This window comes from Pleurodeles waltl, chromosome 1_1 (assembly GCF_031143425.1).
Source record: "Pleurodeles waltl isolate 20211129_DDA chromosome 1_1, aPleWal1.hap1.20221129, whole genome shotgun sequence".
NCBI classification, from domain to species: domain Eukaryota; kingdom Metazoa; phylum Chordata; class Amphibia; order Caudata; family Salamandridae; genus Pleurodeles; species Pleurodeles waltl.
In genome coordinates this window covers 242,755,982-243,909,414 of record NC_090436.1, presented here as the reverse complement: position 1 = coordinate 243,909,414, position 1,153,433 = coordinate 242,755,982, and the positions used below count along the sequence as shown (strand labels likewise).

The window sequence follows — 1,153,433 nt, the reverse complement described above, 5'->3', positions numbered from 1 at the left end:
TTGATTGGGGGTATATGTCAGAAGGCAACGACCAGGGATGTTCTTCGGCTGAAAGAGTTCATGAGATCTCCCTCTCCCGTTGGTCCATGCAATGAGGGTGGTAAGGGTACAATTGGGGATGCTATTCAGGGTGACCTAGTTGGGGAGGATAGGAGTGAGGTTGTGAGGTCTCCCGCACAGCATTTAAGACCCCCATATTCTGTTAAACTGCTCTCTTGATATCTTTTATAACACAGTATGACATATGCCTATTCCAAGATTCTTGGATTAGTGGGGATGTCCAACACCCAGGATATGTCATTTATTCTAAGGCAGCAACTGGGTGGAATTGGGGAGGCCCTCGGGGGTATCTATTGGGTAGCTTCTCATCTGGGTTACTCGGTTACAACTGTGGAGACATCCAATAGTGATATATTATGCCACTCACGTGCGTCTACGAGTAACATTGGATTGATCAATGTCTACTCTAGGCCTGTATTTCTGGCTGAGAATTCCTGGTTGTTAGACCTAACAGCCTTAGGGTGGTCACCCCTAACTTTTGGCATGCCTCCCTTCACTTGTTAGAAACAGTTTTTGCTGGTTTTAAGACTCTGCACGCTTTACCACTGCTAACCAGTGCTAATGTGCATATGCTGTCTCCCTTTAAACATGGTAACATTGGATCATACCCAATTAGACTATTTAATTTACTTATAAGTCCCTAGTAGAGTGCACTATAAGTGCCCAGGGCCTGTAAATTAAATGCTACTAGTGGGTCTGCAGCACTGATTGTGCCACCCACTTAAGGAGCCCCTTAACCTTGTCTCAGGCCTGCCATTGCAAAGCCTGTGTGTGCAGTTTCATTACCAATTCGACTTGGCATTTAAAAGTACTTGCAAGCCTAAAACTCCCCTTTTTCTACATATAAGACACCCCTAAGGTATGCCCTAGGTAACCCATAGGGCAGGGTGCTGTGTAGGCAAAAAGCAGGACACGTGCCTGTGTAGTTTAGATGTCCTGGTAGTGTAAAACTCCTAAATTCGTTTTTACACTGCTGTGAGGCCTGCTCCCTTCATAGGCTAGCATTGGGGCTGCCCTCATACATTGTTTGAGTGGTAGCTGCTGATCTGAAAGGAGTAGGAAGGTCATATTTAGTATGGCCAGAATGGTGATACAAAATCCTGCTGACTGCTGAAGTTGGATTTAATATTACTGTGCCTTACAATCCAAGTCTGGCTGGGTTTAGTTGACAGCTCCTTGTGCATTCACTCAGATACACCGCAAACACAGGATACTCAGCCTCACTTGCATACATCTGTATTTTGAATGGGTCTTCTTGGGATGGAAGGGTGGAGGGCCTGCTTTCACACAAAGGACTGCCACACCCCCTACTTGACCCTGGCAGACAGGATTGAACTGAAAGGGGACCTGGTGCCCTTCTAAGACACTCTTTGAAGTCTCCCCCACTTCAAAGGCACATTTGGGTATATAAACAGGGCCTTTGCTCCTACCAACTCAGACACTTCCTGGAGAAGAAACTTGAACCAGAACCTGCATCCTGCCAAGAAGAACTGCCTGACTGCCCAAAGGACTCACCTGTCTGCGTTCTGTGAAGGACTGCTGCCTTGCTCTTTGCCCTGCCGCCTTGCTGCTCTCTGGCTGAGGTGAAGAAGTGCTCTACAAGGGCTCAGATAGACCTTGCCTCTTGGTTCCTGAAGTCTCAGGACCAAAAAGACTTCATCTCTACAAGAAGGGCTCCTTTTTCCGCGACATTTGATGCACAGCCTGCCAGAAACAACGCACAGCCTGTGCCGTGGTGAAAATGTCACTGCAAGCCGAACCGGAACAACGCAGCCTGACTTCGCAACGAGAAGTTCAATGCAGCGCCAGCGTAGCGACCAGATATTAGATGCACGGCCCACTGGATCAACACAAAGCTGAGCCGGAACTACGCAGCCTGACTTCCGGAGTGGACACAGCACAGCGCCTGCCGTGCGGTAGAAAATTTGATGCATTGCCCACTCTATCGACGCAGCTCCTGTGACTTCATCCTGCCAGCGCAGGAAATCCACGCATCGTCCCCAGGGCATATGAAAACCCTCCAACCCGAAGAGGACCCACGACCGAGCGCTGGAAATCGAAGCACAGCCATCCCTGAGTGAAAACAAAATGACACATTGCTGTGTGCGGCCCAAGAAATCGACGCACACTCCTTTGTTTCCATGCATCCCCTCCTCTGCGGTTCTTTGCTGAGGTTTTTCACGTGCACCAGGTACTTAGTACTTGAAATATTCTTTGTTTTGCTTTTAAAAGACTTAAGACACTTTATATCACTTTTCAGTGATACCTCAAACATTCACTTATTGTATTTTAATCGTTTTGACCTGCATCTTATCAGATAAATATTATATATTTTTCTAAACACTGTGTGGTGTATTTTTGTGGTGCTATATGGTGTTATTGTATGATTTATTGCACAAATACTTTACACATTGCCTTTTAAGTTAAGCCTGACTGCTCAGTGCCAAGCTACCAGAGGGAGGACACAGGATAATTTGGATTGTGTGTGACTTACCCTGACTAGAGTGATGGTCCTTGCTTGGGCAGGGGGTAACCTGACTGCCAACCAAAGATCCAATTTCTAACACTGGTTGTGGAGTGTTTGTCTGATTTCCTGTCCCAGCTTCCCAGAAGGGCATCCAAATTGATTAAAGGAGATTTTGTCACTTTGGACCCATTCGTATTGGGGTAGGTAACCTTGTGACGGCAGAGGATAGATTGTTGCAGATCCCAAAGTCCGGTTCTCAACCGATGAGGAAATGCATCTTGCTGGTTCTTCAGATTAATTTGTTTTTATTAAACTACTCTTTCGTGCTTGCAATGGTCGTACTTTGTCCATTCAGAATGGGTACTTTTAATCGGCCAGACAGGACCATGTTGAGTGATTATATTTTTGTCAATGTCAGGCTCTGGGCTTATGTTATCGGCATGGAAATTATTCTAAGGCATGATAGCAATCATAAGGCACTTTTGCTTAACCTGGGGACCTTGTCCTAAAGTGGGGAGGGCAAAGGAAATTCCAGGTTGGATCATAGATTCATGCTGTCGTCCAACAGGCGTAGGATCAAGAGGAATGCAATTGAATAATCCCCTGAATCTTTCATTTAGCATTTTACAGACATTGGCATAGCCTTGGGTAAGGTGGATGACATTTTAGAGGCCCAGGATCCCCTTAATCAGTGGGCTTGTGTGGACAATGTGCATATCGAGTTAATGGGTGACCTTAAAAACTTGTTCTTTGTGGAGTTTCAGGCTGGCAAAAAATAGAAAGCCACGTGGTTTAATAAGCAGTGCCATCTGGCTGAATTGGATCTCATACATTGAAAGATCCTGGGCTGGTATGAATGGCCAGAAGCCAGTATAAGAGCACTCTGGCCGCTGCAAAGAGAGTAAGGGAGACCCAAAGATGGGAATCCTTGCACTTAGCTGTGAGAAACAAGGACTCTCAAATGTTTGGCAACGTGTTGTTTCGTTGAGGCAGGAGTTTAACAGTTCAATCGAAAGTAATATTTCTGCTGATCAATTGTCAGAACACTTCCAGTCTTTCTTTGACTTTTAACCTGACTCTGCTGGATCACCAGGGCTTAGAGTAGGGAGGGGTGGGTTTCTTAAAAAGCCAGAGGCATATCCGATGCTTACAGTCAAGGATGTGCTCCATGCAATCTCTAAAGTGGCTCCAGGAAAGGCACCTGGCTTGGATACAATCCTGGGGGATTTATACAGTTTTGCACCAGATGTTTGGGCACTATATTTGGGGTTCTATTTAATGCCATTTTGGAGGGGGTGCCTATGCTGGCATTGTGGGCTAGACCTGAACTAATGCCCATATACAAAAAGGGTTCTCCCCTGCTCCCGGTTAATTATAGGCCAATTATTTTAATAGACTCGATGCAGAAGCTGTTTGCTCATGTAATCCTGGAGAGACTCTAGGTCTGGCTTGAGGAAAATAGTGCGATAATACTAAGGCACTCGTTGATCTAGTATTAGTTAACAACAAAAATTATGAAAGTTCCTGCAATAATAAGTGTTATACAATTTGTTTTAACATTGGTAGACTCAAAGAGAGGCAGTAACAATAATATTCTAATGTTTCAAAATCCTCACATGTCATTCTGTTTTAAACCAAGTTACTTTTATGTACCTTCCCACAAATTTTCTTTAGAGTCACAATAATAATAAAAATGCCAATGTTTTTATTTCCATTAATCGATATCAAATGTCCTCTCATCGAATTTCATATATTTCCACACTCCTCAGTGTTCAAAACATAAGTCCATTTCTTATACCAAATACACCGTAGAATGGTTCCATGTAACTTTCCTAGTCCATTGTTATTAATTCTTGATTGGTCATCCAACCTTCTCGTAAATTATTTCCTAATAAAACATCCAAATTCCTTACAACGACCTCACAGCCAACACGTGTTTCGTCACTTGACTTCTTCATTGCTGAAATGTAGTGGCTTTATAACATAAAGACCTTCCTGGATACCAAGAGTCATGAAAAAAAATATCTTTTTTTTAAAAGTCATCAACATACATTAATAAATACTCTTAAGATCCATTCAGTCTAAGAAAGAAGAATTGAAGCAAAGGACTCTACTTAAATGGTCAGTACCCTTAAACCTAATCATATCTTGAAATAATATCCTATTAATATGTAGAGACACCCATTGTGAATCCTATCCAATCACTAACAAATATCACCAAAAGTGCCAAAGAAAAATTAGCCAGTGTGAAATAGCAAAAGCAACCATGCTCATGTAAGTATATGAAAAGAGTGACCCGTTGACTGCCATGCTATGTACAAAGACCCAAAATTAATTTCCTGTCACAATATGCCCAATTAATGATTACCTCCAAAAAGCACTGTGTCTTAAGACTTTTGTGACTTTTTCCGTTATGAGGACCACCAATCAATCAATTTCAGCAAAGAGGAAAATAGTGTTCTTAATACCCCTCAGGCTGGGTTTAGGCAAGGCACTTCTACTATGGACCAGGTTTTCTGCCTCCAGCTTATATATTGGAAAACTGTGGTGCTGAAAGACACAAGCCTTTATGTAATATTTGTGGATCTGTGGGCTGCATTTGACCTGGCTCTAAGAGGTACCTTATTGACAGGTTCTGGGGAAAATGGGAGTCCCTACTTATCTGTGTTAGATCTTACAGAGACTTCATGAGGGGAATTTTGCTTAAGTACGGTTCGGTAAATCAAGTGATCTCACCGAACCCTTTCCGGTTTGGAAAGGAGTTAGGCAGGGTTCTGTGCTGGCCCCAACTTTATTTTCATTATACATTATTGGTCTGATTGATGAGTTGAACAACGTTTTGAACAGTGCTCCTAAGTTAGTCCACCTTAAAGTTCCTGCATTAATGTTCGCAACAATACCCTTTTAATGTCAAGATCTTCTATGGGTCTACAAAGGATTCTAGATTGTTTTGTTGATTTTTTGATGGGTGAGAGGCATGGAAAAGTTTATGGTATTCCATCCATCCCCATCCACCAGACCAGGCCCCAAACTCAATAGGGTACCTTTGGTTTTTGATTATTTGGGAATCACACTATCAGAACAAATGGAGAGGCTACCACATATAAATAAACATAAGTTACGATTGGCCCAATTTACTGATGGCCTAGGGAGAGCCTTTAAAGACTTGTCCTTCAAGCCAGTTAGTCCGGTGTGTGAGCTTTACAGGACACAGGCTCTGGGGGCAGTGATGTATGGGGTGGAACTTTGGGGGCATAAGAGTGCTAGTGGTATCTCAAAAGCGGAGAATGAGCTCCTAAGACATTTATCAATCATTCCTTCGAGTACTCCTCTTTTGCCTTTAATGTTCGACTTGGGTGTTCGACCCATCATTGAGGAATTGGGTTTGAGGCCACTTCACTTTTGGAGAAGATTATGGGCACCCCCGAGTTAGGGCCTTATTACGGGTTTGGCAGTCCGAACGCCAACAGGATGGCTTAGAAGACCGCCAAATTAGGACATTGGCAGTGATGCACACATGATCCCACCAAAGCACTGCTGACACCGCCTGTGCAGCCAGACTGCTGCTGCCTAGAAGAGCCGCCATCAGTCCGGCGGAGACCATGTTTCTGCCGGTCTCATTAGGAGGTTGCACATCACCAACATAACCACTGCGGTAGGACCACCACAGAATACCAAAGGGAAACAAACAGTAAAAAAGGAGACTCTCACCTCCAGGAAGCCAAACACATCTGAAGCAGCCATGGAACCACTGCTCCTGCTTGCTGAAAATCAACGGAATCATCGCAGAAGAGGAAGACAATAACCGTAAGTACACACACTCACCTGTTACATTTGTATAATGTATGAATTACAGCTGTTACATAACATACCATAGGGAGGGGGGTGCGAGGGCCATACTCACACATAACAGTACAGTGACACACACACACATACAGCACAAACATAAAAACATATACAGCGCACGCACACTGCAGCCAGCACACACACACACACACATTTCAAGGACACACGCTTATGCACTGCAACACAGCACAAGGCCAGCCCCACCAATTCACATACAACAAACTACCGAGTAACAACAAAACCACAACCGCACAAATATGTACACATGTCAAACACTCACAACCCACACTGACCAGGAACTACACACACAAACAACACAATTTACAACCATCTTTGATGAAACACACACAATTACACCATCAATCAACCTAGCAATCAACATAAACATCGCACACACACACACACACAGTACACCAAACCTATTATGCCATGCACAATAGACGCAGACTCAAACAGTCTAAAAAACAAAGTCACACAGCACTGCAGCAAACACATGTCAACACTAACACAACACATCACCATGATAACAACATTTCAGCTACATACATGTACCCATCACAAAAAACACACCCTATCCCTGGGGGATAAAAACACTGCACACAACCTCACAGACTGCTCAGTCAATAACTGAAGCATTAAGTAGCACACACACACAAAATACTGTCATACAACCAATGTCAGCCAGGAACAACTCAAACCTAGGAAAGGAAATGCACGACAAAGATGTAACCAGAAAACCAACTGGTTGGTTAACTTTTATGTAAAATAATTGTAAATAATAAGATTGTCCAGGGCCATAGGCCAGTACTTTACTGGATAAAAACAGCACCAAAGGCAGTACATAGTGCCCCACTTGACTCCTAACTGCCATTTAACCTCCACAGGTGGAGGCGTCAAGGGCACACTCAGGCACCTCCTTGGGGATGGGTTTGGGGGGTTGGACCCAGGCTTGGGAGGGGGGTTTAGGCTTGGACTTGGGAGAGGGGTTTAGGCTTGGGCTTGGGAGGGGGTAGATATATTTAGGAGGAATTGACCTCTTCTTGGCAGGGGGAGGGGCATGGATGCTGGCAGGGGAGGTAGTGGAGTCCTTGGAGGTGGAAGGCATGGACTTAGGGAGGGAAACAAACATTTTAGGGGTGTCACAGGGGAGGAGGAGTAGGAAAAAGGTCAAACTCAATAAGGAAAGTTTTCTTGGATACAAGGGGATAGTCATTTGAAGGTGGTTTGTGTGTAGCTGGTGAGGGAATTGTTGTATGATGTGTCGGTGTGGACTTTTCAGGTGAATGTTTGAGGGAGGTGTACTTGTGGGTGGTGGGTGTCTGTTTGGTGGTTGGGTGTGGGTGTGGGTGTGGGTGTTTATGTTTCTAGGGTTGCGTGGAGGTGCTGGGGGGTGCCGTGGTGGGTGCCTTTTGTCTGTTAGGGTGTTGACTGCAGGTGTGGTGAATGTGCTGCATGTAGGCATGTCAGTGGTTGTGGTGACTGGGTGGATGTTTGAGGGTCTGTTGTGGTGATGTCTGCAGGTAACATTGGTGTGGTGGCTGGATCATTGAATGCTGGTGTGGTGTCTGCAGGTGTGCTTGGTGTTTTGTCTGTGATGCTGAGGATGGCGGTGTGTCAGGGCAGGTTGTGACTGTTGCTGTGCCTGCAGGTGGATGTTTTCTGTGTGTATGCCGATGGTGTGTCTTGTGGTGCTTACGTTTGTCTACGCTACCTTTAGATGTTGACGTGGATGTATGCCTGTCTGTTTGTGTGCTTTGGCTGGGTCAGTGAAGTGGGGATTGGCACTGGGAAGAGGAAGGTGGAGGGGGGAACGGTAGACAAAGCATTACAGGCTGCTGTCAGTGTGGAGGCCAGAGCCTGAAATTTTCTCTATAGGCCTGCCAGTGCACCGTGAATGCCCTCTAGGAACGCATTACTCTGTTGTATTTGAGTTCCCAGTCCCTGGATGGCATTCACGATGGTCGACTGACCCACAGTGATCGACCTCAGGAGGTCAATAGCTTCCTTATTGAGGGCAGCAGGGCCAACAGGGGCTGGGACAGAGGTGTCTGTGGTGAATGAGACTCCCACCCTTGTGGATTGGTGGGCACGGCCAACTGGGTGGGGAGCTACAGGGAGGGCTGTAATAGAATTGGGGGTGCCAGACAGAAATGGTACTGGGGTGGTCCCTGATAGGTCTGCCACCACTAGGAAGTGGCCACTGGAGGAGGATTCAGAAGAAGATGTACTGGATCCGGTCTTCCCCGTGGCACTCCCCTCGCCCTCCATGCCACTGGTTCCCTCGCTGTCAGTGTTCATGTGACCGGAGGTCCCGTGGCCAGGTGCTTACCCACTCAGCTGTGCCCTGTCTCCTTTGTCTGCCGGTGCAGATGCTGAAAAACAGAAAGTAAGGTATGGTCATCACATTCACAGGATAACACTTCCATCATACAGTACACATACGTCACATTACATCCTCGTTACCAATACCCCCAGGTAGTGCCAGTAAAGTGTCAACATCATGTCAATACACTTTTTGATGGAAGTGCCTCAATATGAACATTGTCGAACACCAGCTAAATACCTAACTGACACCTACAATACCATGAATATAGTAGACTAACCACACTGACCAGACCATTGCAAGGTGACTTTGCCACATTATACAGATTACCCTGTCCACAACAACATGGCCAAGCATCAATGAAGCAATCGTTTAGGATGGTGAAATTGCACAAGACTGATGATGAACACATCCTCATTACATACAATTACTATTAACCTGATTTTGTGTACCAGGTTATGACAAATATTGGAAAGTAAAGGCAAGCAAGCCTGGTGTAGACAAGCTAAACCTACTTCATTGCACACACAATGGAACTATCTAACCTATAAGACCTCAACTTGCCACACATTGCAAGTTAAGGCAAAGGCGTCAGAACACATGTCACACACACCTGCATCCAATAATAATGTATCATGGATTGAAAAAACATAGTGGAGTAACTCATTTAGGTCATTGGTTTTGAGACAACTAACATGATCTGTCAAGTTAGAGGCCAGTTGCCTCTGACCTATGTCCCACAGAACACCATAAGAATTCAATCAGAGTGTACTACGAATATGGACACCTAAACTGTGCTGCTATATGACAATCAGACCTACCTCAACATGCAATTTGTTCATTTTGGCCCACTTACTGAGTGGGTAATTCACATCATACACATCAGACATGCCAAGCCTTACAGCTGTTTGTGGAGTTTTCTGTGGGCCAACATGACAGGTACATCTACCATGATGCAGGCCTGAAACTCAGATACACTTACATCACTACGCACATGTGTATGTGCACTACCACATCAGCACCACATAGGTATCCAGGCCAACATTAGTCCCACAAACAGCCAGGAATCATTGGTCACATCCTTCAGAGCAAATTCAAGTATACAGTGCATAACAATTTGCAATGTTAAGTATTCCCTGAACCTTTCTGATGATACGTGATGATGACACATATCTGTCAAGTATGTACATGTGAATAGGCTACCATTGCCCATGTGTAATGTCTACAATAGTATGCACAAGGACAATGCTGTATGACTACATTCAACTCACAGACCATTAGCAAGGTTGTAACATGCCTAGCTTCTGATATCAACATATGTATGCCCCTAGAAATGTTGGAACTCATCAATGGTATCCAACATGCATGTTGTGTACTCTGATAAGGCATCACAAATGTCTACGTACATCCCTAACCTACCAAGGGAGAGTACCCTGTAACAGGTGTGAAGAAGCTAACCATGTAGGTCATGTGACATGTCAGCTGGACATCACAGCCTCACATGCTGCTGCCACTAGTAAACTAGTGATGAATAGAATATGTGTGCACTTTGTTGCAAACCAAGAGGAATTATTAGACATTGCAGAGGACAGAGTACAGGGACCTACACACCTTATCTCCAATTCATTGGGAGGAATTACCTGTTGATGGATGTTGGAAATGGCCTTTCTGCAGGGTCACCCCAAACCTTTTGCCTTCCTCCTCCTCTTTCTCTGACCTCATTTTTGCTGGCTTTAGGCCTCAGCGCACTTTACCCCTGCTAATCCGTGCTAAAGTGGATATGCTCTCTCCTTAAAACATGGTGACATTGGCTCATACCCAAATGGCTTATTTAATTTACTTGTAGGTCCCTAGTCCAGTGCACTACATGTGCCCATGTGCTGTAAATTAAATGCTACTAGCTGGCTGCAGTACTGATTGTGCCACCCACATAAGTAGCCCCCTAACCATGTCTCAGGCCTGCCACTGCAGTGCCTGTGTGTGCAGTTTCACTGCCACTTTTACTTGGCATTTAAAAGTACTTGACAAGCTTTAAACTACCCTTTGTCTACGTACAAGTCACCCCTAAGGGAGGCCCTGTGTAGCCCACAGGGCAGGGTGCTATGTAGGCCTGCTGTGAGGCCTGATCCTTTCATACGATATCATTAGGGCTACCCTCATATACTGTTTGAGTGGTAGATCCTGATCTGAAAGGAGTAGCCAGGTCATATTTAGTATGGCCAGAATGGTGATACACAATCCTGCTTAATGGAGGAGTTGGATTTTATATTACTATTTTAGAAATGTTACTTTTAGAAAATTAGCATTTCTCTACACTTAAATCCTTCTGTGCCTTCCAATCCACGTCTGGCTAGGTTCAGTTGACAGCTCCCTTGTGCATTTACTCAGACAAACTCCAAACATACATGCATCTGAATACATCTGCATATTGAATGGGTGTTCCGGGGCTGGGAGGGTGGAGAGTCTAACACTTACATGTCAAAGGACAGTAGCCTGCCCTGACACAAAGGACTGCCACACCCCCTGCTGGCACCCTGGAACTGAAAGGGGACCTTGTGCACTTCTAAGCCACTCTTTGAAGTCCCCCCCACTTCAAAGGCACATTTGGGAATTTAAGCAGGGTCTCTGACCCTACCAACTTAGACACTTCTGAACAAGACACTTCTTGACAAGACACTCTTGTCACAGATACTTCCTGGAGAGGATAACCTGAACCAGAACCTGCAACCTGCCAAGAAGAACTGCTTGGCTGCCCAAAGGACTCACCTGACTGCTTTCTGAGAAGGACTGCTGCCTTGCTATTGCCCTGCTGCCTTGCTGCTCTCTGGCTGTGCTGAGAAGTGCTCTCCAAGAGCTTGGATAGAGCTTGCCTCCCATTCCCTGAAGTCTCAGGACCAAAAAGACTTCATTCCTGCAAGAAGAACTCCCTGTGCGGCAGAAGTCTAAGCACAAATTGCAGATAACGATCCACCGCCTACATTGCGGTGAAAAATTCACCGTACTTTGAACTGGAACGCGCAGCCTGACTTTGCAAGGAGAAGATTGATGCAGCGCCAGTGTAGCTACTGTAAATGTGATGCACTGGCCACTGGATCGACACAAAGCCAAGCCGGAATGGTGCAGCTCGACTTCCTGAGAGGAATCGACGCAGTGCCTGCTGTGTGGTAGAAATTTCCATGCAACTCCCACCCGATCGACGCAGCCCCTGTGACTTCGTCCAGTAAGCGCCGAATTTCAACGCATTGTCCCCGGGGCGTCCGAAAACCCCGCAACCCGAACAGGATCCAAGACCAAGCACCAGAAACTGACGCAAAGCCTTCCCTGCGTGGAACATAAACAACGCATCACTGTGTGCGGCCCCCAAAGTCGACGCACACCTTCCTGTTTTCCACGCTTCTCCTCCTTTGCAGAGATTTTGAACGCAAACCAGGTACTTTGTGCTTGCAGGAGACATTTGTTGCTTTTAAGAGACTAAAAACACTTTATATCATTTTTACAGTGATATCTCAACATATACTTATTGCATCTTAATTGTTTTGACCTGCATTTTACCAGATAAATACTATGTATTTTTCTAAACACTGTGTGGTGTATTTTTGTGGTGCTATACTGTGTTATTGCATGATTTATTGCACAAATACTTTACACATTGCCTTCTAAGTTAAGCCTCACTGCTCAGTGCCAAGCTACCAGAGGGTGGGCACAGGATAATTTGGATTGTGAGTGACTTACCCTGACACGAGTGAGGGTCCTTGCTTGGACAGGGGGTAACCAGACTGCCAACCAAAGACCCCATTTCTAACATTGGTGATCAGCGGTGATGATAGGACTTTGTACAGTGACATACAGTAGCTAAGTATTCCACTACCTACCCACAGTTAAAGGTCTACTTGATTTTTTTCTTTTTGCAATTTCGTTTTTTCCTGACAATTTTCTAAACTAAAATCCTCACTCAACATGTCTCAGGCTGGGTCTCAAGCAGGAAACTTTGACCTAGCCCTGTTGGAGACATATACTGTCAAAACATCTGAAAGGGTTCTGCAGGGAGATGGGAGTACCCACCCAAGGTGCCTCCAGAAAGGTGGAATTTCAAGTGGCGCTGAGGGACTGGGCAGAAGTCCATTCAGAGGAAGATGCTGAGGAGGAGAAGCCAGAAGAAGGCTCCCCAGAGGATTTTTTGCCATAAGTGGATGATGTTACCACTGCAATTGGTCCCCCTACAAAACCAGGGAGCAGTGTCTCTGATCAAGGCCTGACCGCAGAGGAAAGGAGAGAGGAGAGGGAGTTCCAATTGCAAATGGCAAGACTGAAAATTGAGGCTCAACAGGAGGAAAGCAGGGCAGAGAGAGAAGCACAAGCAGCTGAGAGAGCCTTGGCTGAGAAGAAGCTTTTGTTGGCTCATGAACTGAGTCTTAAGGAGCTGGATCTTAAGGCAAAGCAGTCTGAGTCCAGCAGTAATGGTGGCAGCATACAGGTAGGACCTGCTGGAGAAAAGAAGGTTTGTATACCCAAAAATGTGGTGCCTAGTTTTCAATCAATCAGGGATTTGTAAAGCTCACTACTCACCCAGAATGTCTCAAGGCGAGGGGGGGGAAGCTACTTGTCAAACAGCCAGGTCTTAAGGTGTTTCCTGAAAGATAGTGGCGGGAGATGACATAGATAAATGGCTAGCTGCTTATGAAGTTGCACTAAGGGCTCATGGCGTTCCTGAAGAGCAATGGGGTACAGCTATGTGGGGTTATGTGCCAGCAATTGGGAGGGACACACTTCTCACATTGGACCCAAAGGATCAAAACACATACTCAGACATGAAAGCCATTTTACTTACCAAGTTTGGGCTGACCCCTGAGATACAGAGGTTCAGGTACAGCACTAAACAGTCCACACAAACATGGGTAGATTTCTTTGACTTTTCCAGTAAGGAACTGAATAGATGGGTGCAGGTCTGCAAAGTAGATGATCACACAGGATTGTATAGTTTGATTCTGATAGAGCATATGCTCAGTACTTGTTTTACAGAGTCGCGCCAGCACCTATTAGACAATAAGCTGACTGATCCCAAGAAGCTTGCTGAGGAGGCGGACCTCTGGACTAGCACCAGAGTGTCCAGAAGGGTATCTGGGGGGGCACCCACAAAGGTGGTCAGGGGTAACATCAGAAGAAAGAGGGGGTAGAAAAACTTAAAAATAAGGAGTTCTCAAAAGGCCCCCAAGACAATTCCCAAGGTAATAGTGGTAACCAGTCCTGGTCTGATTCCAAAAGGAAGGGGTTAATTGACCATAAGACAGGGAGGTTTGTACCCCACTGTGCAGAGTGCAGTAAGTATGGGCACTCTGAGGGCGACTCCAAGAGTCCCAAGAGGGCACAGCCCCCAAAGGAGGGCAAACACCCGGGTTGGCTAGTGTAGCGCTCAGGGAGGAGGTCATCCCAGATAGTTTTGGGGAGCAGATAGAGGTAACCGTACTGTCCCTGGGAGATGCAGAGATGATGCTAAGAACCCACATGCCTACCAATACTTCCAAGTATAGGCAGTGGGTCACCATCAATGGGCAAAGGGTGGAGGCTCTGCATGACACAGGAGCCAGCATGACTACTATCAGGGGTCAGCTGGTGTCAGCAGAGTAGGTCCTTCCAAATACATTCCACCAAGTCATAGTCGTCGACAACCGTGAGAGCCACCTACCGGTAGCTCTGGTTCCCTTTGAGTGGGGGGGGGTCTCTGGTACTCTAAAAGTAGCTGTGAGTCTTGCCATGCCTGTAGATTGTCTGTTAGGCAACGACCTTGAGCACACTACCTGGAAGGAGGTATAGCTAAGGTCTCACTTGGAGATTTTGGGATAGCCTGAGTGGGTCTGCATGACCACACGGTCCATGGCTGCCCGGGAGGGAAGTCAAGGGCGTCTGGAGCCTGGAACAATTGCCCAGACAACTGCGAAGAGGAGGGGCAAGGGGTGCGGGAAACCGCTCCCAGAAGTTCCCGCAGTGGTTAACGGGGTTCCTGAGGAGGAGGCCCCGAGCCAACTGGGGAAGACATTGCCACCCTAGGTGACCTACCTGAGCTTGCTGGCTGGCAAGTTGAGGGTGGGCTTACCAGGAAGGAATTCTGCAAGGTGTAGAAAGAATGACCTACTCTAGAGGGCATGAGGCAACAGGCCTCCGCTCAGGCAGCAGGTGATGCCTCTGGTGATCACCATATATATTGGGAGAATGATCTCCTTTACAGTGAGCCTAAGGTTCCGGCCATTGGGGCAGCGCTTGTGCTGGTGGTCCCCCAGTGTTACCGAGCCGTCCTACTGGGTCTGGCTCAGGACATTCCCCTGGCAGGACATTTGGGGCAAGACAAGACCTTTGCCAGGCTTGTCACCCACTTTTATTGGCCCCGGATGAGGACAAACTCAGATGCGTTCTGTAGGTCCTGTCCTACCTGCCAGGCCAGTGGTAAAACAGGGAAGAGGTTAAAAGCCCCCTTGATCCCACTCCCTGTCATTGGCACCCCCTTTCAAAGGGTGGGCATCAACATTGTTGGTCCATTGGACCCCAAAACTGCCGAGGCAACAGGTTCATCCTGGTTTTGGTGGACCATGCCACCTGTTACCCAGAGGCAATCCCTCTGAGGACTGTAACTGCACCGGTGGTGACCAGAACTCTAATGGGGATATTTACCTGTGTAGGATTCCCAAAGGAGATAGTGTCTGACAGTAGCACTAACTTCATGTCTGCATACATGAAGTCCATGTGGGATGCATGTGGTGTAACCTACAAGTTCACCACACCCTATCACCCTATCACCCCCAATCTAGTAGTCTTGTGCAGAGATTCAACAAGACCTTGAAAGGCATGATCACAGGCCTCCTTGAGGCCCTGAGGCGTAAGTGGGACGTCCCCTTACCATGCCTTCTCTTTGCTTACAGAGAACTACCCCACAAGGGGATGGGGTTCAGTCCCTTTGAGCTTTTCTATGGGTACCCTGTCAGGGGGATCTTTAAGCATTGTCAAGGAGGGGTGGGATAAAGCTCCCAAGGGACCCCCTCATGATGTGGTCAGCTACATGCTGGCCCTCCGCAACCAGATGCATCTCTTCTGGAAAACCGCCAAAAGTAACCTTGAGGCCAATCAAGAGGTAATGAAACACTGGTATGACCAGAAGGCCACTCTGGTAAAGTTTCAACCTGGAGACAAAGGGGGTAATTACAACTTTGGAGGAGGTGTTAATCCGTCCCAAAAGTGACGGTAAAGTGACGGATATACCACCAGCCGTATTACGAGTTCCACAGGATATAATGGACTCGTAATAAGGCTGGTGGTATATCCGTCACTTTACAGTCACTTTTGGGACGGATTAACACCTCCTCCAAAGTTGTAATAACCCCCAAAGTGTGAGTAATGGAGCCAGTAGAGCCTAGAGCTCTCCAGGACCGCTGGTCTGGCCCATTTGAAGTGAAGGAGCAGAAAGGGGAGGCCCCTTACCTAGTGGACCTCCAGTCCCCTAGGAACCCCCAAAGGCTGCTCCATGTCAACCGACTTAAGCCTCACTTTGAGAGGACCGAAGTCAACATGCTTCTGGTGACAGATGAGGGTATGGAGGAGGAGAATGAACCTCTCCCCGACCTCCTCTCTGCCGAAGAAGGTGATGGGTCAGTGGAGGGTGTCATTCTCTCTGACTCCCTGACCCTATACCAGAGAGGGGGCTGCTACCAGTTACTGGAACAGTACTCCTCCCTGTTTTCCCTCACCCCTGGACTCACACACTTGTGTGTCCATGATATTGCACCGGAGACAGCCCCCCTGTAAAGAACAAAATTTACAGGTTGTCAGATAAGGTGAAGGCCAACATCAAAGAGGAAGTCTCCAAGATGTTGTCTCTAGGGGTTATTGAGAAGTCTAGTAGTCATTGGGCCAGCCCTGTGGTGCTGGTACCCAAGGCTGCTGCACCTGGTGCCAAGCCAGAACTTCAGTTCTGCGTGGACTACCGGGGTCTCAATTCAGTCACACGGGCTGATGCTCACCCTATCCCTCAAGCTGATGAGCTCGTAGACAGGCTAAGCGCTGCCAAATTCCTCAGTACTTTTGATCTCACATAAGGGTACTGGCAGATGGCCTTGACTGAGGGGGCTAAAGAGAGATCTGCATTTTCCACACCTGAGGGCCATTACCAATTTCAGGTGATGCCCTTTGGGTTGAAAAATGCCCCCGCTACCTTCCAACAGTTGGTTAACGGGGTCCTAGCTGGCAAGGATGCCTTCTGCGCAGCCTACCTGGACGACATTGCTGCCTAAAGTGACAGCTGGGAGGAACACCAGCTCCACCTCAAGGAGGTGCTTCAGGCTCTGCAACAGGTAGGCCTGACAATCAAGGCCAGTACGTGCCAGATTGGACATGGTTCTGTGGTGTACTTAGGACACCTAGGGCCGTATTTATACTTTTTGGCGCACAACTGCGCCAACGCAGTTGTGCGTCAAAAAATCTAACGCCGGCTAACGCCATTCCAAAGCGCCATGCAGGCGCCTTATTTATGGAATGACGTTAGCCGGCGGAGCTGACTGGTGTGCGTAAAAAAAAATGACCCACACCAGGCAGCGCCGGCGTAGGGGAAAATGGAGCTTGGGCGTCAAAGAATGGGGCAAGTCGGTTTGAGGCAAAAAATCTGCCTCAACCCGATTAGCGCAATTTTTTTGACTCCCACCCTCCATTGACATGACTCCTGTCTTAGCAAAGACAGGAGTCATGCCCCCTTGCCCAATGGCCATGCCCAGGGGACTTTTGTCCCCTGGGCATGGTCATTGGGCATAGTGGCATGTAGGGGGGCACAAATCAGGCCCCCCTATGCCACAAAAAAAAAAAAAATTACTTACCTGAACTTACCTTAAGTTCCCTGGGATGGGTCCCTCCATCCTTGGGCGTCCTCCTGGGGTGGGCAAGGGTGGCAGGGGGTGTCCCTGGGGGCATGGGAGGGCACCTCTGGGCTCCTTCCGAGCCCACAGGTCCCTTAACGCCTGCCCTGACCAGGCGTTAAGAAATGACGCAAAAGCGGCTGGACGTCATTTTTTTTTACCTGCCCACTCCCGGGCGTCATTTTTGCCCGGGAGTATAAATACGGCGCACATGCCTCGGAGTAATTTTTTAGAAGGGAACGCCTACCTTGCATATCATTAACGCAAGGAAGGTGTCCACGCTAAAAAATGACGCAAACTCCAAGATCTTTGGCGCTAGACGGGTCTAACGCCAAAGTATAAATATGGAGTTAGTTTTGCGTCGGATTTGTGTAAAAAAAAACTACGCAAATCCAGCGCAAACAGAGTATAAATATGCCCCCTAGTAGTTGGTGGCAAGGTGCAGCCTCTCCAGGCCAAGATTGAAACTATCAAGGCCTGGCAACCACCTAGAACACAAACCGAGGTGAGAGCCTTCTTGGGCCTCACTGGGTATTACCGCAAATTTGTCAAGGGCTATGGAACCACGGTGACACCCTTGAAAGAACTCACATCCAAAAAGCAACCTAGGTTGGTGAATTGGACAGAGGCTTGTCAGAAAGCCTTTGACTCCCTGAAGGAAGCCATGTGCACGGCCCCGGTGCTCAAGGGTCCTGACTACTCCAAGGAATTTTTCATGCAGACAGACGCTTCAGAGCATGGCATAGGGACGGTCCTAGCACAGCTAAATGAGGAGGGCATAGACCAACCAGTAGTCTTTATCAGCAGAAGACTATTACCATGGGAACAGAGGTGGAATGCTATTGAAATAGAAGCATTTGCTGTGATCTGGGCACTGTAGAAGCTGAGACCATACCAGTTTGGGACTCACGTCTGGGTTCAGACAGACCACAGGCCCCTTAGATGGCTCATGCAGATGAGGGGTGAGAATCCTAAACTCTTGAGGTGGTCAATTTCCCTACAGGGGATAGACTTTACGGTTGAGCATCACCCGGGGATTGACCACGCCAACACTGATGGTCTCTCCAGATACTTCCGCCTTATCGATGAGAGCTCCCAGGAGGTTGGGTAGCTCTCCCCACTTTCAGCTGGGGGGACACATGTCAGACCTGACAGCCTTAGGGTGGTCACCCCTAACTTTTTGCCTGCCTCCCTTCACTTTTGAGATTCTGTTTTTGCTGGTTTTTAGACTCTGCACACTTTACCACTGCTAACCAGTGCTAAAGTTCATATGCTGTCTCCCTTTAAACATGGTAACATTGGATCATACCCAATTGGGCTATTTAATTTACTTATAAGTCCCTAGTAGAGTGCACTATATTTGTCCAAGGCCTGTAGATCAAATGCTACTAGTGGACCTGTAGCACTGATTGTGCCACCCACTTAAGTAGCCCCTTAACCTTGCATCAGGCCTGCCATTTCAAGGCCTATGTGTGCAGTTCACTGCCAATTCAACTTGGCATTTAAAAGTACTTGCCAAGCCTAAAACCCCCCTTTTTCTACATATAAGTCACCCCTAATGTGTGCCCTGAGTAACCTCTAGGGCAGGGTGCTGTATAGGCCTGCTCCCTTCATAGGCTAACATTGGGGCTGCCCTCATACATTGTTTGAGTGGTAGCGGTTGATCTGAAAGGAGTAGGAAGGTCATACTTAGTATGGCCAGAATGATGATATAAAAACTTGCTGACTTCTGAAGTTGGATTTAATATTATTATTTTAGAAATGCCACTTTTAGAAAGTGAGCATTTCTCTGTACTTAAATCTTTCTGTGCCTTACAATCTACGTCTGGCTCGGTTTAGTTGACAGCTCCTTGTGCATTCACTCAGACACACCCCAAACAGAGGATACTCAGCCTCACTTGCATACATCTGAATTTTGAATGGGTCTTCCTGGGCTGGGAGGGTGGAGGGCCTGCTCTCACACAAAGGACTGCCACACCCCGTACTAGTACCATGCAGACAGGATTGAACTGAAAGGGGACCTGGTGCACTTCTAAGCCACTCTTTGAAGTCTCCCCCACTTTAAAGGCACATTTGGGTATAAAAACAGGGCCTCTGTCCCTACCAACTCAAACACTTCCTGGAGAAGAGAACCTGAACCAGAACCTGCATCCTGCCAAGAAGAACTGTCTGGCTGCTCAAAGGACTCACCTGTCTGCTTTCTGTGAAGGACTGCTGCCATGCTGTTGCCCTGCTGCCTTGCTGCTCTCTGGCTGTGGTGAAACATTGCTCTCCAAAGGCTTGGGTAGAGCTTGCTTCCTGTTCCCCGAAGTTTCAGGATCAAAAAGACTTCGGGCCTGATTACGACCCTGGCGGTAAAAACCGCCAGGGCCGTGGTCCGCGGGAGCACCGCCAACAGGCTGGCGGTGCTCCTTTGGGCATTCTGACCGCGGCGGTACAGCCGTGGCCAGAAACGGAAAGTCGGCGGTGTACCGCCGGCTTTCCGCTGCCCAGGGGAATCCTCCATGGCGGCGCAACTTGCTGCGCCGCCATGGGGATTCCGACCCCCATACCGCCATCCTGTTCCTGGCGGTTTCGGCCGCCAGGAACAGGATGGCGGTATGGGGTGATGTGGGGCCCCTGGGGGCCCCACTTAGAATTTCAGTGTCTGCTTAGCAGACACTGAAATTCGTGACGGGTGCTACTGCACCCGTCGCACCCCTTCCACTCCGCCGGCTCCATTCGGAGCCGGCTTCCTCGTGGAAGGGTGTTTCCCGCTGGGCTGGTGGGCGGCCTTTTGGCGGTCGCCCGCCAGCCCAGTGGGAAACCCAGAATGACTGCCGCGGTACGGTCTTCTGGCGGTTCCAGCTTGGCGGGCGGCTCCTGCCGCCCGCCAAGCTTGGAATCACCCCCTTCATCTCTACAAGAAGGGCTCCTTGTGTGGCAAAATTTGACACACAGGCTGCCAGAAATGGCGCACAGTCTGCATCGCAATGAAAATTTCACTGCACACCAAACCAGAACAACGCAGCCTAATTCGCATCGAGAAGATCGATGCAGCACCAGTGTAGCAACTGGAAATTCGGCGCACAGCCTCACCGGATCGACACACATCCCCAGGCCATCTGAAAACCTTGCAACCCAAAGAGGATCCATGACCGAGCGCCGTACCTGCGTGAAAAATAAATGACGCATCGCTGCATGCGGCCCGAGAAATCGATGCACACCCCTTTGTTTCCACGCATCTCCTCCTCTGCGGCGCTTTTCACGTGAATCAGGCACTTTGGGCTTGAAAGAGACTTTGCTTTTAAAAGACTTAAGACATTTTATATCACTTTTCAGTGATATCTCTACATTTACTTATTGCATCTTTGATCGTTTTGACCTGCATTTATCCATATAAATATTACATATTTTTCTAAACACTGAGTGGTGTGTTTTTGCAGTGCTATATTGTGGTATTGTATGATTTATTGCACAAATACTTTACACATTGCCTTCTAAGTTAAGCCTGACTGCTCCGTGCCAAGCTACCGGAGGGTGGGCACAGGATAATTTGGATTGTGTGTGACTTACCCTGACCAGAGTGAGGGTCCTTGCTTGAACAGAGGGTAACTTGACTGCCAACCAAAGACCCCTTTTCTAACAGAGTTGTACTATCCTGATGATCTCATTGGTTATTGTTTGTGACACTGCACAGACAGTGTGACAATTGTATTTGGATCATGTCTTTGTGGGTCTTCATTACCATTAACTGCCTATATCTTTTGTATTTTACTTTGCAGATTTCTTCACAAGGTCATCCACATGTGCTCACATTTGATTTGTATCACAGACTGGTGAAATGTGCAGGTCTGGCATGGCATTATATTGGTTGTGTCTGAGTTCCATGCCCAGACTGTGAGGACAGAGGGATAGTAGTGTGCTATTTCACACAATAGACCTGGGTGCCATGTTGTCTGGGTCCAATGGTGTCATATATATGGCCTTGTGTCTCGGCCATATGTCATCCTTTGTACTCCATCACCTTAACCTTCTCATTGGTTTGATAAGGATACTATTTAATTTGTATATAGCTGTCACTGTGTTTCCTCATTGCAGGCCGTTGTGCATGTGTATCTAAACTGACATAGGTGAGTAGCATAGCTACAGATACCTGACCATGGTAAGTGGAAGATTCCATGACTGGGGACAGTTGTACTGACCTCTCTCAGTAATATGGGGTATGATCATTTGAGAGGTATGGTATGAGAATGTGATAAGGCTTTAGCTGATAAAACATTGAAGCAACCTGTTTGTCTATTTGAATAGCCAAACACTGACAGACCCCTAGCTTCAGTAGTCTGTGGGGTTCTTGTGATTTACACCTATGCAGCAGCATTACACTGTGTGATATTTGTCATGTTGCCAACCTATGTGCTGACAAGTGCACTAAATAGGAAACGGAGAGCATCCATTTATACAATTTTAGATGTATCAGACCCAGATTCAACTGTACATGCGAGCTGGGAATTTAACTTTAGAGAATGGGAACATATGTGAATATCATGTGTTTACAATATTTATCACAGTTCACTATTCAATATAGCAAAGAAATGACTCTCAACCAAGAAATGTGGTTTAATTGTGTGTATTTACATATACACAGGTAGGTGAAAGGAATGGGATGAAATCATTAGTGCAAACATAGAAGGGTAGAGACATGGTGGGTGTGATCATCAGGGTAGCAGCTATGTTTGGAGTCTCCAAGCCCAGTGTCTTTGTGACTTTGGAAAATGGAGAGTGGTGGTAGAACAGTCAACAGGGTGTATCTGTCACACACAAGGGAAACCAATGCGTAGAGGATCACTTCCTGTCAGTGGTTGAGGTCTTGGCATCTGCTCCTCCAGGATGTTTAGGTGGACATCCAGGTTTGCGGGGGGTTCTTCAGCTACAGTGACAGGGGTGTCTGAGGCATTCCTTCCCCTTGCAGAGCCTCCATTCCACTAGCTGCCACACATGTAGAGGGGCCCGATGTAACATGGCCAAAGTAAGGGGTCTGATGTGGTGGACATAACCTACTCAGGGTGATGTTAATGTCTCTCAGCAACCCTGTTAGGGAGGCCATGTTGGCATTGTGGGCTTCTCACTTTAGCATGACTTCCTGGTGGTTGTCCTTCTGCAGCTGCTTGATATCACCCATCATGGTAAACACCTGGCCCATCAGGCCTCGGGTCTTTTTGTACGCTCCCAAGACTTGGGGGATTGTGTCCTGACCCGTTGTATCCCTTGCAGCCTCAATCTGCTGGCCCACTGCATCCCCCCATACCTCCTCACTCTGGGCACATGATGGTATCAACTGTCCTTGGGACACAGGTTTGGGGGCGAATGGTTGCCTGAGATGTCGAAGCAACAGGGCTGGGAGGAGTAGTCGTGGGCAGGGTGAGGTTGACAGGTGTAGGCTGACCAGGTATCCCAGATGGGCCAGAGCCATCCTCATTATCCTCACATCCACGGGTGTTGTCCTCACAGAGGGCTTCATCCAGGGGGAAGAGGCTGTCACAGGTGTCCTCTCCATGCTCACAATGGGTAGGTGACCTATTGGAGAAGGAGAACAGACAGTTAAAGATTGGCATGTAAAGTGTGGTATTCTACTTTGAGAGGTGGATATGCTTTGAGCCATGGACAGGAAGGCTTTACCGGATCCCCTGACTTGACAGTGACACCTGCTTTCATATGGGATACAGGAACTTCCTATGCCATACACCTTTCTACAGTATATCAGATTAGTTTGGCATTTGGAGGCCTGTTGATAGATGCATGTCTTAGCAGCTATGTAGCTTGATGTCGTTCATGGTACCTCACAGTTACCAGAAGTTAAGTATTGAGTCACTAGACAGCTGTAGAATGTAAATTAGACACTGACCTGTCCATCAGCTTAGGTGTAACCATTCTACCTGGCCATATATATCAGGTTACACCTATTACAGCACACTTCGGATGTGTGTCTCCCCTACAGGTGAGTATCTATCAATGGGTAATGGGAGGTAAAAGGGCCATTTTAGCAGAGGACACAACAGTAGCAGTGTGTTGGTGGTATTGTACTGGCAGATGTCCATAGCATTGCTGTCATTGCCTTAGACTGTACAATTGTGTAGCATTCAGGTGGGTTGAATTGTTTCTTAGTTTAAAATGCAAGGCTATTTCCATTGTAGTCCACTGTTTTTTTTTTTTAATGGAGCAACAGTGCCTGCTGGAAGTTGTGGTGCTGTCAGTTCCTGTAGTACCCATGCCATACACAGACACTGGGGCCCCAGGTGAGAATAGTTGATGTGTGGAATAGCAGGGAGGGTTATTTGTATAGTTGGACGCAGGGCTGGTGAGTGTGTTGGTTGTTAAGATGTCAAAAGGTGATCAGTGAGCATGGAAGACAGGGTGACATTTCCAGTGTTGTGGCTTACCCAACTCCACTCCCCCAGGCATTCCTGTCAAGCCCTCAAGATGCAGGATATCCAAGACCTTCTCCTTCTGTGATGTGAACATTGGGGGAGGAGATGGGGACCAACCGTCAGTCTTGCGGACTGCCAGCTGGTGCCTTGTAGCCATGGAGCGTACCTTCACCCTGAGGTTGTTCCACCTCTTCCTGTTGTCCTCCCTTGTGTGTAGATAGCTGCCTACAGCATTCACCCTGTCGACTATGTTGTGCCACATCTCCATTTTCCTGGCAACTGAGGTTTGTTGGACTTGGACTCCAAAAAAGTGTGGCTCTACCCTGATGATTTCATCCACCATGACCCTCAACTCATTGTCTGTGAAGCTGAGATGTTTTTGTGGGGACATGGTAGTGGTGGACAACACGTAAAGGTAAAGAAAAAACAGGTGTGGGTGCTGTGTTGTGAGTGGGTGATAGGTGGTGTCTGATGTGAGGAGGAAATGTTGTGTGATATGTATGAGGAGCAGGTGTGGGATGAGTGATATTTTAAGTGGTGAGTGGTGGCTATTCTATGGTTCTGTCTTTTTAAATGGTGCTCTGTCTTCTGTGTGTGGTTTTCTGTTTGTAAAGAATTGTGGTGTGTGAAGGGGTGTGATTTGTAATGCAGTTTGTAGGTGTGTCAGGTGTGTGGAATTCAAACTATCCAATGTGGTGTAGTGTATTACTGTGTAGACCTCCGACTGCTGTAGTTCGCACCGCCATTGGTTTTCCACCATGGGAGAAATTCTATCATGATTTGTGGGTTTTAATTGGTTCGCAGGATTTCTGACAGGCTGGCGGTGCTGGTGGTGGAACCGCCTGTTTCCTACCCTCCAGAGTATTGGCTGTGTCAGCATTTTGGTAGCTTTTCAGCAGTCATGCCTGTGTAACTAGTAATACGGTGGTCTATATGACCGCCAAAATGGCCGTCTTTTGGTGGCTACCTCCGCAGCGGTTTTAATGTCTGATCGCCAAACTTGTAATGAGGCCCTCAGTCTCTTATAGAAAGGGGTTGGAGGAGATCATGGGTCTGCCAGGTGCTCTTAAGTTGTCATAGTTGCAATAAATCAAGGATACTGTTAAACAAATAGGAAAGGCCAGTATATGGGAGAATCCTGAGGCAGCTTGCTGTGCGATATCCAAGAGTGACTTGGCTATGTCCTATAGACATTGTAAATTGACTGCTCTTTTGGCTAATTCTGAGCACAGCTCTAAGACTCTTAGGGGCAGATTAATGGAAAGTGGTGCTGCACTGAGTGCAGTGCCATTTCCCCTGCGCCCCTTAGTACCGCCCTACTGCCACAATGTGTGCGCTGTATTTAAAACACGGCGCACCATGGCGCAGGGTAGGGGATAATAGCATCATTTCTCATGCCGCTATTGATGTACTCTGCAGGAGAAGTGCCATTCCTGCATAGTACATAGGGCACAGTTCTAAAGAATGAAAGACCCCTTTTAACGCTTGCTCTTGAGCAGGCATTAAAAGTACCATACAAAATGGTGCAAAGAAGTCTCATAGATTTTCTTACTCACTCCATTTTTCCAGCTCTCCTAATGGGGGAAAGCCCGCTTTGTACACATTATGCCTGGCGCAGTCATAATATAGCGCAAATGGTTACAGAGGGGCACAATGCATGCATTGTGCCACTCTGTAAATATGGCGTGGGGATTTCGGCCTCGTTGGGCCACATTAAGGTAAAAAATAATGACGTTAATGTGGCGCAAGGTGGCACAAGGGCATTATAAATATGCCCCTTAGGTTTTTAGTTTTTATAGATTTTTATGGTGCAGCCAGTATTAGGAAGGAAGTTGTACCTATAGTTGAGGCATGGGACCCTTCCTCTCCTTACATTGACCTGTACGTGAGGGGCAGGATGCGATGCACTGACTGTGACATGTCCAGTGTGTGAATGGGCTAAAGAAACAGAGGCCCGCCTTTTATTTTTTTGTAGAGCTTATGGACGTGTTAGATCGAAATGGCTGGTTCCCATCGGTGGAATTTTAGGTACTGCTCGGCACTTAGTTGCTTTCAGAATTTTTAAAACTAACCCACATCAGTTATTTGCTTTTTCCGTGTCTAAGTATCTGTTTGTGGCTTGTAGTATTCGTAAGAGTTGTGTGTAGTTATTTCCATGGGTAGGCAGGGGTGGGAAATAATTAATTTTATTCCTTTTATCCTCTATTTTATATTTATACTTTTTAAATTATCTTTTCAAGTTTGATGAAATTGATAATTTTTGTGATTGTGAAGTAATTGTTTATTCAGATGGTCTGATTTTATTTATTGATATACTTTTTCGGCTCTGAGCCGCAATAAAGTTACTACTACTACTATAGTTTGAGACAGATTTCAACTTTTTACAATTACAATAGCATATCTGCCATTTTATAACTTAAAATTAAGCTAAACTGAGATTCTGAGCCTCAAAATGCTATCTACATGAGAGCTCAGACAGGCCTAACATAGATCTAACAGTTTCTCAATTTAGAAAGCTATTGGATGGCCAGAGGAATGTTAGCAAAAAAACAATATTAGTTTCATCCTTATTTAAATGTCCAAAGTCTCTTGAGTGTTTACTGGGTGCTCACCAGGTGGGAGCAGCTATGTCAGTGCTCCCCAGACTTGTGAGGTACGTCCCAGAGCAAGAAATACAGCTGCGAGCAAATCCAAAATACAACACCAAATTGCCCCTGGAGTCGATAAAAGCATTGCAACTCTTACATTCCATCGCGAAACATATTCTAGTCAACAAATATGTGTTTCGTTAATTGGTAGTGACCTAAATACTTCATTAGGACTTCTCAGTATGTAGAATGGAGAGGAAAGTATCTAGCTACAGCCCTTCATTTCTGGTTAGGGATAGGTAATAACGGTACTGATGTGGAAAACATTGTAATGGTACACAGAGAAATTAAATGATGTAGTGGTATTCAGTATAAAGCTATCCGTGTGTCTCGTGCTTTTATTGATATGAGAAAGAGAGAAAAAAGACCCACAATACCTTATGATTAAACCATAACCAATCAAGGAAAGAACATTATATTTATACAGAACCCAATATGTTTCAGCCAGTCATTTCCAAGTCAAACAGATGTGCAGGTCTCACAGCTTTATTTCTTACAAGCCATAGGGAAAGTAGCTGACATCTTCTATTTTTCATTATATTCTCCCTGCTTGGAATATGGTCAGGGCATTAATCATTAGTCCAAATGGCAGTTGCTTAGGGGAGATTAGGAAACAGTGCACTGCGCCTGTATGACCCGGACCCCCCCCCCATACAGTGCTCATCCAAATTCATCCAGTAGGATGTCGTAGTGACTTATAAAATCACAAAAACGTATCTTTTTGATACATTCATTTGTACTGTCCCTTATTCAAAATATTTCAGTATAATTATGTTCTCATTTTTGGACAATACAGCCAACACACGTTTCGGTCATCCTCTTTCTCAAGGCTAAAAACTAAGATAAAAACCTCTCTCTAATAATCAAATTAAAATATAACACTCTTAAAAACAGTCTTCAAACAGATGCTAATTTCATGGATCAAACAACGTAATAACATCCATTGTGCCCACCTACGACTTATGGAGCACAGCATGCTAACTACAATAACGGTCATTCAAATTTCCAAATATTCAACTAAACTAATTTCTTTCACTGAATTTCTTGCTACTACCAACTTAATACTTTATTAATACTTTATTAAGATCAAACTTCACACCCTGGAGTCTTTAGCCTCATCTCCTATGAAATTTCAACCATCTCTATAAATATATGTACATGGGCACAGCACCTGGATACCCGCTCAGGTGTCAAGCGGCGCTTCATAAATACAATTTGATTAATTTATATTTTACTTTTGCATATATGCTCCAATAACTTGGCTTCCCTCAGAATTACTCTGAATGTTTTTGAGACTTCAGTTTATTAAATCTGCATAGGTCCCTGAATCCACAATTAATTGGACTCCCCTCAGTATTACTTTGAATGTATTTGAGACTCAGGTTATTAAATCAGTATACGTTCTTGAATCAACCACGATCCACTCTTTGAACTCCCCTTATATCCTGCACTGTATAAGAAGTTGATAGGTTAAGTGCACTCACCTAAAATAAATCATCTAGATTAACATAGGTTCAATCATCAAATTGTGAGTTTGTATCATATGGTATCTGGAGCAGAAAAGAGTGAATCTATTTAAAGATGTGATCAAAGTACCAAGTACAGATTCCCAGACTACCACAGAATCTCATTACACTCAAATCTATGTTCGCTCACACTCACCAGGAATATGCAGTTTTCTTTGTGCTGTCCAGCCTCACAGACTGGTAAAAAAGTGAAAACTGTGATGACTTTTCATTTCTTCTTTTATATTGTTCTATGATCTCTCCAAAATGCTGAACACGAGGTTTGACAGGGAAGTATAGCCATTTTCTCCGTAGATATTATCAGCGAAATATATAGACGTTTTGAAATCATTGAAAACTTCTTTCAAGTCTACCAACTAGGATTTTCAAATTCATCCATCATATTATATATAAACATGCATCATTTTAATTCTAAGTTCTGGCAGCATGAACTGCTATCAATTATTTGAACCAAAATTATATTCCATAATTGAAACGTAATTCCTTATAAAAGCTATGTTTCATACCCTCGCCATTTCACTCAGGATGCCAATGCATTTGACCACTAAATTTTCACAAGAGAAATATTACCTATGGTCTCAAAATTCATTTGCAAGTAAATTAATAAGACATTCAGTTTATTTCAAAACTTTCTATTTTTAAATACACTGAAAACTTTGTATTGTTTGCGGACGCCGAGTCCTACTATTTTATAGGTTGCGTAGGTTCTCATTAGGGTAATGAGGCTACTGGATTTGAGCGGTAGGATTGCCGTGGTTGTGGGTACTAAGTACAATTCCACACCAGGTGACACCTGTCAGCCTGATCCGGGGTTTCCGGCTAATTAGAAGCTCACCATCTCTGACAGAGATGACTGTGGCAACCGAGCTCACGGTAAGATGGACTCCTCAGCGAATCGTGGTACATCAGATCCCATCCTGTTCTCCCAGTTACCAAGATTTCACTCAGGTAAAGACAAGAGAGACAGAATATATTTAAATAAGCATTTATTTATTTGCATAGCAATAATGATAATAATAAAAAACAATAGGAGCAGGTATGTGACTAAAAATGTAAAACACAAAAACAGTCCTGCCATGCTGTCCAAACAGAGGAGTAGATCTATAGTCCCTCACTACTCTAAGTATGAGCACAGCATACTAAGCCTAATCTGCCCTTCGGGTTTCCCCCTGGAAGAACATCATCCCTCATACCTGAAGAAGAGGCCTGAGGTCTAAAGAGACACTGTCCCCATCTAGATCAGGGATCTGTCGTCTAAGCAATTAGCTGTAGCGCAGCTACTAGCAATCAGCATACAGTTGTGGTCATCTGGCTGGAATCTCCCTCTAACGTGTGTGGGACTAAGGGGTGTTTTATAATAAAACAGCTGACATTCTAAGAAAAGGTCCCCACGTATGAGTGTGTGTTGTTCTGTGAATGCTACAGACACAGCATATCACGTTTGTCGGCAAGCCTATCTGACTGTAGCCTTGGAGAAAGCACAAAGTGAACTATATGTCCTACTAAGAATGCAATGCTTTCGGAGGCAAAAGAACAACGAGATAGAGAAAAGAAAACAGTGCCGCAAATGTAGCTATTGCTAGAATAATAAAGTAATGTTAAATAAAATGTGAATAGGTTAAAGTGCACAGCTGCAGGCCTAGTTAGCTAAAACAACGTGCTCAGAACATGGTTTAAATAATTACACAACACCCTCCACTTGCCGGTCAAAGGTGGTTCAAAGCTAATGCAAAAAATGAGGTATACAAAACCCTAAACTAAATCATCTTCTAAAGCATTAATTATGACAAGTACAGCGAACACAAGCCAAATGAAAGAACAATTTCGAATACCACTACGTGGCATGTGGAACCAAATTTCAAAGGTCAAAGTCATTTTAGACATCGCCAATCAAATCCAGGACAATGGAACCAGGAAGCGGTCAACTTCGACAGGTGACAAAATATCCAAGTCATGTCCAGAAAAGACCACAGAGCACTCATGTTCCACAACCTGAGCTTCAACGGAGCCAGCAGCATTGCTTGTCATGCCCACTGTAGAGTTAAGAGTTGACAAATCCACAAAGGGCAACTCATACATGGCTTCCCGTAGCAAGCGCATCCTCAAAGCGCATGTCTGATGATGAGCCCTCATCGAGAACATCAACAGAGCAGCATCCAATGAAAGTTAATGCTGCGTAGAAAGACAGACTTCCAGTGCACATTCAAAGAGGCACCAGGGGCATCGAAACTCAGGCTTCACACAGTTGTGCTGGTGGTAGCACTTTCAGTCCTCCTTGCTGTGAAGGGACAGCCATTGTGCCGAAAAAGTAGCATCAGCAGAATGCCACCAATTAAAGCCAAAGTGATCGGGAACCCCCCGAAAACACTCAAAAAAAGTGAATGCATGGCTGAAGGTATTAAATCAAATATAGAGGAGAAGGTGTTAATGAAACCAGAACCAAAGGCCTTGAAAAAGTGGGCAGTTCCACTAGTACTAGACACATTGAATATTCGTCCCATGAATCCACCAAAGTGTCTCGGAAATTAGTATTCAAAAGGGACTGAATCTCCGCCGATGACCTCGCAACTTGAAGCGCATAGGTCTTGCGGGCTGATGTAAGCGCCACATGCTTTTGGAACAATAAGGCCTTTAGTCTGCTCAACTTGTCAAAATTACCATCAGAAGTAGCAATATGGGGCCAGATGTCTTTTACTCCTTTGACTTGTGCGGGGGGGGGAGGACATTCCCGCAACATGTAACAATTTTGGAGACGGAAACAACGTAAGGTATTCCGGCTGGCATTCCACAACAGCTCTCACTGTTAAGGAGCACATAGCCATTGGAGAGCACCTGGAACGCAGTTCTAATTAAGGTCACCGGGACTCCCTTCAGATACCAGGCTAAATTCACTGCAGAGGCATTACATGCCCCGTGCAAAGACAGCTGTTTCAAAACCACGGAAGTCTTGCTTTCACTGCCGTTAAGAAAGGCCTCTTTCATGCCATTGAAACATTTGTATGAAAAGGGAAGGACCCCCACCTTGTGTATTTAATTATCTCCCAGCCTTTCATATCTGCCTACCAGAATTTGTTTCGGGCAGGATGTGAATTGAAGTGTTGAAATAGGCAGATTAATAACCCCATGTATTAACCATTCAGCAGAGGGTACCTCAGCCACAGTAAAAGGCAACTTTTATAATTTCTCTATTCTCAACGTAATATATGTTACTTGCTTTTTATCCATAGTTTGTTGCTGTCGCGTTAAATTAAATGTTGAAAAAATCTCCCTTGTACTCACTTGTTGCCAGGGGACACGACCTGTCTTCAGTGTTTGCAGTGTCCAACCTAACTGCATGATTGATCGTAGCTGACTTTGTACATGTTGCAGAAACGACAGATCACTCTGTACTATATCTATAGCCGAGGACACAATTTTATTTAGGGTGTAAATTCAGTCGAACAAGGTATTAATTCCATTAGCTACGACGGCTAATGCTTTCTGTATGTTTTCCTGATCTATTTGCCTTAACTGGGACACTACTTCTTGTTGGGAAAGTTTCCAAATTTCATTGTATGTTTCATATATGAAGCGTTTTCTGCGTTGTCTTCTTGGACTTAACAGGAAGCCCTGTAAATCTGTGTTATTGTATAGGAGACCAAGATGTTCTTTAATCGCACCTAGTGAGGAGACCTTCATCCATTGCTGGCAGAGTGCTCTAAAGATATATAGCAAGGGTCCGCCTGTTAGTTCTAAAACTCCCAAGGAGCCCACAAATCGCGTATGGCACCCATTGGTGTCTACAGGGCACAACAACCATCCCCCAGGATGTGATAATGACGTGTAATATGTTCCGTTTGGTACCCATTCATTAAGCTGGTTTTCAGATGCTTTTATATACTTCTGCCATTTGATCAATTTTGCAGGGACAGGAATACTGGGCGCATTCAATTCTTTATTATTTGCTAAGCCTACACAGCTCATTTGTTGTACTATTTCATTTAAGAATATCATCAGAACAAGAATCATGCAAGCGCTAAATCAATCTGCTGTACCTCTAATTTTCCAGTTTTTTGTTCCCCACACACTTTTCGAATCAATTGAATTAACCCAATGTTCATAACCTTCTATGGCCAATCAGGAAACAAAGGAGTCAGAAAATATACATTTTGTATCAGTCAATAATACATGCAAATCTTCCATCACTGGCAATTTGAAATAATATGACTCAGCATTCTTGACACTGTGTACAGAAAAATATGCAAACTTTTCAGTATATGTTTTTGAACTGCCTATTGGCGGAGTCGGGCAATGTTCCCATTGTGCATATTTAAAAACAGTTTTTGGGGTACTAACTCTGTGAATGAAAGGATGTCCATAATGATTATAACAGAACATATCTCCATAATTTCCTTTAAATTAGGAGACATCATCATTTTCAAAAACTGTATAATACTGTAGATCAGACATAATAGCATCAACTGTTTTTACATCCCAATCATCAGAAATCACTCCGGGTGTAATTACATCAGTCAATAAAGTTTGAACACAGAAGGAATTTGAATGATCTCTGTAGGACCACATATGTCGAATAAGACTTTATCCCATATAATCCCATCGGGAATTGGCACTGCTGTAATGTTCACTAGGGACAAGTCTCTGCGTATGTTATGTGAAGAAAAACGAGGTTTTAAGACTCCATCCACCAGTTCAACTGTAGAGCGATCAGGAAGGTAGTGACCATGTATAAGAAGAAGGAAGACAATGACAAACCCAATCCAAAGAAGAAAGGCAACCACAGTCAGCGATAACCAGAGATAGTTCCAAGGACAAGTGAGATAGTTCATTTTTAGCCAATGTATTAGCTTATGTGCTCTTGACACTTCAGTCACAGTTGAGGCGGATGGGTCTGAAGAAAGGTCGTCTGCATCGACAAAGTAACCATCATCTGTACAAACAAATGCCGGAGGTGTATTCGGAGGAGGAGAAACTACTGAAGATTCCCTCGGTGGTGTGTGGTGTGTTACGATATCCGTTTGTGTTGAATTTGTAGAAGGCTGCTGTGTATCAGCAGAAATCAATGAAGTAGTATTCATCAATGGAAGCAATGAAAGCTCATTTTCCACCCTCCCCAAGCTTGGAGAGGTATCAACGTTATTGTTGAAAACTTGCAGAGGGACATCCTGGTCTGTAGTGGGAGGGCTTCGGGCACTACTCAAGAGTCATCTAGGTCTGCTGTGCAGGATTAACCACATGGTGTAGCTTGACATTGTCAATGGAGACAAAGCTATTCTCTTTCGTACCAGGCAGTGGTGGTAGAATAACAGTTCTGGTACCGTGTATTCCCAGTACTGGGACCTGTGTATGATAAGAAGGACCAAACTCCTTTTTCACAGCAATCTTTTCACTTACTAGATCACCCAGCTTGGGAATCCAGCCAGTAGATGTTACTGGTACATCCCTAATTCCAGAGGAGGCAGCACTGGCAGATGTGCTGTCATCACTGAATTGTTGTAACTCCTGCAAGACAGTGACACATTAATTTATGTTAAAAGGTGTATCTGCCGCCTCCATGCCAGGACCATCAAGATCTGGAACATACATTTTAGTTCCAAACAAGCACTCATATGAAGGACACCTTCCCAGGGACCTTCTAGGCAGATTATTAAGTGCTCTCTAAACTCCACAAAGGTGTGTAATCCAACTATGACCCATGCCTAATACTCTTGCTGTTAAGGATTGCTTTAGATCACCGTTTTGTCACTCCACAACACTATTTCCCTCGGGATGAAATGGAGATGAGTAATGGGGTTGCACCCCTAACGAAGCCATGATATCCCTGGAAGCCCTTGAGTCAAAAGCAGGGCCCTGGTCCGAGTGGAAAGCCACACAGCATATGTACAGATAAAGACTTGCAAATCTTTAATAACAGTTTGAGCGTCAGCCGAGTGTTGCGGTCAGACCCATAGACATTTGTATGCATCTGGTGTCAGTGGACCACAGTGGTTCAAGTACACACATTGTAAAGGTTTGTTGGAAGGTAAGAGGGGTGTCTGTGGTGGGCGCTTAACTCTGGAGACTTTTTTTGTTGGCATATGTCATAACAAAGGACATACTGCTTGGCCTTTTTTATAAAGACCAGGCCACCAGTAACATGATTGTAAAATCGAAATCATAGCGCCCACCCCAGCATGTGCCGATGCAACTCCCTCATGAGCTGCTGTTACTGACTCTGGTCTTTGTTGGGAATGACTCAGACCCCCACGCCTGGAATTTTTACTTCTGCATCAAACATGCGTCCCATTCGGTAGGAATATTTAGTGGGATAGGCTTTGGGCATAGGTCTGCCCTCAGCCGTCGCTCCTGTAGCTGCTAATGTTTCATCATCCACTCTTGTTTTAGAGTGTGTTACTGCTGCGACAGAAGCCATAGCGACTGAGGACTTTGCTACTTCATCAGCCAAAGTGTTACCTTCAACGTGTATCCCCACACGTTGGTGTCCTAGTATATGTACAACATGGACATTAGGTAGTTTCTCCTTCAGATCCGCTACCTTCCCCCACAGACGTCTGTGTGTTATGGTATTACCTTTTGAATCTCTGAACCCATTTTGTCGCAAGTAATGCAAGTATTCATTAAAGGACTGGACACAGTAGTACAAATCACAGACAAGCAGAGTCATCTGCTCAGTATCTCCATGTTCCAGTGCCATCACCAGGGGGCATATTTATACTCCGTCTGCGCCGATTGTGCGTCAAAAATTTTGACGCACAATCAGCGCAAACGTTGCCCCGTATTTAAACTTTGATGCCCGAGCCCGCGGACGACAAAATTCCACTGTGTGCGTCATTTTTTGGATACGGCAACCCGCCTTGCGTTAATTATATGCAAGGTAGGCGTTCCCGTCCAAAAAATGGCTTAAAGGGCCGTGCCTCGTATTTATCCTTTCGGGCAAAAATGACGCACGGCTGGGAGGCGGAGCCAGAAAATGACGCACAGCCCGATTTGCGTAAAAAATTGACGCCTGGGTCAGGGCAGGCGTTAAAATGGGGCAAACACACCTGTATTTAATCAGAACACACAGAACAAACTGCAGAGCAGCAACAGGGAGCCATGGAGGTGATACTAATCCAGCGTGCACGCAGACGCGGAGCCCAGCAGCAACAACAGCAGCTACAACAACACCAGCAGGGACCCCAAAGGCAACGCAGAAGGCAGGAGAGTATATTCCGCCCAATAACCACCCTTCAGGGCCTCAGCGAACACGACATCATACAGAGGTACCGGTTGAACTGGCAGGCCATTCAGCAGCTGCTGCACAACATTGAACAGCAGTTGGCCCCCACTTTGGTGACACCCCGCACCATCCCAACAGAAACCAAGCTGCTTGCCGTACTTCAAATGCTGGCAAGTGGCTCTTTCCAAACAACTGGTGCCCTGGTTGGCGGAATATCACAACCATGATTCTCAGCCTTTTTGCCCAAAGTACTGGATGCCATCGTTTGACTGACACCACGCCACATCTGCTTCCCTAACACACTGCAGAAGCAGCAGGAAACAAAACAGGGGTTCTACCTCATCAGTGGCTTCCCACTCGTCCTTGGTGCAATCAACTGCACACATGTACGCCTTGTGCCACCTGCTGCAACTGAACACCTCTACCGCAACAGGAAGCACACACATTCCATCAACGTGCAGGCCATAGTTGATCACCAGGGATTGATCACCAACATCGTGGCTAAATATCCTGGGAGTGTACATGACTCATACATCTTCCGTCACTGCACCATCAATGAACACTTCCAGGATGTACGGTATGGCAATGGACTACTTGTTGGTAAGTACAAAAACCTACTTATATACACACTGCATAGCAACCCTCTAGGACACACATCACATACACCGCAACAGCAACATGTGAACAGGAACACACTGAGGTCGTGACATCGCTAGCCATGTTTCTTAAGTCACCATTGAACCTGTCACACATCGGAAATTACTGTACAGCCTAATGTTAAGACGTCAATGAGTGTGGTTGCCTAAATGTCACCTTGCAAATTGTAAGTGTCCCAATGACCTTTACATTACTCCATTGCATAAGTTTCAAGGTATGGGATGTCCAGGGTACTTTGATATGAACATGTTAACAACACTTTAAATTTTAACTGTGCATGGAACTATCATCTCACCCCCAGTGAAGACACACGGACACCTGTATCACAAGTCACAATGCTAGGGAGGGCACACTGTAATGCAAATCCCAAAACATACTGCTGACAAACGGTTAGCAGACAAACACTTGTTCAGCCAAGGAAACAACACAATGCAGATGGTACAGCCTACAAGCATAGGATGCCACATTAGTACACAAAAGAGTCACAGACAACACAAGACAACTACTGCCATGAAAGGTCTTTTAAATAGTGCCAGCTATATCAACATGATCCCATTCATTTTCTCTTGCTGCTGATCAGGGGTATGGCATCCAGCCATGGATTATGACACCATTTGGCAACCCAAGTACTGCTGCAGAGCGTGCATACAACGACGCCCATCGGAGGACACGCAGCATTGTCGAGCGGACCTTCGGCATCCTCAAGTCAAGGTTCTGCTGCCTCGACATCACTGGTGGTAGCCTCCTATATTCCCCCGAGATGGTCTGTAGGATCATCCTCACATGTGCAATATTGCACAACATTTGTATCAAAAGAAACATTCCCCTCCTGGAACCAGAGCCACACATGCCTGAAGAGGAGGAAGAGGAGGATGCTGCCCTGCAACAGGAGGGGGAACTACAGAACACAGGCGGCAACAGATTGTAAATAATTTCTTCTGAATATGATCACCTTCACCACTTTAGTTAACGAATTGAAATAAACAGCTATTCTAATCACCATATCATGGTCTGGCTATTCCTTTTTGCACTCCTTCATCTCTACTTATCAGAATAAGAGTGTTGCCTCATGGAGCATTGCTGAGATACTGAGTAGGACACAGAACATCCCAGAGCTAATGTGATGCCTAACATACAATGGTCACATACACACACACTCTTAATGACATATATCATGTACATATCTCCTTTGAAGGCCAATAGCAGAGGACCACAACTATTTCACACATACATGTTGAAAGCAAGGTCCAACGCAGCATATGGCACACAACTAAGACACCATCACTCATTAAGGGGAAAAAAAGCCTCATACATGAGGCAGTCAATGTGCTTTGGCATCAGTAACAGGAATGCCTGACCAGACCCTTGACAGCAGTAAGTCCAACTGCATCCAATATTTGCAAGGACTATCTGTGACTAGAGTTCCCTAGAAGCAGAACATAGACAGCACAAATGCCACACATATGACATGCATTGCGCACGACATTCCATGTACATGTCAGCCCATTTCCTAACTCATGACACACCCATGCACCTGGTCACAACCCACCTGTCGGAAGAGGTCCCTGGAATACTAAGATGTGTACCCTGATATTACTTCCTCTACACACACAGACCAACATTAGCAAACCAGTGTGCTACACCCTTTCCTATGGTATGCCATTGTCATAGAACATCTGACTGCAAGGACGTCAGGTCAATTTATACACTTTCTTCTAGTTTCAAAGCCCTGTTAGCACATGTAGATTGCTTCCCCTTGTGAAAATGTCTGTTGGCCCTTAGAATGCAAGTCTCACCTACAGGACTGGTGAGAAACAGATGCAGCCCACACCTGTGATCACCTCCATGCACACCACCCATTTAAAAAAGCACTGCCCCTGATGATGCCTGGAACAGCATAGGAGTTGCCATTATGTCAAATACACCGTCAAGCATTGATACTAATTAAGCCGTGTAACACAGCCCTTGGGTTCATTTGTCACCTTCAAAAACACAGGACGTACACAGTTTGACATGTCAACTGTCTAGTTTGTCCTCAAAACAGTCTCAGTCAGACCACTGATTACGTAACTTGTCAAGTAACTGGATCCTGAATCACCTTGCATTCTGTCAGCCTGACTGGCAACTGTCTGTGCGTCACACTAAAGTATCCCTGTGTCTACATATGTACCACACTTGCGTTAGCAAACCTCTCATTCATCAGGGGGCATTGGGCATGCGCTTCTTCCATGCATACCCAAATACATTGTATAGCATCTATGCATGAATGACAAAGTGTGACAGTGTCCCAGGGCCGTAGGCAGGGATTGAGTACGGGGCTTTCAGCACAACCAGCAACCTCTTATAATGTCCATGAATAATACACAAATGTCAGGACCCTGACAGTTCACACACAGCATCACAGTGCGCACAACATAGTGATGGGCCGTGTGTGGTGAATAGCTGCGAGAATAATCAGCACAGAGTCTATGATGTTCCCAGATGCAGTGGGAAGTGCAGAGGCCAACCTGTGTACAAATGTTGTAATGACACCTGCCGGAACATGACACCTGAGACATTATCTCACTCAGCACACCAAGGTTGCCCTGTTGACTGTCTCATTACACGTCTTTAGTGACAGGGTGGGACCATCCACATGTTGGTTCACATGTCCACATCTACTTTACTCACATTGATCAACTAAGGATACTCAGTAGATACAGGAATAGCTGCCACTGACTCATGATGAGTCCTGGACCAAACTGTGACAAATTACACCCCTAACAATCTACAGGATCATCATTGGACCACACACATGAACAAGACACCTATGTGCAATTGATCACTGGAAATAAGTGGACACGTGCTGTCTTGTATGCTGGTCCACCACAGCCACTTGATAGTTGGGGCTCACTTCTATGGCCTCAACTGTGGTGTCATCATACATATGAGATTCACCCTTGTCTGTCTGTGCAAACAACATGGTACCCACTTCCTCAATGCATGTGTATGACTCACTGTGGGATTCTCCAAGTAGTGCCTAGGAAGCTCTTACCAATACTCTAGGACATAGGATGTAGAAAATGTGGACCATTGACATGAACAAGCGTCTGCCATCCATCTTGAGCATGCTATGTCACATGTGGTGTCTACGTGACCCTAAAACTTGGAAGTACACTTTTCGGGTGTTGTTACATGTATGACTAACACATGCCCTCGCTCATTTTCAATTTGACTTGCATCTAAGGATTGGACACATGGACGTCACATTCATACAACCATAAGTACAATTATGCTTCATGTGATACACACACACTTGGTCAACCAACACATTAGTTGTCAAAGCACACACTTTGAGCCAAATGCATTTAGGTAATTGTACATATGTGCGTCACATTGCTATCCTCTCCTTATGCCAAACATGCACAATTTGTGCATCACATATATGTAGGCCACACTTATGACCATCTATTGCGTCAGCCAACTGTAAAAATACTGTGAAGGGTGTAGTGGATCATGTTCCGCTGCAGTATGAAGTCACACATGTGAACATACACCATCAACACCATAATGTCTTCAATTAGCCAATCTCTGATGTGTTCCAAATGTAAAATAACCAAAAAACAAGTAAAAATGCCCCAAACCAGTTAATGCACTGTAATTTTGACGTCCCTAGCGTTGTGCGTCATTTTTTGACAAACAAAACTGTATTTGTGTCATTTTTTTTGACGCACAGGAGTGAAATTTAGCCCGTATCCAGATATTTGTACAGTCCATGTATCATTATGTGGATGCGGGTTCATATTCACGTCTGTGCGTAAAAAAAAAATGACGCAAATACAGTTTTGGTAAACACAAAATGACGCATAACGCGAAAAAGGCGGGACTTTTCATACAGGAAGTGATGTAATAGGATATCCTGTTTACAGATCATGTACAGTGGGTGTACTTTCACTTTCACTTTGCAGTCTATGATCCTTCTATACTGTGCGGCTGTGCAGAGAGTGTTGTCCTGAGATTTTGTGCTGTTTTTGTCCTGTGTGCTATCTGTAAAGTCCATTTGTGAAATAAATATTGTTTGTGTATACTGTAGTACTATGTTTTGTCTACACTTGTCCATTTATCTTGTGTTTTTCTTGTTTGTGGGAGTCTGTTGTGGGTAGTGTTAGTTTGGGGATAGTTGGGCTCTTTTAGTGTTTAGGTTTACTTTTTTCTGTCTTTGTACCATACTTTCCCCCTTTTCCCCTTTCTATTTCTTTTACCCCTATTCCATATCATCACTTATAAGTATGTCTGGTAGGCCACATCTTGGCAGAATGGGGGAAGAGGAGTTGGGGGGCTTCATCTGACTGGTGACGCATTTCTTGCCGCTCATGATCCAGGCAGGGGGCAGGGTGATACAGGGGTATCCGACAGAGGCGCGCAGAATCCGGTGGGGAAAGGTGCTGCATCACCTGCAGCGTGTGTATGCCAGCCAGAGGAGTGACAACCAGCTGAAGCACCGGTGGGCTGACCTCATCACCAGGGAGCAGGATCTCTTGGACCACCTGGGAATCATGATTGGTGGCACTGTTGGTGAGTACAAATTATGTTAATGTGCACGATTAAATGCTCTGTTGTGACATCAGGGGATCAGTGCAATGTCTGCCAGCTAACTTGCTGACTGTGTGTAATGCTGGGGTAATATAAGGGGATCATTGATGCACTATGGCAAGGATCACAATTGCTGGCTGTCAGGTAGCACGTGCTCAGCAAACTTACAGGTTACTTTTCCATGAAGGAAATTGGTGCAGCCTTTTTGTCAGAACAACTAACAAAATATGAGCCAATCATGTCTATATAGGGTACTATTGACAGAGAAGTACAGATGTACCAACATTTAGGCCAACTATGTTGACGCAATTCCTAGACTGACTTTAGAATCACTACATGATGCTGAAAATGAGTGCTGCCTTCACTTAACTGATAATAGCAAAGTGGCTCAGACATATGTCTCATGTGAGTCTGGTGAGTGTGAAAGGAAGTCGTTCACAGAAGTACTATGAATGTGTGGGATTATTGTGTTCCTTGATCTTTTTGGATACATGTCAGTTCTTGATTTGAAAACATCGTGAAAAGGTGTAAGGTGCCCTCAGCTAACATCTTAAGATGTTTGTTGGCATTAGTTGAGCCACAATCCAGATATGGATGGCAGTCCAAGTGTATGCACATGGCCTCACATCTCCATGGTTGGTGCAAATCACCGTAGCTGGGCCACATCAATTGACTATACTGTAACAACAGGATGGCTTACAAAAGTCCCTGCCCCTCCCTCTGTACATTGGGCCTATGTGCAATAAATGTGTCATGGCTACAAGGCATGTTTGACTGGTAATGCAGTCCTCAAGTAACCAGGCTTTGGATGTCTCTCTTGGATGCACATGATGAGACGATTACACTCCATATTTTTTAGTGCTCACCAATTATGGGGCATGTTTGCAACCACATGATAGTTAGGGCAAATGTATGTGTGCATATATGTGTGCAACTGTCACAGGAGACCCATGCTATGTACAAGTTGGCCGTGATATATCAGATCCAGTACCATCACGTCTGAATGGCTGCCATTTCATTATTAAGTCTACACATTGTAAATGTTTATGAAATTGTTTCACTGTGCATAGATTTTGAGCACATTTCTTCCTTCCATACCTTACAGGTGGACCGGCACCCTACACTGTGGGAGAGGTGGCGACATTTGAGGACCCCGACCACTCCAGTAAGTGTTGATATGTGTTGGACCTGGCTTTTTGACAGGGACATCCCCAAACTTTTTGCCTCCTTCCTCCTATTTTTTCTGACCTGCTGTTGTTGGCTTTTGACCTCTGAGCACTTTACCACTGCTAACCAGTGCTAAAGTGCATATGCTCTCTGTGTAAATTGTACTATTGATTGGTTTATCCATGATTGACTATTTAATCTACCTGGAAGTCCCTATTAGAGTGCACTAACTGTGCCTAGGGCCTGTAGATTAAATGCTACTAGTGGGCCTGCAGCACTGGTTGTGCCACCCACCTCAGTAGCCCCTTAACCTTGTCTCAGGCCTGCCATTGCAAGGCCTGTGTGTGCAGTTTCACTGCCACTTCGACTTGGCATTTAAAAGTACTTGCCAAGCCTAGAACTCCCCTTTTTCTACATATAAGTCATCCCTAATGTGTGCCCTAGGTATCCCCTAGAGCAGGGTGCTGTGTAGGTAAAAGGCAGGACATGTACCTGTGTAGTTATGTGTCCTGGTAGTGTAAAACTCCTAAATTCGTTTTTACACTACTGTGAGGCCTGCTCCCTTCATAGGCTAACATTGGGGCTGCCCTCATACACTGTTGAAGCGGCAGCTGCTGATCTGAAAGGAGCAGGAAGGTCATATTTAGTATGGCCAGAATGGTAATACAAAATCCTGCTGACTGGTGAAGTCGGATTTAATATTACTATTCTAGAAATGCCACTTTTAGAAAGTGAGCATTTCTTTGCACTAAAATCTTGTTGTGCCCTTCAATCCACGTCTGGCTAGGTTTAGTTGACAGCTCCTTGTGCATTCACTCAGACACACCCCAAACACAGGGTACTCAGCCTCACTTGCATACATCTGCATTTTGAATGGGTCTTCCTGGGCTGGGAGGGTGGAGGGCCTGCCCTCACACAAAGGACTGCCACACCCCCTACTGGGACTCTGGCAGACAGGATTGAGCTGAAAGGGAACTGGGTGCATTTCTTAGAGACTCTTTGAAGTCACCCCCACTTCAAAGGCACAACTTAGTATAAAACAGGGCCTCTGCCCTACCTCATCAGACACTTGCTGGAGAAGAAACCTGAACCAGAAACTACATCCTGCCAAGAAGAACTGCCTGGCTGCTCAAAGGACTCACCTGTCTGCTTTCTCCAAAGGACTGCTGTCTTGCTGTTGCCCTGCTGCCTTGCTGAACTCTTGTCTGGCTGTGAAAGTGCTCTCCAAGGGCTTGGATAGAGCTTGCCTCCTGTTCCTTGAAGTCTCAGGACCAAAAAGACTTCTTCCTTTCACGTGGACGCTCCGTGCGCCGAAAATTTCGACGCACAGCTTGTTTCGCGGCGAGAAAAACGCCGCACACCGACGCTGATCAACGCGACGCCCTCGGGACGATCGAGACTTCGACGCACAACCTCGCAAGGACAAAGCCGCCCGACTTCCAAGGAGAAATCGACGCGACGCCTACCGTGAGTGCGAAACTTTGACGCACGGCCTCGCAAGGACAACGCCGCCCGACTTCCAAGGAGAAATCGACGCGACGCCTGCCGTGAGACCAAAATTTCGACGCACGGCCTCGCAAGGACAACGCCGCCCGACTTCCAAGGAGAAATCGACGCGACGCCTACCGTGAGATCGAAACTTCGACGCGCAGCCCCGCAGAACGACGCGCAGCCGGAAAATAAGCAGGAGAATCCACGCACAGACCCGGGACATCTGGTAATCCTCGCGATCCACAAAAAGAGACTGTCTGCGCGCCGGAAAACGACGCCCGACTTCCCCGCGTGGAAAAGAACGACGCAAGTCTGTGTGTGCTGAGCGGAAAACGACGCACACACCCCTTTTTCCACGCATCTCTTCTCCTGTGGCCCTCTGAGGAGATTTCCCACCAGAAACCAGGTACTCTGTGCTTGAAAGACACTTTATTGCTTTTTAAAGACTTAAAGACTCTTAATATCACTTTTCAGTGATATCTTTACAAATTCGTATTGCAACTTTGATCGCTTTGACCTACAATTATCCAGATAAATATTCTATATTTTTCTAAACACTGTGTGGTGTATTTTTGTGGTGTTATACTATGGTGTTGTATGATTTATTGCACAAATGCTTTACACATTGCCTTCTAGGTTAAGCCTGACTGCTCGTGCCAAGCTACCGGAGGGTGAGCACAGGCTGATTTTGGATTGTGTGTGACTTACCCTGACTAGAGTGAGGGTTCTTGCTTGGACAGAGGACAACCTATCTGCCAACCAAAAACCCCATTTCTAACAATATGTCTGTTATGTGTTGTGTTTGCTGGTTATGGACTCGTGTGAGTTGGACGCATAGCAAGGTGTAATGCGTTGGGCAAGCTTTTCTCTTGTTCCATGAGTGGGAATGCAGTTCTCACATGTTTTGAGTTTGCCAATGCGTATCCAATAGTATCATGTAGGGATTGTAGGACATCCCTGTAGGCCCCACTGTGAGTACAGGGGATAGTCATGTGTATGACACTTGTATCACCAAGAGTCGCATTGGAAGTCAGCCCCAATTTAGTCAGCCTGTCAGACCCACATTCTCTAAGATTGGTAGAGCTAATAGCTTTCCAATAGACATCTGCTTCCCTATTTACCTACGTTATTTTGAAACAGTAGGTAGAACCTCCTAGCAGCATGTACTTCCACATGTAGTGCAACAAGTCTGTGGAACCTGAGTGCAATGGCCTAGGTGTGCATGCAATTCATCATCATGGGTGTTCTAGCAACTCTGTATCTGATGTAAGTCAGGCCTCACTGGAAGTATATGTTGCGTACTAAGTTCTGCATTTCCTGACATGTCTGACCCTATGAGTGCTCTAGGGTTTGCTGACTCCTACTTGTAGATAGACCTTACCTGTGGTGTGTCTGTAGAGACAAACATGTGCGGAGTTTCCTATACACTCTTCGGTGTACATGTTGTTGGCAAATTATAGTTGTGTATCCACCGCCCCCCCTCAAACACGGCCATGGGTTTGTGAATGGGGTACCTAGTACTAATGCTACGAGTATGTTATACATACATGTGAATAAGTGATGGTTTGGTTGCATACTAGTATACACACTCAGGTTTGGCACTTGGTACTATACTGGCAAGTCCAGTTACAACTTGCAGACCATGTGGCTTTAGTTTTGCTTTCCATACACTGACATTTGTAGCCCAGCTCTTGGCGGAGGATATGCAGCATGATTCTTAGATGATAACTGTCAGAACTCAGATTGCAAGTCAAAGCCAGTTATTACCCATCTTGTAGGTTATGGATGTGCTTTGTGTGATGTGACCTTTGTAGTCTGGCCTGCCATATACTTCCTCAGGGACATTCAATGCTCTGTATTGTGATATGAGCTGTTACAAGTACAGTAGATGTAATGTCTGATTAACTTGCTGTGCCATTTCACACAGTGCAGTTACTAATGTAGAATATCTGCATTTGTCTTCACAGCTGCTCACATGACTCCAGACCAGGTCCGTGAGTTTCAGCGCCGGGCCATGCGGTATCAGCACATCCTGCTGGTGGAGTCGGCGTTCCGGAGGATGGCCCGGCGATATCGCCATGAACGGGCCTCCGGGGCATGGCGAGCCTTCCCACAGGGTGGGCCTACTTTGACCACCACAGCCACCACCAGCACAACCACCAATCAGAGCCAGGTGGCCCCACCCACAGCTGCCACTGTTGGTCCAACATCTGCTGGACTTCCTGGCCCCAGCATTGCCACTGGTGCAGGACAGCCCACTAGGCCTGGCACCACACCGACACAGACCTCCTCCACTGGTCCCCAGACTGCCACTGTTCCATCTGTTGACCCTGCAGCCTTCAACAGAATGGAACATAAGATGGACAAAGTGCTGCGCAAGTTGAGCCACCTGAGCCGGGATGTGCAGCACATTAACCGGCGGGTCAAGGACATTAAGAGGACCCTCCGGAGGGCCAACCTCTAGACACTTTTTTGATGGACATGATTCCCTCCCCCCCTCCTCTTTCCTTGTTCTTATAGTTAGTGGGCTTAGGGGGCTTAGTGTTAGGTTAGTATAGGCTGTTAGTTTAGTTAGTGTTGGTGTGTGGGGGGTGGGGGTCCTCATTCTTTATATTTTTACTTATTAAGTGTGTGGGTGGGGGGCTATGTTGGGGTTCTTGTGTGTTAAAAAAAAAAAAAAAAAAAAAAAAGAAAAATACCAAAAAAATATATATTTGTTTAGGATAGTATAGTATGTGTTTAGGTTAGTATGTGTTGTCCTCCATGTGTCCCGTCTCATAAGGGGGTTGGGGGGTAGATGTTTAGAACGTTTCGTTATATGTGATAAGTAAGTGTAGCTTAGGTTAGTTAGGGACAGTTGTGGGTAATGAGTAGTCAGGGTAGATTAGGGTAGGTAAGATTTTTCCCTCAGTTTCCTCATCAGTGGTTAGCATTTAATAAATATTTGGTTACCCCTTAATAGTATGTGTTGAATGGTACTTGATCGCGGGTTTGGATTCAGTGTACATCAATTTGGAACTATAACATCTGTGTCCTGTGCTACAAACAAATCCCAACTGAGCTGTACGATTGGCAAAGTGTCGACCCTTTGTTGCAACCACCAATCACAGTTAATATGGATCCCAATGTGTTTCTGTTGATAAGTGTGTTTTCAAAGTCACTAACAGTGCTTCCAGACTTGATATTGGGGAAACAGTTTTAGGTCTGACTGCAGTGTGATGATCATGCACACCCTTATAAGATGAGTTCTCATTGGCAATCTTGTATTCTTGTCTTCATGACTCTCATACATCATTTGTGATACAGTTTGGCATGATTACCTATTTGTATGTTAACTCAGACACCTTCATTTGTGCAGTTTTTTTAGTGTTTACTTAGATTAGATTTTTGCATGTTTACAACATTTTGCGACCACTATTTGATGACTTAGTTATCCCCTGAGGAAGCATTCTTCTGTCCAACACAGCCTGGTGGTATTAGGGGCCATATTTATACTTTTTGACGTAAAACTGCGCTAACGCAGTTTTGCGCCCAAAAAATTAGCGCCGGCTAACGCCATTCTGAAGCGCCATGCGGGCGCCGTATTTATTCAATGACGTTAGCCGCGTTAGCCGGCGGCGCTGTCTGGTGTGCGTTGAAAAAAACGACGTACACCAGGCGGCGCCGGCGTAGGGGGAAAATGGCGTATGGGCGTCCACAAATGGTGCAAGTCAGGCTGAGGCAAAAAAATCGCCACAACCCGATTTGCGCCATTTTTTAACGACGCCCATCCCCCATTGAAATGACTCCTGTCTTAGCAAAGACAGGAGTCATGCCCTCTTGCCCAATGGCCATGCCCAGGGGACTTCTGTCCCCTGGGCATGGTCATTGGGCATAGTGGCAATTAGGGGGGCACAAATCAGGCCCCCCTATGCCACAAAAAAAAAATTAAAAAAAATACTTACCTGGACTTACCTTAATGTCCCTAGGGTGGGTCCCTCCATCCTTGGGTGTCCTCCTGGGGTGGGCAAGGGTGGCAGGGGGTGTCCCTGGGGGCAGGGGAGGGCACCTCTGGGCTCATTCTGAGCCCACAGGTCCCTTAACGCCTGCCCTGACCCAGGCGCTAAAATCCGGCGCTAATGCGGGTTTTTTAGACCCGCCCACTCCTGGGCGTCATTTTTGCCCGGGAGTATAAATACGACGCATATGCATCGGATTCATTTTTTAAGACGGGAACGCCTACCTTGCATATCATTAACGCAAGGAAGGTGTTCACGCAAAAAAATGACGCTAACGCCATGAACTTTGGCGCTAGACGCGTCTAACGCCAAAGTATAAATATGGAGTTAGTTTTGCGTCAAATTTGCGTCGAAAAAAACAACACAAATTCGGTGCAAACGGAGTATAAATATGCCCCTAGGTTTCTCACTTCATCCGATTTGTCCCTCAGGAAGGGCAGATTATGATGCAATCATGGGCATTGTGCAGAATTCTCTGACTACATATTATCAGGACAGTTGTATTGACAAGCTAAGTAATTTGACAGTAGGCACATTTCAGTTATCTACTTCACAGTTGATATGTCACATTACCCAGAGACAGATTTGTTGTGTAAGTGCTATTTATTGAAAAGTGCTGTAGTGCTATCTGTACATTGTCCATGATTGTGAGTCCATTAATGTGACATTTTAAATTGGGATCCAACACAAGGGGTTATGGAAATGCTTTTGACATGCTGGGGTTGATGTTTCAGACAGTGGAGAGGGACAGGATTGGCAATGAGTAGGAGAGAGACAATCACTGGGCTGGGTGACAAGATATACAGTGGTTTGCAGAACAGTGCTCGAGTAAAGTTGTTGCAAGACTGGCAAGTTAAAATGTGCAGGACCTTGGTAAATGTGGGCCATGTGGCAGGGACTAGTGCTTCCGGGTCATTTTCCTTGTGAATGTGATCTGTTCCATGTCTTCTTCTTCTGATGTGTGTGTTGCCTCCTCTGTTCTTGGTGGTGGCGGTTGTGAAGGGGCAACACACACCTCAGTGTTAGAAGACGTGGAGTCAGACATCCCGGTCGCTGCTCCCTGTGAAGGTCTTAAGGGCAGTATTGCAGCAAGGAGGGTCTGATGGTTCCTGAGAATAGCAGCCACATCACGATGGTAGGCAGCCAGGTCGGCCCTGAGGGAGTCATGATTGCATTTGTTCATGCAGTGGAAGGTTTGGGGTGCGAGGTGATGTGGCAACTCCCTTACTGCAGTGGTGAATTCCTTGACAGTTTCTTGTAGTCCTTGCAGTATGGATGTTAGGGCTTGCATAGCTGCTGCATGATCTGCAGATGACATCATGCACGAACACACCCCCTCAAGGCTGGCTGCCATAGTTTGCATCCCCACCGCACCTCCTTGGCCAGCTCCCGCTGTACTCCAACTACAGTTCTCTCAAAGCTGGTGCCAGTGTCGTCTGAGTCCTCAGCTGTATTGGAGCTGGCAGGTCTTACGATTGGGGTGGTGGGTGGATCCTCTGCGATGGCTGCTTGTTCTGTGCTCCTCCTTGTGACTGAAGGTGGGGTCTGGAGGGTTTCAAGGACCTTTTGGATAGTCTCCTGGGGAATGTTTATCGGCTCGTCATCCATGTCATCAGGGAAATCTGGGACAGGCATATCGGCAGGAGATCCATCTTCCTCTGCAATGAAACAGGGTACAATTAGTGTGTCTGTGTTGTGGCAATTTTGACGTGACGTGCCTGCCTTTTGATGAATTCACTTTGTGCTCTTGTTTTATGTTAATTTCTCCAGTCCTTCAGATGGGCATTCTTCCAGCCTATGGCCCACCTGTGTGTCACATGTATGTTATTGAGTTATCAGACTTGTCAGCCTCATCGCCTCTAGGTGTTGATTTATGCCACATAGAGAATTGCCACCTTCTTTTCCTACTCGACCCTCCGTGTACATCCATTCTCATGGTGAGACCTTTCACTGGCTCTGGGTGTACTGATGGCCCTGGCCGCACACTTAACAATCTGGACATGCCCCAATCTCTGATCGTTCACATCCACTTAAATGTCATTGACATGTGGCATATCCTATGCATGGCAATGTTATGATCCGATATGGATGTTGACATTGTTAATGTGTCCTGCTGATGTTGGGGAATGTGTGTTACATTGGATTGCCCTGATAGTCGTATCAGTGTCCTATTTCATCCTCTGACTGTGCAGGTGTATTTCAGTTACCAGTTACATGTGTCCCCTCCTCAATGCTGTTGTCTGAGCAGTATGACATTTGGGATGTTGCCTTGTTACCCAGGCACAGGATGGACCCTGACATATGCAGCATGAGTGTGTCCTTAGTGCTGTGTAGCTCCTATTGTTGTTTACATTGGCTGATGTCTGCGACAACTATGGGCATTGACATTTGAGAGTACTGGGACCTTTGTCTTGTTTCTGGGGATTGTTGCAGTTGTCATCCTCACCCCCTAATTTAGGTGTGTATGATCCATGGGGAGGTTACTGCCATTGGCTACTTTAGCTGCACACAAAGCAGAGGTGGTAGTGGCAACTGTTGTCGCAGTTACATTCCAGTTGTCGGTATGGCTAGAGGATTGCTAATAGGGCCCTAGTTAATGTAGGGGGTATGTTGGCTGACGTGTGCCAGGATGTCAGTTTGACGTAGTGGCCTTCCCTCCTTGCGTGGCTTTCCCTTTGCTCCATCGTTGGCATGACAGCATGCCCCCATGGGACTGTTGTTGGTGTTGTGGAATGGTGTGCCCCAGGTCTTCTCAGAATGGGCCATGCCCCCCTGCCGTGCCCCTTTACCCATGCCACTCCATGTATTAGATGACTTCCATGCATTTAGTGATCGGTATCCCCCCCCGGTTGTAGATGACATTATTGCATTTTAATTCCCCATGCGACTTACCCTGCATGTGCGTTGTCTCCTGGTAGTCTGCGCTGTCCTGTCCTTGAATCCCTGTGACGATCTCCTCAGAGATGACGGCTGTCACCATCTCCTCCATGTGGTCCAGGGCCTCCTGGTGTGCTGGACTCCCACCTCCAGTCTGCAGTGCTGCCTTCCTGTTCCTGGCCATCTTTTCCTTGGTCCTGCGCTTGCAGTCATGCCAGCGTTTCTTGCACTCAATGACTGTTCTGCGTACTTCAGCCACACTGTTAATCTTGTCGACAATTTGTTGCCATATGGCTTCTCTCCTACTGATTGGCAACTTTGATGTGACAAACAGTTGGTGCTGATGTTCCGTCACCTCTTTAACCAGAATTTCCTGCTCCTCTGCGCTAAAGCGGCACTTTCTTTTCTTCTTAAAAGTGTCCTGGTTCTTGTGTGGGTCCTCCTGGCTGGTTCCTGGTCTGCTGTCATCTTCCTGGGGTCTGTTGTGGCATCTGGGATCCATTTTGGCTCTCCTCTGGTGAAATGGCTGTGTTCGCTGGTTTTTTTGACGCTATTGCGTGAAAAAAAACGGCGCATATCCTGTTTGCGGTGTCGTAAATTGACCCACAGTCATTTCCGCCGTGTGAACGACTTGACGCCGCGGTGTGCTTCAAAAATAATGACTCCCACCTGTTGTTTGCGCCACCATGCGTCAAAGTATAAATATGACGCCCGCACGGCGCACCAAAATGGCTTTAGCCGGCGGTAATATTTTTGACGCAAAACTGCGCCAGCGCAGTTTTGCGTCAAAAAGTATAAATATGGGCCTAAGTTTTGCAAGTTGTGCTGTACAGTCCCATTGACAAAGAAAAACACAAATGATGGACGGAATGCGGAACCAATCAAACATTCACCCTCAGTCAGATCTGGGTTTAATCCATCGTTCTTTTGCTCACCATGCCACCCGAGTTTAGACCGAGCAATATGCAAATCAGTCTTGACCCTGTTCCTCATGGGAACAGCCCAGCCCAAACTGTAGGCCAGGTCCTCCCTGGACCGGAACCAAGCATGCTGGGACCAGTTTTAGGGTTTCACCCTTCATCAGCCAGGCTGGCTTGAATCCAGTGGCATAGTGAGCCCGTCTGGGCATACCCGGCGCACTTATGGCAGCAAAAGCAAAACAAAACACAAATGATGGTCACCCCCAATCTTTTTGCCTCCTGCCCCCTATTTTGTCTGACCTGTTGCTGTTGGTTTTTGAACTCTGAGCACTTTACTACTGCTAACCAGTGCTAAAGTGCATATGCTCTCTGTGTAAATTGTATTGTTGATGGTTTATCCATGATTGGCACATTTAATTTACTAGTAAGTCCCTAGTAAAGTGCACTAGAGGTGCCAGGGTTTGTAAATCAAATGCTACTAGTGGGTCTGCAGCACTGGTTGTGCCACCCACATATGTATCTCTGTAATCATGTCTCAGACCTGCCATTGCAGTTTCTGTGTGTGCAGTTTTAACTGTAAATTCGACTTGGCAAGTGTACCCACTTGCCAGGACTAAACCTTCCCTTTTCTCACATGTAAGGCACCCCTATGGTAGGCCCTAGGTAGCCCTAAGGGCAGGGTGCAGTGTATGGTTAAGGTAGGACATATAGTAATGTGTTTTATATGTCCTGACAGTGAAATATTGCTACATTTGTTTTTCACTGTTGCAAAGCCTGCCCCTCTCATCGGTAAACATGGGGGCTACCTTTAAATCTGATTAAAGTGTAGATTCCCTTTGGGACCGGATGGACATGTGGAGTTTGGGGTATCTGACATCACAATTTAAAAATACATCTTTTAGTAAAGTTGATTTTAAGATTCTTTCAGAAAGGGAGCATTTTCTTGCTTACACCATTTCTCTGACTCTGCCTGTTTGTGGCTTCCCTGTCTGGGTCAGTTTGACAGTTGGGCTGGTTGCACCTCACACTAGACAGTGACACAGAGGAGCTGGGGTGTAGTCTGCATTTCCTGATGAGCCATCTGTACTAGGTGGGAGGGGAGGGGTGGTCACCCACAACTGAAAAGGCTGTGCCTGCCCTCACACAATGCAGTCTCCAACCCCCTGGTGAGTGTCTGGGGCCTGGCCTGGGCAAGGCAGGATTTCACATTCAAGAGAGACTTTGCTTTGAAGTAGGCCTACTTCAAAGAATAAATTGGGTATAAGAAGGGCACCCAAAACCACAGACTTTAGGAACACTTCTGGAAACCAAGATGACTCTCTGCCTGGAGAAGAGCTGAAGAGCTGAGGAAGAAGAGCTGCCCTGCCTGTGATTGTGCTTTGTGGAGCTATCCTTCAGTTGCTGCTTCTGCCAGAGTAAGAGGACAAAGACTGGACTTTGTGTGCCTTTCATCTTGTGAAGAAATCTCCAAGGGCTTGATTTATAGCTTGCCTCCTGTTGTTTGAAGTCTCAGGGACAGCAAAGACTTCTCTCTGCCAGCACCTGAAATCTCTGGAGAGACTCCTACTCCGCCCTGTGGTGCCCATCCAGTTCCTGGGACCCTGAAAGGAGAAGATGGCAGCCTAAAGAAAAGGAAATCAATGCATAGAGCACCGTGCGGGGAAAAGATCGACACAACTCCGAACTGCGGCTGAAGAGCCGACGCGCCGCCCTCTCTGCGGCTGAAAATCAACGCTCACTGGAAACACGACCGAAGAATCGATGCACAGAGCTGGAGAAACGACGCACAGCATCGCTGACGGAGGCTGGGAGATCACAACCCGCGCTGCGTGTTTTTTGGATCATCGTGCGGCTGGATTTCCAAAGCAAGCACCGCTGGGCGTGTAAAAACAACCCAAGGCCTGCCCGGACCCGAGAGTGCTGACCAGACCGACGCATCGCTCGCCTGCGGAGAGGGGAAATGACGCGCCCCGACCCAACAAAAGGAGAAATGACACAGGGTCCCGCTCATGAGTGGAATCGACGCATCGTGAGCCCTTTTTGACGCACACTCGCCCGTGCGGGGTTATTTTTGACGCACCCAAGGTACATTTTCACGCTAACAGTGTTAGTGTGTGTTTTAAACTACCATAAAGACTCATTTTGCTTTTTAATTGATAACTTGACTTGTGTATTGTGGATTTTTGTCGTTTTGGTCTTGTTTTGTTTAGATAAATATTTTCTATTATTCTAAACTGGTGTTGTGTCATTACTGTGTGTGTTGGTACAAATACTTTACACCTAGAACTCTGAAGTTAAGCCTACTGCTCTGCAAAGCTACCAAGGGGGCAAGCAGGGGTTAGCTGAGGGTGATTCTCTTTTACCCTGACTAGAGGGTCCTTGCTTGAACAGGGGTTAACCTGACTGTCAACCAAAGACCCCATTTCTAACACCGCCTTAAACAGAATAGTTACTTTATGCACTCTATCTGTGTGGAGACACTCATGCCCGCTGTCTCTACTTGTAGATAGTCATCAGTTTCTTTCACCTCCAGATGCTCGAGAAGATCCCGACAAACTATTGTGACTTCTGCTGCACTGTCTAGCAGTGCTAACGCTCACTTACTGTTCTTTAGTAAAGCCCTCTTCTTGAGTAGCATGTCGTTTTGCAACTGCTGCCACTCTTTTCTTTTTAAATTGTGGTTTCTGTTGTGGAAGTTTATCTTCTTTTTTAACAGAAACTTCTGACGAGTGTTGTGAGTCCTTTCTCGGTTTCACGTACTCGGACCGCTGATCTGACCGCCCATCTCTCTCACTGCGTTTTTCTGGTGAGTCCTGAAAGGAACGAGATTGGCGTGTATCAGTATTTTGATATCTGTCAGGCGTTTTTATATTATCCCTATTTCAAAGGTTACATCTATTTTGTGGGGTCTCAGAATGTGGAGATTCTCCACTTTCTTTTCTCGGTGTTTGTTGTTTTTTATCCCAGTGTTTTTTAGAACCCTCAGGTGTTTGTTTGGCAACATTCTTATTGGATCTACAGGTACTTGTGGCTTAGTCAGTCTGGCTCCCAAACTATCTCAACCTATACTGGAGTATGTTTCAGTGATAATCTTTGGCAGCTCATGTTCTTGATCCTGCGCCGGAACATCATGGAGCTGCATGCGCACTGTCAGTGCAACCGCTTCCCCATTAATGTTACTTAACATGATTGAAGATAGAGTGGCAAAATTACCTATTAATTGCATCCCCAAATCTAGGGCAGGGGCTGCCCCGTATTCATCTTGAATTTGTTTTAATGCCTCTAGAAGATTGGCAAGTGTTGGCGTACCGTGTGCGGTTGTGTAGAGCGCGGCAAATACCGTGCCCCATGTTTTGCAGTTTTCAATTGTGGGAACCATCCCAAAAGGCAAACACATTGTCAAATTTCTATTTTTATCCTGAGGTTCTATATAGGGAAAGACTGCTTCCAGTGCATTTATTTTTTGAGCTAACCAAAACAGAATTTACTCCCATTTGGCTGGAACTTTACCCATGATTGAATGTACAGTTGCAGGATTTATACCTGGCGCTGCTGCATGTGCTTGCGCTGGAGTAGCTCGTGCTGGATTTGTGTTTAACATTTGCATGACAAATTGTACTAACAATCTATATGTTGTTTTGACATCTGTACATAAGCGGCGGACCTCAGCTACCACCATTGCTGCTGCGTCAGGATGTAGTGTATATGTGGCCAATAAAGGCCAGGTCGGGCCTGCATTGCTCAACAGACCTAACCTAACCAGTAAATTTGTCTGTGGAAAGGCACCATCAAGCCTATTATTGTGGTCTTGATAAGATAAAAGTATCTCTAGGGATGCATCAGCTCTGTATTGTGCAGGAGGATTTGCTGGTGTATAATTATGAAATGTATTTGTGTTCCCATCCACTTCTGGAAAGGTGACCCAAGAATAAAATGTTTCTGTTAATAGGCTGCATGAGCTTCAACAACAAATGTAACTGGATCTCCCTGGACCGTTAGGCCATTTGCCAACAAATGTGCAGAATTTACTGCTATTGCTACCCGTTGAGGGATTGCCATATTACTGAATTATGCGTTCAGAGATAAGGATACCAACTGGGGATCAATCTTTTTATGGTTCAAGCTTGAACAACCTACAGAAATGTCCCACCTACCTAGCTGAGGAGGAAATCCTCAATACCACAGACTTCTCTGTGCATAGTATCGAGGTGTGTTTAGCCTTCAGTGAGACAGAGATATTTAGGAGGATCAGATTTTTTGTGCCTGACCAAATATTGGTGGCGCCATGTCGTGTAGGTTCTCATTAGGGTAATGAGGCTACTGGATTTGGGTGGTAGGATCGCCATGGTTGTGGGTACTAAGTACAATTCCACACCAGGTGACACCTGTCGGCCTAATCCGGAGTTTCTAAGTAGCAGTGCCCCATCTTTGACAGAGATGATTGTGGCAACTGAGCTCATAGTAAGATAGACTCCTCAGGGAATCGTGGTACATCAGTTTGCATCCCTTTCTCTGAGTAACCAAGATCTCACTCAGGCAAAGACAACAGAGGCAGAATATATTTAAATAAGCATTTATTAAAATATCTGCATCTTAGATAAAAGCAGGTGCATAGCAATAACGAGAAAAAACAATAGGAGCAGGCATGTGACTAAAAATGTAAAACACAAAAACAGTCCTACCATGCTGTCTAAACAGGGGAGTAGATCTATAGTCCCTCACCTACGCTAAGTATGAGCACAGCATACTAAGCCTAATGTGCCCTTTGGGTTTCCCCCTGGAAGAACATCATCCCTCACACCTGAAGAAGAGGCCTGAGGTCTAAAGAGACACCGTCCCCATCTGGATCAGGGTTCGGTTGTCTAAGCAAGTAGCTGTAGTGAAGCTTGCAGCAATCAGCATACAGTTGTGGTCATCTGGCTGGAATCTCCTCTAACATGTCTGGGACTAAGGGGTGTTTTTCAATGAAACAGCTGAAATTCTAAGAAAAGGTCCCCACATATGAGGGTGTGTTGTTTTGTGAATGCTAGAGACACAGCACACAATGTTTGTCGGCAACCCTATCTGACTGTAGCCTTGGCAAAAGCACAAAGTGAACTATATGTCCTACTAAGAATGCGATGCTTTCCCAGGTGAAAGAACAATGAGATAGAGAAAATGTAGCTGTTGCTAGAAAAATAAAGCAATGCTGAAGAAAATGTAAATAGGTTAAAGTGCACAGCTGCTGACCTAGTTAGCTAAAACATTGTGCTCAGAACATGGCTACAATAGCTACACAACAAAACAATTCTCTATCTCTTTTCAAGATTTGGTACCACATTCTGCCATATTTATTGAAGCCAAAACAATACCTCATCTGCATGGAATCTGGGTTTAAAATCAATGCACTGGGTTTAGCGTCCCAGTGCTTTTAGTTGTTCTATCAATCCCCCAAGCCGCATTATTACAGTGAGTACACATCACCCTCACTCAGAAATCCAGTCTAGGGTAAATTGACTGAAATTCCTTCTAACCAGATAGTATATCATAAATTGCAGACCGTCAGACCAACATGTATGTAATTCTCTGTCACAATTTAAACATTTCCTTACTGTTTTCAGTTTGCATATCCAGAATGTCTCTTTCGAACTTAACTTATGTTCCAAATCTCCACGTCATCGATCTAATTTGACAACCAACAATCCAAGAGAATTGATTGAAATTTCAGATGAGACCATATTTGTCTCTTATATTTCATGCTAGATATTTGATACTGCTCTTAGACATTTCCTCCATATTTCTTTGTGTTTCCTTATAGTAGATCCTATATATTTCAAACCATGTGAACAAATTATCATCTAAAAACAGCATTTAGAATTACAAGTAAGCAAGGATTCTATTTTGTATATTCTGTTCTTATCACTATCTGTGTTTTCTATACAGCTATTTTGTACAAATGTACAAAAGTTACAGCCTCCACCTTTATGCCAATGAATCAGTGGAGTTTCAAATACTTAATAGTATCTCTAGTGCCCAAAATAGAATTAGGATGGTGTAATTAGCTGTATAAGGTCATAGGATTATCAGAGAACAGTTTCCTCAGATCTTCATCCATCATTAATATTGACCAGTCTTTCTTAGAAATATCGTAATTAACCTTGCTGCAAATGACAATGAAGCTGATTGCATTTATTTGACTATCAGTAGATTTATACTTAGGTTTCAATTAATATTGATGTGGGGTTTCTTGAGTCTATCCTTTGCTTCAAGACCCATCTGCATATTATGCCCTCATCCCTGAAATCTAACAACTATGATCTTTTCCTCTCATAAATACTCATCTATTGAACTACAATTCAGTTTGGTCCTGAGGAATTTACCATATGGTATATTATTCTTTTGGTTCAATTTGTGTACAGATTGAGCATGAATTAACTGAACTCAGTTTCCTATGAATTCTAGCTGAAAGTATATTTTCAATTTACAATTCAACATCCAAGAAAACAATTTTGTTTCTATGGTACTCCAAACTCAAAAGGACATTGAAATCATTTTTGTTCAGGTATTCGTGGTATATTTTAAGTTCAGTCTCCGCCCCATTCCAAATCATAAGAATAGCATCTATATACCTGCCCCAAAAAACACTCTCTCAGTATGGTACATCTCATTCTGAGAAGGTGTGTTTTTGGGTCAGGTACATTGGTGATATTTTCATGGTTACGGGGCAGGTTTATGAGACAGAAGTGTTTTTCATGTTTGTGGTTGATAGACTGTAAAAATTTAAGGTTGCCATGAAATTTAATTTGTGTTTAATAATGTCCATCCGCTTTAAAAAAGTGGAAATGTTTGGATGACACATGGACCTAAGCAATGGACCGCAAGTCATACACAAAAAAAGAGGTCTACTGGAGCGATACACTTCGAAAAATGTCTACTTTTTCAGATGTGTTACTACAAAGTATGTTACATACCTAAGGGTCCCTGAACCTTACATACAGAACTAGAGGGTCAGGATTCACTCCAGTATAGTACACCAGCAGGATCCAGGGCATGTCCAGTTGGCACTGAGCATCTCATCACTTCATGAAAAAGTCTTCTTGCAGCTTGTTGTGGCACTGTAGCCACACAGGAGGTAAGAAAAATGAAGCTCACAGTTAATTTTTTTGTCCTGTGTGCAACGAGGATCAGGTCCAGTTATTCAGAACTACTCTCAAGTCACAGCTAGCAATAATTCTTCTGTGATTCCTCTGGTCTACCAACTGTTCAGTGGAGTGTTCTTTGGAGTGACATATGTATGGCTAAGACCAGCTACTGTGTGGTGTTGAATCCTGATTCATCCATGAACAATGTTTGTAAACTTCACAGGGGTAACACTATCCATTTTCATATAATGGTCTGTTTCACAAACTGCAAATAAACATACAGTGCACCTCACTCATTAAAGGGAAGATGGCAACACTGTTTTTTCCTGTCCCAGGGTGACATGCCCATCCACAGTTGTGGTCAGGGAAATATATACACTTCTTGTCTGTGGCCATTCTAAAGTGGTTGTTGGGAAGCTAACCTTCCACTGGATGTGTTGCCTGCCTGACTACAAAAATGCAAGAGGCCCTTGTCTGGGTTCAATAAACATTTGGCAGTGGAAGTGCAGGCCTCTTTTAAAGTGAGTGTTTCTCCTGCCCCAACCCTAACTTCCTGGCAGAGAAATAAAAAACATTAGTACTCACAAAACATTTTTTTGCGCTGGAGCACAACTTACATGTCATCTGGACTGTTTGACTAGGTTTTTCAGCTGTTGAACTTCTAACATAATTTACCCTCAAATAGATTCTGACAGCAACAAGGAAACATTGTAAAAGAGAGACATAAAAAATGGGTAAAGTAATCTAAAATTATCTTTCTCTCTGCCTTTCTAATAATGAGCAAAATACTGCTTCAAGCTATTTCTTGGTGGCCACAATCAGGAAATATTGTTCTTTGTTATGCTTACTACTTTTTATCTATAGTACAGGCACAGACTTGCAGATGTGTTAAACATATGAGTGATAGTCACTGGAAGGACATGTTACATTTTAATTTCTGCATTTCCTATCTTGAAATTACATTCACATATTTTGCTGTATAGGAGACTGACATAGAGGTGTGACTTAAAAAAATCAATTTTGCAAAACCATTTTGGGCCTCATTTAGAGTTAGGCAGATGGGTTACTAAGTCAGAAATGTGACAGATATCCTATATCCAATATATTACAAATGCAGCATATCCAAAGGCGCTCATAATACTCTGGACAAAATATCCATTATGTGTGCGTTGCAGTAACCCACCTGCTGAAATCTAAATCTAACTAGCCTACATAGTGTATTCTACCATGATGTACAATTTGCTGATGGTGAGGCAGCATTTTTTGGATAATGTCAATGTTGAATTCCGCATATAATCATCATATATAATTTATAACTTAACTATTATCATGTTAGATAATGTTGTTGTGTTTGTGCATTTTAAAAAAGTCAGTGTCTAATATTTTTATTTTTATCTTTATAAAAATAAAAACATTTTTGTATTTACAGTTGTCCTCACAGATACAGGTACATTTCTTTATACACATGCTACACCTTTCATTCTTATTTCTCCTCTGCAAAAAGATAAAATGATATTTTTCCAAAATATATCTAACTGAAAACAACTAACAACCATATTTTCTGTTTCTTTGTTCAAACATATTTCACATTTTCAAAACATGTTTTCATTCAATAGTTAAGAATGACAAATAAAATTGTATTTTTTATTATAGTGGAAATCAATTTTAGTGTAAGGGGAAAAACAAATATTCATCCTCTGGGTATAAGTTAAAAGTGAAAAAATTTAGTCTAAGTGGGACAATAAATAAGTGTCCTATCACACTATAAAACCTAAGCATTTCAAATTTGGCTCCAGGCATAAATTGTGCCTTTTATTGGACTCGAGCATTGGCTTCCTCAAGGGTTTGAACATTCTTCTTGAGCAGATCTTATCTGGACACTTATTTGTCCAATGGAGGACCACTCTTTAGAATTGTCTTCATAGGAGGAAGGTCCAGGGAAGGAGTTTGAATAGTATGGTGTGGTTTAGGGGAATGGGCTGGAATGGGTAGTTATAGGGATCAAAGAGGGATTTTGGGAATGAGTGGGAGTGGTTACTGTGAGTGTTTGGATGAATAGAAGGATACTTGTGTGAATGTTTGCTTGTATGCAAGGATGTGTGTGTACATGTGACTGTGTGTTGTATTTTAGGTGTATATGTGAATATGTACCTTTGGTTTATTTTATGTGTATATGTGAATGTGTGCCTTTGGTTGTTTGTGTGGAAGTGTGTGGATGTGCTTGTGTGGGTGTTTTTTGAGGATGTGAGTGGATGTGCTGCTTTAGGTGTATGTGTGAATGTTTGTGGTTTTGTTTTTGAGTGTAAGTGTGTATGTGTGTGTTTGTGGGTTTTGGGGTAGGGGTTGAAATAGGAGCGAGGTTTATGGAAATGGAAGGAGGTAGTAGGAAGGGAGGGTTTAGGAGTGTGGGATGAGGTAGGAACTGTGGAGAGTTTTGGGGTATGGGTAGGAATGGAAGCAGGGGACGGTTTAGGGATCTGTGTTGAGGTAGGACTAGGGGACTTAGGGGAATGGGATGAGGTAGGAGCTGAGGAGGATTTGAGGGTAATAGGCAGAGATAGGAGCATGGGAGAGTCTAGGTGAATGGGACGAGGAAGGACAGAGGAGGTTTAAAGCTATATGTGTAGTTGTGTGGCTTGATGGATGTATGCAAGTGTGTAATTTTGAACGGGTTTGTGTGTATGCAACTGCTAGTGTTTCTTTGGAGTTGAGTGTGTTGGTGCTGTGGCAGGTGTAGTGAGACAGTGGATTGGGTGGGATGTGGAATGGGGCAGAGGTTTGGATGGAGGTAGTGTAGGAATGCTAGCAGGAGATGAAACAAGGGTAGGAGGAGGAATGGGTCTAGATGTGGAGGAAGCACTGATGTCAGTAGAAGCACTATGGGAAACAGACCTCCCTATATGGCAAATATTGCATAGTAGCTATGCAATATTATCTGCCCTACATAGAGGCTCTTTAAAACCTCAAGTACCTCTTACAAGACCAGTACTAGTCGAATTGGGGCAGAGGGAGAGGTGCCTGGGAAAAAGGAGACCATAGTCCTTTTAATGATTGGGTGTGGCCTAATAAGTGGGGAGACAGGGCTGAGGGTGGTGATGGTCCTACTGTTGGTAGAAGAAACGGGAGCAGATGGTAGGTAGATCCTGGGCTGTTTTGTCTGCCACCACAAGGGGGTTGTTTGTGTCTGAAGCTTTAGGATCTGTGGTAGTTGTCACCTCCTTGCAAGCATCTTCACTCCTAATGCCTTCAGGGACTTTGAGTGTCTGTGGTACCGTCCTTAAACTACCAGCACCTCTCTTTTAATTCTTCGGAAGCATGGACACTGTCTCTTCCGCATGCTGCTGAAACAGCTGAAAATATTGATGTTTACAATGATTTCATTTACATATTTATCTCAGAAACCATATTTTTTGAATTTCTAAAACCTTAAAATAGATTAGACAAGCAATATACATGTAATAAATATGTAAACAGTAAATAATGAATTACTTTCCATATTCTGATGTTCAAATATTCACTACATTCTCCTACATTTCATCAATGATACATTTCTAATTTTATTCCTAAATATAAAAAATATATGTTCTTATTGTTTAAACAATTTCCCTTACACTGATAACATAAACTCTCTCATCTATTTTTAAAATAAATACATCTGAATTGTCACTTTCCATAATATATAATCAACTTTTTTTATGTTTTCATTTGGATATGCATGGTCTTTGTATTTAAATATCCCATCACATACTCTGCCTACCTTTGTTAACTCTATATATTCATGGTTGCTAAATCTAATCCTTAATTGTTAGAAATGGGGTCTTTGGTTCGCAGTCAGGTTACCCCCTGTCCAAGCAAGGACCCTCACTCTAGTCAGGGTAAGTCACACACAATCCAAATTATCCTATGCCCACCCTCTGATAGCTTGCCACTGAGCAGTCAGGCTTAACTTAGAAGGCAATGTGTAAAGTATTTGTGCAATAAACCATACAATAACACAATATAGCACCACAAAAATACACCACACAGTGTTTAGAAAAATAGATAATATTTATCTGGATAAAAGGAGGTCAAAACGATTAAAATACAATAAGAATATGTTGAAATATTACTGTAAAAGCAATATAAAGTGTCTTAGAACTGAAATATTACTGTAAAAACAATCAAAAGTGTCTTGAGTTCTCCTAGAAACAACAAGTGTCTCTTTCAGGGAAAAGTACCTGGTTTGCGTTGAAAAATCCTCTCAAGAGACCTCAGAGGAGGAGATGCATGGAAAACGGTAGGTGTGCGCCGGTTTCTCCCCTTCGCACACGGACTTGCATTGGTATTTTCCACATGGGGAAGACGTTGCATCGATTTCCGCTGCGCAGACTTGGATCCTCTTTGGGTTGCGGGGTTTTCGGATGCCCCGGGGACGATGCGTGGAATCCTGGATTCCACGGATCGAAGTCACAGGCGCTGCGTCGATTTCGGTGGGCGATGCATGGAAATTTCTCCCGCACGGCAGGCACTGCTTCAATTCTTCTCAGGAAGTTGTGCTGCGTCATTGCGGGTCAGCTTGCGTCAATCCAGTAGGGCCGTGCATCGAAGTTCCAGTCCTGTCGCTGGCACTGCCTCGATCTTCCGTCATGAAGTCAGGCTGCGTGTTAGAAATGGGGTCTTTGGTTGACAGTCAGGTTATCCCCTGTTCAAGCAAGGACCCTCACTCTAGTCAGGGTAAAAGAGAATCACCCTCAGCTAACCCCTGCTTACCCCCTTGGTAGCTTGGCAGAGCAGTAGGCTTAACTTCAGAGCGCTGGGTGTAAAGTATTTGTACCAACACACACAGTAACTTCATGAAAACACTACAAAATGACACAACACCAGTTTAGAAAAATAGGAAATATTTATCTAAACAAAACAAGACCAAAACGACAAAAATCCGACATACACAAGTCAAGTTATGAATTTTTAAAGATTAAACTAAAAAATTGCGCTTAGAAACAAAAATGCTTCGATGAGATGTTAACACTGCGTCGTGACGGAGTCATTCCCAACAAGCCGACACCAGCGGCGCCGGACACGGAGTCGTGTAGACCCCCAAGTACAGTACCTTTGGTGAAGAGTGAAAACAAGCTGATGCGCGAAGTCGGGAATCGCGGCGTCTGTGCGAAACGTTGAATCCGTGCACTTCGAGCAGCGTCGGTCACGACATGGTGCGGCGACTTCCACGGAGTCGCGGACTTCAGCGGGGCTGCTGCAGCTTCGGGCCTGCGAAGAGCGTCGCGTTCCAGCGAACGTCACGGCGTCAGGTGCAGGCGGCGTTACCGGATTCTGCAGCGGCGTCGGTCTGAAGTCGTCCGAAGTCGATTTCCTTGGATTTCCACCAGCTTTCCTTTCAAGGGCCCAGGGACTGGATAGGGCACCACTTGTCAGAGCAGGAGTCTCTCCAGAGACTCCAGGTGCTGGCAGAGAGAAGTCTTTGCTGTCCCTGAGACTTCAAACAACAGGAGGCAAGATCTAAATCAAGCCCTTGGAGATTTCTTCACAAGCTGGAAGGCACACAAAGTCCAGTCTTTGCCCTCTTACTCTGGCAGAATCAGCACTGCAGGAAAGCTCCACAAAGCACAGTCACAGACAGGGCAGCACTTCTTCCTCAGCTATCAGCTCTTCTCCAGGCAGAGGTTCCTCTTGGTTCCAGAAGTGTTTCTCCAAAGTCTGTAGATTTGGGTGCCCTTCTTATACCCATTTTAGTCTTTGAAGTCACCTTTCTTCAAAGGGGACTCACACCTACTTGTGAAATCCTGCCTTGCCCAGGCAAGGCCTCAGACACACACCAGGGGTTTGGAGCCGGCATTGTCAGAGGCAGGCACAGTCCTTTCAGATGAGACTGACCACTCCACCTCTCCCTCCTAGCAGAGATGGCTAATCAGGAAATGCAGGTTACACCCCAGCTCCCTTTGTGTCACTGTCTGGTGTGAGGTGAAAAACAACCCAACTGTCAAACTGACCCAGACAGGGAATCCACAAACAAGGCAGAGTCACAGAATGGTTTAAGCAAGAAAATGCTCACTTTCTAAAAGTGGCATTTTCAAACGCACAATCTTAAAATCAACTTTACTAAAATATGTATTTTTTAATTGTGAGTTCAGGGACCCCAAACTCCACATGTCCATCTACTCTCTAGGGGAATCTACACTTTAATCATATTTAAAGGTAGCCCCCATATTATCCTATGAGAGAGACAGGCCTTGCAACAGTGAAAAACGAAATTGGCAGTATTTCACTGTCAGGACATATAAACCACATTACTATATGTCCTACCTTATCCATACACTGCACCCTGCCCTTGGGGCTACCTAGGGCCTACCTTAGGAGTGTCTTACATGTAAGAAAAGGGAAGGTTTAGGCCTGGCAAGTGGGTACACTTGCCAAGTCGAATTTACAGTGTAAAAATACACACACAGACACTGCAGTGGCAGGTCTGGGACATGATTACAGAGCTACTTATGTGGGTGGCACAACCAGTGCTGCAGGCCCACTAGTAGCATTTAATTTACAGGCCCTGGCACCTCTAGTGCACCTTACTAGGGACTTACTAGTAAATCAAATATGCCAATCATGGATAGACCAATTACATACAATTTACACAGAGAGCATATGCACTTTAGCACTGGTTAGCAGTGGTAAAGTGCTCAGAGTTGAAAAGCCAACAGCAACAGGTCAGAAAAAAATAGGAGGCAGGAGGCAAAAAGACTGGGGATGACCCTGCATAAGCAAAAGTCCAACACTGCGCCATTCCAGTCTGGGCGTGTGGTGAATTTTTCACCGCGAGCAGGCTGTGCGTTGTTTTTGGCAGGCGGTGTGTCGAATTTTCACCGTACGGGGATTCCAGTTGCAGGAGAGAAGTCTTTTTTGGTCCTGAGACTTCAGGGAACAGGAGGCAAGCTCTATCCAAGCCCTTGGAGAGCACTCCTTCAGCACAGCAAGAGAGCAGCAAGGCAGCAGGGCAACAGCAAGACAGCAGTCCTTTACAGAAAGCAGTCAGGTGAGTCCTTTGGGCAGCCAGGCAGTTCCTCTTGGCAGGTTGCAGGTTCTGGTCCAGAGTTTCCTTCCCAGGTAGTGTCTGAGTTGGTAGGGGGAGAGGCCCTGTTTAAATAACCAAATATGCCTTTTAAGTGGGGGAGACTTCAAAGAGTGGCTTAGAAGTGCACAAGGTCCCCTTTCAGTTCAATCCTGTCTGCAGGGGTCCCAGGAGGGGGTGTGGCAGTCCTTTGTGTGAGGGCAGACCCTCCACCCTCCCAGCCCAGGAAGACCCGTTCAAAATGCAGATGTATGCTAGTGAGGCTGAGTATCCTGTGTTTGGGGTGTGTCTGAGTGAATGCACAAGGGAGCTGTCAACTAAGCCCAGCCAGACTTGGATTGTAAGGCACAGAAAGATTTAAGTGCAGAGAAATGCTCACTTTCTAAAAGAGGCATTTCTAAAATAGTAATATTAAATCCAACTTCACCAGTCAGCAGGATTTTGTATTACCATTCTGGCCACACTAAATATGACCTTACTACTCCTTTCAGATCAGCAGCTACCACTCAAACAATGTATGAGGGCAGCCCCAATGTTAGCCTATTAAGGCAGCAGGCCTCACAGCAGTGCAAAACGAATTTAGGAGTTTTACACTACCAGGACATGTAAACTACATAGGCACATGTCCTGCCTTTTGCCTACACAGCACCCTGCCCTATGGGTTACCTACGGCATAACTTAGGGGTGTCTTATATGTAGAAAAAGGGGAGTTTTAGGCTTGGCAAGTACTTTTAAATGCCAAGTCGAATTGGCAGTGAAACTGCACACACATGCCTTGCAATGGCAGGCCTGAGACAAGGTTAAGGGGCTACTGAAGTGGGTGGCACAATCAGTGCTGCAGGCCCACTAGTATCATATAATCTACAGGCCCTGGGCACATATAGTACACTCTACTAGGGACTTATAAGTACATTAAATAGCCCAATTGGGTATGATCCAATGTTACCATGTTTAAAGGGAGAGAGCATATGCACTTTATCACTGGTTAGCAGTGGATTATATTCCAGCGAAAGATCAGGTAAAGTGCGCAGAGACTAAAAACCAGCAAAAACAGTCTCTCAAAAGTGGAGCGAGGCAGGCAAAAAGTTAGGGGTGACCCCCTCAAGGCTGTCAGGTCTGACATTAATGTGCGTAGAAGTATACAAATATTATTTCCAGTATCCTCACTCAAAAAGTTGTAACCTAAATCTTCAAGCAAATAGCAAAATTAAACTTTTTACAGAACATTTGCCTTCATAAATCATAAGTAAGTATTGTATTACATACAATTCAATCCATGTTCAATATAACTATTGTAGCATTTTGAGTAATAGGATATCTTTTGCAATCTAGGAGAGCGGCCCTAGGTACTAAATGTAATTCATCCAGTAGTAAATAAATGAATGTGTTTCGCAGTCTATCCCCGTAAAACTTCATTAGGAGAACATTACATCTAAAAATCAATGCACGTTTTACATAATATATTCATAATAGAGGCATTAATCACACAAGAACAGAATAAAATCTGTTTCAAATGCATTATGACAATTCATAAATCATAACAGGGCCTGAAATTAAATGTTAGTTGTGAGCCTGCAGCGCTAATTACTCCACCCACAGACGTAGCCTTTCAAACCTGTCTCAGGCCTGCCACTGCAGCTCCTGTATGCACAGTTTACTGCCACATTGACTTGGCATTTAAAGTTACTTGTCAAGCCTGAAACTCCTCTTTTTCTACATGTAGGTCACCCACAAGGTAGGCTATTGGTAGCCCTTAGTCAGGGTGCTGTGTAGGTAATAGGTAGGACATTTGTGTGGTGTGTTCTGGTAGTGATAAATAGCATACTTGGTTACTCATTGCTGTGAGGCTTACTCATCTCATAGGCTAGCATTGGGAATTCCCTTAAAGGTAGTAAGTGGCCATTTCTGATCTGTAAGTAGTGTGGGCATGTTTGGTATGTTTGGAATAGTAGTGAGAAATCCTGCTTACTGGTGGAGGTGGATTTTACATCACTATTTCAGCAATGCCACTTTTTATGGTTTAAATCTTTTTATTAGATGAAAATGGATTATATTCCAGCGAAGGATCAGGTAGCTCAATAAAATGAAGGCAAACATTAAATCAACAATAAACTGAACATCTGTCCCTCCTTCCCACTCCCACTCCCTAGGGACACTCAAGCAAATAATTGAGAGAGGGGCATGCTTCTATGCAGCCCGGGTCTAAGCATGGTGGGCTCCATATGATGGTTTTCTTTCCAAGAGTGGCATTAGCCCTAGATATTTGGGGGATGTGAGTTCCAAGAATTCCTGGGATAAGAGTGAGATAAATGGTTTCCAGATTTCCCCATATGAGTCTCCCTGCAGTGTTAGGACCAAGGAGAGTTTCTCCATGCCTGAAATGTGCCAAAGTCAAGCCAAGTGGGTGGGTAGTGTAGCTGTGCCCCAGTGAGCTAGTATTGCTTGATGTGCTGCTAACCCTTGAGGATTTGAGCAGAAATGTGAGTGGATTGAGCAGGCCCAGTAAGCTGGGTAATAAGGTAGCTGTGTCTCCAAAAGTGTATTGACATCTAGAAGTATCTAGTCCCAAAAGTGCAATAGTTTGGGGCATTCCCAGAGTATGTGGCGCAAGGTGTCCTTTTGGCCGCACTGCCTCCAACATTCTGCTGAGACTGTAGGGTAGAATTTTTGCAGGTGATGGGGTGTGTGGTACCAATATGTGATGATTTTCACATCAGTTTCAATGCTCGCTACTTTGCTCTCAGTGTTTCTAGTTCTGTAGTAGATCTCCTCCCAGTCCCTGGAGCTCAGTTCCCTACCTATTTCTTGCTCCCATCATAATTGCCCTAAGGTTTCGGGAATAGAAGTGTTGTGAGGGGTAGGCGGTAGAAGTCTGAAATCATGCCTTTATCTGTAAGCTTTGTGAGCAGCCACTTTACAAATGGTATAAGCAGCCTCTGGGATCCAATTTTAATCGTGGGATGCGTTACCCAGTGCCTGACTTGCAGGTAGCGGAGGCTTTTGGACACTGAAAGAGTAAAGTTCTCTCGCAGTTCATCGAAACTGGAAGGCAAGGGTACAGAGGCCCACCGTCACCACCACCTTGTCCCGCACTTGGAGCAGTGACTTTGTGACTGAGGAAGAGTAAAGTCCCCATGAGCGCTGCGCTTTGTTGAGGATGGGCATCTTCCATAGGAGCGTACATGCGATCGCACTATCCATGAAAAGCCATGGCTTTTCGGACTCTGTCCTCAACCATTCAGCTAGGTGACGAAGTTGCATGACTTGGAAGTATAGTTCAGGATTTGAGATTCCCAGTTCTCCCTCCCTAGGGATTGACAGCTCTGCATGTGATGCATTTAAGGACGTTCATCTGCCCACACAAAAAGGGACAATACCTATTGGAGGGTGTTGATCATGCCAGATGGAGGGTCTTCGGTAGGGCCTGGAACAGAATGAGAATCCTGGGGACAATAGTCATCTTGAGTGCTGTATTCAGCCAAGCCAAGGGAGTGGGTATAGATGCTAGTGGGCAAGATCCTGCGTAACTTGATTATCAAAGGTGCTATAGTTCAACCGGGCAGTATCATTCACTGTTAGGGTCCATTGAACTCTCAGGTAGTGGACGGCAGTATAGGTCCATTGAATTGGATTGCTAACGCATAATAGCACTTCTGTCCGTGGAGAAACTAAGAGGTTTAGGTCTTGGGATTTAGAGATATTTAACTAAATCCTGCTGCAGCGCTAAAGTGTTCCACTTCCTCTAAAAAGGGCCGCAAGGATGACCGCAGATCATCGAGATCTACTAGAACTTCATCCATGTAGAGACATATTGAATGTCCTTACCCCCCGAAACGGACTCCCTTAATAATTGGGTTGTCCCCCACTCTCTCTGCAAAAGGATCCATGTAGAGTGCAAATAATAAGGGTGGCAGAGGACACTCCTGCAAGTCCCTCTGCCAACAGAGAAGGGAGCTGAGGTTGTCCTATTGACTGTAATGATGGCCTGGGTTGCATATAGTTACTCGGCACCCAGGTGCGGAACTGAGGTCTGAAGCCAAAGGTGGTAAGTGTGGCTGCCAGGTAAGGCCAGAGTATGTGGTTGAATGCCTTTTCAGCATCACCTGTGAGAAGCAAAACTTTGCACTTATATCGGCTAGCCTTGTCCATGATATGCAAGATTCGCTTAGTGTTGTCACTGCATTGTCTTGAAGGGATGAATCCAGCCTGATCTGAGCTAATGAGTCTGGGCATCAGCGGATTTAGGCGGGCTGCCAGGGCACCAGTGAGTAGTTTCCTATTGATATTAAGAAGTGAAATCAACCTGTAGGACGCATATTTCTGAGAGTCTTTGCCCGATTTAGGGATCATCACTATGGAGGCATTGCTCATGGAAGAGGATAGAGACTGCGAGTCATCTACTGAGTTAAAGACCCGGGTCAGTATGGGTGCCAGTGCATGACAACAGGTCTACAGAAGCTTGCCAAGAAACCATCTGGTTCCGGGGATTTGTGCAGTTCTAGGCATGCAATAGCTGCTATTACCTCCTCTGTGTGAATGGGCTTGTCAATCTCATCTGCTTGTGTCAGGGTCAGCTGTGAGACATTCGCTGTCCAGAGAAACCTATTGATTGCGCTTCTAGGTGTAGACTGGGTAGAGTACAAATCTCTGTAGAAATCCCTAAGCTGGGTGGCAATAAGGTCATGGTTTTTTACTTCAGAGCCGTCCTCCTGAGTAAGCATCGTAACGCCCATTGCCTGGCGTTGGGCCCGGAGTCTGTTAGCTAAGAGTTGCCCACACTTGTTCCCTCCTACATAAGAGGTGTGTCGGAGGCAGAGAAGATAATATTTAGCCCTGTCTAGGTCTAGGTTGTGAGATATTTCCACACTGTCTCCAGCTGTTCCCATGGCCTTGGTGCACCTGTTTGTTGATGCATGCGCTCAAGTTCTGTGGCTTGTTGCTGGAGCAGCTCCCTTTTCTCCTTGGCTCTCACCTCCATGGCCTGGGACAGAGAAAGACACATGACAGGCAGCGAGCTGCTGGAGCTGTGCCAGATGCAGCCAGTCTCTGTGAGTGGAAATGTCCGATAGTGGGAGTCGTGCTTGTGTTCTCCCCCGTGGCCCTTTGGAACCTGGGGAGAGCAGCTGCAGGGTGTGGTGTGTCCTGATGGCGAGGAGGACCGAGGGAGGCCCCAGTGGCTTTCTCCATTATTCCCACAGGCGGGGGCCCTAGCGGCGTCTCCCTGCCGAAGTAGGAGGTGTGTGGGCTCTCCCCCCTTTTCTCAGGGGCAGCCTGTTTCCTCGACAGAGGTCCCGTTCCTGCAGAGCCCGCCATTACCATAATTACGGTTGTAGGAGTGCAGGAGCTCCTACGCCTGTCGCGGTGAGCATTTATGTACTGCACCTCTTTGAAAAGGAGTACAGATGTGCTGTGGCCTTCGTGTAGAAGGTGTTTGTGGTGATTCCTTTACATACTGCATTTTGCCATTGTTTTTTATGCCCTCGGTGTTTATGCCACAGTCCATGACCTGATGTTATGTTACATTTTGTTTCCTTTGCCCTGTTAGGATAACAAGTATAGTACAGGATCTGCATTGTATGCATAGGAAGGGTGGTTTATCATAATGTGTGCAACTTATACGTTTTACCTTACTGCACTGACTGTGATGGTCTGACGATTACCCAGTGGGCAAGGTAATCTATGATTTCTGTCATGTTTGGTCTATGATTTATATACAATGCAGTATATTTTTATATAGCATTCTGAGGAGTCTCTTTGTGTGGTGTATTTCTTGTGGCACTTGTGCATGTGTGTTGTGCAAATGCTTTACATATTTTTTTTTCTGGGAAAGCCTGACTGCTCTGGCCAATCGGGGCATGAGAAACCAAGAGAGTGTTGTCAGCGATTAATAAGGCTAGAACAAAAGTGCCTCCCAGCTCTTGGGGGAAACACGGGTGTAAGTGTGGAGTTATTTTATAACATGGTTTATTTAAACAGAGAACAGGGTAAGAGCCAGCACACAGCTGTGATGCACCCCACGCTCAACAAATATGCAATTTGTGAGCTCACCCCCTCTACCCATCCCACTTGGGCAAAATTTCCCTCATGCAGTTTAATCAAAATATCTAGCAGCAAATGGTTATTACCGAATAACGCAAGAGCGGCCCCTAAATGCAGCCTGGGGACTAAATCAGAAGCAACTCTTAAGTCCACTAATGCCACATATAAGTGGTACTTCGAGACCTTCAAATATTTCCACATAATAAGGTTGAGTTAAACAATGTAATAATCTCGGCACTGTACCAACATTCAGGAATTCGTTCCTCAGCCATAATCCTATTTGACAGTACATTGATGTAAAGGCCCCACACATTGGGCCCTGATTGAAATAAGTCATGCAGGATCTAATCTGGACCCAGGGCTTTCCCTGGTTGCAAGCAAAGAATGGCCATATGTGTGTCCTTGATTATAAATTGAACGGGTCATAGGCCGTCATCCAGTCAATCAGTCAAATTGATTATGGGTTCAAGATTTCGAGATCCTGCCTTGGTATTAGTGATGCAGCTGGTTCTGGACTATTTGGAATACATTGCTGTGAAATACTCAACCCACTGTTGAGGCTGTACAAAAAAGTCCAAGGGGTTGGCAGTGCTTCGACTGCTGTGTGCTACGATATGCCAGGAGGCTACTGTGTCTTTCTGTCTTGAGGCCTCTGTAAAGACAAACCAGGTTGAATCAAGCCATACCTGTTTAGATGAGGCCAATACCCAGTTGTAATGGAAACGTGCTTCCTTAATTGCCATGCGGTCGCCTAGTTCAATGGCCTTAACCAATGCTCCTTTCTCCTTATGGCATTTGTCGGAAAACCAGGGTGAAGACTGACAGACATTTAAATTCGAGGGAAGAATTTATTTTTTGCACAAGCATTGCAGGACTCTGGACAATTCTTTATGAAGTTCAAAAGAGGGGATCATACTAGGTGGGCAATTCTCATAATGGACAAAGTATGTTGATAAACTTGTTGTAGAGTTTCAATAGCATATCAGGTTTGATGATCAGATTGGACCATTTGACTGATTTCCTATTATTCCCTTTGGACAAAAAAAAACCTCAGACCTCTTACATGTGGTAGTTGTGTTGGCCAAAACACTGCCTTTTAGTGTTAACTTTAGGGCATTGTGATCACTGTCCGACCTAGATGCTATTTCAAAATCTGACCCTACATGCCAAAGGTCAATATCCAATAGAATGTAGTGAATGCGACTCTGACAACCCCCCTGACGAACGTGAAGCTCTATGTCTGTCTGATGTACATCTCCCATTGCATGCATGCAAACCAAGTGTTAGAGTAAGTGATAGTAATTGCATGGCAGAAGCTGACAAGGGGCGAAGCATCTCTGCTTCCAGCTTCTGAATACCCCTGACTTCATCATTCTTATCAGTGACAGAAGAACTACTGTCTAAGGGCTCACATGTGACATTGAAGTGTCCTACAATTAAGAGGGGAGACATCTTTCCTACTGGAAAGAAGATGTATTAACACTTTTTACGTTGAAGATTCTACATTTTTACGCATTGAACGTTTGTGCACATTATATTTGGTCATCTTACTCCCATTGTTCCCATTCAACAACAACAACCCAATGGTGTTTCTGATCTATCGATTCACAGCTTTTTAATAACTAACAAAGCATTACAAACCCATATTAATGAGCCTCCTGATGGATGCTCATCTTTAGAAAGTATGGCATCAATACCATCGTTTGAGAAACCTGATCTAAAAGGTTGTTCAAATGCCCACGTCTCCTGCATGAGTATAATGTCAAATTAGTCAATGAACGTTCCCCACTGGGTTTGAGGTTTTCCCTGCTATGTTCCAAGATAGACTCCGGATCAAAGGCAAACTTCCTTTTAGATAGAGACGGAGTTTAGGGATTGAACACGAGAACAATTTTGTACAAGTTTGCTCAGAAACTGGGAATGTGTATTGAATGCTAAAGCACTATCAGGATTACTGTCAGATGAACTAGGCGATGAGGGTAATACTGAAAAATCTACAGTAGGAATAGAAGTACAGTCAGCCAAGAAAAGTTGGAATGATGGAGGCCAACACTGTGTGTATTATTGTTCAGCAGTCAATCAATTTCTGCTAGGGGGAAATGACCAGTCCTGACTAACTCAGAGGACTTCTGTGGTGCAGAGTTTTTGACCATGCCCAGGCCTCTAGCGAGATTAGGGATGGTTGGGGTTGTGTTACTCAGTGTCAGTAGTTTTAGAAGGGGATGTGTTACAAGTGTTGGAAAACCCAGGCATCGTTTACATTAGATATTAGAATTTAGAGGGAGAATTGTACACGTATCCAGAGCCAATAGACCATCCATTAGGTTTGAATCTCCCAGAGTCAACCTGAAGGCAACAAAACCAGCATTATAATTGATCAGACATTGTGTGAAATTATATCTGAGTGTGTCAGGGAGAGGCACTGGTGCGGAAAATGAGTCCAGTGTGTCACCTTATTTTCCCTCTGCCCCTCCTTTAGCTTTGAACATTAATAATGTAAATAGACGGCTCTCTGGTGGCATGAATTATGGGGACAGGGGTTTCGTGGTCAATTGCCCCTTTCATTAGTGCTGGCTTTACCCGTATCCTGCATGTTATAAGCAAACTAGCTGTCACTGTGAAAGGAGAGATCTAAGGTGGCACCAGTGAAACAAAAATGTACTACTTTATATTTGTTGACTGCCTGTGGAATAACAAGTGGAGCGTTCTTTGCTAAACAGACAACCCCATGGCCTGAAAAGTTGAAGTTAATAATGTCCCTGGATGGAGGAAAGGCAGAGGGAAAAGTCGAATGACTCTCTTCTGTGGCACAATTATCCTGAGATGTTACAACAGGGTTGACTAGACTGGAAAGGCAGTTGGGCTGTTCTGTTTGGCAATCTGGGTTATTTGCAGGCCTTGTGTGACAAACGGTTCTCATTTAGTCTGTTATAGTCAGCGCAATGAACTGTGGGGCTTGAAGTTCCCCCTTAGTAGCGATAAGTCCCCAAATAATGATAATTTTACTTTGCATTTTTTTTTAAAAAATCTCATATTTCTTAACACTCTGTTAAATATGTAATAAACATTTTTGTTTAAAAAATAATGAAATCATAGAAATATTTGTAAAATTTGTATTGTGTCGGTTAAAAGTGTTAACATATTTGCAATAATTTTATTTCATAACATTAATTATCATAAATTAAAATCTAACTAAAACAGACAAAATCAGAGTAATTATTGGCAAGATACAAAAATAAAACATTATCAGCATTAACAATTTTAAGAGAAAACAACTCAAAAAATGTAATCTTACATATAATTTGATTAATGTTCAATAAAGTTATTGTAGCATTTTGAGCAATCTTGCAATCTTGGAGAGCAGTCTAAAAGAAGTAAAAAATGTAATCATCAAAGTAATGATCCTTTTACTATGCATGTTTTTTTTTAAATCCCATGTTTCTTTCTTTGTTTCTCGGTAGGCCCTAGGGAGGGAAATAAAGTGAAAAATGTCATAAGGGGTCAGGATAGTAGAATCAGACACCATAGGACACATGATGGAGTCTCTCAGAAATTGCCCCAGATTTTTTTTTTGGCCCGATATGTGGCTCCACCGCAGCACTCAGAGCAGCCCCCAGTGTATCTTTGTGAAGGATCTGCAGATCCGCGCACAATGAAAAAAAATATATAAACACACACACACATACAACACCCGCTGCACACAGCCTTTGGCAACTGTCCGTAGGTGCTCAGGTCCATAGGTGCTCCTGAGCTGAAGGAGTTCATGATGGCTGTGGTGTCTTGCATGGTGAGCTGGTCCCAGGTGGTGAGCAGGTGGTCGTGTTCCTCATTTGTTGGGGTGAAATGGCTGAGGATGATGTTGGGTGGGGGTTTGAAGTTTCTGTAGAGGGTGGAGATGTTGTCATGGATGAAGTCAGCAGGGTGTTGCAGAGTTCCCGGAAAGGAGGGGCTGGGAGCTGGAGAACTCCCTGGTGATGTTGAAGAGCTCTTTCCTTTGACTGGAGCTTGCTTCGATGAAGTCCGCCAGGGTGCTTCTTTTCGTTTTTTCCAGGAGTGGGTGGTATTGTTTGAGGGATGTATTGAAAGTGGTTTGGTCGTGGACTCCACACTAGTGCGCCATTTCCTTTTGAGTTGTTTGCAGGTGTGTTTCATGGTTGTTCATTCTGTAGCGTACCAACTGGCTTTCTTGGAGGACCTCTTGAGCTTGATGGGTTTGCTGGGGTGACTCTGTCAGCACAATCTGTGATCTGGGGGAGAAGTTCTTTACCCCTTGTTCTAGGTTGGTTGCAGTGTGTTGGCTGGAGCTGTTAAGGACGTTGGTACATTGACTGAACATCTCCAAATGAGGATTCGGAACTAATCACATCACCAAGACCACCCTGATCGTCATCACAGATGACATCTGCTCTCTTCTTGATGGCAGCCAAACAGTAGCCCTCATCCTACTAGAGGTATTAGCTGCCTTCATTACAGTGTCCCACAGTACCCTATGCCCCCAACTCCACGCAGCAGGCATACGTGGCAAGGCCCTTTGGTGGATAACTCCATCCTGACAGGCAGAACGCAGAGAGTTAGACTCCCACCACACCTGTCAGAACCTACAGAGATCAGCTGTGGAGTACCCCAGGGATCCTCTTTGAGTCCTACGCCAACATCTACATGGCCCGCTCACCCCAATTGTCATAAACTATGGATTGAACATTGTCTCCTACGCCGATGACACCCAGCTGATCATATCCTTGACCGAAAGCCCCACAACGGCCAAGAAGACCTTCCAAGACGGGATGGAAGCAGTCGCCACCTGGATGCAGGAGAGCTGCCTTAAGCTGAACTCCGACAAGACCAAGATCCTCATCCTGGGCCCTCTTCCTCAGCCTGGGACGACTCCTGGTGGCTCTCATCACTTGGCAGCCCCAACCCCCACCCCGATAAACCATGCACGCAACCTCAGCATCGTACTTAACTCAGCACTCACCATGAAAAGACAGTCAACCCCATTGCCTCCACCTGTTTCAACACCCTCCGACTCCTACAGAAGATTTTCAGATTGATCCCAAGGGACTGCCACAAAACCATGTCACACACCCTGATCACAAGCAGACTTGACTACAGCAACACCCTCTATGTTGGAACCACCAAGAAGAACCTGAGCAAGATACAACAAATCCAGAACACCTCTGCCAGACTCATCCTGAACATCCCGCGCTGAGAACTCATCACAGGACATATGAGAGATTTCCATTGGCTCCCTGTCGAGAAGAGGATCAGCATCATGCTCCTTGTACACTCTTGCAGAGCCCTCCACAATATTGGACCATGCTACCTCAACCACTGCATCACCGTTTACTCTCCTGCCAGACCTCTCCGCTATTCACAGCAGTCGCTCGCCACCGTACCCCACATAAAGAAGTCCTTGGCTGGAGGGAAATCTTTCACCTACCCTGAGGCAAAATGTTGGAACACCTTACCTCTCCACCTCAGACTGTTGCCATCTCTACCTCAATTCAGGAAGGACCTCAAGACCTGGCTTTTTGACTCAACCTTGAGGACTGACCCCCACATCGCCTTGAGACCCTATGGGTGAGTAGCGTGCTTTAAAGTTGTTGATTGATTGCTTGATTGATTGACTCCCTGAGACTTTGTTCCAGCTGCGGTGTGATGATTGGGTCGAGTGTGTTTCCTGCAAATGTGTGTGGGGTTGGTGGCAAGTTGGGTGAGACCAATGTTGCTCATGCTTTCAAGGAGGTTGGCGGTGTTGGTATCTTTGGAGTCTTCAAGGTGAAAATTAAGGTTGCCAAGGAAGATTTAGCTTTTGCAGTTGATGGCAAGCGGAGCAATGATTTTGGGAATGACATTGCAGAAACTGGGGCAAAGACCTAGAAGTCTGTAGATAAGTGTGCCTCTGATGGTAGTCTTGCTGTGTATTCGGAGTTGGAAGTTGAGGAGTTTCATGATCGGGGTGACATCATCTGCGGTGGTGGTGCAGTGAATGATTTCCTTGTGGATGATGTGTATGTTGAAAAGAGTGGGGCTGAGGGACAATCCCTTTGAAAAAACCACATATCAGTTTCTTGGTCTTTGATGTCAAGGGTGTCCATCTGACCCTTTGGGTTATTCCAGTGAGGAAGGAACAGATCCATTGAGAATGGATCTATGCATGCCAATTTTGTGGAGCCTTCTTATAAAGGTGTAATGAGACAGTGTTGAAGGTTGCAGAGAGGTCAAGCAGAATGAGGGCTCGTGTTACTTCTCAGTCCACAATGTTTTGAATGTTGTAGGTAGCTGTGATTATTGATGTTTTGGTGCTGTGGTTCTTTCTGAATCCTGACCGTGTGTTGTCTAGAAGATGTTGATGTTGAAAGTGGGTGTGGGGTGCTTGTTAATGGCATTTTTAATCACTTTTGCTAGGTAGGGGAGCTGCAAGTTGGATCAGAAGTTGCTCAGTTGATATGAGTCAGCCGTGGGTTTTTTGAGGAGGGAGTTGATTTCTGCAAGTTTTCGTTCATTTGGGAAAGTGGCAGATGTGATAGAGGTGTTGATGATGTGCTTCAGGGTGGCACTGATTTGTGTTTTTCCCAGTTTGGAGATGTGGTGGAGGCATGGATCAACTGGGGCTCATAAGTGATTGGTCTGCATGATTTCAGCTGTGTCATTTCTGGTGAGGGTTGTCCATTCAGTTAGGTGGCCATCTTGGTTGGAGGTGGGTATGTTAGCAATGAGTTCTCTGGAGTTGGGTTAGTGTGCTAAGTTGCTGTAGATGTTTGCAATTTTGCTGAGGAAGAAGTTGGATAGGTTGTTGCAGAGCTGTTGGGAGGCAGCAATGTTATTGACAGTGACTGAGGGTGAAGTGAAATCCTTGACAATTGAGAAGATCTCCTTGCAGCTGTTGAAGCTTTCCTCCATACGGTCCACTAGTGTTTTTTTCAACGTGGCTCTAATTTGCTGGTGATAGAGCCTGGGTGCAACCTTGTAGGCAGTTCTGTTGGTGGTGTTGTGGCTGGCTATCCATTTTCTTTCTAGTTGTTTGCAGTGTTTTTGTTATCTTGGAGATCTTTTGTGTACCAGCTGGCCTGCTTGTTTGATCTACTATGCTTGTTGAGTTCGATGGGTGCAAGGGAGTCAGTACTGTTCTTGATCCAGTTGTTGAATTTGTTAATGTCCTTGTTGGGGTTGTCTGTGGGGCTAGGCCGATCAGTGGTGAGGGCATTGAGCCAGTCTGCTTCTGTGGTTTTACTCTAGCTTTGGCTTGGAGTGCTGAACCTGGTAACAGTCTTCACATGTGGTGTGTTGATTTGGAAGTGGAAAATGAAGTGGTGGGTCCATGTGAGCTGTGTGGTGCAGTTGTATTTGATGCTGTCGCTTGTGGTGAGGATGGGGTCCAGTGTGTGTCCTGCAATGTGTATTGGTTCTGTGACGAGCTGGGTCAGTCTGATATTGCTTAATGTTTCAAGGAGTGCTGTGGAGCAAGTGTCATTTCAGTCCTCCTGAGAAATTGAGGTCACCAGTTGATGGTGAGCGGAGTGACAAAGTCAAGTGATGAGGTGGCTCAGGTTCAGGTGGTCGGTATCTGAGGGCTCCATTCAGGGTGAATTTTTCAGAAATTTACAGCTTGAAGTGCAGATGTTCCATGAATGGGGTGGTGTTCTTTGTGGGTATTGTGCATTCGATGGATTCCTTGTAGATGTCAGTGAGTCTTTCTCCTGACTTGTGAAGGCAATCCTATCAAGTGATCTTGTAGCCATCTGGTATTGTTGTAGTAATGTTGGGAGCCTATGAGGGGTTGAGCCACGTCTCTGTGGCAAAGAGGATGTCGAGTGCTTCGCTGCTTAGAAGTTTGCATATTTCGGTTGTGTGTTTTCTGAGTCATCGTGTGTTGAGAAGCATGCATGCAAGTGTGAGTTGATGTGCGGGTTTGCTTTGGCATGTGGTGTAGGATTGAGTGTAGTTACTGTTGGTGCTTGTGTGATGTATGTGTTGGTAGGGGGTATTGAGGGAGTGGTTAGTATTTGTGTGGGGGTTGGGGTTAGTGACTGTTGGAGAACCATCACTGGGTACAGGTGAAAGGTCTTACTGTGGAGTGAGGTGTGTCAGCATGTGAGACAATGGCATCCAGGGTGTAGAAACCTAAGGAGCGCTGGAGAGTATCACTGGTAGTGTTTGGACCAGGGATCCTGGCACTGGGCGTGGTTCAGGCACAGACGGGTACACATGGGCTTGCCTTTGTCATGCCAGTGGTGAACGTCCACTGTGCGCCCATGATGCAGCTGATATAATTTCCTGTGCTGATGGTGATGTGAAATGAAGTCCTCTTGCTTGGCTTCTTCTTTAAAAAACAGTTTTGGTAAGAAACCAGTAATGCCACTTCCTGTCAAGATGGATGATATGAAATTCAATGATGTCACTTTCTGTTCAATTGGATGATGGGAGAGCCAGTGATATCACTTTCTGTGCTGATGGATGGTGGGAACTGAAGTCCTCTTGCTTGGCTTCTTCTTTTAAAGATGGTTTTGGTTGAAAAACCAGTAATGTCACTTCCTGTTCAGGTGGATGATGGGAAATTACACAAACACTTCACCAAATCGAGGTCATTTTCCTACCACTCAAACTCCGACATTGCCTCAGCCATCAGCCTCAAAAGGCACTCAGCCACAGGGTTCCTTTTCCCAGGTAGGTAGTCCACATTATAGGTGTGTTCTTGAAGTTTACCCAAATTCTATCTCCAAATCATCCTGAGACAGAATGCAAGCATTTCTTGGTGAGAATTTCCTTCAGGGGCTTCTTATCGGACCATATGGTAAAAACACTGCCCCACAGGAAATTGTTGAATTTCTTGATGGCTAGCTAACCACTGATGTTTAGCTCTCGATACACGAGTAATTAGACTCAATCCCCTTCAGCACCTTGGAAGCACAAGTAATCACCCCCTCAAGATGCCTGATTTCTACAAAAGAACAGCACCTAAACTTTTCCCACTTGCATCTGTGACCATATTTTTATCTCTGCCAGAGGAAACCACATTTAAAACTAGTGCCTTCATCACATCTGAATTCCTTATCCTATTCTGCACTCCAGTCATACAGTGAACACTTCTTACATACGTCCTCAACTTGATGATCGAATTAAGAATATCATACCTATAAATCTGCTCAACATTGAGAAAAGACACCACTCTTTTTTTTGCTTTACTCCATTACCTATGCCCTATATATAATACCTCTCGTTTCAATGTCAAACGCATTTCTTACAGACTCTTCAAAACTTGATAAACAGGACAATTGTGCTCTTTCCATGTTTTACAAAAAATCAACACACTGTCTAGGAACCATTTCACACCAACAACATCACCCATCAGGGAATGAATCACTCTCGGAAAGACTGATGCGGCCAACACTAGAGAATGGCATCCTTAGACACCTATAGGAAACCACAGTAATAATACATGCAGTAAAATCTTGTGACTCCTTAAACAACTTAGCCTAATGGTAAACAGATACTAGGTCCAAGGTGGTAAAGAATAAAGCATCAACAAAGGTTGAAAGCATTTTCACCAGAATACGCAAAGGGAAGTTATATGCCACATTTTCTTCATTAGGACCGCACTGGTCGACACATAATCTAATGTCACCATTGGCCCTTATGGGCCACAACTACTGGGGCCAGCCATTTGATTGGCTCAAAGAGCTCAATGAAACCCCTTTTCACACCAACCTCAAAATATCCTGCACATGGAGTCTGCCTGATCTCTGCAACAACAGGAGCTACCCCTTCTTTCAACATGATCTTGTGAACAAGGTTGTGGAATCACCCAAACTGTTGATGGAAAACCTCTAGGTAGCATGGTTGAAAATCATCACATTCATCCACCACTTAATATACACACACTTGGATTTGGTATAGAGATATAAAATACATACAGTTTTCCTTCATGTAACCACCCAAAGAAATTGTCTCCTTTGATAGCCACATAAATTGTGCTCTTCCATACTGCCCCCATATTTCACAATGGCATGAAAATAACCTCATAGACTAATGCCCAAGTGATGTACCTAAACACATTCCTGAGAGTGTTTCTTGAATACTTGTAAATATAGAAAGGTTAGTCTTGAACAAGAGTAAAACATCCTATCAATGTCAAAATTATCTATCTTTATCAGCTCTGACAGATAACTTCTGGTACTCCCCCGTCAGTGGAACCACGTCATCACAGATTTCTTTAACTTCCTGTTTGGATTTGCTAGCATTTCTACAGCACTTTATGAAATGTTATTTTCCATGCAGATTCTTGTCTGTATGAGAGGAGGGAACGGGGAGAAGGCATTAAGAAGAATGGAGTTGAAGTGCACTGTTGACTTGAATACAAAAAGCACCAATACCTTAAATATGGAAGGTGACATCTATACACATCTGTAATGTATGAAGGTCTCTCCCAGGATCCTGAAGCTACATTAGGCTCATGATTTTAGCATTTACTTGTGGTGTTTTTAATGCTTTAAGTCAGATACTTTTCATCTTAGAGATACTTGACATATTAGGTACCTCTAATTAAAACATTGCATTTCAAAGCATGCAATATAGTGTTACTATGTATTAAGATGGGTGCAGATTGGCAAATGCCCATTTCAAGGAGGTAAGGTAGAATAATGTTGAAGTGTTAGTTGGGAAGTACCGCGTTACTGTTAGCCCATTTGAGCACAACTGTACAGATTAGGATTTGTTGGGATAACTTGGGCAAAATTGCACATTGCCCTGTAAAACTTTTTATGTGAAATATTTACATGAATTCATAATATTTAATATACACATGTATTTAGTCAAATTGTAATAATTTTAACGATTGTGGTAAGCTTTTTAGTGCACTCATAATTTTATGTTACAAATGTGGCTGATTGCTAATTGCATGCCATTTGAAGTGATTTTGGGCAAACGTACGCATTATTACAAGTGTTCCCGTTTGGGTAGAATTTTAGTGTAATAATAACTGACATTGGCAATGCTTGTTCAAGTGATTTCAATATAAGATTCAGTGTGATATTGAACAATCAAAGTTGCATTTTAAGTCATAAGTATGGCTATATATATATATTTTTTTTTATTTATTTTTTTTTATTTATTTTTTTACTTCCATGGCCTAAATTCTATATGTCCGTGCTTATTTATGACTTGTTCTTTTGGGGTGACATGCCTAACATGGATTAAAGAAAACAGAGGCCCATTCAGGGAATGCGATGCAGTGGGGAAAAGGGTAAAAAGGGTGAATTCTTCCACCCGGTCTTACAAATGATATTTTATGGTCAGCTGCGGAACATGTATAATGATGTTTTAGATTTTTTACTTTGCTATCTTTGTACTTTGATTTTGTCACTTAATATGCTATATGTAATTCACAAATATTTCTGCACAAACTTTACCCTAATCAAGCAAACATGACAAAGGTTATTTTGTAAACTAGGTAGTGTGTGCACCCATATATTTTCTAAATAATAAATCGCATATTAAAAGGGAATTGATGTCACATTGTAAGGTTTAAAAAGTAGTGAGGGCATGAAACAGCCATCCAACGTGAACAGTATCGAAGTTAATAGGATGTGAACTTAAAAAACAAACATATGAACAATACAAATATTACAGAGGGTAAATTTAGAAGCTATAGGAGAGTAGTGAACAGGCAGGAAAAACGCATGCTGGACCTGATTGTCCTTGTCTCTCAGCAAATTATTTCCTTCTGTGTTTCTAAGGCTAGTACTTATCACCATATTCATCATACCAATTGAGGACATGTATTTTTAATTATTTACAATTTCAGAAACCAATTAACATTAAATATTTAAAGCTTGCACAATTCCAAAACTTGAGTAGAGTATTAAAGGCTAAATGGATGACATTTCGGTAAGTATAAAAAGTAGAGTAAGTGACTGATTTTTACGACAACACATACAGGATAGAAATTGAAAAGAATGTTCTTGTGACAGCACTTTTCTCCTGAGGCATGGTTAAAGGTCGTGGGTATCACACTGTCTCTTGAAATAGATGCACAAATTACAGCAAGAATCATGTCATTAGAAGTAATAAGGGTGATAAGAGAATTGGTTGCACTGTTGCATGTCTTTCAATGTTAGCGAAGCGCCACAACATGTCTCGTTGTTAGTTCACTGACTTTAGTTGAGCTCTCCTCCACTATTCTAAAGCTTACTTTACAAAAGTAGTACGTTTTTCAAGCCTGCAGAGATGAGAGTGCTAAGAAAGCATTAACATTGTTTAGCTACATAACAGACATCAAACAACGTGAAGAAAAACATATTAACGAGAAGAGAAAACAGATAAGGTTGTACTTCCTTCTGATTCTGGCGGGATCATACTGAAGTTAGGGCTGATTCTGAGTCGTGAGGAGAGACTACTCCGCGTGACTCGGAGTGCACTATTACATTCGGTGCTTCTCCTTCCGCATGCAAAAGGCCCAGAACCCAGAGAAAACACAGGTAGAGGCCAAATCCGGAAAGCAGTGGAGGGATCGGCAGCTCATCAGTACCATAAATATGTGGAATCCAATAACTTGCTACAAGACAGACATTCAGGTTTCATACCAGGAGGAGGGTAAAAGCACTGAAACTTCCAACATGCCATCTACCCTTGACTGAGAGTTCCCTGTATTTGTTACCAGTGCCTGAGAAATGTATGGGCCCAGATTAGGAAATTACATGTCAGATCTGAAATGACCAAATACGTTATTAAACGAGATTCCCGACTCACCTCTATTGCAAGAAAATGTGACACAGTGTACACATAAGAAGGCAGGAGTGGTCTCGCAGCCAAGGCGAACAGGAAAGTTCTCCGGCTTTCATAAATTGTATTTTTCAGGAGGTTGTGTAGAGGATAACGGGTTCCATGTGGTGAATGTAGCGCTGTTTGTATAGAAAATGAAACGCAGATATATAGAAGGGGGTTTCTCTAACTTTAAGATTGGGAGAGGACAGTATGATACCGGAAAACATAAATTAACTTTTAAAGGAAGTGCTATATGCAACTTGACGAACTATGTATTAAGGTATTTTCCTGAAATAGGTAATTGGCTTCACAAAATCATCAAAGAAGAAGTTCTAGAAAACGATGTGTGTCAATTACAACCAGATATTGACTGTGTTCAAGACATTCACTTAGCATAAGAGATTTCTAAAATAAACAGGACATTTGGCAAGGTCAGGTGCTTGGTGGCTATTACAGTGTAATGCTAGTGGGGATTTTCCAATGGTCTACAATCCTGCTACCACACAACTAGAGTATCACTGAGCTCCAAGAATTGGGGGACTATGTTAGAGTAACAAATACAAACATAGTTTTACTGTGCTGAGTAAGTGGTCAATGCTGTGCCTTAGAGAAGGCAATTGAATATTTGACACTAGGACCATGTTTTGTGGTTTGGCAATTTTAATATAGCAATAGGTCCTAATAAGGACAGAGGACTCTACAGCAGTCATATGACAATAAACTAGAACTATCACTGATTGATCCATTCAGGACTTAAATCAACAAGAAGTTCAATTGGTATACATCAATAATGTCAACCTATTTGATCAAAGCAATATGCAAAAACCAGAAAGAGAGCATCCTGCCTCACACTCCAGCATGCAACCCCAGTGCTTCATGGTAATTGCAGTCAAAGTTTGTTTTTATCCATAAAGTATACTGTAGTTTTCACCAAGTTATAAGAAGAAGCATTGAGAAAGCTAATTGCCTTGACATTGCTATGGTGCCTAGACAGACAACATGAAGACAAGCGTGTGAATTCATACACACAGCACAGGTACATTCAGAAACAATGCAACGCACCTACAGTCATACATGTAGGTAGATCAAACAACATGCAATATTTTGCGCGCACACACACACACACACACCCCACCACCCCACCACCCCCTCACACACACACACACACACACACACACACACTTGCAGATTAACAGGCATCAAGAGAATGCATATGGGGCATAGAAACTTCTCAAGTTTCCAAGTTCCATGTGTGAATAGCTCATCCAGTCCAGAAATATTCTTAGGGTTCTAGGACTTGTCCTGTTTCGATATTAGGTTTAACTGGACTGCAAATCCCTCACAAAATAAAAAAAAATCTCGATTGGAAGAGCTACTGGCATGTGGAAATGGGTAGCGTGGGATGTCTCCATACACAATGCCAACTATTGCATATGTTGCAGACACACACACACACATAGCTGATGTATGGGCGGAACAATGCACAGACGGAAGAATGTGCAGAAAAATACGTGGATGGATTGAAGAGAGTTTCAGTGGTTGATTGTACAGGTGGATGGATAGAAACGTGTTTGAATGGATGGATACATCATGGTGTATGGATGAATTTATTTTTGGGCAAGATTGATAGATGCCTAAATTGACACAAAAGACTGCATACTCCTAAAATATCTACAATAAAATTTCTGTCTCCTTTCCCCACTTTTCTCATTCTAAACTGACATGATCATCTTTCTTTCGGTCTAAAATCCTTCTGGCCCTAAAATAACGCTGCTGCACAACTGAACCAGTGTCTGTTGCACAACTGAACCAGCGTCTCTCGAAGATTATTAGAATGTCAACCACTCTCAAAGAACTTCACTGGCTCCCTTTATTCAAATCCTTCAACTTCAACATCTGCTGCTTTCCTAGTAAGTGGTACGCTTGGACATTTCAATATATCAGACAAGCAAGAGCACGATCGCTGTGGGCACACAATTGGTTACAATAGGCCCCTATCTACTGTTCAGGGATAGCGCCAAAATGTTGACGCTGTTGCCCCTACCCTGCGCCATGGTGCGCCATATTTTAAATACAGCGCTCACATGATGGCAGTAGGGGGTGCTAAGGGGCGCAAGAAAAGTGGCGCTGCACTTGGTGCAGAGCCACTTATCTTAAAAATGCCCCCATTTTACCTATGATTCGGGCTGGACATTGCAACAACAACTGCAAAGGCTCCTAATTTTCAATATTAAACCCACTGAGCACTGTGAAAGATTATCAAATTCTAGGAAACATATTTCATAAAGCCCCAAAGTAGTATGTTACAAGTTAGTTGTAAAATGGAAGTTTTCAAATTGGAACCCAAAAAAAGCCATTCACACGATGTAGTGGAAATTATTTGCCTAGCATTTTTTAGATTTAGTTATTCATGCAAACGAGGTGTACAGAATAATGGATCAAGGGCCTCATATACCGTTTGGCGAAGCAGGAGGAATGCTGTAAACTGGTAGTCCTCCTCCCCTTCCAAACCTGCAGATTTCACTTTGGGTTGCTGCCAGCAGTGATTTTATTGGTTTAGGGGTAGCCCCCTAACCCAAGCCTTAGTTGGCTTGATTAGTTTAGTGGTAACCTCTTTCCCAGTGGTTCATCCGACACAGTGCTGAGTCAAAGCAACAATTGACCCTTCCTACTGAACTTGAGATGACTGTCATTCATTTTCCCTGCCCTTGTCTGTCAAAAGAGGCAATGCAAAAACTAGCAGGGAGGATGTTAAATGGACCCTATGTACATGGAAAAAGCTCCGTGCACATTGGGCCATTTACTTTTGTACAGAGAAAACAAACTTCGGCTTCACAGGTTTTTCTCTGAACAAAAGAAAATTGTATAAGGGGGGCATTAAACATGGCACCCACTTTGCAAACTTAACTGCTGTGAAGGGAGCCATTGTGGTGCTGGCTCTCTTAAAGCAGAGTGATCCACCCTGGCAGAGAGGTATTTGTAAATATGTCACATGGTTCTTCACCACAATGGCAGGGGTCATGAACTCCGGCCATTGAAGGGATAGTGGCACGCCTTCAAGCGTTAAAAAGGACCAGAGTTTTCTTGTGACATGCACTCTAAAATGGCTAATCAGTTCCCCAATATATTCAAATACAGTTATGAATTAGAAAGGTTTCCACTAGTACTACATGAATAGTGAAATTGTGTCTGACTCTGTGTACTTTACCACTGTTAACCAGTGCTAAAGTGTGTGTGTACTCCCTAAAACATTGTGGAATTGGCTTACACCCAATTGGTACATTTAATTTACTTGTAAGTCCCTAGTAAAGTGGTACTACATGTACTCAGAACCTGTGAAATTAGGTGCTGCTATTGGGCCTTCAGCACTGATTGTGCCATCCGCTTAAGTAGCCTTATAAACATGTCTCAGGCCTGCTTAGCATTCTGTTTGTGCAGTTTTAAACCACTATTTTAACCAGGCAAAACTGACCTTTTGCCCAACCTAATGCGTCCCTTTAATTACATAAAAGTAATTCCTATCATATGCCCTAAGCAGCCCAGAGGACAGGGCACAGTGTATTTAAAAAGTTGAACATTTACTTTTACGTTTTACATGCCCTAGTAGTGAAAAAGTCTTACATTTGTTTTTCACTACTGGAAGGCTTATCTCTCCCATAGGACAACATTGGGTTAGCTTATTACATTTAATAAGTGATAACTTTCAATTTGGAGCGGGTATGAAGGTCGAGTTAGGTTTTAATAGATGTGTAATTTAAAACCCTCTTTCATGCTAAAGTTTAATTTTAAGTCTTAATTCTGAAAATTACACTTTTAAAAAGCTGGCAGTTTCTTGTCCCAACCATTTGGTTTCTGTAGTCTTTTTCTTAATCACATGACTGGGTGTAGCTGGTCTTTGTGTACTGCTCTCAGACATTAAGACAAAGGAGGAATAGGTGTTGGCAGGATAGGCCATCTCTGACTTGATGAGGAGGAAGAGCTGGCACCTGTTACACTTGCACACAACAAAGACTGTGTCCTACACATTCACAAAGGCTTTTGACACTAGTCTTTTGTGTCCCCAGATACACTGGGGCCAGAGCAGGGAGGCGGAAAATTCCTATCACCTCTGAGGGTAGAAACCTCTACAACCTTCTCCAACTTCAAAGTGAGAACCAGATATAAGTACTGGACCCTCTACCCAACGTTTCAGTACAGCTCTATACCTTTGCTGCTTTACAAGGAGGACTGTGCTTTGCTGCTTTGCAAGGTGGACTGCTACTCTGCTGCCCTGCTGTCTGAGTAAAAGACTGGACATGCATCTTGATCTCAGGACCACCAGAATGACTCCAAGGGCTTGTTGGCTCATCTCTTGATCAGAGCCTCAGGGACAGAAAAGGCCCCAACCATCTTGAACCCAACATCTGGACTCTATGTGCTGTGAGTCTCACCCCCCAAGTGGTGCCACCCCAGTCCTCAACCCTCGGAACTGGGCCTGAAGGTGTCCTGCCAGCCCAACTGTGGACCTGTGAACAAATTCAATGCAGAGTGACTAATTTCCTCTAGGTTCTTTGGAACCGCCACAGCATGATGCATCCCCTCATGCAGGGCCCTCATCAATCCCCAGCTTCCTTGAAACTGCTGCTGTGAGATGCATCCTTGATGCATGTCTTCGTATTTCAAGCCCCTTGTTGACTGTATCCTTGATGATGATGCAGGAGTTTGCATCACAGTTCAGCAGCTTCTTCGGAACTGATACAGCACAAGGCATCCTTGACACAGGGCTTCACATTGCAAACCCCTCAACAACAGCATCCCCAATGATCATGCAGAACTACTCATTTGCAGCCCCAGAGCTTATTGGAACTGCTGTTGTGCAACACATCCTTGATGCTGGATCTCACAATGCTCCGCAACCAGGATTTATGGTTCATTGTTAAGCAGGCCTAACTTGATCTCTGTATCTGACCCACACTCCATCACAGTCAGCCTGAACTTGTGACTCTGTCCCAGTCCGGTGCAACCAGATAACCTCAGTTGGCACATTCTGCCTCTAAGCACTGTTTTTATTTAAAACTTTGAAACTGCATCTCCGTTCTACCGATTGAATTTTTGTTGTGTTGGTCTCAAATAATTTATTAAAATGTACTCTATTTTTCTAAGTTGGCTTTGGATTTTCCTTGTGTTGTGTTTCCACCTTTTTACTGTTTGTGTCCTGCATAAATACTTTACACATTGCTTCTAAGTTAAGCCTGGCTGCTTTGTGCCAATCTACCAGATGATTAAGCACATGTTAAATTAGTTACTTTCGTGGTTCACCCTCACAATGATTGTGGTTGTTGTCTCAGTGTGGCTTCTACCCTTTTCAATCAATAACTCAATTTCTTACAGGGTTGCAGTCCAACTTCTTAATTTGTATTGCTGTTTTGAACTGAGTTCTTGCACAAGGGGGTTGGAAATCCAACCCCTGAGGCTGCAGGGCTGAGGGTCATGGGGTGACTCAGATGATTAAAATTGGTTCCCAACATTCTGTCCTCAGATTATCTGAATACTTGCGTGTTTTGTTATGATATAGTCAAAAAATAATTATTACAAACACACAACACATCTGTTGTAATATTGGTCACCTCCTCCATGGTTAATAGTAAATCCCTGTTCACTGCAGGTTTGTCAAGCTTAGTTCTTAAAGGGGTATTTCCCCATCTATAATTTCTATATTTTGGATCTCAGTGTTTATTAAATCTGTTCATTAAACATGGCAGCTCCTGCTGTGACAGGAATAAATCACAGGTCAGCAGCTAGACATCTCAAAGACATTTCCCGGAATAGGGAGTGCTGTAGCCTTTGCTGTATATACACATGCTGCCTTTTCCTCTTCATATTTTGTGGACTTTTATCCTATAGATGTCAATACTGAGTATTTTCACACGTACAAAGCTCCAGCAATTCCTGCACAATATGAAGCATATTATGACTTGGAGGTCTCTTTGACCTACCCAGAACACCAAAACTGGTTTGGTGGTCAATTTCCACACAGATATCAGAAATTTAGGCCCTGATTTATACCTTTTGCTGCAAAACTGCGCTAACGCAGTTTTGTGTCAAAAAGTTGAGTGCTGACTAGTGAGATTACTTAACGCTATCCGGACGTCACATTTATACTATGATGCTGGGTGGTGCTAAAAATAGTTTAGAGTCCTTTTTCTCAACGTTAACCATTGCACCTTGTTGTAAGGCAAAATGACGTTAACGCAGGAAAATTACTCTAATCCATTTTACGACATGTAGACATGTCACAAAATGGTAATGCACCATTTTTGCCAGCAATAGCGTCAAATACAGACGCTAATGGAGAAAACAGTGCAAAGGAGAGGCTAAATGGACCCAGGAAGCCAGGAGAGACCCCAGGGAGATCCCACTCAACCAAGAACCAGCCAGGAGGATACAGGCAATACCCAGGGGAGGGAGAAGAAAAAGAGAAAGTGTTGTTTCAGTGCGGAGGAGCATGAAATACTGGTGAGAGAGGTGACAGAGCATCAAAATCAACTCTTCATCACCTCAAAATTGCCGATTGGAAGGATAGAGGAATTATGGCAGCAGATAGTAGACAAGATTAACAGCGTGGCAGCAGTCAGGAGAACCGTAACAGAGTGCAAGAAACACTGGCATGACTGCAAGCAAAGGACAGAGAAAAGAATGTCAAGGGAACAGGAAGGCAGCACTGCCAACTGGAGGTGGGAGTCTAGCACCACAAGAGGACTTGGACGAGATGGAGGAGATGGTTGCAGTGGTCATCCTGGAGGAAATTGTCACAGGAATCTCAGGACAGGACAGCACAGACTTCCAGGATAGACCACAAATGCAGGGTAAGCTCCATGTGGGAAATTTATGCTAAAATGTCAAGTGCTAGAAGGGGGAGGCACATAGGACTCACACAATGCATGTCAAAGGAGCTCAGAGGGACACAATGCACAAGAAGCAAGTTGCACCATGCTGACGTAAGCTACACATGTACTAACGCCTTGGTAGTGCCATGAACCATAGCACATACACAACCTGGACATATGTTGATCACTAGGCCTAAATACCTACATGTACATATGCAGCACATGGGATGGATGGCATGTATAATCACTGTACCTCTGGTTGTGTCATCACAACATCCCTTGCATATAGTCATATCAACCCTACCAACACGACCAAGACAACAAGGACTAGGTAGTCAGTCAATATCATTCCTGGGGTATCCCATGCATTAACACCTTGCCACTGCCTTGACTCATTGCCCAAACACATGGGTGCTGCATTTCACAGCATACTAGTCATTACAACTGTCCCAACAGTACCCAGACATGTGCCGGTAGCACCACCACCCCGCACATTGACAACACATCCACATAAGGCAGCCACAACTCCATCATGCAGTTAGGGTGCCCCCTGGGTGCAGGGAACAATGAACTGAACAGGCACTGGGTGAATAGAAGGCTGGTCCTGTATCATTGGTAACAAGCCACTACCCAAACCAATTAAACTGATGTAGTGTTGAACCACACATCTTGATGCTGAACTGAAATGTGCTACTACATAAAATATGTACCACATATAGCAAACAGTAGGTCACATCAGTCCCAGGCTGAGCCCACAACTACTCTGACACAACCATGTGGGACACAAATGAATGGGGAAATAAACACACACATACAACACATGGGGTATGACTGTGAACATAATGGCATATAATCCCACATCGACGGGCAGGGGATGGAGCATGGGCAAGTCTGGTGTTGTTAAGACTGCCAGTGCAGTGTACCCTTTGTGGTTGGCATTATGAGTCATACGTTGGGATGGTGGCTGGAAATCTATCTGCTCATGGCAGCTCTGTGGGGCATTTAGTACAACATTGTTGATTGATCAAATAGACTCAGTGCCAATTTTTGGGGTGCATTGGGTGTGACAGGACACGCTGCACTCATCCCTGCAAATCAGGCAGTGGAAAGGGCAAAGGGCCAGGGCTTATGGACCCCCTACACTGCCCATGCCAGGTTAAGGGGCATCCGGGGGCACACCACACCACATCACCAACAAGCTTTGCATGGGGGTTTTACCACCATGCAAAGGCTGGTGGAAATGCTGAAACAGACCTGGAGGGTAGCGTTGAACGTAATACTGGTCTGGTGTCACAGAACAGCTGGTATTGCCAGTCTGTAAGCTGCTGGAAACCTGCCAGTACCAGGCCATTGGCCCATGGGGCATTCCGCATTGACAACAGTTGCCACTACCACCCGTGTTGTTGGTGGTGGTCTAATAGACAATGGAGTCAGGTGCCATTAGGACTGACACACTTGAAATGAGGGACCAGTATGACTACCTGCAGAATCACCATCAAACTAGCTTCAGCCCCTGACCTAAGTACAACTCCTGTTAACTGGCTATGTCCATAGTCTCATTTACCATCAGGCACTGTCACATACATGTTCAAGTAGGCTTTATTTTGACTTTTCAACAAGTCATAAAAGCACACATACAACAAATCTTACAATATGAAATAATCAAAAAGAATGTTTTAAAAAATCACATGATTAAGACCATGAAAATAAATACATAGAGTTAAAATACCACAACATTAAAATGACAAAATTCACCTGGTACCTTTCTGTTGGCCTAATTATAGTTGAAGTGCGTAGTTATTAATTCAAGAACAGGGAACTAGTAATCACCATTATACCTCAGTTTTACCAAAACTTTCAAGAAGGAAAGAACCTTAAAAATAATTAGTTCTGGTAGCTTTTATAGATACATTAGCACAGGATGTACTTGACTGAAAATTCGCCTGCTTCAAAATTGGGTAAAGGTAGGCCTTACGTGGGACAGCATAATGCTTGCAAGGCATAATAATAATGAATAATGATAACTATTCTTTATTCGGTCTCGCAGGACCATAAAAGCCAAGTGTACATGTCCTATTCAATAAATATAGTGTCATCATATAATCATTTGTATAATCAGGGCCATTGTGATCCCTAGTTCCATCCTTGTTGCATCAATAAAATTTTAAAAGCACGATATTTAGCATAATTAAAATAATAAAATATCTGAAACATACTTATACATAGATACATAATGTTTCACATGAAAATCACTTTAAGGAAAGCTCCCCACCTTAATTTTGCCAAACACAGTTATTTATCTTTTGATATTCCCTGCTATGAGTTATTCAAAACAGGCATATTAATCAATAATAAAATATTTTGGGTGGCCAAATTGTCATGTTGCCGATCCACCCAGGGATTTACTTATGGTGATTATTGAACTTTAAAAATGTATTAAAATACCACATATTTCAATAGAGGGTAACATCTGAAGATAAAGATACACAGGACAACATTGTTGCATGTGGGTAGATCTTAAAAGAGGCATTAAAAGATGCTTTCTCTGTTTTTCATAGAATTTACAGAAGAGAACCACGTGTATTGTACTTTGTACTGACTTTGTATCACAAGGGCAAGCCCCTAATATTGTGCTCCAATCATTCATGGTTGGAAAAGTTACCAAATGATGAAAGGTGTCTAGCCTTAACCTAGTGAGAACGAAATGATGTTGAGGTTTTACTACATTTACCAAGTAAGGCTGCATGCCCTCCGTGGACAAAAGCAATTGGTTAGACATGACACTGTGGCCCTCATTCCGAGTTTGGCTGGCGGCCGTAGCCGCCAGCCAAACGGGAACCGCCACTTGGCCGCTCCGCGGTCAAAAGACCGCAGAGACCATTCTGGCTTTCCCGCTGGGCCGGCGGGCGCCCGCCAAAGGAGCGCCCGCCGGCCCAGCGGGAAAGGCCCTGCAACAATGAAGCCGGCTCCGAATGGAGCCGGCGGAGTTGCAGGGGTGCGACGGGTGCAGTTGCACCCGTCGCGATTTTCACTGTCTGCAATGCAGACAGTGAGAATCTTTCTGGGGCCCTGTTAGGGGGCCCCTGCACTGCCCATGCCACTGGCATGGCCAGTGCAGGGGCCCCCAGGGGCCCCATGACACCCGTTCCCGCCATCCTGGTTCTGGCGGTGAAAACCGCCAGAGACAGGCTGGCGGGAAGGGGGTCGGAATCCCCATGGCAGCGCTGCTGAGGATTCTCCCAGCCCGGGGTAATCGCCGGACCCGGCTGGGTGACCGCGGCTTCACAGCCGCGGTCGGAATACAAAAGGAAGCACCGCCAGCCTGTTGGCGGTGCTTCCGTGGTCGTGACCGCCAGGGTCAGAATGACCCCCTGTGTTTTTTTGCCTCTACTATCCACCTCTGGTGCTTCAAGGACAGGGACCTCAATTCTTTCCTGGTTAATGTCTCTAATAACTCTGGGTTTGCGTAGTATTCTTTATGGCCCATGTTTTAAAAAAAGGTCATAATATACCTCAACCATGGGACTCTTAAAGAAAAAGCTGATGCCATGCAATCCCATAAAACTGCCCTATTTAGGCCAGTGTATTCTGAAGTCCAAATGTTCTGCCATAGCAATATTGGCTGTATCTTTATTAGGTCCACTAGTAAAGGGGCCCCTAGTTCTGCATGACTAAAGAATGATGAAGTACCATTTGGTACCATTAGCAAGTGTCTCAAAAAATCATTTTCCACACTTTGGATCGGATTGCAGTTGGTATACCCTCAAACACCCGCTCCATAAGTGGCGGACGGGATACATTTAGCTGAATAGACTTTTAACATGTTCTGTGGAGTGATCACCTCTAGCCTCTTGGAAAAAATCTTCAGGGCGTCATTGTCTTCGTTATCTGTAGTTTCTTAGTTTTTACACACTGAGCCCAGGAGCCTTGTTTATCAAGCATCTAACGCGATTCTTCAGGACCTAAACTACCTAATCCTATGTGTAAATATAACCTATAATAAGGAATATTAGTACAATGCAGGGACCCTCCTCATACTAGTGGATGGGCCGCATCAGGTAAAGCACCAAGTAACGGAGGTCCTACTGAGTTGGGACCTGTCCGAAGTTTGCGGCATCACCTGCCCTGTCTCGGTGTTCCTGGAATACATATTCCTTATTATAGGTTATATTTACACATAGGATTAGGTAGTTTAGGTCCTGAAGAATCGCGTTAGATCCATAGGACATCAATAGCGAGAAACATGTTGACCTTCTGGTGAATCGTACAGGGGATCCTGTGTGTACAATTCCTAACCTCAAATTGAGTGAGGAAGTGAATAATTTTTTGGGGAGCGTAGACCTTGTTCTTTTCTCTCCCCGCTCTTTGGTTTTAATCATGACAGTGGTTGGATTATTTAATAAAATTTGCCTAACCTCTAGTTATTTTTAAATAGAATTTTTCCAATCCTATACCCTATTCTTTCTAAACCGGGCATATATCTCAAAAGATCTCCGGCAAAGAGCCCCCCTTGAGGGGCCCGTCAGGCATTGCAGCGCCGGCCTGACGTGGAGCAAAGCCCGAGGATGAAGCATGTCACCTTTGGTGAGTGAGGGCTCTTGTTCCAAAATAATTAATTTTCCAGGGACCTGGCTTTCTTTCTTCTTTCTTCTCTCTTTTTTACGATCTTTTCCTTAGATCGGGACCCAATGTGGTTTTGCTGATTATACTTACGTTGTGGAACTGTGTATACCTTGTTTTTGTACATGTATTGGGAGCTCTATACACAGGACCAGGATTTTTCTATCCAAATCTCCCTTTTTCCAAACCCCTCTTTTAGTTGGTTTTTGATATATCAAGCATCATACCCAGATAGGAAAATGTTGAAGTGATGTCAATCTTTCCACCTTGCATGATGATATCATGGGTCTTAATTAATTTCCTGCCACAATTCATTATAAAGGTTTTCGAGCGGTTGATAGTAAGACCCAAGTCTGCCATGTATGTTACGCAAGTTGTTTAAAGTCTTTGAAGGGCTAGCGGGGTCCGGGCCATAAGAACAGCATTGTCTGCATAGAGTAAAGCCGGAATCGGGCGATGGCCTGTTTGAGGGAGATCTTTACATTTACTTGTTAATTCTAGTTCCAGATTGTTTATGTATATTGAGAATAAGAATGGAGCTAATACACAGCATTGACGTCCGCCTCTATGTATACCAAAAGGCCTAGTACATTCCCCTCTTGTCCCATATCTCACCCTCGCTCTACTCCCTGAATACAGTTCTCGTATGAACTGAATTATTGTCGGTTCTACCCCTATGCCACATAGGATTTCCCATAGTTTCTCGTGAACTACACAGTCAAATGCTGAAGACAGGTCTATAAAGGCCAAATACAAGTTACTTTCCCTAATCTTTGTGTATTTCCCAATTATGATACTTTAGTTCAGTCCTTGTTCCACTGTGCCTATTCCTGTGCGGAAACCGTACTGCAATTCGGATAAAATATTGTTTTCCTCAGCCCAGCCTTGTAATCTATTCAAAATGATTCTCCCAGCTATTTTAGCTAATGTGTCAAGTAATGAGATGGGTCTATAACAGGCTGGGTTAAATCGGTCACCTTTTTTTATATGGGGACAGTAACAGAATCTAGCCATGATGGTAAGGGTCCTTGCAGACGACAAGCCCTCAATACCTGCGTCAATAGGGGGCCCCATACTTGTAGGTTTGTCTTGTATAAGTCTACCGGAACACCATTGGGGCCCAGAGCTTTTCCCACTTTACTTACATTGATGGTTTCTACTACTTCCTCCAAGCTGAACTGAGGTGTTATAATCATACGTGAGTTCCTTTGAGTGGTGCAACTCATTGGAGAATCAAGTAGCTCTATGTCAGAAGCCAGGCTATATATCTTGGAGAAGTGACCAATCCAATCCCCTTCTGCTATAGCAATTTCCATTCTGGTGCCTTGTCTAGCACCTGACATAGGAGTATTTATTATTTTCCAAAAAAGAATATTATCTTTCATAAGACTAGTTTTATGGAGGGATTCCCAAGTATTTTCTTTCAGGGTGATTTTCCTTTTTTAATGGCCGCCTTATATTCCTGCCTCCAGGTGCGTATCTTAGTCAAACATCTTGTTGGGGCACGTACATAATGATGTACACAGCAGAAATGTCATACCCATGCTGTCCATCCCTGGGTCTAACCCTGTGCCTGTGTCAAATTAGCGGCACTGCCACCATTCTGCACTCATGCATCATAGTGCAACGAGGGCTGCATTGAGGGAGAGGACATAGGTGTGTAGAAAGACAAACCCACCTGCACAGGCAGAAGATAAAATTGAACTCTGCTAGGTCCATGAGTGCTATGCACTGTAGCACACATACACAAACATCAACACGAGGAGCCATCAGTGGTAACAAGAGCATAGTGTCCTGGCAATGCCATCCCTAGAGTGGTGAAAGGTCTCAGCACCGCATGGGTGTATGTGACACATTTAAGACTGGGAAAGGGGAAAATTGCCATGTGTGGTGCTGTGGCATGAGCACAGCAACACCCATTGCAAGGCCTCACCATGCAAATGGATGAATAGGGAGGGTTTACAATGACAAGATGGTGTCAGGCCACAAAAAGGTTATACATTACACCTAGAAGATATGACGCAGCCAATTGCGCCAACTAGGCATCCCTTCATGTGACACACAGGTGGGGCATAGGGCTGATAGACTGTAGCCATGATGTACAGGAACAATGTTTGGGAACTAAGATGACAATGAGCCTCAAATAGCAAGTCAGTGATGTGACGTGACATATCAACTGCCACAACACAGATAGAATGATTTTACTCCATCTCATTGCAGAGGATGATGGCTCTCCTGCAAAGCCTGTCCTGGAGTACCCCAATGACCTGGATGACCAGCGAACAACCATCAGCCAAGAGTCCCTCCAAGAAGTCCTTGTAACCCTCCAGACACCACCTCCAGTCTCAAGGAGAGTATTAATGTATCAGCTATCCAACAGGCCCACCTCACACTTCCGTATAGTAAGACCTGCCAGCACCGACACAGCTGAGGACTCTAAGGACCCAGGGAACAGCTTTGAGAGGACAGTGGTAATAGTCCAGTGGGCGCTGGCCAAGGAGGTGCAGGTGGGGATGCTAAGGATGGCAGCCAGCCTAGAGGGTATGCGCACGTGCATTGTTACGGCCACTGAACAGACTGCAGCCAACCGAGGCACACACTCCCAATGCATGGAGTCCAGCACTGTCAGAAGGCTACCATGAGGGAGAGGCCACAAAAACTGCCCTCCCAAACTGGCATCTGTGTGCTTGAGAACAAGATGGGCTCTATGCACAGGGAAATGGCCTCCCTCAGGGCAGACATGGCTGCCTACCACAGGGATGTTCCTAATATACTCAAAAATCAGCAGTTCCTCCTTGCCGCAGTGATGCCATATGTTGTTCCATAGATGGCAGCTGCCAGGAATTGGGAGTCCACATCTCCAACCACTGAAGTGTGTGTGGCCCCCTCTACTTCTCCACTACCACCATCAAGGGCAGACGGGACACCACACACATCGGAGGATGAAGCTGTGGAACAAATCATCTTCACCCGTAGGAGTTTCGGGTAGCACCAGCCCATGCCACCTGGGCAGTGTTTTCCTTTTTCCTGTGCTTGATGTCATGCCAGTGTTAGCACAGTTGGAGATATGCACTCTTCACCGACACACTCTTGACGTTTCTGCTATGGCCTCAATTGTCTCTCACTTTTCAATTGGCAAATCGTGTTCTCCTGCACTGAATGACACTTTACTCAAGCATGTCCCATGACATGTCCCTCAACCCTGGACTTGTGTCACAATTGTATGGATTTCACTAATGGGGTCACAGACCTGGACATTGTAAATATTGCACTATGACACTTGTAAATAAACACCACCTACACAACCAGCATGTGTTTGTGTATTGTGACAGATCTACTATGCTTAGGAATTGTGATGTGTGTAACATGTCTTTAGTCACAGAGTCTCGGTACAAGAGTGCAGGAATATGGGGCACATATCTATGCACAAGGTACTTACATGATGAACATCCATGCTGGTCTCATCCCCTACAAGCAGTTCACTGAGTATGTCAAAAATGTTGAACACATGCATGCTTCACCCACTACATACAGTAGGAATGGCTGTTAAACAGTTCTCAGGCAATATTGTCAGCTGGACGTACCAGTAGAACACATTGGCATGAAACAGAGGTACTTAACCTCATCTGTAATTGGCACTGGTCAGTTTAGCATGATAGATATAAAATGTAGGTTGTTGTCAGATGTCCCACAGTGCACAACATTCCTACAGAGGACCCAAACAATGACAGCTGAATTACCACACCTACTTGTCCAATGCAAAGTTAACATAGTCACCTTGAGTGGTGGGTACACTGGATGGCAGATGCATAGACAGGTAGATGTGTGTAGCTGCCAATGTGACAGCTCACTTGTAAGAAGGTGATGAACATGTCAAGAGAGGGATTTGGATGCAGGACAGAATCCGTAGGCCAACACACAATTTTCACAGTACACTGATGGGAAGACCCTGAGACCCAAGCATATGACACATGACGTAAGGGAGTACCCATAGATTTTTTAATAAGAATGAAACTAAACTAAAAAGAATGAAGAACACCTATCCTAACCTAACCTAGCCGATCCTAACAATACTTAACCAACAACTGACCCTAACTACCCTATGCTAAACTTACCTAACACATTTAACAACACAACCTAAACATTCCCCACCACCCCCTTATATTACGAAACACATGCAGGACAATGTATACTAAACTACACATATACTACCTATATCTAAACATATATTATTTTTTTTGTATTTTTTTTTTTTTTTACTACAACACATAAATGCCCCATCATTACCCCCAACCAACCCACCGACAAAGTAATATGTGAAAAGTAGAAAACCCACCCCTCAAACCCCCTTATCTTAACTAAACTACTAGCCTAACCTAACCTGACACTAGCCCCTACAACCTACTATAAAGCATTTAGTAAAATGAGGAGGGAGGCGACAGAACTGGGGGTGACATTCACAAAGCCAATTACAGCTTTGTCCTCTTGTGGGTTCTTTGTATATTTTTCAACCTCCTTCTCCAGACTGTCCAACTTTTTCAGGACCAGGGTAACATCCCTCCGTAGCTCCTTGATCATATTCATGTCCATGGCAGCATGTGGTCTGGGCTGTGGTTCAGATGTGGATGGTGTAGCAGCTGTGGCTGTAGTGGTGGTGGCAACTGTATACTGTAATGCTTCATCATTTCTTACCTACAAACACCTACATTAAAAAGTCTTCAAACAAAACAGGTGATTTGTAAGGTAATTTTATTATTCACAACCTTTATCTGGATCCCTTGTACAATCCAGCTAGATTAAATTTCAGCACTCCCTCTGCAGTTCTTTTAACAACGAGGTTGAGTTTGCCCAGGTAGTATCATCTTACCTGGGTGGGGCTAGGTGGTCATATGATGAAGCATGACACTATAATGTGTGTGAAACCACCTAGTCCATAAAGGGAACTCCCTCAAAGGTTTAGCTACTCACCACACTCATACTTTTCTTTTTGAATACGCACTCAACCAGCGCTTCCTGAACAGGCCCCAAGAGTCCTGTTTTCTCTCTAAGCACCCCACACACCTTGTGTGTTTACCATCTGCCAAGTTGTACATACAGTGCAGGCCATGACAATGGCACTGTGGGCTTTAACATAGGTCCCTTGGTGATCCAGAGTGGCAGCAAATGTTTGTGGCAGTCATGAGGTGTCCAAGGGTGTGTATCCCATTGTTTCAGGATGATCAACATAACTACCAGTGTCTCTCCTATCTTCCAACACATGATTCAGCATTTATATTGTCAACACATGCACAGTGCAGGCTATGGGATGGAGCTCAGCTACTTAGCAAATGTGTCCCTTGGCACAGTGCATGTGAGGTCAGTGATGTCCTGTATACTCCTACAGGGTCCCACAATGGCATCCATGATCTGCACTGTCTGACAGTGACTCCGCTCCATGGTGGGCCATTTATTGTATCTGGTACAGACATGATTGTGTTGTGGGTCAGTAAGTGGTGCATGTGAGGTGGCACTACAGTAGGTGTGGTACCACTTGTCACACATCTGGGACATGGTACGTGATATGCATTGATCTTGTATTCCTATGTGTGTGAGCCAATGTGTGAGGCAGATGTCTCTGCACACTACAGGTAAGTCAGGTATGTGTTGATGAGATGTAGTTGGTATAGGCAGCAGTTGTCTGGCATTTGATGTTTGTTCTGACAGTGACTTGCATGGCATGATTTGAGGGATCTGTGCCTATATGGAACTTACATAACATGAGCATGGTGTATGCCATTGACATGGCTGTGCTAATCTTCGTTTGGTGTACTGTGTGTGAACTGTACATAGTAGGTAACCTGTGGGCACTTGTAGTGGTCTGTTTAGTTTTTCTGTTAGCAAAGGTTACATGTCTGCACCTGTCCTACACATGGTGTGCCTGTCAAGTGGTGGGTGTGTTACGTACATGTGGGTGTATGTGTTTGTGGTGTGCACTGATTGTGCTGCACTCCAGAATGGTGCATATGTGTTGCTACATGCACATCTGTGTTACCCTGGCCATGTGTTAATGTAGTGGTGTATGTCTTGTGTGTCCTACAGGGTTAGTGTGTTGTGTGTATATTGCTAGGTTTGTTGACTTACCCACAAGTAGGCCATTTCCATATTGTCCATCCTGGAATTGTTCATTGATCCTGCTGTGCTGGAAAATGAAGGCATCATGGGCACTCCCAGGATACTTGGCCAAAATGTTTATGAATAGTCCTCAGTGGTCCACTATGGCCTGCACATTAATGGAATGCCTGTGCTTGCGATTCCGGTATAAGTGCTTGGTTGCTGCAGTTGGTACGAGCCAGACATGGGTGCAGTCAATTGCACCGAGCACATGTGGGAAGCCATGGATTTGGTAGAACCCCTGTTTTGTCTCCTGCTGCTCTTGCTGGGTGTTGGGGAAGCTCATGTAGCTGGGTATCAGGGAGATTATAGCATCTAACACCTTTGGCAGGAATGCAGAGAATGATGGCTGTGAGACACCAGCCACCAGGGCACCCGTTGTTTGGAATGAGTCACTTGCCAGCATGTGCAGGACAGCTAGCAGCTTTGTCACAGGTGGTATGTTGTGTGGGGTCTGCAGGCTAGCTGTGATTTATGGTCCTTATGATGTCCTGGTCCCTGAGGCCAAGGAGGGTTGTCCTGGTTTCTGTATTATCTTTGTGGGCCGCGTTGTGGTGGTGGTGATTGCTGTAGTTGTTGCTGTCCTCTGCGTCATCTTGCAAGCTGGATCAGTATCACCTTCTCCTGTGGGTTGGTTAACGTAATTTTTTGGGTCCCCCTCTCACCCATGCGTCTTTTTTGCCCAGGTGGATAAATATGGTGCTACGGGGTTAGAGTCATTTTTTGGACGGGAATGTCTACCTTGCATCTCATTGACACAAGGAGGTTTCACACATCCGAAAAATGACGTTAACACCAAGATTTTGCTACTAGATGGGTCTAGCGTCAAAATATAAATTTGGCATTGAGTTTGTGCTGAATTAGTGTCAAGCAAATTACGCTAATTCAGCGCAAACAGAGTATAAATATGCCCCTTAGATTGCATTCTTTAATTACGCTAGAGTCACATGACCTATAGTGGTTGGGTAGAAACCTTTTCCCAACCCAGAAAACCAATGGGCTAGGGAAGTAGTAATTATACTAAACCATTAAGAAGCCTTAAAAAGGAGGCTAAGAGAATATGTACTGCAGAACAGTTCAGGCAGGACATGTACCACAGGCACATGTTGCCATAGAGGCAATCAGCCCACGGATTATAAGTGCTAATAGGGTCAAAGTAACAATAAAAGACAACAAAATTGCCTTCTGGATTGCTCAAAAGATCATCCAGATGGAAGCAGTCTATCCTCGTACAACACCCCGCAACAAGCATAGAATTCTGACCATGTGTCTTCCTTTGGGATGATGCCACCTAAAGAGGATGTCAAAAGTAAGGGAATAATATTTGTGTGTATTTATACTATTACACATAGCACACCCCCATTGGAGGTGCTACCAGGTATGTCAAAACAGGTACAAAATAAGCACATGCTTTACTGGCTCTAGATCTGGGAATAAAATTAATGAGAATTTTTTCAACAGTTTCCACAATCATTCTGAGTAACCTTCACAGAGAAACAGCAGCTTTTGTCATGCATCAGAACTGGCAGTGATTTCTGTTCAAGAACGAGAATGGAAGCTACCAAAAATAATTTCTGAAACATGTACCTTTGTGGGCTGTGACGTCAATCTGCATCTCAAATTAAAACATGAGATAGACGGTACTGGTAAAAGGAAAATCATGGCAGAAACTTAAAAAAATCAGAGAGTGAAGAAAAGGGCTGGATCTCAGTCAACTAGAATACAATTGGAGGGACTGTGACAAAATTAGGAAGCCAGATCAATTTGAATATTCTAATAGCCACTCTTACCGTTATTTTCAGGGCTCTGACAGTAAAAAGGCAGAGAAGACTAGACAGACAGAGTATTGCAGAAAGGCATGAACACCAAGCAGAAAGGGGAATCAGGACATGGAGCTGAGGTTAGTGTAAAGGGGGAAGACAAAGGCCCTCATTCTGACCTTGGCGGTCGGCGGAGAGGCGGCGGTCGGACCGCGAACAGACCGGCGGTATTAAAAATGGCATTCTGACCCTGGCGGGAACCGCCAACACAGCCCGCCAACTTAACACTCCGACCGCCACAGCGGTACAAACAAACAGCGCGGCGGTTCCCGCCAACAGCCCGGCGGCAGACAAAGTACCGCCCACCCTATTACGACCCACCAATCTACCACCTTTTCCGGGGCGGGAGCACCGCCGATAAGAACACGGCGGAAACAGACTACGAACGGGAAAACGCTCACCTCTACGCACTCCACGCGAGATTCCGGCAGTATGGAGCCAGAGTTACAGGTCATCCCCGCACTCCTATTCCTCCTCATATACCAGGAGCACGCCCGGCGGCGCGGAAGACATCGGTGAGTACTGCACCTACGACACAGGGGAGGGAAAAGATTACCGGCACACACCCACCCACCCACACCCACTACAACACACACATCAATGCATTCCCACAGATCACTGTCACAACCCACAAACCACCCCCCTCCGAAATAATGCAAAGACCAAAAGAAGAGATCATAAACGGGCAGATATATTGAAATATGTACGCCATTAATCCCAAAAAATAAATAAACTATGTACAAAATATATACAGCTACTAAATGTAGTCCAACCACTGTCCGTGGATCACAGGGGTCCTGTGCAAAGGGGCAAGGCCCAGTCCCACGACAAGAACTCCACGGAGAGAACACTGCAGGGGCATCAGAAAGAAAATAGGACAGGCACCTCAGGGGGAAGGGAAGGGGGGGCACCTCAGCCACTTGAGTACACGACGCCAGATCCACGAGGGGACTCCATGACCACTGGCCCATCCTGGGGAGAGCAAAGCCACAGTCCAAACAGTCCATACAGTGGGTGGCCTGCCCACTGGGCCATCCTGGGGAGAGCAAAGCCACAGTCCATACAGTCCATACAGTGGGTGGCCTGCCCACTGGGCCATCCTGGGGAGAGCAAAGCCACAGTCCATACAGTCCATACAGTGGGTGGCCTGCCCACTGGGCCATCCTGGGGAGAGCAAAGCCACAGTCCATACAGTCCATACAGTGGGTGGCCTGCCCACTGGGCCATCCTGGGGAGAGCAAAGCCACAGTCCATACAGTCCATACAGTGGGTGGCCTGCCCACTGGGCCATCCTGGGGAGAGCAAAGCCACAGTCCATACAGTCCATACAGTGGGTGGCCTGCCCACTGGGCCATCCTGGGGAGAGCAAAGCCACAGTCCAAACAGTCCATACAGTGGGTGGCCTGCCCACTGGGCCATCCTGGGGAGAGCAAAGCCACAGTCCAAACAGTCCATAACAGACCCCACTGCCACTGGAGGAGGCAAGTTGGCCAGAGGACATCCTGCAGCCCTGCCCGAGATAGATCCTGCCCTGCCACGTCTGCCAAAGGGCCAGCGGTTCTTGCCTTGAAGGGCCCAGTTCAGCGGTTCTTGAGACGGCGGGGCCCAGTTCAGCGGTTCTTGCCTTGAAGGGCCCAGTTCAGCGGTTCTTGCCTTGAAGGGCCCAGTTCAGCGGTTCTTGAGACGGCGGGGCCCAGTTCAGCGGTTCTTGCCTTGAAGGGCCCAGTTCAGCGGTTCTTGCCTTGAAGGGCCCAGTTCAGCGGTTCTTGAGACGGCGGGGCCCAGTTCAGCGGTTCTTGCCTTGAAGGGCCCAGTTCAGCGGTTCTTGCCTTGAAGGGCCCAGTTCAGCGGTTCTTGAGACGGCGGGGCCCAGTTCAGCGGTTCTTGCCTTGAAGGGCCCAGTTCAGCGCTTCTTGCCTTGAAGGGCCCAGTTCAGCGGTTCTTGAGACGGCGGGGCCCAGTTCAGCGGTTCTTGCCTTGAAGGGCCCAGTTCAGCGGTTCTTGCCTTGAAGGGCCCAGTTCAGCGGTTCTTGAGACGGCGGGGCCCAGTTCAGCGGTTCTTGCCTTGAAGGGCCCAGTTCAGCGGTTCTTGCCTTGAAGGGCCCAGTTCAGCGGTTCTTGAGACGGCGGGGCCCAGTTCAGCGGTTCTTGCCTTGAAGGGCCCAGTTCAGCGGTTCTTGCCTTGAAGGGCCCAGTTCAGCGGTTCTTGAGACGGCAGGGCCCAGTTCAGCGGTTCTTGCCTTGAAGGGCCCAGTTCAGCGGTTCTTGAGACGGCGGGGCCCAGTTCAGCGGTTCTTGCCTTGAAGGGCCCAGTTCAGCGGTTCTTGAGACGGCGGACGGTCTATGGCCAACTGCTAAATGCCTGGTGGTGCCCTCCTGGGCAGCGGGGATGGTGCTCCTTCACTGCCCACCTGGGCTGTGGGTGGTGGGGCCCTCCTGGCCAGCTGGGCTGGGTCCTCCCTGGGCAGCGGCTATTGGGCTGGTGGGCTCACCCGGGGCAGCTGTGCCGGTTCCTCCCGGGGCAGCGGCTATGGGGGTTGTGGGCTCCTCCTGGGCAGCAGGCCTGCTGCCTGACCTCTCCAACTTGCTGCCCTTGCCCTCCTTAGTCGTCGGCCTGTGGCCCTTTCCTCCCTTTGGAGCTGTGGCTGGTGACTGTCTCTGGGTGGTGTCCGGGGGGGATGTAGAAGGCGGGCTCCTGCGGCGCCCCTTCCGCCTTCTGCTCCTCTTCCCAGGGGGTGGGCTGGCTGTCCCCTTGCTGCTGGGCGAAGATCCAGACATGCGGGCTGGCGGGCTCCAATACCCCTGCACCCTTGTCAAGGGGGCTGCAGGGCTGGTGGTGGCTGAGGTGCTCTTCTTACCCCGACGAGAAGGAGGGGGGGGCTCAGGGTCAGGAAAGAAGTTAGTAGTGGCGAGGAAGAGCTTCTTGGGACAATGGAGAGTGGTAGGTACAGTGGGAATGGGAGTGGAGGGAGAGGATGTGGTTGTAGGTGAGTCACGTTTGCTGTCTTTGGGTGCAGGTGCAGGAGGGATAGGCTGTCGTGAGGTGGATGGCTGTTGGGTGGGTGGGTGGCTGCGTTTGTGTGGTGTGGAAGAGGGGGTGACAGACACAGTGGGAGAGGACACAGGGGACGTGTAAATGGCAGTGGGGGTGGTGACTGCACGTGTGCGGACTGGAGTGGAGGGTGTGCTGGTGATGGAAACACTGGCTGATGGTGAGGTGAATGGAGGTGTGAGTGTAGACGTCACAGGGAGGGAGGAGGGAGACGAGGAGGTGGGGGTCACAGAGGTGGTAGTGACTGTTGGCATGTCTGCATCGGAATGTTGCGTGTGTGAATGTCTGCGTGATCTGTCGTGCTTATGTTTGGATGAGCTTCTCTTGGGTGTTGAGGTGTGTGCAGGCTGGTCTGATGGTGTGGGTGGGACAGGCAGAGGAACAGGAGACTGGGAGGAGGGAGTTAGTAGAGGCAGGCAGGAGACAGGGACAATGGCTGCCGTCAGTGCTGAGGCCAGAGCCTGGAACGATCGCTGATGGGCAGCCTGACCCGAATGAATGCCCTCCAGGTACGCATTGCTGCGATGAACCTCCCTCTCCACCCCCTGGATGGCATTCAAAAGGGTAGTCTGCCCAACAATGAGCGTTCGGAGGAGGTCAATGACCTCCTCACTGAGGGCAGCGGGGGTAACAGGGGCAGGGCCTGAGGTGCCTGGGGCGAAGGAGATGCCCGGCTTCCTGGCAGAGCGGGCACGGGGCGAACGCGGAGGGGCTGCTGGGAGGGCGGAGATGGTGCGCTGGGTGGCGGCTGTACCTGTAATGGCGGGGGGCACGGATGGTGCCACCCCCGCAAGGGAGCCCCCTTCCGAGGACGTGTCCGTGTCGCTGCAGGCTCCAGTCGTCCCCGTCGTGGAGCTCCCCTCGCCCTCCGTCTCACTGGTCCAGTCTGACTCTGTGGCATGGCCCTCCTGGGCCATGTGAGATGCAGCTCCCTCCTGCCCCGATGCCACTTCTCCTCCGCCTGATGATGCTGATGCACACAAGCACAGAAAGACAAACAAAAAGGGGGGGGGAGAGAGAAATAAAGGGATATTGATTACATGGATCTCCGGTACAGTTAGCGGACATGACAGACACAGATGCCCCCTGCACTAAGTTGCGCACTTGGGGTCCGCTACGCATTCCGTGGAACATGCCCTACACGCCTAGAGTTGTCAACTGCACCCATGGATGACACGGCCCAGGGATGGCTGTACTGACACACTACTGAGGGTGGTGGCTGGGGACACAGGGGCTTACGGGGGTGCCCAGCCTACAGATATCGCCCTGGCCTAGGGGGACCCACAGCCCTCCTCCCCCACCCAGACACCTCCACTGCGCAACAACAGAGTAGATAATGCTTGGACTCACCCCCTTGTGTCTGCTGTGCTGCCCTCACGCGCCCATCCAAATCAGGGTAGGCCACCGCCAGGATCCGGAACATCAGGGGGCTCAGTTGACGGCAGGCACCCCGCCTACGTTGGGAGGCCATCCCCAGCAGAGACTCGGCGGTCTTCTTGGTCCCGCGGCGGATGTCCTCCCACCTCTTGCGGCAGTGGGTGCCCCGTCGATGGTGGACCCCCAGGGCCCGGACTTCCTTGGCGATGGCACGCCAAATCCCGATCTTCTCATGGGCGCGGACCTATGTGACACGTACAGGGAGGGAGAAATACCACGTTCAAGTTACTCAGCATTTTCCTTTCCAGTGGCCCAACGCCCCCCATCCCCGCCAGGCCCCCCTCCAGGCCCAACATGCCCCCCATCCCCGCCAGGCCCCCCGCCAGGCCCCCCGCCATGCCCAACATGCCCCCCATCCCCGCCAGGCCCCCCGCCAGGCCCCCCGCCATGCCCAACATGCCCCCCATCCCCGCCAGGCCCCCCGCCAGGCCCAACATGCCCCCCATCCCCGCCAGGCCCCCCGCCAGGCTCCCCGCCAGCCCCAACATGCCCCCCATCCCCGCCAGGCCCCCCGCCAGGCCCAACATGCCCCCCATCCCCGCCAGGCCCCCAAGCCAGCCAGTGGCCCCAAATCCAGATAGAATTAAACTCACTTGTTGGTCTGGAGGACCGTAGAGTAGCGCATACTGGGGGAGGACCCCATCCACAAGTTTCTCCAACTCCTCTCCAGTGAAGGCAGGGGCCCTTTCCCCAGTCGCAGCAGCCATTGTCCCTTCCAGACCGAGGTCACAGCAACACTTGCAGTATAGGTCCTCTCCTGTGAAAGTTCAAGTCGCAAGTGGATAAGTAGATAGAAAATGGCGGTCACGTCCGCGGCGGTGCGTACCGCGGCGGTGTGTCCCGCCACCGCCGGCGCCCTTCGCCATTGGCTCCTGAAACCCATAGGCTTCAATGTTAACCAATGCGGCTTCGCGCCGCGGTCTTCGCCCGCCGCCCGCCGCGGTGTGCCACGCCAGCGCATTGACCTCACATCCCATTGTCACACTTCACAGGTCAGGCAGCCGCCATTTCCAGGGCCCACATGGCTCAATTTCAACTGCGTCACACAGGCCTAGGCCTTGCATAGCCACTCAGACACGCCATTCACTGCATAGAGAATCGTATACTGTGCTAGCTGTGAGTACGTACCTGTGGGTTGCCTGACTGTGTGCTCCATGTTGTCCTTCCTAGGCACCGTCCGCTGGGTTGGGCAAGGAGACGGATGAATCCTCCCGTGTACCGACCGCTGGTGGACCTGTCGACAATGGAAGAACGCCACATTATCCTGACCTACCGTCTTAACCGTGCCACTATCCATGAACTGTGTGCCCGGCTGGAGCCCGACCTGATGTCCCCCATCCGCCAACCCACAGGGATTCCCCCTCTGGTGCAGGTCATGTCAGTACTCCATTTCTTGGCAAGTGGGTCATTTCAGACAACCGTGGGAATTGCTTCTGGGATGTCTCAGCCCATGTTTTCAAAGGTGTTATCCAGAGTGTTGTCTGCCCTGATGAAATCCGTGAGGAACTACATCATTTTCCCTGAGGTGGGCGAACTGGCTACAGTGAAGGGTGATTTCTAAGCCCTTGGACATATTCCCAACGTAATTGGTGCCATTGATGGGACCCATGTGGCTTTGGTTCCCCCAAGAGACAGGGAGCAGGTGTACAGGAACAGAAAAAGTTACCATTCAATGAACATCCAGGTGGTGTGTTTGGCTGACCAGTACATCTCGCATGTAAATGCCAAATTCCCAGGGTCAGTGCATGACGCCTACATCCTCAGGAATAGCAGCATCCCTTACGTGATGGAACAGCTACAGAGACACCGTGTATGGCTAGTGGGTGACTCTGGGTACCCCAACCTGTCGTGGCTACTGACCCCAGTAAGGAATCCCCGGACCAGGGCAGAGGAACGGTACAATGAGGCCCATGGGCGTACTAGGAGGGTGATCGAACGCACCTTTGGCCTCCTAAAGGCCAGGTTTCGCTGCCTGCATATGACCGGTGGATCCCTAATGTACTCACCTAAGAAGGTGTGTCACATCATCGTGGCCTGCTGCATGCTTCACAACCTGGCTTTGCGCCGCCAGGTGCCTTTCCTGCAGGAGGATGGTCGAGACGGTGGTGTTGTGGCAGCGGTGGAACCTGAGGAGAGTGACGAGGAGGAAGACGACGGGGCTGAAACAGACAACAGGGACAGAATCATTGAACAGTGCTTCCAATAGGACACAGGTAACATTTCAAAGATAATTCAGTAAATGTTAACTACTCTGCAGCATCTCTGCTGCCTGTCTATTTGCCCCAGTGTATGATGACTGAGTTTTGGCTTTTCCCTCCCTATTTCAGATCTGGGGTCCCCACTACGAGTCCTGTGCTTCGTTTCCCCATGGACTACAGCTTTGTGGCAGCTGTTTGTTGACTTCACCATGTACAAGGACATATTTGCACTGTCATGTCAATTACAATCTATTGAAATCACAGCCAGACTCCTGATATTTTGGTGCAAAATAGGTGTTTATTGAAGTGCTCAAAATGGGATGGGTGGTTTCAAGTGGGTGGGGGCTATGGTGAAGGAATGTCCATGGCAGAGTCCAGAGTAACAGTCACACAGGTGCATTGTCCAGAGGCCTGTGGAGAGATGGAGCATGGGCAGTTCGAGGATGGACAGGGTGACAATGTAGGACAGTGGGATGACATCAGGTGGTATCCATTGCTGGCGGGGGTCTTGACATCCTACTCTGTCTTGCGAGATCTCAGGGCCCTCTTGCGGGGTGGTTCTTCTCCTGCAGGAGGTGGGGGTCTGGTGGGCTGCTGCTGTGCGGGGGCCTCCTGTCCACTAGCGCCGGCGGAGGTGGATGGCTGTTCTTGGTCCCGGCTAGTGGCAGGGGCCCTTGGGTGTTGTTCAGTGTCCGCCCTGCTGTTTACGAGGTCCTGCAGCAGCCCTACCATGGTAACCAGGGTGGTGTTGATGGCTCGGATGTCCTCCCTGTACCCCCGATAGTGTTCCTCCTGCAGCACCTGGATCTCCTGGAACCGGGCCAGTACCGTCGCCATCGTCTCCTGGGAGCGGTTGTATGCTCCCATGATGGTGGTGAGGACCTCGTGGAGAGTGGGTTCCCTGGGCCTCTCCTCCCCCCCCTGTCGCACAGCTGCCCGCCGAGTTGCCCTGTTTCCCTGGGCCTCTGCCCCCTGGCCGGTGTGCCCACTACCTCTGCCCCCAGGTCCCTGTTGTTGTTGGGGTGGTGGGTTATCCTGGGTGCCCTGTAGTGGTAGACACACCGCAGATTGACGCGCCCTGGAGACAGAGGCATGGGCCCGCTGGGTGGGAGCTGTGCTGGTGTTCCCAGAGGGGTTAGGGTCTATAGTGGCCTGTGCCTGTGTGAGGGGAACCGACTGTCCAGAGGTCCCCGATGGTCCGGGCTGGTCATCGGTGTCCAGATCGACAGAGCTGCTGTCATCGCTGACGGCCTCTTGGGTGGGGGGTGTGGATAATTCTGGCCCCTCCGCCGCGGTGTGTTGACGGTCGGGTCCTGCAGGGGTATAGAGGTATGGTTATAGTTTCAATGTGTCGCATATGGGTGTATCTGTGGGTTCTCGTGTCCCCAAGTGCTGGCATTCGTGTGTGGGGGCTTTGGTGAGGGTGGCTTGTGGGGGGGATGTGTATATGCATTGGGCATGCTTTGGTGATGGGTGTCCATGCTTAGTGGACGCATGCAGGCCTAGGTTTTGGGATGAGTGGGTTGTGATGGTGAGACATTGGCGGGGAATAGGTGTGGTGGGGGTGGGGGTGAGGATGGTGTTGGGGGTGAGGATGGTGGTGGGGGTGAGGATGGTGGTGGGGGTGAGGGTGGGGGTGAGGATGGGGTTCGAGGATGGGGGTGAGGGTAGGGGTCTGATTTGGCATGCAGGTGGGGGGGAAGCAGTATTGAAGCTTCAACTTACCAGTATCCATTCCTCCGCCGACTCCTGCGAGGCCGTCAGGATGCAGGATGTTCAAGACTTCCTCCTCCCATGATGTGAATTGTGGGGGTTGAGGTGGGGGTCCTCCGCCAGTCTTCTGCACGGCGATGTTGTGCCTGGATACCATGGAACGCACCTTCCCCCGTAGGTCGTTCCATCGCTTCCTGATGTCTTCCCGATTTCTGGGGTGCTGTCCCACTGCGTTCACCCTGTCGACAATCCTCTGCCATAGCTCCGTCCTCCGGGCAATGCTGGTGTATTGTATCTGTGTGCCGAACAGCTGGGGCTCTACACGAACGATTTCCTCCACCATAACCCTGAGTTCTTCGTCTGTGAAGCGGGGTTGTCTTTGGGGTGCCATGGGGTGGTGTGTATGATGTGTGGGGTGGAGTATGTGTATTTAAGTGAGTTGAGTGTGGTGGTGTGTGTTGTTTTGTGTGTGGATAGTGTGTGGGTGATGGTGTTGAGTGGCTGTGGCTGTTATGTTTTGGATGCTGGTGTCTCGCTCTTGCCTTCTTTACGATTTTGTAAGCGTAGGGGTTTGTGGGTGATGTGGGTGGGTGTTTTATATTGTATTGTGTGTGTGGGAGTGGTGTGTGTATGTGTATCAGGTGTGTGGGATTCAAATCGTCCAATGTGGGTGAGTTTTGTTCGTTGGTGTGTATTCTGACCGCGCCGGTGTGTCCCGCCAATGGAATACCGCGTTTGAATGACCGCCGCGTGGATTCGTGGGTCGTAATGGGATGGGCGTATTTCTGTTGGCGTGGCGGTGGAGGTTTGGTCACCTCCACCTTTCCGCCGACCGCTGGTCTGGCGGTCTGTTGTGGCGGTCGGATTTTCGGAGGTTTGCCTTCTGCGGGTCAGAATGACCGTGGCGGGTTTCCACGACCGCGGCGGGATTATGGAGGATTTCTGACCGGCGGTAGGCGCCTTTTACCGCCGAGGTCAGAATGACCACCAAAGTGTCAGACTCCAAGACTTACTTTAAAAAGAAAAAAGTAGGCATACTATCCAAAAAACATGCCCTGCAAACTACAGATACCTCTGCGGAATGGGATTTGGGCAACGGTGCATTTGGACAGTGCAGCAAAAGTGACAATAGCGCGCCAGACTCTTCAAGAGGTTTTATAAAATTAAAATACTTTCCACACACAATTAAAGTAATATTCTGGTTGCATTTATCAGATGCTCCAATATCATTCTAGCAGAAGATGGCTGGCATTTGTTAGCGCGTAAGACCTTATTAGGTAAACTTACAAGGGAGATGCGACTAGGCTGATGGACCTTTTGACTGTGCTTCGAGTTTTTCCCACCATATATCCCATACCAATACAGATCCATAACATTAACAATTAATAATAACAATGATCAATAGTAGTCAATAATTTCCACACACCATGAACTCTCGGCCATGAATGAAGACACATTTATGTAAACGTTAGAATGTTTATTTCCCTATATTAACAATGCTAATTTCATGTAACTTAGGGCCAGATGTAGCAAATGTTTGCGACTCGCAAACGGTGAAAAACGCCGTTTGCGAGTCGCAAAAGCCTCACCGGAATGCAGAAATGCATTTTGCGAGTCGGACCTGACTCGCAAAATGCATTTCCGACTCGCTAATAGGAAGGGGTGCTCCCTTCCTATTAGCGACTCGCAATGCTATGTATATTCATTTGCGACCGCGATTGCGGTCGCAAATGAAGGCGCAGTTACCATCCACTTGAAGTGGATGGTAACCAGGCGCAAACGGGAAGGGGTCTCCATGGGACCCCTTCCGCTTTGTGTCTGGCCATAAAAATTATTTTTCAGGGCAGGCAGTGGTCCAATGGACCACTACCTGCCCTGAAAAATACCGAAACTAAAGGTTTCGGTTTTTTTTTCACAGTGCACCTCGTTTTCCTTTAAGGAAAACGGTTTGCACTTTGAAAAAAAAAAACTGCTTTATTTAAAAGCAGTCACGGACATAGTGGTCTGCTGTCTCTAGGAGGCCACTGTCCCGGTGAGTGCCCATACTCACAATGGGGTCGCAAATTGCAACCCACCTCAATAATATTAATGAGATGGGTCTTTGCGACCCCATTGCGAGTAGCAGAAGGTGTCTGAGACACCTTTCTGCATCCCAAATTGCGACTTGCAATTTGCGAGTCGCAGGGACTCGCAAATTGCAAGTCGCAATTTGGGACTTTGCTACATCTGGCCCTTAGTCCCAAAATCAAATGATAAACATACAAGAACAATATTGGCTAAACGAAGCGGCGTACAAATCGCAATCTGATGATAGCATGAGCTACCACACCTTCTAAGGTTATAGTACAAATTAATAGCAAAAATAACTGTGCTAACGATATAACATGTGTTAGACCTGGCAGCCTTAGGGTGGTCACCCCTAACTTTTTGCCTGCCTCCCTCCACTTTTTGGACACTGTTTTTGCTGGTTTTTAGACTCTGTGCACTTTACCACGGCTAACCAGTGCTAAAGTGCATATGCTTTCTCCCTTTAAACATGGTAACATTGGATCATACCCAATTGGACTATTTAATTTACTTCTAAGTCCCTAATAGAAGGCACTATATGTGCCCAGGGCCTGTAGATTAAATGCTACTAGTGGGATTGCAGCACTGGTTGTGCCACCCACTTAAGTAGCCCCTTAACCTTGTCTCAGGCCTGCCATTGCAAGGCCTGTGTGTGCAGTTTCAATGCCAATTCGACTTGGCATTTAAAAGTACTTACCAAGCCTAAAACTCCCCTTTTTCCACATATAAGACACCCCTAAGGTATGCCCTAGGTAACCCATAGGGCAGGGTGCTGTGTAGGCAAAAGGCAGGATATGTACCTGTGTAGTTTACATGTCCTGGTAGTGTAAAACCCCTAAATTCGTTTTTACACTACTGTGAGGCCTGCTCCCTTCATAGGCTAACATTTGGGCTGCCTTCATACATTGTTTGAGTGGTAGCTGCTGATCTGAATGAAGTAGGAAGGTCATATTTAGTATGGCCAGAATGGTGATACAAAATCCTGCTGACTGGTGAAGTTGGGTTTAATATTACTATTTTAGAAATGTCACTTTTAGAAAGTGAACATTTCTCTGCACTTAAACCTTTCTGTGCCTTACAATCCAAGTCTGGCTCGGTTTAGGTGACAGCTCCTTGTGCATTCACTCAGACACACCCCAAACACAGGATACTCAGCCTCACTTGCATACATCTGCATTTTGAATGGGTCTTCCTGGGCTTGGAGGGTGGAGGGCCTGCTCTCACACAAAGGACTGCCACACCCCTTCTGGGACCCTGGCAGACAGGATTGAACTGAAAGGGGACCTGGTGCACTTCTAAGACACTCTTTGAAGTCTCCCTCACTTCAAAGGCACATTTGGGTATATAAACAGGGCTTCTGCCCCTTCCAACTCAGACACTTCCTGGAGAAGAAACTTGTAACCAGAACCTCCATCCTGCCAATAGGAACTGCCTGACTGCCCAAAGGACTAACCTGACTGTGAAGGACTGCTGTTGCCCTGCTGCCATGCTGCTCCCTGGCTGCGGTGAAGAAGTGCTCTCCAAGGGCTTGGATAGAGCTTGCCTCCTGTTCCCTTAAGTCTCAGGACCAAAAAGACTTCTCTCTTGCAACTGGATTCCTTGTGTGGTGAAAATTCGACCCACAGCTTGCTAAAACCGACACACAGCCTGCCCTGCAATGAGAAATTCACCACACACCAAAACCGGAACGACGCAGCGCTTGTGACTTCGCTCCACGAGCCCAGGATTCCACGCACAGACCCCGGGGTGTCTGAAAACCCTGCAACCCGAAGAAGATCCACGACTGAGCGCCAGAAATCGACACACAGCCATCCCTGCATGGAAACTAAACAACACATCACTGTGTGCGGCCCAAGAAATAGACACACACCTCCCTTTGTTTCCACGCTTCTCCTCCTCTGTGGCCCATTGTGGAGATTTTTCACACGAACCAGGTACTTTGTGCTTAAAATAGACTTTGTTTGCTTTAAAAAGACTTAAGACACTTTGGGGGTCATTCTGACTCCCGCCGGGCGCGCGGTGACCGCGCGCCCGGCGGGAGCCGCCAAAATACCGTACCGCGGTCGGAAGACCGCGGTGGGTATTTTGAGGTTTCCCCTGGGCTGGCGGGCGGCCTCCAAAAGGCCGCCCGCCAGCCCAGGGGAAACCGTCCTTCCCACGATGAAGCCGGCTCGTAATCGAGCCGGCGGAGTGGGAAGGTGCGACGGGTGCTGTTGCACCCGTCGCGTATTTCACTGTCTGCCAAGCAGACAGTGAAATACTCGTAGGGGCCCTCTTACGGGGGCCCCTGCAGTGCCCATGCCAGTGGCATGGGCACTGCAGGGGCCCCCAGGGGCCCCGCGACCCCCCGCTACCGCCATCCGGTTCCCGGCGGGCGGACCGCCGGGAACTGGATGGCGGTAGGGGGGGTCGGAATCCCCTCGGCGGCGCAGCGAGCTGCGCCGCCTTGGAGGATTCAAAGGGGCGGCGGTACACTGGCGGGAGACCGCCAGTGTTGCCGGTCTGACCGCGGCTTTACCGCCGCGGTCAGAATGCCCTGCGGGGCACCGCCGGTCTGTCGGCGGTGCTCCCGCCGACCCTGGCCCCGGCGGTCTAAGACCGCCGGGGTCAGAATGACCCCCTTTATATCACTTTTCAGTGATACCTCTACATTTACTTATTGCATCTTTGATCGTTTTGACCTGCAAATATCCAGATAAATATTATATATTTTTCTAAACACTGTGTGGTGCATTTTTGTGGTGCTATATTGTGTTATTGTATGATTTATTGCACAAATACTTTACACATTGCCTTCTACGTTAAGCCTGACTGCTCAGTGCCAAGCTACCAGAGGGTGGGCACAGGATAGTTTGGATTGTGTGTGACTTACCCTGACTAGAGTGAGTGTCCTTGCTTGGACAGGGGGTAACCTAAATTCCAACCAAAAACCCCATTTCTAACAACATGCATTTAGATTCCAGCTAGGAAAAGACATCAACTGTTAATACATGTAGCAAACTTCTTTACTGAGAAGAGTAACTAACCCCAGATTATAATAGCATGTTTGGACTTCTTGCAAAACAATGTAGTCACATAAATTTGGAAAAACATCTAACTACTGTATGGCTCTATCAAAATAGCAGTTGGTACCTAAAAAAACAAAAGCAAATAGGCATTATAATCAGTCAGTTCATTGTCAGTGTACCTAACCTCAATATGGTTCAGCATGTTGTGACAGTCTTTGTCAATAGGACATCAGTTCAGTCAGCAATACATGAGGATTCAGCATCAAAGTTTAGAATAAGCAAAGTCTCTCTAAGCAGTCAAGTTAAGCACGTCTCTTCTCAAGAAGGCCAGGAAAATAGTGGCAGAATGTCTCTCTCCTCTCTGTGCAGTCTGGCTAAGTTATATTTCCTAAAACTACTTCCCACATCCAAATTGGTCAGGGGATCGCATGTTCACACTTAGGGGGTCATTCTGACCCTGGCGGCCGGTGGCCGCCAGGGCCACCGACCACGGGAGCACCGCCAACAGCCTGGCGGTGCCCCTTAGGGCATTCTGACCGCGGCGCTTTGGCCGCGGTCAGTGCAGGAAAACCGGCGGTCTCCCGCCGGTTTTCCGCTGCCCGTCAGAATCCTCCAAGGCGGCGCAGCATGCTGCGCCGCCTTCGGGATTCTGACACCCCCTACCGCCATCCTGTTCCTGGCGGTTCGCCCGACAGGAACAGGATGGCGGTAGGGGGTGTCGCGGGGCCCCTGGGGGCCCCTGCAGTGCCCATGCCAATGGCATGGGCACTGCAGGGGCCCCCGTAAGAGGGCCCCGCTTGTATTTCACTGTCTGCATAGCAGACAGTGAAATACGCGACGGGTGCAGTAGCACCCGTCGCACCTTCCCACTCCGCCGGCTCGATTACGAGCCGGCTTCATGGTGGGAAGGTCGTTTTCCCCTGGGCTGGCGGGCGGCCTTTTGAAGGCCGCCCGCCAGCCCAGGGGAAAACTCAAAATACCCGCTGCGGTCTTCCGACTGCGGTACGGTATTTTGGCGGCTCCCGCCGGGCGCGCGGTGACCCCTTAGTCCAATGAAACTAAACCCTCAAATCTACAATTTTACTACTACGTGGTTCACATGTCACTGGTTGGATCCTCTTCTCCCGCTCTGGTCATTCGGCTCATTAGGTATCACTATTGTTGCAGCTTATACTCCAGCTAGTGCATCCATTGTCTTCTCCTGGGAAGGACAGTCCTACACACATTACATTAAACATTGTTTCACTAGCAAGTTCAGCATCTTCTAGCAAGCAGTTTCTCATGAGAAAGAACTTCAGCTAAGAGCACATGGTCAGTACAGTGGAAAATCACTATCTAACTCTCTAAGCACCCATTTTATAAGTGGCCTAAGAAAATGCAGCTTCACATGAGGCCGTGCAACTAGGCCAAGACCTCGCTAAGTTAAGGCCTACGATTAATAAAGCTAGTACATAATGCATAACTCTTAATATGACATACTACTACATGAATCAAACATAAGCTCAACATTTCATATTAATAAGCCATTAATAAGTACACTTTGTGAACATTGACGGCCACTCGGGTAGGCTCACCTTCAAATGAGTGCATTATTTTTCTCTAAGTTAATACAGTTTCTACGCAAATTCAACACTCAAAATACATGAATAATCATTAATAAAATCAGCTTTAACACATTCACGAAGAACCCACCCAGAGTGAGGAGTTAATAATGTTAGTATTTTCTTCCTTATTACCTAAAAACCTAAGGGCATGGTAGGGCTTTCAAACAAGTTCTGGCATTACATAGAAATAAAGCGGTGTGGGGGCATGGCCACCCTTGTTTGGCCTGAGATATCATTTGGCAGGTCTGGGTGGTTGGATTCCCCTGGTTTGGACCTGGATGTTGCCCACTTCACTGGAGAGTTTAGGTCTTGTTTCTGGCTGTCTCATTGGCCTGGGGGCTTCTCTGTTACTGCACAGCGATGCCGTGGGGAGAAGAGCAGTGCATCCTTCAAGTAGAGATCTGATTGATACTGAGCCAGGGTGTCTTGATCTATTCGTGCTACAATCTAGGGGACACTGGCTGTCAATGCATATTTTTACGACCATGTAAGGTTCCTCCCTACTGACTTTACTACCCTCCCTTCTGACTATCTGGATGGCTGGAAATGTTTTGCTGTTGAAGGAGTTTTATCTCCTTTGGGGGTCACTGTCTCTGCACAAGATTGACCCTTCTCAGTCCTGCCCTAATGCTTATGCAGGCTGTCCTCTGGAGACCCCACTGATGCTGCATAGCCCTCCAGCTGATTGGCCCTTTCTCCATTTCTAATAGGTTGCTATCTAATGCGACGTCTCAGATATGCCAAGAAAATGTCATCTGTATCTCATATCGCGCATGGGTCCTTTCCAGAAGATGCACTGCGAATCGCAGCCAGACTCTCAACAAAAAACCTCCATCTTATCTTCAAATAAATGGAATCAAATACTTGCGGAAATGAATGACTCCTGAACCATGATGGAGCCAAAAATATATCCAATCTGCATAAACCGTAGCCGCGTTTGGAATGATCAATGCAAAATGAAAGAAAAAGCGGCGATCGATTAACAAGCCTTAAATAAACTACCCTACCGTATGCTGAAGCAGCCAAACACATAATGTAACATACAGACATAATTAGGTTTTCAGAGGGTTGTGGTCAAGACATTGTGGGCCGCTCTCAGTGCAACAATATCGAAATCATTTGCATTCCAGTGAACACAGCAGGGCCCAGTGCCACCGTATATATAGAACAATGGCTGCAATCCGAAATAGCCCCTCAGGGCCTCTCTGCCATTCATGTAATGGAGCGTGCCCACTGAGTTCCTGCAAGAAGGTCGATCCTGGGCCCCACCTCGCAGAGACTAATCATTGCTAAATTATTGAATTATTGTGATCACGACCTTATACTTCAGAAGGCTGGAGACAAAAGTTCTATCACTGTAAGTGACTCCATGATCTCGATTTTCCCGGACTTCATGCTGACAGTTGAAAAGTGCTGGGAATCTTTCCTGGCTGTTAAAAAGAGGCTGAGAGAGGTGTCTATAAAATATATGTCCCTCTTCCCAGCCCGCCTGAAGATAATATATGATGGCATGCCTTTTTAGGGTCGAGCCTGCGTTGCATGCGCTCGCGCATGCGTATCGCAGCAAGACGCTTTTGTATTTAGAAAAGGGCTCGGAGCCCTGTCAACTTCACGTCAGTGTTTTTTATTGGTTTGTGGGCTTGCCTAATAAAATCCACTTGCTTTCATTAGTCGAAGTGGCTCATTCATTTTCCGGTGGCTAGCCCTGCTCGAGCGCCGCGACCAAGTACAGAAAACATGCAAGGCTCGCTGTTTTCCATCGGGCTCGTGGATTTCTTTTTCTCTAATTTACGAGCGCGATCTCGCTTAGCAGAAGTCGAGTGCTTTACAAAGTTAATTTCACTTTTTCTGGTTATGTACATAAATGCCCGATAGGTGAAAAGTCGGATTAGGAGTTTACAACGCGATCAGCTCTAACATGAGCAAACGCTGATCCCGAGGAGGCCTTGGCCTGGGTGGATGAAAGTTATCCGGCCCAAATCTTCTCTTCAGCCCGGAGAGTGGTGGCGCTGGGCGGCGGCATCACTGGCTATGGTCAGTGGTTGAATTCCTGGCACCGTGGAACTGCAGAGGGCCCCTCTACGCAGGCTCAGGCATGGAGGGCTGCAGAGCTGCCATTGAGTGGCGGCCAGACTGCGCTCAGCATGGGACTCAGCGCACACTTTACTGTCGAGGAGGAAACGGAGGGTACAGACTCTACTCCACCCTTGGAGGAGGAATCAAGGGCACCGACTCTAATACCAGTTCAACTATTATCTCTCTGAACAATCAGCAGACTGTTGACGAGCTGTTCTAAACTGACTACACCCTGTACCTATGAAAAGGAACCCTCAATAACGCTGCACGGCCTCAGGGGGTTTAGGTGGTTCCACTTGCCCTGAACACCCCCAAGCACCCCCCTCTATTAAAGTTTGATACCAGTTGCACTTTGACCATAGTAGCCACTTGGAATGAAGATGTGGCTTGAATTTCCCTTTATGCTTAATTAATGCTGTAAAGTTCATCCCTGCTCCTGATGGTCACCCAGATCTGGCATATGATTTTTGTTTGTGGACATGGAAACTCAGGCTCACATGATACAGCGAGCTGCTTAGACGTTGGGCCATCCCTGTTGCTGTGCCTCCTTATTACCACCATCTGCTGTTTCTTTTACTAATCTAACTTAGGGTATTTGTAGTGTGCATGGCTACCCCCAAGGTTTCCAAGCACTTACACCAACCAGCATAACTTCATACTGAACACACAACGGGATCTGAGGGGGCAACTAATTGACGAACAGCCAGGTCTTAAAGGATTTCCTAAAGATGGGTTCTGAGACAATTTGACGCAATCGAATTGGCAAAGAATTCCACAGCTTAGAGGCCAGATACTTAAACAAACGGCCTCCCTCTGTGGATTTTTGGTGCGGTAGCGAGAAGTGCATTTTCTGATCTCAAGATCCTTCCAGGGCTATATGATTCAACAAGCGCACATAGTGGAGAACTTTAAACTGTCCCCACTGCTCAGTCAGGAGCCACTGAAGATTAGCCAGTGACCTTCTTGCTTACTGGTGCCTTGGGATATTAATAAGAAGGTGGCTGCTGCATTTTGAATAACCAGTAACCTTTTTTTCACAGGTGGGGGAACAAAAATATGGAGAATTTCTGTAAACCAAACTTATCGATTACCAAAGCCTGTAGAATGAGCCTTTGGGAGAGGAAGGATTAAATATTTAGCACTTTCCTCAGTAATCTTAGGGGCATATTTATAATGCTCTAGCATCACCTTGCGCCACATTAACATAATTGTTTTTGACGTTAATGTGGCCCAACAATGCTGACATCCCTGCGCCTCATTTACAGGGTGGCGTAATGCATGCATTGCGCCACTCTGTAACCCCTTGCACTAAAATATGCCTGCGCCAGGCATAATGTATGCATAGGGGACGTTCCCCCATTAGGTGAGCCAGAAAAATGGCACAAGGAAATTTCTTTTCTCTCAAGAGCAGGCGTTAAAAGGGGGCTTCCATTCTTTAGAATGGGGCCCTATGACTCTGCAGGAGTAGCGCCAACATTTTGGTGTTACTCCTGCATAGTACATCAAAAATTATGCTATTGCCCCCTCCTCTGCGCCATGGTGCGCCGTATTTTAAATACGACGTCCACATAGTGGCGGTGGGGGAGTGCTAAGAGGCGAAGGGAAAGTGGTGCTGCACTAGGTGCAGCACCACTTTCCATAAATCTGCCCCTTAGTATTCCACAACAGTTTGTTGCCAGTCTGTTGAACTAAGGCTCCATAGTTAAGTGAGTTATCCAGCCTGATGCCCAGGTTTTTTAAGGGTTTTTTGGGCCACTGTATATCCCCTAGGCAATCCAACTAGGAAAATAGCACCAGAATGGACAAATTGTTACCTAGGAGTATGAGCTCAGTCTTGTCCCAGTTGAGCTTGAGACAGAAGCTGGCCATCAAGGCAGCCCCCTCCTTTAAGCAAAGGACAAGTTGTTGACAGTTGAAACCATGTTCCGGGGAGATAGCAACGACTAATTGGGGTCGTCTGCATACAAAAATATAGTCAACCCAAAAGTTTGTACCATCTCTGCTAGGGGTTGCAAGTAAATGTTGAAGAGGCTAGGACTCAAAGTAGAGCCCTGGGGTACTCCACATTTCAAAGGAAAGATGTAGAGTAACACATGTGGTCTACCACTTCGAAAGTTCCGCCCTCAAGAAAAATTGACAATCATTTAAATGTGTGGTCTTTTATACCCATGTCTATGATTCTCTGAATGAGTGTTGCATGGTCCACCATATCAAATGTGTCATTGAGGTCCAGAAGGATGGCTGCTGAAGAACATCCTTGGTCTTAAAGTCACCAACGTTCTTCTACCACGGCCAGAAGTGCCATTTCAGTACTATGCTGAGGTCTGAACCCAGGTTTGGCAAGGTGAAGAACTTTGTCAGGAAAAGGGACAGATTTTGGCTCAGGTGCTTCTCCAGGAGATTGGACACTCCTATTAGTAGGGAGAAAGGTCTATAGTCCCCCAGATATAAAGAGTCTAGCAACTGCTTAACTACTGCTTGTTTCCATTGCTGAGGGACTAGGCTTCAGTTCAGAGTGCTAATAGCAAATTTACTCTGTTGGGCTCACTGCACGGTCCTAATACTGACCAGTCTTGATACTCTCTCTCTACACAGCTGCTACCCAGGGCAGACCTTTACTGATGTCTGGAAGGTGAGTTTAATATGCTATATTACTTGCACCCAACTCTTCCAGGCACATCTGCAATGCAAAACTCTGCAGCACTTTCTGAGTGGCCCCACCATTGGGGGCTGATTGATGCCTAGCTTGTCCAAAACCCATTTGCTACAGCATAATTTCTATTCTCCTTCCCATGCCCTCCAGTCTGCTTAGACTGCTTGCTTTGCCTGGACTCACTAAAATCCCTAGTCCTTCATAGCAATTATCTGACCATACTCCTTGTGCAAAGCCTGTGGCAGCAGCCCACTCCTCTCCTCATGCAGGGTTTACAGGTATTATTGATGGAGGATGTCACATTTAAGGAGACCTACTCAATGCTACCTCACATTATTTTCATGGTTCCTAATCTATCTCCCTACCCTAATTTACCTGGATCAAAATGTGTTTGTTTCCTGATGTAAGACCTCTCTAAATAAACTTGTACCATGTGATGGAACCGGAGGAATGCACCTGGCCTGATGCAGCATGTATTTTTATTGACCTCAAATAGGCATTCAATACGCTGAGTTGAGAATATCTGTTTGTGGTTCTTGAAAGGTTTGGGTTTGTCCCCAAACGGCTGAAATTGTTAAATGACTATATGACCTGTCCTCTAACCAGGGTCAAAATGAGTTAGCATGTCATTGGCAGTTATGCTATTGCCAGAAGGACTAGAAAAGGGGGGACCTCTGTCCTTGCTCTTCTTCGTAGTGGTCCTGGAACTCTTGGCAATTCAGCTACGAGCAGTGGGAGGAATGTGGGGTATACCTCTGAGGGATGAAATGCATGTGGTTTATTTATATGCAGATGACATGATGCTGTTCCACCAATCATCCGGTCGGTCTGGACCTTGACCTATATCTTCTACCCTATATGAATTTCATGTTCTCATCCAGCCTTAAAGTTAATCCCACCAAAACGTTCATATTTCACTGTGTCAGAATCCACCCTTCCAGCTTAAATTTGGGGCACACATCATTAAGTGGGTATCAGATTCATTTCAGTATCAGGGTTTTAAAATATTCCACTCACAAAAATATCTACTGGAGGGCAACCTCAGTGACACTATACATGCACTTCCTACCCAGAATGCATTCTAAAATGATCTACCTTTTTCAATTATTGGATGGATACTATCTCTAAGATAATGGTGCTATGGCATTTCCTTCACCACTCCGGGAATCTCTCAGTCATTATTCTGGTTAGCATGTTTAAGGACCTCAATGCCCCACTAATTGTAGTGTTATGGGGGTCTAAGAAGCCGGAGGATTGCATGGTCAGACTGAGACTTTCCACTATCGAGGTGGTCTAGGCAAACCAGACTTCCTAGCTTACTACTATGAAACCCAATTACACTGACCCACTTACTGGCTGTCTGGCCACCACCAAGCTGAGACTAGACTCACACCACCCAATAATACATCTGGTTTTCTGAATGGTCCTTGTAGAGGGCCTGCTGAAAGAAATTGAGTTAATAAGAAATTGACTTAGTAAACAACAACAATCCTTGCCAAGGTAAACCACAAAAATCAGTAAACTAACCTGTGCTCCACTTTCTGGTACTTTGCACAAAGCAGTCAAGGTTAACTTATGCTGTATGCAGCAATAATGAAGTGAAAACACAACACAAGAAAAATCTCAAATCAATTTAGACAAACAGGGAAAACTGTAATAATGAAAATGCCACCAAAATTAATAAAATCCAGTCAGCAGAATAAAAGTTATGAAGTTATTAATTGTTTACTGCAAAATAGCATGTAAACAATCAAAGCGGCAGCCAAGCTTATTTGTTTGATTGAGACTGGAGCAAAATCAAACGTTAGGGCTGACCATGATGGGATGCAGGTAAAATACATGAGGTGGATTGGGCCTGATCACAGCTTAGCTTCTGACTTAAAGGACATTTTTAAGAGAAGTCCTAGAGAAGGTGGAGTTCAGCAGGGCAAGGAGTTCAACATGGAGCCTTTGTCACTGGGGAGCTTTGGATGAGGTTTTGGTGACGCTATTGACAATGGCAGGTAAAATCTCCAAGCGGGGGAACCGGGATTTCCAGACTGAAGAGGTCATTGTTATGGATGGGAGCCTGTCACCGTTGAGCCTGTAAAGATGTTGGATGACATTTTGGAAGGTGAAATTCTCCAGCGGGACAAAGCTGCAATAATAGCCAAAGATGGCTCCACAAGGCCGGAAACCACAGCTTGGAGGTCCGGCTGAATGGGATTTGTTGCTGTGGAGAAGAATGTAGTGGGAGCTACCCCTGACTAGCAATGCACCTTAAGCGGATCGGCTGTCAGGCACATCTGTCTTTTGTTGGTTCTTCAGGCAAATGGGGGCAAACATTCAGGTTTCGGCATGAGTAGCACATGTAACACCAAACCGAAGGGTTGTGGACCTTGGGAGCACTGCTTGGAGGTGTTAGGACACACTCTAGCAGCCGCCAGGTACGGGGTTCAAAGTTTCTGGAGTTTGTTATGTCCCTGTAGCTCACACAGGAGGCCAGCCAACTAGCTCTTGGAGTCACTCTGGTAGTCCTAGAGTAAATCAGCAAGGCTAGCCTCTAACAGCAGGGCATTCCTCTCGGGAGCAAGGTGGGCTCCAGCAGCAGAGCAGTCCACCAGTAGCAACTGGCCATCATTCAGGGAAGAAGGTAGACCTCAAGCAGCAGAGCAGTCCTCTGAGGGTTCAGGTAGTCCCTTTGAATTCCTTTGACAGAGCATTGGTATCGTCGCCAAGGCTGCTGTCGATGAGTGATGCAAGGACCTGCTGTGTGAAAGTGTCATGCAGTGGAGGTTCTGAGGCCAGTGGGATGCAGTGGTAGTACAGGTCTTCTCTGCTGGGTCTACTCCATGCTGCAGCGGCAATGCACTGGTTCTGCTGAGGATGCGCTGCTCAGCTGAGGACATGCATTGGTTCTGCTTGGGAATGCGCAGCTCAGCAGAAGAGATATGTCGATTTCGCTCAGAAGCACCTTAGACCAACTTCCAAGGCCCTAGGACTGGGGTGGCACAACTTGGCAGGGTAGATGCACAGATGGCAGAGTCCAGGTGCAGAAGCAGGGTGATTGGCAGTCTTTTGGGTCCCTGAGACTTCAGTTCATGAGTCCAGCCAGCTTGCCCTTGGAGTCACTCTGGGTTCTGGGTTGGAAAGATGCCGGTCCAGTACTTCTCACTTCCAGGCAAGAGGGCAGCAGGCAATGGGTCGGTACAGCAGGAGTCCAGCAGGGTAGCAGTCCTTCAGCAGCACAGCAGTCCTTCTTCTCGGCATAGTATCCACAGGTCCAGAAGTATACTGAAGTGGTGGCGTCAGAGGTTCAGTTCTTAAATCCAGTGGTGTCTTTAATGTGAGGGAGACTTCAAAGCATGCATTTGAAGTGCACAGGTCTCCTGCCCTCCCTGCTCTGGCTCAAGACTAACTACAGGGGGTATGGAGACCTTTGGAGACAGTACACAGTCTATTCAGGTGTAAGTGATACTGTGTCCAGCTCCTACTTCCCACCCTGCCCAGGATGGCTCATCAAGTCACATCTTGCTCCCATTGTGTGTGGCTGTCTAGGAGGAATACACAAAGCCCAGCTGCCAACTACACCCAGCATGTATCAAATGGCTAAGGCAAGACAATGCCAAATTTCAAAAAAATGGCCTTTTCAAAATTGCAGTTTAAAATGCAGCTTCATCATAAGTTAGGATTTTAAATTGTGATTCCAGAGACACCAAACATGAAGGGTTGGTGGGGGGTTATATCTCCCCATATGGAAATGATGCTTAGAAAATTTAACAAGGTAACTCCAATGTTATCCTGTGAGAATGATAGGCCTTGCAGTAGTAAAATATGAATTTAAGAGTTTTTCACTCATGTAAAACTAAAAGATACGTGTCCTACTATTTAATGCATTGCATCCTGCCCTCTGGGCTGTTCAGGGCTACCCTAAGGGTGACATATGTATTAAAAAGGAAGGTTTGGGCCTGGCAAAAGATTTGAATAGGGTCGTGGTCCAAAATTGGGAGATGTGGTGAGCAAAAGAACAATGGATTTAACCCTGCTCTCTGACTGGGGATGAGTGTTTTAAGAGTTTCAGCACTCTGTCAATCATCCTTTTTTGTTGCTAATATCGCCTTAAGTGGCCAAGGTATGCTTAAATGGGGGGTCCCTGGCTCACTGTGCCACTGGACTAAGGCTAGCCTGGTTGATGAGGGGTAATACCCCAAAACTGGCCCCACAATGCCTGTTTCCAGTTTGGGTTGGGCTGTTCCCATGGGGAGCAGGGTCAGGACTGATTTGCATGTGGCTGGATCCAAACTGGGGTGGTATGGTGAGCAAAGAATTATGGCTTTAACCGATATCTGTGAGTGGGGGTAAGTGTGTGAAAAGTTTCAGCACTCCATCCATCGTCCTTTTGTGTTTCAAAAGGTTTGTTGTACCCTGTTGAAATGGCAGTTTACAATTGCACATGCAAGCTCTGTAGTGGCAGGCCTGACACATCTTTAAAGGGCAACCTAAGTAGGTGGCACAATCAGTGCTGCAATAGCAGCATTTAATTTACAGGCCCTGGGCACATGTAGTGCACTTTACCAGGGACTTAAATGAAAATGAAATATGCCAATTTGGTGTATGTCAATGTTACCATGTTCTAAGGGGACAGCACAAGCACTTCGGCACTGGTTAGCACTGGTAAAGTGCACATTACAATCAAAAATAAATTCAGCAAAAAAGTTGAGGAAAAAGGCAAAACGTTTGGGGATGACCCTGCAGAAAAAGCTATGCCCAAAAAGAAGTGTTCACTACCAGGACATAAAAAACTTACAACCACATGTCCTACTTTTTAAATAAAATGCACTCTGCTCTATGGGCTCTTAGGGCCTACCCTTGGGGTGACATTTATGAATTAAAAGGAAGGTTTAGGCCTGGAAAAATGTTATTTGCCAGGTCAAAATGGCAGATTTAAAACTGCACTGCAGGTGGTATTGTTAGACTTGAGAAATATTTTAAAATGCTACTTAAGTGGGTGGCCCAATGAGTGCTGTAGGCCCACTAGCATTTGTGAGACCTGGCATCCTTGGTGTGGTCTCCCCTGTCTTTTTTTGCCTCTGCTTTCCATGCTTTGACTGTTTGCTGGACTCTGCTTTTGCTGGTGTTTGTTACTCTGGGCACTTTACCACTGCTGATCAGTGCTAAAGTGCAAGTACTCCCTGTGTAAAATGTATGTGTAATTGGCTTTTCTATGATTGTCATATTTGATTTACTAGTAAGCCCCTAATAAAGTGCACTAGAGGTGCCCAGGGCCTGTAAATCAAATGCTACTAGTGGGGCTGCAGGACTGATTGTGCCACCCACACGAGTAGCCCTGTAAACATGGCTCAGACCTGCCGCTGCAGTGTATGTGTGTTCAGTCTTAACCTGCCAATTCAACCTGGCAAGTGTACCCACCTGCCAAGCCCAAACTTTCCCTTTTTATATATGCAAGGCACCTCTGAGGTAGGCCCTAGGTAGACCCATGGGCAGGGTGCAGTGTATATTAAAGGTGGGACATGTAGTGATGTGTTTTACATGTCCTAACAGTGAAATACTGCCAAATCCAGTTTTCACTGTTGCAAGGCCTATCTCTCGCACATAGATTAAAATGGGAACTGCCTTTAAATATCTTTAAGCTCAGTTTTTCTTCTGGAGCAGATAAAGATATGAAATTTGGGGACTCCTAACTCACAAATTGAAAATACATCCTTTGATAAAGTTGGTTTTTAGATTATCAGTTTGAAAATACCACTTTTAGAAAGTGTGCATTTTCTTGCTTAAACTGTTCTGTGACTCTGCCTACTTGTGTATTCCCTGTCTGGGTCAGACTGACAGTTGGGCTGTTTGTGAATCTCCACTAGACAGTGACACAAAGGGAGCTGGGGTGTAGCCTGCCTATCCCGATGGGTCATCTGGGCTAGAGGGGAGGGAGGAGATGACACTAACACCTCAATGGGCTGTGCCTACCCTCACACAATGCATTTTCCAACCCCCTGGTGTGAGTCTGGAGCCAGGCCTGGGCAAGGCAGGATCTTGTGAACAACATATACTTTACTTTGAAGTCTGCCTACTTCAAAGGCAGAAAGGGGTATAAGTAGTGGACCCAAAGCCCCAGATTTTCAGATTACTTCTGGAACCTAGAGGAACTCTGCCAAGGAGAAGAGCTGAAGAGCTGGAGTACTGTCCCTTTGCCTGTGATTGTGCTTTGTTGGGTTGGCCTGAAGTTGCTGCTTCTGCCTGAAAGAGTACAAATACTGGACTTTGTGGTATATTCCTGCTTGTGAAGTGCCTTCAAGGGCTTGGACTGAGCTTGCCTCCTGTTTTGAAGTGTCAGGACCGTCAAAGACTTCCTCTGCCAGCACCTGGACCCTCTGCTGAGACTCCTGCCCTAGCAAGTGGGGCCCTATCCAGTCCCTGGGCCCTTGAAAGGTGCAGCTGATAGAACAAGGACTGAAATCCACACACAGAAAGCTGTGCAGGGAAAATTTTAACACACCACCTGCAACCCGGCTGTAAAAACAATGAGCCACCTGTCTTGCGGCTCAAATCGAAGCACCACCTGCATCGTGGCTGAAAAATCGATGCATTATCTGCATTGCAGCTGAAGAAACAACGAAACGGCTGCTTTTGGCTGCTGCAATTGACCCAACCCCACACAGCACGTTTTTCCATCACTGTGCGCACGCATCATCGCTGGGCGTTAAAACCAACGTAAACCTTCATGGACCCAAAGTGCCCAGTCTGGAAATCGATGCATCGCACCCTTGCAGGAGAGAAAAATGATGCCTTGCTGCCTTTTTTGACGCATGCTCGCCTGTGCGGCTTTATTTTTGACACCGACCCGGTACTTTGAGTAACAACAACGTTTCTATTGTTTTGACTTAAGAATCTATTATTTTAAAAATGTAGAACTTTACTGATGTATGTTGGATTTTTGTCATTTTGGTCTTGTTTAATTTGGATAAATATTACCTATTTCCTAAACTGGTGTGGTGTCCATTTTGTAGTGTTTTCACTGTATTACTTTGTGTGTTGATCCAACTTCCTTACAAATTGCCTTTGAGATAAGCCTGACTGCTTGTGCCAAGCTACCAAGGGGATGAGTGGGGGGTGTCTTAGGAATGTAACTCCCTTACCCTGACTAGAGTGAGGGACCCTGCTTGGACAGAGTGCTAACTGACTGCTAAACAGAGAGTCCATTTTTAACAACATTTAATTTGTATGCCTGGGTATATGTAGTACCATGTACTAGGGACTTATATGTAAAGTAAATGTGCCAGTTAGGTATAAGCCAATTTTACGACATGTTAGGGAGATAGCACAAGCACTCAAGCACTGGTTAATAGAGATAAAAAGTGCACAGAGGCCTAGTGCCAACAAAAATGAAATTCAGAAAATAGGAGGGGTGAAGGCAAAACATTTTGGGGAAGACCAAACAAAGGATGATACATCTAACACCAGCACTTTATTAATTATTACCTGAAGTGGTGCATACCTGTCTCTGTAACACTCTAGGATATATCACACCTGCTCCTGATTACACCCCTGTGATCCTGTAATCAGGCCTCCCCCTCCCTGGTGGAATTGTTCCTGCACAAGATTTTGTAGAAGTCTAGATGGAATCAAAGACAAAAACCCACCAATACGTAGAAAGAAGAGTAATTTAATGTGAAACAACGACAGCTGACTTGAAAAGCCAAAAGTCCGATTTGCAGAACTCCAACACAAACTTTTATTCCTGCAAACCACAAAAGGCGTAACTAGGCGTTTCATCAATTGTCCAATTACATTTTGAGTACATGATCCATTTCCCAACAATCATAGACTGGCACATGACATGTCCAGCAATCAGTAGTCAAGATTTCACAACATCAATATATAAAATCCAACAAATTAGAGATTAATAGTGCATGGTAGGCAAATACATAATGGTAGCCCATGTGTACTACATGGTGACAGTGGGGACTCTCAAGATTGCGAAATACATTAATCAAATAGCAAGTGTCCTATCCATAAATAAGAAATTGCAGAGCAAGCATGCTATAGTAAATCAGAAGTGCTCTCTCTTGAGCAAGCCTTGCATCATGCTGCGTTCCAAGCTTACACGCATAAAATGAGAAAAAACAATGGTTTATCAGGGTTATTTGCTTTAACAACAGGCATTGTTATCATTGAGTATCACAGGGTTGAGCAAGACAAAATGGATTCCATACCTGAAAAGAAAATGCAAGTCCTCACTTTGACCTCCTGGGAACCCTTTGAACTGGCTACAGTGGGGGACATTTGCGAGGAGGGAATCCTTAATGATTTCCAAATGTTGTCTGAACAATCTGTATTCCCAGCAGGTGAATTCCTTACACACGATCAGGTCTGTCATGCTCTGCAGCTGATCAGGCAGACTCCACCCATACAACTCTCCCACTAACACTGCATTGCAAACACTTCACACAATAGGACATGGTAGGAAGCTAATAACTTGGTTATCTAGAGGAACATGAGAAGATGCTGGAAAATTGATATGGTTCTTCAAGTTAACTTGGGAAATGGAGTTTCAGGTTGCCTTCAATGATAAGGAGTGGGGAGCTATTCTGGAATATTCCTTCGAGATTACATGTATTGCCCACTCCAAACTCATACAAACCCACATAGTCCATAGGACCTACCTCACACCACTGAAAATTCAGAAGCCCTTTCCCTCAGCTTCCCCAGAATGTCCCAGTTGCCACACCTACCCATCTCACCTGACCCACATGCTTTGGGGCTGTATGGAGCTACCGGCATTCTCGACTGGGTTATGTCCTCACCATCTAAGATCACCCCGGCTGTAATCTTTGGCACGTACACTTGGCCTAAGAAGGCCAAACTAAACACTAGATTTTTGGACTAAGTCCTTCTACTCATGAGGAGGACTGTCATCAGACTCTGGAAGTCCTCTGCCCCACCCCACTTTTGTCATAACGTTAAAGGATCTATAACAGTAGGCACAGGCAGAAAGTACTTCCCTGCATAGGGAGGGAAAAACATGGCCTCTGTTGTACCGCAGTTGCAGCCCTCTATGACACTCTTGTCCAAGAAACTTAAAATCCATTTGCCTAATTATGACCTTTCTCCTGGACCGAAGTGCCATCTCAGCAATTGTTCCCTCCGGAGATCAATAACACCAATTCCTGTCTTCCTCTTATTGCACTAATATATTTTTACCTACCATCACCCATATTGCCGGATAGGGAACTACCATAATGCTGCTACATAATGATCTCATTGACTTTCCCTCCCATGATAGACTGTCTCCAATAATGTATTAACTTAATTACAGGGCTACCTAATGTTTGTTCACTAAGCATTAAACGTTTGAAACAAAATTATTATCAGCTGTTTTTATCAGTGCTTGCATAACTCACTACATTTGGATAAATATACAATTGTAATCTGCTTCCATGAATGCCAGTATGGTTTAACTTAAACAGTAAATATTAGTTTAAAAGAATATAGAAACAAAGTGGAGTGGGATAAAAATTATTTTGCACGTCATTCCTTTTTGGAATGAGCCCTAAATACAGACTGTCTTCTAAATCCGGAAGTAAAACACAACATAAAAGCTATCTTATACAAGTTACAATATTAAGGCATAATAGCACCTTGTGGTTCAATAGTAAACAACCCTCTTTTCCCAATGTTAAAACCGGATAAATCATACAGAATAGTTCTAAATAATAGAAACTCAATTCACACAAAACACACTTATGCCACACAAAAAACACATAGCACAGTACTCATGACAAACCTAGTCCAGAAAAGACATGAAACAACCCTAAACCTTTGCAATTAGGTTTTCAGCCAAAACATAGTGCTTGAAAGTGAATACTTAACCACAGATTTTTTATTCTCTTTTAAAAGATTACTGGTGGGCTATAACAATAGTCCTGGTTCATTTGCAGTATGCATTATCGAGATCATACAGGGAGATCCTGTGGCACTATTTTACACTGATTAATTCACAGCATAGATGACATAGAAGGTAGAACAACACCTGACTATGATAGTGACTATAGCGACCACACACGGTTACAAAATTAACTTTAAAAATCAAAAAATGCTTACTTGGATGCCATTTTTCTTTGATATCAGATATAAATTGTCCATCGAGGGTAAGGATCTGGGACTGCAGAAGTGTGCCATGTTACAATGTGTTAAAACAGTTGCAAGTCCTGATGAGATTTCTTAACTTTGGAAAGACTTACTTGCCACATATCAGAGCAAGGGAAAGCCTTGTATGCCTTAATTTCTCTCACTTTTTCTGAAAAAATATTGCACAGAAAAACCACATCTATCTTGCTTGCAGTGTAAGCAGACATGTTAGAGACTACGGCCCAGATTTACTAAACTGTCAAGTAGCGCAGTGCTGTAGCCAAAAATACTGTGTTGTGTGAGAGAGCCAGATAATGTCATATTTTCCAAAATATTGGACTTTCCTCCCCTCCCCATAGCGCTGGCGCAGAAATTTGCTGCTGTATGCAATGCACACACTTTTGCACCATAGTGCAGTGGTTTCTGTATGAGTCTAGCCTATGTTTTATACTAGAAGGGTACCCTTCCAGTTCAAAATACTATGTTTAGACTAACTATAAAACTTTTCCCACTTTCTATGTGTGCTGTACAGTGCAGTACATGCAAAGTCAGCAAAGAAAGGCAAAATAAAAGTATTTTTCAGTGATAGCGCCTAGTTGGAATGGGAGCTATTTTTTGCCACAAAACTACTTTTTAGCAAATAGGGTTTTGCATGAAAAACTTTGGGTGGTTGCATGAGAATGACCATGCACCACCCATTAAATGCCCCCCGGTGCTAAGTAATGCAAAGCAGCATTATGCACTGCTTAGCCTTACTTTCAAGTGATTTTTCAGCACAAAAGTTAATAGACAAAAAAAGATTTTCTTTTGATTTTAATCACTTTTGTGATGTAGACATGGTGCAAAATCTTAGTAAATATACCCCAACCTATTTACGGACTATAGATAACAAAACAAATCTAGTTACTAGAATTGTTTTCAGTTCTTCAGGCTACACATACAGTATTTATAAGGAAGGACAGACAATTCCTACTGCAGCGGTCTCCAACCTGTTCGATAGTGATAGCTACTTCTGATCAGTGAAAATCATTGTGAGCTACTGAAGGCTAAACAACTTGCGCATTGTTACCAGACACCTCCATGCCCAGCTTCATTGTCTTTAAGCCTAATATCTAAAGAGCCAAATAAAATGGTTTGAATAAAATACTTTGACCAGGGACACTATGACAGGGCTGCCATGTGTCAGTGAGAATGTGGTCTTGGGGGATATATGAACATGATTGTGTATGAATGGGTTTTATTTGTATAGGTGACTCAGAGACTGTGCTGTATGTACTTGCAGCACAGGCCATAGGTTTTGCCAGAGGTGACACCATTGCATGTATAACACAAACATACAATTGTTTATTTAGCACGGAGAAATTTAAAGTGCAGAAAATGTTCTGTAAAAATGTTCATAATATGGAAATATTTCTGCACTTTAAATTTCTCTCATGTAAAAAATTTGACTCAATTGTCAGTTATAGTTATGGAACAATGTATACTGGCCACTGAAATTGAGAGGCCTGCTGTTTGTAAATGCAACACTTTGAAATGGGAAAAAATTACATTGAATAATTTTTCATTTAGGTAACTTCATTTTAATTTTCTCCCATTTAAAACAATTCAAAAACATAATTTTGTTTACAGCTTTGATATTAAGTTAACAAGAACGTTTATTTAAGAGTTAAATATCTCAGTGGTTCACCTCTGTGCTGCAGCCCCAAGTTGGGTCATAAATTTGACCCAGCACTGCTCATTATCAGGCCCTGCTATATGCAGCATGATTGTAAAAAAAGAAAGCCTTCCCTTAACTTTAAAAGGAAAATATGGCCTTGTGCTTATTCAAACATAAACTCTTGACTGTGAGCTACTCTGAAAGTGTCTGGGAGCTACTATTATGCACAAGGAAGACTAATGATAATAATCTGTTCTATTCCTATACCAGAACAGGGACAAAAGTAAGTGTTTCTAGTGCTTGCCTTCTTTGAGTGTAATAGGCCACTTTGTTTATTCAGGTTGTTATCAAATTTGAGTATGATCTGAATCTCCATATGGATTTCTACAATACACACAAAATATACTGGCAAACTCCAAAAATTTCCTTTTGAGGGCAATAGGAGTGTAATATAAAGGCACAGCTCTGCACAGCATTCAGTTGTTACTGAATAAAAATACTCTGTTGTATACACACTCCAAATATTTAGGTGATTGCACTGCGTAGCACTGCAGAAGACTAATCTATCATTTTCCAGACTATAATTGTTGGAGACATCCTTCTGTGTGCAAGAATATAATGTTGCCTTGGCACATTGAAAGTTGAATGATTCAGATATTCAAATGAGAAATCGATAAAAAAAATAAACATCTATGGGAAAAAGTGGCTGTCTTACAAGACAAGCTTCCGTTGGTCTATGTTAAGTACATCCTGGCCCATAAAATGGGCGAATGCATGATAAAAGGAACTGTGCAGCTGATGTAGCCGCAAAGATAGAGATTTATACCTTTAGAGTATCAGCAGTAATGTGATCTCAATCCAAAATCAACATAGGCATTTTGGTAGTGATTCAAGCACCAGCTAAGGGTGAGAAGCCTCCTGACAGTTTTCCCTGCAAGTACTCCTATACCCTCAATCAATGTAACATTCTAATGGTTGCCTTGCCCTGAGTGGGAGGTAGACATTTTCCCAATGAGCAGGTTAGATTAGACCTAATTGATGCCATGCATAAAGGGTTAGCATCTACTGTTGATGGCATAAGTGCCACATCAGCTGTGCACCAGCAAAGATACCAGTGGTCTTAACTATCTAAACAAACTAAAAGATACATACGGCAATATAACATCTGCCATCCAATAAAACATTGTGGGCCTGATTCTAACTTTGGAGGACGGTGTTAAACCGTCCCAAAAGTGGCGGATATACCACCTACCGTATTACGAGTTCCATAGGATATAATGGACTCGTAATACGGTAGGTGGTATATCCGCCACTTTTGGGACGGTTTAACACCGTCCTCCAAAGTTAGAATCAGGCCCTGTATCTTTTCAAGACAGCAGATTCCCCTTACTATTTTCAATCACCTGTTCATGTTACTCAGATACATAGGGCCAAACAATCCAATAAATATACATAGGACATGTTAGTTGCTGTTTAGTCATTCTCCGGATTCCCATGAGTTTGTGCACAAAGTAATGCTGATGCTCAAGCGGTCATAATGGACTTGCAGTGCTTACTAGCAATTGGTGCTGTTCATACCTTTCATTTAGACATTAATCCTGCATTCACCGCAAAGGCACTTAGGGATGCTATGTCTGCTCTGGGAGTATGTTTGGATTACTCACACCCATTTCACACAGCAATGGGTTAATATAGAGCACCAATGGTACGCTTATGAAAGCATTGACAACTAGGGTATTAAATAGAGGACTGAGTTGGTTATATAATCTGAATGTTCAGACAGCATAAAAATATTTGCAGAGAGAGTATTAGGTGACTGTGCTCCGTATGAGATACTCTTGGGAGTATCTATTTATGTGCTCGATCTTGATAGTTCTGGAATGGTGGTGGAGGCAAAAAAATGAGACCAGGGAAAATCTCTGAATATCTTGCGAGTAGCCAAGAGGTCAGAGACATGTTCTCTAAAATGAAGCATTTTGACTCTGTTATCAGTAAAGATAAGGGTGGTCATAACAACCCTGGCGTACGGTGGAAAAGGTGCGGTAATACCACAAACAGGCCGGCGGACAAAAAAAGGGAATTATGACCCCGGCGGAAACCGCCAACAAAGACAGCCACTTTAACACACCACCCGCCACGGCGGTACAGACAAGCAGCGCAGCGGTTACCGCCAACAGACAGGCGGAAGACAATGTACCGCCCACACCATTACAACCCGCCAATCCGCCACGTTTTCCGGGGCGGATTCACCGTGGATAAAAACACGGCGGAAACAGCTTTTGCTATGGGAAAACGCTCACCTGAACACATCCCACGAGGAACGACGACTCCATGGACCCGGAACTCCAAATACTATCTGCCCTTGTCTTTCTGCTCGTTTACAACCAACAGCGACGTAGGCGCAGAAGATACCGGTGAGAACTGCATCTACGACACGAGGGAGGGGGGAGGCAAAAGTCAGGGGGACACCCACCAAACACCCCCACCCTCGCATTAGACAACATACACACCAATGCAGTCAAAAATATCACATTAACAACCCACTATCCCCCCGGAAGAATGCAAAGACCAAGCGAATTTCGGGCAAACATTGTAATGTGCCAATATACATTTCATACAAAAATATACTGATATATATCTCTAAATCACTCATAATTATATATACAATACAAGAAGTAGTGCAGATATGTACACAACAATGTCCGTGCACCAATAGTCCAAAAATGCATGGGTGAGGCCCACAATAGATACCTGACCAAAAATCGAGAGAACACTGCCAGGGCATCAGATAGAAACACTAGAGGCACCTCAGGGGGAAGGGGGGGCACCTCAGCCAGATGAATGCTAAGCCAGATCCACGACAGGGCTCCATGCCCATTGATGTATCCTGGGGAGTGCAAAGCCACAGTCTTACAAGTCTCTACAGTGGGTGGTTTGCCCACTGTGCCTTCCTGGGGAGTGCAAAGCTAGTCTCTCAAGTCTCTACAGTGGGTGGTTTGCCCACTCTGCCATCCTGGGGAGTGCAAAGCCACAATCTCTCAAGTAGATGCAGGTCTCCACTGGTTCTGGAGGGGGACTGGTGCCCAGACTGGATGAGTCGCCTGTGAAAGTTCCTGTCCTGTCACTGTCCCAGCTGCACATGGGATAAGTATGCCTGATGTGGCGGGCCATTCATTCCTACCCGGTCTTTGCCCTGTTCAGAGGTGCTTTGCCATGGCGGTCTCTGCCCTGTTCAGCGGTGCTTTGACATGGCGGTCTCTGCCCTGTTCAGCGGTGCTTTGCCATGGCGGTTCAGGACTGTTCAGCGGTGCTTTGCCATGGCGGTCTTTGCCCTGTTCAGCGGTGCTTTGACATGGCGGTCTCTGCCCTGTTCAGCGGTGCTTTGACATGGCGGTCTCTGCCCTGTTCAGCGGTGCTTTGCCATGACGGTCTTTGCCCTGTTCAGCTGTGCTTTGCCATGGCGGTTCAGGACTGTTCAGCGGTGCTTTGTCATGGCGGTCTTTGCCCTGTTCAGCAGTGCTTTGACATGGCGGTCTCTGCCCTGTTCAATGGTGCTTTGCCATGGCGGTTCAGGACTGTTCAGCAGTGCTTTGCCGTGGCGGTCTTTGCCCTGTTCAGCAGTGCTTTGCCATGGCGGTTCAGGACTGTTCAGCGATGCTTTGCCATGGTGGTCTTTGCCCTGTTCAGCGGTGCTTTGCCATGGAGGTTCAGGACTGTTCAGTGGTGCTTTGCCATGGTGGTTCAGGACTGTTCAGCGGTGCTTTGCCATGGCGGTTTAGGACTGTTCAGTGGTGCTTTGCCATGGCGGTTCTGATACTGACATTGGTGTGTGGCATGACGATCTCCACACTGGACATTGGTGTGTGGCATCACGATCTCCATACTGGACATTGGTGTGTGGCATGACAATCTCCACAATGGACATTGGTGTGTGGCATGACGATCTCCACACTGGACATTGGTGTGTGGCATGACGATCTCCACACTGGACATTGGTGTGTGGCATGACGATCTCCATACTGGACATTGGTGTGTGGCATGACGATCTCCACACTGGACATTGGTGTGTGGCATGACGTTCCATCATTGGCCAGCGGGGCTGTGGCATCCTGGCCCCTCCTGGGCACTGACTCTGGCGGTGGTCTCCTGACCAGTGACGATACTTGGGCCCTCCTGGGCTGTGACTCCGGCGGTGGTCTCCTGACCAGTGACGATACTTGGGCCCTCCTGGGCACTGACTCTGACGGTGGTCTCTGAACCAGTGACGATACTTGGGCCCTCCTGGGCTGTGACTCCGGCGGTGGTCTCTGGACCAGTGACGATACTTGGGCCCTCCTGGGCACTGACTCTGGCGGTGGTCTCTGGACCAGTGACGATACTTGGGCCCTCCTGGGCACTGACTTCGGCGGTGGTCTCTGGACCAGTAACGATACTTGGGCCCTCCTGGGCACTGGCTCTGGTGGTGGTCTCCTGATCATTGACGATGGTGCTGGCGGCTGTGTCTGGACCGCCGGAAATGATGGCGCACTTCTCCGCCGTGACACTCACAACAGGCTGGGGAGACTTCCTCTGGACCTTCCCCACCTTCTTTGGAGTTACAGCTGACTCACCAATCGGCTTGGATCCCATTTCACTTGTTGTCCCACCAGGAGTCTTGACACGGTCCCGTCGTCCACTCCCGAATTTCAGAGCCTTTACAGGGGGTGGGCTGCCAGTGCCTTGGCTCCGGGTCTTACTGCCTGCCCTGGTGGACGGTGCACTCCAAAAACCTGGAACACGCACCACTGGTACTGGAGGCTTTTTGGCTGAGGCGCTACGACGGGACTGATGAATTGGAGGGGGGGGTGGTGGCAAAAAGGTCAATTTGACATAGGGACAGTTTCTGACATACACTGGGATGGGTAGCTGGAGGGGGTCTGGGAGTGGAGGAAGAGGAAGTGGTTGTAGGAGGTGTCACTTTAGGCGTTTTGGGTGCAGGTGCAGGTACTGGAGGCTGTCGTGAGGTGGATGGATGTTGGGTGAGTGATTGCTGGCGTTTGTGTACTTTGGGAGGGGGCGTCACAGACACACTGGGAGAGGACACAGGGGACGTGTAAATGGTAGTGGAGGTGGTGAGTGCAGGTGAGCGGCTTGTGGTGCTGGGTGTCCTGGTGCGAGTCCTAGTGCCTGTAGATGTGGTGCATGCAGGTGTGTGTGTAGACGGGACTGAGAGGGAGGAGGGAGAAGAGGAGGAGGGGGACACAGTGGAGGCAATGGATGTTGCTGTGTCTGTATGGGTGTGATGCTTGTGTGAGTGCCTGTGGTGTGTGTGGTGCCTATGTTTGCTTGAGCTACTTTTGGGTGTTGACTTGTGTGCATGCTGGTCTGTAGGTGTGCTTGGGATGGGCTGGGGTACAGGGGATTGGATCTGGGTGGAGGAAGTTGGAGGGGGGAGGCTGGACACAGGGACAATGGCTGCCATCACTGCTGAGGCCAGAGATTGCAGGGTTCGCTGAAGGGCAGCCTGACCAGAATGAATGCCCTCCAGGAATGCATTACCGTGTTGCAACTGTCGTTCTACACCCTGGATGGCATTCACAATGGTAGACTGCCCAACAGTGAGTGACCTGAGGAGGTCAATGGCCTCCTCACTGAGAGCAGCAGGGGTGACTGGGGCAGGGCCTGAGGTGCCCGGGGCGAAGGTGATGCCCACCCTCCTGGGTGAGCGGGCACGGGGCGAACGCTGAGGGGCTGCTGGGAGGGCGGTGCTGGTAGGGGAGGTGGCGGCTGTACCTGTAGAAGTGGGGCGCACAGATGGTGCCGCCACCACAGGGGAGCTCCCATCAGCGGACGAGTCCGTGTCGCTGGTTGGTGATCCAGTGGCCGACGTGAAGCTCCCCTCGCCCTCCGTCCCACTGGTGCATTCAGAGTCTGTGGTGTGGCCCTCCATGGCCATGTGGGATGCAGCTCCCTCGTGCTCCGGTGCCACTGTACCTCCGCCTGATGATGCTGATGTACAAAAGGACAGGGAGAGCAGGAAAAGGGGGGGGGGAGACAGTAGAAAGAGAGTTTTAGTGCATGGCATACCGCTACCGTTGGCGGACAAGACAGACGCAGCAGCCCCATGCATAACGTCGTGCTCCTGGCCTCTGCACATGCAATTTCTGGGATATGGCCTACATGGCAATGGTAGAAATCTGCGCACATGGATGCCACAGGGGCAACTATACCTCAACTTGCCACTCTTCTGAGCTGGGGTAGAGTGCCACATGGCCTACATTACGGAGGGGCCTTGCCTACCTAACTCGCCCTGGCCTAGGGACACACGCAGCCCACCTCCCCCACCCTGACCCCTCCACTGTACGCAAAGTCCGCAGAATGAGAGTGTACTCACCCTCTTGTGTCTGCTGTGATGTCCTCAAGCGCACATCCAACTCCGGGTAGGCCACCGCCAGGATCCGGATTATCAGGGGGGTCATGGTGCGACGGGCACCCCTCCCACATTGGCAGGCCATCCCCAGCTGAGCCTCCGCCGTCTTCTTGCTGCAGCGGCGAATGTCCTCCCATCTCCTACGGCAGTGGGTGCCCCGTCTCTGGTGGGCCCCCAGGGTCCGGACTTCCTTGGCGATGGCACGCCAAATGTCCCTCTTCTGGTGGGCGCTGACCTACATGACATGCACAAGGAAAGAGGAACAGTCATTACCAACTGCACCGTCAATGTGAGTGGCCCCCTCCCTACTCTGGCCATGTGGCCCATTCATTCACATGCATTAATGTTCTATGAACTCTGCCCCCTTCCCTCTTCCACCCAGCCCTGTCCACCCAGGCCTAGCCCATACAACGTGCTCCCTGAGTACTAACCTGTTGGTCTGGAGGACCGTAGAGTAGCATGTACTGGGGAGGACCCCATCCACAAGTTTCTCCAACTCCTGTGCAGTGAAGGCAGGGGCCCTTTCCCCAGACGCAGCAGCCATCGTCACTTCCAGACCGAGGTCACAGCAGCACTAGCAGTGTAGGTCCTCTCCTGTCGAAGGTCAGGTATCTAGTGATTCAACAGATAGAAAATGGCGGTGACGTCCGCGGCGGTGCGCATCATCACCGCCGGGGCACCTGTTCATTGGCTCCTGTGACCCACAGTGTCCAATGTTAACCAATGCAGCATTGCGCCGTGGTCTACGACCGCCTACCGCGACGGTGTGCAACGCCAGTGCTGTTACCCCACAATCCCATTGTCCCAGTTTAGAGGTCAGGTAGCCGCCATTTCAGGGGCCCACATGGCTTCATTTACTACTACGTCACACATACCGAGCCCTACACTCAACACACATCCAGGAAGGGTTTATTGTCTGGTGTAGTCTTGTGTGTGACTGTGGGTACATACCTGGAGGAATAGTGGCTGTTTCTTCGCTGCTGTCCTTCTTAGGCACCGTCAGCTGGGACATATGAGAAGATGGCGGATCCGCCAGTGTACCGACCGCTGGTGGACCTGTTGACAATGGAAGAGAGACATTTAATCGTCACCTACCGGTTTGACCGTGCCACAATCCAGCAACTATGTACCCAGTTGGAGCCAGACCTGATGTCACCAATCCGCCATCCGACTGGAATCCCCCCTGACGTGCAGGTGCTGTCAGTGCTCCATTTCCTTGCAAGTGGGTCATTTCGGACAACAGTGGGCATAGCATCAGGGATGTCCCAGCCTATGTTTTCCAACGTGTTGTCCAGAGTGTTGTCTGCCCTGCTGAAACACGTAAGGAGATACATCATTTTCCCTGTGGTGGAGGATTTGCCTACAGTGAAAGGTGACTTCTATGCCCTTGGAAATATCCCCAACGTCATAGGTGCCATTGATGGGACCCATGTAGCTCTGGTCCCCCCCGCAGGAGTGAACAGGTGTACAGGAACAGGAAGAGTTATCATTCGATGAATGTCCAGATGGTCTGTTTGGCAGACCAGTACATCTCGCAAGTAAATGCAATGTTCCCTGGCTCTGTGCATGACGCCTACATCCTGTGCAATAGCAGCATCCCTGATATGATGGGTCACCTCCAGAGGCACTGTGTATGGCTACTGGGGGACTCTGGTTACCCCAACCTTTCCTGGCTACTGACCCCAGTGAGGAATACCAGGACAGAGGAACGCTACAATGATGCCAATGGGCGGACTAGGAGGGTTATCGAATGCACCTTCGGCCTCCTGAAGGCCAGGTTCAGGTGCCTCCATATGACAGGTGGGTCCCTATTCTACTCACCGAAGAAGGTGTGCGACATCATCATCGCCTGCTCCATGCTCCATAATTTGGCATTGCGACACCAGGTGCCTTTTCTGCAGGAGGATGATCCAGATGACGGTGTTGTAGCAGCTGTGGAGCCTGTGGACAGTGATGAGGATGAAGCTGAGGAAGAAGAAAACGACAACAGGGAGTCAGTCATACAGCAATATTTCAGGTGAAACAGAGGTGAGTACATTTTCAGGTTTCACATTATATTAACTTTCACACGTCTACCTCTATCCTGTACGGACATTTCACTCACTATTTGTTAACTGAGTTGTCCCCTTCCATTTCAGTTTCACAAATGTGGTAACCTACGTGTCAACTGCTTGCATCCTTGAAGGGCTTGTGATGTGTGACATTGGTATGTTAGCCTTCCAATGGGTAACCCATTATGACACTGTATTTGATAATACAAAGTTCAAAATCATAGACTGACTCCAGTTTTTTTAGTGTTTCAAGGGTGTTTATTTAAGTGCTAAAAAATTAAGGGGGGTTGTGAAATAGGGATGGGTGATGGTGGAGGAATGTCCATGGCAGAGTCCAGTCTATTAGTCTCACAGGTACATTGCACATCTGGCCATTGGAAGTGGAGCTGGGGCAGTTCTGATTTGGACAGGGTAACAAAGTGGGACAGTGGGGGACAATCAGGGTGGTCTTATTTCCTGGCGGGGGTCTTGCCATCTTGCTCTGTCCTGTTCCTGGATCTCAGGGCCCGCTTTTGTGGTGATTGTCCGTCTGCAGGGGATGGGGTGCTGGTGTGGTGGTCCTGTGGCGGGGCATCCTGTCCACTAGCGCCGGCGGAGGTGGTGGGCAGTTCGTCATCCTGGCTAGTGTCAGGGGCCCCTTGGAGTGCCACGGTGTCCCTCAAGGTCTTTTGAATGTCCGTCAGCACCCCTACGATGGTGCCCAGGGTAAATGTAAATTAGCACTTGTATAGCGCACTACTCACCCGTTAGGGTCTCAAGGCGCTGTACTCATACCGCTATGGAACCCCTCCTGGCTTTTCCCTGTGAGGCGCCCACTCCTGAGCACCCCCAGGGTGAAGCCAGGCATCCAAGCGCTGTTGGGGCCGTTGTGGAGATTAAGCAAGCTATTGCCCAGAGTTGCAGAGTGGGACCCATGAATTAGATTAGGCACCGAGGCGAGAATTATCTGGTCAAGGGGAATTGAGCCCAAGACCTGCCGAAGCGGGACTTGAACCCTGGTCTTGAGCCAGAGCTCTGCTTCAGGGTCTGCCGCTCTAACCATTGAGCCACACTTCTCCACACTGGAGCCGATGGTCCTGAGCTCCTCCCTGAACCCCAAATACTGCTCCTCCTGCAGACGCAGGGTCTGCTGCAACTTGTCCAGGAACGTCGCCATCATCTCCTGGGAGTGGTGGTGTGCTCCCATGATGGAGGAGAGGGCCTCGTGGAGAGTTGGGTCCCTTGGCCTGTCCTCCCTCAGTCACACAGCAGCCCTCCCAGTTCCCCTATGTTCCTGTGCCTCCGTCCCCTGGACCGTGTGCCCACTACCACTGCCCCCAGGTCCCTGTTGTTGTTGGGGTGGTGGGTTAGCCTGGATGCCCTGTAGTGGTGGACACACCGCTGATTGACCTGTCCTGGGTAGGGAGGTTTGGGCCCGCTGGGTGGGTGCTGTGCTGGTGTTACCAGAGGGTGGAAGTTCGGTGTTGGGCTGTGGCTGGGCAAGGGGAACCGACTGTCCTGAGGCCCACGATGGTCCGGGCTGGTCATCAAGATCCAGTAGGGCAGAGCTGCTCTCGTCACTGTGGGCCTCTTCTGGGGGTGGAGTGGTGTTGTCTGGACCCTCTGGTGTGGTGACGTTCCTTCGGGTTCCTGCAGGGGTATAAGTACATGATTATTGCATGTGTGTGTTTCATGGTGTGCAATGGTTGGGTGTGCGTGAACCCCAGTGCAGGCATTCCTGTGTGGGGGCTTGTGTGCTGATGGTTGGGGGGTGTTCTGGGTATATGCAGTGGGCATGCTTTAGAGATGGGTGTCCATGCTTAGTTGTGTCATGCAGGTCTTGTGGTTGGGATGTGTAGTTGGTGTTATGGGTACATTAGTGAGGAGTTAGGGTGATAGGGGAGGGTGTGAGGGTGGGGTGTGTGATAGCATGCAGGTAGGGTGGGGGATATGATAGTGAAGATTTGACTTACCAGTGTCCGTTCCTACAACGACTCCAATGAGGCCCTCAGGATGCAAGATGGACAAGACTTGCTCCTTCCATGTTGTTAGTTGAGGGGGAGGAGGTGGGGGTCCGCCGCCAGTCCGCTGTACCGCGATATTGTGTCTGGATACCGTGGAACGCACCTTCCCCCGTAGGTCGTTCCACCTCTTCCTGATGTCCTCCCTATTTCTTGGGTGCTGTCCAACAGCGTTGACCCTGTCCACTGTTCTTTGCCATAGCTCCATCTTCCTGGCTATGGATGTGTGCTGTACCTGTGAGCCAAATAGCTGTGGCTCTACCCGTAGGATTTCCTCCACCATGACCCTGAGCTCCTCCTCGGAGAAGCGGGGGTGTCTTTGGCGTGACATGGGGTGGTGTGTGTGTGATGTGTGGGGTGGTGTATGTGGTGATGAGTGTGGTGAGTGTAGTGGTATGTGGTGTTTTGTGCATGGATGTTGTGTGGGTGATGGTGTTGTGTGCCTCTGTGTGATGGGGTTCTCTATTCTGTGCTCTCTCTCTCGCCTTCTCTCAGAATTTTTGGTTGTAGTGGTTTGTGGGTGATGTGGGTTTTATATTGTATTGGATGTGTGGGTGTGGTGTGTGTATGTGTATCAGGTGTGTGTATTTGTAATTGTCCAATGTTGTGGTGTTTTGGAGCTGTGTGTGTATTTTGAGCACGGCGGTGTGTACCGCCATTGGAATACCGCGGTTGAAAGACCGCCGCGGTGATTCGTGGGTCGTAATGGCATGGGCGTGTTTCTGTTGGTGTGGAGGTGGAGGATTTGTTTCCGCATGTTTATCGCTGACCTTTGGTGTGGCGGTATTGTGTGGGTGTCTGTATTTCGGCGGATTCCGTTATGTGTGTCATAATAGCTGTGGCGGTCTACCGCCGCGGCGGCGGTGTATTGGCGGTCTTCTGCACGGCGGTAAGCGCCTTATACCGCCAATGTTGTAATGACCCCCTAGGTTTCTAAAACTGTTGTTAGGTGGCTCCCCAAAGTGAGTCAACTGGATCAAGAAAAGTTAGATTCCTAATGCACAAGTATTTGGGCCATCTTAAAGAACACAAGTTCCAGTTCTTGAGAAGGCACACAGAAAAACAGGAAGGTGTCAATCAATCTCGTTAAAAAAGGATTATGTGACTGATTCTGTTGAGTAGATCCACCTTGATAAAAAAGTGTCAGTGTAGTAGAACCTTACAGCCTCTCCATAGTCTGCAGAAGCTACCTCTAGAAGAAAGCAATCACACTGAAATTGTGTTCCAATCTGGCAACTGTAGGGTCCAAAGTGTCTGCAGCTTTATAACAAATGCCACCTTCCACTGAAGAGCCTGATACTGCAATTATAACAACCCCAACAGTTTCAACTGATTCCATGATTTACTCTATACCAGTGAGTCAACATGAAGTGAAAGATGCCTTGGCAGGAAATAACACTTTATGAAAATGATTCTGAATTTGAATTAGGTGAAATAGGTGCACACTTCAAAGTTGCACAACATCACCAGTGGCTTTCTGTTTGCTGCTGGTTTTGTTCCAGGAATCATATACCACTGTGGACCTATATCTGTATTGCTACTGGAGGATTTTTACTCCTGAAGTGGATCATCATGCTGATCACAGTGTTGCTGGTAATTTATAGACATTACATCCCTAGTAAAACGGTGCCATTTCTTGTGGTTCAAAAACTCCTGCAACATTCCTCTTCGCACAGAGCATGTAAGACTCATCATGCTGTGGACATTACACATATTCCTTTGCTAGATGGCGTAATTCAGGAAAAGGTTCTTTATCAGATAATGGGGCCTACCAAACAACAGTTCCTATGTTCGGGAAATTACTCTTGATGACATAATAATGCCTGGTTCTTTTTTCAGAACAGAGGTATAAAGACTGTTAAAAGAATGCCAAATGACTTACTGAGATACTGTATCTTTGATAATGAGTATTCATTTAAATGCTGTCATAAAGAATTGTTTGGTTGTCACTACTTCAGTAACTACTGCATACACAGAACTAGCACTCCATGAAAAGTATATAATTATACAGAGTGAGAGCATTATGATGGTTCACCCATAAATATCTATTCAAATTATTTTAATGGTATTTAGAGAAAAAAGGAACGTAATTACTTAATTTGTATTTTTCTCATCGATTTGTTAAAAATATTGTTGTGCAGAAAAAGGTATTTGGGGAACAAAATTTAGGCAAATATACGGTAAAGAAGAATTATTTGGAGCATGCCCAATTCCAAAAGAAATAGTTTTTCTGATAAAAGCCATCTAGCAGAATAGAAGCTTGGAATTTGGATCAACTACAGACAGCACAAATCAATCATTTCCAAAAGTCATTTTTTTTAAATTGGCAAAGAAAAGAAAACATTATATTACATGAATTAAATGACATGATCCAGAATGGTAATTCGAAGTTTGGCATTTTACATCCTAAAGGGATGACCCTATGCTTAACTGATATTATTGTATGCAGGCCCCAATTTCTTTCCAGGACTCCTGGTCCGTAAGCTAATTGCCCAGAACTCAGGTGTAATAAATGTACATACACCTGTAAGTGTTACCACACTTTTTTTGGCAAAGCAGTGCCAACAATGGCTAGCACATTGCACCATTGCAGCTGTGAAGGAGCACCTGCCAACATTTAGTGGGAGTATGGATTTCAATGTCTTCCTCCTGGGTCTACTCCCAGCTAAAATTGGCACTTTTTAATTCCAGCAGTTTATGCCACTTACAATGAAATGCAAAGTTATTCAGAGAAGCGAACTGCTGAAAGAGATTAATGGTTAAAATATACAGATAATATTTAAGGTTATTGACAATGGCATGTAAGCACTGCCTAACGGGAGTATGCCATGAGCACTAAAATGTCTTCTGCTCTTGACCTTTTAAAAGAAAATGTAAATCTTCCACATCATGGACAGTCTCAGTTGCGGGCTGCCACACAGCTGAATTGGGTACTTCAAACCATAAAATCTAACCAAGTGCCTTGGAAGCTCATTAGCAAGAGTGGCATATTTGAACCATATAATCTGACTACTACAGAAAGAATCATGTCTAAGAAAGCACCCTACTACACCCTAGTAAGTATAGAGTACACGGGAGATGCCATGTTTTCCATAGCAGAAGATCCACATGTCAAGTTTCTCCTATAAAGATTAATCTCAGTGCCTGTTACAACTTTTCACTTTCATTAGTGCCACAAATATAAATCCTTCGATTGGTATGAAATCATGCATAACACTTTCCTCCATCACTTGTGGGAGTTACTATTGAATTTTTCTGTTACACACAAGGCAATTCCCCATTCTTGAGTACAGTGGATGGTCAAATTCACTAAGGGCCAGATGTAGCAAACGGTTTGCGACTTGCAAACGGCAAAATCGCCGTTTACGAGTCGCAAACTTGAGTTTGCTATGCAGAAATGCATTTTGTGAGTCGGGACCGACTCGTAAAATGCATTTCAGAGTCGCAAATAGGAAGGGGTGTTCCCTTCCTATTTGCGAGTCGCAGTGGTATGCAACTCCATTTGCGACCGTGTACACTTGAAGTGGATGGTAACCCACTCGCAAACGGGAAGGGGTCCCCAGGGGACCCCTTCCCCTTTGTGACTGGACCCTATATTATTTTTTCAGGGCAGTAGTGGTCCAAGGGACCACTACCTGCCCTGAAAAAAATTCCGAAACAAAAGGTTTCGGATTTGTTTTTAAGTGCAGCTCGTTTTCCTTTAAGGAAAACGGGCTACACTTGAAAAAAAAAAAACTGCTTTATTTACAAGCAGTCAGGGACATGGAGGTCTGCTCACTACAGCAGGCCTCCATATCAGTGAGTGCCCATAGTCGCTATGGGGCCGCAATTTGCGACCCACCACATTAGTATTAATGAGGTGGGTCTTTGCCACCCCATAGCGACTCGCAGAAGGTGTCTGAGACACCTTTCTGCATATGGTTTTGCGACTCGGAAATTGCGAGTCGCTTGGAGTCGCAATTTCCGAGTCGCAAAACCAAGTTTTGCTACATCTGGCCCATAGTCATTTACTCCTCTGCGATTCCATCACTCACTATGGAGCTTGTAACCCTTTGAAGCCACGATTAACCTATAAATTGGCTACGAGTAGTGGTTACATGTGTCATAAGATTTAAGAATTGCCAATGAAAGATGTTTCAGATATGCCCAAGGCCAAAACTATTTGTCCACTGTATCAGAAATCAAAAAAATGCTGTGGGCTAACCTTGCATTCTCCTCCGAGAAAACTGTTGGAAGATGTCCCTTGGCATAGAATAGATTTGGATAATCTGCACCCTGACAAGTTGATCACACTTGCTGGCATGTTAATGCAGAAAGAGGCCCCCCTAGGCTCAGCAACAGAAGCCTTTGACCTAAATACAGCCTGTTCTATGTCAGAGATTTACAAATTGTTGCAAACTCACATCCCCACTTACATTGTAGATTTTGTGCATACTATCGTCACACTACTAGTATGGTTTATTTCTTCCAAAACTATTGGATCTGGGTTGTTGACTGGTTTTAAGACCATTTTGGATTAATTCCTATTTACTTTGATGATTGCTCTCCAGTCTGGCAGATTTCCAGTAATTCTTCTGATCATCAGTTGTAGCATACTCATCTTCCTTCTGGAGTGAAACCAGTCCAATCTCCAATATGACTTTTGAGTGGGAATATCCTACTGAGAAGCAGTGATGACAAACCCTAGTGTTCCATCCTGGGTATGAATTGCTGACTGTATTAAGCAAGCATTAGACTGCATTTTCGCGAACTGAATGCTTGTGGGTATATCAATGTTGTTAATATGCAGTTATCTCAAATAACAGACCAGGGATGCGGTGAACACTGTGACAAGGCCAGTTTATACCATTTCTATTTTTGCTTTGTGCTCATTTTTAGATTCTTGTATCTCTAACAACGTGTAAAGATTTAGACAGGCTCCCTGTAGAGGTTGGCATATTTATATTGTTTTTGTCATGGATGCTACCATAACATCATAGGCTCTTATAATAGAAGCTGACATGTTTTTATTGTTTTATTTATAGAAACATACTAGCTGTCCATAAATAGAGATGACACATTTATCACCATATTTGTTTAGTCGTGTTGATGCTTTAATGTACTCAAGTACAGTTTTATTTTAGAAAGATAATATTGGAGATCAGATGCTACAAACACCCGGGCGATGAGTACGTTGACATATCAGAGCTACAGGTGAAACAACTTGGGCAGTACAGACCAGCAGGGATTACGAGTTCATATTAAGTACTAGATATAGAAAGAACGCACAGGCGCAGTTAAGAGCAGCAGGGGTCATGCCTTATTAACAAAGGATACTGGATGTGAGCACGTGAGTAGCACAGGACAGCAGGGCTCAGCAGTCAGCAGTCTGGTGACCTGGTGACCTGGAATCACACAAAGCCACAGGTTACACTGAAAGTCTGATACAGTTCAACAGTGAGTTTTCCTATCTGCTAGCATCAATATTTCCTATCTCAGCATCACTATGCCAAAGGAAAGTCACTATTGCTGAGACTTCATCCCACTATTTTCATTACAGATTTGAGAACTGCAGACAAGCTGTTCCCTGGTTTGGCATTTTCTTCCCATATCTCTTTGTTGCTTTCACGTCTTCACTTTTCTATCCCATCCTTCTTGCTTTCCACACCACTCATACGTTTTCTCCCCCACTCAATTGCCCCCCCCCTCCTCTCCAAACATACCCTGTCCTCTCTCTCTCTCTCTCTCCCTCATTGTCTACTCTCTCTTGCCCCTATTACCTCCTTTCCATCATGCCCCCATTTTTACTTTTCTCATTCTCCTTCCATTCCTCTTTTAACTTCTTTCCTGTCTACTCTCTCTCCTTTGCTCTCTCCCATCATCTATCATCCTTGTTTGCCTATCTCCTTCCACCCCCTTTTCCTTACACTAACTGCCCTTTAAGCACTTTTTATTTCTTTTTGTCTTTTTCCCTCCTTCCAGCACTCGCCTCCCTTTGTCGATCTTCCAAGTCTCCTTTTGCCCTCTCTATCCGTTGTCTCTGCTTTTCTGCTCTACTCCTCCCCCTGCTCCTTGGTCTCTCCTTTGCCCTCCTCCAATTTCACACTCTTTTACTTCCTGCTGCTCTTGTTTCTCTTCCCACTCACATTCCTCCTATATCTTCGACTCTTTCCTACCAAGTCATTCTTCTGACTCCTTTATTTGTCTTTCACTCCTCCAAAGCACCTCTTTTTCCTCTCTTTTCTCTTTCTCTTTCCTTCATCTCTGTTCCCTTTTTCATCTAGCACCACATTCTCCCTCCTATCTTCTTTAGCAAAGCCCAGAGAAACGAAGAGGTTCAGAGGGGCTGGAAGGGTAACCTCATTCTGACTGGCATCCCCCATCCCATTTATCGCTCCCTATTATCTGCCTACTTGGAGGCAAAAGAAAAGGCACGAAAAGCACCCACGACAAAAGGGTGGCCAATGAAGAGACAGGGTGCATTTTGAAATGCCCCAATCACTTGGGAGCGAAAGATCAATAAAAGAATGGGGAGCAGTGGCAACAGGGATCTCAGATTCCAACAGTTACTGAATCCCATGCACACCAGGACAAAGCAGAAGAAAGCGTGCGTCAAGAAAACGAGCTGGGAGAAAATGAAAACAGCCTGCCCCCGACAAAACAAGGGACAAGGGCTGCAAGGGCAGCTGGGTATTGCAGTCTTCAATTATTCGCAGGCCTTGGGATACCAAATGGCAGGAAGCTGGAGGAAGCCCACTAGGCCATTCAAGGCAGTGGTTGCGCGGGCATGGCATTTGCAGCCCAATCACTTGGGGGTGAGGAGGTGTCTGTGAGGGGGCAGAGGCCTTTGAGGCAGAATAAGTTGGTAGCAGATGGAATCGAGATTGCCTCAAGTGGTCGTCACCTTCAAAAGACAGGAGGAGGAGGCAGAAGATTATCTTGATGTTATGGTCAGTTCGGAGTGGACAAGTCTGCTGAATTGGGATTAAGTCCACCTGCGAGTGGGGGAGCAATGCTTAATAAACTGCAGCCCTTTATTAACAGTAATGTCTCAGATTGCTTTAGTGAAAACAAAGACGGGAGTCTTACCTCTTTTTATCTCAGTCTTTTCTACTCCTGATGCATATGCTGTATGCTCCTGCCTCATAGTGCAAAATGTTCTTTGTCATTGCAATTGGCCCTACTTGAGGCAGCATTTTGAATGCCATAAATTACATTAAAACAAGAGTGAGCTTTGGAACTTAAGTTTGAAGAAATAACTTCAGGATACATAGTTACTTTCAATATATACATAGTATATGTTGTTTGCATTTCAACTCAGAGAACAGTCATGTGTTTTGAGAGCCCCAGGCAATGAAATTGCAGCCATATGCAGAAGCAATGACCTGCCATTAATGGTGTCAGAGGAGGGGGAAAAGCTTATTATCCTGTGACATTCTCAATTCCCTGGGTTGTCTGGGAAAGCAGCAGCCTACCTCTAACCATGGCCTCTCAGAAGAAGAATACAGGTGGCAGGGACAACAGTGACTGGGACGGAGACTTTTAAGGCATGGCTTTCAAGTATGCATGCCAGCGATGGCTGCCGCAAATGTCAAGAGGGGGTGAGGGGTACAGGGCAAAAAAAAATATATATTTTTTTAAATTACCATTCCGGATGCCTCACTTCTCTTCTCTTCTCTTCTGGTATTCCACCATTCCCTGGGACACAAGCACAGGCTCCGCAGCAAGCCAGGCGCTGTGCTCATGCTTAACCTATCATAGAGCAGCACCAGGATTGGTCTGAGCCGCTTGGTCTGCCGCTCAGACAGCGCACTCGAGCCTGTGTAGTTTCTCCAACCCCAAACCTAAGTGCTCATGTGTCTTTGGCTGGCCTGAGACAGTCGACCAAATACACATGCACTTAGTGCACAGACTACACTCCTCCTCCCTCTTTTCCCCCTCCTGTGGCCCAGCCCCACCCTCCCTGCACATGCTGCGGGCTGAAGCAGCAGCTGTAAAATAAAACGATAATGAAATATCATTTTATTTGACAGCTGCTGGCTTTTAGCTATGGGGGCAACGCTCCTCTGCCATTGCAGAGGTGCCACCCCTGGTGCATGCTGCCAAGCCTGAACAGTCAGGCAAATGAGTGTGAGTATGTGCTAGGCATAACTCTGAGTGTGCTCCGTTGCAATGTGAGGGAGCTCTGAAGCTACACCTGCATACCGACCATGACTGTGGCCATGGGACTGCACACCGGTTACAAGAGTAACTGCATAATACAATCTGTGGTTCCAACCTTTATTGGGTATCCTAGATCCGGGGCCCAGAACTCTGACCCTCTCATCTTGTTGAGATCCACGCAGATCGAGAGAGGCCTGGTTACAGGACTAGTTCTAAAAGTTTGTCTAAAAAAATTCAAATGATGTCCTCAGATTTAGTGGGTCGAGGCAAAAGTAAATACTGGTCGGGCCCCAGCAGCCCCTCCCTGTGCTAAGACCTTCCTAATGTAGGGGCCACAAAAGTAACAAAGCTACCAGCATAACAGAGGCAGCAGGAACAACAACAGCAAAAAACCACAGTTGACCTCATGGAAGGGATGGGAACCGAAGGATCAAAGCAACAACTATAAACACAGCAGGGAATACAGGAACCACCACAACTACTACATCTGTCATGAAAGAGGCAACAATAGCTGTCGCCGTGGCAGGGACAACTGCTGCCAGCATAGCTGATACTATAGAAGCAACCACTGATGTAACCTCAGCTCTAATTACAGCAGGGACAACAGCAGCAACCAGGTCTCCCATAATAAAAGGGACAACAATGTTAGAAGAATTGTAGCCAAAGCAGAGACAACAGCAACAACAGCAAGATCCACAGTAGCTGCAACTTGAATACCTGTTTCCTCAGCAGCCACAATACCTGTTGCAACAGCTACCACCTCAGCAGAAACAACAACATTGACCACAACAATGAGTACAAGTATAGTGACAGTGGCCACCATGGCAGGGACCTGGAAAGTGAACACAGCTGTAACCATAGCAGGCACCATGCCATTAACCAATGCTGCCCATATGGTGGCAACAACAGCAGTGACAATAGCTTCTTAATAATTACCTTGAACTATAGTGAAGGTCATCTTTTTATGCTTAGCGTACCACTTCATGTGGGGACCAGCCTTACACAAATCAGCCTCGGTCATGCTCCAGTAGTAACAGTGCAGCGCAAACTCCTAGCCATGTTACTTCTGAAAGGGTACACAGGTATCCTCAAACCACTAAGGAACCAGCCCCAGCCCTATGGCACAGTGAGTACAACACTGTGGGTATCTCAGTGGTAAAAACAAACCCAATAGGTCTGCCTTTAATGTGCTAATGTATCTACACAATGCATACATTAACGTGCACATACTACTTTATACTAAGCTTGCCTTTTCTCTGAGCAAGCTGCCTCTTTCTGTGCTTCCTATGATAGAGCGGAACGTGGTAACAATTTACCTGCGTTCCGACGCTCTTTAGGTCGATGAATCTTTTGACTAAGTGGGAACTCTCTGTACTCTTGATCAATCAATCACCTTATATCGATAATCAATAACGAACATAAGCAACACCTTGAACAACATAACACTTAACAATTAATCCAGAATACATTTCGGCGAACCCTGACCTTTCGGCCAGGAATAACCACACCAGTTTATTGCAAAGTTAGTGAATTTATTTCCCTATATTAACAAAGCTAGCACGATATAGATGTGTCTCAACACCAAATGATAAACATAAATGAACATTAATAGCTGTCCATATCGTCGAAACAAGTGTAATCTATGTAGCATTTGAATCACAAGGCATTCGATAGTGGCAATGCAAAGCACTAATACGATAATCTGCAATGGGCTAATTGCGTACATTTAGTCAGCATAACAAGATCTCAAATTGCATCGTGCGACATGTGGAATCCTCGTCTAACCTCAAATTAGCATCAGCATGTGGGACTTCATGCAAAAACAATTTGGCAACATCAATTTAGAAAACTCCTAGCTAGGGTCCTTATCAAAATCAGCAGTTGGTTACCTAAAAGAAACACAATGCAATTTTACAATTTCCTTTCATAATTACCAATTCTGATCAGCAATCAATGAATTCTTCGTCTCACAGGTATCGTTTCTCGATCAGCATAGGACCGGGACGAAAGGGGCAAAGGTGGACGGGGCAATTGCCTCACGGCGGCAAGATAAGATTACTACTTCATGCAAAGGGGCAAATCAAAGTTAAAGTCTCTAGGGCAAGAATCATTAAGATCTCTTTCTCTCGATTAGAGAAAGCATCAAAGTCTCTCAAAATGGCGTCGCAGCAAAATGGGTCATAGCAGCTACGAAGTCAAAATGGCGGGATGTCCGAAGATAGAGAGAGCTTTCCTCTCGTGCACCTGGGTTTTATAGACAACAGTTCAAGTCCAGTAGGGTCTCCATTGGAGGGTTCATAGGTTAGCTTCAAATTGACCAATCAAAAACGACAGTTCTCAAGCTTTTACTTATGCATACATTATCCTTGGAGATGGGTACGTAATTTGCAACATTGTCTCTCGATTAGCTTACTCTCAGAGCCTCCATTGTCCGCACCTGCAAGCCGACCTTGAATTAAAGAGAAAATATGCCATGCTGGCACTAACTTTAAGATAAGCATGTGAACAGTCTCTGTGGAAAAGTACAGCTTCAAGCAGAAATACACGTTTAATAGCACAGTGGAAAAATACGAACATCTAAACCGTGAGACCAGGCAACTAGGCCAAAGCCTCCGCTAAAGTAATGCTAAGCTAAAACATTTCAAACAAGCAAATCGTAGCACACGTTTATGATTATGTCGGATTAGTGCAATTCTAATACACCACGTTATATAAAGCACGCGTATAAATGATGGCAAACTACTCTGAGGGCACATTTTGTCCCCGTACAATCTTTATTAGTTCGGTTAATATCACACATGATTATTTCGGCACTACGTTTATGCGTTAATAAATCAAAACCTTCATTTTCTGCTTCATCAATCCCTCCTCTGATGACTACTTGTCATCACACAAATTCAGCCCACAAATTTTATCCCATTAAAATTCTGTCAGCTCCCTTTTCCTTTTAGTTCCCCTAGTTTGCGCTTTATATTCTTCTGCCATTCTTTTCATAATTTTCTCCTCCTTTCTTCTTTTAATTCTTTCCATAATCATTATTATTCCCCTTTTTATTCCCCAAATTCCAAATACACATATTATCACTATTAATATTCCTTCTATTATTTTCAATAATATTCCATTCCAAATTCCCCCAATCCAATGTCCCACTGAAGCAAGTCCCTTTCCAACCTTCTCCCACACTCCTGGTTCTTTCAGTTCTTTCAAATCTGCACTTTCTTTTGTTAGATTAGCAAGCATAGTTTTAATTTTCACACTATTATCAGGTATATATGTGCAGCAGTGACGTGCACCAATCATTTTGCAAACGCCTCCGTCCTTTGCTAAAAGAATGTCTAAAGCAAGCCTATTTTGAAGAGTCATAGCTCTTTCCGCTGCAAGTTCAGCATCTATCAGGATTATAGCACCTGAAAACTTTGTCAACATGTTATCCACTATAGTAGACAACTTACGTATCTTGATAGAATTCAACACAACTCCTAATGAAGGAATCATGGCTCCAAATATATCACCTACCACAGCAGCTGCGGTCTCTCTTTTCTGGATACGATGGGATCCAGGTGTCTTTTGAATCATCGATATGTCATCCAGTTGATAAACCTTTGGAAACACTATACCCAAATAACATCTTCCCCACCATCCCTTTGGAAGACGATAATAGGCATTATGCCCACAAATGTAATACACCCCTGGAATGACAGGGTCAAGTCCGTCCATCATGAATGTCCATTTGGCCTTAAAGATAAACGTATGTTTGCATTCACTCGCTCCTACAAAAATATTGTCGTAATAAGATTCACCTCGATATATATAAAATTTCCCTACATGCCAAGCATCTAAAGCAATTTTCCCTTGTGTCTTTATAGCAGCAAAGTCATAATTATCTACTGAAGTCCTCTTATGTAGCTCTTTTTCTAATTTCGCTTTCATTTGAGCCCTTCTATCATCTGTGCGATCTAAAAAGCTTATTTCTACAGCAGAGACTGAGCAAGTAAGGTTCTCCCTATGAGCATGAGCCGTTTCAAAAGGTTGCATTGGCTCGAAAAATTCCCCCATAATTTTATAATCCCAATATTTTGCAGTCTGGCTTAGCTGCGCTATTATAGGAACATAAGCAAATGTAACATCATAATTCGAGTAAAAATACTGTATGTTATTTTGACCATAAAACCTAGACATTACTAAACTACATGTAATCCCATATGTAAGAGGCATGTGGTGATAAGTCACCCCTTCCTTTACTGATGTCGGTATCTGGGTACACACATAACAATCTTTCGCATCCATAGTCTCAACATACTCTGTTAATAAGCGATAGAAAACGTTATACGAAAGCTCTTTCTTATCGTGCAAGAGCCTCTCATCCAGTGCTAGTCTTTTTAATGGTGTTAGTTCAGTGACAGTAACAGGAACAATAGTAGAAGCAGCAATAGTCTTATTCTCACCCTTTCCATGCATTCCAAACACAATTGCCATTATTATTAGTACACATGTTAGTACCAAGCCTATACACACGTATTTACAATATTTCTTTCTATTGTTTTGCGTCATGATCTATATAGAATCAGAGAGCTAGAAGCACTTATAAATGAAACTACTTGGCAATTCAGTTACAAAGCTGAGCGAGCACAATGTTCACACCGTCTTCTTCAAGAGGCCAGTCACTTATCGGTTAGCAGCATTTGTCCCGATTCGGTTCAGCAATGTCTCAACTGGTTGTTTGTCTCACGTTAGATTGCAGCAAGCAATACCATTAACTACCGTTTCAATCAACAGAGTCTATGAAACTTTTCTTTTCTATTGGTATCTCTTCTTCTTCTTCGTTCTCGATGCTTAGAGATACAAACTCGTCAGTCCAATCATCATTTACTGCATATGCCCATTCAGGACCGGAATACCTCCTGTTTGGTATCCTTTTCCTTTTCAATTTTGCTTCTCTTTTCGATTCTGCTTCGCTGGCACTCTCCTCCTTCGCCAAGTCTTTTTCTTCACTTGACGATTGTTCCACGACAGTCACTTCCTTTCTTTTCTCTTTCACTTTTGGCCTTCCTCCTTCGTTCAAACCTTCTTTACCCTTTTCTTTTATCGGTGAGATACTTAGTCTTCTTTTTGCACCGTGTCCGTTTGATGGACCTGCGATCCTTTCTGTAGAGGTTTGAGCTCTTTCGTTCTGCCCTTCTTTGTCCCCACCTTCAGGGGAATCAGTCACGTTTTCTTTTTCTTTTTCTGTATCGTCTGTTTCTGGGAAAGCCCCCTTCTGCTCAGGCTCTCCTGCCTTCTCACCTTTTTCGAGCCCTTCGTCACCGTTACTTTCTTCTGGCTCTGTATCACTTTCAGCTGCTTCAGGTTCTTTATCACCTTCAGCTGCTTCAGGCTTTTTGCTACCCTCAGCTGCTTCAGGCTCTTTGTCACCTGCAGCTTCTTCGTCGCTGTCTGAACTTTCTCCTTGGTCTTCCCCAAGTGAGTCGGACTCTTCGTTCTCCAATAATATCTCTTTTTCTCCTGCTGTTGCTTGTTCGCTTTCAGTTCGCTTTTGTTCTGTCTCAGCACTCGGCACTGTTTTATCAGGCACTGGTAGTTTCAGCGCTTCAACTTCCTCATCTGTGGGACACAGCACCTTCTTTGTGTGACTGGCGTGAATCCAGTTGGGAACCCCCGAGCACTTCACAGCGGTAGTTGTCGTCAGGATCACTTGGAAAGGGCCTTTCCAACGGGGTTCCAGACACGACTTCCTCACGTGCTTCTTTATCACGACCCAGTCACCTGCTTTCAGTGCGTGCCCTGGACCTTGGATCGGTGGCAAGGTGGTTGCTTCCACCTGGTGAGAGAAAGAGCGAACCACGTCAGCCAGACCTTTGCAGTAGTCTAACACCATATCATCTGTAATATTCAAAAGCATGTTTGCGGGAACTGCAGGAAGTCTCATAGCCCTGCCCATGAGAATTTCGTGCGGAGACAGTCCAGTTTTTCTATCAGGAGTGTTTCTCATTGACATTAGCACTAAGGGCAATGCGTCAGGCCATTTCAAATTTGTCGATGCACATATTTTTGCCATTCACGATTTCAGCGTACCATTCATCTGCTCCACCAGTCCTGATGCCTCAGGGCGATAGCTACAGTGCAGCTTTTGCTCAATGTTCAGTGCTTCGCAGAGTAACTTTATCACCTCGTTGTTGAAGTGACTTCCCCTATCTGATTCTAAAGAGATCGGGAATCCGAAACGTGGTATTAACTCCCTCAATAATAGCTTGGCAACTGTAAGGCTGTCGTTTCTACGTGTGGGGTATGCCTCAATCCAATGACTAAAAATGCACACAATCACCAACACATATCTTAAGCCTCAATGCACAGGCATCTCAATGAAGTCCATCTGCATACGACTAAAAGGACCGCTTGCCCTACCAATGTGACTCGCGTTCACAACCGTCCCCTTTCCTGGGTTCATCTGCTGGCAAGTGACACATCGATGGCAAACTGCCTCTGCAGCTTGACGAAATCTGGGGTTAAACCAATCGGTTTTGAACAATCTTATCATGGCATCTCTCCCTAGGTGAGCTTGCCCATGATAGAACCGCGCAAGCTGTGATAAGAGACTATTTGGCAAAACAAATTTTCCCTCATGTGAAACCCATAGCTCGTCTTGTCTCTTTATACATTGTGATTTAATCCAGGAATCTCTTTCATCCTCCCTGACATTATTCTGTAGTGCTTTTAGTTCTTCTATTGTATCTACGACCTTCAAGGCAAATGCTTCAGCTGGTTCGAGTTCTGGTTCACTTATTGTATTCCAATCATCCCTTAGCAATATACAGTTCAAGGCACAAAATCTTGCGACTTGATCTGCATATGCATTTCCCAGAGACACATAGTCCTGACCTTTCGTATGAGCACTGCACTTTACCACTGCAACTTCAGCTGGCACTTGAATTGCATGTAACAATTCCCTTATTCTCTCCCCATTTTTCACTGGGGATCCTGAAGAAGTCAGGAAACCTCTCTGTGACCATAGTTGTCCAAAGTCATGCACAATCCCAAACCCATATTGACTATCAGTGTAAATGGTGACTTTCATCAATGCAGACAATTGACATGCTCTAGTAAGGGCTACAAGTTCTGCTACTTGTGCAGAATAGACTCCTTGGAGCCATCCCGCTTCCAAGACCCCTGTTACAGTACATACAGCATATCCTGCTTTCAAAATTCCCATCCCATCTCTTAGACATGAACCATCGACAAAAAGAATTTGGTCATTTTCATCAAGTTTTGTATCTTTGATGTCCGGTCGGGGTTTTGTGCAAAATTCAGTCACCTGAAGGCAGTCATGCTCGACGTCTTCAGCGTTCTCAATTTCAGCATTTTCTCCAGGAAGCAAGGTAGCTGGATTCAACGTGGTGCACCTTTTCAGCTGCACATTCGGTGAGCCCAGAATAGTCGTTTCATACCTTGTGAGTCTTGCTCCAGTCATGTGCTGCGTTCGGGAGCGGGTCAAAAGTATCTCAACTGAGTGAGGGACCATGACTGTTACTGGGTGTCCCATCACTATTCCTTCACTCTGAGTGAGGCTGATACCAACTGCTGCTACGTCGCGCAAACACCCTGGGAGTGCTGCTGCAACCGGATCCAAAGTAGCTGAAAAATACGCTACTGGTCTGTTTACGCCACCATGGGCTTGAGTCAAGACAGACAAAGAACATGCATCACGTTCATGGCAAAACAATGTGAAAGGCTTCGTGTAATCAGGCATACCTAAAGCTGGAGCCCTGCACATGCATTCCTTTAATTCAACAAAAGCATCCATCTCATCCCCTTTCAGTTCGATCTGATCCAAGGCATCCTTCTGGGTCAATTTCAGCAAAGGCTTCGCTAGAGTCGAGAAGTTGGGAATCCACTGGCGACAGTATCCCACCATTCCCAAAAACTTCCTCACCTCCTTCCTTGTCTTTGGTGGACTCATTTGAAGTACACTTGTAATTCTTTCCTTCATTATTCTCCGTGACCCTTTTTCTATTTGGTGACCCAAGTATTTCACTTTCTTCTGACAGAACTGCAGTTTGGAAGGAGACACCTTGTGTCCATTCCCTCCCAAATGGTTCAACAGAGCAATGGTATCGGCTGTGCAGCCACTTTCTGTCTTTGATGCAACCAGTAAGTCATCAATGTACTGCACTAGGGTTGACTCGAATGGCAACTCTAACTCTTCCAGATCTTTCTTTAGAACTTGATTGAATATTGACGGTGACTCAGAAAACCCTTGAGGAATTCGACACCAACTGTACACTCTGTCTAGGAATTTGAAACAAAAGAGGAATTGGCTGTCCTCATGAAGAGGTACAGAAAAGAATGCTTGTGACAAATCGATGACTGAGAACCACTCAGCTTCGCAAGGGATCTGAAACATTATCACAGCTGGATTCGGCACGACAGGGCAGCACTTTATTATGATGTCATTTATTTTCCTCAAATCCTGCACGAGTCGGACTTTCCCACTTGGCTTTATTAGTCCCATTATCGGTGAATTACATGGGCTGCTTAATACTTCTTTCAGTACTCCCTGCTTCACGAATTCGTCAATAAGTTGGGCAACTTTCATGAGGGTATCTTGTGGCATGTGGTATTGTGGGGTCTGGGGAAAGATCGCATTGGGCTTTACCATCACTTTTACTGGTTCTACTCCTCTCATCAATCCCACCTCTTTCCCTGTCATGTCCCACACTTCCTTTCCGACTGTTTCCCGTAATTCTGCTGGGATATCTTCTTCAGTTATCATTGGTAAAAGACAAATCAGAGGATACTCTTCGTCAACTGTTTCCATCTCATCACCCTCTACACTGTCCTCTTCTTCCCCATCACTGCTCGTCTGTATTGTTATTCCCTCGTTCGAACACATTATCGAACAACCCAATTTGCACAATAGGTCTCTTCCTAACAGTGCTATCGGGCTTGAGTCACATACCACAAACTGATGTACCCCTTGATAGTTACCAATGTTGACTGGTATCGGATCTGTTATTGGGTTCGTCAGATGTCTGTTTGCTACCCCTACCACTTGAACTGTCCTCCCTGAGAGTGGCAAATTTGGTACCTCACTGCTCTTAACTGTTGAACGTGTGGCTCCCGTGTCGACCAAGAATGAGACCCGATGACCCATTACTCTTCCCTCTACGTACGGACCCCTTTGATCAACTTCTAGGGATGCCGCAAGCACGCAATCTCCTTCCTCTTCTGAGCTTTCACTCTCCCATACATTGTTTATTCCACTCTCACTGTGTAATGGGAACTGTTGTACTGTGCCGTTTGTACTCATTACCTGACCCGTTACCTGTGGAGGAACCATCACTTGCTGCTGACTCATTGGTGCCAAAGGTATTTGCATTTGCTGATTAGGTACCATAGGTAACTGCTGTTGCATCGGCTGCATCTGCGTCATCTGCACACGGTGCATCTGCATCTGCTGCGGCTGCATAGGTTGTAATCCCTGCAATTGATTTATGGTCTGAAAATTTGGGTTTGGACCTCTCATTTTCGGTCCTCTCATTGTCTGAAATGCATTGACATCATTGTTTTGCTGACCAACACCTACACCTGCACCTGCACCTTCCTGCACCACCATCGGGCACTCGCGTTTCCAATGACCTACGTTTCCGCACGCGTGACACGGCATCACTTTCTTCATTGCCTGCACACCTGTCACAACAGTGTTCAAATCCGGACCATTATTCACAAAACCTCCTCTGCCTCTGCCTCTGGCCTGTGGCTGAAACGCCATGTTTCCTTGCAACTGCGGCTGCTGTTGCTGAAACGCCATGTTTCCCTGCAACTGCGGCTGCGGTTGCGGCATCTGCTGTTGGAACCCTTGCATCCCTGGCAACCCTTGCAGTCCTTGTAGACCTTGCAAACCTGTTTGAGCTGCCTTAAGCTGCATCATCATCACCTTCTCTTTCAGCTTTTTCTGTTTCACCTCAATTTCGTCGCTACAGTATTTCGCATAAGTCAAGACTTCATCAATCGGTTTCGACTGCCAGCAGATCAAATGCGATTTTATCATCTGACTTATCTCTGGTCTCAGCCCTTCCACAAATCTGAACACAAAATGAAGCATATCTTTTGCCTCGATTGCTTCCGTGCCACTGTAATTCTTGAACGCCTTCAACAACCTCTCATAGTAACTATGAATCGATTCTTTAGCCTCTTGGGCAGTTCGATCAATTTTCTGCCAATCCACATTTTTCGCGGCAACCTTCGTCTTCAAATGCTCAACCACCTTATAGTACAGACACATCACCATAGGTGATGGTGCACCCGTCTCTCTGTCTCTCTCTGGTTCACTTGTCGGCCAACCTACAGCTCTTTTGCAATCCTCCCATAAATCTGCCGGAACCACAATCTCGAATAGAGTGTTCAGGTCTTCCCAGAGACATTTCGCAAGCTTCACAAACCTATCAGTCTGTTGATACCATTCAATCGGCTTCTCTCTCAGTTTGGGAAAATCATTCGTAAAAGACTGAATGTCGCTCCTGTGCCATGGTACATGTACTAATTTTCCCCCTGCTGTCTCCCTCATTGGTAACATAGTTACTGTATCACTACTCTGCGGTCTTTTCTCATTGTGCTCTGTGGCACTGTCCCTCCTCTTATCCTTCCTCTTTACCCATTTGCTTTCCCACTTGTCTAAGCACCTCCACACTTGGGCACTCTGCAACAATTCCCTAAGGTGTGCCTTCATGCCTGCTGATCTCATGTGTTCAAAATCTGTGGTCCCAAAATCCAACCTATAGCTTCTGCTCAAGTGTTTTGTCTTGCCTATGTCAATCCCATTCCTGTCTGCTACTTCCTGCAAACTTTTATGTACCTTGTTTACTTCTTTCGTGATCTTTGGACATAGATATCTCAACTCCTCTTCCGTGTAGGACTCTAACCTGTTCACACCCATATTCCCTTCCACCAATTCTTGTGCTTCCATGTTCAGCCTCATCCTATTCAGGTACTCTTCTCCTTTCCCACTGCCTGAACTTTGTGTGGAATTTAGACTGTTGAACCACTGTGTCAGCTGTTGCGCATTTACTCCCATCAGGGTAGCATTCACATCGACTGCCATTGATGGTTGCGGCAACTTTTCAGTATTCGATGTTAAAGGTATTATCAGTGGGGGGCTCGACCTCACCAGTGTAGACTGAGCACATATGGGACTAAACTCCATCAGGGACCCAGACCCAGTTGGCTGAGCCGCTATCGGAGTTATCCCTGGAGTGTTTTCTATGCACCTTCTTTCTGTCCCATTCTGCAGCATTGGTCCCTGACTGCTCATACCTAAGTTAGGCTGACTATACAGAGGTACCGCTGGACCTACGGTAATGGGCAGTGATATTGCATCTGGATTCTGTCCATTTCCCATATTCTGAGGCATGTTCATCCCCATATTATGGGCCATCATTGCCGACATGCCCATCTGACTCCCCGTCATTTGAGCATGAGCGTTTCCTCCCTGCATCTGCTTTTGAGGCATCATAAACTGAGTTGATTCAGCTTGTGCCATTGTTGGGTTGTAACCATTCTGTACGCCCCTTACGGTTGGATCTAGAATCATCCCTCCACTGTTGTCACTGCTGTAGTACCCTGGCATCTGCGGCTGATAATTTTCTGCGGGTTTCAACACGGGCACATCTGGATATATTCTCCTAACCTGCGGTATCTGTGGGGTGAACAGTAAGCTCGGGTCCTTAGATCTCGATGGTGCTCCTGGACTCTGCGTTTCACTGTTCTGTACCGATGCCGGAGGGGCAGAACTGGTACTTGGACCTTGTCCATTTTCCGCATAAGGTGGTGGACGGTCGTTCAGCAATTGCATTATCAACTCCTCATCCTCTAACTCCTCTTCTCTTCTCAACTTTTCCTCGTCCTCTCTATCCTTAGAACACTTCCTGTCTGTCTTACAGGTAGCTTTCTTACCTGTCTCCTCTTCATCCTTAGTAATTGCGGGGAACAATTTTATTCCCTGCAAAACATCTGACCTCCACACCTTCTGCGCATTATCCCACCTAGCATCCGCTAGTGTCTTTTCTACCTTCCTCATCCTTGTTTCAAACTTGTTCTTCTGTTGCTGTCTAGCCATGAGTTCCCAGATTGCTAGAGCCTCAAACTGTGCTGGGCTTGGAGGTACCTTCATGTCATACATCGCGAATCTCAAATTCTCTAGGACCCTTATATTGAATGTCCCATGTATCGGGAATGCTACGCTCCCATGTTTCTCTGTCCACTTGTGCCATTGCTTTAGCCAAAGACACGGAGCTACCCCTTTTTCCTCCATTACAATGTAAGCTGGTGTGCCCTCGGGCGGCGTCTCCTCCCCTACGCTCGCTTTGATGTAAGACTCTCCCTTCATCGCGCTCCTGAATGCTTTGAGGAATTTCATTTTCTCGTCTTTTAATTCACAAAGTTTATAATCAATAGGTCACTTTTATTCCACAAAATTTGTAATCAATAGGTGACTTTAATTACCGGAATACTCTTCACTTGCCTTTCCCCTTCCAATCGAGCCCCACGGACTGCGTCCAATCCGTGCGCGACCCTTCTCTCCAACCAACCTATCCCAGCGCGGCTCTTAGTGACGTCACACTCACACACACTGCGGCTGACAAAGCCTTGCGGCTAGTCCTCCTTCACTCAGTTCCTCCCGTAACAACTTCTTGCATGTATCGCGAGCTACCAAAATTAAAACAGATCTGTCGGTTTACTACAGGAAGGGTAACATAATCGCTTCAGGACCTTAGGGATTTTTCACTAGCCTCTGGACTTTTCACTAGCCTCTGGCCGCTATTCCGTCTTTCTCAGTCCCCACATTCGCAAGCAAATCCGACCCGCAGACCTACTCTCAACTTGTCAATGATCTGTTCTAGTGCACTTAGAATCTTGTCAAAGCCCGAAGTCGAAGTTTCTATCACTCCCTAACACACGTACCCACTCGTTGACCACGCCCGATCAACCTACTAAGCCGCCCAGACCACAACATGGATCAACATACTCCGGAGTCTCTTGACCTCGCAGGGCCCGTCTCAACCACAACAACCACGTGGACCTTTTTATGCACAAAGCGCCAGACGCACATGAAGTTCGACGACTTCCCTACTCTCACACTCGGAGCCGCACCTCCGCTATCTCTATGAAGTTCGACGACTTCTTAGTTCTACACTCGGAGTCACACCTCCGCTATCCTTAAAAGAAAATCCTCGCAACCTTTTCACACACTCTGCGGCAATAAGCTGTGCAAGCGCAAAACCCCAATTTCACTCATACCATCACTAGTACTGCCAACGCTGTTTCCACACCTCCTTTCTCTCCATTCGCAAGCTCCGAGATCCCGGGAAAGTCGCGGTGGACCTAGCCCATCATCATTTTGTCAATCCGTTTTACCCAAGAAAAATCTAATTCAACTTCTCGAATGAGGCCTCAAAGTGCGTAACCGCTAATCCGACACCATGTACTTTAATAGTACAGGGTCCCAAAAGACGTAACCATCCTCTGCTACCATCTACTGATAGAGCGGAACGTGGTAACAATTTACCTGCGTTCGGACGCTCTTTAGGTCGATGAATCTTTTGACTAAGTGGGAACTCTCTGTACTCTTGATCAATCAATCACCTTATATCGATAATCAATAACGAACATAAGCAACACCTTGAACAACATAACACTTAACAATTAATCCAGAATACATTTTGGCGAACCCTGACCTTTCGGCCAGGAATAACCACACCAGTTTATTGCAAAGTTAGTGAATTTATTTCCCTATATTAACAAAGCTAGCACGATATAGATGTGTCTCAACACCAAATGATAAACATAAATGAACATTAATAGCTGTCCATATCGTCGAAACAAGTGTAATCTATGTAGCATTTGAATCACAAGGCATTCGATAGTGGCAATGCAAAGCACTAATACGATAATCTGCAATGGGCTAATTGCGTACATTTAGTCAGCATAACAAGATCTCAAATTGCATCGTGCGACATGTGGAATCCTCGTCTAACCTCAAATTAGCATCAGCATGTGGGACTTCATGCAAAAACAATTTGGCAACATCAATTTAGAAAACTCCTAGCTAGGGTCCTTATCAAAATCAGCAGTTGGTTACCTAAAAGAAACACAATGCAATTTTACAATTTCCTTTCATAATTACCAATTCTGATCAGCAATCAATGAATTCTTCGTCTCACAGGTATCGTTTCTCGATCAGCATAGGACCGGGACGAAAGGGGCAAAGGTGGACGGGGCAATTGCCTCACGGCGGCAAGATAAGATTACTACTTCATGCAAAGGGGCAAATCAAAGTTAAAGTCTCTAGGGCAAGAATCATTAAGATCTCTTTCTCTCGATTAGAGAAAGCATCAAAGTCTCTCAAAATGGCGTCGCAGCAAAATGGGTCATAGCAGCTACGAAGTCAAAATGGCGGGATGTCCGAAGATAGAGAGAGCTTTCCTCTCGTGCACCTGGGTTTTATAGACAACAGTTCAAGTCCAGTAGGGTCTCCATTGGAGGGTTCATAGGTTAGCTTCAAATTGACCAATCAAAAACGACAGTTCTCAAGCTTTTACTTAAGCATACATTATCCTTGGAGATGGGTACGTAATTTGCAACATTGTCTCTCGATTAGCTTACTCTCAGAGCCTCCATTGTCCGCACCTGCAAGCCGACCTTGAATTAAAGAGAAAATATGCCATGCTGGCACTAACTTTAAGATAAGCATGTGAACAGTCTCTGTGGAAAAGTACAGCTTCAAGCAGAAATACACGTTTAATAGCACAGTGGAAAAATACGAACATCTAAACCGTGAGACCAGGCAACTAGGCCAAAGCCTCCGCTAAAGTAATGCTAAGCTAAAACATTTCAAACAAGCAAATCGTAGCACACGTTTATGATTATGTCGGATTAGTGCAATTCTAATACACCACGTTATATAAAGCACGCGTATAAATGATGGCAAACTACTCTGAGGGCACATTTTGTCCCCGTACAATCTTTATTAGTTCGGTTAATATCACACATGATTATTTCGGCACTACGTTTATGCGTTAATAAATCAAAACCTTCATTTTCTGCTTCATCAATCCCTCCTCTGATGACTACTTGTCATCACACAAATTCAGCCCACAAATTTTATCCCATTAAAATTCTGTCAGCTCCCTTTTCCTTTTAGTTCCCCTAGTTTGCGCTTTATATTCTTCTGCCATTCTTTTCATAATTTTCTCCTCCTTTCTTCTTTTAATTCTTTCCATAATCATTATTATTCCCCTTTTTATTCCCCAAATTCCAAATACACATATTATCACTATTAATATTCCTTCTATTATTTTCAATAATATTCCATTCCAAATTCCCCCAATCCAATGTCCCACTGAAGCAAGTCCCTTTCCAACCTTCTCCCACACTCCTGGTTCTTTCAGTTCTTTCAAATCTGCACTTTCTTTTGTTAGATTAGCAAGCATAGTTTTAATTTTCACACTATTATCAGGTATATATGTGCAGCAGTGACGTGCACCAATCATTTTGCAAACGCCTCCATCCTTTGCTAAAAGAATGTCTAAAGCAAGCCTATTTTGAAGAGTCATAGCTCTTTCCGCTGCAAGTTCAGCATCTATCAGGATTATAGCACCTGAAAACTTTGTCAACATGTTATCCACTATAGTAGACAACTTACGTATCTTGATAGAATTCAACACAACTCCTAATGAAGGAATCATGGCTCCAAATATATCACCTACCACAGCAGCTGCGGTCTCTCTTTTCTGGATACGATGGGATCCAGGTGTCTTTTGAATCATCGATATGTCATCCAGTTGATAAACCTTTGGAAACACTATACCCAAATAACATCTTCCCCACCATCCCTTTGGAAGACGATAATAGGCATTATGCCCACAAATGTAATACACCCCTGGAATGACAGGGTCAAGTCCGTCCATCATGAATGTCCATTTGGCCTTAAAGATAAACGTATGTTTGCATTCACTCGCTCCTACAAAAATATTGTCGTAATAAGATTCACCTCGATATATACAAAATTTCCCTACATGCCAAGCATCTAAAGCAATTTTCCCTTGTGTCTTTATAGCAGCAAAGTCATAATTATCTACTGAAGTCCTCTTATGTAGCTCTTTTTCTAATTTCGCTTTCATTTGAGCCCTTCTATCATCTGTGCGATCTAAAAAGCTTATTTCTACAGCAGAGACTGAGCAAGTAAGGTTCTCCCTATGAGCATGAGCCGTTTCAAAAGGTTGCATTGGCTCGAAAAATTCCCCCATAATTTTATAATCCCAATATTTTGCAGTCTGGGTTAGCTGCGCTATTATAGGAACATAAGCAAATGTAACATCATAATTCGAGTAAAAATACTGTATGTTATTTTGACCATAAAACCTAGACATTACTAAACTACATGTAATCCCATATGTAAGAGGCATGTGGTGATAAGCAACCCCTTCCTTTACTGATGTCGGTATCTGGGTACACACATAACAATCTTTCGCATCCATAGTCTCAACATACTCTGTTAATAAGCGATAGAAAACGTTATACGAAAGCTCTTTCTTATCGTGCAAGAGCCTCTCATCCAGTGCTAGTCTTTTTAATGGTGTTAGTTCAGTGACAGTAACAGGAACAATAGTAGAAGCAGCAATAGTCTTATTCTCACCCTTTCCATGCATTCCAAACACAATTGCCATTATTATTTCACACATGTTAGTACCAAGCCTATACACACGTATTTACAATATTTCTTTCTATTGTTTTGCGTCATGATCTATATAGAATCAGAGAGCTAGAAGCACTTATAAATGAAACTACTTGGCAATTCAGTTACAAAGCTGAGCGAGCACAATGTTCACACCGTCTTCTTCAAGAGGCCAGTCACTTATCGGTTAGCAGCATTTGTCCCGATTCGGTTCAGCAATGTCTCAACTGGTTGTTTGTCTCACGTTAGATTGCAGCAAGCAATACCATTTACTACCGTTTCAATCAACAGAGAATATGAAACTTTTCTTTTCTATTGGTATCTCTTCTTCTTCTTCGTTCTCGATGCTTAGAGATACAAACTCGTCAGTCCAATCATCATTTACTGCATATGCCCATTCAGGACCGGAATACCTCCTGTTTGGTATCCTTTTCCTTTTCAATTTTGCTTCTCTTTTCGATTCTGCTTCGCTGGCACTCTCCTCCTTCGCCAAGTCTTTTTCTTCACTTGACGATTGTTCCACGACAGTCACTTCCTTTCTTTTCTCTTTCACTTTTGGCCTTCCTCCTTCGTTCAAACCTTCTTTACCCTTTTCTTTTATCGGTGAGATACTTAGTCTTCTTTTTGCACCGTGTCCGTTTGATGGACCTGCGATCCTTTCTGTAGAGGTTTGAGCTCTTTCGTTCTGCCCTTCTTTGTCCCCACCTTCAGGGGAATCAGTCACGTTTTCTTTTTCTTTTTCTGTATCGTCTGTTTCTGGGAAAGCCCCCTTCTGCTCAGGCTCTCCTGCCTTCTCACCTTTTTCGAGCCCTTCGTCACCGTTACTTTCTTCTGGCTCTGTATCACTTTCAGCTGCTTCAGGTTCTTTATCACCTTCAGCTGCTTCAGGCTTTTTGCTACCCTCAGCTGCTTCAGGCTCTTTGTCACCTGCAGCTTCTTCGTCGCTGTCTGAACTTTCTCCTTGGTCTTCCCCAAGTGAGTCGGACTCTTCGTTCTCCAATAATATCTCTTTTTCTCCTGCTGTTGCTTGTTCGCTTTCAGTTCGCTTTTGTTCTGTCTCAGCACTCGGCACTGTTTTATCAGGCACTGCTAGTTTCAGAGCTTCAACTTCCTCATCTGTGGGACACAGCACCTTCTTTGTGTGACTGGCGTGAATCCAGTTGGGAACCCCCGCGCACTTCACAGCGGTAGTTGTCGTCAGGATCACTTGGAAAGGGCCTTTCCAACGGGGTTCCAGACACGACTTCCTCACGTGCTTCTTTATCACGACCCAGTCACCTGCTTTCAGTGCGTGCCCTGGACCTTGGATCGGTGGCAAGGTGGTTGCTTCCACCTGGTGAGAGAAAGAGCGAACCACGTCAGCCAGACCTTTGCAGTAGTCTAACACCATATCATCTGTAATATTCAAAAGCATGTTTGCGGGAACTGCAGGAAGTCTCATAGCCCTGCCCATGAGAATTTCGTGCGGAGACAGTCCAGTTTTTCTATCAGGAGTGTTTCTCATTGACATTAGCACTAAGGGCAATGCGTCAGGCCATTTCAAATTTGTCGATGCACATATTTTTGCCATTCTCGATTTCAGCGTACCATTCATCTGCTCCACCAGTCCTGATGCCTCAGGGCGATAGCTACAGTGCAGCTTTTGCTCAATGTTCAGTGCTTCGCAGAGTAACTTTATCACCTCGTTGTTGAAGTGACTTCCCCTATCTGATTCTAAAGAGATCGGGAATCCGAAACGTGGTATTAACTCCCTCAATAATAGCTTGGCAACTGTAAGGCTGTCGTTTCTACGTGTGGGGTATGCCTCAATCCAATGACTAAAAATGCACACAATCACCAACACATATCTTAAGCCTCCATGCACAGGCATCTCAATGAAGTCCATCTGCATACGACTAAAAGGACCGCTTGCCCTACCAATGTGACTCGTGTTCACAACCGTCCCCTTTCCTGGGTTCATCTGCTGGCAAGTGACACATCGATGGCAAACTGCCTCTGCAGCTTGACGAAATCTGGGGTTAAACCAATCGGTTTTGAACAATCTTATCATGGCATCTCTCCCTAGGTGAGCTTGCCCATGATAGAACCGCGCAAGCTGTGATAAGAGACTATTTGGCAAAACAAATTTTCCCTCATGTGAAACCCATAGCTCGTCTTGTCTCTTTATACATTGTGATTTAATCCAGGAATCTCTTTCATCCTCCCTGACATTATTCTGTAGTGCTTTTAGTTCTTCTATTGTATCTACGACCTTCAAGGCAAATGCTTCAGCTGGTTCGAGTTCTGGTTCACTTATTGTATTCCAATCATCCCTTAGCAATATACAGTTCAAGGCACAAAATCTTGCGACTTGATCTGCATATGCATTTCCCAGAGACACATAGTCCTGACCTTTCGTATGAGCACTGCACTTTACCACTGCAACTTCAGCTGGCACTTGAATTGCATGTAACAATTCCCTTATTCTCTCCCCATTTTTCACTGGGGATCCTGAAGAAGTCAGGAAACCTCTCTGTGACCATAGTTGTCCAAAGTCATGCACAATCCCAAACCCATATTGACTATTAGTGTAAATGGTGACTTTCATCAATGCAGACAATTGACATGCTCTAGTAAGGGCTACAAGTTCTGCTACTTGTGCAGAATAGACTCCTTGGAGCCATCCCGCTTCCAAGACCCCTGTTACAGTACATACAGCATATCCTGCTTTCAAAATTCCCATCCCATCTCTTAGACATGAACCATCGACAAAAAGAATTTGGTCATTTTCATCAAGTTTTGTATCTTTGATGTCCGGTCGGGGTTTTGTGCAAAATTCAGTCACCTGAAGGCAGTCATGCTCGACGTCTTCAGCGTTCTCAATTTCAGCATTTTCTCCAGGAAGCAAGGTAGCTGGATTCAACGTGGTGCACCTTTTCAGCTGCACATTCGGTGAGCCCAGAATAGTCGTTTCATACCTTGTGAGTCTTGCTCCAGTCATGTGCTGCGTTCGGGAGCGGGTCAAAAGTATCTCAACTGAGTGAGGGACCATGACTGTTACTGGGTGTCCCATCACTATTCCTTCACTCTGAGTGAGGCTGATACCAACTGCTGCTACGTCGCGCAAACACCCTGGGAGTGCTGCTGCAACCGGATCCAAAGTAGCTGAAAAATACGCTACTGGTCTGTTTACGCCACCATGGGCTTGAGTCAAGACAGACAAAGAACATGCATCACGTTCATGGCAAAACAATGTGAAAGGCTTCGTGTAATCAGGCATACCTAAAGCTGGAGCCCTGCACATGCATTCCTTTAATTCAACAAAAGCATCCATCTCATCCCCTTTCAGTTCGATCTGATCCAAGGCATCCTTCTGGGTCAATTTCAGCAAAGGCTTCGCTAGAGTCGAGAAGTTGGGAATCCACTGGCGACAGTATCCCACCATTCCCAAAAACTTCCTCACCTCCTTCCTTGTCTTTGGTGGACTCATTTGAAGTACACTTGTAATTCTTTCCTTCATTATTCTCCGTGACCCTTTTTCTATTTGGTGACCCAAGTATTTCACTTTCTTCTGACAGAACTGCAGTTTGGAAGGAGACACCTTGTGTCCATTCCCTCCCAAATGGTTCAACAGAGCAATGGTATCGGCTGTGCAGCCACTTTCTGTCTTTGATGCAACCAGTAAGTCATCAATGTACTGCACTAGGGTTGACTCGAATGGCAACTCTAACTCTTCCAGATCTTTCTTTAGAACTTGATTGAATATTGACGGTGACTCAGAAAACCCTTGAGGAATTCGACACCAACTGTACACTCTGTCTAGGAATTTGAAACAAAAGAGGAATTGGCTGTCCTCATGAAGAGGTACAGAAAAGAATGCTTGTGACAAATCGATGACTGAGAACCACTCAGCTTCGCAAGGGATCTGAAACATTATCACAGCTGGATTCGGCACGACAGGGCAGCACTTTATTATGATGTCATTTATTTTCCTCAAATCCTGCACGAGTCGGACTTTCCCACTTGGCTTTATTAGTCCCATTATCGGTGAATTACATGGGCTGCTTAATACTTCTTTCAGTACTCCCTTCTTCACAAATTCGTCAATAAGTTGGGCAACTTTCATGAGGGTATCTTGTGGCATGTGGTATTGTGGGGTCTGGGGAAAGATCGCATTGGGCTTTACCATCACTTTTACTGGTTCTACTCCTCTCATCAATCCCACCTCTTTCCCTGTCATGTCCCACACTTCCTTTCCGACTGTTTCCCGTAATTCTGCTGGGATATCTTCTTCAGTTATCATTGGTAAAAGACAAATCAGAGGATACTCTTCGTCAACTGTTTCCATCTCATCACCCTCTACACTGTCCTCTTCTTCCCCATCACTGCTCGTCTGTATTGTTATTCCCTCGTTCGAACACATTATCGAACAACCCAATTTGCACAATAGGTCTCTTCCTAACAGTGCTATCGGGCTTGAGTCACATACCACAAACTGATGTACCTCTTGATAGTTACCAATGTTGACTGGTATCGGATCTGTTATTGGGTTCGTCAGATGTCTGTTTGCTACCCCTACCACTTGAACTGTCCTCCCTGAGAGTGGCAAATTTGGTACCTCACTGCTCTTAACTGTTGAACGTGTGGCTCCCGTGTCGACCAAGAATGAGACCCGATGACCCATTACTCTTCCCTCTACGTACGGACCCCTTTGATCAACTTCTAGGGATGCCGCAAGCACGCAATCTCCTTCCTCTTCTGAGCTTTCACTCTCCCATACATTGTTTATTCCACTCTCACTGTGTAATGGGAACTGTTGTACTGTGCCGTTTGTACTCATTACCTGACCCGTTACCTGTGGAGGAACCATCACTTGCTGCTGACTCATTGGTGCCAAAGGTATTTGCATTTGCTGATTAGGTACCATAGGTAACTGCTGTTGCATCGGCTGCATCTGCGTCATCTGCACACGGTGCATCTGCATCTGCTGCGGCTGCATAGGTTGTAATTCCTGCAATTGATTTATGGTCTGAAAATTTGGGTTTGGACCTCTCATTTTTGGTCCTCTCATTGTCTGAAATGCATTGACATCATTGTTTTGCTGACCTACACCTACACCTGCACCTTCCTGCACCACCATCGGGCACTCGCGTTTCCAATGACCTACGTTTCCGAACGCGTGACACGGCATCACTTTCTTCATTGCCTGCACACCTGTCACAACAGTGTTCAAATCCGGACCATTATTCACAAAACCTCCTCTGCCTCTGGCCTGTGGCTGAAACGCCATGTTTCCTTGCAACTGCGGCTGCTGTTGCTGAAACGCCATGTTTCCCTGCAACTGCGGCTGCGGTTGCGGCATCTGCTGTTGGAACCCTTGCATCCCTGGCAACCCTTGCAGTCCTTGTAGACCTTGCAAACCTGTTTGAGCTGCCTTAAGCTGCATCATCATCACCTTCTCTTTCAGCTTTTTCTGTTTCACCTCAATTTCGTCGCTACAGTATTTCGCATAAGTCAAGACTTCATCAATCGGTTTCGACTGCCAGCAGATCAAATGCGATTTTATCATCTGACTTATCTCTGGTCTCAGCCCTTCCACAAATCTGAACACAAAATGAAGCATATCTTTTGCCTCGATTGCTTCCGTGCCACTGTAATTCTTGAACGCCTTCAACAACCTCTCATAGTAACTATGAATCGATTCTTTAGCCTCTTGGGCAGTTCGATCAATTTTCTGCCAATCCACATTTTTCGCGGCAACCTTCGTCTTCAAATGCTCAACCACCTTATAGTACAGACACATCACCATAGGTGATGGTGCACCCGTCTCTCTGTCTCTCTCTGGTTCACTTGTCGGCCAACCTACAGCTCTTTTGCAATCCTCCCATAAATCTGCCGGAACCACAATCTCGAATAGAGTGTTCAGGTCTTCCCAGAGACATTTCGCAAGCTTCACAAACCTATCAGTCTGTTGATACCATTCAATCGGCTTCTCTCTCAGTTTGGGAAAATCATTCGTAAAAGACTGAATGTCGCTCCTGTGCCATGGTACATGTACTAATTTTCCCCCTGCTGTCTCCCTCATTGGTAACATAGTTACTGTATCACTACTCTGCGGTCTTTTCTCATTGTGCTCTGTGGTACTGTCCCTCCTCTTATCCTTCCTCTTTACCCATTTGCTTTCCCACTTGTCTAAGCACCTCCACACTTGGGCACTCTGCAACAATTCCCTAAGGTGTGCCTTCATGCCTGCTGATCTCATGTGTTCAAAATCTGTGGTCCCAAAATCCAACCTATAGCTTCTGCTCAAGTGTTTCGTCTTGCCTATGTCAATCCCATTCCTGTCTGCTACTTCCTGCAAACTTTTATGTACCTTGTTTACTTCTTTCGTGATCTTTGGACATAGATATCTCAACTCCTCTTCCGTGTAGGACTCTAACCTGTTCACACCCATATTCCCTTCCACCAATTCTTGTGCTTCCATGTTCAGCCTCATCCTATTCAGGTACTCTTCTCCTTTCCCACTGCCTGAACTTTGTGTGGAATTTAGACTGTTGAACCACTGTGTCAGCTGTTGCGCATTTACTCCCATCAGGGTAGCATTCACATCGACTGCCATTGATGGTTGCGGCAACTTTTCAGTATTCGATGTTAAAGGTATTATCAGTGGGGGGCTCGACCTCACCAGTGTAGACTGAGCACATATGGGACTAAACTCCATCAGGGACCCAGACCCAGTTGGCTGAGCCGCTATCGGAGTTATCCCTGGAGTGTTTTCTATGCACCTTCTTTCTGTCCCATTCTGCAGCATTGGTCCCTGACTGCTCATACCTAAGTTAGGCTGACTATACAGAGGTACCGCTGGACCTACGGTAATGGGCAGTGATATTGCATCTGGATTCTGTCCATTTCCCATATTCTGAGGCATGTTCATCCCCATATTATGGGCCATCATTGCCGACATGCCCATCTGACTCCCCGTCATTTGAGCATGAGCGTTTCCTCCCTGCATCTGCTTTTGAGGCATCATAAACTGAGTTGATTCAGGTTGTGCCATTGTTGGGTTGTAACCATTCTGTACGCCCCTTACGGTTGGATCTAGAATCATCCCTCCACTGTTGTCACTGCTGTAGTACCCTGGCATCTGCGGCTGATAATTTTCTGCGGGTTTCAACACGGGCACATCTGGATATATTCTCCTAACCTGCGGTATCTGTGGGGTGAACAGTAAGCTCGGGTCCTTAGATCTCGATGGTGCTCCTGGACTCTGCGTTTCACTGTTCTGTACCGATGCCGGAGGGGCAGAACTGGTACTTGGACCTTGTCCATTTTCCGCATAAGGTGGTGGACGGTCGTTCAGCAATTGCATTATCAACTCCTCATCCTCTAACTCCTCTTCTCTTCTCAACTTTTCCTCGTCCTCTCTATCCTTAGAACACTTCCTGTCTGTCTTACAGGTAGCTTTCTTACCTGTCTCCTCTTCATCCTTAGTAATTGCGGGGAACAATTTTATTCCCTGCAATACATCTGACCTCCACACCTTCTGCGCATTATCCCATCTAGCATCCGCTAGTGTCTTTTCTACCTTCCTCATCCTTGTTTCAAACTTGTTCTTCTGTTGCTGTCTAGCCATGAGTTCCCAGATTGCTAGAGCCTCAAACTGTGCTGGCCTTGGAGGTACCTTCATGTCATACATCGCGAATCTCAAATTCTCTAGGACCCTTATATTGAATGTCCCATGTATCGGGAATGCTACGCTCCCATGTTTCTCTGTCCACTTGTGCCATTGCTTTAGCCAAAGACACGGAGCTACCCCTTTTTCCTCCATTACAATGTAAGCTGGTGTGCCCTCGGGCGGCGTCTCCTCCCCTACGCTCGCTTTGATGTAAGACTCTCCCTTCATCGCGCTCCTGAATGCTTTGAGGAATTTCATTTTCTCGTCTTTTAATTCACAAAGTTTATAATCAATAGGTCACTTTTATTCCACAAAATTTGTAATCAATAGGTGACTTTAATTACCGGAATACTCTTCACTTGCCTTTCCCCTTCCAATCGAGCCCCACGGACTGCGTCCAATCCGTGCGCGACCCTTCTCTCCAACCAACCTATCCCAGCGCAGCTCTTAGTGACGTCACACTCACACACACTGCGGCTGACAAAGCCTTGCGGCTAGTCCTCCTTCACTCAGTTCCTCCCGTAACAACTTCTTGCATGTATCGCGAGCTACCAAAACTAAAACAGATCTGTCGGTTTACTACAGAAAGGGTAACATAATCGCTTCAGGACCTTAGGGATTTTTCACTAGCCTCGGGACTTTTCACTAGCCTCTGGCCGCTATTCCGTCTTTCTCAGTCCCCACATTCGCAAGCAAATCCGACCCGCAGACCTACTCTCAACTTGTCAATGATCTGTTCTAGTGCACTTAGAATCTTGTCAAAGCCCGAAGTCGAAGTTTCTATCACTCCCTAACACACGTACCCACTCGTTGACCACGCCCGATCAACCTACTAAACCGCCCAGACCACAACATGGATCAACATACTCCGGAGTCTCTTGACCTCGCAGGGCCCGTCTCAACCACAACAACCACGTGGACCTTTTTATGCACAAAGCGCCAGACGCACATGAAGTTCGACGACTTCCCTACTCTCACACTCGGAGCCGCACCTCCGCTATCTCTATGAAGTTCGACGACTTCTTAGTTCTACACTCGGAGTCACACCTCTGCTATCCTTAAAAGAAAATCCTCGCAACCTTTTCACACACTCTGCGGCAATAAGCTGTGCAAGCGCAAAACCCCAATTTCACTCATACCATCACTAGTACTGCCAACGCTGTTTCCACACCTCCTTTCTCTCCATTCGCAAGCTCCGAGATCCCGGGAAAGTCGCGGTGGACCTAGCCCATCATCATTTTGTCAATCCGTTTTACCCAAGAAAAATCTAATTCAACTTCTCGAATGAGGCCTCAAAGTGCGTAACCGCTAATCCGACACCATGTACTTTAATAGTACAGGGTCCCAAAAGACGTAACCATCCTCTGCTACCATCTACTGATAGAGCGGAACGTGGTAACAATTTACCTGCGTTCGGACGCTCTTTAGGTCGATGAATCTTTTGACTAAGTGGGAACTCTCTGTACTCTTGATCAATCAATCACCTTATATCGATAATCAATAACGAACATAAGCAACACCTTGAACAACATAACACTTAACAATTAATCCAGAATACATTTCGGCGAACCCTGACCTTTCGGCCAGGAATAACCACACCAGTTTATTGCAAAGTTAGTGAATTTATTTCCCTATATTAACAAAGCTAGCACGATATAGATGTGTCTCAACACCAAATGATAAACATAAATGAACATTAATAGCTGTCCATATCGTCGAAACAAGTGTAATCTATGTAGCATTTGAATCACAAGGCATTCGATAGTGGCAATGCAAAGCACTAATACGATAATCTGCAATGGGCTAATTGCGTACATTTAGTCAGCATAACAAGATCTCAAATTGCATCGTGCGACATGTGGAATCCTCGTCTAACCTCAAATTAGCATCAGCATGTGGGACTTCATGCAAAAACAATTTGGCAACATCAATTTAGAAAACTCCTAGCTAGGGTCCTTATCAAAATCAGCAGTTGGTTACCTAAAAGAAACACAATGCAATTTTACAATTTCCTTTCATAATTACCAATTCTGATCAGCAATCAATGAATTCTTCGTCTCACAGGTATCGTTTCTCGATCAGCATAGGACCGGGACGAAAGGGGCAAAGGTGGACGGGGCAATTGCCTCACGGCGGCAATATAAGATTACTACTTCATGCAAAGGGGCAAATCAAAGTTAAAGTCTCTAGGGCAAGAATCATTAAGATCTCTTTCTCTCGATTAGAGAAAGCATCAAAGTCTCTCAAAATGGCGTCGCAGCAAAATGGGTCATAGCAGCTACGAAGTCAAAATGGCGGGATGTCCGAAGATAGAGAGAGCTTTCCTCTCGTGCACCTGGGTTTTATAGACAACAGTTCAAGTCCAGTAGGGTCTCCATTGGAGGGTTCATAGGTTAGCTTCAAATTGACCAATCAAAAACGACAGTTCTCAAGCTTTTACTTAAGCATACATTATCCTTGGAGATGGGTACGTAATTTGCAACATTGTCTCTCGATTAGCTTACTCTCAGAGCCTCCATTGTCCGCACCTGCAAGCCGACCTTGAATTAAAGAGAAAATATGCCATGCTGGCACTAACTTTAAGATAAGCATGTGAACAGTCTCTGTGGAAAAGTACAGCTTCAAGCAGAAATACACGTTTAATAGCACAGTGGAAAAATACGAACATCTAAACTGTGAGACCAGGCAACTAGGCCAAAGCCTCCGCTAAAGTAATGCTAAGCTAAAACATTTCAAACAAGCAAATCGTAGCACACGTTTATGATTATGTCGGATTAGTGCAATTCTAATACACCACGTTATATAAAGCACGCGTATAAATGATGGCAAACTACTCTGAGGGCACATTTTGTCCCCGTACAATCTTTATTAGTTCGGTTAATATCACACATGATTATTTCGGCACTACGTTTATGCGTTAATAAATCAAAACCTTCATTTTCTGCTTCATCACCTATGTATGAGTTCAGTTTTTATTCCCCAAGCTTGCAGTGCCATGCAGCACACAGTCTGTGTGCATGTGAGCATGCCTTTGATTTAATGCATTACCACATAAAAGCCATACAGAATGTTTTTGCTTTTTCTCGGGAATAGGGTGAATGTACAGAAAAGGCTCTACTTTGATGCTTTCTCTATGTGGGTATGCACTGGAGGTGAGACAGATGTCACTGTGTGCCTGGAAGTGCTGGTCTTGCCACAGAAGAAGGACATTAGATTCTCCACTACTTTTTTTCGACACAATTGAAGCTGCCTAGTGACGGCTAGGAGCGATTAGACATTAGAAAAGGAAAAAAAAACAATTTAAGTATTTCTAAAAGCAGTAGATTACAACAGGTGCCGCAAGTGCAACAAAATGTAATTCCGAAGATATAGTTGTAAACAAGCTTCTTCGCCATCAAATACCAATACAATTAATTATTGAGACTCAATAGAACAGCATGGGATGGGGAAGTGTTTGAAAAAACGCTTATTTGTGAAAAGAGTATACACAGAAGGTACACACCTTTGAGCTAAAATGTGTTATAATCTTTGAACATTAACTGATCGTCTGTGACATTATCCAGATGGCTACCTTATTTTTGTCACCTATTGGATGCTTCGAAATTGTCGGAAATATCTTCACATGGCATTTAATCACATTTATCTCAAATAGCACACATCTGCCAGGAACATTTCAGTGTTAATCACTTTGTTTTGGTTCGGTGGTCCTTGCCCGCTAAAGGCTGCATCATCCTTATTTTGTAGCTGTAAAGGGCAAGATATTTCCATAGAAATTGAAATTACATATGTATTCTGCAATCGACTCAGAAAGGACACAATGTTAAGCGCTGTGTATATATCAGTTTCATCCTGGTTTGCCATTGACTACTTGTATTACATATACGAAAATGAAAATGTACAACATGCGGATTAAGACCTAAAAGGAATTACATCAATTGAAATTGTCAATTTTGGACTTTAATATTAATCGTAGATCCCCGCCATGGCCACATCACTGAGGCACTGGATTAATCACTATGAGGCCTATTGGTAGAACAGAAGCACACAGAAAAGTGGCAGGCCACCTACCTGGTCAGACCTACAGTTTCCTTTCCCCATTCCGACGGGGGACCGCTGGGTTACCAACAGCAGAGTCTCAGCTGGATCCACTGCTGAGAACCCTGACCCAGGGGCCCATCCACCGCAGGATCTTCACATCATTGTATTGGTCGCCTTCAATATCGAGGACAGGGTGACTGTCACTGATTTTCCCTACCCATGCCCACATGGAGGAAACACGCAGGGAAAATATAGAAATGCCCTATGCTGTGGGAGAAAACCCCCTCCACATCACTGACGTTCGTTTTTTGATTGGAGAGAAAAAGTTATGAGTTCAGGAGTTTACTTCTCAAAACACAAACATTTAACTAGCAGGCACTTTCAACATGGTGCTGTTGGAGTGTGACTTTTAGAATTAATATTAACATGAAAAGCTTGCAATATGATGTGTAGTGAAACTGCATAGAAGATGTGTTAATGTAGAACTAATGTACGCGTTTGAAATGTGCCCACGGGGAGTGGCCATCAATGCATACGATGACTAATGAAACTGACTAATATTGAATTAACAATGTACTAATGTATGGTTTTGTATTAGCCTTAAGTGTTATGTATTCAGTTATGCTAAAATTACTCACTAGGCCTTAGTTAGCTAGGGTCTGGGCCTAGCTGCCTGTGTTTTCTAACGTGCAATGTGCTGTTTTCCTGAAGGACACAAATCTGTACTTTTCCAGAAGCTAGAGATATGTGTGTAGTCATAGTAAATTCTTTCTCATGGGACCCACTTGCTCAAGGAGACATTCTTGCTGAATGCAACAGTGTAATTCGCAACATGTGCAAGGTCGCCTGGACTAGGAGAAGACAATGGAACTACAGACTGAAGCGACAAGTGTAACTTTTCTTACCTGACATTCCACCCATTAAAGACGTCAATCATAGGAGCCAATCAACTGCATGAGAACTGTCTTAGGTGAAAATTCTAGTAAGGTGTGTGGAGAAATTATTGGACAGAGATAACGATGCACCAAACATTGCCCAATGGGAAATTAGAGACTTGTTCAACAGATTTGATATAACGGCGTGACCCGAAGTGAAATAAGCCATTCTTCCTCACCATTATCGAGCCATACTTCGCCATTCTTCATCATCCCTTGCCCTTCTGGGAGACTTTGTCTTTGGCTGTCTTATACCTTAAACCATCCTCACCTTATTCCTTGTCTGACATGCACTCCTCCTCCTTATGAGGGAAGAGCCTTTCTTGCTATGCCCTACTGAGACTTACCTGTCTATCCTGGCTGACGGCGAATCGACTGATGTCCTGAGGATGAAGACTGACGCTGTTTGCTGACTCATTCGGATGGGTAACTATCTGATGATAAATTGTAATTGTTGTTTGCCTTTTCTTTCTAGGTACCAACTGCTCTTTTGATAGAGGCCATAGTTAGATGCTTTACAAATTCATGTTGCTAAATTGTTTTGCATGAAGCCCAACATGCTGATGCTAATTTGAGGTTAGTTAAGGAATTCACTAATATCGGATGCAAATAGACAAATGACTGAATTCTTGCTTTGTTGAATAATGTACTAATGATACTCTGCTAAGGTTGACTCATGTTAATGTCGTGCTTTGTTCTAATGTTCATGATCTTTGCTTTGATAAAGTTTTTCTCAAGTTGCCAAATTATAGTGGTTTTGATGTGCTTGCTATTGTTGAGACGAATAAACATGATATTAGATTGTAACTAATAGGGAATAAATATCCTAACTCTTACTAGATTTGTTGTGGTTATTCATGGCTGAAAGGTCATGGTGCGTCCGCTGCATTGATCTATATTAAAGGTTATTGATTAACTGGATTGATTAGTTATTGTGCATATTGATTGATGTTAGTGATCTATTGATTGCAATGCCAAAAGATATCTCGTCCGGGGAAGTCCCCAAACGTGGTCAAAAGGTTAATTGGCCTAGAGGTGTCTCCTTGTAAGTTTACTTATCAAGGTTTGGACGTGTTATCAGTGCCCACTTAGGAAACCTACAGTACTGTGAGGGAACCTCTGCAGTGGCAGCTCCCCTCACAGTGCAGAAACTACACCAGGCCGGTGGGGATTTCTAAATAGGGTGGACAGTCCACTATCATCAAGGTGGTGAAGGCCATGGCCACCATGCCCTTGGCAGACCGTCTACCGGAATCTAAATAACTCCCTATAGCTCCCAGTGCCTCAGTTCCCCTATCACACTAAAGCAGGGAAATAAAGGGTAAACACCAGTGCAAAGGACAAACTAAGCGAACAATGACGATGCAACTAGGTTTGGTTTGTTACTGAGCTGGCATGAAAAGGCAGACACTAAGCACCATGCATACACTCTCATAAGTAAACAGACCTCAAGACATCCTTCATCACAAAGTTCAACAGACTTGCAGTCACCTATCCACACCTATAACAAAACATACATGCATCAATGCACACAAAACAACAAGATATGAAACCCTGTGCAGCAAAAGGCACAGAGGGATGTTCATCAGCGCACAATAATGTGCGGTAGTTAGTGGTCAGAAAGCAATGTGCATCATGTAGACACAAGGGGATGTACTGCAAGGGACCACAAAATGATGTGCCTCACAGCCCATTACGTCATGTTATTAACGTTTACCCTGCATGCCGTACAGATCAGGGGAGCAGGGGACCTCGCATTGGTGGGCACAGCGCTGTATATCAAAGGGAGAATGTTGATGTACTTTAGTTCTTGTGGAAGCCCATCAGAAAGTTATGCATTTTTTGTTAGCAATATTTTTCAAAATAAGATCTTTATGTCTGTGCTTATAATAATAGTCACAAAGCGCTAATCCCTCATTTCAAAGTTATGTATGCTAAGTGAATTATATGAAGGAGTCAGATTACATGGAGCATTTTCATTTCCGTTCATGCAATTTGACGCAGTAATGGAAAATAGAATAATAAAAAATTACTAAAAAACATTTCTTTCTTTATAACCCAGAATAACTACCAACGGGCCTCCCCACCTTAGGGTTACCACGAAGGTGCACACCTTAAAGAAACAAAAATATACAAGGGAAAGGGGATAGGTGAGATGAACAGTTCTGAGATCATCAATGGTCAGGGAGGAATACAGAATCTTATTGTTACAGTCCGTGACAAATTATGACTTGACAACTTCTGCCTCCAACTGTACAGGTTCTTAAATTAGGAACTGTGAAAAAAGTAACTGCAATACACCAATGAAGTTACTGTCCGTTTCTTAGAGACTAACTGTACTCCATTGTCTGTTAACATGGACTCTGGCATGCCTTCCCTGGCAAAAAGTTCCTCAAGGAATTTCACCACGTTTCATTTCCGCTCCAAGGATAATCATAATAACAGGCCACCTGGAGTATAAGTCAATTCATAATATCTAATGCTACTTGTTCCCATGGTTTCTTCAGTGGTACTTGCATTGTCATGGTCTGCATCCTTATCTAGCACACTTTATCACTATGTCTTACTGTCCAAACATTCTCCGATCACTTGCTCCATCTGAGTATCTAAACCTAGCCACGAGAAGTGTAACTTAATCCTTTCCTTTATTTTGCTAATACCCAGGTGCCCTTGGTGTGCTAATTCCATCACCTTACACCTCTGCACCACTGGAGGAATACGCTTTAAACCTCTGCACACCAAGCCATTGTGAACCGACAACTAATTTCTCACTCCCTAGTACCCTTAGTATGATGAGTTCAATTTCTTGCATTCTCCCCAACCCTCCTTCATGAGTTTGCTGACATCTATTAATTTCTTATGCCTTAAACTAGGTTTACTCCATTCATCTCCACTTACCATACCTTCTGTTATTCAGCAGACTTTAAATTTGTCCATATTGCCTTGTTCAGTTTCCAAATCTTCTGGCAGTGTTTCTGTCTCTACCAACATTGATATACAGTCGGCTACTCTATTTTCAACACCTGGCATATTTTCTACCTAAAAATAGAACTCTTGAAGAGAAATAACCCATTTGCAGGTTCAACTGGATACTGCATTCAATAATTTCTGTCCCAAAATCTGTTCTGACTGTGAGCTCTATTCCCCATAGGAATATTTAAAACTTTCTAACGGCCCAAATTATGCATAATGCCTCCCTTTCAATTATAGAATATTGATAGCCCCTCAAACTCTTGGATACACACATTGTGTGCACACCAACCAGGACTTTCTAACAGTGTGATGTTTGTGCCCAACAGGTGACAGTGCATATGCTCTAAGGCCATGGATTATGACTCCGTTTTTGACACCCAGCAATGAATGTGAGAGGCGATACAACAGTGCACATAAGAGGACCAGGAACCTTATCGAACGCACCTTTGGACTCCTGAAAGCAAGATTCAGATGCCTCCACCGCAGTGGAGGTGCCCTCCAGTATACCCCCATTACAGCATTCAAAATTGTGGTCGCATGCGCCATCTTTCACAACATAGCCACCCGACGTGGGCTACCTCTCACCCCTGCAGACCCAGATCCTGATGATGAAGAGCAAGAGCAACCACATCGCCATCATGGGGATCGGAGTATAGCTAATCAAGGCAGACTGAGACGGGAACACATCGCAAGCCAATACTTTGGAAGGTACGTGTCAACTCCAACCATACTCACCTATTGACCAAAAACTCAATTTGTTAAGTGGAACAAAAAAACTATTTAATTTGTGCAGAAATAGAACTATTTACAAATAATAACTGTTCATGGTCATCTAAATGCAAACCATGCATGGGGCACATTGATGTCATGTGCCACATCAACAGGGACAGGGTAATGTCTATGTCCTTCGGCGGCCCCTGCCAGCCTGGCTGGTCCCTGGTACTTCTGCTGTGCTCTGCCTGGTACTGGTACTCCGGAGCACCCTAGTGTCAGTGGCAGAGACACTGCTCACTGTAGAGCCCTCCTCCCTGTCCTGGGGTGTTTCCCCTGTGCCCCTGGACAGATGCTGTGCCTCCATTAAGTCTATCACGTGTGTGATACGTCCCAGGCCCCTAGCCACATCTCCAGCAAAATGGCCCATTTCGACCTGGAGGCCAACTGTCCTCCTCGACAGGCCAGTGGTGTTCACAGCCAGTCTGCCGATGGATGTGGCCATCCTATCTAGTCTTTGTAGGAGCTGACGGTCCCTGCGCCGCCCACCCTCGGCCTGGGCCAGTAGTCCTGCCGCCAGATCCCTCATGGACAGGGCTAGGTCCCCAGTGTTTGTGGCAATAATGTCAATTCTGGAGTTCAGATGCTGCATGCTGGCCTCGTTATTTCGGACAAAGCGGTGCAGCACACCACTAATCCTCCCTAATATGTTATTTTGCAGGCGCTGACCACGCAGCAGCTGTGCCTCACTGTTGCTGGGAGGTTGACGGCCGGTCGCAGCCTGCAGCCCTGATCTCCTGTACCTGCGTCGCCTGCGCAGCGGTGGCTGCCCTGTGTGTTCAACTGTATCACTCCTGCCTGTTGCTGGCGCAGCCTCCTGGAACACAGTTGCAGCAGGTGTGGACATTTCAGGGATGATGTTGGCCGTGCAGGTGGGAGTGCTGGCGGCTCCTGAGCTGTCCTCATGTGGCTGGCTGCTGTGGGTTGTGGTGGTGTCTTGTGGGAGACCTGTGGGACATGGGAAACAGACTGTCAGTGTCTACTATCTGTTGCACACTTCCTAATAAACAATTGCCTATGAACTGCCTACTTGACTACATTTCCCATAATACATCATTCTGGTGTTTGCTACCCTGAAATGGAGCTATCTTGGTTGAGCATGCCCCTGTCTACATGGTGGGTTGGGGTATGGCATTGATAGGGGTACAGGCATGTCACATGGTACTCACCGGTTGATGTGGTGGGCTCTGAGGTGTCCAGGTCTCCAAATCCTGACACTGCCTCGTGCTCCAGGGTCTCCTCCACCCTTTCTTCCAGGGGTGTGGGTGGTGGTACTGAAGATGGTTCCCCTCCTGTGCCTCTCATCTCCCAGAGCCTTTCAACCACCCTCTCCTTGGTCCGGGAGCGGAGGTCACACCACCGTTTTTTTATTTCTTCAACACTCCTGTGGCTCAGCCCCAGGGAGTTGATTTTTTCCTGGATTTCCTGCCACAGTTGTCTTTTGGTGGCTTCTGGCACATTGAGGGCTGCCTTCCCAAATAATTCGTCATAGTGCTGACAGCATTCATCTGTCAGCACCTCCAGCTCCTTCTCTGAGAATTTAAGATTTCTCTTCCTAGGAGTTCCTTCCATTGCAGCTGCTTTTTCTCCTGTGTGCAGTTCAGCAGTTAAAATGGGTGTGGTCCTCCCTCCTCCCAGGTGTATTTGTAAACTTCCTGGCTGTGATGTCATCATCATGTGCCAGGAAGTGTTTCCAGAGTGTTCTGGAGTGGTTTCTGGAGTGTTCTGCTGCACCCGTAAGCAATTTACATGGTACTCGCAATTTGCGACACCCACTCGCAAATTGCGAGTTCGTTTTTTGCACGGTCGCAAAAAGCGACCTCGCAATCAGCAGACTCGCTCTCTGCGTTGCGACTCCGGGTGCAAGTCGCTATTTCAACAATGACATTGTACCTGCATTTCAATTTGCGACTCGCAAATTGCGAGTCGCAAAATTTTTGTTTCGTACATCTGGCCCTTAATCCTTTAGCACTTGCATCTGTAATCAGTACTGACTTATCCTGCAAGTTAAAACTACCTAAGAATGGTGCCCTTTATAATGCCTCATTGAGATCCTTAAACTCCTCATAACACTGTGTTGGCCACTCATACCTCACTCCCTTTTTTAATAGTTTCCTCATGTTATAAGCACTTGCTGCAAATGTAGGTACAAACCTGTGATAAAAATCAGCCATGTCTAGAAACTTAATCAAGTCCTCCTTATTTTCAGGAATAGCTGACTTTCTTATGGTGTCCATGAATTCCTTGATAAGAAAAATACCATCTTCTGTCAATTTATCTCCCAAATAAGCTCCTTACTTCCAAATGTACACTTACTCTCTTTCAGAGTGAGACCTCTCTGCCTAAGTCTTTCAAGTATCTCCCTTAAACGTAAATCATGTTCCTCTTGGGCACCACCATAGACCAACACATCGTTTTTATACATTTGTATACCCTCCAGCCCATTTAACACACTCTCCGTTGCCCTTTGAAAAGCAGAGTTTTAGAAATGGGGACTTTAGTTGGCAGTCAGCTTAACACCCTGTCCTTGTAGTGACCCTCATTCCACAATCCTAAGATAACCCTTGCTCACCCCCTTGGTAGCTTGGCAAAAGCAGTCAGGCTAATCACAGAGAAAATGGCCCTCATTACAACCCTGGCGGACGGGGAGAAGTGGCGGTAATACCGCCAATAGGCGGCGAAAAAAAATGGAATTATGACCATGGCGGTTACCGCCATGGTCATCCGCCACTTCTCCACTCCGACCGCCAGGACAGTAACGACCGCTGGGCTGGAGACATCGGTCTCCAGCCCGGCGGCCGTCACCAGACCGCCGGTGGTATCTTGACCCTGCATACCGCCATGGATTTCGGGTGGTTTGGAACCGCCACAAAATCCATGGCGGTAGGCAATATCAGTGCCAGGGAATTCCTTCCCTGGCACTAATAGGGGTCTCCCCCCACCCCCACCCCGAGTCCTTCCCCCACACCCCCATCCCCCCAGCCACCCCCAAAGGTGGCAGGACCCCCCTCCCCACCCCTACCCCCAACATGCACAGACACACACCACCTCCCCACCCCACCCCCAACATGCACAGACACACACCCCTACACGCACACATACACTGCAACAACACATACCCGCACACATACAAACGGACCGACCGCACACATTTCCCATGCACACAACACCCCCCCACATGCATACACGCACTTGCACACCCCCTCTACATACTCACACACACACCGCCATGCACGCACACAACACCCCCCGCCCCCCTCCCCTAACGGACGATCAACTCACCTTGTCCGTTGATCCTCTGGGAGGGGACCGGATCCATGGGGGCTGCTCCACCGTCAGCTCCCCGTAACCAGAATACCGCCACACCGAATCATGGGACGTGATTCGGTGGGCGGTGTTCTGATGACGGGGCGGTGGAGGTGGAGCAACCTCCACTTCCCCGCCATCCGCCAGTATGGCTGCTGGCGGCTCTCCATCTGAAAAAGGACGGAGGGCTGCCAGCAGTCACGGTTCCTCGGCGGTCTTTGAAAAAGAGCGCCGAGGTCGAAATGAGGGCCAATGTGTTAAATACTTGTACGCACACAATAATACAGTGAAAACCCTACTAATGGACACAACACAGTTTAGAAAAATAGCCATTATTTATCTAAGTAAAACCAGACCAAAACAACAAACAAGACAAAAACAACACAATTCCAACATACACAAGCCCAGATATGAATTTCAAAAGATTAAATCCCAAAATAAACACTTAGGAACACAGTAGCTCCAACTGGTGTTATCACGGTGTTGTGACGGAATTGTTCCCAACAGTCCGACTCCACTCACAAGGGAGTACAGCACCGGTCACGGAGTCACATGGACCCCAGGTGCAGTACCTTAGAAATGAGGCAGAGGCACACAGTTGAGGAGATAAGACGTCGTTGGAGCCGGTGCAGTGTTGGTTCCTTCCTGCTTTGCAGTAAGTGAGGCATCAGTTTGTTACTGCTACGCAGGGGAGGTGAGGCTTTGGTTCCTTACAGAGGCAGCGCTGGCGGCAATGCATCGATTCCTTAACATCCAGCGGGGTCAATGAGTCCAGCGGGGCAAGACGTGAAGGGGAGAACTCTCTGGGTCGCGGTTACACCACAGGGCCACAGGTGCTGCAGTGGAGTCAGGTGTCATGGACATTGGTGACAGAGCCCTCAGGACTCACAATGTTGTGGGACTTTAAAGGCACTGCAGCAGTGTTGCACCTACGGTGATGGTCACGGTCGATACATTTCAGCTTGCTCCATGGCTTTAAGTGCAGGCTGGGTTGCAGAGGCGAGTTCAGGAGTTGTCCGGAGTTGGTGTGCCTGTATCTTCTTGTTTTGTGCTAGATTTAACTCCGAAGGGCCTCGGAATGGAGGTGGGTACCTCTTGGCAAGTCAGGGTCCTCAGCAAGAGAACCCAGGCGCTGGCAGGTGAAGTCTTTGATGTCCCTGAGACTTCTTAACAGGAGGCAAGCTCAGTCCAAGACCTTGGAGAAACTTCACAAGCAGGACGCACAGCAAAATTCAGTCTTTGTCCTCTCCAAAGCAGAAGCAGCAATTGCAGGCCAACCCAGCAAAGCACACACAGCAAAGGGACAGTACACCGCTACATAGCTTTTCAGCTCTCCTCATTAGCAGAGTCTCCTCTTGATCTAGAAGTGTTCTAAAAGTCTGGGGGTTTGGGTCCAATTCTTATACTCATTCCTGTCTTTGAAGTAGGCAAGCTTCAAAGGAATGTCTTTGCAGTGCACAAAACCCTGCCTTTCCCACCTTTGTTCCAGACACACTTTAGGGGGTTGGAGACTGCATTGTGTAAGGACATGCACAGCCCTACTCAGGTCCAAGTGTCAGCTCCTCTCACCACAGCAAATGAAGTCCCATCAGGATATGAAGGGCATACTTCAGCTCCCTTTGTGTGACTGTGTGGAGTGAATTCACAACCAGCCCAACTATGTTCTTGACCCAGACATGTATTCCACAGCCAGAAAAGACAAAGCAATAGCAAATAGGAAGATAATCATAGGAATTGAGCGCTCACAGTAAATCAACACAGCAAAAATGGAATCATAATCTTTGGCACAGTGCTCCTGGCAAGAGGATCTTCCTTTCTCCTCTAATGTCTCCAAAGGAAACCAAATAGTGATAAATAGATGTGAGGGCACTCATGAATCCAAATTTCAATCCTTTATAAATGTTTTTAGTCCAATATTAGTGTTTAGTGCCAGTATCAACAAAATAAATTAGCCGTCGGACCGGGATTTGTGAAAGAAACAGAACTCAATTTATTCTTGAGATACGAAGTTCATCACAGCAACAATAGCCATCCTTGAAACCAATATCCATGTAGCAACAACAGCCAACACGTGTTTCGTCCTATGAGACATTAATCTCAAAGACTTCATCAGGGCTTTACTAAAAAATCTTAAAGCTAGTGAATCCAATCATTCGACAAATCCGAGTATCTATCAGTCATGAAATCAAAACGATGAGAAAACCGCGTTCAGATAATCACGTAGCGTTTCTGTGTATCAGTGTAACAAGTAAGTCCACAGCCTAGCAGAGGCACAAAATGGTTAAGCAAGAAAATGTCCATTTTCTAAAAGTAGCATTTTCAAAAACACAACTTAAAAATCATCTTCACTAAAAGATGTATTTTTAAAATGTGAGTTCAGAGACCTCAAACTCCATATCTCTATCTGTTCCCAATGGAAAATTGCATTTAAGAGATATTTCAAGGCAATTCCCATGTTAGCCTATGGGTGGTACAGGCCTGCAATAGTGAAAAACACACTTGGCAGTATTTCACTATTAGGACATGTGAAACACATCAGTACATGCCCTACCTTTTAAATATACTGCACCCTGCCCATGGGCCTTCCCTGGACCTACCTTAGGGGTGCACTGCATGTACTAAAAGGGAAGGTTTGGGCCTGGCAAGTGGGTGCACCTGCCAGGTCGAGATTGCAGTTTAAAACTGCACACAAACACTGCAATAGCCGCTCATTTGGGTGACACAATCAGTGCTGCAGGCCCACTAGTAGCATTAGATTTACAGGCCCGGGCACACATGGTGCACTATAGTAGGGACTTACTAGTAAATCAAATATGCCGATCATGGATAACCAATCATAATCACAATTTACACCGGGGGCACTTGCACTTGAGTACTGATCAGCAGTGGTAAAGTGCCCAGAGTGCTAAAACCAGCAAAAACAGATCAGGAAAAAAATAGGAGGAAGTGGGCAAAAAGTTTGAGAATAAAAAATGCCAATTCCAACATGGAGGCTGCTGAAATCAACCGTAAAGGCATTCGAATAAACCTAAACATGCCAAGTGGGTTGGTGAAGGCTGTAAAATCTTTGGACTGTTCTACTAGCTCTATCTGGAGGTACGCTGTCCTAAGATCTCGGGTGGGGAATATATTTGTTGCATTGAGTTGTGTAAGCATATTTGTGATGTTGGACAAAGGAAATATATCTACCACGACCTCTCTATTTGATCCCCTCAGGTCCACACAAAACCTAATCTCAATTGTTGCTTTGTTTGCTAATACCACTGGAGACACCCACTCTGATACTTCCACTTCTTCGATTATCCCTTCTTTTTTCAATATCTCTAGCTCATGGTTCATGGGTTGCCTCAGATTAAGAAGGACTTCCCTCGCCTTACTTGTGACAGTTTTGGCATCTTTCTTTAAAATAATCTTATGTGTTGTTAGAAATGGGGCCTTTGGTTGGCAGTCAGGTTAACCCCTGTCCAAGCAAGGACTCTCACTCTAGTCAGGGTACGTCACACACAATCCAAATTATCCTGTGCCCACCCTCTGGTAGCTTGGCACTGAGCAGTCAGGCTTAACTTAGAAGGCAATGTGTAAAATATTTGTGCAAGAAATCATGCAGTAACGCAGTATAGCACTACAAAAATACACCACACAGTGTTTAGAAAAATATATAATATTTATCTGATAAGATGCAGGTCAAAATTATTAAAATGCAATAAGAATCTGTTGAGATATCACTGTAAAAGTGATATAAAGTGTTTTTAATCTTTAAAAAGCAATAAATGTCTCTTTCAAGCACAAAGTACCTGGTTCGCGTGCAAAATCTCTGCAAAGAACCGCAGAGGAGGAGATGCGTGGAAACAAAGGGGGTGTGCATCGATTTCTTGGGCCGCACACAGTGGTGTGTCGTTTAGTTTTCCAGCGCTCGGTCGTGGATCCTCTGTGGGTTTCGGGGTTTTCGGACGCCCCGGGGACATTGTGTGTATTTCTGGCGCTGACAGCACGCAGTCACATGGGCTGCGTAGATCCGGTGGGCGTTGCGTGGAACTTTCTACCACACGGCATATGCTGCGTCGATTCCTCTCTGGAAGTCGGGCTGCGTTGTTCCCGCTCAGCTGTGAGTCGATCCAGTGGGCCATGCATCAAATATCCGGTCGCTACGCTGGCTCTGCATTGATCTTCTCATTGCAAAGTCGGGCTGCGTCGTTCCCATCCGGCGTGCAGTGAATTTTTCACCACGGTGCAGGCTGTGCGTCATTTCTGGCAGGCTGTTCATCGATTTTCACCGCACAAGGAGCCCTTCTTGTAGAGATGAAGGGGGTCATTCTAACTTTGGCGGGCGGCGGAGGCCGCCCGCCAAAGTAACCCCGTCGAAAGACCGCACCGCGGTCAAAAGACCGCGGGGGTCATTTCGACTTTCCCGCTGGGCCGGCGGGCGACCGCCAAAAGGGCGCCCGCCGGCCCAGTGGGAAAGACCCTGCAACAATGAAGCCGCTCCGAATGGAGCCGGCGGAGTTGCAGGGGTGCGACGGGTGCAGTAGCACCCGTCGCGATTTTCACTGTCTGCAAAGCAGACAGTGAAAATCTTAATGAGGCCCTGTTAGGGGGCCCCTGCACTGCCCATGCCAGTGGCATGGGCAGTGCAGGGGCCCCCAAGGGCCCCACGACACCCGTTCCCGCCATCCTGGTTCTGGCGGTGTAAACCGCCGGAAACAGGCTGGTGGGAAGGGGGTCGGAATCCCCATGGCGGCGCTGCATGCAGCGCCGCCATGGAGGGTTCTCCGGGCCAGGGGAAATCCGGCGGGAAACCGCTGGATCCCTTTTTCTGACCGCGGCGGTAAAGAATGGCCCTGGAAGCACCGCCAGCCTGTTGGCGGTGCTTCCGTTGCCCTCCACCCTGGCGGTCATAGACTGCCAGGGATGGAATGAGGGCTGAAGTCTTTTTGGTCCTGACACTTCAGGGAACAGGAGGCAATCTCTATCCAAGCCCTTGGAGAGCACTTCTTACCAGAGCCAGAGAGCAGCAAGGCAGCAGGGCAACAGCAAGGCAGCAGTCCTTCACGGAAAACAGACAGGTGATTCCATTGGGCAGCCAGGCAGTTCTTCTTGGTAGGATGCAAGTTCTGGTTCAGGTTCTGTTTAAATACCCAAATGTACCTTTGAAGTGGGGGTGACTTCAAAGCGTGGCTTAGAAGTGCACAAGGTCCCCTTTCAGTTCAATCCTGTCTGACAGGGTCCCAGTACGGGGTGTGGCAGTCCTTTGTGTGAGGGAGGTCTACTGTCCTTTGACATGCAAGTGTCAGGTCCTCCACCCTCCCAGCCCAGGGAGACCCATTCAAAATGCAGATGTATGCAAGTGAGGCTGAGTATCCTGTGTTTGGGGTTGTTTGAGTGAACTGCACAAGGGAGCTGTCAACTGACCCAGCTAGACGTGGATTGTAAGGCACAGAAGGATTTAAATGCAGAGAAATGCTCACTTTCTAAAAGTGGCATTTCTAAAATAGTAATATTAAATCCAACTTTACCAGTCAGCAGGATTTTGTATCACCAGTCTGGCCATACTAAATATGACCTTGTTACTCCTTTCAGATTAGCAGCTACCACTCAAACAATATCTGAGGGTAGCCCCAATGTTAGCCTATGAAGGGAGCAGGCCTCACAGCAGTGTAAAAACGAATGTAGGCGTTTTACATTACCAGGACATGTAAACTATACAGGTACATGTCCTCCCTTTTGCCTACACAGCACCCTTAGGGGTGACTTGCATGTAGAAAAAGGGGAGTTTTAGGCTTAGCAGGTACTTTTAAATGCCAAGTTGAATTGGTAGTGAAACTGCACACACATGCCTTGCAATGGCAGGCCTGAGACAAGGTTAATGAGCTACTTAAGTGGGTGGCACAACCAGTGCTGCAGGCCCACTAGTACCATTTAATCCACAGGCTCTGGGCACATATAGTGCACTTTACTTGGGTCTTATAAGTAAATTCATTAATCCAATTGGGTTTGATCCAATGTTACCATGTTTAAAGGGAGAGAGCACATGCACTTTAGCACTGATTAGCAGTGGTAAAGTGTGCAGTCTTAAAACCAGCAAAAACAGTATCTAAAAAGTGGAGGGAGGCAAGCAAAAAGTTGAGGGTTACCACCCAAAGGCTGTCAGGTCTAACATGTGTCCCCCCAGTTGAAAGTGGGGAGAGCTACCCAACCTCCTGGGAGCTCTCATCGCTAAGGCGGAAGTATCTGGAGAGACCATCAGCGTTGGCGTGGTCAATCCCTGGGCGTTGCTCCACCGTAAAGTCCATCCCCTGAAGGGAAATGGACCACCTCAAGAGTTTAGGATTTTCACCCCTCATCTGCATGAGCCATCTGAGGGGCCTGTGGTCTGTCTGAACCCGGAAGTGAGTCCCAAACAGGTATGGTCTCAGCTTCTTCAGTGCCCAGACCACTGCAAATTCTCCCTCAATAGCACTCCACCTCTGTTCCCGTGGTAATAGTCTTCTGCTAATAAAGACTACTGGATGGTCTAGGCCTTCCTCATTCAGCTGCACTAGGACCGCCCCTATGCCATGCCCTGAAGCGTCTGTCTGCACAATGACTTCTCTGGAGTAGTCAGGTGCCTTGAGCACGGGGAACGTAAACATGGATTCCTTCAGGGAGTCAAAGGCTTTCTGAGAAGCCACTGTCCAATTCACCGACCTAGGTTGTTTCTTGGATGTCTGTTCTGTTAAGGGGGCTTATATGGTGCCATATCCCTTAACGAATCTGCAGTCATATCCAGTGAGGCCTAAGAAGGCCCTCACTTCTGTTTGAGGTCTAGGTGGTTGCCAGGCCTTGATGGTTTCAATCTTGGCCTGGAGGAGCTGCACCTTGCCACCACCTACTAGGTGTCCCAAGTACACCACGGAACCTTGTCCAATCTGGCACTTACTGGCCTTGATGGTTAGGCCTGCCTGTTGCAGGGCCTGAAGCACCTCCTTGAGGTGGAGCAGGTGTTCCTGCCAGCTGGAATTATAGCCGGCAATGTCACCTAGGTAGACTCCGCAGAAGGCATTCTTGCCAGCTAGAACCCCATTAACCAACCGTTGGAAGGTAGCGGGGGCATTTTTAAATCCAAAGGGTATTACTTTGAACAGGTAATGGCCCTCAGGAGTAGAAAAAGCAGATCTCTCTTGAGCCCCCTTAGTGAAGGCGATCTGCCAGTACCCTGATGTGAGGTCAAAGGTACTAAGGATCTTGGCAGCACCTAGCCTGTCTAGGAGCTCATCAGTGTGGGGAATGGGGTGAGCATCTGTCTTTGTGACATAGTTGAGACCCCGGGAGTCCCTGCAGAACCTAAGTTAGGGCTTGGCACCGGAAGCAGCAGCCTTGGGAACCAACACCACTGGGCTGGACCAGGGACTGCTGGACTTCTCTATCATCCCAAGAGCCAGCATCTTGGCCACTTCATCCTTGATGCTGGCCCTCACTTTGTCTGACACCCTGTAAATGTTATTCTTCACATGTGGACTGTCTCCTGTGTCAATATTGTGGACACACAGGTGTGTGAGCCCAAGCATGAGGGAGAACAGGGACGAGAACAGCTCAAACAACTCGTAGCAGTCTCCTCTCTGATTTAGAGTCAGGGAGTCAGAGAGATTAACACCCTCCATTGACTCATCACCTGCCTTGGAGAGAGGAGGTCGGGGAGAAGCTCACTCTCCTCTTCTATGTCCTCATATGTCAAGAGAAGCATACTGACCTCATACCTCTCAAAATGAGGCTTCAGTCGGTTGTGGTGGAGAACCCTTAGGGGGTTTCTAGGGGCCTTAAGGTCAAGTAGGTAAGTGGCCTCCCCCTTTCGCTCCTTGACTTTGAATGGGCCAGACCAGCTGTCCTGGAGAGCTCCAGGCTCTACTGGCTCCATCACCCATACTTTGTCTCCAGGTGAGGATTCTGCCAGGGTGGCCTTCTGGTTATACCATTCCTTTATGTCCTCTTGACTGGCCTCGAGGTTGCTCTTGGCCTGTTTCCAGAAATGCTGCATCTGGTTGCAGAGGGCCAGCATGTAACTGACCACATCCTGGGGAGGTTTCTTTGGAGCTTTCGCCCATCCCTCCTTGACTATGCTTAGTGTTCCCTTGACAGGGTACCCAAAGAGAGGTTCAAAGGGACTGAACCCCACCCGTTTCTGGGGCACCTCCCTAAGTAAAGAGAAGGCATGGCAAGAGGACATCCCACTTATGCCTCATGGCATCAGGCAGGCCAGAGATCATGCCTTTCAGGGTCTTGTTGAACCTTTCAACCAGCCCATTGGTTTAAGGATGGTAAGGGGTGGTAAACCGGTAGGTTACCACACACTCATCCCACATGGACTTCAGGTTGGCTGTAAAGGATATCAGGAATACATCCTCCTCTTTAGGCGAAGAGTCTTCCATGACAGTGTGTGTGGTGTGTTAGCGTGTGGCATATGGTGTTGATTCCTCTAGCGACAATTGTTTGATGGTCCTCTGGGCGGTGCTCCTTCCTCTTGCACCTCTTCATTTTGGGTTACTCCTACAGACGGTTGCAAAACGGTTTAGCTTCCTGCATTTGGAACATGTCCTTCCTTGGGATGGACATTCTTTTGTATAATGTTCCTCTCTTCCGCAGTACTCGCAGCGTCTTCCTTGCTTGGTTAGGGTGTACATTCTCATTTTTCTTCTGGGCTATTGCGCCAGGACTGCATCTGCCCGTTCCATTTTTATTGCTGGGGTTTCTCGGGTGCATGGGTTAGGGTCAGATCCATTTCAGCTGCCCGGGCTGCTGAGAGTTTGTTTGATTGTGCCATGATCAATATATGATCTAGACTTACGTTGAGCTGCCTCAGGATGAGACCTCTTAGTGTTTTGTTTCAGCACCCTTGGAGAATCTGGCGCCTTATTCTTTGGGCTGGTCATCGTCGGTGAACGTGCTTGCAAGCTCCCTGAGCCATGTGTAGAACTGGTCAATGGACTCCCCTTCCCGCAGTCGTGTCTGGCGAAGTTTAAAGCACTCAAAGTCTGGGTTTAATTGCGAATAAAACTGTGTGTTCAACGCTCTTACTGATGCATAGCAATCATTGACAGCACTGATGTTCAGGAGGTGTCTGAACAATGTATATATTTAATCTCCCCCGAAATGTAGGAGGAACAATCACTTGACTGCTCTGTCACATTCTCAGGTGGCTACGAAGTAGTTCTCCAGTCTGCCGACCCATAGTCTCCAGCGAGGTGACGCTGTCGCAGAATCAGCTAGCTCGCTCAATGGCGGGGGAGCTCCTGCCATGGTGTGTTGTTGGGAGGGATGCGGTGGGTTGTGGAATTGTACTTGGTCATCGGCCATGGTGTGAGTCAAAAAGTTGGCATGTTGCAGTTTTAAATGAATTGCCATGGTCACAACAGTTAAAATGTGAACAATCAAAAGGGAAGGGTAAAAATGGTACAAGATGTGACTTATAGTACGGTGCTAGTGGAAATGTATCTGATGCTAGTGCTAAATCAGAAGTAGAGTCCCGTAGTCTTTGTTTAAGTTGCGAGAACTTTATTAAGATGTAGACCAAAATGTTGACTAATGCGTAAATTTGGGACCAGTCCTCTGGTTAAAGATGTTCAAACAAAAGCTACTGCCTGATCAAACAGATGTGGGTATTATCTGGATTGGAAGTCACACTAAATATCTAAAAATTAGCTGAATGAAAATGCCAAAACCACAGCTAATGTTGACATCCTAGCCAAAAGAGAAAAGGCAAGGAATTAACAAATGCTGGAATTGTCCATATAAAAATATTAGCAATAGCTGCCTTCAATATAATTCTAACTATTGAGTGATATACTTGGTGATCTTCGTTTGATACACATAATTCAGAGTACGTTGGTATCAGCTCAGGGAATCATCACCCTATCGACCCTGAAAATATGAGCTATAATTGAATGTTGTTCAATGGGAGGAAACACCCTTAACCCTTCTTTATCTTTCAAACATAGAAACTTTAGGAAATCCATAAGGTGTCATCTGTAAGGAAGATTCAAAATCCCTATTTTGACTTGTTGTCTGTGGCTAGCTGGCATCTGGTCCATTCTAAGGTCTTTCTAGACAAGCTATCCCAGTACTCAAACCTACTTAAAAGAACAGTATGGTATATTGTGCTGTAGACTGCTTATTAGTCAGTAGGATGAGAGCCAAGTTATTTATTTCATCCAAGAAAAGAAGATGTTGTTCTCTACAATAAGCAATGCTCATTTTGTGTCCCAGAGGCCTAAAGTGACATTGACTGTCATGGCAAGTGAAACTACGTTTCAAGTATTCTTATTGCTGGCTGTTTACCTCTTTTTCAAAGATCTTTCAGGGGAATATGAAGATGAGAGGTAGGGTGATAGATCACCATCTCCCTTAAGGCTATTTGCTTCTTAAGGAGAAGCATGTTGATTGCCAGCTTCTGGGATTTGGTACAAATCCGCCCATGAGATAGGCATTAATCATTGATGTCAGAATGTGTGTGTTTAATTTATTTTTGCAAATATAAGTGAAAAGGGTTTGGCTTTATGTGCAAGAGTTGCTAGTTCTTCCTCCTTCACCAAAGTGAATCTTCAAATGTAGACTACATTGGTGGGATAGTGGAAGAATAAGCTGCCATTTTTATTGCAAAAAAATTGTGCCCCATATTTTGAGATTTTGACTATTTGGGTGTCTCAGTGTTGCTTTAAACAGGTTCTGGATTGATTATCTCGAAATTAATGTTGAAAGTTCCACTTAGCTTAGCTTGTGGCTACTCTTATAGGTTGAATAGGTAGGGCTGTTTTTTAATAGCACTGTGGTAGACACTCTGGTGTCCTTGATTTGCTCTTGGTGTTTGAATTTGAAGCTAGTTTCATTTAATCTTTAATCTTGGCCAGCGTGAATCACCCATTTGCAGATGATAGGCCTATTTTTATTTAGGCAAATGCATATTTGTCAACTGTAGTAGATAAAGATAAAGGTTTTCTAGCAATACTTGTGGCCGATGTGATTGGCAGTTTGGTGTTGATGGAGATCAAGATTGTCTTAAACTCTTCCACTTCTACATTCTTTAAAGCATTGAACAATGATATTTGTGTGTCTTGCTCTCACCTAAGAGATGGCAATATAGATGACTGGAGATGCAAAGGGGGATTAAGAAATGATCTGTCAATGGCTGTAGTTGTACTTTCACACTGATGGTTTCTAAATTATGGGATAGTGTGCCATAGTTTGGCCACATTATAACTGAAGGACTGCCCTTCGATTTCACCATTCTGGTACTAAGGACCTTCGCCAAGTGCGCCTTGGTGGATCTCAAGATTCTGCTGGAGAGAATAAGAGGAGATCAAGGATCAGGAAATCAAAGGGCTCTTGTCAAGGAGTGCCATCTGGGCAATACAGAGAGATTTAAATGTATTCCTCTCAGCCACTGGAAGCCAGTGGAGGGAGACCAAGGCTTGCTAGGGAGATTTGTGTCTAGGAATATTATGCAGTATCTGGGTGCCGAAATTCTGTGCCACCTGCAATTTTCTTATTGTGCCTTTCGGTGCTTCGAAAAGAAGTGAGTTACCGTAGTCCACGCGAGCAAGAATGAGAGCCTGGACTGCTAACCTTTTCGAGGCTAGAGGGAGTAGAGGAAGAACTTTTCAAAGCATCCTCAAGATGCCATGGCAGATTACCGCTAACTTTATTGCTTGGGAGTCAAAGCTCAAGGATTTGTCCCACCAGAGTCCTAGACCCTGGTGGGACAAATTTAGAAGCAGGAGAGGATCCTAAGAAGATTGGTCATCCCAGATTCATAAAAGAATTAGGATTATTTCTGAGGATTATTAGCTCAATTTTATCTCTGTTTAGTTTAAGACAAGAACTATTCATCCATCTGGCAACTTTCTCAAGGCAGGGGCCTAAGGAGGAGGACAGGGGATCTTGGTTATAAGTAAGAGAGAAGACCAATTGTGTATCATCCACATATGAGATTATTGAGATCCCAAATGCCTGGATGATGTCTGCAAGTGGCCTCATGTACAAATTGAAAAGTGTGAGGCTTAGTGACGAGCCCTGGGGTATGCTACATTTTAATGTGAATATGTCTCACATACAAGCACCTTCAACGACCTGGAAAGATCTGCCGTTTAGTAAGGTCTTAAGCCATGTGAGGGCTAGTCCTGAAAATCCAGCACTATGAATAATGTCAACTAAACTGTAATGATTTACATTTCAAATGCTGCGCTCAGATCGAGGAGGATAACGGCTGCAGAGCCTCCTCGGTCTAGCAGCCTTTTGGCTGCCTCTACCACTGCCGGGAGAGCAGTTTCCATGACATGATGAGGTCAGAATCCCATCTGAGTGGGGAGCAGAATATTGTGATTCTCTAAACATTCAGATAACATTAAATTGATATGTTTTCCTAGCACTTTAACTAACCCAGGGAGGAGAGAAATCTGTCTATAGTTTCCTGGTTCAAGGGGGTCTATATTGGGGTTTTTCAATAGTGCTTTTACCATGGCGTGTTTTGACACCACCAGAACTGATCCTACAGTTAAGGAAAGGTTTAGCATTACTAGTAGGGTAGTGTGTTAGAAATTGGGTCTTTGGTTGGCAGTCAGGTTACCCCCTGTCCAGAGAAGGACCCTCTCTCTAGTTAGGGTAAGTCACACACATTCCAAATTATCCTGTGCCCACCCTTTGGTAGCTTGGCACTGAGCAGTCAGGCTTAACTTAGAAGACAATGTGTAAAGTATTTGTGCAATAAATCATACAATAACACAGTATAAACACCACAAACATACACCACACAGGTTTAGAAAAATATAGATTATTTATGTGAGTAGAATAAGGTCAAATGATCAAGATTTGATAGTACAAGTTGAGATATCACTTTTAAAATGAAAAATAGAGTCTTTAGTTTTTAGTTTTTAAAAATCAATAAGTGTCTCTTGCAAGCACAAAGTACCTGGTTTGCGTCTAAATCATCCACAAGGGACCACAGAGGAGGAGATGCGTAGAAAACTGAGGGGTGTGCGTTGGTTTCTCCGAGTGCACAGAGACAATGCGTTGATATTTTCCACGTAGCAAGGGTCTTGTGTTGATTTCCGGCATGCGGACTTGGATCCTCTTTGGGTTGTGGGGTATTTGGACACACCGGGGACGATGCAGAGAAATCCTGGCCATGCAGAATGAAGTCACAGCAGCTGCATCGATCGAGTGGGTGATGCAAGGAAATTTCAGTTGCACGGCAGGTCCTGCAGCGATTTGTCTTGCAGGAAGTTGGGGTGCGTCGATCCAGTGGGCTGTGCGTTGAAGTTCCAGTCGCAACGCTGGCACTGTGTCGATCTCCACTCGGGAAGCCGGGCTGCGTCTTTCCGGTTCGGAGCGCAGTGATTTTCTCACCGCAATGCAGGCTCTGAAAAATAGAGTCTTTAGGTCTTAAAAAGCAATAAGTGTTTTTTGCAAGCACAAAGTACCTGGTTTGCATCTCAATTATCCGCAAGGTACCGCAGAGGAGGAGATGGGTAGAAAGCTGGGAGGTGTGTGTCGGTTTCTCCGGGCACATAGAGACGATGCGTCTCCTAGATTATTTTAAATCCTGGGCGCAGGAAGTCATCAAAAAAGGAAACTGAGTCCCTAAAGGAAGACCCTGTTAGACACAAAATGTGACAGTTGATTTCAGAAGGTAAGTTGTGTAGGCCTTAGGGAATTCTTTTGGACCAAGTGTGGCAACAAGCAGCTGCAAGATGGTTGCATGATGGAATATTGACATACAACTACCATATTGACTACAGAAATATTGTGCTACAAGGATTTCATAGCAAAATTGTTGACAACCAAAATAGTGTGGAGGTAAGTACATATTGGTATGTATAGATTTACTGTTCTTAATTCAACATGTGCATACCTTGACAATATACACATAGATCGCCAAAGTATATGCATATGAAGTTATGTATAATAAACATATCTGTATATAACTCATGTCAATATTTTTGTTATAAATATTTTTGCTATAATATTTTTAAACCAAATGTCACTGAATCGTCTCTACAAAGTTATAACTGTACTTTTGTATGTTTTGTGACCTTTGCATATTTGTGCATAGATATTCAATTTCTTTGTCAATCATCAGTTTGCGGGTGGGTTTGATGTGGAAAGATTGATGCCTGTTTTTCAAACCTCAGTTACTTTTGGGCAGCAGGTTGAAGCAGTAGTATATCAGTGAGATAGATAGAGCGATTTTTATAAACTCATTCAGAGCAGTGCATACATGGTCATTATGTTTGGTCATTGATATAACATCCATTTTTAGGTTGAGCCTAGGCAGCATGCATGCGCTGTCTGGAAGACCTGTTGTAGTGAATAAAGGACTTTGCTCCCACCTGCTCCTTACTGTAGGTTGACTGAAGCATCACTCTTGTTAGCTGCCTCCTCACTGTTTGTAAAGCTGATACCTCACTTCTGTTCTTGGCGAGGAGCACTGGCCAAGTACAGTGACCTCATGCTTTCAATTTTGTATTTTTCAGGAACTCGATTTTTAATTGTTTCCTGCCTTGGCTCATGTTGGTTCTCATTTACACAGCTGCTTCTCCTGCCTTTGGAATTCTAGGCATGAAGCGCTTCACAAATTTGCATGGATCATTACAATTTTAGTATATGTGCTGCCAAAGCAAGCACAACTTAAAATGGTAGTATGCTCGTATAAAAAGGATGAATATCAGATGATTGTAAAGTTAGAGTGCTTTTAGAATATCAAAAATTGCAGTTCAGACACTTCTCCTTTGCTGGTTTTCACAAAGGAGTTTCTTTGTGTCCAGTGCTTAATTTGTAAATACATACATGCCGGTGCCCAAAGCCCTCCTCTTAAACATGGGGCTGCTGCAATTAAATGTGGGGACACGGAATACTGAGGCCACGTAATCCTGAAGTCATCTCGGGCCTCTTCAATCCATTTAAAGCACTCTCTGCCCTTTCAGCTCACTTTTGCAATTTTCTGCTTTCTACCATTTTGACGCTTTTTCGTTTTTCTCTTCCTCCATCTTTCCCATGTGTGTTTTTTGCTCGCATCAAATGCTTGAGGCAGAAGAACAAATGCCGGCCCTCAAAAATAAGTGCCGGTGCTCAGCTCCGGAATCAACAAGCACAAATTAAGCACTGTTTGTATCAGAAAGAAAAAAAATGCTGAAAAATAAAATTGCTGTCCCAATTTATGAAAACTGCAGAGGTCGTGGATATGCAAATCAAGTCAGTGATGTCATATGTGCTGGATGTTCTTTGTCATATGCAAATCACGTACATTTGATAGACACAGATAAAGGACTAGATCTAGAGAGAAGAAATGATTGGCATATTTCAAATGTACGTGTATGGGCTTACCCCGAACGTAACGAAAACAACAAGACCAGTATTACTAGTATTTATTTCACAGGTATTTGTGTTTAAAGTGATCGGGTTGATAATTTTGCAGGAATGCTGGCTGCAGAGAGCGGTCCTGCCTGTGGACAGCTTACAACTTTTAGAGCAAAGGGAAGACATTTGTCTCAAGACAAGCTGAAGGGAAGCAGTCAGACGCATGCTTTTTATGGGCGAGCGAAAAGCGCTCCGTCCATAGGTCACGTTAGTCTCTTTCATTGGTTCCTGGGCTTGCTCTTTAAAATCTGCTTGCTTTCATTTGTAGCCCGCCTACACCGCACCGGTGAACTACTAGAAACATACGAGGCTCGATGTTTTGAGCCTGGTTTCTGGACTACTTTATCTATGAATTTTCACCGCAGCGCAATCGTGCTGGGGTTTACATAGCGCGATCGCGCTCCGTTTTTTCGTTTTCAATTTCAGCGCGATCGCACTACATTTTACATAGCGCGATCGCGCTGTGTTTTTTTCTTTTAATTTGTGTGGCAAGAAAAGTTAGGTTAGGAGTTTACAAAGCAAATAGCTCCAATTCGAGCAAGTGCGAGCCCCGTTGCATTGAAAATGCTTGTTAAATAGAATACGGTTTCATTTCCTAGTGGAGGAGATTTACCGGATCTGCCATTTGAAATGCTTGTTTAGTAAAGAAATTGCTTCAATAAACTTGGGTTTTCTGTTCTGATTTCTATCCACTCACGTATGAGAATCTTTTTTTAACAGCATACAGTTGCTGTATTGCTTTATTTGCCTGCTGCAGTTTGTACTGGTGTTTTGGGGAACATTCTTAAATTTGTGAGCAGCAGGGCCCAACTTTGTCCGCTCATAGTGTGTGGGAGACGGTAGTCTGTTCTCACCTCCATCAACGTACTAATCCATCACAGGATCGACTTGCTAGGTGAGCTGCTGCGCTCCGCTGCTTTTCATCTCTTGTCTGCTGCACCATAGTATATATACTTCCTCATAGATGGCCATGCTCATAAGAGCATTTGGTGTTGGAAGAAACTTTGTTGCTGTTTGCCTGCTCCAGGCAGCTCCCTCTGTAACATATTTTTGACATTCTCCACGTCTTGGTGTTGACCTTGCTGTGTTTGACACTGTAGTTTCAAAAGAGCTGCAATGTGTCTTGGCACCACCGACTTGACTGTTAACCCTCCTCTGAGACACTTTGTGTGGCGGTTGCTAGGTGGAGAGTGCCTGTGGCGTACGGTCTGTCCCAGCATGTCTACAAACTTATAGCCATACCAGAATGAGACTGCTTTCTGCCACTTGGAGACCAGCTACATTTGTAAATTTTGATCATGGCTGGCATGGTGGGAAGGTTGCTACATCAAAGTATTTCTTTTCCTCCCGGGCTGCTGCTGAGTACTAGATATTCTTTCTCTGTATGGTAACTGATAATTTTGCCCCTTTCAGTCATGCGAGTTGCCACAGAGGTCACTATCTCGTCAATACGGCAATTCGGAAGCATTTCTTTCTGCATTTTTCTTTGGTTCACAACAAATAATCTCTCCTGTCAGTATCATCAAGGCAATGTCTTCATTTTACCAGCCTACCGTCTTCAAAATCATGCATACCTATGGAAATGCTAATGGGCATTTTTTACATACCTTCCGTGGCCTCCGAACTGGTCGGCCTGCTTCAATTTTCACAGTGAACTCCCATAAGCATGACAATCGTTCTTCCTGTGAAAACTCTGGAATGCCTTCATATCATATTTTCACAGGGGCGATCCATGACTCAAGTCTTCATAGAAAGCAGACTCTAAACCTTGTAAAATATATTATCATCCTCATTGGTGTGAGTCAGAATATTTTTCTGAGTGGTTCATATACTTTCCTTACATGGTGACCTTTCATGTAACCTATAGAGATCAATCTTTTTATGATCTCTTTCAACTGCTGAATCATTACACCTTTCTTCATATCTTCCTTCCGCAGTATGGCTGCAGCAAGCATGTTTCAACCTCCACCTTTCTTAAATGATGTTGGAGAACCAACACTTCCTTGAAAGAAGTGGGTGAAAAATATCGAATCATATCTATTAGCAGTAGGTGGTGAGAAATTAATTCCACTTTGCAAACAGCACATTCTACTGCACAACCTAGGGAAAATACAGCAGGAAAGTGTTTGAAAACTTACCCCAACTCAGAGAAGGTGATGCTCAAGATGAGATAACACAGCTAGATGTCTAGCAAGTCACTTAAAAAAACTACTGGAACATTTCTGAGAAAAAATCAGTGTGGTATTAACCCCTCGGGTGCCCAGGACGAGGTGTTATGTCCTCGGCCATGGCACTCAGATGCTAGGGACATAACCACCTCGCCATGGTACCGGCTCTTAGGAGCCTCGCACAACCCTCCTATGGGCAGGGAAGGAAGGAGAATTGCTTCCCCTTCCACCCCTGATCCCCCACCCATTATTGACATCTGATGACATCAGCGCGTGATAGTGCGCTGACTGTGATCAGAAGAGAAATGCTTTCCATTTGTCTTCCAGTTGTGAGGGTGGAGTCAGGCAGCGGCATCAAATGAAAGGAAAGACCTTTCCTTTCCTTTGATGTCTTTCTGAGCATTTCTTCAACCCGATCGTGAAGCGATCGAGCTGCAGAAATGCCCACTAGACACCAGGGATCTGTGTTTATTTTTTATTTATGTATAAGGGGAGCGGCCCCTTTGGCAAGGGCCACCCCACAGGGGGGCAATTTATTATTAGGCCTTTCTATTTTATTCAGACCGATCTGCCCCCAGGAGGGGCAGAACCCACAAGACACCAGGGGTGTTTTTTTTTATACAAACAATAAAGGGGAGCAACACCTTTGGCAAGGGTCACTCCCCTGGGGGGCATTTTTGAATTAGGCCTTTTCTGCCCCCCCCCCCCCCCCCCCCGGGGCAGATCAGCCTATTTTAATTAGGTCGATCTGCCCCCTGGGTGGCAGAAACCTCTAGACACCAGGGATTATTTACATTTTTTTTTTTCACAGGAAGGGAGCGACCCTTTAGGTAAGGGTCACTGCCCTGGGGGGGCAAATTGTATTTAGGCCATTTCTGTCCCCTTTGGAGGCAGATCGGCCTATCTTAATTAGTCCGATCTGCCCCCAAGGGGGCAGAAACCACTAGACATCAGGGATTTTTTTTTGCGTCTATTTTACGCAAGAGGAGCGACCCCTTAGGCAAGGGGGGCAGAGCAGCCTATTTCTATTAGGCTGATTTTCCCCTGGGGGTGCAGAAACCACTTAGGCACCAGGGATTAGTGTGTGTGGGAAACATCACTAACTACGCTGTCAATGCAACGCTATGCATTGACCACGCTTCCATTACCATGCATATGCATTTACCGAGCATACCTTTACCACGCATATGCGTGGTAACGGCAGAGAGAGCAGTCCGGGCTGAACAGGGAGGAGCAGCGACAAGAGGAGAGAGAGGTAGATGGGGCAGGGGTTACAGGGAGGGGTGGCCGGAGGATTTAGGGTAGTTTTTAGGACACGGTCGGGTAGTTTTTAGTACAGAGTGGGGTAGCTTTTAGGGTTTAGGGCGGGGGTTTGAGTGTTTTTTTAGGACAGGCTGGTGTAGGTTTTAGGACGGGGTAGGTTTAGGGCAGGGAGGTTGGGGTAGTTTTTAGGACATCGCGAGGTAGGTTTTAGGACAGGGCAGGGTAGCTTTTATGGTTTAGGGTGAAGGTAGGGGGTCGGGGTCGTTTTTAGGACAGGGCGGGGTAAGTTTTAGGACAGGGCAGGGTAGCGTTTAGGGCGAAGCCAGGGGGTTGGGGTAGTTTTTAGGACAGAGTGAGGTAGGTTTTAGGGTGAGGGGGGGAGGGTAGTTTCTAGGACATGGTGGGATAGTTTTTAGGACAGGATACGCTTTAGGATTTAGGGTAGGGGTCGGGTTAGTTTTTAGGACAGGGCAGGGTAGGTTTTAGGACAGGGTAGGTTTTAGGGTTTAAGGCCGGGTGCTTTTTAGGACAGGGTGGGGTAGGTCTTAGGACAGAGTAGGTTTTAGGGTTCAGGGCGGTGGATCTGGTAGTTTATAGGACAGGACAGGGTAGGTTTTAGGACAGAGAAGGATAGCTTTTAGGGCTTAGGGTGGTGTGGGAGTTCAGGGTAGTTTTAATGACAGGGGGGTAGGTTGTAGGACAGGGCACTGTAATTTTTTAGGGTTTAGGGCAGGGGAGGGTAGTTTTTAGGACAGGGCAGGGCAGGGTAGGTTTCACGGCAGTAGCGGGGTAGTTTTTAGAAAATGGCGGGGTAGGTTTTGGGACAGAGCAGGGTAGCTTTTAGGGTTCAGGGTGGGAGCAGGGGTTCAGGTGGTTTTTAGGACAGGGTGCAGTAGTTTTTTGTAGGGTTTAGGGCAAGGCGGGAGTTTGGGGTAGTTTTAAGAACATGGCGGGATAATTTCTAGGAAAGGGCAGGGTGGTTTTTAGGGTTTAGGGTCGGGGAGGGGTAGTTTTTAGGACAGGACAGGGAAGATTTTAAGGTTTAGGACAGGGGCACCGGGTCGTTTTTAGGACAGGGTGGGTTTTAGGATTTTGGGTGGGGCAGGGTCAGAGTAGTTTTTGGAACAGGGCGGGGTAGATTTTAGGACAATGCAAGGTAGCTTTTAGGGTTTATGGCAGGGTTGGCATAGTTTTTAGGACAGGGCGAGGTAGGCTTTAGGGTTCAGAGCAGGGGGTCGGGGTAGTTTTTAGGACAGGGAGGGGTAGTTTTTTGGACAGATAGGATTTATGGTGTAGGGCGGGGGTCGGGGTAGTTTTTAGAACTGGGCGGGGTTGGTTTTAGGACAGGGCAGGTAGGTTTTAGGGTTTTGGGGTGAGGTCATGGTAGTTTTTAGGACAGGGTCGGTTTTAGGGTTTATGGGCGGGTGTTGGGGTAGTTTTTAGAACAGGATGGGGTAGTTTTTAGGACAGGTATGGTTTAGGGTTAAGGGCGGGGTGGGGTCAGGGTTTATTTGAGGACAGGGTGGGGTAGATTTTAGGACAATGTAGGTTTTAGGGTTAAGGGTGAGATAGGTTTTAGGACTGGGCAGGGTAGGTTTTAGGGTTTAGGGTGGGGGTCGGGGTAGTTTTTAGGACAGGGCTTGTTAGGTCTTAGGTTTCAGGACGGGGGTTGGGGTAGGGTTTAGGACAGGGAGGGGTAGTTTTTAGGACAGGATAGGTTTTACGGTTTAGGGTGGGGGTCGGGGTAGTTTTTAGGAAAGGGCGGGGTAGGTTTTAGGGTGGGGTTAGGGGGTCGGGGTAGTTTTAAGAACACAGCACTGTAGGGTTTAGGGTGAGGGCAGGGAGCCGGGTAGTTTTTAGGACAGGATAGGTTTTAGGGTTTAAGGCGAGGTGGGGGGCCGGGGTGGTTTTTAGGACAGAGCAGTGGGGTTAGGGCAGGGGGTAGAAGGAGCAGGTGGAGTATGGTGTTAGGTTTAGGGGGCAGGGCAGGAGAGAATTTACTACGCATGTTCCTTTACCAAACATGCTTTTACAATGAAATTCGTTGTAAAGGCATGCGTGGTAAAGACGGGGTCGTTGTAGTGACCTCGTTGTAAAGGCATGCATGATATACGCATGCGTTGTTCCATCATACATCCGTGTGTGTGTTTTGTTTGGACAAGGGTAGCTCCCCATGGGGGCACATTCTTCTTGGCCATGTCGATCAGCCTATTTTTGTAAGGCCTTCTGCCCTCAATGGGGGCAGAAAGCCCACCAGAGACCAGGGAAGAATGTTTTTCAAAAAAAGATGGTGGGGCCATACCCCCACCCCAAATAAATGGGGACAAAGTTGTTCTGCCCACCTGTGGGCATATGGGGCAATTACCCCTGATCCATTCCCTAGGGGAGCAGAAAGCCTACAAGACGCCAGGGAATTAAATAAAATAGTGGGGTTGTGGCTACCAACCAGTATGGGCATGGTTATGCCCCCACCCCAACTGAAAGGGATAACAGTCTTTCAGCTCTCCCCTCACACACTAAAACATGTTGTCCCATGGCAAGCAAGAGGATATTTGATTATTTATGATTTTAGGTTTACATTTGGGCCATGAGAGCCTGTCTAACTCAGAAAATCGTCCCACTTGGAATGGTGAGTGCTTCACTTTTTGGACTTTGGGATGCTGCCATGTAGAAAAATCTACGAGACCTAGAGACATCTGAAAACTAAACATCTGGGTGAGTCCAGGGTGTTGTGCTTCACATGCACCCACACCATTTTCTTACCCACAATGCCCTGCTAACCTCCAACTTTGCTTGAAATCACACATTTTCCCACATTTTTGTGATGGAACCTTCCGAAATCTGCAGGAATCCACACAATTCCTACCACCCAGCATTGTCGCATCTATACCAATAAAAATTCTGCCCTATTTGTCAGCCTAGAAACGTTTTTTTTTTTCCAAACTACCTTTTTTGACCCGCTTTGGTTCTCCCTCATTTTTGTCAAGTTTTAGGCTCTTCCCTGTCACAGGCACTTGGCCCACCTACACAAGTGAGGTATCATTTTTACCGGCAGACTGAGGGCAACGTTTGGTGGTAGGAAATTTGTGAAGGTGCGGTGATCCCACACAGAAATGTGCGAAAAATTAGATTTTTTAGCTAAATTTGAGGTTTGCTGAGGATTCTGGGTAAGAAAACACTGGGGGATCCACCCAGGTCACACCTCCCTGGACTCCCTTGGGTGTCTAGTTTTCAGAAATGTTTGGGTTTGGTAGGTTTCCCTAGATGGCTGCTGAGCCCATGACCAAAAACAAAGGTGCTCCCCCCGCAAAAACAAGTAGTTTTTCTATTTGATAATTTTGATGTGTCCACATAGTGGTTTGGGGCATTTCCTGTCGCGGCCACTAGGCCTACCCACACAAGTGAAGTATAATTTTTATCAGGAGACCTGAGGGAACACTGGGTAGAAGGAAGTTTGTGGCTCCCCTCAGATTCCAGAACTTTGCAGCACCGAAATGTGAGGAAAAATTGTTTTTCTTGCCAAATTTTGAGGTTTGCTAAGGATTCTGGGTAACCTGGTTTCCAGAAAAAGTTACCCCATCCTTGTTTTCCCTCAGTGTCTAGTTTTCAGAAATGTCCAGGTTTGGTAGTTTTTCCTAGGTGCCGGATGAGCTAGGGGCCAAAATCCACAGCGAGGCACTTTCTAAACAAAGGTCAGCTTTCTTTGGAAAAGTGTCCAAGTTGTGTTTTGGGCATTTCCAGTCGTAGGCACTAGGCCTACCCACACAAGTGACATACCATTTTTATCGGGAGACTTCGGGGAATGCTGGGTGGAAATTTGTGGCTCCTCTTAGGTTCCAGAACTTTCTATCACTGAAATGTGAGAAAAAAGTGTTTTTTGCCAATGTTTGAGGTCTGCAAAGGATTCTGAGTAACAGAACCTGGTGAGAGCACCACAAGTCACCCCAGTCTGAATTCCCCTAGGTGTCTAGTATTACAAATTGGTTAGGTTTCATGGTTTCCCTCAGTGGCGGCTGAGCTAGAGGCCAAAATCCACAGCTAGGCACTTTCCAAAAAAAAGGTCAGTTTTCTTTGGGAAAATGTGATGTGTCCACGTTGTGTTTTGGGGTATTTCCTGTTGTGGGCACTAGGCCTACCCATGCAAGTGAGGTACCATTTTTATTGAGAGGCTAGAGGAAATGCTGGGTGGAAGGAAATTTGTGGCTCCTCTCAGATTGCAGAACCTTCTATCACCGAAATTTGAGGAAAAGTGTTTTTTTTGCCAAATTTTGAGGTTTACAAAGGATTCTGGGTAACAGAACCTGGAGGGACCCCCACAAGCCACCCCATCCTGGATTTCCCTAAGTGTCTAGTTTAAAAAAATGTACAGGTTTGGTAGCTTTCCCTAGTTGCTGGCTGAGCTAGAGGCCAAAATCCACAGCTAGGCACTATCCAAAAAACACGTCAGATTTCAATGTAATGTGATTTGTCCATGTGCGTTTCCTGTCGTGGGCATTAGGCCTACCCACACAAGTGAGGTACCATTTTTATCGGGAGACTTGGGGGAACACAGAATGGAAGTGTTATTGCCCCTTGTCTTTCTCTATATTTTTTCCTTCCAAATGTAAGACAGTGTGTAAAAAAGACGCCTATTTGAGAAATGCCCTGTAATTCACATGCTAGTTTGGGGACTCCGGAATTCAGAGATGTGCAAATAACCACTGCCTCTCAACACTGCCTCTTGTGCCCATTTTGGAAATACAAAGGTCTCCTTGATCCCTATTTTTCACTCTTTATATTTCACCAAACGAATTGCTGTATACCCAGTTACACAATGAAAACCCATTGCAAGGTGCAGCTCATTTGTTGGTTCTGGGTACCTAGGGTTCTTGATGAACCTACAAGCCATATGTATTCCTGCAACCAGAAGAGTCCAGCAGACGTAACAGTATGTTGGTTTAAAAAATCTGCCATAGGTGGAGAAAGTTATAGAAGAAAATGTGGACAGAAATGGCTCTTTTTCACCTCAATTTCAATGTTTTTATATTTTAGCTGTTATTTTCTATAGAAAAACCTCGAAGGATCTACACAATTGACCCATTTCTGAATTTAGAATTTTATCTACTTTTCAGAAATGTTTAGCTGTTCAGTATCCAGCATTGGGTTCACACACAATTCTGGCACTAACTGGAAGCAGGCTGAAAGCACAAAAAAGAGTCAAAATGGGGTGTGTCCCAGTAAATGCCACAATTGTGTGGAAAATGTAATTCTCTGGTTCAAGTCTGAAGATGGTGATTTTAGCACCACAAACCCTTTGTTGATGCCATTTTCAGGGAGAAAACCACAAGCTTTCTTCTGCAGCACTTTTGTCTTGTTTAAAAAAAAAAAGAAATGTAATTTGATCTGTATTTTGGCTAATTTCTTGGTCTCCTTCAGGGTAAGCCACAAACTCTGGGTACCTCCGGAATCCCCAAGATGTTGGAAAAAAGGACACAAATATGCGTGGGTAGCTTATGTGGAAGAAAAGTTATGAGGGTCTAAGGACGAACTGCCACAAATAGCAAAGAAAAAAGGCCTGGCACCAGAGGTGGGAAAGGCCTGGCAGCGAAGGGGTTAAGAAACACCTTCATTCTTCAAAAGAGCTAGAAAACTGAAAGAGTGTCAACTTACATTGCTATATTAAGAGAGTTATGCATGGCATGTGATATTGGACCATTCCCTTGTTAGAGACCAACTGGTCAGGTGCACCAATAGTTCAAACATCCATGAAAGATTACTACCACTTAACCCTTGCCTTTCAGAGGTAATCAAGATTGGCAAGAGCATTGAGCACACAACTATTTAGGTTAACGAAATTAAGATTTCTAATGAAAATGTAAAAGATTCATTTGAAGGTTGGAAGAGTGAAGAAATGAGTAACATATGCAGAATCAAAAAAAATGCAACCAGAAATAAATCCACCACACAAAATGTTAAATGTCAAAGTGTAAATTGTAAATGTTTCCTTTACGAAAATAGCACTCACTTGGTGAAAAATTCCAACTGTCTTGTAAGAGGGGTAACTTGTGGAAAATGCAACTAGAATGGGCATTGTGCCAGGTTTTAAAGAGAAATCAAAAGAAGGAAAGTACATGTAATTAACCCAGCCAATAAAGAAAGAAGCAACCTATCCCCCATGCAACATCAGTCTTGATAAAGTGAATTTGAAAGCATCTGCTGACCCCTGTTTCACTTATAATCTCATATACAGGAACAATTTTAAGGAAAGGTTTCAGGGTAATTCAACTTGGAACTCCCATACATAATACCAGGGGATCACAATAAATACCCTATACCTCTGGAGGAATGGGAAGAATGCATATTGCATTCAAGAACATATATACTGTGTGTAACATGTTTATTGCCAAACAGAAATCCGATCTTTTAGGTTGGAAACACCAAAAGGATCTTGAACACAAATTAGACTCCAACAGTGAAGTCATTTTAGAGGACAGATCCTTTACTAGCATATGAAAAGAGGTTCAGAAGTATTTTTAGACAGCTTAGGTCTACTTACAAATGTCCTTCACAAGCTAGACGTTAAGTTCAATGTCAAGCCTGTAGTTCATAAGGCAAGGCTAATTTCCTTTCTGATGTAAGAGCCATTAAAAAGGAGTTATATCAGCTTTTCAAACCTGAGCAAATTAAAATCTTTTATTGTAATTGTGACCAAAGAGGAAGGTTAGGGTATTCGCCTGTGTTGACCTTAGGGATTTGAATTCTAGTATTTGGGTGGATAGGTACTCGTTACCTAGAAATAATGAAATTCTAAGTGTGATTCAAGGTGCAAATTGTTTAATTGTACTAGATCTCCCCCCTGCTTGCCACAAGGTTACACTCCATAATGAATTTAAGTCCCTCCCATCCCTTATTACCACCTTTAGTGCATAGAGATTGCGTAGGATGTCATACAGGCTTACGTCCGCTGCAGCAGCATTCCAGAGAATAATGCAGCACTTTCTGGAAGGATCAAAAAAAATTCTCTGTTCCCAAGATGACTTGATTTCTAAGGAAGGTTTTTTTCTAGATTGAAGGAAGCAGTACTCACCGTCAAAAAGGTGATAGGTGTAAAATCAGTTGATTACGTATGCCACACAATTTCTACAGATGAAATAAAACTCTAGTCTTTTCCGCTACATGCGGAAAGAAAGGCACAACGACCCACTAACAAAGAAAAGCTGAAGTCCTTGTTAGGACTGGTAGAATACATGACAAAGTATGTGAGGAATTGAAAATCCCTTTAGATTAATGTTAAAAAAGAGGCATAGTTTAAAATGCCGCTACTATAGGGAAAGTTGACATGAAACTCAAAACTTTGCTTACTACTAATGCAAGCAACAAAGGACTAGGTGGTACTTTCTCTCAGAAGATAGAGGGAATAGAACAAATTTGTCTTCAGATCCCCTAAAGGCTTTGAACTTAACTATTCCACAGTGGAAAGGGAAGCCTTATCCTGTTACTGGTCCTTAAGCCTCTATAAGTTTTAGTTGTTTGGTTTGACATTTGTCCTTAGGACAGATCATAAACCGCTGATGTCAGCATTCTCTACCAATGGTTTGGAGAGGACTACTTCCCATCTGCCCGAATGAGTGCTGGGCTTGGAAGGATATATCTTATCCATGAAACATATCCAAGTAACTGCATGAAAAACCTACACTGGATGAATCAGTTTCTGTCTTTAGAGAAGCCAGCTGCAAAAAAATTGGTTGTCTGTTGACTGGGGTGTAAACCATGGTCAAACAACCACCACAATCCTTGTCAGGGAGAGGCAGAAGCCAATCATAAATTAACCTGTACTCAACCCTCTGGTAGCTTGGCACAGAACAGTCAGGCCTTCAAAGATGTCTGAAACAAGAGCAACCCAAATGTATTTTTTTATTTAGCATTTTTGTAAAGCCCATAATATCACCAGTACTGGCATCATGGTGCTAAGACTAATTTGGGATACAATCTGCAAAACAGTGAAAATGTGACCACAAACAACAGATAGCAAAGATCTGACTGCAGAGCCTACTTTGGAAAGAGACATATTTCAAAGGCTTCCTGAAAGATAGAAGATTTGAACTTGACCTGAGATAAGAGGACAACTCATTCCAGGTTTGAGCTGCCTTAACTGTAGACGCACAACCATGTTGCCTAACCTTACAGAAAATATTTACAGCGAGGAAGCTGGCATAATGTTTAAGTTTCTGTTGTAATAAAAGTGGGCCATGTCCTTGTAAGGCTTTAAAAACAATGCACATAGCTTTAAAAACGATCCTCTGATCCATTGGAAGCCAATGTAGGTCTTGCAGTGCTTTGGAGGCCGAAGACCTGCGAGGTCTGTTTAACGTAAGCTTGACTGTTTCTACTTGAACTCTGCCCAGTTTACTGATAAGTGAGTCTGGGGCGCTAAGCAGGAGGGCATTACAATAATCTAGCTGGCTCAATATAATGCTGTGCATAATAGTAGGGCGAGCTTCATTTGGTAGAAGCCATAGCACCTTCCTAAGGTCTCTTAACAGTGCACAGCAGGTGCTAGCAACTCTAGTAACATTTCTCTCCAGAGACAGCTTGTCATCAAATATAGCCTGCAGATTACAAACTGTGTTAGAAGACAGCAGATAATTTTTCATTGGTATGGGCCAGAAATGTGGGGGCATCTGCATGGGGATTTTATTAGCTGAGCAGCAAAGAAATTCCATTTTATCCCCATTAACTTAAGAGAGTATATGTTCATCCACTTGACGACATACAGAATACATTTCTGAAAACTTACTATAGAATTCGAATGTCCGTGTGTACATGTGAACATGGGTATTAACACATAGTATAAACAAGAGTTCCCATGGAACTCCAACGCAAAAGATATATATAATGAGACAGAAAAAAACTGTTGAGATGTAATCTGAAAGTAGTATGTAGTAGTTACTATCAATTCATCCAAAATAAATTTATTTTAAACAGGGAAATGCAGTTTCATGAGCAGAATTGCGAACATTTGTGACTCATGCACAAAAACAGAAGTAAAAAAAACAAGCTCCACTTAGAGGCAATGTGTAAAGTAGTTGTTCAACACTTCAAACAGTAACAAAGTGACAACACAATATGAATAAGGATCCCACAGCAAGTTAGACAAAAAGCCCTTCTATCAATGAATAAAATAGGACCAAAACAACAAAAATCCAATCAGTGAAATAGAAGACATGCAATTTCATAGATTTTAGTGAAAACGAGAGCCAAAAAGCACAAAGCGTCAACTGTAGATATCAGATTACTTCAGACTGGGACATAGTCACAAATTCAGGTTGAGCCGGCTACAGAGACGCAGTAAAGCTTGCTGAACAGAGTACCATAAATCCTGGTTGCAAGGATTTGCAGGAAATATGTGTTGTGCCACTGAAGTGATGCATCAGTTCCGAGATGCGGTGAGGCTGTGATGTGAGGGCCTTCATCATCATCAATAATCCAGTTGACAGAGCTTGCGTTGCAAAGTACAGGTTCAAGGATGTGGCATACAGTCGGAGCAATGGGTTGGTTCCGAGAAGCAACAAGGCTGCATTGCGCTGTCTGGCGTCATAGAGGATGCTTTCAATGAGGGATGTGAGGATCTGTGGCGAGGAGGAGTCACGTATCAGCGGCTGAAATTAGGCTGCAAAAGCATTGAAGGTCTTTGCAACAGGTCTAATCTGCTCTGCAAAGGTGATGCTTGTTTTGCTTGGGTTTGTGTTGTGCAGCAGAGGAGATGCATCAGTTCTGCTGAATCCACAGAGGCTGGCAGAGCACTTTGAGTCCACTTCCAAGGGCCTAGGGCAGGTGTAGCACCACATGACAGGGTGGACTCGCAGAGTTCAGGTGCAGGTGCAAGGTTTTTGGAAGCATGTTGTGTCCTAGAGGCTTCCGATCAGGAGACCAGCCAACTGGAGTCACTCTGTGTTCAAGAGATGCAGATCGAGTCCTTCTCACCTAGGCAAGTGGGCAGAGTGGCAGACCTTTCAGAAGCACAGCAGTCCTTCGTCCTGGCAGAGTACCCAAAGGTCCAGAAGTGTTCTGATAAGGTAGTGTCTGGGGTCCAGTATTCATACCCAGTTTTGTCTTTGAAGTGTGGATAAACTTCTAGACACATGCCTTTGAAGTGCACAGGTGCCCTGCTTTCCTTACCCTGGCTCCAGACTGACAACAAGGTGTATGGTGCCCTTTGTGTGAAGGCAGGACACAGCCTATTCAAGTGAAAGTGAGGCTCGGCCCTGCTACTTCTTAAATCCTGCCAGTGATGGCCCATCCAGTCACACCTAAGCTGCCCATTGTGTGTGGCTATCGAGGAGGAATACACAAAGCCCAATTGTCAACTACCACCAGTCATGCGACACAGAGACAGGCTGCTGGCACCAAATGCTTAAGGCAATAAAATCCCAACTTTCCTAAAAGTGTCCTTTTCAAAATTGTAACTTAAAATCTGACTTCACCATGAGTTAGGATTTTTCATTACAATTCCAGAGACACCAAACATAATCTGCTCATCTTTTCCCATTTGGAAATTACAATTAGAACATGTAAAAAGGTAACTCCAGTGTATTCAATGGCAGAGGTATACTTTGGAGTAGTATAAAAAGAATTTCACTACCAGGACATGTAAAACTTAAAAGTACATGTGCTGCTTTTTAAATAAATTGCACCATGCCCCTTGGGCTGTTTGGGGCCTACGCCAGGGGTGAGATATATGTATTAAAAAGGAAGCTTTGGGCCTGGAAAAAGGTGTACTTTGCAGGCCAAAGTGGCAGTTTAAAACTGCACGCACACATTCTGCAATGAAAGGTCTGAGCCATGTTTAAAGTGCTATGTAAGTGGGGGGCACAATCAGTGCTGCAAGCCTACCAATTTGCAGGTCCTAGGCACAGGTAGTGCCACTTTACTATGGATTTACAAGTACATTAAATATGCTAATTGGGAATAAGCCAATCTAACATGTTTTAAGGAGAGAGCAGAACTAGTTTAGCAGTGGCAAAGTGAGCAGAGTCCTGAGGCCAGCAAAAACAGGAGATGTGAAGGCAAAAAAGTAGTGGGAAAACCATGTCAAGGATGCTAGGTTGAACACCAGCCAGTCTACACAAAGAATGAAATGAAAGCATGGGGAAAGATGACACCTTATCCAGAGTAAGAGAGTACATTGATAATGAGTAGCCCACAAATACAGCGCTTTACCTGATAATGTAAAACATTACTGGGAAACTAGAAATGAACTCCGAAATAGTAGGTGACCTTGTCATGAGGGGAAGTAAAATTGTCCCCAAGAAAGGAAGCGGGAACACATTGCTGACCTAGCCCATGAAGGCCATTTAGGGAATAGTCTTATCAAGAGCAAGTCTTAGGAAGGATACTAGTATCCTAAAATGGATGCAATACTTCAGCACAAAGGGAGAGATTGCTACCCATATTATCTAAGTGATAAATTCAAGTCAACACACGCCATCATGCCATCAACAAGCAACATTATGATGCAAACAGTCACTGTATAGAAAGATATGCAAATGCATGTTTTAAATCTATTTCCCCCCCTTCTCAACCTCATTCAAAATTAAACTGTATATGTGTATCTATGTGCAGAAGGCAATCAGTTGTATAATACATTCTCTGGGGATTCAACATTATATATGTTTCTTGAAAACATTCAAGCCTGAAAGTTGTCCAACTCATTACAACGTAATGCAGCAAAAAATAAAAATATCACCTTTGAACAAAAGGTAGAACACCTATTTGTGGGCTAAATCCAGCTAAGATTGCTTTTAATTTACACAGTTCAGCTAATGTGAAATCATCCTTTAGCCCCATTGATGTCGCATCCAAACTTTTAGATAAGGTGGGTCTCAATAGAATTGGTCCCATAAACATTTCTTTTAAAAAGTTAATTTTTGTATTAGTGGACTATCACTCTTTTTGGGTTACAACACAATTTGTGAATAATCTTGCCACTATGGCATTATTAGAGTTCCTTAAGGATACTTTTTCTGTGGAGGGTATACTGGATACAATAGTTACAGACAATGGGGTGCTTCTGATGTAATGAAAGAATTATTAAATGATATATCAATCTGTCACAAGAAATGTGTTATATTGTCCCAGAACCAATGGGCTGGGAAAAAGGGTCAATAGGATGATAAAGTACAATGTAACGTTAGCATGTGTGTCTGGAGTTTATTTTTCAAAATTATTGCAAAATATGTTATGGTCCTATCAAACCTAATTATATAAAAGGTGTTTCTCCTTTTGTATCCTTGAGGAGTAGACAGCCAAGAACTAAACTGACTCCAACTTTTTGAATGAAGGTTAACCTGTCTTGGTCCACAGAGATGATATGAGTGAAAAAGTGATAATAAACCAAACAGATTACAAACAAAGATATGATAGCAGATTTTGTGTGAAAGAACGGAATCAGCGTGCAGGGCAGATGGCGGTGGTCAAAAACATTAAGTTCTGGGTTGCAAACAATACATTTTCCAAACCTTTGAAAATAGGAGAGCTTAAAAAGAACATAGTTGTTCTGAATGATGGTTGCACCTAGTGTATCGATAGTTTGGCCAGTTCCCCAGCATACAGAATGAAACCAAAGATTTTTTCACCATAGCTAAAATACATTGTGACAGATTCAACAAGGAACTTAAGAATACAAGGCCCGGAAAGTCCCCTATTGGCACAAGAACTATAGAATGTATTGAAATATGCATGCTTTTCTTATCTGCTCTTATTAGAGCCATGGCCTTATATCTCTTGACTCCTTGGTTTATAGATAAAATCATATTTCAGTGAGAGTTTTGTTGAGAAAGATCTGTAGCATATCTTCTTCTCCTTTTTTCTTATGTTCTTCATATCTTTTCCCATTTTGTTTAGCTTATACTTGGAATATTCCAGAAGGAAGCTTGATGACACTTCATGATAAACTCTGTCCACTACATGTATGTTTTCACATCATTTTAACTGTAGCATTATCTAGAACTTAACAAAGGGAACAATGGTGCAAGTCTGCAACAATCCCAAAAATCTGAGTGTTTTTTTTTTAATTTTGAGTATGTTCTTGATACATACTTGACTTCATCATCATAAGCTCGTCCCTGTTGGAATTTGCCAATGAGTATTCAATAGGTGAGATCACCATGAAAAACACATATTTTATCTTGACTATGCATGATTATAAAAGAGTGAAATTGAGCACATATTCAATAGGCTTTCCAAGCATAGTAGTTCAGCAAGACTCAAGATCCAAGCAAAAATGCAAATACAGAAACTAATTACATATGCGAGCCACACTCTCATACGAGCTAAGAAATGATACTTTCATGTGGGAAATCTATAAGCGTTTGCAACATATGCAAACAGCATAAACCGAAGCTCCATTCACAGATTAGCTTGGAAGAAACCTGCAGGAATTTAATATGTATATGAATGTGCACAAATAATTGTCCTTAATTATAAATAAAAAGAAGGCAGAAAAGAGCAAGAATTGACACCCTTCTAATAATGAAACATTAGTATATATCTCATAAGGGAATAATGCTAACAATGAGGCTGATAACTGTCAGACAAAGAGAAAAGTTTTCAGATTTTACCCGATGATGAACACATGAGGTTGCCCTCTTACGTGAATTGGAAGTTTATTCCAGAGAAGGGGAGCCTGCATAGAAAACACACAATTTACCCATGTGGAAAGTTTGAATTTGGGAACAGTCAGTAGAGCCTGATCTTTGCACCTAAGAATCCTGGTAGTAATGTGGGACTTAAATTCGGAGGTTAAGCAACCAGGTGCTAGATGACAAGACATTTAAATGCCAGGCATCAAATTTTCAATTGAATGTTTGCAGCCATGGGTAATCAGTAATGATATAAGCGGCAGACTGAGATATGATATCCATCCTCTTCACAAACCAAAGATGCTTCTATCTTCTGCATTTTAGGCTATTTGTAGCTGATTAATTAAGGAAGCTGGGAGGCTGGAATACAATGTGTTACAAAGGCCCAGCCCTGAATTTATAATGGCACCTTCAACCAAGCCCTGAGCCTGACTGCAAGAAAGGCATATCACATTAGCTGAACTGTGTAAATTAAAAGCAATCTTAGCTGGATTTAGCCCACAAATAGGTGTTCTACCTTTTGTTCAAAGATGATATTTTTATTTTTTGCTGCATTACGTTGTAATGAGTTGGACAACTTTCAGGCTTGAATGTTTTCAAGAAACATATATAATGTTGAATCCCCAGAGAATGTATTATACAACTGATTGCCTTCTGCACATAGATACACATATACAGTTTAATTTTGAACGAGGTTGAGAAGGGGGGGAAATAGATTTAAAACATGCATTTGCAATCTAATAGGTCTCACAATTTCTTGAGTTAGAGCCAATCGCATTGTAAATTCAGAACTGGACTTTTCTTGTCACATAAATTAGTCACCACTGTCTCATAATTTCATCTTTTCCTGCCATGTTTTGGTGGTCACTGGCAGCTACTAACATCAGAAATGTCTGAAGAGAAATTGGAAAATAAGGCTGGAAAAGTATTTTGTTTTTATTTTAATAGACCAAAAAGTCTTGCAAGAGTTATTGCCTGCATTTCAACAAAGCTCTAATGAAGTTACCAATAGCAGAGCAGCCTGAGAAGATTTATGGCCCCAATAAAGGAGGTAAGCAATGCCCTGTGTGGATGTCCTGAGTACTGGCAGGAAAGGGGTCCTGGAGGGAGAGACTTTGCAAGACAAATTAGGTTTCACAACATTGCTCCTAGGTTTAGCTACATTTTACCAGACAGGGCTTTTGTGAGCAGTGAGCTAATTGACCCTGTGTTTTCTTTGCAAAATAAGCTTGTTTTAGGAGCCAGACGTAAAAGAGGACAGCACTGGAGTAAGGCCAAAACAAATGTCAGTGACATGGGAGGAGGTGGAAGAAACAGAATGCTGCAATAAAACAGGCAGCTACTAGCCTAACACACCCACGGTGAAAAGGCAGCAACAAAGAAATAACAAAAAAGTCAGTCACAGCAACAGATAAAGAAACCAAAGCAGAATAATACAGAAGTTGGTCTCTTCTCTGAAACAGAAAAAGGAGGGAGAAAACTGCAGAACTGACCACTAGTGAGCAAGAATTTTTAAAGACCACTGCATCCAACAAATGAAATCGCTTCTAGCCCCTTGAGGTATATATATTCCTCTATGACTGTGCTTGTTGTCAAACCCTTATTAGGTACATATTTACTGCATATGGTAGGCAATAATAGTAAAAACTGCAATGTACTGCCTCTTAGTGAGAATGTTTCATTTTCTTGAGTAACTTGAGAAACCTTTGACAGCCCACATATCTAAACAAAGATCACAACCACAGAAGGTCACAATGTCATTTAGTTTCGGGCTACAGATGTTTCTCAGACATATAGAGTAAACATATAATACTAACACCTCCCACATACAGGATGAAGAGCCCACTGGACATGCCATCAACAAGCAACATTATGATGCAAACAGTCACTGTATAGAAAGATATGCAAAAAAAAACAGCTCATCATGTATGAATGTCAGTGAGGCGATACTTGTATGGAAATGACTAATCTGCAACACACCTGCACCCATCATACATGCATTGATGATAGAAGAATGAGTGGCCTGTCTCATCACGTGAAAGCCTGGACAACTTTCAGCGTTAGAAGACATATCAAAGGATATTAGAAGTGTTAAATGTAAGCTAGAATGAGCAAGTGATGTGAGTCAAAACAAGTACAGAGAATGTAGTTGAGAGGTTATGGGAGGTCATGTGTGGGCCAAAGAGAAATTCATTTTGATCATGATGTCAGGTATTACTTTCTGAAATGCTGCTCTCTACACCTGTTGACTGTTCATGGTGGCTCACAATAATCCGAAAGTATGATATGCAAGTTCAGAGGTACACCACAATGCACACTAATCTGGCAGTCTCTATATTTGATATTGCTTTGGTTCAGAGTTGCATAGTTGGGGTGATCCTGCTGGATGCCGAAAAAACATTCAACAGGGTCTCTTTGTCTTTTCTCTGGCATGTTTGGAGCAACATCAACTTTGGTCCTAGAATGATCACCCGGCATCAAGTCCTATGTGAATATTTTCCTGCCAAGGGCTAAGGTAATTTCCATAGTCTTTCTATCACAAAGTGTGCCCGTTAGGTGCACGTTAGGGCTGTTCCCTTTCACCTCGATTGTTAGTCTTATAATTAGAGCCACATATGCAACATCTACATCAAATTCTACAATTACACTCCCACTCATTGTACATGAAGCAAAAAGGTTAATCGCTGTATCTGGATTTTTAGAATACATGACAAAAATACAAATGTGTCCTAATTGGCAACCTCCCAGCTCAGATAATTGTTATATGTCATCAACCAGGTATCGAGGGGTAAACATTTTCACTAATAAAACAAAATCTATTTAATTGTGAACATTTTTTGTGTAGTGTAAATTACAATCTACACAAATAGAAGAGGTTACCCTAAGCAAGCAGGGGCGAAGTAATGTCGTAAAGGTGGTTATTCTACCACAATTATTCTTTCTATTCTGAGCCTTGACTTTAATAATGCCTTGCCCACTTTGTTTAAAACTAAGAGGTAGACTTGTTCTGGTTGAGACTCATTTGGCGATTAAAAACCCCATGCAATTGCAACAACCTCTGAATAAAGGAAGGTGGTCGTTGCCTTGTCTAAAGTTCTACGAGTTTGGCTCCTAATCTGCTAACCACTGGAACACAAACCCTTGTCTTTTCTCTGGTAGCAAAATTGGATGCCACCGCACAGTTGTAACCTCTCATTTCGACTTGGCTAATATAGGCTGGAAATATTCTCTGCTGTTTTGTCTTATCAGTGACTGCAACCAATACGACCCTCTGAACGAAGAGGACATTGTCTTAAATGAAACAAAACTTAAAAAACACAACCCGGAGGACGTAACATAAAAACAAAATTGATTATTCCAATACCCCTGTCAATAAATCCTAATAAAAAGAGTTAATAATATCAATCTCAACCATATTATGTCTATGTGGTTTTGAGGGCAGTTTATTTGCCAATGCATTTTGGTTGTGTTTGTTTTATAAAAACCACCTTCCTCAGGACAACAAAATTATTTTTACATATGTTATCCTCAACTTATACATCAGTAGGTTTATAAACGAATACATCAAGGTGCCAAGTTCTTTATTTTATAAACGACTAGTGTGTTTGCAAAGGAGGCATCTGGCTCCTAGGAGTGCCCCTAAAAGATGAAATCAATGCTGCACATAACTGATTTCACTGGAATGTTCTTTTCTCTGAATATTATTTATAAATATGTATACATATATTTCCGTCTATGTGTTGCTTGACTTCCGCAGTGCACCTGGATGAGAGGTGCGCCGTTGCAACTGGACTCAGCACAGTCCGTAAACATCCTTCCAGACCATCAAAACCAAGGATAACAACGCTTCTGCATGAGCTCTAAAATCTTTATTGTCAGACTACCATCATATGCCTTTCGGCTGACACGCAGCCTTGATCATCGATGGTGAGGCACCATTTTCAAACAGTATTCACCAATATGTGTAACATCATGTGATATGAAAAGTAAAAACTGACTAGCGAAGTCTCACATATCTCATTGGAATTCACATTTACTAATTAATTTCATTTCATATATAATAAATTTGCATTTATGTAATGTCATAACATATATTATGGTAATGCAGTAAGGCAACTTTTGTGTTTTCCGATAGATATAACATAAATTTACACAACTATCAAAATTAATCAAATATGTGACGTGAAAATCTAAAATTGACGTAGCTGTTTCCAAAGCTAGATCCAACCCACGAGATCAAATTTTATTCCAAAGGAAGAATATGTCTAAACCATTGAAAATGGATCAGCATTTCAGGTTTATTACTACATATAATAATAAGCAAGAAGCAACCGTAAGAGATACCACGCATAAATACAGGGAGCTGATCAGAAATGATCCGGTGCTGGGAAGTGTGGCCCTGCGTAGGCCGATTGTCACGTTTAGAAAAGCCAAGGCAATGAGGCTTGATAAGGAGCACTGTGGATAGCAGCTAGCCTGTAAAAAAAATGTGACTTAACAATAGATTGGGATTCAGAAAGTGTGGTAGGTGCAAGGATTGTAAACATGGAAAAAATACTATGGTGTTTAAATCACCTTTGTCATCTTGCATTAAGTGTATTAAAGACACTTACAACTGCAAGACCGAATATGCAGTATACATGTTGCAATGTTCATGTCAGTTACATATGTACAGACACATGTCTTACATAGGGAGTACCATCTTAGCAGTGTATAAAATAATCCTTCCGCATTTGCAGGCAATTAAGACTCACGATAGAACCTACCCAGGGGCCTGCCACTTTGAGGAAGTGCACGGTAGTGAGGTGACAGGGCTAACCTATTGTGTTCTTGATGCTGTTGCGACCAACATTCGAGGAGGAGATAGATAGAAAAAGTTGAGACATCTTGACTCAATGTACATAATAGAAATGAACACCAAAACTCCATGTGGTCTCAACCTAGAAGAACATTTGTAAACACATCTGTAGAGTGTTGGGCAAATACATACAGGCAGGTCTCCCCCATATTTTCAGGATTGTAAAGTTGGTTTCAGTATTAGATGGAGAGTCATTTAGCTTGGTGATTTGGGTTTTTAGTAGATCTTTACATGCATACTGTTAGTTTTGACTATGAAGTATCAAATCATATTACAATAATAGTCATGCTTCATAATATGGCCAGTTGGGTTTAATTCTATTCCACTCAACATTGTTTTCAGACACACTAGGAAACTTCTAGTGTTTAGATACGAGATGTGTTATAACGATTGGTCATGCCTTTTGTTCTAGATTTGATTTTTTGTGTGATTTTGACCTATTTTTGTTACAATCCCTTATGATATTCTCCACTTGGACGGCAGTGTTTTACCTTATGGGGGGAGTGAATTAACTATGATAGTATACTTTGTGAGTGATGATACATGTATGCAAATTGGTAATGTCCTAGAAGCTTCCAAGTGAAATGCACAGCACTTATGTATGTTGTTGTTATTTACTATATGTGTCAAATATGAATTCAACAATGCAAGAAGTGTGTCATCAGACATGTTGAATATTTCTGTAATGTATGAGGGTTTGATGATTTTAGATTTTCAGATCACACATTTAATGAATTTTGATGGTTGTGTAATTATTTTTATATCCATCAGAAAATACATAAGTTGTCTTACTGCATTATCATAGTTTATGTTATGACATTACATAAATGCAAATTTATTATATATGAAATTAAATTAATTAGTGACTGTGAATTTCAGTGGGATAAGTGAGACTTCGCTAGTCTGTTTTTACTTTTCATATTACGTGGTTAACACATTTGTGAATGCTGTTTGAAAATAGTACCTCACCATCGGTGATCAAGGCTGCGTGTCAGCTGAAACGCGTAAGATGGTAGTCTGACAATAAAGATTTTGGAGCTTGTGGAGAAGCATCATTATCCTTGGTTTCAAGGGCTGGAAGGATATCATCAGCTACACCGGTAATCAATGACCTTGATAATTGATTACCTGGATACTACATGTTGTGGTTGAATATTGTGCACTGTGTGGACACTGCTTTATGCATCTCTTCTCACTTTAAAAACAAGGGGACTTCTTTTAGTTTTATTGGCCTATTATTGAACCGTACTTCGAGTGTTGTCACACAACCTACCCAGTCCTATGTTTAAATGATTAATCCACTACTCTGCTTTTGCTTCTATTACTTGCCCAGATTACCAGTTTGGAGGAAGATTTTCAGCAAGAAACAACTTTCTAATGATCAGTATCAGGTTTTCTGCAGTCTCAGTAACTGGGATGTAGTAGATCATATCTGCTTTACATTGTGCAGGTTGCTCACTACTGCTCAGTGGTGTTAATTTGACTATTGATATGTGGTTTTCAAAATCTACATATGCCAGACCTGCTTTCTTGATATTAATATTATACTGATTCTGACAGTGTTATTTTCAGATTTCCTGCATTATGATGAGCTGCCTTATGGACCCGCACTGTGCATCTGAATGAAAAACAGATATTACCTGCTGCTCGTGCTAAAAAAATATCTCACTTTGAAGATTGACTCTAATTTGCGACATGCTCTATACATTTGAAAGTCTAGTTTATTCATCTAATTGCATATCAGTTGTGTGCACCTTTTTTTTGCCTTCTTAATCCAGGCTCTGACAGTTTTTTGTTGACTGCAACTTTACATATGTTTATCCTCCTTCTTCGAATATTCTAAACATAGTGTACACTGTTCCTTCCTACCACTTTCTCTCCTCATATTTATAAATATTTACCCCCTTTGTTCCTTCTTCACCCATCTTATCATAAGGCCTCCTTTACAAGATCTAGGTTTCAACACAGATTATCTCTTTAACCCAGATCCACATTCATTCAAAATAAAATAAATTAAATTAAATGTCCCCCAAATATTTCCAAGAATATCTCTAAGATATAGAAGCCTAGTCCAATCAAAGAGCATCTAGAGAAACCACCCTTGTCCCCAGATACTGTCTTCTACTCAGTTATCTGAGGACATCTGTAACCTATTTGATACTATCATTCCAAAAATAAAGTCAGGTCAGGTCACAGACCTTCCCACTTTCAGTGAGCGTAGATGTACACAGAACTAAGTAATCTCATTGAGATGCTGTGGCTAAACATCATCTAGACTGCAGTCACAATAGTCTTCAATAATCTTGACATTGGTTGTGACCAAGACCTGGCTTGGTGTTAGAGATTCTCCCAATTCCTAATGGATCCATATATTCCCCAGAATACTCCCTCATCTCGCTCAATTGTGAAGTTAAGACTAGTTCTGTGATTACAGCAATCTGCAAGGCATTTATGCTAATAAATGCATACAGTCAGAATATTACTCTTGCTTCTAATATATTGTGCAGGAACTCAAATTCTCACTCTCGCTGCCCACCAGGATAAACATTATTTATCAACCAGCAGATCACCCTCACCTTTGATGAGCAATGCATTGAACAACTGGCATTGCACAACTGGCATTTTCTCGAATACATTTTTTTTTAGTAATTTCAGCCGCAGGATAAGCATACAAAATAGTTATATCCCCTTTCTCTGTCTTCCTTTCAAATAGTTATTTAATTTAGCACTGAAACAAACAAACCCATGTTATAGTGCCCACCCTTGATCTCAGTGTCTCTAATGAAGCTTTTTGGTACATTAATCAATTGTGACAGGTTGGTCTGACTTCTACAAAATCCCCTTCTCCAATTCATTCATTAATTAATAGATTTTTGGACCACTCAAAAAAACATCATGCCACCAGTCATATAAATATACTATTTATTGTAGCATCTCATGAATCAACAAGTGCAAGTTTCTGAAGTAGTGAAAGGGTTGTTCTTTCACCTCCTTCTATGGTGATACCATGTCTTAAATTATGAATGGCATTGCTCCATCAAAGAGAAGGAGAATCAAGCTACTAAATGATCTTTACGGTGCTCCAAAGAATCAAATGAGGAAACAAAATCTCTTAGGGCAAGAAAGAAAAAAACAAGACAGACCATACTGCTTAGAACCTAGAAATCCTACCTGCAAGCAATAAAACCTAAACAAAGCATATTCCATAAAATTGCCAACTCATTCAGCCAAAAATATACAAAAACTTTGATATTGTGAAACAGAATAACAATTGTTTGCCTTCCTTCAGTGTCACAGACTCTATAAAAAAATGCAGATAATTTTCTCAGTCCTTTTTTATGAACATAGAAGCCATTGAAATTGTTTCTGCTCTCCCATTCAATCAGCTGCATAAATTATCCTGAATTCCAATAGAGACTAGTCTAGGATTTGTTTGTCGTTGGGGTGGTTGGCCAGATGTTTGTTGATAAGTTTGCCCAAGACTTTAGCAGAGTAGAAAATCAAGGAGATCTGTCTGTAGTAAGTTGGAGTCTTCAGGACTGTTGAAGAGAAGAGACAGTATGGTGGCGTGTTTTCAGGTGTCTGGGAAGATGTTGGTGGTCAGGGAGTTGTTGAATATTGATGTGCATGCTATTCTGATGTGGGTGAGTCCTTTGGTGGCAATTAAGTGTGAGCAAAGGTTCAATGAGTCTCTCATGTGGATAGAGTGTATGGTGGAGGTGGTTTCTGTCAAAGCAATGATGAGCCAGCAGGTCATGGTAGTGTTTAGGATGTCCTCGTCAGATTGGATGGTGGCAAGTGTGAAGAGGACTGGTCAAGAAAGAAAGCTGCTGTATATGGAGCTAATTTTGTCACCAAAGTAGTTGGAAAGCTTGGTACAGAGATCCTGTGATGGGGTGACAGTTGTGGAGCTGGTGTTAGGGTAGGTGAAGTCCTTCACTATTGGAACTTATCTTATTCCTAACAGGGCAAACATAACAAACTCACTAGTAGTTCATGATGCATACCTGTCTCTGCCAATAGCAGGATAAGTCTCACCTTGTTTGAAAAAAAATCAGCTGTAGGCCCTGAACACCTAAACTATTTTTGTCTAATCCCTAGTCTTAATTTCCTGGTAAAGTTTCTGTATAATAAATTTGTAAAAACAACATGATCTCCAATTGGGTTTTAGATCAGTTTGCAGTACTGAGACAGTACTATAGTAGATGATTAACTGTGCACTTTCAGCAATGCAGAATCCTTCTACTGATTCATCTAGAATTTTCTGAGCTTTTGACACTCTCAGAATACAACTTGAAATTCTAAAAGGAATACTTAATAAATATGCCTCCTAATTTAACAAACCACTAACAGCAAATAAATTAACTATATATCTCTATAGCCTTGTGTAATTGTCTTACAGAGTCTCTCAAGGTTCCATCACTTGTGGTACGTTTTACCTATTCCTTAAACCACTTGGGGCTCCTCATCATAAATCCACCATTTCCTTCCACTAATGTACTGGTCATACACATTTACACTTTAAAATGTCCTTCCTCGTGATGTGTCACCCATGGCTGTGATGCTTGGATGGCATGTCACCACCTTAAACTTAATTACATTGAAGAAGATCTTTTTCTGTTTTCACCTCCCCATTTCAACATGGTTCTTCCATTTTGGCTGACTTCTTTCAGTATTCTTTACTGCAAACCAGCTATCATTGATTATGCGTAATACAAAGTCTTTCCTCTGGACTAGAGACTTGACCTCTGTGCTAAAATTATTAATATGCTGAAAAATCCTTAATTCCTCTCTACCTGTATTGAATAAAACACTACATCCCTGGAATGAGACTTAAAAGTTGTTGAGCAGTACATGGCTTTCTCAAGAGTAAACTACAGAAGCTCTCTATTTACTTGAATGTGTCGTGAGGTTATTTTAGCATTTACATGGGCACATTATTTAGCTTTGGGCCTAAGACCTGTGCCCTCTCACCTAGTTACATTTCATTTTTATTCCTTTTGTTATTTTAGCAAAGCTTCATTTTTGCAGAAATGTTTTTATTACTTTTTATCAGTTGCCCTTCCTTGCAGAATTTGTTATTCTTTTCTTTGTACACCATTGTCATCCTGTGCTCAACCCAAGGCTACACCCAATAGATCACTGGTTATTTCCAGTCCAAAGAGTACATTGTCTGCCCTACACAGACAAATATGTGTTGTCACGTCAGGACAGTTCTTAGAATAAAAGATGCTTTATTATAAAAACACCACACTGTCCCCACCAAATGAGAGGGGACATTACAGCCAGTCAGCCATCTTATTGGGCATGTTGTTGTCGCAGTTTCTGCTGAAACCCTGCTGCTTCTCTTCATCCATGTGGTAGGACTCCCAGCAGATCAACAGGCCTCTTCTCTACATAAAGCACAAGTATGGAGATTAGGTTCCCTTTCAGGGACTAGATGAGCAAATTGAGGCTAACACTGCTATTGTTCTCATTTAGAATCTTAGTAGTGCAGGTAGGGATTTTAGAATCATCATTGTGACAGTATGGTGGGACTTTACCTCTGCTTCACTTTTCTAGTCTCTACAATAATAGTGTTGTGTTTCTCATCCTAACAATCACAATATATGCCTTTTTACACAGAATGCAGTTGCTTCAATAAAACATATTGAACCAAATCCTGCTTCTGTTTGACTTTGCATGTATGAGACGTGTATAACTGAGAGAAAGGGTAAGATCTGTTGTACCACAGCTTCTCCGAGGAGTCCTAAGGTGTCATGCAATAGGCTGCCACAAATCACTATTACGCTTTGGCTCTGGTGAAGTGCTTGTGAATAGCTGAATGGGTTAGGCCAACAGCTATCACACGGTGTGGAATCAAACTCAGTCCCCCATGCTCAGTGGTGCTGCCGACCAAAATCCATCAGTCTCATTCATACAACGAGAGTCCTACGACATGGCCCCACCTACTTTGTTTAGCACTAAATTTATGGTTTTCCCAAGTATCTCTGTTTTATTTCATGCAAAACACACCCCAATTGCCGTATACAGAGACGTCTTTGGCATTAGGGAATATTCTCCTCAACTAGATAGGTAGCACCTATTTGATGCTGTGGGTTATTCAAGCTTGAACGTTCAAAAGGATCTCCCTAATCGGTGTATCTCTGAACAATATTATCCTAAGTATGGCAGACCAACAAAGGGTCATAATTGCAGGAAATATGAGGCTCCCCCTCATAATACATTTAAGAAATAATGGCCTCACAGATGAGAGAGGAGAAGTTACATTTGTTGAGGAGGCACACTCAACAACAGAACTGACATTTTATACTACTGGGTCATTTTTCCAGCAGCAGATGGGAACACACACATATTTCACCACTACAATCCAGCTAATGCACCCGCACAATATAGACCTCATGCATATTTAAAAATACCATTATCTGATCAAGAATGCCAAAATTGGCTTGATGGCACCCTGTCACGCGTTCCACAGAATGTTAGATTAGTTCCTTTAAGTAATGATGGTCCTACAGGGCCAGAATTGGCTACCTACACACCACACTCTAATGCAAATACAATGGCGGTCGCAGAAGTATGCTGCCTCAACACTAATTTAGTAGAGATATATAGAAGCTTAATACAGTTTGTAATACAGACTTTAAACACTGCCCCAGTGAGGGCTGCTCCAGTGCAACCACATGTGGGTACAGCAGGCATTAATCCTGCTACTGTGCATTCAATTATTGGTAAGGTACCTACCAAACGTGAAGAAATTCCATTTTTGTTAGCACAAAAAATAGTGCTTTGGAGGCAGTGTTTCCCCATATGGGACCTCAAGATAAACATAGAATTCCCACAATGTGCTTGCCATTTGGGATAGCTCCCTCAGTAGATAACTGTGCCACTTGGGGTGCAGTATTTGCTGCACTCTAACTACTGCACACAATACCGAGCATATGCTCCCTCAGGATCAAATTATATAACTCCACATATTCATCTACTTTACTGCCCCACACCCATCTATCCAGTGCCTTGCTAGAGAAATCATAAAAGTCTACCCAAGTTTGGGTGCACAGTTTGCTACTGTCCAAGAATCTTTGGCGATACTTTTTAGGGGTCAGCCCTAACTTGGCAATTATGTGTTCTGGTCCTTCTTCTCTAATGTGAGGAGTGTTTCCTCTCAATTACTGGCACATGTGTCCACAAGCCCGCCCCCCATAGCTCTTCAGGAACCCCATGAGCCCTTAGTACAACTTCATAGGCACCAAACCATTTGTCAATGCCATCTCCCACCACATAACTGGGCACCACATCTCTGGGTATACAAACATTTTTGTCTCCAGCAGGTCCTGTATGTATGCTGCCACCATCACTGCTGAACTCAGACTGCCTAGACTTGAGCTCCAGCTCTTTCAGACTCAGTTCATGAGCCAGAAGTAGTTTCTTTTCAGTCATGGTCCTTTCAGCCTCAGCTTGTTTGGCTTCTTTCTCAGCTTCCTCTCCCCTGCCTCCATGTTTAATCAGGCCAACTGCAGTCTGAATTCTCTGTCCTCTCTCCTTTCCTCTGCTGTCAGGCCATGTCTTGAGACACAGCTCCCTGGTTTAGCAGGGGGCACAAATGCAGGGGTGTCACCCCCTGTTGTTGACATATCCTCTGGAGAGCCCTCCTCTTGCCCTTCCACCTCAACCATCTCTTGTGAATGCGATTCTGCCCAGGCCCTCAGCACCTTTTGGTACTCCTCCTTCCTGGTGGCACCCCAGGTAGGTACTCCCATCGCCTTGCAGAACCCTTTCAGCTGGCTGACAGTATATGAGACCAAGCGAGAGACGTTGTTTAGGATTAGATTAAAATGTCAAGCAGGAAAAATTGTAGCGAAAAGAGAACAAATCAAATTGACCTTTAACTGTGGGTAGGTAGTGTACACATAGCTATTGAATGCCACTGCACAAACACGAGTTCTATCCTCACCGCTGATCACCAATGTTAGAAACGGGGTCTCTAGTTGACAGAGGTATACACCCTGGTCCAAGTAGGGACCACAATCCTAGTCAGGGTAAGTCGCATACAGTCCAAATTATCCTGTGCCCACACTCTGGTAGCACGGCACTGAGCAGTCAGACTTAACTTAGAAGGCAATGTGGAAAGTATTTGTGCAATAAATCATACAGTAATTAATCAATTAATCAATCAATCAAATTTCTTAAGCGCGCTACTCACCCGGTAGGGTATCAAGGTGCTGTGGGTGGTGTGGGGGGTGGGAAGTTATTGCTCGAAGAAGCAAGTTTTGAGGTGCTTTCTGAAAGTCAGGAGGTCCTGGGTCTTGCGTAGGTTGGTGGGGAGGGAGTTCCATGTTTTGGCAGCGAGATGAGAGAAGGATCTGCCGGCGGAGGTGGTGTGTTGGATGCGGGGGACTGTTGCAAGGGTGAGGTCAGTGGAGCGGAGCTGGCGTTTTGGGATGTAGAAGTTGATTTGTTCGTTGAGGTAGGCCTGTCGGGGGTTGTGGAGGGCTTTGTGTGAGTGGATTAGGATTTTGAAGGTGATCCTTTTGTTGATGGGCAGCCAGTGTAGGGATCAGAGGTGGACGGAGATGTGCTTGTGGCGAGGGAGGTTGAGGATGAGACGTGCGGCGGTGTTCTGGATACGCTGTAGTTTTCTCTGAAGCTTGGCAGTGGTCCCTGCATAGAGGGCGTTGCCGCAGTCAAGTCTGCTGCTGATGAGGTCGTGGGTGACTGTTCTTTTGGTTTCTATTGGAATCCATTTGAAGGTCTTGCGTAGCATGCGGAGGGTGTTGAAGCACGAGGATGATATGGGGTTGATTTGCTGACTCATGGAGAGAGACGAGTCGAGTATGATGCCGAGATTGCGTGCGTGGGTGGTGGGGGTCGGGGTGGTCCTAGGGTGGTAGGCCACCAAGAGTCGTTCCATGCTGTCTTGTTGGGTCCGAAAATGATGATTTCTCATTTTCAGGAGTTTAGTTTGAGGTGACTTGCTGTCATCCAACTAGCGATGGCGAGGAGTCCAGCGTGTGGGTTGTTCTTGGCGGTAGATGGGTTTCTCGTGAGGGAGAGGATGAGCTGGGTGTCGTCGGCGTAAGAAATTATGTTGAGGCCTTGGGGGCGGACGATGCTGGCGAGCGGAGCCATGTAGACTTTGAAGAGGGTGAGGCTGAGTGAGGATCCTTGAGGGATCCCACAGATGGTCTTGGTTGCTTTGGACCAGAATGGATGGGGGGAGGCGAACTCTTTGGGTTCTTTCGGAAAGGAAGGAGGTAAGCCAGTCCAGGGCTTAGTGGCGAATTCCGGCTTCGAAAAGGTGTGTATGAAGGGTTTGGTGGCATACAGTGTTGAATGCTGCGGAGAGGTCTAGAAGGATGAGGACGACGGTTTAACCCTAGTCCAGTCTGGTCCTGATGTCGTCTGTGCAGATTTTGAGGGCGGTCTCAGTGCTGTGGTTTTTGCGGAATCCAGACTGGGAGACGTTGAGTATGTTGTTGTCCTCCAGGAAGCGGGACAGTTGTTTGTTTACTATCTTCTCTACGACTTTCGCGGGGAACGGTAGTAGAGAGATAGGTAGGTAGTTTGTGAGGTCTTCGGGTTTGCTTTGGGTTTTTTCAGCAGGGCGTTGACTTCGGCGTGTTTCCAAATATCTGGGAAGGTTGCGGTCTTGAGGGAACTGTTGATGACAGCACGGAGTTGGGGAGCGATGATTTGGCTAGCCTTGTTGAAGACGTGGTGAGGGCAGGAGTCTGTTGGGGAGCCTGAGTGGATGGAGCTCATGTTCTTGCTGGTTTCTTAGTCGCTGGTGGGGGCCCAGGTGTTCAGCAAGATGGTGCGGCAAGGTGCTGCGTCGGTGGTGGTGGGTGGCAATGATATGAAGCTTTCGTGTATATCTGCGATCTTGCAGTGGAAGTAGCTGGAGAGGGAGTCGCAGAGGTCTTGAGAGTGCGGAGAGTCGATGGTGCAGGATTTGAGTTTGGTGAGTTCTTTAATAATGGCGAAAATACCACAAAAATACTCCACACAGTTTTATAAAAATATATGATATTTATCTGGTTAAATTAAGATCAAAGATCAAAATGATAAAGATTCAATAAGCACAAGTTGAGCTATCAATTTTGCAGGATTAAAAAGAGTCTTAAATCTTAGAAATCAACAGTTGTCTCTTGTTTACCCAAAGTATCTTGTTTGTGTCAAAATTAACACGCACGGAGACTGCAGAGGAGGAGATGCGTGAAAAACTAGGGTGTGCGTCGGATTTTCCGATGCAGTACAGACAATGCGTCATTTCCATGGTGCAAGGGGTTTTGCACACAGTCTTAGATCTTTTTGACGTCCAGGAATGTTGCGGGAAAATCCTGGGTGTGCGGAAAGAAGTCATAGGCATTGCGTGGATCTGGTAAGCGATGCATCAAATTTTCTGTCACACAGCAGGCGCTGCATTGATTCTTCACTCGGAAAGTCGAGCTGCGTCGTTCCAGTTCAGCTGCGCCTCAATCCAGTAGGATGTGCGTTGAATTTCTGTCCGGAAGGCAAGGGTTGCGTCTATTCTTCACTCGGGAAGTCGGGCTGCGTCATTCCAGCTCGGCTGTTTGTCGATTTCTCAGTCGCAAAACAGCTGAGCATCATTTCCGGCAGGCTTTGCATCGATTTTTGGCGCACAAGGAGTTTTCTGAAGATGTGAAGTCTTTTTAGCCCTGAGACATCCGAAAACAGGAGGCACGCTCAATCCAAGCCCTTTGAGAGCACTTCTCAGCAAAGGCAGAGGGCAGCATAGCAGGTCAGATGAGTCCTTTGAGCAACCAGGCAGTTCCTCTTGACTGGTTGCAGGTTCAGGTCCAGAAGTGTCTAATTTGATGAGGTCAGGGACCCAGTTTATATACGCAAAAATGCCTTTGAAGTGGGGGAGACTTCAAAGAGTGGTTTTGAAGTGCACAAGGTCCCCTTTCTGTACAGGTCTGTCTGCCAGGGTCCCAGTGGGGGGTTATCAGTCCACTGTGTGAGGGCAGGCCACTGGCCTTTGTAATGTAAGTGTCAGGCCCTCCACCTTTCCAGCCTAGGAATACCCATTCAGTATGCAGATGAGTGCAGGTGTGACTGAGTATCCTGTTTTTGTGGTTGACAGGGTGAAATGCACAAGGAAGTTGTCAACCAGCCCAGCCCAGATGTTGATTTGAGACAGGCTATAAGGCACAGATGGATTTTCAGTGCAGAGAAATGCTCACTTTCTAAAAGTGCCATTTCTAAAATAGTAATATAAAATCCAACCTCACCAATAAGCAGGATTTCTTACTCCCATTCTGGCGATACTAAATATGACCTGGTTACCCCTTTCTGATCAGAATCTTCCACTCAAACAATATCTGAGGGTAGCCCTAATGCTATCCAATGAAAGGAGCAGGCCTCACAGTAGTGGAAAATTGGTTTAGGAGTTTTCCACTACCTGGACAGATAAAACACACATGTACCTGTCCTGCCTCCTACCTACATAGCACCCTGCCCTATGGGTTTCCTATATGTGGGAAAAGGGGAGGTTAAGGCTTGGCAAATATGTTTAAATGCCAAGTCGAAGTGGCAGTGAAACTGCACCCAAAGGCCTTGCAATGGCAGGCCTGAGACATGGTCACGGGGCTACTTATGTGGGTGGCACAACCAGTGCTGCAGGCCCACTAGTAGCATACAATTTGCAGGCCCTGGGCACATGTAGGGCACTTTACTAGGGACTTACAAGTAAATAAAATATGCCAATTGGTGATGAACCAATTTTACCATGTTTAAGGGGGAGAGCATATGCACTTTAGCACTGGTTAGCACCGGTAAAGTGCACAGAATCCTACAACCAGCAAAAACAGTGTCAGAAAAGTAGAGGGAGGCGGGCAAAAAGTTGGGGGATGACCACCCTAAGGCTGTCAGCTCTAACACCCGCCACTACACCAAAACCCATACAAGCCACAAGGACACTCCCTGTTAGCACACCCACCACAAAACAAGCATGCACAGCACACCCACAGACACCACACAACACACACCACATTCACAACACACTTTTACACATACTGAACCCAAATGCCCACACTCATCCACCCAACAGACAATCAGTAAGAGACACACATCTAAACTTACAGCACATACAGCAGACCCTCTGGCACCCACACCTCCAACACACACATGCACAACAGACACAGCCACTCCCTCTACCTCCAAACCCATACAAAACCACCCTACCCATTTTCCTAAGGGGGACCTTCGTTTTCCCTGGCTCTAACCCCTGCCAAACTTAAATCTAGCCCTCCTAAATGTCCTTGCACCCCTTTCACCAATCGTAAACCCAGCCCTTCCACATCCCGAACTGCCCTTTATACATCCCACCCTACCCCTCCCAAACATAAATCCATCCCTCCCAAACGTATTTCCACCCCTTCCAAATCCAAACCCACCCCTTCCAAATCCCAACTCACCCCTACCAAACCCACCCCTCCCACACACAAACCCACCCCTCCCAAAATGGCCATCCCGAACCCAAGGACCCCCATCCTAGTGAGATCATTGATGTGCCTGTTCTCTGCCCGGTGTATGCCCCTTCCAGGGGAGGTTTATTTTGGCAGTACATTAGGAGGCAAGTTGTGGGCATGCACTCACACTTTTTCTTATGTACTGTTTATTTACTTTACACTAACACAGAAATTAAATATGTTTCTGTTATTGTGACTGGAAAATGTGAATGTTTATTTTGCCCTGATATGTCAATGATATGCATTACACAGAGAGCATGGCACTTTACAGTTAGGTGACACCTAATGTTTGTGATATATTGCACACACCAAGGGGACATGTGACCTTCATACATCTCTGCCATGTTTGCAGTTTTGTGGTAAGCTTGGTACTACATTCTGTGTACACCCACCTCTAGCATGTTATAGTGAAATTGCTACATTATCATGGGTTTGTTTGATTTAGATTGGGTATACTGTTTCAGTTGATACTTTTGATATTTTGGGGGAATTATTGCACACACCTGTGGGGACACATTCCTCCCTGTGATTGCTGTAACATTTTGTGTAGTTGTCTATTGCCATGAAGGTAGTTTGTACCAGATTGGTGGGTGCTACTTATATACCGAAGTATGCTCTTTTCTAACGACAACATTACACACTTAAGCATTGCGCATCATTATGATGTTGTTTGCAAACAATATTTACCCATACATGAGTCCAGTACTATTGTGAAGCAGCAACTCAGAGGATGGGAGGAATGACCATCACTAACCTTCTGTTCTGGCGATGACAGGGTTGATTTCCATCTTGAACCTGGCCCAAAAGCAACAGCACGACTAGTGGGAGCGGGTTAATGACCACAGGAATTGTGGGAAGCTTTAAATGGGTGAGTTTTGTGCTTATATAGTTCCCAATCTGCCAACTCAGGTGTGGAGGTTTAGCCACCACAGCTGCGTTGGTGGGCAAGGCACATCGTGATTGGCTCGGGGGTAAAAGGGGCTGTTACCATCCCACTAGCCGCTCTAGCCTATGGTTCCGTCGACGAGGGTGGTGATTATTGGTGGTGACCATGGACCCTCAGCGGTTTTTGCCTATGCTTTGCTAACATCTAAATAGTGAGGGTGGACAGTTCAAAACGTGATGGGGGACCATTACCGCCAACATCTAACTCAGGCCCTTACTCCCAATCAGTAAATAAAGATATGTGAAAGAGAGAAAAAATCCACAGATTTGGCAAGCAAGTTCACCCGTGCTGAGGATCAAACCTTCAAGTAGGGACTTGTGAATGTAGACATGTGATGATCTCAAATCCTGCTACAGTACCATGGCATTAGACTGACAGAATTACAAAAGGAGCAAACTTAGCACAATAGAACAGAGTCTTACTCATACCTGCACATGAGGGATGATTCCGCCCATAGGATTACAAAAGGGTCACTTCCACAAGGTCGCTTGGGCAGCCCAAGTACAGAGCAAGTACAGCTACACCCAATATGGCCATCATGCCTGTGTGGCTACTGAACAGTATGTGGTCTAGCTTGTCAATGTACTCTGTCATCTCTCTGCACTTTGCAGGTTTGAGTGAGGCTATGAGGCAGTGGCATACGCATGCACAGACACCGGCAAAGCTGAGGCACCAATGAGAGGCAACAAACACTGTACATCCAAGCGCAGTGGCTGAAGTGGTAGGACGAGGTGTCAGCTGGCAGCTCATGGCACACTAGAAAGTGAGCATGCTCCGTTGCAGTACTTGCACACATTTGTTTTCCATCCTGTGTCATTTTCCTACTTCTAATTAAATGAATTGCAGTTTACAGGGTAAAGTGTTTAACTAGCAAGAGCAGTGCACTTCCTTTCCTTATCGAGACCCCACATAGCAACTCATCCGCCATCCGCAGAGGGACTATGTTCACAGTTCCATCCTTTACCACAAATTGCTTCTCGCCACTTTAGGTCCACTAAACTGCCTGTTTCCCTTTGTGTTTCCCTACCTTCTGGTGTTTTCCTCCTTGCACCACCAGCACGCAGTTGTTCCCTACCCATTTTTGTGCTATAAAGATCATGCATATTTGGTGGGGCCTCCCTGGCTATGGGGACCCCCGTCTCTCAATTCTTGGCTGCTACCAGAAAGCTGGGTTAATATATCTCAACTGTATATGTGATTTATAAATTGTGCAGAAATGTGCACGCAGTAGCTCTCACGTGCTTTGTTAGAGGCTAAAGGTATGTAGACCTGGGATTTCACTGGCACTGTGCTCATGAACGTCGGTGCTGGATCAATAACCTACATCACTTGAAGTTCACCGGCTGCAAGGTAATGGTTTACTCCATAAAAGCCTGCAGCAGATTAATGGACAGTGATGTAACACTGTTAATCCGAGCTAACCTGTTGGCTATAAAGTAGGGGTGGCAGAGCGATACTCCACTGGCTCGCAGAATGAATTCCATGGAATTTGGCAATTGTTTTCAGTAACTCCATGGAACTCCATGTAGTAATACTCTGCCAGCTTCACCCAGGCCTAGGATAGGTACAGTGAGATGGAGGGTTCAGGTTAGTGAAGCTGTTGGGCATGTGAAAATAACTGATACAGCACAATTGTGGTCTGAGTGGAATCTAAGCAAGCCAACAGAAGTAGGTGGTACAGAAGGGTCAAAACAGAAACAATTGGGTCCACAAAGCTCAAATGCTGATGAAGGACCTAGTGCTGTAGCAAAACAAGTTGTACCTGGAGACAAATGGCTAAATGGGAAAACTTTCAGTAGTACAAATGCCCCCAACACTTCCAGAAGAAAGTGAAGAATCTGGTCAGAGTGACAGTGACACTGACAAACCAGTAGCTTAGAGATCAAAGAGTAAAAGAGTTCCTGGTCAAAAGTATGCAACACCTAAATGGACACATTTTTCAGTAAATGACTGGGAGACGGAATTTCCAACCTTTTGCTTTAACAACACTTACCCAGTGGAACATTCTTGAATTTGTTCTTGTGGCAAAACTGAACTTTGAAATTTCGTTGCCACTTTATGAACTGAGACATTATACTCTGGATGTGCTTATTGGTGATTTTTGAACTGTGCATTTATTGGAGACATTTGACCTTTTAAAAGAGGCAATTTTTCGAAGTTACACTTGAAGTTTGAACAAAAAAAAGTTTTACATTTTTTCTTGCTATTTGCTTTGCTTACAAACAAAAATGGACTGAAAGAGACAGTTGATATTTCTGCTGCTGCTGTTTGCATTTTTTCGATTTCACATTTTCATTTTTTACTTTTAGAATTTCTGGTCTGAAATTAAAGAACTCATGAAGTCAAATAGAAACAACAGTAGTAAGTGCAAGTACTTATGTGAAGGAATGTTAGTTGTGACAGCTATAATGATTATTTTGTCGCTTATTGGATTGAGTTTACGTATTTCTATTAGTTCAGAGAAGGTTAAATCCACAAGTGCCTCAAGTTCTACATTTCCTACAGCAATTTGTTCAATGAGAAAGATTTACATGCACATGGTTCCAGAGTTGACCTGCCTACAAATTAATTTTATAAGCTATTATATGAATATGAAAATACAACGGAAGTTAAAGACTGCTACGTCTGCACCCAGTTGCCTTTATAAGTTAGTAAAGGAATTATACTATGCCCTTGACTTACGGAATTTCTTGTAGTTTGCCGCTGAGTCTTTTGAATCAGCAAGAGTATTTCCAGTATTATTACTCAAGTTATGATCTAGTTTTCTACATTATCCTCATAATGAAACATTTGAGCAGCATTGCATTTGTGCAGATTTCTTTGAACCTTCATAGACATGTGGTACAGTCTATGCCCCTAAAAACAATAGAACCTGTATTCTTATCCCAGAAGAATTGTTCATAGACAATTTGAAGAAAGAAGAAGACCAATGAAAGTTAAGATAGAAAAGGGAGCAGTGCAACATACTTGGAGTAAAGAAGAAGAAGCTCGTTCATTAGCAGGAAGTCAAGAATCTCTTGCCTTAGATTGGAAAAATGTAGGGAAGCTGTGTGCATATAGTTCTTAATCAAAAACAGACACACAATTTGTAGGGACCAGTGAATGTAGACGTGTTTTTGTTTTAAAGTGTTTGGACATACATGTTAGCTGGACAAGAACCTGCCATACCTGGAGTTTATTTCATCTGTGGGAACATGCTTGTTTTAAATTGCCAAAAGGATGGTACAGAATGTGTTATATAGGAGTAGTCTTTCCAAAGATTGATCATGTTGAACATTTTAATGATCCTATTTACATGACAAACGTAGCATTTTGTTACTTGAAACACTAATATGTTAATTGTAAAGTGGTGCACTAAAAGCCTATGTTAATGTGCATTCACTGTAGGATAGAGAAACAAAGTGATGTGGTATGACCCTAAAACTTCATGTATAATCAGATAATTCAATTCCATATGTTTCATTCCCATGTTAATTATTAGTTTGCACTAAAACAATAATAGATTTCTGAAAAGTAGTGTTTTAAATGTTACATGCAAATGCCGAAGATGCAGAGCTGCATTCTACTTAATGGAATGTATGAACAGAGTTATTTTGTTTTAAATCTATTTGTAACATGAACACTGACAAAACCTACTCATGATGAATTTATAGTTGTAAATGTTCTATGTGCCTTGCTTGATAAATGAATGAGGCATTTTCATTCACTTTTTATAGCCTATGTGAGGCCTCCTAGGTCCTGTATCCTGACTGTGTAGAAAAATGTTTAGTCATTCTTGCCAACACAACTTTTTGTTCAGATTTTGTTCCTATGAACTAGTAGCTTGTAAATAGATGTCTGATTGTTTTACACATAGTGAGCCAGAGAAAGTAACCTTGAGCTCAGTACATTGTGGAACTGTGGGCATGGACTATACACATTTGTATCAACCCGTACGGATGGGCTAAGATTGATGCTTTTCACATGTTGGTAATGGGAATCTTTACTGATGTTTCAGTTCCATGTCGCATGATGGACTTTGATTGGACAGTTACACCTTCTGATTCATGTGGAGTGATGGATGAGCGAATCATCTTGCACTTTGGATTTTAATTTACCATTCCCCAGTTGGATTAGCAGCAGTCTTCTTGCTCTTTCCTTTAGGAGCAGGCTATCAGAGGTACAGACCTCTTTACCCTTACCCTTCATTTTATCATGCTTTGCTGAGGCTTAGAAATATTCCCCTGCCCTAAAGAAAAAAAATTCTTGCCCGAATTTCTGAAATGCTGATGCCTTTCCTTTTTCTATCTACTTTTTGTCAACTTTAGTCACCTTTTGTCTCAGACATCGTTTTTCTGAATTATTTTTGTCATTTATCTTTTTACTATTGACCTCATGTGTTTTATGGCTGGTAATCTGTAGAGATTTCCCTTGCCCTAGTTAGCTAAGCTTAGATGACTTTTAAATTGCCTTAAAGCTTAAAAAACTGAACAGTGCTTGTTTTCTAACCAACAGATTATCCTTTTGATGTTTTGTATTGCCATTGTTGAATGTTTAGTTCTTATGATGTTGGTTCGCTTACATCTGTTTCATCGCCTTGGTCAACCCATGGTGATTCTGTATCTTTATGACTTTTTTTTAGAATTCTTTACATAAACCTGAGCCTGAATCTGTAATAAAACCCTTAACCTCATTTCAGATTGGAGTTTTCATTGTGTGGCCAAATGGGTAATATTGTCATTTTAAATTGTGTTGTTTGAAGAGTTTTGATTGCACTATGCCTCCACCCCTGCGTGCCGGGTGGAAAGATTTATTTACCTTTTTTGAAGCATAACCAAAAAATGCTTTATCATCAGTGGTAGACAGACTCCCCACATGAGTGCAGCGGGTCACATAGGTGGTCATTACAACCCTGGCAGTCGGTGTTAAAGCGGCGGTAAGACAGCCAACAGGCCGACGGTAAAAAAAATGGAATTACTACTGTGGTGAAAAGCGCTTTAACACTCCGACCGCCACGGCGGTACAAACAAACAGCGCGGCGGTTACCGCCAACAGACAGGCGGAGGACAATGTACCGCCCACAGTATCACAACCTACCAATCCGCCACCTTTTCCGGGGCGGATTCACCGCGAACAAAAACACGAAGGAAACAGGACTTCGAAGGGAAAACACTCACCTCAACACACCCCACGAGGAACCAGGACGCCATGGAACCAGAGCTTCAAATTTTCCCAGCCTTCATCTTCTTGCTCCTCTACCAGGAGCACGAACGCCGGCGGTGAAGACCATGGTGAGTACTGCACCTACAATACAGGGGAGGGGGGAGGGAAAAAACAGTGACACACACACGCAACACCCCCACCCCCACCCTCACCCACAACAACACACACACTATTACATATTGATACATCACAGTTACACCCCCAACCCCCCCGGAAGAATGCAAAGACAAAAGGAAATGAGTGTAACCATGATAATCTATTAAAATCCAGTACGCAAAAATATATATACTCTATTAACAAATATATACACCAAGAATAGAAGTCCAGTTATTGCTCCATTTAAGTCCGTGGAACACTGGGCCCACACTGCATGGGCGAGGCCCACACAAGGTACCCGAACATGACGGAGAGAACAATGCAGGGGCATCAGATAGAAATAAAACAGGCACCTCAGGGGGAAGGGAAAGGGGTGCACCTCAGCCGGATGAGTGCACTACGCCAAATCCACGAGGGGACCACATGCCCTGCAAAGCCACAGTCAGTCAAGTCTCTACAGTGGGTGGGTTGCCCACTGTTCAATCCTGGGGAGTGCATAGCCACAGTCTCTCAAGTCTCTACAGTGGGTGGGTTGCCCACTGTTCAATCCTGGGGAGTGCAAAGCCACAGTCTTTCAAGTCTCTACAGTGGGTGGGTTGCCCACTGATCAATCCTGGGGAGTGCAAAGCCACAGTCTCTAAAGTCCAAGTCTCTACAGTGGGTGGGTTGCCCACTGTTCAACCCTGGGGAGTGCAAAGCCACAGTCTCTCAAGTCTCTACAGTGGGTGGGTTGCCCACTGTTCAATCCTGGGGAGTGCACAGCCACAGTCTCTCAAGTCTCTACAGTGATGGGTTGCCCACTGTTCAATCCTGGGGAGTGCAAAGCCACAGTCTCTCAAGTATCTACAGTGGGTGGGTTGCCCACTGTTCAATCCTGGGGAGTGCAAATCCACAGTCTCTCAAGTGTATAACAGTTTGCACTGGTTCTGGGGGGGGCTTTGTGCCCAGAGTGCTTCATCCTGCTAAGGACAGAGGTAGTGGATGTAAATCTCCACTGGTTCTGGAGGGGGCTTTGCGCCCAGAGTGCTTCATCCTGCTCGTGGTGGACTCAGTAGCGTCAGTGCTCTTGGCGCTCATGGGCCAGCGGTGCTTGTGGCGGCGGTGTCCTTTGTAGCAGTGCTTGTGGCGGCGGTGCTTGTGGCGGCGGTGTCCTTGACAGCGACTCAGCTGCTGGCGGTCCTGTATGGGCCAGTGGGGCTGTTGCTGGTGGTCCTGTCTGGGCCTGCGGGGCTGGTGCTGGCAGTTCTGTCTGGGCCAGCGAGGCTGGTGTTGCCGGTCCAGTCTGGGCCTGCGGGGCTGGTGCTGGCAGTCCTGTCTGGGCCTGCGGGGCTGCTGCTGGCGGTCCTGTCTGGGCCAGCGGAGCTGGTGCTGGCGGTCCTGTCTGGGCCAGCGGGGCTGCTGCTAGTGGTCCTGTCTGAGCCAGCGGAGCTGGTGCTGGTGGTCCTGTCTGGGCCAGTGGGGCTGGTGCTGGCAGTCACATCCTGGCCAGCGGAGCTGGTGCTGGCGGTCGCATCCTGGCCAGTGGAGCTGGTGCTGGCGGTCCTGTCTGGGCCAGCAGAGCTGGTGCTGGTGGTCCTGTCTGGGCCAGCGGGGATGGTGCTGGCGGTCGCATCCTGGCCAGCGGAGCTGGTGCTGGCGGTCCTGTCTGGGCCAGCGAGGCTGCTGCTGGCGGTCCTGTCTGGGCCAACGGAGCTGGTGCTGGCGGTCCTGTCTGGGCCAGCGGGCTGCTGCTGGCGGTCCTGTCTGTGCCAGGGGGGCTGGTGCTGGCAGTCGCCTCCTGGGCAGCGGGGCTGATGGCAGTCACCTCCTGGGCAGCGGGGCTGATGGCGGTCACCTCCTGGGCTGCGGTGCTGATGGCGGTCACCTCCTGGGCAGCGGGGCTGGTGCTGGCGGTCACCTCCTGGGCAGCGGGGCTGATGGCGGTCGCCTCCTGGGCAGCGTGTTAGGGTTTGTACACAGCAAAGAGCATGTCCCCTCTCACTGCACTAGTGGGTTCTGTAATAGCTCCCTTTTAAACTTACTATTGAAAGCCTTTCTTGTTATCTCACCTTCCCCCCCCCCAGGCTTCTGTGTATGTTGTTTAATGTGCTGTTTTGTTTACACATTGGGCCTTGCTTTTACCAAGGCTTCTTTAAAACACTCCTCCCTAGGCCATGTGTTAATCCAACTCATTTGCATAATAACTGAAACTCTGCACACCTTTCAAGAACATGTGCAGCATGTGAGGACCACACCCAGCTCTTCAAACCACACCCAGCTCTGCACACCTTCCAAGAACATGTGCCGCATGTGAGGACCACACCCAGCCCTTCAAACCACACCCAGCCCTGTCTATAAAAGGCATCCCCGAGCCTCACCCAGTGCTTGTGCTCGTCTACCTCCCGCTTACCTGAGAACAGATCCCTCGGCGCTGGCACTCCTGCTCTTTACAGACTTTCATTGACTTCAATGGGCGCAGCTTCTGGCTCTTCCTTCTTCCGGTTTCCGGTTCCTCCTTGCTTCAGCCTCTCTCCTATGAGTAACCTGCAAAAGAGAAAGAAGACAAGCTTAGACTGATCAGTATCTCTTGCCAGCAACAAGTAAGTGCAAAACCTTTTATTACCTGAAAGAACTTTGACAACAATTTCTGGATTCGTGTATAGACAATTTGAAACGAAATACCTTCCACGAACATTGTGATTCAAACTCTTTGTTACAAGAATATTTTGCAGAACTTTGTGAAGCAAACATTGTTTTTTCTCATGGAACTTTTATGAATCGAACAGTGGAAACCATTAACAGCAAGGCAAACAGTAAATCAAGGACTTGCACAAATTACATGCTTTATTTTGATGTAAAAGTACAGTATTTGTTTTATAAAAGATTCTGGAAATATGGGAAAAAAGTTTTACAGTAATAGAAAACACATCCCAGAGCAGTAACACATTCCAAACCTGGAAACTAGAGACCAGGATCCAAGAGGTACTTTTAGAAGAGAATTTCTAATAAATAAAGGGATAGTCAGGAACCCATTTAGGAATAGGTTGCACTTATCTGTTCTTTGTTTATGTTTCATTAGGCACCAGTTTCTACAGAAGTCAGAAAGGGCTGCCGATTTGTGCAGCACTTCAACAGTGGAAACGCAAGAACGGTGTTGTCTCTCTTTTATTTATTTTATCCACTTCCCCCCTTCCCTTGAGCTTCTGTTCTTAGTGCACTATTTTAAAAACTAGTGTGCTGGAACAAGCAGTTTCAGGGTGGGGTCGGATTGTCTTCAACCTCCATCAGAACTGAACAAGAACTCAGGTGAGCTGGGCTTTGACAGAAGCACAAGCCTTTAAAAAATGTCAGTTCTGGTGGACGATGAATACCGGGGAAGAAATAGAGGGCATTGTCGTCACGGATATGGCGCAGGCCCTAAATGAGGACTTGGCTCATAATGAATCAGTGTCTGGCATCTTGCAACATATGCAAGAGGAAATAGAGAGATTAAAGATGGAGAATACCTCTTTAAAACAGGATTTAAGCAGGTATAAATTTAGGGGATCTCAGTGGAACACAGCTTCTACGCCTTTGTTTAAAACCTCCTCAGAGACAGGGGCGCCATCAAAACATACAACTTTGCCTTCCCCAGTTGAGGTTACTGTTAATGTTCCTAATGTTGTGCCCTTAGCAGCACCTGAACGTTTTCATGGAGATAGTAACAAATTCCATGTTTTTATCAATCAATGTCAATTACACTTCATTTGTAAGCCACAACAGTTCCCTACTGATGATACGAAAGTGGCATTCGTCTTGTCTTATTTGGGTGGCACAGCAGCCAATTGGTCAATTCCTTTCGTGGATAGAGATGATCCCATCCTCCATAATTGGAATCAATTTAAACGTACCATGACCAGCCTTTTTGCAAAACACACTTTCATGCAGGCAAGTGATAATGAGCTTTTAAATCTTAAACAAGGTAACAAGGATATATTGACCTATCTCACTAGTTTTAATCGTTTACTCACCGAGACACAGTGGCCAGAAGAAAAGCGTGTCTCCCTTTTTTATAAAGGTTTGAGAGACGAGTTAAAAGACGCGCTGGCTCATATCGTTGATTTGCCAAAAGACTATTCAGACTTTGTAGATTTAGTTGTGAAATTAGAACATAGACTAGGAGAAAGAAAGGGAGATAAATACAAACTGGAATCACGCTTAACTTTTATTAGACACGAGAAGAAAGACACAGATAATAAACTCCCTGAACCAGAGCCTATGCAAATAGGGACACTCAGAGGTCCACTCACATCAGAGGAAAAAGAAAGAAGGAGAACATTTCAATTATGTTTATATTGTGGCAGGGCAGGTCACTTTGCCAGAGAATGCCCAGTAAAGCCTAAAACTCCACGAAAGGGTGCTGTTTCCTCCACCTCCTCAACTGAATAGGGAAACGATTAAGCTCGACAAGGGGAGAGGTTACTTGTTCGAGAAAACATCTTAATCAAACCTCTAATGCTGCAGCCTTCAGGGTACCGCACATACCTAGACATTTCATAATTCAGGTCGTTTTAATTGTTACTACCCAAGTGAGGCATTCTCTCCCTGTCCTACTGGACTCAGGCGTGACAGGAAATTTTGTGGATAATAAGTTAGCTGAAATCTTAGGACTTCCTATGTGCCTAAAGCCTTGTCCAGAAGCAGTATGTGCAGTGGATGGGTCAGAATTGACCTCTGGATTAATCACAAAACAAACAAGTCCACTTGTTATGGTCTGTCAGAACGGGCACACAGAGGTGATTAGCTTTGATCTGATAGATACTCCTAATTTTGGTTTGATTCTCGGGGTACCCTGGTTAACAACTCATAACCCAAAAATTGATTGGGTGAATAGAACTGTTACTTTGGATTCCTCTTTCTGTAGAACCAATTGCTATCAAGAAGCAAGTACAGAACAGAGCACAGTATTACACTGTGCTAGTGTTACACAAGATGAACCAAGTCTCGCTCCTGAATATTCTGACTTTAAAGACGTCTTTGATCCAGTAAAGGCTAGTGTGCTGCCCCCACATCGGTCTTATGACTGCCGTATAGATCTTATCCCAGGGGCCCCTTTACCTAATAACAGAGTATATGCTTTGACTGACGAAGAAACCAAATACTTAAGAACCTACCTAGATGACCTACTACAGTCTGGGTTCATCCGTCATTCCACATCTCCGGTGTCATCTCCACTCTTTTTTATCCTGAAGCCGGATAAATCCCTGCGCGCGTGTATCGATTATAGAGGACTAAATAAGGCTACGGTAAAGAATAAATATCCTCTTCCTCTAATACCTGTGTTGTTGGATCAATTAAGACATTCTACTGTATACACTAAACTAGATCTGCGGGGAGCTTACCACCTGGTCCGAGTAAAAGAGGGGGATGAGTGGAAGACAGCTTTCAAGACAAAGTTTGGTTTATTTGAGTACACAGTAATGCCCTTTGGGTTATGTAATGCCCCTGCGGCCTTTCAGTTCTTTATAAATGAGGTCCTACACGAATTCCTGGACGTTTGTGTCATAGTATACATAGACGACATCCTCATTTACTCTAAGAACTTAGAAGAACATACCCAACATGTTCGTGCAGTATTATCAAAGTTAAAAGAAAATCATCTTTTTGCTAAGTTAGAAAAGTGTACTTTTAATGTCAACAAGGTGGACTTTTTAGGATACTGCCTGTCACCTCAAGGAATAACTATGGATGTAAAGAAAATCAGTGCTATTGCTGATTGGCCAGAACCATCCTCTGTAAAAGATATTCAGAAATTTCTGGGTTTCGCCAATTTTTATAGGAGGTTTATTGCACATTTTGCAGACATTGCGGCCCCAATAACTACCTTGTTGCGGAAAGGGCAACGATTTCTTTGGACTGATGAGGCGGCACACGCCTTTCAACTCCTAAAACAAAAGTTCACTTCAGCCCCAATTCTGAAACATCCTGATCCTGACTTGCCCTTTTTTGTTGAAGCGGATGCTTCACAAGTAGCTTTAGGAGGAGTTCTCTCTCAACGATATGCAGTAGATGGCCAGTTACATCCTATAGCCTTCTATTCCAAAAAGTTATTGCCAGCTGAACAAAATTACACTGTGGCTGAAAGGGAACTACTAGCTATCAAAGTAGCCTTTTCAGAATGGAGGCACCATTTAATGGGAGCCAAGTACCCAGTTACAATCTTTTCTGGCCATAAGAACCTTCAGTTTTTTGGATCACTTAAAGCACTAACACCACGTCAGATGCGCTGGTTACATTTTTTTAGCACATTTGACTTTGTTATAACCTATAGACCAGGTGCACAACAAATTCAATCTGATGTGTTATCTAGATACGGACATACCTCAGACATGAAACAAGATAAAATAGGAGAACCCATTATTCCTCCCCAAAAGTTGTTGGCACCAGTACAACAGAAGGATTTCATCACAGATCTATATAATGCACACATGCAAATAGCACCTCAGGATTGGTTAAAGGATTCCCATAACACAATACAACGAGGTTTATTGTATCACGACAACATGCTGTTAGTGCCCACCTCTGAATTACAAACACAGGTGATAATTTGGCATCACGCCTCACCCTTGGCAGGTCATCCTGGTTGGGTAAAAACCCTGGAAAATGTGCAAGAACACTTTTGGTGGGACACTATAAGAAAGGACATTAAGCAATTTGTCACTACCTGTCCAATTTGTGCAAGACATAAATCTTCTCATAAGGCTCCTGACGGCTTGTTAATACCAATGCCAACACCCAAACAACCTTGGCACACTGTGAGCGTAGACTTTATTGTAGGTTTACCACCTGTAAAATCCTTCACAACAGTGTTGGTTATAGTAGATTTTTTATCTAAAATGGCACATTTTGTACCATTACGGAAATTTCCCACGGCGGCAGAATTTGCCGATATTTTTATAAGGGAAATTGTGCGTTTACATGGTTTGCCAAGCAAAGTGGTTTCAGACAGAGGGAGCCAGTTCAACTCCAGATTTTGGAAAAAATTATGTGAAAAACTGAAAATAGATGTGGCCTTATCCACTGCTTTCCACCCAGAGACAGATGGACAGACTGAACGACTGAACCAAACCTTACTTCAAACGCTACGTTGTTTATTGGCTGATTATTCTAGTGAATGGTTGGAAGCTCTCCCTGTATCAGAGTTTGTTTATAATAATACTGAGCATTCAGCTCTACTTTGCTCACCATTCTATTTCTTGCAGGGGTATCATCCAAGAGCTATACCCATTTTGTTAGAAGATTCCCTGTTGCCTACAGTAACGGATAGACTAACGAGGTTAGGTGACATACAAGACAAAGCCAGGAAACATTTATTAAAGTACAAGGAAAGCATGAAAAGACAAGCAGACAAACACAGGTCTGAGGCCCCAATGTATAAAATTGGTGACAAGGTATGGCTCTCCACAAAGAACCTAAACATAGAGGGATCCCGAAAGCTGCAACCACGTTTCATTGGACCCTTTAGTATAACTGCCATAGTAAACCCGGTAACAGTAAAATTAGATTTACCAAAAGAATATCCAGTACATACTACATTCCATGTGTCCTTGCTTAAGCCGTACAACTCAAAAACCCGACCTGAACCACCACCTCCACCCATACCAATTAAGGGAAATCTAGAATATGAAGTGAAAAGCATAAAAGACTCAAAAAGAATTAGTGGACGTCTGTTTTATTTAGTAGAATGGAAAGGATATGATGAATCTGAGAATTCATGGGAACCAGCATCATATGTACATGCCCCACAGCTGATTAGACGGTTTTATTTAAAAAATCCAGGAAAACCCCGTCCTGTAGGAGGGCCTTTGAGGGGGGCAACTGTTAGGGTTTGTACACAGCAAAGAGCATGTCCCCTCTCACTGCACTAGTGGGTTCTGTAATAGCTCCTTTTAAACTTACTATTGAAAGCCTTTCTTGTTATCTCACCTTCCCCCCCCCCTAGGCTTCTGTGTATGTTGTTTAATGTGCTGTTTTGTTTACACATTGGGCCTTGCTTTTACCAAGGCTTCTTTAAAACACTCCTCCCTAGGCCATGTGTTAATCCAACTCATTTGCATAATAACTGAAACTCTGCACACCTTTCAAGAACATGTGTAGCATGTGAGGACCACACCCAGCTCTTCAAACCACACCCAGCTCTGCACACCTTCCAAGAACATGTGCAGCATGTGAGGACCACACCCAGCCCTTCAAACCACACCCAGCCCTGTCTATAAAAGGCATCCCCCGAGCCTCACCCAGTGCTTGTGCTCGTCTACCTCCCGCTTACCTGAGAACAGATCCCTCGGCGCTGGCACTCCTGCTCTTTACAGACTTTCATTGACTTCAATGGGCGCAGCTTCTGGCTCTTCCTTCTTCCGGTTTCCGGTTCCTCCTTGCTTCAGCCTCTCTCCTATGAGTAACCTGCAAAAGAGAAAGAAGACAAGCTTAGACTGATCAGTATCTCTTGCCAGCAACAAGTAAGTGCAAAACCTTTTATTACCTGAAAGAACTTTGACAACAATTTCTGGATTCGTGTATAGACAATTTGAAACGAAATACCTTCCACGAACATTGTGATTCAAACTCTTTGTTACAAGAATATTTTGCAGAACTTTGTGAAGCAAACATTGTTTTTTCTCATGGAACTTTTAAGAATCGAACAGTGGAAACCATTAACAGCAAGGCAAACAGTAAATCAAGGACTTGCACAAATTGCATGCTGTATTTTGATGTAAAAGTATAGTATTTGTTTTATAAAAGATTCTGGAAATATGGGGAAAAAGATTTACAGTAATAGAAAACACATCCCAGAGCAGTAACACATTCCAAACCTGGAAACTAGAGACCAGGATCCAAGAGGTACTTTTAGAAGAGAATTTCTAATAAATAAAGGGATAGTCAGGAACCCATTTAGGAATAGGTTGCACTTATCTGTTCTTTGTTTATGTTTCATTAGGCACCAGTTTCTACAGAAGTCAGAAAGGGCCGCAGATTTGTGCAGCACTTCAACAGTGGAAACGCAAGAACGGTGTTGTCTCTCTTTTTTTTATTTTATCCACTTCCCCCCTTCCCTTGAGCTTCTGTTCTTAGTGCACTGTTTTAAAAACTAGTGTGCTGGAACAAGCAGTTTCAGGGTGGGGTCGGATTGTCTTCAACCTCCATCAGAACTGAACAAGAACTCAGGTGAGCTGGGCTTTGACACAGCGGGGCTGATGGCGGTCTTCTCCGCCGTGCCGATCTTCCCAGACTTGCCGGGTTTCTTGTGCGCCTTTCCCACCTTGGAAGGTGTCGCAGCTGACTCCACACTCCTACCTGTACCCCCGGTAGCAGCTTTGGTGGCTGGTGTCTTCCCCCTCTCCCGCCGGGCACTGGCCAACTTTTGATGCTTGACAGGTGGGGGACTGTCCGTGCTGTGGCTCCTTGCCACATTGTCTGCCCTGCTGCCTGGTGCACTCCAGAATCCGGTGACTACTGGCACCACTGATCCCGCCGATGTCGTGGCTGAGGTGCTAGGTTAGGACCTGGAGAGTCAGGCCCTAGGAGACTGACGGGGTGGGGGAGGTGAGGGAAAGAGGTCGAGGGTGGACAGGAAAAGTTTCTTGGGAACACTGGGACGGGTAGCTGGAGGGGGTTTGGGAGTGGAGGAAGAGGTTGTGGTTGTAGGAGGTGTACGTTTGGTGACTTTGAGTAAAGGTGCATGTGCTGGAGGATGTCATGAGGTCGATGACTGTTGGGTGGGTGTGTGCCTGCGTTTGTGTACCTTGGGAGGTGGCGTCACAGACACACTGGGAGAGGACACAGGGGATGTGTGAATTGTAGTGGGGGTAGTGACTGCACGTGAGCGGGGTGTGGTGGTGATGGAATTAGTGGCTGTAGATGTAGTGCATGCAGGTGTGAGTGGAGATGAGACTGGGAGGGAGGAGGGAGGCGAGGAGGTGGGGGACACAGTGGAGGCAGTGGATGTTGCTATGTCTGCATGTGTGTGATGTTTGCGTGAGTGCCTGTGGAATGTGTGGTGCTTATGTTTGCCTGAGCTTCATTTGTGTGTTGGGGTGTGTGCATGCTGGTCTGATGGTGTGCTTGGGGTAGGCTGAGGTACAGGGGTATGGGTCTGGGTAGAGGAAGTTGGAGGGGGGAGGCTAGAGACAGGGACAATGGCTGCCATCAGTGCTGAGGCCAGAGTCTGAAAAGCTCGCTGAAGGGCTGCCTGACCAGAATGAATGCCCTCCAGGAATGCATTGGTTTGTTGCAACTGCCTCTCTACACCCTGGATGGCATTCAAAATGGTAGACTGCCCAACAGTGAGGTACCTGAGGAGGTCAATGGCCTCCTCACTGAGGGCAGCAGAGGTGATTGGGGCAGGAGCTGAGGGGCCTGGGGCGAAGGTGATGCCACCCTCCTGGGTGAGCGGGCACGGGGCAAAGGCTGAGGGGCTGCTGAGAGGGTGGTGCTGGAAGGGGGGGGTGACGGCTGTACCTGTAGATGGGGGGGGCACAGATGGGCCCGCCACCACAAGGGAGCTCCCATCAGAGGATGAGTCCGTATCACTGGCCTCAGCTCCTGTCCCCACCGTGGAGCTCCCCTCGCCCTCCGTCCACTGGTGAAATCAGACTCCGTAGTGTCGCCTTCCAGGGCCATGTGGGATGCAGCTTCCTCCTGCTCCTGTGCCACTGCTCATCCTCTTGATGATGCTAATGCACACAAGAAGAGGGAGAACTCAAAAAGGGGGGACGACACAAGAAAGACATGTTGAGTGCATGCATTACCGCTACCATTGGCGGCCACGACAGACACAGAAGCCCCCTGCACTACGCCACGCACTTGGGGTCCACTATTCAATCCCTGGGACATGGCCTACAAGGCTATGGCCGACATCTGCACACATGGATGTCACAGGAGCCTGACTAGGTGAAGTTGGCACTGTACCCAGGTGGGGTGGGGTGCCACAGGGCCTGCCTGAAAAAGGAGACCTAACTAGCACCTATCTTTCATCCACCCCACTCCACACAGGCATGGCCCATACAGCATGCTCCCAGTGTACTTACCTGTTTGTCTGGAGGACCGTAGAGTAGCGTGTACTGGGAAAGGACCCCATCCACGAGTTTCTCCAACTCCTCCGATGTGAAGGCAGGGTCCCTTTCCCCAGACGCACGAGCCATTTTGTCTCTTCCAGACTGAGGTCACAGCAGCACTTGCAGTGTAGGTCCTCTCCTGTCGAAGATCAGGTATAGAGTGATTGAACAGATAGAAAATAGTGGTCACGTCCGCCGTGGTGCGTACCGTCACCGCCGGCGTACATCGTCATTGGCTCCAATGTTAACCAATGCAGAATTGCACCGCGGTCTTCGACCGTCTACCACGACGGTGTACAGCGCCAGCGCAGTTACCTCATATCCCATTGTCACACTTTATAGGTCAGGTAGCCGCCATTTCAGGGGCCCACATGGCTCTATTTTTAACTGCGTCACACATAACTAGGCCTTGCCTCAACACTCATACATGCTAATTTCGGCTTATGAATCGTGTTCTGTGTAAGGTCTGTACGTACCTCTGAGTTGGTTGACTTTGTGCTCGCTGCTGTCCTTCATAGGCACCGTTCGCTGGGACATGTGAGGAGATGGCGGCATCCTCCGGTGTACAGACCGCTGGTGGACCTGTCGACAATGGAGGAAAGACATGTAATCATCACATACAGGCTTGATCGTGCCACAATCCTGGAACTGTGTGCCCAGTTGGAGCCAGACCTGATGTCAGCTATCCGCCATCCCAAAGGAATCCCCCCTCAAGTGCAGGTGCTGTCAGTACTCCATTTCCTTGCAAGTGGGTCATTTCAAACAACAGTGGCCATAGCATCAGGGATGTCCCAGTCCATGTTTTCCAACGTGTTGTCCAGAGTGTTGTCTGCCCTGCTGAAACACATGCGGAGCTACATCGTTTTCCCTCAGGTGGAGGATTTGCCTACAGTGAAAGGTGACTTCTATGCCCTGGGACATATCCCCAACATCATAGGTGCCATTGATGGGACACATGTGGCCTTGGTCCCCCCGCAGGAGTGAACAGGTGTACAGAAACCGGAAGAGTTATCATTCGATGAATGTGCAGATGGTGTGTTTGGCAGACCAGTACATCTCTCATGTGAATGCCAAATTCCCTGGCTCAGTGCATGACGCTTACATCCTGCGGAATAGCAGCATCCCTTATGTGATGGGGCAACTCCAGAGGCACCGGGTGTGGCTATTAGGTGAGCACCTGGAACTAAATCAGTGGGAATAGTTGTCTGGGTCTGGGGATATCCCTACAGGTTAGTGTGTGTCTAACAGTTGTCCCTCGCCTTTTCCAGGTGACTCTGGTTACCCCAACCTGCCATGGCTACTGACCCCAGTGAGGGATCCCAGGACAAGGGCAGAGGAACGCTACAATGAGGCCCAGGGGTGAACTAGGAGGATTATAGAGCAGACCTTTGGCCTCCTGAAGGCCAGGTTCAGGTGCCTCCATGTGAAAGGTGGTTCCCTATTCTACTCGCCAAAGAAGGTGTGCCATATCATCGTGGCCTGCTGTATGCTTCACAACTTAGCTTTGCGATGACAGGTGCCTTTTCTGCAGGAGGATGGTCCAGATGGAGGTGTTGGGACAGCTGTGGAGCCTGTGGACAGTGAAGACGAGGAAGCAGAAGAAGAGGACATCGACAACAGGAACTTGGTTATCCTGCAATACTTCCAGTGAGACACAGGGTAGAAGACAAAGCTGCCTACTACATGTAATGTTACACTACAACCTCTCTACTGTTTGTCCTTTTCACCCAGTGTATGGTCACTGAGTTTTCACTTTCCCTTACGATTTCACAGATGTGGGTCCCACTGTGTGACATGTGCTTTGTTTCCTCATGGACTAGAGCTGTGTGACATAGGTATGTTGATATTACAATTGAAAGAGCAGTTTGTCACTGAAATTGCTAATACACTATTTCGAAATCGCAGACAGACTCCAGATTGTTTTGTGCTTTAAGGGTGTTTATTTAAGTGCTCAATATTGGAGGGTGCTGTAAAATGGGGAGGGGTGATGGTGGAGGAATGTCCATGGCAGAGTCCAGTCTATCAGTCTCACAGGTGCATTGTCCAAAGGGGCATAGGAAGTGGAGCTGGGACAGTTTGAGGATGGACAGGGTGACAAGGTGGGACAAAAGGATGACATTCAGGGCGGTCTCATTTCTTGGCATCGTTCTCTGTCTTTGTCCTGGATCTCAGGGACCGTTTGCGGGGTGGTTCTCCATCTGCAGGGGATGGGGTGCTGGTGTGGTGCTCCTGTGGCGGTGCCTCCTGTCCACTAGCGCCGGCGGAGGTGGTGGGCAGTTCATCGTCCAGGCTAGAGTCAGGGGCCCCTTGATGTGCCACAGTGTCCCTCCTGGTGTTGAGGACTTCCTTCAGCACCCCTACGATGGTGCCCAGGGTGAAATTGATGGATCAGAGCCGCTGGGTCTCCTGAAACTTGGCCAGTACCGTTGCCATCGTCTCCTGGGAATGATGGTATGCTCCCATGATGTTGGAGATGGCCTCGTGGAGAGTGGGTTCCCTGGGCCTGTCCTCCCCCTGTCGCACAGCAGCCCTCCCTGTTCCCCTGTGTTCCTGGGCCTCTGTCCCCTGAACGGTGTGCCCACTGCCACTGCCCCCAGGTCCATGTTGTTGTTGGGGTGGTGGGTTAGCCTGGGTTCCCTGTAGTAGTGGACACCCTGCTGATTGACGTGTCCTGGGGACCGAGGTATGGTCCCGCTGGGTGGGTGCTGTGCTGGTGTTTCCAGAGGGGGGAACCTCTGTGGTGGCCTGTGACTGTGTGAGGGGAACCCCAGATGGGCCGGGCTGGTCATCTAGATCCAGTTGGACAGAGCTGCTGTCATCACTGTGGGCCTCTTCTGTTGGTGGTGTGGACATGTGTGGACCCTCCTGTGCGGTGACGTCGGGTAGGGGTCTGCAGGGGTTTAAATGCATGATTATTGCATCTGTGTGTACCATGGTGTGCAATGAGTGGGTGACCGTGTACCCCAGTGCTTGCATTCCTGTGTGGGACCTTGTGTGATGATGGTTTAGGGGGGTGTGTGGGTATGTGCTGTGGACATGCATTGGTGATGGGCGTCCATGCTTTGGTGTTGCATGCAGGGCTTGGTGTTGGGATGTGCGGTTTGTAATAGTGGGACATGTGTGAGGAGTTGGAGTGATGGGGTGAGGGAGAGGGTGGGGGTATGTGATGGCATGCAGGTAGGGTGGGGGTTGTAATAGTTAAGGTTTGACTTACCAGAGTCCACTCCTCCAGCTACTCCTTCGAGGCCCTCAGGATGCAGAATCACCAAGACTTTCTCCTCCCATGTTGTTAGTTGTGGGGGAGGAAGTGGGGGTCCGCCGCCAGTCCTCTGTACCTCAAGGTGGTGTCTGGATACCACGGAATGCACCTTCCACCGTAGGTCGTTCCACCTCTTCCTGATGTCATCCCTATTTCTTGGGTGCTGTCCCACTGCGTTGTCCCTGTCCACTATTCTGCGCCATAGCTCCATCTTCCTAGCTATGGAGGTGTGCTGCACCTGTGCTCCGAATAGCTGTGGCTCTACCCGGATGATTTCCTCCACCATGACCCTGAGCTCCTCCTCAGAGAACCTGGGGTGTCTTTGCCGTGCTATCAGGTAGTGTGGGTGATGTGTGGGGTGGTGTGTGTTGTGATATGTGGGGTGATATTTAGTGGTGTGTTGTGTGGGGTGCGTGGATGTTATGTGGGTGATGGTGTTGTGTGCTTGTGGATGCCTGGTTGTAGATTGTGGTGTCTCTCTCTGGGATTCTTTCAGGATTTTTGTCGTAGGGGTTTGTGGGCGATGTGGTGTTCTGCTTTCCTGCTCTTATCTCATAACCGAGCTTACAGAACCTCTCTGGAATGCACTTCTGAGTTTAAAGAAGACATTTATTGTTATTATTGCTTCACCGCAAGGCTCTTGAGAGACAAAATTAGTAGATTGGAAGCACACGTTCAAAAGTAGTCGCAGCAATGAAACCAAAATATATCAAAGTACTTCTCAGTTGCAATGTACACAGATTATATTATAGCATAACTTCAAAGCAAAGCATAAAAGTCAAAATTCATCACCGTATGGGCAAGGCTGTAGGGCCTATATTCCGCTTCATCTTTCTGGGGTCTGCAAGTTGATGACTCCGGTCAACTGCGAGAAAGAGATTTTCTACCCAAACGGGAGACAGGCAACTGACGTCTCCGTTCCTGTCTGAAGCCAAGCAGATTCAATCTACCCCTGCTGTAGCCCAGAGTCATCCTGAAAAGCAAACTCAGTGTGAGATCCGAAGAACCCTGGAGAGTGGCCAATTCTCCCGAGCTCACTCGTTCTCAGACTGGATTGCGAGGTAAACACAAAATCTACGTGCCCTTATCAGCTAAGTTCTGGTATGAAAAACACTGCTTGGTCTACCATGTGGAAAAACAAAGTTTGGAAAAATACAGCTCATCTGCAATGTCTCAACTGCAATGTCTAACCCCATGTTAAAGCCATAGGCAGCCAACCTAAATATCAAATGTAATGTCCAATGTCATGTCAAAGCCAATAAGCAGCTAAACTGAATACAGAATGTAATTTCTAATGCCATGTTAAAGCCAATAGGCAGCTGACCTGAATAAAGAATGTAATGGCTAACTCCATGTTAAAGCCAATAGGCAGCTAAACTGAACAAAACATATAGGCCCTCATTCCAAGCTTGGCGGCGGCTTCCGTTGCCCGCGGCCCTGGCGGTCTTTGACCGCCAGGGTCGGAATGAGGGCCATAATGTGCTACTGGTGAACATTGAGCAACCAATATGCGCAGTGGTGAAACACAAAGTCATTGGTCAAACACAATTAATAGCATCACATGTGGGTGTTTGTTTTATATTGTATTGGATGTGTGGGAGTGGTGTGTGTATGCGTATCAGGTGTGTGTATTTCGAATTGTCCATTGTGGATGTGTTTTGTATGTGTGAGTGTATTTTGAGCGCGGCGGTGTGTACCGCCAATGGAATACCGCGGTTGAAAGACCGCCGCGTGGATTCGTGGGTCGAGATAGTGTGGGCGTATTTCTGTTGGAGTGATGGGGGAGGTTTTGTTTTCGCCAGTTTATCACTGACCTTTGGTGTGGCGGACTTGTGTGGGTGTCTGAATTTTGGCGGATTCCGAGCTGTGGGTCATAATAGCTGTGGCGGATTTCCGCTGCCGCAGCGGTGTGTTAGCGGTCTTCTGCAGGGCGGTAAGCGGCTTTTACCGCCAATGTTGTAATGACCCCCATAATGTCCCCACATATATAAACAGTAGGGCTCTACCTAAAGTAGCAAATTATGAGTGTTACATTCAAGCTCATTCGGGAAAATGTCTACGAGCAAAATATGTGAATTTGTAAACAAATGAATGGCGAGAGCAATGAACAAGCATTTAAAGCCAGTCTGCAAAATGAATCAATGCAATGAGCTTTATTCTCAACGAAATGAGTTAACCTACGCCTGTACGTATAGGATTTCCCTTGGATATAGATTTATTCTTCTCATATACACAAAACATCACAGCTTTATAGACATAATCCTGGAAGTTTTATTTACTCATGCATGAATAAGCGCACAGATAGTTTTGCTTGGGAATAAGAATCAGAGTAAGTGGAAATGCACTGGCTATTTTTTTTTCTTTCTCTTGTGGAGAAACCACTTTAGCAATGCATCTATCAAATTTGGGGTTGTTCTATTCCTCTTCTCACCTGAACACGAATTTACTCCTTCCATGATGAACAAGTAAGGATAAAATTCCACTGATTTTGAGCCTGGACCACCTGCTTAGTTAGATTTACTTATGCAAAAACTTTTTTGTGAGTAAATCTATTGACAAGAGTAAAATTAGCCTTCATGAACTGAAACAGTGTTTTTGCACACATAATTGAATATATTTTCATTTGTAGTGTGATATGCATGTGCAAATAACTTAAAGACTGAGATCTCTGACCTAGTCAATGCTCAATTTGAGCCGGTGGTTTCTGGTGTGGGTCACTGACACTCATTTTTGAGGGCCAGCACTTATTATTCTTTCTCAAACATTTAGTGCAAGCAAAAGGTTCATGTGGAAAGGTCAGAGGAAGAGAAAAACGAAAAAGCTGTGCAAAGGGAGAAAGCATAAAGCTGCAAGAGTGAGCTGAAGGGGAGTGGAGTGGTTGTAAATGGATTAAAGAGGCACGAGATGGTTTCAGGATTACGCTGTCTCAGTATTCTGTGCTCACACATTTATTTGCAGCAGCCACATGTTTCAGAGGAGAGCTTTGGACACCAGCACTTTTTTATTTACAAACTAAGCACTGCCGACCCTTACTGTTTTGGAAGTCTTATACTGCCACAGACAACCCCGCGACTGCCAACCTGGCCACATACCTCTTATTTGTACGCAGCACAGGGCTGTCCTCCACATGTCCTATGGACCTCCGTTGATCCCCGACCAAACTGCAATGGGGATCTTGAGAGAGATCTGCAGGAACCAAGGGCCAGATGTATGACTGCAAGTTTTGCGACTCGCAATTTGCGACTCATTTGTGAGTCGCAAATTGGAAGTCGCAAAACCAAATTTACAACAGTGTAACTCACACTGTTTACGATTCCCAATGGGGTTGCAAATGACCTACTTCATCAATATTCATGAGATAGGTCGCAAGTTGTGACCCCCTTGGGAATGGCTGCACCATAGGGATGGTGGCCTGCTGGAGACAGAAGACCACGATATCTGTGACTGATTTTCAAATAAAACATTTTTTTTAAACGTAGCCCGTTTTCCTCAAAGGAAAACGGTATGCATTTCAAAAAGAAAACATGAAACATTTCAGTTTGATTTTTTCACAGTAGGCTTTGGTCCTTGAGACCACTGACCACTGCCTGCTATGAAAAAATATTTTTGCATACATTCATAAAGGGGAAAGGGTCTTGTGGAAAACCCTTCCTGTTTGCAAATGAGTTACTACCAATTTGAAATTGGTTGTAACTGCAATTGTTTTGCGAATGCAATTGCGGTCGCAAAACAATCATACATCCCCCTGTGACTCACTATTTGGAAGGGATGCCCTCGGCACTCCCCTTCCAAATAGCGACTGACAAATCTATTTTGCAAGTTGGTAAACAGATTACCGATTTGCAAAATAGTATTTATTCATAGTAAAATTCTTTTTTCTTGTTACAAAGGCCTGATTCTGACAGGAAAAAAGCTTAATACATCTGGCCTTGCAACTCTCTTTTGCAAATGCATGTGTATTCTTTCTGGGTGGGCCTTCCGAGCTCTCGACACAGCAGACATGCACCACAATGTCACAGACTGCACACCCACTTTCCTTCTGTCTCTCCCCAAATCCTCCAAGGTGGAGTGTGATGTCCCTCCCCATCTTGCTCCCACAGTTTTGAGTGATGGATGTTACTTTTACTCACGTCCCCGGTACTGACTTTATCGGCCGATTACAGCAGTGACCACAGAACACATCACGTTGCCACACCAGCATGCAACACACTTCCCTAGCTGAGTTACTCGTGCTCCTCACTGTATTTCTCAGAACATGTTCCTTTCTTTGGCTGTGAAAGCCGGTGCTCTCCTTTCCACTTCAGTGATGATCCACAGCACCCCCTCCTTGACATTAACTCATGGCTGGTGTCTGTGGGATGTAATACATGTGACAGGCAACAGATAAACGACTTGATGGAATATCGTTAAATTGCTTTTACCCTAATTCTGATTCAGAACCGTGCCTGCTGCTAAAAGCAACAGCAAGCAAGAAACAATGCAAGCCTTGAATCGATAATACAACCAAGAGACAAAGTAGATTCTCTATTCTATGATGTTATTTTGCTGTCTGCAGCGACACTCCCTATAGTTTTTTACAAAATGGAAATATGGTCACTTAATTCTTTTGGAGCTTCTCAGAAGTGTGTCATCAGTGGTATCCACCGTTGAGACCTCTCCAAACCCTGGTTTTAGCTTAATCTTCAATTTCATTTATTCTGGCTAAACATATGTTGAAACATTCTGGTGATGCATAATTTTGGTAGTATTATCATGCGTTAAAGGCGTCACATAATGATGTTCTTGACAATACACTTTAAGGTTACTAAAGTGGAGCAGCTAAATCGTATTACTGAAGGCGCATTCACAGTAGAAAATTAATAGTTCATGTATTTGTGTGTTCTAATGTTTGATTATAACATGCTGAATTGTAGTACTCATGCATATTGATGTTCATATATTCTGATTTTGGTATTATGGTGAAACTGCACATCATCACGTTTCATTTATGATTCCTGTTTTTCTTTATAATTGCAAGATGCACTTACAATCATGTATTTGCAATGAATGTTTTATAAAGTTTTCATAACCAAAGGGCTAAAACATTTGGGGGCATATTTACAAGCCCCTTGGGCCCCTTAGCGCAGCCAAAGTGTTTTTTTTTTATTTACTCTACAGCGACGCTAAACAGGCCCTCACCCTGCAACGTATTTTCAAAGTGGCACAATGGTACCATTGTGCCACGTTGTAAAACCTTGCACAAGATTATGGGGGTGATTCTAACCCTGGCGGTCGGTGATAAAGCGGCGGCCAACCCGCCAACAGGCTGGCGGTCCAAAAAATGGAATTCTGACCCTGGCGGGAACCGCCAACACAGCCCGCCACATTAACACTCCGCCCGCCGCGGCGGTACAGACAAACAGCGCGGCGGACACCGCCAACAGGCAGGCGGCAGACAATGTACCGCCCACAGTATCATAACTCACCAATCCGCCACCTTTTCCGGGGCGGGAGCCCCGCCGATAAAAACACGGCGGAAACAGACTACGAACGGGAAAACGCTCACCTCTACGCACTCCAAGAGGAAGGAGGACAGCATGGAACCCGAATTAAACATACTACCTGCTCTCGTCTACCAGCTCATCTACCACGAGTACGAATGCCGGCGCAGACGACAACGGTGAGTACTGCACCTACGACACACGGGAGGGGGGAGGAGTAAAGCTTACGGGCACACACATATGCGACCCCCACCCCCCCAAACTATGTACACACCAATGCAGAGCAACAAGTCACAGTGACACCACCCAAACCCCCCTGATAAATGCTAAGACATAATTAAATTGTGAATAAAAATTTATGTACAAATTAGGCTCTACTAGCCAAAAAATCAATATCAAAATAAGTCTATATACAGTGCAATGGATAACCGAGGCAATTAGTCCTGCACATCAAAAGAAAATCGAAGTGTCCGTGGGCCAAAGTGTAACAACACAAGGGCAAAGCCCACACAGGAGACCTGAGTCCTCTGGAGAGAACACTGCAGGGGCATCTGAAGAAAAAACTACAGGCACCTCAGGGGGAAGGGAATGGGGGGGGCACCACAGCCACATGAGTCCACGACGCCAGAACCACGAAGGGGCCACCATGCCTACTGTGCCATACTGGGGAGTGCAAAGCCACAGTCTCTCAAGTCTCTACAGTAGGTGGGTTGCCCACTGTTCCATCCTGGGGAGTGCAAAGCCACAGTCTCTCAAGTCTCTACAGTAGGTGGGTTGCCCACTGTTCCATCCTGGGGAGTGCAAAGCCACAGTCTCTCAAGTCTCTACAGTAGGTGGGTTGCCCACTGTTCCATCCTGGGGAGTGCAAAGCCACAGTCTCTCAAGTCCCTACAGTAGGTGGGTTGCCCACTGTTCCATCCTGGGGAGTGCAAAGCCACAGTCTCTCAAGTCTATACAGTGGGTGGGTTGCCCACTGTGCCATCCTGGGGAGTGCAAAGCCACAGTCTCTCAAGTCTCACAAGTGGGTGGGTTGCCCACTGTGCCATCCTGGGGAGTGCAAAGCCACAGTCTCTCAAGTGGATTACAGTCTCCCCTGGTCAAGGAGGAGGCATGGTGGGCACAGTGAACCGTTAACAGTGCTTGACAGGAAGGGCCCAGCGGAGCGGTGCTTGAGACGGCGGGGCCCAGCGGAGCGGTGCTTGACAGGAAGGGCCCAGCGGAGCGGTGCTTGACAGGAAGGGCCCAGCGGAGCGGTGCTTGAGACGGCGGGGCCCAGCGGAGCGGTGCTTGAGACGGCGGGGCCCAGCGGAGCGGTGCTTGAGACGGCGGGGCCCAGCGGAGCGGTGCTTGACAGGAAGGGCCCAGCAGAGCGGTGCTTGAGACGGCGGGGCCCAGCGGAGCGGTGCTTGACAGGAAGGGCCCAGCGGAGCAGTGCTTGACAGGAAGGGCCCAGCGGAGCGGTGCTTGACAGGAAGGGCCCAGCGGAGCGGTGCTTGAGACGTCGGGCCCAGCGGAGCGGTGCTTGAGACGGCGGGGCCCAGCGGAGCGGTGCTTGACAGGAAGGGCCCAGCGGAGCGGTGCTTGACAGGAAGGGCCCAGCGGAGCGGTGCTTGAGACGGCGGGGCCCAGCGGAGCGGTGCTTGAGACGGCGGGGCCCAGCGGAGCGGTGCTTGACAGGAAGGGCCCAGCGGAGCGGTGCTTGACAGGAAGGGCCCAGCGGAGCGGTGCTTGAGACGGCGGGGCCCAGCGGAGCGGTGCTTGAGACGGCGGGGCCCAGCGGAGCGGTGCTTGACAGGAAGGGCCCAGCGGAGCGGTGCTTGACAGAAAGGGCCCAGCAGAGCGGTGCTTGAGACGGCGGGGCCCAGCGGAGCGGTGCTTGAGACGGCGGGGCCCAGCAGAGCGGTGCTTGACAGGAAGGGCCCAGCGGAGCGGTGCTTGAGACGGCGGGGCCCAGCGGAGCGGTGCTTGACAGGAAGGGCCCAGCGGAGCGGTGCTTGAGACGGCGGGGCCCAGCGGAGCAGTGCTTGAGACGGCGGGGCCCAGCGGAGCGGTGCTTGACAGGAAGGGCCCAGCGGAGCGGTGCTTGACAGGAAGGGCCCAGCGGAGCGGTGCTTGAGACGGCGGGGCCCAGCGGAGCAGTGCTTGAGACGGCGGGGCCCTGTTTAGCGGTGCTCTTCTGCACGGCGGGGCCCTGTTCAGCGGTGCTCTTCTGCACGGCGGGCCCTGTTCAGCGGTGCTCTTCTGCACGGCGGGGCCCTGTTCAGCGGTGCTCTTCTGCACGGCGGGGCCCTGTTCAGCGGTGCTCGTCCAGTAAGTCAAGGGAGCCAGACCTGGCTTGGACTCCCTGCTCAGTCGCCCTCCGACCGTGCTGTTGCTGGACCCTTCGGTGACGGAGTCCTGGGCCCTTTGGTGTTCTCCCTAACACCCGGGATGGGGCTTGTGGGCCCCTCCTGCTCTGCGCTCCTGCTGGCTGACTTCTCCGCCCTGCTGCCCTTTCGCTCCTTAGATGGGGCTCTCGGGCCCTTGCCTCCCCTAGCTGTTGTGGCTGGTGAAGTGGGCGAACTTGGCTCCTTGGGGGCAGCCGTGTCAGTCCTCTCACGGCGGCCCTTTAGTTTCCGGGTCCTCTTGCCTGGGGGGGGGCTGGCTGTCCCCTTGCTGCTGATTGAAGTGTCACTGCTGGCAAAGGGTGGACTCCAGAACCCATGCACCACAGTGACACTCGAAGCTGGGCTGGTGGTGGCTGAGGTGCTCTTGGGACTCTTTGCAGATGGAGGGGGTGGGTCAGTGGAGGGAAAGAGGTCAAGATTAGCGAGGAAAACTTTCTTAGGACCAAGGTAATAGGTAGGAGAAGTGGTGATGGGAGTGGAGGAAGAGGATGTGGTTGTAGGAGAGTCAGGTGTGCTGTCTTTGGGTGTAGGTGCTTGTGCTGGAGGCTGTCGTGAGGTGGATGGCTGTTGGGTGGGTGTCTGCCTGCGTTTGTGTGTCTTGGAAGAGGGGGTGACAGACACAGTGGGAGAGGACGCAGGGGACGTGTAAATGGTAGTGGGGGTGGTGACTGCACGTGTGCGGACTGGACTGGAGGGTGTGCTGGTGATGGAAGCACTGGCTGATGGTGGTGTGCATGCAGGTGTGAGTGGAGACGTCACAGGGAGGGAGGAGGGAGACGAGGAGGAGGGGGACACAGAGGTAGTAGTGACTGTTGGAATGTCTGCATCTGGGTGTTGCTTGCGTGAATGCTTGTGGGTTCGGTGGTGCTTGTGTCTGGATGAGCTGCCCTTGGGTGTTGAGGTGTGTGCAGGCTGGTCTGATGGTGTGGATGGGATAGGCTGAGGAACAGGAGACAGAGACAGGCTGGAGGCAGTCAGAAGAGGGAGGCTGGAAACAGGGACAATGGCTGCCGTCAGTGCTGAGGCCAGAGCATTGAACGATCGTTGATGGGCAGCCTGACCCGAATGAATGCCCTCCAGGTAGGCATTGCTCCGATGCACCTCCCTTTCTACCCCCTGGATGGCATTCAAAAGGGTAGTCTGCCCAACAATGATGGTAACGTAGAGTAACGCATACTGGGGGAGGACCCCATCCACAAGTTTCTCCAACTCCTCAGATGTGAAGGCAGGGGCCCTTTCCCCAGTCGCAGCAGCCATTGTCACTTCCAGACCGAGGTCACAGCAGCACTTGCAGTATAGGTCCTCTCCTGTGGAAGATCAGGTCTCGAGTGATTAAGCAGATAGAAAATGGCGGTCACGCCCGCGGCGGTGCGTACCGCGGCGGTGCGTACCGCGACCGCCGGCGCACCTCGTTATTGGCTCCTGAAACCCATAGGCTTCAATGTTAGCCAATGCGGCTTCGTATAGCGGTCTTCGACCGCCTACCGCCACGGTGTGCCACGCCAGCGCATTGACCTCACATCCCATTGTCCCACTTCACAGGTCAGGCAGCCGCCATTTCAAGGGCCCACATGGCATAATTTGTACTGCGTCACACAGGCCTAGGCCTTGCATTGCCACACATACATGCCTTTCAATACATTGATAATCGAGTGCTATGCATGCAGTGGTGAACGTACCTGTGATTTGCTTGACTCTGTGCTCCATGTTGTCCTTCCTAGGCACCGTCCGCTGGGACTTGCGAGGAAAAGGATGAATCCTCGCGTGTACCGACCGCTGGTGGACCTGTCGACAATGGAAGAACGCCATATAATACTACGATACCGACTTGACCGAGCCACTATACATGAACTGTGTGCCCAGCTGGAGCCAGCCCTGATGTCCCCCATCCGCCAACCCACAGGAATTCCCCCTCCAGTGCAGGTTCTGTCAGTCCTCCATTTTTTGGCAAGTAGCTCATTCCAGACAACAGTGGCCATGTCATCTGGAATGTCTCAGCCTATGTTTTCATAAATCTTGTCTAGAGTGTTGTCTGCCCTGACGAAACACATGCAGCGCTACATTGTATTCCCTGAGGAGGTTGATTTGGCCACTGTGAAGAGTGATTTTTATGCCCTTGGACATATCCCCAACATAATTGGTGCCATTGATGGGACCCATGTGGCTTTAGTACCCCCAAAAGACGATGAGCAGGTGTACAGAAACAGGAAAAGTTACCATTCTATGAACGTCCAGGTGGTCTGTTTGGCTGACCAGTACATCTCCCATGTGAATGCCAAGTTCCCTGGGTCAGTGCATGACGCGTATGTGATGCGAAATAGCAGCATCCCTTATGTGATGGAACAGCTACAGAGACACCGTGTGTGCCTAATTGGTGACTCTGGTGACCCCAACCTGCCTTGGCTATTGACCCCAGTGAGGAATCCCCGGACCAGGGCAGAGGAACGGTACAATGAGGCCCATGGGCGAACTAGGAGGATCATTGAAAGAACCTTTGGCCTCCTGAAGGCCAGGTTTAGGTGCCTGCATATGACAGGGGGATCCCTGATGTACTCACCAAAGAAGGTGTGCCAGATCATCGTGGCCTGCTGTATGCTTCACAATCTGGCATTGCGACGTCAGGTGCCTTTCCTGCAGGAGGATGGTCCAGATGGTGGTGTTGAAGCAGCTGTGGAGCCTGCGGAGAGTGAAGAGGAGGAAGACGAAGAGGACGACCCAAACAACAGGGACAGAGTTATCCAACAGTATTTTCAGTAGCACACAGGTAGGAATCACCCACGCCATTTAACATTTACTGAAAGCCCCCTGCATCTTTACTTTGTGTATTTCCCCCCAGTTCTTTTAAACTGATGTTTGATTTTCCCTTCCCTTTTCAGTGCTGTATGACCCACTGCGTGACTTCTGCTGGGTTAGCCCATGGACTAATGCTTATTGACATCGGTATGTTATCATCACATAAATAACAGAACATTATTGAACAGTAATGTGTTATACATTTGTAAATAATACAGGCTGACTCCAGAATGATTTCAGTGCAATGAGTGATTTATTTTTAGTGCTAGATATTGGTACATGATATCAAAACGGTGATGGGTGAGGGTGGAGTTATGTCCATGGCAGAGTCCAGTTCTCAGTCGCACAGGTGCATTGTCCATATGCCCAGGAAGGATGGAGCAGGGGCAGTTCAAGGTTGGACAGGGTGACACTGTGGGACAGTGGAATGACATCCGGGGGGATATTAGGCTGGCGGGGGTCTTGGCATCCTACTCTGTCTTCCTTTGAGATCTTAGGTTCCTCTTGCGGAGTGGTTGTTCTTCAGCAGGAGGTGGGGTTCTGGTGGCCCGTCGTTCTGTGGGGGCCTCCTGACCACTAGCGCCGGCGGAGGTGGTAGGCTGTTCCTGGCTAGTGACAGGGGCCCTTTGTGGTGCCACATGGTCCCGCAATGTGGTTTCTATACGGTTGAGGGCCTGGACTATGGTCCCCATAGCGGTAGCGATGTTCCGGAGTTCATTGCTGAACCCCATGTACCGTTCCTCCTGCTGTTCCTGGATCTCGGTGAACCTGGCCAGTACCGTCGCCATCGTCTCCTGGGAGTGATGGTATCCTCCCATGATGGCGGTGAGGGCCTCTTGGAGAGTCGGTTCCCTGGGCCTGTCCTCCCCCCCCTGTCGCACAGCAGCCCTCCCAGTTGCCCTGTTTCCCCGGGCCTCTGTCCCCTGGACGGTGTGCCCACTACCACTGCCCCAGGTCCCTGTTGTTGTTGGGGTGTTGGGTCAGCCTGGGTGCCATGTAGTGGCGGACACACCGCTGATTGACGCGTCCGCGAGACAGAGGCATGGGCCCGCTGGGTGGGAGCTGTGCTTGTGTTCCCAGAGGGGGTTGGGTCTGCTGTAGCCTGTGTCTGTGTGTGGGGAACCGACTGTCCAGAGGTCCCCGATGGTCCGGGCTGGTCATCAGGTTCTAGGTCGACAGAGCTGCTGTCCTCGCTGGGGGCCTGTTCTGGGGGTGGGATGGACAAATCTGGACCCTCCGTGGCGGTGTGTTGGCGTTCAGGCCCTGCAGGGGTAAAGGAGTATGGTTATTGTTTCGGTGTGTGCCATGGCGTGCATTTTGAGTGCCCTTGTCCCCCAGTGCTGGCATTCCCTTGTGGGAGGTGTTGTGAGGGTGGTGGGGGGGGGGTGTATGGGTATGTGCAATGGTCATGCTTTGGTGGTGGCTGTCTATGGTTTGTGTTGGCATTCAGGGGTTGGTGTTGTTTAGGGTGGGTTGTGCTGGTGAGACATTGGCAGGGAGGTTGTGTGCTGGGGGGTTGAGATTGGGGGTGAGGGTGGGGGGGGTTGGCATGCTGGTGATTGGGGGGGGGTGAAGTAGTTGAGATTCGACTTACCAGAGTCCATTCCTCCGTGTACTCCAGCGAGGCCATCAGGATGCAGGATGTTTACCACCTCTTGCTCCCATGCTGTGAATTGGGGTGGAGTGGGTGGGCGTCCGCCGCCAGTCTTCTGCACAGCGATGGACGATGTGTGGGGTGGTGTTTGTGGTGATGTGCGTGGTGATATGTGGTGATGTGTGCGTAAATGTGGTGTGGGTGATGAAGTTGGGTTCCTGTGTGTGTTGGGGTTTTCGATTTCTGTGCTCGCTCTCTCTATCTCTATCGCCTTCTCTCCGATTTCCAACTAGTGGGGGTTTGTGGGTGATGTGGGTGTGTGTTTTATAGTTGATTGGATGTGTGGGAGTGTTGTTTGTATGTGTGTCAGGTGTGTGTATTTCAAATTGTCCAATGTGGCTGTGTTTTGGAGCTGTGTGTGTATTTTGAGCGCGGCGGTGTGTACCGCCAATGGAATACCGCGGTTGAAAGACCGCCGCGTGGATTCGTGGGTCAGAATGGCATGGGCGTGTTTGTGTTGGCGTGACGGTGGAGGTTTGGTCATCTCCAGTTTTCCGCGGCCCGCTGATGCGGCGGCCTTCCTTGGATGTCGGGTTTTTGGCGGTTTCACAGTTGGTGGTCAGAATGACCGTGGCGGTTTACCGCGGCCGCGGCGGTAGAATGGCGGACTTCTGACCGGCGGTAAGGGCCTTTTACCGCCGAGGTCAGAATGACCCCCATTGTGTATTAAAGATAGTGTGGTTTGTGAGCATACTTTTGCCAGAACAAGGGGCGCTAACAAACTGAGAACAAAAGACTCCCGTCTGTGCACCAGACATCAGGAGATACTCAAGGTTGCCCTGATGTTCAATTTGTGGGATGAGATCTTGGGGGAGTAGCCATTTCAACTGTGCAAGGAAGATAGAAAACTACTGGAGTGGATGATGTGGCTGTCTTGAAGATTCTGTAGATTTAATTGATAGTCTCCTAGTTAGACCACAGCAGATTCACTTGAGACTTGGGGGGGTACAAAACTCTCTACTTTCTATTCCTTTGTATTGCTTTATGCTATGCAGCATCTTTCTACTTAGGTTTCTGTTATACTGACACTTTCCTATATTTCCTGAGACGTAGGGCCTGATTTATATCATGGTGGACAAGTTACTCCATCACAACCGTGCCGGATTTCCTATACGCTGAAATATAAATCCCATATGATATAATGGGATTTATATTTTGGTGTATGGGATATCCGTTACCATTTTGAGAGATTAACTTATCCGTCAAGATCTAGATCAGGCCCTTAATTAATATTTCCTTTTAGTTATGTTTAAGATATTTAGATTAATTTAGTTTTTCCAATGATTAGGCATGAAGACCGAAATTTATATATGGGTCATCAAATTATGTTTCTCATTTTTTGTATTGCCTCAACTGAAATTCTCGTATGTCTTATGCTTATATCATTTAACTTCACTCAACATTTTACCTCACCTTTGGTCATTTTTTTACTTATATAGCATGTTTCTGAAATTCATTTACATCAGTTTGGCACTTCATTTGTAATAAACTTTTTAACTTTATCCTCTGTCTCCTGGATTTAGGCCCTCATGATGACTTTGGCGTTCTATTACAAAGGCCGACGAAGCCACCGGCGCCAGAAGACCGCCAGTGCTGGAGGTCTTCCGACCACCATATTACAAGTACTGAAGGATTTTGTGCTGCCGGCTGGCGGCGCAGAGGTGGTTCCGCAGCCGTCACCGCCACACCAAAAAGACCCGGGCCCCATTCCCTGGCGGACGACCTTCTCGCCGAACAAAGTAAGTCGATATTCTGACAGGGGAGGGGGCTGGGAAGTGGGGGGTGTTGTGTGTGAGTGGGTGTACGTCTGCATGTGTGAATGTAAGTGTGTATGCATGTGTGTATGCATTGAAGTGAGTGCGTGATGATATGTTGGTGCGAGTGAATGTGTGCCTGTATGCATGTTGGTTATTGCATGTATGTATGCGTGTTGGTAAATACGTATATGTGGGGTATGTATGCGGGGAGGGGGGTGCTGTCATGGAAGGGAGGGGTGGGGGGGTCATGTGTGGTGGGCATCTGCCGGTGGCAGGAAAGGAATTTCCTGCTGCTGGCAGCCTTTCCGCCAGGGTTTTTGTGGAGGTGCTACCTATGCGGAAACACTGGTAGAAAGGCGACTCGTAATACTGCCGGTGGTCTTCAGTGGTCAGCTGGGCCAGAGGTGCTGTCGTCCGGCCAGGCTCTCCTATCACAGTTGCGGTACCAGCAGAGATGTGGAGGGTTGGCAAAGGCCAAACCGTAGCACTCGTAATGTGGCAGTTTTCACTGCCGACCCATCGGCAGTGAGACCACCACCACAGCCCTAGCGGTCTTCAGACGCCAGGGTCATAAAGAGGGCCTTAATGTGTGAGCAAATAGGTTACACTGTTAATTTTATCAGAAAGTTAATTTTAACTCTCTTTTCCTTCTCAAACATCCTAAAAAGGTCCACCAGACGAAGAGAAAAAGGAGCAAGGGCCCAGAGCATCTTCACTCCCAAGGTGTTCTCCTTGTAATACTCCATGTGGCAGAGCTCCGCTCTCATTCCTGGTTGCCACTGTCATTCAATATGCAAGAGCCCCACTCATAAGGTTCTCATTTGCCAAGGAGATCCTAAAACATGCCTGAGTCCTTCTCTTTTGATCAGTGCTGAATGCCTCACACTGTACATAGACCAACTCATTTTGAGAGCTTTCACAATGTTAAATTGGGGTGGGGGTTGGATTTTGAATTGAATGGGGACAGAAGTGGGTGAAGCCTTACATCAAAGGACAGTCTGTAGATATGCCACTTTCAACCTTGTGACTTTTGCACATCTTAGATCTTTTCATTGCCCGTGAACTTCAGCAACTGCCAGAAAGTAGAGCATGATGGGTTGGAAAGCTACATCAAGTGTTTGTTAGTGGATACACATATTACAATCATCCTCCTACCAACTTGTGTGTGTTTGATGTAGTGCCCTAAGTCACCAAGGAAATTTCCAGGCTTGGGTCCCATGGTCACTGCCACTGGAAACAAGCTACATCCAACTGAAGAGCCCAGTCTTGAGTTGCTGGTGTTCTGGTTCAGAAAGGACCTGGCTTGGAAGCTTGGGGTGGACTGTTCCTATTGAAGCAGGATCAAGATTAATTTGCATATGAATGGATCTAAACTGAGGTGGCATGGTGGGCAAAAGAACAGTGAGTTGGAAAGCTCCTTGAGCATTTGTCATTGGTTAGACTTGTTGCAAGCATTCTTCCATCACCTTTTGTGTGTTTAAAGAACAGAGCCACACAAGGTCTCCAGGCATTGCAGCCAGTGCAGTCAGATCATGGCAATCTTGGCAATCTTTCCTAAATATCCACCTACTGTGGGGGTGCATAGAGTAGGAAATAGACCTATTCACTTAATACACTAGCAATAGTCACTTTTCCAGAGTCGGTATGGCCCAGGTATTCTTAAAGGACAGATTCAGAAACCTTTTGTACTTATTCCCTCACATTTATCACATCATATCCAAAGAAGAAGTATTTTTTCATTTCTGCTCTTCTCCTTGTTGCCCCACGCAAAGTACATATATATTGATAACTGACAGCTTTTCAAACATTATGCCATGTGTTAATTGATGGCAGAAATACCGAATGCTACTTAAATGAATATTCTAAAATTTGTTAGCTGCAATTAACCCCTTCGCTGCCAGGCCTTTTCCCCCTCCTGTGCTGAGCCTTTTTGTGGCTATTTGGGCCAGTTCGCGCTTAGGCCCTAATACCTTTTTGTTCACATAAGCTATCCACACCAAATTTGCGTCCTTTTTTTCCAACATCCTAGGGATGTAGAGGTGCCCAGACTTTGTGTGTTCCCCTGAAGGAGACCAAGAAATTAGCCAAAAAATAGTGAACATTTTGTTTTTTTCAAAAAAATGGGAAAACAGAAGGAAGCTCGTGTTTTTTCCCCTGAAAATGGCATCAACAAAGGGTTTGCGGTGGCAAGATCACCATCTTCCCAGCTTTCAGGAACAGGCAGATTTGAACTGGAAAACCCAATTTTTCAATACAATTTTGACATTTTACTGGGACATACCCCATTTTTACTATTTTTTGTGCTTTCAGCCTCCTTCCAGTTAGTGGCCAAAATGGATGAGAAACCATTGCTGGATCCCAGAAAGCTAAACATTTCTGAACAGTAGACAAAATTCTGAATTCAGAAAGGGGTCATTTGTATAGATCCTACAAGTGTTTCCTACAGAACATAACAGCTGAAATAAAAAAAATATTAAAATTGAGGTGAAAAAAACAGCCATTTTTCTCCACGTTTTACTCTGTAACTTTTTCCTGGGATCTCAGATTTTTTAAAGCAATATACCGTTACGTCAGCTGGACTCTTCTGGTTGCGGGGATATATAGGGCTTGTAGATTCATCAAGAACTCTAGGTACCCAGAGCCAATAAATAAGCTGCACCATGCAATGGGTTTTTATTCTATACTGGGTAAGCAGCAATTCATTTGCTGAAATATAAAAAGTGAAAAATAGGTATCAAGAAAACCTTTGTATTTCCAAAATCGCCACAAGATAAGGTGTTGAGAAGCAGTGGTTATTTGCACATCTCTGAATTCCGGGGTGCCCATACAAGCTTGTGAATTACAGGGCATTTCTCAAATAGACGTCTTTTTTACACACTGCCTTACATTTGGAAGGAAAAAATGTAGAGAAAGACAAGGGGCAATAAAACTTGTTTTGCTATACTATGTTCCCCCAAGTCTCCCGATAAAAATGGTACCTCACTTGTGTGGGTAGGCCTAGTGCCCACGAAAGGAAATGGCTCAAAACACAACGTGGACACAACACATTTTTTCACTGAAAACAGAGGTGTTTTTTACAAAGTGCCTACCTGTGGATTTTGGCCTGTAGCTCAGCCGGCACCGGGGGAAACCTAGCAAACCAGCGCATTTTTGAAAACTAGACACCCAGGGTAATCCAAGATGGGGTGACGTGGGGCTCTGACCAGGTTATGTTACCCAGAATCCTTTGCAAACCTCAAAATTTGGCCCAAAAAACACTTTTTCCTCTCATTTCGGTGACAGAAAGTTCTGGAATCTGAGAGGAGCCACAAATTTCCTTCCACCCAGCGTTCACCCAAGTCTCCTGATAAAAATGGTACCTCTCTTGTGTGGGTAGGCCTAGCACCTACGAAAGGAAATGGCCCAAAACACAACGTGGACACATCACGTTTTCACAGAAAACAGAGGTGTTTTTTACAAAGTGCCTACCTGTGGATTTTGGCCTCTAGCTCAGCCGGCACCTGGGGAAACCTAGCAAACCAGTGTATTTTTTAAAACTAGACACCCAGGGGAATTCATGATGGGGTGACTTGTGAGGCTCTGACCAGGTTCTGTTACCCAGAATCCTTTGCAAACCTCAAAATTTGGCCCAAAAAACACTTTTTCCTCTCATTTCGGTGACAGAAAGTTCTGGAATCTGAGAGGAACCACAAATTTCCTTCCACCCAGCGTTCCCTCAAGTCTCCCGATAAAAATGGTACCCCTCGTGTGTGGGTAGGCCTAGCGCCTACGAAAGGAAATGGCCCAAAACACAACGTGGACACATCACATTTTTTCACAGCACACAGAGGTGTTTTTTACAAAGTGCCTACCTGTGGATTTTGGCCTCTAGCTCAGCCGGCACCTGGGGAAACCAAGCAAACCAGCGCATTTTTTTTAACTAGACTCCTAGGGGAATCCATGATGGGGTGACTTGTGGGGCTCTGACCAGGTTATGTTACCTAGAATCCTTTGCAAACCTAAAAATTTGGCCCAAAAACACTTTTTCCTCTCATTTCGATGACAGAAAGTTCTGGAATCTGAGAGGAGCCACAAATGTCCTTCCACCCAGCGTTCCCCCAAGTCTCCCGATGAAAATGGTACCTCACTTGTGTGGGTAGGCCTAACGCCCACAAAAGGAAATGGCCCAAAACACAACGTGGACACATCACATTTTTTCACAGAAAACAGAGGTGTTTTTTACAAAGTGCCTACCTGTGGATTTTGGCCTCAAGCTCAGCAGGCACCTGGGGAAAACAAGCAAACCAGCGCAGTTTTTAAAACTAGAGACCTTGGGGAATCCAAGATGGGTTGACTTGTGGTGCTCTGACCAGGTTCTGTTACCCAGAATCCTTTGCAAACCTCAAACTTTGGCCAAAAAAACACTTTTTCCTCTCATTTCGGTGACAGAAAGTTCTGGAATCTGAAAGGAGCCACGAATTTCCTTCCACCCAGCGTTCCCCCAAGTCTCCCGATAAAAATGGTACCTCACTTGTGTGGGTAGGCCTAGCGCCCACGAAAGGAAATGCCCCAAAGCACTATCTGGACACATCAAAATTATCAAATACAAAACTACCTGTTTTTGCAGGGGGGGCACCTGCGTTTTTGGTCCTGGGCTCAGCAGCCTTCTAGGTAAACCTACCAAACCCAGACATTTCTGAAAACTGGACACCCTAGGGAGTCCAGTGAGGTGTGACTTGCATAGATCCCCCAATGTTTTCTTACCCAGAATCCTCAGCAAACCTCAAATTTAGCTAAAAAAATCTAATTTTTCCCACATTTCTGTGTGGGATCACCGCACTGGGATACATTTCATACCACCAAATGTTCCCCTCAGTCTCCCGTAAAAATGATACCTTATTTGTGTAGGTGGGCCAAGTGCTTGTGAAAGGGAAGAGCCAAAAACACGTCGATATTGAGGGGGAACAAAGGGGGTCCAAAAGGGCAGTTTGCAAAAAAACATTTTTAGGCTGACAAGTGCAGCAGAATTTTTATCGGTATAGATGAGACAATGCTGGGTGGTAGGAATTTTGTGGATTCCTGCAGATTCCGGAAGGTTCCATCACAAAAACGTGGGAAAAATGTTTGATTTCCAGCAAAGTTGGAGGTTTGCAGGGGATTGTGGGTACAAAAATGGTGCGGGGTGCATGTGAAACACACCACCCTGGATTCACCCAGATGTTTAGTTTTCAGATATGTCTAGGTCTTGTGGATTTTTCTACATGGCAGCGTCCTAAAGTCCATAAAGTGCAGCCCTCACCATTCCAAGTGGGTCGATTTTGAGAGGAAGCCAAGTGCTCATGGCCCAAATGTAAAACTGAAACCCAAATAATCAAATGTCTTCTTGCTTGCTGTGGGATAAGATGTTTTGGAGTGCGGGGGAGAGCTGAAAGACTGTTACCCCCTTCAGTTGAGGTGGGGGCGTAACCAGGCCCATACTGGTTGGTAGCCACCACTCCAACATTTTTTTTTTTTTTTTAATTCCCTGGCATCTAGTAGACTTTCTGCCCCCGGGGTGTGGATCAGGCCCCATGGTGGGCAGAACAACTTTGGCCCCATTTAATTGGGGTGGGGGTATGGCCATACCCCCACCCTCTTATTTTTGAAAAAAAAACTTACCTGGCCTCTGGTGGGCTTTCTGCCCCCCCCTTGCGGGCAGATGGGCTTTCCAAAAATAGGCCCATCTGCCCCCAACGGGGTGCAGATATGGGCAACAATAATGTGCCCCCATGGGGAGCGACCCTTACCCAAGGGGCTGCCCCCCTAAAGAAAACACACACACACACCAATCCCTGGTGCCTAAGTGGTTTCTGCCCCCATGGGGGCAGATTGGCCTAACAAAAATCGGCCGCTCTGCCCCCAAGGGGGGCAGAAATGGTCTAAATACAATTTGCCCCACAGGGGAGCGACCCTTGCCTAATGGGTCGCTCCCCATCTCTAAAAAAATAAACAAACAAAAAAAAACACAAAATAAAAATTAGCCCTGGCGCCTAGATGTTTCTGCCACCCATGGGGGCAGATCGGCCTAATAACAATAGGCTGATCATCCCCTAGGGGGTGCCGAAATGGGCTAAAATAAATTTGCCACCCCAACCCCCCCGGGGAGCGACCCTTGCCTACGGGGTCGATCCCCTTGCGTGACATTGGCGCAAAAAAAAAAATCCCCGGTGCCTAGTTGGTTTTGCCCCCCTTGGGGGCAGATTGACCTAAAATCGTCCGATCTGCCCCCAAGGGGGGCAGAAATGGTCTAAATACAATTTTCCCCCCAGGGGAGCGACCCTTGCCTAATGGGTCGCTCCCCATCTCTAAAAAAACAAACAAACAAAAAAAAAACACACAAAAAAAATTAGCCCTGGCGCCTAGAGGTTTCTGCAACCCCTGGGGGCAGATCAGCCTAATAACAATAGGCCGATCTGCCCCCAGGGGGGGCAGAAATGGCCTAAAATAAATTTACCCCCCACCCTCCCGGGGAGCGACACTTGCGTGACATTGGCGCAAAAAACAAAGATCCCCTGTGCCTAGTGGTTTCTGCCCCCCTTGGGGGCAGATTGACCTAAAATCGGCTGATCTGCCCCCAAAGGGGGCAGAAATGGCCTAAATACAATTTGCCTCTCCAGGGGAGTGACCCTTGCCTAATGGGTCGCTCTGCATCTCTAAAAAAACAAACAAACAAAAAGAAAACCACAAAAAAAAAAATTCCCTGGCGCCTAGAGGTTTCTGCCCCCCCAGGGGGCAGATCGGCCTAATAACAATAGGCCGATCATCCCCCAGGGGGTGCAGAAATGGCCTAAAATAAATTTGCCCCCCCAAACCCCCCGGGGAGCGACCCTTGCCTACGGGGTCGCTCCCCTTGCGTGACATTGGTGCAAAAAAAAGATCCCCAGTGCCTAGTTGTTTCTGCCCCCCTTGGGGGCAGATTAACCTAAAATCGGCCGATCTGCCCCCAAGGCGGGCAGAAATGGTCTAAATACAATTTTCCCACCAGGGGAGCGACCCTTGCCTAATGGGTTGCTCCCCTTCTCTAAAAAAAAACAAAAACACAAAACAAATTAGCCCTGGCGGCCTAATAACAATAGGCTGATCTGCCCCCGGGGGGTACAGAAATGGCCTAAAATAAATTTGCCCCCCCAAGCCCCCTGGGGAGCGACCCTTGCCTACAGGGTCGCTCCCCTTGAGTGACATTGGTGCAAAAAAAGATCCCCGGTGCCTAGTTGTTTCTGCCCCCCTTGGGGGCAGATTGACCTAAAATCGGCTGATAAATGGTCTAAATACAATTTGCCCCCCAGGGGAGCGACCCTTGCCTAATGGGTCACTCCCCATCTCTAAAAAAACAAACAAAAAAAAAACACACAAAAAAATTAGCCCTGGCGCCTAGAGGTTTCTGCCCCCCTTGGGGGCAGATCAGCCTAATAACAATAGGCCGATCTGCCCCCGGGGGGGCAGCAATGGCCTAAAATAAATTTACCCCCCACCCCCCCGGGGAGCGACACTTGCGTGACATTGATGCAAAAAACAAAATCCCCGGTGCCTAGTGGTTTCTGCCCCCTTGGGGGCAGATTGACCTAAAATCGGCGATCTGCCCCCAAAGGGGGCAAAAATGGACTAAATACAATTTGCCCCTCCAGGGGCGTGACCCTTGCCTAATGGATCGCTCTGCATCTCTAAAAAAACAAACAAACAAAAAGAAAACCACAAAAAAAAAATTGCCTTGGCGCCTAGAGGTTTCTGCCCCCCCGGGGGCAGATTGGCCTAATACCAATAGGCCGATCATCCCCCAGGGGTGCAGAAATGGCCTAAAATAAATTCACCCCCCACCCCCCCCCCCGGGAGCGACCCTTGCCTACGGGGTCGCTCCCCTTGCGTGACATTGGTGCAAAAAAAAAGATCCCCAGTGCCTAGTTGTTTCTGCCCCCCTTGGGGACAGATTAACCTAAAATCAGCCGATGTGCCCCCAAGGCGGGCAGGAATGGTCTAAATACAATTTGCCCCTCAGGGGAGCGACCCTTGCCTAATGGGTTGCTCCCCTTCTCTAAAAAAACAAAAAAAAAAGCCATGGCAGCCTAATAACAATAGGCCGATCTGCCCCCAGGGGGGCAGAAATGGCCTAAAATAAATTTGCCCCCCCAACCCCCCTGGGGAGCGACCCTTGCCTACAGAGTCGCTCCCAATGCGTGACATTGGCGCAAAAAAAAGATCCCCGGTGCCTAGTTGTTTCTGCCCCCCTTGGGGGCAGAATGGTCTTAATACAATTTGCCCCCCAGGGGAGCGACCCTTGCATGATGGGTCGCTCCCCATCTCTAAAAAAACAAACAAACAAAAAGAAAACCCCCCCAAAAAAAAATCCCTGGCGCCTAGAGGTTTCTGCCCCCCTGGGGGCAGATCGGCCTAATAACAATAGGCCAATCATCCCCCAGGAGGTGCAGAAATGGCCTAAAATAAATTTGCCCCCCAACCCCCCCGGGGAGCGACCCTTGCCTACGGGGTCGCTCCCCTTGCGTGACATTGGTGCAAAAAAAAGATCCCCAGTGCCAAGTTGTTTCTGCCCCCCTTGGGGGCAGATTAACTTAAAATCGGCCGATCTGCCCCCAAGGCAGGCAGAAATGGTCTAAATACAATTTGCCCACCAGGGGAGCGACCCTTGCCTAATGGGTTGCTCCCCTTCTCTAAAAAAACAAACAAACAAAAAAAAAACACAAAATAAATTAGCCCTGGCGGCCTAATAACAATAGGCCGATCTGCCCCCAGGGGGGCAGAAGTGGCCTAAAATAAATTTGCCCCCCCAACCCCCCAGGGGAGCGACCCTTGCCTACAGGGTCGCTCCCCTTGCGTGACATTGGTGCAAAAAAAAGATCCCCGGTGCCTAGTTGTTGACCTAAAATCGGCCGATCTGCCCCCAAAGGGGGCAGAAATGGCCTAAATACAATTTGCCCCTCCAGGGGAGTGACTCTTGCCTAATGGGTCGCTCTGCATCTCTAAAAAAACAAACAAACAAAAAGAAAACCACAAAAATAAAATTGCCCTGGCGCCTAGAGGTTTCTGCCCCCCCCCGGGGGCAGATCAGCCTAATAACAATAGGCTGATCATCCCCCAGGGGGTGAAGAAATGGCCTAAAATAAATTTGCCCTCTCAACCCCCCCAGGGGAGCGACCCTTGTCTACGGAGTCGCTCCCCTTCCGTGACATTGGTGCAAAAAAAAGATCCCCGGTGCCTAGTTGTTTCTGCCCCCCTTGGGGGCAGATTGACCTAAAATCGGCCGATCTGCCCCCAAGGGGGGTAGAAATGGTCTAAATACAATTTGCCCCCCAGGGGAGCGACCCTTGCCTAATGGGTCGCTCCCCATCTCTAAAAAAACAAACAAACACAAAAAAAAAACACACAAAAAAAATTAGCCCTGGCGCCTAGAGGTTTCTGCCCCCCCTGGGGGCAGATCAGCCTAATAACAATAGGCCGATCTGCCTCCAGGAGGGGCAGAAATGGCCTAAAATAAATGTACCCCCACCCCACCAACCCCAGGGGAGCAACACTTGCGTGACATTGGCACAAAAAACAAAATACCCGGTGCCTAGTGGTTTCTGCCCCCCTTGGGGGCAGAAAAGGCCTTAAAAAAAATCTGTAAACTGTAAACCATCTGTAAAACAACAACAAACAAAAAATCCCCGGTGCCTAGAGGTTTCTGCCTCATTAAAATAGGCTGATCTGCCCTCCAGGGGGGCAGAAATGGCCTAAAATAAATTTTCCCCCGAGGGGAGCGACCCTTGCCTAAGGGGTCGCTCCCCTTGTGTGAAATTCACGAAAAAAAACAACTCCCTGGTGTCTAGTGATTTCTGTCCACCTTCGGGGCAGATTGGCCTCATAAAAATAGGCCAATCTGCCCCCAAGGGGAGCAGAAATGGCCCAAATATGGTTTGCCTCCTAGGGGAGCGACCCTTGCCTAAGGGGTCTCTCCCCACCTCTAAAAAAAACAACAAAAACAAAATTTTTTTTTTTTTCATCCCTGGTGCCTAGAGGTTTCTGCCCCCGCTGGGGGCAGAAAAGGCCTTAAAAAAAATGCCCCCTCTGGGAGCAACCCTTGCCCAAGGGGTCGTTCCCCTCATGCCAGTTTCCTTTTGTAAACGAAATCCCCATTGTCTAATGGGCATTTCAAAAGCCGGATTGCTTTTCAATCCGGCTTTTGAAATGCTCAGAGAGACTTCAAAGGGAAGGAAATTCCTTTCCTTCCCTTTGAAGCCTCTCCGGCCTCCTCCACGTGATCAGAAGAGTAATGCTTTGCATTTCTCTTCCGATCGCCTTCCAGCGCAATGGGAGGAGGCCTCTGTAAAAGTCAGCGCGCGATCACGCGCTGACGTCACAGGGGGGATGTGGGAGGTCGGGGTGGAAGGGGAAAGGCTTCCCCTTCCATCCCTACCTTGGGGGGGCAGGGGGGAACCCCACAGAGGGAGCACCAGTGCTCACTCTGGGCTCATTGCCCAGGACGTAATGGTTACGTCCTGGGCACACGAGCACTGTGCCTCAGGACGTAACCATTACGTCCTGGGCACAGAAGGGGTTAAACATTTGTGGTTCTGGCAACTAACTTTGCTATCTTCAGCGGTCAAGAAGTGGTAATAGAGAAGTGATAAATCCATACAGCGACCTTGGGTGGAATTTTCATCATCATTCATGTGTGGTAAGGGACATTCCATGAGTTGAGTATGTGCCAGATTTAGAATTTCCCTCTAAGGATTAGTGTATTCTCCTTAACATCAATTTTAAACCAGTCAGTCTCTCTTTCTTCATAAACACTGCTGATAATAAAGTCAGACTGGCAATAACTAGTTAAGCTTTTTACCAACTTTTTTAAAACATTAAACCTTGTGTTTGTTTTTCCAAAGTCAGGATTGTTGCTGAAGGTGGCACGTTCTGGTTGGCTGTGGTGGGGTCCCAGCCAGGCAGAACCTACCATTCCATTCAGGGGTGAGCTTACACTCTCTATGTTACCTGCACTCACCCCTGGGTAGCTTTTCACTGAGCAGTCAGGCTTATCACAAAAGCAATGTGTAAAGCATTGGCACAGCACTCTTAGGCATCAAATACACTGAGCGTTACAAAAGGGATTTCACACGGGTGGTAGGTAAACACAGTTTGTATTCAATACACCCATTAATGAACAGAAAATCTAAATCATGAATGTCTGTGCATAAATCACACTTGGTAATATTACTAGCAGTACTAGGCCCAACCCCGTAAAGATGACATCAGTGGCATGCACACTTGGGAGAAATCCTACGTTGCACCCCCTGCACCTTTATGTGGTGCAATACGTTGTCCAAACTAGGCCCACCCTGGCAAATATTATAATGGAATACCACACATTTATAGGATGCACCCCAGATCACAACGATCTCAGGACTATGTACACACAGCTAATGACAACACTTTTAACAGCACCATGGGCCAAGGCCGCAGGGGCAGAACCAATGTCAAACATAGTATCCAGTTGTCAAGAAATCAACATGTAAAGCAGCACCACCGGTCAATGTAATCCCTAGCAGGTGGTCTTCATGCAAGCACTCCCGCACACATGCATTCACTTAGCACTGCTAGGTGGTTCTACAGATATATGGAGCACTTACACACACACATGCGCAGCACTATAATGCGGTGCAACTGATATGTGGCTGGTCCATTGATAGCACAATGCAGACCCGTGGGCCAAACCCTCTGTCACCTTCTGTCTCGCCCGACTACTGCACACTAAGAGATTAGAAAGAGATCACCCCACCCTGAGACTAGGCCGCTCTTGGCCAGAGTCACATTTAGGTGACGTCCCAGGGAAAACGGTGGGGAGGGGGGTTGAATAGCAGGTCCGATTAGAAGGTAGTTCAAAAGAAAAAGGGGATTGGTCACCATTCTGGAAGTTCACCCACAGGATGCAGAGCAGAAGTGGCTGAGGGCAAAACTTCCTTCAATTAAAGGATTCTGTACTATGCCTTCAGGCACCACCCCAGTTCTATGAAGCACCAGGAGAGAGAAAGGGGTCATGCAGTTTCTTGACCCATTTCTGCTCGTTCAGCTTAGTCAGTTACTTTCACCACCCAGGCCTGGTCCAGGCAATGCTACCTAGCCCACACTGTCATAAGAGGCCGGGTGAGGAGAGGGCAGGTTGTTCACCGCACAGAGGGCCCAAAAAGAAGATCATTGGAATGTAGCAGGGGAGCTTCTCAGAAGGTAGCGGCGCCCTGTCTGGTACATATTAGTCAAAGTTGCACCCAGGCAATCCTGGCACAACGTCTGGTGGGCGATGATCCGAGTTGCACCAGACAATTCTGGCTACACGCACAACAATGAGTTGCCAATTCCATGCCTCTTTGGAAATGAGGTGCAACGACCAGTGTGCATTGATATGGGTCGCACCAGACAGTTCCGATCATTTATGATGAAGAGTTACCATTCCTGTGCCTCCTGAGAAATGAGGCACAACGCCTGGTGCATGTGGATATTAATCGCACCAGACAGTTTCAGTCACCCACAAACGAAGAGATGCAAATTCAGTACCTCCTTGGAAATGAGGCACGATGACTGGTGCGCACTGATACTGGTCGCCCCAGATAATTCAGGTCAATCACATAGGCACAAATTCAGTAGTACTGCATGAGGTAGAATGAGGCACTCTATGGTTATGTCCCCAACTCTGAGGGTCGCAATCCATATATCGGACACCGCACGCAGTGAGAATGCAGTTAGTGTGACGCATGAGGGAGATGCAGCATGATCAACGAAGTGAGCTGCATGGAGTCCTGCAACCAGTGAATCCGCTCACCACCAACAGGACACTTATATATGCTAAGGCCCCACAATGCAGGGGCCACACTCCTGAGATCCGGGCAATGCTTTTGGGGCTCTGTTCTAGGCAATCCGGTCTCCAGGCACAATTCTTAGTTTCACGCTCACTCCATTCTGTCAGATGGAGTCCAGCAGAAGATGTGCGCATTTAGGAGGGTACAGCTCTTCAGGTGTCATGAGCAAATGGTGTGGGTCCCTCACAGGAGGTCTTTGATGTCACTGAGATCTACACAAGAGAAAAGAGGGCAAGCTGACAAGCCCCTGGAGAGCACACTTTGGGGTGCCACACAGCACCAGGCCGTCTGCCCAGTCCAGCCACGAATCAGGAAGGGTGTGCGGTAGCCTTCCAAGGGCAGTTATCTTGCTTGTGCACAACAGAGTAATCTGGCAGTGTGCACCATGCAGTCCAGGGTCTCCAGTCCCACACCCCTGCAAGTGTACCTCTCAATGAATCAATCAATCAAATTTGTAGAGTGCGGCTGCTTCACCTGTGAGGGTCTCAAGGCACTGGGGGGATGAACTGCCTGATCTTCTATTGGTTGAACATCCAGGTCTTGAGATCCCTCTTGAACTGCTGTAGTGATGGTGAGGCTCTGAGGTGTAAGGGGAGGTTGTTCCAAGTCTAAGCTGCCAGGTAGGAGAAGGGGCGGCCTCCGCTGTTTGCCTGGTGGATGTGACACGTGGCTGCTAGGGAGAGGGAATCAGAGCTGAGTTTCCTGGCAGGTTTGTGGAAGTTCACTCGAGTGTTGAGATACGCTAGTCCTTCATTGTGTAGAACCTTGTAGGTGTGGGTGTTCTGGATAATCTGGAGTTTCTTCAGGAGTTGGGTTTTAGTTCCAACATAGAGGGAGTTGCCATAGTTTAGTCTGCTGATGATAAGATCTTACGTGACTTTTCGCCTGGTGTTGGAGGGGAGCCGTCAGAAGATCTTCCTGAGCATTCAGGGGTGAGTGAGTAAGCCGAGGAGACGGCGTTGACCTGCTTCTTCATGGAGACCTGGTTGTCGAGGATGATGCCAAGGTTGCAGGCATGTTCGGTGAGTTTTAGGGTTGGGCCAAGCTCAGGTGGCCACCATTCGTTTGTGTCCTTGGCTTTCCCGAAGATGAGAACTTCTGTCTTGTCAGTGTTGAATTTGAGACAGTTGTTGTTCATCCAGGTGGCCATTTCTTTCATGCATCTTTGGATCTTGTTCTTGGAGGTCGTGGGGTTGTTGGTCAGGAAGAGGATGAGTTGGGTGTCGTCCACATAGGAGTTCTTTACCCTGTTGCAGTATGGCACTAGTAGTCATACTGTAGTGTGCCTTTGAAGCTGGGGTGGTTCAAAGGTTCTCTCTTTGAACCACAGAATGCCTCCCCTAAATTTCAGTCTTGTCTGCCATGGGGCCATGGAATGCAGAGCTTAATCTTTAGTGGGACCATGATCTGGCTACCAGAGGCCAAGTGTCAAAACCTCTCCCTCCCGTCTATCGAGCCAGGCCCTCAAATGGCAAAGGTCTGTCTTTCCAGTTGCATGTCCATTGTTTTATAGCTGTCACTGAGGAATGCACAGATGTGCTCCTCCAACCTCCGGTGTTGACAGGAGACAGGCAGAAAGGCACAAAATGAACTTAAGAACAGAGAAATACCCACTTTCCAGACGTGCCATTTCTCAGCTATTAATGACAAAACTACTCTTACCATACAAAGGGGTTTGTCACTGCAAATCTAATGATAGGAAACATCATGAGGCTGCTCTGCTGCATTCCACTATTGCAGCTGGGAGTGATTTCAATAATTCCTCCATATTAGCCGATAGGGAGAACAACCCTTCTTCACTACATTTAGGAACACCCTTGGTGCAAGTGCGCACACACTGGCCTACAATGGCAAGCTCAGCACGTGTTTGAAAAGACCATCATGCAAACGTGCACACATTAGCCTGCAATGGTAGGCTCAGCACATCTCTGAAAACACCCTTGTGCAAGCATGCACACACTGACCTGCAATGGAGGACTCAGTATACACAGGTTAGCACCACTTCCTAACATTTCTAGGAAGGGCACGCACAGGTTCACACTATACTTACAGTAGGAAAGTGCCCAGGGCCCTAAGGCCACTAAAAGAGAGTCAACAAAACCGATGGAAAGAGCTGATCTCCTAGTTAAGGAAAATCCACATGGGTGTTCTTCCATACCGGGCATGGAGCACCCAGGTGTACCTGCCCTGCCTTCAGCCTACCACCTGCTCCGCCTTTCAGTGGGTGCTCTAGGAGTAGTGTAAGGCCCACTTAGGGTTAGCCAAGTGGTAAGAATACCACCCTAAGCGCCAGCGCAATTGGGTCTCCCCAGGCCTGCAATGGCAGGCCTTATAAATGGTTGACGGGCTATTCTGGTGGGTGGCACTTTCAGTGCAGGGTCCCACTAGTAGCCCGGGCCATACCCACCCCGGGTATGTGGTGTACCTTTTAACAGGGCCCTCCTGGGTGCAGCACCTCAATCAATCTTGTAAGCACATCTTCCTAACATGTGTAGGAAGGGTGCACTAACTTTCTCACTACAGTACAGTGAGAAAGTGCAGAGAATCCTAAGTCCACGCAAAGAGAGTCAGCAAAAAACTGGGACAAAAAGCAAAAATTGTCAGGGAAATCCCCTAAGAAGGGCCATGTCCAACAATTGTCTATTAGCTGGTTACACAAAACAATAATACAGACAGCATTTCAGGCACAATAAGAAAGTCTTGTCACATAACTAAAACAGCTTAGTATACTGATAGTTTACTGGAACAGAAAATGTGCAGCCTCAGGCTGGATTTCTTGATGCAAAAGAGTTACTAAACAGACCGTGTCTCAACAGTTCCTGGGGCCATTGAATCCTTTTGTCCCTTTTGATATATGTATGGAAGTGGCCCATATTTTGTCGAATCAGTACAATGTGTCTCCTACAGTTGACATGAGACGTTTCAAGGCGTGGATTGTCCACACTTTTATTCATAATTGTCCCATCGTTGGCAGTGCTGAGCCCCTACAGAGGCAGTATTTAAGCCTCTGAAGTTATGAGTCACAAAATGCTCTACAGCACAGGCAATTTTTGCATTGCTTGTAAGTACCCCTCCTCCATCCTGATCAATGTGCATTACATTTTACAAAAACAATGTACATTAGAGTCACTTTGATACTGTAAGGTGTCCCTGTGAATGTTATTTTCAATTAGAACATTTATCTGAAAAAAATCCAATAATCATTTGGAGTTTTTTCCAATTTATGAAAACTTTAGTCCAGCCATTTTCAAAACAAAATCTAAACTATCAGCAGAAATGCAGAGTTTTAAATTGGATACTTACTGTGCTTGGGAACACCAGGGAAAATTTAAAAAACATTAAGAAACCTTCTGATTGGCAGAATTTGTAATTGCCCTCAAACAGTTCTGATCCTCATTTGATGGAATTCTTCTGAAAAATATGCAGATGGCAACCATCTTTTCCCTCGCATTTGAATTCGAACCTGAAGTTGTTTTTAGATCAAGTAGGTTGTAGTAATCTCCCCAGCCCTGGAGCATACATATGAATGAAGCCACACAAGAGCTGCATTCAAATGTTACTTTATTCATCAGCATACACTAACTTACTGTGCATTACATCATGCTTTCTGTTAACCACACTTTAACACCTTCTATCCATTGCGTATTTATCGTTCAGAGTCTACCCAGATCTACAAGGGTCCTAGTGTTCATACCTTCAAAATGCTGTATTTCCCCCTTTGTTAAAGAAAAAGGGTTAGATATCACCAAAATCACATTTCCTCGATTAATCAGTGAGGCGCTCTAACTTGTCTGCCAGCTCATGTGGTGCGAGATGATTGAGGTTCACCCTTATCGGGTAATTGTATCACAAGCTCATGCTTTTTTTTTTGTTTCCTGTACATTTTCATGACTTGAGAAGTGTCTCAGTAGCTGTTTGCAATGTGATGTGTCTCAAGTGATGGATTGTCCAGGACAAAATGCTGCCACCATATGTCCTTTGCATGTCACACCCTGTTAAGGATCAGCAGCAAAAGTAGTGTCTATTTTCTGTCTGCACTTCCACTTAACCAATACCCAATCTCCTTCGTCAAGAACTGTCTCTTGGGCATGGTGACACTAATCTACATACGTTCTTATTTTTCTTTTCTGAGCTGCATCAGTGTAGTGAGCCTTGTCAATATTCACTGATCAATACGGGTCCATTAAGGTAGTTTTTTTCTGATGGCTCTCCCAAAAAGCAAGGTAGCTGGACTCTCAACAGTTGTAGAGTACGGAATTGATCGATAGACCTGGAGGGCCTAACACATGGCTTGATTCAAGTTTATTCCTTCCATAGATGTTTGTTAGATCACTCTTGAGGGTGGCCATGAATTGTTTGACTACGCCATTGACTTGGGGCCAGATAGGCGTACTTTTTTGATGCTTGACGCTTAGTTGGACAAGGAACTCTTTGGACTCTTTGCTGTCAAAGCATGGGCCATTATCAGATTTGAGAATTTTGGGGATACCCCACGTTTCTAAAATGTCATCAAGCCATTCTTTTACTTTGTCATGGTTTGTCGAAGATAGGTCTTTCACATTCACTAAACGGAAACATGAATAGTCTATGATCTCCATGAGATGGTGTCCTTTTCCTAAAGGTAAAAAAAACTCAACTGCAACTTTCTCCCAGGCATGGGCAGGAAAATCAGACATTGTTAATGTGTGTGGCATCACTTTGAGGGATAGACACTTGCAAACGTGGCATGCCTTCAGCTCTTTCTCGACTCTCTCATCTATGCAAGGAAACCACACTCGATCTCTTAGTGCTCTTTTAGTGGCTATAACACCACAGTGTCCTTTGAGGGACAATTTGATGACCTGCTGCCTGAGGCTTCCAGGCATGACAATGCTTGACCCTTCTTGGGTGACTGCTAACCCATCCTGCACATTCAGAACTTTTGGAATTCAAAATTGTCAGCCAGGATCTTGGTCTTTCTCCTTCATCATTGGGTGGTAATCAGATCTTTGATTATCCATGTCTTTGGCTCCATTGGTTGCAGCAATAATTTGTTCAACAGTAAGAGCCACTGGTGTGCTGGAACTCTCAATAAAGTTCAGATATGCTTCAGTAGTTTTGTATGCCGAACAGTGACAGTGCAGCGGCACTAACAAAAAATAGTCTGCTGGGTTTTGATCCTTCCCCAGTTTGTGTACAATTTCATAGTCATATTCTTGAAGTCTTAACCAGTGTTTAGTTTGTTAAAAAATAAGTGCCAGGGCCCTCATCAGAGGCCACTGTAGCTTGCACCACATATTGCTCCAGGACAGTTTTGCCAATGATAGTATCAACACAACTGTTAACAATCACACACCTACAAGTGTGACTTTCCAAACTATTACAGGCCCCCTAAGATATGAGAATGGCTTGGGTGGTTGATAATAGTCATGTTTAATGTAAATCGAATTAATTAACAACTATTTTTGTGTTCACATCTAAATTAGACAGCACCAGCACATAGTAAACTGTTGCATGCCCTGGTGTTGGCAATTAAGTGCCAGTGCCGCCTTAACCGCCACCTTTGTCTGCGAGGGGGCATCTTTGCCTCCAGGGTCCCAAAAATCGTAAGCAACACCTGGTGGTCCGTAAGGATGGCGAATCATTTTCTATAGAGGAATGAAAATGTTTGCAGGCACTACTTCAACCAGTCTCTATGTTTGTGGTTGAGAGTAAACACATTCTATATCAGACAGGCTTTGTCTGACATAGACCACAAAGCATCTGGATGACCATTGGGGTCAGCAAGGATTGCCCGTAGGCCTACAAGGCTCACATCAACTGTTATTTCAGTATGTAATTTAGGATCAAAGTAGGCCATTACCATTGCATTCTCAACCTCATGATTAATGTCTTTGAAACTCTGGTCACATTCTGGAGACCACTGGAATGGTACATTTCGCTTTGTCATCTCTCAATGGGGCAAAGTTGCGGATGTATCTTGAGCAATAACTGGCCATGCCAAAAAAGGATCTCTGCCTTGGAGAAGGGGGTAAGTGGATGATGGTGCTCCTTCCTTGTCTGGATCTGGAGTCATCCTCCCCATCAGAGAATATATGCCCAAAAGACTTGAGTTTGGTCTTGTGAAACTCACACTTTGTGACATTCAGAGTGAGGCCTGTATCAGTGAGTAGCTGGCACACTTCGGTCAGGGTTTTACCATGTTCTTTTTGTGTTTGCTCAAAAACCAGTAAGTCATCACTGTAACGCTGAATCACTTGGCAAATAACACCCTGAAATATTTCAACAGCCAAAGACACTCCGAAGCTCAGTCTCTTATCTCTGAGCAAACCAACATGAGTTTAAAAGGTAGTAATGTACCTGTAGTTCTCCTCTAACTGAAGTTGATGTTAACCTTTGTCAAAGTTGAGACGAGAAAATATTTTGGCTCAGTTCAATTGCATGATCATGTCTGCTATGTGTGGACCATGATGTCTCTTTCTCTCAATGGCTTTATTTGACTCGTGCATATCAACGCAAATATGCACCTCTCATCTACTGTCCATTTTTGGTACTACTACTAGTATGGGTGAAACCCATGCTGTGGGGCCTGTGGAACATTCAATAATATCTTGGTTTAATAGGGTTTCCTACTCTTTCTCTACAGCTTCTTGTAGATGGAAAGCAACTCAGCAATTTTGCTGAGCAGCAGGGCAAATGTCTTTATTGATATCAAGCTGTACTGTCATTTTCTTGAGTTTCCAAGGCCCTGAAAAAAGATGGTAATCGGCACATGATTTCTGATTGAACACAGAAGTTGTAGTTGAGGGATATCAGTCCCATGTCAGCAGCAGTGGCAAACATGAGTAGACAACCACTCAACAACGTCCTTCATAGAACGTGAATGCAGGCTCACACTGATGTCTTTTTGTATTGCTTTGTCTCTTAGAATGATCCTTGGCTTTGCAATAGCTCAGAAGCAGGGGATAGGCTGTTAAGCTTTTCTATTGCCATGATGTCAATTGGCATACCACTGTCAATGATGAAGGTTATTAGATGATTGTTCACCTTCAACTTGATTTTGTGACAGTGTCCAAATGACCTTTGCCGCTCTGTTTGGTGAGCTTTTTTAAAATTATGATCCTCTTTACAGGTAGGCAACCCTACATGTGCACGCCATCTTTTAGTGGATATCATCAGTGCGCATTCATCTTCTACGCTAGTGCTTGATAGTGACATTGAAGATCCTTTGCTCAATTAGCTCAATGATGATTGATTGTGCCTGGTTTCTATTTGTTTTAGCTGATGTCGCTTTTCAGTTTTATAGGCAAATGCTTCTGGAACACTCTCATGGCCATTTTCTCTTGCCGTCATGACGCATTTGAGTTTTCTTTGATCCAGCACACAGTTATGAAGTGGTTCTATCTTTTACAGCATATGCAAACCTGTCTCATGGTAGGATTTACCTTCATGAGGGTAATAAAAATCCAAATCAAAAGCATGGTTATATTTTGTTAGAAGACATTGAGCTCTGTGTGTCTTGTTTGTGCTTGCTTTTTACAGTCAATGGCAATTCATGGTGTGCCGTTTCTGCTTCGATGCCAGCAGGATGTTGATCTGCTCATTCTAGCATTTTCTCTAAAATGTGTGTTTGTCTTAGCATGAACTTTCTAAATAAGTCAGAAAGTCAACCATCAATTATTTTGAGGAGCATAGCTCCTTTGCAATGAATTGCAGAACTTGCAATGTTTAATGGGTGCATTGAGTCTTTCAACTAACTCATCCATTGTTTCACCAATCTGTTGTCATGCTTGGTTGAAAATATACCTTTCATAGTCGACATTCAACACTGGATTGAACTTGGCCTTTAATGCTTCTTTTACCTTTTGGTACAATTTCACACATCAGTCTGTGAGATTTTCTTTAGCACTTCCTTCATGTTTTAAAAAATATTTGATGATCTTGTTATCTTCTTCCTCTAGTGCATCTATGAAGTCGTTGAATGTACCAATCTATGCGGCCCACCTGGCACTGATGTTTTGCTTCTTAGAAGCATCGAAAGGTGGTGGCGGCTTCAGGACCACAGCTGCATTTTATTTTGCACTCCCTTCTGCTATCATTGAGAGCACATGCTGTTCAAACATCTTTCATCATGCAAAGTGTCACCGATAACTTCTGCAAGCAAAAGTTACGGGAGGAGTGTGTGTTGAAGGGTGCTTCAGTCGCCGTAGATGGTGAATACATTTTCTGTCTTTCGTACTTTGCTGATATGATTGTTATTTCTTGCGTAGTCAGAATACTTGTTCTGTATTTGATGCACATTGCAACCTCTCTATCAACCACCTCCTCTGCCATTTTTGCAGGCATTTTGAAATTTGCTCCTTTGCATGGTCTTCTATCTCTTCCGTAGCTGTGCATTGGCTGGCGCAGGGCTTTGAGTCCACAAATGCCAGTGATAGATCACTCTATATCAGTTCTGGGCACATGTGGCATGCATGAGCAGTTTCTTGGGCACCTAGCCCCTATTTATCACCATCTATAGCATCTTCCTGAGCCCTGGAACATATATATGAACGACACCATGCAGGAACTGTGTTCAAACATTACTTTATTCATCAGCATACACTGACATATGGTGCATTACATCATACTTTCTGTTAACGACACCTTTACACCTCCCATCCATTGTATCCTTCCTGTTAAGAGTCCACCCTAATTCACAAGGGTTTTAGTGTGCACACCTTCAAGATGCTAAACAGGGAAAGTAAAAGAAATGGGATGTTTATACCTAATCCACGCACAAAACAAGCAGCATTTGTCAATAATATACCACATTCTATTTAGAAGGACAATCATATTCTTGAATATTGGGAGGAATGAAAGATAAAGCAATACAATGGTTTTGTATAGCCATTTTTAGTAATGTTCTAGGAATGTTATTTTAGCATCTAGGCCTGCAGCTTGAGCCCGTTAGCCCAGTTACATTTTATTCTGCTTCATTTTAATTATTTCAGCATAGGCCACATTCATGGTGCTGTTTTATTTTCGTTAACTAGTGGTTCTTTCACCTAAGAGAGCATTTTGTTTCTAGCAAGACATTTGTTTTCAGTTTGCGCTTCCCTCAAGGCTGCAGAGAGATAGGATTGCCAGCAAAGTGGTACACTGCATCCCCAGCATTCACAGAAACACCCTCACGTGGGGACATTTTCTCAGAACATCAGCTGTTTCATTATAAAAACACTTCTCTGTCCCATGTACGTTAGAGAGAGATTCCGGCCAGATGACCACAACTGCATGCTGATTGACCTTGCTGCAACTGCTTGCTGAGACCACTGATTCCCTGGCCTACCTGGGGATGGTGTCTCTCTAGACAACAGGCTTCCTTGCTCAGGTATGGGGATGATGTCTTCCCAGGGAGAAACCGAAAGGGTGGATTAGGGCTTATTGTGCTGTGCTCTGACATAGTTTAGGCAGGGGCCATGTATATTACGCATAATGACAGTGGGACGTTTCCTGTCTATCACTTTCCTTGTCACCATTTTGCTTGTAGCATGGATAAATAATCTTTATTATTGCAATTTATGCCATTTTAGCTAAGATGCAGCTGATTCAAAAATCTTATTGATCCATTCCCTGCCTCTATTTGTCTTTGCATGTGTGACTCATATAACTAAGAGAATAGGATGAGATCTGATGCACCATTATTTCTATGAGAAGTCATTCTTTTCATGCACCCGGTTGCCACAAATCCTCCCTGCTCTTGGGCGGAGAGGAGGATTTAGATGGAAATGGATTAGGCCGACCGTTGTCACTTGGGGCCAGATGTAGCAAAGGTTTGCGAGTCGCAAGTGGCTCGTATCGCTATTTGTAAAGATCCCATTTCCGATCACCAAATAGTGATGAGACCCATGACCGACTCGCAAAATTTGCGACCCACCATCAGGAAGTCCCAAATTGCGAGTCGCAAACCATATGGAAAAGCCAGTCGCAAAATGCGACTAGTAGCAAAAAGCCCGTTTTGCACACCCAGATTACCACTGATTCAGAACAGGTGGTAACCAGAACCAAAGTATAAAAGGAGACCCAGAAGGCATCTGGGCTACTCAAAATGGCTGCACTTTACGTGATTCCATGGAGGAGGAGAGTCTAGGCTGCCCAGCAGAGGAGGAGGAGGCAGAGACAGGAGAGGATATACCGAACAAGGCAGAGACTATGTCAACAAACTGAGGAGGAGATTGACAAATACAGACTGAGCAGTGCTGTTCTCTTAGAGATTATTGAACTGCTGAAACCTCAGCTTAAACGACTGACAATGTGCAGCAGCGCCATCCCCACATATGTGCAAGTGCTATGCTCACTGCACCTCTTGCCTCTGGTAGCTATCATGGGGTGATTGCAGTGGCAGGTGGGGCATCCCAAAGTGCACTCTCACGATTCCTCAGATGTTTCCTAGATGCCATACTCGCACACATGTCCAGATATATATACCTACCCGAAATGAGGCAGAAATGAACAGTACCAAGTTGGACTTCTACAGAATTGCCAACTTCCCCCATGTAATAGGGTGTGTGGACGGGACACATATACAAATTTGCCCACCTGCAAATCTGGAATATGTGTTCTGCAATAGGAAATGTACCCACTCACTAAACATCCAGGTGGTATGTGACGCCCATAATGTCATTACTGACATTGTAGCTAAATATCCAGGGAGTACACATGACTCATACATATTCAGGCACAGTGGGCTACACCAACGCCTAGCACGTGGGGAGTTTGGAGAAGGATATTTATTAGGTATTGGTGACTACACTCTGAAGCCTTACATACAGGTCACTGTGTAACCCTGTCATGCCCTGCTAAATTTGCCTCTTTTGTCAAACAGGTGACAGTGCATATGCCCTGAGACCATGGATACTCACCCCATACCTAACACCTGGCATTCAGAACGAGAGGCGATACAACATTGCACATCGGCGGACCAGAACTGTAGTCGAGAGGACCTTTGGCTTGTTAAAGTCAAGATTCCGATGCCTCCACAAAAGTGGAGGAGCACTCCAGTATGCCCCAGAAACAGCATGCAAGATAGTTGCCACCTGTGCCATCCTACACAACATTGCCCCCAGACGTGGGCTACATCTCATCCCTGAAGACACAGACACGGAGGATGAGGAGCAAGAGCTACCACACTGACAGCCTGGGGATAGAAGCATCGCAAATGAGGGCAGACAGAGACGAAACCACATTGCAACACAATACTTTGGCAGGTACGTGGCAACCGTGACCACACTCACTAAAGTCAGACACACATAGCCCAAACCTTTTTATTGCAAAACTATAATGCTGATATAAATGTGCACTATGCAACAGTCTGGTAATGAAACAGTCAAATCAGACACATTATGTTCATGTGCCTCTGCACCAGTACATGTCAGCGGCTCACAGCCTCCTACGACTGCGGCCACCATGGCTCACTCCAGCTTGGTCCCCTGAGCCCTGCCATGCACTGCTACTCCACAGCACACGTGCATCAGTGGCAGACAGACTGCTGACTGTTGAGCCCTCCTCCCTGTCCTGCGGGGTATCCCCTGTGCCCCTTGCAGCCTGTCTGGTCTCCAGGATATCAACCAAATGGCTGATGCAGCCAAGTCCCCATGCCACATCTCCAGCAAAATGCCCCAGTTCTATTTGCAGGCTGACAGTGCGCCTTGACAGGCAGGTTGTGTTAGTTGCCAGGTGCCCTATGGATGCTGCAAGTCTGTCTAAACGGGCTGCAGTGTTGCGCTCCCTGCGCCATGCCTGTGCCCTGTCAGCCACCAGTTCCCTGACCAAATTGTCAATGGAGTTAGTCAGGTTCCCCAAATGCGTGATCATTGTTGTGAACTGATTGTCCACATTAGCCAGCCCATGGGTCACAGTGGTCTGCAGTCTTGTGAGGTTCCGGTTCATTAACCTCAACTGTCTATTTTGCAGGCGCTGACCCTGCAATAAGGATGCCTCAAGTCCCGCAAAATCGACATCTGGGACATCCTCACTGTGCACAGATTGCAATCTGCGGCGGCGTCTATGCACTGCACCTGATGATGGCTGTGTGTGCCTTTCCGTAGGCATTGGCCCTGGTGTGTCTACGGCTGCCTCCACACCCAGCGCAGGATCGTCCATGGACTCCGGTGCCAATTCCATGGGTGGTGTTGTCCTGCAGTCCCCTGCAGTGTCAGTGGCAGCCTCCTCCTGAGGGTCTGTGCCATGTTCCTCTCCCTGCACGTTGGCGCTGATGGGGGGGCCTTGTGGGAGACCTGTGGGACATAGGGGATACACTGTCAGTCTTGCATATTTTTTTGCCTCAAAATAAACATTTGCCTATATTTGGACTACTGTACTACATTTCCCATAATGCACTATTCTAGAGTTTGCTAGAGTGGACTGGAGCTCGTCTGGAGGTGCCTGCTGCTGTGTACTGGGATTGTGTGTATAGTGCTTTTGTGGGTGTGAAAGCATATATTTTGGTACTTACTTTTTGATGTTCCAGGTGCCGAACTGTCCACATCTCCAATGCCCAGTACAGCCTCCGGCTCCAGTGTTGCTATTTCTATTGCTGTAGGGGCTGGAACAGTGGATGGGCCTCCTCCAGTGCCCTGCATCCCCCTCATGCGCTCCGCAACCCTCTCCTGGGTCCTGGAGCAAAGGTCTTACCACCTTTTCCTTATTTCATCCAGGGTGCAGTGGCTTACCCCAGTGGGGTTGATCTTGTCCTGGATATCTTGCCATATCTTTTTTTTTTGGGTGTCAGGGACACTCATTGCTGCCTTGCCAAATAATTGTTCATAGTGCAGGCAGCACTCCTCAGTTAGCTCCTCCAACTCCTTGTCAGAAAACTTGATTTTTCTTTTCCTGCCAGCACTGGGTGTCTCCTTCTCCTGTGTAGCCATTGTTGCTGCAGCTCCTATCACCTGGGTGTGGCTCTGCAGTTTGGGCTGGGTGGGCTCCTCCCTCCTCCCTGTTCCATTTGCTGACTTCCTGGTTCTGATGTCATCACTGAGAACCAGGAAGTGGGTATTTCAACTGTTTTGTTCCACCTGCAGGCAATTTGCGAGTCAGTCGCAATTTGCGACATGGGACAACACCCTTCACGCAATTTGCAACCTTGCTGTTAGCGAGGTCGCAAATTGCTACCTCGCTAAAAATGGGGGTCGCAAAATGCGGTGCGACTCGCTATTTGGAATGGCAAGTCTTTCTGGCATTTGGTTTTGCGAGTCGGATATAGTGATTCACATGGAGTCGCTATTTCCGAGTTGCAATTTTTTTCTTACCTACATCTGGCCCTTGGTGTGGGATTGGACTTAGTTGCCCACAATTTAGATGATACTGATGCCCGAATCCATCAGCCTCATTAGGATAATGAGAGCCCACACAACATGGTACCTCCAACATTTGGACAGGCACTGATTTTCAGATCCTCCTGAGTATCTCTGTCTCACCATGTGATAAAGGCACCTCAATGCTATATACCGAGACATCCGTGGGGTATTGAGGATTTTGTCCTCAGCTGGGTAGGTAGTACCTATCCAACGCTATAGGTTGTTCAAGCTTGAACCTTAAAAGGATCAATCCCAATTTGGTGTCCTTATCTCTGAACAGGTATATTCACCATGGCGAGCCCACAACAGGTGGTAATTGCAGTAAACATGCGACCTACCCTGACTGCCCATTTGCTAGCAAATGACCTCACAGCCCAGGAGGGTCCTGTGACATTTGCAGTTGAGGCTTATCCAGCCTACAGAAGAGAAATATTCTACTCTTGGGTAATCTTACCAGCAGTTGATGGGAACACTAATACATTTCATCACTACACACCTGCTAACATACCTGCACAATACAGAGCTTATGCATACTAAGAAATATCTCTGTCTTATCAAGACCATAATAACTAGCTGAATGGTGCCCTACGACATACAATATTACACGTTAATGCCCCAGCGCAACCACATGCAGTCATGCCAAGTATTAACCCTGTGACTGTACATTCGATCAAGGGTAAAGTACCTGCCAAACAGGAGGAGATTCCGTTTTGGTTAGCTCAAAACATAAATGCTCTGGAAGCATTTTTACCCCATACGGAACCTCAGGATAAACATAGAATGCTCATTGTGTGCTTGCCATTTGGGATGGTTCCCACAGTAGATAACTACAATACCTGTGGCATGGTAATTGCCAATCTCTATACTATTGCACACAGTACACAGACACTTGCCAATCTTCTGGAAGTTTTAAAACAAATTCAAGATGAATACGGGGCTGCCCCTGCCCTGGTCTTGGGAATGCAATTAATGGGCAATTTTACTACAGTATCTTCAATTATATTAAGTAACCTTAAAGAGTAAGCAGTTGCACTAGCAGTGCACATTTGGCTGTGGGACGTTCCTGCACAGGATCAAGAGCCAAAGATTATCGCTGAGACCTACTCTAGCATTGGTCAAGATAGTCTGTGAGCCTTGCCTATTAAATCACAATTGCAGGGTAAATCTAATAAAGATTCTACCAAGCAAGCACCAGAGAGTTCTAAGAAACACTGGGATAAAAAAAAAAACACCTAAAATGGAAAGAGGAGAATCTCCGCATTCGCAGACCCCACAAAATTTCTACAATCTTAGAAATAGAGATGATGTAAAAACGCCTGATAGATACCAATATACTGATACATGCCAATCTTGTTCCTTTCAGGGCTCACCTGATAAACTCAGTGAGAGAGGTGGGCAGTCAGAGCAGCGAACTGAGTGTGTGAAATTTAGGAAGGACTCACAACACTTGTCATAAGTTTCTGTTAAGAAAGAAGAGAAATTTCCCCAACAAAACCACCTATTCGAAACAATAAAGCATGAAGCTAAAGAACCAGTGAGGGGAAATCCTCACACAGCTAGAATACCAGGGAATAATCGAACCCTGTGTCTCACCAAAGAACAATCCTTTCTTCCCCGTGGCTAATCCAGACCTTTAAATAGTCCTACATGCACATTTGCCATACAAAATGCACACAGTACAGCTATTATTAACAATATAGTGCACAAAAATACAAAACAACCTGATATATTTCCAATGTTTTTTTTTGCCAAAACATAGCACCTGAAAGTAGGAACTTAACAAGTTTCAGCACTTTAGGCTCACAGAAAAAGTTTTGCTGTCTCCCACAAGGATACAAAAACAGTCCAGGGTTGTTTTCAGCTCGTGTTACTTCAATTTTACACAACATTGACCCTGAGGCATTGTCCTGAGTAGATGACATTTGCCTTAAGGATGATGATCTTGTACAACATGTAAGACGGGTAGCCCGCATTGTTGTGGGATTTGCCGAATTAAGCTATAAATTCAATTAAAAAAAGTAGCCTTCCTTAGTGTCCTGTTTTTGGGATACAAATTATCAGATGAAGGCAAGAGCCTAGCGGCCCAATTTATAGAAAATTCGCACAACTACAAACAACCAAACACTATAAAAAAGCTCTAGTCTTTGTTGGGCTTTTTAAACTTTGGCAGAGCATACATTCCAGATTATGCACAACGCATTAAACAATTATATGACTTTATATGCCCTAATTGTTCGAGCAAATTTTTGACTTCTGAACACACATGCATTCTCAGAGCATTACAACAAGACATGCTTGCAGCTAAACACTTACATACAACGGACAAGAAAACACATTTGGTCATCAGAGTAAGTGCTGGTGCCATTGGTTTCACCTATGTAGCTTTCAATGAGGGTGAAACCGTTCAGACTGCACATAAATTACATTTCTATTCTACAGCAGAACAATGCTTTGCTCCTACAGAGAAAATTCTGACTGCTGTTCAGATGGCTGTCATGTAAGAGAGACCTCTGGCCCAGGGGAAATGCATTATTGTCATATCGCCAATCCCAGCCCTTGAGGCTGTCACCAAAGCTAGAATTCCTAACGCTAAAGCATTACATCCATGTTGGATTCAATGGGCAACGTCTAACGGCCACTGATGTTGACTATGGTTTTGACCTGAAATTACACACTCAATAATTTTTCCAGTATGAACTTGAATATCCCGTTCCGGCAAACACATAGCCTATTGAACAATATCAAATAATTATGTACACTAGTGGTTCAGCCCGCAGTAGGCACAAAACATCAATAATCCGCGGCTTGTGCAGTTGTGAATGGCTACATGAAAGATGGTGAATCCCATCCACAACACACTTACACGCACACCTTGGGGACTGCACTGCACAGTTAGCAGAGCTCAAGACTCTGATGATGGCACTGGAACACACTGATCCAGAACAGTTAGCAATAATCGTCTGTGATTCATACTATTGTGTCCAGTCCTTCAATGAATATCTGCATTACTGGTGCCGGAATGGGTTCAGAGATTCAAAAAGCAACGCCATCAAACACAGACTCCTGTGGGGGGAAAGTAGAGGATCTGAAAGAAATGCTACCCAATGTCCAGGTAGTACATAGATTGGGACATCAATGTGTTGGAATGTACGTTACTGGCAATACCTTGGCTGATGAAGCAGCCAAGTCAGCAGTAGCTATGGCTTCTGTTGCTACGATAACTCATTCACAGACGAGGTTGGATGATGAAACACTGGCTGCTGTGAAAGCTTTGGCTGATGGCAAGTCCATGCGAAAGGCATATCCTGCAAAATATTCCTACTGCATATCTAGCCTCAATACGTCCCTAGTACTAATACCAGGGGGGTGATCATGTGATCCCCAACAAAGATCAAAGACCAGAGATGATAAAAGCAGCACATGAGGGAGTTACTTCTGCCCATGCTGGTGTATCCAGGTCTATAGAAACAGACCAAGCAGTATGTCCTTTGATGTGACATATGTCAGCAAATAAAAGGGTCCACCGTCAAACACTCACAGCAGACAACCCTCCTAATTTCCAACACACCTTTAAAATGTGTGTACTTGGACCACTGTGGTCCCCTGACACCTGATAATGCATACAAATACATCTTAGTCACTGTTGACTCATGCTCCAGATTTCTATGTGTTTGGCCACAATGCTCGGCTCATGCTCAAATTGTTTTTAAAGATTTTCAAGTCTTTATCGGCACATATGCAGTTGTGGCTTTCCACTCAGACCAGGGCCCTGCTTTCCTCTCAAGGGCATTTAGGGATCCCATGGCTTTGTTAGGGGTCCAACTGTATTATTCACCTCTATTTCATCCCAAGGGAAATAGTGTTGTGGAGCGACGAAACCGGGATTTAAAGCAATCCTTAACAGCCAGAGTATTAGGCACAGGTTGTAGTTGGCTTAATCACTTGTGTGGAGTCGAGAGAGCAGTTAATAATCTGCCCAGAAGATCCATGCGGGGGCGTACCTCATATGAATGCCTGTTCAGAACACAAATGCATCTTCCAGATCGTGATGGTCCTGGTGCGGATGCGACAGATAAAGCTTTTGACACAATTGAACGCGTCACTGTCTTGCAGGACTTACAACAGTTCTGTGACGACAACGCATCTGCCAGTGCTGCCTTCTTGGGAATAGGGGATGCACCAATAACACCTACCTGCTGGATCCCTAAAATTGGGGATCTAGTGCATAAAAAGATTGCTGTGAAAAAGGAGTTCAGTCCTTCCTATCGTGCACTGGCTCCAGTCCTGGGAGTACACAGTACCAGAACTGTCATTTTGCCATCGCTGCCCAGCTCTAAGGAAAATCGCTTTGTCTCCATCAACAATGTTAAGCTACACCATATGGCCGATCCTGCACAGCAGACTTAGAGGACTCCTGGGTAGTACCCGCATCCCTCTCACTACAGAGCAGGATGTTCCTCTACAGGTTTTAAGCAGCAACGCTGATACGTCTCCGAGCTTGAGAAAGGTGGAAATGATCTTTCATTAGTCCCATTAACTTCTCCTGCAACAAGTAATGTCAGCAATATTGAGCGAGTCTACTCAAATTCCACACAAATGGATGGAATAACATACTATGAACCATCAAGGGAGACTTCTGCCAGCTCTCCTCTTCGAAACACAGCTCCAGTTTTTTGCACAAAATGCTTCTGGATACTTTGTTGACGTCAATGACATGATTCCCGAATCATCTACCTCTTCTACAACGGAACTGTTGAGAGCACGTAAGCTGATTAATTGGCTCAAAGTTAACTATTTCATTCTTCCATGGAACTATCAGTGGCTTGTATTATCTGTACTTGCCTTCGTTCTTTGGATTGGGTTTGTTATCGTCTTTTTCTTACTAATACATGGTCATTACCTTCCTGAAAGCTCTACAGTTGAACTGGTAAATAAGGTCCTAAAACCACATTTTTCCTCCCATAAGGTCCACAGAGACTTGTCCCTAGAGAACATTTCAGCTATGCCAATTCCTGATGGCATTGTTTGGGATAAAGTACCCTTTCATATATGCGGCCCAATGGTGGTTATCCAAATTCCAAATGTATTTAAACTTTCCATGAACTCGAGTTGTTTCTGGTGATTGGGATGTAAAAACAGTTGATTTTATGGTGTCTGAATTAGAATATTTTACTGTATTTGAAAGTGAAGATGTTTATCATTCAAAAGAAAATTATGGAGATATGTTCTGTTATAATTATTAGGGCCATCATTACATTCACAGAGCAAGTACCCCAAAGACTATTTTTAATTACACACAATAGGAACACTGTCCAACTCACACAGTGGGGATTTCCAAAACATATTCTGAAAAGTTTGCATATTTTTCTGGGCACAATGTTAAAAATGCTGAGTCGTATTATTTTAAATTGTCAGTGATAGAAACTCAACATATTTTATTAACTGATACAAAAATGATTTATTCTGATTCCTTTGTTTCCCAGTTGGCTATAGAAGGCTATGAATAGAGGCTGAAGTAGATTAACTAAAAAAGTGTATGGGAACTACAAATTGGCAAATAAGGGGAAAGGAAGCTTTATTTAGTGCATGCCTGATACCTGTTCAAATGATATTTGTGAATGAAACTGTACGACAAACAAGTTGTTCAGGCTTTGCAAAAATGAAGGACTTGAATGAGCCCAGTACCCCCGTCCCTGCTAAATTCTACAAATGGCAAAAATACATTAATGCAATTGAAGATCAGCTCAATGAGTGGGTCTAAAATATAACATTTAACACATCACATTCATGTCCTGGTGGGTGGTTATTGTGGCCAGTAGACACAAGTGGTTGTCATGCACGTTTTGTAAACTCCACAGGGGTTTTAGAACAAATAGACCAGACCCTCCCTATGTGTCATTAGAACATTCGGGTATTGTAACAACGTACAGTGTAGGGAAATTATGCCAGCAATGGTTAAAATTTCCTCAGTAGATGCTGTTAAGGAACACCTCAGTCCCCTGTCTAACAATACAGATTTGCAGAATTTCCTGTTAGGCCCCAAAAGCACTTCTTATATGCAATATATATAATTAAATTCTGAAACTTTCCCAATAAGAAGCTACTGCCCGATTAAGGCAAATAGATCAAGAACATTTACAGAAAGCATTAGACGTTGTAGATAGTGGGATTAAAACCTGACTGCAAATGCACTTTAAACAATATAGTTTCTTCTGCAATAGACATTGTGCAAAGTGACATCATTTTTACAACATGGATAGAGCCAGCTGAGGTCCCTTATGCAGTTGGGTTGGATACTACAAACACTGAAATCAGGTCACATTCCCAGACTTATGTTAGTGCAAGGGATATATTTTCAACATTTAATTTAACATAACAGCAACAAATAATGGCTAAGAAGGAAGCAACATATTATGCTAAGCATCAAGAAATTAGAGAAGTTGCCTTTTACTTTGGCTGAAATACCATCAGCTGAATGGTTAATACACAGAGTTATTAATCTGCCTATTTCCACACTTCAATTCAAATCCTGCTTGAAACACATTCCAGTAGGCAAATAGGAAAGGCTTTTTCACACATGTTTCAATGACATGAAAGAGGTCTTACTTAGTGGCAGTGAATGTGAGACTTCAGTCAGCCATTTGATCGTTTGTAAGCAGCTGTCCTTGCACGGGGTGTGTAACGCTTCAGCAGCGAACTTAGCTTGCTATCTGAAGGGAGTTCCAGTTCCCTTGATTAGACCTGCATTCCAGGTGCTATCCAATGGAAGCTATGTGCTTCTTAACAGTGAGAGTTGTAGAATGTGAGCCGGAATAGCTTATGTCGTTTCAGGTTCCCGTATTGTCACCTATTGCAGGAATGTCCTTTTTCCTCCTACACAACAGACCAAAGTAGCAGATATTTGGCCTCACATTGCTACTTCAAATGTGAATTTTGACAAGTCGAGCATACTAAATGCTTTATTATTTCAAAAGTTTGTGGTGCTTACATCCGAGCGCGAGACCCATGCCCTTCAAGTGTCGAGGTCATCTGTAGAAATACAGTCCCTTTTAAATGCAAACTTTCCGAGACACTTTGGTAAACTCGTGGGATGTATATTTAATGCATCCAGTACTACTTTGATTGCGCATTTCATTATGGCTGTTGGTTCAGGATTCGTTTACACCTTCTCCTCTATAGTTGGCTTAATACCTTCAACCATACACTCGATGTTTTCGAGTACTTTCAGGGGACTTCCAATTACTTTGGCTATGATAGGTGGCATCTTGCTGTTGTTATTTTTTATTCGCAATGGCTGTCCCTTCACAACAAGGAGGACTGAAAGCACTTCCACCAGCGCAACTGTGTCGTGAACACATGATGCAGTATTTCAAAGCACCACTCCTGGAAGAACTGGAGTGCACTGGTCTCTGTCATTTAGACCAGTTTTGGATTGTGTGCAGCCTGTGTTTTGATGCCTCTGGTGCCTTTTCGAATGTGCACTGAAAGTTTGTCTTGCTATGCGGTGCTTACTCTCATTGGACGCTGATCTGTTGATGTTCTCACTGAGGGCTCATTACCAGACATGCGCGTTGAGGGTGGTATGGGAAGCTGTCTATGAGTTGCCCTTTGTGGAACATGCCCTAACATTGGGCACAACACGGAATGCTGTTGCCTCAGCAAAGAGCACTCATGTTCCAAAGCCTGGAGCTCAGGCTTTGGAACATGAGTGCTCTTTGGTTTTCCTTGGCAACAGTTTGGTTACCTTACCACCTGCTGAAGTGGAACATTTCCTGGCTTCAATTGGAGATTTTAAAAATTACATTTAAATTTGGTGCTATTGGCGCCACTGTTGACATTTTAAATTGACCACTTTTTTACTTTTATATGCTCAAGTTTCTTTTAACTTGTCATTATTGACATGTATGTATCTACGTTTTATAGAACAGCCTTTGAGTTGCTTTTATATTTTTAATATTAGGCTTTTTTACCACCTTTGAACCCGCAAGGGGAGGTTGTTGTATAGCAATTTTTATTAATGTGTTTACCCATGTTATTTTATCAACTAGGACTGCCACTTTTGCCCTTTAGCCCAGTTACATTTTATTCTGCTTTATTTTTATTATTTCAGCATAGGCCACATTTATGGTGCTGTTTCTTTTTCTTTATCTAGTTGTTCTTTCTCCTAGGAAAGCATTGCGTTTCTAGCAAGACATTCTTTTCACTTTGTGCTTTCCTCAAGGCTGCAGCGAGATAAGATTGCCAGCAAAGTGGTACAATGAGTCTTCAACATTCACAGAACCATACATTTCCTTATGTGGGGACATTTTCTCTGAACATCATCTGTTTTATTATAAAAACACTTCTCTGTCCCATGCACGTTAGACGGAGATTCCAGCCAGATTACCACAACTGCATGCTGATTGACCTTGCTACAACTGATTGCTGAGACCACTGGTTCCCTGGCATACCTGGGGATGGTGTCTCTCTAGAAAACAGGCTTCCTTGCTCAGGTATGGTGGATGATGTCTTCCCGGGGGGGGGGGGAACCTGAAGGGCAGATTAGGGCTTATCATGCTATGCTTTAACATAGCTTAGGTAGGGTCCATATATATTACGCATAGTTACAGTAAGGTAGGACCTTCCTGTGTTTCACTTTTCTTGTCACCATTTTGCTTCTAGCTGATTCAATAAATCTTATTGACTCATTCTCTGCCTTTGTTTGTCTTTGCATGCGTGAGTTTAATGTAACTGAGAGAAAAGGATGAGCTCTGATACACCACGATTTCCCTGGCAAGTCATTCTTGTCATGCACCTGATTGCCACAAAACATCCCTGCTCTTGAGCAGAGGTGAGGCCCTGCTAGTTGGCCAGAAATGGATTGGGCCGACCGTTTTCACTTGGTGTGGGATTGGACTCAATTCCCCACAATTAAGGCGATACTGCCGCCAGAATCCAGCAGCCTTATTAGGATAATGAGAGCCCACTCTACAGTGGGACAGCTGATACTGCATTAATATTTTGGTCACCCACTTCTGCAGATCTTGCCCCATTATGCTATATTTTTAAGTCCTTTCCCAGTTTTGTTTAACCCCTTCGCTGCCAGGCCTTTTCCACCTCCTGTGCCAAGCCTTTTTTTGGCTATTTGGGGCAGTTCATGCTTAGCCCTCATAACTTTTTGTCCACATAAACTACCCACGCCAAATGTGCGTCCTTTTTTCTTCAACATTCCAGGGATTCTAGAGATACCCAGAGTTTGTGGGTTCCCCTGGAGGAAATTAAGAAATTAGCCAACATACAGCTAAATTTAATTTTTAAATGGGAAAAAAGGGATGCGGAAGAAATCATGTGTTTTTCCCCCTGAAAATGGCATCAACACAGGGTTTGCGATTCTAAGATCACCATCTTCCCATCTTTCAGGAATAGGCAGACTTGAAAGAGAAAACCAGATTTTTCAACACAATTTTGGCATTTTACTAGGACATACCCAATTTTTACTATTTTTGTGCTTTCAGCCTCTGTAATATCCTGATGATTCTGTTCCACGCGCCATGTGAAAGAGGATTCGAGCTGGTAGCGCGTGGAACAAAACACAGGAAAAAAAGGAACGGAGTGTGGTGGAGGAAGCGGCCGTTATGGAGTCTCCCTCCCGGTATAGCCACTAATAAACTATTTCTTAATTACCCACTGTGATTTGCTCCAGATCTTTTCACTGGTGATGAAGGGTGCGGTGTGCGGCTGTACTGACCGGGAGGAGAGACGCGCTTTATCTTTATCGACGCAGTGTTCCGGTGAGGCGACGGCTACGTGATCTTCTGGATCAGCTGTTTGTTTCATTTGCCGGATTTACAGGGAAATTAACTCCGCCCTAGCAGAGAGACGGCTACGATCGTCGTGTGAGAGTGTTGCTTAGCAACAATTACAAGTTTCCTTTGAAGTCTTCGTCAACAGCAAATGGTGGTGTGGTGGTTGCCTAGCAACTGTGAGAAGCTTACTCTGGAGTTTTCAAGCCTGTGTTAGTTGCTAAGCAACTGGAGACACTATTGCTTTGGTGTTTTCTTTTTTTTCTCAAAGTCAAGTTAATAAATATCCTGGCAACAATTTATTATGAAGGGGTGGAGCCAGTCTTTAGTTAAGCAACTGGAAGTACTAATGGATTGATATAGAGAAAAAAAAATGTTTTTGCCAAATGTGTGTATATAGTTAAATCCAAAGCTAGAAACAGTTACTGGGATTTCATTCTATATAAAAAAAAAAGAAAAAAAGAAAATGATGGAAGGTTTTACAGTGCCAAGTTTTTTTCTGAACACACCTGGGGAACCCATCATATCCTGGGAGGACTGGAAAGATGGTTTCGAAGCGTATGTCTTGGCTGTGGGTGGAGATATATTCACGGCATCCAGAAAATTGGCCATGTTGAAGCACTGTTTGGGGGCAGAAGGAAGGCGCATTTTGAAACATTTACCATATCCTTATGAGGATGAAGACCAGAATGAGGATGAATACGAGGTAGCCATGGAACAGTTGAACTCCAATTTTGGGAAGAAGAAAAATGTTGTTGTGGAGCGTTTTGAATTTTTAAAAAGAAGCCAATTGCCCAGAGAATCTGTTGAAAGTTATGTGGCAAGTTTGAGGATTTTGGCTGCGACGTGCAACTATGGTCATTTTCAGGATGAAATGCTAAGAGACCAACTGGTTTTGAAAGTTAATGATAAAAAAACTCAAGAAAAATTGTTAAATACAGAAGATTTGACGTTGCAAAAAGCCATAGACTTCATCAAAAGAATTGAAATAACGAGTGACGGCTTAAAGGAACTATCTACCGCGTCTGGAGCTGTGAATGCAGTCAATGGAAGAGACTATAAGTTCAAAAAGGAGGATTTAAGTGGAACTTCTGCGAAGATGGAGGGGAGAAAAGATACTATTTGTTATAAATGTGGCTTCAAGGGGCACATAGCATCTGATGTTTGCTGCCCTGCGGCTGGGCAAGTGTGCAGGAAGTGCAAGTCCAAGGGACATTTCGCAAGAGTGTGCAAAGGGAAGCAAATGAGCGCAAGGAGGGGTAGAGGAGCAATCAATTCAGTGGGAAGTGATAGTAAGGATATTGCCTCGCAACAATTTATTTTGCAGGTGGTGGATGTTGGGAGTGTGAGTTCCAATGGTCCGCACTGTGTAATTAATATTGATGGGGTAGATGTACTTGTGATGGCTGACTCAGGGGCGAGATATACTTTGATTGGAAAAGAAAATATGTCTAGTTTTCCGGCGCATGATATTAAACCTCCCGATGTGCGTCTGCTAGCTTATGGTAACAAACCAATTGAGCTTGTGGGGTATATGGATGCTTCTCTAGAATTTCAAGGGACAGTAATCAAGTCGAAAGTATATTTTGTGGAGGAAGGTACCAATTTATTAGGTTGGCCGCAGCAAAAAGACCTCGGCATAATTTTTGATCCTAATCACCCCGATCAAGTATTGCGGTCGAAGTCCAGCGTACACATGATGCAAAAGGCCAACTTTGTAGAGAAATTTCCCTAGGTGTTTAGTAACAAGTTAGGAAAGTTTAAGGGGTTCATGCATAGAATTGTCTTGAAGCGGGATGCTGTACCTAAGGCGCATAAACCGCGTCCCGTGCCTATTGTGATGAGGGAACAATTACGACGTGAATTATCTAAGTTGTCAGAGCAAGGTGTGATAGAAGAGATCGAGGCGTCGGAGTGGTTGGCGCCAGTGGTGATTGCTAAGAAGGCTAATGGTGACTTGCGTTTGTGTGTGGATTTGCGTGATCTTAATGCTGCTATATGGGTGGATAGACATCCTCTGCCCAATATTGGTGAAATGTTATCCACAGTGAAGGGGGCATGTGTATTTTCTACCTTGGATTTATCATCGGCGTATCACCAGATTGAGTTACATCCTGAGTCACGTGCATTAACCTCTTTCATTACTCCAGAGGGGGCGTACAGATTTAAGCGCATGCCTTTTGGTTTGGCGTCAGCGTCATCAGTATTTCAACGGGCAATGCATAATTTACTTAAAGATGTCTCAGGTGTTACTTATTTTCAAGATGATATCTTGGTGTTTGGTGGAGACCAGAGTGAACATGATGGTGCCATGAGAAAGGTGTTGAGGGTTTTAAGGGATAGCGGGCTGACGATGAAATTGGAGAAGTGCAGGTTGAGTGTGCTTGAAGTGGAATATTTGGGTCACTGCATTAACAAAGATGAGATTTCGCCTAAACTTAATTTAGTAGAGGCAATTGAAGGGGCGCCTTCTCCTGCTTGTAAAGATCAATTGAGATCGTTTTTAGGTCTAGCGGAATATTACTCAAAGTTTATTCCCAAGTTCGCTGACAAGACGGTAAACATGAGGAAGTTGTTATGCGTGAGGGAGCAATTTGTATGGAGTGAGAGTTGTGAGAGAGAGTTTTGTGTGTTGTGAGTTTCAGCTCCAGCTCTTAAACCATTTGACACCAGGGATGAGATCATCATTAATACTGATGCCAGTTCCGTGGGACTGGGAGCCGTTTTAATGCAAAGAAGAGCTGGAAAAGAAGTGACAATAGCATATGCTTCTAGACAGTTGAGTTCATCGGAAATGAACTATTCCACCATCGAAAAGGAGGCGTTGGCATGTTGGTGGGGTGTTGACCATTTCCGCAAGTTTGTGTGGGGCTTGAAATTTGAGATTCGTACTGATCATCGTCCGTTGGTAGAAGTATTTTCGACCAAGGGTGCGGGTAGGGCCACACCAAGAATAGCTCGTTGGGTGGCCAGAATGTTGGAGTACAATTATGATTTGGTGTATTTTTCCGAAGAAAAAAAATGTGTTGGCTGATTGTCTGTCCAGGCTTCCTGTGCAGTTGGTTCTGGGTGGTAGGGGTGAGCCTGAACTTGATGAACTCATAGCCCCTGTGGACGTGGATGTAGGATGTGTGACCGAAGGCAGAATCTCACATGAAGAGTGGGTGTCTGAGGTTCAAAAAGATGTCGTGCTACAAGAGGTGATGGGTTATTGTCGACAAGGGTGGACAAATTGTCAAAGCCCAGCTCACCTGAGTCCTTGTTCAGTTCTGATGGAGGTTGAAGACAATCCGACCCCACCCTGAAACTGCTTGTTCCAGCACACTAGTTTTTAAAACAGTGCACTAAGAACAGAAGCTCAAGGGAAGGGGGGAAGTGGATAAAATAAAATAAAGAGACAACACCGTTCTTGCATTTCCACTGTTGAAGTGCTGCACAAATCTGCGGCCCTCTCTGACTTCTGTAGAAACTGGTGCCTAATGAAACATAAACAAAGAACAGATAAGTACAACCTATTCCTAACTGGGTTCCTGACTATCCCTTTATTTATTAGAAATTTTCTTCTAAAAGTACCTCTTGGATCCTGGTCTCTAGTTTCCGGTTTGGAATGTGTTACTGCTCTGGGATGTGCTTTCTATTACTCTAAAGCTTCTAAAACATTAAACAAATACCGTTATCAGAATTACCAATATCAAACATTCATCTTAATATAACTAAAGCCTAAATTCCCAATAGCAGACTCACTTTTCCCATATTTCCAGAATCTTTTATAAAACAAATACTGTACTTTTACGTCAAAATACAGCATGTAATTTGTGCAAGTCCTTGACTTACTGTTTGCCTTGCTGTTAATGGTTTCCACGGTTCGATTCTTAAAAGTTCCATAAAAAATGTTTACTTCACAAAGTTCCGCAAAGTATTCTTGTAACAAAGAGTTTGAATCACAATGTTCGTGGAAGGTATCTTGTTTCAAATTGTCTATACACGAATCCAGAAATTGTTGTCAAAGTTCTTTCAGGTAATAACAGTTTTGCACTTACTTGTTGCTGGCAAGAGATACTGATCAGTCTAACCTTGTCTTCTTTCTCTTTTGCAGGTTGCTTGTAGGAGAGAGGCTGAGGCAAGGAAGAACCGGAAACCGGAAGAAGGAAGAGCCAGCAGCTGCGCCCATTGAAGCCAATGAAAGTCTGTAGAGAGCAGGAGTGCCAGCGCCGAGGGATCTGTCCTCAGGTAAGCGGGAGGTAGACGAGCACAAGCACTGGGTGAGGCTCGGGGGCTGCCTTTTATAGACAGGGCTGGGTGTGGTCCTCACATGCTGCACATGTTCTTGAAAGGTGTGCAGAACTGGGTGTGGTTTGAAGAGCTGGGTGTGGTCCTCACATGCTGCACATGTTCTTGAAAGGTGTGCAGAGTTTCAGTTATTATGCAAATGAGTTAAATTAACACATGGCCTAGAGAGGAGTGTTTTAAAGAAGCCTTGGTAAAAGCAAGGCCCAATGTGTAAACAATACAGCACATTAAACAACATACACAGAAGCCTGGGGGGGGGGGGAAGGTGAGATAACAAGAAAGGCTTTCAATAGTAAGTTTAAAAGGGAGCTATTACAGAACCCACTAGTGCAGTGAGAGGGGACATGCTCTTTGCTGTGCACAAACCCTAACAGTTGCCCCCCTCAAAGGCCCTCCTACAGGACGGGGTTTTCCTGGATTTTTTAAATAAAACCGTCTAATCAGCTGTGGGGCATGTACATATGATGCTGGTTCCCATGAATTCTCAGATTCATCATATCCTTTCCATTCTACTAAATAAAACAGACGTCCACTAATTCTTTTTGAGTCTTTTATGCTTTTCACTTCATATTCTAGATTTCCCTTAATTGGTATGGGTGGAGGTGGTGGTTCAGGTCGGGTTTTTGGATTGTACGGCTTAAGCAAGGACACATGGAATGTAGTATGTACTGGATATTCTTTTGGTAAATCTAATTTTACTGTTACCGGGTTTACTATGGCAGTTATACTAAAGGGTCCAATAAAACGTGGTTGCAGCTTTCGGGATCCCTCTATGTTTAGGTTCTTTGTGGAGAGCCATACCTTATCACGATTTTATACATTGGGGCCTCAGATCTGTGTTTGTCTGCTTGTCTTTTCATGCTTTCCTTGTACTTTAATAAATGTTTCCTGGCTTTGTCTTGTATGTCACCTAACCTCGTTAATCTATCCGTTACTGTAGGTAACGGAGAATCTTCTAACAAAATGGGTATAGCTCTTGGATGATACCCCTGCAAGAAATAGAATGGTGAGCAAAGTAGAGCTGAATGTTCAGTATTATTATAAACAAACTCCGCTACAGGGAGAGCTTCCAACCATTCACTAGAATAATCAGCCAATAAACAACGTAGCGTTTGAAGTAAGGTTTGGTTCAGTCGTTCAGTCTGTCCATCTGTCTCTGGGTGGAAAGCAGTGGATAATGCCACATCTATTTTCAGTTTTTTACATAATTTTTTCCAAAATTTAGAGTTGAACTGGCTCCCTCGGTCTGACACCACTTTGCTTGGCAAACCATGTAAACGCACAATTTCCCTTATAAAAATATCGGCAAATTCTGCCGCCGTGGGTAATTTCCGTAATGGTACAAAATGTGCCATTTTAGATAAAAAAATCCACTATAACCAACACTGTTGTGAAAGATTTTACAGGTGGTAAACCTACAATAAAGTCTACGCTCACAGTGTGCCAAGGTTGCTTGGGTGTTGGCATTGGTATTAACAAGCCGTCAGGGGCCTTATGAGAAGATTTATGTCTTGCACAAATTGGACAGGTAGTGACAAATTGCTTAATGTCCTTTCTTATAGTGTCCCACCAAAAGTGTTTTTGCACATTTTCCAGGGTTTTTACCCAACCAGGATGACCTGCCAACGGTGAGGCGTGATGCCAAATTATCACCTGTGTTTGTAATTCAGAGGTGGGCACTAACAGCATGTTGTCGTGATACAATAAACCTCGTTGTATTGTGTTATGGGAATCCTTTAACCAATCCTGAGGTGCTATTTGCATGTGTGCATTATATAGATCTGTGATGAAATCCTTCTGTTGTACTGGTGCCAAAAACTTTTGGGGAGGAATAATGGGTTCTCCTATTTTATCTTGTTTCATGTCTGAAGTATGTCCGTATCTAGATAACACATCAGATTGAATTTGTTGTGCACCTGGTCTATAGGTTATTACAAAGTCAAATGTGCTAAAAAAAATTAACCAGCGCATCTGACGTGGTGTTAGTGCTTTAAGTGATCCAAAAAACTGTAGGTTCCTATGGTCAGAAAAGATTGTAACTGGGTACTTGGCTCCCATTAAATGGTGCCTCCATTCTGAAAAGGCTACTTTGATAGCTAGTAGTTCCCTTTCAGCCACAGTGTAATTTTGTTCAGCTGGTAATAACTTTTTGGAATAGAAGGCTATAGGATGTAACTGGCCATCTACTGCATCTCGTTGAGAGAGAACTCCTCCTAAAGCTACTTGTGAAGCATCCGCTTCAACAAAAAAAGGCAAGTCAGGATCAGGATGTTTCAGAATTGGGGCTGAAGTGAACTTTTGTTTTAGGATTTGAAAGGCGTGTGCCGCCTCATCAGTCCAAAGAAATCGTTGCCCTTTCTGCAACAAGGTAGTTATTGGGGCCGCAATGTCTGCAAAATGTGCAATAAACCTCCTATAAAAATTGGCGAAACCCAGAAATTTCTGAATATCTTTTACAGAGGATGGTTCTGGCCAATCAGCAATAGCACTGATTTTCTTTACATCCATAGTTATTCCTTGAGGTGACAGGCAGTATCCTAAAAAGTCAACCTTGCTGACATTAAAAGTACACTTTTCTAACTTAGCAAAAAGATGATTTTCTTTTAACTTTGATAATACTGCACGAACATGTTGGGTATGTTCTTCTGAGTTCTTAGAGTAAATGAGGATGTCGTCTATGTATACTATGACACAAACGTCCAGGAATTCATGTAGGACCTCATTTATAAAGAACTGAAAGGCCGCATGGGCATTACATAACCCAAAGGGTATTACTGTGTACTCAAATAAACCAAACTTTGTCTTGAAAGCTGTCTTCCACTCATCCCCCTCTTTTACTCGGACCAGGTGGTAAGCTCCCCGCAGATCTAGTTTAGTGTATACAGTAGAATGTCTTAATTGATCCAACAACACAGGTATTAGAGGAAGAGGATATTTATTCTTTATTGTAGCCTTATTTAGTCCTCTATAATCGATACACGCGCGCAGGGATTTATCCGGCTTCGGGATAAAAAAGAGTGGAGATGACACCGGAGATGTGGAATGACGGATGAACCCAGACTGTAGTAGGTCATCTAGGTAGGTTCTTAAGTATTTGGTTTCTTCGTCAGTCAAAGCATATACTCTGTTATTAGGTAAAGGGGCCCCTGGGATAAGATCTATACGACAGTCATAAGACCTATGTGGGGGCAGCACACTAGCCTTTACTGGATCAAAGACGTCTTTAAAGTCAGAATATTCAGGAGGGAGACTTGGTTCATCTTGTATAACACTAGCACAGTGTAATACTGTGCTCTGTTCTGTACCTGCTTCTTGATAGCAATTGGTTCTACAGAAAGAGGAATCCAAAGTAACATTTCTATTCACCCAATCAATTTTTGGGTTATGAGTTGTTAACCAGGGTACCCCGAGAATCAAACCAAAATTAGGAGTATCTATCAGATCAAAGCTAATCACCTCTGTGTGCCCGTTCTGACAGACCATAACAAGTGGACTTGTTTGTTTTGTGATTAATCCAGAGGTCAATTCTGACCCATCCACTGCACATACTGCTTCTGGACAAGGCTTTAGGCACATAGGAAGTCCTAAGTTTTCAGCTAACTTATTATCCACAAAATTTCCTGTCGCGCCTGAGTCCAGTAGGACAGGGAGAGAATGCCTCACTTGGGTAGTAACAATTAAAACGACCTGAATTATGAAATGTCTAGGTATGTGCGGTACCCTGAAGGCTGCAGCATTAGAGGTTTGATTAAGATGTTTTCTCGAACAAGTAACCTCTCCCCTTGTCGAGCTTAATCGTTTCCCGATTCAGTTGAGGAGGTGGAGGAAACAGCACCCTTTCGTGGATTTTTAGGCTTTACTGGACATTCCCCGGCAAAGTGACCTGCCCTTCCACAATATAAACATAATTGAAGTTTTCTCCTTCTTTCTTTTTCCTCTGATGTGAGTGGACCTCTGAGTGTCCCTATTTGCATAGGCTCAGGTTCAGGGAGTTTATTATCTGGGTCTTTCTTCTCGTGTCTAATAAAAGTTAACCGTGATTCCAGTTTGTATTTATCTCCCTTTCTTTCTCCTAGTCTATGTTCTAATTTCACAACTAAATCTACAAAGTCCGAATAGTCTTCTGGCAAATCAACGATATGAGCCAGCGCGTCTTTTAACTCGTCTCTCAAACCTTTATAGAAAAGGGAGACACGCTTTTCTTCTGGCCACTGTGTCTCAGTGAGTAAACGATTAAAACTAGTGAGATAGGTCAATAAATCCTTGTTACCTTGTTTAAGATTTAAAAGCTCATTATCACTTGCCTGCATGAAAGTGTGTTTTGCAAAAAGGCTGGTCATGGTACGTTTAAATTGATTCCAATTATGGAGGATGGGATCATCTCTCTCCACGAAAGGAATTGACCAATTGGCTGCTGTGCCACCCAAATAAGACAAGACGAATGCCACTTTCGTAGCATCAGTAGGGAACTGTTGTGGCTTACAAACGAAGTGTAATTGACATTGATTGATAAAAACATGGAATTTGTTACCATCTCCATGAAAACGTTCAGGTGCTGCTAAGGGCACAGCATTAGGAACATTAACAGTGACCTCAACTGGGGGAGGCAAAGTTGTATGTTTTGATGGCGCCCCTGTCTCTGAGGAGGTTTTAAACAAAGGCGTAAAAGCTGTGTTCCACTGAGATACCCTAAATTTATACCTGCTTAAATCCTGTTTTAAAGAGGTATTCTCCATCTTTAATCTCTCTATTTCCTCTTGCATATGTTGCAAGATGCCAGACACTGATTCATTATGAGCCAAGTCCTCATTAAGGGCCTGCGCCATATCCGTGACGTCAATGCCCTCTATTTCTTCCCCGATATTCATCGTCCACCAGAACTGTTTTTTTTTTTTTTTTTTAAAGGCTTGTGCTTCTGTCAAAGCCCAGCTCACCTGAGTCCTTGTTCAGTTCTGATGGAGGTTGAAGACAATCCGACCCCACCCTGAAACTGCTTGTTCCAGCACACTAGTTTTTAAAACAGTGCACTAAGAACAGAAGCTCAAGGGAAGGGGGGAAGTGGATAAAATAAAATAAAGAGACAACACCGTTCTTGCGTTTCCACTGTTGAAGTGCTGCACAAATCTGCGGCCCTCTCTGACTTCTGTAGAAACTGGTGCCTAATGAAACATAAACAAAGAACAGATAAGTACAACCTATTCCTAACTGGGTTCCTGACTATCCCTTTATTTATAAGAAATTTTCTTCTAAAAGTACCTCTTGGATCCTGGTCTCTAGTTTCCAGGTTTGGAATGTGTTACTGCTCTGGGATGTGCTTTCTATTACTCTAAAGCTTCTAAAACATTAAACAAATACCGTTATCAGAATTACCAATATCAAACATTCATCTTAATATAACTGAAGCCTAAATTCCCAATAGCAGACTCACTTTTCCCATATTTCCAGAATCTTTTATAAAACAAATACTGTACTTTTACGTCAAAATACAGCATGTAATTTGTGCAAGTCCTTGATTTACTGTTTGCCTTGCTGTTAATGGTTTCCACGGTTCGATTCTTAAAAGTTCCATAAAAAATGTTTACTTCACAAAGTTCCGCAAAGTATTCTTGTAACAAAGAGTTTGAATCACAATGTTCGTGGAAGGTATCTTGTTTCAAATTGTCTATACACGAATCCAGAAATTGTTGTCAAAGTTCTTTCAGGTAATAAAAGTTTTGCACTTACTTGTTGCTGGCAAGAGATACTGATCAGTCTAACCTTGTCTTCTTTCTCTTTTGCAGGTTGCTTGTAGGAGAGAGGCTGAGGCAAGGAGGAACCGGAAACCGGAAGAAGGAAGAGCCAGCAGCTGCGCCCATTGAAGCCAATGAAAGTCTGTAGAGAGCAGGAGTGCCAGCGCCGAGGGATCTGTCCTCAGGTAAGCGGGAGGTAGACGAGCACAAGCACTGGGTGAGGCTCGGGGGCTGCCTTTTATAGACAGGGCTGGGTGTGGTCCTCACATGCTGCACATGTTCTTGAAAGGTGTGCAGAGCTGGGTGTGGTTTGAAGAGCTGGGTGTGGTCCTCACATGCTGCACATGTTCTTGAAAGGTGTGCAGAGTTTCAGTTATTATGCAAATGAGTTAAATTAACACATGGCCTAGAGAGGAGTGTTTTAAAGAAACCTTGGTAAAAGCAAGGCCCAATGTGTAAACAAAACAGCACATTAAACAACATACACAGAAGCCTATGGGGGGAGAGGGGGGAAAGGTGAGATAACAAGAAAGGCTTTCAATAGTAAGTTTAAAAGGGAGCTATTACAGAACCCACTAGTGCAGTGAGAGGGGACATGCTCTTTGCTGTGCACAAACCCTAACACAAATAGAGGTGGTGCTTCTTGCGATGCGGAGTACTTTCGTCAAGTTGGTGTAGAGGTGTGTATGGTGAATGGAGTGGTGTTCAGGGGTGAGCTGTTGGTGGTTCCTACTGTTTTGCAGGAACGAGTGTTGAAATTGGCTCACGAGGGTCATCTTGGGATGAGCGCAACTAAGAGGCGGGTCAGATCAGAGTATTGGTGGTCAGGGCTAGATAGGGATGTGGAAAATCATGTGAGGGAGTGCATGTTGTGTGCATGGAGCGACAAGTCTCAAAAGTTTGTTAAAAGTGATCTTGTTGTGTCTGACAAATCGGATGGGCCGTGGAAAAAAATAGCCATTGATATTATGGGTCCGTTTAATATTTTAGGAAGTGTACCTAAATATGCTTTGGTTGTTGTGGACTATTTTTCCAGGTGGCCGGTCGTGAAATTTGTAGAAAACATAAATACAATGTGTGTTTTGGAGTTCTTCGTGGATTTATTTGACTCAGAAGGGATCCCTGAGACAATAGTTTCTGACAATGGTGTGCAATTCGTATCAAATGTCATGAAAGATTTTTTATGCAAATTTGACATAGAGCACATCAGAGCATCTGTTTATTACCCACAGAGTAATGGTTTGGTGGAGAGGTGGAACAGGACGTTGAAAGAGGGGCTGCAATTAGCGATTTATAATGGTGTAAATTGGCGTAAGGCAGTGAAGGATCTGGTTTGGTCCTACCGTACTACTCCCCATAGTTTGACAGGAAAGACACCTTTCGAGGTCATGAGAGGTAGAAAACCGAGGGCATTGCTGTCAAAAGGTGTGGGGAGAAAGAAGTTTGTGATGAGTGAAGTACCTGGTGATTACAGAGTTGGTGATTGGGTGCGAGTGGTGAAGGGTGCATGGACAGCCAAAGGGGAATCTAAATTTTCAGAGCCTTTGGAGGTGAGAAAAGTGTACAAGTATACCCTGTTGCTGAGTGATGGCAATGTGTGGAATCGTGGGAAGGTTATAAAGGTTCCTGCATGGTTTAGTCAGGAGATGTTGTGGAAGGTGGAAAACAGTTTGGGAAACGATGTTCATAAGGGTACTACCAGTACTAGTGAAACCCCATTGAACAAGAGTGAGCATGTAGGTGTGAAGGTGAGAGACAAGTCGATGTTGAGAAGGCCTAAGAGACTTGGGGCCAGATGTAGCAAAGGGTTTGCGCCTCGCAAACGGCGAAAAACGCCGTTTGCGAGGCGCAAAAGCCTCTCTGCTATGCAGAAATGCATTTTGCGAGTCGGATCCGACTCGCAAAATGCATTTCCGACTCGCAAATAGGAAGGGGTGTTCCCTTCCTATTTGCGACTCGCAATGCTATTCAATTTCATTTGCGCCCGCGAAAGCGGTCGCAAATGAAATCGCTGTTACCATCCACTTGAAGTGGATGGTAACACATTCGCAAACGGGAAGGGGTCCCCATGGGACCCCTTCCCCTTTGTGAATGATCACAAAAACAATTTTTCAGAGCAGGTAGTGGTCCTATGGACCACTGCCTGCTCTGAAAAATACCGAAACAAAAGGTTTCGGTTTTTTTTCTAAGTGCAGCTCGTTTTCCTTTAAGGAAAACGGGCTGCAGATAGAAAAAAAAAAAACAGCTTTATTAAAAAGCAGTCACGGACATGGTGGTCTGCTGTCTCCAGCAGGCCACCATCCCCGTGAGTGCCCATACTCGCAATGGGGTCGCAAACTGCGACCCACCTCATAAATATTTATGAGGTGGGTCTTTACGACCCCATTGCGAGTTGCAGAAGGTGTCTGAGACACCTTTCTGCATAGCAAATTGCGACTTGCAATTTGCGAGTCGCACGGACTCGCAAATTGCAAGTCGCAATTTGCTTTCTTCCTACATCTGGCCCCAGATGACTTTGTTCACAGCTTAGAGTAAACTTTGTTGGTATCATCAATATGTTATGCTTCATATGGGAATGCTTCACTTTTGTGTTCAATGTATCCATGCATTACATTTATTAATCACATATCTATTCATGTTAGGTGATGTTTATGTATTCTATGATGTTGTTGTTTATTTTATTTATTAATCACATATCTATACATGTTAAGTGATGTTGATGTATTTTACAATGTTGTTGTTTATTTTATTTGAGGGAAGGGGGATGTGTAATATCCTGATGATTCTGTTCCACGCGCCATGTGAAAGAGGATTCAAGCTGGTAGCGCGTGGAACAGAACACAGGGAAAAAAGGAACGGAGCATGGAGGAGGCAGCGGACGTTATGGAGTCTCCCTCCCGGTATAGCCACTAATAAACTATTTTTTAATTACCCACTGTGATTTGCTCTGGATCTTTTCAGCCTCCTTCCAGTTAGTGACAGAAATGGGTGTGAAACCAATGCTGGCTCCTGGACAGCTAAACATTTCTGAAAAGTAGACAAAATTCTGAAATCAGTAAGGGGCCATTTGTGTAGGTTTTTCAGGTTCCTACAGAAATATTAGCTAAAATAAAAAATATGGAAATTTAGGTGAAAAAAGAGCCATTTCTATCCATGTTTTCTTCTGGAACTTTTTCCATCTAAGGCAGATTTTTTAAAGAAATATACTGTTACGTCTAGTGGACTCTTCTGGTTGTGAGGATATATAAGGCTTGTAGGTTCATCAAGAACCCTGGGTACCCAGAGCCAATAAAGGAGCTGTACATTGCAATGGGTTTTCATTGTATACCGGGTATTCAGCAATTCATTTGGTAAAATAGAAAGAATGAAAAGTAGGTATCAAGGAAACCTTTGTATTTCCAAAATGGGCACAAGATAAGGTGCTGAGAAGCAGTGGTTATTTGCACATCTCTGAATTTTGGGGTGCCCATACTAGCATGTGAATTAAAGGGCATTTCTAAAATAGATGTATTTTTTGCACACTGTCTTACATTTGGAAGGAAAAAGTGTAGAGAAAGACAAGGGGCAATAACCACGCGACAGGAAGCCCAACATGGAAACATCACATTTTTACAGTGAAATCTGATGTGTTTCTTGCAAAGAGCCTAGCTGTAGATTTTGGCCTCTAGCTCATCCGGCACCTAGGTAAACCTACCACACCTGTGCATTTGTGAAAACTAGACACCTAGGGGAATCCAAGATGGGGTGACTTGTGGGACTCTCACCAGGTTCTGTTACCCAGAATCCTTTGCAAACCTCAAAATTTGGCCCAAAAAAACACCTTTTCCTCACATTTTGGTGACAGAAAGTTCTGGAATCTGAGAGGAGCCACAAATTTCCTCCCACCCAGCGTTCCCCCAAGTCTCCCAATAAAAATGGTACCTCACTTGTGTGGGTAGGCCTAGTGCCTGTGAAAGGAAATGCCCCCCAAAACACTATCTGGACACATCAAAATTATCAAATACAAAACTACCTGTTTTTGCGGGGGGTACCTGATTTTTTGGTCCTGAGTTCAGCAGCCATCCAGGGAAACCTACCAAACCCAGACATTTCTGAAAACTAGACACCTGAGGGAGTCCAGGGAAGTGTGACTTGCATGGATCCCCCAATGTTTTCTTACCCAGAATCCTCAGCAAACCTCAAATGGAGCTAAAGAAAATCACATTTTTCCCACATTTTTGTGTGGGATCACCGCACCGGGACAAATTTCCTACCACCCAACATTCCTCTCAGTCTCCCGGTAAACCTCACTTGTGTAGGTGGGCAAAGTGCCTGTGACAGGGAAGAGCCAAAAACATGTTAAAATTGAGGGGGAACCAAAGCGGGTCCAAAAGGGCAGTTTGAAAAAAACATTTTTAGAGTGACAAGTGCAGCAGAATTTTTTATCGGTATAGATGAGACAATGCTGGGTGGTAGGAATTTTGTGGATTCCTGCAGATTCCGGAAGGTTCCATCACAAAAATGTGGGAAAAATGTGTGACTTCCAGCAAAGTTGGAGGTTTGCAGGGCATTGGGGGTAAGAAAATGATGCGGGGTGCATGTGAAGCACACCACCCTGGAATCACCCAGATGTTTAGTTTTCAGATGTGTCTAAGTCTTGTGGATTTTTCTACATAGCAGCATCCCAAAGTCCAAAAAGTGCAGCCCTTACCATTCCAAGCGGGACAATTTTGAGAGTTAGCCAAACTCTCATGGCCCAAATGTAAAAACAAAACCCAAAATAATCAAATGCCCTCTTGCTTGCCGTGGGATAAGATGTTTTAGTGTGCAGTGGGAGAGCTGAAAGACTTTTACCCCCTTCAGCTGGAGTGGGGGCATAACCAGGCCCCTACTGGTTGGTAGCCACCACCCCACAATTTTTTTAAAATTTATTATTCCCTGTCATCTAGTAGACTTTCTGCCCCCCCGGGTGTGGATCGGGGGTAATTACCCCATCTGCCCACTGGTGGGCAGATCAACTTTGGCCCCATTTATTTGAGGTGGGTGTATGGCCATACCCCCACCCTCTTATTTTGAAAAGAAAAATCTTCCGTGGTCTCTGGTGGGCTTTCTGCCCCCAATGGGGGCAGTTGGGCCTTCCAAAAATACACCAATCTGCCCCCAAGAGGGGCAGATATGGCCAAAAGTAATGTGCTCCCATGGGGAGCGACCCTTGCCCAAGGGGCTGCCCCCCAAACAAAACACAAACATACACACACACCCCAGGGGGGGCAGAAATGGCCTAAAAATAATTTGGCCCCCTGGGGAGCTGCCCTTGCCCAAGGGGCCACTCCCCTTATGTGTAAGTATAAAACCCTGGTGTCTAGTGGGCATTTCAATGCTTGCAGAGACATGAAAGGAAAGGAAAGGCCTTTCCTTTCATGCCTCTGCCTGCCCCCTCCTCCCAAGCGGAAGATAAATGCTGAGCATTTCCCCTGAGGGCCAATACCAGGATGTAGTGGTTACGTCCGTGGCGCCTCAGCGCCGCTCCACCGGACGTAACCACTACCTCCATGGTGGGGAAGGGGTTAAAGGCTTACTTTATAAGAAGTTAATGAGGGGCAAATACTAAATCAACAGGTATGAGAAGGATGCTTTCAGTTTAAGTGCATGTCTGAATGATGTACGTCCCTAACCTAGATGCTTTTGCATTGAAATATGCCCTTTATCAAAGTACACTGACAAGGTTAAACATATCTACCACTTGCACAAAGGTCTATTTGTTTGTGTACATCATGTGCTACACGCTATGGATATTATCTCAAATATTATTATGTATTTCTTTACTTGAGACCTTCAGAGGGTTACTGTGACATATTGTGTTAACCAAAGAACGTCACCTACACAGGAGTCCACAACATGCACATAGCAGACATCAGGGTCCGTACTATGTATACAGTGCACTTTCTCTCAGAAACAATGTGCCATATTACGCCTGGGGGCAGCGCATTCAAGTGAAATACAGAGTGGCTGCTTTAAAGCCAGTCCGTGTTTCACAGTGCAGGCGGCATGCTGCTTTAACTTTGAAAAGGGAAGCGAGATCCCCTTGTTGGGGGGTGAACTAAGTGACTGCACCTGCCTGCAGGGGGATGTTTGGGGGACTCATGGGATCCAATTTTTTTCCCTCCAGAGGGCTGCCTTTAGGAGGCACACTGAAAGTGTGCCACCTTTTTGTGCAGTACTTTCAATGAGCTTCTTAAATATATATTTGCTTCTGTGTCTGCATCCATAATAGGGCACGGATGCAGAGATTAAATGATTGCCCCATGCAAATGAGAGAATGCCCTCTCATATTGGCACTGGCGCTACATGTGCACCAGCACTATCAGGATTACAGAAAGGGGTGCATAGGCATCTATCATGCGTTTCCAGTTTCAGATAGTCACTTCCTTATGTAATATCTCTGTTTTGCTTGAGAACTCTATGCTCCTTGCCCCAGCTAAACAGCAGTAAAGTACCTGTGCTCTCCCTTTAAGCATTGTTAAATTGGCATACTCCTAATTGATATGTTTAACTTGCCTACAAGTCTCTAGTACATGGTACAAAGTGTGTCCAGGGCCTGGTAGTTAAATGTCACTGGGGGAGTACAGTACCTATTGTGCCATTCACTACAGTACCAATGTACCCTGAATGTAGCAATGTATAAACTGTAATTATGTCTATCAAAATAAATGTATTTCAGAGGTCAAAACCTTCTATTTAAATATTAATAGGTGACCCTATGTCGGCCTTGTAGAACACAAGGCAGGGTTCCTGGAATTGAAAAGTAGGACATGTAGATATTTAAAGTTAACATGTCCTTACAGTGAGTAGCACCCAAAGTATTTTCACTACAGGAAGGCTGGATGGTAGAGAAACAGTGGGAAGCAATATTAAATAATAATTCTGCTATTTCAGATTTGGAACCAGCTAGAACAATTATGCAACAGCTCTTTTTAATATTTATTAAAAGCCACCCTCAATAGTGAGCTTACATTTTCAATTTATATTAAGGAAAAGTGACTGTCTGAACCTCCTGAAAGCTAAATTACATGAACCTTCCAATTGTCACCCAGCTGGTGAATGACCTGAAAAGTGACTCTGAAAACTGTTTCCAGAGCAGAGGCAAAGGTCTGGATGTCACAAGGTCTTTTTATTCCTCTGGCTGTCCTTGGGAACTTAATTTACTTCAAATGGCCCTTCTCTATCATAAACAGATCTCAGATGACACCTTCACAGGCTCCTTCTTTTATCATCTCAGGCAGGTACCAAACCCAGTGGGGTTAGAGCTACTCTGAGAACTAGTATGAAGAGGCAAGAGAGGAAGGGCTGCTCATTGTCATCACCACACACCTCTGGGTGAGCACACAGCCTATGCGCAAGAGGCGAAGGGGTTCATTACTTTAAATATTAGAATTGAGGTACACTGTGTGACTGTGTGCAGTAGAGTAGGGCAAAGAGGAACTGCTGAAAAAGTAGGTAGCGTTGTCCCAAGGAACTTTTACCCCATTGGTTAGGGAGGGGTCAGGAGTCACCCTATTCACTCCCGCCCACAAGCTAATGCCAGACATGTGATACATCCACTGCCACCCTCCCGAGATCACTAGTGGATCTGAGGGAGTATACCTCCTGTCTGTGACCTGAGAGGAGCTCTGAAGGACTGGACCTGTTCCCTCTTGTGCCCAGGAGAAAGACGTGGGCTCCAAGAGTCAGAAGGATGGCCTGTTCAAGCTACAGGGACAAGGCAAATTACAAGAGGCCTTTCCTAGGGATTTCCAGTTGACTTCTTCCAGCTGGACCTGACCTGGCCCCTGCTTGTGGCCTCTACCCAAGTGAGTTTTTTGCTGGATTTCTCCTGCCACCCTTGAAATCCTGAGCACTAGGAATTTTTTCAACAACCTCGGAGGACCGGGTAAAACCTGCCAAGCAGAGGTACTTTGTTGCTAGACTGAAGAATCAGGTTTACCCATATTTGAGCTTCTCTGCAGCAGAAAATCCGATACAGAGGGACCTCGTGGAGGCAGTTTCTGGCCTTGCCTTACCCTAGTTGGATAGAGCCTGCAACTTTGCTCTGCTGGAGGATTCTGAGCTTCAAAAAGGGCACTAAATGCAAATGTAGAAATCTTGACCATGCAAATTTATCAAAAGTATCCATCCAGTGAGAGAACTTCCCTGGGCACATTGCTTAAATTTCTCTCACTCTAAGATTTTCACAGTGATCAAATCCAACAGGTACCTGATTTCATCGAGCCCTCTTTGGCTATAGCCAGCTGCCTTTTCATGATGCAGGATTTTGACTTCCATTTTGAGAGTAAGTGCTAGGGTAAAACATTTTCCTGGGGACCTGTGCCCCATCATGCTCATATTTGTCGTGTTTACCTTAGTCACTTCCCATGTGGCCCAAATCCATTTCAATGGCCACACAGAACCCACAGATGAAGGTGGAACATTCAGGTTAGATTCCAGTACTTTTATTTACTTCTCAAAGCAGTGCATGGGTGATCCTTATTCAGACAGAAAGGTGGCACATTTTGGCCATAGCCTTCAACTAGCTGTAAAAACAAACAAAATGCTAGTGCAGTTTTATTTAAAAAGAGGCTGAAACCCCCTTCCATCCATAAACTTAATGGAAACATTAGGCACATGTAGATTCCTATAGATGCATCAACCTCAGAATTTGCTCAATTTACAAGGTTCACTTATAACATTCTCTTAAAAACATGAGATTATCTCAATCTTTTCATGTTCTGTAATATCTTCATATAATGGTACAGGTCTATTTATCAAGTCTTTTCCAAAGAAAAAACAATGTCCATTTCAACATGCAAACCAGTTATGTTGCTGGCTCTGTAACATTCACTACTGTTATATTTACACCACTTATTGTCATCTTTCTTCTATATCATTTGAATCGAAATCAACAAATCAAACCACATAATCATAATTTAACCTTTACAGAACAGTCTCCTTCCACCTATTTTTTATGTTTTTATGCCCACATTCCTAAGGTTCACTCTAGCATAACAGCAAACTCATCCTCAAGTCCACATGGAGTGGAACTGCTACCACCAGACAGTTAATGAGTGCCACTCAAAGAAACACATGGGCCCACATTTATACTTTTTTTGCGCCACATTTGCGTCATTTTCTGGTGCAAAAGCAACGTAAACTTTCAAAATATAATTTTATTTTGTAAGTTTGTGCCGCTTTTGCGTCAAAAAATTACGCAAATGCGGCACAAAAATAAGCAAAAACATGGGCCATGGAGTTCAGCTTCACAGTCAAAGCCCCATGGAATCTCCATATTCATTAGCATTATCCATTGGATTCTGAATGCCTAAGAGAACGTTCATGGTCTCCTCATCTCATTTTTTTATTAACACAGTGAATACCATAGTAACATAGACCTGTCAAGTCTCCACCATTACTCTCCAAAATGTGTTTAGCAATTGCACATGTCTTTGTTTTGCACCGCTCTGAGGTGTTGCAGTATTCGGAGTCTCAATTTTTTAATGGTACTAGATATATATTGTTTCCCACACCTACATTCCAAAACATATATAGCATATGAGATGTCACAGCTAATCCAGCCATTAATCTTGAAAGCTCTGGAATTCTGTGATTTAAAAATACTGACACTCCATCCATATTGGCTTGCCTTGCACTTTTGACAGCGCCACAAACATTTTTGTTGCTGATAGAACCAATGTGTTCTCTCTGTAGTCACCCACTCTCAAGATATATATTACCTAGTGATGGTTGCCACGAGGTATATAGTTAGGACCATGTTTCCATAATAAAAGCATTTTTTGACTTGACAATATCTTTGGCCCAGTTTGTTGTATCTTCATGAAATTTTTCAAAAAAGTGTTCTGGTGATTCTTGTTGCACACAGAAAGATTCAGGGTGATTTGTGAAGCGGGGGCCGAGAAAAGGGGAGGTGAAAAAAGTTGTGTTTCCCATGGTAATTCCCGAAGGACCTTTAGACATGACCACAGCCCGAACTGCTGAATGGTATTACAACTAAATTTGGCAGAATGCTAGCTTTTGGTACGCAGATTGTGCTTTTGCTTATTTGGTGTAAATCCATTCAGGAGTTTTGAGAAATTTAGGGAAGTCCAAATTTGTATATCTCTTGCCGCGACGACTTAGTGATTATTTCATAAATATTTCACTGAAATTTGTGAATTTTCACAAATGGATATGTGAAAAGAAGCGCTGTAATTAGCTGACCCCAACCTGACAAGAAAGTTGCGGCCACTATTTTATTTCATGGGACACGGTCCTCTGAGGTGAAAATCCTAATTGGAAGTGGCATAAGGGTTTAGAGTGAAGGTACCCTGACCCAAGGGGTGTGATATAGGTGTGTTTTAGAAGTAAATTATGAAGTTAAAATAATTTTGCGTCACCATGCGCAATATTCATGAAAATTCAATAATTTTCACACATTTTTGCAAACTATTCCAGAAATAATCGCAAATGTGAAAAAATTTGAAAGAAAAAACACAGACTCATTCATACTCTAATTCACTCATACATGTACTCAGAGACTCATGTGCCCACTCACACACCCACTCAGACATTCATGCACCCACTCAGACCCACTCATAGACTCACACACCCACTTTCAGAGACATTATAGTTAGGTTCTGAATTTACTCGTACAAAACCTTAGAAATTCAGCAGTTATAGGTAGAGTTCTTTCAAGTAACTATAACTCAGGCCGTATGGTAACTCTAACTCACGCCTTCACCAGGCACAGCTAATTACTCTACATATTATATAATTGATGACAACTTCTATGGTATCTTTGATATCACTGCAACATTTGCACTAAAATTAATTATAAGAAAACTGTGCATGGCAATGGCGTGAGTTATAGTTTCTTGAACAAACTCTAACTTTAACTGCTGAATTTCTATGGTTTTGTGGTTTATACGATTAAATTCAGAACCCAGCTATAGCGTCCCTGTAACCTTAGTTTTTTTCATTGAATATAAATACACTCATACAGTTCAATGCATTGCTTCATGCACCTAGTACCCCGCTAAAAAAATGTCAAAAACAAAAATAGAAAAAATATCAAGCCCAGAATAACAGTACTAATGCAAAGTTTACCGTGTGTTAATATGTGTAGACAACATCTAGACAATCTGTATTAATATTTGTTGTCACTGTATTCCCTTTAGGAACAAGGAAAGTAATGGAATCCTTCATAGATGCTAACTCAGAGTCAGATAAGTATTTCTCCCATACTGAAGGAGTCTCTAGTTTTCATGCATAGTGCACTAGCGGGTTACCTAAATGAGGTGGTTGCCACTTGATTCTTGTCTTTGTCTTCTTTTTTCAGGAAAGCTGAAGGACTCCTCCGAGACCGAAAATGAAGCTGAGGATGCCACGACGGAATCCAGCCCAATGAGATGAGCGGAGAGAGGATGCCACGAACCACAAGGAAAACCTGTAAGTAGCAGGTTTAGGAGCTCAACGGCAGGATGCTGCCGATCATGAACAACTAGAGCGCCAAGCAGCTGCCTGCCTTTCCGCGCTGTCTTATATCCTCAGCCCCAGCCGTATTTGGAGATGGACCAAAGCAAGCAGCAGGCACTCTCTGCCCCCACTGCACAACAATCAGCAAGCTTAACAGTCACTTTCCTCTTCTGAACGTAAAAGGGGAGGTTTTAGTTTGAGGATGCGTATGGGGGCCATATCAGCTGAGGTGTTATGACTGCCTCCAGTCAGGGCAGAAAGGAGGGACTATGGGGGTCATTCCGACCCTGGCGGGGGCGGAGACCGCCAAATGACCGCAGCGGTCATTCTAACTTTCCCGCTGGGCCGGCGGGCAATCTCCGAAAGATCGCCCGCCGGCCCAGCTGGAAAGCCCCTGCAAAGAGGAAGCCGGCTCCGAATGGAGCCGGCGGATTTGCAGGGGTGCGACGGGTGCAGTGGCACCCGTCGCGATTTTCAGTATCTGCAAAGCAGACACTGAAAATCTTTGTGGGGCCCTGTTAGGGGGCCCCACGACACCCGTTCCCGCCATCCTGTTCCTGGCGGTAAAAACCGCCAGGAACAGGATGGTGGGAAGGGGGTCGGAATCCCCATGGCGGCGCTGCTTGCAGCGCCGCCATGGAGGATTCCTTGGGCCAGGGGTAAACCGGTGGGAAACCGCCGGTTCCCCTTTTCTGACCGCGGCTTTACCGCCGCGGTCAGAATGGCCCAGGAAGCACCGCCAGCCTGTTGGTGGTGCTTCCGTGGTCGTTGGAATGACCCCCTATATGTCTAAAGAAGAAGACCTACCCCCATCACCCTGGGGATGGTAGAGGAGGTGTGCCCTGTTAGTATTAGTAATTGGGTTGAGATAACCATATTGTCCCTGGGTGATATGGTACTCAAGACCACAATGCCTGGTAACACTAAAATATACAGGCAGTGGGCTACCATCAAAGGGCAGAGGGTGGAGGCTCTGTGAGACACAGGAGCCAGTGTGACAACTGTCAGGTGGTATAATGCGTCTTCAGAGCAAGCGATGCCCAATATAATCCACCAAGTAGTGGCAACTGACAACTGGATTAAGCCCTATCCAGTGGCAATGGTTTCCCTGGAATAGTGTGTCATTTCCAGTTCTCTGAAGGTAGCTATTAGTCAGGGTAGGCCTGTAGATTGTCTTCTAAGGAATGACCTGGAGCAGTCTATCTGGAAGGAGGTTCCATCTCAGGTTACATGCTGAGATGTTGTGATTGCTTGAATGGTGCTCATGACCAAATGCTCCATGGCCATGAGAGGAATCAAAATGACCTAGAATTCTGAAACAGTGGGCCACGTTTCTGCCAAAAGGACAGAGGCTAGAGGGTGTGTGAAACAAGCCCACGGTCTGTGACGAGTACAACTCTGAGGGGAAGGACCCAGTACCTGCAGGGGAAGCTTTATCTGCCCTAGGTACAGGAGAACCATCCCAAGCAGAGTTCTGCAAGGTGCAGAGGGAGTGCCCTACTCTTGAGAGTCTTCCGCAAGAGGCTTGAGCTCAGGAAAATCAAGACAACTCTGGTGATCACCACATTTATTAGGAGAATGGTCTCCTACACAGTGAGCCTGAGGTACACCTGGGTCAACCAAAGTGGGCCCCCAGTGCTACTTGGTTTTCCTAATGAAGCTGGTTCACAGCTTCCCCTTAGCTGGACATCTGGGGCTAACCAAAGCCTTAGATCACCTGGTCATCGACTTTTACTGGGCCCAGATGAGGATCAAGACAAATGCATTCTGTAGGTCCTATGTGACTTGCCAGGACAGTGGCAAGTCAAGGAGAAAGTGCAGGGCTCCCCTTCAGATAATCCCTGAAGTATGGACATCCTTTAAGTTGGTAGGAGTTAACATTACTGGCCATCCTGATCCTAGGACAGATATAGAGAATGGGTTTCCACTGGAGTTGGTGGACCTTGCCACCTGGTAACCTGAGGCCATACCCCTCTGCCAATTAGAGCAGGGACTATAATATTTACCTAAGTGAGAATCCCCAAAGTGGTGGTACCTGATAGAGGGACCAACATTATATCTGGGTACATGAAGTTCAAGTGTGTTGAGTGTCGGGGTTACCATAACGTTCTCCTCAACGTACCATCCCCAGATCAATGGACGTGTTTAATAGACCTCTGAAAGGCATGATTATGAGCCTCTCTGAGCCTTTAAGATGTAAGTGGGATGGTACTGCCATGCCTGTTGTTTGCTTTCAGAGAGGTGCCACAGAAAGGAGTGGACTACAGCCCTTTTGAAATCCTATTTGGTCACCATGTCAGAGGGACTCTCGGTCTTGTGAAGATCTGGTGAAGGAGGGGAGGGGTAAAATCCCCAAGAAAGCCTCACATGACATAGTGGACCATGTGTTAGCCCTCACAGCTAACTTGGGGCAAAACATGAAAGAAGCCAATATGAATTTGGAGGATTGCTAGGAGATAGAAAAGCAGTGCTATGACCAGGAGGCCACTCTGGTTCAGCCAACCTGGACAAACCATTTGGTTATGGAACCTGTGGTGCCATGAGCCATCCAGGACTGGTGGAGCAGACCCAATGAAATCAAAGAGAAGGTGAGGTCGGAGAGACCGACAGCAAGATGGCCATCACGTTCTGAGGTTATGTCAGCCAGAAAGAGTTATTCAACATTTAACCTCAACAATAGAAGGCATCAAGGTATACCCGGGAGGGCATAGGTCCCTTTTATCCTGCTGATTGGGGAGCAAACTGTATTTTCTCCAGATAGCTGACATGCAGCCGTCTTGGTGTGTATAAAATTCCTGGTGGCAGAAATGGGCCCTGCCTCGGGAGAGAGGCCTACTGGCAATGGCCTACAACTGAGGGCCCAGGGTTGAGCAACAAATGCCGTGCCCTCACGGTGATCAGACACAGATAGCAGGAACGCGTTTCAGCATTGGAGGGTGGAGTTGAGGACGCAGTGCGTTAAGTGAGGGAGGTGATTTACAGTGTTCCCGCTGCCTCCTTCCCCTAGAAGTGAGAAGACTGCCATGGCTGGCTGACTGAGAGGTACGTGATGCTTTGGATCCCCTTTGCCCGAGAAGATTGAGCACTGACGGGGCTGCCTGTCTTTCTACTGGTGGCCGAGTCTGGGTGGTGTGCTGCTGCCCTGAGCAGTGTGCAGCTGACTTTGGTATTGTGGACTGCACCTCTGGTGATCAGGTAAGTGATCACCGGCAATTTCCTGATTAGGAACTGTTGCAAAGAGGGATTAGCCCTGCCACGGGGATTGAGAGAAGTGGCCTCTGGATTGTATTTGATCTCATAAGAGGGAGCGATGTTACAGTTACTTGCTGCGGTCTAGCTCTGGCCTGGCATGGGAACCTGGTGTGTAGGTGAGACCACCGTGGGATCGGTATTCTCGCTTTACCTGGATTACTGTTGCTTTCTGCTTACTGATTATTTGCCTGGTGGCCAGAGGGATACCAGCCCTGGAGAACATTTGAGGGCAGGGGTGGAGCGCAGTACAGCACTGATGTCCCCTGATGGAGCGCTGTAGCCCTTGGGCAAACTTCTACACCTGTATGGCTATGCACAACTTGATGGCTTGACTTCCCCTGAGTGTCACAAGAACCAGTTTATTGCAGTCGGCTGGGCGCTCATTGAGAGGGTCCCTGCTGCCTGCAGGTTCAGTCAGCTGGCAGTAAATTTAAACAGATCCACGACTGCTGATCAGCCCATTTGTGCCACAGGCAGTGGTGGAGTTCTGGTGAACTTGGTATCCTCATGCCCCCTCGCTGATACTGCCCCGGGGATGTGGTGGGACCTTTAATACATCACCACTTGTCCACGAGACCCTCTCTTGGAATACTATCATCTCCCCCAGATCCTGTTGAGCATCTTATATTGTTGAATGAAGAAAACAGACACCAAACAATCTAAATTCCCTTTTGAGAATCGCAAGCAGATTCAATCTGCAGATCCGATCCTTGAGGACTCAAGAGCAGGCCCACTAGAGGGGGGAAGTACATCCCAAGAACCTTTCATTTGCTCCATGATTCTAGATCTGAAGCATACTCTCACCACTATTGACACAAAAAAGATCTGCTGACGGACCAGTTTGATCGTCTAAAGGAGAAGGTGGACAGCTGTGGGGGAAACTTGATTACTTAGAATACCACACTTCAGATCTGATGACTGATAAAACTAAGCTGAGGAGAAGTTTCTGCAGATGGAGAAAGGCCTAGAGAACAATTGTAACAAAAATAAAGATCTGGAGGCACAGTCCAGGAGGAACAACCTGTTCATACTTGCTGTACAGGAATCCATGTCAATGGGCTGGATGGAAGTTTATGTTGAGTCTATGCTCCACTCCCTCATTGGTGTAGCCATGTGAGACTTGCTTATTGTTGAGAGGGCCCACAGATCACTGGGTCAGCAGCCCCTCGCCGGATGCTCCCGCCTGACCAACCACCGCTAGACTATTGAATTATAGAGATTCTTGTACGGCTTTGAGACTGGCTAGAGAGATGAAATCTGTCCACTATCAGGGAAAGGAAATAACCATCTCCCCGGATTATACTATGGCCATCCAGTCAGCTAGATGAGGTTTCTTGCCAGTCAAGCGTGGCTGCAGAAAACTGGTGCGTTGGCTGCAGAAAACTGATGCTAGTTATTCCCTGATCTACCCGGCTTAACTGTAAACTCGCCATCTAGGAAAAACTCATTACTTTATGGATCCAAGCTTGCTGGCAAATTTTTCAAAACTATCCCACAATGTGAGGGGCGTTCGTCCCTCGTGGCCCATGAAACTGATCGAGGGCAGCTCAGCGATAATTATTGAGGACCCTTTGCTCTGCACTGTGATAGCATCAATGTTGAGAGCTTTGGGAGCCCCTGGCAGTGCCCCCCTACCCCCGTGCTTTGCACTCCTTCATCCTGTCGTCTGAGGCCTGGGGGATTGTGACTCCCTGATTTAGTGGGGCTTGCTCTCCCTTGGCTGCTTAACTGTTGCCAACTCTGGCCACCCAGCTGCTCTAAGACCAGGAAGAGTTGGGACTCTTGTTTGCACTGAAGGGATGATTTCCTGGTTGTTTTCTCTACCTGATACACTTGGGTTGTATGTAGGGCGGGACGGTGAAGTCTGGCCCGATTGGGGGGGCTCGACGTGGTACGATGTGATATTGATGTTTTTCTTTAATATGCCGATTGGCAGAGTTTCCCTTTTCTCTCCCCTCCTCCTCAGCCAGCCAGTAAATGCAAGCCTGGGCTCCCCCGTCTGTGTACCCATTGGCTACACAATTTTACCTAATGCAGCAGGTTAAGTGCCTGACTTTAAATGTTAGAGGCCTAAATGACACATGGAAGGTGTGACATGTATTCACTTACCTGCAACGTCACAAATAGACATATACATGCTTCAAGAATTGCATCATACAGAAAGTACTAGGATGCGCCTGCATGCAGGGTGGTTAGGGGAATGCCACCCTGCATACTACTCTAACTATGCCCGCAAAGGGGTGCACTCCGGTTCACGCCGAATGCTTTGCTACAGGGCCACTTTATACTGCTCTTGGCCACACTGTAGGGACATCTACTCCAACTCCTTTCAATGTATGGCCTAAACATTGACACCCCCGGCTTCTCTGAGGTCTGGAAACTGGTTGGCACAGTTCAACCGAGTGCATTGCTGTGGGGTGTGGACTTCAATGTGGTTTTGGATCCGAGGGCTGATCAGTCCAGCGAAACTCGGCATCCACATCCTGGGGCGGCCGCACAGATATGCCTCATAATAACAGACAACCACCTCACAGACTTCTGGTGCTCTAGGCACATGACCAATGTGGAGAGTACCAGCATAACTACTGCACTCAACACAGGGTCACATATAGACTACTGGTTAGCTACACGTGATATAGATTCATGGACCCTGAGGGTTGAATATCTACTGAGGACCTCTCAGATCATGCTCCAGTGCTGCTGGAGATGTGCCCTCAGAGAATGCACAAAGCGCATTCACATGGTTCTTACCTCCGAGGCCCTGTGAGATCAAGTATTCTTTGAAGATATTAAATCTGCCATAGACAACTACTTTGAGCACAATGAGACATCTGTGCAGTACCCCTCAACACTTTGGGAAGCATTTAAGGTAGGGATCAGAGGTGTTTGCATAGCGAAACAGGCGGGGGTGCTGAGAGAGCTGTGCAGAGACCTAGCATGTCTTGAAAAATAAATTTGCGTGCTAGTGTTGCAACAGTTTGAACGCTGCAATCCCTTGCGGCCATCAAGTGTAAATCAAATGAATATGAAGAGGCAGTGCATTATTTAGGAATATAAGTCAGTTCTAGAAGGTATGGGGAGGGACCTAGAGCTGTCAAGACTCTGATCAATTTGCTGCACCGACCTTGGTCTGGTGACTACATTGTGGAATTAGAGGATGATCAAGGGTGAGAGCATGTGGGGACTGCTTCAGCGCAACAGGAGATGATAACTTTTTTTCCTGTCTTTCCACCATGCAGTCTGTACCGCCTGAGAGCCTTACCACTTATTTTGACTTGATTCAACTGCTGTGGCTGGAAGACAGACACAGGTGGTTAGTACATGAGCCTTTTATAAAGAAGGAATTTGTTAAAGTCGTTCAGGCATTACCCAGGGACAAAGCCCCAGGCTTAGATAGCTTCATGTCTGCTTTCTATAAGGAATATGTGACAGTACTGGCCCTAAACCTTGTTATGATGTATGCAGAGTCACTGGTGAAAGGGGTCCTCCCTCCTTTTTTCGCCTGAAGCACTGATAGTGACAATACTCAAAATAAACAAAGATCCCAGTAGATGCAAGTCCTATGCAACCCTTTACATGATAAACATAGATAACAAAATGCTAGTGAAACTGATCACCCTCACATCTACTGCCACACCTACCGCTTATCGGTCGGGTTTTGTGCCTGGCAGGTCGACAGCTCATAATTTGTGCATTTTTTTCACTATAGTAGAGATGATAGATCCGGCCCTCCAAGATGCTGCAGTGTTTTTGATGCCACAAGGGCATTTGTCTCACTTTCTGTGCTCCTCTCACACCTCGGCTTGAGCCCTAAATTTCTCAGATTAATTTGCCTCCTATACACTCAAACAGTTGCCCACCTAGCAATTATTGGCACTATTAAGGCCCAATTCCACATGACAAGAGGCATTGGACAGGTGTGTTGTTAGAAATGGGGTCTTTGGTTGGCAGTCAGGTTACCCCCTGTCCAAGCAAGGACCCTCACTCTAGTCAGGGTAAGTCAAACACAATCCAAATTATCCTGTGCCCACTCTCTGGTAGCTTGGAACTGAGCAGTCAGGCTTAACTTAGAAGGCAATGTGTAAAGTATTTGTGCAATAAATCATACAATACCACAATATAACACCACAAAAATACACCACACAGTGTTTAGAAAAAAAAATATAATATGTATCTGGATAAATGCAGGTCAAAATGATTAAAGATGAAATAAGTAAATGTAGGGATATCACTGAAAGTGATATCAAGTGTCTTTAGAGTTAAAAGAATACTGTAAAAGCAATAAAAAAGTGTCTTAAGTTCTCCTAGAAACATCAAGTGTCTCTTGCAGGGCAAAGTACCTGGTTTGGGTTGAAAAATCCTTGCAAGGGGCCGCAGAAGAGGAGATGCGTGGAAAACAGTGACTGTGCGTCGGTTTCGCCCCTTCGCACACAGACTTGCATCATTATTTTTTACACGGGGAAGACGTTGCGTTGATTTCCGGCGTGCGGACTTGGATCCTCTTCGGGTTGCGGGGTTTTCAGATGCCCCGGGGTTGATGCGTGGAATCCTGGGCTTGCGGAGCGAAGTCATAGGGGCTGCGTCGATTTCAGTAGGCGATGCGTGGAATTTTCTTCCGCATGGCAGGCGCTGCGTCGATTCCTCTCAATAAGTCAGGCGGCGTCGTTCTGAGTCATCTTGCGTTGATCCAGTAGTGCTGTGCGTTGAAGTTCTGGTTGCGTTGCTGGCGCTGCGTCGATCTTATGTTGCAAAGTCAGGCTGCATCGTTCCGGACTCGGCATGCGGTGAAATTTTCACTGCGAGCAGGCTGTGTGACGTTCTTGGCAGGCAGTGCGTCAAATTTTCGCCGCACAAGGATTTCAGCTGCAGGAGAGAAGTCTTTTTGGTCCTGAGACTTAAGGGAAGAGGAGGCAAGCTCTATCCGAGCCCTTGAAGAGCTCTTTCGCAGCAAAGCAAGAGAGCAGCAGGACAGCAGAGCAACAGCAAGGCAGCAGTCCTCTTCAGAAAGCAGTCAGGTGAGTCCTTTGGGCAGCAAGGCAGTTCTTCTTGTCCGGGTGCATGTTCTAGTTCAGGTTTCTTCTCCAGGAAGTGTCTGAGGTGGTAGGGCAGAGGCCCTGTTTTTATACCCAAATGTTCCTTTGAAGTGGGGGGAGACTTCAAAGAGTGGCTTAGAAGTGCACCAGGTCTCCTTTCAGTTCAATCCTGTCTTCCAGGGTCCCAGTAGGGGGTGTGGCAGTCCTTCGTGTGAGAGCAGGCCCTCCATTCTCCCAGCCCAGGAAGACCCATTCAAAATGCAGATGTATGCAAGTGAGGCTGAGTATCCTGTGTTTGGGATGTGTCTGAGTGAATGCACAAGGAGCTGTCAACTAAACCCAGCCAGACATGGATTGTAAGGCACAGAAAGATTTTAGTGCAGAGAAATGCTCACTTTCTAAAAGTGGCATTTCTAAAATTGTAATATTAAATCCAACTTCACCAGTCAGCAGGATTTTGTATTACCATTCTGGCCATACTAAATATGACCTTCCTACTCCTTTCAGATCAGCAGCTACCACTCAAACAATGTATGAGGGCAGCCCCAATGTTAGCCTATGAATTGAGCAGGCCTCACAGTAGTGTAAAAATGAATTTACGAGTTTTACACTACCAGGACATGTAAACTACACAGGTACATGTCCTGCCTTTTACCTACACAGCACCCTACCCTAGGGGTTACCTAGGTCCCACCTTAGGGGTGACTTATATGTAGAAAAAGGGGGGTTTTAGGCTTGGCAAGTACTTTTAAATGTCAAGTCGAATTGGCAGTGAAACTGCACACACAGGCCTTACAATGGCAGGCCTGAGACAAGGTTAAGGGGCTACTGAAGTGGATGGCACAATCAGTGCTGCAGGCCCACTAGTAGCTTTTAATCTACAGGTCCTGGGCACATATATTGCACTCTACTAGGAACTTATAAGTAAATTAAATAGCCCAATTGGGTGTGATCCAATGTTACCATGTTTAAAGGAAGAGAGCAAATGCACTTTAGCACTGATTAGCAGTGGTAAAGTGTGCAGAGTCTAAAAACCAGCAAAAACAGTATCTCAAAAATGGAGAGAGGCAGGCAAAAAGTTAGGGGTGACCACCCTAAGCCTGTCAGGTCTAACAGGTGTCCACTGTCACCCATATTGTTTGCGATCGCAATGAAGATGCTTTGGTGAGATTGGAGCAACACCACACTAACCGAGGCTTGGCCTTCACACCACTTACCGTGTTAGTATCCATGTATGCTGACGTTTCCCTTTAGGTGAAGAACCTGCAGGATAATCTAGACCCTCTGATATGAGAATTCACCAGATTCGCATGCATACCAGGAGGGTCAATAATATTATTTGGGCCAAGTCAATCCTGTTCCCTCTTACAAACGCCACTGTTTAGTTCCTATTAGAGTTCCCAATCTGCTGAGCAAGAGAACCAGTGAAGTATTTGGGAATATGGTTAAGTAGAGATTTGGACGAATTGTGGAAAATTGACTATGGATGCTTAATGACATGGCTGGAGGACCATGTGGAGGCTGGCTGAGACTCCAGTTGCCCCTCACAGCCAGGTTGGTGGTTGAAAAATAATGGGCCTCCCTAAGGTCTTCTACTTGTTCTCAACTTTCCGCTGTCTCTGCCACTCTGCTTAAGTAGACGTCTCAGATCATGCCTGGTGACCTTTACGTGAGTGGGTAAACATGCTTGAATAGCATGGGAAATTCTGACACTCCCCTTTGATCAGGGAGGACTCGGAGCACCAGATATGGACCTGAATTACTATTGCGTGTAGTCTCAATAAGCTCACCACTGGCTCTGCCCTATGCAGTTCCAATCGCACATAGCCCCTGAAAATTATCATGTAGCTCCTTGCCCTCTCCAGATGGCACTGTATCTGACTCCTAGGTGGCTGAGAGCACAGATTGACACAGTGGCTTGCACTGTGTGGGCATGGAATGAGCTCCGGCATAGGGTGCGATTTAGCACACTATTCACTCCCTCACTGCCGCTCTTAAGCCACCCCTCATTTACCATCACATTTGATGATGGCACCCCCACTCACCTCCGTGCACTGCAACTGATGTCCATAGGAGAATTTTACCCACCTTTATAGCACTGGAGCAAGCCCTTCAGGGATTGAGTGTAACCCTACTGGATAAGTTCAATTACTGTCAGTTACAAGCTACTATCCGTTCACAGCACAACTCCTTTCTGAAGGCCCCCAAGACACTCCAGCCACTGGAGATGACTCTCACTACTCCTTTCCCACACAGACTGATAACAAGACTATGGGCCTCATTACAAGTTTGGCGGAGGGGATTACTCCATCCCAAAAGTGACAAATATCCTGCCGCCGTTTTACAAGTTGGATAGGATATAATGGAATTTGTAATACAGCGGACAGGATATCCGTCACTTTTGGGACGGAGTAATCCCCTCCATCAAACTCATAATGAGGCCCTATATGCCAAAATGCTGATTTGGTGGGTGCAAGACTGTTGACCGCTCCCCCCGGCAATGGTAACTTCCTGGGGAGCCCAGATCCTTGTATGTGTCCAATATCTGCTAGCAAATTCATTTTAGTACACAGCAAATCTCCTCTGCTTTTAAATAACATATATGCTCTACTTGCTGGGTGACCGCTCCCCCCACACTCTTTTCACCACTTTCCCTCCCTCTTCTCCTCCCTATTTTCTGGTTAGAGTATTGAATAAGTTAGAGAACTTTTTCACTGTGAGCCTGAACTTTGAAACACAACTTTGTAAGATGTACTCTACTGGTTCTCAGCTGTTCTTTTTTGCATAATCTCAAGAAAATTATTTTAAAAAAGAGAGAGGGTCATGTCACTTACCTGGTGGCCCTGCAGACCTCCAGGAACCCCTTGAGGGCCCATGCAAACCGATTAAAAGCACACTACAAGAGGTCAGAGATGACCATGCTCATGGTGACAAATAGGGATGAGGAGGAAAGAAGAGAGCCCCTCCCAGGCCTCTTATCATACATAGAGCAAGAGGGTTCACTGGAGGGAATAGTACTCTCCCCTACTCCGACATATGGTCAACAGAGGAAATTTCTCCAGTTGCTGGGACAGTTCGCTGGCTTGTTCTCACTACATCCAGGGCTCACCAACTGATGTATCCATGATATTGACACAGGGGACAGTGTGCCAGTCAAAAAGCAGAATTGCAGGCTATCTGATAAGCTCAGAACCAGCATCAAGGATGAGGATCTGGGAGTGATTGAGTCCTCCGGGAATCCCTGGTGCAGTCCATCCAGTGTTGTTTTTACCAAAGGCTATTCCCCAGAGTAGCACTCCAGAACTGCATTTCTGTGAGACTAAAAAAGACTCATTTCAGTCACTAAGACTGATGCATACCCCACACCCAGAGCTGATGAGCTTGTTAACAGATTAGGAGCTGCAAAGTTTCTCAGGACTTTTGACTTGACATCAGTGTACTGGCAGTTTACTCTACCTTAAAATGCAAAAGAAAGGTCAGCCTTCTCTACATCTGAAGTATATTTCTAGTTTAGGGTAATACCCTTTGGATTAGAAAATGTCCTTGGCACCTTCCAATTGTTGGTTAACCAGCTCTTGGCTGGCTTGGAGGAATTCTGTGTTGCATTCTTGGGCAACATTTAAGTCTTCATCTGCTGCTGGGATGAACACCTGTTCTACCTGAGGAAAGTGACTCAGGTCTTGCAAGAGGTGGGTCTGAATTTCAAGGCTGGTAAGTGCCAAAAAGGGCAGGCTGTGAGGTGTACTTTGGCTACAAAGTTGGTGGAGGACACATAGAGCCCCACAAGCCCAAGATCCAGTCCACCTTGGAGCCTCCTAAGACGCAGACCAAAGTGAGAGCCTTTTTCAGGCCTCAGTGGATAACACAGTTTTCTGAAACGGTAAAGGAGTTTTATTTCCCCCCCTGACAGAACTAACAACCACCAAAGAAGCAACCTAGAAATGTGATCTAGACAGAAGCTTGACACCCTGAAGGAGGGGATTTGTTTAGCACCAATCCTCAAGAAATCTGAGTTCAGTAAAGACTTCATTGGGCATACAGATACTCCAAAAGCATGGCACTGGGGCAGTTCTCTTAAAACGTAATGAGAAGAGCCTGGACCAATGTGTTGCATTCATCAGCAGATGGCTACTACCCAGGGAACAAGTGAGAAGTGCAATTGAGAGGGAAGCGTTTGCAGTGATCTTGTCTCAGAAAAACTGAGACCACACCTGTTTTGTGCTCATTATCAGTCCCGGATAGAGCACACGCCTCTTTGGTGATTTATGCAAAATTAAAAACTGTTGAGGTGGGCCATCTCTCTATAGGGTACAGACTTCACAGTGGAACACCACCCTGTGACTAACAACCTGTAATTTTTGTTTTTGAAAGATGCATTCACTTTCAGTGCATGCCTACATGATAAATGTCTCCACTATAGATGTTTTTACATTGAAATATGCCCATTATCAAAGTAAAATTACAAGGTTAAAATCTGCTACTCTTATTGTGCCTTTCCAGTTTTAGATGCCCACTTTCTTATGAAGTACTTCGACTTATACTCACAATTTATGGTATTTACTGGTGAGCTTCTTGTGCGTCAATATTGATGTTCTATTACCTCAAGTAGACTTTTTAATGACCATAATGCTAGTTTCTATGTGCCCCATGAATGCCTGTGTTTTGTGTGGAAGGACATGTAAAGAGAGAGTAAAAAAGTATCAATTGCACACTGTTTGTGGTAATTGTGTAGCAGGCTTTCAACGTCTACGATGAACAGTTGTGTTCTTTTACTTTTTAGGGTTGAGCGCACAAGCGCGATTTCCCCTATTGTAATCTCTCTGTGGGCTTTTAACCACGTCCATATCACGCCCATCAGTTTGGTTGGCTCGTGGGCTTGCATTTTAAAATTCCCTTGATTTCATTAGTGAAAGGCATGCATACATCATGCCTTTTCCGGTGTTTGCCCCTCCTCGAGAGCACCGGTAAACTACTGAAAACATGTGAGGCTCGGTGTTTTCCGCATGGCTTTTGGACCACTTTTTATTTTTATTTCCTACGCAGCGCGATTTCGCTGGGCAGTAGTGATGCACTTTGCATGACATCGACCGCGTTACATGGAAAATTGCACTTTTGCCGATAAGTTTGACTGCGAGCAAACTTCTGTTTCCTTTAGTGTGTCTCCTTCACACTCATGATGGCCATGGCTCGCTTATGTGAAACTGTTTAACTTTTCATTTTCAGTTTATGTGGCAAGAAAAGTCGGGTGAAGAGTTTACAACGCTAATAGCTCTAATTCGAGCAAATGCGAGACCCATTGCACTGCAAATGCTTGTTTAGATATGGAATTTATGGCTGTTTGCTATTCATTCTGATGATTCTTCTGTGTTTTTAGAGCAAGAATGCATTTGACGCGTGAGCCAGGTTAACACATCACATCCATAATTCTGTCAACACACATTTCATAGAGTACATGAAGAAGGGACAAATAATTCTTATTATGAATAACAAAGAAAAAAATGAGCTGCATTTAGATGAGTTGGGGGTTCCACACCAGTCTTGGATACTTTTGAACATTTACAATTTATGGCAGAGTCGATTTTGTTAATGGTTGAGTGTTTCCTTCGAGATTGTTGGAGTACATCGTATCGTGGTAAAGGCACAGTTCTTTCCTAGATTAAAAACTTGTTCAAATGGGAGAGAAAAGTGTATCTTAAAAACGGTGTTCTTAATTAGGGCCTTTTTTAGGGTTTAAAGGAAACTGAAAGCCTTTTTCTTTCTGGAGAACAGTAGAATTCACCGGTTGAATTCCACCTCGATCCAATGCCGTTGGTGAAGGGAATTAGGTCGATTCTATTCGGTGTTAGAGCTTCCCCAAAAAAGTAAAGGGTTTTTGAATTTCTTTCAAAACTACATTCGATGTTCATCTTGATATAATCAGAGGAGGACACAGGATATTGATGTTTTTGTAGTAGCTGTATTAATCGGGTCACTTTATTGTGCTAGCAAAGGATATCTGACGCTTACACTTACTAAACTTTGGTAAATACTGACACAAAATAAAGTAGGACAGAGCAGCAGCTCAGAGCAGGCTTTTGAACCCTGGTGTGCAGTTCGTTAAAACGTTGAGCTTTGGTATAGAAAATAAACTGCCAAAGCTCAAGCCTGTTTTTTTCTCTGTATAAAAACAAATGTCCCTCATTAGCAGAGAATTCCCTTCCTGTACATGGTTACCATTCTACATTAATAACCTGGCAGTCTCCAATTCACATGACCAATTCACATTGCTGACATAGGCAGAGAAAATGTGTGATAAAATCCTTCCCTCAATAGAGAGGGACACCCATCATTATGACCTGGCGGCCTGTCAGCGAACTGGCCAGCAGCACAGAGGTTCACACTATCAGACCCAGCAGATGATCGACCCCTGTAAACATTCTAAATAGAGAGATGAACTAATGCATGGCATTTTCAGACTTGATAAATTATCAGATTTAACTTGTGTATAGCATAGGGCCTCTGCCTTCTTTGAGGAGGGAAAGAACCGGTTTAATATTGCAGAGGACACTCTATTATGGAATAACTTCTCTGGCCCTGCTCCTTGATGGATCTTAGATCACAACCAGGACAGGAGGGGCGGCTCTGCTCTCTTAGATTTCACCAGTGGGCTGCAGGCTAGGGGGCTGATTTGAGAGCAGGATGGGCTGCCATCTCCCCTGTGACCCTGTTCTAGTTGTGTCTTCCTAAAATGGGGGGTTGGTTTGAACATTTTTGCCAGGGCTAATCCCATCCCTGCTATAATAACTACACTGCAAAGGCATCTTTGATTCATCCATATGAGGCCATAATTTTAATGTATTAAAAAAGGACCAATGGGGATAACTGATTCTGCACTAAAATACACATAAAACACACACATGACATAATGGGGGTTATTCCAACTTTGGAGGAGGTGGTAATCCGTCCCAAATGTGACAGATTTACCACCAGCCGTATTACGAGTTCCATAGGATATAATGGACTCGTAATATGGCTGGTGGTATATCCGTCACTTTACCGTCACTTTTGGGACGGATTACCACTTCCTCCAAAGTTGGAATAACCCCCAATATGTTTTATTCCAATCAAATGTGGAATATGTGGTGTCAGGAATGGGGTTATTAATTTTGGACAGGATAGCTCTACTAACTTAATAAATCTGCTACAGGTAGGCAAGACACTAGGTAAGACACTGTTCTGAGGGAATATATGTTCAACCCCTAGTAGCTGTGGCACAAGCAGCAGGCAATTCCCAATGAACTGTGGGTTAGAGTCAAGCAATTGCAACAGTTTCAAAGTAAAGAATGCAACACAATAAAATCTTCCACTAATTTTGAGAAAAATGTGAAGAGCAAAAAGACAATAATGCCATCAAAATAGGTTAAAATGAACAAGGTATATGCATTTTTCAGAAAGCTCAAATAAAAAACATCAAGTGGCAAGCGAAAAAAAAAAAAAGTTCACAGTTGACTAGGACCTAGGTGTGATTCCTGCCCAAACACAATGGAGATAAGGTCAATCACACCAAATAGGTCATCCGGGTGAAAGACTTCACCTTTGGACTTATTTAGAGTTTGTTAGACTGGGTACTCTATCATGTTTGTGCAGAGTACTCTGTCTAAGCTGACAGTATGGATGCTCTATTTAGAGTCGGTCAGACCGTCATGTTTCCACCTGCAGTGTCCCGTTTGGCATGGCTGGCAGAAATCTTGGACCAACAGCCACACAAACTTGGGATCATTTGTGTAAGTACATCAGACCGTCCACCCTATTTAGAGCAGATGGTCTGTCGTAATTTACTTCTTGTTTGGGATTCTCAGGGCCTGCAGAGAAAAATAGAACAATGCCCCCTACAACTGGGAGTCATTTCCTAGAAACTGCAGCCACCATGAAGTTCACCAACTCAGGGGTCTTATGAGATCACTGCCCCCAAAATGACTACTCTCAGAGAACTGCAACTCATCAATACCATACTTAAACCCCTTCTAAATGCCTCCACCTCTTCCACAACCTTCCCAGATGCTTGGAAGAATGCAACTTTACTCTCATTGCTGAAGAAACCCTACGCAAACCCTTCAATGCTTGCAAACTACAGATCAATCTCCCTGCATTCATGACCAGAGTCTTAGAGAAAATCATCAATAGATGCCTCACCGAATAACTCAACCACCAACTCCTCAACATCACTGTTTTCAGACTCAACCACAGCATGACAACTGTCTTCATCAAAAGACATTAGCATGACTCTGGGTGGAGGAGGTGTGGTGTCCCTCATCTTCATGGACTTCTGCGCAACATTAAATACAGTCTCCTACACTATCCTATTCCAGTGCCTACACAACTTTGGAATTCATGGACACACAGTCCGATGGATCTGCTCCTTCCTGTTTCGAAGGGCCTAGTCAATTAGTCTGGCACCCTACACCTTGTACATGCACAATCCACTCATCTGTGAATTTCAGCAAGGATACTCCCGAGCCAGACTCTGTTCAATGTATTCATGCTCCTTCTAGCCAGCAACATCTGCTCTCCTGACATCAATGTCCTCTTCCCCTACACTTACAACACACAGCTCATCCTCTCCCTCAATGACAGAATTCCCAGTACCCAGAACAAGTTAAATTTGTGCATGACTGAAATTGCTCGCTGGATGAATACCTACTATCTTCAACAGAACACCAACAAGATCAAAATGGTAATCTTTAGAAAGAGCACTTCACTGTGGTGGACCAACACCCATAACCAACGCAAAGAACTTCAGAATCATCATCAACAGCAAACTCAAAATGACCATCCAAGCTAGGGTTGTCATCTCCTCATGCTTCTAAAAGATTTTCAAAAGGCTCCCATTCAGCACACCGAAAACCATCACAAGCAAGCTGGAATATGGGAACACCCTCTATGCTGTGATCCAAAAAAAACTCACCCAAAGGCTGCAGAACATTCAGAACTCAGTGACCATAATCACTCTCAATCTCCTACAACACACTCACATCATAATAAACCTGAAGGAGCTCCACTGGTTCCCCATACACAAACAATCACAATTCAAACTCAACACCCATACTTTCAATGCACTACATAACATTGGCCCAGTATACCTCAATAATTGCATCTGCTTTCACAAATTTTCCAGTCACCTACACTTGTCAGGACTCCTACTTGCACACATCCTACGCATATGGAAAACCAGTCCTGCTACTAACCATAAGAGCCTCATCCTCACTTTTTGAATTTCACAAGAAGCTGAAGGCCAGGCTTTTCGAGCAGTCCCATCAGGCCATAGGTTTGACTAGACTCATACCTGGTCAGCACAAACATACCGTCCTGCGTGTGTGTTATGAATAAAACAAAATAACACAACTGTATTTGGGCCACTGCCTGCTAGTATTCAAAATGTGGGACCCCTACCCTTCCTCTAGATTCTGGGAGCTGTAATGTACTCACAACAACTCTCTGTCTCCCTGTGTTCCACATCAGCAATGTCAATAAGGAGGTTAGATCGCGTAACTGTTTTTAGGGTATTATTTATAGCAGATTTGCATAGTGATGAAGCATCCTTGGTAGCATCATCATCTTTGTGAGTGCCACTATGTTTAGCGATAATTTCCTCCAGAACTCAATGCTATTCTTTAGGGATTGGGCACTCTTCTTACATGGGCTTCTATGGTGTCTTGGGCATTACAAAATACTTCTACGTATATATAAGTATTTGAAGTAGTGTGATTCCCACCTCGGCTGCCCACCTTGATGCTCTGCTGGCATCTCTGAGACTTCATGTCTGATTTTGCCCAGTTAACATGGATCCCTGACATGCACACACCCCTTTGCCACTCATTTCCATGCAGTAGCCCCCATGTCAAGTCCATCAAGTATACCAAAACGTCATCTGCATGTAATGATATTATTGGGTGTACATCCACTACCCCACCCCCATGGTGCCACTTTTAGCATGAAGTCATGATGCTAGGGATTACATTTCCAGAGTGAAAGACAACGACTACAGGGAGTAGCCCGCTCTAGATCCCCTCTGGATTTGAATTTGTTCCAATAATGTTTTTCTAGTCTTAACTCTAGCTCCTGGGTCAGCATACATACTTTTGTTTCCATCTTAATAACAAGCTGGCAAGTTGAATTCCATTCATTACTGCGTGTAGGAATGGACAACTGAATGTGTCAAAGACCTTCTGTAAGTTTATCAATAAGACAACTAGTTTAATATTTTCATCTGTATTGGATCCTAGGATGCGCAGCAGAAAACAGCTGTTGAATGATGTACGATTGCCTGGAAAATGCTGCTTAGGTCTGGGTCCACTAAATCCAGTAATACCCCCTGAATACGAGTGTCTATGATCATGCTACTGATTAATCAGCAGTCTCTCCCTCATAGAGGCTGGCAGCTGTCCTAATTTGAAAGCATTAATATAGAGGCCTAACAATTTTTTTATGCTAGCTTTCCCAGATAGGTCATGTATAGCTCAGTGGGTAGCCCATTGAGCCCTGGCGATTTTTGTTTTGTGGCTAAATGTGCTATTGCGGCCTGTATGTCTTGTAACGGGACCACTTATGTCATTCCTCTGGTCTGGTATCAAGCCAGTGAGCTGAGGTGTGTTTAGATACCCATCAATAATCTAAAGTGCAGAGTGAAGTGAACGTGAATGTCACGTGTAATACTCAAAGAAGACCCCGTCAGTGTCATGTTGCGAGAACATGGATTGTACATCAATGTCCCTAATATGGGTGATGGGAATGCCTCTCTGGTACTGCCTAATTAGCCAGGCCAGGATCTTACCTGCTTTGTCACCTCCTGCATGCCTTGTTATCATATCATTATTTTAGTAATCACATTTTAGCAGGTGGGTTAGCATGGCATGTTGATTCACCAATTGGGCGTGCTTTTGAACTTCAGTTTCTGTCTTTTGGACTGGCTGATCTGATAATTGCATTTGCCTTTCAATGTCGGTCAGCTCAGTGAGCAGGGTCCTTCTAATCCCATATGCTGTGTTGATGCATGCACTGCGTAGTACTATCTTGAAGGCTTGACACTCATTGGTTGACACTTCAGCAGTGCCTTTGTTCTCCTCAAAGTACCTATCTATGTTTTCTCAGATCGCGCCTTTGAATGCTGGTTCATCTAGAGGCGGGCTCTGAATTATCTATGTGGGGATTAGAGGCTGTTGATGCCTCGATGTGAGTCATACAGCTAAAGGGTTGTGATTAGAGTATGAACTGCCCAGACATTCCACGTGTGAAGTCTGGGACAGTATAATTTCACTACCACATAATTTATCCAGTCTGACAAGTAGGCTGTAGACCGGTGAATAAAATGAGCATTAAATTATGTTGAGATGTAGATTTTGCCACATGTTGACTAATGTCCACTGTTTCCACCAGTCTCTATCCCTGGCCGTCCTTGCCAAGTTGGCTATAGCAAGTAGAGGAGTGTAATTAATATCTTCAGTGTCATTATAATCTTCTTCCAGTACTCATAGCAATCCAGCAAATTGGGCTATTTCAGCCAGTAAGCCATCAGAGAATTCCTGCTGGCCTTCATTTAGTATAAGCAAGGGTTCACAGTTCATTTGAGTATCAATTTTGAACACCCTTCTATACTAAGAAATGTCGGATAAGGAGACTCTCTCCCACAGCGAGGAATATACTATCAAACGTATACATGCTCAGGCTAGCGCTAGTTTCTTGAACACTTCCATTCTGGTGGTTGATACCACACTAAGTGAGAAATTGAAAAGGCTAGAGAAACTAGAAAAGAAATTGATCTGGCTGACCTGTTAACTAGCTACCTTCAATCCAACATATACCGATAGGCTTACAAGTTAAAAACGAACCCACCATTTTTGTGGAAGACCCTAAATTTAGGGAGAACTTCAGTTTTGTGGCCAGCAATTGCTCCCACCATTGGATGGTGCTTGGGATTGCAAGGCATTAGAATACATAAATAAACTGATTAAAGAGATTGCGAATCTCAAAAGGGAGATATTGGACAATAAAGCCCTGGTCAATGCAAAAGAGGCCTTAGAGAAACGTGAGAAGACAATCCACGATTTTTATACTTTCACTTGGTCTCGCAAGCTAGATAAACTACCCAAAGTTTTATGATAAAAAGGTCGCCCTACAGGAGGACTACTATAAGCAAGATGCTCAGTATTGATACACCTATTAGGGAGGGTTATCTACTCAGAAGAATCCTCTACCAACAGGATGTTTGTTGCTTCTATCAATTATTACCCAGATTGAAAGGCTTACTGGGTCACACCATTAGATTGTAATGGTGTCTTAGAGCTGATGTGTACCTACGAGGGTTTACAGTTAATTTGAGCATCAATTTTGAACTCTCTTCTATATGAAGCAATGTTGGATAAGGAGGCTCTCTCCTACAGCAAGGAATATATTAACAAAAGTATACATGGTCAGGCTAGCGCTCGTTTCTTGAACACTTCCATTCCAGTGGTCGATACCAGACCAAGTGTGAAGCAGAACAGGCTAGAGAAACTAGAAAATAAATTGATCCAAACAAGACTATACAGTCACCAGTTCACTAGCTATCTCCAATCCAACATTATACCAAAAGACTTACAAGTTAAGAATGAACCCACCATTTTTGTGAAGACCCTAAATTTAGGGATAACTTCAGTTTTGTGGCTAACAATTTCTCCCATCATTGAATGGTGCTTGAGATTAACATGCATTAGAATACATAAATAAACTGATTAAAGCGATGGCGGATCTCAAAAGGAAGATAGCCCTGGACAATAAGAAATAAGCCTGAGAGAAACTTGAGAAGGCCATCCATTATTTCGATACTATCACTTAGTCTTGCAAGTTAGGTAAACTAGCCAAATGCATCAGGTTTTACGATAAAAAGGTCACCCACCCTATTTACAGGAGGACTACTAGAAGGAAGACACTCAGGATAGATGCACCTCTAAGGGAAGGCTACCTACCCACATTCATACTACCTTTTCTGAATATTCTACAACACAATTTTTGTTGTTCGTACCAATTGTTACCCAGATCCTGAGGTTTACTGGGTCACCCCATTAGATTGTAATGGGGCCTACATTTAGGGCTTAAACACCAGCCAGGGGGACTTTAGTTCCATCTAGTTTGACCAACAAGGGAACAGATCATCCCTCTGCATCAATAACCTGCCTTGTGAAAGGGATGCCCTGTTTTACCCAGACTAGTGTTTCTCTGGTGAAGGCCAAGAAAGTGGTATTGAATACTTGCTGCTCCAATGCCTTTTGAGTTTTATGAGCTCAGCCAATGTTATCTGTGTTTTCAGTAGTACAGCTATGTCTATGCCCCTGTGATGCATGTTATGACTCTTCAATAGCCTATTTAGGCCCCCGATACTTTACATCATTATTGTAAACCGTTGGTGGTGTGCCATTGGTTGCCTTTGTGTGTTATTTGTTGCTTCACCGGAGGGCAATCATCCTTTATAGTGTAGTCCTCAATGCCCTACTCTACTGTGCCCTATTCTTGTGCCCCCCTCCCTGGTGCTCCCAAACTCTGGCTGTCATAAAATGTACCAGCTTTAACTCCCACCCAAACTCCCATTCTTGAGACACAACGAGAACTGCACCAATCTAAAACTGTGGGAATCAAACACTAAAGTGGAGGCATTAACAGTTCACATGTTCCCCGTTTACTGAGTAAGATAGGGTGCCTGTCTTTTTTGGGTTGTGCCCTCCTTGGTAACAGTGTCATCAGAGTCCTGTTCTGAACTAGATGGCTTCTCTTCCTCTGCTTTCTATAAGCCTGCTCTGGAAGCCATCAGGGGCTGTCTTTTTTGGGTTGTGCCCTCCTTGGTAACAGTGTCATCAGAGTCCTGTTCTGAACTAGATGGATTCTCTTCCTCTGCTTTCTATAAGCCTGCTCTGGAAGCCATCAGGGGCTGCACTCTTAAGAATAGGCAATTTTCCCTTTCTCTTTTAACTACTGGGCTGCGGGATGCCCTCTGACTTGTGTATGCAAGCTCGTAGGATGGTCTCGCTTCTGCTATCCCCGTCTTGATAATGAGTCATCTATTGCACTTGTTTTACTACTTTTCAAGGCATTCTAATGCATTCTTGTCCTCAAGAACAGAATTTAGTCAGCAGCTGATGATTTTAAGTTTTGCTGGTAATGTGAGGAGATATTTGATCCCCTCCTCTCAGAGATGCAGTTTGACCTCTATGAAGGAGGATCAAAAAGTGTCCCATGTTATTTGAAGTGAGGCCATGGTTGAGGGCCTGGTGTGCATTGCTATTGCTCATAGGAGAAGTAGGTTCCTTTGGTGCCTGAAAGCACTTCCACACTCCATTAATTGTCTCCCTTCTTGGGATAAGGCGACCTCCATACAGGGTTACCAGGCAGTCCCAAAGGGCAAACGTTCCAGGGCAGCTCCAGGAAATCAGGTGCCTGTGTGTCAATTATCCTTCTAGGGTCCCACCAGGCACAGTAGTCTCCAATCCGAGAGATGCGCTAACCGTCAAAGTTTTTTTAATGGTGGTACTTATACAATCTGGATCCTTCCAGGCCCAGTGATTACAACAACGTTTTTGGTCATTCAGCTGAGGCCCACTCCATTGTACTGCTCTTCCCTATGGGCCACATTGCTCTCTTGTGTCGGTTTTTGGATTGGCAGGGTGCCTGGCATATGAACGCGGGGCATGCAGAGTTTGTAGGATCCCCGATGGGCCTCAAGGGCAGCAGGGCCCAAGCAGGCCCAAGGTGCTAGTTGCATAAAAGGGTACACCCCCCATGGCTAACTCCCTAGAATTCCTAGAAGGCAGGGAACCAGGCCTCTTCCTTTCTTACCAGGAGTCGGGCCAAACTACATCAACCCACTCGCCCAGCCCCCCGTGTTGCTGCATAGCTCTTGCTCCTGTCTCATCCTTACTATTCCCTCATGTTTTGAGTGCCTTTGCCTTGTTTTTCCCACATTCTCATTGTTTCCTCCCCGATTTTGTCCCCTATTTTTATGTGCCCTTTCCTTGCTTTACCCTCATTGTTCACTGCTTTCTCCTTGCTTTTTTCACAGTTTTTTGCAAGCCTTCTCCTTGAAATTCTTCAATTTTCACTGCTTTCTCCTTTCTCCCACCCCCTTTTTTGGAGCCTTCTGCTTGCTTTCCCCTTGTTTTCATTACTTTCTCCTAGCTGTTTCCCTTATTTCTGTGTGCCTTCTCTTTGCTTTTCTCTCGTTTTCACTGCTTTCTCCTTGCTTTTTCCCCTGTTCATTGTGTACCTTCTCCTTGCTTTGCCCTCATTTTCACAGATTTTTCCCAGACCTGCAAGCGCCTGGATACCCTGTTGAGTGATTAACCACACTTTACATATCCTGATTGATTGATTGATTGACACAGCTCCAGCCCAATGAGTATGCCACCCTTCTGTGGCTGGCCCGATGTTTATTCTGTCAATATCCAGTCAGTCACAGGTGTACCACAAATGTGGCAGGCTCTCCATGAAGGCTTCCCAGAGCCTGTGGCCCTCTTCCCCAAGGACCACAGCTGCTTTGGCCACCACACCTTTCCCCAGCTGTGGCCCCTAACTGCAGGACACAGGCCTCAGGTTCTGCATCCATTCGGCAGGTACACACCTCAGAGAGAAGCAGCACTCTTCTTCCAAGGCCCTGGGCGTGCGGCACCCCAGGCACCATGCTATCCCTGCTGCAAGTAAAGATGTAACCCACAGAAGGATGCCATGTGGTGGATGATCCCTCTCATTTGCCGTACAATCAGATGGTCGGTCAATCCTGGAAATTTTACTGATGTCTGGTGGAGCCTGTTTTGAGCTGAGTTAAGCACATCCCCCATTTCTGGCTACCAAGCCACGTCCACACATCTCCCCTCACCATCTAGAAGTTTATTTATATGTTCTGTATCTCTTTAAATGTCCTTTTGCATTCTTCTCATAAGAACAAGAAATCTGATTTATGATTTCTGTCACCTGTATTCTATTTGAAGCAATGTATGTAGAAAACTCCTATAAACAATCATGCACATCAGAAAGAGGCTAGTATTGGATACTCACTACTAATAAAACGTACATGCTGATTTCATAGCAATATTCTTCCTTGCCTATTTTGATGAATACGCTTGTGCTGACTTCACGTGGGCATACAAGTGTTTTTTCCTATCTATGACACCTTTTTTACACACGGTTTCTGTTTCCAGCTCTTTGAGGAGTATTACGTTTAGGGGATCAGTATCTGAATTTACTCTCTACCACACAGCACAACGGATAAACTATACCCTTCCAAGAGAAGCAATTCAGAATGTTTTATTAACTTATGAATCAACCTACTTGGTGTCTAGTTATCGTCTTGTCAATACGGTTTGCATTGCTCTATAACATAGTTTTCTTGCATTAACGCCACAGGACTGCATTTGTTTTGCCTTAACACCAGGGGACTGCACAGTGCAGCTTAACACCCTGCTTTGATTGCAGATCTAAGCACTTGTATCCCACATATTGCTCCACAATCTTGTCTCTTCTAAAGCTTATTGGGCAATGTAGACCTTTTCACCCTCAAGGTTTTTGAAGCACAACTATTCTCTAAATCTAAGTATGCCTAACCTCTCCATCATGGATTTTTCTTACCAGAATTGCATGCCTTTTACTCCTGAACTTCTTGGTTGTATCTAGTCATTAATCCTGTCTTTAACTTTCATTGGACAGCAGACTTCTCTGTACTGTTGATTGTACTGTAATGAGCTAAGGTATGCTAATATCTACACAGAAAAGGATGGGTAGTGGTGGTAAATAAGGTACACTTCCCAAACGTATAAGTATAAAAATGATGTTTGGTATATAGCAAAGAGCTGTGGTACAATACGGTTGAGTGAGCTCCTCTACCCTACAGCATATTGTAAGAAACACCACACAAAGTTAGTTACAGACACTGCAGCACTCGAAAAGGTTCATCAATAAATAAGTCCTTCAATTAAGTTCAGCTGTAGTAGGTTCTTTTATTCGAAGACATCGGCATACGTCCATCAAAGAATCATTGTACCATAGCCACAGCCATGGACGAACATCGTTGCATAGGCAAGCCAATATGTGTTTTGTCACAACAAGTGACTTTTTCAAGGCTTATAGAAGCATGGTGTGAGAAGTGCCAGATATTAAACCAAGGTAGGCACAGTAACTATAGAAAATACGTTAAGAGACTTGTTCATGGTAGTGACAAATCACATACCTGACTTTGAAGTGAATTCTGGCAGGGAACGAGAGCCAATGCAGGCCTCTCTAGGTAGGGCACATATGATAAGGCACTATTTTCTTGGTGATTAGTCAATCTGCTCTCAATGAGAACTCTGGAAGACAAATGAGTAGTGTGTTCCTCTCAGATTAATGCAGCATGTGCAGTGGCTCTGGGGCCTGGATTGTGAAGGGCTCACTGGTCCCACGGCATGGCTGTCTTTTACTACCCAACTGTGGCCTTGAGGGCCATTTTCACTGGTCGCAATAGAGCCAAAGGCAGCCTCCATATGCCACTGTTCCCTCTGTCGAAGCGTGATCAAAGGTGGCTGTGGACAGTGGACCAGAATGTTCAAAGAGGGAAGAAAGTCTTTATTTTGTGCAATATTGTAAGCCAGTGCAGTACTATTTGTGATATGATATTGAGTTGGAGGGAAAGTGGCAAAATGACAGATGGGATAGATACGTCATAAATTCTTCAAGATTACATACAAAGTGCAAATAGTGTCTTTGATATCCCTTGTTGCTTCAGTTAGCAGAGGAAGGATTGTCATTTAAAACAAACAACACATAAGCACACACAACAGTTTGCCTTTGAATGCTGGAAATATACTTTTATTCTGGACATGAAATACTTGTTAGTAAACCAAGACAAACGTAGGCAATGCGTTCTTCAAGTGTGGCTAGAGTTCTTGAATAAATTCACCAGATATAAAACCATCCAACTATAAGAACCAGTTTACAGTAAATTAAACAATAGAGGTGGTATTTTTCGCATATGAGGAAGAACCTCATAGGTAATAAGGTACTGAGAAATCAGTTCTCCTCCATCCATATTTAGATGCACCTACTCCATTCAACAATAAGGTGTGAAACCAAAATATTCAGACACAATTTGTTTGTAAATCAGAGAAGTCAGTGTGACCCGGCAGAGCCAGGCTAATGAAGTCAAGCATGTTTAGGTATTCATAGTGCACACACAACAAACTGCATGTGTGAAGATAGTAAATTTCAGAAAGAATTTCCAGTGGAATAAAGATTTTATTAAAGTTATATACCCTGATTGTTGTTCGTCTGCTCAGACTAGTAACCATGGTGGTTTTTTTACTATAGAAGTGCTCTTTCTTGCCAACAGACCAGGAGGCTTTGCAAAATCATTTTCTTAATTATTGGCCAAAGGATCTATCTGCCGTGGCTCAGGTGATGGAACAATTTTAACATGTGTATGTTAAAATACTATGGATTCTAGTTCTCACTGCATCCTAGCAAAATGTATGCAGTGAACTCTAAATTTGGTACTGATTCTGAATTTTCTTTTTTATTAATTTATCTATTATGCACACTGAATTGTTTCTGCACAGTGTGTTAAATTCAGGGAGGTTTTTTAATAATGATTATTAAAGATAACTTGATTGGTGTACAATTGTACCTAGAAATGAACAAAATCAATGAAATAATTTCTAGAGAAGAGAATCCAAAGTGTATAACTGATTATTCTAAAGTTAATTCTACTATGGTTGTCCCTCAGAGTAGCAAATGGCGGGCCTAGTCAAAAAGCTGGTACAAACTCAGATAGATCCTCAACATCAAAGCGGGGAATTAGGCAATTTGATTCCGTTGCAGGAATCACAACAGAAGATTCCTAAATACCTATGTGCTCTCAAGGTAATATTGATAAAGGAGGTGGGAATTTGATCCATGAGCTATGCACGCTCACATGATTTTACACTTACAGATACACAGCCTGTTTTTAAATTATTGTCTAACTTTATTGAGCAGTCTGCAATTGCAAGTCTTTTTGATGATCCTCTTTCATGGATAACATCTCCTCTTAAAATTGAAAGTCAGTGGGACAATGCATCGTTATAGCATGAAAAATAGACAAAATGGCCACACTCATCAGCACCTCAATATAGAAAACTCCAGATTTATAATCGTACAGAATACTCAATAATAAAAAGTCTGAATTTGATGTTTTCCCCAGAGACTTTACTATTTTATCAGAAGCTTGAACCGAGTTTTCCTCTCTTTTTAAAATCTAATGGCCAAAACGGCATGACAATACAATGTTAGACATTGACAATACAATGTTAGACATTTTTGAAACCATAAATAAAGTTTTGACATCTCGATTCTTAAGGAAAAACAAATAGTGTGTCTCAACTTCTCCTCAATCTTTCAAAAGGAGTGGGAAAGAAACCCAAGTTCAATATAACAATACTACATATAAGAACGTCTCTTTTTAAAGTACTAATGCCGGGGACCCATAGGGCCTTTATCTACACCCACAAGAAGAGGGTAGGTCCACAAACCAAAATAACTCATATATCTCATCATGTGGGAAACGTCATGAGATAGACCAGGCTTATTCTTTGCATCAGCTTTTCTTTGGAAATGAAGGCCCAGACGTCAACTAGTGTTCTAAAGAGTCAAAAAGGCAAAATGAGGAATTTAAATGAAGGGAGGTTAGAAACGCCATATCTCATATTATAAAATGGACCTGTTCTGACTCATTATGTTTCTATAGGTTTGAGGCCAGACACAGATCCTGTAATGATTGTACCTTGTGTTTATAAAAATGGGAAAATGGAAAATATGACACAGATGAATTTAGATTCTGATCAGTCCTTCTAGTTCCACCTTCTCCATTGAATCCTAAAAGCTCCTGCTTTTTTAAATAATGCTATACCATAGATGCTTTTTAGCACTTTAACTTTTTTCTTTTATGATTTACTGTACACTTTTAACAAAGTTCCACACAAACTAGGCAGCACCAGTTTGAATAGATTATTGTAATTGGGTGATGCCGTGATTTTGGTTTGACTCTTGATAACTATGCATATTTTTATTTCTTGAAAATCAACATGTTAAAATACAAAATTTTGGTCCTCGGTAACTCACAAAGGAGGCGCAAAGAAAAATTTAAGCTAGAATCCATTTATAAATATTTTGGATTTATGCTATCATAGAGCCTGACTTGTAAATTTCTAGCATCTTTCAGTAAAAGGCTTTTCCGCTTAAGTTGGCCTCTGTCTGGTGTATCACGCCCTTGAGAAAAAATAGCTCAATTATGAATAAAGATGTGGCAATGCTAAGGTACACTCTACTGTCTTATATGGCATCCAAGGTGCATCATGCAATAATTATGTCATCCTTAATAGAGTGGATGGAATTCTATTAGGTTTACATAAAAATCTTCAAATTTAAGACATAAGCTTAGAATTGGTCCTTTCCAGATGTACTAGGAAGTGTATGAAGCCATTATGAAATGGGGACATAAAATTGACTTTGCAACACCTGATTCCTTGCATTTGAACTTTGGTTGGACATTGCTCAAACATGTACTTTACTTTACTTAAATTTGGACTGAAATCTGGTCCTCAATTATTCTCTTTATCCACAGACTTCTCAGTTGATAAAAAGGTCATTAGGGAATTTGGGATCAAAGATAAAAAAAATGCAGCTATAAAGTCAATCCACAGATTCCTTGAATAAGTGTGAAATCACAAGTGATGCAATGCTTTTGCTATTAATTAATGATCATATGCTTTGCAGATCTGTTTTAAATTTGGGAAGTGATTATTTGCATTTTTTTATACTAATTTACCTAAAAGGTACCTCAGTAGTGGCCAGTTTACTTCAAAGAATATAACAGATGCTTGTTCGATCCTATGTTTTGTTTGTAATCAACATCAGCAAATGATATAACTAGGATTTAAGAATAGTTTTTAAAAGTTTTTTATATCTTTGATGGTTACTTTATATGTATATATTATATGTATGTATTTTTTGATTGTGCTTTGTCTGTTCACATTCTTGTGACTTCTATGAAACAAAACAAACATAATGAATTGGTGAATACAAATTCTATGTTGAATTGGACAATATTTTTCTAAGAGATATTGAGAGTACAATATTTATGCCCTCTGATATTTTTGTTACTGATACTCTGACACAAAACAACAAAAACAAATATTTCCAAAGATTCCACACTGCAGTGTTGTGGTTGGTGGCAATCGCCCCTCACTCTGATTGCCTGACTTTGAGATGGCATTGAACATAACATTTTTCAGTTTTACTGATTCATTTTTTTAAAGAAAAGGTTGGCTTTCAGAGTTCCTTGCACAGTAACATGTCTTTGACAAAAGTCAAACAATGTGAGATTTACTTGACATTGTTTATGGTGATTTCAAAGAGTGAGAGGTGACTTCATGTGAAAAATGATTGTGTATCAGGCCCTATAAAATTTATGAATAATCATTCCTAAGTCTGGAATAAGGGGCAACTTCTCACATCAAAGTTTTTGTGACTCAGGCTTTGAAATTCACTAGAAGTCTTGAAGGCGGCGCATTATACTTGAGAACATGGCAAAGCTTAAAGAGTTTATTTGGCCTGTGACATAACTGTTTCAAGACGAAGCCTAGCTGCAGCTTGGCATTTTCTGTTAAATGTGAAGTCTTGGCAAAATGTACTACAATATGAGGCTCTCTCTTTTATGTTACTTATTTTTATGTTTCCTTTTATTTATCCAGTTTTGTTTCTCTTTTTAGTATCTTTCGTTGTTGATTGGCTGAGCGGTAAAAAAAACATTACAGCTAAAATGTTTCCTATTTATCCAAATAATAAATTTGGACTCGCACTTTGATGCTTGTGGGATTTAGGATCTGATTTAGATCTGGGCGGAGGGGTTACTCCGAGGCAATGGTGAGGGATACCCCGCCAAAATCTAAATACCATAGAAAACAAAGGTATTTAAATTTCGTTGGTGGTTGTCAGTGGGGCCATCGGCTCTCATTTTTGGGGACCAACACTAACTTTTTCCCCTCATACATTAACCGGGAAAGACAGAGGAAGAGAAAGACTTAAAGGCTGTCACAAATGGAGAAAGAGGTATCCTGCAAGCATAAGGTAAGGGGGCAGGGAGTGTATGGGTGTATGGTAGTAAATTAAAAGGCATGAAGTGGATTTAAGAATGCGCAGCCTTGGTATTTGGTGCAGCAACATTTAATGACAGGAGCTGAAGGCTTCTGTGCAGAGATCTTTGCACCAGCACCAATTACTGTACAAATTAAGCACTGCTATATACCAACAGACATCATAAAGCATTACCATTGTAGAACAAGCACATGTACCTATCAATCTATTTATCTCCTTGTGCTATCAATCTGTGCAGTTGACAAGAAATTGATGATTTTCAGAAACTCGAAGGGCCACTCAATGGAATGCCTACTTTCCATTTCGTATCTGTTTATAAAAATAAATATGGACAGGGATAGAGATTGTTTCTATTTTAACCATGTACAATTCCAAATGTGCAATTATGATGTGCAGCCAAATATCTGTATGGGATGGTACACAGATCATTGCCACAACATCACCTGCATTAAATTCATTCAGACATGAATGCAGGAGAGCTACCTCTGTTTGAGCGAGTCACAATCTGAAACTCCTCAGAGTTTGAGGCTGCCCTGGTGACAACTATCCCTTTGATTGAATGGAACTTTAGGACCTGGTCAATCATTCAAACACTGCAAAACAGTTACGAAACTTACAGTGGGCATCAACTCACAAGTCTCTTTTGGTCTGTGTTAGAAATGGGGTCTTTAGTTGGCAGTCAGTTTGCACCCTGTCCAAATAGGGACCCTCACTCTAGTTAGGGTAGGGAGTCACACTCCTAAGCTAACCCCTGCTCACACCTTCGGTAGCTTGGTATGAGCAGTCAGGCTTATTTCTGAGGCAATGTGTTAAGTATTTGTAAATACACACTGTAACACAGTGAAAACACTACAAATAGACATCACACCAGTTTAGAAAAATAGGCAATATTTATCTAAGTAGAACAAGACCAAAGCGACAAAAAAATCCAACATATACAAGCAAAGATATGAATTTTTAAAGATTAAGGGGCATATTTATGAGCTTCTAGCGCCACCGGAACATCACTTTTCATGATGCTCCGGTGGCGCTAAGCACTGCTCCATATTTACAAGGAGGTGTGATGCCACTTTTTCGTGGCGTTGTGCCTCCTTGTAAATATGAGCCACTCCGATGCAGTTCCACTGCAACATCCATTGCTTTTGATGCTGCCTTAGATTTACGAGTTCTCCAAGGGGTGGCGTTAGCATGGCAAAATGAGGAGAAATGCTTTTATTCCTCCTCGTTTTCTGCTTCTTCTATGTGTGCTGCAAAATGCCATGGACGATTGTTTATGTACAGGAAGGAACACCTTCCTGCACATAAACAATCATTTCAAATGACGCTTTGGTACTTCTATGTGGGCTGCATTTTGTATTCTCCTTTCTAAATTGTTTATGTGCAGGAAGGGACACATAAACAATCTATCGCCACTATGCAGACACCCTTGCACTATGGTGCAAGGATGGCTGCGTTGGCACTAGGCAGCTTAATCAAGCGCCAGCGCAAGGGGAAATGCAGGGGTGCACCATATTCCTATAAATATGGTGCACCCCTGTGTTACAAAAGTGGCACAGCGTGGCACAGCGTGGCACAGCGTGGCACAGCTATTTCTGTCACAGCACCATGCTGTGCCACTTTAGCATAAATGTGGGCCTAAACCCCATTAAACACTTAGAAACACAAAAGCTCCAACTGGTGCTATCACAGCATCATGACAGAGTCATTTCCAATAGTCCAACGCCACTCTTGAGGGAGAGCAGCACCAGTCACGGAGTCACACAGACCATAGGTACAGTACTTTAGAAATGAGGCAGAGTCAAAGACGTGGCACAGAGTCATGGAGGTGAGGCGTCCCTGGAGCTCCTGCGGCATTGGATCCATACAGCTGCACAGGAGGTGAGGTGTCAGTTCATTGCTGCTGCACAGAAGGAGTGAAGCGTTGGTTCCTTACGAGGGCAGAGGAGGTGAGGCGGCATCGGCAGTGAGGCGTCGGTTCCTTATGATCCGACAGGGCCAATGAGTCCAGCGGGTCAAAACGCGATAAGACGACTTTGCAGTGTCGCAGTCACATCATGGGGCCACAGGCGCTGCGGTGGAGTCAGGTGTCATGGGTGTCAGTGACATGGCATGCAGACTCACGATGATGTGGGACTTCAGAGGTGCCTGTGGTGTCTGTCGTTGTACTTCAGCAGGAACCACGGCTTTGGGTGCAGACAGGGGCTTGGAGTCAGGCAGGTGCACCGTTCTGTAGTTGTCCAGAGTCAAGGTGCCTGTTTCTTCTTGTTTTATGCCAGATTTCACTCCCAGGGGCCAGGAACTGGAGTGGACATCTGTTGGCAAGTCAGGGTCCTCAGCAAGAGAATCCAGGGCTGGCAGGTGAAGTCTTTGATGTCCCTGAGCCTTCTTAACAAGAGACAAGCTCAGCCAAAGACTTTAGAGAAACTTCACAAGCAGGATACACAGCAAAATCCAGTCTTTGTCCTCCCTAAAGCAGAAGCAGCAACTGTAGGCCAACCCAGCAAGGCAGTCACAGCAAAGGGGCAGTAATCCTCCTCATAGCTCTTCAGCTCTTCTCCTTGGCAGAGTCTCTTCTTGATCCAGAAGTGTTCTAAAAGTCTGGAGTTTTGAGTCCAAGAGTTATACTTCTTCCTGCCTTTGAAGTTGGCAAACTTCAAAGGAAAGTCTTTGTAGGGCACAAGACCCTGCACTTCCTGCCCTGTTCACAGACACACCCTAGGAGTTTGGAGACTGCATTGTGCAAGGACAGGCACAGCTCTATTCAGGTGCAAGTGTCCGCTCCTCTCACCAGTCTAGCCCAGGAAGACCCATCGGGATATGCAGGGCACATCCCAGCTCCCTTTTTGTGTCTGTCTAGAATGAATTCACAACTAGTCTAACTGTCATCTTGACCCAGACACATACTCCACAGCCAGGTAGAGGCACAGAATGGTTAAGCAAGAAAACCACTTTGTAATAGTGGCATTTTCAAATACCCAATTTAAAAACCACCTGCACTAAAGGATGTATTTTTATATTGTGAGGTCAGAGACTCCAACCTCCATACATCTATGTGTTTCTAATGGGAAATTACACGTAAGAAATATTTCAAGGCAATCCCCATGTTAACCCATGGGAGGGATAGGCCTTGCAGTAGTGAAAACCGAATTTGGCAGTAAATCACTATCAAGACATGTAAAACACACCAGTACATGTCCTACCTTTTAAATACATTGCATCCTGCCTATGGGGCTACCTTGGACCTACTTATGTGTACCTTACATGTACTAAAAGGGATGGTTTGGGCCTGGCAAGTGTGTGCACCTGGTAGGTCGACATGGCAGTTTAAGACTTCACCCACAGACATTGCAATAGCAGGTTTATGAGGCTACTCAAGTGGGTGGCACAATCAGTGCTGCAGGCCCAATAATAGCATTTGATTTACAAGCCCTGGGCACACATGGTGCACTATACCCCCAACCTATTAGTAAATCAATGATGCCAATCATTGATAATCAATCATAATCACAATTTACAGAGGTATCGCTTGCACTTTAACACTGATCAGCAGTGGTAAAGTGCCCAGAGTACCAAAAACAGCAAAACGAATTCCGGCACACAGTCAAAAAATACAAGAGGCAGATGCAAAAAGACAGGGATAACCACATCAAAGATGCCAGCTCTAACAGTCTGTACTTCACAGAAGTAATAAAAACATCAAGATTCATCTCATGTTGCTGAGAAGGACAATCCCACAGATATAGTTCTCACATCAAAATGAAATAACAAGGGCCTTGGAGCTAACACAACTAAGCTACTGAAGCGTAGTTTACACTGCAGGACCAAACAAAGAGGTAATAATACTTCAAAGACTACAATACAAAGAAGCTAGCGTGGTATTACATAAAGGGAGCTTTTGAAGTTCTCATTTAAGACACAGTCACAGTTTTGGGCTGATTAGTGTCTATTATGGAAGACGAGCAGGAGCAGTGCTATTTTATCACCTTAGACAGTGGTAAATGGCTGCTTGTCACAAGACCATTAACCCCTTCGCTGCCAGGCCTTTTCCCCCTCCTGTGCCAGGCCTTTTTTTGCCTATTTGGAATAGTTCTCGTCTAGGCCCTCATACCTTTTTGTCCACAAAAGCTACCCACGCCAAATATGCGTCCTTTTTTCCCAACATCGTAGGGATTCTAGAGGTACCCAGACTTCTCCCAAATTAGCCAAAATACAGTGAAAATTTCGTTTTTATTCAAAAAAATGGGAAAAAGGGGCTGCAGAAGAAGGCTTGTGGTTTTTTCCCTGAATATGGCATCAACAAAGGGTTTGTGGTGCTAAAATCGCCAGCTTCCCAGCTTTCAGGAACAGGCAGACTTGAATCAGAAAACCCAATTTTTCAACACAATTTTGGCATTTTACTGGGACATACCCCATTTTTACGATTTTTTGTGCTTTCAGCCTCCTTCCAGTCAGTGACAGAAATGGGCGTGAAACCAATGCTGGATCCCAGAAACCTAAGCATTTCTGAAAAGTAGGCAAAATTCTTAATTCAGCAAGGGGTAATTTGTGTAGATCCTACAAGGGTTTCCTACAGAAAATAACAACTAAAAAAACAGAATATTGAAATTGAGTTGAAAAAAACAGCAATTTTTCTCTACGTTTTACTCTGTAACTTTTTCCTGCAATGTCAGATATTTTAAAGCAATATACCGTTACGTCTGCTGGACTCTTCTGGTTGCGGGGATATATAGGGCTTGTAGGTTCATCAAGAACCCTAGGTACCCAGAGCCAATAAATGAGCTGCACCCTGCAGTGGGTTTTCATTCTATACCAGGTATACAGCAATTCAGTTGCTGAAATATAAAGAGTGAAAAATAGCTATCAAGAAAACCTTTGTATTTCCAAAATGGGCACAAGATAAGGTGTTGAGGAGCAGTGGTTATTTGCACATCTCTGAGTTCCGGGGTGCCCATAGTAGCATGTGAATTACACGGCATTTCTCAAATAGACGTCTTTTTTACACACTCTCTTATATTTGGAAGGAAAAAATGTAGAGAAAGACAAGGGGCAATAACACTTGTTTTGCTATTCTATGTTTCCCCAAGTCTCCTGATAAAAATGATACCTCACTTGTGTGGGTAGGCCTAGCGCCCGCGACAGGAAATGCCCTAAAACACAACGTGGACACATCCCATTTTTTGACAGAAAACAGAGGTGTTTTTTGCAAAGTGCCTACCTATAGATTTTGGCCTCTAGCTCAGCCGGCACCTAGGGAAACCTACTAAACTTGTGCATTTTTTAAAACTAGACACCTAGGGGAATCCAAGATGGGCTGACTTGTGGGGCTCTGACCAGGTTCTGTTACCCAGAATCTTTTGCAAACCTCAAAATTTGGCTAAAAAAACACGTTTTCCTCATATTTCGGTGACAGAAAGTTCTGGAATCTGAGAGGAGCCAGAAATTTTCTTCCACCCAGCGTTCCCCCAAGTCTCCCGATAATAATGATACCTCACTTGTGTGGGTAGGCCTCGCGCCCGCGACAGGAAATGCCCTAAAACACAACGTGGACACATCCCATTTTTTTACAGAAAACAGGTGTTTTTTGCAAACTGCCTACCTGTAGATTTTGGCCTCTAGCTCAGCCGGCACATAGGGAAACCTACCAAACCTGTGCATTTCTGAAAACTAGAGACCTAGGGGAATCCAAGATGGGGTGACTTGTGGGGCTCTGACCAGGTTCTGTTACCCAGAATCCTTTGCAAACCTCAAAATGTGGCTAAAAAAACAAATTTTCCTCACATTTCGGTGACAGAAGGTTCTAGAATCTGAGAAGAGCCACAAATTTCCTTCCACCCAGTGTTCCCCCAAGTCTCCCGATAAAAATGATACCTCACTTGTGTGGGTAGGCCTAACGCCCGCAACAGGAAATGCCCCAAAACACAACGGGGACACATCACATTTTTTGACAGAAAACAGAGGTGTTTTTTTGCAAAGTGCCTACCTGTAGATTTTGGCCTCTAGCTCAGTCGGTACCTAGGGAAACCTACCAAACCTGTGCATTTTTGAAAACTAGAGACCTAGGGGAATCCAAGATGGGGTGACTTGTGGGGCTCTGACCAGGTCATGTTACCCAGAATACTTTGCAAAACTAAACATTTGGCTAAATAAACACATTTTTCTCACATTTCGGTAACAGAAAGTTCTGGAATCTGAGAGGAGCCACAAATTTCCTTCCACCCAGCGTTCCCCCAAGTCTCCCGATAAAAATTATACCTCACTTGTGTGGGTAGGCCTAGCGCCCGCGACAGGAAGTGCCCCAAAACACAACATGTCCATATCCCATTTTTTGACAGAAAACAGAGGTGTTTTTTGCAAAGTGCCTACCTGTAGATTTTGGACTCTAGCTCAGCCGGCACCTAGGGAAACCTACCAAACCTGTGCATTTTTGAAAACTAGAGACCTAGGGGAATCCAAGATGGGGTGACTTGTGGGGCTCTGACCAGATTCTGTTACCCAGAATCCTTTGCAAACCTCAAAATTTGGCTAAAAAAACAAATTTTCCTCACATTTCGGTGACAGAAAGTTCTGGAATCTGAGAGGAGCCTAGCGCCCGCGAAAGGAACTGGCCCAGAACACAACGTGGACACATCACATTTTTTCACAGAAAACAGAGGTGTTTTTTACAAATTGTGGCCTCTAGCTCAGCCGGCCCGGGGGGGGGCAGAAATGGCCTAAAATAAATATGCCCCCCAACCCTCCCGGGGAGCGACCCTTGCCTACGGGGTCGCTCCCCCTGCGTGACATTGACGCAAAAAAAAGATCCCCGGTGCCTAGTTGTTTCTGCCCCCCTTGGGGGCAGATTGACCTAAAATTGGCCGATTTGCCCCCAAGGGGGGCAGAAATGGTCTAAATACAATTTGCCCCCCAGGGGAGTGACCCTTGCCTAATGGGTTGCTCCCCATCTCTATAAAAACAAACAAACAAAAAAAACCAAAAAATAATAATTTGCCCTGGCGCCTAGAGGTTTCTGCCCCCCGGGGGCAGATTGGCCCAATAACAATAGGCCGATCTGCCCCCAGGGAGGGGAAGAAATGGCCTAAAATAAATTTGTCCCCCCAACCCCCACCCGGGAGCGACCCTTGCCTACGGGGTCGCTCCCCTTGAGTGACATTGGTGCAAAAAAAAAAAATTACCAGTGCCAAGTTGTTTCTGCCCCCTTGGGGGCAGATTGACCTAAAATCGGCCGATCTGCCCCCAAGGGGGGCAGAAATGGTCTAAATACCATTTGCCTCCCAGGGGAGCGACCCTTGCCTAATGGGTCGCCCCGCATCTCTAAAAAACCAAACAAACAAAAAGAAAACCACAAAAAAAAAATTACCCTGGGGCCTAGAGGATCCTGCCCCCCCCCGGGGGCAGATCGGCCTAATAACAATAGCCCGATCATCCCCCAGGGGGTGCAGAAATGGCCTAAAATAAATTTGTCCCCCAACCCCCACCGGGGAGCGACCCTTGTCTACAGGGTCGCTCCCTTTGTGTGACATTGGCGCAAAAAAAAGATCCCCGGTGTCTAGTTGTTTCTGCCCCCCTTGGGGGCAGATTGACCTAAAATCGGCCGATCTGCCCCCAAGGGGGGCAGAAATGGTCTAAATACAATTTGCCCCCCAGGGGAGCGACCCTTGCCTAATGGGTTGCTCCCCTTCTCTAAAAAAACAAACAAACAAAAAACACACAAAATAAAAATTAGCCCTGGCGCCTAGAGGTTTCTGCCACCCCTGGGACATTGGCACAAAAAAAAGATCCCGGGTGCCTAGTTGTTTCTGCCCCCCTTGGGGGCAGATTGACCTAAAATCGGCCGATCTGCCCCCAAGGGGGGCAGAAATGGTCTAAATACAATTTGCCACTCAGGGGAGCGACCCTTGCCTAATGGGTTGCTCCCCATCTCTAAAAAAACAAACAAACAAAAACAAAAACACAAATAAAAAATTTGCCCTGGCGCCTAGAGGTTTCTTCCCCCCCTGAAGGCAGATCGGCCTAATAGAAATAGGCCAATCTGCCCCCAGGGGGTGCAGAAATGGCCTAAAATAAATTTGTCCCCCAACCCCCCCGGGGAGCGACCCTTGCCTACAGGGTCGCTCCCCTTGTGTGACATTGGCGCAAAAAAAAGATCCCCGGTGCCTAGTTGTTTCTGCCCTCCTTGGGGGCAGATTGACCTAAAATCGGCAGATCTGCCCCCAAAGGGGGCAGAAATGGTCTAAATACAATTTGCCCCCCAGGGGAGCGACCCTTGCCTAATGGGTTGCTCCTCTTCTCTTAAAAACCAAACAAACAAAAACAAAAACACGAGAAAAAAAAATTGCCCTGGCACCTAGAGGTTTCTGCCCCCCCTGAAGGCAGATCGGCCTAATAGCAATAGGCCGATCTACCCCCAGGGGGCAGAAATGGCCTAAAATAAATTTGCCCATCCAACCCCCCCCCCCGGGAGCGACCCTTGCCTACGGGGTCGCTCCCCTTGCGTGACATTGGTGCAAAAAAAAATCCCTGGTGCCTAGTGGTTTCTGCCCCCCTTGGGGGCAGATTGACCTACAATCGGCCTGTCTGCCCCCAAGGGGGGCAGAAATGGTCTAAATACAATTTCCCCCCCCCAGGGGAGCGTCCCTTGCCTAATGGGTCGCTCCCCATCTCTAAAAAAACAAACAAACAAAAAAAAAAACACGAGAAAAAAAAATTGCCCTGGCACCTAGAGGTTTCTGCCCCCCCTGAAGGCAGATCGGCCTAATAGCAATAGGCCGATCTGCTCCCAGGGGGGGCAGAAATGGCCTAAAATAAATTTGCCCCCCCCACCCGCCCATCCCCCCCCGGGAGCGAACCTTGCCTACGGGTCGCTGCCCTTGCGTGACATTGGCAAAAAAAAAATCCCCAGTGCCTACTGGTTTCAAATCGGCCGATCTGCCCCCAGGGGGGCAGAAATGGCCTAAAATAAATTTGCCCCCCAGGGGAACGACCCTTGCCTAAGAGGTCGCTCCCCTTGCGTGAAATTCACAAAGAAAAAAAAAACTCCCTGGTGTCTAGTGGTTTCTGTCCCCCTTGGAGGCAGATTGGCCTCATAAAAATAGGCCAATCTGCCCCCACGGGGGACAGAAATGGCCTAAATGTAATTTGCCCCCTAGGAGAGCGACCCTTGCCTAAGGGGTGGCACCCCACCTCTATAAAAAAAAAAGAAAACCAAAAAAAAAATGATCTCTGGTGCCTAGAGGCTTCTGCCCCCCCGGCGGCAGATCGGCCTATTAATAGGCCGATCTGCCCCCAGGGGGGCAGAAAAGGCCTTAAAGAAATGCCCCCCCTGGGAGCGACCCTTACCCAAGGGGTCGCTCCCTTATGCCAATTTCCACTTTCAAAATAAATTCCTGGTGTCTAGTGGGCGTTCCAAAAAGCCGGATTGCTTTACAATCCGGCTTTTGAAACGCTGAGAGAGACTTCAAAGGGAAGGAAATTCATTTCCTTCCCTTTGAAGCCTCTCCAGCCTCCTCCACGTGGTCGGAAGAGAAATGCTTTGCATTTCTCTTCCGAGCACGCTGGAAGCTGAGCTTTCAGCGCAAAGGAGGAGGATTCTGTGACAATCAGTGCGCGATGCGCGCTGACGTCACAGGGGGGGTGCGGGAGTCGGGGTGGAAGGGGAAGGGATTCCCCTTCCATCCACGACTGGGGGGTGTGGGTGGGGGTCTTTTGAAACGCTGAGAGAGACTTCAAAGGGAAGGAAATTCATTTCCTTCCCTTTGAAGCCTCTCCGGCCTCCTCCACGTGATCGGAAGAGAAATGCTTGGCATTTCTCTTCCGAGCATGCTGGAAGCTGAGCTTCCAGCGCGAAGGAGGAGGATTCTGTGACGTCACGGGGGTGGGGGAGTCGGGGGGTGGAAGGGGAAGGGATTCCCCTTCCATCGACGACCAGGGGGTGTGGGTGGGGGGCCCACCTCGTCCAAGGCACAGAAGCAGTTTAAGGCTTGTGCTGTTTTTGGCTGGCAATCGTAGCAGCATTTGTTGACATATCTAAAATAAACACAAGAAGATAAGACAATAACACACACAAAACATAATCCAAATAAAACATTGTGGGAAAACAGGGCTGATTGCAGAGGCCCCCTGACTTTTTGCCCCCATTTTTCACTTTTTGCTGGTGTTTTCCTGACTCTGATGGTGTCCTGGGTACTGCTAACCAGTCCCAGGGCCTGTGCTCTTTGTAAAATGAGTATGCAAATTAGGCTAATTATAATTGGCTAAGTCTGTCGAGACGGATCCACTCACCTGAAAAGCAGGATGTCTGCAGGGGCGATGGTATGCCCCTGACCTTCTGGAACACCTCTCAGCACTTCCTGGTGGACACAGAAACCCAGGCAGGTGTCCCAAAAAGAAAGGGGGAGTGGAAGAGAAAGAGAAAAAACACTGCCACGTCTTGCCGGTCCAGCCAGGCACCCTGTATCTTCAGGGGCAGAGTGATAGTAGAGTTAGTGCACTCAACTTCCTTGAAACTGAATTTCTCTTTCTGATATGGGCACGGGAGCGGTAGAAGAACACCGGGATGCTCCAGCACTTTTCTTGGATAATATTAACTGTTGGCACAATTACTAAAACTGCATTACCAAAACCCCAAACTGAGTACCATAACAATAAGTGCTGTGACACTAGGGCTGGCTTCACAGAGATTCACTGTTGCACACTTCAATTAGAACTGTGGTCGCACTTATCATGCACAAGAAAGACAAACAAGGGCATTAATTATATCACGCATAACTTTCCTGCATGCAGGGTTAAACTAAAAGGAACAAAAATAATCCAAGAACTACAAATGTCCACTCTAGGTTTAAACAGTTAGGGTGGCACAGTTTGGTTTGGTTTCACTGTTTGTGTAAAAAACCCTTCAAAAGCAAATTCCTCAAACCTAAAATACAGGCATGAATGACACAATTTAAATCCAAGAGTTATGCTATTAGAGAAAGAAAAGTCCCATAAATGCTCTTTTAAAATTGCACTGTCCCTTAGTACTTGAGCTCAAGCAGATTTCCCAAAGCACATTTTAGGCAAGTAACTATACAATAATAATGTAGAATGTTCAGAAATGCATTTGTCTCTTCAAGATAAGCATACGAGATCTGAAATACACCGGCTGTTCTAGGAAAACACAGCGCTCAAAGAACAAACTCCCTGGTGAATACTAGTTACTTAGCTGCAGTCTTTTCCGGAGTGCTGGAGGAATGCCTGGTGTCAGCTGGTACAGGAACGAAGAAAGGAATTGCCTCAAAAGTCCTGAATACGAGGAAGACAGCAGGGACTGGACTGCCAAATCAGATGCTGAAGCAAAACAAAGCCAAGCAGGGAGGCGTGCTTCACTCTGCTATTTATATCCAATCAGGAAAGCAGTTGAGTTTCCACATGTGGATGAGTCATCATACTCAATTAGAAGCACATGTCTACACCACACCAAATTAGAAGCACATGTGTACACCTGCTCACATTAGCAAACAAGCATTGCTAAAACCTATTGTGTAACACAGCACATTATGTTTACTTAGAAACATGAAGGTTTAACCAAGAACAGAGATATGATTTAACCCTAATCCCTGGCGATGCTGACAAATAACACAGGAGGCACCTTGGGGATTCCTGACAAAGTCAACCTACCTATAAGTCCCTAGTATATGGTAGGGCATGTAGGTTTAGGGACCCCAGCATAGGAGGTGCCCCAATAGGTGCACTGCTGAGGTGCCCAGTGTCATTTTAAAGGCAGGCCTGCCTTGCTGGCTGCTTTTAAATTAAAGTTACATGCACATTTGACTTTGGAATAAAAAGTAGTTCCAAAGTCTTAAACTACCATTTTTTACATATGTCACCCCTAAGGTGTGCCCTATGTGCCCCTAGGGCTGGGCGCCATATAACTATAAGCAGGGACCTTACAAAATAGTTTTATAAGCCCTGGTGAGGTAAAACAGCCAAATTCGTTTTTCCCTCATTGTATTGAATGGCCTCCATAGGCTAGGGATGGTGAGACTTTAATTTAATTTTAAAAGTCCCCTTAAGTAAAAGATACCTCAAGTTTGGTATCAAATTAATTGTTATAATAAATCCCACAACTTCCAGTTGTGGGATTTAATATCACTTGCTCAGGTAAAGAGTTTTAAACTTTACCTGAAAAGTTGCCAACTTCAGCCCTGCGGTGTTTTTGCTGCTTTGCTCTGATTGGCCAGCCTCTGGCAGCCTGGCCTGGCTGCCTTGATGAGGGTGAAGTGGCTTGGCTTAACACAAAGAGTTGTGCCTGGGGGAGAAGATCTTTCCTCAACAGATGGAGAGGCAGGAAGGGGGAGGGCTGCCAAACTGGTCTTCAAAGGTCAGGAACGACATTTGGAGCAACCCAGCACCTCCCTTACATCCTGCAAACCCTGACAATTAGGTGCCCCCCTTATTAGATTCGGAGAGGGCAGGAGAAGGGTGGCTCAGCCAGATGTAACCTCCAAAAATCACTTTCAGCCATGATGGATTTTTGAGGAACGTTGCTCCCTGGGATTGATTTTTGATACACTTCCCAGGAAGTGGTCATCACCGGGGCAAGGACCCTGCACCTGATTAGAGAACCAGGAGCCCCCTGTTTTTCACCCTGAAGCAAGGATAAAACTGGCAGACCTGCAGCCACACCTTAGATCCCTACCAGATTCCATCAAGGAAGAACTACAGAAAAAGAAGGACTGCCCTGCTGGACCCCTGACCTGCACCTGTATACTGCACTCTGGAGGACTGCACCAGCTGCACACTTGGGCTTCACCACAAGAAGGACTCAACTAGTTCAAGGAGGGACTCCCTGTTTGCTACAGGTGAACACTTGCTAACCAGAGTCCCCTGCACCAACTCCTGAAGAAACTGACCAGTTAACGACTGTCCAGTGGTCAGAAAAGAGTTTGCGCCAGGTGGACTCTGGGAGTTGTAGTCCGCACCCTCAAGGAGCATCTCAGAGCTTATGGAACCTTGGGGTGAACTGTGGACCTCAAAAGAACCTTAAAGGAACATCTGGAAGAAGATCCAGAAGTTTGGAGATCTTTAGAGAACTTTTGGGAAAATGCTCCATAAAGGGACTGACCTGCCGTGGCAACTGTAGCCGGCTTGCCTCAACGGCGACCAAGCCTGACTTGCAGGTTCGTCCCTGTGAAGAAAATCTCAGAAAAAGTGACTAAGTCCGAACATAGGAAGTTGACCAGGACCTCCCAGGCAGTGTATCCGAAGATGGCTCCAGGGACGTCAGATCAAGATTCAGGTTTGCCCCGGTCGAAGGATTTTCATCTAAAAGAAATGACTAAGGCCCATATTTATACTTTTTTAGCACCGCATTTGCGCCATTTCTTGACGCAAAAACAGCGCAAACTTGCAAAATCCAATTGTATTTTGTAAGTTTGCGCTGTTTTTGCATCAAAAAGTGGCACAAATGCAGCGCTAAAAAAGTATAAATATGGGCCTATGTCCGAAGGTAAAAATCTCCACCGAGGGCTACTGCGATGCCTGGAAGAGTTCCAGGAGGTCAGATTGGACTGGCGACTTAGTCCCGCTGAAGAAAATCTTCAAGAAAATGACTAAGTCTGAAGGTAAACTGTTGATTGAGGCCTCCCGCAAGCTGTAGCCGAGCAAGGCTCCATTGCGGTCCGCCTCAAACTTTGACTTTGCCTTGGTCGAGGTGTGACCAGATGACCAGATTGGCGCTATTCTTTCTAAGCTTTAATTATTTCAAAATTCAATTCTCCGGTTCCCCTTATCCGATTTTAATCGTTTTGGTGTCATTTTAAATCTATTTTTTCTAATTGGTGTTGGATTTTTATTGTGTTTTGTGTTTTACTTATTTATTGTTTTGTGATTTTTAAATGTTTTACAAATATATCTCCTAAGTTAAGCCTTGTCGCTTGTTGCCAAGCTAGGTTTAATTTATTGAGACCTAACTGGACCTAAGTGGAGGTTATTGGCCTATTGCTAAGTGTAGGTACTTACCTGCTCTTACCAATAACCCATTTTCCAACAAACATCAATGAGCACAACAAAACAGAACAGTCAAAACATAATGCAATACAACAACCACAGTACAACACAACACAAGCTATACATTCTATCACCACAAAAAAACGCCACGCAACATTTATACACACATTGTTGTCACACATTACCACCCCCAGAAGTCTGCATTCATAATAAATGGAAAGTGGTGTTTGCAGGAAGCACTGTCTTAATTTGCCAACAAGGACATAAAATAGCGGTAGTCAAAAATGTTTTGCCTTCAAATCATAAAAAACACAATAAACTAATTGGATCTGAGAAACCAGATCAAGCTGAATTTTAATGAAGGTAAAGTACCCATGAAAAGACGCACAGAATTCCACAGCCTGACAAATACAACATAAAATCTACAGTGTTAACAGTTACCCTGAACTATAAATAAAATATCTCAACTTTCCAGCTAAAAAGTGCAATGTTTGGTATAGATTATTATTAAATATTAAATAGATTACATAGCGAGGGACATGCTTCAGAGTATCTGATACTGGTAGATCGATATAGAAATTATATGCTTCATCCTCACAGGCAAAATATGATGCATATATGGCTGTTGTTTACAAACGCATTTCAGAAAGGTGTATTTGTAATTAGACATAAAAATGTCACAAAGAGTAAAGGATGACGATTAATACCTCCCACAACAAGCACCGAGGTGTCTGGTACTCCTGTAATAAAGGGATATGTGGCTATATTCCACAATATCCAATATGAGATTTTGAGTCTTTCCTACAGTATGAGTGTATATCCCACTATCCTCTCAATGCCATGAAATAAATCTTGGGTCAGTACATTGCTTAAAGAACTAAGAAAAGCATAATTCTCTTTTTAGATAGTTTAAAAATACTGTTGTTTATGCAGTTTACTGCTACTGCTACATATCGTTTGCTACAATCTGGCCCATATTTATGGATTTTGCCGCACAAAACCGCGCTAACGCAGTTTTGCATCAAAATCCATAGCACCTGCTAGCGCCATGCCATAGCGTCAGCCGGGCGCCATATTTATGGAATGCCGAATGGTGGAATCAAAGGACAGGCTAGTGTCTAAAGAAAAGATGCTAGCTGGGGGGATGGCGGGAGGGAAAAAGGCGCTAGTGGGCCAGAAATGATAGTAGGCTGGTTAGTGATAAAAAAATATGCCGCTAACCAGCTTAGCATCATTTTCTGTACCATCCAAACATGATACCTGTTTTTGTAAGGCAGGAGTCATGCCCACCACCCCAATGGCCATCCCAGGGGACCAGTGTTCACTGGGCAAGGCCATAACACCTAGTGACAGGCAGGGGGCCCCATGTAAGGGGCCCCCAATGGCATAGATTTTTTTTTTATACTTACTCAGGATGAGGTTCTGCATCCTATGGTGTGCCTCTGGTGTGGATGGGGGTGTTTCTGGGGCTTGGGGTGGGCATCTGTGGGCCCATTCCATAGTGTTTAGTCATGGAAATGAGTCCACAGGTCCCCTAACGCCTGGTCAGACCCAAGCGTTAAATAATGGCGCTAAACAGGGTTAGCACCATTATTTTGGTCCGCCTACTCTGTGTGCGTCATTTTTGTACCAGAGTATAAATAAGCCAGTAGGGGGTTAGCGATATATTGTGGACGGGTACGCCTACCTTGCATCTAATTAGCACAACGTAGTTTGCCGCATCCACAATATGACGCTAACTCCTATATTTTGCCTCTAAACGGGTCTAGCATCTTAATATAAATATGGAGTTAGATATGCTCTGTTTTAGCATCAAAATTTTGACTCACTCACACTGCGTCGCTAACAATATGTCACTACTCAGTGAACTTTTCGTTGTCATGTCTACAAGACCAAACCCCTTGCCTCATCTTTCGGAATGGACTATTGCAGGATGCACAGCTGGGCATCTTTGTGGTGCCAATACTGCCTGAACAATGCTTTCTGGAAATAAAATAGGACAGCTACCACCACACCAGTAACACAGCGTGCATGCTCATATGTCATTGCATAAACAGACTTCTCCAGAGTAGTGTTCACACACTGCAGTGCATAAGCACACATCAAGCTGAAAGTACCGTGCCAATAAAGCAACAAAACGCATTCAACAAGGTAATTGTGCTGGAAGCTGCTGCTAATTACTACTGAAAGGTACCTGAATGCCACCCTCTCCAAAGGACCTTATAATTCTATTTCACACTTATTCCCAATATAACATTAGGTTCTTAGCTCAACCTATAACAAATGGGTGTTGCACTTCTCTTCTTGCTAGTTATATTTTCAACATTTTGGAGAATTTTTATTTGTTTTAGAGATCTTTCTCATTTTCATAATTCGATCTGGTGCTTAGCCTTTACTCTAGCAACTTGGTCAGCACATTGTGGCTATGAAACATGTTCAATAATTGTATGATTTTCCCTCTACTTTTAAAGTAGGTGTCCTGTGGATAGTACAAGCATGCATGTCTCCTCATTAAGAAGCCATTCCTTTCAAATTGACCATTGACGATTATGTTTACTGCAATGATTACAAGATTAAATAAGGAAGAAGAAAAGGGGAGTTCTACTTTATAAAAACATCTTACCATTTTCAGCTCCTTCCACAAAAGTATGTTTTTCAAGGGGCAATTCTATGCATGCCCGCTTAGTAAGGCACATGCCTTCTGGCTACAATAACCAAAACACATACAGAACTTCATTAAGTTTAACAGCTCGATATCCATTCAAAATGTATTTTGGTTACTTTTAATTGGGGATAAATGATTCCCTAGCACTCTTTTACATTCTGCGGTTCTGATTCTTGAACATACAAAGTGCCCAAAACCCTAAAGAGATTTTTGGCTGTGATCATACGTTTATGACTGAAAAATTATTAATTTATTTCTCAGGGAGGTGTTGTACACTATGTATAATTCAGCACTGTGGAAATGGCACATGGCACATGGCACATGAGATTCCTAGCCGTACACCTAAAAAACTGTGCTTGTGAATTTTGAAAAGGGTTAAATCTGCACATATTTGTGCTACTAAGTTCTATTATACATGCCTACTTTTCTTCCACTATATTTTATCCATAAAATTGTGTATACATTTTCTATAAAATTCCACCACTCCAAAAAGGTGTGAATTCTTCTTTGTTACTGTGTTACTGCATTGTGCTTACGAAATCTGATCTGGGGATGATATCTCCATGGAAATGTTATGTTCAAAGTAGTTTACTTTACTACACCAAACTTACACTTTTCAAACTTCTTCAATATTATTCTAACTCAAATGATTATGTTGATCACTGGTACTCTGGAAACCAACAGATCATCCTGAAAACACCTTAACTTTTTGATACCTTTGAAATGCAGCGGCGGCTAAAATGAGCCCAAATGGCATGTGTCTGAATTTAAAAGAACCAAAAAGAGTGACAAAAGAAGTCAACATTTGAGATTTATTTTCCAGCAATATCTGTTGATAAGCTAGTGCAAGATCAAGTGTGGTAAAGTACCTTTGTCAGTTCAAGATCATGACTAACTCATCAATATTTGGTAGTGGAAACTTCTCTACTACCACTTCCCACTTTAATGATTTTAAATCAACACACAGACTTATTTTCCCATCTGCTTTTCTTGTACTACAATTTAAGCCATCCATTGTGATGCTTTAGCAGTTACAATCACATAGTGTAAACACATTTTATAACACGTTTTTAAATGTATTTTGTATGCAGAAAGGAAAATGTCTAAATTTTATACCTTAAGTATTGCTCTTTTTTGTAACATGATCTGATGCTCGTAGCCTTTTAAATAACCTAAGTTATAACAATTTCTTAAATTCAGTCTCAAATGCAGCCTCACTTATTTCTAGCATCTGTACTTGGAGTGAACCATTCAGATTCAGGGTAACCCCCAGTATTCTCAGATGTGGTTGTCCTACAATACAATCTCTTTGTGCACAACATACACCTTGAGCACTCTATATCTACCTCCAAGCATACCTTGAAATAACCCTGCATTTTAATAGTTTGACCATCATACCCTCCTGGTGTAACAGCCATCTTTTGTAGCCCATACTTTGATTTAAAAGTTTTCTCAAATATTTGTTTTGAAATGATGGTAGGTTAGAAGCATGGTTCAAACTTTATGGTCAGTTATTCTCCATCACATTTTAGCATGTCTATGAAAATACCATTATTCATTGTTTTAATTTCTAAAACTATTTCCTTATTTACCATTTTAAACTTTTCCCTACCCTGCTTGTTTATCATTCTGCAGCATTTGTAAAAGTGTCTGCTCCATCCATACCTTTTACATATAACATTTAACACTGGGCATTCCTTCTCAGTTGCCTTGTGTCCTGAGTTACCACAGCAATAACATGGCACACTAATTTTCTTCTGTCTTCTTGTGTCCTTTTTTTCAATACTATTATCACAAAATGTGTCTTTACTTAACATATGTTCCACTCTTTTTGTAACATAAACTACTTTTGCAAGCAGTGGCTCATCTTTAAACAACAGCTTCTCTCTTATTTTGCCTCTGCTGCAGTTCAAAAGAAATTGGTCCCTTATTATTTCTTCCATTGTTGCTACAAATTTGCACATTGCTGCAAAAGTCTTCAGGTTTGAAACAAACCCCTCAACTGATTCATCTTTGCCCTGATCTGTTAAATCACAAAGCTATTGTTCAAGGATCATGCTCAGACAGGGCAAATAGTGAGCATCTAATTTCTTAACATAAATATTATAGATAAGGTAATTTTTCTAAAATGTCTGGACCTTCAGCTTCCAAGTAATGCAGCATATAATGGGTACTCTCTTTCAGCACTTACATTTGTGCCACATATGCATGCATAGTTTGTGAAAAGGTTTTCCATTTTCCCTAGTCAATATGTTTCACTTGGATTTGGAAGAAAAAACAGGGAAGGAGTAATGTTCTGAATTTGTTATATGAATGATCTCTCAAAATCCACTGTCTGTTTGGTTACAATAATGTTCTAGCTCTTTAAAGGTGAGGTTAAAAGTTATTTACTCTATGAACCTTTAAAACCTCTTGTTTTCATTGCACCTCATCCACCACAACCATCAGTTGAATCTGTTTTCTCTCACATTCCAACATATAGGATTCTATCCAAGAACCCTGATTTATTAAAAATCATTTGCTTAGACTAAGTCTACCACCCTAGCAGTTGACATGCTATTGTTTTAAACAATTCTTAAATGCTATTGCACTCCCTGCACCAGCATTTAACTGAGCAGAGATTCCTGATTACATTCGTCCTCTGGATTTAGAAGCTTCCAATTTTACTTTTATGTGATTGTAACATTTAGGATGAGAACACCCACACTTGGCCTATTTCCCTATTTTTGGCAAATCTATAATTCAGGCTACAGTGGCTCTTTGTGATTATCTGTTGTCTTCATTTCTAAGAGGGAAAAAATGCCTTAGCTGGTCATTCCAATTAGAACGACCTAGCTCTTTCACATGTGACAGTCCTATGGCAAGCCTCTTAAAATGTGAATGATTTTCTTTCAATCAAACTTGATAAATGTTCAGAAAATGTAAATCAAATTCACCCTTTGGCCTCATGCACAAGTGTATAATTCATTTTATTACTCTGCTTATCACTGCTTCTATTCTGGAAGTCTGTAACATTTTTTTAACTCTGTTAGTGGTTCCGGATTATTGGAAGAATAGCACAATGTTTGCCTTACTTAACAAACAAGGCACTGACTCTATGCTTCTGTGCAATCTTCAGCCTGCTTCTCTTCTTCATTTTCCCTATAAAACTGAGAAATCTGGCACAAACACACAATTATATCCTAAGCTACTCTTGTGACACTTTTTTCTCTTAGTTACACAAACTGAGGCCCTAATTACGAGTCTGGTGGTCCTGGGATAGCCAGACTCCCGGTGGTGGTATGACTGCCACCAGAGCGGTGGTCAAACCGCCACATTATGACCGTGGCAGTTCGCCCACGGTCGGACAGCCAGCACTGACATTTTTCGGCAGCCCAGCGGTGCTGGCGCTGCCCTGGGGATTACGACTCTTTCTCTGTCAGCGTTTACATGGCGCTTTCACCTAAGGGCTGTGGAATTGCTTTGGAATTATTTTTGATTAGAACTTATCCTTTAAATTACAAACATTTAAAGTTACGTTATCTTGCTTTCTAAGGAAGATTCTCTCAGCCTGTTTAGATCATGGCAATTAAACTCATCTGGGGCTTCCAAAATAGGCACTTTAATTCCAAAAGCAGCAAGTAGTCTGGCTCTGGGTCTAGGGGGGTTCTAACCATTTTAAATATTTGCATTGGATTCTGGATACACTGAGGATTGTCTCTAAAAGGCTTTGCATCTGCCACAAGGTAGAGTATATACACACAACAAGGTTACCCCTGAAAGCTTCACTAAGAAGCTATTTACACTGTACCTAACTTTGACCTAATTAAACCTATTGCAAAGTAGTGCTTTCTCCAAATTTCAACATATAGAATATTCTGTTAAGCACATTTCATAATCATCTAGGAAGACCCAGATATGTTGCGTGGCAGTGAGAGATATCTAAGGGGGTCATTACAACATTGGCGGTAAAAGGTGCTTACCGCCGTGCCGAAGACCGCCAATACACCACGGCGGCGGCGGGAGACCGCCACAGCTATTATGACACACATCACGGAATCCGCCGAAATTCAGACACCCACACAAGTCCGCCACACCAAAGGTCAGCGATAAATATGCGGAAACAAATCCTTCACCTCCACGCCAACAGAAACACGCCCATGCTATTACGACCCACGAATCCACGCGGCGGTCTTTCAACCGCGGTATTCCATTGGCGGTACACACCGCCGCGCTCAAAATACACACACCTCTCCAAAGCACCGCCACATAGGACAATTCAAAATACACACACCTGATACACATACAAACACCACTCCCACACATCCAATACAATATAAAACACACACTCATATCACCCACAAACCCCTACAACCACAAATTAGAGACGAAGGCCAGAGAGAGACAGCACAGAATAGATAACACCATCACACAGAGGCACACTACACCATCACCCACACAACATCCACGCACAAAACCCCACTTACCACTACACCCACCACACTCATCAACACATACACCACCCCACACATCACACACACCACCCCATGTCACACCAAAGACACCCTCGCTTCTCCGAGGAGGAGCTCAGGGTCATGGTGGAGGAAATCATCAGGGTAGAGCCACAGCTATTTGGCGCACAGGTACAGTACACATCCATAGCCAGGAAGATGGAGCTATGGCAAAGAATAGTCGACAGGGTCAACGCTGTGGGACAGCACCCAAGAAATAGGGAGGACATCAGGAAGAGGTGGAACGACCTACGGGGAAAGGTGCGTTCAATGGTATCCAGGCACCACATCGCGGTACAGCGGACTGGCGGCGGACCCCCACCTCCTCCCCCACAACTAACAACATGGGAGGAGCAAGTCTTGTCCATCTTGCATCCTGAGGGCCTCGGAGGAGTCGTCGGAGGAACGGACACTGGTAAGTCTAATCTTCACTATCATATCCCCCACCCTACCTGCATGATATCACACACCCCAACCCTCACACCCTCCCCTATCACCCTAACTCCTCACTAATCTACCCATAACACCAACCACCCATCCCAACCCTAAGACCTGCATGACACAACTAAGCATGGACACCCATCACTAAAGCATGCCCACTGCACAGACCCACAACACCCCCAAAACATCACCACACAAGCCCCCACACAGGAATGCCTGCCCTGGGGTTCACGCACACCCATCCATAGCACACCATGAAACACACACATGCAATAATCATGTTCTCATACCCCTGCAGGAACCCGAAGGACCGTCACCACACCAGAGGGTCCAGACAACACCACTCCACCCCCAGAAGAGGCCCACTGTGACGACAGCAGCTCTGCCCTACTGGATCTTGATGACCAGCCCGGACCATCGTGGGCCTCAGGACAGTCGGTTCCCCTTGCCCAGCCACAGCCCAACACCGAACTGCCACCCTCTGGGAACACCAGCACAGCACCCACCCAGCGGACCCATACCTCCCTACCCAGGACAGGTCAATCAGCGGTGTGTCCACCACTACAGGGCACCCAGGCTAACCCACCACCCCAACAACAACAGGGACCTGGGGGCAGTGGTAGTGGGCACACAGTCCAGGGTACGGAGGCTCAGGAACACAGGGGAACTGGGAGGGCTGATGTGCGACAGAGGGAGGACAGGCCAAGGGAACCCACTCTCCACGAGGCCCTATCCTCCATCATGGGAGCATACCACCACTCCCAGGAGACGATGGCAACGGTCCTGGACAAGTTGCAGGAGACCCTGCGCCTGCAGGAGGAGCAGTATTTGGGGTTCAGGGAGGAGCCCTAGGCACCATCGTAGGGGTGCTGACGGACATTCAAAAGACTTTGAGGGACACCGTGGCACTCCAAGGGGCCCCTGACACTAGCCAGGACGACGAACTGCCCACCACCTCCGCCGGCGCTAGTGGACAGGAGGCCCGGCCACAGGACCACCACACCAGCACCCCACCCCCTGCAGACGGACAACCACCACGCAAGCGGACCCTGAGATCCAGGAACAGGACACAGCAAGATGGCAAGACCTCCGCCAGGAAATACGACTACCTTGATTGTCCCCCCACTGTCCCACTTTGTTACCCTGTCCAGATTGGAACTGCCCCAGCTCCACTTCCAATGGCCAGATGTGCAATGTACCTGTGAGACTAATAGACTGGACTCTGCCATGGACATTATTCCACCATGACCTCTCCCCATTTCACAACCCCCCTACATTTGTATGCACTTCAATAAACACCCTTGAAACCTCAATAATATTGGAGTCAGTCAATGATTGTGAACTTTGTATTGTCAATTACAGTGTTAAAAAAGGTTAGCCATTGGAAGGTCAACATACCTATGTCACACATCACAAGCCTTTCAAGGGTGCAAGCTGTTGACACGTAGGTCAACACATTAGTGAAACTGAAATGGAAGGGGACAACTAAGTTAACAAATAGGGAGTGAAATGTAGGTACAGGATAGAGGTAGACGTGTGAGATGTAATATAATGTGAAACATGAAATTGTACTCACCTGTGTCTCATTGAAAATATTGCTGTATGACTGACTCCCTGGTGTCGTTTTCATCTTCATCAGCTTCATCCTCATCACTGTCCACAGGCTCCCCAGGCTCCCCCGCTGCAACAACAACGTCATCTGGATCATCCTCCTGCAGAAAAGGCACCTGGTGTCTCAATGCCAAGTTATGGAGCATGGAGCAGGCGATGATGATGTCGCACACCTTCTTCGGTGAGTAGAATAGGGACCCACCTGTCATATGGAGGCACCTGAACCTGGCCTTCAGGAGGCCGAAGGTCCGCTCGATTACCATCCTAGTCCTCCCATGGGCCTCATTGTAGTGTTCCTCTGCCCTGGTCCTGGGATTCCTGACTGGGGTCAGTAGCCAGCAGGTTGGGGTAACCAGAGTCCCCCAATAGCCATACACGGTGCCTCTGGAGTTGACCCATCATATCAGGGATGCTGCTATTCCGCAGGATGTAGGCGTCATGCACTGAGCCAGGGAACATTGCATTTACCTGCGAGATGTACTGGTCTGCCAAACAGACCATCTGGACATTCATCGAATGATAACTCTTCCGGTTCCTGTACACCTGTTCATTCCTGCAGGGGGGACCAGAGCTACATGGGTCCCATCAATGGCACCTATGACGTTGGGGATATGTCCAAGGGCATAGAAGTCACCTTTCACTGTAGGCAAATCCGCCACCTCAGGGAAAATGATGTATCTCCTTACGTGTTTCAGCAGGGCAGCCAACACTCTGGACAAGACGTTGGAAAACATAGGCTGGGACATCCCTGATGCCATGGCCACTGTTGTCTGAAAAGACCCACTTGCTAAGAAATGGAGCACTGACAGCACCTGCACGTCAGGGGGTATTCCAGTCGGATGGCGGATTGGTGACATCAGGTCAGACTCCAACTGGGTACATAGTTCCCGGATTGTGGCACGGTCAAACCGGTAGGTCACAATGACATGTCGCTCGTCCATTGTCAACAGGTCCACCAGCGGTCGGTACACCAGCGGATTCCGCCATCTTCCAATATGTCCCAACTGACGGTGCCTGAGAAGGACACCAGCGAAAAAACTGTCAGCATTCCTCCAGGTATGTACCCACAGTCATACACAAGACTACACCAGACAATTAACCCAACCGGGAAAGGTTTTGAGTTTAGGCCTCGGTATGTGTGAAGCAGTAGTAAATTAAGCCATGTGGGACCCTGAAATGGCGGCTGCCTGACCTCTAAAATGGGACAATGGAATTGTGGGGTAACTGCGCTGGCGTTGCACACCGTCGAGGTAGGCGGTCGTAGAGCGCGGCGCAATGCTGCATTGGTTAACATTGGACCCTATGGGTCCCAGGAGCCAATGAACAGGTGCGCTGGCGGTGATGATGCGCACCGCCGCGGACGTCATCTCCGCGGACGTCACCACCATTTTCTATATTTTCATTCACTAGATACCTGACCTTCGACAGGAGAGGACCTACACTGCTAGTGCTGCTGTGACCTCGGTCTGGAAGCGACGATGGCTGCTGCGTCTGGGGAAAGGGACCCTGCCTTCACTGCACAGGAGTTGGAGAAACTTGTGGATGGGGTCCTCCCCCAGTACCCGCTACTCTACGGTCCTCCAGACCAACAGGTTAGTACACAGGGAGCACGTTGTATGGGCTAGGCCTGGGTGGAGAGGGCTGGGTGGATGAGGTAAGGGGGCAGAGTACATAGAACAGTCATGCATGGGGATGAATGGGCCACAGGGATAGAGTTGGGAGGGGGCCAATTACAACGACAGTGCAGTAGGTAATGACTGTTCCTCTTTCCTTCTGCATGTCATGTAGGTCAGCGCCCACCAGAAGAGGGACATTTGGCATGCCATCGCCAAGGAGGTCCGGACCCTGGGGGGCCACCAGAGACGGGGCACCCACTGCAGTAAGAGATGGGAGGACATTCGCCGCTGCAGCAAGAAGACGGCGGAGGCTCAGCTGGGGATGGCCTCCCAACGTGGGAGCGGTGCCCGTCGCACCATGACCCCCCTGATGTTCCGGATCCTGGCGGTGGCCTACCCGGAGTTGGATGGGCGATTAAGGACATCACAGCAGACACAAGGGGGTGAGTTCAACCTCATGCAATGGACTTTGCGTGCTGTGGAGCTGTCTGGGTGGGGGTGGTGGGCTGTGGGGGTCCCTAGGCCAGGGCGAGTTAGGTAGGCAAGGCCCCTCCATTATGTAGGCCATGTGGCACTCTACCCCAGCTAAAAAAAAAGGCAAATTGATGTATAGTTGCCCCTTTGCCATCCATGTGGGCAGATGTCTACCATTGCCATGCAGGCCATTTCCCAGGAATTGCATGTGCAGAGGGCAGGAGCACGGCGTAATGCAGGGGGCTGCTGTGTTTGTCTTGTCAGCCAACGGTAGCGGTATGCCATGCACTAAAACTCTCTTTCTTCTGTCTCCACCCTTTTTCTGCTCTCCCTGTCCTTCTGTACATCAGCATCATCAGGCGGAGGTACAGTGGCACCGGAGCACGAGGGAGCTGCATCCCACATGGCCATGGAGGGCCACACCACAGACTCTGATTTCACCAGTGGGACGGAGGGCGATGGGAGCTTCACGTCGGCCACAGGATCACCAAACAGCGATACGGACTCGTCCCCCGATGGGAGCTCCCCTGTGGTGGCGGCACCATCTGTGCGCCCCACTTCTAGACGTACAGCCGCCACCTCCCCTACCAGCACCGCCCTCCCAGCAGCCCCTCAGCGTTCGCCCCGTGCCCGCTCACCCAGGAGGGTGGGCATCACCTTAGCCCCAGGCACCTCAGGCCCTGCCCCTGTCACCCCTGCTGCCCTCAGTGAGGCGGCCATTGACCTCCTCAGGTCACTCACTGTTGGGCAGTCTACCATTGTGAATGCCATCCAGGGTGTAGAATGAGAGTTGAAACACGGTAATGCATTCCTGGTCAGGCTGTCCTTCAGCGAACCCTGCAATCTCTGGCCTCAGCACTGATGGCAGCCATTGTCCCTGTGTCCAGCCTCTCCCCTCCAACTTCCTCCACCCAGACCCAATCCCCTGTACCCCAGCCCATCCCAAGCACACCTACAGACCAGCATGCACACAAGTCAACACCCAAAAGTAGCTCAAGCAAACATAGGCACCACACTCACCACAAGCACTCACACAAGCATCAGACCCATACAGACACAGCAACATCCACTGACTCCACTGTGTCCCCCTCCTCCTCTTCTCCCTCCTCCCTCCCAGTCTCGTCTACACACACACCTGCATGCACCACATCTACAGGCATTAGGACTCGCACCAGGACACCCAGCACCACAAGCCGCTCACCTGCACTCACCACCTCCACTGCCATATACACGTCCCCTGTGTCCTCTCCCAGAGTGTCTGTGACGCCCCCTCCCAAAGTACACAAACGCCGGCAGTCACTCACCCATCATCCATCCACCTCACGACAGCCTCCAGTACCTGCACCTGCACCCAAAACACCTAAAGTGACACCTCCTACAACCACCTCCTCTTCCTCCACTCCCAGAGCCCCTCCAACTACCCATCCCAGTGTACGTCAGAAACTGTCCCTATGTCAAATGGACCTTTTTACCCCCCCCCAATTCATCAGTCCCGTCGTAGCGCCTCAGCCAAAATGCCTCCAGTACCAGTGGTGCGTGTTCCAGGTTTTTGGAGTGCCCCGTCAACCAAGGCAGGCAGCCAAGGCACTGTCAGCCCACCCCCTGTGAAGGCTCCGAAATTGGAGATTGGACGACGGGACCGTGTCAAGACTCCTGGTGGTACAAACAGTGAAATGGGATCCAAGGCGATTGGTGAGTCATCTATAACTCAAAAGAAGGGGGGGAAGGTCCCGAGGAAGTCTTCCCAACCTGTTGTGAGTGTCACGGCGGAGAAGTACGCCATCATTTCCGGCGGTCCAGACACAACCGCCAGCACCCTCGTTACTGGTCAGGAGACCACCGCCAGAGTCATAGCCCAGGAGGGCTCAAGTATCGTTACTGGTCAGGAGACCACCACAACCGCTGGAGTCACAGCCCAGGAGGGTCCAGAATCTCACAGCCCGCTGGGCAATGATGGATCGTCATGCCACACACCAATGTCAGTATCTGAACCGCCATCTTAGCCTACCGCTGAACAGTCCATAGGCAGCCATGGCAAAGCACCGCTGAACAAGGCCAAGACCGCCATGGTGAAGACCGCTGAACAGGGCAAAGACCGCCATTGCAAAGCACCGCTGAACAGTCCATAGGCAACCATGGCAAAGCACCGCTGAACAAGGCCAAGACAGCCGTGGTGAAGACCGCTGAACAGGGCAAAGACCGCCATGGCAAAGCACCGCTGAACAGTCCATAGGCAGCCATGGCAAAGCACCGCTGAACAAGGCCAAGACCGCCGTGGTGAAGACCGCTGAACAGGGCAAAGACCGCCATGGCAAAGCACCGCTGAACAGTCCATAGGCAGCCATGGCAAAGCACCGCTGAACAAGGCCAAGACCGCCATGGTGAAGACCGCTGAACAGGGCAAAGACCGTGTGGGTATGAATAGTCCGGCACATCAGGCATCGTTCTCCCATGTGCAGCTGGGACAGTGACAGGACAGATACTTTCACGGGGAGACTCATCCAGTCTGGGCACCAGTCCCCCTCCAGAACCAGTGGAGACCTGCATCTACCTGATAGACTGTGGCTTTGCACTCCCCAGGATATGGCAGTGGGCAATCCACCCACTGTAGAGACTTGAGAGACTGTGGCTTTGCACTCCCCAGGATGGCACAGTGGGCAACCCACCCACTGTAGACACTTGAGAGACTGTGGCTTTGCACTCCCCAGGATGGCACAGTGGGCAAACCACCCACTGTAGTGACTTGAGAGACTGTGGCTTTGCACTCCCCAGGATGGCACAGTGGGCAACCCACCCACTGTAGAGACTTGAGAGACTGTGGCTTTGCACTCCCCAGGATACATCAATGGGCATGGAGCCCCGTCGTGGATCTGGCTTCGCATTCATGTGGCTCAGGGGCCCCCCCTTCCCTTCCCCCTGAGGTGCCTGTAGTGTTTCTATCTGATGCCCCGGCAGTGTTCTCTCGGATTTTGGTCAGGTATCTATTGTGGGCGTCGCCCATGCATTTTTGGACTGTTGGTGCACGGACATTGTTGTGTACATATCTGCACTACTTCTTGTTTTGGACATTTATTTTTGACAGATTTTGTGATATATATCCGTATATTTGTTAATAAGTTGTATATTGGCTAAATACAAAGTTTGGGCGCTATTCGCTTTGTCATTGCATTCTTCCGGGGGGGTTGTGGGTTGTTACTGTGATTTTTGTGACTGCATTCGTGTGTATGTTGTAATATGCAAGGGTGGGGGTGTTTGGTGGGTGTCCCCGTAACTTTTGCCTACCCGTGTCGTAGGTGCAGTACTCACCGGTATGTTCTGCGCCTACGTCGCTGTTGGTCGTAGATGAGCAGGAATGCAAGGGCAGGTAAGATTTGTCGTTCCGGGTCCATGGAGTCCTCGTTCCTCGTGGGATGTGTTGAGGTGAGCGTTTTCCCATTGCAAAAGCTGTTTCCGCCGTGTTTTTATCCACGGTGAATCCGCCCCGGAAAAGGTAGCGGATTGGTGTGTTGTGATAGTGTGGGCGGTACATTGTCTTCCGCCTGTCTGTTGGCGGTGACCGCCGCGCTGTTTGTCTGTACCGCCCTGGCGGGCGATGTGTTAAAGTGGCTGTCTTTGTTGGGGGTTTCCGCCAGGGTCGTAATTCCATTTTTTGGGCCGCCGGCCTGTTTGCGGTATTACCGCAGCTTTAACACCGTCCGCCAGGGTTGTAATGACCACCTAAGTCTTTTCAAATTCATGCTTTACCTGCTCTAATCAAATCACAACACAGCAGTTAGTATGCCTCTGGGTTTGTTACTGTGAGAAGATATTTCTGACCATCTAATTAATATGCATTGGCTTCTGGTCATAAGCAAGATTGTCTTTAAAAGTCTTTCTATCTACCACAAGATATTGTGTAGAGACACAAAAAGGTTACCCATGAATGTTTCATTCATAACATTAATTATTCTAAACTTGTAATAAAACAATCTTTCTGAGATTCCTACACAATATAGAGTCTAAGCCCTTTTTTGTAAATACGTTTTTACGGGTTTATGATCAGTGCATACTTTGAATTTAGTTCCTCACACAAAATTTCTGAATTTGTTCAAAGCCCAAAGAAATGGCAAGGACCTCTTTCAATGACAGAGTACATGCAAACTTATTAGGCCTATTTTTATGGTAGGACTTGCTACAATATAGAGTCTTCTGATAAGCCGTTCAATTGCAAATAAGCCACACATGGCCATGTACTCGGCAGACTGTTTTTGAATTGAGCTCAAATGACAACTTATATTTGATGTTGTGATTAGACATGAATAACAGAATTAGCTTTGAATTCATTGTCTTTGTTGTGGTGCTTATGGCTGTTGTGTTCTAATGACTTTAGAATGGCAAGATTGGTTTCACGTCTATAAAAACTGCAATGAACTCTTCCCAATATGATTGTCACAATTTATTTAAGGCAATGAGATCATATTTATATTGAGTGGCTGTCAGAACCCCTTGCAACAGCAACTGGATCTACCCATGCAATTGATTACTTTTCTCCTAATCTTCTGGAGCCCAACCTACTATAGGTCCTAAGTAACTGGATCAAATACTACATCATTCAGCATTTGACTCTCAGTGGTAGTGTGGGTCAGGCAGTCGAAGGGTTCTCAGGGAAGGTAAGTGCTAGGCTAAACAGGCTCATAACTAAACATACAAACAATAGTAGCAATACGTGAATTGTCCAGTCAAATACAAGCTTTTATGAAAACCGTGTATTTACAGTAAATTCATAGCATGTACAACACACTAATTAATCCATACACCCCTCTTAGAATCAGGATGCTAGCGTTTTCCCAGGTGGAATCCCTGAATCCCTCAGTCCCTTCTAGTATGGGTAGTTATTCCCTATTCTATTATCCCTCATGTGGCCCATGCTAGCCCCGTATAACTCAAAGTCTTAGCTTTGCCTTAAGACTTTGTTAGCAGCTTTCTGGACTACATTTGTGCATATACCAAGTGACCCACCAGCCTGAAACAGTCCTACCTAACTCTATTGCAGTCAGCAGTCCCTGAAAAACCTGGATGCTCCTTCTTGAGTGCTGACATCAAAACTCTCAGGGCCCACCTCCTCTTGAACTTCCTTACCCAATGACTCAATGGCTCCTCAGTCTCCAGATGACTTGTGATGATGTGAGATATCCTTGCTGATGCAAATGATACATAAAAGTTGAAATGACTAGGTCTTCCTCACTGTCAGATGCTCTAGAAGTGCCAGCCTTATCATTTCTAACATCTTCCAGACAATGAGCCCTGACCCACTGGCTAGTAACTCTTTGTGGAATAAAAGGGACCTTGGAGTGCATAGAGGAAGGATACTTTGCTGCTCTCCCTTCAGAGTGTGTGACCCCCCCCCCACCATCAGAAATGTCAGCAATACACATTTCCAGCCTAGAGGTTTCAGTCCTCATCTCTCCAGCCTCTGCAGGCCTGCAGGTTATATACTATTAACAGGGACACACATGCAACCCAGCACATACAATCCAGCACACAGAGGCACTTGTGTCACTAAACTAAAGGGTAGTAGCCACATACATTTACAATGGTAGCACAAGAAGAGCCTCTTCCATTTTAAACAGACTCCATTACCATAAAACAAAACATGCGTATGATCTGTGTTCTCCCATGAGGAACAATCACTACTCAGGATCTAGGTTTTGTTACTGTTGGAGATACAGTTCCTTTATAAATATCTTTTTTGGAAAGGGGAGCAGAATGAATTAGAGCTGTTCTTGAACTCATTGAACAACAACCCATTGGGACTGCAATTCACATTTAAATAAATCAAGAAAGAGTGACCTTCCTGGATATTGAATTTTATATTGAACATGAGAAGATCTGCACAAAATTATGTCGCAAACCTACCAGCTGTAATGGCATCTTATTTGCCAAGAGTTCACATCCCAAAGCACTTAAATGGAGTGTACCCTATGGAGAATTTTTAAGAGCTAGAAGACACTGCTCAGAATTAAGTGATTTTAAGACACAGGGAAGTGAGATGTATGAGAGATTCATTAAGAGGGGGTATCCGATATCTGTGTTGGAAGATGCTATGAAAAGAGCTATGAAAAAAGACAGAGATGATTTATTTGTTCCCAAAAATACAAAGAATACAAGAGATAAGAAAAGTATCAGGATCAAACTATCAGATATATTATGGACTATAATCGATCACATAAAGAAATTAAAACAGCCTCAAAAAAAATTGGAGAATTAGAAAGAAAGATGAAGAAATCAGAAAATGGGTGACGGAACATCCAAGGATCACTTACAGAAAAAAAATGAAAAAAGTCCATCCTTAAATGATTTGTTGATTAGAAGCTTTCTACCCTCACAGGGGAGTAGGACAAGAACTTGGCTCCAAATGGAAGACTTCTGCAAAGGTGCCAAATGTAAAGCTTGCCGAAATGGCAAAAACATGGGAGAACTCAAATGCGTCAATAGGTCTACGAAGAGGATTAAGGAATGGATAACATGTGAAACATCATTTGTTGTTTATATCTTAGAATGTCATTGTGGAAAAAAAAATATAGGGAGCACTGTAAATAAATTGAAATTGCGTATATTACAACACTTGAGATCTATTTCTAATAGAGATTACTCGTATGTTATTGCCAAGCACATGTGGGAACATCATGATGGAGATTGCAACAATGTTCAGTAGTTTGGTATTCTTCACGTAAAGCCCGACATTACAGATGGAGATCAAGAATTTACCCTTAGGAGAGCAGAATCCAGATGGATTATGATAATTGGAACTGTGATACCTTGGGGCTTGAACACGGATGCAGAACTTCATGTCCATTTGTAAATAGATTGTTGGACTGGACAAGACATTCAGAGAGAGAGAAAAAATACACATATTTCATTCTGTGCTTCTCAATACATGGAGAATCAATGCAAGGTAACGTGGGGGTATTCTATTGGAAGTGTAAGAAAATCAGTATATGGCTCTCTTTTATGAAGATAACGGATGATTGGAAGGTGGAGGAAGTCTTTGGTACTTTACCAGGATTGTAATTATGTGAGACAATGACTAATGTGCCTTTAGAAATTGTGCAAATAATAAATTCTTTATAAAAAAGCAATAAGTCGTACCGGATTTGATCGACAAACAGATAGGTCCCAATCTTCTGTCAGTTCTCAGGTCACTTTTTGGTGTAAAATGTTTTAAGTTTCCAAGTTTTGTTTTTTTGCTGTTTGTGCACAGTTAGCACCACTTTCAGTGGGTCCAGGACTGGGTGGCCACCACTGGGAGGATAGGACTCACTTCAGGCAGGGTTCAGGTACAGGGTTCATGTTTTTGATCCCTGTAGCTCAAAACAGGAGACCAGGCAACTAGTCCTTGGAGTGACTCTGGTAGTCATTGGTTCAAGGAGCAAGACAGGCCTCAAGCAGCAGAGCAGTTCTCTGAGGGTACACGGCAGACTTCAAGCAACTAAGATGTCTTTGAGGTATAAAACAACTCTCAAGCAGCAGGGCAGTCCCCTGAAATGCAAAGCGGGTCTTCTGAGTGTCCTACACAAGTCCAGGAGTCTACTGAAGAGTTGGTTTGAGAGTCCAGTATTTATTAATGGTTCCAGCGCTTGAGGTGGGAGAAACTTCTACATTTCTCCCCACATCTGGTACTGAAATGTTCTTTCCTCCCTTGCCCAGGCTCCAAGTACTGTAGAGTGACCTTAGGCTAGTGTAACGATCTTTGTAATTGAGCTGAGGCAGCCCCTTTGAAATGTAAGAGGGGCAGGGAATAGCTCTCACCCTCCCAGAATGGTCCATCCTGCCAACACCTAGCCTCCCTTTGTCTCACTGTCTGTAAGGAATACACAAAGGCCAATTGCCACTCTATTTACCGGTATGTGACCCAGGACACAAGCTGTAGGCATCAAGGACAAGAAAAGGACAACTTTCTACAAGTGGCATTTTCAGAATTTTGACTTTACCATTACAGAGGAATTTAAAGTATAATTCCTTAGAGCCAAAACATGAATGTTAAACCAATTCCTAATAAAAAGGTTACCATGTAAGACATTTAGCAGGGAAACCAATGTTATTCTATGTGGCAGACAGGCCTCACAATAGTGAAAAACAAATTTATGAGTTTTTCATTACCAAGACATGTAAAACTTAAACGTACATGTCTAACATTTTATATAGACTGCACCCTAACCTATGGGCTGTTTTGGGCTTGTGCTAGGGGTGACTTGTATGTATTAAAATGGAGGTTTGGACCTAGCAAAAGGTTTATTTTGCCAGGTGGAATTGACAGTTTAAAACTGCACGTAGGCTGCATTGTTTTAATGGGCTACTAAGCCCACTAAGGTGGGGGCACAATAATTGCTGCAGACCCACTACTTGCATTTAACTTAAAGGCCCTGGGTACGTGTTGAACCAATTTACTAGGGACTTATAAGTAAATTAAATAGGCCAATGAAGTATATGCCACTTTTATGTTCATTTAAAGAGTGAGCACAAGCACTTTAGCACTGGTTAGCATTAGTAAAGTGTCCAGAGTCTTTCAGCCCAAAAAATAATTAGAGCAACAGAAGGTGAATAGGCATTAGGTTCGGGGGAGACCACACCACCGTCTGTCAGGTCTAACAGTACCAAAGTTGTTAGCAAATCAAAAAACGCTCTTCCTATGGAAACTCTGACTTAAATATCACTGCAAAGTTGCCACTATATATGTGTGTGTGTGTATTTTCATATATAGACATATACACCCTACTGGCACGTTATATAGGACTATAGGTTATATGAGACTATAGGAAAAGCATTTTAGTTGTGCCTATACCTTTGGTGCTGTGTGTCAAATCTTTATGAAATTTTCAAAACTAGTGTCCTGGTCACTGCCCGCTGTCAAGCATACAGGGAAAAAGATTACATTTTGCTCCCACTTGTAGGGAGAAGCATTTTTTGCTGCTCCCGGCGTAGGGGAGCTATGTCGGCTCCCGCTGAAGGCAGGGAACTGGCAGGGACTGCGGGGCATTCGGGCTCCACCGTGGCCACCAAGAGAATACAGTGAGTGCCCTGAGTGGGCACCCACCATTAAGTGGCTCAGCCCCAAGGGATGGGGTACCTGGGGCCAAGGGAGGAGAGGTGCATGGCTGCCCTTCTCTTGCACTAATTGGCGGCGTCATCGGCCCAGGGAGGGGAACCTTGTGGCCAACCCACGACGGGCCACAGCCAAAGGCTCTATGTGGCATGGGGTTGGGTTCCTGCAGGGATTGGCCACAGGGCCTGGCCATTGGCCCTTTAACCAACCCTACAACATGCACGGCCGAAGGCTATGCACAGCGTGGGTTGTAGTAAGTAATTAAGGGCCAGATGTATCAAACGGTTTTACCAATTTTGTGTCAATGGGAAAATGTCTTCGTACATATGGCCCTAAATCTTACTTACTGTTAAAAAAATCCTAGTAATTCACTGAAAAAAATTAAAGGTTACAGGTACGTTATAGTTTGGAAATAGATTTTTAAAAACCTTAGAAAATTCAATAAAAACCAAAGGCTGTGGAGATGTTATAGTTAGTTTCAGATTTTTCACGCACAAAACCATAGAAATTCAACAGTTATAGTTATACTTATCTCAAAAACTATAACTCATGCGCTAAGATAACTATAGCTCACGCCCTCGCCATGCACTTCTAAAAACCCAAAATATTACATCAGTCCTCACATCTTCTATGACATCATTGAAAATTTCACTGCAGCATTTGCAATAAAATTATTGATGAGAAAACTGTACATTCACTGAAAAAAACAAAGGTCACCGGGATATTATAGTTCTGTTTACGTTTTACCCATACTAAACCTTAGTCATTCAACAGTTATAGTTATACTTATAGTCCTACTTATGTAAAGAAACTATAACATATAGCCTAAAGTTACTTCACGGCACAAGTAAAGCTTTTTCAGATAAATATAACTATAATTGCTGAATTTCTATGGTTTTGTGTGGGTAAAATGTAAACCTAACTATAACTTCCTTGTAACCTTTGCTTTCTTCAGTGAAGTTGTATGTTTTTTTTACCTAAAGTAATATATAATTACCATACATAAGTATAACCAGCGCCATGCACAGGTTTTGGCCATGCCCTGCGGACACTGGCTACAGGGCCTGGCTGCTCAGCAGTGTTTGGTGAGTGAGTGGTTATATGTTTTTTAATTCTGTTTTGGATCTGTGGTTCCCTGGCAAAGTTAAACTGGGGGTTGCATTGAGCACCGCGGTGGATCTACGGATATATATTTGGGCAATATCTGCCCATGAGGGCTCCATTGGGGACCCCTACATGTGTCTTACGAGGTCAGGACACCTTTATCCTGACCTCATATGTGTTTTCACACTTTATTTTTCCCTCCCCTAGCTGAAGAGACAAACAAAATGTCAGCCCCAACTTTCCAGAGGGTGGATCCACGAGGATCCACAATCCTAGATATCTATATTTTTGCCCTTTAATAACTCAGAAACTACTGAACACATTTGCAGCAAATAACTAAAAGAGATCTTTCTGGGCCAAGAACTACCTTTCTTACGAATTTGGTTTAAATCCATTCAGCGGTTCAGGCTGTAGTCATGTTCAAAAATTGCAAAATCCACCTAGACATTGCAAGTGGAAAAAGTGTTTTGGAACCCCCCTTTTTATCAGTCCCCGTTTGACAAATCACCCCAAAACTTTCCAGACAGCAGCTGAACTAACGTACAAGTTTTGAAAATGTTGTGAAGATTCGTCAAATGGTGCTAAATTTAATGGCAAAACCAAAAACACTTAGGCCCTCATTACAAGCCTGGCGGTCGGTGTTAAAGTGTCAGTAATACCGCCAACAGGCCGGCGGAAAAAAATGGAATCACAACCATGGCGGAAACCGCCAACACAGACAGCCACTTTAACACACCGACCGCCACAGCAGTGGAAACAAACACCGCGGTGGTAACCGCCAACAGACAGGCGGAAGACAATGTACCGCCCACTGTATTACAAGGCACCAATCTGCCAGCTTTTCCGGGGCGGTACCAACGCCATCAAAAGCATGGCGGAAACAGTCTTTGGAACGGAAACCATTCACCTCTCAACACCCAACGAGGAACCAGGACAGCATGGAGCCCGAACTTCAGGTGTTACCAATGTTGTTTTACCTCTTCTTCTACCAGGAACATCAATGACGACAGCGAAGACCACGGTGAGTACTGCACCTAGCACACAGGGGAGGGGGGAGGAAAAAGAGAGTGATACACACACGCAACACCCCCACCCTCACCCACAACACCATACACACAAATACGTGCAACAACATTACATATACATCCCGTAATCCTCTGGAAGAACGCAAGGACCAAATGAAATGATTGTAACAAGTGTAATCATCGAAAATCCAGATAGGGCAACATGTCTGTAAGAGATCAATATATACAAATATGTACAGCAACTACACAAGTCTGGAAAGTGTTCCATTCAATGTCCGTGGACCAGTGGTCCCAAAATGCATGGGTGAAGCCCACACATGACACCTGCCTGAAAACGGAGAGAACACTGCTTGGGCATCAGTTTGGGAAAAAACAGGCACCTCAGGGGGAAGGGGAGGGGGGGCACATCAGCTGGATGATGGGACGATGCCACTGCTCCACAAGGGGGCTCCATGCCCACTGCTTGCTCCTGGGGAGTGCAATGCCACAGTCTCTCAAGTGGGTGGTTTGCCCATTGTTTACTTCTGGGGAGTGCAAAGCCACAGTCTCTCAAGTGGGAGGTTTGCCCACTGCTTGGTCCTGGGGAGAGCAAAGCCACAGTCTCTCAAGTGGGTGGTTTGCCCATTGTTTACTTCTGGGGAGTGCAAAGCCACAGTCTCTCAAGTGGGAGGTTTGCCCACTGCTTGGTCCTGGGGAGTACAAAGCCACAATCACTCAAGTGGGTGGTTTGCCCACTGCTTGGTCCTGGGGAGTACAAAGCCACAGTCTCTCAAGTGGGTGGTTTGTTCTCTGCTTGCTCCTGGGGAGTGCAAAGCCACAGCCCCTCAAGTGGGTGACATGTTCCACTGGTTCTGAAGGGGGGCATTGTGGCCAGAGTGCTTCATTCTGCCAAGGACTTGGGTCGTGGATGTCTTTCTCCACTGGTTCTGGAGGGGGCTTAGTACCCAGAGTGCTTCATCCTGCCAAGGACTCGGGTAGTGGATGTCTTGCTCCACTGGTTCTGGAGGGGGCTTAGTACCCAGAGTGCTTTATCCTGCCAAGGACTGGGGTAGTGGATGCATCTCTCCACTGGTTCTGGAGGGGCCATGGTGGCCAGAGTGCTGCACATGGTGTGTGGCAGTTCCCATTCCCTCACCTGGGTGTCAGAGCCACGAGATTTTCTGGGAACAGGTAGCATGATACTCCATGGTGGCAGAGACACACTCGACCCTGCGGCGACTTTGCCTGCCAACTGCTGGTACTGCCAGTGCAGGTTGTGGTGCCTCATGTAGTGTGTGCAGGGTCCAGGACGTCTCTTGCAGCCTCGGACGACTGCACACTGGGGATGATGTTGATCTCGGCTGGGGTGGCACTGTCTGAGCACGTCTTGGGGCAGGTGGCGGTGGATACGGCGGTGTCTGCGGCGGAGATGCTGCCGGTGGTGCAAGTGTCAGCACCTGTGGAGGGAGACAGCAGGACGTCTCCTGCAGGCTCGGACGGCTGCCCACTGGGGATTATGCTGGGGACTGTAGCAGAGGCGGCAGACATGAAGGTGGCGGTGGTTGCGGCGGTGGCCACCGCCGTACAGGTTGCTGTTCTGTCTTGCAGAAGGGGTGACACCGGTCCCTCACCCGGAGGCTCCGTGCCCTGAGGTGACTTCGCTTTAGCCTTGTGTCCCTTCCCCACCTTGGAAGTCGCTGCTGGAACCTTGCCACTGTCCTCTTTTGTCTTGGAGGAGGCCTTGCGGGGTGGTTGGTGCAGCTTTTCCCTACGGCATGTGGGCCCCTTCTTCACCTTGGCAGATGGTGGAATAGGGTGATCCTTGGCCTCACTAGGTGGCACACTGGCAGCCCTGATGCGTGCCGCCTGCAATTTTACTATACTTGCAGGGACCACAGTGCTCGATGATTTCGTGGCTGAGGTGCTAGGCTGGGATCTGGACATCCTGGCCCTAGGAGAAGGACAGGGGAGGTGCAAGGAAGAGGTCAATGTTAAAACAACAGTTGATGGACGGAATGTAGACCAAATCAAACATTCACCCCCAGTCACAGATCTGGGTTTAATCCATCAGTTTTTTTGCTCACCATGCCATTCCAGTTTGGACCCAGCCATATGCAAATCAGTCAGCTTCCCATGCCACTGGATTCAAGTTAGCCTGGCTGATGAGGGGTGAAACCCCGAAACCGGTCCCAGGATGCTTGTTTCCGGTCCAGTGAGGACCTGGATTGGCAGTTCGGTCTGGACTCTTCCCATGAGGAACAGGGTCAAGACTGATTTGCATATGGCTGGGTCCAAACTGGGGTGGCATGGTGAGCAAAAGAACGATGGATTAAACCCAGATCTATGACTGGGGGTGAGTGTTTGACAATGTTCAGCATTCCGTCCATCACTTGTTGTTTTTGCTTTGTCGCCCTAAGTGGGAAGGGTATGCCCAGACGTGGGTCCCATGCTTCCCATGCCACTGGATTCAAGCTAGCCTGGCTGATGAGGGGTGAAACCCCAAAACCGGTCCCAGGATGCTTGTTTCCGGACCAGTGAGGACCTTGCTTGGCAGTTCGGTCTGGACTGTTCCCATGAGGAACAGGGTCAAGACTGATTTGCATATGGCTGGGTCCAAACTGGGGTGGCGTGGTGAGCAAAAGAACGATGGATTAAACCCAGATCTATGACTGGGGGTGAGTGTTTGACAATGTTCAGCATTCCGTCCATCACTTGTTGTTTTTGCTTTGTTGCCCTAAGTGGGAAGGGTATGCCCAGACGTGGGTCCCGTGCTTTCCATGCCACTGGATTCAAGCTAGCCTAGCTGATGAGGGGTGAAACCCCGAAACCGGTCCCAGGATGCTTGTTTCCGGTCCAGTGAGGACCTGGCTTGGCAGTTCGGTCTGGAGTGTTCCCATGAGGAACAGGGTCAAGACTGATTTGCATATGTCTGGGTCCAAACTGGGGTGGCATGGTGAGCAAAAGAACGATGGATTAAACCCAGATCTATGACTGGGGGTGAGTGTTTGACAATGTTCAGCATTCCGTCCATCACTTGTTGTTTTTGCTTTGTCGCCCTAAGTGGGAAGGGTATGCCCAGATGTGGGTCCCGTGCTTCCCATGCCACTGGATTTAAGCTAGCCTGGCTGATGAGGGGTGAAACCCCGAAACCGGTCCCAGGATCCTTTTTTCCGGTCCAGTGAGGACCTGGCTTGGCAGTTCGGTCTGGACTGTTCCTATGAGGAACAGGGTCAAGACTGATTTGCATATGGCTGGGTCCAAACTGGGGTGGCATGGTGAGCAAAAGAACGATGGATTAAACCCAAATCTATGACTGGGGATGAGTGTTTGACAATGTTCAGCATTCCGTCCATCACTTGTTGTTTTTGCTTTGTCGCCCTAAGTGGGAAGGTATGCCCAGACGTGGGTCCCGTGCTTCCCATGCCACTGGATTCAAGCTAGCCTGACTGATGAGGGGTGAAACCCCGAAACCGGTCCCAGGATGATTGTTTCCGGTCCAGTGAGGACCTGACTTGGAAGTTCGGTCTGGACTGTTCCCATGAGGAACAGGGTCAAGACTGATTTGCATATGGCTGGGTCCAAACTGGGGTGGCATGGTGAGCAAAAGAACTATGGATTAAACCCAGATCTATGACTGGGGGTGAGTGTTTGACAATGTTCAGCATTCCGTCCATCACTTGTTGTTTTTGCTTTGTCACCCTAAGTGGGAAGGGTATGCCCAGACGTGGGTCCCGTGCTTCCCATGCCACTGGATTCAAGCTAGCCTGGCTGATGAGGGGTGAAACCCCGAAACCGGTCCCAGCATGCTTGTTTCCGGTCCAGTGAGGACCTGGCTTGGCAGTTCGGTCTGGACTGTTCCCATGAGGAACAGGGTCAAGACTGATTTGCATATGGCTTGGTTCCAAACTGGGATGGCATGGTGAGCAAAAGAACGATGGATTAAACCGAGATCTATGACTGGGGGTGAGTGTTTGACGATGTTCAGCATTCCGTCCATCACTTGTTTTTGCTTTGTTGCCCTAAGTGGGAAGGGTATGCCCTGACGTGGGTCCTGTGACTCCCATGCCACTGGATTCAAGCTAGCCTGGCTGATGAGGGGTGAAACCCCGAAACCGGTCCCAGGATGCTTGTTTCCGGTTCAGTGAGGACCTGGCTTGGCAGTTCGGTCTGGACTGTTCCCATGAGGAACAGGGTCAAGACTGATTTGCATATGGCTGGGTCTAAACTGGGGTGGCATGGTGAGCAAAGAACGATGGATTAAACCCAGATCTATGACTGAGGGTGAGTTTTTGACAATGTTCAGCATTCCGTCCATCACTTGTTGTTTTTGCTTTGTTGCCCTAAGTGGGAAGGGTATGCCCAGACGTGGGTCCCGTGCTTCCCATGCCACTGGATTCAAGCTAGCCTGGCTGATGAGGGGTGAAACCCCGAAACCGGTCCCAGGATGCTTGTTTCCAGTCCAGTGAGGACCTGGCTTGGCAGTTCGGTCTGGACTGTTCCCATGAGGAACAGGGTCAACACTGATTTGCATATGACTGGGTCCAAACTGGGGTGGCATGGTGAGCAAAAGAACGATGGATTAAACCCAGATCTATGACTGGGGGTGAGTGTTTGACAATGTTCAGCATTCCATCCATCACTTGTTGTTTTTGCTTTGTCGCCCTAAGTGGGAAGGGTATGCCCAGACGTGGGTCCCGTGCTTCCCATGCCACTGGATTCAAGCTAGCCTGGCTGATGAGGGGTGAAACCCCGAAACCGGTCCCAGGATGCTTGTTTCCGGTCTAGTGAGGACCTGGCTTGGCAGTTCGGTCTGGACTGTTCCCATGAGGAACAGGGTCAAGACTGATTTGCATATGTCTGGGTCCAAACTGGGGTGGCATGGTGAGCAAAAGAACGATGGATTAAACCCAGATCTATGACTGGGGGTGAGTGTTTGACAATGTTCAGCATTCCGTCCATCACTTGTTGTTTTTGCTTTGTCGCCCTAAGTGGGAAGGGTATGCCCAGACGTGGGTCCCGTGCTTCCCATGCCACTGGATTCAAGCTAGCCTGGCTGATGAGGGGTGAAAATCCGAAACCGGTCCCAGGATGCTTGTTTCCGGTCCAGTGAGGACCTGGCTTGGCAGTTCGGTCTGGACTGTTCCCATGAGGAACAGGGTCAAGACTGATTTGCATATGGCTGGGTCCAAATCTGGGTGGCATGGTGAGCAAAAGAACGATGGATTAAACCCAGATCTATGACTGGGGGTGATTGTTTGACAATGTTCAGCATTCCGTCCATCACTTGTTGTTTTTGCTTTGTCGCCCTAACTGGGAAGGGTATGCCCAGACGTGGGTCCCGTGCTTCCCATGCCACTGGATTCAAGTTAGCCTGGCTGATGAGGGGTGAAACCCCGAAACCGGTCCCAGGATGCTTGTTTCCGGTCCAGTGAGGACCTGGATTGGCAGTTCGGTCTGGACTCTTCCCATGAGGAACAGGGTCAAGACTGATTTGCATATGGCTGGGTCCAAACTGGGGTGGCATGGTGAGCAAAAGAATGATGGATTAAACCCAGATCTATGACTGGGGGTGAGTGTTTGACAATGTTCAGCATTTCGTCCATCACTTGTTGTTTTTGCTTTGTCGCCCTAAGTGGGAAGGGTATGCCCAGACGTGGGTCCCGTGCTTCCCATGCCACTGGATTCAAGCTAGCCTGGCTGATGAGGGGTGAAACCCCGAAACCGGTCCCAGGATGCTTGTTTCCGGTCCAGTGAGGACCTGGCTTGGCAGATCGGTCTGGACTATTCCCATGAGGAACAGGGTCAAGACTGATTTGCATGTGGCTGGGTCCAAACTGGGGTGGCATGGTGAGCAAAAGAACGATGGATTAAACCCAAATCTATGACTGGGGGTGAGTGTTTGACAATGTTCAGCATTCCGTCCATCACTTGTTGTTTTTGCTTTGTCACCCTAAGTGGGAAGGATATGCCCAGACGTGGGTCCCGTGCTTCCCATGCCACTGGATTCAAGCTAGCCTGGCTGATGAGGGGTGAAACCCCAAAACCGGTCCCAGGATGCTTGTTTCCGGTCCAGTGAGGACCTGGCTTGGCAGTTCGGTCTGGAGTGTTGGCATGAGGAACAGGGTCAAGACTGATTTGCATATGGCTGGGTCCAAACTGGAGTGGCATGGTGAGCAAAAGAACGATGGATTAAACCCAGATCTATGACTGGGGGTGAGTGTTTGACAATGTTCAGCATTCCGTCCATCACTTGTTGTTTTTGCTTTGTCGCCCTAAGTGGGAAGGGTATGCCCAGACGTGGGTCCCGTGCTTCCCATGCCACTGGATTCAAGCTAGCCTGGCTGATGAGGGGTGAAACCCCGAAACCGGTCCCAGGATCCTTGTTTCCGGTCCAGTGAGGACCTGGCTTGGCAGTTCGGTCTGGACTGTTCCTATGAGGAACAGGGTCAAGACTGATTTGCATATGGCTGGTCCATACTGGAGTGGCATGGTGAGCAAAAGAACGATGGATTATACCCAAATCTATGACTGGGGGTGAGTGTTTGACAATGTTCAGCATTCCGTCCATCACTTGTTGTTTTTGCTTTGTCGCCCTAAGTGGGAAGGGTATGCCCAGACGTGGGTCCCGTGCTTCCCATGCCACTGGATTCAAGCTAGCCTGACTGATGAGGGGTGAAACCCCGAAACCGGTCCCAGGATGCTTGTTTCCGGTCCAGTGAGGACCTGGCTTGGCAGTTCGGTCTGGACTGTTCCCATGAGGAACAGGGTCAAGACTGATTTGCATATGGCTGGGTCCAAACTGGGGTGGCATGGTGAGCAAAAGAACTATGGATTAAACCCAGATCTAGGACTGGGGGTGAGTGTTTGACAATGTTCAGCAGTCCGTCCATCACTTGTTGTTTTTGCTTTGTCACCCTAAGTGGGAAGGGTATGCCCAGACGTGGGTCCCGTGCTTCCCATGCCACTGGATTCAAGCTAGCCTGGCTGATGAGGGGTGAAACCCCGAAACCGGTCCCAGGATGCTTGTTTCCGGTCCAGTGAGGACCTGGCTTGGCAGTTCGGTCTGGACTGTTCCCATGAGGAACAGGGTCAAGACTCATTTGCATATGGCTGGGTCCAAACTGGGGTGGCATGCTGAGCAAAAGAACGATGGATTAAACCCAAATCTATGACTGGGGGTGAGTGTTTGACAATGTTCAGCATTCCGTCCATCACTTGTTGTTTTTGCTTTGTCGCCCTAAGTGGGAAGGGTATGCCCAGACGTGGGTCCCGTGCTTCCCATGCCACTGGATTCAAGCTAGCCTGGCTGAAGAGGGGTGAAACCCCGAAACCGGTCCCAGGATGCTTGTTTCCGGTCCAGTGAGGACCTGGCTTGGCAGTTCGGTCTGGACTGTTCCCATGAGGAACAGGGTCAAGACTGATTTGCATATGTCTGGGTCTAAACTGGGGTGGCATGGTGAGCATAAGAACGATGGATTAAACCCAGATATATGACTGGGGGTGAGTGTTTGACAATGTTCAGCATTCCGTCCATCACTTGTTGTTTTTGCTTTGTCGCCCTAAGTGGGAAGGGTATGCCCAGACGTGGGTCCCGTGCTTCCCATGCCACTGGATTCAAGCTAGCCTGGCTGATGAGGGGTGAAACCCCGAAACCGTTCCCAGTATGCTTGTTTCCAGTCCAGTGAGGACCTGGCTTGGCAGTTCGGTCTGGACTGTTCCCATGAGGAACAGGGTCAAGACTGATTTGCATATGGCTGGGTCCAAATCTGGGTGGCATGGTGAGCAAAAGAACAATGGATTAAACCCAGATCTATGACTGGGGGTGAGTGTTTGACAATGTTCAGCATTCCGTCCATCACTTGTTGTTTTTGCTTTGTTGCCCTAAGTGGGAAGGGTATGCCCAGACGTGGGTCCCGTGCTTCCAGGATGCTTGTTTCCGGTCCAGTGAGGACCTGGATTGGCAGTTCGGTCTGGACTCTTGCCATGAGGAACAGGGTCAAGACTGATTTGCATATGGCTGGGTCCAAACTGGGGTGGCATGGTGAGCAAAAGAATGATGGATTAAACCCAGATCTATGACTGGGGGTGAGTGTTTGACAATGTTCAGCATTTCGTCCATCACTTGTTGTTTTTGCTTTGTTGCCCTAAGTGGGAAGGGTATGCCCAGACGTGGGTCCCGTGCTTCCCATGCCACTGGATTCAAGCTAGCCTGGCTGATGAGGGGTGAAACCCCGAAACCGGTCCCAGGATGCTTGTTTCCAGTCCAGTGAGGACCTGGCTTGGCAGTTCGGTCTGGACTATTCCCATGAGGAACAGGGTCAAGACTGATTTGCATGTGGCTGGGTCCAAACTGGGGTGGCATGGTGAGCAAAAGAACGATGGATTAAACCCAGATCTATGACTGGGGGTGAGTGTTTGACAATGTTCAGCATTCCGTCCATCACTTGTTGTTTTTGCTTTGTCGCCCTAACTAGGAAGGGTATGCCCAGACGTGGGTCCCGTGCTTCCCATGCCACTGGATTCAAGTTAGCCTGGCTGATGAGGGGTGAAACCCCGAAACCGGTCCCAGGATGCTTGTTTCCGGTCCAGTGAGAACCTGGCTTGGCAGTTCGGTCTGGACTCTTCCCATGAGGAACAGGGTCAAGACTGATTTGCATATGGCTGGGTCCAAACTGGGGTGGCATGGTGAGCAAAAGAATGATGGATTAAACCCAGATCTATGACTGGGGGTGAGTGTTTGACAATGTTCAGCATTCCGTCCATCACTTGTTGTTTTTGCTTTGTCGCCCTAAGTGGGAAGGGTATGCCCAGACGTGGGTCCCGTGCTTCCCATGCCACTGGATTCAAGCTAGCCTGGCTGATGAGGGGTGAAACCCCGAAACCAGTCCCAGGATGCTTGTTTCCGGTCCAGTGAGGACCTGGCTTGGCAGTTCGGTCTGGACTATTCCCATGAGGAACAGGGTCAAGACTGATTTGCATGTGGCTGGGTCCAAACTGGGGTGGCATGGTGAGCAAAAGAACGATGGATTAAACCCAAATCTATGACTGGGGGTGAGTGTTTGACAATGTTCAGCATTCCGTCCATCACTTGTTGTTTTTGCTTTGTCACCCTAAGTGCGAAGGGTATGCCCAGACGTGGGTCCCGTGCTTCCCATGCCACTGGATTCAAGCTAGCCTGGCTGATGAGGGGTGAAACCCCGAAACCGGTCCCAGGATGCTTGTTTCCGGTCCAGTGAGGACCTGGCTTGGCAGTTCGGTCTGGAGTGTTGGCATGAGGAACAGGGTCAAGACTGATTTGCATATGGCTGGGTCCAAACTGGGGTGGCATGGTGAGCAAAAGAACGATGGATTAAACCCAGATCTATGACTGGGGGTGAGTTTTTGAAAATGTTCAGCATTCCGTCCATCACTTGTTGTTTTTGCTTTGTCGCCCTAAGTGGGAAGGGTATGCCCAGACGTGGGTCCCGTGCTTCCCATGCCACTGGATTCAAGCTAGCCTGTCTGATGAGGGGTGAAACCCCGAAACCGGTCCCAGGATCCTTGTTTCCGGTCCAGTGAGGACCTGGCTTGGCAGTTCGGTCTGGACTGTTCCTATGAGGAACAGGGTCAAGACTGATTTGCATATGGCTCGGTCCAAACTGGGGTGGCATGGTGAGCAAAAGAACGATGGATTAAACCCAAATCTATGACTGGGGGTGAGTGTTTGACAATGTTCAGCATTCCGTCCATCACTTGTTGTTTTTGCTTTGTCGCCCTAAGTGGGAAGGGTATGCCCAGATGTGGGTCCCGTGCTTCCCATGCCACTGGATTCAAGCTAGCCTGACTGATGAGGGGTGAAACCCTGAAACCGGTCCCAGGATGCTTGTTTCCGGTCCAGTGAGGACCTGGCTTGGCAGTTCGGTCTGGACTGTTCCCATGAGGAACAGGGTCAAGACTTATTTGCATATGGCTGGGTCCAAACTGGGGTGGCATGGTGAGCAAATGAACGATGGATTAAACCCAGATCTATGACTGGGGGTGAGTGTTTGACAATGTTCAGCAGTCCGTCCATCACTTGTTGTTTTTGCTTTGTCACCCTAAGTGGGAAGGGTATGCCCAGACGTGGGTCCCGTGCTTCCCATGCCACTGGATTCAAGCTAGCCTGGCTGATGAGGGATGAAACCCCGAAACCGGTCCCAGGATGCTTGTTTCCGGTCCAGTGAGGACCTGGCTTGGCAGTTCGGTCTGGACTGTTCCCATGAGGAACAGGGTCAAGACTAAATTGCATATGGCTGGGTCCAAACTGGGGTGGCATGCTGAGCAAAAGAACAATGGATTAAACCCAAATCTATGACTGGGGGTGAGTGTTTGACAATGTTCAGCATTCCGTCCATCACTTGTTGTTTTTGCTTTGTTGCCCTAAGTGGAAAGGGTATGCCCAGACGTGGGTCCCGTGCTTCCCATGCCACTGGATTCATGCTAGCCTGGCTGATGAGGGGTGAAACCCCGAAACCGGTCCCAGGATGCTTGTTTCCGGTCCAGTGAGGACCTGGCTTGGCAGTTTGATCTGGACTGTTCCCATACGGAACAGGGTCAAGACTGATTTGCATATGGCTGGGTCCAAACTGGGGTGGCATGGTGAGCAAAAGAACGATGGATTAAACCCAAATCTATGACTGGGGGTGAGTGTTTGACAATGTTCAGCATTCCGTCCATCACTTGTTGTTTTTGCTTTGTTGCCCTAAGTGGGAAGGTATGCCCAGATGTGGGTCCCGTGCTTCCCATGCCACTGGATTCAAGCTAGCCTGGCTGATGAGGGGTGAAACCCCGAAACCGGTCCCAGGATGCTTGTTTCCGGTCCAGTGAGGACCTGGCTTGGCAGTTCGGTCTGGACTGTTCCCATGAGGAACAGGGTCAAGACTGATTTGCATATGGCTGGATCCAAACTGGGGTGGCATGGTGAGCAAAAGAACGATGGATTAAACCGAGATCTATGACTGGGGGTGAGTGTTTGACGATGTTCAGCATTCCGTCCATCACTTGTTTTTGCTTTGTTGCCCTAAGTGGGAAGGCTATGCCCAGACGTGGGTCCCGTGTTTCCCATGCCACTGGATTCAAGCTAGCCTGGCTGATGAGGGGTGAAACCCCGAAACCGGTCCCAGGATGCTTGTTTCCGGTTCAGTGAGGACCTGGCTTGGCAGTTCGGTCTGGACTGTTCCCATGAGGAACAGGGTCAAGACTGATTTGCATATGGCTGGGTCTAAACTGGGGTGGCATGGTGAGCAAAGAACGATGGATTAAACCCAGATCTATGACTGAGGGTGAGTTTTTGACAATGTTCAGCATTCCGTCCATCACTTGTTGTTTTTGCTTTGTTGCCCTAAGTGGGAAGGGTATGCCCAGACGTGGGTCCTGTGCTTCCCATGCCACTGGATTCAAGCTAGCCTGGCTGATGAGGGGTGAAACCCCGAAACCGGTCCCAGGATGCTTGTTTCTGGTCCAGTGAGGACCTGGCTGGGCAGTTCGGTCTGGACTGTTCCCATGAGGAACAGGGTCAAGACTGATTTGCATATGACTGGGTCCAAACTGGGGTGGCATGGTGAGCAAAAGAACGATGGATTAAACCCAGATCTATGACTGGGGGTGAGTGTTTGACAATGTTCAGCATTCCGTCCATCACTTGTTGTTTTTGCTTTGTCGCCCTAAGTGGGAAGGGTATGCCCAGACGTGGGTCCCGTGCTTCCCATGCCACTGGATTCAAGCTAGCCTGGCTGAAGAGGGGTGAAACCCCGAAACCGGTCCCAGGATGCTTGTTTCCGGTCCAGTGAGGACCTGGCTTGGCAGTTTGGTCTGGACTGTTCCCATGAGGAACAGGGTGAAGACTGATTTGCATATGTCTGGGTCTAAACTGGGGTGGCATGGTGAGCAAAAGAACGATGGATTAAACCCAGATCTATGACTGGGGGTGAGTGTTTGACAATGTTCAGCATTCCGTCCATCACTTGTTGTTTTTGCTTTGTCGCCCTAAGTGGGAAGGGTATGCCCAGACGTGGGTCCCGTGCTTCCCATGCCACTGGATTCAAGCTAGCCTGGCTGATGAGGGGTGAAACCCCGAAACCGGTCCCAGGATGCTTGTTTCCGGTCCAGTGAGGACCTGGCTTGGCAGTTCGGTCTGGACTATTCCCATGAGGAACAGGATCAAGACTGATTTGCATGTGGCTGGGTCCAAACTGGGGTGGCATGGTGAGCAAAAGAACGATGGATTAAACCCAAATCTATGACTGGGGGTGAGTGTTTGACAATGTTCAGCATTCCGTCCATCACTTGTTGTTTTTGCTTTGTCACCCTAAGTGCGAAGGGTATGCCCAGACGTGGGTCCCGTGCTTCCCATGCCACTGGATTCAAGCTAGCCTGGCTGATGAGGGGTGAAACCCCGAAACCGGTCCCAGGATGCTTGTTTCCGGTCCAGTGAGGACCTGGCTTGGCAGTTCGGTCTGGAGTGTTGGCATGAGGAACAGGGTCAAGACTGATTTGCATATGGCTGGGTCCAAACTGGGGTGGCATGGTGAGCAAAAGAACGATGGATTAAACCCAGATCTATGACTGGGGGTGAGTGTTTGAAAATGTTCAGCATTCCGTCCATCACTTGTTGTTTTTGCTTTGTCGCCCTAAGTGGGAAGGGTATGCCCAGACGTGGGTCCCGTGCTTCCCATGCCACTGGATTCAAGCTAGCCTGGCTGATGAGGGGTGAAACCCCGAAACCGGTCCCAGGATCCTTGTTTCCGGTCCAGTGAGGACCTGGCTTGGCAGTTCGGTCTGGACTGTTCCTATGAGGAACAGGGTCAAGACTGATTTGCATATGGCTCGGTCCAAACTGGGGTGGCATGGTGAGCAAAAGAACGATGGATTAAACCCAGATCTATGACTGGGGGTGAGTGTTTGACAATGTTCAGCATTCCGTCCATCACTTGTTGTTTTTGCTTTGTCGCCCTAAGTGGGAAGGGTATGCCCAGACGTGGGTCCCGTGCTTCCCATGCCACTGGATTCAAGCTAGCCTGACTGATGAGGGGTGAAACCCCGAAACCGGTCCCAGGATGCTTGTTTCCGGTCCAGTGAGGACCTGGCTTGGCAGTTCGGTCTGGACTGTTCCCATGAGGAACAGGGTCAAGACTGATTTGCATATGGCTGGGTCCAAACTGGCGTGGCATGGTGAGCAAAAGAACGATGGATTAAACCCAGATCTATGACTGGGGGTGAGTGTTTGACAATGTTCAGCAGTCCGTCCATCACTTGTTGTTTTTGCTTTGTCACCCTAAGTGGGAAGGGTATGCCCAGACGTGGGTCCCGTGCTTCCCATGCCACTGGATTCAAGCTAGCCTGGCTGATGAGGGATGAAACCCCGAAACCGGTCCCAGGATGCTTGTTTCCGGTCCAGTGAGGACCTGGCTTGGCAGTTCGGTCTGGACTGTTCCCATGAGGAACAGGGTCAAGACTGAATTGCATATGGCTGGGTCCAAACTGGGGTGGCATGCTGAGCAAAAGAACAATGGATTAAACCCAAATCTATGACTGGGGGTGAGTGTTTGACAATGTTCAGCATTCCGTCCATCACTTGTTGTTTTTGCTTTGTTGCCCTAAGTGGAAAGGGTATGCCCAGACGTGGGTCCTGTGCTTCCCATGCCACTGGATTCATGCTAGCCTGGCTGATGAGGGGTGAAACCCCGAAACCGGTCCCAGGATGCTTGTTTCCGGTCCAGTGAGGACCTGGCTTGGCAGTTTGGTCTGGACTGTTCCCATACGGAACAGGGTCAAGACTGATTTGCATATGGCTGGGTCCAAACTGGGGTGGCATGGTGAGCAAAAGAACGATGGATTAAACCCAAATCTATGACTGGGGGTGAGTGTTTGACAATGTTCAGCATTCCGTCCATCACTTGTTGTTTTTGCTTTGTTGCCCTAAGTGGGAAGGTATGCCCAGATGTGGGTCCCGTGCTTCCCATGCCACTGGATTCAAGCTAGCCTGGCTGATGAGGGGTGAAACCCCGAAACCGGTCCCAGGATGCTTGTTTCCGGTCCAGTGAGGACCTGGCTTGGCAGTTCGGTCTGGACTGTTCCCATGAGGAACAGGGTCAAGACTGATTTGCATATGGCTGGATCCAAACTGGGGTGGCATGGTGAGCAAAAGAACGATGGATTAAACCGAGATCTATGACTGGGGGTGAGTGTTTGACGATGTTCAGCATTCCGTCCATCACTTGTTTTTGCTTTGTTGCCCTAAGTGGGAAGGCTATGCCCAGACGTGGGTCCCGTGTTTCCCATGCCACTGGATTCAAGCTAGCCTGGCTGATGAGGGGTGAAACCCCGAAACCGGTCCCAGGATGCTTGTTTCCGGTTCAGTGAGGACCTGGCTTGGCAGTTCGGTCTGGACTGTTCCCATGAGGAACAGGGTCAAGACTGATTTGCATATGGCTGGGTCTAAACTGGGGTGGCATGGTGAGCAAAGAACGATGGATTAAACCCAGATCTATGACTGAGGGTGAGTTTTTGACAATGTTCAGCATTCCGTCCATCACTTGTTGTTTTTGCTTTGTTGCCCTAAGTGGGAAGGGTATGCCCAGACGTGGGTCCTGTGCTTCCCATGCCACTGGATTCAAGCTAGCCTGGCTGATGAGGGGTGAAACCCCGAAACCGGTCCCAGGATGCTTGTTTCTGGTCCAGTGAGGACCTGGCTTGGCAGTTCGGTCTGGACTGTTCCCATGAGGAACAGGGTCAAGACTGATTTGCATATGACTGGGTCCAAACTGGGGTGGCATGGTGAGCAAAAGAACGATGGATTAAACCCAGATCTATGACTGGGGGTGAGTGTTTGACAATGTTCAGCATTCCGTCCATTACTTGTTGTTTTTGCTTTGTCGCCCTAAGTGGGAAGGGTATGCCCAGACGTGGGTCCCGTGCTTCCCATGCCACTGGATTCAAGCTAGCCTGGCTGAAGAGGGGTGAAACTCCGAAACCGGTCCCAGTATGCTTGTTTCCGGTCCAGTGAGGACCTGGCTTGGCAGTTTGGTCTGGACTGTTCCCATGAGGAACAGGGTGAAGACTGATTTGCATACGTCTGGGTCTAAACTGGGGTGGCATGGTGAGCAAAAGAACGATGGATTAAACCCAGATCTATGACTGGGGGTGAGTGTTTGACAATGTTCAGCATTCCATCCATCACTTGTTGTTTTTGCTTTGTCGCCCTAAGTGGGAAGGGTATGCCCAGACGTGGGTCACGTGCTTCCCATGCTAGTGGATTCAAGCTAGCCTGGCTGATGAGGGGTGAAAACCCGAAACTGGTTCCAGGATGCTTGTTTCCGGTCCAGTGAGGACCTGGCTTGGCAATTCGGTCTGGACTGTTCCCATGAGGAACAGGGTCAAGACAGATTTGCATATGGCTGGGTCCAAACTGGGGTGGCATGGTGAGCAAAAGAACAATGGATTAAACCCTGTTCTATGACTGGGAATGAGTGTTTGACAATGTTCAGCATTCCGTCCGTCACTTGTTGTTTTTAAGAGTTCAATGTTAGCCAGGAAAAGTTTTTTAAACACACTGGGACAGGAAGATGGAGGGGGTTTGGGAGTAGAGGAAGATGTAGTGGTTGTCAGAGGTGTACGTCTGCTGAATTTGGGTGAAGGGGATTGGGCAGGAGGCTGTTGTTAGGTGGATGTCTGTTGAGTGGGTGTGTGTCTGCGTTTGTGCAATTTGGGTGGAGGGCTCACAGACACACTGGGAGAGGACACAGGGGACGTGTGCATGGTAGTGGGGGTGGTGATTGCACGTGAGCGGTGTGTAGTGATGGGCGAGCTGGTGATGGAGGTAGTGGCTTAGGATGTAGTGCATGCAGGTGTGAGTGGAGACTAGACTGGGAGGGAGGAGGAGGACGTGGAGGAGGGGGACACAGTGGAGGCAGTGGATGCTGGTATGCCTGCATGGGTATGGTGCTTGTGTGAGTGCCTGTGGGATGTGTGGTGCTTATGTTTGCCATGTCCACTCTTGTGTGTTGATAAGTGTGCATACTGGTCTGATGGTGTGCTTGGGATAGGCTGAGGTAGAGGAGATTGAGTCTGGGTAGTGAAAGTTGGAAGAGGGAGCCTGGACACAGGGACAATGGCGGCCATCAGTGCTGAGGCCAGAGCTTGAAATGCTCTCTGTTGGGCTGCCACGCCAGAATGAATGCCCTCCAGGTATGCAATTGTTTGCTGCAAATGCCTCTCGACACCCTGGATGGCATTCAAAATGATTGATTGCCCAATAGTGAGGGATCTCAGGAGGTCAATAGCTTCCTCACTGAGGGCAGCAGGGCTGACTGGGGCAGGGCCTGAGGTGCCTGGGGCGAAGGAGATGCCCACCCTCCTGGGTGAGCGGGCACGGGAACCACGCTGACGGGCTGCTGGGAGGGCGGTACTGGTAGGGGAGGTGGCGGCTGTACCTGTTGATGCGGTGGGCACAGAGGTGCCCGCCACCGCAAGTGAGCTCCCATCACAGGAGGAGTCGCAGTCGCTGGTGTCTCCTCTTGTGCCCGCTGTGGAGCTCCTCTCGCTCTCCGTCCCACTGGTGCCTTCAGACTCCGTAAATTCACCCTCCTGGGCCATGTGAGTTGCAGCTCCCTCCTGCTCCGGTGCCAATGCTCCTCCGCTAGATGATGCTAATGCACACAAGGACAGGGTGACAAAACAAAAAGGGGAGGAAAGACAGAAGAGACACATGGTCAATGCCTGCAACAACACCACTGTTGCCGGACACAACACACAGGGAGCAGCCCTATGCACTAGACCATGCACTAACAGTTCAGGGGTAAATCACATGTGTGAGAAAGTAGCCTCTTTCTAGCCTTGTTACCCCCACTTTTGGCCTGTTTGTGAGTGTATGTCAGGGTGTTTTCACTGTCTCACTGGTATCCTGCTAGCCAGGACCCGGTGCTCATAGTGAAAACCCTATGGGGCATATTTAGACTCTGTTTGCACCGGAATTGCGTTTTTTTTTACGCAATTCCGACGCAAAACTTACTCCATATTTATACTTTGGCGTTAGACCCGTCTAGCGCCAAAGATCTTGGAGTTTGCGTCATTTTTTAGCGTGGACACCTACCTTGCGTTAATGATATGCAAGGTAGGCGTTCCCGTCTAAAAAATGACTCTGAGGCATGTGCGCCGTATTTACACTCCCGGGCGTGGGCGGGTCAAAAAAAATGACGTCCAGCCGTTTTAGCGTCATTTTTTAACGCCTGGTCAGGGCAGGCGTTAAGGGACCTGTGGGCTCAGAAGGAGCCCAGAGGTGCCCTCCCATGCCCCCAGGGACACCTCCTGCCACCCTTGCCCACCCCAGGAGGACACCCAAGGATGGAGGGACCCATCCCAGGGAACTTAAGGTAAGTTCAGGTAAGTATTTTTTTTTTTTTGTGGCATAGGGGGGCCTGATTTGTGCCCCCCTACATGCCACTATGCCCAATGACCATGCCCAGGGGACAGAAGTCCCCTGGGCATCGCCATTGGGCAAGGGGGCATGACTCCTGTCTTTGCTAAGACAGGAGTCATTTCAATGGGGGTTGGGAGTAAAAAAAAATGGCGCTAATCGGGTTGAGGCGAAAATTTTGCCTCAGCCTGACTTGCCCCATTTTTTGGCACCCAAGCTCCATTTTCCCCTACGCCGGCGCTGCCTGGTGTAAGTCATTTTTTTTTACGCACACCAGGTAGCTCCGCCGGCTAGCGTCATTCCATAAATACGGCGCCCGCATGGCGCTTTGGAATGGTGTTAGCCGGCGTTAAATTTTTTGACGCACAACTGCGTTGGCGCAGTTGTGCTCCAAAAACTATAAATACGGCCCTATGTTTTCAGTATGTTTGTTATGTGTCACTGGGACTCTGCTAGCCAGGACCCCAGTGCTCATAAGTTTGTGACCTATAGGTATGTGTTCACTGTGTGATGCCTAACTGTCTCACTGAGGCTCTGCTAACCAGAACCTCAGTGGTTATGCTCTCTCATTTCTTTCAAATTGTCACTAAAAGGCTAGTGACCAATTTCACCAATTCAGATTGGCATACTGGAACACCATTATAATTCCCTAGTATATGGTACTGAGGTACCCAGGGTATTGGGGTTCCAGGAGATCCCTATGGGCTGCAGCATTTCTTTTGCCACCCATAGGGAGCTCTGACAATTCTTACACAGGCCTGCCACTGCAGCCTGAGTAAAATAACGTCCACGTTATTTCACAGCCATTTTACACTGCACTTAAGTAACTTATAAGTCACCTATATGTCTAACCTTTACCTGGTAAAGGTTGAGTGCTAAGTTACTTAGTGTGTGGGCACCCTGGCACTAGCCAAGGTGCCCCCACATTGCTCAGGGCAAATTCCCCGGACTTTGTGAGTGCGGGGACACCATTACATGCGTGCACTACACATAGGTCAATACCTATGTGTAGCTTCACAATGGTAACTCCGAACATGGCCATGTAACATGTCTAAGATCATGGAATTGCCCCCTCTATGCCATCCTGGCATTGTTGGCACAATCCCATGATCCCACGGGTCTCTAGCACAGACCCGGGTACTGCCAAACTGCCTTTTCAGGGGTTTCACTGCAACTGCTGCCAACCCCTTAGACAGGTTTCTGCCCTCCTGGGGTCCAGACTGCATCACCAGTCCCCTGGGTCTCCTCTCAGCACGACGAGCGAGGTCCCTTGAATCCGGCAACGCTGTCCAAGTGACTCCCATAGTCCAGTGACTCTTCAGTCCAAGTTTGGTGGAGGTAAGTCCTTGCCTCCCCACGTCAGACTGAATTGCTGGGAACCGCGTCTTTTGCAGCTACTCCGGCTCCTGTGCACTTTCCGAGGGAATCCTTTGTGCACAGCCAAGCCTGGGTCCAAGGCACTCTAACCTGCATTGCACGACCTCCTGAGTTGTCCTCCGGCGGCGTGGGACTCCTTTGTGCAACTTCGGGTGAGCACCATTTCACTCCACTTTGTAGTGCCTGTTCCAGCACTTCTGCGGGTGCTGCCTGCTTCTGAGAGGGCTCCTTGTCTTTCTGGGTGCCCCCTCTGTCCCCTGACGCAATTGGCGACATCCTGGTCCCTCCTGGGCTACAGCAGCATCCAAAAACCCTAACCGCATGACTTGCAGCTAGCAACGCTTGTTTGCGGTCTTTCTTCAGGAAAACACTTCTGCACAACTCTCCACGGCGTGGGGCATCCATCCTCCAAAGGGGAAGTTTCTAGCCCCTGTCGTTCCTGCAGAATCCTCAGCTTCTACTGTCCAGTAGCAGCTTCTTTGCACCCACAGCTGGCATTTCCTGGGCATCTGCCCACTCTCGACTTGATCGTGACTTTTGGACTTGGTCCCCTTGTTCCACAGGTACCCTCGTCTGGAAATCCATCGTTGTTGCATTGCTGGTTTTGGTCTTTCCTGCAGAATTCCCCTATCACGACTTCTGTGCTCTTTGGGGAACTTTAGTGCACTTTGCACTCACTTTTCAGGGTCTTGGGGTGGGCTATTTTTCTAACCCTCACTGTTTTCTTACAGTCCCAGCGACCCTCTACAAGGTCACATAGGTTTGGGGTCCATTTGTGGTTTGCATTCCACTTTTGGAGCATATGGTTTGTGTTGCCCCTATCCCTATGTGTCCCCATAGCATCCTATTGTAACTATACATTGTTTGCACTGTTTTCTAATACTATACTGCATATTTTTGGTATTGTGTACATATATCTTGTGTATATTTGCTATCCTCATACTGAGGGTACTCACTGAGATACTCTTGGCATATTGTCATAAAAATAAAGTACCTTTATTTTTAGTATATCGGTGTATTGTGTTTTCTTATGATATTGTGCATATGACACTAGTGGTACTGTAGGAGCTTCACTCTTCTCCTAGTTCAGCCTAAGCTGCTCTGATAAGCTACCATTATCTATCAGCCTAAGCTGCTAGACACCCTATACACTAATAAGGGATACCTGGGCCTTGTGCAAGGTGTAAGTACCCCTTGGTACTCACTACAAGCCAGTCCAGCCTCCTACAACATGCCCATGGGGGACTGTGCCTAGACCCATTTGATGCACACCTGGAACCCACAGGAGCCTGACTAGGTGTAAATAACCACTACCACTTTTGGGGTTGGAGTGCCGCAGAGCCTGCCTAACAATGGACTTACCCTGGCACGTTTGCCCTGGCCTACGGGAACCCACAGCCCACTTCCCCCACCCAGACACCTCATTAAGTGCGCAGAGTCAGCTGAATGAGACTGTACTCACCCCTTGTGGCTGCTGTGATGTCCTCAAGCGCCCATCCAACTCAGGATATGCCACCGCCAGGATCCAGTACATCAGGGGGGTCATGGTGCGACGGGCACCCCTTCCACGTTGGGAGGCCATCCCCAGCTGGGCCTACGCCGTCTTCTTGGTCCAGCGGCGCAGGTCCTCCCATCTTTTGCGGCAGTGGGTGCTCCATCTATGGTAGACCCCCAGGGTCCGCACTTCCTTGGCGATGGCATGCCAAATACCCTTCTTCTGGTGGGCGCTGACCTAGAGGAAAAGTGAGGTAAGGATGGATTTTACTCCCACATCCGGTTCTTCTTAATCATTGACCACAACTTCCCACCCTGGCCCAGAAACACATACACTGACCATCCTCACATGTTGGCCTCTGCCCCCCGTATCTTCCATCCACGCCACTTTATACATTCATGTCCCATCCATCATGCTCACTGTGTACTCACCTGTTTGTCTGGAGGACCGAAGAGTAGCGTGTACTGGGGGAGGACCCCAGCCACCAGGTTGTCCAACTCCTCCGTGGTGAAGACAGGGGCCCTTACCCCAGACACTGTAGCCATTGTCGCTTCCAGACTCAGGTCACAGCAGCACTTGCAGTGTAGGTCCTCTCCTGTTGAAGGTCAGGTATCAAGTGAGTGAACAGATAGAAAATGGCAGTCACGTCCACGGCGGTGCGTATCGTCACCACCGGCGTACATCGTCATTGGTTCCTGGAATCCATAGAGCCCAATGATAACCAATGCTGAATTGTGCTGCGGTCTTCGTCCGCCTACCGCGACGCTACACAACGCCAGTGCAGTTACCTCATTTACCCTTTTCCCTCCTTACAGGTCGGGCAGCCGCCATTTCAGAGGGCCACATGGCAGGCCAACTAACTGTGTCACATCACTTTTGTGCAGAAATACGGACAGACAGCGCCACACACCGACTACATCAGAATTGTTCTAAACACCCTTGTGAAACCTATGTGGTGTATGACCCTCTGCTCACCCTTCTCCTCCATAGGGCATGTCCGCTGGGGCAGCTGATGAGATGGGGTCATTCTCCAGTGTACAGACCCCTGGGGGACCTGTCGACAATGGAAGACAGACAAATCATTATCACCTACAGACTTGATCGTGCCACATTCCATGAACTGTGTGCCCAGTTGGAGCCAGATCTGATATCAGCTATCCGCCATCCCACAGGAATCCCCCCTCTAGTGCAGGTCCTGTCAGTACTCCATTTCCTGGCCAGTGGGTCCTTTCAAACAACAGTGGCCATGGCATCAGGGATGTCACAGCCAATGTTCTCTAACGTGTTGTCCAGAGTGTTGTCTGCCCTGCTGAAACACATGCGCAGCTACATCATTTTCCCCCAGGTGGAGGATTTGCCCACAGTGAAAGGTGACTTTTATGCCCTGGGACATATCCATAACATCATTGGTGCCATTGATGGTACACATATGGCATTTGTCCCACCCCGCAGGAATGAACAGGTGTACAGAAACCACAAAAGCTACCATTCCATGAATGTGCAGATGGTGTGTTTGGCAGACCAGTACATCTCCCATGTGAATGCCAAGTATCCTGGCTCAGTGCATGACGCTTACATTTTGAGGAATAGCAGCATCCCTTATGTGATGGGGCAACTCCAGAGGCACCGTGTGTGGCTAATAGGTGAGCCCAAGGTCCCCACACAGTTTCAATGGGTGTCTGGGTATGGGAGAGTCACTAAGGGTTGGTGTGTGTCTAACAGATACCCCTCGAAATCTGCAGGTGACTCTGGTTACCCCAACCTGTCATGGCTACTGACCCCAGTGAGGAATCCCAGGACAAGGGCAGAGGAACGCTACAATGAGGCACGTGGGTGAACTAGGAGGATAATAGAGCGTACCTTCGGCCTCATGAAGGCCAGGTTCCGGTGCCTCCATCTGACAGGTGGCTCCCTATACTACTCACTGAAGAAGGTGTGCCAGATCATCGTGGCATGCAGTATGTTGCACAAGCTGGCTTTGTGATGCCAGGTGCCTTTTCTGCAGGAGGATGGGCCTGAGGTTGGTCTTGTGGCAACTGTGGAGCCTGTGGACAGTAAGGAAGAGGAGGCAGAAGAAGAAGATATAGATAAACGCAACAACATCATCATGCAATACGTCCAGTGAGACACAGGTCCAAGGGGGCATAGGAAGTGGATTAATGGCAGTTCAAGGTTGTTAGGGTGACATAATGGGACAGAAGGGTGACAATCAGGAGAGTCTTATTCCCTGGCGGGGGTCTTGGCAATGTTCTCTGTCTTGTGCCTGGATCGCAGGGACCGTTTGCGGGGTGGTTCTCCTTCTGCACGGGGTGGGTTGCTGGTGTCCTGTTGGTCCTGTGGCGGGACCTCCTGTCCACTAGTGCCAGCGGAGGTGGAGGGCTGTTCATAGTTCAGGCTAGTGTCATGGGCCCGTTGGTGTGCCACTGTGTCCCTCATGGTGTTGGCCATTCTGCCAGCACCCCTGCAGGGTGGTGTTAATGGACTCCAAGTCCTCCCTGATCCCCAGGTACTGTTCCTCCTGCAGCCGCTGGGTCTCCTTAAACTTGGCCAGTACCGTACCCATGGTCTCCTGAGAATGGTGGTATGCTCCCATGATGTTGGAGAGTGCCTCATGGACAGTGGCTTCCCTGGGCCTGTCCTCCCCCTGTCACACAGCAGTCCTCCAAGCTTCCCTGTTATCCTGTGGCTCTATCCCCTGAACCGTGTGCCCACTGCCACTGACTCCAGGTCCCTGATTGTCTTGGGTTAGTATGTTTGCCTGGCGTCCCGGAAGTGGTGGACACACTGCTGATTGACGTATCCTGGGGACAGTTGCATGGGCCCGCTGGGTGGGTGCTGTGGTGGTGTTTCCTTAGGGGGGAAGTTCAGTGATGGTTTGGGACTGTGGCAGGGGAACTGACTGTCCAGAGGTCCCTGATGGGCCGTGCTGGTCATCTTGATCCAGGCGTGCAGAGCTGCTGTCGTCACTGTGGGCCTCTTCTGTGGGGGGACTGGATATGTCTGGAACCTCCTGTCCGCTGACATTGGGTAGGGGTCCTGTTGGGGTGTAAATGCTTAGTTATTATATCTGTGTGTGCCATCTTGTGCAATGGGTGAGTTACCCTCTGCTCCTGTGCTTGCATTATTGTCTTTAACCTTATGTGATTGTTGATTTTGGGGCCTGGGTGAGTCTCTCTACTGGAAATGCTTTGGTGATGGGAGTCCATGCATTGGTGTTACATGCAGGGCTTGGTTTTGGGATGTGTGGATTGTGATGGTGGGGTATCTGTGAGGTGTTGGGGTGATGGGTGTGAGGGTTGGGGTAGGAGTTTTCGATGGCATGCAGGTAGCGATAGAGTAGTAAATATTTGCCTTACCAGAGTCCAGTCCTCCTGCTACTCCTTCCAGGCCCTCAGGATGCATGATCGCCAAGACTTGCTCCTTTCATGTTGTTAGTTGTGAGGGAGGAGGTGGGGGTCCACCGCCAGTCCTCTGTACAGCTACCTGGTGTCTGGATACCACGGAACGTACCTTCGCCTGTGGGTCGTTCCACCTCTTCCTGATGTCATCCCGTGTTCTTGGATGCTGTCCCACTGCATTGACCCTGTCGACAATTCTCCACCATAGCTCCATCTTCCTAACAATGGATGTCTGCTGCACCTGTGATCCGAATAGCTGTGGCTCTACCCGGATGATTTCCTCCACCATAAACCTGAGCTCCTCCTCAGAAAACCTGGGGTGTCTTTGAGTTGCCATAATGTGGTGTGGGTGATGTGTGAGGTGATGTTTGTTGTACTGTGTGATGTGTTGTGTTGGTGTGTGTTCTTTGAGGTAAGTGGATGTTGTATATGTGATGGTGTTGTGTGCCTGTGGATGCTGGTGTTCTGTTTGCTATTCTCTCCCTCTCTGCTTCTTCCAAAATAATTTGTTGTAAGGGGTTGTGGGTAATATGGGTGTGTGTTTTATAGTGGTGTGAGTGTGTGGGTGTGGTGTGTGTATGTGTATCAGATGTGTGTATTTTGAATTGTCCAATGTGGTTGTGTTTTGTAAATGTGTGTGTATTTTGAGCGCGGCGGTGTGTACCGCCAATGGATTACCGCCACGGTATCTTGATGGCCGTCAGCACAGCAGTAAGCGTGATTTACCACCAAGGTTGTAATGAGGGCCTTAATCTATGGAAAAAGTTGATCCTAACTATAACTACCTATAACTACCTGCTATTGCCAGTAGGTCTACTCTACTAAAAGGGTAAGCGTTAGTTATGAAATGAGCACTTGGGATATAATATTCCTGTAAAGGCATCGGCAGCTGATCGAGAGAGAGAGTAAGACATTCCAGGATTTAAGTTAAACTGCTCCTGCATGAAGAGATGCATTGTGGAACTAGTATCCATTTGAGAAAAAACAGTGGAAGTGTGTTTAAGGGTATAAAGAACTGCAATTGGAATACTGTCTTTGGGAACCAGCATTGTAAAAGGTGAATTGCACCAAAACGCATCTGCCTGAGATGAATATATCGATTTTGGGAACCCACTGGGTGCTCCTTGATGCTCCTTGTGGAGCATTGCTGTTGGCAAACATTTAAACGTGCAGCCACTTGGACGTGAAGGAGGCACCGGACCCCTAAAGTGATCTGCAGTTGTATAAGTGGCATTTGGACAGACACATTATCAAGACTGCCAGAACCACTGCCAGTCTGCAAGGGAAGTTGCACTTGCGGACACTAGGTCAATAGCTACTAAAGGGTAAGTGTTAGCTATGAAATCTGCAATTGGGGTGTAATATATGTGTAATGGTATAGGCGGCTGATCGAGAGAGAGTAAGACATTCCAAGATTTAAGTTAAACTGCTCCTGCATGAATAGATGCATTGTGGATCTTGTATCCATTTGAGGAACAACCAATGTGAGTGTGCTTAAAGGTATAAAGGACTATAATTGGAATACTCTCTCTGGGAACAGGCATTGAAAAAGATGAATCATGCAGAAATGCATCTGCCTGAGATGAATAAATCAATTTTGGGAACCCACTGAGTGATCCCTGATGTTCCTTGTGCAGCTTTGTTGTTAGCAAACATTTAAATGTGTAGCCACTTAGACGAGAAGGAGGCACCCGATCCATAAAGTGTTTGGCAGTCATGTAACTGGCATTTGGACAGAGACATTATCAAGACTGCCAGAAGCACCGCCATTGTGTAAGGGAAGTTGCACTTGTGGACACTCGGTCGTTGGCTACTAAAGGGCAAGTATTCATTAGAAAATGAGCGCTTGGGGTGTTACATTCCTGTAATGTCATAGGCGGCTGAACGAGAGAGAGTAAGTCATTTCAGGATTTAAGTTAAACTGCTCCCGCATGAACAGATACGTTGTGGAACTTGTATCCATTTGAGGAACAACCTATGGGAGTGTCTTTAAGGGTATAAAGGACCAGCATTGAAAAAGGCAAATCACACCAAAACTTGTCTGCCTGAAGTGAATAAATTGATTTTGGGAACCCGCTGAGTGCTCTTTGATGTTCCTTGTGGAGCGTTGTTGTTGGCAAACATTTAAACGTGCAGTCACTTGCATGAGAAGAGGCATCCATAAAGTGTTCGGTAGTCATATAAGTGGCATCTGGACAGAGACATTATCAGGACTGTCGAAACCGCCACCAGTCTGTAAGGGAAGTTTCCCTTACAGACACTAGGGCCCATATTTATACTTTTTGACGCTAAACTGCGCTAACGCAGTTTAGCGTCAAAAAGTTTTGCGCCGTCTAACGCCATTCTGAAGCGCCAAGCGGGCGCCGTATTTATGGAATGGCGTTAGACGGCGCAATCAGTCCGGCGCTGCCTGGTTTGCGTGGGAAAAAACCACGTAGACCAGACAGCGCCGGCGTAGGGGGAAAATGGCGCATGGGCGTCTTAAAATGGGGCAAGTCAGGTTACGTCGAAAAAATCGTCTTAACCCGACTTGCGCCATTTTTTAACGACGCCCATCCCCCATCAACATGACTCCTATCATTGTAAAGATAGGAGTCATGCCCCCTTGCCCAATGGCCATGCCCAGGGGACTTCTGTCCCCTGGGCATGGTCATTGGGCATAGTGGCATGTAGGGGGGCACAAATAAGGCCCCCCTATGCCACCAAAATAAAATATAAAAAATAAAAAATAAAACTTACCTGAACTTACCTGAATGTCCCTGGGGTGGGTCCCTCCATCCTTGGGGGTCCTCCTGGGGTGGGCAAGGGTGGCAGGGGGGGTCCCTGGGGGCATGGGAGGGCACCTGTGGGCTCATTTTGAGCCCACAGGCCCCTTAACGCCTGCCCTGAGCAGGCGTTAAAAAGTGGCGCAAATGCGCCGTTTTTTGCCACGCCAACTCCCGGGCGTCTCTTTTGCCCGGGAGTATAAATACCACGTAAAGGCCTGGGAGTCATTTTTTAGACGGGAACGCCTCCCTTGCATATCATTAACGCAAGGAAGGGGTTCACGCTAAAAAATGACGCACATTCCGGGAACTTTGGCGCTATACGCCTCTAACGCCATAGTATAAATATGGCGTTAGTTGGCGTTAGTTTAGCGTCGAATTTGCGTCGAAAAAAACGACGCAAATTCGGCGCAAACGGAGTATAAATATGGCCCTAGGGCGTTTTTTTCGACGCAAATTCGACGCTAAACTAACGCCAACTAACGCCATATTTATACTATGGCGTTAGAGGCGTATAGCGCCAAAGTTCCCGGAATGTGCGTCATTTTTTAGCGTGAACCCCTTCCTTGCGTTAATGATATGCAAGGGAGGCGTTCCCGTCTAAAAAATGACTCCCAGGCCTTTACGTGGTATTTATACTCCCGGGCAAAAGAGACGCCCGGGAGTGGGCGTGGCTAAAAACGGCGCATTTGCGCCGCTTTTTAACGCCTGGGTCAGGCATGGCGTTAAGGGACAAGTGGGCTCAAAATGAGCCCAGAGTGCCCTCCCCTGCCCCCAGGGACCCCCCCTGCCACCCTTGCCCACCCCAGGAGGACACCCAAGGCTGGAGGGACCCACCCCAGGGACATTCAGGTAAGTTCAGGTAAGTATTTTTTTATTTTTTTTAAATAATTTTTTTTGGCATAGGGGGGCCTGATTTGTGCCCCCCTACATGCCACTATGCCCAATGACCATGCCCAGGGGACAGAAGTCCCCTGGGCATGGCCATTGGGCAAGGGGGCATGACTCCTATCTTTACAATGATAGGAGTCATGTTGATGGGGGATGGGCGTCGAAAAAAAATGGCGCAAGTCGGGTTACGACGATTTTTTCGACGTAACCTGACTTGCCCCATTTTAAGACGCCCATGCGCCATTTTCCCCCTACGCCGGCGCTGCCTGGTGTACGTGGTTTTTCTCGCGCACACCAGGCAGCGCCGGTCTGCTTGCGCCGGCTAACGCCATTCAATAAATACGGCGCCCGCATGGCGCTTCAGAATGGCGTTAGCCGGCGCAAAACTTTTTGACGCTAAACTGCGTTAGCGCAGTTTAGCGTCAAAAAGTATAAATATGGGCCCAGGTCCATGCTATTAAGGGGTAAGCGTTAGCTACGAAACAAATGCTTGGGTTGTAATATTCCTGTACTGGCATGAGTGGCTGATCAAGAGAGAGTAAGACATTCCAGGATTTAAGTTAAACTATTCCCACATGAAGAGATGCATTGTGGAATTTGTATCTATTTGAGGGACAATCAATGGGAGTGTGTTAAATGGTATTAAGAATTGTAATTGTAATTCTCTCTGTGGGAACTGGCCGGTGGAGGGGGGCCACGCGGCCATCTCCCTTTGAAGTGCAGTGGGTCCAGGGGGACGGGGTTCTCTGGGCAGAAATCGGCCAGGGGACCACACTGGCCAATCACAAATGATGTCGCACTTAATAACAAACCAGTAGAAAGTGCTCCAGTTGGATAGATGTTTTGTGTAAAACTGTTGACTCTTGTTTGATAAACGATCACGTGAGTTTCCATTCTGGCCATGATGCTCATTTCACAGAAAATAAACCTCAACAGGAAGCACTTACAAATATAAATGTAGCAGGTTCTCCAGTTAAAGCTCCACTTCTGGAAAGGACAAGTGATCCTAACTCCTGGTTTTGGTTAAGGCAAAGCAAGTGTGTTTACTCTGCAATTCCATATTGAAAAACTATCTGAAATCCTTTGTGGAGGTGAATGCATCTTTCATCTATTGGAGCGCAATCAGATATTCTCTCACCCACTTTCACACTCACATAGACCCTTTCACAACCACTCTCAGACCCAGACATACACTCTGACAGTCACTCTCAATTCAAGAGACACCCTCCCACTCCCTATCTCACATCCGGAGAGACAGGCCCTGCGGCCAACTCCAGCTGCACATGGTAAAAGACCGTGCACAGCATGTGGTTGGGTGGCTAGGGGGGGTTGGCTGCATATGTGGCCACAGGTCTGGCCCTGTGGCTAACCCCTGCCACTCACAGCCAAAGGTCTTGCACAGCACGGGGTTGAGTGGCTGTAGGGGGTTGTTCACAGGGTCTAGCTATAGGCCATGCCCTAAGGCCAACCCCGACACGCACGGCCGAAGGCTGTGTGTGGCAGTGGTTGAATTAATGTATGGTAATGAAAATTACTTCATGTTAAAAAAACATAGAAATTCATTGAAAAATCCAAAGGTTACAGGGATGTTATAGTTAGGAAATAGAATTAAAATATCCTTAGAAATTTACTTAAAAAAACAAAAGTCACAGGGACGTTATAGCTAGGTTCTGAATCTACCCACACAAAACCAGAGAAATTCTGCAGTTATAGTTATAGTTATTTCAAATAACTATAACTTGCAGCCTAAGGTAACTATGACTCGCAACCTCGCCATGCACTGCTAATTACCCCAGATATTACAGCATTCATGACAACTTTTATAACATCAATTAAAATATCAACGAAACATTAGAAGTTAAATTATTGAAGAAAAAACTGCATGGTGGGGGTGCAAGTTATAGTTACCTTAGGCCATGAGTTATAGTTACTTGAAATAATTATAACTATAACTGCTGATTTTCTCTGGTGCCAATAGGCAGATATAGTTAGGACCTAGTTTCCATAGGAAAAGCATTTTTTATTTTGCCAATAACTTTGGCATTGTTTGACGAGTCTTTTTTCAAAATTAGTTTGCCAGTCACTTCAGCTGCTGTCTTGAAAGTTTCAGGGTGATTCGTCAAGTTGGGACTGAGAAAAAGGGGGAGGGTCCCAAAATGTTTTTTCCACATGCAATTTCCATAGGGATTTGCTAGACATGATTACAACCCAATCGGCTGGACAGAATTACACCAAATTTGGTAGAAAGGTTCAGAAAGCATGTTTTTTTGTTATTTAGTGTAAATCCATTCAATAGTTTTTGAGATATTAAAGAAAAAGAAAAAATAAATGTGCATATCTGGACAAATCCTAATCACAGATCTGGTGAGATCAGATTAGCTGTCAGCACTTCAACCAGGAGTGGTGGCATCCAACTTGGGACCAATATGCATGATAGTACCCTATTGAAATGCAATGAAGTGAATGGCAGTTTTTGAAGGTCACCAAAAGGAGAACATATAAAGGGTGACACCAGATTTTAGTTACATTACAAATCATTTGTTCATGGCACCATACTAATTTTAGGAATTGTGATGTGTTCTAAGGTGGTTTTACCCTGTGAAAAGCCTTCGGCTCGAATTTCATGAATCATGTTTGAGAGAAAACTGTTTTATCATGATTTTCCAATGGAGATTATGGAAGGTGCTCCAGAAGCTAAAATATGAACATATTTTCTATAGATTCACGCTATCTTTCTCAGCTATATGAGAATGTAGTCTGACATTCTCAGTAAAACGTGCTTACAACAGTTGATTCCCTGGTGTTCTAAAGAACAACTAGAGCACTAACAGTCTTACTTATGACAAAAGAATGGCACACCTGAAACCATCTTGATTGAATCAAACTAGTAAAACTTAAAACATTGAACTTCGAAAGGAAACAAAATGAGGGGGTTGTTTTTGTCATAGATATTATGGTTAGTGGTGTAGAAAGAAAAATGAGGACACGTTTTTAGTGAGTTCTCAAATCTATTGCTCTTCTGTTTCATTAAAACATTCTGACATGCAGACCGCAACATGCACTTTTAACACCAAAAGCAGAACGCCAGTTGCCTACCTGGTGATTAACAGCTTCACTATGTTCTAATGAGCAACAAAAGTACTAACATTTTGAATTTATGCCAAAAGTGTGGCAAAGTGGAGTACAGAAAGCATTTTCTACTGAGGATGCTTCAGTAAATGAGGATATTAGGGAGCTTCATAACAAATAAGTCTACCAAGATGGCCACAAGAGAAAAAAGAGCTCAAAGGTAGCACATATATCGCCCAAATGTAGCTCAAGTATAGCTCAGTGACATAAGTGTGCAAGAAACTTACTTTTTTGCTTTTTTGTAGTTTTATATAATTGACCATAAGGTATTGGAGTATTCTACATGAGCATCAGTTACATTACACAAGGACAGATTAATTTTGATCTTGGACATTGGGAGTTCAAGTGATTTACCCAGAATCACAGGATATCGAGCGGGCTCCGAAACTCAAACCTGATTCCTCAGTTGGAATCTGTAGCTCTGGCTGTAACACCACATCCCCTCCCTTAAGTGTAACAGATAATCAAGTGATCAACTGGTTAAAAAAATAAAGATAGCAAATAATTTAAAAGTGCTTTGTCGCTATTTGAAAAGTTAGACATTATATCCTCATTTTAGTTTTTTAGAACACTGACCAAAATTTCTATGGGAATAAGATACTCTCATTTTTATAATTTCTAAAGGAAATGTTTTAAGTATTACAGTTTTGAATACATCAAGATGAAGTCAGATGTGCCACACTGTTGTAATACTTATAGAATGTTTGCAATATAGTTGTTAATTAGAGTACTGTGGGGAGGCAGAGATCGGGGGCCCAGACTTGGATAATTGAGGGCAGTGAGGAGGGTGCAGAGGCAACAGGTTTACCACGCTGGGCAGGCGGGAAGGGCAGTGGCAGCACAACGGACCATGGAGGGCAGGGAAAAGAGAGGCAGGGGCAACAAACCAACCATGCAGGGCAGGCAAGTGAGGCTGGGGCAGTATAACAGACCATTGAGGACAGAAGGAAGAGACTGTGACAGAGCAACCATACATGCCAACCAACCCGATTAAGGCACGAGACTCTTGATGTTTTCAGCCGAAAGGGGCCTTATTTTATCTGTCTCCTGCCTAAAATCTCCTCTTTTTCATTGTAAGTCTATGGGGAAAATCAATTCCTCAGGTGTCGTTTTTCAAAATCTCCCTCTTACCATGTTCAAAATGTTGGCAAGTGTGGTACATTGGATTATGGAGAACAGTAGGATTGGGATAGGGACATGGACTTGGATAACGGAGGGCAGGAGGGAGATGAGCAGGGGCACCAAACTGACCTTACAGGGCAGGCATCAGGGGTTGCAGCAGCACAATGCAGCACACAGGGCAAGCAGGACATCAGTGCAGTTCAACGGACCAGGAAAGCAATAGAGATGGGACAGGGCCATACACATGGAAAACAGAGAGCAGAGGGGAAGAGGCAAAAGCAGTAAGCTGACCATACCAGACAGACAGGAGGGACAGTTGCAGAGAGAGGGGGAGGGGCACAACAACGGACCAGACAAAGCAGGAGGGAGGGGCCTGGATGCAGAAAAATGGAGAGCACGGGGCAAAGGGCAGGGCAGGAGTAGTAAGCTGACAATGGAAGACAGGCGGAATGGGCATTGGAAGCACACCACAGAGGGCAACAGTAAGACTATAATGGCATACACACAGACAATTGAGGGAAAGTAGTCAGGGGTAGCAAGCTGACCACAAAGGACAGGTGGAAGTGGAGCAGAGAAGACCATGCATGGCAAGCGGGAGGGTTAGTGGCAGCACAATGGCCATGGGGGGGGGCAAGAGGGAGGGGGCAGGGGTGTGCACAAAGGACCATTGAGGACAGAAGGAAGGGGTAGGGACTGGACAAAGACAAGAGAGGGCAGGGGAAGGGGCTGCACACTAGACCATGCAGGGCAGGCAGGAGGAGCAGATGCAGCACAACAGATTATCGAGGGCAGAAGGGAGTGGCAGCAAAATGGACCAAGGAGGACAGGAGAGAGGGGATATGGCCATGGAACTCAGACAGGCAGTGTGGAGGTGGCAGGGACAGGTGGCTGCCATTTGACCATTTTAGGCAGATCAACAGAACACTCAAAGTAGATGGAAGGGGCAGTGGCAGGCCCATAGAACATGGTGGGCAATAAGGAGGGAGCTGGGACATGCACACAGACATCAGACGGCAGGTGGGAGTGGGCTGGTGCATGGACTTGGACAACAGAGGGTTGGGAGGAGATGGATGGGGCAGCAGGCTAATCATTCAGGGCAGGCAGGAATGGCAGACACAGGGGCTGTAACGAGGGAGCAGCGGTATGGACTTGGACAATGGATGGCAAGGAGGGAGTGTAGGAGCAGCAAGCTTGGGTGGAGGCAGCACAATGCCAGGCCAGGCACTGAGTGCATTGAAAGGGGCATCTTACTTAACGTTAAAGCGGAAAAAAAATAGAAATTCAATTAAAAGAAATGCTACAGGGAGGTTACAGCTAGGTTCATATCTTACGTGCACAAAACCATAGAAATTCAGCTGTTAGAGTTATTTCAAGAAACTACAACTAATGCCCTAAGGTAACTATAACTTGCGCCCTCACCATGCGCTGCTAATTACCCTAGATATTACATCACTCGTGTCATTTTCTATGACCACATTGATAATACCACTGTAACATTTGCAGTAAAATTATTGTTGAGAAAACTGTGCATGGCGAGGACACGAGTCATAGTTACCTTAGGGCACGCGTTATAGTTTCTTGAAAAAACTCTAACAGCTTAGTTTCTATGGTTGTGCATGTAAAATCAAAACCTAACTATAACGTCCCTGCAACCTTTGTTTTTTTAGTAAATTTCGAAGTTTTTCTTTATTCTGTTCTCTAACTCTAACCTCCGTGTAATAATTGTTTTGATTAGTGAATTTATAGCATCGATATGGATAAATAGATATGTATGTATTATTTTTTGCAAATAGGTGCTTGTCAGAAGTTTGTATATGCTTACTTTTGTAGCAAGCACTTCTTTGAAATATGCTTCATGAGCTCAAAGTTAGGAATACTGAATACTGCTTATGACTGAATATTCCCCAGCTAATCTTGTTCAGTGTATTTCCTAACCCTTACTCCTGAAAGCTATACCCTGTTTTTGTGAAAATCCGCGCTCTGTATTCCCTCGTTCTTCCCCTCTAGCCTTCTCACGCTTCACTCTCAGTTCTCACTAGTATTTGAGATGCTTTGTTTCTTCCACAGCAGTATTAAACAAACCAGATCAAGAGATTCATGTTTTTCCTATTTGACCTCTCTCCGTGTGCAGATTCGCAGTCAGGAGAACCACCTTGCCTTTCCCATACCTGCTAAAGCATAATTGTTCGTCTCTAACGTCTAGATCCTGATGGTTCCTATGGGCAGGGTTAGAGATGTTTTTTACATTTAAGTATAACCCTAGTTTCGTATTCTGGCAGCATAGTTGCATTAATGCCATGATACCTGAAATTGCCGTTTGTGTTCTACAACTACTGTTCATTTATCCATTCATTCTATTATTTGCCCTACTTGAAAACAAGACGACAAATTAGAAAACGCTAATATTCATCAGTGAGTTTTAGTTAAATCCATAGCAGGGATTGCACAAAATATATACAAGTACACAAAATTAAATTAAATATACTCTGTGAGGCAAAGTGTGGATATACGCCACCATGGGCGTAGGAAGTGTGGTGGATGCGGGGGACGTATCCCCCCAGATTTTGGAGGGTGGGGGACACGGGGGACGAAGGTGGGGGGGACAAAATAATTTCCCCTTTTACATCTATTATTCAGAGAGCCATTAGCGCACAAAAGCGCTACTTATAATAGACCTGTAGGGACCATCCTCCAATCTGATGGTAACAGAATGAAGGTGAGTCAGGAGGCCCTCTGCCGTTTTGTTTGTCCTGTTCACAGCTGTAGGCATTAAGGGTGCTCATAAGAACAAAGGGCACGAGGAGGAGGAGAGTTTTGGATGATTACTGTCTGCATCACCTGCTGCCGCCTTGAAGAGGAGCACTGCAGGAGGCCTTTAAGAGGAGCTGCAGAACAATGAGGAAGATCTAAAGAGGAAACAGAGTCCCACTCAGCCTGGTGCCTGCAGGCTAGAAAGGAGACTGTGAAACACAGTATTTGTATTTGCCTAAGATCACACCAGTTGGTGAAACAGTGAAGTCGAAATTGGGCCCAGATTTTACCCTTTCCCACAACAATTTAGGTTTTAGAAGGGTATATTTTTCTAAGATTTATGCTTAATGCTTTTTTATCTAGGTAATGAAGGGCTTGATTATTGCGTGGCTAACAGGGAGAAGCCATATTTCATTTTGGGCCGTTATGCCTAGTGTTATTATTTATGTTGTTGTTATCGTTAAATACTTAAGCATATTGAAGTATATTATCTTTTCTTTATCTTTTCTTCACTCTACTCTGAAACAATCTACCCTATGCCACTGCACCCGATACCACTTTTCTCCACTCTGTGCTACTCTACGCCACTGCAATCTATGCTGTACCACTCTACTCTACATCACTCTACTCTGCAGCACTCTGCACTACGCCACTGCAATCTTTGCTATTCTACTCTAACCATTGTACACTACACCCTTGTACTCTGCCAGTGCACTCTTCACCACGTTACTCAAAACCAATACACTCTATGCCACTGCACTCTATGCCAATCTACAGTGCACCAAGGCACTCTATTCCACTGCTTTCAATGCCACTGTACTCTGCGCCACAGCACTCTAGGCGACTGCACTCTATGCCACTCTTCAATACACCACTGTACTCAGCGACCCTCTAATCTGCAACATTACACGCTGCCACTGAACTCCACGCCACTCTACTCTGCACCACTGCATTCAATGCCACTGTACTCAGTCCCAATGCACTCTTTTCTGCACCACGGCACTCTAATCTACTCTACTCTACACCACTCCACTGTAGGCATTTCACTCTACTTTGAAATCATCTCCTCTATGCCACTGCAATCTACGCAATTCCACTCTTTGCCTTGCCAGTCTAATCTACCCTGCACCACTCCAATGTACCCTGCGCCACTCCAACCTGCTCTGCACTGCTCTATGCTACTGCACTCTACATCACTATGCTCCACTCTGCAACAATCTACTCTTCACCACTATACTGTACTCTGCAGCAATCTACTCTATGCCAAGGCACTCTATGCAACTCTATTCTACTCTGCACCACTGTACTCTAAGCCACTCTTCTCTACTCTGCATTATTCTACATCACTGCACTCTACACCAATGCATTCTATGCCACTCTACTCTACACCACTGCCCTTTATGACACTCTGCTCTGCAACACTGCACTCTGCCACTGAACTATACTCCTCTCTACTCTGCACCACGGCACTCTACTCTGCACCGCTCAACTATATGCCACTCTACTGCACTCTACACCAATGTATTATATGCCACTACACTCTATGCCACTCTACTCTGCATCACTGCACTCTGCACCAGTCTACTCTACCTTGCACCACTCCACTCTACCATGCACTGCCTCCCTCTATGACACATCGCTCTGAACCAGTGCAATCTATGCTGTGCCACTCCACTCTGCTCCCCTCTACTCTTCACCACTCTACGCTACTGCACTGTACGCTAAACCAGTGCAGTCTTCGTCAATGCACTCTACACCACTTTACTCAAAACCAACGCACTATATACCACCACACTCTACACCAATCTACTTTGCACCACTGTACTCTATGCCACTTCACTCTAGACCACCCACCTCCACTCTTTGACACTTCACTCTGACATTACACTCCATGATACTAGACTCTGACACTCTATTCCATTAAACTCTAACGCTTTCTCCACTCTGTAACTCCCTACACAACTCCCTATACGCCACTCCATTCCACTTTATTCCACTCTATGCCACACCACTCTATGCCACTTCAATCTACGATACTCTACTCAACGCCACTGCACAACCCTCTATGCCACTCCACTATACAACAATGTACTATGCTCAACAGCACTCTACCCAACTTTTTCTATGCAAGTTCACATTACTTTACTTCACTCTACTCCAGTTCACTCATATGTATGCCTTCCCACTCTACGACACTCTGCCACTCCACTCTATGACACTCTATTACACTGTGACACTACTCCACTCTACTACTACTTTATGGCATTGGCGCTTGATTAGAGATTCAGATCTCCATTGATTGCCTTGTCACTCATATGAGACGTGAGTCAGATTTATCTTGGCTGTTTTGATTACAAGCACTCTGTAACCCTTTTAACTCAAGCTTAACGAAGGCTTAGGATGATCCTGATACTTGTCTAGGGGATCGAAATATCGTCGGTCAAAGTACCTTGACTTGAATTTGTACATAAGTTGGCATAAGCATAGGTACTATGAGCTAATGACTTCTTGATTCACTATTTGAGTCATTCATGTAAAAGTGGGTGTATAAAAGCTTGTAAATCATTATTGTGGATGCTTACCTTGTAGGAAAGTAGCCTCTTTCTAGCTTGGTTACCCCCACATTTGGCCTGTTTGCCAGTGTGTTTGAGTGTGTCTACTGGGGTCCTGCTAATCAGGACCCCAACAGTTATGCTCTCTCCCTTAAATTATGGTTGTTGCATACTGGTAACTCAGTATTTCACCCTATATTGGCATACTGGTGCCCCCTTATAAGTCCCTATTATATGGTACTTGGGTACCCAGAGCATTGGGGTTCCAGGAGATCCCTATGAGCTGCAGCATATCTTTTGCCATAGGGTGCCCATGCAAAGGCTTCTGCAGGACTGCCATTGCAGCCTGCGTGAAAAGGTGCATGCACCCTTTCACTGCCAGTTACACTGCACCAGGTCACTTATAAGTCACCCCTATAGCAGGCCCTCCAGCCCTGAGGGCAGGGTGCAGAGTACCTGTGTGTGAGGGCACCCCTGCACTAGCAGAGGTGCCCCCACGACCTCCAGGACGATTTTCCCAGACTTCAGGAGTGCGGGGATGCCATTTTACAAGTGTACTGGAAATAGGTCACTCCCTATTCCCAGCTACATAATGGTAACTCCGAACATAGGTATGTTTGGTATCAAACATGTTGGAATCATACCCCAAGGCTTTTGCAAGCATTGGTTGTATGATTTCATGCACTCTGGGGGCTCCTTAGAGGACACCCAATATTGCCATTCCAGCCTTCTGAGGTTTTCCAGGCAGCCTCAGCTGCTGCCACCTCTCAGACAGGTTTCTGCCCTCCTGTTGCTTGAGAAGCTCAAGCCCAGAAAGGTAGAACAAAGGATTTCCTTTGGGGGAGGGGTGTTACACCCTCTCGCTTTGGAAATAGGTTTGGAAGGGGAGCTTCCTTCCCCAGGCCACTGGAAATGCTTTGAAGGGCAGATTTGGTGCCCTCCTTACATAATCCAGTCTACACCAGTTCAGGTACCCCCAGTCCCTGCTCTGGCACGAAACTGGACAAAGGAAAGGGGAGTGACCACTCCCCTGTCCATCACCACCCCAGGTGTGGTGCTCAGAGCTCCTCCAGAGGGTCCCTGGGTTTTGCCATCTTGGATTCCAAGTTGGGAGCGAACTCTTGGAGCATCTGAGTGGCCAGTGCCAGCAGGTGGTGTCAGAGCCGTCCCCTGATAGGTGCTTACCTGTTTAGCTGACCAATCTCCCTTTCAGGGCTAGTTAGGGTCTCTCCTTTGGGAGGATCTTCAAATTCAGATTGTAAGACTCCAGCAAGAATCCTCTGCATCCTTTACTTCACCTTCTCACCAAAGAAACTGCATCTGGACCCTCCAGGAACTAAACTGCAACAACAAAGCAAAGACGACTTCTGCAACATTGTAACTTCAGCTCCTGCCAGCAACTGCAGCTGTTTCACGGTCGTGCATCCTCAGAGGACAGCCTGTCTTCAGTCTGCACCAGAAGAATGAACGAATCTCCCTTGGAGTGAAGGAGTCACCTCTCTGCAATGATGACCATCTGCATGGGTTCCCTCTCCTGACGAGTTGCATGGATCCTGCATCACGGGTGGTAGACTGAAGTGGTCCCGATGGTCGTGACGTCCTACTGTCCAACTTTGGTGGAGGTAAGAGCTTGCCTTCTCACGCAAGACAGTACCCCGTGCACCCCGTGTTTTTCAGTTGCCAAGGCGTGTGGCATCCTTCTGTGAAATTCTTTGTGCACAATGTAGCTCCGGCCCCCAGCACTCCTTCCTGAGATGCACAGCTTCCTGAGTGGTTCTCTGGCGGCGTGGGATCCTTTGTTTTTGTGCTGCGTGGGCCTCCTTTTGCAACTCCTTTATCCCCATGCTGGGGGACTCCTGTGTGTGCTGGCTGGTATTCTGTGGGCTCTCTGAGTTGCTGAGAGCCCCCTCTGACTCCTCCTCCTGGGTAGAGTCCACCAGGTCCCTTCTGGTCCCGGGCAGTGCCATTTTCCACTAACCATGAGCTTTGCCTGTGCCAAGGCTTGTTGGTGGAATCCAGCGATGCAAACCAGACTGCAATCATCCATCCGGTGTGGGATATCATCTGCACCTACCCGCATCCATCTTCTTGGGTGCAGTACTGACTGTTGTTCTTCACCAGTGGTTCTTCTTTTGCACCTTGATTTGGGTTAGCAGGGGCTCCTGTCCTCCCTGGACTCTTCAGTGCTTCTTGGACTTGGTCCCCTTCTTCCACAGGTCTTTAGGTCCAGGAATCCACTGTTGGTGTCTCGAAGTATCTTCTGGTTCTTGCATGATCTTCTTTCTCGTGTTCTTGTGTGTTCTGGGAAAGTTACTGTGATTTACTCCTGCTTTCCTGGGCTCTGAGGTGGGTTCTATTACTTACCTTTGGTATTTTCTAATACTCCCGGCGCCCCTCTACACACCACACTTGCCTAGGTGGGAAACCGACTTTTGCATTCCACTTTCTTAGTACATAGTTTGTGTTTCCCCTAGGCCCATTTCTAACCATTGTGATTTTCACTAATTGCACTGTTTTCTGTTTTTATTGCTATTGCTGCATACTAGTGTATATAAGTGGTGTATTACTTACCTCCTAAGGGAGTATAGTCTCTATGGTATTTTTGGCATTTGTGTCACTAAAATAAAGTACCTTTATTTTTGTAACACTGAGTATTTTCTTTCATGTGTGTGAGTACTGTGTGACTACAGTGGTATTGCATGAGCTTTGCATGTCTCCTAGATGAGCCTTGGCTACAGCCACCCCTAGAGAGCTTGGCGTCTGGGCACTGCCTACATTTCACTAATAAGGGATAACTGGATGTGGTATAAGGTGTAAGTACCATAGGTACCCACTCCAAACCAGGCCAGCCTCCTCCAAACCACTGTACTATATAGGTTACTTTTTAAATTTTTCTTGTAATTGGCGACATTTGGTAATCCAGATAACTTGTGTAATGCCCGAATACCAGTCTTTCTCAATTTCCCCTGTTGATGTTTTCCCACTACATTTGATCTTTTATATTTTGATTGAATAAATGCATAAAACATTCCATTTGCATACTACTTTAATATCATTGTTTATGGGAGTGGTGTTGCATTTTTTTCCAGGGACCCCTGTTCCTTCAAAGTTAAGTTTACTGCTCCATTCTAGGACACTCTACTTACTCCATGATAATATGCCACACCAGTCGATGACACATCATTCTCCTTTACGCCATTAACTCTGAGCCATGCTGAATAGTAGTCTCACTAGTGTACAGCATGGCTAAAACGCATTGGCAAAGGCAATTGAACTTACATAGGCGAGACCTATTGGCTTTGCCACTGCTTGTTTATAAGGTATGAACTTTAAGGTGACTTGTAATATCCTTATGTACACAGGGGGTATTTTACCCCATATAATACATGGTCACACCACCAACTTTCCCACAAACCACTTAAAACCTTAGCGCATAGGTTCTGTCATTCCAAGCTAATAAAGTAGAGCAGAAGAAAGAAAAGCAATATTCAATTTTTTGCTTTAAACAGCTTTATTAATTGTGCTCCTTGACCTGATCTGCATTTACCTTGGCTGCTAGCTTTGGCAGAAGGCATTGTAATGTCAGAACTCGACTGTAATAACCCTATCATAGTCATTTTCTGATGTCGTTTCTTTATAATCAGTGAATGTCTTTTCTTTACACGCTGTGACTTGGTGCATCACAACCAGCCGTTTCTAAAGAAATTAGTGACTGCAGTTTATACAGAGATTAGAGAATCCATGTTTATATAGACTGTAACTACAAGAGTTTCTTCAGTTGAAATGCTTCTAGTTATGACTGATGTGGAGCTGAGCTGCCCAAGATCACACACAGGAGTAGAAGTGTTATTAGAACTATGGTTTCCGAGCACAGTTTACAACTGTTGTACCTAATCGCTTTTGCTATCTCCAGTGCGGTTCCAATTGGCATGAGGCGAAGGGCATGATGGGTGTGGGGCGCAAAGGGTATGTTCTTCCTTTTTACCCTCCTACCTTGATTTGCTTGGTGCATGAAAATGCAAGATTAGTCAACATGTTACTTTCACATTTGAGCTAATTACTTTGTGAATATAAATAACAATAAAATATACTTTCAGACTGTGTAAACATGCCTTCCTTTCTCCCTATTTCACTTCCAATATATATGATTGTGTATATTTATCGGAGCCTGCAGTTCGTAAACAACGAGTGATTTGTATAGGGTTGATTGAAAGTCCCCAAGGCTGTCCCTGTCCCCCCCAGAAATGTATTGTCTCCTACGCCCCTGTACGCCACCCAGGTGAACCTAATATGTGCCATGAAAACCACTAGACCAAGTTGCATAATATTTAGGAGTGAAAAAATGCTGAATATGTTAACGTGTATTTCGATGGGAACATAGAAAAAGTGGCATTTAATTCATAAACGTCTGGAAGCTTCCTATTGGCAAAGCTGATGGATGCATATAAATATTTATATAACTCGTCTCAGAAATTAGAAAAAAAACCTATAATTTTTTAGGCATTTTACTAAAGACAAAAATCTACTTTATTGACGAACTGAGATTTTTAGACCTGTGACACAAAATCCTTTCAAGAAAAGTTTTCAGTTTCTGTCTCAGGCACCCACCTTACTGTACAAGCCAAGCAGGCACCTTCGACATATACTGCAATTAGCTTTTCTCACAGCACTGGGCTCTTCCTAGAAATGTGTAAAGTACGATGACGGACCCTGCCCTGAAGACTATTGTGCTTTTTATGTAGCAACCGTGCTGATAGCACACTGCCAGGATAAGGGAAATATAATTGATGGGCCCACACTCGCAGGACCGCCATGCGCCATACTTATTAGTTTGTTATGAGAGACAGGAGGGAAGTTGATGCAGCTGGCACGGCTTCTGAAATGTGTACCTCCATATCAGGCAGGTCTATTCGATACGCTCACTGGCTTAGTAACTCCTCTCACCTTTTCTCACACCAGGAACAGACCCAGTTTGAGGAGGTTTTCCCTGGCGGGGAGTGGGGGAGCACTAGTTGATACCTAATAATAAAGGGCAAGTCCATTGGCAGTCCTGGAAGCTCACACAATTGAATTTACCTTTCACCAACTTAGAAAACATAGAGATTAGCAGTTCTGAGATATTTTTATCCATACCTCAGCCAAGCCACTGGGATGGACAGTGTGTGAATTTTGCAAGGATATGATCAGGGTTCTCACCAGCCATGGTTGTTTTACCCCTATATCTTGGGGCTCCCGCCACTTGGAACGTAGAGTGCTGCTTGGAAGCAACCAGACAAGAAGTACAGAAGAAAGAGACAGCTGCTGGGGACAATTCCTATCTGCCAGGGAGAGCACAGAGACTGTGCCTTCTCTTTTCTGTACGCTGAACTCAAAATGGGTAGTCTAAGGACCAGGGTCATTGATCTTCTGCTTGTCTACAAGCAAAAGATACACCGATAACCCTACTGCTGACTGATTGTAAGGCTGCGGAAAGAGGAAAGACCTAAAAAATTAGTGTTTTGGGCTGCCTTAAGGAACACCAGCATGTCCAGTTGGAACAGAACACTTGGCAGAGGCTCTGTTGAAAAACTCAGCCCCCCTGATATCTCTGGCCTGCTTTCCGAAAACAAGCTGCTAATTGTCTTGAGCAATTGGTGCATGTAAAGTTAGGACTTGGAAGATTTTCAACTGAATGAGAATTGGGGCAAGTGTCAGGCCTAGCCAATAACAAGTCAACTGCAGCTGCCACCTTTCCCAGAATTGTCAGCATGGATTTTTGAGGCAACAACGGGACTGGGAAAAGAAGCTACCTAACCTCGAGCAGCCCTGTTCAACTACAACAACCAACCTTGACTGGCACAAGAATTCTGAGCTCTCAAAACGTTACTAAGGGCCACATGTAGGTAGTTTTTTTCACGTTGCAAACAGCTAATTTTGCTGTTTGCGACGTGCAAAAAGCACATCGCGATGCACAAACACAGTTTTGCGATTCGCAATTAGGAAGGGGTGTTCCCTTCCTAATTGCGACTTGCAGTGCAATGTAGGATTGTTTTGTGACAGCGAACGCTGTTGCAAACTGTTAGAAATGGGGTTTTTGGTTGGCAGTCAGGTTGCCCTCTGTCCAAGCAAGAACCCTCACTCTAGTCAGGGTAAGTCACACACAATCCAAAATCAGCCTGTGCTCACCCTCCGGTAGCTTGGCACGAGCAGTCAGGCTTAACTTAGAAGGCAATGTGTAAAGCATTTGTGCAATAAATCATACAACACCATAGCATAACACCACAAAAATACACCACACAGTATTTAGAAAAATATATAATATTTATCTGGGTATCTTCAGGTCAAAACGATCAAAGTTGAAATACGAATTTGTGATAGAAAGTATCTTAAGTCTTTAGAATATAAACAAAGTCTCTTTCAAGCACAAAGTACCTGGTTTCTGGTGGAAAATCTCCTCAGAGGGCCACAGGAGAAGAGGGGCGTGGAAAACTGGTGTGTGCGTCGATTTCTCCTCAGCACACACGGACTTGCGTCGTTATTTTCCACGCGGGGAAGTCGGCGTCGTTTTCCGGCGCGTGGACAGTCTCTTTCTGTGGATCGCGGGGATTACCAGATGTCCCGGGTCTGTGCGTGGATTTTCCGGCTTGTTCTCCGGCTGCGCGTCGGTCTGCGGGGCTATGCATCGAAATTACGATCTCACGGCAGGCGTCGCGTCGATTTCTCCTCTAGACTTCGATCTGCGGGGCTGCGCGTTGAAATTACGACCTCACGGCAGGCGTCGCGTCGATTTCTCCTCTAGGGGTCGATCTGCGGGGCTGCGCATTGAAATTACGATCTCACGGCAGGCGTCGCGTCGATTTCTCCTCTAGAGGTCGATCTGCGGGGCTGCGCGTTGAAATTACGATCTCACGGCAGGCGTCGCGTCGATTTCTCCTCTAGAGGTCGGGCGGCGTTGTCCTTGCGAGGCCGTGCGTCGGATCTTCGATCGTCCCCAGAGCGTTGCGTTGATCAGCGTCGGAGTGCGGCATTTTTCTCGCCGCGAAACAAGCTGTGCGTCGAAATTTTCGGCGCACGGAGCGTCCAAGTAAAAGAGAGAAGTCTTTTTGGCCCTGAGACTTCAAGGAACAGGAGGCAAGCTCCATCCAAGCCCTTGGAGAGCACTTTCACAGCCAGACAAGAGTTCAGCAAGGCAGCAGGGCAACAGCAAGGCAGCAGTCCTTTGTAGAAAGCAGACAGGTGAGTCCTTTGAGCAGCCAGGCAGTTCTTCTTGGCAGGATGTAGTTTCTGGTTCAGGTTTCTTCTCCAGCAAGTGTCTGATGAGGTAGGGCAGAGGCCCTGTTTTATACTAAGTTGTGCCTTTGAAGTGGGGGTGACTTCAAAGGGTCTCTAAGAAATGCACCAAGCCCCCTTTCAGTTCAATCCTGTCTGCCAGAGTCCCAGTAGGGGGTGTGGCAGTCCTTTGTTTGAGGGCTGGCCCTCCACCCTCCCAGCCCAGGAAGACCCATTTAAAATGCAGATGTATGCAAGTGAGGCTGAGTACCCTGTGTTTGGGGTGTGTCTGAGTGAATGCACAAGGAGCTGTCAACTAAACCTAGCCAGACGTGGATTGAAGGGCACAACAAGATTTTAGTGCAAAGAAATGCTCACTTTCTAAAAGTGGCATTTCTAGAATAGTAATATTAAATCCGACTTCACCAGTCAGCAGGATTTTGTATTACCATTCTGGCCATACTAAATATGACCTTCCTGCTCCTTTCAGATCAGCAGCTGCCACTTCAACAGTGTATGAGGGCAGCCCCAATGTTAGCCTATGAAGGGAGCAGGCCTCACAGTAGTGTAAAAACGAATTTAGGAGTTTTACACTACCAGGACATATAACTACACAGGTACATGTCCTGCCTTTTACCTACACAGCACCCTGCTCTAGGGGTTACCTAGGGCACCCATTAGGGATGACTTATATGTAGTAAAAGGGGAGTTCTAGGCTTGGCAAGTACTTTTAAATGCCAAGTCGAAGTGGCAGTGAAACTTCACATGCAGGCATTGCAATGGCAGGCCTGAGACAGGGTTAAGGGGCTACTGAGGTGGGTGGCACAACCAGTGCTGCAGGCCCACTAGTAGCATTTAATCTACCTGCCCTAGGCACATGTAGTGCACTCTGCCAGGGACTTACAAGTAAATTAAATAGTCAATCATGGATAAACCAATCAGTAGTACAATTTACACAGAGAGCATATGCACTTTAGCACTGGTTAGCAGTGGTAAAGTGCCCAGAGGTCAAAAGCCAACAACAACAGGTCAGAAAAAATAGGAGGAAGGAGGCAAAAAGTTTGGGGATGTCCCTGTCAAAAAGCCAGGTCCAACACAAACCAATCGCAGTTTGCATCCATTTCAAATGGGTGCTAACCCATTCGCAAAAGGGAAGGGGCCCCATGAATGTCACTGTAAACATTTTTTCAGAGCAGGCAGTGAAAAAATGAAACGAAAACGTTTCATTTGTAGTTTTTGTAATGCATATCGTTTTCCTTTAAGGAAAACGGGCTGCATTACAAAAAAAAACTGCTTTATTGAAAAGCAGTCACAGACATAGTGGTCTGCTGTCTGCAGCAGGCCACCATCCCTGTGAGGGCCGCCATTTGCAAGGGGGTCGCAAATTGCGACCCATCTCATGATTATTCATGAGGTGGGCATTTACAACCCCCTTGCAAATCGCAGCTGGTGTCAGGGACACCATCCTACATTCGGATTTGCGACTCACAAATTGCGAGTCGCTCTGACTCGCAATTTGCGGGTCGCAAATCTGAACCTACCTACATGTGGCCCCAAGTCTCAAGGTAAAACCTGACTGGGAAGACACCATTTGTGATTCCTTAATAGTTGAACCATGAATGCAGCTTTGCGCACCCTTAGTCACTCTACAATCTAATGATAACATTGTGTTGCACTGTCTGTCCTTAGTATATTTAGAAGTATATTTCATGGGTGGTGTGCTAATAGTGTGAATGTTATTGCATATTTGCTAATTTGTTCTATATCTGGGTCTACATCTTTAATGATGGAGTACTTCATTTTTACATTACTCTTACTGAACTTTCATCTTTCTCTACACCTTTGTCTTTAAAGGCTTCATTGACAGCTTAGAGAATTGACCAGAACGCAGTGCACTCCTCACAAGCATTAATTAATGACCGATAACTAGGAAGAAAGGTTTCCGAAAGCAGTTTATCAAGTAATCCTTCATTGCATTCAATCAGTAATTTTAGCTGTGGGGTCAAGAGCTCGATAGAATCCTTCAAGCCTCCGTTTGGTGATTGGCAGAGAAAACTACAACCTGCAGCTGAAGTCTTCACTAATGAATACACTCACCTCTCATGAAATGTTTTCTGCTTGGTATATTTCTACATTTCCTTTCTACTTAATTTCCTTTAAAACCATTCAGCCTGCTTCTAAAACCTAATAACAATTTGAATGGCATTCATTAAGGATGAATTTCTAATAACGTGATGTAGATGCCTTGGCTCATTTTTCGTGTTCTTGTCATACGATAACCCCTCCCTTTCTTCCCTATTTCTTCGCGCTTCAAAGTTCTTCCAGGCAGGCTTCAGAATTCTTTTTTTATCCTTCGGAAAGATATGCATACAGTGAACATTGTAAGTATCCATTTTCAGTGGCATAATGATAGATTTCTGACATGGAGTCCTTGAGATCCCATAATTATAAACCTTTGTGTTAATATAGCTGCCCGCACAAATTTTAGTCTGCTCATTTCAAACCCTGTACTTCAATCTGTTCATCAGGATGCCTCATTGGGGTATGCAGTCCTGTCACATCTGCACCAAGTCCGCGCCCAGTGCCAGGAACCCTGATCCTCCACCCTCCCACCGCTATCATGCCCATATCTTGCTGTCTTGTCGCGCAACAAAACACAGAGGAGGCATTCTCCTCTGCTTTCTGCAAGTTTTCATGCTCTTACCCACATCCAACACTCACTGCACCAATAACATCCAAAAATCCCCTTTCTCACACTCACACAGTCCTGCAACCACCCACATAACAATCCACACTCACATGCATTTTCCTCCACACCAACTTGGTCACCATACACACCACAGGGATCTTGGACCTGCTGCATGACAATGCCCTGACCTGCTTTTCCTGGCTTTACAAGGCTGAAGCCTGCATTGGTACCTGACAACGTCACAGCCTACTCCCTGGCTACAAGATTGCCAGGAAAGACAGTCCAGATGCAGAATCACCATCATCCGAAAAAACACTATCAGCTGCAGCACATGCATGGATATCTCATTCTTCAACATGTAACACCTGTCATTCAAGCTCCACGTCACAGCCAACTTCATCCTAACTGTCAGTGTTATCAGTAGGCCACACCACTCACCATCAATGTTAGTAATAACATCCTACTCAGAGATTTAAACTTCCACCTGGAAGACCAAGCCAAACCCTACTCAAGAGCACTCATTGAAGACGTTGTAAGCCTGGGCCTAACCCAAAGAGTAAAGAGGCCTACCCATATCACCGGATACCCCCTGGACCCTATTTTCACCAACATCAGCAACATCCAAGTAATCTCTTCCTTACCAATCAAATGCTTATGCGTGAAGTGGCTCCACGATGAAGGGCCACACTCCTTGAATGCCGGCTGTACTTGGCAGGTCCTACAGCAGGCAAATCCGGTCTCTATGTTCAATACTTATGGGGCCCTGGAATATAGATCCTTGTCTTTAGTGGGGCCATGATCTGGCTCTGAAAGGCAAAGTGTTAAAACCTCTCCCTCCAATCTCCAGCCAGGCTCTCAAATGGGAGAGGTCTGTCATTTTGGTTGTCCAAGTTTCATAGCTGTTGCTGGGGAATGCACAGATGTACTTTCCCCCAGCCCCAGGTGCAATGAAGCTTGAAATAAAAAGGCACACAAAAGGGATTTTAGAGCATGGAAAAGCCCACTTTCTAGAAGTGGCATTTTCAAGGCATTACTGACAAAACTACTGCTATCATTGGAAAGGGTTTGCCATTGGGAATCTTGTAGTAAACATGACGAGGCTGCTGCACTGCAATCCACTATTCCAGCTAGGATTAACTATAAACTTTTCCCCATATCAACCTATGGCAGAGCAGATCCCAATGGCAGTGAAAACACACAAGGGCATTCTACACTCCTAGGGCACCTGTGCCCTGGTGCATGCACAAACCTGAAGGGGCATGCTGGACGCAAGCTTTGAGAACACTCCAAAGGTGCACGTGTGCCCATACAGGCCTGCTGTGTCAAGCTCAGTACATATATAAAAACCCTAATGTGCAAGTGTGCTCAGACGGGCAAGTTGGGCCAGGTTCAGTATACATATGAAAACACCAATGTGTAAGTGTGAACATATTGACAAGAGCCACCTCCTAGCAGAGGTAGGAAGGGCGCGCACACTTTCACACTGTACTCATGGTGGGAAGGTGCCCAGTGCCTGAGCTACCACTCAAAGAGAATCAGCAAAGCCTCACAGAAAATCAACAAAAAAATTGGGGAACCACTACTTTAGTGTGTCAGGTCTAAAACCACCAGACACCTATGCTCTGCCTCACTCTCTCTCGCACACACTCCCTGCATCTGCAAAAACAAAACTGGACATCGCTCATTCTCCTATATTGCACCCAAGGCATGGAACAACCACTCTCAACTCATGAGAGCCTCCTCTTCACTTCTTGGGTGCTGCAAGAAGCTATAGACCTGGCTCTTTATATAAGCACCTTTAGGACCACACACCTACCTACCTGCCCAAACGCCTGGATACCATCCTGGGTGTTTAGTGCGCTATGCAAATCAACATAACATAGGAAGGCAATGCCATCATGGCCTCATGCTTTCATACCCTGAAGATGCTGATGAAGTTTTTAAAATGGCTCTCAGCCAGCACCTGGAAAACCATCACACATTCTATGATAACACGCAAGCTGGACTATAGGTACACCCTCTATGGTGGGATGAAATTTTAAAAAATCACCAGAAGACTGTAGGCTGCATATCGTAACATAACAGACCCTGATGACATCTACTTCTGATCTTAAGTAAGACGTTTGAATGCTGGCTCACCAATATCAGTCTTTCATCATAGCGATGTGGATAAATCGTGCACCCTTATTTTGAAAAACAGTAACATCTGTTACTCAATATTTAGAAACAGCAGAAACTGTGGCAGTAAGTGATATTTAAAATTAAGTTAATATTGTCCAAGCAACTTAATTGCACCAGCGCAGAGCACAGTCCAGTTTACTACACTTTTTTAGAACGTCTCTATTATTTTTAAAGAAGGAAAAAACAAGGGTCCACATATAAATGTTTTTTGCATTACTTTCACGATAGTACATTACAGGCGATTTGTCGCGTAGAATTTTGACTGTAATAGCATTTAGTAAATCTTTTATCCAGTCAACATCATAATTAGTTTGTGCGTCAGTGTGCCTGCATTATTGAGTGCAGTTAATATGTCTGTTTAGGCGTGAGTAATCGTGTTCTAGATATCTTTAATTAATTATCATGCACAGTTCCCCAGTGCCTGTGCATGAAGCCTCGTTCACTAAAAAGTATATGGAATGGGAAAGCATGTCTCGCCCATCTTGTGTCTGTGACGAAGGGAGACACAAAACAAATCCAGGCTAGGAACAGTTATGTTAAGTGCGTGTCGAGGTGGAATGGGGCAGAAGGATGTGTGGTAAGAAGCGAGTGGTTAGAGGCAATTTGGAAAACAATAACCCATGAATGAGGGGGAAGTGCACTCTGGATCCAGTGGCACCGTCCCAAGAAGCATTTTACACCGATCTCCTACAATTGTAAATTGTTCTCTCCAGATCACTTGCATACTTCTCTTAAACCCAGTGTCAGGATGACTCATATAACCTGATCAGGACACAGATGAAAGGCTCCTGAGGAGATTATCTACAAAGGTGCTCGGCAAGAGTGTTGCTTTCTGTTTTGTTTCAAAGAAACGGCTTCTTCTTTATATATCACTGATACACTATTTTGTCCTGCAATCACTGTGTAGGTTTCTGATGTTGGGACATTCAACACACTTTAGTAGACTTTCCTTTTAAACACCAATATATGTCTAATAAGCCAGTATATGTATCAGAATCTATACCCAGTCTTTCTTTCAGAAAGTCCTAAGCAACTAATTTTTCAGGCTCCACCTGAACTGTATCGGTCATGTTATATTTACCTGAATTGTTGATGCCTGTTTACTAATCAACTGTAGAGCTTCTTTTGTGCACAAGTGTTGTTTAACCTCTGAATTCTGTTTTGTCAGTCTGCCATTGTAGGAAATTGGGTTGCTGGTTAAGGGAGGCAGAAACCCGGTAAGCCACAAAAGTCATTAAATTAACCTGTGTTTGGCCCTCTAGATGCTTGGCACAACTACAGCTAGGCTCAATTTAGAGGCAATGTGTAAAGTATTTACATTTATGCAGCACACAAACAGTTTTAAAGTGAAAACACAACACAAAAAATTCCAAACCAATTTAAAAACATAGAGTAAATGTTAATAAATAATGATACCAGAACAACAAATACAGTGGAAATGGAAATATAGAATTTTAATGTTTTAAATCAAATTAGCACAAAAGGTACCAAATGCCATCATTGGGTTTCTAGTCGTGCTGAACCGGGACAAAGTTGCAACCTCAAGCTGACCACCACAGAGCCCTGTTCCGCCCTCTAGGACTATGTATTATATTCTGGGTGCAAAGTCTGCAAGGTGATGTTTTGAGAATCTTTTCTGATAAAGCTTTCAGTTATATGGCATGGCTTTGCATTGCTCGGTGTCGCTTCCAGTGAAGATTTCAGTTGTGCTGTAAGGCTTTGTGGGGCTCTGCAACACTCTGCTTTGGTTCCGATGAAGCTCTAAGCAGTGTGACTTGGGTGTGAGGGCCTTTGCATCACTCTGCAGCGGGTTTGATTAAGCTCTCAACTGTGCGGCGATCCTTTGCATGGCTTTGGGTCACTCGGTATTGGTTGTAATGAAGCTTTTAGTTGTGAGACTTTGAAGGGCTTTATGTCACTGCACCCCAGATTTGATGGAACCTTCAGTTAGGCAAGGAGGAGTTCTCTGTGATGCCAGCCAATGGTCCTGGACCTGGGGGGCACCTCTTGGGGATCAGGACTCACTCCAGCAGAAACCAGCAGCATGGCTAAGGCAGGTCCAGCTGCAGTAGGTCAGCTGGGCAGTTGCAGGGAGGCATCTGAAGCTTTTTGTGTCCATGCACCACACACAGGAGCTACAGGGAACCATGGAGTCACTCTAGGTAGCGTGGGATGAAGGCAAGCAGGTCCAGTCTTCCTTCTCAGAGAGCAAGGCAGTCCTTCTTCTGTAACTTCCACAATTCCAGAAGTGTTCTTATCAGTGACTCTGGATGTTCAATATTTATACCTGCTGCCAGCGTTTGTTGTAGAGACTCCCTGTCCTACACTACATCTGGCTCTGGAAAGCTCTTCCCCTTCCCCTGTCAGTGCTCCAAACTGTCTGGGGGTGACAAAAGGCAGGAAGCACTTGTTGTCAGTTTCCTTTGTGTGTGCAGGAAGCAAAGCCCTTTGAAGTATATATGAGGCTGGGTCAACCCCTTCCCGGTCATCGTGTCAGGATGACTGTTAGACCTGCCAGACTTAGGGTAGTCTTCCCCCAAACCTTTTGCCTGCTTGCTGAATTTGTTTGTGTTGGCCTTAGGACTCTGCTAACCAGTGCTAAAGTGCTTTTCATCACTACCCTGAACATAGTTTGATTAACAGACACCGAATTGGCACATTTAATTTACTTATAAGTTCCAGCGGAATAGAATGAGAAGCTATGCTGATGGTTATCAGGGGAAACAGCCTCAGTAAAAATTATGGCACCAGAAAGAAACTAAAGTGATTACTGAGGGAGGGGAGGAACTCCCTACCAATCTGCACAGCAGATGGTGGGGCGGGCGGCTAGAGATGCGGAACTGACCGAGGCACACAGATGGATTACGTCCACCTGGGACAGATTAGATTGCCATGTGAGGAGGGAATACAGACAGCAGCTGCACAAGGAGGAGTACAAGTCAGCTGAACTGTGGCATGGCTGCTTAAATGCAAAAGACCCCCAAAATTGATTCTCTCCCATAATCAGCCGGATGACGAGAAAGCAGTGGGGTAGGCAGTTATTAACCTATTGCTGCAAGATCATTTGGGAAAAGTGCACTTGGCACTGGTGGGTAATAGTGTCAAAGCGGCAGACTTTTTAAACTGTATTGAGGTCTCCCTACTGATGCAGGCCCAGACAGAGGGGCTAGAAGGAGTCATACAGCTGGAGGAAATGTAGGAGGCCCTCCACAACATGGCATGTGGTAGGTGTCTGGGACCCGATAGTCTCCTGTTTAAATTGTATCAGGCACATTTTGCCTTCCTGCTTCCTGCACTGTTAGAGACCCTGCAATAGGCATATTAGAGACCCTGCAAAAGGCACAAGCCACTGGTGCCTTGCCAACCCACATGCATGAGACCCTAATAATTCTGCTCCAAAAACCTGTGAAGGAATCAGTGGACCCAGATGGGCATGGGTAGCGTCATGCTGAATTCTTTTTGCCTTTTTTCTGAACCCTATTTTGTTTGGCTATAGAACTCTGGGCACAGTACCCCGCAATATGCTCACATTTGTATTTTACTGAATGGTATATTTACCTTACCTATAGGTCTCTAGAATATGGTACCAAGGGGTACCCAGGGCCTGCAAGCTAAATTGCACAAATGGACTGCAGCACTTGGTGTGTCATCCACTACAGTAACAATATAAACATAAATGCAGGCCTGTCACCAGTAGCGTGGCTCTGCAGGTTTTACCTGAAAATGTAAACTGTCAAAATAACCTCTTTTGACAGGCCAAAAATACTCCCTTTGAATATAAATATCACCCCCAAGTAAGCTTTATAGCCCATAAAGGCGGGTTGTTTTGTGCTTAAAAGTAAGACATGTAAAGGATTAATGTTAAAATTTTCCTTACTGTGACCAGTACGTCAAACCTATTTTCACTGTATAAGGGTTGGTTGTTTCATAGGAATGCACTGGGATACAATATTCAGATTAATACATTTAATCTCTGCCTAGGAACCTTCTCCTAATTATTGGACTTTTTGAAATATCTCTTGTATCAACAACTGGTAATATAGGATGTCACACAATGCAGTTATTGAGAATGGTTTATAGAGTCATGAACAATTTCTACTCTATTTCTAAGTTCATGGCATGTCAGATCATACCATCAATGCAAATACACTGATTTTCTGAATGTATCAAATAGCACCAGAGTTCTAAAATTGAAGTATGAATCACAAATGTTTTATGCCCTGTGTGGATACAAGACTAACTGTAGTGTTTAGGAAATTAAAGTGTAATGTTAAAGTCAATACCTAAACCATTAATTCGCCAATATCCTTTCTTCACTTTATTCAACAATACCATGTTAACAACACAATACCAGACTTCATTTCCCATGAACCATTGGGAAAAAAGGAGTTTTAGTCCAAACCATCTGCAAGCAGGATATGCATCACATCCCCTTGTAGACTGCCCTGCCTCCTCTTTCTTTGCTGCTCTAGCAGCCAACAGTTAAGTGCTTGCATGTTTGCATTTTGCTTATACTGTTTCTGATGTGCAATCTAATCATTTGTTGACATCACGCTCATCCGATATTTGTATTGTGCTGTTTAATATACTTTTTCTCTACAGGTGTGGCAGTGGGAACTTTTTACGCACCTTTGCTTTTATGCATCTGACCATGAAGAGCTGAATTAAGTTCCCAAACTGCCTGGAGCATTACGCTCCATTTCAGATGGTCCTCAAGCGCTTTATTAAGGGACACGGCCCAGGCATGGGAAGTGATTTTCAAGCCCTGGTGAAAAGTATTAGGGCATGCGTGTCCCTTTGAGATCACTTGGTTGGTAGGCCAGAGAGCTCACTTATCCTAAACTTTCTAATGTGTTCTCCACATTGCCTGGGTTCCGTCAGCAGTTAATTGCCCCCTCATCATGCAGGAGTTGGCAGACTCATTTCTAGAGGCGGAGTCTGTCTCCTATTTTCCTACCACAGAGGTATCCTGTGAGGCCATAGACACCTCTATTCATAAAGCGATGCTGGACACGGTAGCGTCCTTGGAGCAGAAGCTCCTGGCAATGGCAGAATGATGCCTAAAACCCCTCCTACCTAGGGAAGACCCTCTTGGACCACTGGTCCCACTACCTCCCAGCAGCCTACAGCGATGACTCACGCTTTCCTGAGCAAATGCCCAAGGTTGATTTGGACTAGCAGGCCTTTATGCCACAGGCTCCATTGGTTCTCTCCCCCTGTCACCCTTCCTCTTCCACCTTTGGGTGCCTTAACAAATTATCCCTGTGAGAGTGATATCCCCCCTACTCCAGTTGGAGATGACCCCCCAGTGGGATCAGATGGGTATATAGAGCCAGACAGACCATGGAGCCCACCTCCGGGTACTTCCGGGAGGTGCCCCACTTCCCTGTCAGAACCCCACGATGAGGACTAGGATAAGCTAGATATGGAGGATCTATTATACACTCACTCCTCAGAGTGGACTCGAGAGGGACAGGTTGCAGCATACGTGGAGGGTAGACTCAGAAAAGCCCTAGACATGAAGGTCCACAGGTGTGTCTGAAAGTGGAGTGACTTTGTCCATCCCTGAAAGGTACAGTGGCACTTGGGCCCGAGATAGAACCATAGGTGGCTACCTTCCTAGCCAAATCAATCAATCAGTCATTTGTAGAGCACGTCACTGTCACCCCTGGGGGTATCTGGGCTCTGGGGTGTGATGTCTTTGTCAAAGAGCCAGGTCTTAAGTGAGAATGCAGTTCAGAGGGGGAGGGGTAGGTTGTTCCAGGCCTTGGCGGTGATGTAGGAAAAAGAGAGGCCACCGCTGTGACTGCGCCGGATTCTGGGTTCATGTGTGAGGGCCAGAGAGGATGAACACAGGTATCTGGTGGGCTGGTGAAAGTGTAGACGGTAGTTGATGTAGCCCAGTTCTTGATCATGTAGGGCTTTGGAGGCATGCGTGAAAAGCCTGAAATGACATCTCTTCTGGACAGGAAGCCAGTGGAGATTTCTGAGGTGGGCGGTGATGTGGGTGCACCTGGGAAGGACCAGAATGAGTCTGGCAATGGTGTTGTGGATTTTCTGGAGTCTCTTTAGGAGCTGAGAGGACATGCTGGTGTAGAAAGTGTTGCCGTAGTCAAGGCGGCTAGTGACAAGGGCCTGGGTGACAGTTTTTCGGGTGTTGGTGTTCTAGTGTCGGCTGAAATCTATCTGTGTCCCTAAATACATAAGGGAATCCCAAGAAAGGCCTTGACTGCATGGACTGGTCCTGATGGTCATGCCAAGATAAACTATTGGACAACACTGGGCCCCTGACCAAGATTCTCAAAATGGCCAAGGACGCCAAGGCGAGGGGCACCCTTGTGCCTCTGGAAGCTTTGTCAGGATGGGCAGAAAGGCAATCATTTTCTTGGGAGATGCTAACTGCACCAGTTCTACTGAGAGGCACAGGTCTCTCCTCATCAAAACCACTCTCCCTTCCCTGGTCATCTCTGACTAGGAATAGAGCCACGCTCATAGTTATAGAGATAGCAGACTTGCTCTCCAAAGGGGCTATCATTCCAACAACGGGTCCACCAAGGAGGTTTCCTCAGCAATCTCTTTCTGGTGGAGAAATGTGATGGGAGTTAATGTACTGTGATCAATCTACGAGAGTTCATCGAGTGGCTGGGCTACTGTAACTTCAAAATGGAAGGGATCCACCTCCTTGAGGGCCTACTAATACCCAACAATCAAGGATGCCTATCTGACAATCCTGATCTACCAACCACATCATCGATTCTTCCGATTTCAATGGAGATCACAGACCTTCAAATTCACAACTCTTCTTTTCAGTCTATCCTCCGCACCACTGCATTTTATAAAGGTCTTGAAGCTGGTGGTAAATCATCTCAGGACCCCGGGCATCCATGACTGTCTATCTCCACACTATTTTTCTCATGGATCAATGTTCCCGAACCCTGATGGGCCACCTAAGCCACACAGTCGAACTTCTTCAGTCCTTAGACTTCATTATCAATGACAAATGCCCATCTTACTCCCTTCTCAGACACTGACATTCCTTGGTTCGTGGTCAACTATATTCACCAAGAGGTCTCAGAACGGTGGCCAGTCCCACAACGTCACTCAGGCAACTCACAAGAATAATGGGACTAGTACATACAAGCTATTTTCCTGGGTCCCTTGCACTACCTTGCACTACAGTTCCTGAAGGCCTCGCACCTCCTGAGAGGGCTCACATATTGTCAGAGCATTCCCCTTTCAGAAGTGGCCAAAGAGAAATTCTGTTGGTGGCTCTCCCATGTGGAGGCCTGGAACGGATGCGCTATCTTCAGATCCCAGCCTGATCTGATAATAGAGTCAGATGCCAGCAGTACTGGTTGGGGGGGGCAAGATGTGGGGACTTCGCCACCAGTGGCACCTGATGCGCTTCAGAAAAGTCCTTGCACATCAATTGCCTCAAGTTGCTCCCAGGTTCTTTCGCAGTGAAATGCTGGGTGAAAGACAAAGCAGAGTTGCATGCTTCTGAAGATGGACAATGTAGCAACTGTCAGTTATATAAACCATTAGAGGGCAACAAGCTTTAAAGCCCTCTAAAATATAGCTCAGATTTTCTGGGAATATTGTCACCAGAATCACATATCGGTAACAGCAGAACATTTTCCAGATTCACACAATCAGATAGTGGCCTGGCAGTCTCTCAGTCTCAGAGCCGCGAGCCTCTAGAACTCGATCCAACAGTTTTTCAAGTCAAGCGACTAGCTGGGGGCATTCTCTGTAGATCGCTTTGTATCCCATCTGGACCACCAGCTTCCTAGGTATTAGAGCTGGAGGCTGTACCGTCAAGCAGTAGTGACAGATGCTTTCCTACAAGATTGGATGATGAAACAAGGTATGCATTCCCTCCATTCTCTATGATCATGAGGCTGGCAGTGGAAGCCAGCGGGCAGAGTTAGTGGTGATAACCCTGTTTTGGAGATCTCAAGTCTGGTTTCCAGTTCTGATGGAAATTTCTTGAGATTCTACAATCCCTCTCCTCCCATCTCTGGATCTCCTCGGGATTCTTCCAGGAATCCTCACTATCTGGGCACTCTACAATTTATGGCCTGAAGGATTACCGTGTGAGATGGCAGTTTGCAGGACTTTCAGGAGAGGTTGCACAGCTCCTTTCCAGAGCATGAGCAGATAACAAACTACAGACCAGACTGGCCTAGTTGGAAGGATTAGTGTCAGCAGAGACATCTCAATTCTGTGAGGACAGACATTGTCCACATCCTAAGTGTTCTGGTTACCTGGCTTTGGTGGTTAAGGCATAATGCTCCGTCAATACCTTTCACTCAGCAATATCAGCAGGACATACCACCATTGATTTTCTTCCTGTGGGTTAACAAGCATTAGTTTGCAAATTGCTCACAGGGATTTGGTTATCATTACCACCAGAACCACGATATTTAGCCCTTTGTGATGTCAACAGGGTGTTAAATCTGTTTTTATCTCAGCGGAGCAATCGCTATCTTTCCAGAAAGGAAATGTCAGCAAAATTGGTGACCCTATCCTGCCTCATTTCCTGTTGGTGTGTTTCAGATGTCAGGCCCCCTGGATATCACAGGAATGACCTCCTCTCCGGAAGACATTACTTCCATATTTCCAGGAGAACCAAATGTTCTCACCTCAACCATCACAGATTCTCCCACCCTCTATGTGGTTTGGTGTCTGACCGATTACGAGGCTATGATCAAAGATTTTGGACCACCAGGCAAACATCAGCTCCTTTTTGCTAGTAAAAGGCAACGAAAAGAGGTCCCTTCTCCTATTATTGCTTGGTATGTTAGATGGGCTATACGAGAAGCTGATATCGATACCATGGTGTTTGGAGTTCATTCCACCAGAGGGCCTATGGCCTTTGAAGCTTTTGCCCTTGGGGCATGTTTGGAGGACATCCTCAATATCACTGATTGGTCCCCTGATTCTACCTTTAGGAGATTCTATTTCAAACCAGTCTCCTTGATTGCGGATCTTAAGGAAGATAAGCTTTAAAGTAGCATAATCTTTGCCTCAGGTCCTGACATAGAATAAAAACTTTCCTAGCTATCATATTGGAAAGTTTCAATTCTATTAAGGACATGGAGGCGAGGTTTGGCACACGCAGAGCTTGATCGCTTTCACCCAACCCTTCGAGGGCTTGACTTCTGACTTTATGAGTCCGTTTTTTCAATAACTCTCTAATTTGATTCCTAATGGAAAGGTGGTTTATTGTAATGGTGATTGTCAGGCATTCTATGTTCTGAGTTGGAAGCAGTTGTGTTTTTCTTCCATAACTTTCTGGATGGTTAATACTTATATGTTTTTTTCAGGATCGATATTGTCTAAACATGATTGAAGAACAGCATCCTCGGCTTTTGTTGCAAGAAGAAAGAGGACGCAGGACAGTCTACAGGGCTATATGATGCATGACTTGCTTTCAGATTGGTTGTACTGAAATTCCATTTTCCTCAGTGGTTCATGGGAAATGAAGTTTGTTATTGTGATGTTAACATGGCTGCTGTTGAATAAAGTGAAGATAGATTAGGTTGAATAAAGTGTAAAAAAGGGTAGCATAATCCTCACCTTCGTTTTCTTAACAGAAATGAAACTTTCTGTTACAATAGTTAGGACATTTTTAGCTCTGGTAATGTGGGTGGAGAAAGGGTGCAACCAATGGGTTGAATTTTAAACAAGCCTCTAATTGTGGCTCTGCAAACATCTTCCAATTATATGCAGGTCTCACACATGAAAGGAAAGGTGGGATACATGTAGTCTAATTTAGGTGTCAGAAATAAAATTCAATACCTTGATAAAAAGTGGACAGGGAGAAACTAGATTGGTAGGTTCGGAGTCCTGTGCCAGTGTATCTTACTCTGAAGTAATGACAGCACCATTCTTTCTCAGGGTATGAGTCCTGGCCTCATGATGCGCGCGTCAAAATGATAATAAGAATTTACAGCTGCTTGCTGCTGCCAACCAGTCCTATGGGATAGCATCCGCATGTTCAAAGGTTAAAGATAACCAAAAAAGATCTCACGTTTTTCAATGACGTTATCACAATAAAAACAGAAGCAACAGCAAAAATGGAGTCGAGTAGTGTTTTCACAGCACAAATTGTAGCTGCTGGTTATTTTAAACCAAGCGTAAAATGCAATTTCAAATTAGTAGATTCTCACTCAGAAGACGATGATTTTTTAAAAAGCAATCTGCTGTTTCTTTCACCTGTCTGTTCTGCAGCCAGCTATGGAATAGTTCTGTTGTGGGCAGGAGGTCTGTTGTGTGCGAAAATTCCCGTTGTGTGACTGAAATCTCTTGTATGTCAGAGAGTTTCAGAAAGAGTGGGTTTGTCCTTTCCCTATGCCTCACTATTTACGTGTTTTATTTCTCTTTTTGCGGAGTACCCGACCCCTTGAACTGATAGGGCTAGCAACAATTTTGTTTCAACACTGATACGTGTAAACTCCACATTATATGTTGAGAGTATTAAAAACGGATATTAATTGATTCCCTAGCTCTATATTCAGTACTCTATTTTATAAAATGGGCTTTTTCATAGTGACTTTGGACGTAGATTTCATTTAGTCCTCTTTCACCTCTACCTGTAATTATTTTTTTTTAAATGTCTACTCTTGCCAATATTTAATATATTTATTTTGATAATCTGTTTCCTAAATCTGCATGACTACTTAATGTTCATCTTCCCAATAGTCTCAGAAGAGCAGTTAATAATAGCTCAGGATCTAAACATGCCAGGAAGCCCTACAATGATTGTTCTGAAACTTCAGGAGCAAACATCATAACATTTTACGATTCGTTTATATTGAAAATTCCTATAAATATTTTTCATGTCTTTTACATTTGTTTTCTGCCCCTCAGAATAAATTAATCTAAATATGCCTAGCAGTTACAGATTAGCTTCCTGCACACATACATAGAACTATTCAGGAGATAGAAGCCCTTTGTCCTTGCATGTATTAAATTGCAAATCAAATGTCTCAACTGTTGAGTGAGTCCGGTATTTGGAATATTTTATGTAATCAGATGTGATTGATGGAATAGGTCCATTCCATATATTGCAAAAAGGTACTGAAGTGGTGGTGTCTGAGGTCCAATATTTATGCCCTGTTGTGCCTTTGAAGTGGGGGAGAAGCTTCTAGAGGCATGCCTTTGAAGTGCTCAGGTGCCCTGCCTTCGTTTTACTGTCTCCAGACTAACTGCAGAGGGTATGCAGCCCTTTGTGTGGAGACAGGACACAGCCCATTCAAGTGTAAGTGGGCCTGGGTCCGGCTCCATCCAGTCACACTTACAGTCCCCATTGTGTGTGGCTCTCTAGGAGGAATACACAAAGCCCAATTGTCATCTAAACCCAGTCATGTGACCCAGAGACAGACTACAGGCAACGAATGGGTAAGCCAAGCAAAAGCCAGCTTTCTAAAAGTGGCCTTTTCAAAACTGTAATTTAAAATCCAACTTCACCATAAGTTAGGAAATAAATTTCAACTCCAGAGACATCAAACATGAAGGTGTTACATGTTCCCATTTTTAAATTAAACTTATAAAATATAATAATACCACATAGTGTTATCCAATGGGAGAGGTAGGTAGTTTTCAATACCAGGACATGTAAAAATTATAAGTATGTGCCCAATTTTTTAAATACGCCACACCCTGCCCTATGGGCTGTTTAGGACCTACCCTAGGGGGACTTATATGCATGAAAAAAGAAGGTTTGGGCCTGGTAAAAAGGTTATTTTGCCTGGTTGAACTGGCAGTTTAAAACTACACTACACACACAGTCTGAAATGGCAGGCCAGAGGCATGTCTTTAAGGCTACGTAAGTGGGTGGCACAATCATTGTTGCAGGCCCACTAGTAGCATTTAATTCATAGGCCCTGGGTAAATGTAGTACCACTTTACTATGGACATACAAGTAAATCAAATGTGCCAATTGGGTGCATGCCAATTTACACTGTTTAAAGGAGAGACCACACACACTTTAGCAGTGGTAAAGTGCACAGAGTCCTAAGGCCAGCAAAAACAAAGTTAGCAAAAACGTTGAGGATGAAGGCAAAATGTTAGGTGAGGACTCCACAGAAAGGGCCAAGTCCAAGTTTCTGTTTGTATGTTGAGAGTAAAGTCCAGGTCTTTCCCCAACTAACTTGCTGACATGAGAGTGTGTCTCTATTCCCAACCCTTTTTTTCCTTAATTCTGGGTTACCTTCACTGTTTTGGAGATGTGATAGAAGTCAGAAATTAACTCATAATGGCAGTTGATAGGATTGACCTCAGTGTTCAGGAACCAGTGATCTAAACATTGTGACAGTGAGCATTGCCTGTACACATACACAGTATAGGAATAAATCAAAATCCTCCTTGAGTTGTGAAATCAAGTAAGCAATGGGGCTAAGGTGAGCACTTTGAGAAAAAGCGAAATATGGTAAATCTATAAGTGCAGAGCACAGAATATGAATAAGCTTTATCTGGGGAAAATTAGAATCTAACCAGTAGGAATTACTATTACCAGGGACTGCAAATAATGAGCTGGCAATAAACCAACCAGGACAATCCAAATTATTCAAAAAACGGAACCTACTTTTAGCAACATCATGATTAAATTACTCACCCCTATGGTGGTTGAATTGCAAGAGTGAGAAAGTGGATAAACCAAGAGCAGATTTCACAAAAAGATCGGGGATAAAAAGTAATGATTAAGAAAGAACAAAAAGGAATCACATTAATAATCAGGTTCAGTACTTGGTGAAACAACTAGTTAAAAAGTCAAATAATTAAGCAAAGAATTTCTGATTCAACTTCAGTAGTGACGGCTTTGTAAGGTGGAGCAATCAACAAACAAAGACATATCAGCAAAAACAATCCCAGATGGTCTATGGCACAGTCATGCTCTAGCGTATGGAAGCTAACTGCATGCGCTTACCCATTACTGTGTCGTGGTTTGAGAAACAACAAATTGTGCATAGCCTTGTCTACTGGGTAGAATATGTGGAGAATGGAAAAAGGACATTGCGCTCTAAAGTAAATAAACATCAGTCAAAAGAGAGAAAAAGATAAAGTATCAAGTAGCTAGTCAGGAAGTAACAAAACCACTAAGCATATATCGAAGCTGAAAAGGTCAGAGTGGAATAGAGTCTGACAAGTCAGTCTCCTTTGGGAGTTGTATAATACTTGGAATAACCGTATGTAGCATAAACATTCTCATCATATAGTGTCACTTAATTTTGTGCTATACCTTCATAGTTAACTAACTGTGAAATAAAAGGGAGCGGGATAAAGAAAATGAGGGCCATATTTACAAGAAATGACATTGCTGCAGTGACGCAGCGATGAGTAAAAAAAACTTGCCTTGCAGTCTGACAGGTTTCTACGCGACGGATGCGTTGTATGTAAAACACGGTGCAGAATGGCATAATGTCCTATGGTGTGTCAAAAAAAAATATGTATTATGGGAGAGATGTCATAAGGAAAACGGACTCATATGCTGCAAAAGTGATGCATGGCTGATTTTTGGCACATAAAGCAAGGCAATTCAGCCTTGCATCACTTTTGAGCGCAGAAGGCGTCAGAAATTCTTTTGAAAGTGACTCCTTTAAAAAAAAAGTTTTCCCCACTCATAGAAAGGAAAAAAATAGAGCAGGTAGCAGCAGCCAGGGAAACAACTCCAACAACCCCAGCACCAGCCAAGATGTCCAGGCAGAGTCCCAGTGGAAGAGGAAGAGTTATTGTAGTGAGAACGGGAATCAAATACTCATAACAGTGGTAACAAAGCATGAACATCAACTCTTTGTCACATCAAAATTGCCGTTAGGGAAGAAAAAGGCCATATGGAAGTCCATAGTGGATAAAATCAACAGTGTAGGGCAAGTCAAAAGGACAGTGACAGACTGCAAGAAGAGTTGGCATGACTACAAGCACAGGACCAAGGAAAAACTGCCCAGCAACTTAAAGGAAGCTATGCAGCTCGAGGAGGAGCTGACAACCCTGGAGGAGCAATTGTTGATGAATACCAGGGCACACCACAGAGCAGTCCTGCATAGTAAAATCCAACTGGTAGGCCAATCAAAGCCAAAGGCCACAAAGTAGATGAAAACGAAGTTTATTTATAACATGAAAGAATAGTTCCAGTACACAGCAAACAGCCGACACGTGTTTATTCTCATAGACTTTATCAAGGCTGTGAATGTTGCGACCAGCGTGTGTGTAAACGCTGAGTAGAAGTGTGCCATCCAGGGCAATGAAGATCCAACCAAATCAGGCCATGGATATCAATAGTAAAAAATGTAGGTGACCCTGATAAGCCGTTGTTTGTCTCCATTTTCTTTCCACATGTGCCTCCCGGGAGTCCACCGTTGTTTGTCTCCGTTTTCTTCCCACATGTGCCTCCTGCGAGTCCACCTCAAGAAAGACGCAAACAGTCGCAGCTCAAATCGACAAGAGGCGCAGGTTGCATCAGTCTTCCCAACCGAGTTGGTGGCAGGAGTGGAAGAACTTGATAGTGCAGCCTAGGAGGACCAACAACACACACAGGGTAAGTGGCAACAAGGGGCAAAATCACCAAATATGTCTGGTTCAGCAGCGCAGAATGCCTAGTTTCAGCATTGCACTGCACTCAGTATAAGGGAAAGGGATGGAAATGGCCACATTTATGGTCACACATTGCAGAAATGCAACTTAAGAAAACCACTCACATGTTGTACAGCCCAGTCCACATCCATCATGCGTGTTCAGTCCATGTGTAATACACTGCACCAGTCCAACTTCACCGTTTGATCTTGGGATTTTTGGGGCAATGTATAATTTCAGTGTCTAGGACTTCGAATCCCACCATACCAGACAAAAGATCTGGACTAGACCACCACAACATGGAAGGACACTGGAACATTGACCGCCTTGACTTGGATAATGCATGCCACCCTTGCACCATGATGCTAGTGGGTTTCTCTTGGAGCCATACAGCCAAAGCTGGACTGTAAAGCAATGGAATGGAATGTGGGTGTCAGAGGAGCAATTCCTCCCCTGAGAAGGTAGTCAGGTGTTGGGCATGTGAAGCACCACCACATAGGATCATGTGCAGTAGCAGGTCCAGAGGGACTTAAGTACAACAATGGTGGCCCAGGGTGGCAGGCAAAGTGACCATGCTGTGCTGCCCTGTGCCACAGGGAAAGGGCAGAAATTTAATATATTTTCAAAAAATGGTGCATTCTTATTCCTTACTTCAGTGCTGGCACTCTTATGGCTGCCTAGCATCAACACAGCCACACTTGCAACATGTTGCAAGGATGCCTGCGTTGCATGCAGGATTGTCTTTGTGCAGGAAGGAACACATTCTTGCACATTAACAATCCATGGAGGAATTTACTTCTTCCCATGTGTGTAGCAGAATGGAGTTCACATGGAAACATGTAAAAAGGAGGAGAAATAAAGATATTTCTCTTCATTATGCCTGCCCTGAGGAGGCTTATGTTTTTCAACCATTTCCAGGTTTACCCGTCCTTGTAAATCTAGGAATAAGTCTAAACCCATGGGGGTTGCATTGGAAAACCTGCCCCAATGCCCATGGAATGCCCCCTGATGCAAACTAAGCCAATTCAGCCTGAGCTATACACACGCACTGCTGTGTCACACAGTGTCACACATCTGTTCCAGCTGGGAAGGGGCAATATAGAAGAGTGCTAAGTTGTACTACATCCTACATGTGATGTGCACCGGGGGAAGATGTAGCACGTGTCAGGAGGGAGATGGAAGATTAAATCTCATACCAGGATACATATGTCAAAGCTGGAGGATGACAGTCAGAAGTGATAGGATGAGATAGGCTGCCATATCTATGGGCAGGAATCTGTGACGGTTTGAGGCTAAAAACAATTGGTAAAGTTGTGTGCCAAACAAAGATAGGTACGTTATGCATTATCAAAACTAGTTGCATTTGTGTGTCCAGCCTGATACATAGCTTACAAACACATGCTGCAATGTTAGGAAATTGGTAGTGGTAAATTTTAATGTAGGCGTTGATGCCACATGTAAGTCAATATATGATCAGGCTTCTATCTGTGTGTGACAGTAAGTGGAGTCCCTGAGCCTAAAAATGGATTGCCAGAGGTGTAATGTACATGTTCAAGTGTGTGGGTCTGAGTCTAACAATGTACTCAGCAGATAACCAACTCTGACAATGATTAAATAGAGTGGCACTATCTACCTAGTTTGACTCTGTATATCCCCTCAGAGTCAGTACACACTGGCTACTGTTTTCACAGATAGCACACCCATTATAAGGACAGACACTTACACATTCCTGCAGTGGAACAGGTTGCTAGCTCTGTAGAGTAATGTGGATGCATGACTGTTAGAAATGGTTTTTTTGGTTGGCAGTCAGGTTACCCTCTGTCCAAGCAAGAACCCTCACTCTAGTCAGGGTAAGTCACACACAATCCAAAATTAGCCTGTGCCCACCCTCTGGTAGCTTGGCACGAGCAGTCAGGCTGAACTTAGAAGGCAATGTGTAAAGTATTTGTGCAATAAATCATACAATACCACCATATAGCACCACAAAAATACACCACACAGTGTTTAGAAAAATAGATAATATTTATCAGGATAATTGTAGGTCAAAACGAATAAAGTTGCAATGTGAATTTGTAGAGATATCACTGAAAAGTGATATATAGGCCCTCATTCCAACCCTGGCGGTCTCTGACCGCCAGGGCGGAGGGCAGAGGAAGCACCGCCAACAGGCTGGCGATGCTTCCCGGGCTATTCTGACCGCACGGTAAAGCTGCGGTCAGAAAAGGGGAACCGGCGGTTTCCCGCCGGTTTCCTGCCGGTTTCCTGCCGGTTTCCTGCCGGTTTCCTGCCGGTTTCCCGCCGGTTTCCCGACGGTTTTCCCCTGGCCCAGGGAATCCTCCATGGCGGCGCTGCTTGCAGCGCCGCCATGGGGATTCCGACCCCCTTCCCGCCACCCTGTTTCTGGCGTTTTTCACCGCCAGAAACAGGATGGCGGGAACGGGTGTCGTGGGGCCCCTGGGGGCCCCTGCACTGCCCATGCCGCTGGCATGGGCAGTGCAGGGGCCCCCTAACAGGGCCCCAGAAAGATTTTCACTGTCTGCTTTGCAGACAGTGAAAATCGCGACGGGTGCCACTGCACCCGTCGCACCCCTGCAACTCCGCCGGCTCCATTCGGAGCCGGCTTCCTTGTTGCAGGGTCTTTCCCACTGGGCCGGCGGGCGCCCTTTTGGCGGTCGCCCGCCGGCCCAGCGGGAAAGTCGGAATGACCCTCGCGGTCTTGTGACCGCATAGCGGTCTTCCGACGGGGTTACTTTGGCGGGCGGCCTCTGCCGCCCGCCAAAGTCAGAATGACCCCCAATGTGTCTTAAGTCTTTAAAAAGCAAACAAAGTCTCTTTCAAGCACAACGTACCTGGTTTGGCGTGGAAAATCTTCTCAGAGGGCCACAGAAGAAGAGATACGTGGAAAAATGTTGTGTGCGTCGATTTCTCCCCAGCACACACGGACTTGCGTCATTATTTTCCACGCAGGGAAGTCGTGCGTCGTTTTCCGGCGCACGGACAGTCTCTTTCTGTGGATCGCGGGGATTACAAGATGTCCCGGGTCTGTGCGTGGATTTTCCTGCTTGTTTTCCAGCTGCGCGTCGTTCTGCGGGGCTGCGCGTCGAAGTTTCGCTCTCACGGCAGGCGTCGCGTCGATTTCTCCTCTAGAGGTCGGGCAGCGTTGTCCTTGCGAGGCCGTGCGTCGAAGTTCCGGTCGTCCCGAAGGCGTCGCGTCGATCAGCGTCGGTGTGCAGCGTTTTTCTCGCTGCGGAACAAGCTGTGCGTCGAAAATTTTGGCGCACGGAGTGTCCAAGTGAAAAAGAGAAGTCTTTTTGGTCCTGAGACTTCAGGGAACAGGAGGCAAGCTCTGTCCAAGCCCTTGGAGAGCACTTTCACAGCCAGACAAGAGTTCAGCAAGGCAGCAGGCCAACAGCAAGGCAGCAGTCCTTTGTAGAAAGCAGACAGGTGAGTCCTGTGAGCAGCCAGGCAGTTCTTCTTGGCAGGATGTAGGTTCTGGTTCAGGTTTCTTCTCCAGCAAGTGTCTGATGAGGTAGGGCAGAGGCCCTGTTTTATACCCAAATGTGCCTTTGAAGTGGGGGAGACTTCAAAGAGTGGCTAAGAAGTGCACCAGGTCCCCTTTCAGTCCAATCCTGTCTGCCAGGGTCCCAGTAGGGGGTGTGGCAGTCCTTTGTGTGAGAGCAGGCCCTCCACCCTCCCAGCCCAGGAAGACCCATTCAAAATGCAGATGTATGCAAGTGAGGCTGAGTGCCCTGTGTTTGGGGTGTGTCTGAGTGAATGCACAAGGAGCTGTCAACTAAGCCCAGCCAGACATGGATTGTAAGGCACAGAAAGATTTAAGTGCAAAGAAATCCTCACTTTCTAAAAGTGGCATTTCTAGAATAGTAATATTAAATCCAACTTCACCAGTCAGCAGGATTTTGTATTACCATTCTGGCCATACTAAATATGGCCTTCCTACTCCTTTCAGATCAGCAGCTACCACTTCAATACTGTATGAGGGCAGCCCCAATGTAAGCCTATGAAGGGAGCAGGCCTCACAGTAGTGCAAAAACGAATTTAGGAGTTTTACACTACCAGGACATGTAAACTACACAGGTACATGTCCTGCCTTTCACCCACACAGCACCCTGCTCTAGGGGTTACCTAGGGCACACATTAGAGGTGACTTATATGTGGAGAATGGGGAGGTATAGGCTTGGCAAGTACTTTTAAATGCCAAGTCGAGGTGACAGTGAAACTGCACCCACAGGCCTTGCAATGGCAGGCCTGAGACAAGGTAAAGGGCTATTTAAGTGGGTGGCACAACCAGTGCTGCAGGACCACTAGTAGCATTTAATCTACAGGCCCTAGGCACATATAGTGCACATTATTAGGGACTTATAAGTAAATTAAATAGTCCAATCAGGTATGATCCAAGGTTACCATGTTTAAAGGGAGAGAGCATATGCACTTTAGCACTGGTTAGCAGTGATAAAGTGCGCAGAGTCTAAAAGCCAGCAAAAACAGTGTCCAAAAAGTGGAGGGAGGCAGGCAAAAAGTTAGGGGTGACCACCCTAAGGCTGTCAGGTCCAACATGTGTCCCCCCCAGCTGAAAGTGGGGAGAGCTACCCGACCTCCTGGGAGCTCTCATCGCTAAGGCGGAAGTATCTGAAGAGACCATCAGCGTTCGCGTGGTGAACCCCTGGACGATGCTCCACCATAAAGTCCATCCCCTGTAGGGAAATGGACCACCTCAAGAGTTTTGGATTCTCACCCCTCATCTGCATGAGCCATCTGAGGGGCCTGTGGTCTGTCTGAACCCGGAAGTGAGTCCCAAACAGGTAGAGTCTTAGCTTCTTCAGTGCCCAGACCACAGCAAAAGCTTCCCTCTCAATAGCACTCCACCTCTGTTCCCGTGGTAATAGCCTTCTGCTAATAAAGACTACTGGTTGGTCTAGGCCTTCCTCATTTAGCTGTGCTAGGACCGCCCCTATGCCATGCTCTGAAACGTCTGTCTGCACAATAAATTCCTGGGAGTAGTCAGGGGCCTTGAGCACGGGGGCCGTGCACATGGCTTCCTTCAGGGAGTCAAAGGCTTTCTGACAAGCCTCTGTCCAATTCACCAACCTAGGTTGTTTCTTGGAAGTGAGTTCTGTCAAGGGTGACACAATGGTACCATATCCCTTGACAAATCTGCGGTAGTATCCTGTGAGGCCTAAAAAGGCTCTCACCTCAGTCTGAGTTCTAGGTGGTTGCCAGGCCTTGATAGTTTCAATCTTGGCCTGGAGTGGCTGCACCTTGCCACCACCCACTAGGTGTCCCAAGTACACCACGGACCCTGCCCAATCTGGCACTTACTAGCCTTGATGGTCAGGCCTGCCTGTTGCAGGGCCTGAAGCACCTCCAGCAGGTGTTCCTCCCAGCTGGAACTGTAGACAGCTATGTCATCCAGGTAGGCTGCACAGAAGGCATCCTTGCCAGCTAGGACCCCGTTAACCAACCGTTGGAAGGTAGTGGGGGCATTTTTCAATCCAAATGGCATCACCCGGAACTGGTAATGGCCATCAGGGGTTGAAAATGCAGATCTCTCTTTAGCCCCCTCAGTCAGGGTGATCTGCCAGTACCCTGAAGTAAGATCAAACGTACTCAGGAACTTGGCAGCGCCCAGCCTGTCAACGAGCTCATCAGCTCGAGTAATGGGGTGAGCATCAGTCCGTGTGACTGAGTTGAGACCCCAGTAGTCCACACAGAACCGGAGTTCTGGCTTCGCACCTGGGGCAGTAGCCTTAGGGACCAACACCACTGGGCTGGCCCAGGGACTACAGGATTTCTCGACAACCCCTAAAGCTAACATCTTGGAGACCTCCTCCTTGATGCTGGCTTTCACCTTATCCGATAACCTGTAAATTTTGTTCTTCACAGGGAGACTGTCACCGGTGTCAATGTCATGAACACAGAGGTGGGTCAGTCCAGGAGTAAGGGAGAACAGGGGGGAGAACTGCTCCAACAGCTCATAGCAGTCTCCTTTCTGGTTTAGAGCAGGGAGTCAGAGAGAATGACCCCTTTCACTGACCCATCACCTTCTTGGGCAAAGAGGAGGTCGGGGAGAGGTTCACTCTCCTCTTCCATTCCTTCATCTGTGACCAGAAGCATGCTGACCTCAGACCTCTCAAAATGAGCCTTTAGTCGGTTGACATGGAGCACCCTTAGGGGGTTCCTAGGGGTTTGGAGGTCCACTAGGTAAGTGGCCTCCCCTTTCCGCTCCTTTACTTCAAATGGTCCAGACCAGCGGTCCTGGAGAGCTCTAGGCTCAGCTGGCTCCATTACCCACACTTTGTCTCCAGGTTGAAACTCTACCAGGGTGGCCTTCTGGTCATACCAGTGTTTCATTACCTCTTGACTGGCCTCAAGGTTACTTTGGGCCTCTTTCCAGAAGCGGGTCATCTGGTTGCAGAGGGCCAACATGTAGCTGACCACATCCTGAGGGGGTGCCTTTGGAGCTTTCTCCAACCCCTCCTTGACAATGCTTAAGGGTCCCCTGACAGGGTACCCATAGAGAAGCTCAAAGGGACTGAACCCCACCCCCCTCTGGGGGACCTCTCTGTAAGCAAAGAGAAGGCATGGTAAGAGGACGTACCACTTACGCCTCATGGCCTCAGGGAGGCCACCAATCATGCCTTTCAAGGTCTTGTTGAATCTCTCCACAAGACCATTAGATTGGGGGTGATAGGGTGTGGTGAACTTGTAGGTTACACCACACGCATCCCACAGAGACTTCATGTATGCAGACATGAAGTTAGTGCCTCTGTCAGACACTATCTCCTTTGGGAATCCCACACAGGTAAATATCCCCATCAGAGTTCTGGCCACCACCTGTGCAGTTACGGTCCTCAGAGGGATTGCCTCTGGGTAACGGGTGGCATGGTCCACCAAAACCAGGATGAACCTGTTGCCTAGGGCAGTTTTGGGGTCCAAGGGACCAACAATGTCGATGCCCACCCTTTCAAAGGGGGTGCCAACGACAGGAAGTGGAATCAGGGGGGTTTTAACCCTTTTCCCTGCTTTACCACTGGCCTGGCAGGTAGGATAAGATCTACAGAACTTATCTGAGTTTGTCCTCATTCTGGGCCAATAAAAGTGGGTGATAAGCCTGTCAAAGGTCTTGCCTTGCCCCAAATGTCCTGCCAAGGGAATGTTGTGAGCCAGACCCAGTAGGAAGGTTCGGTAACACTGGGGGACCACCAGCGCATGTGCTGACCCCATGGCCGGAACCTTAGGCTCACTGTAGAGGAGATCATTCTCCCAATATAGGTGGTGATCGCCAGAGGCTTCACCTGCTGCCTGGTCTGAGGCTTGCTTCCTCAGACCCTCTAGAGTGGGACATTCTTTCTGCGCCTTGTAGAATTCCTCCCTGGTGGGTCCACCCTCCATTTGCCAGCCAGCAAGCTCAGGTAGGTCACCTAGGGTGGCAATGTCTTCCCCAGTTGGCTCGGGAGCCTCCTCCTCAGGAGCCCCGTCAACCACTGCGGGAACTTCTGGGACCGGTTTCCCGTGCCCCGTGTCCCTCCTCTTGGCAGTTCTCTGGGCCAAGGTTCCAGGCTCCAGACGCCCTTGACTTCCCTCTCGGTCAGCCATGGACCGTGTGGTCATGCAGACCCACTCAGGTAACCCTAACATCTCCAGGTGCGATCTGAGCTCTACTTCTTTCCAAGCAGTATGCTCAAGATCATTGCCTAACAGACAATCTACAGGCATGGCAGGACTCACATCTATTTTCAGAGTACCAGAGACCCCCCCCCCACTCAAAGGGAACCAGAGCCACCGGTAGGTGACTCTCACGATTTTCAGCGACTATGACCTGGTGGAATGTATTAGGGACTATCTGCTCTGTTGACACCAGCTGACTCTTGATAGTAGTCATACTGGCTCCTGTGTCACGCAGAGCCTCCACCTTCTGCCAATCGATGGTGACCCACTGCCTGTACTTGGAAGTATTTTGGGGCATGTGGGCTTTGGGCACCATTTCTCCTTCTCCCAGGGACACTAGGGAAATCTCTACCTGTTCCCCAAAGCTATCTGGGTCCATCTCCCCCCCGAGCGCTACACTATTCAACCCAGGTGTCTGTCCAGCAGTGGACGGTGCCCTCTTGGAGCACTGGTGGTCGCCTTTATAGTGACCATATTGGTAGCACTCTAAACATTTGGGGTTGGATCTCCCTGATTTGTCATAAGTCCCTGGCTTTTTCCCAAATCTGGAAAAGGAATGGTTGCCACCCCCACCCTGGGAATTCTTTTGGGTGCCTTTTGAGAGTTCCTTATCTGTAAGTTTATCTCCCCACTCTTTCTTCTGTTGGGAACCCTGACCACCTTTGTGGGTGTCCCCCCCAGGTACCTTTTTGGACACTCTGGTGCTAACCCAGAGGTCCGCCTCCTCAGCAAGCTTCCTGGGATCAGTCAGCTTACTATCTGGTGCAACTCTGTATAGGTAACATTGAGTATATGCTCTCTCAGAATCAAGTCATATAGCCCTTTATAATTATCTACTTTGTTGCCCCGCACCCATCCATTCAGTGCCTTACTGGAAAAGTCAAATAAATCTACCCATGTTTGTGTGGTTTGTTTGGTGCTGTCCCTGAACCTCTGACGGTATTCCTCAGGGGTCAGCCCAAACTTGGCAAGTAAAGTGGCTTTCTGAAGTGGGTATGTGTTTTGATCAGGTTGATCCAATGTGAGAAGTGTGTCCCTCCCCAATGGCGGCACATAACCCCACATAGTTACCCCCCATTGCCCTTCAGGAACCTCATGAGCCCTTAGTGCAAATTCATAAGCAGCTAGCCATTTATCTATGTCATCTCCCACCACAAAACTGGGCACCACATTTTTTGGTATACAAACCTTCTTTTCTCCAGCAGGTCCTGTCTGTATGCTGCCACCATTATTGCTGGATTCAGACTGTCTCGCCTTGATCTCCAGCTCCTTGAGACTCAGTTCATGAGCCAACAATAGTTTCTTTTCAGCCAAAGCTCTCTCAGCTTCCACCTGTTTGGCTGCTCTTTCAGCTTCAGCTTGTTTGGCTGCCCTTTCAGCTTCAGTCTGTTTGGCTTCTCTTTCAGCTTCAATTTGTTTGGCTGCTCTTTCAGTTTCAATCTGTTTGGCTGCTCTTTCAGCCTCAGCTTGCTTGGCTTCTCTCTCAGCCCTTCTTTCCTCCTGTTGAGCCTCAATTTTCAGTTTTGCCATTTGGAATTGGAACTCCCTTTCCTCTCTCCTTTCCTCTGTGGTCAGGCTTTGCACAGAGACACTGCTCCCTGGTCTGGAAGGGGGCACAATTGCAGTGGTAACATCATCCACAGATAGCAACAAATCCTCTGAGGGGCCATTTTCTGGCTCCTCTTCCTCATCATCCTCTTCTAAATGGGCTTCTGCCCAGGCCCTCAGCGCCACTTGAAAGTCCTCCTTTTTGGAGGCCCCTTGGGTGGGTACCCTCATTGCCCTGCAGAACCCTCTTAGCTGTTTGACTGTATATGTATCCAACAGGACTAGGTCAAAGTCTCCCATTTGAGACCCTGTCAGAAACATGTTGAGTGAGGATTTAGTTTTTGAAAATTGTCAGGAAAAAAAAACGAATTTTGCAAAAAGAGATAAAAATCAAGTTGACCTTCAACTGTGGGTAGGTAGTGAAATACTTAGCTACTGTATGTCACTGCACAAACACAAGTCCTATCCTCACCGCTGATCACCAATGTTAGAAATTGGGTTTTTGTTTGGCAGTCAGGTTACCCTCTGTCCAAGCAAGAACCCTCACTCTAGTCAGGGTAAGTCACACACAATCCAAAATTAGCCTGTGCCCACCCTCTGATAGCTTGGCACGAGCAGTCAGGCTTAACTTAGAAGGCAATGTGTAAAGTATTTGTGCAATAAATCATACAATACCACCATATAGCACCACAAAAATACACCACACAGTGTTTAGAAAAATAGATAATATTTATCAGGATAATTGTAGGTCAAAACGAATAAAGTTGCACTGTGAATTTGTAGAGATATCACTGAAAAGTGATATATAGGCCCTCATTCTGACTTTGGCGGTCGGCGGAGAGGCGGCGGTCGGACCGCGAACAGACCGGCGGTCAGAAAAATGGCATTCTGACCGCGGCGGTCACCGCCGCGATCGACCGCCACTTCCCCACTCCGCCCGCCACGGCGGTCATGACCGCCGGGCTGGAGTTTGCGCACTCCGGCCCGGCGGTCGTCCCAAGACCGCCAACGGTATCATGACCCTGCCTACCGCCGCGGTTTCTTGCGGTCGGGAACCGCCATGCGAACCATGGCGGTAAGCACTATCGGGGCCAGGGAATTCCTTCCCTGGCACTGATAGGGGTCTCCCCCACCCCCCACTACCCACCCGAGTCCTCCCCCCACACCCTCCACCCCCCTGCCACCCCCCAGAAGTGGTACGAACCCCCTCCCCACCCCCACCCCGACATGCACATACATGCACCCCGACATGCACACACCCCCAACATGCACATATACACACCCCCTACACACACATACACAACGGGGACACATACCCGCACACATACATGCAGACATGCGCACCTGCCGAACAGCACACATTACCCATAGACACAGCAGCACCCCCGCCCGCATACACGCACTCACACACCCCCTCTACACACTCACACGCACACCCCCATGCACGCCCACATCACACAACACCCCCCCTCCCCCTCCCCTCACGGACGGTCAACTTACCTTGTGCGTTGGCCCTCCGGGAGGCGACGGGAGCCATGGGGAGGTGACCGACAGAAGACCGCCACACAGATATGTGGGTCGTAATTCTGTGGGCGGTGTTCTGCTGGCGTGGCGGTGGAGGTTGACCAGTCTCCACTTTTCCGCCGACCGCCAGTGTGGCTGCTGGCGGTTTCCCGGCGGAACGCTCCCAGCGGTCGGAATGCGCACAGCGGCATACCGCCGCGGTCGGCGGTCTTCACCGCGGCGGTAACTCGGCGGTCTCGCGAAAAGACCGCCAAGGTCAGAATGAGGGCCATAGTGTCTTAAGTCTTTAAAAAGCAAACAAAGTCTCTTTCAAGCACAAAGTACCTGGTTTGGCGTGGAAAATCTCCTCAGAGGGCCACAGAAGAAGCGATACGTGGAAAAATGGTGTGTGCGTCGATTTCTCCCCAGCACACACGGACTTGCGTCGCTATTTTCCACGCGGGGAAGTCGTGCGTCGTTTTCCGGCGCGCGGACAGTCTCTTTCTGTGGATCGCGGGGATTACCAGATGTCCCGGGTCTGTGCGTGGATTTTCCTGCTTGTTTTCCAGCTGCACGTCATTCTGTGGGGCTGCGCGTCGAAGTTTCGCTCTCACGGCAGACATCGCGTCGATTTCTCCTCTGGAGGTCGGGCGGCGTTGTCCTTGCGAGGCCGTGCGTCAAAGTTCCGGTCGTCCTGAAGGCGTCGCGTCGATCAGCGTCGGTGTGCGGCGTTTTTCTCGCCGCGGAACAAGCTGTGCGTCGAAAATCTCGGCGCACGGAGCGTCCAAGTGAAAAAGGGAAGTCTTTTTGGTCCTGATACTTCAGGGAACAGGAGGCAAGCTCTATCCAAGCCCTTGGAGAGCACTTTCACAGCCAGACAAGAGTTCAGCAAGGCAGCAGGCCAACAGCAAGGCAGCAGTCCTTTGTAGAAAGCAGACAGGTGAGTCCTTTGAGCAGCCAGGCAGTTCTTCTTGGCAGGATGTAGGTTCTGGTTCAGGTTTCTTCTCCAGCAAGTGTCTGATGAGGTAGGGCAGAGGACCTGTTTTATACCCAAATGTGCCTTTGAAGTGGGGGAGACTTCGAAGAGAGGCTAAGAAGTGCACTAGGTCCCATTTCAGTCCAATCCTGTCTGCCAGGGTCCCAGTAGGGGGTGTGGCAGTCCTTTGTGTGAGAGCAGGCCCTCCACCCTCCCAGCTCAGGAAGACCCATTCAAAATGCAGATGTATGCAAGTGAGGCTGAGTACCCTGTGTTTGGGGTGTGTCTGAGTGAATTCACAAGGAGCTGTCAACTAAGCCCAGACAGACGTGGATTGTAAGGCACAGAAAGATTTAAGTGCAAAGAAATGCTCACTTTCTAAAAGTGGCATTTCTAGAATAGTAATATTAAATCCAACTTCACCAGTCAGCAGGATTTTGTATTGCCATTCCGGCCATACTAGATATGACCTTCCTACTCCTTTCAGATCAGCAGCTACCACTTCAATACTGTATGAGGGCAGCCCCAATGTTAGCCTATGAAGGGAGCAGGCCTCACAGTAGTGCAAAAACGAATTTAGGAGTTTTACACTACCAGGACATGTAAACTACACAGGTACATGTCCTGCCTTTCACCCACACCGCACCCTGCTCTAGGGGTTACCTAGGGCACACATTAGAGGTGACTTATTTGTGGAGAATGGGGAGGTATAGGCTTGGCAAGTACTTTTAAATGCCAAGTCGAGGTGACAGTGAAACTGCACCACAGGCCTTGCAATGGCAGGCCTGAGACAAGGTAAAGGGCTACTTAAGTGGGTGGCACAACCAGTGCTGCAGGCCCACTAGTAGCATTTAATCTACAGACCCTGGGCACATATAGTGCACATTATTAGGGACTTATAAGTAAGTTAAATAGTCCAATCAGGTATGATCCAAGGTTACCATGTTTAAAGGGAGAGAGCATATGCACTTTAGCACTGGTTAGCAGTGATAAAGTGCGCAGAGTCTAAAAGCCAGCAAAAACAGTGTCCAAAAAGTGGAGGGAGGCTGGCAAAAAGTTAGGGGTGACCACCCTAAGGCTGTCAGGTCTAACAATGACCAATATGAACCCTGGCCACATAAATGCACAATGTACATGCCAGACAACAGAACAAGATAGACTGCTATGATGTGGCGTGTGTAAGGCTGACAGCAGGACCAAATTGAATATATCACCAAACCCTGTTTACTTTCACAGTAGCTGTGGCCTGAATAGTGGCCGCAGGGAATGAGTGGCACACTGGTGAATTGGGACAATGTTGGTGCAATGTGCACAGTAGTGCTGTACATAAATGAAAAGAAATTAGGCATAGTCATCAAGGAAAGATGCCAATATCCAAGCTCGATGTGTACCTTGCCTCAACATATCTGCACTGGCAGGACAGGCCAGCAAGCTGTGTAACTGTGTTGCAGTCTGTGGTATGACACAAACAAACACCCTTGTCACACAGTGGCATAAGAACAATGCACAGATACTGTCATCTGAAAGACAACACCAGTGCCACTTCCCTTCAATACATACAGGTCACATTGGTACCAAACATCAATGCTGAGATGAAAGTGAATGAGAATAAATACTGTCTGTCAGCTAGATAACTACTGCCAACATCTAGCATTGATCAACATTGACATGTATTCATTTGATTGCAGAGGGAGAAACAACCCCTCCTGACCAGCTGCCTCTACAGAATGACCAACCTGCTGCCAATGACACCCTGCCCCCACTGATGAAGACATGTTTCAGCAAATCCATCTTTAATTGTCCCACCTTCTTCGGGAGTAGGACTATGGATGGAGACAGTGCCATCGGGTCTCCAGAGGAACAACCTACAACCCAACTTGCCCCATCATCCAGTCCCAGGCCATCTCTGGACTCTGAGGATCCACAGGTTGTATTTCAATACCAAGAAGTAGGACTCCAGTGGCAGATGTTGGGTGCGGTGCAGGCCGAGATGGAGACCATTGCGAGCAGCCTAGAGGGAGTACATAGGTGCCTCTGTCCCAATAAGGACATCTCTGATTAAATTAGAGGCACCTGCACTCCATTCCAGAGATTGGAACAGTCCCTGGCTGTCATCCCTGGTGTCATGAGATAGAGGCAACAACAACAGCCCTGCCAATGTGACACTAGTGATGTCACTACCCAGCTGGGGGATATGCACACCACCTCGCAAGCTATGGAAGCAGGACTCCTATATTACAACAATGGGTGCCTTTCACTGTGACATTATTGCAGCGCTGACAAGCAAACAGGCCCTTCTCAGCACTGTGTTGCCTTCCTTGTTGGCACAGGCAAATCCTGTTGTAGGTTGGGGATCCACATCTTCAGTCTCTGATGTGTGTGTGCCTCAGATGCCTCCTGCACAAACACCACCACCCTCAGGGAAGACACACCAAACATCAGAGAATAAAGATGCTGACCTTCCCACTTTCAGGCGGAGAACTTCGCAGTACCCTTTGTCTGTTGCCCCTGGCCAGTTTACATTGGATGAGTGTTGAGTAAGATCCCATCGCCCTAGTCATCTGGCACTGTCTACTTTGTGTTTGCCCACCTGTTGCTGTTATCCATTTGTGGAATGTCAATGTGGCCTCCCTCCTCCAGTGGCAATTTGGATCTCCTCCACATGTCACATGATATGTGTTGAATGGTGGGTCATTAGTTGCGCGGCCTGCACAAGTAATGAGTCTGTACACGACTGCCACTGGGAACCAAACACCCCATTGTAGAGCTTGACTCTCATAGGGTAGCGTTGCAGAGCAGTCCAAGGCTTACTCAAGGGAGGTGGTGTGGGCTAGTAATCCCCATTCACGAGCACACAAGCATGACTCTCAATAAATGATTGTCCAGTATGTGCTTTTTCTTTTGATAAAGTAAAAGTACATTTATTACTCACACACACTACTCACTATTATGCAACAATCTACAAATATACACAAAGTGATGGAATCACTCTGGGAAAACATTGTGTAATCTCCTATGTCTCCTCCAAGGGAGGATATAATCCAACAACCCACATGGCAAAACAATCCCCAGTGTCCCCCTTGCCACATTTGAACATTTGACAGTAAGGTGAAATGAACATACCTATATTTGCAATTAAATACATCTACCTTGCCAAGAAGTGGTTGTCAGTGTCATTATTCAAATTAGCATCATCAGGGAACACATAGGACCATATTCAAGCAATTTAACCATTAGGATTACTTTTAGATTACTTTTGGATTATTTTCAAACTACTCTTGATTGACCATCAAATAACAGTTCAATACATTGGATAATACCAGCCTACACCTCTAGTAGACAGTCCCACAAGCTGGAGCAAAAGTTCATACCCTTGGGGGGTTATTCTTCTTTTGTCCCACCCTACCTAGGGTGGGGACACAAACAGCGTTGGGGGGAGGCTGTGCTGCTCCTGCAGCTCCCCCTGTCCCTGGGCATGAATTTGGTGGTGGCCCCATCTTCCTGGGACCACCCCAAGCTTGTTTATGGGACCATCACCGGGCTCCAGCCCCGCAAAGCATGCTGGGCCAGCTGCATATTGAATGAGCGGCTCTCCCGCTACGCCGAATAGAGCCGCTTTACTGTCCCAAAGCCGATGCTAGTTCCTGGGGGATGCCAGACCCACCCAGGCACCCCCGTGCAAGGTAAAGTCCCCCTCGTTGGAGGGCGGCGCAGGGAGCCCACCCCTGGTCGCCCGCGCCGGCTCCCCGCACGGCCAGCACCTCCATGAGCTGCTGCGGGGGCCGGCCTTCTCTGTGCTGTCTGCCCCCTCCAGCGGGCAGACGCGTGGAGGCTCGTGGCCGGACGGGCCGCTTGGGGGAGTGCAACGACACCTCCACCCCTCCTCCCTGCAGCTTTAGGGCCCCGGGATGGGGTCCAGGGCCCCTCCTTGTCTCCACAGGGAGCGTGACGGCGCTCCCCGATGCCATCATCTTCTTGGGGCCCGGGGTGGGATCTGGGGCCCCTCGTAGGGATCTTCACGGGGGCGCAACGGCACCCCCTGACTTGACTTCTGCTGGGCGCCCCAGGATGGGGTCTGGGGCCCCCCGGCCAACCTTCACAGGGAGCACGGTGGCACTCCCCGGCTTCTGCTTCGCCGCCAGCTCCTTCACAGCCAGTGGTCATCTGGCAGGGGGTGCGCGACGGCACCCTCCTCCCACTCCTCATTCTTCATGGGGCCCTGGGATGGGTTCCGGGGCCCCTGCCTCAAATCTTCACGGGGAGCACATCGGCGCTCCCCGACTTTACTTCGGCCGCAGGTGGCCACGGGATGGGGCCCGGGGTCCCTACCCACCGCAGCAGGGGGGGGTGCACGACAGTGCCCCCCCATCAACTCCAGTCAGGCCAGGCTTCAAGGGGCCCCAGGATGGGGTCTGGGACCCATTCCTCGTCCAGAGGGGGAGTGCGATGGCACTCCCCTCGCTCCTCTTCCTCTGGGGCAGCCCCCGGGCCCTGGCCCACCCCGGGGGCACAGTCGAGCAGCTGCGGAGCCCCACGCGCTTCGTAGCTGCTTCTCCAGAGGTCAATGGTCACCATCCTTTTTCCTGGGATATTTCGGGCCCCAAGGGCGATTTCCATCATTCTTGCATCGTTTTGCTCCTGGTGACAAGCCCTTGCCACCAGGAGCACTCTCCTCAGGCCTCCTGGCCTTGAAGGATCATACGGAGCCAGTCCCACTGACTCCCTGCACCAGCCTTTCCTCTGGGTTCCCTCTTTTCCTTCTGGGCAGCGTGTTCTCCTTGCGCTAGCCCAGTCCTTTCCCCATCTAGTCCTCTGGGGTGGTAAGGGGCCAGCTTGCCTGGCCCTGACATTCGTCTTGCTGGCCTGGAATCCTTCAGGGGCAGAGTCCCTGCCCCAAGGGCAGTCAGGAGGTTATTTCTTCCAGTTATCCATGACGCCTGTCTGCAGTCCCAGTGTCCAGCAGTGAAGCACAGCCAAGAGAGAGAGCTCTCCCCTGTGCAGGAACTTTTAAGTGGGGGCGGAAGTGTCCAGCAGGTTTGCACCTCTGGTCTATCCAGATGTGCCACATCACTTCCTTGCCCCGTCCCATCCTTCTTGCAAAGTCTTCTGGGGTAGCTCAAAATGGCATCCTCCAGGAGTTAGTTGCCACGTGCTCTGAAAGTCTCAGCCCTTCCTCACTGACATTCCTCGCAGGGCCTCTCCAGCCTGCTCCTGGCACAGAATGACACCTGGCTGATTGATGCAAGGCCCTGCTCAAGCAACAGGACAGAGCAGTAATTGGCCCTAATCCTGAGCTGAGTCAGAGAAAGATGACATCCATGGATGACCCATAAGTTGTACAACTATGCTCTTGTAACCTACTGCATCATGCTTTTTTTACAGGTTACAATGTACTTTGGTGTGACTCTGGTCGCGGTGGACCCCAGAGAACTGGATTGGCACCCTAGCCTACTTTCCCATGGACATTTAATGGAGTATCCCCACAATGCAAATACCTTAAGCACATTGACATTGGCATTGAACTGAGTGTCCCTACAGTGAAAATACAGTAAGCACACTGACTCTCCCTCACATGTGTACACCCCTCTCATGAGACCTACTTCAGGTCACCACCCACTCTGCACAGTTCCTCCTGCACCAGGCTTACCTAAGTGTAGTTCTTGGGCTGCGCACACCAGGAATCCTCCTCCCACAGCCCTCACATGGGTGCACATCCATGTGCACACATGATCACATGGAACCCGCCCGGGGCCTCCTGCCCTTGCTGCGCCACAGCAGCCTTTTCTTAGCACGGCAGCACCATCGATAAACACGCGCAGTCCATTTTACCATGTGTTTACTGTGCGTGAGTCCCCTCATAGGAGGTTCCCTCACAGTAAAACGTCAAAAAAATCAGGACAGACCTGATGGTCAGAACCGTCCTCTAACAATATGTATCACCCATGGACACTGTCTGGACATCCTTTAGCTCTAAAACAATGTTTGGGTTGTTGCTGGAATAACTGCTACTGAGATACTTCATATTTACACAGATGAAAATAAATGCACTGTCTTCAATCTGCATGTTGCATGGTGCATGTTCTGATTTTGAAGACACAACCTACTATCTAAAGGAAATTGTGTTTCATAGAGCCATGGACAAATCTACACAGGCCAAGGGGAATAGTTTATGTGAACCCAATATGCATCTGACCTAGCAAGTAGTCACCCAAGATCACAAGCATGAGGTGCAACAATTACCAATCAGTCAATGGTAAGGGTGAAAGACGTTTCTGCACAGGTGGGGGGGGCACTTCTTTAATTCTAGCCAGCAAACTATACAGCTGTGACAATAAAATGGTGCTGGAGTGAGGATGTGAGTGGCTGGCATCAGTGTGTGACCCAAAACATTAGTGATAATGGTTTGACACAATCACCCATACAATGCATGTAGCATAACTTATATGCTTAGTGTGACAGTATGTGAATACCCGTTGTGTGTTGTGCATCCATTCACAGCAAGAGTGGCACTTTCAGTGTAGAATCATGTTTCAAGATCCCTTAAGTGACTCCACTGCATACTTGACAGGATTTTCTCCTTAGGAGTTTCACCTAGTTACATATGTATACAAACACTGCCTGGAATTCCCACAGCATGTGCTTAACACAACCTAAGCATATTTGACAACACCTATGCAATAAATCATGAACCAGTCTTAAAAGTAGAAAACATTTTTTATTGTTATCAATATAAAACTTTTAAAATCAAAAACTAACTACACTACCTTACTTATACTATCTAAACTATGATTAAACTAACCTGTGCTAACTAACCTACGCTACCTTAACTAAAATCTATCTTAACTTATAACTAATACAACTTATACTACCACCACAGGCATGTTAAACATCAGCCCCCACTCCCTTAATACACATTTTCACACAGTACCAACATAAACTATACCTATACCTAAATTACCTACAAATTGAAACCTAAACAAATATATTTGTATTTTTCATTTAAAAACATGGCCTAAACATCAACCCACCACCCACATAATAACCCACCCATATCCCCACCTAACTTTACTTAGACTAATCGAGTTTATCCCTATGCTACAACCTATCCTAGCCTATGCTAAAATACTAATCTATATAAAAGCAAAATATAACAAACAGGGGAAGGGCAGAAAGACCAGTTAAGGCCTAATCTGATCAGCAATCATGTCCACTGACTTCCACAAAGTGTTCACCATCTGCATTAGAGTGGCTACCTGTAGTTCAAAGCCTGCCACCCGTAGTTTTAGTTCAGAATGGTCTTTAAGGGCCTGTTGTTCAAAAGCAGAGGGCTGTCCTGGAATTGTGGTCTGGGCTGTGGTGCTTGTGTTGGTTTCTCTGTAGATGTTCCCGGAACCGCAACCACTCCACCATTATGGGGCACTTTGACATCCTGGTCCTTGATGCCCCTGAGGTCCTGACTTCCATGTCCTGGCCGGAATGTTGCCTTGAGGCACATAAACGCAAACCATATCCATTTGATGAGTGTTTGCATGAATGCTGTAGCTCTCGTATAAGTATGAGTATCTTGTGATGTACCTTGCAGGTATTTGCCAAAAATGGATCAAGGGTGACAGTTTTTTGTGAGGAACAGTATGGGTAATGACACCAGTAGATAGATGGACCAAGTTATGGGCTTTATGCTGACAACACAGTGCAGACATGCATGTAGTACTTTACACATTGGCCTTTTACTTCATAAAACACCTCAAAGGTATGATCACATGTTGATTATAGGTCATTGGACATATGAGAGCATGAGTCAGGCCTTTAACTGCATTACCATGTGTGGACTGGTGACATGTGCACATCTAGTCATGCCTATTCTATCTGCACTGAAGTAGGAATCCTTACCTGCTGCATGGACTTGCCACACAAAATGTCCATACATTGCCATGTGTACAACTACATGAGCAATATGCATCTGCCAGGCAGACTGAAGCCATGTTCACATAGACTTTCTCTCCAACATCCTTAAAACCAACATAGCAAATGAAAATTGCTTTTCTGTCACCCCATCTCACATGTCACTGATATGCAGCACTCTAAGGGGTGATCAGGTACCCATAATGATAGATGACAGTTTCTACATAAGTGTGAGCTAAGTGGTGAAACCAAGTAAATGAATGTGATTTCCAATGTACTGACACACTCACAGTAACACACAGGGATATGTCATTTGGCCATAGGAGTTGCTCTAATGAATGATGCATATTAACTTTCGCACATCACAAATAATATACAGCATCTATACTAGGAACAAATGTTGTTTTGTGATGCCTGGTCTGCTCACATGGTCACACAAGTTTATTGATTTACAAACTTTGACAACACACTTAGCTTCTGGTAGATGTATGGATCCAAAAACATTTTGCTGTTTGAATGGCATCAATGTCTGAACATGCTTTAGATCCTTTACATTTTACTAAATGTAGTAGCGATTAGAAACATATTCTGCAAGTATGGGCATAGTATGATGTGAAAACATAATAGCAGGACTGTAATTTTGAAACAATGTTCCCTGTGTATTATTTCTGTTGGAAACTGGGTCTCTAGTTGGCAGAGGTATGCACCCTGTCCAAGTAAAGTCAGGGCAAGTCAATGACACGTCATAAATCCTGTGCTCACCAACTGGTAGCTTGGCCTAGCTTAGGAGAAAATTGGAGCTCATTTATATGCATATTTTTATGTTCAATAAGATACACAAATACTTAGGTTTGTAAGCCAAAGATAGTAAGATTAATGTGCAAGAACAGAGTAATAGGTCAAAATGATGGTGCCAAAGACTCCTCGCATGAGTGTCCAATGTTAGTGGCCATGCTCCTACCAGGAGCGGGATACCGCCATGCAGGGTCAGAGCCGCTTGGGTTGAAGTTGATGAGGTACGAGTGGTGAAGTTGTGCAGAAGCCTCTCAGATGAAGTTGAATGGATGTGAGTGGCAAAGCAGAGCAGAAGCTGCTTGGGTGAAAGTTGAAGTGTTGGGATGAGAGCGGCAAAGCAGGGCAAGAGGCCACCCAGGAGTAGTGGAAGAGGTGCAAGCAGCGAAGCAGGGCAGGGGCCACTCGGGTGAAAGTTGAAGAGTTGTGAGCAGCAAAGCTTGGCCAAAGCCGCTCGAGTGAAAGCAGAAGAGTTGCAAGATATGAAGTTTGGCAGAAGCTGTTCAACAAAAGTTGAAGAGATGTGAGCGACAAAGCAGGTCCAAAGCTGCTCGGGCGAGGTTGTTGCAATGAAGGTGGCAAAGCAGGTCCGGTGAGGTTGATGGAATGAGAGTGGCAACACAGGGAAGAAGCCGCTCGGGTGAAGTTGATGTGATGAGAGCGGCAAAGGAGGGCAGAAGCCCGTCTAGTGAAAGTCAAAGAGTTGAGGTGCGAGTGGTGAGGGAAAGCAGGATTCCTTGGAGTCACTCTGGGCATAGAGGTCGAATCTTGGGTTACCGGGCAGAAATCAGCAGGCAGCAGGGCGGTACAACCAATTAGGGTAGCAGTTCCCGAGAGCAGTCAGTCCTGGCATAGTGGAAATTCTGGCACACTGCAGTTTTTACTCCATCAGAGTGTCTTGAGGCCAGGAGTGCAGTGTCTTGACTGGGCCATAGGCCCAATAATTATATCAAAAAGTGTTTTTGATCTGTTGGGTGACTGCAAAAAGTTCTTGTGAAGAACACAGGTCCCCCTCTCAAGTTAGCCTCAGCTCCAGACTATCAGTGTGGAGTAATCAGCCCTTTTGTGTGGAATTCCGATGCTACACCTCTGAGATGTAAGTGTGAGCCCTTCCCAGCCTCCCCCCAGTAAAACCCAGATGCATGCAGATGCAGTTGAGTGTCCTGTGTAGTGGGTGTCTGAAGGGAATGCACAAGAGTATCTGTCACCTGACCCAAGCTAGGTGTGTATTGTAGGTAAGCTGTGGGCACACAGGGGAGCAAGTACAGAGAAATGCCCACTTTCTAAAAGTGGCATTTCTAAAATAGTGATAATAAATGTGACCTTACCAGGAGAGAGGATTTATTATTACCATTCCACTGGTACTAAACATGATGCAGCTACTCCTCTCAGATCAGGAATAACAGCTTATAGGTAATATAAAGAATTCCCAATGCTGGCCTCTGAGAGGGGCAGGCCTCACTGTATTGAAAAACAACTGTGGGGAGTTTTTCATTACCAGGAAATGAGAACTTAAAAGTATATATCCTGCCTTTTGTTTGCATGGCACCCTGACCAATAAGCTACGTAGGGCCTGCGTTAGGGGTGACTTAAATGTAAGAAAATGGGAGATTAAGGCTTGGCAGAGGTTTTAAATGCCACTTTAGGGTGGCAGTTAGACTGCACACACAGGCTGTGCGGTGGCAGGCCTGAGACATGTTTACAGGGCTACTTAAGTGGGTGGCACAATCAGTCTTGCTAATCAACTAGTTCATTTAATTTGCATGCCCTGGGTATATGGTACACCCCTCTACAAGGGACTTATAGTTAAATTATATATGGCAATTGTGGATACACCAATGTTACCATGATTTAAGGGAGAAGCACATGCACTTTAACTCTGATCAGCAGGTGTAAAGTACTCAGAGTCCTAAGGCCAAGAAAAGATATAGCAACAAAGCAGGAGGCAAAGGCAAAACAGTCTTGGGATAGGCCAGACTAAGGATGCCAGGTCTAACAGTTTCCCATAAACATGTATTATTGACTGTTGGTAATATTGTCAGGGATTTGTGTGACACCCGAACCACACCTGTGTCCTGCTCAAATTTGGATTGAGCAAACACACTGTGTCTTGAAAATCTCAGCCTATCTCATGCAATTTTTCTGTCACATATTCTGTGAAAATGTTTGTTACTTTCTGTCCATGGTATGGGTAAGAGACATTTGAACATGTGATCATCTGTTGTTCTCGGGGCTGGTGAAGGTGCATGTGCCGTAAGCATCCACATGATAGCTGGGCAAACATTACCGCAACAGATTCTGAGCCATCCATCATATGTACCTGCATACATTGGCAATACATACACATTGATGTTTGTCCCTATCTATTACACATGCAACTTTGTCCTACTTTCTTTGTGGTGTGACATGTAATGAAAATAGTTTTCAGGTGAATGACGAACCCCTTACACATCTCAATGCAACCAATATCAGAGATCACATACAATCCATACAGAGCACAGTAAACATTCAGATTAAACTCATTGGTAGTACTGGGAACCCTGAAGGTGTTGTAGGACTCTTACCATGGGGGTAAGACTGCTTGGTTTTGGACAGCAGACGCACTGTGTGTGGGTGACTGAGTCAGGCCCATACCAACTAGAAGCTGTCGGCCTGACCTTCTCGGCTAGCTAACAGCACCTCACCCAAACCTAGGAAGTAAAGGTGATTGCTGGCACTCTAAGAACAGGACACGTGGTAGAACAGATCTTACCCCTTTCTCTCATTTGCACAAGTCTACCACATGCAAAGCCAGAAAAAGCAATAAGTTTCAATACATTTATTGAAAGCTCTGCATTTTATGTTAATGGGCATGAGCTGCAATTATTACGAAGATGAAACATAACACAGTAATGATTGTGACCGTTAGAGTAAAACATATAAACAGTCCCAACATCCTGAAATAATCTTTAGTCTAAGAATTCCTACCTACACTTCTAGCATCTAATGTGAGAACATAGCAGTGTTAGCCCTTCTGCCCGTACTAATCTATAGAAGGAGCCCTAGCCCCATACCTGGGAAAAGCAGGAGTCTGTCTGTTGTTCTGCTGGTAGCCCTTTTGGTTGGCTGTAGAGACAAGGCCAGGATCAGTACAGCTGTCGATGAAGCGACACACAGTATAAGATGGTTGGCTGGAATTTCCCCTCTGCAGTCCTTCGGCCTGTGTGGTGTTGTGTTCTGAGAGTAAGCCTGACTTGATAACATGTCTAGGTTTAGAAGGCTGACTCCGTAACTCTTGGACTATCAATACTAGGTAACTTATCATGTACAGCCTTGAGCAGAGCCACAGGATGAAATGTTGTGCAAAGGAGCTGACAACAATGCTTTCTCAGAAAAGAAATTGATTGGAATTAAAAAATAACACTGCTAAAAGCAAGCCATACTAAAATATAATAAAATGAATAAACATATGAAATGAGTATATAGGTAAAAGGTCCCAGGCTTAGAGCTAAAATAAATGTGCCCAAGCAAAGCTCTAAATTGAACCCGTGACAAAGGTGTCCACCTCAGCATTCGTGTATGGTGCAGGTCCACCTTCAAGACAAAAACATGATACACTGCTCTGTGAATTTTTAACATGTACACTATGTACATATAAAGCACAGTACATTGGTTTCACAAATGTCGATTATTGTCTGCAGGTTGAGCATGTAGCATATGGCAAAGTTGACATGGCTTAATGATGAACATATTGCAGTGTTTATGGACAATATCAGAGAAATCACATCTCAGATGCACAGAATGCAGACAACGTACCTTACCATCCTTCCTACTTACATGGTGCAGGGGTGCCTGGCTTTGATGGCTATATGAACAGAATAAATTGACAGACCACACTCTGCAAAGTATTCATTTTACTGGGACTTTCTCAAATTGATATGTGTTCTGCACAATGCTAAACGCATCAGACAGTAACCATGCTTGTTTTTTTCTTCACTTTGCTCCTTATGTGTTACTAGTGCACAGTACAGAAACATTGCCCATTCATGCCCTGTACAGACTCATAAAGTAATTGTGACCATTTTAAAAATAACATGTATGTTAAATTGTTAGGGGTGCACCAAACAGCCTGTCCATCCTATGGCGAGATGACATGTGAGTGTGCTCTCCTGCAACATACATGGCGGGTGGCCCCCACAGTTGGGAGTCAGTGATAACCTAGCAGGCCAGGTGAAAACACACTCCCTGCACAGTGCTGTATAGGTTCCCAAGCACCTCTGGGCCCCTCCTATGCTGCATGGTTTGTTAGGGCTAGTGCTAGGTCACTGTTAACATGTGCCTGTGGCTTGATTCTTTTTTTTAAACTGAGTTAGCCTGTATCATGGCATACCACCCCAAAAACATATCTGAATCTTTCAGTCGAAAAAGCAGTAACAGATTTTTGCTAAAGATGCACAAGCTCATGGAATATAGGTAATTACCAACAGGTTTACCAACTTTCATTCCGGGATGATCGATAAGATCTGCCTCCCGCTAACCACATCTGCCAACATGTGCTTCAGTTGGTGGACAGTGCATTAGACTCTGAAGACACAGCTCATGTTGAAGTGAACCTTTTCCAATTACTCCTTTCTCGCTCACATAGGGTAGGACTGACTCACTCAATACCCTGTCATGATCATGTTGAGCAGATAGTGGACCTAGAGCCACAGCAGGCCCGCCTCAAACAGATTATGCGCTCTGCCCCTCCCGACACACCCCAGGCAACACTAAACACTCTTACATACAACTGAACTTAACCTAACCCTTCGCCCACCCTTAAAACTACAAAAACCTAAATAGGCGAACACCCAGCAATACAGTGGACACAACAACACAAAATACAAGTACAATACATAAATACCACTTTTGAAACACAACAGGGACAGCACAGACACCAACAAGACCAAAAAAACACAAACAATCAACCAAGCACAGAGCAAACGCCCCTACCAGCAAGCACAGACAAAAAGACTGTAAGTGAAAGTGAAAGTAACTTCACACTTCCTGGTTTGCAGCATGGCAGACTCATTGCATCAGTTCATAATCGTTTTCTACAACTGCATCATTTTTTGTGACACATCACTGGAGAATTTGGCAATGCCTGATTTACGCACAGTGCATGCCAATGAACAATGCATTGTTTTTGATGCATTGGTGTGGATTTGTGGCTTCTGAGCAATGCGCTGGGTGCAATGTGTCACGTAAAAGGCTGATGCCTGTGTTTTGACTGATGCAACTAGCCTATTGTTTGTGGTACAGTGTAGTGCATTGTGCAATGCAGGTAAACACTCCCAGGGCTCAGTTGTCTCTGTCAAATTTTCTTAGCTTACATGCTTGAGGACTTGGGATATGTTGCATGTGTATGCTAACAGTGCACATATGTGTGACTCATTGCATTATTGGTGCAGGCGCTTGAACAGTCAATATATGACTGTGAAATACACAGATATATTGTGAATTCTTGACATTATTTATATGTCTCACAGTTTGTATCATGCTTGGCTGGACGTAGGCAGCTGCATAGAAGATTTTTATATTACAGCCATATGCAAATATAATATACATTGTAATACATGATTATGTCCAAACTTGAAGAACTTACTATTTGTCTGCATTCCTAACATAGGATGGGTTACGGAACCAATACACACCCAGGGAATGACATACACTGGCTGTTTCAGCTGGTCTACAGTGTATGTGGCATCCGGGTCATAGATTGACTGTCTAGATATGAAAGGTATGTGACTAGGCTTATATGACACCTGCTAATATGTGCAATACATCATTTACCAGACAGAAATACCCAACAACCACCATATATTGTAGTGCTACACACAAATCTGCTGTCTGGGCTTGGTGTCTAGAACAATATGTGTGGCACATGGACATTACTCCTGCAGAAAATTGGTATCCTATATTTTGATCATCACTAGGCCAGCTTGAGAAGCCAAAACAAGTGTGATGACTTCCAAGTAGGAATATATTTAGCATTACCATGCATGAGGTTATTTGGCAACATAGAGGGCTTCTGTGAACTTAGATTGTGGGTAGGCATTCACACCAGCTGGTCATCTGTGCATTTACTGACACATTACACCACTCTAACCTGGAATGCATCAGTGCCCGCTGCCTTGGAAGGAGTGATATTGCATGTAGTTATGCTTTCACATCTGTTTTGATTTTCTTTGTATCCTGTTTTTATTGGCACACAGAAATGGAGCAATAGAAGTGAAATCATTTTTTGTTTAAGAGCAAGACACACCAACACGGTCACATCCATTCTTCCACGTGAGAGTTGCATCCTTGCCTGGTGGGGCAAGTGTGCCAGCATTTGGTCTAGTTAGCCACAATTAAGGAAGGACTCAACATTTATGTTCTATGGAGATACCACACTTATTTTGCTATGTGCTTGCAAACATTAATTTAGCTTATGGTGACTATCTGATTTGCAATGTGTGCCCATGCACATCATATGGGTCTCTGTTCACAGGCATAGGACTATGAGTTCACTATACTGGCTTCCACAAGTGTAAGGCAGTAAAACTGTCTAGATATACAACACGCACACATGCGGTCATTGCACACTGTTCACATTTACACTCCCTTTGAATTGTGGTATGATGTCTGAAGGTCAGTGCACTGTAGAACAAGCTGTGCACATTGTTCCACATGTCTACCTTTTAGTGGGGTATGTTTTCCCCAGCACATGCTTTCAGCACTTGTTGTTGGTATGCACAAATATTTTGGCCCACATGATGTTGTCCTGGGGCGAATGTAACACCTAGTTACATTAGTTTTTTGTGATGGGCCAAAAAATATAAGGTGAGATGTGAGTGTATTGATGTTTACAGTGACTGTGAAATGAAATTTTGTGCACAAAGGTAGTGTTCATTAATTTATTTACATTTATGAACACTTTTTCTAAACCCCAAAAATATTGATGACCATTAATCTACTTCAAGCTTCCCTGAAAAAGTTCTAAACAATGTTGTTTCTTTGCCGGGTCCTTCATTTGTGGCTACATTTTCCCCTCTGTCCTCATCTATATTCTCATTTTTGTCCAGTGCTTCCTGGTCCTCATGGCCCACTTCCTATCAGACATTTGTACACACAGATATGTTGTGCAATATGCAGCACAGTAGGGTCATTTTGCAGACCATGGGAGGAGTATAAGCGTCTTTCCCCCTGACATGTCCATGCAGCAGAAGTGAGACTTCAGTACCCCGAAAGTCCGCTCCACAATACCCATGGTCTTGCCCAGTGTTTTGTTGTATGTTCACTCTGCCTCTGTTTAGGGATTTTCAAATGTGGTCATGACACACAGCTGCAGACTATAACCTTGGTCAGCTGAAAAGAGAAGAAAGAAAGGTCACTCAATGATCATCGTGATTGATCAACCCACATTCAAGTACATGTCTGTTATGTGTATTAAATGACTCATACATATTTCTACCATTTCTAGACACTATTGACTACATTTAGATTAACACTTTTAACCCCACATGTCTATTCCTGTCCTCTGTGTCATATCAAAACATGTGCATGGCCTGCTATCTTTTGACAGTACTGCTATCCGACAATCACATGTGGTCAGTAGCCTAGCATGAAAGGTGTTTTGTAGGGCCATTGCCACTCTAAATGACAGTATGTTGTTTACACAATGGGATTTTTTGTCATCCCAAGATAGGCTGTACCAGTACATAACTGTTTCACACTCACGCATATGTGTCCTTGTGCAACCACTGATGTTGTTGCTGTACTATTTGCCAATGAGAGAGCCCTTGAATTGTTCACTTCCCTTAATAAGTGATATCTGGTTAGTATGTGTGGTGCATTCTACACAGGTTACCTGGATAGTTGTACAGTTTATTGTTAGCCTTCAGCTGCTGCTTTTCATCAGTCTATGTGTCATGGTGCACTGGGATTGACACATGGGTATGCAATGTGTGGCATCTTTAAGTAGGACACACTGATGCATTGGTCTTTACACGTTTGTGTTCTGCTGTAAATTGATGTGGATTGTGTGTCTCTTTGCAATGGTTCTACCATTATTGTTGTGTCAAAGTAATGTAGAGATTGGTATCTGGAGTACACTGTGGTACCTTGTCCAGGTTGCATTACAATCTGTGTTGATGATTGTTGAATGCCATATTTGTCTACGTTGTTTTAGTGTCTGTGACTTGCACATTGCTGGTTTACTTTGGTTTTCATTTGGTCGATGTACCACCAGAACAGGTGTATCAACAAATTGTTTGTATCTGTTGCGATGGACATACAGCTAAGTGTATGTATGTGTACTGTCAGTATGAGTGAAAGAGATGTTGTTTTTGGACTGTTGATTTCCCTTTTTGAACCTGTGTAGCCAAAGTGTCAGAAATAATAATTTAGAAAGACCATGTGTGCCATCCAATGTCAGTACATTGGATGGCACACATGGTCTTTCTAAATTATTATTTCTGACACTTTTAAAAAACATACATGTATACTGGCATGTGTGCCATACTTACTGATTTACAAAAATAGTTTTTTCACACTAGCCTGGAAATGATGAGTCTTGACTGATAGAGTTAGTAGGTACGCCAGAGAAGAGACATTTATCTCACACTTCCCTATTGTGTTGGTGTAGAACTCATATTGGCTTTTTCGTTCCACGTCTTATTTTACATCTGTTACCCAGTATAGATGAGGTGGTCCCATTTATTCACAGAGATCGAAATGTGACAGTAGTAGTCACTGATGTTCAGTAGCTACTGCCATTGATAAAGTAGTGTGTGCATTTCAGTTTGTAACAACAGTGTCTACACATTCCAGTGCGTTTGGGCAGCTATGTGGACAGGAGACAAGGGCCCAGATATATAGAATGTGACACTGCATTGTGCAGCAAGTAAATTATCAGCACTGCACTGCCTCACTGAGGAAGAACGCAGTTTAGGACATATTTGACACCATACAGCACAGTCCTACGTTTTCAAGCAGCACTGGCACACAATGGGCTGTGTAGCAACAAGACAGGCAAAAATGCAACACATAGATTGAGTGGCTGCATTTCATTTGAGATTTACTTTGAGCATGAGGAGCCACCTTAATGCACCACATGAATCCTTGGAGGCCTAATTTTCTATGGCTGTGTGCCATGGACTGCACCACACATAGGTGACTAGAGTGTGTTGGATGACTTAAGTGAGTTTCCTGTGGGACACATGATCTGAGGTCGGCAATTGATTGGATAGATTTCACAGTTTACCTGGTGTAGTGGTGTGGGATATATGGACCATTTATTGTACATGTGGACAAACAGACAACAGCTATGGAAACCCTTCCTTGCAAGTAGTGATGCAACACAGAATTTTTCTAGCGTTGCATTGCTCAGATTCTTCCCACTATTGATAGGCACACACAGGGGCATATTTACTAGGAATTGGCACAGTACAGCATCCCAAGCCTTTCTGCTGCACTGTCCTATGCTAATTTGAAAGGGCAGAAATACACTGTATTTACAATATTCTGTGCATTTCTGTCCTTTCTTCCTGTGCTCTCACACAAATTGCTGCCTAGCGCCAACACAGGCACCCTTGCCCCGTGGTGCAAGCATGTCTGCATTGTTGGCAGAATTGTTTTGTGCAGGAAGAGACAACTTTCTGCACAAACACAATCCAAAGAGGAAACAATGAGACTAATCAAAGACATTTCTCCTTGTTGCACCTGCCCTTAGAAGGCGTTAATTTTGATGCATTCCCAGGTTTATAGATTCTTGCAAATCTGGGAATGCATCAACACCCATGGGTGTTGCGTGGAAACACACACTGACGCAGTGGAAAGCAATGCAGCAACTTGGGTAGCGTTGCCTTACAACATATCTATGAGGTCATGAAAAGCCATGCACAAAAAATGGCTGTGCATGGCCTTGTAGCTATGACTTTGCGATATTCACCGTCGGTGCATCACAAAAAGTGACAGGCCAGCGACGCATGGGGATTGTAAATATGCCGCACAGTGGCTTAGCATTTCTTAACATGTGTGACTTGTGGGTTGGCATTGCACATGTGCCATGATGTATGGTTCCAGTATGATACACACCCCTCCAACATATATACTATCTGAGGTACCAAACCCAGAGATGACTATTTTGTCATAAATTATTTAATGTTCTTGGGTATGCCATGTACTTCAGATGTACTTACTAAGAATTAGGCCATTTCCATTTCTCGCATTCTGGAAGCGCTCACTGATGATGGAGTGCCTGAAGGTGTATGCATCATGACCACTCCCATGATACTTGGCCAGTACATTGATTAATATCCCTGATGGCCCACATAGACAATATATGTCTGATATACATTGGATTTTAAGAAGGAATGTCCATCTTGCAAATATTTTAACTTGCATGACACAGGCGCAGGTAAAGTCCGACGCATTGGCCTAAATGCATCACCTTGCAAATGTGGAGTAATGCTTGCACAACCGAAGCGTCAAAAAAAATGACACAACGGCAGCATAAGCTTTATGTAAGAATGCCCCTGAGTATGCATGGCAACGCTTGCACCATCACAGAGTTTAAGAGGGCATATCAAACTTGTCATCAAAGAGGTGTAAACAAAATCTGTGCTTACAGTGTTTTAGAAGTCTGAAAATGTTTATTAACAAAAAAACAATAATCTATGGATCACAGAACCGAGCAACAAGGAAATTCACACGCATCCTGCGAGCACAAGTGCTCAACCCAACAAGTATAGAATGCAAAGTGTATGCTTTCATATGGAGAGTTTTAATAGCGTGTGATAAAACTGAAACAAAAAACTATGCGGGTGCAGAAACTGAAATCATGGCATAGTATACATTCAACCTTCAAACTGATTTAAAAATCTAACATTTTTAGAGCTGAGTAAGCTATTCAAGAATACTTGTCTAGAAGGCCTGGCAGAAGAGTGAAGTTTTACATAGAAGGACGCTACTTGGTATGATTGGTTTAGCACTGAGCAATAATATGGCTGCCGTTAATAAAATTACGCTAAGGTAATATTTCTATATTCCACATGGGTATTACTTGCAGAAGAGTTAGCCATAGTCCCAACTACAGTATATTTTGGTTTAACTTTACTAAAGACAAACTAAGTGAAAGACGGCACAGTCCTCATTATGAATACACAAACCTCTGTGCATCATGAAACTTGACTTTCTATCTCAACTGAACAGCTTTTTCTGCATATTGCATATTGTGTTCCCCCGTATTGTGTCAAAACATGTATCAAAACCAATTGTGAACCAATATATAACATATCAGTTACCCATAAAGTATTTTATCCCAGAATCCATGTTCAGAGACATTCTAAATGCTTTGTCTGGCAATCCAGAGTGCTTCAGTTTTACGCAATTTCAATTTCATATGGTTACCACACTGAATTGATGCTATGGTCTCAATATCATGCAATCTAATGTTCTAGTCACCTAATCTGCCGTACACAAGATTATAATATGTGGCTAAGGAATACTTACTACCATAATTGTGTACTGCACGCAAACGTTCAATCATTCCTTCCTTCTGCATGCATATGGTGCTTCCCACATAGACCATGCCACACATGCAAAAGAATCTGGCCCTCATTACGACTTTGGCGGTCTTGCAAAAAGACTGCCGAAGCCGCGGGCGCCACAATACCACTAGTGCTGGCGGTATTGGTGGCTCCCTATTTTGAAATTTCTGCTGGGCCAGCGGATGGAAACATCGTTTCCGTCCGCTGGCCCATTGGAAAAGTCACATCAACATTGAAGCCGGCTCATAATAGAGCCGGCGGCAATGTTGATGTGCAACGGGTGCAGCAGCACCCGTAGTGCATTTCACTGCCTGAAATTCAGGCAGTGAAATGCGTGATGGGGCTGTGCCTGGGGGCCCCTGCACTGCCCATGCCAAGTGCATGGGCAGTGCAGGGGCCACCAGGGGCACCCAGAGTCCCCCTTAAAACCAGCCTTTCCAGGCTGGCGGTTGGGGACTCATAATCCCCAGAGCAGCACTGCTAGCAGCGCTGCCCAGGGGATTATGACCGACTGGCGGAAGCCTGGCGGTATAGTGGAGGGGCGGACGGTATGGCCGTGGCTAATGCGCCACGGTCATAATACACTGGCAGAACACCGCCAGCCTGTTGGCGGTGTTACCTCCTGTGTTCCACTGGCCGCCAGGGTTGTAATGACTACCTATGTGTACACCACACCGCTGATATGACAGTTGACTAAGGGGGTCATTACAACCCTGGGGGTCGGTGTTAAAGCGGTGGTAAGACCGCCAACAGGCCGGCGGTAAAAATTTTGCAATTACGACCGTGGCGGGAACCGCCAACATAGACAGCCACTTTAACACTCCGACCGTCACGGCGGTACAAACAAACAGCGCGGCGGTCACCGCCAACAGACAGGTGGGAGACAATGTACCGCCCACAGTATCACAACAGGCCAATCCGCCACCTTTTCCGGGGCGGATTCACTGCGGATAAAAATACGGCGGAATCTGGATTCCGAAGGGAAAACGCTCACCTCTACACAACCCATGAGGAACTAGGACACCATTGGGCCGGAACTCCAAATTCTCCCAGCGATAGTCTTCCTGCTCCTCTACCAGGAGCACGAATGGCGCCGGCGAAGACCACGGTGAGTACTGCACCTACGACACAGGGGAGGGGGGAGGGAAAAAACAGGGACACACACACGCAACACCCCCACCCCCACCCCCACCCTCACCCACCACAACACACACAATAATCCATATTGAGACATCACAGTTACACCCCCCAACCCCCTCCAGAAGAATGCAAAGACAAAAGAAAATGAGTGTAACCATTGTAATCTATTAAAAACAAGTAGGCAAAAAAATATATATATACACCATTAACAAAATATACACCAAGCATAGTAGTCCAGGTAGTGCTCCAATTAAGTCAGTGGAACACTGGGCCCACACGGTATGGGCGAGGCCCACACAAGATCCCCAACCATGACGGAGAGAACACTGCAGGGGCATCAGATAGCAAGAAAACAGGCACCTCAGGGGGAGGGAAAGGGGGGGCACCTCAGCCGGTTGAGTGCACGACGCCAAATCCACGAGGGGGCCACATGCCCACTGTTCAATCCTGGGGAGTGCAAAGCCACAGTCTCTCAAGCCTCTACAGTGGGTGGGTTGCCCACTGTTCCATCCAGGGGAGTGCAAAGCCACAGTCTCTCAAGTCTCAACAGGGGGCATTGTGCCCAGAGTGCTTCATCCTGCTAAGGACAGAGGTAGTGGATGGATCTCTCCACTGGTTCTGGAGGGGGCATGGTGGCCAGAGTGCTTCATCCTGCTAAGGACAGAGGTAGTGGATGACAGTCTCCACTGGTTCTGGAGGGGGCATGGTGCTCAGAGTGCTTCATCCTGCTAAGGACAGAGGTAGTGGATGACAGTCTCCACTGGTTCTGGAGGGGGCATGGTGCAGTGGTGTTATGGAGGGGGCAGCGTTGCTTAAGACGGTGGTGCCCTGTTCAGCAGTGCTTGAGACGGTGGTGCCCTGTTCAGCGGTGCTTGAGACGGCGGTGCCCTGTTCAGTGGTGCTTGAGACGGTAGTGCCCTGTTCAGCGTTGCTTCAGACGGCGGTGCCCTGTTCAGCGGTGCTTGAGACGGCGGTGCCCTGTTCAGCGGTGCTTGAGACGGCGGTGCTCTGTTCAGCGGTGCTTGGAGCGGCGGGCTCCTTTGCAGTGACTCAGCTGCTGGCGGTCCATCATGGCCCAGCGGGGCTTGTGCTGGCAATCCTCTCTAGCCCAGCGGGGCTTGTGCTGGCGGTCCTCTCTGTCCCAGCGGGGATGGCGGCGGTGGCCTCCTGGCAGCAGGGCTGGTGCTGGCGGTGGAATCCTGGGCAGCAGAGCTGATGGCAGTGGCCTCCTGGGCAGCTGGGCTGGTTCTGGCGGTGGCCTACTGGGCAGCAGGGCTGGTGGCGGTGGCCTCCTGGGCAGCTGGGCTGGTGCTGGCGGTGGCCTCTTGGGCAGCAGGGCTGGTGGCGGTGGCCTTCTGGGCAGCTGGGCTGGTGCTGGTAGTGGCCTCCTGGGCAGCTGGGCTGGTGGCGGTGGCCTCCTGGGCAGCAGGGCTGGCGCTGGCCTCCTGGGCAGCAGGGCTGGTGGCGGTGGCCTCCTGGGCAGCGGGGATGATGGCGGTGGCCTCCTGGGCAGCTGGGCTGGTGCTGGCTTCCTGGTCAGCGGGGATGATGGTTGTCTTCTCCGCCGTGCTGCTCTTCCCAGACTTGCTGAGTCTCTTGTGCCCCTTCCCCACCTTGGAAGGTGTCACAGCTGACTCCACACTCCCACCTGTACCCCTGGGAGCGGCTTTGGTGGCTGGAGTCTTCTCCCTCTCCCGCCGGGCACTGGCCAACTTCTGATGCTTCACAGGTGGGGACTGTCTGTGCTGTGGCTCCGTGCCACACTGGCTGCCCTGGTGGCCGGTGCACTCCAGATTCTGGTGACTACAGGCACCACTGGTCCCGGAGATGTTGTGGCTGAGGTGCTAGTTCGGGACCTAGGAGACGGACGGGGTGGGGGAGGTGTGGGAAAGAGGTCAAGGTTGGACAGGTAAAGTTTCTTGGAGACACTGGGACGGGTAGCTGGAGGGGGTTTGGGAGTGGAGGAAGAGGTTGTGGTTGTAGGAGGTGTTCGTTTGCTGACTTTGGGTGAAGGTGCATGCGCTGGAGGCTGTCGTGAGGTGGATGGCTGTTGGGTGGGTGTTTGCCTGCGTTTGTGTATCTTGGGAGGGGGCGTCACAGACACACTGGGAGAGGACACATGGGACATGTGAATGGTAGTGGGGGTGGTGACTGCACGTGAGCGGGGTGTGCTGGTGGGTGTGCTGGTGAGGGACGTAGTGGCTATAGAGGTAGTGAATGCAGGTGTGAGTGTAGATGAGACTGGGAGGGAGGAGGGAGACGATGAGGAGGGGGACACAGTGGAGGCAGTGGATGTTGGTGTGTCTGCATTTGTGTGATGCTTGCGTGAGTGCCTGTGGGATGTGGGGTGTTTATGTTTGCCAGAGCTTCCCTTGTGTGTTGATGTGTGTGCATGCTGGTCTAGAAGTGTGCTTGGGATAGGCTGGGGTACAGGGGATTGGGTCTGGGTGGAGGAAGTTGGAGGGGTGAGGCTAGAGACAGGGACAATGGCTGCCATCAGTGCTGAGGCCAGAGTCTGAAAAGCTCACTGAAGGGCCACCTGACCAGAATGAATGCCCTCCAGGAATGCATTTGTTGTTGCAACTGCCTTTCTACACCCTGGATGGCATTCAAAATGGTAGACTGCCCAACAGTGAGGGACCTGAGGAGGTCAATGGCCTCCTCGCTGAGGGCAGCATGGGTGACTGGGGCAGGGCCTGAGGTGCCTGGGGCGAAGGTGATGCCCACCCTCCCGGATGAGCGGGCACGGGGCAAAGGCTGAGGGGCTGCTGGGAGGGGGGTGCTGGAAATGGGGGTGGCGGCTGTACCTGTAGATGGGGGGGGCACAGATGTTGCCGCCACCACAAGGGAGCTCCCATCAGAGCACGAGTCCGTGTCACTGGTCTCAGCTCCTGTCCCCGCAGTGGAGCTCCCTCGCCCTCCGTCCCACTGGTAAAGTCCGATTCCGTAGTGTGGCCCTCCATGGCCATGTGGGATGCAGCCCCCTCGTGCTCCGGTGCCACTGCTCCTCCGCCTGATGATGCTAATGCACACAAGAACAGGATGACCACAAAAAGGGGGGGACAACAGAAGAAAGACATGTTGAGTGTATGCATTACCGCGGACATGACAGACACAGAAGCCCCCTGCACTACGCCGCGCTCTTGGGCTCCACTGTTCAATTCCTGGGAAATGGCCTACTAGGCTATGGACGACATCTGCACACATGGATGACACAGGGGCATGACTAGGTGTAGTTGGCACTCTACAGAGGTGCAGTGGAGTGCCACATGGCCTGCCTTACGGAGGGACCTTGCCTACGGAACTCGCCCTGGCCTAGGGAAACCCACAGCCCACCTCCCCCACCCAGACCCCTCCACTGCGCGCAAAATCAGCAGAATGAGAATGTACTCACCCCCTTGTGGCTGCTGTGATGCCCTCAAGCGCTCATCCAACTCCGGGTACTCCACCGCCATAATCCTGAACATTAGGGGGGTCATGGTGCGACGGGCACCCCTCCCACGTTGGGAGGCCATCCCCAGCTGAGCCTCCGCCGTCTTCTTTCTCCAGCGGCGAATGTCCCCCCATCTTTTTCGGCAGTGGGTGCTCCGTCTGTGGTAGACCCCCAGGGTCCGGACGTCCTTGGTGATGGCACGCCAAATATATTTTTTCTGGTGGGCGCTGACCTACATGATTTGTACAGGGGGAAGAGAAACGTATTACCAACTGCACCGTCACAGTCATTGGCCCCCATCACTACCCTTGGCATGTGGCACATGCACTCACCGTTGTTTCATGCACGCCGCACTCTCCCCCCTTCCTTCTTACATCCACCCCTCTCCACAGAGGCATTGCCCATACAGCATGCTCCCAGTGTACTTACCTGTTTGTCTGGAGGACCGTAGAGTAGCGTGTACTGGGGGAGGACCCCATCCACGAGTTTCTCCAACTCCTCCGATGTGAAGGCAGGGGCCCTTTCCCCAGGCACTCGAGCCATTGTCTCTTCCAGACCGAGGTCACAGCAGCACTTGCAGTGTAGGTCCTCTTATGTCGAAGATCATGTATCGAGGGATTGAAGTGATAGAAAATGGCAGTCACGTCCGCGGCGGTGCGTACCGTTACCGCCGGCGTACATCATCATTGGCTCCTGGAAACCATAGGGTCCAATGTTAACCAATGCAGCATAGCGCCGCGGTCTTCGACCGCCTACCGCGACGGTGTACAACGCCAGCGCAGTTACATCACATCCCGTTGTCCCACTTTTCATACCTAGGCCTAGACTCAACACACATACAGGCCACTTTTTAGATTATGATTGGTGTTCTGTGTAAGCTGGGGGTACGTACCTCTGAGTAGTTTGACTCTGTGCTCGCTGTTGTCCTTCATAGGCACCGTCCGCTGGGACATGTGAGGAGATGGCGGCATCTTCCGGTGTTCCGACCGTTGGTGGACCTATCGACAATGGAGGAAAGACATGTGATCATCACATACAGGCTTGACCGTGCCACAATCCAGGAACTGTGTACCCAATTGGAGCCAGACCTGATGTCAGCTATCCACCATCCCACAGGAATCCCCCCTCAAGTGCAGGTGCTGTCAGTTCTCCATTTCCTTGCAAGTGGGTCATTTCAAACAACAGTGGCCATAGCATCAGGGATGTCCCAGCCTATGTTTTCCAACGTGTTGTCCAGAGTGTTGTCTGCCCTGCTGAAACACATGCGCAGCTACATCGTTTTCCCTCAGGTGGAGGTTTTGCCTACAGTGAAAGGTGATTTCTATGCCCTGGGACATATCCCCAACATCATAGATGCCATTGATGGGACACATGTGGCTTTGGTCCCCCCCCACAGGAGTGAACAGGTGTACAGAAACCGGAAGAGTTATCATTCGATGAATGTACAGATGGTATGTTTGGCCGACCAGTACATCTCCTATGTGAATGCCAAGTTCCCTGGCTCAGTGCATGACGCCTACATCCTGCGGAATAGCAGCATCCCTTATGTGATGGGTCAACTCCAGAGGCACCGTGTGTGGCTATTAGGTGAGCACCTGGAAGCTAGTCAGTGGGAATGGTTGTCTGGGTCTGGGGATGTCCCTATGAGTTAGTGTGTGTCTTACAGTTGTCCCTCGTCATTTGCAGGTGACTCTGGTTACCCCAACCTATCATAGCTACTGACCCCAGTGAGGAATCCCAGGACAAGGGCAGAGGAACGCTACAGTGAGGCCCATGGGTGAACTATGAGGGTGATCGAGCGGACCTTCGGCCTCCTGAAGGCCAGGTTCAGGTGCCTCCATATGACAGATGGATCCCTATTCTACTCACCAAAGAAGGTGTGCCAGATCATCGTGGCCTGCTGTATGCTTCATAACTTGGCTTTGCGACAACAGGTGCCTTTTCTATAGGAGGATGGTCCAGATGGCGGTGTTGTTGCAGCTGTGGAGCCTGTGGACAGTGAAGACGAGGAAGCAGAAGAAGAAGACATGGACAACAGGGACTCAGTGATCCAGCAATATTTCCAGTGAAACACAGGTAAGAATACTAACCAGCCTACTACATGTACTTAAACACTACTACCTCTCTACTGTCTGTCGTTTTCACCCAGTGTATGGTCACTGAGTTGTCACTTTCCCTTACGATTTCACAGATGTGGGTCCCACTGTGTGATATCTGCTTTGATTCCTCATGGACTAAAGCTGTGTGACATAGGTATGTTGACATTACAAATGAAAGAGCTTTTTGCCACAGTAATTACTAATACAGTATTCCGAAATCACAGACTGACTTCAGATTGTTTTGTGCTTTAAGGGTGTTTATTTTAGTGCTCAAAATTTGAGGGGGTAGCAAAATGGTGAGGGGTGATGGCGGAGGAATCTCCATGGCAGAGTCCAGTCTATTAGTCTCACAGGTGCATTGCCGAAATGGGCATAGGAAGTGGAGCTGGGGCAGTTTAAGGATGGACAGGGTGACAAAGTGGGACAGTAGGATGACAATCAGGGTGGTCTCATTTCTTGGCGGGGGTCTTGGCATTGTTTTCTGTCTTTCGCCTGGATCTCAGGGACCTCTTGCGGGGTGGTTCTCCCTCTGCAGGGGGTGGGGTGCTGGTGTGGTGGTCCTGTGGCGGTGCCTCCTGTCTACTAGCGCCGATGGAGGTGGTGGGCAGTTCATCGCCCAGGCTAGTGTCAGGGGCCCCTTGTAGTGCCACAGTGTCCCTCCTGGGGTTGAGTACTTCCTTCAGCACCCCTACGATGGTGCCCAGGGTGGAATTGATGGATCTGAGTTCCTCCCTGAAGCCCAAATACTGTTCCTCCTGCAGGCGCTGGGTCTCCTGAAACTTGGCCAGTACCGTTGCCATCATCTCCTGGGAGTGGTGGTAGGCTCCCATGATGTTGGAGAGGGCCTAGTGGAGAGTGGGTTCCCTGGGCCTGTCCGCCCCCTGTCGCACAGCAGCCCTCCCAGTTCCCCTGTGTTCCTGGGCCTCCGTCTCCTGGACCGGGTGCCCACTACCACTGCCCCCAGGTCCCTGCTGTTGTTGGGGTGGTGGATTAGCCTGGATTCCCTGTAGTGGTGGACACACTGCTGATTGACGTGTCCTGGGGACGGAGGTATGGGCCCGCTGGGTGGGTGCTGTGCTGGTGTTTCCAGAGGGGGAAAGGTCTGTGGTGGCCTGTGACTGGGTGAAGGGAACCGACTGCTCCGAGGTCCCCGATGGGCCGGGCTGGTCATCTAGATCCAGTTGGACAGAGGTGCTGTCATCACTGTGGGCCTCTTCTGTTGGTGGTGTGGACATGTGTCAGGGGTATAAAAGGATGTTTATTGCATCTGTGTGTGCCATAGTGTGTGCAATGGGTGGGTGACCGTGTACCCCAGTGCTTGCATTCCTGTGTGGGTTCTTGTGTGATGGTGGTTTAGTGGGGTGTATGGGTATGTGCAGTGGCCATGCTTTAGTGATGGGTGTCCATGCTTTGTTGTTGCATGCAGGGCTTGGGGTTAGGATGTGTGGTTTGTGATATTGGGACATTTGTGAGGAGTTAGAGTGAGGGGGGTGAGGGTGGGGGTATGTGCTGGCATGCAGGTAGGGCGGGGATGTAATAGTTAAGATTTGACTTACCAGAGTCCATTCCTCCACCTACTCCTGCGAGGCCCTCAGGATGCAGAATCGCCAAGACCTGCTCCTCCCATGTTGTTAGTTGTGGGGGAGGAGGTGGGGGTCCGCCCCAGTCCGCTGAACCGCAAGTTGGTGTCTTGAGACCACAGAACGCACCTTCCCCCGTAGGTCGTTCCACCTCTTCCTGATGTCCTCCCGATTTCTTGGGTGCTGTCCCACTGCATTGACCCTGTCCACTATTCTTCGCCATAGCTCCATCTTCCTTGCAATTGAGGTGTGCTGCACCTGTGATCCGAATAGCTGTGGCTCTACCCGGACGATTTCCTCCACCATGACCCTGAGCTCCTCCTCCGAGAACCTGGGGTGTCTTTGCCGTGCCATGGGGTGGTGTAGGTGATGTGTGGGGTGGTGTGTGGGGTGATAAGTGTGCTGATATGCAGTGGTGTGTAGTGTGAGGTGTGTGGAAGTTATGTGGGTGATGGTGTTGTGTGCCTGTGGATCCTAGTATTGTTGATGGTGGTGTCTCTCTCTGGCCTTCGTTCGTGATTTTTGGTAGTAAGGGTTTGTGGGTGATGTGGGTGTGTGTTTTATATTGTATTGGGTGTGTGGGAGTGGTGTGTGTATGTGTATCAGGTGTGTGTATTTGGAATTGTCCAATGTGGTAGTGTTTTGTATATGTGTGTGTATTTTGAGCGCGACGGTGTGTACCACCAATGGAATACCGCGGTTGAAAGACCGCCGCGTGGATTCGTGTGTCGTGATAGTGTGGGCGTATTTCTGTTGACGTGACGGTGGAGGTTTTGTTTTCGCCAGTTTATCACTGACCTTTGGTGTGGCAGACTTGTGTGGGTGTCTGAATTTTGGCGGATTCCGTGCTGTGGGTCATAATAGCTGTGGCGGATTTCCACGGCTGCGGCGGTGTTTTGGCAGTCTTCTGCACGGCAGTAAGCGGCTTTTACCGCCAATGTTGTAATGCCCGCCTAAGTTCTTTTCATATGAGTGGTTTCTGTAGTTTAGTTACTGAAGTTTAAAAAGCTGGAAGGTAGCAAGACAACTATTTGTGCTTAAGCATTGGTCTGAAAGGCTAGCTAGGCATAACCAGGTTTCTTAATGTGACACGCTTTCTGAATGTAATCTTGGGTCAGGAGAAGAATAAACCCTGATTACAAGTTCAGGGCTGCATTCCGATCCCCACCTGAAAAGGAATGTGTGAAACAATGAGAATTATCTCATAATTATGTCGCATTATCAGCTTATGACAGGATTGCCCTGCAGAAAATGATTGTGAAAAAGGCTCAGAAATACATACTCAATTTGGTTTGTTAAAAAATCTTTCTGGATGTAATGCCTCATTTCAAAGTTGTGTTAACGCTGAAATTTTGTGTTAGAAATGGGGTAATTGGTTGGCAGTCAGGTTACCCCCTGTCCAAGCAAGGACCCTCACTCTAGTCAGGGTAAAGGAGAATCACCCTCAGCCAACTTGCGCTCTCCACCTTGGTAGCTTAGTACGAGCAGGCAGGCTTAACTTCAGAGTGCTATGTGTAAAGTATTTGTACCAACACACACAATAACTTAATGAAAGCACTACAAAATGACACAACACAGCTTTAGAAAAATACAAAATACTTATCTAAACAAACCAAGACCAAAACAACATAAATCCAACATACACAAGTTAAGTTATTAAGTAAAAAAAAGAGTCTTAGGGCTAGATGTATCAAAGGATTTTGCATTTGCAAACGGTGCGAATGTCCGTTTGCGAATGCAAAAATGTGTTTCACGATGTATGAAACGCATTCACAGTGTGAATTTTAGAATTCGCAAAAACTGTGAATTTTTGCGAATGAGAGACAAATTTGCGTGTCGCAAGCAGCGTATTGCAAATAGCGACATGATTTACCGATTCGCCAAAATCGTGCCGCTATTTACGCGATGCAGGTTGCGACACACAAAAATGGATTCGCAATGCGATGTAGCAAAAAATCGCAATTTGCGAGTATTCGCAAAATGGCCGTTTTCACATGCAAATTACCACAAACTGAAACCAGGTGGTAACCAGGTGCAACCTATATAAAGAGGCCCAGAATGCCTCAGCCCCTCTTCCACAATGGCTGCAGTCTACGTCATGGTGAGGAGAATGAGAATCTTGGCAGGTTTGAAGAGAGAGAGGAGAAGATAGGAGCGCATTTTCAGAGTGCGCATAACCCTTTTTGACCATACTGAGGAGGAAATTTTGGATAAGTACAGGTTAAGCTCAGCCATGATACTTGACCTGATAGCTGAGCTACAACCCATGCTGCAGCGCACAACACACAGGACCAGTAGCATACCCACCCATGTACAGGTATTATGCTCCCTGCACCTACTAGCCTCAGGGAGCTATCAAGGGGTCATAGCAGCAGCTGGAGCGGTATCACAGAGTGTCCCCTCTAGATTTTTCAATACATTTCTCAATGCCATGCTGAGCAGAATACAACTGTACATCAGATTCCCCAACACCCCACAGGCAGTACAACAAACCAAAGCTATTTTTTACCAGATAGCACAGTTCCCACACGTGCTAGGTGCCATTGATGGGACACATGTAGCAATCTGTCCACTATCAGCCAGCGAGTATGTGTATCGCAACCATAAAAACCATCATTCCATGAACATACAGGTGATATTCAATGCCTCCTACATCATTACCGATCTCGTGGCCAGATACCCAGGGAGCACACATGACTCCTACATCTTTCGCCACAGTGGGATACACACAAGACTGCTAGCTGGGGAGTTTGGGGAAGGAGATCTACTAGGTAATTTGATAGTTCACAATAATGCATTGATGTAAGCATACCGTCAGACAGCAAATGTACTCATTGTACTCTCTGTGCATTCAGGAGACAGTGCCTACCCAGTGCGCACCTATATGCTAACGCCCTACCTGAGCCCTGCCACCCCAGCAGAGAGGAGGTACAATGCTGCACATAGGGCTACCCGCAACGTAGTGGAGCGCACTTTTGGGCTGCTGAAGAGCCGTTTCAGGTGCATCCAAAGGAGTGGAGGTGCTCTACAGTACAGCCCTGAGACAACATGCAAAATTGTGGCCACATGTGCTATCCTGCACAACATAGCAACCACCAGGGGCATACCAGTGGAACTCACGGAGCCAGACTCAGATGAGGATGATGATCCCTTACCACCCCTTCTACCAGCCGACAGGACCAGTGCAGCAGAAGGCAGGCAAAGATGTGCTGACATCACATGCAACCATTTTTGACGTAAGTAATGACAAATCCACTTCAGTAATATGTTTTTCAGTAGTTAGCATCTTTATTACCTTGACTTCAGGTAAACATTGTGTCAGTAGGACCTAGCTATTCACAATGGGCAGACATGATATATTAACAGTGTCACACTATAAGCATCATAGCATGACTTAATTACACATGTTGAGGTGGTCCCCTGTAGCCCTCAACATCACTTCTTTCGTCCACGCACTCCACTTGAGTGCTCAATGCCCTCGCTGGCACCTCTAGTAGCAGGTTCACCTGTAGTACAGTGTCTGGCACTGCAACGCCTCGGATCAATCACAGGGACTGTCAGACTGCTGAGGCTAGAGGACTCCTCACTGTCACCAACACCCAGTTCGCTGGTTGTGGCACTGCATGCTGTTTGCATGGCATCCACTATGTTGGTAATTTCCACCAGTCCCTGTGCAATGTCCCTACTGCAATGTGCCATCTCCACCTGTGTGGCAACGGCACGCCGTGATGTCAGGGCTGTTGAACTTGCAAGCCGATTGACTGATCTACAGAAGCTGTCAAACTTAGCCAAATATTGATGATGGCGCCTGCTCTGGCTGACACGCTCATGCCGTATCTCTGTGCATAGTTCCCCAATGGGCTGTGTCAACTCCTTGGTGTTCTCAGCAACTATTTGCTGTCCCTCAATCAGGGTCTCCAAGTGCTTGGTATGTAACCCCATATTGTTATTGTGAGACACAAACTGTCTGTGCAGTGACATCAAATGTTTGCATTGCACCTTCAGCATGGAAGCTTCCAGATCGCCAAAGATTGATGGGTCCATTCCTTCTTCTGTTCCCAGTCTGCCTGCATCATGATGCCTCCTGAGGAGAGTAGACTGGCGCTGGTGCATGGGCTGCTGTCTTCCTGTGGGACTCGGCTATGGTGGTGGTGTGGGTTCATGTTCTGGCATCTCATCTAAGTCCAGGTTGTACTCTTGCAGTGGTAACACCTTTGCCCTGCGTCTAGTCGGAACAATACTGTAGGACTCACTTGTATTTGAGTCGGACTGTGGCTGTGTTTCTGCTTCCCCCACTTTTTCTGATCCTGCAGCAGCAGGGACCGAGTCATCTGCAAGGATAATGTGCAGCATGTCAGTTCTAGCATTCGTCACAGATTTCCAAAGTGTTGCTTTATATGTACAAATAAATTGTGTCACCCTGAGTCATTTGTGGGGTTTCTCTATGTGGCTGCCCACTATCTTGCTATTTATGTTGTGTATTCACCTTAGGGTTGTATACTACCACTCCCAGAAGGCACTGTTGTGTTGCATGTAAGATGTGACATGGACTACTTTTCATTGTGCATCAAGCTAGGTTCTATTTCCTAAGGGGCATGTGTACATGCAGATGTGGGGACACACATAATCACTGCCCTTACCTTTGCTGGTGCTGGGTGTCCCTGAGGCAGCAATGTGGACTCCACCAGGTCTTCCATAGGGGTGGAGGGTGTGTGGGTGGATGGTCCGCCTCCGGTGCTCCTTGCCTCCCTAAGCCTGCTGGCCACCCTCTCCTTGGCACAGGACCGCAAGTCATACCATCGCTTGCGTATCTCCTCCACAGAGCGCTGCGCAACACCCACTGCGCATATTTTTGTTTGTATGTCAGACCAGAGTTTCCGCTTCTCACTCTCAGGTACTTCGAGTGAGCTCTTGCCAAAGAGTATGTCATGGTTCCCAACAACGTCCTCAATGAGCACCTCCAATTCTTTCTTACTGAATTTCAGCTTCCTCTTCCTGTCTCCCTTCTCCTTCCCATTGCCAGCATTGGCCATGTTGCAGTTTGATCCTGGCTTCCTCACAATGCTGACTCCCTTTGTGCTGGGCTGTGTCTCTCTCACTGTTCCTTTGGGTGTGGCTCCTGGAAACAGCATGGGCTGACTCACTTCCTGGTTGTGATGTTATCAGGCTGTTCCGGTTTGCCGTTTTCGCTATTTGTGAATTTCATTTACCGAATAGCAATTTTTTTTGCGATTCAGTATTTGCATCTCACAAATTGCGTTTGCGAATTTTAAGAAATCGATATTTGCGATTTTCAAATTTGATACATCGCTTTTTACATTTCTAAAATTGCGATTTCTTAAAAATCGCAATTTGGAAATCGCTGACCGAAATCTTGATACAGCTAGCCCTTAAATCCTTGAGAAAAAAGGTAAAACACTGTTAGCGTTGAAAAGTACCTGAGTCGCATCAAAATTACATGCGTTGAAAATGGTATGTGGTGCGTCGCTTTTTACATGGAAGCGAGCTTGTGCGTTTTTTCTCCTTCTCTGGTCGGAACGGTGTGTTTCGTTTTTCCTACCCGCAGGGGAGCGATGCGTCGATCCGGGTGGCACTCGGGTCCGGGCAGGCGTTGCATCATTTTTCCACATCCAGCAAGGTTTGCGTCGAAAATCCTGCTGCACAGTCTCAGCAAAACCGGGCAATGTGGGTTGCGACATTAACAGCCTCAGTCAGTGGGTGTGACCATCGCTCTTCCAGCTCTGTGTGTTGATTTTCCAGCCGTGATGCCGGTGGAGCATCAATTTCTGCCACGAAGACGGCGGCGTGTCATTTTTCAGCTGCGTCTCGGAAGGTGCATCAAATTTTTCCCTGCAAGGCGGTCTGTGCGTGGCATTTCAGTCTTGGTCTGCCAGCTTCACCTTCCAAGGCCCCAAGAACTGGAGAGGGCACCACTTGGCAGGGCGGGAGTCTCAGCAGAGAGTCCAGGTGCTGACAGGAGAAGTCTTTGATGGCCCTGAGACTTCAACAACAGGAGGCAAGCTCAGGACAAGCCCTTGGAGATTTCTTCACAAGCAGGAAGGCACACAAAGTTGTCTTTTTCCTCTTGCACAGGCAGAAGCAGCAATTGCAGGATAGCTCCACAAAGTACAGTCTCAGGCAGGGCAGCACTTCTCCTCAGCTCTTCAGCTCTTCTCTAGACAGAGGTTCCTCTCTATGTCCAGAAGTGATCTAAAGTCTGTGGTTTTGGGTGCCCTTCTTATACCCATTTTGCCCTTTGAAGTAGGCTTACTTCAAAGGAAAGTCTCTCTTGTTTGTGAAATCCTGCCTTGCCCAGGCCAGGCCCCAGACACACACCACTGGGTTGGAGACTGCATTGTGTAAGGGCAGGCACAGCCCTTTCAGATGTAAGTGACCACTCCTCTTCTCCCTCCTAGCACGGATGGCTCATCAGGAAATGCAGACTACACCTCAGCTCCCTTTGTGTCACTGTCCAGAGAGAGGTGCAAACAGCCTAACTGTCAAACTGACCCAGACAGGGAATCCACAAACAGGCAGAGTCACAGAAATTGTTTAAGCAAGAAAATGCCCACTTTTTAAAAGTGGCATTTTCAAACCTACAATCTTAAAACCAACTTTACTAAAAGATGTATGTTAAAATTGTGAGCTCAGAGACACCAAACTCCACATGTCTGTCTGCTCCCAAAGGGAATCTACGCTTTACTCATTTTTAATGGTAGCCCCCATGTTAACCCATGAGAGAGATAGGCCTTGCAACAGTGAAAACCGAATTTGGCAGTATTTCACTGTCAGGACATATAAAACACATTAGGCCTACCTTAAGGGTGTCTTACATGTAAGAAAAGGGAAGGTTTAGGCCTGCCAAGTGTGTACACTTGCCAAGTCGAATTGGCAGTTTAAAACTGCACACACAGACACTGTAGTGGCAGGTCTGAGCCATGCTTACAGGGCTACTAATCTGGGTGGCACAACCAGTGCTGCAGGCCCACTAGTAGCATTTGATTTACAGGCCCAGGGCACCTCAAGTGCACTGTACTATCGTCTTACTAGTAAATCAAATATGCCAGTCATGGAAACCCAATCACATACACATTTTGTACAGGAGCACTTGCACTTTAGCACTGGATAGCAGTGGTAAAGTGCCCAGAGTAACAAAAACAGCCAAAACAGAGTCCAAACCATATACACAAACTTGGGAAACAGAGGCAAAAAGTTAGGGGAAACCACACCAAGGATGAAAAGTCTAACATTTTTCTAATAAATATGCATGTATTCAGAATGCTGAATCTGCATAGAAAATAACTTTATATAGAGAAATAATACACAACTTTGAAAATGTGCCTACTTGAGTGACCGTCAATCATCACGAAGGCCCTGATTATGATATTGGCGACAAATGCCACCTACTGTCACGGCGATGGCCGCCAACATACCGTCACCTTGGCTACCGCCCGCCCATGACATTATGGCCCTCATTACAAGCCTGGCGGTCTTGGACCGCCAAGGTTGTTGTGGCGGATTTCACCACCAGCAGGCTGGCGGTGAAATCCCTAGTATTACGACCGCAGCGAAAGCGCTGCGGTCGCACCGGCGGGACCGGCGGTTTACCGCCACTTCAGTCCCTGCAGTTTTAATCCGCCAGGGCAGCGCTGCTTGCAGCGCTTCACAGGGGATTACGAGTCCCTCTTCCGCCAGCCTTTGCCTGGCGGTTTGAACAGGCAGGAAAAGGCTGGTGGTACAGGGAGTCGCGGGGCCCCTGGGTGCCCCTGCACTGCCCATGCCAGTGGCATGGGCAGTGCAGGGGCCCCCTGACATGGCCCCGTGCAGCTTTTCACTGTCTGCTATGCAGACAGTGAAAAGCACGACGGGTGCAACTGCACCCGCCGCACAGCCGCAACACCGCCGGCTCCATTAGGAGCTGGCTCCTGTGTTACGGGCGTGATCCCCGCCGGCCCGGCGGGCGGAAACCAAAATGACCGCAGCGGGAGTGCGGCCCCATTGGCGGCCACCCAGCGGTCAGATCTTGTCGGGCAGATTCAGCCTCCCGCCAAGGTCGTAATGAGGGCCTATGACTGTAGACGGAATACTGCCAGAAGGCTGGAGGAATTCCATCAACGGTCATGGTGGAGGATGGTGGTAAGGTGGCGCTGCTGCCAGCAGCAACGCCATGCCAGCAAAACACTGCCTACCATGTCATGATCCATGATACGGCCTGGCTGTGTTTTGCTGGTGGTGGCTGCTGCTGGCAGCAGCACCGCGTCCGGTCTCCCGCTGGAGGACCACCTGCATGCAGGTAAGTCAGGTTCTCCGACAGGAGAGGGGGGTGGGGGTGTTGTGTGCGTGAGTGGGGGTGTGTGTGGCTGTGTGTTAATGCGTGTATGCATGTGTAATGCATGTGTGTATGAGTGGGTGTGAGTGTACGTGCATGTTGTGTTACGAGATTGCATATGTGTCTGGATGTATGTTCGTGAGTGTTGCTGTGGGTGTGTATGAATGTATGAGTGCGTGGGTGAATGTGTGTATGGGTGTGTATGTATGTGCCTGTATGTGTGTAAATGTGCGGAAAGGTCGAGAGAGGGATGGGGAGGGTGGGGGAGGATTCTGGGGAGGTGGAGCGGGTCGGGGGAGACCCCTATCAGTGCCAGGGAAGGAATTCCCTGGCACTGATAGTGCCTTCTGCCATGGTTTCAGTAGCGGTACCGAAACCACTGAGACCATGGTGGTGGGCGGGGTCATAATACCATGGGCGGCCTAGTGATGGCCGCCGGGCTGGAGACTGAAGTCTCCAGCCCAGCAGTCATTACCGCTGTGGCGGTCGGTGTGGTCCATTGGCAGTTTGGCTTTGGCCAAACTGCCAATGTCATAATAGTGGAGGTAGGTACCCACAGCCTGTTGGTGGTAAAGCCTCCACTATTCCACCGACCGTCAGGGTTGTAAGGAGTGCCGAAGTTTTTTATTAACTGCTTATTAATATGAAATGTCGTGCTCATGTTTGGATTAATGTAGTAGCGTATTATATTAATGATCATGTATAATGTATGTGCTTTATTATTCATAGGCCTTAAGTTAGTGAGGTTTTGGGCCTAGTTGCACGTCTTCATGTCAGGTTGCATTGCTTAGACGAGTCACATAAAATGGCTGCTTAGAGAATTAGATTTGTAATTTTCCACTTTTTTGACCAGATGCTAGTAGCTAAATTTCTTTCCCATGAGAACTGCTTGCTAGAACATGTTGTACTAGCGATTGATACTTTGTACAACTTAGTGTGTGTAAAGGCAATGTTCCCAGGGACTAACAATAGATGCACTGACTGGAGGATAAGGTAATACAAAATTGTTACCTGACAAGCCCAACAATGGGAACAGGAGAAGAGGAGCTAATCATGGAGATGTGAAAGACAGTTTAGTTATATCTTAGATTTGAGGTTCTACTTTCATTGGACTAAATGTAAACGTACAATTCTTTGACCAATAGCAACGTGGAAAGAAGTTTTAGGGAATCTAACTTAGCCAGACTGTACCGAGAGGAGAGGCCCCCACTTTTCTTCCTAACTGTCCAGAGAGGAGCTAGCGCTCACTTTTTCCTAAATCTTTACTGAGAAGTACCCTTTCTATCTTGTCCATTCCTGAGATATTTGTATCTTGAACTTTATTGCTGAGTCCCGATGTCATGCTGACCGAACAGATGTCCCATTGACGAAGACTGTTGCAGCTTGCTGAACTATACTGAGGCAAAGTATAAGACTCTGGCGGTCATTACAACATTGGTGGTAAAAGGCGCTTACCGCCGTGCAGAAGACCGCCAACACCCCGCCGCGGCCGAGGAAATCCGCCACAGCTATTATGACCCACATCTCGGAATCCGCCAAAAGTCAGACACCCACACAAGTCCGCCACACCAAAGGTCAGTGATAAACTGGCGAAAACAAAACCGACACCGTCACGCCAACAGAAATACGCCCACACTATCATGACACACGAATCCACGCGGCGGTCTTTCAACCGCGGTATTCCATTGGTGGTACACACCGCTGCGCTCAAAGTACACACACTCTTACAAAACACAGCCACATTGGACAATTCAAAATACACACACCTGATACACATACAGCCACCACTCCCACACACCCATTACAAGATAAAACACACACCCACATCACCCACAAACCCCCACTACAAAAAATTCCGAAAGAAGGCCAGAGAGCGACACCACCAGCAAGAACAACAGCATCCACAGGCACACAACACCATCACCCACACAACTTCCACTTACCTCACACAACACACCACTGCATATCACCACACTTATCACCACACACTCCACCCCACACATCACCTACACCCCCCCCATGGCACGGCAAAGACACCCCAGGTTCTCGGAGGAGGAGCTCAGGGTCATGGTGGAGGAAATCATCCGGGTAGAGCCACAGCTATTCGGAGCACAGGTGCAGCACACCTCCATAGCTAGGAAGATGGAGCTATGGCGAAAAATAGTGGACAGGGTCAACGCAGTGGGATAACACCCAAGAAATCGGGAGGACATCAGGAAGAGGTGGAACGACCTACGGGGAAAGGTGCGTTCCGTGGTCTCAAGACACCACCTGACGGTTCAGCTGACTGGCGGCGGACCCCCACCTCCTCCCCCACAACTAACAACATGGGAGGAGCAGGTCTTGGCGATTCTGCATCCTGAGGACCTCGCAGGAGTAGGTGGAGGAATGGACTCTGGTAAGACAAAGCTTTACTATTACATCCCCCACCCTACCTGCATGCTATCACATACCCCCACCCTCACCCCCAGCACCCCAACTCCTCGCATATGTCCCAACATCACAAACCACACATCCCAACACCAAGCCCTGCATGCAACAACAAAGCATGGACACCCATCACCAAAGCATGGCCACTGCACATACCCATACACCCCCCTAAACCATCATCACACAAGCTCCCACACAGGGGAAACATCCTGAACAACTAGGTCTAAACCACTACTTGCCTGAACCACTACTGCTAAACAACTAAAAAGTCTCTACAACTAAGTACTGAACAACTACTGTCTAAACAACAATTGTGCCCTAATAGCAATTGCCTGAACAACTAATTTTAAGGTAAGGTTTTCTTTTTGGTTTTTATGGTTTATTAGTTGTTTAGAATATATATATATATTAGTTGTTCAGGCAATTGTTATTCAGGCACAATTGTTGTTTAGACAGTAGTTGTTCAGTACTTAGTTGTAGAGACGTTTTAGTTGTTTAGCAGTAGTGGTTTAGGCTATGGTTGTTCAGGACCTAGTTGTTCTGTCACATATTCCCCGCACAGGAATGCTAGCACTGGGGTACACGGTCACCCACCCATTGCACACCATTACACACACCGATTTAATCACCATCCTTTTATACACCTGCAGGACCCCTACCCAACGTCACCGGACAGGAGGGTCCACACATGTCCACACCACCAACAGAAGAGTCCCACAGTGATGACAGCACCTCTGTCCAACTGGATCTAGATGACCAGCCCGGACCATCCGGGACCTCTGGACAGTCGGTTCCCCTCACACAGGCACAGGCCACCACAGACCTTCCCCCTCTGGAAACACCAGCACAGCACCCACCCAGCGGGCCCATACCTCCGTCCCCAGGACACGTCAATCAGCTGTGTGTCCACCACTACAGGGAACCCAGGATAACCCACCACCCCAACAACAGGGACCTGGGGGCAGTGGTAGTGGGCACACGGTCCAGGGGACGGAAGCCCAGGAACACAGGGGAAGTGGGAGGGCTGCTGTGCGACAGGGGGCGGAGAGGCCAAGGGAACCCACTCTCCACAAGTCCCTCTCCTCCATCATGGGAGCATACCACCACTCCCAGTAGACGATTGCAACTGTACTGGCCAAGTTTCAGGAGACCCAGCGCATGCAGGAGGAACAGTATATGGGCTTCAGGGAGGAACTCAGAACCATCAGCTTCACCCTGGGCACCATCGTAGGGGTGCTGAAGGAACTACTTAACACCAGGAGGAACACTGTGGCACTACAAGGGGCCCCTGACACTAGCATGGACGATGAACTGCCCACCACCGCCGCCGGCGCTAGTGGACAGGAGGCACCACCACAGGACCACAACACCAGCACCCCACCCCCTGCAGACGGAGAACCACCCCGCAAACGATCCCTGAGATCCAGGAACAAGACAGAGAACGATGCCAAGACCCCCGCCAAGAAATGAGACCACCCTGATTTTCATCCTACTGTCCCACTTTGTCACCCTGTCCATAATTAAGCTGCCCCAGCTCCACTTCCAATGCCCATATGGCCAATGCACCTGTGAGACTAATAGACTGGACTCTGCCATGGACACTCCTCCGCCATCACCCCTCACCATTTCACTACCCCCTCCAATATTGAGCACTAAAATAAACACCCTTAAAGCACAAAACAATCTGGAGTCAGTCTGTGATCTCGGAGTACTGTATTAGCAATTACTGTGGCAAAAAGCTCTTTCATTTGTAATGTCAACATACCTATGTCACACAGCTCTAGTCCATGAGGAATCAAAGCAGATGTCACACAGTGGGACCCACATCTGTGAAGTCGTAAGGGAAAGTGACAACTCAGTGACCATACACTGGGTGAAAACGACAGACAGTAGAGAGGTAGTAGTGTTTAAGTACATGTAGTTGGCCGGTTAGTATTCTTACCTGTGTTTCACTGGAAATATTGCTGGATCACTGAGTCCCTGTTGTGGATGTCTTCTTCCTCTGCTTCCTCCTCATCACTGTCCACAGGCTCCACAGCTGCAACAACACTGCCATCTGGACCATCCTCCTGCAGAAAAAGAACCTGGCGTCGCAAAGCCAAGTTGTGAAGCATACAGCAGGCCACGATGATCTGGCACACCTTCTTTGGTGAGTAGAATAGGGATCCACCTGTCATATGGAGGCACCTAAACATGGCCTTCAGGAGGCCGAAGGTCCGCTCGATCCCCCTCCTAGTTCACCCATGGGCCTCATTGTAGCGTTCCTCTGCCCTGGTTCTGGGATTCCTCACTGGGGTCAGTAGCCATGACAGGTTGGGGTAACCAGAGTCACCTGCAAATGGCGAGGGACAACTGTTAGACACACACTAACTTGGAGGGATAACCCCAGACCCAGACAACCATTCCCAATGACTTGCTTCCAGGAGCTCACCTAATAGCCACACACAGTGCCTCTGGAGTTGACCCATCACATAAGGGATGCTTCTATTCCGCAGGATGTAGGCGGCATGCACAGAGCCAGGGAACATGGCATTCACATGGGAGATGTACTGGTCTGCCAAACATATCATCTGTACATTCATAGAATGATAACTCTACCGGTTTCTGTACACCCGTTCACTCCTGTGGAGGGGGACCAAAGCCACATGGGTCCCATCAATGGCACCTATGATGTTGGGGATATGTCCCTGGGCATAGAAATCACCTTTCACTGTAGGCAAATCCTCCACCTGAGGAAAAACAATGTACCTCCGCATGTATTTCAGAAGGGCAGACAACACTCTGGACAATACGTTGGAAAACATAGGCTGGAACATCCCTGATGCCATGGCCACAGTTCTTTGAAAAGAGCCACTTGCAAGGAAATGGAGCACTGACAGCACCTGCACTTGAGGGGGGATTCCTGTGGGATGGCGGATAGCTGACATCAGGTCCTGGATTGTGGCAAGGTCAAGCCTGTAGGTGATTATCAAATGTCGCTCCTCCATTGTCGACAGATCCACCAACGGTTGGTACACCGGAGGATGCCGCCATCTCCTCACATGTCCCAGTGGACGGTGCCTATGAAGGACAACAGCGAGCACAGAGTCAAACAACTCAGGTACGTACCCACAGTTTGCACATAACACCATCCATACACAAAAGGTGGCCTGTATGTGTGTTGAGTCTAGGCCTAGGTATGTGTGACGCAGTTGAAAATTAAGCCATGTGGGCCCCTGAAATGGCGGCTGCCTGACCTCTAAAATGGGACAATGGGATGTGAGGTAACTGCGCTGGTGTTGTACACCGTCGCGGTAGGCGGTCGAAGACCGCAGCGCAATGCTGCATTGGTTAACATTGGACCCTATGGGTCCCAGGAGCCAATGACGATGTACGCCGGCGGTGACGGTACGCACCGCCGCGGACATGACCGCCATTTTCTATCTGTTCAATCACTCGATACCTGATCTTCGACAGGAGAGGACCTACACTGTAAGTGCTGCTGTGACCTCGGTCTGGAAGAGACAATGGCTCGTGCGTCTGGGGAAAGTCCCCTGCCTTCACATCGGAGGAGTTGGAGAAACTCGTTGACTGGGTCCTCTCCCAGTACAGCCTACTCTACGGTCCTCCAGACAAACAGGTAAGTACACAGGGAGCATGTTGTATGGGCAATGCCTGTGTGGAGAGGGCTGGATGTAAGAAGGAAGGGGGCAGAGTGCTGCGTGTATGAAAGACGGTGAATGCATGTGCCACATGGCAAGGGTAGGGATGGGGCCAATCACTTTGACGGTGCAGTTGGTAATGACTTCTCTTCTTCCCCTGTACATTTCATGTAGGTCAGCGCCCACCAGAAGAAAGATATTTGGCGTGCCATCGCCAAGGACGTCCGGACCCTGGGGGTCTACCACAGACGGAGCACCCACTGCGGGAAAAGATGGGAGGACATGCGCCGCTGGAGCAAGAAGACGGCGGAGGCTCAGCTGGGGATGGCCTCCCAACGTGGGAGGGGTGCCTGTCGCACCATGACCCCCCTGATGTTCAGGATCCTGGCGGTGGCCTACCCGGAGTTGGATGGGCACTTGAGGGCATCACAGCAGACACAAGGAGGTGAGTACACTCTCATTCTGCTGACTTTGCGCGCAGTGGAGTTGTCTGGGTGGGGGAGGAGGGCTGTGGGTTTCCCTAGGCCAGGGCGAGTTCCGTAGGCAAGGCCCCTCCGTAAGGCAGGCCATGTGGCACCCCAGCCCACCTCTGTCGAGTGCCAAGTACAGCTATTCATGCCCCTGTGTCATCTATGTGTGCAGATGTCGTCCATAGCCTTGTAGGCCATTTCCCAGGAATTGAACAGTGGAGCCCAAGAGCGCGGCGTAGTGCAGGGGGCTTCTGTGTCTGTCATGTCCGCCAACGGTAGCGGTAATCCATGCACTCAACAAGTCTTTCTTCTGTCGTCCCCCCCCTTTTTGTGGTCTCCCTGTTCTTGTGTGCATTAGCATCATCAGGCGGAGGAGCAGTCGCACCGGAGCACGAGGGAGCTGCATCCCACATGTCCCTGGAGGGCAAGAATACGGACTCGGAATTCACCAGTGTGACGGAGGGCGAGGGGAGGTCCACGGCGGGGACAGGAGCTGAAACCAGCGACACGGACTCGTCCTCTGATGGGAGCTCCCTTGTGGTGGTGGCAACATCTGTGCCCCCCGCATCTACAGGTACAGCCGCCACCCCCCCTACCAGCACCGCCCTCCCAGCAGCACCTCAGCCTTCGCCCCGTGCCCGCTCACCCAGGAGGGTGGGAATCACATTCGCCCCAGGCACCTCAGGCCCTGCCCCATTCACCCCTGCTGCCCTCAGTGAGGAGGCCATTGACCTTCTCAGGTCCCTCACTGTTGGGCAGTCTACCATTTTGAATGCCATCCAGGGTGTAGAAAGGCAGTTGCAACAAACAAATGCATTCCTGGAGGGCATTCATTCTGGTCAGGCGGCCCTTCACCAAGCTTTTCAGACTCTGGCCTCACCACTGATGGCAGCCATTGTCCCCGTCTCTAGCCTCCCCCTCCAACTTCCTCCACCCAGACCCAATCCCCTGTACCTCTGCCTATCCCAAGCACAATGTCAGACCAGCCTGCACACACCTCAACACACAAGGGAAGGTCAGGCAAACAGAAGCACCACACATCCCACAGGCACTCACACAAGCAACACAAACATGCAGACACAGCAACATCCACTGCCTCCACTGTGTCCCCCTCCTCCTCATCTCCGTCCTCCCTCCCAGTCTCGTCTACACTCACACCTGCATGCACTACCTCTACAGCCACTACGTCCCTCACCAGCACACCCACCAGCACACCCCGCTCACGTGCAGTCACCACCCCCACTACCATTCACATGCCCCATGTGTCCTCTCCCAGTGTGTCTGTGATGCCCCCTCCCAAGATACACAAACGCAGGCACACACCCACCCAACAGCCATCCACCTCTCGACAGCGTCCAGCGCATGCACCTTCACCCAAAGTCACCAAACGTACACCTCCTACTACCACCACCTCTTCGTCCACTCCCAAACCCCCTGCAGCTACCCATCCCAGTGTGTCCAAAAAACATTTCCTGTCCACCCTTGACCTTTTTCCCACACCTCCCCCACCCCGTCCATCTCATAGGTCCCGAAGTTGCACCTAAGCCACACCATCTCCGGGACCAGTGGTGCCTGTAGTCACCGGTATGTGGAGTGCACCGGCCACCAGAACAGCCAGTGTGGCACGGAGCCATAGCACAGACAGTCCCCCACCTGTGAAGCATCAGAAGTTGGCCAGTGCCCGGCGGGAGAGGGGGAAGACTCCAGCCACCAAAGCCGCTCCCAGGGGTCCCGTTGGGAGTCAGCTGTGACACCTTCCAAGGTGGGGAAGGGCCACAAGAAACCCGGCAAGTCTGGGAAGAGCTGCACAGCGGAAAAGACCGCCATCATCCCCGCACCACCGCCAGCCCCTGCCCAGCTGCCCAGGAGGCCACCGCCAGCCCCAGCCCAGCTGCCCAGGAGGCCACCGCCAGCCCCAGCACAGCTGCCCAGGAGGCCACCGCCAGCCCCAGCCCAGCTGCCCAGGAGGCCACCGCCAGCCCCAGCCCAGCTGCCCAGGAGGCCACCGCCAGCCCCAGCCCAGCTGCCCAGGAGGCCACCGCCAGCACCAGCCCTGCTGGGCCATGAAGGACCGCCAGCACCAGCCCCGCTGGGCCATGAAGGACCGCCAGCACAAGCCCCCCTGGGCCATGAAGGATCGCCAGCACAAGCCCTGCTGGGCCATGAAGGACTGCCAGCACAAGCCGCGCTGAACAGGGCACCGCCATCTCAAGCACCGCTGAACAGGGCACCGCCATCTCAAGCACCGCTGAACAGGGCACCGCCATCTCAAGCACCGCTAGCCCATGAGCGGCAGGGGCACTGACACAACTGGGTCCGTCACGGGGTGAGTGATGCACTCTGGGCACCAGTCCCCCTCCAGAACCAGTGGAGAGATCCATCCACTACCTCTGTCCTTCACAGGATGAAGCACTCTGGGCACCAGTCCCTCTCCAGAACCAGTGGAGAGATCCATCCACTACCTCTGTCCTTCACAGGATGAAGCACTCTGGGTACCAGTCCCCCTCCAGAACCAGTGGAGAGATCCATCCACCACCTCTGTCCTTCACAGAATGAAGCACTCTGGGCACCAGTCCCCCTCCAGAACCAGTGGAGACTGTCATCCACTACCTCTGTCCTTCACAGGATGAAGCACTCTGGGCACCAGTCCCCCTCCAGAACCAGTGGAGAGATCCATCCACTACCTCTGTCCTTCACAGGATGAAGCACTTTGGGCACCAGTCCCCCTCCAGAACTAGTGGAGACTGTCATCCACTACCTCTGTCCTTAACAGGATGAAGCACTCTGGGCACTAGTCCCCCTCCAGAACCAGTGGGGAGATCCATCCACTACCTCTGTCCTTAACAGGATGAAGCACTCTGGGCACCAGTCCCCCTCCAGAACCAGTGGAGACTGTCATCCACTACCTCTGTCCTTCACAGGATGAAGCACTCTGGGCACCAGTCCCCCTCCAGAACCAGTGGAGAGATCCATCCACTACCTCTGTCCTTCACAGGATGAAGCACTCTGGGCACCAGTCCCCCTCCAGAACCAGTGGAGACTGTCATCCACTACCTCTGTCCTTAACAGGATGAAGCACTCTGGGCACCAGTCCCCCTCCAGAACCAGTGGAGACTGTCATCCACTTGAGAGACTGTGGCTTTGCACTCCCCAGGATTGAACAGTGGGCAACCCACCCACTGTAGAGTCTTGAGAGACTGTGGCTTTGCACTCCCCATGATTGAACAGTGGACAACCCACCCACTGTAGAGACTTGGGAGACTGTGGCTTTGCACTCCCCAGGATTGAACAATGGGCATGTGACCCCCTCGTGGATTTGGCGTCGTGCACTCAAGCGGCCGAGGTGCCTCCCCTTTCCCTCCCCCTGAGGTGCCTGTTTTCTTGCTGTCTGATGCCCCTGCAGTGTTCTCTCTGTCATGGTCGGGGATCTTGTGTGGGCCTCGCCCATACCGTGTGGTCCCAGTATTCCAAGGACTTTCTTTGTGCAGTACCTGGACTACTATGCTTGGTATTTCTTTTGTACATGGTGTATATATATATTTCTGCCTACTTGTTTTTAATATATTCCGATGTATTGATATGCATTTGTGTGTGTGTTGTGGTGGGTGAGGGTGGGGGTGTTGCGTGTGTGTGTCCCTTTTTTTTGCCTCCCCACTCCCCTGTGTCGTAGGTGCAGTACTCACTGTGGTCTTCGCCGCCGGCGTTCGTGCTCCTGGTAGAGGAGCAGGAAGACTATCGCAGGTAGAATTTGGAGTTCCGGTTCCATGGTGTCCTCGTTCCTCGTGGAGTGTGTAGAGGTGAGCGTTTTCCCTTTGAAATTCCCGTTTCTGCCATGTTTTTATCCGCGGTGAATCCGCCCCGGAAAAGGTGGCGGATTGGCCTGTCATAATAGTGTGGGCGGTACATTGTCTCCCGCCTGTCTGTTGGTGGTGACCGCTGCGCTGTTTGTTTGTACTGCCGTGGCGGTCTGAGTGTTAAAGTGGCTTCCGCCACGGTCGTAATTGCAATAGTTTTACCACCGGCATGTTGGCGGTCTTACCGCCGCTTTAACACCGTCCGCCAGGGTTGAATGACCACCTATGTTACTGATTGCCATGTCTATTTGCTTTTGTCTTTAGGTACCAACCGCTAATTTTGAGAGATCCATAGTTGGATGTTTTCCAAATTTGTGTTGACTAAATTGTTTTGCTTGAAGCCCAAACATGCCATTCTAATCAGAAGGTTAGTTAGGAGACTCACTGAAGATGCTTGCTAAATATTAAGAACAGTTGGTTACTGGGACGAACTGGGAGTCTCCTGACTCTGAGTTCGAGGCCCTCCTCCACCCACAGGCTCATCCCTGTGCCTCATCCCTGGTGGTCTAGTGGCCATCACAAGTAAGTATTTCTTTCTCTCTGTCGCTCTTTCACTCTTGCTTTTTCTGCCTTTTTCTCTATATTCTCTCATTTTTCCTCTATTCCTTTTTCCTTTCTCCCCTCTTTCCTCTTCTCCCTATCCCCTGCAAAGCACCTTTCCCGCCCTCCCTCCTCCCAGCTGACCACTCCTTCCCAACCCCCTCCCCTTCTTAATGGTGACCACAGCTCCGCCGTGCCCCTGGCGCGATGAAGACACACCAAAGGCCGTCTGCCCCCATCTGTGCCTGGACGGTGCCCGGCGCCAGGATCCCTGGATCTCTGGTAAAACACTCACTGGGCTGCCTCTATTACAACTCCAAGACCCTCCCCCGCCTCAACACCGGACATCTCAGCAACTGTTGCACCATCTTCTCCAAGGACACCCACAGACCTTTTGCCTGCAGCAACTGCAATGTCAGAGACAGCCTAAGCCAGCCAAAGGTACTCTCCGCACACAAAGATACCAACAACCTCCACAACCCCATCAACTGCCTGCTCCTGAACATCCGCTCCCTCCACAAACACGCCATCGAACTCTAGGACTTGATCGACACAGCCCGACAGGACATTGCCTTCCTTACTAAGACCTGGACAAACCCCACCTCAGGTCCAGACATCGCTATCGCCATTGCCATTCCCGACCATTACAGCATTCTAAGAAGGGACCGGCCCTCCTTCCCCAGTGGAGTCCTCACTTCGTGTCATGGCCATCCCAGAAGAACACTGCACCACCATGGAATACCTTCACTTCCTGGTCCACTCCAACCACAACTCCTCCATCTGGGGCACCCTGGTGTACAGGCCACCCAGCCCCGCCCAGCTTTCATAGACAAAATTGTAGACATCACTGACCCCAGGCCCTGGTGTCATTCAACTACCTCCTTCTCAGCGACCTTAATTTCCACCTCAAGGACTGCTCCAACCCAAACATCACCGCTTTTCTTGACAACCTCGCGAGCCTTGGTCTCAGACAGCTTTTCTCCACACCCACACACATCGCAGGACACACACTGGACCCCATCAAGACCATCTCCACCCCAGACTGGACCGACCACCGCTGCATACACTTCACAATCAGCACACCCAGCAGTGGCACCTGCACCTCCAGGACACCCCACAGGAAATGGAAGGAAATCACCAACGAGCAATTCACCTCATCACTCGCCAAATCCCTCTCTCCGACGATGCCAACACAGCAGCGCGCAATCTCAACGCATGGATCACCGAAGGCGCAGACACTCTAGCCCCTCTCGGGCTGACATCGGCCAAACAGGTACCTAAGAAAGCCAGCTCGTTCATCACCGAACTCCAAGAATCAAAGCTTACCCACAGACGTTTGGAGGAAAAATGAAGGAACAGCCAAACCAATGAAGAACTCACCTCATTCAGAGCTGTAACTGCCGCCCACTGATCATCAACATCATGAGCAGCACCCACTACGGAGCCCCCCCGGCCCTCTGTCCACACCACATATACCATCAGAGCCAGCGCATCCATCACCCGAACTCCGTAACACAATCAACTGCTCCATCAACACGGGGACCTTTCCTGAAGACTGGAAACACACTGAAATACACCCTCTCCGGGAGAAACCTTCAGCCAACCCATCAGAACTAAGGAATTTCCATCCCATCTCGCTGCTACCCTACCCTGCCAAAGTACTGGAGAAAGCAATCAAAGCACAACTATGGAATTTCATTGAGGCCAACAACTCCCTGGACAGCTCCCAGTCTGGCTTCTGCATCAACCACAGCACAGAGACAGCCCTCCTGGCAGTCATTGACGACATCCAATTACTCCTAGACCACGGCCACACTGCAGCACTCCTACTTCTCGACCTCTCAGCAGCATTCAACATGATCTCACACAGCACTCTGTGCACCAGACTCTACGACATAGGAATCTGTGGAAGAGCCCTGGAATGGATCCACACCTTCCTCTCCGGGAGGACGCACAGGGTCAGACTCCCGCCCTACACTTACAGACCCACAGGAGTCATCTGCTGAGTCCCTAAAGGATCTTCACTGAGTCCCACATTGTTCAACGTGTACATGGCCCCTCTTGCTGCCATCATCAGAAGCCATGGTATGAACATCATGTCATATGCCCTTGACACACAACTCATAATTTCCATCACCGAAGACACGGACACAGCCAAAAGGTCCTTTCACTCAGGAATGGAAGCCGTCGCCACTTGGATGAGAAAAAGCTGCCTCAATCTCAACTCCGACAAGATTGAGCTCATTATCTTCGGAAACGCCACTTCAGCTTGGGACTGCCTGGTGGCCCATATCCCTCAGCACCCCCCATTGGACCGACTGAGCATGCCCGTAACTTAGGAATTCTCCTCGACTCCTCCTTAGCCATGACCCGCCAGGTAAACTCTGTTGCCTCCTCCTGCTGGCACACACTCGGCAACCTTCGGAAGATCTTCAGATGGATCCCAGCAGACTGTCGCAGGACAGTCACCCACACCGTAGTCAATAGCAAGCTTGACTACGGCAACGTCCTCTATGCCGGCACCTCAACTAGGAACATCAAAAAACTTCAACTCATTCAGAACGCTGCCACCAGACTCATTTTGGACCTCCCTCGCCAAGAACACATCTCCCAACACCGGAGGACCCTTCACTGGCTACCGGTCGAGAAACGAATCACCTTCAAGCTTCTAACCCACACGTACAAGGCCATACACAAAGCAGAACCAGCCTACCTGAACCACTGCATCTCCTCCACAACCCCCTAGATCCCTCCGCTCCCCCCAGATGTCCCTGGCCACCGTCCCTCTCATCCGAAAATCCGCTGCCGGAGGACGATCTTCCACCTACACTGCAGCAAAGAGCTGGAACAACTTCCCCATGCAACTCAGACAAAGCCCGTCGCTCACCATCTTCAGGAAAACCCTCAAGACGTGGCTTTTCGGTCCTTGAGAACCTCACGGGTGTGTAGCCACACTTTACAATTATTGATTGATTGATTTATGTGTTTTCTTTGCTGAATCTAAATGTATGCAATTTCTATTGCAGTTATTCTTGCACTGTAACTCTGGAACGTGTAGTGATCCACGCATTGATCAAATTGAGATTCTTTAGAAGATTCAGTCAACCAGTATTGTTTCTGTATGTGTATCATTTGATTTAGAGACTAAGGTGGTCATTCTAACTCTGGCGGGCGGCGGGAGCCGCCTGCCAGGCGGGAACCACCATTTGGCCGCTACGCGGCCAAAAGACCGCTGCCGGCATTACAACCTTCCCGCTGGGCTGGAGGGCGGTAACCATGTTAGCGCCCGCCAGCCCAGCGGGAAGGAGGCCTGCAACACAGAAGCCGGCTCCGAATGGAGCTGGCGGTGTTGCGGCCGTGCGACGGGTGCAGTTACACCCGTCGCGCTTTTCACTGTCTGCTAGGCAGACAGTGAAAAGCCGGCCGGGGCCCTGTTCGGGGGCCCCTGCACTGCCCATGCCAGTGGCATGGGCGGTGCAGGGGCCCCCAGGGGCCCCAAGACACCCGTTACCGCCAGCCTCTTCCTGGCGGTGACAACCGGCAGAAACAGGCTGGCGGTAAGGGGGTCAGAATCCCCATGGCAGCGCTGCTTGCAGCGCTGCCATGGCAGATTCGCCCAGCCGGGGCAAAAACGGCGGGAAACCGCCGGCCCCGGTTTTCTGACCGCGGCGGTAAGAATGGGCTTTGAGGCACCGCCAGCCTGTTGGCGGTGCTTCTGTCATCCGCGACCCTGACGGTCATAGACCGCCAGGGTCTGAATGACCCCCTAAGTTACCTGATATTAGCATTGTTATTATAGGGAAATAAGCATTATAACTTTTACATAAAGGCGTGGTTATTCATGGCCAAGGGGTCATGGTGCGTGGAAATTACCGACTCCCAAGATTATTGATTTTAATGATTGGTATTGTTATTGATTGTTATTGAAACTGAGTCTTATGGGGGAACTACTCTAAGCGCAGTCAAAAGGTCCATCGAACCTCTAATGCGTCCCCTTATAAATTAATGAGAAGAAAACCAAATAAGGTCAGACATGCTAAGGAAATATTTAAGTAACCCCTTTAATAGCTCTTATACTGGTAGTGTTATTGACCGAGTTTCATAAATAACTAACTCTATTCCACACAACTTGGACCTGGGCCTAGGTATCAAATCTTTCTGTAGTATTTATCAATAATTCTCAAAATTCTATTTCTGTTAAAGCTATTGTTATTGAAACCTCAATGTTTTTAACTTATTGTCCTTATTAACATGTTTGGATTAATCAGCCAACAGTGACTGGTGGTTGATATGAATTACATTGTTTTGCCTTTGTTGCTAGCCTAATGTGGATATCCCAATGAGAGTAATCTCTCCATGTCCTTAATGCTAGCTGTAAAATCCCTGGCTTCAATTGCCGTACACCTTGACGTATTGCTCCTTATGGAATGACATTCATTTAGTTTCAGATGTGCTGCTAACTGTATTCACATCCAAAAACACACCCAGATATGTAATTCGTCTAGTGTCATAAGACATCATAAATCTAATGTTATACATATGGTAGTTAAGGTAAGTAATTCCTCATTATCTAATTTATTACCACTTCATATCTTACAAGTATCTTCTTTGTATGTTTCACAGTAGAAAATGTTGTAAGTCTACTGTCCTGACACCTGGCACAAGACTCACTCTCTTTCTTACTCAATTCATAAAGTGATGGGCCTAAGAGAGAGCAGATCTAGAGCCCATGGCTATGCTCTGTGATTCTAAGTACCACCTGTGTTTGCTTACGAACATGTTGTTGTCCCAGATTAGGTTTGTCATGTTGAAGATCATAGTATTTTGCACATAATAACTGTCTGACCCTGAGTCTAAATAAGGCCGAAAGGCAACAAGACCCTGTACTTTGCTATTGGCATATGCAAATTAATATATGAAGTCAGTTGTCCTGTCATTCCCTGCTTGTAGATCCCCTTTAGATATTTCCAATTGAAGCCCCAGCTCTTCTCCTATCTTACTGCTGTTGACTAATCTGGTCTTACAGGAGTTCCTGTTCTTATCCTTGCAATGAGAATATTCTGCCCAAATTCGACTCACCTAGCAACCTGTTAAAAAAAAGACAAAATAGTGTTAGTATTTGTGTATTCACGTCTTTAGCACTCTCTTCTTTAATTTAGACATATCAAAATTGCTACTCGCACCTTGTGATACAGCATCCGATTCTTTGCAAGATCCTGACTGGCCTCTTGGGCCACTTCACCAAATCTTCTGCTAAATATAAAAATAATGCCAGAATTGGGTTCTCTTTAGTCACATTTTAACAATTGTTGGTCTCAGATCCCTCGCCATCAGGTTTAAATGCCCTACCCTGTCCCCTATCCTGCAGGAAACTCAGGCAAAGGTTGTCCCTACGCTGGCTTATGGGAGTGAGGTGCTTAAGGGGAAATACTTTGAATTATTGCACAAGTTGCTAATTAAGGTCCACAGAGCAATCTTCCAGCTCCCCTCGTATTTGTCGCCTGCTCAAATCATAATTTGAATTTAGGATTACTAAATAAGGTTTGGCACGGATATGGGCGTTTGCATCGCAATGCCACAAATCAAGGTCCGCTAAAGAAGAATCTGTGGCCCAGCACATATGGGTTGAACTAAATTCCGCACTCAGTACTCAAACAGGACATTATTTGCATCAGTCCCTCAACTCCTTGAATTTAAAGTCTGCTTGGCGTTTATCAATAAGTCATCAGGAGTTCAAAAGGATGATAAAGATAAGCAGCAAACAGCTTTCTCTGCTTAAAGGCAAGGCCACCCTAGCACAAAGAAAACATGGTTGGATGACACTCTCAACATGCAAGCTGCTGAAATCTCAGAGTTATCTCAGTGTGCCTTTTAAGGAAAAAACAAAGTCCCAGCTAAAGACATACAGGCTGGGGCTTCTACCAGTCAGATTTGGAGATAAAGGGTGATGCTGGCTATGCAAACTTGAGCCAGAGGACATCATCCATGTTTTGTGCATTTGTCCGGCTCTACTACAGGACTGGTGCCTGCTCCTACAAAGAAGATGGAACGTAAGAGGCATTAGATCCTGCAGGGAGGCAGTTTTGGCCTGCTTTGACACTCGAGACCATAGATTAAGCTGTGCCATTATAAAATTACTGCAGAGATTTGAAAAACAGGCAGAGGCAAATTCCAGCAGCCACCAGAGTGGGCCAGTGGATAATTTGGCAGAGCCATGTGGATAACTTGGCCGAGCCCTCAAGGCAAGAGTGGATTATGTGGCCAGAATGGGCATAAGCCTTCTCTATTCCAATTGTCGTTTGATGCTTCTAGGTCTTCTTTAACTATTTTTCATGTTATAAGATTATTCTTTTACTTCTTTTAAATTTGTGCGGGAAGCAGAGTGTGGGCATTTATATCAGTTTTAATAATCCTGTTATTACTTAAGGGTCATAACAGGGACTTTCACTGTTTCTCAACAGGACGGCTATTTTTAGACAATGATGATCCACTTGGAACCATCTCCCTAGAAATGAAGGCACCAGCACTATTCTCGGCCACTGGTGTATATTTTCTACTTATCTCTGGAAACTAAGGCCCTCATTACAACCCTGGCAGTCGGTGTGAAAGCGGCGGTAATACCGCCAACAGGCCGGCGGTAAAAAAAATGGGATTTGGACCATGGCGGTTATTGTCATCCAAATCCGCCACTGTAACACACCGGCCGTCAGGGTAGTAATGACCGCTGGGCTGGAGACTTCGGTCTCCAGCCCGGCGCCACCACAATCCCAACCTTGGGATTCCAACCCAGGCCTTTCCTTTCCTTTGATGTCTTTCTCAGCAATTCTGCTTCGCATCGCAGAAATTCCCCCTAGACACCGGGGGGGCAGAAACCACTAGACACCAGGGATATATATTTTTTGTTTCTTTTTTTTTAATGTATGTGGGGAGTGACCCCTTAGGCAACAGTCGCTTTTTTGGGGGCACATTTACTTTTAGGCCATTTCTGCCACCTTGTGGGCAGATCGGCCTATATATCTTAGGGGGGCAGAAACCACTAGACACTAGGGATTTATTTTTTTGTCAGTTTCACATGAGGGGAGCGACCCCTTAGGCAAGGGTCGCTCCCCTGGGGGGGGATTTATTTTAGGCCATTACTGCTCCCCTTTGGGGCAGATCAGCCTATTTTTATTAGGCTGCTCTGCCCCCAAGGGGGGCAGAAACCACTAGGCACCAGGGATTTTTTTTTTTGCGCTGATTTTATGCAAGAGGGGCAACCCCAAAGGCAAGGGTTGCTCCCCGGGGGGGGGGGATTTATTTTAGGCTATTTCTGCTCCCCTTTGGGGCAGATCGGTCTATTTTTATTTGGCCGATCTGCCCCTGGGGGGGCACAAACCACTTAGGCACCAGGGATTGGTGTGTGTGTATGGGTGTGTATTGTTTGGGGGCAGACCCAGGGGCAATGGTCGCTCCCCATGGGGGCACATTACTGTTGGCCATATCTGCCCTCCTTGGGGCAGATCGGCCTGTTTTTGGCCCACCAGAGACCAAAATAATAGGGTGGGGGTATGGCCATACCCCCACCCCAAATAAATGGGCCCAAAGTTGTTCTTCGCACTAGTGGACAGATGAGGCAATTACCCCTGATCTACACCCGGGGTGCAGAAAGTCTACTAGATGCCAGGGAATTTAAAAAAACAAAAAATAGTGGGGTGGTGGCTACCAACCAGTATAGGCCTGGTTATGCCCCCACCCCAAGTGAAGGGGGTAACAGTCTTTCAGCTGTCCCGAATACACTAAAACATCTTATCCCATGGCAAGCAAGATGACATTTGATTATTTTGGGTTTTGGTTTTACATTTGGGCCATGAGAGCTTGGCTAACTCTCAAAATCGTCCCACTTAGAATGGTGAGGGCTGCACTTTTTGGAACTGGGACGCTGCCATGAAGAAAAATCCACAAGACCTAGACACATCTGAAAATTAAACATCTGGGTGATTCCAGGGTGGTGTGCTTCACATGCACCCCGCATCATTTTCTTACCCACAATGCTCTGCAAACCTCAAACTTTCATAGAAATCACACATTTTTCCCACATTTTTGTGATGGAACCTTCCAGAATCTGCAGGAATCCACAAAATTCCTACCACCCAGCATTGTTTCATCTATACCAATAAAAATTCTGCCGCACTTGTCTGCCTAAAAATGTTTTTTTTTTTTTTAACTGCCCTTTTGGACCCGCTTTGGTTCCCCCTCGAAAACACAAAGGTTTTCTTGATACCTATTTTTCACTCTTTATATTTCAGCAAATGAATTGCTGTATACCCGGTATAGAATGAAAACCCATTGCAAGGTGCAGCTCATTTATTGGCTCTGGGTACCTAGTGATCTTGATGAACCTACAAGCCCAATATATCCCGCAACCAGAAGAGTCCAGCAGATGTAACGGTATATTGCTTTAAAAAATCTGACATTGCAGGACAAAGTTACAGAGCAAAACTTTGAGAAACATGGCTTTTTTTTACCTCAATTTCAATATTTTTTCAATTTCATCTGTTATTTTATGTAGGGAAACCTAGTAGGATCTACACAAATTAGCCCTTGCTGAATTCAAAATGTTGCCTATCTTTCAGAAATGTTTAGCTTTCTGGGATCCGACATTGGTTTCACACCCATTTCTATCACTCACTGGAAGGAAGTTGAAAGCACAAAAAATTGTAAAAATGGGGTATGTTCCAGTAAAATGCCAAAATTATCTTGAGAAATTGGGGTTTTCTGATTCAAGTCTGCATGTTCCTGAAAACTGGGAAGCTGGTGATTTCAGCACTACAAATCCTTTGTTGATGCCATTTTCAGGGAAAAAACAACAAGCCTTCTTCTGCAGGCCTTTTTTTCCAGTGTTTTGAAAAAAATGACATTTTTGCTGTATTTTGGCTAATTTCTTGGTCTCCTTCAAGGGAACCCACAAAGTCTGGGTACCTCTAGAATCCCTAGGATGCTGGAAAAAAAGGACGCAAATTTGGCGAGGGTAGCTTATATGGACAAAAAGGTATAAGGGCCTAAGCGCAAACTGCCCCAAATTGCCAAAAAAAGGCCTGGCATCTGAGGGGAAAAGGCCTGACAGCGATGTATAGAAGCAGACTGCCTGGAACAGCAATTGTTATGACTACTTTTTGTACTCCATAGGTCACACTTGGCCTATTCATGTCCTTACCTTTATTGTTTTCCTCTTCTTAGTTCCCATGGCTGCTTAGACTTCATTGTTCTTGTGACATGCCAAAATCCTATATCTGTTAGTTCTGCCTCCCTACTCCCAGTCACACATCCTTCCCTTTGCTGCTGAAGTGTTGTCCCATTACAGTCTACCTGCCTGCTGCACTGGGTGAGTCTAGATCCTGCTTCTTTGACAACCTATTTGTATCTCTTTAGTGTTCACTAACTTGTTCTATTAATCTTCCAGTTCACTAAGTTCACCAACTTGTGCTATTTTTCTCCTAGTTGGAGAATTGTAGACCCCTGGAGCGGTTTTTCAACACCCAACTTTCAGGAGTGTATTTCTCTATCTCCCTCTCCTTACCCATTTTTCCATTACTAATTTGTACTGTCTCTCCCTAATTTGAGAATTGCAGACCCATTGAACCTTGGTCAAAGATGCTGAGCCATAACCACTTAGTGTCAGGTTTCTAACAACTAACCAGCAGAACTGCGTGTCTCTTTCACCTTTTCCTTCCCCCTCTCACCTTGCACCCCTGTCCTCTTCACAAGCCTTGAGATAACCAAAGTGGGGAGTTGTCTTATAAGGAGAGGAGGAGGGATTGCCCTCAACATCCTCAGTGCTGGATGTGACATGAAGAAGGTATATTATACTACATGGTATTCTATAATCCCTGTATAAACGTCAGTCTCAAATTTCTTTATAGTTTCTTGTGATGGATCCAATCACCAATTATTAAGAAATATGCTAGAATGTGAGTACTATTGGTTATTATAGTCTACATCTGACATCACAATGCCTGCTGCAACAGCCAGCAACGAGGTGGAAGGCAGGTTAGGTCACAGAGCATGACTGAAGCAGCTGTTTAAAGCATAGAAAAATGAAACATTACTTTTCTTTCTTCTGCTCTATCTTTCTAGCTTAGGATGACAAGCAGAGAGAATATGCTTTTTCTTACAGTACATAGCAAATTAGAAATAAAGCTAGAATTTATCTGCCTGCAAGTGTCTACACATTCTGAGCAACTGCAGCTTTTGTCTTTTTTTTTTTAAACTGACTTGTATTGAACAGTTTTTTGATGTGTTTAATTTTGCACTAGAGGTTTGATTTTTATTCTTCATGTTTGCAAGCATACTTGCTCTTTCATATGAAAGAGCTATGCATCAAGATTTTAGGTGCTTTGTGGGAAAGGTGATGGTATGACCATGTATTATATGCAATAAAGTACTCTGTGACATATATCATAATCATATCGCAAGTCACCTCAGAGTTCCATACTCTCATAAAGGAATTCAGCCTTTGGGCTCATTCCTCTATATGGTTAGGAACTCCTCAGTGACTTGAAATATCCTTATAATGTATGTCAGGGGATACTTTATCCACTATATCATGTTTATCACTACATGTAGCTTTAAAATGTTCTTGTAAAGCCGAGCTCTTATCTTGCCTTTTTTCATTTTCCTTCCAGTTTGTGTGGTTAGACTTTTCATCATTATATTATATGTTGTTTTGGGTTTATGTCCACATTCCATAACAAATAGGTTCAGGTTGAGTTTCTTAGTTAATAGAGATATTACTATCTACTTTGTTAAAGTTAAACACTGACAAGACTGAGATTTTGATATTCAGGGGGGCTCATGCAATATGAGAGGCCTTCTGGTGGCAGAACTCCCTGGGGGCTATGCCTACCCCTAAGAAACAGATTAAGAACATAGGAGTAATGGTGCTCTCTCCATGCAAGAACAGGTTAAAGTAACCTGTGGCAAGTGCTTTGGCATTATTAAGCCTCTCAAACGGCTATTTAAGTGGATATTGATTGCTTGACGCAAAACCATAGTCCAGCCCCTGACTACTAGTCACCTGGCAATGCCCTTTATGTTGGCATGGCAGATCATCTTTTCACTAAACTTCAGATAATTCAAAATGTCGCTACTAAGCTAATCTGTACTGTGGATAGATTCGGCACTGCAGAAGCTTGCCTGACATCTCTCCACTGGCTTCCTATGCGGAAATGAGTCAGTTTCACTGTTAGACTTGGTATCCTTGGCGTGGTCTCCCCTAAATGTTTGCCTCTGCTTCCCAGGTTGTTGATGTGTGATGGACTCTGTTTTTGCTGTTGTTGATACTCTGGGCACTTTACCACTTCTAACCAGTGCTGAAGTGCAAGTGTTCCTATGTAAAATGTATGTGTAAATTGGCTTATCCATGATTGTCATATTTGATTTACTAGTAAGTCCCTAGTAAAGTGCACTAGAGGTGCCCAAGGCCTGTAAATCAAATGCTACTAGTGGGCCTGTAGCACTGGTTGTGCAACTCACACTAGCAGCCCTGTAAACATGGTTCAGACCTGCCACTGCATTGTCTATGTGTGCAGATTTCAACTACCAATTCAACTTGGCAAGTGTACCCACTTGCCAGGCCTAAACCTTCCCTTTTTGGTATATGCAAGGCACCCCTAAGGCAGGCCCTAGGTAGCCCCATGGGCAGGGTGCAGTGTATGTTAAAGGTGGGACATGCATTGCTGTGTGTTACATGTCCTAACAGTGAAATACTGCTAGATTCAGTCTTCACTGTTGCAAGGCCTATCTCTCTCATAGGATAACATGGGGGCTGCCTTTAAATAACTTTACATTGCAGATTCCCTTTGGGAGCAGATAGAAATTTGGAGTTTAGTGTCTCTGAACTCAGAATTAAAAAATACATCTTTTAGTGAAGTTGGGTTTTAGATGCTTAGGGCCATATTTATACTTTTTTAGCGCCGCATTTGTGTCATTTTTTGACGCAAAAGCGGCGCTAACTTACAAAATACAATTGTATTTTGTAAGTTTGCGCCGTTTTTGCGTCAAAAAGCGGCGCAAATGCGGCGCTAAAAAAGTATAAATATGGGCCTTAGTTTGAAAATGTCACTTTTAGAAAGTAGGCATTTTCTTGCATAAACCATTCTGTGACTCTGCCAGTTTGTGGATTGCCTGTCTAGGTCAGTTTGATGGTTGGGCTGTTTGTGAATCTCCTCTAGACAGTGACACAAAGGGAGCTAGGGTGTAGCTAGGGTGTAGCCTGCATATCCTGATGAGCCATTTGTGCTGGGAAGAGAGGGAAGAGTTGTCACTAACACCTGAAAGGGCTGTGCCTGCCCTCACACAATGCCGTCTCCAACCTCTGGTGTGTGTCTGAGGCCTGGCCTGGGGAGGCAGGATCTTGTGAACAACAGAGACTTTCTTTTGAAGTAGGCCTACTTCAAAGGCAGAAAAGGGTATTGGACCCAAAACCCCTGAAAACTAGATCACTTCTGGAACCAAGAGGAACCTCTGCCAAGGAGAAGAGCTGAGGAGAAGTGCTGCCCCTGCCTTTGACTGTGCTTTGTTCTGCTATCCTGCAGTTGCTGCTTCTGCCTGAGAAAGAGGACAAAGACTGGACTTTGTGGTAAATGACTGCTTGTGAAGAATCTCCAAGGGCTTCAATTGAGCTTGCCTCCTTTTTTGAAATCTCAGGGCCATCAAAGACTTCCTCTGCTAACATCTAGACTCTCTGCTGAATCTTCTGCCCTGCCAAGTGGTGTCCTATCCAGTCCCTGGGCACTTGAAAGGTGAAGTTGGCAGACAAGAGCGGAAACTCCATGCACAGGACGCTGTGCGGGGACATTTACGACGCACCATCTGCAATGCGCTTGATAAACAACATGCCACCGGCCTTGTAGCTAAAATTGATGTGCCACCTGCATCACGCAGGGAGATCGACCCATCACCGCTGGAGAAATGACGCGCAACACCCGCTTGTGGCTGCTAATAACGACACAAACCCCACGCAGCACAGTTTTCTAACATTGTGCAACAGGATTTTCCACACATCATTCCTGGGCGTCAAAGTCAACCTGACTCTGTGCGGATCTGAGGTGCCCCGTCTGGAAATCAATGCATCACTCTCTTGTGAGGGAGAAAAATGACACATCGCCCGCCCAATCTGAGAAGAAACAATGCATGGCCTCCCTTACGAGGAAGGAATCGACGCATCACTGCCTTTTCCGACTCATGTTAGCCCATTCGGCTTTATTTTTTACTCTAACCAGGTACTTTGTGCAAAATCATCATTTCCATTGTTTTCTATGGAGTAAGACCCTTATTCTTTTGAAAATGTATATTTTAACTTGTGTATGTTGGATTTTATCATTTTGGTCTTGCTTGATTTAGAAACATATAACCTATTTTTTATAACTGGTGTGGTGTCCATTTTGTAGTGTTTCACTATATTACTGTGTGTGTTGGTACAACTACTTTACATATTGCTTCTGAGTTAAGCCTGCCTGCACATGCCAAGTGGTGGTTAACCAGGTGTGTTTCTCCTTTGCCTGACTAGAGTGAGGGTCCTTGCTTGGACAGGGAGTAACCTGACTGCCAACCAAAGACACCATTTCTAACATTCACTTTTTTGTGTAATGCACATACAGGCCTGTGCAATATTGAGCCTGAAATTTTACGCCCAAGAGTCAAATTCTACAAACCCTCACAAGCCCTAAGATCCAGCAATTTAGCCCTACCCAAGACCATACGCATTAGGAAGTCCAGAACAGGTGGACGTTCCTTTTCATACTTGGTGGCTGTTCAGTGATACTTTTTACTGTTATTTCTTTGTCTTATCGACAACCACCTGTTGTTTAGGAAGAAACTGAAAACTTGGTTGTTTTACGGGATAGGGTTGGGTTTGACCTGGACGTTTGCAGCAGCACTTCCTGTAAAATTTGAATGAGCTTTCTAGCATCGTGATGTGCCCTTGGGGATGAGTGTTTCACTTTCTAAATACCTAAACTAAACTAAACTCCACCCTCCTTTGCCAGAAGAACATGTAGAACAAGTCTGTTTTGTAAAGGCATAGATCTAATTGTTAACATCTCAGAATCTATAACTAAAAGTTATCCTGCCATATTTGTAGACAGCTAATCAACTACAGTAGACAACCTTCTAATCTTCTGAGGATTCAGTATCACTCCTACAGATGGAATAATTGCACCAAAAATCACCCCATCAATTTCACTAGCACTAGCACCTCTTTTCGCTCTTGCATGTTCTCTTTCTGTTGGGCAATCAAGATGTCTCATATGATAGATTTTCAGAAAAACTATTCCTATGTAGCATGTTTCATACCATCTGCTGGGTAACCTATAATAGGCATTCAACACAATAAATTCCAGGAATAAAGGATCGTTCGATCTAAATATAATCCCCAATTTCCTCCATTATGTTTCTTTTCCTGTGTTTTACTGAATCTATACATTTATTCTCCATATGTGTCAATATATAGGCCAAATTGTGTTTATGGGCATAAGCAGTGTCTAATGTCATAGTAGGTTTAAAGAAATGTCCAGCTATTTCTCGTGTTTAAGTATCATGCTGATGATTCAAATGTTTCAGCAAAAGAATCTCTGAGAAAACTAAGGGCCTCAATTGGATGTTGGTGGTAACAGTCCCACCGTTGACTTTTTGACTTGAAATCCTTCCACCGCTGTGACGGTCCACCCACTGTATCAAGACATTGGTGGTCCCATAGATGAAAGCCCGCATTCAAACCACTGTCTCTGCCACGAAATACCACCCACATCGATGGCGGGAGAGGGAAAAGTGAATGCTGGTGGAACCCCAGCCACCCTTCCCACCATGAAGATTTGGATGTGCCTTAATGCCAAGAAAAAAGTAGTGGTCCGAACTCCACTTCTGAGTTAGCGGATTGGGGGGAAGCGGTGAAAACTCACCTTTTTTCCTGATTCATTCGAGTCCATTCCCAGACTCAAAGGTAGGGAAACCGCTTTGCCAGGGTACGTTGGGTGAACACTGCATGGAAGGTCAGGACCACTCCAGACATATACATGTCACAGTAATTTTTTTAAGTTACGGTGACATGCCTTTGTCTGAGACACAAGTGGTTCAGACATGAATGGGGCCCACTGGAACACAACACATATTGCATACATACACAACTGCCATTATGATGCCAGCGTTCAGTGGCAAATGAATGCTAGCACCACAATGACGATGCATTCACACGTCGGCTATGTCTATGTGTACACATTGCCAGGGGACCTGTACCTGTCATGTGCTTTGGGTTATGTGTCTGAGTCAGTACGTGTATGTGGGTTTGCATTGTCATTGGCTGGGTGAGGGAGCTAGTGTAGATGCTGTGGTTGTGTCAGTATGTGTGCCACCTACATATGACTGTGATATTGTTGTGCATGTTGGGTGATGTGTTGTTTTGCTGAATGCAACATTCAGGTAAGTGGTGTTGTGTGGTTGTCATGTTTGTGATGTGCGTAGTCTGCTTGTGTGTGAGTGGAGATGGGTGTGCTTGTGTGTTTGTGTAGATAAGTGTGCAGTTGTGTTGGTTGTTGTGGTTGTGCTGTGTGTAAGTGCAGTGTCAATGGTAAATGTATGTTGTGTCGTAGGTGTCCGTCAATGTTTGTTTGTGGCATGCATGTGTTGGGTTGTGATAGAATGGCAATGGATACAGGTTTTTACATGGTGTATTGTGTCATGTGTTGTTCAGGGCGACACATATGGCAAAGGTACAGTGTGTGTGTAACTTACCTCTATTCCAGTGCCACTGCCATTGTCTGCTGTCCATTGGGTCCTGCGATGTTCTCCCTCTGTCAGCGAACTGCTGCCAGTCCTCCGCTTCCAGAGCTGTAACATCTAAATACGGCAGGCAGAACACGTTGACTTCACTGGTCTTCTTTGGTCCGCCGCTGATGCGACTTGGCACTGCGACCACCAAGATCCTAATCAGGCCCTTGGTCATAGTTTGAAAAGTAATATTCAAGATGTCACTTTCCATAGAAAAGATTCAGCAACAAACTACATGATAGCCCATAAGTCAAAGGAATATAGTAATATGTTATACCCTCAGCAGCAGATGCAGGTAGTTGCATACATACATAGCAATCCCTAACATCTATAGTGTCTACATACTCACAAAGCAACTTGGAATAGATGTTCAATGAATAATGATCTCTAGATGTATCTAGATGTAAGTCTTTCTCATCAAATAAAGGCAAACTATTGACAGTAGGAAGTGGTGTTTTAGGGACACTTGCAGGTCTAATTTCCTCTGTGCTATAATGTGTAGGTAAGTTAAATCCGATAAGCAAAGCAATTAGTACTATCATTGTTACAACTAACACTCCTGCAAATATCTATCTACATAAACCACTATTTTTACTAGACTCCATGATGTCTCTGAATTTATACCATTTAGCAAAATGCAGCAGCAGCAGCAAAAGTATTCTTTGTTAATTCCCACTTGTGCAGTAGTGGCAAAACAATGTCCATGCAATGAAAATATGTTTTTATAAGATCTTCATGAGACTTCTTTAGCCCTACTCTGTGTTCTTCTAAATGGCAACTCGAATCTTCCACTGCAGACTTGGTCCTAGGTACTCTTCTTTTTCCCTACAAAGTCTATTCAAATGCTGTTAATTAATGCTCAGTTCAAATTTGTTAGAAATGGGGTTTCTGGTTGGCTAGGATATGTACCTCGGCAAGGCAGAACCTACCCACTCTAGTCAGGGCAAGGGAGTTACACGTCCAAGATAACCCCTGCTCACCCCCTTGGTAGCTTGGCACGAGCAGTCAGGCTGTTCCCAGAGGCAATGTGTAAAGCGTTTGCACAACACACACAACACACGTGACGCTATGTCCCCACCACAAAGGAAACACAACACCAGATTATATGAAAATATACTGTATTGTACACAACGTAATTATCAGACCAAACATCACTTATCAGTACTATCCTGCTACCTTAGCAGTTGTCAGAACGTTACACATTAGTTACTCTGCAAATTAGCAGTAGTCACACATAACACACAGGTTACTCAGTATTCTGCAACATAAGCAGTAGTCAGGAAACACGTTATTACACCAAAGCACTTCTCATAAAAATCTCATATAATGCCCATAATAGGAACATTAGAAAACATATGGCAAGTTAGAAGAACATATTAGCAAGCATGTCCATAAAAGGAACATTTGCATATGCACACAGAAACATCATAAAACAGGTAGGCAATATATCAATCAGCCAAAGTCTGTAGGAAGAACTTTAGATTATATATATGGACCCCTTTTAGGGAGTACCTGTTTTGATGGTAAAGGCACCTCCAGTGCCTGAGGAACGAAGAAGGTGAAAAATAGGGCCCCGGCGCTCCTGTGCGCAAAACGGGGGCCTCCTCTATTTTTCAGACCCGAGGAGGGCTGCACGGCCCTCCTCTCCTTTGTGAGCGGGCCCCTCTGGGGAACCGTGATTACTAGGGGCTCCCCTGGGCCTCAACTGGCCCTCACGAGTGGGGGCCAACATCCTCACAATAAGGGGGTGTAGGGGGGTGTCACGCACCCCCTCCGATGTTGTTGCGGGCCCCTCCAGGGGCCCGTGATACCCGAGGGTCTCTCATGGGCCTATCCTGGCCCTCCACTGTGGATGGGAGACCTCAACTGCCAAGACTGGCCCTCGCAGGGGCCCTGCAGAATTTGCGGTGCGCGCAGGCCTCCAATGAGGCTGCTGCCCGCCCGCAGTTCAACTGAAGCCTTCCGAGGCTTCAATGGGCGAGGGAGAGGCGTTCTCCTCTCCTCTCATCTGGATGACGCTTCCGCCCAATTCAGGGCCTTCCAGTGCCACGGGGGAGCTCTAGAGAGCAGACCTCGCCCCGGGGGCACCCATAGGAGCACGCTTGCTCTGTATTTACCAACAGAAGATTTTGTTTGTGTCCCAGGGGAACTAGTAAGCGCGTTCACTCGCGTTTTGAGCACACAGCTTCCCCGGGTTGCAGCGGTGATCTCGGGCACCAGGACACACTCTTTCAAGAGCACTGACACCACAAAGGACAACCCAGGTCACGGCGGTGATCTTCGGCAGTGAAGCGCAAAAACGGGCGCAAGAGGGAGCGCTCTTCCTGCGCACAGCACTCTTTTTAGAAAAGCACCCTCCATGAGCTATAAAGTGAAAGAAGGCACACTCCTTGAGCTTCCTACTGTTGCAGGGGTCAGGGGCCACAGCACCCTACCCCTGGGGAGCAGAAACTAAGAAACAGGCCCACAGGAGAAGGGGCCCAGCAACAGGCCAGCACATAGAGGATGCGAGCAGGGGGCAAGTCCTTTCAGTGACCAAGCAGGTCACAGGTCAGCACAGCAGCAGCAGTCCATGGTGGTTCCTGGTGAGTCCTTCCAGCCTTTGGTGTCCAGTTCCAAGATGATTCCCAGAGGGTCTCCAAATTGTGGGGAAAATTCCAATATACTTATACTCAGTCCTTACAATGTTTTGCAATGGTAGGGAGAGGAGGTTCCAGCCAGTTACAACTGGTTCTGGGAGTGACCCCTCTCTCCTTTCAGCACAGGCTCCGAACATCAGTGGGGGGTTAACGACCCTATTGTGTGAGGCTAGGGCACAGCCTTTACAAATGTAGGTGTGCCCCGCCTCTCCCTTCTCTCAGCCCAGGAAGACTATTCATTATGCAGGTGCACCTCTGTGACACCTCCACCCTCCCTGCGTTCAGGCTGTCTGAAAAGTATGCACAAAGCCCCAACTGTCACTCTGCCCAGACGTGGATTGTGTCAACACAAGAGCCGTTCGCCCTATTGGCGATTAAAATGCAAAAACCCAGCACTCTCAAAACAACGTAATTTATGCATTGTACTGATATGTTGTGGTTTAACCTTTTGCATTGCAGAGTTCAATCCTGAAAACTTATTTTTAATATGTTTACAAATACTGTTCCTTTGCAATGTATTGCTGCAGGTTTTCAGAGTGTGTTAGGGTGCGGCTCCTTTCCAGGGCCTTCCAGAGACTTTCCCTGCAACATGCCTGGCCGTGGTTGTGGGCTGGGCCAAGACTCTATAAAAGAGAGCCAGCCCAACTCCCAGTGCTCACTATTCAGAGGTCCTGGTGCAGAGCAGCAGCTTCTTTCTGAGCTCCTGTCCCGGCGGCCTATTTGGATCTTCCAGTCTTCTGCCCTTCATCCTACATTGTTGATCATTGTTCCAGGCGGTAAGACGGTGGTTGGACTGTCCCGACACCGTTATCGAGAATTTTCATATTCTTGGTTTAATTCTTTAATGAGCAACAGATTACTTGCGCGCTACCATTTCTTGACATTTATATGGTAGTTTACAAATAGGCAAGACGCGCAATTTGTTTCATAAAGGTTTTAACTTTGTTATTCATTGAGTGCTACCATTTCTTGACATTTGCATGGTGGTTTAAGAATCGGCAAGACGCGCGATTCATTTTATGGTGTTTAAACATTGTTGTCCATTGCGCGCTACTATTTCTTGACATTTACATGATGTCTTCCGAATTGGCAAGACGCGCAATTCGTTTCATGAGGATTTAACTTTGTTGTTCATTGCGCACTACCATTTCTTGACATTTACATGGTGGCTTAAGAATCGGCAAAAGAAGCGCGATTCGTTTCATTGTACTTTGATCTTGTTATTCATTGTGAGCTGTTATTTCTTGGCATTTACATCGTGTTTTACGAATCGGCAAGACGCGCGATTCGTTTAATGATGATTTGACTTTGATATTCATTGCGTGCTACCATTTCTTGGTATTTTACATGGTGACACTCAAATCGGCAGGACGCACGATTCTCTCCCCGAGTTTAATTCATGTTGTTTATTGTATGCCACTATTCTAAGATATTTATTATGTAATATTTGAGTTGACAAGTTATGTGATTTGTTTCCTGAATCCATATTGTGTTATTCATGGTGCACAATCCTTTTATGGTGTTTACTATATATATATATATGTATCTGCAATATGTGCAATTTGTGTTGAAACATTTGTAAGAGTACACAGAAGGCCAGAGTTTCTAGATGCAATATTGTATGGTCCTAGTATGCATTCTCAAAACAGGATTTATATGACTGGTTTAAAATTTAGTCAGAATGTTTTTCTGATTCTCATGTAAAGGAAAGTACTTGAATAAGAAAGTTTTCATTTAATTCATCTTTATTCCCTTACAGGTATCCGGCCATCTTGAAACTAAGTCATTTTAAACTTAATTCTTAGATTGTTTATGTTTTCAGAATGACTAGGATTAGAATCATAGTCTAGTATTGATTTCAGGAGATATAATTTTCATACTGTGTGTTCTAACCTTTTTCTTACTACAGGCCACCTTCCCAGCTGTTCCCTTCCTAATCCCCTCTTCCCCTCTTGAACTCTCTCAGCCTCTGTGATTTATCTATCAGAGTCTTGGAGCTGTTCAGTGGTGGACGTATTGGGAATGTGCACAGACCCCGAGGATCTGGTGACCCTGACAGAATAGTGAGCCCACAAATTATTATCCTCCTGGCTTGTGTATGTTCTCAGCAAGCCACGCTAGACGAGTTAGTCAAGGCTATCACCAAGCTCCAAGCAGAGGTGTTATCATCCAAAGAATTGACAACTAGCTTAGCAGAGAGACTGAGTCAGTTGCAAGATAAGGTAGAGAAGAAGGAACAAAGTCCCACAGGTGTGTCTTGGCCAGGTACTTCTTCTCAGGCTTCTGGAAGTAATCCGATTTCCCTAAATGTTCCTTCTGCAATTCCTTTAGCTCCCCCAGAACGTTTCTCAGGTGACCCTTTGAAAGCGCAATCTTTCCTGGTTCAAGTGGAACTACACTTCACTTGCAGACCAAATACTTTCCCCGATGCCCAGTGCAAAGTAGCTTTCTTGTTATCATATCTGTCTGGGGGTGCAGCTACTTGGGCAATTCCTCTTGTGCGTAAAATTAGTCCCTTGTTGTTCAACTGGAGAAATTTTGTTCGTGAATTTGAGAGAGTTTTTGATCGTAGAACTGTAACACAGTCAGCAGATCGTGAATTATTAGATTTACGCCAAGGGAATCAAGACCTAGTGTTGTATTTAGCCAAATTTAACCGGCTGGTTGCCGAGACATCCTGGCCTGAAGAAAAACAAGCGGTCTTGTTTTACAAGGGACTCAAAGAGGAATTAAAAGATATCTTAGCGCAAATCGACCCACAACCTACAGACTGTCAAGAATTAATAAATCTTGTCTTGAGACTTGATCATCGTTTAGCAGAACGTAAAGGAACACGCAAAAAGATTGAAAAATATTCATGGCGCGTTCATGATAACAGAGACTCAAGAACTCCGAAAGAAAGAACGCCGGAACCGATGGAAATTGGAACCATCAGAAGACCTTTGACCAAAGATGAAAAGGATATATGCAGAAAAAATGGACAATGTCTTCATTGTGGGCGAAAAGGTCATTTTGCCAAAGATTGTCCAATCAAACCAAAGAACAAGCAAGGTCCAGTTCAGAAGGTCGCAGCCAATGCACCAGTCGAGTTGTAAAACTAAAACACCTGAGATGCAGAGAAGGGTTGCTCTTGTCACCGTGGACCCTTCACAATGTAGACATCTTAAACTGGAAATAAGAGTGCAGGTCAAGAAAAAGATCTATTTCAAAAAAGCTATAGTCGATTCTGGGCTACTGGGAACTTTGTTGATGTCCAATTGGTTCGTGCATGGGGGATTCCATGTATTGAAAAGAAGACCCCAGAAATCATCCAGGCAGTGGATGGAAAACTCTTGACTGGAGGTCCAGTAACTCTTCAGACTATCACCTTGTCGATGATTTGTGAAGATAAGAATCAAAGAAAGAAACATAAAGAGAAAATCATCCTTGACGTGATCCATGCTCCCCAATATGGGATTATCCTCGGCTTGCCATGGTTAACTCATCACAATCCAGAGATCAATTGGGCAGAACGAAAAATCGTGTTCTCATCTGCACTATGTAACGAACAATCTCTCCAAAAGATTCAAGTACCAAAAGTTTGCAACTCTTACATAGCTACTGCCGCGGAGAAAGAAATTCAGCTGCCCAAACAGTATTCATCTTACAAAGATGTATTTGATGAGAAAGGAGCAGAGACTCTACCTCCTCATAGATCTTATGACTGTCAAATTGATCTAGCCCCAGGTGCGATACTTCCCAACTGTCGTGTATATGCCCTGTCAGAACATGAAAATCAACATTTACGAAAATACCTAGATCAATTTTTGGAGAATGGCTTCATTCGCCCCTCTAAGTCTCCTGCAGCTTCGCCTTTGTTTTTTGTTCCAAAAGCTAATGGAGAACTTCGAACTTGCATCGACTATAGGGGTTTGAACAAAGTCACCATCAAGAATAAATATCCTTTACCCCTAATTCCGGTCTTATTGGAACAAGTAAAGAGAGCAAAAATCTACACGAAGCTTGACCTTCGAGGTGCTTATCATTTGGTCAGAATGAGAGAGGGTGACGAATGGATAACAGCGTTCAAGACAAGATATGGCCTTTTTTAATACACCGTCATGCCTTTTGGTCTGTGTAATGCTCCAGCAGCATTTCAATTTTTCGGGAATGACGTTCTTAGAGAGTACCTCAACATATTTGCCATAGTCTACATCGATGACATTTTGATCTACTCAGACAATGAAAATGAACATGTCCAACATGTCAAGAAAATTCTTGCAGCCCTTCGAAAACACCATTTATATTGCAAACTAACCAAGTGTGAGTTTCATGTTACCACAGTTGAGTTTTTAGGGGTTATTCTTACCCCTCAAGGTATGGTGATGTCAGAAAAGAAAGTAAAAGCCGTATCTGATTGGCCCACCTCAAAGACTGTTTGTGATGTGCAATGTTTCCTGGGGTTGGCAAATTTTTACCTGAGGTTCATAAATCATTTCTCCCAGACAGTGGCTCCAATCACTAAGCTACTAAGAAAGAAAGAAAAGTTTGTATGGTCCCCAGAAGCTGATCAAGCCTTCTCGACTTTGAAGGAAGCTTTCTCCACTGCCCCAGTCTTGACTCATCCTGATGCGAATCAACCTTTCATAGTGGAAGCTGATGCTTCAGATGTAGCAATAGGAGCCGTCTTATCACAACGAAATAAAGACTCTGGTCAACTTCATCCTGTAGCTTACATGTCTCGGAAGTTGAACGAAGCCGAACAGAACTATGTCATTGCTGAAAAAGAGCTTCTGGCGATTCATGACGCCTTTAAAGAATGGAGACATCATTTGATGGGTGCCAAATACACTGTCACAGTATATACTGATCATCGTAATCTTCAATTCATGAGTTCCGCTAGACTTTTGACCCCTCGGCAATTACGCTGGATGCTTTTTTTGGCCAAATTTGATTTTGTAGTAACCTTCTGGCCTGGTAAAGATAATCGCAAGGCTGACGCCTTGTCCCGTCAAGAGTCTACCACGTTGCCTGCATTTCAAGCCTCCAGAACTATCATTGCTCCTGACAAGGTTCTATGTATCATAAAAACTGAAGATTTCTTTGAAGAAATTTGCAACTCTTTCACTGTTGAAAAATGGCAAACATGGGCCCAAGCAGATCCCAAAAGGTCAATCAAGCAAGGTTTACCCTTTCATGACGCTCGTTTGTTCGTACCCACTACCAAACTTCGCAAGATAGTGTTTCATTGGTTGCATGTTATACCTACGGCAGGTCACCCAGGTACTCCTAAAACTCTTGAACTGATCCAACACTATTTTTGGTGGCCTACCCTAACAAAAGATATAAAAGCAATGGTAAACAACTGTGAAGTTTGTGCTCGCATTAAAACAAGTCATTCAAAACCAAAAGGGTTGTTAAATCCACTTCCAACCCCAAGTCGTCCATGGGAGCACATTTCTTTAGACTTTATTACCGGTCTGCCAGTGGTTCAACAGCATTCAGTAATTCTGGTGGTAGTAGATAGTCTCACGAAATATGGACATTTCATTGCCTGTAAAAAATTGCCCACGTCTAGTGAATTAGCAACTATTTTACTGAACAGAGTGGTTCGTTATCATGGACTGCCAAAGCTTATCCTTTCGGATCGGGGTCGCAATTTGCCTCCAATTTCTGGAAGACATGGTGTAAAACACTCCAAGTGACATCTACGCTATCTACTAGTCACCATCCTCAAACAGATGGTCAAACGGAGAGACTAAATCAGACTTTGAAACAATACCTATGTGCCTATGCTGAAAAGGCACTTCATTCTTGGACATCTATGCTCTGGTTAGCTGAGTTAGCTTACAATAACTCATTCCACACTTCTATTGGCGTTACACCCTTTTTTGGTTTATTTGGCTATCATCCTGACACCTTGCCCATCACAATTCCTCATGAAAGTTCTCTTACTCCAGCTGTGTCAGAAACCATTCAGCATTTACATCAAACCCAGAAACTGATTCAACAGCATTTAGAAAAAGCCAAACAAAAATACAAAAGGCATTATGACAAGAAACATTGTGAGGGACCGCAATATCAACCAGGTGACAAAGTGTGGCTTTCCACAAAACATATCGACTTCAAGAAGAAGCACATGTTTAACCCCAAATTCATAGGTCCTTATACTGTCCTTCAGCAAATCAATCCGGTGACCTATAAACTACAATTGCCCAGATCCTTACGGATTCATCCAGTGTTCCACACTTCCCTCTTGAAAAAGGCAGTCCAAAAGGTCCACCCTCATCCAGCTCCTGTTCTAGTACAAGGGAAAGAAGAATACAAAGTCAAGAAAGTGTTGGATTCTAAACTGAGAGGGCGTGATCTATGGTACTTAATCTCATGGAAAGGTTATGGTCCTGAAAGTAACTCATGGGTTTCCGCATCTAATGTTCATGCTCCAGTACTTGTGAGACGCTTTCATCGTCTTAATCCAAGCAAACCAGGCCCTAGAGCGCGTCTGGGAGAGAGGAGTACTATCATCACCAGAGCAGTACGCGCTCTATTGGCGACTAAAATGCAAAAACCCAGCACTCTCAAAACAACGTAATTTATGCATTGTACTGATATGTTGTGGTTTAACCTTTTGCATTGCAGAGTTCAATCCTGAAAACTTATTTTTAATATGTTTACAAATACTGTTCCTTTGCAATGTATTGCTGCAGGTTTTCAGAGTGTGATAGGGTGTGGCCCCTTTCCAGGGCCGTCCAGAGACTTTCCCTGCAACATGCCTGGGCGTGGTTGTGGGCTGGGGCAAGACTCTATAAAAGAGAGCCAGCCCAACTCCCAGTGCTCACTATTCAGAGGTCCCGGTGCAGAGCAGCAGCTTCTTCCTGAGCTCCTGTCCCAGCAGCCTATTTGGATCTTCCAGTCTTCTGCCCTTCATCCTTCATTGGTGATCATTGTTTCAGGCGGTAAGACGGTGGTTGGACTGTCCTGACACCGTTATCGAGAATTTTCATATTCTTGGTTTAATTCTTTAATGAGCAACAGATTACTTGCGTGCTACCATTTCTTGACATTTATATGGTAGTTTACAAATAGGCAAGACGCGCAACTTGTTTCATAAAGGTTTTGACTTTGTTATTCATTGCGTGCTACCATTTCTTGACATTTGCATGGTGGCTTAAGAATCGGCAAGACGCGCGATTCGTTTTATGGTGTTTAAACATTGTTGTCCATTGCGTGCTACTATTTCTTGACATTTACATGATGTCTTACGAATTGGCAAGACACGCAATTTGTTTCATGAGGATTTAACTTTGTTGTTCATTGCGCGCTACCATTTCTTGACATTTACATGGTGGCTTAAGAATCGGCAAAAGAAGCGCGATTCGTTTCATTGTACTTTGATCTTGTTATTCATTGTGAGCTGTTATTTCTTGGCATTTACATCGTGTTTTACGAATCGGCAAGACGCGTGATTCGTTTAATGATGATTTGACTTTGATATTCATTGCGTGCTACCATTTCTTGGTATTTTACATGGTGACACTTGAATCGGCAAGACGCACGATTCTCTCCTCGAGTTTAATTCACGTTGTTTATTCTATGCCACTATTCTAAGATATTTATTATGTAATATTCGAGTTGACAAGTTATGTGATTTGTTTCCTGAATCCATATTGTGTTATTCATGGTGCACAATCCTTTTATGGTGTTTACTATATATATATATATATATGTATCTGCAATAAGCGCAATTTGTGTTGAAACATTTTAAGAGTACACAGAAGGCCAGAGTTTCTAGATGCAATATTGTATGGTCCTAGTATGCATTCTCAAAACAGGATTTATATGACTGGTTTAAAATTTAGTCAGAATGTTTTTCTGATTCTCATGTAAAGGAAAGTACTTGAATAAGAAAGTTTTCATTTAATTCATCTTGATTCCCTTGCAGGTATCCAGCCATCTTGAAACTTAGTAATTTTAAACTTAATTCTTAGATTGTTCATGTTTTCAGAATGACTAGGATTAGAATCATAGTCTAGTATTGATTTCAGGAGATATAATTTTCATATTGTGTGTTCTAACCTTTTTCTTACTACAGGCCTCCTTCCCAGCTGTTCCCTTCCTATTCCCCTCTTCCCCTCTTGAACTCTCTCAGCCTCTGTGATTTATCTATCAGAGTCTTGGAGCTGTTCAGTGGTGGATGTGTTGGGAACGTGCACAGACCCTGAGGATCTGGTGACTTTGACAGATTGGAGTCAAGCTGCAAAACACCAGAGTCATAAGCACAGATAAATGTGCACTTTCTAGAAGTGTCATTTCTGTGATAGTAATAAAAAATACACCCACACCAGTAAGCAGCATTTAATATCACCATCACAACCATACCAAACACGCCTACGCTACCCCTCATAAATCAGACAATACCCCTTACAATTAAGGCAGGGCATTTCCAATGCAAGCCTATGAGAAGGCAGCCCTCACAGCAGTGAGACACCAAGTTAGGCTGTTTGTCACTACCAGAACAGGCCATGCAATATGGCACATGTCCTGCCTTTCTACATACATGGCACCTTGCCCATAGGGCTAGCTAGGGCGTACTTTAAGGGTGACTTACATGTAGTAAAAGGGGAGTTCTGGGCCTGGCAAGTAAATTTAGATGCCAGGTCCCTGTGGCAGAAAACTGCACACACAGGCCCTGCGCTAGCAGGCATGAGACAGGTTTGAAAGTCTACTTCAGTGGGTGGGGCAAGCAGCGCTGCAGGCCCACTAGTAGTATTTAATTTACAGGCCCTGGGTATAGAGATACCACTGTACAAGGGACTTATAGGTAAATTAAATATGCCAATTAGGTATAAGCCAATCATACCACCTTTAGATGGGAGAGCACCTGCACTTTAGCACTGGTCAGCAGTGATAAAGTGCTCAGAGTCCTAGAGCCAACAGCGAGAGGTCAGAAAAACCACGAGGAAGTAGGCAAAAAGACTGGGGATGACCCTGCGTAAGGCAAAAAGTCCAACAAAATTCATCAATAATCACATCCAATATAATTTCAAAACTCACTTCAGCTACAAAGATCAGTGCAAGGCGGCTCTGGAGGATTTGAATTGTTATAACAAAATGTCCCAAATTCTCTTTCCCAGTCATTGGCAGCAAAATATGTCTATTCAGGTAAGGAGTACCTCTGACAGAGTACTTTTGCTCTCATTGATCTCTGTACTACTGGTCCTTCATCATCATTGCCACTTAGGCCAGATTCCTCAGTCTCTTTTGGGAGAGTGTGAGGTAGTCGCTTTGTTCATCGAGGGGACACAGACTCTGTAAGTATGTGTGGCATGCACCCAGTTGGGGAGAACTTCACATTTCACAGCTGTTGTAGTGACCAAGATAACCTGGTATGGCCCTCTCCACCGAGGCTCCAAGCGTGTTTTCCTTACATGCTTCTTCACCATAACCTGGTCACTGGGACTATGGTCATGTCACTGCTCTCATTGAGGTACAGCTGCGGCCTCTCGAACCTGATGAGACACAGAACACACAACATCAGCCGTAATCAAGAACCATGTCAAATGTAATGATCACAAGTACATTTGGGGGCCCTGCTGGCAATCTCGTGGCTCTTCCCATGATTATTTCATAGGGAAACAGTCCTGTTCTCCTATTAGGAGCACTGCAAATTCTCATCAGCACAGGAGGCAATGCATCAGGCCATTTCAAAGACCTGGAAGCACACGATTTAACCTTTAACCAGTCTGATTCAGCGTCCCATTGATTTGTTCCATGAGACCTGGAGCCTCAGGTCGATAACTGCAATGTAACCTCTGCTCCACATACAATGCTACATACAATAGTCTCAGGACCTCATTGTTAAAGTGGGTCCCTCAGTCTGATTCCAGAGAAGTCAGGAACCCTGTCCTGGGAATGAGCTCTCGCAGCAACAATTTAGCTATGTGAAACTGCTGGGTAGGTTTCAAACCAACGTGAGAACGTGCATACAACTACCAGGACATATATGAGCCCATTGCACACAAGCATCTCAATGAAGTTCAACTGCATCCTGTGAAAGGGAACTTGATCTCCTTATGTGACTCAATGCTACTGCAGTTCTTTTGCCTACATTCATCTGCTGGCATACAACATATCTGTGACATAATGATTGAGCCATCAGTCTGAACCTAATATTAAACCAGGTCTGCCAAAACAGTTGCAACATATCATCTCCTCCTACATGAGCTGGTCCATAATAATGTCTCACCATTTGAGATAACAAACTGTCTGGCAATACATGTCATCTTTCTGCATAAACCCAAATGTCATCCTCATCTCTTTTAACACAACCAGCTCTAACCCATCCTTGTGGTTCTACTTCAGACACTCTTTCCTGCCACCTCTTAACTTCCTTCCAAGTATCTGTTGCAGTTAGCAAACACTTGGGATTGGTCTCATATGCTCCCTCATTTTGATATTCACCATTTAAAGTACAAGCATTTAAGGCACAATATATGGCAACTTCATCAGCATATTTATTTCCTATGGTTACATAGTCATCTCCTGTTAGAAGTGGGGTTTCTGGTTGTCAGAGTATGCACCCTGCACAAGCAGGAACCACCACTTCTAGTCAGGGTAAGCTAGATACACACTTAGAGATACCCTGTGCTCACCCCCTGGTATCTTGGCACAGAGCAGGCAGGCTTATATAAAGAGGCAATGTGTAACGTATTGGTGCAACACAGATGCACAGTATCATTATAAAAACACCACACACGTTTAGACAAAAAGGAGCCCCTAGCCACCAGACTGAAGGTGCAAGAGATGAGTCTACGGTGGGGAAGAAGAGTCAGCACTGCACCCAAGAAGACGAAGTCGAGATCCTGGAGGGTGCAGGTGATGTCCTACGCCGGAACCAGGATTGCAGTTGGGTTTGTGTCTTCAGATTTCGCTAACAAGTCTTGGCACACTCAAAACTTGCAGTTAGCTGAAGGTGGAGCTGCCTGCGACCAGGAAGGATCAGGTGGACTCTACCCAGGTGGGGAAGTCTGAGGGGGCCCTCAGCAAACAGAGAGCCCACAGTAGCATAGGTAGCACCCACAGGAGTCCCACAGGACGGGGACACTAAAGTCAAAGAAGGAGGCCACGCAGCAATATGAAAAGGTCTCCCACGGAGAACAACTTAGGGAGCTGTGTGTCACAGGATGGAGTGCTAGGGGCTGGAGCTTCAAGATGCCTGAAGATCCCTTGGAAAAGCTGCCAACAAGCCTTGGCAGCTGCAAAGGATGCGGTGCACAGGGGTACTGTCCTTCGTGGGCAGGCAAGGGCTGACCTCCACTCAAATTGGACAGCTGGAAGAGAGGACTGTCTGGACCACTTTAGTCCAGCACCTGTGATGCAGGATCCATGCAGCTCAGCAGGAGAGGGGATCCATGGAGACAGTCGTCGCTGCAGTTGGTGTCTGCAGAGGCAGGGGAGTGACTCCTTCACCCCAAGGGAGATTCCTTCTTCTTTCTGGTGCAGGCTGAAGATGGGCTGTCCTCAGAGGATGCACAAACAGGGAAATGTTGGAGTTGCTGGAAGGAGCCACGGCTACAATGTTGCAGGAGGTGTCTTGCTTCTTTGTTGTCGCTTGTCGGGTCCTGGAGTGTCCAGATGCAGTTTCTTCCTTCAGAAGTTGAAGTGGAGGTTGCAGAGGAATCCTGCTGAAGTCTTGCAAAACCGAATCTGAGGAACCACCCAAGAGAGAGACCCTAAACAGCACTGAAAGGGGGATTGATTGGTCACCTAGCTGGGTGACCACCTATCAGGAAGGGTCTCTGACATCACCTGCTGGCACTGGCCACTCAGATGCTTCCAGAGTTCCCTGCCAACCTTGAATCCAAGATAGCAAAACCCAGGGACCCTCTGGAGGAGCTCTGAGCATCATCCCTGGTGACTGGGGTCCCTGAACTGGTGTAGACTGGTTTATGCAAGGAGGGCACCAAATGTACCCTTCAAAGCATTACCAGAGGCTTGGGGAGGCTACCGCTCCCAAGCCTGTAAAAAGCTATTTCCAAAGTGAGCGGGTGTAACACACCTCTCCCAAAGGAAATCCTTTGTTCTCCCTTCCTGGGCTTCGGCTTCTCAAGCAACAGGAGGGCAGAAACCTGTCTGGGAGGTGGCAGCAGCTTGGGCTGCCTGGAAACCCTCAGAAGGCTGTAATGGCAATACTGGGGGTCCTCTAATGAGCCCCCAGAGTGCATTGGATCACACAACCAATGCTTGCAAAAGCACTGGGGAATGATTCCAACATGTATTATATCAAACATGCCTATGCTCGGAGTTACCATTATGTAGCTGAAAATAAGTATTGACCTATGTCCAGTACTCGCGTAAAATGGTGTCCCCACACTCACGAAGTCAGGGAAAATGGGCCTGGAGTTCATGAGGGCACCTCTGCTAGTAGAGGAGTGCCCTCACAAACAGGTACTTTGCACCCTGCCCTCTGGGCTAGAAGGCCTGCCATAGGGGTGACTCATAAGTGACCTGGTGCAGTGAAAAGTGGGCATGAAAGGGTGCTTGCACCTTTTTACACAGGCTACAATGGCAGTTCTGCAGAACCCTTTGCTTGGGCTCCCATCGGGTGGCAAAATATATGCTGCAGCCCGTAGGGATCCACTGGAACCCCAATGCCCTGCGTACCTAGGTACCATATACTTGGGACTTCTAATGGGGCACTAGTGTGCCAATTGTGGGATGAAGCACAGAGTTTTGGGAGAGAGAGCATAATCACTGGGGTCCTGGATAGCAGGATCCCAGTGAACACAGTCAAACACACTGACATCAGGCAGAAAAAGGGGGTTACCATGCCAAGAAAGAGGGTACTTTCCTACAGTCCTGCATTGGTGTCAAACTCTACTGAGATGAAGGCAATGCATCAATATCGAGCCACGCAGAGCATCATCATCGGACTGCATAGGCTTTAAAAAAACAGCTGTCTTCGCACAGCCTCTGCGTTGGCGTTGAAGGGCAGTGCGTTAGTTCTGATCAGCAAACAAGTGAACGGTGTGCTGGTTTTATAGCAATGTAGCTGCAGAAACCACTTCTGGGGCCCAGGACTGGAGAGGGCACCTCAGGCAAGGATGGCAGAGTCCAGCAGAAAAAGCAAGGTGGCAGGCAGTCTTTGATGTCCCTGATACCACAGGAGAACAGGGGGCAAGCCAACAAGACCTTGGAGTCACTCTGGGTCTGATGAGAGGGTCCAGTCCTTCCTCAGCCAGGCAGAGATCAGGAGGCAGCAGGGTAACTCATCAAGGCAGAGAGCAGTCCTTTTTAGAAAGCAGCCAAGCAGCATGACACTCCTTGCAACACAGCAGTTCATACTCCATGCATAGTTCTCCCCAGGTCTAGTAGTTTACTGATTTTAATAGAGTCGAAGGCCCAGTTCCAAATGTGTCTTTGAAGTTGGAGTGACTTCAAAGAAGGGTCTTTAAAGTTCACAGAGATCCTGCCTTTCTAGTCTTGTCTCCAGACAACCAGCAGGCGATAATCAGCCCTTTGTGTGGGGACAGGTGCTTCCCTATTCAAGTGTAAGAGCCAGCTCCCCTCCACCCTTCCTGCCCAGAAAGGCCCATCAGAAGGCAGAAGAGTTCTCAGACACACCTAACTGTCCTGTGTTTGTCTAGAGGGAATGCACAAAGTGTACCTGTTACCTACCCCAGACATGTATTGGAGACAGGTTGCAAGGCACTCCGAGCAGAAGGAGCAGAGAAATGCCCGCTTTCTGAAGTGACATTTCTAATATAGTAATGTTAAATCTGACTTTACCATTAAAGAGGATTTATCATTACCATTCCAATGAAATGAAACATGATGTAACTACTGCTTTCTTATCAGGAATTACAACTTAAAAGTAGATTAAGGAATTCCCAATGCTGGCATATGAGAGCAGTAAGCCCCACAGTAGTGGAAAAGGACTTTGGGAGTTTTTCCAGTACCAGGGCATGTAAAACTTAAAAGTACATGTCCTGCCTTTTACTTACATAGCATCCTGCCCTATGGGCTGCCCAGGGCCTACCTTAGGGGTGACTTTTATGTAATAAAAGGGGAGTCTTGGCAAGAGGTTTTAAATGTCAAGCTGAAGTGGCAGTGAAACTGCATGCACAGGCTCTGCAATGGCAGGCCTAAGATAGGTTTGAAAGGCTACTTGTGTGGGTGGCACAACCAGTGCTGCAGGCCTACTGGTAACATATAATTTAAAGGCCCTGGCTATATGCTATACCCCTTCACAAGGGATGTAGCTGTAAATTACATATACTAAACAGGTGTAAAACAGTATTACGATGTTTAGATAAGAGAGCTCATGCACTTTAGCACTGGTTAGCACAGGTAAGGTGTCCTAAAGCCAACAAAAGCAAGGTCAGAAAAGGCGGAGGAAGGCAAAATGTTTGGGATAGCACTGCTAAAAGGGTCATTTCCAATATGTCCTCTGCGGTGTGCAGAACACTGTACAACTGCAACTTGCGCAGGTAGCTGCAATGCCTTTAGCAAGTTATGCACACTTCCTCCATTACACATGGGAAAACCAGAAGAGGTTATAAAACCTCGTTGTGACCATAATTATTCAAAAAACCATGCTAACTATCAGCAAAAATTGTCACTTTCAGCTAGTCTTAAACACATCATGCTCTAATAAGGACAGTAAATTCAGCCACTTGTGCAGAAAACACTCCTCAAAGCCACAAGGCTTTGACCACCCCTGAGATGGTACAGACTGTCTAGGCAGCTCACAGGCTTCCTCCATGGTCTTGTAAACAAGAGCTGTCAACAAACATTAAATGATCTGATTCAGGTAGTGGCACAACTTGTATGTCAGGTCTTAGCTTGGTGCACAGTTCAGTAACATCGAAACAGTCATGTTCAACTTCACTTTCAATAACAGCATTTCCAGGAATGGGCAACAAGTTTGCAGGATTCAATGTTGTACTTATTTTAAGAGTGGCATTGTTTGCAGCAAGTATAGCCTGCTCGTATCTAGTTAAATGACTATTGGTAAAATGTTGGGTTCTGGTGTGGGTCAACAATATTTCCACAGAATATGGGACAAAAACATTCAAATGATGACCCATAAAAATACTTTTGCACGGTTTAATGATGACACCTGTTGTGGACACAGCTTTAAGAGAGCCAGGTGATGCAGCAGCTACAGGGTCAAGAGTAGCTGAAAATTAGACAACGAGTCTGCAAGCATTCTGGTACATATGAATAAGCACTGAGAGTGCATCCCTTCCTCTCACTGCAAAACAAAGTGAAGCATTTGTTGAAAACAGGTATTCCTAGAGCTGGGGCATGACAGATATTTTATCTCAGCTCTGAGAAGACAAGAATGCAGGTGTTATTCTAATGGAACTGCATCTGATACATCTTTATGTGTCAGCCTCAGTAAAGGGTTGGCCACTAGAGAAAAATTGGGAATATACTGTTGCCAGTAGCTCACGATAGAAACCAGTCTTGGTCCTGAGGAGAACTCATAATAAGGGGAATTTGAAATGTGTTGACCGTGTTGCGGAAGGGAGTTGGCGACACTTAAAAACCATACAAAGGAAATCCAAAAAGGAACACTGGATGCCTTACTCTATCCAAACAATAATGGTGGTATAAATCCTCTAAATGCGTATGAATAAGTATTGTGCTTAAAAACAGAGCAGAATAGGATAACTCCATTTACTTCTTGAATTAATGACTGCTATAATGTTATTGTGTTTATAGTACTGTGTTTTGTTATTGATTTGAAATATGATATATGATTGTTGCTCTTCGTTTTTTGAGTTTGTCAGCTTAAAATATTGTCAAAAGTGTGATGTTTGTCTTATGAATATGGAAAGTGTATAAACGTGTTGTTTAAAATAATAAAAGGTTTAAATAAATACCTATCAGATCAAGAAAGTTAAAAATTTTATCACGTTCAAAACCTGTGTGGACAAAATAATTATCAGCCTAGGTATCTATTGTTGTTTGACTTCTAAGAAGTGGGCACTTCTATGTTCTAAAAACTCTCTTTTGGTGGCTTTCAATTCAAACTCTATTTCATTGGAGGCTGGGTAAAGCACATCTATGCATTTCACAGTGACAGCCAGAAAGCCTGGGCACCCAGAAGGACAGGCATATGCCAGTTGAGGCCCTGGATGGATGGATTGGAGGGAGAGGTTTTGATGCTTGGCCTCTAGGAGTCAGATCATGGCCCCACTAAAAATATGAATCTGCATCCCATGGCCCCATGGCAGACAGGACTGATATTGAGGGGAGACATCTGTGTTTCAAAGGGTATCCTTTGAACCACCCCCAACTTCAAAGGAACACTTCAGTACATCTACTGACAGCACACTTCAGCAATTAAGCACTACACTTGTAGGAACGTGGGACAAAGACTGCATGGTGCACACTGCCAGAGGAATCTGTTGCACACAAGGAGTATTCACTGCCCCCAAGGAAGGGACCACGCACCCTTTCGACATAGTGGTTGACTTGGGCAAACTGTTCGCTGTAGTGTGGAACTCTGAAGTGTTCTCTTGTGGAGGTCTCAGGGACATCAAAGACCTCCCTTGAGGGACCTACACCTTCTACTGGTGTCATCTGGAGAGTGGTGCCCTTGTAATACTTGCATCATTGGCTGGGCTTCATCAGGCAGCAGCAGTGCAAGCGCTGAAGCAAGTCTACTATCAGGACTGTCTGCTGAGTCTCAAGTCATCACGCATCAGACGTTGTGCCTCATTCCAGAGGGGTACAACATTGGCCATGTTTTGTTTGTGATCGGAAGTGTCTGGTGTGATTCAAGTCATCCCCCATCAAACATTGTGCCTCATTCCAGGGAGGTACAACATTGAGCACTTTGTGTGTGCCATAGGAACCTGTCTAGTGTGACTCAGGTCATCGCGCACCAGATGTTATGGCTCACTTCAGGGAGGTACAGCATTAGGCACTTTGTGTTTGTGATCAGAATCGTCCTGTGTGACTCAAGCCATTGCACACCCAATGTAGCTCCTCCATCCAGGAAGGTGTGGATTGGTATATCTTTGTGTGCATCTGGGACTGTCTGGGGGTTCTCAAGTCATTGCGCCTCAGACGTTGGCCACTCTAAGGGAGGTGCGGGATTTGGTAACTATTGTGTGTTAAAGTGACCAGTGTATGTCCGCAAATGACCCTCCCCTGTGTTTTGCAGACCTGGGCCTGCACCAGAAGGCATGGTGGGGAGATCCTTCAGTGAACTTCCCGATTGGTGGCCAAACCTCCATTTGTTGTCTATTATCTGCTCCGCTGGTATCTCTTCATTACCCCCATATTGCCCCTGAGTGCCTGAACAAGTGTGGCGCCGGCTGGGTGCGGTCTGACACCCAGAGAAAGGCATTTTGCATGTTGAGCTAGTGGAAGGCAGGGTAATAGAGCCAGCTGGAGGGTGGGGGAAGGGTTTGGGGTTCAAGAGGGGGATCTGCAAGCACAGTGATAGCTGACCTGCCGCACATCAGTGCACCGCATTAGAGTGCTGGGAGGGAGTGTATGCGAGTGCGTAATACACAAGCTGCCTGATATCCGTGGCACTGCTTGGCGGTGCAGAGTGATTGTGTGGGAGCGATTGGGGGTGATTGTTACACCGTATCACGGAGATGTCAAACATGCTAATTCTTGCCAGAAGACTTACACAGTTGACATTAGATTTAACCTGTGCAGTCCAGGTTGCAGAGCTAATTTAAAGTGCTCCATTACTCTGCATGTACATATTGCTGCTATTGTTGTGAACTGTGGTGCACCTTAGGAATGTGAATGATTGAATTGGGGTAATCGCTAGGGTGGGTCTCATACTGTTAGAAATGGGGTCTTTGGTTGACAGTCAGGTTACCCCCTGTTCAAGCAAGGACCCTCACTCTAGTCAGGGTAAATGAGAATCACCCTCTGCTAACCCCGTTTGCCCCCCTTGGTAGCTTGGCAGAGCAGTAGGCTTAACTTCAGAGTGCTAGGTGTAAAGTAGTTGTACCAACACACACAGTAACTTAATGAAAACACTATAAAATGACACAACACCAGTTTAGAAAAATAGGAAATATTTATCTAAACAGAACAAGACCAAAATGACAAAAATCCACAATGCACAAGTCAAGTTATCAATAAAAATGCAAAAAGAGTGTTTAAGTAGTTTTAAACACACACTAGTGCTGCTAGCGTGAAAATGTACCTGGTGCGCGTCAAAAATAACCCAGCACAGGCGAGTGTGCGTCAAAAAGGGCTTGTGAGGCGTTGATTCCACTCACAAGCGGGAGAGGGCGTCGCTTTCCTTTCGCCGGGTTGGGCGCATCGTTTCTTCTCTCTGCAGGAGAGCGATGCTTCGATCCGGTCACCACTCTCGAGTCCGGGCAGGCCTTGCGTTGTTTTTCCACACACAGCGGTACTTGAGTTGGAAATCCAGCCGCAGGATGATCCGAAAACCCTGCAGCGTGGGTTGTGTGCGGCATTTCCCCTGCTCCGTGCGTCGATTCTTCGGTCGCGTTACCTGCGAGCGTCGTTTCTCAGCTGCGGAGCCGGCGGCGTGTTGTTTCTTCAGCCGCAGATCAGCGTCGCGTCAATCTTTTCCCCGCACGGCGATTTGTGCGTGGATTTCCTTGTCTTTATGCTGCCAGCTTCTCCTTTCAGGGTCCCAGGAACTGGATGGGCACCACAGGGCAGAGAAGGAGTCTCTCCAGAGACTCCAGGTGCTGGCAGAGAAAAGTCTTTGCTGTCCCTCAGACTTCAACAACAGGAAGCAAGCTCTAAATCAAGCCCCTGAAGATTTCTTCACAAGATGGAAGGCACACAAAGTCCAGTCTTTGCCCTCTTACTCTGTCAGAAGCAGCAACTGCAGGATATCTCCACAAAGCACAGTCACAGGCAGGGCAGCACTTCTCCTCAGCTCTTCTCCAGGCAGAGGTTCCTCTTGATGTCCAGAAGTGATCTAAAGTCTGTGGTTTTGGGTGCCCTTCTTATACCCAATTTATCCTTTGAAGTAGGCCTATTCAAAGTAAAGTCTCTTTTGAATGTGAAATCCTGCCTTGCCCAGGCCAGGCCCCAGACACTCACCAGGGGGTTGGAGACTGCATTGTGTGAGGGCAGGCACAGCCCTTTCAGGTGTGAGTGACCACTCCTCCCCTCCCTCCTAGCACAGATGGCTCATCAGAATATGCAGGCTACACCCCAGCTCCCTAGTGTGAGGTGCAACCAGCCCAACTGTCAAACTGACCCAGACAGGGAATCCACAAACAGGCAGAGTCACAGAAATGGTATAAGCAAGAAAATGCTCACATTCTAAAAGTGGCATTTTCAAACACACAATCTTAAAATCAACTTTAATAAAAGATGTATTTTTAAATTGTGAGCTCAGAGACCCCAAACTCCATGTGTCCATCCGCTCCCAAAGGGAGTCTACACTTTAATCAGATTTAAAGGTAGCCCCCATGTTAACCTATGAGAGGGACAGGCCTTGCAACAGTGAAAAAACGAATTTAGCAATATTTCACTGTCAGGACATATAAAACACATCACTATATGTCCTACCTTAACCATACACGGCACCCTGCCCTTGGGGCTACCTAGGGCCTACCTTAGGGGTGTCTGACATGTAAGAAAAGGGAAGGTTTAGGCCTGGCAAGTGGGTACACTTCCCATGTCGGATTTACAGTCAAAACTACACACACAGACACTGCAGTGGCAGGTCTGAGACATGATTGCAGAGCTACGTATGTGGGTGGCACAACCAGTGCTGCAGTCCCACTAGTAGCATTTGATTTACAGGCCCTGGCACCTCTAGTGCACTTTACTAGGGACTTACTAGTAAATCAAATATGCCAATCATGGATAAACCAATCAACAATACAATTTACACAGCACAGAGAGCATATACACTTTAGCACTGGTTAGCAGTGGTAAAGTGCTCAGAGTTCAAAACCCAACAGCAACAGGTCAGACAAAATAGGAGGCAGGAGGCAAAAAGATTGTGGATGACCCTGCATAAACTAAAAATTCCAACACAACCCCCTACCAGCCAAAAGCCAGGGGAGAACAATCAATACCTTGATGTACTTCCCTGATTGGGGCGATAGAACAAGGACTCAGGCCCACAACAGCAGGGGCATGTTCCAGTTCTACGCCTTCCTGACTCCAGTTGGATCCCTCTATCCATACTCTCAGGGCCCACTAAGCTAACCCGTGGGGAAGTCTTCCCCACATCTGCAGACACCTTGTCCACATTCGCTCACAGATGTATCCCAATGGGCAGATAGTACCACCAGGGTCAACACAGTGGTGTTTCCCAATCCACTCCGGGGTGTGACTCTTGTCTCCCCCCCAGGGGCAACTCTGTCCACCAGGACAGCAAGCCACAGTGACCCCTGACAACGGTCAGGGATGAGAGCCCGACCTAAGGTCTCTATAACAACTGTGACTCTGGAGAGTGGGGGACGGTAGCCCCAGGTGCCTGGCACCCTTTGACCACTCTCCCTTCCACCAGGTCAGGGATGACAACCTGACCCTGGTCCTCCCCTCTGGGGCTCTGTACCCTCCCTCTAGGAGCGGCACCCCCAGAGTCCAAAATTGTCAGGATGCTTGTAGAGGCAGTCCTACTCCATTCCTCCACCAGTGCAGGGATGTTAACCTACCACTGGTCCTCCAACCTTGGGTTTGTACCTTCAGGTTGGATTAGAGCCAGGGCTGAGGCTTCCCTCCCCCTCTCCTCCCTTCTGGGGTCCTGCACCCCCCAATTAGGAGTGGCCCCCCAGAAGATAACATGATAGGGACACTGTTAGCAGTAGCCCCTTCCTCCAGGTCAGGGGGGACACCCTGAACCCGGCCTTCCAATCCAGGGTCTGTACCCTTAGATTACACTGGGGCCAGGGGTGAGGCTCTCTCTCCCATGCCCCTACTCTCAGGGTTCTGCAACCACCCCCATCTCAGGGAGAGTACCCCTTGAAATCACACCAGACGGGGTGGTTGGACAAACCGCCCACCCCTTCATGTCAGGGTTTACCCCCTGCACCTGATCCTCCAGTCCAGGGTCTGTACCCACAGACTGGACCACTGCCTGGCAACCCAGGACTTCCTGGGGGGAATACCTACCCCCCCACCAGGTCAGAATTTCCCTCTTGAACTGGTCACCCAACCCAGAGTCACCATCCCGCGGATGAACCACTGCCTGGCGCACCAGGACTTCCTTGGGAGCACACCTACCCTCCTCAAGGGACTCACCGTCCCCAAGGGCCACACAAGAGTCTGGCTGGTGCAGGTCTCCTGACCTCTGCCCATCTGACAGAGTCTGGTTTCCCCCCAACCCCGAACTGGTCTCACCAAGGTCATATCTGGGGGGGCTCTGCTCTCAGAGCTGACCCCTGACCTTCCAGTTTCTCCACTGGGGTCGGCAACCCCCTCTCAACCCTCTGTCTGGACTTCTGCACCCCATTACTAGGAGTGGTAACGCTAGACACCAGAACTGGTGAGACGCTGGCTACAGCCACCCCCCAAGTTCTCCTGACACTGTGGGATCTCCGTCAACAGATGGCCTTATGGTACAGGCTAGGCTCCCCTCCTGGTGTTCCCTCATGGAACCCTCCAGGACCTGGGAACGGATCTCGGGCACCTTGGGCCTCAGCCCATCCCCATTCCCTCTCCTCTGAGACTGGACATGGGGTCCCTCACAAATCCCACTACACTGGGACCTACCTGGGACACTACAATCCTTCCCTACCTCACCTGGTTGGGAAATACCTAGACCACTCCTCTCAGGAGCACCCCTAAATGCCTCTTCAGACTCTCTGGTACTCACCCAAAGTTCTGCGTCCAGTGTGAGTTCCCTGGGGTCAGACAACTCGCACTCCACCTGGTGCTGGCGTAGTTCTGGAAAATAAGGACTAGACATATGCTCGCCAGCAATTACATCATACAGCCCCTCACATTAATTTACCAAAGTACCCTTCACCCAACCATCCAGTGACTCAGCCTTGAAAAAGTACCCCACATCACCCTCCTGAGACTGGTGAGAGAGTACCCGACTGTCCCTGACACTCAACCCACACTCTTCTGGAATGTCTTCACACTCCATAACCAGGACTTCTACATGGGGGAACCCCTCTCCCTGTCACTCTCACCTAGAGTCAGTGGAGTGTCCCTCCCACGAGTAGGAATATGACTCCCCATGCCAGTTCCCCAATCCCCCTCAGGGACCCTGTGCATCACTGGAGCTACCACATACCCCTGAACCTCCTGGCGTGTGTTAACTCCCTCCTTCAAGTAAGGCACCACATCTCTGGGCATATGCACTTCTTCAGCAGTACTGGATACAAGATTTTTGCTACCACCATCTGAACTGGAATCAGCCCTCATGGCTTCCGGCTTCAGCTCTTCACAGCTCAGCTCTTGAGCTGCAATCCTTTCTTTTTCCAGGGCTAAGGCTCTCTTCTCCTCATTCCTCTCAAGCTCTGCTTCTAGCTCTTCTACACTCCAGATTCGAGCTAGGAGCCAATGATATCTCTCTGTTCCCTCCTCAGGGCCACTGCCCTCCTCCTCAGAGTAGTCCTCCTCCTCAGAGTAGTTCTCCTCCTCAGACTCATTTGGTGGTGTTGCCTGACAGCGTTTCAACTCATACTGAAACAGGGCTGACTCAAGATCCTCCCTTCTGGATTTCTTGTTCACAGCCAGTCCCCTTTCCATGCAGAATGCTTTAAGCTGCCACTTTTTATAGATAAATAGGTGCCAGAAATTGACTTCTATTCTGCAAAGGCTTCACAACCAAAAACCAGAGTCCAAAAATATTAGCAATATTTCCAGGAGGAGATAAGAGAACAAAAAGTAGAATCACAAGACAAGTAGTAAAGTAGTATGTGGTTACGGAGTGGTCTGAACTCAAAATAGTAGTGTACACTTAATCACTGTATGTCAAGTACAAATACAAGTCCAAATCCCAACCGCTGATCGCCAAACAAGTAATATGTGGTCACGTAGTGGTCTGCACCCAAAATAGTAGTGTACACTTAATTACTGTATGTCAAGTACAAATACAAGTCCAAATCCCAACCGCTGATCACCAATGTTAGAAATGGGGTCTTTGGTTGACAGTCAGGTTTCCCCCTGTTCAAGCAAGGACCCTCACTCTATTCAGGGTAAAAGAGAATCACCCTCAGCTAACCCCTGCTTACCCCCTTGGTAGCTTGGCAGAGCAGTAGGCTTAACTTCAGAGTGCTAGGTGTAAAGTATTTGTACCAACACACACATTAACTTAATGAAAACACTACAAAATGACACAACACCAGTTTAGAAAAATAGGAAATATTTATCTAAACAAAACAAGACCAAAACGACAAAAATCCACAATACACATGTCAAGTTATCAAGAAAAATGCAAAAAGAGTCTTTAAGTAGTTTTAAACACACACTAGTGCTGCTAGCGTGAAAATGTACCTGGTGCACGTCAAAAATAACCCCGCACGGGCGAATGTGAGTCAAAAAGGGCTTGTGAGGCGTTGATTCCACTCACGAGCGGGACCGTGCGTCGTTTCTCCTTTTGCCGGGTCGGGCGCGTCATTTCTTCTCTCTGCAGGAGAGCGATACGTCGATCCGGTCAGCACTCTTGGGTCCGGGCAGGCCTTGCGTTGTTTTTCCACGCACAGCGGTACTTGAGTCGGAAATCCAGCCGCACGATGATCTGAAAACCCTGCAGCGCGGGTTGTGATCTCCCAGCCCCGTCAGCGATGCTGCGTGACGTTTCTCCTGCTCCGTACGTCGATTCTTCGGGCGCGTTTCCTGCAAGCGTCTTTCTCAGCTGCAGAGCCGGCGGCGTGTTGTTTCTTGAGCCGCAGGTCAGAGTCACGTCAATCTTTTCCCCGCACGGCACTCTGTGCGTGGATTTCCTTGTCTTTATGCAGCCAGCTTCTCCTTTCAGGGTCCCAGGAACTGGATGGGCACCACAGGGCAGAGTATGAGTCTCTCCAGAGACTCCAGGTGCTGGCAGAGAGAAGTCTTTGCTGTCCCTGAGACTTCAACAACAGGAGGCAAGCTCTAAATCAAGCCCCCGGAGATTTCTTCACAAGATGGAAGGTACACAAAGTCCAGTCTTTGCCCTCTTACTCTGGCAGAAGCAGCAACTGTAGGATAGCTCCACAAAGCACAGCCACAGGCAGGGCAGCACTTCTCCTCAGCTCTTCAGCTCTTCTCCAGGCAGAGGTTCCTCTTGATGTCCAGAAGTGATCTAAAGTCTGTGGTTTTGGGTGCCCTTCTTGTACCCAATTTATCCTTTGAAGTAGGCCTACTTCAAAGTAAAGTCTCTTTTGAATGTGAAATCCTGCCTTGCCCAGGCCAGGCCCCAGACACTCACCAGGGGGTTGGAGACTGCATTGTGTGAGGGCAGGCACAGCCCTTTCAGGTGTGAGTGACCACTCCTCCCCTCCCTCCTAGCACAGATGGCTCATCAGGATATGCAGGCTACACCACAGCTCCCTTTGTGTCACTGTCTAGTGTGAGGTGCAACCAGCCCAACTGTCAAACTGACCCAGACAGGGAAGCCACAACCAGGCAGAGTCACAGAAATGGTATAAGCAAGAAAATGCTCACATTCTAAAAGTGGCATTTTCAAACGCACAAGCTTAAAATCAACTTTACTGAAAGATGTATTTTTAAATTGTGAGCTCAGAGACCCCAAACTCCACATGTCCATCTGCTCCCAAACGGAATCTACACTTTAATCAGATTTAAAGGTAGACCTCATGTTAACCTATGAGAGGACAGGCCTTGCAACAGTGAAAAATGAATTTAGCAATATTTCACTGTCAGGACATATAAAACACATCACTATGGTGGTCATTATGACCCTGGCGGTATTTTAACCGCAGGGCCAAAACGACGGGAGCACCGCCAACAGGCTGGCGGTGCCTCCCAGCGTATTTTGACCGCGGCGGTAGCGCCGCGGTCGCACCGCCGGGGCCGACGGTTTACCGCCACAATGGCCCCGGCAGATGTAATCCGCCAGGGCAGCGCTGCAAGCAGCGCTGCCCTGGGGATTATGACATCCCTACCGCCAGCCTATTTCTGGCGGTTTGCACCGCCAGGAAGAGGCTGGCGGTAAGGGGTGTCCAGGGGCCCCCTAACAGGGCCCCGGCCAGCTTTTCACTGTCTGCATAGCAGACAGTGAAAAGCGCGACGGGTGCAACTGCACCCGTCGCACGGCCGCAACATCGCCAGCTCCATTAGGAGCCGGCTCCTATGTTGCGGCCTCATCCCCGCCGGCCCAGCGGGGATGTCGTGATGGGGGCGGCGGGAGTGCGGCCGCATTGGCGGCCGCACAGCGGTTACCGCTTGGCGGGCGGCGGTATCCGCCCGCCAATGCCATAATGACCCCCACTATGTCCTACCTTAACCATACACTGCACCCTGCCCTTGGGGCTACCTAGGGCCTACCTTAGGGGTGTCTGACATGTAAGAAAAGGGAAGGTTTAGGCCTGGCAAGTGGGTACACTTGCCATGTCGAATTTACAGTCAAAACTGCACACACAGACACTGCAGTTTCAGGTCTGAGACATGATTACAGAGCTACTTATGTGGGTGTTACAACCAGTGCTGCAGGCCCACTAGTAGCAGTTGATTTACAGGCCCTGGCACCTCTAGTGCACTTTACTAGGGACTTACTAATAAATCAAATATGCCAATCATGGAGAAACCACTCAGCAATACAATTTACACAAAGAGCATATGCACTTTAGCACTGGTTAGCAGTGGTAAAGTGCTCAGGGTTCAAAAACCAACAGCAACAGGTCAGAAAAAAATAGGAGGCAGGAGGCAAAAAGATTGGGGATGACCCTGCATAAACTAAAAAGTCCAACACATACGAACAACGTCTGGCACCTCATGTGGGTGCTGGGAGGGAATGTATTATTTTTCTCACATGTGCATACGGCAAATGTTGTTTTAACAGTTGGGCCTAGTTCTGCTAGTGTGCTTTCAAATGGTGATACCTGCCCAGAGTTACATGTTATTTATGCTGTGTTGATTAATGTGTGTGTTGAATACAAAACATATTTTCATACACCTCTTGTGAAGTCTCTTTTGTGACACTCAGCATAATTGTTGTGTGGTATTGCTGTGCCATTGCTTTACACATTGCCCCTGTGATAAGCCTGACTACTCTATGTCAAACTACCCGAGAGTGAACGCAGGTTATACATTGAGTGTAATCGCCCACCCCTGACGGGTGTGGTGGGTTATGCCTGGCTATGGCCAAGCCTCACTCAACCAGAACGCCTGGGACTGAAGGGATCCTTCACACTGTTGAGGCCACAGGATTTCTTTTCTGGCATACCCTTTTCAATGGGAACTATGTATGTGTAGTAATTCCTGCTACTTCATATTTATACAAAGGGACTACATGACCAATTGTGACACGGACAGTCAATGCATCTGGGGTATTTAAAGCAGGTACATCCTGAGGGACTGTCATTCCTGAACCATCTCCTGGCTAATTAGAACTTAAATCTACTGGAACGGTAGGCACGTCAGAATTCACATTTATTTTTTGCATTACTCACTTCTCTATTTTGAGTTACATTATATGGGGATGGGCGATTTAGGAAATCCTCATTTATGACATCCTTATCAAGATCACTATCACTGTCTTCCCTTCTGTTCCAGATGTCCTCTATCTCTTTCTTCTTTTTCTTTCCCTTCTGTTTACCTTTCCCCTCTTCTTCGCTGGTCAATGCAAGATACATTCTAGTTCCCTTGATCACATCAGTTCTCCGTGTCTTCTGTTCTGCATTCCCACCTATCATCCACACAAGTGTGTATTGCTTTATTGACTCTTCTTTCATATTTTTTGGCATCTGATAAGCTATGTGTTCTTACGCATTAAATGTTTCGTATTGTGCAGGTCTAGGAAGCGGTTTCATGCCATACACCATCCTCCTTAACTGTTCAATGATTCTCAGATTATGGGCCTGATTCTAACTTTGGAGGACGGTGTTAAACCGTCCCAAAAGTGGCGGATATACCACTTACCGTATTACGAGTCCATTATATCCTATGGAACTCGTAATACGGTAGGTGGTATATCCGCCACTTTTGGGACGGTTTAACACCGTCCTCCAAAGTTAGAATCAGGCCCTATTGTCTGCTCCTCTAAAGAATTCATGATATTCTATCACACAGGAAACAATCCGGAGTAATGCTTTCTGACCTACTCTGACACACCCTCGAATGAAACCTTGACCAGCAGGGTCTCACTTGGATTGATACAGCTCCTCCCCGTGTACTGAGATACACTATACCAATCACACCTCACAGTCACACAAAGATAAGGCCCCTATCCAATAGTGCAGTTGACAACATTCCACAACTTACGCCACAAAACAGCAGACAACTACAATACCATGTATTCTGCACGTTTTAATATCATCCCAGGATCTTAGGGCATGATGGCCCCCATAACCACTTCAACTTCTTTGTATTAAGTGCCACATTCACACAACAACTCAAAAGATCTCCACAGAACACCACACAATCACTGCAAAAAACTGCAAGCTAGGCGCAAGCAATCACAACACGCAACCCTATTAATACACACACCTCCGATGTTACAACTCGCTCCTGAACCGCTGGAACTCCATCAATCCTCCAAACAAACCAAGGGCTTTGGACGTTTGGGCTGGGTTTGTGTAATTTTCTGAATGGGACACCCTAACTCCCTCACTCCAGTGACAAAACAGTCTGACAATGCTACCAGTTGATAGAAAACTGGGCCAGTCTCCTAACATCAGTTTCCTGATGGACTTTATAAGTCGACAAGAGAGGAGAAGGGAGTTAGCCTTGATCAAATAATTGTCAGTTAACAGTATAATCAATTTAGCTACACAATAAGGACCATGAATCAGAAATAAAGTTAAAGAGTTCTATTACAGGTTCACAGTCAGTCTAATATAAATCAACCTCAAATCCATGCTGTAAAGGTATAAGATAATAACAGGATAACCAAATCTCCTGAAGAAGCTTCAGCAAATCAAAATTAGGTAAACCAGAAGTTCAGTTACAGCAATAAAGAAAATTAGCAAAAAAATCTGACACTCAGAGAAGAGTCTGCTCTCCTAAACATGAGCAATCTCTAAAGTCATCTATCTTAAGACCTTAATCAATAAAAGGACATTTTCTCATAAAGGAGTCTCAAAAATCAGGGAACTGTTGGAAAAGGGGAAAAATATACATATGCACATGCATAAAAGGGAAGGTGTCCGCGTTTGAGAAGCTTGACCAAGAATCTTCTACAGTTAGAGAAATAAGGGTTAGCCTAAACCATGCTTAGCAAAGAGACAAAAAAGGAGTAAAGGTTAGAGGTCTGCACTTCTCAAAGTCCAAAGGGATAGTGGCTCATTTCAACCTGTGAGAGTACTAATTAACACCAAATTAATCTTCTAAGTAACAGCCCTAGCTCACACCATCAGGGGTTCCATGGTTTTTTCCATTCTCATATTGTAAGCTGCAACATTTATAGATTCTCCCAGTGCTGTCCTGAGAACAATGTCTTCCTTGGATACCTGATACATCACTGAATAGGGACTACTGTCAATTAACACTCTGTCTCTCCATGTTCCTCCATCAAGGTTCTTTTCTCAAACTCTGTATCACTAATTCAGTATTGCATCTATTCGCAAGCTAACAATTCATGTGACCTTGCCTGAAAAAAAGACACACATGCAGAAACGGAAAAACACTATTCAATGCTGAAAGAAATAATGGCCTAGTCATGGCAAGTTTAAACATATAATGCAAATGGGCAAATTGTAATAAGTCGTTTGTGCACATATAGCTACAAAAAAATGAGAATGCCAGTACATCAGCTCAGGTTATAGTTTAAGCAAATGCAACTTTGAGTACACAAGTATAAATGTGACTAGGAACTACATTATAAATTCAAATGTAAAAGTATTAGTGCACAAGTTTACATAAATGTTTCTAGTTTCTAAAATAAATGTACTTTAATAACGTGAGGATGGTTTCTACCTCATTTCAAAGACTGCATTTCATTCAATAAGATTAAGGCACACACAATATATAATTTTCTAGTTCTACAATGAATGCATTTTAGTGTTGTGTTCAAGTGCAACACTTTACATTAAGAACGTTAGAACACACAAAAAGAATAATGCTAAATAAACAGAGATTGCTTAATGGTGACATTAGGGGGTGGAGCCAAAATTATGTTAAACCAGCAGAATATCGGTGCCTGAAAAACAGTCATGTTTTAAACAGACAAGGGAACCAAGGGATAAATAGGGACTAAGGGTAATCATAAAGTTATAAGGAACATGGGTCCCTAAGCATACATATAATACACTGATGCTCTTAATGCACACAAATCATGCACATGGTAAGTCGAAAACAAGTAGAGGCTTATTTATATGAACAAACTAAAATCGGTTCTTTTCAGGGTTTAAACCCCTACGTGCACACCATAGCAGGTATTGCATAAACAAAACTGACCCAAAAAAATTGTGACATCACAAATTGCATAGAATCAAGAAAGTCACATTTCATATTAAAAACAAAGCACTACTGAAACCAAAATAAATATTTTCTAAAGTCACAAGGGTCAGAGTGACTTAGTCGAAGGCGTTTCGATTCCCTCAACATATTGGATCATTATCAGGACAATACAATATTTGCCTGGTTATATTTATTGAATACAATAAATCTGTAAATATACTTTGCAACCCTTAAGACAGAGGCAGGTGCAGGCATTGATAGCCAACGTTGGCTGAATGATATAAGCGAGTACTTTGTTTTGCAATTAACTTGCAATGGCCTGAAAAAAGGCTCTAATGCAAAAGGGCTGAATGCCAAAACATGGTAGCAAAACAAGGTGGATGAGCCACAAGAATGCCGTGGTGGGGACGTAATGGGTTTACTGGGGTGCACCAATCGGGGCCTCATCAACCAGGAAATCATTTGGCTATCAATGCCTCCCTCTGTTTTAAGGCCTCCCTCTGTTTTAAGGGCTGCAATGTATATTTACTGATTATTGTATTCAATCAACTTAACCAGGCAAACATGCACCCTGATGATGATCTTGATGATCCCATATGTTGAGGGGATCTAAACGTCGTTGAATAAGTCACCCTGACCCTTGTCAATTTAGAAAATTATTATTTTGGGTGCAGTAGTGCTTTCTTTTCAATACGACAGGTGACTCTTTTGTTTCTATGCAATTCATGATGTCACAATTTTTTTTTGCCTGTTATGTTTATGCAATACTAGCTATAGTGACATAGGGGTGTATACCATAAAAAGATAAGCTTTTCTACTTGTCTTCGACTTTCCCAGTGAATGAGTTTTGTGCATTTAGGGCATCAGTGTATCTTATATATGCTTAGGAACCCGTGTTCCTTATAGCTTTATGAAAAACAGTCATACCACACGCCTGGAATGGTATCTTTTTTGGCACACTGTCTCCCAGCCTTGGTTTGTGTGATCTGTCAAAACCCATATTATGTCAGTCTGTTCTGCTGAATCAATTAAGCAAGCCATGTGAGAATAGGCAGACAAAAAAGGACAGACGAGCAGGCGTGATCAAACAGTGCTGCCTGACAAGATCAGCAAGATATAGAAGCAAATTGGTCGATGCAAGGTAGCAGAACAAAAGACAAAATGCAGGGGATGATTCAAGAACGCACACTGTTTCTGAAAGAAAAAGAAAAAGAACCATTGTTGAGTGTTTGCAATTCAATGCAGGGAACATAAATGAAGGGGTAAGAAACCAAATGCAAAAATAGCGAAATCGACAAAAAACAGCGTGCAGTATTCCAGAGACGACCGGAAGGGAAAATAGCTGTATAGTGGAAGCGCGAAGGTCTCGGTTTGGACTAATGATGTAAATGAGCATGTGCCTGCGCCACCCTGTGGGTGGTGCAGTGAGGAGTGTAAACTCTGTCAGGGCTGGAGCAAACACTGGATTGAAGGCAGGCGCAGCCGGCGAGAGGAGCGCAAGACGAGCAGGCTGCACGGCTGAGAGACAGCGAGAGTGCGTGCGCGCGTGAAGGAGATCCCGGACGCGAGAGGGAGAGGAGGCCGGCGGCATGGCTTCGTCTCAAGGGAAGAGCGACATGGAATTCGCAGACTGGATGGCAACTTTGCCAGAAAACATTCACAGCGTCCCTCTGACAAATTTAGCAATCCCAGGTAGGGCAGGGCAACTCCTCGTCCTTTTCATTTAATATTTTAAATGAAAGCACTGTTGCATGGCGCGTGCCCTTGTTTGTTGAATATGCGGGGCTAGTGTGTAATAAACCCTGAAGTCGGGTTGACGGATAAATTGCATTAACATAGACCGCCAGGTGACAGCTGTGCACAGCCCGTGCCGCGTAGACCACCAGCTCGCGTGCGTTAGACGTCTGCCAAATAACACAGCCCAGATTCCCCCCCTCACAGTGCACGCTTTTGTGAGTCCTTGCTTTGCATGAGCCTCCGCCGTGCATTACCACCCCTGTCTGCTTGCAGATATCACCCCCTGCACCGTGAACGGGCTGGGTCTAGTGATTCTTTTTCTGCAAAGACCCTCCCCAGGTTATTAATATTCTCCTCACATCCCTTAAAGGCGAGCGCTGACAGATACGAAGAAGGTAGCAAAGTTTGCTTTGTAATGTGCGTAAGACGCTGAGCAGGACGGTAGGAATGTTACCGGGAATTTGAAAGACATGTTACCGCAACCCGTCCAAAATAACGGGACACGAGGCAGAAAATACAGCCAGAACCTTCACAGTAACCTAATGGTAAAAAAAAACATTTGTTTCAAATGTGTCTGTACATCGCAAGGGAAAGCTAGAAGCTGCGTAACGATTAACCTGCTTTGACCTTGCAGAAGGTCCATGCCCTCTGCATGCCGGGGATGTGCCCTGAAGCCAGGCGTGGTCCCCAGCGCGAGCGCATCAGGGGCTGCATTAGGAAGATGGCACATGAAATGAAAAGCCGCGTGCGGAAGACATGAGCAAACCTTGCGGCTGCCAACGCAAAAGCGGGCAGTCGTTCCCCTGAATTTACACAATGGAAGATATGGGTGGAAGGAAATTGTGTATACATCTTGAGTAGGAAGCAAAGCTTGGGCAATGAAACTGTGGTAAGAACAGTATTTTAAAACCCATACGCCATGGGACTAAAATCGTATCTGTGCATCATTTTAACTCTTTCTGAGAATAACATTACCCCCGCGAATGAATGATTTGGGTCAGTTGGAATTATAAAAATGTGCTTAATGCACTGCATTACAATCAGGACCTTAGACGTTATTCTGTTTTGGAGCCAAGTTCACAAATTGATAGATTTGCCGCTCTTCCTAAATAATATGCCACCAATCGTGTGTTATAATGACTCACACAAAAACACAACCTGTTTCTAGCTTAAAAATATCAAAGCCTGAGATTGCTGAATATAGTGTCCTTTGCAGCTTTTGACTCGAAGCAAAAGTTACTTCATCTGTTGACTCCAGCAACTCATGTCTAAATTACGCCTTCATGGTGGTATCAGTCTCGTCCTGGAACTTCACTAAAGATACCATGCCACTGAGACACAATGCCTTTTGATTTGCTGAGAGTCGGGGACTGCATCCACTTTACATACTTTTCCTGGTAAATTGGGTCCTCCATGTAATGAGAAAGGCTATCAGGGATGCAAAATACACCCTTAGTCCCCTCCAGATCTTTGAGATCAGATGTAAAAAAAAATTGAAGAGTACTATTCGTTGTTGACGACAGAAACTGAGGAGGAGGAGTTTCTACCTACTTTGGTCAGAGACTTTAAACGTATTTCAGAATAAATTAATCAGACTTGTAATTATCTGAAAAGCACCCCATTCTCAAACCTTACTACTTATGTAATTGCAAGGTGAAGCTGTGTGACTGTTATCTCTGAGTATGCTTACTTCTCTTCCCAAGACAAAAAGCATTGTTGCTCTGAGAGCTGTTTCGAATGAAGCAGGCACTACACAAGTGTGATAAATAAATAAATAAATGTTTCAGGCACTAAATAAGTGGGGGAAAAACCATACTACAATCTTCTCTACAAAGTGCAAGGATACCCAAGTTAAAGGTAACATAACTTAAGGTATTATGAAAAAAATAAAATCAGCATTAAGACTGAAAGAAGCACATTTTTAATCCGGTTATGTCAGTTAATGATAGCAAAGTCTGTTTCGGAGGTTGACATGTTTCAACCCTGCATTTAAGAATAAATGGACTTTCCATCAACACAGTTATTAAAAGATTTGAAACAGTTGCAACCAGCAACATTATTAGTATATAAAGTGATGATGGAGGTCATAAAGTATGTGGAAAAAAATCCCAGATTGAGGGAAGGAGCAGTAAAACACTCCCTGAATTCACTTTATGTTGGAGAAATGATCAACATTTGAGCTAATGAGAGCGGGATCTAATGTGAATGGTGCCTACAATATCAAAAAGACACTCTGTTCAAAATACAAATACATTTTGAATCTTTCAATATACAAGGGATATATTTTCTCAAAGATGGTCACAATATTAGCTTTAACAAGCCATGTTCGGTATCATTTATTGAACCCAACTCTTCATGCCCGAAAAATGTATTTGACTTTGCAGACTGCATGTACTCACTCTATTCACCCTTTAAAAGCAGATTATACACGCAGTTTCCCATTACTACCAAGGTGTGAACAGAGAAGACTCAAAACCCAGTCTTCAGGAGATAGTAAGACATAGCTGCCATATACAGAATAAAAGAGGCCAACCGTTTATGAGAAATACTGTATCCAGGGAGGTATGTGTCTTCTGAATGCAGCTTTGTATATGTTTTACACATACTATTTTACTCCGGAAAGTGGAGCGGACATTATTGCTTAAATAGTGCTAAGCACTTTGAATAGTACCTCCTGAGTGCAAATAGTTTTCTTTCTTGAGAAACCTGTATGTATACACCAAAGCATCGGGATCGATTTTGTATCATTAGCTATGTTTGTTAAAACCAATTGTAATGATGGCCAGATGGCAAAGTAACAGAATGTGCTGCGTACCTTGCCTTCAACCCCATGATGCACAAGATAATTTGCACGTTGCTGCTGCATAATTCTGTCAACTGTGCGGCATTATTCGGTCCCGTACTACTGCATAAAAACAGTGACACTGAGTATACTGTGGTATTTTATAGTATTGCTTTTGATGTGCATTTTCTTGATTGGACAAATATGCAATTCCAAAAATACATAACAGGTCACATGATTTATAATCCAAAAAATGCCATCTCAGGGTTCTGATACATTTACTTACCACTCAGCATTCAGCCACATGTGGTATCATCTTGTCCCCAGAACCATGTGATGAAATCTTTGGACCACACTACACATTATATGTTATGTAGGTGAGCCATCACCCCAGATTAGCGCCACATTCCTCCTCCATATTGTGATGTCGCCATGTCTAAGGTCTTCTTTAAGCACCTTTCCTGGTTCTCCACAGACAGACGGAAGTGGGGATGGCGCTGCCTCTGCATGCACCACCTCCAGGCTTCCAGCAAGGACCCTTAATTTTCTTTTCTATAGGGACTGATTAGGAGTGAGAGATACCGAGGTAGAGAGCAGGGCGTAAAAACATAATACACCAAAAGGAGAGCGATCAACAAGGGTTCCAGGTGAAATATACAACACGTTTGGTGTCTGTGTCACTTGGAATCCAGAATGTTGAAAACAAACCTGTTGACGATATTTATTAATACTAAGACATTATGGGGGTCATTCTGACCCTGGCGGTAATTACCGCCATGGCGGAGGTCGGCGGTAGCACCGCCAACAGGCTGGCGGTGCACCGCTGGGCATTCTGACCGCGGCGGTTCAGCCGCGGCCAGAAACAGAAAGTCGGCGGTGTCCCGCCGACTTTCCGCTGCCCTTGAGAATCCTCCATGGCGGCGGTGCGCGCTCCGCCGCCATGGGGATTCTGACACCCCCTACCGCCATCCAGTTCCTGGCGGTTCTCCCGCCGGGAACAGGATGGCGGTAGGGGGTGCCGTGCCATGCCAATGGCATGGGCACTGCAGGGGCCCCCGTAAGAGGGCCCCAAAAAGAATTTCAGTGTCTGCCTAGCAGACACTGAAATTCGCGACGGGTGCAACTGCACCCGTCGCACCTTCCCACACCGCCGGCTCAATTCTGAGCCGGCGTCCTCGTGGGAAGGGTGTTTCCCGCTGGGCTGGCGGGCGGACTTTCGGCGGTCGCCCGCCAGCCCAGTGGGAAAGCCAGAATGACGCCGCGGTCTTTTGACCGCGGAGCGGTCTTTCGGTGGGAACCGCGTGGCGGGCGGCGACCGCCGTCCGCCGCGGTCAGAATGACCCCCTATATGTACATATGGTTTCTAATTTTTGTGAATAAATAATGGCTTTGGCACGTCTAATGTGATATACATTTACTATCATGTACTATCATTGGTGGGTGTGAGAGGGGCTCTGATTCATTCATGACAGGAAAAGTCTCTAGTGGGGGTTATGCCCCCAACAGTGGTAATAAATAGCATGTTACTCATTATGCGTATGTTTGCATAGTTTATGCCATGCTTTTCTTACATGGCCACTAGTTTTAAACACAAATATTTAAGAACTTGAGCAAATTGCCATTGCAAGTCCATAGTGGGAAGCAGTCAAGAGTCACAGTATGGTCCAAGTGCATCTCTCCTATACTATGGTAATAACGTGATTTGACCTTTGCAGTGCAGTAGTAAATGTCTTAGCTCGGGTGCATCACTACACTCGGTCCAGTGAGCATGCTTTATTGGGTCACATTTACTTTTACGTGCAGTACATAAATATATATGTATTTCTTAAATGATAGTGGCAGATTTTGCAGCATTGCTCGAGTACACTTGTTTCGCCTGCCGTTCACACGGGTGGGAACCAGCTGCACGTTGCAGAGGCATGCACAGCAGCCAAAGTTTGTGTGCACACAGTGATAATTGCTGTTTAATAAATAGACAGCAACGGGCCGGCTGCCCTGAAAGTGTGTGAACAGCTGAAGAAACGGAGGCATATACTCTCTCTGCCAGCAGCTGCTTCCGTGCATCCCAATTAAAGAGAAATTACACCGTGGAACTTTCTTAAGCGCTCCTCGAGAAACAGACGGAAGTTTCAGATGTTTCAAGACAGGAATCCAAAGAAACCATCAAGTATCTGTGCGCGCGCAGCATGTTGTATGATATGTTACTGAATTTATTAATAATTTTTGGGTGTGTGGTGGTCCCTAAACCTCTCTGCGTATTGGATTTTACCACTTCCCTGTAGATAGCTACATTATTAGAATAAAATATTACAATACAAATATATTATTACGTGTTTTGAAAAAATGTTAATGCTCAAAATATAAAAGAATATCACAGTGAATCACAGGGATCTAACGTCACAACAGCATCAAAGCCAGTGATTACAATATTCATTTCATGAGTGATGAACAAGGCATCCAGCTTCATGTCTTCTTCGTGTTATAGAATGGCTTACAAGGGCCAATGTCGGTGTTTAGTGCACAAAACATACTTCGCTTTCATAAATGTGACAGTGTAGTGCAGAGGAGGGCTGCTGGATGGTGGCGCCGGGCCTGCGTTAGGCTTCCGAGTGGCTCCGTTGACACACCGCACAGATGAGGAAAAAACACACATGTACTGCTGGCAACACCAAGCTTAGCAGAATTTTGTTATTTGTAACATTTTTAAAGCACATCCCTCACCTGAAAGCAGGGGTGTTGACAAAATACATCAACTAAAGCAATAAAAACAAAACACGAGAGCCCCAAGATAACACATATCATATCAGAGTGAAAATTAAGTAACCCGGCAGAGCCTAACTCACACAGTCATCATAACTTAAGTACAAACCCCTTAAGCAGGGAAGACAAAATAACATCGAAGTTTACAGGTTTTGAACAGGGACGTAGGAGACAATGGGGGTCATTCCGACCCCGGCGGTCAAGGACCGCCGGGGCCGGGGATGCGGGAGCACCGCCAACAGGCTGGCGGTGCTCCTCAGGACATTCTGACTGCGGCGGTTCAGCCGCGGTTCTGTCCTGCAGAATCCTCCATGGCGGCGCAGCTTGCTGCGCCGCCATGGGGATTCTGACACCCCATACCGCCATCCTGTTCCTGGCGGGTCGCCCGTCAGGAACAGGATGGCGGTATGGGGTGTTGTGGGGCCCCTGGCCCCTGGTGCCCATGGCATGGGCACTGCAGGGGCCCCCGTAAGAGGGCCCCACTTTGTATTTCAGTGTCTGCTTTGCAGACACTGAAATACGCGACGGGTGCCACTGCACCCGTCGCACATACCCACTCCGCCGGCTCCATTCGGAGCCGGCTTCCTCGTGGGGAGGGGTTTCCCGCTGGGCTGGCGGGCGGCCTTCTGGCGGTCGCCCGCCAGCCCAGCGGGAAAGCCAGAATGGCCTCCGCGGTCTTTCGACTGCGGAGCGGCCATATGGCGGCTCCCTCCAGGCGGGCGGCGACCGCCGCCCGCGGGGGTCAGAATGACCCCCAATACATTTATGTGAGGGACAGGGACAGCCTTGGGGACTTTTCAGTAGACCCTCTGCAATTTGCTCCTTGTTTGCAAATTGCAGGCTCCCATAAATGTACACAATCATATATATTGGAAGTGAAATAGGGGGAAAGGAAGGCATGTTGTCACAGTCTGAAAGTATCTTTTATTGTTATTTACACTCACAAAATAATTATCTCAAATGTGAAAATAACATTCTGGTTAACCTTGCATCTTCGTGAACCAAGCAAATAAGGGCAGGAGGATAAAAAAGAACATATTCTTTGCACCCCACACCCATCATGCCCCTCGCCTCATGGCAGTTGGAACCGCACTGGAGATATCAAAAGTGATTAGGTTGTAAACTGTGCTCAGAAACCATAGGTCACACTTCTCCTGTGTGTGATCTTGGGCAGCTCAGCTCCACATCAGTCATAACTAGAAGCATTTCAACTGAAGAGGCTCTTGGAGGTACAGGCTATATAAACATGGATTCTGTAATCCCTGTATAAACCGCAGTCACTAAGGGCCATATGTACGAACACTTTTTCCCATAGACACAGAATGGGTAAAAACCTTTGCTACATCTGGCCTTAAGTTCTTTAGAATTCGTTATTTGTGATGCACCAATCCACTGAGTATAAAGAAAATACATTCACTGGTTATAAAGAAAAGACATTAGGAAATAACTATGATAAGGTTATTACAGTTGAGTTCTGACACTACAATGGCTTCTGCCAGAGCTAGCAGCCAAGGTGAAAGGCAGATCAGGTCACAGAGCATAATTGATGCAGCTGTTTAAAGCAACAAATGGAATGTTTCTTTTCTTTCTTCTACTCTATTTTAATAGCTTGTAATGACAGAAGCTATGCACTAAGGTTTTAAGAGGTTTATTGGAAAGTTGCTGGTGTGGCATAGGGTAGATTATTTCAGAGTAGAGTGAAGAAAAGATAATATACTTCATTGTGCTTAAGTATGTAAAGATAACAACAACATAAATAATAATGCTAAGCATAACGTCCCAAGATGAAATATAGCTTATACCTGTTAGCCACGCTGTAGTCAAACCCTTCATTTCCTAGACAAAAAACATTAAGCATAAATGTAAGAAAAAGATACACTTCTAATACCTAGATTGTGTAGCGTAAAAAGGTCAAATCTGGGCTAATCTCGACTTCCCTGTTTCACCAACTGGTGTGATCTTAGGCAAATACAAATATTGTGTTTCACAGAGTCTTCTTTCTAGTCTGCAGGCTCAGGCTGAGTGGGACTCTGTTTCCTCTTTAGATCTTCATCATTGTCCTGCAGCTCCTCTTCAAGGCGTCCTGCAGGGCTCTTCTTCAAGGCGGCAGGTGATGCAGACATCAATCATCCAAAGCTCTTTTCTCCTCCTCGCTCCCTTTGTTCTCATGTGCGCCCGTAATGCCCACAGCTGCAAACAGGACAAACAAAAGGGTAGAGGGCGCCTCCTGACTTACCTACATTCTGTTACCATCAGATTGGAGGCAGGTCAGTGCAGGGCCATTATAAGTAGCACTTTTGCGTGCTAATGGCCCTGTGAATAATAGAAGTGAGAGGGGAAATTATTTTGTCCCCTTGTCCCCCCCACCCTCGTTCCCTCGTGTCCCCCAACCTCCAAAATCTGGAGGGATACATCCCTCTCATCCCACACACTTCCTACACCCATGTTTTTGAATAATCACAAGATGGTCCAACAGTACAATAAAGGGATTCCTACTGATACAGGGCCCACAACAAAAAAGATGTGGAAGGTTATTTCAATCTATAATGGTTTAGTAGTTCCAGTTAGAACAACAAATTTAGCCCTTAGTTAGCTTCAGATTTCATGCTATGTGCAACTTCTAATTAAAGGAAATGAGGTGCACCCCGTAACCCATGGACCTGGGTAATTAAATGAGTAAATAACCAATGGTCCTATAGGGGGGAGTACGACCCTTGTCTGAGAAAATCTCTTTATCCAGTCTTCCAAACTGTGCAAATTTTGCAACAATTTATATTGGATTATCAATAGATGCATACTTCTCAAGTAAAAAATAGTCATTTTCATACTTTGAAGCATTAAGGTGCTCCTATGCAGTGAAAGTGAATAGAGTGACAGCATTTGTTTGAGCAAATGTGCTTTGTGCAATATATACAAGATGTGGTTAAAACATAAATTATTTGCGATCTTCTATAAGAGGACTCATATTAATTCTGAAGTCCAGAAGTCACTTATTATCTCTTTAGAATAATCCACAACATCAATATGTCGAAGTTTCAACCCCATGTGTGTTGACCAATCTATCCGGGGTCATCATCAGGACTGTCAGCTTTTTATAGGTAGCACCAGTCAATCAACGTATTCTGTCTTATGATATTTGCTTAGTGATCTCATCCTCCATTGGCCTTACATCCTGTTAGTCTGTCCTTTCCTTGTAAACCTCCATATGGTTTGTTTTTCCGTACAGAAGGACACTTGCTTGCATCTCTGAATCAGCTTCTAGGCAAGATGCATTAGAGTGAATGGTGTGAGGGCGAGCGGTATCGGAAACACAAACTTCCTAACTTGCAAGGGAGCTTAAGTATGTACACATTGGTATTTATATAGCATAAATCTTGCGGGGGGGGCTCACCACATAAAATGGGGTATTGTGAGGCAACACAAGACCACACACACATGGGTGGCTCATACGTTAGGGCCGAGGAGCGTCGCCCCCACCCCACCACAGCAGCAGGAGCTGCAAACCTTTAGAAATAAAACAATAATGAACTCTGTTTATGATCGTTTTATTTTTAAAGGAAGGGGCGGGGTCATGGGGGTGACGAACAGTGAGGGGAGTGCACAGAGCACTCCCCTCAGTGCACATGTATGTTTGGCCTGCTGTCTTGGGCCGGCCAAAAAACATGCTCACAAAGGCTCTCTCCAACCTGGCAATGTGTTGCCAAGTTGGAGAGAGCCGGTCCCGGCCCCCAGTCTGCAATGGAGTGCCCAACCAGGGTGCTCCAGCCAATCGTAACGCTGCTCTGAGCAGCGTCTTGATTGGTACAGGGCAGGCAGGGAGTCTGGAGTGCGGTGGCAGCACGGCAATGACTAGGTAAATCTTTTTGTTGTGCTTGCCCCTACCCCCACTCCGCCACTTTGCTGAGTCGCCAGCAGCGACTGCACATACATCAAGTGGGCTTTGCCATTTGTAAATTACAATACACATGACATATTTACAATTGCATTTTACCTCTTTAAATTTTATCGCACTGCAAGATTAAATTATTTTTTCTAGTCATGTTATATATCGTGAATCAAACCCAGGTTCCCAGCTTTAAAAGTCAGCACCTTAACCACTAGACCACATTTCCCCCCTGAGCAAAAGCACCTCTTCCTACCTGTCCTGCATCATCTTACCCTAGGTGTGAGTGGTGAAGGAAGAGCATTGAGAGGTTGAGCACCACTAAAGTAGCCTTCCATGATTGGAAATATATTTTTTCTAATGTATGGTAAGGGGTAGGAAATCAAAGAGAGGTAGGGCTGATTGAGGAATGCCATATTTTGTATTCTTCCTTTAACCTCTCTGCCACCAAAGAACTGTTCTTTTGGACCGACATAAAACCGGGGGTGTTCGTAGGTGGACATCTCAATATTACATTGTAGAAGTATATGAATCAATAAAGAGGAGTTTTCTTACTCAGGAATACAATTGACATGAGAAGCAATTCAAGCTTTCCATCCAGTGCATGCAATCTCGTTTCTCTCTTTGGAAAATAACCCCTTAATAAATAATTCCAAATAGATTGTAAAATCTCTGTTATTCAGTGCTTTTGCTACTTTTTCCATTGATGAAAGACTTGCAAAGTAATGTTCTGAAGTGCAATTTACAGCTTTGTGATGCTTCAGAAATTGATTTCTATGTTGTATATGGATTTTAATTTTGTAAAAGAGTGATGACAATTTTGGTAACTCAAATATTTTGTTCACTTGCAGTTATACATAGGATGTATCCTCGGTTTGTCATCGGGCAAAACTTCAGGGGGGAAGTTTGGGGTTTTGCATCTCCGTAATGTATTTTCTGATGAGTAGCTGGGTACAGGTGCTTCTATTTGGGTATGGTGAGGTGCCTGACTGATTTCACAATTAATGTTTACATACACGCAGACAAAAACACACACACACTCTCTCCCTTTCTGTTTTGAAAGTCCTCAAAAATGCTGGTCATTTTGCAAAATATTGTCTTTTTTCTTGCTTAGTACACCTACAACTCTGTATTTCTCTCTCTTTCCACTACCCTTTAGGCCCCACTCCTGCGCCCTAATTGTTTATATAATGAATTTTAACATTACATGCCAGCATGATTGTTGGAGTCTTACCCCCCACATACACAGTCATACACACCAAGCTACGCCCGTTTGCCCTGCCTAGCTTTATGAAAAAAGACCTGACATATCATAACATAACTACAATCACAACACATATACCATTCCATGGCAACTGACCAAGTTAAAAGCCACTGCAAATAAAATGATGCAGCATGATATAACAACCAGTAGGGTATGTTGATGTATATCAGTGTTGTCATGGCAGATTATAGCCAAATGTAATCACAGTGAACTCACACTAAACATTGCAGAGAGTGTTCCTTGTTGAAATTAGCTGCCTGGCGAGTTGTGCAGCTAAACACTTAATTTTTTTTACTATCTTTGCCAGTTTCTCAAAATTTGAACATTCCTGCTCCTTCTTAGGACAATTTACAATCCATTTCCTGATTCTAACAGTTCCAGGATCTGACTTTCAACAACAGGAGTGGGATTGAAGCTGGAGAGTGACAGCTATTATGGCTCCCTGACACCTCCAAGGATAGCTCTTAGGAGAAAACTGCTGCTCACCAACCAGTTCCTAGCAGCCTTATGTGCCCTCCTTCTTGGGGGGGGGGGCATCTGGCTGCAGGGAAAGGGTGTCAGGTAAAGCTAAACCTCAGCTCCTGAATAGTGTACTTGTATTTGTGAAGGGTGAAGTTTCCTGACTTCACAGACAATATTTTCGTTTGACTCAGTTCTATTTTAAATACATTTAAATGGCGTTGGAGAAATATGAAATGTTGTGCACTTTTGAAAGATTATCTACATAGCTAGTGGTTACCCTGAAAGTGTGACATGAATATATCTCTTGTGAACTAAATTTGGACACACAAGAGCCTATGCTAAGGAAGAGCCCCCTAAATGTTGCCAAAGGAGCTTCTTACCTATGTAGATTATTATGGAGGCTGAGCAGTTTAGATAAACTACACAATGTGCATCTTGATGATAAACATTCTATGGCAATTGAATTATACAAGACACAAGTTACAGGCAAGGATGATTGTGACATTCCAATAAGAACAGCCATGACATCTCACTTACAAGGGAAATCAATGAGCAAGATGGTGGGGGAGAGAATGACAGTGACATTAGGTCTTGGCAACAGAATATAGAAGAAACAAGCATTGGCATAGCCAATAGGTCTTGCCTTTGGGACATTATAAATGCATCACCATCTCCCAGTACCTAAAAAAACAAACAAGCTCATCACATGTCCGCTACTTACACGAACAGTAGGTAAACTCTGCCCAACATCAGCTATTGATGGTTTTACAGGCTACATTGGCCCGTAATTGAACAAAAAGTAACGTGGTGGGAGGGGTGAGTGGTGGGGATGGAAGCACAGGGATAGTGGAAGGGGCTGAAATGCTTCATGCACTACACGGAAACTTGGCAGAGCACTACTGTAATGAAAATTTAAAGTCGATCAAAGTGGATACTGTCTTCAAAACAAGTTAGCGGCCCGAGAGGATGTTGTGTAACATACAGGGCTGCCAACTTTAGGACTGGAGAACTGAGTTTGAGTCTCAGCGTCGGCTCTCCCCATGCCTACAAACACATGCCATAGAAATAAACAATGGCTAATCCAAACGATATACATTAATAATAACTCCCTTTGAGAATGTGTACAGAACTGGGTGAACCAATGGCGCTGTACCATTTCAAAGAGAATGGATATATACAGTCTGCAAATCAAGTTAGCAGTCTGAGAGGATTTGGCATAACATACAGGGTTGCCGACTTTGGGACTGGTGAAGCGGGTTCAAATTTGGCATCAGCTCTCCCTGTGCCTACAAAAATCATGTCTTTCATAACAAATAGAATTAAACAATGATGAAACCCCGCAAAAATACGGAACAGAAGCAAAATTACAAATGCAGGTTAGTACTGCGGCAATGGTTGAACCCCCTTTGTGAATGCGTATAGGATGGGGAGTACAAACGGTGCAGGACCAATCCAAAGAACAAAGAAAAAAAGAGTGTGTTGACCAAACCATAAATAAAAAGAGTAGAGGGACATGTAACAGCGGAAGTAGCCATGAATGTGAAAACCACATACAGAAGAGGGACAAATAGTAACGTTTCACCTAATGAAAAGAAAGGAATTTAGAAAGACACACAAAAGGAACAAATGAAAAGCGATGGGCGTGATGAAAGCCCACATAAAAATAAGCATGTCTTGAAGCAACAGCACATGTTCTGCCTAGCGAGCCCTAAAAAGACCTCAACAACACAACTTAACAGTGGTTTATACATATATGAATAGGATACAGCCTCATGACCCTCATATTGTACAATCCAAAATGTTAATATTCCAATAATCAAATCTGTCAACCTTTTGCAGGTCCTTTCCTAAATAGATCTTATTTATTCTTCATATACATATGCATCCTCAACTGCATATGATTCCCTTGGTTTATGTTATATTGAACAGGTGGCTTGTGTTGAATTCACACTTATTGTAATTTCCTACTTTTCTTCTTCCAAAGTAAAGGCTTAAATGTCTGTTCTGCAAATATGTTCCCCATAAAAAGCATAAAATAACAAATGAACCAATTAGAGTAATAATCAGATGCACCTTGCTGATTCTAGTTAGAGGCATTCTTCAAAAGCATGTGTGGAATGATATATCTTTGAACAATATTTGTGTCCCACTTGTCAAACTGTAGGCATCTGCAATGATAGAATGAATGAGGGAGATTTAAAAAGTGCATGGATACTCAGAGGAGTATCCTGGTTTTCCTGGCTCATAGACCTAAGGAAGCACAGACACCAAGTTACTTTAATGAGAAAAGATACATTATTAAAGTTTCTTGGGAGACTGATTCATGAGAGATCGAATGAGGAAAGCAAGGGAGCCAATTCCATTTGCCCCTAGCCTCCACCATGAAAGACTGCTCACCGCAACTTGCATGGCAAAAACTCGGGATGGTAGCCAGAAGAGCGGGTGCTGAATGTGGGAGCCTGAAAGGATGATAAAGCTTAGTTCTTGCAATGAGATACTGAGGATCCTGCAGGTGAAAAGCCCGATGCAGGATGGTCAGTGATTTAAAAAGAATCCTCTTTTTACTAGGAAGCCAGTGTAGCTCCTGCAAGTAGTGGAACATATGTGCTGCTGCAGGATGCCTAAAAGCTATTGGTCAGATGTATTTACACACCAAAAAGTGAAAGAAACAGCTGCTAACCTCTGAGGCTGATATCAGTTGTCTTCAGGAAGTTTGAGGAACAAGCAACTTTGCTTTAGATAATTACCACATGATGAGTATCCCTGCCTCAACTAATAAAAATGGCCACTCTAACAATGGAACTGCTATCCTCTTATCAGTTGGCCACAATTGGAACTAAAACATGTTTTTCTTTTCCAAGTAATCAGATACAAGGCATAAGGTTCATTATTCAGTGCCTCATCCTCAGATCAAAACTATTTCTTGATTATTTAGACTTTACCCCCCAGTAAAAAGAATAAACCCATATTAGTACATTTTGGATATATTGCTTATGTTCAAGAATCCTCCTGACTGGCTTAGATGTATTATATGGAATTCCAGTGCTTTATTATCAGTGTGTGAAATGCTCCCACCTTACACAGATTAGATGTACGAAGCAGAGGATGACATGATTGAGGTATTTCAGTTATGACTTCTGAACCTAGCTTCTAAAGCTAGTGAGAAAAACATACCCCAAAACAAGTCAGGGCATAATCAGGGAAGAAGCGGACTGCCTCCTATCTAGAGAGTTGAACAAGTTGAACACACACACTTTCTATATCCTCTAGAATATTGAGGAAGTAAGATAAACAGCTATAAAGTAAGCAAAATAGACACTGGGCCACAATGGCACAAAGACATAATGTTGAGATCACATGCTAAAATAAATTCTGAACAATTTTCATTAAAAAACACAGGTTCCTGCTCATCTAGAATTTAGGATTCAGTAGTTGCAATCCTGCAGCAAGTATGGTAAGAACACATCTTAATCTCTAATCCATAAATAACGTACAGAGTGGTGTTATTTTCTCTATTGATCAATATCCTTCTCTTGTTAATATCCCAACACAACCTCCTCCTGCCAAAGAAAAGGCAAACTATTTTTGAAATGCAAGACACTCTGGAGCTATGAAGCCAGATTGGATTTTGACAGTGCTCAAAAGGGACTTTGACATCTGAATGATTTACAGGCCCTAGTCTTCTAATACTGTTGTAAGACAGTAATTATTCCTACTTCCTAGGCAGAAGGCAAAATTATTCCCTTTTTCAAAAAGGGCTTCTACAAATGACTAAAAAACAACAGACAGATAGCAGTACTTGATGCAGTAGGGAAGATGTTTGAATAATGCATCTTACTAAACCCACATGAATGGGCAACTGAGAAACATGTTATCCACCTCAAACAATCTGAGCTCAAACCTAAATGTTCTACTCTTGACAATATAGCTGTTTTAGAAACTATACTTGAAAAATATGTGCATTAAAAAAAAAAAATGTCACACCTTTTATTGATTTAGGCCACATCGAGTGACCCCCCACCTGTGTTAAAAAATTGCTCATGTGGGAATTCTAATGACCCTGATAAACTTCATAATAGGTTTACATTCATCCATCAGGTACAGGGTACTACTGGCTGGAAATAGAGGGATCTCTGACCTTATAAACACTTGGATGGATTAAGCAAGGGTTTCTCTTAGCCCTACTATATTTCAATCTATATTTATATCATTCACCATGGCTATTTTTTCATAACAACCCACCACAGTAGGTTCCCTTCATTGCCATTCTTTACTGTTTGTTGATGGTTACATTTTGTTTGATCTAATACCTATTTCCAATGCAATCACTATTTACTACATCACTTACAACCTCACTTTTTCAGGAGATTAGTGTCCGAAGTAGCAAGATTGTAGTATCTTTTACTGGTAGAAAAGATGTTCTTTTTAACTTGTTGCTGGTTATTGAGAAAATGGAGTGCATTAAAAACATACACCTTTTTAGGGAGGGTGTATTCTTATGATCTTGGCACAAAGCCCCATATTGTTCAACAAAGATGCAAGGCATTGGCACACAGTGGGGCTTTAAATACATTTATTTTAATCACTTGGTAGACAACATTTTAAATATGTTCTCACTATACATAAATCAACAATTTCTGCTCATTACTCTATGGAGTAGAACATATACCTCATCTTGTTTGGACAACATCCCAATGCTAGGTCCTTATGCTAAAGAAATGGCAAACTACATTTGAAATACAAGACTCTCTGGAGCAATAGTACCAGATTGCATCCCAACAGTAGTGCTCAAGAGGGACTTTGACCCCTGCAGTGACTTACGGGCCCCCGTCTTCCAACACTGGTATACAACAGGAATTATTCCTAGTTCTTGGTCAGGAAGTATAATTCATCCCTTATTCAAAAATAGTCCCACAAATTACTACAAAAAACAGGAAGCACAACTTGATAAAGTAGAGAAGATATTTGCATAGTTCATTTTACTAACCTGCAGGATTGGGCAACTGTGCAAAATATACTTCCCTGTAAACCATCTGGTTTCAAAGTACTTAACTCCTGACAATACAGCTATTTGACAAAATATACTTGAAAATATGTGCAAACAAAGAAACTAATTTGTTTTCAGACCTTTCATTGATTTCATTGATTTAGACAATATTGATTGACCCCACATGTGGAGAAAATTGGCTTATTTGGGAATTCCAATGTCCCTTCTAAAATTCATAATAGCTTTACATTCATCTACCAGATGAAGGGTACTACTGGGGGACGATAGAGCTCTCTCAGACCATTCAAACATTTGTCTGGATTAACCAGGGGTGTCTCTTAGCCCTATTATGATTTTCTCTATATTTATATAATTTACTATGAATATTTTTGCATTTGAACAACTACACACCACAGTAGTTTCCCTTCGTTGCCATTCTTTATTGTTTGTTGCTGGTTTAATTTTGTTTGATGTCAGACCTATTTGCAATGTAAGCACCATGTACTACACCACTTACACCCTCTCTTTTTCTTAAGATTAATGCCCAAAATAGCAAGATTGTAGTATCTTGTGCTAGAAGAAAAGATGGCCTTTTTCGCTGGTTGCTGGTTATTGACTAAATGGAGCACATTAAGACGTAGTCCTATTTAAGTAGGGTGTTTTCAGATGATCGTGGTATAAACCCCCATATTGTTCAATAAAATGTAAAGCATTGACGCTGAGTGGGCTATTATGACTTCGGCAGACGGAAAAGGCCATCCACCAAAGTCCAGAAAGGCAGGTTGCCGCCAGTGCGGCCGCCTTCATGCCGACCCCATTTAGAGTTTCCTGCTGGGTCAGCCCAATTGTGGCCAGTGGTCCAGCGGGAAACAGCTTACAAGTCATCATAGAGCCAGCAGCAATGCTGTAGAGTGTAGGGTGCACCAGCACCCATGGAGATGTTCACTGTCTGCAAAGCAGACAGTGAACATCGCGGAAGGGCTGGCCGGGAGAGCCCCTGCACTGCCCATGCCAAGTGCATGACCAGTGCAGGTGCCACCCTGAGGTCCCCTGCACCCTGTCTCTGCCAGCAGATACATGGCGATGCTACCACCATGTAACCGCTGGCGGAGAAGAGACTTGTAATTCCCAGGGCAGTGCTGTAATCAGCGCTGCCCTGGCGGATTAAGACCGCCAGCCCCACCAGTCCCTCCTGTGGAGGAAAACTGGTGGTGCCGGAGGTCCAACCATGGTGCCACTGCCACAGTCGTAATGTGGCTGTCGGACTGCCACATTGGTGGTGGTCCGACCACCACCTCGACACGCCGTAATGACCCCCTTTAGTGTGGCTTTATAAACCTTTTTAATATCACTTGGGAAACAACATTTAAAGAAATTTCTCAATGTATATAAATCAAATATTCCTTTACTATATGAAGTAAAATATATCCCTCATCTTATCTGAACCCATTAAAAAAAAGAAGGGATGATGTTACTCTCTCTTTTTGCAGTTGGTTCTTCAGTCCCAGTCCAAGCCCTACAGTGAGATTTTGGACTATCAGGCATTATTTTCTCTCTCTAGCTGCAGTGACTCCTTGGGGGCAACACCTGATACATTCTAAGTAAAAGCTAAAAAAGATAGCACTTAAAAAACAAATTACTATCACATACCAGTATAAGTTGTGTTTTCTACCAGAATATTAATTATGCAACTGTTGTTGAATGCACTATAGGAAATTTAGAAGACTGGTCCCTTAGAAAAATACAATTAGTCTTCAAAAAAGCAACCTCCCTGGCCATTCAAAAGCTAGATATCGCTCATTATTGAACTCATAAGTAATATAATGTTAATGGCAACTCAGGTTTAATAATTATGGTGCAACCATGCCTCAGTCCAGCACTTGATTATAAAACCAAAAAAATTATATCTTTACTGAGAACAGACATATAGAGCTAGAATCCTGAAAGAGCCAAACTGTACCCAGTGGGTATGTCCTATTTATGATGTAGGTGTGCAGAACTCTGACCATATTATGTTCTTGTGCCAGTCCCTAGAATAGCAACAATTTCCCCTTTTTACTAAATGGGAAATACATTTTCCAAGTTAATTGTATGCACTTTTTATGTTTCCTTCTAATGAACATTTTTATTTCTGTTGTTTAAATTGTTAAAGAGTGTTTTCTGCTTCACACTGACATTTCTTGAAAAGTGTCTTATTTATATTTTACTGCTTGATAAATGTATTGTCTCCTTTTGGTGGTCTCATTTGAGGTTTATATCAGTTAATTGGACTTAAAGTATTAGGCAAGGTAGTTGCCTGTCCCATAGTATGTTGGTCCCATTGTTACAGCTGCACAATTCTGCAAATTAAAGGTTTACAAATTCCTCTGAAAGTAATAAATGAATCTAAAATTGAGGCAATGCACAAGTAGAATTGGAGCAAATATATCACAGTCCATCTGTATGTTTGGTCATGATATTTAATATTTTGCATTTTTATATGGTGCATTTCCACCATAAATTGGTGTCTCTCCACTTAACATTAAACAACCATAAAGATCAGCATCTTTCTAAAGTATAACCTCGAAAAAAGACGAAAAAGAGACCAAAAAGACAATTTGAAAAACTAAATAACAAAGGTTCAATATAACAGTCCTGAGTTTCAGATTTCAGATGAATGGTGTTGAAAAATGAAAAAGGATCAGGCAAGAGAGAGAGTGGTCAGTGTGGAAGAATGTAATAGAGAGAGAAGAGATATGGGATGATGAAAATTATTAGGCAAAAAGGATACAGGTTTGGCGAGAGAGGTCAAACAAAAGAACGTAGATTGTATGCATTTATTTTAAAATTTTATGTAGGTAATAGTCTACTCTTTTACAAAAGTAAATGGCAACAAGTCCCTTATTAAAGCAAATAACTATAGGTGAACAGTTAGGCAAAAATGGGGAATTTTGGCATCCACGTATCAATTTTACAATGAATACACTGAAGAGATGTTGATGAATTTGAAACCAAATCCAATGAATAATGAATTACATAAAGGCAGCAAGTGCAAAAGAAAATATTTAATGAATTCAAGCTGATGTATCATATGTAAATACGATTTACCCTTAGTATGTCTGAGATATTTTTTATACTTATTTATCAAAAGCTTGTATCTCTGGAGATGTATATGTTTTTTTAATGATTTGTAAATGTCTGTTTTAAGAGCAGTTGTTACAAACTGACAAAAGTATAATGGTATCTAAGGTTTAAGTGCAAAATGTTTGTCAAAATGAAGCAAAAATTTAAGCATACATGTTAGGAGTAAATATTCACTGTTTCCATATATTTTTGTCTGTACATTTTGCTTAAGATAGCTTTATTGCGTATTCTTCATATATGAACATGGAATCAGATATTCAACTTTAACACTGAACAATAGTGTGAGATTCATAAATAAAAACTTGGGGGAAAGGTCTCAGCAATTTAGTATTCCTGTAACTTGCTAGGCCAAACATATTTTCAGAGAGAAAACCTGGCTGCCTGATATGTATAGCACAAACCAGCAGAAATCTACCCATAACAATGTGTGATAATTGTTGAAATGGCACCAAAACATTATTAAAGTAAAAAAGTATATCAGTATTATTCCCTAGTGAACTTTGTATTAAGGAGAAAAAAATAAAAAAATAAACAAAAGATACATAAATGGCCAAAATTGGTCTAATACAACCACATATATGATTTTTTCATGTTTTAAAATTAAAAGAGTAAGACAAACAGGTTGAGGTTGACTGGTGCCTAGGGGTAATCCGAGGCAGGAAGCAATGGAGCTGGAGTTATATCATGCTGATAACAAGTTATACCTTAGGAGTTAGTCTTTTTTTTATGGAAGTCCAACTCCTCCAGCAAGACAAGGCAGGACATTGTCGCCAGTGAAGTCCTATCGTAGTTGGATACTAAATTTTCGGTGTCTCACTGATGCCTGGCTTAATTTTGCAGATTCCCACTGACGCACTTATTTGTCACGAGTTTTGGTGACAAAAGCTCGAAGTTACACCCACACTGGGGGCGGGGGATGGCTTAGTAGTTTCCTAGAGTCAAAATATGCAAGTACATTCATTCCAATGAAACTGATGCATCTTAGGAAAGCTCTCAAAAAGTTGCTCTCTGTCCCATGTAGCATTTGTCCACGAAATTCATGGAATGTTTTCACTTAACAGAAAGCATTGCTGTCTTGTTCCAGATTTTTTTTTTACTAATTCGGAATTTCTGATGCTATCAATGGCTCATAGTTGCAATAATATGTTTCATACGTAGGAAGAAGTGTTATCGTAATTTATTTAATTAATGAATTCTATTGAAAATGTGTTGGAGCTCCATTCCTCTGAACCTAATACCCTAAAGTGCCTAATCTATAAGAAGCAAAATATATGCTCATCCCCCATTCCAACAGAATATATTTAACTCAAAACTAATGTTTCTTCATTATCTATGTGCACCCAGTCACTTCACTTGTTTTAAAGTTCTATGTTCAAGTTCTGTGTTCATTACATTCAGTACTCAGCTAACACCAAATCAAGATGCCATTGCTTTGAGTGCTCGCAATGCTCATGCAGTGGTGGCAGGAGGAAAGATGGAAGAGACAAAGGGAGTGATGGAGCCATCGTCCTTCACAAAAGCCATTTTCAGCTCACTCATAAATTAGCATCAACAAATATGCGCAGCTAATACCTCTAAACAGGTGTGCTGCAGTGCAGGTAATGTATAATAATTCCTTCGTCAGCTCATACTTTGATTTTCGAGCACTGCCTTATTTGTGCCCTTATTTGTGCTACAGCCTTGGCACACTGGAAGCTATTATTCCATTTTTCAGCTCTACCGCTATAATTTTGTGTGGAAACCTCACTAAAACAAGCATTTACAATGTAACAGGTCTCACGTTTGCTCACGTTAGAGCTATTAGCGCTGTAAACTCCTAACTGGACTTTTCTTGCCCATAAACTAATAATGAAAAGTTAAACAAGTTCACATATGCGAGCTGATGGTCGCCATGATTGTGAAGGAGACACAGAAAAGGAAACAAGTTGGCTTGCAGTGAAACTTATCATCAAAAATGCAATTATCCATGTTACGAGCAACAGTGCAATTATCCATGTAACCAGCAAAAGTGCAATTACACATGTAACAGGGTTGATTTCATGCAAAGCGCTCGACTTCTGCCCAGCGAGATCGTGCTTCTCAGGAAATGAAAAGATAAAGTAGTCCAAAAACCTGCTGAAAACACAGAGCATCGTATGTTTTCAGTAGTTTACCAGTGTGCTTGAGGAGAGCTAAACACCGGAAAAGGCATGACATATGCATGCTTTCACAAATAAAGTCAATCAATTTTTAAAAGGCAAGCCCACAAACTAATGAAAGTGATGAGCATGACATGGGCATGATCAGAAGCCCACTGAGAGATTACAACATGGTCCAGAGCACTTGTCCACACTGGACCCTAAAATGGAAACAATATAAACACACTGTGCTAGGTGTCTGCTCAATGGCCTGCTGGCATGGCTCACTCAGCCCTTAAACCGTTTAAGTCAATTTATAAGCTAAGAAAGATTGATTTGCGTAATAATGCCATTTATTTTCCCAAGGGCATATAGAAATACCTCTTTTTAAATATTTTTTGACAACTATCCATATTTCCGTTTTAAATTAATTTAAATGTGGTTTTTAAAAGCAGTAGTAGAGAGAAAATCTAAGATTTTATTAAAGACAACCTTAAAATGAGTCTGTATATTGCATTATTTTATAAACACATTTGATGGCCAATTGACTCTCTCTCTTTGGGTGCCTTATGCAAAATCAAAGAGAGGACTATATTTCTGGATTAATAAGTGCGCTTATGAGGTCAAATCCTTTAGGTTTCTTGTAGCTCTTTTGTATAATGAGTGCGTTGATGCGATAGGCAGGCTTTCACACAGTGTTCAGGGTAACGAGCTCACAGACACATATAGTTAATGAAAATCAGCTCACTTCCTTGTCCCTACAATTCTCCTTTCCGGCGGTTATTCCAACCACCATCATAAATATCACTGCATAAGAACAACTATCACAACGGATACTCAAAACAATTTGTTGTTTTGAAAAAGAGAAACATATAATTCTCTAAAACTGTAGCTTAAGTGCAGAACAGATGACCCGAATAAGTTGTGAATGCCACCATGCGTTGTGCACCACTTTTTTAAAAATGTTATCAGTCCTAATGTTTAGTTAATTTTAAGACATGTCGACTGGCATTTACATGATAATCATAAACTTTTATCCTTAATAGGTGGAAAAAAATTCAAAGTTAGTACATGAGACATGGGGATGTGTGCCTTCAAGTTTATATAAGATTTCCCCGATCAGCGCGCGGTCAAACATGCACACTTGCACCAAAATTAGTGTATTGCCTACCATAGAAAAAAATCCAACATTTAAAGCTTCTTGGAGAAATGGAAATTCGTGTTGGTGTTAAATTTTTAGTTGGTCTATTGAAAGCAAGCTGAACCACCTCTTTGCTAAAAATCTAATTCACTGTTACTGATCACTGGACTGCACATATCTACACAAATTTTTAAAAGGGCTACTCACGTTGATGCACCACCTATTTGGTGCCATAGGTGGTCATGTAATCACCTAGGTTGTGCTTTGCTACTTCTAATGCAGAATGTCTGCGAGGACCTCACTGTCCTGCTAGTGGTGGCATGGTAAAGAGAGTACATGATTAAGTTCTGTCAACACCTGTGTAAGGACAGACATGAATCAATTTCTGTAAAGTATCAAAGTACCACCATCTGGTAGATTTTAGAATTCAGGGGGTAATGAGGATGCAAGAAACAACAATACATACAATTAATGGCAGCTGAATGTACCACGAACATGTTGACTGATAAAAGTAATTCTAAAGACAGCAAAATATATTTCCCTGAGTTTATTTCCATGTCTGTGAGGGCCGGCAGTCCAATCAGAAATTAAACTAAAAAGCCTCAGAATTAAAGTTCTTTTTAGGGACGCATCAAAGTCAACAAAAGTGTTTATAAAAATGTACACGTTCAGATAGAAGGAATTGGCTCTTGGGCTACCTGGATTTGGATGAGACCTTTAAGATATTCAGCCTTTTAAGCAAATTTACATTTGAGTTATTAGAGGAAAGTTCTCTAAAATCGGATAACAGATGGAACCTGCTAAAATGTTGACATTCTCTAAATGGTTCTGCACATGCTACCAGTAATCAAGCTTGAATGTGGTGAAAATGATCGGAGTTTAGCTGCTGCAAACAAAGTCCAATGATTGATGCAAAGTCTCTTGTGTGTGCAAATAGATCCTGAAAAAGGAGGCTCACAAAATATATATCTTATGAAATAATGAGAACAGTATTAACTACCCCTAAAAACTATTCATGCTAGATCAGAAACTGGTTTCACCTGAATGTGTTTTATGGATGGTATACCTACAGAGGATGTGTGCATTAATTAACCCACTAGAGATCCACAATAAGAAGACTACTGTTACTGCCCAACTGCTGGCTCTTGTAGACTGGCAAATCTAGCTGTGGTTTAACCCCTTTAGTGCGGGCGCCGGGTACTGGCCGGCACCAGCACTACCTCCCTGGTGCGGGTCAAGACCAGTGGCCGACACCGGGGAGGGGGTTTGAAAATCCTCAGGTGCGTTGCACCCTATAATTTTTTATTTTTTTTTATCCCTGGGAGACACGGAAGAGCTTCTGTGTCTCCCCCCGCCCCCCACCCGCCCCTTTGTGACGGCACGCTGACGTCACACTGTTTTATGCCCCATCGGAACAGGAAGCTGTTGGGGCCCCCGGGGGGGGGGGGTCGCGACCGCACCACCCCCAGGGGCTAATTTTTTTATTTAAAAAAATAAAATAAAATAAGGACATTGACAGGGGGCCTGTGGGGCCATATTTTTCAATTTTTATGTTGGGGACCCCTGGGGGGGCTAATTTGAAAAAATAATAATAATAACGAAAGTGACAGGCCTCGTCCGTAGACAGGGCGACCCCCTGTGGGGGCAATTTTTTTCAGTAGTTGTAGGGGTTCCCTGGGGGCCATTTTGGCCCCAAGGAAACCCTACACCTACCAAAAAAAAATACATATATATATATATATATATATATATATATATAGATATATCAATCCATGTAGATATATCTATATAGAGATCTATATATATATATATATATGTATATATATATATATATATATATATTATATATATGTATATATATATATATATATATATATATACATATATATATATATATCACTTTTGTCAGTGCATGTGTGGTTTCCCTGGGGGCTGCAATCGGCCCCCAGGAAAACCAGACCCACACATAAAAGTGATCTATATATATCTTATATATATATATATATATATCTTATATATATATATATATATATATATATATATATATATATATATATATATATATATTTGCCACCAGTTGTCTTGCAGTTGCGCAGTGCACATCATTCAACTGACGCATTTCAACTGTAGCTTTTAGGCAGCAATAAAGAAGTCAAGTAAGTCTTGTGATTATGTTTCTGCTACAAAAGGATCAGACTTTTGTCTAGTGGCAGTTTTGGTGCCATAAAGAAGCACAGAAGGTTTATATGACTACTGGAAAGAGCAAATCTGTATTTTAAGTAAATAGATGAGTACGTTAGTAAAGTCAGCCATTACCTGCGCTATAATACAAATGAAATGTATGTGCGGGGTGGCTATGGAGAGATGAAGAGCACGTTTGCTGGATGGTAATGAGGGAATCCGAGGAGGAGGACATGGGAGTGGGAGCACCAATAATGATTGTTGGACTGGGCGCAGGAGGTGCTAAAGACTGTGATGAATGGTATGTGACAAGGTGTTTGAGTGTCTTGAAAGAACTTGCTGATTGAGGGAAGAAGCGCAGGTAAGGTGGCCTCTATTGTTGCACGTATCACACACACACACAAGCAATTTTGCGACTGTCTATGTAGGCTAGTGTTTTAGAGCAACATTTTAGCCAATAGCAGAGATGGCATCTTGATGGATGACTGCTGCTGACGTCACTCTGGTTATAGAGGACAGCTCCGACATAGGATCAGAGACTGAGACAGCAGATACTGAGACGGCATCTGAGGGATAGGACAATGGCTCAGACTCTGGGAGTGATTTTTCAGTTGGAGGAGTCCCATTGGATAACTTCTTCCAGTAAATTGTGAGGGAGGTGATGAGGGCAGTCCTGTTGTCCCTTCGCAAGCACAGTCTGTGCAACAGGGCAATAGTGGGTTAGCCCAACCCAGAGAGCAGGTGAATACGGGGGCAAGCACAGAGAGGGTGCTCTCTTGGGAGCTCCCCAATTTAGTTCAGCTCCGAATTCCACCGCCCAAAATGTATTGTGGAGTCATCAAAATTATCTATCACAAAACAAACTGGTTTTGTAAGGCAGGGACCTGTGTTTTTGGTCCTGGGTTCGGCGGCTATATAGGGAAACATACTAAACCCAAACATTTCTGGAAACTAGACATCTGGGGGAGTCCACAGAGGTGTGACTTGTGTGGATTCCCCAAAGTTTTCTTACCCAGAATACCCTGCAAAGCTGAAATGTTGAATAAAAACTCTATTTTTCTTGCATTTCTGTCACACAAACTACAGGAATATGCTGCGATCCACAAAATTCCTACCACCCAGTGATTCCTCACCTGTTCTGATAAAAACACTACCCCACTTGAGTGCCTATACCTAGTACCTGCGTAAGGAATGGATCACCCCACGGTCAACAGTTGCCTCATGTAAGTACCAACATTGACCGTTGTGTGATCTATTCCTTTCGCAGGCACTAGGCCTACCCACACAAGTGAGGTACCATTTTTATCCGAAGACTTGGGAGAATGCTGGGTGGAAGGACATTTGTGACTCCTCTCAGATTCCAGAACTTTCTGTCACCGAAATGTTAGGAAAAACTGTTTTTTTGGCCACATTTTGAGGTTTGCAAAGGATTCTGGGTAACAGAACCTGATCAGAGCCCCACAAGTCACCCCATCTTGGATTCCCCTAGGTGTCTAGTTTTCAAAACTGTGCAGGTTTGCTAGGTTTCCCTAGGTGCCTGCTGAGCTAGAGGCCAAAAGCCACAGCTAGGCACTTTGCAAAAAACATCTCTGTTTTCTTTGTCAAAATGTGATGTGTCCACGTTGTGTTTTGGGGCATTTCCTGTCGCGGGCACGAGGCCTACCCCCACAAGTGAGGTATCATTTTTATCAGGAGACTTGGGGGAACGCTGGGTGGTGGAAATTTGTGGCTCCTCTCAGATTCCAGAACTTTCTGTCACCAAAATGTGAGGAAAAAGTGTTTTTTGGCCACATTTTGAGGTTTGCAAATGATTCCGGGTAACAGAACCTGATCAGAGCCCCACAAGTCACCTCATCTTGGATTCCTCTAGGTGTCTAGTTTTCAAAAATGTGCAAGTTCTGTAGGTTTCCCTAGGTGCCGGCCGAGTTAGAGACCAAACTCTACAGCTAGGCACTTTGCAAAAAAGACGTCAGATTTCAATGTAAAAATGTGATGTGTCCATGTCGCCTTTCCTGTCGCGTGCATTAGGCCTACCCACGCAAGTGAGGTACCATTTTTATCGGGATACTTGGGGGAACACAAAATAGCACAACAAGTGTTATTGCCCCTTGTCTTTCTCTACATTTTTTCCTTCCAAATGTAAGACAGTGTGTAAAAAAGACGTCTAGTTGAGAAATGGCCTGTAATTCACATGCTAGTATGGGCACCCCGGAATTCAGAGATTGGCAAATAACCACTGCTGCTCAATACCTTATCTTATTCCCATTTTGGAAATACAAAGGTTTTCTTGATACCTATTTTTCATTCTTTATATTTCAGCAAATGAATTGCTGTATACCCGGTATAGAATGAAAACCCATTGCAATGTGCAGCTCATTTATTGGCTCTGGGTACCTAGGGATCTTGATGAACCTACAAGCCATATATATCCCTGCAACCAGAAGAGTCCAGCACACGTAACGGTATATTGGTTTAAAAAATCTGACATTGCAGGAAAAAGTAACAGAGTAAAACGCTGAGAAAAATGGCAGTTTTTTTCAGCTCAATTTCAATATTTCATTTTCCAGCTGTTATTTTCTGTAAGAAAACCTTGTAGGATCTACACAAATGACCCCTTGCTGAATTCAGAATTTTGTCTACTTTTCAGAAATGATTAGCTGTCTGGGATCCAGTATTGGTTTCACACCCATTCCTGTCACTAGCTGAAAGCACCAAAAATAGTAAAACTGGGGTATGTCCCAGTAAAATGCCAAAATTCTGTTGAAAAATGTATTTTTCTGATTCAAGACTCCCTGTTCCTGAAAGCTGGGAAGATGGTGATTTTAGCACTACAAACCTTTTGTCGATGCCATTTTCAGGGAAAAAACCACAAGCCTTATTCGGCAGCCCTTTTTTCCCATTTTTTGGAAAAAAACAAAGTTTTATGTGTATTTTGGCTAATTTCTTGGTCTCCTCCAGGGGAACCTAGAAACTCTGGGTACCTTTAGAATCCCTAGGATGTTGGAAAAAAAGGATGCAAATTTGGCGTGGATAGCTTATGTGGACAAAAATGTTATGAAGGCCTAAGCGCGAACTACCCCAAATAGCAAAAAAAGGGCTCAGCACTGGGGGGGAAGGCCCAGCAGCTAAGAGGTTAGCAAAGATTCCGGTGTATTTGGTCTAGATGTCATTTCTGATCCTATTAGATCTTTAAGGGCCTTCATTGCTGTAAGTAAAAAAAAAACATGTATGATACTGTTAATAATAACTTCACCATTAACATTTCCTTTGCTTTTACACCTAAAGTTTTACCAACAAAACATTAAGCGTATCAAGGATTTGAATTAATTTATTAAAAGGAACGTGCACAGGAGTATTTGCATATAATTCAATATCATATTCGTTTTAACTGTTATTAAATATTCTGTATGAACTTCGTGGTTCTGGTCACCAACAGTGCATTTCTGTCTCTCATGATCTGTGCGTCAGCGTACTTCACATTCCAAACTGGCAGGTTTCTGAGTAATCTAACCTGTGCCTTTTCTCCTGGAATTCTAGTCAAATGAAAAGGACGAGGGATGGGGACTCAAGCTTAACCCCACAAAATCTGCAGGAGCCTAGTTGGCAGCTGGTGCTGTTTGGTCATGATTTCCAGTATTGAGATGTACACAAACCAGTATGGTCCATTCTTTTGTGCAAGGCATTTGTAAAGTATGGTTGTGAAACTAATTAATTAAATGTGCCCTCTAGATATTTGTTACTCTCCAGCTTGTCAGGCAGTCTGTCTTCCGTGAATAACAAAGCATGTTCTTTCAGCAGACAGTTGGGATTTGAAGTCTTCATATTCCTTTTTTAGTGACCAGGTTGTTGTTAGGAAGAATTTCTGCAAGGTGTGCAAGTTATGAGTATGGCCTAAGGTTGATTCTGACATTAGTCTGTTCCAAACCAGGCCCTTCAAAAGGGTATCTGGTGATTGATGTTGCTTGAATTCATTGCATTTTCTGCGTTCAAAGCCAACAACAGTTTCATCAGGCGAAATTCAATTCGTAGTTGAACTTGGGACATTTATTTGGGCAAGTTAAAGATACATCATTTAATGGACCTTGGAATGGTGGTGCTCTGTAGAGTAGTGCCGAGATAGATTTTGCTCTAAATACCCTTAACACTATGGGGGTAATTCCGAGTTTGGCGGGCGGCGGTTGCCGCCCGCCAAACTTCCCCCGTCGAAAGACCGCTCCGCGGTCAAAAGACCGCGGGTGCCATTTCGACTTTCCCGCTGGGCCGGCGGGCGACCGCCAAAAGAGTGCCCGCCGGCCCAGCGGGAAAGGCCCTGCAACATTGAAGCCGGCTCCGAATGGAGCCGGCGGTGTTGCAGGGGTGCGACGGGTGCAGTTGCACCCGTCGCGATTTTCACTGTCTGCAAAGCAGACAGTGAAAATCCTGCTGGGGCCCTATTAGGGGGCCCCTGCACTGCCCATGCCAGTGGCATGGGCAGTGCAGGGGCCCCCAGGGGCCCCACGACACCCGTTCCCGCCATCCAGGCTGGCGGGAAGGGGGTCGGAATCCCCATGGCGGCGCTGCAAGCAGCGCCGCCATGGAGGATTCTCCCAGCCGGGGGAAATCCGGCGGGAAACCGCCGGACCCGGCTGGGCGAACGCGGCTTTACAGCCGCGGTCGGAATAGCAAAGGAAGCACCGCCAGCCTGTTGGCGGTGCTTCTGTGGTCGTCGACCGCCAGGGTCAGAATGACCCCCTATGTCTATTGTAGGTGGTGAAGTACCAAAATTACTAAAATCGATTTGAATTTCAGTATGCTAAATTGGGCCTTATGACCCTCACCATAATCCACGGTGATCCCTAGATATTCATATGATGGTACTATCTCAGTCTTCTTTGAGTTCAGGTGCCAGGTGTCATTTGAACTGTATCTGCCCACGACCATTATCTTTATGTTTTATGTACTGAAAATCGGGTCACCCTGGTAGCTGTACCTTGGAGGACATTAAGGGCCAGATGTAGGTAAGTATGGTTTTGCGACTTGCAATTTGCGAGTCATAGCGACTCGCAAATTGCAACTCGCAAAACCAAATGCAGAAAGGTGTCTCAGACAGCTTCTGCGACTCGCTATGGGGTCGCAAAGACCCACCTCATTAATATTAATGAGGTGGGTCGCAATTTGCGACCCCGTAGCGATTCTGGGCACTCACGGGGATGGTGGCCTGCTGGAGACAGCAGACCACCATGTCCGTGACTGCTTCTAAATAAAGCAGGTTTTTTTTTTCAAAGTGTAGCCCGTTTTTTTAAAAGGAAAACGAGCTGCACTTAGAAAAAAAAAACGAAACCTTTTGTTGAGGATTTTTTCAGGGCAGGTAGTGGTCCCTTGGACCACTGCCTGCTCTGAAAAAATATTTTTATGTCCAGTCACAAAGGGGAAGGGGTCCCATGGGGACCCCTTCCCGTTTGCGACTGGTTTACCATCCACTTCAAGTGGATGGTAACTGCGATTCCATTGGAATTGCATAGCATTGCGAGTCGCAAATAGGAAGCTAACACCCCTTCCTATTTGCGATTCGGAAATGCATTTTGCGAGTCAGATCCGACTCGCAAAATGCATTTCTACATAGCAAAGAGGCATTTGCGCCTCTCAAACGGCGATTTTCGCCATTTGCGACTCGCAATCTCTTTGCTACATCTGGCCCTTAGTGACTATTGAGCCCTGCCACAGTTAAGTCCATAATTATTGTATTGTGTACATACAAAAGGTGTGAGAGGGCTTTGCCGGCTGATATGGACAAGACATCTTTCTTGTTGCTGTGTGAGTAGCCTAGGTCTTCCCTGTACAGACTAAAAACAAGGAGGCTAATACTTATCCTTGTCTTAACCCTATATTAGTGTAGATTTTCCTTCTTGTCTGGGTGCTGCTTCCAAATTTTATCACGACCTGGGTGCAGTTTTGCTCTTAACAAGGCCAATGGAATGCCTTGTTTTGCCAGCTTTGACCAGAGCAATCTCCTGTTTACTCTGTCAGCCACCTATGAGAAGTCTAAGAGGCATACAAACACAATACAAATCCCTTAGTTTGATTATTCTTTCCATCTTCTATAGCACTAACACATTAGCCACTGTGTCACACCAGCTTCTAAACGCAGTTTGTTCTGATGTTAGGATGGCATTTTCATTCACCTGATTCTGTAGTTCTTTTAATAGCAACTGGCATAGAGCTAGATGTAGCAGGGCTCCCATTAAACAACTGGTTTTGTCAGTTTGGGAGCCCTTTTTGAACAATGTGGGATGACAAGCCTTTCCATGAGTTTGGAACGCTTAAAGGATGAATGATGTATGCATGTAGTGGTTGTAATAAGGATTTCCAGAATTCTGGTTGACTTTTATAGCATCCATTGTTAGCCGGTGTGACCCAGGAGCCCCAGATCACCTGCTTGAACTTATCAAGTTTGTGATTTTTTCATTGCTTGTGGTTGTGAAGCTGAAGATATTCCACACCAAGTTTAAAGTGGATAGTGATGGTCTTACACAAAGGTAATTCATATGAGAAATCTACTTTTCGTGGATTACACTGTTCATGTTCACCGGTTGATCCAGGACTACTTCCAATCCATATACAATTTGCCAGAATTATTTTGAATCATTTCGTTTTACAGTCACAAATGGTTATCCAAGTATTGCCAACATACTGCCTTTAGGCTTCAGACAGCTTTAGTTTATAATGTTTTTTTCATTTTGGATATTTGCTTCACGTTAGCTCTAGTCTTTGGTTCTCTGGATAGCCTTCTCAGGTCTCTATTTTGGGTTCTCAGCAAGGTCCTCAGTTTTCTTGTAAAGTTTTTGCTTCTATATGTATTTCTATGGCCTACTTATAGTTAGAGCCAGTAGGTTAGGTAGCATTCAAACCACATGTTGTGTTTTTCTGACTTGTTCTTTGAGTAGCGTTTAGAAGTCTTATGGGATCTTGAATGTTTTTTGTTTGTTCCATAAGGACACATACTCCTTTGGTGACCAATTCTATATTTGAATTTGTAGACCACTGAGCCAGTCTAAATTCCCCAAAGGGTGTTTTTCTTGTGCCAAACACACCATTCCATGATCTGAGGTCTGCAGTCATATTTGATTCTGTTCTATATTTTAAAGTGTAGGCAATGTTGGAATTATGGTATATTGATAAGGGTATAATCTAGGACTGCCTCCAGGGCCTTCAATGCAGGTGATCATCTGGCCTCCTGTACTGGCTACATAATGTAGCATCTATGGTGAAGCAGGCAATAGCATGGTTTTATTTTTGTTGTTATTACAACCAACAAACCAGGAGAATGGGGATCCTGGCTTGTACATCAGTGGGGGTACACTATAAGCTGCATTTCTGTTTTTGACATCTTTAGGAGACCCCTTTTTTTCTTTGCTCTAGAGTGTGGGTATCATGCTTATTGTGATACACTCAGCTACTTCTATTCTAAGTGTTTTTGATCGCGAAACTCGATGAACTGCAGACCCTGCAGAATGTGTACTTTTGAGCAATATACATCTGAATATTAACACAGCAGATTTACTGGTGGTGGGATACCAACGTTTGCCTACAAATAGATGTTTGAAAATAGTTTCACCATAATGCTTCTATTCAGAGAAATAGAAAATGTAGAGACTTTACACCTTCCATTAGCTATAGTGATGACAATGGATCCACAAACCGGGCAGACAGTGAAGGCATCATTTTTATTTAGTTGAAGATTGAAGTCATTGATAAATTCACACCCCATACACTATGCAAGTGCCTTGTATGTAGGGTTCACAGTCTAGAAAAGTAATAATTTGTAAAAAAAAAAAAAAAAGCTAAATGCTGCTGCCAGGCTCCTTGAGCACAAATTCATTATCAGTATTGTTAAAGCCACTTCACTGGCTTCCAAAGGGCAGCTCAGGTACCTTGTGTGCACATGTTCCTATTTACAAGTATCTCATTTTCAATGGATATAACTTGACTAATATATTTTCAGATTTGTGTCACATAAAAATGCATAGTCTTTCTTTTTGAAATGTTAGCATTGCCAGACAGGCACTTCCTTATGCTGAACCTTAAATTATAGAATGCTCTTGCACGTAAGAGCAGACAAATGATTTCACTTGAGAGCTTCCATAAGTAGCTTCGTTTAGAGCTCAATAATTCTTAGAAAAGGGATACCTGTAGAAATTTAGCAGCATATCTATGAGCCCCTAGCGTTACCGGAGCGTCAATGCCCTGCACCATATTTACAAGGTGGTGTTAAGCCACTTTTTGTGGCTTAACTCCGCCTTGTAAATATGGCCCCTTCCCAGGCAGCCCTTTGCGTGGAAGGGGCGTGCAATGGCTGTTGCAGTGGGCGTGCCAAAGCCACACCTATTGTATTTTGACACTGATCAGATTTACGAGTTTTCGTAAAACTGAGGCAGTGGCAAAATCTAATGCCACCCTAGGGGTGGCGTTAGCAAGACGCAAAGAGGAGGAATACTTTTATTCCTCCTCGTTTTTAGCTTTTTTTATGTGTCCTGCATTCTGCAGCATGCATATAAAGAGCAAAATGCCAGACATGATTGTTTATGTGTGGGAAGGTGACCCTTCCTGTACATAAACAATCATTTGAAAATGATGCTTTAGGACTTCTGTGTGTGCTGCAGAATGCAGCACACACAGAAGTGCCAAATTGCAATTAGTGATTGTTTATGTGCAGGAAGGAACACCTTCCCACACATAAATAATCAAACCCCACAACGCAGACATCCTTGCACGATGGAGCAAGGGTGCCTGCGTTGGTGCTAGGCAGCTCAATTTAGCGCCAGCACAAGGGACAACAGAGTAGTGAGGCGCTGCCAATTTTGGTGCAGCATCGCGCTCCGTCATTTTACGTTAAATATGGGCCTTATTCTGCGGATTGTTTTTTGTGCTGCTAAGAATTGATGTAAATATTTATTTCTTGGACTTCTTCAATGTACGAACAGTGATTTTGTATTTTATGCTTCTTTTTTTCTTTATTATAACACTGGTTTATTATGTGAGTTGTTTTTCTTTGTGACCTTTATAATTTGCCTCAGGTGTGTATGAACAATTGGCTCTGAATATCTGTGCTTAGTCATAAAATAAAGCATTAGACACATGCACATTGTGTATATGGAGTGTGGGTGTTTATGCATGTGCAAATACGACAGACAGTATTTCACTGTATAAATCTAAATCCAACACATATTTCCTTAAACATGAATGTAGTAATGATATTAAAACAAAGAATGCCCTTACTATTCAAAGCTCTAAAGTTCTAAAGCTCTTGCAGTAGTTTCCATATTGAAGGCAGCGCCTTTCCTTGTCCATAAAATAATCTTGTTTGGGGTTCACAATCTACAAAGTCCCTTAAAAGAATAGCCTTAATGTTAGCAGTGGGTGGTGTCACCCTATACCATGCTCTGTTTCCTGTTCAGTATTGAACGCTATTGAGTTTAAGGATAATTTTGTAAGTACCTTACAGAACCAAATCACAATTAGTGATGCCATCGCCCTTTGTCAACCAGATGGGGTGAATTTCCAAAGAAGATATCCGAATATCCTTAAGACTTCACTTAGATTTTATTGTACAGATTAGATCCATGACCTAAACCATTCTGGTGGTTGATTGAAATAGGCAAACGGAAAAGATCATGAGAAAAGTCTATTTTGCTTTCCCTAGAGATCATCTTAGTCTAAATATAGAGATTTAGGTCTTAAATACTGCTCCACCTGCTCAAAGTAAGAAAACTGATGCTGCATTTTTGGTCACGTGGGCCTGGAAATATTCTTCCTGCATTATAGATAGAGAACACACAAATCTACTAGTTTAAGGTGCATATTTAAGGGCCCCTAGCACCTCCTTGCGCCACATTAGCGTAATTATTATGCTAATGTGGCCCAAATGAGGCCAAAAAAAGCCATATTTACAAAGTTCTGTAATGCATGCATTGCTCCACTTTGTAACCCTTTGAGCCACATTATGCTTGCGCCAGGCATAATGTATGCAAGGGGGGCATTCCCCCTTTAGGAGAGCAGAAAATATAGCGCAAAGAAATCTAAGAGATTTCTTTGTGCCATTTTTTTCAGCATTGTTAGTGCCTGCACAGAGCAGGTGTTAAAATGATGCTTCCATTGTTTTCAATGGGCCTCTAGGTGGTTTGCAGGTTTAGCATCAACATTTTTGGAGCTAATCCAGCAAAACGCCAAACTAGAGTCAAAGGTTTTGACGCTAGTTCCCTAACTACCAGCACTGTACGTCGTATGTTAAATGGTGACGTTAGGGGGGCACTAAGGGGCACAAGGAAAGTGGTATTGCATTGGAAGCAACGTCACTTTTCTGAAATATGCCCCTAAATGTTTCCATGGAGCCACCATTATTATGATTTAGGATTAATGACATGTCTACTGTGGCTAAAGTGTTGGACACTAACTTAAAACATTTAACCAGCCCATTGTGAAGTATCGTGAATGTCTTGGTCTGTAGTTACAGGGTGATGGTGTAAACTGAGATCTTCTTTGGAATCAGGGAGCTAGAGTAGTGCAGGTGCAGAACTGCACCTATTTCCCTCAAGCTTTAAAATCTTTGGCAGATACTATTTCGACTCAGGCATAGTGATTACCTTTGCCCAGTTTAATCAGAAGGCAAATGGGGAGGTGGATAGGTGGGCACTGGACAAACATTCCCTCATAAAACAGAAGGTGAGAACAAAGTGCCTCATTTAGACTTGAGTGGTAATGAAAATACTCTAACATGTGAAGGAAGTGCGACATCTGGTGGATATTCCTGTTCCAGAACTTTCCTCCTCAATAGAGAGATCACTGGTGGTCTACGCACCAAATGTAGAACTTCCTCCAAAAATTAGAGTATTTTCCATTAGCCAGCATATCAAGCCAAGCTCAGTGTCTTTATGAAGCAATCCAGACTCAGTACTTCTATGAGTGACAGAACATAACTACATTTAGGCTCAATACTATAAAACCAAAGTTTAGAAAAAACCTTTTATCCACTCCTTCAAAGCCAGAACAAAACATATTAGAAAATGTGCAATAAAATATTGGAAATGTTCAGAAAACTGACTACGTTATGAGGTCACACTTTTAGGAACACAACTGTGTTTTGGAACAGCTGAGTGTTTCATCTGAACAATAGTATGCCGTGGCTTGAGGGAAGAATCATTGTTGAGGGTAATTCATTAAAGTAACACTGTGATCTTACTCCTGTAGCATGTGGTCTACATTTGGAGTAAGACGAAATTCCAGGGGTTTTCCTGAGAGCCTATGGCTGTGGTAGATTAGCAGGAAGTAGACTTGTGCATAAGCGTTTAATAGGCACAAATATTTTTCCATTCAGAAAAGGAACATGTATATAAATATGAACTGAAGCATGTTACAGCTAGATTCATTTGCTAAATACTTTCTTTATGCAAAAGGGCAGCATTTCGTCATGTGGAGAAACCCCTTTCTTTCTACCTCATCAATTTTTGAAGCATTTCATCTCCTTTCCCATCCTGAAAGCTCATTCACTCCTGCCGCTGACAGGAACTTTCTGATTTTTTAGGGTGACATGCTACTTGCAACTGTTTAAAAAAACTTACTAATAAGTGAATTGGAGGTGTGAAGATTTTGCTTGCGTCCCCACCCTAGAACTCCCAAACTGTCCTCTATGAAGTGATTTACTCACACTTACAATGACACCATACTGTTGTTAATTTAAGTGTGAATATGTCAATTTACATCACTCATCCTTATAAATAACAAAATGTATATTGCATTTGTTAATGCTGCTATTGCGCAACTGAATCTCATATTAGCGTGCAAATAGCTTTGGAAATCAGTTCTGATAGGTTTGGAAATGGAAAAAGAAAATGCTAAATCATAAGGAAAAAGTATTGAGAAGTGGGGGTAGAGGCCAAAGTCAATTTCCTTCACCATACAATCGCTGTTGTGAAGGAAATTCCACCAGTTAATTTGTTTCCGCTCTCATACACCTCTGTTAAAAGAAATTCAACTGGTAGATTTCTCTCTGGATTTAGGATTTTGTTCAGAAGTTGTGTGATTTCTGGAGGAAATGAAATCTGAAGGAGTATCCCCAGCACTTCTTTCAATGTAAAATTTCACACGTTAGAAATGGGGTCTCTGGTTGGCAGTCAGGTTCCCCCCTGTCCAAGCAAGAACCCTCACTCTAGTCAGGGTAAAGGAGAATCACCCTCAGCTAACCCCCGCTCACCCCTTGGTAGCTTGGCATGAGCAGACAGACTTAACTTCAGAGTGTAAGGTGTAAAGTATTTGTACCAACACACACAGTAGCTCAATGAAAACACCACAAAAGGACGCAACACAGGTTCAGGAAAATAGAGAATATTTATCTAAACAAAACAGGACCAAAATGACAAAAATCCATGATACACAAGTAAAGTTATCGATTAAAAACCAGAAAGAGTCTTAAATCCTTGAGAAAACAGGTAAAGCACTGTTAGCATTGAAAAGTACCTGGGTAGCGTCAAAATAACACGCACAGGCGAGTGTGTGTCGAAAAAGGTAAGCGGTGCGTCGATTTCTCACCCGCAAGCGAGCTCGTGCGTAGTTTCTCCTCCACTCGGACAGGCGTGCGTTGTTTTTCCTCCCCGCAGGGGAGCGATGCATCGATCCTGGCGGCACTTGGGTCCGGGCAGGCGGTGCATCGTTTTTCCACGCCCAGCAGGGTTTGTATCGAAAATCCTGCCGCATGGTCTCAGCAAAACTGCGCAATGTGGGTTGCGACGTTAACAGCCTCCGTCAGTGGGTGTGAGTGCTGTTCTTCCAGCTCTGTGCATCGATTTTCCAGCCACCATGCCGGTGGCACGTTGATTTCTGCCGCAAAGCCGGCAGCGCATTGTTTTTCTGTCTCGTCTCGGAAGGTGCTTCACATTTTTCCCCACACAGCGGTCTTTGTGTGGATTTTCAGCCTTGGTCTGCCAGCTTCACCTTCCAAGGCCCCAGGAACTGGATAGGGCACCACTTGGCAGGGCAGGAGTCTCAGCAGAGAGTCCAGGTGCTGGCAGGAGAAGTCTTTGATGGCCACGAGACTTCAACAATAGGAGGCAAGCTCAGGTCAGGCCCTGGGAGATTTCTTCACAATCAGGAAGGCACACAAAGTCCAGTCTTCGTCCTCTTGCACAGGCAGAAGCAGCAACTGCAGGATAACACCACAAAGCACAGTCTCAGACAGGGCAGCACTAATCCTCAGCTCTTCAGCTCTTCTCCAGGCAGAGGTTCCTCTTGATGTCACGAAGTGATCTAAGGTCTGTGGTTTTGGGTGCTATTCTCATACCCATTTTGGCCTTTGAAATGGGCTTACTTCAAAGAAAAGTCTCTCTTGTTTGTGAAATCCTGCCTTGCCTAGGCCAGGCCCCAGACACACACCAGGGGGTTGGAGTCTGCATTGTGTGAGGGCAGGCACAGCCCTTTCAGGTGTAAGTGACCACTCCTCCCCCCCTCCTAGCACAGATGGCTCATCAGGAAATGCAGACTACACCCCAGCTACCTTTGTGTTACTGTCTAGAGAGAGGTGGAAACAGCCCAACTGTCAAAGTGACCCAGACAGGGAATCCGCAAACAGGCAGAGTCACAGAAATGGTTTAAGCAAGAAAATGCCCACTTTCTAAAAGTGGCATTGTCAAACACACAATCTTAAAACCAACTTAACTAAAAAAATGTATTTTTAAATTGTGAGCTCAGAGACCCCAAATTCCACATGTCTATCTGCTCCCAAAGGGAATCTACACTTTAATCATATTTAAAGGTAGCTCCCATGTTAACCTATGAGAGGGATAGGCCTTGCGACAGTGAACACCGAATTTAGCATTATTTCACTGTTTGGACATATAAAACACATAAGTATATGTCCTACCTTAAACATACACTGCACCCTGCCCATGGGGCTACCTAGGGCCTACCTTAGGGGTGTCTTATATGTAAGAAAAGGGGAGGTTTAGGCCTGGCAAGTGGGTACACTTGCCAAGTCGAATTGGCAGTTTAAAACTGCACACACAGACACTGCAGTGGCAGGTCTGAGCCATGTTTACAGAGCTACTAATGTGGGTGGCACAACCAGTGCTGCAGGCCCACTAGTAGCAATTGATTTACAGGCCATGGGCACCTCTAGTGCACTGTACTATAGACTTACCAGTAAATCAAATAGGCCAATCATGGATGAACCAATTACATACACATTTTGTATAGGAGCACTTGCACTTTAGCACTGGTTAGCAGTGGTGAAGTCCCCAGAGTAACAAAAACAGCAAAAGCAGAGTCCAGCACACATCAACAACCTGAGAAACAGAGGCAAAAAGTTAAGGGAGACCACACCAAGGATGAAAAGTCTACCAACACACCTATTGTTCACATAAACAGGATAGCTAAGTTGGCTAAATTCTATCACTTCCCCCACAGAGGGCTAGCAACAGAGTTGTCACAGGAAGGGGGAAGGCAGAGGGGCATTATGACCCAAGACCTCTACTTTCCAGGGACTCACATGCCTGCATTAATATTTATTTATAAAGTTTTCATTTAAAGCAAATCTGACATCTTTATAATACAATGAGACTGGGTTACATGGAGTACATTTTTGAACACTTAGAATCAGATGCTTATGGCACCTGATGAAAATGAGAAAAGTGTCCAAAAGTTCCAGCTTCAAGCTTTTGACCCAAACCCTGTAAACAAATTCAGACAGGCCTGTGTAGCAGCTTCTACCCCTGGCTGGTTCTTTGATACCCCTGAAGTACCTGATACACACTGGATCAGAAGTCATGAAATGAAACAGGAATAAAAAGTAACTACGTCTTTAACAGGCATGTTTACTTTCTGCAGCTTCCACTCCTTGCTTGACCCCTAGTCTCTCAGTGGTCAATGGAAGGCTGTTGACTACCTAAGGGTGGGAATAAGTGCTATCTCTGTGATATCATGAGGGTTAAAAGGTTTGTGATGCCACCTTAACTACTCCTATTTTATCAACACAGATTCATTCCCCAGTCACTCTTTCATCAAAGCTTTTGTAACATACATTTTGGATGTTACCAATGTATTCATACATAGCATTCATAAAGCATTTGCGAGTTTCCTACTATTGGCTGGAATCTAATGTCTGAAATTAAATGTCAGATGAACAGCGGCTGTTGAAAATTAGACACATAGTTATTTTATTTATTTATTTATATGTTAATAACATTTTGTCAAATTTGTCAAACTAACATACTTGTTACACTTGCCTATACATTATTGATGGCTGATTAACAAGGACCTTAATAAAGACAGCCTTCTATGATAAAAGTAGACTTGACTGACTGTCTGTGTGACCTGTTTATGTATCCGTTAAGTTGAGCTGTGGGCAGAAAGGAAAACACTCTTGTATTTCTATGTGGTTTCCTTTTGCTTTGCCAGTCTCTTATTAATGGTCCTTGTCCTCAATGACTTAGGGCCTGATTACGAATACAGCGGCCCATTGGACTGCCGTACTCACCATGGAGGTCTGCCCACCACATCCTTGGCTGTCCACCTGCCAGATTACAATGCTGGAGGTTGGACTGCCACAACACCGCTGACACTGCCAGAATCTTGTGTTGCTGGTAGTGCAGAAAGCCATGGTCAAGCACAGAGGTGCCCATGGCGGGACCACCATGCTAACCACAACTTTCCTTTCCACCAGCCTGTTCTGCTATGAAAAGGGCGGTGGAAAGGCAGAGCTGGGGCCACAGGGGGGACCCTGCACTGCCCACGACCAAGTTGTCGTGGGCAGTGCAGGGCCCCTCCTGTCAGCACACTCGGAATGCGCACTGTCTGTCATGACAGACAGTGCGCTTTCTGAGTGTGCTGTGTGCGGCGGTATTGGCCTCAGCTCTCTCTGGGAGCCGTAGCCAATGCCGTTGCACTGTTTCCATCGGCCAGCCCAGCGGAAACATCATAATATGGTGGTGGGGAGGACCGCCACCATCATAATGAGGCCCTAAGTCTTTACTGTGTGTCTACCACTTTTCTGGAATAGTAGCCTGTGTTGTTTAGGGTTCTGTGATTGCAGTGACAACATGAGTATTTAGCATTGACTTTGAGTTCCTCTTTGTGGATGTGCCTCGTTTATCTGCTGGTTGGCTGTTTCAGATTAGTGCTCAAATGGTAACTGTTGGTTTCTCGTAGCAATAGAGTAAATTGTTTTTCGTCCTGCTGGGTTTTGTCTGTTGGGATAACTAACACTGGCATTTAGGTGGTTTTGTGTTCACATCCACACTCTTAGCCATTACATTGGCAGGTTCAAGGGAATGTTTTTTTTAATGGTATAGTGGCTGTTTTTGTACACTTTAATTGATACAACAACCATACACATGCTTGGTCCCTTCTGAGCTGGCCTCTAAAGATATGGGAATCACATGAGAGAGCTCAACACTTCGCTGATTCAACCAGTTTGTTTATCTGCTGATACGTCTTATAGAACCTGCAATATTTCATTACGATGCAAGATTCAGGCAAAAATGTCTTCCAAATATTTTGAGTGCCTCCTTAAATATGAAATGCTGACTGGGACAAAAAAAATAGGCCGAGGCACCAAAACACATTGGACCCCCAATAATACATTAGATAGCTAAAAATGTGGGCCATGTTTGCAAAGTGGGGCAGCTTGAACCTTTTAAAGACCACTCAGGTAGGTATAGATGAATGAATGGATATGAGCTTGCTACAGGCAATGTCTTTTTTAATATTAGGGAAAACAACGGGTTAAACAAGCCTAATACATCATAAAACAGTCCCAGTAACAGCCAAAAACCAGCATACACACCGACCTTTTGGACCAGCCCATTTAGCATGACCTGGTGCCCTAAAGGCCAATCTGACCCTGAATGCTATTCTATCCGAACTGGAGTATCACATTTTCTGACTGACATTCCTCATAGAGCTTGAGACAGTCCATGGCTTCCCTCATTAATAGAGTCACCCCATTCCGCTTGTGAAGATGTGTTGCTGGGACTGTGTGCTATAACATCAATAATGACAAAACTGTACATGGTGGCGTCATAACTTATAGTTTCCTTAGGGCACGATAAAACGAGCAACTAATATGACAGATATTTTCCAGAACTTGGTGTTGAGAGATTTTGAAATGCAGTGGTATAATGTTCACAAGTCCAACTTAAATAAAGATGAATTTAAAGCATTACAGGGTTTGAGGCGTGACAGGTCTATCATTATAAGGCAAGCTATTAAGGGAGGAAATGTGGCTAACATGGACTTTAAAGATTTAAATGTAGAAGCTAGTCGCGAATTCAAGGATTGTTCTAATTGTATGAAGGTAGACAAGTCTGCTCTTGACAGATCAAGGAAGTTTCTTTCATCCAAATTAAAAATGTATCTTGCTAAACAAATTACTAGATGCAGAGGAGAATAATTCCTTGAATGTTGATGAGGCTTTAATTCCCATTATTTATTTTTTACCAACCATACATTAGGGAGGGAGGATACCACCAGGAACATCAATTATATGGGGTGTAGGATTGCACACAGAGCATGCATGTAAATACATTGCTATTTCTGGCTCCCTTTGTTAATGCACTACCTTCATTTATCGAAGATACTAAAGATGTTTTAAGATACATAATGAATATTGCTGGGGATTCAGATTACCTTTTGTTGACTTTGGATGTTAATAGCTTGTATACAAGTATTGAACATAAAATTGGCCTGGAAGTAATAAGGTATTTTTATTTTTTAAGTCAGAGAGCTATTTGCAACATTCTTTAACGATCATGGATTTATTGCAATTGATGTTAATGAATAATTTTTAATCATATCAAAATGAATTATATCAACAGACAAAAGGAACAGTGATGGGTTCCAGGTTTGCTTCCTTATATGTAAACCTATTTATGGGTCGTTATGAGAGAGAGCCTGCTTGGACCAGACCTTGGGAAGACAGTGATAACCTTCTGTATTGAGGACATATAAAAGATCATTTTATTGTCATATGGAAAGGTAATCAAGATTTGAAAGCATTTCATAGACATATGAACAGTAATAGAGTAAACACCACTTTGAGTCTTGAATACAGTTAATCTAACATATGTTTTCTGCATTTAGAACTATATATTGATGAAGGGAAGCCTGTATCAAGACTGTTTTGAGGGCTGACATCAACAAAGCCTATTTTACATCATAGATCATGTCATTTAAAGAACCCGATCAATAATACTCCTATTTCTGGATTTCTAAAAGCTAGGAGGAATTGCAGTCTAGAGAAAGAATATGAGAAATATGAGGTGGAGATTACATAATGATTTCCTTAGAGAGGTTATGGTGATAAGGTTCTGAAATTAGCCAACGAGAGGGTGAATAAAATAGCCAGAGATGAATATTGAAGGAAAAAGTTAGAAGATTGGATACTAAAGAGGATAATATTAGATTAATTACAACGTATAGTAATGGGAATAATATAATTTACAAAAGTCTGTTGAAGCACTGGAAGGTTCTTTTCCTTGACCCAAATATCTCTGAAAGTCTGTCTAAGACCACTAGTAACCTTTAAGAAAACAACACCTAGTCCAAGTAGCACTATCAGATATAGAGAACACTTTGAATTATCCTTTGATACACTGAACTGGCTACTGGAGCTACTGAGAAGTTGTTTTAAATGTGGAAACTGCATTTGCTGTAAATATGTGTTGGATAACATGAAATGCTTCACAGATGTCACTAATAATTGTGTAATTCAGATAATGTCATAGACCAATTGTAATACATCTACTTGTCTATATTTAGTAGTATGTTGTAAAAAAACAGCCTCAGCCTGGGACGACTCCTGGTGGCCGACCGCTCTGGGAGCAGCCCCAACACCCACCATCCACGCACGCAACCTGGGCATCATCCTCGACTCAACCCTCTCCATGACCAAGCAAGTCAGCGCTATCTCCTCAACCTGCTTCAACACACTCCACATGCTCCGCAAGATCTACAGGTGGATCCCCACAGATACAAGAAGAACAGTCACCCAAGCCCTCGTCAGCAGCAAACTTGACTACGGAAATACCCTCTACTCAGGAGCCCCAGCCAAACTCCTCAAACGACTGCAGTGCATACAAAACGCCTCCGCAGCCTACCTCAACAGACAACTCACCTTCTACACCCCGTCCCGCCAACTCCGCTCAGCCAATCTCGCCCTCGCCACCGTCCCCCGCATCTGGGGAACGACTACCGGAGGCAGATCCTTCTCCCACCTCGCCGCCAAGACCTGGAACACCCTTCCCGTGCCCCTACGACAGACCGAAGACCTGCTGACTTTCTGGAAGCGACTCAAAACCTGGCTATTTGAGCAGTAGCAGCCCCCCCTCAGCACCTTGAGACCCTCACGGGTGGTAGTGCGCTCTACAAATACACTGATTGATTGATTGATTAAAAACCAATATGTTGGTTCTACAATGAAAGAATTGAAAGACACCAGAAGGAACACATTAGAGCCATCAAAAACAATGATTGAAAGTATCCCATGTAGTTACATTATTTAAAAAAATAACATATTGTTAGGATTGGATAGAATGGCTGTGAACTATAGAATACATTTTGAATGAAAGATATAACAAATACATTTGGATTTTAAGACTGATGTTTGGAATTGAATAAACGATTTATTCATTGGACAATATGGATTGAATATTTTGAAGAAGAAGTTCTTATTTTTTTCTCTGATCTTAAGAACGAATTTTCCATGTGGATACAACACCAGTTGGGTACTGGTGATCTGAGAACTTTAGTGCAGGACTGAGCAATCCTGTGTCCCAAACCAATTAACACGCATATATAGGGAAAGTATACAGCTATCTCTCGAGGAAATAGAATTAAAAAACCGTATAAATTCACTAAACAACAAAGGTTACAGGGTTGTTATAATTAGGTTCAGATCTGCTAATTACCCCACATAATACATCACTCATGACAGTTTCTGTGACATCATTGATAACATCACTGCAACATTTGCTGTAAAATTAGTAATGAGAAAACTGTGCATGATGAGGGCACCAGGTGTAGTTATTTTAGGGCACAAGTAATAATTAATTAAGATAACTGTGAATATAACTGCTGAATTTCTATGGTTTTGTGTACATACATACAAATGCATATATATATATATATATATATATATATGTGTATATACACATATACTCACTTAAAAAAATAAAGGTTGCAGGTACGTTATAAATAGGCTCACATTTTAAATGTGCATAACCATAGAAATGCACCTGTTATAGCTATAGTTATCTCAAGTAACTGTAACTCGTTCCTTAAGGTAACTGTAACTCATGCCCCCTCCAATGATATATGCAAGTCAAAAAATGCTATTTCTATGGATATATGGGCCGAACTATACCTACCTAGACACCCCATAGGAGGAATCACTCAGACACTCCTGAAGTGTGCACAGCACTATTTATTTCATGGCTTCTCCCGACACATTTCGGCCTGATGGCCTTTGTTACAGGTTACAGGAGTTCAGCCTGACCACAATGAAATAAAGTAAAATCAACATTGTAAACATAGCATGGTTCCATTTACTAAAGTACTGCAAACACCATGTCGGCCTACCACCTTTACATAGTAACATCATAGCTAATATGCTCCAAATAACGCATGTATGGCCTAATACAACATAGGAATTGATAAGAAATCTAATATAGCAACAAAATCATGGAATTCAACTAATTCCATGTCCGTATAGCCCTAAGAATAAAAAAGTTGAATGTTGTTATCAAAATCATGTCTACCAATTCCAGTCGATCAATCATAGAAAATACTGCTTGAAAAAGGCTGCATTGAGAGACAATACATATATATTATATAATATACAATATAATATAGTGTCATCTAGAATCGTCACATCTCAAAATGTAGATCAGTGCACAATTCTGCCCCTGTAGACTAACACATAAAAACAGTGCATAAGTGGACTACTTCACTTATGTGAATCAATGTTGATCAGACTGGTGGCTAATAACCTAATCAAATTCTCCATTACTTCAATTAAGAGCAGACCAGACATGCCAAATGTACCACAATCAAACCCAAGTGGGCACAGAAAACCCCTGCATGTCATTTCCACGGGGGACATTGCCAGTGCACACTGAATCCTCTGTAAATATAAAGAAAGAAAAACATCAATATTGCACTGCCATTAGTACAAATGTACTGCCATCTGCTCATCGGTATTCAAACCCTGAGGTGTGAGAATATACATGGATTCCAATTTCTGCAGTTCTTTCTTCCTGTTCCGTCCCATTCAATTGGGTAGGACACTATCAATTACTACAAAATGGAGTAAATTGGTGTTAACAAAATGAGTCTCCTCAAAATGTCTGGCTACAGGGTGCTGTGTGTCATGATGTTTTATCGCTCTCATGTGTTCCAGCACACGTTTGTTCACTTTGTGAATAGTAATTCCAACATAAAAACGACAGCATGGACAAATCAAGTAGTAAATACAATATTCAGTGTTACAAGAGGTATATTTCCTGATCATAAACTGTCTGGTTGTGTTGAACACTGTGAATGTCGGTGTATCCTGACTGTTATTGCATGCTTTTCACTTCTTGCAACAAAACAGTCCTGTTTTTGTTTTAATGGCCCAGTCGCCATAATGACATTTTTGCTCAGGTCATCTTTCAATGAGCAACACCGTATAAATGTAATCTGAGGTGTTTTGCCAGTGTTTTCATCAGTGCTCAATGTGTACCAGTGTTTAGTGAGGATTTTCCTTACCATTTGAGCTTGATTAGAGAATGTAGTGATAAACCTTACCGCCTCATGCTTGTCCTTAGTTTTTGCGTAGGGTATAATAAACTCAATCTGGTGACTTCCTCAACCTTACTGTTACTGGAAGCTTGGTTGATAACCTTGCTGGGGTAACCCCTCTCCCTAAATCTCTCCATATCCTTTTTCTCATTTTCATAGACAGCTGCTGACCTGCAGTTTCTTTGTACTTAGGAGTTCCCCGTATGGAATGCTGAAGACTAAGTTTTTCTGATGGGCACCGGTGTCAAAAAGAAGACTGTTGCCAAAGTTGGGTTCGTGGTATAATCTAGTTTCACATTTTTTAACCATTATTCTCACTTCCACATTATTAAGGGTTTCAGTAAAGCTCCTAGCAGAGTCTTTGTCACCTTGCCTAAAAGCTAAAATATCGTCAAGGTATCTTAGTCACAATACTTTGGGACAGATTTACCCTCCTTCCCGGCAATACAGCGCAGCAGGCAAAATATCTGCACTGCTTTGTGCAGGAAGGAGGGGGGCAGGAGAGTGCCATATCTGCAGAGATATGGCTCTCTCCTCCCCTTTCCCTTGCGCTGGATTTCAGCTGCTGTGCACCATATAAATATATATATATATACGTATATATATATATATATTGATCAACATACAGTAATTAAAATTAAATTACTTTACGTTAAAAAAACAAATAATTCACTGAAAAAAACAAAGGTTACAGGGACGTTACAGTTAGGAAATAGAATTTTAAAAAAAAGAAATTCACTTAAAAAAACAAAGGTTACAGGGACGTTATAGTTAGGTTCTGAATTTACTTGCACCAAACCATAGACATTCAGCAGTTATAGTCAGAGGTACTTCAAGTGACTATAACTCGCAGCCAAAGATAGCTAAAACTCGCGTCCTCATCATGCACTCCTTACTACCCCAGATATTAACGCATTTATGACAATTTTTATAACGTCAATAAAAATATCAATGACACATTAGAAGTCAAATATTAAAGAAAAAACTGTGCATGGCAGGGGCACGAGTTACAATTACCTTATACCACAAGTTATTAAGGTTCAAAAATAATTTTATAGCTAGACTGTTAGGTCCAGGAGAGTCTCTTGAGGGACTCGCAGGAACTTTTTTCTCCTTAGGCCAGTTCTCTGCTGCAGGAGTCAGACTCCAGTGGGAATGAGCTCTATGACTGACTGCCATCAACATGAGAAAAATGTTGCTGCCAGCCATTACAGGACTCAGAGACTTAGGGGCAAATTTAAGAAAAGTGGTGCATCGTGTCATGATGCGCCACGTTTCTTGCGGCCCATTGCGCCCCCATAATGCCGTATTTATGATATGGTGCACCATGGCGCACTTTAGGGAACTAACGTCATACATTTTGATGCTAGTTTGGTGCTTTTCAGGATTAGCGCCAAAAATATTGTTACTAATCCTGCAAAGTGAAAACAATGGAAGCCTCATTTTAATGCCTGCCTGAGGCAGGCGTTAAACATGACGCTAGAAATGGCGCAGTGGAATCTCATTGATTTTATTATGCCATTTTTCTGGGCCTCCTAACACCAGAATGCCCCCTTGCATACATTATGATTGGTGCAGGCATAATGTGGCGCAAGGGTTTACACTTTCCACTTTGTAAATATGGTGCTGCATTTTTGCCAACATAATACCACATTAGCATTAAAAAAATTACAATAATGTGACTCTTAGGGTTTCTCAAATCTGGCCCTTAGTCCACTGTCCTGAAGTTCAAGAATAAATGATCTAAGGGGGCAGGATAGAGATACCCTGCCTCCCTAGGCACCATGGAGGGGACCCAGAGGGACCCCCCTTCAAGCCAAAATGAAAATAAATCAGCAAATTTTGCCGCAATTCTGCGGGTGTCCAACAGGATCGTAGCAAAAAAATAAAATAAAATTGGCCGCTGCCATTTTATTACATATATATGAAGCGGGTCATCAGTTGGGCCCTAACCTCAGCCCATCGCCTGGGGCCATGTATATTTAAAGTGAGGAGGGTGCGTGGCTGCCCCTATCTGAGCTATGTTCGGCCCCATGGAGCCAATCTCTCAGGGCCCAATATATCTATTAAGGGGATGGGGTTCATGGCCCCCCTACTTGAGTTATATTTGGCTCCGGGGACCGCATCCCCCAGGGCTCAATTTAATTATGTATAGGACCAAAGCCCTTGGCACTCAATGTATTTAATAAGGGGACAGAAGCCACACAGCACCCTCCACAAGCCTTACAAAGGCTTTGTGGACCTCATACCCTAAGGCAGTCACTTTAATTAAAGGGGAGGCGGGACCACATAACCACCCTCCCTGAGTCTTTAATGGCCCCGGAGACCTCACCCCCCTGGGCCAGCTAACTTACTGTGTTTGGGAGAGCCCACCCCTTAGACACATTAGTTTCCCTGCCTGCACTACAGCGGGCAGGGAAACATGTGCCTGTCAAAGCATTTTCAAATCTCCCACCAAATGGGAGCCAACACTCAGGACCATATTAAGAGTCTGGTAGAGGGGTTTACTCCATCACATACCTGAAGGATATCCCGTCTGCCATATTATGATCCCATTATAGCTTATGGAGATTGTAATATGGCAGACAGGATATTCATCACATTTGTGACTGAGTATCACATCCACTAAACTCTAAATCAGGTCCTAAGTCTGTTTCCCTGCCCGCAATGATGCAGGCGGGGTAAACAGAACTCCTGATCGTAGGAGCAGCACAATAGCTGATGATGCAGGTACAGGGAATTAAAATAGAGAGTACGGGTAAGCAATTATGCTAGAGATCTAATGGGGCTGAATATTTAATACACTAGCATCAAACTGAAAAAAAACAGAACAAGAAGGGAAAGTTTTGGGGGAAATTGTGAAGAGGGTAATAGTCTAGGTCCTGACACTGTATCACAGTTCATAGAGTCCTAAGGAGTGGAATGAGTCCAGGGGAGAGGTAGAGAGGTAATAAGTATAAAGGAGAAGAGCAGAATGCGTATTGAAGATTGAAATAAGTTTGAGAAGAATCCAGGTAGCTAAAGAGGCTGGTGAGTGTTGAGTGATGGAGAAAATTTGGTTAGGTGGAGCTGAAAAAGAGATTTTTCTGAAATGTTGGAAAGTGCCTGGTACATCTAACATTTTCTGACAATGAGTTCTAGATGGTTGGGGTGCACCAGGGAAAGGACTGATTTGCAGTTTATTGATTTAGAAACTTCTTGATTTCTAGAAAAACAGGTATATATATTTCTCAGCACTCTTTGTCCACCATACGTTTTTGTGAGTTACACAGGTATTCCAGCTCTCTTTCAAAGAGACCTTTTTGAATATACTTAATTCTTGCAACTAGAGAATGCCTTTGTAGGTCTTTTACAATAGGGGTTACATGGTTTAATTTATTTGTGTTGGAGACTAATCTGGCTGCCAAGGATAGCACTGCTTATAGTGACTTGATTGTGATTTTGTTACTCCAGCTAGGTCTGAGTTACTGTAGTCAATAATAGTTACAGCAAGAGGGATAACAGTCAGAATGTAGTCTTATGGTTGAAAGAAAAGCTTTAGGACTAGAGTTACTAAGAGTTCGCATCAGGGTTGCATTACCTTTTTTTCACACCCATGCAAAATCAATTTGGGGATTTACAAAGTCAAGCAAAGCCTGATTAGTGTGCCTTTGTAAAAACAAAAGTAGGACAACACAGCCCATAGTGCTGCCTTGCTTTACTTTGTATCAGGTAGGCATTACATGGGTGGAGCATGGGTGTGCCTCCCCAAGGCTGGCATAACATTGAGAAATATCTTTATTTCTCCTTATCACTTCCCCTTTGCATGTGTGCTGCATTTGCCAAAGAGCGGTAGGATGTTCCTCTGACAATCAATCAGTCTTTCACTCACCTTGACCTATAAAATGAGGGAAGTGAATGTTTATTCTGCAAAGTAGAGTGCAAGCAGGCAATGCTACTCTGCTCCTAAGCACAAAGAATATGTGTCTGTGGAACAATTACAGGGTGTGACTGTAAGAGGGTGAAAATGTTTGCTTATGTGATGGAACCCCTGACGTACGGACACAATGGTGATCTTGCAGTGTGGTTTCAAACAAAAGAGATGGATATATCATAGTCCCTTCTCTCATACGTGATGTCATCCAGTTAGCTCCTGGTGTCTGTGTATTTGACAAGGGTGACGGTTTAATGGGATGAGGATGAAATGAGTCATTGTGATGCAACTCAGAGGTCTGAGCATCTCTTGGCAATTGGAGTCCATCTTACCCCATGCAGAGGTGAAGGAAACCTAATGACCACAACTCTAAACTTTAGCTCCAGCTCGAGATGATGGGATACATCCAGACCAAAAGCAAATCGAAACAGATAATGATGCATCTACCCACAGATCACCCATGGCAAAAAAACAGCAAATTTATCCTGACAAGCTTGTATGAACATAGTACTATACACCCAAGATGAGCACTTTAGCATTTTAGGTATTGACATATTCACTGAAATACATTGAGCCTCCCCGCCTGTTGAATTTCTTGATCATTGCAATGTATTTATCATACAATTTAGAAGGTTAACATAGTGCACCTATATTTTCATTTCTGTATCAATGGATGGGGTATAAATCTAAACGTATGAAGAAATATTTAATACGTCTGATGAGTGCTAATGAGTTCAAAGGAGTGTGTTTTGAATTGCTTTTCTTTCATTTTTCAAATAAACTGTTAGACTGTCCTTGAGACATAGTGAGGGCATACATTGTAAGTAAAAAATAATAATAACAGTATTACTAATACAATAAAAATAAGTTCCGGGGTCTGTCATCTGCACAGTCCATTGCCAAATGCAGTTGTTACCTGGTAATGATTCCATCTTATGCATATTTCAACCACAACCCTACAATTCTTGTGTCCTTAGCTCATTCTTGCAGGTTCGATTTTGTTCAACCTTTCTCACTTTATCAGTGTTTCCCTAGGGTTTACTTCATCTTTCTTTGGTCCTTTTCTCTTTCTTGGTATGATAGAGATCAAATGTTGCAAAATATGCCCTTGTACACAAAAAGGAGTGCTGGGGCCCACCATATGCAACCACTGGCTCAAATTAAGCAGTAAGCATCAGATCTGACAGAGGATTTTGTTTTTGCGGGGGTGCATTAAAAACTATATCCAGGTCCTCACTTCCTTCGTTTATACCAGGTGGAACAAACACCATTCTACATATTATCCACAGCATTTGAGACTATTTAGTGGCCATACCACAAAATAAAACGATAGACAGGGTGTTGAAACTTTTCAAACACTCACCCCCAGTCACAGATCTGGCTTTCATCTATGATTGTTTTACTCGCCGCGTCACCCCAGTTTGGACCAAACCATAAACAAATCATCCTTGATCCTGTTCCCCATGGGAACATCCTTGCTCAACCTCCTAAGCCAGGTCCTCCCTGGACCAGAAACAAGCATCCTGGGACCAATTTTGGGGTATCACCCCTTATTATCCAGGCTAGCATGAACTCAGTGACGCAGCGAGCATGGGACTCGAGTCTGGGCATACCCTAGCCTCTTAGGGTGCGTAGAGCAACACCACAAAATAAACAACCATTTTTAATGCAATAGGTCTCGCATTTGCTCGAGTTAGAGCTATTAGCATTGTAAAGTCCTATCTGGACTTTTCTTGTGAGATACATTGAAAAAGTAAAACAATTGACATAAGTGAGCCGATTCAAAGCGCCATGGCCACTATGAACATGAGCGTGAAGGAGAGGCACATAAATAAAAAGAAGTTTGATTGCAGTCAAACATATCGGCAATCCTGCAGTTATCCATGTAACAGGGACAGTCTGCAAGGTGGTAACAAAACCGCCCCAGGGAGGGACAAACGTAAAGCATTTTCAAATGAACACAGGATTTTTGAAAGGCAAGCCCACGAACAAATGAAAGTGTTGGATGTGCGGTAGTCGTGGTTGAAAGCCCACAATACTTACAACAGGTCAAATTGCTTGCACGCTTCACCTAAAAAAGGAAGAAGTAGGAAGAGATAGAAAAGTAAGGGGGAAAGTAATGCTTTAGCGTGTGGAAGAAAGCGCACAGGATAGGGAGGAGAAAATAAAGAGAGTGGGCGACAGGTGGGATGCACCAAGGGGTGAGGTGGAATAAGTTAGCTAAGGTAAAAAGGTAGGTGAGCTAGAGAGAGGTAAATGCAGAAAGGTAGGTGAGGTATTGAGGGATGTATGGAGCGATGCAAGGTAGGTATATGGACAACAATAGACGGATAGATAGATATGGTGAAGAAAGCAGTGAGGCAAAAGAAAGGTAGAGTGAGAGGCTGAGGGGTAAATGGGAGAGATGAATAACAGAGGGAAATAAGGGGCAGTATAAACAGCGGATTATGTGAATGAGAGGTGAAGTTTAGACAAGTATTGAGAGGGTTTGATAAAAAACAGTGGTAATACAGTTAGATGTATATAGAGACAGGTATAGAGAGAGGTGAGGTACAGAGGGTGAGTTGAAATAGAGAAGAAGGTGATGAGAGACCAGAGTGAGAGAAGGCAAAGATGGAGAAGTAGTCTAGAGGTGAGGGAGATGAAACAGGTAGAAAGTGAGAGGCGTAAGGTGGAGGTTTAGCAAATGAATGGTGAGGTAAATTGTGATGTTAATTAGAAAGAAAGGGAGGTGGAAGAGTAGAGACAGATGATGTAGACAGAAAGATGCAAGGTAGAGAATTTTGGTTGCGTGAGAATGGAGGTAGGGAGGGATAAGGGAGAGAGTAGGAGTTAAAAGGAATAAGTTGCAGAAAGATAATGCGAAATAAGGGTTCCGTTTTTGCAGATTGGAAAGGCACTACCTTATGTGAATCATTCATACAAGCTGGTAAATAAAAAATAAAAAAAATTTATCTTCACATTTATTACACCACGATTTCGGACTGTCTCAAAAACTTTTTAATGATGCCCCTGGGAAGGTAGGGGCCATGGCCAGCAATCCACTTTGCCCATGCCTAAAAAAGGCCCTTAGAAGGAGGCCATAGCTCAGTGAGTTAAAGCTAGGCATTCTACTTTTTATTTTGAGGTGGAAGCCATAAACACTATTAAGCAATGTCGTAATATGTTTTTTTTGCAGCACTGAGAAGTAAAATAACCCATACAGACCAAAGTTCACGATTTTTTTTCTTGTCTCAATCTGGCTTTGTTTTACCTCTCCCCAGTTATCGATTTCAGCTGACATCCTAATGCTGACTTTTAAAATCTCCATAATAACTAACAGCAGAGTTATGTTGTGTAGGAAAGTACCATCTTGCCTGGCATGTTACCCCCATATTTCACTGTATGTATGTTGTTTTAGTCCATGTGTCACTGGGACCCTGCCAGGCAGGGCCCCAGTGCTCATAAGTATGTGCCCTGTATATGTTCCCTGTGTGATGCCTAACTGTCTCACTGAGGCTCTGCTAACCAGAACCTCAGTGGTTATGCTCTCTCTGCTTTCCAAATTTGTCACTAATAGGCTAGTGACTAAATTTACCAATTCACATTGGCATACTGGTACACCCATATAATTCCCTTGTATATGGTACTGAGGTACCCAGGGTATTGGGGTTCCAGGAGATCCCTATGGGCTGCAGCATTTCTTTTGCCACCCATAGGGAGATCTGACAATTCTTACACAGGCCTGCCACTGCAGCCTGCGTGAAATAACGTCCACGTTATTTCACAGCCATTTACCACTGCACATAAGTAACTTATCAGCCACCTATATGTCTAACCTTCACCTGGTGAAGATTGGGTGCAAAGTTACTTAGTGTGTGGGCACCCTGGCACTAGCCAAGGTGCCCCCACATCGTTCAGGGCAAATTCCCCGGACTTTGTGAGTGCGGGGACACCATTACACGCGTGCACCATACATAGGTCACTACCTATGTATAGCATCACAATGGTAACTCCGAACATGGCCATGTAACATGTCTAAGATCATGGAATTGTCACCCCAATACCATTCTGGTATTGGGGTGACAATTCCATGATCCCCCGGGTCTCTAGCACAGAACCCGGGTACTGCCCAACTGCCTTTCCGGGGTCTCCACTGCAGCTACTGCTGCTGCCAACCCCTCAGACAGGTTTCTGCCCTCCTGGGGTCCAGGCAGCCCTGGCCCAGGAAGGCAGAACAAAGGATTTCCTCTGAGAGAGGGTGTTACACCCTCTCCCTTTGGAAATAGGTGTGAAGGGCTGGGGAGGAGTACCCTCCCCCCGCCTCTGGAAATGCTTTGATTGGCACAGATGGTGCCCATCTCTACATAAGCCAGTCTACACTGGTTCAGGGATCCTCCAGCCCTGCTCTGGTGCGAAACTGGACAAAGGAAAGGGGAGTGACCACTCCCCTGACCAGTACCTCCCAGGGGAGGTGCCCAGAGCTCCTCCAGTGTATCCCAGACCTCTGCCATCTTGGAAACAGAGGTGTTGGGGGCACATTGGACTGCTCTGAGTGGCCAGTGCCAGCAGGTGACGTCAGAGGCTCCTTCTGATAGGCTCTTACCTCTCTTGGTAGCCAATCCTCCTTCCTTGGTAGCCAAACCTCCTTTTCTGGCTATTTATGGTCTCTGCTTTGGGAAATTCTTCAGATAACGAATGCAAGAGCTCACCAGAGTTCCTCTGCATCTCCCTCATCACCATCTATCAAAGGATCGACCGCTGACTGCTCCAGGACGCCTGCAAAACCGCAACAAAGTAGCAAGACGACTACCAGCAACATTGTAGCGCCTAATCCTGCTGGCTTTCTCGACTGTTTCCAGGTGGTGCATGCTCTGGGGGTAGCCTGCCTTCACCCTGCACCAGAAGCTCCGAAGAAATCTCCAGTGGGTCGAGGAATCTTCCCCCTGCTAACGCAGGCACCAAAAGACTGCATCACTGGTCCTCTGGGTCCCCTCTCAACCTAACGAGCGTGGTCCCTGGAACACAGCAACTCTGTCCAAGTGACTCCCACAGTCCAGTGACTCTTCAGTCCAAGATTGGTGGAGGTAAGTCCTTGCCTCCCCACGCTAGACTGCAAAGCTGTGTGCCGCGTGATTTGCAGCTGCTCCGGCTTCTGTGCACTCTTCCAGGATTTCCTTCATGCACAGCCTAGCCTGGGTCCCCAGCACTCCATCCTGCAGTGCACAACCTTCTCAGTTGTCCTCCGGCGTTGTGGGACTCCCTTTTGTGACTTCGTGTGGATTCCGGTTCACATTACTTCTAAGTGCCTGTTGGGGTACTTCTGCGGGTGCTGCTTGCTTCTGTGAGGGCTCTCTGAGTTGCTGAGCGCCCCCTCTGTCTCCTCCTCCAAAAGGCAACATCCTGGTCCTTCGTGGTCCTCAGCAGCACCCAAAAACCTCTACCACAACTCTTGCAGCTAGCCTTTTTTGTGGTCCTTTTGCATGGGAACACCTCTGCAATCTTTATCGCGACGTGGGACATCCGTCTTCCAAAGTAGAAGTTCCTAGTCCTCTTCTTTCTTGCAGAACTCCAAGCGTCTTCCAACCAGTGGCAGCTTCCTTGCTCCTTCAGCTGGGGTTTCCTGGGCTCCTGCCCCCCCGGACACTGTCACGACTATTGGACTTGGTCCCCTTGTCTTACGGGTACTCAGGTCCGGAAATCCGTTGTCAGTGCATTGCTGGTGTGTGTTCTTCCTGCAGAATCCCCCTATCATGACTTCTGTGCTCTCTGGGGGTAGTAGGTGTACTTTACTCCTACTTTTCAGGGTCTTTGGTGGGGTATTTTTCTAACCCTCACTGTTTTCTTACAGTCCCAGCAACCCTCTACAAGCTCACATAGGTCTGGGGTTCATTCGTGGTTCGCATTCCACTTTTGGAGTATATGGTTTGTGTTGCCCCTATACCTATGCTTGCCTATTGCAACCTATTGTAATTATACACTGTTTGCATTACTTTTCTTGCTCTTACTTACCTAATTTTGGTTTGTGTACATATAACTTGTGTATATTACTTACCTTCTTACTGAGGATACTCACTGAGATACTTGTGGCATATTGTCATAAAAATAAAGTACCTTTATTTTTAGTAACTCTGTGTATTGTGTTTTCTTATGATATTGTGCATATGATATAAGTGGTATAGTAGGAGCTTTGCAAGTCTCCTAGTTCAGCCTAAGCTGCTTTGCCATAGCTACCTTCTATCATTCTAAGCTGCTAGAAACACCTCTATTCTACTAATAAGGGATAACTGGACCCTGCACAAGGTGTAAGTACCTTTGGTACCCACTACAAGCCAGGCCAGCCTCCTACATGTTGCAGTCCAAATGTTGAACCGAAACCAGTTTGCCAGACTATCCAGCTGACAATAAACACGCCAATTTACCAAGAGTTACTGTTTCCTCCATGCTGCTGGTTGTCTGCTTTACTTGAAAAGTTACAGAGCTAGAGCCGGTCAGTTTCCAGGCTGCAGACAGTGACCTCTGCAGTGGTGCCTGCGTATGCAGACAAACCAGCCACCAGTCCTGCACAGACTGGGCTCCCAGATATAAGCATCCTTTCATTAGGTTCTGTGTTGCCACTCAGTGCAAGGGGCAGTCATTGACCTGTCAGAGCTTAGGTGTTTATTGCACACATGCGTGGTAGCAGGCAGGTGGCCGGTCTACTTTTTACAAGCACCTTACAATAAAATAACCTGATACCGTTCAACTGTGCTCCTGTGTCTAGCGGCATATGTAGTGTAATAGAAATATCTTCCCAATGGAGCAGTACGGCTTAAAGCCACGAAAAATGTATGTGGGTGAGCAAGTTCCTTTGGAGACACAGTTCACGACAGGCCCCTGTTAACCTCGGGGCCTGGTGCAATTGCGGCTGCTTCTCCACTAACCTCCATGCCCATGAATTATGTTTTAGCAAGCATTACTTTCTTTCTATGGTCCTTTAGCACGAAGAACACGAAACGAGAATTGGCACGGATATGTCTTTCATTGCCGTTTTGAAAATAATAGCATGTTTTAACACCTTGATTAGTGCCAGATTTTAGCCTTTTCACCGAGCACTACATACCTGGTGACTGCTTCATCGAAGTCGCTGATACTAGCTTATTAACCTGAGAAGGATGAACGTCTGAGTCCGCCCTAGATATCCATTTACCAGCACATTACATAAAGAACTCATCAGAGAGCACTGCAGTTACTGCGTTGCCGTGCCAGATTACAATAGCTTGTTTAGAAATGGAACGTGCGTATGGTCTGTATGAAGGCATCATTTGAGGCACGGGCTAGTTTCAGTTCAACTTTTTCAGTCTTCTACTACTTTCCTTTTTTTTGCAAGCATGTGCTATAATTACGGTGTGTTTCAAATTTCCACTTCAGTTTGCATAAAAAAAAGGTTTTCAATATTTATATTGTTTTATTTCCTCTCAAACCAAACATCCACATTAACAACAAGAAAAACAAAGGGAGAGGCGGGCGGTGGTGGTGATATGGATGAGTAAAAATTATAAAAAATTACAAATACATTTTAAAAAACGAGCGCGATCAAGCTGTGTAAAATCTTGAATTTGCGAAGAAGAGCTAGGATAAACAATACAATTAAAGTGGTAGTCATGAAAAGCACTTGAACACTGCCCAGCGAGATTGCGCTGCATATGAAATAAAAAGAAAAAATAGCCTAGAAACCATACGGAAAACATGTAGCCTCGAATGTTTTCAGTAGTTGGCCGGTGCGCTCGAGGAGGGCTAAACAGCGGAAAAGACATGACGAATGCATACTTTTCACTAATGAAATCAAGCGAATTTTAAAAGGCGAGCCCACGAACCAACGAAACTGATGGGCGTGACATGGGTGTGGTTAAAAGCCCACAGAGAGATTACAACAGGGGCCAGAGCGCTTGCACCCTCTACCATAAAAATGATGGACAGAGTGTTGAAAGTTTTCAAACACTCACTTCCAGTCACAGACTTGGATTGATACTAGGGTCAGGGCTTTGCACAACTTTAGCGTGTCCTCAGCCTGGTGGTATAGACGCTTAGAGCTTTCAGAGATGATGTGGCCCCACATGCACTCTAGGAGTTTTGTATCAAGGTTTGTGTTAAGATGCTTGCTTCTGTTCTCCTATTTCTGTTCTTATATTCTTTGTTGTTTAGAGGCTGGACTTAGGACTGTGCTTTCGACTTCTGTGTGTCGAAGTCAGAGCAATGGCATCTAATAGGATCAGGGCTGGCTTTAGGAATGGTGGTGCCCTTGCGACAGTTTATTTTGGCGCTCCATAACCTCCTCCTCAGTTTCACTCACTACCACCCGGCAAACGTGCTCCTTATCTCTCCATCGCTCCCCTTTCACATACATTCATGTTTTAAAGCACTTGTAAAGGTTGGCTTTACTGATCCACTCAGCTATCCACATGAAATATAGGGGCATATTTAAGAGCCCCTAGCGCCATTCTAACCCCACAGTAGCGTCATTTTTTTTTACGCTAATGTGGTGTTAGAAGGCCAAAAACACTGTGCCATATTTATAAAGTGGCTCAATGCATGCATTGCCCCACTTTGTATCCCTTTGTGTTACATTTTGCCTGCGCCAGGCACAATGTATGCAAAGGGGGCATCCCCCGTTAGGGGGGACAAAAAAATGGTGCAAAGAAATATGACAGATTTCTTTGCATCATTTTTTTACAGTACTTTTAACATCCTGCTCAGAGCAGGCAATAAAAGGAGGCTTCCATTGGTTACAATGGGCCTCTGGGTGCTTTGTAAGATTAGCGTCAACATTTTTGATGTTAATTCTGCAAAGCGCTGGACTAGCATAAAACATTCTGACGCTAGTCCCCTAACTACTGCCATGGGCGCCATATTTTAAATATGACGCACACATGGTGACGTTAGGGGGCGCTAAGGGGTGCAAGAAAAGTGGCGCAGCCCTTGTGCAGAGCCACTTTTTTAAATATGCCCCATAGGGGCATTAGAGCCCCTTCTGCCATTCTAATGCCACATTAGTGTAATTTTTTTTAAGCCAATGTGGCGTTAGAAGGCCAAAAATGCTGTGCCATATTTACAAAGTTGTGCAATGCATGCATTGGGCCACTTTGTAACCCTTTGCATTTACATTATGCCTGCGCCAGACATAATGTATGCAAAGAGGAGAGGGCATCCCCAGTTAGGGGTGGCCAAAAAACTGTTGCAAAGAAATCTGACAGATTTCATTGCATCATTTTCTTCCGGCACTTTTAACGCCTGCTCAGAGCAGGAATTAAAAGGAGGCTTCCATTGGTTACAATGGGCCTCTGGGTGCTTTGCAAGATTAGTGTCAACATTTTTTATGCTAATCCTGCAAACCGCCGGACTAGCATAAAAAATTCGGACGCTTGTCCCCTAACTACTGGCATGGTGTGCCGTATTTTAAATACGACGGTGGCGTTAGGGGGCGCTAAGAGGTGCAAGAAAAGTGGCACAGCCCTTGTGCAGCACCACTTTTTTTTAAGAGGCCCTAGTGCCATTCTAACGTCACATTAGTGTAAAAATGTTTACGCTAATGTGGCATTAGAAGGCCATAAACGCTGTGTCATATTTACAAAATAGCGCAATGCATGCTTTGCGCCACTTTGTAACCCTTTGCGCTACATTATGCCTGCACTAGGCAAAATGTATCCAAAGGGGGCATCCCCCGTTGGGGAGGCCACAAAAATGACGCAGAGAAATCCATCAGTTTTCTTTGCGTCATTATTTTCCGGCACTTTTAACGCTTGCTCAGAGCAGACATTAAAAGGAAACTTCCATTGGTTACAATGGGCCTCTGGGGGCTTTGCATGATTAGTGTCAACATTTTCTACGCTAATCCTGCAAAGCGCTGGACTAGCGTAAAAAATTCTGATGCTAGTCTCCTAACTACCACCATGGTGCGCCGTATTTAAATATGATGCACACATGGTGGTGTTTGGGGGGCACTAAGGGGTGCAAGAAAAGTGGCGGCACTTTTCTTAAATATGCCCCATAGTTCTGTTTTTTGCAGCAGGCATATTAACCCTCTATGCTAGTTTATGTTGAGTCAAAGCTGCCACTAGGCAAAACTCCCATCTCTCTCTCCCTAGCTGGAACATTTATCACAAGAGGTATCTTGACATTTAAATTGTTTCCTGAAGTCTGGACGCACGAGGAACTTTTCAGCAGGTGCTTTTAAATCGCAAGTTTCGGAAGTTATTGCTAAACACAGCGCCCCCTGAGGTCAGCGCCCGGTGCGGCTGCACCGCTCGCACCGCCCAAAAGCGGGCCCTGAATAGGATAATATGAACATATTTTTCGTATAGCGCTTCATAGCTTATGTGTGTTATGAATTCGGGTGGCTGGAAGGCTGAGTTGGCACCAGAGGCCGGCGTTTGACTTTGATTCTGTAGGTGCAGGTGTGGGTTCACATTTAATAGCAAATTAATCCACGCCCAGCAATTTAAATTCGTGTTCTCAATAACATTAAAAACAGTTTCTAATTTAAATACACATGCGAATGCTGTCATTGTGATGCATACTTGCAAGTGCCCTACCCAAGGTCAGACCATTGAAGGAGCTGATAACTAGAGACTACATTGAGAAAACATCTCCGGCCATAACTGGATTTCTGTCTATTACTCCGCAGGGACCAGAGAAGTATCTAGGTTACAGAACTACAAAAATACACATTATGCTAAAACACATGCACGGAAATAGATTCAATGCAGCTGACCATATTTTATGTAGCAGTTTAATGTACTGGAAGAGCCCAGGTGATTTCAGGGGAACGACAACACTTACTAAAGTTGAAATTGCCAGGTCTGGAGGTGGCCTCTTGAAAAACATTCCCGTTTCACTGTCAAAGGAAGCATATAAATTAATATGAGTCTTTGGCTGAGTGTAAGCTGCTTACAAACTGAAAATGTAGCATTAGCCTAAGGCGTTATAAGGATGGGTAAAGGTGAAATATGCTATTCACTGCCTAGACACTTGTCACTTGTGTGTAAAACACTTTTTTTACCACGAAAATACTTTTGTGAGGTTTATATCAACGATAATAAAAACTGTATTATAATGAAACCAGTATCCTGTACGTGCCTAAGAATAGGTTACATTTTATAAACATAAAAATGGCGGAACTGATATCTCCAGAATGAAAAAATTATGTACCTTACGAATCTCAATTTCTTTGAACGCTGCTCTGTCCGTGCAGTGAAGCCGAGTGCACGTCCCTGTTTCGTCTCGATTACATTTTTTGAAACGAGGTGCTTTTCTTTGGCTCATTTCTCCAAGCAAAGAGCTTGATTGTTAATAGCATTATCTGGCATCGACCCAAATATCGATATTGTGGGATTGTTTGACAAACCGATCAGCTTACTGCTGAACTATTTAAAATACACAGTAATTTGGCTGGGCGACTTTAAATGCCCATTAAATCCTTACCAGATTAATACCAGAATAGGGAAACTGAGAGGAGCCTAGCTAACACCCAGACACCTGATAAAAGGGAGCGCTTCATAGGCGTGTTGGAGGATCTAACATAATAGTAGGAGAGCAACACTTCAGCTCATACACCAAGACAGAGCAATTTCAAATCATACATCAGATGCGATAGCTCTGATGCCTGCATGGCCATGCAAACTAAAAGCCTGAGCACCACGCAGGAAGGAAATAGAGCCTGCAAACTAGGCTACTTTGATAGCAGACCCATGGACTACCCTGTTGGAGGCATTCAAAGCTACCTGATGCAGGAAATGCATGTCCATGGCGCACAGCATAGGGGACAATTTCACTAACCAGATCAACACATTGGAAAGGGAACTGGAGATATCGAAGTAGGAAACTGCAGTTGATATGAGAAAAGAAGAAGGAGATACAAAGAAGAGATTGCTTTAAATTGCACAACTACCGATTCACTGCAGAACCGAGGCTGGCGATTGCACCCCTTATAATCGCTCACAATTCTACCCTAACTGAAACTTGGATGAATAACTCTTCCCAGCCAGTGACGGATCTTTGCATCACCCCAGATTAATCAATCATCTGTCTAGTTCATATTTGAAATAAAAGTTGAGGAGGGATGATGATTATCATTAAAGATGCAGGTAAATAAAAAAAGTTCCATATGTTGCAATTTATCCCGATGAAAGTAGAAGCAACAGAAATAATATACCCTATATTATTACTCTTTCTCTTGGACACATTCACGCCTTGCTTGAGCAGGTTACTGAACTCATCTTGGAAGAAGAGACATCATTGCCTAATCATAATTTCCATGGGGATTTCAGTTTGGACCTGTGAGACCAAACTGACTCATAAATCTCACAATTGGTTTCATTTTGATGCAGTAATCAATTTATCCAGTATTCCACTACTCTCACACAGGTTAGAGTATTTGTCCTAATTACTATCAAAAGTTACTTTTGGCTGAGCCTCTGATCGGTGTTGACTAGTGGGGATCCTTGTTCCATTCTTCCTCCTCTCTGGTCAAGCAGAGGGTACAAGAAGTTCAGTCTAGACTCTCTAACATATAGAGTATCCCTGACTCTAGAACAGCTCAGAGTTACACACGGAATTATGAGGCTGACCGATATATGCATAGAGAAAAAAATAACAATGGCTATCCTTACAAAAACTAAAACAACTCAAAACTAATATACCAGCCTAACGATTCTCGAAACAACAAAATGAGGGAAGAAATCACCCTGTGGTGTTGAATGGGCCTAATAGTTTAATAATTCTGTAGTGAACATGGACAATTTTGTTATGAGACAAAAAATAAACAAGCATTGGCAGTGCTAGTAAGTCTGGCTTAAGAATGCACTGTAAGGCCAGACCTGAAAATCCATGTACGTTAATGACTGCCCTCCTCCCACCTAGGCTGCCACCAGAGAAAATTGTCATACATTATGTAGTTATCTAAGACACTTAAACATTGTAATGGCATGTGTGTGTCCCTGAAATGTCAAGCTCAGGCAGCTGGATAAATAAACAAAATGATCAAAAGCGTTTGGAGGGCAAGCACTTTTTTGTGGAAGCACACAATGTAGGCCCAATCAAACATGTGCCCCCTCTCTAACATATCCACTCTACAGGAAGACGTATCTCAACTTTGAATATTATCTCTGACCTTTTTCAAGTAAGAGTGTGAGGTTCGTACTGTGAGACACCCAGGACATCTTGGTAGGGGTCAAGGACAGCACGTTTAATATTTATTTTGTGCAGTGGACAAGGAGGTCCAAGGCCATGCAGCACAAACACTTTGGATGCCTGTTTACAATACTACAGTATGGATCTGTGAAATAAGGCTGCCTGCCAGATGTGAATTTTTTAAAACTTGTCTACACGATTCATTAATGGAAATCCTTTCCTATTGGGGCAAGTGCTCTAACGAAATGCATAGAGCTTTGAGGTCAGCTTGAATTCCTGAGAGTGTTTCCAGTATAAACATGTACATCTCAGAAAAATCTAACAATTTGAGGCTGTTTACTATGCCACAAGAATGCACTATGACTACATATGCATAAATGCGGAAGCCTCAAAGCATGTTTGATGATTGTTTACTTTCAAAACAAAATGCACAAAAACAAATTTGCAACTTCAACAAAAGTTTAGCTAAACTACTGTGTAACATTTAATACAATTCCTCTGAGGATTGATTTAGTAAAACTTGCTTGATACATGCCAATATTAAAAAAGAGGATTAATAATGAAGAATCAGTGTAAAACCATAATGTAATTCAAAGAAAGCGGATTAGTATTTGGCATTGGAGGCAGCCCACCTCAAAGAATGATAGCAATCCTTGTGAGGGCGAACCTCAAAGTCACTATATTAACCTGAGCTGAACCCCCTGATAGTTAAGGCAGAGACCAGACAGGCTTAACTTAGTGCAATGTATAAAGTATTTACGCAGTGCCAAAATAGTAATAAGGTCAACACATCAAGCAATAGGAATCCCAACCTAATAAATAAAATGATGCAAAAATAATAAAAATACAATAAGGGGATCCTAAGATATGAATTAGTAGCAATAGCACTGAAAAGCACAAAGTGCCAGTAATAGTCTATGGAAGTGGTAGATCAAGGCCCAGACATGATTTGAGGCCGACCATGATAGAGCCCTGGTCAGATACACCAAGTGGCTTGGTGGCTGCTGAAAGCCTAGAAGTGAAAAAGTTGAAAAAAGTTTCTAAGTCCCATTTTAGAAAGGGATTTTGCTCCTTGTTTGATGAAAAGCATGGAAATTTCTTCTAAGACAAAAAATCTCCCTGAGTCAGGTCATCACTGTAATTGTAGCTGCTGGAGTGAAACTAAAGGCAAGATACATGAAGCAGGATGCTCCTTCTGGATCTCTGGAGCTTTGGAGGTTTGTTACTGAAAGTCTCTAAGTTCCAAAGCAAAATGGGACTTAGGGCCTGATTTAGAGGTTGACTGATAGGGTTACTCCGTCACAAACATGACGGAAATCCCGTCTGCCATGTTATGATTCCATTGTATCCTATGTACATTGTAATGCAGCAGATGGATTATCTGTCACATTTGTGGCTGAGTAACCTCATCCACCAAACTGTAAATAAGGCCCTTAGTTGTACTATTGGATGTGCTTTGAGCCTTGAGTGGGAAGATGCTGAAATTCAATCTGATGCCATGCAACAGCTGGAAAGCATGACAAGTCCTGCTTGAGCTCTTGAGAATAAGTTTTCAAAGATATCCAGACTTTCTTTTTGTGCCCAATCAACCAAAGGATAACAATTCCCCAGGGCCTTGAGGAATGGCACTTAGAGACTCTCAGGGTGCCATTCCAACAGCAAAGTTCAATCCAGGTCCAGTTGCTATCAGTTAGCTGGGCACTTGCATGAAATGCAGCAGCAGGTACTTGGAGCATGTCCCCATAGCTCACAGAAGGTCAAGTCAGCTGACTCTTGGAGTCCCCCTCTTTGTCCTTGGGTACAAGAAGGAGTAGGTACACTCCTTCAGAGCTCCTCTCTGAACTTAGACAGCAGGTCTAGTCCTCTACTGTTTTTCTGCAGGTTCAGAAGGTGTTTTGAGGAGCGTTCTTGAGGATGCCACATTTATACCTGGCACAAGTAATTGGTGGGGGTGACTCCTAGGCACTCCCTATCTAATGAAGAAAAAGGTACAGGGGGGGCAACCCTACACATTTGTAGTAGTTTGTGTTTGCCTTACTGCTAACAATCCCCCAGTGTCCCTAACTCTAAAAATGCAAGATTGGAAGACGCTTCTCCCCTTGTGCAGAGCCTGAGGTCCCACCTAACTGTGCAGTCAAAGTAATAAGAAAAACTCTCTTCTGTGGTAACTCAAATATAGGTCTGGGGATAGCTTTCCTCCTAATGGGTTTGGTGGCAGCCTGACTTAGGGAACAAAGGCTGTGGCCTTTCCAGGTGTTACTTGACATTTACTTCAGACACGGCAGCCCCCCTGAGGTTAATTAGGTTCCTGGGCCACCCAAATTGGTCCTCCTGCTAGGAGAAGAAAAACACCTCACTATTTCCAGGCTGTTGCCCCTGCTATAGGAGCAGTTTTCACACATCATTCAGACATCATTCAGGCCAGTTACAGGCTGAGCACCTCCCACCTAGGCTGCCACCAGAGAAAATTTTCATACATTATGTAGTTATCTAAGACACTTAAACATTGTAATGGAATGTGCGTGTCCCTGAAAGGTCAAGGTCATAATTAGTATGGCCAGAATGGTAATACAAAATCCTGCTTACTGGTGATGCTGGATTTTATATTACTATTTTAGAAATGCCACTTTTCGAAAATGAGCATTTCTCTGCACTTTAATCCTTCTGTGCCTTACAATCCACGTCTGGCTGGGCCGGTTGACAGCTCCCTTGTGCATTTCACCCCGACAACCACAAACACAGGATGCTCAGGGTTAGAAGTGGGGTCTTTGGTTGACAGTCAGGTTACCCCCTGTTCAAGCAAGGACCCTCACTCTAGTCAGGGTAAAAGGGAGTCACCCTCAGCTAACCCCTGCTTATCCCCTTGGTAGCTTGGCAGAGCAGTAGGCTTAACTTCAGAGTGCTAGGTGTAAAGTATTTGTACCAACACACACAGTAACCTAATGAAAACACCACAAAATGACACAACACCAGTTTAGAAAAATAGGAAATATTTATCTAAACAAAACAAGACCAAAACGACAAATATCCACAATACACAAGTCAAGTTATCAATAAAAATGCAAAAAGAGTCTTTAAGTAGTTTTAACACACACTAAAAATAACCCTGCACGGATGAGTGCGCGTCAGAAAGGGCTTGCCATGCATGCGGGACCGTGCGTCGTTTCTCCTCTCGCCAGGTCAGGGCGCGCCATTTCTTCTCTCAGCAGGAGAACGATGCATCGATCCGGTCAGCTCTCTCTGGTCCGTGCAGGCCTTGAGTTGTTTTTCCACGCCCAGCAGTACTTGAGTCGGAAATCCCGCTGCACGATGATCCAAAAACCCCGCAGCGCTGGTTGTGATCTCCCAGACTCCGTCAGCGTTGCTGCGCATCGTTTCTCCTTTTCCGTGCGTTGATTCTTCGGTCACATTTCCTACGAGCGTCGTTTCTCAGCTGCGGAGCCGGCGGTTCGTCGTTTCTTCAGCCGCAGATCAGAGTTGCGTCAATCTTTTCCCCGCACGGCGATCTGTGCGTGGATTTCCTTGTCTTTAGGCTGCCAGCTTCTCCTTTCAGGGTCCCAGGAACTGGATGGGCACCACAGGGCAGAGTAGGAGTCTCTCCAGAGACTCCAGGTGCTGGCAGAGAGAAGTCTTTGCTGTCCCTGAGACTTCAAACAACAGGAGGCAAGCTCTAAATCAAGCCCTTGGAGATTTCTTCTCAAGATGGAAGGCACACAAAGTCCAGTCTTTGCCTTCTTACTCTGGCAGAAGCAGCAACTGCAGGATAGTTCCACAAAGCACAGTCACAGGCAGGGCAGCTCTTCTTCCTCAGCTCTTCAGCTCTTCTCCAGGCAGAGGTTCCTCTTGTTTCCAGAAGGGTTTCTAAAGTCTGTGGTTTTGGGTGCCCTTCTTATACCCAATTTCTCCTTTGAAGTAGGCCTACTTTAAAGTAAAGTCTCTTTTGAATGTGAAATCCTGCCTTGCCCAGGCCAGGCCCCAGACACTCACCAGGGGGTTGGAGACTGCATTATGTGAGGGCAGGCACAGCCCTTTCAGGTGTGAGTGACCAATCCTCCACTCCCTCCTAGCACAGATGGATCATCAGGATATGCAGGCTACACCTCAGCTCCCTTTGTGTCACTGTCTAGTGTGAGGTGCAACCAGCCCAACTGTCAAACTGACCCAGACAGGGAATCCACAAACAAGCAAAGTCACAGAAATGGTATAAGCAAGAAAATGCTCACTTTCTAAAAATGGCATTTTCAAACACACAATCTTAAAATCAACTTTACTAAAAGATGTATTTTTAAATTGTGAGCTCAGAGACCCCAAACTCCACATGTCCATCCGCTCCCAAAGGGAATCTGCACTTTAATCAGATTTAAAGGTAGCCTCCATGGTAACCTATGAGAGGGACAGGCCTTGCAACAGTGAAAAACGAATTTATCAATATTTCACTGTCAGGACATATAAACCATATTACTATATGTCCTACCTTAACCATACACTGCACCCTGCCCTTGGGGCTACCTAGGGCCTACCACAGGGGTGTCTGACATGTAGGAAAAGGGAAGGTTTAGGCCTGGCAAGTGGGTACACTTGCCAAGTCGAATCTACAGTTAAAACTGCACACATAGACACTGCAGTGGCAGGTCTGAGACATGATTACAGAGCTACTTATGTGGATGTCACAACCAGTGCTGCAGGCCCCACTAGTAGCATTTGATTTACAGGCCCCGGCACCTCCAGTGCACTTTACTAGGGACTTGCTAGTAAATCAAATATGCCAATCATGGATAAGCCAATTACATACACATTTTGTAAAGGAGCACTTGCACTTTAGCACTGGTTAGCAGTGGTAAAGTGCCCAGAGTAACAACAACAGTAAAATCAGAGTCCAGCCCACATCAACAACCTGGGGAACAGAGGCAAAAAGTTAAGGGAGACCACGCCAAGGATGAAAAGTCTAACACTCAGTCACACCTGCACACATATGTACACTGAATGGGTCTGCCTGGGCTGGAAGGGTGGAGGGTCTGCCCTCAGAAAATTGACTGCCAAACCCCCTACTGGGACCCTGACAAACAGGGTTGTACTAAAAGGGGACCTGGTGCACTTCAAAGCCACTCTTTGAAGTCTCCCACACTTCAAAGGCACTTTTGGGTATATAAACTGGGTCCCTGACCCTACCAATTTAGACACTTCTGGACACTTCAAAATACTCCATGGGACAGACACTCTGCCCCAGAACCTGCAACCTGCCAAGAGGAACTGCCTGGCTACCGAAAGGACTTACCTGGACTGCTTTTCTGAGCTGAGAAGGAGTGCTGCCTTGCTGTTGCCCTTCTGCCATGCTGGCCTCTTGCTCTCATGAGAAGTGCTCTCCAAGGGCTTGGATTGAGCTTGCCTCCTGTTCCTAAAGTCAGAGGACCAAAAAGACTTAATCTCTGCAAAGAAACTCCTTGTGGGGTGAAAATTGACGCACAGCCTGCTGGAATCGGCACACAGCCTACCTCACAGTGAAAGAATCACCGTATCGCCGACTGGAATGAAGCAGCCCGGCTCCCAGAGTGGAGATCGAACTGCACCAGCGTTGTGACGGGAACTTCAATGCACAGCCCACCGGATTGACGCATTGTTGACCCAGAACGACGCAGCCCGACTTCCTGCATGAAGCCCCTGTGACTTCGTCCTGCGCACCAGGATTTCTCTGCATCATCCCTGGATGTCAAAAGACCCTGCATCGCAAAGAGGATTCACGCCTACACGCCGGAATTCGAAGCAAAGCCCTTGGCCTGTGGAAAACCCTTCGTTTTCCACGCATCTCCTCCTTTGCAGTCTCTGTGCATGTAATTTTGATGCAAACCAGGTACTTTGTGCTTGCAAGAGACAATTGTTGCTTTTAAGAACTTAAGACTATTCTTATTGGGATCAAAGTGAGATCGTCAAATAGAGATTATCAAATCTTGCTCGTTTTGACCTTAAATTAATCAGGGAAATATCTTATATTTGTCTAAACCTGTGTAGTGTCTCTTTGTGGTGTTTTCACTGTGTTATTGCATGATTTATTGCACAAATAGATGGATAGGGGGTAACCTGACAGCCAACCAAAGACCGCATTTCTAACACATGGGAACACACAAAGGTGTGTCTGTGATAATGGGCAAACCCTTCCTTGTGATCACTCCATACCAGTTGTAGGGTAGCTCCCCCTTCATCTGGGTTTTGAGCTAATCTGACTACATAGACAATGGAATGGGACAGGCCAGGTGTCAGGTTCATTTGCTTGTGAGTTGTGACAGGGTAGCCATCTGTGAAGTGTAACGACTCCTTGGGTACAGCCTCCAGGCCATCCTGTCAAGGGAAGGCCAACTCCTCCCCACACCCAAGCCCTTAGACCCTTATCCGGGAGCATTCCACATCTCACCACAGGGAAGCAATCATAAGTCAGGGGACAGTTAAACTTTGGACAGCTAAACAGTGCTGGAGGGTTAGGCAGGGAGAGATACATTTAATAAAAGTACCCTTTCCAACCTAGTTAGTCAAAATTTAATTTCACTATTAATTTGGATTTTTTTTATAGCCATTAACATGAGTAATTGAATTATATTTTAGTTGCTTCCAACCCCAAATTATCTTTATAAGGTGTAATACAGAACAGCTAACCAAGGGCTCTAGGCACCCTTTCACTCTCAAGAATGTATAGCATTAATTCCTTCAGGTCCTACTTTTAAATACGTGGGCAATGAGGCCTACATCAGGGGTGATTTATAAATCTTTAAAAGCAAGGTTTAGGCTTGTCAAAAGGGGAATTTCAACAGGTTGAACTAACAGTTTAAGAACTGCACAGCCAGGGTACAGTGGCAGGCCTGGAGACATGCTTTACAGTGCTATTGTAGAGGGTGCCACAATGAGTATACTGGCCCAGTAGTACCATTTAATCTACAGGTCCTGGGTACGTGCAGTACCATATACTATGGACTTATAAGTAAATTAAATGTGCCAAACAGATGTATGCCAATTTCAGTACATTTTAAGGGAAAGCACCACACTTAACTACTGGGTAGAAGAAGATAATGCAAGAGAAAGACTACACAATGAGGCTTTAGAACATAAATCGCTGTTGTTGCCAGTTAGGGACTCTTTAAAGTGGCAAACTAAGATTATATGAATAAATAGATAAACCCTACTAGAAAGAATTACTTGTTCACATTCTTTCATCGCTTCAGATTCCCCACCTGGCATCCATGTTCTGTTGATAGGATCAGTGAAGTAAATAGGGAAATCTGGATGGATACCACAGGTGCATCATTTAGATTTCAGTACTGTGATTTAGAAGAAATACTGCGTTTGTGAGAAGTCCTGATCAGCTGGGTTTCTGTCAGTATGACACAGTCCTGAGCCCTGCTAAAAGAAAGCTGTGATGTGGACCTTTCAGGGTTTGGCACCGTTGCAGCATGCAGATTCTGCAGGTGCTGGCCTGTTTTTAAGTGTAACCATTTGTGTTTACAATCTTACTCAGGTAATGGATCAGATCATCAGTGGATGTGCTCTTGGTTCATGTGGCTCATGTCAGCTGTGAAACAATGGTTTCTTGATATAAAATCTGGGTACAGACATCCTTAACTGTCTGATGAGATTTTATGTTAACATCACACATTAAAGAAAAGGGTTTTTGGTCAGCTATCTTTAGTCAATGGCTTGTTTAGTGAACCCCTGCAGACATTGGCTCAATGATCCATCATGTCACATTTCTCAGGACCTTGATTTTTGCTGGTATTGTGACTCTGCACTGTGTTAACGATATTCTATACCACAGGGCATGTACTGTGGCTCTAAAATGGTATTGGTAAAATGGATTTCACTGGTTGGCCTATCTAACTTTCCCAGGAGTCCATAGTAAATGGAGCTGGCATGGAGGTTTAATGTCATAACGGAGCTGCAGTGTGTATTTATAACACCCACTTATATGACAAACATGTCTGTCAAGACCAACATTGAGCTCTGGGCTGCAGTTTGAAGGCATTGCACATGGCAATTAAAAGTGCCTTTGCCATGTTGGAACATCCACTTTATATATTACCCTCAAAGTTCACAACGCAGAGTGCCTAATATAAAAAAAATACATTGGCACACTATATATTAAAATAGATTGCCACTAACAATGACTGAAGGACTAAAACGATTTCTGCTGGCTAAGTGTAGCCTCATCATTAAAAAGGCTGACCTAGGTGCAAGCAAAATATTTCTTTTACATTTTCCCTTGAGAAATTAATAGTTATTTTCCACTTAATAGTACAAATCTGATTTTACGGTGAAATCTCATTTTTGATAACTTTAGTGGAAAATCGACTTTCATAAAATATGTTTTAGGCTATCCAAGCCAGATCTGGGTAAAATCCAGATCTTCCACTCATCACACCTCAACGGGTCAATATGCAATCCAAGGTGGAGATGTTGAATCTGCCTGCCGAGGACAGTGATCTCCCTCTGGACCCATAAAGGCAGACGTTTTGTCAACAAATGGCCACTTACAAGGCATCATCCATCTGGGAGAGGCACAGGATAGCTGGAAAAATAATTAATGGCCTTAATTTTTCTATTGATTTGCTGGGTTGCCTGGATCTGCCCCCATTTATTTCCATTGTCCTACTAGACTTGTGTCTCCAATAACAGGAGAAGTAAGAATCACTTCTGGTGACGGCTATGGGAAGGAGAGCTCATCTAAATATCAAAATATGTGTTGTTAAGGACCTGCCTGGAGCTTCTGCAGAGGTAAGAAAGGTTCAGCCATCATGAATTTAGGATGTCTGGGAATCTCTACATAAACGCAAAGAGGAAGTGCTGCAAAGGAAGTGGAATGGGGCAATATAATAAACGGAATTGGGTAGGGAAAATTCTCCAAAGCAAGATGGTAAGCAGGATAACACTGGCACCTCTTCAACACTTCTGTCAAACATTTCTAGACCTATGACTTATAGTCCTGAAGAAGAATGCCCTACTGGAAAAAAGAAGTCTCCTCACTTCTTCTGGAAGAGGAAGAAGACTAGATTTCAAAGGACCCTGCCCCCAGCATAGACAAAGGAGCCACACACTGGGAAGGGGGAGAACTGATCAGAACCAGTTTTGGAGGTAGGATGGGGAATTCCCCCACTGCACCAGGTTTTAAAAAATAAAGAGGATCTGCAGAACCACTCATCAGAACACTATTGGACCTATGGAAGATTCAGAAGAAGGACTGTCTTGCTGCTTGAAAGACTGTCTTGCAGTCTGAAAAAGGAAGACTAGACCTTTTTGCCATGATCTAGGCTACCCAGAGTGACTCCAGGGGTCAGTTGACTCACCTTCTCTGTGAGCTACAGTGGCACAACATGATTCCAGAGACCTCCCTGCAACTATCTGGCTGACTAGCTGCAACTGGACTTGCCTGAGCTCTGCTGCTGGCCTCTGCTGTAGTGAGTCCTGATCCCCGAGAGGTGCCCCCAGTTTCTGGACTGTTAGCTAGCATGATTTTGGACTTCTCCTAAAGTACAAGGTGAAAAGTCTGAAACTTGGGCGGCAGATAACAGTGAGTGGAGATTTCTGCTTCTTGATGCTATTCTGAATAAAATCTTTAAAATGCAATATCTTTGGGTTTACTGATGGGACTTGTGTTGTTCTGGTATAAATATATTTATTACAAATGACTCTAGTTTTTCGAAATTGGTTTGGGAATTTTCTTGTGTTGTGTTTTCACTTTAATGCTGATTGTTTGCTGCATAAATACTTTACACATTACCTCTTATTTAAGACTGACTGCTTTATGCCAAGCTACCAAAGGGCTAAGAACAGGTTAATTTAGTGACTTTTTGTAGTTCACCCTGAGTTGTGGCTTTTGCTTGAGTGGGTTTCCCGTCCACCCCTCTCAACCAATAATCCACTTTCTTAGAGTGAGAATATTAGGATGTGGACTAGACCCAGTTTGTATATGTAACAGTGTGTATCAGGATTGATTCTTGCATAATCAGAGTTCCATGATATTGCTGAATTACAGCCTTATTTTTAAGCCTTGCCTAATGCCAACTTCAGTTGTTTTATCAACCTTCTGCACCTAAAAAAGCAGAAACTGAAAATACATTCACAGGGGGGAGCAGAGAAGCTTTGCTCTGTTCAGTTATTTTTCACATTTTATTTCCTCCCACCACAGCATGCAACATGGGCATTAGAAATAAAATCTAAATGACAGTTTAGCAGACTGTTGGACTTTTTTCCTTACACAGGGTCATCCCCAGTCTTTTTGCCTCCTCCCTCCTGGTTTTTCTGACCTCTTGCTGTTGGCTCTAGGACTCTGAGCATTTTATCACTGCTGACCAGTGCTAAAGTGCAGGTGCTCTCCCATCTAAAGTTGGTATGATTGGCTTATACCTAATTGTCTTATTTAATTTACCTATAAGTCCCTTGTACAGTGGTATCTCTATACACAGGGCCTGTAAATTAAATACTACTAGTGGGCCTGCAGCGCTGCTTGTGCCACCCACTGAAGTAGACTTTCAAACCTGTCTCAGGCCTGCTAGCGCAGGGTCTATGTGCACAGTTTTCTGCCACAGGAACCTGGCATCTAAATTTACTTGCCAGGCCCAGAACTCCCCTTTTACTACATGTAATTCACCCCTAAGGTACGCCCTAGCTAGCCCTATGGGCAGGGTGCCATGTATGTAGAAGGCAGGACATGTGCCAGGTTGCGTGGCCTGTCCTGGTAGTGAAAAACAGCCTAACTTGGTGTCTCACTGCTGTGAGTGCAGCCTTCTCATAGTATTGCATTAGAAATTACCTGCCTTATGTGTAAGGGGTATTGTCTGATTTATGAGGGGTAGCGTAGGCGTGTTTGGTTTGGTTGGGCTTACTGGTGTAGGTGTATTTCTTATTACTATCACAGAAATGCCACTTTCTAGAAAGTGTGCATTTACCTGTGCTTATGACTCTGGTGTTTTGCAGCTTGAGTCCAATCCACATCTGGGCAGAGTGACAGTTGGGGCTTTGTGCATACTTTTTAGACAGCCTGTACACAGGGAGGGTGGAGGTGTCATCGAGGTGCATCTGCATACTGAATAGCCTTCCTGGGCTGAGAGATGGGAGAGGCAGGGCACACCTACATTTGTAAAGGCTGTGCCCTGGCCTCACACAATAGGGTCATTAACCCCCCACTGATGTTTGGAGCCTGTGCTGAAGGAGAGAGGGGGCACTCCCAGAACCAGTTGTAACTGGCTAGTACCTCCTCTCCCTACCATTACAAAACATTGTAAGGACTGAGTATAAGTACAGTTTGGAGATTCTTTAAACTTACCTGGAACTGGACATAGACTGCTGGAGAACTCACCAGGAATCACCATGGAGGACTGCTGCTGTGCTGACCTGTGACCTGCTTGGTCACTTAAGAGGACTTGCCACTCGCTACATACTCCCTTGTGCTGGCCTGTTGTTGGGCCCTCCACCTGTGGGCCTTTTCCTGCTAACTTTGCTCCCCAGGGGCAGGGTGCTGTGGCCCCTGCATTCTACCCTGGAGCACGAGGGGTGCTTCACTGTGCTGGAACGGTAAGCGCTCCTTAGGGGATTCCTTCAGCGCTTGGAAGCGCTTCCCCTTACTCGTGCGTTGCACTACTGTCCGTGTTTTCTGATTATCATGGCACCAGAAAATCACCGCCACTGCTGGGCCCCGTGAATTCCTGAAGCGCGTGGGAGCGTGCTGTATTTCAGCCCCTAGGGGCCTGTGGGGAGAAGAGAGGAGCCGGCGCGCCCCTCTCCGTGCCCCCGGGGCACCCAAAACAGCCTCTATTGACAAAACGCGGAGCACGAGTGCTCCTATCGTGCTCCTGGGGAGATGCGCACTCCGCGGAGCACCCCCGGGGCACTGGCAGGCACCGATTTTGGTGCCTGCCTCCTTCTCGACGGCCGGGCGGAGCGCCGCGTAAAGTTGGAGGCCGGGCGGAGGGACGGAAACCTCATCGGAGGTACCCTCCAACCCCAACAAGGCCGTCCTGCTTCTCCGTGACCGCGGGCAGGGCGGAAGCCTCGCCAGAGGCCCCCTGCATCGCCGGTCCTCGGTTTGGCCTTTGTGTGGGCCAGTATTGAGCTTTGGGTCTCCCCCCCTTTCGTGGAAGGCAAGTTAAGGCCCGGGGGGAGCCCTACAACGACCGTTGGTCCCAAAAGGGGCCCTCACTTGAAGCGAGAGGGTGCGCGGCACCCCCTCCTCCTGGCATTTCCTACCTGATTGTGGCCCCTCTTGTGAGGGCCAGTGGAAGTCCCCCTCGCACCCACAATTGTCAGGTAGGCCCCCACATTGCGCAGAAGAGCGCCGGGGGGGCCTTCTTTGTTCCTCTAGGCACTGGAGGTGCCAGCTCCATCAAATCAGGTACTTTTAGAGGACTAAGGGCCAATTTCCGAGTCGCAATCTCGGATGCAGAACGGTGTCTCAGACACCGTCTGCGACTCGCTATGGGGTCGGAAAGACCTCATCAATATTCATGAGGTGGGTCGCATTTTGCGACCCCATAGCGAGTCCCTGCACTCACAGGGATGGTGGCCTGGTGAAGTCAGCAGACCTCCATGTCTGGGACTGCTTTTTAAATAAAGCTGTTTTTTTTTTCATTTTGCAGCCCGTTTTCCTTAAAGGAAAACGAGTTGCAAAATGAAAAAAATACCGAAACCATTTGGTTTCGTTTTTTTCAGAGCAGGCAGTGGTCCATAGGACCACTGCCTGCTCTGAAAAAATATTTTTGTCGACATTCACAAAGGGGAAGGGGTCCCTTGGGGACCCCTTCCCTTTTGCAAATGAGTTACCACCAGTGTGACACTGGTGGTAACTGCGAGTTGCTTTGCGACCGCATTCACGGTCACAAAGCAATTCTGAATTGCGATGCGAGTCGCAAATAGGAAGGGAACACCCCTTCCTATTTGCGAGTCGCATTCACAAATTGCGAGTCGGTACCGACTCGCAATTTGTGAATGTGACTCGCGTTCGGCCGTTTGCATGGTGCAAACTGCGATTTTCGCAGTTTGCGACATGCAAATGGCTTGCTACATCTGGCCCTAATTTATTTACAATCCATGTTCTGCCTAAAGACTGCTGATTGATTTATGTTACCTGCCTGTTTGATGATGCTTTTACATATGTGTGCAAATGTTCCTTTTATTTGACATGACTTGCTAATATGTTTTTCTAACTTGCCATGTGTTTTCTAATGTTCCTACTATGGGCGTTTTATGATATTCTTATGACAAGTGCTTTGGTGTAATGACGTGTTTTCTGACTACTGCTTGTGTTGCAGAATACTGAGTAACCTAGTGTTATGCGTGACTACTACTAGTTTTCAGAGTAACTAATGTGTAACGTTCTGACAACTGGCGAGGATATTGAGTCACGTGTGTTATGTGTGTTGTGCAAACGCTTTCCACATTGCCTCCGGGTTAGGCCTGACTGCTCGTGCCAGGCTACCAAGGGGGTGAGCAGAGGTTATCTTGGACGTGTAACTCCCTTGCCCTGACTAGAGTGGGTAAGTTCTGCCTGGCTGAGGTGCATACCCTAGCCAACCAGAAACCCCATTTCTAACATTGGTCGTCAGCGGTGAGGATAGGACTTGCGATTGCACAATACCATTGTGACTCATTATTTCACTACAAGGATTGCGTTTAGACCATCACATGTTTGGCTTCTCTTAACTTTCTCTCTTTGGTCATTTTTCCTGTTTTCAGTTCTCACACTTGGTTGTTGTGATTGTCACACTTGTGTTTTTTTGTAGCTTTTCAAGATGGGGCTTACCTTTGATTTACACGCAGGGGGAATTAGATGGGTTCTGTAGAGAGAGAGGGCAGCCTGTAGAAGGAGACTTCAGGAGATCTCTGAATTTCTTTGAAAGGCTTGTGACATATACCCAGGGAAGGAGTGTGCTTAGGGGGTACCCAGAGGATCCCGAGTGTAGCGAGGGTTCCCAATGGGAGGGCTCCCAGACCTCATCCCTAGAGAGTGGTGGAGAGACTGATCAGGAGGGTGAGAATGACCAGGTTGGGACGCCAGTTGACAGGGAAGGCCCCAGTGATAGGGAGTCCCTTGCTGGGTCCAGTGTAAGAAGCAGGGCTACCTCTCATTCCTTGATGCCTGATGAGCTAAGAGATAGGCAGGAAGAGAGGGACCTGAAGTTGCAGTTAGTGCGCCTAGCTGTTGAGGAGAGAAGGGCTGAGGTAGAGAAGGCCTTAGTACAGGAGAGGATGGCAGAGGCAGAGAGGGTCTTTGCCAGAGAAAGACTTGCTCTAGAGCGTAGTCTGAAGGTTCTGGACTCACCAGTGCTGCAGGTGGAGTCCAGTGGTGGCAGCAATGTTAGAGTGCTGTAGCAAAGATGTTCCTCACATACCCATAGATCTGGTACCTAGGTTCCAAGAGGGGGGTGACATACGTCAGTGGTTAAAGAAATATGAGAGGGCTCTGGTAGAGCACAGGGTCCTTTAGAAGGATTGGGGGACTGACTTAGGGAGATATATTCCTGAGGAGGGGAGGGATGCCCTACCGACTCTAGAAGAGAGTGGCAAGGAGGGGTACTCCACTGTAAAAAACGCACCTATTGTGAAGTATGGTTTTTCCCCTGATGAATACAGAAAGAGGTTCAGGGGCAGTAAGAAACTGTCCCACCAGTCTTGGGAGGAGTTTGTGGTGGATTGCTGCATTGCACTAGATGGATGGGTGAAGGGTAGCACAGCAAACAATTTTGAAGGGCTCTTTAATCTGATTGTCAGAGAGCACCTGCTTTGTTGTTGCTTTTCAGAGTTACGCCAACACTTGTCAGCATGTGAGCTCTCTGACCCCAGGTCTGGTGTGGCATTAGGGGGTGTTCCTAATGAGAGTGGTCTAGGTGTTTCCCAACCAGGTGTGGTAGGAAAGGCTTGTGTCCCAGGTAGGTCCCAGTGTAATGAGAGAGATTCGGGATCCCATGTCTTGTCTCAGAGGAGAGGGAGTAGGGGTGGGCTGTGTCATTTCTAACACAGACCAATGCATGAAGCTTGTTGACCAAGAGTCCAACTGTGTGTATATGTTATTTATGACTGTTAGAGAAAAACAACAGTGTTGTGAATTAGCCAAAGCTGTCTTAAAGGCCAAGCCAAGCATAAATATGTACCACCCCTCCGGATTTCAAACCTTCATACATGTTGTGTAGCACATTATAGCCAAGTCTACTGGCTTTGAAGGGCTTCTATAAGAGTAGCACAATAGGACTGCTTTCTGTGCAGAAAACATGTAGAAATTAGGGAATTGAATAGGACAGTGTGATGATTGAGTTTACATGTTGATGTAAAGTAGTCCTTTATACATTCCTGTTGGAGCACTTCAAACATAGTGGAAGGATATACCCTGTCAGTTACATGATGTGGAAGTGAGTTACTCTTCTGGTTAAAGCCAGTGCCCGCTCTGAGTATGTTTTAGTGAACTGATGACACTTCAGCAGACAGGTGCACTGCAAGGCAGGACTAAATAGGAGTAGGAATTGTCTTAATCTGTGGTCAGGAAGGCATCATCACCTGTTAGCTCTAAACTAGCTCACTCCAAGTAGCATCATCATCTGAAGCCAGATTGCTAGTCATGCAGGAGGTGGTTGGTCTTGGTGTGACCTTGAAGTTGTGCATAGATAGTTTATTTGATCATCATACTAATTAAGGGTAGGGGGGTGATGCAGCCTGTTTTGAGCGCTACAGGGAGGATTTCTTGAGTGCTAGAGGTATTAATAATGGTGATTAGGGATGAGCACATTTCTGCAGAGAGGAACTGTGCAAGGCACTGGAAAGGAGTGGGTATCAGACACGGAAAAGGTTTGGTCCTGTGGATGTTCTGTGGCATCTTATGTATTTTTTCATTGAAGAAATGGTTTCTCACATTGCACTTGTCTGTGGAGTGTGGGATAAGAGATTCAGGTGGGGTTCATACAATGTTTCATTGTTTTGAATAATTTGCTGCCTCTTTTGGCAGCTTTATCGATGGTGTTTGTATAGTACATCCTTGAGCTGATGTGATGAGTTACCTGTGTTTTATTCAGAGGGACTTCAGTAGAGAGAGGTCTTAGGAGTTTCTATTTTTCTTCAATTTTCTTTCCTGTCTGCAGATGGAGCATTTATTGAAGGCAAAATCTTTGAAGTACCAGGGTACTAAAGATTTAGGCTGAGTATTTGTATTTTGATAGACACCTACGTGTTCACTCAGTTCACTGAATTTGTTTAGAAGGGTATTCAATCCAGACCTGGAGGTGGCAGGGTAAGAGATGATTTTGAGCTTGAGGTTGTCAATGAAAAAGTCCTTGAAGGATTTGTAGGTCTGTTGTTTTTTTTTGGTAGACTTTGATGCTCTGGTTTTATGTTGAGCAGGATGCTGGAGATGGCAAGGTGGTCAGTCCAGTTTAGGAGTATGGTAGGCTTGCACCAGATGTTTGGTAATGTTGAGAATACAAGGTTCTGGATTTTCCCCAGGGAGTGTGCTGATTGGGTAAAATGCTGCATCACATAGAACAGGTCCATGAGTTTGAGAACGGTATCTCTTTTTGTGTTACTTAAGCAATTGTGGATATACTACAGCTAAAAAAGAGAAACATCAGTAAGGCCCTTTCTGATGCTGCTTGACCCGTTTACATCCTTTGATGCTGGGAATTATGGAATTAATGCATATCACTTTTTTGTGGTGGCTGCCATACAAGACATCCACCTGGCCTGCCTTTGATCTCTCATGTGTTGTGTGGTTGGAAGGCCATTACACGCTTGCTGAAGAAGCTGGAAGGCAGGAAGCTATAGGAGTTCCCATTTCCCATTTGTCCGATGCTTTTTCAATATATGTATCAAACCACTGCTAGTAGTGGTATCTGTAGCTCCAGTACTAGGCAGATGACATGCAGATACTGATCGGAACTGGGGGAGGGAGCACCCAAACTACAACCTCCAATGATGTTTGAAAAATATCAGCATATGATAGGTACAAGCTTTTCACAACTTCATGGAGTGAAGAAAGAACTTATGCTATTTCAAAAAAGTCCATGCTAGTGAACCCTATATTGAGCAGTATTCCACTAGGACTATTTGAACCCCAATCTTGGAGTGCCATTAGACTATTACACTTCCCATGTACGGTATGTTAATCAAAAAAAAAAAGTATATTTTGTCATTTGTCTCTCTCAAAAGAAGGGTATTTAGTTTATTCCAGAGTGGCCAAGCATGGTGGGTGGACATCAACTCATACACTACACTATCCTAACAGCCTCTTATCTGGGAAACTGTAGACTAATAAGAATGCTACTGGAAGGATGGTTCTCTGGCTTCATTGACTAGACCAGATGTCACAGTGTTGGCAACATCATCACTGGGTGAAAGTCGAAGACCTAAAATAATTCAAAATCTTCTTTATGGTTTACTGGGCTTTTCACGTAAAGGGACCTAGGGCCAGATGTATCAAGGTTTTTTGCATTCGCAAACGGTGCGAATGCCCGTTTGCGAATGCAAAAAGCCCTTTCAGAATGTATGAAAAACATTCTGAATGCAATTTTACGGAATCGCTAAAATAGCGATTCCTTAAAATTGCGACCCTGTTTAGAGAGTCGCAAATTGAGACTCTCTAAATTAGAAATCGCAATTAAGGATTCCTTATTTGCGATTCCTTAGCACATGTATGAAGCAATTCCTAAATGCGATTTGGTCATTTAAGAATCCCTAATTACCACCAAGTTGAACTTGGTGGTAACCATGTGCAAAATTAAAAAATGCATTTAAAATGCATTTTTAAAATGTACATGTAAAGCACACATGCCCTTTTGGCATGTGTGCACCTTACATGTCCCCCAAAAACTTTTGGGGTGCAGCAGAGGGGGCCTTAGGCCCCCAGCACCCTGCGGTTTTGCATTTCCAAAATTGCGATTTCTTGTTAAGAAATCACAAATTTGGAAATGCAAAAAATTCAAATATATGGGCCAACAGGCCCATAGGTGCGAATGGGGCCAGTATCGCAATTTGCGATTCGGTAATAGCATTTGCGATTTTTAAGAAATCGCTATTACCGATTCGCAAATGTGATAAATGGCATTTTGCGAGTCGGAAATAGAGATTTCTTAAAAATTGCTATTTCCGAATTGCAAAAGGCCTTCATGATACATCTGGCCCCTAGTTGTCAAATAAACAAAGTGGGACCACTTGCTTCACCCACATTAGTCACATTCAAACAATCATCAAATGTCAGAGAATAGTGGAAAGTGCTACTCCTTTCTGACCAGAAATATTGGAATACAATTCTGGACAAAATAAATGTGGAAGACCATTGTGTTATATTTTGGTAAATCTGCTGTTTATTCTTAGCTGGTAGTGTAAGTGACTCTCTTTGATATACACCTCAGCTTGTATATGCCCTTTTTCTCCCTCTTTGGGTGCAGTAGTGTGCAGTAGTACACACTTTCTATTGCAGTCAACCTATTAATCCATGGAATCTCATAAAGTTTTCCTCAAGCCTGATTCCAAAAGGGTTTACTTTTAGAGGTGGAGCGGTGGACACACTGAGGCCTTAAACTGAATTGTATGTACCAAAACTACCATAATCTTATTCAGGAGTCCATTAAAAATATTGTTTTTGTTAAAATAGTGTGGACATTAAACAGAGAGGATCAGAGTGACCCTGTGTGGTATGGTTAGTAGTAGGAGAACTTTTCTTTAACAGACGATAATATGCACTTTGAATAACACATTGACATGGGCGAAAAGGTGTGCACCATTGGGAACGATGACTCCATTAAAGTATGATCAGTTGAATAGTTGAATGTTAAGGTCTGCTGTACCAAAGATCAGTAACCTTGCTTTAGATGTATTAAGATACAGTTTGTTCTGATGCGCCCAACCCTGAATAGGCAATTGATCTATCTTCTTGCTAAACCCCAGGCCCTTTGTGTAGCTGTAGGTGTAGCTGGTATCATCTGCATGGTTATGATAATCAATGATGTAAGATCTAATGAAGAAAGTGGCTTAGACCCTATCAATGCTGGAGAGCATTAACACCGACCCTTCTGACAACCCACAGTTCATGTCAGATGTTTTGGAGAAGTGATGTTGTCAAGGAAGGATATCAATCAAGTCTTTGAGTTCCCTGTATGTTTGATGTTGAAGAGTAAGTAGTGCGCTATTATGTCAAAGGAGGCAGAAAGGTCCAGTTGAAAGAGCTCTTAGGCCTGCTGTTTGTCCCTAGATGATAGGACTTGCTCAGGTGTATTGCTTACATACCTCCACTAGAAACCAGACCTGGATGATGTTAGAAATGGGGTCTTTGGTTGGCAGTCAGGTTGCCCCCTGTCCAAGCAAGGACCCTCACTCTAGTCAGGGTAAGTCACACACAATCCAAATTATCCTGTGCCCACCCTCTGGTAGCTTGGAACTGAGCAGTCAGGCTTAACTCAGAAGGCAATGTGTAAAGTATTTGTGCAATAAACCATGCAGTAACACAGTAGAACACCACAAAAATACACCACACAGTGTTTAGAAAAATATATAATATTTATCTGGTGAGATGCAGGTCAAACCAATCAAGATTCAATAAGTATACATTGAAATATCACTGTAAAAATTATATAAGGTGTCTTTAGTCTTTAAAGAGCAACAAGTGTCTCTTGCAAGCACAAAGTACCTGGTCTGCATTTAAATTCTGTGCAAGGGACCGCGGAGGAGGAGTTGCATGGAAAACGGGGAGGTGTGCGTTTATTTTTCCAGCGCACACAGACGATGCATCGTTGAGTTTCCCTGCAGGGCAGGCTTTGCGTTGAGTTCCATCATGTAGACTGGGATCCTCTTCGGGTTGCATGGTTTTCGGACATCCTGGGGACGATGTGTGAAATCCTGGGTGTGCAGGACGAAGTCACAGGGGCTCTGTCGATCCGGTGGGTGTTCCATGGAAATTTCTGCCGCACAGCAGGCACTGCGTCAGTTCCTCTCAGGAAGTCGGGCTGTGCCTTTCTGGCTCAGCTTTTCGTCGATCCAGTGGGCTGTGCATCGAATTTCCGGTCGCAACGCTGGCGCTGCGTCGTTCTCTACTTCGGGAAGTCAGGCTGCGTCGATCCGGTTCGGCGTGCAGTGATTTTCTCACCGGAATGCAGGCTGTGCATCGTTTCTTGCAGGCTGTGCATCAATTTTTGCCGCACAAAGAGTTCTTTTGCAGAAATGAAGTCCTTTTGGTCCTGAGACTTCAGGGAACAGGAGGCAAGCTTTATCCATGCCCTTAGAGAGCGCTTCTCAGCAGAGCCAGAGGCCAGCAAGGCAGCGTGGCAACAGCAGGGCAGCAGTCCTTTGCAGAAAAGCAGTCAGGTGAGTCCTTTGGGCAGCCAGGCAGTTCCTCTTGGCAGGTTGCAGGTTCTGGTTCAGGGTTTCTTCTCCAGTGGTATCTTATCCAGATGTGTCTGAGTTGGTAGGGTCTGAGACCCTGCTTAAATACCCAAATGTGCCTTTGAAGTGGGGGAGACTTCAAAGAGTGGCTTAGAAGTGCACAAGGTCCCCTTTCAGTTCCATCCTGTCTGCCAGGGTCCCAGGAGGGGGTGTGGCAGTCCTTTGTTTGAAGGCAGGCTACTGTCCTTTGACATGTAAGTTTCAGGCCCTCCACCCTCCCAATCCAGGAAGACCCATTCAATATGCAGAGGTGTGCAAATGTGAATGAGCATCCTGTGTTTGCAGTTTGTCTGAGTGGAATGCACTAAGGAGCTGTCAACTAACGTAAGGCACAGAAGGATTTAAGTGCAGAGAAATGCTCACTTTCTAAAAGTAGCATTTCTAAAATAGTAATATTAAATCCAGCTTCACCAGTCAGCAGGATTTTGTATTATCATTCTGGCCGTACTAAATATGACCTTGTTACTCCTTTCAGATCAGAATCTACCACTCAAACAGTATATAAGGGTATCCCTACTGTTAGCCTATGAAAGGAGCAGGCCTCACAGTAGTGTAAAAACAAATTTGGGAGTTTTATACTACCAGGACATATAAACGGCATAAGTACATGTCCTGCGTTTTATCTACTTAGCACCCTGCCCTATGGGTTAGCTAGGGCCTTTTTTCTCCAGTTTTCTTCCCTGATGATTTAACTGCTGTAATTCATTAGTGTAGAGGCAGTGATGGATGCTTTAACTGATCATATATTATATTATCTCATGTTTATTCTAATCTGTCCTTCCTAGTTTAATTAAAATCTTCCTATTATAACGGGCTTGGTAGCAACACAATTTTAAGTTTTAAAGGAAGAAATAGCCCCTATCTGTCACACTCTATTTGCTACGGTCATGGGCATAGCCAAATAACCCAGGATACTCTAACATTGTATGCAGTCCTTACTGCAGGTGATACCCCAGTGTCTCTTTGTGCAGTAAGTGCATTAGTAAAAAAACACTATCAACACTAATGTATCCCCAGTTCAACCACTGTGGTGTCAAAAACAATGCTTCTCCTTATGCTATCTTATTAATAGGATATTCATAAATGCCACACAATTTCTAAAGGGCCTGACTTTTATGTGGCCCTACTTTGTGTTGGCCAGTTATCAGACATGCGTGAAATAACATTTCTACATGAAAGTGATGTTGTTAGTATGAAGGTGAATCATGTGTGGGTGTCCACAGAGTCCTGCACCCAAAGCAGCATTTAAACTAATCTAGGGGCTCCCTTCTATATGTCAGATTTGTGACAAATAACACAATGCCTTTAATTAAACAGAGCCTACAGTATAAAGCATTTATACAGCAAATCACTATTTAATTTCAGGTCCAATTGTTCTTGGTTAGCTGTCACACATATTAAATACCATGCAATTAAAGCAATCTGCAAAGAATGAGGAACCATTTTAGAAATATCTCAGTTAAGACCATGCACATGTCTATGCCAGCTGGTGTGTAAATCATCTCACACAACACATGGATCTCAATCTTACTTACCATTCGCCTATAATTAGTAAGGCAGATCCATCAGCCCACCATTCCATTGTATAGTTCTAAACACAGTATTTATAGGAAGACAGAATAAGTAATCTTAAAGAGCACAAATTAGAAGTCTGATAACCAAGACATGCTAATTGAATGTGCAGCGAACATTTGTATCTATAATTGACGGCCAGTAAGAGCAAAACAAAATTCAAGGCTTCGAAAGAAACATCCTTCTACGGAATACCGTAAAAAATAATGTCTTGCTGTAAAACTGAACAGCTAAGCTTGAGCACCTCAAGAAAACCCTGGATAAACAGTGTGGTAAACAACGTTTCGCTGGGAGCAACTATCATATATGTTGATACAAAATATAATGATTATGGAATCAATCAGCAAATCAATAAATGCAAAGCAGAGAAAAAAATATAAAGCAAAAAGGCCCAGATAACATGCCCAAGTTTGGAGTAATGGTGGTTGTGTTAAAAATACAGTATATATATTACCTTTCGATCATATATACTAGATGCATAGAAGGTGCTCAGTGAATGAGGTGATCACCCAGTGCATTTTCATTCAACTGTAATAATGTGTTAGACCAGTCATCCTTAGGGTGGTCTTCCCCCAGACATCTTTCCTGTTTCCCTCCATTTTTGCTGAAATTAAGTTTTCTTGGCTTTAAGATTGGGGTCAATTTGCACATAATGCAGAAGTTTAGCCTCACACAAGTCAAAGTGCTACCTTTTGGTTGGGAACAGATAAGCATTTCATGTTTGATATCTATGCAATTGCAATTATAAATCTTCTTTAATGATAAAGTCTGATTTTAAATTACAGTTTTGAAAATGGCACTTTTAGAAAATTAGCATTTTACTGCCCTCTGTCATTTGGTGCCTGCAGCCTCCCCTGGGTCACATGATTGAGTGTAGTTGGCAGACTTTGTGAACTCCTCTCAGATACTCACAAAATAGAGACATTAGGTGTGCTTCAATGGGCCATCTGCTGGCAGGATGGGATAGCAGAGCTGAGCACAGCCCCTCTTGCAACCTAATAGGCTGTGGGTTGCCTACACACAAAGGGCTTTTCACCACTGCATTGCCTCTGCAACCAGCTTGAAACCAGGGCAAGGGAGTCAGGACATTTCAAGCACTTCAAAGGGAAACCTATGGAAAACTTTCCTAATTTAAAGAAGGCATCAGCTATAGCATTAGTGCTGTCAAACCAATTCTTCAGTACACTTTCTGGACCTAGTGAAGATCTCACAGAAAATTGCCTGTTTCTGTGGCCTGCAGTGTACTCCTAAAGACTGCTATGCTGCACCTGGAACGAATGCTTAGCTGCCTGGGGCCTGTTCTCGACAGCTGAGAGACCTACCCTGCTTCTTGAGCCCTGCTTCTCCACCTGAACCCAGGACAACCAGAGTGGCTCCAATGGCTAATTTACAGACCTCCTGTTCAGAGCCATAGGGACATAACGGCCTCCCACCACCTTGAACCCTCACCTAAACCCAGCCTGAGTGAGTCCTACCCCATCTCCCTCAGGTGGTGCCCCTCCAGTCGTGGATTCTTGGTGGTGGTGCTAAAGTTTGCAAAATAACCAAAATCCAAAACTTGGCAATTAAAATATTTTGGCTGAAAACTGCTCTGAGACCTGAGGGAAGACCAAGACCAGCCTGCTTGTCAATCAGCCCAAAAGGCATTACCAGTCAGCCTGAAACAACAGAGCAGCCTCCTTGGACTCTCGTTGGCTACAGTCTCCTGCCTCATCCTGCTGGAGATTTTGGATTTCCATAAAAGTGACTAAGGACTTGATTTATACTTTGATGGGTGGGATACTTCATAACAAATGTGACGTATAATCCATCTGCAATGTTACAATTACATTGTATCCTGTGGCATTTGCAATACGGCAGACAGGATATCTGTCAGGTTTATGATGGAGTCTCCCATGTAGGATTTTTCTTGTGTCATGTTGTAACTTTATTACTGTTTGTGTGCTGCATGAATGCTTAACATACTGCCTGTAAGTTAAGCTTGACTACTTTCAGTGCCAAGTTACCCTGGGTTAAGCACAGGATAATTTGTTTATTTTTATTGACACTGGTAAACAAATGTGGGTGAACTGGCTCAGCAAGTTTAAACTTAGAAATTAGGGTATTGTTAATCAGAGCCTAAAAAATTAATTGAGAAACTAAGAGAAAAAAATGTTTATATGTTGAAAAGACAGCCTTAAATCACAGCCATGAATTTAGAAATACAGAACAGACCCTGTAGTACAAAAGACTGTATCTGACTTTAAGGTAACTGAATGGAACAAAATGATTTATAAAATATAAAAAGACATCAAAATCAGAAAGAAGAAAACATCCGTGTATACTAGGCACTTCCGTTAACAGACAACAAACCTCTCCACATATCTATAACATCCTTAGGGAGATGTAGTCACTTTCTCAGACTGTGACAACAACTCATCTATCAATCATGATCTTCAAGAAGGTGCAAGTTATGGAACCCCCTCAGCCCCACAATAAAGTCGGTCTTTTTTAGACAGGGATAACAGAGGCAGGAGGTGCAAGGGGAGAGGCCATGCCCAATACTAGGAGTTTGTGGGAGTAAGACACCTATTTGAGGCCCTCCACTAGCTTAGCACTTCTTTCAGACATTAGAAACACAATGTCAACCCAAACCCTAAAAAATACCAATACAACATACAGACATCTTTAATTTCAAGATAGGACTCCTCTAAATCTTAAGGAAAACTGGGACTCATTTTTTTTCTGAATAACCTACACATGAACAAGATGAACGCTAATAGACTATGACCCCCCTTCTAAATTCAATTCCCCCACCCTCTTCTGTGCCAGTTGGACAGCAGCGGCCACCCGTAAATGTCAAGGGGAATGGCAGGGAGGTCTTGAGACCCTAACGGGTAAGTAGCTGCGCTTTACAGACACTGATTGATTGACTGATTGATTGAGGGGTGACGGGGATAAATAAAAAAATATATAATAATAAAAAAACTTACCTTTTCCCGTCACCGCTGCCCCCTCCTGCGGTGTTGTTCCTCTGGCCTTGTGGGGATACCAGCACAGGCTCCCCAGCAATCCTGACACTGCTTTCATGCTAAACTTAGCATGAAAGCAACGCCAGGATTGGTCTGAGCAGCTCGGACTGACGCTCAGACATATCCCTGGGGTCTGAGAAACTTAAGTGCGTATGTGCGTTTGGCCGGCCTAAGACAGCCGGCCAAACACAATTGTGCACTTAGGCCCAAATTTAAGAAGGCTTATTGCCACATTAGCATAATTTTTTTAATGCTAATATGGCATTAGACTTGCAAAATCGCCGCTCCATAACTACAAAGTGGTGCAATGCATGCATTGCACCGCTTTATGACCCATTTGCGCCACATTATGCATATGTCATGCATAATAAATGCAAAAGGGGCGTTCTGGCGCAAGGAGGCCCGCAAAAGTGGTGCAATGAAATCTACAAGATATCATTGCACCATTTTTGGTGTCATTTGTAACACCTGATCAAGGCAGGCATTAAAAGGACGCACCCATTGTAATCAATGGACCTCCTTGCACTTTGTTCCACTAGTTTCAACATTTTTGACTCTAGTGAAGAAAGCGCCACAATAGCATCAAAAACTTTGATCCTATTGTTCTAACTACTGCCATGGTGTGCTGCATCTTAAATACGGCGCACTCATGGTGGGGCTAGGAGGGTGTAGGGGGTTAAGAAAAGTGACGCTGCATCCAATATAGCTCCACTTGCTTTAATTCGGCCCTTAGTGCACCACCACTCCTCCCACCTCCCATGGCCCAGCCCCTCCCCACCCTGAACACGCTGCTGGCTGAGCCGATGAAAGATAAAACGATAATTGAGTATTGTTTTATCTTTCATCTCCTGGCTTAGCCGGGGGGGGAGGCACTCCTTCGCCATTGCGAAGGAGCCGTCCCTGCAGGTGAAGTGTTTGCCTTTGAATACCTGCCACGCATAAGGAAATAATAATTAAGAATAAACCTGAATTTTCACCATATAATGTCACAAAGGAAGAGAGCATTGCATTTAATACCCTCAAGATAGCAAGCAAGTAGGTGGGCTTCTCATTTTAGACACAGGCAAATGAAAACAAGAAAACGGCCATCAGCTGTCTAACCACAAACATTAGTAACAATTTCCTAAGAATCGCCCTGCTTGAGATACAAAAGGAATTTTTAAAAAATACAGATGAGGTGAAAAAATATTTTGTCATCAGCCACAATTTTTTATCTTGAATAACAAAACACCCATTAATAACCTTATAATTTATGTCATACCCAAAGTCCCACACATCTGACTGCACCCATTCTCCCCAGAAGACCCATTTTATCGGGCTTTGAGGCGGTCTTGGAACACACAGGCAAACATATGGATATGTTCCTGAAATGTATTATGCTATGTATCATCAGTCGGAACATTACGGGCCAGCTGTACGAAAAGATTTAGCATTTCTTAACGGACCGAATCACAATTTATGTCCATTAGGAAATGCTAAGTTGTCTTTTCAGATGTACGAAGGTCCATAGAGAAATGCAAAATGCAGTGATTTCTACCTGGTAGAAATCGCATTTGGGATTCCCAAATAGGAAACCACAAATAGGGATTTCCTAAGCACATGTACTAAACATTTCCTAAATGCAAAATGGACATTTAGGAAATGCTTTTACCTTTGTCTCCAAGTCAATGGTAACCATGTGTAAGTTTAAAAAAATGCATTCAAAATGTGCATCACTTTTTGGGGGGGTTTGGCACCCTTGGATTTGCATTTCCTAATTTGCGATTTCCTATTAGGAAATCACTAATTTGGAAATGCAAAATCATTTGTACCTATTGGTACCTAATGATACCTAATGGTGTAGCATTTCTTAAATAGCAATTTCCTAATAGCGATTCCTAGTCTATTAGAAAAGCTCTATTTTTTACATTCCATTTTACATTCAATAAATAGCAATTTCTTAGGATTCGAAATTGAGGAAATGCAAATTTCTTACATATGGCCCTACTTGTTTTTACTTTGAAATATGCACCATTTGATCACCCCATCAACTAAGCACCTTCTATTCACCTTGTATATATGACTCATATATACAGGGAGTGCAGAATTATTAGGCAAATTAGTATTTTGACCACATCATCCTCTTTATGCATGTTGTCTTACTCCAAGCTGTATAGGCTCGAAAGCCTACTACCAATTAAGCATATTAGGTGATGTGCATCTCTGTAATGAGAAGGGGTGTGGTCTAATGACATAAACACCCTATATCAGGTGTGCATAATTATTAGGCAACTTCCTTTCCTTTGGCAAAATGGGTCAAAAGAAGGACTTGACAGGCTCAGAAAAGTCAAAAATAGTGAGATATCTTGCAGAGGGATGCAGCACTCTTAAAATTGCAAAGCTTCTGAAGCGTGATCATCGAACAATCAAGCGTTTCATTCAAAATAGTCAACAGGGTCGCAAGAAGCATGTGGAAAAACCAAGGCGCAAAATAACTGCCCATGAACTGAGAAAAGTCAAGCGTGCAGCTGCCACGATGCCACTTGCCACCAGTTTGGCCATATTTCAGAGCTGCAACATCACTGGAGTGCCCAAAAGCACAAGGTGTGCAATACTCAGAGACATGGCCAAGGTAAGAAAGGCTGAAAGACGACCACCACTGAACAAGACACACAATCTGAAATGTCAAGACTGGGCCAAGAAATATCTCAAGACTGATTTTTCTAAGGTTTTATGGACTGATGAAATGAGAGTGATTCTTGATGGGCCAGATGGATGGGCCCGTGGCTGGATTGGTAAAGGGCAGAGAGCTCCAGTCCGACTCAGACGCCAGCAAGGTGGAGGTGGAGTACTGGTTTGGGCTGGTATCATCAAAGATGAGCTTGTGGGGCCTTTTCGGGTTGAGGATGGAGTCAAGCTCAACTCCCAGTCCTACTGCCAGTTCCTGGAAGACACCTTCTTCAAGCAGTGGTACAGGAAGAAGTCTGCATCCTTCAAGAAAAACATGATTTTCATGCAGGACAATGCTCCATCACACGCGTCCAAGTACTCCACAGCGTGGCTGGCAAGAAAGGGTATAAAAGAAGGAAATCTAATGACATGGCCTCCTTGTTCACCTGATCTGAACCCCATTGAGAACCTGTGGTCCATCATCAAATGTGAGATTTACAAGGAGGGAAAACAGTACACCTCTCTGAACAGTGTCTGGGAGGCTGTGGTTGCTGCTGCACGCAATGTTGATGGCGAACAGATCAAAATACTGACAGAATCTATGGATGGCAGGCTTTTGAGTGTCCTTGCAAAGAAAGGTGGCTATATTGGTCACTGATTTGTTTTTGTTTTGTTTTTGAATGTCAGAAATGTATATTTGTGAATGTTGAGATGTTATATTGGTTTCACTGGTAATAATAAATAATTGAAATGGGTATATATTTGTTTTTTGTTAAGTTGCCTAATAATTATGCACAGTAATAGTCACCTGCACACACAGATATCCCCCTAACATAGCTAAAACTAAAAACAAACTAAAAACTACTTCCAAAAATATTCAGCTTTGATATTATTGAGTTTTTTGGGTTCATTGAGAACATGGTTGTTGTTCAATAATAAAATTAATCCTCAAAAATACAACTTGCCTAATAATTCTGCACTCCCTGTAATATAATACATGAGATTCTGCAATTCATGTATACTTCTGTCTCTAATTTCTTAATAATTGGCAAATTGTGATGCACTCAGAGCCAGCAGCCTATGTGAAAGGCCAGTCAGGTCAAGGAACAGCTCTTTAAAGCAATGAAAGTGAAATATTGCTTTTCTTTCTTGTCCTCCTCTATTTTCCTAGTTTGCAGTGACTAACAGAATGAACATGTTTATTTTTGACATTCCTTGGATAATTATAGGAAAGTTTGAATCTTTCTGAACGCTTCTTCACATTCTGAACTACTGCAGCTTTTTTTTAAACTGAATTGTATTGAACTGTGTAAGGAAATGCCTCTTTTGGCATGTTCACCCCCACATTTTTGGACTGATGCTGTGGGGCTTTGTACTCCAAGAGTGCACTGAGACCTGCTAAGCAGACGTCCTTTGCAAGTGTTCTTACTCCATCCAAACTATGGGGGTCATTCTGACCCCGCCGGACGGCGGGAGCCGCCCGCCTGGAGGGAACCGCCAGAATACCGCTGCGCGGTCAAAAGCCCGCCGCAGGTATTCTGGGTTTCCCACTGGGCTGGCGGGCGACCGCCAAAAGGCCGCCCGCCAGCCCAGTGGGAAACACCCCTCCATGAGGATGCCGGCTCCGAATGGAGCCGGCGGAGTGGAGGATGTGCGACGGGTGCAGTAGCCCCACGACACCCCTCACCGCCAACCTGTTCCTGGCGGTTCCGCCCGCGATGGCGGTGAGGGGGTCGGAATCCCCTATGGCGGATTCCCATGGGCAGCGGAAAGTCGGCGGTACACCGCCGACTTTCCGCTTCTGGCCGCGGCTGTACCGCCGCGGTCAGAATGCCCGGCGGAGCACCACCAGCCGACCAGCCGGTCCTTGACCGCCGGGGTCAGAATGAGCCCCTATATGTAGAATTGGATATACCCAATTTGCAAGGCCTGACTTACTTATAAGTCCCTAGTATATGGTACCCATTTGTACCCAGGACATGTAAATTAGAGTGTCGCTCAGGGCTGCAGCACTGTTTGTGTCAGAATATTAGTCGGAACAAAGCATGCTGGTACCACACATGCCTAAACAACGTGGTCGGAACAACGATCACGTTGTTACCACGAATGCCTTAACAACGATTTTTTGTTGTAAAGGCATTCCTTGTAAAGACATGCGTGAACGGCATGCGGGGTTCCAGCATGTGACTCCCCCCACCCCTAAAACAATCGTACCCCAACCCCCACCACTAAAAACTATTCTACCACTACCCCAACCCCACCCCTAAAACTACCACGACCCCCACCCCCTAAAAAATAAAAATACCCTAACCCCTGCCCCTAAAACTACTGCAATCCCCTACCCCCGAAAACCTAAACTACCCGACCCACCAAACCACCACTAAAAACGAAATACCCCCACCCCTAAAACTACAGCGACCCCGCCCCTAAAACTACTGTGATCCTCCACCCCCCTAAAACCTAAACTACCCGACCCCCTAATGCTGTCCCTAAAAAACTAAAAATACCCCGAACCCCCACCCCACCCCTAAAACTACTGTGACCCCCACCCCCTAAAATCTAAACTACCCCTACCCCCACCCCTAAAAACTAAAAATACCTCGACCCCCCACCCCGTCCCTAAAACTACAGTGGCCCCCCACCCCTCTAAAATCCAAACTACCTGACCCCCAGCCGTGCCTAAAACTACCCCGACCCCCACCCAGCCCCATAAAACTAAAAATACCCTGCCCCCCCACCACCTGCCCCTAAAACAACAGCAACCCCTCTACCCCCTAAAACCTAAACTACCCCGACCTCCTCAACCCCCGCCACTAAAAACAAAAAATACCCCGACCCCCCACCCCGCCCCTAAATCCAAACTACCCAGACCCCCACGCACAAAAACAAAAAATACCCTGAACTCCCACCCTGCCATTAAAAGTACAGTGACCCCCACCCCGCCCCTAAAACTAAAAATGCCCGACCCTCCACCCCCTAAAACGGCCCCACTTACCTGAGCGCGTCCTCTGACGAAGCCGACTCCCTTCTTCTGTGCCTTAACCACACATGTGCGTTGTTCAGCACATGTGTGGTTAAGGCACCGAACAAGGAAGTCGTGGTTAACGAAACCTTTGTTCCGCTTTCGTTGTTCACAACTTCGTTGTTCGGGAGTCATGCTTGGGGATGTTTCCCTTTGTGCCACCCTCCGTGTGACAGGACTCAAAATGGCTCCCTGCCTGCCACTGCAGAGTGGAAGGACAGTGTTCCCACTGTCAGTTCGACTTTGGTATTTAAACTTATGACAAAGCCACTCTGACCCATACTATTATATGTAAGTCTCCCCAAGGAAGGCCTAGAGAGCCCTATGACAGGGAGCTATAATTTGTTATGTGAGACTTATATACTTCGACATGCCATGACAGCAACACTTCCAAATTGTCGTTTTGCTGTGGGTGAAGTTGGTAGCCCCATTGGCTAACACAGGGCTTACCGGGTGGCATCCCCAACTGGCTAACTTGACTGGGACTACCAAACTGGGTCATGTGAGTTATCAAATTAATCATGACATTAAATGCGATCTGATGCTCAGGTCAAAATTAATGTTATTATTAAAAGATGGCCACCTTTAGAAAAGTGACCACTCTGTGATCTGCTCCCCAGCGGCCTCACAAAAGCACACACATGCATACAGCATTTTGACTGCCTGGGGAGACATGTGAATGACTCCCAGGCTCAAGGACAAAGGCAGTGCTGCAGCAGCAAGGTGTCACCTCCTCTGCCAGGATGGCCACTTAGGGTATTAGCCCAGAAGCATGCTTCAAAGAGGAAGGCCTATTTGATGGCCGCCTGGCCCAACACCCCTAAGCAGGTTGCCTTTTGTTCTTGGAGACAGTATGGAGACAGGGCCAGAGGTGGGAAACTCACCCCAAAACTGGTTATGCCATCAGCATGTTGTCTCCAGGTAGCCACACCTCTAGGGTGGGCTACCTTGATCCTTACAACTGAGGGAGGGTTATGCCATCTTGAAGGGGGCACGAATGTGGCATTCTGGGCTTGCCAGATGCCACACATCAATCGAACTGTGTCACTAGGTAGAATGGGGCCCAGTAGCCAATTGGCTAGAGACCATCTGGTCCACTCAGGGCATTTTCCTGGGGTAAATATGGTTCCCCTGGCATGCTGACCCTCAGTACTCACTGGATCTGGAAAGAGGATGAGAAAAAGATCACTCTGCACCCATTGGAAGTGCACAAAGAGAGGCTGCGATGCCAGAGCGACTGCACCTGCTGTGCTAGTGGAGTTTGGACCCTGTTCTGCATACCTAGCTCGGGGAAATGATGATTCCCCTACCCAGACTGAAGCAGAGTTCAGTTGGCTGGCCCCTCAGAACAGCACTGGGGACATTAGGGCTGCAGTCGCCTCTCGGGTAACCACCGCAGAGGTTTTGTCACTGCCAGAGGCCTGGCACCCCAAGGACAATTCGGAGATAGCCAAATGGTGCACCCATTTCTGCTGGACATGTGACTGTTAGTTGTGACCGGATTTGTCACCCAAGACAGCCTCCAGCAAAGGTTTGCACTGGGACCAGTGTGTTGCAAAAGTTCAAGGTCTGCATTGGCAGCCCTTCAAACCCTGCTGTGGCCATTGTTGCCCCCACTCACCTGTGGACCGAGGACTTGCTCGGACTTCAACCCTGTTGGACCGCTCAGCACCCAGAGAATCCTTGATCATCTTTGTGCCTGCATCCCTAAGCATTAGGACCTCTCCATTATCGTCTATGGTGGTCATCCTGTAAAGTCTGATCTTGCTCTACAAATGCACTGGTGGCAAAGTAACTGTCCAAAGTATTCCTTCTGGCCCCCTGGACCTATGCTAGTTGCCAAACTAACTTTTCCAAACTTTTCGAAAGTTTCCAAACTTTTTGTTGACCAATGCTTGTTTGCGGTTGACACTAAAGTTATTTCTTCCTTTAAAAATCAATATCTCTGGAACCCTCCAGTGCAGTGGTTCCCAATCTGTGCGCCGCGGCTCGCTGGTGCGCCATCAAAACTAGCCAGGGGCGCCGCACACAGTTTGGGAACCACTGAGCTATTTATAGCCCTTGGGCCAGTTCGTACAAAATAAAACTACTCAGTTGTAGCAGCTCTTTTTTAATTTTGTCCTTGAGCGCCCTCTGGTGGTTAAACACAACTAAAGGGATTCTACATTTCACAATATTTAAACAGTTATGTTATAACTACATAAAAATGAGACCTGCCCATTTTACTAGGGTTACGTCAACCAATATTTTCCCCTTACTAAAAAACCCTATGCATGCTGTAATTAAACAACTGTTACATTTTTATTTTTTACAGTTATATATAGAATTACAATACCTTCATTGGCGTCATCCCAATTCTTTTCAGGGAGAAAAATGGATGTACTCCCTAGGCCAGGCTTACATCCCCCACCCGCCAACAAAAAGTAACATAATGGGGAGCCGCAGCCAGTGGCCAATAGATCAAGGGAGCCGTGGGTCGAAAATGTTTGGGAACCACTGCTCCAGTGGATTTTGATGCTCAACCTCAAAAGATACATGCAAATCTAATCTATTTTCCTAACATGGTGTCTTGTTTCCTTCATGTCTTGTGACTTTCTTATTTTGTTGTTTGGTGTTTGTTCGAAATGGGGTCTTTGGTTGGCAGTCAGGTTACCCCCTGTCCAAGCAAGGACCCTCACTCTAGTCAGGGTAAGTCACACACAATCCAAATTATCCTGTGCCCACCCTCTGGTAGGCACTGAGCAGTCAGGCTTAACTTAGAAGGCAATGTGTAAAGTATTTGTGCAATAAATCATACAAAAACACAATATAGCACCATAAAAATACACCACACAGTGTTTAGTAAAATATATAATATTTATCTGGATATTTGCAGGTCAAAACGATAAAAGATGCAATAAGAAAAGGTAAAGATATCACTGTAAAGTGATATAAAGTGTCTTAAGTCTTTTTAAAAGCAAACAAAGTCTCTTTCAAGCACAAAGTACCTGGTTTGAGTGAAAAATCTCTGCAAAGGGCCGCAGAGGAGGAGATGCGTGGAAAATGGTGTGTGAGTCGGTTTCGCCCCTTCACACACAGACTTGCGTCGTTATTTTTCACGCGGGGAAGCCATTGCGTCGATTTCTGGTGCGCGGACGGGTCTCTTCAGGTCGCGGGGGTTTCAGACGCCACGGGGTCAGTGTGTGGAATCCTGGGCTTGTTCACCAGCTCTGCGTCGTTCCGGTGGGCGATGTGGGGAAATTTCGGCCTCACGGCAGGCGCTGCGTCAATTTCCCCTCTGGAAGTTGGGAGCCGTTGTCCCAGGTGGGCCGTGCATCGAAGTTCCGGTCGCACCGCAGGCGCCACGTCGATCTTTTCCTCGCGAAGTCGAGCGGCGTCGTTCCGGTTCGGCGAGCGGTGAATTTTTCACTGCAGCACAAGCTGTGCGTACAATTGTTTGCCGCACAAGGAGTCCAGTTGCAAGAGAGAAGTCTTTTTGGTCCTGAGACTTCAGGGAACAGGAGACAAGCTGTATCCAAGCCCTTGGAGAGCACTTCTGCAGCAAAGCAAGAGAGCAGCAAGACAGCAGGGCAACAGCAAGTCAGCAGTCCTCTGTAGAAAGCAGTCAGGTGATTCCTTTAGGCAGGCAGGCAGTTCTTCTTGTCAGGGTGCAGGTTCTGGTTCAGGTTTCTTCTCCAGCAAGTGTCTGAGGTGGTAGGACATAGGCCCTGTTTTATACCCAAATGTGCCTTTGAAGTGGGGGAGACTTCAAAGAGTGGCTTAGAAGTGCACCAGGTCCCCTTTCAGTTCAATCCTGTCTGCCAGGGTCCCAGTAGGGGATGTGGCAGTCCTTTGTGTGAGAGCAGGCCCTCCACCCTCCCAGCCCAGGAAGACCCATTCAAAATGCAGATTTATACAAGTGAGGCTGAGTACCCTGTGTTTGGGGTGTGTCTGAATGAATGCACAAGGAGCTGTCAACTAAACCCAGCCAGACGTGGATTGTAAGACACAGAAAGATTTAAGTGCAGAGAAATGCTCACTTTCTAAAAGTGGCATTTCTAAAATAGTAGTATTAAATCCAACTTCACCAGTCAGCAGGACTTTGTATTACCATTCTGGCCATACTAAATATGACCTTCCTACTCCTTTCAGATCAGCAGCTACCTCTTCAACAATGTATGAGGGCAGCCCCAATGCTAGCCTATGAAGGGAGCAGGCCTCACAGTAGTGTAAAATGAATTTAGGATTTTTACACTACCAGGACATGTAAACTACACAGGTACATGTCCTGCCTTTTACCCACACAGCACCCTGCTCTAGGGGTTACCTAGGGCACAAAGTAGGGGTGACTTATATGTAGGAAAAGGGGAGGTTTAGGATTGGCAAGTACTTTTAAATGCCAAGTCGAAGTGACAGTGAAACTGCACACACAGGCCTTGCAATGGCAGGCCTGAGACAAGGTAAAGGGGCTACTAAAGTGGGTGGCACAACAAGTGCTGCAGGCCCACTAGTAGCATTTAATCTACAGGCCCATGGCACATATAGTGCACTCTATTAGGGACTTATAAGTAAATCAAATAGTCCAATTTGGTGTGATCCAAGGTTACCATGTTTAAAGGGAGAGGGCATATGCACTTTAGCACTGGTTAGCAGTGGTAAAGTGCGCAGAGTCTAAAAACCAGCAAAAGCAGTGTGAAAAAAGTGGAGGGAGGCAGGCACAAAGTTAGGGGTGACTGCCCTAAGGCTGTCAGGTCTAACAGTGTTGTTAGATGCTTTACACATTTGCTAAGCCTCACTGCTCAAAGCCACAGCTACCTAGGGTTGAGCTTAAGGTTGAGTAAATGTACCTGACTGGACCCAAGATGGTATTTGTGAGAATCCTGCATGGTAGGGCTACCCACCCATACCATATAATACACCCCAAATCCTCACAAACTGTTTCTAATATCTTTCTTCATCAAGTTTTTAGCAGGTTTTTGACTTGTTTAATTTTGCACTAGACATTATATTTTTATTCTTGATGTTTGTGAAGATGCTACACACCAAGATTTTAAGTGGTGTGTGGGAATGATCATGGTATGGCCATATATTATATGGGATGAAATACCCCGCCATACATGATAATGATATTGCATGTCACCTTGGAGTTCCATAAACTTATAAAGGATCTCAGTCTTGTTCCTCTATATGGTTATAGAACTCCACAGTGACTTGCAGTATCCTTAGAATGTACAGCAGGGGGTACGTTATCGCTTATATATACCATCATCATGTCAGACCTTCTGCTAACACAGCCTGTTTGTTTTACATTTATTGTCTCTGTTTTGCATTTATAGATTTCCTCTGTTTTTGAAAAACTGGAGATTACTTATTTGTAAGATGATGATGCTCTACATTTCGAGGTTATACTTTGCATTGCCAGGAACGGGCTGTTATACAAAATTCAATTTAAAACACAAACACGCCCTAATTACCTCATTGTGCTATCACATTTACTACAGGGAAAATCATGCGGAAGCATATGCCTTATTACTTAGAAAGTTGAATAAATGATAGAAATTTGCAATAATTTCAATATTGCACATTTGTACCTGCTCCACTGATTCCGAACTATACGGTAACACTGCTTTATTTGATAGAAATTAGTAACAGTAAAAGGATGATGGTAATGCATCTCCCAAAATATAGTAACATATGCTACTCTCTTCCTAGCAGCATAATCCTTGGGGCAGAGAAAACATACTGAACAGGATTTAGGGCACAGTAATCTACTTTTTGCACATCTTCTCATTCCTCTTTGCATCCAGACTGGGGCATCAGAACTCACTGCATAGAACCAAATGTCCCTCTCTACTTCCAAAGATCTTGCCCTGCAGGCTCATCTCTCCTGAGGAGGAGATCAGTACACGTCCGCCATTTGCAGTTTCTGAGGAAGACCCTCAGTGGAAACATCGACAGTGGTGGCAGAACCTCAGCAGTCGCTCTCCTTTCACCTGTGCTTGAACCAAAAGATACTGCAGATCTGAAGAGGTTTCTAACCGTATATGAATTGGTAATACATATGAAGAAGAAGGAGCTGAACAATCTCACACCCCCCTCACTTGGCATGCTGCAAAGAAACTGTCTGTCAAAATGGAAGCAGCTGCAGAAAGCAGCAAATCTCATCTTCTACTTCAGTGAACTAATGAAGCGGGTCAGACATAAAGTGTAGCACTGATGGATGGCTCTCTGCCTCATTAACCGAAGCACATACGATCTAATCCAATTGTAAATTTTATGTTGATGTGGTATGCTGCATCCTCCTAAAATGTATCTTAGCATGCCTACGTCGTCGTTCTCTTTTGTGATATGATTGAGGGTTTAATTGTAAAGATATTGGCCCAGTTTGCAAAAACAGAAGTTACCTGCTTGAAGCATAATGTAACTCTTCAATACTCAAGTCACAGCATTGCATGTTGTGATCACGTTTGATCACTCACAAAACTTTGTTACTTAGGTGTATCTGTACATTTTATTACTAATAAAACCCTTGTGCATGGTGTCCTATCTGTATATGTAAATAAGCGTGCATGTTCAGGGCTCGCTTTTGTTTCCTTTTTATTATCTTCACTGTATTTTTAATTGATGTACATTTCCTTGATACATTACCACTTCCTCTTTAAAAAGTGGGGTTATTGTTGCCCTTTACTCCATTTTTTAATTAGCACTGAACAAGCATTGGCAAATCGGATAGCTGTGACGTTGGGAGCCAGCCTTCTGCCAATTCTTGTTTTTTCATAGTTTTTGTAAAACTTTATTGTTCAAGAAGCAGCCAGGCCCTCATCAAATAAAAAAAAATATTGGCCAAAGTAAACATAAAATTCGATCTCTGAAAAGCAAACCTACCATGTGTACTCCCTGGCACTGAAGGTAACTATTTTGTGAGTGAATGTGCATGCCATAAGTCATAGTGAAGTCAGAAAATGTCTGAAATGGGTGTTGCATTTTAGTGCATGCTAGAGGGTGGTGGAAAGAAATGTGAATGACGCAACAACAGACTAATGGATGAATTCTGGCTGAAAAAACCTATAAGTAAGTATGTTATACACATAATTTTAGTACAGTAAAAAGGTCTTGGATAACACAGATCAAAAGGAGGCACTTGGTCTGGCATTGGCTGCTAACCTCCGGCCTTTGGAAAAGAACGAAAGAAAGAAAGAAAGAGAGAAATAAAGAAAGAAAGAATAGAAAGAAAGAAAGAAAGAAAGAAAGAAGGAAAGAAAGAAAGAAAGAAAAAAAGGAAGAGTTGTTCAGTCAGATTGATAGAGCACACTGATTAGCCTATATTCAGAGTTCATGTGAGCTGAAGGCAAGCAAGGAAGAAGGCAAGAAAGATGGATAGAAGAAAAAAGAAAAAGGGAAAGAAAGAAACAATGAAGGAAGGAAAAAAGAAGAAGTAAAGAAAAAGGATAGGAAAACAAAGAAGTAAAAAGAAAAAAGCAAAGGAGAAAAGAAGGAAAAAGAAGGAAAGAAGGAAAAAGGAAAAGCTAAAAGAGCAGAAAAACGAAAAGAAGAAACGAAGAGAAGACTAAAATGAAGAAAGACAATAAAGGGTAAAGAAAAAAGGAAGAAGAAAGAAAGAAAGAAAATAAGCAGGAAAAAAGGAGGAGAAAAGGAAGAAAGAGAGGAAGGAAAGAAAGAAGAAAGCAAGGATGGATATAATGAAAGAGAGCAGGACTGAAAGAAGGAATACAGGAAAAAAGAGAGGATGTGGCTTCACAGTCAGAGCTGCACCCCTGGAACTGGGAAACAAAGTTTTGGTCTCAGCGTTCGCTTATCCATCCAGAGATTGTGGGCAAATTACCTAATCTCTATTTGCCTAAAATAAATAAATCTAAACATTTTTTTTACATAAATGAGCTCTTGTGTGATGTAACTGGTGCTTATGTAAAGCACTCCAAAACCTTCAGATCAAGTTTGCAAAATATAGAACTGCAAAAAAAAACCAAAGGAAAATAAGACAAAAATATGAAAAGAATAAAACAGAACGTAAGGGGAGGAATGCAGAAAAGAAAGAAGGCAGAGAAAAAGATAGAAAGAGAAGGAAGGAAACAAAGAAGGAAAAAAGAAGGCAATGAAGAAGAAAGAACAAAGGAAGGAAAAATAAGGAAAGAAAAAATAAGGAAAGAAGTTACATGAACGAAAGAAAGGAAAAAAGAAAGAAGAAAGAAGAAAAGAAAGAAGGAGAAAATGAGGAAGGAAAAGAAAGAAGCAAGCAAATGAAAGAAAGAAAGAAAGAAAGAAAGAAAGAAAGAAAGAAAGAAAGAAAGAAAGAAAGAAAGAAAAAAGAAAGAAACAAAGAAAGAAACAAAGGAAAAAAGGAAGAAAGGAAAAAAGAAAGAAAGAAAAGATGCAGGAAAAAAGAAGGAAGGCAGGAAAGGCAGAAGAAAGACAGGAAAGGCAGAAAAAAGACAGGAGAGAAAGAAGGAAAAAATGAAGAAAGGATAGAAGGGAAAAAGAAGGAAAAACAAAAACTAATGGCATCCACGCCCTGGAATATTTCTCCCAGGGGTAGGAGTCATTCTTGTTTTTTCTATACTTCACTGACAGTTTTTAGTTGGTGGTGAGGAACAGAAAAAAACGACATTACTTGGACGCTCCACCCTAAATGTGAGTACACTGTCCGCCAAACACTAAAGAAGATCCTCAGATACCACTTTGAGAATTAATCCACTTTCTACTTATTTTGATTTTTATATATGGCTGAATTTGAGTCTTAATCTTCTCTGTCCCGATAATCTCATCATGACTCTAGAATAACAACAGGGTTCAACCGCTGTTAAAGACACACGGGGGAGTGCTTTATAATAAATATCTGGCTGCCTGAATGTATCTGATAGAGATGTCCCTTTTACAGCCTTTTCTGATATACACCTTTTATATTTGTCTTAACTTGAAAATATGCACTGTTTGAATACCCCATACACTGAGCACCTTTCTGCACCTTATATATATATATGACTGATACATAATATATGTGCTGTAACCATCATCACGTCAAACTTTCTGTTAACTGGGCCTGTTTGTTTTACATGTTTTAAATGATTGATTTCCTTTGTTTCTGAAAAAACTGGACATTAATAATTTGTAAGCTGATGATGATAGAAGTTTTGAGGTTAATCTATGGATTAGCAGGAATTGAATGGTATACAAAATTCAATTCAAAGGACAATCACATACCTGTTATTACATCATTATGCACTCACATTTACTACAAGAAAAATCATACTGAAACATATGCTTGATCACTTAGCGAGATACATAAATAATAGACATTTGCAATAATTTGATTAGTGCAAGTTTCTACCTGTCCTTCACATTACAAACAATATTGTAACAGTGTTTTATTTGATGGAAATTAGTACTATTAAAAGGATAATGGTAATGCATTGCGAAAAAAATAGTAATATTTGCTGTTCAGTTCCTAAGAGCCTAATCCTTGGGGCAGAGAAAACATATTGATCAGCCGTTGGGACCAAGCAATCTACATTTTGGGTGCCTCTTCCTTCTTCTTTTCAGTTAGACTGGGGCAACATGCCTGCCTCGCCTCATTTGTTGCACCACTAATAATGCCTATGGAGAAATCCACAAGCATAGCTCATTGCATAGAACACTGAAGGTCTCTCTACCTCCAGGGCCCTTGCCCTTAAAGCTGATCTACCCTGACAAGGAGATCACCACAAATCCGCCATTTGCAATTCCTGAGGAAGACCCTCACCATGCACAGTGGTGGCAGACCCTCGGCAGCCACCTCCATTTCACCAGTGCTTGGACCAGAAGATACTGCAGCTATAAAGAGGATCCTAACCGTAGTTGAAATGGTGATTCTTATGAGGAATAAGGAGCTGAACATGCTCACAAACCTCATTTGACTTGCTGCAAGCAAACTATCAAAATGGAAGCAGCTGCAGAAAGAAGGGAATCATCTCTCCTCCTACTTTAGTGAACTAGTGAAGCGGCTCAGATATCAAGTCTAGCGCGGATAAATGGCTCTCTGCCTCATTACCCTAAGCACATCAGAGCTAATCAAATTGTAATTTTGATGTCTTATGCAATATGTCACCCTAAAATGTATTCTAACGTGCCCACGTATTCATTCGGTTTTCCAATGTGATTGAGAATTTAATTGTAAAGATATTGGCCCAGGTTCCAAAAGCAGATACTACTTACTTGAAGCATAATGTAATACTGCAATACTCAAGCCACACCAATAAATGGCTGTGCATTATACCGGTTTGATCATTCACAGAACGTAGTTACTTGGGTACCTGTGTAAATTTATTACTAATAAAACTTGTGCACATGTATCTTAACAGTATATGTGCATGAGTTTGTGTTTATAGCTAGAGTTTTTATTTTTTATTTATTTGTATCGTCATAGTATTTTTAATTAATGTACATTTCCTTCATACATTTCCACTTCCTCATTTAAAAGTGGAGTTATTGCTGCCATTTACAGCTTGTTTATTATCACTCACTCCTGTGTCTTTAGGATACAACATACTGAACAAGTATTGGCAAAGATGATAGGTCTGGCTTTGGCCACCTGCCTTCTGGCATTCTTCTTTTGTCACGTTTTTTGTAAATCTTTATTGTTCAAGAAGCATGCCAAGCCCTCGACAATCTACAAAAGAACATTAGGTAAAGTCAAAAATGTTTTTGGGCTCAAAAAAAACATTATAATTTGTATTCCCTGACACCGAAAGGAACTACTTTGTGTGTGAATGTGCATGTGATAAGTCAGTGAATTCAGTCAATGGCTGAAATGGGCTGACGAGTTGCCCCTTAACGTATGGTGTAGGGTAGTGGAAGAAAAATGAGAATGACGCAACAACAGACTATTGGATGAAGTTTGACAAAAAACTCCTATAAGTAATTATAGTAAAACAAAAGTCTTGGCTTACACAGTCCTAAAAAAAATGGTATGGCATTGGCCTCTAGCATCTTGCCTTAAGGAAAGAAAGAAAGAAAGAGAGAAAGAAAGAAAGAAAGAAAGAAAGAAAGAAAGAAAGAAAGAAAGAAAGAAAGAAAGAAAGAAAGAAAGAAAGAAAGAAAGAAAGAGTTGTACAGATAGAGCACACTGATTAGCTTATATTCAGAGTTTATGTGAGGTGGAGGCACGCAAGTAAGAATGAAAGACGGATATAAAGAAGGAAACAAGGTAAAATAAGTTAACAAGGAAAAGGAAGGAAACAAGGAAAGGGGGACAAAAGGAAAAAGGCAAGAAGGAAACTAGGGAAAAAGATGTGAAAAAAGGAAAGGAAAAAAAGAAAGGAAAAACAAGAGAAAGGAAATAAGGACAAAGATAAAAGGATAAAGAAGGACATAATGACAAAAGAAGAAACAAAAAAGGGAAGAAAGAAAAAGAAGGAAAGAAGAAAAAAGAAATGAAAGAAAGAAAGAAAGAAAAACAGAAAGAAAGAAATAGAACAAGAAATAAGGAATGCAAGAAGGAAAGAAAGAAACACTGAAAGAAAGGGTTGCAAAGACAGAGTACACTGTTTACCGTATATTCAGAGTTCATGTGAGCTGATGTGAAATAGGAGCAGTTAGATAACAAGCATTTACAATGCATCGTGTTAGAGGCGATCGCGTTGTAAACTCCTAACCCGACTTTTCACCTATCGGGCAAAAGTGCATTTATGCACGTAACCCGAAAAAGTGAAATCAAGTAGGTAAAGCGCTCGACTTCTGCCAAGCGAGATCGGGCTCGTAAATTATTTTTTAAAAAAGTCCACCAGCCGAATGGAAAACAGCGAGCCTCGCATGTTTTCTGTACTTGGTCGCTGCGCTCGAGGAGGGCTAGCCACCGGAAAAGGCATGACCTATGCGTGCCTTCGACTAATGAAAGCAAGCCGATTTAATTAGGGAAGCCCACGAACCAATAAAAAGCACTGACGTGAAGTTGACAGGGCTCGGAGCCCTTTTCTAAATACTAAAGAGTCTCCCTGCTATACGCATGCGCGAGCGCATGCAAAGCAGGCTCGACCCTAAAAAGGCAACCCCAAAGGAATTCACAATAGCAGCTTTAGCATTAGATGAGTTCTGATAAAGGGAATGCGTCCAGTGGTTACATCAAAATTCCTGCTATCCCATTAGGCTCTAACCTCAAAGGCAACACTAAAGTAATTATAAAGTAAAAACAAAAACACTGGCATTGAAGGGAACTACCTTGCGTCCGGATGTGCTGTGTGTGAAAGAGAAAAATGCAGTCACTCCAAGTGAAGTTAACCAGTGGCTCAAGTAGGCTGAACCATTGCTTCCTGCTGTATGCTATAGTGGGTGGAAGCAAAATGTGAATGGTACAAGAACAGACCAATGGATGAAGAGAAAACTCCTTTAAGTAAGTATATTATACATATAACTTTGGTGAAATCAAAAGGGGTTTGCGAAAGGTAGACTTGAAAAGAATGCACTTTGCACTGCTTTAGTAATACTCCTTAACCCCTTCGCTGCCAGGCCTTTTCCCCCTCCTGTGCCGGGCCATTTTTTGCCTATTTGGGGCAGTTCGCGCTTAGGCCCTCATAACTTTTTGTCCACATAAGCTAACCAAGCCAAATTTGCGTCCTTTTTTTCCAACATCCTAGGGATTCTAGAGGTACCCAGACTTTGTGGGTTCCCTTGAAGGAGGCCAAGAAATTGGCCAAAATACAGTGAAAATTTCGTTTTTTTCAAAAAAATTGAAAAAAGTGGCTGCAGAAGAAGGCTTGTGGTTTTTCCCCTGAAAATGGCATCAACAAAGGGTTTGCGGTGCTAAACTCAGCAGCTTCCCAGCTTTCAGGAACAGGCAGACTTGAATCAGAAAACCCAATTTTTCAACACAATTTTGGCATTTTACTGGGGCATACCCCATTTGTGCAATTTTTTGTGCTTTCACCCTCCTTCCAGTCAGTGACAGGAATGGTCATGAAACCAATGCTGGATCCCAGAAACCTAAACATTTCTAAAAAGTAGACAAAATTCTGAATTCAGCAAGGGGTCATTTGTGTAGATCCTACAAGGGTTTCCTACAGAAAATAACAGCTGAAAAAGAAAAATATTGAAATTGAGGTGAAAAAACCATCAATTTTTCTCTACGTTTTACTCTGTAACTTTTCCCTGCAATGTCAGATTATCGAAAGCAATATACCGTTACGTCTCCTGGACTCCTCTGGTTGCGGGGATATATAGGGCTTGTAGGTTCATCAAGAACCCGAGGAACCCAGAGCCAATAAATGAGCTGCACCCTGCAGTGCGTTTTCATTCTATACCGGGTATACAGCAATTCATTTGCTGAAATATAAGGAGTAAAAAATTGCTATCAAGAAAACCTTTGCATTTCCAAAAAGGGCACAAGATAAGGTGTTGAGGAGCAGTGGTTATTTGCACATCTCTGAATTCCGGGGTGACCATAGTAGCACGTGAATTACAGGGAACTTCTCAAATAGATGTCTTTTTTACACACACTCCTATATTTGGAAGGAAAAAATGTAGAGAAAGACAAGGGGCAATAGTACTTGTTTTGCTAATCTATGTTCCCCCAAGTCTCCCGATAAAAATGGTACCTCACTTGTGTGGGTAGGCCTAGCACCCGCGACAGGATATGCCCCAAAACACAACATGGACACATCACAGAAAACAGAGCTGTTTTTAGCAAAGTGACTACCTGTAGATTTTGGCCTCTAGCTCAGCCGCCACCTAGGGAAACCTACCAAACCTGTGCATTTCTGAAAACTAGAGACCTAGGGGAATCCAAGGAGGGGTGACTTGTGTGGCTCGGACCAGGTTCTGTTACCCAGAATCCTTTGCAAACCTCAAAATTTGGCTAAAAAAACACATGTTCCTCACATTTCTGTGGCAGAAAGTTATGGAATCTGAGAGGAGCCACAAATTTCCTTCCACCCAGCGTTCCCCCACGTCTCCCGATAAAAATGATACCTCACTTGTGTGGGTAGGCCTAGCGCCCGCGACAGGATATACCCCAAAACACAACGTGGACATATCACAGAAAACAGAGCTGTTTTTAGCAAAGTGACTACCTGTAGATTTTGGCCTCTAGCTCAGCCGCCACCTAGGGAAACCTACCAAACCTGTGCATTTCTGAAAACTAGAGACCTAGGGGAATCCAAGGAGGGGTTACTTGCGGGGCTCGGACCAGGTTCTGTTACCCAGAATCCTTTGCAAACCTCAAAATTTCGCTAAAAAAACACATGTTCCTCACATTTCTGTGGCAGAAAGTTCTGGAATCTGAGAGGAGCCACAAATTTCCTTCCACCCAGCGTTCCCCCACGTCTCCCGATAAAAATGATACCTCACTTGTGTGGGTAGGCCTAGCGCCCGCGACAGGATATGCCCCAAAACACAACGTGGACATATCACAGAAAACAGAGCTGTTTTTAGCAAAGTGACTACCTGTAGATTTTGGCCTCTAGCTCAGCCGCCACCTAGGGAAACCTACCAAACCTGTGCATTTCTGAAAACTAGAGACCTAGGGGAATCCAAGGAGGGGTGACTTGCGGGGCTCGGACCAGGTTCTGTTACCCAGAATCCTTTGCAAACCTCAAAATTTGGCTAAAAAAACACATGTTCCTCACATTTCTGTGGCAGAAAGTTCTGGAATCTGAGAGGAGCCACAAATTTCCTTCCACCCAGCGTTCCCCCACGTCTCCCGATAAAAATGATACCTCACTTGTGTGGGTAGGCCTAGCGCCCGCGACAGGATATACCCCAAAACACAACGTGGACATATCACAGAAAACAGAGCTGTTTTTAGCAAAGTGACTACCTGTAGATTTTGGCCTCTAGCTCAGCCGCCACCTAGGGAAACCTACCAAACCTGTGCATTTCTGAAAACTAGAGACCTAGGGGAATCCAAGGAGGGGTGACTTGCGGGGCTCGGACCAGGTTCTGTTACCCAGAATCCTTTGCAAACCTCAAAATTTGGCTAAAAAAACACATGTTCCTCACATTTCTGTGGCAGAAAGTTCTGGAATCTGAGAGGAGCCACAAATTTCCTTCCACCCAGCGTTCCCCCACGTCTCCCGATAAAAATGATACCTCACTTGTGTGGGTAGGCCTAGCGCCCGCGACAGGATATGCCCCAAAACACAAAGTGGACATATCACAGAAAACAGAGCAGTTTTTAGCAAAGTGACTACCTGTAGATTTTGGCCTCTAGCTCAGCCGCCACCTAGGGAAACCTACCAAACCTGTGCATTTCTGAAAACTAGAGACCTAGGGGAATCCAAGGAGGGGTGACTTGCGGGGCTCGGACCAGGTTCTGTTACCCAGAATCCTTTGCAAACCTCAAAATTTGGCTAAAAAAACACATGTTCCTCACATTTCTGTGGCAGAAAGTTCTGGAATCTGAGAGGAGCCACAAATTTCCTTCCACCCAGCGTTCCCCCATGTCTCCCGATAAAAATGATACCTCACTTGTGTGGGTAGGCCTAGCGCCCGCGACAGGATATGCCCCAAAACACAACGTGGACATATCACAGAAAACAGAGCTGTTTTTAGCAAAGTGACTACCTGTAGATTTTGGCCTCTAGCTCAGCCGCCACCTAGGGAAACCTACCAAACCTGTGCATTTCTGAAAACTAGAGACCTAGGGGAATCCAAGGAGGGGTGACTTGCGGGGCTCGGACCAGGTTCTGTTACCCAGAATCCTTTGCAAATCTCAAAATTTGGCTAAAAAAACACATGTTCCTCACATTTCTGTGGCAGAAAGTTCTGGAATCTGAGAGGAGCCACAAATTTCCTTCCACCCAGCGTTCCCCCACGTCTCCCGATAAAAATGATACCTCACTTGTGTGGGTAGGCCTAGCGCCCGCGACAGGATATGCCCCAAAACACAACGTGGACATATCACAGAAAACAGAGCTGTTTTTAGCAAAGTGACTACCTGTAGATTTTGGCCTCTAGCTCAGCCGCCACCTAGGGAAACCTACCAAACCTGTGCATTTCTGAAAACTAGAGACCTAGGGGAATCCAAGGAGGGGTGACTTGCGGGGCTCGGACCAGGTTCTGTTACCCAGAATCCTTTGCAAACCTCAAAATTTGGCTAAAAAAACACATGTTCCTCACATTTCTGTGGCAGAAAGTTCTGGAATCTGAGAGGAGCCACAAATTTCCTTCCACCCAGCGTTCCCCCACGTCTCCCGATAAAAATGATACCTCACTTGTGTGGGTAGGCCTAGCGCCCGCGACAGGATATGCCCCAAAACACAACGTGGACATATCACAGAAAACAGAGCTGTTTTTAGCAAAGTGACTACCTGTAGATTTTGGCCTCTAGCTCAGCCGCCACCTAGGGAAACCTACCAAACCTGTGCATTTCTGAAAACTAGAGACCTAGGGGAATCCAAGGAGGGGTGACTTGTGGGGCTCGGACCAGGTTCTGTTACCCAGAATCCTTTGCAAACCTCAAAATTTGGCTAAAAAAACACATGTTCCTCACATTTCTGTGGCAGAAAGTTCTGGAATCTGAGAGGAGCCACAAATTTCCTTCCACCCAGCGTTCCCCCACGTCTCCCGATAAAAATGATACCTCACTTGTGTGGGTAGGCCTAGCGCCCGCGACAGGATATGCCCCAAAACACAACGTGGACACATCACAGAAAACAGAGCTGTTTTTAGCAAAGTGACTACCTGGAGATTTTGGCCTCTAGCTCAGCCGCCACCTAGGGAAACCTACCAAACCTGTACATTTCTGAAAACTAGAGACCTAGGGGAATCCAAGGAGGGGTGACTTGTGTGGCTCGGACCAGGTTCTGTTACCCAGAATCCTTTGCAAACCTCAAAATTTGGCTAAAAAAACACATGTCCCTCACATTTCTGTGGCAGAAAGTTCTGGAATCTGAGAGGAGCTACAAATTTCCTTCCACCCAGCGTTCCCCCAAGTCTCCCGATAAAAATGATACCTCACTTGCGTGGGTAGGCCTAGCGCCGGCGACAGGAAACACCCCAAAGCGCAACGTGGACACATCCTAAATTTTGGAAAAAAACAGAGGTGTTTTTTGCAAAGTGCCTACCTGTAGATTTTGGCCTCTAGCTCAGCTGGCACCTAGGGAAACCTACCAAACCTGTGCATTTCTGAAATCTAGAGACCTAGGGGAATCCAAGGAGGGGTGACTTGCGGGGCTCGGACCAGGTTCTGTTACCCAGAATCCTTTGCAAACCTCAAAATTTGGCTAAAAATACACATGTTACTCACATTTCTGTGGCAGAAAGTTCTGGAATCTGAGAGGAGCCACAAATTTCCTTCTACCCAGCGTTCCCCCAAGTCTCCCGATAAAAATGATACCTCACTTGCGTGGGTAGGCCTAGCGCCGGCGACAGGAAACACCCCAAAGCGCAACGTGGACACATCCTAAATTTTGGAAAAAAACAGAGGTGTTTTTTGCGAAGTGCCTACCTGTAGATTTTGGCCTCTAGCTCAGCCGGCACCTAGGGAAACCTACCAAACCTGTGCATTTCTGAAAACTAGAGACCTAGGGGAATCCAAGGAGGGGTGACTTGCGGGGCTCGGACCAGGTTCTGTTACCCAGAATCCTTTGCAAACCTCAAAATTTGGCTAAAAATTCACATGTTACTCACATTTCTGTGGCAGAAAGTTCTGGAATCTGAGAGGAGCCACAAATTTCCTTCTACCCAGCGTTCCCCCAAGTCTCCCGATAAAAATGATACCTCACTTGTGTGGGTAGGACTAGCGCCCACGAAAGGAAAGGGCCCAAAACACAACGTGGACACATCACATTTTTTTATAAAAAGCAGTGCCTACCTGTGGATTTTGGCCTGTAGCTCAGCCGACACCTGAGGAAACCTAGCAAACCAGTGCATTTTTGAAAACTAGAAACCCAGGGGAATCCAAGATGGGGTGACTTGCGGGGCTCTGACCAGGTTATGTTACCCAGAATCCTTTGCAAACATCAAAATTTGGCCCAAAAAACACTTTTTCCTCTCATTTCGGTGACAGAAAGTTCTGGAATCTGAGAGGAGCCACAAATTTCCTTCCACCCAGCGTTCCCCTAAGTCTCTCGATAAAAATGGTACATCACTTCTGTGGGTAGGCCTAGCGCCCACAAAAGGAAATGGCCCAAAACACAACGTGGACACAACATATTTTTTCACAGAAAACAGAGGTGTTTTTTGCAAGGTGCCTACCTGTGGTGTTTGGCCTGTAGCTCAGCCGGCCCCAGGGGGGGGGGGGCAGAAATGCCCTAAAATAAATTTGCCCCCCCAACCCCCACCCTCCCCCGCCGGGAGCGACCCTTGCCTACGGGGTCGCTCCCCCTGCATGACATTGGCACCAAAAAACAAATCCCCGGTGCCTAGTGGTTTCTGCCCCCTTGGGGGCAGGTTGACCTAAACTCAGGCAATCTGCCCCCAAGGGGGGCAGAAATGGCCTAAATACAATTTGTCCCCCAGGGGAGCGACTTTTGCCTGATGGGTCGCTCCCCATCTCTAAAAAAAAAAAACAAAGAAAAAAAAGAAAAATTCCCCTGGCGCCTAGAGGTTTCTGCCCCCCCCCCCCCCCGGGGGCAGTTCGGCCTAATAATAGGCCGATCTGTCCCCCGGGGGGGCAGAAATGGCCTAAAATAAATTTGCCTCCCAACCCCCACCACCCCCCCGGGAGCGACCCTTGCCTACGGGGTCGCTCCCCCTGCGTGACATTGGCGCCAAAAAACAAATCCCCGGTGCCTAGTGGTTTCTGCCCCCTTGGGGGCAGATTGACCTAAAATTTGCCAATCTGCCCCCAGGGGGGCAGAAATGGTCTAAATACAATTTGCCCCCCCAGGGGAGCGACCCTTGCCTGATGGGTCGCTCCCCATCTCTAAAAAAAGAAACAACAAAAAAAAAAAACACAAAAAAAAAATTGCCCTGGCGCCTAGAGTGTTCTGCCCCCCCCCGGGGGCAGTTCGGCCTAATAATAGGCCGATCTGTCCCCCGGGGGGGCAGAAATGGCCTAAAATAAATTTGCCCCCCTACCCCCCCCCGGGAGCGACCCTTGCCTACGGGGTCGCTCCCCCTGCGTGACATTGGCGCCAAAAAACAAATCCCCGGTGCCTAGTGGTTTCTGCCCCCTTGGGGGCAGATTGACCTAAAATCGGCCAATCTGCCCCCAGGGGGGCAGAAATGGTCTAAATACAATTTGCCCCCCAGGGGAGCGACCCTTGCCTGATGGGTCGCTCCCCATCTCTAAAAAAAAAAAAAGAACAAAAAAAAAAAACACAAAAAAAAAATTTGCCCTGGCGCCTAGAGGTTTCTTCCCCCCCTGGGGGCAGATCGGCCTAATAATAGGCCGATCTGCCCCCAGGGGGGGCAGAAAAGGCCTTCCCAAAAAATTGCCCCCCCTGGGAGCGACCCTTGCCAAAGGGGTCGCTTTGTTGCGTGACATTCGCGCGCAAAAACAAACTCCCTGGTGTCTAATGGTTTCTGCCCCCCTTGGGGGCAGATTGGCCTTATCAAAATAGGCCAATCTGCCCCCAAGGGGGGCAGAAATGGCCTAAATATATATTGCCCCGTAGGGGAGCGACCCTTGCCTAAGGGATCGCTCCCCACCTAAAAAAAAAGAATTCATCACAAAAAAACAAACAAAAAAAAAATGGTCCCTGGTGCCTAGAGGTTTCTGCCCCCCCTGGGGGCAGATCGGCCTAATAATAGGCCAATCTGCCCCCAGGGGGGGCAGAAAAGGCCTTCCTAAAAAAATGCCCCCCTGGGAGCGACCCTTGCCCAAGGGGTCGCTCCCTTTTGCCAATTTCAAGAAAAAAAAAAAAATCCCTGGTGTCTAGTGGGGTTTCAAAAGCCGGATTGCAAGCAATCCAGCTTTTGAAACCTGTGAGAGACTTCAAAGGGAAGGAAATACATTTCCTTCCCTTTGAAGCCTCTCGGGGCCTCCCCCATGGGATTGAAAAAGAAATGCAAAAGCATTTCTTTTTGAGACCCTGTGACTAATCAGCGCGCGCTCGCGCGCTGACGTCACAGGGGGGGTTGGGGGGGTCGGGGGTGGGAGGGGAAGGGCTTCCCCTTCCATCCCTGACTTGGGAGGGTGGGGGGGAACCCCACAGAGGGAGCGAGAGCGCTCCCTCTGGGCTGTGTGCCGAGGACGTAGTGGTTACGTCCTCGGCACAGCAGCACTGTGCCGCAGGACGTAACCACTACGTCCGCGGCACAGAAGGGGTTAAATTAAGCCGATGTGGCTGCTCCCTACATGTGAAAAGCATGTCTGTGAGAATTTTCACATACATTCCAGGGAATACATACACATGTGAAGTAGAATACAACTTACATTGTGTAAATTAATCATATTTCAGATTTTTACTCATTTTCAAGCTCTAACACCCACAGTTAAATCCCTGAAATATCATGTGCACCCTTTTCATGGGTAAAATAAACATTTCTCCAGGTATAAATCTGATTAAATCCTGGAACAATCTTTCACTATTGGGCCTCTATGGCATGTATTCATTTCGTATTCAGACTATGTTTAAGCTGGGCAGAGCATATACAGTGCTTTGTGGAAATGAATATGAAAACAAATACAAGCATTTCTCAGATGGAAAACCGACTGGAAGCAGGAGCACTAAAGCTGAGCTGTAACTGTTCACAAAACACGACTCTCTGCAGATTGATTCTAAACACATTTATGATCCTGGGGCACAGGAAACACACAAACAGCATTGTCAGGCAGTTGTTGAAGCGTATCAGCTGACCCAGGCATAGTTTAGGCCCCAGTGGATACAGGAGCATTACACGTGCACTGGACTGTCATTCCACCGATAAAATACTAGCTTTATTTTTAATGCAATAATTAACTGCAGCATGGCAAATTAGGTCTGCCTCTATAATACTGCTTTATTTAATCATGATAAAATATGTGGAGGTAAAGAATAAACATACAATGAATGACAAGCATTGAAAATAACTGCACCTATCAATGTAAAGGAAAGATTTTCACATTAAGATCCGTTTTTGGGCCTGGTTTGACAATGCAGCTGTGTGCATGGCTTGTTGTTAAAAAATATTTAAAATATATAGACAGTGGGCTTTGACTCCACTGAGAAGAAATTACACTTGCTCCCATAATGCTATTGACTGTTTGGTTTATCATTCCATCTCTTAGGTGGTGCTTGCATGGTAAGGCATGAAGGACCATTTTGCGTCTCACAAATACACTTATTCTTCTTTAGAATTTTTGACATGCTTACATTATTGTTTTGTAGAAAAATTACTAATTCTGGGGTCCTATGAACCTTTGTTTCTCAGTTCCAAGGGGTAAAGAGTAATAGTTATCAAATTTCTTATGCAATTTCTGTGTAACCCAAATGTCACATAATAACTTCCATAGTTGGTTCACAAGGTTAAAATATATATCTTACAGACTTAAAGTCAACGTTACATAAATGAGTCTCAAAACCATACGGTAAATATATAAAATCACTAAAGGAGAACTAAAGCGTCATACAATGTTAAACCTAGTTAGCATATACAGGACTAAGACCTCAATTGCCACAATGCACAAAATCTGAAAAAGCATGTGGTTCTTGGTTACTGACACCAAGTTCTCCTTCCTAATCATTTAAACTAAAACCTGACTATTCTAATTCCAAAGAGTATTTGAGAAAGATCTGCAAACAGAAATTCAGTAGAATATTCTGTTAAGAGAGGTGCAGTGGCAGGAAGCTACATAGAAAATATGAGGTTTGTACCTCAGAAGGGTGCATTCAGCTCTAAGGGCAGGAAAAGAATCTGAATCTCTCGCTAACTAAACCTTTCTTAAATCACAGTTTCCCAAGACAATGACATCACAGTTGAAGCTCCACGATTGAAACCCCAATTATATTTAATTGGAAGTTCCTTTTTCCAAACCCTTGGTACATCCAATCTTAATACTCCTTTGTCTCAGCAACTTCAAAAGAGTTACCACTGCCAAGCTTCCAGAACACTCCTCTCTTCGTCCTTGCATAGTTCATCACAGGTTTTCTTATCTCTCACGCACTATAAGCTTCTTGTTTATTCTGTCTCCAATCCTAACACCTGCATTCTGAAAGAAACATTTAAAAATACCAACTCCTTATTGGAAATTAACTGTAAAATAAAATTATATGTGTAGGCCTTCACTCCAGCCAAGTTAATAAAACATGAATAGACTTCGGGATTAAATGAATTCCAAACACTACATATGTGAGAATATACAAAATGATTATGCAAAATAATGCTTTTAGAATGTTAGTCTCAAATAGAAATTCAAATTTTTTGGATTAAATATTATATTCAAAGGTGCACTCCACTCATATGCTTTGCTGTACAGAAAGTATAGAAAATCATATTAAATGTTATACATAATGTGCCCACCACATTGTGACTACCAGAAAATGACTTCCCTTCGTGTTTTTTTTACCAGAGGCTTCGTGGCACAACCAAGATACACTCTTTCAACAACAAAAATAACTTTCATTGAAAAGTACACTGAATCCTGATATGTTTCATTATTTATCCGTTACAGCACAGAGCATAGAAGCAATGACTTTTTGCAGTAGGTTTTTTTTTTTTTTTTTTTTTTAAAACAATAGTTTAGGCAAGTCTCAAAACGCAAGCTAGACCTACTGGCTTTACCACTGCTTTTCATCATAGTAACTTGTATACGAAGTGTTGTATTTTACAATAAAAATAGCACATGAAAGGGTTCAATTTGAAAAATGCCTAAAGGAAGTTTGAATGAGATTCCAAGTCATGGGAACAAATATGCCATATTCATTTATAAAGCACTTTGATTAAACTAGTGTGAGATGCAGGAGACCTACTACTTCAACCTGGGAGAATGTAGGTTTATGAACAGAGGATAGGAAGCATGTTGAATTGATATTTATTTTCAATATTGAGATTACATGTTCACTTGTAATCTCAAGACCTGCCTCTTCAACTGAGTCCCCAAGCATATAGGACCTAGCCCCTGGATACCCCGCCGGGTGATTAGCCCACTTTAGAAATCCAGATGATTGATTGATTGATTTTCATGAAATATATTCATTTTACATTCACCGAAGACATACAAATCGAATTACATTAACCATTTTATGGGCTAACAGTACTAGCACAACATTTACATCAATAAACCACTCATTGAAGCTATTAGGCCATTTAGGTAAAATAAAAAGGTATTTTATGATTGAAATAAGGCTAAAATGGATCGATCAATGGAAAGCTATGTACTTGTTAAAGTAACAGTCCCATTTTCCTCATGGCTCCTCCATCCTGCATGGGCAGTTAATGAAAGTTCCTGCATAAGACTCACAAGTGACCACTTGAGGCATCTTCTTCCTTCTGCTCTATACAGCACGACTCCCAGCTCTAGGCTGCCTCTAGCCTTCAGTCAGCCAGGACATGGTGACTGAAGGGTAGATAAGTTGAGAGTCTGTCTTCTTGCGGAGGCAGGCCCAGTTCACAGCTTCCAAACTTCACAGAATTCCTGTAAGTGTGACTCTGGGTTATATCTCCACAGCAGACATTCACTCTGACATTCCTGAGTCTGCATAACCCAGTCAGCAGCACCCAATTCTTTCTCAGTCCAGTCATTGGTGTTGACTACAAAATCATCTTAAGAGTCCTCTTTTCAGGCAGTTTAAGGTAAGCCTTGTTCAAGACCAGTTACAACTGGTCCACTGTTCTGCTTCAAAAGAAGAGCCCGTGAGTGCTCTTTGATGGTCATCCAGTTGAGCCCACCAGGGAATCAGTTTTAACATTCACCCTTTTGTAGAATTAAAAACACACGTCTTTGTAGGGGTGGGTCACCCTCACTCACACAGTACAAGCATATTTGATCCACTCCCAAGTCCTTCACCACACAAATCTATGTGGGTATGTCTGTCTCCTCAGACTTCCAGCTGTGTTCTAATCTGGTCTTAGTAGCTATCCAGCCGCACACCCCCCCTTCCACTTCAGAAAGTCTGTGTGTTTTGAGTCCCTCGAGCAGCAGCAGCAGCACTCTTCTTTCCAATCCAATAAAAAGCTTCTCACTGAAACACCAAAAGATATAGCACCAAGCAGTGAACTACAGTCTCTTCTTTATGGCCACGTCCTCCATATCTCATGGGTCAGTTCAAACTTTTTGAATGTTTACCCTAGTAACATTCAAAAACTGGGCAGCCCTTATTTTAGCCAGTTTACATTAGATTCCTGCCATTGAATACCAAAGATGGTATAATATAAACTGATTTGGTAACTTCTGATACTAGGCTTCAATGGAGAAGAGTATGAAAATATATCTTCCCTCCAATCAAACCCCAGCCCTGTCAGTTCATTTGAACATTGACTCAAGGACTTTTCTTTCTGATCTTCAACTGGGCCTCCCTGAAAAGTGGTCACCCCCCTCTTTCCTCCTCTGTAGAGACTTGTGAGGTAGAGCAAAGGGAAAATCACACATTGTCAGCTCTCACCTGCAAAGAACTGGCAGGTTGAGTGTCTGTGGGTGAAAGACTAAATACAATCAGCTTAAACTCTATGAAGGAAACACATGCAGTGAGAAACCAGTGGACTCTCAATGCACACAGAAAAGAATATCAGCAGTGTCAGACAGAAAAATGATTAAAATCTACATGAAGAAGCGTATTTCTTACAGTAGCAAAGTATTATATTGTTTGACAAGAGATCCTTTAAAAATTATATGTAAGTGTTAAAATGATGAGAGAAGAGGCATGAGAAATTAACATACAACAGAAACTCACAAGCATAGTATAGGAGTTATTTGGTGGCATTAAAGGTTTACACGGATGAGGATGAAGGTAGAAAGGTTTGGTTTGGTAAATTATTACTAATTAAAAACTAATCAAACCGCACGCACTACATTTTGAACAAACTCTGGATTCAATGACCATCCAGCACTCATCTTATTTTTCTTGCATTCTCAGTGCCTTGCCTCACTCAGTTTTTTTTTTTAACACTTTTTTTATTCTTATATAGTTCACAAATGATCTTACAATTGAAGACACATATAATGCATATCCGTAAACATTTAAACGTGGTGGACCAGTAACTGTGGCCTCCTCCCTCCAGTCATAATACACCAATTCCTGTGCGGTGTCAATAAGAGCCCTCATCATTCCCCTATTCACTGTCTATTCTCAGCATATTATGCAAATTCCCCTGCTTCTGGCTCGCCCGTTTCATTGCCAATAAGATATTGCTTGTAAATTTCCCAGTACTTCGCTGGTCGATGAGTGGGGGGGAGCAGTTCATATAGTTGTCTGTTTGTGTGTTACAGTACTCCATGTCTCTGTGCCATTCCTCCACAGTCGGAACTGGTCTGCGATCCCATCGCATAGCCACCCGTCAATTAGCCAACAAAAGCCCAATCGCTGTTAATTTACTAAATGTTTTCACTAGATGTCTGTCCCATCCTAGGAGTGCCATGATCGGCTCACAGTCAATTGGTTCTCCAACTATAGATTCCGATTCGTGAATCACCGCCCCCCAAAAGCGCCTCACTCCCTCACAGGCCCATGACATGTGCAGAAAAACAGCCCGCTCCTCCCCACATCTAGGGCAGTTCGCGTTCTCTCTGAACCCATATCTATGAAGCTGAAGGGGGGTATAGTATACTCTATTCAAGTACTTAAAGTGTATAAGTCGATGTCTACCGTTCAAGGAGATCATGCATGTCTTGGCACAACAGTACTGCCACTTTTCAGCTGCACCCCCAGCTCTCTCTGCCACTCCAGACGTGCGTTTGATAACTCGTGAACACGTAACTTCTGAATCTGCGCGTACAAACAGGAAACCAGAGAGTCCCACTTTTTCACTGTGCCCTCCTCAAATAAGTCTTCCACAGTGCTAACACCCAACTCACTCATGGTTTGTACTAACTTTCTATCCCGCCAGAGTGCAAACCAAGTGCAGCAGTCTAACGGCACATGCGGGGAATACAGCAGGGACATACCCTGTCTATTCATAAGCTCATGCCAAGCCTGTGTAAGCGAGTTAAGGGACGCATAATTCCTTATATCGTCTAGCTGGGGTATGAAACATTCTGCTATACAAATGGACCGGGGAGGCTAATTCCCTCTCTATCTGTAAGGATGGGATGTCACCAGTCTCATGAACCCAAGCCTGTGCAGTCGTCACATGAGCCGCCACAATATAGGCCTCCAGATCCGGGGCCCCAAGACCTCTCAGCTCATATGGGAGAGTCAGGATTCACCATTGCACTCGAGGTTGTTTACCAGCCCAGGCCAATCCGATTAGTAAGGTTCTCCAGTAATTAAAATAGGTTTGTGGGTTCACTATCAGAATATTCTGGAAGAGGAACAGAAAGCGTGGCAGTATCACCATTTTCATAAGTGCTATACAGCCGAGCAACAACAGCGGAAGCTTGTTCCATCGTTCCACATCCCCTGTCAACCTCTGCAGCGCAGCATCAAAGTTAACAGCTATTACTTTCCTAGGCTCTGTGTGTATTTTAATCCCAAGATATCTCACTGACTCCGTCTCCCACCCAAGTGGGAAACCCACATCCACCTGTGTTGTTACCGAGGTCAGGGGAAACATTATGGTCTTGCCACAGTTGACCTTTAGTCCTGACAGTGCTCCATACCTAGTAATTTCGTGGAGGATCGATGCAACATTTCGCTCTGGATTCTTTATGTACAATAGAGTGTCATCCGCGTATGTAGATAACACGAGGGTGTAATTTTGAAACTGGAGGCCCCGATGGCCATGATACTCTCTCAGGGCACATGTCAAAGGCTCCGCCACAAGGGCGTACAGTAGGGGGGAGAGCGTGCACCCCTGCCTAGTGCCTCTCGTAATCTCAAAGGCGTCCGTCACAATTCCATTTATGTGGACCCTAGCCCAAGGCTCCCCATATAGTGTGGAAACCAGGTGTAAAAAAATGTCCCCTATTCTGAACCGCCGCAGTGCCGCCTTCATGAATCCCCACTCCACAGAGTCAAATGCCTTTTCGGCATCTAAGGAAACTGCTACCGCCTGTATTTCTGGGTTGATATTCTGCATCGCTCCAAACAGGGCGCGAAGATTCATAGTCAGGTTACGACTAGGAACGAACCCCTCCTGCTCCAGTCTGACCAAGTGCGGTAGTACCCTGGCCAGGCGATCCGCTAGAATTCTGGCAAATATTTTAATATCTACGTTTAGTAGTGAGAGTGGGCGATAGGACGAACATTGCTCTGGGGATTTCCCTGGTTTAAGCAAAGTGATGAGCATTGCCTCCCTCATTGACAGGGGCATACGCCGCCCTACCACCATATCCTCATACACTTCTTTCAGCTGTGGGAGCAGCAATCGTTGAAATGCCTTATAAAAGCTCACTGTCAGCCCATCAGGAACTGGAGCCTTACCTTCGGCCATCCCCCCAACGCCTTCGCCGTCTCACTCGAGGTTAGTGGTACCCCTAGGGCCTCCCTGTCTGAATCTGTCAGCTGCGGCATGGTGATGTGTGTGAGGTAGTCCATCAGAGCCCCCGGGTCTGGGTATACCCTAGAGGTTTATAGTGATTGATAATAGTCACAGAATCTGGCCGCTATATGTTCGGGATCTCTGAGTTCGCTTCCATCCTCTGTTTTTATTACTGTAATTGTGTTCTTGTCCCTATTGGGACGGATCAGGCTCACCAGAATCCCGTCGGGTCTGTCACCCTCTCCATATAATCGGGCAGTTGCATATTTCCCCAGGTGCTAGACCTCTTAGAGGGCCGTCTCCTGAAACTCTTGTATCTTAGTGTTAATGTGTCCTAATATGTGTGCGTCTGCAGTAACTTGGTGGTCTTGTTCGAGTTGTGATATCTCATGTTCCAACAGCTGCAGGTGTCCTCTAATCGATCTGAGAACCCCCGCATGTTTAACTATAGTAATACCACGTATGTATACCTTGAACGTTTCCCATACTATGCCCACGTTGGCTACTGAACCTTTGTTAATTTTGGAAAAAGTCTGTAATCGCTGTGGCCAATTCGCCCCGAAAGACAGAGTCTAAGAGTGAGAATGGAGGGAACCTCCACAACAAAGGCGGAGCCGGCATTGCGCCCAGTGTCAACAGCAACAGGACCGGGGAGTGGTCTGAGTAGGTCCGGGGCCAAGGGGTTTCAGACACCTGACATCTGCCAACCAGCCGACGGGAAACCAGCCAGAAATCAATACGTGTATACAGGTTGTGTGCGGCTGAGTAATGGGTATAGCCACATCCTGACAATATCTTTCAGAGCAAAGTCACACAAGTTACTTCCACTTCAGCCTCTGTGCGGGGTGGGTGTAGGGAGTAGAAAAGGGCAGGGAAATGAGACACAAAGGAGACAATCTATATCTTCCTGATAACATGTTGACTTCTTTGAATTTTACTGTTGTATTTAATGTTGTAGCGGAAGAAGATACAGGTGGTACAGAGGATTGAAAAGGTTAAGTTACCAAGCAGAACCTTAACATACCTTGTATGAAATATTGATAGCAGAAGAGAGAAAGAATAATAGTTCACCTCAGTGGATCTGGACTGTAACGAATGATGAACAATTTTGCTAGGCCTTGTCTCATAGTCCATCTAATGACAATAGATAGCCAAGCAGTTTTACATGATCCTCAGGTTTGAAGGTCATTGAGGGGTACAAGAGAATCAAAATATTAGCCTACCATTGGTCTTTGTTGCTGAGCAGATCTTCTCTTGCTTTCATTATTATCATTTTGTTACTCTTCTAGTGGCGGAAGCTAGATTGTATATCAGTGAACAGAAGAGTCTGTTTCTTGTTCACCGAGAATCGAACCATCACTACATAATGACTGAGTATTGAGTAAAGCGATATCTGAAGATCTCACCTTGAGCCACATTACTTTTTAGCTATTGAGTGATCGTCTGTGGGTCCTAGAATGTTTCAGTTAGTGATAATGTGTGTCAGTCACTGTCTGTGTCAGTGTGTGCCAATGTACATGTACTTGTAAATGACATTTTGTTGGATAATATCAGCAAGTGTCTGTAGGTGGTAATTCATATCATTGTTAGTGCATGTGAGCGTCTGTTACCAACACAATGTCATTTAATTATAATCGTTGTCTAGTAGCAAACATTCTAACATTTTCAATTTAAAAAAAAAATTAAGTTAAATTACATGTGTGAGAATGTGGCTTATTAGTTAGGGTGGATTGGTGTCCACGACAGGTAATAAATAGTTCACTAACTAGTAGCGTTGGAGAAAAATGTGTAAAGCATTTAAATGTACCAGAATTGTTGTAAAGACAATTAATAAAAATTCCACTCCAATTTATAGGAGTAGAGAAAAATTTAATAAGGAAAATGACACCATCAGGGCAAACATCCAATAGAAGTATCAGGAAATATGATTTTGTAAAGATTTAAGTGAAAATAGCCCCAAAAAGTGCAAACCACCAATGATAGTCAGTGGTCACGGTTGACCGGGACCCACTGCCATGGAGCGTAGGTTGGATACACCAAGTAGATTGGCCTTGCTAGGGCCTGAAAATAGGGAAGTTTGAGAAAGTGTCTAAGTCCCAATATGAAAAGTGACTTCGCTGTTTTTCTGAGGAGAAACACTTCTCCATGTGAGATAAATCTGACATTCAATCTGACACTGTGGACTACTGGTCAGATAGTTTTGTGGTCCGTCTCCTTGAAGCTCTGGAGTAAGTGTTTTTAAACACTACTTTTGGCGTCCACCACTACTTTTGGTGTCCAGGCAACCACAGAAATATACTTTCAAGACCCTCCATGGTGAACACTTAAAGACTTTCAGGATGTCAGGCAGAGGACAACAGGAAAGGCCATTTCAGGTCCCGTTGACACTGGTCAGATGGGATTCTTCACAGGAATGTCATTTTCAGCATTTTAATGTTCCTGGAGCCACACATGGGATCAGACTTATGATCCTGGGAGGTCTTTATATCTTTGGATTTCAAGCGGAAGGGGGTCCAACCTCTGATGGTCCTTTTCACTTAACAGGTCCCAGATGCCAATTCCACCAGTGTTCTGAGGAAGGCTGGGTGAGGGTCCAGCTCTGTAGAGTTATCTGGTCTCTGGATGGAGGACACCCTAAGACAGTTTTAGTTCCTCGCTTACCAATGGACTAAAGGTTCCCAGGCCCTGACCTATCGACTTTTACAGTAGTTGGTGATTGCTTTATTGCAAACAGGCATACACTGCGATGTATCAGGGCATTTTTTAAAGATGGCAGAAGCCTTCAGCCACACTAAATGTGGGCTCTGATGGCTGGGTGTGTTTTACTGTGGGGACTATACTTTGATACTCCTAGTGTCCTCTTCCCCATCAAACACTAAAATCCAGTTTAAAGGAGAAACAGTACCTGCAACAAACCTAGAGGCAGAAGTATGGTAGACAAAATCAGGGTTCTTTAGCAACCACATAGCTAATACACATGAATTGTCCTAGGATCCTGTCTGCTTTCTTTGAAGGGTGTAAAACCTTTACAAGTGCTTCAGACAGACCTGTTATTCAGGATTTGACACCGGGATGTCATCTGAAGTGGCTCAGCCTCCATCCAGCATATTCTGTTTACCTCAGAGAAGTCATCGCTGCCCCTTTGGGTCAGCCTAGTGTGTGCTCCGGGACACCTTATACACATTTCATTCAAGCCTTAGCACTGACTGGGAGTAGCTAGAGAGCTAATGCTAATTATCCTCCTGAAAGCTTGGGCAGCTAAAGGGTTACTTTTCCTTAAGATTTATTTAACAAACAGACTTCAATATTGAATTGGATTTTGAGTACCTATTAAAATAGTGGTTTGATTATTTTTCCAGCTGGTCCTTTTTCCGAATTATTAGTATTAGTAGTTTTAATGTGCAGAGGGCAGCTAGGGCTGCTACAGGGAAAATAACATTTTGGCCTTGTCACTGTAGGGACATGTCAAGATTCATTGTCCACACATCCAACTTTTAAATATCATGCACCCTAACAGTGTGGGCTACTTGGTCTACATAGTGGCGACTTACTAATATTTCAAAGGGAATTTTATACTGTTCATTATATACTGTAATTTTTATACTTGGATTATTTTATCAGGTCACACTGCATGTTTAAACTGCAACACTGCAACAGTCAGACTACACAGGGTAGACAAGAAGCCATGTCTTCCTTATCACACTAGTGGATAGCACAATATGTGCTGCAGTCCACATGTGACACATATATATATATATATATATATATATATATATATATATATATATATATATATATATATATAGCTAAAATATAATCCGGATTGTGAAACCTGTAACACAGCGGTCCCCGCCAGGTTTCAGAAACTCCAATCACATCAATCCAAATCCTTTCATACAAGGAAAAGCCTGGACACCATTGTACTGCTGTGAATTTTTACAGGAAAAAGTTTCATATTGTAGTTAGATGCATCAACTAATGTGTATATACATATATAGTAGAGGTGTATGCACCAACCAGGAATAGATCAATTTCTACATGCTTTAATACTTTAGAGGTCGGAGCACATACAGTGGGCAATGGTGAGCAATGCCCCAGTGTGCAGAATCTACAAAACAACAATACAGTTAAAAAAATGGTGGTGACCACGATAAAAAAGGAACATTTTCTAACAATATGTTATGCCTACTTTAGGTGTTAACTTCATATTAACTGTATATTTTTGATTGAAAGTTAATATTGTTTTACTGGTGGCTGTGTGCATGTATATAGTATGTCTGGTATGATGGGTAGTGATTGAAAATACCTCTTATATATAGAGGGCAACCAACCTCTCATGTAGCCACTGCAAGCTGTACTTGAACTTAAGTTTGCCATTTCAATTTATGAATAAACCCATAAAATGACTCTTTATTTATTAGCAAATAAAATTTTGTTGATCCCCCTGTTTAACTGTAATCCCTCCTTGTCAGAACTGTGAATACTCTGATCACTTCCCTTGGTATAAGTTGGCATTCCAAAAGAAACTCAAACATACATTTCTGAAATGTTTTGAGTGGGTGCATAATATGTTAGCAAATTAACACCCCCACACACACACTCACACAGTCTACCATGAGTAGTGCCCCTCTTCTCTCGTGGTTCTTCATGACGCTGAAATAGCCAGATGTAAATTAACTAGGTCAAATGTCTGCAAGATTTCATGCAGGTTTGTAAAAACAGCAACAACTTTATTTGCAAATCAAAGATTTTACTGCACCCCCTCATTATCTTTGCCCTTCCCATTATTGTCTCTGATTCAACCCCGAAGCCCGTGATCTAGACTGAACCTACAAACAGCCTGCACAGTTTCATAGAGATTAGTTAACCAATACCTAAGTTATCAGCAAATTTACACTTTTCTTACCCAACTCCTTTAACTGTGCCCCCAATTGACAGATTAAGAGGAAACTAAAACAGTGAGTAAGCTGAATATTTGACGTGATTGCGAGCAATTGTGCAGATAAGTACAACTCTGCCTAGGGTATAAGAAGCTCTGTTACTTTTGTGTCCCCCCCACACACACTTTAATTCCCCCAACTCCTGCTCACACCTGCATGATACCTGAAATTCCATCACTGGACGCAATTTGCTAAATGCTTGCCACATTTCATAGATTTTGTATATACTCAGTGGTGTTTTATGTATGTATAATGTCTGGTAGGCAATTAGTCCATAGGGAGACTCAAGCAAAGTGGGGGAAGTCTGACCCACCCCACTCAGGATCCTTAGAAGTGCCAGCTCTCATTTGTCAGTGGATTACAAGCCTTGCATTTCATAGGTACACTCGTGAAACCAGTATGTCCCCGAGGCATCTAGCATATCACGGTGGTCTTTCATCCATCTTGTCAGACAAGGCCACTAAGATTGTGTCCCATGCGTTGTATTCTACCCTACCCCTAATTTTTCTTTGCAGGGTTGTTAGTGTGTAATTTTCTGTGAGAGCCCATTTCTTCAGGTCACTAAGCTACTATTTGATAGGGGGCACTGATAAGGCTTCCCAGTTCATAGCTGTTTTCTTCTTTCTTAGGATCAGAGCGAGGTTAGTTAACTTGCCATGTTATGCTTCTTGGCTGTAGATATTTAAGACTGTCACCTTGTAAACCACACTATATCTTTCCAGTAGTCCCTCTCCATGTGGCATTCTCACTCCATATCGTAAAAGTCTGCAACTGATGTCTTGCATCTTTGGTTCTTTTGCTGTCTATTTTATTAAATTTTTAAGAGAAAGGTAAGTGTTTTGCAGATACCTAAACTAATTGAAAAGAACCCTTCATTTCTTGTGAAGTTTGTTAAACTCTTCTTTGCAGAGATATGTTTCCTGGAAATACGCCACTTTTGCCTGTATTTTAACTATGAGCATATTCTCCAGTGTTTGGCTGAGGTGGCGATCCCACATCCCTTCCGCATTATATGGTTATATCTGAGTAGTGGTGTGACGTGGGCATTGTGTAAAATGGGGATCAGGCTCATACCTCGTTCTAAGTATGTGTGCAGTGATATCTGGCAAGTATAAAACATTTGCCAGATTTAAAATGTTTACCTAATTTGATGTAAATTCACCAACTGATGCACCGTTATTTGCAAAGGAACACTTTTTGACTTCCCCCTTTTAACTGTGCTCACCTTGATGCTTCTGTCCAATTTCTAAAACCACTAAGAATAAGCTACACATGCTAAGTACTTGTAAAATGTGTGCAAATTTGTCAAAAGGTGCTGAAGTTATAGACAAATCGAATAGCAACTTCATTGTCCATACCTCTCTATAATGTAATATTTTGGAACCCGCCTATGTTTTATTCAACTGCTTTTATCTAAAAGAAATTAAGCAACGGATTGAAACCAAACCAAGCAAAGGTGTACCTTTGAGTAAAGTTCTACTTTCATGCAGAGTTTGGTGTAACTCCAATCAGCATTCATGAAAATTAGCTACATGAGGTAGTAGCTTGACAGATATCTTACAAATATATAAATAAATGGAGTAAAAAGTTAGAAGCAAATCGAAAAGTGTGGCCGAACCGTAACTCCACTGTGCAATCCATACAAACACCAATATAGCTATACCATGACACTGAAAATGAATGTGGCTTAGAAACCTACCTTATATATAGCATCGTGGCTGACTAATATACGCCTACTTGTACATATTTACTGCAGTGCAAAGGTCATGTTGCACTTATTACCTCAGTACAGCAAACTTGGAATTAGAAAAACACTGTTTACTGCCCCTTGTTACAATTTCTTCATTCAGGGAAATATCACCCCTAATAGGCCTTTTCAATTACCCTAACGCACAAGTGCCACAAATAATGACATTTGACAAGTCTTTAGTGATGTAATACGTGAGGTCATTAGCCGTGTGCGAAGGGTGCCTAAGTTACATTTAGTGCACTAAACTGTAACTGTCGAATTTTAGTGTTTTCTTTCAGTTTTTAAACAGTGTTTATCTCATCTCAAAACCTCAATTTAACCTTTGTGTTTTTAAGTGAACTGCTGAGGATTTTTTAATGTAAGCTAAGATCTTACAACCATACCTATCAATAATGATACTTAATCTTTTCTTTTTTCAGTGAAATTCTTTTTTTTTTTTTTTTTAACATTTCTAGCCTTAGCACAACACCCCAGGAGAATGGCCAACCCACTGCAGAGTGGCCAATCTCCACTGTGCAAGCTCCAGCCATGTCCTGCACCTAGCCATGAGGCAGTGTCCATCCTCTGCTGTGTACAGCCTATGGCGGTGCACAGCAGGAATTGGCCGAATGGTCTGGCCGAAAGCCATTTTCTTCTCCCTACCCACTGAGGGGCAGCCAACCCCTTCTGAGCATGACCTTCGGCCATGCACATAGGGAGCTAGCCACAGAACCGAGCCTGTGGCCAAGCCTGTCATCCAACCCCCTGCCTGCACCCCCCTCACCACACAGAGGCACCAGCAGGTCACTGCGCACAGACCTCAGCAGTGTGGAATGGTGGATTGGTCTCGCACTCAACCCACTGCTAGCCACCAACTGCCACTACACACAGCCTGCAGTCTACACAATGGCAAACAACGCTACTTTAACCCTGACCAGACCCTTGTTGTTAAATGAAGAAGATTCGAAAGGGAATTGAATGCCTGAATAAAGCTGGTGTAAAAAATTACGGATGGCAGGAATCCTGCTCTAGACAAGAGGGAAGCCAGACTTTACGCTAAAGAGCTTCAGGGACACACAATTGACTACTGTCCCCAGATTGCATTTGGTCCAATTTTTTTGTGGTGACCACTGTTCTGATGGCTCATGGGTAATATATTTTGTTGCCCAGCCATAAGTTTAATTTTCTGAAACCAGGAGGCTTTGATTCTTTGCTAACAAAATCTGTCTACAGCACCACTTTTACCTCTATTGTTGGGAGTGGGTTTTGTACAAATAAGCCTGCATCCTACTTAAAATTAATGGCATAAGACCGATATAGTGATCTTTAGCTTTGTTCGTCCTGATGATGTCTTCTTGACTCGTTCACCAGTCGAAACGCGGTTGACACCTAAAGGCACAAATACTTTTTCCAAAATGAACTTTATTTAAATGCATAAGGACTTCAACTTGACCACATTATTACTTTTTGCGCTGCTAGCTTCCCTTACTTACATATTTTGTATACCTCAGTTATTCTCACTTGGTCACTTCATTTGGGCAATACTCTCTTCTCACTACTAGCACTGCCTGGTCACCTTCACATTTGAGCACTTGTACATTGTTTTCATTTCTACCCATGATTCCTAGCTATCTTGCATTGTCAATTTGCATACATAGTGACACCTGGTTGGCCACGTTGTTCTAATACATTGTACCCTTTTCAGCCGTGGTCTGCGTGCTCCTCTTGTGATTTTCTACATATGCTACTGAACAATGCGTGTGCGAAGGATACAATGCACGTATATGAATCATCACCGTCCGTGCACTGTTTCCCATCTGTCAGTGCCTGGATACTCGTTGGTTTCAGCAAAACAAGCAAATCAGAAAAGAAACGAAACACAAACATGTACCACTGACTGCTCATGAAAAATCTCTAAGCATATTTCTTAAAATTTCTCAATTATGTGTTAGGTAGTACAAAAGGAGGAACCACATCCTCTCAGTCCATTGGCTGCGGCCTGCTAGTTTATGTTTTTCAGTCTTAAATGGACACATGTCAAACTATACAGTAATTTTCCTTTGCCCGGCTGTTCACATTTATTATCTGTCTTCTGCACATTTTCTTTAATTAAAAATGGCTGTGATGAGTTTCCAACAGGAGCTTTTAGGATAACCGCGAGCAGTATTGAAAATGATGGTACTGATTAGTAAACAATAAGAACTGCAATCATTTCAGCTTTCTACTAATAGAGAATGTGTACCTACGGTCACCGACAGAATCCAAGTGGAGCAAGGCAGTTTACACCTTAAGAGAAAGCCATTTATTGTCTCAGGGGGGATGGTCAGAGATTTAAAGCTGATTTCTGGCATGAATAACCGAGTGAATTTGTGAATGAATGAATGTATGATAAATGAGAGTGCAGATATAAATGAATAAGATGATAAATGAGTAAGCGGTGGCGGAGACCAGGGTGCTAGAGATGATCTTGATTCCAATGGATGGCAGGAGGCTGCTTTTCCTTCCCATGGGTGCTGCTCATCAACTCTTCCTTCAACTCACTCATTCATTCATCTATCTAATCTATCTACCCCACCTTCCCCACCATAGCCAAGAATCCTCACTGATGCACAGGACACCCCCACCTAAATGAGGAATCTTCATCTTTGCCCATGACGCCATCCTGTCACAACCCTGAATCCTCCAGGATGCCTCTAACGCAAGCTTCAATCATGATTCCTTTATGCCCATGGCACCATTACACCACAACCATAAATTGAGATCTACCTAGCCTTGGTGTCTATTTCTTTTCTTACTTTAATAAACAGTAGCCAAGAAACTACAAATCCCAGAAACCCTGAGAGAAAAAACTACCAGATAGCATCACAATGTATTAACAAATCACATGTTGAGTATGAACATAACAATCCTGACTGAGAGCAACAAGCCTTTTTTTCTTGCGAGAGTCAGTAACAAACAGATTCAGAGAGCAAAATTAAAACTATATACAAAGTCAGTATAGCGGAGAAAAAATCCTTAAAGAAGTCTATTAGGAGCTTAGAAGGAAAAACTGAGGAACCAGGCAAGGTGAAACCGGATGTGGATCAGCTGGATGCAGCGGAGCTCATTGACGGCATAGAAACTGCAGAAAGAAGTAACAGGGAGGGTTAATGCAATTGCAGCGGGATAATACTCGCCTCCGTGTCTTTAATAAAATCTAGCCTTTCAGACACCAAGGCTAGGAAAATCCCAATTTTATTCCAAGACGGGAGGCTCATATTATGCCTGTTTAAAGCAAAGAAATAACAGTGTTCAATGGATGATCATCAGGTTTACAATTAAAAAGTTCTAAAAGTAGTAATGTTTGACCAATCTGCAGATCTGAGAATATCATGTAAACTAGCCCCTGCCCAAAAGGCTCAAGAGGCCGCAGCCCCTCTCACTGAATGGGCGCCATAAGAAAGGGTAGAGACACTAGCCAGGGATATGAGCCATCTAACCCATCGTGCCAAGGTGGGAGCTGAGATGGGCTTGTGGGGTTTCTGAAAGGAAATAAGTACTTGGGAAGAGGAGGAAATTCCGGGATCTGCAGCTTGAGAAATGTAATACCAATACACAATTTAGGTTGAGAGGGAAAAAGGGGTAATGTACAGCAGTTAAATTAGTTTTGATATGCCTACTGACTTGAAAATAGACACCTAAAGAGGAATAATGGAAGGAGGAAACATCCAGAGCCTTAACATTGGATACACATTTAATAGAGACTAAACACAAGAGCATAGTCAATTTGGCAGATAACTGTTTCATTGATAAATCAGTATTATCCGCCAATGCAAGAAACAAGTATTGAATTAACATCCCATGTAACTTTGTATTTGGGAACTGGAGGCTTAGCAAAACGTACTCTAGTTAAAAGTCGACAAACCAATGGGTGTTCACCAATAAGCCTTCCATCCACTCTGATATGTTCTGAAGATATTGCAGACCTGTAAGTATTAACGATACGTTAAGCCTTACCTTGTGATGCCAAGGAAGCCAGAAAATTTACCACTAAGGTTACATCTGCTGAAAGGGGATCTGAATCCCTGTCCAAGTACAGGCTACACCAGGCCAACCAGGCTGATTTGTATACCCTTGTTGTACCCGGAGCCCAGGATTTCTGAATGAACTGGACAGCTTCCTCCGAAATTCCTGGCTACGAGATGCAGGGAGCCTTCTAATACCAGACTGTGGGGAAGACCCTGAGGGTTCAAGAGCAGATCGGGAAAAATAGGAATCAATACTGGAAGATCTGAGGATAGCTCCAATAGTGTTGGGTACCAAGGCTGGGACTGCCAGAATGGAGTGATCAGAACAAGGGATGAGTGCTATCTGCAGACTTGAGCTAGCACCTGAGCCATAAAGAGGAAAGGGGGAAATGCGTAGAGGAGGGAAGAGGCCATGACTGAAGGAAAGCATCTGTGGCAATCGCTAGAGGATCTGGACTTCAGCTGAAAAAGGAAGGAAGTTGAGTGTTGATCTGCGAAGCAAAGAGGTCTATTGACATGGGGCTGAAGACAGAAGAAAGATGATTGAATACGGAAGGATGAAGCTTCCAATTGCTTGAGTCGTAGATATGCCTGGAAAACCAATCTGCTGCGACGTTCAGTTTGCCTGGGAGATATTCCGCCTTGACCGAGATATTCCTTGGGAAACAGAATTCCCACAGACTCCTGGCCAAAAGTGCCAGACGTTTGGATCTCGTCCTGCCTAGACAGTTTATATACCTGACTGCAAACAAGTCTTCCATTCTCAGTAGAACTGAACATTTTACTCTGTCTTTCATAAATAACTGAATGGCAAAGGAACCTGCAAGCATCTCTAAATGATTGATGTGCAGTGACAACTCCTGAATGAACCATGGACCTCCAGTCAAGAGTTGATCATATCCTGCGCCCCAACCTGTCAGACTTGCATCTGACTCTCAGACAAGATCTGTGGTGGCAGAGAAAATCATTCTCCCATTCCAGGCATCTAAGTGACTCATCCACCAGCAAAGTTCTTCTCTGGACTTGGAATCTAGAACGACTGGGTCTGAATAAGCTAACCCCTTTAGAAGGTGATGGATCTTCAACCTTTGCAGAGCTCTGTAATGAAGGGACCCTGGAAAGATGGTCTGATGGAGGAAGAACTAAGACCTACTAAACATGCTATAGATCTGAGGGAACAGAGAGGGATAGACAAAGCATGACATATCTCCTACTTTATCAGAGCTACCTTCTGTTGAGGAAGTTGAAGCACCGACTCATTAGTGTTCACTTTGAAACTGAGGAATTCAAGACTTTGCAAAGGGATTAAGACAGACTTTTGAAGGTTTATAAGAAACCCCAGCCTTGACAAAAGGTCCCGGTAAAGGTTCAACTGATCCAGCAGGCAAGATTTGTCCTGTGCCATGATAAGGAAATCGTCCAGATAGACTATGAGTCTTATCCCCTGACTTCTGAGGAAGGCCACAACATGTTAGAGAATTTTGGTGAAGCACCAAGGGGCTGATGAAAACCCAAAAGGGAGAGTTTTGAACTGGAAGAAAGAGTCCCCTCATTGAAACTGAAGACATTTCCTGTAGGATGGATGAATGGATACTAAGAGATACGTGTCCTGGAGGTCCAGACAGACCATTCGCTCTGAAGTAGAAGGTCTCTTAGATGAAGGATAGTCCCCATCTTGAAATGGTGATACACCACAAAGTTGTTGAAGAGTTTTAGGTTTCAACTGGTCGATGTTTCTTGTTCTTTTTCTGAAATAAAAAGATGGTACTGAGAAACCCTAAAGGGTCTTAGGAAACCCTTTCTATAGCCTGTTTTGTTAGTAAAGACTGCATTTCCTCCTGAACCAGAACAAAGTGATCCTGAAAAAAATGAAGAGGTTGAGGCCGGTGAGTCTGAAAAGGAACCTGATATAACTCTATGCAGTAACCTTGAACAGTTTGGATAACCCAAGGATCCGATGTTAGAGATAGCTAAGCATCTAGAGAAGGTCCCAGTCTGCCCCCTATGGGAGGAAGGCCAGAATTGGAAGTCCTTACCTGCAACTTGGTCTCCTTTGGATCTGTATCCCCTGTGGCTCCAAACATTGGGGATAGAATTGAGGCTTGTACCCGTGGTAGAATTCTTGTTGGGTGCCTTGATTGAAGGAGCCTCTGCCGAGGGATTGCCCTCTTGAAGATATCGCCCGGCAAATCGATCCCTTCCTTTGCCGGCCCTTCCAAAAACACGCTGAGAAAACATTTTCTTCATAGAAGAATGAGCCTTGTCGGGCGAAATAAAAGCAGAAACATATCTGCTCATCTCCTTAATAAACGAGTCTCCGAAGAGAAGACCATCCACATTAGGGCGCTCCTCTTTGGTCGCTAAAGTACTTAGCTTGGGGTCAATCTTTAGAAGAAGACTTTGGCACCACACCTGGGGGCATTACCCAGCATGCATATCGCTCTCTGAGCCCAGTTTGAAAGTGCATCAGGGTCCACAAGATTCCCTTCCATTCATGCCTCTTCTTCCAAACCCAGTATCCTAGTTAGAGGGCCAACTAGGTCCAGAAATCTATCACAGCAGTTAGACCCAAACTCGGTAAAAAATAACATGTTGAGGTCAATTGTGGGGGTATCAGCCACCTTACATGGAAGAGATGGTCTAGGACACTCAGGGGGCATTCTGGGTTTGGCGGGTGGCGGATGCCGCCCACCAAAATCAACCCGCCACCTGACCGCTGGTGCTGCCAGGACACCACAAGCCCTATTCCAAGTTCACCGCAGGGCCGGCAGGCGGAAACAGTGTTTCTGCTCGCCGGCCCTGCTGTGAAGAAGGCCTTAACATTGGCACCAATGTGGCGGTCCAGCAGGTGCAGCAGCACCCTTTGCGAATTTCACTGACTGTAATTTGGCAGTGAAATGAGCGATGGGGCTGTGCATGGGGGCCCCTGCACTGCCCATGTCAGGTGCATGGGCAGTGCAGGGGCTCCCAGAGGGCCCCCTGGAACACCCATTACACTAGCTTTTCCCCGGCAGTGTAAACCGCCATGGAAAGGCTGGCAGAATGGGACTGGTAATCCGGAGGGCAGCGCTGCTTGCAGTGCTGCTCTGGCGGATTACAACCGCCGGGACCGCCAGGCTGGAGGCCGACTGCAGCCTGGTGGTGTCGGCGGTTTGCTGCGGCAGTTCAGCTGTGGTCCGACTGTGGCAGATCGGACCACCACTAGTGCGGCGGTCCGATAGCCACCCCAAATCGGAATGACCCCCTCAGAATTTAATTTATTTCTAGAAGATTTATCTAGCGCATGTCTCAAATAAAAGGACACCTAATCAGAGACATGACCAGATGGGAACCACTCAGAAGAATTTGGATGGTGAATTGATTTGGGGTCAAACATGGGTTCCCCAAAATGATCAACTAGATCATCAGAAACCAGAAGAGGGGAAATCACAGGGGTAGACATTTTCTGCCTTTTCTCAAAAGGCCCATTATCAGAAACATCATCCTTTATCTGTGTGTGAGATGTGGCATCATCTAAAATGTCATCCCCATCACTGTTGGGGTCTCAAAGATTCTGTATATTATGCGGAGAGGAAGGGAGCCCAGAAGAATTCGCCTCTCTGGTGGGGGGCCAAATTTAACAGAAACAACTTTGCAAGGCACATGGGGGGTGCCGCACGTTTCATCCCTCTTTTAAAAGAAGCATCCTTGGGGCTCTGCAACATTTTAGATAACGAAGCCTCTAAATTCTTTGAAATGTCCAGCATGGATATAGAGACCGCATGCTGAACAGAGTCTTTAATGAAGGATTTCAAATTATCCTTCATAGACTGGGCTTGCACATCCCCATACATAATAAAAGAAGAATTGGGGTAATTTATTAATGAAAGTGTGAAAAACGGTATAAACATGTGAAAGGACTAACTAAAACAAAAGGAAAAAATCCTGGAAAGGCAAGGGATACCTGACAGGGAAGGGTTAAATCTGAGGGACACCCAAGAGGGAGGGCCTTGAGAAAAAGGGTGGGAGGGGGCATCCTCAGAGGCGGTCACTAGCAAAAAACGAAGGCAGCAGCAGGGAAAGCCCTCACCAGCCGCTATGCCGACACAAGCAAGTGTCGGAGAGGCGTTGCTGAAAAGGTGAGGAGGGCAGAGGCAGCTTCGGCTCAATGGCATGTACCCTTTTAAAGCCTGCTCTGGGCAGGTGTTAAAAGTGCCAAAACAAATGGCACAATGAAATCTCTTAGATTTACTTGTGCTGTGTTTTTTGGCCCCACTAACGGGGGAACGCCCCCTTGCATACATTATGCCTGTCACAGGCATAATTTGGCACAAGGGTTTACAAAGTGGCGTAATGCATGCATTGCACCATTTAGTAAATATGGCACGTGAAAAATGCCACTTTAGCGCCGCCTTAGTGTAAAAAAATGAAGCTATGGTTGCGCTAAAGTGGTGCTAGGGCCTCATAAATCAGGCATTAAATTTTGCCACAAAGGGCGAATGCCTAGGTATCTCAGCTACTTGAGGCTTACTCGGATTTACTGCAGAAAGAACAGCATTCCAGTGTAACAGCAATGCTGCTGGTAAGAGGCAGTTCAATGAGAAAAGGGCAAGATTTACAAAGGGATGTGCATGTGATGTGAAACGTCAACTTACATATATATGGCATTATTTATTTGCACAAGCAATTCACATGAGGTGAATTTGTACTTATTAATTGATTTACACAAGCACATGCAAAAATATCCACACCGTATGATGTAACACGCTTACACGGGTATAAATATCTTGCCAGTGACAGACTAGATGTGTTTCATGGCAGGGATGCCTTGGGGTGTTTCCCAACATACTCAAACAGGTGACTTTGTTGGTATTCACAAACGTATTCACGACCTATTCCCACACTTGAAATAGTTGTAGACTAACTGTTGTATTTCTAAGTTGGGGATGGGAAGGGTACCCAGGGAATATGTTTCTTCATGGGGAAACATAGTTTCTTTGTGGAGAGAAAACAATACATAAATGTAGATTTGCACATGAAGAAATGCATTTGCTTGTATGTGATTAAGAATTTACAAAACAAGTCCAGAAGTTCTCCTAGAAGCGAGTGACTGGCACGTGTCCTAGACTACTCTTGTACAGGCTTGTGAATTCACAGTATTTGTAAATTTGCTCCCATGTCATAGTGAAAACCTGCAAGTGGAAATTCAGAAAAAGTTTGTATAATGGGACCATTGCATCACTGGGGGAGATGCGCAGTTCATTAGTGGGTATATTATTATAAAACAGTGGATATTAGGGGGTAATACACAATAGCTTGTGGGGTGGGGGGTTGTTCGATGCTGTAAATTATCTTTACACTTAAATCCAGGCCCCAAGTTCATTAATAGATCACTGTTTGGTCACCACTGAAATACTGTGCAGTGCTCCTGACTCACATTCTTCTCTGCTCTTGTCGCTGTTTCCCACATCAATTGTCAAGCAGTGTCCGCCTTCGCGTTATATGAGCTCGCTCAAGGGAGGGCCGCGACCAGCCATGCGGCTCTGCCCAGCGGTACATCTACTCTTGTGCCAAGGATTAATGAAGTACTGAGAGGCTGCATTGACTCTTTATTCTGTATTTATAGCCCTCACAGCTAAAGGCTGAAATCCACCCAGGATAATGATATCTATATAAATATCATTTGCGGTGCTAGGAAGTAAAAAGGCTTTGCCTTTCTTGGCTCGGCTTCTTGTATGAAGACATCACTTTATCAAACTGCATCTATTAGTCCTTGCATTTGACAGCTACAAATTTTTTAAAGTGAAGATCATTTCTGTAGTTAAGATGTCAGTCAAAACAACATGTTTCTTGACTACAAGCCACCACGTCAGCATCCGCAGTCCATCTACCGAAGGAATCTTTCTTCATGTGTCAACTCGTTTTTACCATGCTATTTGTACATTTCCAATTTCTTTTATTTTGAAGGGGTTTGTATTCTGTGATATTTAGGGAAGTACACTTTGTGTAATAATTGCTAACACTGACAAGTGTAGGTGATTTTTTGTAAATGCAGGGATTGTTTTTTAAGACTCAGGAATAATGTGCATACTGTAGCGCAAAATCTGAGTTGAATTTGTTTTTTTACCATCTCGTTTAAAAGTATAAAAATAATACATTTACAAGGACTTTGTTTGCATTCAGAGGTTGAGTTTTGTGTCAATGGAGAGCAAGGCTTGCTTTGTTGAGAAAGATCACTAATATACGGTGGTTAATAATGTAGGTGTATGTTTAAAATAAAACTGACTACCTTAGCATATGTTTTTGGTCCCGGAGTAATAGTGAATAAATTGGACATGTGAGAGGCACAAGTATCTTTTGTAAAAAGAGAGAGCAAAGGTGTGTGTGTGTGTGTGTGAGGAATGGGTTGTTGATAGTACCAGAAGCTACTGGGCAGGTCTGTATTTTGGTGGAAGAGTATTTGCTTTTTTACCACCTTCTAATTCCCCCAGTGGCAGTAACCTATACCTGACCGCAGAGACAACATTGCAACTGCTCTGAATTTCATGAAGAGCTTTTGAGCGCCTTGAAAGATCGGGCATCGCATAAAGAACAAACAATCCACTTTGGTGGTTTTAACATCCGATCAGAGGATATGGATACCCAAAAGCTGAGGCCATTTGAAGATCAATATCAAGGCTTGGGGAGGGGGTTGTTTCAACAACACACGGAGTGTCCAATTATAAAGGCAAACTTGTATTAAGCTGGTTCCTCCCTGTGGTACTACGCTCTCCATCAGTTTACTATCTGTACCTTTCTTGTCTGACCCCTTTGAGATCAACGGTATGGTCCCAGAATATTGTTTTCAGAATATCGTATATAAATCTGACAATAAACATTGATGACAAAAATATCGTCCTATTGGAGTTAGTAAGAGAAAATCTGATTGCGATTGGACAATATTTTTGTAAACAATATTTAGGACATGAAATTTATGTCAGGCGATATTCTGGCATGCAACAGCCATCAGCCTGACCCTACATTTTCAAGCTGGGTCTCCATTTAAGGGTCAGCAGAAGGTGGCATGGGCCGGGTTTCAGTCCAGATGGCCACATTCCTTGCCTTCTACTCACTATGTCATGTTTGTGTATTCATTATAAGAGGTGGAGCCAAGTCTTGAAAGTACAGTAGAGCGACTACTGAAAAAAACAACTGTGCTCACATGGGCAGGGCCATGGTCCCACAGAAGTGCTTCCTTTGAGAGAATCAAGACAGCAAAGGAGTCCTCCCTTGTGGCTTATTTCACCATGTTGACACCGACATCCATCTTTCCTTGCCAAAAGAAAGAAGGAACATTCCATAATGAAACACCAACATAGAAAACTGGGCTTAAGACCCCTTTGCTGAAAAGACTACACTAGCAGACTTAAGCTGTCCCATCAAAGAAGCGTGTCATGAAAAGAAGTCAATTGAAGTTTTCATTATAAGTGGCAAACTTAACAGGCACACACATACAAAGAAAGCATGATATTATTGCAAAGGGACAGTATTTTCGTTGCATCGTTCTATAAACGAATCCTATATGTGCATTCATGTTTTGTTGCTATCAAAAAGCTGTGTATACAGCAATATGTTATCATGAAAGCAAAGGAAAATAAATGAGCATGCAAGAACGATTAGTGAATAGCACTCGTTTTCTACCAGGCTAATGCATCCAAGCAACAAGTAGTCCCTATGGAAAAGAAAACCATAAACCACCAATTAAATGTCATTGTGCCAGCAAAAACAAATAGGTCAAGGCGCACACACTTATTCTAGTGTAACCCAAGGATTACTTGTGTCTCATCATGAAATCCCTATAGGAGCGCAAATAGGAATATGTGTACATCTATGGATAAAAGGGCCTGGCTGAAAGTCTATGTCGCTGCACTTCTTATTGCACTTATTGGTAGAGCTGATGAAGTGAAGCCATGCAGCCAGAACTAAAAAGGAGGAAGGTCAGCGTAATTAAATAGACAAATTAGTCGTATAAATGAGATCACCTAAAATTCTTCTGGTCATTGATACATATGCAGCTGTAGTGTTTTGGGGGGGTCAAATGAACTAGGAATTACACGAATTAACGTGGAGCTTATTGAGAATTTCTTAAAAAGCACTTGTACTCAGGTATTTTGTAATGTGTTTCATTAGTTGTTTGAAGGACTACAAGGATATGCCTTGTCTTAACTGAATCGATAATTTGTTTCAAATTGCTATGGTAGTTGAGTGAGTTCAGATTCCCACTTTGGATGCTAGTCGTACAGTTATAAAATGCATCTCACATCCCAGGACAGCTATGTCAGAAAGGATATAAGGAGTGGGATGTGGTGGAATTTGCCTTTATTTGTGACTAGGCGTGCCACTGCGTGTTGCCTGTTTCCAGGGTTTTGTCACTTATTTGGTGAGGGTTTTTAGGGTTCCATTTAAGTACTTTTATGGATGGAACTGCTTTACTGTGGTCATCTGGGGCAATTAATACTTTGCACTAGCTGAGAAATTTTAATTGACAGAAAGTGTTCTTCATAAGATGATTGATGTTTGCTTAGTCCTTACCTCTTAAACTACTGCTCAGGATAACTATCGATTGCTACCTTAATTTAGGTTGGGCCTCTTGTAGCCAGCTGCAGCTGGCTGCAAGGCCTGGCTCTTGATATGCCGAACCACACCTACACATGCCCTCATCTGAATTTAACACATTCAAAAACAAAGGTGTAGGGAATGAAGAGGTCTATTTCCTTGCCAAAGGTCTTCTGCTTACATTCTCTTTTTCTTTTCACTGGGATAGAGCCAAGGAAGACACACTGTAATCTGATGAGTACTGTGCAGAAAGAGGGAAATAATGACTTGGTGAATAATTTATTATTTAGGAAAATATTTAGGAACATCTAATGCTGTTCATCCAAGCACTTATTATTATCCAAGCCACTCATTTTGGTGTCCACATACGTACTGTACATATGAATAGACTTTTCATAGCAGATTCACAATGTGTGTGTGTGAGTGAAAGTACAATCAGTGCTGTTAAATGTTCCTGTTATAATTGATAATGGGCCAAGCTGAAGGTGACAGAGCATAAAAAGTGAATGGCAATTAACAGCTATTAGTGGTTGATCACATGTGACCAGTAAGGCCCTTTGCACTGATTCCCATAACCTCACTCCCCACACACAAACACTCCCTCTGTATGCTTCATCTCCTTGCAAAAGCCTTGTACCACAACTAACCAACTGCAAATTTTAGCATTCCATAGGGGATGATGTTGCAATGGGTTCCGCCCATTCAGTACATCTGAATTTGATCACTTTTTAGATCATCAGGTTTTTCAGGGGTGGAGTGCCATCACATCTCCATGCCTCGACACAAGTTGGAGCAGGGGGAGTGCCGCTGTGCTCCCTCAATGCTGGTGGACCTGTCCCCTGCCCCATATCTCAATGTCTTTGGGAGCGAGGTGGCCAATATTCTTATTTGCCTTCACCTGTGGTCCATGCAGTAATTCAGGTGAGGGCAATAACTGGTGTCATGTACAGGATCAGCACCCACAAATACTGTTCACATTTCTTCATTACGCCTTTAACACGCCTTCAGAGCTGACGGCAGACAAGATGGAAATTAGGACTCTGTGCTCATTTTTCTCATGCTAACCAGTGTTAAAGTGCTTGTGCTTCTCTCTCTCTAAAACAAGGTACAATTGGCATCTATCTGATTGGTACATTTAACTTACATATAATTCTCTCTTAACTAGTACTACATATTCCGAGGTCAGCACCTATTGTGCCACAGGCTTTTAAAGTACCCTTGTTGAAGCAGAAAAACCCAATCTATATTTTATTCACAAGGGACTAGATAGTGCATTTCACACACTAGGTCAGTGAACCGAACCGAACTAAACCATCTAAGCATAGGTTCTGCTTTAAAGAAAACATCATCTGGAATACGTCATAGACATAACATAAAACATATGATTAACAATTCAGCATCAATAACCACACAGTTTATTAAGAAATGAATGATCTATTTACCTATATTAACAAAGCTAAGGTCACAAAAATAATTCTAAAACTCAAATGATACATGTAGAGAAACAATAAAGGCTGATTCGAACAACAAATGTATCTAAGTTTAATCAATGCAAAAAGACAAATTATCTCAATGGTCATTACACAAAACCATAGAATTAGAATCTGAGCAAGATAAATTGAATACATCTGATAACAACAAGACAAAAGTATCAATGACTGTTCATAAGCTTGAGAATAACACCTCCCTAACCACTAATTAGCATCATTATGTTGGACTTAATGTAAATATTTTAGTGACATAAATTTGGAAAACATCTAACTATGGTGCTATCAAAAATAAGCAGCAGTAAATAAACATTTGCAGTTGGTACCTGAAAAACAAAAGACAAATAACAATTCACAACTTATACATTTACCAAATCTCTACGATAATCAGCAACACCGTCTACTTCGTCAGGGGGACAGCAACATCAAGCACCAACATCAGGACAGGAACTGGTAGTATCAGGAATAAGAGTAGGAGTGATGGTTTAGAATTTGGACTATAAGATACACTAAACCATCTAAGCTTGGGTTCAGTATTGAACAGACATAAACTGATAGTACCAGAATGTCAATAGACTGTCTGGTAAAACATGAAATGTCAAAGTGACAGATCATAAAGTAAGTCTCTGGAACTTAGGATGCAAGTCCGAAAACATCAGAATAAAGAATGCTTGAATGACCACAGTGACTGAACATTAAACTTGTTAAATGAAAATGATTGGATAAAGCCGAGGTGAGAAAGTTATGACCAATCAGAACACTAAAAGATATCAAAATTATATAAATTATTAGCTCTAACCTCTTCTAATTGCTGTTATTTCATTGACGAAAACAAAACAAATACAATTGTATCTTACACATCTTCTTCTCCAGCTTCATCTGTGGACCCTTTGTTTTACACTGATGGAATACGATGTCACAGGAAAGTGATTACATAATACAGTAACAATTCTTGTTGTACCATTTCCTTTTCCCTCAAGGAAAAAACATAACTACAGACAATGAAGTCAGCCAGACTGCCGAAATGTAATCAGGAAACAGAACACACTAGAAACATTCTATACAAATAGCTGTACACAGTGACCTTGCATCTGCTTCCACTTCAATCCAGCGGAAGTGACTAAATACACGTCTAATTCTGACATTTATTTTAGTTAAGAAACACATTCTTTTGAAAAGACAAAGTAATTTAATTAGCTTAAGTTTAGCTTGGAAAACAAAATATAGGCCTTACATATGATGGTGGCCATTTAGTTGGTCACAGTTCTTGTAAACAGTTGTAAGTTGGTCACAGTTCTTGTAAACACAGTATTATAATGAAAGTAATTCACACATTAATCTGTGCGTATAATTACGTAAAGACTAAACATTTGTCAAGAAAATCTCAGATCTCACACCCTTTCAAAACATGTCTCATGCCTGTCGTTGCAGCCTGTAGTGCAACTTTAAATTGTCATTTCGGCCTGGCAAAATAAAAATTTTAACAGGTTTAAACCTTCCTTTTTAATTCTTGTGAGTCACTCCTAAGGTGGGCTGTAAGGGCTCATAGGGCAGGGTGCTCGAATTTAAAACGTAGTTCATGTATACATAGGTTTTGCATGTCCAAACCCATAAAGTCATTTTTCACTGCTGTAAGGCCTATCTCTCCTATTGACTAACACTGAGTTACCATATAACATATAACAAGAGCCACCTTTGGTTTGGGTGTGAATACAGATATGCTGTTTACACTCAAATGATCTGTAATTTAAAACCCTCTTTCAATACCTCAAAGGGATTTGCCGCCTGCAAACACAAAGGAACCTGACAACAGGCCTGCTCTGGCTTTTGCCACCCCAGACAACCTGGAGTCTTAACAGGAGACACACTTTCCAGAATCAAATGTGGGGGTATGACCGAAAGTCCCCCCACAAAACATTTCCACCGCATATAAATATTGGACCTCCTGAGTCACGCTTGAGAACACTTCTGGAACCTGTGAATGTTACAGAAGAAGGCCTGCCCTGCTGCCAGAGGACTGCTCTGCTGTTTCGAAGAGACTGCCTTGCTGTCTGATAAGGAAGACTGGACCTGTTTACTTTCATCCTAGGCTAACCACAGTAACTCCAAGAGTCAGTCAGCTGGCCTCCTCTGTGAGCTACAGGAACAAGCTTCAGGAGGCCTCCTTTCAGCTCTCAGCCTTGCTGTCTGATAAGGAAGACTGGACCTGTTTACTTTCATCCTAGGCTAACCACAGTAACTCCAACAGTCAGTCAGCTGGCCGCCTGTGTGAGCTACAGGAACAAGCTTCAGGGGGCCCCCTTTCAACTCCCAGCTGACCTGCTGCAACTTTACCTGTCTGAGCTGTGCAGGCTTCTGCTGGAGTGAGTGTACTCCTAAGAAGAGGTGAAAGTCCTCAGGTTTGGGCTCCTCACGATCATGAATGGGCTTGTTCAAGCCAAGACTCTGCTGTTCGCGAAGACCGTCAACACAGAGTTCTGGTGAGACCTGCTCTTTGTGCGACCAGTGGTCATCAGCAATGACTGGCAATGTGAGACCCGCGCTTCACGATGCAGCAACAACAGCCTGCGAAGAACCCCTGTGTGAAGCTACATGAACGACCATCCGCGACGCTTGATCGGTTCTTACTGCAACAGCATGACATTCACGACGCCCAACCTGCTCTTCACACTACAGAGACAACAGCCTGTGATGCTCAGCCTTCTCCATACAGCCTCCTTTAACACAAATGGATTTCTTTGTGCCTGACTATGAAGGTAACTCCTCAGTCAAGCAAGCCTGGTTCCTGTATCCGACCTACCCTCCACCACAATTGAACTAAACTTATGACTTTCCCCCAGTTTAGAATGTCCAGATGACTGTGATACCACAAAACCGTCAGAACCGAAATACACCACATTTGGCACACCGCTAGATATTGGTCCAGAAAGTGGGCTTTTTGTGATTTGGTGCATATTTGTTCAGTAGTTTTTGAGAAATGAAGGTTCAACATTTATATATTAATATCACACTACTAAAGATCCATGGAGCCAACGGATCTAAAGATAAGATGTGATTGGCTGCCACCAAAAGATGTGGCAGCAACAATTTTAGGACTTGGGGACTCAGTCCACTGTCCTGAGAAAAAAAGTTAAAAATAAATATAGGGGGCACACTAGGAATACTGTGCCCCCTAGGTCTGGTGAGATGTCCGAAAATCCCCCTCCCCCCCCCCCCCTCACCCCCCCCCCCCCCCCCCTCACCCCCAGGACAATTTTTTTTTTTTTTAATATGACTGTTGATTCGCAAAGGATCCAGGGATCTGTTGTCTCATTAAAAAAATGTGCAGACTTGCGCTCTTCTAAAAAATAAGCCTCCCGGATTGGTCCAGAGCTTGGGGGGTCAGTGGTATATCTTTTTATCTTTTTAGGAGAGGAGGAGTGCGGCAGCACACCTAGAACCTTCTGGAGGCCCCGGGTACTTCATCCACCACGGCCAATATTATTTTTAGGGAAGGGGTCATACAGTCCCCCTCCTGAACACTAAGAAGGCCCCAAGGGCCCTATCCCCAGAGGACAAGTTTTAATTTTAATGGAGAGGTTGTGCGTCCAACCACATGTCAGGGTGGTATGAGCCATGGGGGGTTTGGCACAGGGTTTGCCTGCAGAACAAACCCTGTACCCATCCCTACAGCACACACAGCCTAAGGCCGCACACATCAGAGGGAGTAGGCAGGCACAGGTGGTCTAGATTAGATTTACATCAAATCAAGAAAAGCACGCTTTCTGAGTAAAGATCTAGCTTTGTGCCAAATTTAATGTAAAAAATCATGCATGGGGAAATAGTTTTTGGGGTCTTCCTTTTTTCTTGGCTTCTGCTTGACAGGTTACCTCTTAACCTTCAAGGAAGGAGCTGAAACATAGCCACAACAAACGTAATGCCATCTTGCCTACCAGCAGCCCTTACGAGGCAGAGTGCATAACTTGGGTCAAAAACTATCACATCTCACACCAGTCGTCAGTCACATGAATTGTCTTAAGCATAAGTTAAATGTCAAGCGATGTTCATGAATTCTGCTGAGACATGTTTCGCTCTGATGCAGTAGAGCCACAACACCTATTTACAAGATGTATTTGGAATATTTTAGTACGTCTTGCCACTGCCAAAACAAATCACGTTTTTACAGAAAATAAAGAGCAATCTGACTTGAAATAACAATAATAGCCCTAGCCAGAAAAGAAATCACCGTGACCGTAGTATAGGTGGACATGGTTGTTGAAAAACCGTGCAGTTAGTTAACTAACATTTTCAGGTTTTGGGATGAAGTGCTGATGCATGAATCTTATCCTTGATAACATGGATTCTATAAGTGGATTCATTAACAAGACTGGTCAGCTATGAGCACAGAGCATGGCCTACCAGTCCCCGTGTTTCTGTTATAGCAAAGCCCACCACATGGCCTTTGCTAGAATTAGAAATGTATGTTTGAAATGTTGGCCCTGGTCAGCTGAGGAAACATCCTCCATTGCAATAATAGTCAACTTCCTCCTTTCTTTGGTTTAGATGGGTTGTGGAACCTGCAATATTGACTGTCTAATAACCACATATTTATCAAACTTTGCTCTGACATCGGACCAGTACTATAGCAGTGGATTGGTCATAATGGGACTCATGTATAGAGCTATTTTGCAATTGATAACCATGTGATTTGAAAAATTACAGGTTTTACAGCTGCAGAAGTACATTTATGTATGTACAGAAAGCCCTTTTATTAGTTGAAAAAATCTTTCTAACTCATAAAAAGGACTTTTGCAAGCTTTTCCTAATTGCAAACTGGAGGGGTGTAAAAGGGATGTCTCCCTCATATTTCTGATGCAGAAAGAAATGTATCAATGGTTTACAAACACATTTGAATTTAAAGTCTCAAACCACTCCTGAGTTGCTGACCCCTAGTTGGACTAGTAACTGATACGAAAAGGGGAAGGAGACTATTTAGGACTCCTTTTCCTTCGGGAAACATGTTGGTAATCTTAGGGTTAGTAGGCAGTGGCTTGGGGAACTACTGCCTATTCCCGCTGACGTTTTCCAAAATGAAAAACGTATTTTTTAAGGCAGCACTGGTTGTTTAAGGAACACAGACTGCTTTAAAAAAACGTTTTCCATTTTGGAATGTAATCATTGGGATATTCATCTGCCTCCCCTTGGAGGCCACCATCCATGTGATTGCAGCCAATTACAGGGAGTCACAAATTGCAACCTGTCTAATGAGTACTCTTTAGGCAGGTCGTTTAGTGACACTTTGACATTCGGTATTTTGTGACCCGATTTCTTAGTACATAGGTTGGCTTTCAAAAAGCTATTGCATTCCCAAAACATTGCCACACAATTTGCGCTCACTTTTTGGAAATCAAATAATAGTACATCAGGCCGTTATTTAATCCTAATAGTAACATTTTAGATAGACAAAGGCGTTTGCAAATATCAACAATTGAGGGACCAGTGGTAATATAACTGATACTGAAAGATACAAGGTGTTGTCATTGTGCAGACAAGGTTACCACAATCTGGGGATGCAAAGCTGCATTTTATCTAGATGGATGTGAGCAGTTTCTGGTATCTAGCTTGGATCGTTAATCGGTCAGGTGGATGGGGACTGGAGGAAAATACAGTTCTTGATTGGGAATTGTTTTAGAGATTGAAGTAGATGCAGGAAGTAGACCCCTGCATGTTTAGACTCATTAGTGGAGTCAGAAATCAAACTAAATATGCAAGCTGTTACAATTATTGTTATACTTGGCATTGTTTGCGGTTTGGTCTATGCATCATATTTTACTCTGCAGAAGAACACAGCAAGGAGCCCTGTATTTAAGCAACGATCTATTGGATATGTGTGTATAGTCATGCATGTTTTGATAGCGGCATGAATTAAAGTCAAGATAAGATCTTTGAAGGAAGAGTTATCTCATTGTATTAGCCATATCTCATAACTAGGCTCAATGGATAAAGATCTAGAGTACATGTGACCAAAGGAGAGCTTATAAAAACTTTGTAAAATTTGCTTTTTACATCAGCCTTGTATGTAATCAACGTGAACTAAATTGCTTAAACATTTACAGTATGAACTGTATGATGCACTGCCTCTTTCCGCAGCAATGGAGCTTACTTGCTCTAGCTTATTAGATCACTGCCGGATGAGTTATAGTATTAAAGCACTCAATCTAATTTAATCATGTTCCCGAGATCCATTTATTTTCTGATTTCTAATATCATTAGACTGCAAATAGATCGATTGCAGATGCCTCAGGTGCCCAATGTACTTGTTCTCAAGAGTGAAAATAAGCCATCTTGAATATTAGTGATCATTTACGAACAGTGTGTAGCTTTGCGATGTCCCTTCTCCCTGACATGTTTCGGGTGAAATGGGCTCTAACAGACTACTGACCCATCTTATTGTGTGTGAAAAGGGCCATTTTATTGAAACAGGTGTGCATCACGATAACATCCTAGGCATACTGCCTTACAGAACTAACACCTCACTATACATTCAAATCCCCCTAAAACTAAAAACTATCTACCCAGGCCTAAGATCCCCCCCTTCCCTTGAACTTTGAAACAGGTCCATATGTCTTGGTCTACTAATACCAGAGACATGTAACTCTTGCATTTCAAAACGTGCTTAACAGCAAAGATATGAACATGCCTAACCCTATCTCCTGTGACATAACCTTAACATCTGTTCTCTTTCTATAGTGAATTTGTTCACAGCCTCCTTTACAGCCAGGTCCACCTATATCCATTTACAAAAACCTTCTGTAAAGCCCTGCCAACTTTAGGGTCACCCGCCAACTAGGCACCTATTTCAAGTGACAAACTAATACAAATACCCTCTACTCACCTGTCCCTATTAAGCCGCCTTACCTTAATCACCTAAACCATCCCTTAGGACCTTCTTTTTTGGATGGTTGGGAGGGAAAAATGTTTCAAACCCAGTGCTAATGGAGGGGCTGCCCCCGGGTACATTCAACGACAAAATGGTGCCTGGCAGCCCCCAAATGGCCGATTTCAAACCATTGGGCTACATCCTTTAATGGATGAAGTCCAAGATAGGCCAGCCATCTGCCCTGTGCTAACCCTTCCCCCAATGCCCTAGAGGGACAGATCGACCCATTGGTCAACTGTCCCCCAAAGCCCTATTGGGTGAAATGGGCACAAACAGACTACTGATCCCTCTTGTGTGTAAAAAAAGCCATTTTATTGAAACAGGTTTGCATCACAATAACATCCCAGACATACTGCTTTACAAAACTAACACCTCACTATAAATTAAAATCCCCCTATAGACTATCCCCTCATGCCTAAGCTCCCACCCTCCATATGTCTTCATCTACTTAACCAGACACCTGTAACTCATGTATTTCAAAACTTGCTTAACAGCAAACATATGAACATGCCTAAACCTATGTCCTGTGATGTAAACTTGACATCTGCTCTCTTTCTATAATTAATTTGTTCAGAGCCTCCCTTACAGCAAGGTCCACCTATATCCATTTACCAGAACCTTCAGGAAAGCCCTGCTACCTTTAGGGCTACCCACTGCCAGAAAAATGCGAGCCTGCTTATTTCTGCCCACTACCATGCTTCCTGCCATTCTCAATTCTGTTCTCTTAAAACCCTGGCCAAAAAAAACCTGTCCTCGAGTAGATACAGCTTCACCCTAAACTTAGACAGGTATACCTCATCACTTCTAAAAAATTCCACCGTCTCAAAGCATATATCAGTATGGGCTATGCATCCAATCCTTGTGTCCCTACAGAATCTCCTAATTTCCCTCTTCATTTCCCTAATCATTTCTCTTCTGGCCCTGCCTATGGTGGCTGACTTACGAGCCCCTCTCCATGTCCTCCTAGGAATGAATTTAGTCCAAACGGGGAAACATTTCAATCACTGTTTCCACCCCTCTCCTGCTTCATGTCAAGCAAAAGAGACAAACCTTTTTCTATCACCAAATCATTCTCTCCAAGGTGTATCAATAAAATGTCCTGGACAGACTGCTCCCCTCTGTAATAATTCCTGCCACCACATACCTTCCTTGCCAAGCCAGCAAATTGTACAAACATTACAATAAATCCCAAAATTAGTGCCCCAATTATCGGATAGTGCTTCCTTAGCCACCAATTTGATGAATGAATGTCCGACAATCCACACAATAAGTTTGGCAGACAGAGGACCTGGTACTGAAAGTGAAAAAGAAAAAAAGGGTTAACCAAAGGTGGTAGCTGACTGCTGTACAATCCCCGTCCCATTATCCGCTTGTCTGATGTAGCACTGAAAACTCTCATAGGACCATCTGCCTAGCTCCTGTATTCCCTACCTAGACCAACCTCTTAGTGCTGCCTCTGTGGCTGCACCAATCCTAAAGGAGTGTGTTGCGTTATGTGTGGCAGGTAGGCCCAGAGTTTTTAAACTCCTTCGCAATATCGCTAATAACTGAAAGGGAGTCACTGTCCTGCCATCTACATGGTCAAATACAACCCTATTCCTTGTCGCTGCCAATAGCTGAAGCCTTACCACCCAAAACTGTTGCTCCATGAGATTCCTGGTTTGTCTTAGAATAACGTAAATAAATGGCAATACCCTGTAGCTGCATTACCACGACCTCCCAGACCAAACCTTGCCCTCTGTTTCTACAGAGTAGCTCAGAAACCCTAAAGGCTTCCAAAAACATCCAGCACCCACGCCTGGAAAAGAGAACCACTTCATAAGTGGAAAAACAAACCTGACTAGCGAAACAACAACATCTAAGAGCAAACCCAAAGTCAACAGTTGTCTAATTACCCTTGAACTTCCTTGTGCCCTAGCCTATCCTTCTAATGTCATTTTCCCTAATTCTCCTGCTGTCAGTACTTAACCCCAAAAAGGTTTTCCCATAAATGCCACCCCTGCTAGCTTCCCTGTTTCTGTCACCCTGGAGAGACCCTTGTCAATGAGACTCATTAAAAACTGAACCACATCCTGTATGTGCTCCAGTTTGGACAATCTTTTCTTCACTCCTGATGGGAGAAAGTCTGACTATGCTTGTGCATAACTCTTCCCAGTTGACTCTGCCAGAGACCATACCACCAATTGTAGCATCCTGTTCCTCCTATCTTCCAGAAATGTGGAGAAATCCTTGTCCGTTGCCCATCCACCTTTGACCTCTGAAGTAAGTCCATGGAACCTCTCGCACTGTGAATGAGACAAAGCATCTGCAATGTCATTGTTCACACTCGGGGACATGTTTCTCCCGAAATAGAATATCATGCCACAGGCAAGTGAGTGCAAACTCTCTCAGTAACTTGATTACCTGTGAATCTCTTGCCGACTGTTGATTTATTATGTGTACCACTGCCATGTTGTCTACTCTAAATAATACTTTCTTAGGCTCTAACAATTGAAACCAGATAGTGACTGCCACAACTAAAGGGATAAGCTCCAAAAAGGCAATGCTGCAGCCCCCAGCCTTCCACTAAGCCGGCTATTCCTCCGCACACCAACGACCCTGCAAAAAGATCCCAAAGCCCCCCACCCAGCTGAAGCATCAGAATATATCTGCACATCCCACTCAATCTCCAAAGGAGCCTGTATAGGGATACCATTAAAGTTGTCAAAAAATATGCACCACATGTGCAAATCCTCCTTTACTCCTGCGGACGATCTCAGGTAGTGATGTGATATGGTAAGGTTAATCCCGAAAGAGTAAAACCCAGGTGCATTCAAAAGGTCCTCTCTGCCCTAACTACCCTTCAAGCAAAATTAAGATGACCTAAGAGGGCTTGAACTTCCCTGACCATTACCTTGGACTTAGCTATCATAGAATCCAGCAACAATTGCATCCTCACCTTCTTTTCCATTGAGAGGTGAGCCCGCATATTTACAGAGTCCAGTTCCATTCTTAAAAAGGATATGATGGGGTTTGGGCCTACCATTTTCTCTGGTGCCAATGGCAACCCCACGTCCTCCATGAGCTCCTGAAAAGTTACCAGCAACTTCTGGCAGAACGAGAGCTTGTGACAAAGAGAAAGTTGTCCAACTAATGAGTCACTTGCATAAGGCCCGAAGACCAAATAACGAGCTACAGCAGAAAAGAGCTGAAGCACTCAAGTGGCGCACACAACATTGAGAAACGCGTGGGCAATACCTTGTCCACGTACCATTGACCCCCAAAGTGTATGCTGAGCAATTGAAAGTCATCTGGGTATACCAGCAGCAGTCTGAAAGTTGACTTAATGTTGCACTTTGCCATTTGTGCACCTTGCCCCACCTGTTCCACCAACTCCATTGCTGCAACAATAGATGAGTATGACACTGATGAAAACTCCTCATCTTTTTTTTTTATTGGTATTTTCTGTGGTTGAGTAACCATTAGTACATGTGTATGCCCCTCACTACATGACATCTTTCCGAACTTATATAATACAATCGGGTCACATATAATGTCATAATCATTGTGATACTCTGCTGATCTTTATACAATCCATCCAAATATGCATGACATTATCACATCTTGCTTAATCCTGTTTTCGGCTTTCCTCAGCACACTAGATATCACCATATAAACTATTAACTGAAACAACTATGGAGTAACAATAAAGGAACTACATAAACTACCCATCTGCCCGTCCCCTGTACTAATGTGGTGGTATAGCCTTTTCTGACAGGGTTCTTCTTCATCCCAAAGTTAGACATATGCTCGGACCAAGGACATTAGCCAGCCGCCCCCAAGTTCCTCCCTATGCACGAGAGTAGTGAGGCCTCTCTGGTGTATGCGCCACAGGTACCTGTGTCTTCCTGCTCTTCTCCTGCCACATTAACCATCACCCGGGTCCCTCCCCAATGGCACTGCATCTTCCCCAGGTTCCTGCGCCCACCCCATTCCTCGTCTCTGGGCCTCCCAAGCTTCCAATATTTCTGTCCACAGTGGGGCTATAGGTCGTGTCCGAATCCCTTGTGCTTCCTCCCTTTGCAGCGCCTGTAATTTGGCCTGGGCCCATACCGACACGTCCCTCCTCCAGTCCGCAAAATGCGGGCCAGTTTGAGATTTCCAGGCCATGGTGATTCGACGCCTGAATAAGAGCAGGGCAAGGTCCAAGAACCTACTGACTACTCTCTTGGAAGCCAGGTGTGTTGCAATCCCAACAAGCACAGGAAGGGGTCTAGTTGTGTGCCCAGGGTCCCCCCAAGTCCTCCAGTACTCCCATCCAGCCTCTCTGAATGTTTGGGCAGTCCCAGACCATGTGATGGAATTCCAGGTCTACTGCTTTACATCTGGGTCAGTCCCTGGGCCCACCACCATATATCACTCTAAGCCTATGTGGGGTGAGGTACGTTCTATGTACATAGTTGTACTGAACATATCGGAATTGCGTATTTCTGGATACTTTCCGGGGTTATGCTAACACTCTCTGCCATTCTACATCCGTCAGTTCCTTGCCCCCTGTCTCCTCCCATTTTGTCCGTAGAGTCTGTAAGGACACCAATGTAGCCCCAGTAAGAGCCCTGTAGAGTTTGGTAATCAAGTGAGTGTCCTCCCCCGCTGTCAATAGTAGGTGCAATATAGCATGTGTCTCTGGCTCTGCATTCACTGTAGGCCATAATTTCCTCACAGCAAGGACCAGTGTCCAATACATCAGGAACTGTCCCCCTGGAGCCCTGTCCTCCTCCACCAGTCCAGCGAAGGGGTGCAGAACCCCCTCGCAGAAAAGGTCTCCCCAACGTCAATAATCCTGCCTGGGTCCAAGCCCTCACCTGGCTTCTCATCAAGGTGCAGCCCGGCGCTCCCACCGGTATGCCAGTCAGTGGCACCCCAGGGGAGTAGGCCAATGTCACTCCAGTGTGCTTCAAACATCTTGTCCAACAAGAGAGGGCGGCCGTCAACAGGATGGTCTGCCCAGGCAGAAGATTCCCAGCACCCAGGAGGCCAGCCAGGAGGAGATCTGGTTTTATTTCACCATTAGGCACACTCAAGTCCATCTGGTGCATCCCACCCACTGAAGTTGGCATGACAGATAGTACAATTCAAAATCTTTAACCGCCATCCTCCCTCTAGCACGGGTCGGCAAAGAGTGGAGAGGGATGTCCCTTGTTGAACCCCATCCCACAGGAGTCCCTAGGAAGCGTGTTCAGGTCCCTAAACCAGGTTGTCAGTATAGCCACTGGGAGGTTGGCAAAATAATATAGTAGGTGGGGTAACATAACCATTTTAGACAATGCCACCCGGGCCATCATTGGGAGTTTCAGGGAGCGCCAGAAAGTCACAGAGGATCGTAAGGATCAGAGTGCTGCACCAAGGTTTCCGGTGCGTAGATCACTTGGATCCTAAAAGACCTGAATACCCAAGTATCTAAAAGTACGGGGGGACCAAGGAATATCAACAGGGCACGAGGATGGGTACCCAGTGCCCTCAGATAATGGGAAAGCATACGTCTTCCTCCTATTTACCCTGAGACCGGATGGGATACTGAATCCCTCAAGCAGTGTGAGTGCCCAGGGAATCCCGGACATGCAATCCCGCAAATAAATCAATAGATCGTCTGCATAAAACGAGATGATGTGTTCCACATGACCCTACGGCACTCCTCTACCACGCCCCTCCACTCAGAACTGTGCTGCCAGGGGCTCAATAGCAATTGGAAACAGTAATGGTGAAAGAGGACAACCCTGCCTGGTGCCACGGTGTATTGGGTAAGTATCCGATACCACCCCACCCGCCCGCACTCTCGCCACGGGATGACAGTACAGCAGCTCAACCCATCGTATCCATTTCTCTCCCAACACCATTCAGTCATCACTGCCCATACATAATCCCACCTTACTGAGTCAAATGCCTTTTCAAGATCTAGTGATAGAAGCACAGGCTCAGGGTGCTATTCCTCGTGTGGTAGGTGTAGAAGCGTGAACAGCCGTCTCATGTTCAGGGAGGTGTTACGCTCGGGTCCAAAACCGTTCTGGTCCTCATGGACGAGGTGGGGGACATGGCGTAACAGCCAATTAACCAGCGCTTTGCTTTGGATTTTGCCATCGCAATTCAGCATGGAAAGGGGTCAGAAGTCAGTCACCGACGCCTCTTTTGATTTTGTCTTGGGCAGAGGAACCTCCAATGCCTCCTGCAGTTTCCCCGGTAAAGTGCCTGCCTCGTAAGCCTCAGTATAGAGGTCAACCAGCGCTAGCACCAGGAGGTCCGCATATGTCTTGTAGAACTCCATGGGGAGTCCATCAGTGCCCGGTGTTTTGCCCGCAGCTAATTGTGTAATAGCAGTTTTCCCCTCATCCAAAGTGAGCGGCTCCCCCAGAGGGCCCCTGTCCTCTGGTTTAAGGGTGACCAATGGAAGGGACCGCAGGTGGTGATCCAGTGACTGCAGCAGGTCTTCCTCGGGTTGCCTATAAAGGGGCGTATAATGGGATTTGAAAGCATTGTTTATCTTGGATGGGGCATAGACGTAATCTCCGTCCGTACTCCGTACGTTCGTGATCGGTGCACCCCCCCTTGGGTCGCACCAACCAAGCCAGCAGCCTACCAGATCTACCCTCCTCCTCTTGTACGGATGTCATGTGCTTCCAATAATCGTGGCACTGTAGCCTTTCCAGTATTTGATTAAACGATTCCCTTGTTTTAGGGAGTCTGTGCTGCGCCGTCGGGTCTGCACCTTGCTCGACCTCCCTATCATAGAGTTCCTTTTCCAGTTGGTTCAATTCACGCACAAGGGTTCGTCTGATCCCCACCGACTGTCCCATACAGTGACCTCGTGTCACCACCTTGAGAGTCTCCCACTCTGTGGGATGTGACTCCGTGGAGCCCTTATTGATGCTAATGTGTTCCAGAAGGTGAGCCCTGAGTCCCTCCCTGTGCACTGAGACCTCCAGGGCCCTTGGCTGAAGCCTCCATGACAGAGTGGGCACCCTCACCCCTGCCCCCTGCCAGGTGATAAGTAACGGGCTGTGGTCCGATAAAGTACAGCCCATATACTTGGACTGGACTATCTTGTGGGAGATGGAGCCAGTGCACATCACTCGATCTATTCTGGTATGTAGGTGGTGAAGCCCTGAGTAGAAGGAGTAATCCCTATCGAAGGGGAGCTGGACCCGCCAAACGTCCTATAACCCCCAGTGCCTCGACCAGTTGTTAAGGTTTTTCACCATTTTGTGTGCTGTCGCCCCAGTCAGGGGAGGGAAGGAGTGGTCCATCCCAAGGTCCATGACGCAGTTAAAGTCCCCACCAATGAAGAATCTCCCCCACCAGAACCTGGCCAATCGCCCAGATAGTGCCTGCCAAAAGGGAGTCTGATCTTGGTTAGGGGCATATACACAACTCAGCACTATGAGCCTGCCTTGCAGTCTGCCCTCCAGCATAGTGTATCTGCCGTCCTGATCCAGGTCCATGGAGAGGGGCTCAAATGGTACTCCAGCCCTAACCCAAATCAGCGTGCCCCTTGCAAACGCCGAGTGTGTGGTGGCGAAGAGCTGTTCCCTCCATCTGCGTTTTAATTTATCCATCTCCCCAACGGTGAGATGTGTTTCCTGGAGGAGTGCTGTTAGACTTTTCATCCTTGGCGTGGTCTCCCTTACATTTTTGCCTCTGTTCCCCAGGTTGTTGATGTGTGCTGGACTCTGATTTTGCTGTTTTTGTTACTCTGGGCACTTTACCACTGCTAACCAGTGCTAAAGTGCAAGTGCTCCTTTACAAAATGTGTATGTGATTGGTTTATCCGTGATTGGCATATTTGATTTACCAGTAAGTCCCTAGTAAAGTGCACTAGAGGTGCCAGGGCCTGTAAATCAAATGCTACTAGTGGGCCTGCAGCACTGGTTGTGCCACCCACATAAGTAGCTCTGTAGTCATGACTCAGACCTGCCATTGCAGTGTCTGTGTGTGCAGTTTTACCTGTAAATTCGACTTGGCAAGTGTACCCACTTGCCAGGCCTAAACCTTCCCTTTTCCGACATGTCAGACACCCCTAAGGTAGGCCCTAGGTATCCCCAAGGGCAGGGTGCAGTGTATGGTTAAGGTAGGACATATTGTAAGGTGTTTTATATGTCCTGACAGTGAAATATTGCTAAATTCGTTTTTCACTGTTGCAAGGCCTGTCCCTCTCATAGGTTAACATGGGGGCTACTTTTAAATCTGATTAAAGTGTAGATTCCCTTTGGGAGCGGATGGACATGTGGAGTTTGGGATCTCTAAGCTCACAATTTAAAAATACATCTTTTAGTAAAGTTGATTTTAAGATTGTGCGTTTGAAAATGCCACTTTTAGACAGTGAGCATTTTCTTGCTTATACCATTTCTGTGACTCTGCCTGTTTGTGGATTCCCTGTCTGGGTCAGTTTGACAGTTGGGCTGGTTGCACCTCACACTAGACAGTGACACAAAGTGAGCTGGGGTGTAGCCTGCATATCCTGATGAGCCATCTGTGCTAGGAGGGAGGGGAGGAGTGGTCACTCGCACCTGAAAGGGCTGCGCCTGCCCTCACACAATGCAGTCTCCAACCCACTGGTGAGTGTCTGGGGCCTGGCCTGGGTAAGGCAGGATTTCACATTGCAAAGAGACTTTACTTTGAAGTAGGCCTACTTCAAAGGAGAAACTGGGTATAAGAAGGGCACCCAAAACCACAACCAAGAGGAACCTCTACCTGGAGAGGAGCTGAATAGCTGAGGAAGAAGTGCTGCCCTGCCTGTGACTGTGCTTTGTGGAGCTTTCCTGCAGTGCTGCTTCTTCCAGAGTAAGAGGGCAAAGACTGGACTTTGTGTGCCTTCCATCTTGTGAAATAATCTCCAAGGGCTTGATTTAGATCTTGCCTCCTGTTGTTTGAAGTCTCAGGGACAGTAAAGACTTCTCTCTGCCAGCACCTGGAGTCTCTGGAGAGACTCCTGCTCTGACAAGTGGTGCCCCATCCAGTCCCTGGGCCCTTGAAAGGAAAGCTGGTGGAAATCCAAGGAAATCGACTTCGGACCGACGCCACTGCTGAATCCGGTGACACTGCCTGCACCTGACGGCGTGACCTTCGCTGGAACGCAACGCTTTTCACAGGCCCGACGCCGCTGCAGCCTCGCTGAAGTCCGTGACTCCGTGGAAGTCGCCGCACTACGTCGTGACCGACGCCGCTCGAAGTGCGCGGATTCCACGTTTCACACAGATGCCGCGATCCCGACTTCGCGCATCGGCTTGTTTTCACTCTTCACCAAAGGTACTGTACTTGGGGGTCTACGTGACTCCGTGTCCAGCGCCGCTGGTGGTGGCTTGATGGGAACGACTCCGTCACGACGCCGTGTTAACACGTCATCAAAGCATTTTTGTCTCTAAGTGGTATTTTTGAGTTTAATCTTTAAAAATTCATAACTTGACTTGTGTATGTTGGATTTTTGTCGTTTTGGTCTTGTTTTATTTAGATAAATATTTCCTATTTGTCTAAACTGGTGTTGTGTCATTTTGTAGTGTTTCCATTGAATTACTGTGTGTGTTGGTACAAATACTTTACACCTAGAACTCTGAAGTTAAGCCTACTGCTCTGCCAAGTTACCAAGGGGGTAAGCAGGGGTTAGCTGAGGGTGATTCTCTTTTACCCTGACTAGAGTGAGGGTCCTTGCTTGAACAGTGGGTAACCTGACTGTCAACCAAAGACCCCATTTCTAACAAGTGCTATATGTACCCCCCTTCTCTTTAAGTATGACAAGATCTTATGGCGTTTAACAAGTGACCCCATCCCCCGGATATTCCAAGTTATCAGCTTGTAATTCATCACTGTATGGGAACTAGGCTGGTAAGGAGCATCCCCCTCCCCCTCCTCCCCGGAGACAATAATTTCTCAGCTGAATCCCACATCTCGCAGATGCCACTGTCAATGTTAATTCCAAGGTGACTAATCTCCTTCGTATTTGAAAAGAAAAAACATCAAACTCCAACTCCCACTTCCCAGGGCAATACCACAACAAGCGGTTGTCCAGCATGCGCACAGCAAACAGAACAGTAACGATAAGTAATGTAGAGTTCTTGCCATTCAGTAAATATCGGTCGAAAATCCGGGTGAGGGGACCATGATCGCCGCAAGCCCATAGTCAGACAGCAGCCCCAGAGGAGAGTCCAGCACCCTTCACTTGAGACTCATCACAAGTCTGGGTAGTCACTCTTGGAGCCCCATCAGAATGGTGGGAATCTGAATCCGTGGAGTGGGTTCAATGGTCTGATTCACCTCCACTGGCCTCTTGGGCTGGGGCCACCTGTTTTAGTGACGCCACAGCTTCCAAGGTCGACCGCCTGTCCAGGTCTCTCTGTGCTGGAGTTGGGCGTTCCTGGGCAGGATCTGTTCCGCTGTCTCCTCGTTCCCCTGCGTCCCCTTCGGTGCGACGCTCCCGGCGGGGCAATAGAGACCCCCTCCGCCTTTTGCACCTCAAGCAACTCCCAGGCCTCCTCCGGTGTTTGAAAGAATGTGCTATGACCCTCCAGAATTATTCTAATCCTAGCTGGAAATAGGCGAGAGTTTTGCCCTCTTCACCGCCATGTAGGAGGCCCACCTAGACTGCACTGCGGCAGTAAAATCCGGGAAGAGGGTCACTGATCCATTGTCCACTCTGAAGGGCCCTGCTTCTCTGGCTCGCTGTAGCAGGATGTCTCTATCCCTATAATGGAGCAATTAAGCCACCACAGTTCGTGGGGGACGTCCAGGCGTGGCAGGTCTCGACGGCACTCAATGGGCCCTCTCCAATGCAAAGAATGGGGTGAGCAGTCCTGGGGCGACTTCCTGCTGCAACCATTTTTCAAGAAAGGTCACCGCATCAGCACCCTCAGCTCCTTCTGGCAGTCCAATAATGCGCACATTGTTTCTCCGGTTCCGGCCTTCAGCATCTTCAGCCCGACATGCCAGTCTCTGAACACGGTCTGTCAGTTGCGCTATCATGGCCTGTGTCTCTTGTTGCGTTGGGGCCAGCTCTGTAAGCGTTGTCTCGGCGCATCGGACCCTATCTCCTAGCTTCTGGTGGTCTGCACGTAGCAGGCCCAGTTCCACTGATACCTGCCAATTTCTCGCTGGAGAGTGGTTTTGGACTCCTCTATAACCTCTAGGATCTTGTCCAGAGTGAGGAGTGCGGCACTGGTTCGGCCATGTCTAAATTGCTCTGGTCGCCGCCGCGGCCTCTCCCCTACAACCTTCCCTTATTACGGTTTTTAGTAGACATGCAGCAGTGAGGGTTAAGGCAAGCCCAACAGAGGGTCGACAGCGGTCGCAGCATCCGTACGCAGACTCATTCCATTGCTTCCCAGAGTGGGTGCAATCTGTGAAGGGCCCAGCTTCCAGGGGTAGCTCACCTCCAGTAGAAGTCTACTGCTGGTCCCTTCTTTCACCTCTCCAGGTAGGCCTCTCAGGCCACGAGGCCCTGATAGCTGCAGTCAGTGTCACTATGGGAGCATGCCCCGCCGGGACGCAGCTTTTCACAATTCGGCCACTGCCCAGGTGGATCTTGTTCAGCCTCCAAGTGCTGGAGGGCTCATCACTGGACCCGCCTGGTCATGCCTCCATGTTGGACTCAACTGGGCCACGTATGGGCGGGGCGCACCCATCCGTGCACCATGGGGTGCACACCGGTAAGCCTGTCCCAGAGCACTCTACTTCTCCCATCTATTACTGCTTGGTAGGGCCCCTCCTGCACCACCGCGAGGGGCCCAGAGCTCCCGGTCTCACACTGCAGTGGGTGGCGGCAAGCCCTCAGGTCACCCCGATCTGCAGCGGCCCCGGCTCGCCTACCCATCAGGCAGTCTTCCTGCTCAGCTCCAAGACGGCTGTCCCTGGCCCTCAGAACTGCGGTGCCGTCACAGCGCCTCTTCAGGCAGTCTCTCAGCCAGTGTTGTTACCGTGGCCCCGGGCTGCTCGCCCAGGACTCTGATGGTGCCGCCTGGCCCCGGGGCCGCGCCAAACCACAGCTGCCCAGGCACTCCTCTCTGCTGCCGTCCAGGCACCCTGATCTGCAGACCTGCCGCGGGCTGCAGCACCACACTATGCCGGGCCACGTTCCCGCCGCTCAACGCCGCTGCGGTCCTCCGCCCGCGGGTTCAGTCAGCTGCCTCGACCCACCGTTCCCTGTGACCACAGGGAACGACCCCCTCCGGGGCTATGTAATTAAGATAAAAGTCAGGATCAGGTGGAGGGGAGTGATTACATGTTCACCATTGCTGCCGATCAGGCCACGCCCCATAAAAACTCCTCATCTATAAAGTTGTCAATGGAAAAACCTGCTGGCCAAGACAAATGCTATATCAGTCTGAATTGACCTGTTTCCTTTTTAGAAACTAACCCAAATGGGGACACAATCAAATACTCAATAGGCCAGTCATTAAAGGGGCCTGCCATCCTCCCTTCCTTGATCTCTTTCTGCAGCTTCTCTTGCACAACTTGTGGATGTGTTTCAAATTCTCCACCCAAGGTCTTACCCTTTGTCTGTCATAACCTAGTCTAAAGCCTTGTCTGAAACCCTCTAGTAGAATTAGTGCATCCTCCCTCCTGGGTTAGAACTGCAGCCAATGGGCCATTCGTTCTGATTTGACCAAAGTGTGAGCCCTTTCCCCCAGCCCCAGATCCCCAGCACACCCCTAAAACCTCCCTGTGCACTGCGAGCCATCCCCTAACCTCCTGTTTCCTGTTGCGATTGTCCTTAGGTGTTGCCTTTGTGGGTACTCTGCCCCCGCTGCATTAACAGAACACTGCAGCAGGGTTGCTTCCCTGAGCATTTTGAACATTTGTATTTAAATTTACATGATTCTCTAGTACAAAGGTCATTGTTCAAGTCCTAGTATGACCCCTGAACACCTCCTTGTCTTTTTGCTGTATATCTCACTCGTCCCTGGGTGGGGCATGCCTGAAAGGGGCGATATACTATTGGCAGTCTGCTAGCTGTGGGTCCAAACTTCACAGGTCCCATAGTCTGCTGCTATTTAGTTATTTCCCTCCATTTAGCTTCCAGATCCCCCGCCATTCTAACCGTGGACTTCAAATTATACTGGACACAAGTGTTATCTCTGAAAGAAAGGTGGACCTTCCCAATAACGTCCATGTACTTGAATAAAGCCACACTCCTCTCTGGAAATTTCTCACAATGAATGCTTGCGTATATTAAAATGCTAAGGTCCAATTCTCAATTGTCACTGGCACCTGTGGGCGTTTTGCCAGTTCATATTCTTCCTCTTTTGACCCTTCCTTCACCCTCAGTTCCCTATGTAATAATTTCTGCATCTCTACATATTTCCCGCTCCAAATGTTTTCTTTCTCAGAGAGCTTCAGATGCGCACCCAAAGGTTTAGTAACCCCCATGTAAGGGAGTTTTTAACCTTTAACTCCTTAGTCTCTTTCCCAGTGGACCGACCTTTTTCCTCCCCCTCGTCACTGTCCCTCTCTGGTACACTCATGCCTTGTCCCGTGACCTGACCATCACCTAAACCCGCCTGTGCCTCCAATGTTCTTACCTTCACTTCTTGGTTTTGTGCAGAAATATCCACATTGGCCCTGTCATCTGTCCCCACCCCAGTATCCATTTTGTACCTTCCTTTCAAGAGTCACAGGTCGTCCAGGCTGTATCCACACCCCGTGTCTATCCCTTGTGACAACAAATGTGCTCCCTTATGACCCATATGTATATTCCTTCCTGGATTCAAGGGTGACACCTGTTCCAAAGCTTGCCGCTTAGCCAGGGTAACCGTCTTCGATGTCACTGTTTTTGTCGCCATCCTTGACGTTGGTCTTTGCCCCTGCAAAATAGCACAAAAAAAATTGTTGGATTGCCCCCTGCTCCAAGTTGTCCCCTGTGCTTCCCTAAAATGTTCACTGCTTGGCCCTGCTACCTCAGCAGTTTTACCTTCCTCCAGACTATATTTCTCATAATCTAGCTCAGCATCTTCCACTAACACCTCATGTTCCAGATCTCTTGCAACTCTTAGCTGGGCAACCTAACCTCTAAGGTAGGCCTTAAATGGTCATAGGGCAGGGTGCATGGTCTTTAACAAGTAGAATGTGTGCCTACGTTTTACAAGTTCTGGCAGTGAAAAATTCCTAAAGTTGTCTTTCACTGCTGTAAGGCTGTCTCGCTCATAAGCTAACATTGGGTTACCTTATTTCAGTTATTAAGTGCTAATTCAGATTGGGAGCAGATAGAGAAATTATGTTTACACTCACATGAATTGTAATTGAACATCCTCTTAATAGTAATGTTGGATTTTTGATTGTAATTTTGAAAATGCCAGTTTTATAAAGTTGACATTTTCCTCCCCAATGTTTCTGAGGCCTTTTTAGCAGCCTGAGCCTTTTAATGGTTTTCCCATCCAGAATGTGTATTGGGCCCATTCACTTACCAAAGTAACCTGGTTGTAGCTGGTAGAGGGTCTTCCTGACAAAATGGCTAGGGTTGAGCTGTACCCTTCCTGATTAGATTTCAAAGGTTCTTGCCCACAGCACAGACAAAGGAACCTGACACCAAGCCTGCCCTGCCATATTTCAGACTAGACAATTTTGAGCCAAACCAAGGGAAAGGGGAAGAACTTACCAGAACTAGCTTTGGAGGTAGGTTAGTGTATTCCCCCACTGGCACCTGGTAAACAGGTTGCAGTATATTTAAAAAGTTGGACATATATGTTTAGGTTTTAGATGCCCCGGTAGTGAAATAGTCAAAGATTTGTTTATCTCTACTGCAAGGTGTGTCTCTCCCATAGGATAACATTGGAGCTGCCTTATAAACTTTTATAAATATATCTTCCACTTGGGAAGAGATAAATTTTTCAAGTTTGGTGTCTCTGGAATTACAATTAAAAATCACAACTTATGGTGAAGTCAGATTTAAAATAGCAATTCTGAAAATGTCACATTTTGTTGAGTTATCCATTTGATGACTGCCACCTGTCTCTTATCAGGGTGGGTGACAGCTGGGCTTTGTATATTTCCCCTAGACAGCCACCCACAATGGAAGCTTAGGTATGACTTGATGGTGACCATTGGGTGAATGGAAGGAAGAGGTTAGGCACAGCCTCATTTACACCTGAAAAGGCTGTGTCTGTCCACACACAAAGGACTGCATAACCCCCTTGTTAGACCTGACATGTTTTAGGGTGGTCACCCCTAACTTTTTGCCTGCCTCCCTCCACTTTTTGGACTCTATTTTGCTGGCTTTTAGACTCTGCACACTTTGCCACTGCTAACCAGTGCTAAAGTGCATATGCTCTCTCCCTTTTAAACATGGTAACCTTGGATCATACCTGATTGGACTATTTAATTTACTTATAAGTCCCTAGTAATGTGCACTATATGTGCCTAGGGCCTGTAGATTAAATGCTACTAGTGGGCCTGGAGCACTAGTTGTGCCACCCACTTAAGTAGCCCCTTTACCTTGTCCCAGGCCTGCCATTGCAAGGCCTTTGTGTGCAGTTTCACTGTCACCTCGACTTGGCATTTAAAAGTACTTGCCAAGCCTAAACCTCCCCTTTCTCCACATGTAAGTCACCTCTAATGTGTGCCCTAGGAAATCTCTAGAGCAGGGTGCTGTGTGGGTGAAAGGCAGGGCAAGGACCTGTGTAGTTTACATGCCCTGGTAGTGTAAAACTCCTAAATTCGTTTTTGCACTACTGTGAGGCCTGCTCCCTTCATAGGCTAACATTGGGGCTGCCCTCATACAGTATTGAAGTGGTAGCTGCTGATCTGAAAGGAGTAGGAAGGTCAGATATAGTATGGCCAGAATGGTAATACCAAACCCTGCTGACTGGTGAAGTTGGATTTGATATTACTATTCTAAAAACGCCACTTTTAGAAAGTGAGCATTTCTTTGCACTTAAATCTTTCTGTGCCTTACAATCCACGTCTGGCTGGGCTTGGTTGACAGTTCCTTGTGCATTCACTCAGACACACCCCAAACACAGGGCACTCAGCCTCACTTGCATACATCTGCATTTTGAATGGGTCTTCCTGGGCTGGGAGGGAGGAGGGCCTGCTCTCACACAAAGGACTGCCACACCCCCTACTGGGACCCTGGCAGACAGGATTGAACTGAAAGGGGACCTGGTGCACTTTTTAGCCACTCTTTGAAGTCTCCCCCACTTCAAAGGCACATTTGGGTATAAAACAGGGCCTCTGCCCTACCTCATCAGACACTTGCTGCAGAAGAAACCTGAACCAGAACCTGCATCCTGCCAAGAAGCACTGCCTGGCTGCCCAAAGGACTCACCTGACTGCTTTCTCCAAAGGACTGCTGCCTTGCTGTTGCCCTGCTGCCTTGCTGAACTCTTGTCTGACTATAAAAGTGCTCTCCAAGGGCTTGGATAGAGCTTGCCTCCTGTTCCCTGAAGTCTCAGGACCAAAAAGACTTCTGTTTTTCATTTGGACCCTTCGTGCGCTGAAAATTTCGACGCACAGCTTGCTCCTCGGTGAGAAAAACGCCGCACACCGACGCTGATTGACGTGACGCCTTCGGGGTGACCGGAACTTTGACGCACGGCCTCGCAAGGACAAAGCTGCCCGACTTCCAGAGGGGAAATCGACGCTACGCCTGCTGTAAGAGCGAAACTTCGACGCACAGCCCCGCGGAACAACGCGCAGCCGGAAAACAAGCAGGAGAATCCACGCACAGACTCCGGGACATCTGGTAATCCCCGCGACCCACAGAAAGAGACTGTCCGCGTGCCGGAAAACGACGCACGACTTCCCCGCATGAAAAATAACGACGCAAGTTCATGTGTGCTGGGGAGAAATCAACGCACACACCATTTTTCCACGTATCTCTTCTTCTGCGGCCCCTTGTGGAGATTTTCCACTCCAAACCAGGTACTTTGTGCTTGAAAGAGACTTTGTTTGCTTTTTAAAGACTTAAGACACTTTGGCGGTCATTCTGACCCTGGCGGTCAAAGACCGCCAGGGCGGAGGACCGCGGGAGCACCGCCGACAGGCCGGCGGTGCTCCAATGGGGATTCCCGCCAGTGTACCGCCGCCCCAATGAATCCTCCAAGGCGGCGCAGCTTGCTGCGCCGCCGAGGGGATTCCAACCCCCCCTACCGCCATCCGGATCCCGGCGGTCCGACCGCCGGGATCCGGATGGCGGTAGGGGGGGTCGCGGGGCCCCTGGGGGCCCCTGCAGTGCCCATGCCACTGGCATGGGCATTGCAGGGGCCCCCGTAAGAGGGCCCCTACATGTATTTCACTGTCTGCTGCGCAGACAGTGAAATACGCGACGGGTGCAACTGCACCCGTCGCACAGCTTCCACTCCGCCGGCTCGATTCCGAGCCGGCTTCATCGTGGAAGCCTCTTTCCCGCTGGGCTGGCGGGCGGCCTGAAGGCGACCGCCCGCCAGCCCAGCGGGAAAGTCAGAATTACCGCCGCGGTCTTTCGACCGCGGAACGGTAACCTGACGGCGGGACTTTGGCGGGCGGCCTCCGCCGCCCGCCAAGGTCAGAATGAGGGCCTTTATATCACTTCCCAGTGATATCTCTACAATTTCACATTGCATCTTTATTCGTTTTGACATACAATTATCCTGATAAATATTATATATTTTTCAAAACACTGTGTGGTGTATTTTTGTGGTGCTATATTGTGGTATTGTATGATTTATTGCACAAATACTTTACACATTGCCTTCTAAATTAAGCCTGACTGCTCGTGCCAAGCTACCAGAGGGTGGGCACAGGTTAATTTTGGATTGTGTGTGACTTACCCTGACTAGAGTGAGGGTTCTTGCTTGGACAGAGGGTAACCTGACTGCCAACCAAAAAACCCATTTCTAACACCCCTGTAGTCAGTCTGGAGCCAGGACAGGAAGAGCAGAGACTCTGTGCTCTTCAAAGGCATGTCTTTGAAGTCTCCCCCACATCAAAGGCACCACTGGGATTAAGAACCCTCCACCACCACTTCATTACACATCTGGACCTGTAAATACTCATCAAGGAAGAACGACTGCTGTGCTGCTGAAGAACTGCCTTTCTCCTGGAGTGCTACTCTGCTGTACTCCAGCCGTACTGTGATGATCTGCTCCCCTCTTACCTGGAAGTGAGAAGGACTAGACCTGAGTCTCCCCAACCCAGACCCCAGAGTGTCTCCAAGGGCTAGATTTCTGTCCTCCTAATCTGAAGTCTCAGGGGCATAAAAGACATCCAACCACCCAGCTCCTGCACCTGGACTCTGCCATCTATGAGTTTACCCAGCCAAGTGGTGTCACCTCAGTCCTGGACCCTTGGCAGTGGGTCTAAGGTGCTTGTTCCAGCTGAGCCTACACATCCCGCTGCTGCTGCGTGGAGCAGAACTGATGCATCACCACTGCTGCGCGGGTCAGAACCGATGCAACAGACTCGCATCACTGCATCTTGGGACTTGTGCATCGCCTTCAGAACTTCCACTGTGCAGTGTTTTCCCCGGCTCCAACTCCTCACCTCCTTCTTCAACTGAAGCCATGATGATGGTGCTACTTACAGCTCTACATTACAGCCTCTGCTCTCATCTGAACCAATGCATCACCTCAGCTGCGCACAGCATCCCTAACCCTGGCCTTCACATCGCAAGCCCCGTTGAAGGGATCCTCAACAATGACACAACTCGACCTCGTACTGCAGCCTCGCCACATCTAGGAACAAATGCATCATGTCGGCTGCATGACACATCTTTGTTTTGCATCCATGCAAGGCTTTGCAACCTGGATTTAAAGTACTTGGGTTCAACAAACGTTACTGGGTCCCTGTGGCTGGCTCACACTCCATCGTCTTCGGCCTGAACATTTTCATATCATGAAATATCTTTTTGTAGTCGTGTAGAAGCTTTTGCATGCTTCAGCTATTTCTACGTTTAGTAAACAGTTGAGCCCTTGCTATTGATGATTGCTTGCAAAAATAAATTGGTCTGGTTGATGAGTAGTAAGAACCATGTTCTTTCAGATATTTAGGAGTAGAATATTCTGAAAATGAATCATTAAGTATATTTATTTGCAATGACTCATGCTAGAGAATGGGTACACAATTTTACCACAAGTGACAGAAGTGGATTTTACAGGAGTCAGCCTGGAGACTGAAAAGAAAATAATTCCTTTTTAGTGTGCACAACGTTGTTTGGGGCAACTGTTCCCTCTTTCCATTTTTCTCTAGGATTCATCTCATATTTTTTCTCTATTTTTTCTATTAAATTGTTTTGGATGCGTGCAGGAGTCCTGTTGGAAAATGGGTTATTGGTAGGGCAGGTAGGTACCTACACCTAGCAACAAGCCACAAACCTCCACAAAAGTACAGTTAGGTCTCAGTAAATTAATCCCAGCTCTACCCTTGGTAGCTTAGCATCGTGCGTCAAGGCTTAACTTAGGAGACAAAGTGTAAAGCATTCAAATATCACAAAACAGTAATTAAATAAAACACAGGAAACAGTTTAAAAATCCAAAACCAATTTATAAAAATAGCTTATATTTTTATCTTTAAAATGACACAAAAACGATTAAAATCGGTTCAGGGGAACCGGAGATATGAATTTTTAAAGTATTATTATTTTCTAGCGCTCAGAAACGAAAAGCGCCAATCAGGTCATCTGGTTGCACCAGGACCGGGGCAAAGTCAAACTTTCAGGCCGACCGCGATGGAGCCCTGCTCGGCTACAAGTCGCGGGAGGCCTCGGTCAAAAAGTTACCTTCTGACTTAGTCTCTTTTTCGATGTTTTTCTTCCCCGGGACGAACCTGCCAGTTGGATCCGACCTCCTGGAGCCCTTGTCCGGATACGCGAAGTCGGTTTCCTCGGTGGTGATTTTTACCTTCGGACTTAGTCGTTTTTTCGAGATGAAAATCCTTCGACCGGGGTAAACCTGGATCTTGATCCGACGTCCGTGGAGCCCTTCTCGGATACGATGGCTGGAAGGTCCCGGTCAACTTTTTAAGTTCGGACTTAGTCTTTTTTTCGGATGTTTTTCTTGACCGGGACGAACCACGAAGTCAGGCCGGGTCGCGGTTGAGGCAAGCCGGCTAGAATTTCCGCGTCGAGTCGGTCACTTTATGGAGCTTTTTTCTAAAATTTCTCCAATCTTTTCCAAACTTCTGGGGCTTCACCCAGATGTTCTTTTAAGGTTCTTTTTGGGGTCCACAGCTCACCCCAAGGGTCCAGAAGTTCTGTGATGGTCCTTGGGAAGTGCGGACTTCAACTCCCAGAGTGCACCTGGCGCAAACTCCTTTTTGGCCACTGGGCAGTGGTCAGCTGGTCACTTTTTCAGGAGTTGGTGCAGGGGACTCTGGTTAGCAATTTTTCACCTGTAGCAAACAGGGAGTCCCTCCTTGAACCAGTTGAAGCCAGGCAAAGTCCTTCTTGTGGTGAAGCCCAAGTGTGCAGCTGGTGCAGTCTTTCTGAGTGCAGGGTCCAGGTGCAGGCCAGGGGTCCAGCAGGGCAGTCCTTCTTCTCCTTGTAGTTCTTTCTTCTTGAAATTTGGTGGGGATCTGAGGCGTGGGTGCAGGTCTGCCAGTTTTATCCTTGCTCCTGGGTGAAAAGCAGGGGGGCCCTGGTCCTCCAATCAGGGACAGGGTCGTCCCCCTGTGATGACCACTTCCTGGGAAGTGTGGCAAAAATCCATCCCAGAAGGCAACAGTCTCTAAAAATCCAAAATGGATGAATCTGATTTTTAGAGGAGAGATCTGGCTGAGCCCACCCACTGGTGTGGCTAAAAATCATAAACACACCCCTCTCCTGCCCTCTCCTAATCTAATCAAGGGGGCACCTAGCTGTCTGGGGTTGCAGGATGTGGGGGTGTTGCTGGGTGCTCCAGATGTCCTTCTCTGCCTTTGAAGACCAGTTTGGCAGCCCTCCCCCTTCCTGCTTCCCCATCTGCTGAGGGGAGATTCTCTCCCCCAAGCACATTCCTTTGTGTGAAGTCAGGCCACTTCACACCTCATTAAAGTAGCCTGGCAGAAACTGCTGCAGGCTGGCCAATCAGAGCACAGCAGCAAAAACAATGCAGAGCTGAAATTGGCAACTTTTTAGGTAAAGTCTAAACTTTTTACCTGCACTAGTTATATTAAATCCAACAACTGGAAGTTGTGGGATTTATTATAACAATCAATTTGATACCAAATTCTTGGTATGTAACATTTAAGGAGACTTTAAAATTTAAAATAAAGTCTGCCCATTCTAGCCTATGAAGGCCATTTACTTCAATGAGGGAAAAACGAATTTGGCTGTTTTTACCTCACCAGGGCTTATAAATCTATTTTTATAAAGTCCCTGCTTATAGTTACATGGCACCCAGCCCTAGGGGCACATAGGGCACACCTTAGGGGTGACTTATATGTAAAAATAAGGTAGTTTAAGACTTTGGAAGTACCTTTAATTCCAAAGTCGAATTTGCATATAACTTTAATTTAAAAGCAGCCAGCAAGGCAGGCTTGCTTTTAAAATGACACTGGGCACCTCAGCAATGCACCTAGGTGTGCACCACCTATGCTGTGGTCCCTAAACCTACATGCCCTACCATATACTAGGGACTTATAGGTAGGTTAACTTAGCCAATTATAATTAGCCTAATTTGCATATCCATTTTACACAGAGCACAGGCCCTGGGACTGGTTAGCAGTACCCAGGGCACCATCAGAGTCAGGAAAACACCAGCATAAAGTGGAAAATGGGGGCAAAAAGTTAGGGGGCCTCTGCAATCAGCCCCAGTTTCTCACAAGTCCCTTCTATTGATGCTGATGTGGGGTCAAACTGACAAAACTGGCTTATTTCAAAATAAGAAACATTTCCTTGGTGCATCTGCCTGAATCCTGGAGGCAAAATATTATTTCTTGGCTTCCTCAATGGCAGGGTGTTAGAAATGGGGTCTTTGGTTGACAGTCATGTTACCCCCTGTTCAAGCAAGGACCCTCACTCTAGTCAGGGTGAAAGAGAATCACCCTCAGCTAACCCCTGCTTGACCCCTTGGTAGCTTGGCCGAGCAGTAGGCTTAACTTCAGAGTGCTAGGTGTAAAGTATTTGTACCAACATAGACAGTAACTTAATGAAAACACTACAAAATGACACAACACCAGTTTAGAAAAATAGAAAATATTTATCTAAACAAAACAAGACCAAAACGACAAAAATCCACAATACACAAGTCAAGTTATCAATTAAAAGGCAAAAAGAGTCTTTATGTAGTTTAAAACAAACACTAACACTGTTAGCGTGAAAATGTACCTTGGGTGCGTAAAATAATAACCCCGCACGGGTGAGTGTGCGTGAAAAAGGGGTTGCGATGTGTCGATTTCACTCATGAGCGAAACCTTGCGTTGTTTCTCTTTTTGTCGGGCGTGTCGTTTCTTCTCTCCGCAGGAGAGCCATGCGTCGATCCGGTCAGCACTCTTGGGTCCGGGCAGGCCTTGCATTGTTTTTACACGTCAGCGGTGCTTGCGTCGGAAATCCAGCCGCACGATGATCTGAAAACCACGGAGGGCGGGTTGCGATCTCCCAGCCTCCGTCAGCGATGCTGTGCGCCGTTTCTCCAGCTCTGTGCGTCAATTCTTCGGTCGCGTTTCTGGCGAGCGTTGATTTTCAGCCACAGAGCCAGTGGTGCGTTATTTCTTCAGCCGCAGATTGGAGTTGCGTCAATCTTTTCCCCGCACGGCGCTCTGTGCATGGATTTCCTCCTCTTAGGCTGTCCGCTTCTCCTTTCAGGGTCCCAGGAACTGGATGGGCACCACTTGGCAGAGTAGGAGTCTTTCTAGAGACTCCAGGTGCTGGCAGAGAGGTCTTTGCTGTCCCTGAGACTTCAAACAACAGGAGGCTAGCTCTAATTCAAGCCCTTGGAGATCTTCACAAGATGAAAGGCACACAAAGACCATTCTTTGCCCTATTACTCTAGCAGAAGCAGCAACTGCAGGATAGCTCCACAAAGCACAGTCACAGGCAGGGCAGCTCTTCTTCATCTGCTCTTCAGCTCTTCTCCAGGCAGACGTTCCTCTTGGTTTCCAGAAGTGTTCTAAAGTCTGTGGTTTTGGGTGTCCTTCTTATACCCAATTTCTCCTTTGAAGTAGGCCTACTTCAAAGCAAAGTCTTTCTTCAATGTGAATTCCTGCCTTGCCCAGGCCAGGCCCCAGACACTCACCAGGGGGTTGAAGACGGCATTGTGTGGCGGCAGGCACAGCCCTTTCTGGTGTGAGTGACCACTCTTCCCCTCCCTCCTAGCACAGATGGCTCATCAGGATATGCAGGCTACACCCCAGCTCCCTTTGTGCCATTGTCTAGTGGGAGGTGCAACCAGCCCAACTGTCAAACCAACCCAGACAGGGAATCCACAAACAGGCAGAGTCACAGCAATGGTATAAGCAAGAAAATGCTCACTTTCTAAAAGTGCCATTTTCAAACACACAATCTTAAAATCAACTTTACTAAAAGATGTATTTTTCAATTGTGAGCTCAGAGACCCCAAACTCCACATGCCCATCCGCTCCCAATGGGGATCTAAACTTTAATCAGATTTAAAGGTAGCCCCCCTGTTAACCTATGAGAGGGACAGGCCTTGCAACAGTAAAAAACGAATTTAGAAATATTTCACTGTGAGGACCTATAAAACACATTACTATGGCCCTCATTACAAGCCTGGCGGTAAATGCCGCTTACCACTGTGCAGAAGCCCGCCAACATACTGCTGCGCAATTACGCTACAGATATTACGACCCACAGCTCGTAATCTGCCATAATACAGACACCCGCACAAGTTCGCCACACCAAAGGTCAGTGATAAACTGGCGATAACAAAACCTCCACCGTCACACCAACAGGAATATGCCCACACTATCACGACCCATGAATCAACGCAGCAGTCTTTCAACCGTGGTAATCCATTGATGGTACACACCACCGCGCTCAAAATACACACACATTTACAAAACACAACCACATTGGACAATTCGAAATACACACACCTGATACACATACACACACCACACCCACACACCTAATCCAATATGAAGCACACACCCACATCACCCACAAACCCTTACTACCAGAAATTTGAAAGCAGGCCAGAGAGAGACGCTACCTAAAACAACACCAGCATCCACAGACACACAACACCATCACTTACACAACATCCAAGCACCTCAAACAACACACACCAACACATCCCCTCACACATCACAACACACGCCACCTCACACATCACCCACACCACATCATGGCACCTCAACGACACCCCAGGTTCTCTGAGGAGGAGCTCAGGGTCATGGTGGAGAAAATCGTCCGGGTAGAACCACAGCTATTCGGATCACAGGTGCAGCAGACTTCCATTGAAAGGAAGATGGAGCTATGGCGCAGAATTGTCGACAGGGTCAAGGCTGTGGGACAGCATCCAAGAACACAGGATGACATCAGGAAGAGGTGGAACGACCTATGGGGAAGGTGCGTTCCGTGGTCTCCAGACACCAGATTGCTGTACAGAGGACTGGCGGTGGACCCCCCACCTCCTCCCCCACAACTAACAACATGGGAGGAGCAAGTCTTGGCAATACTGCATCCCGAAGGCCTCGCAGGAGTAGCAGGAGGACTGGACTCTGGTAAGTCAAATCTTTATTACCATATCCCCCCACCCCATCTGCATGCCATCACATACCCACACCCTCCACCTCACCCCCATCACTCCAACTCCTCACATATGCCCCACTATCACAACCCAGCCATCCCAATACCAAGCCCTGCATGCAACACCAAAGCATGGACACCCATCACCAAAGCATGTCCACTACAGATACCCACACAGACCCCAAACCAACTATTACACAAGGACCAAGCCAAGAATGCAAGCACTGGAGCACAGGGTCACTCACCTATTGCACACAATGACACACACAGATGCCATAATCATGCCTTTACACACATACAGGACCCCTCCCAACGTCACCGGACAGGAGGTGCCAGACATATCCAGTCCCCCCCCCACAGAAGAGACCCACAGTGATGACAGCAGCTCTGCACAACTGGATCAGGATGACCAGCCCGGCCCATCAAGGACCTCAGGACAGTCGGTTCCCCTGACACTGGCACAAGCCACAACAGAGCCTCCCCCCTCAGGAAACACCTGCACAGCACCCACCCAGCGGGCCCATCCCTCTGTCCCCAGAACACGTCAATCAGCAGTGTGTCCACCACTACAGGGAACCCAGGCAACCCCACTAACACAGGACGATCAGGGACCTGGGGGCAGTGGCAGTGGGCACACGGTTCAGGGGTCAGAGGCACAGGGAAGCTGGGAGGACTGCTGTGCGACAGGGGGAGGACAGGCCCAGGGAACCCACTCTCCACGAGGCACTCTCCAACATCATGGGAGCTTACCATCATTCCCAGGAGACAATGGCAACGGTACTGGCCAAGTTTCAGGAGACCCAGCGGCTGCAGGAGGAACACTACCTTGGGATCAGGGAGGACTTGAAGTCCATTAACAACACCCTGGTCACCATTGCAGGGGTGCTGCAAGACCTTGTCAACAACAGGAGGGACACAGTGGTACAACAAGGGGCCCCTGACACTAGCCTGGACGATGAACAGCCGTCCACCTCTGCCGGCGCTAGTGGACAGGAGGCACCACCACAGGAACACGACACCAGCACCCCACCCCCTGAAGATGGAGAACCACCCCGCGAACGGTCCCTGAAATCCAGGAACAAAACAGAGAACATTGCCAAGACCCCCGCCAGGAAATGAAACCCCCCTGAATGTCACCCTTCTGTCCCACTTTGTCACCCTGTCCACCCTTCAACTGCCATTGCTCCACTTCCTATGCCTCTTTGGACAATGCTCCTGTGAAACAAATAGACTGGACTCTGCCATGGACATTCCTCCACCATCCCCCCCAGCCCATTTTACAACCCCCTCCATGTATTTGCACAGAAATAAACACACTTCAATCACAAAATAATCTGGAGTCCGTCTGTGCTTTCACAAACGTGTAATTGCAGTAACCATGGAATATAGCAATGTCAGTTTACTTGTGCACATACCGATGTAACACAGCTGTAGGCCTGGAGGAAATATAGCAGAGGGCACAAAGTGGGACCCACATCTCTGAAATGGAAAGGCAAAGTGACAAGTCAGGATCCATACACTGAGTGAAAAAGACAGACTTATGCTAGCTCCAGAAATTGTATGACATGTGGGAGGCAGTGACATTTTCTTACCTGTATCTCACTGGAAGTATTACATGATTATGTTGTTTCAGTTGTCGATATCCTCTTCTTCTGCCTCCTCTTCTTTACTGTCCACAGGCTCCACAGCTGCCACAAGACCACCAGCTGGCCCATCCTCCTGCAGAAAAGGCACCTGCCGTCGCAAAGCCAGGTTGTGCAGCATACAGCAGGCCACGATTATCTGGCACACCTTCTTTGTTGAGTAGTAGAGGAAACCACCTGTCATATGGAGGCACTGAAATCTGGCCTTCAGGAGGCCGAACGTTCGTTCGATCACCCTCCTAGTTCGCCCATGTGCCACATTGTAGCGTTCCTCTACCCTTGTCCTGGGATTCCTCACTGGGGTCAGTAGCCATGACAGGTTGGGGTAACCAGAGTCACCTGCAAATATCGAGTGACAAGTTTTAGACACACACTAACCCTTAGGGACAACCCCATACCCGGACACCTACTTACACTGTATTGGGTCCTTGGCCTCACCTATTAGCCACACACGGTACCTCTGGAGCTGCCCCATCACATAAGGGATGCTGCTATTCCTCAAAATGTAAGCTTCATGCACTGAGCCAGGAAACTTGGCATTCACATGGGAGATGTACTGGTCTGCCAAACACACCATCTGCACATTCATTGAATGGTAGCTCTTCCAGTTTCTGTACACATGTTCACTCCTGCGGGGGGTACTAATGTCACATGTGTCCCATCAATGGCACCAATGATGTTGGGGATATGTCCCAGGGCATAGAAGTCACCTTTCACAGTGGGCAAATCCTCCACCTGGGGTAACACGATGTAGCTGCTCATGTGTTTCAGCAGGTTAGACAACACTCTGGACAACATGTTAGAGAACATTGGCTGGGACATCCCAGATGCAATGGCCACTGTTGTTTGAAAGGAACAACTTGCCAGGAAATGGATTACTGACAGGACCTGCACTAGAGGGGGTATCCCTGTGGGATGGCGGATAGCTGACATCAGGTCTGGCTCCAACTGGGCACACAGTTCCTGGATTGTTGCACGATCAAGTCTGTAGGTGACTATTATGTGTCTCTCTTCCATTGTCCACAGGTCCACCAGCGGTCTGTACACCAGAGGATGCCGCCATCTCATCACCTGCCCCAGCAGATGTGCCCTATGGAGGAGAACAGCGAGCAGAGAGTCAGCCAATACTGAGGTATCCCAAAATGTAATTTGCACAAATGTATTAATCCCCAATTTGCCTGTTACTGTGTGTATTCTAGGCCTACATAGGTGTGACACAGTTATTATTAATGCCATGTGGCCCCCTGAAATAGCGGCTGCCTGACCTGTAAGGTAGGACAAGCGGATATGAGGTAACTGCGCTGGCATTTTACACCGTTGTGGTGGGCGGGCCAAGTACCCCGGCGCAATTCTGCATTGGTTAACATTGGGCCCTATGGGTCCGAGGAGCCAATTACGATGTACGCCGGCGGTGACGGTACGCACCGTCGCGGACGTGACTGCCATTTTCTGTCTGTTCACTCACTTGATACCTGACCTTCAACAGGAGAGGACCTACACTGCAAGTGCTGCTGTGACCTCAGTCTGGAAGGGATGATGGCTCATGTGTCTGGGGAAAGGGCCCCTGCCTTCACTTCGGAGGACTTGGAGAAACTAGTGGATGGGGTCCCCCCCCCAGTACACACAACTATACGGTCCTCCAGACAAACAGGTGAGTACACTGTGAGCATGCTGCATGGGCAATGCCTGTTTTGAGTGGTGTGGATGGAAGATACATGGGGGGGGGCTGAGGCCTGCCTGTGCAGATGGAGAGTGTATGTGCGTCAGGGCAAGGGTGGGAACGGGGGGGCAATAAGTATGACGGTCCGGACGGGTAAGTAATTTCCTTTTCCCCTGTACCATTCCTCTAGGTCAGTGCCCACCAGGAGAACGGTATTTGGCGTGCCATTGCCAAGGACGTCCGACCCTGGGGGTCCAGCACAGACAGAGCACCCACTGCCGGAAAAGATGGGAGGACCTGCGCCGCTGGACCAAGAAGACGGCGGACGCCCAGCTGGGGATGAACTCCCAACGTGGAAGGGGTGCCCATCACACCATGACCCCCCTGATGTTCTGGATCCTGGCGGTGGCCTATCCGGAGTTGGATGGGTGCTTGAGGGCATAACAGCAGCCACAAGGGGGTGAGTACAATCTCATTCAGCTGACTTTGCATGCATTACGAGGTGTCTGGGCGGGGGAGGTGGCCAATGGGTTCCCCTAGGCCAGGGGGATCTTGGTAGGCAAGGTCCCTTGTGAGGCAGGCTATGTGGCACCCCAACCCCACTAGTGGTTAGAGCCATCTACACCTAGTCAGGCTCCTGCGACTTCCAGGTGTGCAGCAATTGGGCTTAGGCCTCGTACCCCATGGGCATGTGATTAATCTAGGAACTATAAATGCATGGCATAGTGCAGAGGGCTGCTCACTGTCTGTTGTGTCCGCCAACGGTAGTGGTGTTGCATGCACTGAACATGTCTTTCTTCTGTCTCCCCCCCCCCCTTTTTGTGGTCTCCCTGTTCTTGTGTGCAATAGGATCATCAGGCGGAGGAGCATTGGCACTGGAGTAGGAGGGAGCTGCATCCCACTTGGCCCTGGAGGGTGAAGCTATGGAGTCTGAAGCCACCAGTGGGACGGAGGGCAAGGGGAGCTCCACGGCGGGGACAGGAGCACACACCAGTGACAGCGACTCCTCCACTGATGGGAACTCCCTTGCGGTGGCGGGTCCCTCTGTGCCATCCGCATCAACAGGTACAGCCGCCACCCCCCCCCTACCAGCACCACCCTCCCAGCAGCCGCTCAGTGTGTGTCCCGTGCCCGCTCACCCAGGAGGGTGGGCATCTCCTTCGCCCCAGGCACCTCAGGCCCTGCCCCAGTCAGCCCTACTGCCCTCAGTGAGGAGGCTATTGACCTCCTGAGATCCCTCACTGTTGGGCAGTCTACCATTCTGAATGCCATCCAGGGTGTTTAGAGGCATTTGCAACAAACAAATGCATACCTGGAGGGCATTCATTCTGGCCAGGCAACCCAACAGAAAGCATTTCAGGCTCTGGCCTCAGCACTGATGCAGCCATTGTCCCTGTGTCCAGCCTCCCCCCTCCAACCTCCTCCACCCAGACCCAATCCCGTGTACCTCAGCCTATCCCAAGCACACCATCAGACCAGCATGCACACACCTCAACACACAAGAGTGGCTCAGGCAAACATAAGCACTACACATCCCACAGGCACTCACACAAGCACCATACCCATGCACACATACTAACATCCACTTCCTCCACTGTGTCCTCCTCCTCCACATCTCCCTCCTCCCTCCCAGTTTCATCTCCACTCACACCTGCATGCACTACATCCTCAGCCACTACCTCCATCACCAGCACGCCCATCACCACACACCGCTCACGTGCACTCACCACCCCCACTACCATTCACACATTCCCAGTGTCCTCTACCAGTGTGTCTGTGAGCCTTCCTACCAAAGTACAGAAACGCAGGCACATACCCACCCAACAGCCATCCACCTCACTACAGCCTCCAGCCCATGCACTGTCACTCAAATTCAGCAGACGTACACCTCCTACAACCATTACCTTTTCATCCACTCCCAAACCCCTCCATCTACCCATCCCAGTGAGTCTGAAAAGCTTTTCCTGTCAAACCTTGACCTCTTCCCTTCACCTCCCCCCCATCCTTCCCCTAGGGCCAGGCTTTCCAGGTCCCAGCCCAGCACCTCAGCCACCACATCCCCAGGCACAGTGGGGCACAGTGGGACACAGTGGCAACTGCGGGGTCATGGAGTGCTCCAACCATCAGGGCTGCCAGTGTGCCACATAGCGAGGGCAAGGACATTCCGCCACCTGCCAAAGTGAAAAAGGTGCCCACATCCCGGAGGGAGAAGCCGAAAACACCAGCCACCAAGGGGGCAGTAAAAATGAAAGGGGAAAGTGGCAATAGAACTGCACTGCCTCTGGCACGTCTACTGCTGCTGAGACAGTCCCCAGCCTCTTCCCCGGTGGGCAGCCGTCCGAGGCTGCAGGAGACATCCTGCTTTCTCCATCAGCAGACACATGCCCCACCGCCACAGTCCCCGCAGCCTGCACCGCCGCCACAGACCCCGCCGCCAGCACCGCCACCAGAGACCACGCAGCCAGCACCGCTGCCACAGACCCCACAGCCAGCACCGCTACGACAGACCCAGCAGCCAGCACCGCCACGACAGTCACCGCCACAAGCACCGCCGGCGGACCGCAACGTCCTCGGACAGTGGCACCATGGCAGACATGCCTATCATCCCTAGGGGTCAGTCGTCCGAGGCTGGTGGTGAGTTCCAGGATCCTGGGCAGCTTCCATGAAGCATTACTGTCATCAATGTTGTCACCTGCAGGTGGAATGCGAAGCCGCAGCAGTGTGGGGTAGGTTGCTGCCTTCATGGCATATCATGCTACCTGTACCTCTGCAATCTCGTGGCACACACACCCAGAAGAGGGAATTGTACTGGCTACACTGCATGTGGAGCACTCTCAGCACCAGGCCCCCTCCAGAACCAGTGGAGAATCACATCCACTACCTCACTCCTTGGCAGGATGAAGCACTCTGGGCACAAAGCCCCCTCCAGAACCAGTGGAGAAAGGCATCAACTACCTCAGTCCTTGGCAGGATGAAGCACTTTGGGCACAAAGCCCCCTCCAGAACCAGTGGAGAAAGGCATCCACTACCTCAGTCCTTGGCAGGATGAAACACTCTGGGCACAAAGCCCCCTCCAGAACCAGTGGAGAATCGCATCCACTACCTCAGTCCTTGGCAGGATGAAGCACTCTGGGCACAAAGCCCCCTCCAGAACCAGTGGAGAAAGGCATCCACTACCTCAGTCCTTGGCAGGAGGAAGCACTCTGGGCACAAAGCCCCCTCCAGAACCAGTGGAGAAAGACATCCACTACCTCAGTCCTTGGCAGGAGGAAGCACTCTGGGCACAAAGCCCCCTCCAGAACCAGTGGAGAAAGACATCCACTACCTCAGTCCTTGGCAGGATGAAGCACTCTGGGCACAAAGCCCCCTCAAGAACCAGTGGAGAATCACATCCACTACCTCAGTCCTTGGCAGGATAAAGCACTCTGGGCACAAAGCCCCCTCCAGAACCAGTGGAGGAAGGCATCCACTACCCCAGTCCTTGGCAGGATGAAGCACTCTGGGCACAAAGTCCCTTCCAGAACCAGTGGAGAAAGGCATCCACTTGAGAGACTGTGGCTTTGCACTCCCCAGGATAAAGCAGTGGGCAAACAACCCACTGGAGAGACTTGAGAGACTATGGCTTTGCACTTCTCAGGATACATCAATAGACATGGAGCCCCCTCGTGCAGCAGTGGCGTCATGCGTTCATCTGGCCGAGGTGCCCCCCTCCCCCTGAGGTGCCCGTTTCATTTTGATCTGATGCCCCTCCAGTGTTTTCTCCGTTTCCAGTCAGGTATCTAGTGTGGGCTTCGCCCATGCATTTTGGGTCCAGTCGTCCACGGACAATGATTGGTGCACTATCCGGACTTGTGTAGTTGGTGTACATAATTGCGTTTACTGGATTTTGAACTTTGATAATGAGTTTTCACATGATTACATTTGTTCAAGTCAATTCCTTTTGTCCTTGCATTCTTCCTGGGGGTGGGAGGGTGTATGTGTACTGTTGCTGCATGTATTTGTGTGTATGGTGTTGTGGGTGGGGGTGTTGCATGTTGCGTGTGTGTGTCACTCTCTTTTCCCTCCCCCTCCCCTGTGTTGTAGGTGCAGTACTCACCGTGGTCGTCGCCGCCGTTGTTGGAGCTCCTGATAGAAGAGAAGGAAGACCAGCATCGGCAGTATCTGCAATTCAGGCTCCATGGTGTCCTGTTTCCTCGTGGGGTGTGGAGAAGTGAGTGTTTTCCCTTCTGTGTACTGTTTCGGCCGTGTTTTTGTTCGCGTTGGTTCCACCCCGGAAAAGGTGGCGGATAGGCATCTTGTGATAGGGTGGGCGGTATATTGTCTTCCGCCTGTCTGTTGGTGGTTACCGCTGCGCTGTTTGTTTGTACCGCCGTGGCGGTCGGAGTGTTAAAGTGGCTGTCTATGCTGGCGGTTTCCGCCACGGTCGTAATCCCATTTTTTTCCGCCGGCCTGTTTGCGGTATTACCGCCGCTTTAACACCGACCTCCAGGGTTGTAATGAGGGCCTATATGTCCTACCTTAACCATACACTGCACCCTGCCCTTGGGGCTGCCTAGGGCCTACCTTAGGGGTGTCTGACATGTAAGAAAAGGGAAGGTTTAGGCCTGGCAAGTGGGTACACTTGCCAAGTCGAATTTACAGTTAAAACTGCACACACAGACGCAACAATGGTAGGTCTGAGACATGATTACAGAGCTACTTATGTGGGTGGCACAACCAGTGCTGCAGGCCCACTAGTAGCATTTGATTTACAGGCCTTGGCACCTCTAGTGCACTTTACTAGGGACTTACTAGTGAATCAAATATGCCAATCATGAATAAGTCAATTACATACATATTTTGTGAAGGAGCGCTTGCACTTTAGTACTGGTTAGCAGTGGTAAAGTGCCCAGAGTAACAAAAACCGCAAAATCAGAGTCCAGCTCACATCAACAACCTGGGGAACAAAGGCAAAAAGTTAAGGGAGACTACGCCAAGGATGAAAAGTCTAACACATGGCCATAACAATCCCTATTTTGAAGGCATGCCCATAGCAATCTCTATTTTGTATCCCTTCTACTTGGGTTTACTCTAGACCGGTTTTATGGCATTTACGAGTGGAAAATTACTGTTCCGTTTTCAGGTGTCTTTGACCCAAGGAGTACAATTTCTGGCAGAGAATTGACTTTGGAAGAACTACTCTTGATTTGCCTGTCATTGGGCAGTACCAACACACTTGTTTTCTCGCTCATCTGTTGGCTCCAAGTATGTAAACACCTTACCAACCTGATATGACCTATATTTTGGATGGAAGTTTTCTATAATAGCACTTAAAACGTGTGATGTATTTACATCTGCTAGGACGAGATTAATTTAAGCATTCAATTTATCTCTTTATCTCTTTGTTGTTGTCACAGTAGACACCTTGAGTGTGATAGATGTGTCCAGATGTCGTTCCCTTACTCACTCTGCCATTGGACCCAAGCCTTACCTCACTGACAAGGCCTAAGTAGGCTGACAGTAATCTAGGGTTGTTTGTGTTCCCATTTGAAGGGTCTGGGTTGGGCTGTTTCCATTAAAGGAACAACAAGAATTATTTATGTAAGGTGGGTCTCGTTCTAGAGTGCCACAGTGGTCAAAAAACGATGGACTGGAATGCTCCCCTGAGAGATTGCCAGTGGTTGAGCTAAATTCAAGCATTTCTGCCATCACTTTATTTACATTGTGTGCTCTATTGCCTTTCTTCTCTGTATGTGCTATTTCGTTCCTCCATTTGCAGCCTTTATTTTTTACCTCCACCCATCAAACTCAACACCCCATCTCTTGCACATCTGTGATTGGCTGCTCCTGTCCTTTTAGTGAGTAGAGCTCTGCTCTGCAAGCCTTAGTGCAAAGCGCAAGTTAGAAGACATGCAACTGGAAGGACATTCAGACAGTTGCTTTGTGGATGGTGGGGGGCAATTGAGGGTTAGAGGTGTGCTAACATTTCATACAATAATAAGGAGGATGTTTTTGAAAAAAAGGCAGATCATCCTGCTGTGTCGCTATTTCTTTATAGACCAGTTGCCATCGAACATTTTAATGGCCGTGCTCCCTCCTATACTGTCATCTGAGTGACAACATTTATACCAACCTGGGATCAAGCTCTAAATATGGCAGGCAAAATGCCATCACCATGCAAAGCCATGGATTCTGCCAGCAGAGTGTCTTTTTGGATTGTGCACCAAAACTAAAAAAAGTCTCCCTTAGGGTCTGATTAAGAGTGCCCAGGAGGGATATTAGGTACCCAAGGCTTTGAATGTTCTTTTGCGATAAGCAGCACCTATTCTACATTTTGGGGGATAACATGTGGATTTGGGTGCCTATTTTACCAGAATCCACAAGTCCTGGTAGGTACCAGGGTTTATTTCTCCATAAAATTCAAGTAGGTTTGACCTGCCAAACTTTAACGGGAGTTTTATGAAATGTATCAATCCCAGTTATCACAGCAAACATCACACAACTCGTAACGACCACCCCTGCACAAACCCCTTTTGTAATCAGACCCTTAGTAACTACTTTGGTGTTTGAATATATTCATGCTGCCTGTGATACAGATCCCAGAGATGCCATCCAATTTTTTGTTGTGATTTTTTTAAACTTTGTGTGCATCTGCTTGATTGCCATAATCGTGGTGGCATAATACAAAATAAAACTGCAGGAAGGAAAGGTTCACTTCTGGACCAATATCAGCTGATTGGTAACGGTAGATATGAAAGTCATGATTCAAATAGTTATATTCAGTTTGAACGTTTGTTAGTGGATCCATTGCTTACTTTTTGTACTGTGTAAAGTTATATTCTTCCTGTAAAAAATGTAATCTACATTTTTTTAAGAGAAAAATCTAAGTTTTTCCACTCATGCACAAGTAGGTGCATTACGTCTGATTTTAGGAGGAAACAGAAGGCGTGCCTTTTTTTGTTACTGCACAATTGCTAATGCTACTGGTTGAAAGGTGCTCCTCATTTACCATGCTAGCTACTGTTATGTTATGCAGATTTGTAGAACTTACTGTCACCTATGATGGCATCTTGGCGCTGAGCAGATGTGAGTCCAGCCAAACCTAGGGCCTAGTGGGACCACTCATAAAAGGCAGGTATTCAGCCTTCTGTAGTTTTCAAGAAGAGAGGAGGAGGCTCCTATGTGTAGCTGTAGGTCATTCCACAGTTTAGGAGCAATGTAGGAGAAGGCTTGACTGCCAGATCTGGCTTTCTGTATGGGTGGGGTATGTGTAAGTAGAAGTCAGAATGAGTGGAGAAGTCTGGAGTGTTTGTGAAAAAGATGTGATGGACCAGTGTTATGTAGTGCCTTGAAAGTGTGAGTGAGGAGTTTGAGTTGTGCTTGTTTGTGTATGGGGAGCCAGTGGATCTCCTTCAGGCGTGGTGTGATGTGAGTGCAGCATGGGAGGTTGAGAATGATTCTGGCTGTTGTATTCTGAATGGTCTGCAGCCTTATGGTGAGTTTTTCTGCTGATCCCAGCATATAGGATGTTTCTGTAGTTTCGCTTCCTTATGAAGAGAACATGCTTGACAGTTTTCCAGGTGCTGATTGGGAGTTATATGAAAATGTTTCTCAGAATTTTCAGGGTATGGAAATATGAGGTGGTGACAGTGTTGTGTTGGCCGGTCATGTTGATTTTGCTGTCTGTGACCTTCCCAAGGTGTTGTGGTGGGTGGTCGGGTGGTTGTCAGTCTTAGCTGTGTTAGACACCAGGTGGAATCCAACTGTGAAGTGGTTTTCCCTAACATAGTGATTTAGGTCTTGTTGGTGTTCAGCTTCAGACAGTCTTCATCCAATGAGGGATTATGGTCATGCAGGCATTGAACCCGATCAAGGTACTGGGTGTCTTGTCCGTGAGGGAGCGAATTAATTGCTTCTCATGAGCATATGAGAGGTCGAAGATGTGAGAGCGGTTGATGCTGGCTAAAGGAATTATGAGGGTCAATCTCCGGGAGGAAATCTGCAGATGAAGTTATGGGTGTCTGAGGTGTCCTTGATTGCTATTTAGTATAGGCCTTGGATGAGGATGGGGTGGTTGGTAGAGTCAAAAGTTGCAGAGAGGTCCAGGATGATGAGGGTTGCTGTGCTTCCCCTGTCCAAAATCCCAGTGTTCGAAGTCATGGAAGTGTCATTCATGACAGACATGAGGGCAGTTTCTTGGCTGTGATTGGGTCTAAAACCAGACTGAGTTATGTTGAGGACTTAGTGGTTGTTGAGGTATTTGGTGAGGTGTCTGTTCATGATTTTCTTTAATGCTGATGCCTTAGTGATTAACTGTAGCAGAGACATTAGTGTGGTAGTTGGTGAGAAATGATGAATCCATGGAGGGTTTCTTCAGCAGTGGGAGGATGCATGCTTGTTTTCAAGCATCTGGGAAGTCTGCAGAAGAGGTGGGGGAATTCAGAATAGGTGTGAACATGGCCCTGAGGAGTTGCAGTCCTCTAAACTAGACCTGTTGGTGGCAGGGGTTCGAAGGCACCCCTGAGTGGATGGACTCCTTGGTGATGGTGGTTTCGTCAAGGGTGATGACGGGCTATATGGTTGCATTAGTTTCTTTGAATAAGATGGGGAGGATTTTGATGAGGTCTGTTGGTTCTGGTTGCAGGTTGAGATTCCTGTAAATGATTTTGTTGCTGAAGAATTGAGAGAGATTGTTGCAGAGATCCCAAAAGGGGAGAATTGAGCTGAAGATGCCCACTGGTGAGGTGAAATCCTTCATGGTGGCAAAAATGTATTTGCTTCTGTTAGTGCTTCAACTGATGCGGTTCACCAGAGCAACACATTTGATGTTCCGGATCATTTGGTGATAGAGTTTTAGGGCGGATTTGATTGTAGTCCTGTTTGCATTATCCTGGCTCATTCTCTTTTTGCGCTCTGGTTGATTGCAGTGGTGTTTCATCATTTTAAGTTCCTCCATGTACCAACTGGTCTGGGGTCTATATAGAATTGTATTGCGGCATTTGAGGCAGGCAAGGGATTCTACATAGAAGTGGATATAATTCTTGAAATTCTTGATGGCTTTGAGGAAGCCATTGCTGTGTTTGGGTCAGTGGGTGTTGAGAGTAGTGTTCCAACCCTTGTGAGTGATACAATTCCAGTTTCAGCATACTAGTCTAGTGGTGGTACATGTGTGTTGGATCAGGATGGGGATGCTAAACTTGACGAGGGCATGCCCTGTCCAGGAGACTGGCGTGGACTTGTCGATTTGAATGTCTTCAGTGGTGGTGAAGATAGGCTCCAGGAAGTGCCCAGCAAAGTGCGTGGGTGGTCCCTTTATTTGGGTGAGGCGCAGGCTTCCAAGGTCTTTGACAAGCACTTTTCAGTTGGGGCTGGCATAGTCTTCCATGTGGAAATTCAAATCTCCGAGTAGGATGTAATTACTACCAGTGAGGCAGAGTGGTACGACAAAATCTGTGATGGTGTTGGTAAACTTAGTGCATGGTCCCGGTAGTCTGTAAATGAAAGTGTGCCATACGATGAAATTAGCTGGAATCTGGAGCTTGAATAACATGTTCCATGTTGGATGATGATGTGTCCTTGGAAGTGGTACAGGTCATGCCTTTCATGCGGATGGTGGCACATCTGCCTTCAGTCTATGAAGTCTTTCCTTCCTAGCTATTTTAGCTTGGGGGATGGCTTTGGTGACGAAAGTTCCAAAACGGGGTTTGGAGAGGTTTCTGGGAGGACAAGTAGGTTTGGGGCATTGCTGTGAGGCAAATCCCAGATCTCTGTGGTGTTTTTGGTGAGAGAGTAGGTGTAAAGGAGCAAACATGCGAGTGCAGGGTGCTTGGTAGCAGGACCGTGTGAGTGTGAGAGAGGTGAGTTGTTGTATGTGGTGAGTGTTGGTTGTGGTTAAGTGCATGAAAATTTGCAGGAAGTACAGGAAAACACTCCCTCAATGTTGTGTGGTGTGGTGAGGGAGGAGGCAGCAGGTGAAGTGGCAGCCAGGGTTGAGGGCACAGCTGGGTAGTGGTGGGAGGGAGTGCTGGTGTTGGCCAAGGTTCAGGCTGTGATGGGAACAGGTGGTCTTGCCTTTGGTGGGTGTGCCTCCTATGTTCAACCATGCTGCTGCTGCCATTAAGTAGATCCTTGGAGGGTAGAGAAGTGGTGTCACTTCCTGTTCATATGGATGGCAGGGAATCCAGTAGTGTCACTTCCTCTGCAGATGGATCATGGGAAATCCAGTGATGTAACTTCCTATGCAGATAGATCATGTGAAATGAAGTGATGTCACTTCCTTTGCAGACTTCTGTAGCTTAATTAAAAGACCTTAAAAACCTGATATGAGCAGAGGTGGTAGATTGCTTTATAGTATGCCTTCCCATGTCTGGAAAGGCTTCTCCATGGATTTCTAATGCCAAGTGCATAGCTGTTCAGTTTACATCCTCATGTAGTAGAAGTAAAATCTTGCACTTGCATTGCTTGTCATATTAGGTTGGGTTGTAATTGTCTACAGCCACTATAACATAATAGATGCCTGATATCTAATAATGGTCATGAACTACATGCTGAAACACAACAGAGGAAATATAGTGAATGCATACTTCACATCAGAGATTAAAACAGCAAACAAATGTGTCTAACTTTTTTCCAATGTATTTTCAGAAAATAAGGCATATTGTTGGCAAGAGAAACATAAATTATTTGTTACCTGAGAATTAGGCAAGAAGGAAAGATGAAAAAGGCTGTAACAAAAGTGCAAATAAATTAAGAAATTGAAGCGCAAAACTCATGGTTTGGAAAAAATGGGGCACTCCCCCTTCCACTCACACATAGCAAAGCTCTCAATACGGAGCACATTTATCCAACAAGGGGGAAATGGTAATTTGATTTTTAAAATGTTTAATCGCAGACCACACTTTGGAGTCGGTCCTGGAAAAAATTAAGGGAGGGATTCTTGATTTCTGTCCTTAATTATTAGTTATCAGTAATACATAATATTGAGCACTGTTCCTTTTCACGTATTTACTGAATGTGCATTAATCACAAGATTTTAACGTGTGAGAGTTTGTTTTTGCAGTAGCAGCTGGCAACAACGGGGATCGGAGGGGTGGGCAAATGAGTAAATAAAAAAATATACATTAAATACACAAATTAAATAAATAAAACTGTACTCACCATGCTTTCCGCAATGCCAACACTTCCTCTTCGCTCCAAACCTCTTCTCCTGATGTCACGTCCAGGGCCCCAGTAAACTCACTTGACCAATCCTGGCACTGTTTTGATGCTGTTAACCAGCATGAGAGCGGTGCCAGTATTGGAAAGAGTGTCCTCCTGTGGCTCTCCAGAGGACACTGGAGGCCTATGCAGGCTCTCAACTCAGCTGTATAATACAGCTGAGTTGAGAGGTTTATAGTGTCCAAGTCAGGCTGGCCATTGCAAGATGGTCGGCCAAAGGGACATGTGCACTAAAAACTAGTGCCTAGGGAGGCAGCTCTCCACTGCTTCCACTCACGAGTCCCTTCCCCATCCTGACACAGTTCAGGACGAGTTATTGAAAAATAAAATTGTAATAAATTACCTTCATTACCGTTTTGTTTTTTGTCTCTGGGGCATTTCTGGGAGAATTAAAGTGGGGCAACACTCCTCCACTCTAAAGGAGGAGTCATCCCTGTCTTTTTGTCCTTTCCTTCAGTATCAGCTGTGGTACGCTGGGAGGAAAAGGTTCATTTTAATTTATCACCTCAGAATGGGCATACAAAACACATTTTTGTTGAATTTCCATTAATTATTTGGTTGATCTGCATGCGCATAAAGTAGCCCGTTAATATTATGCTGTAACTAATTAGCAATGTGCAAACTTTGGCTAGATCTTGTTAATTTCGAGAAATATGTGTATGACTCAAAAACATACATATTGCAGCCTTCTGAAAGTTCGAAAGAGACACAGAACTCATGCCTTCCCTACATATTCACTGCAGAAAATGCATTCCAAATTATTCATGTTTGGCAGTGTGTGATGGAAAAACAGCAGTGTTCTGCTTTACTTCAGACCGAGAGAGAACTGAAAGGAATGCAAAGAATACAGCACTTTTAGTCTGAGTAATGAATTTATTAAGGCACTTCCCAAGTTACACGAAGATTATAACATGAGCAACACACAGGCAACTCTTAAGATAATTGCAGCAGTAGAACAATAATGATCAAAGAAAATGCAATACATCAACAATGCATATATATATATATATATATATATATATATATCCACTACGTATTCATGCATACACACCACCAGAAAGAATTAAAAATGCATCAACATTGGGCTTGACTCCGACATCATCCCTTGTCTGCCAACTTCAGGTTGTGGAACCCTGACAACTGAAAGGCAAGAGAGAACCACCCTAATGAGATTATTCCTTGGGCAATGCGTCAATTCCCAGAGAGGAGTTCTGTCTTCTACCAGCTTTCAAGCTTCCACAACTTATATACTTTAAACAAACGTAGGAGGAAAGTTCTAGAAACCCCCCTCCCTTTGAGCAAGTTGAGAAATTCAAGTGCTGGCTGTACCAGGTCAGTGTTGAAAAAACACAATTGAGACTGGCCATATCTCACAGTGTATTTCCAAGACCAAGCTGTATCCTGCTCTACCATAAACATTCTCAACCTGGTACAAACACGTTAACAAGCTGTGTGGTGAAAAATACATGCACCACCAATGAGACGGTGTTTGAAGCTAAGCTAAGCGCAAAATGGAGTCAGTGGTCAAGATGGAACAGGTGGTTAAATACAGATAGGATTACACTCCACCATTTGACTACTGATTCTCAAAACATACTGGTCTAAAATTAACTCTTTTTGTTTTACTTATTGTAGATTGGGCATGCATTGTACAGAGCAACATAGCATTATTATAATCCAAATCACTGCAGTTATCCCCCCTAAAATATTGTGTAATTGACCAAAATCGGGTAACCAGCTAAATGACCAGTCCCACCACACTTTGTCCACATCCTGTTATACTTCTTTCACCATTTATGTAAGCTGTCAATACAGGATTGAATGGATTTAGAGTGGTCTGATAGATTAAAACAGCATAAGCCTTCAAATTCTGAGCAACCATGATTGTGCTTTCAGAATAAATAATCAATAGGGGCCTGTTAGACCTGACAGCCTTAGGGTAGTCACCCCTAACTTTTTGCCTGCCTCCCTCCACTTTTTGGACACTGTTTTTGCTGGTTTATAGACTCTGCGCACTTTACCCCTGCTAAACAGGGCTAAAGTGCATATGCTCTCTCCCCTAAAACATGGTAACCTGGAATCATACCTGATTGGACTATTAATTTACTTATAAGTCCCTAGTAAGGTGCACTCTATGTGCATAGGGCTGGTAAATTAAATGCTACTAGTGGGCCAGCAGCACTGGTTGTGCCACCCACTAAAGTAGCCCCTTCTCCTGGTCTCAGGCCTGCCATTGCAAGGCCTGTGTGTGCAGTTTCACTGCCACATCGACTTGGCATTTAAAAGTTCTTGCCAAGCCTAGAACTCCCCTTTTTCTACATATAAGTCACCCTTAATATGTGCCCTAGGTAACCCCTAGGGCAGGGTGCTGTGTAGGTAAAAGGCAGGACATGTACCTGGGTAGTTATATGTCCTGGTAGTGTAAAACTCCTAAATTCGTTTTCACACTACTGTGAGGCCTGCTCCCTTCATAGGCTAACATTGGGGCTGCCCTCATACACTGTTGAAGTGGCAGCTGCTGATCTGAAAGGAGCAGGAAGGTCATATTTAGTATGGCCAGAATGGTAATACAAAATCCTACTGACTGGTGAAGTCGGATTTAATATTACTATTCTAGAAATGCCACTTTTAGAAAGTGAGCATTTCTTTGCACTTAAATCCTTCAGTGCCTTACAATCCACGTCTGGCTGGGCTTGGTTGACAGCTCCTTGTGCATTCACTCAGACACACCCCAAACACAGGGTACTCAGCCTCACTTGCATACATCTGCATTTTGAATGGGTCTTCCTGGGCTGGGAGGGTGGAGGGCCTGCTCTCACACAAAGGACTGCCACACCCCCTACTGGGACCCTGGCAGACAGGATTGAACTGAAAGGGGACCTGGTGCACTTCTTAGCCACTCTTTGAAGTCTCCCCCACTTCAAAGGCACATTTGGGTAAAAAACAGGGCCTCTGCCCTACCTCATCAGACACTTGCTGGAGAAGAAACCTGAACCAGAAACTACATCCTGCCAAGAAGAACTGCCTGGCTGCTCAAAGGACTCACCTGCCTGCTTTCTACAAAGGACTGCTGCCTTGCTGTTGCCCTGCTGCCTTGCTGAACTCTTGTCTGGCTGTGAAAGTGCTCTCCAAGGGCTTGGATAGAGCTTGCCTCCTGTTCCTTGAAGTCTCAGGACCAAAAAGACCTCTCTTTTACTTGGACGCTCCGTGCGCCGAAAATTTCGACGCACAGCTTGTTTCGCGGCGAGAAAAACGCCGCACTCTGACGCTGATCGACGCAACGCTCTTGGGACGATCGAAGATCCGACGCACGGCCTCGCAAGGATAACGCCACCCGACCTCTAGAGGAGAAATCGACGCGACGCCTGCCGTGAGATCGTAATTTCAACGCGCAGCCCCGCAGATCGAAGTCTAGAGGAGAAATCGACGCGACGCCTGCCGTGAGATCGTAATTTCGACGCGCAGCCCCGCAGACCGACGCGCAGCCGGAGAACAAGCAGGAAAATCCACGCACAGACCCGGGACATCTAGTAATCCCCGCGATCCACAGAAAGAGACTGTCCGCGCGCCGGAAAACGACGCCCGACTTCCCCGCGTGGAAAATAACGACGCAAGTCCGTGTGTGCTGGGGAGAAATCGACGCACACACCCTTTTTCCACGCACCTCTTCTTTTGTGGTCCTCTGAGGAGATTTTTCCACGCTAAACCAGGTACTTGTGCTTGAAAGAGACTTTGTTTATATTCTAAAGACTTAAGACACTTTATATCACTTTTCAGTGATATCTCTACAATTTCCCATTGCAACTTTATTCTTTTTGACCTACAATTATCCTGATAAATATTATATATTTTTCTAAACACTGTGTGGTGTATTTTTGTGGTGCTATATGGTGGTATTGTATGATTTATTGCACAAATACTTTACACATTGCCTTCTAAGTTAAGCCTGACTGCTCGTGCCAAGCTACCAGAGGGTGGGCACAGGATAATCTTGGATTGTGTGTGACTTACCCTGACTAGAGTGAGGGCTTTTGCTTGGACAGGGGGTAACCTGACTGCCAACCAAAAAACCCATTTCTAACAGGGCCCTGTTCTGCAAAGCAGCTTTTCTAGTACCTCATATGTCTAGCAATAACTCAGCTAGATCAATGGAAGTATGGTTGATGTTCTTTACCATTTAACATGCTAACGTGTTAATGATTTGAGTATTATAAACAGTTAATCCTGGAATTCCTACAATAGAAAGACTTAAGCTCATATAGTCTGATTTAGATAATAATTGAATTTCAGAATCACAATCCTGACTTAATTGAACTGTTTCCCTTGGATAGCGAGTACGTATGGGATAAAATGGAAACATCATGAGTCCTAATCGTGGGAAGGTAAACGGTTCACCAGTTATATTAGCAGGAATGTATGTAAGGGTGGTATTTCCACCTGTGAATAGCCATCCCACAGGTAGTTTGACATGCGTGATGTGACTAGTAGCAGTCACAATGTGAAGACAAGACATATCATTATCCATTTGTTTATAATGTTTATTGGTTCGATAGTAACATAGAGTTTGTTGTTCCCCTGGGATCTCTTGAAGAGACCCCATTGTTGCCTCTAGGTGCAGTTGAGCACATTTTCCGATTTTGTGGAATTCACAGGTCAGGTGATAACATATATCGCCTGGAGTAATATTGTAAGTAATCACTTGGGTCAAATTGTCTTACCTTTCATCCACTGCAAAACCTACAGTACTCATAGGGACTAAAATAGGATAATACATCACTTTCTTGAACATCTTCATGGTGGCATTAAAAATCTTGAGTAAAGCTTTTGCAGGCATTGGTACGGGCACCAGACAGGTGGATTACACGAAGATTATAATGTGATCAGCACACGTGCAACTCTTAAGATAATCGGAGCACTAAAATAATAATGATCAAAGAAAATGCAATACATCAACAATGCATATAATAAATATATATATATATATATATATATATATATATATATATATATATAGTGACTACGTATTCATGCATGCACACCGCAAAGCTAGAAATAAAAATTACAAATGCATCACCATTTGGCTTGACTCCGACATCATCCCTTGTCTGCCAACTTCAGGTTGTGGAGCCCTGATAACCAAAAGGCAAGAGAGAACCAACCGAATGGGATTATTCTCTGGGCAATGCCTCAATTCCCAGAGTGGAGTTCCGTCTTCTAGTTGTCATGCTTCTCACCTTATATACTTTGAACAAACTTAAGTGGAAGGTTCTAAAAAAAAACTCCTTTTGAGTAAGTTGTGGAATTCAATCGCTGGCTGTACAAGGTCAGTGCTGAAAAAACACAATCGAGACTGGCCATATCTCATAGCGTAATTTCAAGACTGAGCTGTACCCTACTCTACCATAAACATTCTCAGCCTGATACATCCTCATTTACATTTCTCCCCCATGTTGTGTTCCCAAACCTAGTAAGAAAAAGTGATAACATGCTGTGCGTGGCAAAATACCTGCACCACCAATGTGACAGCGTTTGAAGCTAAGCTAAGCACAAAATGGAGTCAGTGGTCAAGATGGAACCGGTGTTTTAATACAGATAGTAATACAAGCAGACAGGTGGCCAGTGTTTTGGTTAGTAGCTCTCTGCCTGTGCTCCTTAGTGGCTGGGTTGCTTAATACCAACACTGCCTAGTTTTGATTCCACTCCATGCCCCCTTTTTCCAACCCTACACTACCTTTATCTTTACCTCAAGACTGCAGATTCTTCATCACCCCTCCCCAGTCTCCCATTGTCACTATTTTCTCATCTTTCTCTTGATTCCTTATCTGACTTTATCTCTCTTGCAAATATTCAGTTTTTAAAACATCCACATACAATTAAATGGTCAGCAGTCTAAAGGAAGACAGTTCCAAAGCTTGGGGGTTTGAAATGAGAAGGATTGATCACCTTGAATTCTTTTCACGATCTTAAAAAGGCCGAGACATGACTTACTTACTTTTGAAGAGCGCCCTACAGAAAACAGGAAAACACTGCCTAGAAAGAAACTAGCTGGGCATATATTTTTAGAAAAATGTAAAGTTCAATTTTATTGTCTAGTACTCAGACAGTCATATTTCCAAATGGAAAACAGTAAATGTTTTACCTGAATGTCTTTAACAATTGGTCTTTCTGTATTTGCTTAATTGTGCTATGTATTTTGTGTTATCCTAACCATAAGGGCCATGGGAGCTTTTCATTGCCTGACAAATTACAATACAGTAACAGAGAAGTGGAAAAGAAAGTTAAGAAGGACAGCCATGGTTACAATAGATCACTACTTAGAGTCGACTGTACGATGATCTGAAACCTGAACTGGCACAGCACATATTCATTAAAATACCATAAATACATTTTATTTAGCCCAATGCAAAGTGGAGCATGTTAAAGCAAATTCCATTTTGTAGGGTCTGCTGACCATCAAAATAAATACATATATGTAAGTCACTGTAGCTTTAAGATAATCTAGAAAGCCTTCCTTAGCCTGCTTGACCCAGCTGTCATACAGTTGTTATACTAGCTGTTCACCGCAAAAAGCAGTATCCTCATCCCCATGTGTAACCTGATCAAACAGAGTGGCCAGCCAACCAGGAGCCTTTCCTTCTAAATTTAAACATGCCACTGCCAACTAGCTCAAAACCTGAGTGCTTGCTGCACAGGGCCACATTACCTGACATAACCTTCTGTCTTCTTTCAAGGCATGATCATTCACTCCTGAAAATCAGTGTTAATCCAGTTGTACCTTGGGTCAGAACAATTTTGGGAGTTATGCCCTGCAGTGTTGTAGACCAACACTTACGGCATCTTATGAGCGGGAACTGCTTACAAATCTTCTCTCCCAGTGGTCCATCTATAGCGCTGATCTGAATCAAGCATTCTAATTTCCTTTGGACCTTATTACAGTCATAATCTCTTCTTTTAAACATACCCAGTATCCAAGGCAATCAAAATGAATGCTCCCAAAGCCACATTTAAAATGGGAACCATTATATCCAGTCAGTTGTCAAATACAGCACAGAAATGCTCAACCTTCTAGAAATGTATAAATGTAATCTCTTTGGCCAAACGGAAACCTATTTTTCGAAAATCCTGTAAACATTCCTCAACAAACTAATACCACCCCGTCATTGTTTTCAGAAATAGAGAAGCCAGGAAACGGAGGGTGTCATAATTAACCATAAATCACTCACTTGTAATGATTTCCCTATTGCCTCAAATACCTCATTTAAATCTTTGGTCATCCACTGTGCAAACAATACCAACATGTCAGTCATTATAGTTACAATTTCAGACCGCCAGGCTACAACACATTCTATTAGAATCAAAGTGAACACCAAATCTGGCTTCAATTGTCATAAAAAATATAAAACAATGTTACACTTTTCTATGCGGGTCACACACTCAACCTCATTTATACATGGAACCTTACTTTCCTTGGCCATCGTCCTCCTTATTGCACATTAAAATCTAAGTTCCACAATCACACCCCTGCACAGCGTAATACTTGCTCTACAATATATTTCTTTCAAACCATTCACTAAAATAAGTTGCCTTGAGTTCTACTAAATGTTCATAGAAATTCACTCAAATATGATTTCCAGCCACTCAGCAGATAAATAGCTTAACCGACTTTATGACAACATCTCAAAAACACTTGTCAAACGTGCCCCCAGCCACTGCAAATGGGCTCCAAAATGAGTAAAACGTGGTTCAACACTGAAAGAAAAAGGATGCAGCGCAATGTTGGACAAGCATGAAGAAAATCCAAATTGCAAGCATACAAATGTTATTGTAATGTACAAATCAGACAAGATCAAAAGCTATAAGGATGACAAAACTTTTGTAATGCTCCATGAATGCTGACATCCTGTAACCTGACAAGCAAACTCTAAGTTTCTGAGAAATATCCTCTACTAATAACCTGGTAAATAAACCCAGGCCATCATCTCAGTTGTACACAGACATGCCATTATATTCATGAGAACATAATCATGACATAAAAACTCCTGCCTGCCATCCTTTGACTCCCTCAATGAACAGTATTAAATTCTGCAGAATCCTATCTGTGAATCTGATTCACCTGGTAGGTTCAGCGGCAACGACTAAAGAATCAGATATTCCAACCCACCCTTGTGCAGTACAATAGATCAATGAATTTCCTTTAATTGAACAGTACGTTGTTGATGTGATCATTGCTACCTTCCAACACGAAACAGTTCAATCTCAGCCGGCACAAGCAGCTATTACATTCCTAATTACAAAATTCATCAAGAAACCTCTCCATTTTAGCCATTTTAGGCAAGTTTGTAATATTTTGGCCATCTGCAAGGTAAAGGGAAGTTAGGTCAGTAAGCAACTGGTTCGATATCATATTTGAGTGAATTTCAGTGAACATTTAATAGAACTCAAGGCAAGACCTGTCAGCGTTAGGGTGGTCTTCCCCTAAACCTTTTTCCTTCCTCCTCCATTTTTACTGACCTTGTTTTTGCTGGCCTTAGGACCCCGTGCATTTTACCAATGCTAACCAGTACTAAAGTGCTTATGCTGTCTCCTCTTAACATAGTAACATTGGCTTGTACCAAATTGGCATATTCAATTTACTAATAAGTACCTAGTAAACTGGCACTACATGTGCCCAGAGACTGTAAATTAAATGGTGCTATTGGGTCTGCAGCACTGATTGTGCCACCCACTTAAGTAACCCTTCAACCATGTCTCAGGCTTGTCATTGCATCCTGTGTTTATGGTGGTTTTAAAAAACATTTTGACCTGATAAACTAAAACTTTTGCCAGGCTCAAACCTTCCTTTTTAATACATATAAGTCACTCCTGGTTTAGGCCCTGGACATCCGAGAGGGCGGAGTGCAATATATTAAAAAAGTGGGACATGCACTTTTTAAGTTCTACATATCCTGGAAGTGAAAAACTCTTTCAATTATTCTTCACTACTGCAAAGCCTCTCCCTCCCATGAGATAACATTAGAGTTTGCTTAATACAATTTATAAGTGTAATTTCTAAACAAGCAGAGATGAGCAGTTAATGGTTGGTGTCTCTGGAATCATGATTTACCTTAGAGTGAAGTCAGTTTTTAAATTGGAATTCTAAAAATGCCACTTACATGAAGTTAACATATTCCTGCCTTAGCCATTTAGTGCCTGTAGCCTAAAACTGGTTCACGTGACTGTGTGTAGCTGAAAGTTGAGCTTTGTGTATTTTTCCTAGAAAGCCATACACATTAGTGTCCTTAGGTGTGCATGGATGGGCCACCACTGGCAAGATAGAAGGGAGACGATGGGCACAACCCCACTTACACTTGCATAGGCTATGTCCTGCCTCTGCACAAAGAGCTCCATTACCCTTGTAGTTAGTATAGAGGCAGGACAGGGAAGAAGAATGCCTGGGGCCTTCAAAGGGAAACCTCTAGAAGCTTCTCCCCAACTTCAAAGGCACAACTGGGTGTATATACTCGACCTTGGACACCAACTTTAGTACACCTCTGGACCAGTGGATACTTTGCCAGGAAGAAGGACTGCTCTGCCGCTACAAAGACTGCTACTCCACTGGACTGCTGCTCTAAACAAACTGCTGCCCTACTATGCTGACCTCTTGCCTTTTTGCCTGGGGAAGAAGATCTGAACCTGCAACTTTATCCTGAACCCAGGACTCCAGAGTGACTCCAAGGGCTAGTCTCATGGCCTCCTGAATTGAACCTAAGGGACATTAAAGACACTTCAATAAGCTCCTGGACCCAGCTGCAGTGAGTCCCTGATTCCCAAGTGGGGGACCTCAGGTCCCGGACCCTTGGTGTGGCTCTGCTAGCTTAAATCAAGGTTTTGGGCTCCTTTCCTATTCTAGAACATGACTCTTGGTGCAAAACCTGAGAAGGCAAAACTTCAGGGACTAATCTGGGACTGTATCTGACCTGAATTATTTTGCATTCTGCCTGCACTTTTGACTTGGACCCAGTCCATTGCAACCAGAAAGCCGCACTTGGACCTTCATGCCTTTAGGCACTATTTTACATTATATTCAAAACTACATTTTTCCTGATTGTATTTCTTTTCTTGTTTTCCTATTAAAAGTTGTTCTATATTCCTAACCTGGTGTGAGATATTTTTGTGGAGTGTTTTCACTGTTGTACTGTTTGACGTTATGCACAGATACTCTACACATTGCCTCTAAGTTAAGCCTGACTGCTCTGACTTACTCTGACATGGATTGTGGTTTGCTGCTTGCCCAGGGCCACACCCCAGTCAACCACCACCCCAATTTCTTACAGTCTAGTTTCTTTATTCTGTTAAAAAAGGTCCTAAGTCACTGTTCTCAAACTCCTCCCGTTGCTGTTGTGGTTTGCCCTGTATTCTATCATTTGTAGCTTTGTTAATTTGATTTCTCTCTCACAGTGCTCTGAAGTGGCCAACAGGTGACATGCAAACTTCTTTAGTTAATAAATACATACATCTCACTATCAGAAGCGTCAGTCCCTTGACAAGCATCAACTCACAGCTCTCTTATTTCTCTGTGCTTTGACTGATGCCCCCCATTTTCTTGAATCTTGCTCATAAAAAAACAAGGTATTCTCACTTTGGTATGCACACAAGCTTAGTGATGCTCCATCAAAAGGAGGGAGAAGGGAGAAACTGGTGTCTCTGGGTAAGAAGACATTAAACACAAGTACTTGAAGGCCTCGTGACCCAAAAAAGCCTCAGTGCATTCTGCCGGAAGCTCATCACTGAGACAAAAGCTTCTTAATGTATGGTCATCATCAGCAAAGTTTTCCTAAAATACAGGGAATTTTGCAGTGTCTGCAAACACTGTGTAAGCTTCTGCTCAGACTCATCCCTGAAACACTCTATGGAAAGGTGTATCACTGTCAACATTTTCTTCATGTAGAAATCAACACAATGCGGCCTCACATCACCAACACAGAAATAGCAACCATCCACTCAATAATGTTACCCCAAAGCACACTACTTCACCACTCTACCAAGGATGTCTCAACACTTATCAAATCACTTATGGCCATCTCAAGGACTCCAACTTGGTCCCTAACAACCTTGCAAATTATAAAACTATATTATTAAATTCTGGATAAAATATTCAAAAAATAATCATTGCCATTCAGATTCACGAAAAACAGTGCCCTTCTCTGAAACTACCAACCTGGGCTCAAATCTCCATTCAGCACAGCGATGGGTCACATTGAAATCATCAACAAGAACAACACATTTTCTTATATTAATATACCTTTTTAAAACACTAAACACAATCAAACTCTACATAACACCTTCACCATGTGAATGGGATTCAACAGCATTGTCCTGTAGTAGTTCGTATTATCGAACCTTCACAACAGATTCCAGCTCATTCTGATGAGTTCTTCTAGTTCTGTAACCTTAGCAGGATTCCACAAGGCTCCATTATCATCATGGTCACTACTGATCTTTAGGGCCAGATTTACTAGATACTGGTGCAGTGCGGTGCTGTGCCAAAATCAGCAGCGCTGCACCAGTTTTGAAATACAGGGCTGTACTGTAGTCACAAGAATACGGCACAGCTCTACGTTTCCCCCAGAGCCGGCGATAAGGTAAGCTGCCTGTGCCAACGCAGACATCCTTACACTACAGTCCATTGAGGGGACTGATTGTTTATGTACAGGAAGGTATCCCTCCCTACACATAAACAATCATCCATGGCATATTGCTTCTTCTATGTGTGCTGCAGAATGCAGCTCACGTACAAAAAGAAAAAAACGAGGAGTAATAAAAGCATTCCTTTTTGTTTTGCCATGCTAACACCACCCCTGGGGAGGCGTTAGTTTTTGACGCTGCCACAGATTTATGATTTCTCCAAAATCTGGGGAAGCGTCAAAAGCAATGGGTGTTGCGATGGAATGCCCACTATAACACCCATTGCACTCCACTCTGACACAGAAAACTGCCTCTGAGGGGCCCATATTTACAAGGAGGCATAACACCACAAAAAGTGGCACTGCACTTCCTTGTAAATATGGAGCAGTGGTTAGCACCACCAGAGCGTCACAAAAAGTGACGCTCTAGTGGCAATAGGGCCTTGTAAATGTGGCCCTTAGTCTTTACGTGAAATTCCTGGGGGACCTGCAGCCTTCTTATTATGTATTCATCTGGTTATCTCACTGTTGCCCCCCAGTCTGTACAGTCTGTACAGCACTCCACTGCTTTGTAGCCAAGTCTGTAAATAAGTGTCTTTCAAAATCCAGATTGTACGGGCTCTATATTTTCACTGTGATTATATTGATCCTGACAGTCATATTGCCCCACTATCTAACTATCTGACTGCCAATGCTACCGGAAAATGTTAACTCAGTGAATTAAAGGTATGTAGCGGCAAATAATGTTGGCTTTCATGGCTTGATACCGTCTTCGTAAATGCATGAAGTGGCAAATAATTGTGGTCATCATGGCTTAATATCATCTTCATAAGTATTGGTAATTGTTGAGACATGCATCTACTTGCACACATCTTCCTATTACCCTCTAGGTAAAGGACACAGGCCAATCAAAGTAGAGAATTGCAGAGAGGAGGAAACAATAAAAGAAAGTGGAAAAACAACAAAGTTTCAAACTTGGGTAAGACTATGAGTCAGTATGATACATTATGAATATTTGTGAGGTGGAACTCACCCAGGAGACCATCCTGGCACTGGAAGCAGGGCCAGAATTAAGTAAAGAGCTAAGGGGGTCAGCGGGAACCGCCAGAAGACCGTACCTCGGTCAAAAGACCGCAGCGGTCATTCTGGGTTTCCCACTGGGCTGGCGGGCGACCGCCAAAAGGCCGCCCGCCAGCCCAGTGGGAAACACCCTTCCACGATGAAGCCGGCTCCGAATGGAGCCGGCGGAGTGGAAGGGGTGCGACGGGTGCAGTAGCACCCGTTGCAAATTTCACTGTCTGCAATGCAGACAGTGAAATTCAAAGTGGGGCCCTCTTACGGGGGCCCCTGGAGTGCCCATGCCATTGGCATGGGCAATCCAGGGGCCCCCAGGGGCCCCACGACACCCCATACCGCCATCCTGTTCCTGGCGGCCGAACCGCCAGGAACAGGATGGCGGTATGGGGTGTCGGAATCCCCATGGCGGCGCAGCAAGCTGCGCCACCATGGAGGATTCCTTAGGGCAGCGGAAAACCGGCGGGAGACCGCCGGTTTTCCCTTTCTGACCGCGGCCAAACCGCTGCGGTCAGAATGCCCTTGGGAGCACCGCCAGCCTGTTGGCGGTGCTCCCGCGGTCGTTGACCCTGGCGGTCAATGACCGCCAGGGTCAGAATGACCCCCTAAGTCTTCCATTTCTTGTGAAATTCAAGAACTGAAGAGACAGTTCTGATGTAGAGAGACAGGCTGTTGCAGGTTTTAGGAGTGATGTATGAGAAGGTGGCTGCTGGATCTGGGTTCTGCATATACAGGGGATGTGTGTGAGTAAGAATATAGCAGAGGAAAGTAGTCTGGTAGGTTTGTGGAAGTTTAGGTGACTGTTCAGGTAGGTGGGACAGATGTTCTTAAGTATGTATGTATGCGTAAGAAGTTTGAAAAGAGTCCGGTATTGGATAGGGAGCCTGTGAAGCTTTATGAGGTGAGGGGTGATGTGGGAGCAGGGTGGGAGTCTGAGTGCAAGTCTGGCTACCCAGTTCTCCGTGGGTAGAGGTCTCCTGGTCAGTAGTGCTTTGATTCCTAAATTTAGTGCAGTCCCATGATCCAGGTTGCTGGTGATGTAGGCCTGGGTAATGGTTCTGCAGGTCTTGAAGGACATCCACTTGAAGATCTTCTTGAGCTTCTTCATGATCTGGAAGCAGGAGGCAGAGACTCCGTTCACTTGGCACATCATGAAGAGCTGGTCATCAATCACTATTCTGAGGTGGTTCCCAAGGTTGATAGGGTTGGGAGTGGGTGAGAGATTGTCAGGCCATAAGGTGAAATTCCTTATCGAGGTATCTTTCCTGAAGAGGACTACTTCTATCTTGTCTGTTGTTTGAGGCAGTTGGTCTGGTGACTACAGGCATGCAGATGGAAAAGTTATTCTGTGTGTTTGAATTAAGTTTGTCAGATAGTGAGTGCATGAGCATATAACTAAACAGGTGTTTAGTAAATGACCACTGTGACTAGTAGTTCTTGAATTCTCCCTGAAACATCTGTCTTCCCTACAGGCTTCACTCCAATTGGGCCTTAGTGATTTTGACCTGGAAGGCCCATCTGATACTCTTGTGCCTTATCCAACACTGTCCAGCCCTCAAACCCTCCAGTCCTGTTTCTTTCTACACATACCTCTCCATGTCTGCCTCCTGCTCTGCTTGTATTGTGCCTTATATGACCTTTGTCAAAAGCAAGGGGAATTAGGATATCTAGTACTTAAGAAATATTCACTTGGGAGGGCACTCCCTGGTAGGTATTGACCAGCCAGGAGTCATTGGGTCCTGAGACGCTGTCAGGGTCCCAACTCCAACCATGTCAGTACAAACTTAGGAGGGCTCTTCCACTTGCATAATACTACTAATGTTAATCCGGCCTTTAAAAGGTGCAGTGAAATTCACAAAATTGTTTGCTAGATGGTGAGTTTTACATGGGACTATTTAGGTCATAGGTTATAAGAAGCACATCTGTTGGATTTGTTTTTGTTTTAGAAGACTTTGCCATTGCTGTTCCATTTAAATGTATTGTAGTGAACGCCTGGTTTTGAGGCCTACAAAAAGGTGCACATAGAAAGGGAGATAACAGATTTCAGACACACTATAAATCATTTATTGGTGTTGACATACTCATTTCAAGTATTCTAGTGAGGTCTAAAGTAATTTTGCAGGGGCAAAATGCTGACTTTGCTGAGATATGAGGAACTATCTTTGGGGGTAAATGGGTTTCTCACATGATTCTGTCATGGAATTGATGGTGAGTGCTCCAGAAGCTACAATGAAGACACATTTTCTATACATTCAAAAATATTTCCTCAGTCTTCAGAGGGAAAAGTATGCTATCCTGAGTGAAACATACTTCCAAGAGAAGCAGCAGGCTGTCAGTTGACAGCTCAGTGTTCTACTGCAGTACTTGGAAGAGTTCCAGTGAACAACTAGAGTAATAATATTCTAAATTCATAAGTGTGGCACAGCTGAACATCATGTTACTGAAATGGGGACTGCAGAATTTAGATATTTTTCTGTGAAGGAGGCTGCAATAAATGGACAAAACAATATCCTTTTATCATTCATTCTTGGTACTCTGGGAAGCTAAACGGTGGCACAGTTTCTGTGTATTCTCAAATGCCTTCTTAATCCCTGTCAGAAATAAATCTGGCATGCTGAGTGAAACATGTACTATTAACACCAGCAACAGTCTGTAAGTTGAGTCCTCAGTGAGCTACTGTAGATTTACCAAAGATTTCTAATGAATAACTAGATAACTAACATACTATATCCATGACACAATGGATGCCATGGTGATGAATAGGAGATGTTCAGTTTAAAGCCTTTCCTATGGAGCAGGCTGAAGTAAATGAGCTTTGAATTGTTTTTGTATGTTTATGTTTTATTATTTTCCGTACAACAGATACAGTAAACATTACATTCACAACAACCATCCACTCCCGGTCCCCCCTGAGCCTGACAATATCTTCCCTGTTATGAAACTTTTGTCAGTAGCATCGATTCACATTAATACAATTACTACCCAACGTCCAGCTCTTGTGCAATAATCTTGCAGAAGAACCGTCCATTGAGTCTTCCCCTCTTAAACCGTTTCCATGTCACATCCCAGCCATATTTTCTCAAAGTTGTTCCTGCACCCTCTCTCTTTGTATGCTTTCTTTTCCATTGTTCTACAGAATTCCATCCCCAATTCCCTGGTCTGATGTGTTGGGGGGGGGGGACCTAGAAACACACTTCTGTGCAATGTCACAGTTTGCTACCATACAGTCCAGGTTAACTAACATTAGTGAGTGGCCTGCTGTGTCCTATACGCCCGGTATTGTCAATCGTGGTGGCAGATCCAAGGGCAGTCCTGTTGCTGCCTTTAACGATTTCCCCACTGTTTCCCAGAACCTTCGTATATGGGGGCAACTCCATAATGTGTGCATAAAGGTGCCCTCCAAGCCACAGCCTCTAAGGCAGTTTGCATCCTTCGTCATACTGGTTCTACGTAGCAGGGCATGGGCATACTATACCCTATGTAAAATCGTCAGCTGACTCAGCCTAAAGCTTGTTTTTATTGCCACTTTCCTGTGGAGCTCCAACACTTCCCGCAATCCTCCTAATCTAATTCCCCCAGGTCCTGTTCCCATTTACCTTGTACAGGGGGTCTCATCACTGTACCAGAAGTCAGTGAGATCAATTTCTTATCTACCCCACCATCGAGTTGTTTTCCAATGGTGATTCTTCATGCATCTCCTCTTCTCAGGATATACTTTTCCCGAGTGCATGACTTAGCTGGCCATATCTGAGCCACTGTGTTTCCAACATCTGATATTCTTGCCTTATGTAGGAAGTGGGGGCTACCCCATTTGCGTCCCACACATTGCCAATGTAGACAGGGTTATGGCATCCCAGACCTTAATCCCCTGTAGCCTGTTACAGACTGTAATTTGGATCCCTCTGATAGTGGAGTTCTAGGAGACAGTCTGTGCCCCCATCTCATTTCCCTGGTCAGTTTTTTCCAAATGTCCACTACCTCTTTTGTCCCCGGGTATGCTTTGGGTGACAATTTTCCTCTGTATAGTGCATGTATGTAGCTTTTTGCTGCCATTCTATCCTATCTCTCATAAGTGTGGAGTTGTTCCTATCCACGTATGCCCAGTCATTCACTACACATACATGTGCCGCCTCATATTATTTCTGTACATTCGGTAGAGTGATACCTCCTTCATATTTAGACCTTTGAAGGACTTTCAAGGATATTCAAGATTGCCTTCCCAACCAAAGCAGTGTTTGTATTGTTATCCACCTTAGACAACAAAACTCTTCGGTATTTTGTAGGGGGTGATCTTAAGTATATAAAGGAATCTAGGGAGTGCCATCATCTTAAAATTGGCTGCTTTTCCTAGCAGATATAGTAGCAGTGAGTGCCAGTGTTTCACATCCTGCTCTAAATAGTGAAATAGGAGTTCCTTTTTAGCCTCATAATAGGAGTCTGGATTTTTAGTTATCCAGATCCCCAGATAATTAAACTTTGACTGCTCTATCCAAAGCAGCAGGATGATGTTTCCCCCCAGTGTATATTCCACAATCGGGAACAGTAGTGATTTGTCCCAATTTATGGCAAAACCACAGTGTTCACCAAAAATATGGAAAATACCCCATAGTCTGTCTAGCGATTGGGTCACATTGGTAAAGTAAAGTAATATATCATCTAGGTAAAGTGAGATGTATTCCTCTTCACCATCAACCCCCTCTGGGTCACCACCACACGTCTGCATTCACACACACCCATGCCACCAATACTGTACTTCTATTGCCAGGGCAAACACCATTGATGAGAGCGAACATCCTGGCCTATGGCCATTAATCCTCACTCTTGTCTTGTGTCGGTCACATAATAATCTGACCCACTTATTATAGTTAGGACTAAATCCCTTCTTAGTCAAAATCCTGAACAAATAAACCCACTTCACCAAGTCAAAAGCTTGGTTTTCATCCAGGGAAGCAATCACCTTTCCAGATGGTGAATCTTGGGCCGACACAAAATGTTTATGCAGCCGTCTTAAGTTTAGCTTAGTCGAACTACCCAGCATTAGCCCATTCTGGTCCTGGTGCACAAGATCTGTCACCACCACCGTCAGTCTGTTTGGTAAACATTTTGCCAGAACTTTGATGTTGAGGTTCAAAAGTGATATCGGACTGAGGAAACACAGCTATCTGGAGGTTTACCTGCCTTTGGAATCAGCACTACCATTGCAGTCCACATATTGTCTGGCCGTTACCCCTCTTGGGACACTGTCATATATGCCATATCGAGTGGAGCCACTGACCGCCTCTGCAGCCTCCCAAACAGTTCAATAGGAAATCTGTTTGGTCCTGGGGTCTTCCCGGATTGCAATGTAATATCAGCTTCTTGATCTTTTATTTGGTCTCCTCCTAGCCTTTTTATGGGACAGTCATTAACAAAAGCCAATACGTCCTTTTCGGGGGCACGAAAGTGGGAGTCATAAAACAGTTCCAAATGTTTAGCAGATTATTCTGCTATTTCAATGCTATTTCACCACTCCTTCACACTGTATCCCCAGTATCTGTCCATAGCACCCTGACTATCATTTATCCCTCTCTTTACTACCTAGCCATGCAAGCAGTTTTCCTGTTTTGTTCCCCCTTTATAGATTTGTTTCTGTTTGCCAAATTTCCTCTTGTTTTGCTACTGCTTGATATTCTGCCCTTTTTAAGTCCAGGGCTATTTTACCTAAGTGAGTCAGTGTTTCCATATATTCCCTTTCTAGCTCTGTCAATTCTCCCTCCAGGGTGGCTAAACTAGCGCATGTTTCCTGCATAGGCATTATCTCCCCAGAAATGATGACAGGTCTAATTGTACTTTATATGATTTCACAGTGTTACTGGTCTCTGCATGGAATTGTTGTTTTCCTTAAAAAAAGTACTTGGATGCTTTATCTAGGCATTGAACTTCTTGCTTGTTAGTCAGATGTAAATTTTTCATTCTCCATGACTATCTGTGTTTCTAAGTTCTAGGAGAGAGTGGTCACTGAGACCCCCTTGCCAGATTGTTCACTGTGCTAAATCATGGAAGTGACACTCCTGTGGTGAAAAAGTAGTCCAGTCTGGAATGAATAATATGGGGCCCAGAATAAAACGAGTACCCTCTTCCCTCAGGATAGAGGGCCCTACATATCTCACATAATCACAGCACATGCTTTCCTCTAGTGGCCTCCCCCTCTTCCAGGTAGCTCATCCTGTCTTTTGTTGTGTCAAGTAATAGGTTGAAGTCTCCGCCAAGCACCACCAATGCTGATGGGTCCTCCAACAGTATGTTACTCACTTTCCTTAGCGCTTCTGCCTGGAGACCCGGGCAGGGGGAATCTACATTAACCAGTAGTGTCATCCCTCCCTCATGTTCTCCCAAGATCGCAGTATAACACCCATGTGCATCTGTCCATGCACATTTTGTATGAATGGGGAGTATTCTGCTGATCAGAATCGTCACCCCCTTGATCCTGAAGTATATTTTACGTATCCTGCCAATTTATACCTTCCTCTCCCCGTACAAGAATGTTGCATGTCAATTACATTTGTCTCCTGTAGGTACACAAAGTCAGATTTAATTCTATTATTCGTTCTTAGTACCAGGCCCTCCTTTATCGTATTGCCCAGGCCATTGACCTTCCATGATAACAACATTATTGAGTGTGGGTTTGTCACAGTGGATGTAGTCAAAGTTTCCCTACTCTGGTCTGACTCCCCCTTTGTTTCATGGTTAAGGTGCTCCCAAAACTCTGGTGTTTTGTGGTGTATTCAAGTTCCCCTAAACTTACCCCTTCCGAATCTTACTTTGTGGTGATTCCCAAATTAACCACCCCCCAACTTACGGTATGTGTAAATCCCAAACCAAAACATTAACAAATAAACGTATGCAATTGTTGCCAGGGCTTAGCTGCAAGCCTCTTGTATTAGGTTGCCATTATGTCAATTCCCACTTTAGGCAGTCTTTAGTTTGTGCTCAAAAGTTCTGGCATCACCCTGAGTCCTCCTTCCCTGAGGCCAGTCCCATTGTTGCCCAACCACATCGTCATTCTAGGCCCTTCTTACCCTGAGTGTTCTGATGTCATGGGTGTTACCAGTAGCATCTGGTCATCTTTTCTTTCATGCTTTGTGTCTGTTCCCTCCGTACCAATACCCTCTTCCTCTGAGATAAGGGGCAGCCACATGTTTTTGCTGAAAACGTCTGTGCATTGTTGTAGCTCTTTAACGGTCTGCTCCTGGGCTGCCTTCATTTATTCGTTGGTGGGGTAAGAAGCTCTGTTTTACCCCCTGTTGTTTCGACACTTTGAGGGAGCTGGTTTCCACCCATTGTCTCCTCGCATTCTCTCGGTTTTTCAGCCATGACCAGACATCCTGTATGGTTAGAAATAACGGAGCTCTCCCATCCATTCCACCCTCAACTTTGCCAGATAGAGAAGTGAGTATCAGAGTACCAATTATTGTCTTAACACTTTTTTGTCAGGTACAAATGCTCCTCCCTGATGTTGGAATAAGTTCATGTAGTGTGGGTACAAATGCACTTCGTGTCCATCTATAGAGTACAGGCCATGTTTCTTTGCTACCTGGAGAATTACATCCTTGTCTCTGAAGTTCATCAGTTTCGTTATGATCAGCCATGTATTGGCCCCCAACTGTGGTACATAGAATGGAATTCTGGGCGCCCGTTCCACAGAGAAGAATTGGGATGGCTTACCCTGTAGGACAGTCATGTCTAGCCATTTGTCCACAAATAGTTCAATTTACGGGCCCTCTAATTTTTTCAGGAACCCCAATAATTCTCAAATTGTGACAGCATGACCTTCCTTCAGTATGCTTTATTGTTCCTGCCAACTGTTTCATTCCCTCCTCCAGGTCAGCACACTTCCTTGTTAGTTCTTTCTCTTGCGGCAGGGAAACGCTCATTTGGTCCTCCGACTCCTTTACCCGGTTGGTCAGATTCCAGTGGTCATTTCTTAGTAGTTCCACTTAGCTCACCACTGCCGCTATTTGAGTCTCTAAGAATGTCTTGGTGTCTTTAATTGCTTTTAGAATGGTCACTGTATGCATCATCAAGGATTTGCTGTACTCACTTTTTTCAGTCCTCGCTGTCTCTGAACCTCCTGCCCCTCCACATGGGGGAGTCCTTCTTGCGGTGTGAGGACATACTATCGTACAAACTGGAGCAGCAATCTCTCTCTCATTGTGTCTGATGTTAGACTGTGTCATTGAACGGATGGCTACTATCTTTACATGCCACTTTCCGGCCATTGACCAGCACTCATCAGCTCTCATCAGATCTCGCCCCTCACATTAGCGTCCAGTGTTAACCTGTCCAAATATAGGCAGGTATCTCTCATGTCTCGTTCTGAATGTGCTCATTCCCTTGTCCTCCCCACGCACTACAGTTAGCCCATCCCTCACCCCTCACAAACTAAAGAAGGGAGAGGCAGGGGAGAAGAAGAAAGGGGTGTCCAACAGCCCACGTGTCAGATAGGTATCACCATGCTTCTACTATCCCCACTTCCTGAGGCTGTTAACTACCTTCTTTTGTCAGGGTCTTGTCCCCTGATGTGCTGGGCTGCAAAAAGGATCTGTGAGTTTGCACCTTTATGCTCTCACCTGTTGTTAATTTACACTCTGTGGTGCTTATCTGCCTATGCTTTCTCACTCTTGTCAATATGGTGCTTTATCGTGGCAGTATGTGTGCCTCTGTTACCATCGCAGGGTCGACCAGTCATGCTCCCTTGGCCCTAATTGGACACCACAGTGGGTTTTCCCACTCTTCGCAGTCTTCCCCAGCTGCAGGCACCTTTCCTCACGGTATCTGGCTGCATGACGTCACTTTTGTTTGCACAGCTTCGTCTGATCTACCACTCTTTATGGGTCAGTTGGTTTGCAGTATTTCTGCCACTTCACATTTCTTAACAAGTAAGTCTTTCATGTGGGAGCTGTACCTCTCGAAGCCCGCAGGTTCAGATTCTTCTCCTGTCACCTCTGGCTTGCTCTCGGAGACAACTCTTCTCCCAGGTCCCCGAACGCTGATGCCTCCGACGGCCCGCGGGTTCGAGCTAGTGAGAATAGAGCTCTCATTTTAGGCATGCAGAGACTCCTTGTCTGCATTTCTTTAAGTGCCCATGGCTGCTTTTATGCTGCATCTCAGCCAGTATACCCTAACCGATAATGATATCTTGACCGGCACCATTTTGACTTTGGCTGCGGCAATGAACGCAGTCTCTCCCGGCATATCCAGCCATCTGCGAGGACAAGTGGACCCCAATTGTGGCTCAGCTTGATGTGGGGATCTCACCCCCGTGGCCTGGGTCTCAAGCAGCACTAAAACAGGATAATAAGGCCTTGGGGCTCCACCACACTCGAGAGCCCTAAGAGATTCCATCCTACTGCATTGACGATCAGACCACGACCCACTTTGAGTTGTTAATACATATATGAAACTAGTTGGTTAAAACTATCCAGGCGGAGATATAGAGTTTTAGTTATTTATGACATAATATATTTTAAAAGGTAAAAATAGTTAATATGAGAGATCCCTAGCTAAGTTCAGCATTGGCCTTCCACATCTGTTCCCTAGGCCGTTCATCCTCCCTGTTGATTAATGAATCCTTCATTTTAGAATAGTTGCATTTTGGTAGATATGGAAGGTTTTTAATATCTTCCATTCAAGTGTGTGGCAATAGATGTTTTAAGGGTGCGGGAAGCTATTTGCAGACTGTTCTTTTTTGCTAAATTTCTTTATTGGCATTTGTTAGAAATGGGGTTTCTGGTTGGTTAGGGTAGGCACCTAAGCCAGGCAGAACCCATCCACTCTAGTCAGGGCGAGGGAGTTACACACCCATGATAACCCCTGCTCACCCCCTTGGTATCTTGGCACAAGCACTCAGGCCTATCCCAGAGGCAATGTGTAAAGCAATTGCACAACACGCACAACACATGTGACGCAACAAATACACCACAAAGGAAACACAACACCAAGTTATATAAAAATAAACTGTATTGTATAAAACATTGTTAGACCAAACACAACATGTCAGTAATACCCTGCTACACAAGCAGTTGTCAGAACATTACACCATTAAACCATTATTAGTAATCTACAAAAGCCTGCAGTAGTCACATGAAACACATAGGTTACTGGTTATCCTGCAACATAAGCAGTAGTCAGGTTGTCATTGTTAGAAAAGATACACATGTCATGGCAAACACATAAACATAAATGCTAAAACAACATCATGAATGCGCATACAATAAAACATCAGAAACGCCCATGGCATTTTCATAACTGGTAAACCATTATCATGACTGCGCCAACGATGAAACATCACACAAAAATACACATGGTGCATGGACCATATTCAGAGGTACAGACATTATCATAAAGGCATATCCCATTAACTATTCCCCTCTGTTATAGGTCAGGCACTAAAAAGAAATGCAGATATCACTTTATGAAACTCTCACCAGAACTGGCAAGCATGATCTGCCACCTACATCAGGTTCCACAACAATAAATGATGAGGGCAAAACAAGGATGTGTGTGTCCCAATCTCGGAGCTTCTGCACTCCAATTCCTTAGGGTCGAGGAGTGACCCCCAGTGAGACAGGGCCTCCATTGAGGTTTCCGTCTGTCCTGCAAATCACAGCCCCAAGAAAAATGAGGCCCCTGCGATCCCAAGGGATTTTACTTTGGGGGTCGGGGAAAGAAACCTTCCTAATTGGTAGTGAGACCTCTCCCGATCTCCCCGAGTGTAGCTTTCCACCAAGGAGGGCAGCCTGCAAGTCCACAGCGCAGCCACGACCTGAACCAGCCAACTCCTTCAGATGCTGCTTCCTCCGACAGCATGGCAGCGAGGCAGCTACCTCGCCTTCGTGGGGCCCACCTTACCCTCAATGCTCACTGGGCCTGGAGAGTGGCTGCCACAGACTTTAATGGCAGCTTCCCCTCACACTGAATGGGTCGCTCTGAGTGCGGCCTGGGTCGCAGTGGTGAACGCACCCAAGCATGTGCCTGCCGGTGCCCCGGGGGCACTCTCCACAGTGCTCCTCGCCCCAGGGGCACCACATGGAGTGCGCTCGCCTCTGAACTTCATTCTCCCCGAGTTTGGGGAAATCAGCAAAGTACAGCGCTTTCAAGGCGCTCAACTCAAAATTTAGACCTACCGCACTTCCCTCATGCTGGGAAAAGGGGTTCAGCAAAAGCGCCCTTCTTGCGCCGTAGGAAATAAAATTCCAAGGGGACACAGAACCTAGCAGAAGAGGACGGGGGTAGGGCCCAAGCAAACAGGCCAGCACAAAGGGGTTGCAGGCAGTGGCAGTTCCTCCTAGTGACCCAGCAAGTCACAGGTCAGCACTACAGCAGAGTCCAAAGGCGGTTCCTCTTGAGTTCCTCTACAGTGAATCCTATTTAGTTTTAATGAGAATCCGGAGTTTATATTAGCCTTCTGGCTTGTATGCCGGTGTCCCCATTTCCTAGTGACTTTTAACCTACTTTACCTGTTGTGTTTTAGCACATTTATTTAATTATTTCTTCCAAGATGGCGGCTATGTTTACAGTTAGGAAGATGTTTTGATTTCACATGATCAGTGCCACTCTGTGAAGGCTTCACTATTAGCATCAAAGACAAGTGATATACGTAGGTATTCACATCATGTGTTTTTCCCACTTACGTGTGACAGAAACATGATGTACTTTCAAAGGGAATTGTTTACATAATTGCCGCCCCAAGCATGCCTTCTTATCTATTGTTTGGGAACATACCAGTGTCCGGGGACCTACAAGATCTGTATAAATACATCTCACACAGACAAAGTTATCAGAGGGATTCCTACCAGATGCCATCAACGCTATCTATGCTACATGACGCCTTGATGCAAACCTAGCCTTCATGTCCCCACAGAGTCTGATCTAGATACTTAATTCCAAGGTAACAAGGGTTGGGGTTAGCTTCTCATAGACATGGTACTGGCAGATTAGGTTTAACACACCAGCTCTCTTTAAGTTAGAGATTAGGGTTATCATACCAGGGCATTAGTGCCTATTTCACATCTCATGTTGTTGCAAGGTGGTCGTGGTCTTTAACTTCACTACTTTTGTTTTTACAATTCTGTTTCTTGCGTTGTTCATTGTCTTAATCATTGCAGCCCATGCATTTTACAGTAGATTGCGGGTCTTTTTAATAAAACCTATTGAAAACTTTACTGCATCTCCTTCATTGCCTTTGTGTGACTGAGACTTGTTGCTGTGAGAAAAGGGTAATCTCCGTTTAACCACGACTCCCCTGAGATGTCGCACTCTTCAAGTCCATGCGTAAAGACTGCCAGAAATCACCTTTCACTGTTTGGGTTTTGGTGAGGCACTGCTTGTGAGCTGGGAGGGTTGTGATGACAGTTGCGACTTGTTGTAGGATTGGCAGAGTCGCCTACAAGTCATCCTTCAACCAGCAGTTTTGCCTAGGGCAAGAGTCCAACTACGACACCTCCAGCAGCATACTGTGTCCAGTTCAGTAGTCCATTAGTGTCTCCCCATCATGGGGAAAACCCACTGTACTTTATACTCAGTTTTGCACAACTTTTACAAAAGGGAGGAGAAGAGGTTCTAACCAGTCCTAATTGGTTCTAGGAGTACCCCATGTCTCCTCAAGCACAGGCTCCAGACATCATTGGGGGGTACGAACTATTTGTCTGTTGGGCCAGGGCGCAGCCTTTACAAATGCAGATGTGTCCACCTCTCCTCTCAGCCCAGGAAGACCGTTCAATAGGCAGGTGCACCTCTGTGAAACCTCCACCCTCCCTGTGTACAGGCTGTCTGAAAAGTACGCACAAAGCCTAACTGTCACTGTGCCCCAGATGTGGTTTGGAGTCAAGCTGCAAAACACCAGAGTCATAAGCACAGAGAAATGCCCACTTTCTAGAAGTGCCATTTCTATAACAGTAATAAAAAATCCAACTACACCAGTAAGCAGCATCCCCTGCTAGTTACGCCTTGCCAAGCTGTCATATGTAGTGTGCCACAGTAGCCAACATCTTCAAAGTTCACCAGAGCAGTTCCAAATCCCATCCAAGATGATCCATGCAAGGTCAGTTATTACCACCCTCCAAATCCTCCTGAGAAATCATGGAGCTATTTGACATGTCCATGTCATCATTTAGGGCCAACAAGCAGTCCACTTGCTGTTCCCATGCTCTAGCCCTTTCAATCATTGCCACCCTCTTTTCAGCTCTTGAAATAACACAGCACTCTCAAGATTAGCCCATTTAATGAGTTTTTCTCACTATTTATTTTAGGGCTTTGCAGGGACTTCCAATGTATTGTCAATTCTTGTTTTGTCAGAATCAATGCTTAGTCAATAATCTAGTAGTAGTTTTCCTCTTTATGGGGCTAGGGTATCCCCCAAGTATGCAGGCCAAGGGTGTACAAGGATCGCTCGTAAAGTTATCTCATTTATACTTTCACTACTGCTTCTCAGAACGCCACCAAGGATGGGCAGGACCAAACCATGTGGAACATTTCTTCCTGAACTATCCACATCTTGGACATTTTGTAGCAGCAGTCACATAAAACCTATTGATCTTGCCAGGAGTAAGGTAAACTCCATGCAGAATATAAAAATTTATTAATTTGAGCCGCTCTCCGTAATCTGAAGCTCTAGATCCAGCTCCCATTTCACTTTCAGATCACTGAGGGAAGTAGGAACACCAGCATGAATAGCATGATAGAGGCACATGACCCTTTTACACGACCCAACGTTGTACAGAGCAACTGACACACTTGGTGTGTTACATGTTCAGCACTTACATTCCCCCAGTGATTCCTAATTGTGGCAACCACTGCCCTGTGCAACAGGAATTGGCCTCCTCATATACTGAATTCTACACGATTAACTCCATAGTCAGCCCACACCTCTATCACCCCCAACACTCCTATGCAAGCTACTGTTTTCAACCACTTTAGTGGCAAATCAGGCAAATAAGGCATCTGAACACGAGTCTGCTACAGACAACGTCATCAGCACTGCTGTATTGCTAGGAACTACCGAGAGATCAAAGGTAAACGTCGCCAGGGAACCAAGAGGATTTTCAGTGAGTCCCACAAGTCAGGAGGTGAACCTCTTCTTCTGGATTCATTCTGCAGTAAACCCACTTGTTTAACCTTTGCAGTTGGGCCGTCGAGTAATAAGACTCTAGGTCAGGCACCGCCAGTCATCCTTCCACCACAGGGTGCTGCAATTTTGTTAGTGCCATCCTATGCAGACTTGTCCTCCAGATCACTTCTAAAAGTAGGTATTCCAGGTCCTGGAACAGCCAACGAGGCACCAGCAATGGCAGCGTGGTGAAGAAATAAAGCAGTCCGGGTGTGCCACCATCTTAGCCACCATTGTTCTGCCAGCCACGGGTAATGGAAATGTTATCCAAAAGTTTATGTTAATTCTAAGAGTTCCAATGGCTGCCCCAACATTACCCTCTAGTAGATCCTGCTGGTTATGGTATATTTTAATACCTAAATATTTAAGACATGTATGACTCCAGGTGAGACCGTGCAGGTTCCAGGGGAAGGGTGGCGTCTCTACAGAGTGGAAACAAATGGGATTTCTGCCAATTAATATGCAGGCTAGAGACTGCACCAAGGCTTTCCAATAAGTCTATGCCCCAGGGATCCTCCTTCAGCCCCACGTTGTTTAACGTCTACATTGCCCAGCTAGCCACCCTTGTCAGAAGCTATGCCGACGACACCCAACTCATCCTCTCCAACGAACCCACCAAAGCCAAACACAACTTCCACGAAGGCATGGAAGCAGTTGCCAACTGAATGAGAAACAACTGCCTTCAACTCAACGCAAACAAGACAGAAGTACTCATCATGTGCCCTCAACCCAACACGTGGAACAACTCCTGGTGGTCACCCACCCCCGAAAACCTGCCCACCCCCACCAGCCAAGCCCACAACCTCGGAATCATCCTGGACTCCAACCTCAGCATGAACCATCTATACAAGTCAGTCACCTCCACCTGCTTCCGCACCCTCCGCCTCCTATGCAAGTCCTGCAAGTGGATCCCCCTTGAACATAGAAAGACTGTCACACATGCCCTCATCAACAGCAGACTGGACTATGGCAATGTACTCTATGCCGGAATCAACAAGAAACTCACCCACAAACTACACAACATCCAGAACGCTGCGGCCAGACTGATCCTCGACCTACCATGACACTGCCACATCTCTCAACACCTGCGTACACTGCACTGGCTTACATGGAGAAAAGAAATCACATTCAAGATCCTCACCCATGCACACAAAGCCCACCACAACACCGGACCAGCCTACCTGAACCAGCGACTCAACCTTCACATACCCCACAGGACCCTCTGCTCAGCCCAGCTCTCTATCGCAGAAGTACCACACATCAGGAACACCAGAACAGGAGGATGCTCCTTTTCCCACCTCACAGCCACCGCCTGGAATGCCTTCTCTCTCCACATCAGAGAAACCATCTCCCTCCTCAGCTTCACGAAGGAACTGAAGATATGTCTCTTTTCAGAACCACCTCATTTTTAAACACTCCCTCCTCCACCACCACCTTGAGACCCTAACGGGTGAGTAGTTGCGCTATAAAAGCACTGATTTATTGATTGATTGAAGACCATATGCCCTCCCTCAGCTAAAACCGTACTGGAAATCTAATCACCCATTGTCAAGATGCTCAATTCCGGCAGGAGATTCCCGCCCAACATTTTTTAAGCAAACAGGCCTCTATTTTAACTGTCTCCTGCTTTGAGTTGTCTCTAATTCAATGTAAATCAGTAGGGAAAATTAATCCCTCGCATTTGTTTTCAAAATTTATTTATTTTCGGCTTCAAAATGAATGCATGTTGAAACATGAACATTTATCCCTGCAGAAATGCAAATTACCATACAAATATACTAATACAGCGAGAGGTGACAGAAAATAACGCCTTTTCTCATGCTGAGATATATAAGGGTTTCTTACAGGAATAATTGCTTCACTTCATGAGCATAAACATTTCTGCTGTAGATTGTACATAATCCCTGGTTGATTTGTGTTGCTTAAAGTGAGAAGGGCGGCAGCTCACAGGGAGAGAAGAATTATTTCCTTTGTTGCTGAGGGGACAAGGGCGATTGCTGATTTCCAGCGATATAAAGCATTTTCTTGGACAGAGCATTTATCATGGTCAGCTCAGGAATTATTCTACGATTTCTACAGAGCTGCCCCTCCTCGGCCTCTACACCTTCAGTTCAGGTGTTCTTTTCGTTTGTAACAGAATAATACATCACTAGTCCAAGGATCTTAGAAAGTGAACAAACCAATGAATCATTTTAATTACAATTTAATTAAAAGAGGGACATTTTTAAAACAATGTTTTTATGACATTTCGGGTTTTCACACCTGCATAAAGAAGTAATTCTTTCAGCCTTTTAATATGCGTCGCCCTTTGGAATTATTTTTTTCAGTTAGATGGCTGTTCATTAACATAATTTTGGAAGTTGTGTTCAGGAAATAAAAGAGATTGGGAAAAATAAGACTAAGCGTACAACTATGCCTTTTCCTAAGAAAATGCCGCACACCTAAGGCATGAGGGAAGATCCGTCTTCCACTGACAAATACCATAATACTTTTCCACGTGATGAGAAAGCCTGGGTTTCACTCACTGACATATACAAAACATACCACGATTGTCAGACACTCTAACCAGTGAAACATTCTACTGCCCAGGAGAACAACAAACATTATTGTAGTAGGGAGGGTCATCTGACCTCCAGTTAATCCATTTGCCTTCGTTACACATCACCAGATAACGCCACAATCACTGACATGTACATTAGACCTGGCAAACACGCTATATGGACAGTTAGTCCACATGGACACACAAAACCTCATATGGTGCGCCGGTGTTCTCTGCAGAAGCTCTTGGGGTTCACTTCTACATTTTCATTTGCAAATGAAAATGTAGAAGTAAATGAAAATGTAGGAGGGAAACCCAAGGGTTTCTGCATAGAACACCGAAGCACCATGTGAGGTTTTCTGTGTCCATGTGTATTAACTGTCCAAATCCTCGCCTCCAGGACGATCATTTTGACAATTGTAATGGATGGCAGAGCAATTTACTCTTTCCAAATGCAAAAAATAAAAACACATTAACTCACATTCAGATTGACACACTTAATAAATTACTGTCAGCACGATTAGGCTGCTTGAGCTGTAACTCTGCCCACACACGTTGTTTTGCTTTGCCTCCGCATGTTTCTACACGTTTTTGCTGTGTACTTCTGTCCGCACATCCTCTGTAGATGCTTTCTTAGGCTCAATGGGGCTTTGTTTCTACATGGCAAACACGAATTGAAACTGATTGAGGGAGAAAACAAACATTAATCCAAAATAACGTTGCACGTGACTTTCTTCAATTGATTGGCTACACTATTGAAAAGGATAATTTGCATAAAAATCTGTTCTCTTCCTTTTGTATGTAATTCACAGCAAACATTAAAATCTACTGGTTACGTAGGTACGACCTTCTTGCATGACCTCTTTCCTGGATAGTTATAAACAAATTAAATGTTAATATGTTTTTATGAATAAACTGGGTTTGTGGTCATCTGTATAGCACTTTGCGCTTTATAAATGCAGGGAATATCGTTACTATGTATTCTTCTTGTTGGTTTATACAAACAAATTGCCGGCAATGTTCTACTTTCACTGATTCATTGGTTAAATATGTGTACCATTCCAGCTCCAAAAATATGGACTCTGGGGCATATTTGCAAGGGGCTTGCGCCACCAGTGCATCACTTTTTTGATGCACGAGTGGCGCATCCTGCAGGCCCATTTCTGCAGGGCCATGCAAAGCTATTTTGTATGGCTTTTCATGGCCTTGTAGATATGGAGTAAGGCAACGCAGCGCAAGTCACTGTGTTGCCTTACTCTGCGTAATAGAGGCATTCCATAGAGGTTGCAGTGGGTTTTTCCACGCAGATCACATGGATTTTGATGTATTTCCTGATTTACAAGGATTTGTAGACCTGGGAATGAGCCAAAATCCTACGCCTCCCCAGGGGAGGCATAACGAGGAGAAATAACTTTATTTCTCCTTGTTTTTTGCCTCTTTCTATGTGGGCTGCATTTTGCAGCCCACAAAGAAGGAGGGAAACACCTCCATTGATTGTTTTGTGCAGGAAGGTGTCCCTTCCTGCACAAAAACAAACATACCTACAACGCAGATGCACCAGTGTACAAGGGTGCCTGCGTTGGCAAATGACGGCCAATTGTGCACCAGTGCAGTGGAAGAGGATAGGAATATATCATATCTTATAGATACAGCAAATTCCTGCCCTTTTCTTTGGCTGCATGGCAGTTCAGCAAGATTCCTTGCAGTAATGCAGTGTGCCACAATATTGTAAATATACCCCATCCATTTCAAGTTTCCATTGAAGGTATTGGTTGCATCTGTGTGCAGCCTTTGACATGGTGGGCAGTGGCATCCTTTTGGAGGGCTTTCGCTACAGTGTTCCCATTATTTACTTGTTCAAAGAATAAAAAGGGGTAAAGCTAATTCCATTTCTTTCAAAGGCCTATACATCTGTGTATGCGACTACAAAGAGTCAAGCTTTTTAGGGTTCCATGGCAGATTATCAAGGAAATCAATATTGACTCACCAAAATATCATGAAAATAATATTGATTGCAAATATTCATGACAAAAACATTCCCTTAAAAAATATCTATGTTTAAATTAGATTAAAGGTGGAGGGGAGCCACTTGGGAACAAAAAGGGAAAAGGGGCTGTTGCCTGTGTCCTGAGCCGCAGCCTCACCTGCCAACCAGAGCCAGACTGGGTCCCAGATCTGGTTCAGGATCCACCTCCGAGGATCATTCTCTCTTAGTGCCTTTTCCAGCATGCTAATATTAAAAAATTCTTACTATCAAATCCATGAGTCAGGAGGCTCGCAAAACAGCTAGGCAGCTAGGATCGTGCAAGATCAATCTAGCTAAAGAGATTGAAAAAATATATAAATTTTCTAATTAAGGAGGAATAGCCGGTGAGGATCCCAGCATGATCAACTTCGAGTCAATCTCAACCCTAAAGTTGGATTTACCATACATCTTGCCAAAAACAAATTCATAGAACAGATGAAGGTAGGGGCAGGAGGCAAAAACATGGACCAAATTACCCCTGCTGTACCACATCTAAAACAGTGATCCTCCGCAGGTAACTTCATAACAAAAGAGCCCCATACAAGATGAAAAACGTTTAGCATGTTGAAGCGAGTTCTCTTAAAGTATTCCAGGATAGAAGGTGCCCCTTCTGGCCAGAACACCCACTGTTAACAAGTATAGGCGTCATATCCCCAAATCTATGAACTGCCCCTCCACCATTCCAGACTAAGCACACCCCTGCCAAACAGACCCCTAGCCAGAGAACTGAAATTCAGAATCCCCATCCTTCCAACCTCTGCGCTTAGAATAGCAAACAAGCAAGCACAGTCCTCCACCCATGTGCCTCTCCTCCCCCACCTATGGTCCCCAAAAGGGTGAAGCTATGCCCTTGATAAAAAAGGGTCAATGACTGCACTATTAGAGTCTGTCAATCATTGAGGCTCGTAACTAAAGGCTGCACTGGTGGGCCGACTCAATCTGGATTACACATATTTGATAAACAAACAAGAAATTTTATAATGCCCAGTAATACACTCAAATACCAACCAATAGTAATAATCTCAATAGTAATAATAACAAAGGTAGTCCTCTGCCCCCATCCCTGGGAGGGAAACAAAGGGAAAAAAGAAAGGGGGAAGAAAGGTAAATGCCAGCAAGATAAAGAAAAGAGGAGAGTTTGAAGAAAGAGAGAAAAAAGAGTGAGAAAAAAAAGAAAGAGAGCAAAGGAAACAATCTACTCATCCCACAAAAAGAGCCAACACGTCTCCTGAAAATCCTATGATAGTCTCTAATTGGCATGAGGCCATACCCCCCAACACAAAGAACCCCCCACTTAATAAGCCCTTAAGCCAATAGACATGAGCAACTAAATTCTGCAGTTACAAGAAATCAAAACATGCCATGCTGAGAAAATATTCTCATCCACCTGCTTGCCATTTAATTATCAGCTCCTGCACTTTCACACGGTCATAACAAAAGAAAGTCTGCCTCCCCATACGAAACAGATAAGAATGGCCAGGGGTAGCGGAAGTGCTTACTGGGTGGTCTAAATGGGAAACAATTAGCTCTCTGGATCATACAGTCCATGTCCCAGTCATTCAGTGCAGGAATCACCTTCCAAAACAAATGGACCACATAGCCCTTAGGATCACCCCCGTCAGCACTTTCGAGAACACCAAGAACCCATAGATTGTTCCCGCTAGAACTATTTTCCAGATCTTCCATTCTGGATGAGAGGGTAGTGAGCTGTTAATCCTGCTGGACGATCTTTGAACTATTTTCTTCCACAGCCTTTTGAAGAGCCATTTGAGATGACTCCACTGCACCCAATTGTGATTGTAAGATATCTATATTCTTCGACAGTTTACAAAGGACCACCTGAGTTTTCAAATGAGCAGCTTTCAATGCCAATGACTCCTTCCAGTACTCCTCCCTGTGTTGCAGAAGGAGATGATAGATTGCAGCCAGAGTGGGGGCCTCCTGTGCCGACAATAGAGGACAAGATGAGGTAGGGGGAGCACCTCCCGAAGTTTGATCACTGGGCGGAGGTTGATCCTCCACAGATAATAGGACAGGGGGTATTGACACAAAGGAGAACAATTAGTAGGGGTCAACTCAATGCCATCAGGATCCCACAATAATCCTCAGCCTCCCCTGCTACCAGGACTGGATCGATTACCCATTTGTCAAAAGATGTAGATACAAAGACCTCCAGCTGACAAGCTGGTAACCCCCAACCCATTTTGCCGCTTAACTGAAAGTGATGAATTGGCAGAAGACCCATTGCTCGAAGATGGCTGCACAAAATACACTGAGCCCTTGTCAACCAAAACTGATCGCGGCACATGATCCACCTCTTCATTGCAGTATACTGTCCGACAGATCTGAAATGGAAAAAAATGTCTTCTGAGTGTCACCCAGCATGGCCACGGGTTCCGGCCCCCCTGGGTGAGCGGGCTGAGGGAGGTAAGGAGGCTGCACCAATAACTCAGAGTGTTTCTGCAGGTCACCAACTACAGACAGAGAGGCTGGCCCATGTGATTTGCATACTGGCTCAGGGTCCAGTTGAGCAGGGGGGTCATGGTTAGAGCACCATCCCCTATACTGCCAGTAGATGAGTAACCACGGAAAGAGGGAGAAAACGGCTGAACAGTTGGCAGAGCAATTGTCCTTCCATTCACTGGGTCGAGAGCTTCACTTAAGCGTCCATATAGGAATCCAGTATTCACTGAGATCGAGGCGGCAGACTACCCCTTCCCGCCGAGCTAGATCTGGCCAACATAGCATCCCCATACACCTTCTCTCCAGAGTCCAGCTCTTGATTCCCCACATTCTCCTGTACAGGTGAGACAATGGTTAGAGGCTGTGTAACCCTTTTCCCCCCACTCGGTCCAATACAATGGTTGTCGTCAGTCTGACCACCAAGCTACAACCTCATTCATCCCACTTTAGAAGTAGTCTGGGTCCTAATTGTGTCTACTTGTCCCCCTCTGTTTGCCCTGCCCGAGTGGTATCTTCATCATGTCCACTGATCTTACTTCCAACCTAATTTACTTAATTTGGTTATACTAATGAATTAGCAGTTCCTCTGTTGTTTTTCTGGTTTATCTATGCCGACATGTGATGTTTAGATTGGCTCTATTTTCTTCGGATTATGTAATTTGCTTTGTTAAGGTATCACCTTTTTGTCTCTGTGGTTGTTAATAAACATTAAAAAAAATATTAAATTATTCACATGTCTCACCATAATATATTCACCATACATTTACTATTAAAAATAAACACAGCTAAAAAAAAAATACGAAAAAAAAAATATTATAAGACACATTATAGTAAATAAAATGCATTTAATATTTAAAATATATTAACAATACAACAGTCCAAAAAATGCACATATTTAAAAATAAAACTGAAATACTAATTAATGTCTACCAAAAAAGGTAATAACTAAAAAAAAGTAAACTAACAAAAAGTAGCCGATAAAATATACCATACAAAAAAACTAACAATAAATATCTAAAAATATTTAAGTGAACAGTGTAAAAAAAGCACAAAACCTCACTATTTTTCACAGAAAAAAACGCAACCACTCCAAGAAACTGACACTCTGCTGGACTACACAAAGAAAAGTCAGAACATGGGCTTCAAAAAAATAAAAATGACATTCACAAGTAAGTTTAACATTTAAATAAGCTGCAATGTAATGTGACATAATTTTAAAACACATACCTATAAATACATTACTAAACTCTTAGTGTATATTAATCTTTAGGTACTAAAGAAGCACTTCAGCAAAAACAAAGCAATTCAAAGTAAAAACTTCAGCTCCACACTCATAAACTAGACAAAAACACTTTCAAAAGTAAGTAAAGTAAACACTGTTCTAAAAATAAAACAACTCCTACAGATTAAACTTAAAAGTAAAACCCAACCCCCCCAATATCTAACCAAACCTGTATTATTAGTAACTAAAAAAAACATTTTCTCACCAAAAGAAAAGGAAATCTCAACAACATTGAATATAAACAGAAGAAAATCATGTGCAACTTAAAGCAAGAGCACATATGTAGGTATAAAATGTATAGCATTTCAAAGCAAGTTTAAAATTGTATTAACTAACAAAAGAACATTTAACATAATAATTAATTTTAAAATTATACTACTCTCAGACATAACGGACATACCAGTAAAAAGACCCACACAAATTGCATCAGGAAATGGCAAGCATCTGGATTTATACATAAGGTATACATTTATCTAGGTAAGCTCAAGAACCAGGAACGTGAATTGTAAATATATTAAATATTATGCATACACTTATTATGAGAGGGCTGCAACAAAAAAAAATATATTGTAATTAACATCAGAGAAAACAACCAACCCTCAAATGTAACAGAGATAGAAGTAAGACACATATTTCAAGATTTTAAAGAGGCAAGCACTAGTTCCCAAGATCCAACTACTACACGTTTAAGACATACTCTCCAAAGCACCTGAGCACATTACATGTCAACTACTACCAATTCTTACTTTAAACTGACGAACATCATGTAGTAAAAAGGTCCCGCGTCAAACCCCTGCTACCCCAGAAGCTACAAAGACATAGATATTCTATCACTACATATAATGCAGAATCCTTCCTTTATTTGTGAAATCTACAATTACAGCAGAAGAATAATCATAGTTGCAACTGTAAATAGCTTTCCAAGACTAAACCTATTTTAAACGTGGATAATGGACTGAACGTTTAAAAGGTGTCCATGTATACCCCATATATGCTAAATATATCACAGCACTAGCATACCCTTTGTTTATGCATTGCTGCCTTACAAAGTCCAACTTACTATGAACTTTTAAACCTTTAAACCACATCAAAGTAAAAACTAACGACTATGTGCACACAAATGTATAATAGACTAGAACAGGCAATGACACAAACAATACTTAAACACACATAGCCATACAAGGCTGCTATACCACTTTGGGAACATCTGCAAAAATCTCCAGTAAGTGTAGAATATTTATGTATGCAATAAACAGCCAGTTTGCCTTTGAACTTAAAAAGTTAATAACTCTGGCAAATTTATTGTAACAGATAGGCTTCCAAGGATTAAGAGGTCAGGATTACAGCTTGTGTTCTATCCGGTAAAAAGGAGCAGATCCAGCTGAAAATCGGTCCTTGCATGCCAACCTGATGCAGATGCATGATGAATATGAGGTGTGAGACCATGTCAACTGCTGCAGAGAGGTTCAGGAGAATGAGTGCTGCAGTTTCTCCACTGTCAAGGATCATGCAGACATCGCCAGTGGTGGTGAAGAAAGCTGCTTCAGTACTATGGTTGGAGTCAAGCTTGATATCGTCCCCCTAGTCCACCAGAGAAATTTCTGGACTCTCTTTCAGATTACATAGTCGACACTATATGCTCCAAACCTAACCTTACTATTGTAGGCGATTTTAATTCATGCCGAGACCCTTGACCATTTAGAATCTAGATGCCTGATGGGGACATGGAGTCGCTTGGCCTGGTTCAACTGGTTAAAGGCCCCACACATGAAAAGGGACACACTACTGATTTAGTTTTTAGCAACACGTCTGCTCTATCCTGCAAAACCCCCATCCCGCTTGCCTGGTCAGACCATTTTTTGCAGATAGGGAGACAATGGAATAAGCTAAACAGAAAGAAATTTATAGCCACCCTGAACAGCTGTAACGCCCAGTTCATGGACAGGTTGGACCATGAAGCTATGGCTTTCAATGATTGGATAACGGACAGCTTGGACATGGTTCTACCTAGTAGGAAAAAAGGAGGGCCGCGCAGGAAAACCAGTGCACTATGGTTCACCCCCCAATTGTATCTCATAAAAAAAGAGTGCAAAAAGCTAGAGAGGAGTTGGAGGAAAACATATGATTTAGTGGACAGGGACACGTACAGGAAAGCCATTAGAAGATACCATACCAAGATTAAATTAGCTCAAAGCTCCTATCAGCAGAGAATTGAAGAAGCGGCTGGTTCCCCTAAAGAAGGTTTCCAGATCCTAAAAGAGATTATTCAAGCACCAGTGGAGGAGACTCCTATGGAAGCTTCCATAGAACATAGTAATGTTCTGGCCTATTTCTTTCAACAACATTTTTTGGATATTTACTCAAACTTTGTCAGCACTAGTCCTATACATGAAGAGGGGGAGAATCCCATCAAAAATAGTTTAATATCCATCTCCCATTTCACCCCTCTCTCTCAGGCACAGGTTATAGGGCTTCTCACCTCCCTGAAGTCAGGATCTCCTTTGGATCCTGCCCCTCCTGATATACTTGCTCAAGGAGCGGAAGCCATAGGTCCAGTTCTTACTGAATTGCTTAACACCTCCATCACTAAAGGATTAGTGGACAGCTCATGGAAGCATGCAATAGTGAAACCATTGCTGAAAAACCCCAATCTGGATCCAGCAGTTTTGAAGAATTATAGGCCCATCTCCCTTCTACCTACTCCTGCTAAGATATTAGATAAACACATCAACTCACAGCTCTCCACTTTTCTCGAAGCTAATACCTTCTTCACCCCACCCAGATGGGCTTTAGACCAGGGCATAGTACGGAAACAGCGCTTTTAGCTGTCATGGAGGTAGCCAGGAAGTGCATAGACCAGGGACATACCACAGTAATTATTATGCTGGGCCTGAGTGAAGCATTCGACACGGTCGACCATCAAGTGTTAATTCGAAGGATGAGGAACATTGGGATTAGGGATCATGCTCTGGCACGGTTTATGTCCTTCTTAGAAGTTCGATCTGTTCAGGTCGTGGACCGTTCCCATCTTTCGGACAAACCACAGTATAAGTGTGGTGTCCCACAGGGCTCATCATTGAGCCCTACTTTATTCAATATATACATGGCCCGCTAGCCTCACTGGTAGAGTCATTCGGACTAACGTTGGTGTCCTATGCCGACGACACTCAATTGGTTGTTTCCTTCTCTTCCAATGTGGTTCTGGAAGGGGCCATACTGTCCCCCTGCCTGCCAGCTGTTTCAGGTTGGATGGCTGACAGCAAATTGCAACTAAATGAGGAAAAGACGGAATTAATGATTCTGGGCCCAAAACCTAGATTAGGTACCCAGCAAAGGATTTCCATAGCGCTGGGAGACCTGCTGCGCCCTAAGAAAGTGATCAAGTGTTTGGGGATTTGGTTTGATCCTCTTTTGACACTGGATACTCATGCTAAACATATATTATCTACCTGCTTCAGCCTTCTCAGACTCTTAAGGAAGGTCTTTGCTATCCTCCCAGCCCTGGCAAAGAGACTCATTGTGCAGGGCACTATCCTGTCAAGACTAGACTATGGTAACGGACTCTTTCTTGGCTCTCCATCTTATGTTAAAAAGAAACTGCAAAGGGTCCAGAACGCCACTGCCCGGTTGCTGTTGGATATCCCTAGATGGTCATCCGTAAAGACCGGCCTAGTCTCTTTACATTCGCTACCCGTCGAACAGCGGATAAAATTCAAGGCCCTATATTATATACATAGGTCCCTTTATGATAAGGGTGCTCCTCTTCTGAAGAACCTTGCCACCTTCTACAGGCCAAATAGAGCTCTGAGATCTGCCACCTCCACTTTTGCTACCCTACCCAAAATAAAGAAAGTCAAATGGGGCGGAACCACGTTAGCCTTTCGGGGAGCCAAGTTGTGGTTGATGAGCCAAGAATATAATTTCCGAAAGGCTCTAAAAACTTGGTTGTTTTAGATCTGTTATTGGCTTTGCGGAGTTTTGGTCTAGGTCCATTAGCGCTGGGAAACCCTAGGGTAGCCATGCGCTCTATAAATGGTATAATCTAATCTAATCTATTTAAGGTTTAAAGTGAAGTACATTCCCTACTGTTGCTTGGATTGGAGTGGGAATAGTAAATTTAACTCTCCGAAGTCCATTTCTTCCTCCTGTTGCACAGACTGGAGTGAGAGTAGTAATTCTTATCCTTTCTAAGTCCAACTTTTTCCCTACTGTTGTGCTGTTTGCTGTGGTAATAGTAAATTTAACCCATCCAAAGTCCAACAGTTTCTCTAATGTTGTGCTGAACTGGGCTGGGAATGTAACTCCTCCAAAAGCTAATGCTTTTCCAACTATTGCTTAGACTGGAGTGGGAATAGTAAATATAAGTACTTCAACGTCCAACCCCTTCCCTACTCTTGCACTGAGTGGCGTGAAAATAGTAAATCTAACCTCTCTGAAGTCCCACACTTTCCCTACTGTTGCACTGTTTGGAGTGGGAATAGTAAATTTAACCCCTCTGAAGTCCAACAATTTGTCCGCTGTTTCGCTGTTTGGAGTTAGTGGGAATAATACATTTAACTCTCCAAAGGCCAACACTTTCCCTACTGATGCACTGTTTGCAGTGACAATAGTGAAATGAATCTCTTTGAAGTCCAACGTTTTCACTACCTTTTGCACTGACTGGAGTAGGAATAGTAAATGTAACCACTCCAAAATCCAATGCATTCCCTACTGTTGCATAGACTGGAGTAGGAAAAGTAAATATAACCACTCTAAAGTCCTTTGTTTTCCCTAGTTTTGCATTGACTGAAGTAGAAATAGTAGATTGAACCCAATCGAAGCCTAACACTTTCCCTACTGTTACATTGTTTGGAGTAGGAATACTGAATTGAACCCTTATGAAGTTTAAAACGTTTCCTGCTGTTGAACTGTTTGGAGTGGGAATAGTACATTTAACCCGTCCAAAGTACACATTTTCCCTACTGTTGCATAAACTGTAGTGGGAATAGTATATCTAATATTCCAAAACTACAATGTTTTTGCTAATATTGGTTAAATATATTGTTGTTTATTATTTGTGTTAATTACTTGTTTATATCTTTAATTAATTACATTTTTACAAAATCTTGTGTAATCTGATTTTGGATTTTGGATTTTTTATATTTTATTTATTTAACATTTTATAATTGAATTGTCAATATTTTCTATGTTTTATTTACTTGTTATATAGATAGAGAGAGATATATAGATAGATGGGTATGTGTATATATATATATATATTCTCAACCACAAAATCAATATATATTAGCAGCACTCTCAGGAGGTCAAAAGAGAAGTAAGTTTATTCAGCACAACGCGTTTCGGCTGACTAGCAGCCTTGGTCACGTGCAATGATGCACGTGACCAAGGCTGCTAGTCCGCCGAAACGCGTTGTGCTGAATAAACTTACTTCTCTTTTGACCTCCTTAGAGTGCTGCTAATATATATTGATTTTGTGGTTGAGAAGAGATTAACCGGAGTGCTCTGCTGGTATTTTTGCTGCACCACCCCTCTTGGGCCACTTGGAGCTCTTTTGTGAGCATATGCATGGAAGAATATATATATATATATATATATATATATATATATATATATACATATATATACTTTTTTTATATAGATAGATAGAGAAAGAGAGATACATATAAATATGTGTGTGTGTGTCTGTGTGTACGTTTTACAGTAGCAAATATAAACAATTAAAAAATAAATGTAATGTAATGTAAAATATATATATATTTAATAATTGTGATACTATATTTGTGTATACATACATATACCTATATATAAACACACACATATATACATACGTATGTGTGTTTGTGTGTGTATATATATATATAAGTATATATTTATATAGTATTAGGTATTAGTGGAATTTATTTAATTTACTTTATATTAATGTCATATATTAACGTTTTAAGATTTACTACTTTGAAATGTGTGTGTATGTATATATAGATAGATAGATAGATAGATAGATAGATAGATAGATAGATAGATAGATAGATAGATAGATAGATAGATAAAAACAATCTATTGGACAAAATTACTGTCTTTTATTTCCAATATTTCCAATATTTGTGTACCTACCATTATCTACCATTACAAGTATAGGGATGTGATATTTGGTAAATTATATTTTTGACACAATATTTCTGTCAAACGATATTGTTTACCTCAATATTGTGTCAGCGATATGTCTTGACTTGTTCTCCATTTGGCTCCAATTGCTTGCAGTGGCTTTTCATCAGCATGCGCTCCTCCAATTAGCCTGTGGTTGGGCTCTCGCCATTGGGATGAGCCAGATGCCAGCACATGAGGTGATCCAGCTGTTGAGGCTCTTGATGGCTCTCTGCAAGTTACTGGTGTGCTCAGGCCAGTGCACTGCAAGGGCGGAGGACCCCTCCTTCTCTGTGATGTTTCTCCAGCTGCAGCAGGCATCCATACAATCTTCCACAACTACTGTCTTCAACCTGATACACAGGGTGGGACCCAGGTAAAGTTAAAGTGCGCATCTGTGAACCCACACACCATCAGTAATTATCAAACTGTGCACTGATCCAGAATGCAAATACCCTATTTATGAACTAGAGCATTTTGGAGATAAATTCCAGCTGGAGAGGAGTGCATGAGGGGTGCCCTGCTAGCCTCGGTTCTATGCAATCTATACTTGAATGATTTACTAGCTGACCTCAAAGTTGCAACAGTTTATCTATCAAAAATGCACAGGATAAATTAACCATTCCCCAATTTGCAAGTGACTATGTTCTTGTGATAAAACACCAAAGTTCTTCAGAATCTACTCACAAAAGCAGTGGAGTATTGCAAGAGAAAAAAAAATCAAATCTATTGCAAATCATTCAAAGTAATGGCATCGGGTGACAAGTCAAAGAAATGAAAACGCACTCATTGCTACCTAGGAATGAATTGCATGGAGAACTTAATAAGAAGGGCATACTCCTCCAGAGGGACTGGAAAACCACTTCAAAGAAAGGCTTGGAGAATTTAGCTTTAGGCAGGGTATTGTTTTCCTAGTTATTCTGCAGTTGGACTTGCTTAAGCAAGCATATGGAAGCAGCGAGAAACAGAAATTGAAGCACGAGCCACTATCCCATGGAAAGGGATTTCGGAAAGAACTAACCGTACACAACCAAGCTCACAAATCTGGAGAAACAGTGAAGGGCTTTTGAGATGGCAAAGAAGCAAAGGAGAGAAACAAGCAATGGGGTCAGAGAACCTCCGAGTTCTCCCAATGTAGTAACCCAGAAATGGAGACATTGCATCATATCCTAACAGCCTGCTCATGATTTAAGGAGGTGAGAAATAAAATACTGAAGGACAGAGGTTCTTAATTTGGTCTACAGCTGTTTAGAAATGTAAAAAATGTTAGCAGACCAATAAAGTATATGTACATAAAAAATAAAATTGTAAAATTTGAATGACTCTCTAAATGTGAAGGAAGTTGAAACTGGAGGCTAAAATGCAGCTTGTATCCTATCTTGAGTGATGAGAGCAGTGCAAGCAGAGCAAAGGGAATCTAGTATGGATGAGTGGCAGTCTCAGTTGAAGCACTGACAAAAGAGAACATGCATTAGGAGCAAAAAAGGCAAAGTGATGTGCTAGTGCCCAGCACAGAGTTCTTCATACTGGGTATGGGACCTCCTGGAGGGACATAATTGATCCCAGGGTGGTGCAAGACTCTGGCCAAGAGAAGTATCATGCTGATAAAGTGAATAAATAAGGGACAGTAAGCAACTCTGTAATGGGCCATCACTAACATCTTTCATCATTTATTTCCTGGCTGGGAGTAGGCATATTTGATTGCATTTTTAAAAAGGATGACAGAAATTAACTGCAATGTTTAAATATGCTTAGACATATCATATTTAAATATTGGTAAATTAAGTAAATAATTGTGAAAAATCCTGGGGGTGATTTTTATTTTTTTATACATTGGTCTGCATCAAAACGTTTGAAGACTACTGGTCTAGTATATGGCTTCATCTTTTAGAAATCAAGCTACATTTAAAAAAACTTCAACTTTTCCCTTAAAATTAAACTAAAAAGCAGCAACCACAATTTTTGTCAGAGTAAGGTACAACCCAACCATAAATTAGCATCTGCTCTTCCCCTTAGTAACTCGGCAGACAGCAGTAAGACTTAACTTACAGGTAATGTGTAATGTATTTGTGTGACACATTACAAACAGTAACACAGTAAAAACACAACAGTAAAAGGTTCCCACACCAGATTAGAAAAATAGAGCAAAATTTAATAACAAGTCCAAAATGACAAAAATCTGATCATTAGAACCGGAGAAATTAATTTTTAAAGAATTTATTGAAAATAGCACCAAAAGCACAAACACTCTAAATAGGGATATCCGGTTGTGCTGGGCTTGGTCACAGTCACACTTTCAGGCCAACCGCGATAGAGCGCTGGTCGGCTACAGTCACCAGGTTAGGCCAGCTGAAGTGTACCTTCTCAAGTTTGTGCCAAGATTCACGTTTACATTGAAAAGGGCTGGGAGGAGCAGCAAGAGCATCACGGAAGACTGTAGGCAAAGCACGAAGAGCCAGCCAGAGTCACAGGTGGATGCTGCTGAAGCTTCACATTGGCGGTCCCCACAAACCGGCAAAGCTGCGGTGCAAAGAGTTGTGCTGACTGAGCTTTGTGCTGATTTGCGGTGTGAATGAAGAGGTCTTGGTGCAAATGGCAATGTTTGCAGTTACGAAGAACCCAAAAGCTTCATTTCAGCGCCCTTGAGCCACACCAACGGAACAGGACCTGGGGGCACCTCTTGGGAGTCAGTAACTCACAGCAGCTGGGTCCAAGGGCTGGTTCAGTATATTGGGGAGCCTTTTATGTCCTCGAGGCTCAGATCAGGAGGAAAGCAGACTAGCCCTTGGAGTCACTCTGGGGTCCTGGGTTAAAGTTGCAGCTCCAGTTCTTACTCCACAGGCAAGAGGGCAGCAGGAAGCAAGTCAGCGCAGTAGGGCAGCAGTTCCTTCAAAGCGACAGCCCAGCAGAGTGACAACGCACAGCAGTCCTGCTTCCTGGCAGAGAATCCACAGGTCAGGAAGTGTACTGAAGAGTTGTTGTCTGAGGTCAGGTATTTATACACAGTTGTGCCTTTAAAGTGGGGAGAAGCTTCTAGAGGCATGCCTTTGGAGTGCACAGGTGTCCTATATTCCTGGCCCTGGTCCATACTAACTACAGGAGCTATGCAGCCCTTTGTGTGGAGACAGGACACAGCCTGTTCAAGTGTAAATAGGGTTGGGCCAAGCTCCCCCTTCCGTTATGACAGTAGTGGCCCATCCAGTCACACCTAAGCGCCACATTGTGTGTGGCTGTCTAGGAGGTATACAAGATGCCTGTCACCCACACCTAGTCATGTCACCCAGAGAGAGGCTGCAGGTTCCAAATTGCTAAAGCAAGAACATTTCTAAAAGCGGCATTTTCAGAATTACAATTTAAAATCTGACTTTGCCGTTAGATTTTAAATTGTGATTTGATTTCAGAGACACGAAACATGAACTGGTTACCTGTTCCCATTTGAAAATAACACTTACAAAATGTAATACGGTAACTCCGATATTATCCTATGGGAGAGGTAGACCTCGCAGAAAAACGGATGTAGGAATTTTGCACTAACAGGGTGCGTAAAACCTAAAAGTACATGTCCAACCACTCCATCTTGGCTGCTGACATACACCTCTGTAGGAATCTTCTAATGGCCTTACATAGTAAGGGCCATCAGATGTTTGGCCATTTTGCCACCCAAGAGATACAGAGTTGGCTGTCAAATGGCCAGTTTTCACTACCCGTCACCACCAGGTAAAATGTGGCAGTAAGGGGCAGTGATTTTCAAAAACAAAGTCTTGCTTGGGAGTTTGTTTTTATAAATAAAAAAACACAAGTTTAAAGTTTGACAGACTGTACCATCAGGTTGACGAAGTCCCCCATCAAACGTTTATTACATTGACAGGAACCTCTGTGACGGCAGCTTTTGCCAAAGTAGGAGATTTCCACTGGGCTGGCAGACATCTATAGATTCAGGGAATATCTCTAGATTTAGGAGACAGGTGCTCAGTCAGGACGAGGGAGTATTTTACTCCTCCATAATCTAAATCGGCCCCCATTCCCCCAATCCTGCTGTGCCTTTTTTAATCCTACCTGCTCCAACCCATTCTTCCTTTTTTTTAGATACTGGGTACTTGAATATTCAGTACATTTTTATTGTAGCTAGTGTAGGAAAAACACTGCCTAAATTGTTTGTATTGTTAGTATGTGCGTAATATCACCTACATTTATACTGCAAAAATATTGGTTTTGGCATATGAATGCCACATAAATGTATATACATATGACAATATAACGTTAAAGTGTATAGCAAATACTCAAAATATTACTATACACCTTGTTATGTCGCTAACCATCCCTAAACCTAGCTATAGCCCTAAATCCAACCAGAACCCCGAACCGAACCCCAGCTCTGAACCTAACCCTAAACGGAAACCTTGATCGTAGCCCTGAACCTAAATATCGTTAGCTTTAACTAATACTTTCCTACAACTACACAACTGACGATATTACCGCAGACAGTATTATGATCCTGATATTGTTTTCCCGGGAATATATTGTCAACAATATTCTTGTTCAATGACATTAAAAAATCAATATTTTGTGATGCACCTCCCTGCATGCTCCCTTTTTTATTTTCAGTTTCTTTATGCTTATTATGTATGAACATATGCATGCCCCACTTGTATGGAAAGCCACTGTACCTGAATAAAGTAATAAAAAATAAACATAGACACGACGAAAGCAGCAGCAATTCTGAAAACATCACAGCCCTGTGCTGGGCATGTTCTCCCTTGTCTCCAAAAAACTGTTAAGTGCGAGCACCTGGTGAGCGGATGGGGAGGTGGCTTGATTATTAGAGATTTGGGGCCAGATGTATGAAACTTTTTTGCACTCGCAAACGGTGCGAATCACAAAAATCGCCGTTTGCGAGTGCAAAAAGGTGGTCGGCGGTGCATGAAAGGCATTCGCAGACCAAAAATAAGAAATCGCAAAAATTGCGATTTTTTGCGTTGCGACCTGGTAATGCGAGTCGCAATTTGTGATTCAGTATTTCCAGTAGGAAATTGCGAGGCGTAAATTGCGAGTCGCAAAATCCAAGTCGCAAAGTGATGCATCAAAAAATCGCAAATTTCGATTTTTCGCAGAATGGCATTTTGCACATGCAACCTACCACTAAGTGAAACCAGGTGGTAACCAGGTGCAACCTATGTAAAGAGGCCCAGAATGCCTCAGACTCTTTTCCACAATGGCTGCACTCTATGTCATGGCGAGGAGGATGAGGATCTTGGCAGGTTTGAGGAGAGGGAGGAGGAGACAGGAGAGCATTTTCAGAGTGCGCATCACACTATTTAACCTGACAGAGGAGGAAATATATGAGAGGTATAGGTTGAACTCAGCCATGATACTTGACCTGATAGCTGAGCTACAACCCATACTGCAGCGCAGAACACTAAGGACTCACAGCATACCCACCCATGTGCAGGTATTATGCTCCCTCCACCTACTCGTCTCAGGGAGCTATCGAGGGGTCATAGCAGCAGCTGGAGGGGTCTCACAGAGTACCCTCTCCAGATTTTTCACTGCATTTATCAACGCCATGCTGAGCAAACTACACCAGTACATCAGATTCCCCCACAGCCCACAGGAAATACAGCAGACAAAAATTGAATTTTACCAGATAGCACAGTTCCCCCACGTCTTACGTGCCATAGAGGAGACACATGTGGCAATATGTCCACCATCCGCCACAGAGTATGTGTACCGGAAATACCGACATTCAATGAATATACAGGTGATATGCAATGCCTCCTGCATCATTACTGATCTTGTGGCCAGGTACCCAGGGAGCACACATGATTCGTACATCTTTCGTCACAGCGGGATTCACACAAGACTGCTAGCTGTGGAGTTTGGTGAAGGATATCTACTAGGTATTGTCCCTCTATACAATGGCGCATTGATGGCATGCTGATGTCAGATGGCCCACTTCTTATCATACCCTCTGTCCCTTCCAGGAGACAGTGCCTACGCAGTGCGCACCTACATGATGACGCCCTGCGACACCTGCTGAATGGAGATACAATGCAGCACACAGGGCAACCCGCAATGTGGTGGAGCGCACATTTGGACTGCTGAAGAGTCGCTTCCGGTGCCTCCACAAAAGTGGAGGAGCACTACAGTACAGTCCAGAGACGACATGTAGAATAGTGGCTACTTGTGCTATCTTGCACAATATAGCTACCACCAGGGGCATACCTGTAGAAATATGTGAATCTGAATCTGATGAGGATGATGATCCCATACCACCCCTACATCCAGCAGACAGGACCAGTGCAGCAGAGGGAAGGCAAAGGCATGCCGACATCACACACAACCATTTCAGACGTGAGTATAAATGACACAAATCCTCTGACAACTGTACCTGTAGTGAAATACATTTATTACCTTAAGTCAGGTAATGTACGTGTGAGGAATAGCAACAAAAAGGTTACGTGAGAAACTAGAAACAGTGAAGGACCTGAGTAATGCACTATTACGTCATAGTGAAAACATAAGTCCACTGGCAGCTACAGTCATTTTTTGCGGCCACGCACACCACTGCGCTGTCTGGTGTCCAGTGCTGGTACGGCTACACTGCTAAGGCTGGAACTGTCCTCAGTGTCCCCCAGTGCAATCTCACTCGGTGTGGCTAACCTCTGACCCATTATGTGGTTGATCACATTGGTGATCTGTACCAGTCCATTCACAACATCCCTGCTGCTGTGTGCTGCCTCCACTTGTGCAGCCACTGCACGACGGGCAATCAGTGCAGTTGCATTTGCCACCCTGTTAGAAGAACGACAGAAGCTGCCAAACATGTTCCTAAATCTGCGCTCCTGTCTGCGCTGGCTCACCCTCTAATTGCACAGCTCCTGGCAGAGTTCATGGACAGCACTTGTGAGGTCTCTGTTGTCCTGTGATGCCTGCACCTGTCACTCACGCAGCTGTTCTATGTTGGCATTGAGGGACTCAAGCTGGCGATGCAGGCCCACCATGTTGCTGTTATGTTGGCGCAAATTCTTTTGTAAACCCAGGATCCTCTTGTTTTGTAGGCGCTGCTGCTGCAACAAAGTAGCTTCCAGCCCACCAAACAAGGAGGGACCCTCACCTGCCTCATGCTGCTGTGCCCCGGTATTTGTCACCATCCTGCGTGGTCTGCTGACACCTGACCTCCTGCAACTGGCTGCGCCGGCCTGTTGGTGATGGGGAAATTGGCCCTTCCTGCTGCTCATCTGAGTCTTGGCTGAGCTCTGGCAGTGGCAGTGCCCTGGGCCTGCGTCAGACAGGCGCAATTGTGAGAGACCCATTGGTGTTGGAATCGGAGGCCGGATGGGTGTCTGTCTCGCCTACGTGTGCTGATGCTGTGGCTGCTGGGCCTGGCCCACCTGCAACGACAATATGCAGCATGTCAGTTATGTTTGTTACATTTGCGGTCACACATTGGTAATAAAGGTACAGGTACTTCTCTACACTGTGTTGTGTGAGTTGTGTTCCTCTGGGTGTCACTCTACTTAAATACATTGTATGTGCTACTTACCTTGGCTGGTACTTGGTGTGCCGGAGGTGTCGATCTCTGTGACCCCTGTCACAGCTTCAGGGAGGAGTGTGAACTCGACTAGGTCCTCTAATGGGGTGGATGGTGCCTCTGTGGGGTGGACCACCTCCTGTGCCCCTGGCCTCCTGCAGTCTCCTTGCCACCCTTTCCTTCGCACGGGACCGCAGGTCATACCACCTCTTCTTAATTTCTTCTACGGAGCACTGTGCCACTCCAATTGCGCAGATTTTTTATTGAATATCCGCCCATAGTCTCCTTTTCTCACTCTCAGGCACCTGGAGTGAGCTTTTTCCAAAAAGGCGGTCATGGTTCCTGACCACCTCCTCTGTGAGCACCTCAAGCTCCTGCTTGCTGAATTTTAGTTTGCGCTTCCTTTCTCCCTTCTCCTGTGCTTGGGCTGGGGTGTCCATCCTTGCTCAGGTGTGCTGCCTCCTTCTGAGTGCTGCTCTGTGTGGCTGGGCTGCTCTCTCTCAGGATGCTGGTTTGGGTGTGGCACCTGAAACTGCCTGAGATGACTAATTTCCTGCTTGTGATGTCATCAGGCTCCTCCAAGTGTGCTTTCTAGAAATTTCTCGCAATTCGCGATTTTTTATCGAATCGCAAAAGAATCGCAATTTGCGATAATGCAAATTGCGATTCGGTAAATGGGCCTTGCAAACCACAAATAGCGATTTTTAAGAAATCGCTAATTCTGAATCGCAATTTTGTTACATGGCCAATTGCGACTCGGAAATAGCGATTTCTTAAAAATCGCTGTTTGCGATTCGCAAGGCCATTTTTTATACATATGGCCCATAGTTTTCATGCATTCGCACTTATTAATTTTCCTTTAAGTTACAATCTGTTAAAAAGAGTCTAGCATTTTGCTTTAGGGCGTACCTGTTGTGTTTTTATATTTAGCACCTCCATTCCCTTTGTTGTTTGCTCTTACTGTTGTCTCTGCCGTTTATACCTTTCAAACACTCATCGGCTGTACTGCAGATGGAACAAGAATCAACTGTTGTTACCCCTATCGCCCACCATCATTTTAGGGTTCTGTGTGTGAGTCTTTATTTCCTCTTTTCATTGTCAGAGGCACAGAAATAGATGGACTCCTAACCCTCTTCAGTCTCCCCCATATCATTTTACTCCTGGTAGTATTAATAGCTACCATGGAAGGTGACATAAATGAAAGGAAGTTCACTTAACATTTTCTTACGCAGTTTATTGATAGCGAAAGGTTCAATATGTGCAAAACCATACCAAGATGCTGACAGGACATCAACGTTTTAAATGCAGTTTTTTGGGTTGTGGTCCTAAGTCGACTGGGTTTGTTCAAAAGAAGCAAAAAGACAACAGTACTTCATGATTTTGAGCATTATGTGTCAAAGAAGTTCCTTTCCAGTAACACTAGCCTGTCTTCTCTTTCAGCCTTTCCAGTACACAGAGGGCATCTTTGATAGTGCCATGGACTGTTTGGATACAAGGAATGGCTATGGGAGCAGTATGCATTGTGCTCGCTATGACCTCTCATGGAGAGGCAGTCTTCTTTCATCTGTCTCTATGACACATTGTATAGATCAGCAGGAGGAGACCTGTGCTTATAGCCATATCCCAAAAAGTGGCTACACTAGCTGAGGCTTTATAAAGAACTGTTTTATGAATGTTCTAGTCTTAGTCTAACTAAGGTGAGATATTAGTCAGGATCCAACCTCTTCATATTGGAGGAACTGCATAGACACATTGACATTTAAGAAGGGCTGTTTCAACTCGGAACTGGAGAATTCTAGCGAAAAACAAACTGAGAAAGCCAATTGCCCTTGTTTTAATTGCTGCTGTACGCAAACCCAGCCAAAGACTAATTCTGTGTGCATGCATAGCTATAATAAAGCCAGACTATTGCCAATGCTTGTTCTCTAGTGAACTTTAATTATTTTTAACATGAAATAGAAAGTTATTCAAGATAATTTTATCTAACTCGCATTGCAACGCAGAGAAGAGTCAGCAGCTAACTTCCAACATTGATTATCATATGTAGCATGATGCTGGTATGCCTGACTCACATATGTGCATGTTTGAACAGAACATGATTCAGTGCATGTTATGCTTCTTCAGGTGTAACATGCATGAATGATAATAACTAGGTAAGGCGGTTAGGTAATGCCACCAGGTAATTTTGTCTGTCGTCTTGGTAATCTGCATATGCACATTCAACATCCAGTCCGCCAACTTTAGCAGCAGTTATTAGTGATTACCAAAGGATCACAGTAGCTGTGCAAAACACACAATATTTAGCCAGTAAACAAACAAGCATCTACAATGCAATAGGTCTTGCATTTATGAGAGTTAGAGCTATTGGATTTGGTAATGACAATGTCTTTTATCTATGTGTTTTGGTTTGGAGTGTAGGGGATGTATATAGTGTGGAGTTGAACTTTGTAGTTTGATTAGCAATTGTTGGTTGTGGAATTGTGTAGGGAGGAATTGTATGGAGTGTATTTGTGTAATTGAATTATGTGGCATAGTGAATATACAGAGGTGAGAGCAGCACAGAGTAGATAGAAAGGAAGATTGAGAGGGATGGGTGTTTTATTTAGGAAGTGATGAATGAACCTGTGATAGAAGCTGTGTTGTAGAGCATTGTGGCTGCATCTCCAAAATATATGTAAAGGCTGATATTTGAGTGATAGATTATGTGGCATTTGGAAGGCTTTTTACAGATGGTGTTATCTTGCTACTAGAGGCCTTGCAGTTATGGCTGCTATGCCTTGTCTCTGAATATGTTTTCCTTATTGAAAATTGTTTCATCAAAGTATTGCTTGCAAACATGCCTGATGCACTGTAGTGGTCAGTGCTGTTAGTAACCTGGCATATGATGACCACTAATGTAATTTCGTTTTATATAGCATGTTATTCATTTACGCCATGATCCTCAAGGAACAGTCTCAGTCTGTAATGCAAGCACGGCTGAAGACACCGTCTCAGATTCCCTTTGGTTTTATAAACATGCATGCTCAACTCACACAATGTTACTGTTTAAACGGATGTGTCAGGCTTTGCACAACTGACTTCCTTATATGATAGCTAGGACCAGTGCATTTAAAACAAGATGAGAGTGTGGAGGAACAGGAGCTGGGCTCTGTGAGCCATAAATAAACAAACAAGTAAGACAGCATGGGGGAGGGAAGAAAGTCAAGAGGCTTGAGATGGATTTAGGATTATGCTGCCTCAATATTCAGTGCTTGCACATTTAAACGCAGCAGCTGCATATTTCAAAGGAGAACTTTGGGCACCAGAACATTTTTATTTAGAAATTAAGCACTGCTGCCACATATTATTGAGGTCAGTTGCAGTACATCAAATCACTCTACTACTAGAAAACTATCACATCTATTACACATAATGAACTGACTCTGGTAATATTAGTGTTATGTTATGTGGGAATTTAGCAAAACTTGCAGGCATGATACCTAATCCAGTACACACCTAAAGAAGTGCCGGGGTTGTGCTCACTTTTCTGAGTCTCCTAGGACTTTCACCAAACAACACCGATCCTGCCTGGGTTTCTAGTTCGAGAAAATGTTTGGGCTGGATTTTCACCCGCAAAAGGCGGTTAGGCCAGTCAAGATGGTTTTGAATTTGTAAAAAAAAGCCTGTTCTTGATTTATACAGTGATCCTCAAAGGATAGCCCCAGTCTGTAATGCAAGCACAGCCGGAGACACTGCTGTCAGATTCCCTGGGGTTTTATAATCATGCATGCTCTACAATATTACTGTTAAAACAGATTTTTTGCACTTTCCACAGCTGACTTCCTTGTGTGATAGTTAGGACCAGTGGGCGAAGTGCATTTAAAACAAAATGGATTTTCACCCGCAAAAGGGGTTTTGGATGGTCAGGATGTTTTTTTCAATTTGTAAAAAAAAAAAGCCTCACAGCCTGTTCTTGATTCATGCCATGATCCTCAAGGGAGAGTCCCAGCCTGTAATGCAAGCATGGCTGAAGACACCGTTCTCTGATTCCCTGGGGTTTTTATATACATGCATGCTCTACTCACACAACATTACTGATAAAAAGGATTTGTTTCACTTTCCATGGCTGACTTCTTTTTGTGATAGTTAGGACCAGTGGCCGAAGTGCATTTAAAATAAGATGAGAGCATGGAGGATGAGTGGCAGGGTCTGTGTGGCTGGACCAGCAAGCCATAAATAAACAAATGAGTAAGACAGCATGGAGGACCGAGTAAAGTCTTGGAATGCACAGCAAATGGGACCAAATAAGATTTACAACCCTGTTTACAACAGAGCTCTGAAAGACGAGCACTCCTCTCCAGTGCCTCAGATTGAAGATCAAAATAGTCCCTGCACACATCTTGAAATGGTGAGACGTGTATTTAGATATTAGTTGGTTTGTTCTCCTAGGCAGAGACAAAACTGAAAAAAAGGTGGGTCAAAGTGTAAAATTACCTTGTAACAAACAAAGATTTGTAAAGGACACTGGCATGCACAAATCACAATGACTGGGTGGAGCTGAACCTCAAAAACCATCTACAACAAGTCACTAAGCAACAGCGCAAGCGCCGTCCAGACTCGACCTAAAAAACTAAAAGAAAACATCTCATTTTTGTTTTTGAAATGCATCCTGTTTTCTTTTGAGGCAAACTGGCTGCACTAAAAAAAATGGCTTCATTTAAAACGCAGTCCCAGCTATGGTGGTCTGCAGTCCCCAGCAGGCCACCATCCCTGTGAGTGTCGCCCATTCCCAATGGGTCATAATTTGCGACCTGTGTTGTTTAATATTGATAAGGCAGGTCCATTGATACCTATTTGGGAATCGCAAACAGTGTCTGAGACACTGTTGTACATCGCATTTTTCAACATCCTAATTTTGAGTCGCAAAAAGTCACAATTAGGAAGTCACAAATTCATGTGATAGTACATGTGGCCCTAAATGTGGGTGCAAAAAACTTTGGCCTGATGTGAGGCCCTTTTTAGCAGTCACAAATGGGTTTAATCTCCATTTGCAACCACTAAATCGCCCATGTATAAACTCTATTTTGTGAGTCCATAACCTATTACACACTCGCAAAATAGGGTTTGTTAGTCGCTAATAGGAAGGGGCATGCAAAGGGCATCCCTTCCTAACAGCGAGTCACCGGGGGCCAGATTCCTGATAGTTTTTAGCTGTCACAAATGGAGATTCGTCCCGTTTGTGACTGCTAAAACAGCCTCTAGCATGTATAAACTCTATTTTGCGAGTCAGTAACATATTACAAACTAGCAAAATAGGGTTTTGGAGTCGCTATTAGGAGGGGGTGTGCCAAGGGTGTCCATTTCTAACAGCAAGTCACAGGGGAATGTTCCATTGTTTTGCAACCGGAATGCGGTCGCAAAACAATCACAGTTGGCCACCTACTTCAAGTAGGTGGTAAGCCCATCACAAATGGGAAGGGGTCCCTAGGGGACCCCTTCCTCTTTGTGAATGGAAGCAAAGATTTAGTTTTTTAAAGTTTAAGAGCTGGCAATGGCCCAACGGACCACTGCTTACCCTCATAAAATGAAACAAACATTTAATTTTTTTGTTTGAAATGCATCCTATTTTCCTTTAAGGACAGCAGGATGCATAAAAAAAACAACTGTTATTTCGGAAGCAGTCACAGATATGGTGGTCTGCTGACCCCAACAGGCCACCATCCCTGTGAGTTCCGGCCATTCCCAATGGGTAGCAAATTGAGACCTGCCTCATGAATGAATATTAATGATGGCGGTCACATGAGACCCATTCAGGAATTGCAAACAGTGTCTGTGACACTGTTGTACATCAGCTTTTGTGACTTGCAAATTGCGAGCCGCTAAAAACTGCAATTTGCGAGTCGCAAAAGCTGAAGGTTGTACATCTGGCCCTATGTTACTAAATAATTCTTAAGTAGAAACATGACAAAGGACTAAAATGAAAAGTAAATAAGAAAAATTAAGCTTGCTATTTGGGGAATGCTAGCACTAAGACTTGCATTCTCAGACTAAAATATATGCTATAAATGCACTGTTGTGGCATATTGTAATGCGAGATGTCTTATGGAAGAAGTCAAAAAGCTGGCTTTTTTTAACCAGTGAAAGACTTTGATTACCGCTGGTTGCGTTTGTGCGAGAGTCTGCATATTGCTGACTAGTTTGGGTTTGAATGGACAGAAGAAAGGGACAGTGGATTTTCTAATTTTAAAGCACACTAGGACAGAAACATTGATATGTATCGAATTGGATAAGCAAACAGTGCTTCCAGGTATCGAACAGTGCTGCTTGAATGGATAGTGATTCTTAGTATGACAGCCCTATGCAATATAACACAATGACTAACTTGTGCTAAATAAAAAGTATCTTTCAGTACGGCAGTGTGGTTTCAAATATCAGCAAAATGGAATGCAGCCAATTTCATATACTGTAGCCCAGTGGTTCCTAACCTGTGGTCCGTGGACCCCTGTGGGTCGACAAAGCTTCCTAACGGAGTCCGTGACTGCTTAGAAAATTAACCAATATTAACAGATTAATGATAGATAGATAGATAGATAGATAGATAGATAGATAGATAGATAGACAGATAGATAGATAGATAGATAGATAGATAGATAGATAGATAGATAGATAGATAGATAGATAGATAGATAGATAGATAGATAGATAGATAGAAAATGTTAAAACGTACTGTAAAAATGTCAAAGAATTTAAAATTGGAGGCTGAAAATTAAATTAGTATCCTCAGATTGTTTTGTGGGAGCAGTGCAAGTGCATCAAACAGAATATAGTACGGACAATGCGTGGCTTCAATTGAATTTAGAAAAGCATCAACTTTCCCATTAAAATTAAAAGGTTTATTTTGTTATTTTATTTGTTTACAAATTAAATAAAACGTGTTATCATTTGGGTGCGTTTGATGGAAAGCTTGTTTCTGTGTGTTGTGTGTGTTTTGTGTGTGCTGTTTGGCACTTCAAATCATTGACAGTGTTTAGGCCTGGGTTCCCAGCTGCCAGTAATGACTCAGTGGGGGTCCTAGGATTTCAATTATGATTCGGTGAGGGTCCCCAGATTCCACTAAGTGGGGGTCCACAGAAGTCAAACGGTTGGGAACCACTGCTGTAGCCCAATGTCAGACAATTCTGCCCACTATCACAGTGCTGCAAAACCTGACACTCTGTCCAATAAAGGCCCTTCTCAGCTCAACTGCAAAACACACTGGTTTTAGCCAAACCTCAAAAACTCTGTTTTTGTCACATACTTTGGTTCTGCACTGTGTTTTTTGTATACCTGAGCCTCAAAGGTGGATTGTGAAATTGTTTATTAATTAAAGCTGAGGCTTAGCTGAAGCACCCTTGTGGAAATAGACTACAATTGAGTGAGCTGATATTACTTTGCTAGAAACGAGTTAGAGATGTTAGGAGGGTGCTGATGCTCTGTCTGGGGTGATGTGGTGCTTTTTTCCTAATCCCATTGATTTTCTGTTTCTTTAATGGAACCATCTAGCATTGTTAGAAGTTGTGGTCATTCCATGTGTTTTTACTAAACCTTGAATGAGTCTTGGTGTGATTTTAGTGGCTCAAATTACTTAATTGATTGTGCATACACTCTCATACGGAGTTCCAAGAGTGAAGGTAGTTGTTTGTGTGTGTGTGTGTGTGTGTGTGTGTGTGTGTATACATATATACACACATATACATATATATATATATATATATATATATATATATATATATATATATATATATATATATATATTTATCAAAACAGTAGTTCCATCTGGAACCCCGGACCCTTGAGGGGTGAAATGTTGAACTGACAGAGCGCCCCCGGCAGTACACACAGAAACAGGCAGTACCCGTAAAGACCCTCAGTGAGAACTTGATACATTGGAACGTGAAGCTTACTTCAACACCTTCACATGTGAGCAAGACTGCTAGTCAGTTGAAACGCATCATGAAGGTATTGGGGTAAACTTCATGTTCTACTGCATCGTGTCCTGAGTGAGCATCTTTACTGGTACTGTGTGTGTATATATATATATATATATATATATATATATATATATATATATATATATATATATATTATATATATATATATATACAGAAGTATCAAGAGTAAGAAATTTGATTGGTGTACTGCATGTACTGGTGCTGTACTGTGGAGAGAATGGTCATTGATGAAGCGTGGTTTCTAGTGGTTGAAGGGTTGAAGGGTTTTTTAGCCCTTATTCATGCCTAATATTGACCTGTATGCTCAGTCAATTAATCAGTTTGTAGTAGCTGTGTAGAAAATAATTTTTGAACTGTTGAAATGAATAGATTATCTAAATGTACTTAAAAAATGAAAAAGGAGAAACAATAGTACTTAGAATGAAATCACAATTTCCAAGAGAGAAGAAAGGGCTTTTAGCTCTTAAATTAGTGAAATAATAGAACCAAAGTGCAGTTCTAAATAAAGAATACAATAATTTATCAGCATTGAACTGTGTGCAATCACTTTGTTTCAGACATGTATGCTATCTTTTTAATTAAAAAAAAGTTAGAGACATGCCCATGCGTTTGCAAATTAAGATTGTTAGGACAACATGCATCTTCAAGCACAATGTGCCATATGTTAGACATACCAGGTATTGGATTATAAAATAATGTTATTACTCTTTTTTGAGGCAGGAGAGTTTGGAAGTCCCTGAAATTCAAATGTTAATGGATTGATTTTAAACAAACCTACAACTTACAAAATACGAGAGGTCACACTGTATGCTATTTTAAGTGTTACCTTTTGACCATTTCTTCTGATCAATCAATTTTAGGGATAGCAGGTGGGACTTCATAGGTTTTTGGGCAGTCCCCCCCTCCCCCCCCCCCCAAAAAAAACAATCTCTTGGTATTGTCAGAAAATTGTAACTGTGATAAAAAACAAATGTGGAATTAAAACACCCCCTCTGTAAGCGTAAAAGTATGAGTACATTTTAAAATTCACAGAGGAAGTTAAAGATTAGATAAGAAAGCACAAGGGTGGGAACATATGGGTTTATAAAGCAATCCGTGGATTCCCTAAATGGCTCAGATGGTTAATTAGTTCACCATAGAGTGGCTTATAATTAATGTTTGCTAGAGGTGGGAGATTCCCAAAAGTGGCCACCTCTGATCTGCTATGGGGTTAAAACAAAGAAAATGGCTAATCTGAAGGATGACAGTCTCTAGATCATTCTAGTCAATGGGGAATCCACAGGAGTTGAAACTGTGACCTCTGGCAAGCCCCTATAAAACCAGTGGTGCTAATCTTGGCTTCCCCACAGGACCCTGTAATTTGATCTTGGACATCTACTCTACCATCCCAAGTACCATTTAAATGTTTATTAAATACTGGATAAGCATGCTTAGAAACAGGGTTAATATTGGTGGGGAGGGTTTTATAAGTATCTGAACATTTACACAAATTATTTAGGACCCAATTAGGATCTGGGCTGGTAAAAACAGAAAAAGACTGAGTCAGAAATAACATCTCTGGCAGCCCATTTCAATATATTCAGACTTTGCCACATAGATTGGAATCACTGGCAAAAACATTGTTGCCACTAGCAATTCAGCCACCTTTCCTTTCAGCAAAAGTCTGTCAAAGAAAACTCTATTAATTCGCAGGTGAAGGGTATACATCCTGGAATTATGACTGCAGCATCTGTTAATACACCCGAAAAGTTTCAAAACTGTACAGAAAAATGTTGCTATCCAGCTACCATACATTAATTACCTCCATACTGTGCAGTTACGGACAAGTGTATGATCTGGGCTTTATTCATTTTAGGTTAGACATGTTTTAGTAAAGCCTGTCAGCCTTTTTCTCTCTCTGATTTGTGTCATTTGGCCGTCAATGCTGGTAGTGAGAGAAGGGGCTTGAAATGAAAGTGCAAGTGCAGAGGGACACGCAAAGAGCCATGGCCCCTTGTTAAAACCAGGCCAATGAGATGCATCACTTACAATAAATCTGAAAGGAACAAAAACATATTTGACTCAGACCACTAACATTTCCTTTTCCAAAGCTTGACAACCAAAATACAATTGTTTAAAGTATATGACATGGTGAATATAATCAAAGGCATTACATATTCTAAACTGTGTGAGGCCATGCAAAGCCATATATATGTCTATCACATTAAATGACGAAATGGAATAAAATAATTTCAAAGAGGAGATCCTGAACATTAATGTGTATGTCATAATATATATACTTTAAAACAATGACATTGTGTGAGGGAGAGGACCACCACATTTACACAAAAACACGTCAACACTCACCATTGTACTAGGGTGACCAGGTCTTGAGAACCAAAAAACCTGGACATTTTCGAAAATAGAAGAAGGACTACAATTTTACATCAAGGATGTGGCACAGAATGACAGCTCTCATCAACATAGGAACACAAAAGTGACACTAAGAAAATAAATAAAAGGTACATTTTAAAATCAGTATCATACCTGTTATTTAAATTGCTTACTTTTAACAGTGGATAACTAGCACAGCTTTAGACTCCTAGAAAGTGCCTCTCGCTGTTTTCAGTCGACCCCCTCTAAAAACCGGGATATGACCAAATCTGCTGAAATGTGCCAGGAGAGCTGGTGAAAACTGTGACTGTCCCAGCAAATGCAGGTCACCTGATCACCCTACATTGTACTGTGTTTTATCTCGTCGCTCATCTGACTACACTAGACTGTAACCTTGCACTGTAAGCATGCACTCTGCAGCGCTCTGACGTGACTTCATTGAGGAATGCGGTGCTAAAAAAGGAATCCCTCATATGCAGGCTTCAGACTGGCTCAACAGAGGGATGTGAATCTATATAAAAACAGGAATTTGTGCACAATATAGTCACCAGCCGGAATCGCGATATTGCACGTATTTCCTGTCTTGTATAAAGGAGCGGAATGACTCACTGATGCTCCATTGCTGAAATAAATGTGGTATTACACGTATATTGTCTAGGTTACCAACCCACCTGCTTGTGCGTGTCTTTTCACAATTCATGCACAATCCGTTAAAACACACATTCCCATTTTGAAGTCGGTTTAATCATTCAAACAAGTCATAAGAGGCGCACAAACAGCCAGAGGAAGGGGGGGGGGGGGGCGAGATATATTGATGGACTAGATTTAGGAACTTAACTGCAGGTGCACGGAAGGGTCACCTTAAAAACCCCGTCCCTACCCTAAACTTCCAGGAACGAGGAAACAGCCCCAGTACTCTGGTGTACACAGTTCATTCCTGGACAGATTTTCTCCAAAAGACTGGTATGTGCGATTTACACTAAAGAAAAACTGCCTTAAGACAAATACAGAACACTGGCCTCTTGTTCACTTCAACAATGAACTGATTTCTGCTAAAATAAATAAATAATTGCTGTATAGTGCCCATTAACTGTATGGCCCATGATGGCTGGCGCATGCTGTGGACAACCATAAAAATACACGAAGAAAGAAAACCGTAATCACCGACATTATATGTAACCTAAGCGGCCAGCGGCCAGCGATGGTGAATCCTGCGCGATGACACCGAGAGAGCGCCGGTGGATGTCCCTCAAATGCTATCCCCCCTCCAGCAGGCCAATAGTTAATCTGAATGTCAACAGGCCGGTGCTAAGAGCCATCACTCAGTAAGGCTCAGGCACAACAAGCCCACATCAGAGGCAGCGGCAGAGACCAGAGAGGCAGATTCTGCTCGGAGCCTGATGCACCTCGCCATTGAGGGGGACGTTTTGAAGCAATAAATAGAAATTAGCCCTGGGGGGTGGTCACATTACACCGACAAAGCAAGGCACAGAGTCAAGTTACACCAATAAAAATCTGCAGGTTTAAAACAAGCATTTGGAATGCAATGGTCTTGTGTTTGCTGGAGTTACAGCTCTTAGGATTGTAAATTACTGACTGGGCTTTTTCTTGCCACACGGGACTGAAAATAACAAGAGAAACAGAACGAGGGTGAGCTCGGCCTGGAAAAGCTCCCCTCTGCTGTTGGTTTATGTTTACAGAGGGAACTGGTGGGGAGAAGGGATTGAACACACACCCACAGTGTAAGACAAACAGGCAAATACAAAAAAGAAAAATGTCCCTCACAGAAGAGATGAACAGGATATAGCGTAATTCTACAGTACTTTGTGCTGCTCCCAAAGAGAAAAAGGCAGGACAAAGAGGCAGAACTGACCACTAGCAAGCAAGGATTTTTAAATGCCACTGGAGCTAACTAATGAAATTACTTGAACCCACAGTATAAGTATACTTAAAAGTACACAACACGTCGAACGCTTGACCTAAAAATCATGGGCTCACCAACTGTAACTCTTCGGAGTGACAGCCTTCAGTGCTGTAGCAGTGAATGCCACTGGTACGTGGATGAGCTGAGCTAATCAGAGCCCCATAGCCCAACCAGGGTTGCATGGCGCCACATACTGGGCACAGGGAACTGCATGAAGAATTGCATTCAGAATCAAAACACCCCAGTGACACCATGAAGGTGTGGCTAGGCTCTTAGGGCCTGATTTACACAAACAGTGGTAAACCTGCACACATAGTATTACTATCCTGTGTGTGCTAATTTGTGTTATACAAAAATGTTGGCACTAGAGCTGCTAGAAAAACAGCACCAGTGGTAAGTTTCTATACATACTATTGGCAGCTGTACTTTACTGTATTAGTTCAACTGCTGCTTTCCCACATCCATATTTTACACAGGTTACAATTAAAGACTGAGCAAAAGGCACCCTGCTGTGGAATTAGAGATTTTTGTGTGTTTGTTCTCTCCAGTGGAAAAACCTTTTTTCACAACGGATAAAACCCTTAATCTACACTCCCATTAAATTTGTGGTTCTCAATTTCCCTTCCTACCCTGGAAATCGATGTATCCAGCTTTTTCCAGGCTGTGAAATGGTCGGAGAGGAGTTTGTGAATGCACACAAACTCCTGGGTTTGTGGGCATTCACACATTCTGATCGTAAAGCACCCCTTCATCCACCCCTCACCACTTCTTGTATGTGCTTAAGTACTGTGTAATTGTATGCAGTCTGTAGTAAACATAACCATTGTCGGCCAGAAACTTTCATTTACTATGAGTCTGATCTTAATTTGCAAACTGCTAGCCACATATCACACAGTACAGCAGTCCAGTGAGTGTTGACTCAAAGGTGTTATGCTGATGCTGTACTGCCTGTACAACTTCTGGGTGCTGCATCCTTCCTGTGCATCTGAGTCATGTGAGGACACCACTGAGTTTGGGATAATGTAACATTGATCAAGGTTCTGAATGTGAACTGGCTTGTTGTTGAGGAGGCGGGCTGTTCCCCTAGCCTATGCAGGCTTCAGCCTCTACAATTTCAGTTTATTGCTATCAAGAGCACTAAGGGCGCTCCTTGCTTCTTTTTGTCACTCAAACAAGGACACCTAGACTGTAGACCTGCCATCTTAAAAGCATATTTCACCATGTGAGTAGGGGCATGGCCCCGTGCAAAGAAAAGGCTACGAGGCGTTCTGCCCCCTCTCTCCACCATTGCTCCTCCCTCCAAAATAAAAGCTTGCTGGAGCTGACACTGATGTCTTGGGAAGTTATCACACTCCTAAATGGACATTGGTTGTTCAGAGCCTCCAAACACGAGCTGGGAACCCACTCTGTACAGCGGTTGCAAAACAAATCAAATAAGCTTTATTCGACAGAAGTTGTCATAAAAGCATACAGTACATACATAAAACAAAGGCAATACATTAACCACAAACCAAACATTAAGAAAAAAGCATTAGGACTCAGGTACAATACATGGCGTTAGGACCAAATAAACCTGTAAGATACAGGGTTTTTGTAGTTAAAAGCTATTCTAAAAATATTGAAAAAAAGATATCGGCTCTCATAATGCCATTGGCGGTAAATCCCGCTTACTGCTGCGGTGACGGCCGCCAACATACCACCGCGGTGGCGAATATCCGTTCTCCATATCACAATACACACATCAATCTGACAGAATACAGCCACATATACAAATCCGCCAGCCCAAAGGTCAGTGATAAAGTGGCAGTCCCAACACCCATACCGTTACGCCAACAAAACAACGCCCATCTCATTATGACTCATGAATCACCACAGTGGACATTCAACAGTGGTAAACCATTGGCGGTACATACCGCCGAGCTCAGAATGGACACCCACATACAAAACAACACCTCATTGGCCAATACTAAAAACACACAACTGACACTCATACACACACCACACCCACACACCCACAGCACCATAAAGCACACACCCACATTACCCACAACCTTTTACAAATACAAAATATTGCCACCAGACTGACACCAAGACCACTGTGACAACTAGATACACACACCACTTACACCCATACATCCCTCACGCACCCCACATCACACACCCCACCACCTTACTCAACACAATCTCACCAACACACACCACACAACACCCATGTCCCCACAAAGGCACCCCCGTTTTACTGATGAGGATTTAAGGGTCATGGTGGAGAAAAAAGTCACGGTAGAGCCACAGCTTTTTGGAGCACAGTTCCAGCAGATATCCATTGAAAGGAAGATGTAGCTATGGCACAGAATCGTGGACAGGGTCAACGTTGTGGAACTGCACCCAAGAACAAGGGACGACATCAAGAAGAGTTGGAACGACCTACGGGGGAAGGTACGTTTTATAGCAGCAAGGCACCAGCTTGCCATACACAGGACTAGCAGTGGGCTCCGCCTCATCCCAACAGCTCACAGCATGGGAGGAGCAAGTCTTGGCAATACTGCTTCCTGAGGGACTCGCTGGAGAAGCCGGAGGACTGGACACTGGCAAGTCAATATTTAGTACTAATCACTCCCTATACCTGCATGCCATCTCACACCCTCACCCTCACTCCCATCACTCTACCACATACCACATACTGCACCTACACATATGACTAACCCCAATGCCAAGCCCTGCATGCTATACCAATGCATGGACAGCCCTCTTAGCCCTGCATTGGCACCCATCACAAAAGCATGCACAGCATAGGTAAACTAACAATCACACAATATTTCACCATACACAAGCAAAAGGTGACAGGGCAACACCAACGATAGAGGGGAAGATAGGGATGTACAATATGTCACAGACATGAAGCATAATACATCACTTGCATCCCCACAGGTGCCCCAGCCAATGTCAGTGGAGAGGAGGTGCCAGGACTATCCAGTCCTCCAACAGAAGATGCCACCAGTGATGACAGTAAGTCTGGACTTCAAGATCTGGGCCAACAACCTGGCCCATCAGGGACCACTGGACAGCCGGTCACCCCAGCCCACCCACAGTCGACCACAGAGCCTCCCCCATCAGTATCTAACACCAAGGCACCCACCCAGCGTACCCACACCTCTGTCCCCAGGACACGCCAGTCAGCGGTGTGCCCACCTGTACAGGGACCCAGTCCACACTTCATTCCCAAGACACTCAGGGACCTGTGGTCAGTGGCAGTGGGCACACCGTACAGGGGACAGAGGCACAGGCCATAAGGGACACTGGGGGGACTGCTGTGCCCCAGGGGGAGGACAGGACCAGGAATCCGACTCTCCAGGAGGCACTCTCAGAGATCCTGGGAGCCTACCAACATTCCCAGGACATGATGGGCCAGATCCTTGACAACGTGAAGGAGAACAGGCGGCTGCAGGAGGGACAGTATCAGGGGATCAGGGAGGGCTTGCAGGCCATTAACACCACCCTGATCTCCATAGCAGTGGTGCTGGCAGGCATGGCCAACATCATGATGGAGGCAACAGCACTGTAGCGGGACCCTACCACTAGCCTGTCCATTGACCAGCCCTCCACTTCCACTGCAGCTAGTGGGCAGGAGGCCCTGCCACAGGACCCACAGGCCACCTGCATCCTCCCCCTCCAGAAGGTGCAGAACGTTCTCGCAAACCAGACAGAAGCCAGAGACACTTGTCAAGATCACCACCAGGAAATACACTCTCCTGATTGTCCCCCTTGTGTCCCACACAGTCACCTTGTCAACTTTGAACTGTCTTTGCTCTCCTTCCTATGGCCACTTGGACACTGGACCTGTGCTACAAACAGACTGGAGGAATACCCTGGACTTTCCTCCATCATCACCCCATCCATTCCACTTCCCCTCAAATTCTTAGCACCACAATAAACACCCTTTAACACAACTTGACTACTAATGTTTTATGTTTTGAAAATGAGCATTTATGGAAACAGTCACATCTAGTGCAAATGATCTGAGCACTGTGAGAGCATAGAAAGAATGACCTGTAGCTGTCTGTAGTCAGCACATCAGTACACAGTTGTTATATCACCAACATCTGTAAAATGACAAGCCATAGGTGAAAGTAAGTTAATGCCATCATGCTACAGCCACACAGAATACACCAATAGTCATAGGAATGGTCAGTTGCTCTGTCTCACCTCTGTGTCATTGGAAGTATTGACGGATAACTCATGTTCTGTTGTCCTCATCCTCAGCCTCTTCATCCTCACTGTCCTCAGGGTCTACTGCTGCCACAGGGACATCTCCAGTCTCCTCCTTCTGCAGAAAAGGTACATGGCGTCCAAGGGCCAGGTTGTGCAACATGCAGCATGCCACTACTATCTGGCAGATCTTCTCGGGTGAGTAGCACATGGATCCACCTGTCAGATGGAGGCACCAGAACCTGGCCGTCAGGAACCCGAAGGTCCTCTCGATGATCCATCTGGTTCATCCATATGCCTCATTACAACGTTCCTCAGCCCCTGTCCTGGCATTCCTCACAGGGGTCAGCAGCCACGATACGTTTGGGTAGCCAGAGTCACGTGCAAGTATTGAGGGACCACATTTAGCCTCACACAATCCTATGGGGTAACACCTAAAGGCATACACTGAAATATAGTGGGTGGGGACCAAGGCTCACCTATTAGCCACACCCTGTGCCTCTGTAGTTGGGCCATCAAATTTGGGATGCTGCTATTCCTCAGAACAAAGGCATCATGCACCAACCCAAAATACTTAGCATTGACGTGGAAGACGTACTGGTCGCCAGGCACACCATCTGCACATTCAGTGAGTGGAAACTTATGATTCCTGAACACCTGTTCATTCTGGTGGGGGGACAAACGCAATATGTGTCCCGTAAATTGCCCCAGTAATATTGGGGACATGTCCCATTGCATAGAATCCTGCCTTCACAGTGGCCAAATCTTCCACCAGGGGGAAATAAATGTAGCTGCACATGTGTTTTACCGGGGCAGACAAAACTCTTGCCAGCGCGATTGAGAACACTGGCTGGGACATTCCTGCTGCCAAGCCCACTGTCACTTGGAAGCAACCAGTTGCCAAGAAATGGAGCACTGATAGCACTTGCACAAGAGGGGGGATACCAGTCAGATGATGAATAGATGAGATCAGGTCTGTCTCCAATTGGCACAACAGCTCTGTGAATTTGGCCCTGTCCAGTCTATAGGTGAGTATAATGTGCCTGTTCTCCAGTGTAGCCAAGTCCACATGGGGTCTGTACACCGGGGTATGTCTCCACCTCCTATTCATCTGCAGTGGTAGGTATCTAAGGGACACAGAGTTAGTAGGCTGTCACAGTTGGAACAATGAAACCACAACTTCAGAGTACATTGTGCATTTATGTAATGGGACAGTGTTAATAGCGAGGTATGTGCCATTCTAATCTGTGACACAGTTAATGTCAATATGACCGTTGCTCCCCCCCCTGAAATGGTGACCGCCTGTCCTGTATGTAGGGACAGGTGGAAGTGAGGTAATTCTGCCGACTTTAGGCGTCGTGGCAGAAGGCGGTCTTGCAGCGCGATGCAGTTCTTCATTGGACAATATGGGGCTCTATGGAGTACAGTGGCCAATGGGGATCTGGCCCAGCGGTGACAGTGTGCACCGCCGTGGACGTAACCACCATTTTCTATCTGATTCCTCACTTGTTTCCTGACCTTCAACAGGAGAACACCTCCACTACATGTGGTGCTGTGACCTTTGTCTTGAACCCCCCATGGCCCGTGTGACTGGGGAAAGTGCCCCTGCCTTCACTTCGGAGGAGTTGGAGCAACTGGTGGATGGGGTCCTGCCCCAGTACGGACTGCTCTATGGGCCTCCAGACCAACAGGTGAGTACACATTGGGCACAATGCATGTGGGAAGGATGCATGGAGATGTGTGTGCAAGCATAGTGTCATCGGGGTGGGCGGGGGTAATGTCTTGTGGTGGTGCACATGGTGTTCGCCGGGCGATGTGTGCGCCATTGGTGATGGAAACGGGAATGGTGGGCCATTTGTGTGACAGGCCAGACTGGCTGTTTAATGGTGTTCTCCTGTCTGTATTGACTCTGCAGGTCAGCACCCATCAAAAGAAGGGATTATGGCATGCCATCACCAAAGATGTGCGGACCCGGATGGTCTATGGCAGGCGGAGCACCCACTTTCGGAAATGGTGGGAGGACCTGAGATGCTGGGCACGGAATACCGCGGAGGCCTAGCTGGGGATGGCCTCTCAACAAGGAAGGGGGGCCCGTCGGAACATGACCACCCCGATGGCCCGCATCCTGGCGGTGGCCTACCCAGAGCTGGATGGGCACTTGAGGGAATCACAGCAGCCACAAGGGGGTGAGTACAGTGGGTATTATTCACAAATTTGGCAGGTGGGGTGGGATCGGGATCTGGTGGTGGATGTGAGACAGTGGGTGCCTCTAAGGCCAGGACAGATATTTCAGTGCTGGTCAACTCTAGGGTAATGGGTGTATGGAAAATGCAGGTAACCTAGCTTGTTAGCATTCCATTTCAGGCAGGTCTTTGTGGGGACCAGGAGGGGTGCAGTTGGCGGTGTGTGTCCCTCATCTTGCCTTGGCATCTAGCCATATCACTGGCAGTGCAATGCATAGTGCTTAAGCCTGATCCCTGCGTGTGACAGTCTTGTGCATGCCAACTTTTGTGTTGGTGCAGTCATTGACCCAGTGTTTCCTTGTTCTGCCATCCTTGCCTTGTGTGCATTAGCATCATCTGGCGGAGGAGCAGGGGCACTGGCGACAGAGGGAGCTGCATGCCACAGGACCCAGGAGGCCGAGTCCACCGACGCCAAGGGAATCAGTGGGATGGAGGGCGAGGGGAGCACCACGGCGGAGACAGGAGGTGACAACACAGACTCAGATACCTCCTCCGATGGGAGCTCCCTGGTGGTGGTGGACACCTCAGTGACCACCCCAGCTGCAGGTACAGCCACCACCCCCGTACCAGCACTGCCTTTCCAGTAGCCCCTCAGCGAGTTGCCCGTGCCTGCTCCCCCAGGATGGTGAGCATCTCCTTCGCCCCAGGCACCTCAGGCCCTGCCCCAGTGAGCCCTGTTGCCCTGAGTGAGGAGGCTATTGACCTCCTGAGATCCATCTGTGTAGGGCAATAAACCATTGCGAATGCCATCCAGGGGCTGGCATCCCAGATGCAGGAATGCAATGCATTCCTGGAGGGCATCCAAGGTGGATTGGAGGCCCAATAGAGATCGATTCAGGCTCTGGACTCCTCTCTGATGGCAGCCATTGTCCCTGTTTCTACCATCCCCCCTCAAACTACCACTTCCCAGTCCCAGTCTCCTCAACCCCAACCCATCCCATGCACACATACTGACGAGCATGCACACAAGAAAACACCCAAGAGTGGCACAGACAAACACAGGCACCACACTTCATCTCACAACCACTCATGCAAACACCAGACAGTTGCAAAACCAACAACATCCACTGCCAGCATCGCCACACCAAGCAGCACACACACCTCACTAGCAGACACCTCCAAAACATCCATGCACGCGTCCCCTGTGTCCTCTCCCACCCTGTCTGTCCCCCAAAGGACACAAACGCAAGCACTCACACACACAACAGCCATCCACCTCACATCAGCATACTGCCCACACACCTGCACCCAAATCCAGCAGACATACACCTCCTACAACCACTCCCTCAACCTTCCACTCCCATCCCTCCTCCCTCCTCCCGCCCCACCATCCCTAAGAAGCTTTTCCTTGCCCAACTTGACCTCTTCCCTCCCCATACTGCCCGTAAGAACAGGGTTCCAACAATCTAGCCCAGCACCTCAGCCAAACAGTCCACGCGGACAGTGGTAGCACCACCTATTCGTTCGTGGTGGGAAGTCAGTGGAGGATCCCACTCCACCAGCCACAAAGGGGAAGGATCCCACACCTCCAGCCACAAAAGCGAAGGATCCCACACCTCCAGCCAAGAAGGGGAAGGAGTGTGCACCTCCAGCCAAGAAGGGGAAGGAGCCTGCATCTCCATCCAATAAGGGGAAGGAGCCTGCACCTCCAGCCAAGAAGGGGAAGAAGCCCTCGAGTCCTGGCCAGAAGGCTAAGGAACACATGTAACCTGCCATGAAGAGGAAAAAGCCATCAACCCCTGCCAGGAAGGGTAAGGATTCCACACCCCATGTCATGGAGGGAACAAAGCCCTCTACTCCAGCGGAGGCTGTCAGGGTGAAACCTCTACCACCCCCAGTGGTCACAGGGCCCCCACCACCAGCTGAGGAAGTGCAGCCATCACCACCTGCAGAGGCTGCCCGGGAGGCACCTCCATCTGCCAGCCATCACCACCTGCAGAGGCTGCCCTGAGGCACCTCCATCTGCCACCACAGTGCAGCCATCACCACCTGCAGAGGCTGGCCAGGAGGTACCTCCATCTGCCACCACAGTGCAGCCATCACCACAAGCGGAAGCCATGTGGGCCACCCTCCAGGGACTGCTTTATGAGGGGCACCCACCAGAACCAGTGGGAAAGTCACCCACCTGAGAGAGTGTGGGTTGCACTCGCCAGGACAGAGAAATGGGCATGGAGCCCCCTCCAGAACCAGTGGGAAAGTCACCCATCTGAAAGACTGTGGTCATGCACTCCCCAGGACAAAGAACTGGACAATGAGCCCCCTCCAGAACCAGTGGGCTTGTTTCCGACTTCGGCGAGGTACCCCCACCCCCAGCCCCCTGAGGTGCCTGCCCCCTTTCAAACTGATGCCCCTGCAGAGTTCTATCCGGTTGAAGTCAGGATTCAAGTTGGGCCTTGGACTGTGGCCATGTGGGCCCTTTGAACATTGGACTGGGCAGTGTCCCTTTGTGTACATTTGTACATATCTGTTTCACGGACAATTGGATTATTTATTAGTTGTTGATATTAATACATTCACCTTGGTGCATTCCTGTTGTCCTTGCATCATTCTGGCGTGTATCAGGTGCAAATTGTTTTTCGTGTGCATCTAGTTGTGTGTATGGTGTGTGTGTTGTGTTTGTGTCGTGCGTGTGTCACTCTCCTTTTACTCCCTCCCTCCCTTGTGTGCTAGGCGGCTGTACTCTCCTTCGTCGTCTTCGTCTGCGTTGGTATTCCAGGTGGAGCATTACGCAGAAGATCATCGGAAAAACTTGCTGTTCGGGATCCATGGCGGTGGCGTTCTTCCCTGTGTCTCCGATGGTGAGTCTTTTCTCTTCTGTGATGTGATTCCGCCAGGCTTTTGATAGTGTTGTTACCGCCCCAGAAAATGTGGCGGATTGTAGGGTCTTATGGTGGGTGGTATTTTGTCTTCCACCTGGCTGTTGACGGCTACCGCCGTGGTGAGTGTTGTGTCTGGCCTGGCAGTCGGTGTGGTACATTGGCTGTCTATGGGAGTTATCACCACCATGGTCATAATTTGGCAGTAGTTACCGCCAGCCTGTTGGCGGTATTACCGCCACTTTATCACTCACCGCCAGGGTCATAATGAAGGCCTTAATCTGTTCAGGATAAAATCATAAAAAGGCATCAATAGAACAGTAGTAAACGGGTTAAAATCACCCAACAGGTCACATACGGCTATAGATACAGAATTTACTTCTCAGTCACTAGTAAAATGTATTAATTTCCTGCGTCTAAGAATGGTCCATAAATATTTAGACATGATCTTACAAATTTATATAGTTGGGAAAGACTGTAAGAACACATAAGCCGGTTGACCTTGTATCAAGTACATGGATCTCAATAATGGCAGCAGAAATATCTTTCTTGGCAAATTATACAATGAACAAAATAGAATCGTATGGAATGTACTTTTCTCAGTAGCCATGTCACACGGGCATGGCCTCAACCAGTCATTTATGGTTGGAAAACTCACCAAGTGATGGAAAAAAATCTAGCCTAAACCTGGTTAACACAAATCTATGCTGTTCATTGCTCATCTCCTTTAGATATAGTTGCATGCCAGGTGAGGTTAAAATCAACTGTTTTTTAAGAACACTTGGCTTAAGCAGTTCAACAGATAGACTTAGGGGGTCATTCCGACCCTGGCGGTCCATGACCGCCAGGGCCGGGGACCGCGGAAGCACCGCCAACAGGCTAGCGGTGCTTCCAGGGCCATTCTGACCGCGGCGGTAAAGCCGCGGTCAGAAAAGGGCAACCGGCGGTTTCCCGCCGGTTTACCTCTGGCCCAAGGAATCCGCCATGGTGGCGCTGCTTGCAGCACCGCCATGGGGATTCCGACCCCCTTCCCGCCCTACTGCCAGGAACAGGATGGCGGGAACGGGTGTCGTGGGGCCCCTTAACAGGGCCCCATAAAGATTTTCAGTGTCTGCTGTGCAGACACTGAAAATCGCGACGGGTGCCACTGCACCCGTCGCACCCCTTCAACTCCGCCGGCTACATTCGGAGCCGGCTTCATTGTTGAAGGGGCTTTCCCGCTGGGCCGGCAGGCGGCCTTCTGGCGGTCGCCCGCCGGCCCAGCGGGAAAGTCAGAATGACCGCCGCGGTCATTTGACCGCGGTACGGTCTTTTGGCGGTGACCGCATGGTGGGCGGCGACCGCCGCCCGCCGCGGTCAGAATGACTGCCTTAGTTCTTGTAGATGTGTCCAGCAGTCTTTTTTCAGGTTTTTTCTTGTGACAGCCTGTAGTGTTTCTGGTTTATAGTAGTAATCTGGATGTCCTAGGTCGCTCATAAAGTTTTTTTTACGTATCCCAAACATTGAACTCTTCCTATGTGAGAGGACCTAAGACAGTCTCCTATAATCTCTTGGTTCAGCTTGGTGTACTCAGAAGTCCATATCTTGTGCCATAGCAAGATCAGTTGAGTTTTAACTAGGTTTGAAATGAGTGGGATCCCTAATTCCAAGTGGCATACATGTGATGGAATGCTCTGTGGGAGAGAAAGAAGATACTTCAGTAAGGCGTTCTCTGTCAGCTGCAAGGAGTCATGGTTTACATGCCCTCAGAGGCCTGCCCCATACATGGCTGGTGCCATTACATTTGGCCTTATACACTGCTAGTATCTCCCTAGGGGGTTTCTTACCAACCTTGCAAGCAAAGTTGCGCAAGGCTGCAACAGTTTTCTGGAAGTATAGCCCTCTGGTTCTAACTGCCATCCGCCATGTCCCTTTTACGTCAAACATGATCCCCAGGTGGGAAAAGGGCGTAACATAATCAATTCCAGTATCTTTTATCATGAGGCTGGGCGTTTTCCGTAACACTTTCCCACACCTCATAGCAAATGTCTTGCTTTTATTAACTAGTAGCCCCAGTTCCTCCACATAGGACACACAGCATGTTAGTAGCTGTTGCAGTGCAAGGGGGGTTCGCGCCATAGGAACAGCATCATCAGCATATAAAAGGGTCGGAACGGGCGGGGAACCTATTTTGGGTAGGTTGCTACAATTAGCAGATAATACATTACCCAGACTATTAATGTATAAGCAAAAGAGAAAGGGTACCAGGTCACAACCCTGCCTTACACCCCTCTCTATACTGAAAGGCTGGGTATATTCGCCCTTTAGTCCATATCGCACTCTGGCACTATACCCATAATAAGTTTCCCTAAGGAATTGTTTGATCGGTAGGTCCACCGCCACGTTCCCCATGATTGCCCATATTTTACTATGGATTACGCAGTCAAAGACAGCAGTTAAGTCAACAAAGACCAGGTACAATCTCCCTTGTTTGATAGTGGTGTATTTCTCAATCAGCATGCTTAGGTTCAGACTCTGTTCCACGGTTTTTACTCCCTCCTGGAACCTGTACTGTAAGTCTGATAAGATAACACTACCTGCCACTTTCAGCATCGAATCTAGGAGAGAGATAGGATGGTAACAAGATGGGCTGTGTCTCCCTTTTTGAAAATTGGGACAATGATTGATTCCCTCCATGACTTCAGTAGGCCAGCTTGGCAACATGTGTTCAGCATTTGAGTAAGCAGTGGCCCCGAAAGGTTTGTGTTGGCTTTAATCAGATCTACAGTGATGAAGTCCGGATCCGGCGCCTTCCCGGCTTTACTTGTGTTTAGGGCAACAATAACCTCATCCAAGGTAAATGCAAGCTTGATAGAGAAAATAACGAGGGCAAAAGAGATGCTGTCAGTCGCACCGTCTACTGTCAACCTTAACCTGTTCATAGGATTAGAATAAATAGTAGAGAAGTGAGTAATCCAGTCTCCCTCACTAATAGTCAATTCAAGGCGTGGTCCGGTGTCAGGCTGGATATAGGGCGAGTTAGTTACTGGCCAAAAAGCTGCAGGGTCCTTACTAGTGCTTGCTTCACACAATTCGTCTCATAGATCTTTTTTTAATACTACTTTCTTCTGCATGAAAACGTGTTCATAGTTTTTCCTAGCAGCCCTTACTTCATTTACGCAGCGTGGTCATTTGTGTAGGGCTAGTTTCAGCATTCAATGGGCCTTGGTACAAGGTTCATCAAACCACCCCCTCATCCTGTTGTTGGTACCGTCCTTGCCTGTAATCGCTAGTCCCTCCTTAACGTCCCCAGCATTCTTTTGAAAACTCTCAATGATATCCTCGGGGTCAGAACACAGGTCTAGACAACTTTCAAAAGCCTGCATACAACCAGAAATCAGCCTTTTTAGAAACTCTTGGGGATTAATCCTTGACCAGCGCAGGGTATACCCGTTAAGCCTGTTAGTGTCCATGGCTCCCATTGTGCATTATTTGGGGAGTGGTGCATGGCTGAAAAAACCCTTGATGCCATATCCAAGTCTATGCTCAGGGGTAGTGGTCGCTGCATTCAACTGTTTGTGACCAATATGTAATCTATCACTGAGTTTTTCCCCTGGCCATTGAATGTAGTTGCAAATGGGATTGGAGGGCAGCAAATTTAGTTACAGAATGCAAAGACAGTGCTAAATATGAGTTCATTCAGTTGTTCCCCACAGATGGAGTGTGTAAAATGTGAGTGTCCAGCATTCCCCCTTTCACTTAATCGGCAGATCTTTTCTGAAGCCTTAGTGCAAACCTCAGTATTGAAATCCCCCCCATAGAAATACCACATCCTAGAATTTTCTATTCCTGAGCACTTCGATATCCCTTTTTAGTAGAGTCAGTGATTTTTATCTCAGCTTTCGAGATGTTTTTTTAGAAGTTGATTAATGCCAGCACTCATGTAGGTGATGTTTTCAACAACAACGATCTGATGGTAGGATTGCGGAGCCAGCATAGTTATACCAGCTGCCATCAGGGTGTTTGAATCGTAGGTACAGATTCCCCACCCCTTTGCTCGCCCCGAGTTAGATGATTCCATTAGGTTCTAAAACTATTTAGGTGGATTGGATTAACGGCCCGTGTTTCTTGTACACAGACTACAGTAAAGCTATTAACAAAATCACACCAGTCTGCTATTCCCACCTTAGATAGTAAACCTGCCATGTTCCAAAAGTCTATCCTTGCCTTCCCCTCAGGAAAGGTATTTTCACAAATGACTAAGGAGTCCTGAGTTTGTAGATGGGATCTGTTCAGAAGGAGGGGGGGTGGTTTAAAGTCATCAGTAGGAGAAGCAGTCAAATCAGGGGTAGTTATGTCACTTGAAAGGGAAGGTTAAGTCAGCAGGGATATCAGGTGGTACACCAAGTCAGTCATTTACATCTAGAGTAGAAAAAATGCCTACTGAATTGTTGGAAAACCCAGCCCTGTCACGCGGGGGAGTCTGGGATACTTAAACTGAATGTGTGAGTACCCTGGTGCGCTTGTCCTTGCATCTAAGGCCACCAGATTATCAACTAAGCTCCTATCACTAAGTGTCAGCTCAGTTATGTCAAGAGGGATGTACGGATCTGGCCTTCTAACTGCATCGATTATGTCCTCACGTATTATAGAGTAACAGCCCCTCACATGGCAGATCCAATGGATCGCCTTGTTTCTAACAGACTCTCTCCCTTCCCTATGGGCTGGTAGGTGTAATTTGGTGACGTTAACCATTAGAACAGTGTTGTTAGCATTAGACAGGTTAGCAACAGACTGTCCAACACGATTGGGAACATTGCCTTTCATTGGTCTAGGCAATTGATGGTGAAGTCTTGGTTTATCACCCATGTTTACATTATTGTATGTGGGAGCCTGGCAAGAGTTCTTGATCCCACTGCCTGCTATAGAATGACCAGCATGGGGCACAAGACTGGCAGCAGCAGGAGGAGGGGCACAATTGCAAAACTTGTTACCGATGTTCGAGGGCGATTTGGTTGAAAATGTTGAGAGACATGGAGGATTAAGGGTTGGGTTGCCGGTGTGATCCCTGCTGGACGTGACGTCTACAGATGTTAACTGTTTGACTATTGTAATTAAAGATTTAACCATGGATTTAAGCTCAGATACCTCATCCTTTAGATCTTTTATGCTTGAGATGTACTGAGAATTAGGCATGTCTGGGCTTATATCTGTTGTTCCTGTGTCTGCTATCCCACCAATCAATACACTTAGGTCAGGATCATCATGTGATGTATCATTTAGGGGACTGAAGTGATTGGTGCAATGAAGGACCTCACTTCCAGTAAGTGGAGACGCAATCGCTGGTGACGATGGCAAATGAATAATAGCATTTCTTGCTTCGCCCTGCCCTGTAGGAGTTAAAGTCTGTGCCTCACATTTTTTAACATCTCTGGGTTTTTCTGGTGGCCCTCCCTTGACCTTACCGTGGAACACTGTAAGAGACTGGCCTGGTTTGTAGTGGGTACCAAGGGGTACTTACACTCTGCACGAGGTCCAGTTATCCCTTATTAGTGTAGAAGAGGTGTTTCTAGCAGCTTAGGCTGATAGAAGGTAGCTATGGCAAAGCAGCTTAGGCTGAACTAGGAGACATGTAAAGCTCCTACTATACCACTGGTGTCATATGCACAATATCATAAGAAAACACAATACACAGATATTCTAAAAATAAAGGTACTTTATTTTTATGACAATATGCCAAAAGTATCTCAGTGAGTACCCTCAGTATGAGGATGCCAAATATACACAAGATATATGTACACAATACCAAAAATATGCAGTAATAGCCAAAGGAAGTAATGCAAGCAATGTACAGTCACAATAGATTGCAATGAAAGCACATAGGTATAGGGGCAACACAAACCATATACTCCAAAAGTGGAATGCGAACCACGAATGGACCCCAAACCTATGTGAGCTTGTAGAGGGTCGCTGGGACTGTAAGAAAACAGTGAGGGTTAGAAAAATAGCCCACCCCAAGACCCTGAAAAGTAGGTGTAAAGTGCACCTATATTCCCCAGAGAGCACAGAAGTCGTGATAAGGGAATTCTGCAAGAAGGAACAACACCAGCAATGCAACCAAAGTGGATTTCTGGATGAGAGTACCTGTGAAACAAGGGGACCAAGTCCAAGAGTCACGACAAAGTCGAGATTGGGCAGATGCCCAGGAAATGCCAGCTGAGGGTGCAAAGAAGCTGCCACTGGATGTTAGAAGCTGTGGATTCTGCAAGAACGAAGTGGACTAGGAACTTCCCCTTTGGAGGATGGATGTCGCACGTCGTGAAGAAACTTGCAGAGGTGTTCCCACGCAGAAAGACCGCAAACAAGCCTTGCTAGCTGCAAGGGTTGCAATTAGGGTTTTTGGATGCTGCTGTGGCCCAGGAGGGACCAGGATGTCGCCAATTAAGTGAGGAGACAGAAGGGGTGCCCAGCAAGACAAGGAGCCCTCACAGAAGCAGGCAGCACCCGCAGAAGTGCCGGAACAGGCACTACGAAGGAGAGTGAACCAGAGCTCATGGAAGTCACAAAAGGAGATCCCACGACACCGGAGGACAACTCAGGAGGTTGTGCACTGCAGGTTAGAGTGTCGGGGACCCAGGCTTGGCTGTGCACAAAGGAAATCCTGGAAGAGTGCACAGGAGCCGGAGCAGCTGCAAATCACGTGGTACCCAGCAATGCAGTCTAGCGTGGGGAGGCAAGGACTTACCTCCACCAAATTTGGACTGAAGAGTCACTGGACTGTGGGAGTCACTTGGACAGAGTTGCTGAGTTCAAGGGACCTCGCTCGTTGTGCTGAGTGGAGACCCAGAGGACCGGTGATGCAGTTCTTTGGTGCCTGCGGTTGCAGGGGGAAGATTCCGTCGACCCACTGGAGATTTCTTCGGAGCTTCTAGTGCAGAGAGGAGGCAGACTACCCCCACAGCATGCACCACCGGGAAAACAGTCGAGAAGGCGGCAGGATCAGCGTTACAAGGTCACAGTAGTCGTCTTTGCTACTTTGTTGCAGTTTTGCAGGCTTCCAGCGCGGTCAGCAGTCGATTCCTTGGCAGAAGGTGAAGAGAGAGATGCAGAGGAACTCTGATGAGCTCTTGCTTTCGTTATTTAAGGAATTCCCCAAAGCAGAGACCCTAAATAGCCAGAAAAGGAGGTTTAGCTACCTAGGAGAGAGGATAGGCTAGCAACACCTGAAGGAGCCTATCAGAAGGAGTCTCTGACGTCACCTGCTGGCACTGGCCACTCAGAGCAGTCCAGTGTGCCAGCAGCACCTCTGTTTCCAAGATGGCAGAGGTCTGGAGCACACAGGAGGAGCTCTGGGCACCTCCTCTGGGAGGTGCAGGTCAGGGGAGTGGTCACTCCCCTTTCCTTTGTCCAGTTTCGTGCCAGAGCAGGGCTGGGGGATCCCTGAACCAGTGTAGACTGGCTTATGCAGAGATGGGCACCATCTGTGCCCATCAAAGCATTTCCAGAGGCTGGGGGAGGCTACTCCTCCCCAGCCCTGACACCTTTTTCCAAAGGGAGAGGGTGTAACACCCTCTCTCTGAGGAAGTCCTTTGTTCTGCCTTCCTGGGCCAAGCCCGGCTGGACCCCAGGAGGGCAGAAACCTGTCTGAGGGGTTGGCAGCAGCAGCAGCTGCAGTGAAACCTCGGGAAAGGTAGTTTGGCAGTACCCGGGTCTGTGCTAGAGACTCGGGGGATCATGGAATTGTCTCCCCAATGCCAGAATGGCATTGGGGTGACAATTCCATGATCTTAGACATGTTACATGGCCATGTTCGGAGTTACCATTGTGACGCTATACATAGGTAGTGACCTATGTATAGTGCACGCGTGTAATGGTGTCCCCGCACTCACAAGGTCTGGGGAATTTGCCCTGAACGATGTGGGGGCACCATGGCTAGTGCCAGGGTGCCCACACACTAAGTAACTTAGCACCCAACCTTTACCAGGTAAAGGTTAGACATATAGGTGACTTATAAGTTACTTAAGTGCAGTGTTAAATGGCTGTGAAATAACGTGGACGTTATTTCACTCAGGCTGCAGTGGCAGGCCTGTGTAAGAATTGTCAGAGTTCCCTATGGGTGGCAAAAGAAATGCTGCAGCCCTTAGGGATCTCCTGGAACCCCAATACCCTGGGTACCTCAGTACCATATACTAGGGAATTATAAGGGTGTTCCAGTATGCCAATGTGAATTGGTGAAATTGGTCACTAGCCTGTTAGTGACAATTTGTAAAGAGAGTGTATAACCACTGAGGTTCTGGTTAGCAGAGCCTCAGTGAGACAGTTAGGCATCACACAGGGAACACATACAGTACATATAGGTCACAAACTTATGAGCACTGGGGTCCTGGCTAGCAGGGTCCCAGTGACACATAACAAACATACTGAAAATATAGGGTTTTCACTATGAGCACTGTGCCCTGGCTAGCAGAATCCCAGTGAGACAGTGATAACACCCTGACATACACTCACAAACAGGCCAAAAGTGGGGGTAACAAGGCTAGAAAGAGGCTACTTTCTCACAAACACTCAATCTGAATACTTTTAGAGGCTCTATCCGAAGAGGAAGTCACAATACCCTCACAATCAACCAGGAGATTATTTATCCTATCCATTAGGCAGTTACTTGTTGCATGCTTCTGCCGTTTGTGCTTTTTCCTGTGTGCCAACCCAGCCCCGCCTTCCATCTCTTTCCTTTTACCCATCACAACTGCTATCACCAGAGGGTGAACCGTTAGGGGTAATGTGAGACAATATAACTGTCCCCAGAGGCTATAAAAATACAGAAACTCTTACAAAGCCTACCTAAAAGTAGATGTTAGGGGGTGTCCTCCTTCGGGCTCTGATGGGCTTGGACGGGCCCGCCCTTGACCTGGCCTTCGCCTGGGCGTGGCCCCCGCGCGGCCCGTGCTGCAAAGTGCCCCCATGCGCTTTATAATGCCCATTGGTCTGGTCAAGTGGGAGCAGGTGCTGTAGAAAAATGGCCGCCTACTGGGGCGACAGAGCAGTCTGTGATATGTAGTCCCATCAAAGTTGCTAGTGCATCCTGCGCTGCAAAGTGCCCCCATGTGCTTTATAGCACTTGTTGGTCTGGTCAAGTGGGAGCAGGTGCTGTGGAAAATGGCCACCTCCTGGGGCCACAGAGCAGTCTGTGATATGTAGTTCCTTCAAAGTAGCTAGCGCGCCCCGCGCTACTAAGTGCCCCCACACCCTTTATAGTGCTCGTTGGTCTGGTCAAGTGGGAGCAGGTGCTGTGGGAAATGGCTGCCTCCTGGGGCCACAGAGCAGTCTGGGATATGTAGTCCCTTCAAATTTGCTAGCGTGTCCTGCGCTGCAAAGTGCCCCCATATGCTTTATAGCGCTTGTTGGTCTGGTCAAGTGGGAGCAGGTGCTGTGGAAAATGGCTGCCTCCTGGGGCCACAGAGCAGTCTGGGATATGTAGTCCCTTTAAAGTTGCTAGCGCGTCCCGCGCTACAAAGTGCCCCCACGTTCTTTATAGCGCTCGTTGGTCTGGTAAAGTGGGAGCAGGTGCTGTGGAAAATGGCTGCCTCCTGGGGCCACAGAGCAGTCTGGGATATGTAGTCCCTTCAAATTTGATAGCGCGTCCCGCACTGTGAAGTGCCTCCACGCGTCTTATAGCGCTCGTTGGTCTGGTCAAGTGGGAGCAGGTGCTGTGGAAAATGGCCGCCTCCTGGGGCCACAGAGCAGTCTGGGAAATGTAGTCCCTTCAAAGTTGCTAACGCATCCCAGTGGTTGCAAGATCATCTACCCTGCCATCGTGCTACCCTGCCATGAAATCAGCTCCTTGCTGTGTGACAGTGTGAATAGGACCAATGTTATGTAACACACTGTGGCACGTTGGAGGCTGACCTCAGAAAGCTTCACCAAAACAAATCAATCGGTGGCGCTATGCCATGTGCCGTATTTACATGGTGGAGAAATGCCACCTTGTAAATACGACCCCTTCACATGCAGCCCTTTGCGTGGAAGGGGCGTGCAACACCCATTGCATTTTGATGCTGCCTCAGATTTATGAGTTTTCGTAAACCTGGGGCAGCGCCAAAATCTCACGCCACCCCAGCGGTGGTGTTAGCAAGACGCAACAAGGAGGAATACTTTTATTCCTCCTCGTTTTTGGCTTTTTCTATCTGTGCTACATTCCTCAGCATGCAAAGAAAGAGCAAAATGCCAGAAATGATTGTTTATATGCGGGAAGGTGTCCAACAATCATTTGAAAATGACGCTTTGGCACTTCTGTGTGTGCTGTATTCTGCAGCACACACAGAAGTGCCAAATCGCTATTAGTGATTGTTTTTGTGCAGGAAGGGTCACCTTCCCGCAAATAAACAATCACACTACTCAACGCTGACATCCTTGCACGATAGTGCAAGGATGCCTGTGTTGGCGCTGGCATCAATTTAGTGCCAGCAGAGGGGACAACACAGGGGTGCGCCATATTCAATTAAATACGGCGTACCCCTGTGTTGTGAAAATGACAGAGCACGGCACTGCCAATTTTGGCACAGCATCACGCTCTATCATTTTCCTATAAATGTGGGCCTTAGTGTGTTATTTACCCTGAAGGCCGATGCCCAAGTCCATCAGGGTGGAAGAGACTATGGCATCTGCTACCCTGGTTAAAGACCGCCCACCCTATTGAGAGATCTCTGTTTACCTGGTGGGGATTTCTGTTCTGTGAAGGGAGCTGTCACCAAGACGGCTCCCTTCACAACACTGAAAGCTGGGCTTGAGAGCACCATGATTGTTAGACACCCATGATAAACTTATTGCATTTAGAAAACAAACTCACAACACAGGTTTTTTATTTCTCAGAACAAAAAATAAATGGCTCCAACTGCAGTCTTTGGACATTTTCCCTTCTCGTGTCCAACACAGTGAAGGAAAATTAGTGAAGGTTGTTGTGCCCAGAATCGAGCAGTACAATCGTCATGATGACTTGGCCCACCTTTGACAAACAGGCCTCCAGATCTGAGGTATACACTAGAGGAGCCAATGGGGCTCCTTTGGTTTAACTCTGTGCTTCCCTTCACTCAACTAAAGTTAGCAATAGCAAGTTTGATGGACTGGGAGGATTTTTATTTACAGCAGTGCTCCTGTTTTATGTTTTAATATCTATGCAATGGATGCTGCCGAATTGCGTGGTTACGTATCTGTGCAACAGGTGACAGACTGATTTAACTTAAATGTGATTCAAGGATATATATAATTCTCAGAAAACCCCTTATCTCGAACCAGGAGCTGAATTACGTCAATTAGCCAGAGGTAGAAGCTGCTGCTTGTATAGGTTAATCTATAAACATAAATGAGTGCATTCACAACCGGGGATTAACTACCACCGTCATCATCATCCACTATAAGTGGCACCTAACTAGCCACCCCAATGAGCCATCGACAGTGGGAGAGCTTTGCGATATACTGCAGATACAGGGATATAGTTTTGTTTAGTTTTATTGTTTCAGGAAGCATACTCCGCCATTGCCCCTATAGTGCACAACGACACATCCATATGAACACGCCTAGAGCGCAGCAGAATAGACTGACCCATGGACTACAAAAGTACAGTGAGGACGCGTGAACTGAACAGAAAGGGGTAGTGGGGCTAGCTGGGATCCCGTATGATTATAATAATGTAATCTTCATTAGACTTGCATGTATGTAAGAGAATGCCTAACATTGCTAAAATAAATAAAACACTAAAAAAAGGAAATACACGGGCATAGGCTGGTAATTGTATAACATTTATAGGCACATACATTTTCGACATAAGAAGGAAATATTACAGCATGCTTTTCTGTTCGCATGTAGCATATGTGCTTTGATGTCCCTGCTGGTAAATTAGCAACATTTTCTGACTGTTACTTTATTGCATTGACCCTAAAGGCTGCTGTTGAACAGGAATGGGAAAAAGAGTCCTTTCAACTTCAAGAAGGACTGTTAGAAATGTTTTTTTTGGTTGACAGTCAGGTTACCCCCTGTTCAAGCAAGGACCCTCACTCTAGTCAGGGTAAAAGAGAATCACCCTCAGCTAACCCCTGCCTACCCCCTTGGTAGCTTGGCAAGAGCAGTAGGCTTAACTTCAGAGTGCTAGGTGTAAAGTATTTGTACCAACACACACAGTAACTTAATGAAAACACTACAAAATGACACAAAAGGTTTAGAAAAATATTTATCTAAACAAAACAAGACCAAAATGACAAAAATCCACAATACACAAGTCAAGTTAGCGATTAAAAAGCAAAAAGAGTATTCATGTAGTTTTAAACACACACTAACACTGTTAGCGTGAAAATGTACCTTGGGTGCGTCAAAAATAACCCAGCACGGGCGAGTGTGTGTCAAAAAGGGCTTGTGATGCGTCGATTTCACTCATGAGCGAGACCTTGCGTTGTTTCTCCTTTTGTCGGGTTGGGGCGCGTCGTATCTTCTCTCTGCAGGAGAGTGATGTGTCGATCCGGTCAGCTCTCTCGGGTCCAGGCAGGCCTTGCCTTGTTTTTACACGCCCAGCGGCACTTGCGTCGGAAATTCAGCCGCACAATGATCCGAAAACCATGCAGTGCGGGTTGCGATCTCACCAGCCTCCGTCAGCGATGCTGCGTGTTGTTTCTCCAGCTCCGTGTGTCGATTCTTCGGTCGCGTTCCAGGTGAGCGTCAATTTTCAGCCACGAAGCCAGCGGCGCATCGATTTCCCAGCTGCAGGTCAGAGTTGCGTTTGAACTTTTCCCCGCACGGCATTCTGTGTGTGGATTTCTTCCTCTAAGGCTGCCAGCTTCTCCTTTCAGGGTCCCAGGAACTGGATGGGCACCACTTGGCAGAGAAGGAGTCTCTCCAGAGACTCCAGGCACTGGCATAGAGAAGTCTTTGCTGTCCCTGAGACTTCAAACAACAGGAGGCAAGCTCTAAATCAAGCCCTTGGAGATCTTCACAAGATGGAAGGCACACAAAATCCAGTCTTTGCCCTCTTACTCTGGCAGAAGCAGCAACTGCAGGATAGCTCCACAAAGCACAGTCACGGGCAGGGCACCTCTTCTTCCACAGCTCTTCAGCTCATCTCCAGGCAGAGGTTCCTCTTGGTTTCCAGAAGTGTTCTAAAGTCTGTGGTTTTGGGTGCCCTTCTTATACCCATTTTCTCCTTTGAAGTAGGCCTGCTTCAAAGCAAAGTCTCTCTTGAATGTGAAATCCTGCCTTGCCCAGGCCAGGCCCCAGACACTCACCAGGGGGTTGGAGACTGCATTGTGTGAGGACAGGCACAGCCCTTTCAGATGTGAATGACCACTTCTCCCCTCCCTCCTAGCACAAATGGCTCATCAGGATATGAAGGCTACATACACCCCAGCTCCCTTTGTGTCACTGTCTAGTGTGAGGTGCAACCAGCCCAACTGTCAAACTGACCCAGACGGGGGATCCACAAACAGGCAGAGTCACAGAAATGGTATAAGCAAGAAAATGCTCACTTTCCAAAAGTGGCATTTTCAAACACACAATCTTAAAATCAGCTTTACTAAAAGATGTATTTTTAAATTGTGAGCTCAGAGACCCTAAACTCCACATGTCCATCTGCTCCCAGAGGGAATCTACACTTTAATCAGATTGGTAGCCTCCATGTTAACCTATGAGAGGGACAGGCCTTGGAACAGTGAAAAACGAATTTAGCAATATTTCACTGTCAGGACATATAAAACACATTACTATATGTCCTACCTTAACCATAAACTGCACCCTGCCCTTGTAGCTACCTAGGGCCTACCTTAGGGGTGTTGAACATGTAAGAAAAGGGAAGGTTTAGGCCTGGCAAGTGGGTACACTTGCCAAGTCGAACTTACAGTTAAAACTGCACACACAGACACTGCAGTGGCAGTACTGAGACATGATTACAGAGCTACTTATGTGGGTGGCACAACCAGTGCTGCAGGCCCACTAGTAGCATTTTATTTACAGGCCCTGGGCACCTCTAGTGCACTGTACTAGGAACTTACTAATAAATCAAATATGCCAATCATGGATAAACTAATTACATACATGTTCTGTAAAGGAGTACTTGCACTTTAGCACTGGTTAGCAGTGGTAAAGTGCCCAGAGTAACAAAAACAGCAAAATCAAGAGTCCAGCACACATCAACAACCTGGGGAACAGAGGTAAAAAGTTAAGGGAGACCACGCCAAGGATGAAAAGTCTAACAAGGGCAATCAATGCATATGGTTAAGTTAGGTGGTATGGTTAAGAGACAATCTATAGAGTTTGATGATGAAATGCTGCACACATCTCAGGAAAAACATGAGTATTACTGCAGCTGTGTAAACAATGAGGAGTGAACAAATGTGTGAATTGTTTTTGAATTGACAACAGGCTCCAGTGCCAAAACTTAGGGGGTCATTCTGACCCTGGCGGCCGGTGGCCGCCAGGGCCACCGACCACGGGAGCACCGCCAACAGGCTGGCGGTGCTCCCACAAGCATTCTGACCGCGGCGGTTCAGCCGCGGTCAGAAGCGGAAAGTCGGCGGTCCCCCGCCGACTTTCCGCTGCTCGGGGTAATCCTCCATGGCGGCGGAGCGCGCTCCGCTGCCATGGGGATTCTGACACCCCCTACCGCCATCCTGTTCCTGGCGGGTCTCCCGCCAGGAACAGGATGGTGGTAGGGGGTGCCCCGGGGCCCCTGGGGGCCCCTGCAGTGCCCATGCCATTGGCATGGGCACTGCAGGGGCCCCCGTAAGAGGGCCCCGCAAGGTATTTCAGTGTCTGCTTTGCAGACACTGAAATAGGCGACGGGTGCAACAGCACCCGTCGCACCTTCCCACTACGCCGGCTCCATTCGGAGCCGGCGTCCTCGTGGGAAGGTAGATTTGCCCTGGGCTGGCGGGCGGCCTTTTGGCGGCCGCCCGCCAGCCCAGGACAAATCTCAAAATACCCTCAGCGGACTTGTGACCGCGGAGCGGTATTTTGACGGGGGAACATTGGCGGGCGGCCTCCGCCGCCCGTCAATGTCAGAATCACCCCCTTAATGTCATCAAATTGTAGCACTAACGAAACTCCACACGTGCACTACTTTGTCTATGTGAAAAGTGGCCCAGTACATTAATTACGAAAGTTTATGTGGACGTGTATTTCTGCGGCCCTACGGTAGTAACAGCGTTATATACCTCGTTGAGGTAGTTAGCTGCCAAGTAGCACCATGTTTGCAGGGACACTTCAGTACATTTTATTTTTCTAGCTACCATCAGTTTGTGTCCTGGGATTTTTGAGCCCATTACTATTATTAAATCACTGACGTCATAGTCCACAGATGCAAAATGTGTTTGGCGTAAAAGCTTTATTTGCTGAAGGTGCCACTCATGACGTGGAGCCTCTTAACATCTTCTCTTCAACTAGGTAATTGGGCGTAATTTATTCTTTTTCTCTGTCAGTCAGTGTTCCACCTCCGCCTCCTGTATCTGTTTCTATCTACTTGCTCCTCAATTTCTTTATCCCAAAATACTATGTCCCTCATCCCCAGTCTGTGACTTCGAAGCCCTACATGCAGCGTGTTTTGCTATTATTCAGAACTGACTCTTTTCTGTGTTGCCCTGCTTTATAAGTAAGAAATACAAAGAGAGTCATATATAAATGTTATTTTCGTTGGGAAAATTCAGATTATTTTCAAAACCCACTACATCATGTACTTGGCCACTTGTGAAATTAACATAGGTATATTTGGTGATTTATGCCAAGGGGAACCTAATTGTTTACCTACCGACTTTTCCTCCGAGTTGCCAATACTAAGCAAGATTTACTCACAAGCTTTAAGGCGGAGCAGCTAACGACACCAAGCACATGTAACCCATTTAGAACCCTGTGTTCCAAGGACACCACAACAGGAATGTTGCTGAAGAATTCCTACACTTGTCTATAGGTTAATGTGATCATGCGAGGCACTGAATGAACATTATTAATTCTATCAGAATATTATATTTGTATAATATCAATGTTTTCATGCGTGGCCTGCACCATGCTGCGCTCTCCTCTTCCAGCTGTGAACCTGTCAACAGGCAGACTGGTGAGAGCGCTGCCCCTCCGTTATAGCACCTTGAACCTGCAGCAGGAGTGCCCGGCTCCAAGCAGCGAGCTGGGTGAAGAAGGCAGTCAGGCAGTGCCGGGTGAAGGACTCTGAGACCCCAATGGCCTGTATCACCTATGAAAGGTGGACGAATTGATCCTTTCTATGTCTTCCACATATGTGATCATAAGAGCTCTAACAAAAACTCTTTAAAGACAAACTAAATAAAATAAGACCAAGTTCCCAATTCGCAATGGGCACGATCCTTATTCTACTTTGAATTTCACTGTGTCGGCAGAATCTTTCTCTTCTTTAAATAGTGTATTCAAAGTGCTTTCGTGTAGTGATCCTTATTCTGAATGGGGCGGTGCAAGGGCTCATGGTATGTACAGTGAGTGAAAAGTAATATTTGAAACTCAGGCCCTAACATAATACACACATTCACCTGAAAGGTGAGCTTCCTTGTAAGATCCCCGGATCAGAAGAAGCACAGTCCACCATAGCATTAAAGGTGTGTCAGGAAGTTCCTCTCTTGTTCTACACGTTTGATGTCAGACGAAGTTTGTGACGCCCAACAGACCTTACATAGTAGATGTTCACCTCCTAAGAAAATTTTAACATAACATCAATTCAGTTATGATGTGCAACAGTGCAGGGAGGAATATTTCTTTTCTGGTTAATATGCATGAATGATGTGTGGCACTGTGCTGGTAATGATGCAAGATGTTTCAGATCGCGGCCACCAAACCTGTCACTGCCTGTGAAACTCTCGATACAGGGCTGCATTGGAAGGTTTGGTGCTTGTAGAAGATCATATAAAATTACTGAAGTCATTTCTGAAGAGCATTTGAGATGTTCTCTTTTCTGAAAGCTACTGTTTCACTATAAATCAGCTTGCCGCTACTGAAAGGTGAAATTGATGGCAATTAGGTGATTTGTAATATCAGACTGCACATAACGCTTTGAAAAATTCTACTATTAGCGCATCAGACCTTATTCGGTTAATTTGCATTAATTTATAAGGGGACGCGTTTGTAGGTTGATTAACCTTTTGACTGCGCTTAGAGTAGTTCCCACCATGAGACCTCAATAGCCTTCACAATGATAAGAGTCAGTCATTTCCACACACCATGACCTTTCAGTCATGAATAACCACACGTTTATGTAAAAAGTTAGAATGTTTATTTCCCTACATTCACAATGATAATGTCAGTAACTTAGCCTCAGAATCAAATGGTAAGCATACAAAAACAATACTGGCTGCCCAAACCTCCTAAAGAATCACAATTTAATCAAAGCATGGAGCACTACACATTCTAGGGGTACAGTACAAAACAATAGCAAGAATAACTGCGCAAAAGAAATGTCATGCATTTAGATTCAGCAAAGAAAAGACATCAACTGTTATTGCATTTAGCGAGCATCATCAGTGAGTACCCTAACTAATCTTCAGTTTAGAATAGCACGTTTGGGCTTTATGCAAAACAATTTAGTTAACACTAATTTGGAAAATATCTAACTATGGCCCTATTAAAATTAGCGGTTGGTATCTAGGAACAAAAGCAAATAGACATAACAATCAGTAACCTCGTCTTATACCTTGCCTCGGTATGATTCAGCAAGCTGTGACAACCTTTGTCAACTGGACATCGGTACGGTCAGCAAGGCATCGGAATTCAGCATAAAATTTCAGAAAAGCAAAGTCTCTTCATGCACTTCCACCCTCAGAATACATGAATAGTCATTAGTAAAAAATCAACGTTAACACTACTGCCATGTATTCATTACTATTTCAGTCCTATCACCCAAATAAATTAATAGGCTCTGTAGCTGATAAATATACTGTTGTCTTTCCCTATTGCAGTCTGGCTCCGTCTTGAAGCATAAGCCCTAGAAGAAGGCAGCTTTCACCAGGGAGACAGGAACCTTGAATTCACCTCTCACCCTCTGATAGTGTCTGGTTGCAAATATCCACCTAGAAGGACTCTCCATCTAGCCCAGTAATGCCCAAGTTGGTATCAAGAAGACCACATATTTGGGATTTCCATAAAACATGCATTTACATGAAACGACTGTCATTGGAACTGAATTAAACAGTCAATGGTTATTTTGAAAATCTGACATAGATCCCACTCCCCTGGGCCCACGCCGAAAACCACTACAACAAATTATTATTTTCTCCATAGGCACCCCAGATTAATCTCCTTTTTCTGGACCTATTTCTGCTCGTATTAGGTCTCACTGCCACAGTGTTTGTGCATTTTTACTGCATAGAAAGAGGAATTTTTGTCCTGCATTTTGTGTTTTTTTTTTTATGGATGGGGTAGCCGGTTGCAAAATCAGTAGAAATGGAAGGCTCTGTTTGAAGTTTTGCATCCACATTGCAAAATTGAAAAAAGGAATTTGCCCTATTATAATTTCAGCGTCCATACTGGACATTATAAAAAAGGCTTGTTTTAACTGGTATGATGGCTTTCAATGTTTTTTTGAAAACATAATAAAAATAATCAACACTTACATGTACCTCTGCCACATAGATAAATTCTGCCTTACATGCCCATATTTCAGCATCTCATATCATGGATAACCACAGTCCATTAATGACCACAGTCCAGTTGCCTTCAATACAGAGACACCTATTCAAACACATTCACAAACACACACACACACACACACACATACACATAAACACACTCTGCACTCACACACACACACACACACACACACACATACACACACACACACACTCTCTCTTTCTCTGCACTTGCTTACCTTCCTTATTCCTTGCTTTCATACTTGAAATCCACTGCCCCTCTACCAGTCAAACTGTGTGTGGCCTTGGATGATGGGTAGTGTTAGACGTGACAGCCTTAGAGTGGTCTTTTTGCTTGGCTCCCTCCATTTTTGTGATCTTGTTTTTGGTGGTTTTAGGACTCTGCACACTTTACCACTGCTGACCAGTGCTAAAGTACTTGTGCTCTCACCCCTAAACATGCTAACATTAGCTACTACCCAGTTGACATATTTAATTTACCTGTAAGTTCCTAGTAAAGTGCACTAGATGCGTCCAGGGCCTGTAAATTAAATGCTACTCGTGGTCCAATGGCACTGATTGTACCACCCACATTAGTAGCCCTTTAACCATGTCTTAGGCTTGCCATTGCAAGGCCTCTGTGTGCAATTGCATTGCCACTTCGACTTGGTATTTAAAACTATGAGCCAAGCCTTATACTCTAAGATAGGCCCTAGGTTGCCCATAGGACAGGGTGCTATGTATGTTAAAAGGCAGGGCATATACTTATAGGTTTTACATGTCCTGGTAGTGAAAAACACCCAAAGTCATTTTTCACAATTGTGAAGTCTGCTCCTTCCATAGGTCAGCACTGAGAATTCCATTATATACTTTTAAGTCGAAATGTCGGATCTGAAAGGAGTGACATTGTCATGCTTGGTATGGTTGGAATGGTAGTGATAAATCCTGCTTACTGTTGAAGTTGGATGTAACATTACTATTTTAGAAATGCCACTTTTAAAAAGAATGCATTTCTCTGCACTTACTGCTCTCTGTGCCTTACAGCCTGTCTCCAATCCACGTCTGGTCTGTGCTGGTTGATAGCTCCCCTTGTGCATTCCACCCAGACAGCCATAAAACAAGATGCTCAGCTGCATCTGCGTTCATCTGCATACTGATGGGTTTTCCTGGGTAGGAAGGGTGGAGGGGCTCTCACATACACTTTAAAGGCTTGTGGCCTGACCCTACATAAGAGACTGATAACACCCTGCAGATCTCCTGGCAGACAGGACTGGGTTAAAAGGGGAACTGGTGCGCTTCAAAACCACTCTATGAAGTCTTTTCCAAGGCACATCTGGGTATATATACTCAGTCTGTGACCCCCTAAAATCAGACACTTCGGGACCTACAAACTGGACTGTGTCAGAAGGACTACAATGCTGCCTAAAGGACGCATCTGGACTGCTTTTCTGGAAGGACTGCTATTCTGCTTGGTGTCCTGCTGCCTGCTGCTTCCTGACTGCCGATTCTGCTGATTCTGCTGGAAGGACTTTGCCTTCCCACAACAAGTGATCTCCAAGGGCTTGTCAGCTTGCCTCCTATTAAGAAGTCTGAGGGCCATCAAAGACTTCACCTAAGAAAGAAAATCCACTGCACCAGAAAAATCAGTGTAACGCATGCAGAACCGATGCAGCTCCTGTCTCACAGTTGCAAAACCGATGCAGCACCTGCTGAAACGATGCAGCACCTGTTTCATCATCACAACGTGTTTAGATTTTCAATGCATCATCCCTGGGTGTCAATTTGTCATCAATTCCCGCACCACTGTAAGGAACCAAGGGTGCTTGCCCAGAAATCGGTGCATCACCTTGTCTGAGAAGAAATAATCTAAGCATCATCTCTGCTGCACCAGAAAAATCGACACATCGCTGTGCTTTCGGGCATCTCCCTGCCTCTGTGGCCTGCTTCATCTGTATTTTTGATGCATCCCAGATAGTTTGTGTTAAAGAGATATATCCATTGATTCCTATGGGTTAAGACTTACTTAGATTCCTAAAAAGTGATATCTTGACTTGCGTTTATATGATTTTTATCATTTTGATCTAGTTTTGTTCAGATAAATAATATCTATTCTTCTAAACTGGTGTGGAGTACTTTTTGTGATATTTTCGCTGTGTTACTGCATGGGTTATTGCACAAATATTTTACACGTTGCCTTCTCTCTTAAGCCTGCCTACTGTGTGCCAAGCTACCAGAGGGCGAGCACAGGATAATTTAAATTGTGTTGTGACTTACCCTGTCTAGGACTGTGGTCCCTTCTTGGACAGGGTGCACCATATGGTATGAGGACCTGCCATCTAGAGGCTCAAGTCAGTGCATTGCTGTCTTCAGTGTTGTACATCAGTGTTGTAGTTGTGCTTAACGGTGTCCATGGGGCCATGATCACCTTTTGGAACCTTCATGAGTGGTGCAGATTCACGTCTCCTTTGTTAGCAGGTGGTGCTATAAGAACAATTTTTCTTCACGGTTGCCAGCTTCTCACTACATCATCCTCACACACTCCTTCAACTCACTCCAGGGCCAGTGAAGGAGGGACTGGTGAGCTGAAAGCCAGGGATTCATTTGTGCCTACCACTTCATATACTGTTGTCATCAATTGGTGGGGGGCAGAGAGAGAATACCGAAACTATACTGAATAGAGCATAGACAGCGCAAATAATTCTCGGCATCCAGCAAAATCTGATGCCCACCACCAGCAACCACCAACAGAAATTAAGCCCTGAATACATCTTTCCAAAAGCCAAAGTCCATAAGTTTTTTAATTTGTTACAACCAAAACAGATTTCCTATTTCTTTTTTTAAAGCTCTCTCCTTTCTGTTGTTTCTGAAGGTTTTCAAATATTTTCTTAAGTAAGAAGGAAGAAACCCTCATCACCTCATCACATTTGAGGCATTAAATGAGCATTTCCAGAAAGTGAGACTAACTTGAATTTCCTTTCTCATGAAGGAATGATTTTCATTCAGAGCTAGTTTTGACTACTTAAGTCTCTGAAACTGAACTTAGTATCTACTGGGAGAACCAAACTGTCAGTAAAATAGTCACGTATGCTGAGCTTTAGGGATTTATAGGTATGGCAAGCTCTTTAGAACACACAGAATTCTTCTATGGAAACACAGATCAAGACTAGAGATATTCCACAGTAATTGTGAATACTAGAACCTAGCCTGGCAGCTGCATTTTGCTGCATTTTGCCTTGTATTTAATCGGTGATGGGACACAATGAGGAACTTATAAACAAGAGATTTCTAAGACAAGGGGCTTTTCTCCACTTTCCAAAATGTAAATGTTGTGGCTGCTTCCTAAATGCAGCTCGCTAGTTACCACCCCCAGGGAAAAGCTCGCTGTGATTCTATCTTATCGTCAGAGAGATACTGGGGATAAAGGTGCAGGAGAAGTAAAAAGTGGGGTGGTCTGTCCTTGTTTTCCCCTTACAAACAAAAATATGCTCCTCTAACATTTGAGAACGATCTCCTTTGCTCATCACTTTTGACTGTGACACTCTAGGTGAGAAATGGCATTTGTAATCCTGCAGTGATACTCAGTATTGTAGAGTATACAATGAAGATATGTCTAACACAACATTGTTTGATGGTTTTGTGATATCCAAGGATACATGTTCAGACAGTGTCTAAATCCCTAAATGTTGTTCCTATAATGTTTCTTTGCTTGAATAACTATGGATCTCCATAAATCCTGGAGAAAGAGTAAATTAGTAAGTCTGATTAGTTTCCCATGTCTCCCCCTTCCCATCCTTCCAGTTTACTCTGTGTAAACCACAGCCTACCCCACTAGCTACGAGAAGAATGAAAAGGAGTCCATCAGTAAGTCTGCACTGCTCCCTGTGTCATCTTCCTGACTGGTGATATGAGGCTCCTTATATGGGTCAGAACTGCATTGCCTCCACCCCCTCTGTTCTCCTTATGGGGCTAAAAGGTGGGCTGGGCTGGAAAATAGAGGTGTTTCCAGCTGCAGAAGCAAATAGCTGGTTGGCCTGTATCTAGGCCAAATACCTTTTTTGCCCCCTCCCTTTTAAACAGAACCTCTTCCCTTCCTCCTCATTGTAGTTCCGCCTAACAGGAAGACCCTGACAGACTCTGGCTCCTGACTGCTTACACTCAGTTTCTGTCAAACTCTGGAGGATTCCTGCTTGCCCAAGAAAGCAGGTTCAAATGTGCAAATCTGAAGATGGAGTCCGTTTACTCCCTTATCCAGCCCAGACCTCCATATATGCTGATGCAGTGCGACAAGCAAAAGCCTATTGTGTCTGAATGACAGCTCTGCCTCAGGAAAGATACAGTAGTGAGGTACCTGTGAGGTGGCTGAAATAAATAAATAAAGTCTCCAAGAAGACTTGCATGGAGGGGATTGAATGTGTTCCATACAGGACTCATGACATAGATGAAAAATATATCTTTGTGTGACAGTCTTTGGAAGTGAGATAGTTATGCTAATTGAGGTACGTCAAAGACACCCATGGTATTGATGATCGCGATCATTGCTGCAGAAGCGTATGCATTTAATTTTTGCATAAATTACCATATTCAAAAGTAAGCAAACATGAAGGGGACTAATATGTCCCAGACTACTGAACCACACCTACCCCATTCCATTTGACCTGATCTAAAGTGTTTTTGCTAGCCTAACATCTATCTAATCATGCTCGGGCATAGATTCCCCCATCAAGGGGCCTTCTGACAAGGGCAGCTGTAGCCTTCATCCCAGAAATTGATGTGGTGATCACTGCCTACATGCAGGTAGAGCCTTCAGGGTTTAGGATTGAAGCAATGGGAAGAAAAGTCTTCTCATCAGGAGCCTTACCCTTCGTTCCATGAATGAGACTTGTCTACTTGCCAATTAATCCCATGCTCTGTTGGGAAATGGCATGCATAGTCATTCTGCTACTCCCATTATTTTCTTATTCCTAAGAGAGATGATAGACTCCATCTCATTCTGGGCTTTCAAGTTCTGAGTACCTTGCTTTGGAAAGTGAAGTTCAAAATCTTTCCCTCACATCAGTCCTTTTGGCTTTGGATCTGGAAGACTGGCTGATGTCTCTTAACTTGCAGTACATACTTTCACGGAACAATACTGTAGTCACACAGGCCCTCATTCTGACCCTGGCGGTCGGCGGAGAGACGGCGGTCGGACCGCGAACAGACCGGCGGTATTAAAAATGGCATTCTGACCGCGGCGGTCCCCGCCGCGACCGACCGCTACTTCTCCACTCCGACCGCCGCGGCGGTCATGACTGCGGGGCTGGAGTTTGCGCACTCCGGCCCGGCGGTCGTCCCAAGACCGCCAAGGGTATTATGACCCTGCCTACCGCCGCGGTTTCTTGCGGGCGGGAACCGCCGTGCGAACCATGGCGGTAAGCACTATCGGGGCCAGGGAATTCCTTCCCTGGCACTGATAGGGGTCTCCCCCACCCCCCACTACCCACCCGAGTCCTCCCCCCACACCCTCCACCCCCCTGCCACCACCCAGAGGTGGTACGAACCCCCTCCCCACCCCCACCCCGACATGCACATACATGTACCCCGACATGCACACACCCCCAACATGCACATATACACGCCCCCTACACACACATACACAACGGGGACACATACCCGCACACATACATGCCGACATGCGCACCTGCCGAACAGCACACATTACCCATAGACACAGCAGCACCCCCCGCCCGCATACACGCACTCACACACCCACTCTACACACTCACACGCACACCCCCATGCACGCCCACATCACACAACACCCCCCCACCCCCTCCCCTCACGGACGATCAACTTACCTTGTGCGTTGGTCCTCCGGGAGGCGACGGGAGCCATAGGGACGTGACCGCCAACAGAAGACCGCCAACAGAAGACCGCCACACAGAAATGTGGGTCGTAATTCTGTGGGCGGTGTTCTGCTGGCGTGGCGGTGGAGGTTGACCAGTCTCCACTTTCCCGCCGACCGCCAGTGTGGCTGCTGGCGGTTTTCCGGCGGAACGCTCCCAGCGGTCAGAATGCGCACAGCGGCACACCGCCGCGGTCGGCGGTCTTCACCGCGGCGGTAACTCAGCGGTCTTGCGAAAAGACCGCCAAGGTCAGAATGAGGGCCACAGTGTTTTGTACTGTGTTCCACCCACTAATAATCTGTGGTACTTTAGCCTCATTCTTCACAAAGATAATGTCAGTGGGTTTGGCTCATATTTGAAGGTTCGTGACCTTAGTAATCCCAGAGCTTAATGACCAACTGCTGAATGTGAGATCTCTGCTGCGTGTGTCAGGCCAACTGCATGCCATGATCCCTCTGCTCTTCACCTTGGGGTTTTTGATTGTCATCTCCAAATGTCATCTTTACCTCTCCCAGACTATCAGGATGAAGCTGGACATGGTCTCCCTCAAGACGTTCCTGCCTCCCCATTGGGTTTGGGACGTTTATGCTATGATCCTAATGTTTTGAATGGATCTCTTCTTCTGTCACTGACAGCCCCCTAACCTTGGGCCTGCTCACCTCTTGAATCCTGCTGTTACCCCTGGATAGATGGCGCATGTGCCCGCTTCCGTGATGCCTCCATTCTCAGTGGTCCCAGCACTTGGGAATCCTGAAGGATGGAATTCCGATTTCCCCTGAAGCATCTCAAGACCTGTGGTGGTGGTTTTTTACCCTTCTCCTACTGGCAGTATTCATGGTGGGGTACCAATGCCTCCTACCTCAAAAATAGTGCAGTCATTTCAGTATGTTGGAGATCAAAGGCTAATTGTCCTCTTCAATGCAGAGATCACACATCAACCACCTCAAAATTTGGGTGAACCACCTAGCAATCAAGGCTTTCCTGCCTTCCATTTGACATTAGTGAATTCAGGACCTAATGGACATTATGATCACAATGTGGTATGCCAACAAGCAAGGTAGCATGGGCTTGTGCCGCTATGGGCTGAAAACATGAAGTTGTGGTCTTGTCCTCAGACTCAAGACTTTTAGCTGATTGACAACCATCTGGAAGACTCAAATGAAAGAGTGGGCTGATGATATCAGTTGACACCATCTTGGTGCTCATGAATGGCACCTCAAGCCACAGTTGGTTCAATCTATCTTTGGGCTTTGGGCCAAATGTCCCATGCATCTCTTTGCTATGACAAGAACCCTCACTGGCTGCAGTTCAGTACCCTGAAGTTCTTGGTGCAGGGAGCCTTGGGAAACGTAAGATTTCCATTTCCACTAAGTATTTTATCCCATCCCTCTGATACCTCAGTTTCTGAGGAACATATGTCAGGACTGCGTGTAATTGCTCTTAATACTCCCTGACTGGTGTTGGACATGTTGTACACAGATCTCCACCACCTAGGTCTGTGCATTCCTCTTCCACTTCCGTTCAGGGCATACCTCCTTTCTCAGTAAAACAAGCAGGTCCTGCATCCGAACTGCCAGATCCTCCTTGGTTATGCCTGGAGGAGGAGTGATCAACCTGATTTAATTTAACCTGTCTATGGAGGAGCTGGGCATCATTCTATCAGCTCACTGGCCCTCTATTGAATCTCTTTACTCTGGACATCAGTGGGGGGGGGTTATTTTCTTGTGTGTTGAGTAAGACGTTGATTCCCTCAACAGTGAAGCACTAGAGACTTACACTATAGTAAAAAATATTTAGGCATTTCTTATTGAATGTCAAATTAAATTATAAGACATGTACAAGCCATAAACAATTTATTAAAGTCCTCATCTGAAACAGGCTACTGCAGCAAATATACTTCGGTGAGTTAAAGAGTAGTCCCATTCGCTGAGCCCACATGCATCCACATGTGCAAATGTTAAACCAGCCCAGAGCCTATTACACCAGCTGCACCGGTTAGTATTTGAAAAGCAGGCACTGGTGATTAGTGCCCAAATCCATTTACCAAAGCTTGCGGTAAGTGAGATTCAGTTAGTGACAATCACTCCCAGCAAAGGTTACAAAAAAACAGGTAGTCCACAAATGAAGGCAAATAATTTACCAGGTGTAGTAAATAACTCCTATTCTGAGTTTTTATCTTTTGTGAGGCATAACATGCAAATTCAGTATTTAACATACTAAGTTACACATTTTACTAGAACCGTTCTGTGGAAAAATATCTGCTAGTTTGAGATGCCAAAATTTATCATGGAAAGTTGTTGGAGGAATGTTAACTGTTTACCCTCAGCATGTGAGACCCTGTTACAGGTGGCCCCGTGTTTAGGGGAATTTTATAGTATCCCATAAACCACGACTGCACAGGAGTCAGAATTCATCAGGTCCAATAAACAGCAACTGTTATGGATTTTGTCCTAATAATGGGAATTGACATGCAGATTTTGGTGCTTTGTGCACCAAAGATCTGCATGTTAAATTATAGGGCATGTGTCTGTTAGTGCATCTGACCTTATTAAGTAAACTTACAAGGGGACGCAAATAGATCGATGAACCTTTTGACTCACAATTAAGATGTTCTTACCATGCTCCAGTACATAATCAAAAATCAATACACAATATCAATAATCAGCAATCAATAACATCAATGATCAATGGAGTCAGTAATTGTCACGCACCATGATCTTCCAGTCATTATTAACCACACCTTTTAGTAAAAGTTAGAATATTTATTTCCCTACATAAACAATGATAAAGTCGTGTAGATTAATCTCAAAATCAAATGAAACACATACAGGAACAATACTTGCTGTACAAAGCGGCAGAAGAAACGTTATCAAATCAAAGCTTGAACTACAACACATTCTAAGGTTATGGAACAAATTAATAGCAAAGTCAACTGCGTCAAAGTGATTACATATATTCGAATTCAGCAGAGAAATTTGTCAAGCATTATTCCCTGTTAGCATAATTTCATTAGTGAGGATCCTTATCTAACATCAGATTAGCATCAGCATGTTGGACTTCATGCAAAACAATTTGGTAACACAAATTTGGAAAAACATCTAACTATGGCTCTATCAAAACAGTGCAGTTGGTACCTAGAAAGAAAAAACAAATAGACATAATAATCAACAGTCTAATTCATAATACCTATCCTCAGTGTGGATAAGCAAGCAGAGTCAGTCTTCATCCTCAGGACATCAGTCGATCCGCAAGGAATCAGGATTCAGCTTCAAATTTCAGAAAACGCAAAGTCTTTAAGCATTAAAGTTAAGCACGTCTCCTGTCAGGTGCATAATGGGCAAGAATGAGCTATGGCAACTGTAGACCTGATGCGTTCTTCTCAGTGCAGTTCTGTTAAATTAAAACTGCTAAAACTATGGGGGTCATTCTAACCCTGGCGGTCCAAGACCGCCAGGGCTAAAATGACGGGGGCACCGCCAACAGGCTGGCGGTGCCCCGCTGGGCATTCTGACCGCGGCGGTTCGGCCGCAGTCAGAAGTGGAAAACCGGCGGTCTCCCGCCGGTTTTCCGCTGCCCAAATGAATCCTCCATGGCGGCGCAGCAAGCTGCGCCGCCATGGAGGATTCTGACACCCCATACCGCCATCCTGTTCCTGCCGGTTCTCCCGCCAGGAACAGGATGGCGGTATGGGGTGTCGCGGGGCCCCTGGGGGCCCCTGCAGTGCCAATGGCATGGGCACTGCAGGGGCCCCCGTAAGAGGGCCCCAAAAAGAATTTCAGTGTGTGCTTTGCAGACACTGAAATTCGCGACGGGTGCAACTGCATCCGTCGCACCTTCCCACTCCGCCGGCTCAATTCTGAGCCGGCGTCCTCGTGGGAAGGGTGTTTTGCACTGGGCTGGTGGGCGGCCTTTTGGCGGTCGCCCTCCAGCCCAGTGCAAAACCCAAAATACCCTCAGCGGTCTTTCGACCGCGGAGCGGTATTTTGGAGGGGGAAGTCTGGCGGGCGGCCTCCGCCGCCCCCCAGACTTAGAATCACCCCCTATATCTCAAATCCCTATTGGTCAGTTAATTGCATGTTCACACTTTGTCCAGTAAAACTAAAATTCCAAATCTATGAATTCTACCATTACTCCGTTCACATGTCGTTGATTGGTTTGTCCTGCAATGTCCTCATCATCCGTCTTGTCAGGTAACCATATTGTTGCAGCTTCCACTCCAGTCAGTATCTCCATTGTTCTTCTCCTCAGAAAGTCAGTCTCACACGCATTACACACAAAATGTTACATTAGCAAGAACAGCATCATCCAGCAGTCGGTTCTCATGGGAAAGGATTCTCAGCAACAAGCACATTTAATGCAAAATGAAAATCACAGTTTAATTCTCTAGGACACGTTAAACGTTAAGAAAGGCAAGTAGTCCAAGACATTCGCTAAGTTAAGGCCTACAATTAATAAAACTAGGACATAATGCATAACCTTTAATATGACATATTACTACATTAGTCAAACATATATTCAACATTTCACAACATTAAACTACTAGTAAGTACACTTTGTGAACATTGACGGCCACTCATCGTAATCACATTTTCAAATGCGTGTATTATTTTTATAGATTATTAAATTTCTACACAAATCCCTTTTTCAGAATACATGAACACTCACTAATAATTTTTATTAATACACCTGCGCTAGCATGTCCTTTTAAATTCTGACAGGCTTGACCAGTTGAAATTGCTTGGTGTGATAAACTTCGCCTCTCTTGTAATGCTGATCCCTGTACAAACACCGGATTGTATAGGGATCAGAATTACCATGGCCATCGTATTAAGGTGCTTGCTACCTGTGTCTACGATTGTGCACTAGCAGGAGCTGCAGGGCCAACATCCATTTTTTGATTAGTAAAACTGAATCTTGTAATGTGTTGATCTACATTGTTTTAGGGGCGTTTTCTAGTGCTTGTCTTCCTTTTGGCTTTGTTTTATCAACTCGGAATCGAGAAACAAGCCTGTTTAATGACCATAAAGGTATCTTTGTTATGTAGGATAGTCTGGATCGCAGAGAGTAGACACATTAAAACGTATAATAATAAAGCCATGTGGACTGTTCCCTCATATCGTTTGTGATTCAGACACAGCTTGCAGCAGGGTGTTTCCCTAGACTGAAGTGCCTACCTGTCCAAAGAGAGACAGCCACGTTCAACAAAGGGTTTAGAGAAGGTCAGCAGACAAAAGAACATGCCCTTTTCCACAGACTAACTTCTAACAGCGGTTACTGCAGCAAAACAGAAACATCTTAGAGACTTCTTGACTGAGCTCGCTCCCTATTGTGTCACTGAAGGGCGGTTTCACCTGAAGAACCATTCTCAGCCCCTTACCATTCTCTGTAGCACGTTTTTTAAAACTACACCGCAGATTCTTTGTGTAGAACAAGCAACTTCCCATGGTTGCGTTTTCCGTGGCTTAATTTAACTTGAAGTTTATTTTATATTTGAAAAAACATATATTCCCAATAAATTTGTCAAGCACTTTCATATAGTTCCTGTCAGTAATATTTCTAATTTGCGTGCGTAAAGCGATCTCAGGGGTAGTTTAGCAACATATTTATATTAGTATGTTGTGCCTTCGCCTAAACTTGATTTATTAATTTTGTCAAATTGTTTGAGCTATAAGCATTAATGTGCATGCAGTGAAATAATTATGGAAAGATAAGTGATTTGGAAAACTCAACATTGTATCCTCAGACCTTTCTATAAGTCTTGAGCAGTTGAATTTCTTGTTGATAGGTGCAAAGTGAAAAAAGGCATTGGTAAATTTTGTTGCGCAGCGAGCCGCTCTGCGAGCCGAAGGTTCGGCTCGGGACGCAGCGCGCGGCTACAGGATGCGCCGCGCCCCGAGCATTGCATTTGTTTGTCGAGGCCCCAAATTGGGCATGGGGCCTCGTTTTCTCTTCAGTGCAGCACTTCCCCAGTAGATCCTGCTCCCCCCACTCACCTCTTTTCTTTCTTGTCGCCCTTGTTTAAAGCTCCTTATATACTTACTATCTTTCCCATGTTTCTTTCTCTTCTCTGAGTATGCTTCCTTTTTTCCCTGCATGCACTGGTTCCCTACTCACTATGGTTTTTTTTGTATAGCATTCTAACACTGGATCCCAATTCAAGATGGCACCTTTTTACTTCCTGTTGGTTACTTCCTGTTCCTGGGGTATATAAGGCGTGTGATTCTTGTTCTCTTTGCGCTTCAACACTTCCTGTTTGGTGGTGATCTTCGCTCCTGTTCTCTGCATCTGCTATTGAAACTCTGATTTTGTTCCAGCTTTTTCCTGGTCATTTTAGTAGCTCTAGAGATAATGTACTAAAGTATATCACCCCATTGTAGTTAGTAATAGAACACCTAGACCCGCAGGGAAAATATGTTTTTTAAATAAAAAATATGCATAACACAATATTTATATCCCAGGTCATTTCTAAATGTGCTATTCTGACATACACGCAGAATATTGGTTTCTGTGACCTTCAGTTGCTCGAGGCCTTCTTGTTCCATTCAGCTTGTCCTATCTGTGCAATTTAAACAAAAGAAGGCATATATTATTCACCCTCTTTTTGTGCGTCTATTATTTTCTTTTACGATTCAGGTTCACTTTACATAAATTAGGAATGTGTGGTGGATGTAATTACTCCTGGGAGCAAGAAACCCTTTTGTAAATGAGTCACATGGACCCTGAAAATTCTGATCTCTGTGCAAGCAAAAGTAAATACCCCACACTATTCAGGCATACTGATAATCAGGCAGGAAGTCAATAGATACAGCAAGCTGCAAAAATACCCTGAGACAATTTAATATTAAAGTAACCATCATGCCATTCCTATGCCATGCCTAGCACTTACTTCCAAATTAAAAGAATGCTTTGGCCTCAGAAGTTGACTGCCAGTTTCAGAAGGCTTTCCGATTTGTTTAGTAGTATAACCCCACTTTGTGTTTGTTAAGCACATTTCTGTTTTTAATAACATATGTTATTGTTAAAGTCCTATGAGCAGAATAAGCCCTAACTTACATTTTTTTTGGTGAATTGTTTTTGGGATGGAATACATCATGCATTATTTGTCCATCCAGTCTATGCTGTGCGTGACTTTCAGGTGTGCATGGTGGAATGTTGGCTGCAGGGCCTCCTATGAGCATAACTACACAACACTTAACTACACTGCACAATTCTTGCCGTCTTTTACCTTTCTGATGTATGTGTGTGTGTGTATACATAGACACAAATATATGCATGTGTGTCTGTCTCTCTTGATTTAGATAGATAGATAGATTAAAGAATCACTGCACAGAAATGCAAGTATTGTAAATTAAAGAGTATTTGAAGAATCATAAAATATATTTGTAAGAAATGGGGTTTTTGGTTGGCAGTCAGGTTGCCCTCTGTCCAAGCAAGAACCCTCACTCTAGTCAGGGTAAGTCACACACAATCCAAAATCAGCCTGTGCTCACCCTCCGGTAGCTTGGCACGAGCAGTCAGGCTTAACTTAGAAGGCAATGTGTAAAGCATTTGTGCAATAAATCATACAACACCATAGCATAACACCACAAAAATACACCACACAGTGTTTAGAAAAATATATAATATTTATCTGGGTATCTTCAGGTGAAAACGATCAAAGTTGCAATACGAATTTGTAAAGATATCACTGAAAAGTGATAGAGAGTGTCTTAAGTCTTTTTCAAACACAAAGTACCTGGTTTCTGGTGGAAAATCTCCTCATAGGGCCACAGGAGAAGAGGTGCGTGGAAAACTGGTGTGTGCGTCGATTTCTCCTCAGCACACACGGACTTGCGTCGTTATTTTCCACGCGGGGAGTCGGGTGTCGTCTTCCGGCGCGCGGACAGTCTCTTACTGTGGTTTGCGGGGAGTACCAGATGTCCCGGGTCTGTGCGTGGATTTTCCTGCTTGTTTTCCGGCTGCGTGTCGTTCTGCGGGGCTGCGCGTCGAAGTTTCGATCTCACGGCAGGTGTTGCGTCGATTTCTCCGGCGGAGTCGGGCGGCGTTGTCCTTGCGAGGCCGTGCGTCAAAGTTTTGATCTCACGGCAGGCGTCGCGTCGATTTCTCCTGGAAAGTCGGGCGGCGTTGTCCTTGCGAGGCCGTGCGTCAAAGTTTCGATCTCACGGCAGGCGTCGCGTTGATTTCTCCTGCGGAGTCGGGCGGCGTTGTCCTTGCGAGGCCGCGCGTCAAAGTTTTGATCTCACGGTAGGCGTCGTGTCGATTTCTCCCGGGAAGTCGGGCGGCGTTGTCCTTGCGAGGCCGTGCGTCAAAGTTTCGGTCGTCCCGAAGACGTCGCGTTGATCAGCGTCGGTGTGCAGCGTTTTTCTTGCAGCGGAACAAGCTGTGCGTCGAAAAGTTCGGCGCACGGAGCGTCCAAGAGGAAGAGAGAAGTCTTTTTGGTCCTGAGACTTCAGGGAACAGGAGGCAAGCTCTATCCAAGCCCTTGGAGAGCACTTTTACAGCCAGACAAGAGTTCAGCAAGGCAGCAGTCCTTTGTAGAAAAGCAGACAGGTGAGTCCTTTGAGCAGCCAGGCAGTTCTTATTGGCAGGATGTAGGTTCTGGTTCAGGTTTCTTCTCCAGCAAGTGTCTGATGAGGTAGGGCAGAGGCCCTGTTTTATACTAAGTTGTGCCTTTGAAGTGGGGGTGACTTCAAAGAGTCTCTAAGAAATGCACCAAGCCCCCTTTCAGTTCAATCCTGTCTGCCAGAGTCCCAGTAGGGGGTGTGGCAGTCCTTTGTGTGAGGGCAGGCCCTCCACCCTCCCAGCCCAGGAAGACCCATTCAAAATGCAGATATATGCAAGTGAGGCTGAGTACCCTGTGTTTGGGGTGTGTCTGAGTGAATGCACAAGGAGCTGTCAACTAAACCTAGCCAGACGTGGATTGAAGGGCACAACAAGATTTTAATGCAAAGAAATGCTCACTTTCTAAAAGTGGCATTCCTAGAATAGTAATATTAAATCTGACTTCACCAGTCGGCAGGATTTTGTATTACCATTCTGGCCATACTAAATATGACCTTCCTGCTCCTTTCAGATCAGCAGCTGCCACTTCAACAGTGTATGAGGGCAGCCCCAATGTTAGCCTATGAAAGGAGCAGGCCTCACAGTAGTGTAAAAACGAATTTAGGAGTTTTACACTACCAGGACATATAACTACACAGGTACATGTCCTGCCTTTTACCTACACAGCACCCTGCTCTAGGGGTTACCTAGGGCACACATTAGGGATGACTTATATGTAGTAAAAGGGGAGTTCTAGGCTTGGCAAGTACTATTAAATGCCAAGTCGAAGTGGCAGTGAAACGGCACACACAGGCCTTGCAATGGCAGTCCTGAGACAGGGTTAAGGGGCTACTGAGGTGGGTGGCACAACCAGTGCTGCAGGCCCACTAGTAGCATTTAATCTACCTGCCCTAGGCACATGTAGTGCACTCTATCAGGGACTTACAAGTAAATTAAATAGTCAACCATGGATAAACCAATCAGTAGTACAATTTACACAGAAAGCATATGCACTTTAGCACTGGTTAGCAGTGGTAAAGTGCCCAGAGGTCAAAAGCCAACAACAACAGGTCAGAAAAAATAGGAGGAAGGAGGCAAAAAGTTTGGGGATGTCCCTGTCAAAAAGCCAGGTCCAACATGACCCCCTACCAGCCTAAAGCCAGGGGAGAACAATCACTATCCTGATGTACTTCCCTGTTTGAGGCGACAGAACAAGGACCCAGGCCCACAACAGCAGGGGCATGCTCCAGTTCTTCGCCTTCCTGACTCCAATTGGATCCCTCTGTCCATACTCTCAGGGCCCACTAAGCCAACCCATGGGGAACCTTTCTCCTTACCTGCGGATCCCATCTGTGCAGCACCTAACCTTACTTTGCTCACAGATGTATCCCAGGAGCAGGATAGTACCACCATGACCAACACATTGGTGTTGCCCACTCTACCCCCGGGGTGTGACACTTGTCCCCTCCCCAGGGATAACTCTGTCCACCCGGACAGCAAGCCACAGTGATTACTGACAGCTGCCAGGGATGAGAGCCAGGCCCCAGGCCTCTCAAAGCTCTCCAACCACTGTGGCTGTGGAGAGTGGGGGGCGGTAGCCCCAGGTGCTGGGCACCCTTTAACCACTCTCCCTTCCACCAGGTCAGGGATGACAGCCTGAACCTGGTCCTCCCCTCTGGGGCTCTGTACCCTCCCTCCTGGAGCGGTACCCCCAGAGCCCAACATGGTCAGGGTGCTTACAGAAGTCGCCCTGTACCATTCCTCCACCATTGCAGTGCTGTTAACCTGCAACTGGCCCTCCAACCTGGGGCCTGTACCTTCAGGTTGGACTAGGGCCCGGGGTGAGGCTTCCCTCCCCCTGCCCTCCCTTCTGGGGTCCAGCACCCTCCAACTAGGAGTGGCCTCCTCAGAAGACAACATGGTAGGGGCACTGTTATCAGTAGCCCCTCCCTCCAGGTCCGGGGGGACACCCTGAACCTGGTCTTCCAGCCCAGGGTCTGTACCCTCAGACTGGATCACTGCCTGGCAAACCAGGACTTCCTGGGGGCACACCTACCCCCCACCAGGTCAGAGTTTAACCTCTGCACCTGACCATTCAACTCAGAGTCACCACCCTGAAGTTGAACAATTGCCTGGCACGCCAGGACTTCCTGGAGGGCACACTGACCCTCCACCAGGTCAGAGTTTAACCTCTGAACTTGGCCATTCAACTCAGAGTCACCACCCTGAAGTTGAACAATTGCCTGGCACGCCAGGACTTCCTGGAGGGCACACTGACCCTCCACCAGGTTAGAGTTTAACCTCTGGACCTGGTTCTCCAACCCAGGGTCACCAACCTGAGGTTGGGCAACTGCCTGGCACGCCAGGGCTTTCTGGGGGGCACACCTACCCCCCACCAGGTAAGAGTTTAACCTCTGAACCCGGTTATCCAACCCAGAGTCAGCACCCTGAGGTTGGACAACTGCCTGGTACACCAGGACTTCCAGGGAGGTACACCTACCTCCCAACAGGTCAGAGTTTAACCTCTGAGCCTGGTGCCCCAACCCAGGGTCACCACCCTGAGGTTGGGCAATTGCCTGGCACGCCAGGACTTTCTGGGGGGCACACCTACCCCCCACCAGGTCAGAGTTTAACCTCTGAACCTGGTCATCCAACCCAGAGTCACCATCCTGAGGTTGAACAATTGCCTGGCACGCCAGGACTTTCTGGGGGGCACCCCTACCTCCCAACAGGTCAGAGCTTATCCCCTGAACCTGGTTAGCCAACCCAGAGTCACCACCCTGAGGTTGAACCATTGCCTGGCAGGCCAGGACTTCCAGGGAGGCACACCTACCTCCCACCAGGTCAGAGTTTAACCTCTGAGCCTGCTTCCCCAACCTAGGGTCACCACCCTGAGGTTGGGCAATTGCCTGGCACGCCAGGACTTTCTGGGGGGCACACCTACCCCCCACCAGGTCAGAGTTTAACCTCGGAACCTGGTCATCCAACCCAGAGTCAACACCCTGAGGTTGGACAATTGCCTGGCACAGCAGGACTTCTTGGGAGGCACATCTACCTCCCACCAGGTCAGAGTTTAACCTCTGAACCTGGGTATCCAACCCAGAGTCACCACCCTGAGGTTGAATCTTTGCCTGGCATGCCAAGACTTCCTGGGGGGGCACTCTCACCCCCCACAAGGGACACACCGTCCCCAAGGGCCACACAAGAGTCTGGTTGGCGCAGGTCTCCCGACCTCTGCCCATCTGGCAGAGTCTGGGTTTCCCCCAAACCAGAAACGGTTTCACCTGGGTCATTCCTGGGGGGCTCTGCTCTCAGAGCTGTCCCCTGACTCTCAAGGTCCTCCACTGGGGTCTGCAACCCCCTCTCAACCCTATGTCTGGACTTCTGCACCCCCTCACTAGGAGGGGTACTGCCAGACACCAGAACTGTTGGGATGCTGGCTACAGTCACCCCCCCAAGTTCTTCTGACACTGCGGGGCTTCCCTCAAAAGGTGACCCTACGGTACAGGCTAGGCTTCCCTCCTGGTGTTCCCTCATGGAACCCTCTAGGACCTGGGACCTACCTGGGACACTACAATCCTTTCCCACCACACTCGGTTGGGAACCACCTAGACCACTCCCTTCAGGAGCACCCCCAAATGCCTCTTCAGACTCTCTGGTACTCACCCAGAAGTCTGCCTCCATTGTAAGTTCCCTGGGGTCAGAGAACTCACACTCCACCTGGTGTTGGCGTAGCTCTGGAAAATAAGGACCAGACATATGCTCTCCAGCAATTACATCACTCTGCCCTTCACATGTATTAACCACAGTACCCTTCACCCAACCACCCAGTAACTCAACCTTGGAAAAGCACTCTACTTCACCCTCCTGAGACTGGTGAGACAGTATCTGTCTGTCCCTGACACTCAACCCATACTCTTCTGGGATGTCTCTACACTCTATATCCAGGACGTCCACCAGGGGGGAACCCTTTTCTCTGTCACTCTCTGCTAGAGTCAGTAAAGTGTCCCTCCCCCCAGTAGGAATATGACTCCCTGTGCCTGTTCCCCAATCCTTCTCAGGGACCCTGTGCATAACGGGAACTACCTCATACCCTTGAACTGCCTGGGGTGTGTCAACTCCCTTCTTCAAGTTGGGCACCACATCTCTGGGCTTGTGCCCTTCTTCAGCAGTACTAGATGCAAGATTTTTGCTGCCACCATCTGAACTGGACTCAGCCCTTCCGGCCTCCAGTTTCAGCTCTTTACAGCTCAGCTCTTGAGCTGCAATCTTTTCTTCTTCCAGGACTAAGAGTCTTTTTGCCTCAACCTCTGCAAGATACTCCTCTAATTGTTGCTCCTGTCGCCTTTGACCTCGGAGCCATTCATCTATTTCTGGGTCACTGTCCAACTCTGAGTAGTCTTCCTCCTCATGTGAGCAGTCTTCCTCCTCATGTGCATAGTCCTCCTACTCATCTGAGGGGTACTTAGTCATTTGGTTTCTTGCTGCCTCTCTCTCTGCCCATCTTTCCTCCCCCCAGACTATGTAGTGATGGAGCATCTCCGCCTTAGTAGATCTCCTTGCTACAGGAAGGCCCCATTTTCTGCAACGCTTCCTAAGGTCAGCCTTAGTGAGGTGGTCAGTATGAACAAAGAATGAGTAGGTAAGCAATCCCATTCTGATAAGATCTTATCAGCAAAAAACTAAATTCAAAGTCCAAAATATCAATAGTATATCCAGGAGGACATCAGAGAACCAACAGCCAAAAAAAAATGAAAAATCAAGTTGACCTTCAACTGTGGGTAGGTAGTGAAATACTTAGCTATTGTATGTCACTGCACAAACACAAGTCCTATCCTCACCGCTGATCACCAATGTTAGAAATTGGGTTTTTGGTTGGCAGTCAGGTTGCCCTCTGTCCAAGCAAGAACCCTCACTCTAGTCAGGGTAAGTCACACACAATCCAAAATCAGCCTGTGCTCACCCTCCGGTAGCTTGGCACGAGCAGTCAGGCTTAACTTAGAAGGCAATGTGTAAAGCATTTGTGCAATAAATCATACAACACCATAGCATAACACCACAAAAATATACCACACAGTGTTTAGAAAAATATATAATATTTATCTGGGTATCTTCAGGTCAAAACGATCAAAGTTGCAATACGAATTTGTAAAGATATCACTGAAAAGTGATAGAGAGTGTCTTAAGTCTTTAGAAAGTAAACAAAGTCTCTTTCAAACACGAAGTACCTGGTTTCTGGTGGAAAATCTCCTCATAGGGCCACAGGAGAAGAGGTGTGTGGAAAACTGGTGTGTGCGTCGATTTCTCCTCAGCACACACGGACTTGTGTCGTTATTTTCTATGCGGGGAGTCGGGCGTCGTCTTCCGGCGCGCGGACAGTCTCTTACTGTGGTTTGCGGGGAATACCAGATGTCCCGGGTCTGTGCGTGGATTTTCCTGCTTGTTTTCCGGCTGCGCGTCGTTCTGCGGGGCTGCGCGTCGAAGTTTCGATCTCACAGCAGGCGTCGCGTCGATTTCTCCGGCGGAGTCGGGCGGCGTTGTCCTTGCGAGGCCGTGCGTCAAAGTTTTGATCTCACGGCAGGCGTCGCGTCGATTTCTCCCGGGAAGTCGGGCGGCGTTGTCTTTGCGAGGCCGTGCGTCAAAGTTTCGGTCGTCCCGAAGACGTCGCGTTGATCAGCGTCGGTGTGCGGCATTTTTCTTGCCACGGAACAAGCTGTGCGTCGAAAAGTTCGGCGCACGGAGCGTCCAAGAGGAAGAGAGAAGTCTTTTTGGTCCTGAGACTTCAGGGAACAGGAGGCAAGCTCTATCCAAGCCCTTGGAGAGCACTTTTACAGCCAGACAAGAGTTCAGCAAGGCAGCAGGCCAACAGCAAGGCAGCAGTCCTTTGTAGAAAAGCAGACAAGTGAGTCCTTTGAGCAGCCAGGCAGTTCTTCTTGGCAGGATGTAGGTTCTGGTTCAGTTTTCTTCTCCAGCAAGTGTCTGATGAGGTAGGGCAGAGGCCCTGTTTTATACTAAGTTGTGCCTTTGAAGTGGGGGTGACTTCAAAGAGTCTCTAAGAAATGCACCAAGCCCCCTTTCAGTTCAATCCTGTCTGCCAGAGTCCCAGTAGGGGGTGTGGCAGTCCTTTGTGTGAGGGCAGGCCCTCCACCCTCCCAGCCCAGGAAGACCCATTCAAAATGCAGATATATGCAAGTGAGGCTGAGTACCCTGTGTTTGGGGTGTGTCTGAGTGAATGCACAAGGAGCTGTCAACTAAACCTAGCCAGACGTGGATTGAAAGGCACAACAAGATTTTAGTGCAAAGAAATGCTCACTTTCTAAAAGTGGCATTCCTAGAATAGTAATATTAAATCCGACTTCACCAGTCAGCAGGATTTTGTATTACCATTCTGGCCATACTAAATATGACCTTCCTGCTCCTTTCAGATCAGCAGCTGCCACTTCAACAGTGTATGAGGGCAGCCCCAATGTTAGCCTATGAAAGGAGCAGGCCTCACAGTAGTGTAAAAACGAATTTAGGAGTTTTACACTACCAGGACATATAACTACACAGGTACATGTCCTGCCTTTTACCTACACAGCACCCTGCTCTAGGGGTTACCTAGGGCACACATTAGGGATGACTTATATGTAGTAAAAGGGGAGTTCTAGGCTTGGAGAGTACTTTTAAATGCCAAGTCGAAGTGGCAGTGAAACTGCACACACAGGCCTTGCAATGGCAGTCCTGAGACAGGGTTAAGGGCTACTGAGGTGGGTGGCACAACCAGTGCTGCAGGCCCACTAGTAGCATTTAATCTACCTGCCCTAGGCACATGTAGTGCACTCTATCAGGGACTTACAAGTAAATTAAATAGTCAATCATGGATAAACCAATCAGTAGTACAATTTGCACAGAAAGCATATGCACTTTAGCACTGGTTAGCAGTGGTAAAGTGCCCAGAGGTCAAAAGCCAACAACAACAGGTCAGAAAAAATAGGAGGAAGGAGGCAAAAAGTTTGGGGATGTCCCTGTGAAAAAGCCAGGTCCAACAATATTCAATAGAAATACTGCAGGTAACCTTGGAGTGCCTCTATGTGGTCATGCAATCCCTTGATATATGCATTATTGTAATTGGGTAAGATTAGGGGTAATCCCTTATGTGATACACCCAAACACAGAACCACAGGATGTTCTAGTCTACTTGTAACATCGATAGACACCTCTAGTAAGACAATTACATCAGAATTCATGTAATAACGTAATATATTTAGGTTGTGATATCACAGTGCATGGTGGGTGCTAAAGCCAGCACAAAGTATGAAAGACAAATCATTGTGCAGACTTGCACTAAACCTTAATCACCATTTACTCTAAACTAGTGCCCCTGAGTACTGAGTTTTATTATTAAAGAGGCAACATTTTGTTCACTGTTTATTGACTCAACTGCTGGAGATCCGTACAGGAAAGCAGGATTATGTAGTACATGTTATCACACCTGACAACACTTTCAAGTGTTGAAATGTACCTACAACACACTGCTTAAATTATGATACGGACACAAATTACAATGTGTAAACGTGTTCCCTTATTTCACAGAACTAATTTCAAATGTCTTCTTCATATCCACAATCAGATGTTTTCTTTCATAAGGAGGAGCAAGAGAACAAGAGTCTTAAATAGTAATGAAATGTGTATTATGGATTATTATATTGAATAAAATAGCCATTACATACATTGCAAATCACCTCGGAGTTCTGTGCCTGTAAATGAGCCCAAAGTTTGGTCTCATTGGATTAGGGGACTCACCACGGACTTTCAGTATCCATAAAATGTATAGTGGAGAAATTGTAATAGATTTATTTAGGAGATTTGGTATAACATTGCTTGGAACATTATGGCTGCATGGTTCCACTACAGCTAATAGTGATTCCTGCCAGTTACCCTTTTGGTTTGTGATTATCATCTCAGATAGGTCTCAATTATAGTCGATATGAAATTACTTAAGGCATTTCTACAGAATATATATCACAAATTGAGATTAAATATTCTGAATTACTTATCCTCAGGCTGACTACAATATTTTCAGCAGTACTAAATTAGATGATAATTGTCCAGAGAGGAGTTATATACATCAGCTTTGTTAGATTGTGAAGGCAACTGCTTTTAACTTTACCTATTGTAGGGTATGAACCTCTGTAAAAGCTCTAGGGCAGTCACCAGAACAATGTCAAAATAAAAGTAAAGAAAAAAACAACACTGCATGCTGAATGAAAATGTGTTTTTTTCTTAAAGTATTGAGTTCTTTTATATGTGTTGGTTTTTGTGTCTATCACTTGTGATATGGAGAAACAGATATGGTTGGTTTTACGGTGTTTCTATACAACAGAAAAGTACATATTTCCCTTTTTCTTGTAGGGTCCCATGATTCCTTCAGTTTCTATATTGATGAAGCATCTCCTGTGGGACCTGAACAACCAGAAACTGTCCAAAACTTTGTGTCTGTTTTTGGGACTGTTGCCAAAAAGCTCATGCGAAAGTGGTTAGCAACACAGACAATGAGCTTCACCAGCCAATTAGAGGCAGGGATACGGTATTTTGACCTTCGGATTTCTACCAAGCCAAGAGACCCTGATAATGAACTCTATTTTGCTCATGGATTATTTAGTGCCAAAGTCAATGAGGGCCTGGAGGAGATCAATGCATTTCTTACTAACCACCACAAGGAGGTGATCTTTCTAGACTTTAACCACTTCTACGGGATGCAGAAGTATCATCATGAAAACCTTGTCCAAATGCTCAAAGACACATTTGGGAACAAAATGTGTCCTGCTATATTCGCTCAAGAAGTAAGTCTTCAATATCTGTGGGAGAAAGATTACCAAATTTTGGTTTTTTATCATAGCCCAGTAGCACTAGAAGTATCCTTTCTTTGGCCTGGTCAAATGATGCCGGCTCCTTGGGCGAACACAACAGACACGGAAAAACTGATTCAATTTCTTCAAACATCGGTAACTGAAAGAAGAAGGAAGGGCACATTTTTTATATCACAAGTGGTGCTGACTCCAAAGGCAAGCACAGTGGTTAAAGGAGTGGCGAGTGGACTTCGGGAAACAATAACAGAAAGGTAGGTGCATTCAACATTTCAAATACTTACATGTTTTTCCATGCTATGTATCCATGCTAAAGTTAAAAAGATTGTATACCACAAAAAATAGCAGTGCCTCACAGCTCGCATCAAAAGGCATACTGGCAATTATCAACCAAAGAAGAAAAAAAAACAAAGGTCTGAAACTGACAAGCACATGTCAAGCAGGTACACAGCCTGCTTGATTATAGGGGAATCAAGAGTAATATGCACTAGCTAAGGAATGTGGAAATCTGAAAATCACAAATTAGGCTTTCAGTGATGTGGTGTTGACATTGTATTTACTGCATTAGAAAGAGTATTTTATACCAAGAACCCGACATTCCAATTGTGAAATACATCAGCACTTTAAAAAGTATAAGACCAAAACGCTTTCGTAATCAAATAATAGGCCACAGGTTTGGTTGCAAGCACTATTGTGGTAAGAAACAATTGGGGGCATTCTCCTTCAAGACAGAAGTTAGATCTTTTCACACAGGGGGTATAAAATATTCCTAAATCCAGGTATTCGTATAACGTTCAACAACTGTTGCATTTCATCTATGGAGAACCTTTCTATGTTTGCCATACAAAATTCTGTGGCATCAGTGGGAGGAGTCATAATATTTTCAAATATATTTTGGTTGCTGTTTGTTTGACTACATATTTCATTGGCACCCTTTGTAGACTCGTGCTCACCAACAGGAAAAGGTTTTTGATTAAAGGGCCAGAAAGGTTTGAAAGCCTCATAATTTAGATGCAGCCACTTGGTCTCTGTGAGACATCTAAGGGTCCTTGGAGGCACTTTGCACTTAGACTTGTCATTGTTGTGGGGAAAATTGCTAATCCTGTGCCTGCCACTGTTACATTTCACTCATCAGCATCCTTCAACCATGAGGTCACTTCTTTCCCTAAATATTAATATTTCATTTCGAATCTTTAGTAGCAGTTTTGTGTGATGCGAACCAGACATTAAAATTTGACAAAGTGATTTATATATGGTGGGGTTGTGGTACAATAACAGAATAAAATAAAAGTCTTACATAGATGTAACTTTACCTTGCATATTATAAACGCACGCATAGCTACCTATTGATAATTTTGTGGAAAGAGCACATGCATAGCATTCACTGTCCTTTGAAGACTGAGGCCCTCAGTCGGTGGTAAGGACCGCCACATTACGAGTTGTGGGGCTTGGCAGACGCCAAGCCTCAACAACTCCGCCTGGCCCGCCGGTGCGGTCGCACCACCGCAGCCGTTGGTGAGCACCTCCAATCCGGCAGCAGGCCCCAGCCTGGATTACGAGGCTGCAAACCGCCAGGCTTTCTGTGGTGGCCACCTCGCCACGAAAACCTTGGCAGTCACACATGCACACATCTCCACACCCGTCCAAACTCTCACAACACCCCCCACCGCTTCACGGATGCATGCATGCACATACACAACCTTTCAGCATACGCATAAATGCACTCAGACACCCCCACTCACTCACATTCATCAACACAGGCACCCCCACTCACTCACATTCATCAACACAGACACCCCCATACACTCACATTCATCCACACAGACACCTCCATACACGTGCACATTCACGCGCGCATTCAGCACCGCCCTCTGCAAACTTGCACACATGCACCCAAACACACAGACCCCTTCCCCCACTCCCTTCGGAAACCCCCTTACCTCCTCAGTCGAGGGGGATGTCTGGGAGGGGATGGGTCCTGATGGTCTTACTTCGCCGCCACCACCACACCAGCAGGACTCCGCCAAGCCATATTACGGCTTGTGATTCAGAAAGCGGAGTCCTACTTGCGGGCCGGTGGCGGCAAGGGACCCGCCTCTGCAGTGCCGACCGCCAGCACGACTGCTGGCTGCTTTCCACCTCAATGATGGCGGAGAGCAGCCAGCACTCGTAATATGGCAATCTGCTGACTGCCAGCACCAGTCTGGCGGGTTGGGCTTTGGCGGTCAGGGAAATTGACCGCCAAAGTCGAAATGAGTGCTAATGAGAACTACAATTATAATTATAATTCCAGTTTAGACATCAGTAAATATGCAAGGTTTGAGTGAATGCCATAGCTAAAATGGAAATGCACTAATAATCAGAAAAACACAAAAACCAATGCCTTTAATGGAGACTGCCCATTAAAAGCTGAAAATATGTCAGTGGTTAAGCAGTCTTCAGTTAAATTCGAAATTCTTACTAGGCTATGTAAGACTCAACACTTAGGTTAAACATTTAAGCCATGGTGAGGTGTCAAGCAGGCAAGAGAGCAGTATGACATTTTTTACCCTCACTATCATTCTGTTCACCAGCTCTCTCACTTCATTAGTAGGACAGCTACATATTCTGCATTCCAGATGCTCATACTGCAAACTAATTTGCAATATGATTTACTCGCATACTCCTATATTAGCAATGACAGATAATGTCTTTGATAAAGTCTCCTGGACTTTCCCTCATGCAAAGCTTGACAAATTATTTTTGTGGGATAAACTAACGCTTTTTGTCCTAGACTTCTATAACAACTCCTGTGCAACAATCAATGTCAACCTCCCTAATAGCTTTCAATTATAACAAGGCATGAGGCAGGGTTGCCTTGTCCCCCCTCACTCTTTCCACTTGCATTTTACTTTTTATTGATTGCAATAAGACTGAACAACAAAATAGCAGGGATCCCATTTAAATTTGGTCCATTAAGGGCAGCAGCCTGTGATGATGAGTTTTTAGTGTATTAATATTTAGTCTTGTCTGAAAAAGCTAAAGATGCAATCCCATCATTATTACACAAAGGTCTCTAGATAAGGAAAAAACAGAATGCTCTACTTCACCAAGCTCTACAATCAGTGCGTGATTAGGAAAACAAGCTTAACATTGGGAAATACTAGGGTTAACAATCTTGCGATTTGGTGTGTGAAATAAAACTAAAACAATTAGCACTATCAAAAACCTTTTAGAAAACTGAGCCATATAACTTCAAGGATGGACTGTCTCTGTTTGTGGCTCAATTTTAGGTATGTGCACTGTACGGAAATAGGGACAGTGAGCTGTACTACTGATAATAGGCTGCCTCCAGGGCACATGAAAACTCATGCTGCCCTGGAGGCAATGCATTAGTAAAAGACGGGCCAACTAATTGAAGCAGCTAGTCCACATTTCACAGGGCAGGCAACATATGGCTGCACTTTAAAAGAGGTATAGAACTCCCCTTGCAGACATATGCAGAGAGTGACTGCAACTGCTTGAACTGGGATGCTTTATCGGTCCATAGGACGTCTTTCAGAGGACACCTTTGACTAATGTTGCACCTCCTGATGGTCTCTTTACTACTATGTCCACATCCAAATTATGGCATGGGCACAGAGGGAAAGTTTCCCTCAGTATCAAGGGGACACACCCTCATGCTAAAGAGGGAACACCCCTTTAATATAGCACTGGTACTGTACCTATTACAGAAGAGGCCACACAAGCATCTGCAGCCTTTTCTGTAATACTACAATGCCCTCTGGGTGCCGAAATTAGGTGCACACACCCATTGCACCCCAGGGGCTAAGTGTGCAAAATGGCCCGGCCTCAGAAATATATCACTTGGTGGAGAAGTGTTGTGACCATTCTAAAAAAATGGCCTCTCCACTTATTAACTTCTGAAAGGATTGCACTAAATCCTCCTAAATGGATGCAAGTTGAACCAGATTTTGTCTACCTACTCACTCTAATCTAACTCATGACAGTGAAAAATATTGTTACAGAACATTCATCAACCACACTTGCAAGCACTGTACCTGCACTGTACCTGCACTCCATGGGCTAGATGTATCAAGCGTTTTTGCATTCGCAAACGGTGCGAATGGCCGTTTGCGAATGCAAAAATGCCTTTCAGTATGCATGAAAGGCATTCACTGTGCAATTTTAAGGAATCGCTAAAATAGCGATTCCTTAAAATTGCGAGCCCGTTTAGAGAATCGCAAATTGAGATTCTCTAAATAAGAAATCGCAAATAAGGAATCCTTGTTTGCAATTTCTAAACCACATTTATCAAGCTTTTCCTTAATGCGAATTGGGCATTAAGGAATCGCTATTACCACCAAGTTGAACTTGGTGGTAAACATGTGCAAATTTTAAAAATGCATGAAAAATGCATTTTTAAAATTGACATGTAACCACACATGCCCCTTTGGCATGTGTGCGCCTTACATGTCCTTAAAAAAAATATTGGGGTGCAGCAGAGGAGGCCTTAGGCCCCCAGCACCCTGGGTTTTGCATTTCCCAAATTTGCGAATTCCAATTAGGAATTCTCAATTCGGGAAATGCAAAAAAATTGCAAATATGGGCCTATAGGTCCATAGGTGCGAATGGGGACGATATCGCAATTTGCGATTCGGTAATAGCATTTACGATTTTTAAGAAATCGCTATTACCGAATCGCAAATATGATACATACCATTTTGCAATTCAGAAATAGCAATTTCTTAAAAATTGCTATTAGAGAATTGCAAAATGGTTTGTTGATACATCTAGCCCCATGTCTTAGATAATAAACTCAATAACAAAATTAAATCCTCCTCTTTAGTCTCCTTTTGGCACATCTACAACACCAGAATCAGAGATAAATCTCTCTTTATCAAAACGATGCCTGCTAAAGGAATAAAACTAGTCAAGCATAAAGGTCCAAAAATGACCCGGTCCCTTTCTCCTCATGTAAGCAATAATACATTCTAGATGAATTTGACTTCCTATACATTTCTAAAAGAATAAATTGTGCTTTGTCATAAACCAGATCGCCTCATGAATCTGACCTACCCTATATTATTAAAAAGCTCACAAAAGGGGTCTGTGGGGAATACAAAGCCAATACACTTTGACCCAAAGCAATCAAAACTAACATGTGACAAACTAAATTGGAGTATAATCTCAAGGAAGATAACGCACAGAGAAACCTATCTGTATCTTTTGGTGTAGACTAACAATTCACAAAATTGCTTTATCTTTAACACAATGTAGATTTTGCCTGCCTACAGTGCCAATTGAACCCATCCTAGACTGCATAAACATGGCCTAATGAAGTCAAGTCTGTGTTGGACCTGCAAAGCAAAGCAAGGAGATTTCAGCCATATGCTGATAGAACGATGTTTGGTCAAGATCTTCTGGAATAATTTTACCAAATACGTATTTCAGATATTAAACATATCATGGTCCACTGACTTAGTCTCCATACCAAATTTGGTAGATGATCTCCGGTTAAGTACCACCACCGTAATAGGGGTTGCCCGTCAGGCATTGCAGCACCGGTCTGACGAGGAGATTGCCCAGTGATGAAGCTTGACATCCTATTGGGTGTGTGAGGGCTCTCCTTTACTACTGACTATCTCCAGACCTGTGTGTATCTATTTTCTTTACTTATGGAACAGTGTACTTAGTTTATTGTACTCATTAGTCTCCATAACATTAGGAACCTTCCCCTCACTCATTAACAAATCACTCTGATAAAATGATACTGACTTAATCAACATCTTGATAAAATCCATTTTATCGTATTGGAAAGAATTTAACCAGCTATGTATTCATATATAGTCAAGCTGGACCAAATTTACAAGAGGCACTGAAAAACGTCCTAAACTCCGAGTCATCTCAAAAGGAACGTTTGTGAGAAACTAGATACATTAGTGAACTCACCTAAATCTCCATAAATACCCACATGATTCAAACGTCCAAAAATGCACATGTAACACCCACAATAGACATGCTACTGTAAAATCAGAATATCTGGCGAAACATCAGGTCCACCCCCCCTTCACAGCACTCCCCCAATCCATTCGCCAAACTATGCTACTTTCTCTCTTCCTCTCTCTCGCTCTCTCGCTCTCTATTCACCTCCATAATTCTTTGCCATTTCATTTCCACCCGCTTTAGTTTAGTTCGTACTAACTTACAGATACAACCTGGACTCATTCAACCCTTCACAATAAACATAGATCCCTTCAAATACAAAAGCTTTGTACATCCTATTACAAATATTGTAAGACAAGCAATAATACCAATCCACAAATATTTCTACTTGCTACTAACTTCCAAAAGTCCTTCAGCTTGTTTATTATTTTTTTCTATTTGTCTTTTACAAGCCAATAAAGATTATTTGAAATACAACAGCTAAAACTTTGCATTTTAGATAATATTGCAACACATCCCATGAGTTGTTGAACCAGAATGGCTCCAATAGGAACTGTCCAGCCTAAACTGCCAGGCCGGGCCCTCCCTGATCAGGAACACAAGCAACCCAAGACTGATTTCACTCACTGTTCCTGTTGGAGCAGGGTCAAGGCTGATTTCCATATGGTTGTGTCCAAACTAAGGTGGCATACTAGACAAAAGAACAATGGATAAGACCTATTGCAAGCTTTTCTCTGATCACCTTTTGTGTGCTTGAAGTACCACCCTAAATGGCAAAGTATGCCCAGATCTGGGTTGTGTGTTCACTGTGGCACTGGAATCAAGTTACACCAGACTGATTAGCCCCAATCAGGGTGAAACCAGTCTTGGGGTGCTCATGTTCCTGTTCAGGGAGGCCCTTACCTAGTAGGCCGGATTGAACTGTTCCTATTAGAGCAGGGTCAAGGGCTGATTTGCTTATGGCTGGGCCCCAACTGAGGTAGTATGTTGGTCAAAAGAACGTTAGGTTGGAGTGTGCTACCCAAGTGATTGTCAGTACTTGGATTTATTGCAAGTGTTCCTCCCATCACCTTTTGTATGTTTATTGTTAGATAAAAAGAGGAGCCAAACATAACTAAACAAACCACTAGATGCTGCTTGGTGTTTTGAACATGATTCGGAATAAATAAATACCTCATGTATTAACCATTATCAAAAGCAAACAAATTGTCTGCACACTCAAGTGGAGGGATCAGTCACCTATTTTGAGGAAAGGAAAATATGCTTTAAAGATTTTAAGAGTAAATATCACTCAGTGTGTTAGTAATCTATACATTATCTGTGTCTGTGGTCTTTATTGATACACAGTAGCACTCTTCATGGACAGGAATCAACCTCATAAGAACCACATCTGACAGACATAAAATGGCTAGAGGCTCTGGCTACAAGTATGATATACACACTCTCTTGATTGCAAACAAGATAACAGAGGTCAGAGAAAATAATATATCAAATGTGCTTTCACTGTATGGTGCTTTAGACTAATTCAATTAATTTAAGAAAGCCTCAATGCACATCTAAATATATGGTATGTGCTATGCTGTTTTTTCATTTATGGTGATTATAAATAAAGAAATGTAACTAGAAATCAGATAAAAGGGGTTACATCCCTGCATTGAGATAAAATGACAGTGAATAGGCCTCCTGGCTTTCAGCAGAGTTGTTTTCCTGTATAGATACAATCACTGCCACATTTAATGTGTGAGACAGAGACCGTGTTTGTCCTGCATTGGTTATGCAGTATTGTGGTAAGTGCATGGAATGTTACCAGTGGATTGGAGAAAAAAAGGTATGAAAGTATATTAATTAATACACTTATAAATAACGTGATTGGGATATACGTAATTTTCACTGGTATATATACATATACGTACACACACACACGCGCACACACACACACACACACATATATTTATACATATTTACATATATATATATATTTACATATATATATATATATATATATATATATATATATATATATATCTATCTCATCCTATATGGGTTTAGCATGGCACCTGTATGCAGAACTGTCAAGTAGGTGGCAAAGGGAAGGGTTAAAAAGTGGTACCTCCCATGCCACCCCTACCAAAAAAAAAAGAAATTGCCATTTTGGGGACCGGGTGACATTTATAAACCACACAGCTTTGTGATTTGTAAATGTCACCTGATCCCCTTGATAGTAATATAGTACCACAGTGCATAGTTGTCTATAATGGAGAGAGCGGGAGAGAACGAGTGAGATAGCACAACAGTGTGCATGTGAGAGAGGTGTGTGTGTGTGAGAGAGAGAGAAGGAAAGTGTGTGTATGAGAGAGATAGAGAGAGAAGGGGAGAGAGAGATTGTGATACAGATAATATGATCTTATATTGCCAGTGATAGGTTCTAGTAATTTAATCCAAAAGGCTGAAGGCTGAGTAGTTTGGAAATGTAGCAAGATTCCTAAAATGGCTCTGTGGGGCCATTCTACAAGTTACCTGACATGTATAAATTATACAGCAAGTTTATTTTGCACATTTTAGCTTGAAAAATATATTTTTCTAAATAGGGAAATGTTTCTTGAAAATAGGTCATGAAAATGCAGACTATGCATTTTGGTTGCAACAGTAACAATAACAGGACAATATTTAAATATGCAGCTGTGATTATAAAATTTTAGAAAAACAGATTTTTACGTCTGTCTTTTTAAGATGCAACTAACAATGGCAAATTATAGGTTTTGTTCAGCTTTTTGAACATATTATTGATAAAAAAATGAGGACAGTGATCAAAATCGGTAGAATTATGAGATTCTGTGGCTGCTGGGTCTACTGCTTAATTATGCGCTTGCAACATAATTTGTCTCATAATGGGTGAGTTTCAACAAAAATGTTTCCAGCTCAAAATAGTACTGAAAGAGAATGTGTTCAAAGCAGGTGGTAAATGTGAGTGGAACCAAAACGTATTGCAGTGTTGGAGTTCTCGTTCATCGTATTTGAAGGTAATGTGTGGGGACCAGCTAATGGATCTACCTGTGAAAACTGGTGGTTTTGCAGGTGTAGATTTGCAGGCGGTAAATATAGATGCAGGGACAACAAGACCACTAAAATTCACTGGCGGCTCCTCTGCTACGGCGGAGGAGCGTTGCTTCCCAGTTAGCAGCAGCAGCTGCAAAACCTTCAAAAGTAAAATGAAAATAAGTGATTTTTATTATCCTTTTATTTTTAAAGGGGCAGGCCATGGGGACGACAGGGACAAAGGGGGAGTGGTGTTCACTACCCTCAGTGCACATGTGTGTTTGGCCGGCCGTCTCAGGACAGTCAAACACACATGCGCATTGAGCTCTCTCCAACCCGGCACTGTGTTGCCGGGTTGCAGACAGCAGGCCCAGGCTCCCAGTTTTCCTTGCAGCACCAAGCCAGGGCACTCAGGACAATCCTGATGCAGCTCTCATGCTGCTAGCTGCATGAGAGCAGCGTTAGGATATGCCACAGGGCAGGTTGGGAGCCTGTGCCTGGGAGCATGAAGTCCAGCGGAGACCTGAAGAGCGCAGTGCGGCAAGGAGAGGTACTTTTTTTTGTTATTTATTTGTTTTGTTCACCTTTCCCCCGCCCGCCACATTTCCCCGCTGCCAGCCGCGAGTGCTTAAAATCAGCTAAAGTATTGGGCAGCATTCCACCTGCGGTACTGGTTCATCTGACTCATAATCGAACCTTTAATTACATTCTACTTATTACTTGTATCAGCAATGCTGTCCTCAGTTTACTATGGTAGAAATTAATTTTACTGGAGCAATTCAAATAAAAAAAACAAAATCAAGAATCTACAAATCATAAAGCACCTTAGGCAGCGACGCTAAGCCTCTAAACATGCATTTGCTGGTTTAAATTAAGAATAGTATTTACCCTTTATTCTGAGCAAACCCTACTTGCAAGCTTTGGCAATATAAATCTCTGCAGGATCCTCTACTTTTTATGTTGGTCACAATACGATCCGACCGCTGTGGAACAGATTGTATAGTCTTTTTTATACCAAATAATAATGTTACTTTGAACTGGAAGTTCATTATTTTTCACGCATCCCAGCTGTTCATCAACTCTTTTTATTATTTGTGGGAAATGGCTATTCAGTCATGACGGCAATACAGCAATTTTGTTTGGAAAATATATTTGCAGTTTGGGGGGCACTGGATTCAAGCATGCTGTGTTCTACGCGTGGCATATGTTATTTTTTTTAAACGTTGATTCATTATGTCATAATATTCCCACTGTTCATCTACTTGTTTCTTATAATTTTTCAGTTTGTTTCAGTAGCGTCCTATATATATTTTTATATATATATATATATATATATATATATATATATATATATATATATATATATATATCCATCCTACTGGCGGTTGCCAGTAAGTAGTTATAGTTGGGACTATGTTTCCATCGAAAAAGTGTTTTTTGATTTGCCTATTTTTTTGACACCGTTTGACGGATCTTCACTAAAGTTACCCCCAAAAAAGTGTGCTGCTGATTCTTGTTGTGCACTGGCAGTTTCGGGGTGATCTGTTAAGCCGGGGACGAAAAAAAGGTGGGTGTCAAAAAAGTTGCATTTCCCATGGTATTTCTCAATACGCTATTCCAACCCCTGCGGTGCACGGTGGGGGGGTGGTCGCGAGGTCTGGCCTACACCAGGCCTTGCAGTCAAGGCGTTATAACCAACCAACCCCGCGCCACGCATGACCTTTGGCTGTGCACAGCGCAGATTGCCCACAGGGCCTGTCTCTGTCAGTGGATCTATGAGTGGGTGAGTGAGTGTCTGAGTGGGTCTGAAAGTGGGTGTGTGAGTCTATGAGTGGGTCTGAGTGGGTGAATGAGTGTCTTAGTGGGTGTGTGAGTGGGTGCATGAGTCTCTGAATGCATGTATGAGTGAATGAATTAATCTGTAAATGAGTCTGTGATGTTTCTTTCAAATTATGTCACTTTCCATTAGGATTTCCACCCCTGGGTACCATGTCCTGTGAAATAAAATGACGGCCACAACTTTTTAGTCGTGTTGCGGTCAGTCAATTACAGCGCTTTCTTTTGCATGTGCATTTGTGAAAAATTGACAAAAATTCACAACATTTGCGAATTATTCTCAAAGACGTTGTGTCCAGAGATATACAAATTTGGGTTTTCCTAAAATTCTCAAAAACTACTGAAATGATTTACACCAAATAAGTAAAAGATCAATGTGAGTACCGAAAGCTTATGTTCTGCCAAATTTGGTGTAATTCCATCCAATGGTTCGGTCTGTAGATGTTTCTAAAGGTCCTATGGGAATTAACATGGGAAACACTACATTTTTTACCCCCCCCTTTCTCTCAGTCCCCGCTTGAGGAATCACCCCAAAACGTTCCATGTGCAATAAGAATCACCCCAACACTTTTGTGGAAAATGTTGTGAAGATTCATTGTGTCCTACTGTTAGTTGAATACATACTACTGTTTTCTAGTGATTTTGTGAAAATACAAGTTTCTGTGATAATCTGAAAAGGTGCCAGTGGGGAGGTGTACTTTTAGATATTTTTCATCAGTCGCAATGTTTAATCAGTCCATATGTACTGAGCCTGAACTGCACTAGGAAGCATTGATAATGCGCCCATCCAGTTTTCCTTCATGGTCCACATCTATCAACTTTTCCACCCATGGTTCAAGTGTGAACAAAGGGAAAGGCTAAGAATTGCGAGAAGAAGGTAAGGCCTCTGAGAATGGAGATGATTATATATCCCAAACACACCTTGTGTGCATATACAGTAGCCTCTCTGTGTTCGGCCCTGAAAATATGGTTCTATCAGTCCTTCAAATATGACTTAAAGTTCTTCTAAAACCCAATGAATGTAATGCATACATGCTCAGAAGCTACCATTTTATCTGGAAAGTAAATCTATAATGAAAGCTATTAGAAAAGCTTACTCTGCATATTCAGATGATGAAGCAAAACCCCCAATCCAGTGTATTATTATTCTTCTGATTAACAGACTTCATATTAATGTGGAAGGCTTTCAGATACATGTAGCATAGTTACTAACCCTTGGAAAGGGGTGTGTGTCAGTTCAATGTTGTCAAAATATCCCCGTAACATACCATAATCTTGACTTCCGCTATAGCATCAAAGTAAGATTTACTCTTGATGTGGTATAATATATATGATTTAGTGATAATCAATGTAGTGGATGCAATGTTTTTGTAGGCCAATATTTTGATCAGGATATATTGGCTCCTGCACCCAGAAATGTTGTTGATGGTTCTCCATCCATATAAGCTTACTGCTCCTGAAAATTAACTTGGGTGAAAGCTAAATCAAATCCCCAATATCCTTCAACAGACAAATTTCATGTTTTCCTTTTACTTCGCATTGTAGTGATGTGCAGTAAAATGAGCACAACAAAATATCAACAGCTTTATGTAACTAAAATTACTAGCAATGAAAAAAAAAATCATAATGGAATTTATTTTAAATACAGGACAAAGCCAACACTTATAAAACAAAAAATGAACATAAGATATCTAGGAAGGCAGGGAAGGTGTTTTCAATATTTGTTATTGAAAACGATCAGAATCCCACCAATATGACTCAAGTCATATTAGATTTGAACTTTTGGCCTCCATTTGGGCTGATCCAGGGATGACAATTTTTATCCATACAGGTAGAGAATTCCACACCATTATGGCCATAACAGTGAGCGACTGTTTTATGATTCTAGTGTCCTTCTTGGATGTTTTATTTTCAGTTTTTCTTCAGATGAACACTTGACAGGCTAGACACTTGTTCTTAACATCCAGTATAACCTCAAATGGAAGATAGTAAATGTTCCAAATCAACATTTGCATTAAAAATAATTCAGACAAACTAAAAAAGCATGACACATCGCTCAAAAGCGTTACCGTACCATTCATTGTGACAGGATGCTCATTCAGGGTTTATTCTTATATTGCATATATCTTTTAACATAGTTCTTACTTATGGTGGCCATAGGTCCAGAAGCAATTTTACGCGTGTAAAGCAAAGCAGCAGCTATTGTCTGCTTATCCAGAGGATAGAAGTGCTATCCCCCCCACTAACCACTGGGAAGGATATTTTAAAATGCCTCAAAGATATGCGCTCAAGTTTGTGCTCAGTATGCAAGGATCCTTGTAATTTCAGGATAGAATCCATCTATCACACTCGATTTCCTGACCACCAGGGGAATCAGAATGCACAAAAAGTAAACTGACTAGAAAGCCTAGAAGAAATGTTTTCACTATAGGGTATAATGACTTGTGTTCAATCTGTCCTGAAATTGTGTCGTCATAAGGGAGGCACTACTGAATTTAGGCTGAAGTGTTGAATATGTAGTGTATATGATGTAAAAAGATGAACTAATTTTGTGTAATGTTGATACGCTCATTCAGCCTTTAATAACAGTAATTTATGCCCCTCCCATATTTTGCTCTTTGTAGACAGGGTTCTTTCTTTACTTGCCATTGGCTAAGGGATGTAGCATGATTGGTGAGGGGTGTGAGTTATGGTGTGCATTGTGTACCGCACACCATAACTGGCAACTGGCAACTGGCAAATGTCAAATCTTTGGGGGTTTTGTGTTTGTTGAGCCACAACTGACCTTTGTGTTTTTCCAGTAAATTGTGTGGGTGTTTTGATGATGTACAACATTAACTTGCCACTGCAGTGTGCACAGCCTTAGACCAGCTCCTCCCCCTCCCCACCCTTCCTTCTTTGGCTATGCTTAGTTGCAGGTATTGGCTGGCGCTACAATGGACTAAGTTCACTAGCTACTACATTTTGTGCAGATGTATCAAACAGCACAATGACATTCAGAATTCCAAGAGTCGGACAGACAAACTACATCTCTTCCACATATTAGCTACATCTCTTCTACATAGCAGTCAAATCCATCAAATATTGCCAAAGTTATAAGAAAATCAACAAGCATTTGCAATGCAATGGGTCTTGCGTTTGCTCGAGTTGGAGCTATTAGCGTTGTAAACTCCTAACCAGACTTTTCTTGCCACATAAACTGAAAATGAAAAGTGATGGAATTTCACATAAGGGAGCCAATTTAAATCGCCACACCATGAGCGTGAAGGTGACTAATCAGAACAAAGAGACCGGTCCGGTTTCACCTTTGCATAGTAATACAAAAATAAAAAAACATGGTCGCGCTGTGTAAAACCTTAAATCTGCGAAGGAACATTAGGATAAACAACAGAATTACATTGGTAGTCATGAAAATCACTTGATTACTGCCCAGTGAGATCGCACTGCCTACAAATAAAAAATTAAAAAATAAAAAGTAGTCCAGAAACCATACGGAAAACATGGAACCTCATATGTTTTCAGTAGTTGGCCGGTGCTCTCAAGGAGAGCTAAACACTGGAAAAGGTATGATGTATGCATGCCTTTCACTAATGAAATTAAGTGAATTTTAAAAGGCAAGCCCACAAACCAACTAAACTGATGGGCGTGACATGGGCGTGGTTAAAAGCCCACAGAGAGATTATAACAGGGACAGAGTGCTTGCGAGCTCGACCCTAAAAATGTTTTGACCCTCTCCTCACTCTTTTACTCTGCACATTGTATACTATGAATCCTGATTTACCTGCACCGATTATAACTTGCTAACTGTCTTCCACATTTGATGGTGATTCAGCAAACAGAACTAAATTTAAAAGCAAATGTCATTGCCCCATCTAACTGTGCTCGCCACCCCTTTGATGGAGTGGCACAAACCCTGGGATTCAAGCCCAGTCCTTCCAAACTGCAATCAAGTGTTTTGCTGATTTATCACACAGTGTTAATGTTACCACCAGTTAAACAATTTCTGCCTCTCCCCTTTTTATTTAACTGGACTCCTCCTTAACAAATCTGCATGAATTTAAAAATAGAAAGAGAAGGCTCCATCTCTGTCAAATTTCAGTCAGATCAATCTACCAGGGCTGTTTGTTAGCACATTACAAATATTTGTTATTCCTTATCCCCTAATACACTAAACAGATCTTCACGAAACATGGAAAACCTGCACTGGGTGTAACGCTCTAATTGTCTGCTACATTTGATACAAATTCATTAAACCGTGTTAAAGTTATAAGCAATGCAATGATATGTGTGTTTTGACCACTAACACCATGTTGCACTTAGCCTAGCAGCACACCGTCACATTAGTGACCACCAGATTCATTTTGCCTATTGACTTTATTTTAGCGTTAGCCACCACCACGTTAAAAGCTGCAAGTAGTCTTCCACGTTGTTCAATGTGCACATGTTTTTTTTTTTTTCGTGTTATTTCCCACCAAGGGCTTAGGCTGATAACAATGTACTAAGAAGGCAGGGAACAGTCTTGTTTTGAAGTGGCACCTTGGGATTTGTGGCCAAGTCCTGACGTGTTGTTTTCAAAGCTGGCCTAAAGCAATCAGCAATTTTTGAATAAATAAACTTCTGCAGTGAAAGGGAGGTTCTAGAAGTTTCCTCTCTTGTTTGTTCAAAGTATAAGAGGTTGAAACCAGATGGACCGGGGACTGAGAGAGTTTTCAGATCTCAGGCATACGCAGAATGCTGGGGTGTGTCATCCTTCCTGTGAGGATAATTGATCTCTCTCTCCTCGATCAATTCTGGGATCTGAGATGAAGCAGTTGTGCCCTTGCCTCATGGTGCCGCATATTTTTTAATTCATTATTTACTTTGCATTATAATATAGATACATGTATTTGCTGTGTATATTGCAGTGGAGAATCTTTTGTACATGTTTTCATTTAATTGCTGTGACCGTTTTTAAATGTGTGCTTTAGCATGCTAATCTCCTTTTACGAACCTTGCGAAGTGAAATAATAAATGTCTTCTGTTGACTAAGAAGCGCATTCCAGAGATTTTTGTCAGTGCATGAGTGTTTCAGCCCGGTCGTTAGTGAAGCAAAACAGCAAATGAACATTTTATTGGCCCTTTCTGTAACTTTGCCACCTCTTGATGGACAGCCATAAAACCTAATGTGTAAACGGAAAACAAATCCTCTCTAGCTTCTGACACACTTTGTTCAGAGATTCAAAGTTATTAGCAAATGAACACTTGTTGCCCCCCTCTTTTTTATTGCCACCCTCCACCTTGATGCACAAGTTTGAAAATAGCAAGGGTAGCCTCAACGTCCTGTGTGCAGAGCTTGATTCACATTCATCAAATTGTTTAACATGTATGAATAAGTCAACAAATGGTTTTTCAACTGACAAGACATATACAAAATTATTAACTTTTCAAGCTCACCTGGCAACTTTTTCAAATACTAATATCGCAAAAGCTATTGACAGAATTTTCATTCAAGTAATGTTGTTTAGTCGTGCCAAGTTTTTAGTCGTGCCAAGTTTTATGTAAGTCTGCTCAGTGGTTTGAGCTGTAGGTCAGAGTAAAACTGCAGATGGAAGCTAAAATAGGCAGACATATTTTTGTCCCTCTCTTAATTTGTTTTCCTTCGTCCAGAGAACCGCACATAATTTGTCATATGGGACATTAGTTTGACAAATTTGGTGCAGATCCATTGACAAGGTGAAAGTTAAAGTTAAATTAAGAAATGCCTTTCTAATAGAAACTTTGACTGAACCATGACTACACAGTGGAGTACACATATACCTATCCAGGGGTCTCCAACGAGTAGCTTGTGAGCTACTAGTAGCTCTCTAGCTACTCATAAGTAGCTCTCCTGTGTGTAGCCCAGCATGCAATACTGAAAATGTTATATTTAAAACAAACATGTAAACTTGTCCGAGGTGGTTAGTATTCAAATTCTAATGATATTTCATCATCATAAGTAGCTTTTAGCACAAAAGAGTTTGGACACCTCTCCATGATATACAGACAGATAGATAGATAGATAGATAGATAGATAGATAGATAGATAGATAGATAGATAGATAGATAGCAATTATTTTACATGGAGAATTATCTCTTCTTCTAAGCATAAGGTCTCTTCACTGTGATTGTCCCACATTGTTCAAAGTTAACCCTTTGCCATCCTGAATTTAGTAGAATATCTTTTGTTAAAACAATTACACATAGTATTATGGCATAAACTATATATGCAGATGTCCAGAGTATAATATGCTACTAAATACAATTCTTGTTCTCTCATAAGTCATGACCCATCCCCACACTCAACCATGGCTAGCTATATATATATATATATATATATATATATATATATATATATATATATATATATATATATATATATATATTTATGTGTGTGTGTGTATGTGTGTGTGTCTGTGTGTGTGTGTGTGTGTGGTCGGTTGTTCATGGCAAGTCTTGTGCAGATCCATCAATCTGGGAACAAGGTAAAGAGGGAAGAGAAGTTCTAAAAGTGCTATTTCCATTTAACATTACCATAGAATGCATACCTCCTTGACACAGGAAAAAGGCTGAATTGAGGTGCACCGAATTTAGCATGAAGGTATAACTTTACTCAAGGAAATGGCTTAGTTTGGTTTTGTGTAAATCTTTTGAGCAGCTTTTGAAAAATGTATGTTTAAAAAGTGTCTTGAGTTGGGCATGAAAATGTTAAATTTAGAGAGATCTAGATTTTTAATTCACAGAGTTTTGATATTCGTGGATCTCTGTGATTCCAAATATTCAAGACTTGAATCCTATTGGTTGAGGAAGCTTTTTCTCCCTTCAGCTATTTGGTTCCCCTAAATCGGATTTATTTTCATGGAACTGAAGCCCTCTGATTGACTGTCATGAACACTAACAAAACTATTGTAGCCACCACTAAAGGATAGGGAGACCGGGTTCCAAACATCTGGAAAAAATGTGAAAGGGCATATAAGGAGTCAGGCTGTGCACACTCTGAACCTCTGGCCCACATCGATGGTCACTCTGAGAATAAAAGTAAAATAAAATCCTGATTTTGCCACAGAGTTCTGGGAGCCAGTAGCTGCGTTCACAATTCAGGGAAAGCGCCTCTGTCTGGTGCTGAAAACCCACGGTAAGTTTTACTGACCATACCACTGACGGTGAATCCGGCAAGGGCCTTGACACTTACCCAGGATTGTGGTACCAGACGGTGACACTTACTGGGAACTTCCTATGCAATTTTAGGATTAGACAACTCTAAAAATGTCAAAACAAAATATAAAGCTGAACTTAGCCATAGGCCAGGTACTGTAACCAACACCCTTTTGTATCTGATTGAAGGCCATGTGCAGCAGCTGTTACCCACCCATGGGGAATTGGGTTCAGAGAGTGTTAGGAGACCAGGCACCGCAACTGCCGCTATGCATGGCAGAAGGCCAGGACCTGCTACCTGCAAAGGATTGGGCAAATGGCCTCACCAGAGACCAGGCACTGCAGTCGATCCCTGCTGCACACTCCTGCGGGACATGTGCAGCGGGGTTGGCCACCCACTGATGTTTGAGTGCAGTGAACTCCTCGATGTGGTATATAGTCGAAACCCCATAAAATTTTGCTAAATACAAGGGTTTAAAGTAAAGTTATGGTTAGCTTTGGTTGCAACTCCTCAACAAATGTTTAAACAAAACGCAGAAGTTCATCTAAAAAAGACAGATAAAGTACAGTTAAGAAAACGGGTTAAAGCTAAATGAAATACTTAAAGTTATGGTTATGAGCACAATCCATAACCTAAACAGCAGGCATGCAAATCATAACTCACATCATATGCAATGCCTATCACTCCGCAATATATATATCAATAAATAAGAACACCTCAAAAGTGAAATGAAATTACCCAACAACACATAATCATCAAAAAATTATATTATCTTCATAGTCATCATCAAAGTGGTAAGAGTGATTTGTAGTCTCACCTGTAAGATGATTGACAACATTTTTAAATACATGTGATTCATTAAGAGTGACTTGAGCATTGCATTTGGTCTGGGGACAGGTATGCACCCAATACCTGCTGTGCACATCCTGTTATCGTGTGCAACAGGTCCACCTCAGTCCTGTACCCAGCCCATTACCATGTTAGCCCTCACTGTGCATTGACATCAGCCATTTCCATAAGAGTTGGCAGCAGGGCCTGACCTCCAGACTGTCCTATTGTCTGCAGGTGACTAACCCCTCTGCAGCAGTGCAGAACCATGTCGCTTTTCAAAGGGAAATGTCTACCAATACCAACATTTCTTAGCACGCTCTAATTGGCTGCTTTAAAAAACCAAAAGGAGAGACAGGTGATTTTGTCAAGATATACAAAACCACTGCTGAGAGAACTTTAGTGGCTGAATCCTTTGTTAAGGCCCTGAATCGACCATGACATGGGGTACGAGACATGAACTATTTTTGTGGTGAAGTTCCAGCTGGAGCTTTGGTGAAACTTGGGGATGCTAGGAATAGTCCTGATGTTTTTGATACAGCTAAAATAGCTGTCTCAGTGATCTAAAGCCTGACTGAGTGGTATCAATCAGGGTACTGTTTCCAATAAAAAGAGAAGTTTATCTAAAATGTTAATAGGAATAAGGAGGAGAGGGATAGGCTGATAGTTGCTGAGAACCAAGAGATTATCAAAAGTTTTCTTCAGGAAAGGAATATTCTGGCTGTGTTTCCATGCATGTAGCACAAAGTCAGAGGTCCACAAATAGTTTTCAATTGGCAAGAAGCACAGGGCTGACAGAGGCCAAGGAGAGAATTGGGAGGAGGACAGGGATCGGAAGATAAAGTGTTGTGAACATAGACAGAAAGGAGGTAGTCAGCCTTTCAGTGAAATGAGAATGAGAGGGCACCTAACTGGGAGGAGTATGGATAAGAGTGAAGTCATGAATAATCTTGGTGAAAAAGGGTAGCCAAAACAGAACAGAGCTCCTAAGAGGGAGAGAGGTGGTGGTGGTGGTGCTGGCACAGGCGATTGCTTTGCACAATTCCATATCGATAGGGAATATATTTGGTGGCGAGGAGTTTGCACAATCAATGTAGGAAGTATAGAATGTGAACCATACTGCCCTGATAAACCACTTATGAAATGTAAATTGCCAATAGGTAGCTCATTTTGAGGTCTGCAGTGCCATGTGCATGACCAGGATTGCTCAGAAAACCAGGATGCTGATTGAGATTTACTATGCAAGCAGGAATGTTTAAATGGGTGAAAATCAACGGCAGAGGCAATCCAGTAGATATGCAGCTATGCAGATAATTTGATCACAGGGAAACACCTTACTGGTGGATGAATCACAGAGAGACAGGGGGAGATAAAGAGAGAGAAAGAGCATATGTAGATGGCGAGGGGGGTTCTCTAAAAAAAGCCATGAGTATTGAGGAGATGGCACATACCTGCTTTATGCCACTTTTAGGTTTTATATTACCAGTTCTTTTACTATTGATAATCCCATCTGCTACAGACAGTTAATACAAGGAAGCAATCAACCTGACGAGCTAGGAAGGGAAAGTGAAGTGAAGAGAAACTGAATACCTCCAGAATTTCAACCAACAACTCCCAGCTCTCCAGGTTTAAAGTCTTCTTGGCATCTACCTGAATTACAGCACCCATGATTGTATTACTATGGAAATATTCTGATGTTTCTACTAGATAGCATGTTTTAGCTGCCATGTTCAGGCCCATCAAACATCACTCTGGTCTTTATAAATCAGTGACAGGGCAACCTTCAGTAATCAATTTTAGATGATTTTGCTTGTCAGAGTTGAAAGCATTATTGGACGGTAATAGCTCACATCTACTGCTTTATCTGGGTTGAAAAAGCTGAATAAAATACTCTTGCTGAATGGCAGGAAACATTTCCTCCCTCAAGTATGTTACTCATGCATTGCATGAAAAGGGAGTTCCAGAGAAAACATTTTATAGAATTTGACAATCAACTTATCTTCCCACGGAGATTTGCCACTCGTCAATTAGTTGATTGGCACTTTTACCTCCTGTTCCAGTATTAGCTCTACCAGGTAAACCCTTTGTTGGACCTGGCCCTTTTACAGGGTCATTTCCCAGACTTTTTGCTTTTTTGCCTCCTTATTTTTCTGACCTTTGTTGGCTGACATTATGACTCTGAGCACGTTTTCACTTCTAACCAGTGCCAAAGTGCATGTGCTCTCCCTTACAAAATTGGTATGATTGGATTATACCTAATTGGCATATTTAATTTACTTATGAGTCCCTTGTAATGTGGTATCCCTATACCCAGGGCCTGTAAATTAAATGCTACTAGTGGGCCTGCAGCGCTGCTTGCGCCACCCACTGAAGTAGCCTGTCAAACCTATCTAAGGCCTGCTAGAACTCCACTTTTACTACATATAAGTCACCCCTAGGGTGCGCCCTAGCTAGCCCTATGGGCATGCTGCCATGTATGTAGAAGGCAGGACATGTGCCATGTTGCGTGGCCTGTCCTGCTAGTGACAAACAGCCAAACTTGGTGTCTCACTGCTGCCTTCTCATAGGATTGCATTGGAAATGCCCTGCCTTATGTGTAAGGGGTATTGTCTGATTTATGAAGGGTAGCGTAGGCATGTTTGGTATGGTTGTGATAGTGGTGAGAAATGCTGCTTACTGGTGTAGGTGTATTTTTTATTACTATCACAGAAATGCCACTTCTAGAAAGTGCACATTTATCTGTGCTTATGACTTTGGTGTTTTGCAGCTTGCCTCCAATCCACGTCTGGGCAGACTGACAGTTGGGGCTTTGTGCATACTTTTCAGACAGCCTGAACACAGGGAGGTTGGAGGTGTCACAGAGGTGCATCTACATATTGTAAAGCCTTCCTGGGCTGAGAAAAGGGAGAGGCGGGGCACACCTGCATTTGTAAAGACTGTGCCCTCGCTTCACACAATAGGGTCATTTACCCCCCACTGATGTTTGGAGCCTGTGCTGGAGGGGAGAAAGGGCATTCCCAGAACCAGTTGTAACTGGTTGAAACCCCCTCCCCTCCCCATTGTAAAACACACTGTAAACCAAGTATAAGTATAGGGGAATTTTCCCCACAATGTAGACATCATTTGACATCACTTTGGACTCCAGGACCCTTATCTGGAGCTAGACAGGACGCTGTTGAAAGGACTCACCAGGACTACCTTGGACTGCTGCTGCTGTGCTGACCTGTGACCTGCCTGGTCATCAGGAGGAACTGCACCCCCTTGTTGTGCTGACCTGCTGCTGGGTTCTCCATCCCTGCGCCCCCTTCTTCATTAGTTGTCTCCAGAGGAAGGGTGCTGTGGCCCCTGACCTCTATACATTTCTTCCAACACGAGGAGTGCTGGTGTTGCTGCCTAACGCTTTGGGAGGGCTCCTTTGTGACATAAAAGCACTTTTACAAAAGTGCGCTTTTCTGACTAGAGAAAATCACCACCACAGCCTGGGCTGCAGATTTGCCTTTAGCGCTTTGAAAAGCGCTCTCTTCATTGCCACCAAATCACTGCCACAACCCAGGCGTCTCAATTACAGCCAGTGTGAGGATCATGCTCTCTCTGGTGCCCCCGGGCACCAGAAGAAGCCAAGCGGAGCAAGCGTGCACCTGTTGGCGCCCTCGGGGCACAGTCTGCTCTTGGGAGCACCCCCGGGGCACCAGCCACCTCCAATTCCCTAAAAACCACTGCGTCGGCCCAGGAACAGCTTGGGACACTCACGCACCATGTCGGGTGCGGGCGAGTGCCTTCTCGGGCCCCCGGAGGGGTCCAAGCTTCGAAGAAGCCGCATCGCAGGACTCGGGGAAGGCGCGGGGAGAGCCCCCTTCCCTAGTCTCTGCACTATGAGCAGGATGCTCCTTTTTTCTCGCTATAAAAAAATGTAACGGGCATTGTTTCTTAACCTGGGAAGGGAGACCTCGACGGAGGTCCCTTCCCCCTCACCCCGGATCGTTGTTATGGCCTCGCCTGGCCCCCACCCCAAGGACAGGGTGTGCGGAGGCCGATGCAGGCCCCCATCCAAATCACGGGCCCCCGGAGGGGCCCGTTTTTCTGCAAGGAGAGGGTGCCGACCGCCCCTCTACTCCAGGAGCACCGTGTGTCCCCCATTGTGTGCGCCGGAGCACCGGGGGCCCCCCTCATGCTCTTCTAGGCATAGGGAGTGCCTCTTCATCAGGAAACTAGGTACTTTTTAGGGAACTAGTGGCTCAGTGAGCCAAGTATGGACCTAGGGAAATTTATATGTTTTACCTGCTTTTCCTGCCCTTACATATATGTGCTGATTTTCCTTTTATTGGTATGACATGCTGATATGTATTTTTATGACTTGTGATATGTTCTCTAATGTTCCTTTTATGGGTATGTATGAGATATTCATGACAGGTGCATAGAATTCTTACTGTAATTCCTGACTACTGCCTATGTTGCATATTCCTGAGTACTTACGCGTTTTAATGTGACAACTGTGTATTCTTGCAGAGTATTAGTAACTTGTGTAACGTTCTGACAACTGCTAAGGTAGCAGGGTATTACTTAGGTGTAATGTTGGTCTAATTATGTTTTGTACAATACAGTTTATTTTTACATAGCTCAGTGTTGTGTTTACTTTGTGGTGTACATTTTGCATCACGTTTGTTGTGTGTGTTGTGCAAACGCTTTACACATTGCCTCCGGGTTAGGCCTGACTGCTCGTGCCAAACTACCAAGGGGGTGAGCAGGGGTTATCTTGGACGTGTAACTCCCTTGCCCTGACTAGAGTGGGTGGGTTCTGCCTGGCTTAGGTGCATAACCTAGCCAACCAGAAACCCCATTTCTAACACCCTTGTAGCAATGAAAAGCCAGGACAAAAAGAGTTTGGACTCATCTTTTTTCAATGAGTAACCATTGATGAAGCAGAAAATGAAGGTTTTGATTTAGTAACGCTTAAACGTAGTGCTGAAATAATCATGTGTGATATTAACCGAATTAATTAAGATTGTACGGGGACAAAATGTGCCCTCAGAGTAGTTTGCCATCATTTATACGCGTGCTTTATATAACGTGGTGAATTAGAATTGCACTAATCCGACATAATCATAAGCGTATGCTACGATTTGCTTGTTTGAAATGTTTTAGCTTAGCATTACTCTAGCAGAGGCTTTGGCCTAGTTGCCTGGTCTCACGGTTTAGATGTTCGTATTTTTCCACTGTGCTATTAAACGTGTATTTTTGCTTGGAGCTGTACTTTTCCACAGAACCTGTTCACATGCTTATCTTAAAGTTGGTGCCAGCCTGGCATATTTTCTTTTTAATTCAAGGTCGACTTGCAGGTGCGGACAATGGAGGCTCTGAGAGTAAGCTAATTGGGAAACAATGTTGCATCTTGCGTACCCATCTCCAAGGATAATGTATGCTGAAGTAAAAGCTTGAGAACTGTCGTGTTTGATTGGTCAATTTGAAGCTAACCTATGAACCCACCAATGGAGACCCTACAGGACTTGAACTGTTGTCTATAAAACCCAGGTGCACAAGAAGAAGGTAGCCATTACCAGCCCGATACCCGCCATTTTGTAGACTTCGTAGCTATTATGGCCCACTTTGCTGCGACGCTATTTTGAGAGACTCTGATTCTTTCTCTAATCGAGAGAAAGAGACTTTAAATGGTTCTTGCCCTAGAGACTGTAACTTTGATTTGATCCCTTTGCATGAAGTAGTAGTTTTACCTTGCCGCCGTGAGGCAATTGCCCCGTCCACCCCTGCCCCTTTGTCCCGTCCCATGCTGGTCGAGAAACGGTACCCATGCTGACCGAAGAACGGTACCTGTGAGACGAAGCCTTCCTTGTATGCTGATCGTAATTGGTAAATATGAAAGGAAATTGTAAAATTGCATTGTGTTTCTTTTAGGTAACCAACTGCTGATTTTGGTAAGAGCCCTAGCTAGGAGTTTTCTAAATTAATGTTACTAAATTGTTTTTGCATGAAGTCCCACATGCCGATGCTAATTTGAGGTTAGACGAGGATTCCACATGTTGCACGATGCATTTGAGATCTTGTTATGCTGACTAAATGTACGCAATTAGTTCATTACAGATTATCGTATTAGTGCTTTGCATAGCCATTACCGAATGCCTTGTGATTCAAATGCTTCATAGATTACACTTGTTTCGACGTTATGGACAGCTATTAATGTTCATATATGTTTATCATTTGGTGTTGAGACACATTTACATTGTGCTAGCTTTGTTAATATAGGGAAATAAATTCACTAACTTTGCAATAAACTGGTGTGGTTATTCCTGACTGAAAGGTCAGGGTTCGCCGAAATGTATTCTGGATTAATTGTAAAGTGTTATGTTGTTCAAGGTGTTGCTTATGTTCGTTATTGATTATTGATTTGATGCGACTGATCGATATAATAGTGCAGAGAGTTCCCACTAAGTCAAAAGATTCATCGGCCTAAAGAGCGTCCAAACGTAGGTAAATTTGTTACCACGTTCCGCTCTATCAGTAGATGGTAGCAGAGGACGGTTTCGTCTTTTGGGACCCTGTACTATTAAAGTACATGGTGTCGAATTAACGGTTACGCATTTTGAGACCCCATTCGAAAAGTTGAATTAGATTTTCTTGGATAAAACGGATTGACAAGATGATGATGGGCTAGGTCCACCGCGACTTTCCCGGGATCTCGGAGCTTGCGAATGGAGAGAACGGAGGTGTGGAATCAGCGCTGGCGGTACTAGTGATGGTATGAGTGAAGTTAGGGTTTTGCGCTTGCACAGCTTATTGCCGCAGGGTGTATGAAAAGGTTGCGAGGATTTTCTTTTAAGGATAGCGGAGGTGCGACTCCGAGTGTAGAAATAGAGAAGTCGTCGAACTTCATAGAGATATCGGAGGTGCGGCTCCGAGTGTGAGAGTAGGGAAGTCGTCGAACTTCAAGTGCGTCTGGCGCTTTGTGCATAAAAAGGTCCACGTGGTTGTTGTTGTTGAGAAGGGCCCTGCGAGGTCAAGAGACTCCGGAGTATGTTGATCCATGTTGTGGTCTGGGCGGTTTAGTAGGTTGATCGGGCGTGGTCAACAAGTCGGGTACGTGTGTTAAGGAGTGAAAGAAACTTCGACTTCGGGCTTTGACAAGATTCTAAGTGCACTAGAACAGATCATTGACAAGTTGAGAGTAGGTCTGCGGGTCAGATTTGCTTGCGAATGTGGGGACTGAGAAAGACCGAATAGTGGCCGAGGCTGGTGAAAGAGATCGAATAGTGGTCGAGGCTGGTGAAAAGTCCCTAAGGTCCTGAAGCGACTGTGTTACCCTTCCTGTAGTAAACCGACAGATCTGTTTTATTTTTGGTAGCTCGCAATATATGCAAGAAGTTGTTACGAAAAGAGGTGAGTGAAGGAAGACTAGCCGCGAGGCTTTGTCAGCCGCAGTGTGTGTGAGGGTGACGTCACTAAGAGCCGCGCTGGGATAGGTTGGTGGGTGAGACGGGTCGCGCACGGATTGGACGCAGTCCGTGGGACTCAATTGGAAGGGGAAAGGCAGGTGAAGAGTATTCCGGGAATTAAAGTCACCTATTGATTACAAATTTTGTGGAATTAAAGTTACCTATTGATTAAAGTTTTGTGGAATTGAAGTCAAATATTGGTTATAAACTTGGTTAAATAGAAGACGAGAAAAATGAAATTCTTTAAAGCATTCAGGAGCGCGATGAAGGGGGAGTCTTACATTAAAGCGAGCGTAGGAGAGGAGACGCCGCCTGAGGGTACACCAGCTTACATTGTAATGGAAGAAAAGGGGGTAGCTCCGTGCCTTTGGCTAAAGCAATGGCATAAGTTGACAGAAAAACATGGGAGCGTAGCGTTCCCGATATATGGGACATTCAATATAAAGATTTTAGAAAATTTGAGATTCACGATGTACGACATGAAGGTGCCTCCAAGGCCAGCACAGTTTGAGGCTCTAGCAATTTGGGAACTAATGGCCAGACAGCAACAGCAAAAGAAGTTCGAGACCAGAATGAGGAAGGTAGAAAAGACACTAGCGGATGCTAGGTGGGATAATGCACAGAAGGTGTGGAGGTCAGATGTATTGCAGGGGATAAAATTGTTCCCCGCAATTACTAAGGAAGGAGAAGAGACAGGTAAGAAAGCTACCTGTAAGACGGACAGAAAGTGTTCCAAGGATAGAGAGGACGAGGAAAAGTTGAGAAGAGAAGAGGAGTTAGAGGATGAGGAGTTAATAATGCAATTGCTGAACGACCGTCCACCGCCTTATGCAGAGAATGGACAAGGTCCAAGTACCAGTTCTGCCCCTCCAGCACCGATACAGAGCAATGAAACCCAGAGTTCAGGAGCATCATCGGGATCTAAGGACCCGAGTTTATTGCTCACCCCGCAGATACCGCAGGTTAGGAGAATATATCCAGATGTGCCCGTGTTGAAACCAGCAGAAAATTATCAGCCGCAGATGCCAGGGTACTACAACAGTGACAACAGTGCAGGAATGATTCTAGATCCAACCGTAAGGGGAGTACAGAATGGTTACAACCCAACAATGACACAAGCTGAATCAACTCAGTTTTTGATGCCTCAAAAGCAGATGCAGGGAGGAAATGCACATGCTCAGATGACGGGGAGCCAGATGGGCATGCCGGCAATGATGGCCCATAATATGGGGATGAACATGCCTCAGAATATGGGAAATGGACAAAATCCAGATGCGATATCACTGCCCATTACCGTAGGTCCAGTGGTACCTTTGTATAGTCAGCCTAATTTGAGTCTGAACAGTCAGGGATCAATGCTGCAGAATGGGACAGAAAGAAGGTGCATAGAAAACATTCCAGGGATAACTCCGATAGCGGCTCAGCCAACTGGATCTGGGTCCTTGATGGAGTTTAGTCCCGTATGTGCTCAGTCAACACTGGTGAGGTCGAGCCCCCCACTGATAATACCTCTCACGTCGAACACTGAAAAGCTGCCGCAGCCATCGATGGCAGTCGATGTGAATGCTACATTGATGGGAGTGAATGCGCAACAGTTGACGCAGTGGTTCAACAGTCTGAATTCCACACAAAGTCCAGCTAGTGGGAAAGGAGAAGACTACATGAATAGGGTCAGGTTGAACATGGAAGCACAAGAATTGGTGGAAGGGACAATGGGTGTGAACAGGTTAGAGTCCTACACGGAAGAAGAGCTGAGGTATCTATGTCCCAGGATTACGAAGGAAGTGAACAAGATACATAAGAGCTTGCAGGAAGCAGCTGACAGAAACGGGGTTGACATAGATAAGACGAAACACTTGAGCAGGAGCTACAGGTTAGATTTTGGGACCACAGATTTTGAACACATGAGGTCAGCAGGTATGAAGACCCACCTTAGAGAATTGCTGCAGAGTGCACAAGTGTGGAGGTGCTTAGACAAATGGGAAAGCAGGTGGGTAAAGAGGAAGGACAAGAGGAGGGACAGTGCTACAGAGCACAATGAGAAAAGACCGCAGAGTAGTGATACAGTAACAATGTTACCAATGAGGGAAACAGCTGGAGGAAAATTAGTACATGTACCATGGCACAGAAGCGACATTCAGTCCTTTACGGACGATTTTCCCAAACTGAGAGAGAAACCAATTGAATGGTACCAACAGACTGATAGGTTTGTGAAACTTGCAAAATGTCTCTGGGAAGACCTGAACACTCTGTTTGAGATTGTGGTTCCGGCAGATTTGTGGGAGGATTGCAAAAGAGCTGTAGGTTGGCCGACAAGTGAACCGGAGAGACACAGGGAAACGGGCGCACCATCACCTATGGTGATGAGCTTGTACTACAAGGTGATTGAGCATTTGAAAACGAAGGTACCCGCGAAAAACGTGGATTGGCAGAAGATCGACCGAACTGCCCAAGAGACTAAAGAATCGATTCATAGTTACTATGAGAGGTTGTTGAAGGCGTTCAAGAACTACAGTGGCACGGAAACAATAGAGGCGAAGGACATGCTCCACTTTGTATTCAGATTTGTGGAAGGGCTGAGGCCGGAAATAAGCCAGATGATAAAGTCGCATTTGATTTGTTGGCAGTCTAAACCGATCGATGAAGTCTTGACTTATGCGAAATACTGTAGCGACGAAATTGAGGTAAAACAGAAGAAGCTGAAAGAGAAGGTGATGATGATGCAGCTTAAGGCAGCTCAAACAGGTTTGCAAGGTCTGCAAGGTTTGCAAGGGATGCAAGGGTTCCAACAGCAGGTACCGCAACAGCAGTTGCAATTGCAGGGAAACATGGCGTTTCAGCCACAGGCCAGAGGCAGAGGTCGAGGAGGTTTTGTGAATAATGGTCCGGATTTGAACACTGTTGTGACGGGTGTGCAGGCAATGAAGAAGGTGATGCCGTGTCACGTGTGCGGGATCGTCGGTCATTGGAAACGCGAGTGCCCGATGGTGGTGCAGGAAGGTGCAGGTGTAGGTGTAGGTGCAGGTGTTGGTCAGCAAAACAATGATGTCAATGCATTTCAGACAATGAGAGGGCCGAAAATGAGAGGTCCAAACCCAAATTTCCAGACTGTAAATCAATTGCAGGGATTGCAACCTATGCAGCCACAGCAGATGCAGATGCCTCGTGTGCAGATGACGCAAATGAAGCCCGTGCAACAGCAGTTACCTATGGTACCTAATCAGCAAATGCAAATACCTTTGGCACCAATGAGTCAGCAGCAAGTGATGGTTCCTCCACAGGTAACGGGTCAGGCAATGAGTACAAATGGCACAGTACAACAGTTCCCCTTACACAGTGAGAGTGGAATAAACAACGTATGGGAAAGTGAGAGTTCGGGAGAAGAAGGAGATTGTGTGCTTGCGGCATCCTTGGAAGTTGATCAAAGGGGTCCGTACGTAGAGGGAAGAGTAATGGGTCATCGTGTCTCATTCCTGGTTGACACGGGAGCCACACGTTCAACCGTTAAGAGCAGTGAAGTTCCAAATTTGCCACTCTCAGGGAGGACAGTTCAAGTGGTGGGAGTAGCAAACAGACATCTGACGAACCCGATAACAGATCCGGTTCCAGTCAGCATCGGTAACTATCAAGGGGTACATCAGTTTGTGGTGTGTGACTCAAGCCCGATAGCACTGTTAGGGAGAGACCTATTGTGTAAATTGGGTTGTTCGATAATGTGTTCAAACGAAGGAATAGCAATTGAAACGAGCAATGTTGGGGAAGAAGAGGACAGTGTAGAGGGGGATGAAATGGAGACAGTCGACGAAGAGTATCCTCTGATTTGTCTCTTCCCGATGATAACTGAAGAAGATATCCCAGCCGGACTACGGGAAACAGTCGGAAAGGAAGTGTGGGACATGACAGGGAAAGAGGTGGGATTGATGAAAGGAGTGGAACCAGTAAAAGTGATGGTAAAGCCCAATGCGATCTTTCCCCAGACCCCACAATACCACATGCCACAAGACACCCTCATGAAAGTTGCCCAACTCATTGACGAATTTGTAAAGCAGGGGGTACTGAAAGAAGTGCTAAGCAGTCCATGTAATTCACCAATAATGGGACTAATAAAGCCAAGTGGAAAGGTCCGACTCGTGCAGGATTTGAGGAAAATAAATGACATCATAATAAAGTGCTGCCCTGTTGTACCGAATCCAGCTGTGATAATGTTTCAAGTCCCTTGTGATGCTGAATGGTTCTCAGTCATCGATTTGTCACAAGCATTCTTTTCTGTGCCTCTTCATGAGGACAGCCAATTCCTCTTTTGTTTCAAATTCTTAGACAGGGTGTACAGTTGGTGTCGAATTCCTCAAGGGTTTTCCGAGTCACCGTCAATCTTCAATCAGATTCTAAAGAAAGATCTGGAAGAGTTAGAGTTGCCATTCGAGTCAACTCTAGTACAGTATATTGATGATCTACTGGTTGCATCAAAGACAGAAAATGGCTGCACAGCCGATACCATTGCTCTGTTGAACCATTTGGGAAGGAATGGACATAAGGTGTCTCCTTCCAAATTACAGTTTTGTCAGAAGAAAGTGAAATACTTGGGTCACCAAATAGAGAAAGGGTCACGGAGAATAATGAAGGAAAGAGTCACAAGCATACTTCAGATGAGTCCACCAAAGACAAGGAAGGAGGTGAGGAAGTTTTTGGGAATGGTGGGATATTGTCGCCAGTGGATCCCCAACTTTTCGTCTCTAGCGAAGCCCCTACTGAAATTGACCCAGAAAGATGCCTTGGATGAAATTGAGCTGAAAGGAGACGAGACGGATGCCTTTGTTGAACTGAAAGAATGCATGTGCAGGGCTCCAGCTTTAGGTATGCCTGACTACACGAAGCCTTTCACATTGTTTTGCCATGAACGTGATGCATGTTCTTTGTCTGTCTTGACCCAAGCCCATGGTGGCGTAAACAGACCAGTAGCGTATTTTTCAGCTACTTTGGATCCGGTTGCAGCAGCACTCCCAGGGTGTTTGCGCGCCGTAGCAGCAGTTGGTATCAGCCTCACTCAGAGTGAAGGAATAGTGATGGGACACCCAGTAACAGTCATGGTCCCTCACTCAGTTGAGATACTTTTGACCCGCTCCCGAACCCAACACATGACTGGAGCAAGACTCACGAGGTATGAAACGATAATTCTGGGCTCACCGAATGTGCAGCTGAAAAGGTGCACTACGTTGAATCCAGCTACCTTGCTTTCTGGAGAAAATGCTGAAATTGAGAACGCTGAAGACGTCGAGCATGACTGCCTTCAGGTGACTGAATTTTGCACAAAACCCCGACCGGACATCAAGGATACCAAGCTTGATGTAAATGACCAAATTCTTTTTGTTGATGGTTCATGTCTAAGAGATGGGATGGGGATTTTGAAAGCAGGATATGCTGTATGTACTGTGACAGGTGTCTTGGAAGCGGGATGGCTTCAAGGAGTCTATTCTGCACAAGTAGCAGAACTTGTAGCCCTTACCAGAGCATGTCAACTATCTGCATTGATGAAGGTCACCATTTACACTGATAGTCAATACGGATTTGGGATTGTGCATGACTTTGGACAACTATGGTCACAGAGAGGTTTCCTGACCTCTTCAGGATCCCCAGTGAAGAACGGGGAGAGAATAAGGGAATTGTTACATGCCATTCAAGTGCCAGCTGAAGTTGCAGTGGTAAAGTGCAGTGCTCATACGAAAGGACAGGACTATGTGTCTCTGGGAAATGCATATGCAGATCAAGTCGCAAGATTTTGTGCCTTGAACTGTATATTACTAAGGGATGATTGGAATACGATAAATGAGCCAGAACTCGAACCAGCTGAAGCATTTGCCTTGAAGGTTGTAGATACAATAGAGGAACTGAAAGCACTACAGAACAATGTCAGGGATGATGAAAGAGATTCCTGGATTAAATCACAATGTATAAAGAGACAGGACGAGTTATGGGTTTCACATGAGGGAAAATTTGTTTTGCCAAATAGTCTCTTATCACAGCTTGCGCGGTTCTATCATGGGCAAGCTCACCTAGGGAGAGATGCCATGATAAGACTGTTCAAAACTGATTGGTTTAACCCCAGATTTCGCCAAGCTGCAGAAGCAGTTTGCCATCGATGTGTCACTTGCCAGCAGATGAACCCAGGAAAGGGAACGATTGTGAGCGCGAGTCACATTGGTAGGGCAAGCGGTCCTTTTAGCCGAATGCAAATGGACTTCATTGAGATGCCTGTGCATGGGGGTCTGAAATATGTGTTGGTGATTGTGTGCATTTTTAGTCACTGGATTGAGGCATATCCTACACGTAGAAATGACAGTCTTACAGTTGCCAAACTATTGTTGAGGGAGTTGATACCACGTTTCGGATTCCCGATCTCTTTAGAATCAGATAGGGGAAGTCACTTCAATAACGAGGTGATGAAGTTACTTTGCGAAGCATTGAACATTGAGCAAAAGCTGCACTGTAGCTATCGCCCTGAAGCATCAGGACTGGTGGAGCAGATGAATGGTACGCTGAAATCGAGAATGGCAAAAATATGTGCATCGACAAATTTGAAATGGCCTGACGCATTGCCCTTAGTGCTAATGTCAATGAGAAACACTCCTGATAGAAAAACCGGATTGTCTCCACATGAAATCCTCATGGGCAGGGCTATGAGACTTCCTGCAGTTCCCGCAAACATGCTTTTAAATATTACAGATGATATGGTGTTAGACTACTGCAAAGGACTGGCTGACGTGGTTCGCTCTTTCTCTCACCAGGTGGAAGCGACCACCTTGCCACCGATCCATGTCCAGGACACGCGCTGAAAGCAGGAGACTGGGTCGTGGTAAAGAAGCACGTGAGAAAATCGTGTTTGGAACCCTGTTGGAAAGGCCCTTTCCAAGTGATCCTGACGACAACTACCGCTGTGAAGTGTGCGGGGGTTCCCAACTGGATTCACGCCAGTCACACAAAGAAGGTGTTGTGTCCCACAGATGAGGAAGTTGAAGCGCTGAAAGTACCAGTGCCTGATAAAGCAGTGCCGAGTGCTGAGGCAGAACAAAAGCGAACTGAAAGCGAACAGGCAGAAGCAGGAGAAAAGGAGATATTCTCCGACAACGAAGACACCAACTCACTTGGGGAAGACCAAGGAGAGAGTTCAGACAGCGACGAAGAAGCTGCAGGTGACAAAGAGCCTGAAGCAGCTGAGGGTAGCAAAAAGCCTGAAGCAGCTGAAGGTGACAAGGAGCCTGAAGCAGCTGAAAGTGATACAGAGCCTGAAGAAAATAACGGTGACGAAGGGCTCGAGAAAAGTGAAAAAGCAGGAGAGCCTGATCAGAGGAGGGCTTTCCCAGAAGCAGACGATACAGAAAAAGAAAAAGAGAACGTGATTGATTCCCCAGAAGGAGAGAACGAGGCAGAACAGAACGAAAGAGTTCAAGCCTCTACAGAAAAGATCGCAGGTCCATCAAATGGACATGGTGCAAAGAGAAGACTAAGTATCTCACCAATAAAAGAAAAGGGTAAAGAAAGTTTGAACGACGGAGGAAGGCCGAAAGTGAAAGAGAAAAGAAAAGAAGTGACTGCTGTGGATCAATCGTCAAGTGAAGAAAAAGACTTGACAAAAGAGGAAAGTACCAGCGAAGCAGAGTCGAAAAGGGAAGCAAAATTGAAGAGGAAAAGGATACCGAACAGGAGGTATTCCGGTCCTGAATGGGCATATGCAGTCAATGATGATTGGACTGATGAGTTTGTATCTCTAAGCATCGAGAACGAAGAAGAAGAAGAGATACCAATAGAAAAGAAAAGTTTCATAGACTCTGTCGATTGAAAGAGTAAATGATATTGCTTGCTACAATATAACGTGAAAGAAACAACCAGCTGAGACATTGTTAAACCGGATGAGACATTTGCTAAACTGATAAAGACTGAGCCATTGCCGAATTGAGACAAATGCTGCTAACCGATAAGTGACTGGCCTTTTGAAGAAGACGGTGTGAACATTGCGCTTGTTCAGCTTTGTAACTGAATTGCTAAATAGTTTCATTTATAAGTGCTTCTAGCTCTCTGATTCTATACAGATCATGGCGCCAAACAATAGAAAGAAGTTTTGTAAATATGTGTGTATAGGCTTGGTAATTACATGTGTGATAATAATAATGGCAATTGTGTTTGGGATGCATGGAAAGGGTGAGAGTGAGACTATTACTGCTTCTACTATTGCTCCTGTTACTGTCACTGAACTAACCCCATTGAAAAGACTAGCAATGGATGAGAGACTCTTGCATGATAAGAAAGAGCTTTCGTATAACGTTTTCTATCGCTTGCTAACAGAGTATGTTGAGACTATGGATGCGAAGGATTGTTATGTGTGTACACAGATACCGACATCAGTAAAGGAAGGGGTGACTTATCACCACATGCCTCTTACATATGGGATTACATGTAGTATAGTAATGTCTAGGTTTTATGGTCAAACTAACATACAGTATTTTTACTCGAATTATGATGTTACCTTTGCTTATGTTCCTATAATAGCGCAGCTAAGCGAAACTGCAAGGTATTGGGATTACAAAATTATGAGGGACTTTTTCGAGCCAATGCAACCTTTTGAAACGGCTCATGCTCATAGGGAAAACCTTACTTGCTCAGTCTCTGCTGTAGAAATAAGCTTTTTAGATCGCACAGATGATAGGAGGGCTCAAATGAAGGCGAAATTAGAAAAGGAACTGCATAAGAGGACTTCAGTAGATAATTATGATTTTGCTGCTATAAAGACACAAGGGAAAATAGCTTTAGATGCTTGGCATGTAGGGAAATTTTGTATATATCGAGGTGAATCATATTATGACAATATTTTTGTAGGAGCGAGTGAATGCAAACATACGTTTATTTTTAAGGCCAAATGGACATTCATGATGGACGGACTTGACCCTGTTATTCCAGGTGTATATTACATTTGTGGGCATAATGCTTATTATCGTCTTCCCAAGGGATGGTGGGGGAGATGTTATTTGGGTATAGTGTTTCCCAAGGTTTATCAACTGGATGACGTATCGATGATTCAAAAGACATCTGGATCTCATAATATCCAGAAAAGAGAGACCGCAGCTGCTGTGGTAGGTGATATATTTGGAGCCATGATTCCTTCATTGGGAGTTGTGTTGAATTCCATCAAGATACGAAAGTTGTCTACTATAGTGGATAACATGCTGACAAAGTTTTCAGGTGCTATAATCCTGATAGATGCTGAGCTTGCAGCGGAAAGAGCTATGACTCTTCAAAATAGGCTTGCTTTAGACATTCTTTTAGCAAAGGATGGAGGCGTTTGCAAAATGATTGGTGCACGTCACTGCTGCACCTATATACCGGATAATAGTGTAAAGATTAAAACTATGCTTGCTAACCTAACAAAAGAGAGTGCAGATTTGAAAGAACTGAAAGAACCAGGAGTGTGGGAGAAGGTTGGAAAGGGAATAGCTTCAGTGGGACATTGGCTTGGGGGAATTTGGAATGGAATATTATTGAAAATAATAGAAGGAATATTAATAGTAATAATTTGTGTATTTGGAATTTGGGGAATAAAAAGGGGAATAATAATGATCATGGAAAGAATTAAAAGAAGAAAAGAAGAGAAAATTATGAAAAGAATGGCAGAAGAATACAAAGCGCAAACTAGGGGAACTAAAAGGAAAAGGGAACTGACAGAATTTTAATGGAATAAAATTTGTGGGCTAAATTTGTGTGATGACTAGTAGTCATCAGAGGAGGGATTGATGAAGCAGAAAATGAAGGTTTTGATTTAGTAACGCTTAAACGTAGTGCTGAAATAATCATGTGTGATATTAACCGAATTAATTAAGATTGTACGGGGACAAAATGTGCCCTCAGAGTAGTTTGCCATCATTTATACGCGTGCTTTATATAACGTGGTGAATTAGAATTGCACTAATCCGACATAATCATAAGCGTATGCTACGATTTGCTTGTTTGAAATGTTTTAGCTTAGCATTACTCTAGCAGAGGCTTTGGCCTAGTTGCCTGGTCTCACGGTTTAGATGTTCGTATTTTTCCACTGTGCTATTATACGTGTATTTTTGCTTGGAGCTGTACTTTTCCACAGAACCTGTTCACATGCTTATCTTAAAGTTGGTGCCAGCCTGGCATATTTTCTTTTTAATTCAAGGTCGACTTGCAGGTGCGGACAATGGAGGCTCTGAGAGTAAGCTAATTGGGAAACAATGTTGCATCTTGCGTACCCATCTCCAAGGATAATGTATGCTGAAGTAAAAGCTTGAGAACTGTCGTGTTTGATTGGTCAATTTGAAGCTAACCTATGAACCCACCAATGGAGACCCTACAGGACTTGAACTGTTGTCTATAAAACCCAGGTGCACAAGAAGAAGGTAGCCATTACCAGCCCGATACCCGCCATTTTGTAGACTTCGTAGCTATTATGGCCCACTTTGCTGCGACGCTATTTTGAGAGACTCTGATTCTTTCTCTAATCGAGAGAAAGAGACTTTAAATGGTTCTTGCCCTAGAGACTGTAACTTTGATTTGATCCCTTTGCATGAAGTAGTAGTTTTACCTTGCCGCCGTGAGGCAATTGCCCCGTCCACCCCTGCCCCTTTGTCCCGTCCCATGCTGGTCGAGAAACGGTACCCATGCTGACCGAAGAACGGTACCTGTGAGACGAAGCCTTCCTTGTATGCTGATCGTAATTGGTAAATATGAAAGGAAATTGTAAAATTGCATTGTGTTTCTTTTAGGTAACCAACTGCTGATTTTGGTAAGAGCCCTAGCTAGGAGTTTTCTAAATTAATGTTACTAAATTGTTTTTGCATGAAGTCCCACATGCCGATGCTAATTTGAGGTTAGACGAGGATTCCACATGTTGCACGATGCATTTGAGATCTTGTTATGCTGACTAAATGTACGCAATTAGTTCATTACAGATTATCGTATTAGTGCTTTGCATATCCATTACCGAATGCCTTGTGATTCAAATGCTTCATAGATTACACTTGTTTCGACGTTATGGACAGCTATTAATGTTCATATATGTTTATCATTTGGTGTTGAGACACATTTACATTGTGCTAGCTTTGTTAATATAGGGAAATAAATTCACTAACTTTGCAATAAACTGGTGTGGTTATTCCTGACTGAAAGGTCAGGGTTCGCCGAAATGTATTCTGGATTAATTGTAAAGTGTTATGTTGTTCAAGGTGTTGCTTATGTTCGTTATTGATTATTGATTTGATGCGACTGATCGATATAATAGTGCAGAGAGTTCCCACTAAGTCAAAAGATTCATCGGCCTAAAGAGCGTCCAAACGTAGGTAAATTTGTTACCACGTTCCGCTCTATCACCATCATCCTATGTTAATGTATCATGTGTTTTAAAGAGAGAAAGAAACTATTCCTGTTCATGCATAATTACTTGTATTTTGTTGCATTTAAGTTTCTATTAGTCCTTTGACTCATAGACCAGGTTAAGAGACATGCCATTTTTTCTTTCTTCATGCACTTGGGCTCTATTTATATTTTCTGTTATTATTCTTTTAATCAATATAGCCCCTAAATCTTACTTTACCTAATTAAATGTGGTAAAGTAGCTACAGCTGAATTTAATAAGAACACTCAGGCCCAGATTTATACTCTGTTTGCGCTGAATTAGCGTACTTTTTTTTACGCTAATTCAGCAAAAAACTTAACTCCATATTTAGATGTTGATGCTAGACAAGTCCAGGGCCAAAATAATGGAGTTAAAGTCATTTATTGCTAGTGTGAACCTAACTTGCATCAATGAGTTGCAAGGTAGGCATTCCCGGGCAAAAAATGACTGTAAGGCCCAGGCGCCTTATTTATCCTCCTGTGCAAAAATGGTGCACGGGAGGGAGGCGGGCCTAAATAATTGCGCTAAGCTTGCTTAGTGCCATTATTTAACGCATGGGTCAGGGCAGGCGTTATGGGACCTGTGGGCCTATTTCTATGATGTAAAACCATGGAATAAATCCACAGGTACCCTCCCCAGGAACACCCACACGAGAGGGACACCAGGAGATGGGGGACCCCATCCCAGGTGAGTATAGGTATTTTTGATTTTTTTTAAGTGCTATTGGGGGTCCTGAAATGGGCCCCCATACATGCCACTGGGTGCAATGGCCATGTCCAGGGGACCCTTGTCCCCTGTGCTGGCCATTGGGGTGTTGGGCATGACTCCTGTCTTTTATAAGACAGGAGTCATGTGGTATGGTAGGTTTTTAGTCTAACCAGCCTATCATCATGTTTTTGGTGCAAAACCGCCTTATCCCATACTACCACCCCCACCCGATTAACGTAATTTTCCATGACGTTAGTCCACCCTTTGTGCTGGATTGTGCCATTCCATAAATAATACCCCCGGCCGCCGTCTTGGTATGGCTCTAGCCAGCGGTAAACTTTTTGATGCAAAACTGTGTTAGCGCAGTTTTGCGTCACAAAGTATAAATATGGGCCTGTGTTTTTCTCTTAACAGGTGTGGTGCTAGAAAAAAATCTTTCACCTTTTTACACTGATAAATTCTCAGAGAGATAAAAATGCCTCCAATTGTAGCCTTAACGTTTCCCCATGCAATTGGCACATCAGCAGAAGCAATCTTATATCTTAAATAATCTATTATTCCTGCTTTGATTCTAGACATAAATTATTGCTTTGAGAGCAAAGTCTGATCCAGTTTTCGTCTGTAAAGGTATGGTCTTAACATCGTAGGAATCTGTAAAATTACTACCAGTGAAAAGGAAGAGCAGCTGATACAGAAAACTGTTTGTTCAAGAGGCAGACTTAATCTGTCTGAGGTTCAGGAGTATATCTTCCCTCTGAGATGCGTAGGTCTCCGTGTATCTGTCAAATCCAAAATGCAGTATTTAGTGTGCTTCTTACTTTGCACCAATTTTGAATTAGAGCAGTATAGATTATGTTTCAGTGAGAAATTAAACTCCCCCAATGCAAGTGAAGTCAGGTGATTGTGCTAATTGCCAGACTAATTTTTGCAGTGAGGTAGGGCTGCCTTTTAGTGAATCATAATATGCTGGTATATTTATAGGTTGTACCATCCTACTTTCAAAGATAAAACGATCCATCTGACATGAGTATGGTGCAGGGCTTAGTGGCAACAATCAGGCCTGTTTTATTATTGAGTAGAATTGCATCTCCACATGTGACCAATGGAGAGCCGCAGAACATTTATTCATACTTTCTTTACGGATAACTAAATGGGTTTCTGGTAGCTATATTAAGTCTGGATTTCTAATTTTCAGCCACTATGCTAATGTCAATTGATTCCTTTGGCCGTTTGAAACATGAACATTAAAACTAATGAGACAAAGTGTTGTAGCTACAATTGTGTAATATGAAATGAGTTCTTATGCAGCTGTTACAACAATGGGCTAACTCCTTCATATCCAAGTTTACTTTTCCTTCCTTCTCAAAACTCATGCCCAGCCACCCACAACTCACTAACTCCTTCGGCTCCTTCTCTATACCTAGCATCTTCCCCCATACTCTTTCCTGCTATTTGCACACCACACACCCATTGACCCAATGTGGTGCCATGTTCTTCCTCCTATGATTGGGTTTGAGCCTTACCCAGCAACAATTAACATGTTTTTAATAAGTCATACATGGGGTATATGAAATAGTTTCACTTATCTGGCTACTTTGTCAGTTTTATAATTTTCCTGATAACAAATTGTCCTCTTAAGTTTCAGTTAACAAGGTTTGGGCTGATTGGTCATCAGTTGACACATAAAATCAATTATACCATAGTACTTTAAATCATGACAGATGCAGTAGTTGTGAATCTATGCCATGATTTTTAAACGTTTCCACCATTTTTTTTTTATCGTTCTCTTGATGTTTTATAACAGATATGTCTGTAAATTGCTAATTCGCAACATGGATCCTTTTTTTCTGCATAGCTTTAGATAGAATTGGTTATTTTATCCTAGATTCCATAACAGTGACAAGAGCTGTTTGTGACAATGAGCCATCCTCAGGGAAATTAAATGGAACTCAATGAGAACTTAAAATGGTGAGATCTTCTGAGGCAAGAGGGGTGACGTGCTTTTTGATCAAATGGTTCACACAATTAATCATATTCTGTACTTTCTCCTTTGCTTTGGGAACTCTCGTGATATGGAGGTTCCACCTATGTGATCTATGTTCGAGGTCTTCTAGTTTTGATTCCAGTATGGCCGTCTCCGTTGGGACCAAAGTAACCTGATTTTCTGATTGTGCTAGCCTCTATTTGAGAAAGTGTTGTTTCCAAATCATCAGTGCTACTCGAAAAGGATTCTATGCATTTGTGCATGTGATCAGTCTTGTTCTCTGTTTGTCGCTTTCGTTTTTTTAATGGTTTTAACTTCTTGAAGCAGCCGTTGAAATAAGTGTTATTATTTGAGAGTCAGGTGTCACTTATTCACGTATACTCAAGCCATCACTAAGATTATTAACCATATTAGGGTTGTCACAGGCTTGCAGTGGAACAGCTTGACACCCCTTTTTACCTTCCACTACTATATTCAAGCTCTTAGGCAATTGAGCCTGAGCTAGTATGCCAGATTGTGAATACATTGATATTCGATCATCAACGTCTGGAACATGGTGACTGGATTAATGCTCGTGATTTAACTGGAACCCCATCTGGGACATGCTTTTAAAAATCGGGTAATACTCATTTTTTTTATTAGTGCTAGATTGATCAGACTCCACCATAATGGGGTCAGGTGTCCTGGGCCATTGACCTATTATAGTTGCCCCTTAGCGGCGGACCTATTTGATCATGTTTAACTTCCCCATTGAGTAGAGGCAATCTTGAGACGGAACTTCAAGAGTATTTGTTCTAAATAGTCACAGCACTTTTTGCTAAAACAGATGATAAATTAGGATCCTTTTCTAACTTGTCTTCTATATCCATAGTATCTGACCCCAAGGGAGAGTTCAAAGAGGAACTAGACAACACTTCCATGTATATCAGAAAGAAACGTCTATTTTATTGATTCTGCTTTTTTTTTTTTATCTTTTGTGCCCTGTGAGTTGCTAGTCATTTTTTTGTTCTTAGTGACTTGGGCGTCAAAGTTTAGGGTTCAGGCTGGTAATCATTTATTTAGGGATCTGTAGTCAATTTTACAAAAAAGAAATCAATGGCATTATTTCTCCGAGTGCTTCCCCCCGCCCCCTGCTGTTCGATACTCAAGCCAATCTCCATTTTCGTTACCTTTACTTCCCTGCTACCTGAGAGGAATGAGGTTAATGAACAGGTCAACCAGTCAGAGCTGGCAAGCAGTATTTAACTTTGTAAAGTCTTCTTAACTTAAAATAGGCTTGTCATTAAGGAGACACAAGCGCATAAACCAGCTACACAAAGTGCTTAATTTGTGCTTATTTCCGGTGCGGAGCACCGGCACTTATTTTTGAGGGCCTCAAGCATTTAGTGCGAGAAAAAGACACATGGGAAAGACGGAGGAAGAGAAAAAGCGTCACAATAGGATAAAGCCGAAAGCTGCAAGCTGCAAAAGTGAGCTAAAGTGCAGGGAGTGGCTGTAAATAGATTAAAGAGGCCTGAAATGGCTTCAGGATCACGCTGCCTCAGTATTCCCTATTCGCACATTTAATTGCAGCAATCGCATGTTTAAGAGGAGAGTTTTGGGCACCAACACATTTTTATTTACAAATTAAGCACTGGAGGCACAACTGCTAGTCTGAAGGCTCAGTGCAGAAAACACCTTCAGGGTCTCCTGATCTGCTGCAGCTCAGGAAGGCTTTGGGTCTACCTAGCATCCCCCGGTTTTCATCTTTGTCTTTTCTGCATTTTAATGTATGTGCACTTGTTTATTCAATGAAAAGAATACAAATCGAATAAAGCTAAGCTTTGGACTGTCTTTTTGAAATAGCCGTCTACCCTGCGATCCCAAATGAAATATCCGTTGTACCTATATTTGTTACAGGGTGGACTATCAAGCCTCCAAGAAAGTATTCAGCTGGCTTGTGATGCAGTATTTATCAATGTATGGGATCTATGCAAGAAAATCTGTGTCATTGTGAAGGCAAAGACGTAATTATTTTATGTGTGGGGGAGTAGCATTAAAACGTCATTAACTGTCCATCCTCAGCCAACCTACTTTACCTATGCAGACTGGTAGAGCAGGCGAGGAACTTGAGTGTAGCCACTTACAGCAGACCATTCTCCCCCACACCTCTTGGTCGCTGTAGAGGGCCCAATTGATAGGCAGACGCAAGTGCTCATCATGGTGGCACTATAGAGACTGGGAAGGCGACTAGCACCTGGTGGCATTTCCCACTCCAGCTCTAGTATTCTTCAGCATTTATTTTATAAAAGAAACAGGCCTGCCAACAAGTGCAGTACAAAAAATCAGAATGGAGCAGCTTCTAAGCGTGTAGCACCGTGGGCAGCTAGGATGGATTGCCGTGAGCCATTGGAACAAACAAGGGTTTACAAGAGACAGTTGTCACCACCCCTACTAGTTCCACCTTTATATCACTGGTTAGATGCTATATCCCTGTGGTTCAACTGTCAACAACCCCGGTTTCTTGCAATGTAAAACCACTTTTGAATCTATTCTTATGGCTAGGAAGTACTCTGATATTTGTATTAATTAGTATACATCAAATGGAAGTCCAGTCGGAAGGATGGTTCATCTGATTTTGGTAAAAAAATAGCCCTGGTTGAATATCATCCACATGTACAGTTTCAAATTTCAAATTCCTTTTTTTGTTCCCAATTATTGTTGTATCATCAGCCACGCTCTGACCTCGGCGAGGCATTTACAGGCAATGGGTGCGATATTCATCGGAATACCCCAATAAGGGATGATGCAGCTGTGTTTCGAACTAGTATTAATGAAAACGTGCTGATAAATTTGAAGACTATGACTGATTTACGGGCATGTTCAAAAAGTTCTTCAGAAGGAAAGGCATTGCTAAAGGTTGAGTTTTTATGGAGTGAGCAAGGAACATTAAATAATTTGACATTTGAAACTATATATTGGTCCTAGGTGATTTTGGACGCAATCATATGTACCATGCTTTGGACTGGACTCCTATTTGATGGAGACTAACCAGTCCAAGTATTAGCGTGCTTTACGGCTTGAGAAGCATACGAGTGAACAACCTGTATTCACCATAAGTCTGTCAGCATGAAATGAATTGGTTTTTTTTTCTGTGCCATCTTTATTTGATGGAAGGTATTTTTATAGCGTGGACCCAGCCACAAGGGAACGGAGGCTTCACAAATAATCACACTACAAGCAGTGCCTATTTCAGCATCTTTGTCCGTTCGGCTTCAGGGATCTCGGGTAGGAGGATGCCTCTAGAATGTCTCTTTTTTAATTCAGTTGTGGCCTCAGTGGGTTGGTTATTATTAACACTGATCATATTGTTTTGTGTAACAAAGTCAGCCTGCCCCCACCCCCCGTTTATCAGCACTCAATATACTGGCCATTTACTTTGTGTTTTACGGAGCATCTCTATTCCAGATTGAAATTGCCATGTTAATTATTTTTCTATCTATTGTTCTGAGAATTAATAAAATATTCCATATCTTATTCATTGAATATTGACGTCTTGGGGGCGGGTTGAAGGCACGCGAGAGCAGAAAGAGATGTGGGAGTTGTTGCAGGGAAGAGAATGAAGAAAAAAGGGTTCAGAAAGTGATCCCCGAAATACCTTTATTTTACCATGCGCTGAGGTTCCTAATCTCGCTGTCACTACCGCAACGATGGCCTGGGTGCAAGAGTGAATAACAGCAGCATCGATACTGTGCATGCATCCAATATGATGACTCAGCCAAAAAAGCAGATGCTGTCGTGGGAGTAGGTTGATGAGGGGCGTCTGGGGTGTTGCACCCCCTCAGTAAATGCATTTTCTGATTAATAATTGGGTACATGTGCTTTCAGTCGAGTGTGGTGAGTGTCTGTTGGATTTCACCAGGAAGTTTTCATTTTATACATACAAACAAACGTATACACACTCTCTTCCTCTGTTTTGAAAGTTCCTCGAATAAGCTGGAGAGTGTACAAAGTATTGTCTTTTCTCTCACTGGTTGCTCCTCCCATTACGTGTTCCTCTCCCATTCCACTTGCTCCTTTCGCCCTCTTTTATGCGCCCTGTTTGTGGTATAATGTATTTTAACATTATATGCCAGCGTGATTGTTGGGAACATTAGGAGCTCACCTCTCCCCTTCTCCCAATTTTACTGACCTGGATGCTGTCTAGGGTGTATTCCAAATGACGTTAGGTGGAGTTTGCGACCTAATAACGCTACTGCATACGTGTGTCAAAAGCAAAATATATATAACTACGCTGAGTTATAATGAACTAGCTAGTCAATACAAAAACTACATTCAAATGAGACTATATAATGTAATTAATTAAAAGAGTACAATGCATACATTCAGGTGTTTATGAAACACGTCATACATTCATTTACCCAATTTCCAGACACTCAGGGCCTGCCATTTTTCTTGCGCAACTTAGCGCCCCCCTAACGCGCCATGGTGCTCTGTATCTAAGATACGGCGCACCATGGCGGTAGTAAGGGAAACTAGTGTCAAAAATGTTGACACTAATCCTGCAAAGCACCCAGAGACCCATCGAAAACAATGATGTGCCTCCTTTTAATGCCTGCTCTGAGCCGGCGTTAAAAGTGCCAAACAAAATGACGCAAAGAGATCTCTTAGATATCTCTGCGCCACTTTTTCAGCTCCCCTAATGGGGGAACACCCCTTTGCATACATTATGCCTGGTGCAAGCATAATGTATGCAAAGGGTTACAAAGAAGCGCCATTTTCTAAATCTAGCACAGTGATTTTGGCCTCGTTGGGCCACATTAGCATAAAAACAATTATGTTAATGTAGCGCAAGGAGTTGGTAGGGGCTCTTAAATAAGCGTCTCAGTTTTTGGTGAAAATGAAGATTTTGGCACCCGGATCTGAAGTTATTTGCTCATAATAGGTAATTTATAAAATGGTTAAACCAGAAATATAAACCGGCTTCCAGGTTCCACAATTGGCACTTTGGACACAAGACCACCTCTCCTCCAGCTAGAAGCTTATATATGTATCCATTGAGTAAAGGCCGACAGTAAAGAGGACAGCGCTATTTATAGAGTGAAACAACATGATCAATAAATAGTTCTTGTATAAAATCCTGTCACCAGCAGCACAGCAGCATACACAAGAAAGAATGAGAGACATTTATTTCTTTAATTAAGTGGGCCATAAGTCTATTACATAGCTTTATATTACTGCAGTAGGTTGTGTATGGTGCACTTTATTAAATCGTGCATCTGATCTCATTTTTACCATTTCAAAGCTGTGCAAATCACAAAGGCTACAATTACCCACCTCTATGATAATAATTTGCCAACCTCAAAAGGATGAAATACTGAGCCAGCTCAACAAGGCTGCAGGTTAAACATGGTTGTCAACAATGAGCGCTTAAACTCCTGAACAGGTTGATGGTATGTAAATATAAGTTAACCAACTTCAATGGAACTCAAAGGATAGGAAAACATGGGAAGTGATGTAATGAGATGAATGCCTTTAGGGACAAATCGGTGATTTCAATCTCAGAAATTAGATGCTGAATGGAGCTTGTCAGTGTAATGTAGCTGAGTTCATCTCAATGCATGTCAACTACATCACACCGACGAGCCCCATGCAGGAAGAACTGCGTCCTGGCCGCTGGAGAATGAACCTTAGCATATACGGGACCATCAGGTTTCCAAGGACTCAAGCCAAACAACCTGAAAGATATGGTGAGTAAGGGATGACAGACATAACTGGCAAATGTGCTGATGAAGCAGAAAATAAACATTCCTTGAAATGCACTCCACTCCACAAAGAACATGCTTAGATCACATCAGTGTGATGTAGTTGACATGCTTTGTAGTAATGATACCTGAAGTGTTCGGGTTCACTGTGCCTTGGGTAGCATCATCTATAGGCCGGCCAACACTGAAAGCAGAACCTTTCCCTGATCTGTCCTGTCTCCTGTGAAGTACTAGTTAAGGTGGAACAGAAAATACTAAAGTTATGTAGCCTGTTGTAGTAACCATCAATTTATTATGTCATTAAGGGGCAGCTGCAGGTTATTTCATACATCGTGCTGTTGAAATATCACTCTGAAGAAAGAGCGCTGCAGTAGAGATCTTGAAAATCCACTCTAGAATATCATGTAACCACAATATTGGGGTTAAACTACTGTGACTAGAAAAATATCGAGGACAGTAATATCGAGGATTGCATATATCTTTTTTTTACCAATAATATTGAAGTTTAAAATATGGATTGCTATAATATTGTTGTAGTTAATAAACTTTGTAATTGCATTTTTTGTTACATGTATTTGTTACATTTATTTTGTGACTAATATAAAACATTTGATATTTTATTTTATTGATTTATTTCTTTGGGTTTGGTTTTATTGCAGTGTTGCGAAGACGGTTTAAAAAAATGCATTTTTATGCATTGTGGTGTGTTATGTAAATATGCTTTGTATCAATGTTTAATGGCAATTTCTTATTAATTTATAATTTTTTTGAAGTTTGGGGTTTTAATAGGTGAGTAGGGTGGCTAGTGTTTTTAAATAAACAATGTAACTATAATGAGTCCATAGATATTGAAAAACTATGTTTAAACATAAGTATCTAAATTGATTGAAAATAAGTATTTCAAACATTTTATTGTTTATACATGTAAAATAATTGATTTATTTAGTAAATAGACCTACCTCAGTATTTGTAGGTTTGATCTTACAATTGTTAATATGGCCTGGAGTTGGACTACAAATTTGAAATCCCTCAATGTTATGTTACTTGGAATTTGAAGAGTGCACGTGCACCATGTAGGTTTCTTGGCACTAAGGTAACATAGACGTTGGACTCTATCCAGGGATTAGTATTATTTTTGTTTGAAGAGTCATGTTTTTAGAAAGTGCCTGAATCTTGCATAGTTGGGTGTGGATCAAATGTCAAGGGGAAAAGAGTGCCATGTGCAGAGGGCTGTCCCCGCCCAGCTTCATGCTTTAAAATTTTGGAATAGTTAGGAAGTTCACGTAGGTGTACTTTAGGTTTCCACTGGGGGTGTAGTTCCGTATTCTGGAAGATATGAACGCTGGACTTTTGTTGTGGAGAGATTTGAAGATTACACATCTAGTTTTCAAAATGACCCCCTGAGCTACTGAGAGCCAATGTGGCTTTCTCATCAGAGAGTTACTATGGCAGTGACTGGTTTGCCAAAAGACCAGCCTGGCTGACTGGTTTTGTGCTATTTGTAGTCAGTGGCTGAAACATATTGGAAGACCCAGACACAGATTTGCATAGCCTACCCAGGAGATCACTAGGGAATGATGACTTGGATGATGGCTTCAAAGGTAAAATATTTTCTGATTTTCCAAATTCTCCGATGTTGGAGTAAGCAGGGGGAGATTACATCTCCTATCTATGGTTTCATAGAGAGATCCTTATCGATGAGGCCCTCAAGGATTTTTACAGCTTTCTTGGGTATGGGCTTGGAGCCCCTCTCAGGGGGCCAGAAGGAAGGATTCTATTGATTGAGTTTGTTTTTAATGATGACAATTTCTGTATTATCAGAATTTAGTTTTAGCTGGTTACTGTTCATCCTGTCGGTAATGTATAGCATTGTGTTTTGGAAGACTTCCTTAGATTCTGAGGTGTTGTCAGTAGTGAAGACCAGCGCATTATTATCAGCATAGTTATCAACGGCGGCTTCTCCGTAATGACAGAGGAGCCTCACCCCACTGGCTAACAGCCAGCAGCTGAAAAATAAAACAATATTACCTTAACTTTTTCAGCTGCTGGCTCAGCTGAACCAGCGTGTGAGGGGTGGGGCTGGGCCATGGGAAGGGGGAGGAGAAGTGGAGTGCACTTAAGTGCTCATATTAGTTGGGCCAGCTGTCTTAGGCCGGCCAAACTGACATTTGCACTTAGGTTTCTCCAACCCAGCTGAGTTACATAGCTGGTTTGGAGAAACAGCACAGACTCCTATGCAGTGTATGAGCAGCAGACCAAGCTTGGTGATGCTCTCATGCTAGGTATAGCATGAAAGCAGCACCAGGATTGCATAGGGAGCCTGTGCAGGGACAACATCAGCAGCACGAACAAGAGGAACAATGCGACCGACAGTGCTGGGACAGGTACGTTTATTTTTATTTTTTAATTTCTCCGTCCCTCCCTCATTCCCACCCCTGACCCCGCTCCTCCTCTTGAGGTTTGCGATGCCCGCCACTGATAGCCACTGGTAACCGGGTTGGAGAAACAGCACAGACTCCTATGCAGTGTCTGAGCAACAGACCAACCCGCTCAAACCAATCCCGGTGCTGCTCTCATGCTAGCAGGAACAAGAGAAGAGAGGCAGACGGCAGTGTTGGGACAGGTAAGTTTTTTGTTTTTTTTCATTTCCCCTGTCCAGTCCTCACCCCTGACCCCACCCATCCTCTTGAGGTTTGTGGTGGCCGCCACTGATAGTTATACATTCTCACATTCATTTTCTTTAGGGAATGTACAAGGGGACAAATGTACAGGTTAAAAAGATTGGGTGACTGGGACAATCCCTAAGGTACCTAACAATTTAGTTGGACCTTAGCTGAACTAAAAGGAAATCGACAGACTTATTGAGAGTGCCCCTTATGGAAAGATTTCATCCAGTTGAGGGCTGTGCCTGGAGGCCTGCAGCCTTGACACGGTTGATTAGGAGAGCATAGTCCACTGTGTCAAAGGCCGCTGATAGGTCTAAGAGGACCAGTGGCTAAGTGATGCCTCTGTCTGTTTGTTCTCTCATGCAATCTAGTACAGAGAGGAGGACAGTTTCAGTTGAGGCAGGCCGGAAGCCTGCCTGGTGAGGGTCAAGAAAATTAGAGTCCTCTAAGAAGGAGCAGAGATGCAGAGTGACATGAGTCTTTAGTGTCTTTGCTAGGTAAGAGAGTAAATACATGGGTCGGTAGTTTTTCAAGTCCAAAGGGCCTGCTATGGGCTTTATTTGGAGTGGGACCACTACAGCCTCCCAATGTTAGTGGGACTGAGGTTAAAATAGGAAGTCTAGTTCATTTAAATGTATGCATTTTCACCAATATTGGCAGGACTATAGTTAGAACAGCAAACATGACTTCCCTTCCCCAACTTTATGCACTTGACCCAGTGTTGACCCACTGTTTGTCAGACGGGTGAATGGATAGTAAATCTAACTCCCTACCAAATATATTTCCTTTCCCTGTTGTTAAAGGTTTGGGGCTAAACCTATACATTCGGTACCCTTAAATATGTATGCGCTTACCACAATGTTTGCGAGACTGGCATTGGAACAGTAAATATGTCCCACACCTAACTATGTGCACTTTTCCTGAACTTTTGCAGGACTAGAGTTAAAATAGTGAATTTCTCCTCCCCAAAATATATGGATTTCCCCAATGTAAGTGGATGTGAATGCTAAATCTGACTCCCATAATTATTTGCACTTTCCCCAGTGCGTGTAAGACTGGAGTTAAAATAGTAAATGCAACATCCACAAAAAATATCATTTTAAAAGTTGTTTCCAGGATTCCAGGATTCCTATCAACAATTTATTTTTCAGAAATTGTTTAAATTTTATCTTTTGGTTGGCCCTGGACTTTTTACTTTACTATTTAGTATTTATTAAAACATTCAAAAGATTATTGATATTTAATGAATGATTAATATTATTTACATTGGTTGAACAAATATTGAGTATATGGTTTGAGATATATGTATTTCTGTTATAAAGTAGATTAAAAATTAAATATTTCAATTTTTTTGCTTATTGCCTTAAAATATATATATTTTAAATTAAAAGATGAATAAACATGTTTAGACATTACATTTAGATTTTTTTGTCAGTGATGTTTACATTTAGGGCCTGATTCTAACTTTGGAGGACGGTGTTAAACCGTCCCAAAAGTGGCGGATATACCACCTACCGTATTACGAGTTCCATAGGATATAATGGACTCGTAATACGGTAGGTGGTATATCCGCCACTTTTGGGACGGTTTAACACCGTCCTCCAAAGTTAGAATCAGGCCCTTAGTCTTTAACAAATATTCTACATGTCAATGTTAATTTAAAAACAATATCAATACTGATTTTGTTTATTGTAGAGAATAAAATTATTGTTAGGTACTGTAACTATATATTTTTTAATTAATCAACATAGTCAAAGTTTAATTTGTATTAAATATTTATTTTTTATATTGTGTTATCGATATTTTGGGACACAAATGTTTGTAGTTGATATTTTAGTTGCTTTTAATGGTACTTTTTTATAATGATATAGTACTTTATATTTGGATTTAGATGTTTTTTGACCGAAAATATCATGGTTATTTCTATATTAAGTATTGCAAATCAAAACTTTTAAATATATATTATGACCTTGTGATAGTGTAAGCCAATATTTAGCACTATAGCCACTATTGCCATTTACTTTTGTTGCAATATTTACCTTTTCATAGTGCACAGTCTGTGCTTGATATGGCAGAGTTGTTCTTTTGGTAGTCCCAGGGCAACATTCAGAATTACTTCAAGTTTTCCATTCTAGACTAGAATATGAATCTGAAGATATGCTATACGTAATGTAAATAGATATGTTCCTATGTAAGATTGATGTGCCAACATCAATGTTTTGTGACTGAATGTTACCAAATAGATTTTAAAATTGAAGTTATCTTCAATCAACATACTAATTGCAAATGTCTCTATTCACAAAGGGTTTTCTGCAGATCAGTAACACTTAGATACACAAAATCATCATTTAAAACTCCAAATAGAGGGCTCAAATTCATAAACTGGGAATTCATACACATAAATGAATTAATTCACTAACAAATCCACCAGGATGGTCCAATCTACTGCAGAGATAGCCTTGTTGATGGAAATCTGGATCCCTGGTGTGGCTGGTGCTTTACGGTTCTGCTTTACTGGATATGCTGTTTACCTACACTTATTGTGATCCTTGTCAGCCACCAGCTGCCACTAGACCATCTGGTTGCCAGTTTAGGCTAGACCCCTGAGGTCAGCTGCATGTTGCGACTAATTTAGTCCAACCTGCAGTGGTTAAGTAGTCTTTGCTATATCTATTGCTATAATCTCAATATGGCCAAGAGTTGCACACTGATTTTCTGTGCCTCTCTTGGACTCTTGGACCCTTATTAGAAGTCTGGCAGTCCTGGGACCACCAGACTCGCGGTGGGGGTCAGACTGCCGCAAAGAGGTGGTCCAGCATCCACATTAGGACCACGGTCTGACCGCCAACACTGCCAGGTTGCCGGCAGTCTTAATCCGCCAGGGCAGTGCTGCAAGCAGTGCTGGGGATTACGAGTCCCCTTTTCACCGGCTTTTGCATGGCGGTTCCACCACCATGCAAAGGCTGGCAGAGACGGGGTGCTGGGGTCCCCAATGGACAGCCCCATTGCGCTTTTCACTGCCTGAATTACAGGTACATATTAGTTTCTTGTATGATCGTGTCCTGGCTGCAAGTTTGCCATGATTTATCAGGGATTGCCAGTGTGTCATTAAGATAATTGGGAGTGCTGATGTGATAGCTTTGTAAAGTATGCAGTTGGTTTAGAAGATGATGTGGGCCGGCAGCGAGAGCCAATGGAGTTCCATTAGGATGCAGTTGATGCTCAAGCCTGGGAAGAGACTTTGGGGGTCATTCTGACTTTGGCGGGCGGCGGAGGCCGCCCGCCAAAGTCCTGCCGTCAGAATACCGCTGCGCGGTCAAAAGACCGCCGCGGTAATTCTGAGTTTCCCGCTGGGCTGGTGGGCGACCGCCAGAAGTCCGCCCGCAAGCCCAGCAGGAAACCCCCTTCCATGAGGATGCAGGCTCCGAATTGAGCCGGCAGAGTGGAAGGGGTGCGACGGGTGCAGTTGCACCCGTTGCGATTTTCAGTGTCTGCTTGGCAGACACTGAAAATCTTGGTGGGGCCCCCAGGGGCCCCACGACACCCGTTACCGCCAGCCAGGTTCTGGCGGTCAAAACAGCCAGAGCCAGGCTGGCGGTAAGGGGGTCGGAATCCCCATGGCGGCGCTGCCTGCAGCGCCGCCATGGAGGATTCCTCAGGGCGGCGGGAAACCGGCGGGACACCGCCGGTTTCCTGTTTCTGACCGCGGCTGTACCGCCGCGGTCAGAATGCCCAAGGATGCACCGCCAGCCTGTTGGCGGTGCAACCGCGGTCCCCGGCCCTGGCGGTTTTTACCGCCAGGGTCGGAATGACCCCCTTTATGAGGTGTGTAGGATGACCCTAAGATGTACCACTGTAGAGTCCGGGAGGACATGGAGTAGGGCATTAACACCATCCCCATCCCAGCAGATCTAAAGGTACTTTCTGGAAGAAAAGGCTTGGCTTTTAAAGAAGAGAGAACTAGTACCAGTCAGCCTTTGTCTTTTTGGCAGTGTGTTTCATAATGGTGAGGCCGTTGTCCAGGGTGAATCCAAGTGACTTGAAGAGAGTTGGGCTTTGAAGCTGTCAATGTTCATGTTGTTAAGTCAAGTGTGTACTGCATCTTTTTTATTGTCTTGGCAAATAAAAGGAATTCCGCCTGGGATGAGTTGAGTTTCTGATAGGCACAGGACATCAGGCCTGGATAATGTGTAGTGTTTGAGGTGTCAGACGTCATAATCAGAGGAGATTTTCAAGAAGAGTTGTCTATCATTGGCATATTGGTTAATCTTAATGTTGCTATATGTGAGCAGAGCACCAAACTCCTCCATCTAAATGTTGAAGATGACAGGAGAAAGCTATGAACACCAGAGGACTCCACATGTGATCTGGATGTGCCCAAACTGGTGTCATTTGGAAAGGTAAGAGGGAAACCAGTGAAGGACAGTATCTTGAATCCTGTTTGAGACTAGAGGGTGCATATGGGGGGTTGTAGGGTCAGTTATGTCAAAGGCAGCTGAGACGTTCAACAGAATCAGGAGGAAAGGGTCATCTTCATCTGTGGTCAAAGGTAGGCCTGGGCGGTCCACTCCACTCGTTAAGTTTTCAGAATTCAGGCACTCTGCTCTATGCTTAGTGCAGAGTTCCAAAATGCCACCATCTGGCGTGAAGCAGAATTTTTCTTTCCGCTCGGGTGTGCAAGATTTGTTTTTGGAGTTTGCTTACGAGCATCACAATCTTCTCAGGCCGCTAGTGAGCTCTTGCAAGATTTCACACTGGTTTGCACAACTTCCGGCCATGACAGTGCCATTATAGTGCCATGTACAAGTGCACCTCAAATAGATTCTCTACTCTAGAAGCAGCTAAATTTACTAAACAAAATATGTTTTCTAGTGGATTTTCTTCTCCAAGTTGTTTTTTAGTGCAATAAGACTTTATTTTTAGTTTTTTTTTCAACAGGTACAGGCCCCAGAGACTCCAACTTTAGATTCCTGTCCAGCAGGCACCTCCAAGTGCTCTGTCCATCTCCTGGTCACTTTTCACTTGAATTTTGAGGTAGAAGGATCACTCTCTTTGTCTGCTGGATATAGACCTTTGGATTTAAGGACTTTGTTTTTGCAATATCACACAGGTAAGTTAAAAAACTATTGCATAAGGGTGTTGTTAGTTTCATACAGTAAATTCATTGTGGTGGGTATCCTTGAGCGTCAGTAGGGGCGTAGTTACTTTTTCATTTACTTTTTCATCTTTTGTAAAGAAAAAAGGTTGTGCAGTTCAGTACCTTTTCTCCATGTTTGTTACACTTGCAATTTTCTTTTATTTTACTATCTGGCCTAGTTTTCCAATGGGCCATCCAGCCAGTAGGCCCAGTACTAGGCATCATTGTATTAAAGACATGTTTCTGTGCTATATGTTATTACAAATATAATTTAGGGCAGGGATGGCATTAAATTAAATTAAAAATATTGGCTATTGTTTGTATTTCATGTACTTTTTTCTGCAAAAAGTTTTATATGTGGGGTAATATTTGACATCACAGGAGGATGCATGTTGTAAATTTTTATAGCTCAGTTAGTTTTCATGTTTTGCATTGCTGCATTAATGGTAGTGTTTTCTTAAGTGTTATCATGCCTCATTTGTCTAGCCGGTGTGTGTGAGTGTGTTTGGCATCAGCCACCATTTGTCTTTGTTCTTGATGCCATGTGGTTAGGGGCCCTTTCAAGTAATCTGTGTCTGTAGGCCTGAATGTTTTCTTTGTTCTCCATGTTTCCTTGCTAGTTGTGTTTGACCATGTGGCTGGTGGGCATTTTGTGCAGCCACCCAGTGTGCTTTTTGCCATATGCTTGCATGTGTTCCTAGTTCTCCATGCCTCCCTGCCCGCTGCTGTTGTTTGAATATGTGGTCAGAGGCCATTTTGTGCACTCAGCCTCTGTGCTTTTGCCATAGGCTTGCATGTGTCTTTGTTATCCATGCCTCCTTGCACGCTGTTGGTATTTGACCATGTGGCTGGTGGGCATTTTGTGCAGCCAGCCAGTGTGCTTTTGCCATAGGCTTACTTGTGGTCTTTGTTCCCCATGTCTACTTGCTTGCTATTGTTGTTTGACCATGGTGTCGGAGGGCATTTTGTGTACTTAGCCGGTGTGCCTTTGCTATAGACTTGCAGGTGTCTTTGTTTTCAATGCCTCCTTGCTCGCTGTTGTTGTTTGACCATGTGGCTGGTGGCCATTTTGTGCAGCCAGCCAGTGTGCTTTTGCCATAGGCTTGCATGTGTTCTTTGTTCTCCAGGCTCCCTTGCTCGCTGTTGTTCTTTGACCATGTGGTTGGGGCCATTTTGTGCAGCCATCCAGTGTGCTTTTGTGATCTTTGTTCACCATTCCTCCTTGCTCGCTGTTGTTCTTTGACCATGTGGCTAGTGGTCATTTTGTGCCTCCAGCCAGTTTGCTTTTGACATAGGCTTGACAGTGTTCCTTGTTCCCCATGCCTCCTTGCTCACTGTTGTTGTTTGACCATGTGGCTGGTGGCCATTTTGTGCAGCCAGCAAGTGTGCTTTTGCCATAGGCTTGCATGTGTTCTTTGATCCCTATGTCTCCTTGCTTGTTGTTGTTCTTTGACCATTTGACTGGCGGCCATTTTATGCAGCCAGCAAGTGTGCTTTTGCCATAGTATATGTATGTATATATATATTTTTTTTATTGTTTGTATTTTAATGTTTTCATTTTATTTTAATTTTTCATTTTATTTACATTTTTGTTTTTTTCTATTCTTTTTTTTGCATTTTGCCTCAATCCGTCCACCATAGGCGTACATAAAAAAACTGATAAAATCTGATATGACAAAAAAATCTCTTAATTATAAAGTAACATTTTTTGACAAAAGCACTGCCCACTCATTCGCCCAATACACATCACGCATTAAAATTTAAAACTGCAAAATGATATAACATTTAAATAAGAATTAACATTAAAATGCGAAAATATTAACCACAAACTAAAAATAGTAATCTATAAAACATTTATACAAATATGTTTATACATTAAAAATATTAAATCATATTAATATACAGTTATAAAAAGATCATAATTAATGAGTCAATAATTATCAATTTAAATACATTTTAATTGTACATGACTCATTCAATCTCCCAAAAAGGCCCACGTCATGAAATTAATATTTGTTAAATAATGTAATATTTAAACATACAAACAAATACATATCAATTAGAAAGTGGAAGACTTAATTGACATTATTTAATAGCAAACTTTAAAACATCTACCCTCCCTATCCCCCCTAGCCCCAAGAAACCCACACAACCCATAGTTAGGATGTAATAAAACAATGTAAAACATTATAAAATACCTATAAAAGTAAAAATGGAATTAAAATGGCAAATAAAGCACTTACAAATTAATTAATATATAAATACATTTCATAATAACATAAATAATACAATTAGAAACATAATAAAAACATAATCAAATAAAGCAAATTAGTAACAGATATTAGTGTCTAGTGTAAACTTTAATATTATTGTAAAATAGTTTAAAAACAATATTTCTGAAGTCACTATGCTTTGACCATGATATTATGGTCAAACAATATTGAATCAATATTTACAGGAACATTGTATGAACAAACTAAAGCAGTCGACTAAACCATTAAACTCTAAACTACTACTCACATTCCAGGAAAGGAGCGAATCTTGATATTTATTCACTAACCTCCCCACAATTCCATCTGCTGGTCACCACCAAGATATGAGAAGTCTCAAGATGAATGTTTAACCCACATGTCTTCAGTGTTATACACACTTTCTTTAGTGTCATTGTTTATATAGTTCAAACAATGTCCCTTCCACACAGTGATTTAATCTACTTTGTAAGCCTTAATTTGCTCATAATGATCCTTCATAACTGAGCTAATTATTTATGTCAAAGTTGACTTCCTTACCCTTATATCATCCCTGTAAGCTAGTGGTTGAGGGCAGTGAAACTCCCACTCAAGCAGTAACTACAATCCTGATCAGGGTGAAGCGACAAGCAAACCACAAATTAACCTATGACAATACACCACAAGAACAATTTCACATCAATTTAGAGAAATAGAGTACATTTTAATAAATAAATCAAGATCAAAATGGCAAACAATACAGTGGGAATGGAGATATGCAATTTTAAAGATTTAAATGAAAGTAGCACCAAAAAGCCCAAAGTGCCACTCGCAGTTGTCTGGTTGTACGAGACCAGGAGAAAGTCAAAAGTTCAGGTTGACCGTGATGGAGCGCGGGTTGCATACAGAGACCAGATTAGTCCCTCTGAAAAGTTACCTTCTTGGTACAGCGCAAAGAACCCCTTTTGCCATGGAGGGGGCAAAGAGTAGCAGGCAAGCATCTCAGATGGTCATCAATGTAGCACAAAGAGCAGACCTACATTCACGGTTGTTGTTGTAGCGCAAGCACAAAGGGTTGGGTTGACAGAACTTCACTTTGGCGGTCAAGTGATTAAGAATATTTAGGCACCAATGGGCATTTTCACAGTTACTAATAAAACCAAAAAAAAAACAATTCCTCTCTACTGAGGACACTCTAAAGGACCAGGACCTGAGGGACACCACTTGGGGATCATTGGCGTACCCTAGCTGTATCTGGGTGTTGATTTAGGTGGTTCAGAGCCTGTTATGTTCAGGTGGCTCTGAGCAAGAGGCCAGCAGACTAGCCCATGGAGTCACTCTGAAAGTCCTGGGTTCAAGTGCAGGTCTAGTTCCTCTGTCTCAGGCAGAAGGGCATCAGGGCAGAGATCCAGAAAGGAAACAGTCAGCAAGGCAGTATTCCAGAAGGGCCACAGTTCAGCAGAGTGGCAGTCCTTTTAGCAGTGCATCAGTCCTTCTTCCTGGCATAGTCTCCACACGTCCAGAATTGTACTGAAGAGATGGTGTCTGAGGTCCAGCATTTATACCAGGCGCCTCGTTTGACGTGGGAGACGCTTCTAGAGGTTTCCCCTTGAAGTGCATAGGTGTCCTGCCTTCTCTGCCCTGGATCTATACTAAATACAGGGATATGCAGCCTATTCAAGTGTACGTTGGCTGTGCCCAGCTCCTCCCTCCCATGCTGCAAGTGTTGGCCCTATCAGACACATCCAAGCTTTCTATTGTGTATGGCTTTTTAGTGCATAGGTTTCCTGCCTCCTCTGCCCTGGATCTATACTAACTACAGGGGTGTGCAACCTATTCAAGTGTAAACTGGCTGTGCCCAGCTTTTCCCTCCCATGCTGCAAGTGACCCAATCAGACACATTCAATCAAATCAATCAATCAATCAAAAACATTTATAAAGCGCACTACTTACCCGTGAGGGTCTCAAGGCGCTAGGGGAAGGGGGGTTACTGCTGCTCGAAGAGCCAGGTTTTGAGCTGCCTCCGGAATGCAGGGTGGTCCTGGGTGGTCCTGAGGTTGGCGGGGAGGGAGTTCCAAGTCTTGGCCGCCAGGTAGGAGAAGGATTTCCCACCTGCCGTGGTGCGGCGGATGCGAGGGACGGCAGCGAGTGTGAGGTTGGCGGAGCGAAGTTGACGGGTGGCCGTGTAGAAACTGAGGCGATGGTTGAGGTATTCGGGTTCCTTGTTGTGGAGGACTTTGTGTGCGTGCGTGAGGAGCCGGAAGGTTATCCTTTTGCTGATGGGAAGCCAGTGCAGGTGTCTCAGGTGGGCAGAGATGTGGCTGTTGCGGGGTATGTCGAGGACGAGGCGGGCAGAGGCGTTTTGTATTCGCTGCAGACGTTTCTGGAGTTTAGCGGTGGTTCCTGCTTATAGGGTGTTTCCGTAGTCCAGGCGGCTTGTGACGGGAGCGTGGGTCACAGTTTTTCTGGTGTCGGCGGGGATCCAGTGGAAGATCTTTCGCAGCATGCGGAGAGTGAGGAAGCAGGAAGATGATACAGCGTTGACTTGTTTGGTCATGGTGAGAAGCGGGTCCAGGATGAATCCGAGGTTGCATGCGTGGTCTGAGGGGGTAGGTGCGGTGCCCAGGGCCGTGGGCCACCAAGAGTCGTCCCAGGCGGACGGGGTGTTTCCGAGGATGAGGACTTCAGTTTTTTCTGAGTTCAGTTTCAGACGGCTGAGTTTCATCCATTCTGCGACGTCTTTCATTCCATCTTGCAGGTTGGTCTTGGCGCCAGTGGGGTCTTTGGTGAGGGAGAGTATCAGCTGAGTGTCGTCGGCGTAGGAGGTGATGTTGATGTTGTGTTTGCGTACGATGTCGGCGAGGGGGCTCATGTAGACATTGAAGAGCGTCGGGCTGAGCGAGGAGCCTTGTGGGACGCTGCAGATGATCTCGGTGGCGTCTGAGCGGAACGGAGGGAGGTAGACTCTTTGGGAGTGGTTAGAGAGGAAAGGGGTGATCCAGTCCAGGGCCAGTCCTTGGATACCGGTGGAGCACAGGTGGGATGTTTGGGTTCGGTGGCAGACGGTGTCGAAGGCAGCCGAGAGGTCGAGGAGGATGAGGGCGACTGTTTCTCCTACTGTGACTGAGATGAGGGTGGTTTCTGTGCTGTGATTGGCTCGGAATCCGGACTGAGAGGGGTCGAGTAGGTGGTTGTCTTCAAGGAAATTGGTCAGTTGCTTGTTGACGGTCTTCTCTATGACTTTGGCAGGGAAAGGGAGGAGCGAGATGGGGCGGAAGTTCTTCAGGTCGCTGGGGTCCGCCGTAGGTTTCTTCAGGAGGGCGTTGACTTCCGCGTGTTTCCAGCTCTCGGGGAAGGCGGCAGAAGCAAACGAGCTGTTGATGATGGTCTGGAGATGCGGGGCGATGATGTAGGTGGCTTTGTTGAAGATGAAGTGTGGGCAGGGGTCCGAGGGGGCACCGGAGTGGATGGAGGTCATGGTAGCTTTGGTCTCCTCCGCGCTGATGTGAGTCCCGGCGTTGAGGGTGATGGCTGGGGTAGTAGGTTCTGTGGTGGTTGGCTGGGTCTGGTGTCCGAAGCGGTCGTGTAGGTCGGTGATCTTACGATGGAAGAAGGTAGCGAGGGAGTTGCAGAGGTCTTGTGATGGCGTGATGGAGTTGGCGTTAGGAGTGGAGAGCTCTTTGACGATGTTGAAGAGTTCTTTGCTGTTGTGAGTGTTCTTGTCCAGTCTGTCTGTGAAGGAAGATCTTTTGGTGGCGCGGATCAGCTGATGGTGTTCGCGGGTGGCTTTTTTGAGGGCAGACATGTTTTCTGCGGTGTGGTCTTTTCGCCTGGCTTTCTCGAGGGTACGGCAGTTTTTTTGGGATTCCTTGAAGGTGTCTGTGAACCATTGAGGTTTCCTTGTGCTGGTCTGTCTTGGGAGGCGTCTGAGAGGTGCGAGGTTGTCCGCGCAGTTGGTGATCCAATGAGTGAGGCTGAGGGCTGCGTCGTTGGGGTCAGTGGAGAAGGTGGGTTGGTTGTCGCTGAGAGTGGAGTGAAGCTATTCCGTGGGGATTTTGTTTCAATGTCTGCGTGGGATGGGTTGTGTGCGGAGGTGGAGAGTCTTGCGACTGAAGGTGAAGTGGACACATCTGTGGTCGGTCCAGTGTATTACGGAGGAGTGGCTGAAGGATACGTGGTTGCTGGCGGAGAAGATGGGGTCGAGCGTGTGTCCGGCGATGTGGGTGGGGGTGTTCACCAGTTGCTTGAGACCGAGGTTGGCGAGGTTGGCGAGCAGGGTGGTGGTGTTGGGGTCGTTGTTCTGCTCCAGGTGGAAGTTGAGTTCACCGAGGAGTATGTAGTCCGGCAAGGCAAGGGCGTGCGGGGAGATGAAGTCTGCGATGGATTCGCTGAAGAGGGCGCATGGTCCAGGGGGTCTGTAGATGAGAGTTCCTCTGAGGGTGGTCCTGGGGTCGGGTTGGATCTGGAAGTGCATGTGTTCAGTGGCGAGGGGGGTGTCTTCGGTGGAGGTGGTGATATTGATGGAGTCCTTGAAGACGATGGCGATTCCTCCACCGACTTGGTTGGTGCGGTCTCTCCTGGTGATCTTGTAGCCGTCGGGGATGGCTATGGCGATGTCGGGCCGAGGAGGCGTTCATCCAGGTCTCAGTGATGAAGGCGACGTCCGGTGCGGTGGAGTCCAGGAGGTCCCATAGTTCAATGGCATGCTTGTGGACGGAGCGTGCGTTGATCAGGATGCATTTGAGGTGGTTATTGGTGCGTGGGCTGGCGGGCGGGGTGCAGTCGTGGTGGAAGGTGAGTTTGCAGGTGAGGCATGCGAAGGGTCCATGGGTGCGTTTAGGGTTGGCTTGGAAGCGGGTTCTGGAGCGCCCCGGGTTGAGAGCGTGGAGGGAGGTGGTGTTGTAGCGGTGCTGCGGGGGTTGGGAGTGCTGGGGGCCAGGAGTCGTGGGGCTGAGTGCGGTCCAGGCACGGACGGGCGCAGACGGGCTTACCTTTGGTGCGCCTTCGGCGCACCAGCGGAGCGCCCACAGCGGCCGCCATAAGAGGGAGGAGGGGGGAAGGAGGGGTCAGCTGGGGGCAGGAGTCGGGAGGGGGGGGGCGACAAATGGGAGCAGGGGGGGCGGGCCGAGTGGGAGGTGGCGCGGGAAAGCGGAAGGCGGGGGGGCAGGTAGAGGGGGAGGGGAAAAAGATAGGGAAGGGGGGATTACAGAGGAGGAGAGGAGTCAGGAAGAACAGAAGAGTCAGTGGAGAAGAGTCAAGAGAGAAGAGTCAAGAGGAAGAGAGTCAAGAGAGAAGAGTCAAGAAGAAAGAGTCATAAGGAAGAGTCAAGAAGAAGAGTCACGAAGAAGAGGAGAGAGGAGTCAAGAAGAAGAGTCAAGAAGAAGAGGAGAGAGGAGTCAGGAAGGAGAGGAGGGACCAGAGAGGCAAAGGAGGGAGGTGTCGCGAAGCTGAGCAGAAGAGCACAGATGAAGAAAAAGAAGAAAGAACACAGAACACAGAGCACAGATGAAGAAAACAAAGAAAGAACACGCAGGACGGGGTGCAGAGGAGGAGAAGAGCAGAAGAGCACAGATGAAGAAAAAGAAGAAAGAACACAGAACACAGAGCGCAGATGAAGAAAAAGAAAAAAGAACACAAAGCACAGATGAAGAAAAAGAAGACGCAGGACGGGGTGCAGAGGCGGAGAAGAGCATAGAAGAACACAGATGAAGAAAAGGAAGAAAAGAACACGCAGCACGGGGTGCAGAGGCTGAGAAGAGCACAGAAGAACACAGATGAAGAAAAGGAAGAAAAGAACACGTAGGACGGGGTGCAGAGGAGAAAAGAAGAACACAGATGAAGAGCAAAGCAGGAAGAGAGCGCGGTGAGGAAGAGGGGAAAAGATGAACACAGATGAAGAGCAAAGCAGGGTGAGAACGCGGTGAGGAAGAGGAGAAAAGAAGGGAAATGGACAGCAGAGGTGCGGAGAAAGGTTAGAGGAGAGAGCGGAAGGCAGAAGACAGAAGTTCAGGGAAAGAGAGGTGAGTAGCGCGGGGCTGGGCGAGGGGCTGGGCGGGGGGAGTACTTACGGTTTTAGCAGGTCTTGCTGGGAGGTGTCAGGAGCCTGGGCTGGTGGAGCTGCAGCGGCAGGGGGAGCGACCTACCCTAGGGTCAAGGGTCGCTGACTCTGCCGCGCAGCGGCCGCCATAAGAGGGAGGAGGGGTCAGCTGGGGGCGGGAGGTGGAAGGGGGGGACGAATGGGAGCAGGGGGGGGCGGGCCCGAGCGGGAGGTGGCGGCGGGAAAGCAGAGGGCGGGGGGGACAGGTAGAGGGGGGAGGGAAAAAAGATAGGGAACAGGGGATTACAGAGGAGGAGAGGAGTCAGGAAGAACAGAAGAGAGGGGTAGAAGAGTCAGGGGAGAAGAGTCAAGAGAGAAGAGTCAAGAGGAAGAGAGTCAAGAGAGAAGAGGCAAGAAAAAAGAGTCACGAGGAAGAGTCAAGAAGAAGAGTCACGAAGAAGAGGAGAGAGGAGTCAAGAAGAAGAGGAGAGAAGAAGAGGAGATAGGAGTCAGGAAGGAGAGGAGAGGAGAGACCAGAGAGGCAGTGCAGGGAGGTGTCCTGAAGCTGAGCAGAAGAGCACAGATGAAGAAAAAGAAGAAAGAACACAGAACAAGAGCACAGATGAAGAAAAAGAAGAAAGAACACGCAGGACGGGGTGCAGAGGAGGAGAAGAGCAGAAGAGCACAGATGAAGAAAAAGAAGAAAGAACACAGAACACAGAGCGCAGATGAAGAAAAAGAAGAAAGAACACAGAACACAGAGCACAGATGAAGAAAAAGAAGAAAGAACACGCAGGACGGGGTGCAGAGGCGGAGAAGAGCACAGAAGAATACAGATGAAGAAAAGGAAGAAAAGAACACGCATGACGGGGTGCAGGGGCGGAGAAGAGCACAGAAGTACACAGATGAAGAAAAGGAAGAAAAGAACACGCAGGACGGGGTGCAGAGGAGAAAAGAAAAACACAGATGAAGAGCAAAGCAGGAAGAGAGCGCGGTGAGTAAGAGGAGAAAAGAAGAACACAGATGAAGAGCAAAGCAGGGAGATAGCGCGGTGAGGAAGAGGAGAAAGGAAGAACACAGATGAAGAGCAAAGCAGGAAGAGAGCGCGGTGAGGAAGAGAAGAAAAGAAGAACACAGATGAAGAAAAGAACACGCAGGATGGGGTGCAGTGGAGAAAAGAAGAACACAGATGAAGAGCAAAGCAGGAAGAGAATGCGGTGAGGAAGAGGAGAAAAGAAGAACACAGATGAAGAGCAAAGCAGGAAGAGAAAGCGGTGAGGTAGAGGAGAAAGGAAGTACACAGATGAAGAGCAAAGCAGGAAGAGAGCGCGGTGAGGAAGAGGAGAAAAGAAGAACACAGATGAAGAAAAGAACATGCAGGACGGGGTGCAGTGGAGAAAAGAAGAACACAGATGAAGAGCAAAGCAGGAAGAGATTTATGCCCAACTCTCATCTATACCCAGCCTAGTGGACCCAGAGACAGTCTGCAGGCACTAAATGGATATGTAGGAAAATGCCAACTTTCTAAAAGTTCCATTTTCAAGATTGTAATTTAAAGTCTGATTTTACCATGAGAGAGGATTTTTACTTACAACTCCAAAAATACCAAACATGAAATGGTTACCTGTTCCAAATTGGAAGTTAAAACATATTAAATTTGATGAGGTAACTCCATCATTACCCTATGGAAAAGATAGGCCTTGCATTAGTGAAAAATGAATTTAAGAGTTTTTCACTACCGGGGCTTGTAAAACTGAAAGGTACATGTCCTACGTTTTGAATACAGTGCAACCTGCCTTTGGGCTGATCAGGGTCTACCCTAGAGGTGATCAGTATGTATTAAAAAGGAAGTCTTAGTACTGGCAAAATGTTTAATTTGCCAGGTCGAAAAGGAAGTTTAAAACTGCACAAACAAGCTACAATAGCAAGCCCGAGACAGCTTTAAAGCACTACTTTGGTGGGTGTCACAATCAGTGCCACAGGCCCACTTGTACCATTTAAGCATTTAATTTAAAGGCCCTTGTCACTGATAGAGCCAGTTTACTAGGGACTTGCAAGTAAATTAAATATGCCAACTAGGTGTAAGCAAGTCTTACCATATTTTAAGGGGAAAGTGCAAGCACTTTCACACTGGTTTCAAGGGGTAATGTGCACAGTCCTAAAAGCCAACAAAAATGGGTTTAAAAACAGGAGAGTGAAGGAAAAAGGTTTCAGTATGACCCTGCAGGAAGATCAAAGTCCAACAATCTGTAAGAATGAGTTGCAAGTACACAAGCACTTCTCAAGGTTCCATATCAGTCATCCATCCTGTCTAGTCACAAGCTATCCTGAGTATCCGAGCTTCTTCTGTCTGGCAATAACATATAGTTGCCCTCTGTCAACGAATCATAAATGATTCTGTGTAGCTCGTGCATTTTGACATTTAATAATTCTTACATTCTTAATGTCCCCAATGATTTCCTGTTATTATTACCAGTTCATCTGATCTGATAAAAGGCAATATTTTGACAGACAGCCTATTGTCATGGCTTTTTGTTTTAAATGCTCGCCTATTGTTTTACTACAGTTAAAAGTTATTTCTTGATGCTTCTGTGACATGCCCTTGGAATGCTTGTTTTGCGTATTTTTACGTCACTATGTTGAGCAGTAGACATTACCATTGTTATTATACTGTTGTGATAGATGTAAAAATGATTTCGAATTTTTTATTGAATTCTGGCCATCAATGTATGTATTATTTATTGTACCTTTCTTAACGAATTTAATAAATGCTGAATTTATTTCGAAATGTAAGTGTAATGGTTCATGGCGTTTATTTTAATCCTTAAATACATATGTCTTAGATGTATGACTTATTGATTCATATAACCCTCTAGCGTCAGCAGTTTGCTTTATTCCTCTTGCCTGAGGAATTCAATTATTTTTTGAAGGGTCATTAAAACTCAACAACAATACGGTATCTCCCTGTTGAACTCTCATAATTACATTTCTTTCCACTTTTTTCACTGGCCTCGGTATAATCCGTGAGTGGCTGTGCATAATGCCCTTGTTCTTTCTACCCCTGCCGTTTGTCTCCCGCTTCTCTCGGTGAGATCGCTTGAGGAAATGCAGAAGGTTTGAGTCTGTCGAGAACCTTAGAGGAGTTTTGGAATGTCCACCTGTTTGTTCGCGAATCATTGAACACATTTTCGTGCGTTATTATTAATGTTTTTCCCAACTTTCAACTTCATTTTAATGTTAATTTGCTAGCAAATGTTCCGTCACATTCTTTTGCATGTTTAACATTATAATGCACTTTTTGTTATCTCGTTGAAACCCTCTGCCTTACAGAAAACAGGGCTATTACCATGCTTGTCCTTTAAATTCTCAGGGCTCTTAATTTGCCAGCCCCCTGTAAAACAATACCGTTTTTAAACTAATTTAAAAACTGTGAATGCTACTTTATAGAACAATGTCTTTCTTGTAATTATAACGAGTAGAGCACCGCTTGGTAATGGATGACTTCCTGCACTGCCTCGAAACCCAAAGATGCCCGTTTGGCTATTTGTTGGATTGGGAGAATTGTGTAAGAACCCTCTAAAACATCAAAGATTGTGTTATTTGCATGATAAGTAAAAGACTGGCAGCAGTAAAACAATAGGCGAGAATTTAAAGCCATCAGAGTACACATTTGTTTCAGCAAAAAGTCATTTAAGGCACTGGACCATATGCGAGAAAAGCAGCCTAACATGAGCTCCGAGTCTCAGTACACCTTTCGTCAGAATGTAGATCCCAAGCAGTCCAGTATTTCCATGGGAGCATTCGGGCCAGATGTAGACGGCCGGGGCAGGGATAGGCTGGGGGGTTGTGCAATGGAGGGCTTAGGGGGAGAGTATATAGGGAGGGGCTGGAGTTAGGGATCGGCCTCTTCTGTGCCAGATTGTCGCGCTGTGCTGAGGTTGGCCACCTGCTCACCCTACTTGACGAAGAGGAGTGGTGCGCTGGGGTAGGGGGTGTGCATGTGAGGTTTCCATGGGGTGGGGTGGGTTGTTGCCAGTGTTAGGGCAGGTTGCTCGGTGCGAGCAGTAGGTGGGGGAGGGTGGAGAGTCAGAAGCGGGCCTGTCCACGCTTCCAGGGGATAAAAAAGAAGCAGATGAGGGATGACAGGTTGGGGGATGCCCCATTCAGACAGGGGATGAAAGGAATAGGGGCATGTGTTGGAGAATGGAAGGGGAGGATGGCTGAACGAAGGATAAGTGAGGGAATTAAGTGATAATGGAAGACGGGGGAGTTCCAAGGGTTAAAGATGAAAAGTTCTTTATTCAAAGTTCCAGTTGTGTTAATGCATTATACAAGGAGCAAGCCTGTCCTAATAAATGACCTTTTACACTAGTAAACAGGTGTCGGAGTCTATGTCCCGATACATGAAATATGTACATGGTGTTTAAGCTGGTGATGGTAAGAGTGAATATCAGATAACCCTTTCCCTTTTGGGACAGTCAAGGTGAAAGAATCTTTACCTCATCAGACGTCACTGAGGGTGTGAGGGGTGCAAGGGGACCGGTTCCCCTTCCATCCCTGCCCAGGGGAGGTGGGTTGGAAGCCCACCGGGGGAACGCTAGCGCTCCCCATGCACCAGGTGTAGGATGAGCTGGTCTCGTCCTCAGCGCAGCAGCGCTGCAGCCGAGGGCAAGACAAGCCCGTCCGTGGTGCAGAAGGGGTTCATAGGATGGTTCACAATATACCAATTCTTTGTGGGTCACAATTCAACATACCTCATTATTATGCATGGCGTAGGTCGCAAATTGACATCCTGTATGATTGATTGAAGTCACAGGCATGTTGGACTGCTGTGGTCAGCAGACCACCATGTCTGTGATTGCTTTTTGTTAGACTTTTCATCCTTGGCGTGGTCTCTCTTAACTTTTTGCCTCTGTTCCCCAGGTTGTTGATGTGTGCTGGACTCTGATTTTACTGTTTTTGTTACTCTGGGCACTTTACCACTGCTAACCAGTGCTAAAATGCAAGTGCTCCTTGTGTATGTAATTGGCTTATCCATGATTGGCATATTTGGTCTACTAGTAAGTCCCTAGTAAAGTGCACTAGAGGTGCCAGGGCATGCAAATCAAATGCTACTAGTGGGCCTGCAGCACTGATTGTGCCACCCACCTAAGTAGCTCTGTAATCATGTCTTAGATCTGCCACTGCAGTGTCTGTGTGTGCAGATTTAAACACTTGGCAAGTGTACACACTTGCCAGGCCTAAACCTTCCCTTTTCTTACATGTCAGACACCCCTGAGGTAGGCCTTAGGTAGCCCCTAGGGCAGGGTGCAGTGTAAGGTTAAGGTCGAACATATAGTAATGTGTTTTATATGTCCTGACAGTGAAATATTGCTAAATGTATTTCTCTCTGTTGCAAGGCCTGTCCCTCTTATAAGTTAATATGGGGGCTACCTTTAAATCTGATTAAAGTGTAGATTACCTTTGGGAGCGAATGGACATGTGGAGTTTGGGGTCTCTGAGCTCACAATTTAAAAATACATCTTTTAGTGAAGTTGATTTTAAGAGTGTGTTTGAAAATGCCACTTCTAGAAAGTGTGCATTTTGTTGCTTATATTATTTCTGTGACTCTGCCTGTTTGTGGATTCCCTGTCTGGGTCAGTTTGACAGTTGGGCTGGTTGCACCTCACACTAGACAGTGACACAAAGGGAGCTGGGGTGTAGCCTGCATATCCTGATGAGCCATCTGTGCTAGGAGGGCGGGAGGAGTGGTCACTCACACCTGAAAGGGCTGTGCCTACCCTCACACAATGCAGTCTCCAACCCCCTGGTGAGTGTCTGGTGCCTGGCCTGGACAAGGCAGGATTTCACATTCAAAAGAGACTTTACTTTAAAGTATGCCTACTTCAAAGGAGAAATTGGGTATAAGAAGGGCACCCAAAACCACAGACTTTAGAAACACTTCTGGAAACAAGAGGAACCTCTGCCTGGAGAGGAGCTGAAGAGCTGAGGAAGAAGAGCTGCCCCGCCTGTGACTGTGCTTTGTGGAGCTATCTTGCAGTTGCTGCTCCTGCCAGAGTAAGAGGGCAAAGACTGGACTTTGTGTACCTTCCATCTTGAGAAGAAATCTCCAAGGGCTTGGTTTAGAGCTTGCCTCCTATTGTTTGACAGGGACAGCAAAGACTACTTCTCTCTGCCAGCACCTGGAGTCTCTGAGACACTCCTTCTCTGCCCTGTGGTGTCCATCCAATTCCTGGGACCCTGAAAGGAGAAGCTGGCAGCCTAAAGACAAGGAATTCCACACACAGAGCGCTGTGCAGGAAAAAGATCGACGCAACTCCGATCTGCGGCTGAAGAAACGATGTGCCGCTGGCTCCGCAGCTGAGAATTAACACTCGCAGGAAACGCGATCGACAAATCGATGCACGGAGCAGGCGAAACGCCGCGCAGCATCACTGGCGGAGGCTGCGGTGTTTTCGGATTATCGTGCGGCTGGATTTCCGACTCAAATACTGCTGGGCGTGGAAAAACAATGCAAGGCCTTCCAGGACCCGAGAGTGCTGACCGGATCGATGCATCACTCTCCTGCGGAGAGAAGAAACGACGCGCCCCGACCCAGCAAAAGGAGAAACGATGCAAGGTCCCGCTCATGCGTGGAATCAATGCATCACAAGCCCTTTATGATGCGCACTCGCCCGTGCAGGGTTATTTTTGAAGCACTCAAGGTACTTTTTCACGCTGACAGCGTTAGTGTGTGTTTGAAACTACTTAAAGACTTTTTTTGATTTTTAATTGATAACTTGACTTGTGTATTGTGGATTTTTGTCGTTTTGGTCTTGTTTTGTTTAGATGAATATTTCCTGTTTTTATAAACTGGTGTTGTGTCATTTTGTAGTGTTTTCATTATGCTACTGTGTGTGTTGGTAAAAATACTTTACACCTAGCACTCTAAAGTTAAGCCTGCTGCTCGTGCCAAGCTACCAAGGGGGTAAGCAGGGGTTAGCTGAGGGTGATTCTCTTTTACCCTGACTAGAGTGAGGGTCCTTGCTTGTACAGGGGGTAACCTGACTGTCAATCAAAGATCCCATTTCTAACACTTTTAAATAAAGCAATCTTTTTTTTAATGCAGCCCATTTTCCTAATAGGAACTGGGGATGCATTTGAAAAAAGAAAATGTGTCAATCTTTCAGTAGCAAAACATTAATCCATAAGCTAAAAATGGGTACTTGGAAGGGGCAAACTTTCTCTGTCTCCTTTTTGGCCCTTTGGTTGTTTTTTCTTCACTTGCTCTTGGGAAATGTCTAATTAGGAGAAATAAATGCTTATCTCCAAAAATGAGTGCCGGTAGCCCTCTCCGGTAACCATGGACTCAAATTAAGGACTGCCAGTGGAGATGCAAGAAAGACATCAGCCTTCTCTCTCTCATCTCATGAAAAAATAGGCCCATCACCAATTGGCGCTGAGAGGCACTTGTTCTATTACACTTATGCATGCCTTGAGTCATTCCATCTTAATAATGAAGGCCAGGCTGGCTTGCTAAGGCCACACCACAATATCTGTACTTGATGTTTTGGGTGAACTCAAGCCTTTGCCGGAATGCGGATTCATCTGCAGGCTTCAGTATGGTCAGTCATACCATTCTTATTGGCCATCTCAGTGCTGCAGGACTGGCAGGCACTCCATCACAATGGTTTTCCTCTTTTTTGGACAGTCAGACTCAGTCTGTGTGTATACCCTCTTATGGCCCTCCTGAGATAAGGGCTCCCTGTAGAGTACCACAGTACTCCGAACCCTTTCCTTTTGTTTTAACATCCAGCCCTGGCATTCTCTCTTCTTTTTTTTACTTTCATACATTCTTCAAACTTAAAGCATCCAACTGTTATCTAAATTTTAAGAAACCTTTACCAATTTAGTAGTTTAGCTGAAGGCATGTCTCCTAGGATTTCAGAGCTGGATTTCTTCTTAAGTTTTTAAAACTGAATGGTGAGAACCATACTACTTTTATTCAGGAGTCTTTCTGGTTGGCTGACTATCTCTACTCCAACTAGGCCTCCCGATACCTGTGGCCTCAGCTAAGATCTGGGTGGTTTGTTCAACAAAGAGCTATCATTTAACACGTAAATTCAGACGCTGTGGTCCTCTGGCTTTTTGCAGCTTCATTTTCTAAAGAAAACGTTGCCCTTCATCCCTCCTAATGACCATGCTTGGGTAGTCAGGTGGTGTGTACCAACCCACCTCAGTCACTGTAGTGCTATCTGTCTGGCCTTCTGGAGATGGCCATATCTAAACTCCAGTGCTTTCAAAATGTTCATGTAAGGCTAGTCTGAGCTCTATACAAGTATGACCATGTTTCAACAGTACTTATTGCATTGGCGCCTGGGCAAATGCAAAGTATACAGCTTGAGGCTTTTGTCGTGCCCATCTAGCCATCCACCAAACGGACCTTGACTTTTTATTGTTATTCTGAACTCCTACACCCATACAAACTCTCTGAGGGCCACTACACATTAACTGCTCAGGGACCATTTCATCAGATTAATTATTATAAAACTCCCTCTGGTCAGAGTTACGCACCTTAACATGTTTTCCTCATTCCAAATGAACTTTGTTAAGTGCCCTCTTTCCCCCACCCCTGATTCCGCTCCCTTGGATTCCTAGTGTCAGGATAGTTATGGGTTAATTTGCATTGCTCAAAAAAGTAAATAATTTAAAAACTAAAGTACTGTTACCACAGGGATCAGCAGTTCCGCAGGACGAAAGTTTCTAAGGATTCTGAGTTTTGGCCCTCTCAATTTTCCAGCATATTATTCAGCCATTCCCGGCATTTTTCCAGATGCACATTTTTACCTGTCAAAATAGGGAATAAAAAATGCAGTACTTTTTAAAGGAGCAACTTGTAATTCCAATGCAGAAGGAAGCACCTGTTTCTACCCATATAGAAATGAATCCCGCAATCAGACCTTTAGAGTTGTTGAGAGTGGCTAAAATATACCCCCTGGTTTTACACAGGGAAATATAGCTGCTTTTCATTGCACAGTGGAATCTAGCTATTTCTCATGATGTTGGGGGTGACAAAAGATTACAACTCGCTTTTGGATAGTGGAGTTCACATGAGGAATTAAGCAGTTTAGGCGCATTTATAAACTTAAATCTGGTATGTATAAACTTTGTGGGGCGCTTCTTCATAAAAGGTAATGCAGCTTATTGGTTTGTACTGCAGATGAGATACTACTGTCAGACTTTAAGTTCATGTGTGTAGAAGTTTGTGATGACAAGTGCAATTCTGTTGCATTCTGGCTTTAGCACCATGCTTAAAATAACACAGTGTAAGAGTAAAAAATGCTTCCTAATTGAAATCTCAACATACTTCCTAAGACACTCATTTTGTCGTACATCTCGTACAATCATCAAAACAACAACTTCAGTAAACAGACTAAAAACATACTGAGAAGGAAAAACTGAAATATCCTCAAAGCAGACAATAATATAGGTGGCGAATTGGAGATGGCAACACAAGTAACACACGTGTGCATAGCCTTCATTGAACAGACTAGTACAAAGGTATAGGATCAGCACACCACACATAGGATTGAAGTAATGTCACCAAAGGGCGATAATTAGAAAATACCAGAACATAATTTAATTTAGAGATTATGGAAGCATCAGAGAAGGGAAGAAAAGAAACAAAAACAAGGAGTTTGAACTGTACAAGCAGTTATGTGACCTATGTAATAAACTACCCAGGTTGGAAGCACCATTAAGTCCAGTAACAAAGTGAATATGTGAACACTTGAGCGCAATTAAACATGAAGAAGTTACATATCCAGTTTCTAGTCACTTTCCTTTCGAGAAAAGCGTAAGAATAATGAGTTTACTCTACATTTTTTGCGTTTGATCAGATTGAAAAAGTGTGAGATGAGACAACAGGGAGGCAGAAATGAGATAGGTAGACTCTGTATACATACTAAATTGAGCAGCAGTTTTCCCTCAAGACTAAACAGTAATGAGTAATTGCACTTGCAGTAAACAGTCTGAACTCGAACCAATTAGTAGGTCTAGGAATGGCATTATGTTGTGGATTTTGCAGGGACAAATGACACAAGATAAAAGCAAAACACAAAAGATTGGAATGCAGGTATCTATATAACATATCTATATAACTATGATGTATACAGCTCTAATGATAAAATTGGGATGCCAGAACATCTTATAGTCACACATCAATAATTGAGTCATAATATTGACCTTTTGATATTGCTATAGCTAACCTGTCTAACTTTTTAGACTTCCAGAACTGCCCACTTGAAATTAATTGATAAAGGCCCTTCAACAAATACTATATGCTAGTTCAAATGTGAACACAACATCATTTTCGTTGAACCAAGTATTTTATTTAAATACCTACAGAGTCCTACTGTTTTGCAAAAATGATGTATTTCACATGTTCTCTTCAAATATACTAGTCGACTATAATTAAATTATGCATATATAAAGTTACATAAGAGGCAGTTCTACCATTTACTCACATTAATAGATTCATTATTTTTTTTATCATTATCACTTGTTCAAAATGGGAATTTGGGATGGGGTGTGAGTGAGCCTAGGTTCACCTTAGAAAGCTTGCATGTCCCACTGGCCCCTCAGAACCTGCTTGTGCTATGGAAGAAGATAAATACTTTCTGGGGACTGCAAGAATTCTTGCAGAACTGAAAAACTGTGTTCCTTTCCTGGATTTGAATCTCTGCACTTTTGATCTAGAACTGGTCCAGGGAGCGGTGCGGCTCCACTGGAAGTGCAGACTACATATAATCTGTACAGTGGGTCAGACCTAGTCCTGAGGAGTTACACCAAAACTGAGTTCTAATAAAACTGTAAAAACTCTATCAAACACTCAAATCATGAACAATTTATAGGCTAGATGATTCAAAAGGACAGTATGAGGCTGCGAACTGACAGAGGTCCATTCGCACAGTCAGCGTTTTCCCTTCATAGCTGCGTCAACTGCCTCAACAATTCAATTTCAAGCCAAGGTTCAACATATTCAACTGAGAGGTCCAGCGTTAACTTGACATTCACTGTGCACAATTTGAGGCTTGGTGATGTTGTTATCTAAGCTGCTTCCTGTCGGACACAATATGTTAGATCTAGAGGATTACCAACTTCAGCCCGATCCTGCTACTGTTTTTGAGACTGCTTACCAGAGATTTTGACCTACTCATGCCGATGTTTTCCACTGCCTCAAAAGGAATAATCTGTGTCTTGACTAACTGGATTGTGATTTTACGGATAGTTTTAAAGGTCGCAAGATCACACCCCCTTTTGTAACTAAAGACTTATAGCTGTCTTTTTCTGGGGCTCATTGTGGCTTGCTCCATTTACAAGTGTTGGACTTTTCCGAGCCTCAGTTATATTTATGGGCAATTTCACTTTTTATTTGTAAATCTTTGGACATTCTCCTTTATTTTTATCCTAAAACAGTTTTATTGTTTATATTTTCAACCAGGTGTGAGCATTACAACCCTTCTGTGTGCACTAAAATTCTTATGACATACGAGAGGGCGTAGGACATGCTATCTTAAAGTGCAATACAGGGTGCAAAAGAGCATAAAGTGCATTGTACAGTGGAGAGAAACCACGTCAAGGGGCAACAGGAGAGTAAGGCAAACTAAGAGCCTATCAGGGGGAATGCTACGAAGAAGTGGACCGTATTTAGTCTTAAACGTGTTAGATAGAATCTATGCTCAGGATTCACTAACCAGGATAAGTACGGTTCTGTCGCTGCAGTAGTTGAGATTGCCACATATTAAAGGACAAAGACCATATCAAGGGACTTTACTATTTTGGCATTTTCTGTGTCTGCGAAGAACTTGTGCTTCACCACCTCCTTAGAATGGAAGCCAAAACAACCTGGGGAATCAAACTCTAGATGACGAAAGGCTTCCTTGACTTATGACATCCACAGAACAGCAGCCATGTTACTGAGACTAAGACAGTCCTCTAAAACCTTGCGAGAATAGCTGGTCTCTGGTGTAGCCCACAATTTCAGCCACAATAATAAGGGAGCCATTCTCACTTGGTCCTCCATATAACCCAAACTAAGTTTAAGGTGTGGAATAGAACTTGGTGTGGTTTTGGAAATGGCCAGAAATGTATTCTTCACTGACTGCAAGTTACTCAGGCCAGCTTTACCCCATACCCCTGCCCCATGTGTCCTGGCTGAAAGGCATTTGCTCCTGTATAACAAGATCATTTCTCTTAAAGGCTTGCAGTCTAGCCATTTCCCAAAGGTACAGATTGATTTGCAGCACGCCACCATCCTTTGGCCTCTATAGGTAATTAGCCTGTCCCATTTCAGATTGATATCAAACAAGATACCCCAGTAGTTAAAATTGGGTACCTTGACAATGGGGGTATCCTCTTGAAAGTGATCTTTTGCTCCTGTGTTTTCTGAGCCACATGTCAATATAAAAGAGTTCTGATGTTTGACTTTGAAATCACGTTTTTCTCATGAAATCATTAAATGCATCTAACAGGACCTGTAAACCAATGGCTGTACGGGCGATAAGAACGGCATCATATAGGAGGACGGGAACTGTGCACGGCATGATTTTAGAAACACCCGCTTAACACATGAGACTAGGGTCAAGCCTAGGGCATTAATGTAAACTAAAAATAAAAAGGTTCCAAAATACAACCCTGCCTAACTGCTCTTGCAGCCCATATTGATTGAGTGCAATCACCATTTTGGGTAAGGTGCATTTTCATCGAAGTATCCCAATGAAGGTGCTTGAGAAGGCTTGATAAAGAGGGGTCAATAACTGTCTGCTGCATCAACTCCCATAGTTGCCTCCTGTCAACCAAATCAAATGCACAGGAGAGGTCCATAAAAGCCATGTGAGTGGCACCCCTCTTAGCTTTGACATATTTCCCTATTATTAGGGATAAGTTACATGCTCGTTCAACAGGACCTGGCCAAACGCTGTTTCTGTTCAGATTCTAGAATAATGCATGTGACCAACAATAATTAATGATAGCAATGTCCAATGCATTTAAAGAGTGCCTCTTACGTAACTATCAATCCTTTGAGAACCTAATTATGCAGTACATCACCAGACCTCAGCTGGTGTTTAAACATAATATCAAGAAGAAAATATTGTGTGGGCAAAATATTAAGTCATGAATATCATATCATGAATGTAAGTTTGTATGGGTAAGCACATTTTACTATATATAACTCCACATATATGTACCTTGGAAATATATATATCTTCAAGGTACTTAGATGTGGAGTTAAGAATAATCAATCTGTACTTACCTATTTGCATTTACCTTCTTGATATATTGCTTCTGGTTATTTTTTAACACATTATTCTGTACACATGTTATTTTTGTTACTGATGTTCTATTAATGATGCTACCTCAGCTTCAGTCATGGTATAACATCTTTGGAAAAATGTATAGTTGTCTGACTTCCCTTGAAACTAGTTCACCCAAGGCTTAATCAGTGATTTGAGCAAATTTGCATTAAACATTGGTCAACAACCAGTGAAGCTGGTCACAGCCTTGATCTAATCTTGCCATAAGCTTTTTATAGGGCTGTCGAAGCAAAAATAAAAAGTTCACTGGAGCCTAAGAAAGAAGTGTGTAAAGTAGGTAGGAAGTTGAGAAGAGATTATTCTCCTGAACTTAGAACAGTATGCTCCATAAACAAGGCTGCGTATAAAAATCACATCAAGCTGTCCAAGATGTTTTTTTCCCACCAGAATCTTCAGCTCACATACCATCTCTAAACAATTGTTAAGGATTATTGATGAGCTGCAGTGATCAGTGGTGACTCAATCTGCGGTTCTACCATTCATCAGTTCCATAAACAGCTCTGTTTTTTGCCTGAAGAGTTTTAAGTATTTGTCACTATGTAGAATGGGAGACAATACCTACCCCCACTGATTTGTATCTGAAGTCTTTCACAATAAAAACCATGATAGATAAATTAAGCAACATTTCGGAGACAGGACTTCTCACCATCAGTGGAAATATTAATCGTCAGGTTTGCAACAACACGAAAGGCGTCTTCTAGTCGTTTCGTTATCACACCTGTTTAATATCTCTTCCGCCACTGGAATTACGATTACAGAATGGAAGTGTGCAACAGTGAAACCTCTGTCTGAGGAACCCCTTTGTAAACTCTGCTGATTTAAACAATTTAAACAATTTATTTGCCACCTATCTCTTATCCTGCCCTACCCTATCAAGCTTCACTAGAAATGAATTTATTTACGGATCCACAGCTCAGGTGAAGGCAGCTGGATTTTTGATGGGTTCTAAGTTGGCTTCCATGCTGGTAAGGCACCGAGTCAGGGTTCCTCTTAGTCATTGATGATTTGCAGTTGCTGGTGGACCATGGCTTCTTTTGACACCAGCGACCCTGCCACCCTGATTACAAGTCTAAGGAAGTGGTCTAGGTGTATGTTGTAGCCTGTTTGCAATTCTTTCAGAAGGATACGTTGTGAGCTGTTTCCCTCCCAGTCTTCAATTCCAGGACCCAAAATCTTCACACTAGCATTCCACAAGGCTTGACCTGGTTTCGGTTCTTATTAAACTTCAAAGATGACGATAGATAACTATAGATGACTCCTGTTTAAGCTTTTATTTCAATCAGTTGTGCTTTTACATGTATGAGGATGACAGTTACTCAATATTTGGGCTTCTACTCTAGTGTCAGTTGAATTGAACTTGTCTTTACAGACTGATTTCTCAACTTAAAACCTCCTTACTTCATCTGACATGTTGAACTGAAAGAAAGTCAGACAACTAAATTGACCATAGTCCGTCTTTTAAAAACCCACATTGCAAACGTGGTGGGCATCTGCTTTCTCCATCTGAACATCCACTTAAAAATCCTAGTCATGAATCCCATGGTTCAGTCTTGTCTGGAGTATGAAACTTCCTCCTACCTTGCATCATCAGAAAGTGTCTGGAGTACCTGCAGTTGGTGCAAGATACAGTGGCTGAGCTGAATGCTAGGCTGTCCTGACAAGGGCACATCTGCGCTATGTTGTCTACTGTGGAGTGGCTGTTTACCGATAAAAGAAAAACTTCAAACATGTGACCATCACACATAGGTCTATTAACCAGATGCGCCGACTTCAGAGATGCCAAATTTAAGTGTCATATTTTGAGATCTATTCGTCAGATCAAGCATTTTTCTATGTGCCTATATTCCAAATCACATACCATTGTGGTAGGGCTTTCTCTGTAGTGGCTTTTAAATATTTAACCCCCCTGCCCATGGCATTCTGGTTATTAAAATGTACAAAGATGCTCACAGCATGATGGTATACATTACTAACTTTTCTACTTTTCAACAAGATGGTTCTATAATGTTTGGCAGCTACAGTAATTGTGTCTTAAAATTATTTTAACTTCCATAACATAGGTTCTAAACATCCCCTTTTCCGAAGACCTACCTCTGAAAATGCCTGATTATGTTCTTCTATGTTACTCTTAAACTCACCACTAAGGGCAGGTGTTACCCCCTGTCCAAGCAAGGACCCTCACTCTACTCAAGGTAAAAGAGAATCACCCTCAGCTAACCCCCGCTCACCCCCTTGGTAGCTTGGCACAAGCAGAAGGCTTAACTTCACAGTGCTAGGTGTAAAGTATTTGTACCAACACACACAGTAACTTAATGAAAACACTACAAAATGACACCACACAGGTTTAGAAAAAATAGAAAATATTTATCTAAACAAAACAAAACCAAAACGACAAAAGTCCACAATACACAAGTCAAGTTATCAATTAAAAAGCAAAAAGAGTCTTCATGTAATTTTAAACACAACAGTAACGCTGTTAGTGCGAAAATGTACCTTGGGTGCATCAAAAATAACCCAGCACGGGCGAGTGTGCGTCAAAAAGGGCTTGTGATGAGTCCATTTCACTCATGAGTGAGACCTTGCGTCGTTTCTCCTTTAGTCGGGTCGGTGTGCGTTGTTTCTTCTCTCCGCAGGAGCGCGATGCGTCGATCCAGTTAGCACTCTCGGGTCCGGGCAGGCCTTGCATCATTTTTACATGCTCAGCGGCGTTTGGGTTAGAAATCCAGCCGCATGATGATCCGGAAAAAACGCAGCGCGGGTTGCGATCTCACCAGCTTCCGTCAGTGATGCTGCGCATCGTTTCCTGAGCTCCGGGCGTCAATCTCCTGGTCACGTTGCAGGCGAGCGGTGATTTTCAGCCACGAAGCCGTTGGCACATCGATTTTTCAGCTGCAGATCGGAGTCGCGTCAATCTTTTCCCCACACGGCGGTCGGTGCATGGATTTCTCACTTTTGGGTTGCCAGCTTCTCCTTTCAGGGTCCCAGGAACTGGATGGGCACCACTTGGCAGAGTAGGAGTCTCTCCAGAGAGTCCAGGTGCTGGCAAAGAGAAGTCTTTGCTGTCCCTGAGACTTCATACAACAGGAGGCAAGCTCTAAATCTAGCCCTTGGAGAGTTCTTCACAAGAAGGAAGGCAACACAAAGTCCAGTCTTTGTCCTCTTGAACAGGCAGAAGAAGCAACTGCAGGATAGCTCCACAAAGCACAGACACAGGCAGCGCAGCTCTTCTTCCTCAGCTCTTCAGCTCTTCTCCAGGCAGAGGTTCCTCTTGGTTTCCAGAAGTGTTCTAAAGTCTGTGGTTTTGGGTGTCCTTCTTATACCCATTTTCCCCTTTGAAGTAGGCCTACTTCAAAGCAAAGTCTCTCTTGTTTGTGAAATCCTGCCTTGCCCAGGCCGGGCCCCAGACACACACCAAGAGGTTGGAGACTGCATTGTGTGAGGGCAGGCACAGCCCTTTCAGGTGTGAGTGACCACTCCCCCCCCTCCCTCCTAGCACAGATGGCTCATCAGGAAATGCAGACTACACCCCAGTTCCCTTTATGTCACTGTCTAGTGAGAGGTGCAACCAACCCAACCGTCAAAGTGACCCAGACAGGGAATCCACAAACCGGCAGAGTCACAGAAATGGTTTAAGCAAGAACATGCTCACTTTCTAAAATTGGCATTTTAAAACACACAATCTTAAAATCAGCTTTACTAAAAGATGTATTTTTAAATTGTGAGCTCAGAGACCCCAAACTCCACATGTCTATCCGCTCCCAAAGGGAATCTACACTTTAATCATATTTAAAGATAGCCCCCATGCTAACCCATAAGAGGGACATGCCTTGCAACAGTGAAAAATGAATGTAGCAATATTTCACTGTTAGGACATAGAAAACACACACATTACTGTATGTCCCACCTGCACCCTGCCCTTGGGGCTACCTAGGGCCTACCTTAGGGGTGCCTTTCATGTAAGAAAAGGGATGGTTTAGGCCTGGCAAGTGGGTTCACTTACCAAGTCGAATTTACAGTTTACACAGACACTGCAGTGGCAGGTCTGAGACATGATTACAGAGCTACTTATGTGGGTGGCACAACCAGTGCTGCAGGCCAACTAGTAGCATTTGCATTAAAGGCCCTGGACACCTCTAGTGCACTGTACTAGGGACTTACTAGGAAATCAAATATACCAATCATGGATGAGCCAATCACATACACATGTTATATAGGAGCACTTGCACTTTAGCACTGGTTAGCAGTGGTAAAGTGCCCAGAGTAACAAAAACAGCAAAAGCAGAGTCCAGCACACATCAGCAACCTGGGAAACAGAGGCAAAAAGTTAAGGGAGACCACACCAAGGATGAAAAGTCTAACAGCAGGTCTACAGCTTTCATTGTTATTAGTCACTGATAGGCCAAAAACATACTCCATGGTAAAGCTTTCTTCGCAGTTTTTAAGTCACCAACAAAACTACATCAAAGGTCCCAATCTGATTTTCTAATGTTAATTACTGTTATGTATCCTTTCGACCCTGCAGCTTTCATGTTTCACCCAATATCAATTCAGCAAAATAAAACAACTTCAAAAGGTTTTCAGGTGGTCTCTTCTTCTAGAATAAGAGTCAAATAGCCTTGGAAAGATGACACTCAACATCAAACCCTGCCCGTAATCTCACACTTTATTGTTTTATAAACTATAAGGGGGTTAACATACCACGAAATGAGAGCAATCAGGCTATTCTTTCTCTTGGACTATTTATTATCTGATACTCAACCTTAGTTCCACCATGTCTGCCTTCGTTGCCTCAAATAACCGTTAGTGAACATTGCAAACTTTCTGCTTCCTCGTGTCCCCTTATTTTATTCCCTTTTCAAGTAGCCAAATATGCTACTGAAATTAGCTCTCAGGTTCCTCTGTATACTAACTTACATTGAAACTGGACCAAGCGCAAGCTTCCTGTGGCCTGCTTTGCTGGTCATACATGGTCATGGATTGGTATTGATGTACTTCCTGGAACTTGTTTTTCATCTGCTTTATGCATGGCATATTCCTGCTGCTCTGCCGTCTCCCATGTTATGATGCTGCTGATTCACCTTGGTTGCAATTACACAGTTTTTTCAATTTTCATTCCACTAACAGCGAAATAATAAAATAGGAAATAATGAAAACCAGAAAAGCTCTCGGTATCTGATAACACACAAACACCTCCAGTCATTAAAGCACCAACTGAACTTTATAGAAATCAGAGGGTTATTTATTATACTATGACTAACAGGGATGGATCATCCCTTCTACACCAGTTTGTCAGTGAGCTCTGACAGTGTGGATTCAGTTATTAGCATCAGAGTGATATTTAACCTCTTAGCCACTGGGCCTTCCTCCCCCCGTGCTGAGCTCTTTTTGGCTATTTAGGGTAGTTCACGCTTAGTCCTTCATAACTTTTTGTCCACATAAGCTATCCACGCCAAATTTGTGTCCTTTTTTTCTAACATCCTAGAGATCCTAAATGTACCCAGAGTTTGTGGGTTTCCCTAGAGGAGGCGAAGAAATGTGCCAAAATTAAGCTAAAATGTTGCTTTTTTCAGTAAAATGGTAAAAAGGGCCGCTCAAGAAACCATGTGTTTTTTACCCTGAAAATTGCATCAACAAGGGGTTTGCAGTGCTAAAATCACCTTCTTCCCAGCTTTCAGGAACAAGCAGACTTGAATTAGAAAACCACATTTTTTAACACAATTTTGGCATTTTACTGGGACGTACCCTATTTTTACTATTTTCTGTGCTTTCAGCCTCCTTCCAGTTAGTGACAGGAATGGGTATGAAACCAATGCTGGGTCCTGGACAGCTAATTTCTGAGAAGTAGACAAAATTATGAATTCAGCAAGGGGTGATTTGTGTAGATCCTCAAAGGTTTCCTACAGAAAGTAACAGCTAAAATAAAATTATATTGAAATTGAGGTGAAAAAAAGAGCCATTTCTGGCCACATTTTCTTCTATAACTTTTTCCACCTATGGCAGATTTTTGAAAGCAAGATACTGTTATCTCTGGTGGACTCTTCTGGTTGCACGGCTATATAGGGCTTGTAGGTTCATCAAGAACCTTAGGTACCCAGAGCCAATAAATGAGCTGCACCTTGCAATGGGTTTTCATTGTATACCGGGTATACAGCAATTCATTTGGTGAAATATAAAGACTGAAAAAAAGGTATCAAGGAAACCTTTCTATTTCCAAAATGGGCACAAGATAAGGTGTTGAGAATCAGTGGTTATTTGTACATCTCTTAATGCCAGGGTCTCCTTGCTAGCATGTGAATTACAGGGCATTTCTCAAATACACTTCTTTTTTACATACTGTCTTACATTTGGAAAGAAAAATGTAGAGAAAGACAAGGGGCAATAACACTTGCTCTGCTATTCTGTGTTACCCCAAGTCTTTCGATAAAAATGGTACCTCACTTGTGTGGGTAGGTCTACTCTCCGCGACAGGAAACGCAACATGGGCACATCACATTTTTACATTGAAATCTGACGTGTTTTTTGGATAGTGCCTAGCTGTGGTCTATGGCCCCTAACTCAGCTGGCACCAAGGGAAACCTAGCAAACCTATAAATTTTTGAAAACTACACATCCAGGGGAATTCAGAATGGGGTGACTTGTGGGGCTCTCACCAGGGTCTGTTACCCAAAATCATTTGCAAACCTCACAATTTGGCAAAAAAACACTTTTTCCTCACATTCCAGTGATGGAAAGTTCTGGAATCTGAGAGGAGCCAAACATTTCTTTCCACCCAGCATTCCCCCAAGTCTCCCGATAAAATGGCACCTCACTTGTGTTGGTAGGCCTAGTGCCCGCAACAGGAAACGCCCCAAAACGCAACATGGACACATCACATTTTTACATTGAAAACTGACGTGTTTTATGGAAAGTGCATAGCTGTGGATTTTGGTCTCTAGCTCAGCCAGTAACTAGGAAAACCTACCAAACATTGTGCATTTTTAAAACTAGACACCTAGGGTAACCTAGGATGGGGTAACTTGTGGCGCTCTCACCAGGTTCTGTTACCCAAAATCCTTTGCAAACCTCAATATTTGGCAAAAAAATACTTTTTCCTCACATTTCAATGATGGAAAGTTCTGGAATCTGAGAGGATCCAAAGATTTCCTTCCACCCAGCATTTCTACAAGTCTCCCGATAGAAATGATAACTCACTTGTGTGGGTAGGCCTAGTGTCCGAGTCAGGAATAGATCACACAACGGTCAATGTTGGTCCTTAAATGAGGGTAACTGTTGAGCCTGGGGTGATCCATTCCTGACACAGGCACTAGGTACAGGCATTCAAGTGGGGTAGCATTTTTATCAGGACAGGAAACACTAGGTGGTAGGAATTTTGTGGATCCCAGCATATTCCTTTAGTTTGTGTGACAGAAATGCAAGACAAATAGAGTTTTTATTCAACATTCCAGCATTGCAGGGTATTCTGGGTAAGAAAACTTTGGGGAATCTACACAAGTCACACCTCTGTGGACTCCCCTGGATGTCTAGTTTTGTTAGAAATTAAGTCTTTGGTTTGCAGTCAGGTTACCCCTTGTCCAAGCAAGGACCCTCACTCTAGTCAGGGTTAGTCATACACAATCCAAATTATCCTGTGCCCACCCTCCGGTAGCTTGACACTGAGCAGTCAGGCTTAACTTAGAAGGCAGTGTGTAAAGTATTTGTGCAATAAATCATGCAATAACACAGTATAACACCACCAGAATACACCACACAGGTTTAGAAAAATATAGAATATTTATCTGAGTAGATTAGGATAAAAAAACGATCAGAATGCTATAAGTACAAGTTGAAATATGAACTTTAGAAGTTGTAAAATAGTCTTTAGATAAGAAATAACATGTTTAATGCTTGGTTTGTCAAAGTACCTGGTGTGCGTCAAAAATGACACGGCCGGAGATCGAAGAGGAGGAGGCTCTGTAGAAAAAGAGAGGGTGTGCTTTGGATTTTCCGGGGCCCACAGATGATAAGTTGTTTCTTTTCCCGCAACACATGATTTGCATCATTTATTTGTAATGCGGTCCGGGTTTCTCACTGCAGTGCGGGGATCTTCGTTGCACCCAGGGACGATGCGGGGAAATCCTGGGTGTGCGGGTGAAGTCACAGGCTTGCATCGTTCCAGTAACGCAACGTGTCAGATTTTCTGTCGGACTGCAGGTGCTGCATTGATTCTCCATCCAAGGAGACGTGCAGCATCGTTCCGGCTCAGCTGTACGTTGATCCAGTAGGCTGTGCAGCAAATTTCCAGTTGCAACACAGGCCCTGCGTTGATCTTTACTTGGGAAGTTGGGCTTCGTCATTCTGGTTTGGGTGTGCGGGGATTTTCTCATCACAGTGCTGGCTGTGCGTCGTTTTCAGCAGGCTGTGCTTAAAATTTTCAGTGCACAAGGATTTCTTTGCAGAAAGTGAAGTCTTTCTGGCCCTGAGACTTTAGCAACAGGAGGTAAGCTCCATCCCAGCACTTAGAGAGCACTTCTCAGCAGAGGCCAGCAAGGCAGCAGGGCAACAGCAAGGCAAGAGTCCTTTACAGCAAATCAGTCAAGGTGAGTCCTTTGGTCAGCCAGGCAGCTTCTTTTGGCAAGTTGCAGGTTCTGGTTCAGAGTTTCTTTCCCAGGACCTGTCTTGTCAAGAAGTGTCGGAGTGGCTAGGGTCAGGGACCCGGTTTAAATACCCTAATGTGTCTTTTAAGTGGGGGAGACCTCAAAGAGTGGTTTAGAAGTGCACAAGGTCCCCTTTCAGTTCCAGCCTGTCTGCCAGAATCCCAGTGGGGGTTTGTCAGTCCATTGTGTGAGGGCAGTCCACTGTCATTTGACATGTAAGTGTCTAACCCTCCGCCATCCCAGCCCAGGAAGACCCATTCAGTATGCATATGTGTGCAGGTGTGACTGAGCATCCTGTGTTTGGGGTTGTCTGAGTGAAATGCACAAGGGAGCTGTAAACTAACCCAGCCAGATGTGGATTGTAAGGCACAGAAAGATTTAAGTGCAGAGAAATGCTCAAGTTCTACAAGTGGCATTTCTCAAATAGTAATAGTAAATCCAACTTCAACAGTCAGCAGGATTTTGTATTACCATTCTGGCCATACTAAATATGACCCTATTAGTCCTTTCAGATCAGAATCTACTATTCAAACAATATACAAGGGTAGCCCTAATGTTAGCATATGAAAGGAGCAGGTCTCACAGCAGTGTAAAACAAATTTATGAGTTTTACACTACCAGGACATATAACTACACAGGTAAATGTCCTGCCTTTTACCTACATAGCACCCTGCCCTATGGGTTGCCTAGGGCCTACCTTAGGGGTGACATATGTTTAAAAAGGGGAGTTACAAGTAGATTAAATAAGCCAATTGGGTATGAGCCAATGTCACCATGTTTTAAGGGAGAGAGCATATGCACTTTAGCACTGGCTAGCAGTGGTAAGGTGTGCAGAGTCCTAAAACCAGCAAAAACAGTGTCAAGAAAGTGGAGGGAGGCAGGCAAAACGTTAGGGGTGACCACCCTAAGGCTGTCAGGTCTAACAAGTTTCCAGAAATGTCTGGGTTTGGTAGGTTTCCCTATATGGCCGCCGAGCCCACCATTGTCCTATCCCTCAGATGCTGTCTCAGTATCTGCTGCCTCAGTCTCTGATCCTACATCAGAGCTGTCCTCTATAACCCGAGTTAGGTCCTGAGCAGCAGTCATCCAACGAGATGCCATCCCTGGTACTGGCTAAACTGTCACTCTAAAACACTAGCCTACGTAGACAGTCACAAAATTGCTGGTGCGTGTGTGTGTGATACCTGCAATAGTAGAGGTCACCTTACCTTCGCTTCTTCCCTCAATCAGCATGTTCTCTCAAGACACTCAAAAAAGCAAAAAAGACACACTATTACTTCACCTTGTCACATACCAATCGTCACAGCCTTTAGCGCCTCTAGCTCCCAGTCCAATAATTATTATTGGTTCTCCCATTACCTCCTCCTCCGATTCCCTCACCACCACCCAGCAAAAGTCCATTTGATCTCTCCATAGCCCCCCTCGCACATACATTTCATTTGTATTATACCGCAGGTAATGGCTGGCTTTACTAATCCACTCAGCTATTCACACATAATACAGTTTTGATCCTTGCAGTAGACATATAAACCTTCTGTGCTACATTATGGCATCAAAACTGCCATTAGGCAAAAGTCTGATCCTTTTGTAGCAGAAACATAATCACAAGTGTTACTTGACTTTTTCATTGCTGCCTAGAAGCTACAGTTGCAATGGGTCAGTTGAAGTATGTGCATTGCTTTGAAGATGTTAGCAGCAACTGCAAGAGAACGGGTGGCGAATATGTAAAGAGATAACTTTTATATGTGGGTCGCAGCCCCCAGGGAAACCACACACGCGTTGACAAAAGTGATTGCTGTATATATATATATATATAAATATATATATAAATATATATATATATATATATATACAGATCTATCTGTAGACATATCTATCTATCTATCTATCTATCTATCTATCTATCTATCTATATATATATATATATATATATATATACATATATATCTACATAGATCTGTATATGTGTATAGAGATCTATATATTTTATAACAGCTTTATGGTTTCCTTGGAGGCCATAGTGGTTCCCAAAGAAACCATACAGCTGTTAAAATAATTATTGTCCCCACAGGGGGTGTCCCTGCTTACGGGCGACCCCCTGTCAATTGCATTGTTTGTGTTTTTTTTTAACGTTTTTACACCCCTTGGAGGGGGCGTGATCGCGCCTCCCCTCAGGGGTAAACCTACTGATATGAAGAAGCTTCACTCCTGGTAAGATGATTAAAGATTCCTTTATTCTCAAGTATGATACTATGCTTCCAGCTGGGCAGCCACCAGGACAGCAACTGCCAGCCACTAGCACAGCATTCACTTAAAACATTCTGAATTCCATTCCCCCACAGTTGAAATGATGAGCCTTACATCAGAAAGGCACGAGCCAAATACAACACATCTTTCCCCTTCACAAAATTGATGCCAAAACTTATAACAAAAATCACGCTAAACAAAGAGTAAATACAGAAAACAAATTGCATATATATTATATTGCATGCCACAGAACTAATTTACTAACTATATTGCATCCCACTATTCAATATACTCCTGCAACCACATTGGTTTTCTCTTTTCCCTTCCTGATTTTCCACACTCCCCCAGCGGACTACCCACTTCCTTTTTGCCCTTTACTTCCTTCCCATCCACTGATCTTGCAATACCTTTCTCATTCTTTTGAACAGCTATTCTCTCTTTATTCCACCATTTGCCATCCTCCAATTTGACCATGCACCTTTTTACCTCCACCACCCTTTTAGACACCGAAAATTTGGAACTCCCTTTGAAAATAATCCCCGGTAATCTTATGCGAACCCAATCTCCTACCTCAACATTCCTCTCCCTGCTCTTCCTCTCATCCACATATTTACTTTGAGCATGCTTACGTTTCTTCGGCGCTTGTTTTTTTTTCTCATTCAACAACTCCATATTAATCATACATGGTCGCACCAGCTTATTTGCCACCTCCCTGCCTTTGAGTGAAGTAAAAGGTGACACCCCTGTGACAGCATTAGGCATAGTCCGTAAAGCCCACATTAATTCCTCCAATTCTTTCTTCCATTCCAACCCATTCACCAAAGACAACGGTATCTTCTATGTTATCTTTTAAAACACGATTACATCTTTCTACCGGACCATTACTTCTCTGATGATATAAGGACATTGTCACATGCTTCACTCCCCAGTTCTTCATGAATACTTCAAATTCCTTAGATACAAATTGTACCCCATTATCATTAACAATTTCAACTGGAACCCCTTCCCTCATGAACAAATCCCTCAAAAACGTTGTCACCTCTGTAGTGTTCGGCATCCTGACCCACTTGACTTCAGGCCATCGTGAATAATAACCCACTAACAATATTCCAAATCTGTAACTCTCCCCCAACATATTCATGGACCCAATTATATCCATCCCTAACTAATGCCGTGGTTTTTCTGGATACGATACAGCTTCAATTGAACTAGGCATTGTTACCTGCGACATCAATCAAAGCACACAATACACACTCTCTCACCCAATGTTCGACTTGTCTATCAACTCCTGGCCACCAAAACGTTTCCCTTATCCCCCTTTTCATTGCACTCATCCCAACATGGCCCTCAGGCGCCAAGTTTAATACATTCCCTTGCATGCCTTGAGGCACAACCAACAAATGCCCCCTTCTTAATATGCCACCAGCACAACTCAACTCCTGAAATATCTCCTTATACATTCTCACCTCTTTACTCATTTCATTCCTGACTCGTCCATTACCTAAATTCCTAATCAGTTCCACAGCACTTGATCTTGTCTCACAACACCTTTCCACTCCTGCTCGTCAATGCATCCCTTCACATGCAACATGGTGCACGCCACTACCTGAAGGTCATCACTTATCTCCTAACCATCTCCCACATCCACAGGAAAACGAGGTAAACAATCAGCAAAAATGTTTTTGACACCGGCAATATATTCCAATTTGGATTGAAACTCTTGCAACCTATAATGGCACTTGGCAATCCTGGGTGTCGCCTTGTATGCACCCTTTGTAGAAAACAAATTAACCAATGGCATATGATCTGTCCTCACGATGAATTCAGTTCCCTACAAGTACTTCCTGAAATGGTTCACTCCCCACCAATATTCCAAGGCTTCCTTTTCAATGACCGAATGTCACAGTGTCCTTTCCGTGGGTCCTGCACGTCCCTGAACAAAAGGCCCACCTTCCGGCGTCACCAACTCAGAAAGCTATTACAGCACAGAGTTATGATGAAGCTAGTTGGGGGGAAGGGAATTAGGATAGGGAACAGCAGGGAGAGAGATCTGAAAAGTAAAAGTTAGAACAAATATGCATTTACTCATTCATAGAACTGTAACTCATCAATAGACTCTTGACTTAAAGCGTCTCCGAGATATTAGAGGGAAACCTCTTTTGTAATGAGAGCAAAGCCCCTTCTTTGATACATGGCACAAGAGTAAACTGCAACCTCAGAATCAAGAGATGAAGAACTTTGAACTATGATTATACAGAGAATATCAATCCTGTTACATCTATGTATTCACAACATAAACCTTTGATCATGACTTAGAAAATCTCAAAGAATTAAATATGTTTTTCACATCTCAAGCTTTTCAAAGAACAATGGAAACTATGATTTGCTTATTTCCAGAAATACATTCACATTCACAACAATAAATGCCAAAAAGGTTTACTCATTGACCTTGAAGAGCTTTACTTAATAATACCAGGAAGCACTTTTACTCAAGTAGCCTGAGTCACTTAGATTATTGTGCCAAGAACCTTTTGCTCCTGTGAATTGAAGCGCTTTGGTTGTTTTGCCAAGAGCACCTTAAACATGAGGACTAAAGCGCTTGAATTGCTATGCCAAGAGCGCTTTACATCTGTGAACTGAAACACTTTGAATTGTTGTGCCAAGAGCGCTTTACAACTGTGAACTCAAGCACCTGAATTGTTGTGCCAAGAGCGTTTTACATCTGTGAATTGAAGCACCTGAATTGTCATGCCAAGAGCACTTTACATCTGTGAACTGAAACACTTTGAATTGTTGTGCTAAGAGCGCTTTACAACTGTGAACTCAAGCACCTGAATTGTCGTGCCAAGAGTGTTTTACATCTGTGAATTGAAGCACCTGAATTGTCATGTCAAGAGCGCTTTATATCTGTGAACTGAAGTGCTTTGAATTGTTGTGCAAAAAGCGCTTTACATCTGTGAACAGAAACGCTTTGTATTGCTGTGCACAAAAGCGCTTTACATCTGTGAACTGAAACACTTTGAATTGCTGTGCAAAAGAGCGCTTTATATCTATGAATGGAAACGCTTTGAATTGTGGTTCACAAAAGCGCTTTACATCTGTGAACTGAAATTCTTTGAATTACTGTGCAAAAGAGCTCTTTACATCTGTGAACGGAAACACTTTGAATTGCTGTGCACAAAAGCGCTTTATATCTGTGAACGGAAATGCTTTGAATTGCTGTGCACAAAAGCACTTTACATCTGTGAACGGAAATGCTTTGAATTGCTGTGCACAAAAGCGCTTTACATCTGTGAACTGAAACTCTTTGAATTGCTATGCACAAAAGAGCTTTGCATCTGTGAACGGAAATGCTTTGCCCAATATGCTAAGGGGCGTTTTACCTTTTGGAAGTAATGACTTCCTCCAAACTTGGATTCAGCAAGGCCTTACCACTATGAGTACGACCTACTCGTTTTTTAATGCACCATGGAAACAAGGATACTTTGGTTAGACGACTCTCTGCCATTCAGGAACTCTGTTCTTCTCCAGAGAAACCCCCATGTATTCTGGCTGCATCGAAGACTTCAAAATAGTGAGCAAAATGCTTGGGTGTGGCTGGGCTTTATAGGTCTGTGTTAGAAATGGGGTCTTTGGTTGACAGTCAGGTTACCCCCTGTTCAAGCAAGGACCCTCACTCTAGTTAGGATAAAAGAGAATCACCCTCAGCTAACCCCTGCTTACCCCCTTGGTAGCTTGGCAGAGCAGTAGGCTTAACCTCAGAGTGCTGGGCGTAAAGTATTTGTACCAACACACACAGTAACTTAATGAAAACACTACAAAATGACACAACACCAGTTTAGAAAAATAGGAAATATTTATCTAGACAAAACAAGACCAAAACGACAAAAATCCAACATACACAAGTCAACTTATGATTTTTAAAAGGTTTAAAATAAAAAGAGTCTTTAGGTAGTTGTAACAACACACTAGCGCTGCTAGCGTGTAAATGTACCTGGTTTGCGTCAAAAATAACCCCGCACGGGCGGTGTGCGTCGAAAGTAACCCTGCACGGCTGGGTGCGTCGAAAACAACTCGGCACGGCGGTGCGCGTTGAAAAAGCCAGCCACACGACGATCCGAAAGTCCCGCGGCGCAGGGTGCGATCTCTCAGCCTCCGTCAGCGATGCTGCGCGTCGTTTCTCCTGCTCCGGGCGTCGGTTTTTCGGTCGCGTTTCCTGCGGCGTCGTTTCTCAGCTGCGGAACCGGCGTCGCGTCGTTTTCTCAGCCGCGATCGGATTTGCGTCGATCTTTTCTCCGCACGGCGCTCGGTGCGTGTATTTTTGTCCTTAGGCTGCCAGCCTCTCCTTTCAGGGTCCCAGGAACTGGAAGGGCACCACAGAGCAGAGTAGGGGTCTCTCCAGAGACTCCAGGTGCTGGCAGGAAGAAGTCTTTGCTATCCCTGAGACTTCAACAACAGGAGGCAAGCTCTACATCAAGCCCTTGGAGATTTCTTCTTCAAGATGGAAGGCACACAAAGTCCAGTCTTTGCCCTCTTACTCTGGCAGAAGCAGCACTGCAGGAAAGCTCCACAAAGCACAGTCACAGGCAGGGCAGCACTTGTTCCTCAGCGATCAGCTCTTCTCCAGGCAGAGGTTCCCCTTGATTCCAGAAGTGTTTCTAAAGTTTGTAAGTTTGGGTGCCCTTCTTATACCCATTTTAGTCTTTGAAGTCACCTTCCTTCAAAGGGGACTCACACCTTCTTGTGAAATCCTGCCTTGCCCAGGCAAGGCTTCAGACACACACCAGGGGGTTGGAGACAGCATTGTCAGAGGCAGGCACAGTCCTTTCAGATGAGAGTGACCACTCCACCCCTCCCTCCTAGCAGAGATGGCTAATCAGGAATGCAGATTACACCCCAGCTCCCTTTGTGTCACTGTCTGGTGTGAGGTGAAAAACAACCCAACTGTCAAACTGACCCAGACAGGGAATCCACAAACAAGGCAGAGTCACAGAATGGTTTAAGCAAGAAAATGCTCACTTTCTAAAAGTGGCATTTTCAAACGCACAATCTCAAAATCAACTTTACTAAAAGATGCATTTTTAAATTGTGAGTTCAGGGATCCCAAACTCCACCTGTCCATCTACTCTCTAGGGGAATCTACACTTTAATCATATTTAAAGGTAGCCCCCATATTATCCTATGAGAGAGACAGACCTTGCAACAGTGAAAACGAAATTGGTAGTATTTCACTGTTAGGACATATAAACCACATTACTATATGTCCTACCTTATCCATACACTGCACCCTGCCCTTGGGGCTACCTAGGGCCTACCTTAGGGGTGCCTTACATGTAAGGAAAGGGAAGGTTTAGGCCTGGCAAGTGGGTACACTTGCCAAGTCGAATTTACAGTGTAAAAATACACACACAGACACTGCAGTGGCAGGTCTGAGACATGATTACAGAGCTACTTATGTGGGTGGCACAACCAGTGCTGCAGGCCCACTAGTAGCATTTGATTTACAGGCCCTGGCACCTCTAGTGCACTTTACTAGGGACTTACTAGTAATTCAAATATGCCAATCATGGATAAACCACTTACATACAATTTAAACAGGAGAGCATATGCACTTTAGCACTGGTTAGCAGTGGTAAAGTGCTCAGAGTTGAAAAGCCAACAGCAACATGTCAGAAAAAAATAGGAGGCAGGAGGCAAAAAAGTCTGGGGATGACCCTGCATAAGCAAAAGTCCAACACGACCCCCTACCAGCCTAAAGCCAGGGGAGAACAATCAATACCTTGATGTACTTCCCTGATTGGGGCGATAGAACAAGGACCCAGGCCCACAACAGCAGGGGCATGTTCCAGTTCTACGCCTTCCTGACTCCAGTTGGATCCCTCTGTCCATACTCTCAGGGCCCACTAAGCTAACCCATGGGGAACCCTTCTCCACATCTACAGACACCATCTGTGCAGCACCTAACTTTACTTTGCTCACAGATGAATTGCAATGGGCAGATAGTACCACCAGGGCCAACACAGTGGTGTTGCCCACTCCACCCCCGGGGTGTGACTCTCGTCCTCCCCCCCCCAGGGGCAACTCTGTCCACCAGGACAGCAAGCCACAGTGGCCCCAGACAACTGTCAGGGATGAGAGCCCGACCTCAGGCCTCTCTAACCACTGTGACTGTGGAGAGTGGGGGGTGGTAACCCCAGGTGCCTGGCACCCTTTGACCACTCTCTCTTCCACCAGGTCAGGGATGACAACCTGACCCTGGTCCTCCCCTCTGGGGCTCTGTACCCTCCCTGCAGAAGCGGCACCCCCAGAGTCAAAAACTGTCAGGGTGCTTGTAGAAGCAGTCCTGCACAATTCTTCCATCAGTGCAGGGATGTTAACCTGCAACTGATCCTCCAACCTGGGGTCTGTACCTTCAGGTTGGACCAGGGCCAGGGGTGAGGCTTCCCTCCCCCTGCCCTCTCTTCTGGGGTCCTGAACCACCCAACTAGGAGCGGCCCCCCCAGAAGACAACATGGTAGGGGCACTGTTAGCAGTAGCCCCTTCCTCCAGGTCAGGGGGGACACCCTTAACCTGGCCTCCCAATCCAGGGCCTGTACCCACAGACTGGATCATTGCCTGGCAAACCAGGACTTCTTGGGGGGCATACCTACCCCCTACCAGGTCAGAGTTTACCCTCTGAACCTGGTCATCCAACCCAGGGTCACCACCCTGCGGTTGAACCACTGCCTGGCACACCAGGACTTCCTTGGGAGCACACTTACCCCCCATCAGGTCAGAGTTTACCCCCTGAACCTGATCATTCAACCCAGAGTCACCACCCTGCGGTTGAACCATTGCCTGGCACACCAGGACTTCCAGGGGAGCACACCTACCCCCTACCAGATCAGAGCTTACCCCCTGAATCTGGCAATCCAACCCAGAGTCACTACCCTGCGGTTGAACCACTACCTGGCGCACCAGGACTTCCTTGGGAGCACACGTACTCCCCATCAGGTCAGAGTTTACCCCCTGAACCTGATCATTCAACCCAGAGTCACCATCCTGCGGTTGAATCATTGCCTGGCGCACCAGGACTTCCTGGGGGGCACACCTACCCCCCACAAGGGAAACACTTTCCCCAAGGGCCCTACAAGAGTCTGGCTGGCGCAGGTCTCCTGACCTCTGCCCATCTGACAGAGTCTGGATTCCCCCCAGCCCAGAAATGGTCTCACCAAGGTCATTCCTGGGGGGCTCTGCACTCAGAGCTGACCCCTGACCCTCCAGGTTCTCCACTGGGGTCCGCAACCCCCTCGCAACCCTCTGTCTGGACTTCTGCACCCCCTCACTAGGAGTGGTACTGCCAGACACCAGAACTGGTGGGACGCTGGCTACAGCCGCCCCCCCAAGTTCTCCTGACACTGTGGGGTCTCCCTCAACAGATGGCCCTATGGTACAGGCTAGGCTCCCCTCCTGGTGTTCCCGCAGGGAACCCTCCAGGACCTGGGACCGGATCTTGGGCACCTTGGGCCTCAACCCATCCCCATTCCCTCTCCTCTGAGACTGGACATGGGGTCCCTCACCCATCCCACTACACTGGGACCTACCTGGGACACTACAATCCTTCCCTACCTCACCTGGTTGGGAACTACCTAGACCACTCCTCTCAGGAGCACCCCCAAATGCCTCTTCAGACTCTCTGGTACTCACCCAGAAGTCTGCCTCCATTGTAAGCTCCCTGGGGTCAGAGAACTCACACTCCACCTGGTGTTGGCATAGCTCTGGAAAATAAGGACTAGACATATGCTCTCCAGCAATTACATCACTCAGCCCCTCACATGAATTAACCAAAGTACCCTTCACCCAACCATCCAGTGACTCTGCTTTGAAAAAGCACCCCACATCACCCTCCTGAGACTGGTGAGACAGTACCTGACTGTCCCTGACATTCAACCCACACTCTTCTGGGATGTCTTCACACTCCATAACCAGGACTTCTACCTGGGGGGAACCCCTCTCCCTGTCACTCTCAACTAGAGTCAGTAGAGTGTCCCTCCCACCAGTAGGAATATGACTCCCCATGCCAGTTCCCCAATCCACCTCAGAGACCCTGTGCATCACTGGAGCTACCTCATACCCCTGAACCTCCTGGCGTGTGTTAACTCCCTCCTTCAAGTAGGGCACCACCTCTCTGGGCATGTGTACTTCTGCAGCATCACTGGATATACAATTGTTGCTGCCACCATTCCAGCTGGACTCAGCCCTCATGACTTCCAGCTCTTTCAATTTAAGCTCGTAAGCATAAATCATTTTTTTAATCTCTAAGTCCCTCCTCCTTTCTGCCAGGACTAAGGCTCTCTTCTCCTCGGCCCTCTTAAGCTCTTCCAGACTCCGGATTCGAGCTAGGAGCCTATCATCTCTTTCTGTTCCCTCCTCAGGGCCACTGCCCTCCTCTTTGGAGTAGTCCTCCTCCTCAGAGTAGTTATCCTCCTCAGACTCATTTGGTGGTGTTGCCTGACAACGTTTCAATTCATCCTGAAACAGGGCTGACTCAAGATCCTCCCTTCTGGATTCCTTGTTCACAGCCAGTCCCCTTTCCATGCAGAATGCTTTAAGCTGCCACTTTTTATACATAGATAGGTGCCAGAAATTGACTTCCATTTCTGCAAAGGCTTCACAACCAAAAAAACAAAGTCCAAAAATATCATCAATACTTCCAGGAGGACATCAGAGAACAAAAAGCAGAATCACAAGACAAGTAGTATGTGGTCACGTAGTGGTCTGAGATCAAAACAGTAGTGTACACTTAATTACTGTATGTCAAGTACAAATACAAGTCCAATCCCGACCGCTGGTCACCAATGTTAGAAATGGGGTCTTTGGTTGACAGTCAGGTTACCCCCTGTTCAAGCAAGGACCCTCACTCTAGTTAGGATAAAAGAGAATCACCCTCAGCTAACCCCTGCTTACCCCCTTGGTAGCTTGGCAGAGCAGTAGGCTTAACCTCAGAGTGCTGGGCGTAAAGTATTTGTACCAACACACACAGTAACTTAATGAAAACACTACAAAATGACACAACACCAGTTTAGAAAAATAGGAAATATTTATCTAGACAAAACAAGACCAAAACGACAAAAATCCAACATACACAAGTCAACTTATGATTTTTAAAAGGTTTAAAATAAAAAGAGTCTTTAGGTAGTTGTAACAACACACTAGCGCTGCTAGCGTGTAAATGTACCTGGTTTGCGTCAAAAATAACCCCGCACGGGCGGTGTGCGTCGAAAGTAACCCTGCACGGCTGGGTGCGTCGAAAACAACTCGGCACGGCGGTGCGCGTTGAAAAAGCCAGCCACACGACGATCCGAAAGTCCCGCGGCGCAGGGTGCGATCTCTCAGCCTCCGTCAGCGATGCTGCGCGTCGTTTCTCCTGCTCCGGGCGTCGGTTTTTCGGTCGCGTTTCCTGCGGCGTCGCTTCTCAGCTGCGGAACCGGCGTCGCGTCGTTTTCTCAGCCGCGATCGGATTCGCGTCGATCTTTTCTCCGCACGGCGCTCGGTGCGTGTATTTTTGTCCTTAGGCTGCCAGCCTCTCCTTTCAGGGTCCCAGGAACTGGAAGGGCACCACAGAGCAGAGTAGGGGTCTCTCCAGAGACTCCAGGTGCTGGCAGGAAGAAGTCTTTGCTATCCCTGAGACTTCAACAACAGGAGGCAAGCTCTACATCAAGCCCTTGGAGATTTCTTCTTCAAGATGGAAGGCACACAAAGTCCAGTCTTTGCCCTCTTACTCTGGCAGAAGCAGCACTGCAGGAAAGCTCCACAAAGCACAGTCACAGGCAGGGCAGCACTTGTTCCTCAGCGATCAGCTCTTCTCCAGGCAGAGGTTCCCCTTGATTCCAGAAGTGTTTCTAAAGTTTGTAAGTTTGGGTGCCCTTCTTATACCCATTTTAGTCTTTGAAGTCACCTTCCTTCAAAGGGGACTCACACCTTCTTGTGAAATCCTGCCTTGCCCAGGCAAGGCTTCAGACACACACCAGGGGGTTGGAGACAGCATTGTCAGAGGCAGGCACAGTCCTTTCAGATGAGAGTGACCACTCCACCCCTCCCTCCTAGCAGAGATGGCTAATCAGGAATGCAGATTACACCCCAGCTCCCTTTGTGTCACTGTCTGGTGTGAGGTGAAAAACAACCCAACTGTCAAACTGACCCAGACAGGGAATCCACAAACAAGGCAGAGTCACAGAATGGTTTAAGCAAGAAAATGCTCACTTTCTAAAAGTGGCATTTTCAAACGCACAATCTCAAAATCAACTTTACTAAAAGATGCATTTTTAAATTGTGAGTTCAGGGATCCCAAACTCCACCTGTCCATCTACTCTCTAGGGGAATCTACACTTTAATCATATTTAAAGGTAGCCCCCATATTATCCTATGAGAGAGACAGACCTTGCAACAGTGAAAACGAAATTGGTAGTATTTCACTGTTAGGACATATAAACCACATTACTATATGTCCTACCTTATCCATACACTGCACCCTGCCCTTGGGGCTACCTAGGGCCTACCTTAGGGGTGCCTTACATGTAAGGAAAGGGAAGGTTTAGGCCTGGCAAGTGGGTACACTTGCCAAGTCGAATTTACAGTGTAAAAATACACACACAGACACTGCAGTGGCAGGTCTGAGACATGATTACAGAGCTACTTATGTGGGTGGCACAACCAGTGCTGCAGGCCCACTAGTAGCATTTGATTTACAGGCCCTGGCACCTCTAGTGCACTTTACTAGGGACTTACTAGTAATTCAAATATGCCAATCATGGATAAACCACTTACATACAATTTAAACAGGAGAGCATATGCACTTTAGCACTGGTTAGCAGTGGTAAAGTGCTCAGAGTTGAAAAGCCAACAGCAACATGTCAGAAAAAAATAGGAGGCAGGAGGCAAAAAAGTCTGGGGATGACCCTGCATAAGCAAAAGTCCAACAGTCTGCCACACCCCAAGATGGCTGCTGCCTCTAAAAACATGGGAATTGTAGTCCCTTCATAGAATAGCCCTGATAAGTGCATCTTGTCCACCAATGTCCTGAACCTGCAGCTCTATGAGCTTTGCCACAGGGCAGACGACGCTGATGGTCACCTTTGGAACAAGAGGGTATGACAAGTTGTGCACATAAAGTGCTGCAGAGTAGCGCAGCGGAGTTTCGGGCGAGACCTGGACCGCGCTTGGCCTTCTTCCTGACACTGAATAAGTACACTCAGCTCATTGCAACGTTCTGGAACCAAATGCCACACCTCATCCTTACCATTCCTGGATTGCATTAACACAACCCCCAAACCATACTGGCTGGCATCCGTCACAACTATGCTGCAGTCATTTGTGTCAAATGGTTTCAACAGTATGGCAGAAGCCAATTCCTCCTTAATCTTATTAAATTCCAAATCTTTATCCTCTGTCCTTTCAAACTTAAATTTGTTTTGTAACAATTCACGCACTCCCTTTGTTCGTTCAGCACACTTTGGAACAAATCGTGAATAAAATTCCACCATTCCAAATAACGAATTTAATTGATCCTTGTCAAAAGGTGCCAGAAATTCTCTAATGGCTTCCACTAAACTTCCCTTTGGTTCAACACCCCCTTCAGACAAAGTGTGCCCCAAATAATCCACGCTACTCCACCCAAATTTGCACTTGCTAATTTCCAAAGTGACTCCTTTATTCCTCAAGATTCCTAACACCACTCTCAACTTTTCATTATGTTCTTTTCTGTCTACTCCCCAATTAAAAATATCGTCTTGTAAACACTTGATCTTCTCCAAACCCTTGAACATTGCCTCTATTATTCTTTGGAAAACAGATGAAGCAGATGCCAAACCAAATGGCATGCATTTAAAATGATACACTCCATTTGGAGTGACAAATGACGTCAAATGCCGAGAACTCTTGTCACTACAACTTGATGATACGTCGAAGACAAATCTAGGGTTGCAAACATCTTGGCACCCTTGATCATGGTTAACATCTCTGTGATGTTGGGCAAAGGATGCCGATCAACCCATATCCTCTTATTCAAATCCCTCAAATCAATACACATTTTTAGAGCTCCATTGGATTTCTTCGCTAAAACAATGGGAGACAGCCATTCAGAACTCCCAATGGCCTCTATCACATCATTATCACATAGCATTTCCAATTCATTTGTTAATTCTTCCCTCATAGCAAAAGGAACATGCCTAAGTTTGTGAACTACAGGCTCCACTCCAGTCTTCAATTGTATTTGATGAACGAAACCCTTTATCCTTCCCAATCTGTTACTAAATACCTCTGGAAAATCCCCAGCCCAATTACCGTTTTCCTCTGAAATTGAACTTATCACTTCCTGGCGTAACATCACTTGTTCGTTACTGTTAGAATCCAACACAATCTCCAATTTTATGTGGTCCATCCACCCCACCAAATTTCCTCCTGTCCATGTTACATAAATCATCAGTTGAGTTTGGTTACCTTTAAAATCTAATGATGCACCAAACTCACCTACTACATCAATGGGTTTTCCCCCATAAACTACCGGCATTGCTTTAGATTGCTTCAATTGAACATTTTGTAACTTGTTATATTCTTCTAAATTGATCAGAGTGAAAAATGAACCAGAATCCGCCATCATCCTGTAACTGATACCGTTCATTTTCACCAAACACACAGGTTTCCTAGATTGAATCTGTGACACCACAACCGTTTCTTCAACAACTGCTAAGTTCTCCTCCACTAAGAGTACAACGTTCTCTTAACTTGAATCACTATGAGTGCTTTCCACTGAGTAGGATTCTACAGCATTCACTGACTTAACACTCCTGGAATCCTTCACCCACTCCCCTTTATACACTTTCATATAAAGACCTTCTTCTTGTATGTGTTACAACATTCATCAACTGCAGGACAAGATTGTGAATTTCCCAAATGCTTTTTACTCCTGCAACAATAACATTCATAAAGCTTCCTCTTATCACCAATTCCCACATGAAATTTTTATTTTTGCTTGGTGCAGCGTTCCAGGCGGCGGCGGTCAAAAAAATGGAATTCTGACCCTGGCGGGAACCGCCAACACAGGCCGCCACTTTAACACTCCGACCGCCACGGCGGGACAGACAAACAGCGCGGCGGTCACCGCCAACAGGCAGGCGGCAGACAATGTACCGCCCACCCTGTCACAACTCACCAATCCGCCACCTTTTCCAGGGCGGGAGCCCCGCTGATAAAAACACAGCGGAAACAGACTACGAACGGGAAAACGCTCACCTCTACACACTCCACGAGGACGGAGGACAGCATGGAACCCAAATTAAACATCCTACCAGCTATTGTCTACCTGCTCATCTACCACGAGTACGAACGCCGGCGCAGACGACAACGGTGAGTACTGCACCTACGACACAGGGGAGGGGGGAGGAGGAAAGCTTACGGGCACACACATACGCCATACACCCACCCCCCCACCCCAAATACCTACACACCAATGCAGAGCAACAAGTCAGAGTGACACCCCCCAAACCCACCGGGATAATGCAAAGACACAAATAAAATGATCTTTAAAATATATGTATAATATAGCTCCATTGAAGTTATGGGAAATATGCAATATGAAAGATACAAAATAAGGAATGAACATAGTAAAAAATATATACGTAGGCAATAAGTCCTGCCCATTCTGTCAAAGTTCCATAGTCCGTTGGCCAATGTGCACAAACACAGGGGCAAAGCCCACACAGGAGACCAGATACCATTGGAGAGAACACTGCTGGGGCATCAGATGATAAAACTACAGGCACCTCAGGGGGAAGGGAAGGGGGGGCACCTCAGCCACATGAGTCCACGACGCCAGATCCACGAGGGGCCTCCCCTCCATGCCCACTGTGCCATCCTGGGGAGTGCAAAGCCACAGTCTCACAAGTCTCTACAGTGGGTGGCTTGCCCACTCTGCCATCCTGGGGAGTGCAAAGCCACAGTCTCACAAGTCTCTACAGTGGGTGGCTTGCCCACTGTGCCATCCTGGGGAGTGCAAAGCCACAGTCTCACAAGTCTCTACAGTGGGTGGCTTGCCCACTGTGCCATCCTGGGGAGTGCAAAGCCACAGTCTCACAAGTCTCTACAGTGGGTGGCTTGCCCACTCTGCCATCCTGGGGAGTGCAAAGCCACAGTCTCACAAGTCTCTACAGTGGGTGGCTGGCCAACTCTGCCATCCTGGGAAGTGCAAAGCCACAGTCCATCAGATGGATTACCGACTCCACTGTTAATGGAGGAGGCATGGTGCCCAGAGTGCTTCGTGAAGCCCTGCTCGACACAGAACCGGCACTGTCAATGGGCCAGCGGGGCTTGAGACGGCGGTGGCCAGCGGAGCGGTGCTTGACAGGAAGGGCCCAGCGGAGCGGTGCATGACAGGAAGGGCCCAGCGGAGCGGTGCTTGACAGGAAGGGCCCAGCGGAGCGGTGCTTGAGACGGCGGTGGCCAGCGGAGCGGTGCTTGACAGGAAGGGCCCAGCAGAGCAGTGCTTGACAGGAAGGGCCCAGCGCAGCGGTGCTTGAGACAGCGGTGGCCAGCGGAGCGGTGCTTGAGACGGCGGTGGCCAGCGGAGCGGTGCTTGACAGGAAGGGCCCAGCGGAGTGGTGCTTGACAGGAAGGGCCCAGCGGAGCGGTGCTTGACAGGAAGGGCCCAGCGCAGCGGTGCTTGAGACAGCGGTGGCCAGCGGAGCGGTGCTTGAGACGGCGGTGGCCAGCGGAGCGGTGCTTGACAGGAAGGGCCCAGCGGAGCGGTGCTTGACAGGAAGGGCACAGCGGAGCGGTGCTTGACAGGAAGGGCACAGCGGAGCGGTGCTTGACAGGAAGGGCCCAGCGGAGCGGTGCTTGACAGGAAGGGCCCAGCGGAGCGGTGCTTGACAGGAAGGGCCCAGCGGAGCGGTGCTTGACAGGAAGGGCCCAGCGGAGCGGTGCTTGACAGGAAGGGCACAGCGGAGTGGTGCTTGACAGGAAGGGCCCAGCGGAGCGGTGCTTGAGAGGGCGGTGGCCAGCAGAGCGGTGCTTGATAGGAAGGGCCCAGCGGAGCGGTGCTTGACAGGAAGGGCCCAGCAGAGCGGTGCTTGAGACGCCGGTGGCCAGCGTAGCGGTGCTTGTCACGGCGGGGCCCTGTTCAGCGGTTCTTCTCACGGCGGGCCCCTATTCAGCGGTTCTTCTCGCGGCGGGCCCCTGTTCAGCGGTTCTTCTCACGGCGGGCCCCTGTTCAGCGGTTCTTGTCACGGTGGGCCCCTGTTCAGCGGTTCTTGTCACGGTGGGCCCCTGTTCAGCAGTTCTTCTCACGGCGGGCCCCTGTTCAGCGGTTCTTCTCACGGCGGGGCCCTGTTCAGCGGTTCTTCTCACGGCGGGGCCCTGTTCAGCGGTTCTTGTCACGGCGGGGCCCTGTTCAGCGGTGCTTGTCCTGTGTTTCTAGGGAGCCAGACCTGGCCAAGACTTCCCTCTCACTCGCCATCCGACGTGGCGGGGGCCTCCTGTGATGGAGTCCTGGGCCCGTGGGTGTCGTCCGTCACAACCGGAATGGGGCTGGTGGGGCCCTCCTGGGCAGCTCGCCTGCTGCCTGACTTCTCCGCCCTGCTGCCCTTGCCCTCCTTCGCTGAAGCTCTGTGGCCCTTGCCTCCCTTTGATGATGTGGCAGGTGACGGGGCAAGGCTACTGTCCTTGGTGGCAGCCGTCTCAGGCTTGTCGCGCCGGCCCTTATTTGTTTTTGTCTTCTTCCCAGGGGGTGGGCTGGCTGTCCCCTTGCTGCTGGCCGATGTTCCTGCCCTAGGAGCTGGTGGACTCCAATAGCCCTGCACTATGGTCATAGTAGATGCAGGGCTGGTGGTGGCTGAGGTGCTTTTTTTACTCTTACCAGATGGAGGGGGTGGGTCAGGGGTTGGAACGAGGTCAAAGTTGGAAAGGAAAAGCACTTTGGAAGGACAGGGACGGGTAGGTGTAGTGGGTATGGGAGTGGAGGAAGAGGATGTGGTTGTAGGAGAGTTAAGTGTGCTGTCTTTGGGTGCAGGTGCTTGTGACGGAGGCTGTGGTGAGGTGGATGGCTGTTGGGTGGGTGGCTGCCTGCGTTTGTGTGGTTTGGACGAGGGGGTGACAGACACACTGGGAGAGGACACAGGGGACGTGTAAATGGCAGTGGGGGTGGTGACTGCACGTGTGCGGACTGTAATGGAGGGTGTGCTGGTGATGGAAGTACTGGCTGATGGTGGTGTGCATGCAGGTGTGAGTGGAGACGTCACAGGGAGGGAGGAGGGAGATGAGGAGGTGGGGGACACAGAGGTGGTAGTGACTGTTGGCATGTCTGCATCTGGATGTTGCTTGGGTGAATGCTTGTGGGATCTGTGGTGCTTATGTCTGGATGAGCTGCCCTTGGGTGTAGAGGTGTGTGCAGGCTGGTCTGATGGTGTGGATGGGATAGGCAGAGGAACAGGAGACTGGGACTGGGTGGAGGGAGTCAGAAGAGGGAGGCTGGAGACAGGGACAATGGCTGCCGTCAGTGCTGAGGCCAGCGCGTTGAACGATCGCTGATGGGCAGCCTGACCCGAATGAATGCCCTCCAGGTATGCCTTGCTCCGATGCACCTCCCTTTCTACACCCTGGATGGCATTCAAAAGGGTAGACTGCCCAACAATGAGCGTCCTGAGGAGGTCAATGACCTCCTCACTGAGGGCAGCAGGGGTAACTGGGGCAGGGCCTGAGGTGCCTGGGGCGAAGGAGATGCCCGCCTTCCTGGGCGAGCGGGCACGGAGCGAAGGCTGAGGGGCTGCTAGGAGGGCGGCGCTGGTGCGCTGGGTGGCGGCTGTACCTGTTGTGGCGGTGGGCACGGATGTTGCCGCCACCGCAAGGGAGCTCCCTTCCGAGGACATGTCGGTGTCGCTGACGTCTCCAAGGGTCCCCGTTGTGGAGCTCCACTCGCCCTCCGTCTCACTGGTGTACCCGGAGTCTGTTGCATGGCCCTCCGGGGCCATGTGAGATGCAGCTCCCTCATGCGCCGATGCCACTTCTCCTCCGCCTGATGATGCTAATGCACACATGAACAGGAAGACAAAGAAAATGGGGGGGGGAGAAATGAAGACAGGTTGAGTGCATGCATTGGCAACACCGTTGGCGGAGAGGACAGACACAGAAGCCCCCTGCACTAGGCCGCGCAATCGGGGTACACTACTCAGTTATTGTGACTAGGCCTACAGGTCTATGGACGACAAATGAACACATGGGTGAGGCCGGACCATGGATAGCTGTACTTGGCACCCTACAGAGGTGGGGGGCGGGGGCACAGGGCCATGCCTAACGGAGGGGCCTAGCCTACAGAATGCGCCCTGGCCTAGAGATAGCCACAGCCCTCCTCCCCCACCCAGACACCTTCACTGCGTGCAAAGATAGCAGAATGTGCTGATACTCACCCCCTTGTGTCTGCTGTGATGTCCTCACGCGCCCATCCAAATCGGGGTAGGCCACCGCCAGGATCCGGGACATCAGGGGGGTCAATTGGCGGTTGGCACCCCTCCTACGTTGGGAGGCCATCCCCAGCAGAGACTCGGCGGTCTTTCTGGTCCCGCGGCGGATGTCCTCCCACCTCTTTCGGCAGTGGGTGCCCCGTCTGTTGTGGACCCCCAGGGTCCGGACGTCCTTGGCGATGGCACGCCAAATGTAGATCTTCTGATGGGCGCTGACCTATGTGACATGTACAGGGTGGTAAAGGAAATCTCATTACTTTTCTGCCTGGTCAATGTGAGTGGCCCCCCCTCCCCAACCTTGCCATGTGGTACATGCTCTCATCTTTCATGCGTTGCACTCCTCATTCGCTCCCCTCCCCACCATCTTACATACACCCCACTCAACACAGGCATAGCCCATTCAACGTGCACCCTGTGTACTAACCTGTTGGTCTGGAGGACCGTAGAGTAGCGCATACTGGGGGAGGACCCCATCAACAAGTTTCTCCAATTCTTCAGAAGTGAAGGCAGGGGCCCTTTCCCAGTCGCAGCAGCCATTGTATCTCCCAGACCGAGGTCACAGCAGCACTTGCAGTATAGGTCCTCTCCTGTGGATGATCAGGTCTCGAGTGATTAATCAGATAGAAAATGGCGGTCACGACCGCAGGCGCACATCGTCATTGGCTACTGAAACCCATAGGGTTCAATGTTAACCAATGCGGCTTAGCACCGCGGTCTTCGACCGCCTACCGCCACGGTGTGCCACGCCAGCGCATTGACCTCACATCCCACTGTCACACTTCACAGGTCAGGCAGCTGCCATTTCAAGGGCCCACATGGCATAATTTTTACTGCGTCACACAGGCCTAGGCCTTGTATTGCCACTCATACAAGCCTTTCAATGCATAGCGATTCGTGTACTGTGCAAGCTGTGTGAACGAACCTGTGGGTTGCTTGACTCTGTGCTCCATGTTGTCCTTCCTAGGCACCGTCCGCTGGGACTTGCGAGGAGAAGGATGAATCCTCCCGTGTACCGACCGCTGGTGGACCTGTCGACAATGGAAGAACGACATATCATACTTACATACCGGCTTGACAGAGCAACTATACATGAACTATGTGCCCAGCTGGAGCCAGACCTGATGTCCCCCATCCGCCAACCCACAGGGATTCCCCCTCTGGTGCAGGTTTTATCAGTACTCCATTTTTTGGCAAGTGGGTCTTTTCAGACAACAGTGGCCATGTCATCTGGGATGTCTCAGCCTATGTTTTCAAAGGTTTTGTCCAGAGTGTTGTCTGCCCTGATGAAATACATGTGGAGCTACATTATTTTCCCTGAGGTGGGCGATTTGGCTACAGTGAAGGGTGATTTCTATGCCCTTGGACATATCCCCAACAACATTGGTGCCATTGATGGGACCCATGTGGCCTTGGTTCCCCCCAAAGAAAGTGAGCAGGTGTACAGAAACAGAAAAAGTTATCATTCAATGAATGTCCAGGTGGTCTGTTTGGCTGACCAGTACATCTCCCATGTAAATGCAAAGTTCCCTGGGTCAGTGCATGACGCGTATGTCATGCGAAATAGCAGCATCCCTTATGTGATGGAACAGCTACAGAGACACCGTGTGTGGCTAATTGGTGACTCTGGTTACCCCAACCTGTTGTGGCTACTGACCCCAGTGAGGAATCCCCGGACCAGGGCAGAGGAACGGTACAATGAGGCCCATGGGCGAACTAGGAGGATCATAGAAAGGACCTTCGGGGTCCTGAAGGCCAGGTTTAGGTGCCTGCATATGACAGGGGGATCCCTAATGTACTCACCAAAGAAGGTGTGCCATATCATCGTGGCCTGCTGTATGCTTCACAGTCTTGCTTTGCGACGCCAGGTGCCTTTTCTGCAGGAGGATGGTCCAGATGGTGGTGTTGTAGCAGCTGTGGAGCCTGTGGAGAGTGAAGAGGAGGAAGACGACGGGGACGACACGGACAACAGGGATACAGTTATACAACAATATTTTCAGTAGCACACAGGTAAGAATCACCCACGCCATATTACATTTACTTAAGGCCTCATGCGTCTCTACTGTCTGTGTTTCCCCCCAGTACCTGTTAACTGATTTGTGACTTTCCCTTCCCTTTTCAGAGCTGTATGACCCACTGCGTGACTTCTGCTTTGTTTGCCCATGGACTAAAGCTTATTGAAATTGGTATGTTGTCATCACAAAGTAACTGGACATTATTGCACCGTTATGTGTAATACATTTGTTAAGAATACAAGCAGACTCCTGTTATTTTAAGTGCAATAAGTGATTTATTTTAAGTGCTACATATAGGTACATGATTGTAAAACGTGATTGGTGGGGGTGGAGTAATGTCCATGGCAGAGTCCAGTTCTCAGACGCACAGGTGCATTGTCCATATGCCTGTGGAAGGATGGAGCAGGGGCAGTTAAAGGTTGGACAGGGTGACAATGTGGGACAGTGGGATGACATCAGGGGGTATCTTATGCTGGCGGGGGTCTTGCAATCCTACTCTGTCTTCTTGTGAGATCTCAGGTTCCGCTTGCAGGGTGGTTCTTCTTCTGCAGGAGGTGGGGTTCTGGTGGCCTGTTGTTGTGTGGGGGCCTCCTGTCCACTAGCGCCGGCGGAGGTGGTAGGCTGTTCCTGGCCTGGGCCAGTGACAGGGGCCCTTTGGGGTGCCACATGGTCCCGCAATGTGGTGACTATCTGGTTAAGGGCCACGACGATGGTCCCCATTGCGGAACCGATGTTCCTCAGTTCCTCTCTGAACCCCATGTACCGTTCCTCCTGCAGTGCCTGGATCTCCTGGAACCTGGCCAGTACCATCGCCATCGTCTCCTGGGAGTGGTGGTAAGCTCCCATGATGGAGGAGAGGGCCTCTTGGAGAGTGGGTTCCCTGGGCCTGTTCCCCCCCCTGTCGCACAGCAGCCCTCCCAGTTCCCCTGTGTTCCTGGGCCTCTGTCCCCTGGACGGTGTGCCCACTACCACTGCCCCCAGGTCCCTGTTGTTGTTGGGGTGGTGGGTCAACCTGGGTGCCCTGTAGTGGTGGACACACCGCTGATTGACATGTCCTGGAGACAGAGGCATGGGCCCGCTGGGTGGGAGCTGTGCTGGTGTTCCCAGAGGGGGTTGGGTCTGGTGTAGCCTGTGGCTGTCTGTGGGGAACCGACTGTCCAGAGGTCCCCGATGGGCCGGGCTGGTCATCTGGGTCCAGGGAGACAGAGCTGCTGTCATCGCTGGGGGCCTCTTCTGGGGGTGGGATGGACATCTCTGTACCCTCCGTGGCGGTGTGGTGGCGTTCGGGTCCTGCAGGGGTATGAAGGTATGGTTATTGCTTCTGTGTGTGTCATTTGGTGTGATGGGTGGGTGTCCGTGTACCCAAGTGCAGGCATTCCCTTGTGGGGGCTTTTGTGAGGGTGGCTTGTGGGGGTGATGTGTGTGTGCAGTGGGCATGCTTTGGTGATGGGTGTCCATGCTTTGTGGTCGCATGCAGGGCTTGGTGTTGGGATGGGCGGGTTGTGATGGTGAGCCATTTGCAAGGAGTTGGTGTGATGGGGGTGGGGGTGAGGGTGGCGGTATGATTTGGCATGCAGGTGGGGTGGGGGGAATGAAGTAGTGAAGATTTGACTTACCAGAGTCCATTCCTCCGCCTACTCCTGCGAGGCCCTCAGGATGCAGGATGTGCAAGACTTCCTCCTCCCATGCTGTGAATTCTGGGGGAGTAGGTGGGGGTCCGCCGCCAGTCTTCTGCACCGCAATGTTGTGTCTTGATACCATGGAACGCACCTTCCCCCGTAGGTCGTTCCAGCGCTTCCTTATGTCATCCCGATTGCGTGGATGCTGTCCCACCGCGTTGACCCTGTCCACTATCCTTTGCCATAGCTCCATCTTCCTGGCAATTGTGGTGTGCTGCACCTGTGCCCCGAAGAGCTGGGGCTCTACACGGACTATTTCCTCCACCATGACCCTGAGTTCTGCGTCAGTGAACCTTGGGTGTCTTTGAGGTGCCATGGGGTGGTGTGGATGAGGTGTGGGGTGGCGTTTGTGGTGATGAGTGCGGTGCGTGTAGTGGTATGTGGTGTTTGGTGTGTGGATTCTGTGTGGGTGATGGTGTTGTGTGCCTCTGTGTTGTGGGATTGTCTATTCTGTGCTCTCTCTCTAGCCTTCGTCAATAATTTCGGGTCGTAGGGGTTTGTGGGTGATGTGCGTGTGTGTTTTATATTGTGTTGGGTGTGTGGGAGTGGTGTTAGTATGTGTATCAGGTGTGTGTGTTTCAAAATGACCAATGTGGCTAAGTTTTCTATGTGTGTGTGTATTTTGAGCGCGGCGGTGTGTACCGCCAATGGAATACCGCATTTGAAAGACCGCCGCGTGGATTTGTGTGTCGTGATAGTGTGGGCGTATTTCTGTTGGCGTGACAGTGGAGGTTTGGTCATCGGCATCTTTTCGCTGACCTTTGGTATGGCGGACTTTTGTGGACATCGGGTTTTTGGCGGTTGTGAGAAGGTAGCCTCTTTCTAGCCTTGTTACCCCCACTTTTGGCCTGTTTGTGAGTGTATGTCAGGGTGTTTGCCACTGTTTTCACTGTCTCACTGGGATCCTGATAGCCAGGCCTCAGTGCTCATAGTGAAAACACTATGTTTTCAGTATGTTTGTTATGTGTCACTGGGATCCTGCTGGTCAGGACCCCAGTGCTCATAGGTTTGTGGCCTATATGTATGTGTCACTGGGACCCTGTCACACAGGGCCCCAGTGCTCATAGGTGTGCATGTATATGTTCCCTGTGTGGTGCCTAACTGTCTCACTGAGGCTCTGCTAACCAGAACCTCAGTGGTTATGCTCTCTCATTACTTTCAAATTGTCACTAACAGGCTAGTGACCAATTTTACCAATTTACATTGGCTTACTGGAACACCCTTATAATTCCCTAGTATATGGTACTGAGGTACCCAGGGTATTGGGGTTCCAGGAGATCCCTATGGGCTGCAGCATTTCTTTTGCCACCCATAGGGAGCTCTGACAAATCTTACACAGGCCTGCCACTGCAGCCTGAGTGAAATAACGTCCACGTTATTTCACAGCCATTTTACACTGCACTTAAGTAACTTATAAGTCACCTATATGTCTAACCTTTACCTGGTAAAGGTTAGGTGCAAAGTTACTTACTGTGAGGGCACCCTGGCACTAGCCAAGGTGCCCCCACATTGTTCAGAGCCAATTCCCTGAACTTTGTGAGTGCGGGGACACCATTACACGCGTGCACTACATATAGGTCACTACCTATATGTAGCTTCACAATGGTAACTCCGAATATGGCCATGTAACATGTCTATGATCATGGAATTGCCCCCTCTATGCCATCCTGGCATAGTTGGCACAATCCCATGATCCCAGTGGTCTGTAGCACAGACCCTGGTACTGCCAAACTGCCCTTCCTGGGGTTTCACTGCAGCTGCTGCTGCTGCCAACCCCTCAGACAGGCAGCTGCCCTCCTGGGGTCCAGCCAGGCCTGGCCCAGGATGGCAGAACAAAGAACTTCCTCTGAGAGAGGGTGTGACACCCTCTCCCTTTAGAAAATGGTGTGAAGGCAGGGGAGGAGTAGCCTCCCCCAGCCTCTGGAAATGCTTTGTTGGGCACAGATGTGCCCAATTCTGCATAAGCCAGTCTACACCGGTTCAGGGACCCCTTAGCCCCTGCTCTGGTGCGAAACTGGACAAAGGAAAGGGGAGTGACCACTCCCCTGACCTGCACCTCCCCTGGGAGGTGTCCAGAGCTCCTCCAGTGTGCTCCAGACCTCTGCCATCTTGGAAACAGAGGTGCTGCTGGCACACTGGACTGCTCTGAGTGGCCAGTGCCACCAGGTGACGTCAGAGACTCCTTGTGATAGGCTCCTTCAGGTGTTGCTAGCCTATCCTCTCTCCTAGGTAGCCAAACCCTCTTTTCTGGCTATTTAGGGTCTCTGTCTCTGGGGAAACTTCAGATAACGAATGCATGAGCTCAGCCGAGTTCCTCTGCATCTCTCTCTTCACCTTCTGATAAGGAATCGACTGCTGACCGCGCTGGAAGCCTGCAAACCTGCAACATAGTAGCAAAGACGACTACTGCAACTCTGTAACGCTGATCCTGCCGCCTTCTCGACTGTTTTCCTGCTTGTGCATGCTGTGGGGGTAGCCTGCCTCCTCTCTGCACCAGAATCTCCGAAGAAATCTACCGTGGGTCGACGGAATCTTCCCCCTGCAACCGCAGGCACCAAAAAGCTGCATTACCGGTCCCTTGGGTCTCCTCTCAGCACGACGAGCGAGGTCCCTCGAATCCAGCGACTCTGTCCAAGTGACCCCCACAGTCCAGTGACTCTTCAGCCCAAGTTTGGTGGAGGTAAGTCCTTGCCTCACCTCGCTGGGCTGCATTGCTGGGAACCGCGACTTTGCAGCTACTCCGGCCCCTGTGCACTTCCGGCGGAAATCCTTTGTGCACAGCCAAGCCTGGGTCCACGGCACTTTAACCTGCATTGCACGACTTTCTAAGTTGGTCTCCGGCGACGTGGGACTCCTTTGTGCAACTTCGGCGAGCACCGTTTCACGCATCCTTGTAGTGCCTGTTTCTGGCACTTCTCCGGGTGCTACCTGCTTCAGTGAGGGCTCTTTGTCTTGCTCGACGTCCCCTCTCTCTTCAGGTCCAATTTGCGACCTCCTGGTCCCTCCTGGGCCCCAGCAGCGTCCAAAAATGCCAAACGCACGATTTGCAGCTAGCAAGGCTTGTTGGCGTTCTTTTGGCGGGAAAACACTTCTGCACGACTCTCCACGTCAAGTGGGATGCGTCCACCAAAGGGGAAGTCTCTAGCCCTTTTCGTTCCTGCAGAAACCTCAGCTTCTTCTGTCCAGTTGAAGCTTCTTTGCACCCGCAGCTGGCATTTCCTGGGCATCTGCCCATCTCCGACTTGCTTGTGACTTTTGGACTTGGTCCCCTTGTTCCACAGGTACCCTAGATTGGAAATCCACAGTTGTTGCATTGCTGGTTTGTGTCTTTCCTGCATTATTCCTCTAACAAGACTTCTTTGTCCTTAGGGGAACTTTAGTGCACTTTGCACTCACTTTTCAGGGTCTTGGGGAGGGTTATTTTGCTAACTCTCACTATTTTCTAATAGTCCCAGCGACCCTCTACAAGGTCACATAGGTTTGGGGTCCATTCGTGGTTCGCATTCCACTTTTGGAGTATATGGTTTGTGTTGCCCCTATCCCTATGTTTCCCCATTGCATCCCATTGTAACTATACATTGTTTGCACTGTTTTCTAAGACTATACTGCATATTTTTGCTATTGTGTATATATATCTTGTGTATATTTCCTATCCTCTCACTGAGGGTACACTCTAAGATACTTTGGCATATTGTCATAAAAATAAAGTACCTTTATTTTTAGTATAACTGTGTATTGTGTTTTCTTATGATATTGTGCATATGACACTAAGTGGTACTATAGTAGCTTCACACGTCTCCTAGTTCAGCCTAAGCTGCTCTGCTAAGCTACCATTATCTATCAGCCTAAGCTGCTAGACACCCTATACACTAATAAGGGATACCTGGGCCTGGTGCAAGGTGTAAGTACCCCTTGGTACTCACTACAAGCCAGTCCAGCCTCCTACATTGGTTGTGCAGTGGTGGGATAAGTGCTTGAGACTACTTACCACTCTTGTCATTGTACTTTTCATAAGAGAAAAATATACAAAACAAGGTCAGTGTATATACACATAGCCAAAAAGTTTTGCATTTCCTCTTTTCACTCTTTTCTAAGTGCTGAAAAGTACTCCTAAACTTTCAAAAAGTTCTTAAAAGTTTAACAAGTTTTTTTCTGTCTTTCCAAAAAGTTCTGAAAACTTTTTTCTCTTTTTCTATCACTTTAACTCTCTCTAAAAAATGTCTGGCACAGGCCAAAGTGTTGATCTGTCCAAACTTGCATATGACAACCTTAGCTGGAAAAGAGCAAGGAGTCTCTGTATAGAGAGAGGTTTGAGTGTAGGGAAGAATCCTTCCTTGGAACTGTTACTTAACATGCTTAGAGAACAGGATAAGGCCATAGGTGCCCCATCTGTTGAAAAAGTACCTAATAGTTCTCAATCTGATTCAGGGACTCCCCAGGAAAAGATTCAGGAAAGAAACTTCCTAGCCTGCCCATTACTAGACAATCTAGCATAGATGGTAATGATGATGAGCCACACCAAATAAATAGTGTTGTCTCACATCATAGCAAAAGCATTTATTCTCACCATACTGGTAGTAATGTTTCTGTAAACCAAGCTGTTAGGGTGCCTTCTGTAAGGGACAGGTCTCCTTCTGTTCATTCCCATCATAGCTCTGTTTCTAGAAATGTCCCTCCCACCAACCCTGATGACAGAATGTTAGAGAGGGAACTCAATAAGTTGAGGGTGGAACAAACCAGACTGAAGCTTAAAAAGCAACAGCTGGATTTGGATAGACAGTCTTTTGAATTAGAGAAGGAAAGACAGAAGTTGGGTTTAGATACCCATGATGGCAGCAGCAGTATTCCCCATAGTCATCCTGCAAAAGAGCATGATTCCAGGAATCTGCACAAGATAGTTCCCCCTTATAAGGAGGGGGATGACATTAACAAGTGGTTTGCTGCACTTGAGAGGGCCTGTGTTGTACAGGATGTCCCTCAAAGGCAGTGGGCTGCTATCCTATGGCTATCATTTAGTGGAAAAGGTAGGGATAGGCTCCTTACTGTGAAAGAAAGTGATGCCAATAACTTTACAGTTCTTAAGAATGCACTCCTGGATGGTTATGGCTTAACCACTGAACAATACAGGATAAAGTTCAGAGAGACCAAAAAGGAGTCTTCACAAGACTGGGTTGATTTCATTGACCATTCAGTGAAGGCCTTGGAGGGGTGGTTACATGGCAGTAAAGTTACTGATTATGAAAGCCTGTATAACACAATCCTGAGAGAGCATATACTTAATAATTGTGTGTCTGATTTGTTGCACCAGTACCTGGTAGACTCTGATCTGACCTCTCCCCAAGAATTGGGAAAGAAGGCAGACAAATGGGTCAGAACAAGGGTGAACAGAAAAGTTCATACAGGGGGTGACAAAGATGGCAATAAGAAGAACGATGGTGAAGAATCTCAAGATAAGCATGGGGATAAGGGTAAAACCAAAGATCCCACTTCAAATCTTAAACACTCTTCAGAGGGTGGGGATAAAACTAATTCTTCCTCTTCTTCTCAACCTGCACACATTAAAAAGCCTTGGTGCTTTGTGTGTAAAAACAGAGGCCATAGGCCAGGGGATAAGTCCTGTCCAGGTAAACCCCCTGAGCCTACCACCACTAATACATCAAGCTCTAGTGCCCCTAGCAGTAGTGGTACTAGTGGTGGGACTGCTGGCAACAGTCAAGTTAAGGGTGTAGTTGGGTTCACTTTTGGGTCCATAGTAGAAACTGGGGTAGTCACTCCCAAGACAGTTTCTGTCACACCTAGTGGCATTGGCCTTGCCACACTGGCTGCTTGTCCCCTTACAATGGATAAGTACAGGCAGACAGTTTCAATAAATGGTGTTGAGGCCTTGGCCTACAGGGACACAGGTGCCAGTTTCACTTTGGTGACTGAAAACCTAGTGCACCCTGATCAACACATCATTGGACAACAGTATAAGATTATTGATGTCCATAACTCCACTAAGTTTCTTCCCTTAGCTATAATTCAGTTTAGTTGGGGTGGAGTTACTGGCCCTAAGCAGGTGGTGGTATCACCTAGCTTACCTGTAGACTGTCTCTTAGGTAATGACCTAGAGGCCTCAGGTTGGGCTGATGTAGAGTTTTATGCCCATGCAGCCATGCTGGGCATCCCTGAGGAATTGTTCCCTCTCATTTCTACTGAAATGAAAAAGCAAAGGAGAGAAGGCCTGAAAACTCAGGAACCCTCTCCCTCAACAGGTAAAAAGGGTATCACAGTATCCCCTAACCACCCTACCATTCAGGATACCATTCCTGTGGTGGGAGAAACCTCTCCTGGGGTGGCACCTGTTCCAAGGGAATCATCAGTTGGCAAAACTGTACTCCCTGAGGTGGAAGTACCTCTCTGTGGGATAACTCACATTGGTGAGAAAAAGAGCACCATTTTAGTTAACATGGAGCATCCCTCCAACCCTCCCAGAGAAACTTTAGTGCAGAAACTCTGCACTGCCTCACAACACTTAGGACAGCATCCCTGCCCTAGTGTGGAGCTAATAGGACAGCATCCCTGCCCTGCTCCAACCCAAGAGAAACAGCATCCCTGTTCTCTCTTCCAGCCATATGGACAAAGTTTTTGCCCAGCTATGGCTTTTCGGAGACAGCATCCCTGTCTGGCATTTCCATCACTACAAATAGGTTCAGTGGACAATTCCCACTGCTCTAAACTAAAACTTACTGATAGAAACTCTGAAAATACATCTTCACATTGTTGCTTAGCTAAAAAACTTCAAACAGGGTGGTTTACATCCCCACAGGGAAGTAACCATATAGTGGATGATAAAGGGAGTAACCAGTCTATTGCAGAGCTACTCTCTACTTATCACCACTTAGACAATAAAGTCTCAACTGGCCAAGGTTAGCCTTATTGTCCTTCGTTTGGGGGGGGGGTTGTGTGAGAAGGTAGCCTCTTTCTAGCCTTGTTACCCCCACTTTTGGCCTGTTTGTGAGTGTATGTCAGGGTGTTTGTCACTGTTTTCACTGTCTCACTGGGATCCTGATAGCCAGGCCTCAGTGCTCATAGTGAAAACACTATGTTTTCAGTATGTTTGTTATGTGTCACTGGGATCCTGCTGGTCAGGACCCCAGTGCTCATAGGTTTGTGGCCTATATGTATGTGTCACTGGGACCCTGTCACACAGGGCCCCAGTGCTCATAGGTGTGCATGTATATGTTCCCTGTGTGGTGCCTAACTGTCTCACTGAGGCTCTGCTAACCAGAACCTCAGTGGTTATGCTCTCTCATTACTTTCAAATTGTCACTAACAGGCTAGTGACCAATTTTACCAATTTACATTGGCTTACTGGAACACCCTTATAATTCCCTAGTATATGGTACTGAGGTACCCAGGGTATTGGGGTTCCAGGAGATCCCCATGGGCTGCAGCATTTCTTTTGCCACCCATAGGGAGCTCTGACAAATCTTACACAGGCCTGCCACTGCAGCCTGAGTGAAATAACATCCACGTTATTTCACAGCCATTTTACACTGCACTTAAGTAACTTATAAGTCACCTATATGTCTAACCTTTACCTGGTAAAGGTTAGGTGCAAAGTTACTTAGTGTGAGGGCACCCTGGCACTAGCCAAGGTGCCCCCACATTGTTCAGAGCCAATTCCCTGAACTTTGTGAGTGCGGGGACACCATTACACGCGTGCACTACATATAGGTCACTACCTATATGTAGCTTCACAATGGTAACTCCGAATATGGCCATGTAACATGTCTATGATCATGGAATTGCCCCCTCTATGCCATCCTGGCATAGTTGGCACAATCCCATGATCCCAGTGGTCTGTAGCACAGACCCTGGTACTGCCAAACTGCCCTTCCTGGGGTTTCACTGCAGCTGCTGCTGCTGCCAACCCCTCAGACAGGCAGCTGCCCTCCTGGGGTCCAGCCAGGCCTGGCCCAGGATGGCAGAACAAAGAACTTCCTCTGAGAGAGGGTGTGACACCCTCTCCCTTTGGAAAATGGTGTGAAGGCAGGGGAGGAGTAGCCTCCCCCAGCCTCTGGAAATGCTTTGTTGGGAACAGATGTGCCCAATTCTGCATAAGCCAGTCTACACCGGTTCAGGGACCCCTTAGCCCCTGCTCTGGCGCGAAACTGGACAAAGGAAAGGGGAGTGACCACTCCCCTGACCTGCACCTCCCCTGGGAGGTGTCCAGAGCTCCTCCAGTGTGCTCCAGACCTCTGCCATCTTGGAAACAGAGGTGCTGCTGGCACACTGGACTGCTCTGAGTGGCCAGTGCCACCAGGTGACGTCAGAGACTCCTTGTGATAGGCTCCTTCAGGTGTTGCTAGCCTATCCTCTCTCCTAGGTAGCCAAACCCTCTTTTCTGGCTATTTAGGGTCTCTGTCTCTGGGGAAACTTCAGATAACGAATGCATGAGCTCAGCCGAGTTCCTCTGCATCTCTCTCTTCACCTTCTGATAAGGAATCGACTGCTGACCGCGCTGGAAGCCTGCAAACCTGCAACATAGTAGCAAAGACGACTACTGCAACTCTGTAACGCTGATCCTGCCGCCTTCTCGACTGTTTTCCTGCTTGTGCATGCTGTGGGGGTAGCCTGCCTCCTCTCTGCACCAGAAGCTCCGAAGAAATCTCCCGTGGGTCGACGGAATCTTCCCCCTGCAACCGCAGGCACCAAAAAGCTGCATTACCGGTCCCTTGGGTCTCCTCTCAGCACGACGAGCGAGGTCCCTCGAATCCAGCGACTCTGTCCAAGTGACCCCCACAGTCCAGTGACTCTTCAGCCCAAGTTTGGTGGAGGTAAGTCCTTGCCTCACCTCGCTGGGCTGCATTGCTGGGAACCGCGACTTTGCAGCTACTCCGGCCCCTGTGCACTTCCGGCGGAAATTCTTTGTGCACAGCCAAGCCTGGGTCCACGGCACTCTAACCTGCATTGCACGACTTTCTAAGTTGGTCTCCGGCGACGTGGGACTCCTTTGTGCAACTTCGGCAAGCACCGTTTCACGCATCCTCGTAGTGCCTGTTTCTGGCACTTCTCCGGGTGCTACCTGCTTCAGTGAGGGCTCTTTGTCTTGCTCGACGTCCCCTCTCTCTTCAGGTCCAATTTGCGACCTCCTGGTCCCTCCTGGGCCCCAGCAGCGTCCAAAAACGCCAAACGCACGATTTGCAGCTAGCAAGGCTTGTTGGCGTTCTTTCGGCGGGAAAACACTTCTGCACGACTCTCCACGGCGAGAGGGATCCGTCCACCAAAGGGAAAGTCTCTAGCCCTTTTCGTTCCTGCAGAAACCTCAGCTTCTTCTGTCCAGTCGAAGCTTCTTTGCACCCGCAGCTGGCATTTCCTGGGCATCTGCCCATCTCCGACTTGCTTGTGACTTTTGGACTTGGTCCCCTTGTTCCACAGGTACCCTAGATTGGAAATCCACAGTTGTTGCATTGCTGGTTTGTGTCTTTCCTGCATTATTCCTCTAACACGACTTCTTTGTCCTTAGGGGAACTTTAGTGCACTTTGCACTCACTTTTCAGGGTCTTGGGGAGGGTTATTTTGCTAACTCTCACTATTTTCTAATAGTCCCAGCGACCCTCTACAAGGTCACATAGGTTTGGGGTCCATTCGTGGTTCGCATTCCACTTTTGGAGTATATGGTTTGTGTTGCCCCTATCCCTATGTTTCCCCATTGCATCCTATTGTAACTATACATTGTTTGCACTGTTTTCTAAGACTATACTGCATATTTTTGCTATTGTGTATATATATCTTGTGTATATTTCCTATCCTCTCACTGAGGGTACACTCTAAGATACTTTGGAATATTGTCATAAAAATAAAGTACCTTTATTTTTAGTATAACTGTGTATTGTGTTTTCTTATGATATTGTGCATATGACACTAAGTGGTACTGTAGTAGCTTCACACGTCTCCTAGTTCAGCCTAAGCTGCTCTGCTAAGCTACCATTATCTATCAGCCTAAGCTGCTAGACACCCTATACACTAATAAGGGATACCTGTGCCTGGTGCAAGGTGTAAGTACCCCTTGGTACTCACTACAAGCCAGTCCAGCCTCCTACAGCGGTTTGCAAGTTGCGGGTCAGAATGACCGTGGCGGTTTACCGCGGTGCTGTTATGGCAGTCTTCTGACCGGCGGTAAGCGCCTTTTACCGCTGAGGTCAGAATGACCCCCTATGTGGTGGAACAGAAATCTATACACACTATGTGGTGGAATCGATGAATAGACAACAGTTCAGTTCAACAAATGCCATGTGCTTCTACCAGATTGTTTTGAACTAGAGATAGAAACCTTTTTGATTGTGTGCTCATTTTCACAATTTGATCGGCATTGGGAATGTAATTCATGCCTTCATGGGGATCACATATACATGAGTGACTGTTTGCCGATGAGTAACATTGACTTTGGGTGCCTTACTAATGAGATGGCTTGAGCTGAAGGGACCCTGTGAGTAACTACGGGGTTTAAACATCGGCTAACGGATACCTTAGTCTTCATTCTTGGACAGTAGATACACAGACGACTACTTGTGATTTAGTGAGATAGCATTGATTATGGATTTAAGACTGGGTTTCCTATTCTATGATTTGTTTTCAACCTGTACAATGTTACTTTTTGCACCTTATTGACGCACTGCGCCATTTGCACGTATCACTATGAAATTACATGACTTGCACCTATGCATTGATTCAGAATGAAATAAGAGAATACAGAAAGTGGATTGCACAGAGAAAGCTTTTATCTATTTTTCTTTTGTTTTACATTGGTGTGTTGTTATGAATAATGTATATAAATTGATAACTGACACCGTTAATAAACACGTATACGGTCAAATTTCTTTAAAATAATTTTTATTGACATTTAATTTTTCTCTTTTAGAAATAAAAACAGGCATAATTAGTGCAATATAATAGGTACAAAATGAAACAGTTCGTACATAAATCGTGTTTCCGTATGAGCTGCATTGCAAACCAGCAAATCGACAAGTAATGTTGCATTCTAAACATGCGAGCTACATAAAGAGAAACAGCGGATACAATAATCGAGGTGGCAAAGAAAGATTACACTGTTATAATTGTTCATTGTAAACATATGGGTCAATGCGTTATTGACAAATGTCAGTAAGGGGAACAATTCTGAACAAGAAAGAAACAGTGTAAAAACAATAAGAAAGAAACAAAGGAAACTGGAACAATGAAACAATGAGTGAACTCAATTCAGAGTCATTAAATCTGGGAGGAAGTAGCAGGAAGGGGAGGGGGAAGCAAGGTGGAATATGAGAGACGGAAGGGGTGAGGGAGAATGGTCTGCATTGACGGTTAAGAGATGGGCATTCTATTCTGGATCCTCTATTGGAATTTTTCCAAAAGAGCATCCGACGTCTCTGTGATGGGTTATTTGAGAAGTCCCTGTATTTCTTCCCTGTTTAGTAGTGCGCTCTCCTCCTGTGCTCATGAGAGCATAGGAAGGACCCATGCAGAAACTGCTGTGGGAGTTGCTGCCTTCCATTTTCATGTAATCATGCGTTTCGTCAGGAGGAGGGACAGGCCGACCGATCGCGCCACAACCCTGCGCTTTTTGCTGTGATAGTAGAGCCTCAGATGATTACAGACCTCCCAGGTATAGGGGAGCACAGAGTCACTACAGTGGGTTAGGTGTGTCGTGACAGCATGCCAAAATGTGGGCAGAGAAGGGCAGGGCCAGAGTATTTGAACTATACCTACATCTAAAGCCTTACAGCAGGAGCAGGCAGCGTATGTCGGGTGAAAATATCGGTTGATTTTACTACGGTCAGTTAAGCACGATATAGGATATAAAATTAGATAATTTTGAAGCTTTCATTATGAAAGACCAAAGAAGAATATGACAATATGATCTACCAGTCGCTGTCTGTACAGGCACGTCCATGGTCTGTGTTCCAGTGACCACGCAATGTAGCAGGGGGTAGTGCTGTGTGGGAGAGAAACCGTTGGTGAACCACCGGGTCTACCTAGTACTGTATGACTAAATGTTGCTGAGGTCCCTGCAGTAGTTCACCCCATGATCGGGTCAGAACATCGATGATGGAGGCATGCAGCAAAAACTGACCTGGAGTTCGGTACTAGCTGTCAGATCACCTAAAGACAGGAGCTACCACGTGTCACGATGTCAGCTTCGGTGTCGTCTGGTGCCTTTGGACAGGATGCCAATAATGGAGCATATTCCTTAGAGAGCTCAGCTGCCAGACCATCCGGTCCTGGGGGTTTTCTAGTGACCAATGCGAGTATTGCTTTCTACAATTCAAAAAGAGCTTCTCCTGCGATTCCAATGATATCTGTGGTGCTTGGCCATGTGGCAAGCCATGAAGAGGCAATGTGGGGGCATATGGCGTGATTGGTGTGATTCATCAGGTAAGAAGTAGCCTTCTTTGATAGCATCTGTGTGCGACATTAAGAAGAGGAATGGTTGGTGTTGGAGCCTTAGTGAGTGGATAGATAAATAAGTGCAATACACAGCCATGGTCCAAAGAGGGGAGTAATGTTGCATTGGCAGCAAGGTTCAGACCTGCAAACCAGAGTGACACCCATTAGCATTGTGAGGCCAGGTAAAGGTGTTCCAAATTGGGGATGTTAAGTCCACAACTGTCTGTCAGAAAGTGAAGTTTGAGCAGTGCTGTCCTGCAATGTGTTGTAAGCCAAATAAAGTTGTCCAACATGTGTTCCAGGGAGAGGAAAAAAGGCCGGTGTATGAAAAGGGGAAGATTGGCAAAGTAAACAGTAGCCGTGACAAAATCAGCATTTTAATACTCACCACTAATAGTGGCAGGGACTGCCAGAAGGATATCTGTGCACATATCGCAGAGACTGGTCAAAGTAAGTTGCCCTCCACTAGGTCTTCTGGTGTGTGATATATGCGAATGTTCAATTAGTGGAATGTCGCAGTCTGCCACTCCAGGTCAGTGCCATTCACCCTATGTTGGGGGTTCAGGGTGTGTGTAGTAAAGGGGAAGAGGCACAACTTTGTCCAGCTGAACCTATTGCCAGAGATGAATGCAAAGTCAATAAGCAAATTTGTGATAGTGGGGGGGATTGCCTTAAGGCCTGATTTAGATCTTGGCAGAGGGATTACTCTAGCGCAACGGTGACATCTAACTACCATTGTTTTTTATGGTATTTAGATTTTGGAGAACAGGATATCCGTCACAGTTGCAATGGAGTAACCCCTCCACCAAGATCTAAATCAGGCCCCTAATGTCTCTAAGGTAGAGAGGCATGCCATCCGTGTAGAGATAGGCTGAGTGTGTATCGTCACCTAATGGGATCCCCCAGCACTGGCCCTGGGCCCGCAGGTTTTTTACCAAGGGTTCAAATGCCAGAGAGAATAGAAGAGGGGATAATTGCAGCTTTGGCGAGTTCCTCATCATGTAGTAAGAGGGCCTGAAGTGAGGCTATCAGTTTGTACAGTGGCTGTGGGGTTGGTATATAATAGGTTAACCAGTTGGAGGAAGTGGGCGCCAAAGCTGTTTCTACGTAGCACCTCAAACAAAAAGGGCCACTTAAGGGAGTAAAATGGCTTGTGTATATCCAAGACTAGGCATCCAGGGTGGGGATATCGCTGTGACGTGAAGGTGAATATTCATAAAAGGCTACAGTGAGTTATTCCTAGCAGGTACAGAGCCATTCTGGTTGGAAAGGATATCACTTGAGGTCTGAGGGATCACTATCAGCATCTCATCAGTACTCAGACTAGTTCCAGAGAAAAAAATGGAGACAAGAGATTTACATGAAAAAGCCTACAAATCTATGTGTCCATATAAGACTCAGCATCAGTTCCCTCCATGTTTTCAAGGAGGTCCACCATGTTTCATCTGGACCTCCGCTCAGCATCCTCTGTCCACTCCTTGAAGAAGTGGACCCTGTCCTGTAAAGCAGTAAGGTGAGTCTGTAGGTCTGCTTGCGGCTGGAGAATTGTTACTGATTGCTCCATTGATTTTACCTTGTTCTATAACTTCTTATGATCGTCCCGTAGAAGAGTGAGGTCTGCGGCGACAGCATCTATTTTCGACTCCATAAAGGTGCGTATACATCCAATAGCTTCAGGACCACATCAAGTGTATTAGTAAAGGATTGTGAGTCAACCAGGTGGACAGGGAATTCAGAAGAGTGCTGTGAGTTTGGATGGGATGTGGACGGTCAAGAGCGTGCAGCTGCAGCACCAGTTTTGGTGCACACCATTCTTATGAGTCGGTTGCCCTTAATTTGGACGATACATACAGTGGTTGCAGACCCACTTGCGAGGGTCAGGGTGAATTTTGATCACTCACAGCATGAGCAGTCCGATACAGGAGTCCAGTGGGGGCGGAGGGAGGTGTTCCAAATGACGATATATGTGGTTAGGAGCCAGCGAGGGGGATGATGCATTGCATGCAGGAGAGGTCAAGACCAGGTGGGGCTTAGTTCGATTTACTTCTGCGGCAGAGTAAGGAGGCTTGAGGAGGCTGCAGGGGGGCAGGGCAATAAGGTGTGAAGCTTGCAGGTGGTAAGGACCTGTCTACCAGGGAGTGACAGTTTCAGTTGCCGAGCAGTAAGAGCTGATCGGGTTACAGAGGGCTTGTATTCACTGCGATAGTGGGAGGTGAGGTGAGAAGCTCTCTCAGCTCACATCCGCTATGCAGGTCTCCTAGCAACATGCATATGGGCTCATAAAAAATAAAGTCCCACAGAACCACTGTTTCTGCATTATATACATAGCTAGTTCCTGGTGGGCATACTGAATAGGTCCTTGGTTTAGCAATAAAGCTATTCAGTATGTCAGCACATCAAGTGTAAACAGACTATCCATAAATGTTGTGACAGTAGGTAGGAGTACTGCACAACCTTGGCATCAGAACATCCAAATGAAGTAGCTTTCGGGGTTATGACGACAGTGATGCCATCAAGAATTCTAAGTCCATCCTTTGAGGGATTGTGAACCAGTAATTAACAGCACAATTCTCAGTTGCTCCAGGGTCTGTGCAAGAATTCATAGTGATACACACAAAAAATCAGAGAGTGTGAAAACTTCACTCCAGATTGGGAAACAGACAGTTCTGCCACATAATTGCCTCTCCGAATACATGCCACATATTAAGGGAGCTCAGCAGACTCACTCCCAGTGTCAATTCTGGTCACTTGAAGATTCCCAAAAACTATTTTGAGAAGACACAAGACTAACACCATCCAAAACAAATTTTCAAAAGCACGTCTTCTTCAGGTGCTACTTTGGACCCAACTGTCAGCCATGAGGAAAGTCTCAACTGGAGTATTAAATACACTGTCCAGCTCCTGGTAAGCAAGAACTTAATAAAACCATTTTCAAAGCCCTCTCCTCTTTGCATTTATTCACTGGAAAAAGCAATAACCTCAGGTGGTTGTGGCCCCTTGCTATTCCCTGATGCTGTGGAGCATGCTTGCTTGGGTCTTTTTGTTCATTTGAATTTGTTGTGTCTACTTTTAACTAAGAGATCACATATCCTTTCAAAATTTATAGATACTGGAAGGACGTAGGTCTAGTGACGTTATTGGATTTTTTGAACAAAGGTCATATGTTTAAAACTTTATAGATCAGCACTGAACAATAAGTATTTATTCTGGAGTAAAGATTTAGACTGCATAATAGTACAGCTGATCTGGGCTGGAGGGTGACACCTGGTGGCCATAACAACATTACAACTCGTGGTTGATGCACATGATCTGGGACTCTCCAGTTTTGAAAGATATTACCTTGTAGCTCCTCTACAGTGTGTGAATGGCTGTCTGGCGGGGTATTCCTTGATGGACAGGGTCATGTATCGTACAAACTTAACATATGGTGAATTACAATGACAACTGGCCCCAGGTATGCGGTCTAAAGTCCCACGTGCCTATTCTCCTTCATACAACTGAGGTATGCTTAACATAAGCTCTTACAATCACAAAAAACAATCTCCCTTATGCCCCTGCAATCCTGTTACTAGGACTCACTTTGCATGGATCTTGACCCCCCCCTTCCCAACTCCACCAGGGATAGAGTGTGGCATAGATACAGTAGGAACTCTGCAATCAGATATTGTATGGGTTTGAAATATTGGCTGAGGAATGCAACATATTTTGTGGACAGTTTTGTACTTACTAACAAATCAAGTATGCACAATATGAATTAGAGCCCATACGAGGGACTCAGCCTCCTATCTACTGGGTTGTTCAAATGATACATAGTCTGGGGGAAGCCAGACATCTCAACAAATGGATCCACAAAGCCTTTTCTAAGCACCTAATCCTCACATGCATTAAACTACGTGACCAATGGGAGGCCAGTATATTCAGATCCCAATATAGAATGGAATGGGCACGAATACTTACATATCCTTCTACAGTATCACACGATACCTGAAAATTCATCCAGTTCCACATACTCAACAGAACTTGCTATAACCTAGGGCGGCTTATAACTGTCTACATTATAATACACCAGGTGCTGCCTGTCCGCATGTGGTGTGGTCCTGTACATCTCTACAGCCCTATCGAGTCTGGATCATGTCAGCCCTGGCTCAAGCCAGAGAGCATGCAGTCTAAAACACTCTTGAGGCCTGGGTGCTAGATCCCTATACAAGCCCCAAACACAACAAAACCTTAGGAAAGATTATAGATTTTGACTTACTTATAGTGCAATGTGCTATTACTATAAACTGGAAAATTACCCCACCCTCACCCCGTCTGCTGTAGGATGGCACGCTGTGTCCATTGAATGGAAGTTGCCACCTACATGGAGAGGAATGTGCTGACCTTTGCCTGAATTGCATTGCACACAAGTTTTCTACTGAAGTCTTTGATCTTATATTAAAAATGATGACCAAACTTCATGATACCCTTGGCATACATCAAAACCTTTTCTATCATGCTCGGTGCAATGTATACACTATTTTTAATTCTTTGACATTTTATGAACTAACTGATGATGATGGGTGAAATGGCACCACTACATAGATGCTGCACTGTTACGCAGATGGGTTACTTAATTTGCAGATGATACACCTCGTAACCGAGGGAGCTAATGCTGCAGTAGATTGCAAGATGACCATCTGATTAGTAATAGGACCAGCGAGGAAGGGAAACTTGTTGAAATTCTTACGGTTATATGTTTTGTGCACACCTGATTTAGACAAAGGGGCTGATTTAGAGTTCGGCGGATGGGATTACTCCATCACAAATGTGACAGATATCCCATCCGCCCTATTATGATTCCATTATATCTTATGGACATTGTCATACGAGGGATGGGATATACATCACACTTGTGATGGAGACACCCATCCGCCAAACTCTAATTCACTCCCAAAGTTAGTAGGAAATTAAAAACAAAATGTTTGTTGACATTAATTTGATATTGATTTGATGATTTACCTAAACAAACTGATTGTGGCTAAATATGTAACTACAAAACCTTATTTGAAATACCCTACTATGCACTGTGATACATGATTATATATCTAATTAAAAATATTTATTTTAAAACTATTTATTCTGAATAAGTAGAAGGTGGTTAATAGCCATTGCTGCAGAAAGGCCAGAAAATACTATATCACTAACACCACCTGCATCTGCAGCCAAGAACCCCCAGAACTACCAAAGGTATGGGCTTAGTTCCTCTATGGTGCCAAATCCTACTTGCAACTCAACAATCAAGGTGTATGTTTTTTTAATTAAATCAATAGTGTGGCATTTGTAAAATCTATAGCCTGTTCATGAGAGATATATTCTTGACAAAATTATGTAGAACATTGATTAGTTAGAGGGTCACACTTGAAAACGTTTAGTGCCAATAATAGGCGTTCACAACCATGGAAGAAAAGGAATACCAGCAGTGTTCAGTAATAAGACTGCTAGCCTTATGGTGTTACTAGTTATAGACAGTTTGTATATAATTGCAAAAATATGTTTTATGTTGTCAATATTTTGATCTGGGTGGCAATTTTGCATTACCTCTACTACAATGTTTTCTCTTGTATACTGTGTGAGTCTCACTTTAAAAGTGGCTAGACAAGGCAGATTCACAACTGGTTAAAATGTTTAAAAGTAAGGCAAAGAAACAGAAAAAGAGGGTAGGAAACAGATTTTTGTGAGCTGGTACTGCTAATAGCCTAAAAGTGTGTTGCACTTACATGGAAAACAGCTGATGAGGCCAGACTTTTTTCAGTGGATTAAAATTGTTCAGTATTGGGCTGAAATAGATGGGGGGGGGCTCTGAGTGAGAAGTTGCAGGGGCAAGAGTGGCTTTATCTAGAGATGGAAAGAGTAGAGATGCTGTTTAATAACACCACAGAAACAGGCATTACATTATATAGCTAATAAGAAGTGAGAAGTTCAAGGCTGGTTAAAACCAATTACAGATAGGTCAATTCAATTAACATAGGCCAACTAAACTAAAGGGAAAAAAGAGACTTATCTTAGACACTAGATGTCTGAGAATTGACATTCCCCTCCCCCGCCTCCTTCTGCCAATAAGTTATAACCTCTCAACATTGAATTGAAGAAGAATGTAGAATTATTTAGAACTTGGATTAGAAATTATGTAACTGAGAATGTAAGATTAATTTAGTAGCTAGTCTGATACAGTGTGCACAGTTAAATGTGGCACAGCTATACCTGTGTTAAATATATCTAGTAATAATAATGAAATAGTGGCAAGCAAATGTTGGAAGTACCAATTCAAGTTAAACATGTTAATATACCAGAATTTCTTAACAAGTAAAAATAGTAGGACTGATATGCAACTGCATGACTGTTAAAGCCAAAATCAATAAAACATATTTAATAAAACTAAAAATGTCAGCCAAATCAAGGGTGAAGAGTTGATACAACTTTTACAAAGACCTCAGAGATTCTGTACTAAAATTAAGTGTCCATGAATTCATATATTCCAGAGAATATTTTGGGAACTTTTTTGCTGTCAGGATCAGTGGTACATCTGACAGTAACATGGTCATCCTTATTTGATAAATCAAGTTGATGGACAAGCCCGTATGCGTCTGGATTGCATTTTCCTGTCGGCCACTCTCCTTGAGACAGTATGCCAGGTGGAATACCAATGCCTCATACTTTCTAACCACGACGCACACATGATAGACATCTCTTGGAGCATCCCACTTGCTCCGGTGGCCAAGTGGCACCTGCCCAGGGAGATGTTGGAAGACCCTGCCTTTCTAGCTTCACATGCTCAACACATCACTAAATACTTTTCCACAGATGGTGGCTTGGCATCCTCATGGAGTGGGATGCCTTTAAGGTGGTCATGCACAGACATTGTATCCAGGAAATATCTGGGGTTCGGGACACACCTGATCAGAAATTAATTAAAGCCGAGCACCTGATCTCCGCCCTGGACAAGGCAGTGGTCTTTGATGCTTCCAAGCGGGAGGCGCTCTTGAATGCCAGGACTTACTATGCCAAAGTCCTCGATCAGATGCGTAGCTTCAACTTCAAAGCTTATTAAGCTACGATGCATCGTGAAGGAGACAAATTGAACAGGTTCTTGGCTTGGCTGGTTCACCAAGATTCCCATTCTGGGTCCATTCATGAGCTGTTCTCACCCACTGGGAGCACCATTCATACCCAGCAGACAATTTTGAAAGCCTTCTTCACTTATTAGTCTATGCTACCACCCCTTGCCCTCTTGTGCTGGAGATTAACCTATTTCTCTCTGGGTGCCCAATTGTCACCCCGATCCATCGAGAGAAACTGGATGAGCCCATAACCACTCAAAAGATCAAGCAGGCCATCCACACCTTGGCCAGGATGAGCCCATACCCACTCAAGAAATCAAGCAGGGCATCAGCAAATTGGCTAGGAACAACACACACAGCCTGGACGGTCGTCCCCATGAATATTACAGCACTTTCAGTTCCCTTCATGCTCCTCACCTAGTTGAGATCTACAAGGAGGCCTTATGCACTATGAGCCTGTCTCCCTCCATGTGCAAATCTGTTTTGAACTGGCTCCCAAAGTCTGACCATGAGCCTACCCTTCTCACATCTTATCGCCCCCTTGCCATTCTGGGCACAGATTCCAAAATTCTGTGAAGATACTTGCAGACCACTATGCCCATGTGCTCCCCGACCTAGTTCACCTTGACCAAAATGGTTTCGGCCCCAGGTGGAGCACCTTCACAACTAACACCACCTTTTCCACCTGATGGATCAGGCCTCTTGCTAATTCCCAAATACCGCATGCCTTATTCTTGATCTGAAAAAGGCTTTTGACATACTGGAATGGGACTACCTCTTCCAGGTTTTGGCCACACTAGGAGTGGGAAAGTGCCTCCAGACATACACATGGTTACTATAGACTGCTCCCAAATCTCAAGTTCAATTGGGCTGACTAGTCTCCCAGGAATTCCCAGTGGAGAGGGGCACTGAACGGGGCTGTCCCCTCTCCCCTCTTTTGTTTGCATTAACAATGGAGCTTCTGGCTTCCTGGCACCAGCTGGAGTGAGGTGAATGGGGAATACCTCTCAATGGCTTGACCCATGCAGTCTCCTTCCTACTTTATGTCTTCCACAATCATGCAAACCTTTCCCCAATGTAATCGACACTTGTGAGAAAACAGGGCTGATTGCAGAGGCCCCCTAACTTTTTGCCCCCATTTTCCACTTTATGCTGGTGTTTTCCTGACTCTGATGGTGCCCTGGGTACTGCTAACCAGTCCCAGGGCCTGTGCTCTGTGTAAAATGGATATGCAAATTAGGCTAATTATAATTAACCTACCTATAAGTCCCTAGTATATGGTAGGGCATGTAGGTTTAGGGACCACAGCATAGGTGGTGCACACCTAGGTGCACTGCTGAGGTGCCCAGTGTCATTTTAAAAGCAAGCCTGCCTTGCTGGCTGCTTTTAAATTAAAGTTATATGCAAATTCGACTTTGGAATGAAAGGTACTTCCAAAGTCTTAAACTACCTTATTTTTACATATAAGTCACCCCTAAGGTGTGCCCTATGTGCCCCTAGGGCTGGGTGCCATGTAACTATAAGCAGGGACTTTATAAAAATAGATTTATAAGCCCTGGTGAGGTAAAAACAGCCAAATTCGTTTTTCCCTCATTGAAGTAAATGGCCTTCATAGGCTAGAATGGGCAGACTTTATTTTAAATTTTAAAGTCTCCTTAAATGTTGCATACCAAGAATTTGGTATCAAATTAATTGTTGTAATAAATCCCACAACTTCCAGTTGTTTGATTTAATATAACTTGTTCAGGTAAAAAGTTTAGACTTTACCTAAAAAGTTGCCAATTTCAGCTCTGCATTGTTTTTGCTGCTGTGCTCTGATTGGCCAGCCTGCAGCAGCTTCTGCCAGGCTACTTTAATGAGGTGTGAAGTGGCCTGGCTTCACACAAAGGAATGTGCTTGGGGGAGAGAATCTCCCCTCAGCAGATGGTGAGGCAGGAAGGGGGAGGCTGCCAAACTGGTCTTCAAAGGCAGAGAAGGACATCTGGAGCACCCAGCAACACCCCACATCCTGCAAACCCAGACAGCTAGGTGCCCCCTTGATTAGATTAGGAGAGGGCAGGAGAGGGGTGTGTTTATGATTTTTAGCCACACCAGTGGGTGGGCTCAGCCAGATCTCTCATCCAAAAATCAGATTCATCCATTTTGGATTTTTAGAGACTGTTGCCTTCTGGGATGGATTTTTGCCACACTTCCCAGAAAGTGGTCATCACAGGGGGACGACCCTGTCCCTGATTGGAGAACCAGGGCCCCCCTGCTTTTCACCCAGGAGCAAGGATAAAACTGGCAGACCTGCACCCACGCCTCAGATCCCCTCCAGAATTCAACAAGAAAGGAACTAAAGAAGAAGAAGGACTGCCCTGCTGGACCCCTGGCCTGCACCTGGACCCTGCACTCAGAAGGACTGCACCAGCTGCACCAGCTGCACACTTGGGCTTCACCACAAGAAGGACTTTGCCTGGCTTCAACTGGTTCAAGGAGGGACTCCCTGTTTGCTACAGGTGAAAAATTGCTATCCAGAGTCCCCTGCACCAACTCCTGAAAAAGTGACCAGCTGACCACTGTCCAGTGTCCAAAAAGGAGTTTGCGCCAGGTGCATTCTGGGAGTTGAAGTCCGCACCCCCCAAGGACCATCACAGAACTTCTGGACCCTTGGGGTGAGCTGTGGACCCCAAAAGAACCTTAAAAGAACATCTGGGTGAAGCCCCAGAAGTTTGGAGAAGATTTGACAAATTTTGTAAAAAAGCTCCAGAGAGGGACCGACCCGCCGCGGAAATTCTAGCCGGCTTGCCTCAACCGCGACCCGGCCTGACTTCGTGGTTCGTCCCGGTAAAGAAAAACATCAGAAAAAGAGACTAAGTCCGAACGTAAAAAGTTGACCGGGACCTCCCAGCCATCGTATCCGAGAAGGGCTCCACGGACGTCGGATCAAGATCCAGGTTTACCCCGGTCGAAGGATTTTCATCTCGAAAAAACGACTAAGTCCGAAGGTAGAAATCACCACCGAGGAAACCCACATCGCGTATCCGGACAAGGGCTCCAGGAGGTCGGATTCAACTGGCAGGTTCGTCCCGGTGAAGAAAAGCTTCAAAATAAAGACTAAGTCAGAAGGTAACTTTTTAACCGAGGCCTCCCGCGACCTGTAGCCGAGCAGGGCTCCATCGCGGTCGGCCTGAAAGTTTGACTTTGCCCCGGTCCTGGTGCAACCAGATGACCCGATTGGCGCTTTTTGTTTCTAAGCGCTAGAAAAATAATAATTCTTTAAAAATTCATATCTCCGGTTCCCCTGAACCGATTTTAATCGTTTTTGTGTCATTTTAAAGATAAAAATATAAACTATTTTTATAAATTGGTTTTGGATTTTTAAACTGTTTCCTGTGTTTTATTTGATTACTGTTTTGTGATATTTGAATGCTTTACACTTTGTCTCCTAAGTTAAGCCTTGACGCTCGTTGCCAAGCTACCAAGGGTTGAGCTGGGATTAATTTACTGAGACCTAACTGTACCTAGGTGGAGGTTAGTGGCTTGTTGCTAGGTGTAGGTACCTACCTGCCCTACCAATAACCCATTTTCCAACAACACTGAATTCCTTTGCACGCATCACTGGGCTGCAGGTTAACTGGACAAAATCCTGTGTGTTCCCCTTGGGTACCTTGATACCCCCTTTTGGGTTTGACTGAGTGAGCATCGACTGGAATGGAAGAGTGAGGTGGTTCAGTCCTCAGGGGTTCAGTCTGTACCATGCTCCCAAGGATCTCCTCGAAGGCAACCACAGACTAACCTACACAGCCCTGAAATCTCAGGTCCAATTTTGGAAAAGCACTCCCCCTAGCCCCTACAGGGAAAATCACCATATCTAAAATGATCCTGCTCTCCTGCCTTCTTTACCACCTTACCAACCTCCCAGTAGTCCCTCCCTGTAGCTTTTTTCATGATCCAGATGCTCTACTTCACAAACTTATTTGGAACTACAAGCACCACGGAGTAGTCTTACGGACACCACAGCTACCACTGGAGGAGGGTGGTCTGAGGACACCTTAGTTTGGAGCTTATTATCTGGCTCTTTCGATGGCTGGCTGGTGGAACCTGATTGGAATCTATGCTGAATTGGGCGCCTTTACTCATGCAAATCTGCAGAGCTTTCTGCTCCCAAGGTAGCACCCCTTCGTGGACACCATCCTCAGTTGTTAAGCATAGTGCACAAAGGTATTAGGTGGACATTATCCCTGATGACCCAAGTGGTCCCATACACCACAGCCTTCCCTTTGCTGGGCCTTCCATCTACCCCTGGCTCTCACTTTTCTGGCAACCTTATGGCCATGCACGCCTTATTACAGAAAGTGACTTGTTTCAGATGAAAAACTTCTACCCATCATCCTCTTGGCTGATGAGTTTGCTCTCCCTAGGGGTAAATTCTTACAATATCATCAGATATGACACACCCTCGTTACTCACTGGTCCATCATAGACACTGTTCCTCCCATGCACTACGTTAGTCAGTCCTTACTTACTATGGGGATGGGACATCCACTCATCACGTGGCTCTATAGGGCCAAGAGAGATCATAGAGGGTTCCCACTTGTCTCTCTAAGTGACACTTGGACACAGATATAGGTTGAACACTGCACAACTCTAAAAAGGATAGAGCATTCGAATACTCACACAAGGTCTCCTGTAATGCCCTGTTTCAGAATATACAATTCAATATACTGGACAGAGCAAACCTCACACAGCGCCAGCTCAATAGTTTCTTCCCCGCAGTACATCTGGGGTGCCCGAGCTGCCAAGAGCCCTTAGCTGATCTCCAGCACATGCTCTGGTCCTGTCCTGCCCTCTCCACTTATTGGCAGGCAACCCATACCACACTCTGCCAGGTGACGGAACTTCCAGATATAAAGACATGAGATGTCTGCGCTCTAGGTATTTTTAAACACAGGAAGAGTGTGGCAGTCTGGTCACGCTTTGCGAGTTTGGCATTACTTCTTGATGACTGAGCTATCACCCTTAATTGGCAATCCCTCCAGCCCCTTAGACTGGCATTGTGGCATGGAGCTGAGGAAGAACCAAGGGTGAGGCATTGTGGTTTGAGGAAGTGCGGAGCATCCGTAAGCCTCCCATCTTACTCATGTGGAATACCCTCCTTTACCATTTCCTCACTCTTACCCGAGATTACACTCTTCCCTCCATGAGCCATAGACCACGCCTCCTCTGTTGACGCCCTCTTCTGACCTGCCAAAACCCTCACTGATGCAGCTGTCACACCCTCTTTCCCCTCTGAGGACCCCCGTTTCCTCCTCCCCTAATCAGACTGCTGTTTGTGTAGTCCAGTCCTATTACCATCAGGTGCCATTCTACTGTTAAAGTTCCACTCCCACATTTATTGCTTAGTTTGATATACGGTCAGTTACAATATTGAACTTTACAATGTCCTGTAATTCTGGACCAGTCACAATGTTTGATGTATTTTTGTTGAAAAGGTTAATTAAAACACTTGTTAAAAAAACAGTTGATGGACAAGCCCGAGCCACTGTATTCAAAGGCAAGATCAAGCAAGACACCAAAGATGGTTGCAGCAACCATAACTTGTTGGCTGAGTCATTATACATCTAGACTTTTAAGTGATTTGTTCTTCTCCAGGGTCACACATCTAAAGATTACAGCCTCTATCAGTCTAATCTTTATGATATCCTCTAGGAAGAATTATGTTTCTTGGTCTGAAGTGTAACTGAAGGATATTTTTCAATACTCAGTACAATTGTATTTGTAGATTAAAAGATCTTAGATTTTGTTGCCAAGTACAAGTATTAGTAGAGCTGTTGTTAATGAAGTGTCCCTACTGGCTACTAGTAGACCTTTCGAGATACAAAGTCAAAATGAAGGCTGGTATTATAGAGATTTTGAGGGCCTCCATATGTGTTCATGGGTAATAACTTTGAGGACATCTGTTGGATGTCAGATGAACTGGAGCCTTTAGTCTCCATGCACTGTCTTCAAGGATATTTGTTTGCTAACAGTCTCCATGTGCTGTCCTCAAGGATTTGTTTGCTAACAGTCTCCATGCACTGTCTGCAAGGATATTTGTCTGCTAACAATGCACATTTATGTTTCATGGTAATCTCTGTGGGTATATTTGTTGACTGCAGTCTTTCCATTGTATGTAATTATATATTTAGTGGTCTTTGATAGCTCTCAATGGCATTAGAGCAAGCACTTTGGTTTTTACTGAGCGTTGGCATTCATTTTAATATGGATCTCATGCAGTGTGTGCCTGGTTCCTATGTTTGATTTTATATGGAATTCCTTGTGCAAAGGTGAGTGCCTGGAAACCAAGACTTACCTTTTTTTTTTACTTTACTGCTAGTTTGTGCTTCCTATGCTCCTTGGACATATTTACTACATTTCATTGGGAGTGTCAAATGTCTCTCTCATCCCATCATTTATTACTTGAATGTCCACAGCCCTACAGAAAGTATAACTTTTTAATTTCTGCTTTTTCTGCAACTTGACATGTGGGAGCTGTTAAAAAGCAGGGGGGAACATACCATAACCCCATGAACATCACCTTGTATTTCCTAATGGATATTTCTCATTGTATACTAAGACCTTGTTAGCCAACACCTCATATATTATAAACTTTGGCAATTCCAGTAGGTCTGCCTTATGAATGAAAGTGCCTTTTTTGTTACTGATAGTTGTAGACACTCAATAAGACATCATACGGGCTCTTGGTCACTAATATTTACATTCATGCATCCATTCAACAATCCCCTGATTTATCCTTTCATTCACCCTCTGACACAACCACAATAAATCACAATCAAACTCATCAACACCTTCAAGATAAGTTAAAAGAATACAAGCAAAAAAGAGAAAACATATTGTTTTCTAAACATGGCAGGCATATGTCTGCATTACCCAAACTAAACATAGCAGCGGATGCCCGTATTGCAAAGTTATTGTAAATAGTCTATCATTGATTTAAAGCATTCAGTTATGGTTTCCACATTTAGAAGAAATATGTTGGCCATTTTGGAATGGTAAAACAATGATAGAGCATGGAAAAGAGCATTCCATAATGATTCCCTGGTTTAGATAAAATGGCAATGTAGAATGAGATGTGCAGCGGATGAAATGAGCGCTAAGCAGACAACCTGTTAGCACTGTCTAGAGAGCTACATTATCTAATTTTCTGATGGATGTACATACATGGTCAGAAAATGCCATCATTCATAAGGCAAAACAGAACCATTACCCCGTGGTGTCATGGATGGAGCAGAGTGTAAATGAGACTCAATGGCAAAAATGAGTGGTATCAAAGGCTCTCTATTGATCTGTATGGTTGTTTACTTATAGTGATGTATGTATTATTATAATAAGATCCTTCAGATGTTTAAGGAGATAGTCTAGCAAGAATTATTTCAATGCAAATGTTGTACCCCTATGGTTTGCCAGAGGAAGTCATCTACACCAAACTATTACCTATAAAGTTAATCTGATATGTTGTGTACCAAAGTACCTATTTGTAGGTTTTAATACAGAGAAATAGAAATCCATCTTTAGATGCCTGTTGATTATAACATATGCTTTTCACACTCTATATGTCAAGCCTAAAGAATTTATCATAACTCTTCATTATAAACAGATCAGACCCATGGCAACAGAAATGGTATTTCCAGTGATCCAATCACGCCTGCATCTCTTATCCAAGTCTTATCACTATAACCAATTCAGGACTCCTGTCCTGAGCATAAGCTTTCCCGCAAGACAACCATCAGGCATACAGTCATAAAATACCAACTTTCCTAAGCGGCCCTGATGAGGATTCTGACAATGCAAATCTTCTATATCCATGGTTTGTCAGGGGGCGTAACGAGCACCAAAATGCTTGCCTACTATGGTAATCTGTGAGATCACATGTAGGAAAAAAACTATCTATATGTTTTAATAATAATACAGGGCAATAACAATTTGCCCTTAAATATCTATTGACTTTAACATATGATTTTCATAATCAATATGTCAGGCCTAATGCCTCATTCATAACTTTTCATAATAAACAGACATATCGCCTTAATCATTGGCTTGTCACCATTACCAACTTATGACCACTGTACATAGAGTAAGCTTTTCACAAGGCAACCTTATGGTATACAGTCATAAAAGTACAAATGTATGCAAAATCACAAATGACAAAGCAAAATAATATCTCTCCTAAGGGATCCTAATAAAGATTATTGTAGTGAATATCTTCTATCCTCACAGTTTGTGTGAGTAGATCACCAACAACAAAACCCTTGCCTATTAGAGTAATCTTTGAAATTCCATGTAACAGAGTAGCTGCCTGCAGGCATTTTCACAATGTAATAATAACAATCCATCCTTAAAATCGTCTTCAACATATGCTTTTCACAATAAGTAGATCAGACCCTTTAGCTTTGTCATAACATTTCGTAATAAACAGATCAAACCTATGAAATCTTCATTGTTTCCCAATAGAACTGATGAAGCATTTACCCATTAATGTTGGCTTTACACTTTATCCATCACCCGACCTATTCCACTACACATGAACTGGCAACCATCATGCATACAGTTATTAACTTGCAAATATGTAGAAAAATACAGCTTGTAATACTGTGTATAACAACAGGACCTAACAAGAATCAATATAGTGAAATGCCCCAGGGTGTGTCGGTGTGAGTAGCCAACTTCAAAATCTGTGCCTACTTATGTGATCTGTGAGATTCCTACCTATCTGTAGGCTTTTATATAGAGTAATAATAATTTGCTCCTAAATGCCTATCTACTTTAACATATGCTTTCATAATAAACAATCAGACATATGGCCTTTTTCATTGCCTGCTACCATAACCAACCAAGTCCAACCTCATAGAGTATACATTTTGCCACAAGCCAGATAGTGCAACATATGCAGTGTATTACCGGCTGCACACACATCTGGTCCAATCAAATCCTGTACTCGAGCACCAACATGTGAGTGGAGCCTAAGCTCTCCTTTCAGCAGGACACTTAAAGTTCTTTTGTCGGTGATCACATGTGACCAGAGGGCACTTGCACTCTCAAGCCAGACCTGCAAATCCATGTAGGACAGCCCCCCTCCCCATCTGTGCTGCTGCCAGAGAAAAAAACATCATAAAATATCTAGGACACTTTAATAGCAATACAATGTTTTGTGTGTGCTCCTGGAAGGTCAAGCTCAGGCAGCTGGATGAATGAGCAAAATGAACACAGCTGTGCTGGGGGCGGCACTTTTTTGTGGCAGCACACACATTCTGCGCAATCAAAAAGTACTCCTGGCTCCCAGCAGGTTGGAGGAGCGAAAAGCTCCTCTTTTGGTGATTCTCACATAATTGTCTGGCGACAGCTGCAGTGTCGAATCAGACCAAAAAAAACGCCCAGTTATTAAAAGTGATAAGGCCCTTAATGTAATTTAACATACTGCCATCAAATATAATTGAATGCATTCACAGTGAAGTTAATTAGAAATAATTTCAAATATTATAATATACGGTTAGAGGTTGAGTAAGGGTACTGTTTGTTATGAAATACCACTACATACAATACGTTAAAAGAATTATAATTGGCTAATCAATAGCAATGAATATTGGTGGAGTTAAGAGTCAGACAGCGACTCAATTAGGGTAAGGGTTGGGATTACAAATCAAAATGAACAACAAAACTATACAGTTTTCTACAAGGGGATGATCCTAAGCCCACTCTAAGTTTAGGTTATGTTCTCTTTGTACCAGAGGTCTAAAAAAGTGTTTGCCACAAAGCTGTATCAGAAAATATGTATGCTCGTTAATCACAGTAATATGATCCTACATTATGTCACACCTAAACCTGCATCCGGGTCCTCTTACCATAAGTGAAGAGTTTTTCACTGCTTGAAGTCCCAACAAAACAAATGCACTTTAAAATGAAACAAATAATGAAAATTCAACTGCAGAGTAAGCCCACTTAGTTATTTTATTCTGGCTGATCCTTTCTTGCTCACGAAAGGTTGTATCCCAGTCATGACGAATGGTGCCAGAGATTAGCTGAAGAAAACCTGAATGTGGGCAACAATCAACCAAAATAGCAAGAAATATGGAAATGGCAATCATTCTCTTGGCTGCCATGTTCTTGTTGTAATCACATGTCCTGTGAAAGTACATGGCGCTAGACTACACTTTAGTCTGTGAACCATCCCCCACTCCATCTTGTGCATGCACCTCAGGAGAGTACACATACACCATGTAATTCTGAAATGTTTACCTTAGAAGTTAACAACAAAAAACTGTCACTTACATTTCAGGATGATTTAAGGCATGCTTATTTCAACTTGTTAATTCTCTAGCTTTTTCTTACCATTCCATACAAGAATGGTAGTAATTGAATGATGTCCAAATATATAGAAGAGAGCACCATAATTCTGTAACAAAACCTGACCATGTAACCTTGAGACATGGCCTCAATGTTGTGACACATCTTGGTAAAGATTTTTACACTATGACCAAAGCATGTTCCAAGATCTGTGCATCAAAGGTTTTTGGAGGTTGCTAAACGCCACCATCATGTGAGAGTAAGTTCAGAACCAGCTGCAATGTGGAATGGTCATTCTGTAAAGTGACCAACAAGGTGCACTTCACCAACCATGAAAGTTATTAAAATCATGCTTTCCAGCATCTGAACTCTTTGTACTTTGATTACCCTAGTGCCAATGTGTTAGACCTGACAGCCTTAGGGTAGTCACCCCTAACTTTTTGCCTGCCTCCCTCCACTTTTTGGACACTGTTTTTGCTGGTTTTTAGACTCTGCGCACTTTACCACCGCTAACCAGTGCTAAAGTGCATATGCTCTCTCCCTTAAAACATGGTAACCTTGAATCATACCTGATTGGACTATTAATTTATTTATAAGTCCCTAGTAAGGTGCACTTTATGTGCATAGGGCTGGTAAATTAAATGCTACTAGTGGGCCAGCAGCACTGGTTGTGCCACCCACTTAAGTAGCCCCTATTCCTTGTCTCAGGCCTGCCATTGCAAGGCCTGTGTGTGCAGTTTCACTGCCACCTCGACTTGGCATTTAAAAGTACTTGCCAAGCCTAGAACTCCCCTTTTCTACATATAAGTCACCCTTAATGTGTGCCCTAGGTAACCCCTAGAGAAGGGTGCTGTGTAGGTAAAAGGCAGGACATGTACCTGTGTAGTTATATGTCCTGGTAGTGTAAAACTCCTAAATTCGTTTTTACACTACTGTGAGGCCTGCTCCCTTCATAGGCTAACATTGGGGCTGCCCTCATACACTGTTGAAGTGGCAGCTGCTGATCTGAAAGGAGCAGTAAGGTCATATTTAGTATGGCCAGAATGGTAATATAAAATCCTGCTGACTGGTGAAGTCGGATTTAATATTACTATTCTAGAAATGCCACTTTTAGAAAATGAGCATTTCTTTGCACTTAAATCCTTCTGTGCCTTACAATCCACGTCTGGCTGGGCTTGGTTGACAGCTCCTTGTGCATTTACTCAGACACACCCCAAACACAGGGTACTCAGCCTCACTTGCATACATCTGCATTTTGAATGGGTCTTCCTGGGCTGGGAGGGTGGAGGGCCTGCTCTCACACAAAGGACTGACACAGACCCTTCCGGGACCCTGGCAGACAGGATTGAACTGAAAGGGGACCTGGTGCACTTCTTAGCCACTCTTTGAAGTCTCCCCCACTTCAAAGGCACCTTTGGGTATAAAACAGGGCCTCTGCCCTACCTCATCAGACACTTGCTGGAGAAGAAACCTGAACCAGAAACTACATCCTGCCAAGAAGAACTGCCTGGCTGCTCAAAGGACTCACCTGGCTGCTTTCTACAAAGGACTGCTGCCTTGCTGTTGGCCTGCTGCCTTGCTGAACTCTTGTCTGGCTGTGAAAGTGCTCTCCAAGGGCTTGGATAGAGCTTGCCTCCTGTTCCCTGAAGTCTCAGGACCAAAAAGACTTCTCTCTTTCACTTGGACGCTCCGTGCGCCGAAAATTTCGACGCACAGCTTGTTCCGCGGCGAGAAAAACGCCGAACACCGACGCTGATCGACGCGACGCTCTTGGTACGACCGAAAATCCGACGCACGGCTTCGCAAGGACAACGCTGCCCGACCTCTAGAGGAGAAATCGACGCGACGCCTGCCGTGAAATCGTAATTTCGACGCGCAGCCCCGCAGAACGACGCGCAGCCGGAAAACAAGCAGGAAAATCCACGCACAGACCCGGGACATCTGGTAATCCCCGCGATCCACGAATAGAGACTGTCCGCGCGCCAGAAAACGACGCACGACTTCCCCACGTGAAAAATAATGACGCAAGTCCGTGTGTGCTGGGGAGAAATCGACGCACACACCCTTTTTCCACGCACCTCTTCTTTTGTGACCCACAGAGGAGGTTTTTCCACTCCAAACCAGGTACTTGTGCTTGAAAGAGACTTTGTTTATATTCTAAAGACTTAAGACACTGTATATCACTTTTCAGTGATATCCCTACAATTTCCCATTGCAGACTTTATTCTTTTTGACCCACATTATCCAGATAAATATTACATATTTTTCTAAACACTGTGTGGTGTATTTTTGTGGTGCTATATGGTGGTATTGTATGATTTATTGCACAAATACTTTACACATTGCCTTCTAAGTTAAGCCTGACTGCTCGTGCCAAGCTACCAGAGGGTGGGCACAGGATAATCTTTGATTGTGTGTGACTTACCCTGACTAGAGTGAGGGCTTTTGCTTGGACAGGGGGTAACCTGACTGCCAACCAAAAACCCCATTTCTAACACAATGTATCTTGTTGGAGATGATAGCACGCTTCACAAAGTGACATAACATAGTAGTATTTCTGGCTCTAGTTTCCACTGGGCCTACTTTACACTGTGCCCAATGTTCACTGGGCACAGGGCTAACCATTAGGCAATACCATGTGCCCAGTACCCGAGGTAATAGAATCCAATGCAAAACAGCCTGTAAATATGTGCAGAGGCATAAAATGCACAGGGGATATGCACTGGCCAAGCCTTCTGCCCAGTACTCCTACCTACGGTTGCTGCGAGCCACTGCATGTGAATGTGTCCACCTCTGTCCAGTATATAGGCTATCTACGTACCAACACCCTCTGCTGTTCGACCATCGAGACATGATGTTCAGCTATTCCCTTTCCCAATTACCCATGCCTTAATGCTCACAGTACCCAGTCTCAGTGTTTCCTGGCAGTCCTATACCTAGTAACAAACTGGACACACAACAATGCCATGTTCTACATTCAGGACTTAGTAGTACCAGTACATACTGATGCAGTCCCAGTACATACTGATGTAGTGTACAAAGTTAGGGCTTTATATAGTTTGTTCATAAAATGTTTGACCTCAAGGCATCCATACACAACGTAACACTTTTTTTGTATCTAAAGTGCAACTTTCCCACACTTTCAGTGGGTTTATCTCAACCTCCATAATTAATGGTAACAGCAATCAAGCAAGCATATGTCACTGGTCATTGATATTCTACTCCCATAACTTATAGATGTCAAAATGCCACATGCCCCGAGGGCGACTTACATCCACTCCAATACAAAGCCTGCTGAAATGGTTGGCTCCTTTGTAATGGGAAAAGTGAAACGATGAGGCCCAGCTTTCTTAGTGGTGTTTGCCATAAAAGCAGGACTTGCTGTGTACTTCACTCCCCATGGCACGCGGCCAGCTGGCAGAGAGTCTAGTACACTCGAGTCTTCTGTGTATAATATGTCGCAATACTAATCTGCTATCTAGATCATGTGCTCATTTACTCAAATATATATTGGCAGCTATTTTAATAGTTAAGGCACCTTCGATTTTTTTCATTTCTTATTACGTCTGTATTACAGCGTCTGGCAATGCCCTCTGCATTACGGGAATTAGATTATATTTACACGAAGCACACTCAGAGATAACGATGCACTCGGTTTATGAGATAGATTTTAAATTATATTGGTGTTGCAATTATTCTCTATTAAATATTCACAACTATCCAATCTCTTTGCCGCGCCTGCTCACAAGGCGATGTTTACAAACCTTCCCTTGAAATGAAGAGTGCTGAATTATAGATGAATTGGTCCAGGAATAAGTTCAAAGCTGGGAGATGTTAATACGCCCTCCCATGTCTTGGCTCCTCCTAAGTTTTCAGATACTTTAATTCAAAGCCTTTAAGAACTCGTATGTACCACGTTACCCACACAGAGAAATCCAAATCGAAAGGTGCGCTTCGCCTGATAGAAAGATGCGCAGATACCCTGCAATATATATGTGGGGACCGTATGGCATACTCACAGCATAGTTACCAGAGACATCTCGGAGAATGCGTCTCAGGCGTTAACAGTGCACAGCACCGCCTAATGTCACTGTTGCCGGACAATATGTTAGAAAGGTCTCCAGTATTAGTGTTGCCAGAAAAAACAGTTTTGACTTGTCTCCTTTTCCTCTGGAGTTTTGGGGAAAACCCAACAGATCCATCATTTCTTCTGGTTACAGCCACAAATATCGCCTGTCATAAAGGGGCGCTACCTCTGATAACTTCCAGTCCAGAAAAACAGGATATTGGCAGCATGCCCCAGGGAAGAAAAATGTCTGGTATGCTGATTACAGGATTTTTTTTTCTGGAACTGTACTGTCACGTTAAAATAAAGGGGGGTTACTCTGCTCAAGAAGAAGTTGCTACCCATTGCCCCACCATACTCAAATCTTATACATCAGAATGTGTTAAAGTTAATGAGAACAGTAATTAGTGTAGTGAAAACCATATTTGAGTTCATAAAGATCCACGAGTCTGCAATACTGTTGTCTCTATGGTCTGCATCAGCCTACTCTCAATGGTTCCTGAGGTGGTACATATGTACATTTTGCATTGTATGTTATGCTCAGTGATTTGAGTGTGGGCCTAGCTAGAGAGCAGTGAAGCACTGAAGAGAGGCCAAAGGCCAGAGTTATGATTCTGGGTTGTTTATAGTGAAGCACGATGTTTGTGGTTGCCCCCCTTAACGCCCCACTAAAGCCACCATGTGTGCGCCGTATTTAAAATATGGTGCACCATGGCACAGGGTAGATTTCGTTGCACCATTTTTTCTGCTCCCATAATAGTGGAATGCCCCCCCTTGCATACATTATGCCTGGCGCAGGTATGATGTGGCGCAAGGGGTTACAAAGTGGCGCAATACATGCATTATGACACTTTGTAAATCTGGTGTGGGGATTTTTGGCCTCATTGGGCCACATTAGCATGAAAAAAATGACGCTAATGTGGCGCACTGAGGCTCTAGGCCCTCTTAAATCTGGGCCTTCGTGTCCTTTGAAGAGGCTGGGTTTGGTTTTTTCACTCCTTTCTGAATTTCAGAAGTGGTGGAGCAGTTTTGGTGCCGATGGAAAGATTATTTCATAACCTAGGAGTGTCAGTGGAGGCTTGCCTCCTAGCTTTCTTATTTTTGTATTTTTTGTTTTTAGTCTGGCAACGTCCTGGCTTTTGATGGGGTGATGTCCACATCAGGTATTCAGGGGTGTCATACATTTGACCAATGGATTAGTTGTTCATACCTATGTAAAAGTTAAAATCAATTTATGACTGGGCATAGGCCAAATACTCAGTTAACTATTAGGGACATTATGTGCCCCTGTGTCTACTGATTCATAAATCCTGTCACAAAACTCTTTCCAGTAAGTAAAGATGCATTTTAGCATCTACTGTTGTGTTGTTACCATAGTATTTATATGCACATGACAGTGGTGTGCTTTGGATTGCATTCTGTATTCCAGGAGAATCTTTAGCCATGGAATGCTGAAGGCACCCCAGTTGATCTTTGGCTGCCTTTACTAGATGTTGATTGTTGTGCTCCTGCAATACGTTCTTTACATCCTATTGGATTGGACTGCTTCTTTGCAATGACGATTATCTACAGAGGTGTCATGTCACTAGTAGCAGCACAGGAACGGGTAACCTCTAACAAAGCTATTTGTGCCTGAAAATGTTTGGTTGCATCGATTTCCACAGACTTAATGGATATATTATTGATATATACGTAAAGGGTATGCATTGGACTCGACATGTGCAGTACAGGTAAGAGATTAACTTTTTACTGTGCATAACTTACTTTGCACATAACCAGCATTTACAAAATGCAGTCTTCAACAAGTGGCTCTTACCTCGTGCTCGAACAGGCAGCGCATCCCTTGTGTGCCACGAGGAGGAATTCACAGCAGCATCCTGGAACAAAGCACGACTCTGCAGTGTTGCCAGCACCGGATTTTTATGGCCGGCTCCGGTGCATGTGCACACATGCTTCTGCCCACGAGTCCCCAGAGTGAGCCTAGCATGTTGAGGCACCATCAATGTGTGACTTTTTCAGCAATCACGCGAGTGTCACGTGTGTCACAAAGTCATTGCGCTGTACACAGCGCTCATCTTTGTTTGGGCACAACTCTCATACTTTAGTTGTATCACCTCGGTACTACGTCTTTTCGATTTTCACCATTTTTTTTGTTTAATACAAAAAAATGAAGATTATTCACTTGTTACTTTTGAGCATCTCAGTGGCGCATCATTCTTTTGGTGTGTATAGATTAAGCTTCATCTTCTCATGGTCAGTACATTTTACACTTCCATTACATTAATCTGTTTCAACCATATTTATTAACTAACTGAAAATCCCCAGTGTCACACTACTTATATCCTGGATAAAAACACTATGGAGTTTGATCCTCCAGAAAATGTCTACAAAACAAAGGGGAACTTCCTTTTCTATGGATGAAGTGACTTACATTAAAGCCATCGATGGCGAACACATGGGGGCAGAGCAGAAAAAGAATATTCCTTTGCATTGTCTTGGTTCTGAAGTTCAATTTGTTTTTAGAACCTTACCCCAAGTAAAGCCTTCCGATGGACAAGGTGGCTTTGATGCTTATGAGGAAGCATCTCTGAGAATGGAGCTCAGGTTCATACCCACCATCAGTATCATTTTGGATAGATTCAAATTCTCTAATAGTGCGCAAAAGGAGGGAGAATCGTTCGACGAATTCTTGACAGTTTTGAGAGCATTGTCTATGACTTGTAATTTCGGTCCTATGACGGATGGAATGATCAGGGACTAATTGGAAATCGCAAAGATTCGCAATTAGGAAATCACCAACATATTTCTTTGTAGATGTGGCCCTTGGTCACATGAAAAAATGTTCAGGATCTGAAGAGAAAGGGTGGGAAAACACTGAAATAATTTTCTCTAACTCTACACCTGTAGACATAGTGCCACCATGCCAATCTGCATTTTAGGTGCTGGGAGAAGCAGACATATTATTGAACATTTCCCACTAATAAGAGTTTGCATGTGATTGTCACATACTTTGTAAAATATTTTTTTGTTTTAAAATTGCTCCAGTTCATTATTAATGGTTAGGCGTTCATTTCAGATGGAAACTGTCGGATTAATAATGTAACTATGAATGGTTCATGTCTTTTCTTTCAATAATTTCATTTACATTCTCAATAAATTGTTTTTCTTTTCTAATCCATTATCCATTCTAAACTGTTTCTTTATTTTCTAGCATAATCTGGGAATGGGTGCCTCCAACCGCTAACTTGTTCTTCTTCCTTCTTCATACTCTTGTGCACTTTGTCTTTTTGAAGGCATGCATTTTCTTGCTCCTTCACTAGATGCCTTCTCCCCACAACTTACCTTGCTGCAGTTTCACCAGGTTTAGCAGCTCGACCAAGTGTCTCGGTTCTGCATTTGCCCTCGTGCACGTAAGACTGGATCACACACTTGGATCCATGGAAGGGGAGGAACGATTTTACTAGACATTAAAAACAGACTCCTCTTCACTCTGAGCAGAGTAACCCCTTCGGCCATCTTTTACATTTTCTGACGCTCAATGTGGTTGGTGTACGTTGTATAGAAATGCGGTTCATTCGATAACAATATAGTTCCCAATTCATGCAACAATATTTACATGTGGGCCAAAATAAGTTACCTGCGGTTTGCAATGGTGGGGTTGCCGCCATTCTCATTGAAAACTACTGAACAGCTGTATGTTTTTGAGGTTCCGGAAGGGCTAGGTGATCATACTTAAATCATGTTTTGTGCAAAATCGTAAGTATTCTCTACTTCATCGTAATTCTACTTCTGCAGCCCTGCTAAGTGTCACTAATCAGAGGTTAGTACATAGCTGCCAAGTTTTCAGATTGCTTATGTGTGACATTTGAAAGTTTTTTGCATGGTTATGCATGACATTTCATTACCTGACGTGTTACGTTGAGTGACACTTTATTGAGAGTAGGATCAGGCAGTTATGCCTATGTAATTAGATACTCATAAAAATGTGTACATTTCTTACAAAAAAGGTGCTAATATATTCCTGTAATATTTATACAGTACCATTAACCTAACTCCTTTCTTAGGTCTCGCCTGCGATAGCGCATGCACTGCATGCGCACTTGCTTGCAAGTGATATTGTAAACAACAAGGGGCTTGCAGCCTGCCCATTGCTTCCATTCATTGGCTTTATTGTCCCTCTTATTTACTGCCTTCTAATTGGCCAGTGCATGCTAGTTTCACTTCCTGTTCTGTCGGTTGGAGCATGGACCAAGGACTGATTGCTTCAGCTTGATTGCTTGCCTTCCACTGATCGGGTTGTAGCTCTGATGCTACTTTTATTTTTTCATCTTTCCTGTCATCCTTGTTGAACTTCTTGTCATTTGTAAGTATGTTTTAATAGGTCACAAGAACTTCAAAGAACCCCTTTCCTGCTTTGAAATGGGTGTTTAGTGTGAAATCTGTGTTTATTGTGACAATAGATGTTATCTGTTTCCAAATGCATTTTCACTAAGACATGGGCATTGCTACAGTTGCTGTGAAAGGATTTTTTGCTAAATTACATATGTTTTGTTCACACATGGGGATATAAACTGATTTGCTTAGAATCACAAGAGTGTTGTACCAAGACCTTACAAGCATCAGCAAATCCAGTAGGTCTTTCCTTGGAGACTATTGGCTCTGCTGTTGACAGTTGTTCCTGCTTGTTAGAAATTGGGTTTTTGGTTGGCAGTCAGGTTACCCCCTGTCCAAGCAAAAGCCCTCACTCTAGTCAGGGTAAGTCACACACAATCCAAGATTATCCTGTGCCCACCCTCTGGTAGCTTGGCACGAGCAGTCAGGCTTAACTTAGAAGGCAATGTGTAAAGTATTTGTGCAATAAATCATACAATACCACCATATAGGACCACAAAAATACACCACACAGTGTTTAGAAAAATATATAATATTTATCAGGATAATTGTAGGTCAAAAAGAATAAAGTTGCAATGGAAAATTGTAGAGATATCACTGAAAAGTGATATAAAGTGTCTTAAGTCTTTAGAATATAAACAAAGTCTCTTTCAAGCACAAGTACCTGGTTTAGCGTGGAAAAATCTCCTTAGAGGGCCACAAAAGAAGAGGTGCGTGGAAAAGGGTGTGTGCGTCGATTTCTCCTCACCACACACGGACTTGCATCGTTATTTTCCACGCGGGGAAGTCGTGCGTCGTTTTCCGGTGCGCGGACAGTCTCTTTCTGTGGATCGCGGGGATTACCAGATGTCCCGGGTCTGTGCGTGGATTTTCCTGCATGTTTTCCGGCTGCGCGTCGTTCTGCGGGGCTGCGCGTTGAAATTACGATCTCACGACAGGCGTCGTGTCGATTTCTCCTCTAGAGGTCGGGCGGCGTTGTCCTTGCGAAGCCGTGCGTCGGATTTCCGGTCGTCCCCAGAGCGTCGCGTTGATCAGCGTCGGTGTGCGCCGTTTTTCTCGCCGCGGCACAAGCTGTGCGTCGAAATTTTCGGCGCACGGAGCGTCCAAGTGAAAAAGGGAAGTCTTTTTGGTCCTGACACTTCTGGGAACAGGAGGCAAGCTCTATCCAAGCCCTTGGAGAGCACTTTCACAGCCAGACAAGAGTTCAGTAAGGCAGCAGGCCAACAGCAAGGCAGCAGTCCTTTGTAGAAAGCAGACAGGTGAGTCCTTTGAGCAGCCAGGCAGTTCTTCTTGGCAGGATGTAGTTTCTGGTTCAGGTTTCTTCTCCAGCAAGTGTCTGATGAGGTAGGGCAGAGGCCCTGTTTTATACCCAAATGTGCCTTTGAAGTGGGGGAGACTTCAAAGAGTGGCTAAGAAGTGCACCAGGTCCCCTTTCAGTTCAATCCTGTCTGCCAGGGTCCCAGTAGGGGGTGTGGCAGTCCTTTGTGTGAGAGCAGGCCCACCACCCTCCCAGCCCAGGAAGACCCATTCAAAATGCAGATGTATGCAAGTGAGGCTGAGTACCCTGTGTTTGGGGTGTGTCTGAGTGAATGCACAAGGAGCTGTCAACCAAGCCCAGCCAGACGTGGATTGTAAGGCACAGAAGGATTTAAGTGCAAAGAAATGCTCACTTTCTAAAAGTGGCATTTCTAGAATAGTAATATTAAATCCGACTTCACCAGTCAGCAGGATTTTGTATTACCATTCTGGCCATACTAAATATGACCTTCTTGCTCCTTTCAGATCAGCAGCTGCCACTTCAACAGTGTATGAGGGCAGCCCCAATGTTAGCCTATGAAGGGAGCAGGCCTCACAGTAGTGTAACAACGAATTTAGGAGTTTTACACTACTAGGACATATAACTACACAGGTACATGTCCTGCCTTTTACCCACACAGCACCCTGCTCTAGGGGTTACCTAGGGTACACATTAAGGGTGACTTATATGTAGAAAAAGGGGAGTTCTAGGCTTGGCAAGTACTTTTAAATGCCAAGTCGAGGTGGCAGTGAAACTGCACCCACAAGCCATGCAATGGCAGGCCTGAGACAAGGAAAAGGGGCTACTTAAGTGGGTGGCACAACCAGTGCTGCTGGCCCACTAGTAGTATTTAATTTACCAGCCCTATGCACATAAAGTGCACCTTACTAGGGACTTATAAGTAAATTAATAGTCCAATCAGGTATGATTCAAGGTTACCATGTTTTAAGGGAGAGAGCATATGCACTTTAGCACTGGTTAGCAGTGGTAAAGTGCGCAGAGTCTAAAAAACAGCAAAAACAGTGTCCACAAAGTGGAGGGAGGCAGGCAAAAAGTTAGGGGTGACTACCCTAAGGCTGTCAGGTCTAACATGTGTCCCCCCCAGCTGAAAGTGGGGAGAGCTACCCGACCTCCTGGGAGCTCTCATCGCTAAGGCGGAAGTACCTGGAGAGACCATCAGCATTGGCGTGGTCAACCCCTGGGCGATGTTCCAACGTAAAGTCCATCCCCTGTAGGGAAATGGACCACCTCAAGAGTTTTGGATTCTCACCCCTCATCTGCATGAGCCATCTGAGGGGCCTGTGGTCTGTCTGGACCCGGAAGTGAGTCTCAAACAGGTAGGGTCTTAGCTTCTTTAGTGCCCAGACCACAGCAAAAGCTTCTCTCTCAATAGCACTCCACCTCTGTTCCCGTGGTAATAGCCTTCTGCTAATAAAGACTACTGGTTGATCTCGGCCCTCCGCATTTAGCTGTGCTAGGACTGCCCCTATGCCATGCTCTGAAGCGTCTGTCTGCACAATAAATTCCTGGGAGTAGTCAGGGGCCTTGAGCACGGGGGCCGTGCACATGGCTTCCTTCAGGGCGTCAAAGGCTTTCTGACAAGCCTCTGTCCAATTCACCAACCTAGGTTGTTTCTTGGAAGTGCGCTCTGTCAAGGGTGATACAATGGTACCATAGCCCTTGACAAATCTGCGGTAGTATCCTGTGAGGCCTAAAAAGGCTCTCACCTCAGTCTGCGTTCGTGGTGGTTGCCAGGCCTTGATAGTTTCAATCTTGGCCTGGAGTGGCTGCACCTTGCCACCACCCACTAGGTGTCCCAAGTACACCACGGAACCCTGTCCAATCTGGCACTTACTAGCCTTGATGGTCAGGCCTGCCTGTTGCAGGGCCTGAAGCACCTCCTTGAGGTGAAGCAGGTGTTCCTCCCAGCTGGAACTGTAGACAGCTATGTCATCCAGGTAGGCTGCACAGAAGGCATCCTTGTCAGCTAGGACCCCGTTAACCAACCGTTGGAAGGTAGCGGGGGCATTTTTCAATCCAAACGGCATCACCCGGAACTGGTAATGGCCATCAGTGGTTGAAAATGCGGATCTTTCCTTAGCCCCCTCAGTCAGGGCGATCTGCCAGTACCCCGAAGTAAGATCAAACGTACTCAGGAACTTGGCAGCGCCCAGCCTGTCAACGAGCTCATCAGCTCGGGGATGGGGTGAGCATCAGTCCGTGTGACTGAGTTGAGACCCCGGTAGTCCACACAGAACCGGAGTTCTGGCTTCGCACCTGGGGCAGTAGCCTTAGGGACCAACACCACTGGGCTGGCCCAGGGACTACTGGATTTCTCGATAACCCCTAGAGTCAACATCTTGGAGACCTCCTCCTTGATGCTGGCCTTCACCTTATCCGACAACCTGTAAATTTTGTTCTTCACAGGGAGACTGTCACCGGTGTCAATATCATGAACACAGAGGTGGGTCAGTCCAGGAGTAAGGGAGAACAGGAGGGAGAACTGCTCCAACAGCTCATAGCAGTCTCCTCTCTGGTTTAGAGTCAGGGAGTCAGAAAGAATGACCCCGCTTACTGACCCATCACCTTCTTGGGCAGAGAGGAGGTCGGGGAGAGGTTCACTTTCCTCTTCCATTCCTTCATCTGTGACCAGAAGCATGTTGATCTCCGACCTCTCACAGTGAGCCTCTAGTCGGTTCACATGGAGCACCCTTAGGGGATTCCTAGGGGTTTGGAGGTCCACTAGGTAAGTGGCCTCCCCTTTCCGCTCCTTGATTTCAAATGGGCCAGACCAGCGTTCCTGGAGAGTTCTAGGCTCTACTGGCTCCATTACCCACACTTTGTCTCCAGGTTGAAACTCTACCAGGGTGGCCTTCTGGTCATACCAGTGTTTCATTACCTCTTGACTGGCCTCAAGGTTACTTTGGGCCTCTTTCCAGAAGCGGGTCATCTGGTTGTGGAGGGCCAACATGTAGCTGACCACGTCCTGAGGGGGTGCCTTTGGAGCTTTCTCCAATCCCTCCTTGACAATGCTTAAGGGTCCCCTGACAGGGTACCCATAGAGAAGCTCAAAGGGACTGAACCCTACCCCCCTCTGGCGGACCTCTCTGTAAGCAAATAGAAGGCATGGTAAGAGGACGTCCCACTTACGCCTCATGGCCTCAGGGAGGCCACCAATCATGCCTTTCAGGGTCTTGTTGAATCTCTCCACAAGACCATTAGACTGGGGGTGATAGGGTTTGGTGAACTTGTAGGTTACACCACACGCATCCCACAGAGACTTCATGTATGCAGACATGAAGTTAGTGCCTCTGTCAGACACTATCTCCTTGGGGAATCCCACACGGGTAAATATCCCCATCAGAGTCCTGGTCACCACCGGTGCAGTTACGGTCCTCAGAGGGATTGCCTCTGGGTAACGGGTGGCATGGTCCACCAAAACCAGGATGAACCTGTTGCCTAAGGCAGTTTTGGGGTCCAAGGGACCAACAATGTCGATGTCCACCCTTTCAAAGGGGGTGCCAACGACAGGAAGTGGAATAAGGGGGCTTTTACCCCTTTTTCCTGCTTTACCACTGGCCTGGCAGGCAGGACAGGATCTGCAGAATTTATCTGAGTGTGTCCTCATTTTGGGCCAATAAAAGTGGGTGACAAGCCTGTTAAAGGTCTTGCCTTGCCCCAAATGTCCTGCCAGGGGAATGTCGTGAGCCAGACCCAGTAGGAAGGTTCGGTAACATTGGGGGACCACCAGCGTACGTGCTGCCCCAAAGGCCGGAACCTTAAGCTCACTGTAGAGGAGATCATTCTCCCAATATAGGTGGTGATCGCCAGAGGTGTCACCTGCCGCCTGGTTTGAGGCTTGTTTCCTCAGACCTTCTAGAGTGGGACATTCTTTCTGCGCCTTGCAGAATTCCTCCCTGATGGGTCCACCCTCAACTTGCCAGCCTGCAAGCTCAGGTAAGTCACCTACGGTGGCAATGTCTTCCCCAGTTGGCTCGGGAGCCTCCTCCTCAGGAGCCCCGTCAGCCACTGCGGGAACTTCTGGGGCCGGTTTCCCGTGCCCCTGGTCCCTCCTCTTGGCAGCTCTCTGGGCCATCGTTCCAGGCTCCAGACGCCCTTGACTTCCCTCTCGGTCAGCCATGGACCGTGTGGTCATGCAGACCCACTCAGGTAACCCTAACATCTCAAGGTGAGACTTGAGCTCCACTTCTTTCCAAGCAGTATGCTCAAGATCATTGCCTAACAGACAATCTACAGGCATGGCAGGACTCACAGCTACTTTCAGAGTACCAGAGACCCCCCCCCCCACTCAAAGGGAACCAGAGCCACTGGTAGGTGACTCTCGCGATTGTCAGCGACTATGACCTGGTGGAATGTATTAGGTACTATCTGCTCTGTTGACACCAGCTGACTCTTGATAGTAGTCAAACTGGCTCCTGTGTCACGCAGAGCCTCCACCTTCTGCCCATCAATGGTGACCCACTGCCGGTACTTGGAAGTATTTTTGGGCATGTGGACCTTGGGCACCATTTCTCCTTCTCCCAGGGACACTAGGGAAATCTCTACCTGTTCCCCAAAGCTATCTGGGTCCATCTCCCCCCGAGCGCTACACTAGTCAACCCAGGTGCCTGTCCGGTAGTGGACGGTGCCCTCTTGGGGCACTGGGGATCGCCTTTATAGTGACCATACTGGTAACACTCCATGCATTTGGGGTTAGGTTTCCCTGACCTGTCATATGTCCCTGGCTTTTTCCCAAATTTGGAAAAGGAAGGGTTGCCACCCCCTCCCTGGGTATTCTTTTGGGGGCCTTTGGAGAGTTCCTTATCTGCAAGTTTATCTCCCCCCTCTTTCTTCTGTTGGGAACCCTGACCACTTTTGTGGGAGTCCCCCCCAGGTACCTTCTTGGACACTCTGGTGCTAACCCAGAGGTCCGCCTCCTCAGCAAGCTTCCTGGGATCAGTCAGCTTGCTATCCACTAAGTGCTGGCGCAACTCTGTATAAGTAGTATTAAGCATATGCTCTCTTAGAATCAAGTCATATAAACCTTTATAATCAGCTACTTTGTTGCCCCGCACCCATCCATTCAGTGCCTTACTGGAGAAGTCAAAGAAATCTACCCATGTTTGTGTGGTTTGTTTGGTGCTGTCCCTGAACCTCTCACGGTATCCCTCAGGGGTCAGCCCAAACTTGGCAAGTAAAATGGCTTTCTGAAGTGGGAATGTGTTTTGATCAGGTTGATCCAATGTGAGGAGTGTATCCCTCCCCAATGGCGTTACATAACCCCACATAGCTACCCCCCATTGCCCTTCAGGAACCTCATGAGCCCTTAGTGCAACTTCATAAGCAGCTAACCATTTATCTATGTCATCTCCCACCACAAAACTGGGCACCACATTTTGGGGTATACAAACCTTCTTTTCTCCAGCAAGTCCTGTCAGTATGCTGCCACCATTATTGCTGGATTCAGACTGTCTTGCCTTGATCTCCAGCTCCTTGAGACTCAGTTCATGAGCCAACAATAGTTTCTTTTCAGCCAAAGCTCTTTCAGCTTCCACCTGTTTGGCTGCTCTTTCAGCTTCCGCTTGTTTGGCTGCCCTTTCAGCTTCTGCTTGACTCTGTTTGGCTGTTCTTTCAGCCTCAGCTTGTTTGGCTTCTCTTTCTGCCCTTCTCTCCTCCTGTTGAGCCTCAATTTTCAGTTTTGCCATTTGCAATTGGAACTCCCTTTCTTCTCTCCTTTCCTCTGCGGTCAGGCTTTGCACAGAGACACTGCTCCCTGGTCTGGAAGGGTGCACAATTGCAGTGGTAACGCCATCCACAGATAGTGAAAATTCCTCTGAGGGGCCATTTTCTGGCTCCTCTTCCTCATCATCCTCTAAATGGGCTTCTGCCCAGGCCCTCAGCGCCACTTGAAAGTCCTCCTTTCTGGAGGCCCCTTGGGTGGGTACCCTCAATGCCCTGCAGAATCCTCTTAGTTGTTTGACCGTATATGTATCCAACTGGACTAGGTCAAAGTCCCCTGTCTGAGACCCAGTCAGAGACATGTGGAGTGAGGATTTAGTTTTTGAAAACTGTCAGGAAAAAAAAACGGATTTGCAAAAAGAGATAAAAACCAAGTTGACCTTCAACTGTGGGTAGGTAGTGAAATACTTAGCTACTGTATGTCACTGCACAAATACAAGTCCTATCCTCACCGCTGATCACCAATGTTAGAAATTGGGTTTTTGGTTGGCAGTCAGGTTACCCCCTGTCCAAGCAAAAGCCCTCACTCTAGTCAGGCTAAGTCACACACAATCCAAGATTATCCTGTGCCCACCCTCTGGTAGCTTGGCACGAGCAGCCAGGCTTAACTTAGAAGGCAATGTGTAAAGTATTTGTGCAATAAATCATACAATACCACCATATAGCACCACAAAAATATACCACACAGTGTTTAGAAAAATATATAATATTTATCAGGATAATTGTAGGTCAAAAAGAATAAAGTTGCAATGGAAAATTATAGAGATATCACTGAAAAGTGATATAAAGTGTCTTAAGTCTTTAGAATATAAACAAAGCCTCTTTCAAGCACAAGTACCTGGTTTAGCGTGGAAAAATCTCTTTAGAGGGCCACAAAAGAAGAGGTGCGTGGAAAAAGGGTTCAGCAAGGCAGCAGGCCAACAGCAAGGCAGCAGTCCTTTGTAGAAAGCAGACAGGTGAGTCCTTTGAGCAGCCAGGCAGTTCTTCTTGGCAGGATGTAGTTTCTGGTTCAGGTTTCTTCTCCAGCAAGTGTCTGATGAGGTAGGGCAGAGGCCCTGTTTTATACCCAAATGTGCCTTTGAAGTGGGGGAGACTTCAAAGAGTGGCTAAGAAGTGCACCAGGTCCCCTTTCAGTTCAATCCTGTCTGCCAGGGTCCCAGTAGGGGGTGTGGCAGTCCTTTGTGTGAGAGCAGGCCTCCACCCTCCCAGCCCAGGAAGACCCATTCAAAATGCAGATGTATGCAAGTGTGGCTGAGTACCCTGTGTTTGGGGTGTGTCTGAGTGAATGCACAAGGAGCTGTCAACCAAGCCCAGCCAGACGTGGATTGTAAGGCACAGAAGGGTTTAAGTGCAAAGAAATGCTCACTTTCTAAAAGTGGCATTTCTAGAATAGTAATATTAAATCCGACTTCACCAGTCAGCATGATTTTGTATTTCCATTCTGGCCATACTAAATATGACCTTCTTGCTCCTTTCAGATCCGCAGCTGCCACTTCAACAGTGTATGAGGGCAGCCCCAATGTTAGCCTATGAAGGGAGCAGGCCTCACAGTAGTGTAACAACGAATTTAGGAGTTTTACACTACCAGGACATATAACTACACAGGTACATGTCCTGCCTTTTACCCACACAGCACCCTGCTCTAGGGGTTACCTAGGGCACACATTAAGGGTGACTTATATGTAGAAAAAGGGGAGTTCTAGGCTTGGCAAGTACTTTTAAATGCCAAGTCGAGGTGGCAGTGAAACTGCACCCACAGGCCTTGCAATGGCATGCCTGAGACAAGGAAAAGGGGCTACTTAAGTGGGTGGCACAACCAGTGCTGCTGGCCCACTAGTAGTATTTAATTTACCAGCCCTATGCACATAAAGTGCACCTTACTAGGGACTTATAAGTAAATTAATAGTCCAATCAGGTATGATTCAAGGTTACCATGTTTTAAGGGAGAGAGCATATGCACTTTAGCACTGGTTAGCAGTGGTAAAGTGCGCAGAGTCTAAAAACCAGCAAAAACAGTGTCCACAAAGTGGAGGGAGGCAGGCAAAAAGTTAGGGGTGACTACCCTACGGCTGTCAGGTCTAACACTGCTGTACAGCATGGACATGGCCGACTTTGGCAATGACTTGTACCCATGCTACATAGCAGTATGGCTGTTGTGAAACATGGATAACAATAACAATAAAAAGGACAATGATACATCCAGCTCTAATTCACTTTAAAAAAGTCTATTAGCAGCAGCTGGATCATACCACTTTTTAAAGTTAATTTTAGCCACAGTGCAAAACATCCGCGCTGCTGTACTGCATGGCTACAAAACATTGCCAAAGCCAAGAGCTCTCATAGGTGAGACCTATTGGCTTTGCCAATGCTTTTCTGATGTGAACATCTTGAAAATATTTGTGGTCGGCTAAATAGAAATAACAGACTTCATCCATGACTTGATCATGCTTTAGCACGTGATGTATAATAGAGCTTTCAAAACATTTTTGTCTCTATATTGATAAGGAGTGTTATGCAAGTCGTTCAGCAGACCTAAAAAACAGGTGGCCTGACTATAAAGACTTTCTGGAGCTGGTGGAATGCACAATAGATGTGCAAGACAAACAGCCAGTCCACCACTGGGAAAACTGAAGCAGTAGCCCCAGAATCCAAAGTTCTCAGTCTAGGAAAAAAAGCTGGGAGTGGTCAAAGTTGGAAATTGCATCAGACATATCCATGTGTGTCTCACTTATTGCAGTGCAAGTCATTTTTTACTCAGTTGCTGCAGCTTCCTGATCCACCTGGTAGGACCAGAAGTACCAGAATGGCTACCAGAAATAGCACTTACCCCTTTATTGTGAGTGGTACCTTCATCCAGTACTGTTTTTGAGAGTCAACAGCACATACATTCTTGTACTTCTAGTTTCTCATTTTGCATGGGTTACTGGCTAAATTGTTAGTATGTGCTAAAAGTGTATCACACTTACATCAGCATATGTAATGCAATTTTATGTTTTATGGTTAAAGAGCAATGGTGGGTGAGTGGGTGGAATATAACAGTTAAGAATTAGCTTTAAAAATTCCTATGTTACTTTTGCAAAGTTGTATTGTCACCTATCATTTTCAATAATTAACCATATTTGCTTTGCTGTTAATTTTAGAATGTAGTTTTCTGACACATTTTTACATGGAATTATATTTTTGGTGAATTCCGAGAAGTTCAACAGAGAAAACGGGTGAAATGGGGCAGGATTTCAGTGTTTAAATGTTTATTACTGGTGTCTTTTTAGTCTGTGGCCCGCAAGCTGACGGTTGACCAGTCGCTACATTTTGAACACAGACATTATTGTGCAGACTGCCTCCAGGGATAGAGCAGCTGTATCCCTCAGAGTGAAGTCGACAGCTCTTGTCCTGGCGGTAGCAGGCAGTTTGCAGGAGTTTCTCTATCTCTACTTCTCTTTCTCATCTATTTATGGCTCTCCTACCTTCTTCCTGTCATCGGTCAATCTCTCTCCCACCTGTCACTCTTTCACTCTGTCTTTTGCCCATCCTCTTACATGCCTCTCCCTCAGTCTCCTTCTACTTTTATGACCATTTCTGCCTTGTCCTTTATCTGTCTCTCTCCCTCTTGATTTGTCAATCTCCTAGACTGTATAATTCTCCCTCTTCTCCTCTCTAACTCTCTTGCTCTCCTATAGTACACCCTCCCTCCCCATCGATTTATTTTTATCTGTCTCCCTGCTCTTGTCATCTTCTTTACTTTCCATTGCTTTAGCAGGCTTAACCTGGCAGCCCGATCCATGGGCTGGTGTTCAGCTACACACTGGTGCCAAAGGGGATAGCAGGGAGTCGTGGCACACTCATTCCAGGTGCTGCTGGGGTGGTGTTGGTTTCATGCACTGCTTGTGCCGTTCTCATAGTAAGAAAGGCCTTCAATATTGTGTGTGACAGTAACAACATCAGGCAGTCGGATTTGTAGCTTAGAGGTCATGCCGGCTACTATAGTTTGAGGGTCTCTGGCTTTCCACAGCTCAAACTAGGTGCTTTCAGTGTCAAGCCTCATCTCCATGCCCTACCTAGATCAAGCAGAACTCCATCCACTCTGGCTGGGATGCTTTCTGCCGGGCCTGAGAACCACATCACCGCTGGGGTTCTGAGAAGCCTTCTAGTGATCTGGTTACACCCCCAGTGACAGGCTCAATCATCTCACCGGGGTTAGGTAATTGCAGTCACAGCCAGTGACAGGACACTTCAGTCACCAGCACTCTTCCACTGGTTGCAGTCTCTGTAAGAGACACAAGGGTATGTTAATGCTGATTTTACTTATGAATATTCATTTATTCCGGGTGTTGAATTTGCGTATAAAATGTAATAATATAGAGAAAAATAATGCACACATTTGAAGGTGCACCCACCAGTGTGGCCACCAATATTCACGAAGTGTACTTAATAATGGCTTATTAATATGAAATATTGAGTTTATGTTTGATTAATGTAGTAATATGGCATATTGAGGGTTATGCATTATGTAATAGCTTTATTAATTTTAGGTCTTAACTTAGCGGAGGTCTTGGCCTAGTTGCACGACCTCATGTCAAGCTGTATTTCTTAGGCGGTCAATAAAATGTTTGCTTAAAGAATTAAATTGCGATTTTCCACTGTGCTGACCAAATGCTTGTAGCTAAAAATCTTTCCCATGAGAACTGCTTGCTAGAAGATGCTGTACTTGCTAATGCAACAAAGTTTTATGTAATGTGTGTGAGACTGACTTTCTCAGGAGAAGACAATGGAGACTCTGACTGGAGTATAAGCTGCAACAATATTGTTACCTGACGAGCCGGACATGAGAACAGTATGAAAAAAGCTAATCATTGACATGTGAACCACATACTAGTAGAAATGTAGGTTTTAAGTTTTAGTTTTATTGGACAAAGTGTGATTCTAGAACTAATTAGGATGTGGGAAGTAGTATTGGGAAATCTAACTTAGCCAGACTGCACAGAGAGGAGATACCGCCATTATTTCTTGACCGCCTTGAGAAGAGAGACATGCTTAACTTTATTGCTTAAAAGACTTTGCCTTTTCTGAACGTCGATGCTGAATCTTGATGCCTTGCTGACCAGACTGATGTCCTGATGACGAAGATTGTCACAGCTTGCTGATCCAAATTGAGGATAGGTATATTGACTGTGATGTTGTTTGTTATGGCTATTTACTTTTGTTTCTAGGTACCAACAGCTATTTGATAGTTAGATGTTTTTCCAAATTTCTGTTGACTAAATTGTTTAGCATGCAGCCCAAACATGCTTTTCTAATCTGGTGTTAGTTAGGGTCCTTACTAATGAAGTTTGATACATGGAGTAACATTTGATGTCTTTTCTTTGCTGAATTCTAAATATATGTGATATTGTTTGTGCAGTTATTCTTGCTATTAATTTGTATATTAATTTTAGAATGTGTAGTAGCTCAAGCTTTGATTAGGTTGCGATTCTTTAGTCCTTTCGGTTAGCCAGTGTTGTTTCTGTATATTTATCATTTGATTTTGAGATTAACCTGCATTACATTAGCATTGTTAATATTGGGAAATAAATATTCTAACTTTTACATAAAGGTGTGGTTATTCATGACTGCAAGGTCATGGTGTGTGACAATTACTGACTCCTATTGATTTCTAATGTTATTGATTGTTATTGATTATTGATCTGCATGTACGGAATATATGGTGGGAACATCTTAAGCGTAGTCAAAAGGTTCATCGACCTGTTCGCGTCCCCTTACAAGTTTACTTATTAAGGTCTGACGTGCAGCACAGAAGCCGTGATGCGCACCACATGTAACTAAAGATGACCCTATCCTGAGCTCTCCAGCTGCATGATGCACCAACTCTGACTGGCTGCAGAAACCGTCGGATCCATCGATCACTGTCACTGATGTATGCATGCGGCCTTTACACGGAGGGAAAATAGCGGTCCAGCACTTAGACACATGATGCAAATTAATTCAAAGATACGCAATAAATTCATGCACTTGCGGTAATGGAGCAAATTACCTTAAAATGCATTATATTCAGAGCTGTTAATGTAACACAAATTTGTACATGTTCCTGCTCTACAGCACTTCAGTGAATCGCCGCACAAACTGGTGCTCTCTTTATATGTCACCCTGGTCTCCAAAGTGCATTATGCAGGTCTGTGCCCAGTTGAGCACGAGTCAATCACATTATTGGGCTGCTCCCTGTCAGTGTTCAGCTTCTGAAATTGTTGTTACCTTTCCCAGAGAACAATACTGGCCATCTGTTTACCTTTTACACATTCTGGAAATGCATGATTCTTAAATAGAATTTTATACGAAATGGTTTGTATACATTTTTAACATGACCTTTGTTTACTTTACCCATCAATCAGGGAGCATTAGTGCCCCTGTGGAACACATTTACAAGTGTTTTCTTCTTACATTTTCTGTTTAAAGTAGGTATTGATAAGAGGAAAAATGCCTGCATTAGGTGGTTTTTCTAATTTTTTTACAGGCTGCGACATTCAAATACCCGTCATGCCGGTATAAAACCCGCCAGGTGGTAATCCTAGGCTGGGGGAGATTGGCATGGTACCCAGGACACAGAGTACTTCATTTTTCCTGGTTTAGGAGGCCCCCTCAAAGCTGCTGCATTTTCTGCTGCCAAAAGCAGTGATCTCTTATGGCTGTCCAAAGCTGTGCAGCTCAGCTGTACATAGTCAGAACTGGGCAAGTCAGTAGTTTCTCTTTTGAAACCATGTCACCTACTTGTTCACTGAGCTCTTTAAAGCGTTTTCTTCTTGTATTGTCTTTGTTAATTAGACTGATAAGCGTTAAAATACGAGCTTTAGGTGATTTTTCCAAATTTTGTACCAGCCAGAGTATTAAAATACTGGTCATGCAGATATAAAAGCAGCCAGGTGGCAACCCTAGCACTGGTGCACTTAATATGCGTTACTATAGGTTAACCGAATTCTTTGGGTGTTTTGTCGTTATCCGTTCATCCCAAACCCCCGTATCATACTCATGCACTTCGGCTGCTTTCAGTGACTGTGTTTTGACTTTATGTTACCCTGATTGGAAGACCTTATGCACGCAAGCATGTTTTTATTGTGTCTATTCGCTGCTCCCCTGTTTGTGAGCGTTTAGGTGGAATTGTTTTTGCAAAATGCAGCGAACTATGCGCTGCTGTCGACATTGCCATGCTAATGAGCTATTAGCTTTGATGTATTCCTGAACATGGGTTTGTGATTTCATGGGACCCATTTTGTCAGATTACCGTTTGCTCACAGTGGTAGTCGGTGTCACATTTGGTTTATGCCCTGATGAGAATATGATCCATGTCTCTCATTTTCTAATTGGGAACAAATCAAACAACAGACACTAGTATTAATTAATAATGGCGCCTATCTAGGTGGATGGGGGGAGGCACCGAAATCACAAGTTCACAGAGGCAGGTCAGTTGTAAATATAGTCCTCTGATAGTTAAATCAACAGAATAACAATCTTTCGAAGTGCTCCCTGGAAAAAAGTCTCAACTCACCAGATAGCTGGCACTGAATAAGATGATTGGTTAATAACATCAAATATCCTTCTTTCTGTTGTGATCAGTGTTGATGCTGGCTGGCACCCACTCACGCTCCATCCCTCCTTGTGTTGTTGCCCATGTTGTTGCTTGACCCCATCCTCCCTTCCTACATTGTTGCCTGTGTTCGTTTCATGCCCTGGCCCACCCTTCCTCCCTCCATCTGTTGTTGCCTATGTTGTTGCTTGGCCCCATCCACGCTCCCTCCTTCCATTGTTGCCCAAGTTGTTACTTGCCCCAACCTCAGTCCTTCTGTTGTGTGTGTTGTTGCTTGCCCCAAAACCTCCCTCCAACTATCTGTTGCCAATATGCTTTCTCCCAACCACTCCCTCCTACCCTCTGTTTTCAGTTTTGCCTCTGATTATTGTTACCTCACTCCCTTCCTCTCTCCCTTGTTGCCGCTTGTTCCACCGAAACAAAAAAGGGGCTATATCAGGGCTAGTGCTAGCCACAACATAGGGCTTTTTTCAAACTTCCTCCATTGTTCTTGTTGCTTCCCACACGCCCTCCCTCCCTGTTGCTGATTGCCCCCCCACTTCCCGCCCCAACTGCAATTAAAAAGTATTACGATGTAGCGAACTCTGGTCAGGTCATAGCCCTTTTCTTTCAGCTAGGCTGTACAGCAGCTTTGCTGCTGTTCAATAGGAATAAAAAACATTGAGAAAGCCAGTAGCTCTCTCGTAAGTGAGACCTATTGGTACTGCCAATCCTATGTTGAAGCTCTTCTTTGAGTGGCTGAGCTTAGGTCTGGAAACACATGGAGCCTGCTGCCCCTGAGGAGCATCAATTAGTTCTTTTGCTTCTGCTTTCATTAGCATCTCTCTTTATTTCTAAGACTCTAGGTTCACAATAACAATTCGACTATCCATGGATTTGTCTCTTGGGCATGGTTTGGGATGTGCCCAAAAATCTCTGTTTTGAAGAAATCCAGCAAGATGGAATTTACATCCTCACCTTCCGATATGTTACGGACTTTCAGGGCTCTTGCTTTATAAGACATTGCTGTGTTTTCAGGGTCTTCTGTTTTGTTTTCCAGTTGGACTAGTCATGAGAATACCCTCTTGGGCACAGAGATTTGAGTTGCCTTTCTACCTTGCATTTCATGCTCCAAATTATCCACTGTTAGACCTGACATCCTTGGCATAGTTTCCCCCAACTTTCAACCTCTGACCTCCTGTTTTGCTGTCCTCATTTATGCTGTCTTTATTTAGGTCTCTGGGCACTTTACCACTGCTGACCAGCGCTAAGGTGCATGTGCGCTTATCCACAATTAGCATTTTTAATTTCCTTATATGTCTCTAGTAAAGCGGACTGCATGTGCCCAGGGCTTGTAAATTAAATACTATTAGTGGGCATGTAGCATGTTGGTGGGCCATTCTGGGCAGGATGGGAAGGGGGAGCTGACACACCTGAATGGGCTGTGTCCTGAGCCCACACAAAGGGAGGCATAACCCCCTGCAGTGTGTCTAGTGCCAGGTCTGGGACTCTGTGCATTCCTAGGGCCTCTATTTGAACCACTCCCACTTCAAAGGCACTAATAGGTATAAGAACTGGACTTCTGACCCCACCAAATAAGTACACTTCTGGACCTGGGATAATTCTGCCAGGAAGAAGGACTGCTGTGCTGCTGAGGGGACTGTCAGTCTGCTGGACTCTGCTGGACTTTGCTTGACTCCTGCTCTGCTGTGCCTGCCCTGCTGCCCTCCTTGTCTGGGAATGAGAAGGACTGAACCTGCATCTCCACATCCCCAGAACCAAAGTGACCCTAAGGGCTTGCTGGGATGCCTCCTGTTCTGAAGTCTCAGGGACACCAAAGCCTTCTCTTCCATCTACAAACCATACCTGGACTTTGCTTGCTGCTCGTGTTGCCCTGCCAAGTGGTACCATTTCAATCCTGGGCCCTTTGAGGTGGGTTTAAAGTTCTGCAACTGTGTGATACACGCACTGCTGTTGTTGCGCTGGTCGGAACCAATAGATCTCCCCTTGACGCTGATGCATCGTCACTGCTGCTGAGGACAAAAACATTGCATCACCGGCTGTGCAACTTGATGACAATGAATCACCTTCATCACAAAGAGGTTCGCCAACACAGTGCTGTTCAAGGACATCGCATCGACAGCTGAATAGCTCGATGACCACGCATCTCTGACTGCGCAGACAAGAACTGACGCATCACCTGCAGGGATGTTTTCTGATGCATTCCTTCCTCTGCTCCTTGTATCGGGTCTCCAACGTCGATGCATCCCTCCATCCAAGGTACTTTTTCAGCTGGACAAGGCTGTTCACTGTATCCAACCCGCACTTCATCATGGTCGGACTGACCTTTCAGCCCTGTTTGGCGTTTTATGCAGCTAAGTACAAAATTTGCAGATATTCTTAAAAATGCATATCTCGACTTCTGCTTCATTGGATTTTTTTTGTCATTTTGGTACTATTTCGCTCATTAAATTAAGTTCTCATTTTCGAACCTGGTATGGATTATTTTTGTGCTTTCACTGTTTAACTGTTTCAAGTGTTGTACAAATACTTTACACAGTGCCTCCTAAGTTAAGCCTGCCAGTTCTGTGCCAAGGTACCAGAGAGTGAGCACAGGTTAAATTGTGGTGTGTCTCTGGCATACACTAACTAGAATTGTGGTTCCTGATTAGATAGGGTGCATACCTCTGCCATCCACAAACCCAATTTCTAACTTCCACTCTGTAGTGCATTTGCACCATCATTCCCTTCACCACTAAAACATTTTCAGAAATGGCTTGGGTTTGATATCTTAAGGTCCTGATCATATCCTCTTTATAAAAGAGATTTGAGTTGCGTTTTTGCACTTGCATTTCATGCTCCAAATTATCGACTCTGTAGTGCATTTGCACCATCCTTCCCTCCACTACTAAGACGTTCTCAGAAATGGCTTGCGTTTGATATCTTAAGGTCATGCAAGATTGCAAAGAGGACTAGGTCCCCCTCTGAGAGAGAGCGCTGCAGGGTGGGGTTCTACCACATTAGTCCCTCTGCTACTTCCCTCACCATGTATTCACTTTAGTGCAAAGAAATCACGTTTGTCTCTGGCCAGCTTGTTTTCACTTTTTTTGGGAGGTATGGTGCTCCTCTAACTAGGAGTCTCCACTTTCCTGCATGTGGAGAAACCATTCTTGAGCCCCACTCATGCAGAGAGGAGCCTGCAATCTATTTGTTCAAATTTACTCAGAGTGCCACTTATTCCACTATAGGAGTAATTCTGTGTGTTTTACCCCATATCCTGTAGCCCCACACTTGCCAAAATGCCCCATGCCATTGCTGCTACTATCATTGTGCTCCTTCAGCTCTGCTCACTAAAGTTAGGGTGGTTAGGCTGCTGGACTATGTGCTGTATAGTCCACAGGTCGTCATAGGGCTCTAGGGATGCTTCTCCAGAGTGCTCCAGGCCTTTCTCATATGGCACACCTAATCTAACAGTATAAGCTTGTTGAAATACTATCATGTCTCATGAGGGGACTTACTTCTCTGTCTGTCCAAAGTTTAATGATCCCTCAGGCTCAAATGTTATGGGCCTAAAACATATGGCTCGTCTCCATGCACGGTGCTATGCGCTGACGCAGGCCTGGCTCAGAGTCAGGATGCTAAATGCAGCTAAGCAGAAGGAACAGGCGTAGACATCTGCAGGAAAGCATCCACCACAGAGCTCAGATGGCACCCCAAATTCTAATTTGTGATTAAAGGCCCCGGGAAGACTGGGCTTACACCATTCTGAGGATGAGAATACATATCCTACATCATTGCAAAACAAACCACCAGTACAGTGGCGGGTGGTCAAGAAAATTGGCAGTGCTAACAAAGCAGTGAGACGGATAGCACCTTACGTACTAACAGAAGGTTCTAATTAGTCCATCCTCCCACCACTTAGAAAGACCAGATGGATCATTAACTTGACTCACAAATTCTCCTACAGAGGACACAGGGAAATGGCAGGTGGTCAAAAAACTTGGCATTGCTGACAAAATAGTGAGATGGATAGCACCTTATATCCTAATAGAAAGCACTAATTTATCCGTCCACACACAAATTAGACAGACCAAAGAGATTTATTAACCTGACCAAAAAGATTCTTCTACATAAGTTCATTCCTTGACTGGCAGGGGTGCAAATATTTGCCTTGCCTTGTTGGCGTTGTCATCACTAGGTTTTATAGATAGGCTTATTCAAGATCATGCAACGGGTCATTCTCAAGAGCCAACCCACCAGTAGAGGAGATTCAGCCATCTAGCATTGCTGGGCAATATGTCACTGAGTGAACACATAAAACCCACAGAGAAGGTATTTTATACACAGTTTGGAATCCTTACCTTCACATATGTGAAGAAGAGCTGACTCAGGGGGAAGGGTCACATGCCAGCCTACATATCTGACATAGCCTTAGTGGTGTTTATCCAAATTTTCCGAATGACTAGGTAGTTCCAGGTGGTGCAGACAAAGCATACTTCTCCCATGTGACAGTGGAAGCAGGTTTCAGAGGCAGTCCGTTAACATCTGTCAGAGCCTTTTTCAGGCGTAGTACATTCTATGAATGTATTTCAATTGGATCACCCAAAAATTGGATAAGATAGTTACCTCTCTAGAAGACATTAAAGCAGCCATCCATTACTCATCAGTGAGAGTCCATGTTTATGTCTCCTTCCCACAACACTCATAAGATCATAAACATGTCAGGTGTTTTAATAACAGGGATCTATAGATTTGGGAGACCTTCTTATTCCCTAGGGGCCTTATGATGAGTTTTGCCTCAAGTGTGATGAATTCAGAAAATCTCATCCAGGCCCTGCAAATATTGTGAAAAATTGTAAACCGGTGACTTCTTTGTTGTAATTACTTAAAAAGTGGAGTTGTGGAGTTTAAACTGATGTTGAGACCAAAAAAGGAGTGTGTCTTGAGTTTTGTGTAACCACACTTTTTGACTATTAAAATAAAATAGTGTCAATCCTGGAAAACCCTTTGAGTCCAGCAACCTATGAAAGCAGTGTCCATACAGGGCCTCAGTGAATAGCGACAAATGGTGCCCCTCCATATCCAGGCCGTGAATTGGGTGAAAAGGTGTTTGTAACTGGGAAAATTCCTGCTGTACAGTAGTGCAGTTGACTGATCTTGCCCATTGTGGACCTCTCCTTTCTTTATGCCGGATCCGACTGGGTGCCAAACAATCACTCATTGACAATGTGTAGGGGACAGACCCAATAGAACAATAGGATTTCGTCATTCTCAATATCCCCCTGTTTGTGGATTTGCAACCTTTAGTAATAAGATCTAGGGAGATGTTATGGCTAAGTCTCAGGGAGAAGATGCCCCTAAGTTGGATAGGAAAGAGTTGGGTATAGAACATGGATAATTATGAATGGCTATTAGTAACTTTAGGAACAAGACCATTTGAACTGTTTGTACTCTGAGAGGCAAAGGAACAGGGTTCCAGTAATCAAGGTTGAGCCTAGGGGAGTCAAGTGCAGGGGCTGTATTCCCTCTTGGTTCACTGGCTACAAATACACTTAACTGTCTGAATTAGCAAGCTGGACAACTGTCCAAGCAAAACCAATAAGCTCACTGGTGATGACACACAAAAAGTAGAAAGTCATTGGTATAAGACAACACTTATTCTTTGAGGCCAGGCGCACGCTCGAATACATAGATCATGCCATCATTCTGAAGAGTCTCTGCCAGTGACTGAGTACCCAGAGTGAATATCATGGGTGACAATGGACTCTGTTGCTGTGTTCTGCATCAGGTCCAAAAGGGCTCAGAGACAACACCATTAACTCTCTAACACACTAGTGACTGGGTATAGAACAAGCGAAGGCACAGGGGAAAGTAAATGCCAAGCCCTAGCCTTTCAATAACTTTAAATAAATAGCTCGACCTAACTCAATAGAAAACCTTTTTGAAATCATGAAAAGATTTGTGAATGGATCATCCAGTCTATGCGTTATGAAGAACCTATGCATTATGAAATAATGCATTGTGAACAATCTCAGGATTATGAAGATTCCTAATGAATTCTAATGTTGTGGACGACGATTGCCTAGGCAATCCTAATGTTGCCTAGGCAACCTAATGTTGTGGCACAAGGGTGCGTGGCTTGACCCAATAGCCGCACTTGTGTGAGGCTCTGCCGGTCAGGAAGCCTTATCTTAAATTTATCCCTTTAAAACAGAGCCATCAGAACATGGCCTAGCAGCTTTGTTATCCGGCGTGAGTCCTAGGATGCGGTGCAGTGTTGGAAGCTGAGGGGCACATGCGGAGATGGGCATTCCCCTAGATTGACTCGTGGGCAAGGAGAAAGAGCGGCCTGTGCACTGGAAGAAGAGACGCTGAAGCTGAGCCCCTTGTGCCTGGTGAACTCTTGCGAGAGTGACAGGGGCCTATGGCTGCCTCTGCTGATCCGCTAGTGAGGCTGAGTGCGGAGCTGGCCCACAAAGCATTGGCGTAGGTGCGGAGAGGGCCGATGCCACTGAAGGCTGTGATGTGCAGGGGCGCCTGGTCCTAGTTCTGAAGTCGCAGTACGACGTGTGAGGTGAGCCTGCCTGCAGGGACTGTTTGCCCTGCCGCTGCAAGTACCCGGTGCGCCCGGTGCACTTCACAGCAAGCACTGTGACTGTGCAGCTTTGTTTGCATGCTGAGATGCATGCCCACGTGGAGCTCCTGGCAAATTGCTGTTCAAGTGCAATAGGGACAGGAGACCCTGGCGGGGCTGGCTGTCCGCTGCCTAATGGGGCTGGGTTGCAGCGCCCGTCCCCAAATGCCCTGCTTGTCTCCCATGTCCCACTGCTGGATATACTTGGGGCACAGCAGGAGTGGGGTGAACTCTGGATGGCCAGGGTTGCTTGGAGGGCCCTCTGTATAGGCATATAAGGGGTTAATTCAGCTTCTTGTCCAAAGGCTGCATTTCCTGCTGTATTCGTTGCGTATTGGAGCAAAGATCCTGGACGTTCTTTGACTCTTGGGGTATTAGTGTGGCTGCAGGTCTACTTGTGCCCCCTGGTTGTCCTACTGGGATGTGGAGGACCCTGGGAGGGACATGAAGAGCGACCCTCATTGAGGGTTCCCCCCTGTGCTGGATGCTGAAGGCAAGGACAGAGACATTTAAACTCACTACGACGACTAAAGTAGTGCAGCTGCAGATGTGACTGATCCAACGGATCTCCACGCTGCAGTTATTGCCCGCGTGACCGCATGTCACACCTCTCAATCTTCCATCTCTGAGCCCTGACACCGCAGCGTATCCTTACTATACTTTATGCACAAACAACATGGGAAAGGCAGACCATAAGCAGTCAAAACTGTTGTTTGATGCTTGCAAAAAGTCTGGGGCTTCCAGTAAACCTTAAGAAGAATATCCTTTGGAATCACCCCTGGAGGTTAAGGTAGGACATATACTATTGTGTTTTATATGTCCTGACAGTGAAATACTGGCAAATTCGTTTTTCACTATTGCAAAGCCTATCTCTCTCACAGGTTAACCTGGGGGCTGCCTTTCAACATCATAAAGCGTGGATTCCCCTTGGGAGCAGATAGACATGTGGAGTTCGGGACCTCTGAACTCACAATTTAAAAATACATATTTTAGTAAGGTTGGTTTTGAGATTGTAGGGCATATTTATACTCCGTTTGCGCCGGAATTGCGTCGTTTTTTTTGACGCAATTTCGACGCAAAACTAACTCCATATTTATACTTTGGCGTTAGACGCGTCTAGCGCCAAAGTCCATTGAGTTAGCATCATTTTTTAGCGTGGACACCTACTTTGCGTTAATTATATGCAAGGTAGGCGTTCCCGTCTAAAAAATCGACTCCGAGGCATGTGCGGCGGATTTATACTCCCGGGCAAAATTCACGCCCGGGAGTGGGCGGGTCAAAAAAAATGACGTACGGCCGATTTTGCGCCGTTTTTTAGTGCCTGCAAAAGGCAGGCGTTAAGGGACCTGTGGGCTCGGAAGGAGCCCAGAGGTGCCCTCCCATGCCCCCAGGGACACCCCCTGTCACCCTTTCCCACCCCAGGAGGACACCCAAGGCTGGAGGGACCCATCCCAGGGACATTAAGGTAAGTTCAGGTAAGTTTTTATTTTTTATTTTTTTGTGGCATAGGGGGGCCTGACTTGTGCCCCCCTACATGCCACTATGCCCAATGACCATGCCCAGGGGACAGAAGTCCCCTGGGCATGGCCATTGGGCAAGGGGGCATGACTCCTGTCTTTGCTAAGACAGGAGTCATTTCTATGGGGGTTGGGAGTGAAAAAAAATGGCGCAAATCGGGTTGAGGCGAAAAAATCGCCTCAACCTGACTTGCCCCATTTCTTGACGCCCAAGCCCCATATCCCCCTACGCCGGCGCTGCCTGGTGTACGTCGTTTTTTTTTAACGCACACCAGACGGCGCCGGCGGCTAAGGCCGGCTAACGTCATTCAATAAATACGGCGCCCGCATGGCGCTTCAGAATGGCGTTAGCCGGCGCTAATTTTTTTGACGCAAAACTGCGTTAGCGCAGTTTTGCGTCAAAAAGTATAAATATGGGCCTGTGTGTTTGACATTGCCACTTTTAGAAAGTGGCCATTTTCTTGCTTGAACCATTTTTGTGATCCTGCCTGTTTGTGGATTCCCTGTCTGGGTTAGTTTGACAGTTGGGCTGTTTGCACCTCTCTCCAGACAGTGACACAAAGGGGGCTGGGGTGTAGCCTGCATATTCTGATGAACCATCTGTGCTAGGAGGGAGGGCAGGAGTGGTCACTCGCACCTGAAAGGGCTGTGCCTGCCCTCACACAATGCAGTCTCCAACCCCATAGTGTGTGTCTGAGGCCTTGCCTGGTCAAGGCAGGATTTCCCAAACAAGTGAGATTTTTCTTTGAAGTAGGCCTACTTCAAAGATCAAAATGGGTATAAGAAGAGAACCCAAAACCACAGACCTTAGACACTTCTTAGGGTAGACGCTGTACCTCACAGTCACTTCTGGACAAGAAACCTGCTGGTGAAGAATCCCAGAACCAGACCTGCCAAGAGGAACTGCCTGGCTGCCCAAAATGCTCACTGGTACTACTTTTCTGACAAGAACTGCTGCCTTGCTGTTGCCCTGCTGCCTTGCTGCTCTCTGGCTGTGCTGAGAAGTGCTCTCCAAGGTCTTGGATAGAGCTTGCCTCCTTTTCCCTGAAGTTTCAGGACCAAAAAGACTTCATCTCTTCAAGAAGGACTCCTTGTGCAGCAAAATTCGATGCACAGCCTGCCAGAAACGACGCACGGCCTGCACAGCGGTGAACTTTTCACCGCACGCCGAACTGGAACAACGCAGCCCGACTTCGCAACGAGAAGATCGATGCATCGCCTGCATTGAGATCAGAACTTCGACGTAAGGACCACCGGATCGATACACTGCTGACCCGGGACGACGCAGCCCAACTTCCAGAGAGGAATCGGCGCAGGACCTGCCACGCAGTAGAAAATTTGATGCAACGTCCACCAGATTGACGCAGCTTTTGTGACTTCGTCCTGCCAGCACAGGAAATCCACACACCATCCCCGGGGCATCTGAAAACCCTGCAACCCAAAGAGGATCCACGATCGAGTGCCAGAAATCGACACACAGCCATCCCTGCGTGAAAACTAAACGACGCATCGCCGTGTGCGGCCTGAGAAATTCGACCCACACCCCCTTTGTTTCCACGCTTCTCCTCCTCTGCGGTTCCTTGCGGAGATTTTTCATGCAAACCAGGTACTTTGTGCTTGAAAGAGACTTTGTTTGCTTTTGAAAGACTTAAAACACTTTATATCACTTTTCAGTGATATCTCAACATTTACTTATTGCATCTTTTTTTGTTTTGACCTGCATCTTATCAGATAAATATTAAATATTTTTCTAAACACTGTGTGGTGTATTTTTGTGGTGCTTTATGGTGTTATTGTATGATTTATTGCATATATATGCACACATTGCCTTCTAAGTTAAGCCTGACTGCTCAGTGCCAAGGTACCAGAGGGTGGGCACAGGATAATTTGGATTGTGTGTGACTTACCCTGACTTGAGTGAGGGTCCTAGCTTGGGGGGGGGGGTAACCTGACTGCTAACCAAAGACCCTATTTCTAACAATCGCCTTCAGGAAAAGGTTGATGATCATGGCTCTTGGCTTGATCATTTGGAGCACTGGACCTCGGATCCTGACAACGGACGGCACACATTTGATGAGTTGTTCCTGTATATGGAAAAGGTGCTCGAGGTTATCTGTAATAAGAACAAGGACTTGGAAGCATGATCATGGAGGACGAAATGTCTGAAACGCGTAAGGCCTGAGAAATGTAAAAAATTCTTTGAAGGTGACTGTTTTTTCTGCTTTCCGAAATAAAATGCAAACTGCCACCTGTTGGGAGTGCGCTTTCTGTCTGGCGACAACTTTGTTTTCTACATGATTTACGGTCTGTCCAGCGGTGAAAGCAGCACCACTGCAGATAGAAAGCAGGTCTATGTGACTTTAATATATGGTCATACACTGGAACAACAGGATGGAAAAATTTCAGCAAACTCGGTAACTGTGCTTTGAATTTGCCTACTAAGGTTTTCAAAATGTACTTTAATGTGTGTTTGGCAAGAGCAACCCACAAAGGCAAAGATGTATATCTACTAAAGATACAATATAAACGTGCAGGACTACCTTTACCAAAATGCAATGTGCAACTCACCGGAGTATTTAATGAAGGAATCAGGTGCCTGCAATTATTTGCTCAATCCAACCATGTGGCCTGTGATCAAGGACGAAATGTCTGAAATGCGTAAGGCCTGGGAAATGTAAAGAATCCTTTGAAGGTGACTGGTTTTGCTGCGTTCCACGGACAACTTTGTTTTATATATATATATATATATATATATAAATATTTCCTACCGAAGCTATGTTGCAGCACAGTGTGATAAGCCTTAATCCACCTTCAGGTTTTCCCCCTGGGAAGACACCATGCCCGATACCTGAGCAAGGAAGCCCATTGTCTAAGAAAACACCGTTCCTATATAGGCCAGGGATTCGGCAGTCTAAGCAAGCAGCTGTAGCAAAGATATTCAGCAGTCAGCATGCAGTCGTGGTCATCTGGCTGGAATTTCCATCTAACATGTATAGGACAGAGAAGTGTTTTTATAATAAAACAGCTGATGTTCTAAGAAAAGGTCACCACGTAAGGATTTGTATGTTTCTGTGAATGTCAGAGACACAGCGTACCACTTTTGCCAGCAACCCTATCTGGCTGCAGCCTTGAGGAAAGCACAAAGTGAAATAAATGCTGTGCTAAGAACAATGGTTTCCTAGGTGAAAGAACAACTAGATAGAGAAAATAAAATAACACTGCAAACGTTGCTAATGATAGAAAAACAAAGCAATGCTGAATAAAATGTAACCGGGCTAAAGCGCACAACGGCAGGCCTAGTTTGCTAAAATAATGTGTCTAAAACATGGCTAAAATAGCTATACAACAACATTGTCCGGTGTTCTATTCGATCACCCTTCAGGCTGCTGTCTGTCTATGGCCCAAATGTGGACAGTCCGGAGTTTTTTACAGAGGTATAGTGCCTCACAGAGACACTAGGACCTGGCACCCTTCTATGGGGTGGCAACTTCAAGATTGTTTTAAACCCCAGGACAGACCACAACAGTGATACGTGGTTTCCACACCCCGCTGCGGCAACTGTGCTACACTCCACTACCACAGGAAATTACTTGGTCGACTTGTGGTGCACTATACATAAACATGGTAAGGAGGACACGTGCAAGAATACTACACACAACAGCTGGTCCTATATTGACATGTGGATCACCACTAGAGATGCAGACTCCTGGACCATTGATGTGACACATTGCCTGGGCACTTTTCTGACCACACTCCTGTGCTCTTGGAATTGCAAAAGGGCATTTACCTGCTGACTCCTTGGAAGAGCTGTTCACGACCAGGTTTTCAGAGACGAAGTCAGGGAAGCAATTGTAGATTTCTTTGCTCATAACAAAGACACTGTACAGTCCACGGGGGTAATTTGGGAAGCGTTTAAGGTGGTCATCAGGGGGGGCCTGCCTTGCAAAACAACACAGCATCCTCCTTGCACTGCGCCACAAGTTGATGGAGTTGTTGGAGCAGCTCAGGGACCTTGAGAGGTTATAGTATGCCTCGGGAGACACCTCACTCCTTGCTGAATCCCGGGTCAAGCTTAACCAGTATGAAGAGGTGGCGCACCATGAGGTGTGTTACTTGGGGAAATCAGTGCAGGCAAGACAATACAGGGAGGGTGACAGATCTGGGAACACATTTGCCAATCTTCTGCACAGACCCTGGGCTAGCTAGTATACAGTTGAGCTAGAGGATGATCAAGCTAGTCTGCAGGTGGGGACAGTTGCAGCACAATGGAGAATGATGTCCTTCTACGCCTCCCTGTACTCCTCCACTCATTTTCCCAGTGAGAATGGGTACACATTTTAACACACTTCAAATTCTGTGGCTGGAAGACAGCCACAGACACTTCTTGGACTCTCAATTCATGGGTGAGGATATTGTCCAGGTTATCTAAGGGCTTCCTGGTGATAAAGCACCGGGACTGCAGAGCCTGACTACAGCATTTTATAAGGAATATGCAGAACTACTGGTGCCGTGTCTCTTAGAGATGTATGTGAATCTATAGAAAGAGGCCTTCTGCTGCCTTCTTTGTGAGAGGCGCTGATTGTCACCGGTTAAATGAGGCTCTTATTGCCCATTGTCATTAATCAACATAGACAACAAAATACTGGCAACATTGATTGCTTCCCGGCTGCTTCCTCTACTGTTGACTATCTTTAGGCCAGACCAATCTGGCTTCATCCCTGTCAGATTCAGTGCATATAATCTGAGGACAAACTTTGCAGTTGCACAATCTATATATCAAGTGCCAAGCAGCAGCAATATTTTTAGGCGCTACCAAAGTGTTTGATTCTTTAGACTAGTGTTTTCTCTTTACACTCTTAGGCCAACTGGGCCTTAGCCCAAAATGTATTCAGCTAATCGGGCTTCTCTATACTGACACCTCGGATATACTGCGTATTAACGGATCCATTACTGAGCCTCTTTCTGTTTCTGGTGGCACCCAACATAGTTTACCCCTTTCACCGCTGCTACTTGCAGTGGTGATGGAACCATTAGGTGCGCGCCTCAGACAACATCACACCATAGGGTCTTATCCTTCACGCCGCAGCGTGGATGCAGTTACTCTCTGTGTTCAGGACCCACAGGATAAATCAGATGCTCTCCTTTGAGAGTTTATCCTTTTTGGGGAACTCTCTGGTATAAAGATTAACTGGACAAAATCTATATTATTTCTCTTGACAGAGGTCATCACCACACCACACGCCTCTGAGTTTCCTCTGTGCTGGGCGACGAGCCTGTGTGTTATTTGGGGATCTGGTTTAGCAGAGATTTGGGCAAATTGTTGACTGCAAACTACGGACGATCGATGTCTTGGTTGGAGGATAAAATAAACTGCTGGCAGTCTTTGCCGCTCTCACTCATCCGACGGAAGATGTAGGTCCTTTCCAAATTTCTCTATTTAGTCATCAATCTCCGTTGCCACTCACCCGAAGCTTTAGGAAGAAGTTGTGATCACTTCTGTTTTACCTGGTGTGGGCGGGTGGGCAGCCATGAGTGACATTGGAATTATTTTCACTCTCTTTTGAGCACGGTGGGCTTTTGGCACCGGATATGGATCTATACTACAACTGAGCTCAGACACAGTTCACACATTTCTGGGTACATCCTTTACCACACCTGCCTCACACCACACCGGAACATAATCAAGTATGGCCATGTCAGTTGTCAAGAGCCTTTTACTTGCCTCAGTGTTGGCCGCGTGCTCAGTTGGATAATTATGCATGCACAGTGTGGGCTTAGAGCAGGTGCAGATCTTCTCTTTGAGCCCTCTATGCCTCTCCTAGATCAACCTGCGCTCCCCATAACTTGTGATGCAGGGACACGGGCAAGACCACACAGTATGCAGCTGTCTATCATGCGAGCCTTACCCTCAGGGCCAATTCACTACCCGTGATCAGGCATTATGAGAGCCATTCAATACTCCACTCCATAGGGTGACCAATTTCCAGCTGCGCGCTTCGCTTTCTGGCTGTGCCACCTGTGCTCCAGGCCCTAGAAATAGTGCATATCTCCTCGACACCACGTTGTCTGATTACCAGAGTGTACAATGCTATGCAGACCACTGCGCCAATCAGCAGTGGGCGCTGCAACTCTGAAGTGGATGGGCGGGGGAAATGAAGACGGAGGGGGGAAATAACATTTAAAAAATAAATAAAAAATAAACGTATCTAACCGCCGTCTCCCGCCGCCTCGCTCCCGTTCCCTCGATGTGGTGTCCCTGCATTCACTGGGGCACTAGCACAGGCTCCCCAGCAATCCTGGCGCTGCTGTCATGCTAAGCATAGCCTGAAAGCAGTGCCAGTATTGGTCTGAGTGGCTCAGACTGCCTCTTAGACACCACCCCGGGGTCTGTGCAGTTTCTCCAGCTCGGCTGTTAAACACAGCTGAGAGAAAACCAAATGTGCGAGTAACACAAAGGCGCACTTAGGTGCACTCTCTCCTCCTCCCCCCTCCCACCTTCCGTGGTTCAAGCCTGCCCCTCCCTGCACTGCTGGCCAAGCCAGCAGCAGAAAAATAAAATGACTATGGTTTTATTTTTCTGCTGCTGACTCAGCCAGAGCGGCGATGCTCCTTCGCTATATATAGCGGAGGACCCGCCTCTGTCACCAGTTCTATAGTCCCATGCATGGGAAATTTCGTAACATGACCTGGATATGCCCCACTCAGATGCTAGCTGGAAATGTTGCTGCATGCACATTTGCACACTCTCCCCAAATCATCGCCTGCACCTAATTAATTTCAAATTTCTACATCGCATATATTATCCTCTGGCGCACCGCTACCTCATGGGGCTTCAGGCCGACGCGAGCTACCGGCGGTGCTCTGCTTCGGATGCAGACTTCCTGCACTCCGCCTCGGGGTATCCCGCGTTGCGGGGTTTCTGGTGAGAGGTGCTTCACATGGTGGATGATCTGGTGGGCATTGTGACTCCCTGCACCCCTCTACTTGCACTCTTGGGGTATGTGAAGGACGTCTCAGGTGATAAGCGAAAACTGGTGGGCATGCTGCTTCTGCTTGCCAAGCGCTGGATAGGGATGCGTTAGGGTCACAGAGGGTCTGACTGGCTGAAGGATGCTGCATATTATCAGAAACAGTTGCAATTATACTGGGATCTGAAGCCGGAAGGCTCATGACCCCACAGATATTTTGGCTTCCCTGACGAGTTTCTTGCAAACACAAGCGATTGACCAGATGAAACAGCATGTGGCACATATACTGCATTCCCCCACCGATGTGCATTATGTAACTGGAGCTGCATGAGTATGTTATATATAATTCGTCACTACATTGGCTTTTACAGAACTGATGAGTGCGCTATCTTTCCCTTCATGTTTCTACCTCTCCCTTTAGTTACTTCCTAGTAACTCTCTTGAGTCTGCACCTCTTTTGCCACGCTCATAATTTATTTTTCTTTCTCCACAATGTGACAGCACAAACAAATGCATCTTTATAAGAATACAGTGTCTGATCATTATTTGCTGTGTGCAATCTAGACTGAGGGCCTGATTATGACATTTATAAACTGTCACAAATGTGACGGATATCCCGTCCGCTGTTTACAAGTTCCATAGGATATAAGGGAACTGGTAATATGATGGAAGGGATATCTGTCACGTTTGTGATGGAGTATCCCATCCATCAAGGTCCTAATCAGGCCCTATATATTCAATTTTCGATGAGCTTGGCCTTTGTTCTGTAACTTTTTATTTTTCTGTTAATATTGCAAAATGCATAAATGAAAAATAATAAAATATTGTAAATGAGGATTGCCTAGGGATGAAGCCACTTTTGTTTTAGTACAGGAGGGATTAGATAACGCCTCTCAGCCCATTAGCCAGTGCTCTTGCCAGACTCTTTTCTTCAATGTTGAGTAGAGAGAGTGGTCCATTTACTGAGCATTAATTTGGTGGTTTCTTAGGCTTTAGCAACATTGTGATATTGGCTTTGAATAGGTCTATGAGAGGATTCCATTATCCAGGTATCTAGATGTCATTTTATGTAGGCGTGGAGTCAATATAGATGTGGAGTCATCATGGAGGCAAATCACCTAATACTGTAATCCATTAGGTCTTACCCACCCGGGCCTAAAGCATCGCCTCTCCCATTGCCTGGACTGAAATGTCAGTGTCCAACTGCACACCTTCCAAGGAAGATTAACATACTGGAATAGTTTCAGGAAAGCACTTAGTGCCTCAGCTGGCGTTAAGGACTAACATGGACCTAAGCTACCATTGTAGCAGGAAGCCAAAACAGTGACCAATGCATTTCCCTCTTTGATTAGGATACCTTGTTCGTCATCGATTCCTTCAACATGTTTTTCTTACTGTCCCTGCCCCCCTGCCAGTAAAGCAGCCTTCCATATATGTGTACATGTATTTATATATCTAGGCCTAAGAAGCCTCCCATCCCTTTACGTTTATTCTTACTGTTCCTCCTCCCCAGTCAGTGAAGCAGCCTTCCATATAGGTATACATGTATTTATATATCCAGGCCTAAGGAACTTCCCATCATTTTATGGGCTGTCCTGTTAATATGTTTGTGAGCACTCCAAGTCATGCAATATAAATTGATGTTCACAGGCACCGAATCTGAAGTCAAGCTCAGCCAGAATCAATTCAAGGAATGTGATAGACTCACGCTTATCCTTTGTCAGCCTAGAGATGTAACCAATTGCCCTACTCCAGAGAGCTGGCTAGAAAGTCTCTCAGAGTACAACAGGAGACTCAATGAAGTCAATTTTATATGCAAATATTGGCCTATTTCCACATAGATAAACACAACAAAATCATCAACTGTCAGCCACCAAACGTCTACTGTCCATACTCCATGCGAAGATGGACAGTTTTACCTATTAGGAGCGCAGCTGCTGAATGATCCAGAACACTGTACAAGAGGATGCAAGCCTCTACTAGCACATCAAATTCTGAAAGCGGACAAGAGAAGTAGCCAAGGCTGGAGAAGAAGTGATGGGCTCCTGAGAAGAATGTGTATTTTACCTGGATGGGATTATGAACACCCCACATGTCTCCCAAGCCTAACATGCCAACTAAGTCATGGAGCAGTGTGGACCCTGAATGATGTGTGGAACTTTGGTTATGTTTTTCTTTTCAGATCGCAACCCATTGCCCCTTTAAAATCTCCTCCTAGAATAATAAAACCAGTTGGAGCCTGTAGTAGAGCGGAACCGAATTCTACAGAAAGGAGGCAGAAAGAGGGATGTTGCATAGACATTGAAGCATTTAATTGTCTAATTTTCCCGACACTGCAAGAACATTAAGCATCCACACTGAGTAACTAATTAGTTTTGGTGGACTTGAAAGGGAGCGCTACGTCTAAGGAGAATAGCTATTCCATGAGATCCTTTAATTAAACCTGAAAATTAAACTGATTGAATACTCTATAGTGCTAAGAAGGGACAGTAGGAATAAAGCAGATGTGTCTCCTGAAGAAACATATCTCAGAAGACAGAATTTGTGCAGCCTTCAGAGCAGCCCCTGTTCATCTTACCATTTGACCCATTGACGTTCCTGGATGCTAGCCTTAAATGGGGCCAATTTGGTGGTTCCTCACTATGGGGGTCATTCTGACCTCGGCGGTAAAAGGCCCTTACCGCCGGTCAGAAGTCTGCCATTCTACCGCCGCGGCCGCGGTAAACCGCCACGGTCATTCTGACCACCAACTGTGAAACCGCCAACAATCCGACATCCAAGGAAGGCCGCCTCATCAGCGGGCCGCGGAAAACTGGAGATGACCAAACCTCCACCGTCACACCAACACAAACACGCCCATGCCATTCTGACCCACGAATCCACGCGGCAGTCTTTCAACCGCGGTATTCCATTGGCGGTACACACCGCCGCGCTCAAAATACACACACAGCTCCAAAACACAGCCACATTGGACAATTTGAAATACACACACCTGACACACATACAAACAACACTCCCACACATCCAATCAACTATAAAACACACACCCACATCACCCACAAACCCCCACTAGTTGGAAATCGGAGAGAAGGCGAGAGAGATAGTGATAGAGAGAGCGAGCACAGCAATAGAAAACCCCAACACACACAGGAACCCAACTTCATCACCCACACCACATCTACGCACACATCACCACATATCACCACGCACATCACCACAAACACCACCCCACACCTCATCCACACCACCCCATGGCACCCCAAAGACACCCCAGGTTCTCGGACCAAGAACTCAGGGTCATGGTGGAGGAAATTATAAGGGTTGAGCCCCAGCTCTTCGGCACACAGGTGCAGCACACCACTATAGCAAGGAAGGCTGAGCTATGGCAAAGGATCGTAGACAGGGTCAACGCTGTGGGACAGCATCCCAGAAATCGGGAAGATATCAGAAAGCGATGGAACGACCTACGGGGGAAGGTGCGTTCGATGGTGTCGCGACACAACATCGCTGAGCAGAAGACTGGCGGCGGACCCCCACCCACTCCACCCCAATTCACAGCATGGGAGCAAGAGGTGGTAAACATCCTGCATCCTGATGGCCTCGCTGGAGTGCACGGAGGAATGAACTCTGGTAAGTCGAATCTCAACTACTTCACCCCCCCCAACTACCAGCGTGCCAACCCCCCCCCCTCGCCCCCAATCTCAACCCCCCAGCACACAACCTCCCTGCCAATGTCTAACCAGCACAACCCACCCTAAACAACACCAACCCCTGAATGCCAACACAAACCATAGACAGCCACCACCAAAGCATGACCATTGCACATACCCATACACCCCCCCCAACACCCTCACAACACCTCGCACAAGGGAATGCCAGCACTGGGGGCCAAGGGCACTCAAAATGCACGCCATGGCACACACCGAAACAATAACCATACTCCTTTACCCCTGCAGGGCCCGAACGCCAACACACCGCCACGGAGGGTCCAGATTTGTCCATCCCACCCCCAGAACAGGCCCCCAGCGAGGACAGCAGCTCTGTCGACCTAGAACCTGATGACCAGCCCGGACCATCGGGGACCTCTGGACAGTCGGTTCCTCACACACAGACACAGGCCACAGCAGACCCAACCCCCTCTGGGAACACAAACACAGCTCCCACCCAGCGGGCCCATGCCTCTGTCTCGCGGACGCTTCAATCAGCGGTGTGTCCGCCACTACAGGGCACCCAGGCTGACCCAACACCCCAACAACAACAGGGACCTGGGGGCAGTGGTAGTGGGCACACCGTCCAGGGGACAGAGGCCCGGGGAAACAGGGCAACTGGGAGGGCTGCTGTGCGACAGGGGGGGGAGGACAGGCCCAGGGAACCGACTCTCCAAGAGGCCCTCACCACCATCATGGGAGCATACCATCACTCCCAGGAGACGATGGCGACGGTACTGGCCAGGTTCACCGAGATCCAGGCACAGCAGGAGGAATGGTACATGGGGTTCAGCAATGAACTCAGGAACATCGCTACCGCTATGGGGACCATAGACCAGGCCCTCAACCGTATAGAAACCACATTGCGGGACCATGTGGCACCACAAAGGGCCCCTGTCACTAGCCAGGAACAGCCTACCACCTCCGCCGGCGCTAGTGGTCAGGAGGCCCCCACAGAACGACGGCCCACCAGAACCCCACCTCCTGCTGAAGAACAACCACCCCGCAAGAGGAACCTGAGATCTCACAGGAAGACAGAGTAGGATGCCAAGACCCCCGCCAGCCTAATATCCCCCTGGATGTCATTCCACTGTCCGACAGTGTCACCCTGTCCAACCTTGAACTGCCCCTGCTCCATCCTTCCACAGGCATATGGACAATGCACCTGTGCGACCGAGAACTGGACTCTGCCATGGACATAACTCCACCCTCACCCATCACCGTTTTAATATCATGTACCAATATCTAGCACTAAAAATAAATCACTCATTGCACTGAAATCATGCTGGAGTCAGCCTGTATTATTTACAAATGTATAACACATTACTGATCAATAATGTTCTGTTATTTATGTGATGACAACATACCGATGTCAATAAGCATTAGTCCATGGGCTAACCAAGCAGAAGTCACGCAGTGGGTCATACAGCACTGAAAAGGGAAGGGAAAATCAAACATCAGTTTTAAAGAACTGGGGGGAAATACAGAAAGTAAAGATGCAGGGGGCTTTCAGTAAATGTTAAATGGCGTGGGTGATTCCTACCTGTGTGCTACTGAAACTACTGTTGGATAACTCTGTCCCTGTTGTCTGGGTCGTCCTCTTCGTCTTCCTCCTCTTCACTCCCCGCAGGCTCCACAGCTGCTTCAACACCACCATCTGGACCATCCTCCTGCAGGAAAGGCACCTGACGTCGCAATGCCAGATTGTGAAGCATACAGCAGGCCACGATGATCTGGCACACCTCTTTGGTGAGTACATCAGGGATCCCCCTGTCATATGCAGGCACCTAAACCTGGCCTTCAGGAGGCCAAAGGTTCTTTCAATGATCCTCCTAGTTCGCCCATGGGCCTCATTGTACCGTTCCTCTGCCCTGGTCCGGGGATTCCTCACTGGGTTCAATAGCCAAGGCAGGTTGGGGTAACCAGAGTCACCAATTAGCCACACACGTTGTCTCTGTAGCTGTTCCATCACATAAGGGATGCTGCTATTTCGCATCACATACGCGTCATGCACTGACCCAGGGAACTTGGCATTTACATGGGAGATGTACTGGTCAGCCAAACAGACCACCTGGACGTTCATAAAATGGTAACTTTTCCTGTTTCTGTACACCTGCTCATCGTCTTTTGGGGGTACTAAAGCCACATGGGTCCCATCAATGGCACCAATTATGTTGGGGATATGTCCAAGGGCATAAAAATCACCCTTCACAGTGGCCAAATCAACCTCCTCAGGGAATACAATGTAGCGCCGCATGTGTTTCGTCAGGGCAGACAACACTCTAGACAAGATTTTTAAAAACATAGGCTGAGACATTCCAGATGACATGGCCACTGTTGTCTGGAATGAGCCACTTGCCAAAAAATGGAGGACTGACAGAACCTGCACTAGAGGGGGAATTCCTGTGGGTTGGCGGATGGGGGACATCAGGGCTGGCTCCAGCTGGGCACACAGTTCATGTATAGTGGCTCGGTCAAGTCGGTATCGTAGTATGATATGGCGTTCTTCCATTGTCGACAGGTCCACCAGCGGTCGGTACACGCGAGGATTCATCCTTCTCCTCGCAAGTCCCAGCGGACGGTGCCTAGGAAGGACAGCATGGAGCACAGAGTCAAGCAAATCACAGGTACGTTCTCCACTGCATGCATAGCACACGATTATCTATGTATTGAAAGGCGTGTATGTGTGGCAATGCATGGCCTAGGCCTGTGTGACGCAGTACAAATTATGCCATGTGGGCCCTTGAAATGGCGGCTGCCTGACCTGTGAAGTGGGACAATGGGATGTGAGGTCAATGCGCTGGCGTTGCACACCGTGGCGGTAGGCGGTCGAAGACCGCTATACGAAGCCGCATTGGCTAACATTGAAGCCTATGGGTTTCAGGAGCCAATGACGAGGTGCGCCGGCGGTCGCGGTACGCACCGCCGCGGGCGTGACCGCCATTTTCTATCTGCTTAATCACTCGAGACCTGATCATCCACAGGAGAGGACCTATACTGCAAGTGCTGCTGTGACCTCGGTCTGGAAGTGACAATGGCTGCTGCGACTGGGGAAAGGGCCCCTGCCTTCACTACAGAAGAGTTGGAGAAACTTGTGGATGAGGTCCTCCCCCAGTATGCGTTACTCTACGGTCCTCCAGACCAACAGGTAAGTACACTGGGTGCACATTGAATGGGCTATGCCTGTGTGGAGTGGGGTGGATGTAAGTTGGTGGGGTGGGGGGCGAATGAGGAGTGCAACGCACGACAGATGAGAGCATGTGCCATATGGCAAGGTTGGGGAGGGGGGGCCAATCGCATCTAACATGCAGAAAATTTATGATTTTTCCTTCCCACCCTGTACATGTCAAATAGGTCAGCGCCCATCAGAAAGTGGACATTTGGCGTGCCATCGCCAAGGAAGTCCGGGCCCTGGGGGTCCACGTCAGACGGGGCACCCACTGCCGCAAGAGGTGGGAGGACATCTGCCGCGGGACCAGGAAGACCGCCGAGTCACTGCTGGGGATGGCCTCCCAACCGAGGAGGGGTGCCAGTCGTACCCTGACCCCCCTGATGTCCCGGATCCTGGCGGTGGCCTACCCTGATTTGGATGGGGCTTGAGGACATCACAGCAGACACAAGGGGGTGAGTATCAGCACATTCTGCTATCTCTCTGCGCAGTGGAGGCGTCTGGGTGGGGGAGGAGGGTTGTGGGTGACATTAGGCCAGGGCACTTTCTGTAGTGTAGTCCTCTCCTTTAGGCATGGCCCTGTGCTCCCGGCCCCCACCTCTGTAGGGTGACAAGTACAGCTATCGATGGTCCAGCATCACACATGTGCGCCTTTGTCGTCTCTAGACCTGTTGTCCTAGTCAGAAGTACTGAGTAGTGTACCCCGAATGCGCGGCTTAGTGCATGAGGCTCCTGTGTCTGTCCTCTCCGCCAACGGTGTTGACATTGCATGCACTCAACCTGGTCTTCGTTTTTCTCCCCCCACCCTTCTTCTTCATCTTCTTGTGCATGTGTGCATTAGCATCATCAGGCGCAGGAGAATTGGCATCGGAGCACGAGGGAGCTGCAAGTCACAAGGCCCCGGTGGGACCAGGAACAGACACCGAGGGCACCAGTGATCCGGAGGGCGAGGGGAGCACCACAACGGGGACCGGTGGTGACACCAGCGACAGCGACACGTCCTCGGATGGGAGCTCCCTAGCGGTGGCATCAACATCCGGGCCCCCCGCCTCTACAGGTACAGCCGCCACCCAGCGCACCAGCCCCGCCCTCCCAGCAGCCCCTCAGCCTACGCTCCGTGCCCGCTCGCCCAGGAAGGCGGGCGTCTCATTCGCCCCAGGCACCTCAGCCCCTGCCCCTGTTACCCCTGCTGCCCTCAGTGAGGAGGTCATTGACCTCCTTCAGACCATCATTGTTGGGCAGACTACCCTTTTGAATGCCATCAAGGGGGTAGAAAGGGAGGTGCATCGGAGCAATGCCTACCTGGAGGGCATTCATTCGGGTCAGGCTGCCCATCAACGATCGTTCAATGCTCTGGCCTCAGCACTTACGGCAGCCATTGTCCCTGTTTCCAGCCTCCCTCTTCTGACTGCCTCCAGCCTGTCTCTGTCTCCTGTTCCTCAGCCTATCCCATCCACACCATCAGACCAGCCTGCACACACCTCAACACCCAAGGGCAGCTCATCCAGACACAAGCACCACAGAACCCACAAGCATTCACGCAAGCAACACCCAGATGCAGACATTCCAACAGTCACTACCACCTCTGTGTCCCCCTCCTCCTCGTCTCCCTCCTCCCTCCCTGTGACGTCTACACTCACACCTGCATGCACACCACCATCAGCCAGTGCTTCCATCACCAGCACACCCTCCAGTCCAGTCCGCACACGTGCAGTCACCACCCCCACTACCATTTACACGTCCCCTGTGTCCTCTCCCACTGTGTCTGTCACCCCCTCTTCTAAGACACACAAACGCAGGCAGACACCCACCCAACAGCCATCCACCTCACGACAGCCTCCAGCACAAGCACCTGCACCCAAAGACAGCACACCTGACTCTCCTACAACCACATCCTCTTCCTCCACTCCCATCACCACTTCTCCTACCTTTTACCTTGGTCCTAAGAAAGTTTTCCTCGCTAATCTTGACCTCTTTCCCTCCACTGACCCACCCCCTCCATCTGCAAAGAGTCCCAAGAGCACCTCAGCCACCACCAGCCCAGCTTCGAGTGTCACTGTGGTGCATGGGTTCCTGAGTCCACCCTTTGCCAGCAGTGACACTTCAATCAGCAGCAAGGGGACAGCCAGCCCCCCCCAGGCAAGAGGACCCGGAAACTAAAGGGCCGCCGTGAGAGGACTGACACGGCTGCCCCCAAGGAGCCAAGTTCGCCCACTTCACCAGCCACAACAGCTAGGGGAGGCAAGGGCCCGAGAGCCCCATCTAAGGAGCGAAAGGGCAGCAGGGCGGAGAAGTCAGCCAGCAGGAGCGCGGAGCAGGAGGGGCCCACAAGCCCCATCCCGGGTGTTAGGGAGAACACCAAAGGGCCCAGGACTCCGTCACCGAAGGGTCCAGCAACAGCACGGTCGGAGGGCGACTGAGCAGGGAGTCCAGGCCAGGTCTGGCTCCCTTGACTTACTGGACAAGCACCGCTGAAGAGGGCCCCGCCGTGCAGAAGAGCACCGCTGAAGAGGGCCCCGCCGTGCAGAAGAGCACCGCTGAACAGGGCCCCGCCGTGCAGAAGAGCACCGCAGAAGAGGGCCCCGCCGTGCAGAAGAGCACCGCTGAACAGGGCCCCGCCGTGCAGAAGAGCACCGCTGAACAGGGCCCCGTCGTGCAGAAGAGCACCGCTGAACAGGGCCCCGCCGTGCAGAAGAGCACCGCTGAACAGGGCCCCGCCGTGCAGAAGAGCACCGTTGAAGAGGGCCCCGCCGTGCAGAAGAGCACCGCTGAACAGGGCCCCGCCGTGCAGAAGAGCACCGCTGAAGAGGGCCCCGCCGTGCAGAAGAGCACCGCTGAACAGGGCCCCGCCGTGCAGAAGAGCACCGCTGAACAGGGCCCCGCCGTGCAGAAGAGCACCGCTGAACAGGGCCCCGCCGTGCAGAAGAGCACCGCTGAACAGGGCCCCGCCGTGCAGAAGAGCACCGCTGAAGAGGGCCCCGCCGTGCAGAAGAGCACCGCTGAAGAGGGCCCCGCCGTGCAGAAGAGCACCGCTGAAGAGGGCCCCGCCGTGCAGAAGAGCACCGCTGAACAGGGCCCCGCCGTGCAGAAGAGCACCGCTGAACAGGGCCCCGCCGTGCAGAAGAGCACCGCTGAACAGGGCCCCGCCGTGCAGAAGAGCACCGCTGAACAGGGCCCCGCCGTGCAGAAGAGCACCGCTGAAGAGGACCCCGTCGTGCAGAAGAGCACCACTGAACAGGGCCCCGCCGTCTCAAGCACCGCTCCGCTGGGCCCTTCCTGTCAAGCACCGCTCCGCTGGGCCCTTCCTGTCAAGCACCGCTCCGCTGGGCACCGCCGTCTCAAGCACCGCTCCGCTGGGCCCTTCCTGTCAAGCACCGCTCCGCTGGGCCCCACCGTCTCAAGCACCGCTCCGCTGGGCCCTTCCTGTCAAGCACCGCTCCGCTGGGCCCCACCGTCTCAAGCACCGCTCCGCTGGGCCCTTCCTGCATGCACTGTTAACGGTTCACTGTGCCCACCATGCCTCCTCCTTGACCAGTGGAGACTGTAATCCACTTGAGAGACTGTGGCTTTGCACTCCCCAGGATGGCACAGTGGGCAACCCACCCACTTGTGAGACTTGAGAGACTGTGGCTTTGCACTCCCCAGGATGGAACAGTGGGCAACCCACCTACTGTAGAGACTTGAGAGACTGTGGCTTTGCACTCCCCAGGATGGCACAGTGGGCAACCCACCCACTTGTGAGACTTGAGAGACTGTGGCTTTGCACTCCCCAGGATGGAACAGTGGGCAACCCACCTACTGTAGAGACTTGAGAGACTGTGGCTTTGCACTCCCCAGGATGGCACAGTAGGCATGGTGGCCCCTTCGTGGTTCTGGCGTCGTGGACTCATGTGGCTGTGGTGCCCCCCCCTTCCCTTCCCCCTGAGGTGCCTGTAGTTTTTTCATCAGATGCCCCTGCAGTGTTCTCTCCAGAGGACTCAGGTCTCCTGTGTGGGCTTTGCCCTTGTGTTGTTACACTTTGGCCCACGGACACTTCGATTTTCTTTTGATGTGCAGGACTAATTGCCTCGGTTATCCATTGCACTGTATATAGACTTATTTTGATATTGATTTTTTGGCTAGTTGGCAAAACTTTTCAGAGACTATTTTGTACATAAATTTGTATTCACAATTAAATTCTGTCTTTGCATTTATCAGGGGGGTTTGGGTGGTGTCACTGTGACTTGTTGCTCTGCATTGGTGTGTGCATAGTTTGGGGGGGTGGGGGTCGCATATGTGTGTGCCCGTAAGCTTTCCTCCTCCCCCCTCCCGTGTGTCGTAGGTGCAGTACTCACCGTTGTCGTCTGCGCCGGCATTCGTACTCGTGGTAGATGAGCAGGTAGACGAGAGCAGGTAGTATGTTTAATTCGGGTTCCATGCTGTCCTCCTTCCTCGTGGAGTGCGTAGAGGTGAGCGTTTTCCCGTTCGTAGTCTGTTTCCGCCGTGTTTTTATCGGCGGGGCTCCCGCCCCGGAAAAGGTGGCGGATTGGTGAGTTGTGATAGGGTGGGCGGTACATTGTCTGCCGCCTGCCTCTTGGCGGTGACCGCCGCGCTGTTTGTCTGTACCGCCGCGGCGGGCGGAGTGTTAATGTGGCGGGCTGTGTTGGCGGTTCCCGCCAGGGTCAGAATTCCATTTTTTGGACCGCCAGCCTGTTGGCGGGTTGGCCGCCGCTTTATCACCGACCGCCAGGGTTAGAATCACCCCCTATATGTCTTCAGGGAGAAAGTTTGAATCTCACTGCTGCCCTTCTCAGGTGAAAGAACAACAGGTGCACCAAATACAACTGGGCAGAAACCTATGAGTGAACAACTTATTATACCAAAAGCAAACCCAGTACCAAAATAAAACGTACTTGGCATAAAGTGAGTTGAAACAGATCCCCCAACATACATTGGTTGACTTCTGGTAGCACTCACACAAGTGAATCTGTCAGTTTGGAAGGACAGGATATAGTAAATTTAAACATCTTGCTTCAACATTCTGTGGCACCCCAAGAGGCTACTTGGATAGTTCAAGGTTCAGCCCATCATTACATCCTCACCAGGACTGCCATCTTTGGGACTTGAGTGGCAACATCGCTGGCTTATTCTCTTTCTACTACCAAGATGAGAATTAGCCTGTTCACTTGGGAAGTATATAACCTGCCACTGCCAAGAATCAGCTCCCAGCTCTTCCCACTCAGCCACACATTTCAATAAAGCTTCAGGCGTGGCAGAAAAATAATTCAGAGTTTATACCTCCAGACAGACTCAAAAAAGGCATGCATTCAAGGTTATTTGACCTAGGCTTCTGTTTGATAATTTCAGATGTCTTCTGTTCCTGTAGTATTAGGTTTGGGAAGTACAGAAAGAGGACTCTGGAGGGCTCAAAGGACACCTGACTCTTGAATGGGACTCCCTCAAGATGGATTGCCTGTCTTTATAATTGAATAGTCTCTCTAATATCGTATGGATGGGGCTCCAGGGAGGCATCTCGGTCAGTCTGGTGAGTTCTGTCTACCAATAAAGTACGAGAGCACCTCAGCTCGCATTCATGATTGAAGCCATTTTCCAAAGAATTGCTCTGGTTGAGATTATTCTTTCACCCTAGGAATGCCCACCAGCCAAATGTTATTTCCTTTGGTTCTACCCCCAGAATCCTCTATACACTCAGCAAGGATTTACATGAGCCACCAAGATGTGACACAGAGAGACCTGTCACTCCTTAATATTGTTTTCCAGTGACAAAATGCTACTCTGTGCCTCCGTGACATTACAGAGATCCTCCTGGAGGAGGTTCACTACTGCTCCAACATCACCAATCTTAAACTAGAGAGCCACATGTGTGGTGGAAAAGGCCTTCAGTGTAGCCTCTGAGGACACGTGCCTATCGCCAGAGGAAGCAGGAGACAGTGGGTTGGCAGCATCATCTATCAAGGTGGCAGAAAGGGCTGAGTCACTCAGTTTTTCATATTTGTGTAGCTTTTCCTGGTTAGAGAGGAGAGATAATCTGTCCTTTGCATTGTTGACTGGAAGGTTCAGAAATCAGAAGGCGGAAGCAGTTGAATGGATGCACCGGACTCAGAGTGCAGTGTTGACTGAATATCCCCTGCTGTCTGCAAGTGAATGGGGGAGAACCCCCAGTGTCTACTTATCAGATGTTAGACCCTACCCCAGGAGCAGGACTTGACAGCGTGGCATCGAGCCCCACCATCATTTCTCATGTGTCTGGCAACATCCCCATAGTGAGCGGTTGAACCCCCTGGCACCTGTTAGACTTTTCATCCTTGGCGTGGTCTCCCTTAACTTTTTGCCTCTGTTCCCCAGGTTGTTGATGTGTGCTGGACTCTGATTTTACTGTTTTTGTTACTCTGGGCACTTTACCACTGCTAACCTGTGCTAAAGTGAAAGTGCTCCTGTTTAAAATGTGTACGTAATTGGTTCTCCATGATTGGCATATTTGTTTTACTGTTAAGTCCCTAGTAAAGTGCACTAGAGGTGCCCAGGGCCTGTAAATCAAATGTTACTAGTGGGCCTGCAGCACTGGTTGTGCCACCCACACAAGTAACCCTGTAATCATGTCTCAGACCTGCCACTGCAGTGTCCCTGTGTTTATTTTTACACTGTAAATTCGACTTGGCAAGTGTACCCACTTGCCAGGCCTAAACCTTCCCTTTTCTTACATGTAAGGCACCCCTAAGGTAGGCCCTAGGTAGCCCCAAGGGCAGGGTGTAGTGTATGGATAAGGTAGGACATATAGTAATGTGGTTCATATGTCCTGACAGTGAAATACTGCCAACTTCGTTTTTCACTGTTGCAAGGCCTGTCTCTCTCATAGGATAACATGGGGGCTACCTTTAAATATGATTAAAGTGTAGATTCCCCTAGAGAGTAGATGGACATGTGGAGTTTGGGGTCCCTGAACTCACAATTAAAAAATACATCTTTTAGTAAAGTTGATTTTAAGATTGTGCGTTTAAAAATGCCACTTTTAGAAAGTGAGCATTTTCTTGCTTAAACCATTCTGTGACTCTGCCGTGTTTGTGGATTCCCTGTCTGGGTCAGTTTGACAGTTGGGTTGTTTTTCACCTCACACCAGACAGTGACACAAAGGGAGCTGGGTGTAACCTGCATTTCCTGATTAGCCATCTCTGCTAGGAGGGAGGGGTGGAGTGGTCACTCTCATCTGAAAGGACTGTGCCTGCCTCTGACAATGCAGGCTCCAACCCCCTGCTGTGTGTCTGATGCCTTGCCTGGGCAAGGCAGGATTTCACAAGTAGGTGTGAGTCCCCTTTGAAGAAAGGTGACTTCAAAGACTAAAATGGGTATAAGAAGGGCACCCAAATCTACAGACTTGAGAAACACTTCTGGAACCAAGAGGAACCTCTGCCTGGAGAAGAGCTGATAGCTGAGGAAGAAGTGCTGCCCTGCCTGTGACTGTGCTTTGTGGAGCTTTCCTGCAGTGCTGCTTCTGCCAGAGTAAGAGGGCAAAGACTGGACTTTGTGTACCTTCCATCTTGTGAAGAAATCTCCAAGGGCTTGAGTTAGAGCTTGCCTCCTGTTGTTTGAAGTCTCAGGGACAGCAAAGACTTCTCTCTGCCAGCACCTGGAGTCTCTGGAGAGACTCCTGCCCCGACAAGTGGTGCCCTATCCAGTCCCTGGGCCCTTGAAAGGAAAGCTGGTGGAATCCAAGGAAATCGACTTCGGACGACTTCGGACCGACGCCGCTGCTGAATCCGGTAACGCTGCCCGCACCTGACACCGTGACCTTCGCTGGAACGCGACGCTCTTCGCAGGCCTGACGCCGCAGCAGCCCCGCTGAAGTCTGTGACTCCGTGGAAGTCGCTGCACCACGTCGTGACCGACGCCGCTCGAAGTGCACGGATTCAATGTTTCGCACAGACGCCGCGATTCCCGACTTCGCGCATCGGCTTGTTTTCACTCTTCACCAAAGGTACTGTACTTGGGGGTCTACACGACTCCGTGTCCGGCACCGCTGGTGTCGGCTTGTTGGGAACGACTCCGTCACGATGCCGTGTTAACATCTCATTGAAGCATTTTTGCTTCTAAGCGCTATTTTTGAGTTTAATCTTTAAAAATTCATAACTTGACTTGTGTATGTCGGATTTTTGTCGTTGTGGTCTTGTTTTGTTTAGATAAATATTTCCTATTGTTCTAAACTGGTGTTGTGTCATTTTGTAGTGTTTTCATTAAGTTACTGTGTGTGTTGGTACAAATACTTTACACCTAGCACTCTGAGGTTAAGCCTACTGCTCTGCCAAGCTACCAAGGGGGTAATCATGGGTTAGCTGAGGGTGATTCTCTTTATCCTGACTAGAGTGAGGGTCCTTGCTTGAACAGGGGGTAACCTGACTCTCAACCAAAGACCCCATTTCTAACATTGGTGATCAGCGGTTGGGATTTGGACTTGTATTTGTACTTGACATACAGTAATTAAGTGCACACTACTGTTTGAGTTCAGACCACTACGTGACCACATACTGCTTGTCTTGAGATTTTAGCTTTTTCTCTTTTTGTGGATTTTTCCCTACGTCCACTTTGTTTTTTTTCGCTGATCCTTGATTGACTGTGAACTTCATTTGGGAACTTGTTTCTGCATTTGTAACTTTGCACTCTTTTTACCTTTCATCATGTCTCTACTTGGAGATGCATCAGTTGGAGCTGAGTTTGACCTTTAGAAATTGGAGAGTTATACCAAAGCTCAGTTGAAGCAGTTCTGTAAAAGTTTTGACTGTCCCATTAAGAGCACATCCAGGGAGGAGGAGCTGCAAAAGGCGCTGAGGGCCTGGGTGACAGCCAAGAGCACTGAAGGGCACACAGAGGATGAGGGAGATGAGGAGGAAGAGTGATCAGTACACAATGGTATTGTGGGTGGGCCTGTTATGTCCAGGGAGAAGGTCTCCAGGGCAGGTAGCAGTGTCTCATCCAAGGGTCTGACACCTGAGGAGTTGCAGGACAGACAGGCAGAGGGGGCATACCAATTGGAGCAGCAGAAGCTCAATCTGGAGAAAGAAAGAGATGAGAGAAGAGCAGTCCTTGAGGAAAGGAAGATGCAGCTGGCTCATGAGCTTAACTTAAAGGAGTTAGATCAGAGGAGCCAGTCCAGTAGGGATGGTGGCAGCAATCCTACAGTGCAGCCGGAGAGAAGGGTACACATCCCAAAAGACCTTTTGAGGGATTATAAGAGGGAGGATGATATCTACTTGTGGTTCAAGGGTTATGAGTCAGCTCTCCACATGAACCTGGTCCCTGAAGCTCATTGGGGGGCAGCCCTGTGGAAGCATTTTGAGGCAGAGGGGAGGGACACACTGACGGCCTTAGGGGATGCTCAGAGTCTCATCTACCCTGTCATGAAGGAGGCCTTACTCACCAGGTATGGTCTCACCCCTGAGCAGTACAAGGAGAAGTTTAGATCCTACAAGAGAAAGGAATCCCAAACATGGTTGGAATGTGTTGATTCTTTTTGCAGGTCACTGGATGGTTGGGTGAAGGGCAGCAAAGTAAACACGTATGAGGAGCTTTACAATTTAATTGCTTGGGAGCACTTGTACAGTTTATGTTTTCCAGAGCTGCGCCAGCACCTCATTGACAACAAGCTGACTGACCCCAGGAAGCTTGCGCCGGAAGCGGACTGCTGGGAGAGCACCAGGGTCCAAAAGAGGTATGGGGGAGACCACGCCAAGGGTGGGCAGGGTCCCTCTCAGAAGAAAGTGGGGGTAAGGGCAAACAGGGGGAGTTCTCTAAAGGGCCCCAAACTGATTCCCAGGGTATGGATTCCCAACCCCCAGTGAAAAGAAGCCATGGTTGTCCAAAGGGAAGCCAGTGGCAGGTGGTCCCCCACGTAAGTGCTATGCATGTGACCAGGTGGGTCATGTGAGGGGGGACCCCAAATGCCCCAAAAGTACACCGGCACCCACTGGTGCACCGTCCCAGGGTTTGGCCAGTGTAGCGTGTGGGGAGGAGTTGGTTTCAGGTGGGTGGGAACCAGCAGAAATGACCCTTGTCTCACTAGGGGACAGTGAGATGGTCCAGAGAAACCTAGTGCCTGATAACACTAAGAAATACAGGCAATGGGTGACCATCAATGGACAGAGGGTGGAGGCTCTGAGAGACACAGGAGCCAGTGTGACTACAGTGAGCAGTCACCTGGTGTCTGAAGAGCAGATTGATCCCCGGGTACTTCACCAAGTAGTTGCGGTAGACAACTCTGAGCGCCTCTGCAGAATGGCGCAGGTTCCCTTTGAATGGGGGGGGTCTCAGGTTCCTGGAAAGTAGCTGTGAGTCCAACTATGCCTGTTGTTTGTTTGCTAGGTAACGACCTGGAGGATTCCCCTTGGAAGGAGGTGGAACACAGGTCTCACTTGGAGATGTTGGGTCTGCCTGGGTGGGTATGCGTATCCACCCGGTCTATGGCAGCCAATCAGGGTAGTCAAGAGCCCCTGGAGCCTGAAACAGTGGCCCAGGGGACCGCCAAGAAGAGGAAGGGCAGGGGGCGCGGGAAACCGGCCCCAAAAGTTCCCATGGTCCGGGAGGAGGCAGAGCCTGAGGGTGATGCCCCGGAGCCTACAGGGGAACAGGTGGCTGAACTGGGGGAGGTCCCAATCTGTCGCAGTGGCAGCAGGAAGGGGGACCCACTAGGGAAGCATTCTGCACAGCGCAGAAGGAGTGCCCTACTCTTGAGGGGCTACGGCAGCAGGCTGCAGCCCAGACGGCTGGCGAGGCGCCAGGTACTCACCTGATTTGTTGGGAGGATGGCCTCCTGTATAGTGAGCCTAAGGTTCCTGAGCCTGGGTCAGCTCGTATGCTGGTGGTACCCCAGTGCTTCAGGGCCTTCCTACTGGGTTTGGCTCATGATGTGCCGTTGGCAGGACATCTAGGGCAGGACAAGACCTATAAGAGGCTTGTCTCCCACTTTTACTGGCCCTTGATGCACAAGCAGTCAGCTGCTTATTGTAGGTCTTGTCAGACTTGTCAGGCAAGTGGCAAGAGTGGGGGGAAATGCAAAGCTCCCCTCCAACCTTTGCCTGTAGTCAGTACTCCCTTTGAAAGGGTAGGAATTGACATTGTGGGGCCTCTGGATCCCACGACAGCCATGGGCAACAGGTTCATCCTGGTCTTGGTGGACCATACCACACGGTACCCAGAAGCCATTCCTCTAAGGACGGTCACTGCCCCCATGGTGGGACGTGCCTTGATGGGAGTTTTTACCCGCATGGGGTTCCCCAAGGAGGTGGTATCTGATAGAGGTACAAACTTCATATCCACTTATATGAAGTCTCTGTGGAAGGTGTGTGGGGTAACCTACAAGTTCACCACCCCTTACCACCCCCAAAGTAATGGTCTGGTTGAGAGATTCAACCGCACCTTGAAAGGCATGATTCAGGGCCTGTCAGAGCCCTTGAGGCATAAGTGGGACGTCCTCTTGCCATGCCTTCTGTTCGCTTACAGGGAGATGCCTCAAAAGGGACTTGGCTTTAGCCCCTTTGAGCTCATCTATGGCCACCCTGTGAGGGGACCGCTCAGTCTGGTGAAGGAGGCTTTGGAGAAAGCTCCTAGTAAACCACCCCAGGATGTATTTAGCTACATGCTGGCACTGAGAAACCAGACAGCCCGCTACAGGAGTCTCGCTCAGGAGAACCTGGAAGCAAGCCAGGAGGATATGAAACGGTGGTACGACCAGAATGCCACTCTGGTTGAGTTTCAGCCTGGACAAAAAGTGTGGGTCATGGCACCAGTGGAGCCTAGGGCTCTCCAAGATAAGTGGACTGGGCCTTTTGAGTTGGTGGAAAGAAAGAGCGAGGTCACCTATCTGGTAGACTTGCAATCCCCCAGGAACCCTTTGAGGGTCCTACATGTCAACCGCCTCAAACCACACTTTGAGCGAACTGAGCTATCCATGCTCCTAGCGACAGATGACGGGGTGGAGGAAGAGAGTGAGCCTCTTCCTGACCTCCTGTCTGCAGGAGAGAAAGATGGGTCTGTGGAGGGAGTGATCCTCTCCCCCTCCCTGACTGAGGAACAGCAGAGGGACTGTCGCCAAGTGGTGGGACAGTTCGCCTCACTGTTTTCCCTGATCCCAGGAGTCACACACCTGTGCACACATGATGTGGACACTGGGGACAGTACACCTGTTAAACATAAGGTTTACAGGGTGACTGACTGGGTCAGGGCTTGCATTAAGGAAGAAGTCTCCAAAATGTTAACCCTAGGGGTTATTGAGCACTCCAGCAGTCCTTGGGCCAGCCCAGTGGTCTTGGTCCCAAAGGTTGCTGCTCCTGGTGCCACTCCAGAACTTAGGTTCTGTGTGGACTACCGGGGTCTCAATGCGGTCAGCAAGACTGATGCACACCCCATCCCCCGAGCTGATGAGCTCATTGCTCGGTTAGGAGCTGCCAAGTACCTCAGTACGTTTGATTTAACATCTGGGTACTGGCAGATTGCCTTAACTGAGGGGGCTAAGGAGAGGTCAGCATTCTGTACCCCAGATGGGCACTTCCACTTCAATGAGATGCCCTTTGGGATGAAGAACGCCCCTGCCACCTTTCAGAGGTTGGTCAACCAGGTGTTGGCAGGACTGGATGAGTTCAGTGCCGCCTACCTGGATGACATTGCTGTGTTTAGTTCCACATGGGAGGAACACCTGCAACACCTCTGGAGAGTGTTAGAGGCCCTGCAGAAGGCAGGCCTCACTATTAAGGTGAGCAAGTGCCAAATAGGGCAGGGTTCTTTGGTGTACTTAGGACAACAGGTGGGGAGTGGCCAGGTGGCACCCCTACAGCTTAAGATAGACACGATTCTGGCTTGGGAGCCTCCCAAGACCCAGACTGAAGTGAGAGCCTTTTTAGGTCTCACAGGATATTACCTGAGGTTTGTTAAGGGATATGGTACCATTGTTACCCCCTTAACTGAGTTGACTTCTAAGAAGCAACCCAAGAAAGTGATCTGGACAGAGGCTTGCCAGAACGCTTTTGATAACCTGAAGGTTGCCATGTGCACAGCACCTGTGCTGCAGGCACCTGACTACTCCAAGGAGTTTGTTGTGCAAACAGACGCCTCAGAGCATGGTATTGGAGCAGTACTCTCACAGCTTAATGAAGAGGGCCTAGATCAACCCGTAGCCTTCATTAGCAGGAGGTTACTACCCAGGGAACGTAGGAGGAGTGCTATAGAACGCGAAGCGTTTGCTGTGGTCTGGGCACTGAAGAAGCTAAGACCCTACTTGTTTGGGACTCACTTCTGAGTTCAGACCGACCACAGGCCCCTCAGATGGTTAATGCAGATGAGGGGTGAGAATCCAAAACTGTTGAGGTGGTTCATTTCTCTACAGGGGATGGACTTTACGGTGGAACATCGTCCTGGTACAGAGCACGCCAATGCTGATGGTCTGTCCAGGATCTTCCTCCTTAGTGATGAGAACTCCCATGAGGGTGGGTAGTTGCTCCCCACTTTTAGCTGGGGGGGACACGTGTTAGACTTTTCATCCTTGGCGTGGTCTCCCTTAACTTTTTGCCTCTGTTCCCCAGGTTGTTGATGTGTGCTGGACTCTGATTTTACTGTTTTTGTTACTCTGGGCACTTTACCACTGCTAACCAGTGCTAAAGTGCAAGTGCTCCTGTTTAAAATGTGTACGTAATTGGTTCTCCATGATTGGCATATTTGTTTTACTGTTAAGTCCCTAGTAAAGTGCACTAGAGGTGCCCAGGGCCTGTAAATCAAATGTTACTAGTGGGCCTGCAGCACTGGTTGTGCCACCCACACAAGTAACCCTGTAATCATGTCTCAGACCTGCCACTGCAGTGTCCCTGTGTTTATTTTTACACTGTAAATTCGACTTGGCAAGTGTACCCACTTGCCAGGCCTAAACCTTCTCTTTTCTTACATGTAAGGCACCCCTAAGGTAGGCCCTAGGTAGCCCCAAGGGCAGGGTGTAGTGTATGGATAAGGTAGGACATATAGTAATGTGGTTTATATGTCCTGACAGTGAAATACTGCCAACTTCGTTTTTCACTGTTGCAAGGCCTGTCTCTATCATAGGATAACATGGGGGCTACCTTTAAATATGATTAAAGTGTAGATTCCCCTAGAGAGTAGATGGACATGTGGAGTTTGGGGTCCCTGAACTCACAATTAAAAAATACATCTTTTAGTAAAGTTGATTTTAAGATTGTGCGTTTGAAAATGCCACTTTTAGAAAGTGAGCATTTTCTTGCTTAAACCATTCTGTGACTCTGCCGTGTTTGTGGATTCCCTGTCTGGGTCAGTTTGACAGTTGGGTTGTTTTTCACCTCACACCAGACAGTGACACAAAGGGAGCTGGGGTGTAACCTGCATTTCCTGATTAGCCATCTCTGCTAGGAGGGAGGGGCGGAGTGGTCACTCTCATCTGAAAGGACTGTGCCTGCCTCTGACAATGCCGGCTCCAACCCCCTGCTGTGTGTCTGATGCCTTGCCTGGGCAAGGCAGGATTTCACAAGTAGGTGTGAGTCCCCTTTGAAGAAAGGTGACTTCAAAGACTAAAATGGGTATAAGAAGGGCACCCAAATCTACAGACTTGAGAAACACTTCTGGAACCAAGAGGAACCTCTGCCTGGAGAAGAGCTGATAGCTGAGGAAGAAGTGCTGCCCTGCCTGTTACTGTGCTTTGTGGAGCTTTCCTGCAGTGCTGCTTCTGCCAGAGTAAGAGGGCAAAGACTGGACTTTGTGTGCCTTCCATTTTGTGAAGAAATCTCCAAGGGCTTGAGTTAGAGCTTGCCTCCTGTTGTTTGAAGCCTCAGGGACAGCAAAGACTTCTCTCTGCCAGCACCTGGAGTCTCTGGAGAGACTCCTGCCCCGACAAGTGGTGCCCTATCCAGTCCCTGGGCCCTTGAAAGGAAAGCTGGTGGAATCCAAGGAAATCGACTTCGGACCGACGCCGCTGCTGAATCCGGTAACGCCGCCCGCACCTGACGCCGTGACCTTCGCTGGAACGCGACGCTCTTCGCAGGCCCGACGCCGCAGCAGCCCCGCTGAAGTCCGTGACTCCGTGGAAGTCGCCGCACCACGTCGTGACCGACGCCGCTCGAAGTGAACGGATTCAACGTTTCGCACAGACGCCGCGATTCCCGACTTCGCGCATCAGCTTGTTTTCACTCTTCACCAAAGGTACTGTACTTGGGGGTCTACACGACTCCGTGTCCGGCGCCGCTGGTGTCGGCTTGTTGGGAACGACTCCGTCACGACGCCGTGTTAACATCCCATTGAAGCATTTTTGCTTCTAAGCGCTATTTTTTAGTTTAATCTTTAAAAATTCATAACTTGATTTGTGTATGTCGGATTATTGTCGTTTTGGTCTTGTTTTGTTTAGATAAATATTTCCTATTTTTCTAAACTGGTGTTGTGTCATTTTGTAGTGTTTTCATTAAGTTACTGTGTGTGTTGGTACAAATACTTTACACCTAGCACTCTGAGGTTAAGCCTACTGCTCTGCCAAGCTACCAAGGGGGTAAGCAGGGGTTAGCTGAGGGTGATTCTCTGTTACCCTGACTAGAGTGAGGGTCCTTGCTTGAACAGAGGGTAACCGGACTGTCAACCAAAGACCCCATTTCTAACAGCACCCAACAGAGGATTTGCAGTTGTCAGGAGAAGAACATGAGCACCAGGACACTGCTAGTCAGAAGGCTCCAAGATGGCTTCTGTATTATAGATGTTGCAAAAACATAGCTGGAAGGATTAAAGGCTTCCTCCCTTCTAACGTCAGCCACATTATTCCGCGGGGTTGCACCAATGGGAGAGTAACTACTACTATGTTCTAGATGTTACTGGCACACCTTTTCTGAGTGAGGCCACTGTAGCAATGCAAAAAATAGGTTAGTATACTGAGGGTGTCCATAACGCAAAGTCTGTTCACCCAGCCAGTTGTCCAGTGATGGCACATTGCCAGTTACTACAGGCCCACAACTCCTCCCCACTTCCCATGCAGCACCTGGTATCTCAGCAATTTGTTTTGGAGGGAAGTTCTGTTGCCATTTCAGGCCCCCACTCGCTGTGCTCCTATTCAACCAGATATGCAGACACCCACTACCATGACAAAGTACTAAATTACTATCACACCAGGCCTGACCACTCTGAAGATTATACAACCATCGAGCCACCAAATACTGCTGTCTTGTTGACTCCAGCATTCCATCCTTCTCCCTAAGACATAAGGGATGTCTGGGCCCTTTAGAGCCTTAGGCCTATAGCACAACCAGGGACAACAGCCCAGCATTATGATAAAGAGAAGAAATCCAGGCCACACCAGGCTCAGACAGGCAATACTTTGCATGTGCTATGTGGTGATATCTAGCAGGCAGAGGTTAATGAGGATCTTCAAGAAGCACAAAAGATGAGTACAAGTAAGTCCCAGTCTTCTCACAGGATGATGTCAGATTATTGGACATCAAACAGACATTCATTTAAAGAGTGACTGTCATCTCAAGCACCAAAGCAACACCCACAGAAAGCATTACTCCTAAAATTAAATGGAGTGGAAATTAAAATATTTTGATCTGATTGTAGCTTAAAGATAAACCACAGCAGTGACTCTCTCTGAGGTATGAAGGACTTAAAACATTTTGCTGATGATATGTTCCTAGCACAAAATAATCAATGTTAGACAGAGTGGAGGTACAACTACTGTTTAAATACTGTTACTACACTGACAAAATGCTATAACACATATATATTCATAGTCAGAATATACTTGCATTCCACAGCATAGGCTACGTCAACCCCAGTATTCATATTGGCACAGACGTGCTCAGGTGGACTTATTGTCACAGAGCTGGGAGAATGAGAGCATGAGAATGAGTATCCTATAAAGGTCACATGAGAGTGTCAGAAATGGGAATATATTCTTACTAATGATGACACCTCTACATATGGTGTCCTAGGTGTGTCAAATTGTGGTTCTGCTGACAGTTTTCCTCTATGACTACTAGACCACACATTCATCATTTGTCACTACTTACATTGATGCCCTCTCTCCACTCCTAGACAGTGGTGCTGGAACAGATTTCAGAGTGTGAATGCTGTTTCCCCTGTTGCATCACTGAAGTCATAGGAACTGTGAAAAATTCAAGTGTCACCATAAGAAATCAGGTTCTTAGTTGGGGATTAGAAGCCCCACTCAGGCAACATCCACTATCCTTTTCAGGGTGAAAAGTCACTAAATTAACCTGTGCTTAACCCTTTGGTTGCATGCCACAAAGCAGCCAGGCTTAACTTAGAGGCAATGTGCAAAATATTTATGCAGCACAGAAACAGTAATTAAGTGAACACACATTGCAAGAGGAATCTCAAACTAACCTAGAAACATTGAATAAATGATCATAAATAAAATGATAATATAACAACGAAAATACAATCAGTAGAACCAGAGATTTTCAATTTCAAAGTAAAAATAGCACCTAAAAGCGCAAAGTGCCAACTGTGGTTATCTAGTTGCCCCAGTCCAGGACAAAGTCACATGTTCTGGCCAACTGTGATGGAGTGCACACCAGATACAGCGACCCGATTATTTCTGCTGAGAGTTGTACCTCATGTCATTGATGGAATGTCCTGCATAGAGTTGTGTCACACTGTGTCAATTCCAATGAGGCTGTCGATCAAGAGCTGCGAGGGATTGTGATGTGAAGCTCTGCTTTGAGCTGCATCAGATTTGATGGAACCCACAGTCAGACAATGAGGGGTACAGTCTGATGCCAGCCAAGGGTCTAGGACCAAGGGGGCACCTCTTGGAGATCAGGACTCTCTCCAGGCAGAGGCCAGCAGCCTAGATCAAGCAGGTCCAGTTTCAGGTGCACTCAGGTCCAGTGCAGCGGTTGTAAGCAGGCCTCTGAAGTTTCTTGTGTCCCTGTAGTTCACACAGGTGTCATTCTAGTTAGCCATGGATGAACGTAAGCAGGTCTAGTCTTTCTTCTCACGCAGCAAGACAATCCTTTAAGCAGCAGGGCAGTCCTTCTTCTGTAACTTCACAGGTCTTGGTGTGTTTTAAATAGTGTCTCTGGATGTTAAATATTTATACCTGGTGCTACCCTTTTTGTGGGGGGGACACCCTGTCACCCTCACACCTGATCCTGGACCATTCTTCCTGTGTCAAGACTCCAAACTGTCTGGGGTGACAAAAGACACAGCAGGCCTGGTGTCAGATCTCTTTGTGTGTGCAGGAGGTACGCACAAAGAAATCAGAAGTGTAAGTGGGTCTGGGTGCAGCTCTTCCTAGTCATCCTGCCAGGATGGCCCATTTCTGTCCACACCTAAGCCCCCTTTGTGTAGCAATGGAAGCAATACACAAACTCCAACCACAGATCCAAATGGCTAGGACAATGAAGTGTCAACTTTCTATCAGTGGCATTTTCAGAACTGTGACATAAAAACCAGCTGTACCATTAAAGAGTATTTTGAATTACAATTAATTTGAGTGAAAACAGCATTTTTCTATCAGCTCCCAATCCAAAGTTATCACTCATTAAATGTAATAAGGTGACCCGGTGTTAGTCAATGAGAGAGATAGGCCTTGCAACAATGAAAAACAGTTTTTGCGCTTATGCCTGTAGGGTCTTTAAGTTCTGCAGAGTGCGACAGGTTAAATCTCTGAGCCAGCCTTGTCAGAACTGTATCCGTTTACATTTTTTCCCAACTGCATCTCTCTATTCACGGAGCGTGTGCTTGCATTTATATTAAGTGTCAGACTTAAACATATTTTGTCACAGACTCCTGCAGACGAGTAACACTTGGACCATTCATATTGTTTTCAAAACCGGTTGGTCCCATCTGTGTGTCTAGGGAGCACTTTCATTATTTATTATGTTGTTTTTTTCCATGTAGTTTCTCTAAAGGTGTCTCCTTGTAACTAATGGCAGATAATTCCCCTTCCGGCTGTTTTCTGCAGCTGTGCATTGAAACAACCATTTTAATAAATGGCAGATGAAAGTTCACATCTTTTGATCTACTGTAAAAGGTTACAGTTTCTATCACCCTGCGTATAGCAGGCTTTAGGCCTTTATAGTGTCAGAAAATTTATTAATTGTGTCTGCAGTGATAAGACGTGTTTTTCACTCCAGCAATTCTCATTGTCCAAGACCAGACTCGAACCCGTAATCAGCTCTGACAGAAGATTTTAAACCACCCCTATATTACAAGTCAGCATACCAATCAAGCATGACACTCTCCAGGAGATTTGAGGCTGGGGTGGACCGTTTTCCCATTATATGGCCAGGGGCCTAGCTTTCAATTGAGTAGTGAGAGTTAGCAGTGGGGCCCAGAGATGTGTAGGGTCACTGCACCCCAACTACCGCCCAGTTTCTTTGGTTTCATTGATGCGCACGGCACTCTACATATTCCCCAGTCTGTACATAAGGCCTTAAAATTAACAACGGTAGAAGAAGGTAAGGCGAACTCGTGAAATATTCCATTACTTCGGGAAGAGGGTCTAGCGGAGTAAGATGGAGCAATAATTCTCCAAGGTTTCGTGTATGGGGGAGTGGGAGATGGGAGGTTGGGCTAAGATCAAAACAATTAGAGGCGCAGCAAGCAACTGTTTGAGGACGAGGAGATGCAGTGTCAACTTCATGCAGTGTGTCCCACTGCATAAATGCGAATACAAAATTGTACGCAGAAAGAAACAAGCATTGGCTTTGGATTATGTTTCAGGGCATCCTGACCATCAGTGTTGCTGGTCCCGTTGAAAATGCATCAAACATTTCTCTGCTGCTAATTGGGTGGTGCTAGACGCCAGCTTTGCCGGAGTGATGCTCAAGGATGCCAGAGTGCGATTTAAAATGCCGTCTGGCGATGGGTGACCACTGATGCTCAACAAGATAGTGCTCCCCATTGTAAAAGGTTTCAAGCGATTGCCCAGACTGCATGGTGCAAGGGCTGGCAGTGGCTTATGCCCAGACTTCATGGTTCAAGAGCTGGCAGTGGCTCATGCCTCATACATTGAGCTATCTATTTCACTGCACGCGCTGCTATGAAGTCTCAGCATGAAAACGATTGCCAACGCAGAAGCTAAAATCGAGGGCTGTGTGAAGCACCATTGTCATGTCAGCAGCAACATGGTCCAGGGAACTAAAGCACTACTGTTGTGCCAGAAAGCACATTTTCCATATTTGCCATTGTTGTCATGTAGATATTAACCGCTTCGCTGCCAGGCCTTTTCCCCTCAGGTGCCAGGCCTTTTTTTGGCTATCTGGGGCAGTTTGCGCTTAGGCCATCATAACTTTTTGTCCACATAAGCTACAAACGCCAAATTTGTGTCCTTTTTTCCAACATCCTAGGGATTCTAGAGGTACCCAGAGTTTGTGGGTTCCCCTGAAGGAGACAAAGAAATTAGCCAAAATACAGCGGACATTGAATTTTTTTTTTTTTAAAAGGGCTGCAAAACAAAGCGTGTGTTTCTTTCCCTGAAAATTGCATCAACAAAGGGTTTGCGGTGCTAAAATTACAATCTTCCCAGCTTTCAGGAACAGTCAGACTTAAATAAAAAAAACACATTTTTCAACACAATTTTGGCACTTTACTGGGACATTCCCCATTTTTACTATTTTTGTGCTTTTAGCCTCCTTCCAGTTAGTGACAGAAATGGGTCTGAAACCAATGCTGGATCCTGGAATGCCAAACATTTCTGAAAAGTAGCCAAAATTATGAATTTACCAAGGGGTCATTTGTGTAGATCCTACAAGGTTTCCTACAAAAAATAACAGCTGAAATAAAAAAAATATTGAAATTGAGGTGAAAAAAACAGCAATTTTTCTCCACGTTTTACTCTGTAACTTTTTCCTACGATGTCAGATTTTTGAAAGCAATATACTGTTATGTCTGCTGGACTATTCTGGTTGCTGGTATATATAGGGCTTGTGGGTTCATCAAGAACCCTAGGTACCCAGGCCAATAAATGAGCTGCACCTTGCAATGGGTTTTCATTCTATACCGGGTATATAACAATTCATTAGTTATCAAGAAAACCTTTGTATTTCCAAAATGGGCACAAGATAAGGTGTTGAGAAGCAGTGGTTAGTGCACATCTCTGAATTCCAGGGTGCCAATACTAGCATGTGAATTACAGGGCATTTCTCAAGTAGATGTCTTTTTTACACACTATCTTACATTTGGAAGGACAAAATGTAGAGAAAGACAAGGGACAATAACACTTGTTCTGCTATTCTGTGTTCCCGCAAGCCTCCCAATAAAAACGGTACCTCACTTGCGTGGGTAGGCCTAATGCCCGCAACAGGAAACGCAACATGGACACATCACATTTTTATATTGAAAACTGACGTGTTTATTCGAAAGTGCTTAACTGTGGATTTTGATCTCTAGCTCAGCCGGCACCTAGGAAAACCTATCAAACCTGTAAATTCTTGAAAACTAGACACCTGGGGGTATCCAAGATGAGGTGACTTGTGGGGCTCTCACCAGGTTCTGTTACCCAGAATCCTTTGCAAACCCCAACATTTGGCAAAAAACACTGGTTCCACAGATTTCGGGAACAGAAAGTTCTGGAATCTGAGAGGAGCCACAAATTTCCTTCTACCCAGCAATTCCTCCAAGTCTCCAGATAAAAATGGTACCTCACTTGCATGGGTAGGCCTAGTGTCCGCAAAAGGAAATGCCCCAAAACACAACGTGGAAACATCACATTTTCCCAAAAAAAACAGAGCAGTTTTTTGCAAAGTGCCTAGATGTGGATTTTGGCCTCTAGCTCAGCCAGCACCTTGGAAAACCTACCAAACCTGTACATTTTTTAAAACTAGACACCTGGGGGAATCTAAGATTGGGTGACTTGTGAGGCTCCCACCAGGTTATGTTACCCAGAATCCTTCGCAAACCTCACAATTTGCCAAAAAAACACTATTTCCTCAAATTTCGGTGACAGAAAGTTCTGGAATCTGAGAGGAGCCACAAATTTCCTTCTACCCAGCATTACCCCAAGTCTCTGGATAAAAATGGCACCTCACTTGTGTGGGTAGGCCTAGTGCCTGTGAATGGAAAAGACCCAAAACACAACGTGGACACATCACATTTTCCCAAAGAAAACAGAGCTGTTTTTTGCAAAGTGCCCAGCTGTGGATTTTGGCCTCTAGCTCAGCCGGCACCTAAGGAAACCTACTAAACCTGTGCATTTTTTAAAACTAGACACCTATGGGAATCCAGGATGGGGTGACTTGTGGGGCTCTCACCAGGTTCTGTTACCCGGAACCCTTTGCAAACCTCAAAATTTGGCAAAAAAAACGCTTTTTCTTCACATTTTGGTGAGATAAAGTTCTGGAATCTGAGAGGAGCCATACATTTCCTTCCACCCAATCTCCCAATAATAATGGTACCTCACTTGTGTGGGTAGACCTAGTGCCCGCAAAAGGAAATTCCCCAGAACACTTTGTGGACACATCAAAATAATCAAATACAAAACTACCTGTTTTTTTTGGGTGGGGGGTACCTGCGTTTTTGGTCTTGGAATCGGCAGCCATATAGGGAAACCTACCAAACCTGTACATTTCTGAAAACTAGACATCTGAGGGAGTCCAGAGAGGTGTGACTTGCGTGGATCCCCCAGTGTTTTCTTACCCAGAATCCTCAGCAAACCTCAATTTAGCTAAAAAATCACATTTTCTCCACATTTCTGTGTGGGATCACCACACCAGGACAAATTTCCTACCACCCAACGTTCCCCTCAGTCTCCTGGTGAAAATGATACCTCAATTGTGTAGGTGGCCAAGTGCCTGTGACAGGGAAGAGCCAGAAACATGTCAAAATTAAGGGGGAACCAAAGAGGGTCCAAAAAGTAGTTTGAAAAAAAAAAAAATTAGGCTGACAAGTGGGGCAGAATTTTTATCGGGATAGATGAGACAATGCTGTGTGGTAGGAATTTTGTGGATTCCTGCAGATTCCGGAAGGTTCAATCACAAAAATGTAGGAAAAATGTGTGATTTCCAGCAAAGTTGGAATTTTGCAGGGCATTGTGGGTAAGAAAATGTTGCGGTGCATGTGAAGCACACCACCCTGGACTCACCAAGATGTTTAGTTTTCAGATGTGTCTAGGTCGTGTGGATATTTCTACATGGCAGCGTCCCAAAGTCCAAAAAGTGCATCTCTCACCATTCCAAGTGGGATGATTTTGAGAGTTAGACAAACTCTCATGGCCCAAATGTAAAACCAAAACCCAAAATAATCAAATGTCCAATTGCTTGCCATGGGATAAGATGTCTTAGTTTGCGGGGGAGAGCTGAATGACTGTTACCCCCTTCAGTTTGGGTGGGGTCATAACCATGCTCATACTGTTTGGTAGCCACATCCCACTATTTCTTTTTTAATTCCCTGGTATCTAGTAGGTTTTCTGTCCCCCCGGGAGTGGATCAAAGGTAATTGCCCCCCCCCCACCCTCACAAGGGGGGGGGGCAGATATGGCCAACATTAATGTGCCCCCATTGGGGGGATGGCGACCTCTGCCCAAGGGGCTGCCCCCCCAAACAAAACATACACATAAATACACACCAATCCCTGATGCCTAAGTTGTTTCTGCCCCCCTGGGGGCAGATTGGCCTAATAGAAATAGGCCAACCTGCCCCCAAGAAGGGCAGAAATGGCCTAAAATACATTTGTCCCCCCAGGGGAGCGACCATTACTTAAGGTGCCGCTCCCCTTGCGTGAAATTGGCACCAAAAAAAATGCCTGGTGCCTAGTGATTTCTGCCCTCCTTGGGGGCAGATCGGCCTAATATACATAGCCTGATCTGCCCCCAAGGGGGGCAAAAATGGGCTGAAGAAAATTTGCCCCCAGGGGAACGGCCCTTGCCTAAGGGGCCGCTCCCCTCACGTGAAACTGACCTAAAAACAAAAAATCCATGGTGTCTAGTGGTTTCTGCCCCCCTTTGGAAAGATTGGCTAATAAAAATAGGCCGATCTGCCCCCAGGGGGCAGAAATGACCTAAAAATAAATTGCCCCCCTCTGGAGTGGACTTGCCCAAGGGGCTGCTCCTCTTATTCAATAATAATAAAAAAACACTTTCCCTGGTGTCCAGTGGCATTTCTGCAGCCCAATCGCATCGGCTGCAGAAATGCTGAGAGAGACATGAAAGGAGAGGAAAGGCCTTTATTCTCCTTTCATGCCTCTCTTGCCCCCTCCACGTGATCAGAGGAGAAATGCTTTTTCATTTCTCCTCCGATCTTCCAGCGCGGAGAGGTAGGCCTCTGATGAGGTCAGCACACAATTGAGTGCTGATGTCATCATATGCCACTGAGGAGTTGGAGGGGTGAAAGGGGAAGTGGTTCCCCCAAGGGCCCCTACCTGGACGTAACGGTTACCTCCTGGGCACCCAAGGGGTTAAACAGCTGTGCATGTAGCACAGCATTGTAACTAGGTATGAGAGGACTTATAATTCCATGGTATAATATACATGATATAGGGATTTTCATGTTACGCTTGTTGTACAATATTCCAGTGGTGATTGGTGGCAGATTACATTGGAGGGGTGCAAAACACATACAGAAAAAAACTACACGTAACATAAACAATAACATACACACCAATATAAATGTAAAGAAAAATCACTTACCTTACTTGATGTTCGGCCGCACAAAATTAGTGGTGTGTACCGGCTGCCACCGGTGGACAGAGCGTGCCAGAACATCGGGCACTAGTGAATGCAGATGGTGCAGGGGCCTCGGGGGACAGAAGGTAGAAGTGGCAGATGACGACGAAGATGGGAGGAGCGTGAGGGCCGATGGGGCTCCGGCCCCCTCCCACTTTGCCCAGAGTAGAAGTGGATGGACGGATGGCACCTCATGAAGAGCTGGCAGACCCCCATGGCACAAAAGGTGAGCAGATACATCGTGATGCGGCAGAAATGTGAGGCGCGACCTGGGCAGATGTACTGGCGCCGGTGAGCACTGTGGGTCTGGCCTTCCATAGCCTTCCTGGGCGTGGCCCATAGCACCAGCAAGAAGCGAAATGGGCGGGGGGGTGAATAGAGCCATAGTGGAAGACAGAACACCCCCTACTAGACATTGGAACCCGGGAGTGGCGCAGACAACCGGTTCAGGCTGGACCAGTCTACCTGGTAGGCCGGGGGTGATGTCGGGTCCCTGATGAGGCGATACCCGGGAGGGCGGCTTGGGTCACCAGCAGCCCTGCACCTTGGGGAACCTGCTGAGACACTCTGGACCCTGAGTGGAAGAGGGGGGCCAACATTGGTGGCAAGAGGCCCCCCCAGATTTATACCTGGCTGCTGTGACCAAGTGAGTCTGATGGGGAACCACAACACAGACCCCACAAAGAGCACCCCAACCGCCCCAGGTGCAAGACACCTTACAAAAGATCCTAGAGGCAATTGAGGACTCTAAGAACACCCTCCAACAAGAAATAGGGAAAGTGTCAGCTGAACTGGGCCTCCTAAGAATGGACCATCGAAAGCTGGTGGAGAGAGTGAACAATGCAGAGGAAGAGTTGAATGAAATAGCCACATCCCACCGGGTGCAACAAACTCAACTTGACCACCTTACAGACAGAGTGCAGAGACTGGAACATAGGGCTGAAGACGCTGAGAGCTGCAGCTGGCGCAACAATGTCCGAATAGTAGACCTACCAGAAGGAGTGGAAGGCAGGGGCATGGTAGCCTACTTGGAACCCTGGATGAAAGGACTTACGAGCCCTCACCAACTCACACCGTTCTTTGCCCTGGAGAGAGCAAACAGGGTCCTGACCAGGCCTCCCGCACCGAGACGACCCCCCAGACCTGTTTTAGCCAAGCTGCTCCATTACAAGGATTGGGACTTGCTACTTCAGAAATCGTGGGAAGAGGGTCCCTTTGACGTGGAGAACAGCAGGGTCAGTATGTGCCCAGACTACACAGCTGCGGTGAAGGCCAAGAGGGTGTCTTATACTGAAGTGAAAAAGGCCACACGGACTGAAAGGATTCGATATGCTCTGCTCTTTCCCTCGAAACTGAAAATAATGTGGGATGGCCACACCCATTTCTGCATGAGCCTAGAGGAAGCATGGTCCTGGCTTGAAACGCATAAAACTGGAACAGACGATCAGAACCTGCATGAGCCCGTCCCGGCCAGACGCCGGAAAAAAATCACTGCTCTGGTGACCGCACTCGCAGAGACAGGGTGCTTGGGCCAACGAAAACACAAGCCAGCCAAGGTAAACGGGCAGCGATTCAGGCAGCTGTGTCTCTGACGGAGTTGCCCTCCTCTGATAAGGACAAACTAAGTCACACGGACCAGGTGAGACAGGGGACTCATCAGGCCATGAGTCGGTAGTGGATCCACTTGGCGGTCTGCCGCACGTGACACCTGAGACAGCTGAAGACATTATTTAACCTCTGCCACTTCTCACCACTACATGGAATTCCGCTATATGGGAGCAGCGCCCGGGGTGCGAGTGTGGGCCGGTCCAGATGGCACCGATGACCGACACCACTGTGATGCTCAAAGACTAACATAACCCCCTATTTGCCCCTGGACTGTTCCAGAAGGGTGAAGACGATGGCTAGTATTAGACTGTTAACACAGATTTGTGCAGTCGGCCGTTGCCGTTCTGCCCTGGGGATGGGGAGTTGGGGATTGATAACTACTGTTGATGTTCTTGCTGTTGGTGATGCCCAGGATGAGGATCGGTGTGCGGGGCTGAGGGCGGGATGGGGGGTGGTGGGGATCTAGCGGCTAGTGACAGACTGGTTCTCTGATGCGTGCAGTAACTACACTTAAACTGATGTCTTGGAACATTTGTAGGATGGGTAGCATGTCAAAGCACCACAGTATCCTGACATACCTGAAGAGGAGGGGAGTCCATATTGCACCGTTACAGGAGTCACACCTCACCAAGGTGGAGGCCGACCACCTCCATAATGATGGCGGGGGCAACTGTTTGCCACCACATACTCTGTTTATGCGCGTGGAGTGCTGGTCTGGGTGAGGGTGGGAGTGCCGTTTGAATCAGTCTCAGTGGACGCGGACAGAGAGGGAGGGTATTTATTAGTGGGAGGCCGCTTCTGCGGATGACTGGTAGTGCTGCGGAGCATATACGCACCCAACCATGATCAGGTCTCCTTCTTACATAAGGTGTCTGCCAGACTGGCCATACTCCTGGGCGGTCCTTATCTCCTGGGGGGAGACTTTAACGCTGTCCCTGATCACGACATAGACTGTTCTACTCCACCTCTGCGGGGGTGGCGGCAACCAGGGTGGCCAAGGGCTTGGTGAGTTGGAGACCCCGGTGGGAGCTAGAAGATATATGTTGGTTGCGGCACCAGCACAGCAGGGAGTTATAACACTACTCTCACATTTATCAAATACATACTAGAATCGACCATATGCTATGTACGGCCAGCATTAGCAGTACATTCACACACTCAGAATATTTAGGCTGCACAGTGTCAGATCACAGCCCACTGCTAGTGACGATGCAGTCAGCTCAGAAATTACCACCAATCCCAATGTGGCATCTGTATCCTAGAGCTTTAGAGGACGAGGCCTTCCGCAGCACCTTAGCGACTAAACTGACGGAGTACTTCACATTAAATAAAGGGACAGCCTCAGATCGGAGGGTGGAGTGGGAGACTATGAAGGTGGTAATCCGGGGCCATTGCCTAGGTCAAACAGTGGGAATCAGAAGGAATCTGATGGCCAAAGTCCTTCGCATAGATACAACACTATGTAAGTGAGAGTCAGAGTTGGGTATCAACCCGGAGGTGCCTCGACTGCTCTCAGCAGCGCAGGAAGCGCATAATGAGGCACTAGAACACCTTCTCTGCCACAACAATAATATACACACTAATAGATTTCACAAGGAGGAGGGGAGAGCTGGGAAGCTACTGGCTTGGCTGATAAAACCAGAAAGCAGGGGCGCTCCAATTACCCACCTGACGACCCAGGACTGGACTATACTGCATGCACCGAAGCACATTAATGATCAGTTTAGATCTCACTACAGGACCCTCTATAGTGCACCGCTGCTGGCAGAGATGGGTGCGCTGCACATTTATTTGGGTTGCTTACAACGGCAAACGATGCCAGGGCCCGACAGTGAACAATTAGGGGCGCCAGTGACGGTACTGGAGGTGCAGACTGCTATAAAAGACCTGGTGACGGGGAAAACCCCTGGGACTGACAGTCTCCCCCCTGAATTTTATCAAAGGTTCGTGGGAGTACTGACGCCATGACTTTTGGAGATGTACACAGAAGCCTATGAGAAAAGAGAATTGCCTCACTCTGTTAGGGAGGCGTTGGTGATACCCTTACTTAAGGGGAAGCGGGACGGGGCGTCGGTTGCTGATTATCGCCCACTTTCAATGTTAAACACCGACTTTAAAACACTCAACAAGGTGCTGGCGAACCGATTACTCCCACAAATGAGGGACCTCATCCATGAAGACCAAAACAAGTTCATCCCAATGCGAAACACATCCAGTAACCTACGGAGGCTCTACAAGCTGCTCTGACGAGAAACACCCACATGACCCCACAGCGATGATAGTGTCAGTAGACCTGGAAAAGGCCTTTGACACGGTACGTTGGGATTTCCTGAAAACTGTAATGTAACGCACGGGCCTGGGACCAGAGTGGGGGAAATTGGTAAACTTGCTCTACACTTACCCTACAGCTAGGGTCAAAACAGGACGCACAATCTCTGCCAGCTACAAGGTTCATAGGGGGACTAGGCAAGGCTGCCCACTCTCGCCCTTACTATTTGCCTTGGCTATAGAGCTCTTGGTGGAGAAGTTCAGGAGTAAGGGTGAAGAGTGGGGTGTGATTAGAGGGGGTCCCACACATCATCTCCCTGTATGCTGACTACATCCTTATCTATGTATGAGATGGGGCGCTGTGCTTCCGCAGGTGCTCCAGACGCTGGAAGATTTTGGTAAACACTCGGGCTAACAGCTTAACAGACTAAAGACATACATGTTCCCTATGATAGAGGGGGTGACTCGCCTGCTCTCGTGCCTGATGGATGTACAATGGGCTCCCCAGACGTTTAAGTACCTGGGAATCCAGATTTACCATAATAAAAAAGACCTCTGGGAGGGCAACCTGGGGAAAGCATATCGGGCTCTAAAAGCGGAGGTAGCCTTCTGCCGTTACTTAAAGCCACCAGTTATGGTAAGCATTACGCTTACCAAGATGGTGATGCTCCCTAGACTCCTCTATTATTTCACCAATTTACCGCTGACTGTGCCGGTATCGTGGTTTCGGACAATAGATTCTCTACAACATGAGCTGATATGGAACGGGGGACGCGCCCGTGCGGCACTGGGGATGCTTCGTCTGCCACCTGAGAAGGGGGGGACTCAGAGCCCCAGACTTTGAACTGTACTATTTGTCAGCTCAATTACAATGGCTGGCGCGATGGCTAAATGGGCTAAACTTGGCAGAGACAATGCTGGGCGGTGAACACAAGCGTGGGGAGGAACTCAGAATATGAATGCTCAGGGGTAAAACAGTACCGCCCAAACTGAACATACTGGTATCCACAGCTCTGGCAGCGTGGTGTAGAGCCCTTCGGAGAAAAGATACAACTAATCCCTATGCGCCTGCGCTTCCCCTTGTGGGACTCCCACGTGACCCAGCTGGGCTCGCCTTTACCCCCGGACAACATAAATATTGGACAGAGGCAGGGATCACTACTGTGGGCGACTGCTACCTGGGAGGGATGTTGATCCCCTTCGGGGACCTCGCAGACCAGAGGGGCCTGCCGCTCGTCCAATTCCTGACTTATGAAGCAGTGGTACAGGCCGTGAGAGCACTGTGGGGAGAGGGTAGTGGTGAACCACCCACAACGGCAGCCCTCCAGACTGTGCTGGTTGTGGTTGGAGGTTCGCACCTGGTTACCTGGATATATAAGGCTCTAAATGGGATGATTGAGAGGCCACTAGACAGACTGCGACTCAAATGGGACACCGACATAGATAGAACCATGACAGATGCCAAATGGCATAAGACTCTAGCCTCAGCAAGTAAGATTTTGCGCAATACACGTCTGAAGTTTATAAATTATAACTATGTTCACAGGACCTATCTCACCCCGCACAGAATTAACCAGATCTACGGGGGGGACAGGAGCATGCCCCCGATGTCAGTTGGTTGGTGCGGACCTTTGCCATATGACTTGGGGCTGCCCAACGCTGACGCCCTATTGGGGAAAGGTGACTGCCCGTCTCAACACAGTTTTACAAAGACAGCTAGATGATGGGTCAGCGGTGTAACTGTTGGGCCTTTTTGACAGGCCTTTAGCTAAAAAAGTAGGGAATAGATTTGCAGATTTGGCATTAGTAGTTGCGCGCAGGAGAGTGGCAATGGCCTGGAAAAGCAAGTGTGGACCCTAGCTTGACACGTAGGTGGCGGACATTACTCATTGGGCAATGGCGGAGGAGAGAGTACTGGAAAGAGAAAAGATGAGGGGACTGAGGCGCCGACAACTTGCCCCTTTGTGGACGCATGGGAGGCGCTGGACGTTGAGGCGGATGAGAGCACGGGTGGGGCCCTGAACCCCGAACGGCACAGGGATGACTGAGACCTAGTGTGGGCCGGGCAACTGCTGGTCTGCGTTCTGGGGGGAATTTCCCCCTCGAACTCTCCCTTCGTGTCCCCCCTCTCCCGCGTGCCCTCCCCTCCTCCTGGCCCCTGGGATCGGGGCCAGCACAGACAACCGCACAGCACACGCATGACTTTTGAAAATCTGGGCAAGTTATTGGGTTAATTAAGTGTGTTGTTTTGTTTCTTTCTACTTTGTTTTTGGCTAACATACACAGGGAGGACAGGTATGCATCGCTGAAATGTTGATTGGAGCAATTACCAGCTCCCTGTCGCGCAAACGCGCAACTGAGACCTTGAGGGAGATTGAGATTTTGCCACTATGATTCTGTATGCCATGGATCGAATAAGGTATTAGATACTTTCTAATTATGGTTCTATGAAGCAGGTAATGGTTACCGACAAGCTGTATACCAATGTGATGTAGTGCCTTGAGCGTTCAGTTCTAGCAAAATGAACAAATACATTTGTACTATTTGAAATGCCAATAAACAGAATTAAAAAAAAAAAAAAAAACATGAATATAGATGGGATGCCTAATCATACGTGCCACTACAACATGGACCTATTGTAGCAAATTCACATTTTCTATGTCAGCATGCCAGGTTGTTTGCATTTTTCTGGGTCCTGTTTTTGCTTGCTTTAGTAGTCTGTGCACTTTACCATTGCTAAACAATGTTAGAATTACACATGCCTACCCTCTGAGATGAGCTGTACATTGGAACACCCTATTTGGCCTATTTACCTTCGCTATAAATCAATTTTAAATGATGCATTAAGTGTACCTATAGCATGGAAATTTAAATATCGTATGTGGGTGGCAGTTTATATTTACACCACCTACATATTTGTCAAAAATCTACGTTTGCCAGGGGCATCCTGTGCTCTGGCTGAGCTATTGTTTAAATACACTGCAGAGAAAAGTGTTTTTTTTCTATCGAAAAAAGCCTTTATATATATTAATAAGTCACCCTTAGAGTGTGTTTTTTTTAGGGACACGGGTAAAATGTTAATATATAGAAATAGAGCACACTATGTATTGAGATTGGTGTGCCCACTAAGTGAAATAATACTCAAAAGCTATTTCACTATGTCGGCCATGGTAGACCTTTTAGACCTCAGGGCGATTAAAACCTTTATTTTCCACCCCCACTTAGGAAAGGGCTAGCAAATTGCTTCAAAGTTATTTCCTGCTTACTTTTCAAATCTGTGTTAATGGTGAAGCTGGGGAAGTCAGAAATTTTACTTTGTAGAAATGTATTTTAAGCTGCATGAGCAAGAACTGTTTAAAACTGTTGGAATACGCACCTTTGGCTTATAGAGTTAATGGCTCTGGTACAGAGGAGAATGGCTTACCTCTGGGCCCAGGAAAAGCCTATGGGTGTTAGTTTCTCAACATCTAGCAGGGATTTGCTATATTGGTTGTGCGCCGGAACAGGAGAAAGGCCAGCTTTAGCACTACCTCTTTCGGTTTGAAAATACCATGGAGGGCTTCTTCTAGTCATCCCTAGAGCCCTCCTAGACAGTTATGCTCTAGCTGTAGAAGAAGGGAGAGCTAGTTTTGGTCCTGTCAGGCAAAGGGGCATGACCAGGATGCAAAGGAATACTTCTGATCTCAGTGCTGGCAACATATGTAAGAAAGTGGGTTATTAGTCGCAAAGGATTTGGATCTTCACAAGTCATAAGTCCACAACCTTCCACCTACTGGGAACCAAGTAACACTTTATAGTTGTTGAGTCTCTCATAGTAGTGGAGCAAAGAAGATCAAGATCTACTCAGGGGAGGTGGTGTGGGCTAATACCCAGTGCTTAGGCTAGCAAAAACAACACCCAATAAATCATAGTCCAGTTAGTGCTTTCACTTTTAAAATGGAAACATTATTTTGTGCACATATTGCTTAATACTGTGCATTAATGTATTAATATATACACGATGGCTAGTGGAAATGTCCATGGCAACACCCTGCTAGCAGTTCACACCCCTAGCAAGCTCTGGACCCTAAAACCACATAACTCCCCCATATATACTAAATACAAGAGGGCATAGTTATTAAAAAGGCAGGCCTATTGTCTTAGTCCAGTTATCATCACATTAACAAGAGCAGAAATATGTCACTATAAACGAATACAACACCATTAAAATCACTAAGAGGGTACTTGTTAGGTTTCCCACATAAGAGTCATGAAGTGTACCACATGGAGGTGAAGGAGAACAAGAAGTGGAGACAAGTCATGGAGGACATGACCTTCCAGGGTCGGGTCTGTAAAACACTATCTAGTCATCTGCAGACCAGTAGCTCACTTCCAGGTCAAAGAGGGAAGAGCCCTATAAAATATTAGTACACACTGAAGACTGTGTCTGGCAAAATGTTTGACTTTTTTCGCTTGAAGCTCTAGTTTGCACCCGTAATTTTCCTTTTATTGGTTCCCTCAATTCCGCTCCTCCACATTTCTTATACTGAGTCTTATTTTGTATTGCCTGACTTTGGTTTATGCACCGATTCCCATTTCCCCTGTGATTAGACTTTGGGAACTATGACACTGCTTGTGGGACTTGGATCCGGACTTCCTCCTTTCGATATGGTGATTATGATTCTATCTGCCAGTAGGAAGATGTACATCTTATCTTCAACTCCTAGGCAAGATTCTAGGTTTGCCTGTGGGCTAGTTACAGCGACTTCTCTTCTCACACCGAGAAAGGCACAACATAATTTTCTCATCATCCTTACCTTACTGAACTCCTCTTCTGTTACTCAATACTCATTGTCTTCTGGTTCCTCTCTTTAAAGTGAGTTTTAGTGTACCTCTGCAATGCTGTGAAATTCTGTTCTCCAGAGAGTCCAGAGCTAGTCTCCTAACAACCATCCTGATAGAAATGAGTACCACACTATTGCTGTCTCAAATTCCTTCACTCCTTATTCTCCTTTTCGAAAAACAGGTGCTTCCTACTCCCCTGGAGTGTAATACAGGGAGGGCAACCACAAATAGGACGAAAAGATGAGATTAACTTCACCATTCTTTGAGCCAATGTACAAGGGTTGTGAGGGTACCATCTTACAGTGAAAATCGTTAATATATCTAATGATTTACTGCACAGGAAAAGTTGAGTAATGGTCCTGGTGTCATGCTCCAGCCTCCTGACCTCTGCATTTTGCACTGTTCTTCTCTCATGCACAAGCCTGATTTTTACTGCTTATTTTCTTGTGTGGGCCCTGTTTCCTGTCTGGGTGTTTGGCACTGGATGTCTGGGTGTCAGGGGTCCAGGGTCTTCCTCAGCCGAAAGCCAGCACCCTAAGGTACAGTGCCCTCCCTGCCTGCACCCTCCAGATCCCATGGCCTCTTCTGGAAACTTGAAGAGCACCTGGTTAGAAGCCAGAGACCCCTCCCTTTGAAGGTCACCCTCCTGCAACAAAAGATCAAGAAGACCCCTCCAGCACTACTGGCCGTGGTGAAACTTTGAAGTGGGGTCAGGTCTTCCATTTTCCAGCTGGACATTTCTCTGGCATTGCCACCTCTAGGTTTAAACTGCTGTCCACAGTTTCACCCTTCTGCACATGTTTTTAAAGGGGATGGAAAGTTCCAGAAGCTAGGCACCTCTTACCAGTCCCAGGATGACAAATTATCAGTCCACCCCTGTCCAAAACCTCCTGTACAGCATTTTGGGAATTTCCAGAATAATGCCATTAAATGGTCTTTTAATACACCTTCTCTGAGAGCCTAAGTTTTGCTCCTAACTTCCGCACTGCTATGATTCATTCCCGCAAAAACTCCAAAGAGCAGCCCCTCCTATAACTGGCTGGAGAGATCAGGCTACCCTTCTTTGTTTTTGTTGGGTTGAGCCTTCAGAGAGTAGGTCCAGTGTGAAATGCAATTAACAAATATGGATACCAACTTCACCCGCGCCCCTCTCTGAAGCAGGCCTAATTATTGGCTAATGGTCCTATTGTGTGGAACAGCCTTTCCTCCTCCAGCTGGCCAGCAGAGGAAAGATGTTGAAATTACCGTCAGATCTGTATTGGATATCACTGGCCGTGGCAAAACTGTACTTTGCTGCATATATCATTCATATAGTGCAATAAAGTGAACAACTCTACATAATTCTGTGAAGCACTACAGATGTCTTTCCTCAGAGTCCACTCTTAATATAAGGCCTGTCCAGGTCAGTAATAATCGATGAAGAGTCCCTTCTTTAGGATACCTGTGCCTCTGCAGAGATATGGGGCTGAGTTAGACAGCAGTCTCACGTGCTCAGCCCATGCACAAGCGCAAACAGCCCAGAGCCTCTTACACTAGCTGTGTAGCAGCAGACCTTTTCTAAAAAGGCAGACACTGGTAGTTAGCACTCCCACTCCATTATACAAGTGCTTACAGTGAATGAGACTCAAGTAGTGAGACTCACTCACTAGAGAAGCCCATAAAACAGGTAGTCCAAAAAGGGAAAAATCCATAGGGATTAAATGGGATGGAACTAATTCCTCACAGCCATGGTTTCTGGTTCACATATGACAACATTTTTCATCCACACATTTATAGCTTCGGAGAGGGTACCAGTCCATCCTGTGTACAGTGCCTGGAACATTTTCCATCCTGGTTGGTGTTAAACTTGACAGTGCATCCCTTTATGTGTTTCTACTGTTGCTTATGTCTGTAGGACCATTTTCGTCTATACGAATACCACATGTATGTCGCAGCTCCTCTACCTCCCTGTTTTCAGTGGCCTTATTGGCGCGGTTGCGACTCTCGTAAACTACTTTCATGCTACCATGCACCAGTCAGTGTCTTGGTCCGTTTTCTTCTAGCGTTGGTACATGAGTTGCTCCATTGTTTTGCAGTTTGGTCACCATCAGGACCTGATTCACAAGAAATATTTGCTCTTTTGTCATGTTTGTCACTTTCCATATCCCAAGGATTACAGCCAGTATTGTCAATGTTATTTTAATCCCTATAGCTCCCTCCAGTTTCTCGCCCACCTTTTCCAGTGGTTCACCATATAGGTGTTGTTCCGCAGTGTGTGGCGTAAGGTACCTTTATCACTGCAACTCCTGAAACACTGGTCATCCACTTCTGACTTATAATGGAACAATAAATCCTTCAGTGTATTATTCTGTCTACTGAGGCAGCACTGGAGGATGAAACCAGCTGTGCAGTATGTTTGCATGCCTGCCTAAGAACAGAATGAAGCTATAAGCCCAAATATCGTCTGAAAGATTGAGACTGTTGGACATGTCCCGTTCTGCCTCAAAGACATTTTAAAGGACAGGGAATAAAGTATCTTTTAACAACAAATTCATCCAAATGCATTAGCTTCCAAATCATGTTTTGGGCATTTCTGAATAAAACTCATTAGCAATTGTAATTCTTAGTGTTTGGCAACAGTGTCCAGAAGCATTTATTTTACTTTTTTAATTGACTTTTTCAACTAATAAAATAGTGCCATCAATCGCTACATGCAGCAATACACATCACACTTCCAGTATAATAACAGTAATGCCAGTGTCGCCTCTCCAGACCCCATTCACTAGAGAGGTATCAACTGAGTGACACAGTGCACTATATCACATCCAGCGCTGACAGTAAGTAAGCTGTTGGTGGACGCAAGAGCATTGGCAATTCCTCAGAAAAAAGTTCCAGCTTTTCTTTGCAATATACCAAATCTTTGTTCAGGCTTGGGTGCATGTATTTTGCCTCAGTGTATAGCCACTCCTCATTTTGCCAACAGTTGTGCCACTGCCACAAACCTGCGATGCACCAGGTGTAGGTCTTTGTAGACTAAGTCAAATAAGCACGTCTAGGGGGGTGCAGGAGACTAGCTCCATTGTCATGGTTGTCAGGGCTTTTATCACCTCTATCTAGAACTGCCCGATGGGAATGCACAATCAAGATAGATGTATGGAATCCACCTCCAAGCCCCTACAACGCAAGCAGGTTGCGTCTCCTCTCAGACCATAGCGGAACAGCCTAACAGGGGTGTAATACATTTGTTGAAAATACTTAAAATGAATGATTTGCAGATTATAATTGGGTGTAAGCATGCCTGTCAGTGTGCAATAGAAACCCCAATCCTCTAGTTCCAGTGGTGTGTCAAGGATAGCATTCCATTTCTTAAAAGGTTGATTTGGAGCTGACATCCTGTCTCCCTGAACTGCATTGTATAATCTTGCAATGAGGCTCCTGCGTGTGGTGCTAGTGAGTAAAGTTTGGAGTGCTCCAAGTGCAGGGGGTTATATGGGGAAGACGGAATACAGTTCCCTCATAGCGGCCCAAAAGTGATAGTATATGAAGGCCAATAGCAGGGTCTGGCACTGCATGTGTGAAACCTCATCTAAGGCAACAAAGGTCACTACCAGTTATACATCTCCCATAGTATTCAACTCTGCTCTGTATAGCATGGCAAGCGCTCTAGTCTTGTGTGACCACTATGGCCTGCTGAAATTTCAGGGGAAGTGCAGGAGCATACAATAGGTTTTTTGTTGGCTTGCGCCCCAAGTGCCTTCCAAGCCCCTGTGGTGCAATGAATAATAGTCATCTCTGATCTACAGATGTCCAGACGTATCTGTGGTTAGAAAGCATTGAGTGAAAGAGAGTAGGGGTCATCTGACTCTATCGCCAAATGTAGCATATACTTATTGGGATTATACCAATAATGCACAAACTACACGGGGGCACCTAAATAATATGTGTAAATCTGGTACACTGAAGCCCACTTGGGCATATGGGAGTGTCATCATATCCCATCTAATCCTAGGTTGCTTCCACACCTACGCCTGTGTTATCATGTGTGATTGAACTATTTTTAAGAAGTGTTGCGGCATAACTATAGGTATATTATTAGAGAGGTAAAGAAGTTTAGGGAGCATTATTATTTGTACGACCACCACTCTGCCTGCCAATGACAAGGGCAGTCTGGACCATCTAGCAATTTGTTCTTTCAAGATCGCTCTCCCATAATTCTCCCAAACAACCAGCTCCAGAATTTTATGGATCCAGATCCCCAGATATTTAACAGGGTCTGTGCTCCATTCCAGGGGAAAGTCCAGCGAATGAGGCTGCGTACTTGGGGTGAGAAGAATTATAACTGATGTCGACCAATTAACGCTTAAGCAGAGTATCTCTCAAAGCAAATATACTCCCAAATTATTGGTGCTAGATGTGCTGAGGGGCTGCAGACTTATAATGCCATGTCATCCGCATACAGAGGAATACTGAGCGGCCTAAACCAGAATCTGAATGTGGAGGCTGCATGTCATTGGTATATAACAATGCTATGGGCTCGAGAGTGAGTGAAAATAATTTTATGGCCAGTGGGCAGGCCCGTCATTTACCCCAACTAATTTACAACACTTCTGACATGTTACCATTAACACACACCCGGGCTACCAGGTTTGTATATAACAGGTGTATTCATCATAACAATTACTGGGTCATCCCCATGCAATGCATGATTGAGAACATGTATGTCCAATCAATGGAGTCAAAGGGTTTAGCAGCGTCTAACAAAACCGCTGCCTCCTCTATATTGGGATCAAGCTGGTTCAGTAATGCAAAAAGAGTTTGCAGGTCGTGTGCTGTGGAAAAGGTGGTATAAAGCCTGATTGGTTTAGCAGGACCAAATCTGTCAGCAGCGGCTGAAGCCTAGACAACAGTATTTTCTCCTGGATTTCAACATCAGTATTAGTAAGTGAGGCCGATACGATTTGCATTGCTTTGGCTGCTTATCAGGTTTTAGTAATGCAATGAATAGGGCTTCTCGGAGAGAGGGGAGCAAAATATGCTTAGCATATGCCTCCTCATATGCTGAGTGACAATGTGGTAACAGTAGGTCCATACATTTCTTATAAAATTCACCATTTGGCCATCAAGGCTTGGTACCTTTCCATTGTGGACGCAGCAGATAGCGTCCTTTAAATCATCCACCGTGATAGGTTGCAGCAAGTATTCCCACTGTCCCAAGGACAGCCACACTAGAGCTACATTGTCTAAATACTCAGCAACCTCTTTTCAAGCAGACCTGTGGGTGGCTTGTAGATGTGTGTCAAACTCTGTGAAAGCAAATAAATTTGCTGGCGTGTCATGGCGATCCACTCCCCTGGGATCTGTGATTTTGACAATGTGAGTATGTGCCCAGCTTGCCTTTAACTTATGGGCCAAATTGCACCCCAGATGGCCTCCTTCCCCATATGCCCTAGCCACATGTGGTGCGAGAGGTGGAGTAGGTCCTGTACCACTGTGTCATTGTAATCTGTGATTTGATCTCTAATGGCAGCAAGAGTACTCTGGCGGGGCATAGTCCCATGGTGTTCAGATGCTTGCACATGTCCTTCAAGACTCCTGCCTTTGTGCCTATGCAAATTTGCTTTATTGTGACTTTAATTGCCTCCCAATGGGTATCTGCACCCTCTACAGACCCATCATTTTAGAAATATTCATTAATAGCTGATCGCAGACCCTCCGGGAATACCTAGTCTAGTTGGGTAGTTGCATAAAGGTTCCATTTAATTGTGTGGGCCTGTGTATGTATTGAAACTACTAACTTCACTGGTGCATGATCTGTCAGTGTTCTCGAAGAGTGCTGTACCACAACAGTCCAGGCAACCCCCCCTGAGTTACCGGCCAATAATCCATACAGGACTACGAGTCTTGCATCTAAGAGGTAAATGTACCCTCTCGTCCATCAGGATTACACAATCTGCACAAGTCTACTAGTCCGTATTCTTCCATACCCCGAAAGAGAACTCTGGTGAAGTGCCTACCAAGCCAGTCCGCCTTTACTTATTAAGATCCTCACCCGACAGAATGTCAGACGACTGAATGGAATGCAGTTGGTTTCAAAGCTATGTATGGAATTCAGGGTCATCAATGTTGGGCCATAGGTATTCACTAGGGTCACTTATGTGCCACACAGACAGCCCTGTACTGTGACATTCCGGCCATGATCATCTTCTCAAAGTAGGTGACAGTGAAAGGCATGCCTTTTTCTAACTAATATCATTACTCTCCTAGAGTACGAAGAGAAAGTAAAGGCTAATCAAACCACTGCCCACCTGGCACCTAGACATGCTCTGTGTTAAGTGTACCTCCTGTAGGAGTGCTAATTATATATGGTGTCTATCTAAGTAGCTAGTACCTGATGTGTTTTACGGGGATTTTTAAGTCCACACACATTCCAAGTTATAAAAGATATACGTCCTTGGAGGTGAGGCATGGCGGCACCTTACGAGTAATAGTTACAGGATCTCCATCTGGGGACCAAGCCAATGCTGGGCCACATACGCAGCAATTCAAAAACGTTCTACATGGCCATTCAGGGACCTTATTCCTCATTTACCACATTCACATAGCTGTCAGAGGTCTCCTTGTTCTGTATGTTGGTTTGTGGCAAAGTACACACGAAAGTACGGGGTTCTCTAGAAGCGGACGTCGCGGATATTAGCGTAGTCCTAGGTTGTATGTATTCCTATTTGGAAGGGTAACGTCAGTGGAATGTCAGTTGGAAATTACCGAGTGGAACAGCGAGGGGAGGGAAGAAGGGAATTTCCTTTTACGGACTAGGTGGTCTCACACACTATATAGTGTCATGCTTCATCATTTGACCACCTAGACCCACCCAGGTAGGACAGTGCCACCTGGGCGGACTCAACCTCACTGTTAAAGGAACAGGAGGGAGTGCGTAAATAAACTTGTTTCTGGAAAGATCGGGATCCAGCTAATCTACTGAAAAACTAAAAACACCTAAGCAGACACCTGTGAAGAGCAACAAATTTAATGGTGGTGTCTGTCTGGTGTAGTTAAAAAGGGGGGTTGGGACACCTCTGTGAGGACAAGGACTCACAGGGTCACCTAACTAATTACTAGCCAACATGTTTCTGCCCTCAAAAGTGAGCCAATGAAGGTCTCGGGGCATTCGTCAGGGCCTAGGATCCCTACGTCTCACGTTGGAGGAAAATACTCTATGGGGAAATCAAAGAGTGAGAAAATGAAAAAAGAATGATCTACATTACCCAAGGAATTACCTTGAGGCGGCCTATGGGGAGAAAAACAATTAATTAGCACTCTGGTGGCACACAGCACTGCAAAACCAACCAACTACACACGTGTCAAGGGGATGCATTCATGCACGAAACACATATGTTCAAAAAAGGTAAAATACATGCGTGGAGTGACTGAGTGGGTATATCTACACAAGTGGACAGTCCTATCACTGCAGGGAATTATAGTTCTTACCCTTTTCTTAGAGGCAGCTAGCCTCTGGTATCCAGGAGGGGGAGTGTCCCCTTATAGTCACACACTAAGGGATAGAGATGAACATAAAGACGAAGTGAGGAGAGGAACAGAAGTAGGCAGAATAGATACAGAGGGAGCAATAGGGGGGGGAAAGCAAGTTCCCAGTAGGAACCCACTATTGCTGGTAGAAAAATACTGGTTAAGAGAAACCGAAGTGACTATAGACAAAAAAAGTAAGATTAAAAGCAATAAGGGCTTATCTGTGTTGCCTGTGATCCGGTATGCCACTCACTACATCAAAGGGGACGCTCGCCGTGCGCCTACTTCGTCCTCTCCTTGGACCGCTTGTGACAAGTGGCTGAGGGAGAACGGTCTATTTATGGCTGTAAGAAATTCCAGGTGCGCCCTGTTAGCGCGTAAATTGGAGTTCAATTAATGTTAATCACCGCCGCGGGCCTCTTTGCGTTACTAGCCTCGATATGATTGCCGTAATGGCGGGCGCACCGGCCAAGCCGGGGCGCCGGCATGAATGTGATCGAGTGCAAAGGCGGGCCTCTTTAGGTTGATGGCGCGATGTGCTTTGCCGCACCCGCGGGCGTCCCAGCAGTGCTGGGGCGCCGGCATGAATGCGGGCGAGTGCAAGGGTGGGGCCCGAGCCGGAAGATTCCGGCCCGAGCGCCACCAGCGGAAGGCTCGCGTTTACAGTGGCCGCTGGGAAATGTAGTTCCCAGCGGTCCCGTAGCCCAAAGGGCTAAGAAAAAAAGAAAAAGCGAGGAAAAACGAGGGAAAGGATAAAGAAAAGGAAGGAGAGGGGGGGGAAAAAGAGGGGGGGGAAACGAAAGAAAGGGAGGAGGGAGAAGGGATATTGTAGAAGAAATGCAACCGGGGGGGGGGGGGGGAAGGGGAAGAAAAAGATAGAGCAGAAGCGGACGGAAGGGAGGACTCATAAATTAGTCAGAGAAATCATTTATTGAGTGTGAACCAAGGGATCTCATCATTAAGACCATTGGTGTCCGTGTGTAATCTCCAGACCCAACGTTGTTCGGTCTGGAGCAATCTCTGTGTCATATTGGAGGACGATGGAGATAGTTGCTCAATGACCGTCCAGTGTAAGTCATCTGCCGAATGTTTTTCCAGAAGGAAGTGGTTAGTCAATTTAGTAGCCTCTCGTTTACAACGGATCGTACTCCTATGTTCACAGATTCTCGTGGCGACCTTTCTAGATGTCATTCCCACGTATTTAAGGTTACAGGGGCATCTAATCAAATATATCACGTTTTTGCTGTTACAGTTGGTTAGGGATCTTTGAGCCCATGGAGTCTTAAGGTCTAGGTCTATTGTGGTTGACTTTTTGGTGAAACAGCAGACATTGCAGTTGCCACATGGGTAGTGTCCTCTTGGTGGTGGGAGGCCCCATAGTGTGGTTAGTGTCGTCAGGGAATTGTTTTTTTCTTCTTTGGGTCTTGTGTGGACAACCATGTCCCGTATGTTTGTGGCTCTTTTAAACGCATGTAGTGGCTGCTGAAAAGGTAAACCACCAGATATAAGGATTTTCCACTCATCATTGATGATTTTCTGAATCTTATTGGATAGTGGATTGAAGGTAGTCACACACACAATTTGTTCAGTGTCAGACGTCCTAGTGCGTGGTTGTAGTAGTTGGTCCCTATTATTATTCCCCGCTCTTTTGTATGCTCTCTTCACCAGATGTGTGGGATAATCCTTGGTTTGCAGCTTACTAACCAATTTCTCAGCGTGTTTGCGGTAGTTTGTGAGGGTGGAACAATTCCGTCGTAGACGTAAGAATTGACCAACCGGGAGATTCTCCCTCAGGGACCTTGGGTGGAAGCTTTTGAATTGGAGCAGGTTATTCCGATCTGTGGGTTTATAATAGACCTCTGTGGCTAAAGCCCCATTGCTTTCATAGATTGATAGGTCAAGAAATGCTAGTTGGTTGTCACCTATGGTCATGGTGAAGTTCAGGAAAGGGTTAGCTGTATTTAACCAATTTACAAAATTCATCGCCTCATCTCTAGTTCCTGTCCAGACCAATAGAATGTCATCTATATATCGTTTCCAGAGTTTAATCTGCTGGGAAAACGGGTTGTCATCGTGGTTGACTACCTGTCTCTCAAAGTGATCAACATAGAGACATGCTAGGCTAGGTGCGAAAGTGCTACCCATAGATGTACCCTGTATTTGCAGGAAAAAGTTATCCTCAAACTTGAAGTAGTTCCTTGTGAGAGCCAAATGTGCCAAGTCAAGTATGAAGTCAGGCGGTGTACGTGACTCTCCTCTATTGGCTTCCAAAAGGTCGCTAATGACCTGCAGAGTGGCCTCCTGGGGAATGTTGGTGTATAGGGATTCTACATCCAGGGTGATCAACAGTTCTCTAGTTGTGTCAAAAGCCACAGAGTCTAATAAGACTAACACATCCGTCGTGTCTTTTAGGTAAGTAGGAATTCTTCTGACCAATGGCTGAAGGAAGAAATCCACAAATTGAGACAGGGGTTCTAGAACCGATCCGATCCCGGATACAATAGGTCTCCCTGGTGGGGGAATTTTCCCTTTATGCATTTTAGGGAGAATATAAAAGTAGGGAATCCTAGGGTTAGCCTGTATCAGGAAGTCTGCCTCATGTCGAGTAATCCAGTCGTTCTCTAAGCCCTTCATCACGAAAAAGGAAATTTCATCTTGAATATCAGGTGTGGGGTCTCGAGATAAGCGTTTATAATGGTGGGTGTTACCCAACAGACGTTCGCACTCATCTCTATACATTTCAAGTGGAGAAATTACCGTTGCTCCCCCTTTGTCTGCTGGTTTAATGATTATCATGGGGTCAGATGTCAGGCCTTTCAGAGCTGAAAGCTCGGCCGTACTCATATTCTGGTATGTTTTTTTGGTGGTCCCAGTAAGTGCGTTGACTTTTAGGGATACTGATTTCTCAAAAGCCAGGACCTCGGGGGGCATCTGTCCCGTGGTTGGGCAGAAGGTGGACTTTGGGCGTAGGCCAGTGTTTTTGTCTGAAGCCTCGTAATGTTTCTCCAAGAAGAACGTTTTCAAGCGTATCTTTCGAAACAAACCCGCTAGTTCTGTTCGGGTTTTAAATAAGTCAATTTTGGGCGTGGGCACAAAGTTTAAGCCCTTGTTTAGTGCCTTAGTTTCAATTTCACTCAGAACCCGGTTACTCAGATTGATAATGTTATCTGTTTGATTATCCGTCAGGCTCGTTACAGTGTTTTGCTTGTCCCTGGGAGGGGTTCCCTTTGTGCAGTATTCTCTGGGGTGTCCTCTCTTGGCCTCCAATGTACCTCTTTCCTTTTTCCTTTTCCCCTCCCGTTGCCTCTGTCTAAAAAAGGCTGCGGTGGCTCAGGAAAAGACCATTGTGCAGGGTGTTGGAAAAAGGGCGCCTGGTATTGAGGTGGGAGTCCATATTGGGAAGGCCAACCCCATTGTTGATTATGGTATGGAGGGCAGGGGGGTAACATAGGTGGGTGATTCCACCTTCCCCGGCGTTGCCCACGTCGTCCACGACGTTGCCGCAAATTATCTGATGATGAACTATCATTATCTGAACTGGTGTTACCACCAGATGAGGTGTCGGATATGTTGTTAGTTTTCGCTACATAATCCGATTTGGTATAAGGGTATATCTTCTCGTGGGAGAACCGATCGAGATCTTATTGGAATTTAGAAATCTTTCGCTGAGTGAGATATTCCTTATACTCGTTCATATTTTTGTTAACCTCCTCTAGTTTCTTTTTAAAGGAGAGAATGCTCATCCCTGATTTAAGGTTATTCTCACTCGTTTTTATCTGAATTAGGAGTGCCTCGGATAACCTTGTCGCTGTTTTTATAATCAGGATGAGCCAATCTCTAGTACACTTCCATGCTATCAAAGCCCAATCCTTTCTAAATTCTAGATCTTCAAGGAATATACGTGGGGCATTGGTGACCAACAGTCCGTTTGGTGCTGTATTGCTCCGGAGGTATTCAGTCAGAACGGCCCCGTGGAGAATAGTTTTGACATGAGATCGTTTTAGTTCTACTAGTGTTGGTTTGTGGCACCACGCCCGAGGGCAGCCAACAGAAACTGGTGCAAGAGGAGCCGCAATCAGGGAGCACCAGTAGTCTCCGCACTGCTTACAGCTGAAGTGTTCTCATGGTCTATCTCAGTGTCCGACTGCTCACAACGTCTTGGAGAAAGTTTTATTAATGAACTCCATTCCTGCCTTGGGCACCGTTAAGATTTTTGGAGCGCCACAGTGGTCTATGCACAGGTGGCTGGATAAAGCACTGGATAGGGTATCTCTGCCTTTTGACAGGCAAAAATTATGTATGGGCTGCCTGTCTGCACTGTCTCTGTGAAGTCTGGGAAAAATGCCACACAGTTTCCATGGTAGCTGATGTCTTTGCCAGACTAAGCACCGAATCGCGGTCTCTATAATTTAGTAGCTTGGCTATGATTGGATTTGGGGGGACCCAGAGGCAGCCTCGCCATGAGTGATCTGTGCGCTCTTTCTACCACCAGCAAGTAATACAGCTTTTCAGGCCAAATATGTAATTTAGCATGGTTTCCAAATACTGTTCCATTTTGCCTATGTTCGTCGACTCCGGAATAACAGTAATGCTTAAGGTATTGCAGCGAGAGCACACCTCTTGGTCTTCGTACTTGGCCTGTCTGATCGCAAACACCTTCTCCATATTTAAACACTTAGCGCCTAACAATTGCTTGTCATCCTCAGTTGCAGATATCTGCTGCTCCATTGCGTTGATGAGCGCCATCTGCTTATTTATTTTGGAAGTCAAGTGATCAATGTGTAGATTCAGTGTATCGATCTTTCGACCTATAGGTTGCAGGCTCCGCTGCATGGCTATAAGCGTGGTCTCAAATGCACTTGAACCCTGAGGGGGGTATCTAGTTCCTGATCTTAGGGTACATCCAGCTGAGCTTTGGTAGCTGGCTTCGCCTCAACGTGAGCCTGGGTTGACTTCAGTCTGTTTTGCCCATTATGGTCAGCCAGTGCAGAGCAGCGGTATTAAAGCCAAGGGAAGCACCTCAATACTTACTTTATCTGAGAGCCCCACCATCAGAGCACCAGGTCCAGAAGGTGCTACTGTGTAGAATGCTACTGTATACTCAGCAGGTCCACAGCTGAGGCCCCCAGTGTTTTAAGATATGTTAATGTTGGTCCTCCAAGTAATCCAGTGCCTCTCGCTAGTGGCAGTCTACGGCCAGGAGTGCAAATAACTGCAGTGGTTTCGAGGTAGCAAAGTTGTTCACCGCTCCTCTTCTTCGGAGCTATCATTGTAGGTGCCGATCAGCGGGACAGCTCCCTCAGTTCCCATAGTCACTCACCTCCACACATTAATGGCGTTAGTCACATTTTTACTTCTCTCTGGCTTCCACTCGCAAGTGGCACATTGCAGATTCACTTCAGGGCTAAGCCCCTGCCAGCGCTCCCCCCTTCTGAAGTGCACTGCTCATGGCTGCACCTCACCCAGCAGACTTCCCCTGTGTCTCAGGCTGCCCTGCCCCCTGTTCCCACCCCTCACCGTCTCCAGACGTATATCAGCCCAGTTTCTTTAACTGCCGTGGGACCCAGTCTCGGGCCTGTCCTCCGCCCAGAGGCTTTTGTCATGTGGCCCTCCTGTACACTTGCTGGCCACCCTACATGAGATGCGGCTTTTGCTGCTCACTGCAGTGTTGTGCACAGGCTCCTGGGTCTCAATTTTGGGGCGTGACAATCTCCAGTGCTCGCTCCACACAGAAGCCCATGAAGTCAGGATAATGGAGTGCTGGGTGTCAGTATAGTTAATGGAATCTGGTTCCCGGCTGGCAGAACTGCACTAGAGGGTTGCCATCTCGCAGTGGGCTCTTTAGCGCCCGCATTATTGCAGTTCATTTGCAAGCTATTTATGAGCGTAGAAGGACATTATGCACTGCATACTCTGGAGTGTTTCAGGGCTGCCATTAGTGAGACTAGGGCCCTCATTACAACTTTGGCGGTGGCAACCGCTGCCCGCCAAGTTGTAACCGCCGTGCGGCCGCCAATGCGGCACATTTCCGCGGTGGCCATTTCAACATCTGAGTTTCTGCCCGCCTGCCTAGCGGGGATGTCAGCCGCATCACGGGAGCCAGCTCCAAATGGAGCCAGAGGTGTTGCGGCAGTGTGACGGATGCAGTTGCACCCGTCGCGCTTTTCACTTTCTGCTATGTGGCAGGGGGCCCCGTGACTCCCCTTTCCGCCAGCCTTTTCATGGCGGTTCATACCACCATGAAAAGGCTGGCGGGAGGGGGACACGTAATCCCCTGGGCAGCGCTGCAAGCAGCGCTGCCCTGGCAGATTACAAAGACCAGGACCAACGTGGCAATAAACCGCCGGTTCTGGCGGTGCAACCGCGGTATTAATCCCAAGGATTGCACCGCCAGCCTGTTGGCTGTGCAACCGTCGAAACAGCCCTGACGGTCTTTGAACGACAGGGTTGTAATGAGGGCCTATTTTCCTAGTTCAAAAATAAGACATATGCCTTCAAGCCCATCAAGGATCTCCTTGTGTCTTTTATGGTGCATACTGGTCACCACCTATTCTGTGTTCTAAAATAACATAATTGTTTTAGTGACAATTGTCCGATCAAAGTTTAATTCAATTATGAGCTTTATGCTTTGGGCCATCTATCCATTTGTCAGCAGGATGGCTCAGTGAGTTAAAAGGGCAATCAAGTGAAAAGAAAGAATACTTCATCATTAGCATTGTGATCGTTCCTTTGTTTAAGGACTTTTTTCATATTTTAAGACACATTGTTATATCTTTGACTATATGCTCCCTTTAAATGCTTGATGATAATGTGTGAGGGTGACCTGTGGCCCACAATGTCGAATGCCATTATCGTTGGATAAAGCTTTTGTGTTTCTAAGAATGAAACTTTTTAGCTATTGCAAAGTCACAACAGGTATTGGTAAAGCCAATAGGTTTTGCCTATCGAGATCTATTGGCTTTCCCAATGTTTTGTAAAGATAAGAGGCCAGCGTTTGACTGCGTTACAGCTGAGGTGCAATGAAGCTATACAGTCTATATTAGAATGTCCCTGTAGATCTGTAGTCTCGGGGTCGCAAGCAAACTCCTGACCCTTGCATTTGGTCCCCATGTTCAAGACAGGCATACATTTATTTACAAGATAATGGCATGAAAGAAAGCAAGTAACTATGGTGTCCTGCCCAGTTAACTTTAGGGCCACCTTGATTTTTAAAGACATTCTGCAACAAACATGTAAATAAATTATGAAAAAGTATTTTCAAAAATTCCAAGAACGTATTTTATTCACATGTAGAATAAGGAATAATTTTCAAACATGAATTTTGAAACATTTATGCTTCCACCTACCCTGACAATGCCAATAGTGAACTGAGAGGCAAGTTAGCTATGTGCACCCTTTGGATGGCCTGGGTTGCTTTTCTACATAGACGACATTTTAGTAAAATCAAATGTTGGAGAGGTTTTCATACAGTGAACGTCCTGAAGGTATGTGTTTGAAGATCGTATAGTATGTAGTAATAAAGAACAAGCATTGGCAAAGCATGTAGGTTTCGCCTATACAAAATATATTGTCTTTGTCAATGTTTTTTGTACATGTTGCAGATGACTATAATGAAGATGTGAAGTAATGGAAAGAGCTACCGATTTTGGGAATCGGGTTAGAGTCTTGGTGTTACCTCAAGGTCCTGTAATCCTGGTTGAATCATGTAATCTCCCCAGTGCTCATAAAAAGTGTCTTTGTGCAATATAATTGGTGCTCGTATAAAGCTCTCAAATACTTTTGAAACTTTGAAGTGCTTTTTATAAAAGCTGTCCATACTGTGCTGAACTTTGACGTTGTGCTCATGTTTGCTAGTAAAATATAGCAATAATCGTTGTTCAGTGGGTTTCCTTGAACTTTTGGCCCCTGTGCTACTGCATCTGCTGCACCATTTATATCATGGCCCTAGTGCCTGGAAGATAACTGCACTTCTGACTGCTTGTTTGCTAGTAAAATATAGCAATAATCGATGTTCAGTGGGTTCCCTAGAGCTTTCAGCCCTTGTGCTACTGCACCTGCTGCACCATTCAGATAATTACCCTAGTGCCTGCAAGGTAATTACACTTGTGGCTGCTTGTTTAGTAGTAAAATATGGCAATAAAAAGCTGCTCAGTGGGTTTCCTAGACCTTTTGGTCCCTATTTTGTTTATTATTATTTTTTGCACCTTCTGCACCATTCAAACCATGGCCCTAAAGACTGAAGGAAACTGCACTTGTGACTGCTTGTTTACTAGTGAAAGATAGCAATTATCGGTGTTCAGTGGTATTCCTGGACCTATTGCTCCCTGTACCACTGCACCTTCTGCACCCTTCAGTTCATGGCCCTATTGCCACAAAGGTAACCGCACTTGTGACTGCTTGTTTACTAGAAATATATAGCACTAGTGGGTGTTCAGTAGGTTTCTTAGAGCGTTTGGCCCCTGTGCCACTGCACCTGTTCCACTACTTAAATCATGGCCTTAGTGCCTCAAAGGTAACTGCACTTGTGACTAATTGTTTACTAGTAAAATATAGCAATAATCGGTGCTCAGTGGGTTTCCTAGAGCTTTTTACCCTGTGCCACTGCACCTGCTGCACCATTCAAATCATGCTCCAGTGCCTGCAAGGTAACTGCACTTGTAACTGCTAGTTTGCTAGTAAAATGCAGCAATAATCAGTGTTCAATGGATTTCCTAGATCGTTTTGCACCTGTGCCACTGCACCTGCTGCACCACTCAAATTGTGGTCCTAGTGCCTTAGAAGGTAACTGCACTTGTGTCTGCTTGTTTACTAGTAAAATATAGCAATAATCAATGTTCAGTGGGTTTCCTAGAGCTTTTGGTCCATGTGCCACTGCACCTGCTGCACCCACCAGTCAAATCAAGGCCCTATTGCCTGAAAGGTAATTGCACTTGTGACTGCTTGTTTACTAATTAAATATAATATTAGTCGGTGTTCATTGGGTTTCCTAGCAATGGTGTAAAAAAAACCTGAGGGGCCCTCCTGCAAGGAACATGGATGCCCCCACCCCACACTCACTCAGGTGCTCACAAGCCCACACTCACTCAAGAACTCTCAGGCCAGGGTGTTGTGCTGAGGGCTCCCCCTGGAGCTTGGGGGCCCCCCACTCCGCGGGAGCTGCAAGGGCCTTTGTTACACCACTGTTTCCTAGAGCTTTTGGCCCATGTGCCACTGCATCTGCTGCAGCATTTAAATCATTGCCCTAGTGTTTGCATGATAACTGCACTTGTGACTTCTTGTTTAGTAGTAAAATATAGGCACAGTTGCAGACATAATACATAATTATTATGTAGCTAAACATAATCACAGTGGCTTTAATAAAAACTGCCTTTCAACATATCCATCTTTCCAAAACGAGTTGTCACAGGTGTCATAAATAAAGCATATGCTTCAAACATCAAAGTAAAAACCAAGCATTGTTAAATTGTGTTACAATGTGGCTGGCTCTTTCTAGTGAAGAGATCTTATCCTGTGCTTGACTGTGAATGGGCCATAAACAAAGTAAATTACCTATTAGTGTTCAAACATGATCATGCTTCCACCCACCCTGACAATGCAAATAGTGAACTTCATGTCCCACAAATAAAAAGCAAATGTTTTTGCAGCTGAAGAACGAGATACCTTTTAATATCTAAAATGAAATTTAAAGAAAAGGTGCAAGCAGTCTCCATGGAGAAAGTACACTGCACTCCTTTTTTTCCTGTAAGCACTCACTTTGAAGTCAGCCAAAAGCAATGTAAACACCAGGCTCCCTGGATGACACACCTTGACATTTGTCCTTGGTCTCTGAATGCCCGGAAAATGTGAAGAGATAAGATTTACAAGCCAAAAAAGGGTTTGTGGAAGCATACTGTAAACATAGCTTTAGCTCTGGCAGCCACAACCTCGAGCTGAGAGACTTAAGCAAATAAAGCCAACAAATAGAAACCCAGAAAATGTGAGTTACAAACCACAAAGTCAATGCAAGCAGCGGGTAGAATGCTTACCCAGGTCAACTTTTTGAAATTTCCTAAGATGCCTTTCGCAAACGAGACAGCTGTGCTATCTGATAGGCTGTGACCTAAAAGTGATGCAAACTGGTGCAAAGTTGTCAAAAAGTAACACATATGGTGATTTGTGCTACTTTATTCTGCATCAAAGTGGAGTGTTATGGGTGGTATGTGAGCTTTCCAAAGCAATCAACCATGAGTTTTGATGCAAAGTCCTATCTACTAACAATGATAGACAGGACTGTGTGCCAAAAAATAACTCATCCCTGAGGAAGGTGTTAAAAAAGAGAAGTGTTTTTATTTCTCCTGACTTTTCTCACATTCGTGTGTAATGTACTGTACAGCACATATCCACTGTGGGAAATGTTTTAAAGTTAGTGTTATGTATAGCACACACACCCTTGCACTATAGTGCATGGGAGTTTGCATAGTGCAAGGCAGACAAGAAGGCACTATCCTGCTCTACTGCTTTAATGCAGTTCAGCACAGTAATTTTGGTTGCAGCGCTGCATTTCATGACGTATTTATAATCTTGTCCCTTTGAATACTAATGAATTGTTTTTTACTTGGCTACAAAACGGCAACAATCGCTGTGTATTCATAACTCAATTGATTAGTATTATGACTTCTGAATTATGAATCAATAATCGTGATCGCTCGTTTCACTGTGAGAAACATCAAGGTGTGTCTGAAGTCCTCTGAGCTACTTCTCAAGATGTTGTTTAACAAGGTCCGTACTTCTATAAATCCAAAAGATTCCATTTGTCAATTCACGTTTTATATGGCACGAGAAAGAAATTATATGGCAAAGCATAGATACTTTGAAGTTCACCACAAAAGGTGTGGTTGGAAAGAGATACATATCTTCAGGCCATGGTTTACTAGTTGAAAAGGTTGTCTGTGCTTGTGATTGCACAACCCATGAATTACATTTCATCCATGATACATGAATTTTTTTCAATGACGTTGTGCACACAATCAGTGATGTAACAGATCCATTCATTTGTACACAGTATGAATCATAGTGCACTCAACTTACTTTGTTGATTTAGTGATGCATCTGAACAGACATATCTTAGTGTCAATATGGCTGTCGTTATTACTGTAACATGAACATTTTTGTTAATGCAGTACATAGCAAATCATCTTAAATGATAAAGATACTGTTCAACCCTAATCCAATGTGGCGAAGAGATGCTATACTTTATTAGGCCAGTGAAAGCCATTAAGTGATTTTGTAAATATAAGTAAACGCTCTGAAGTCCTGACTTAACTTTTTTAAATGCAAAAGAATACCTTGTGTTCTGTCGCAAACTTTCATATGTTTAACTGCACGCCATTAACGCATTGGTATTGGGCAGTTTAGTTTAGACACATTGTGCTATTTTTCCTTATTTCTGCTGAGATGAGCGGGTATTTCACAGCAAGTGGCAATGCATTTTATCAGTTATGCTATTGCCAGGCTCCATTCCACTTCATCACAACAAATGTTATCGTGATATTGTTTTTAGTTTTGATTTCGGTAAGCGATGCACTACTCAGTTTAGAAAGACAGTATTTATTATCATTCAAGTAATTATAATTCCATGTCAATGATAATTTCTAGAACACAGCAAGAAAACAAAACAAAGATATCATTGATCTTTTGTGGAATACCTAACACCATACATACACCATTATAATCCTACTTAACATTTGAGAGGAGGACGCATGGACATTCAAAGGGTATGAACGTTCAAGGACAGCTCTTTAGATCTTCTTTAGTGGATCAGGACACAAGTAAGGAGGAGGGAGACCTTGTATTAAACAAGAAGGGAAATTGGAACTAAAATTCATCAATGCTTATGTTTTCATTATGGCTATAAAATTACTTTGGCCATAAGAAACAAGCATAGACAAACCCAATAGGTCTGGATTGTTTCACATATTTGTGTTTGTTGCTATGGCCCTGTGTTGTTGTGTGGAATGTTTGGGTGCATAAACACAATATATTACACACATATTAGTATCAGTATGCAAGTAAATGGCACCCTCTGACAACATATATTCAGTCAAACAAACGTATGGGCACTTACAGGTGGAAGGTCGTTAAATGCTTTGATACATTGATGACTGTGTAGTTGTGTTCAAGCATGATTAGTAGGGTGGTTGGTAGTGGGTGCAAACAATGGTGGGCGAGTAGAAGAGTGGATGTAATCGCATAGCAGTATGGATGTATGTGTGGGTGGATGGATGAATGCTTGGTTGTGGGTTGACACGAGTCCCTAGGTGTTGATGGACAGATATGTTGTCGGATGGAGGTGATTCCATGGGGATTGATGTATCAATGCACTGGTGTGGACAGATGTGTATGGATGCGTGATCATTTACAACACTCTCATACCTTCTGGTCGACTGTGCTTCATAGAAATGTATAAATAATTAACTAAACAATATTTCTGACCAAAATGCTAAGTGGGAGAGAAGGGCTCTAATTTATACATAAAGGCAGCAAGTGGAACCTAAAGCGGATGAAAGTTCCAGGTTTCTTAGAATATACATGGGTCAGATTCACACACAACTTTTTGGGAATTTGGAAATCTGGGTCTCAATATATCCCACAGTGTACATCCTTCTTAAGACCAGGTCGCTTCTTTATCTGAAAAAAGAACATGAAATCCAACTAGCTGGCTTTTCTTTTGCAACACTCAAGCTTTGTGAAGCACAATGCTTCCTTCGAAAACATTTAAGGAATGCCTTATGTTAGCAGGAGGATATTAAATGCACACCCATTAAACTTTGTTTAAAGGAAATATTGTTTTTTACCAAAGTCCAAAACAATGCACGCTGTTAAAATATTTTGTTATGAGCCACATTTTGAATATTTCTAGTATTGAATAGGACAGCCTTGGGCCATATTTGCCTCTTCCACAAACAGCTTTTGATGCTGAGAAAGATAGTTGGAAAAAATAAGATTATTTCCTTCGCGTAATGTACCTTTAAGGTTCCTCTTATGTGTATTGCTGTTACAGAGCTTTAATCCACAATGATCATCTGAAATCTCTAGCAGTTCTTTCCGTTGCCCAGGCTTACTTGAGATGAAATGCAGTTTCTTTAGTTGTGCCCTTTCTGCATTAAAGTGCGAAATTGGTTGAAACCTTTCTTGGTCAAGTCCAATGACAGGAAACGAAGTGAGGTGCTTTATTTATGTAAAAAAACTGCTCTTACGTTCATTCAGTTTTTTATGGCAGGTTTTATATTTAGGGCATGGATTGACAGGAAAAGCTGCCTTGAACTGTGCTCTGATGGGAGTGATGCTCTGAAGGAGTCACCGGCAGACCCGGGTGAGAAGTGGACTTTGCTCGTCTAATACTCAGTAGCTGAACAAATGTCTCTGAAAATAGGAAAAACAGTGCACTTCCAATAAGAGCCCGTGAAAGCATAAATTACAAAAATATTCATGCAATATTTTAAGTAGCACTCTTACACTGAATAGTAAAATGGCCATTGCCAGATATCTCAATGTATCACACTGCATAATATTTTAAATACGCTGTACAACACAACACGAATGTATTTTGCATAGAACATATAAGGAACGTGACAGAGTACAATGATATATTAGTAATCAATTGTAGCTTTTAAAAAGCAAGAAAGAATTAGATTGAGAAGAAAGGAAGATGAAGGGTGTTAAAGTATTTTCTTAAGGTAAAAAGAGCATTTTTACTGTCAGGAGGGAGAGACGCCCAGGTGGAAGTAGTAAAGGAAGAGTGTTTTTGAGCAGAAGAAGCTCTGTACCTTGCTACTCACAGCTATAGAGATATTTGACCTTGGCATCTTTGGCCCCTTGGTATGGAGAGTACATCAGATGGCTAACCCATTTATTTTTAGTTTGGGGTGTTGTTGGTAAAGAAGCATAATTTAAACACTAATTCTTTCTTATTTGAAGTAAACTTGATTCATTCTTATTTTGAAAGTATTCAAGTAAGTCAAGAATTACAGGTGTCATGTAGTCGATTGTGTTTGTGACTATGAAGACTGCAGAGAACGTACTAGGATAACATTTTTGAAGTCCCACCTGGTGACATTAATAGAATGAGATGCTTTTTTCAACTAGTCTCAGGAGATTAGTGGGTGGAATGAAGGTAGAATTTACCTATCTGAATATCTTGTTGATTTAAGGTATGGGAATGAGGCAAAATCAAGAATCCCTTCAGAGCTTAGAGATATTAAGTGTCAAGAATATTTGTGATCTAGCTTCTTGATGTTTTAAGTAGATTTGTGTGTTGTGTGTTGCATCCATTTTGGTGACAAGATACCCATAGTCTCTAAAATCAGACTCAATGGCCCCAGGGTATATGTTGAATAATGCAGAAAAGTGAAGCAAAGTGCCAGGGACACCACAAGGCATTCCAGATGTTCATGAGATGTGTTTTCAAAACCTCCACACTTGTTGGTGAGAAAGACGGAAAACTATCTTAGAATCTGTTGTCAAAAGCCCATGCAGTGTTCTAGAGTTTGGGTCAACCTACCATGATAAACTGTACTGAAGGCGACTGACAAGCATAGAATTTGAAATAACAAGTCCCCATGCATACTGTGTGATGCACATTACTAAACATTTTCTGTGTGGTTGTCTCTATGCTAAAAACATGATGGAAAACAACATTCATAATCTACAAGTAGATATTGCATTCCAATGGTTGTATTCCAATAATTTTTGACATTTCTCTCCTGTGCTTTTCTTAGCAAATGAACATTTGATTTTGGTCAAATGGTGGACAATATGTCTGGCTCGAGATTGGATTTTGAAGATGCAGCAATCTGACCAGTCTTTAGAGTGTGAAAGAATTCCTTGGATAATGGATGCATTTATCAGGATGCACAGATGGGTTTAAAGATGTGAAGGATTTGGTTGATAATATTTTCTGGCAAATAATTTTAATAATCGCCTGTTGGTTTTTCAGAAAATAAAGGAGGGTACTTGGGTAATGGTGGATCTTAGTTTCATGATTGATAGAGCATGTGTAGCTAGATACTATTGAAGATGGACAATGAGATGGCAATTTTGAGGCTTTAAAGCGTGTAATAGATTGTTGTGGACATAGATCTACACTTTAGGATATATTTATGAAAAATAGCTATGTGGCTAATAAAGTTGATTTTGAGATTGTGTGCTTGAAAATGCCACTTTTAGAAAGTGAGCATTTTCTTGCTTACACCATTTCTGTGACTCTGCCTGTTTGTGGATTCCCTGTCTGGGTCAGTTTGACAGTTGGGCTGGTTGCACCTCTCACTAGACAGTGACACAAAGGGAGCTGGGGTGTAGCCTGCCTATCCTGGTGAGCCATCTATGCTAGGAGGGAAGGGAGGAGTGGTCACTTACACCTGAAAGGGCTGTGCTTGCCCTCACACAATGCAGTCTCCAACCCCCTGGTGAGTGTCTGGGGCCTGGCCTGGGCAAGGCAGGATTTCACAATCAAGAGAGACTTTGCTTTGAAGTAGGCCTACTTCAAAGGAGACAATTTGTATAACAAGGCCACTCAAAACCACAGACTTTAGAACACTTTTGGAAATCAAGAGGAACCTCTGCCTGGAGAAGAGCTGAAGAGCTGAGGAAGAAGAGCTGCCCTGCCTGTGACTGTGCTTTGAGGAGCTATCCTGAGGTTGCTGCTTCTGCCAGAGTAAGAGGGCAAAGACTGGAATTTGTGTGCCTTCCATCTTGTGAAGATCTCCAAGGGCTTGATTCCTGTTGTTTTAGGTCTCAGGGACAGCAAAGACTTCTCTCTGCCAGCACCTGGAGTCTCTGGAGAGACTCCTACTCTGCCAAGTGGTGCCCATCCAGTTCCTGGGACCCTGAAAGGAGAAGCTGGCAGCCCAAGAGTAAGAAATCCACACACAGAACGCCGTGCAGGGAAAAGATCGACGCAACTCTGATCTGCAGCTGAAAAATCGACGCAATGCTGGCTTCGGGGCTGAAAATTGACGCTCGTCTGCAACGCAACCCGATGATTGATGCCCGGGGCTGGAGAAATTACACACAGCATCACTGACGGAGGCTGGTGAGTTCGCAACCTGCGCTGCGTGGTTTTCAGATCATCGTGTGGCTGGATTTCAGACGCAAACACCGCTGGGCGTATAAAACAACGCAAGGCCTGCCGGGACTTGAGAGTGCTGACCGGATCAACACATCGCTGTCCTGCGGAGAGAAGAAACGACGCACGCGGACCTGATGAAAGAAGAAACGATGCAATGTCTCGCTTGTGAGTGAAATCGATGCATTGCAAGCCCTTTTTGACGCACACTCGCCCGTGCAGGGTTATTTTTGACGTGCCCAAGGTACATTTTAACATTAACAGCGTTAGTGTGTGTTTAAAATGACATGAGACCCTTTTTACATTTTTATTGATAACTTGACTTGTGTATTGTGGATTTTTGTCGTTTTGGTCCTGTTTTGTTTAGATAAATATTCTCTATTTTTCTAAACCTGTGTTGTGTCATTTTGTAGTGTTTTCATTAAGTTACTGTGTGTGTTGGGACAAATACTTTACACCTAGCACTCTGAAGTTAAGCCTTCTGCTCGTGCCAAGCTACCAAGGGGGTAAGCGGGGGTTAGCTAAGGGTGATTTTCTTTTACCCTGACTAGAGTGAGGGTCCTTGCTTGGACAGGGGGTAACCTGACTGCCAACCCCATTTCTAACAGTCCCCTAAATGTTGTTGGAGAGTAGTAGTAGCGCTATTAAAAGGAGTATAAATAGATGTGTAGCAGAGTTCTAGAAGATTAAATGAGGGAATACGAGAAAATAGAAGTGCAAACCCAACAGAAGAGTGTACAAAGGAAGATGAGTTCAGCAGATATTAGGAGATCAGGCATAAAAGTATCAAGGTTGAAGTAAGACTATGGGTGGAATCCCTTTAAGAAGACGTTAGGAGTAGCAGAAAGTAACAATGTTAATATGTAGGTTTAAGAGTAGTTGTCAACAAGAGTAAGAGTAGGGATAAGTAGGAATAAATATAGGACTAAGTAGGAACAAGAGGAGTAAGTAGGAGGCAGCACAGGAGTAGAAGGAAGACTACAAATAAGTGGGAGAAAGTAGAAGATTCCAGCAGAACTAAGAGGGGTTGGAGTAAGAGTAGATATTGTAGTAGAAGTAAATAGAATTAAGTGTAAGAGTAAAACGAGTAAGTGTAAGCAGCAGTAAAAGTATGAATATGAGTAATAGAAATAGTCATAGTAGAACTAAGCATAATAAAAATGGTGGTGGCGGTTGTAGAGGTAGGAGTAATTGGAGTAGGTTTGGAGATGACAGTTAGAGGCAGTGCTGGGAGTAAAAATAGGGATAGCAGTGTGGGTAGGACCCTGACTGCTTTTTACTATACAAGTGCATTCTTGCAAAAGACTTGCAACAGTACGTGTTAATTTGAGTAGGAATGTTTCACATCAATAGTGAAATCTGATCTTTGTTGCATCAATATCACAATTTTCTCTGCAGGATTTGCAGAAATTGGGTAAATGTAGAAGCAAGACTTGTTTGGAGCAGAAATGTCTAATGGGAATAGTTACACAATGTATGCTACTTGAGTGTTTTGGGCAAGGAATGTGCTATGCATGTCATACTGAAAACTGGTGGGAGGACTAGTGTTTTTTTCTCTTTCTGTGAAGTCGAATATGTGTTGCGCCTCATAGTTTTATAGATGAACAGGATTTGTAAGTCTGCATCTTGCAAACATATATGCATTGTAAAAGTCCTGATTTGTATTCAAATCAATATATTTTGATTTTATTATCTGGAGTTCTTGCAAGAATTATGCATATTTTGCAAGGAAAACAACTATGCAACTTTTCAGATTCCTAGAAAGAAAGAAAAGTAGTGATATGAGATGGGGTAGGAATTAGATATATTGTAAATATAGGTGTAGGTTAGGAGTACATGAAGGGGTGTGTGTCTCCACAGGGTCCATGGATGCTTCACCTTTCATGTGTTGCAATGAAACACTTTTTAGTCTAAATAATATATCTAATAGCTAATAGTATGACAGTGTTGAAAAACTACCCTGATGCTGATCAAGAATTCAATTACACTTTCATCAAACAATGTCTGAAGTGGGCTGGGCTGAGCATAGCAGAATGTGACTAAAATTGGCATGCTGTGCTAATAAAAATGTATAACACTGAGAAGAATACACCATTTATGGATACCGACAATAGTGCATAATTTCATAGCAAGGACATGCAAAGTGTCCTTTTGAAATCATTTTAGGGTACACCACGATGATGGTTATCTGTAACTCTGTCCTCTCACTTAAAAACGGATTTCAAATTTCAGCATAATGACAGCAAATATGGTGAATATTTGTATTTATTTTTTATCTGTTTTATATAGCATTCATGCACTGCAAAGTATGCGGGTGCTTTACAATACAGCAACCAACATCAATTGCGTATTACATGACATAGAAAAACAGAAAAACTTTAAGCTGCGCTCTAACAGCGGGGAATAAATAAGATTATAAACACAGTCCAGAGACTAACACTGGGGGATGGAGACATGTCAAGCAGAGTCCCTGAGCAGAAATAGAAGAAATGTAAGAAAAAGCGGAATTCTGTCAATTAGGAAAAAGTATGTTATAAACATTGGCCCAGATTTATGCTAAAGTGGCGTAGCACAGTGCTGCGCCAAAAATAGCAGCGTTGCGCCACTTTTGAAAAACAGGGGTGCACTGTATTTAGAGGAATACGGCACACCCCTGCGTTTTGCCCTGCGCTGGCACTTAACTCAGATGCCTAGCGCCAAAGCAGGCATCCTTGCCCCATAGTGCAAGGGTGTCGGCGTTTAGGGGATAGACTGTTTATGTGCACATTAACAATCTCTAATGGTGATTTGCCACTTCTATGTGTGCTGCAAAACGCAGCACACATAGAAGTACCGAAGAGCCATTTTGAATATTTGTTTATGTGCAGGAAGGTGTCCCTTCCTTCACGTAAACAATCGTCCATGGCATTTTTCTTCTTCTTCTTCTTGCATTGTGCAGCACACATAGAAAAAGCAAAAAATTAGGAGGAATAAAAGCATTACTCCTCGTTTTGCCATGCTAACGCCACCCCTGGGGGGGGTGTTAGCTTTTGGCACTGCCTCTGGTTTATGACAACTCATAAATCTAAAGCAGTGTCAAAAGCAGAAAACTGCGTTGGAGGGGCTCATATTTATGAGAAGAGGCTTAACGCCACAAAAAAGTGTCGCTGCTCCTCCTTGTAAATATGGAGCAGTGCTTAGCGCCACTGGAGCGTCACAAAAAGTGACACTCCAGTGGCACTAGGGGCTCTTAAATATGCCCCATTGTGTGTGCAGTAGCATTGGGTAGAGGTTCTGAGAGGAAGAAGGATCAAAGGCAGACCTAGATTAGTATAGTAGCCGGAGGAGACTGAGGAATAGATGGGAAGACTGTGGCTGAGTGACCTTTCTGTCAATTGAATGGGGGAGAGGCAGGCAAAGGAGAGCAAGGCCCACATCCCCCTCTTTTGAAAGAGCTTACGTGAACTAGTGGCAGGAAGTAATCTAGAGGCACTGAAGACATAATGAAAATCGCATGGCCTGAGTAGGGAAAGAAAGCAAGGCAAGAGGAAAGAAAGACACAGTAAAAGCTAAAAGTTATGAGAGGTCATAAGGGAGGCAGGGGTATAGGTGCTATAGAAGGTACACAATCAGTGTGGAGTGTAGAAGAGAATATCTAGAAATAGCTTGACTTCTCTTAAAGCCAGTGGCGTAATGACACTTGAGGGCCCCCCGGCAAAGTACATGGGGGGCCCACCGCCCAGACTCACTCAAGAGCTCTCGGGCCAGAGTGTTGTGCTGAGGGGGGCCCCTGGAGCTAGGGGGCCCCCACACCCCAGGGACTGTAGGGGGCCTTTGTTGCACCACTTAAAGCCCTTAAAGTTCCCTACTTTATTTTATTTACGTAAGGAATAATTGATATGTAGGGGTCCTGAAAGATCCTGAGTGATGATACCTTGGATGAGAGAAATGGTGAGAATTCCTTGAAATTCAATTGTTTTATCAGATCTAGGTTGAAGTTCTTCCAGGTTTTGCAGGGACCAACTTGATTAATTTTTTTAATGACTGAGTGTGAGAAAATTAGTCATCCAGAATTGAATGTTTACAAAGACAGAGCGAAGAGTGACCATGTCAAGTAGTTATTAATTTTTTTAAGAGACTTGGGTTCCATCTTTGTACTGATGGATCGCAACAAAAATTCCTTCACAGATGTGTCATGGATAGATTGAAAAGTGTTGGGACTAAAGTAGGACCTTGAGACGCCCCCCATGATATGAGAGCAGGCAACAACGTCTTTTCTTAAATGCACAATTTGGAATCAATTGGATAGGAAGAGGAGAGTCAGTTTAGCACTGGTCCCCTACTCCTGAAACTATGCATAGGTTGGGATATAAAGAAGCCTCTGATCGATTGCATCAAGCACTACTGTGATATTTAGAAGAAATAAGAAGCAGGACTCACGTCCATCCAGCATCCAGTAAACATCATTTAGGGGCATGTTCAATGCTATAATCCACTCAGAAACTATACTGGTAAGATCTAAGGAAGTTTCTATTATTTGGTTATATGGAGACACGCTTGTACATTGTGTTACCCAGCCATGGCCTTGGCAGATTAGCGATTGATTGATATTTGGACAAGATCTCCAGTTTGATATTGGGGTATTTTAGCGGTGGGTGACTTGACTTCATTTTAGTCAATCTGTAAACATACCTTGTCCAAGAGATGTGTTAATAATAATCCCAACTACAGTAAACATTCAGGAAGTAAGAATAAATTAGGCAACCAGAAAAATGAAAAATGATTATGATGAACATGTCCCAGACTGCAGGTAATCTGTACATTATTTTATAGAGCCGTTTTTCTTTGGAAGAGCAAACACCATCTGATGATTAGAACACACCAGACGATTCATTCAAGTAATGTCATAGGCAGGTTTAAAAAGAGTTTGAATTTGTAGACAGAATGTCAACACCTCATGCGTACCTGTAATGAAATGATTACATTATACAAAATAACACAAATGCTGTTTTACAATAGGCAAGTAAGACAAACGCTTCAAAAGTCTTAAAGAGCTGAGCATTGAATGAGGTAACTGCACAATTCTGTCTCCTCAAGCACTCAAGCATTACACCCACCTGCACCACATTGAATAGATCTCACTGGATTGACAACTGAATAAATGAAAATAGAAGTGCCAAATGAGAATATGAAAATGTACTTTATATAATAATGTCATTTCTAAATGTTAAAGATTCAGCTCTAAAGACACTGAGAGGCATATTTAAGAAAAGTGGTGATGCACAAACTGCAGCACCACTTTTCTTGCACCCTTTACCACCCCTCTAGTGCCACCATGTGTGCGCTGTATTTAAATACGGCGCACCATGGCCCAGGGTAGGGGACAATAGCATTATTTTTATGACGCTATTGATGTACTCTGCAGGAGTAGTGCCAACATTTTGGCGCCACTCTTGCAGAGTACATAGTGCCCATTGTAAAAGAAAAATGGTGTGCCCCCTTTTAGCGCCTGGGCTGAGAAGGCATAAAAAATTCCTAACAAAATGACTCAAAGAAATCTGTTAGATTTCTTTGTGCCAGTGTTTTGGCCCCACTAACGGAGGAATGCCCCCTTTGCATACATTATACCTGGTGGAGGCGTAATGTAGCACAAAGGGTTACAAAATGGCGCAGTGCAAGCATTGTGCCCATTTGTAAATATGGCGTGGGGATTTTGGTGTTGTTGAGCCATATTACCATCTGTAAATTACGCTAATGTGGCGCATAGAGGTGTTGGGGGCTCTTAAATATGCCCAAGAGAGTACTGCATGTATTCTATTTGTGGAGGGTTAAAAATAGGAATGTACAAGTGAAATATGGACCATTTATGAAGTATTGAAGCATGAGCCAAAATTGTGACTCCTGCCACCAAGTTTTGGAATAGGTCCTTTTATTAGGGTTTGGCAGAGTGAGAGTAGGAGGAATGCCACAACCTGCTTTTTCCTTCTGCTCTTTCAGATCCATAGTTCTGTGCTCTATAAAGAGTTGGGAGTCGCTGTGGGTTACCGTCATCTGATTTTCCACTGTCTTCTCAGAGGTTCTTCTACCACATGATCACTTGATCACACTGGCCTTTTTTCGGGCGGGACTACCAGCGCTCATTCTCCCTACCCATTTTTGCCATAGAAATCTTGGTCAGAAAGGGGAGGAAAAAATTAAACGTTCCCCCCATTGAGGGAGATAACTCGCTGTGCACTGGAGTCATTTACGCTGTTTTACTTTCTGTTCAGTTAGGGAGTTTATTTTCTCTAAAGAGATACATTTGCCAAGAAGGCACTTGAAATATGACATCCCCTTTGTCAAATTTCACTGCTATGGCGGCAGCTCCCTTCACAGTAGAGAGATCTCAGGAGGGCAGGGATATTTAAATGCAGTAGATGGTCTTTTGCTAGGGTGGCAGAGGTCATGACCTCCACCCCGAGGCAGCAAGGTAGTTCGCCTGTCAAGGCCTAAATAAGGCTCTTCCACGTCAGGAACAAAAGTACAAGGTAGCACAATCTTGCATTATTCCCCTGCCACAAAGTGGAATTAGTTCTTGTAGGAGGCATCTTTTTTCCAATGTAATTGAAGCAGAGATTCCTAAAGGCGGACCTAGAATACGGCTGATGAATGATACTAAAGTAATCTGTAGAACATTGCTACAGACCTCTTCGCAGACCTTTAATTAATAAGGATGATGTTCTTCTGGTTAATGGTACCCCAGTTCTCCCAAAGTGGTCAGTGTCATAGCTCCTGAAGGCACAAAATAGATCTAAATCCAAGTAGCTCCTAATCCTCCCAACCCAAGTTCCAAGTTTCAAGTTCATTAAAAACGCACTTCAGCCAAACGTTCCTGATTATACCATGAATCACGAAATAAAGTCTGATGAAAAACAAATGTAAAACAAAGGCTTATTCATGGACCACGTATAAATGAGAGAAAAGGTTGTCAGAACGGCTTACGTAAGAGCACGGGTTTACATCAATAATATTGTCACATATTTGTTTATATGTGTGAGACGCCAGTGCTCACAAGTGTTTTCATTTGGCTTTCTAAGGATTTTTCAGGATAGACTTTCGTCGGGCTGTTTTAACAATACTTGTAAGGACTAGGTACATTTCAGGAATATCTAGGGTGTCTGTGAGCTGACATGCGTGAACATTTTAACCTGAGTTGGCTGATTCTCTACAGGTCACACCTTAGTAAGAAGAGGAAACATCACCTCGGGGAATAGAACTTCCAGTCTTGTGAGAGAGAGAAGGCTGAACCATCTCATGTTGTAGCTCATCTATGGAAGACCCCTTGCAGCTTTTTAAAGCCGTGAAAAAGTTAGTCAGGTACTTGACTAACTGGAGTAAACTCTGGTACCAAGTATTTTTTGATCATATTCAACTTTGGCTCAAAATGTTGTCATTTGGCGATAAACATCTGAACTACCATGGTTGTTTCAATACTAATTTAGGAACTGCAACTTGAGTGTCCTCAGACTAGTAGAAGTAGTAACCTTGTGCTGAATTTTTGTGGGAGCCAAACCAGAAGAAACAGAATGGCAAAATCCTGATTATTTTTACTTAGGTGTGCTTTATTTACTGTTCATGATTCTACTCATGGCTAACAGTGAAAACAAGTGGAAACAAAGGAAAAAACTATGGCAATCAAAACAGTATACCGAGCACCAAAGATACACAGGCGGTCAAAAGACCGCGGCGGTCATTCTGGCTTTCCTGCTGGGCCGGCGGGCGACCGCCAAAAGGCCGCCCGCCGGCCCAGCGGGAAAACCCCCTCAACAATGAAGCCGGCTCCGAATGGAGCCGGCGGAGTTGAGATGGTGCGACGGGTGCAGTGGCACCCGTCGTGATTTTCAGTGTCTGCCAAGCAGACACTGAAAATCTTTATGGGGCCCTGTTAGGGGGCCCCTGCAGTGCCCATGCCAGTGGCATGGGCACTGCAGGGGCCCCCAGGGGCCCCACGACACCCGTTCCCGCCATCCTGTTCCTGGCGGTTTTTACCGCCAGGACCAGGATGGCGGGAAGGTGGTCGGAATCCCCATGGCGGTGCTGCGAGCAGCGCCGCCATGGAGGATTCACTGGGCCAGGGGTAAACCGGCGGAAAACCGCCGGTTGCCCTTTTCTGACCGCGGCTTTACCGCCGCGGTCAGAATGGCCCAGGAAGCACCGCCAGCCTGTTGGCGGTGCTTCCGCGGTCCCCGGCCCTGGCGGTCCATGACCGCCAGGGTCGGAATGACCCCCACAGTGTCTTTGAGTTCAGTGTTTGTATTTGGGAAAGTGAGAAACATCTGATTCCCTTTAAGTTTAAGATTGTGGAAACCTTTAAAAAGCAACCTAACGGTCCTAGAAACTTTGGTTCAATGTCTCGATACTCAGGGGGACCGTCCTCGGTGGTGAATGGAGGCATACCGCTGGCTGACCCTCAGAGAAAAATGCTGTGAGCCAACAGGCACAAACCATGGCTATTCAGATGCTTGTTGGTAGCTCTTAATCTAGCCAATAAGCAGGACAACAGGGTGGCGATTATCTGCATGAATGAGCAGGGCTGGGGAAATAAAAACAATGAAGAGTGAAGCAGGGAGGGAATGTGCTTGCAGAGCTATCAGTTAGCTGACTTGCACCTGTAGATGTTGATCTTGCTGCAACACTCCTCTAGTCTTTTGTGACTGGTTGGGTGTGCTTCTATGTGCTATACCGGTGTCCCAGGACATTTTGGGCAGGGAGGGCTTTCAGCAGCAGGATAGGTCAGCAGAGCTTCAACAAGGCCTACAAACACATTACTGAATATGATAGCATGGAGTAAACAACTTAGGGCAATTCAAGAAATAAAAATGCTTCTCGCTCGTCATTCAAAACACCACTCACACTTTATCCTACCTCTATCCGAACAGCACTTTTGAGTAATCTTGGGGAGATTATACATCGCTCAGTAAATTAGTTCAATCGAGACTTGCAAGCACTTTTGAGCTCGTACGACCTGAAACGCATGTATGGAATCCACAATTCATAATAGTGTAAGTGATAACGCGTCCAGCCCTTATAAATTACCTGTACCTGGACTAGTTGGAGGTCGGTGAATCTTTTAACCGAGTCGGGCTCTCCTCATCCTCAATAGTCGAGTCACTCAGATCAATAATCAATAACTGTTGTAATCGGTTATCGGCACTCACTTAATAGATCAATATAACACATCAGAAATCAATAACAGTTGGTATTTCAGCGCACCATGACCTTTCAGTCATGAATAACCACACCAGTTTATTAAAAGTTAGTGAATTTATTTCCCTATATTAACAAAGCTAGCACGATATATATGTGTCTCAAAACCAATTGATATATGTATATGAACATTACTAGCTGTCCATAACGGCGGAAGAAACGCAATCTACGCAAAATCTGAATAATGATACACTCTGTTATAGCAATGCAAATCACCAATGTGACTAACTGTATTTGACTAATTGCATACATTCGGTCAGCATAACAAGATTTCAATTCTTCATGATACATTGAATGAATACCTCGACTAACCTCTAATTAGCATTGGCATGTGGGACTTCATGCAAAACGAATTTAGTCAACACAAATTTGGAAAAGTTCTAGCTAGGATCCTATCAAAATAGCAGTTGGTACCTAAAAGGAAAAAAAACACAATGCATAATACATTTATCCTTTCATATTTACCAAATACAATCAGCATTCAAGAAAAGTCTTCGTCCTTCAGGTACCGGTTGATCAGCATGGGGCAAATTTCAAAGGGGCAAAGTTAAGGGCAAGCTTCCTTGCAATGGCAAGGAGAATAGGGCAAAGTTACTGCATGGGCAAGACGGGGCAAATCAAAGTTAAAGTCTCTTGGGTGAGAATTCTTAAAGTCTCTTTCTCTCAGATAGAGAAAAGGGCATCAGGGTGTCGTCCAAAATGGAGTCTGGCATCAGGCTTCAAACTGGCATCGAGGAAAATGGCTGACTTCTCTTTGTCCGGTGGGTTTAAGTAAGAAACATTCCAAATTCTGTAGGGTCTTCCATTGGAGGGTTCATAGGTTGGCTTCAAATTGTCCAATCAAAAATTGTCTTTTACTAGCGCCCATTTATGCATACACTGTCCTTGGCGCCTTGGAACACAAATTGTATCATGGTTTGCCAATTATTTTACTATCTGTACCTTCATTGTCCGCACCTGCAGAGACTGACCTTGTATCAAAGGGGATGTAACCGGCCTAGCACGAAACCTTGGAGATAAGTGTACCAGCCAGTTTCTACTGGAAAAATATAACTTCAAGCAAGAATATATTTCATTAATTCAAGGAAAAAAAAGAATCACGCAGTTAGAATTTGAAACCAAGCAACTAGGCCAAAGCCTGTACTAAATTTAAGCTAAGCAAAACAGTTTTCAAACAAGAAATCATGGCATACATTTGCAATTATGACGGATTAATACATTTTTAATACTTCATGATTAATAAAGCTCGTTTATAATGATGGCGAACTGCCCCGAGGGCACAATTTCCCTCGTACACTATTTCTTTTACTTAAAATCACACTTCAATATATATGTCGGTTACACAGTGTACATGAATATATATCGAACCCTCTTTTTCTGCGTCATCAATCCCTCCTCTGATGACTAATTATGTCATCACATCAAATCTACCCACAAATTTTATTCCATTAAAATTCTGTATAGTAATTTGGCACTTCAGTCAATTCCCTTTTTCTTTTAGTCCCTTTTGACTTCTCCCTATAAATTTCCACCATTTTGTTCTCTATTTTCTCTTCTCTTTTTCTTTTGTTCCTTGCTTTTAACATTTTGAAAGCTTTCCATATTCCCCAAGAACCTAATAGACAAATTAATATTATTAATATTCCCTTTACTATTTTTAGTAACAATCCGTTCCAAACGTTGCTGAGCCAATTTCCCACAGAAGCAAATCCTTTTCCAATTTTCTCCCAAACTCCGGGTTCTTTCAATTCCTTTAAATCTACACTTTCTCTAGTTAAATTTGTAAGCATTGTTCTAATTTTTTCACTGTTGTCGGGTATATAGGTACAACAGTGACGCGTACCAAGCATTTTGCAAACGCCGCCATCCTTTGCTAAAAGAATGTCTAAGGCAAGCCGATTTTGAAGAGTCATAGCTCTTTCTGCAGCGAGTTCAGCATCCATCAGAATTATAGCTCCCGAAAACTTTGTCAACATGTTATCCACAATAGTAGACAACTTTCGTATTTTTATTGAATTCAATATGACTCCTACTGAAGGAATCATAGCTCCAAATATATCTCCTACCACACCAGCAGCTGTCTCCCTTTTCTGAACATGATGTGATTCAGACAGCCTTGGAAATTTCTTTAAGTCATCTAACTGGTGAACCTTTGGGAACAATATTCCCAAATAACACCTCCCATACCATCCTTTAGGAAGACGATAATAGGCGTTGAGTCCACAAATATAATATACTCCAGGAATAACTGGGTCTTGTCCATTCAGCATGAACGTCCACTTTTGTTGAAATGCGTATGTGTGTTTACATTCACTCGTTCCCACAAAAACTGTGTCATAATATGATGGAAATCTATGTATACAAAATCTTCCCACATGCAATGTATCTAAGGCTATTTTCCCTTGTGTCTTTATTGCGGCAAAAGCATAATTATCTACAGACGTCCTTTCGTGCAACTCCTTCTCTAATTTCTCCTTCATTTAGTTCTTTCTGTCGTCAGTGCGGTCTAAAAATTCTATTTCTATTGGTGAAAGCAAGCATGTAAGGTTCTCCCTATGTGCGTGAGCTGTGTGGAAAGCAATCAATCAATCAATCATAGTATTTATAAAGCGCGCTATGTACCCGTCAGGGTTTCGAGGCGCTGAGGGGGGGGGGGGAGCCCTGCTGATTTAGCGGTCGAAGAGCCAGGTCTTGAGGAGCCTTCTGAATGCGAGGAGGTCCTGGGTCTGGCGAAGAGATGTGGGGAGAGAGTTCCAGGTCTTGGCGGCGAGGAAGGAGAAGGATCTGCCGCCGGATGTCTTGCGCTGGATTCGGGGTACGATGGCGAGGGCGAGGTTGGCGGATCGGAGTTGACGTGTTGGAGTGTAGAAGTTAAGTCTGGTGTTGAGGTAGGAGGGTCCGGTGTTGTGAAGTGCCTTGTGAGCGTGGGTCAGGAGTTTAAAGGTGATCCTCTTGTCTACCGGGAGCCAGTGGAGTTCCTTTAGGTGAGGGGAGATGTGACTTCGGCGGGGTATGTTGAGGATCAGTCGGGCGGAGGCATTTTGGATACGTTGGAGTCGTTTGATGTCTTTGGTTGGGATGCCTGTGTAGAGTGCGTTGCCGTAGTCAAGTCTGCTGCTGACGAGGGCCTGGGTCACTGTCTTTCTGGTTTCTGTTGGAATCCACTTGAAGATTCTGCGGAGCATTCGAAGGGTGTTGAAACAGGAGGAGGAGACGGCGCTGACCTGTTTGGACATGGTGAGGGCGGAGTCCAGGATGAATCCGAGGTTTCTTGCGTGGCTGGCAGGGGTGGGCGGGGGTCCGAGGACGGAGGGCCACCATGAGTCGTTCCAGGCCGAGGGAGTGCGCCCGAGGATGAGGACTTCCGTCTTGTCGGAGTTGAGTTTCAGGCGACTGTTGTTCATCCAATCGGCGATGGATTTTAGTCCCTCGTGGAGGTTTGTTTTGGCGGTGAGCGGGTCTTTGGTCAGGGAGAGGACGAGCTGGGTGTCGTCGGCGTAGGAGATGATGCTGAGATTATGTTGGCGGGCCAGTTGAGCGAGGGGGGCCATGTAGACGTTGAACAACGTAGGGCTGAGGGAGGATCCTTGGGGGACGCCGCAGATGAGGTTGGTGGCTTTGGAGCGGAAAGGGGAGAGACGGACTCTCTGCGTTCTGTCGGAGAGGAAGGATGAGATCCAGTGGAGGGCTTTGTCTTGGATGCCGGCTTCCTGGAGGCGGGTCAGTAGGGTGCGGTGGCAGACGGTGTCAAAGGCGGCTGATAGGTCGAGGAGGATGAGGGCTGAGGTTTCGTCGTTGTCCATTTGATGTCTGATGTCATCTGTGGCGGCGAGGAGAGCAGTCTCAGTGCTGTGGTTTCGTCTGAATCCGGATTGTGAGGGGTCCAGGATGGAATTGTCTTCGAGGAAGTGGGTGAGCTGAGTGTTGACGATCTTCTCGATGACTTTCGCTGGAAAAGGGAGGAGAGAGATCGGACGGAAGTTTTTGAGATCGTTGGGGTCGGCCTTGGGTTTTTTGAGGAGGGGTTGGATTTCTGCGTGTTTCCAGCTGTCCGGGAAGGTGGCAGAAGTGAAGGAGAGGTTGATGATCTTGCAGAGTTCGGGGGCGATGGTGGCGTTGGCTGAGTTGAAAACATGATGGGGGCAGGGGTCCGTGGGGGAGCCTGAGTGGATGGTGTTCATGGTTGTTATGGTTTCTGCCTCGTCCACGTGGGTCCAGGCGGTGAGGCGGCAGTCGCGGGAGGAGACGTCGGGGGTGGGGTCTGGCGGTGGACCGGTGTTGAAGCTGTCGTGGATGGTAGCGATTTTCTGGTGGAAGAAGGTGGAGAGGTCGTCGCAGAGTTTCTGGGAGGGCGGGATGTCGTTGGAGTTGGCTTTTGGATTGGAGAGTTCCTTCACGATGCCGAAGAGTTCTTTGCAGTCGTGGGCGTTGTTGTTGATGCGTTCGGTGAAGTGGGCGCGCTTGGCGATGCGGATCCGTTGGTGGTGTTCGCAGTTGGCGTTTTTGAGGGCGACGAGGTTGTCGGGTGTGCGTTCTTGGATCCATTTCTTTTTGAGCTTCTGGCAGATGCTTTTGGAGGTGGTTAGATCGTCTGTGAACCAGGCTGGTTTTTTCTTTCCTTGGATGGCGGTGGGTTTCTTGAGAGGGCAAGGGTGTTGGCGCAGTCGAGGATCCATTGATGGAGGTTGATGGCGGCTGTGCTCGGGTCGGTTGCGTCGGGGGGAAGGTTGTTGATGAGGGTGCTGGTCAGTTGGTCTTGGGTGACTTTGCCCCAGCGGCGGTGGGGAGGTAGCTGGATGCGGTGTTGCTCTGTGGTTTTCTTATAGGTGAAATGGACGCAGTGATGGTCGGTCCAGTGGAGTTCGGAGGTGTGGCTGAAGGAAACGTGGTTGCTTGAGGTGAAGAGGGGGTCAAGGGTGTGTCTGGCGATGTGGGTGGGCGTATTGACTAGCTGGCGGAGTCCGAGGTTGAGGAGGTTGGAGGTCAGTGATGCGGTGTTGACGTCGTTGGCATTTTCCAGATGGTAGTTCAGATCTCCCAGGAGGATGTAATCCGGGGAAGCGAGGGCGTGGGTGCTTGCAAGGTCGGCGATGGTGTCGCTGAAGGGGGCTCTTGGTCCTGGAGGGCGGTATATGAGGGTTCCTCTGAGGGTCGTGTTGGGGTCCGTGTGGATCTGGAAGTGGAGGTGTTCGGCTGTCCTGAGGGTGTCGTCCGAGTGGGTGTGGATTTTGAGGGTAGCTTTGTGAGCGATGGCTATTCCGCCGCCGATTCCGTTGGTTCGATCTCTTCTGGTGATTTTGTAGCCGTCCGGTATGGCGATGGCGATGTCCGGAGATGAGGAGTCGTTCCACCAGGTTTCGGTCAGGAAAGCCACGTCAGGAGCAGTGGTGTCGAGCAAATCCCAGAGCTCGATGACGTGTTTTCGTGCGGAGCGGGTGTTTATGAGGATGCAGTTCAGGTGGTTGGGGTTGAATGTTTCAGTAGTTGGATTGGTCGTTCTGATGCAGGAGAAGTTGCAGGTACGGCAGGAAAAAGGTCCTTTAGTGTGCTTCGGGGATGCCCGGCAGCATTCAGTGGAGGGGCCGGGGTTGAAGGCGCGGAGTTCGTTGATCGAGTAGCGGATGCGGGGGGCGCGAGGGCCAGGGGGTGTGGCGCTGGGCGCGGTCCAGGCACGGACGGGCGCAGACGGGCTTGCCTCTGGCGCGCCTCTGGCGCGCCAGCGGCGCGGACGCGCAGCGCCAGCCATTAAGAAAGGAGGGAGGAGGGAGGAGCAGCTGGGAGGCGGGAGGCGGGAGGCGGGAGGGAGCGGCAAATGGGGGCGCGAGGGGGGCGGGGCCACAGGGAGGCAGCGGCAGGGAACGGGGATCGCACAAGGGGCAAAAAACACTGAAAACGAGCAAAACTACAAGCAGTTACAATGAGAAAATACAATCAGAAATACAATAATGGCACAATACACGATCGGGGAGACAGCAATCAGGGGGGCACAAAGGAGGCAGAAGCGCCGGCGGCGAGGCGCTGAAAAAACGAAAAAGCCAAAAAACACTTACAGGACGGCAGAAGCGGCACACGGGTCAAGTGAGCCCACTAGCCACCAGGGATGAGGCGCAGGAGGATGCCTCCGGGTGGAGGAGGGCCTCGAACACGCAAACGGCAGCGTGCTCGTGGGACAGAGGCAGAAGGCAGCAGGTTGGTGCTGCGGTCGTGGGGGGCGAGCTCAGGACCTGAAACAGGTCAGAGTTCGCTCACTCGCGACGCGCAGCGCCAGCCATTAAGAAGAGAGGGGGGAGGGAGGAGCAGCTGGGATGCGGGAGGGAGCGGCAAATGGGGGCGCGAGGGGGGCGGGCCGCAGGGAGGCAGCGGCAGGGAACGGGGAGCGCACAAGGGGCAAAAAACACTGAAAACGAGCAAAACTACAAGCAGTTACAATGAGAAAATACAATCAGAAATACAATAATGGCACAATACACGATCGGGGAGACAGCAATCAGGAGGGCACAAAGGGGGCAGAAGCACCGGCGGCGAGGCGCTGAAAAAACGAAAAAGCCAAAAAACACTTACAGGACGGCGGAAGCGGCACACGGGTCAAGTGAGCCCACTAGCCACCAGGGATGAGGCGCAGGATGATGCCTGCGGGTGGAGGAGGGCCTCGAACACGCAAACGGCAGCGTGCTCGTGGGACAGAGGCAGAAGGCAGCAGGTTGGTGCTGCGGTCGTGGGGGGCGAGCTCAGGACCTGAAACAGGTCAGAGTTCGCTCACTCGCAACGCGCAGCGCCAGCCATTAAGAAGGGAGGGGGGAGGGAGGAGCAGCTGGGAGGCGGGAGGCGGGAGGGAGTGGCAAATGGGGGTGGGAGGGGGGCAGGGCCGCAGGGAGGCAGCGGCAGGGAACGGGGAGCGCACAAGGGGCAAAAAACACTGAAAACGAGCAAAACTACAAGCAGTTACAATGAGAAAATACAATCAGAAATACAATAATGGCACAATACACGATCGGATCGGGGAGACAGCAATCAGGGGGGCACAAAGGGGGCAGAAGCGCCGGCGGCGAGGCGCTGAAAAAACGGAAAAGCCAAAAAACACTTACAGGACGGCGGAAGCGGCACACGGGTCAAGTGAGCCCACTAGCCACCAGGGATGAGGCGCAGGAGGATGCCTGCGGGTGGAGGAGGGCCTCGAACACGCAAACGGCAGCGTGCTCGTGGGACAGAGGCAGAAGGCAGCAGGTTGGTGCTGCGGTCGTGGGGGGCGAGCTCAGGACCTGAAACCTGAAAGGGGACATTGGTTCGAACAATTCCCTCATTAATTTGGCAGACCAATCTCTAGCTATCTTACTTAGGTGCCCTATTATGGGGACATATGCAAATGTAACATCGTAATTAGTATAGAAATAATGAATGTCTTTTTGAGCATAAAATCTGGAAGCTACTATACTACATGTAATTCCATACGTAAGAGGCATGCTGTGATACGTTACCCCCTCCACTACTGAGGTAGGTATTTGTGTACACACATAACAATCTTTCGCATCCATGGTCTCAACATACTCACTCAGTAAGCGATAGAAAACGTTAGATGAAAGTTCCTTCTTATCATGCAAGTGTCTCTCGTCTTGCTCGAGTCTCTTCAGAGCTGTTAGTTCAGTAACGATAATAGGTTTAGAAGTAGAAGCATCATTCGTCTCACTCTCGCCTTTACCATGCATTCCAAGAACTATTGCTACAATTATTAGTACGCATGCGATCAGTAAGCCTATACACATGTATTTACAACACTTCATTTTACGCCCCTGTGTAGTGAAGCTAGTCATGATCTGTATAGAATCAGAAAGCTGAAGACACTTTATCAAAGCGTATTTGCAGGTTTTTTTTTTTTTATTTATTTTTTTTTTCTTCTAAGTTGCAGGTATTCACAAAGCTGAACGAGTTCAATGTTCACACAGTTTCTTTAGCAGCTTAGTCTCTTATCGGTTAGCAGCGTTGTCTCAAATCGGTTTCAAAGTCAATCAAGTTAGCAATGTCTTAGCCGGTTGAAAAGTCAATCAGGTTAGCAATGTCTTAGCCGGTTGAAAAGTCAATCAGGTTAGCAATGTCAAGTTAGCAATGTCTTAGCCGGTAAAAGAAAATCAATCAAGTGATCAATGGTTTCAATCAACAGAGTCCATAAAGTTTTTATTTCCAAAATGAAGTTCTGCCTCTACGTTCTCAAGGCTGAGGGATACGAATTCGTCTGACCAATCGTTATTGGCTACGTATGCCCACTCCGGACCGGAATACCTCCTGCTCGGTATCCTTTTTCTTTTCAGTTTTGCATCTCTCTTTGATTCTGTCTCACTGGTACTTTCCTCTTTGGCCAAGTCCTTTTCTTCACTTGATGTTGGTACCACGACAGACACTTCCTTTCTTTTCTCTTTCACTCTTGGCCCTTCACTGTCGTTCAACGTTTCTCTAGTTCTCAGTTTCACTGGTGATATACTTGGTCTTCTTTTTGCACTAGGTCCACTTGATGGGCCTGCGATCTCTTCTGAAGAAGTTTGAGCAGTTTTGTTCTGTTCTGCCTTGTCCTCTCCTTCTGGGGAGTCAGTCAGGTTTTTCTTTTCTTTTTCTGTACCGTCTGCTTCTGGGAAAGCCCTCCTCTGATCAGGCTCTCCTGCTTCTTCACCTCTTTCGAGCCCTTTGTCACCGTTGCTTTCTTCAGGCTCTTTGTCACTTTCAGCTGCTTCAGGCTCTTTGTTACCTTCAGCTGCTTCGTCGCTGTCTGAGGCTCCTCCTTGGTCTTCCCCAAGTGAATCGGTTGCTTCGTCCTCAGAGAATATTTCTCCCTCCTCTATTTCTGCCTGTTCGCTTCTAGTTCTGTTTTGCTCTGCCTCAGCGCTCGGCACTTTGTTATCAGGTACTGGCAGTTTCAGCGCTTCAACTTCCTCATCTGTGGGACACAACACCCTCTTTGTGTGACTGGCGTGAATCCAGTTGGGAACTCCCGCACACTTCACAGCGGTGGTAGTCGTCAAAATCACTTGGAAAGGTCCTTTCCAACGGGGTTCCAAACACGACTTCCTCACGTGCTTCTTTATCTCGACCCAGTCACCTGCTTTCAGGGTGTGTCCTGGACCTTGGATCGGTGGCAAGGTGGTTGCCTCCACCTGGTGAGAGAAAGATCGAACCACATCAGCTAGACCTTTGCAGTAGTCTAACACCATATCATCTGTAATATTCAAAAGCGCATTTGCAGGAACTGCTGGAAGTCTCATAGCTCTGCCCATGAGAATCTCGTGTGGGGACAATCCAGTCTTTCTGTCAGGGGTGTTTCTCATTGACATTAGTACCAAAGGCAATGCGTCAGGCCATTTCAAATTTGTCGATGCACATATTTTCGCCATTCTCGATTTCAATGTGCCATTCATTTGCTCCACTAGACCTGATGCTTCAGGGCGGTAGCTACAATGCAGCTTTTGCTCAATGTTCAGTGCTGCACAAAGCAATTTTATTACTTCATTATTGAAGTGACTTCCCCTATCTGATTCTAAAGAGATTGGGAATCCGAAACGTGGTATTAACTCTCTCAAGAGTAGTTTTGCAACTGTGAGACTGTCATTTCTGCGTGTAGGGTATGCTTCAATCCAGTGACTAAAAATGCACACAATCACCAACACATACTTCAAGCCTCCATGCACAGGCATCTCAATGAAGTCCATTTGCATCCTGCTGAATGGACCCCCTGCTCTTCCAATGTGGCTCAAATTTACTACTGTTCCCTTCCCTGCGTTCATCTGTTGGCAAATGACGCAGCGGTGGCAAACTGCTTCAGCAACTTGACGGAATTTGAGGTTAAACCAATCAGTTTTAAATAACCTAATCATGGCATCCCTCCCAAGATGAGCTTGTCCATGGTAAAATCTGGCTATCTGTGTCAAAAGGCTATTTGGAAGAACGAATTTCCCTTCACTTGAAACCCATAATTCATCTAGTCTCTTTACACATTGTGATTTAGTCCACGAGAGTTTTTCATCCTCACTGACACCATTCTGTAGGGATTTCAATTCGTCCATTGTATCTATAACTTTTAGAGCAAATATTTCGCTTTGTTCAAGTTCTGGTTCACTTATCAAATTCCATTCATCCCTGAGCAATATACAGTTCAATGCGCAAAACCTTGCGACTTGATCCGCATATCCATTTCCTAGGGAAACATAATCCTGTCCCTTCGAGTGTGCACTGCACTTCACCACTGCTACTTCCCCTGGTAACTGAATGGCATGTAACAATTCTCTTATTCTTTCACCATTTTTCACTGGTGATCCTGAAGAGGTCATGAAGCCTCTCTGTGACCACAATTGTCCAAAATCATGCACTATTCCAAACCCGTATTGGCTGTCAGTGTAAATGGTAACTTTCATTAGTGCAGAAAGTTGGCATGCTCTAGTAAGAGCTACCAATTCTGCTACTTGTGCAGAGTAAACCCCTTGAAGCCAAAGAGGCTTCCAGAACACCTGTTACAGTACATACAGCATACCCTGCTTTCAATACACCCAGTGCATCTCTTAAACATGAACCATCAACAAAAATGATTTGATCATTTTCTTCTAATTTGGTATCTTTGATATCAGGCCTTGGTTTGGTGCAAAATTCAGTCACCTGAAGACAGTCGTGCTCGATGTCTTCAGCGTTCTCAATTTCAGCATTTTCACTGGGAAACAAGGTTGCTGGATTCAACGTAGTGCACCTTTTCAGCTGCACATTAGGTGATCCCAGAATTATTGTTTCGTACCTTGTGAGTCTAGCACCAGTCATGTGCTGTGTTCGGGAACGTGTCAAAAGTATCTCGACTGAGTGAGGGACCATGACTGTTAATGGGTGTCCCATCACTATTCCTTCACTCTGAGTGAGGCTGATACCAACTGCTGCTACGGCGCGCAAACACCCTGGCAGTGCTGCTGCGACCGGATCCAAAGTAGCTGAAAAATACGCTACTGGTCTGTTTATGCCACCATGGGCTTGGGTCAAGACAGACAAGGAACATGCATCACGTTCATGACAAAACAATGTGAAAGGCTTTGTGTAATCAGGCATACCTAAAGCTGGAGCCCTGCACATGCATTCTTTCAATTCAATAAAAGCATCCATCTCATCTCCTTTCAGCTCAATTTCATCCAATGCATCCTTCTGGGTCAGTTTCAGTAAAGGTTTTGCTAGAGTTGAGAAGTTGGGAATCCATTGGCGACAGTAGCTCACCATCCCCAAAAACGTCCTCACCTCCCTCCTCGTCTTTGGTGGACTCATTTGAAGTACACTTGTTATTCTTTCCTTCATTATTCTCCGTGGCCCTTTCTCTATTTGATGACCCAAATATTTCACTTTCTACTAACAGAACTGCAATTTTGAAGGAGACACCTTGTGTCCATTCCTTCCCAAGTGGTTCAATAGGGCAATGGTGTCGGCTGTGCAGTCACTTTCTGTCTTGGATGCAATCAGTAAGTCATCAATGTACTGTACTAGGGTTGACTCGAATGGCAATTCTAACGCTTCCAAGTCTTTCTTTAGAATCTGATTGAAAATTGATGGTGACTCCGAAAACCCTTGAGGAATTCGACACCAACTGTAAACTCTGTCTAAGAATTTGAAACAAAAGAGAAATTGGCTGTCCTCATGAAGAGGCACCGAAAAGAATGCTTGTGACAAGTCGATGACTGAGAACCACTCGGCATCGCAAGGGACTTGAAACATTATCACAGCTGGATTTGGTACTACAGGGCAGCATTTAATTATGATGTCATTTATTTTCCTCAAGTCCTGCACAATTCGGACCTTTCCACTTGGCTTTATTAGTCCCATTATTGGTGAATTACATGGACTGCTTAACACTTCTTTCAGTACTCCCTGTTTTACAAACTCGTCAATGAGTTGGGCGACTTTCATGAGGGTGTCTTGTGCCATATGGTATTGTGGGGTCTGGGGAAAGGTTACATTGGGTTTTACGGTCACTTTCACTGGTTCCACTCCTTTCACCAATCCCACCTCTTTTCCTGTCATATCCCACACTTCTTTTCCGACTGTTTCCCGTAATTCAGCTGGAATATCTGCTTCAGTGATCATCGGAAAAAGGGTAATCAGAGGATATTCTTCATCAACAGTTTCCATCTCATCCCCTTCTACACTGTCCTCTTCTTCCCCATCACTGCTCGTCTGAATTCTAATTCCATCGTTCGAACACGTAATCGAACATCCCAATTTGCACAATAGGTCTCTCCCTAACAGTGATATCGGGCTTGAGTCACATACCACAAAATTATGTGACCCTTGATAGTTACCAATTCTGACTTGTACTGGATCTGTGATTGGGTTCGTCAGGTACCTGTTTGCTACTCCCACTACTTGAACTGTTCTCACTGAAAGTGGCAGATTTGGTACTTCAATGCTCCTAACAGTGGAACGTGTAGCTCCTGTGTCAACCAAGAATGAAACACGATGGCCCATAACTCTTCCCTCCACATACGGGCCCTTTTGATCAACTTCCAAGGATGCTGCAAGCACACAATTTCCCTCCTCATCTGAACTTTCACTCTCCCATGCATCGTTTATTCCATTCTCACTGTGTAACGGGAACTGATGTACTGTGTCATTTTGATTCATTCCTTGACCCGTGACCTGTTGAGGAAGCATTGCTTGCTGCTGATTCATTGGTGCTAAGGGTATTTGCATTTGCTGATTAGGTACCATAGGAAACTGCTGTTGCATTGGCTGCAATTGTGTCATTTGCACACGAGGCATTTGCACCTGTTGCGGTTGCATGGGTTGTAGACCCTGCATCTGGTTCATATTGTTTTGAAAATGTGGATTCGGACCTCTCAGTTTCGGTCCTCTCATAGTCTGAAATGCATTGACATCATTGTTTTGCTGACCTACACCTTCCTGCACCATCATTGGGCACTCCTGTTTCCAATGCCCGACAATTCCGCACGTGTGACATGGCATCACCTTCTTCATTGCCTGTATACCATTTGGAATCATAACGGTATTCAAATCTGGACCATTATTCACAAAAACTCCTCGACCTCTGCCTCTCATCTGTGGCTGAAACATAACATTTCCCTGTTGTTGCTGCTGCGGCATCTGTTGTTGAAACCCTTGCAAACCTTGTAAACCTGTCTGAGCTGCTCTGAGCTGCATCACCATCACCTTTTCCTTCAATCTTTTCTGATTTGTCTCAATCTCATCACTGCAGTATTTTGTATAATTCAACACTTCATCGATCGACTTTGACTGCCAACAAATCAAATGCGATTTAATCATCTGGCTAATTTCGGGTCTCAGCCCTTCCACAAACCTGAACACAAAATGGAGCATGTCTTTTGGTTCAATCGTTTCCGTGCCACTGTAATTTTTAAATGCTTTCAACAACCTCTCATAATACGCGTGTATAGATTCTTTAACCTCTTGAGCGGTCCTGTCAATTCTTTGCCAATCCACATTTTTCGACGCAACCTTGGTTTTCAAGTGCTCGATCACCTTGTGGTACAAACTCATTACCATAGGTGATGGCGCACCTGTGTCCCTATCTCTCTCTGGTTCACTCGTCGGCCAACCTACAGCCCTTTTACAATCTTCCCACAAATCAGCCGGAACCACAATTTCAAATAAGGTATTCAGGTCTTCCCAGAGACACTTCGCGAGTTTCACAAATCTATCCGTTTGTTGATACCACTCTATCGGCTTCTCTCTCAATTTGGGAAAGTCATCCGTAAAGGATTGAATATCGCACCTGTGCCATGGTACATGCACAAGTTTTCCCCCTGCTGTCTCTCTCATTGGTAACATGGTTATCAGATCGTCATTCTGTTGTTTTTTCTCACTTCGTTCTGAAGTGTTTTCCTTCTTTTTATCCTTTTTCTTGACCCACCTGCTTTCCCACTTGTCTAAACATCTCCAAACCTGTGCACCCTGCAGTATCTCTTTAAGGTGTGTTTTCATTCCTGCGGATCTCATGTGTTCAAAATCTTTTATCTCAAAGTCTAACCTGTAACTTCTGCTCAGGTGTTTGGTCTTACCTATATCGATCTCGTTTCTGTCTGCAATTTCTTGTAACTTCTTATGTATGTTGCTCACTTCTCTTGTAATCCTAGGGCACATGTATCTTAGTTCTTCCTCTGTGTATGATTCTAATCTGTTCAAACCCATTGTTCCCTCTACCAGTTCGTCTGCCTCCATACCCAACCTTATTTTATTCAGGTATTCTTCTCCCTTTCCGCTTGATGTACTCTGTGGGGAGTTCAGGCTGTTGAACCATTGTGTCAACTGTTGCGCGTTCAGTCCCATCAATGTAGCAGTTACATCAACTGCCATCGACGGTTTCTGTAATGTTTCAGTCTGTGAGGTTAACGGTACTAATAGTGGTGGATGTGACCTTACCACGGTTGACGGAGCACAAATTGGAATTGGACTAAACTCCGACAAGGACCCAGATCCATTTGGCAGTGCCGCTATCGGAGTTGTCTCTGGAGTGGTTTCTATGCATCTTCTCCCTGTCCCATTCTGTATCATTAACCCTTGGTCGCTGGTGCTTGAATTTGCCTGTATGTACAGTGGTACTGGTGGACCTACAGTGATAGGTAGAGATATTGCATCTGGATTCTGTCTGTTCCCCGAATTCTGTGGCATGTTAATCCCCACATTGTGGTTCATCATTGCTGGCATACCTAACTGGCTTTCTACCACTCGCACTTCTGGTGTCTGCTTTTGGGGCATCGAGAACTGTGTTGATTCAGCTTGAATCAATGTCGGTCTCTGATAGTTTTGTCCTCCCTGCGCCATTGAATCGGAAGTCATTCCTACATTATGCTCATCGCAATAGTGCCTTTGGACCTGTGGCTGATAGTTATCAGCAGGTTTCAATGTTGGCACGTCTGGGTACATCCTCTGAACCCGTGGTATTCGTGGTGAGAAAGGCATGTCAGAACTGCTCGGCCTCTGAGATCTTCTAAAATTTGGCGTCACATTACCCTGTATTGGTTCTGGAGGGGCAGTACTAATGCTTGAGCCTTTTTCGCTTTCCACATATGGTGGTGGGCGATCATTCAGTAATTGTATAATGAACTCCTCATCATCTGACTCGTCTCCCCTTTTCGAGTTTCTATTGCTCTCTCCTTCCCTGGACTGACTCCTGTTTGTCTTACAGGTGGCTTTCCTTCCTTCCGTCTCCTCTTCCTCGGCAATCGCTGGAAACAATTTAATTCCCTGCAATACGTCTGATCTCCAAACCTTTTGTGTGCTGTCCCATCTAGCATCCGCTAGGGTCTTTTCTACTTTCCTTATTCTTGTCTCAAATTTCTTTTGTTGTTGATTTCTAGCTATTAGCTCTCAAATTGCCAATGCCTCAAACTGTGCTGGCCTTGGGGGTACTTTCATGTCGTATAGCGCAAACCTCAGATTTTCTAAAACCCTTAGGTTAAACGACCCGTGGATAGGGAACGCTACACTTCCATGTTTTTCTGTTAATTTGCACCATTGCTTTAGCCAAAGACACGGCGCTACACCCTTTTCTTCAATGACGATGTAAGCTGGTGTACCCTCAGGCGGTGTTTCTTCTCCTACATTTGCTTTAATATAAACATCTCCCCTCATGGCACTCTTAAATGCTTTGAAAAATTTCATCCTTCCGTCTTTTGTTTTTCTGACAATATGTAATCAATAAGTGACTTTAATTCCCGGAATACTCTTCGCTTGCCTTTCCCCTTCCAATTGCGCTTCACGGACTGCGTCCAATCCGTGCGCGACCCTTCTCACCAACCGACCTATCCCAGCGCGGCTCCTAGTGACGTCACACTCACACACTGCGGCTGACAAAGTCCTGCGGCTTGTCCTCTTTTCATTCGGCTTCACTCATAAACTAATTTCTGCAATGTAACGCGAGCACTTAACCAAAAGAATAAAACAGATCTGTCGGTTTACTACAGGAAGGGTAACACAACCGCTTCAGAAACCTTAGGGATTTTTCACTAGCCTCGGCAGTTGTTCCATCTTTCTCGGTTTCCCACTTTCGCAAGCAAAATTTGACCCGCAAACTTTACTCTCAACTGATCAATGAACTATTCTAGTGCACTTTAGAATTCGTCAAATCTCAAAGTCGAAGTTTTCTTTCACTCTGCAACATTCATACCGACTTGTTGACCACGCCCGATCAACCTATTAAACCGACCAGATCACAACATCAAACAAGTGTCACATACACTTTTCAACATACTCCGGAGTCTCTTGACCTCGCAGGGCCCGTCTCAACATCAACAACCACGTGGACAATTTTTCTGCTCAAAGCGCCACACACATGTGAAGTTCGACGACTTCCCTACTCTCACACCTTTTGGAGTAACACTCCTCTAATATCTTTTAACCCCCCTTAAAATCCTCACAAACTTCTCAATTAATCTGCGGCGATAAGCTGTGCAAGCGCGAAACCCTAACTTCACTCATACCGTCACTAGAAACGCTGAGACCGTTCTCATACCTGCATGTTCCTCATTCGCAAGCTCCGAGATCCCGGGAAAGTCATCGGGGACTTAGGGCATCATCATCTCTCCAACTTGTTTTATCAAAGAAAATTCTAACCTGACTCTGTCTATTGTTCGGATGGGGTCCCAAAGGGCTAAACCATCAATCTCTGCTACCATCTACTGATAACGCGTCCAGCCCTTATAAATTACCTGTACCTGGACACGTTGGAGGTCGGTGAATCTTTTAACCGAGTCGGGCTCTCCTCATCCTCAATAGTCGAGTCACTCAGATCAATAATCAATAACTGTTGTAATCGGTTATCGGCACTCACTTAATAGATCAATATAACACATCAGAAATCAATAACAGTTGGTATTTCGGCGCACCATGACCTTTCAGTCATGAATAACCACACCAGTTTATTAAAAGTTAGTGAATTTATTTCCCTATATTAACAAAGCTAGCACGATATATATGTGTCTCAAAACCAATTGATATATGTATATGAACATTACTAGCTGTCCATAACGGCGGAAGAAACGCAATCTATGCAAAATCTGAATAATGATACACTCTGTTATATCAATGCAAATCACCAATGTGACTAACTGTATTTGACTAATTGCATACATTCGGTCAGCATAACAAGATTTCAATTCTTCATGATACATTGAATGAATACCTCGACTAACCTCTAATTAGCATTGGCATGTGGGACTTCATGCAAAACGAATTTAGTCAACACAAATTTGGAAAAGTTCTAGCTAGGATCCTATCAAAATAGCAGTTGGTACCTAAAAGGAAAAAAAACACAATGCATAATACATTTATCCTTTCATATTTACCAAATACAATCAGCATTCAAGAAAAGTCTTCGTCCTTCAGGTACCGGTTGATCAGCATGGGGCAAATTTCAAAGGGGCAAAGTTAAGGGCAAGCTTCCTTGCAACGGCAAGGAGAATAGGGCAAAGTTACTGCATGGGCAAGACGGGGCAAATCAAAGTTAAAGTCTCTAGGGTGAGAATTCTTAAAGTCTCTTTCTCTCAGATAGAGAAAAGGGCATCAGGGTGTCGTCCAAAATGGAGTCTGGCATCAGGCTTCAAACTGGCATCGAGGAAAATGGCTGACTTCTCTTTGTCCGGTGGGTTTAAGTAAGAAACATTCCAAATTCTGTAGGGTCTTCCATTGGAGGGTTCATAGGTTGGCTTCAAATTGTCCAATCAAAAATTGTCTTTTACTAGCGCCCATTTATGCATACACTGTCCTTGGCGCCTTGGAACACAAATTGTATCATGGTTTGCCAATTATTTTACTATCTGTACCTTCATTCTCCGCACCTGCAGAGACTGACCTTGTATCAAAGGGGATGTAACCGGCCTAGCACGAAACCTTGGAGATAAGTGTACCAGCCAGTTTCTACTGGAAAAATACAACTTCAAGCAAGAATATATTTCATTAATTCAAGGAAAAAAAAGAATCACGCAGTTAGAATTTGAAACCAAGCAACTAGGCCAAAGCCTGTACTAAATTGAAGCTAAGCAAAACAGTTTTCAAACAAGAAATCATGGCATACATTTGCGATTATGACGGATTAATAAATTTTTAATACTTCATGATTAATAAAGCTCGTTTATAATGATGGCGAACTGCCCCGAGGGCACAATTTCCCTCGTACACTATTTCTTTTACTTAAAATCACACTTCAATATATATGTCGGTTACACAGTGTACATGAATATATATCGAACCCTCTTTTTCTGCGTCATCATAAGTGAATCCGTTTCCAGATTTTTTCACTTCCAGGTTCCTACAGGCTCTTTCTAGAGAAAATGCCACGTCCAGAAAAAAGGGTTTCAGATAAAGCCATGCAATAAAATCGGTTTAAAAAAAAATGTTAATGGAAGTTAAATCGGTCAAAGAGACTATTTATGGTAGTTATTCTCCAGTACAGTGCACATATTGAGAATGTTGAGCAAAATTTGCATATCATACGCAAACTGTTTCTCTTGTCTATTTCAGCACAGCACTTAGGCCCATTTAAATTAAAGCGTGTTTGGCTCAAGGTTCTAGGTGTCGCATGCAATGTAACAGTTATTCAGATGTAAAACACCATTTTGCCCTCAAAATAAGGACTTGTTCCAGGTACAAAGCAGCATATATCAAAGTCCAGCAAACTTCTAAGTGAAGTACAGAAGACATACAACCATCTCTACCCCAGAAATCGTTTTCTATATCATCTTAATAAAGTATAAATATCACAAGGGTTCGTAATCTCAACTATTAGTTGGCTGTGCGCAATTTCTTCCATCTTGCCTTGTTAAGTGGATCCCGAGAGTCTGTTGCGTTGTCTTGACTATATCTTATATATATATATATATATATACATATATATATATATGCATATATATATATATATATACTTTTTTGTTAATTTCGGAAAGAAAAGGCTCTAAAACAATTAATTTAAATGTGTTTGAACAAGTTAGCAGAGGAGAAGTTGTTGCAAAAAGTGCTGTTGGTTTGAACTCACACCTGTATTAATTACATCATTTTAAATGTGTCATTTAGCTGTGTAGATTCGTACCTGTATTGCCTCAGTGTAACAATGACTTTTTGAATGGTGGCTCCTAAAACGATAGGCAATAGTCATGCTTCACGTTCAAAAGTACCACTGCCTATTAAAATAATCATATTACAAAATTGGAGACACCAAAAACATTTGCTCAAATCTTCCATTGGTTTATGTTCCTTTGTGATAACTTTACTCCTTCTTTCTCACCAGAGCTCTCCCAGCAATGATGCATTGGGTCCGGACGCAGAAACCAGGAGAAAGCGGCATCAATATCATCACTGCAGATTTCGTAGAACTTGGTGAATTTATCGGCACAGTCATCAAGCTCAACTACCTCTTGGACGAAGGGGAAGCCAACACCACTTGATAATATATCTGTTAATGCTGTAGATGATTTGATATTCCTTGTAGTGAGAAAGTTTGCACACAGATCTACCATGAATCTGCAGTGTTTCGAACTGGTAGTGGATGAGAAAAGAAGGTTCATTTTCTTATTGTATTCCTTTTCTAGGCTGTTAAGTTATTTTTTCATTTGAAAAGGAAGGTTAGATTGTATAAGTCAAGCTGGTTTGGAGGGGCCACATACACATTGTCACAAAACCATTAGAATTCAGTGGACATAGTAGACTTGTTCGTAATGATGTCCTCTTACAAACCAAAATGTTGGTATGTGTTGCCCTTTATGATTAAAATATAGACATCAAGGCTTTATCTGCTAGACTGAAGGGCCACTTTGTGTGGGTCAGGAGGATTTATTTCAAATTCAGTGAAGATGTACGTGTCCAAGTGTATTTAGACTTAGTTAAATGTCTTACATTTTGTTTAGCAGGGCCAACGTGAATGTTATGAAAACCTAGCCAGGTACAGAGGTCTCTGTTCAAGTAGGCTACACAATGAGCACAAACCAGCAAAGCACTTTTAAATGGACAACGTTCCAATGATAAAAATGGTTGTGTTATATTTTTTCGAGACATTGACTTACTTTGTAATCAACTGTGGTCAATTTTTATTTACAGTGCAAACGCCAGTCCTTAATAGTGTTTCGGGCAGTCAAACTTGCCATTTTAGTTGCTTTATATTTTGCTTTATACATCATTTATGAGTTATAATATATGTGCTTTAGATACTTATTAAAATATTTTTTGTAGCTATGCTTTCCTTGTGCTAAGCCTTAAAACCACCACCAGCTAAATTTGGCAATGTACATGTTAAAATAAAGTGATGGTTTGTAAGATTGTTCATGTAACAATTGCCAGAAAACGCTTTTTGTAGTTGTCATTGTGTCAAGAGTTAAGGTTGCAAAAAATCATATAGCTGGGGCTAACACACAAAACCAAACAGAAAACAAACCGATGAATATGCAAAGAGTGCACATTTGGATCCATTATATGGAATCTGACATAATATACATGTGCAAGACATATCTTGAAATCTTATTAAGTTATTCGTCCTCTTTTCTGAGTTATACATCTGTGCTCAGCATCATTAAGACATTGCATAATTGTTCTACTCAACAGAAACAACACCTAAATGTCAACAGCTCTCAGTCACTTGTGAATCTGCATTCCAAGCAAACGTTATATTGTTCTCTTTTTTGTATTGTCTCTATATTTAGTCCATACACTTCAATTGATATTAACTTTATTTAGAACATTGGAAGATTCATTGAAGACAACGACGAGGCTCAGGACTAACAATGTCTGGTATACATGTGCTGCTCCAACATTCCAATGTTTGTATTTCTGTTTCTTGTTTTTTAATGTAGAGCATTCTACCCTCAGTGAGTGGAGTGTTCTAATAGCCCATCAGCCTTGTGCTAGACCATTTGCTAAAGGCCTTCTCCTTCTTTATATGACTTTGCCTGTGGCTCAAGCACATAGCTCGGGTTCAGAACCTTTAACAACCATTTAGTCCTCTGCAGTGGGCTGTAATGCTATATTGTGACACTTTAAATTTGTAACAAACAAGAGGTCAATGGTCTTCAAATAATAATAGATTTGTACTTGTCAAACATTTAATTTTTTTTTTTTGTGAGAACTGGGACAGCAAGTATTGCTCTTTCCACAATGTTTCTCCACTTATGAAACTCGGAATGATAAAAAGTTTACTGTGATCAGACCTTGTGACCTTCAGGTTGCACACAGATCACTATAGGTGCTGTACCCACTTACCACTTTGAGAAATGCAGTCACCTATCCAGTTCTGTTTTTTTTAATGCCAAAGATATGTTGTATGCTGTTGTTTACATCAAGATGTCACAACTGCTGAATAAGGATTTCTGTTTACCTACATATTTCCATTTTATGAAGTGCTTCACGTTTTCACTGATCTAGATTTTCCAGCCTGCTGTGTCTGGTATGAAATGAATCAGGTCATTCTTCTAACCAAGTTACTTAATTTAGAATTTTTTTTAATTTTGCTTAGATTCACATTTGACAGCTGTATGCCCCATCAAGAAAAAAAAATCTCCTTGATTTTAAGATTAATCTCTATAATAATTAGGTTTCGGTCTTGGGCGCTAAATCCTCAACCCCACGATGTTCCCCATGCCGATTGTGAGCAGAATTTTAAAGCAACATTGTCTGTTGACTTCAAGCAAGGCAATATTATGCCATTGTATGTTCCTAGATGCATGAAAGGCATAGTAGATTGAAGCAGGAGGCGGGATATCATATTTGAAATCTGATTGAATAAAGTTTTTCTGTTTTCGTCCATCAGTGCCATTTGTGGCTAAAATCATCTCTCATAGATGGAATTGCAGTAACAATATGATATCTGTGGTATGGAATTGTATTTACTTATATGTAGGTGAGTTTGCTACCAGAATGTTGCTTCAGAGCACTAGTTGAGAATTAAGCAGTAGGCCCAGCTATAAATGAAAGTTGATATCATACAGTTTGGATAGGCAATTTCAAATTATAAAGAAAGACACAAAAAGAAGGGTGGAACAATAGCAATAAAGTAACATGGGTATTTGTTGCACACACACTCAGCATTTGACACCTCAGCTGGGTTTAGAAGAAATTGTCATGCTATTACCTGATACTACATCCACTAGTTATGTACATTCCTTTAGTAAAATCAATATGCACTTAATTTCCCAGGTATTCTAATCAATTTGCAATTAGCTTATTAAGACTATTTATGTCAAAAACATATAACTACCAAAGTCATTGTCCAGAGATACTCCAAGTTAAAAACTTATTAGCCTCCGTTATGATTGACCCAGAGCAGTATCCTCAAGGGGATATCACTCTAGGCTACTCTTCATTTCATAGTTTTAAGGACCTAGCATTTTTACTGGACTCTCGAACTCCAGACCTCTTAATTCCGCTCCCAACACAATGGACATGGCAATATAGGTGGGCTATGGGGACTGGAGGCAGCAGTTCTTGCAGGACCCATCCTGAACTATGGGGAGCAGATCACACTTCCCCTCACTGTGGAAAAGGAAGCGTGCTCTCTTACAGCCCCCTGCATCCTTTTGTCCCCTCATGAGCACAAAAAAGTCCCTCAACCTTTTACCTCTTGTTTGAAGCAGGTGGTAAATGTCTGCAGTTTGGACCTTGTATTTCAGAGCCCATATGTTATTCCCCAATCCGGGGGGAAAAGGCATAATCCCCATTATTGCATGGGAATCATAGAGGGCGCAGTGCAAAAAAAAAGTATAAATATGGGCCTATATTTGAAAAAAACAAATTTTTTTGAAATTACTGCATATTCCAAGGCACAGAGTGAGTTCAGGTGAAGTACGTTTATAGGGTCACATAACTCTGAGGCAACTTGTGCCTGATGCTTGTTTGGGGTATTCCATTCTTGGTAGAGTCCGTCCATCTTCCCTCATCCTTCTTATCTGTAAATACATGCTGGTGTGCCCTCTTGTCTTCACGTTACTTGGTATCATGATTCTTCCATCTCCTCAGTTCACCTGTGTCATAATCTCTGTAGAAATCATTTTATTGTATCCGCTGAGAGCTCCTGGCTGTATATATATATATATATATATATATATATATATATATATATAATAGAAGATGGCAGTCAGGAGAGCACCTCACACATTTGAGTGCTACCCAACTGAACACTCCAACACATCCCTTTCTGGAGATGCAGGAGGCAGAGGGCCATCTACTTACCTGTCATCTTCTCTCATTGAGAAAGGTGGGTGATCTCTAGAGTGAGCCTGCTACTGCGTTATGCATCATCAGAACGCACAGTCACTACTGTATTATAATATAATACATTTTGCTTATTACAGAGGAGTTCTTATTACAGCCAAAAGAAACTTGAGTTTACGGGACAATTATATCCATGATTGAGTATATCAGGGCAATATTGCAATGCTGTAAAAACAAAGACTTGAAATAGTGGTACAGTGGTTTTGTGAAACCCACACTCACCAGATTGATCTTAGTAATGGACGTGCTTTTATATCCTTTTCATTTTTTGTGAGGTGCAAACTCATCCATCTTTTTAGGTAGGACTAACAACATATTGTATACGTCTCTGGTCACTTCTAGAGAATTGAGCCTTAATACCTAGGCAAATGGCCAGGTTATGCATATGTGGACGTTTTTTGATAGCTCAGGCCCATGAAGCTGCCTATGTCATTTCAAAGAGCACATATCTATAAGGGGTGCACAATACGTGCTCTCTCTGTTACTTAAAAGTGTAGCCTAATATGATTTGTTTTAACATATACGATTATCTGATTAATCTTTTGACGTTGTTGCAAGATATTTAGGTCAATTAAGGATACCATACCTCCCTTTCAGTACAATGACTTCCGAAGCAGCTGTATTTGTCTTCTGAAATTAATTATTCTATCCATGCAAATATCAGCAGTGCCTTAGGTGCCACTGACATTTTACAATAGATTTGACATAAATCAGAATAACACACCATTAACTAAAAGAACTAGTTAAAGAACTTAACTTAAGAAAACTACTGCGCATGGGGCCAGTCTGTTGAAGAGTCTTAGTTCACCTGAAAATAATTTGCTATTCATTGATTGGTTGTGCTCATTACAAATTGCCTGTCTTTCTTATCCCCCGCACATTATCGCACAAGGTATACAGAAGTACAATACTGATGAATAGAAAACAGAGGGTTCTCTCAGTGGTTTATTAAAAACACTTATGCAATGCAATTTTAACACCATTGTAGCTCAGAGCTAAACATGAAGGTCAAAAGGCCACAGATTAAAATAAAAAATGAAACATGTTTTTGAATTCAAACAATTCCTCGAGAATGTGACACACTTAAGTGGTAAGTGAAAACGCAGGTGAAAAATAGGCTCTGTTAGTCCAATAATCTTAAAGATGTTCGACAGAACAGTGGCAGATTACTTCCCACTAAAAATGAAATTGCAGAAATGGTATCTATCTGTTAGAGCACCTTAAGAAATGTTTAACATGTCCTATTTGTATTTAGAGTAACAAGGCCCATTGAATAGATTGAAAGGGTTCTTTATTACCATTGCAGCAGGTGACTCAGCTGTGAAACATGCACAAGTACAAATGGTCTGTCCCTTCTTAAGCCATGTTCATAAATGCAGAGCAAGGTGACGCTTAATGGTTATGAAAATGACCGCAGGCCACGATGAGCATACCAAAATTGGAATCAATGAGTTTGGACCTAAAAGAAATTTGGGACGTATATAAAATTAAGGACAATTGTGGTATGGATAAAAACGAAGGTTAACCAGAAGTCTTTCTTAAAGGAAATGAAAGAAAGACTAAAGATGAATAAAGACACTACAGAAAATATGGGAGTGGGAGGGGCACACAAAACCACGCAGTTTATCAAAAAACATAAATAAGGGCCTCGTTTGTGGCCCACCATATTTCTTCCATGAATTCTATGGAGTAAAATCTTGTTTTATTCGTAATTTAGGTCTGTACCTTTCTCACCTTCGTTTATTGTACTTAGCCAACATAGTATTATAAGTATTTCCTTATTTATTTACTGAGGCGAATCACTCTTTACTGTATGTTACATATGACCCAGGCTATGCTTAAAGAAGCTTGCCCTGCTGTGGTTTATGGACTTCCACCAATAGCAAGGACATGCACCATGAAACACAAACTTAATAACTTTGGGGACGGATTAACATTCAAAGAAATATCAAGATTATTTTAACTGTAAAAAAAGAAGCACAGTTTACTTTTTACCAAAAAATGGGAGCACAAGAAGCTTTTATTTTCACTAGTTTGGGAAAGAAATATTGTTTTTTTAATTTGGTGTTTGCGTTACAATTATGATAAAACTTGACAACTCTCCAACTTTGGCACATTCCACACGGTCTAGACACCTTTTTCAATTTCAGGATTGTCCACGTTGCCAACAAGAATTTAAGTCCTTTAGTAAAGCCACATATTACTAGAGAATGACATCTCGTCCTATCATTTACCAGGGAAGCCAATGTTTCTGCTGTTTGAACAGTACTGTTCCCTCCCTCAGGCAGAATAGAATGAGTATGAAATCAGCAATATTGTTTGTCCACCTAAGGGCTATTTAACATGTTCACAATTCCGTCTAATGTTGTGGAAGTGTAGACTTTAGTGACACATATAGAGTCTTGTGTTTCTGGAAAATTTAGACCTGGTCTTGAATTTTAAATGGAGACAGATATGTTTTGTGAACAGATCACTCACCTTGGACATTGATATTATTGGGGTATTTGAAGTAGTACGGTCATATACCCAGATCCGAAAGGCAATAGAGTACATAAAGAGGATTTTATTTTATTATAGTAGGAATACTGCAAACATTTAGTGGTGTACTTGAACCAGTATATGTCTGTGTGGAGAGGGCAGCTTTCCTGAAGCAGGAGTACAGCAACTAAAATATGATAGAGAGTGCAGATGGGAGCATGTAGTTTGAACAGTACTAGACAGCAAGTCATACAATTGTTTTTTTAAAAAAAATCTAATTACATTACACCTATAAAACATTTGAGGCATAGGGAAATAAAGGGACTTTCCCGGATTCATACAATATTTTAATCAAATGCCAAAGCCAGCATTAGAATCCTGGTCTCCTGGTTGTAATGGCGGCACCTTAGCCTGTAAACCTGTTTAATAAATATGCTTTAAGAAGACTGGTCATTTTCTGTTTTTGATGCATTGTGCCATTTTTCACTGTGGTTAAACAAGCTTTTGGAATAGGAGTGTTTGTTATTTTGATTAAACATAGAGTGTAAAGAATTGAAACTATAGAATGTGCAGTAAGGGTCAGTGAAAGAAGGCTTGGTGTAACATTGGCTTTCTTTCTGATTTGGAAACATTTATTGCTGATTAACAGCCCACACCTACCTTTCCTTTAGGAAAGACAGTATTAAGCACACTCACAATGCCAGAAGAAACGTGTTAACTATAATCATATCTTAAACCAGATGTTTCAATGTATTACAAATATTGTACCAGTTCTTAGTACCTTTTTTGAGCTTGTAGGCATTGTAAAATTGTGTGCTTTGCGTTGACCGTGTCATTTTCGTCATGAATGTGGCTTCAATCAAAATAATGAAATTGTCTCCTGTAACTTCTTATTGAAAACTACGTTATTAACTGTTAGTGAACTGCAAAAATAAAAAGTAGCCTTGTTGGAAAGGACATGTTCAATTACAAACTTCTCCTTCTTTGCTATGTTGATGTGCGATTTTTAACCGTCAGTGGTTACAAAATGATTTAAAATATTTGCCTTAACTATTGATAAAAATGTGGTAGAAATAAAAGTATTGTGAATACAGTTCTTTTTTGCTCTCTAAGTATGTGCTTTCTAAAGAAATATGCACAGTAAATACGCAAAATAAAACAGCGAAGAAATGTGAATTCCCAAAATTCATCGTAATCTTTAGAACTGGAAGTGTATGTCATCATTACAAACAGGGGAAAATGCACTAGATTCCTTTGTGTGCATCATTAAAGTATAATGTTTTTCATAGCAACTTTGCCAATACCACAGGTATAAAACAAAGCTGGAACCCCGAATCAGTAAAATGACAGCAGACACAGAAGAGCAGGCTTGCTTGCAAACCCTCACAATGTTTACCATAGCACCTTCGCGCTTGCTAATCACAAAGCTTTGGAGAAATAAGAAAGGAGCTGCAACTTAAAATAAAAAAATGAATATACATCCTTTATTTCTTGAGCAACATATTAGTTAAGACTGGGCAAAATATGATTTTAGAGAAGTAGGATGCTATATGTTTCACCAGTTTCTAAGGGTCTGTAGATATGTTAGTACTCATTGTTTTGCTAGACAAGTATTTATACCCAGCATGAGACAAAGGGTTAAAGGACCTCATTATGCATGAAAAGAAATAAATTTCCAAGACAAAATGGCTACATATTTTCGCAACTGTATCTGAACGAGATATTCGTAGATTTTGGCAAATGGTTAAGGAAAATCTTAATTCATATGGACAAGAAGTTCAATCCCAAACCCTCAATCAGTGCAGGAAAGTCACATTTATGGTCTGTAAATAATGGGGCAAACTTTCAGAAGAAACAGTATAACCCACTGTAATATATTTTTTCTTGTGAGGTGGAGTTTTGCATCTTTATTGGTGCCAAATGTGCCTTTGATAATATGGATAGTGAAAAATGTATAAACTGAAAGTTTAGCACGATATAATAAGTGCCATTTCTAATGGATACATCTTACTGCAGATCCCTCTCCTTATGGATACTATCTCCAGGCTTCTGATGGCTGTGAATCCACCTCGGGATGTAACATCACCAGTTATATTACGTGTTAGCATCAGTTCCTGTTTCTCTATGCTTTCCAGATCTACTAAATCAGGTCTCTTCAAAGGATTGTAGGTTTCAAGCTTTAAAGGCAGTGTTGAAATAATATGTCACTTTTGTACACCCACTTTCGGAACATGCTGCTGAGGCCTTTGACTCGGGCACCTTTGACTCTGGCACCTGAGTGGATTTGAAGGCCTGCTGGGAGTAGGAGGCTAAAGTACTTTTGGTCAAGGCCCGCGGGGAGTCTTCCAGGGACTATTTTCCTAAGAGATCTTGCAACAAAACCCCCCCACAAAAGTGCCATAGGAAGGTAAAGCTGTTTCCTTCCTTGAGGAAGTGGACTAATTTATGGAACCATTTGGAGACACTACCTGATCCCGAACACCAGACTTTTCTTATATGTCAGGTGATGAAATGAGAACAGTGTTCCCCTTTCCTTCAGCTGATCCCACACAGGTCGAAGCCTTCTGGCTAGCTATGCTAAATCTTTACAAGATGGTTCTGCAACCCTCTTTCCCACTCCTCATGGGTGGGCCCGCTAATGTGGACCATACTCTAGTGTCATACCCCTCTATAAGCAAGAACCTGGTGGGAAAGGCAAAGTTAAAAAAAAACTACGTCACCATGCCACATTCATTCAAGCTTTCCTGTGGTGCTGCAATCAAAGTAGAAAACAGTACCTCAAATGGATCTGACTTAGAAGCTGATGACTTAGTGCCTCATTACAATACTGGTGATCCATGCTTATACTAGGGTAGTGCAGTGCCAACAACAGCGGCTGTCTCAGCCTGTCTAAATGCCACAGGAAAGATATCCCTCCTTTCTATGCAGAGATGGCTCAAGGAGGCATCAAAGTAGCAGCATATCCACCACCCCTCTTATATTTTGCAGGCTCTGTTGCTTGAAATCTCATGGACTCTCCCCAACAACATAATATGCCTTTAGGGGAAGATCTCTCTTTTTGCCACTCAGCGACTGGAGATCATGTCAAACCACTGCATGATAAATCTCATCATCCAGGACTATGCCATTCTCTTTATTCCTCTGTCACCAGAATGCCCCACCCTTATTTCAGAGTGCGATTATCAAATCATGCGTCAATCCTCACAGAGGAATTCCATGCCTTACTAGACAAAGGGACTGTGGAAGTGGTGCCCTGGAAGAGAGATGCATGGGGATTTACTCTATGTACTTCTTGGTCTTCAAAAGGCAGAGATCTGACACCTAATCTGGATCTGTGCTTTTTGGCTCTTCACATCTGTCATGACAAGATACTGTCTCTGGTCCTGTTGTTCTTGAACCCAGGAAATTGGTTGGTGTTCCTGGATCTCTATTACACCTACGTTCCTCTACCAACTCACAAGTACTAATTGAGGTTCACATGGAGTCCCAGTGGGATTAGTTTACACTCCAGCTGTTCAGACTGACAAAAGCCTTAAGTGTCTTTTTGAAGGTGTGGTGGTCATGGCAGGTTCATTGTAGAGGTCAGAAGTCTATGTATTTATGTGCTTCCACGATTGAGTGGTGATCCAGAAAACCCTGCAGTGGACAATGACTCTTCTCCATGACATGGGTTTTTCCACCAACATCCAACAGTGTTACTTCTCTCTCACATAAAGATTGACTTTTATTGCAGTCATGCCTGACACAACTGTTAAGAAGGTCTACCTGCCTCCTCAGAGGATCAGAGATATTCTGAAAATTATTCCAATATTATACCAGGCTTGGATCCCGGTCCTGCAGTTCTTGTGCCTCTTACATCCTGCTGTTGCCCCAAATGGTAGTTTCTGAAGAGGCAGTGGCTGCAACCGCAAAAAACTCTCTTGACTGAGGTGCAGATTTTCCAATGGGTGTATCAGAATCTGCAATAGTGGATAGAATCCTCCAACGTTTTGAGGGGTTACTGATTCAGCCACCCGCAGCCACAGGTCACTAAGCTCTCTGGGCTGGAGTGCGCATCTGGGCCCCATGATGGTGTAAGGCCTCTGGACCATGTCTGAGCAGAATCTGCTCATAAATATCCTTTTCTCCCTTTCATCTCAGTGGATAACTTCTACGTATTGTCAGACACCACCACCAGCATACACTATATTAATAGACAGTTTGAGCTTGTTGACCTTATGTTGGGAAATGACTGCCCAGTGGAAGTGGGTGCTGCAAATCAGACTTTTTCTAGTAGTGGCTTACCTACCAAGTTCCTCTGTGCAAGGTCAGGAGCTCTCATTGTCCTCTCACTGTAGGACCACAAATGAGAGCTACACCTGAAATGACAGAGGTGATCTTTATTATTTTGTGCTTCCTATTCATAGGTTTCTTCGCTGTGGTTCATGATCCTCGGAATTTGTCCCCCTTCCTTTTTCCATATGGAAAGAACTTGATGTTGCAGCAGGATGGTCATGTCCTCTGCTCCAACCACAATTGCTGCATGTCTGGAGAAAGAGCCTTGTAGTTAGGAGTCTCTGATTTGCATTTTACCTCACCCAGCATTGCCTGCTGGTGGCTGTGAGTTTGGTCGATCTAGTATCTTCACCGCCTTCATGTGTTTATCTGATCAGCCATTCCTACCTAAACTGCCAATATTGGTGCATTTTCAGAAATGTTCGCTTAACTTTTCCTTTCCACTCAACTCCCTTAATTATTCCTCACTGAGATTTGAACTTTATTATAATTTCTTCAAAGTTCCTGCATTTGAGCAGATGCACAGTTGATGTGTTCTACTACTTACCATAAAACAGTTCTGTTGGTGGCAACTACTTCTGCTTGCGGGGTTGGAGAACTTTGTCCACCCTTCACAATTTTCCACTCAAATAAGTTAGTTCGTTGCAGCTACTCATCCTCTTGCTGAAGATGGTTCCTTCATTCCATATGGCTTCATATCCATCTTTCTTTCATTCCTTTCTTTCCATCTTTCTTTCAATTCAACTTTCTTCAAACTTCTGTATCCAGTAAAGGAGGAGGAACTTCTGAATAGCCTGGATCACAAGCGTGCAGTGTTGTAATGTATTAATTGCACATCACAAGGCAGAGTTCATGACCATCATTTTGTGTGCTTTGTTAGAGCTATGAGGGCAAAGTGGTGACTCACAAAAGCATTTCATATTCAATCATCCTTTTTATCAATATCTGCTTGGATGTGTCCGAGAAAAAACATCCTGTGTACATTGGAGCTCTTTCTACCAGAGCAATGCCTGCTTCCATTGGTCTTTTAAGAAGCACCTCAGTTACTGACATCGACTGGGATTCAAAATTGTCTTCAATGCATACATTTGCAAACCATTACTACCTAGCATCTCTCAGGCATCCAGTGATGAGTACTTTGCCCAACTGTGTTGCATAATTTTATTGGTTAATTGGCACTACTCAATCCCACCTCCCTTTGAGCTACTTTATTTTTACTCATTTATAAAGTGAGGAATCTGTGGGAATATGAGAAGACAAAGTTACTTGCCTTTAATGACAGCATTTTTGGTGGATAGATAACCTTTTCACAGATTCCTTACTGCCTTCCTTCTACCCCGATCAGATAGTTCCATAATTAATAAGATCCCAAGGTCTTTCAACTTTTTAAAGTGCATTTGTTGCTGTCATGGCTCTCTTGGTTCTTCTCTCCACACCTTGATGGGGTACAGAATGTATATCAGGAACTGATGCAAGTGTGCTGACTGGTGCTTAATATACACTGGTGATGTCAAGTCCTGGGGCTGGTTGGAGCAGACTGGCACCACCTGGCAGTACTGTAGAGTTATTGCTGAGGACATTGTTTTCAATACCAGTTCGAAGCCTGAAAGGAGTATTCATAAGGTGAGGATCCAAGAGAAAAATATATATCCACTAGAAATATTGTTACTGAAGGTAAGTAATGCTGCTGTATGAACATATTTGGGATGTGAAATCTATTTCCAATAAAAATTGCATTTCCATTAAGGGGCAGTCATAAAAGGAGCACAACAAGGCTGCCTTTTATCAGAATAGTAATTTCGTGCACTTCAGAGGTTCAGCTCATGAGAGGGCAGCAAGGGGGCAGGATACACTGATTATACACATATTAGAGAAGTAGGGATATGGGTCAAGGTCTCAAGAAATGTGAAGTTGGTGGCTGTAAGCTGAGTTTGAAAAAGAACAGTGAGGGGATGAATAGGAGCATGGTGTATTCACAGTAGGAGAAGGCTTTGGAAAGAAAGATGGTGGAGGAAGAAAACGCTTAGGTGGGTAAGGCAAAAGTGGGTTGTGATTTGGTTGTAAAATGTCATGACGTTTTCACACGCAAGGAGCAAGGGCAGTATCATTTGAACAGACAACAAGATGGAGGCAAAACATCTACCATATATGTGGATCACTAAGTCACTGGGGTCCAGCTTGATGCAAACAATAGAAAGAAATATGGAAAAGGGAGTTTTTTGAGCTATGCAAAATTACTTCACAGGGATGGCAGTCTCAAGAAGAAATCACAGTATGAAAAGAATTCACTGAGAATCTAAAGGTGCTGTTTATGATAGCGAAATTAGCTTTTGCTCGTTAAATATTAGTTTGTGCTTCTTACACTATTCTGAGAGATGCTCACACTTTTTAAATACATCGATATCATTAGAAAGGTACAAGTTCACTCGGATCAGGTAGAATGAAGAGCTAAGGTCAAAAATGTTGAAAACCACTAGATATTTTAAGGAGAGCTAGATATGGATTTATGGTTCTGATCAGTGTCTGATACCAGGTGGTTA

The 1,153,433-nt window shown here is 45.4% G+C and overlaps 1 protein-coding gene across 1 annotated transcript; it reads left to right on the top strand.

Annotated features, from left to right (window-relative positions):
* Positions 1 to 570,942: 570,942 nt before the first annotated feature.
* On the top strand, positions 570,943 to 1,147,712 carry PLCXD3 (phosphatidylinositol specific phospholipase C X domain containing 3). Its single transcript, XM_069221446.1, has 3 exons — positions 570,943 to 571,581; positions 871,824 to 872,532; positions 1,140,173 to 1,147,712. The coding sequence occupies exons 1-3, from the start codon at positions 571,479 to 571,481 to the stop codon at positions 1,140,327 to 1,140,329; spliced, it is 969 nt and encodes a 322-aa protein (XP_069077547.1). The 5' UTR covers positions 570,943 to 571,478; the 3' UTR covers positions 1,140,330 to 1,147,712.
* Positions 1,147,713 to 1,153,433: the final 5,721 nt, after the last annotated feature.

What these genes read in the sequence shown, in the direction of transcription:
- PLCXD3 (XM_069221446.1), top strand. Translation starts at nt 571,479, where the DNA reads ATGGCTTCGTCTCAAGGGAAGAGCGACATGGAATTCGCAGACTGGATG. An exon ending in GACAAATTTAGCAATCCCAG is followed by an intron (nt 571,582 to 871,823) that starts GTAGGGCAGGGC and finishes TTTTTCTTGTAG; the next exon opens with GGTCCCATGATTCCTTCAGT. An exon ending in CGGGAAACAATAACAGAAAG is followed by an intron (nt 872,533 to 1,140,172) that starts GTAGGTGCATTC and finishes CTTTCTCACCAG; the next exon opens with AGCTCTCCCAGCAATGATGC.